General features: G+C 39.7%; 4 protein-coding genes, 2 long non-coding RNA genes and 5 pseudogenes across 41 annotated transcripts, besides 26 other annotated features; 7 read left to right on the top strand and 4 right to left on the bottom strand.

Annotated features, from left to right (window-relative positions):
- Positions 30,129-30,673: an enhancer, noted in NCBI's record as "NANOG-H3K27ac-H3K4me1 hESC enhancer chr14:57810066-57810610 (GRCh37/hg19 assembly coordinates)". NCBI's record gives its function as "activates a minimal SCP1, AML or CMV promoter by ChIP-STARR-seq in primed H9 embryonic stem cells {active_cell/tissue: H9 hESC(primed)}" and the evidence as "EXISTENCE:reporter gene assay evidence [ECO:0000049][PMID:30033119]".
- Positions 51,161-52,052: an enhancer, noted in NCBI's record as "NANOG-H3K27ac-H3K4me1 hESC enhancer chr14:57831098-57831989 (GRCh37/hg19 assembly coordinates)". NCBI's record gives its function as "activates a minimal SCP1, AML or CMV promoter by ChIP-STARR-seq in naive H9 embryonic stem cells {active_cell/tissue: H9 hESC(naive)}" and the evidence as "EXISTENCE:reporter gene assay evidence [ECO:0000049][PMID:30033119]".
- Positions 69,755-70,589: an enhancer, noted in NCBI's record as "OCT4-NANOG-H3K4me1 hESC enhancer chr14:57849692-57850526 (GRCh37/hg19 assembly coordinates)". NCBI's record gives its function as "activates a minimal SCP1, AML or CMV promoter by ChIP-STARR-seq in naive H9 embryonic stem cells {active_cell/tissue: H9 hESC(naive)}" and the evidence as "EXISTENCE:reporter gene assay evidence [ECO:0000049][PMID:30033119]".
- Positions 77,351-78,346: an enhancer, noted in NCBI's record as "H3K27ac hESC enhancer chr14:57857288-57858283 (GRCh37/hg19 assembly coordinates)". NCBI's record gives its function as "activates a minimal SCP1, AML or CMV promoter by ChIP-STARR-seq in naive H9 embryonic stem cells {active_cell/tissue: H9 hESC(naive)}" and the evidence as "EXISTENCE:reporter gene assay evidence [ECO:0000049][PMID:30033119]".
- On the top strand, positions 77,367-102,687 carry NAA30 (N-alpha-acetyltransferase 30, NatC catalytic subunit). Its single transcript, NM_001011713.3, has 5 exons — positions 77,367-77,486; positions 77,738-78,509; positions 83,533-83,656; positions 86,609-86,664; positions 96,160-102,687. The coding sequence occupies exons 2-5, from the start codon at positions 77,739-77,741 to the stop codon at positions 96,295-96,297; spliced, it is 1,089 nt and encodes a 362-aa protein (NP_001011713.2). The 5' UTR covers positions 77,367-77,486; position 77,738; the 3' UTR covers positions 96,298-102,687.
- Positions 77,475-77,614: a silencer, noted in NCBI's record as "silent region_5792". NCBI's record gives its function as "represses an Ori minimal core promoter by ATAC-STARR-seq in GM12878 lymphoblastoid cells {active_cell/tissue: GM12878}" and the evidence as "EXISTENCE:reporter gene assay evidence [ECO:0000049][PMID:35858748]".
- Positions 77,745-77,894: a silencer, noted in NCBI's record as "silent region_5793". NCBI's record gives its function as "represses an Ori minimal core promoter by ATAC-STARR-seq in GM12878 lymphoblastoid cells {active_cell/tissue: GM12878}" and the evidence as "EXISTENCE:reporter gene assay evidence [ECO:0000049][PMID:35858748]".
- Positions 156,081-180,638, bottom strand: CCDC198 (coiled-coil domain containing 198). 15 transcript variants are annotated; one of them, XM_047431523.1, is made up of 7 exons: positions 180,294-180,638; positions 177,770-177,852; positions 169,846-169,932; positions 168,340-168,441; positions 167,376-167,535; positions 162,363-162,485; positions 156,081-158,371 (listed from the first exon to the last, which is right to left on the bottom strand). In XM_047431523.1, the coding sequence occupies exons 2-7, from the start codon at positions 177,839-177,841 to the stop codon at positions 158,136-158,138; spliced, it is 780 nt and encodes a 259-aa protein (XP_047287479.1). In that variant the 5' UTR covers positions 177,842-177,852; positions 180,294-180,638; the 3' UTR covers positions 156,081-158,135. The 15 variants fall into 15 exon arrangements, with proteins under 15 accessions (XP_047287479.1, NP_001269985.1, XP_047287478.1 ...); NM_001283056.2 differs by having other exon boundaries at positions 168,340-168,438; positions 180,274-180,638; XM_047431522.1 differs by having other exon boundaries at positions 180,274-180,638.
- LOC105370519 (uncharacterized) lies at positions 177,816-265,061 on the top strand. The gene is made up of 5 exons (XR_007064194.1): positions 177,816-178,820; positions 237,249-237,353; positions 251,024-252,776; positions 256,595-262,027; positions 263,079-265,061. It is a non-coding gene; the product is annotated as an uncharacterized LOC105370519 (long non-coding RNA).
- Positions 250,701-669,962, bottom strand: SLC35F4 (solute carrier family 35 member F4). Of its 21 annotated transcripts, NR_159373.2 has the most exons (11): positions 552,504-552,732; positions 387,423-387,517; positions 290,824-291,036; positions 289,179-289,302; positions 280,720-280,905; positions 275,997-276,294; positions 267,995-268,214; positions 258,675-258,800; positions 256,569-256,761; positions 253,256-253,345; positions 250,701-251,157 (listed from the first exon to the last, which is right to left on the bottom strand). NR_159373.2 is itself a non-coding variant. In NM_001352014.2 (10 exons), the coding sequence occupies exons 5-10, from the start codon at positions 276,212-276,214 to the stop codon at positions 250,916-250,918; spliced, it is 1,089 nt and encodes a 362-aa protein (NP_001338943.1). In that variant the 5' UTR covers positions 276,215-276,291; positions 280,720-280,905; positions 289,179-289,309; positions 290,824-291,036; positions 552,504-552,873; the 3' UTR covers positions 250,701-250,915. The 21 variants fall into 21 exon arrangements, 14 of the variants coding, with proteins under 14 accessions (NP_001338943.1, XP_011535023.1, XP_011535022.1 ...); NM_001352014.2 differs by lacking the exon at positions 387,423-387,517 and having other exon boundaries at positions 275,997-276,291; positions 289,179-289,309; positions 552,504-552,873; XM_011536721.4 differs by lacking the exons at positions 387,423-387,517; positions 552,504-552,732 and adding an exon at positions 299,244-300,437 and having other exon boundaries at positions 275,997-276,291.
- On the top strand, positions 265,114-270,544 carry SLC35F4-AS1 (SLC35F4 antisense RNA 1). The gene is made up of 2 exons (XR_007064193.1): positions 265,114-265,786; positions 267,768-270,544. It is a non-coding gene; the product is annotated as an SLC35F4 antisense RNA 1 (long non-coding RNA).
- Positions 268,021-269,220: an enhancer, noted in NCBI's record as "BRD4-independent group 4 enhancer chr14:58047958-58049157 (GRCh37/hg19 assembly coordinates)". NCBI's record gives its function as "activates an origin of replication core promoter dependent on BRD2, P300/CBP, MED14 and CDK7 cofactors, and independent of BRD4, by STARR-seq in HCT116 cells {active_cell/tissue: HCT116}" and the evidence as "EXISTENCE:reporter gene assay evidence [ECO:0000049][PMID:35650434]".
- LOC401777 (serine and arginine rich splicing factor 10 pseudogene) lies at positions 316,610-317,273 on the top strand (annotated as a pseudogene).
- Positions 401,141-402,137: an enhancer, noted in NCBI's record as "OCT4-NANOG hESC enhancer chr14:58181078-58182074 (GRCh37/hg19 assembly coordinates)". NCBI's record gives its function as "activates a minimal SCP1, AML or CMV promoter by ChIP-STARR-seq in naive and primed H9 embryonic stem cells {active_cell/tissue: H9 hESC(naive and primed)}" and the evidence as "EXISTENCE:reporter gene assay evidence [ECO:0000049][PMID:30033119]".
- Positions 440,536-441,068: an enhancer, noted in NCBI's record as "NANOG hESC enhancer chr14:58220473-58221005 (GRCh37/hg19 assembly coordinates)". NCBI's record gives its function as "activates a minimal SCP1, AML or CMV promoter by ChIP-STARR-seq in primed H9 embryonic stem cells {active_cell/tissue: H9 hESC(primed)}" and the evidence as "EXISTENCE:reporter gene assay evidence [ECO:0000049][PMID:30033119]".
- Positions 472,179-473,378: an enhancer, noted in NCBI's record as "MED14-independent group 3 enhancer chr14:58252116-58253315 (GRCh37/hg19 assembly coordinates)". NCBI's record gives its function as "activates an origin of replication core promoter dependent on BRD2, BRD4, P300/CBP and CDK7 cofactors, and independent of MED14, by STARR-seq in HCT116 cells {active_cell/tissue: HCT116}" and the evidence as "EXISTENCE:reporter gene assay evidence [ECO:0000049][PMID:35650434]".
- Positions 472,770-473,269: an enhancer, noted in NCBI's record as "H3K27ac hESC enhancer chr14:58252707-58253206 (GRCh37/hg19 assembly coordinates)". NCBI's record gives its function as "activates a minimal SCP1, AML or CMV promoter by ChIP-STARR-seq in primed H9 embryonic stem cells {active_cell/tissue: H9 hESC(primed)}" and the evidence as "EXISTENCE:reporter gene assay evidence [ECO:0000049][PMID:30033119]".
- Positions 486,200-486,699: an enhancer, noted in NCBI's record as "H3K4me1 hESC enhancer chr14:58266137-58266636 (GRCh37/hg19 assembly coordinates)". NCBI's record gives its function as "activates a minimal SCP1, AML or CMV promoter by ChIP-STARR-seq in naive H9 embryonic stem cells {active_cell/tissue: H9 hESC(naive)}" and the evidence as "EXISTENCE:reporter gene assay evidence [ECO:0000049][PMID:30033119]".
- Positions 502,885-503,386: an enhancer, noted in NCBI's record as "NANOG hESC enhancer chr14:58282822-58283323 (GRCh37/hg19 assembly coordinates)". NCBI's record gives its function as "activates a minimal SCP1, AML or CMV promoter by ChIP-STARR-seq in primed H9 embryonic stem cells {active_cell/tissue: H9 hESC(primed)}" and the evidence as "EXISTENCE:reporter gene assay evidence [ECO:0000049][PMID:30033119]".
- RN7SKP99 (RN7SK pseudogene 99) lies at positions 524,135-524,441 on the bottom strand (annotated as a pseudogene).
- Positions 590,793-590,962: an enhancer, noted in NCBI's record as "experimental_34475 CRE fragment used in MPRA reporter constructs". NCBI's record gives its function as "activates a minimal promoter by MPRAs in K562 erythroleukemia cells, with activity observed for the non-introgressed 14:58370815 variant allele {active_cell/tissue: K562}" and the evidence as "EXISTENCE:reporter gene assay evidence [ECO:0000049][PMID:34662402]".
- Positions 630,513-630,682: an enhancer, noted in NCBI's record as "experimental_34518 CRE fragment used in MPRA reporter constructs". NCBI's record gives its function as "activates a minimal promoter by MPRAs in K562 erythroleukemia cells, with activity observed for both the introgressed and non-introgressed 14:58410535 variant alleles {active_cell/tissue: K562}" and the evidence as "EXISTENCE:reporter gene assay evidence [ECO:0000049][PMID:34662402]".
- Positions 638,242-638,742: an enhancer, noted in NCBI's record as "H3K27ac hESC enhancer chr14:58418179-58418679 (GRCh37/hg19 assembly coordinates)". NCBI's record gives its function as "activates a minimal SCP1, AML or CMV promoter by ChIP-STARR-seq in naive H9 embryonic stem cells {active_cell/tissue: H9 hESC(naive)}" and the evidence as "EXISTENCE:reporter gene assay evidence [ECO:0000049][PMID:30033119]".
- A 17,579-nt stretch (positions 669,963-687,541) lies between the features above and the next one.
- Positions 687,542-838,994, bottom strand: ARMH4 (armadillo like helical domain containing 4). 2 transcript variants are annotated; one of them, NM_001001872.4, is made up of 8 exons: positions 838,856-838,994; positions 824,771-826,195; positions 819,871-820,122; positions 818,293-818,502; positions 783,505-783,762; positions 698,900-698,931; positions 691,829-691,963; positions 687,542-691,585 (listed from the first exon to the last, which is right to left on the bottom strand). In NM_001001872.4, exons 2-8 carry the CDS (start codon positions 826,137-826,139, stop codon positions 691,517-691,519), a joined length of 2,325 nt encoding a protein of 774 aa, NP_001001872.2. In that variant the 5' UTR covers positions 826,140-826,195; positions 838,856-838,994; the 3' UTR covers positions 687,542-691,516. The 2 variants fall into 2 exon arrangements, with proteins under 2 accessions (NP_001001872.2, NP_001307102.1); NM_001320173.3 differs by lacking the exons at positions 687,542-691,585; positions 691,829-691,963; positions 698,900-698,931; positions 783,505-783,762 and adding an exon at positions 802,867-803,288.
- Positions 759,392-759,686: an enhancer, noted in NCBI's record as "tiled region #5436; K562 Activating DNase matched - State 12:CtcfO". NCBI's record gives its function as "activates a minimal TATA promoter and a strong SV40 promoter by Sharpr-MPRA in K562 cells {active_cell/tissue: K562}" and the evidence as "EXISTENCE:reporter gene assay evidence [ECO:0000049][PMID:27701403]".
- Positions 759,418-759,467: an enhancer, noted in NCBI's record as "active region_8439". NCBI's record gives its function as "activates an Ori minimal core promoter by ATAC-STARR-seq in GM12878 lymphoblastoid cells {active_cell/tissue: GM12878}" and the evidence as "EXISTENCE:reporter gene assay evidence [ECO:0000049][PMID:35858748]".
- LOC100420347 (polycomb group ring finger 3 pseudogene) lies at positions 787,766-788,353 on the top strand (annotated as a pseudogene).
- Positions 807,248-807,815: an enhancer, noted in NCBI's record as "NANOG hESC enhancer chr14:58587185-58587752 (GRCh37/hg19 assembly coordinates)". NCBI's record gives its function as "activates a minimal SCP1, AML or CMV promoter by ChIP-STARR-seq in naive H9 embryonic stem cells {active_cell/tissue: H9 hESC(naive)}" and the evidence as "EXISTENCE:reporter gene assay evidence [ECO:0000049][PMID:30033119]".
- Positions 815,453-815,954: an enhancer, noted in NCBI's record as "NANOG hESC enhancer chr14:58595390-58595891 (GRCh37/hg19 assembly coordinates)". NCBI's record gives its function as "activates a minimal SCP1, AML or CMV promoter by ChIP-STARR-seq in primed H9 embryonic stem cells {active_cell/tissue: H9 hESC(primed)}" and the evidence as "EXISTENCE:reporter gene assay evidence [ECO:0000049][PMID:30033119]".
- UBA52P3 (ubiquitin A-52 residue ribosomal protein fusion product 1 pseudogene 3) lies at positions 828,021-828,541 on the top strand (annotated as a pseudogene).
- Positions 838,529-838,718: a silencer, noted in NCBI's record as "silent region_5794". NCBI's record gives its function as "represses an Ori minimal core promoter by ATAC-STARR-seq in GM12878 lymphoblastoid cells {active_cell/tissue: GM12878}" and the evidence as "EXISTENCE:reporter gene assay evidence [ECO:0000049][PMID:35858748]".
- Positions 838,819-839,038: a silencer, noted in NCBI's record as "silent region_5795". NCBI's record gives its function as "represses an Ori minimal core promoter by ATAC-STARR-seq in GM12878 lymphoblastoid cells {active_cell/tissue: GM12878}" and the evidence as "EXISTENCE:reporter gene assay evidence [ECO:0000049][PMID:35858748]".
- Positions 838,819-839,226: a biological region, named in NCBI's record as "Sharpr-MPRA regulatory region 2203".
- Positions 838,932-839,226: a silencer, noted in NCBI's record as "tiled region #2203; K562 Repressive DNase unmatched - State 4:PromP". NCBI's record gives its function as "represses a minimal TATA promoter and a strong SV40 promoter by Sharpr-MPRA in K562 cells {active_cell/tissue: K562}" and the evidence as "EXISTENCE:reporter gene assay evidence [ECO:0000049][PMID:27701403]".
- Positions 839,119-839,188: a silencer, noted in NCBI's record as "silent region_5796". NCBI's record gives its function as "represses an Ori minimal core promoter by ATAC-STARR-seq in GM12878 lymphoblastoid cells {active_cell/tissue: GM12878}" and the evidence as "EXISTENCE:reporter gene assay evidence [ECO:0000049][PMID:35858748]".
- Positions 857,965-858,024: an enhancer, noted in NCBI's record as "active region_8440". NCBI's record gives its function as "activates an Ori minimal core promoter by ATAC-STARR-seq in GM12878 lymphoblastoid cells {active_cell/tissue: GM12878}" and the evidence as "EXISTENCE:reporter gene assay evidence [ECO:0000049][PMID:35858748]".
- Positions 866,552-866,845, top strand: RN7SL598P (RNA, 7SL, cytoplasmic 598, pseudogene; annotated as a pseudogene).

Here is an 874,084-nt window from a genome sequence, read left to right on the forward strand (position 1 = left end):
GGAAAATGGAAAGGGGAAAGGTAGAAATCACCAACAGAAAACGGTCATGAGAATTTTCCAAAGTTGATTAAGAACATGACTTTCTGCACTCAACGGGCCTGGTATGTGTCCAGTCCAATAAATAAAAACAGACTTATACGTGGCTCATAATTTTGAATTTCAGAACTCAGAGAACAATGAGAAGATCCACAAAGTTTCTAAAGGGAGAAAACGTTAGACATCAACAATCAAGATTCAGCATTGGATCAGACTTCTTAAGAGAGCACAGAAAACTAGAAGAAAGTTGAATAATGCTACAAAATTCTGAGGGAAAATAATTTATATTCTAGAATTCTAGGCCCAATCAAAATATCACTTAAATGAGACATTTAGAGATTCAAGTTCTCCAAAATTTTCTTCCCTATGTATTCTTTTCAATGAAACTTCTAAAGGAGGTCCTCCATTAAAAAAAAAAGAGAGAGAGAGAGAAAGCCAGTTAAAAAAAAAAACTTAGAATTCAATAGACCAATAGAGTGGGGATGGAGCCTACACATTTGAGAGGCAAAGGTAATCCCCAGCACAACAGTAATTACAGGTGCCAGTCCAGGTTGTATCAGAATCACAGTTCCAGCCTATGCTAGATCAGGCAAATCCATCACATTAACCATTAGCTTAATACAAAACATGGACTTCTTCAAACCCAATTTACAATATGATCACTAATATCCAGAAGGGTGGAAAGCTTTGGGAGTGGGTGTGGCGGGGAGGCATTTTTCACAAATCATGTATGCTTTTTGGAGACAGAATTAGTTCTTGTGTCATATTTTCCTATCCTCCATCTCCAATTTCCCCCCAAACCTATCAAGATCTATGTAACAGAAATGAAATATTAAATACCTTTTCTTTTTTAAACAAATTTTTAAATTTTAGAATCGTTTTTGACTCAGAAAAGTTGCAATAACAGTACAGAGTTCTCTTATTATACCCCTCACCCAGTTTCTCCTGGCTCATTTGTCACAACTAGGGAGCCAACACCAGTACATTACTATTAACGAAATTCCACAGTTTCTTCAGTTTCACTAATTTTTTTTTCTATTCCAGGGTCATATTTCCAGGATATCACATTATATATAGTCATCATGTCTTTTTAACCTCCTCTGTCTATGACAATTTCTCACATTCTCCTGGTTAGATGTTTTGTAGAATGTCTTTCAATTTGGGTTTGTCTATTTTTTTTTTAATCATGGTTAGTGTGTTATTCCATTCTCACACTGCTATAATGAAATACCCGAGATTGGGTGATTTATAAGAAAAGAGGTTTAATTGGCTCAGAGTTCCCCAGGCTGTACAGGAAGTGTGGCTGGGGAGGCCACAGGAAACTTAACGATCATGGCGGAAGGTGAAGGGGAAGCAGGCACGTCTTACGTGGCTGGGGCAGGAGGAAGAGAGAAGCGGGGAGGTGCCACACACTTTTGAACAACCAGATCTCATGAGAACTCTATCATGAGACAGCATGAGGGGGATGGTGCTAAACCATTAGAAATCACCCCAATGATCCAATCACCTCCCACCAGGCCCTACCTCCAGCACTGGAGATTACAATTCAGCATGAGATTTGGGTGGGGACACAGAGCCAAACCATGTCAGTTAGACTGGGGTTATGAGTATTTGGGAGGAAGACAATGAAGGTAAAGTGCCATTCTCATCATATCAAGAGAACATGCTATCAATATGACTTTTCACTGATGATGTGTTGGAGCCAGATGATACATTTCTCCGCTGTAGTTACTTATTTCCACTTTCCACATTCTGCTTTTCACAAGTAAGTCACCAAGCACAGCTCAAACTCAAGGGTTGGAGTGTTAAACTCTACCTACTTGAGGGGTGGTGTTGAGCTTCTCCTATTTGTTTGTTTATTCAAGCTTTGACTCATGAATATTTATTTTATACTTTGGGTTATAATTTAATACTACCTTATTTATTTTGTTGCCCAAGTTATTCCAGGTTTGTCCACTGGCAGCTTTAGTTTGGCTACTGTGTTCCTCTGACATGCCTCATTTTTTTTGTCTGTTTTTGTGCTTTGAGCACTTTCTTACCCTCTGGTTTTACAAGATGCTCTAGGTTCATGGTGTATATTCCCTGCATCAGCTCTATGATCAGTCATTTTTCTATGGAGCCTGGCTCCTTTAACTGGAGTCTATCATGTGCCTCTTCTTTATTGCTGTTATTTTTTTACGGCTTGACTCTTTCTGTAAAGTTAAGAGCTATTTGGAAGATCGGGGAAGGAGAAATATATTGATTTCTTTCTTCATGATTAATGTATAATTTATTTTAACATCTTAATCTAGCTTCCTACAAGACAGAGACAATATTAATTGTCACTTATCCTAGGTAAACATTACTAGAAGTTGAAATTTTCATTCTTAACCTTATTCCCTTAGAAATATTATTTAACTGGCAACTTAACAATCCATCCGAAGAATGCTAATCAGGTATTCTAAGAATTAGATTCTGTGTTGCTAAGTATCTTAAAGGCAAGGGCCACATAAACTTATAGGATAATTAATATTCTTAGACTTCACATTTTTATTAAGAATATCTAATAGACCAGCCTGACCAACATGGCAAAACCCTCTACTAAAAATACAAAAATTTGCCAGGCATGGTGGCAGGCGTCTTTAGTCCCAGCTACTTGAGAAGAGGCAGGAGAGTCGCTTGAACCTAGGAGGCAGAGGTTGCGGTGGGCTGAGATCGCACCATTGCACTCCAACCTGGATGACAAAGCAAGACCTTGTCTCAAAAAAAAAAAAAAAAAAATCTAACATACTTTACAAATTCGATACTCTGAGTCATTCAGTCGGTACACAGGTATTGTCATTTATTTTTTAACTTAAGGAAAAAAAAGATATCTTCATTCTACACATAAAATGAATGACCAAAACTAGGCCTAAACAATTACTTCATAAGGAGCAGTTAAGTTAAATTAATCTGAAATCTATGCTATGTAAATGCAAATTCAAAGTTAATTATATTTTTTCCCAAAAAGCTACATTTGCATTTACAGATACAGGGCTCAACTCAACTGTCTGTGTCAAATGACATAATCTGGTTATTAGACTTATGATGGGATTTAAACATTTTAGTGAGAGGAGAAAAATAAAATATTCTTTTGTTTAAATTAAGTTTGGAATTCAAAGGATTTGTTCATTTGGTTCTCCAAGTTTTAACTTTCAACATGAGAGAGTCTTGAAAGTAGTATCTTTGCTTCAAAGGCTTTTGCTTTCAAATTTAACTTTTACTTTGAAACTAACTGAAAGGGAACTAAGTGTATCAGAACCATACCTAATCCCCTAGAAGTCAGCATTGCATCGAGTTTATTAAAATTAAACACTCCTCTTTTTTCCTCTCCTTCCCAAACAGACATCTGGCAATAAAAAGCAAATCAGCTGAGCTAGGATAAAACAAGAAATGTTTTTCCTTCGCTAGTTCATTTGGAAAAGTCACTTTGCTAATTGAGAAAAATTTTAATGAATTTTACTTGTATTAAAATAAAGGTGATTGCTTCATGGCAACAATGTACTCATTTGAGAAAGTCATTACATTTATGTATTGTGTTGTCATGTAAATACTTTTGCCAAAATGTATTAACAAGAAATATAATATTATGGTTCATGGTTCATGTAATATCTGAAGAGAATAATTGTATAACTAATCAGTGAAAACAAAGCAAATGTTCCTCTTGGGTTTGTACAATAAAAATGGAATTAAAATTATTCAGGCTCAAAAATGCAAATATAACACATCTCCACCAGCAGAAAAATAAAATTTTAAAGGCAAAACTTGTATGTTCAATTCCTCTAAAAGTCTTAGTTTGATTCCCAAGCCTCATCAAAGTTCACTTCATGAATTTTTACAAAGTAATCAAATATTTCATTGTTTTAAAAACAATAAAATTATTATTCATTTTCCTGAACAAGCTCACTGATATTCAGAACACATTCTGGGGAAATTTAATGCTAATCAGTGCAGTGGCAGCAACCAAAATGGCACTTTAATGTATTAAACAGTAGCATAAGATTAAATTCACAGTAAACTTAACAGGAAATAGCCAATATCAATTTAAACACATGAAATCTTGGGAAACGGTAAAGATTAGAAATGACCTGAAGTAATAACCAAATTCTCTTGCAAAGTATAGGCCTTATATTAGACAACAGCACCCCCTACCGGAAGCTTGAGTCCGGGGAAGGGAATCTGTGAGGCTGGCAGGTGGAGCCACCATGGAATTCAAGTGCATCATCAGTCCTAGAATCATTTCTTTTCTATTGCATAACCACAAACTTCAGGTTCATCACCTAGAACTTTCATTATTCCCTCAACTGTAAGTGGGCCAGAAATTGATTCAGAATGTTTTATTAGTAAATATTTGGTATGTCTTTTTATTTAAGAAGGCTAAAATTCTGTGATAAATACCTGACATTAAAAAAAAAGAGATATCTGGTCATACAGTGATCTTGATTAGACTTCCTTGGAATTTCCCCACAGTGCTCAAAATTGTTTCTTTTCTTAGTAGATTATATATTTCTGAGGGTGCTTTGTTCTGATACCCCAACAAGCATGCATGGTGGCTATACTTACACATTTATATACAAATATTAATACATGCAAATACACACATACACACACATACCATATACACACAAGGTGCAACTATGATTCAAAGTGGAACATAGCAGTTTAGAAGCCTCAGTAAAATGGAAAGTCTTTGCCATCAGTTTACCTTCCAGTGTTCAGGTTTCTGGCTTTTTTCTATGATATTGTTTGGGTGAGTACACATCCTTAACAATCACTTACAAGAAGAAATATGAAAACTTCTGAGGGATGATAAAAGGCAGTCATCTGACAAACAGACTAGCCATATCTACAAAACACCCTCTTTAAAATATTAATATAAGCATAGGTGATCTTTAGACTGAAAAAAATACTAATATGAAATGCCCAACAGTGTTTTGAATGCAGCAATTAAATAAAGCAAATATCTAAACTGGGTTATGCCCTATAACTAAAGGAAACCTCAGTCACGCTGACTTGCTAAACGTGTACATGCCACAAGAGTAAGCACAGTGATCAGAGAAATAAACTGAAGAAAAAAATCAGGGGGGATCATTTTTTAACAGATGTTGCAGATCAGTAGAGAGAATGGAAGAGGAAAATAGAAGCAAGCCTGAAAACCAAATTGGGCTTGAAGAGCAATCCATATTACTATGAAAAAAGATGGGAACAGCTCTGAGCTTTGCATTTTACTTTATGAACACCCACCACCCACCTCCAGCACCAAATGCTTTAGTTTTGTGACTTTCATGTGAATGATTTTTATAAAAACACACCAAGGAGGCATAGTACCCAATGAAGGCAATCCGATCTCAGACCATGTTCATTCTCCTAGCCAAGTGAAAGGAGAAGCTTTCTTTTCCTTCCTCGAAAGTTTTAGAGTGCACAGAGGAGGCCAGAAGCAGCCAAATTGGAAGGCACTCTGTTTTTAACCCTCTTGCTTGAAATACAGAGTAAAATCATTTCAGAGAAAGGTTAAACATCTACTCAAAGTTGTCTACAGGTGGGAATGTTTGTTTCCTGAGGTTAGAAGCACATCATGGTCCAGGCGCAGTGGTCCATGCCTGTAATCCCAACACTTTGGGAGGCTGAGGCAAGCGGATCACTTGAGCTCAGAGTTCAAGACCAGCCTGGGCAACACGGCAAAACCCCATCTCTAGCAAAAATACAAAAAATTAGCCGGGAATGGTGGCATGCACCGGTGGTCCCAGCTACTCAGGAAGCTGAGGTGGGAGGACCGCTTGAACCCAGGAGGCAGAGGTTACAGTGAGCTGAGATCATGCCACTGTACTCTAGCCTGAGTGACAGAGTGAGACCCCATAAAAAGAAAAAGCAGCTTATGCATTCCTCAAAGAAACACAATCAAAAGTATTTGCAATTACAGGTATTTGAGGGGCAGCCACGTAGTAGTTGGAAAAAGCAGGGAGTCAGGACACAGGGGCCCAGAATCCTGTCCCAGTTTGGCCCCACTATGTGCCCCTGCATGTCATTCCACTGCTCTGTGCCTTTGTTTCTTCATCTATAAAGATGAAGACACTTGACTACATTTCCGTCTCAGTCTTTGATGACAAAGAAGTTTTAATGAGGATTTAGTGTTCAGACAAGACATGATCTAACAGTGTATAACAGTGCTTCATAAAATGATCATGGTGCAAAAAGGGAGAGGCTTCACAGGATCAAAGAACTATAGTTATGATGGATCTTCCCTGGATTCACTCATTCATTTATCCTTCCGTGGGTGTTTATTAAGGGTCTAGTATGTGTCAGACTTCAAACCAGGCAATATAATACAAATTTGAATAAGACTCACTGTCTTCTCTCAACGAACTCACAACTTAATGGGGAAGAAAGACAAATCTATCTGTATTCACAATACAGGGCAGGTAGTTCTCTACTAGCATATGCTAGAGTACTGGGGAGCATGTCTGGAGGATCTCAAGCAGGGAGGAAAGGGTGAAAGCTGTCACTAAGGAATGCTTGGAAGAGGCAACCACAAGCCTGACCTTAAAGCACGAACAGGTGTTAGCCAGGAAGAAAAAAGAAAGGAGGGGCATTTTAGGCAAAGGGAGCAGTCTTTGAACTAAAGACTGGACCAGGGAGAAATGTAGAAGATTCTGGCAACTTCAAGTAGTTCAGTGTGGCTTGACAGCAGGGTGTGTCCAGAGAAGCTCCTGCAGAGGGAGTGGGAGTGGAGGCTGAAGTACTGAAGGAAAAAGCTCATTCTACCCAGCATGGGGGTGGGGACAGCACAGAATAGACTGGAGGTTTTGAAGACTGTTGGCGAGAAGAGCAGAGTGGTAGAGCTTGTGATAATTATCTGTACCAAGGCCACAGCAGTGGAAATAGAGAGTTGGAAAAGAAATTGCAAAATGTTTATAAAATAGAATTAACATGTTCAGTGATTGATTGTGTTTGAGTGAGGGAGAGGGAGATGTTGAGGATGACTTACTTTCAGATTTCTGGCTTGGATGGCTGGTGCTGGGACCAGCAATGCAGGATGGAGATCGGACTGGGTGGAGAAAGATGCAGAATTCTGCCTGGGCCGGGGATTAATGAGACATTCAGATGAAGGTCTCTTTAGGGCTTCTGGAGGATAAAAGAGTTTAGAGAAAAGCAACAAATATTCCCAACACCCTTCATACCATCCATTAGCTTCTGAATAAGAACTCATTCTCATGACCACATCATGAAAATGTATCATTCTGGACCTCCTCCACTGTTCTTGCAGATCTAAACACAGCCTTCTGTCATCTTGCGCTGTCTCCTAAACTCCCAATCTCATACTCACACTTTACCTAATCTTCAACTTCATCCAGACTCCAGTTTGCAGGTTGCTGCTCATTTTCTCAGCCCACCAGGCTCCTTCCAGCTCTACTTTCTTCCCTATCTGGAGAAGGGAATCATATTTGGTCTTATTGTGATACCATCTAGAATCACATAGAAGAATCACATAGAAACGCATAGGAGACACTCATCCTGATCACACTGAATGATCTCTTAGACTCAGACCTCAATATTCACACAGTCCCTAACACATCCTCCCCCAAAAAACCAGAGTTTAGATGATGCTCCACTCACTTCCACACAACTACCTCTGCATTGTCCCAAACCAGGTATGGGTTTTGTTTTTTGTTTTTCTGAGATGGAGTTTCTTTCTTATTGCCCAGGCTGGAGTGCAATGGTGTGATCTCGGCTCACTGCAACCTCCACCTCCCGGGTTCAAGTGATTCTCGTACCTCAGCCTCCTGAGTAGCTGGGATTACAGGCATGTGCCACCACACCCACCTAATTTTTTGTATTTTTAGTAGAGATGGGGTTTCACCATGTTGGCCAGGCTGCTCTCAAACTCCTGACCTCAGGTGATCCACCTGCCTTGGCCTCTCAAAGTGCTGGGATTACAGGCATGAGCCACCACCAAGTATGTTTTAAAGTGGCCCGAGATTGGATTCCTGGGCCAAATCCTCTCCCTTTAGAAAATTCAGAAGCTGCCAGGGAAGATCACAATTTTAAAATGGCAGCTTCTCTGAGCCATTAGACAAGTCTCACAGTTGCTAGACTTGATGAGTTACTCCTTTTATTTTTTCAGTAAGTACTCAGTGAATATTTGTTAAGCAAATGGTATTTTCAGAGTATGTCTGTAGCCTTTAAAATTTGATTCTAGGCTGGGGATGGTGGCTTATGCCTGTAATCCCAGAGCACTTTGGGAAGCTGAGGCAGGAGGATCGCTTGAGCTCAGGAGTTCAAGACCAACCTGGGCAAGATGGTGAGAGCCCATCTCTATTTTTTTTTAATTATTCTCTAAATATTTTAATAATAAAATACTTAAACCTTTTAGCTGTCTGCTGAAATGCCAACCCAACAGGGATCATTGATAAATATGATGATAAAGAGAAATAAATGTACCCAGTTACCCCTGGAGAAAGTATCAGTATCCCCATATAATGAACGTGAACAGCCATCTGAGGAAGTAAACCAAGATGTCATTTACAAATATGTAACATAAACCCTTACAATTGGAACCCACACAATTCCAATCAAGATGACCTGGAAAGGGTGTTTAGAAAGGAAAATCTTCTGTAGCTAATTATATGGTACCAAGACTGGAGATGGACTGTATGAACTGTCCTGGAAAGAGAGTAACCTATCTGAATGACAAGGCTGCCTACACATTTAAATCATCTCTGATTCTGTCTGTTTGTAAACTTCTGATTTTCTTGCTAGCTGTTTGACTACAGAAGAGGATATATTGGTTGTACAGATGGAAATGCACCATCTTCCTGGCAGTTATATATCATATTGCCAATTAATAAATTTGTATTAATTCAGCCTTCTCTACTGGGTTTAGTTATGTGAGTTGCCATCTCCAAATCCTATGTAGATGGATACACATTCTGCAAACTCTTAAGGTTTGAAAGCCATAGAAAAGTAAATTCCACCTTGTGAAACCCTCTGGGACAAGGCTTGCTAAACCCTCCAGCCATATACCTGAATGTGACACCTACAGGGCAACTTCTGTAATATTTGAATGGCAACCCCAATGGATAGTCAACAAAATAGTTATTGACTTTGCTGCACATATGTGTGGTTGTCAGTAATCATAATAATTCCTATTTGTCCAATGGCTACCATGTGTCAAGAATAGCTCTAGGTCTAATCAAAAGTATGTAACATTTTTTCCTTTAAATCTATTTTGAGCAATTGATGCTCTCTTAAAAAAAAGAAAAACAATCTTATTTATAACAGTGAAAAACTGGAATCAGCCTAAACGTACAACATACAATAATAAAGAGGGATCTCAATTGGTGAAAACACATACATGAAAAGACTAAAGAGCTACACATCGAAAAGTTAACAGACAGAATCTGGTGTCTTTTTCATCATTGGCTTTGTTCTTTTATATATTTACATTTTTTTCTGCACTGAATATGTACTTTATAATTCAAAAGTTTTCATTCACTGCTAATTCACAAAAAGAAACTTCAAAATTATTATTTGTCTTCAGAGTCTTCTTTGGGTCTTATTTCAACGGAATGTGAGAGTTCTTTAAAAATTACATTGAATTATTAGATGAAGTACAATTAAATTGTCCCTTTGGTTTACTAAAGAGTTAATCTGCCATTATGCTTGCACATATTTGGCCTCTCATTCAAAGCAAACCCATAGAGCAATATCAGCCCAATTTTGCTTCATTACCATAGCAACATAATGATGACAAAAGCACACGGCTCCTTCCCTCCCTCTCACACATATGCCCTGTTACTGTTTCTCTTTCACCTATTTTCGTTCATCGCCATTTTCCTCCATCTATATATTTTTTATCCTTTTTCCTATACTGGCTTCCTTCTTCCCAAAAAGTTTATGTGTGGCAAAAAAAAAAAAAAAAAAAAAAAAAAAAAAAAAAGAGTGTATGTTACTAATCATAACACCCTCAATTTAAAATGCCAGTTGGTTTTTTCTGTTTTGTACTCTTCAAGACTCTTCCTAGTCAACCTTAGGTAAGGAACAGTTATATTTTTTCCTGGGAAACTTCTCTAATCAATACTTTTGAATACAAATAATTTCAATATTCAGAACTTAACTCAAATGAGCTTTTAGATGGGAGGAAAGAGTGCATACTGGGGGAGCCACTAGCAGTAACTGCATTTTATTGGGCTTCTTCCACTTCTCTTTTCTCGTCTTCACACACATAAACACAATAAATCCACTATTGATTCTGGTAGTGTGGAGAGATGGGACAGTAACAGGAGCATCACAGGTAAACACTTCAATTGCACTTCATGAAATCAGGGACTCCATATAGAGGGTATGCAGTGACCGTGCCTACCAAATCCACTCTACACCCCTCCTTCTTCTTTCCTGTTTTTTCTATGTCCTTTATTTCTTCCTAAGAATTCTGACTTCACCCAGGTACCTGCTCTTTTACTGGAAGTCATATCCTTCAGGAGAGGCTAGTCCCAACTCCAAGCTTAGATTGGGAGTCTTGATTGATGTAAGCTAATCATGATGGTACCTACCATTCCCTTGTCATGGTTGGCTTAGGCGCGGGCATGCAATACTTTTCTGGCCAATAAGGCAAAAAGGGGAAGCCTGCCAGTAGCTTCTTGAGACATGCAAGAATGTGGCAGTGACAGCTTGTGGTTCCCACTATACATGTTCCACCTATTCCACAGTAGCAGAGAAAGTTTAGCGGGGTATATGGACATCCAGAATAAAGAATGCATTACTCAGCCTCTTCTGTTGCCCATGTGGCCTGATAAGTTCTGGCTAATGAGATAAAAGCAGAACTGTAGTGTGGCAGCTTCTGAGAATCTTCCCTATTGACAGCTGACAGGTGCTTCTTACCTACTTTTTTTTTTTTCCTCTGACAGGGTCTCATGTTGTTGTCCAGGCTGGAGTGCAGTGGCATGATCAAGGCTCACTGCAGCCATGAAGTCTTGGGCTCAAGCAATCCTCCTCCTCAGCCTCCTGTGTAGCTGGGACTGCAGGCATGCACCTGGCTAATTTTTATTGTATTTCTTATAGAGATATTGTCTTGCTTTTTCCCAAACTGGTCTTGAACTCCTGGCCTCAAGTGATCCTCCTGCTTTGGTCTCCCAAAGCACTGGCATTACAGGTGTGAGCCACCACACTCAGACGTTTTTTACTTCTTTTATTCTGCTATGTGGATGTGGTAGTTGGAGGTAGAACAACCACCTTTGATCATGGATGATCTTAGGAATGGAGACTATGTATGGCAGAAGCAAAAAAAAAAAAAAAAAAGCCACACTTAAGTGGCTGTTATTTTACGTTTCTTGTCATTTATAGTCAAATCTTATACTAACTAATACAAAGAAAGAGATGGCCCATTTTCAGTCTCTAAATGTTGTTGTATCTAGAAGTTATGTCTGGAATGCTGCATCCATTTTGTAAGCATGAGGAGAACCAGCTCAAGGCCAACATCAAACATAAGGATGGCAGGGGATGACATACAGGTAGCATCAAACAGCCCTGCAACCACCTTCCAGAGGATTTTTTATTACACGAGAAAAAATACTTCAATATCGTTAAAACCATTGAGTTGATGATTTCTGTTTCTTGCAGCTGAAAGCACTCTAGTTGTTACAGATGTTAATAATTTCTTTCCTGTTTTTTTTTTTGAGATGGAGTTTCGCTCTTGTTACCCAGGCTGGCGTGTAACAGTGCAATCTCGTCTCACCGTAACGTCTGCCTCCCAGGTTCAAGCGATTCTCCTGCCTCAGCCTCCTGAGTAGCTAGGATTACAGGCATGCACCACCATGCCCAGCTAATTTTGTATTTTTAGTAGAGATGGGGTTTCTCCATGTTAGTCAGGCTGGTCTCAAACTCCCAACCTCAGGTGATCCGCCCACCTCCCAAGGTGCTAGGATTACAGGCGTGAGCCACCACGCCCAGCCTTTTTTTTTCAGGCAGAGTCTCGCTCTGTCACTCAGGCTGGAGTGCAATGGTGCAATCTCGGCTCACTGCAACCTCCACCTCCCGGGTTCAAGTAATTCTCCTGCCTCAGCCTCCCAAGTAGCTGGGCCTACAAGTGTATGCATGTCACCATGCCCAGTTAATTTTTTTTTTTTTTTTTTTGCATTTTTAGTAGAAATGGGCTTTTGCCATGTTGGCCAGGCTGGTCTTGAACTCCTGACCTCCGGTGATCTGCCTGTCTCGGCCTCCCAGACTGCTGGGATTACAGGCATGAGCCACCATGCCCGACCACGGATATTAGTAGTTTCTAATGATTAAAAACTATAAGCTCCTTCAGAGAAGCTCAGCTAACCAAAGATTTGGAAGAAGCAGGATTAAACACGAAGGTTTGAGGAAGGTGTGTTATAAAATGTTTAGAAAATAGAAAATGGGAGAAAAAATGACAGCAGTCCAAAATAATCATGATGATAATTTTGACTTTCTAGTCTTTAGAAAAAGTATTACATATAACTACACATATTTTTACATGTAAGTAATCACACTACATGTTTAACTTCGTCTCTCCCACTGAATATAGATAAAGACCACAGAATTCAAGAAGCAACTGCCTGGGAACTCTGAGAAGTATAACAAAGCAGTTTGAGGAAGAAATTCAAAACTCAAAGAATGGCTGCGCGAGGTGGCTCACACCTATAAGGCCAACACATTGGAAGGCTGAAGTGGGAGGATTGCTTGAGCCCAGGAGTTTGAGACCAGCCTGGGCAACATAGAGAGACCTTGTCTCTACCAAAAAAAAAAAAAAATTTTTTTTTTTTTAATTAGCTGGGCCTGGTAGTACATACTTATGGTCCCAGCTACTTGGGATGCTAAGACGGGAGGATGGCTTGAGCCCAGGAGGTCAAGACTTCAGTAAGCCATGACAGCACCATGGCATTCCAGCCAGGGTGACAAAGGGAGACCCCCTTTTCTAACAAAATAAAACAAAAACTGAAGAAAAACTGCAATGGTGTTAGTAATGGTGATCTTTGTTTCTTTGGGGGTGGGCAATTTTTGATTTGGGGCTTTTTTTTTTTTTTTTGCTTTTACTGGAGGGTGGGTCACATCACAAAACTGCTCGGCAGATGCAGACGACAAAAACCGTCGGGCCAGAAGACTGGCAATAAAAACCACTGCAAACTGAAGAGTGCGGGGGAAGTCCCTGTTTTTCACCTTCCCCTTTTTCCTCTCCCTGACCTGACCTGAGGCCAATCATGCATCTCCGTGTCATGGCATGCATGTGGTGAAGGTTGTAGAGGAGTCTCCATTATTTTTCTCTCCACTTCTCTCTCACTCCCCCTCTGAGAGTGGGCCCAGTTGTATGGAACTGGGAGTTTCATTAGCACAGAGGTTAAAACTCTTAACGAACCCCATCTCTCCTGCCAGAGGAACCAGGAAAAGAGATCACTGGAAGTTAGACAGTGTGGAGGAAATCTCAGAGAGGAGAGATTTTGAGAATGAACCTAATTCTGTGAATGAACTGACACAAGTCCTAGCCTTACCTCCAAGCTGTCCATGGGGGAATACACACACACTCACACATACACACACACACACACATACACAAGCATAGTAAAGGCTTTGAGAACTGAACTAGTATTGGAACTACTGCTCAAAGAGAGAATTTGTAATCTCAACCTATGAGGGTTTTTGCCTGCTGAAACAAACAAAATGAACATTCTCCAGAGAATTTTAGCAGGACTCAGAGACTCACAACATAATATTTAAAATGTTCAGGATACAATCCAAAATTACTTGATATGTAAATAACCTTGAAAATTGGATCAATTCTCAAGAGAATAAACAATCAACTAATGTCAAACCCAATGAATTAGTCAGGATTCTTTAGAGGGACAGAACCAATGGAATAGATTTATACATAAAGGGGAGTTTATTAAGTATTAACTCACACCCTCACAAGGTCCCACAATAGGCCATCTGCAGGCTGAGGAGCAAGGAGAGCCAGTCCTAGTTCCAAAACTGAAGAACTTGGAGTCCGATGTTCAAGAGCAGGAAGCATCCAGCACGGGAGAAAGATGTAGGCTGGGAGGCTAGGCCAGTCTTTTCACACTTTTCTGCCTGCTTATAGTGTAGCCTCACTGGCAGCTGATTAGATTCTGCCCATGAAGATTAAGGGTGGGTCTGCCTTTCCCAGCCCACTGACTCAGATATTAATCTCCTTTGGCAACACCCTCATAGACACACCCAGGATCAATACTTTGTATCCTTCAATCCAATCAAGTTGACACTCATTATAACCATCACAAGTCCACCCCTTGTTAACTTGAACCCATACACATCTCCTGAGATCATACATAATCTTCGAATAAAGACAATAATAAGGTCATAATTACACTTAACAATACAACTATCCTTCATACAACCAGAAATGCACCCATCCCCAATCCAAATACTATTACATAAAGTTAACAATACTTAAATGCTGATGTGAAGTCAATAAATCTTATGTCACATGGTAAAGGAGAAAGGAAATAAAGTGAAGATATTTTCTTAGTACAAGTGTATACATGCACAAACATGTTTTTAACAAAAGAAGGAGGAAATATTCATGACAATTACAGTCCTGTTTCTGCAGCCAGACACATGGTCATAGCTGGTATTGATGACTACCTTCTACTACCCATTCTGTATTCCCTTTGCCTTCAGCAAGCACCTCAGCAGGTCATGGTTTTTTCCTGGTGGAGTGACCCAAACCTTCATTCCTGAAGGGTCTGGATCATTTGTAGTCCTGCCTGGATTGGGCTGTTGTAGTTTCCCATTGACCTTAATCATAGGGCATGGTAATACTAAGAGACGCCCTAATGGATCTCCTGTATTCCATGCACATTTTTCCTTACCTCCATTGTGGAGTGGTAGACTGATTTCACCTTGATAATCCAGGTCAATCACCCCAGCCAACACTGTAATTCCCTTCTTAGCCTGTTGGCTTAAAGGTAGGAGAAGCCCAAAGTGTCCAGGTGGCAATCTTAACTTCCAGTTTAATGGAATCGTTGTTGTGTCTCCTGGTGGCAGCATTTCTCCCTCTGGAACTAAGACCTCTAGGCCACAGAACGTAATGTCGCAGGAAAAGGAAGCAAAAATTTTGCTAGTAGATCACTAGGGGTGATGGTGAGTGGTGCCACTTCCACTTCCACCCCTTGATTACTGGACCTGTGAATCCTGGCTATGGGAGAAACAATATCACATATTGGATGCTGATTCAGAGCATATGGGGCCTTCTGGAGAATTTTGCCCCAACCCTGCAAAGTACATTGTACTTTGTGACTTGTAATTGTAATTGTGACTTCAAAAGGCCATTCCACTGTTCTATCAATCCAGCTGCTTCAGGATGATAGGGAACAGGGTAAGACCAGTGAATTCCATAAGCATGAACCCACTGCTGCATTTCTTTAGCTGTAAAGTGAGTGCCTCAGTCAGAGGCAATGCTGTATGCAATACCATGACGGTGGATAAGGCATTCTGTGTGTCCATGGATGGTAGTCTTGGCAGAAGAATTGCATGCAGGATAGGCAAACCCATATCAGCAGTAAGCATCTATTCCAGTGAGGACAAACCTCTGCCCTTTCCATGATGGAAGATGTCCAATATAATCAACCTGCCACCAGGTAGCTGGCTGATCACCCTGAGGAATGGTGCCATATTGAGGGCTCAGTGTTAGTCTCTGCTGCTGGCAAATTGGGCACTCAGCAGTGGCCATAACCAGGTCAGCCTTGGTGAGTGGGAGTCCATGTTGCTGAGCCCATGTGTAACCTCTCTCCCCGCCACCATGGTCACTTTGTTCATGGGCACATTAGGTGATGACAGGGGTGGCTAGGGAAAGGGGCTGAGAGGTGTCCACAGAACAGGTCACCCTATCCATTTGATTATTAAGATCCTTCTCTGCTGAGGTCACCCATTGGTGAGCACTCACATGGGATACAAATGTCTTCACAGTTTTTGACAACTCATTGTGGTCCATCCACATAACTCTTCCCCAAATTTCTTTGTCACCAATTTTCCAATCATGCTTCTTCCAAGTGTCTGACCATCCAGCCAAATCATTGGCTACAGTCCATGAATCAGTATATAATCACACATCTGGCCATTTCTCCTTCCATGCAAAGTGCACAACCAGGTGCACTCTCGAATTTCTGCCCACTGGGAATATTTTCCTACACCGCTTTCCTTCAGGGATGTCCTAGAAAGGGGTTGTAGTGTTGCGCTGTCCACTTTTGGGTGATGCTTGCATATCATGCAGAGCCATCTGTGAATCAGGCCCTGGTCTTCTCTTCCTCTGCCAACTGATCATAGGGAACTCCCCATGAGGCCATCGGTGTAGGCTGGGGAAGAGAAGGCAGGGTGGCAGGAGTGGAGACCATGGGGATTTGAGCCACTTCCTCATGTAACTTACTTGTGCCTTCAGGACCTGCTCGAGCCCAATCACATATATACCACTTCCATTGGATGATGGAATGCTGCTGTGCATGAACCACTTTATGGCTAGATGGGTCAGAAAGCACCCAATTCATGACAGACAGTTCAGGTCACATGGTGACTTGATGACTTATAGTCAAATGTTCAGTTTCCACCAAAGCTCAATAACAGGCCAAAAGCTGTCCTCAAAAGGAGAGTGGTTATCTGCAGAAGATGGCACAACTTTGCTCCAAAATCCTAGAGGCCTGTGATTTACCTATGGGGGCTTGCCACAGGCTCTAAACAGCATCCCTATCTGCCACTGACATCTCAAACACCATTGGATCTGCTGAGTCATATAGCTTAAGTGGCAGAGCAGCTTGCACAGCAGCCTGGACCTGTTGCAGAGCCTTCTCCTGTTCTGGATCCCACTCAAACTGGCAGCCTTTCAGGTCACTCAATAAATGGGCCAGAGTAACATACCCAAATGAGAAATGTTTTGCCTCCAAAATCCAAATAGGCCCACAAGGTGTTGTGTCTCTTTCTTGGTGGTAGGAGGGGCCAAATGCAACAACTTATCCTTTACCTTAGAAGGAATATCTCGACAGGCCCCACACCACTGGACCCCTAGAAATTTTACTGAACTAGTAAGTACCTGAATTTTAGTTGGATTTATTTCCCACCCTCTGGCATGCAAATGTCTCACCAATAAGTTCAGCGTGCTTGCTACTTCTTGATCACTAGATCCAGTCAGCAAAATGTCATCAATGTAGTGGACCCGTGTGATATCTCACATAAGTGAAAAGAGATCAAGTTCTCCCCAAATAAGATTATGACGTGAAGCCAGAGAGTTCATATACTCCTGAGGTAGGACAGTAAAGGTATATTTCTGGCCTTCCCAGCTGAAGGAAAATTGCTTCTGGTGGGCCTTATAGACAGGAATGGAGAAAAACACACTTGCTAAGTCAATGGCTGCATACCCGGTACCAGGAGATGTGTTAATTTGCTCAAGCAATGGAACCACATCTGGTACAGCAGCTGCAATTGGAGTCACCACTTGGTTAAGCCTAAGATAACCCACTGTCGTTCTCCAAGATCCATCTGTCTTCTGTACAGGCCAAATGGGAGAGCTGAACAGGGATGTGGTGAAAATCACCACCCCTGCATCTTTCAAGTCCTTGATGGTGGCACTAGCCTCTGCAATCCTTCCAGGGATGTGATATTGTTTTTATTTACTATTTTTCTAGGCAGAGGCAGCTCTAATGCCTTCCATTTGGCCTTTCCCACCAAAATAGCCCTCAACCTATCAGTCAGGGAGCCAATGTGGGGGTTCTGCCAGCTACTAGGTATGTCTATGCCAATTATGCATTCTGGCACTGGAGAAATGACCACAGGATGAGTCCCAGGACCCACTGGACCCACTGTAAGTCAAACCTGAGCTAAAACTCCATTAATTACCTGACCTCCATATGCCTCTACTTTAACTGGAGGACCACAATGACATTTTGGGTCCCCTGGAATCAACGTCAGCTCAGAGCCAGTGTCCAGTAGTCCCCAAAATATCTGATAATTTCCCTTTCCCCAGTGCACAGTTACTCTGTTAAAAGCCCAGAGGTCTCCTTGGGGAAGGATGGGAGAAAGATTTACTGCATAAATTGTCAGTAATGTAGTGAGGTCCTTCCTCAAGGGGACCTGGCCTCCCCTTCATTCAAGTGGCTTTGGGTTTGTAAACTCACTCAAGTCTGGAAATTGATTGAGGGGCCATGATTCTGTTTTTATAATTCAAATTAGTCTTTTGTCCATTTGAGCTAGAAGTCTTCTGCTTGTATAAATTAAGTAGGAATGCAGTAGGTTTCCTATTAATTTCACTTCTAGGAACACAGTGATTAATTAACCAGTGCCAGAGCTCTATACAAGTCAGACTATTCTGATTGCCACTTTGCCTCTGCTGTCCATTATGGCAGTAGCTATGCCCACCTTGCCTTTGACAGTTGAGTGCCACCACTTGGCCCCTCCCACCTCAGGATCCAATTATTCCCATTGTATTTAAATTTTGTAGTTGAGTGACTGTGGTTTCCACTGTTAGATCTGACATACAGAGAAGAGCAATTACAGGGCTCTTCAAAGATGCAGGTGCTGCCCTCACAAATCTGTTTTGCAAGGCATTGGTCAAGGGTGTATCTTCTGGACCCTCTCAGCTGGGATAAGTAGGTCTAAAGTGGCTAATCCACTCCACCATCCCAATCTCCCTAAGCCTTTGGATCCCTTCCTCTACATTAAACCAAGGGAGATCAGGCATTTCCAGCTCATTCACAGTGGGCCATCTTTTAATCCATATTTCAGCTAACAAAGCAAATAAATTATTAGAACTTTTTTGAACTCCTTGAGCTGCAACATTAAATGCAGAGTCCCTACTTAGTGGGCCCAAATCAATAAATTCAGCCTGATCCAACTCTATGTTCCTTCCACCATTATCCCACACCCTTAATATCCATTCCCATGCCTGTTCTTCAGATTTCTGCTTATATAAATTAGAAAACTCAAGCAGTTCTTTTTGAGTGTAGTGCACCTCCCCATAGGTCACACTCTCAACCTCACCTCTAGGGGCCTGCCAGGACTTTAGTCTAGTTATATGTCTAGAAGCAAACAGGGGTGTTGGGGGTGGCTCCTGATGAGAATCAACATTATCTTGCCTGGAAACTGCCTCAGGGAAGCCCATCACTGTTGTCTCAGGCAGCGCAAACTTTATCTCCTCAGACAAAGGTGGAAAGGCTGATGGCAGCATGGGTCGGGGAGGGGATGCTGCCACTACTGGGGATGGGGAAGCTGTTTGTTCTGGTAAAAAAGTTTCATCGAGAGAAGGCAGGAAAGGAGGCTGTGTGTGTGCAAGGTGTGGGGGTGGTTAGAGGATCCTTCTATGCTCCAAGTCAGCCCTGAGTCTCCATGACTCTTCTCTTTCTTCCCAAACACCCACTGAGCACTGTGGGGTATTGACCGCAGCCCTTACCTTCCAGGGACTTTGATGATGCATAAAATGAGGTCATCCTTGGAGTTGGCAGGAAAGTCAGAGAAGGAGGTGCTCCAGGAGGCAGGATTAAATCAGGAGTTATCAGGGTTTAGAAATTATAACATAAATCACAGCATCTACCACGTAGTAGGCACTGCTCTAAGCTCACAAAGTCCCCATAAGCCTTCAAGATAAATTCTATTATCATCCTCATTTTGCAGATTAGGAATTGAGGCACAGAGAGGTTAGGTAATTTGTGCAAGTCACACAGCTGAGAAATGGCAGAACTGGGATTTGAAACCCAGGCAGAGTGGGTCTGGATGTCATGATCTTAACCATGATGAAATTTACCAATGACCCTCTCCCTCTCCCTCTCCCTCACGGTCTCCCTCTCCCCACGGTCTCCCTCTCCCTCTCTTTCCACGGTCTCCCTCTGATGCCGAGCCGAAGCTGGACTGTACTGCTGCCATCTCGGCTCACTGCAACCTCCCTGCCTGATTCTCCTGCCTCAGCCTGCCGAGTGCCTGCGATTGCAGGCGCGCGCCGCCACGCCTGACTGGTTTTCGTATTTTTTTGTTGGAGACGGGGTTTCGCTGTGTTGGCCGGGCTGGCCTCCAGCTCCTAACCGCGAGTGATCCGCCAGCCTCGGCCTCCGGAGGTGCCGGGATTGCAGACGGTGTCTGGTTCACTCAGTGCTCAATGGTGCCCAGGCTGGAGTGCAGTGGCGTGATCTCGGCTCGCTACAACCTCCACCTCCCAGCCGCCTGCCTTGGCCTCCCAAAGTGCCCAGAGTGCAGCCTCTGCCCGGCCGCCACCCTGTCTAGGAAGTGAGGAGCGTCTCTGCCCGGCCGCCCATCGTCTGAGATGTGGGGAGTGCCTTTGCCCCGCCGCCCCGTCTGGGATGTGAGGAGCGCCTCTGCCCGGTTGCGACCCCGTCTGGGAGGTGAGGAGCGTCTCTGCCCAGCCGCCCCATCTGAGAAGGGAGGAGACCCTCCACCTGGCAACCACCCCGTCTGAGAAGTGAGGAGCCCCTCTGCCCGGCAGCCACCCCGTCTGGGAAGTGAGGAGCGTCTCCGCCCAGCAGCCGCCCCGTCTGGGAGGGAGGTGGGGGGGTCAGCCCCCCGCCCGGCCAGCCGCCCCGTCCGGGAGGGAGGTGGGGGGGTCAGCCCCCCGCCCGGCCAGCCGCCTCGTCCAGGAGGTGAGGGGCGCCTCTGCCCAGCCGCCCCTACTGGGAAGTGAGGAGCCCCTCTGCCTGGCCAGCCGCTCCGTCTGGGAGGGAGGTGGGGGGGTCAGCCCCCTGCCCGGCCAGCCGCCCCGTCCGGGAGGGAGGTGGGGGGTTCAGCCCCCCGCCCAGGAGCCGCCCCGTCCGGGAGGGAGGTGGGGGGTCAGCCCCCCGCCCGGCCAGCCGCCCCATCCGGGAGGGAGGTGGGGGGGTCAGCCCCCCGCCCGGCCAGCTGCCCCGTCCGGGAGGGAGGTGGGGGGGTCAGCCCCTCGCCCGGCCAGCCGCCCCACCCCAGAGGTGAGGGGCGCCTCTGCCCGGCCGCCCCTACTGGGAAGTGAGGAGCCCCTCTGCCCGGCCACCACCCCGTCTGGGAGGTGTGCCCAACAGCTCATTGAGAACGGGCCATGATGACAATGGCGGTTTTGTGGAATAGAAAGGCGGGAAAGGTGGGGAAAAGATTGAGAAATCGGATGGTTGCCGTGTCTGTGTGGAAAGAAGTAGACATGGGAGACTTTTCATTTTGTTCTATACTAAGAAAAATTCTTCTGCCTTGGAAAAAAAAAAAAAAAGTTTCATCACAGTTTACAAACTCAGTGTCCCCAGTTTCATCAGGGTCCTCCCACACATCCCCATTCCAAGCTGCAGGGTCCCATTCTTTTCCAATCAAACCCTCACTTTAACAGTAGACACCTGGCAAGGCTGTACATTCAGCTTTCATTGCAGGTCAGCCACTCTCATGCTTAGAGCTTGTGTCTGTTTTTCCACAATTTCAGCTCTTTCTCTACAGGAGATAAGACTCTCACTCAGGGCAATCTTGGCAGATTTCAGGCTCAGTATCTGCTTCTGAAGCTGGCAGTTAAAATCCCTGAGTTCATCATTTTCTTCCATCACTTTGTCCACTGGACTTAGGAGCAATCAACCAGCTTCACTGTGTTTCTTGGTTCTCCACATATGGTCAAAGGTATTATGTATACAGTCACTAAACTCTTTGCCTCTCATGAGTGGTGAATCAAGAGTGTCAAATGCATTTATTTTGCATAACTCTCTAAACAGTTCATGCCAAGGACTATTAGTGCTCTCCATACTATTAGAAGTAGAGTCCTTCGCATTTTTGGGTCTAATCATATTCAGCAGCCAACTCCAGAAACACCAAAACCAATGAAAGAACTCCATCCTTAATATTATTTTCCTCTAGAACCATTCCTGGTACCAAAATCTGTATTAGTCAGGGTTCTCTAGAGGGACAGAACTAATGGAATAGATATATATGCATAAAGGGGAGTTTATTAAGTATTAACTCACATGATCACAGGTCCCACAACAGGCCACCTTCAGGCTGAGGAGCAAGGAGAGCCAGTCCGAGTTCCAAAACTGAGGAACTTGGAGTTTGATGTTTGAGGGCAGGAAACATCCAGCATGGGAGAAAGATGTAGGCTGGGAGGTTACTTTTCTTCCTGCTTATATTCTAGCAGCGCTGGCAGCTGATAAGATTGTGCCCACCCAAATTAAGGGTGGGCCTGCCTTTCCCAGCCCACTGACTCAAATGTTAATTTGACAACACCCTTACAGACACACCCAGGATCAATACTTTGTATCCTTCAATCTAATCAAGTTGACATTCAGTGTTAACCATCACATCCAAGTTTATGCAAATGTTGGAATTACAATACAAAAATTTTAAAGCAGCTTTTATAACTGGTCTCTATGAGACAAAGGTAAAGCCTCTTGAAATGAACAGAGGGATAGATGATCTTAGCAAAGAAGTAGAAAGCATTAAAAAAAGAACCAAATGGAAATTTTAGAACTGAAAAATATAAGAACTAAAATAAAAAATTCACCAGATGAGCTCAGTAGCAGAATGGCAATGACAGAGAAAAGGCAATTAACTTGAAGATAGACCAATATAAATTATCCAGTTGGAAGAAAGGGAAAAAAACAAAACAGATTAGAGCCTTTTTTTTTTATCCCCAAGATGGAGTGTTGCTCTGTCTCCCAGGCTGGAGTGCAGTGGTGCAATCTCGGTTCACTGCAACCTCTGCCTCCTGAGTTCAAGTGACTATTGTGCCTCAACCTCCAGAGTAGCTGGGATTACAGACGTGCGCCACCATGCCCAGCTAATTTTTGTATTTTTAGTAGAGACAGGGTTTCACCATGTTGGCTAGGCTGGTCTCAAACTCAGAACCTCAGGTAATCTGCCCTCCTTGGCCTCCCAAAGTGCTGGGATTACAGGTGTGAGACACTGCACCCAGCCCTCACTAGCAGATTTTGAAAATCTGTGATCTGTGCTATGTAACCCCCATTCTCCATAGTGTATAAAATTCAATGCAAACTGTAAAGCTCATTATTCCTTTGTAGCATGTGTCTACTTCTAGAAAATAGGGCAAAATGGAGACCTACTTCAGCCTTGGGGAGGGTGAAACAGAGGCTGTCCTTATGTCCTGTGACTTCTGGCCATGTCTTCTTTCTCTTGACTCTGCTGCTGCTCTTTCTGACCTTTCTCTAGCTCAGGAGTGAGCAAAATTTCCTGTAGGATGGCTATTTCAGAAAAAAATAAAAATAAAAAGCCATATTAAAACATTATGCTTTAGATAAAAAACCATCTAAAACCAAGCTTAGGCATTTCTTTAAAATTTTCCTTTCACTAATGTTTTTCTCTTTATTCATTTGTCTTTTCTTTCGTTTCTTTTTGTTTGAAAAAAAACACACTTACATATTGCAGTTATGCAATATACTTTGGAATCCCTAATTATAATGCTTCTTCCTGAACACATTTTATTTTGGCATCTTTTTGTTGTTCACCCTTCCTTGTTTTGCCTTTAATCTACAAAAGGCAAAACAGGCCTTTTCTGTCTCACTCAGGCCTCTAAAAATTGTATCTTTTAAATTTAGGAATAGAATGGAAGAAAGGAAAAAATTTTATTAAGATTATATCTTTTTTTTTTTTTTTTTTTTTTTTTTTTTGAGATGGAGTCTTGCTCTGTCACCAGGCTGGAGTGCAGTGGCGCAATCTCGGCTCACTGCAACCTCTGCCTCCTGGGTTCAAGCAATTCCCCTGCTTCAGCCTCCTGAGTAGCTGGGAATACAGGTGCGCACCCCCAAGACAGGCTAATTTTTTTGTGTTTTAGTAAAGACGAGGTTTCACCATGTGGCCAGGATGGTCTCGATCTCCTGACCTCGTGATCCACCCACCTTGGCCTCCCAAAGTGCAGGGATTACAGGCGTGAGCTACCTGACCTGGCCACAATTGTATCTTTTAAGACAAGACATTTTCTTTTTCATTTTAAACAAGTGGCAATGTCCGTAGTACCCAAGAAGTACTCCTCAATTAACTTATTTGAAACCATTAACATTATCAGTCATTTTTCTATATTGATAGCATCCACAGCAAGGATTTCCACTTTAGTTATACCTACATCCAGCCAATTTGGCCTCACAACCAGCAAAAAAATCGGATCCATTGTTTTTCAGGAGAGCATAGAAACACTGGTTGTTCAATGTAAGAGGTGAACCTGGCTGAGCTTGGTCATCCCTGGGCTATTTTCTCCCTTCTGTAAACCTAAGGTTTCCTGACTAAAGCTAATCATGATGGCCTCACTCTTATGCAAATGAGCAGAGAATGTGAAGAGAAATAATAACAGAGAAAATGACAATGGGTTTGGAGGAAGAAGACCAGGGTCATCTTTGCAGCTAAATGCTCATTGATCTCAGAGAGGTGGCCTAAGTAAGCAGGAAGCCCAGGCTACTCTGTGGGATGCTCATCTTTTTCCGAGTGGATTTCCTGATAATCACAACTCAGAAGAGTTTTTCCTTTAAAGTGACAGCATTGGGGTGCTTGTCTATAATCAGTCCTAAGTGATGCTTGCTTAAAGATTCCACAGTAGCACTGAAAATAAAATTGAAAATTCTTTCTGCCTTAAGGTGTATACATTATTGGTTTTTGTATGTTTGCTGATTTAAAATAATCATTATTAAAATGATTTTTAATAAAATAATCAGCATTAAAATATGCTGATTTTAAAATAATCATTTTATCTATAATATGACAATTCAGAAAATTCTGATATTTAAATAATTCATGGTTCTTTGCATTCTGTTAGGTATAAAGCATTTTTTTCTATTAAAAGTGCAGAAGCTTTTTTTTGGGGGGGAAACTAGACTTTCTTTTTTTTTTAAATTATTATTATACTTTAAGTTTTAGGGTACATGTGCACAATGTGCAGATTAGTTACATATGTATACATGTGCCATGCTGGTGTGCTGCACCCACTAACTCGTCATCTAGCATTAGGTATATCTCCCAATGCTATCCCTCCCCCCTCCCCCCACCCCACAACAGTCCCCAGAGTGTGATGTTTCCCTTCCAGTGTCCACGTGTTCTAATTGTTCAATTCCCACCTATGAGTGAGAATATGTGGTGTTTGGTTTTTTGTTCTTGCGATAGTTTACTGAGAATGATGATTTCCAATTTCATCCATGTCCCTACAAAGGACATGAACTCATCATTTGTTATGGCTGCGTAGTATTCCATGGTGTATATGTGCCACATTTTCTTAATCCAGTCTATCATTGTTGGACATTTGGGTTGGTTCCAAGTCTTTGCTATTGTGAATAATGCCGCAATAGACATATGTGTGCATGTGTCTTTAAAGCAGCATGATTTATAGTCCTTTGGGTATATACCCAGTAATGGGATGGCTGGGTCAAATGGTATTTCTAGTTCTAGATCCCTGAGGAATCACCACAGTGACTTCCACAATGGTTGAACTAGTTTACAGTCCCACCAACAGTGTAAAAGTGTTCCTATTTCTCGACATCCTCTCCAGCACTTGTTGTTTCCTGACTTTTTAATGATTGCCATTCTAACTGGTGTGAGATGGTATCTCATTGTGGTTTTGATTTGCATTTCTCTGATGGCCACTGATGGTGAGCATTTTATCATGTGTTTTTTGGCTGCATAAATGTCTTCTTTTGAGAAGTGTCTGTTCATGTCCTTCGCCCTCTTTTTGATGGGGTTGTTTGTTTTTTTCTTGTAAATTTGTTGGAGTTCATTGTAGATTCTGGATATTAGCCCTTTGTCAGATGAGTAGGTTGTGAAAATTTTCTCCCATTTTGTAGGTTGCCTGTTCACTCTGATGGTAGTTTCTTTTGCTGTGTGGAAGCTCTTTAGTTTAATTAGATCCCATTTGTCAATTTTGTCTTTTGTTGCCATTGCTTTTGGTGTTTGATACATGAAGTCCTTGCCCATGCCTATGTCCTGAATGGTAATGCCTAGGTTTCCTTCTAGGGTTTTTATGGTTTTAGGTCTAACGTTTAAGTCTTTAATCCATCTTGAATTGATTTTTGTATAAGGTGTAAGGAAGGGATCCAGTTTCCGCTTTCTACATATGGCTAGCCAGTTTTCCCAGCACCATTTATTAAATAGGGAATCCTTTCCCCATTGCTTGTTTTTCTCAGGTTTGTCAAAGATCAGATAGTTGTAGATATGCGGCGTTATTTCTGAGGGCTCTGTTCTGTTCCATTGATCTATATCTCTGTTTTGGTACCAGTACCATGCTGTTTTGGTTACTGTAGCCTTGTAGTATAGTTTGAAGTCAGGTAGTGTGATGCCTCCGACTTTGTTCTTTTGGCTTAGGATTGACTTGGCGATGTGGGCTCTTTTTTGGTTCCATATGAACTTTAAAGTAGTTTTTTCCAATTCTGTGAAGAAAGTCATTGGTAGCTTGATGGGGATGGCATTGAATCTGTAAATTACCTTGGGCAGTATGGCCATTTTCACGATATTCATTCTTCCTACCCATGAGCATGGAATGTTCTTCCATTTGTTTGTATCCTCTTTTATTTCCTTGAGCAGTGGTTTGTAGTTCTCCTTGAAGAGGTCCTTCACATCCCTTGTAAGTTGGATTCCTAGGTATTTTATTCTCTTTGAAGTAATTGTGAATGGGAGTTCACTCATGATTTGGCTCTCTGTTTGTCTGTTGTTGGTGTATAAGAATGCTTGTGATTTTTGTACATTGATTTTGTATCCTGAGACTTTGCTGAAGCTGCTTATCAGCTTAAGGAGATTTTGGGCTGAGACAACAGGATTTTCTAGATATACAATCGTGTCGTCTGCAAACAGGGACAATTTGACTTCCTCTTTTCCTAATTGAATACCCTTTATTTCCTTCTCCTGCCTAATTGCCCTGGCCAGAACTTCCAACACTATGTTGAATAGGAGTGGTGAGAGAGGGCATCCCTGTCTTGTGCCAGTTTTCAAAGGGAATGCTTCCAGTTTTTGCCCATTCAGTATGATATTGGCTGTGGGTTTGTCATAGATAGCTCTTATTATTTTGAAATACGTCCCATCAATACCTAATTGATTGAGAGTTTTTAGCATGAAGGGTTGTTGAATTTTGTCAAAGGCCTTTTCTGTATCTATTGAGATAATCATGTGGTTTTTGTCTTTGGTTCTGTTTATATGCTGGATTACATTTATTGATTTGTGTATATTGAACCAGCCTTGAATCCCAGGGATGAAGCCCACTTGATCATGGTGGATAAGCTTTTTGATGTGCTGTTGTATTCGGTTTGCCAGTATTTTATTGAGGATTTTTGCATCAATGTTCATCAAGGATATTGGTCTAAAATTCTCTTTTTTGGTTGGGTCTCTGCCTGGCTTTGGTATCAGGATGATGCCGGCCTCATAAAATGAGTTAGGGAGGATTCCCTCTTTTTCTGTTGATTGCAATAGTTTCAGAAGGAATGGTACCAGTTCCTCCTTGTACCTCTGGTAGAATTCAGCTGTGAATCCATCTGGTCCTTGACTCTTTTTGGTTGGTAAGCTATTGATTATTGCCACGATTTCAGATCCTGTTATTGGTCTATTCAGAGAGTCAACATCTTCCTGGTTTAGTCTTGGGAGAGTGTATGTGTCGAGGAATTTATCCATTTCTTCTAGATTTTCTAGTTTATTTGCATAGAGGTGTTTGTAGTATTCTCTGATGGTAGTTTGTATTTCTGTGGGATCAGTAGTGATATCCCCTTTATCATTTTTTATTGCATCTATTTGATTCTTCTCTCTTTTCTTCTTTATTAGTCTTGCTAGCGGTCTATCAATTTTGTTGATCCTTTCAAAAAACCAGCTCCTGGATTCATTAATTTTTTGAAGGGTTTTTTGTGTCTCTATTTCCTTCAGTTCTGCTCTGATTTTAGTTATTTCTTGCCTTCTGCTAGCTTTTGAATGTGTTTGCTCTTGCTTTTCTAGTTCTTTTAATTGTGATGTTAGGGTGTCAATTTTAGATCTTTCCTGCTTTCTCTTGTGGGCATTTAGTGCTATAAATTTCCCTCTACACACTGCTTTGAATGCGTCCCAGAGATTCTGGTATGTTGTGTCTTTGTTCTCGCTGGTTTCAAAGAACGTCTTTATTTCTGCCTTCATTTCGTTATGTACCCAGTAGTCATTCAGGAGCAGGTTGTTCAGTTTCCATGTAGTTGAGCGGTTTTGAGTGAGATTCTTAATCCTGAGTTCTAGTTTGATTGCACTGTGGTCTGAGAGATAGTTTGTTATAATTTCTGTTCTTTTACATTTGCTGAGGAGAGCTTTACTTCCAAGTATGTGGTCAGTTTTGGAATAGGTGTGGTGTGGTGCTGAAAAAAAATGTATATTCTGTTGATTTGGGGTGGAGAGTTCTGTAGATGTCTATTAGGTCTGCTTGGTGCAGAGCTGAGTTCAATTCCTGGGTATCCTTGTTGACTTTCTGTCTCGTCGATCTGTCTAATGTTGACAGTGGGGTGTTAAAGTCTCCCATTATTATTGTGTGGGAGTCTAAGTCTCTTTGTAGGTCACTAAGGACTTGCTTTATGAATCTAGGTGCTCCTGTGTTGGGTGCATATATATTTAGGATAGCTAGCTCTCTTGTTGAATTGATCCCTTTACCATTATGTAATGGCCTTCTTTGTCTCTTTTGATCTTTGTTGGTTTAAAGTCTGTTTTATCAGAGACTAGGATTGCAACCCCTGCCTTTTTTTGTTTTCCATTTGCTTGGTAGATCTTCCTCCATCCTTTTATTTTGAGCCTGTGTGTGTCTCTGCACGTGAGATGGGTTTCCTGAATACAGCACACTGATGGGTCTTGACACTTTATCCAATTCGCCAGTCTGTGTCTTTTAATTGAAGAATTTAGTCCATTTACATTTAAAGTTAATATTGTTATGTGTGAATTTGATCCTGTCATTATGATGTTAGCTGGTTATTTTGCTCATTAGTTGATGCAGTTTCTTCCTAGTCTGGATGGTCTTTACATTTTGGCATGATTTTGCAGTGGCTGGTACCAGTTGTTCCTTTCCATGTTTAGCGCTTCCTTCAGCAGCTCTTTTAGGGCAGGCCTGGTGGTGACAAAATCTCTCAGCATTTGCTTGTCTGTAAAGTATTTTATTTCTCCTTCACTTATGAAGCTTAGTTTGGCTGGATATGAAATTCTGGGTTGAAAATTCTTTTCTTTGAGAATGTTGAATATTGGCCCCCACTCTCTTCTGGCTTGTGGAGTTTCTGCGGAGAGATCCACTATTAGTCTGATGGCCTTCCCTTTGAGGGTAACCCGACCTTTCTCTCTGGCTTCCCTTAACATTTTTTCCTTCATTTCAACTTTGGTGAATCTGACAATTATGTGTCTTGGAGTTGCTCTTCTTGAGGAGTATCTTTGTGGCATTCTCTGTATTTCCTGAATCTGAATGTTGGCCTGCCTTGCTAGATTGGGGAAGTTCTCCTGGATAATATCCTGCAGAGTGTTTTCCAACTTGGTTCCATTCTCCCCGTCACTTTCAGGTACACCAATCAGACGTAGATTTGGTCTTTTCACATAGTCCCGTATTTCTTGGAGGCTTTGCTCCTTTCTTTTTATTCTTTTTTCTCTAAACTTCCCTTCTCGCTTCATTTCATTCATTTCATCTTCCATCGCTGATTACCTTTCTTCCAGTTGATCGCACCGGCTCCTGAGGCTTCTGCATTCTTCACGTAGTTCTCGAGCCTTGGTTTTCAGCTCCATCAGCTCCTTTAAGCACTTCTCTGTATTGGTTATTCTAGTTATACATTCTTCTAAATTTTTTTCAAAGTTTTCAACTTCTTTGCCTTTGGTTTGAATGTCCTCCCGTAGCTCGGAGTAATTTGATCATCTGAAGCCTTCTTCTCTCAGCTCGTCAAAGTCATTCTCCATCCAGCTTTGTTCCGTTGCTGGTGAGGAACTGCGTTCCTTTGGAGGAGGAGAGGCGCTCTGCTTTTTAGAGTTTCCAGTTTTTCTGTTCTGTTTTTTCCCCATCTTTGTGGTTTTATCTACTTTTGGTCTTTGATGATGGTGATGTACAGATGGGTTTTTGGTGTGGATGTCCTTTCTGTTTGTTAGTTTTCCTTCTAACAGACAGGACCCTCAGCTGCAGGTCTGTTGGGGTCCTGGGCCCTGTGAGGTGTCAGTCTGCCCCTGCTGGGGGGTGCCTGCCAGTTAGGCTGCTCGGGGGTCAGGGGTCAGGGACCCACTTGAGGAGGCAGTCTGCCCGTTCTCAGATCTCCAGCTGCGTGCTGGGAGAACCACTGCTCTCTTCAGAGCTGTCAGACAGGGACATTTAAGTCTGCAGAGGTTACTGCTATCTTTTTGTTTGTCTGTGCCCTGCCCCCAGAGGTGGAGCCTACAGAGGCAGGCAGGCCTCCTTGAGCTGTGGTGGGCTCCACCCAGTTCGCGCTTCCCTGCTGCTTTGTTTACCTAATCAAGCCTGGGCAATGGCGGGCGCCCCTCCCCCAGCCTTGCTGCCGCCTTGCAGTTTGATCTCAGACTGCTGTGCTAGCAATCAGCGAGACTCCGTGGGCATAGGACCCTCCGAGCCAGGTGTTGGATGTAATCTCCTGGTGGGCCGTTTTTTAAGCCCGTCGGAAAAGCGCAGTATTCGGGTGGGAGTGACCCGATTTTCCCGGTGCCGTCTGTCACCCCTTTTTTTGACTCGGAAAGGGAACTCCCTGACCCCTTGCGCTTCCCAAGTGAGGCAGTGCCTCGCCCTGCTTTGGCTCGCGCACGGTGCGTGCACCCACTGACCTGTGCCCACTCTCTGGCACTTCCTAGTGAGATGAACCCGGTACCTCAGATGGAAATGGCAGAAATCACCCGTCTTCTGCGTCGCTCACGCTGGGCGCTGTAGACTGGAGCTGTTCCTATTCGGCCATCTTGGCTCCTCCCCGCCGGAAGCTCGCAAAAGCTTTTTTGTAGACACCAAGTACAATCTTTGTAAATGTAGTTGTCTCAAAAAACATCTGTCCAAACAATTCTTAAACTAAATATCCATAATATAGAAATATATAGGCAGATATAAAACTATTTTTAAACTTCGGTCATAGCAAACTGAAGATTATCTAAGTTTTAAAAAAGTTATTTTCAGCCTGTTTGCAAGATTATAGCTTTATGTCTAGCATAAATATTTCTCCTAGTTTTCTGGAACAGATAGGCTAGAAAACATTTACAAACAAATAAAAATAAAGAATTTCAGGCAACAATAAAAGTTAAAAAAGAAAGAAGGCTGTTTAAAAAACCTTTACCAGGCTGGGTGCAGTGTGGCTCACGCCTGTAATCCCAGCACTTTGGGAGGCCAAGGCAGGTGGATCACTTGAGGTCAGGAGTTCGAGACCAGCCTGGCCAATGTGGTGAAACTCCATCTGTACTAAAAATACAAAAATTAGCCAGGGGTGGTGGCGCACGCCTGTAGTCCCAGCTACTCAGGAGGCTAAGGTAGGAGAATCACTTGAATCCAGGAGGTAGAGGTTGCAGTGAGCTGAGATGGCGCCACGGCACTCCAGCCTGGGTGACAGAGTGAGACTCCGTCTCAAAAAAAAAAAACCTTTACCAGTTCCAATGCATTCATGCTGACACCACCATAACAAAGTAGTTGAAATGTTTGTTGTGATCAAGAAATTGCAAATAAATGAAAAGCCAGGTAGGTGACTAGAAATAGTTTACCTGTACTACAGCAAGAAGAGGAAACTTACCATCCTGTGCAAAGAGGCAGCATGCAGGGCAGAAGGGCAGGAAGCCCAAGGGAGTCTGCAGTCAGGAACACTGAGTTGCCACCTCAGAAAAACATCCATCTCCCTTATTACCCCATGGTGCTTTTCTGCCACACATCAAACACCAGATGGACAGCCAGCTGTCAGAAAACGTTGTCTGCTTGCCTCATAAATGGGAATATAGTGTGTAGAAGGTACCGTTTTAGAGTCTTGTACTTTCATGTGGAAGTGCTAGTAAGGCAGCAGGAGCTCAGGGTAGGGGTTACACGTTGCAAAAATGTCCAGAAACATCAAACACTGTGCTCTCTGCAAAAAGGTAGGCTCCAGCTTTAGCTGCTGATTATTTTGGCTCAAGCTGAGTCAAACAGTACACAAAGAATAGACAAAAGCCTGCAAACGACTGGCAGTCGCCATGGGGTTCACCAAACCAGTGCTGGCTCACTCCAGACATTGTTCTTTCCCTGTGGAAGCGCGGCTGCACCTGCGCCCAGATGAAGCTTGGCCACATCTCCTCTGCCGGACCTCTGGAAAACTCTCCTTTAGCGAGAAGATGGGACTCAGGTCATTGAAGGTTTTTGTTTCTGTACAGGGTTGAATGCTTATTCATATGGAGATTTTTATTCCGGAGTCTTCACTTATTTTAAGCTTGAGGGTTTGTTTTATTTATTTATTTTTATTTTACTATTTTTTTTTTTTTTTGCTGGAGCGCAGTGGCGCCATCTCGGCTCGCTGCAACCTCCGCCTCCCGGGTTCAAGCGATTCTCCTGCCTCAGCTTCCCGAGTAGCTGGGATTACAGGCGCCTGCCACCATGCCAGGCTAATTTTTGTATTTTTAGTAGAGACGAGGTTTCACCATGCTGGCCAGGCTGGTCTTAGAGCTTTTTTTTTTTTTTTAATGAACTATAAAATGAGGCATGACACAACTGTTAAAAACAGTTTCTTCTTCAATGACCAAACCCCAGTGCAGTTTCCTTTTTCTGGAGGCACATGGAATTAGCCACATCCCTCTAATATTAGCACTTATATTGCCTACTCAACCCTCTGACAAACTACCCACTCATTAATTGTCTGTTTTATTTTTGCCCTAATACCAATTCTCAGAGACCAATTTTTTTGAGTGCCTTCTGATCATTGTCAGGGCATATCAACTTTTTTTTTTTTTATTACTTTTTTCTTCAAGAAGTGAAAAGAAAAATCATTTTCTTTCATTTAATATTATGGGTATCAAGAATAATGTGATATTTATGGGTCTTAAGAACTGTCTGCCCATAGGGTTCATTTCTTAAATGACTATTTCTTAAATGTGTATAAAATATTCTATTACATGAGCAAGAGCCTCTTATTACTCTTTTCATTTTATAGAAAAGGAAATTAAGGGCAGTTACATGATTTTTTTTAGACAACATCTCACTCTGTCACCCAGGCTGGGGTACAATGGTACAATCACAGCTCACTGCAGCCTTGAACTCCTGGGTCCAAGCAATCCTCAGTTGTATGATTTCTGCAGAGCCCTACCATGCGGTGGAGGGAAAAGTTTATGATGAGAAACTTCAGGAATAATGATTTAAGCACTATTGTATTGTCATTTATCAGTGTGGGAACAGCATCAAGAAATCTGCACATTTCAGTCCTTTATAGAATGCAGAGGTGAGGAAAGAAAAAACACTTCTCTCAACACTTCCTTTTTTGGATTTTCTCCTGTATCAGATATAGCATAGGATTGCTGACCAGTGTTCACAGCTCCAGTGGGATCCTGGGTATTTCTAAGACAGAGCCTCTCTGAGCAGGAGATGTCTAGGGGTGGGTGAAGCAGTGGGCACGCTGTAAAAGCAGATCTCTCATGTTAGGCTTTCTTTCCCATTTGTAGTTATGTGGTTGAAAGATCCTTCTTTTGGTCAAGTATCTGTTTACTTCCACACAAGTATGTGGCTATTGTTATGTTCACAAAACACTCTGTTCAAAAGTCGACCTTCAAATATCCTTGATGGTAGAAAAGCAAACAAATGTGTCATTGTTCACTTAGATGACACAGGGCACCTCCCAATGTTTGCTCTAATCTGCTAATACCCTGTGGCAGGTGGAATCAGTTAAAAGAATTCCCACAAGAACCATTTTCTCAGTTGAACAAGATGGAAATTGCTCTGGATTAAGTTCAAATATCATTTGTGACTGTAGCACATAAAGACATTAAAGAAGTTTATAACACTGTGATGACTACTGTTCAACCATTACTTTCTCTTAAGATCCATCTCTATAGCCTATTCCCAAAACTTGGTAAGAAAATATAATGTGAAAGAGTGAACAACATAGCTATTTCACAGTAGGTCTAGTAATTCATATATGTTTAGTAATTCATATAGAGTCTAATTTTAAAAAATAAAGCAGGTAAAAATGACACTGATTGTTTCATTCATGGTCAGTCACAGAATCCCCCAGTATGGACCATGACAAACATCATGAGACATGCAAGAGGCACCAATATCCATAGTGGAAGCAAAGTCTCTGGAAGATACAAGTCAATCATTTGCCACAAATAATTTCCTGGGAAATTCATAACTGGGTAATTCCCATACAAGATGACTTCAAAAATGAAGTAGTGATCTGATTTCTGAGTCTGACTACACAACTGAACATATCAATAGAAAATGCACAAATCTTGAACAACAGGAGCCATAGTACTGATGAGATTATGTATTCTTATAACCTGTATAGGGAGTCCAATTGATTCAACACCGATGTTCTAAGATTTTATAAAATCAATAATTTTGAAGAAGAAACTGATATCACTGTTTCGTAGAAACGTCACAAAATTAAGGAAGACTTTAGCTTTGGCAGAGGGGCAAAGGGAAAAGCTAAATGAAGAAGCACAAAAATAAGACATGTTATCATCTTGGGAAGTCTTTGGTTTCATGTCTACTGCTGACTCACTCATTTTAATGACAATTCAGAAAATAGTATCTTCAGGATATTTCTATGTTAGCAACAAACAATTATTGATAAGTCTATATAGTTACATTTTTATACCTGCTTCACTCAAGAAGCAGTTGTAGTGAAACATAAAAATATGGAATATGATATTTCTGGTATCCTAAAATAAATTAGAATGAATAGATATAGCCTGTATTACCTAAGAGACACATTAATTTTAAACTTGTTTCCGTATTAAATCTTTATTATCTTTGCTCTATGTTATACAGTGAATGAAAAGTACACACTGGGGAAATATGGAAAATATCCTGAGTAGTACAATTCGTCTTGCAGCAAAACATTATGATCATTGTTATAATACATGTGCAGAGCTAAAGCCATTAATTAAAGTTTATGATTCTAGTTTTAAAAATTCAAAGAAGCAACTTATACTTCCTTGAAAGTGTAAAAGCATGTTAATAGCCTATTTACTTCGCAAAAAAATCAATAACAGAATCTGGCCCCATTACAAAATTCAAGAGGTACTATACTTAAAAAAAAAATCTATTAGTTAAGCAAATTCCATTACTTGAATGTGTTCCAAATAAAGAAGTTAATATTGATGAGAGACAGAACAAATTAAAGTATATTTAAAAACTCATAAAAATATAAATTAAAATATTGAAAATAACAGGAAAGAAAGTCTATGAATATTTTGGAAATTGTCATTAGGGAAAAGAGTGGCAATCCTTGTATTAGTGTTCTATTTCTGTAAGCAACTACCATAAACTTAAAGGCTTAAAACAAAATGCATTTATTATCTCACAGTGTTTTTGGGTCAGGAGCCTGGGAAAAGGTTTTCTGTGTCCTCAGATCAGGGTTTCACATGGCAGCAATTAAAGTGTCAGCTGGGCTGCATTCTCATCTGGAGAGTTAATTGGGGAAGAATCCGCTTGCAAGCTTATTCAGGTTGTGGGCAGAATTCATTTCTTTCAGCTTTATGACTGAAGGCCCCTTTTTCTTTTTTGAGACAGAGTCTAGCTCTGTCACCCAGGCTGGAGTACAGTCGTGCAATCTTGGTTCACTGCAACCTCCACTTCCCAGGTTCAAATTATTCTCCTGCCTCAGCCTCCCAAGTAGCTGGAATTACAGGTGCCCACCACCACACCCCAAATTATACAAAATTATACAAAAATATAATTTTTGTATGTTTAGTAAAGACAGAGTTTCGCCATGTTGGCCAGGCTGGTCTCAAACTCCTGACCTCAGGTGATCCGCCCACCTCAGCCTCTTAAAGTGCTGGGATTACATGTGTGAGCCCACCTCATCCATGAAGGCCCCATATTCTTACTGTCTGTCAGGTAGAGGCCACCCTGATGTCTTTAAAGGTCACTCACAGGTCCTTGCCATAAACCTCTCACAACATGGGGCAGCTTACTTTTTCAAAGTCAGTGGAAGAATCTCTCCTACCAGCCTGTTAGACATTGTCTTATATAATAAACATAATTGGAGCAGTGGCATCTTATCACATCTTCCATGTATTAATAGTATAACCTACTCAAAGGAGTTATACCCCCATTCTTTTGGTTAAAAGTGAGTCACCCACTTCTGCACACAAGAGAAGATTATACAAGGGTGTGACTCATTGGGAATCACTGGAGGGTGTGTTTGCCATAGTCCCTAGCATTTATCATGAATGCCTCCTTTCTGCAGGGTGCATTAACACTAGACGGTGATCTCTCTACCACTCTCTGGAACAAACGCAAACTTTAAAAGATGGTCCCCATGTCCACTTCTGAAAGAAGGAAGTGTAGGCTTAAATAATCAGCAACTATTTTGCATTTTAATGTGGCTGTGTTTTAATAATTAGTAGTTAGAATCCAGAACATGTGAGAGACATACTTCATATCTCACCTTTTAAAAGGTGGAAATTAAAAAGAGGACATATTTCAATGAAGGGGAATCTATGAAGGGGAATGTTGTGAGGGAGATGCAAGAATAGAAAATAAAGCTCAACAAAAATAGTAACAAAATCTCCTAAAGAAATTTTCAGAGGAAGTTTGATTTTGTAAAATTGAATTTGAAGGATTTCAAAGAGCAATTTAAAAGATCCTTACAAGTTTAAGAAAAATTGAGACAAAACAAAAATGCTGGTATCTACAAACTTTTAAAGAGAGCAGGAATTTGTCCCCCAAGGAAGGATATGCAACAGTTACTGAGGAAGGCTTTAAGTGACCTGTTCAATGGGAGAAGGAAAGAAAAAGCAAAAGAATCCTGATGGTAAGGATAAAGATTTCCCCAAGATAGCAGAAGTATTTCAAAGAATAAAACATAAAAATAGAGACAGTGAAACAGGAGATGGTTAAACAAGCAACAGTTGAAAATTAGGTTAAAAAAATTGGTAAAAGACCTCTGTAGATAACATTCAATTGGGTTTTTTTTTTGACATTTGAGAGTTTTAGTTACGTTAATATATGTAAGGCATAACATAATTCATTAATTTAAAATGAGAATAAAGTAATAAATGTGAGAACACTTTGATAAAAATATACAACTACAAAGTGTATTATATTTTGCATTCATTAAGATGCTTGTCTTGCTATTGTTTTTGTCGATAATAATGTGATGATGTAGTTTATTGACAATAGTGAGGTATGCATATTTAAGTATACTTGCCATTGATGTCAAAGTCAATAAAAACTTAATTGTTCTATTATAATTCTTGAATAATCTTTCTTTGTGTATGTTTAGTTATGCACTTTAAGTTTTTTTTCTCAAAAAAGTACACTAATTTCAATTAGTCATTTTTTAAAACTATTTTTTGGGCTGGGTGCAGTGGCTCATGCTTGTAATGCCAGTTTGGGAGGCAGAGGTGAGAGGGTAGCTTCAGTCCAGGATTTTGAGAACAGCCTAGGCAATATGGCAAGACCTCACATCTACAAAATATGAAAAAGTAAGTTGGGCATGGTGGTACGCACCTATAGTCCCAGCTGCTTGGGAGACTGAGGCAGGAAGATCACTTGAGCCTGGGAAGTCAAGGCTGCAATGAGCCATGATCATGCCACTGTACCCCAACCTGGGTGACAGAGCGAGACACTATCTCCAAAAAAAAGAAAAAAACAACTGTTTTTGGCCATCCACAAAAATGAAACTCTACAACCATAATCTCATTAATTTTCACATAATTCCAGGGAGGTTATCTAGCGTAATTTATTATATCCTTTTTTTATCTTAGGAAAATCAATGAAGGATAATTAGTATAAGTAATCTATGCCTATGAACAGTACCTCTGGCTGGAGCAAAGGAACTAGTTCATCTAGATGGTCATTTGAAAATTCAATATTTAAAAATTCAACTAACCGGCTGGGTGCGGTGGCTTACACCTATAATCCCAGCACTTTGGGAGGCCGAGGCAGGTGGATCACTTGAGGTCAGGAGTTCGAAACCAGCCTGGCCAACATGGCAAAACCCTGTCTCTACGAAAAATACAAAAATTAGCCTGACGTGGTGCCAGGCGCCTGTAATTCCAGCTACTTGGGAGTCTGAGGCAGGAGACTCTCTTGAACCTGGGAGGCGGAGGTTGCAGTGAGCCGAGATTGTGCCACTGCACTCCAGCCTGGGTGACAGAGAGACTTTGTCTCAAAAAAAAAAAAAAAAATTCAACTAACCAATTAGATAAACCTCATTGGTTTATCTAATTTATTTATCAAGTTTACTTGATGGAGACACGGGTATTTATGTTTTTTACTTTTGAGGTTGATCTTAATTAATATCATTGCATATTTTACCTCTTTGAGACTCCATGATTTCTTCACCTTTTTATCCAAGAAATAAAAGTATAAGAAGGATCTTATATATTAATAAATCTTAAATTTCTCATTAGTATGACTCCATTCTAAGCCCCATCTTATAATTTTTTTAATTTATGAAAATATAGAAACCATACCACCAAAATATACAATTTTAATACATTTACACATGCTTTTACTTCTAGGTGAGAAATAAAACAGTATTGCTGAGAAAATTATTAGAAATATGAACTACATCTCAGCTGTGATTACCTTAAAATCAATATTCCTTTATCTGAACAAGCAGCAGCAAAAATCATTAAGATGGGACTCTAGCAATTTAGGTTAAATTACAGCTCAATCATGAATTTGTTAGATCAGTTGGACAAATTGTTCCAACAATTTCCATTTCTGCCTCTTTTAAGTGTAATAAGCATAATCATCCTTGTTGGATACTATTATTTTGAAACCCATGTTTTTGGAAAAACTTTCAAGATTCTTAGATATCTAATATAAGAGAGGAAAGATACTATTACGAAAGTAATATCTGTCAAGGGGTAAGGTTTTTTTATCACATATATTTGAAATCATGTCCTTATTCATCCCCATGTGGGTGGTATGTGTGTTCACATACAACTCAGAGTAACACAGTATTTCATGAAATAAAATCCAGAACAGGCTTTAAAAAATATTAAGAATCCCGAGGAGTAAAGCAGGTGAATTTGTTTAAATGCCTGAATCCTGAGGACTCTTTTATCAATTCTACACAGCATCCAAAACATGTCAATGCTGTGGGTTCCTCTGTTAATCTGTTTTTGAATTTCCCAAGTGAAAAACATACCAAAGAAACAAAATTCAATTTAGAACTAGCTGCAGAGAGCCATGGACATGACTGGCTATGTTAAAACTCCAGCCCACCTCCACTGCGTGCACAAGCCATCCAGCTGCCCCTCGTAGCACCCAGCTGTCCCAGTGACGGTGTTTCCATGGCTATCACTACCACTACTCTGCCCCTGCAGCCTGTTAGACAAACACCCTTTGCTGTTTCTAAGAGTGCTTGCAGATCCACATAATTATCTTTTGTAGCTCTGATTCCCAAGGATTTGACCACTAGCTAAAACAACCATTTACCTGTTTTCATAAATCTTTTTTTCAGTTTTATTATTTATAATGGTTTTTTATATTGTCACAGCCGCCACCCCTTCCTCCACAATGCACGTCCTTTTCCCGTTAGCTTTTCTCTAAGTCTCCCTTAAATCTCAGCTAACAAGATCTCCTATGTATGACTAGCCATTCCTTTTCTTTGAATGTTCTTTAAAACAGACAAACCCCTATGATGACACACAGTTGGCTAAAAGTACATCATCAGGTGATCATACCACCGGTAGCAACTGTTAAGAAATCCCAGAGGTTAAAAGAGAAACCTGCTTTTCAGACCCAGTAAACTAAGAACTATCTTACAGTAGCACAGAATCAGCAGATGTTAAGCCTCAGGTCGTTGCTAGAGGACGTATTCCAAATTAGAGACCTTGGGGACCTCATCAAATTTGCCAGGATGTCTCAGTTTCTCCATTCTGCCTGGTGTATCCCTAAGAAAAAAAATTAAATAGAGTTTAGTTTTGGAACTAAAAGAGATTTGTATATTCACAATGCTTTCCCTGTGTCTAATAGCTTTAAGAGGTAAGTTTTTTTCAAACATTATTATTGTGGGTGTTCAACAAGGCTAAATATGTTTGTTGTTGTTGGTTTTTTTTCAAACCAGATTTACTTTTAAAAAGTACAACATGAAATCTGTGGATTATCAGAACACTTTTTAAAATTAAAGTATTTCTTCTTTTTCTATATTTTAAGTATAAAAAAGCAAATGACTTTTAATTTGTGCCTTCAGCTACTCATGTTGCATTAACTTAAACTGTATTAAAAAGTCATTTCTACTTTCCAGGTATTATAAACTGTCATGCTCCTAATAAAAAATTTTATATCACAGAAAATGTAATTTCCAAATTGCAATAAACAGCTTCTTTTCTCAGGTCCAGAGTCAAATATTGACTTTTTTAGCCCTGTTGGATTGTTCATTGACATAAATAACACTAGAGGGTGAGCAATGAATTTTTCTGATTTATGCAACATTGTCCTAATATTTCTGGAGGATAAAAATAGTTACATGGGCCAGACACAGTGGATCACACCCTAACCCCAGCACTTTGGGAAGCCTAGGCGGGCAGATCACTTGATCCCAGGAGTTCGAAACCAGCCAGGCCAACATGGCGAAACCCCATCTCTACTAAAAACACAAAAATTAACCGGGCATGGTGGCACGTGCCTGTAATCCCAGCTACTTGGGTGTCGGAGGCACGAGAATTGCTTGAACCCAGGAGGTGGAGGTTGCAGTGATCCAAGGTCACAACACTGCACTCAAACTTGTGTGACAGAGCGGGACTCTGTCTCAAAAAAAAAAAAAAGAAAAATTAGCAGGGAGTGGAGTGGTGGCACATGCCTATAGTCCCAGCTACTACTTGGGAGGCTGAGACCCAGGACTGCTTGAGACTGGGAGGTCGAGGCTGCAGTGAGCCGTGATCTCACCACTGCACTCCAGCCTGGGCATCAGAGTGAGACCTTGTCTCCACGAAAAAAAAAAAAAAAGATAAACATAGAATTACCATATAACCCAGAAATATATAACCCAGAAATTCCATTTGTAGGCGTATATGCAAAATAGTTGAAAACAGGTACTCAGATAAATACTTATATGTGAATATTCATAGCAGCACTATTCACAATAGCCAAGAGGTGGAAACAAACTGAGTGCCCATATTATTTTATTTTTCTTGAGACGGAGTCTTGCTCTGTCACAAACCTGGAGTGCAGTGTCACAATCTTAGTTCACTTCAACCTCCACCTCCCAGGTTCAAGCGGTTCTCCTGCCTGAGCCTCCCACGGAGCTGGGATTACAGACATGCACCACCATGCCCGGTTAATTTTTGTATTCTTAGTGGAGACGGGGTTTCGCCATGTTGGCCAGGCTGGTCTTGAACTCCTGACCTCATGTGATCCACCTGCCTCGGCCTCCCAAAGTGCTGGGATTACAGGTGTGAGTCACTGCACCTGGCCCAATGAAATATCATTTAGCCATAAAAAGAAATGGAGTACTGATTCCTACTACAACATGGATGAACCTTGAAGACATGTTTACTGAAGGAAGCCAGCCACCAAAGGCCACATACTGTATGGTTCTATTTATACAAAGTGTTCAGAAAAGGCAAATCTATAGAGACAGAAAGATTAGTGGTTGCAAGGGGCTGGGGGAAGGAGGAGAATGACCGCTAATGGTCTGGGGTTTCTTTTAGGGGTGATGAAAGTGTTTTAGTACCTTGTACTACCCACAAGCGTCCTTGCCTCTGTGCCCTAGAATTCTCTGAATCAATTCCAGCTTTCTACTTCTGATTTGGACAAGTTCAAGTGAAAGTTCAGAAATCTTATGGGCAAGCCCTATCTTTTATTGATCCAGTTCAACCTATAATTGTCCTAGGACTTAGTGTAGTTCTTTCTGAACCCAATGCTTGAATTATTGAATTGTATTCTCTTCGGTGTAAGCCATGGTCCTCTTTGAAGCTCAAAGTCTATGTACAAAAACAAACAAACAAAACTAAATACAGAAAGAACTCAGACTCAGTGGTTAGCAGTATAACCCCAGGTCCCTTCCCTCCTAGACACTAAGCAGAGTCATGATGCAGATTACTATTCCTCAGAACACACTGGCTTAATGTGTTGGGACTTTGCTTTTTGTTTTGGCAGGTCTCAAAAGTTTCTTAATGCTCTGGGACCTTAACCCTAAGAAAAGCTATGAAACTATTGCTACCTCTGCGCATGATCATCTTCATGATACTCATGCTCTAATTGATCATGACACTGTGTCCCAGATTTGTCCTTAGAATCCTTTTCATCATGCTACATGTAGCCACTAATTTTCAGTTGCATTTGCTACAAGAGAAGCCCATTCAGCATGGTTTGTTCAAATGGGGGAGGGGGCTAGGAGGCTGGGAGGAGGCAGGGGTAAGGGAAGGGATTCATTAACAAGAGGGGACCAGGCACAGAGGAAGAGGGAGTCCTACAGGCATAAAGAATGCTAAATTTGAAAAGAGCAAAGAGTTTTCAACACCGTAAGAAAGAAAAAAAGTTTACCAAATCTGATGGCCTTTTTCCTTTCATAGTTACACCAATACTATACGTGTCATACTTAAGAATATTTGTTCTTATAAGAAAAGAACACAATAGACTTGAAGTCTGGAGATCAAATGTTATTCCTGTTTTACTTCAACTAACCACTCTGGTTGACCTGGTACTTTCCTTTGAGGTTTTCTTTTATGTATTTGTTTTACTGTATATTTAAATACACACATGTGTGTATGTATGTGTGTATCTGTTCCTGCTAACAAAAGCAATTTATTCTTATTTTGAAATTTCAACTATTAGTAAGACATATAATGGAAAAAATAAGTAAAGATCCCCCATAATATCTCTCCTAGAGAAAAACCACTCAGTGATTTGGTGTCCATTCCTTCATTTTTTTTTTCTATTAACATTTAGTTTAGTCTTTTTAACAACTGCATAGTATTCCACTATTAGAATGCATCATATTTTATTTAACCACTACTGATGGACTTTTGAGTTGGGGACAGTATTGTCTTATTACAAGTAGTGCTTTAGTAAACATCCTAATATATATGTTTTTGTGCATTTGTGCAAGTATTTCTCCAGAGAAAATTTCTATAAGTGAAATTGCAGGATTGGAGAGTATGCACACTTAAAGTTTTAATAGATCTCCAAATACGTCATATCAAGGTAGACTCTCAGTAGCAGTGTATTAGACTGCATATTTCTGGTTTGTTTTTTAAGGAACATGAAAACAATGAGAAAAAGTGTTTAAAGATTAGGCTCCTATATTCTTAGGCCACAGTACTTAATAGGCAAAAAATAATCATGTCTCCAAGGGGAGTAATATCACAGCTGTGGGTTGTCAGGACGTCACAACCAGTAACAAATCTCACAATGTACCTTCTTGTACATTTCATTGATTTCTGAGATTCCTCAGCATTATTGGAATGGAAGAATACGATAGTATTTATATGGTTTCACATTAAAAAGTGAGATAAAAGGAGGAAAGTAAAACTTGTTTATGTTGTAATTTTTATTCCTTGCTTCATCTTCAGTTCTAACGCTCAGTCTCAAGATCAGGACAGCACATTATTGGTAATAATGTAATATAAAAATTTAGGTTCCTAAAAGTGACAACCTATTTTCTTCACCAAGTATCAGTGTTTAAGAAAAAACAACTAAACAACAAATTTGGGTAGAAAAACATATGCCTCTTCAAAATTACTTATTGTTTTTAGTTTAAACACTTACAACACTGCCTAGCCTTGTGTGACTTTTGTATAAAATAGTGAGCAAGTGTGGCCTAGTGGACAATATACTAATTAATAGCTAATACTAATAACTACTACTATTTTTGAGTACTAACACAGGCACTGTGTTAAGTGTTTTACAAGAATTATCTCATTTAATCTTCATTATAACCATATGACATGAGAGCTATTATTATCCCATCTACAGATACAACATATAGTTTTTTCCTGATAAGCACTTTAAGCACAGTTACAAATACAGATGCTTTGGACAGTGATTTATAATGCTGGAAAGTGCCTTAAAGCTCATCTTCCTCTTATAACTCATTTTTCCCTTGGAAGGCGATACTGATTGATTACATCTTTACTTTTCCTACCTTCGGTATTGTGAGGATTAAACATTACACAAAAATAGGACATGCAATTCGTTCTGGATTTATTTGACAATGAAGGGGAGAACGGTGGATCTTCTCAGCTGGGATTGAGCAGGGATCTGAGCCAGCCTCAGAAGCTGGAATCCTGCCCATAGGGTGGCCCTGTTTCACTTCCTTGCTAATGCCCAGGTGGGCACAACGTGGCTCTACTCTTCAAAAGTTCTCTTAACACAGGAGAGGTCTCAAGCTAGCCCTAAACAAGCAATAGGATTAGATCCTTGATGCTCATGGATAAACCATCCTGAGGACAATTTACCTCATTGATGAATTACTGTTGGGCAATTTATGAGTTGTACTATAATGTGAAAGTGAGGGAGAAGAAAGCCTCAATGTACAGTAAACACAGAATTTGGCAGAAAGGGATCCATGTAGGAAAAGAAGCCCGCGAATCTTAGTAGGTACATGCTGGGCACAGCATGGGCAATAAATTTTGAGGTCTGTAGAAGAAAAAATTGTATCACTGAGATAAAGTAAAAGAAGAGAGAAAATGATGTGAATGCACAAAGAGGGATTAACATTCGTTCCGCTTCAATACAAAAGTATATTGTGCTTGTATTGAAATATCAATTTTGAACAATACTTCATCTGCGCCCCAGGCTATTCGTAATAAAGATGTCCTCCTTGGAGCATAATGAAGAAGTCTCAGAAAGTTAGCAGTTAGAGGGAAGATGATAATCAATCAGCCTTGACGCAATTTGATCAAAAGTAATGAAAGAGATGGAGAGTAGGCGAGTGTTCTGAGCAGCAAACACTTAAGGAAAGAGCATTCGTTTTTACTGGTGTAACCTTTGGTATTTAATGCATTTACAAATGAGAATCTCATCTCTGCCTGCCATTCTTCTTTGTTTAAATATTGGTTGTTTATTAAACTCAATTCCTTAACAAAGTATTCAGTATCTAGTCATGCTTTTATGTAAGAAAAGATTCTCCAAAAAAGATATATTTTAGAAATTGATTTCTGAACTTTAGGTTTCACACTATCATCCCTTTCAGGGCCAGAAAGCAATTAGCTTTCTGTCAAACTGGGAAGTTAATCTGGAATGTTTTCAGGATGCTCAAGTTCCTGCAAGCTTTATACCTAAAGCAGATTCGCAGCTGTTCAGAGAACAACCTTTGAAGTAATCATGCTTTGCTAGCATCTCAGATGTTTTGCTTTGATCTGCAGGTACCATTTTTCCTAAAAAAAAAACTTTCTTATGATTGTTGTATTTCTTGTCACCAAACATTTAAGTTCTGCAATGTCCATATTCCTGTAAACCAAGGTTGACATATATGGGCAAATATTTTGCCAGTTGTGTTGTTTTTGGTAATATACAAGTAAGAGAAACAATATCACTGAAGCTGTGTTTTCTTTTAAATTCTCATTAAAATTCATTTTGATTATATAGTAATTTTATATTTTCCTTTCATGTTCACATTCTGGAATTTGAATAAGAAAGATGAAGTCATTTATCTGCAAACTTTATGCAAAATGAGAAAAAGAACAAACAATTTCTTAATGAGTTTTATTCCTATCATTGTTACAGCATAGGTTTTAGGAAGTTTTGTATAAAAGTATTTGATAACTAATATATGTTTAACAATTAATGAAATATTTACTAATTATCTTGCATATGAAATGGTATTTATAAAATGTGATGGAGAAGGAAAAAAAGAAAAGTGAAAAGGAAACAAGCAAGGAAGGGAGAAAAGGAAGAAACGCTAACAAGAGAAGATGGAAGTAAAAGAGAAAACAGCTAAAGTCAGGAAAGAAAACAAAAAGAAAGAAGATCAAAGAAAAGGAGGGAGACAAAAAGAAAAAAAGGCAAAATTGAAGTGATTATTTTCTACAAATCTCATTGAGTTATTGCTATTAATATATATTTCTGTATGTGTATAAATGTATATATACACATATATACATATACTTCTTTAAATAAATGTCTTTATTTCCTGAGTACACATAATACTAAGAAAAAGCAGTCCCAAATGTTTTTCTTTCCTGTTATTACATTTTAAGGGAAAGAAGATCTTAAAAGGAATATTTCCCAACCTTCTTGAATGCAAGGATAATGCAGCATGGTTATTATTTACAGTTTTAAAAAGCATTGCTTCTGTAAATTTTCCTACCCTGATATTTGCTGTTGAGGCATTCATCTGTTTATTTTAAAAAGATAATTGAATAGCTTATGGAACACTTTACCTCCTACCAACGTAAGGGGCTAAAAATGTTGAATAAATGAATAAACTGTAAATTAGTGTCTATAAAAGTCATTTAGATCTTAAAGTCAGATTACTCTCTGAAAAACTGGTATCTACTCTTCCAGAGGGCAATAAATACATGTGAGGTTAGACTTTATAACATTGCGTTTCAAAAATGTATTATAATCTAGCATCGCTAATCTTGATACAAACATTTTTAGCTTAGTTTTTATGTTTTGAATTCAGCTTTGATACCAGGACCACCTTGTGATTAGAAATCCTGTTTTGTCAGTTAGAATGTAGCCTGCTTCAGCTTATCTGGTCAATAGCTTTTCGCTCTGTTGCATACCTTGAGCATATGCATCAGCTACAATGTTTATAGGTAGCTGTATGGTGTTTGACACAGCACATGGCGTACCTTTAAAACAATTATAGCACTGGGATTTGGATCTGAATTTATGTTGCCTTGTCAAAGTTTCCTCTTTGTAACATGGTAGCCTTTTAAATATTAGGCAGCTACCTGCAACACTGGGCATTCAGACTAACCCATCAGGCTTATGGCATCTTGCTCTTCTCGTTCCCTCTCTGTGTGTTGGTACATCATGTTAGGTTTATGCAGTAGACATAGATAGGAAGCAAGCCAATTGGCTACAGGGTATTGAAAGTCAATTGCTGAGAATGATAAAAGACAAGGATAGCCTTCTCTGCAAAGAAGTGCTAAGAAGATTCTAAACGTATACAAGGATCTCAAGAGAAACAGTCCCAGATAGCAACACTATTCAGTCTTAGACTATGGCTGATACTATACACTTCTCCAGCTCCTCTGCTCCTCAGAGCAGAAAACAGAAGATTTTGAAATGAGCACCACCCCAGCTCCTGAATACAATGGTACCTTTCATCTATTTCTGGTGACTTTTATTTTCTTTTGTTGCTGGATCCCCTACATAATTGTAAGCATATCGCAGGCAAGCACAATGGTAAACAGTGGGTGGACGCTTCCTCCGCAGATGCAGACAATATCTGCCTGGCCAGCACTGCTTAATTCAGCCATTAACCCACTTTTAGACGCTCTTTTGAAGAAAAGGTGCAGAAAAGCTCTTAAGAACTTAAAGGAGAAGACGCTTTTCAAATTTCGTTTTCTGGTTCAAGATGTTTTGGTGAGTCTATCTGAAAATGCTAAGGAAAAAAGCAGAAAGAAAGGCCTTCCAAAGAGTCTTAAACAACCCCCAGGCCTCTTTTAGAACAAGCAACATGCGTAACATTTGGCAATGTGCAACACTGCAACTCATAAAGCAACCCAGTCTGATAAAGAAATACAGGAGTATATTTCAAACAATTTTTCTGATGGGGAAGAGAGATCCATCTGGATTGTGGGAGTTTGCAAATCAGAAGCAAGCAGCCCTTTCATACCCCAGTGGTAGAGGGTCTGAGGATGAAGATGAGTGCAGACGACATAACTCACAGACTAGAAGTTCAAGGTTTGCTGCCTGACATCTTGGAAGCAGCTACAATAGTTTCCTCTCTGGTGCTCCTGCCTTCACTAGTTTCCCCATCCAATCCGTCATACACACAGCATAGAGTAATATCCTTGAGGCACAGTGATTAAACTATGCACTCTGATTGAAAGTTTCAGTGGTTGCCATTCCCCAGAGAGCAAATGGACACAAGGCCCTCTTCCACAGCCCCCTCACTTGCAACATGCTCTTGCTCACAATACTAGACAAAGTACTTGATATTTTCTGGACATGCCCTGTACTTCTTCTTGATAAGTCTTCATCTTATTCTTTTCTCCTAGAATACTTATGCTCCACCTAGAATGCTTATGCCTCATTCTCTTTTATTGAAATCTTGGCTGGGCACAGTGGCTCCCAGCACTTTGGGAGGCCGAAATGGGAGAATTGCTTGAGCCTAGGAGTTTGAGGCTACAGTAAGCTGTGATTATGCCACTGCACTCCAGCCTGGGCAACAGAGCAAGACCCTGTCTCAAAAAATAAAAAATAAAAAATCCTACCCATTGTTATGGGTTGAATTGTGTTTTCCCAGAGATGCATTGAAGTCTTAACCCCCAGTACCTATGGATGTACTTATTTGGAAATCCGGTCTTTGCAGATCCTTAATTTAAGATGAGGTCACTAGGGAGGGTTCTAATTCAATATGACTGGTGTTCTGATTAAAAGGGGGGGGGGAATTTGGACACAGACACCAACACGCACAGAGGGAAGATGATGTGAAGACAGCCATCAATGATGGAGGCAGACATTGGACCCATGCAGCAGCAAGTGAAGGAGCAATGAGGATTGACAGCCACCACCGGAAGCTAGAGAGTGGCAAGGAAGGATTCTGCCTCAGAAAGTATGGCCTTGCCAACACTTTGATTTTGGATTTATAGCCTCCAGAACTGTGAGACAATGTTACCAAACTGAACAGGGTCCACTTTCCTGGCACAGTAAAGCCAAACATCCACACTGAGGTTTTGTAGTGGGAGAAAGGCAGGCATTTATTTGCAAGGCACCAAGAAGGAAAATCAGGCAGCCCATGCTTAAGACCTGACCTCCTCAGTGACTTACAGGCACCGGTTTTTAAAGGCAGGAATACATTTCAGGAAAGCAGAAGTTACAGGCAAACTTGTAAATCAACACATTGAGGTTATACATTGGTTTGGCCTAACAAGGTGGGACATCTTGAAGTAGGGGTGCTTACAGGTAATAGGTGGATTCAAAGACTCTGATTTGCAATTGCTTATGGAAGCAAAGTTTTGTCTAAAAACTTGAGGTCAGCAGAAAGGAATGTTTAGGTCTGATTTGTGGGCATGACTTCCTCCAGGCCCCTCAGGAAGGAATTTAGAACAAAGAACAGTGGTCAGAGTTCAGTGGTCAGTTCCCCCTTATCTGAGATCTACAGGCCAGCAGATCCACTTGGTGGGGATCTGAGTTTCTGAAAAACAACTCAAGGACATATGTGAAGATGTTATCCTTAGTTTCTTTAAGGAACAAAACATCTGTGACTCCAACTTCCTTAGCTATTGTTTTAAGCTATTGTCACCTTCTCAACTTATCAAGTTGTTCATTTTCTTCTCAGGGCTAGCTAGATGCCTGGAATTTGCCTTAAAGGAACCCACAATTTTCCTTTATTTCCATGCTTGGGAAGGGGGTAACTGGCAGGCCCCTAAGAGGGGTCCCTGCTCCATCTCAACAATAAGTTTCTGCTATTTTAAGTCACCCAGTTTGTGGCATATAGGTTGTTACAACAGGCCTAGAAAACTAATACTCTATCCCTCAAGGACATATTGCACCTACTCTGTTAAGCCTTCCCTGTTCAATCTATTTAAAGTAATCCCTTGCACCTCTTATGCTCCCCCACAGCCCTTATAATATTTTAAGAGCATGTCTTTTTGTTTACATTTTTCCCATTAAATTGTGAGCTCTGGGATAGACCCTTTATCCAGTTAATCTTTTTGTCCCTCCAAAGCCAGAATGTACAGCTCTGCATTTAGAAAGCTTCCCGTAGATGCTTATTAAGTTAGGGGAAGGGAATCTGTGTTTTTAAAGATACTAATGACAAATAACTTATAAGAAACTAATTTTAGATAATGTCTTGTTATCCTCTGTTAACTTATTAACCATTTCTGGAAGAATGCTTAGGAAAAAACACAGTGTAAAACTGGGAATGGACGGTAACAGGCAGTTTCCAGTTTCCAGTTTTCTAGTTACCATTTTTTACCTATAGATAAATTAAAAATTCCAGTTTGATAATATGCCATACTGACATGGATTTAATAAAACTAGCATTCCCATACATTAGTACAGTGAGGGTGCAAATTAGTACAATGTCTTTGGTGGGTGATTTGAAACACAGCTACCGAAATTTTTAATGTGCATAATTTTGGCTTAAAATTATGCTTTTAGGAATTTATCTAATAGTAATATTCACATGTGTTCAAAGATATATGTACAACTCTATTCAAGGCTGTGCTGTTTAAAATAGCTAAATAATTTTTGTTTTTGTTTTTTTTGAGACAGAGTCTTGCTCTATCTCCCAGGCTATAGTGCAGTGGCGCAGTCTTGGCTCACTACAACCTTCCCTTCCTGGGTTCAAGTGATTCTCCTGCCTCAGGCTCCTGAGTAGCTGGGACGACAGGTGCCCACCACCACGCCCAGCTAATTTTTTAATTTTTTTAGTAGAGACGGGGTTTCACCATGGTGGCCAGGGTGGTATCAAACTCTTGACCTCAAGTTATCCGCCCACGTTGGCATCCCAAAGTGCTGGGATTATAGGCATGAGCCACTGCACCCAGCCTAAAATAGCTAAATAATTTTGGAAAACATATGTGTCAATGAATAGGGTACTAACTGAATTATGGTTCATCTATAAAATGGAATATTATGCAGTCAATAGAAAGAATGGAGTGAAACTACATGAATTCATAGGAAAAGAGCTCCAATATATATTATCAAGTGAATGTAAATAAAAAATACAATGGAATATATAGGATACTTCTATTTGGGGTGAAGAATGTATAATGTAATATATAACATACATATGCTTATATATAATACGATTATTTTGAAATGATATGTAAGAAACCAATAACTGTAGTTATCTTTGGGAGGAAGATTGACAATTTTGGTTGGAAGGAAGATTACTTTTAATTCTATAAACTTTGGTATTATTGGAAATTTTACCAGATACATGTATAACTATTTACAATTTTAAAAGTTAATAAAAATTTATTAGCTGGGTGTGGTGACACATGCCTGGAGTCCTAGCTGCTCAGGAGGCTGAGATGGGAGGATCACTTGAGCACAGGAGTTCAAGGCTGCAGTGAGCTACCATAGCACCACTGTACTCCAGCCTGGGTGACAGAATGAGACCTTGTCTCTAAATAAAAAAATTTTTAAAAAGTTAACAAAAATTTTTCTTGGAGAAAAGCTACAGTTAAATATGTACACAAGGATTCCTGGGCAAGATGGCCGTATAAGAATAGCTCCTATCTGCAGCTCCCAGCAAGACCAACACAGAAAGTGGGTGATTTCTGCATTTTCAACTGAGGTACCCGGTTCGTCTCATTGGCACTGGTTAGACAGTGGGTGCAGCCCACGGAGGGCGAGCCAAAGCAGGGTGGGGCATTGCCTCACCCAGGAAGCTCAAGGGGTCGGGGAACTCCCTCTCCTAGCCAAGAGAAGCTGTGAGGGACTGTGCAGTGAGGGACGGTGCTATCTGGCCCAGATACTACGGTTTTCCTATGATCCTCGCAACGGACAGACCAGATTGCCACAGGTGCCTACACCACCAGGGCCCTGGGTTTCAAGCACAAAACTGGGTGGCCATTTGGGCAGACACCAAGCTAGCTGCAGGAGTTTTTTTTCGTACCCCAGTGGCACCTGGAACACCAGCGAGACAGAACCATTCACTCCCCTGGAAAGAGGGCCGAAGCCAGGGAGCCAAGTAAGTAGTCTTGCTCAAAGGATCCCACCCCCACGAAGCCCAGCAACCTGAGATCCACTGGTTTGAAATACTGGCTGCCAGTACAGCAGTCTGAAGTCTACCTGGGATAGCTCGCACTTGGTGCGGGGAGGGGCGTAAGCCATTACTGAGGCTTAAGTAAGCGGTTTTCCCTTTGTTTTTTGTGTAAAGAAAGCTGCAGGGAAGTTCAGACTGGGTGGAGCCCACCACAGCTCGGCAAAGCCGCTGCAGCCAGACTGTCTCTCTAGAGTCCTCCTCTCTGGGCAGGGCATATCTGAAAGAAAGGCAGCAGGCCCAGTCAGGGGCTTATAGATAAAACTCCCATCTCCCTGGGACAGAGCACCTGGGGGAAGGGGCAGCTGTGGACGAAGCTTCAGCAAACTTAAATGTTCCTACCTGCCGGATCTGAAGGGAGCAGAGGATCTCCCAGCACAGCGCTCAAGCTCTGCTAAGGGACAGACTGCCTCCTCAAGTGGGTCCCTGACCCCCGTGCCTCCTGACTGGGAGACACCTCCCAACAGGGGTCAATAGACACCTTATACAGGAGAGCTCTGGCTGGCTTCTGGTGGGTTCCCCTCTGGAACAAAGCTTCCAGAGGAAGGAACAGGCAGCGAACTTTGCTGTTCTGCAGCCTCTGCTGGTGATACCCAGGCACACAGGGTCTGGAGTGGACCTCCAGCAAATTCCAGCAGACCTGCAGCAAAGGGGCCTGTTAGAAGGAAAACTAACAAACAGAATAGCATCCAAATCAACAAAAAGGACGTCCACACAGAAACCCCATCTGAAGGTCACCAACATCAAAGACCAAAGGTAGATAAATCCACGAAGATGAGGAAAAACCTGTTGGGAACAGGCCCCCCAAAATCTGGCCATAAACTGGCCCCAAAACTGGCCATAAACAAAATCTCTGCAGCACTGTGACATGTTCATGATGGCCGTGACGCCTACGCTGGAAGGTTGTGGGTTTACCAGAATGAGGGCAGGAACACCTGGCCCACACAGGCCAGAAAACCGCTTAAAGGCGTTCTTAAACCACAAACAATAGCATGAGTGATCTGTGCCTTAATGACATGCACCTGCTGAAGATAACTAGCCAAACCCATACCTTTATTTTGGCCCATCCCTTTGTTTCCCATAAGGAATACTTTTAGTTAATCTAATATCTATAGAAACAATGTGTATCACTGGTCTGCTGTTAATAAACACGTGGGTAAATTTCTGTTCGAGGCTCTCTCAGCTCTGAAGGCTGTGAGACCCGATTTCCCACTCCACACCTCTATATTTCTGTGTGTGTGTCTTTAATTCCCCTAGCACTGCTGGGTTAGGGTTTCCCCGACCGAGCTGGTCTCAGCAAGCGGTGCCCGTACGTGGGGGCTCTAATCCAGGTCGAAGGGTCACTGGAGCAACAGTTGGAGAATGTGGAACTAAGCTGGAGGACACCCGAGTACTCTTAAAGCAATCCCCGTGATGAGTAAGAAGGGGAGCTCGGAAGTGTCAGGGTAACAATGGGACAAGTGTGGGCTCTGGTTCATTCCACCTTGGAACTTTTTCACACTGATGATGAGGAGGAAGGAGAGTATAACGAAGTAACAGAAGAGGTTACAGAGCAGGTTTGCCAGCTAAAGCTAAAGCTGCAAAGGAGGGAGAGGTTCATCGCTACCCTTCTGTACCCGCTCATGATTATTTTGAAGAAAAAGAGTGGCCTGACCCCCCAGATCTTCTTTTCCAGAGGACACTGGGCGAAAAGTAGTTGCCCCAGTGACTATTTGAGCAGCGCCTCGAGCGACCACTCTCAGTTCTATTCAGGCAGGAATTCAGCAAGCTAGAAGAGAGGGTGATTTAGAGGCTCGGCAGTTCCCTGTTAGGATACACCCCCCAGATCAACAGGGAAATATTATAGCTACACTTGAGCCTTTTCCTTTTAAGTTACTCAAAGAATTTAAACAAGCATGGTCATGTTAAAAAAAGAATGTAGAAAAATATCAGCGAGTCAGGCCACCAGATAGGGGAAAAAAGAAAACTTCTGAGCCTGAAATATGTCCAAAATGTAAAAAAGGAGAACATTGGGCTAATCAGTGTCACTCTAAGTTTCATAAAGATGGGAACCCGATTTTGGGAAACACCATGAGGGGCCCGTCCCAGGCCCCATTCCAAACTGGGCATTTCCGGCTCAGGCCATTCCCTCACCCCTGTACAATGTCTGTCCCCCGCCACAACCAGTAGTGCTGCAGTAGATTTATGCTGCACAAAAGCTGTGAGCCTTCTGCCTGGGGAACCCCCCGCAAAAGGTCCCAACAGGAGTCTGTGGACCCTTGCCAGCAGGGATGATAGGATTGCTTCTAGGAAGGTCTAGTTTAAATTTTAAAAGGGGACAAAAACATATAGGAGTCATTGATTCAGATTACAATGGGGAAATTCAAATTGTTATATCTATGTCTGTTTCCTGGAAAGCAGAGCAGGAGAGTGTATAGCACGGCTCCTGATTGTGCCATATGTGAGAATGGGGAAAAGTGAAATTAAATGAACAGGAGGATTTGGAAGCACAAATAAACAAGGTAAAACAGCTTATTGGGTGAATCAAATTATGGATAAATGTCCTACCTGTGAAATAACTATTCAGCGAAAGAAATTTAAAGGTTTGGTAGATACAGGAGTGGAAATTTCAATCATTTCTCTACAGCACTGACTGTCTGTGTGGCCAATTCAACCCGCTCAATTTAACACAGTTGGAGTTGGTAAAACCCCTGAAGTATATCAAAGTAGTTATATTTTGCGTTGTGAAGGGCCCGATGGACAACCTGGGACTATTCTACCAATTATAACTTCTGTACCTATAAATTCATGGGGAAGAGATTTATTGCAACAATGGGGAGCACAAGTTCTAATTCCAGAACACCTAGATCAAAACCAAAATTATAAAATATGTATCAAAAGTTATCTGGTCATTCCTCTCTTGGATTATTTCATCAAAATTACAGCCAGAAATTTGCCTGCTAGCTAATTTGTGCATTCTGAAATTCCTCTAACACATTTTGGAACTACAAAAGTGAATAGGAGCTGGTACCATTCCTTCTGAAACTATTCCAAACAATAGAAAAAGAGGGATTCCTCCCTAACTCATTTTATGAGGCAAGCATCATCCTGATACCAAAACCTGGCAGAGACACAACAAAAAAAGAAAATTTCAGGTCAAAATCCCTGATGAACATTGATGAGAAAATCCTCAATAAAATACTGGCAAACCAAATCCAGTGGCACATTAAAAAGCTTATTTACTATGATCAAGTGGGCTTCATCCCTGGGATGCAAGGCTGGTTCAAAATACACAAATCAATAAATGTAATCCATCACATAAACAGAACCAATGACAAAAACCACATGATTATCTCAATAGATGCAGAAAAGGCTTTCGATAAAATTCAACACCCCTTCATGCTAAAAACACTCAATAAGCTAGGTATTGATGGAATGTATCTCAAAATTATAAGAGCTATTTATGACAAAACCACAGCCAATATCATACTGAATAGGCAAAAGCTGGAAGTAGTCCCTTTGAAAAGCAGCACAAGACAAGGATGCCCTCTCTCACCAATCCTATTCAACATAGTACTGGATGTTCTGGCCAGGGCAATCAGCGAAGAGAAAGCAATAAGTATTCAAATAGGAAGAGAGGAAGTCAAATTCTCTCTGTTTGCAGATGACATGATTGTATATTTAGAAAACCCCCTTGTCTCAGCCCAAAGATTCCTTAAACTGATAAGCAACTTCAGCAAAGTCTGAGGATAAAAAAATCAATGTGCAAAAAACACAAGCATTCCTATACATCAGTAATAGACAAACAGCTAAATCATGAGTGAACTCCCATTCACAATTGCCACAAAGAGAATAAAATACTCAGGAATACAACTTACAAGAGATGTGAAGGACCTCTTCAAGGAGAACTACAAACCACTGCTCAAGGAAATAAGAGAGGACACAAACAAACGGAAAAATATTCCATGCTCATGGATAGGAAGAATCAATATCGTGAAAATGGCCATACAGCCCAAAGTAACTTATAGATTCAATGCTATTCCCATTAATTGACTTTCATCACAGAATTAGAAAAAACTTCTTCAAATTTCATATGGAACCAAAAAGAGCCCATACAGCCAAGACAATCCTAAGCAAAAAGAACAAAGCTGAAGGCACCACGCTACCTGACTTTAAACTATACTACAAGGCTACAGTAACCAAAACAGCACGATACTGGTACCAAAACAGATATATAGACCAATGGAACAGAACAGAGGCCTCAGAAATAACACCACACATCTACAGACATCTGATCTTTGACAAACCTGACAAAAACAAGCAATGGGGAAAGGATTCCCTATTTAATCAATGGTGTTGGGAAAACTGGCTAGCCATATGCAGAAAACTGAAACTGGACCTTTTCCTTACATGCATACAAAAATTAACTCAAGATGGATTAAAGATTTATACATAAGACCAAAACCATAAAAACCCATGAAGAAAACCCAGGCAATACCATTCTGGACATAGGCATTGGCAATGAAACACCAAAAGCAATTGCAATAAAAGCCAAAATTGACAAATGGGATCTGATTAAACTAAAGACCTACTGCACAGCAAAAGAAACTATCATCAGAGTGAACAGGCAACCTACAGAATGGGAGAAAATTTTTGCAATCTATCCATCTGACAAAGGGCTAATATCCAGGATCTACAAAGAATTTAAACAAATTTATAAGAAAAAAACAACCCTATCAAAAAGTGGGCAAAAGATATGAACAGACACTTTCCAAAAGAAGACATTTATGTGGCCCACAAACATATGAAAAAAAGCGCCTCATCACTGGTCATTAGAGAAATGCAAATCAAAACCACAGTGAGATATCATTTCATGCCAGTTAGAATGGTGATCATTAAAAAGTCAGGAAACAACAGATGCTGGAGAGGATGTGGAGAAATAAGAATGCTTTTACACTGTTGGTGGGAGTGTAAATTAGTTCAACCATTGTGGAAGACAGTGTGGCAATTCCTCAAGGATCTAGAACTAGACATACCATTTGACCTGGGGATCCCATTACTGGGGATATACACAAAGGAGGATAAATCATTCTACTATAAAGACGTATGCACACATATGTTTATTGGAGCACTATTCACAATAGCAAGGACTAGGAACCAACCCACACGCCTATCGATGATAGACTGGATAAAGAAAATGTGGCACATATACATTGTGGAATACTATGCAGCCATAAAAAAGATGAGTTCATGTCCTTTGCAGAGACATGGATGAAGCTAGAAACCATCATTCTCAGCAAACTAACACAAAACAGAAAACCACGTGTTCTCACTCATAAGTAGGAGTTGAACAATGAGAAAATATGGGCACAGAGAGGGGAACATCACACACCAGGGCCTGTCGGGGGCTGGTGGGCTAGGGGAGGGATAGCATTAGGAGAAATACCTAATGTAGATGACAGGTTGATGGGTGCAGCAAACCACCATGACACATGTATAGCTATGTAATAAACCTGCATGTTCTGCACATGTATCCCAGAATGAAAAAAATATATATGTGCATGAAATACTACTTAGTGATATCTATGAGACTGGTTTTGCTAGCTATAATAAATAATTCATGTAACATGATGTAATTAACTTTATTTTATACCTGGTAACATTTGTAATTTGCAAATGGATTTAAGCACCTGTTTTAGTATTAGACAGTTTTGAAATGTTTTACAATTTTATTACAAAAGCAATATATGATCACTGAAGAAAAATTAGAAAACAAAGACAAAAATAAAAAAATCCTTAATTTCCTAACACCTAGAGATAATCACATCACAATTCAAAGAATGTCTTTCCAGAACCTTTTCCATGCTAAAATATGTGCACACAAAAATGACTATGTACTTGAAAATTTTTCCTGATAATACATCATTAACAGATTGCCATGTTTATAAACAGAATTAGACTTTTAGAGCTAGAAGAAATCTTAAAATTACTTTAGAAGAGGATAACCAAAAAATGGCCCTACATATCACCACTCCTCCCTTGAATGCCCTTGATATTGCTAAGTCATCACAACGTTTGCTTGTAAAGCTCAGACATAGCCTCAAAATCCTCCTCAACACAATCCTACAGAAAACCACAACCAAAAGATTAATGTCGTCAAGCAAGTTGAAACTAATTAATTTTGACTAACCTAAACTAACAATGAAGAGTCAAATATTTCTGGACCACGGTCATACAATTAACAATATAAACTTCAGGCCCACAATGGCCCTCTGATATTTTAGGAATAACTTGGACACAGATCTCTAAACCCTGGCCCCAGTCTAGCTGGTTGAGCAAATGGTGACTTTCCAGAGCCTTTTCTGTAATGAGGAGAGTAAACATCCCCCCTGCAAATGTGCTTTGAAGTAACTTTTAAAAAGCTAAAATACTGGATTTGTATACGTTTTAAAATATTATTTTATGGAATATACCTCAAAATATTAATGTTAAACACTGAAATTGGAATGAAAATGAGTTTTTAAAAGGCAAAAGTATGAAATAATAATTAAGTATAGCTAAATTTCTATATATTCTTTGTGCTTCTCCACATTTATACAATGTGGCCATTCTGCCTCTACTGTAGCACACTTCCAAGGAACACAAGAACTTTTCTACTTAATATTTTGAATTTTAATTTTTTTTGAGACAAGGTCCCACTCTGTCTCCCAGGCTGGAAGTTCACTGGCATGATCTCAGCTCACTGTAACCTCCCCATCCCAGGTTCAAGCGATTCTCATGCCTCAGCCTCCTACGTGGCTGGAATTACAGGCATGTGCCACCATGCCCGGCTAATTTTTGTATTTTTAGTAGAGACGAGGGTTCACCATATTGCCCAGGCTAGTCTTGAACTCCTGGCCTCAAGTGATCTTCCCACCTCAGCCTCCCAAATTGCTGGGATTACAGACATGAGCCACTGCGGCTGGCCTGTGGCCAGATCTAAATGACCCTTTCCAGACACTTGTTTGTGAAAACCATCTAGGATTCTGAGCTCATGTGAGTCTCATGGTGTGTAGTTTGGAAATCTGACATAGAGGAATACCACCTCTACCCCTGGGTTTGGGGATTCTGGGAGAAGAAAACTATCTGTGCACAATTTAAATCTTCAGATTCCCAGATTCTTAAGGCAGGTAGGTGCCTGTAGCTTTCACTACGCTGTATCTACTGGTGTCTTTCAGACAATCCAGCTTGACATACTGCACTAGCAATGAATTGTAGCCTGGAATGCACATCTTGGAACTGAATTCTACCACTGCTACCAATTCAAGATAATAAATACTGCCCAGTAGAGTCAACACTACATAACAAGCATTTATTCAGCACTTATTTTGTGCCAAGCTTATTTTGTGCCAGCCTCTGTTTTAGGTTCTGAGGCTACAAAGATTAGCCACAGTTCCTAGCCTGAAGGATCTCACAGTGAAATGGGGAAGACAGACATAAACAAGATCATTTTTTCTACTCTGGGCTATTTCTATGTTTCGTACTTATCCCGTGGCTAAAGAAACAAGAGGTAATATTTATAAATCAAATCTGATCATCTAAGTAATAATCTATCTTCCCTTCATAATTTAACAAGTAAATTAGCCAAGTGTGGTGGCTCACGCCTGTAATCCTAGCACTCTGGGAGGCCGAGGCGGGTGGATCACCTGAGGTCAGGAGTTTGAGACCAGCCTGGCCAACGTGGTGAAACCCCATCTCTACTAAAAATACAAAAAATTAGCTGGGTGTGGTGGTGGACACGTGTAATCCCAGCTACTCAGAAGGCTGAGGCAGGAGAATCACTTGAACCCCGGAGGCAGAGGTTGCAGTGAGCTGAGATCACGCCACTGCACTCCAGCCTGGGCAATAAGAGCGAAACTCCGTCTAAAAAAAAAAAAAAAGACCAAGTAAATTGGTGTAAAATAGCAAGTTTTAAAATTTTTTTGTTCTTATTATACTCACAACATGTATTATTCATTTGTTATTATGTTATTTACTTATTATTTATTTTATTTATGACCTAGCTAGATAAAATGTGGACCTGGTAACACTGGTTATTTCAGAGGAGAGGTATTGTCTGCAATGGGCCAGAATGGAAAACCTTCATATTTATTCGCTTTTCTTGTTTGATTTTTACATGAAAATATATTATTTTATAGTTGGGGGGGGAGGGTTGGGGTTTTTTGTTGGGGGCACACAGGGTCCCACTCTGTCATCCAGGCTGGAGTGCAGTGGTGCAATTGAGGCTCACTGCAGCCTTGATCTCCAGGCTCAAGTGATCCTCCCACTTCAGTCTCCCAAGTAGCTGGGACTAAAGACTCATGCAACCATGCCTGGATAATTTTTTAAATTTATTTTTGTCAAGACGAGGTCTCACTATGTTGCCCAGACTGGTCTCAAACTCCTGTCCTCAAGTGATCCTCCCACCTTGGCCTCCCAAAGTGCTGGGATTACAGGCGTGAGCTCCGCACCCACCCCTTTTTTCATAGTTTTAAATAATAAAAGTATTATAAGTAATTTTCATTATTTCAAGAATAGTGTATTTTCTTAAGATCTTTTAAAATCATAAAGCAAACTCTTTAAGAGATTTAGCTAATGCTGAAACTCATGAATTGGTTTTTTTCTTATAAATCAAAACAGGCCTCCCCCACTCCCAGCATGTAGCATAGTAAGCATGTTTTGTGGTGATTTAACTATTTCTACAGTGCCAAATAGGTGTTAGAAATAGAAAAAGGTTTGACATATGTTTCTAACAACTTGTTAAAAGGGTTTTGTTGTACTGGACAGGCCATCTTTAATCATGCAGATAGTTTGTGGAGCTCATCCTATTCCAGGCAACTTCTTGAGGTTCATCTGAGTCCATGTCATCTCTAAGGGGCACAAAACTAGATGAAAAGCTGCAGTTGCATCTGATAGTGTCCTGATATACTGAGGACAAAAGCTCAATAGAATCATATAAAGTTATTGTACGGTGAGCAGCACTATCCTCCCATACTCTCCTTTTATTCATGTTTTTACAGGCTAATACTGGATACATCAAACCCTCAATATAAATGGGATACCAGAACAACAACAGCAATAAAAAATTAATAACAATGATAATAATGATAATACTGTATTCCTTACATGCAGAAAATATTGTGGATGACAGTAAAACAACTATAAGGTAGCTGGAAGAGGTAAAAAGATTGAGTGTGGAAATAAAAAGTTAAGAAAGGAATTTTTTTAAAGGTTTTAGCTTTATAACAGAAACAATACTGATACACATTTATAATCCACAAGGCGTAAGGCATCTAGATGGCTTATAGTATTTTTCCCCAACTTTTCACTGAGTCTGTGTGTGTGTGTATTTTTTATTTTCATAAGATACACATAACATAAAATGTACCATTTTCACCATTTTTAAGTGTAGGATTCAGTGGCATTAAGTACCTATACAACGTTGTGCAACCATTACAATTATTCATTTCCCAATCTTTCCCATTATTCCAAAGAGAAACTCTGTACCCGTAAATAATAACTTTCCATTCCCTTCTCCCCTCAGCCCCTGGTAATCACTATTCTACCTTCTGTCTCTATGAATTTGATTATTCTAAGTACCTCATGTCAGTGAAATCATACAATATTTGTCCTCCTGTGTCTGGCTGATTTCACTTAGCATGACGTCTGCAAGGTTGGTTCATGTAGCATTTTTAAGTACTTCATTCCTTTTAACTCGGAATAATATTCCGTTGTACATATATACCACATTTTGTTTATCCATTTGTCTGCTGATGGACATCTGGGTTGTTTCTACCTTTTGGCTATTATAACTAATGCTGCTATACATTTTTATTTTTATTTATATATCTATTTATTTATTTCGAGAGACAGGGTTTCACTCTGTCACCCAGGCTAGAATGCAGTGGTGGGATCGTAGCTTACTGCAACCTGGAACTTCCAGGTTCAAGGTCAATCCTTTGGCCTCAGCCTCCCATGTAGCTGAGACCACAAGTGTGCACCATCACACCCAACTAATTTTTAAATTTTTTGTAAAGACCCCCTATGTTTCCCAGGGTGTCTTGAACTCCAAAGCTCAAGAGATCCTCCTGCCTTGGCCTCCCAAAGCACTGGGATTATGGCCTATAAATGTTTATAACACTGCTGGGTAGCTGTTTCCTGCTACTTCATTCTCAAGTTACAGGACTTTGATGAGCGCATACATTAACTTCCTAGTGGTTTATTGTGTTTTTGCCAGGAGTGTTTGTAGGAGGGCACTAAGGAACCCACAAATTCAGAGGCTTTGACTAATGACGTTAACGCCTAGTGAAAGACAGAACTCTCCTAGGCTGAAAGAACACTGAATTTATATATAACTTAATAGGTATTATTAGTATATTTAAAGAAAGAATGTGTCGAGATTTGGAAGTGGCTTGTATAAAAGTGTAGAAAAAGTTGAAGTGGAAGATGCAATTTGAAGTTAGAGAACCTTGATATGCAGACTGTAAATTATAAGTCACTGGAACAGACACATGCATTTTGGAGACAGACACAGAAAATGATTACAGCATGATAATGCATATTTAACTAAACAGACAAAAAGGCCAAATTATAAACTTTTTAAACAAGTCTTTCCAATAATCTGCTTGATGGTCATGCCTCATCATTTCCTCCTAGCTCCCAGAACTTTTTTGTTCAGAGTTTAACGTAATAATTAGCTGTACAATTATTTGTTTAATGTTTCGCTCAATGAGGATAGGGATAATGGTTGTCTTTTGCATAGTGCCTGCTACATATAAACATGAGTCTCTTGTAAGTTTGGTTGCTCTAATACATTCAGATCACAACCTTGAAATTACGTGCCAATACCTGGAAAGTTAAAGCTGTCAACTCTAGGTAATCCACCAAAATAAAATTGTGTTATAGTAAAGTCAATCAAGCAGCCTTTCCTGGTAGACTTTCCAGCACGTTGGGCTTCTCTCAAACTCCAGCAGAACTCAGGATTGCTCAAGATAGGAAGATACAAAGATATGAAAGAAATTTTCATTGATATTCCAAAATGATCTCTGTGGAAATGTGCACAAGCACTTCATTTACTATAATGATTCCTTCCTAGCAAGATATTTCAAGATTTTAACCATTTTATCTAAAGTGGAAACTAAAATATAGATAGAATAATGCAAAACAAAAGTACAACATAGTTGGCAGGGCTCAGTGGCTCACGCCGATAATCCCAGCATTTTGGGAGGCCGAGGCAGGTGAATCACCTGAGGTCAGGAGTTCGACACCAGCCTGGCCAACATGGTGAAAACCAATCTCTACTAAAAATACAAAAAGTTAGCCAGGCATAGAGGCACACACCTGTAATCCCAGTTACTCAGGAGGCTAAGGCACGAGAATGCTTGAACCCAGGAGGCAGAGGTTGCAGTGAGCCGAGATAGTGTCACTGCACTCCAGCCTGGGAAACAGAGTGAGACGCCGTCTCAAAAAAAGAAAAGAAAAGAAAAAAAAAGTACAACATAGTTAATAGTTTTTTTAATGACTAATTTACCTTTTCACTCAGATTTTTCAACCAACTTAGAAACGATGATAATAGGGATGAGAAATTTACCCAAAGAAAAAACAGAGAATCCAAACAAAAAACAGAATACTTTGCTTGTTCTCAGAAAGTAGCAATGGCAGCTGGAGGAATAGAACTCATATGTCCTGGATTTCCAGTTTCAGGACTTTTCTTCCTCAAAGAAAGACTGTTTTGTGAACATGAAAGTGACCTGACTGAGCTATTTTCCAGTGCCAGCCATATTCCATATAGCAGAAATAAGCTTTGCTAAGCAACTCCCTCTATTAAGGTGCTGCTTCTCTCATTTGGCCTCCCAGAAAACCCATATCCTAACTCCACTGTTCAAATAAGACCCATCAGTTCAGATGCTGTCAATAACAGTACTGGACCTTCAGAGCTCTTTAATGAAGAGTTTTATGAGAATTAAACAAAAGTACTTTAGAATGACTTTTTTTTTAATAGTGGAGGAAGAAGCAGGTATGGTTTTCTACACAGTTAACATGAGCAAAATTCTCGCAGCATTCGATAAGTTGCTGTTGGTAATCTTAAATTTCTTTTCTTGAGGGACTGTGGAAAACCTCTGGCCAAGTGTAGCTTGGAAAAGGATGGCTATAATCTGAACTTTTCTTCTTGTAGCTCTAGCTAATGCTCTTTTGCATGTCCCACATGGTTCCCACACCTATATTTCATATTCTGATATCTGGGTTCTTATTTCCTTTAGAAATTTTCTTAGGCTGTCTTGCATAACAGCAAATATTTACAAAAAGTTTACCTTGTACCAGACGCCTGCTCTAAGCATTTATATGTCTCACAACAAACCTTATGAGATGGGTACCATTATAATTGCATTATACAGATAAGGAAAATCAGGCACAGAGAGGTTAAGAAATTTTCCAAAGTCATATAGTTAGTATGTGGCAGAAATTAGGGATTCAAACTCCATGCAGTTAACTACTATTCCATATTGCTTTTCTAAGTACCAGGTACTTGATCACAGAATTCTTAAGGCTCACTTTCACCAGCATGCTCAGAAAAAAGCCTATTTCTATTACCTTCCCTTTTTATTTCCTATGCTGTTTGGCACAGAAACTCCAAATTCGTTTGAGTTGCAAGAGAGCAATGAGAGATGGTAAGAAAGACTACACAGATACTATCTCTGTTATATCGAGATATATGTGATTTTGCACATACAAAGATGCTTGCAGTTGCCTTAAACCTACTATTTTTTTGTGCCTGTAATTTTTAGGACATCCTGAGCTGACTGAAATTACAATTCTATTAAAGTGTCAGGAAATTAAAGCATGTAAAACATCATAAATATTCCCCCTAATATTATAATTACACCATGCTCTTCCTTTAGCAAGTTACTGTTTATTTTTTAAAAAAATATTCTTGGCCGGGCACGGTGGCTCAAGCCTGTAATCCCAGCACTTTGGGAGGCCAAGGCAGGTGGATCACCTGAGGTTAGGAGTTCGAGACCAGCCTGGTCAACATGGTGAAACCTCGTCTCTACTAAAAATAAAAAAATTAGCCAGGCGTGGTGGCATGTGTGCTTGTAATCCCAGCTACTTGGAAGGCTGAGACAGGAGAATCACTTGAACCTGGGAGGTGGAGGTTGCAGTGAGCTGAGATCATGCCACTGCACTCCAGCCTGGGCAACAGAGCAAGACTCTGTCTCAAAATAAACTAAAATAAAATAAAAAATTCTCTTTCATTGATATTTAATGGATTATGCATTCCTAATCAGAAAAAAAATGAAACTACTTCCATTTTGAAAAATATGTATAGTAAATCCTGGAGAAAAAAAAATTGTGTCACCTATTTCCTTGTTTTTCCACAAATTAAAATCAGGCCATATATATATATAATGGATGCCATTTCTCAATGGAGAATAGATTCACTTTCCAGGATTAAAAAACAAACAAACAAACCACACACACACAACTCAACTACATGGCAATATTCATTGTGTGAATGTCAACACTAGATTTCCTTGACACTAAATTTTCTTGCAACTATTAATATAACTATTAATAAAAAGATAATACTTACTGACAAGACCTTACATTTCTTTTGTTGAAAATATCACAGTTGATTAAAAATGTTGAAATTTTTTATCTTATGCAAACATATTTTATTGCTGTGCAAGATTGCCCTCTTGTGTTTTCTCTAGTTAAGTCATTATTTTTTATTGATTTAATATTAGCTTTTAACTTTTCCATCTAAAATTAACTCATTACTAAATGAATTTCAAAGCCTTTTATTCCAAACCACACAGATCAGAAGTTAATATTAGTGTTATGGTTTGTGGTATATAGTGTACCTTTTTAAATATATGAACTAACTTATAAAATACTACGGCCTAAGGGTAAGAAAAAGCAGAGTCAAACAGAAGTAAATACATAAAGAAAAATTTAGAATAATGTCAAGGAATTCTAAAGCCCTGATACTAACTTCCTACATTAATGATACAGCCAATTAGTCTATTAGTATAGGTCTAGCTTAATATCTTTGCGGTCTATTTCTTCCTTTGCTTATTTAATTACTATAGGTATATAAAAACACAATAACATTCTTTATTGTTTTGAAATTTTTTCCTTGTGTATTAAATTAGCATTTTTCTTTTAAATATTGCCTAACTAAAACAAGTATTCTCATATGTTGTTAGTGGAAATGTAAATTTGGTACACTCTCTTTGTAAATTAAATCAGCAGTATATATTAAGAACCTTAAAAAATAATTAGGGGCCGGGCATGGTAGCTCACGCCTGTAATCCCGCCACTTTGGGAGACCAAGGCATGTGGATCACATGAAGCCAGCAGTTCGAGACCAGCCTGGCCAACATGGCGAAACCTCGTCTCTACTAAAAATACAAAAATTAGCCGGGTGTGGTAGCACGTGCCTGTAATCCCAGCTACTCAGGAGGCAGAGTCAGGAGAATCGCTTGAACCCTGGACGCAGAGGCTGCAGTGAGCCAAGATCACACCACTGTACTCCAGCCTGGATAAGAGACAAGACCCTGTCTCAAAAAAAAAAAAACCAGGTTTGCTTCTAGGAATTTTTATTATTATTATTATTATTATTATTATTATTATTATTGAGACAAAGTCTCGCTCTGTTGCCAGGCTAGAATGCAGTGGTGTGATCTCCACTCATTGCAACCTCCACCTCCCAGGTTCAAGCAATTCTCCTGCCTCAACCTCCCAAGCAGCTGGGACTACAGGTGCACGCCACCATGCCCAGTGAATTTTTTAATTTTTAGTAGAGACGTGGTTTCACCATGTTGGCCAGGATGGTCTTGATCTCTTGATCTCATGATCCGCCCGCCTCAGCCTCCCAAAGTGCTGGGATTACAAGGCATGAGCCACCACACCCGGCACTTCTAGGAGTTATCTTAAGAGCATAATCCTAAGCATTCAAATAATTTTATGCCTAAACTGCTCATCATAGCATTATTTATAGTGCAAACATTAAATAAACATTATAGTGCTGCTTTCCCTTCTGACACTTTATTATTTGGAGGAAGAACAAAATAGAGCTAGGCGATGAATTCCTTCACCATAACCTAAGCATGGTCCTGTGTTAGATTAGATTGGAATGCAATCATACAGTGAAATCTTTTGCAATGAATAGAATTTTAAGGTAATATTTAAAATAACACAAACTTTTAAAGTGCTATGATGTTAAGTTTAGAAAAATCAGGATATAAATGTGTAGGTATATGTGTATGTGTGTGTGTGTATCGTAGTAATCTAAAAGTAATCCTCCTGAAACTACACACAAAGACTAAAATGTAATGTTTCAAAATATTACTAGTGGTTGTCCTTTGGTTGTGGTATTATGTTGGGTTTTTCTTCATTTTTCACTTGTCTACATTTTCCATGTTTTTATGTTGAACATGTATTACTATTATAATAGATGAAATTCCCATGTTCTTATATTGGCAGAATTGAGGTACTGCTCCTCTTTATACAGATCAGGAATTCTGTGGGCTGTACAAGCTCAGAAAACTTCTCTAAAGAAAACCAAAGCTTCAGGCTGGGCCTAGCCAGGGCTCACGCCTATAATCCCAGCACTTTGGGAGTCCGAGTCAGGAGGATGAGGAGTTCAAGACCAGCCTGGGCAATGTAGTGAGACCCTGTTTCTACAAAAAATTACAAAATTAGCTCAGCATGGTGGTGCACACCTGTGGTCCTAGCTACTTGAAAGGCTAAGGTGGAAGGATCACTTGAGCCTTGGAGATTGAGGCTGCAGTGAGTCATGATTGTGCCACTGCACTCTAGTCAGCGTGACTGGGTGACACAGTGAGACCATTTCGAAATAAAGAAAGAAAGAAAGAGAGAGAGAGAGAAAGAAAGAAAGGAAGGAAGGAAGGAAGGAAGGAAGGAAGGAAGGAAGGAAGGAAGGAAGGAAGGAAGGAGAAAGAAGAAAGAAAGAGAAAGAGGAAGAAGGAAAGAAAGGAAGGAAGGAGAAAAGGGAAAGGAAAGGGAAGGCAAGGAAGCTTCAGCAATTAGCTCAGATACAGCATCCAATTGAATGGCTGTAGATAAGTGGGGTGCCCCTACCCCGCTAAAAGAATGGGGAAGGTCCTTTCCTTCCTGATACTTTCCCTCTTAATACTTTTTTTTTGGACAAAGAGCAAAATAGAGTTAGGTGATGGATTCCTTCACCAAACAAGTAAAAGAGCAAACAAAGCAACCATTTATTAAGTACTTAATGCATGCTAGGTTGGTTGAAAAGGGTCAGAAGCTAAATGTGATGCGAGGCTGAACAAAAAGAAGGATGATTACAGAACTTAAGCCATCTTGTAGGACCTCAGCTTACAGCTGAAGAATTGGTTTTACTTACTGCCTGCAATTTTGCAACAATCCTTCTTTCCCTTATCTCTCATCCCCACTGCCAACAGCAATCCCTTTTCCAGACTGCAGCAAGAATGATCTTTTCAAAGAGCAAATCTTCAACAGATTCCAAGGGTACCTTGGGATAAAATTTAACCCCCTTGGGGTGGCTGACAAGGCCCTTTGTGATCTGGTTTCAGCTCTCTCATCTTACAGGCATTCTGATCTTCCCAGGCTTCATTTCTGATATTCCAGCTTGGAATGACCTCCCCTGTCTTGTTTGTCTAGCTAACTTCTGCTTACCCTACATGTCTCAGATTAAATATTGCCTTCATTGGGAAACCTTAGCTGCCCTTGCCATGTGCATCCATTGTAGTCACTACTTTCTCTATCATAGCCCTTTCTGAATGTTACTTAAATCTCTGGTTTAATTGTCCTTCTCCTCATTGTGACTAGGATCTGTGATGGCAAGTGCCAAGTCTGTCCTGTTCCTCATGGTACCTATACTGCCTAGCAGGCGAGCAGCTATTGTTCATTGAATGAATGAATAAGTGGGTGATTAAGTGAGTTAATCTGACCATATTTAACTTCTCAAAAACTTTCTTTCTTTGAAGAGGTACTCTAATTGATGCAAGTGCATACCAAACTAAAGATGATATACATTGTGGGATGGTGGTAGTCTTGGGGATACTGTGAGTACTTCATTCAGCACTGAAGTCCTAAATCCTGTTCCTTGTTCATGGATACATAGTAGTCCCCCTCTATCCACGGTTTCACTTTCCATGGTTTCAGTCAATCACAATGTGAAAATATTAAATGCAAAATTCCAGAAATAAGCAGTTCATAAATTTTAGGATGCACACTGTTCTGAGTCACATGATGATATCTTACACCATCCCACTCTGTCCCACTCAGGATGTGAATCATCCCTTTGTCCAGCATATCCGTGCTGTTTGTGCTACATGTCTGTTAGTCACTCAGTAGCCAGCTAGGTTGTCAGATTGCAAAAAGAGTATATATAGCACACTATCCATGGTTTCAGGCATCCCCTGGGGACTTTGGAACACACCCCCTGCAGATAAGGGGGGGCTACTAATTGCATATGTGTGTATAGACTTTAAGGATTTCTGAAATTAGTTTTTCAAGTCCCTGTGGGAAAAAATAAACATCGTGATACATTGATGGATTGTTTTTAATCCTGAAAAAAAAGGCCTCTTCATCTAACAATAGGGGATATTCATTAAATGTTCATAAAAAATCTTTACAGACACCAGAAAACATTTGTATAATATTAAGGTTTTTAAAAGTACACAAATTACATGTGCAGAAAAAGCTGATCTCTCCTATATAAAAAGAAATGTACATCTATTTACATAATAAAAAGATTGGAAGTACATAAAAGTGTGTATTGTAATTATTTCTGAGGGTCATCTTGTGTAAAATACTTTTCTTTTTTACACTTTTCAGTGTTTCTCTGTATGAGCATGTAATACTTTTGTTAAAATACCAAGAGTTATATAAAAAAAAAATAATAAGATGAATTCCTTGATATGTAGGCAGCAGTTTCAAAAAATGTTTTAAGACTAAAGAATAGCCTAGAGGCAGTTAACCAATTGCAGTTACTTGAAGTGAATGAGGGGAGAGGCTAACTTGGGCTGGACCATAGAATTAACTCTTGAAATAGGCCATAAGCAGTAGTTCAGACAGCTGGTCAGGGAATGTCCCTCACCTTTACCACCTATCTCAATAGATCTAGGAAGTGGCTTTTTCTTTGCTTAACAATAGGTCCAGTGATAAGCAGAACTGCCCTCCTTCAAAGCTCCCTGAAGTGCAAAAAGACTAAGGAAGATCAAAGGAACCATTAGGCACTCCCTGAATTTCAAAGGTTTCTCCTATGGGAACTCTGAGAAGCAGCTGTGTGTTTGTACATTACATAGAAACTTCCATTACTGTGCATAAATATAACATGACAAATATCTTGGTCACTTTATCCTTTCCACTTCCTTACTATGGTTGCATTTTTGGGTTGACAGTTTTGTAAACACATTAAAATGAGGAACACATCAAAATATATTAGGAATGGAGATCTACATTCCTAATAGTAAGCACTATCCTATTCTTAGCATATCATGTTTGTCCTTTCTGAGCCTAGTTTTTAAAAGTCTTTGTTTCTATATTTTCTCACTCAGAGACAAAATAATGAAATAAACATTTTGTTTCACATAACTTGTGTTTTAATGCAATATTCAGGCATTACAAAATCATTTTCCTTTCCTGGACTGGCTTCACAGAATCAGTCCCCATAATGATGGAAAATGTCCCTTCACCAAAACATGTGATGCACGATGTAGTGAGCTAAAGCCAAAATAATTCAGTCAACCGTGTGTATGTAGACTGTTGTATTGTTATTGAACGCATTGCCTCAAAGTGTTCATTTTAATAATAAAAAATGCATCTGGGGCCGGGCGCGGTGGCTCATGCCTGTAATCCCAGCACTTTGGGAGGCCAAGGCAGGTGTATTGCTTGAGCTCAGGAGTTCGAGACCAGCCTGGCCAACATGGTGAAACTTCGTCTCTATCAAAAATGTAAAAAATTAGCCAGGTGTGGTGGCGCATGCCTGTGGTCCCAGCTACGGAGCAGGCTGAGGTGGGAGAATCACCTGAGCCTGGGAGGTGGAGGTTGCAGTGAGCTGAGATTGTGCCACTGCACTCCAGCCTGGGTGACAGAGCAAAACCCCTGTCTCAAATAATAATAATGATAATAATAATAATAAGAAGAAGAAGAAGAAGAAGAAGAAGAAGAAGAAGCATCTGTGATTATTTTAAGTAAAATAATCTTAAGACCCAAGTATATCATATATAAGATGAGAAGTTCTATATAAGTAAACTTAGTTAAAGGTATATACACCAAGAGTGAGATCTACATTCTGAAAAGGTATAGAACAAGATCAATCTTTCATTCTTGTATTCAAAATAATGTATTATGTATATACCAATAAAAAGAGGAATAAGACATAATTCCTACCCTTAAAAGACTTCTAGAAGAAGCAACAGAAAAACAACGATCACAGAAGTCTGCAGCACTCACAGAGTAGGTAGAAGCCAGTTTTGCGAGAGGTGGGGAGGTGTGTGTGGTGTGTGTGTGTGTGACAGAGAGAGAAAGAGAAGAGAGGGAAGGGGGGTGCATTATGAGGGGTGATGATTCCAGGGACCATCAGCACAGACACAGAGGCCAGAAATCATCTTGTACATTTTGGCAAGTGCAAGTTACTTGGTTCAAAGGTCATTCATTTATATACACAATAATTATTAATTGAATATTTTGGGTTGAAGCTGTGAATGGCAAGAAGTAACTGCTGCTTCAAGGTAAGATCACCAAAAGGGCTTTGTTTATGTAGTGAACATAAGTGGTTGCCTTAACAGCATCCACTCCACATTCTTCTTCCTAACACAAACCCAATTTTGTTTAGTATACATCCCTTTTCCACACACCCATACACCTCCAAGGAAGCTCACCTCACTCTTAATCTCCTTCCAGTGATTGACTCAGAAATAGCATGTGATATATTCTAACCAAGAACATAGCCAGAGAAGTTGGTTAGAGGTTTCTGGAAAAGTAAATCTGCGAGTTACTGAAAGCCTCTCCCTTCCTCTTACTGGGCATGAATAAAGAAGCACTTAGCCCCAAACACTTTTGGCAGCCATATTATAACAATGAAGGAAATCAGCATTAGGATGGAGCTGATTCTGTGAATGGAAGGAGAGAGACAGAAACTTGGGTTCACAATGATATCATGAAACAACTAATCCCGAACCTCGCTCTGCCTCTGACTGTCTCATTTCCTTATTTTTTTTTAAAGCCAGATTGAGCTTGTGGCCAAAGCACCCTAACCAAAGTTTAGATTTGATTATTAGGCTATGGGAGTCTCTGAAGAGATTTAAGCCAGGGAGTGACAAAATAGGTTTGTATTTTGTAAGGGTGGCAGTGGTAGAAATGTTGAGGATGGATGGGTGGGATGGGAGATCAGCTAACATTTACGGGGGCTTCCTATATTCTCTGTATTAAACACTTTACATATAATAATTCATTTTACCCTTCCAAAACCCTACAAGGCATGTAATATTATCCATATCCGATATGAGGAATCTGAAGCCCAGACACATTAAGTTGTCAACACCACACAGCCAGTAATTGGCAGAGCCAGGATCTGAACTCCAATTTTACTTAGATACTCCTTCATCCCCCAGCCACATACATCAGGAGAAGCTCACCTCATACTCAATCTCAGACAGGCCTGATTGACATAAGAGTAAATCCAGCCCCTTTCCAGTGTCTGGCTCAGGAATAGGCCAGTGATCCAATTCTGGTCTGGCTTCTGACCACCAATTCATAGGGTTATCATAAGAACTAAATGAGCTATTATTTATAACATGCTTAATACATGGGAAGACCACAATAAATGGTAGCTATTGTTATTATTAAAAGCTTCTATTATCAAGAACAACTGAGAAAGAATGTCCAAAGGAGGGCAAGAGAGAGTGGAGAAGCCAAGGGAAGAGTTTCTGGAAGGACACAGCAGGATGAAATGCCACGATGGAATAAAGTGATGTGAGAACTGGAAGAGTCTAGTTAGGACATAACAGGTGATTTTTTGCCAGAGTGTTGTTTGAAGAAGGGCTGAGATTGAAGCCAACCCACCAATGAAGAGTGAACCTGCACCTGAGTAGAGACAGTGGATACCTATTGCAGATTAGGAGTTTGTGGTGAAAAGGAGGCAGGAAAAGGATGGTAGTGGGAGAAATCTCTAAATGGGGCATGTTTATAAACTTTGAGGCAGTAGCTAGCAAAGGTAACATGGAAAATTCAGGAGAGAGAAACAATGATGGGACAGGTTCTAAAGGAGCCTGAAAGAGAAAGCATCAAGCCCACAGGTAGAGGGAGGTATTAGTCATGAAGAATTGATCCATCTTCCACCCTCTTAAGACTGGGAGGGAGGAGGTAAGGGTAAGTTCAGATACAGATGAACTTATAGGTATGGCAGTAGAAGGCACACCTATGAAATAGTTCACTTTTCTTAGTGAAATGGAGGCAGGGTTATCTGCTGAGAGTGTGAAGCAAGTAGTGGTTGAGGACAGTTGCTGTTGGATGAAGCTGGCCTTGGAGACAGGTTAAAACAATTCTAGACAGCTGAAGGCATAGCTAAATTAGAGACCAAAAATTTTTTGGCTCTAATATGTAGGAATATATGATTCTCTCCAACATGTCTCACCAGCCCAGGTGTATCTGTGAGAATCACCCTGACCATGTCTTCAGGCAGGTCATGAAGAGTTAGTGTGAGGTTGAAAATAATGGAAATGGGGACCATTTGACCACAACCCTCTCTGGTTCTTCATAGTCCTCTGAGGCCTCAGTTCTACAAACAAAATTGATGCCTACCTACAATTGGTACTGCCATCCACTACTGGCAAGGGGAAAGAAGTTTAAAGAACAGACTGTCATTCCCCAAATTCGAAGGGAAGAATCAAATTGTTAGTCTTTTACCTGGGCATCTCAGAGTGTTCTAAGATTACAGGTAATACAACAATATACTAATATTCATCCTTTGGTTAAGTTCTTCAGCTCTCAAATTTGATGTATGTTCTTTCTTTCATTCAAGATGAAACAAAGTTAAGGACATTCATTTTCAGGGCTTTATGTATAATAGATAGGATTAGTGGGATTAAGAACCACATGACATGTAAAATAAAACTACACAAATATTTAAATTATTTAGTATGTGTGCCTATGGCACATAACAATGTCATCCTGCTGTGTCAAGGGAACTTAAAGCATCTTTCCATTATTCATTCCCACAGTTACCTTTCAGGTAGGTACACAGCTAGGTTTTCTCTCTAAACCTAGCCAATAAGAGAAAAATGCCTCACTGTTAGAAAGAATTAAATAGAAATTTTTCTCCTTCCAAGCTGATTTCAATAAATTGCTTCAGGATGTTGTTTTAAAATTGCTATTGGTTATTTTAATTGATTTAATGAGAAGCTTTTTTTTCTTCTAAAAAATTAAGGCATGTTCTCTTCTTCCTCAAAAGAGAACAACAATAGTAAAAAAAAAAAAAAAAGAAAAAAAAAGAAAAGAAAAAATGGCTGTTGCTTCATAGGATATTACAAAACAATGAAAATATCAACTAACCACACAGAAGAGTATCACTGCTACACTCACCTTGCTCTGAGCCCATTCTTTCCTATGAAGTATTGCTCATGGAGGTAGTTGTTTTTTCAGAGTCTCATAATAGTAAATATGTCTAAAGCATTAGAGTGAACTAATCCTATTTCTATGCCTAAAATAGTGCTATCATCCTATCAAGTAAACATGAATCAAATAGAAAAGATTTCATAAGTTATAAAGGCAATTTTTTTTAGAGATGTCATCTGATTTAGAAGGCCAACATTGTAATTTTAATACTGGGATATAAAGAAAAATCACTGGGGCTGAGACATTAGAATTACCCCACTAGTTATTGAGGAGGTCAGAATTTACTTTGTCATTATAAGCATTCTAGGTTACTGAATGAGAGACTGGTGTACTTCAGTCAAAAAGCTTAACAATTTCCCTTTTATGTGTTTGATATGTGAATACAAAGTGACTAACATTTACTCCCTGGCCTCAAGAAGGTCCTTACAACTCTTGACTTTCTGAAAACCACTTTGAGACAACATCTGGTCAGCTCCTCAGTGTGACAGAGCTCAATGCCAAGTTGCAACACAGAAAGAACAGGAAGGCCTGCTGCCATTCATTCACTACAGTGAAGGTACATGCTTTTTAGGAAGGGCTTACATTTAAAAGTAAATTACTGAGAGGTATTTTTCTAAGTAAAATTCACCCTTAAACATCTCTTATGGAATTATCTGGTGCCTCTTGGGCCAGTTTTTCCACCATGATTTGAACAGATCATTGTTTCATTGGCTGACTACCCAGGTTACACTTAGAAACTTTGAAAAACATGTATCTTTAAACAATGTATGCACATTTGGAAACATGGTTTTGTTTTGTGCTTTTTAAAAGACAGAAAAGGGATCACGCTGTACTTATACATCTCATTTATATCCCCCACACATCAAGGTGTTTAGGAGGTTTTCAATGTATCTGTAGCAAGTTATACATTCTGAAAATGGCCACAGCAATATTTCTGGTCCCATATGCTCTTTGAGAACCTTGCCTCTCTCCACCAAGAGTAGAGTCTATTTCCCCTCCTGTCAAAACTGGATATAATTTTGTGTCTGCCTAGATACAATGCAGCAGAACTGACACTACATAACTTGTTTTTTGTTTCTTTTTGATGAGAGGGAGTCTCCCTGTGTTGCCCAGGCTGGAGTGCAGTGGCGCAATCTCGGCTTACTGCAACCTCCGCCTCCCGGGTTCAAGTGATTCTCCTCAGCCTCCTGAGTAGCTGGGACTACAGGCATGAGCTACCACGCCCGGCTAATTTTTGTATTTTTCGGCAGAGATGAGGTTTCACTGTGTTGGCCAGGCTGGTCTCGAACTCCTGGCCTCAAGAGATCCTCCCGCCTGGGCCTCCCAAAATGCCAGGATTACAGGCGTGAGGCACCGCACCTGGCTAGAGACTACATGACTTCTAAGGCTAGGTTATAATGGGTAATATGCTTCTGATTGACTTTCTCGCACGATACTTGCCGTGGAACCCAGCCACCAGGCTGTGACAAAGCCCAAACCAATCAATGCTAAAAGACCACCGGGAGAGGTCTACATGGACTAGAACTGAGGCCTCCAGCCTTTATCCTGCATCAACCATCAGCGGTGAAAGTGAAGTTTTCAAATAATTCTACTCCTCAGCCTTAGAGTCTTCCAACTGAAGCTCTACGCATAATGGAGTAGAGAAAAGCCATCCCAGTTGTGCTCTGTCTGGATTTCAGAGGCACAGAATCTGCGAGCATAATAAATACTTTATACATAGAGTTTAGATTACGGCAAAAAGTTGCAAACGTGTTCCGTCATAGAATTATATATTGAAAACGTCCATCTGCGGCACACCAGACCAGCTCTATAAATCAGGTTTTTAACAAAACCGAATTTGTTCAGTGAGCGGGTGAGTTACACTACCTGTCTCAGCTCAGACCTGCCGGGAGTCAATTGTGGACTAGAGCAGAAGGCGCCCAGCCACAAGCTCAAGTTCTATCCCCTTTGCACTCGATAGGCAGATCCCCTGGGAGGATCAGGCCACCTGTTTACCAGTGCTTCCTAACCTATTTGTGTCACAAGTTTAGGAGTGTGCTTCTTAGCCCTGGTCACTCTCTTTCACCACCTCTCTCTAACCCTTCCCCAGGTGTGCTAGCAATTGCCCAACACCTGTCAGTCACTTTTGCCTCCAATTTTACTGGGTGCGAGGAGCAGAGTAAGGAGGGAGAGGAAGAGGGCTGACTCCCTTGCCTCAAAGTGGCAAGGGCCAGCTGAACTTAATTCACACTGCAAACCACCACGTTTCGACAGCCATCCCCATATTTTCACAGCTCAAATCTTCCTTTCTTTTTCGGTCGGCTTCTCTGATTTGCTCCATTTTTAATCGCTCCTCCCCCATCCTCCTTGCCCCTGGTCAGGGCAAACATTAAACGCTGTGCAGCTTTAAAAGGGCATTTTTAGGTGACTTGTAAACGGCTTGTTCCACAGGCCCCGAATTGGCGAGATTCGCTACAGCTCGGAGTGCGCGGTAGACTTTAAGCAGGGAGCGCCTGCCCGGTCCATCCCTCCCCGGCCCCGCGTGGCAAGCACCGCAGGTTGAGGCGCCCCCAAACCGAGGAAGAGGGTTTGGGAGCCTGTGACTCCAAAGCCCTCTGCAACTTCCCGGCCCCACAGCCCCACCCACTAGCACGCGGCCTTCCCCGCAGCCCGCAGGAGACACCTTTGTCCCCGCCCCTCCACAGGTCACCTCCCTCCACGCCCCTCTCTCTTGGCCCGGGCAGCCGGCAGGCAGGGAAGTGTCGTAAAGCCAGGCCCAGGAAACTTTACCCGGCCTAACAGCTGAGGCGCTTTACGGCGACGGCGGCTGAGTGAGAACCTTGGCGGCTGTGGAGGCTGCCGCGGCTGCGAAGGAGGCGGCGGCGGTGGCGGAGGAAGAGGAGTGGCGGCAGCGGCGGCGGGGACCCGTGCGGGGTGAGCCGTGAGGAGGGGCCGCGAGTGACAGGGCTGGCGGGTGGGCCCGGGCGGACGGGGACGGTGGCCGGCTGAGCAGCTGGGCGGCGCTGAAGAGCGGGGGGGTGGCGGGGAATTGGGGGGCAGCTCCGTGAGGGACGGTTTCTGCCTTTGTTCCCCCCACCTCGGCCGCCCCCCATCCGTCGCCCCCTGTTCTCCGCGCTCCTCGGCCGGGTTTCATGGCCTCCCCTCTCGGTCTGTGTCGCTTCTAGGATGGCGGAGGTACCGCCTGGGCCTAGCAGCCTCCTCCCACCACCAGCACCTCCGGCCCCGGCGGCGGTCGAGCCCCGCTGTCCCTTCCCGGCGGGGGCCGCCCTCGCCTGCTGCAGCGAGGACGAGGAGGACGACGAAGAGCACGAAGGCGGCGGCAGCAGGAGCCCGGCGGGCGGAGAGTCGGCGACGGTGGCGGCCAAGGGGCATCCGTGCCTCCGCTGCCCTCAGCCGCCGCAGGAGCAGCAGCAGCTCAACGGATTGATTAGCCCCGAACTGCGGCACCTCCGGGCGGCCGCCTCCCTCAAGAGCAAGGTCCTGAGCGTAGCAGAGGTGGCCGCGACCACAGCCACCCCTGACGGAGGCCCCAGAGCGACTGCAACAAAAGGAGCCGGGGTACACTCGGGCGAGAGGCCCCCTCACTCCCTCTCTAGTAATGCAAGAACTGCGGTCCCCAGCCCGGTGGAGGCAGCGGCGGCGAGCGATCCCGCGGCGGCCCGCAATGGACTGGCCGAGGGCACCGAGCAGGAGGAGGAGGAGGAAGACGAGCAGGTGCGGCTGCTGTCTTCGTCCCTGACCGCCGACTGCAGCTTAAGAAGCCCTTCGGGCAGGGAGGTTGAGCCTGGGGAGGATCGGACGATACGATATGTCCGATATGAATCCGAGCTACAAATGCCCGATATCATGAGACTGATCACCAAAGATCTGTCCGAACCCTACTCCATTTATACCTATAGATATTTTATCCACAACTGGCCACAGCTGTGCTTCTTGGTAAGTGGATAGAATAAAAAGAGGGTGAACCCAGCAGTGATCGAGACTGTGCGGGGCAGGGAGTGAGGGCCCAGAATGTGGCAGTGGATATCTCCTGCTGCGTATCATAGTACGTTATATGATGTCAAGTGCTGTACACATTCCTAGTTATTTAATGAAATTGTTTTGAAGGTAAGACTTCATGATTCGGGTTAACGTGATACTAGTGTAACTGCAGCAAGCCTGTATGGTGGCGTGTTTCACTGGGGTGGGGGTCTTGTGTCTTGTTTACATTAGATTATAATCGTGTTTAACCGTCTTTAATTACCCGCCCGCATCCTCAAACACTTTACAGTCATTTAATTTGAACATGGTTCTGTTCAGATACAGGCCTTATTAGTCTCTCGATTACAACCATAATCAGGGAAGAGTGTATGCATAAACATGTTGTGGTGAACATGGATGTCAGCAAACTTGGTGTGGTCATATTGGAGAATTAAATCTTACAAGCATTTTCGGTAATTATGGAGATGTTTCTCTTTACTTCAACTGGACAATTAACAGTTGTAGCCAGCCTGCTTTCTGGTACTCCATTCCAGAAAGCGCTACTAACACTTCTGGTGGCTGAAAGACTCCTGAAACTTGAACAAAATACCCTTTTGTGGAATGTAGAAAACTTGTGTGAAATTGTTACCGATCTGATTTTTTTTTTTTTAATTTAAGAAACTGGTTGTAGATGTGGCCAAACACTAGTAACACTGGCTTGTGTAGAGTATAATTGACAATAATATTACACGTAAGTGAAAGACTTTTGGACGGTTTTTAAAAATTAACATAGTATTGGCAGTACCAGTAATTTCTTCACAATAATATTGACCCATTTCAGTCTGTATGAACCCTTTAACTTAAACGTTGACTGCAGGTGTATGCTTTGTATCATGTGCTCACAAGCATATTGTTTCTGTTGAATTTTACTACAGAAAGATGACATCCTTTTAAGGAATATTTTTTAATATGTGAAGGGAAAAGCCACCATTACTTAATGTTTTAGCATTGGCTTAGTTTCACTTGGTAATTCCCTGCAAGATATTTTGACAATACTTATCTTTTTGATTCTCTAGCTTGGTGATAATTTGAAAATGTAACCTGGGTATTGTAGATAATGGTAGTTCTATTTTCTGTCTTAACTTGCTTAAACTTCAATTCAGTACATTTGTTAAAACTGTGGGTACTACTTTATATTCTTGAAAACTGCTCTTTCAGTATTCTAAGCATTGTATCAGAATAGTTCTAAGACATGTCTGTGTCAATGAATATGAGAAAATGATTTATAGCACTATTATAAATGTCATATCAAATGCCACTGTAATTGCTAAAAATTGTAGATTTAGTTGTAAGTTAACCCACAGAAGTAGATGATTGAGTCACATTTCAAGTTGAAATAGATGTTTTTCTGTCAATTCCAGGAAATAGTTGTGTATATGATATTTAGTCAACTTTGAGTCCTGATAGTTACCTAAGCCTCTCTCAACTTGTTTGCTATTTTAGACTCTGGTCAACAATATTAGTAAACTTTAGATTTGATTTTATGTAGAACCCTCCCAATTCACCAGCTAATGTGTATGTTAGCCTTTAGTAGCTCAAGTTTGTTTAATATTCTGAGTATCTAGAATTGCGATATGCACAAGTGGTTGACCTATAAGATTTACTGGTGCAAGTATGAATCAGGAGGTATTAAACAATAATAAAACAGTAAAAAAACAACCAGGCCATTTAAAACTGAAGCCTTTATCTTGGCATACTTTTAAATTTAAGTTTCCCATAGGAACTATTTTTTTAAAAATACAGATGCGTAAATGTCTGTTTATTTTAAATCATATCCTTTTAGAACTGAAAGCCATCCTAGAGATAATCTAGCCCAACTTAGGTTTTGTTCTGTTTTGTTTTTTGATTGAAAAAAAGTTAAGAACCAAAGTGACTTAAAATGTTTCAATCTCCAGATATTTACTGACAGAGGGGTAGGTTTTGTTTTGTTTTTTGATTGAAAAGAAGTTAAGAACCAAAGTGACTTAAAATGTTTCAATCTCCAGATATTTACCGTCGGAAGGGTAAAGCTAGAACCCAGTTCTCCTGGCCTCTCATTATGGTAACAAACAAGAACCTGAAAAATGACATACCCTTGATCCATTCAGTGAAGATTATTGTGTCACCAAGTTATCTTCACCAAGGGACAGTTGCCCTTACATCAATCTCAAGAGATTAAAAACCTCCAAAATGTTCCGTTTTCCGTGGATAACCTGTAATGGGTCAATGGAGTATATGGGGTTGAACCTTACAAAATTGCCAATACTTGATTAATAAAAATGATAGCTTATTATGATTCTTCCTAATTGTAAAAGATGTAAAAAAAAAAAAAAAAAAGGACAAATGTGAGACACTTTCAGTTACTCTGTACTTAACCATTTTATCTTTACCTGTTTTCATAGTAACATTTTCAGTTGTTGGTATCTTTTTGAAGTTCTTAAACTTACTCTCAGCAAATGTAACATAGTACTTCCATTTATTTGTTCTAAATTTAACTTTTTGGCTTCCTCCAGTTTTCTATTTGTAGTGTTCTAGAATTTGGGAATCTCTCACTTTATTTTTTTCATAGTTTTATAGACTGACAACCCTTTGGCCTTGTAGTGTTAAGTCTTAATCTTGCCGGGGATTTTTCAGTTCCCATCCTTGAAAAAATACATTTAATAGCGTGAATTCCAAATGTATATGCAGAGCTTTTATTTGGAAAAATTGACAAGCAATTTAGTGATTCCTGTAAATGTACCACATATTCATGAGTAGTTTATCAGGAAAAAAAAATGCAGCATTGGTCTTCACTACTAATGTCATCGTAATGGTGTATGATATATTGGGCTTTTTAGATGATGTATACAGCTTGATTTTTGCTCCTATAGATTCTAAATTAGGAAGAAATCAGGTCTTAAGAATGAACTAATTTAATATTTTGTTTGCTTATTCCATGCTCAAAGGACAAAGATTTGTTTGAAATTCCTGTTCAGATTGAAAGTACTGTCCAGTTGTATTGTGTTTAATGGTTTTAATTTTTCCTCATTTTTGGATAGTTTTATATAAGGTGTAGCTATTCTGAGGTTTGTATCATCAATCTAATACAGGTTTTCATTTCACCTGAGCCTGGCTTATGAGGTCAGGCCAAAATTTTTTCTGGCCCTTTTAAATATACCATTTGGTCTGTGATAATTTTATGTATGTGTATGTATTTATACGTGTCTGTATATACGCACATATATTTGAAGTGAGTTTCAAATCAGAAAAAGCTTTCAGAGTTGGTCGAGGCGATTTTTGTGCATACTTCAGGTCTTTGTTTAAAAAATTTTTTTAAAAGATTGATGTATTGTGAGGGAAAAAATTAGAAATAACAATTTCAGAGGTTTATTGACCCAAAATAGTTTTGGAATGTGTGATAAACCAGAAATGAATTAGCGTGGGTTGTTGAATTTCATATTCCTTCAAAAGGATTTTTCCGACCTAGTTTAGGTTTGCATGAAATGGATTAGAATTATCTTGCTGAAAAGATTTCTCCACAGTTAAAAAAAGGCCTTTTAATCAATTTACAGAATGACAGACTAAAAAAGTCACAAATTTAAAATATGTATTAATTATAAATTGGACATTACTTATTAGTTTTTTGACTCATTTCTGCTTTTGTTGAAATAGTTTCTTCTGGAAAGTTAATTTATGGAAAACAGACTTCTTACTGACACATTATTTAAACAGTTGGAGATACTGCCCTATTTATATTTACCAGAAATACTGTGTTACTAGAACTTTTTATCAGCATTGGAATTTTTGAAAAACATTTTCAATGGTAACACTAGAAATCTTAATGAAAATGGGGGATGATTAGAATTTAACATGTAGCTTTTAATACTCTGGAAAGCTGTACGTTTTTATTAAAATAGAAATTTCTGTAAAATTAAAGCTTTTAACATAAAGCTTTGATTTTGAACTATAAATATTCTGAGAGCTTTATGACAGTTATCCACACTATCAGGAGTATCCTAAAAATGAGACTATGCTACACTTACATATATTAACAAAAACCTCTTGGGTATGGTCTAAGCAATACCTTATAAACTGTGCTTTTTCTGAAAATTTTTAATTTTTTTTTCCTGATCGAAATCTACCATTCAGGTGTAAATATGTATTATATCTGGCTTTCACTAAAACTTTATTATTAAATTTATTTTCATTTTTTTCTTTTATTGAGATGGGGTCTCACTCTGTCACCTAGGCTGGAGTGCAGTGGCACGATCTCAGCTCACTGTAGCCTCTCCCTTCCTGGCTCAAGCCATTCTCCTATCTCAGCTTTCCAAGTAGCTGGAACTACAGGTGCATGCCACCACACCTGGCTAATTTAAGTAATTTTGGTGGAGACAGGGTTTTGCCATGTTGCCCACGCTGATCTCAAACCCCTGAGCTCAAGCAATCTGCCTGCGCCTGCCTCCCAAAGTGCTGGGTTTACAGGCATGAGCCACAGCACCTGGCCATTATTACTAAATTTAACTGAATATATTTAAATTTACATTCTGCTGATGGGCAAGTTTTACAATATTTTATGTCCTAATGAATAGACTTTTTCTTTATAATCATTTTTTTTTTGCATATTTCCCCTTCCAGAACCTTAGGTCTTTGTTGCAAATAATTGTGATTTTAAGCACCTCATATGTAATCTTATAAAGTACTTGAATGTTTACCTTGTGGAATCTTGTCTTTTTTCCCTAGGCTTTAATAGTAAGCATAAAAAATTCATGTTCTAAAGAATATTGAGAAATTTTAACACTGGAACATTTAAAGGAGTTAGGGGATTTAGATTTCTGAAACTTCTGTGACTGCTGTCTTGCAAGAGTTCCCATTATCTTCCCCCGTCGAAAATGCTTACCAATGGTTGGTTGTTGTTTTCTCTGGATAATTGTGCAGTACCTGATGGCAATGTATTCTTCATAACTGTTTGTTTATTTTTAAGGCCATGGTAGGGGAGGAGTGTGTAGGTGCCATCGTTTGCAAGTTGGATATGCACAAAAAGATGTTCCGCAGAGGTTATATAGCCATGTTAGCCGTGGATTCCAAATACAGGAGAAATGGCATTGGTAAGAAAAATATTATTTTATGGAAAGAATGCCTAAGCTATTTTCATTTTTGTTGTGTTTTGAAATAAAAGACTTAAATGTAAGTATGTAGAAATGAAAGAAACTAAGGGAAGAAAATTAAGGCGGGTTTTAATTTTTAATTTCAAAATGGTATTTTTAAAAAGTTCTTAAAATGAATTTTTTCTTTATTAATGTTTTGTTTGACAGTTTTTCGTTTTAACAAGTAGCCGATCATCAGCTTTCACCTGCAGATTTTTTTAATCACATTCAAAATGCTTTGCATTATGCTAAGTACCACAAGAAATACTGCAATTTATAATTACATTATGATGGTCCTTCATGCCAGCCTTCAAGCACTTGTCTGTATTTGGGTTAAGTGGACCTCAATCAAGCCAAAATTATGGACAAATTGTTACCATTACTTGGTGCTAGTCATCAACTATATATTGCAATTCAGGAAAGATCAGGAGATGAGAATTGATTGTTTCTTGTAATTCCCAAACTTAATTTTTTGTTGGGTCTACTTTTCCTGACATGTTTAGTTAATCTTAACACTCATGATTTATAATGATCATTAGAATCATGTGGGTGGTTTAAAAACATGTATTTGGGCCCCTCACCCTGAGACTCTTGTTTGTCTTGTCAGAGGTGGGGCTGAAGCTTCCCTAGGTGACTGTGATGTAAGCCTGATTAAGAACCACTCTTCTATGGCTGGGTTAGATAACTTTTGTCATTTAAATAACGCCATAAAACTCAATAGGCCACCAGGTGCCGGGTGCGGTGGCTCACGCCTATAATCCCAGCATTTTGGGAGGCCAAGGCAGGTGAGTCACTAGGTCAGGAGTTCAAGACCAGCCTGGGCAAGATGGCGAAACCCTGTCTCTACTAAAAATACAAAAATTAGCTGGGAGTGGTGGTGGGCACCTGTCATCCCAGCTACTCAGGAGGCTGAGGCAGGAGAATTGATTGAACCTGGGAGGTGGAGGTTGCAGTGAGCGTGCCACTGCACTCTAGCCTGGGTGACAGAGCAAGACTCCGTTTCAAAAAACCACTCTTCTATTCTCTAGGACCTAGTGGCTCTTTGTTCACAGTGGAGAATTGGGTAGACAAGCATTTGTCTAAGCATGTCAAATTTTGTGATGTGCTTTAGCTGAGTATTCATAAAAAAAAGTTTAATACCTGTACCAGTATTTAATCATTAGTTTTTTCACTTTCATGTTTTTTAAAAACTATTAAGTGTTATTGTCCAACCTAAGACTCACACACGGTCCTAGGTATCATGAGAAGTAACTATAAATAGGTTTACTTAATATGTTAGGTTTAGCCAACTTTATTGCAGTGTTACAGCTTTCCACTAAGATTTTTAATGAATTGGGCTTGTTTTATGGACTAAGTTTGAGCCTTTGATGCATTAAAAAGCACTGATAAGGACTCATGATAAATTATAGCCAATTGTTTGGCTAGTTTGGAGGGCAGAAACCAGTGGCTTTTGGGTTGCATCCTGGCCTTCAGACATACTTTGTTTGGGCCATAAAATGCGTGCATACTTGTATGCATGGCTTGAAAATTAAGAGTTTTTAATTTAATTTTATTATTTTTTGAGACAGAGCTTCGCTGTATTGCCCAGGCTGGAGTGCAGTGGTGTGATCCCGGCTCACTGCAACCTCTAGCACCTAGATTCAAGCAATTCTTGTGCCTCAGCCTCCCAAGCACCTGGGACTACAGGCACACACCACCACACCCAGCTGATTTATTTTTTTTATTATTATTTTTTTTTGAGATAGTCTCACTCTGTCGCCCAGGTTGGAGCGCAGTGGCATGATCTCGACTCACTGCAACCTCCGCCTCCTGTGTTCAAGTGATTTTCCTGCCTCCGCCTCCCAAGTAGCTGGGATTACAGGCACCCTCCACCTGTAATGCCTGGCTAATTTTTTATTTTTTAGTAGAGATGGGGTTTCGTCATGTTGGCCAGGCTGGTCTTGAACTCCTGACCTCCGGTGATCCGCCCACCTTGGCCTCCCAAAGTGCTGGGATTATAGGCTGAGCCACTGCACCCAGCCAGTTTTTTGTATTTTTAGTAGAGATGGGGTTTTGCCATGACCTCAGCCTCCAAAATGCTGGGATTACAGGCGTGAGCCACCACGCCTGGCCAATTTTTTGTATTTTTAATAGAGACGGGGTTTCACCATGTTGGCCAGGCTGGTCTTGAACTCTTGGCCTCAAGTGATCCACCTGCCTTGGCTTCCCAAAGTGCTGGGATTACAGGCGTGAACCACTGCGCCCAGCCTAAGAGTTTTTAAATAAAATTTGTCTGTCTGCTCTTAAAATCAGATTTGGCAAATTTTTTCCCTTTTAATATACCAATTATATTTGACCCTAAACTAGGATACATTTTGCTAGACATGTACAGACACACCACTGACATCATTGGGAGTGCCAGACTTGCCAGACTTCATCGTGCTCACTGTAAAGTTTATAGGAACCTACTGTGGGTAACAGCAGTTCTGATGAGGTTGTCTTGTCCCTTGTGTCCAGGGGAGTTTGAAGGATCTTTGGTGAGATCAGCTTGGGTTATGCAGTAAGTTCTGGCCAACTCACGGGGAGTTCCTGCGTTGTTCTGGCCATACCATATCTTGTCTTTTTCTCTTTCGCTTTCCTACTGCTTTCAAACACAATAGAACAAACTCCTGCTTGTGGCAAATAATTATGTCTGAGAAAAAGGAGTATATTGGGAGATAGGTCTTTCAAGAGGAAACATACTGTTATGTATAGGTTCTGTTGGCTTCTCTTAGCTTATAGCTAAAATTTTTCCCATTTAATTTGAGGTAATCCGTGTATCTGGATTCAAGATAGAAACTAGCATTTGACATTTCTGTGCTTACGAATATTATAATTTAGGTTATCTTTAAGAAATACATTTTTCCTTCATTAATACTCAGATCTATATTCTAGGTACTAACTTGGTTAAGAAAGCTATATATGCCATGGTTGAGGGAGACTGTGATGAGGTAAGTCTTTAAAAATGTTTAATATTTTTTATCTGGGCATTATTCTTTCTGGGTATTTTTAATAAATATTTTATAATTTATTGCAGATTTCATTGCAGTGTTACTATACAAATGCAGCTTGTGGGGAAAATTATATTCCATTTAAAAACACATGAATTTTTGACCTAGAACAAATTTTAAAATGGAGCTAAAATTTCTTCAAAATGTGTGGGGGGAATCTTAGACATTTTCAGTACACAATTTTGGTATTCAGAGGCTTTATCATCAGTTATTTAAGGTAGCTCTTATTACAGACTCTGTTATAATTTGCTTACATATTGGCCTTAGTTTCTGACAATGGGAAACTGTCAGTCTATATGGAGGACATTTCACACTTGAAAATAATCTTTTCAGAATTAAATAATGACAATGTTGGCTAGGGGGAAGACAACCACTTTTAAAGAGTAGAGCTATCTGCGCATTAACATAAGAGCATTTTCTCTCTTCAGCTTGTTTGTAAGGTCTGATGGCAGATATTTCTTTGTATCCTACTGCACGGTGTTTCTACATATAGTAGGTGCATGATAAATATTGGTGATGATTGGGAATGTTAACATTTACTGTTGCACAGTGTGGAAGGGAACAAGTATAAACTAGAGAAGTATAGATGTCTTTAACATAGCAGTGGTGACTAAGGAGGAGCAAAGTTGTACTAGTACTTTTATGAGTAATAGAAGTAGCAATTGTCTTTATTATTAGAGGTCAGATGTGCCTTAGAGAATTCTCAAAATATGTGAAATTGGGTAAGTTTTTTTAAAAGGTTGACCTTAATAAATAATTTGTTTAGTGACTTAAAAGAAATGGAGTGTTTTGGTACAAAATTTATACACAGTCAGCATATATGATATATGTATGCATGTGTTTTTGTTAACAAAGTCCCTTCTACCATTCTCATGCTTTTCAACTCTTTATCCATCTTTCCATTGATAGCTACTGTTTTTTGTTGTTGTTTGTTGTTGTGGGGTTTTTTTTTGTTTTTTTTTTGTTTTTGTAGAGATGGGAGTCTTGCTATGTTGTCCAGCTGGAGACCACTCCAGCTCCTGGCCTCAGGTGATCCTTCCACCTCAGCCTCTCAAGTGTTGTGATTACAGGCATGAGCCGTTGCTCCTGGCCTGTTGCTACTGTTAACTGTTTGAAATGCTTTCTCTCATTTTTTAAACACACCTATGTGCAAATATATAGTTTTTAAAAATACAAATGAAGTAATTCTTATTCAATAATTATTAGCAATAATAATTGCTTTTTTCTTTTAACAATATCTCATGAATGCATTTCCGTGTTAGAATACAGAGATTTACTGCTGAGCATTCTCAGGCTCCTTGTTCACATTAGGCTCTATTCTGACAGATCCATTCTAAGTGGTGGTTATATGAGAAGGCCTACAGACATAGTGGGTGGCACAGTGAAGTCATCCTGGGATTTAAAAATATCTAATTTTACTCCAAAGAAATAATTCACAGGTGTTGAAGGATCTCACATTGTTCACAGCTTTTAATATTATAATGCAAAAGGTGCAGTCGCCAAAGCTTTACATGACTGGTAACTGAAATTTCGAGGAGAGAATTGGATCAGATATGTTCATGAGTATAGGTCCATGTTTGGACCATAGCCACACTGCTTGTCAGCTCATCGAGAAAAGTCAGGTTTCACAAAAGTTGCTTAACAGCTTGGAGAAATCTTCGGGATAATAGATCATGTTTTGATCTTCTGCAGATCCAGTGAACAGGGGTGTTAAGAGCAGAGAGTATTATGTTCCCTATGATTAAACCTTTTCTGAGTTATCCTACTTGCTATCCTAAGTTACTACTTGTGAGGCAGGCTATGTGCTTTTGTTTAACTGTTCAAAGGTTTGGATAGTGTTGGCTTTTCATGTAAAGATGTCAGGAATGATATGAAGATTTTTATTGTTTTGGTCTCAAGGTTAAATTCTAAATTAATGATATATTTTATGGTAGAAAAACTTCATTTCCAGCCTAAAAAGCTAATGCTGATTCATTCATTTTTTCTTTTGAAACAATGAATGTTACTTAATCTTTAGGCTGACATCAGGGATAGCTTTGTGAACTTTCTCCTTTTGTATGATTATGGTTTTGCAGTTTGTGAATACCTCTGTCTCTGGATTAGATAACTTTGTCTTGGTATAAAAATTTTGCTTATCTGTGTCCAGTGTTATTCAGATCGAATAATTTGCCATACGAACTCTTGTTTACTCTTTAGAAGATATGGTAGCTATTTGGTTTTCCTTTGCTTGTTAAAATACTTTAGTCTTTAAGACCCAATTCAAATACCAACAACTCCTTTAAGTTTTTCTTGATCCTTCTGGACAGAATCCATTTCACTTTTCTGTTATTTTTGCTACTCTTTTTGTAATTATTGCACTTAATTTCACTTGTTCAGTGCCTTAGCACAATGTAGGACAGAGATGCCTTCTCTTGTTTGTTGCTGTATTCTTAGTGCTTAGTGTGACATTTGTGATAGAGTACCTGCTTTGTAAATATTTTTTGAATGATCAGTTCTGTGCTTCCAGCATGATGTTTGTAATCCCTCTCTCTCTTGTTTAAGTACTTTTAAATTTTGACTTGTATTGTTATTAACTTGTCTTTCTCTCTGAACTTTCTGTGTGCTTTCTAAAAACACCAATTGTCTTATTTTTGTTCATAGTAGGATTTTTTTTAAAAAAAGGCATCTTTAGGGTTAACCAAGTTGTTAAAATGCCTTTGAAATGATAAATCTCCAAAAATACAGCGATTAATGAAAAGGCAAATAAACATGTGCTTTCACTTTCATTAATTTAGACCAACCTTCCTTTCTTTTAAAGGGTTTAGAAATTTTGACAAATTATCTGAAAATCTGTGAAAGACATTTCAGAAGGGTTTTAAATTAGATTTTCTACTACTTAGGTTATTCTGCTATTTTTAAAATTCTTACAAAGAGAGAGATTTTAAAATCTGTGAACCTTTTAATAGAGGTACATTTGGCCAGGCACTGTGGCTCACGCCTGTAATCCCAGCACTTTGGGAGTCCAAGGCTGGCGGATCACTTGAGGTCAGGAGTTGGAGATCAGCCTGGCCGACATGGTGAAACCCCGTCTCTACTAAAAATACGAAAATTAGCTGGGCGTGGTGCCACACGCCTATAGTCCCAGCTACTCGGGAGGCTGAGGCAGGAGAATCGCTTGAACCCGAGAGGTGGAAGTTGCAGTGAGCCAAGATTGCACCGCTGCTTTCCAGCCTGGGAGACAGAGTGAGACTCTCATAAAGAAAGAGATACATTTGGAAATCTCCGTGAAACCTTACTGTGCTCCGTGGCCGGAAAAAAAAAAAAAAAAAGATACATTGGAAATCTCTGTGAAACCTTACTGTGCACATCAAACAATTTTTACTTTCTATTCTGTATACAGAATTTGTGACCTTGAGTCATGTTTATATTGTTCTTTGTTGTTACTAGTCATTTTAAGCTCAGAGTATTCAGCCAGTTATTAGTAATCACAGAATTGAAAGGTAGATGTTTTTCTCCAAATAATGCTGCACTGTTCCTAGTCTAATTGATGTTTTCATTTTGTCTTACTGTAAGTTTCCCAACTTTTCATATCAGAATTAGACATATGTTAAAACAGTATAGCTAAAAAATTTTTTCATTTTCTATGTATTTGGAGCTGACTAAAAAATTATAGTATCAAAACAAGAAACAAGTGGATTTGTTACTTGATGAGTAAGAAATATATTACCAGTATGCTGATCTGGCTTAAATTTGTTTACACCCCCTGCACGCTCTGGCTGCCAGATGTGTAGTGGCTAGGACAAGTATCTCAGGTTCATGTTTCACAATAGAAGAAAGAATAAGATAAATACATATAGAATGAATGAGTTTTCTATGATGTAGATTTTAAAATAGGATCTGTGTACCTAAAATCAACCTACTTGGTGGCCATTTACATTTATGTACTTTTTTTCCTGAAGTAAATTAGAATATGGGCAGGTGATTGATCAGTATCAGTATGATGAATAGTGCCTCGATTTTTAAGCCATTGATATCCTTAAAATCTTAATCTCTGAAAACTTCAAGGTTGTTTTTGTTTTGTTTTGTTTTGTTTGTTTGTTTTGTTTTTAGAGTTTTAGGCTGAGCACGGTGTCTCACGCCTGTAATCCCAGCACTTTGGGAGGCCAAGGTGGGTGGATCACGAGGTCAGGAGTTCGAGACCAGCCTGGCCAATATGGTGAAACCCCGTCTCTACTAAAAATATACAAAAATTAGCCAGGTGTGGTGGTGCGTGCCTGTAATCCCAGCTACTGGGGAGGCTGAGGCAGGAGAATCACTTGAACCCAGGAGGTGGAGGTTGCAGTGAGCCGAGATCGCGCCATTGCACTCCAGCCTGGGGGCCAGAGCAAGACTCCATCACACACACACACACAAAAAGAGTTTTTAGGTCGATTACTGTGAATATGAATAGCCAGAGATAACTGATCAGAATACAGTGGAATTAGGATTTCTTAATGGAATTTATAGTATCTTAAAATATTTTTAGTTGAAAATCACGTCATCTAATTTTTGCTTATTTATATTAAAGACATTTTTTCCATTGAAAAACCGTAATGAACATTACAGAAAACTTGGGAAACAGAAGAAGAAAGTTCACTACCTACCTTTCTAGCACGTTGTATTAGTCCGTTTTCACATTGCTGATAAAGACATACCTGAGACTGGGCAGTTTACAAAAGAAAGAGTACCACGTTGGATTTACAGTTCCACATGGCTGGGGAAGCCTCAAAATCATGGCAGAAGGCAAGGAGGAGCAAGTCGCATCTTACGTGGATGGTGGCAGGCAAAGAGAAGAGAGCTTGTGCAGGGGAATTCCTCTTTTTAAAACCATCGGATCTCGTGAGACTTAATTCACTCACGAGAACAGCACGGGAACGACTTGCCCCATGATTTAGAGACTCCCACCAAGTCCCTCCCACAGCACATGGGGATTCAGGATGAGATTTGGGTGGAGACACAGCCAAACAGTATCACACATCCAATTTGGTGTTTTCTTTCCATTCTTTTTTTGTTGCGTACATTTATTTTTACTAGACAGTTTCTTCTGTAAATAGTATGCCATGTAACTTGCGGCAGACTGTTTACAATCTGCTATTCAAACCCATGACTTTCCCTGCAACCTGATTTGCTTGACCTACTTAATGCTACTTATTTCTAGCAATATAAAGGTAATGCAAAAGACATTTTGGTAAATTTTAGATAATATAGTAGCTGACTCTATTTTGTACAATTAAAAGAATAAAATAGATCACATTAGCACTAATGAGTAAATTAGATTATTAGGAGCCAAGAAGATCTAAGTTATTTTTTGAAATAACTTATACTTTTCTAAATTAGAAAAGTCCAACTTAGAAAAGGTACAGTCATTCTTTTTCCCCCATTATAAAAGGTTACTTTTTATCTTTTTAATTAGACTATATTTATTGTGTTTATTATGTATTTACTAATAATATATATGTGTATATATATATATATAAAACATCTTTAGTTTCACTGGAAACATTATGCTATGTGATAGAGCCTGCAAGGTAAAGAACAGAATACAGTGGGGTTAGTTAAGCTGCAAGGATTTTGGGTGAGTAGTTTGGCCTAATAACTGATTATGAGACACCTGGTTTCCATATTTATCTTCTGTCACTTGGCAGTTGTGTGATTGTAGGCAGGCCATTTAACTTTTTCTGGTCTCTCTCTTTGTCTATGCAACATGATGTTAATTCTGATCTTAAAGATACGTTGTGAAGAGCAGTACTGTTTGTTGTTCATTCAGGAAATAGCAGTGGAAGGGCTTCTAGGTGCCAGACAGTGTGGTAGTGCTAAAGTTCTAGCAGTGAACAAGCCTGCTCTCCAGGAGCTTCCAGCCTACAGTATTAAAAAATACTATCTTAAGCAGTAATGTTTTGTAATGGTTTGGCTTATCCTGATAATGATCTGTTACTGTTGCTAAGAGGATCGGTGGAATTTCACTGTAATTTTTTTTTCTGTTAGGTAGAATTCAACTCTGTCAAGTTTCTTTAGGACCAAAATAACTTCATTTTATGGTGAATTTCTAATATAAATTCAGATATTCTTTTAATATGTTTATAAGAATTTAAGAATTAAAAATTAGTTACTTTATCCTGGCATTTTTCTGTTGTGTCAAATAATTTTCTAAAGAAAGAATCTCTTTGTTTAGAAAATATGAGTGTGCCAGGAGAATCTTTACATTTTGACTAGATTAGACATTGGTGTAACTTTTTTCTATGTAATTGAGCTTCATTTCATTAATATATTAGGATGCAAACAAACTTGAACTCAGTTCTTAACCACACTTTAAGTGTGTATTTGTGTAGTGGTGGTAGCCTCAGATGTGTTTGGAATATTTTAGATTGCTAAATATTGATGGTGGACTTAAAATCCATTTCATCTTGTCTTAAGTAGGTTAGATTTCCCAGTCACTGCTTTGCTTTACTTTGGGAAATGAGGGGGAGGTACAGTAGAGTAGTTACTATTAAGCTTTAGTTCATAATTGGACTCTGTTCTGTCCTTGCTCTGTTGGTGGCCTTGAGTTTTATTCATCTGTAAAATGGATAACCACATCAATTTCATAGGGTTATTGTGAAAATAAAACTACATAATACATATAGAATGCTTTACATTGCACATAGTACAGCTCCAATAAATATTAGCTGTCATATTTTAAAATTGTCACTTTTTATTTACGTGAAATCAATTCCAAGTTTTGAGTTGTTGTGACTTTAGTGTTTCTCATATTAAATTGCTTTGATTCAACATTTTAGCTATAATTAGGTGCTGGACCTCATAACAATTGCAGGAATTACCCAAGAGAATTGTTAAAAACTAAAAACTTGTATTGACCAGACTGTGGTGTTACAGACTCTAGTATGACATACGTTACTAGAAATTTAATTATGTCTGTGTGTGTATGTGTGAGTATTTTAATTTGTTTTTTGAGACAGAGTCTCGCTCTGTCACCCAGGCTAGAGTGCAGTGGTGCACTCACAGCTCACTGCAGCCTCAACCCCCTCGGCTCAAGTGATCCTCCCACCTCTGCCCCTCCAAGTAGCTGAGACTATAGGCACACACCACCACACCTGGCTAATTTTTAAGGTTTTTTAGACATGGGCTTTCACCACGTTGCCTAGCCTGGTCCCAAACTCCTGGGCTCAAGTGATCTGCCTTGACCTCCCAAAGTGCTGGGATTATAGACATGAGCCACCAAACCTGGCCAAATTGTGTTTTTTTTAAGTGCAGAGAGAAATTGACGTTTACTTAAACCAATTTGTTTGCTGTACAACTTGTATTTTAGGTTTTCTTAGGAGCGTGTTTTCTTGATCCTGAACTGTTAATTACTTCATTTTAGATCTTTTAAAGGTTTAGATTTAGCATTGGTCCCTGCTGTTGTTGGGCTTACCAGCTAGGAGAGATGACATACCACTCATCAAATGTTGAATAAGAATGTGTCATAGGAACGGTGCAGAATGTTGCTGGGTGATATAAAAGGAAAGGGGCACTGTACCCAATCCAGAAGTGACAAGGTAGGGCCAAAAGAGAGGAGGATAGGAAGAGCATTCTTCTAGACAGAAAACAGTTTATTTGAATGTTCTAAGGTGGGAAAGATCATGGTGGGTTCCAGAAACTGAAAATTCAGTGTTGAGCATGGAAAGCAAGAAGAGAGAGACCTAAAGCAAAGCTGAGGCCAATATATTGATGGACTTTTTATGTCTCTTGATATTATTTTTAGATTGTGGACTTTCTCTTGAGGACAAGAGGGAATCAGTAAACGGTTTTAAGTAGAGAATTAACAAGAGCATCACCCTAACTCTAGAGAGAATGGGAGACCTCTTGAGTTAGGAGGCTCTTGTAATTATAGTGAGAGTTGATGGCAGCTTGGACTGTGGTATATCGAGCATAGAAAGAAGAGGACCACTTAGAGATTTAAGAGGGAGAATTGACAATAATCAGTGCTTGGATGCATATAGGTGGTTGGAGAGGAATGAGGTTCAAAGATGACTCCTGGGTTTCAGGTTTGAGGCATTGGTGTGGTGGGGGGTGATCCTGTTTACTGAGATATGGAATTGAGGAGGAAGAGCAGATTATGAGTTCAATTTTGGATATAAGTTGAGGTACTGTCTTTATTATTTGCATCAGTTGTTTGCATTCTTGTCAGACTTTTTGATAGCTTGAGAAAGAACAGGAAGAGACTTATGCTTCACTTGGGCCTTTGTTTAATTATACTTTGCCATTTCCCCCCCACCCACTCCAAACACTTGAGGGTTATGACACCCAATAGTAACTGTGGCTCACTGTGTTGATAGTTCTCAATGAAATAAGTTGAGAAACAATTGAAAAGGCAAATAGAGCTACGTGTGTAAAAGTTGGGAAGATGGGGTAGAGGGTGTTAGAGGGAGGTAAAAATAAAATCGCAGTTTTCAAAAATACCAGTTATTCATTGTCAGGGCCACTGGCTCAGTAATATTTCAAAAGACTTAAATGAAAGTTAATACTATGTGTTCCTCTGTTAAGCTTTGCTATATAGACCAGTGGTTCTCAAAATGTGGTCCCTTGACCGCAGCAACATCATCATCTAGCAATTTAAAAATATTAAAAATGCAGATTCTTGTGTCCTACTGCAAACGTACTCATAAACTCTGAGGGTGGGGCTCAGCAATCTATTTTAACAGACCCTTCAGGTGATTATGATACACTGTAACATTTTGAATACCTCTTGTCTGGATTCAGCAAACTTTCTTGGTAAAAGGCCCACTAGTAATTATTTTAGGCTTTGTGGACCATAGGTCTTTGTGGCAACTGCTCAGCTCTGCCCTTGTATTGAGAAAGCCACCACAGACATCATGTAAACAAATAAACATGGCTGTTTGACTAAAACTTTATTTACAAAACAGCAGGCACATTTGGCCCAAAGTCTATAGTTTGCAGACTCTGGTCGAGACTCCAGACAAATATGGTAGTTATTGCCAGAATAAATGACATATTAATGAAAATACAGAAGTTGGAAGTCAATCTGAATAGCTGCTTATAATAATATAGCTTATTATTTTAAGGAAATAAACCAGCACTTTTGATTGTTGATTTTATTTTCATCTGTAGTCATTTTACCTTTCCCCACAGGGAAATAATTAATCTTTGTTTTAGTATAAAACATACTCTCATTGCTAAACATTTCAAACTACACAAATCAGTAGAACAGAAGATAAATCTGCAGTGGTCCTCCAAGCCCTTGACCCAAATATAATATTACAATCTTGATGACTGTTTTTGAGTTCTTTCTGTATATTATTTATTGTTTTCACTATCAATTTTTAAAATAATGTATGATTTTTTAAAAAATTGTTTAGTTGGTAAATTATTTTTTAAATTGTGTAATTATAACTTAGTTTTTTTCTCATTTCTTTGAAGGTTGTTTTGGAAACCGAAATAACAAATAAGTCCGCTTTGAAACTTTATGAAAATCTTGGTTTTGTTCGAGATAAGAGGCTGTTCAGATACTATTTAAATGGAGTTGATGCACTGCGACTTAAACTGTGGCTGCGTTGAGAAACTGACATCAAGGAACAACTATCATCCGCACAGAATCGACCTTTGCATGCAATGCAATTTGTACAGAATTGCTTTGCAGGTGGATTTAGTAATTTCCATGCAGCTCTTACCTGTCAGTGTCTCATTGAGTGTCGCACAATATTTGTTGCACTTTGGCATGGCACATTTGTTCTGAATTAAAAGATTGTTTTAAACTTCAGGAGTTCTTTTGGTACCAACAAGATGTGCCAGTTGATAGCCAAGATTTATGTGTTCATTTGCAAAGTCTGCTGACAATGTTATTTACACAGTGATCATTTTATCACAGAACCAGTAAGTGGAACATAATTTTTGTTCCTTAAAAAAGCCAATGTGGATTGTAAAAGTCTTTAAGTATACTAACATTTCACACAAAACCTGCCCTAGTTTTCTGAAGTGGGTGAGGGAGACGCTTCAGTTTTAGGTTTTATTTTTTCAATATTAAATTTTCCATTCTTGAATATTGGTACCTCAGTGATTAGTGAATGAAAAAAATGTAGGGTGGGTATGTCTTACAATGAGTAAAGGTAACAATTAAATTTTGTCTGCCAGTGCCTGTGTAGATAAGTATATTTGTCTTCATCTCTAGTTTTTGAATGCATGCTATCTTTTCCTTTTCTTTAAGGCCTTTGCAAGCAAACTTTTGTTTTTATTTAAATTCTAAATTTGATAAATTATTTCAGATTTTTATAATTTGGATACTTTTTTCAGGTGAATGAAAGAATGGTTTACTTTAGAAGTCCCTTTTTCCTTACAGTAACAAGTTGAATCTACTTGGAAAATTGAGAAATGGCTCAAAAGAGATAAGAAAAGTTGATGGAGCCGGGAATTGCTGGGGTTTAGATGCACTTTTTCTTTTGAGAGTAAGGGAAGTTTTGGAAAAGAATAGAAAATTAGTGTAAGTTGATATGATTTTATTTAATCAAAATTACTGCTACGCTGCGAAGAACAGCTTTTACAAAGTAGCTGAATTTGTTTTTCCCACTTGATTTGGATTCACATTGCTTTCATTTCTTAAAATGCTTCACTTCAGGTTCTTGGTCTTGGAAATAAATTTCAAGGTGCATTGTATCCATTTTAAGCTGCTTTATTTTATTTTCACTTGTATGAGCAAATTCTTGGGGGAGCTTTGCTTTTCTTCTGCCAGAAAAACAAAAGGGGGAAATGAAAATCTTTTTTGGAATGAGTTCTGTGGGTTTTCTTAACAGCCACCATGTTTATTAGTTACATTGTGTTTTGGCCAATCAGTGCAATGTAACAAATTTTACAGTTAATTGCTTTCAATTGAGTCAGTAAACCTGTGATAGATAATTTATTTAACTGGAAAACCTAGGTACCCATAAGAAAAAAGATTCATTCTCTGTGAAAACTGTAGGAATCTGTTGTTGTTTTCATTTGAATATGCTCTACTTCTGCTCTAGTATTTGGTTTGGAATATATTTTGTGGCTCTAATTACTGTATTTTTAAAAACCCTACCTCCATTAACAGTTGGTAAAGGCCCCTTTTCAGGAAAGTTTGTTGCTTTTTTTTTTTTTTTAAAGGAAAGCTGCTCTTTGCTCAGTATAGTGTTTTGAAAGTGAACATAGTAACAAATACTTTAAAAATAAAGATACACAATTTATATTTGAAAATAAAAACTTTCTGCTGGTGGGATTATTTATAGTTCTTTATTTTTAAAGAAAATGTTTTCCTTTTTATATTGCTCTTGAAAGTTTAATGAGCAGAATACAATACTGGTTATAATAAAAATATGGTAACCACACAGTACTCAGCCTTTCAATATGTTTTTGGTCAAACTTCATTTAGGCACTAGCATTTAGAAGAATACCAATCACAGTGATGCTTTTGTTATTTAATATGAAGGAAATGGAACTAAAACATTTATGTCATCAAATTTTATTTCACTTCTTTATATTTGACTTGCTGGTTGATACATAATGGTTGATGAACATATATTTGCTTAAATCACTAATAGGGATGGTTGTAAAGTAGATAGATCATTGGTTCAACCATTTTAGTGTTTTTGCCAGATTGTCAATGAAACCATCATACTGACCTTTTCCTCCAAAATTGCCAAATTGACTGAACTGGTTGGGTGTTTGTAAAGATGACGTTAACTGTGTGACTAAAAAGTCAGATGGTTGCCATATTGTTTGGAATATGTTGAATGTCAGTGTATGCCTTATGTCTTTAATTGGGTATGCAAAAAAATTTTTACTTAAGTAGATTAAAATTTTAACCTCTAGCATGAAAACCCAGCACCAACACTGAAAGACTCCATTCAGGTTGAAGTAGCCTCAAACAGTAATTTACTTTTTGATAATAGGCTGTTGTTTTTCTTAAATAAGCTTAAAACAATTCTATCTGAAATTGGTAGCATGGGTTCACTTGGCTACAACTGAGCAAAATAGATGCAACTTTCTTTTAATGGGGTGCTGCCTCTTTAGGACTGACTGTACTATCCACTGACACTGGTTTGGCAGTTGGTACTGCTGAACATTTTTATACATGCTACCATGAAGCTATATATGTTAGTATTGAAGAAGCTAACGGGTATACTATCATTTTTGATGTGTGGGCTGATTATAATTTCCTGTATTTCCTGTACATTGGGATGAAACTACTTTAGCAAAGTCCACAGATCAGAAACCAGACGGTAGTTTTTGAAGTTGAAACCAGCAAAATAAGAAAAAATAAAAAATCGATTTTAATATTTTCTGCCTCTTTCCCAAATTACCCTTCCCACTTGCTCGACAAATCTATGTAAAGCAGTTTGTTTTTTCATGTTTTAACTTTACCTTGCCCTGTGTTATGGTACTGGCTGACATGTCTAAGACTGGATGTGTATATTTATTATGGTGTCTAAAAATCATGAAGTTCATCACTTTTCAGGAGTATAGATAAAATCAAATTGGTAGTACATCAGAGTTACTTTTCAGTGCACCATGACATCACTAAAATGAGTGCTGTAATGTTACAGGGCTTTCAGGTTTGTAAAAACATAACCATAAATTATATTGACGTCAGATATGAGTTGAGTATCTATAAAATATCACGTGTATCTCAAAATATTGGACTGCTGTTTGACTGGATATTGCTGCATAATTTTCTTCTATTGTCCCATATCCTTTTGGAGAGAGATTTAATGGGATTTGAAATGTGCAAGCTGTCTAAATAAGATGCAGTCAAATAAAGTATGGTTAAGTTGTGTTTGCATTTTTCTTTTAGATACAGCTGTGTGCATTTTATGATTGGGTTGTTTTGCTTTTACCTACTAAGTAAAACAGCAACAAACAATATATTGTTTCCCGCTTCCTGCCTTTCATCTAAGAGTTACGGGGAAGAAGTATTACATAATTGTCATCACTGTTGTGTGTTCTGACAAAGTAAATTTGAAAATAACATGAACTTGATTTTTCTAAAAGTACTCAGTCAACTCATATGTCAGTTATCGGTACATTTTCCATGTGTTCAGTCAAAAGTTTATCTTTTTAGTCTGTTTCATAGCAGTTTATTTCTAAGACAGTTTTTATTTTAATTTACTTTTTTGTCTGTACACTGCCACTCTGTAATGTTCCCCCCACCCCATCCCACCCTTGGTAAGACACCAAAGTAAAATAGAGCAATATCCAAAGAGCTTTTTGCCCCTGTCTTGTGAGGAGCTTTAAATAGCTGTGAATACTTCTGTATGTCAAGATTTTCGGATTTTAGTGGAAGGATGAAATGATCTGTTTTAATCATTTAACTGCTAAATTACTTTTATCATGCATGCCAAATCTTTACATTATTCTTTAGAGTAATACTGTAAAAGTATCTGAGTTTGTTTTATTTGGGCCTTATGTGGAACTCGAAATACTTCATAAATTCACTCTAAGGTCTAAATAAGAACCAGAAGGTTGATACCATTTTTTCACACCAGTAAACACAGATCAGTATTAACCTGTAGCCCAGAGGTGTTAGATTTATTTTTTGAGACAGAGTCTCACTCTGTTGCCCAGGCTGGAGTGCGGTGGCACAATCTTGGCTCACTGCAACCTCTGCCCCCTGGGTTCAAGCAATTCTTGTGCCTTAGCCTCCTGAGTAGCTGGGACTACAGGTGCATGCCACCACGCCCAGCCAATTTCTTGTATTCTTAGTATGAGACAGGGTTTCACCATGTTGGCCAGGCTGGTCTCAAACTCCTGACCTCAAGTGATCTGCCCGCCTCGGCCTCCCAAAGTGTTGGAATTACAGGCGTGAGCCACCACGCCCAGCCTATGATATTCTTTTTATAAGCAACTTTTAAAAAGTTTTTTAAAAGATCTCATAAGCATATAGCACTGCTACACTTTAGATCACTACTGTCCAGTCACACTTTATATAAGGATAGATGTGTCCTTTTCACTCCCCAGTATGGTAGTTACTAGTCACATGTGTAGCTACTGAGCCCCTGAAGTGTGGGTGGGATGATTGAGCTGAATTTGTAATTTTAATCAAAGTTAGCCACATGTGGCTTGTGGCTACTGTATTGGACAGCAGAGCTTTAGATAAGCAGTAATAACAGGAAGGGAGTGTTTGTATAGGTTGAAAGATAAAATGGAAGGATCACAATTAGGCCAGATGTGGTGGCTCACGCCTATTATCCCAGCGTTTTGGGAGGCTGAGATGGTAGTTTGCAACCAGCCAGGACAGCATAGCAAGACTGTTTCTGAAAAATCTTTTAAAATAACACAACTAAAAATTACCTCTGAGCAAGAGTATAGCTGAACTGTTTATACTGACAATATATTTCATTAATACAGTGTTTGACCACTTTCCACCCCACCAACCACTGCCCTTGTTATGTAGCCTTTCTGAGAAAAGCAGCCCTTTCAGATTTTATTGTTGGAAGTTCCTTGGGTTGCAGAGATGCAGATTCAAGTGCCAAAAGTTGTTTCTGATGAGACTTACCTTTTTAGCCTTAAAATATTTGTATAGTTGGCTCTAATAATTTCTCATTTTTGATGAATTTGAAATCATTTCACTTCTAAATGAGATTGGTCATCTCATGAGTGGTCAAGTTGGAACATGGAGGTCTATCATGTTTTTAACCTCCAAGATCCACTTATGGGGATGAGGCCAAAGGCCAATGTTACTTCTAGAAGAACCAGATTAATTTTTCTGCCTTCCATCACCGCAGTGTATTACCTTTGACCCTCGCTGGTCATCTGGTAAGTGTAGTTCATCAAAAGAGCAGAAATAGGCATAGTAAACACCTGGACACAAAGACAGTGCCAGGCTTGGTACAACCTGTTAACACTGTTGAGGAAAGAGCTCAAAACATGCATTACTTTGGGGATTAAGTCAGTGTTTAATCTCAATATGAAACAGACCTAGAAATAACAAAGACCACTGAAGTGCCAAATTTATCTTCTAATACTACTATTTAAACTATGCAATATGGGGGTTATAATGAAATAGTTTTAGTCTATGTAAGGTTTTTATAATGCTAAGAAATAAGCTTATTTTTAGATATGGATTTTTTATGACTACCTCTTTGCTGTATGAATATCTTAATTTTCTAATACCTCAGTTTCATGAGAACTGTATGTACATTTTTGTAAATAAAATAATTTACCATATACTAGGAGAAGGACCTGCTTTTAAAGAAATTGTGTAAAGACATTTGTTATTGGATGTGTTACATAGTAAATCAATTTGAAATTTCTTAAAAACGTTTATAAGACTTTTCTGGTCTCCTTGACCGAGGGATTTTAGTATAAGTATTTAGTGAGATTTGTATTCTAGGAAGTGTGTGCCGTCACTTGTTCATTTACAACTGCAAAGATTGTATGTCTCCTATGTTTTCCTTTCATGCCAAAGAAACTCACCCTTTTTAAAAGCCAGCAGGTTGCACAAACCAAAAACAAAATATTTTGCCCCTTAAATAGGCATTTTAAGAAGTTTTATTTCCTGGTACTTAAATATTGTGTAGAGGGAAAGCTAGTTGTAATAATTTGTAAAAATGCGTGTATTTTTAGGAATGCGCTATTTCCAGTAAGGGAAGTATTGACATTTTTAAGGAACTGTGCTGCATTAAAATCCACAGTTGCATGAAACTTTTAAAAGTTTAAGATATAAAGTAATTGCTAAAATTTGTGAACTACTCAGAGGACTCAATGCCCTAACATGTAGGGGATTGATCATTGCGATGTTTAGGCCAGGATTTCTCATGATTGTATATGGTTATTGATCATTTTTAAGGGGCTGAACCTGCTGCCTTTATACTTTTGACACCTCCCTCCCTCCCTCCCTCCAAACTGTGGCTGTAAACAGTGACTCTGCATAGTCAGCGTTATACTTGATTTCTTTGTGAATGCAAATAAAATAAAATTTGTAAGTCCACCAAATATTGACTTAACTAGGTAAATGTAAACTGATTTCAAATTTGTCTTTGGCCAAGTCTACTTAATAGCTTATAATTTGGAAACGAAGTATATCAATATGGATGTGGGCATTGTGTTTTAAGTCATTGTGGGATATTTTCTTCATATTAGGAACTAATAATGAACGTTCAAAGTTTATTTTTATCCTGATGATAGTGGGCAAGTTTCTTAATTTCTCTGGGCTTTTAGTGATAACTACCTGATGAGCTAATTGTGAAGAATAAATGGAATAATTTATGTACATAAATTACCTTAATGCCTAGTAGCCTAGTACATCGTAAACAAATGGTAGCTATTAATAGTATATATAATATAACTTATATATAATTTTGTATTTTGCATATTGAGTTTTTTGGTTTTTAGTTTTTGTTTTTTGTTTTATGAGACGGAGTCTCTTTTCTGTTGCCCAGGCTGGAGTGCGGTGGTGCGATCTCGGCTCTCTGCAACCTCCACCTCTCAGGTTCAAGGGATTCTCCTGCCTCAGCCTCTCGAGTAGCTAGGACTGCAGTCAAGTGCTACCACGCCCAGCTAATTTTTTGTGTTTTTAGTAGAGACGGGGTTTCAGCGTGTTAGCTAAGCTGCTCTCTATCTCCTGACCTTGTGATCCACCAGCCTCGGCCTCCCAAAGTGCTGAGATTACAGGCGTGAGCCACCGTGCCTGGCTGTCTATTCAGTAGAGTTTTATAGCATTATTTAAAGGAGAAAAGTTATCTAAATATTATGTTAGATCTTACAAGAGTAGCCCAGACTGTAGCAAATGAAGAGAAAAATCTTTTTGCATTTGTAATATGGAGAATATTAACATAGGTAAATAGAAAAGTATAATGAACTCCCCATATACTTATAAATCAGGCCTAATGCCGTGGCTAATCTGGCCCTGTTCGTCTCCACCCACCCCATATTATTTTAAAACAAATCCCAGAGATTATATTTTATCCATAAGTATTTCAGTACTTAAATGGTAAAGTCTCATTTTTAAACAACATAAACCATGATACCATCTCACACTAATCCTTAATCATCATATAACCAGTTAATGTTCCAATTTCTAGGAAATTATTTTTAATAACATTGGGTTACATTCATGGAGAGTAAATATGAATACAGAGGAGTTACTCTTAAGTATATGAGATAATTAAAGGAAATGATTAAGTGGAAAAGTAGAGGTGAGGTTGAGAGTAGGTGTTGTGTCTTGCATATCCCAAGTACCTAATGTTTTCCTATGGATATAATAAGACACTTATTGGGAGAAAAATGGAGCTGACAAATATGGTGAAATTACCAACAGTGACTAAAGAATGACTTTTAGGAGAAGGTGTTGGGTTTTGAAATATACTCAGCAAGGCATGGCAGAAAAGATAATTGGGTGAGTGGGAGAGAAAAAGGCAGTAATATATGCACAGAGTTTTAATAGAGATGATTAAGCAAGTGAAGACAGTTTAGGTGAAAACCTAAGATGCAGCAAAGATAAACACCCTATCATCAAATACTCCAATTACCATGGTCAGAAAGTAATCAGTGGAGGATAATTCAGAATAAATTTACTACAACCGTTATCTGAATTTAAAAAGAAATCTGAAACCATATGGCTGACTAGAGTTGCCAGAAATGAATAAAATTAAGAGATGATTTTATGAGTTCATTGTACTGCAACTACACTAAATATATTGAGTATGAGCCACAGAGTCATTCTCAAACTAGTGAGCCCAGTTTTTTTTTTTTTTGTTTACAAGATCACCCAACTAGAGATGCAGAACACCTTTGTACCACCTAATAGAAAGAGTTCACTATGGTCTGGCATGATTTTATAGGATCCTTGCAGCTGTTGGGATATTAGTCCCTCACTTTGGGGTGGCGAGAGCTCTGATTAAGTTTCTCTATTACCAGGAGGGCAGTTGAGTAATAGTAAAAATAGCACACAGCGAGATTGCCTTCTTACAGTTTTCAAGGTACTTTCACCTACTTTTACTCAGCCTTTAGATGGATCTTTAGAGATGGAAAGATATTTTCATTTTGGTCACACATCAGTGATGTGACTTGAGCCCAGCCCTCCTGAGTCCCATAGGTCTAGTTTTCTTGCTACCACACATGGTGCTTGATTAAACCCAAAGAAGATAGAGCCCAATATGTTTTGTTGGGTAAGTTATAACATTAATGAATCCTATAAAGTTAGTTAAATATGGTTTTATTCAGCATAAAATTTAAGTGCTCTCAAAATGTTTAATACGTCTGATTTGTAAAATCCATTAAAGGATTCAGGATTAAGTGATTTTTCTTAATATCTAGTTGGTTTCCAGTGATTAGGTCTATAATATCTTTCAAGGAGACGGATTTGTTTCTTTTTCAGAACAAACTTTCCTTATATATTGTCTTGTTCTATGAAAGTTGAAATGAATAATCTTTATTACATATTTATATTTAATTTAAAATTTATAAATATACTCTAGCATGTAACATCATTTTTCAGGTAAAATTTTACTTGGTCAAATTTCAAGTAAGCCCGTGGAAATAGGTTTATAAGGGAAATAAAAGAGTTACATGGTGGGGGTGGGGGGAACCTATCTTGATTATTCATCATGTTTGAAGTCTAATTAAAATATATAACAATACTTAACACTGTGCAAAATCAGGTCATATTAATATCTTCTTTCTAATAGGCCTATAAACATGAAAACAGGAAACAAGTGTCTGTGTATATGTGTGTATATATATATTTTAAATTTTTTGTTCTCTTTTGAGATGGGAGTCTTATCCTGTCACCCAAGCTGGAGTGCAGTGACGTTATCTCAGTTCACTGCCACCTCCTCCTCCTGGGTTCAAGCGATTCTCCTGCCTCAGCCTCCCAAGTAGCTTGAACTACAGGCATGCGCCACTATGCCCACCCAATTTTAGTGTTTTTAGTAAAGACGGGGTTTTGTCATGTTGGCCAGTCTGGTCTTCAACTCCTGACCTCAGGTGATTCGCCTGCCTCGGCCTCCCAAGGTGCGGGATTTCTAATCCCACGGTGGCCTGAGCCACCCTGCCCAGCTGTATATATATATATTTTTAATGGACCCTTTTCCTGTTGGTGAAAACTTGCTTAACGTATCAACTGGTATGATACAATGTTAAATGATTGGATTGGTCTTCTGTAATTATAGTTGACTTCAATTAGAGTAGGCGTATGCAAAGCCTGTGCCAGTTAATCACTGGATAGGCAGGGATCTCAAGCATACTATGAGAGAAAAACTTGGTCATTTCCCTACTCATAAAAATGAGTGTCAGATCAATATTTGTCTTTTAGGGTAGTGACGTAGATTCGCTGGAGTATAACTCCATGAGAGTAGGGAAATTGTTCATGGCTGTATTTGTTCACTATCTAGAACAGTGCCTGGAATGTATTAGGCATAAAATAAATACATTGGTTTTATGCAGACAAAATCATTTTATGATGCAGAATGCTCTTAAGTTGCACAACAGAAAGGAGTTCTCGGACTTAAAATCCTCCGACGTATCAAAGGTGTTAACTGGCAATCTCCATATTACCCTCCCTTTCTTCCTACTTCTTTCCCTGTTATTCATGAATGTATACTACTTCTGCTAATGTTCTTTACCTTTACATCATAAGATCATCAGAGATTATTTTCTGCCATGAGGCAGTTCTGTTCAGTTATTTATTAAACAATTATTGAGTCCCTGCTCTGGACCGGGCATCTGTGCTAGGCACAGAAAACAGAGCCTGCTGAATGGCTGTTGGGCTCACAGATCTACCTGAAGTTTGATGTGATATGCAGAGGTGATCACTAAATTGTTTTTTAGGATCCTAGAGATGTTATGACAAAAACTTGGGAGAATTATTAAGAAAGGAAGATATTTTTCTTTCTGAATACTTTTCTGACATTTTACAAACATTTGTGACATTTTTAAAAGAAGCAAAGACCCGTTGTATTTGTTATGAATATAAAGATTTTAAAAATCATGTCAGACATTTAATTGCTCAGACACATAAAATCCAAATACAATTAAATTACCCTGATTTATAAAAATTAGACCTAAGAATTTGAATAAAGTTTTACAGAAATTGAGATGTTTAATTTATATATTTTATCCCAAACAAAATCATTTTTTATGAACCTAATGCAGCTAGACACTTTATTTTACAGTTTATTTGTACATACCTTTAATTATGAGGTATAACTTCAGTTCTTTAAAACTAAAAGTGCTTTTAAAAGTTTACAGTGTCCATCCTCAAGTTTTATTAATCTGTAAACTAAATTTTCCCATTCCTTGACCACTCGATACTCCACTTCTGTCTCCCCCACCCAAGGAACCTTGCCAAGTTAGCTATAAAGTTAATTTATTGGCAAAGCCAAGAACACGAATGCACCTTTTCAGTCAGAGCAGCCTACTGATAGCAGGGCGAATCCGGGCCAAAAAGCAGGGACATTTTAAAATGTAGGCAAAGATAATCCACTAGCTCAGGCTAAGAGTTTGGTTATTTAAACAGGCAGAAAAAGGTGAAGAAATATTTGCAGAAATTTTGTGAATTGAAGTAGGGGCTTCTGAATCTTCATCTAGAATGATTTTATTTTTACAAAGAGCAGTTTTTAAATGTTATAGGTACCTTTTTTGCTAAGTTTAGTTTGCCTTTACCAAGGGAGGATTATGGTTGGGGTCTATGTGTGTGTGTGTTTGACTTTTAATTGCAAAGTATCGAATTCTCATTGAACAGTTATGTAACTGTAAGCCTCAACTTTTTTTCTTTTCTTTCCCACTGCCCGCCTTCAAGGATTAACTAAATTAACTACCAGATTATGTATCTGGATATCTGGACAGAGGGATGCCTGAGAAGTAATCTTAATCCTTTTGGTTCTAAGTCAGCATAACTTCTGGAAAATGTTTTGGGTAAATAAAGGGAAACCATAGCACAAATACTGGAAACGTTTGCCAGCATCAAAGGAGAAGTTTAAACTCCTAACTGGAAGACACCATTTAGTCACCTCGCTGACTGATACTTATTGAGCACTTACTATGTGCCAAACGTTACACCTGGCACCGTAGAAGGAAACAGACACCTCTGCTCTTGTAGCATCAAATAGTCTCTGAGGTCCAAGATAGCAGAAATTTGGGGAAGCAAACATAAAGTACTAATCGAAGACCTGTGAGGCCCTGGAGAGAACTGTATTCTTGAGCAGACAGCAGTCTCCGAATTCTCTTGGGAACCTAGGAACACTTAAATAGGTATTCAGATGTGCAGTGAGTCAGAACTATGGAAGGCAGATTTTGAAAGATGAGTTAGAAAGCAGGGGATAGTTCATCTTCCTAGTAAGCATTTTAAAACTTCTTAACTGTATAATTAAACTAATGCGAATGTGATTGGATCTTTTCAGCAGCCTAATTCTCTCTTTCAGGTCAGTATTTTGTAGCATGTCTCTGTCCCTTCTCTTAAAAAAGTTCTAAAGGCATTGGTGTGTGCTGTGGATTTTACGTGTGTGTGCGTGCGTGCGTGTGTGTGTGTGTGTGTGTGTGTGTGTGTGTGATCCCCTTAAAATAGTCTGTTCCCCCTTCAGGAATGAAGGCCTTAAAATCTGCCCACTGCTGGGATGGGAGTGCTACTGGCAGGCAATCCTCAGGCATCAGCCCCTTTAGGAAGTACACCAGCCAATGACAGCTGCTTTGCTCAATGTTATGCCCTTAGTCAAGGCCTGGTTGATGTGGATGTGTAAAGGCTCGGCTCCCTCACAATTCTGAAGGGGCATCCAGTGCCAGAACTCCCTAAGGGATTGGCTGAGCCTTCACTGAGATTACATCTTAGTTCAGCTTCCCTTTCTTCTCTACCGTGTTTCCTATGAGTACTTCCTAACAAAACTAAGTGCATGCTGATCTTCATCTCAGAGTCGACTTCCCAAGGAGTCCCACTTGCACCATATGGCGTACCCAGAAGAGATAAGGGATTTGTAGAGAGGAGGAGGTCCTTTTCATGAATAGCTTCAATAAGAGCTATCTTTGCATCTCTTCCCATCAGGGACTGAAGGGATATAGGAGGACTGTGGCAGGTAAACTAGAGCTGCTGTCAGGGTCTAGGCTTAGGACAAGGGCAATGAAAGGTCTCAGCCACATCAAAACTAAGTCTTAGGGTTAAAAGCACTACTTGGGAGTCAGAGAGATTTGAGTACAAATCATGTCTGACTTTTGGATGAGTTATTTAAATACTTTAAACCTCAATGTTCTCATCTGTAAAATAGGAGTAATAAAATTTACTTCACGTATTTCTGGTGATGATTAAATAGCATTTGCTATGACATGATTGAGTGCTCAAATTTATTTTCATTGGCATTTTAGTTATTAAAAGCTTGTATATTCAGAGCCTATTCACACAGAGCAACCGAGAGAAGAGCTTTGAGGTGTCATCCAGCTGCCCAGCTCTCTGGGGTCTGACAATGCAAGGGCAGAACCCACAGTAGTGGCTGCCACCTGGGCTGAGAAACCTATCCTGGGATCCTGTTATACCTTGACCCTTATTCTGTCTTCCTTGAGTCAAATGTGGCTACCAAAGTTGGGCCACCAGGGCCTGGATGAAAACACTCTACAGCTGGAAAGAGTCCTGTATGTTCTTTCTTTTTTCTTTTTTTGAGACAGAGTCTTGCTCTGTTGCCCAGGCTGGAGTGCCGTGGCGCAATCTTGACTCATTGCAACCTCCACCCCCGCTGCTGCCGCCCCACTGCTGCCTAGGGTCAAGCCATTCTTGTGCCTCAGCCTCCTGAGTAGCTGGAATTATAGGCGTGAGCCACCATGCCCAGCCCAGACCTGCTTTCAAATTAAAGGACTATTTCTCCACTGCCATCTTAGGCAAGAGTGGAGACTTTGTAGGGTCTAAAAGGTTTCTCAAAAAGCATTGCTGAGCAGAGGATCCTAGAGATGGAGCCTAAGCCGTGTGCCCAGCAAGTCTAGAGGGCAGGCCGAGGGGTCTGTGACCTTCGTATCAAAGACCATGGACCCTCGTGGAAAACAACATCCCAGGAGAGTAGAGAGTATGGTCAGTTAAGAAATCTGGTCTAAGGACCAGTGGTGGAGGAGGGTCACCTGATTTCAACACAGCATTATCATGTGGTCCTTCTCCAACTTTTCCAAGGATTGGTTTATGATCCACAAAGAAGAGGAAATAGAAGGAATCTACATCGAGCATATAATTTCTTCTGTCTCTTACATTTAACAAATAGCCATTATCTATGTGATTTTTGCATTCTTCTTGATATGTCACAATCATTTACCATTTAAATGGTTTAACTATTTCATTCTTGCCCTCAAATCTAGTAAAATGTAGGCTCCAGAAGGTTTTGCCATCTATACCCATGGTCTCTCTCTCCCCAGCAGCACACCATCTTGAATCCTTGGGGAAGCAAATGCTCCAGTTTGAAGTGCACAGACTTAGTGCATGCTCTTACTCATTGTTCTCAGTGTAGCCCTTATGGACTTGTGTCCAAGAAAGAGAAATGGGACTGATTATTCACATAAAACAGCTGTTTCACCAAAGTATCCATTCCTTAAACTGAGGGCACGAGGGCTTGGCAATGAGTAGCCCTGCCGTATTGGTGCTGGTAAAGCGTTCTTGTTCCATATCACCTTGAGAAGTTATAGACCACAGGATGCAGAGGCAGCAGAAAGTGGTGATGGCAATGCAGAACATCTAGAAGCACAAGCAAGGCACTCTGGGAAACCCCTCATTCTTACAGGGAGTAACACAGAAGGGATATGGAGCTAGAGTTTACATTATGCTGCAGATTGCTAGGGTGGACCAGAGACAACCTGTTTTGTGAGATATTCTGGTGATCCTTTGTGCCTGCCCTTTCCCCAGGATGTTAAGACTTGAGCACGTAGCACCCTCAAGCTCTTGGATGCTTCCAACTTGTTTCAGTGGAAACTATTCAGAAGTACCTATTTGACATATTCACAAATTCATTTTAGGCGAAAGCTTGTTGATTAGCCAAAAATCTCAATGTGAATGCCTCTCAAACATAGCAGCAACTAAATACTGGAATATATGAAGGCAGTAACAGAGTCCGGTGTAATGTCAGGCCTTCTACTTGCCGTTTGGGGGCATTCTGAGAGCAGAGAAGGGATCTTAAAGAGAGTGGCTTCCAAGCCCTGTTCCCCACATTCCAGTTCTCGCCATTCCTGTCTCATAGCTGATGAGGGAGAAGATAGACTTTATAAGTATAAATTCTTGGGCTGGAATGATTTCTAACAGGTTTCTCTGCCTCTGCCACCCTTCTCTCAGATCTACTATGGTGGGGATTTAGGTAAAATGAAATAATTGCAGTAGAAGAGGGGAAAATGCAATAGCCCTAAAAGGAAGCAACAATCAAATTTAACCTATGGGCAGGCATGGTGGCTTAGGCCTATAATTCCAGCACTTTGGGAGGCTGAGCTGGGAGGATCAGTTGCTTGAGGCCAGGAGTTCACCAGCCTGGGCAACATAGCAATACCCCGTCTCTACAAAATAAATAAAAAGTAACAATTTATCTTAGAATATATACAAATAATATGAATTTATCCAGAGGTACTTGTGACTTGTTGCTGTTGATAATTGACACATGAAAGTTTGCAAGTGTTTAATAAATTAGAGTCAACAGCATCCCTATAATAATGTCACTTGAGCTGACTTGATTCTGATACCCTTTCCTATTTGAAAGAGAAATGGATAAGGTTCCAGCTGACCCTCCAGAAACTTAGCAAGGCAGTATGTCACACCATAACAATTATCCGTTGAGTATTGAGGCAGAAAAAATTCCTGAGAGCTCCTGGGACTGAATTGGGAAGCAAGGATCATGATTTTTCTTCTAGTCTGGTCCTGGCTCTTAGATGCTCCCATTTTATTTTTGGAGACATTGTTCAGGAGTAGCTATTTGACATATTTAAAAATTCAATTGAGGAAGAAAGAATATTGATTGAGTCAGGAATTCCTAATTAAAAACATAAGGAAAACGAAATTGGAGATTAGTATTTTTCAGGGTCTTTTCTAAACAACCTATTTCTTCTGCCCTTTAACCAAAAGAACAACTAAGGGTAATGAAACACTTACCAGTTTGCCACAGCAGTGAGGCAATCAAGGGCAGTATGCAATGTGATGTGAGTCAAAACTATGGCCCAAGATATCTTTTATTGGTAGAGCAGTTCTCCTCTTTCTTGGTTTTGTTTTTAGATGGGTACCTTAAATGGTTTTCGATCTGGGTACCTCAGATTTTTTTTTTAACTGACATGGTGTATTTGTTAAAGGATTTTGACCCTACATTATTACTGTAAGCCAGAGGCTAGAAGGAACCACAGAATGTGGAAGCATAGTACAGCATCTTACATAGTAGTTAATAACATAGGCTTTCGCATTAGAAAGTCTTAGTTCAAACTGTGATGCAGTCACTTAACAGCTTTGTGATCCTGGAGAGTTTAATCGCTCAGGGCACTGGTTTTCTTTTTTTTTTTTCTTCTTTTTGGAGATGGAGTTTCACTCTTGTCGCCCAGGCTGGAGTGCAATGGCACGATCTTGGCTCACCGCAACCTCCGCCTCGCGAATTCAAGTGATTCTCCTGCCTCAGCCTCCCCAGTAGCTGGGGTTATAGGCGCCTGCCACCACGCCCAGCTAATTTTTGTATTTTTATTAGAGAGCGGGTCTCGCCATGTTGGCCAGGCTGTCTTGAACTCCTGACCTTGGGTGATCCACCCGCCTCGGCCTCCCAAAGTGCTGGGATTACAGGTGTGAGCCACCGTGCCCGGTAGGTGGCTGTAAAATTAAGAGAATAATAACTGTCCTTACTTCATAAGAAAATGGAGATGATTAAATGAAACAGTGCAGGTAACATCCTTAGAAGAGGATGTGACCCAGAGTAAGTATTTCATACGTGTGAGTTGCTTGTATTACTATTATACGTGGAAAATATCAGCACTTTTATTTTGCAAAATAAAAAACAAGGACTTATTATTTTAACTTGAAGATCTGAACATTATGTTAATTTCCAAAATAGGAATTTGGGCAAGAAAATTGGACTTTGGACATGAGGTCATCTTTGCAATGGATACCAACTCAGAATTTGTAGAGCTTTTAGCTGACGTGGTTATCCTGCACTCTCAGCCTGAGATCTGTTGTCTGACAGGAAGGGCTACATTTCTTATTGAAGAGCTCTAAGGATCCTAGTTAACACGCTTGCTCCACCTGGATTGAGTTACTAATGTTCCTTACAGGGCTCTCTTCCTCAAGTTAGATGCTTACTACTCATTGATGGAAATGAAATATTTCCTTCTACATTTATTTCGCCCTTCAGAGTTAGAACCTCTTTAATAAAGCAAATGGCTGGCAGCTTTTTAAAAAATTACATTTCTAGTTTATGAGGATGGAGTGTGTACACCTTTTAAAATTTTTTACTTTGAAGTAATTTCCAATTTACAGAAAATTTGCAAAAGTGGTACAAAGAACTATATGTCCTTCACTGAGATTTGCCTATTGTTAACTTTACCACTTTTGCCTTATCATTCTTTCTCTCTCTCTGTATTATTTTTTTCTGAACCATTTGAAAGTTATAGACATGACACACATTGCCCCAATACTTCAGTGTATATTTCCTAAAAATAAAGACTCTTTGTTACATAACCATAGGAAACTAATGTTGAACAATACTATTACCTAACCCATAGATCACATTAAAATTTGTCCTAACATAGCTTTTATAGGTCCAAAATCCAATCTAGGGTCATAGGTTACTTTAAAATGTCATTTCTCTTTAGTCTCCCTCATTTTTTCCTTATCTTTTGTGACATTGACAGTTTTTAAAATTTGCTGTGTGAAATATTCTTCAATTTGAAATGCAAATCAAAACCACAATGAGATACCATCTCACACTAGTAAGAATGACTATTATTCAAAAAACAACAGATGCTGGTGAGGCTGTGGGAAAAAGGGAACACTTATACATTGTTGGTGGGAATGTAAATGATTAGTTCAGCCACTGTGGAAAGCAGTTTGGAGAGTTCTTAACTTAAAACAGGCCAAGCATGGTGGCTCACACCTGTAATCCCAGCACTTTGGGAGGCTGAGGTAAGAGGATCACTTCAGCCCAGGAGTTCAAGACCAGCCTAGCCTGAGCAACAAAGTGAGACCCCCCCACACCACTTTACAAAAAAAAAAAAAATTAGCTAGGCATGGTGCCATGCACTTGTAGTCCCCACTACTTGGGAGGCTGAGGTGGGAGGATTGCTTGAGGTCAAGGCTGCAGTGAGCCATGATTGCACCACTACACGCCAGCCTGGGCAATAAAATAAGACTTTTTCTCAAACAACAACAACAACAACATCAACAAACAAACAAAACAGAACTACCATTCGACCCAGCAATCTCATTACTGGGTATATACCCAAAGGAGTATAAATCCTTCTACCGTAAAGAAATTTGCAAGCATATGTTCATTGCAGCAGTATTCACAATTGCAAAGACATGGAATCAACTTAGGAGCCTATCAGTGGTGGACTGAACAAAGAAAATGTGGTAGACATACTCCACAAAATACTATGCTGACATAAAAAAGAACAAAGTCATGTCCTTTGCAGCAACATGGATCTAGCTGGAGGCCATTATTTTAAGCGAATTAATGCAGGAACAGAAAAGCAAATACTGCATGTTTTTATTTATAAGTGGGAGCTAAACATTGAGTACTCATGGACATAGAGATGGCAACAGTATAAACTGGGGACTACTGGTGGGGGAGGGAGAGAGGAGAGCAAGTGTTGAAAAACTACTGGGGACTATAATCAGTACGTAGGTGACAGGATCATTGGTACTGCAAACCTCAGCATCATGGAGTATACCCAGTCATCATACCTGCACATGTACCTCCTGAATCTAAGATAGAAAAAAACAAGGGTGGAAATCATGAAAATAAAATATTCCTCAATTTGAGTTTGTCTGATGTTTTCTGATGATTAGATTCAGATTATGCATTTTTGGCAGAAATACTACAGAAATGATGTTGTGCACTTCTCAATACATAATATTAGGAGGCACATGATATTCGTCCTCCTACTGTCGTTGTTCACTTTTATTACTTTGTTAAGATGATGTCTGCCAAGTTACTCTAATATAAAATTAATAACAATTATGTACATATTTATTAATAAGCAATGAATAAATATATTGTGGAGAGATTCTTTAAGAGTATATAAATATCTTGCTCATCAAATTTTCACTCATTAGTTTTAGCATCCATTGATGATTCATGACCGAATCAATTGTTACCACGAAAGTTGCTAAATGGTAATTTTTTAATTCCTACATTATGATTTGGCATTTTGTTGTAAGGTAGAGTTTTCCTTTTCCTCCCATTTCATTATATTTTCATTCCTTTATTTATATAAATATGGACTCAAGGATTTTTACCTTGTTCAATGTGTATTACCTGTTAGTATTATTATTTATTAGCCTCTTTGAGCTGGCTCATATGTTCTTTTGACATGTCCCCATCATTCTTTGAGCACTGACTTTCTGGTACAACAAGAAGTTCTAGTCTTATTGGCCATTTCCCTATCAAAGCCCTGGATTCAGTCATTTGTTTAGAGTTCTGGCTCTTTTTAGTGAAGAACGTTATTTATAAGCCATGATCTCGGTGTTCATTGCTATTGGGGTGTCATTGCTTTTAGGCCTTCTCAGAAGACTAGAAAATATATTTATACACACACACTCACACGCACTCACATACATACACACATACACATCTTTCTGTATCCATCTATCTATCTGTCTTTGTTAAAAACTGATACCTTCAATTCCAATCCAATATCACAGGGTTTATCTTAGCCTCTTTTACCTACTTATAACTTCCTGGTTCCGCACTGAAAAATCTGGCTCCCATTAGCCTCAATACATTTATTTAGATGACGGATACCAACGTCCCGAGGATGCAGGCTGCCTCTTTGGCCCCGGCCCCACTGACCATGCTAAATATGTTGGCCAAATTTTTGCCCCAATTAAGGGAAATGGAAGGGGAAAAGATGGTGTATACATTTTTCTTTAATTGAGCCTGAAATGGAAGTTCTGCTGCTCAGTGTAATGTAAAGTATTTTTCCTACTTACCTCCAATTCAAAGTTCAAAACAGACAAGTAAAACACCAAAATGAGATGTTCACATTCAATTGTTATAGCTAGTGATTGACTTGGCAAGTGATTATCTACTGTGCTTATTCTTATTATCAGAGACTGATATAATACCTACTCTACTGAAGCCATTAAAGTCAATCATTTTATTGCATAATGGACAGATCTACCTATTTTAGTGCAACCAATGCACTTGATTAATGTGGGTAGTTGCTTGATGACTTGTGATATGGGGAAAAAAAATTTTTTTTTAATGTGGTTAGAAATCCAAAGCAAATTTTAAGGTCTTTTGCTACCAGGTTACAGTTCTTAGGTTGCACTGCCTTTTTAAAGTTATAACTAATATTTGAGAATTAAGCATTTCAATATACTTAAACATCGTCCTGGATGGAAGTATTATCTCTTGTATATAGTTCTTGAAGCCTTTAGTACTTTGGATGATAACCTTGAATTTGCTCAACCAGCCCTCACTTTTGTGATCAAGAAAAAACCTGTAGTGCTTGTTAACAGTGCTGATCTCTGGGCCCACCCCCAGATTCGGATTAAGTAGCTCTGGGGAAAGTCTGCATTTTAATGAGATCCTCAGGAGGTTCAGGAGCAAGTGGCCAAGGGACCACAGCGAGAAACACTGGGTTAACATATTTTCAATCAAACCCAGAAGAGTTCCAAAGCTGTGGTCAGTCATTTCTGGTCATATGCAAGGTTGAATTGGTCATTAAGACCCAATAAAGCTTTCAAAATTTAGCAAATCAATGTGTTGACACTTGGCTGCCAAAGCCTGTAATTATAGGACAAATGTGTTGGTTTGTTCATCAACTTTCATGTGTCAAGGCTGTGCTAGTGTGTCTTGAAGGCGTGGCGCCAAAGTTAGAACTCTGGTAGCCCAGACAGAGCTAGTAGCAAGCTGTCTCCCAGGGTGCCAACCTGATGGGCCAAGCCTTCAAGCAGAAACATATTTGGGTTTGACTGGCTAGTGTGCTTATTAAGTAGGACTGAGAAGTGACTAGGGACAGACTGAGGACATGTGCACCACAGTTGCTGGTGAAAGTCTGTTTTCTTCTTCATAGGATAAGGACAGATGACTGAATAAATTATACTCTTCTGCAGAAAGAAAGCAAATGATTAGTCAGCTCTTACTTAATCGGCTACGCTAAGTGCTTTCACAGAGTACTGCATTCGATCGTAATAAATCACCTGGTGGATAGGTGCCTTTATCATCAATCCCACAGATGAGGAAAGGGGAGGGTGGAGCAAGATGGCAGAAGAGAAGGCTCCACAGATTGTCCCCCACCCCCTCTGCAAGGACACCAATTTAACAACTACATACACACACACACACACACACACACACACACACACACACACAACACCTTTATCAGAATCAAAAATCAGGTGACCACTCAGTACCTGGTTTTGGTTTGTATCACAGTATGAGGCACTGAAGAGGTGGAAAAAACAGCCTTGAATCACCGATGCCACCTCTTCCTCATCCCCTGTGGTGGCAGCATGTGCAGAGAGCATCTCCAGATACTGGGGAGAGAGAGCACAGCGACTGTGAGGCATTGAACTCAGTTCTGTCCTGTTAGAACAGAAAGGAAACTGGACCAAACTTAGCTGATGCCTGCCCACGGAGGGTGCATTTAAACCAGCCCAAGCCAGGGGGATTTCTGATCCCAATGGTATGAACTTGAGTTCCCACAAACCTTGCCACCAAGGGCTAAGGTGATTAGGGGCTCTAAAAAAACTTGAAAGGCAGTCTGAACCACAAGAACTGCAACTTTTAGATGAGTCCTAGTGCTGAACTGGGCCCAGAGTCAGAGGACTGAAGGGGCACGTGATGTACTGAGACATCAGCTGGGGTGTCTACGGGAGTGCTGGCATCACCCCTCCCCAACCCCAGGCTGCATAGCTCATGCTCCAAAAGAGACCCCTTCCTTCTGCCTGAGGAGAGGAGAGGGTAGAGTGGGAGGACTTTGTCTTGCATCTTGGATGCCAGCCGAGCCACAGCAGGATAGGGCACTGATCAGAGTTTGAGGCCCCCATTCCAGGCTCTAGCCCCTGGATTACATTTCTAGACACACCCTGGGCCAGAAGGGAACCTTCAAGGAAAGGTTCCTTGAAGGAAAGGACCCAGTTCTGGCAGAATTCACCACTTGCTAACTGAAAAACCAGCAGTGATACCCAGGTACTACATCGAGGGCCTTTGGTGGAACTCTGAAACTTTCTGGCTTCAGGCGAGACTCAGCACATTCCCAGCTGTGGTGGCTCTGGGGCAAGACTCCCTCTGCTTGAGAAAAGCAAAGGGAAAAGTAAAGGAGACTTTGTCTTATACCTTAAGGTACCACATCAGCCACAGCAGGGGAGAGCACCAAGTGGGCTCTTGGGGTCCCCAATTCCAGGCCTAGGCTCTTGGATGGCATTTCTGAACCTGCTCTGGGTAGGAGGGGAGCCCACTGCCTGGAAGGGTGAGTTCCAGGGCAGGCAGCATTCACCACAAGCTGACTGAAGAGCCCATGGACCTTAAGGGAACATTGGTCTTAGTCTGGCAGTAGTCCTCATGGGCCTGTGGTGGCGTCCAAGGGGTGAGGCTCCTCTACCATTGGAAAGACAAGGGAAGAGTGGGAAGAACTGTCTTGTGGATTGAGGGCCAGCTCAGCCTCAGTACAATAGAACACCAGTTAGACTTCTAAAGTTTTTGACTCTAGTCCCTAGCTCCCAAATGGCACCTCTGGACCTACCTGGGGCCTAGGTGAACTTGCTGTTTTGAAGGGAAGGACAGAGGCCTGGCTTTGCCATCTGTTGATTGTGGAGTCCTAGGGCCTTGAGCAAACATAGGCAGTAGCAAGAGAGTGGTTACAGGAGGCCTTGGACGAGACCCGGTGCTGTGCTTGCTTCAGGTCTGACCCAGCACAGTCCCAGTGGTGGTGGCCACAGGGCTGTTACAGCTTCAAGTGGCTCAAAACAGGGGTTAGGAAGGAGAAGGGGGCAGCTCCTTGTTTTGGAGAAAGTAAAGGAGGAGAATAAGAGTCTGCCTGGTAATCCAGAGAAATCTCCCGGATCTTGTTGAAGACTATCAAGGTGGTACATCTATGAGTCTGCAAGGACCACAGCATTGCTGGGCTTGGGTCCAGCTTAGATCACAGCACTCAAGTTCTTTCAAATATCTAGAAAGCCTTCCCAAGAAAGACAGGTACAAATACGCCCAGATAGTGAAGACTACAATGAATACCTAACTCTTCAGTGTCAAGACACAGACAGATATCTACAAGTATCAGGACAATCCAGGAAAACATGACCTCACCAAATGAACTAAATAAGGCACCAGGGACCAATTTTGGAGAAACAGGGATATGTGACTTTTCAGACAGAGAATTCAAAATAGCCATTTTGAGGAAACTCAAAGAAATTCAAGATACCATAGATGAGGAAAGGGAAATGAGTGTGAAGTTTGCATGTGATCGTGTGATCACACAGCTAATAAGTATCATGAAGAGCTTTGACAGTTGGTCTTTTGTCTTTAAATTCAGTACTTTGTGCAATAAACACTATACTGGGAAACATCTTGTATTTTGACTTTGTTTTTTCTCCCCAGAGGTAGCTATTCAGGAAAACCGAGACACTGTCTTATATGAAGGTGTAAGGCTAGGTAGACCTGTGACATAAGCCTAACAATAGCCTCCTTCTATGACTTGCCACAACTTAAATAGAATCCCATTGAGATATCGATTCACAATATTCTTCTGCCTTGTTTGGGATACAGAGGGACAAGATTGTCTGTAAATTGCATGTATTAAGGCAAAATAGTGATTTATAGCTACTACATGTATCCTCACATTGCTGCAGAAAAATCATTACGTGCCAATAACAGAGGGTCTCAGACTCCAGGTAGGAACTTCTTCTGAATTAAATTTATATTGAATAAGCTTACTCTATGGGGCTGTGAAGATGAAATGAGATAATCCATGTAATATGCTTGGCATGATGGCTGGTGCAGACTAAGTAATTGACACTAATATTATCAATAGTAATATTATCAATATTAATGTTAGCCATAATTGTTTTAAACATGTTATTATCACTAAAGAATGTAAGAATACATTCTCTATACATTATTTGGTTTATTAAAATGTTTCTTTTTAATTTTTTATTTTTGTGCATGCAAAGTAGGTGTATATATTTATGGGGAACATGATATATTTTGATACAGGCATACAATGCATAATAATCACATCAGGGTAAATGGAGTTCTCATCACCTCAAGTATTTATCCTTTGTGTTACAAACAATCCAATTATACTCTTAGTTATTTTAAAATATACAATAAAATTATTATTGACTATGGCACCCTGTTGTGCTATCAAATACTAGATCTTATTCATTGTTTATCTTTTTGTACCCATTAGCCATTCTCACTTCCCCCGGACCCCTCACCTTTCCCAGCCTCTTATAAGCATCATTCTACTCTCCGTGAGTTCAGTTGTTTTAATTTTTAGCTCCCAAGAATAAGTGAGACCATAAAAAGTTTGTTTTTCTGTGCCTGGCTTATTTCACTTAGCATGATGACCTCCAGTTCCATTCATGTTGTTGCAAATGACAGGATATCATTCTTTTTTATGGCTGACTAGTACTCCATTGTGTATATGTACCATGTTTTCTTTATCCATTCATCAGCTGATGGACACTTAGGCTGCTTCCAATCATAGCTATTGTGAATAGTGCTGCAGTAAACATGGGAGTGCAGATATACTGATTTCCTTCAATATACTGATTTCCTTTCTTTTGGGTTTATATCTAGGAGTGGGATTCCTGAATCATATGGTAGCTCTATTTTTAGTTTTTCGGGGAAACTCCAAACTGTTCTCCATAGTGATTGTACTAATTTACATTCTCAACAACAGTGTACGAGGGTTCCCTTTTCTCCACATTCTTGCCAGTATTTGTTGTTGCCTGTCTTTGGATAAAAGTCATTTTAACTGGGGCGAGATAATATTTCATTGTAGTTTTGATTTGCCATTTCTCTGATGATCAGTGATGTTGAGCACCTATTTACATGCCTGTTTGCCATTTGTGTGTCTTCTGAAAAATGTCCATTCAGATCTTTTGCCCATTTTTGAATCAGATTATTAGATTTTTTTCTATAGAGTTGTTTGAACTCCTTATATATTCTAGTTATTAATCCCTTGACAGATGGGTAGTTTGCAAATATTTTCACTCATTCTGTGGGTTGTCTCTTCACTCTGTTGATTGTTTCCTTTGCTGTATAGAAGCTTTTTAACTTGATGTGATTGCATTTGTCCATTTTGGCTTTGGTTGCCTTTGCTTGTGTGGTATTACTCAAGAAATCTTTGCCCAATCCAATTTCCAATGTTTTCTTGAAAAAGTTTTATAGTTTGAGGCCTTAGATTTAAGTCTTTAACACATTTTGATTTGATTTTTGTATATAGCCAGAGAATAGGGGTCTAGTTTTATTCTTCTGCATATAGATATCCAGTTTTCCTGGCACCATTATTGAAGAGGCTGTCCTCTCCCCAGTGTATGTTCTTGGCACTTTTGTCAAAAATGAGTTCACCTTAGATGTATAGATTTGTTTCTGGGTTCTCTATTCTGTTCCATTGGTCTATGTGTCTGTTCCTATGCCAGTACCATGCTGTTTTGATTACTATAGCTCTGTAGTACAATTTGAAGTCAGGTAATGTGATTTCTCCAGTTTTGTTTTTGCTCAAGATAGCTTTGGCTATTCTGGGTCTTTTGTGGTTCCATATAAATTTTAGGATTGTTTTTTCCATTTCTGTGAAGAATGTCATTAGTATTTTGATAGGTATTGAATCTGTTGATTACTTTGGGTAAAATGAACATTTTAACAATATTCATTCTTCCAATCCATGAACATGGAATATCTTTCCATTTTGTTGTGTCTTCTTCAATTTCTTTCATCAGTGTTTTATAGTTTACATTATAGAGATCTTTCACTTCTTTGGTTAATTCCTAGGTATTTAATTTCATTTGTAGGTCTTGTAAATGGTACTTCAAAAAATTTCTTTTTCAGCTTGTTTGCTTTTGGCACATAGAAATGCCACTGATTTTTGTATGTCAATTTTGTATCCTGCAATTTTACTGAGTTTGTGTATTAGTTCTAATAATTTTTTTTTTTGGTGGAGTCTTTAGGTTTTTCCAAATATGAGATTATATCTCCTGCAAACAAGGATAATTTGCCTTCTTCCTTTACAATTTGAATGCCCTTTATTTCTTTCTCTTGTTGGAAGTTAGGACTTCTAGTATTATGTTGAATAACAGTGGTGAAAATGAGCATTCTTATCATGTTCCCGATCTTAGAGGAAAGGCTTCTAGTTTTTCCCCATTTGGTACGATACTAGCTGTGGGTCTGTCATATATGGCTTTTACTCTGTTGAGGTATGTTTCTTCTATACCCAGTTTTTTTTTTTTAGGGTTTTATCATGAAGAGATGTTGAATGTTAACAAATGCTTTTTCAGCATTGATTGAAATGATCATATGATTTTTGTCCTTCATTCTGTTGATATGTTTTATCACATGGATTGATGTGCATATGTTGAGCCATCCTTGCAGCCCTGGGATAAATCTGACTTGGTCATGATGAATGATCTTTTTAATGTCTTCTTAAATTTGGTTTGCTAGTAGTTGCTGAGAATTTTTGCATCAGTGTTCATCAGGAATATTAGCCTGTAGTTTTCTTTTCTTGATGTGTATTTGTCTGGCTTTGGTATCAGGGTAATACTGTCCTCATAGGATAAGTATGAAAGTATTTCCTCCTCTTGTACTTTTTTTATAGATTGAGTAGGATTCATATTCTTCTTTAAATGTTTGTTAAAATTCAGCAATAAAGCCATCAGATTCTGGGCTTTTTTTTTTTTTTTTTTTTGCTGGGAGACTTTTTATTATGGCTTTGATCTCATTTGTTATTGGTCTGTTCAGAGTTTGTATTTCTTCATGGGTCAGTCTTAATAAGTTGTATGTGTCTAGGAATTTATCAATGTATTCTGGGTTTTTCAATTTATTGACATGTAGTTGCTTATAGTGGCCTCTAGTGATCTTTTGAATTTTTGCCTTATCAGTTGTAATATCTCATTTTTAACCTGTGATTTTATTTATTTGGGTCTTCTCTCTTTTTTCCTTAGTTGTTTGGGCTAAAGGTTTGTCTATTTATCTTTTTAAAAAACTAACTTTTTGTTTTGTTGATTTTTAATTTTAATTTTATTTATTTTTGCTCTGATCTTTATTATATCTTTTCTTCTATTAATTTTGAGTTTGGTTTGCTCTTGCTTTTCTAGTTCTTTAAGGTGCATGGCTCTATTGTTTATTTGAAGTTGTTTTACTTTTATATATATGTGCTTATAGCTATAAATTTCCCTCTTAGTACTGCTTTTGCTTTATCCCATAGATTCTGGTATGTTGTGTTTTCATTATCATTTATTTCAAGAAAATTTTGTTTTCTTCTTAACTTCTTCATTTACCCACTGGTCATCCAGGAGTATATTGTTTTAATTTCCATGTGTTTGTATACTTTTCAAAATTTCTTTTGTTACCAATTTCTAGTTTTATTCCATTGTGTTCAGAGAAGATACTAGGTATTATTTCAATTTTTTTAAATGTTTTAAGACTTGCTTTGTGGCCTAACATGGGCTATCCTTGAGAATGATCCATGTGTTGAGGAGAAGAACATGCATTCTGCAGTCATTGGATGAAATGTTCTGTAAATATCTGTTAGGTCCATTTGATCTGCAGTGTACATTTAGTCTGATGTTTCTTTGTTGATTTTTGGTCTAGATGATCTGTCCAATGCTGAGAGTGGGGTGTTAAAGTTTCTACGTATTATCGTATTGCCCGGCTAATTTTTATATTTTTAGTATAGACGGGGTTTCACCATGTTGGCCAGGCTGGTCTAGAACTTTTGACCTCGTGATCCATCCACCTCGGCCTCCCAAGGTGTCTTGTATTGTATTGTATTGGGATCTATCTCTCTCTTTAGCTTTGATAATATTTGCTTTATATATCTGGGTGCTCCAGTGTTGAGTGCGTATATATTTATAATTGTTATATCTTCTTGTGGAACTGACCTCTTTATCATTACATAATGTTTGTTTTTATCTCTTTCTACAATTTTTGTATTGAAATCTATTTCATCTGATATAAGTATAGTTACTCCTGCCCTTTTTTAGTTTCCATTTGCCTGGGTTATCTTCTTCCGTTCCTTTATTTTTAGTTTATGTGTGTCTTTATAGGTGAATTATGTTTCTTATAGGCAACAGATAATTGGGTCTTATTTTTTAAAATCCATTCAGCCGCTATATGTCTTTTGATTGGAGAGGTTAGTCCATTTTCATTCAATGTTATTGATAAGTAAGGACTTACTCCTGCCATTTTGTTATTTGTTTTTGGGTTGTTTCCTAGTCTTCTCATCCTTCTCTCCTTCCTTCCTGTCTTCCTTTTATTGAAGGTGATTTTCTCTGGTGGAATGTTTTAATTTCTCACTTTTTACTTTTTGTGTATTGATTGTATGTGTTTTGATTTGAGATTACCGTGAGGCTTGCACATTTATATTTTATAACCCATTATTTTAAACTGATGACAACTTAACACTGATTGCATAAAAATAATAAAATCTCTACATCTTAACTTCCTCCCATCACTTTTTAACTTTTTGTTGTTTGTATTTATAAATTTTGTACTGTTTGTCTTGAAAAGTTTTTGTATTCATTATTTTTGATAGGTTCATCTTTTAGTCTTTCTACTCAAGGTAGGAGTTTACATACCATAATTACAGTGTTATAATGTTGTGTGATTTTTTTGTGTACTTACTATGACTAGTGAGTTTTGTACCTTCAGATGATTTCTTATTGCTCGTTTTCTTTCAGAAAAAAAAATTTCTTTCTGAAAAGAAAGAAAAGTATTTCTCCTTTTCTTTCAGACTGAATAACTCCCTTTAGCATTTCTTGTAGGACAGGTCCGATGTTGATGAAATCTCCTTCAGGTTTTGTTTGTCTGGGAAAGGCTTTATTTCTTCTTCATGTTTGAAGGATATTTTCACTGGATTTTCAATGCTAGGGTAAAAACAACTTTTTTCCTTCAGCATTTTATATATGCCATACCACTCTCTCCTGACCTGTAAGGTCTCCACTGAAAAGTCTGCTGCCAGACATATTGAAGCTACATTGTATGTTATTTGTTTCTTTTGTGTGTGTGTGCTTTTAAGATCGTTTCTTTATCTTTGACTTTTAGGAGTTTGATTATTAAATGTCTTGAGGTTGTCTTATTTGGGTGAAATCCACCTGGCGATTTGTAACCTTCTTATACTTTAATATTGCTATTTTTCTCTAGGTTTGTGAAATTCTTTGTTATTATCCCTTTGAATAAACTTTCTACCTTTATCTCTCTATTTCTTCTTTAAGGCCAATCACTCTTAGATTTGTCCTTTTGATGCCATTTTCTCAATCTTGTAGGCATGCTCCATTCTTTTTTTGTTCTTATCTTTTGTCTCCTGGGATTATGTGTTTTCAAATAGCCTGTCTTCAAGCTCACCAATCCTTTCTTCTGCTTGATCAGTTCTGCTATTAGAGACTCTGATGCATTCTTTGGTATGTCAGTTGCATTTTTCAACTCCAGAACTTCTGCTTGATTTTTAAAAAATTATTTCAATCTTTTTGTTAAATTTATCTGGTAGGATTCTGAATTCCTTCTCTGTATTATTTTAAATTTTGTTGAGTTTCCTCAAAATAGCTATTATTATTTTTTGGGTGGGGGACAGAGTCTTGCTATGTCGCCCAGGCTGGAGTGTAATGGTGCCATTTCAGCTAACTGCAACCTCCACCTCCCTGGTTCAAGTGATTCTCCTGCCCCAGTCTCCTGAGTAGCTGAGATTACAGTTGCATGCCACCATGCCCAGCTAATTTTTATATTTTTAGTAGAGACGGGGTTTCACCATGTTGGCCAGGCTGGTCTAGAACTTTTGACCTCGTGATCCATCCTCTACGGCCTCCCAAAGTGCTGGGATTGCAGGCATGAGCCATGCGTCCCATCAAAATAGCTATTTTGAATTCTCTATCTGAAAAGTCACATATCCCTTTCTCTCCAGGATTGGTCCCTGGTGCCTTATTTAGTTCTTTTGGTAAGGTCATGTTTTCCTGGATGGTCTTGAGGCTTGTGGATGTTCATCAGTGTCTGGAAATTGCAAAATTAGGTATTTATTGTAGTCTTTGTAGTCTGGGCTTGTTTGTATCTATCCTTGTTGGGAAGGCTTTCCAAGTATTTGTAGGAACTTGGGTGTCATGATCTATGTTTTTGGTCACTGCTGCCACATCTGCATTAGAGGGCACCCCAAGCTCAGTAACGCTGTGGCTCTTGCAGACTCTGGCAGGTGGTTTTGGATAAGATCTGGATGAATTCTCTGGCTTACCTGGCAGATACTCTTGTTTTCTTCCCTACTTTCTCCCAGACAAATGGAGTCTCTCTCTCTCTGTGCTGAACTGCCTGGAACTGGTTGAGGGATGATACAAGCAACCCTGTGGCCATGATCACTGGGACTTAGCTGGGTCAGATCTGAAACCAACACTGCACTGGGTCTTACCAAAGCCCACTGTAACAACTCTCTGCTCATGTTCACTCAAGACCCTAGGGCTTTACAAACAGCAGATGGTAAAGCCAGCCAGGCTTACGTCCTTTCCTTTAGGGTGATGAGTTCCCTCAAGCTCTGGGTGGGTCCAGAGATGTTATCTGAGAGTCAGGGCCTGGAGTTGGATATTTTAGGAATCAATCTGGTGCTCTATTATACTGCAGCTGACACCCAAGCCACAGCTAAAGTCCTTCCCACTCTTCCCTCATCTTTCCACAAGCAGAGGCCACCTCTATGGTCACCAGGATCACAGGGCCATGGGAGTATTGCCAGGCTACTACTGATGTTCACTCAAGGCCCCAGGGCTCTTCAGTCATCTTGTGGTAAATGTTGTGAAACCTCAGACTCACCCTTCAGGGCAGTGGGCTCCCTTCTGGCTCAGGGCAGGTCCAGCAATGCCACCCAAGAGTCAAGGCCTAGAACTGATGACCCCAAGAGCCTACTTAGTGCTCAAACCCACTGTGGTTCAGCAGGTACCTATGCTGTAAGACAAAGTCCTCTTTGCTCCTCCCTCTGCTTTTCTTAAGCAGAAGAAATCTCTCCCAGTAGTCACCAAAGCTGGTAATATGCTGGGTCATGCTTGAAGCAAGCACATCTCCGAGTCCTACCCCAGGCCAACAACATGTACTACCTGGCTTTTGGGGCTGATTATTCAGGGCCCAAGTGTGTTTTCATCAATAGCAGATGATGAATCCTTCCAGGACTGGGACCTTCTATTCAAAGCAGTGGGTTCCCTTATGGCCCAGAATGTGTCTAGAAATGTCATCTGGAACCTAGGGCCTGTATTGGGTGCCTCAGGACTCTGCCTGGTTCCTTACCCTACTGTGGCTGAGCTAGTATCCAAGTTACAACACAGAGCCCTCTTTGCTCTTCCCTCTCCTGAAGCAGAAGGAAGGAGTGTCTTTTGGAGTAGAAGCTGTTAGCTGTGCTGCCTGGGGTTGAGAGAGGGGTAGCATAAGCACTCCCTTGGCTGCCCCAGCTGGTATCTCACTAGGTTGTGTGACCCCGATCCGCTGGCTCTGAGCCCACTACAGCACTAGGGCTTGCCTAGGAGTTGCAGTCCTTGTGGCCCAGACTGCCTTTCAAGTTTATTTAGGACCCCATTGCACTCTACCCCATGGTAGCAAATTCTGGCCACTGGGATGGACAGTCCCTCTGGCTAGGTGGTTTAAATGCTCCCTTCAAGGACATTGGCTGAGTTCTGCCTGGTGTTGCTTTCTTCTGTGACAGGGAAGCAATGAGTTCCCCTGAAAAGCCCCACAATCACTGTTCTTTCTCTCCCCTAAGTGCACAGATTCTCTATGCCATGTGGCTACTGCTGGGGGATGTGGAAGGGGTGGCATTTGCAATTCAAGACTGTCTCTCCTACTCTCTTCAGTGCCTCCTTCAGTGATATGAAGTTGAAACCAGGTACTGTAATTGCTTACCTAATTTTTGGTTCTTATAAAGGTTTTTTTTATGTGTGTGTGTGTGTATGTATAGATAGTCGTTAAATTTGGTGTTCCTGTAAGGAGGACGGTTAGTAGAGGCTTCTAGTTGGCCATCTTGCTCTGCTTCCTTCTCAGACAGAAAAAATTATGTTTGATTATGTTGTTACATCTATCTTGCTTGGACTCTTTCCCAATCCCCAACTCCACCTCACCTGCCATTTCTTCTCTTTCCACATTATAGTCATTAGAGAAAACTTAGTAGATTGTTGCTTACTAGAACCCTGGATCTTTCCCTCTGTGGGTGGGGAGGTAATCAGGTTTTGGATAGACAAATTTAAAGCAAAGACACTCTTTTGAAATAGAACTACATTCTTTACATTTGTACAATAAAAAGTACCATTTGCATGATTTCACAAGAAGAAGGGACCAGCCTTCCCTCAAAGTAGTACTGTAGGGCTCATCACTCCCAGGTGTAAACTGCTCTCACCAGCTTCTTCTCCTTCAGATTTCAGCCCAGGTACCCTATTAAGGAGTCAAGAGTCTCTGTTCATGGTCCTTGAAGGCAGCTTGAGTTCCCTGACTCAGAAACTTAAAATGACCAATGTCTCTCAGCTTGTAAGAGTCTAAAAGCAAACCAGATCTTTGACTTCAGAAAATTCCTCTTTGCTCAGGGGCTGGGCAGTAAGTTGGAATGTATTTGTGTGTATGGATAGAAGTGGTGAGATGCTAGAAAGCAGTCCCATTTCTCTCCTCACAATTTTTCCATCTTCATATAAAATATTTAGCCCAGTCTTTCTTTAGGACCAGCTCGTGGTAACTTTTCCTGGCACCCTACAATCAATTCATCCAGTCATATACTGACAAAGCAGCCCCCCAAATAGTGCTTTAGGTGGATAGTGCAGAAATAATACTGAGTACAATAAGAAACATGCAAACTCATTATCATATCTAATCCATTACCAAGTCAGGTCAGTTTTACTGCCTAAATATCTCTCCAGTGGTTCACATCTCTCCATCTCCACTGCCACCATTCTCATGTAAGCCACCATTATCTCTAATGTGGCTACTGCGAGGGTCTCCTAGTCTCCCTCCTTTGTGTACTCTGGTGCCCCCTTTAATACGTTTTCCTTTCCGCATGCTGAGCTCAAGGCCTTCATCTTGACTGTCCTAGAACAGTTCTCCCTAGGTTCCTGTACTTAGTTAACATCCACTTACACTTTAGATCTAAGAGCCACTTCCTTAGGGATGTTGTATTTGCTTCCCAAAGTTGTGTCATTTGCCCTTATGGAAATATCTTCTTTTACTTCCTTCACAGGATTAATCTCAATTGATAACTGAACACTCATCCATGTGACCATTAGATTAATGGGTGTCCCATCCACTAGACTATAAATAAAAGAAAGGGACACATATAAAAAAAGAAGGGGACACATCTTTTTTGCTCATGTTCTTTGCATCTCACACAGTGCCCAATGTGTAAGAATTTGTTGAAAAAATATATAATGATAAGAGGAATTTAAAAGGACACAGGAAGAAAACTGTAGCTAAATTTTGCCTCAAATAGATGGAGTGAGACCTTGGGGAAAAATCCAAGGCAAATGCACCCTCGTGTTTGTTTTTTGTTTTTATGACAAAACTCAATCTCTCTCTTGCTCTCCCGTCAGTTTCCCTCTCTGTTTCTTTCTATTTTGCTATCTCTCCTATATATATATATTTTTTTAGGTGGAGTCTCGCTCTGTCGTCCAGGATGGAGTGCAGTGACACGATCTTGGCTCACTGTAACCTCCGCCTCACTAGTTCAAGCGATTCTCCTGCCTCAGCCTCCCGAGTAGCTGGGATTATAGGTGTCTGCCACCACACCCACCTAATTTTTTTTGTATTTTTAGTAGAGATGGGGTTTCACCATGTTGGCCAGGCTGGTCTCGACCTCCTGACCTCAAGACATCCGCCTGCCTCTGCTTCCCAAAGTGCTGGGATTACAGGCATGAGCCACTGCACCTGGCCTCTCCTACCTTTTTTAAAAATAGAAACCTATAAATTTGTTTAAGTTCCTTGTAGACTCTGGATATTAGCCCTTTGTCAGATGGGTAGATTGCAAAAATTTTCTCCTATTCTATAGGTTGCCTGTTCACACTGATAATAGTTTCTTTTGCTGTGCAGAAGCTCTTTAGTTTAATTAGATCCCGTTTGTCAATTTTGGCTTTTGTTGCCATTGCTTTTGGTGTTTTAGTCATGAAGTCTTTGCCCATGCCTATGTCCTGAATAGTATTGCCTAGGTTTTCTTCTAGGGCTTTTATGGTTTCAGGTCTTAAGTTTAAGTCTTTAATCCATCTGGATGAAGCTGGAAACCATCATTCTCAGCAAACTAACACAGGAACAGAAAACCAAACACTGCATGTTCTCACTCATAAGTGGGAATTGAACAATGAGAACACGTGGACACAGGGAGGGGAACATCACACACTGAGGCCTGTCGGTGGGTGGGGGCTAGGGGAGGGATAGCGTTAGGAGAAAAGCTAATGTAGATAATAGGTTGATGAGTGCAGCAAACCACCATTCCACATGTATACCTATGTAACAAACATGCACGTTCTGCACATGTATCCCAAAACTTAAAGTATAATAAAATAAATAAATAAAGACAGGAAGATACCCTCCCCCCCCAAAAAAAATAGAAACTCTATCATCTCAATGAAAAATGTAACAAAGGGAAATAGAAGTTATTCTGTTTTGAAGGTCGGGCTTCAGAAGGTCTGAGATGCTCCACTAGAGTATGAATTAAAGCAACTCCACCAGGGGCCCTAGGACCCCTATGTTTATAATTAATTCTCTCACTTTCATTTGGATCTTTAAACAAATTCTTCTACAGTTTTATTTATTTATGAAACTTTTTAACAGAAAATTTCAAAATTATATAGAAGAAAATAGTATTTTAAACTTTTATGTATTCATCACCCAGTTTTAATAATTAATAACATTTTGCAAAGTTTGCTTTGTCTTTCTACTTCTCCTTTGGTTGTTGTTGGTGGTACTGAAGTAATTTAAAGCAAATGCCATTGTCATATTTTATTCATAAATAGTTCAGTAACTAACTTGAACACACAGGATTTTCAAAAACATATAACCCTAATGCCATTTAACCCCTAATAATAATAATAATAATAATAATAATAATAATTCTCTCGTATAATTTTAATGTTACCTAATTCCCTGCCCATGTTGAATCTTTTCTTTTGTTTAAAACTTGTCCTAAATTCGCTGCTTTAGGTTAGAATCAGACAAGGACTGCACATTGCATTCTCAAGTCTCTTTTAACCCATAACTGTCCTTTCTTCTCCCATCTTTTAAAATTTCACCTTTTTGATGGAGGAACTGAATCATTTATCCCATACAATTTCTGTTCAAGTTGTTCTTTATCCCCTCCATTTTCTATAAACTGGTAGCTAGATTTCTAGACTTGATTAGATTCAGATTCACCCTCTTTGGCAAGGATCACCTCTGGGTGGTTATGTGGACTTCTTGTTTATCACATCAGGAGACATATGATGTCTGGTTGCTCCATTTTTACTGATTTTAAGATTGGTCAGCTGATTAGATCATTAGAAGACAATTCTCCATGGGGCTGTTGTGTTTCTCTTGATCTTATAAGACAAGGCTCTAACTGTCTGTTGTCTGGATTGTCTTTTCAAAGATGTTTGTATAGTCAATGGTGTTGGAAGAAAGTGATAGTGTCTCCCTCTGGAGCAAAGGGCAGGCAAGCTTCTTAGCGTATAAAAGTATTAGAATTACCTAAGCTCAGAGTTTCTTTCCTCAGATGCAACCCATTACGTGTACAGGGTCATCTGTCCCTCTTTGTGTTGCTCTGTTAGAACTGATTCTTGGGAAACCAGTGCAGAAATGATGATACTCTGGCTACTGCTATTGCTATGAGTAATAAACGGTCCTTGGTCTCTGTATCTTAGTTTGGGTTCTCCAGAAAAGCAGAACCAATAAGATATATCTATATGAACCATATATCTATATCTATATTCATACCTGTATCTTTCTGTATATCTATCTATCTATTTAGAAAGTCAAATGTTGTATATAAAAGTTACTGAAATAATTATTCTTCGTAGTTATGTCACCAATTTGATAGTTAGGTTACTTTGTTTTTAATATTTAGTAACTGATTTTTTAAATTAATAAACTTTATATTTTAGAGTGGGTTTAGTTTGCCAGTAAAATTGAGCAGAAAATAAGTGAGTTCCCATATACCTCCTGTCCCCATACATGCACGACCTCCTCTGCTGTTGACATCCTGCATCATTTACTGCATTTGATGGTACACTTACTGCAATTGATGAGCCTACATCAGGACATCACTATCACCTCAAATCCATAGTTTACATTAGGGTTCATTCATGGTGTTGTAAATTCTATGGGTTTGACAAATGTATAATGACATATATCCACCATTGTAGTATCATACAGAATAGTTTTATTGCTCTAAAAATCATCTGTGCTTTGTATTATTCCTCCTTTCCCCAGCCCCCAGTCCCTGGCAAGCAGTTATCTTTTCATTGTGTTTATAGTTTTATCTTTTCCAGAATGTCATATGGTTGGAGTCATACAGCATGTAGCCTTTTCAGATTAGCTTCTTTCACTGAGTAATATGCATTTAAGTTTCTTCCATGCCTTTTCATGGCTTCATAGCTCATTTATTTTTAGTGCAGAATAATATTTTATTGTCTGGATGAAGCACAGTTTATTTTATTTTATTTTATTTTAGACAGCATCTTGCTCTGTCAGCCAGGCTGGAGCACAGTGGCGTGATCTTGGCTCACTGTAGCCTCGACCTCCCAGGCTGGAGCAGTCCTCCCACCTCAGCCTCCTGAGTAGTTGGAACTGCAGGTGCGTGCCACCACACCTGCCTAATTTTTTATTTTTATTTTTTGTAGAGACAAGGTTTCACCACATTGCCCAGGCTGGTCTCGAACTCCTGGGCTTAAGCAATCCACCCGTCTCGGCCTCCCAAAGTGTTGGGGGATTACAGGTGTGAGCCACTGTGCCCAGCAAAGCACAGTTTACTTATTTGTTTACCTACTGAAGAACGTCTTGGTTGCTTACAAGTTTTGACAATTAAAAATAAAGTTGCCATGAACATCTGTGTGCAGATTTTTGTGTGGACATAAGTTTTCAGTTCATTTGGGTAAATACCAAGGAAGGAGACTGCTGGATCGTATGGTAAGAATATGTTTAGTTTTTTAAAAACTGCCAAACTGTCTTACAATGTGTCTCTTCCATTTTGCTTTTTCACCAGCAATGAATGAGACTTTCTATTGCTCTGTATCCTTACAGGCATTTGTCGTTGTCAGTGTTTTGGATTTTGGCTGTTGTAATAGGTGTGTAATGATATCCCATTGCTGTTTTAATTTGCAATTCCCTAATGACAAATTACACTGAACATCTTTTCATATGCTTACTTGCCATTCATGTATCTTCTTTGGTGAAGTGTCTGTTAAGGTTTTTTGCCCACTTATAAATCAAGTTGTTCATTTTCTTATTATTGAGTTTTAAGAGTTCTTTGTATATTTTGGATAATAGTCCTCTATCATATGTATATTTTTCAAATATTTTCTCCCAGTCTGGCTTTTCTTCTCATTCACTTGACATTGTCTTTCACAGAGCAGAAGTTTTTAATTTGAATGAAGTCCAGCTTATCAATTATTTCTTTTATGGATCATGCCTTTTGTTTTGTATCTAAAAAGTCAGTGGCATATCCAGGGTCATCTAGATTTTCTCCTATGTTATCTTCTAGGAGTTTTATAGTTTTGCATTTTACATTTAGATCTTTGATCCAGTTTGAGTTAATTTTTTGAAGGGTGTAAAATCTGTGTCTAGATTCATTTTGTTGCATGTGGATGTCCAGTTGTTCCAGCACCATTTGTTGAAAAGACTATCTTTGCTCCATTGTATTGCCTTTTCTCCTTTGTCAAAGATCAGATGATTATATTTAGTTGGATCTATTTCTAATGTCTCTATTTTGTTATATTTATCTCTTTGTCAATCTATTTTTCTTTTTGCCTATGCCACATCGTTTTGATTACTGTAGCTTTATATTAAGTCTTGACGTTGGGTAGTGTGAGTCCTCCAACTCTGTTCTTCTTCCGGGATTTTGATTGATATTGTATTGACTCTATAGATCAAGTTTGGAAGAATTGGCATCTTGACAATATTGAGTATTCCTATTCATGAGCATGAACTATCTCTCCATTTATTTAATTCTGCTTTGATATCATTCAAAAGAATACTGTAGTTTTCCTTGTATAGATCTTGTATATATTTTGTTATATTTATTCCTAAGTATTTCATTTTTGGGGTGCTAATGTAAATGATAATGTTATTTATTTATTTATTTTTTTCTGAGATGGAGTCTCACTCTGCCGCCCAGGCTGGAGTGCAATGGCATGATCTCAGCTCACTGCAACCTCCGCCTCCAGGGTTCAAGCAATTCTCCTGCCTCAGCCTCCTGAGTAGCTAGGATTACAGGTGTGCATCACCACATCTGGCTAATTTTTGTATTTTTAGTAGAGACGAGGTTGCACCATGTTGGCCAGGCTAGTCTCAAACTCCTGACCTCGTGACCTGCCTGCCTCAGGCTCCCAAAGTGCTGGGATTACAGGCGTGAGCCACCGTGCCTGGCTGATGTTATTTTTATTTCAAATTCCACTTGTTTGTTGCTGGTATATAGGAATATGATTGACTTTGGTACATTAACCTTGTATCTTGCAATCCTACTATAATTGCTTATGAATTTCAGAAATTTTTAATCAATTCTTTTGGATTTTTTACATTGATGATCATGTCACCTATGAACAAAGACAGTTTTAGTTCTTCCTTTCCAATCTATATACTTTTTCTGCATTAGCTAAGACTTCTAGTATGATGTTGAAAAGGAATGATAAGAGAGGACATTCTTGCCTTGTTCCTAACCTTAGTGGGAAATTACCCCCCTTCTTTTTTTTATTTTTTAATTTCTTTTTTTTACTTTTTTTTTGAGACAGCGTCTTGCTCTGTTGCCAGGCTGGAGTGCAGTGGTGTGATCTTGGCTCACTGAAGCTTCTGCCTCCCAGGTTCAAGCGATTCTCATGCCTCAGCCTCCCGAATAGCTGGGACTACAGGTGCCCGCCACCATGCCCAGCTAATTTTTGTATTTTTAATAGAGATGGGGTTTCAACCTGTTGGCCAGTCTGGTCTCGAACTCCTGACCTCAAGGGATCTGCCCCCCACGGCCTTCCAAAGTGCTGGGATTACAGGCGTGAGCCACCGCGCCCAGCGAAGAAGTTTCCCTTCACTCCTGGATTGCTGAGAGGTTATTTCATGAATGGATATTGGGTTTTGTCAAATGCTTTTTCTGCAGCTATTGATATATTCATGCGATTTTTTTTTAGCCTATTGATTTTTGAATGCTGAACCAATCTTGCATACCTGGGATAGATCCCACTTGGTCATGAGGTATAATTATTTTTATGCATTGTTGAATTCAATTTGATAATAATTTGTTGAGAATTTTTGAATCTATAATCATGAGAGATATTGCTCTGTAGTTTTCTTGGAATGTCTCAGTGTGGTTTTGTTCTTAGGGTAATGATGGCCTCAGGATGAGTTAAGAAGTATTCCCTCAGATTCTATCTTTTGAAAGATTGTAGAGAATTGATGTAATAACTCTCTTAAATGTTTGGTAGAATTCACAAGTGAACCCATTTGAACCTCTGCTTTCTGTCTTGGGGAGTTATTAATTAGTATTTCAATTAATTTAATAGAAATAGTGCTATTCAAATAGCCTATTTCTTTTCTTTTCTTTCTTTCTTTTTTTTTTTTTTTTTGAGATGGAGTCTCACTCTGTTGTCCAGGTTGGAGTGGAGTGGCACGATCTCGGTTCACTGCAAACTCTGCCTCCTGGGCTCAAGTGATTCTTCTGTCTCAGACTCCCAAGTAATTGGGATTACAGCTGCCTGCCACCATGCCTGGCTAAATTTTTTTTGTGTTTTTGGTAGAGACAGGGTTTCGCCATGTTGGCCAGGCTGGTCTCAGACTCCTGACCTCAAGTGATCCACCTGTTTTGGCCTACCAAAGTGCTGGGATAACAGGTTTGAGCCACCACGCCCAGCCTCAGATAGCCTATTTCTTATGTGAGTTTTAACAGATTATGTCTTCAAAGGAATTGGTCCATTTCAGCTTGGTTATCATATTTGTAGGCATAGAATTGTGTATATTATTTCTTTTTTTCTTTTTAATGTCCATGATTTGCAGTGATGTCTCCTCTTTCGTTTCTGATATTATTAATCTGTGTCCCCTCTTTCTGTCTCTCTTTTTTTTTTTTTTTTTTTTTTGCTTAGACCAGCTAAAGGCTTATCCATTTCATTTATTTTTTCAGAGAACTAGCTTTTGGTTTTATTGATTTTCTGTTTTTAATTTTAATAATTTTTGCTCTAATTTCTATTAATTCTTTTCTTCTGCTTACTTTGGATTTAATTTGCTCTTCTTTTTCTAGTTTTCTAAAGTGGAAACTTAGATCATCGAGTTTAGATTTTTCTCCTTTTCTAACAGATGCTTTTAATGTAGAAATTCTCCTCATGGCATCCCCCAAATTTTGATATGTTGTGTTTTTATTTTTATTTAGTTCAAAACATTTAAAATTTTTTCTTGAAGTATTTTTCCGCATGTGTTATTTAGAAGTGTGCTGGTTAATCTCCAAGTATTTTGGGATTTTCCAGCTATTGTTTTATCAACTTCTAGTTCAATTCCATATGGTCTGAGAGCATGCATTGTATAATTTCTATCTTTTTAAATTTGTTAAGTTGTGTTTTATCACCCAGAACGTGTTCTATTTTAGTGAATGTTTCATGTGAGCTTCAGAAGAATATGTATTTTGCTGTTGTTGGATGAAATAATCTTAGATGTCCATTGTATCCTATTGATTTATCATGCCATTGAGTTCAATTATGTCCCTGCTGATTTTCTGCTTCCTGGACCTGTCCATTTACGATAGAGGGGTTAGTGGATTCATCTACTTCTTCTTGAAGTTCCATCAGTTTTTGCCTCATGTATTTTCTGTTGTTAGGCAGATACCCATTAAGAGTTGTTATGTCTTCTTGAAGAATTGACCCCTTTATCATTATGTAATGCCCTTTTTTGTCCCTGATAACTTTCCTTGCTCTGCAATTTCCTGTTTCTGAAATTAATATAACTACGACTTTTTAAAATTAATGTTAGCATAGTGTATTTTTCTTCAGCCATTTACTTTTAATTTATATGTGTCTTTATGTTTAAAGTTTGTTTTTTGTAGGCAACAGATAATTGGATCTTGTTTTATGATCCACTCCGAAAATCTCTGTCTTTTAATTTGTCCATTTCGACCATTGACATTCAAAGTGATTATTGATATCATTGGATTAAGATATACTATATTGTTACTGTTTTCTCTTTGTTGCCATTATTCTTTGTTCCCATTTTTGTCTTCTACTCTTTTTCCAACTTTTGTAGTTTTTAACTGAGCATTTTATATGATTCTATTTTCTCTTCTTTCTTAGCTTATCAGTTATACATCTTTTTTCAATTTTTAAGTGGTTGCCCTAAAGTTTGCAATATACATTTATAACTAATCCCAGTCCACTTTAAAATAATACTCCTACTTCTTCAAATGTATTATGAGTATCTTATAATAATAAAAATAATTCTAATTCCTTCTTCATGTCACATACATCATTACTGTCATTCATTTTACGTACACATACACATACATATGCATATCTGTCTATCCAAATAATCAAATACATTGTTGCTCTTATTATTTTGGACAAACTGTTTTCATTTAGATCAATTAAGAATAAGAAAAATAAATGGTTCTGTTTTTTATTCATTCTCTGATGCCCTTGCTTTCTTTATGTAGACCCAAATTTCTGACCTATATCATTTTTCTTCTCTCTGAAAAACTTTTAAACATGTGTTTGCAAGGTATGTCTACTGGCAACAAATTCCTTCCAAGTTTGTTGGTGTGAGGTTTTTGTTTCTCCTTAACCTTTGAAGGATAATTTCAGAGTGTAGAATTCTAGACTGGTGGTGTTTTTCTCTCAACAGTTTAAATATTTCATTCCACTGCCTTCTTCCTTTCATGGCTTCTGAGAAGACATTGGATGTAATTCTTATCTATGCTACTCTATAGGTAGGCAAGGTATATTTTTTCTTGGTGTAAGGTGTTTTTTTTGTTTGTTTGTTTTTTGTTTTTTTGCATTTATTCTGCTTGGTGTTCTCTGAGCTTCCTGAATCTGTGGTTTGGTGTTTGGCATTGATTTGGGGGAAAGTCATTATTGCTTCAAATATTGCTTAGTTTCTTTGTCTCTTTCTTCTCCTTTTGGTATTCTCATTACATATACTTACACCCTGTGTGGCTGTTACACAGTTTTTGGATGCTGTGTTCCATTTTTTTTTTTCAGTCCATTTTCTCTTGGCTTTTCAGTTTAGGAAATTTCTATTGTCATATCCTCAAACTCAGAAAATCTTTCCTTAGCTTTTCAATTTGCTAATGAGCACATCAGAGTCCTTCATTTCTGTCACAGTGATTTTCATCTCTGGCATTCCTTTTTTATTCTTTCTTAGAATTTTCATATCTCTGCTGACATTATCCGTCTGACTTTGCCTGTTATTTGCTTTTTCTATTAAAAGTCTTTGCATGTTAATTACAATTCTTAAAAATTCCTGGTCTAATAATTCTAATTTTCTGCCATATATGACTCTGGTTCTGGATGCTTGTTTAATCTTTTCAAATTTTTTACCTTTTAGTATGCCTTTGTAGTTTTTGTAGAAAGCGGACATGATATAATGGGTGAAAGGAACTGCACTAAATAGGCCTTTAGTAATGTAGTGGTAAGTTGTCGGGGGATGGAAAGCATTTTTTAGTCCTATCATTAGGTCTCCATCTTTTGGTAAGCCTGTATCTCTGGACTGTCAACTTCACCAGCACTTTGCAGTCCCCTCCACTCCTTATGTGGGACAGGATGTGTGTCCCCCTTAGGTGGGACAGGATGGCTATAGGAGGCTGGAGTTAAGTATTTCTTTTCCCCAAGGTTGATAAAACCCCATTAGTTTAGCTTCTAGTAAAATAGTTTCTCCTAAGAGCAGGCGTTAATAAGAATAACGGAATGCTCTGGTGTATTGAAATGTATCAGAAATACATTTTGCAAATGATTACTTTTTCCATCCTCCAACTGGAAATATGAGGAGATTTTTCTCTGATATTCCTTGTGAGGACCTCATGGAGTTTTATAGGTAAAACTCACAAAAATGTGGATATATCCTTATGACTGTGTTCCCTCTGGAATTCTTATCTCTCAGACTTGTCTACACTGAGCCTCCAGCAATTCGTCAATTGTAGTTTAGGTTCTCTTACCCTGGCACTGGTTCCTGCAGAGGTTTCTGCTCTGGTGTCATAATTTTCTGTATTTATTTTGTCTGTCTCTCCAATTTCCAAGACAATGATTTGTCCTGTGACCTCATTTCTCTGATGGATCCAAGAAAAGTTATTAGTATTTCAGTTTCATCGTGTTTTACTTGTTGTTAGGAGAGGGTAAGGAATTCTATGCTGTTTACATGGGAAACTCAAAACTGTAATTCTCAAGATTACTTGTTAATATTTGATTTAGTTTCATTTTTAAAATATATAAAACATTTATACAGTTTCAAAACCTGTACCTTATATGCTAAGCTTAATCAAAACTTGAAGTAGCATCTTCATACCACATATTCATTCATTCATTTATTCAACAGATATTTGTGAAATACCTGTGCTAGGCCAGTGCTGGGTCTATAATATTGAACACACAGGACAGAAATCTTTATCCTCATGGAGCTTGCATTTCAGTGTGGTGTTTGGACACACAACTCTCTTGACAATCTCTGCAGGTCTCCCTTACTCCTTTCCTCCTGTACCTTTTTGCTTTTCTCCTCTTGTTCATGGACTTCTCTGTGAAGCAGAAGTTAAAATCGGTCTTGGGTGGTTAAGAAAAATGAAAACTACCTCCCGCTTCTTTTTCTAATTTCTCGATATCCACATTATGTTGGTCAAGTTACTTAATCTCTGAGGCTGATTCTTCACATATAAAAAGTAGGGGAAATTTTTATAAATAGAAAAAATAACTACTATTTCAGAGAATTTTGAGAAGTAAATTACATACATGCCATGCCCTGTTATATGTGAGGGGTTGGTTCTAGGACTTCCCCTCTGCTCCTACACAAACAAGAATCCTCATACAGTCAAGTGTCTCAGCTGGCCCCGTGGAAGGAGCTTTTAGGAAAAATCAGCCCTCCAGATACTCTGGTTTTGTATCCTGCAAACACTGTATTTTCCATCTGCATTTGGTTGAAAAAAACTGTGTATAAGTGGTCCCTTGCAGTTCAAACCTGTGTTGTTCAAGGGTCAACTGTGTATATATTTATATATATGACAAATATATATTACCCTTAAATCTCTGACCAGAGACAGTGGGTTTCTATTTAGGGTTTCTTCATGTAACTGTGTTTCATCAAGGATTTCTGTTGTCTTACCATTTAGACGAGGAAACGTTGGCAGAGAATCACCTATATTCAAAAATTGCTGGCTTTGACAATATTTTTCTTCTGTATATCTGTTGCAATCTCCCTGTTCCTGGGCTTTGAGACTCCGTGTAGTTTTGCTAATGTAGTTTTATTATCACAATTATACCCCTCCACAAGTGATAGTTCTTTTTAGGCCAGTCTTTATTAACCAGTTTGCATTTATCAGAAGACTTTCAGCTCATTTATATCTGTGCTAATATTTTAAATAAACTCTGCAGTGGGTTGATTTATCACCATAGAATCAGATGATCACAAAGGATTTCAGAAATCCTCTAGTCTTGCCCTTGCCCCACCGTAGTAGTTCTGTCATGACACCATCCTTGATATATGGAAAGTTATTTTAATATTTTCCAATATTTACAGGGAGGATTCTAGGCTACAGAGTAAAGTGAAAGAGATGCAGAGTAGCCCAACAGATTCTGCAGAGGAAATAGGAAAGACAAAAAGATTAAAAATGGGAGTAAGGAAGGGAGAATAAGTTGTGGGGATAGACTCTGCTATCAGAATTTAGTGGACAGTATATCTTGTCCTGATATATTCACAACCTAGTCTGTAGAGGATCACCATGTAATAACTGGGCATGGCTTTTGGTGCCTACCTCCAATTACTCTATTAGTAATTAGGCATTATTTTGAAGACTCAGTATGCCTTTCATAGCCTATATTTCGGACGCCCTGTAAAACATTAAGTCAGGGCCGGGCGCGGTGGCTCACGCCTGTAATCCCAGCACTTTGGGAGGCCGAGGCGGGCGGATCACGAGGTCAGGAGATCGAGACCATCCCGGCTAAAACGGTGAAACCCCGTCTCTACTAAAAATACAAAAACTTAGCCGGGCGTAGTGGCGGGCGCCTGTAGTCCCAGCTACTTGGGAGGCTGAGGCAGGAGAATGGCGTGAACCCGGGAGGCGGAGCTTGCAGTGAGCCGAGATCCCGCCACTGCACTCCAGCCTGGGCGACAGAGCGAGACTCCGTCTCAAAAAAAAAAAAAAAAAAAAAAAAAAAAAAAAAAAAAAAAAAAAAAAAAAAAAAATTAAGTCAGGAAATATGTCATAAGCTAGATAACAGGAACTTTGCAAATAATAATGGAAAAATTTGAAGCCAGCTCAGAACTAGACAGGTCAGGGCCAGATTTACCAAAGTTTTCTGAGAAAGGGTAATAATGAATGCCTGGCATCTGACTCAAACCCCAGGGAAGAAAGCAGGCAGGGAAAGAAATGCTGGAGTAGGGGAGAGAACTAGAAGCAGAAATGTTAGAGAAAATGTATTCACTGTTCCCAAATTTTTGTGATTAATTTTATTATTATTATTTTTTAAAACCTAGAAGTACATATAATGAGAATGATCAGCAGAAGGCCTTCAAATGAATATGGATGCTGTTAAATATTTCATGTAGGATCTTTGAGCTTTTGGTTTTCTTTCATAAATATACATATACATATACATATATACACGTATAAATATATATATACACACACATATATATAAAGTACTTTGAGTTGCTGTTTTACCTATAGTTTTTTTTTAAGAAAAAAGAAAAAATTTACATCTTATTGGAAAATAGTTGCAAAAGGCTACAGAACTCAATCTATGTACTGGCATTGATTTATAATTATTAGCAATATTTCATGGAGAACAAAATACTTCAGCAAAAAGTCAGTAGATGGCAAACTTCTACAACCCTTAGGTTGAAGAAGGCCTGTAATATGTACTGGGGGTTCTTGTTTCTTTTGGGGTATGAGTGGTGGTTGACTTATGTGTGTGTATGTGTGGTATGTTGCAAAACACACTGATTGAAAAATAAGTCCTTTTTCAAACAGCTATGAAGACATTTACCAATTAAGCTAAATAAGTATGCATTAAAATCAGCTGGTCAATCAATCTTTCTTGAAGATCCCATGTAAGTGCCGTGGTTATCTCAGTCCCTGAGGAAGGGAGGTTGAAATAGAAGCTTCTTAAATTCCTCTTCAGTCCTAGTAATCTGTGATTTGAGGTGTTCCATCTTGACCCTGAGTCTTACTTTTCCTTAATAAGCCTCCCAATGTATTATGAACTGGAAGTAGATTTAGAAGGTTCCCAACTTTACACTGGTGGGGTAATGCTTGAATTTTATTTTTGGAAGAAAATTTTTAGGGAAAATGTTGAAGGATAACAGGAACATTTGAGTAAGTTCATTGGAGCACAAATAATATAATACTGTAAAATCACCTTCTGTGTCTTTACTGAAAACCTAGATTTGATGTTGACATCTTTTTTTTTTTTTTAAATTCAAGGAATCCCAAAATGTAGAGTTTATGCTAATAAATTATCGGGCAAAATTATTTCTTCATTTATTCTCTTAGAAAGTAAAATAAATTATCTCCAGAGCTAATAAGCACTGTAAATGTTCTCCTCTCAATCTCCTCCATCACTGTCACATTATTCTTTGATAGGACCGCACCATTACTGTCCTTCACACGTGTGATGTGTTAGAGAGGTAGCCAGTCCCTTAGTATCCATTTAGTAGTGGACATTTGTCTTTAGTCAGTATCCTTGAATCCCTTCTTTGAGAAATGACCATTCCTAAATCCATGTGATTCTGGCCAGACTCAATCATGTGGTCCTGCCATCGCAAAGGGTGGGGATATGACTCTTCATGGCTATCAGATTCCTTTTCAGGGATTTATTTTCATGCTGGGGGTCGGGGGCATGAAATGTACCTTTTATTTCTGTTCTTCCTAAATTGGAAGGATATATAACTTTGGCTGCTAATGACAATCATGGCTGTTATATGTTCTTAAGTTTATTTTGTCTAGTATTAATATGCTCACTGCAGCTTTTTTGGGATTAGTGTTGGCATGTTATATCTTTTTCTGTTTTTTTCTTTTAACCTATTTGTGTTTTTACATTTAAATTGTGTTTCTTATAGATAGCATATAGCTGCTTCTTGCTCTTTTTTCCAATTCAACCATCTCTGCATTTAAATTGTGTTTTTGACCATTTACATTTAATATGATTATTTATATAGTTGAGTTTTGTTTTATTTTGTTTTTAATTTTTTTATTTTAATAGAGACAGAGTCTTACCATGTTGCCCAGGCTGATCTTGAACTCCTGGGCTCAAGTGATCCTCCTGCCTCGGCCTCCCAAAGTGCTAGGATTATAGGCTGAGCCATTGTGCCTGGCTGATATAGTTGGGTTCAAATCTGTCATCTTACTATTTGGGTTTATTTATTTATTTTTATCTCTTCTCTTTTTTCCACTCTCTTCCACTTTTTCTGCCTTTTTTTGGATTGAGTATTTTTTATGATTTGATTTTGTCTCCTCTTATTAGCTTATTAGTTATTAGCTATGCCTTTTTTTAAGTGGTTGCTATAGCATCTGTAGTATACTTTTTAAGTGTATTACAGTCTATATTCAAGTAATATTATATCACTCATGAAAGAGACAACCTGCAGAATGGGAGAAAATAGTTGCAAATATATATCAGATAAGGAGTTAATAGCCAAAATATAGAAGGGACTCAATAAACTCAATAGCAAGAAAACCTGATTAAAAAATGAGAAAAGAACATGAGTAGACATTTCTCAAAAGAAGACATGTAAATTGCTAACAGGTATATGAAAAAATGCTCTGTATCACAAATCATCAGTGAAATGCAAATTAAAACTAAAATAAGATATTACCCTATACCTCTTAGAATGTTTGTTATCAAAAAGACAAGAGATAACAAGTGCTGGCAGGGATCTGATGAAAAGGGAACACTTGCACACTATTGATGGGAATGTAAATTAGTATAGCCATTATGGAAAATAGTATGGCGGTTCCTCAAAAATTTAAAAATAGAACTACCTTATGATCCAGCAATGCTACTACTTGGTATATATCCAAAGTATATGAAATCAGCAAATCAGTATGTTGAAAAGATATCTGCACTCCCATGTTCACAGCAGGATTATTCACAGTAACCAAAATGCAGAATCAACCTAAGTGTTCATCAATGGATAGATGAATAAAGAAAATGTGGTTTATATACATGATGGAACACTATTGAATCTCAAAAATAAAGGAAATCCTGAAAAGACATTATGTTATGTGAAATAAGCTAAGCACAGAGAGACAAACACTGCATGATCTCACTTATGTGTGGAATCTAAAAAGGTTAAACTCCTAAAAGCATAGAGTAGAATGTTGATAACCAGGGGCTGGGTGGAGGATGGGGGTTGAGAAGATGTTGGACAAAGGATAAAAAATTTCAGTTAGATATGAGAAATAAGTTCAAGAGATCTCTTGTACAACATGATGACTACAATTAATAACAATGTACTGCCTTCTTGAAGATTGCTGAGAGTAGGTTTTAAGTATTCTCACCACAAAAAATGATGTGAGGTAATAATGCATATGTTAATTAGCTTGATTTAGCAATTCCATATTGTATACATATTTCAAAACATCATGTTGTGTACAATATATACATACATTTTTAATTTGTCAATTAAAAAATAAATTTTAAAAAGATTGTCCTAGCAATGTGGGTATAAAAGTCTTATAACAATATACTTCCATTTCCCTCTTCCTGGCCTTTATACTATTGACATACATGTTACTTCCACATATCTATTATAAAACTCATAATAAATTGTTAGTTTGCTTTAAACAGTTAATTAGTATCATGTGTACCCCATAAATATGTACAGCTTTTATTTATCAGTAAAAAAGTTGAATCAACTTTATTGAGGTGCTATAGTGTAGATATCCTATTATTTTTCAATCATTACTATAGGTTAACATTAATGTTAATTCAAATTTCTATTTTAAATAGAAAAGTATTTACCCACATATTTATTATTTCTAGCGTGCTTTATTTTTTCTGATATCATTTTCATTCTGTCTAAAGATCTTTGCTTACATTATTTCTAATGCTGGTTGGCTGTTAATGAATTATTTTAGATTTTGTATGTTTAGAAAAGTCTTCACTTTGCCTTATTTACAAAACATACTTTCTCTACGTGTGAAATTCTAGGTCGATTTTTTTTTTTTTTTTAGTACTTTAAGGATATTGCCCTATTGCCTTCTATCTTCAATTGTTTTGATGAAAAGCCTGCTATCATTATTCTCTTTGTTTTTCTGTATATAATGTCGGTTTTCTAAAGGAGGGAATTATTAGATAAGCTTTTCATGGTTTACTCCTTTCTTTCAAATTCTTGGAGATTTCCTCAGACAAGTTTTTCAGCTCATTAATTACTCCTTAGTTTATTTCCCCAAAAGGTAAAATTACTCCTGCAATCACCCATCTATCCCTTCATTTAAAACAATGGTAATTGAGTTTATGTTGCATCTGGCATATGGCAGGAATATCTGTTTTGCTATACCTTTTTAAAATCACTGAATATTACTAATTTTAAAAAACGTCATTACATGCTATAGTATTTAATTATTCTCCAATATAGTTCTTTAGGATTTTTATTTTATTCCTTGCATTTAACTCAGTAATTTATTTGGAGTCTATTTTGCTAGCTGAGTGAGATAAAGTTTCTACTTTAAAATTATATTTTTCATTTTCAAAACATCTATTGTTTTTTTTTGACAAATACATTTGTTAAACTATTTGTGGTTCTTCTAACTCAAATTATAATTTTATGCATATAAAACTCTATTTTACAGTTAGTTATTCTTAGTTTTTTTCTTTTTCTTTTGGACGGAGTTTCACTCTTGTTGCCCAGGCTGGAGTGCAATGGCACCATCTCAGCTCCCTGCAACCTCCACCTCCCGGGTTCAAGCGATTCTCCTGCCTCAGCCTCCTGAGTAGCTGGGATTACAGGTGTGCACCACCACGCCTGGCTAATTTTGTATTTTTAGTAGAGACAAGGTTTTTCCATGTTGGTCAGGCCTGGTCTCAAACTCCAGACCTCAGGTGATCTGCCTGCCTCGGCTTCCCAAAGTGCTGGGATTACAGGTGTGAGCCACCGCACCCGGCCAGTTATTCCTAGTATTAAGCTAACTTTTAGTTCTTGTCTTAATATCAAAAATTATCTTCATTAATTCATTTAAAATTATTTTGTCTTATACATAGGCAATTCCTGCACATGATACAAAACTCAAAAGGCACAGAAGGATTTTGTATGAAAACATAGTCTCCCTCCAACTTCTCCCCTGACTTCCCAGTTTTCCTCCTTGGAGCCAATCACTATTATCATTTTCTTGTATATTCCTTTGGGGAAATTCTGTGTGTAAACAACCATATATGTCATATATTTTATAGATGATATAGATTATTTCTCTTTTCCTCTTTCTTTTATGCAAAAGTATATGCTATACCATATATATTCTCTGCAAGTTGTTGTTTTGCTCAAAAATATCTTTGCTCATCTGCATTGTTTTATTTTTTACAGCTATATTGTATTCCATTGTATAGTTGTTTATTTAACCAGTTTCCTACTGATAGATATTAGGATTATTACCAATATTTTATGATTACAAAAAACACTGCAACACTTATCTTTGAATAAATGTCATTTTGTTCATGTGGATATATCTGTAGGACAAATTCCAAAAGCAGAATTACTGGGGCAAAGAGTACTTGACCTTAAAATTTTGATAGCTATTTCAAAATATTTTCCATAAAGGATTAACACATTTATGTAGTTCCAATAGGTAGGTCAAGTCCCCTCATCATTATTTCATTATTTCTTTCCATAATGTTTTTATTAATCTACCTGTATATGCTCCTAGATGAATTTGGAATTCTTGTTTTCAAGCTTCACCCTCTCTCCAGTCCCACTGGGAATTAATATCCTGCAAATATTCTAAATTTCAAAACCCAGGAACTAGTTTTTCTTTTCATTTATTTGTCTTTCTTAACAATGTCTTGTAGTTTTCTTCACATAAGTTTTATACATTTTTGTTAGGATCAGTCCTAAAATGTTTATGTTCTTTGTTGTTATTATGTAGGATGTATTTTATGCTCTCTTTTTTTTTTTTTTTTTTTGAGACAAGGTCTCACTCTGTCACCCAGGCTGGAGTGCGGTGGCCTGATCTTGGCTCACTGCAACCTCCACCTCCTGGGTTCAAGTGATTCTCCTGCCTCAGCCTCCCGAGTAGCTGAGACTGCAGGTGCACGCCACTACACCCAGCTAATTTTTTTTTTTCTTTTTTTTAGTAGAGACGGGGTTTCACCATGTTGGCCAGGCTGGTCTTGATCTCCTGACCTCGTGATCCACCCGCCTTGGCCTCCCAAAATGCTAGTATTACAGGTGTGAGCCACCGCACCTGGCCATTTTATGCTTTTTCATATGACTGATTATTGTGGGCCATTTTTGTGCATCTTTTTGCTATCTTATGCATTGGAAATTCAGACACATTTTCTTTGAGATGGCTACTTGATTTGTGGGCTTGTGTTCAGTCCAAACCTAAGTGCCCATCAGTGGATGAATGGATAAAGAAAATATGGTATATATACACAGTGGAATACTATTCAGCCATAAAAAGAAGAAAATTCTGTCATTTTGCAGCAACATGTATAGGACTGGAAGACATTATGTTAAGTGCAATAAGCCAGGCTCAGAAAGACAAATATTGCATGTTTTCACTCATATGTGGGAGTTAAAAAAGTTGATCTCATGGAGGCTGAGAGTAGAATGGTGGTTACCAGAGGCTAGGAAAGTGGGAGGGGGATGAAGAGAGGCTGGTTAATGGGTACAAAAATACAGTTAGATAGAAGAAACAAGTTCTAGTGTTTGATAGCACAGTAGGGTGATTATTTGTTAACAGTAATTTATTGTATATTTCAAAATAGCCAGAAGAGAAGATTTAGAATGATCCTGACACAAATAAATAACAAATGTGTAAACTGGTGAATATCCCAGTTATCTTGATTTGACCACTGCACATTGCATGGATATATGAAAGTATCATGTGTACCCCATAAATATGTACAACTTTTATTTATCAGTAAAAAAGTTGAATCAACTTTATTGAGGCGCTATAGTGTAGATATCCTATTATTTTTCAATCATCACTATAGGTTAACATTAATGTTAATTCAAATTTTATGCTGCTGTAATTAACTTGCAACCCTAGTTTCCGATAACAAAATTCAGGCTCTTGAGGGAGAAGAAGGCTTTTGCATTTTAAAACCTTCTCTTTAGATATTAACAGCCACAGCCTGGAAGTCTGAGAACACAGAGGACATAGTGTTTATGTTGTAAACGTAGGGCAAAGAGGTGGCAAGATGATGACTCATGAACAGGCTTCCTACCACACCAAGAAGAAATAATTTCTTCTTGGGTTGGAAGAAACTGAGAGAAGAAAGCAAGAGAGCTTTGAAACTAATGTGGAACCTGGCCTTTCCTTTGGTTCAAAGTCCAAGAGGAGGAGCTTATCCTGATTCAGTAAGTTAGGTTTAGAGGACCATGCTGGAGCCATTGATTGGTTGCCGCCCATGCTATGAGTATAGTTAAATATTTTGACTATCGCTCCTGCCCTTAGGAATATTTGTTGATCTAACAGCAGAAAAGCTTCTGTCTCTGACTGCAAGCTGGACAGAAACATATGTTTTCGAGTGTCTTCTTTAAGAAAAAGTGTAGGCCAGGCATGATGACTCATGCTTGTAGTCCCAGCACTTTGGAAGGCTGAGGCAGGAGGATTGCTTGAGCCCAGGGGTTCAAGACTAGCTTGGGCAACATAGGGAGACCCTCATGTCTACCAAAAAAGAAAAAAAGGAAAAAAGAATAAAAATTCTGAATATAAAATTGGAACTGAAAGCAATATTTATTATGAGAAAAAAGTTTTGTTTATAAATTTTACAAAGTTGACAAATACCACAAATGTCACAGAAAACAGAAATACAATATAGTATTTCTATTAATTAACTGCCCGATGTACCACAGACTGACTAGCTTTTGGCATTGCATATTTAGAACTTCATCTCCCCTCCACTACTTCCATACTTCCAGTGCCAGGTGCTGCAGGGTACGTTCATATTGCAACACAATCCCTGGTCTCACATCTCTGGATGAGTCAGTGGGCAGCTGAGGTGTGCCTCCAAGCCATTCCTTCATCACAATGGTTACAGATAACAACTACACATGGAAGGGACTGGGAATCACGTAATATATCCCACTATACCCCAACTGAGTATAGCCCCAATTGGACTTCCCTTTGGCCAGATTCTGAGAGCTGCTGGTACTTTTCACATACTACCCAAGGGGAAGGAAGTGTGACAGAGGGGAAATTGGAGGGGAAAACATGATAGCCTTTATAAACCAAAATTTTTTATTTTTACTAGACTTTTTTTGGAGTAGTTTTGGTTTTATAGAAAATTTGAGACAAAGGTACAGAGATTTCCCAAATATCCCTGCCCCCACGTATGTACAGCCTCCCCTGTTACCAACATCTCCCACCAGAGTGGCATATTGGTTACAACTGATGAGCCTATGTTGACACGCAATGCTCACCCAAAGTCCATAGTTTACATGAGGGCTCACTCTTGGTGTTGTGCGTTCTATGGGTTTTTGACAAATGTATAATGACATGTATCCACCATTGTAGTATCTTACAGAGTAGTTTCATTGCCCTAAAAATCCTCTGTGTTCCACCTATTCAACTCTTTCTCTCCCCTAATCCCTGGCAACCACTGATTTTTTTTTTTTTTTTTTTTTTTTTTTTTTTTGAGACAGAGTCTTGCTCTGTCACCCAGGTTGGAGTGCAGTGGCGTGATCCCAGCTCACTGCAAGCTCCGCCTCCCGGGTTCACGCGATTCTCCTGCCTCAGCCTCCAGAGTAGCTGGCACTACAGGTGCCCACCACCACGCCTGGCTAATTTTTTTGTATTTTTAGTAGAGACAGGGTTTCCCCGTGTTAGCTGGGATGGTCTCCATCTCCTGACCTCATGATCCACCTACCTTGGCCTCCCAAAGTGCTGGGATTACAGGCATGAGCCACCGCGCTGGCCACTTTTGCACATTTTACAAAAACATGTAACCAAGTTGTAGTAAGCTCTTGGCGCCCCCATCGTATCCCCACAGGCCTTAATTTGGCTTGGCTTTTACCAGCATCTGTATCTGTGAGCCTGAGAACTTCTCTCCACAGATAGACCTGAGGATACATGGCATTTAAGAAGTACCAGATAATTAATTCTTCTTCCCTCATGCTCTGGCAGCCATCAACCAATGACTGACTAAAGGTGGTGTATCAGACCCCAGCATACTTCTTCTATAGATGAGATAACTTTGAGGCACAGAATTCCCCAGCAGGATTAAGCCTGGTACCCAGAATAGTAACTTCCTTGATTATGCCCCTTGATTGGCAGCTTTCCCTGTCTCACTTTACTCCTCTACTGGTATTTCGTGGCATCAGCTCCAACATAAACTGCTTGCATTTCATCCTTGTCTGCTCCTGGAGAACTGTAATGAAAACTCATGTAAATGATTTGCTAGTGCTCCTCCCAGGGCAGAGGACTGTGTGCACGAGGGGCCTTGAAGCTGAAGCTTCCTGAGCTTCATGGTACGTTGCCTCCACCTGTTTGCTACTTCAGGAGGGCAACATCTGTGGACTACAGCACAGTAATAATGGCAGCAAGACATGTTTTGGTAGAGAGTGCCTGAGATAGGCCCCTCATCTCCCTGCCCCATAGGTTATGGAGAATATTTAAGAAGTTTCCAAGGCTTCCAAAGCAGAGTAGGGGGAGGGGAGCTGAGAATTGAGAGCCATGGGGATTTCTTAGCACAGCATGAGGCATGGACAGCCTACCTTAGGGACTGTATAGAAGATATAGTTGATTATTTAAGGATGAGTCACACCCTCTAGACTGAGGTGGTGACCATCTCAGCAGGAGAAAACCACTGGGCTTCTTCCTGAGCAATCATTACACAAGGCTAGTGCTGAGAGTATGGTGGGAAGTGACACCAGCCAGGGAGGTTGGGGTAGATGCTCAGGAGAGAAAGGCCGATGCCCAAGATCATCAAGATGGGTATCGTTCAGTCGAGGCCAGTTTGGACAAAGGATGGCACCAATGAGCTATTCCCCACATGCCCCCAGGATAGCACCATAATCAAGGCCTGTGTGTCTTCCCCCAGCCATGGACCCTGGCTGGGGAGGAAAAAGGGAGAGTGGGAGAGAATCCTGAGGGTGCACTTCAAGCCAGGAGTGACAAAAGTACCCTGGATTGGTAAGAGCACAGTTTTCAATAGTAATGGAAAGGGGAGCTTGAGACTTGGAGTTACAGAGAAAGGATATTCCAAGATAGTGTACCCTGAGACATCTCCCTTGTGATCGGTGAACTCACTATTTACCCTTGAGCATTTGTCTTTGCACAGTGTTCTGTTGGATAAATTCCGAGAAATGGTTTGCAAAAGCTGTTGATTTTAAAATATAGTTCTTTTATCCAACACCCATTTAATTCCATTATTAAATCAAAAAATGTTTCAGTTGATTCCCTTGGGTAGTCCAGCCATATAATTACTTCCCCTGCTAATTGTGATGCATTTATTTTCATGGTTCCGTAGTTGTGTACTTCTGGCTTTTGTTCTGTCTTGTTGAACTGATTAGACTTCTAGAACCACTCTCACACACAAAATCTTATTTTATTCCTAATTTCAATGGTAATAACATTGTTTGGTAACTAGTGTGTATTGAGCAGTTATTATGTGTCAGGCATTGTTCTAAGCACTTTATGTGTATTATCTTATTTCATTGCCACAACACACTGTTAGGTTGGCATTATCCTTTTCCCCATTTTACAGTGAGGATGCTGGCCAGACAGGTGAAATAATTACCTAAGAGAGGGATTGGCCAAGCTGGGCTGTGACTTCTGGCTCCAGAGCCTGGTGGGTCTTACTTCTAGCCAGTTGTGTCAGTAAATGCTTAATATCAGCTTTCTGAAAAAAGCCCTGATCTGCAACATTCACTAATTTTTCTGGTGTAAATGTTCCCACCATGGCCGGCATGGCATCACTGAACACAGATTGGGAAGAGATCCTCATGGTTCCTTTTGAGAGCTGGTGCTGGCCACTCATGCCGATTCCAGCACACCACAGCCTCTGCTGTTGTGTCATGAGGCAAGGAGGTGGCTGCTGCTTAAGATATCTATTAGTTGAAGTTGTTTGATTTTAAGAAGCAGAAATCGGTTGGAGCTGGCCCAAGCAGAAAGCACAATTTATGATAGGGATACAGTCTCAGAATGAAGGGCAGGGGGCAGCAGGGCCTTGGGAAGGACTGGGAATGAGGAACAGATGTACTGTCAGGCCTCAGTGGGTCTCTCTGGTTCTTTGCTACAGGTCAGCATTCTCTGCATCTCTGGCCTACAGGGCAGAGCACTGCCACCCATTGCTCCTGAGCTTCCTCGCTGAGCTTCCTGCCACCAGCAGAAACCAAGGCCCTCTCTGATTGCTCAGTGGGTCCAGGGTCAGCCCCAGGTCAGCTAGCTATGGCCATGTGACTTTAGTGGGTCTGTTTGCCTTTGTTCATGATTATATTGGAGATATCAGTCTAGACCACAAGTATTCCTTTCTGACTCTAAAACTGTATTACACTTCAAACCCATTGTCATACCATGCTCCTCTGGGCTTCTCACATCTGGGCCCTGACCAGCTTTCTGACATCATCCCTGTTTGTCTCTCCTTTGGTCGCTCTGTCATTCTGGCCTTCTTGTTGGCTCTTGAACCTTATAAGCTCATTCTTGTCTCAGGACCTTTGCACCTGCTCTTCTGGTGTTTGTAAAGCCTGTTCCATGGATCTTCTCATGGTTCACACCTTCCCTTCATTCATGGTTTTTCCTCAGAGTCTCTCCCTGAGCATCCTGCCTCAAGCAGTTCACTCCATCCCTGCCTACCCTGTTATCTGATTTATTTTTCTTAATCATGCTTAACATTACATTAAGTTGTATTATCTTGTACTTGACTATCTGCTCGTGATCTCCCCCACTGGAATGTAACCCATGGGTCCAGGGACTTTGTCTTGTTGATGGCTATATTCTCAGCATCTGCAACAGTACTTGGCATGTAGTAATACTCAAACCCACTCATTGAATGCATGATTAAATGATACACAAATGAATGAATTGCAGACTTATTATAAAGTACATATCTTTAAAAAATCCTTAACTATTGACTTAGTTTCCAATTGTGTTATTGTGTATTCTGTACTTGAATGAAATAGCATTTCTCTTAAAATGAGATGTAATTCAGATTTTTAATGGTCGGACCTTCCATAACCTACCCTTTAGCATACTTTCTCCGAAGCCTTCCCTGTAGCAATCTAAATTGGTGAGGTTTTGCAGTAATATGTGGAAATAGGCTTTTATTGTTTATTCAAGGCAGAAAATAGTTGATGTTAATTATAATTTGATGACCATTATGTTTCTGTGGTAAGAAAGGGAGGGGCACAAAGAGCTGGGGTTCTATTTTCTGTTTTTAAAGGCTCTATGTAAGCAGAAAACATTATCCATTTGTTCACAAGTCTATTTCATAGGTGACTCCTACAAAAGTTACGTTTAGTTAAATCCCAGTATAGTAACTCTGAATTATCATCAAAATAAGTACGTGATGAAAAACAACACTCTGCCTGAAAAAAAATTGAGAAAAATATATTTCCAAAAGTATTCAAGCAAAAAAAGATATTTCTCTTTCTAATGAAAAATTCAGAGCAAGAAGGAAAATATTATTTTCACAAGAGGAAGTATGAATTTAGTCCTAGACAAGCCTATTTTCTTTCCAAAGCTGGAGAGATTTTCAGCTGAAGAAAATTGACAGCTTTACCTCTAGGCTGAATTTTATAGCTTTTATCAGCAACAGCTGGTTTTATGATGGCCGTACATTGCCCTGAACAAATTCGAGATTAACTGTAGGATTGGTGTTCTCAGAAAATTACTTACAAAATGAACATTTCTCTTACTGTTTTGTGAAGCTCCAGGCCTAATGTCCTTAACTTTAAAAAACTATCTCAGAAGTTCTTTCTTTTATAGCTAGAAGGTGATATAATCTGGTAAAATAGAATGTTCTTATTGCTAAAGCTGTAATTTTCAAACTTAGCTGTGTGATAGATTCACCTGGAAGCTTAAAAAAAAAAAACTCAACCACCCAATGCCAGAGCTCTACTCCAACCCAATTAAATCAAAAGGTGGGGCCCAGAAATCTTGGTTGTTATTAGTTTTTGATCATTGACAGGTGATTCTAACCTGTCGCCAGCATCGAGAACTGCTACCCTTGAGTCCTTGTCACATTGTGCAACTGAGCTACCTGCTACCCTTGAGTCTTTGTCACAGTGTGCAACTGATCCACCCTGGATGGGGCTTTTCAGTGGGGATGCTCACCTATGCTGCCCCCAGGCCAGGGGTCTCCAACCCCTGGGCTGTGGACAGGTGCTGGTCTGGTCCATGGCCTGTTAGGAACTGGGCCGTACACAAGAGGTGAGTGGTGGGCAATGGAGCATTACTGCCTGAGCTCCCCCTCCTGTCAGGTCAGCAGAGGCATTAGATTCTCATAGGAGTGTGAACCCTATTGTGAACTACACAGGCAAGGGATCTAAGCTGCATGCTCCTTATGAGAATCTCATGCCTGATGATCTGAGGTGGAACAGTTTCGTCCTGAAACCATCCCCTGTCTCACCCATCTGTGGAAAAATTGTCTTTCACAAAACTGGTCCCTGGTGCTGAAAGGTTGGGGACTGATTCCCTAGGCCAAATTGGGAAGACAGTTAAGGTTTCCTTTACTCTCTCATCTGCCTTTCTTCTGTGCTTTTATCCTCCCTTTGCCTGCAGTTCGGCTATCAGTTAAGCTATTCCTTGCTAAAAGATAATTCCACAAAGCTCTCACCCTTTCTAGTGTACTATTACCTCTTCCCCACTCCTCCCAAAAGGAACCACACCATGTAATGCAAAAGAAATACAGAGTGCTGTGTAATGTAGTTGGTGAGTTGGAAGTAAAATTGAGGAAAGGAGGGAAGAGTCCTTGGCTTCTATCAGGTCACTTTTGGTAAACAATAGTCTACTCCAAAGGGAAGTTCTGCTAGGTGACTCTGGCAACTTACTTAACCTTTCTGTGTCCCAATTTCCTCATCTTTAAGATGGGGATGATATTAATACTGACCTACAAAATCATTATGAGGATTAAATAGGTAAAATATTTGAAGAGTACTGGCCCACAATAAACAGGAAATGCATGTTGGCAATTATTACTATAATTATTACTCCTTTAAAATCCTTGAATTCATCATAACTGCATTATAAGGAGTTCTACATGGAGCTGGCTAATAAACAGAGAAGGCATTAGGATGGATTTTCTTTGGAAGCTAACACACTCTGATAGTTTTGAAAAGTATTTTGAGCTATGGCATCCTTATTGGCATATACACATAGTTCCTGTATCCCAAGGCAATGCTTAATTTTGGCCATTCATTTAGATGTATAAACGGCAACAGCTTTTGCAAGAAAAAGTCATTTTCTTTACTATATAATCAACCTTGTCTATCCAAGACTCCTGGGAGATGATGGAAATGAGGGTGAGCAACTGCATAGCTGGAGAGAAACAAGTGTTTCTCTAATTGACTAGTCAACTCAACACATTCATTAATTCAGCAAACATTTAATGATAAACTCTTTGCCAGCTGTCCTGCTAGGAAGCAGAAATACCATACAAAGAAGACATGGTTTATGCCCTCATGTAGCTCACAGTTCATTAAGCTTGTGGAAGTGGGTTTCGTGAAATTGAATTTTAAGTCACATAACAGAATGGTGAAGACGTGCCTTTGGCTCCACTAATTTTAGTGTTCAAAGTTATCCATCCCATTTTTTGTGTTTTAAGCCTTCCAAATTGACCACAATAAGTGAGGACACCATGAATAGGTTGGATTTGTTTATCCTCTCAAGGATCTCATTTTTTCTAGAAAGCTGGCTAGTCAAACAATGCATGCTTTCTTTTGGTGGAAATATGCTTCTTACCTACCACAGAAAAAGTAAGAAGACTACTCACAAAGAACTGGGAATAGATATGGCCTGGGACAATCTAATAGCCTTCTGTCCTTGGAAGAAACATGAATTTTTATCACCTGACATCTCAGGCTTGTTATCTTCTTAGTTTCTGATGTGAATGCATTGAATGTCAAATTGAAGTGGTGTTTTCCTCTATTTTTTTCTGTTTTTGGAGTCTTCCCATATAAGGCACAAAAGGGTCTTTTTGTTTTGCTTTGTTTTAAAGCTTTAATAAATTCTTGGAAGATTCTGGATTGCTTGAAATTATTTTTAGATTATGCTAAACATGGAGCTGCATTTTACACAAAAGTTCTTAAAAATTGTCCCAAAAGCTAATTTTTCCAAGTGGAATAACTTTAGAATTGAACATTTATAAGATTCGCTTTATGTTTTAAGGAGCTCTAAAATCTACATCATAATCTAAGAAGTCTTAATTTTGAACTTTAATTCACAACGATCTTCTACACGTGACATTATCTCACGTGTATCCTGTAGGCTCTCTGTTACGGTTAGCTCACTAGAAAGTGACCTAAGTGAGCTTAGTGTTTAATGCAGCATTACTGTGAATTTCCTTTAGAAACTCACTTTTATTTGTCTCCAGTCTACTTTTTCATCTATTTGTTTTTGGTTTTTTGTTTTTTAATTTTGAGACAGAGTCTCATTCTGTCGCCCAGGCTGGAGTGCAGTGGAGTGATCTTGGCTCATTGCAACCTCTATCTCCTGGGTTCAAGCAATTCTTTTGCCTCAGCCTTCGCATCAAGTAGCTGGGATTACAGACGAATGCCACCATGTCTGGCTAATTTTTGTATTTTAGTAGAGACGGTGTCTCACCATGTTGGCCAGGCTGGTCTTGAACTCCTGACCTCAAGTGATCTGCCCACCTCGGCCTCCCAAAGTGCTGGGATTACAGGTGTGAGCCACCACATCCAGCCCATCTATTTGTTTTATGTAATCTAATTTTCTTTTTAAAAACATGGTGAGGTGGCAAATGTCAAAGATGAACCCCAAAGGACCACACTTTGGCACTCATGCCCTTGTGTAGTCCTCTTCTGCATTAACTCCAAGCTGGTCTATGACTTTAACCAACAGAACATGGTGGAAGTGATGCAAAGTCAGTTCTATGACTAGCTTTTAAGAAGACTGGCAACTTCTGTTTCCTCCTCTTGAGACAATTGCTTTTGGGAGCCCTGGGCTCATATGAGAGAAATCTCTGCAGTGTCCTGCTGAAGAGATCATATGCAGATGCTCTGAGGCTACATGGATAGGGGGCAAGGTCCCCCTGTGTCAGTGTCCTAATGGGGCCTCTGGATGACTCCAGTCTTAGTAGTCCAAATGTAGTCCAATTTCAATGACATGAAAGATTTCAAAAGGGAACAGCAGAAGAACCACCTAGCTGAACTCAGCAACCCACAGGAAAGTGAGACAATAAAATGGCTCTTGGTTAGCCCCTGTGTTTTGAGGCATTTAGTTATGCAGCAATAGTTAACAGCACATGTGACGGACTTGTTAATCATAAGACTCTAAAGATATCATTTCTTTTTACCAAAGTGATTTGCTGTCCTCAAAGTAATTCATATATCAGTTTGGAAGATTTTGAGAGTAAAACAAGCTTTCAAAGCACTCAGTTTCTAGGTTAATGAATAGTATTCTTATTCTTGATCAAAAAACTCATCGAAAAGTGGGATTCTCTCTGTCCTGGTCCTCACCAGTGCTCGTGGCTTCTTCTCATCTTTCCCCTGCTCATCTGAGTCAGAGCTGGAACTGTCCCAGAGAAGCTGTCCCTGGGCCTCTTGTTCATGAAGCCATGTTTCCATTTTGCCAATTTTCCAGGGACAGTAGTTATTCACTGCTTGATGTTTCAAAAATTCTGTATTCTTTGAATTTCCTACAAAAAAATTAAGTTTCTTTAATTTTTTCCCTTAGCAATGATTTATTTGTTTATTAAGTGCCTAGCTTAATAAATAATCTGCTTGGTGGTTTTTCAAACTATATATACATAGTTTGAAAAATTATATATATATATAATATATATATATATACATTTCAACTGGTGTCTCTGTAAGCATTAAACATTTTTTAGTTGTTATTTTTTAAATGATTTAAATCTTCCAAAAGTCACAATAATACAACACACACCTATATACCCCATCCATCAACATTTTGCCACAATACTTTTTCATCATATATATGCATATATCTATCTATCTATGCATACTTTTCAGCTGAACCATTTGAAAATTAGTGGCAGAGTCACCTCCCCCCTAAATATATCACTACAAATCTCTTAAGACCAAGGGCATTTTCTCTGCATAACTACAATACAATTATTACACTTAAGAAATTTAACATTGATATAATACTGTTTTCTAATATATGGTCTATATTCAAATATCCATGGTTGTCACAATAATGCCCATTATAACTACTTTTTATTTGCTGTTTGTGTTTTAATCTTTAGGTCCAGGATCCAATCTAGGATCATATATTGCATTTTATTTTCTCATCTCAGTATCCTTTAATTCAAGAATACTCTTCTACCCTTTTCTTCTCTTTCTTTCTCCCACAATCTCTACACCCCATCACCGTTCCTCCTCTTTCTCCTCTTCTGTTTCCTCTTCCATCTTCATTGTCTTTTTCATTTTTCCTAATGTAATGCTGACATTTTAAAGAATCCAGGTCAATTATTTTGCAGAATGATCCTAAATTTCAGCTTACCTTATTATTTCCTTGTTATTAAATTGAGGTTAAACATTTTGGGCAAGAATATTGCACAGGTGACATTGGGTAGTGCTTTTTGTTGAACATCTACTATGTGCTAGACACATAATATATACTTCTGACATTCACATCAACTCTGGCTTCATAGCAGAATCACCTGTTGCAGCCTTTTAGAAAGAGATGTCTAAACTGTTCTCCAGACCCATAGTACTGGGAAGTTCAGTGAGTCTGGCATTCTATTTTACTTTATATTTTTTATTAAAAGAGACAATTTATTTTTAGTTTGGGATTTTATTTATGTGCATATGTATTTACCTTAGTTTTTTATTTAAGCAGTTCCCAGCATTCTTTATAAGGCACTCCAGAAAGCAACAGGAGCTTTGTTCAAGGAAAGCTGGCTTTTAAGAAAACAAAATCTTCCCAACCACTTTGGAGCTGAAACAAAAATCCTAGGTCAAAGCCCAGAGTTTCCCACTAGACTGGTTGAAACGACCATAACTTTTTGGATGTCATCTTAATGATGATTGTTTATTAAATCTTTTGGCATAGTTTATGTAAGCCCTTGATATCTGAAGTTGTGTATTATTATATAAGAAAATCAAGTATTTCTTTTTACCTTGTGCACCATATTGTTAAAAACTACTTTATTGAACTAAGATTGACATACAAAAGCTACACATATTGAATGTATACAGCCTGGTGAGTTGGAAACAAGCATTTTAATGTGAGAATTCATGCCTTGTGATTTCTTGGGCCTCAGTGAGAGGCTACCAGTTTTTCCCCTTGAATACTATTATAATGATTGTTGTTGCCTATTTAGATAGCACTGGCAGATAACCATCTTAACGTCTGCAGCCCTGATCTCTTTCCTAAGCTACAAAGGACGTTTTTGTAAAACTGGACACCTCCACTTTGATATCTACTTGGCAATAATGCAGCCCTACCTTCTCTTTCTCTCACAAACCTGCTTCTGCTCCTGGCTACCCTAATTCAGCAAACGGTACTAACTTTACCCCATTGTCTGCCTAATTGTTCAAGAGAAACCCAGGAATCTACCTGGCCTCCTTACCCTCTCCATGCACTCACATCTAACCTATCACCTGATAATTCTGATCATTCTGTTTCCTAAAGATCTCATATCTGGCTGCTTCTCTCCATCCTGATCGTGACCCCACTATCCTGGTCTCAACATCATCTCTCACTTGTGCTTTTGTTGTGTCCTTATAATTGGTCTTCCTTCATCCTTTTACTTTCCCCTCCCACCCATTCTCCACAGTGTAGACAGAGTGACATTTAAAAATATGAACCTGCTTATGCCACTCTCCTGCCTTATCAGTGGCTTCCCATTGATCTTAAGATAGAGTTTAAAATTCTTATCTGACATGGCTTACAAAACCCTGTGTGATTTGGCCCTGCCCATGTCTCCAGAACCATCTCCAGTTACTCTCTGAATCTCTCATTCACCTAGAGTCCATCGTGTTCCTTCCCACTGCAGGACTTTTGCACATGCTGTGGTTGATTACCATTTTCAAAATTCCAGCACCCATGGTCCTCACACCTACATGCCCTCCTCCCCACTTCATCCAGCTACTTCTTATCTCAGTTTAAATGTCCCTTCCTCATGGAAACTTTCCCTGACTCCACAGATACCAGGTCTACCTGTTATACTCTTGTTAAACATCTCTTTGTTAAAACCAGAAACCATATCTGCCTGGCTCATCACCATACAATGAAACGACCACACAATGCCTGGCACTTGGTATGTGCTAAATAAATATTTGGTGAACAAATAGATGAATAAATGAATAAACAAATGAGCAATCAGAGAATTTTGGGAGATGGGAAGTATTGGTAACTAGGACCTAAAAAAGGCCCCATTCATTGGGGCTCAGGAATGCCAATCATCTCTGCTCTGCAAATTAGTCAAGAACTACCAGAGGCACCATTCAGACTGGGAACAGGAATTTTCTAGAACATCCAGCTATCAGCAGGAGCTCTGAAACAGAAGGGGAATGTTTGTTTGTGGTGGGATCTAGTGAAATATTAATGATAGCCTAAGTCCCACAACACCATTGATGTTATGAAAATTCAGGTCTAATGTTAGTGTATGAGACAAAATTCAAATATTCAGTTTCATCCTTGAAAATAAATCCTTTGTCACTCATAAAGTATTACATACATAGTTTTGTGTACACAGCATTAAAATTTGAGAGCTTCTGAGCTAGGTTTCTTATTACTTGTTACATTTTTATAAATCCTCATTTAATTCTCTGTGGTTTATAGACTTTAAAAAATAAAAACACAGTGTTTAAAAACCTAAATGGGTTTCGGGTGAGCAGAGTAAAGGAAAGTGTATCCTACTCCAAAATTAATTTAGGGAGAGAGGAAAGCAACAGCTGTCAGTGGGAAAAATAGGAAGTGATTTAGGTAGTAGAAGAATCACGTAAAGCATGAAAACTGTTTGATGGTTGTGTATTTTATGTGTTTCAGAAAAATGTATCACTACTCTATCAAACCCAGAATTTCACATACAGAGCTATATTAAAAAATAAAACAGGCTGGGCACAGTGGCTCACGCCTGTAATCCCAGCACTTTGGGAGGCCGAGGCGGGCGGATCACGAGGTCAGGAGATCGAGACCATCTTGGCTAACACAGTGAACCCCCGTCTCTACTAAAAATACAAAAAATTAGCCGGGCATGGTGGCGGGCGCCTGTAGTCCCAGCTACTCGGGAGGCTGAGGCAGGAGAGTGGCGTGAACCCGGGAGGCGGAGCTTGCAGTGTGCAGAGATTGTGCCACTGCACTCCAGCCTGGGCGACAGAGTGAGACTCCATCTCAAAATAAATAAATAAATAAATAAATAAATAAATAAATAAAATCTATAAAAAAATAAAATAAAACAAGATTCTTTATAGAAAGAGTGCAGGTGGCCAGATAAGACCAGAATTTTGAAGCTGACATTAAAATAATGGATTCAAAGTGACACATCCCTGAAGCATATGACTGTTTTCACTATAAGACATCAATTGTGGCCAGGCGCGGTGGCTCATGCCTGTAATCGGATCATGAGGTCAGGAGTTCGAGACCAGCTTGGCCAACATGGTGAAACCTCGTCTCTACTACAAATACAAAAGTTAGCTGGGCGTGGTGGCAGGCACCTGTAATCCCAGCTACTCGGGAGGCTGAGGCAGGAGAATCATTTGAACTTGGGAGGCGAAGTTTGCGGTGAGCCGAGATCATGCCATTGCACTCCAGCCTGGGTAACAGGAGCGAAACTCTGTCTTAAAAAAAAAAAAAAAAGACATCAATTCTATCCTTCTTCAGTTTTGTCTATATTCCCATACATTTGTACGGCACTTAGCTTCTTTTTTTTTTTTTTTTTTTTTTTTTTTTTTTGAGACAGAGTCTCTCTCTGTCGACCAGGTTGGAGAGCAGTGGTGTGATCTCGGCTTACTGCAACCTCTGCCTCTCAGGTTCAAGTAATTCTCGTGCCTCAGCCTCCCCAGTAGTTGGGATTACAGGCATGTGCCACCACTCCTGGCTAATTTTTTGTATTTTTACTAGAGACGGGGTTTTGCCATGTTGGCCAGGCTGGTCTCGAGCTCCTGACCTCAAGTGATCCACCCTCCTCAGCCTCCCAAAGTGCTGGGATTACAGGCATGAGCTATGGCCTGTAAAGTGCCTGGCCACACTTTACATTTTATGTGTGCTTTTATACATGTTAATTTTTACATAAACTTTACATGGTATACAATAACTTTATTCCCATTTTACAGATGTGGAAACTGAGGTTCCTGGAGGTTAAATAACTAGAATTTAGCTATATTCTTTCTCTCTCTAGAATAAAATTATATAGAAAAATATACAGTTAATATTTATTGAGAGGCTATCATGTGTCAGGTACTATTCTAGGGACAAGAAAAGGTCCCTGCCTTCATGGAGCTTCCATTTAGTAGATGCACTACTGGGACTCAGGGAAGGGCTTTGAGGTCAGTTCCGGTGCTCTTCCCACCCTCTGTGTTCATTCATGTCACAGCTTCAGCAAAGGGTAGGAGCCACAGAAACACATTAAATCTCATAGACTTGTACACCAAAAAGAGTGACATTCACTATGTGTACATTATATATCATTTGTGTCATATGATTGTATATGTAATTTATTATAGGAATGTATGTAAAATACATGTAAAGCGTGGGAGATTTCATTTTAAAGATGCAGTAGAAAGCAGCAACTGACTTTTATCTCACAAGAGAGCCACAACCCTCATTTCACCTTTCAACAGGGGAACAAGAATGGGCCAGTATGTCATTAAGAGGAGACTGCTACAGAGGAACCTTAATGACCAGACCCTGATAGTAGAATGCTTAATGACCAGACCCTGATAGTAGAATGCTTATGTAAGTGTAAGATCTTAGCTACACTCCATTTGTAGGAGAAAGCGAACTACTTTTAGAAGGCGTGGAAAGAAATCAAAGATGCTCTCTGGGAATAAGCAAAAAGGAATCATCGCTAGGACAAATGCCGAGCACAGAGGTGAAGGCTGTCGCCTCAGGAGTCAGGTGCCCCGTGAGTGCACGCCTGAGCAGCTTCACCTCTCACTGGCTGGCTGTGACCTTGCATATGTGACTGGACCTCTCTGGACCCAGACTCTTCATCTGTAGAAGAGAGGTGGTAATAATTTTCACCTTGTAGAGTTAATATGAAGATTAAATGCTGCATTTAAAATTCTTAGAAGCACTTGTAAATACTAGCTGTATCCATTATTATCCCAGTATCCTATACTTTTACATGTACAGGGCTGCACAGTGAACACTGCAGCACAGAACAGAATGATATCCTTTGGAGGCATTGTAATCTCTCTATCATCAAACAAATTTCCAGTGATATTTGCTTTACTTCTCTTTCCAACAACTTCAGCAATAGGCAAGTGAGTTGATGCAGACATGTTATTCTAAAAGTCTAGTTAATTATGATATCATTATAATAGGAAGAGTTAGAATTCCCTCTCTATTTCATGCTAGCAAAATCTACATTTTCTAGGCTCATTTTGTCACGTGTATCTCACACACACACACACACACGTACAGGAGTTGTTACAAAGAAAAAGATTCTCATACGGTTAAAGTGTTGAAAGAGTTCTCAAGGGTTATCTAGTCCATCTAAGTTTGGTTAATGTTCAAAATCACTTGAGGAACTTTTAAAATGTAAAATTCTTTCACCATCAACCTAGAGATTCAGATTCGGTAGGATGAAGCTGGGAGACAGGACTGGGTGTTTCTTTTGTTTGTTTTGAGATGGAGTCTTGCTGTGTCGCCCAGGTTGGAGTGCAGTGGCATGATCTCGGCTCACTGCAACCTCTGCTTACTGGGTTCAAGCGATTCTCTTGCCTCAGCCTCCCGAGTAGCTGGTATTACAGATGCCTGCCACTGTGCCCGACTAATTTTTGTATTTGTAGTAGAGACGGGGTTTCACCATGTTGGCCAAGCTGATCTCGAACCCCTGACCTCAGGTGATCTACCCACCTTTGCCTCCCAAAGTGCTGGGATTACAGGCATGACTGGGTGTTCTTGAGAAGCTCCTCAGGTGGTTCTGCTCATAACTGAGCTTTTGTGCACTACTGATGCAGCTACACCTCCCTGACTGGCACTTGAATTGGTTCCTGCCTGAGTTACTCCTTCTATTCTCCCTTCTCTACACTCCATCACTTCCAGGAGAACATGAGCTCCAAAGTCTGCCAGCTGCTTTAACTTTCCTTTCAGAAGTCGCAGAGTGCAGCCTTCTTTGTAAATAAGGTCAAGGACTCACAACCCCCACATTTGCAAACTTTTCCAAAGCTGTCCTTGACAGAGTTCCAAGTCCTTGGTGTCCTGGTGGGGCTGTGTGAGAGTGCAAGTCAAGAAGACCTGACCTTGAATTCTGGCTCTATCACCCTGGGGCGAATAGTAGCTCCTACCTTCTAGGTTGTGTGAGAATTAAAAGAGATAATGCATATTAAAGGCAAACCACAGTACCTGGCTTATAGTAAGCACTCAACAAACCTTAGCTTGAACAAAACGAAGCAGCTTTAAAAAGCATCAGGAGAGCAGAGGAAAACCCCTTTCTCCATGTGCCAGTTTCTCCTTGGTCCCCTCCAGGTCTGAGACATCTTCCAGGGACTTTGCCAATGCTGGTTTTTCTTGGCGTGCTCTCAAGTGATGACTCTTAAATGTCTAACTTTAGGTGAGGTTTTTTTCTTGGTTGTTTTGTGTATATTTTTTAAGGTACGGTTTAAATGGTAAAAATTGTTTATGTGACTACAAAGGATATTTCATTCTGAGACTTGGAAGTATAGGTTAAATAGATGCCCCAAGTAGATTTTCAATTATTCAGCCTTTTCTTATTTAATTAACTTATTGATCGAGCGTCTTGTTTCTCCAAGTAGGAGCAGTGTCTCTTTCAGCAGGCAATTTTGCGTCTTAGAAGTTCAAGACCTCCAGAGACATAGCCAGCTTTTCTGCAGCTCTCTCAGCGGTGGGTCAGTCCTGCTGATGTGGGGATTTGGCCCACGGCACAGCGATCTGTGTGTGTGAACAATATTGGAAATTTCAACTGTGGGTTTGCCCTGGGGAAATACAAACAAGGAAAACTTAATGGGGCTCTAATTGGTGGGGCAATGTAGCGTAGAAGTTGTAGACAAGCCTGTCCATTAGAAAGCATAGAGCGATCTGAGAGCATAAACAATTTGGCCTGGCTGAAATGTGGGGGCTGGGTGCGAGAGTGGCAGAAGATGAAGCTAGAAAGGCTAGGTAGGCAATGACTAGATCCTGAATGGCTTAGGATCCCATGTTGAGTTTATTTTATTTTATTGAGACAGAGGCCTTGTTATGTTGGCCAGGCTAGGTTTTGAAATCCTGGCCTCAGGTTGTCCTCCCACCTCAGCCTTTTGAGTAGCTGGGACTACGGGCATGAGTCACCACACTTAGCTCCATGTTAAGGAGTTTAGATGTTGTTTTTAAGCTGACAAGAATCCTGCTTGTTTTTCTAAGCAGGAGAGTGACATGGTCAGATTTGCATTTTATGAGATTACTCTGATGTTAGTGCAGTGCTTCTAGAACTTCAGTGTGCATGAGAATCATCTGGCAATCTTGATAAAATGCAGGTTCTCATTCAGTAGGTCTGGGGTATGACCTCCATTTTTGCCTTTTGTAATAAACTCCCAGGTGATACTGATGATGCTTGTATGTGGTAATACTTTAATTACCGAGTAGAGTTAAGAATCACTTAAAGTTAAGTGTTTCTTAAACTTTAAGGGAATCACAATAACCTGGAGGGGTGGTTAAACCCAGAGTACTGGGCATAACCCCTGCAGTTTTTGATTCAGTTACTCTGGCTGGGGCCCTAACAGGTTCCCAGGTGATGCTGATGCTGGTGGTCTGGTGACCACATGGAGAACCACTGAAGTGAATCATTGATGGATGGACAGTAAGACCTAATGGGAGGGGCCAAGTCAGGAGGCTGTAGCTGGAGCCCTGGTGTAACAGGACCAGGGCTATACCTAAGGCAATACTACTGGGAATGGAAGAGAAAGGGCAGATTTTACTGCTAGGTGATATCAGCAGGGCTTGGTGACCGACCAGCTGTAGGGAGATAGGGAAGAGTGACATTGGAGGCCTGGTTCACTGAGCCAGTAGATCAGCAGGAACAGCAAGCTTAGGTTGGGCAGTGATTCATTCTAGAAATTCTGAATGTGCCAAAGAGAGTTGACCTCCACAGAAAAGGGTGCAGTCAGGAAGATAAGTGTCTGCATATGGTACCAACTCTGCTGAAGCAAATTTGCCATGTGACTGCCGGCAATATATCTTCATATGCTTCATTCTCTCTAACCACAAGATGAGGCTATTTTGCCTTTTCTGCTTCTAGGGATGAGGCAAGACTTGCAATGAAGCATGCAAAGCATATTAAACCCATACAAAGAAAGAGACATTTAATTACCAAGCTTAAGCTTCTGTCTTTTCCTCCCAGCCATCCAAAATTACATGACAACATGCCCACTATATTCTGGGAAGTAAAAATCTCAGCAAGAGCTCAAAGCTGTTTGCTGTCTTCTCATCATGTCCCTCCCTTGGTAGTTTATTTGATGAAGTTTTAAAAACACTTGAAATGTTTTACTAAAAAATTGTACATGACTCACCGGGACCTCTGTTCAAGATTTCATCAGGCAACATGGTTAGAAGGTCATGGTCATCATTCCTTGGGGTGCTTTGAAGGGTTTTCTTGGCTTTATGGTCCCTTGGACTTTGCTTATTAATTCTTGCCTCTCCATGAAGACTTTTCTTTAACTCCATTTGGGCCTGAAAATCATCAACTATAAATGATCAATGTTCTTCCCAAGCTACTTTCACCAGACTAGATCAACAGATCAGCCACTTTGCAAGTTGTGTGCTTATCTGTAGACATCTGCAGTCCTCTAACCAGAACATGGTTTTCTTTTTCCTATTAGAAGGTATGGGAACTTTATTTATTGACAGGCTTGTTAAGAGAAAGGTGAGTGCACCCAGTCTCAAAAAGGTATGGCTCAATTAAGATGAGGACCTTTACAAAAGTGTGTTTCTGTCAGCTAGCTGATATGATTGGAGTTCCAGAGAGCAGTAACTAAAGGCTCATTTCCTAGAGGGAGGAATTTGGAACATGACAGTTACAGGCATTACTGGTAAAGGGTTTTTTTGTTTGTTTGGTTGGTTGGTTGTTTTTTTTACAAGAGGTCTTTCTTGTTAGATAATTCTATGGCAAGAATTATAGAGAGAGGCCTAGGTATCAGAATAAAGAACAACTCACCCCCTCCTCCTTTCACTAAACCAAGAAAAATGATCTAGCCCCATTTTCCTATGTCCAGAATGTCATAGGAGCAAACTGTTTTTAAAAATGGAGACTTGCGACACAGATACACAGATACAAACTTAGAAAAGACTCAACAAGGTTATCAGCAGAAGGAATCTTCCTGATTCTTCTCAGCTTTAGTAGTTGAACCTTCAACCTCAATGACGAAATTTAAAATGCTAAGTAAAGACTGGCTATCTATGCTTGATATATTCATGTGGCAGGGCAGTGATTATGTGATGAAAATTTGGTAAATATGACACTCTTCTCGTATTTACCTCTTGTCTTTTACGGATCATTTCCAGCACTTGCATCTTATGCAAATATTGTCTGTTCTCAGAAGTATACATTGGAGTTTGCATTTTCTTTTCTAGTACCTGCTATGAAAGACAACACACTTGTTAGTATGGGGTAATTTGTTACTGACTCTGCAATTCACAAGTTTAGATCCTTTTTGAAACAGAGTCAGATCTTAATCAGTCATAACCTGTAGAGATATCTTGTGATGACAAAAGTGGACTATCGTGTGTCCCTGACAAGTCCTTTGTGTCACTATCAATGAATGAAGTGGCTCTTTGATGTGTATATATGTAGTTTTTTAGGTTGCTATAGAGTTTTGTAAACCTTAAATGGGAATATCTTTCCACATCTCATTTTTGGCAAGATATCACTTCCTTTGTAAACAGATGCTTATTACCACCTCTCCAGAATTGTGTTCTGGTTTGAGGAAACCTTTCTTTTTCTCCCTGCCTCTTTTACCATTGAGTAATTGGCTGGCTATGAAATGAGAGGGAAGCTGCTGAATGGTGAAATGGAACCTATTTCTATAGAGTGCATTTCCATATGCCAGCATAAGCCTTGGAGAATATTGCAGTTTAGGGAGGATTTGAAGTTGATTATTTGTGACTCTGAACATCTCCCCGCCAGTGCATCATAAACTCCAGTGGGACAGTGCAGACGGTTATTGAGGGCAGCCAGAGGTCAATATACCTTCATTTGTCATTTGCTGTTGCCAGGAAAGATGATGTGTTTGACAATACCTTTTGTGTTGCTGTGTGGATAGTGACTGTCAGCTGATGTGAACCTCAGGGAGGGGCCATCTCCACAGATGCTGTCAGCACCACAAACGTGGGCTTGAGGATGTGACAGCACCTGGACATCTTTGTCAAGTCAGCCAGCCACACAGCAGCACCTAGCAAGCTCCAAAACAAATTAGGAGTGGAAAGTGTTGAAAATCTGCTTCTACCTCTAAGCTTTCATTTCTATGTGAGGGGAGTTCTAGTCAACAGAACATTATAAGTGCATAGCAGGGAAAAGATACACAGAAGACATTTCCCAGGATTAATTTTTGGTGAGGTTGTGTCAAATAAGTCAGGAATAACTTGTAGATAAGATTTCTCCTGCAAACTGAGAATAAAAAGTTTTAAACTGAGGGGAGGAATGAAAGGGAGGACTTATGCTGAATTTTTCACAGATTTGAAAACTTCAGAATCACCAATTTCTAAGTAAAAGTCTTTTCTCATCTACATTGCCCTGGTTTTCAACACAAAGCAGAAAAGGGTGCAGAGCTCATGCAAGAGGTAATAGCCACTGCCAGTTGGAGGCATGCACAGAAGAGAATAAATAGCTTTGAAAAGTTCTCACTCTGAATGACTTAACAGTTTGATTTGTCTTTGAACTCCTCCATGCAGAGAGTGCATGAAAGGACCAGTGTGCTCCAGTGCCCCAATCCTGTGTCGCCCACCCCCAGTTCACCTCCCTGTCAGGTTACTGCTGCAGCTCACCTTTGCTTTGTGCATTGTCCTGGCTTCTCGCTGGCTCAGGAGTCTTCCTGAAGTAATTACTCGTGGCAAGTCAATGGGTTCAAGCTTCTAGAAGTTCAACGTTTAGAGCAGTCAGCATTCCTCATGCCATGAGATGATGAAACAGAAAAGCCAGACATTAAATTATCTTAACACTTTGCAAAAGCGGCACTTATTTCTGAGAGCATACAGGAAAGGTGATTCTAACAGCATTACAGTTATATTGGTACAAAGGGCTTTTCAACCTATCTGGGTTCTTTATTATTCTAGTGCACTGTCGACAGTGCCTTATTGATCTAAGTGTTGGTCAGAGAGTTAGGAGACTAAGATACTCTTCTGTCTGCATTAAGGGACCATGTCCAAAGTTATCAAACCACCAGGATCTTAGAATATTAGAGATAAAAGAGGCGCTAGGAATTTATTTTATTTCACACATCCCTTAGGTACCCAGCTGAACTATTCCAGCCCTTAGGGAAGCAATCTGTTTTTAAGATCTCTAGAGAAGCTCCTTAGTAGTAATCACTGGTGATTATGAGACACATTTAAAATGAAACTGCAGTGTGCTAACACATTTTAGAGATGTCCTTTTCTAGCAGGGGCTTGGCTTGATAGGGGAGATCATGTTGGCATTTCAGGGGGTCACTAAGACTGGGCAGCAATTCATGTCAACCGGTCTGCCTCCAGCCGGATCTTGATCACTGAGAAGTGATCAAGCAGGTTTGGGAGACAAAGTCTGGTCTCTTGACATTGACATGCAATGGGGAACGTGGAGGGCCACAGAGTTTATGTGTTCCTTCAGTGACTACTTAATGACTGCTACATGCCAGACATGGGGATGCAACGGTCACCAAAAGTGGATGTGGCCCCTCATGGAGCTTACAATCTATGCATAATAGATGTACATTTGCTTGTGTGATTATTCAAGTGATAATTACACTGCAGGGCAGAAAAAACCTGCAGGGCAGAAAAAATCTGCAGGGCAGAACTATGACACTACATAACTGAAGGACTCCACCTGAAAAACAGGGTGTGTTAGGGGTTGAATTGTGCCTCCCCACAAAATTCATATGTTGAAGCCCTAGCCCTCCATACCTCAGAATCGGAACTTATTTGGAAATAGGGTCATTGCAGATATAATTAGTTAAGATGAAGTCATGCTGGAGTAGGGCAAGCCCCTAATTCAATATGATAACGTCCTCATTAAAAAGGGGAAATCTGGACACAGACACACACACAGGCAGGACACGATGTGAAGATGAAGAGAGAGGTTGGGGCGATGGTTCTTCAAGCCAATGAACAGCACCCAAGAGTGCCAGAAAACTACCTAAAGCTAGGAGAGAGTCGTGGAACAGATCTTCCTCACAGGCCTCACAGGGAACCAACCCTATGGACACCTTGATCTCAGTCTTCTAGCAAACTAAGGCAGGAGGGAAAGGGCTAGGGAGGCAGTTCAAGAAAGTGCCTTAAGGTAGTACCTTTTTAGTAGAAATTGGAAGATTGGGAGTTTTTAAGGGACTAAGTTGTGCCATAGCCCTGAGGTGGGGAGTGATCATGATCTCTTGAAGGAATGGAAAGAAATTGGTTGGCTGCAGTTTACAGTAAGTGAAACAGCAGCTTGGAATGAGCTGAGAGGTGAGGCAGGGGCCAGGTCATGCAGGGCCTGACAGGCCATTAAGATAGTGGTCCCTTAAGAGCAATGAGAAGACACTGACATGCGTTAAGCAAAGGAGTGACACGAGTACATTTGCTTTTTAAAAAGGGTCATGCTGGCTGCAGTGTGGAAACTAGGAAGGAATAATTATGGATGTGGAGAGATCAGCTAAGAGGACAAAGATGATGGGCTGGGGTTGAGAGAGGGAAATTGATGAGCTCTACAAATGTTTAAAGCTGACCAAACAAGATTCATTATGGTTAGTAAAGGGGAGTAGAGTCCACAGTACAATGAATGGAGGGTGTTATCATACCCTGTGATGGGCAATCCAGAGGAAGACCTAGTTTGGGTAGGATGTAGAAGGAAAATACAAATTTGGTGTGCAATAGATTGAGTTTGAGACACCTTTAAGACAGGCCAGTGTAGATGTTGAGTTATACAGGGAGCTTGGGAGGAGAGGTCTGTGCTGGAGATTTTGGGGAATAATCCCAGAGTAGAGCATGAGTGAAGCCCAGGTCATGGGCAAGGTCAGGAGTGAGAAGAGAAGAGCCAACAACTGCAGACTCCAGGAGTTCCAGTGGTGAGGCTGGTGCCCAGGAATAAGCTGGCCAAGGAGACTGGGAAGTGATGGCTCAAGAAGTAGGAGGAAAACCATGAGGACATCATGCTGCTGCAAAGAGTGTGAGCCCTACTCCCACCTTAGTCCAACGCTGAAGGCACATGCTAATTTACTTTAAAATGGTTTAGTTTTAGTGTGATTTGTTGCATTATTAAGGGGGTAGATTTGGAAGTTAACTTGGCTTTCAAGGTGACCAGAATAAAAAGAGAGAGTGGAACCACGGAAGATAGATACTGGATATTCAGCACTTGTAATGGGGAGCATGACCTGGGTTCCCCACTACTTCCCTGTACAACCACTTCTAGGTCCCTGGTCCTGGACTGGAGAGCACCCAGCAGTCCTTTCTGCTGGAGCAGCCCAAAGTAGACCTGGTAAGGAAGAGAAGAAGGGCAAAGGATGTGGAGACAAAGAAGAGACAACAAGGGGGAAGAGCTCATCTTTGTGTTAGATATATACCAGATAGTAATTTGCATTTGTGGTGGGAAGTGGTTCTCTGTTCCATTCTCACCTCAGAGGAGGAAGTGGGTCTTTTAACATAACTTAGCAAAGATGTAATGAGAGGAGATCAATCCTAGTAAGAGGAGTTTGTCTGTTCCCTGAGTCTTAACTCTGCAGGACATGAAGATGCAAAGCAAATGGGACCTGCTGGCACAAGAGGCAGCTTCTGATCAAGTCAGAACCCTGCAAGAAAAGGGGAAGGAGAAGAAGGGGAGGGGAGGCCAAGGGAGAGGAGCCCCTCAAGGCACCTATGGGAGGAAGAATCAGGAATGACTGAAGGGGGATTTCTGGAAGCTGGGGAGAACAAATATTTGTGCCATCCTCTGGACATGGAGAGTGTTCAGGATTTGGTTCTTTCTCATTAGGCCTATATGCCTTCGCAGCCATTACTGCACGCCATGCCCAGGGTTATAAATATGTAATCTCATTCAATCTTCATGTGAACTCCGTGGATAATTACGAAGATTCCCCATTTCAGACAGGTTGCTGACTTGTCCAAGGTTGAACAGCTAGAAAGTGGCATCTCCAGGATTTAAGCGCAAGTGTGTCCAGCTCCAAATCTAAAGCTCTTTTCTGCACTATATGTTATCCAAAATGGCTTATCATCAGACTTTTCCGGGATTAAAAAAAAAAAAAGAAATTCTTGGCCCCTTCACTAGAGATTGAGATTCAACAGGTCTGGGGTATGTCCTGGAAATAAATATTTTCAAAACTCTCCCAGGGATTCTGATGATTTCTTTCTAGGTTGGGGGCCATTGACTTCCACATTGCCTTAAGTGAATAAAGGAACGACATCATAATAGACTACGGAGGATTTTTTTATGTGGAATATTTTTGAAAAATTGAGTCTGAAGAAGCCAAGAATTTTTAGTTTTATTAAACTAATCTATCCATAAATTCATGGACCAAGTTTTTGCTTTGATAGTATAAATATGTAGTTTCACAGATCTCTTTCTTCCATTTTCAGCCTTTCTATTTAAACACACAATTCTAATAAGGGTTCAGTGGTAGATATCTTCAAGAACTCTCTCCAGGTTGAGTTTCTCCCTGGCGTTTGAAAAGAGCCCAAGGAATCACACTATTCCTTCACAAAAGCCACTAGATGGCAGCAACTAACATTGCACCTGGGATCTCTTCATTAAATCCTTTGCCACTTGATTTGAGAAGCACTGCAGAAAATTGTTGGTGAAATTGGCTTCTGCTAAATTAACCAGTCAGATGAAATTGCCTCAGAATTCTGGGTTTGTGTGCATGTTCCTTTTCCCTGCCCAGGAAGTGAGATGCCTCACTTCATCATCTTCAAAGAGAACACAATGGAAGGAACTACCAGAGAATCGGTTAGAATGACACCTTATTTTCACTTTATAATGTAAGTATCATTTGTCTAAAGACTTCTGGATTATTTGACTTCTCAAACAAAACAAATGATCAGCATAATCAGTTGAAGCGTCTGCTAGGAGATTTGGGAATCTGGTGAAGGGCCAGGGGACTCAAGAGTGCTGATATGGGGGTTGCAATGTCAATTGATTGGTCAGGGTGGGTCTTATAGGGACAGTGAGATTTGAACAAATATTTGAAGATGAGGGAGTTATCCAAGGAGATCATCTGAGGACACACTATATGTGTGGGGGAAACACCTCCAATTTAAGCTAGACCTGAAATGGTTGGATAAGAAGGTGATCAGGCCAGAGGGGACAGTGCTAATCAACTCCTCAATAAAAAGGCCCATTTGATTCGGAGTTCCCTGGCAGAGGCTCTCAAAGCCTCTCAGCTCCAGGCTGGATAACGCTAGTTCATGACTTGCTCTTTATTTGAGGAGTAGATGTTTAGGAAGTAGAAGGTGCCAAAAATATATCTCAAATAATTTAGCATACAATTAGATTTGGTTTAATAATTTAAAATAATTTTAGAATTTTCTTTGGCAGAAATTAGGCTATTAATTAGCATGTCATGAGGACCCAGCATGTATTATTCTCTCAAAAACTCATTTGTGCTGGAAAATGTGCTGAGCTTCATTTGTGAAGATAATTATAGCTGATCTCTTTGGGAGTGTCTGCCAAGTTTCTAGTGATTTCCCTCCTCTCTGGGAGCTGACTTCAGAGTCTACAGGGGAGATGACTCTGCCCACATATCTACTGCATGAGCATATCCTCTGGCCATAGCTCATTGGACCAGAGCTGAAATCATGAGCAAAGCTGAGCCGATATCCTTTCTCCTAGGAATCTGGAATTGGAGTCAAAAAGGCCAATCTGTCCATTTGACTGGAACTGTAAGATACAAGCTCAGGGTGGCCATATTTCATTGTGTACCTGAAGAACAGAAAAAACTGATCTTTGGGGAGAAAGAGTATAGCAAATGCACAGAGAAGAACTTAGGGATTGAGAGAGCTCTGCATTTCAGGTTGCAAGGTATAATTCTTCCCTGAAGCTTAGGTGTCTCCCAGATCTTTGGTTCAATAAAACATTCCTATATCCTTTGATTAATCATGTTAGTTATTTTTGCTAGTCAATGAGACTTCTAATACAGTCATGTTACAGTGATGGTACAGACTTCTAATACAGTGATTACAGGTCTGCAGTAGCAGGGAGTGCACTTTGAGTGCTTTATCCCCCCTCCAGCAGGGATGATGGGTCTCACTGTCATTCATTTACTCATTCATTTTACTCACAAACCTTTGTGGATCTCATATTAAGTATTAATGGCTGAAGACATAAGATTGAATAAGACATAGTCTTTGCAACCTACAGAATGGGAGAAAATTTTTGCAGTCTATCCATCTGACAAAGGTTTAATATCCAGAGTCTGCAAGGAACTTAAACAAATTTACAAGGAAAAAACAAACAACCCCATTAAAAAGTGGGCAAAGGACATGAACAGACACTTCTCAAAAGAAGACATGCATACAGTCAACAAACATGAAAAAAGCTCAACATCACTGATCATTAGAGAAATGCAAATCAAAACCACAATGAGATACCACCTCACACCAATCAGAATGGCTATATTAAAAAGCCAAAAAACAACAGATGCTGGAGAGGTTGCGGAGAAAAAGGAATGCTTTTACACTGTTAGTGGGAGTGTAAATTAGTTCAACCATTGTGGAAGACAGTGTGGTGATTCCTCAAAGACCTAGAGGCAGAAATACCATTTGACCCAGCAATCCCGTTACTGGGTATATACCCAAAGGAATATAAATCATTCTATTATAAAGATACATCGATGCATATGTTAATTGCAGCACTGTTCACAATAGCAAAGACATGGAATCAACCTACATGCCCACCAGTGATAAACTGGATAAAGAAAATGTAGTACATATACACCATGGAATACTATGCAGCCACAAAAAGGAACGAGATCATGTTCTTTGCAGGGACATGGATGGAGTTAGAAGCCATTATCCTCAGCAAAACTAACTCAGGAACAGAAAACCAAACACTACATGTTCTCACTTATAAGTGGGAGCTGAACAATGAGAACATATGGACACAGGGAGGGGAACAACACACACTGGGGCCTGTCAGGGTTGGTGGAGAGGGAGAGCATCAGGAAGAACAGCTAATGAATACTGAGCTTAATAGCTAGGTGATGGGATGATCTGTGCAGCAAATCACCGTGGCACTTATTTACTTTTATAACAAACCTACACATCCTGCACCTGTACCCCTGAACTTAAAAGTTGAAGAAAAAAAAGGCACAGTCTTTGCACTGAAATAATTCATTTGTCTTGATTCTTTGTTTTTAAGATGGTTGGTTAGGGTGTGTGTGTATGGGGGTGGTGGTGCAGTGTTTGACTCTGAAATACCAATGTTCTCTTTTTGACCTTGTTTGACTATTGAGAAAATCAAAACCTAACCTCCTTTGTTTAGGACTGATAGATATAAAAAGTACTTGTGAGCTATAAAGTACTAGACAAATATTTTTTACTAGAGTAATATCTTCTATTTGAACTAATCAGCTTAGAGGCTTCACAGAAACATGTATTAAACTCATCCTTTGAAAGGAAGTATTTGATTTAGGAATAAAACACATTTTAAACTGCCCTGTTTACCTAGAGGATTTGTAAAAACTTGTAAATTAGATATTAATTTGTTATATTTCATTTTATTTTTCTTTATCTAAATAATGATTTTATAGTTTCTAATATTTTGGGAAAAGATACTCTTTTGAGACAAAATGATACAATCACTTCAAATAATGGCTGTGAGCTTCTGCAGAAGACAGGTAAATAAAAACCAACTGAAACAGAAATAATCCCCAACAAATGAGCTCCAGTACCCCTGGGATTGGTCCAGGCATCTGGGTGAATTGTGTAGCAGGTGGGATTTGGCTTCAAATGTCAGTGATAGATCCTGCTCACAAGAGAGCCCCAAACCCTCCTTCCAATGATGCTCATTTTCAAGGACCACTCCAATCTACCCATTCCCTTTCTAGGTTGAGAGTTCTTAAAATGTATAGCTAGCTGCAGAGAACCCATTAAATATTTATTGGGGTGAATGCGTTTAAAGCTCTTGCTTTGCTTCCTTGGAATCCAGTGTCCCGAATTTAAACAACCAGTTAACATCTAGAACAATAAAAGGTTAAAGATAGAAGGACTATAGAAATTACTTATGCTGACAGTTAAGAGTACAGACTTTGGAGACCTGGTTGATATCTGGCCTCTGTGAGTCTTTGGGGGTAGTTACTGAACTCTCTGACTAGCATGTATAAAACAAAGATAATTCTTCCTTTTTCATAGGTGGCTAAGAAGATTAAATGAATGACATAGATTGAATTGCCTAGTATAGTATCTGACTTGTAGTAGGGTGTAATTAAATAGTAGTAGCTGTTATTATTTATTACAAGTTGTTTTCCCATAGTCACCCAACTAATCAGTGCTAGATTCAAGCCTCTTGAATTCCATGGTATCTATGTCCTTGCTACTAGCTTCTTTCGGTGGCTGGTCTTAAAAGCGAAATCATTGCTAAAGGAAATCTTAAAGTAATAGAGTATTTGCGATTGATGACATTTTTCTTTAAGAACATTCTCATTAATAGCTTGGTCCTTATCAATATCCCTCTTTGATGATTATAGTTTAAAAAGGGATGTTACCATTTTATCCAAGAAATTCCTTATGAAGCCTTTTAAATTCATCTTACTTGAAGTCTTTGGGGTGGATGCCTTTTAATAATACTTGTTTCTCTGTGTTCCAGTGGGATGTCAAAATACATGTCTCTGGATGCTTGAAGGATTGGGGAAGAAACAGGAATAAAACATTAAATATAATTTACTATTAAATCAGGCAATCATTAGTTACTAGACTTTGTCAACACAATTTTGTACCTTTTCAGTTATATATGTCTAACCTGTGGGTTGAATGTGGAGATGAAACACAGAAAGCAGGGAACCTACATTAGTGCACATGACACTATTTTAGTCTGGACCCAGGATTTAATATCTGCTCTCCTAACTTCCTACTCAGGTTCATACTTAGGGGGAGAGTTACAAAATTACCAATATGTTGACTGCAAATATTTTTCAAACAGAATTTGGCCTGGAAAATAGAAATTTATTGACTTATTTTAATTCCATAAAATCTCCTCCCTGAAATATAAGACATCAGAAAAATATATAACTTTAAAAAATGAAAACAATCTTCTTAGATGAAATAGATGATAGATAGATAGGTGATTATACAGAGATGAGAAAGAAATGGAGTACGTGTGAACACAATTCAATAGCCCCTTTAGTGAAAAAAATTTCCACAGGTTGCCACTGTAATACAGCATATCAATATTCTTTCCTGATGAAACAAGCTGGGGATACAGAGTTAAGCCTCTATTAGGAAACAGAGAGGCTCAACAGATCCATTATGGATTTTATTTTCCAGCTTGATTATCCTGAGCTCTTGGGAGTGCTACCATGACCAGCGCTGCATGAATGAAGTTCTTGTCCTTCCCTTTTAACAATCTGGACACATTCTGACTTCTAGATTGTTTCATAGACTATTTTACAGTCCCACTTTGCATTTTAAATGGAAAAATCCCTGGGTAATTATGCATCTCTCTCCTTAAGACATGTGAATAACCACTTCAAGGACTTTGTTCTCTCTAACTTTTAGTGGGATGGAAACTATGTCCTTATTTTCTTTTGAAAAGATGCCAGCATATTGAGCAGGATGGAAACAACAAACATACTGGATTTAACAATGTAAGTATTTTCAGCTATTTTTTCAGAAGGCTTACTAATCCTTATTTTTTTTATTTTAGTGACATTACTCCATTATTTAATTAGATTTTCCTCAACTGGCATAGGCTGTGTCAGGCATTTATTTTTACCCCTGATTACAAGTGAAAAAAATTGATGAAGTAACTTGCCCAAGGTCATTCGATTTGGTATTTGATGGAGCTGGGGTGAGAATATGGGAGATCATGAGGATTCTCATGATCTTGTTATTTATTTTTAAATGTGATTTTGTCACTTCAGACATAAGCTCACCATTTATTCAGTTACCTAAATCTTTTTTTTCTTTTAATTGAGACAGAGTCTCTCTCTGTCACCAAAATCTTAAAACTCTCAATGGGGGTTTGGATAAAAAGGGAATTCCTCAATAGGAGCATTGCATACTCTTAGTACACATTCACGCTCCATTTTTTAAATCATGTCTATCACCTATCCCTCTATCTATCATAAAAAAATTCCTAAGGGGAAAATTCCCATCCATGTGCTTAAGAACTTGAAGAACATAAAGAACATAAAAACAGGCCATATAGAAACAACCAAACGTTATCAATTCTGCAGACAATAGCCATGAAAAATCATTCCAGGCAAGATTTGCTAGGTACCAAAAGAGAATGTGAGGCTTTCTGAACAAGGCATCCAATAAGGGAAACTTATTTGTGTTATTGATCCAGAAGGTGAAGAAAAGGGAAAACAATATACATATATATATGTATATAATAAACATATATTTTTCTAAGTGAGAATGTCTGTTTAATTATCATTGTGGTCATCATAAAACATTTTACATGGCTTATAAAATATCCCAGGATTTATGGCCACTTCAGGCTCAGAGCTTCCAATCATAATGGGAAAGAATTCTGTTAGTTCTGCAGATGACCATGAAGAATGTGGGGTTGGGAAAAGGGTGACTCATCCACTCCTCTGTACTGCAATAAATCAATACTGTTTAGGGTGGTTTCAAAATTCATGTTAGAATTAACTCACTCTTAAAGTGTTGCTTTCAAAACCACAAAGTCTGGTGCATTAAACTATACTGGAGAGAATGATTTAAATTTAGAATCTAACTGAAACGCGATTGCTATCATTTATCACTAGTATCTATATAATTTTAATGGTCTGGCAAAACTAGGTATAAACATTGAAAGCATTACAAACTGAGCTGAAACAAAATGATTTATCCTTCTCATATGGAATAGTGAAAAGTCCTTTGTACAGTTTATACTCCCATTCTAATGAACCCAGAATACTTTCAACTGATGTTCAATCCTCATTGAAAGATTTGAGTTTTCAAAGATAGCCTAAATTCCTTTACATTTCAGGAATTTAGAAACTTTCTGAGATCATGGAGACAGTCAGATAAACCTATTAATAATGCTCCTTGGTCCAGATACACACATCTCATGCTGGGTTTTATGTTTACCTGTAGAATATCTTCCATACCAGTTTTCTTGTAAAGGTGGCAGCTGCCCTTCCAAGGCTTTATTCTGGTCCTGCAGTCTTGCCAGTGAATATGAAGTCTTTTCTTCCAAATTCTGATTGAATGCAAAGTCCACACGGCCAGCCGAGGGAGTCTCTACCTCTTTGTTTTGCAAAGGTGCTACTTTGATCACCCTAAGGTGAGTCTTAGAGTGACTCAGGCCCATTTCATGTGAAAGACATTCAGAGGAAAGCTGCGAGGGAAGTGGTTTTGGGGTCTTTAATATAGCTTATTTTAATCAAAGCATTTCAGAAGTTTACCCTCGCTTTACAAAGCAGTCATTTCCTTCATGGCATCCTTCTAGCTCTGTTTCACTGCACACTAACCCTTTTGGCCACTTCCTGGGAGGCTGGTTTCCATGGAGACTTCCCTTCAACTTTGCCGTTTCAGACCCAAAGAATCCAGTTAAACATTGACTTGGTTATGCTACTTTCTGAAATACTCAGTGATAGGAATAGAAGCCACTGTTGATCATTAAACAAATATCGAACACCAGGAAGGTTATTAACAGAGAGAGATGTAGAGCAGAGGTTTAGAGAAGTCTTAAACTTGACCCTTTCATTGCAAGTACCTTTGTAAAAAAACTAACTGCTGAGAATAGCTAAGCCATCTTTGCAATTAAGAGGATGCATGCTGATTGCCAAGGCTTTGTTAATCTTTAATTTAATTAAAGAATTTATCCCCCAAATAGGAAAGAAAGCAGCGGAGCGGCTAAAGCGTCATTTGATTTTTCTGTCGATGACTTGAGTTGCCTTTGAAGGGGGTGAATACATTGCAGGACAGGAGGATAATAGAAATTTTTTTCCTGGGGATAAGGGGAAAAAATTCTTGAATAAATGGTCTAAGTAAACCTTGAGTTTTTGAAGATAACCTATTTACTATGTTTTTAAACTAAATTAAATTAATTTATTTATTTTTGAGACAGAGTCTCACTCTGTCACCCAAGCTGGAGTCACCCAAGCCCAGCGATCTTGGCTCACCACAACCTCCGCCTCACCAGTTCAAGTGATTCTCCTGAGTCAGCCACCCAAGTAGCTGGGATTACAGGCACCTACTACCACCACACCTGTCTAATTTTTGTATTTTTTAGTACAGAAGGGGTTTCACCATGTTGGCCAGGCTGGTCTCGAACTCCTGACCTCAAGAGATCCACCTGTCTTGGCCTCCCAAAGGGCTGGGATTACACGCATGAGCCACAGTGCCTGGTCTATTATGATTTTTAAAGTAGAAAAAAAGACTGGAAGGAAATGTGCCGAAATATTGAGTAGTGATTTTTGAATGGTGGGATTATGGGTGATTTTTATTTTATTCTTTATACTTAGAAGTGGGACTAACTTTCAAGCTCTAATTGTTCATGAGCACAGATTACTTGTGTTTTCATCACATCTCCATAAAGAAATTAAAAGAAAATTTATTTTTCATCTTTGCAGAATCCATTTCCTAAGGGACTAAGGTGATGTTTGGAAAGTCTTGGTAGACAATCACGTTTATCTAAAAAGATGCCTGAATTTAGTTTTTTCCTTACTCTCTTTGCATTTTCCACATCATTTTCTCTGCAGCAGAGAGGTTTATAAGTAAAGACTAATATATTAACAGTATCTGCAAACACAACAGCCTCTGGTAAACAGACTAGCTTAATTACAAGGATAATAATACTTGAGTAAGGTCTAGTAAGATTTATTTTTTAGTACAATCAGTTTAAGTATTTCTAAGGGCAGGGGAATGTATTGCGAACTAACAAATGAACTAGACATTGTACTGAAAACTGTGGACTTCATGGATCTGGACCAGTAAGAGGGATTCAGCTCTTATGTTTTGTTTTATTATTATTTAATTTTCAGACAATATTTGTGGAGAACATGAGCCTTTGTTGAGGAAATTGGTTAGTTGTTGAAGGAATAATTAAAGAAATAAAGATGCATTTCTGTGCTTCTTTCTCTTTTCATTACTAGTGACTATCAAGCTTTGTGACTTTCCTGATCTGTGAAATGGGGTTAATAACAATACTTTGTGGGAAATGAACCTGATTCCATTTATAGCTCTTAGACTAATACCTGGCATGTAGTAAGCTCACAGTAATCATTAGCCAGTATCCTCCTCCTCTGAGGAAGTATTGCTACATATCTACATGTACATAGGATAGTCTTTATTGCCAGTTGGTCAGAAATTAAAATAGACATATTCCTGTCTAAAGGAGTTTGCCCCTAGGTATAGAAAAGACCAACGAGGGAAGCGTAAATTCATCTGGCCAATTTAACTGGGAAAACCACCATGTCTAAGGATTATCATTAGAAAATATTCATACACTGAAAGGATTTTATTAAAATTTGATAGTGAAACATTTTAATTTTATTAAAAGAGAAAAAGAGTTTAATTTCACTGATAGAGTTAGATATAAGATGTAATTTCTTATTACCAGAGTTGTAAAACATTAAAAAGCTCTCACCCAACTAAAACCTTGACTACTTCCCAAACACTTTGTGATACTTTATAATGACCACTCCCTAGTTCAAGAATGACTATGACTATACGTTATTGTGTGTAAAAATGATAAAACATGCTGTTATTTGTAACAGTCAGAATTCATGAATATGGAATGAGAATATTAATTTATAAAACTCTTAAGATTAGCTAAACTTTTCTAAAGCTGAAGGTAGCATCCAGAGAAAAATGTACTAAGAGAAAGTGGCGAGGCCCCAGAGGAGATGGAGAGAAGCAGGAACTCACAGCCAAGTGTACTATTTCTGCCAGGAAGAATCAAAGCCCTCAGCCTGGAGCATCTCCACAGGCAATGTGACCTTGAAGTTCCCAAGAAATAGCCGTGTACAAGCTCCTGGTGCTTGGACCTTTCTTGCCTTCTGTAGAAAATGCCTTCCTTCAAGACACAGAGTGAACCAAGCAATAAGGAGAAGGCAAAGTATAATGTCTATTTCAAAATATACATTCATTTTGAAGTTAAAAATCCTAGCTTTTGTTCTGGGTTCACTCCTAACTAGCCTTGGGGACAAAACTATTAAGGAATATTGTTTAGTGAATATAAGTTCTATAGAAACTCAATACACATTCATTATGAGATATGTGGATTTTTCTGCTCTCTAATAAGAGAAAGTTTTACACTTGAATGATGGGAGGCAAGATCCAGGTCTTTAAGTGTGAGTCTGCTATCATACTTAAGAGAGTAGGTGCTCTCTAAGTTTCCTTACAACCTCCTATAGCTTGATTTACACTGTAATATCTATTTAGAGCCAGCATAAGGAGAGAAGCTTTCCTTCCTGTGTGGAAACATTACCTACCTTTTTCCATCAGATTGTGATTTGATAGCTCTTGCCTTAGTTTTGATGGATTTCCCAGAGTCATCTACAATCTCTTTCCCCATACCTTGGTAAGATGACTGCCTGGAGATAAGGAAAATGCCTGGGATGAACAAAGACATCTATTTTCTGCAAGTAGCTTACCAGCTAACAGGAATTCATGACTGCAGTAGCACTATGTTCTGAGAAGCTACCTAGAGAAAACCATGCAAACACTTGAGGAATAGTAAATCTTAAAGTTTAAACAACCTAATATCGGATAAATGAGTTTCTTTTTTTAATGAGCTGTGGGTAATTTCGTTTGGATGTTTTATATTAAGCAAGTGACAAAGGCTAAGGTGATATTCCTTAGGACTGGATGGTGGTAGTCTGGAGTCGGGTTGGTTAAATTGCCTTTTGATCCTTCAGCATACGGTTTTCTTGGAAAGGCTTCAGAAGGGATTTAAATCAACATGTGTATAAATATTCCATACAGTTGGACTTCATTCAGTCAGTGGGGCTTAAATTCTAAATGTTTATAGGTTCTTAAATTAGGCTTCTAATAAAGTTACAGCCTTTTTCTGCAATGGATCTGTAATGGATAAGCAATCACTGGAGGCTTTTCAGCAGCAGTGTGAATTATAGGTTTGCATGCTAACTAAGCAGAGTTGATGTATGACCCGAACCTTAATTTTCCTTCCAGTGATTATTTTCCTCCCGATTTATTTATATATTGATGTAAAGGTGACAGTGTAATCAGACCTACTGGGTTTGGAAGTGCTCAAGCAAAACAAATGGAAAAAATGTTAACTGAAGCGTCTTGTATAACCTCTTCCATGAGATCAGTTGTATACGATTTGTCTCTTTACCCTTTGAATGCAATCTGCAAGTACATCATTGAATGAAATGCTAGAATCATGCCTTCGCACACTATACTACTCTGAAGACAGCCAGTGCGTGGGTTTCTTAAAATGTATTGCCAATGGATTTAACCTAGATAAAATAATATTTGTATATTGTATCTCTAAAAGGAACATCAACCTTTGGTTATCATAATCCTTTTTATCTTTTAAATTTTTATTTTATTTTAAGTAGACAAATACCTGTGAATGTTTATGGGGTACAGTGTGATGTTCCGATACATGTATACCTTGAAAATGATTAACTCAGGGTAATTATATCTATCACCTCAAATATTTATCATGTTTTCTTAGTGAGAACACTTAACATCTTCTCTTTTAGATATTTTGAAATGTACATTATTAACTGTAGTCACCTTGCTGTGCAATAAAACACAGAACCTATTCCTCCTAACTGTAACTTTGTACCCATTGACCGATGTCTCATCTCTCCCTGCCCACCCCCTATTGCCTAATCCCCCAACTCCACCTCCCCATCCCCAGCCTCTGGCAACCACCATTTTACTCTCTACTTCTGGGAATTTGACTTTTTAGATTCCACATACAAGTGAGATCATGTGGCATTCACCTTTCTTTCTTTCTTTCTTTCTTTCTTTTTTTTTTTTGAGATAGAGTTTTGCTCTTGTTGCCCAGGCTGGAGTGCAGTAGCGCGATTTCCACTCACTGCAACGTCCACCTCCCAGATTGAAGCAATTCTCCTGCCTCAACATCCTGAGTAGCTGGGATTACAGGCACCCACCACCATGTCCAGCTAATTTTTTGTATTTTTAGTAGAGATGGAGTTTCACCATGTTGGCCAGGCTGGTCTCGAACTCCTGACCTCAGGTGATCCACCTGCCTCGGCCTCCCAAACTGCTGGGATTATAGGTGTGAGCCACTGTGCCCGGCCAGCATTTACCTTTCTATGCCTGGCTTATTTCACTAGGTTCATTCACATTGTTGCAGATGACAGAATTTCCTGTTTTTTAAGGCTGAATAGTATCCCATTGTGTGTGTGTGTGTGTGTGTGTGTGTGTGTTTGTGTGTGTGTGTGTGTTTGTGTGTGTGTGTGTGTGTATATGGTATATATATATAATATGGTATATATGTGTGTGTGTGTGTATATATGGTATATATATATAATATGGTATATATATGTGTGTGTGTGTATATATATATACCATATTTTAAACATCCACTCATAATAATCCTTTTGAAGGCATCTTTAGAAAATCATTTTCCTTCCTCCCTGCCCTTTCTTTCCTTCTTTTTTTTTTTTTTATACTTTAAGTTCTAGGGTACATGTGCACAACATGCAGGTTTGTTACACATGTATACATGTGCCATGTTGGTGTGCTGCACCCATTAACTCGTCATTTATATTAGGTATATCTCCTAATGCTATCCCTCCCCATCCCCCCACCCCATGACAGGCCCCGGTGTGTGATGTTCCCCTTCCTGTGTCCAAGTGTTCTCATTGTTCAATTCCCACCTAAAAGTGAGAACATATAGTGTTTGCTTTTTTGTCCTTGCAATAGTTTGCTGAGAATGATGGTTTCCAGCTTCATCCATGTCCCTACAAAGGACATGAACTCATCCTTTTTTATGGCTGCATAGTATTCCCTGGTGTATATGTGCCACATTTTCTTAATCCAGTCTATCATTGATGGATATTTGGGTTGGTTCCAAGTCTTCGCTATTGTGAACAGTGCTGCAATAAACATACATGTGCATGTGTCTTTATAGCAGCATGATTTATAATCCTTGGGGTATATACCCAGTAATGGGATGGCTGGGTCAAATGGTATTTCTACTTCTAGATCCTTGAGGAATTGCCACACTGTCTTCCACAATGGTTGAACTAGTTTACAGTCCCACCAACAGTGTAAAAGTGTTCCTATTTCTCCATATCCTCTCCGGCACCTGTTGTTTCCTGACTTTTTAATGATTGCCATTCTAACTGGTGTGAGATGGTATCTCATTGTGGTTTTGATTTGCTTTCTCTGATGGCCAGTGGTGATGAGCATTTTTTCACGTGTCTGTTGGCTGCATAAATGTCTTCTTTTGAGAAGTGTCTGTTCATATCCTTCACCCATTTTTTGATGGGGTTGTTTGTTATTTTCTTGTAAATTTGTTTGAGTTCATTGCAGATTCTGGATATTAGCCCTTTGTCAGATGAGTAGATTGCAAAAATTTTCTCCCATTCCGTAGGTTGCCTGTTCACTCTGATGATAGTTTCTTTTGTTGTGCAGAAGCTCTTTAGCTTAATTAGATCCCATTTGTCAATTTTGGCTTTTGTTACCATTGCTTTTGGTGTTTTAGACATGAAGTCCTTGCCCATGCCTATGTCCTGAATGGTATTGCCTAGGTTTTTTTCTAGGGTTTTTATGGTTTTAGGTCTAACATTTAAATCTTTGATCCATCTTGAATTAATTTTTGTATAAGGTGTAAGGAAGGGATCCAGTTTCTGCTTTCTACATATGGCTAGTCAGTTTTCCCAGCACCATTTATTAAATAGAGAATCCTTTCCCCATTTCTTGTTTTTGTCAGGTTTGTCAAAGATCAGATGGTTGTAGATGTGTGGTGTTATTTCTGAGGGCTCTATTCTGTTCCATTGGTCTATATCTCTGTTTTGGTACCAGTACCATGCTGTTTTGGTTACTGTAGCCTTGTAGTATAGTTTGAAGCCAGGTAGCATGATGCCTCCAGCTTTGTTCTTTTGGCTTAGGATTGACTTCCTGCCCTTTCTTAAAACAAGGTTATGTTTTAACTGTTAGCCGTGAATGTCTCAAGAATTCACACTGAAATTTAATCTTTAATACATGGTCTCTGTCTGGTCTCAACAGTCACTCAGGATACAGGCCTAAATAGAATAATGTGCATTTTTCCCCTAGGGCAAAACACCCTACTCTTACTGATGCCTTACTTACTAAAAGCAAATTTTAGATTCTTTTTTTTTTCTTTGAGACCTTTAAATTATGGACCCAGAAGCAGAGATCCGAGCTTCCAGCTTCCAGGCAGCATAAAACCAGGGTGGAGAAGAATGTGGTAAATCAGGTGTTCCAACGGTCAGGATTAAAGTGGCCAGAGTGAAGCTTCAGCTGGTTTCATTGAACTAAATGCCAGCATGGCCAGTGCTAGAGCCTGAGCTCCAGAAACCTCAGTTTTCATTATGTGTTTTAAAACACAGCAGCTCTGAGTCCAGCCCAAATTAGGATGTCTCTCTGCTCTGGGAAAGTCTGTACTTAGATTTTTAAAAATTGCATTGAGATGAAATTTAGAGGACACCAAATAAAAAGACCTATCCAAAAGATTTCCCTTTATTTTCATCCCTTCTTTATTCCTCTTATTTCCAACCAAATGCAATGCCAAGCAATATCAAGATATCACCCTCACTGCTCTGGCCCTCTACCTGGCATTACACATTTGTCTAGGTGACCCAGGGCCCTAGACCTGGCTCAGGTCACTAGGCAAAGCAGTGAAGGCTTCCTGTTACCTGTGGCTGAGCTTCTGCAGGGCCAGTTGGATGACTGCTCTGGCCCCATTTCTTAATTTCCTCAGGGCAGAAATTATATGACCATGATGACATCCAATTCTAACTCTATGACCTCTTTTGGAACTCTGTAGGGCAAGTTTCTGCGTGTCTTTGTTGTTTAAACAAAAACAGAAAGCAAATCGGCATGATTGCTAAACAAAGGGATAGAGTCAAAAGATTTGCTAATCTTAGGCTTACTTCCTTGCTACCAATTTGCATCCTAGTGAAGGACACAGATCTTGGGGTATCTAGCTTTAGAACAATAGAATTACAGAACAATGGGCTCAGTCTGTTTATTTCATCTACTTCTCAGGAGAAGGGAGAGAAGTGTCAGGGGATCTTATGTATTACTGGGGAGATTTTCCCCAAGTACCTTCCACAAGAATACCAACTTGGACCCATGCCATTTCTGAAGTATGCAAGTGCAGTATGCAAAGCCTCGCCAATGGTTTGGCCAGTTGTCTGATCTTACTTCTTCCTGGCATGTTGTGGGTCCCTTCAAGCATGCTCATGGGCATGGCTTCCAAAGAGAGACAGAGGGCTTAGGAGTCTCTCTATTAGAGCAGTACAGTCTTCCATAGGTCTTTTTCAGGGCTTTCTCTGTTATCCTGTGGGAGGCAGGTCTCCTTGGTGCTGGACTCACAGTGGCTAGACGCTCCCTCAGACCTTCATCCCTTCTAGATGTCTCCTGCTATTACTGGCATTTTTCCTTCAGCAGGATTTTACACTTAGACTTCAGACATCTTCAAGCAGAAAGCAACAGTTACTTTCTATTTAATTATTTGCAGCCAACGTGGCTATGATGTTTAGGCTCTATGTAACCAAGGTCTCTGTGGGTACCTCCAGCTTTCTTGCCTGTGCTCCTGGTGCAAAGGCTGCTGTCGAGGAGAATCTGAAGGCAGCCTCTGGAGCCAGGCACCAAGTCGGGAGGAGCTGAGGTGAATGAGACACAGCACCTACTTCTCTTACAGGATTCAAAATTGAGCTCTGATGATGGAAAGGCAAAGGGGGAGGACAGAGCTCGGATCTCTATAATGACATTATTAGCCACTGTTTAACAAGCACTTCAACACCTTCCCACTGTCCTTAGGGAAAAATCCAAACTCATTTATGTGGTATCTCAGTTTGGGTTCCCTCAGACATAGCTTCGAGTGCAAATGGTTTGTTTGGGAGGTCATCTTAGGAGACAGAGGTAGCAGGTGAGGAAGTGATTCAGGGGAAAGAAAAAAGGCTGATAAAGGGGTGTCTTCTAGCTTGTTCCACTGTGAGTAGAACTTAGTTCTCCTGCAAAATTCTGGGAAACACTATAGAATACACACTTCAAAGATATCCCACCAGAGGAGTGAGGGAACTGGGATAGCTGTCCCCCAACTATCAGTGCCTGGCTGAGAACTGCTGAGGGAGGGGGCAGAGTGGTCTGAATTTCCTAGCATTTCCTAACCACATGCATTAGGTCAGAGCAGGCCCTAATAGTCAAAGAAAGTCCTAAGGCGGAGAAATGTGAGTGCTGGCAGTGTGCCCTGAAGTGGGAAGGCCCAGGAGACCAGGCAGCATCTGCCAAGTGTGCTTTTACATCTTCCTACACAAGCAGGCCTCTGGCTGCTTTTCCAGCCTTAACTCTGGAAGAGGGTGTATATGACGGGGAAGTGTGCTGGGGAGATGATATTTCCCATAGGATAGGTTAGGTAACATTATGCAGAGAAGCTGGTAGTGGTAAGCCGGAAGGCCAGGACAGCACCAGACCACGCTGTTAAGGACAGGTGCAGCTCGTTCCGCAGGTACAGCTTGTTAGGCAGTAGATCTCTAGGGCAATACCAATGGCTGCCATTTACGAGTGCTTAGTGTGCAGCGTGCACTGTGCTGAAGGCTCTCAAGCACTTCTCAGTGAATCTTCACAATAGCACCCTGAAGCAGAATATGCATTATTCTCTTTCTGCAGGTAAGGAAATAAGGCTTAGAGAAATTATGAACCTGAGGCCACATGCCTGTTTTTTTGTTTTGCTTTTTTGTTGTTGTTGTTGTTGTTTGGGGGAGGGGATTGTTATATTGAAAATGTCAAATATTTCCATCTCAAGCAATCCTCCCACCTTTTTCATGCCACTAACTTGTTATCTAATGGAATATCCTGTGGATTTGGCATCTGATTTGGTTTGGCTCTGTGTACCCACCCAAATCTCACCTCGGATTGTGTAATAATCTCCACGTGTCAAGGGAGAGACCTGGTGGAAGGCAATTGAATCATGGGGGCAGTTTCCCCCACGCTGTTCTCGCGATAGTGAATGAGTTCTCATGAGATCTGGTGGTTTTATAAGTGTTTGGCTGTTCCTCCTTCACTCTCTTTCTCACCTGCCACTATGTAAGATGTGACTGCTTCCCCTTCCGCCATGGTGGTAAATTTGCTGAGGCCTCCCCAGCCATCCAGAACTGTGAGTCAATTGAACCTCTTTTCTTTGTAAATTACCCAGTCTCGGGCAGTTCTTTAGAGCATTGTGAAAATGGACTAATATAGGGTCTGATTAGTTCTCCTCCTGTCATTTTTTTTACCTTGTGTCTCCAGTCCCTAGATTTTCTTAAACTGGGAGGTAGTCTAACTCTAAAAGGCTTCTTAGATGTGGTCATTTAGCAATACTACAACCCAGCTGGTGCTGTATGCGTGATACTGCATGGTGTGGGGAGGCTGGATGCTAAGATTGCTCAGTGGGTTCAGGAGGTAACAGCTGATCCTTTCATTGTAAGACTTCACTTTTTTCCCCTTTACGATCAGTGAGTAATCCATGGGGTGATACTGTCAAAGCCTGTGCTCTTAACCATAATATGCTAGAAGTATCTCAACACCAATGTTTCAAAGTAGGTGTGGGTCATACAATCAGGGTGCCCAGCCCAAGCTGAAAGGGTCCCAGACAGCCTTGGCCTTTTACAAAGACATGAAGAAGAAGCAGGATGCATATGTTCCCTTGACATTTCCCTAGACCTGGCCATGGTAGAGGCCTTATGACCTTATTTTTTCAGGTTACATGTGGAGATAACAATTAGGCTCTTGCTGGCTGCAAAGGTTGAGCAACAACGAGGATGAGACAGGAGATGCTGGCACAGAGCTCTTTACCTACGGACACTAGCCATTGCTCTCACCTTCCTCCCAAGGCCTGGTAAGTGTTAGGTGCAGCCCCTCCTTTCCTGCACTTACTCAGATTTACACCAAATGATGCTGGGCCCCTCTTTGGTTCTCATGCCAGCTGCCACAGGTCCCGAACAAGCAAAGAAACTGCCAGCTTCCACTTCCAATTATGTCAAATGGGCCTATTATGCAATCAAATCTGGTTGAGCCCCAAAATAGACCCCAAAGCACCAAGTGATTTGATGGCATTCACACACACTGTTCTTGTTAACCCTCGCCAGGCCTGGTGAGCTGCTCTAGTACATCCAGGTGTGTCCTGGGGTCTAAACTATGCAGGGATGGTCCAGGGCTGAATTGCTGCAGCTGCTGCCCTGGGGACCCCGAGGGAGTGCCTGTCATTTTCCCTGCACCATCACTACATTTCCTTGACATCTAGGTCTAGGGAAACAGTTCATGGACCCCTTCATTTGAAAAAGCAAGATGCAACCAATAATAATAATTGTGGTTGCCCTAAATGGCAAGCACAGGAGTTTGGAACGTATAAATGCTGGGTCAAGAGAGTCCTAATATTTTTTCTCTCTCATCTCTAAACCTCGCTGGGTCATCAAAGGGCACATGGAATAATCTCTAAGAGAGAAACACTTTTCTAGACTTTTGGTCAAATTTCTGATCTTATTTTCTTCCTGAAGGGCAGGCCCAGTTCTGCCTAAAAGAGGCAAGTTTTAAATAAAAATTTTGAGGCTAAGTGAGAATCCACTGTGAATAGTGAAAAACTGGCATAGGCAGCCGTGTGGTCAGGGTGGAAGGGAAGCTCCAGGAAGACTGCTTTTGTATTTGGATGGATGCAAGTCCGTAAAGTCAGACGCAGAGCTGAGAGAGTGGCCAGCACAAAGACATGGGGGGTTGGGATGTGTGGTGGTCTAGAAACAGGGCTGGAGGAGATTAATCCTTATTTTTGGAGAACTTATAGCTGTCCTTTCTTTTCAAGTGTTTTATAAAATTTCCAATCTTATACGAGGCCAGATCCCTTCAAAGTGTATCTCTATTCAAAGAACTAATTTTCTCCTTTATGAATATCCATTATTAACATGATTTTCGTCTGTTTTTGGTTATTTACGATAATATTAACAACAAATAGCATACAGTGAGCTCCAACTATGCGCTAGGCACTCTACAGAACTTTTTAAATACGTAATTGTTTCATTCCTACAACAATGCAATGATGGCAGTCCTGTCATTATCCGCATTTTAACAATAAGAAAATGGAAGCTTAGATTAAGCAATTTGCCCAGAGTTACACAGCATGTATTCACTAGGATATGAACTCAGGCACTCTGAGTAGTCTGGAACTCTAGCTCTATCTGTGCCTGATTGTGTAGGAAATCATAATTCCTGAAGCATAGCATTATATACTACTCTCATCTTTATACTGTCTCTCACCCCAACCCTCCATACATTTAATGAAGAACCTTCTGTAGATGGGCCCCTGTAAGTACTTATTGGAAGAATAGATATCTTACTCCTACTTCCCCTCTCTTCTGCCTCATGCTCAGGGACAGAACCCTGGGTTTCTAATCAGTGCTAGATCTTTAGAATAACATAAAGAAAAAAAACATCCTTAAATTCTCATTAAGCTTCTCGTGAGTTTTATTATGGGAACAAATACAGAGAAGAAAAGTAGTGGCCATTTTGTATCTTGTAGCTGTTAATCTATAATTATCTTTATTGTTGCATACATTGTAAAGATTCAAGTGAAGCCTTTTGAGTCCCTTCCTTTGAAGAAAATCTCTTTGGAGGCAGAAGCTGCACTTTAGAATCCATAATATGTGCTGGGGAATTGTGTCATGAAGAATGTGGCATGCCCCTTACCCAGAAAGGTGAATGCTTCCATGGTTGGTCTGTGCTACGCTGACCTCCTGTAAGTATTTATTGGAAGTATACGCTGCTTCCTGTGACCTTACTGCCATCTTCAGCCCTTGTACTGAGCCTGCTAACGAGGATATCCTTTTGGCGAGGTGGAGACCTCCTCACTCAGAAGGTGAAAGGGTGCTCCAGTACATTTCACATCCATTAAATGAAGATGATTTCTAGCTGCTCTGAGCTGGATGGAACCTAGTGGAACACCAGCATGGCCTGGACATATTGTATCCTGTTTTTGAATACCCATTGTGAACTACTATAAGATGCATGAATCAATAGTGTTGCAACTGGGAAATTGAATTAAAAAACCCTCCATATGACCAGAAAGACTACCAAATGTTGACTCATGATCCCTCTGTGTTATGCAGTACTTGGGTTAGCTTAATTCCAGTAGAACAAAAGAGCTCAGAACAAGGTGACCAATACAGCATAATGTAAAGGAATGAACCTGGTCACCAGGAAGCCTGCATTCTGGTGCTAGCTATTTCTGTAACTAGTAATCAGAGTTCCTTTTTTTTTTTTTTTTTTTTTTTTCACCATTTGCCACATGTACGTACTTTACATGAACTAAATTAGAGGTAGTGGACTGAGTGATGAAGAACTTGAACTCGGGTCAGCTGTCTGCCTTGAATCCTGGTTCCATGACTTTCTGTCTGTGTAACTATGTCTTTCTAAGCCTCAGTTTCTGGATTCCAAAAAAGGGAATAACAATAGTTCTTACCCCATAGAGTTATTTCGAAAATTAAGTGAGTTAATATTTGTGAAGAACTTTGAAGAGTGACTGGCATGGTAGATGTTTGAGTTCATTAACAACAACAATAAAAATGGAAATAAAACCTAACAACTCTATGAAGTAGTCAGCTTTCACTCCTATTTCAAAGATGAGGAAATAGTGGTTCAAAGCAGTTTCTAAGCTACTAAGACATGGAGTCTGGATTCAAAACCATGATCTTACCCACAACACTTCCCTGGCCTCAGTTTACTCAAGTGTAAAATGGGACAAGGTGGGCTCTGAGGTTCCTTACAAATCCTAACATTCTACAAACTGTCCTCTATCTCTGCCCTCTCCATGACATCTATTACTTATCTCTCTTCAAGGGCTTTTTCCCTTTCAACTTCAAATATACCCAGATCTCCCTTACTCTAAAAATTGTTCATTGTACCTTTTAGGCTGTGCGAGCTTTGATATTCCTGTATCTTTAAAGTCCAAGTTATAGGCATAGAGACCACTCCCACCAATCTCCCATCATCTTCCTGCTTCTGCAATGTTTTTCTCACCTCTGCTCCTCAGCTGGTAGTCTTCTCCTGAAGATCAGATGACTTTCTTCTACCCAAATCCATTTGCCTTTTCTTAGTTTTCTTGACTCAGTATCTTTGCCGTATGCAACATGTCAAAATGTAATGATGTGTAATGGTCTTCCAGGTCCCTCTCCTCCAGAACACTTCTGCATTAGGCAGGTCTCTTTCTCTCTCCCTGTTGTTCATCCCACTCAAAAACATAGACCGTTTCATATAGTTTATAATATCATGCCATTTTTCCCACTCGATTCTACATTATGTATTGGAGATCTTCCCATATTAGTCATTGAACACTACCTCATTCTTTTGCATGGCTGTGGATTATTTCAGTATGGATACACATAATTATTCCCCTACGGATGGACATTAACGTTGTTTTCAATTCTTTGATTGCAAACAATGCTGCCATGAACATCCTTGCATACACTTCTTGTGCAAGGTATAAGTATTTTCCTATGATAAATACCAAGATGGACTTTCGCCTTTTAGCTCAGTCTAGCTCAAATCTAAGACTAAGGTACCCTCCCAGATAGGGATGCTATTATGAGATCCTACTTCAGTTTATGACTTATCAAAAGCGAATTTTGCTGGTGCCTGGCCTCTGCCCATAGGAATTCACTTGTCTAAGCTTCTGCTTTTGTTTGTTTCGTTTTCTGCCTCTGATTTATCCTGATTTTCTCTGTGCTAATGTCTCTGAATCTTATACCTGTACCTCTGAGATATCCAATATCTACCTGTTGGAATCTTCACCAATTACTCCTCTTCTCTCTTCCCCTATCACACTGACCTGGATAGACTCCATCAGCTCTTGGTCTCTGCTCTGACCTTGACTTGCAGGCTTCTGATCCCACCTGTCCTTTTCCCTTACTCTGGTGTACTGGTGTCACAGATCCCATTAGAGTCCATATTCCCCAGCTCCACATGTGAGATCAGCAACCTAAAATGGCCCATTGTGGGCTTCCTGCTTTATTGTGAGGTTCTGTCTGGGCTTAGCCACTTCTTGATCTGGTGGCTGCCCAAGCTCACACACTATTAGGGGGTTCCATATTGTCACACAGTACTGATTATCTTTCATCTCTAACCATATATCTGGGTTTTTCCCTGGTAAAAACACTTTCTATTTCTTTTTTCTTATTCCTTGATATTCTTCAAGGCTGAGTCTTTGCCCTGCTGTTTTTTTAAGCTCTCACTTCTTTAATATTTACCTAATCTTACTTATCTTAATAGACTCAATGTAGTCTATTTCCAAATCTACATATCTTGCCTTCACCATTCCCTGCCTTCCATCACTGCATTTCCAGTTGTCTCCATAATGCCTCCGTTGGGATATTTCCAATCACTTTAGTTTCAGTATGTCTAAACGCAACAGAACCATCTGCTCCCATCCCATCCCATCTGTTCCTTTTCCAGTTTTCCCTATCTCTATAAGTGATACCACATTTTCCTAATGACCCAGACTAGAAATCTTGGAATAATATCTAATTTATTTCTCTTTTTTCCTCTTATATACAATCCATCATTGAATCTTGCTGAATGTTTTCATTTTAAAAATAATATAGTAGGTTACTTGTAGTTGAAAAGTGGATTTTGTACATGCCTTTATCTCTGCTCCTTTCTGAAAAGTCACTAAGATGGCAGTAAAGGTATATTTTTAAAGGCAAACATCTGTGTAAGAAAGGGAAAGGAGAAAACCTCAAGTTGGAAAGTAGATGGATGAGCAATAATTGATTTAGCAAACTTGAAAAAGCTAAACCATAAGCCAAGAACAAAAGAATCTTAGGACCATCTCAATTTTTACATCTCTGAATAACTCAGTGGCCTAGAAATTGAAGACACTCTTATGTGGGGGTACATTAAGTGGGAGTAAAGGAAGAGCTAATCAGAAGGAGAATTTGAAAATCTTTTTAAAAGCAGTTAGAACCCTAGTTACCCTTCCACAGTCCTTCCCATTCCAGAAAGACTAGAGGTTTATTCTCCAGAACAGTGTATTTCTGGCCTGGGAATATCAGTAGCTATTTCAGGTGGGTGCTGATCACCAAATATGGCGTGATCAATTATAAGTTTGTATACTGCGTGCTGAGACCTTTGGTTCTCTTTCCCCAGTATCCCCCAGAGCTCAAGATTCTCTGAGGCAGGAAGTGTCTGGGGACTCTGGCTAACTTAACAGAAAAGACCTGGAGATGCTGACATCAGAGACAATAGCTTGGAAAAACGGAGGCCATGCAGGAAGAAGAAAACTGGGGGGAAAAAAACTCAACCTTCTATTAACATTTTCAAAGATCTAGGAGAATATTTTATACCCATGAAACAAGAATACAGATGCTATGTTAAAAAAAAGAACATTCAGAAATGTAAAAGAGCTGCTCTTAGAAATTAAAGATAATATAGGAGAAATTTTTAAAAGCTCAATAGAAATTTTAGAAAATTCTGGAAAAAAAAGAAAAAGAAGCAGGAGATGGATAATAGGAAACAACAGCAATTCCAGAAAAGAGAGTACCAGAAATAGACAGGAAGAAGTTATCAAAGAAATAATTTTGAAAATTGCCAGAACTGAGGGACATGAGTTGCCAGACTAAAAGGATCTGCTGAGTGCCACGATGGATTAAAGCACTAAGTCCAGTTACTGTAAACTTTCAGAGCACATGGGACAAAGAAAAGATTTCAAAATCTTTCAAAGAAAACTCAAGTTTCAAACACAAAAATAAGATCCACGATAGCACCAAACTTCTCTACAGGATGGTTGGAAGCCCAAAGACAATGAAGCAATGTCTTAAAAACTCAAAGGAATAGGAATTGCAACCTAACCAAACCAGCATAAATTAGTGTGAGAATATAACAATGATCTTTTTAGGCACTCAACATCTCGTATACCCTTTTTAAAGAAGGTAATGGCAGATATGACCTACCAAAATAAGACAGTAAATGAAGAAAGGTAAAAAACTGAAACCCAGCAAAAGGTAATCCAACATAAGAGACAGACAAAAGAAATCCCCAGGATGAAGATGAAAGAAAAACCCAAGATAACAGTTATGCACCAAGCATGGAGCAACCAACTCAAACTGGAGCCAATTCAGAAGGCTCAAGGAGAGATTTCTTCAACATGAAATTAATAGCTACTTTCCTCCTCCTCCTTCTCCTCCTCCTGCTCCTCCTCCCCCCTATTTTCCTTTCCCCTCTTTTTTTTCTTCTCTTTTTTCTTATAAAGTGGTTCCTTTAACATTTTTTGTCATGTAACATTTTTCCTTTATTTCAAAAGCACTGTAAGAAATAAAAATATTCGTAATAGCTAACATGAATCAGTTAGTGCTTGCTAAGTGTCGATCACCCTTAAGTGCATTATGTGTATTGTATCAACCTTCATCCTAACACTGTGAGGCAGAACTATTTGATCTTTATTCACAGATGAGAGAATGAGGCATATAGAAGTTAAGTAACTTGCCTGTTGACACATATGAGAAGGGGTAGAGTTGGCATTTCAACCAAGTCTAACTCCAAAACCTATGATCTTCATTAATGTGCTGTGTGTTAAAGAAAAACTAACTCTCTTCATTGCCTCAAATCCATGAGGTGCTCCTTGATGACAGTTCAGTGTGCATCTTGACACATATATTTTTTTGCATGTTCACATGCATATATAAACACATATATGGGGGACATTTTCTTTTTTAAAAACCCGAACCATAATACATGTTTTCATTTTATTTCAACTAACATTTATTGAATGTACATTTTGTGCTTGGCACTGTGCTAGATACTGGGATAGAATGAAAATTATGTAGTTCCTGCTTATTAGGAGCTCCTGGATTATTAAGTTAAATATCCTGGTTTATTAAAAGTTGTCATAAAAACATTTTTTCCAAAGAATTAGAGTATAATATATTTGATGTGAAATTATACTAATTATAAGCTTTCCTTTGATTCAGATACCACTTTACACTCTTGAAATGCCTTTGCCTTTTTAGTGTGAACATCAGATATCCTTGAATTACACAGCAAAAAAAAAAATCTGTTTTTGAATTTTCAGGTGTTTGGATGCTAGGGAAGTAGGTCTACACTATGCATTTAATCTGCTTCTCTGCCAGCCCATTTCTCTCAAATGTCATCCTCCTTTACACTGTGCTGATTTAATACCAACATTTTCTTGGCCCGTAGCTAGTTGCCATGTAAATGAAAAAGAAAAACCTTAGGTAATGTTGTCTAGGTTGTTGGTGTGTCTCACTCTTGGACTAGTGACAAACTTTATGGTCTATTTAGTGAGATTTTGCTTCATCACTTTACCATAAGGATACAATGGTAATAACTCAAAAATAAAGCCTGTTTAATTAAAGACAAATTGTTGGCTCAAGATTATGCTTGTTTGCTAAATGTAGCAAGAAGAAAGTAGAAGTTCTTGCAGCTGATTTGTCTTGAGAACTGCCAAGTTTTTTCTTATATGTGTTGGTCAAGTTCAGTTAGAGACAGAGCTTGAGTTGTAGCTATTTTTACTGGAATTTGAACATTGTTTCTTTGGAATTATATGTCTTAGAGAAAATGAGCCACCTGTACATCTGAATACATTTTCTCATTTGTGATATTTACCCTGCCTACCTTTCCTAGGGTTTTGAACTTTGTCTGATAACAGAAGAAAAATTACATTGATGTTAAGCTGTATGAGAGAGTAAGATAATAGATCAGTCTCCAGTTCTTTATCTGTGGAATGAAGTATTTTGTTGTGGGTGGTACTGGGCTATGTAACTTCAGGGAATATATCAAATCCTCCAAACAAGAGTTGAAATATGATCTCTTCAGCGTGACTGATGTTCTGGCGTCTGGGAGCATGTTTACTGGCTATAACAGTGTTCCAGAGGCTGCTGCTGAGCAACTGTAATTGCAATCCACAAATGATTTGTGATGAGTGTCTGAGCATGCTAGGATCATAGCAATTCATTCTGCTTCTTTATTTTTTCCCGATCAAATTTGTTGTGGGGTAGTTTACAAACAACAAAATTTATAAATGTTAAGTGTGCATTTCAACAAGTTTAGACAAATGTATACACCTGTGTAATGGGCACCTCAGTCAATATACAGAATATTTCTAACATCCCAAAGAGTTCCCCTGTGCCCCATCCTAGTCATTCTTCTCCCCATCCCACCCACCCCTGGCTAATGTGCTTTTTGTAGCTAGATTTGGATTAGATTTGTTATTACTAGAGTCTCATGTAAATGGGACCATATAGTGCATACTCTTTTGTGTCTCTTTTCTATAGCTAAGCATAATGTTTTTGAAATTTATCCATGTTGTATGTGTAGTTTGTTCATTTTTGGTGTTAAGTCATATTTCATTGTATGAATATACTGTAATTTATCTGTTTACCTGTTAATGTGGTCATTTGGGGTTGTTTCTGATCACGGGCAACTATGACTAGAGCTGCTATGAACATTTGTGTACAAGGTTTTGTGTGGACACAAGTGTCATTTCTCTTGGGTAAATGCCTAAAAGTAGAATTGTTCAGTAATATGTTGAGTGTATGTTTAACTTTTTAAGAAAATGTCAACTGGCTTTTTAGTCATTGTACTATTTTTCATTCCCACTAACAATATATGAGAGTTACAATTGTTCTACATCTTTGCCAACCCTGGTATTTTCAGCCATTTAAACTTTAGTCATTCTAGTGGGTGTACAGTGGTATCTCACTGTATTTTTTATTTGCATTTCCATTTGCTTATTTTATATCTATCCTCTCTGGTGGATTATCTTTTCAAATATTTTGCCCATTAAAATTATTTTTGGACTTATTATTGACTTCTAAGTGTTCTTTATGTATTCTGGATGATAAAAGTCTTTAACCAGGTATATAATTTGCAAATATTTTCTCCCAGTCAGTGTCTTGCCTTTTTAAAAAATTTTTTTTATTATGCTTTAAGTTCTAGAGTACATGTACACAACATGCAGGTTTGTTACATAGGTATATATATGCCATGTTGGGTTGCTGCACCCATCAACTTGTCATTTACATTAGGTATTTCTCCTAATGCTATCCCTCCCCCAGGCCCCCACCTCCCGACTGGCCCTGGTATGTCATGTTCTCCACCCTGTGTCCCATGTGTTCTCATTGCTCAACTACCACCTATGAGTGAGAACATGTGGTATTCGGTTTTCTGTCCTTGTGATAGTTTGCTCAGAATGATGGTTTCAGGTTTCATCCATGTCCCTGCAAAGGACATGAACTCATCCTTTTTTATGGCTGCGTAGTATTCCACGGTGTCTATGTGCCACATTTTCTTAATCCAGTATATCATTGATGGATATTTGGGTTGGTTCCAAGTCTTTGCTATTGTGAATAGTGCTGCAATAAACATACATGTGCATGTGTCTTTATCGTGGCATGATTTATCATTCTTTGGTTATATGCTCAGTAATGGGTCAAATGGTATTTCTAGTTCTAGATCCTTGAAGAATTGCCACACTGTCTTTCACAATGGTTGAACTAATTTACACTCCCACAAACAGTGTAAAAGCATCACTATTTCTTCACATCCTCTCTGGCATCTGTTGTTTCTTGTCTTTTTAATGATTGTCATTCTAACTGGCATGAGATGGTATCTCATTGTGGTTTTGATTTGCATTTCTCTGATGATCAGTGATAATGAGCATTTTTCCATATGTCTGTTAGCTGCATAAATGTCTTCTTTTGAGAAGTGTCTGTTCATATCCTTTGCCCACTTTTTGATGGGGTTGTTTGTTTTTTCTTGTAACTTTAAGTTCTTTGTAGATTCTGGATATTAGCCCTTTGTCAGATGGGTAGTTTGTAAAAATTTTCTCCCATTCTGTAGATTGCCTGTTTACTCTGAGAATATCTTTTGCTGTGCAGAAGCTCTTTACTTTAATTAGATCCCATTTGTCAATTTTGGCTTTTGTTGCCATTTCTTTTGGTGTTTTAGTCAAGAAGTCTTTGCCCATGCCTATGTCCTGAATGGTATTGCCTAGGTTTTCTTCTAGGATTTTTATGGTGTTAGGTCTTATATTTAAGGCTTTAATCCATCTTGAGTTAATTTTTGTATAAGGTGTAAGGAAGGGATCCAATTTCAGCTTTCTACGTGTGGCTAGCCAGCTTTCCCAGCACCATTTATTACATAGGGAATCCTTTCCCCATTGGTGGTTTTCGTCAGGTTTGTCAAAAATCAGATGGTTGTAGATATGTGGTGTTACTTCTGAGGCCTCTGTTCTGTTCCATTGGTCTATATCTCTGTTTTGGTACCAGTACCATGCTGTTTTTATTTACCGTAGCCTTGCAGTATAGTTTGAAGTCAGGTAGCATGATGCCTCCAGCTTTGTTTTGCTAAGGATTGTCTTGGCTATATGGGCTCTTTTTTGGTTCCATATGAACTTTAAAGTAGTTTTTTCCAACTCTGTGAAGAAAGTCCATGGTAGCTTGATGGGGATAGCATTGAATCTATAAATTACTTTGGGCAGTATGGCCATTTTCACTATCTTGATTCTTCCTATCCATGGGCATGGAATGTTGTTCTATTTGTTTGTGTCCTCTCTTATTTCCTTGAGCAGTGGTTTATAGTTTTCCTTGAAGAGGTCCTTCCCATCCCTTGTAAGTTGTATTCCTAGGTATTTTATTCTCTTTGTAGCAATTGTGAATGGGAGTTCACTCATGATTTGGCTCTCTGTTTCTCTGTTCTTGGCATACAGGAATGCTTGTGATTTTTGCACATTGATTTTGTATCCTGAGACTTTGCTGAAGTTGCTTATCAGCTTAAGGAGATTTTGGGCTGAGACCATGGGGTTTTCTTTTTCTTTTTCTTTTGACAATGGGGTTTTCTAAATATACAATCACATCACCTGCAAGCAGACAATTTGTCTTCCTGTTTTCCTAATTGAATACCCTTTATTTGTACAATCATGTCATCTGCAAGCAGACAATTTGACTTCCTCTTTTCCTAATTGAATACCTTTTATTTCTTTCTCTTGCCTGATTGCCCTAGCCAGAACTTCCAACACTGTTGAATAGGAGTGGTGAGAGAGGGCATCCTTGTCTTGTGCTAGTTTTCAAAGGGAGTGCTTCCAGCTTTTGCCCATTCAGTATGATATTGGCTACAGGTTTGTCATAAATAGCTCTTATTATTTTGAGATACATTCCATCAATACCTAGTTTATTGAGAGTTTTTAGCATGAAGTAGTGTTGAATTTTGTCAAAGGCCTTTTCTGCATCTATTGAGATAATCATGTGGTTTTTGTCATTGGTTCTGTTTGTGATGGATTACGTTTATTGATTTGCATCTGTTGAACCAGCCTTGCATCCCAGGGATGAAGCCCACTTGATCATGGTGGATAAGCTTTTTGATGTGCTGCTGGATTCGGTTTGTCAGTATTTTATTGAGGAGTTTCGCATTGATGTTCATCAGGGATATTGGCCTAAAATTCTTTTTTTGTTGTGTCTCTACCAGGCTTTGGTATCAGGATGATGCTAGCCTCATAAAATGAGTTAGGGAGGATTCTCTCTTTTTCTATTGATTGAAATAGTTTCAGAAGGAATGGTACCAGCTCCTTTTTGTACCTCTGGTAGAATTCGGCTGTGAATCCATCTAGTCCTGGACTTTTTTGGGTTGGTAGGCTATTAATTATTGCCTCAATTTCAGAGCCTGCTATTGGTCTATTCAGACTCAACTTCTTCCTGGTTTAGTCTTGGGAGGGTGTATGTGTCCAGGATTTTATCCATTTCTTCTAGATTTTCTAGTTTATTTGTGTAGAGGTGTTTATAGTATTCTGTGGTGGTAGTTTGTATTTCTGTGGGATTGGTGATATCCCTTGATCATTTTTTATTGCGTCTATTTGATTCTTCTCTCTTTTCTTCTTTCTTAGTCTTGCTAGTGGTCTATCTATTTTGTTGGTCTTTTCAGAAAACCAGCTCCTGAATTCATTTATTTTTTGAAGGGTTTTTTCGTGTCTCTCTCTCCTTCAGTTCTGCTCTGATCTTAGTTATTTCTTGCATTCTGCTTGCTTTTGAATTTGTTTGCTCTTGCTTCTCTAGTTCTTTTAATTGTGATATTAAGGTGTCAATTTTAGATCTTTCCTGCTTTCTCTTGTGGGCATTTAGTGCTATAAATTTCCCTCTACGCACTGCTTTAAATGTGTCTCAGATTCTGGTACGTTGTGTCTTTGTTCTCATTGGTTTCAAAGAACATCTTTATTTCTGCCTTCATTTCGTTATGTACCCAGTAGTCATTGAGGAGCAGGTTGTTCAATTTCCATGTAGTTGTGCAGGTTGAGTGAGTTTATTAATCCTGAGTTCTAATTTGGTTGCACTGTGATCTGAGAGATGGTTTGTTGTGATTTCTGTTCTTTTACATTTGCTGAGGAGTATTTTACTACCAATTATGTGGTCAATTTTAGAATAAGTGTGATGTGGTGCTGAGAAGAATGTATATTCTCTTGATTTGGGGTGGAGAGTTCTGTAGAGGTCTATTAGATCCGCTTGGTCCAGAGCTGAGTTCAAGTCCTGGATATCCTTGTTAACCTTCGATCTCAATCTGTCTAATATTGACAGTGGGGTGTTAAAGTCTCCCATTATTACTGTGTGGGAGTCTAAGTCTCTTTGTAGGTCTCTAAGGACTTGCTTTATTTATTTGGGTGCTCCTGTATTGGGTGCGTATATATTTAGGAGTGTTAGCTCTTCTTGTTGAATTGATCCCTTTACCATTATCTAGTGGTCGTCTTTGTCTGTTTTGATCTTTTTTGGTTTAAAGTGTTTTATCAGAGACTAGGATTGCAACCCCTGCTTTTTTTTTTTCTTTCCATTTGCTTGGTAGATCTTCCTCCATCCCTTTATTTTGAACCTAATGTGCAGCTTTGCATGTGAGATGGGTCTCCTGAATACAACACACTGATGGGTCTTGACTCTTTATCCAATTTGCCAGTCTGTGTCTTTTAATTGGGGCATTTAGCCCATTTACATTTACATTTGTTGTTTGAATTTGATCCTGTCATTATGATGTTAGCTGGTTATTTTGCCTGTTAGTTGATGCAGTTTCTTCCTAGCATTGATGGTCTTTACTATTTGGCATGTTTTTGCACTGGCTGGTGCCAGTTGTTCCTTCCCACATTTAGTGCTTCCTTCAGGAGCTCTTTTAAGGCAGGCCTGGTGGTGACAAAATCTCTCAGCATTTGTTTTTTTGGTAAAAGATTTTATTTCTGTTTCACTTATGAAGCTTAGTTTTGCTGGATATGAGATTCTGGGTTGAAAAATTCTTCTCTTTAAGAATGTTGAATATTCGCCCCCACTCTCTTCTGGCTTGTAGGGTTTCTGCCAAGAGATCTGCTGTTAGTCTCATGGGCTTCCCTTTGTGGGTAACCCAACCTTTCTCTCTGGCTGCCCTTAACATTTTTTCCTTCATTTCAACCTTGGTGAATCTGACAATTATGTGTCTTAGGGTTGCTCTTCTCAAGGAGTATCTTTATGGTGTTCTCTGTATTTCCTGAATTTGGCTGTTGGCTTGCTTTGCTAAGTTAGGGAAGTTCTCCTGGATAATATCTTGAAGAGTGTTTTCTAACTTGGTTCCATTCTCCCCATCACTTTCTGGTATACCTATCAGATGTAGGTTTGGTCTTTTTACATAGTCCCATATTTCTTGGAGGCTTTATTCATTTCTTTTCACTCTTTTTGTCTCTAATATTGTCTTCTCACTTTATTTCATTAATTTATCTTCGATCACTGATATCCTTTCTTCCACTTGATTGAGTCGGCTATTGAAGCTTGTGCATGCGTCACGAAGTACTTGTGCCATGGTTTTCAGCTCCATCAGGTCATTTAAGGACTTCCCTACACTGTTTATTCTAGTTAGCCATCTGTCTAACCTTTTTTCAAGGTTTTTACCTTCCTTGCAATGGGTTAGAACATGCTCCTTTAGCTCAGAGAAGTTTGTTATTACTGACTTTCTGAAGCCTGCTTCTGTCAACTCGTCAAACTCATTCTTCATCTAGTTTTGTTCCCTTGTTTGCGAGGAGCTGCAATCCTTTAGGGGAGAAGAGGCACTCTGTTTTTTGGAATTTTCAGCTTTTCTGCTCTGGTTTCTCTCCATCTTTGTGGTGTTATCTACCTTTGGTCTTTGATGTTGGTGACCTACAGATGGGGTTTTGGTGTGGATGTCCTTTTTGTTGTTGTTGATGCTATTCCTTTCTGTATGTCAGTTTTCCTTCTAACAGTCAGACCCCTCAGCTGCAGGTCTGTTGGAGTTTGCTGGAGGTCCACTCCAGACCCTGTATACCTGGGTATCACCAGTGGAGGTTGCAGAACAGCAAATATTGCTGCCTGATCCTTCCTCTGGAGGCTTTGTCCCAGAGTGGCACCCGCCTGTTTGAGGTGTCTGTTGGCCCCTGCTGGGAATTGTTTCCCAGTGAGGCTACACGGGGGTCAGGGACCTGCTTGAGGAGGCAGTCTGTCTGTTCTCAGAGCTCAAACACCATGCTGAGAGAAGCACTGCTCTCTTCAGAGCTGTCAGACAGGGACATTTAAATCTGCAGAAGCTGTCTGCTGCCTTTTGTTCTACTATGCCCTGCCCCCAGAGGTGGAATCTATAGAAGGTGTAGGCCTTGCTGAACTGCAGTGGTCTCCACCCAGTTCATGCCTCCATGCCTCTTTGTTTACAAGGTGAGCTACTGAAGCCTCAGCAATGACAGATGCCCCTCCCTCTGTCCAGCTGCAGCATCACAGGTCAATGTCAGCCTGCTGAGCTAGCAGTGAGCAAGACTCTGTGGGTGTGGGACCCAATGAGCCAGGCACAGGAGGGTATCTCCTGGTCTGCTGGTTGCTAAGACTGTGGGAATAGCACAGTATTTGTTCAGGAGTGTACCATTTCTCCAGATACAGTCTGTCATGGCTTTCCTTGGCTAGGAAAGGGAAATCCCCCAACCCCTTGCACTTTCTGGGTGAGGCGCTGCCCCACCCTGCTTCAGCTCCCCTCCATGGGTTGCACCCACTGTCCAACCAGTCCCAGTGAGACGAACCAGGTACCTCAGTTGGAAATGCAGAAATCACCCGTCTTCTGCATCAATCTCGCTGGGAGCTGCAGACCGGAGCTGTTCCTATTCAGCCATCTTGGAAGCCACAGTGGCTTGCCTTTTTATCTTTCTAAGAGTATCCTTGGAAAAGCAACAGTTTTTAAACTTTGATGAAGTCTAATTTTTATACTTGTGTGTCATATATAATATGTATTTTTTTGGTATTCTGAGAAATCTTTGCCTGTTTCACTATTTTGAAGTCTTTTATTGATCAAAATAAATTATTCACAGATGAAATGACTCTGTACCTAAAAAGAACAAAGCAATCGACTTAATAATTATAAGAGCTAATGAGAAAATTAAATAAGGGGACCAGAATGAGATTCAGATCTCAACTTTTTTTTTTTTTTTTTAATCCTTGGCCAGGGAAATTATTCATGTTCTCATCTTTATATATTTTTATTTATTTTTTAAGTTTTATTTTATTCTATTTTATTTCAGTAGTGTTTTAGGGGAACAGATGGTGTTTGGTTACATGGATAAGCTCTTTAGTTGGCGATTTCTGAGATTTTGGTGCACCCAGTACCCGAGAAGTGTATACTGTACCCAATGTACAATCTTTTATCCCTCACTCCCTTTACCCCTTCTCCCCACCAAGTCCCTAAAGTCCATTATATCATTTTCATGCCTTCACATCCTCATAGCTTAGCTTCCACATATAAGTGAGAACATACAATGTTTGGTTTTCCATTCTTGAGTTATTTCACTTAGAATCATGGTCTCCAACTCCATCCAGGTTGCTGTAATTCCTGTTATTTCATTCCTTTTTATGGCTGAGTAGTATTCCACGGTGTGTGCATGTGTGTGTGTGTGTGTGTGTATATATTAGTGTGTGTATATATATAGTGTATATAGTGTGTATATATATATATAGTGTGTGTATATATAATGTATATATATATATCACATTTTCTTTTTTTTTTCTTTAAGTTCTGGGATACATGTGCTGAATGTGCAGGTATGATACATAGGTATACATGTACCTTGGTGCTTTGCTGCATCTATCAACCCGTCATCTAGGTTTTAAGCCCTGTATGCATTAGGTATTTGTCCTAATGCTATCCTTCCCATCTCCCCCCACCCCCAACAGGCCCCATGTGTGATGTTCCCCTCCCTGTGTCCATGTGTTCTTATTGTTCAACTCCCACTTATGAGTGAGCGCATGCAGCGTATGGTTTTCTTTTCCTATGTTAGATTGCTGAGGAGTATGGTTTCTAGCTTCATCCATTTTCCCGCAAAGGAAATGAACTCATTCCTTTTTATGGCTGCTTTGTACTCCATGGTGTATATGTGCCACATTTTCTTTATCCAATCTATCATTGATGGGTATTTGGGTTGGTTCCAAGTCTTTGCTGTTGTAAATAGTGCTGCAATAAACATATATGTACATGTGTCTTTATAGTAGAATGATTTATAATCCTTTGGGTACGCACCCAGTAATGGGATTGCTGGGTCAGATGGTATTTCTGGTTCTAGGTCTTTGAGGAATCGCCACACTGTCTTCCACAATGGTTGAACTAATTTACACGCCCACAAACAGTATAAAAGAGTTCCTATTTCTCCACATCCTTGCCAGCATCTGTTTCCTGACTTTTTAATGATTGCCATTCTAACTGGCATGAAATGGTATCTCATTGTGGTTTTGATTTGCATTTCTCTAATGATCAGTGATGATGAGCTTTTTTTCATATGTTTGTTGGCTATATAAATGTCATATTTTGAGAAGTGTCTGTTCATGTCATTTGCCCACTCTTTGATGGGGTTGTTTTTTTCTTGTAAATTTGTTTCAGTTCCTTGTATATGCTGGATATTAGTCCTTTGTCAGATAGATAGATTGCAAAAATTTTGTCCCATTCTGTAGGTTGCCTGTTCACTCTGATGACAGTTTCTTTTGTTTAGCAGAAGGTCTTTAGTTTAATTAGATCCCATTTGTCAATTTTGGCTTTGGTTGCCATTGCTTTTGGTGTTTTAGTCATGAAGTCTTTGCCCATGCCCATGTCCTGAATGGTATTGCCTAGGTTTTCTTCTAGGGCTTTTATGGTTTTAGGTTTTATGTTTAAGTCTTTAATCCATCTTGAGTTAATTTTTGTATAAAGTGTAAGGAAGGGGTCCAGTTTCTATTTTCTGCATATGGCTAGCCAGTTTTCCCAGCACCATTTATTAAATAGGGGATCCTTTCCCCATTGCTTGTTTTTGTCAGGTTTGTCAAAGATCAGATGGTTGTAGATGTGTGGTATACACCACATTTTCTTTATCCACTCGTTGATTGATGGGCATTTGGGCTGGTTCCTTAGTTTTGCAATTGCGAATTGTGCTGCTATAAACATGTATGTGCACGTGTCTTTTTCATGTAACAACTTCTTTTCCTCTGCGTAGATACTCAATAGTGGGACTGCCGAATCAAATGGTAAATATACTTTTAGTTTTTTAAGGAACCTCCATACTGTTTTCCATGATGGTTATCCTAGTTTACATTCCCACCAGCAGTGTAAAAGTGTTCCCTTTTCACTGCATCCATGCCAGCATCTATTATTTTTTGATTTTTAAATTATGGCCATTCTTGCAGGAGTAAGTTGGTATTGCATTGTGGCTTCGATTTGCATTTCCCTGATAATTAATGATGTTCAGCATTTTTTCATATGCTTGTTGGCCATTTGTATATCTTCTTTTGAAAATTATCTATTCATGTCCTTAAGCCCACTTTTTGATGGGATTGTTTGTTTTTTATTGCTGATTTGTTTGAGCTCCTTGTAAATACTGAATGTTGGTCCTTTGTTGCATTCATAGTTTGTGAAGATTTTTTCCCACTCTGTGGGTTGTCTGCTTATGCTGCTTATTTTATTGTCATTTTTTTTTTTTTTTTTTTTTTTGCTGTGTGGAAGCTTTTTAGTTTAATTAAGTCTCATCTATTTATCTTTGTTTTTGTTGAATTTGCTTTTGGGTTCTTGGTCATGAAGTATTTGCCTAAGCCAATGTCTAGAAGGGTTTTTCTGATGCTATCTTCTAAAATTTTTATGATTTCAGGTCTTAAATTTAAGTCTTTGATCCACCTTGAGTTGATTTTTGTATAATGTGAGAGATGAGCCAGTTTCATTTTTCTACATGTGGCTTACCAATTATCCCAGCACCTTTTGTTAAATAGGGTGTCTTTTCCCCACTTTATATTTTTGTTAGCTTTGTCGAAGATCAGTTGGCTATAATTATTTGGGTTTATTTCTGTGTTCTCTGTTTTGTTCCATTGGTCTACGTGCCTATTTTTATACCAGTACCATGCTGTTTTGGTGACTGTAGTCTTGAGGTATAGTTTGAAATTGAGTAATGTGATGTCTCCAGATTTGTTCTTTTTGCTTAGTCTTGCTTTTGCTATGTGGGCTCTTTTCTGGTTGCGAATGAATTTTAGAATTATTTTTTCTAGTTCTGTGAAGAATGGTGGTAGTATTTTGATGGGAATTACATTTAATTTGTAGATTGCTTTTCACAGTATGGTCATTTTCACAATATTAATTCTACCTATCCATGAGCATGAAATGTGTTTCCATTTGCTTGTCATCTATAATTTCTTTCAGCAGTGTTTTCTAGTTTTCCTTGTAGAGGTCTTTCTATTGGAAAGGAGTTGAGTTCTTTATCTGATGCTCAGCTTGGTCATTGTTGGTGTATAGAAGAGCTACTGATTTGTGTACATTGAATTTGTATCCTGAAACTTTACTGAATTCATTGGTTAGATCTAGGAGCTTTTTAGATGAGACTTTAGGGTTTTCTAGGTATACAATCATATTATCAGCAAACATTGACAGTTTGACTTCCTCACTACTGATCTGGATGTCCTTCATTTCTTTCTCTTGTCTGATTGCTCTGGATAGGACTTCTAGAACTACATTGACTAGAAGAAGTGAGAGTGGGCATCCTTGTGTTATTCTAGTTCTCAGGGGGAATGCTTTCAACTTTTCCTTATTCAGTGTAATGTTGGTTGTGGGTTTGTCATAGATGGCTTTTACTGCCTTAAGATATGTCCCTTCTATGCTGATTTTGCTGAGGGTTTTAATCATAAAGAGGTGCTGGATTTTGTTAACTGCTTCTATTCAGATGATCATGTGATTTTTGTTTTTGATTCTGTTTATGTGCTGTATCACATTTATTGACTTGCCACATGTTAAATCATCCCTACATCCCTGATATAAAACCTACTTGATTATGGTGGATTTTTTTTTTGATATGCTGTTGGATTCAGTTAGCTAGTATTTTGTTGAGGGTTTTTGCATCTGTGTTCATTGGTCTATAGGTTTCTTTTTTTGTTGTGTCCTTTTCTGGCTTGGGTATTAGGGTGATACTGGCTTCATAGAATGACTTAGGGAGGATTTTTCTATATCTGTTGGAATAGTTTCAATAGGATTGATACCAATTCTTTTTTGAATGTCTGATAGACTTCAGCTGTGAATTCATCTGGTCCTGGACTTTTTTTTGGGTGGCAACTTTTAAATTACCATTTCAATCTTGCTGCTTGTTATTCATCTGTTCAGAGTTTCTATATTTTCCTGGTTTAATCTAGTCGGGTTGTATGTTTCCAGGAATTTATCCATCTCCTCTAGGTTTGCTAGTTTGTGTGTGTAAAGGTGTTCATAGTAGCCTTGAATGATCTTTTCTATTTCTGATTTATTGGTTGTGATATCTCCTGTTTTGTTTCTAATTGAGCTTATTTGGATCTTCTCTCTTCTTTTCTTGGTTAATCTTGATAATAGTCTATTAATTTTGTTTATCTTTTCTAATAACGAGCTTTTTGTTTCATTTGTCCTATGTATTTTTTTTGTTTTAATTTCATTTAGTTCTGCTCTGATCTTATTTCTTTTGCTGGGTTTGGGTTTTGTTTGTTCTTGATTCTCTAGTCCCTTGAAGTGAGACCTTAAATTGTCTATTTGTGTTCTTTCAGACTTTTTGATGTAGGCATTTAATGCCATGAACTTTCTTCTTAGCATCAATTTTGCTGTATCCCAGAGGTTTTGATAGGTTGTGTCACTATTATTCAGTTCAAAAAATTTTAAAATTTTCCTCTGGATTTCATTGTTGACCCAATGATCACTCAGGAGTAGATTCTTTAACTTCCATGTATTTGCATGGTTTTGAGAATTCCTTTTGGAGTTGATTTCCAATTTTTTTCCACTGTGGTCTGAAAGAGTACTTGATATGATTTCAATTTTTTAAAATTTGTTGAGGCCTGTTTTGTGGCCTATTGTATGGTCTATCTTGAAGAATGTTCCATGTGTTGATGACTAGAATGTATAGTCTGCATTTGTTGGGTAGGATGTTCTATAAATATCTGTTAAGTCCATTTGTTCTAGGGTATAGTTTAAGTCCATTGTTTCTTTGTTGACTTTGTGTCTTGATGACCTGTCTAGTGCTGTCAGTGGAGTATTGGAGTCTCCCCCACTATTATTGTGTTGCCATCTATCTAATTTCTTACGTATAGTAGTAATTGTTTTATGTATTTGGGAGATCCAGTGTTAGGTGCATATATATTTAAGATTGTGATATTTTTCTGTTGGACTAGTCCTTTTATCATTATATAACGTCCACCTTTGTCTTTTTTTTTTTTTAACTGTTGTTGCTTTAAAGTCTGTTTTGTCTGATATAAGAATAGCTACTCCTGCTCATTTTTGGTGTCCATTTGCAGGGAATATCTTTTTCCACCTCTTTACCTTATTTGAGTCCTTTTGTGTTAGGTGAGTCTCTTGAAGACAGCAGATTCTTGATGGGTGAATTCTTATCCATTCTGCCATTCTGTGCCTTTTAAGTGGAACATTTAGGCCATATACATTCAATGTTCATATTGAGATGTGAGGTACTATTGTCTTCATCTTGCTAGTTGTTGCCTAAATACCTTGGTTTTTTTTTTCATTGTGTTATTGTTTTATAGGCCTTGTGGGATTTATGCTTTAAGGAGGTTCTATTTTGGTGTATTTTGAGGTTTTATTTCAAGATTTAGAACTTCTTTGAGCAGTTCTTGTAGTGTTGGCTTGGCAGTGGTGAATTCTCTCAGCATTTATTTGTCTGAAAAAGGCTTTATCTTTGCTTCATTTATGAAGCTTAGTTTCACTGGATACTGTTTTGTTTAGTGAGGCTAAGATAGGACCCCACTCCCTTCTAGCTTATAGGGTATCTACAGGGAAATCTGCTGTTAACATGATAGGTTTTTCCTTTATAGGTTACCCAATGCTTTTATCTCACAACTCTAAAGATTCTTTTCTTCGTCTTGACTTTAGATAACCTGATTACTATGTGTCTTGGTGATGATCTTTTTGCTATGAATTTCCCAGGTGTTCTTTGTGTTTCTTGTATTTGGAAGTCTAGATCTCTAGCAAGGCCAGGGAAGTTTTCCTCAATTATTACCTCAGATATGTTTTCCAAACCTTTAGTTTTATCTTCTTCCTTGGGAACAGCAATTATTCTTAGGTTTGCTCATTTAACATAACTCCAAACTTCTTGGAGGCTTCATTTTTTTTTTTTTAATTTTTTTTTTATCTTTGTTGGATTGGGTTAATTCAAAAGCCTTGTCTTAGAGGTCTGAAGTAACTTCTTCTACTTGTTTGGTTCTATTGTTGAAACTTTCCAGTGTATTTTGTATTTCTCTAAGTTTGTTTTTTATTTCCAAAAGTTTTGATTATTTTTTATTGATGCTATCTGTTTCTCTGGAGATTTTTTGTCCATCTCCTGTATTATTTTTAAAATTTCCTTAAATTGTTTTTCACTTTTCTGTGGTGCCTCCATGAGTAGCTTAATAATCCACCTTCTAAATTCTTTATATTTAATTTTTTATGTCCATAGGTTGACCTTCTGAATTATTTTTCTGGCAATTCAGAGATTTCTTCTTGGTTTGGACCCATTGCTGGTGAGCTAGTATCATCTTTTTGGAGTGTTAAAGAACCTTGCTTTATCATTACCAGAATTGGTTCCTTCTCATTTGAGTAGACTCTGTCAGAGGAAAGATCTGGGATTCTACAGCTGCCGTTCAGATTCTTTTGTCCCATGGGGTGATCCCTTTATGTGGTGCTCTTCCCCTTTCCCTAAGGATGGGGCTTCCTAAGAGCCAGACTACAGTGATTGTTATTGCTCTTCTGGGTCTAGCCTCCCAGTGAAGTTACTGGGCTCCAGGCTGGTACTGAGGAGTGTCTGTAAAGAGTCCTGTGACAGGATTCATCTTCAGGTCTCTCAGCTGTGGATACTAGCACCTGCTCCAGTGGAGGTAGCAGGACAGTGAAATGAACTCTCTGAGGGTACTTGGTTGTAGTTTTGTTTGGTGCACTGTTTTTTTTTTTTTTTTTTTTAAATGCTGGTTGTGTTAGCAGTGAAGTTGTCATGTGGACAGATTCAGGACCTCTGGTTAGCCAGGATGTTACAGGCAGTGGAATTAGCTGTTTTGTCTTTTCTTGGAGAAGTGTTGTTCTGTTTTGAGTTGTGGTAGTGACTTGAGTTAGTTGGCCCTTGGCCAGGAGGTGGCGCTTTCAAGAGAACATGAGCTGTGGTAGCACAGGGGGATACAAGCTTGCCTTAAGGTCGCCTGGACAAGTATTTGGGTTTCTAAGATGATGGGTGGAGTCATAGAGCTCCCAAGAGATTATGTCTTTTGTCTTTGGCTACAAGGGCGGGTAGAGAAGTACCATCAGGTCAGAGCAGGGTTAAGTGTGTCTGAGCTCAGACTCTCCTTGGGCAGAGCTTAGTGTGGCCACTGTGAGGGATGAAGGTGTGGTTTTCAGGCCAATGGTGTTATATTCCCAGGGGAATTATGGCTGCCTCTGCTCCATCATTCAGGTCATCAGGGAAGTTGGGGGAAACTGGCAGTGACAGGCTTCACCCAGTTCCCATGCAGCCAGCAAGACTAGTCTCACTGCATCACCAGCATCAAGTTTATATCCAGGCAGCCAGTGAGCAGGGCTGAGCTCTTGTCCCAGGCTACAAGCCTTGCCACTGAGAAAGCAAGCAGGCCTTTCAGGCCCCACCCTTCCCTGCCTGCTGCAGCTCCTGTGCTTGTATCTACTTCCCATTCTTTCCTGGGCAGAATCTCCCCCCACCCCAGAATTCTGCCCAGGGAAGACTGTGTTTGGTCGAAATTATTACAAAGTTCAGCTATTAGTTTCCTTCTCCTTGTGGTCCTTTCCCAGTTCCACTAGCAGCCCTCCCCAAGGACCTTTGTGAGACAAAATCAGAAATGGCTTTCCTGGGGACCGGGAGTGCCCACAGGGCTCTTCCTACTACTTCTTCTACCTTTATATTTTGCTTGGCTCTCTAAATTCATTTCAGCTCTAGGTAAGGTTTAGATCTTTCTCCTATTATATGGAATTTCCAGGTTCCCCAGTGAGGATGTGTGTTTGGAGGCAGACCTTCCCCCCTCACGCTGTGGGCCCTCAGTTTTTTGTCTGTCTCGTGGAGCTTGCAGGAGCAAGCCACTTTTTTCAAAGGGTCTGTGGATTCTTTTGGTTTTCTTGGTATGTTCCTGTGGTAGTTCTTGGAGCAGAAGTTCATGATATGAGCCTCCACACACTATTCCATCTGTCTGAGTGGGAGCTACAAGTTAGTAGCTGCCTCCTAGTAACCATTTTCCTTGGAAATCCTCAACTTTCTTGTATGTGCATTAGTCAGGGAATTGGGCAGCATGGCCCACATATTCAAAAGGGGTGACTAAAGACAGTGTGATGAAGGGACTGTTCACACAGGGGTGGGCAGGGTTAACCACTCTAACAACAGCAGGAAGCCATTACTAATTCTAGGCCTGAAGGGTCAGAGGAAAGACCTCTCCTATAGGAGAGGTCCACCTGACAGGAGCTTTTCAGTCTTTGGTAGAGGAATACAGCCACCACCAACACATGACCCAGCAGAGACAGGGAGATAGGGGAACAAATACTTCAATCTCTCTCTCCTTCTATCCTTTGACTCTCTGTTGGTGCCTCCCATTAGCCAAACTCACCTGGAAGCCAAATGGCAAGGAAGCCCATCTTATGAGACCCATAAAGATCAGCCTCTCAGAGCTGACTGTTGGCTCATTGGCATGAGGAACCCAAATTGACTAAGGGGAAATCTCAGCTTCTGATTTAATGGAACATTGACTGGGTTTACTGGTGAAACTATTTTGCCCTGGGGCGGGATGTCTTACAGAACCATTAAGTCTAAAGTTGCAGCATTAACATAGGCAGCAAAAATACCTTATGTGGGTTATTAAATTTAATAGTGAGAGTAACCACTCTCACTTCCACCTCTTGCTTCCCAGATAAGGAGCATTCTTGCTATGAGGAGATGGCACTATTTATTTGCCTGTAGGTTAGTACATTTAGGAAGGCACCGTACCTGCAGTATTAGCCTTTAAGCTTGGCTCCCAGAAGTCTCAGCCCTGGGCTATAGGAGATATGGTGTCTTTCAGAGCAGTTATAGAAGTTTACTGACAACCTATGCAGATCTTTAGCTGGAAATGTAAAGCCCTAAGCTCATCATTTTCTTTTTTTCTCTAAGTTCTCTAGCTATCTTAGAAGCAACCAACCAACTCTATAGTCCTTAGACTAGATTCCCACTAAAATGTTTAATAGCAGCAACTACTTGGCCACCCTAAGTCTTCCTTTCTATAGCGACTTGACTTCAGGTGACTAGAGACAGAAATTTAGGTAACTATTTTGTCACTCCATTCCATGGATTATATGTGTACTTTTTACCAATGGAAACATGACCACTGATACTTTTCAATCTTAAAAGATTGGAGAACCAGTTCCAGATTCCTGTCTTCATCATTCTGTTCCCCTGGAACCATTTCTGGTATCAATACCTTTCAATCAAGATTTAGGAAGGAGAACAGAGTACCTTGAAAATGATGGGACAAGTGATTTATTATAGGAATTAGACCTTACATAATTATGGGGGAGATACAGAAATGCAGGTCTGGAAGGATCAGAGAAGGATCACCAACCAGGCAACATTGAGAAGTCAAATACTTCCAGCTGCCAAAGGAGGCCATGAGCAGAAGAGTGCACAGAGAGGTCTGTGGGAGGCAGTTGCCTCTGTCTAGCTATCCCCTCTGCAGGTCTGTCGCCAAGCATTTGGTAGTAGTGGGTCTGGGGTCACTTTTGGTCAGGAGAGCCATCAGGCAGGAAGAATAATTGGATGTGTAAAGCAAGGACAGGAGGGAACCTGCTGGGCACCTCTGTGTCTGTACACACACCTGACCAAAAAATACTTAGGAGAATAATGACTGCAGTTTTACTTCTGCCTTCTGAATTTCACATACATTTTTATTTTTTCCAACTCTTAACTGAAGCCAGATAAGGAACAGCATTTTTAGAAATGTAATTCCCAAAGAGATCAAGTTGACATAGCCAGTGATCGTCAGACTTTTGGTTTTCCAGATCAGTAATGTATTTTTAAAATTGGTGGTAGGAGAAGGGTGGAGAATCATGAAAACTTCTATTATTTTATAAAAGACAGAATGTTGTTAGTGCTAAAACTAATGGAGGCCATGTCAAAATATAAAATAATCTTTTAAATGGGAAAATATATATAGATTTGTGAAACATTCACTACTATTCTCTTTATTTTTATTATTTTACACCAAAACTTCATTTCAGACCAGTCTAAGGGAATTGCTTAGGCAACATCAGGGATTTTTCTTGCCCAGTCCCAAACCAATAACAGGTTCAGTAATATTTCTGCCTTTCAAGAAGATGATTTCTTCAGCCCATGGCTTTCCCAGTTGGGGTAAACTATCTGAACTAATCTGTGTGATTTTAATATTTCCATCTTTAGGGCAGTGGTGAAACTTCTCGTTGAACTAGAGAAGGGCACTGGCAAACAGAGATGATGGACAAACTCCACACCAAACTACTCCAGAGCATGTGATTATGTGGTTTTGTTGCCCAAAGCTACTCAAGGTTACAGGACTGGGGCATTTGAATGGGAACTTCTTTTTCCATGGTTTCCTGACACCATTGATCCCTCCTTGATTGATCTAACTCAGGATTTCTAACTCTACCATAATTAACCTCTTGGGCTGGATAATACTACATTGTGGGGGATTGTCTTGGGCATTCTGAGATATTTAGCAACATTCCTGGTCTCTACCTACTAGATGTCAGGAGTGCCTTCCCCACAATTGTGACAACCAAATCATAGATCCAGGCATTGCCAAATGTTCACTAGAGAGTAAAACCACATCCCTTCCCACATTGAGAACCAGTGATCTAACTTTAAGCTGAATGCAAATATAAAAATACAAAGGATACAGAAATGTCCTAGATAAAGTCAGGAGAAATCCCTTTGGGCTGCTATGCTTAGAGAAAGCAAGCATTGAATGACAGGGAAAGAGCAAACACATGCTTAACTGGTGTAGCAGGCACCTAGATGCCCTCCATTGCAGCCCCTGGCTACATCTGATTTTGATGGCAACTGCAGTGAACGGTTTTCTGTGAATGCCAAGTCACCTTGCACTGATTCCATTACCAGGGGAGCCTGCTGAGCCAGCGCACAAGCATAGCCTATAAGTACTATGTCCTACATGTGTGTGTGTGATGGGGGAAGGATGTTAACACCCTTGGGGGCAGGCAACTAATAGGGATAGAACTCAGGGGGTAAACTCTGTTTCCCCTTTTTCGGGGCAGACCATTCTGGGAGGCATTCAGAATGATTCCTGAAGGGCCTTATGGAATTGAGACCTCATTGTTCACAGTGGGGACCTCAGTGTTGCACCCTAATATCAGCTTTCCCTCTTTGCCACTTCATTCTCCTCATCCCTCATCACCAAACCACCGAAGTGTTTAACCCAAGCTGTGTTTCAGGGATACCTAAACTAAGACATCAGCCTTTCCAATTTTTACAACAAGTTCTATCTACCATCTACAAATACATTGCGTGCAACATCTAGCCATTTAGAAGAAATGGTATTTTGTTGCTTTTCAGTTTGTTTCCACAGCAAAATTAAAGACACTATCAATGAGATAAAAGGACATTGTTTTTCTTTTCCCTTTCAACCTGCTACATATTGTTGAATCTGTTCATTCATTAACAAATATTTCTTAGGCACTTACTGGTCTCGGAGCTGGAGGATATACATTACTAAATACACGGCCAAAAATCCATGCCTTATGGAGCTTTTAATTTTAATAAGGAAAGACTATACACTAAGTAATTCAGTTGTTATAGTAAGTTAGAAGATGAAGGCAAGTGGCTATTGGAAGTGGGACGGATAGTCCTGGAACCTAAATCCCCAAATCGGATGTTTCCGCACCTGGCTTTGTTTGCTTGCCACAGCCTTGCCTGATCTCCTGGACATGCCTTGTCTTTTGCTGTCCCCCAACATAACTCCACATTTCTAGCAAATAAGTCCTTTCTCTCTATTTTTCGAACAAGCCTTTCTTTCCTGAAAATTGAGCATCCCCACTCCTGCAGCAGTTAGTGTTTCCTAGCTTCAGTCACTCCCAGTGCCTCCCTGAAGCCATCCTCTTTGACTGTGGGTTGCGATGTGTTCTTGGCCTAAGCTTTCAGTCTCTTGTATTCCTGGGACATCTCCTCCTCCTGCTACTAGACCCCATCTGCCTCTCCCACATGCACACAGCATTGGTGGTACAGCCATTGTTTCTGATCCTGACTTGCAAGTTTACATTTTCCATGGGGTGAATCTCAGGATGAGTGAAGTGAAGCAATAATATCTCACTCAACAAAAGATGTGTTCGGTTGCTGGGGCACAAAGAATGTGCACAGTTGGGAGGTAGAAATGGAATGGCTGCAGAAGTAGACTGAAGTGAGGCCAGGAGGATGATTTGCACGGGGATGTCACATATTTTCCCTTGGAGAAATTAGTGCATCTCATCCCACAAGATTTGGATATTAATTCTGACTTGGAAACAAAGGATGATTGTCAGGGTACAGATAAAACACCCTTTTCTCCTTGCCTGGAGAAACTGATGTTTTCTGGTTCCTGGGACAAGGACTAGCTCCGTCATGGTTTTGAAATACAGGTCTTAGGAATCACACTTCTCATGTCCCAGGGCCTATGATGGTGATAGATAGGTGCTCTATGTGTGTCTGCAAAGTCCTAGAAGCAGTGCATGGCCCACATCTTTGGAACCCACTGTAAAGCCTGGAATTATGCATTAGATCTTGTCTAACCTTGATACCCAGGGCAATTAGGGGCTAACACTGCCTCAGGAGTGCACCAGTGTGGAGTGGAGTGTGGCACTGAGTCGGTGTGGAACTGCCTCAGGCCTCATGGACTGCCTAACTCTCCCAGCTGCCAGTTCATCCTCAGCAATTCTAATATTTGCTATGGGAGCCCAGGGAAAGGCTCCAGGGCAAGGCATCCAGGCTCATGCTTTCTTTCGAGTAATTTCTAGCCTGATTGTCACAATAGAGGCAAATCTCAAATCCAAGTCAGCTCAGAAAATTCTCCTGGGAGTCCCAAGGAAGCAGTGAAAGTCATAAACACAGGTAACATTTCTATTAATAGTTCCTTTTAATATCTGTGGGGTGCTTTTAGCGGTTTGTAAAGCACTTGCATAATTCAGCCCTAGGAAGGTCTGCCAGATGAGAAATAAGCTCACAGAGGTCATAAAAGAAATACATGTAGGATTCAAGACTTAGATTCAGTTGTTTTGACACCAAAGCCTGTGCTTTCTATACCTTATTACATTTTGCCTAAATATTTGTCAGCCATTTCTTCTGGGACTACTATTTTTCACTAAATTAAAACTCATGAGCCTTGAATTCAAGTCCCAGTTTGGCCACTAGATGGCTGTGTGACCCTGAGCCATCTCCTTAACTTCTCTGGCCTTGGATTCTGTTAAACAAAGGGCTCACAGTTGATGCTACATTGATACTGTTTTACAGCGCTCAAAGTCTCAGGTGAATACCATCCTAAAAGGATGGTGGGACTACCTATTAGGTGCCACTGAAGACAGCCTTTCCAAAAAGTGAGCTCCAATTCTGAGTGCTCCATTAGGGCTTCACTTTTTAAAAAATTTTTTTGGTATTTTTAACATTTAAGTTCAGGGATACATGTACAGGTTTGTTACATAGGTAAACTTGTGTCATGGGCAGTTTGTTGTACACATTATTTCATCATCCAAGCATTAAGCCCAGTAACCATTAGTTATTTTTCCTGATCCCCTGCCTCCTCCTATGCTCCACCCTCTGATGTCCCCACTGTGAGTCGTTCCCCTCTATATGTCCATTTGTTCTCATCACTTAGCTCCCACTTATAAGTGAGAATATGAAGTATTTGGTTTTCTGTTCCTGTGTTAGTTTGCTATGGATAATGGACTGTAGCTCCCTCCATGTCCCTGCAAAAAACATGATATCATTCTTTTTGATGGCTGCGTGGTATTCCATGGTGTATATGTACCACATTTTCTTTATCCAGTCTATCATTGGTGGGCATTTAGATTGATTCCATGTCTTTGCTATTGTGAAGTACTGCAATGAACATACATATGCATATGTCTTTATAACAGAACAATTTATATTCTTTGGGGTTTAGAGTAATGAGATTTCTGGGTCAAATCGTAACTTTGTCTTTAGGTCTTTGAGGAATTGCCACAGTGTCTTCCACAATGGATGAACTAATCTACATTCCCACCAACAGTGTATAAGCATTCCTTTTTCTCCACAGTGTTGTAGAGTTTGACTTTTATAAAGTCAATTCTTAGAGATTTAACCTAAGAATCCTATAGTTCTCACTGACCATAACTTTGTGTGTCTGTTTTAGTTATCTACTACTATGTAACCTAAAAGTAGAGGCTTAAGACAATCAGGATTTAATATTTCTCGCAACTCTGTGTTGAGTGGGTTCAGCTAGGCAGTTTTTCTGCTTTCTCTGGGGCCACTCAATGCGGCTATATTCAGCCGGAAACTAGTTGGGTCTAGAATGTTCAAGATAGCCTCACTCATGTACTGGGGTCTAGATTCTAGCTATTGGCTGGCGATCTCGGCTCTCCTTAACTTGTCTCTCCAGCAGGACAGCTTGGATTTCTTTACATGGCAGCTTAGAGCTTTGAAGAAGGTGAAAATGCAAGCTGCAAGGCCTCTTAAGGCCTAGACTTAAAAGTCATACAGTATCACTTTTTTTTATTTTTCTCATTTTTAAAAAATTTTATTATTATACTTTAAGTTTTAGGGTGCATGTGCACAATGTGCAGGTTAGTTACATATGTATACATGTGCCATGCTGGGGTGCTGCACCCATTAACTCGTCATTTAGCATTAGGTATATCTCCTAATGCTATCCCTCCCCCCTCCCCCCACCCCACAACAGTCCCCAGAGTGTGATGTTCCCCGTCCTGTGTCCATGTGTTCTCATTGTTCAATTCCCACCTATAAGTGAGAACATATAGTGTTTGGTTTTTTGTCCTTGCGATAGTTGGCTGAGAATGATGATTTCCAATTTCATCCATGTCCCTACAAAGGACATGAACTCATCCTTTTTTATGGCTGTATAGTATTCCATGGTGTATATGTGCCACATTTTCTTAATCCAGTCTATCATTGTTGGACATTTGGGTTGGTTCCAAGTCTTTGCTATTGTGAATAGTGCCGCAATAAACATACGTGTGCATGTGTCTTTATAGCAGCATGATTTATAGTCCTTTGGGTATATACCCAGTAATGGGATGGCTGGGTCAAATGGTATTTCCAGTTCTAGATCCCTGAGGAATCGCCACACTGACTTCCACAATGGTTGAACTAGTTTACAGTCCCACCAACAGTGTAAAAGTGTTCCTATTTCTCCACATCCACTCCAGCACCTGTTGTTTCCTGACTTTTTAATGATTGCCATTCTAACTGGTGTGAGATGGTATCTCATTGTGGTTTTGATTTGCATTTCTCTGATGGCCAGTGATGATGAGCATTTTTTCATGTGTTTTTAGCTGCATAAATGTCTTCTTTTGAGAAGTGTCTGTATCACTTTTAAAAAAATTTTTACTTTAAGTTCTGGGATACATGGGCTGAACGTGCAGGTTTTTTACATAGGTATACATGTGCCATGGTGGTTTGCTGCACTTATCAACCCATCATCTAGGTTTTAAGCCCAGCATGCATTAGGTATTTGTCCTAATGCTCTCCCTTCCCTTACCCCTCACCCTCCGCCCCACCCGACAGGCCCCATTGTATGATGTTCCCCTCCCTGTGTCCATGTGTTCTCATTGTTCAACTCCCACTTATGAGTGAGAACATGAAGTGTTTGGTTAGGACCACCCAAGATTCAAGGGAGAGAGAAAATGGTGGCATTTCCTCTTGGTGGAAGTAGTGGCAATGACCAATTGCAACCGAATAAGCAGCAGGTCATCTTTAAAAACAATCTGCAAAAGGAGAAGGAAAATATCTATGGAAGAACTGGTAATTCAAGAAAGTGGCATGAGCAGAAGACTTGGGGTCCCTGGGTGTGCTCTATCTCTCAGAGGTCTCCTTAGATTGCACTGTCACTTCCTGAGGAAATCATGGGCTTCTGGAGAGGCATTTATAGAATGGAATAATTATTACCAGTTGTCTGCCTTCAGCCACCACTGTCCTCCCACAAGGTCCTTCCCCTCTCTTCACTCTCTGCTGTTCCCTGCACCAATCTCCTGACTCTCACCTGCCACTCTTACTGGCTCGTCAAACCCTATATTTGAACTACATCATTTTTCTCGGAAACAAGAATCTGGTTGAGAGTCTTCTTCATCTGCAACTTAAATGTATGTACACATACACATTCAAGGCTGTACCTTTTATGAATCATTAGAGAGTGTGTCATCCAGGAGCCACTACTGGCTATCATAGGTTTTTCTTTATAATTTGGATTTTTGTTTGTTGGCTTTTGTTTGTTTGCTTTTCTACAAAAGCTTGCATTCCCCAATTGTGCCATGGGCCCCAAGAAACTACTGCTTTCCACCAAGGCTATCCCTCTTTCACTTATTCCTTTTATCTGCCAGGCTCCTGAGGGAAATTATGTTTGCATCCTTGACCTAGTTCAACACGTCCAATTAGGTAAGGAAATAAGGCCCAGAGAGGTGGGATGATTTCATTTTCTAAACAAAACAAAATTAAAGGAGCCACCCAACCACTGTTTTCTTGTTTATTATGTTTTCATCTTTTTTTTTTTTGAGACGGAATTTCACTCTTGTTGCCCAGGCTGGAGTGCAATGGTGGGATCTCAGCTCACCACAACCTCCACCTCCCAGGTTCGAGTGATTCTCCTGCCTCAGCCTCCCAAGTAGCTGAGACTACAGGCCTGTGCCACCACGCCCAGCTAATTTTGTATTTTTAGTACAGACCGGGTTTGTACTAAACCCATGTTGGTCCATGTTGGTCAGGCTGGTCTCCCTACCTCAGGTGATCCGCCTGCCTCGGCCTCCCAAAGTGCTGGGATTACAGGGTGACCCACTGCGCCCGACCTGTTTTCATCTTTTTGACAACATAGTGGTAGAGTTCATAGATAAGGAAGTCAATATTTGGGGTGTTAAAAATGGCCTACATCCTAGATCTCCTGGTTCCACTTCCAGGATACTTTTCCATACAGCAGCTGGGGTTGGCCTGGAGCATAAAGAAATGTGTGTTTGCTGTTCCTTATGTTAGACCAGCATTTTCCTAGGATTCTATAGCATCATCTTGATTCTCCCTAGGCTCAGCCCCTAAGTACGGAGCAGACTTCATTTTCTGTCCTTGAATAGCCCTGTGCAAATGAAGTTGTTTATAGATTCATGAATCATTTATTTATCTATTACTTCATTTATCTTATTTATTTTTTGAGACAGGGTCTCCCTCTGTTGCCCAGGCTGGAGTGCAGTGACACAATCTCACCTCATTGCAGCCTCCAACTCCCAGGCTCAGGCAATCCTCCCATCTCAGCCTCCTGAGTAGCTGGGACTATAGGCGTGTGTGAACATGCCCAGCTAATTTTTGTATTTTTCGTAGAGATGAGGTCTCACGATGTTGCCCAGGCTAATCTCAAACTTCTAGACTCAATTGATCCACCTGCTTCAACCTCCCAAAGTGCTGGGATTATAGGCATGAGTCATCACACCTGGCCTTCATTTATATCTTAAAGCAACTTAAAAAAACAAATGTGAAATTCAAGTGAGCAATATCACCTTGTGCAAACACTGCAAGAATGTGTCTTTCATCTTGCATTGTATACTTCTATAGAGTAGGATTCAAGTCATTCATTTGCTTCAGCATCCAAGACAAAGAGAAGAAAGTAGTCAGTGCTCGATAAATAGTTGAAGGCATGAATGGATTTTTAGGGGGCACCACAAGTGAGGCTCCTTTGCTTTCTCCATGGATAAGTAGTTAGAGACTTAGAGGAGGACTGACCTCTTCCTCTAACTGGCTTCATAATCTGATGCAAACAGTTTTAACCTGTCAGCTTCACTTTTCTCACCTCTAAGATGAGAAGATTAGAAAGTATAAACTCTTGTGCTTCTATTTGAAAATGCTGTAACTATTTCATATAATATTGCATCAGGAAATGGGAAAAGTACTTTGACCAAATAATTTATAAGTTTCAGTATCAGTTTCTCATTTTCTGAATTCTGAAGTTTAAACCCTCCTACTTAAAGAAGAAGATGAAGCAGTGGTTCGTAAGAGACATCCTTGGGAAGTTACACTTGAGTTGAAGAAATACATTGCCTCATCCTACGTTGCTATTGAGTGTGGGTCCTTGTGGTTCATTTTTTAAAATTATACTTTAAGTTCTGGGGTACATGTGCAGAACGTGCAGTTTTGTTACATAGGTATACACATGCCATGGTGGTTTGCAGGACCCATCAACCCATCACTACATTAGGTATTTCTCCTAATACTATCCCTCCCCTAACCTCCCCACCCACTGACAGACACTGGTGTGTGATGCTTCCCTCACTGTGTCTATGTATTCTCATTGTTCAACTCCCACTTATGAGTGAGAACATGCAGTGTTTGATTTTTTGTTCCTGTGTTAGTTTGCTGAGAGTGATGATTTCCAGCTTCATCCATGTCTCTGCAAAGAACATGAATTCATCTTTTATGGCTGCATAGTATTCCATGGTGTATATGTGCCATAAATTCATTCTTTCTTTCTTTCTTTCTTTCTTTCTTTCTTTCTTTCTTTCTTTCTTTCTTTCTTTCTTTCTTTCTTTCTTTCTTTCTCTCTCTCTTTCTCTCTCTCTTTCTTTCTTTCTCTCTTTCTTTCTTTCTTTTTAATTATACTTTAAGTTCTAGGGTACATGTGCACAACGTGCAGGTTTGATACATAGGTATACATGTGCCATGTTGGTTTGTTGCACCCATCAACTCGTCATTTACATTAGGTATTTCTCCTAATGCTATCCCTCCCCCAGCCCCCCATCCCTCTGACAGGCCCTGGTGTGGGATGTTCCCCGCCCTGTGTCCAAGTGTTCTCATTGTTCAATTCCCACCTGTGAGTGAGAACATGTGGTGTTTGGTTTTCTGTCTTTGTGATAGTTTGCTGAGAATGATGGTTTCCAGCTTCATCTATGTCCCTGCAAAGGACAGGAACTCATCCTTCTTCATGGCTGCATAGAATTCCAAAGTGTATAGTGCCATAGTTTCTTTATCCACTCTATCATTGATGGGCATTTGGGTTAGTTCCAAGTCTTTGCTGTTGTGAACAGTGCCACAGTAAACATACATGTGCATGTGTCTTTATAGTAGAATGATTTATATGACCCAGTAATGGGATTGCTGGGTCAAATGGTATTTCTAGTTCTAGATCCTTGAGGAATAGCCACACTGTCTTCCATAATGGTTGAAATAATTTACACTCTTACCAACAGTGTAAAAGATTTCCTATTTCTCCACATCCTCTCCAGCATCTGTTGTTTCCTGACTTTTTAATGATCACCATTCTAACTGGTGTGAGATGATATCTCATTGTGGCTTTGATTTGCATTTCCCTAGTGACCAGTAATAATAAGCTTTTTTTCATATGTTTGTTGGCTGCATAGATGTCTTCTTTTGATAAGTGTCTGTTCATATCCTTTGCCCACTTTTTGATGGGGCTGTTTTTGTCAAGTAAATTTATTTAAATTCTTTGTAGATTTGGGATATTAGCACTTTGTCAGATGGATAGATTGCAAAAATTTTCTCCCATTCTGTAGGCTACCAGTTGACTCTGATGATACTTTCTTTTGCTGTGCAGAAGGTCTTTAGTTTAATTAGATCCCATTTGTCAATTTTGGCTTTTGTTGCCATTGCTTTTGGTGTTCAGACATGAAGTCTTTGCCCATGCCTATGTCCTGAATGGTATTGCCTAGGTTTTCTTTGGGATTTTTATGGTTTTAGGTCTTACATTAAAGTCATTAATCCATCTTGAGTTAATTTTTGTGTAAGGTGTAGGGCAGGGATCCAGTTTCAGTTTTCTGCATATGGCTAGCCAGTTTTCCCAATACCTCTTATTAAATAGGGAATCCTTTCCCCACTGCTTGTTTTTGCCAGGTTTGTCGAAGATCAGATGGTTATAGATGTGTGGTGTTATTTCTGAGGCCTCTGTTCTGTTCCATTGGTTTATATATCTGTTTTAATACCAGTATCATGCTGTTTTGGTTACTGTAGCCTTGTGGTATAGTTTGAAGTCAGGTAGCATGATGCCTCCAGCTTTGTTCTTTTTGCTTAGTATTATCTTGGCTATGCAGGCTCTTTTTAGGTTTCATATGAAGGTTAAAGTAGTTTTTTCCAATTCTGTGAAGAAAGTCCCTGGTAGCTTGATGGGGATAGCATTGAATCTATAAATTACTGTGGGCAGTATGGCCATTTTGACGATATTGATTCTTCCTATCCATGGGCATGGAATGTTGTTCTATTTGTTTGTGTCCTCTCTTATTCCTTGAGCAGTGGTTTGTAGTTTTCCTTGAAGAGGTCCTTCCCATGCCTTGTAAGTTTTATTCCTAGGTATTTTATTCTCTTTGTAGCAATTGTGAATGGGAGTTCACTCATGATTTGGCTCTTTGTTTGTCTGTTCTTGGTGTATAGGAATGCTTGTGATTTTTGCACATTGATTTTGTATCCTGAGACTTTGCTGAAGTTGCTTATCAGCTTAAGGAGATTTTGGGCTGAGACGATGGGGTTTTCTGAATATACAATCATGTCATCTGCAAACAGAGACAATTTGACTTCCTCTTTTTATTTTTGAATATCATTTATTTCTTTCTCTTGCCTGATTGCCCTGGCCAGAACTTCCAATACTATGTTGAATAGGAGTGGTGAGAGAGGGCATCCTTGTCTTTTGCCAGTTTTCAAAGGGAATGCTTCCAGCTTTTGCCCATTCAGTATAATATTGGCTGTGGGTTTGTCATAAATAGCTCTTGTAATTTTGAGATACGTCCCATCAATACCTAGTTTATTGAGAGTTTTTAGCATGAAGTTTTGTTGAATTTTGTCAAAGGCCTTTTCTGCATCTATTGAGATAATCATGTGGTTTTTGTCATTGGTTCTGTTTATGTGATAGATTACATTTATTGGTTTGAATATTTTGAACCAGCCTTGCATCCCAGGGATGAAGCCCACTTGATCATGGTGGATAAGCTTTTTGATGTGCTGCTGAATTAGATTTGTCAGTATTTTATTGAGGATTTTCACATCAATGTTCATCAGGGATATTGGCCTGAAATTTCCTTTTTTATTGTGTTTCTGCCAGGTTTTGGTATCAGGATGATGTTGACCTCATAAAATGAGTTACGGAGGAGTCTCTCTTTTTCTATTGTTTGGAATAGTTTCAAAAGGAATGATACCAGCTCCTCTTTGTTCCTCTGGTAGAATTCGGCTGTAAATCCTTCTGGTCCTGGACTTTTTTTGGTTGGTAGACTATTAATTACTGCCTCAATTTCAGAACTTGTTATTGGTCTATTCAGGAATTCAACTTCTTCCTGGTTTAGTTTTGGGAGGGTGTATATGTCCAGGAATTTATGCATGTCTTCTAGATTTTCCAGTTGATTTGCATAGAGGTGTTTATAGTATTCTCTGTGGGATCAGTGATGATATCCCCTTTATCATTTTTTACTGTGCCTATTTGATTCTTTTCTCTCTTTTTCTTTATTAGTCTGGCTAGTGGTTTATTTTGTTAATCTTTTCAAAAAACCAGCTCCTGGATTCATTGATTTTTTTTGAAGGGTTTGTCATGTCTGTATCTCCTTCAGTTCTGTTCTGATCCTAGTTATTTCTTCTCTTCTGCTAGCTTTTGAATTTGTTTGCTCTTGCTTCTCTGGTTCTTTTAATTGTGATGTTAAGGTGTTGATTTTAGATCTTTCCTGCTTTCTCTTGTGGGCATTTATTGCTATAAATTTCCCTCTAAACACTGCTTTGGCTGTGTCCCAGATATTCTGGTATGTTGTGTCTTTGTTCTCATTGGTTCAAAGAACATCTTTATTTCTGCCTTAATTTTGTTATTTACCCAGTAGTCATTCAGGAGCAGGTTGTTCAGTTTCCATGTAGTTGTGTGGTTTTGAGTGAGTCTTTTTTTTCTTTTCTTTTTTTTTTTTTTGAGACAGAGTCTCGCTCTGTTGCCCAGGCTGGAGTGCAGTGGCACGATCTCGGCTTGCTGCAAGGTCCGCCTCCCGGGTTCTCACCATTCTCCTGCCTCAGCCTCCCGGGTAGCTGGGACTACAGGCACCTGCCACTGCATCAGGCTAATTTTTTTTTTTTTGTATTTTTAGTAGAGACAGAGTTTCACTGTGTTAGCCAGGATGGTCTTGATCTCCTGACCTCATGATCCTCCCGCCTCAGCCTCCCAAAGTGCTGCGATTACAGGTGTGAGCCACCGCCTGAGTGAGTTTCTTAATCCTAGTTCTAATTTGATTGCACTGTGGTCTGAGAGACTGTTTGTTATGATTTCCGTTCTTTTGGATTTGCTGAGGGGTGTTTTACTTCCAGTTATGTGGTCAATTTTAGAATAAGTGCGATGTGGTACTGAGAAGAATATATTTTCTGTTGATTTGGGGTGGAGAGTTCTGTAGATGTGTATTAGGTCCACTTGGTCCAGAACTGAGTTCAAGTCTTGAATATCCTTGTTAATTTTGTCTCTCGTTGCTCTGTCTAATATTGACAGTGTGGTGTTAACTTTTCGCACTGTTATTGTGTGGGAGTCGAAGTCTCTTTGTAGGTCTCTAAGAACTTGCTTTATGAATTTGGCTGTTCCTGTATTGGGTGCATATATATTTAGGATAGTTAGCTCTTCTTGTTGAATTGATCCCTTTACCATTATGTAATGGCCTTCTTTGTCTCTTTTGATCTTTGTTGCTTTAAAGTCTGTTTTATCAGAGACTAGGATTGCAAACCCTGCTTTTTTTTCTTTACATTTGCTTGGTAAATATTCTTCCATCCTTTTATTTTGAGCCTATGTGTTTCTTTGCACGTGAGATAGGTCTCCTGAATACAGCACACTGATGGGTCTTGACTCTTTATCCAATTTGCCAGCCTGTGTCTTTTAATTGGGGCATTTAGCCCATTTACATTTAAGGTTAATATTGTTATGTGTGAATATGATACTGTCATTGTGATGCCAGCTGGTTATTTTGCCCGTTAGTTAATGCAGTTTCTTCATAGTGTCGATGGTCTTTACAATTTGGTATGTTTTTGCAGTGCTGGTACTATTTTTTTCCTTTCCACGTTTAGTGCTTCCTTCAGGAGCTCTTGTAAGGCAGGCCTGGTGGTGACAAAATCTCTCAGCATTTCCTTGTCTATAAAGGATTTTATGTCTCTTTTGCTTATGAAGCTAGTTTGGCTGGATATGAAATTCTGGGTTGAAAATTCTTTTCTTTAGGAATGTTGAATATTGGCTCCTGCCTCTTTTGGCTTCTGGGGTTTCTGCAGAGGGATCGGCTGTTGGTCTGATGGGCTTCATTTTGTGGGTAACCTGACCTTTCTCTCTGGCTGTTCTTAACATTTTTTCCTTCATTTCAACCTTGGTGAATCTGATGATTATGTGTCTTGGGGTTGCTCTTCTCAAGTAGTGTCTTTGTGGTGTTCTCTGTATTTCCTGAATTTGAATGTTGGCTTGCCTTGCTAGGTTGGGGAAGTTCTCCTGAATAATATCCTGAAGAGTGTTTTCCAACTTGGTTCCATTCTCCCTGTCACTTTCAGATACACCAATCAAACATAGATTTGATGTTTTCACATAGTCCCATATTTCTTGGCAGCTTTGTTCATTCCTTTTCATTCTTTTTTCTCTAATCTTGTCTTCTTTCATTAAGTTGATCTTCAATCTCTGATATCCTTTCTTCTGCTTGATTGATTCAGCTATTGATACTTTTGTATGCTTCATGAAGTTCTTGTGCTGTGTTTTTAAGCTCCATTGGGTCATTTATATTCTTCTCTAAACTGGTTATTCTCATTATCAATTCCTCTAACCTCTTTTCAAGGTTCTTAGCTTCCTTGCACTGGGTTAGAACATGCTCCTTTAGCTTGGACGTGTTTCTTATTACCCACCTTCTGAAGCCTACTTCTGTCAATTCATCAAACTCATCCATCCAGTTTTGTTCCCTTGCTGGCAAGGAGTGCTGATCCTTTGGAGGAGAAGAGGTGTTCTGGTTTTTGGAATTTTCAGCCTTTTCCCACTGGTTTCTCTCCACCTTCATAGGTTTATCTACCTTTCGTCTTTGATGTTGGTGATCTTTGAATGGGGTCTCTGAATGGACGTGCTGTTCCTTTCTGTTTGTTAGTTTTCCTTCTAACAGTCAGGCCCCTCTGCTGCAGGTCTGCTGGAGTTTGCTAGAGGTCCATTCCAGACCTTGTTTGCCTGGGCATCACCAGCAGAGGCTGCAGAACAGCAAAGATTGCTGCCCGTTCTTTCCTCTGGAAGCTTTGTCCCAGACGGGCACCCAATAGATGCCAGCCAGAGCTCTCCTGTATGAGGTGTCTGTCAGCCCCTACTGGGAGATGTCTCCTAGTCAGGATACATGGGGATCAGGGACCCACTTAAGGAGGCAGTCTGACCCTTAGCAGTGCTCTAGTGCTGTGCTCAGAGATCCGCTGCTCTCTTCAGAGCCTTCAGTCAGGGATGTTTTAAGTCGGCTGGAGCTGAGCCCACAGCTGCCCCTTCCTCAAGGTGCTCTGTCTCAGGGAGATGGGGGTTTTACCTGTAAGCACCTGACTGAGGCCGCTGCCTTTTTTTTCCATAGATCCCCTGGCCAGAGAGGAGGAATCTAGAGAGGCAATCTGGCCTCAGTAGCCTTGCTGAGCTGCATTGGCCTCTGCCCAGTTCAAACTTCCCGGCAGCTTTGTTTACTTCCTACTTAAGCCTCAGCAATGGTGGACGCCCCTCCCCGCACCAAGCTTGAGCATCCCAGGTTCACTTCAGATTGCTGCTGTGCTGGCAGCAAGAATTTCAAGCCAGTGGATTTTAGCTTGCTGGGCTCCATGGGGGTGGGACCCGCTGAGCCAGACCACCTGGCTCCCTGGCTTCAGCCCCCTTTCCAGGGGAGTGAATGGTTCTGTCTCACTGGCATTCCAGGCACCACTGGGGTATGGGGGAGAAAAAAAAACAAACTCCTGCAGCTAACTTGGTGTCTGCCCAAATGGCCACCCAGTTTTGTACCTGAAACCTGGGGCCCTGGTGATGTAGAGGGAATATCCTGGTCTGCAGGTTGCAAAGACCATGGGAAAAGTGCAGTATCTGGGCTGGAGTGCACTGTTCCTTAGGTACAGTCCCTCATGGCTTCCACTGGGTAAGGGAGAGAATTCCCCCACCCCTTGAGCTTCCTGGGTGAGGTGATGCCCCACCCTGCTTCAGCTCACCCTTCATGGGCTGTACCCACTGTCCAAGCAGTCCCAATGAGATGAGCCAAGTACCTCAGTTGGAAATGCAGAAATCACCCACCTTCTGCATTGATCTCACTGGGAGCTGCAGACTGGAGCTGTTCCTATTCAGCCATCTTGCCAGCCCCTTCTGGTTCATTTTTATTTTACAATTAAACCTTGGAACCAATGAGAGTTTTGGGACAGAGAAAGCCAGAATGGCCTATGAGTTTACAGACTAGGTTAGCAATTAAAAATACAGTTCATTTGACAAGAACAACTGTCAAATTGATGAAAAGATGACAAGATATACCAAGAGACTTACAAACCAGGAGAAAATTGTTTCTAATTATTCCTGGAGTAGGGAAACAGGCATTTACTGAATATTCTACTATGAATATGAACAGGTACATCGTACCTAGGATCCAACTGATACTCAGTAAAACTCTGCTGAGTGAGTGAATGCATGAATCAATGAATGACCTATGTTGACTCATTCTTATTTTCTATCTATACAGGACTGAATTCATTCTCTTTTTTTCCTCTCTTCTGGTTTGAAAGTTGTACATACATTTTATATTCATTTAGTGATTGCCCTTACCTTTGATTTACCTTACATACAGGAAAACATGTCTCCTTAAATTTGATTCCCACTATCCCATTATTCCTTACCCCTACCCCTAAAGAGGATGCTACTGTAACAGTCTTATTTTTCCCTAAGATAGGTAGATTTTTCTATGATGCAAGTGAAGCTGAAGTTTAGGGCCTCTTACTTGCATGCTCCAACGTTTTAGTACTTATTTACCAAGTATGAAGTTAATTATTATTGCCGTCCACCTTTCATGAGGAGGTACAATATACATGTAAAGAACTATGATTTTTTTTCTATTTATATAGGTAGAAATCTGGAAAATATATGTGGGAATGGATATTGAGAGTATGTGATTAAGGTAGAAGAAATATGAAATTGAAAATCATTGAAAGCAGAGCTGAGGTTTCTGAAAGAGAGGGAGGGTGGGAGAAAGAGAAAGTGAGAGGAAAGGGAGGAAGGGAAGAGGGGGGACCAGAAGGGAGGAGGGGAGGAGAGAATGCCACTTGTGGGCAACCACTTTGCCCATGCCCATGGGTTCCAGCCTACCCTGATCTTCCCTTTCTTTCCTATGGATTTCAACCTTGCTTAGCCAGGCCCCACATTGTGTAAGCCCATTCCTTATTTCTTTAAAATGAAGCTCTTAATATGTTGTTTCCTATTGGTTCTGCTTCTTGCGTTGAACCCTACTATTCAACCTGTCCCGATTTCAAAGCACAGTTTTTCATACTGTTTCACACTGTTTTGCTTATGGTTCTCTTCTATTCCTTGATTTTTCTCTTTGAACATGTTGAAAGTCTTTATTTGGGAGTTTCTCAAAAACTATTCCCTTATTGAGATTTTTTTAAATTGCAAATTCTCTCATTTGCTGAATCAATACCTCCTTTTTGGTGTAGTGTGTAACTTTTGAGTATGACCTCAGCAGCAGTTATTCTCAGCTGGGCCACAGAGGCATCCTTTTATTGAATTGTCTCTACAGAAAAGTTTAACCAGGGGACCAATGAGTTGTCACTAGCACAGGACCACTTTTTATTGGCCTTGAATGCTCGCATTTTGCAGGGAGTGTGAATTCAGATTCCTCACTCATGTGAGACACGAACTTGTTTTCCAGTATTTATGGTGACTCTCATTTCATTCACCGAGTCCCAGGCAAATGGAAAGATTCCTTCCTTTTTCTTTGGACCAGTAGACAGAGTATTTCTATTTGGCATTTCTGAATGGAGTGCCCACTTAGTGACTCCCAGTTTTATTCAGGTAGCTTCGTTCTAGGTCCAAGCATACATTGAAACTGGGGCTGGAATCCCCTTCTCAGAGTTTTAAGATCTCAGCCCAATATGTTATGAGCTAATCTGATACTTGGTGAGCTGTTTGGATCCAGCTTTTTTTCACACCTTTAACTTTTAGTTCATTATTTCTGGCACCTGAAGATTTCTCTTTCTTGGTTTCAAGCTTATTGCAATGTAGTGTTGGAAGGATAGGGAGAGTTCCCACCTCAATTTAATCTACCATATCGGCTAGAAATGGCCCTAAGTGTAGTTTAAGGAAAATTACAATGCAAACTTTAAAAAAAAAAAGAAAAAGAAAAAAGACTTCTGCTGGCTCAGAATTACATATATGACTCTAACACATCCTTAATACAATTCATGTTCTTTTATGTCTAGAGTCTGCAAATAGATAATATCTCATTTATCTTTTTTTTCTCTTTTTTGAGAAGGGGTCACTCAGGCTGGAGTGCAGTGATAAGATCACAGTTTATTGCAGCCTCAACCTCCTGAACTCAAGCAATCCTTCTGCCTCAGTCTCCCAAATAGCTGGGGGATCAGAGGCACATGCCACCATGGCCAGCTAATTTCTAAAATTTTCTTTATTTTGAAAGATCATTTTAAAGGTTTCCTTGGGGAAACTCTCCTTATTCTCACGGAGAGTCTGCCTCCTTCTCCTCACACAGCATTCTTTTCATCCAGAATCTATTCATTACCCTCAGACAATAAAAAACATGTAGTTTATTTTATGTAGTGAGTATAATCTTTCTCTTGCTTCTCGTGCCCATTCTCTATGAAACTATGAATGAGAGGGGTCAGTGTTCTGGGCATTTGAAGAACTTTTGATCAATTTTATCCTTACTAGGGAGGTCAATTTTGATTCACTTTCACCCTTTGAGTACCTTGTAGTCTAATTTTGTTTCTTTTTCTCTTTGCTTATAAAGGCAATGGCAGGGGAGGGGATGTTGAGAAAACTAGAGGTTGTGACAGGAACTGCTTCTATTTCTCTCCCCCTATCTATTCAACCCCAAATAGAACCCCTCCCTCTGTACTTCCCTGAAAATGAATCCTCCCTTGCTGAATGCAGCTTATCAAGATATAAGTGAATCAGTAGCCTTGAGTCTTGGAAATTTTTTGTCTCTTCTGTTTGTTCCCAAAGACCATCACTTACAAAGCCCATAGTGACAGGTGAACCCTTAGACTGCAGCACAATGGTAGGAAGGAGATACTCTTGGTAAAATGAATTGTATAGGGTGTGCTGGCTGAGGTTCAACCATCATAGCTAAAAAGGGCTAGTTGTCTTTCAGACACTTCATCTGAGGGCTTGTCACCTCTCCTTTACTATAGTAAAGACATGAATTGACCTCTCCCCTTTGTATCAACTGATGGGTCCCAGAGAAAGACACCAGATGACTTATAACTCATATGAAGGTAAGACACAGGAGTGGCAGAACCTGGAAGAGGAGGAAAAGGGGTTAAAAGGGCCAAGGACCTGGGGGTCGTTGGGGAGGTAGACGGTATAAGGGGGAGGGAAGAAGGAGAATCTTTTGATGGGAGGTTAGCTGAAAGGGTCGCCTCAGAGACTAGGACCAAGATCCTGTACCAAGCAGAGAGCTTGGAAACATACTGAACAGACAAGAGATGTCATCCTGTGGCCTTGACATAGTTAGGAAGTTTTTATTGGATTAGAAGTAAAGACATCCTGAACGTTCTCTAGGAGTGTGTGTATGCTTAACTGGCTGACAGTAAGACTATTTTGTTTTAGGTTTAATTACCTCTCCTTTTACACTAAAGAACATAGTAGCAGAATTATAGTTGAAATGTCATATATCAGAGTAAAAACAGCCATAGAGCTGGAAGGTTCTAAGTCAATCACACTGCTTCTACTATCAAGTCCACTTGATTTTCTCTAGCCTTACCATCAACCACAACAGGACAGGTTTCATGGATATGAGCAACTAGAATGGAGCCATTCTTATGATTTATTAACTTGCTGTACCTCCTAGCAGTGTCATGAATAATTTGTGCTGCACTTAACACACAAGAGAAAAAAAATGCAACAGCTCATTTTCAATCAGCCAAACCCAAGAATGACCTTTTTGGCCAGTCAGCTATTATTTGATCAATTGACCCTCGGTTAAACATGCATATGGGTTAAAAGATAGTTGATGGTGAAGTCAAACTGGAATGTTTCATGAATCAAGGCATCCACGCTGATGAAAAACATCTGCTTCACAAATTGCAAAACTTTCATAAATTGCTACTGTGCCAATGGGCACTTTAAAAATGGTGCTCTGGATTCTAGACAAATTCTCAACTTTTCTGTATTTTAGTTTTGTAAGTGGGGTGCTTTGGTAGGAAAAATGGTGCTTCGTTTACATTATTGGGCATGAAATTTCCTTGGTTTATCTGTAAAGCAAACTCTTGTTCTACTTTCTCATCCAGTTAAGAACAAAGGCAGTAAAAGAACAATGATCAGAGGGAAAATAACCAAGGATATCTGCTTATCAATTTGCCACTTTTAAAAAACACTGGTCCTTAAACTCGGTAACGACATGATTCACTAATTTTGGAAGAGAGAACAGATAGAACTACTTATCTGTATCTTTTGTGAAAGTAATACCCTTGCCCAGGATGAGCTGGAAAGTTAACTCTAAGGAAAAGAGAAGTTGATCAGGAGTCAGCCTGGGTTTAGCCCAAAGACTGACCACAAGTTAATGCACAATCTTGGGCAGGCCACTTAACTCCTCTGGGTTTACACTTTCTCACATGTAAGGTGAGGGGGCTGGCTCAGATAAGGTCTAAGATCCTTTCCCACTCTGACATTTTTTAGTACCTTATCAATGATGCCCCTGATCTTTCTCAACACTGAGTAGACTCTGTGTGTGTGTGTGTGTGTGTGTGTGTGTGTGTGTCCGCTTCATGACAAGATGGCATAACCTCACTGTGACAGGCAGTTTTTAAGATAGTCCCTGGTGATATCTGCCTCCTGATGTCCGTATTCTTGTATCATACACCCTGCCTTGAGTGTGGGCTGCACTTACTGAGTCATTACTAAAAAAACAGAATGCAGTGAAAATAATGGGATATACTTTTTGAGATTAGGTTACCAAAAGACTGTGGCTTCTGTCTTTCTTACCTTTCTTGTTCACTGGCTCTGAGAAAAGCCAACTAGCATGTTGTTAGCTTCCCTAGCAGAGACTCATATATGTGACAAGGAACCAATGTTTCTCTCCAACAGACAGTAAGAACATGAGGCCAACCGGGAACCATGTGAGAGAGCTTAAGGCAGATTCTCTGAAGCCACACCAGGATTCCTGACCACAAAGTCTCTGACATGAGAAATGTATGTGTTTGTTTGTTTTTTTGTTTGTTTTATTGTACTATAAGTTCTGGGGTACATGTGCAGGACGTGCAGATCTGTTACATAGTATACATGGACCATGGTGGTTTGCCCCACCCATCAACTAGTCATCTACATTAGGTATTTTTCCTAATGCTCTGCCTCCCCTAGCACCCCACTCCCCAACAGGCTCTGGTATGTGATGTTCCCCTCCCTGTGTCCATGTGTTCTTCTTGTTCAACTCCCACATGAGTGAGAACATATGGTGTTTTGTTTTCTGTTCCTGTGTTAATTTGCTGAGAATGATGATTTCCAGCTTCATCCATGTCCCTGCAGAGGACATGAACTCATCCTTTTTTATGGTTGCATAGAATTCTATAGTGTATATGTGCCACATTTTCTTTATCCAGTCTATCATTGATGGATATTTGGGTTGGTCCCAAGTCTTTGCTATTGTGAACAGTGCTGCAATAAACATGCGTGTGCATGTGTCTTTATAGTAGAATGATTTATAATCCTTTGGGTATATACCCAGTAATGGGTTTGCTGGGTCAAGTGGTATTTCTAGTTCTAGATCCCTGAGGAATCGCCACACTGTCTTCCACAGTGGATGAACTAATTTACACTGTCACCAACAGTGTAAAAGCATTCCTATTTCTCCACATCCTCTCCAGCACCTGTTGTTTCCTGACTTTTTAATGATCCCCATTCTAACTGGCATGAGATGGTATCTTATTGTGGTTTTGATTTGCGTTTCTCTAATGACCAGTGATGATCTTTTTTTCATATGTTTGTTGGCTGCATAATTGTCTTTGTTTGAGAAGTGTCTGGTCATATCTTTTCTCAGTTTTTGATGGAGTTTTTTTTTCTTGTAAATTTGTTTAAGGTTGTTGTAGATTCTGGATATTAGCGCTTTGTCAGATGGATAGATTACAAAAATTTTCTCCCATTCTGTAGGCTGCCTGTTCACTCTGATGATAGTTTCTTTTGCTGTGCAGAAGGTCTTTAGTTTAATTAGATCCCATTTGTCAATTTGGGCTTTTGTTGCCATTGCTTTTGGTGTTTTAGTCATGACGTCTTCACCTATGCCTATGTCCTGAATGGTATTGCCTAGGATTTCTTTTTTTTTTTTTATAGTATTTTATTTTATTTTATTTTTATTTTTTAATTTTTTTTATTTTTTTTTTATTATACTTTAAGTTTTAGGGTACATGTGCACATTGTGCAGTTTAGTTACATATGTATACACGTGCCATGCTGGTGCGCTGCACCCACTAACGTGTCATCTAGCATTAGGTATATCTCCCGATGCTATCCCTCCCCCCTCCCCCCACCCCACCACAGTCCCCAGAGTGTGATATTCCCCTTCCTGTGTCCATGTGATCTCATTGTTCAATTCCCACCTATGAGTGAGAATATGCGGTGTTTGGTTTTTTGTTCTTGTGATAGTTTACTGAGAATGATGATTTCCAATTTCATCCATGTCCCTACAAAGGACATGAACTCATCATTTTTCATGGCTGCATAGTATTCCATGGTGTCTATGTGCCACATTTTCTTAATCCAGTCTATCATTGTTGGACATTTGGGTTGGTTCCAAGTCTTTGCTATTGTGAATAGTGCCGCAATAAACATACGTGTGCATGTGTCTTTATAGCAGCATGATTTATAGTCCTTTGGGTATATACCCAGTAATGGGATGGCTGGGTCAAATGGTATTTCCAGTTCTAGATCCCTGAGGAATCGCCACACTGACTTCCACAATGGTTGAACTAGTTTACAGTCCCACCAACAGTGTAAAAGTGTTCCTATTTCTCCACATCCTCTCCAGCACCTGTTGTTTCCTGACTTTTTAATGATTGCCATTCTAACTGGTGTGAGATGGTATCTCATTGTGGTTTTGATTTGCATTTCTCTGATGGCCAGTGATGATGAGCATTTTTTCATGTGTTTTTTGGCTGCATAAATGTCTTCTTTTGAGAAGTGTCTGTTCATGTCCTTTGCCCACTTTTTGATGGGGTTGTTTGTTTTTTTCTTGTAAATTTGTTTGTGTTCATTGTAGATTCTGGATATTAGCCCTTTGTCAGATGAGTAGGTTGCGAAAATTTTCTCCCATGTTGTAGGTTGCCTGTTCACTCTGATGGTAGTTTCTTTTGCTGTGCAGAAGCTCTTTAGTTTAATTAGATCCCATTTGTCAATTTTGGCTTTTGTTGCCATTGCTTTTGGTGTTTGAGACATGAAGTCCTTGCCCGTGCCTATGTCCTGAATGGTAATGCCTAGGTTTTCTTCTAGGGTTTTTATGGTTTTAGGTCTAACATTTAAGTCTTTAATCCATCTTGAATTGATTTTTGTATAAGGTGTAAGGTAGGGATCCAGTTTCAGCTTTCTACATATGGCTAACCAGTTTTCCCAGCACCATTTATTAAATAGGGAATCCTTTCCCCACTGCTTGTTTTTTTCAGGTTTGTCAAAGATCAGATAGTTGTAGATATGCGGCGTTATTTCTGAGGGCTCTGTTCTGTTCCATTGATCTATATCTCTGTTTTGGTACCAGTACCATGCTGTTTTGGTTACTGTAGCCTTGTAGTATAGTTTTAAGTCAGGTAGCATGATGCCTCCAGCTTTGTTCTTTTGCCTTAGGATTGACTTGGCAATGCGGGCTCTTTTTTGGTTCCATATGAACTTTAAAGTAGTTTTTTCTAATTCTGTGAAGATGGAGTTTTGTTCTTGTTGCCCAGGCTAGAGTGCAGTGGCATGATCTTGGCTCACTGCAACCTCTGCCTCCTGGATTCAAGTGACTCTCCTGTCTTGGCCTCCCAAGTACCTGGGACTACAAGTTCATGCCACCACAGCTGGCTAATTTTTGTATTTTTATTAGAGACAGGGTTTCACCATGTTGGCCAGGCTGGTCTTGAACTCCTGACCTCAGGTGATCTGCCTGCCTTGGCCTCCCAAAGTGCTGGGATTACAGGTGTGAGCCACTGTGCCCAACTGGGGTAGTCTTATTTGGGTCAAATCTGTTTGGTTTTCTTTCTGATCTTCCTATACCTAGATATTTATATCTCTTCCAAATTTTGGAAAGTTTTGAATAGGCTTTCTACCCCTTGTTCTTTCTCTCTTTTGAACGTTAATACTTCTTATATCTGGTCTTTTAAGGTAATTTTCTATATCTTGTAGGTGTTCATTTATTTTTATTCTGTCTTCTCTTTTCTCCTCTGTGTGTTTTCAAATAGCCTGTCTTCAAGCTCACCAATTCTTTCCTCTGCTTGATCTATTCTTCTGTTGAAACCCTCGAATGAATTTTTCAGTTTAGTAAGTATATTCCTCAGTTCCAAGATTTCTGTTTGATTTTTAAAATTAATCTCTTTGTTAAATTTTTCTAATAAATTTCTGGATTGCTTTCCTGCATTATCTTGAAGATCACTGAGTTTTGTTAAATGTTCTATTTTAATTCTTGGTCAAAGAGCTCATATATCACCATCTTGTTAAGGTCAGTCACTGGTTCCTTGCTTTGTCCATTTGAGTAGGTCATGGTTCTCTGTTTGCTGTTGTATCTTGTGGATGCACATCTATGTCTTTGCATTGACAAATTAGTCATTTATTCTAGCCTTCTCTTTCTGGCTTGTTTTGGTTTTCATTGGACATGTTTGCCTAGAGATTCTTTGTAATTTATATATTAAATCTGTTAAATTTCTTTCTTTTCTTTCGTTTTTTTTTTTGTTTTGTTTTTCCAGACTGATGCCTCTTTTTTTGGTACTAGATGACATTTTAAGCCCAGGTTTGATTGGCTTTAGTAACTGGAACACTAACAATCTCAAACTGGGGAGGTCCCAAGGGGGATAACCCAGCAGTGTGGGAAGGCTGACTAGGGATTTGTGCCTCAGGGACCTGTGGCGTGAATCTCCTATAGCTTGGAGCTGCTGAACAGCCACTCTGATTTCGTATATCCTTTGGCTGATTACAGAGCAAAGTTTCCAGGGCTGGAAATGGTAGTCTCACTTCTCCTTTCTCTCTCGGGCTGTCCTCGGGGATATTTCTCCCTTCTGGAACTCATGGAACTTCCTGTAGGTTGAGGAAGGATTAGGTCTCCTGCCAGGAAATCCAAGATGGTGGAGGAGTTGGTCGTCAACTTCAGTCTCTCTTTTTTCCAGTGTAGAAACCATGAGTTGGAGGAAAATTTTCCATGTGCTCGGTACAAGGCAGATTGTAGTGTGAGGCATTGTGGATATGGAAGTCCAATTCTCTTACCGTCCGTTTTTTTGTTTGTTTGTTTGTTTTTGTTTTTTTTTCCACTTCTCTGTGGCCCCAGGAACTGTCTCATCCTCATATTTGAGTTCTGGGATATTGCTGGTGCTGATCTCAGTGCTTTTGGCTTTCTGTGGGTGGGGAAAGTAAAACCAGCTTGCTCCTTGGCTGCCATTTTGGAACCAGAAGTCTCTCATAAGATTTTGACTAATTAGGCCAGGTATGGTGGCTCACACTTGTAATCCCAGCACTTTAGGTGGCTGAGGCAGGCGGATCACTTGAGGTAAGGAGTTCAAGATCAGCCTGGTGATCATTGTGAAGTCCTGTCTCTACTGAAAATACAGAAATTAGCCGAGCGTGTTGGTGGCAGACTGTAATCCCAGCTACCTGGGATGCTGAGGCAGGAGAATCGCTTGAACCTGGGAGGTGGGGGTTGCAGTGAGCTGAGATCATGCCACTGCACTCCAGCCGAGGTGAAACAGTGAGACTCCATCTCAAAAAAAAAAAAAAAAAAAAAAAAAAAAAAAAAAAAAAAAAAAAAGATTTTAACTGCCAGTAGATACCAGAAATTGTATTAAGACTATTTGACAAAATAACTAAATGACTATGATATATTCTATAATTAGAACATAAGCTGTCATTTTAATAGATCAGGAATAGATTGTTTTCATTAAATAAATATTCTAGTTAACATTTGGCTCTCACTTGGAAGAGCAGGATTGCAAGTTTTCTAGGAATCATAGTCAATTCAAATACACCAATTCCAAAACCATATTGAACAGTAGTTTTCCTCGGTTCAGAAGAAATTTTAGAACATGTAGACTCACAGCCTCACCATTATAAATGTGGACTTTTATGTTGCTGGAGACATGAAGAGAGGGGATAAAAATGAAAAGGAGATACAGATATGTCAGAGAAGCCCTTGGAAAACTGAGAGTTAAGCAATAAAAATCAACACAATTAGTAAGATTAGGTAGTAAAAATGGTGTCTAGGCCAGGAGTAGAAAAAGCCTCAAAATTCAGCTTAAATATAATCAATCATGTTAACATTTCTAGGAGAAGGAATCTATCAATTAGAAGAGAGTGATCAACATGAAACAGAAAACACTGCAGTGTCTATTCAGCACTGCTCAGATCATATGTAGAGGTTATTGAAGAAAAGGGCGAACTTTCGGATGAAAGAGGATTTTTCTGGTGATAGTTGACAGTAGTAGAATTATTAAAAATAAAAATTTAAGTAAAGTTTAAAAATTACAAGTCACACAGTTACCTCATGCTCTCACTTATATGTAGGATCTAAAAAAGTTGAAATCATAGAAGCAGAGAATAGATTAATAGTAGTTTCCAGAGGCTGGAATAGGGGTGGGAGTGGGGATTAGGGAGATGGTCAAAGGATACAAAATTTCAGTCAGGTACAAGGAATAATTCTAAGAGATCTGCGGAAAAACGTGATGACTATAGTTAATAATAATGGGTTCTATTCTTGAAAATTTCTGAGAGGAGATTTTAAGTGTTCTTGCCACAATAAAGATAAGTATGTGAGGTAAAACACATGTTAATTACCTGGATTCAGCTATTCCACAGTGTATAAATATTTCAAAATAACATGTTGTATACTATATTCATAGATATAGTCAATTTAAGCAATATATGGGAGTTTAAAATGTTGTATACTATATTCATAGATATAGTCCCACTTAAGCAATAAATGGAAGTTTAAAAATTACATTATAATTGGATTTTATAGGAGGCTTTATGAAAGAAGATGAAAACTGGAAATATTTTGATATTAATATGGGTTAATGCAAATAAAAATATAACAAGGTGGAAATTTTAGCTATATGTGCCCAGATATATTACATAGCCAATAAGATAGAGAAGATGGAGAGTACCTTGTTTCTGCGTTCTTGGGGTTTTAGGAGTGGAAGAGCCAAGGACACTGAAGGAAATAATGCAGAGGTGTTAGTTTCAGTGCGTCACTTATCTAGGTAAATGTAACACCTAATTATATCCGAACAAGAATTATATTTAAGGGAAGTAATCAGGGTATCATGTATACTTGAACTGTTTTGGTCATAACCAGTGTCTGGAAATCAAGTGTTGGCAGCTCTATGATGTCTACTTGTTAATATCTTTTGCTCAGGGGAAGTTCAAACTAGGATTTGGTAGGATACATTCTTCTAGTGGACTTTGTAATTGGCTTGGCATGGTAGCAATTGTACCAGTCATTCCTGATTCTTCTCTTCACTACTTGCTATTGTCCAGCAGAATAAGTCCATCCCCACAAGTGAGTGGAAGTTGAAATGGAAATTAAAAGTAGAAGTGAAGAGTTTGAATCATACATCTGATTCTCATTGCTTTAATTTCAGGTTCACCAAGCAACCTTTTCATTAATGTTCAGCTTCCCAGGGAGATTTGGCTGTTAGGGAAAGATTGTACTAGTCTTACTAATGTGAGAGTTTTAGTACACATGACAGTTCAATTTATGATTATTGATGAATTCATTTTATATTTGTAGCATAGTGGTCATTAATCTAGTGACTTTCACATTTTAGCAGGCTTTCAGATCACCTGCATTATCTGAGTGTGTGCTTGGTTAATACCAAGCAAGTCTTGTTAAAACCAGATTGCTGGACTTTATCCCTAGAAATTCTACTTCACTAGGTCTGGGATGAAGCTGAAGAATTTGCATTTTTACCAAATTCCCAGATGCTGCTTATGCTGCTGATTAAGGAACCACAATTTGAGAATCACTGGGGTAGTTTTTAAAACATTGACAAGACTTAGTTTCTGGCCCCACAATGCAGGGGACCAGATCCAAAACATTGGTAACTTCTCCTGGGTAGATGCCATCTTATGAATATTCCTGATGGCTAGTTAACTAGCCTGTCCCTGGACACCGTTCTATCTTGGGGAATATCTTCTAACCATTGATGAGAGTTGAGTTATTTATATTATCAATAAGCCAGATCTATCCTGATCTTATTAATATCAGAAACTGTTTAATAAATTCCAGATTTCACCTTTATTACTTGCTGTTTTATGTCATAAGAGTAGGCAATCCTATTACTTTCTAAAAAATACAATCTAGCTTTTTTCTGCAAGTTAATTACAATGTCTAAAATTAAAAGTGGTCTTTTCCAAAATAATGCCTTTCTTTCCACTTGAATTCTCATCAGTCTTTTGACTTTCCAGCATTCAAAGCAGATGCTATCACTTCTGCATCAATAAGAGCTGGTATCAGATGAAAGTTCCTTGCCCGTTTCAACCCACTTATTTTTCCAGCTCTTCACAAAGTTTTCCAATTGGTTGCAATTTTAAAATGCTGTCCTTGTCTCTATTTCTTCCCTCTCCTTGCTGGCAGTTATTGCTTGCCTGACATAAGCAATACTCAGTATATTTTGTCTTGACTGACAGAATCTGACCGAATAATTGTCTCTTTCCAAAGCTGGTTTGTCCTCGCAAATTTCTTTCACTGTTCTCTATCCCTTTGCTGTGGTCTGAATGTCTGTGTTTTCGCAAAATTTATATGTTAAAATTTTAACCTCCAAGGTGATGGTATTAAGAGGTGGGCCTTCTGAGAGGTGATAAGGTCATGAGAGCCCACTCTCGTGAATGTGATTAGTGCTCTAAGAGACTTGAAGGAGCTTATTCACCCCTTCTGTCACATGAGGCCACATCCAGAAGTTGCCTTCTAAGAGCCAGGAAACAGGTCCTCAACAGACACCAAATCTGCCAGCTCCTTGATCTGAGATTTCCCAGCCTCCAGAACTGTAAGAAATAAATGTTTGCTTTTTGAAGCCACCCAGTCTAAGCTATTTTGTTATAGCAGCCTAAATGGACTAAGGACGTCCTCCAAGCAAGTGATTCTTAACCTGTTAGAGTGGTGCTGTCCAATAGAAATATAATTTGAGCCACAAATGCAAGCCACTTACATATTAATTAAACATTTTCTAGTAGTTACATTAAAAGCTAAAAAGAAACATGTTAAAATGATTTTATAATACATTTTATTTAACCCGATATATCCAAAACATTCTAATTTCAATATGTAATAAATATGGAGCTATTAATACCAAGCCTTCAAATTTTGGTGTGTTTGACACAACACATCTTAATTTGTACTAGCCACATTTCAATAGCCACATGTGGCTAATGGCTTACATGTAGGACAGTGTGGTTTTAGAGCCTCTGCATTCTCAGAATTTATTCCTCCAGAGTAAAGCGGTGAAGTTCACAGTATTTGATAAACTCTTTCAGGGGATTGTTGGGACAGCCCCTGAAGCCCATTCTTGGAGCTCTGGTAAAGATTTCTTGCTCTTAAGATCCCTCGAGCTCCAAAAGGATACGATGCTCCTGTCTCCAGCAAACAACAATAAAGTAGCCTTTGCATTTGTGGAACACATGTGGAGCATCCTGGCCAATGAGAGCATTGAAGTGTGATGCTTCTCCTCCTGCTTCTGGGGTCTCAGTGCTAGCACCCCAACACCATTACCCGCTACACTCTCCCTGTTCTTATTTCACCTACAATTGCTACAGATGTGGAGGAAAAAAGAAAAAAAAAAAGAATAAAAAGAATTAGAATGAATAGAGACTTCTTGTTCTAGGCTGCCAGATTAACCAGCATGGCCTGTGCTAGGTGTTACAAAGACAGGGGTTTATGGATAAGTAAGAAAGAGGATTTGTACTTAAATATCAGAAATATTCTAATGCTTGCCCGGTTATACTGTTCATGCTTTTATCTCTTACATTGTCCTTCTCCAAATCATTTGTCCTCTGGTGAATCTTGACAAAGCGCCTGCACAAAATTAACAGGCAAGCAAAGCCTGGATGAGCAAAATTGATTTGCCTATAATGTGTTTGTGAAGAGATCAGGACGTGGTTGGAGTGATTTTAATTTCAGAGCCCAAGTCGCTAGTCTGTCTTTTTGTCAGGCAATTAGTTCCACTGACTGGGCAAGAATGCCGTGATGCAAAGTGCCCAGAGGAACCAGGCAGATGGAAAAGGCATATCCTTTTTTTGTTCCTTGGAGCATTCCTCGTGCCAGGCTTCTTTTGTCTCTCTCATTTATTTTGGGTAAAATTCCCTGCTTGACACTAGGCTCTGTGACTTTGCTGGGGCACAGGGCTGTGAAATAAGTGACCAAAAGGACAGGCCTGAGGGCCAAATCTGTAGGTGAAAGTTCTAGATGAGGACCTCGAGGGAGGTGAGCAGTAGAGGAAATTCTGACAGCAGTTACTACTTTCGGCCTGTCCAGCTGTGCATTAAGATCTTTGCACATGGTATTTCATTTTATTTTTTTCAACCATCCCAAATGATACTAATATCCTTGTTTTGCTGCTAATGAGTGAGGGGCAGAGAGAGGTTACTCATTTGCCAAAGTTCCATCTCTAAGAAGTGCAGAGTCAAGGTCGAAGCATGGTGCTCTTCATCCCTGGACTGTGCTGGCCACTCAGGAACCTACAGAAGCCATCGTTTCCTGGACTTTGGGAAAGGAAAATGTGTGGATAAAGAGGCAGGATAACTGTAACCTTAACACGGTGCTCCCTCCCACTCGGGCAGGGTCTTTGTCTTCCTCCCTTGATTATTCTTCATACCTGACTGAGTGTGGCTCATCTAAGGCAGAGCATAGGCACATGGGAGGCACAACCGTATTTGACCAGTGACTGACATACATTATCCTGTCTGATTCTCATAATGACCGTGAGCAGTAACAAGGAAAGGTATTATTATCTTTATATGGAATTAAAGGGACTTTACCTGAATTAAAGGGACTATCTCACATTCCCAAAGCTGATTTAAGTAAATTTCTGAGTTGTTTTAATTGTCAGGGTGACAGCTTACCTATAAAGGGTGCAGCTTTTGGAAGCAGGGATCATTTTCTATACACTTTTGTATCCCTCTCCACAGCACAGAGAATATTTCTGTGAGCACAGAAAGTTCTATCAGACAGTGCTACTCTAGAGGCCAGCAAGGGCCAATTGGTAACAGTTTAACACACTACCCTACTTCAAAGCTAGAGGTTAGAAGTTAATAATTTTTGAATGAGTAAATGAATGAATAGCATAATGGAAGTGTCTTCTTAATATAGAGTGAGATAATTACGGTGATCGGTCATAGGCCGAATTAGTGCTTTCCAGGGTAGCTGACTCAATTTTTCAAAATGAATCATCAAAATGAGCAAAATAACTCATTTCTTAAAGATGTCAAAGTGCAATTTTAAATGTCATATTAAGTAGTGGCAAGATGCTGGAGTGTGGGTTAGTAGTGATTACTACTATTTAACAGCCATTTAAAAACAAGGCAAGCGTAATGTTTGCACCAATATGGCATTTAAATAGTCAAAACTAATAGTCACAACTACTCTACTTTGATAATGAATTAATTTGTAATTACTAATAACATTTTATTTACTTCATAGCATTTTTCATGAAGCTTAAACTGTATCATTGTTATTATTTTAGTTAATATCATGTTATCTATCTATGCCAGGAGACTGGCATTGCCTTTTAAAAAAATGACAGAGAAATCAAAGGCCTGACACATTAAGGTTTTCATTTACCTTGATGCCCAGCTAGTGATATTCTGTGATATTCTGAGTTGTCTTTTCTTACCTTGTTATTGTCTCATCAACACTTCTAGGGACACTCAAATAAAAACAAGTAGCAAAGCAGATGCCACAAAGGCTAGGCTTCTTGCACTAGATTTCCCACAGAGTGCAGAATATCTTGTTAGATGCTCTGCCCAGCCTCTTAGGGAAGAAGTTTATCAGTTCAGCATATTGGTGTTTTGTGAAAACATGAGAAAGGCTGTGACACATCTAACTCCTTTCAGTCCTTCCTTTAACCAGTCTCAGCTATAAGAATGCCTGTCCTTAACTAAGATTAAGCTAATACAGTTTGGGTAGGGGGGCCATATCTCCAGTGTAAAGCCACCCATTCATTCATTTACCATATAAGTGCTAGGCACTGGGAACACAGTGATGAATGCCACACAGCCCCTGCTCTCAAGCAGTTCATGGTCTACTGGTAACTCAGACCAGTAGATCCACAACCACCATGGAGGGCAATCAGCACTCAATGGGGGTAAGCAGAGACTGCCAAGGAAGCCACGTTGTACAGCGTGGGAGATAAGAAAAGACTTCCCAGAAAAATAGCAATGAATAATGTCATGAAGCCTAGATAAAAGTTTTCCAGGAGATGACAGGGGGAGAGAGAGAGAACAAGAAAGAGAATGTGGCTTGATTAAGCCTGTGGGGAGAAGTATAGTGTCATCGAAGCATAGAGATTTCAGGAGGCCACAAAGGGTAGTGTGGTAGAATGAGGCTCTAGAGCTGTGCTGTCCGATATAGTAGCCAATCGCCATATTTGGCTACTTATCTATTTTAGAGGTACGGTCTTGTCCTGTTGCCTGGATAACTTGGCTGGAATTCAGTGCTACAATCATAGCTCACTGCAGTCTCGAGCTTCTGGCCTCAGGTGATCCTCCTGCCATGGCTTCCCAAAGCGCTGGAATTACCGGTGTGAGCTACTGTGCCTGGCTGTACATTTGGCTATTTAAGAGAATGAAAATTAAATACAAATAGAAATGCAGTTCCTCAATTGTGTTAGCCACATTGAAACTGCTCAATAGCCACTTGTGGTTACTATATTGGATCACACAGATATGAAATATTTCCATAATCACAGAGAGTTCTACTGGACATTGCTGCTCTAGAGGCTGGCAGGGGCCAGTCAACGAGGAGCTTTGAATGACATGCCAAGATGTTTGGACCTTATCCTGAGGATAATAAGATGCCACTGAAGCATTTGATATAAGGGAATAGAATGATTAAATTTATGTGTTTAGAAAAGCCACTCTATAGGTCACAAAAGAGATTAGAGAGAGGCAAGGCTAGAAATTAGAGATATCAGTGAAGAAAGTATTGGATTAAGCAGAGCAAGAGATGATGGGGGCCTTGTATGGGTAGAATAGAGAGAAGTATATGGACTCAAGAAATTTTAAGAAATAGAATCAATAGGACATATTAAACAATATGAAACAATATCTAAACAGATGTGGAGGATGAGAAGGCAGAGGTGAGGTTGATCCCTGGCTTAGGCAGCTAGTGAATAATGGTACCGTTAACATAGACAGGGAACAAGGCAGAGGAAAGGAACAGGTCTGGGGAGGACTGATGATAAATTCAACTTTGTTTTTGCTATATTTGAGGTATACAAGGAGGCATCCAAGGGAGCTGCAGAAGACATTTGAATAGTCAGAGCTAAAGCTCAAAGGACAAATCTAGGCTGGAGATTAAAATTTTCATGTCATCACCATGTGGATGACAGTTGAAGCCATGGGAGTGGAGGAGTTCCCCAAGGGAGAGAGTATGGAATGAGATGCTAAGAAGGCCGATGTCTAAACTCAGAGAACCCTGATGGTGATGAGATAAGCCTAGGAAGAAAAGCCAAGGTAAGCAACCAGGGAGGTAGAAATAGAACCAAAAGAAAGTAGTGGGATTCAAGCAAAGAGAGAATATTTAGGAAAAAGGAGTGGTCATCGTGTCAAATGTGTCAGAGGGCACAATAAGATAAGAGTTGAAAGATATCAATATGATTTGCAAGAAAGAGGTTGATCACTGGGGAAAGCACTTCCAGAGAATTGATGAGGGCAGAAGGTGCGTTGCAGTGGGTTGAAGAGTGAATGGGAGTTGAAGTGACGGCAAATATAAACAACTCTTTCAGGATAGCTCATTCCTGTCCATGTCCACTGTGCCGTTTTCAAATGTCTACCTCATAGTAAAGATATTTGTGAACTGTCTTATCCTCCAAACGACTCTAAGCTCATTAAAAGTACAGATGGGGATTCTGTATTTTTACTCCTCATTGTTTCTAGTGTGGGTTTTACATATAGAAAATGCTCTGTTTAAATGTTTAATACATTTCCAGCTTTCAAGTGTGTATTATTTTCACGTGTTATTCTCTTCGACAGCTTTTTTTGATTGAGTAGGAAGAACTCAGTTTCAGTTGAGAAAAAGATAAGTCCATAATTTAATCGACTCTTACAGTTTCCGGAAATTTTGTGAGTTGGGGGAGGGGGAATTTAAAAAAATCAGAAAACAGAACAAGGACAAATGTGTTTTAATAAAAAAATCCATTATGATTATTTACACCAATTCCTTGATAAGCATATAAATGTAAACTTTTATTGTTGGCATTATTTCACATATGATTTATCCAAATTCAGAGTTAATACTGTCGTTTGAGTGTACAGGTAGTGAGAAAATTTTGTTATATTCACAGAATATACATACACGTGCATTCAAAATATGTCCCTCTCTAAGCCAGTGGTATAGACACTGTCCCATTGGCTCTGCCTCTGCCCCGCAGGTGTATGCTGGGATCAGTCACATCATCCACATGCTCCTCACTCTTCTTTTCCTTCAGGCTGTTGATGAACCTCAGGGTGATTTCATCCCATTCCTCAGGCAACAGCATCAGCAGAAACCCAATGCAGATGATGATGGTAGCAGCCAGGCGGACAACATTGAATATCACCTCCTGCTTTAGGAGATCCACAGCTAGGAAAGAAAAATCAAGTCAGTCATTTCCTATGCCTGTTTCTAAGCTTTGAAAACAAGTCACCAAAGTCCATGTTACTTCTAGAGATTTCCAAGAGTCTTCTTTATTCTTCCAAGTTAGTGTTTCCTTTTTCCACATTGCTAGGTTTGCTTTCCACTGCCTGTCTCTAAGTCATGCTTATCCTTCAAGGCTTAGCTTAAATTCCATGTAATCTGACTTAGTTATCTCCCCAGTTTTCTCTCAGTACTTTTCCTCTTTACCCCTTTAACCTTCTCCAGTTTCATTGGACCATTGGAGATTTTTCAAATGAGCCAAACATGTTAGTGTCTAACACTTGTGCAGGCTGTTCTTTTTAAAAATTTAATTGAGGTGAAATTCATGTAATATAAAATTAACCATTTTAAAGTGGACTTAGTGGCACTTAGTATATTCACAATATTATGCAGCCACCACCTCTCTCTGGTCCCCAGATATCTCCATCACTTCAAAATAAAAGCCCATACCCATTAACTCCTCAGCTTCTTATCCCAAATCCCCAGCCCTTAGCAACCACCAATCTGCTTTTTTCCCCCTATAGATTTGCCTATTCTAGTTATTTTATATAAATGGAGTCACATTCTCTGTGTTCTTTCGTGACTGGCTTCTTAGCAAAATATTTTTGAGGTCCATCCATGTTGTAGCACGTGTCAGCACCTCATTCCTTCTTATGGCTGAATAATATTTCACTGCATCATAATTTGGTTATTCATTCAACTCCTGATTCACATTTAGGCTTCTCTACCTTTTTGCTATTGTGAATAGGGCTACTATAAACATTTGCGTATGAGGATATTTTTAATCTCTGTTTTCACTTTTTTGGGGTATACACTCAGGAGTGGAGTTGTTGGTCACACATGTACTGTTCTTTTTAGCATGAGCTACCCTTCACTCCTCATATCTCACTTCATCCAGCTAAACCTCTCCTTAGATCTCTCCCCTTAGGCTTCTTGCAGGAAGCCTTTTGGATGCTCCTCCTATGCGCCCTCGCAGCATTCAGCACATACCTCTATTAAAGCAATTCTATGTTGTAATTACTCAATTTTTTTTCCTTTTGTCTCCCTCTCAATGCTACATGGTCCTGAGGGCAGGGACTGTGCCTTATTCAGGACCTGTCACTAGTGTTAGGACAGTTCCTGGTGTACACTAATTGCTCAGAAATTCTTTGTTGGATGAATGAACGAAACTCCTTGACAACTCCACTCTGATATTTCTTTTCTCTGAATATCTTACAGCCACTGGAGTCTGTCTCACACAATTTGGCATTTAATATTAAATTATTCTGTAGAGTTCCAAGTTGTTTCATGTAGGTTGGCCTTCTTTTACAAATTCAGCCATAAGCATTTTAAGAGAATAATAATGTATTTTTTTCTTTTTTGCTGCCCTGATCACATGATAAATATTCAATAAACATTTGCTGATTGTCGTGGAGGACAGAAAAGTGGCTACTCAAGACTTGAAATTATAAAATTTTAAAGTTAAAAGGACTGTACAATCATCCAGATAATCCATTTGCATTACTTGTTTCACTGGCAGGTTTCTCTAGAAATATCCTGGAAAAATAGCTTCTCTTGTCCCTGAGGTGAGTAAAATTGCTTTTTCCTTATATCTATTCCAGAGGGCCATCTGCTCTGCCCCAGGAGAGCTTTCCGTGGCTCCCCATGGATTGTCTGAGGAGAAGCCAACCTCATGTACATCCTCTGCACTTTCATTAGTGACGGTTACTTGAAAGTCCTATGCTGGGATGCCTTTTGTTTCCATAGGACTTCCTCTAAAAATACCACAAAATTAGGTTGTCAGGGAGATTATATGAAACCCAAATGATACATTTGGTATTTAATTCTAAAAGCACAACCAAGTAAAAACAGTGTTTTTAGCTGCAGATTTTAAATCTGCTGCATAGTTACTCTGTTGTCTGCCACCTTCATGATATTTAAAAACATCTTCCCAGGCAAGGAACATAATTCACAATTTCTAGAAGGAACAACTCAGGACACAGAACAAACACAAGCAAGAGACTTGTAGTGGCCAGGATCTGCACATGTCACATGGTGCCTGTACCTGCATTTCCAGGAACGCTGAGCACTGTCCCAATGGAGATTAGGATTGGGTATGTCAGCACCACCCCAACATTCACCAGGATGTTGAAGGCTGTAAAATAGAGGAGGAAATGCAAGATGAAAGAGAAATAATACGCTGGACTTTTTTCTCCTTATAGTAAATGAATCAATGTCTTTGCTACATGTGCCTTTTAAACTGTCTATACCTTTGATCCTCTAATTTTGGAGATGGATGCATGTGTATTCTACCTGAATTAGTCATTTTCTTCTTTCCTCGTCTGCCACTCTCTTTACCTGAATCTTGCCAATAGACTGGCAAAAGGTATATGGACAAATACAAAGAGGTAAAATAATTGATTCACAGGACTGTTTATTAGCACTATAAAGGTAGATTGGGGCCAGCCAGAGGTTAAAAGCAGGTGATTGATTGAAGATGGTGCCTCATCTCTTTATTGCTGTGCTATTTTGTGCCACATTCATAGACATTAAATGGCTCTAGTGTTACTGCCTAAAGGAAGGTCTATCCAATGATAGCCTATGCTGTTTTATTCCCTCTCTCTGGAGGTCAGCATCATGTGGGCAAACAAGGGTGGGTTTAATGTAATTCACTGAATTCCAGAGACTGTCTCCACATTCTGATTTGTGTACAGATAATCAGAGGGCAGATCCACAGAACCAGCTGAAGGTGTAGCTCCATGCTCTTCAATGAATACCTTTTGGACCTCTTTGGTTAAATATAAAATTAGTTAAAATAATCATTTATCCACTTTAAAACTTATCAAAAACACATTTTCAAAAAGAAAAAAGAATTATAAATTACAAAGCATTATTCTCATAGAGTCTACTCAAATGTTTGTTTCAGGGGATAGAGAGATGAGTGTTAACAATTGTAAAATGTCCTCAATTCAGAGATCTCCATGACAATGAGGCAAGCATGTTGTGTATATCTCTGCAGAACCAAAAAAAGTTCTAGAAGCATTCGAATAAGGATGATGTATGTTCTTCTATTGTCATCTGTAATTCCCGCTTTAAGCCCACTGGGTCACTTTGTGCTTGGTAGTTAGAAACAGTGAGTTTGACTTTTACAAGACTTGGGCTCCTTTATATTGTTCATACAATAGTGGCAAGCAAGGCAGAGGGTCTTCCTAAACTAATAACTGCTCCTCATTCCTGACAAAGCTGCAACATAAATGAATATTCCAGCACTTTGACACTCCCCTCAGACTCAGGGAGTCCAACATCGCAAATTCTGACCAATCAGGAATTTATTAAATACAGCACAGGCTCTGCTGAGCTCCATAGTATGGGGCCTAGCCTGAGTTTAAGTGCAATTCAGACATGCTAGGTGAATGGATGAGGCTGACTTGCATTTGGGCTAACACATTTCCTGAAAGATAGGTCAACCTGAGAGGAGTGAGGCAAAGTAAACATAAGCAAACAAGAAACCATAGCTACAGGAGATGTGGGGTAGTTCAGGGTGCAGATTGATGTGTATCTCTCAGACCTGTGTCTCAGCCAGATCACATCTGATTTCTATGGAGAAGAGAGGGACGGCAATAAACACTTAGGAATAGGAGCACTGAAGACTGTAAGATCCTGGGGTGTGTAACAGGCTGGAGGGAGGCTATCTCCTCGATTGCCACAGCACAACTTTGGCACAGTGAGCTCTCTGCAGTGCACTGGGGTGGGCCTGGTAGAGCAGCTGCAGTGCTGCTTGGCACTGTACCCAGTGGAGTGTGGAGCTCATACTGCTTGGTGGCGAATGCCAGTGTTCAGCTAGCACAGGTGGCGTCCAGCCTCTGCAGGCTTGCTTAGGAGCGCGTATTGGATATGCCAAGGAGTATATGTTGGTGGAGGGCTACTTTGCAGCAGCAAGGTGGAAATCACATGTGCAATGAGGAGGCTAAAGGCCATTGAAATTTTACTTAGGATTGTTCCCATTTATGTTGTTTTTGGCCAGAAAATAATCTAGGTGCTTTTAATGAGGATGTTTTGGTCTTACAGAAATATCACTATTGATTTCTACTCAGCTTAGCAGAGGTTATGAGAGGTGCTAACCATATAATTTTGGCTTTGAAAAGTAGAACTCAAGGGACCAACAATTAATGTTTGATCCTTCTCTTGAGTGTTTTCTGTCGAAGACCTCCCTGAGTCTGAGGGGCTGAGCCAGCATAGAAAAAGATGACCCAATCAATACTCTTGCAGGGATGAAAATAAGAACATTTAGCTCCCAGGAATTGCAGTGCTGCTACTATTTCAAATTATATCACCTCAGTAAAGAAGGTCAGTTGAGGGTTGATGGATGTTCTGCAGGTCGAGCATTGTGGGAAAATGTGGAGTGGGCAGAGGGAGTTGACCTCTGAGTAGCACGTGGAAATAGAAGCGGCATGAAAAGGATTTCTATGGAGAAGAGAGGGATGAGGGATGAGCAACAACATTGGGTTGTTGCTGTTTTTTAACTGCTTGGTGAGAGAAGAGCAGCCTTATTATTTTTCAGGCTCCTCTCACATCAAGTGACAGCAGCACAGCTTAAAAGTCAGATCCTGGAGCTCAGGTGAAGCAGCCAGCCTCAGAGTTATAGGAAGCTGGCAATGAAGACATTACAAGGACTCGAGGTGACTTTTTCTTGGCCATTAACTAGGTACTGTCTACTCAGCCAGGATCACCAAGCCTAGTGCATGCTGCTGTCTCTATATACTGGCAATGTCTTCCTATCACAAATCCATTCTCCATTCTCAGCCAGAGTGAGCTGTTTCATATGCAGATATGAGCCTATCACCAAACTGCTTAAAAATTACTAAGTGGACTTTAAATCCAAACACCTCAAAATGGCTTTCCAGGCTCTTCCCAATCTGCTTCCCTCTTAAATAGCATCTCCCTCCCTCCCTTCCTTCCTTTCTTCCAAACTCAGTGCTCCCACCAGTTTGAACCACTCTGAGTTCTTTGAATGCACCGTCTACTCCCTAACCTCTGCCCAACACAGCATGGCACACATGGAACATTATAACATGATACAGTGTATTAGAAAGAATGAATGAGGCTGAAGAAGAATGGATTGAAGGCCAGTGGTATACAGAGAGGCCTGGGCCTCCAGTGCACACCTTAACTCATGGGAGGCATACTAGTTGGATAGCTTGAACCTAATCAACCAGTAGCTTGCAAAGAACCTTCTAAACATGACCAACGACATTGAACAACATAAGTTTGGGAACTAGAGCACAGAGTTACCCAAGGAAATAATCCTATGATGATAATCTAACTAGCCAAAGAAAGATTGATATAGGGAATGGAAGGCAAAACCCGAGGCCACTTACCCAGCCACAGCCCTGCCATCCCACAGAGACAGCCCCATGGCAGAGCAGCAAAAGAGGACCAGTGCTCCACCTTGGTGAAATACAAGATGACTGGGGTGAAGGAGATGAAGATCAAATTGAAGAAACCCAAGGTGGAGACAAAGTGTGCAGCTTCCCCAAAGTTGGCACTTCCAAGAAACATTTTAAACAAGACCTGGAATGAGAAAGAAACTCTACAGCCACACAGAAACTTAGCCAGAGCAGAAACGTAAGTCTTACTGTTCCATACTGTGAGCTAACTGGCCCAGAGTTTATTCTCCATTTCTTCTTGCCCTGACATCTTCACAGCACTAGATGGGCTGTTGAGATAAGGAATTAAAATACTCCATAGCCTTCATATGAAATAGCAAATGTCATAAAATGAATTTCTTATGGTGCTGAAAACTGCTGGGTAGTGTACATTGTGTTTAGTGCCACCATCAGTGATGGGTATTGGGTGAATGATAAATAAGAGTCCAGACAAGCCCAGAAAAATCTTCTAGGATTGACTGGCCATTAATCCTTAACTTAAAGCATGGGATTTGTTTTATCCTTATTTTGATAGATACTGAAAACTAAATTGGACAGAGAGACCCTGTCATTATGTTGTTGAGAGAAATAGTATTTTTGCCTTGGATTTATAAGCAGTTTTCTTTGTGAGCTCAAAATGACTTCACAAATATGGTGCTTGTTCCCCAGATTAAAAAGCAGTTTTTATATATTATAAACCTGTGTGCAGAGGAAGATGGCAAGGAGAAGCAAATGGCTAACATAAAATCACACAACAGATTACAGAGAAAGCCAGGGGTATAGTCCATATTTCTTAGCTTCTTAAGCCCACCACTCCCTATACTAATCCTGTAACAACACAGAGTGAAGCAGATCTCTTCTGCCTGGAATTATATTATGCTGCAGATATGATTTGGTGCATGTCAGAATGAATACATTCTGTAACCTGGTCAGGGGAAATCCCTCTGTAAGAGTGCCATTCTGGTCATATAGCAATCCCAGGTACTGCTTCTAATTTCAACTGAACTAATTTTTTTTTTCTGTTGAAAGACTTAATCAAAAGAATTTGAGCACGTGGTAGTCTTTGGTCACATCAGACATCTTGGTGGATCTCAGTTGGGGAGCAAGTTAGACAGTAATGGCCATTGAGTGAACATTTGTCAAGCTTGTCACACAGAATCAATGGGCCAAGAAATGTCAATATGGAAATAGACTTCATGCCCTCTGAGACACAGTGTTGGTTAATAATCAGAACAGGCTTCCAGGAGGGACGAAAAGGGTATTTTCGGCCTTTCAGAGTGTGTTTTCTCATTGAAACACCAAGAGAGGTGAAATTGGAACAGTTCTTTAATACATCCAGAAAGTTGACTTTAAAAGTAGAGCTTTGGGGAATAACTTTTTAGATCTGCTCTCTTAGTGCTCACTTCTGAAGTCAGGTGCAATGACTCCGAATAGAATTTTCTTTGATGACAGGGAACTCCAGTGGAGAAAAAAATGGTGGGTACCTACAGCAGACGTAGAGCATCCATCAGAGAGAAAAAGAGCTTCTTCATTTTGCTAGTAACACGAGCTCCTGTGGCATGGGGTTAATATGTGCCAAACAGCTCTCTAGTGACAGCTTATTTCTAACACCTCTTTTGAGTTAAAATAATGACCATAGATAATTAAATTAAAAAACACAGGGAGAGAAGATGCCTTTCTAATGTTCCTGCTATAACTGCCTGATAAATGAGGGATTAGGGCATAGCACATGGGCTTAGAAGTTGGCTAGTCCAGAGTTTAAGTCTTGGCTCTATCACTATTTGGCTCTATGATTTGGGGCAAGTTATGTAATCTTTCAAAGCCTCAGTTTCCTCATCTGGAAAGTGGAAATAAGTATTTATGCCTCATAAGGTTGTATTAACACAGGCAAAAATTTTCAGGCAGGTACCCATCACATAACAAGTAGTTAATTTACTTACTATTATTTCAACACATCTATTTTCTTTCTAATCAATGATTACATCGTACTTTCTTACTTTAGTACTCAAGTCTAAGTTATGAGTGACAGTTGCTTACAAAAGAAAGTGCACAACATACCTTATATAATGCAGATGTAGAGGCTGAGCCCACCGCAAATGCCACTCCTATGATGGAATCAGCGTGGAAATTATCTGCATATGCCATCATGACAATGCCGGTAATTGCCATTATTGCAGCAACTATCTGTCAAATAGGATGCAAAGAAACAGAAAAGCAATGATCCCTCTGTATCCTAGAGCAGGCAATTCAAGACTTCCTGAAAGCTGCTAAGTACTTCCTTAAACCTAATTACCTTTTGTACATCACTTTAAATGTAGGAAGGCTCAGTATTAGAAATAAATCAATATGTTCATGAGATATCCAGGCACAGAATATAAAAGCTGTTCACATTCTAATTAAAGACTAGTAATTTTATTATTTTTAATATATTTTTACTTTTTTAGGCCTAATAATTTTAATTTTTTAGCTCAAGCTTTCTAGGGACTAACATTTGTACTGGTGAAATAAATTTAATAGGAAGTCACTTCTAAGCGTTTTCATCTCTTCTGTATTTCATCTATTCTTTTTCCTCCAATTCAGCATACATTTTAATCAGCTCCTTGGCTCAAGGTATGTTTCTGAAGATCTCCATCTAATCAGGACCTGATTAGAGAAGCATGATATTGATACAGCTAAGAGGCAAACTTCAGGCCAATGGGAAAAAAGAAAGAAAATAAATTCTCATAGAGATGTATAAAGGAGCAAGCTGAGTCTGCACTGTCACTTGGAATGTCAAATGGAAGCCAGTACTTCCTTTTGTTCACATGAAAATTAATTCAGTTTTTCAGAAAAACCACTGAAAGATAATTTCATTTAATTACTCTAGAGCATTAACTGCATAAAGTGAAATATTCATAATTCAACTGAAGTCATCATTGTTCACTGTAAATTGATGATTCTAGCTATATTCAAAACAGGAGTCTACTCCCTTAGTGAATTGCTGCTTTGTGTCATCTCTTTATCTTGAACTAGTTCTACTGGAAAGCAGTTCAGAGCTATAGCAAACAGTAAAATGATGCTGGAACAGGTGACAATATGTCATTTCCTTGTGAAATGGTTTCACTGACTTTAAAATCCAGATGAAAATTGGTGAGAAATTTAAACCTACATGGTGATTAATTTTGTTAAGCTTCAGTTCTGAGTATTCCCAAGTAAAGAAATTCTTCAGTTCTGAGTATTCCCAGTAAAGAAATTCCCAAGTAAAGATAGCTTTTTAACATATGTGATTTTCGGGGGCCCTTTTGAACACTATTAGTGAATTGTTTTTTATAACGTAGATTTTTAACATGTAATTACTGACTCGCTTGAGGCCACTGCAAAGTATGTTCCCAATTACATAGAATTCAGACGCTGCTAAAGCATGTCTTTTGTTAGTGGCCACCAAAAGCAAGGGCCCACTTGGTTTCAGAGTAGCTCCATATTAAAGTGTCCTTAATGAAAAACAGCAGGAGTACTTGAGAATAGACATAGACATGTCAGCAGTGAAAAACCATCTTCATTAAACATTATCCAGGAGGCTGCTTGATGGGAGGTGGTTTTCTTGCTGAGTGAATATCATATTCTCTGAAGCTGCCGGGTGTGTGTTCTGGTTAGACTTGGCCTTAAACTATAAGGAATAGAATTTAAGAATTTAGGTGTCAAGGAGATTTCTAAATAATAAGTAATAGACTCATCAATAAACACAGTGAGGGGGTTATCTAGACCTGGATAAAGGTCTAGACTCATCAATACACACAGTGAGGGGGTTATCTAGACCTGGAAATTCTATGAGGGTTATCATTTTCCTTGATTTGGGGATTTGCAACAGTTCTTTGGGGGATCTGATTTCAGGGAAATAAAAAAGGCACATTAGATATTGGCATATCCTGATTTGGTTTTGTGTTTAAATGATGTTCACTGGTTAGTGTTCATGTGCACAAATAGATTTCCTTCATAAGACTGAACTGACGGGATAATACATTTGAGTTAACGTTTGTTTTCTTTTAGCTAAGCATTGCATTTTCTAGGTCAAATAAACAAGCGGTTACTTGAAGCCAAGGCTAACAAAACTGTAAATCCTAACGAACTTTCACATGATGTGCTATTTTATATTTTAAATTATTAAAAGCATTCTATAATACATAATACATGGGTTTAGGCAATTACACACTGTAGTATGTAATTCTGGGTTTAGAAAATTGTGAAAACCAATTAAAAAACCCCAAAGCACAAAACAAAATCCTGTCTAGAAAAGGACAGGCAGTTGGTTTCATTATCCCCAAGATATGACCACAGGTAGGAACTCTTCCTTTTCTGAGTTAGCTACTAGTAAAAATAGATATGCATAAAGTTTCTATTATGTTTCCTCAAGATAGGAATTGAACATGGGTAAAGATTACATAACTCTGTAGCAATTCAAAATTATAACCATAGTGAGCCTCTTAAAGATCTTCATTACTCGTTATATTCAAGTGCTTGTGAAAATATTAGCCTGGACCACTTAAATTGACATGTCAATTACAGCAGTGTCTCTTTCAATTGCCTTCACAGAGAGAAGCATTTTTCACTTTAGGGGGTCAGACAATGCTGTTAAGTTCTGAAAGAATGAAAATCTGAATATTTGAAATGTTAGAAAAATTCTCCATGACATGAGCAGTAATTCATAAGTTATATAGTATGTTCCTGGGGCAGGGTGCGGGTGGAGGGTATAGTGGGAATAGATAAATTATTTGCCACATTTTAGTTTAAATTTCAAAAATATCTGATAGGTCAAATTCTCTATGGCTATATTTTAAGAAATTTTAAATATATTTCTTATCTATACTGTTGTAAGTGAAGGAAGAGATCTCAACTAATCTTGAAAATGAGGAAAAATTGTGGAGTGGTTGTTTGGGTGATCTCAGAATGGCTCTGCTTGGCACCACTGGTTTAACTTTAGAGAGTAAATACTCTTTAGATGTCTGGAGAACAAATATCCTAAGCACGTATCAGTCACACACATTTTCAGAATCAATCAGTCATCAAAGAGGGATTAATACTCTGTTCTTCTCAACAGAAAAACACAAAACGACTCTTCTTGGCCTCAGCTTTCTGGAAATGTGTCTGCAGGAAGCCAGTGCCTAAAATATTGTGTCAAAAATGCTCATATGTGTTCATTCACATGAAGACAACCACTAAAGTGCTCCTGGGACACATTAACATCCATGAGAGGAATTCTTCTGCTGAAAATACACCATCTAGTGGTGCCACCTGCTCGGCTTCTGAAAAATCTGTCTCTTGACAATCTATTCCAGTTCCAGCCTCTTAACCAACCAGAAGTGTCTAAATAAGATGGAAAACTAGGCCAGGCACAGTGGCTCACGCCTGTAATTCCAGCACTTTGGGAGGCCCAGGTGGGTGGATCACTTGAGGTCAGGAGTTCGAGACCAGCCTGGCCAACCATGGCGAGACCCCCATCTCTACTAAAAATATAAAAAGTAGCCGTGCTTTGGTGGCACATGCCTGTAATACCGGCTACTCGGGAGGTTGAGGCAGGAGAATCTCTTGAATCTGGGAGGTGAAGGTTGCAGTGAGCTGAGATCACATCACTGCACTCCAGCCTGGGCAACAGAATTAGACCCTGTCTCAAAAACAAACAAAAAAGATGGGGAAAAAAAAAACTCACCATTACCATTATCTGAACCTGGCTTAGGTGAGAATGTTAGTAACCATAGTGACCATAAAACTGCCAATGCCTCCATTTAAAATGTTTAAACCTCTCTGCCCTCACACATTGTGGTGTGCCCACCTGGGGTGAGTCATTGAAGGAAGAGGATTTATTTAGCCCATTATCTCAGCATGCCAGTTGAGTGGCATGGCCTCGTGAGCCAGCTATCTTCCTCTGCAGGCTGGGGCCCTCAGACAGCTCTCTGCACTAATTTTCAGAGCCAATCAGAAGGGATCCGTGTGGCCATTTGAGCCTGTTCCTAAAGCCCAAAGAGGGCTTTACCAGTGGACATTTGGTGATCTCACTGTACTAAATGCTACCTGTGACCCTGCATGGAGGGTGTTTCTTTTATCTTTCAAATAATTAGTTTGTACAGATAAAGCCTAAAGAAATATCTGGCTTTTGGCCGTTTTTGTTTTCTTGTATCTTTTTTTTTTCTTTTTTCTTTTTCTCTTTTGGCTCGGGCCATCAAAAGCCCACAAAGGTTTGGTCCTTCTGTGCATCTCCATGAGGGTTTATCAACCTGATCCCATTCACTATGGTTCCCACTCACAGATGGTTTTCACAATTCTTATTTGCATAACAGTACCAGCTCTTTTAGGGTCCAAGGCATTGGATGAACCTTTAGTTGCTTCTCTTCCTACAGTGTTCCTTTAAGATTTTAAAGGTCAAGATGACTGATTATAATCCAAACATGTTTCCTTACTTTGCCTTGAGGCTAATTCTGTTTCTTGAAGCTAGGTGAGTATGAAGCAGCTGGTTCACAAATGAACCCTTGAATTCCAAAGCCTACAGCAGCCCCTAAAAATGCAGATCTCAGACCACACTGCTGGCAGCTGCTGTGCTCAAGTTGAAGACTAAAGGTCAGTAGTTGAGGTTGGGACACACATTAATAGTTTGACGAATGAGAAACATGCTAATGATTATCTCTCTGGGTAAATTTAGATACAGTTGATTTTCAAGGAACTATGGCTATACAGAATCCTTAAACTTCTGCATATGTTATATTTAAGGTTCTATGGAAAACTTTCTTTTTTACTCAGATTCAATTAAACTGAACAAGTGCTGAAATGTGAAAAATAAGAGGTGTGGCAATCTATAGCTGTCCAGATGCTGTGTGTGACAGGGGGAAGGGGGGTACCTTGGATAGCAGCAAACCCAAGGGATGCTGGGCCTCTGAACTCCCCCTCTCCCTACATGCATGGATTTTTATCTGAATAAAATCCATTTGAAAATGATCTCAGAGGGAGACCTGGATGTCAAAGTTGTAAAGAAATCCCACGAAGAAAGAGTGAAGGATATATGTGGAGGGTAGACACATTGACTGCACCATGTTGAAGGGGTTACAGATTCCTTGAGGGTGTAAAATCGGACAGCCAGCACAACCCAGCTGTCTCCTCTCTTGGCTATATTCATAAGTCATTGTCCTGCCAAGATAGGGGTAAGAGGGAGGATGACTCCCACTGTCCATCCTCCACTGCCTCTTCCAGGAAGCATGGAAGCTCTGGGCAGAGAATTCTGCATTGCACATGAATAAAGAGGAGCCAAAGGCAAGATGGAAACAAATTGTCAAGTTACGTGTCATCTTAATTCTTAATATTTAATATCAGCATAAATCAGTAGCAGCTCAGCTCCAATGTACTGTTTTAGCCTTCAGGGGCCCAATTTGAATTCAAAGAAGTATATGCTATACCATGAAAGATTCAGTTTAACTGATGTACTTCAGTCAGTTTTTGGTAGATCCTGGAAAGTCTTTGAAAACAGCTATAGTTTGGGAAGCTAACTAACTGCACAGGGACCCAAATATAGCTGGAAAATATGTGGCTCCCAAGCCAGAGGGACACTAATGCATTTCACAGTCTGCTAAGACAGTTGGGATCTGCTGAACCATCCACCAACCACCAACATTCTCCATATCTTCAAGGAAATTGGAAAATATAAGAAAAATTTGAATGAATAGTATAAAAAAATAAGAGAGGGACAAAATCTGAAAGAAAGTTTCTACCATTCTAGTCTGGCATCTACTTTTCATTGGTGTAAAACAGATACCAACAGCAGAGAAGAAAGCTCCCAGCCAGTGGCACATTCCCCTTGGGAAGAACCTTTTTTTAAAAAAAAAAAAATTAAGGTGGGTTCTCTGGTTCTTACGAATTTAAGAACTCTAGCTAAACATAATAAGGTCTGAGAGACAGGAGAACACCTATTTTCAAGGCTGCAAGAGCTGGATTATCACTTTCTAACATTTTTGCAATCAAAAAATTATCTTTTAAAGAAGTTTACTAATTTTCATGGGATGATCACAGATTAGCTGCAAGCAATTTGCTCATGAAAGGGCTTTTTATAACACATCATAGATTACCAATAAATGGGCTGAAATGACTTCATACTAAATGTAAAACAGATTACCTTTCCATCTGTAATTCAGTGTTCAAAAGAAACAAAATATTAGCAAGTTATTCATAATACATAATTCATTTTTATGTGAGCATTAGTAATTCTGGCCTACTTGTGGTCCGGATAAACCCATATTTATGATGTTGTAACTTAAAGTGTCTTTCACTCTGTTCATGGTGTTCTTTTTACATTAAAAAAAAAAATTAGAAGTAGGGAAGGCCATAGCTTCTCATTTTAAATGTGCTCATTCCTGGGGAGCTAAGCATATGAAAATTATAATCCAACAAACATCTGTTTCTAAACTACTGATGCTTTAGCATGAACTAGAAATATAAATTTTAATCTGATGACTGAAAGCATCCCTTTAACTGTTTTTTTTTTTTTTTTTTTTTTTTTTTTTTTTTTTTTTGAGTAGTCCAGTGGGATGACATCTGGAGGGGCTATGCTTTAGATTATTTATAGATGTGGGCAATAAGAGCTACATTTATGTTGTCAGTGCTGTTTGCCCTCGTTTAATTTCTCAAATGACCTAATTATATGTGTTCTCAATATGTCTTGGGAGGAAAATAATTGCTGATACTGTCAAAGGCAAAATGCTGAATATGTTTCAGTGCTTCTCACATTCCATGGCCTGATTATGGGCATCATTAAATTACACGTTACCATTCTTCCGGAACATCGCATTGAACATGTCCTAATGTTTCACAATGAGAAGTGAAGCACTTCCTCTTACTTAAAAAGAAAAATATTTGATTTTTACAGGATGCCTGACACTAATGCTTACTATTCTGCTATCTATGATGTCTTCACTTATGGATATATTTATTAACAAGTACTTATTAGCTATTTAACATTTCCTCTACTGAGTGTTATTAATTACAGATGCTGTATTAGTTTCCTAAGGCTGCTGTAACAAATTACCACAAACGTGGTGACTTAAAACAACAGAAATTTATTCTCTCACGGTTCTGGAGGCCAGAAGTTCAAAATACAGCTGGGACCAAAGGCATCTCTAAGGAAGGATACAGTCCTTGCCTCTTCCAGGGTTCTGGTGAGTGTCCCGGCATTCCTGGCTGGTGACCACATCACTCCAATCTCTGTGTCTGTGATCACATTGCCGCCACCTCCTCTTCTGTGTGTGTCTCTTTTGTGAGTCTTTCATAAGGACACTTGTTATTGGATTTAGGTCCCACTCAGATAATCCAATATGATGTCCCCTTTTCAAGATCCTTAAGTTAATAATATCTGCAAGGACCCTTTATCCAAATAAGGTCACAGTGACAGATTTGGGGGATTAAGATGTGGACAGATCTTTTTTGGAGTCACCACTCAACCCACTGCAGATGGCAAATTTTAAATGGCAATGGTTGGTAGCCTATAGGCAGATTTTTGATTTTTAAAATCTGCTATTTAAAGATAAGTTACACAGTTGTTTTCTTTTTCTCTAAAATACCTCAAATAAACACTGTACCTTTTTGGACGTAACCTCTTGCATCAGTGAGGTCCATGAGTTAAATGTGCTCATTTGCTTTAATACAACGGATTTTATTGCTGGTATATCTAATGGTGAAAATATGGATTTAATGTTGGTATTTGCACGCCACTAAAAGAACAAAAGAGCCTCCAAATCTCTCTTCTCCCCTCTTCTGACAAGGCTCTCCAGGTTCTTATGGGTGGTCCATGATAGTGAAAGACAGTGAAAAGAAAGATCTCAGAAGTATGAACTCATTTACTATATCCTCAAATATCAATCGAACCCCCACTTCGTGCCCTGTAATATTCTAGACATTGGAAGTAGAGACAGCTGACTTCCTAGGGGATGACTTATGTTGATATATAGGGCCTTGTGCTTGGAAGGTCCCCACCCTTGGCTCAGTGCTCTGTTGTTGTTATCTTAAAATTATTAATATTCATTTTGCACTGGGCCCCATGGATTATGTAGCAGATCTTGAAAAGAACAGTGGACAATATAGGAAAGCTTCCAGCTCTCAAGGACTTGTCAGGGTATCTGATGGTAGACAGCCAGCACCAGTGCCCCAGACATAAATATGTGATGCTGAGCCCTTTGGGGTCAAATCTAAGATAAGCCAGTAAAGAATGTAGTGTCACATTTGGATATACTGTAATGGTATCATGGACTGACTCACAGTTTCTGATTTTGTCTTCTATCAAAACTTTCTACTTATTAATATGAAGCTTCATTTCTAAATTTCAGAGCAGCATCTCCCAAGATACAATCAGAATTGTCTAACTAACTGTTTTCTTAAGAAAATCTTTCAGGGTTAATGACCATCATAAACCCTCTCTCTAACATAGACATTAGTTTCAGCATTTGGGAGGGGGAAAGGACCTTGGAATCATTGCCAATAAGAGCAATGTTTTTATAACAAAATATGTTTCAAATTCTATCTATCTTGGACATCTCTTTCAGAGAAGATAAGTTGTGTAATATTGATACTCTGAGAAAAGGCAATTCATTTATACCTCCTTCTAAAGAAGTGTTGTCTCAATATGTTCATCATAGTGGCATGCCGGATTATATGAATGAGATCTGGCTCCTTAAATCTTCAGGGCTTCCCAGCAATCTATTTTTAACATAGAACAAGCATATAAATATATATGTTTTTAATCCATATTACTCCTGAAAGGAATAAACTCAGAACTGAAGTTGTTGGTGGAAGTTTAATGCAGTTCAATTAAGGATTTGTATCCAAAAGAAGTTGTTGCTTGTACTTCCATTTCTGCATTAGTCACACTAGATATATAGTCACTTTTAACAGCATTGTGCCATTACCAGTGACTTTAATTACTGTTTGGTAATCTTATCTACTTACACCAATATTAATTAAGTCCATCTGGTGGGGGGAATGGGGGGTCATCTCAACATATGTTGATTGAAAAATGCAAACCATAATCTTTATAGTGGCTAATTTTCTCAGACCCTTCGTTCCTGAGGACAGAAGGAGGTGAACACACCATTAGTTCTAAAAATTAATTCTAATATAGGAACTTGTTTTCTCTGCCTGTTTTAGTGCCTCCTGTTGGAATGAGCTCACTAACCAGTGGAAACAAACTGTTTATCCTTCTATGATGTTGCAACTGCCTGGGCTTTCTAATGCGTCTTCAGATTTCGGTTTGTACTCAGAACAAGTGAGAAAAGTTTTACAGCAACTCCACGAAACAAAGCAGACAGGCTCTCCTGAAGCCAAGGAGTTATGAAAAAGGCAGGCATCGCGCATTGAATCAAGTATGCCATTACCCTCACTCCCATGAACCTGTCTTTCAGCACAATCCATGACAGCAAGAAGACAAAGGCTTTGTTACAACAGAACAGAGCGGAGACATCCGTGGCCGTCAGCTTCTTTAAAGCCAGTAAATAAAGGTAATTAGTCAAAGTCCATAGAATAGAAAAGGGAGCAGTTCTTTTAAGAAAGAGTTTCAGCGTCAGACCATCTTCACCAAAAATCCGACTGCATTCCCTAGGAAAGAAAAGAGAAGTTAATATCCAGGTACTGATGGTGACACCTCTTGTCTTATCTGACTCATCGCAGCCATTTTCAGGTAAGAGCACAAACACTCAATACCCATCCTTCATTGTGAAGTATACTGAACCCAGTTCTGAAATCTGCGGGCTTCAGGGAGTGTATGAGGTTCCTTGGAAAATAGCCCACATGTGCCCAAGCACAGAGTTAGGCTCTCTTCTCTGAGATAGTCTCTGGAGGTTGCCTGAAAAGCCATTCTGTCGTTTTTGAGCATTCTCAGAAGAGCCTGCAGAAATACCGAAATTGGTAGTTGCTGAAATCACTAGCTATTGGAAGAGGGTGGGCAAACGAGAGAGGGTCAAGGCTGCTACTACTCTGTGAACGGGCTACAGACAACTCCTAGAACCCGGAGGGAAAGGGACCCTCATACATCTGTGCAGCACACATGTTTTTGGATTTTATTTCTAAGACACTAAGCCACTTTCTAATATATCTGCCCAATTGACTAATTTTTTTTCCTGCCAGCATTTTTAAGGCAGAAAAATGAAGTCCCTGTGATAACTCCCACATGATAAAAACTATAATAGAAAACTCAGGTTGTACTTATATACAAACATTTGGCCCTTTTGGAGGAATTGTCTAAATTCGGTGTGAGAAAATGGTCACTTCAATTGTTAAATCTTCGGTTTGTTTGATTTTTCAAGGAAGTTGGCTACATTTAGCCCCAGGGGCCATTTTTTTCCTTTAAGTCCTAGGCCTAAACATGATTTTTTTTTTCCCCCTAGGTCTGGCTCTCTTACCCAGGCTGGAATGCGGTAGCATGATCTTGGCTCACTGCAACCTCCGCCTCCCAGACTCGAGCCATCCTCACACCTCAGCCTCCTGAGTAGCTGGGACTACAGGCACGCACCACCATGCCAGGCTAGTTTTTGAAATTTTTTTGTAGAGACAGACAGGATTTCACTCTGTTGCCTAGGCTGGTCTCAAACTCTTAAGCTCAGGTGATCTGCTCACCTTGGCCTCCCAAAGTGCTGAGATTACAGGCAAGAGCCACTGCACCTGGCTCTGAGGGGCCATTTTAATAAAAATGTTCAAGCTAGCAATACATACAGGCAATAATGGAAGTGATACAATGACTGTACCTATACGACTATGGACTGAAGACAGACTTACCACTGGGAGAATTTTAATTTTTTTCCCACTCGATTGTTCATGAACATTCAAGTATTTATGGGGTAACTGTCATGCTCCAGGCATTGTATTTTCATGAGTAGTATATGTTTATAATGAAATCTATTTACAGGACTCTAGTACTAGTTTCTTTTCCAGTTTTAACTGAAATTAGTGTGCCTCAAAGTATTGCAAATCAAAGTAAATTCTAGCCAATGTTTGCCTCACATGAATAACCCCAAAAAAGGACCACGTGGAGAGGAGGAGTGACAAAGAATTAGGCACAGGGAGTATAGCCTTAAAGATTAAGTTTCATAGTAAATGTGACTTTCAACTGGATGAGAATGTTGGGAGTTGCAGGTCACCGGTTCCAGGAAGGTTAAAGACATGTGTTGCACACACAGAAACTTGTATTGAAATTTGTTTACTTTCATGTAAGGAGGCTTCCAAAAAGGAAGGATTTTTGTAAAATGAAAGTAAGATTTCCCAAAGATAAATTTTAACTTTAAAGCCTTCTGTAATGTAAACAGAAATTACACACGCTCACATACACAGGAAAGTGAACAGTCTCTTTGAAGCCCCACAGCCAATGGGATATTCTGAATTAGCACCATACATAGAACCAGAGGAAGTTTTCATAGAGCATCCTGGGCACAAAGTTCATTTTCTGTACTTATAAGGCGATCTGCTCCGTGAGAAAGCTGCCGTGTAGAGCTGGAGTTGAGAGTCGTGGGTTTATCCCATCATTTACAACTACTGATTGCCTTTTAAAATATGAACACATTTATTAAGAACCACAACAAAACCCATTCCTGATTAAAGGATATCTTTTTCTTATCACTGGCCCTAGCCAGTGATTGTTCTTCAACCAAGAGCTGGGAGGAGTGCTCCTAAGCAAAGATTTTGGATGCAGGAAAGGAACACTCCAATCCCACAGGGAAGACCAACAGATGTGTATTCCAGACAGACAGAGCCTCACTGGCAGAGCAGCTGGGAAGACGCTGCTGACTGACAGGTGGAGACTGTTCTCACCTGGCTCAACCTGTCTTCCAGGTGTTCATTCCCTCGTTCTTCCCCTTTCTTTCCCCTTCTCTCACTGCCGACCTTCTCCCCTTTGTTACTGTTGTTGTAGAAATTAAAAATGCTCTCCATCTAAATGCCAGGTCACTTGTGTAAAATCCCATACTATTTAAGCATTAAACTCTAAGAAACATGAAAACTGAAAAAAAAATATGGATTTTTATGGAGAAGCGAATAACAGTGGGTTTCTCTTTGGGATGATGAGATCAGACTTTCTGGGCAAGTGGCATTGACAGGTGGTATAGCTTGAAATGAAGCATAGAAGTTGGAGGACACTAATAATTTAGTTATGCTTATTATTAAAACAGCAGCCACTAGTTGTTGAACCCTGTCTATATGTTAAATAGCATCTTAAGCATATTTTATAGTAAGCATATTTTATAGGTGCCTGACATAGGCAAATATGTCTTTGGCTCCAGTTTGATGCTATCTAAGATTTTTCCCCTAAGAAAACGTCCTTGTTAATAATATGGTATATATTTTTTTCTTCCTAAATTTCAAATTCACTTGAGGCAATTGAATTCTCTTGTAGTATATAAATGATTATAAAAAACTACTTCTAAATACAGTCCTTACCATCTAGATTTGATACTTCATTGAAAATTATTTTGATATTACTGATAAAAAAATACTGGAAATGCTTTCATACCATTCTAGAGAAAATAGATTCTGGTGCTATGGGACAAATTCTATTTCCAGTCTTACACACTAACTCTATTCTTCCCTTGTTCAGTCATGAGAGCTTCGGGAGTAACTTCTGGAGTAACTTCTTGGCAGATGGTATTAATGAGTCTACAGGGAAAAAAAGATCGAGAATCTAAGAATTGTCTGACAATTTTACCTCTCATATGGAGGAGGCCATTGGAGAACATTCCCTTCAGAGATAGTATTTTCTGCTTGACAATAAAAGCTCTGATTCTATTTCAGAAATGGTCAGCTTCACTCTACATGCACTATAGGTAGAGTGCTAAATCAGATTTTACTAAGTTCAGAGTTAGTCTGACATGAGAGATGTGGAAAAAATGAAGTGCATTCCCAAAACAACACTTCTGCTAGCAGCAGTCTCTTGTTTTAAATCAGTTATCTTAAACTGACTTAACTTGCTTTGAGGTATTCTTGAGATACTTCTTTTTATATAAAACTTTTGTTGTTTTAAATCAATGTGTGTCTAAACCATGGAAGCATTCAAGTAGAACACACACACTGTACAGGTGCACATAGGTATCTTCAAACAGGAACAACTGTAGTCTGATAATCACATTCCCCTATAAATACTGTTTAAAAATTTTACAATGCAAGATCATGTCTATTTGGATGGGAATCAAATATAAAATATCTTTAGTAATCTCAAATAGTCATAGGGCTCTCCCCCAATCCAGTAAGCATTTACTCTCTTTGAATTGCTTTTTAATTCTTTAATTATAGCTGAGTTTTCATAGACACATATAGAAAATCAACTCACGGTGAGAATTAATATTCCCAAGCACTTGCAAAGTGGTGATAGGAAATTATAGCTCATGCCTATAATCCCAGCACTTTGGGAGGCCAAAAACCGCATGATTATCTCAATAGATGCAGAAAAGGCCTTCGACAAAATTCAACACCCCTTCATACTAAAAGTTCTTAAACTAGGTATGGATGGAACGTATCTATCTCAAAATAATAAGACCTATTTATGACAGACTCACAGCCAATATCATACTGAATGGGCAAAAGCTAGAAGCATTCCCTTTGAAAACCGGTCCAAGAAAAGGATGCCATCTCTTACCACTCCTATTCAACATAGTATTGGAAGTTCTGGCCAGGGCGATCAGGCAAGAGAAAAAAATAAAGGGTATCCAAGTAGGAAAAGAGGAAGTCAAATTGTCTCTGTTTGCAGATGACATGATTATCTATTAAGAAAACCCTACCGCCTCAGCCTAAAATCTCCTTAAGCTGATAAGGAACTTCAGCAAAATCTCAGGACACAAAATCAATGTGCAAATATCACAAGCATTCCTATACACCAGTAATAGCCAAATCATGAGTGAACAGCTATTTACAATTGCTACAAAGAGAATAAAATACCTAAGAATACAACTTACTTACAAGGGATTTGAAGGACCTCATCAACAAACCACTGCTCAAGGAAATAAGAGAGGACACAAACGGGTGGGAAAATATTCTATGCTCATTGATAGGAAGAATCAATATCGTCAAAATGGCCATACTGCCCAAAGTAATTTATAGATTCAATGCTCTTCCCATCAAGCTATCATTGACTTTCTTCTACAGAATTGGAAAAAAACTACTTTAAACTTCATCTGAAACCTAAAAAGAGCCTGCATAGCCAAGACAATCCTAAGTAAAAAGAACAAAGCTGGAGGCATCACACGACCTGACATCAAACTATACTACAAGGCTACAGTAACCAAAACAGCATGATACTGGTACCAAAACAGAGATATAGACCAATGGAACAGAACAGAGGCCTCAGAAATAACACCACACATCTACAACCATCTAGTCTTTGACAAGCCTGACAAAAACAAGCAATGGAGGAAAGATGCCCTATTTAATAAATGGTGTTGGGAAAATTGGCTAGCCATATGCAGAAAACTGAAACTGGACCCCTTCCTTACACCTTATACAAAAATTAACTCAAGGTGGATTAAAGACTTAAACGTAAGACCTAAAACCATAAAAACTCGAGAAGAAAACCTAGGCAATACCATTCAGGATATATGCATGGGTAAAGACTTCATGACTAGGCCAGGCGTGGTGGCTTACACCTGTAATCCCAGCACTTTGGGAGGCCAAGGTGGGCAGATCACGAGGTCAAGAGATCCAGACCATCCTGGCTAACACAGTGAAACCCCATCTCTACTAAAAAATACAAAAAATTAGCCGGGCGTGGTGGCGGGTGCCTGTAGTCCCAGCTACTCAGGAGGCTAAGGCAGGAGAATGTCGTGAACCCAGGAGGTGGAGCTGGCAGTCAGCCGAGATCACACCACTGCACTCCAGCCTGGGTGACAGAGCGAGACTCTGTCTCAAAAAAAAAAAAAAAAAAAAAAAAAAAAAAGACTTCATGACTAAAACACCAAAAGCAATGGCAACAAAAGCCATAATTGACAGATGGGATCTAATAAAACCAAGGAGCTTCTGCACAGCAAAAGAAACTATCATCAGAGTGAACAGGCAACCTACAGAATGGGAAAAAAATTTTGCAATCTACCCTTCTGACAAAGGGCTAATAGCCAGAATCTACAAAGAACTTAAACAAATTTACAAGAAAAAAAAACCAACAAACACTTCTCAAAAGAAGACGTTTATGCAGCCAACAAGCTATGAAAAAAAGCTCATCATCACTGGTCATTAGAGAAATGCAAATCAAAACCACGGTAACATACCATCTCAGGCCAGTTAGAATGGTGATCATTAATAAGTCAGGAAACAACAGATGCAGGAGAGGATGTGGAGAAATAGGAATGCTTCTACACTGTTGGTGGGCGTGTAAATTAGTTCAACCATTGTGGAAGACAGACAGTGTGGCAATTCCTCAAGGATCTAGAACTAGAATTACCATTTGACTCAGCAATCCCATAACTGGGTATATATCCAAAGGATTATAAATCATTCTAAAAAGACACACGCACACGTATGTTTATTGTGGCACTGTTAACAATAGCAAAGACTTGGAACGAACCCAAATGCCCATCAATGATAGACTGGATGAAGAAAATGTGGCACATATACACTATGGAATACTATGCAGCCATAAAAAAAGATGAGTTCGTGTCCTTTGCAGGGCCATGGATGAAGCTGGAAACCATTCTCAGCAAACTAACACAAGAACAGAAAAGCAAACACTGCATGTTCTCACTCATTAGTGGGAGTTGAACAATGAGAACACATGGACACAGGGAGGGGAACATCCCACACCAAGGCCTGTTGGCAGAGGTGGCGGACTAGGGGAGGGATAGCACTGGGAGAAATACCTAATGTAGATGATGGGTTAATGGGTGTAGCAAACCACCATGGCACATGTATACCCATGTAACAAAGCTGCACGTTCTGCCCATGTATCCCAGAACTTAAAGTACAATAAAAACAGAAAAATCTGCCAAGTTACTGCAAAAGGTGATCAAAAATTAAACATTCTTCAAGGCCAAATGAATAAAGAATAATTAGTACATGCACCTTCCAAAAAAAAAAAAAAAAAAGAAAATGGTAGTTGAGGCCAGGCACGCTGGCTCACGCCTGTAATCCCAGTACTTTGGGCGGCCAAGGTGGTCAGATCACTTGAGGCCAGGAGTTGAAGAGCAGTCTAGCCAACATGGTGAAACCCATCTCTACTAAAAATACAAAAACTTAGCCAGGCATGGTGGCGGGCGCTTGTAACCCAAGCTACTCAAGAGGCTGAGGAAAGAGGCGAAGGTTGTAGTGAGCTGAGATCGTGCCACTGCACTCCAGCCTGGGTGACAGAGCAAGACTCTGTCTCAAATGGAAATGGAATTTGAAGATAGACCCTTCAAAGTTAAGTTTATAAGAAGAGTCGTATAATGTACCAGTTGTAATAATTTCTTTTCATTTGGTACAGGGGCAACCCCTGCAAGACAAATTTATTCTGCTGAGGAATAGTAAGTCCATGTGGAGAACTCTTCTTCCATCTGCCATCCACTGGTGTCCCTATTTTTTTTTCTCCTGGGTGATCATAGCAATTTTCCTAGAAGTCACTTCTCAGCATCAGGCTTTTCCTCTTCATGGAACTGTCCACTAGCAAAGGTACTTGGACCCAAATGCTGCTTTTGCCTCCCTTGAGTGCCATGCAGGGCTGTGTGACATCAGCCCTGTCAGCTTCCTGAGCTATCCAAGAGGGGCTTACAGAAGCCAGATTTAGTACAGAACAACCACTGGAACCATAAGACTTTAAGCCCAACCACCACTGTTCATGGTTAGCAAGGAAACAGACAAAGCCCCCATGTGCATCTAGGCAGCAAAGAGTGGCATCTTTTAAAGTTTCTTAGTGCCAAACTCCCCGTTGCATGAAATCAGGCCATGTCATCTGCTAGGCATCTCAGTGTCAGGAATATTGAGCAAATGTTTGTGTAACAATCTTATTAATACCATTTTTTTCTGGGCTTGATGCACTGGGATGTTCTTATAAAACACGACTTTCAGAAATAAATAGATCTAGATTTAAATCTTGGTTCTATTATTTATAAGTGTATAACATTGAATGAGTCATTCAACCTTTCTGAATTTGTGTCCTCTTGTCTTAAAATGGGGATAACACCACCTTAAAATGTAAATGTTACCACCGGTCATAATAAGTTATGCAAAAGCACCAGTACAGTGCCTGGCATGTTATAGACACATTTATATTTTTAAGGGAGGACTGATTCTGCTTCTAGTGCTCGTCTCCAACCTTAGATCTTGTTTCTTCACATACCCCAAAAAACTCAACTCATATTCCCAAGAGATAAAAATAGGCATATTTTCATAAAACATTTCAATGATCTCTTATTGGGCAGTTAACATGAAACCTACCTGAATTTTTTCATTGGAGATTGCTTTTCTTGAGCAGTGGCTAGATGACCAGAATAATAGACTGGGAAAAACATAATGTTCCAGTTTGTTGAAAACCAAGTCATGAAAAATGGGCAATAGAAGTTCTTATAAGTAATTTTTACAATCTGTGTAGTTCCAACCCAAGATGATGATACTGACAAGATGATCAAGAGTCCCCAGATGCCCTTCAGAACCATGGACGTGCAGGACAGGCAGCGAGCCTTGATTCTGTTTTCTTGGCTGCTGTTCTCAGAATGAGTCTGTGTCCCATCGTCTGCTGGAAACAGGAAAGGAATACAAATGTGAGGAAAGCAGGTTATGAAACAGCAATCAAATATATCAGCTCCTTAAAAAAGATGGATGAAACCAAAGAGGCAGACAGTAGAATTACCAGTGTTTTTCTTTTCTACCATCATTTGAAGAGACTGATAACTTCGGCTCACTTTTTCTCTGGACTCTGTGCTCTGCACAATACAGTAAGCATCTGAGTCCCGATCCAGTCCATGAGGTTGCTCATGCGGATGTTATGCTGTTTTCCAGTGTGCCCTTCCCTTGTAAGAGCATTACACATCCCAGCCCCCAAAGACTGGTCTTGGCCACATGCCCTGCGCTTTCTATTGAATGTGAGAAGACATGAGGCATAACACCTCCCATAAGAAGCCTTAGGAGGCATCCCAAGGTCCTACCAGCTCTCTTGCTCTTCCCCTCTGTCATTTCAAAGTAGAACGCCAAATAGAAGGTGTTCTTTCTGTGTGGGAACATGAGCAGAACCCAGCCAAAGCTGCTCTGTATGCACCAACATGAAAAGCGAGTGAGAAATAAATATTCGTTTCCATTTTCCTTTTTTTTTTTTTTTTACGTTATAGCAAATGGCCTGGTGCTGTGACTCAGGCCTGTCATCTCAGCACTCTGGGAGGCCAAGGTGGGAGGATCACTTGAATTCAGGAGTTCAAGACCAGCTTGGCCAAGAAAGAGAGACCTTGTCTATGCAAAAAAAAAAAAAAAAATTAGCCGTGGGAGGTGGCATATACCTTTAGTCCCAGCAACTCCAGAGGCTCAGGTGGGTGAATCCCTTGAGCCCAGGAGTTTGAGGCTGCAGTGAGCAATGATTGTACCACTGCACTCCAGTCTGGGTGACAGAAGGAGACCCAGTCTCTAAAAAAAATGCAACAGAGATGATTATTAAAAGTAATGTGTCCCAAGAATAGAGCAAGTCCTGACTACACAGTCATTTCCCACCTCACCAATGACTAATATATTTCTGGGAGCACAATAAATTCTGCTTTGTACTTTTACTAAGAAAATTTTGCAGCAATTTTACAGCACACTAAAATAGCCAAAACTCTCTAAAAGTGATAATCATGAAGGCTGTCTCCCTTCATGGAAAAAACAAGTTAACATAATGAATTCATGTACCTTTCAGGAAGTTAAACAGGAGCGGAGGTCATTCTGAGTCCCTGAGCTGAGATCCCAGATGGTAATTGCCTACAAGAGTCTCTTGTGTCTCCAAAGACCCCACTTAAGCACAAGGCCTATGCTGAGGGTTAAAGTAGCGCAGCCCAGAGATTGCAAATGGCAGTGGATGGGGCTGCTCACTTTGTGTCTCCAGAGCCTACTGGCTCTCCGCTGAATGTGTTCCTACTGCTTAATGAGCCAGGTGTGGCTGCCCCACTGTGTTAAAAACCTTTACCCAGTTAAGGCTTTCTGATATAATCATTGGGGGAAAGGAGAAGAGAGCCTTGAAAGTGAATTCTCCACTGGGGAATATAAACCAAGTAACTATGAACACAGCAACCACTACATGACTTGTAAATCTTATAAACAGTACTGAATTCTCAGAGCCTAGGCATCCAGAAGATAAAAACTGGCAATCTTCCATTCATTCAACCAAATCTTATGGAGACTCTACCAGGCGCTAGTTAGCTACTTGGATCCTAAGGATTTGAATATGAAAGACTTCAGCCCATGGTCTAGTGGAAAGCCAGAAACACACTCAACACAGTGTGATAAGAGCCAGCTCAGACAGATACAATGCCAGACAAGTACTTGTTGAGGAGCTGGGGGGGATATGATCAGAAAAAATGTCCATGGTGCAGTGACACTGAGATGAGTCTGGAAGTGTGAGTTACTCAGCTCCTTCAGCTGTTTACAGACAACACAGTCTCTTGATAACAGGTCTGCAAATTTCCTCCATGACCATGTGGCTTATGCAGAGAGTAGAAGGAAAACTAGGATAAATAAGAGGATAGAGAATCTTGTGTTGAGAGGCCAAGAAAGGAACACAAACCTGACTTATTAAGTAGGTATTATCATTCCCACTTCACAGATGAAAAAGCTGAGAATTGTGTTAAGGGTTGTCCAAGATTGAACCCAACTGAATCAGTATGACTCCAGGGTCTAAACTTTATTCTGAGCACCCACATGGCTGGGCCTTCAGCCCTTAGCTTTCCATTCAGGCACTGCAAGTTTCAGACTAGTTTGGGAAAAAAGTTCTGTTTCCTGGCAGGAATGGCAGTCCTGCATGAAATTTAAAAAGTGATACTTAAGAGAAAGGTGTACCCTACTACACTTCAGATCTCATGATTCCCAGGGACTACCTTATAAAGGAGGAATAACTCTACAAAGATTCTGAGGCAATATCTGCCTTTACTGTCACCTTCTGTGAAGAATGCGTCTGCACCACTATACTATGGGTGTGCTTTTGATGACACCAATAGTCACCTACACCTTTTCATAGTATTGACTCTAGGCTTCTTCTGTTAACTAGATTGATTGTTGCCAATTCTTCGATTTTACAAAGCACAGAAAGATTAGGTACCCAGAACTCTTTTATTTTCTGACCACTTTTAACATGATTTTCTATAGTCCTGCTTAGATTTTGTTATCATTAAAATTGTTTTACCAGGATTCTATCCATTTCTGCGTACCTTTATCAAGTCATGCAAATTGACAGCAGAGGCCACTGGAATTTGGAAACGTGAATTTAAATCCTAGCCCTGCCATTGTATGGCATTGAGTACATTTTTAAATTCCTTTCTTAGCTTCTTTATCTGTCCAACAGTGATAATAGCTATCTCATAGGATTTATTTTGAGATTAAGTACCATAATATCCACAAAATCATGGTGAGCTTCTTTTCAGATTATTCTTTTCTTCTCTTTGGTGCACTGGAATATCCCCAAGTGCTTCCAATAATCACAGAAAGAGTAACTTATGTTCCAGATGATCTTTAATGATATGGTATTTGAAATTTGTAATCTGTGTATGATACATAGGGCATATCTTTATTAACCAGTGTGTTTAATTAACTGGAACATTTTGTTTTGCAAACAACTGGGGTAATAGGAATATTGCAATTTATTAAAGCCAATTAAAACTTTCTGAAAATGTAAGATGTCATTATTTTTCTAAGTTTTAGCCTTGGGGTTCACACAGTGTCTAAGACATCATTTTATTTTCTCATAAAAAATACATTCTCAAATGAGTAGGACCCTAGACGAAGCTTTCACATCTCCTCTCTTCCTCTGTTTACCCTTCCCCCACCCCTAATTGAATCCTCTGAATTGTCATTTTTTTAAGGCAGTTTTCCCAAATTTCTGGAGGTTTTTATTGTTGTTGTTGGTTTTACTACCAACTTATTTTGGTGGTGTATTTTGTTGTTTTTGCTGCTGCTGTTACTATTTTTGAGGATGAAAGAGATTTTAGTATGTTGCCAGCCAAGCTGAAGGAACAAATGGAGAGAAACAAATGGGCCAGAAGAGATGTAGGTAGGGCTATCATGGACACAGGTAGGGGGCTAAAATTGGAAAGGTAGAAAGACAATCATACCACAAGTCATCCCACAGTGATGGTAACTGGTAAACAAAAGCACAGAGACATTCTGAGGTAGAGGAATGCATTTGTAAGCGTACAACTGTTTGCTCTTTTCAGGAACGTGGAAGTATGCTCGGTCATACAATGAGAGGAAGTGAATTTAAACAGGGGACTTGAGTCCATTTCCTGAGGAAGGCAATAAGATGTCCACTACCAATAAGGAACAGTCCTGGCCAGCAGTCTAGTGGACCCAGCTGCATTTAAAAACTATAAATTTTGCTGGGAAACTCATGAGCACAGTTACAAGATTTATCTAGCAATTCCAGTCAGTAACCCAGGAGTTGGCGAGTGGTCAGGTGGATGTGAGGAAAAGCTAAAGTCTCAACTGATCAGAAAATGCTGATCAGGGAAGCCAGTGAAGTCTCCTGCAGAAAGTATGAAACTGGGAATACTAAAAGGGCTCCAGGGACTAACAGTCCCGATGAGGACAAAAGCAGATTCTGTTATTTTACTGGTGTTTTCATTCTTTTCAGGATGGGTACATTGTGCTGTTACTGAATCCCCAGGCTGAGACAAAAGATGCAGGGTTTTGATATTTTGAAGATGAGAAAACTACCTACCTTGTAAACTTCACCAGGAGTCATTGTCTAACCATGTTTTAGTTACTCAACTACAGGTTTTGGCATTCAGTTTCTCTGCCATACTATACACCACTAATAGATTGTATCTATATATTTCCCTGCTTCCTTATCCTCCGGCTTGATAAAGCTTCCCCACATGTACTCATAAGAGTCCGTGTAACATCTCTGCATTCTGTGACAATGGCGAGATCTTTCTATTTAGAAGCTTACTAGGATGTACCGTTATTTAAGAGGAGGTCACCCACATACCTGATCTGTTCTGTCTCTCAACTCTGTGTCCACAAACTCCTGAGGATCCTTGGTTTTGAAGTTCAAGAATAGGAGCAGAGGAATCTTCGGTGACAGACAGTGGGGACAGTTGTCTACTGATGCCACTGTGTGAACTGGGGCAGTTGGCTCCTGGTTTACATCTAGTGACTGATGATCTGGAGGTACCTGGAAAGACAGAGTTCACGCCAGTTTGAGAACTGCCTGAACAAATTGGAAGTAGATTTTATTATTTATTTAATTATTGTTTGGAAACAGGGTCTCACTCTGTCACCCAGGCTAGAGTGCAGTGGTGTGATCTCGAGTCACTGCAGCCTCTGCCTCCCAGGTTCGAGCAATTCTCCTGCCTCAGCCTCCCAAGTAGCTCGAATTACAGGTGTGTGCTACCACACCCAGCTAATTTTGTATTTTTTGTAGAGACAGGGTTTCACAGTGTTGGCCAGGCTGGCTGAAGTAGATTTTAAAGGCCTGAACAGTAAAATATATGGTAGCAACAATCACAGTCCTAATGAGCTTATTCAAATTCTATAAAAGGGGCTCATAAAAAGAAAATGTTATGGCAAGGTCTGTGCCTATAAGATAAAGACTCTTTTAGATAAATCTATTCACTAGAAATGAACACTAGAAGATGGTATTTGGATTGGTACTTGTGTTCAGAATTAATACTTAACACAGTCAAATAGTTTAAGGCAAGGAAGGCACAGTGTTCTGTGATTTTCCACTCTACCCTTTTCTTCCTAAGGCTGTCGATTTCCTAACTGGTAAAACTGCCAACAGTGTTTCCAACAAACTGACTATACACTTTTCCATGGGATTGATCACTAAAATTTAATTTCATTGTGTCTTCTCAATCACTACTAGCCTCTATCCGGTGTTACAGATGAAAATCATCCACCAGCCAACACCCCAAGAATCTCCAACCCCGGGTCAGCCTCATGGGTCTGCAGCCAATATAGTCACATAGGGTGCTGTGCTGAGAAGGGCCCATCCTGCCACTTCCCACCCCTCAGCCCCAATTTTCCTATCCAAATGATGCATCTATCAACATTAAGAGATTAACACTGGTACATCACTATTAACCAAATTCCAAACTTTATTTGGATTTTCACTAGTTTTATCACTAATGTCCTTTTTCTAGGACCCTATTCAGGATACCACATTACATTTAATCATCATGTCCCTTTATCCACCTATGGTCTGATATAGTTGTTCAGTCTTGTTTATCATAACCTTGACAGTTCTAAAGAGAGCTGTTGAAGTACTTCGTAGTCTCTCAATTTGAGTTTGCCAGATATTTTATTTGGCTATATTTGGCTCATGGATTTTTCAGGAAGAACACCACAGAGGTAAAGAATCCTTCTCATCATATAGTATCAGTCATGACATGCTACCAACATGACTTGTTATTGATGATGTTAACTGTGATCACCCAGCCAAGGTCGTGTTGGCCAGGTTTCTCCACTGTCTTTTTTTTCCCTTTCCATGCTCTCTTCTTCGGTAGCCAGTCACTAAGTCCAGCCCACACTCTGGTGTGGGGAAGAGAGGGTGCTAAGCCTCACTTTCTGGAGTCGGGGAGGTCTACATATATTATCTGGATTTCTTCTGTAAAGATAATTTGTCTCTTTTCCTCCTTTATTCACAATTTATTTGTATTGGTATAGACTTATGAATATTTAGTTCATACTTTGGGTTATGATCAAACCTGCATTGTTTATTATTTCACTCAAATTATTCCAGCTTTGGCCATGGCGAGCTCTTTTAGATTGGCTACTGAGTACCTTTGATTTGTCCCCATTCTTTTGCGTTTGAGCTCTTCCTTACTTTCTGGCACTGCAAGATGCCCTGGGCTTGTCTTATAGTTTCCCTGCCCCACTCCTGAAATTAATCACTTCTCCAAGCATTTCTATTTCTTCTATTTCTTTGGAATGATGGTTGCCAGAACCTAGGATGGATAGTGGGTTGAGGGTGGAGGGAGTGGGGACAGTTAATGAGTACAAACATATAGTTAGAATGAGTAAGATCTAATATTTGAAAGCACAAGAGGGTGACTACAGTCAACAATAATTGATTGTAGATTGTAAAATAACTAAGATCATAATTGAAATGTTTGTAACACAAAGAAATGATAAATGCTTGAGGTGATAGATGACATGTTACACATGGTATGTCTGTATAAAAATATCTCCTGTACCTGTAAATATATATACCTACTATGCACCCATACAAATAAAATAAAATGTACTATGTAATCTTGGATTTAGAAAATTAAAAATTTACAGTTACTCAGAAAGTTAACAGAAGCATTATATACTGACTGCTACACTTAAATTAATGCTATGTTACTATTGTTATTATAAGAGCATCAAAAATACCCAGGGTTCTTATTTTACATATTCAGAATGTTTATTATACCTTGTACAGCTATGTTTCTAATTGGACAATTCAAGTTCGATAAAAACGGACTGTCTGAAATTCAGTGAACTCACAATTATTCCTGTTCTTCAAGAGTGGCTGATGCTCAGATACTCCAAGAGTCTTTTAAAATTTATCTTTTGAAATTTATTTTTATAAGGTATGCCTTCTCCTCTTTTCTCAGGGTAATATTGGGTTTCATTTTCCCAATATTCCATTTCCAATCCCTTGGCAATTATACATCAAAAGGAGAAAGTCTAGAAATAGGCTGGGTAGCAAGTTGGGATGGGATTGAGATCAAATATTGTCCATAGTTACCTAAAAAGTTGGTAACTTGTGTGTAGCGAGCAAGTGTTGAATGTATAAGCCACACCAGTGATTTATCTTCCTTTCTCATTTTCACTAAAATATTATGTCCTGGCTTCCATACCTCCTGTTCCTTATGTGATATACCGCAAAGCCCATTGCCTGCTGCCAGCTGCCTCCCACTGGTCAGTTTGTGGAAGAGATCCAAGAGTAGTTCATCCATGACAGACATTTTAATCACTGTCTTAAACAATACAAACTTTAAACTTCCAAGCCAGACCTGGAGACGTATTCAGGGGTTGGGCCATGATACAATTATCTCCAATCCTGGAAGCGAAAACATTGTCCCATCCTCTATGGTCTTGTACCATTTAGTTAATCTAAAGGCAACCCTGACAAATATAAACATTCAGAACATCGTCTGGGATGTAGTCAAGTATCATAAATAAATATTTCTATTTTCTGTTTTGTATGCAACAATGAGTGCCTGAGTGGAACCAGAGATTGCAAATCCAGTTAGTAAACAATGTTCTGATTTTACTAAGTATTGTGAGTAAACTGTATTAGGAGTGATGTGTGGGTGGTATCTCATTTGTCACACCAGATGGTCCCCTATCCTTCTTAAAGACATCTGCTCACCTGACCCATAGCAGTGGGGCCATCTTGGGCCATTTTCATTATTTGGCCCAGAAGGAGAATATGATTTCTTCATCTGCACTGGTTGGGATCTGCATGCTCCCAAATTCAATTTGATTCAACAAGTAGTTATTAAGCACCTATTATGGGGCAGGTATTGTGTCAGGACCAGAGTTAGACAAATGAAGAATAGTTTGTACCTTCATGGAACTCTCAGTTTTGTATGATGCAGACATGTAACCAATTAGCCACAGTTTGATGCAGCTGGGGGAGCAGGAAGAAAGGGAGTGAGGGATTCATTCAGAAGCCTGGAGCAGGGAAGGCTCTGTGGAAGGTCACATCAAAGGTGTCTTTGAAGGATGAACAGGACTTAATCAGGCAGAGGTTTAGGCTGGGGAATAGGCAATACAGTCAGAGGAAACCGTAGAAGCAAATAGTCAGAGGCATAAGGTGCATGCTATGAAGCTCAATATTAAGACGATCAGCTCTAAGATGCTGAAATCTCAATATACAAGAGTATTGGAAATCCCATTCTTTCACCCTCACCTGTTACTTGAAAAGGAGCTGTCTAATTGAGATTCAGGCAGTATACAGTGGCTAAGAAACCAGGCTGTCTAAACCTGGGGAGACCTCGTAAACAAAAATGACTATTAGGGGCCATTTATTAAATAGAATATTTGACTTCATATACTAGGAATCCAAACTAAATTGGTTTAAAGCTAAAAGGGGAGTTTTTAGGAGCTTAGCGACCTACAGGGACAAGAAGGCCAGAGTGTCCCTAAACCTCAGGAACACCTGGAACCAGGGCCCTGGTGCAATCAGTCTCATCTTCTCCATCTCTCGCTGCTGGGTACCAGCTTCATGTCTTCTCAGAAGGCTGCTGCTTACCTTTCTCTGCGGAAAATTTGGTTGTCTGAAGCTCCTACACTTTCAATCTCACAGCTTTAGCCTTCTGAGAGAAATCTAGTTGCACAGAGTCAAAAATCTGGAGAAAGGAACTTGAATATTACACCGATGCTTGTCCAATTTCTGTCACTAGCAGAGCGAACATCGCAACAGGCTGCAGCTCCCAGGAAAGAAGGAGTGGAGCTGAGAATAAGGTGCCTTGGGTGTTTAGGAACTTCAAAGCGAAAAGGGAAAAGAACTACAGCCACTGAGTAAAACAATTGCTTAAAAAGATTGAGTATAAGATGTGAAGTTCTCAGATAACAACTTGAAAAGCCAAGCTGATAAAAGTTAACTAGGAAAAGGTCTTTGGAAAGCACTGGGGGTAAAAAGCAAAGAGTCAAATGTCTCCATGCGAACAAGTGCAAGATGACTTGGAAGATACAGATAGATCAAAGTCCCAGCTATCATTCAAACAAAGGCCTTACCATTGGCTTTTATCTCCTATGGGCACAAAAGGTCAACAAAACAACTGGCTTTACTAAGTACTATACTGAAGCTGAGCCAGAGACCTTATCCCTATTTGCCCCAAATCGTGAAGCAAACACCGCTATATAGATCTGGTGCCTAAACCTAAAGGTAGAAATCATGAATACCCAGAAGCAATTAACACGATCTAGGGAATGTGTGTGTGTATGTGTGTGTGTGTGTGTGTGTGTATAGAAGGGGTAGTTGCTCTATGACAAGAGGCAGCATAATATGTACCCTGAAAAGGCTGCCCTGAAAAGTAGGATACCACTGGCTGTGTCAACTCAGGTAAATCACTTGACCTCACTTTGTTCACATTCTTTCCTTGCTGAAATTAAAGGATTAGACAAAATGATTTCCTAAATTCCCACAGCTTTCTCTTCTTCAACCTGAAGATTTTTCAAACATGTATTTGCAAATTATGCTTAACCATAACACAACTTTGTCTGTTTTCAACTCATTTTTATAGCCACTTATATGGATAGGGTTCCAGGAGGAAGAGATGGCAAACTCAAAACAGGACAATTTTAGAAAAGGTGGTCAAGGTATAGGGCCATAGGGCAGTGGCTCCCTAAGCCTCCCACCCTAGCATCGCTTGGGAACTTGTTAGAAATGCAAATTCTTAGTGCCAATATCAGACCCATTGAGTCAGAAATTCTGCAGTTGGGTAACCTATAGTTTTAGGAGCCTTCCAGGTGATTCCAATGTAAGTTAAAATTTGTGAAACACTGTATGTGAGAAATCATAGAGGGTAGGGCAGTATTCAGGTTTAACTACAGCTCTTACTAACCACAGGCCTGAAGCGGCGAGGGGACAGAGTGATTAGAAGAATCTGGGGCCGGGCACGGTGGCTCACGACTGTAATCCCAGCACTTTGGGAAGCTGAGGTAGGTGGATCACCTGAGGTCAGTAGTTCAAGACCAGCCTGACCAACATGATGAAACCCCGTCTCTACTAAAAATACAAAAATTCTCGTGTTGAGGCAGGAGAACCTCTTGAACCCCGGAGGTGGAGGTTGCAGTGAGCTAAGATCACGCCATTGCACTCCAGCCTGGGCGACAGAGCAAGACTCTGTCTTGAAAAAAAAAAAAAAAAACAACACCAGAATTTGGAAGGAGAGGGAGGAGAGGGTTGCTTGGCTTAGGTCATGACTTTTAATTAAGGCAGGCACCCAGTTGGGGGTCTTGGAAATACTCCCTCCCTTTGATATCCCACAGGAACTCCCCATTGGTTAATAAGCCAAAGCCAGGAGATAAGACAGCCTCTTTCTTTACAGGTTCAGACCCCAGAGAAAGTTGGGTGGAAAAAAGTGGAAAGAGGATCTGGAGGAGTAAAGAAAAGACATCCAATATTCTGTTTCTACAACAATGCTATGATCACAAAGTCAGGGGTTAGATCATATGATCTCCTAACCCCCTACTAGCTTTATGATTGATTGATAATTCTTCCAAACAAGCTCACGTAAATTATATATTGGCCATAAAACTAGCGCTATTTTCAACTCATCTTTTATAAGTGTGTTTCTTTTAAAGATCCAAGACCTTTTCCATGACTAAGATATTATAATCACTAAAGAAATGCTGAAGACAGAAATGTAACCCTGGATTTTTCACTTGATGTTGGTTGGTAGCCATAATTATTAATCTGTCATTTTTTCTTACAAAAAGATAAAATATCAATAACTAGGGGCCGGGCGCGGTGGCTCACGCCTGTAATCCCAGCACTTTGGGAGGCCAAGGTGGGCGGATCACGAGGTCAGGAGATCGAGACCATCCCGGCTAAAACGGTGAAACCCCGTCTCTACTAAAAATACAAAAAATTAGCCGGGCGTAGTGGCGGGCGCCTGTAGTCCCAGCTACCTGGGAGGCTGAGGCAGGAGAATGGCGTGAACCCGGGAGGCGGAGCTTGCAGTGAGCCGAGATCCCGCCACTGCACTCCAGCCTGGGCGACAGAGCAAGACTCCATCTCAAAAAAAAAAAAAAAAAAAAAAAAAAAACCAAAAAGATAAAATATCAATAACTCAACAAAATATATGAACAGTTATATTTCAGCTTATTTTAAAACTCATATTCTGTTGATTTCAGTGGCAACAAATATTTCCTTGTAGTAGTATCATTTATTGTAATCAGTTTTGGTAGGTTTTTCATAGAAACCCACATGGAATCTGGTTTAAGGGTTACCCTTTTCTTAGGTAAACATATAGCCTTGAAGTTACTGAAAAGGTTCAGCTTGGTGGATAGTCAATGCACAAGCAATAGAAACTTTTCATTTCAATTTATTCTCTAAAAGCCATAACTTCTCAGCACAATTCCATCGTACTTACCAGGTATTACTCACTCCTTATAGTTCTAACAGCTCTTAATTCATTTAATAAATAAATATGTTTTAAAATAACTTGGCTGTTGGTCATATTATCTATATTTTTGTATGCCTTATATATTTTATATTTTAAAAGTTTTTTCAAGACTTGCTTATTATCTTATTATAAATAATAATTATATGTATATTATCTGAAAGCTAGATTTTGAGGATGTAAATCTGAATTATTTAGGTACTTTTACATGCATATTAAAACAACATGAAAAATACCTTTTAATTTTTTTTCAACTTTTATTTTAGATTCAGAGGACACATGTGCATATTTGTTACCTGGGTATACTGCTTGATTCTGGTTTTGGGTATGAATGATCCCATCACTACTGATCATAGTGCCCAACATTAAGTTTTTCAACCCTTTCCCCCCTCCTCCCTCTAGTAGTCCCCAATGTCTATTGCTGCCATCTTTATGTCCATCAGTACCCAATATTTAGCTCCCACTTATAAGAGAGAACATGTAGTATTTGAAAAAGCTTTTAATTTCTAATTCATTTTGTATTTATCTAAAATCTATATCTGAAAGAAAGGAGTACTAATGGTTATATTTCTGTTATAAACATCTTATCCCTAAAATAGTAGTAATCTATCTAGAATACAATTTATCTTCTCTACTTGTAATCAACTTTGAAATCAAAGGTTAGATCACTGCTACCTATTTTTACAATGTAAAAATAAAAATGCCTACTATTTAATTTAGCACCTACTATGCACAAAAAGCCTTGTGTATATTATCTCCAGACCTCACAACAATACTTGTGGGTGTATTTTACTATCCCCATTTTTTACAGATGAGGAAAGAGAATTTCCAATAGCCTAAGTATTGATGAAAACTCAGGTGTGTCCAATTCCAAAGCCCATATTCTCTCCAGTGTATCTCACTGCTTTTCCATCTCAGCTAATCAGTTTTACTGAGCTCCTTCTGTAGGCAAAAAGGTTACAATCTTGCTGGGAAGATAATATATATTTCCCCAAATGCTTAAATACATTAAGGTGAGCAATTCAATAGCACAGAAAATAAGGATAATTATTGTTCAGAAAGTGGAGAGATTAATTTCAGCCTGGATGGTAAAAAAAAAAAAAATGCTTCATAGAGGACAATGGATTCAAACAGATCAAAAAGCAAAGCAAGGTTTGGATAGGAGGAGAGCCTAGGGCAGCTTCCAACACAGGAAAGTGTGGATTTTGCCCTTTTAATTGTGGGGAGCAAACAAGGTGTTTAAGGTGTTTTGTAGAGAGATGGTGGCTTGAAAGCAGAATTTCGGGAAGGCAAAATTGGCAAGAGAGGGTAGGATACTCACTACAGAGAGAACCTAGGGGGAAGATAACTATTTGGAAGTTGTTAATCCAAAATGTAGTCTTGAAGGGGAGCTGGAATGTCTCCTTTTGAAATTTGTATTGCAGTAGAATCTTTCTTTTCTCTGGCTAGGATCTCAGCATTCACATGATGATGGTAGAAAGAACATTAATAATAGTATTAATAATGGTGTTAAGAACATAAACAATGCACAATAATCATACCTTGTATGTAAGCCAGTTATAATCATTCTTCCCTGTAATGACCTTGTGCAATGCAACTAGTGACACTTTCCCTGGGTCTCCAAATGCCAGAGGAGCTCCACTGTTATACTTGTCAAGCACCTGTTCTGGATTCATATACTAAAGAAGTGGTTGGGATCAAGACATATTTTCTCTGTTTCCCTTACCCTGAATAAAATATTATCCTTAACACTTGCTTGTTTCTATCCCTTCAGACCCTGTATCTCCCTCCAGCATCAAGCTTTAACCCCCAGTCCTGCCCAAGAATAACCCCTCTCCCTTAACTATGGCTCCAAACACACCCATGTCTTATTAAGTCTAAAGTTGTTTTCCTAATTCCAGCTACCTCTTACCTTGTCCAGACCTAGAATCTGTCTACTCAGCCTTGTTACTCTTTACACCTCTGTTATCTGTAGAATTAGATTGTGGAGTAACTTTGATGATTTCTGCTGAACATTTATAGAAATCTGAAATGGATTTTGAAGTATTCCTAAGATACTTATGAAACATTTTTAAATCTATTTTGCTGATTCTAGATATGGATCAGCAGAAATACCACAAAATTGCATTAAAGTTGTCTTTGTGTGTGATAGTCCTGATCTTTAAATAATTTCCCAGATAATAGAAAGTGCTTTTCATTGCAAAAGAACAAACAATTTTTTTAAAAAAAATCTCAGCCCAGTTATCAACTCCTTAAATATATTTAACATGGCTATCTTAGACTTCTGTCCTGTGTTTAGCTACCCAGCACCCAACCCTCTTCCTATTTAGGGGGAGTTCCCCCTCCCTCATTATATAAGTCTTAATGGGAAACAGTGCCCTACATCCTACAATGGAAACTGAAGGAAGCTAAATAATTCTGCTTGCTCTTGGCAATAAGGTGTAGGTATGACTTGGTTTCAGCCCATCAGATGCTCCTATCCAGACTTAGAATCTCCTGGAAGCCACAATGGTTAAAGCCCTACAGTACCAGTGGGTACTACCCAACAACAGGATATTGGGTAGTGATGGAAATGGCAGCGTCTCAGCCAGATTGTTACAGCTGTGGCTCTGAAGGCCTCTTGATTCCTGCACATTTTTCAAGGCTGGGTGACCCTCTCCTCCCAAAGCCAGTCAGTAAATCTTCATTTTGCTTAACAGCCCTAGGGTAGCATTTCAGTGGCTTGCAACCAAGAGTCCTGTTTGATACCAACTTTACAGGACCTTTCCATGTACCCAACTCTGTAGCCCCTTCCTCACCTTATCTATTTCCCTTCTCTATGATGTCTTCACTCACTAGTTACCTTTGTATTACAGCTATCTCTATGGGTGACAGTCCTTGTTCTCAGAGAGGGACCTCTTGAGAGCATTTAGGAAAATTTTCTGGATTTCCCACTAGCTTCCCTGTAAAAGCCCAATGGTAGGCACCTTTAAGACAGTGTAGCTGGCTGTTACCACTGATGAGCACCTGGTGGCAAGTTTTCTCGTGTAAGAGAGCTGGTTGATTCCCAACTGAGGGTAGAGAGAATCTCTTAGATGCACCAACATCACTTCTCTTCTGTATCACTCCGGTCACTGTGATAACGCCAACAGCAAGTGGAGATTCATTTCTATACAGTGAAAAGGCTAGTCTTGATGGTTCTGAAATAATTCAGTTTAACCCGAGAAAACAAAAAGAAATTTAAGATTCACTTTAGAACATTTCTCAAAGAGATCAGCCAACTAAATTGAAGCAAAATAGATAAGAAAATGCTATGCTGTATTCCAGGAATATAGCTAACCAAGGAGGTGAAAGATCTCTACAAGGAGAATTATAAAACACTGCTGAAAGAAATCATAGATGACACAAATGAATGGAAAAACATCCCATGCTCATGGATTGGAAGAATCAATATCATTAAAGTGGCCATATTGCCCAAAGCAATTTATAGATTCAATGCTATTGCTATCAAACTATCAATGCCATTTTTCACAGAATTGGAAAAAACTATTCTAAAATTTATATGGAACCAAAAAAGAGCCCAAATAGCTAAAGCAATCCTAAGCAAAAAGAACAAAACCAGAGGCATCACATTACCTGACTCCAAACTAATGCTACAAGGCTACAGTAAACAAAACAGCATGGTACTGGTACAAAAACAGACATATAGACCAATGGAACAGAATAGAGAACCCAGAAATAGAGCTGCACATCTACAACCATCTGATCTTTCACAAAATTGACAAAAATAAGCAATGGGGGAAAGGATCCCTATTCAATAAATGGTGCTAGAATAACTGGCTATCCATATGCAAAAGAATGAAACTGGACCCATACCTATCACCATATACAAAAATTAACTCAAGATGGATCAAACAGTTAAATATAAGACTTCAAACTATAAAAATCCTAGAAGAAAACCTAGGAAATACCCTTCTCAATATCAGCCTAGGCAAAGAAGTTACGGCTAAGTCCCCAAAAGCAATTGAAAACAAAAAACAAAAATTGACAAACAAGACCTAATTAAACTGAAGAGCTTCTGCATAGAAAGAAAACCTATTAAGGGAGTAAACAGACAACCTTTAGAATTGGAGAAAATATCCACAAACTATGTATCTGACAAAGGTCTATTATCCAGAATCTATAAGGAACTCAAATCAACAAGAAAAAAGCAAATAACCTCATAAAAGATGAGGAAAGGATATGAACAGACAGTTCTGAAAAGAAGACATACAAGCAGCCAAGAAATACATGAAAAAAATCCTCATCTTCACTAATCATCAACAAATGCAAATCAAAACCACAGTGACATACCGTCTCACATCAGTCAGAATGGCTTTTGTTAAAAAGTCAAAAAATAAGAGATGTTGGTGAGGCTGCAGAAAAAATGAAATACTTATATACTGTTGGTGGGAATGCAAATCAGTTCAATCACTGTAGAGAGCAACTTGGAGATTTCTCAGAGAACTGAGAGTTAAACTAGAATTCAACCCAGCAATTCTACTACTGAGTATATGCCCAAAAGAAAATAAATTGTTCTACCAAAAAGATATGTGCATCCATATGTTCATAGCAGCACTATTTACAATTGTAAAGACATAGAATCAACCCAGGTGCCCATCAGTAGTGGGTTGGATTTAAAAAAAAAAAAGTGGTACAGATACACCATGGAATATTATACAGCCACAAAAGAGAATGAAATCACGTCCCTTGCAACAACACAGATACAACTGAAAACCATTATCCTAAGCGAACTAATGCAGAAACCAAAAACCAAATACCACATGTTCTCACTTGCAGGTGGGAGCTAAACATTGTGTAGACATGGTCATAAAAATGGGAACGATAAACACTGGGGAAGACAAGAGGGGGAAGGATGGGAGGGTGATAAGGTTGAAAAAACTACCTATTGGGTACTATGCTCACTACCTGGGTGACGGATTCATTTGTTCTTCAAACCTCAGCATCGTGCTATATACCTTTATAACAAACCTGCACATGTATCCCCTGATTCTAAAATGAAAGTTGAAAAAAGAAAAGTCTATGCTATATGAAGAAAACAAAACTAAAAGTGCTTTTTGGCCTGATATAAGTCTATAGTTTAGCTATTCTCAGAGTATTAAACAAAGTTCCAAATGTCATACCTTTGAATAAACATCTCTTTCTTTTAGGTGGCAAGATACTGGCATTAAGACTGCAAGACTACTTTGCTTTCTATAATACTTATATATTTCTCCAAAAACCCATACAAATAACTTAATGGCATTTTAAAACTCATATTTTAGATGCAGTGGGAGTGCTTATGCTTGAAATAATATCTTACTCAAATAAGCAACTGATTTTAATTTGTTTTCTATTTCTGGATTTTCATATGTTGAGCTTGCTTCCCTGAAACACCCTGTTTGCTTTTATTAAGCTTTCACAGTGACTTTTCTTCATTTGAACCTTTGTTTCTTTTGCTCCAAATTCTTGGTTTCCTTGTAACTTGAACTAGCTTATTTACCTACATACAAGTGTATACAAAGAGTACTAAAATCCTTATGGACCTTGTGACATCACCACTGTCCTCTTGCAATGTCAACCACTCTACCAAGTTTGGCAAATACTCCTTTATGGACTGTAGAAACCCTCTGCTTACAAATTCCTCCCTGGTACGCTCTCCTGGAATCTTCTCTTCCAAATGGCCCTGGTGAGTTTCTTGATTGGTAGATTTGACAACGCATTAATAAGGCAGTCTCATAATCCATTATAGTTCAAAACTCAATTTAGAATAAATCAAGAAACCTGTGGCTACTGGCCTAATTCTGTGATGACTAATTAATTAATAAGTTATGGATGCCTACTGTGTGCCTAGCAGTGCCTGCCCCTCTGCTAAGCACAGGGAAGAACAAGAAGGCATGGTGCTTGCCCTCATTTTTTTATGGTCCAGCAGGGGAAAAGCCAATTATACAAGCAATTTCTATAAAGAGTGCTAAATGCCGAGTGGGTGGACAAGCCAGCCTTTTCTCTGGAAGGCAATTCACTGCACAGCCCCTTGCCAGTACTAATGGTCCACAAGTATCTTCTCTTTGGGGAAGTGGGCTTTTAAACTGTAATCCTATGGCTCAGTTCACAAAATATTTATGCCTTGTTCATTAGCAGAAAGAAATAAATGGGCAGACGAGCATGCCAGGGTACAGCTAATGCTATTAGCATATACATATTTGTCACCCAGGGGAGGAGTACCAGTCAGGAACTGGCAGAGACAGCTGCTTAGGAAGCTCTGCTGTGATTTAAGCCACAATCTAAATGAAACTATTCGCAAGTTTCTGCCTCTGGGGACATAAGCTAAACAACCAGCATCAGTTTGTTTTCACAATTGTTATGGGTATCCACAACTGCCAGGTAGATGGGCTGAAACAGTCTTTGGACCTAAACCCACAATGATGAGTCCCAGCTCCACACTCATAGAAGCCTCTTCCTCACTTACCTAAATCCTGCTGTCCCTTCAAAGTCCAGTTCAAAGCCTAACACCAATCTCGGCCAATGCCCACTTCCAAGACACTCACTGCCATTTGAAAGGATTTAAGTAGGGAAGTGGAATCATCGGATTTGAGTTTTTAGAAGATCACTGTGTAACGTGGAGAACGGACTGAGAGGAAGTAAAACTTGAGGTAGAATGACTTGTTAAGAGAAAACTGGATGTCTAGGGGACAGATTAAAGTGGCCTTGAAGAGGTGGCAGCAGTGAGGTTGAAGAGAGGTAGACTGAACAGTATCGCAGAGATGGAATGGATATAAATTGGTAAATAATTGAACATGGGTGTAGAAATAAGGGTGAAAGAGGGGTCAAGAATAAGCATCAGTTTCTGTCGTGGACAACTGAATTGATAAAACACCATTTACAGAGCTAGAAGGAGGACCTGGTTTGTGGGAAGGGTAATGAATGCAGTCTTAGACGTGGTGAGTTTAAGTGCATGAAACTCATCCAAGGAGAGATGGTCAGTGGGCAGTTGGACACACAGATCTAGAGTTCAGAAGACAGATTTGGGCTGGAAACAGATTTGAGAGTCATCAGTGTATGGAAAAGTCACTGAAGCTATGGGAGGGGTTATATGTTGAATTGCGTCCCACTCTCCCTCCCCTCCGTCAAATTCACATATTGAAGTTCTAACCCTCAGTACCTGAGCATGTGACCTTATTTAGAGATAACACCTTTACAGAGGTGATCAAATTAAAATGAGGTCATTAAGGTAGCCCTTAATTCCATATGACCAGTGTCCTTCTAAAAAGGGAAAACTTGGGCACACACACTCATGGGGAGAACACCATGTAAAGATGAAGCCAGAGAAAGAATGGATGCTTTTATCAGCCAAGGAATGCCAAAGATTGCCAAAAAATCACTAGAAGCTATGGGGGAGGTGGTGGAACAGACTGCCTCCCACAGGCCTCAGAAGAAAGCAACCCTGTGGATACCTTGACCTTGGACTTCCAGCCTTCAGAACTGTGAGACAATACATTTCTGTTGTTTCAGCCACCATGTTTGTGGAACTTTGTTACAGCAGCCCTAGCAAACTCATACAGGAGGGGATGAGATCACCCAGAAGGAAAATGTTGACTGAGAACTGCAGATAACAAGGGCTGAGACTCAAGAAACCCAGTAATTAAAAGGATATGAACCTGTTAAAAAAAGAAAAGCAGCCCAAAAGATGGCCGGGGGGGGGCGGCGGGGGGAGAGAAACAGGAAATTATAACAATACAGAAATCAAAGGAACAGAATGGGAGAAGGTGGCCATGGTACAAATGTGACTTAGTGACAAGACAGTCATTGTTGACTTTGGAAAGAGCACTGTTGGTGGAGTAGCAGGGGCAAAAGCCAGACTGGCCTTTATTGAGAAACAAGTGGGAGATGAGAAAGCGCATGCAGGAAGTATAGACAGGACACAAATGCAAAGATCAGGGAAACACTTTTCTATGCAGAGATTTTGAAAACACAGAAATTGTGTTAATTTAAGGAGTCGATAAACCATCCCAAATCTGTTATGCGGGAGGTAGGGACAGACATGTATGCAGATGGATGCATGGATGGATCGATGGATGGATGGATGGGAGAAAAGATGGCATATGGCAGATTCAGATAATTCAGCGTAGTTTTATTAGAAAAAAATGATCTTTTATTCACAGTGCAAAAGATTTATAAAAATCAGGCATGTTTTTGTAATTTAATAGAAGAAAATGTGAAGCTCTCATTAAGCTCCTGGAAATCTTGCTACCCTGAGTTCAGGGAAACTGGTTTGGCATGTTTATCACCTCTCTGCTTCCATGATTGTTGCAAATGTTTAATCACAATCCTCACCATAAGGATCATTTCTTAGCCAGAGATAAGGAAAAAATGATATTAAAGTATTTGTTCTGTTCCTTTGGTAAGCAAAAGAGTGTAAGTCACCTCCCAGGAGTACCATATTCACCCATGTGAGGCGAATTATGGGAGCTATGCAAGTATTAGAATGCTTAATGTGCTGTTGCTGACAGTTGAGCATAGAATATTTAAAATGTTTCTTGTAGAGGCAGCTCTTGCAGTTTGTTATGCATGCTCTCCTCTCGAAATCCTAAATTTATCTGATGGAGTGAAAGATAATCCTTCTGATGTTCACACTGTCCGGAAGATGGCTTAAATTTACTACACAGGCTTTGGAATAAGGTAAAAATGCTGCTGGCATTACCTTCTAAACATTCCTTGAATCCATCTCCTTTTGCCATCCTTGCCCCTCCGCTTCCCCACATTAGGCCCTTGCTGGCTATTTCGTGGATGACTGGCTGCCATGTGTTCCTAGCCTCCAGGAAACTGGCTGCCACATGCTCCCAGCCTCCAGGACTATAGAAAGGAGCTGCTATGTGAGGATAGAAGTTATCCAGTATCAGAGAAAAACTCTAGGGAAACTTTGACCCACACATCTATAGTCCAGAGGATAATTTTCCTTGTCACTATTTGTTTTGGCTAGAGGAGTTTTGGCAACTCTTATTCATTCATTCATAAGGATTTATTGAGGAGTCTCTATGTTCCAGACATTGAACTAGACCTTATGGACTACAAAGAGGGTGAAGACTAAGTTTCTGCCTCAGTTCACGCTATATTAGGGAAAAGAGACTGAAAAACAGGTAAATTATAACCCAATATGAAATGTGCTAATATAATGACAAATCCTGGGATTAATAAAAGTGAGAATCTGTAGGACCCTGAGCCTGGAGGGTGTGAGAAACTGGAAGAGCCCAGAAGTAAGAACAACACTTATAGGGCAACCACTTCTTGGGAAACTGGTCAAGACCAGCAGGAAAACAGCCTGCTGACTGCGCGGGGTCTGTGAAGGCAACTGTACCATCTGGACTCAATAATGGTGAAGCTGAGCCTTAATGAGGTTCAATTTGGGCTGTAAGACAAACTTCGGTTTTTCAACTTTAAAAACTCTATAACCACAGAATCTAACCCTTCGGTTTCTCTCAGCTCAGGATTCACTTTGTCTCACAATTTTATTTTTCCTTATTAATATACCAATGAAATGTTGTAGGAGCATGGAAGACCATGCTTTATGTGCTTGTGTCTCCAACATCAATGCCTGGCACAGAAAACCTGGGGTGGAAGATCCTCCTGTAGAGAAGAAAGGGAGTGAGTCTGGTGATGATCTCACTCATGCATCTGACAAATATTTACTGAATGTATTTACTGAGTATCTCCTATGTGCCAGGAACTGTGATAGGTACCATGCAGACCCGAATTGATAAAACAGACATGGTTTCAGTCCTTGGAAGCTTAAAGTAAGTGAACAAACACATAAACATATGGATAGAGCATGTGTAAGCAAATACATCAGCCAATAATGACAACTTCTAAGTTCTGTGAAGAACGCAAGAGTGGGTAGTGATTGGGAATAGCAGAGTGGTGTCTAGTTACATAAGGTTGTGCAGGGATGCTTCTCTGAGGAGATTATGGGCAAACTGGGACTTAAAGGCTGAGGCATAAACAGAGGAAAGGGAGATTCAGGAAGCAGGAACTGCACATGCAAAGACCCTGTGGTGGGGAGAGTTTGGTGTGTTATAGGAACTAAATGCAGGTTGGTGTAGTGTAGATAGAGTGCAGTAGATAAAGGAGAGAAGGAAATAAAGTTTAAAAGGAGACAGAAGCCAGATCTGTTTTGAGGGGGGATATCAAGGTACAAATCCCTGCTAGGCAGCTAGATAAATCTAACAAGGGTATGGGTGAAGAAGACAGGATTGGTCATATGAAGTTGGGTGTATTCCCATGTAAGAGACAATGGAAGGCAGGGTAAGAAATAAACTCTCTAAAGCTGTGAGTATAGAGAAGATGCCCAGCAGGTCCAGGATGAACACCCCGGGGAACAGTCCTGGGAAATGCTGTTATCAAGGGATGGAAGAAGTTGAGGCCAGCAAACGATATGGTACAGTTGTCAAAGGCAAAAGCAGAGTCATAGAGCTGAGAGAATCTAAGAGAAGAGTTAAAAAAAAAAAAACAAAAAAAAGAGTTACCATTTAATCACTTCTACGACTGCCAACAAGACAAGGAGATTGAAAGTGAAAGAAATGCCCATTGGCTATGGCAATAAGGACCTCCCAGGTGATTAATGAAAGTAGTTTCAGTAGAGAAGAGGTGAAGGAGGTGGAAGGAAGAGGAATGGAGGCAGGGGTTTGAGAAACTGAAAGGTAGATAACATCAAAGTCGAGTGAAGTTAGTCAAGATACATGGGAGAGTTCCAGCTAGATGAAGTAACCTGGCCTCCCTCCCACTGTAAACAAAATAAAACTGGACAAAGCATATGAGGCAACTGAGCTCAGATGTTGGTCACTGTGCAGTGCAACAGTGCAGTCCCTAAGATCTTACAAGGTCAGCCTCATAATCTCCAGCTTTTCCTTGAGACAATATCTCAAGTGACACAGTGACAATGTCCTCACTGTGGTGCAGAAAGCTGGAGTCTGAGTTACTACCACTGAGTAGAGGAGGCAGAGACCAAAGTTTGAGGCCAGATGCAGTGGTTCACACCTATAACCCCAGCAACTTTGGAGACTGAGGCAGGAAGATCACTTGAGCCCAGAAGTTGGAGGCTGCAGTAAGCTATGATTGTGCCACTGCCCTCCAGCCTGGACAACAGAGTGAGATCCCGTCTCTAAAAAAAAAAGTTTGGGGAAGGAGCTGGCATTAGTGGGGCAGTCAGAGAGGAGGGAGCTGTAACTTCCCAGGCTATTACAAGCAAGTCTCAAGTCTCATGCCTGCCTTTTTCTCTAGCCTGGTTGATGACCGCTTCTCCCCACCCAGCAGTTGGGCCAACATTCTATGAATTCATATTCAAGCTTCAAGTCTCAGTTCAAGTGTCACTTACCTATAGCGGCATTCCTTGACCATTTTCCCTCTTCTGTGCACACTGCACTTAACCTAACCACACCATATTCTACTGTAATTTCTGGTTTATTTATTTTTCTTCCTGGCTGTCAGCTTCTTAATAGTCAGGGCTCTGTCTTAGCTATTTCTGTATCTCCAGTATTGGCACTTAGTGGCTTTTCATAAGCATTTGTTGAGCTCACTGACCCTTGGGGAGAAATTAAAGATAACATCTAATTATGCTCTACTGTGTTCAGTAACTTTAATGTGCATATGTCTTATCATCTCCAACTACGCATGCTCAAGAAATATTTAAGTGACTAAATGAATAAATGAACAAGAGTAGCAATACCATAATTAAGGACAAGGACCAATTTTGAATCTCTTATGCCTCCATGAAAGAATGTTGGGCACACACTAAATATTCAACAAATACTTGAGAAATTGGGTAATTAGCAGGAAAGTCAATAAACTCCAGATGCATCAAGAGCTGCCTCACATTTGCATCTTTGAGACGTGAGCATGGGATAGAGACGTACTGATGGTAACTTTTAGATCTTTCATGAGCACTGCATGCCATTAACTCTAAGGAGCTATCATATTTAAGATCTGGGCAGCAGGAGCTGGGTTGTTTTGGAGTCCCTGCTTCTCTGTCTTATGGGAGAGTTGAGAACAACTGCTTACTATCTTGGGAAGCTGTCTGAGTTTCCTCCTTCTGGATGGAGACCATTAATAAACATGCTGAGTTGGTCTGATTAGCAGGTGCATGGAACAGATTTAGCTCTCAAGGCTTTTAAGCAAATCTTACTAGAGCATTTATATAATTTATTGTGTGTCTGACTCCATCAGGGGTTTAGATCAAAGTGAAATATCTGAAATTTGTTATTGATAAAGGAGAAGTCTTACTGATGGCAAAAGGAGAGCCTGTCATACACTCCCCTGAGGAGATGGCGGTCTGTGCTCCTATGTCCCCTGTCCTCCCCCAACAATGGGTCACTCAGTCAAAAACGTCAGTCACCCTATCCTCCTGGAGTCCCAGTTGTTCCAACGATAGGCTTTTCAGTTTCTTAGTAACTTGGGATAGCATTCTCTAAGAGGTATTTCTAAGGCAGCAATAGTCCGAGCAAACATTTTTCTACCTGAGATTCAGCACAAATTTCTATTTTTCCCAGAAGCTTCTGATACATAGCTTCCAAAGACTTTTGAAAATACAGCTTGACTTCCTGCATAGTCTCATTAGAGCATAATTATTGCACCACAGCACAGCTGAAAGAGCCCAGACTTGGGAGTCAGGTGACCTGGAAGAGAAAGACAGCTCTGTCTCCCACTAGGATTGTGCTCTTGAGCAAGTTATCTTTCCTCTCCAAGCCTCAGTTTCTTTATTGGCAAGGAGGAAAGTAACATCTACCTAGTAAAGTTGTTGTAAGGAGTAGATGATGTAATGTATGTTTGTGTTATTATGTATTTTATTTGCAGAACATTATAACCCCTGGACTGGTGCCTTTTCACCTAGAAGGCTCTCAAAAAATATTTACTGACTGAATTTTACTTAAACTCAGGGCATATACCATAGGCAGTTTCTGACTTATAAACTGGAGTTTTTCCAGATCTAAATGCATTTCCCCACATAAACAAGTTATAAACTGTGGTTTGGCTGCAGATTGGTGCTAACATCCCATTATTGCTAAAATACTGTACATTTGCAGTGGGGAAACACATAAAATAAAATCAGTCATTAAGTAAAACAAGAAAATATTGAATAAAAATGGTTTCATATTTATTTTGAGAGTTAGTGATTGAGGAAAAGCAGATTTCATTTAAGGAGGAAGAAAAAGTTGTTGGTAATTACTGGAGGGGATCTTCAGGGAAATTTCTGTGTATTTCCAAAAACTCTCAGTGTTGGTGCCCTGGATATTTATTCTGTTTAATTTCCCTTAAATCCTAGAACAGACTTCTTCAGTACAGGTAACCCATTAGCATCAATCTTTCGTTATCAACAATGACAAATATTTCTTTAAGCTGATACATGGTGAGGTTTCATGAGTAAAGTTGTTATTTCCCAAAGAATAAGAAACAGACAAAAAGGATGAACAAATGACAGAATTTTTAATAACTAAGAACAAGTTGAAAAAGAATTGGAAGTAAAAAGACTTAAAAGGAGGTGTGTGTGCATGTGACCATTCTCCCTCAGGCAACTGTTTTTAATGAAGGGCCCAGCTGTCACAGTAGAGGGAAATGGCAGATGAGCTCTAGATCTCTCTCTGATGGGGCAACAGGGAGTGGTGGGTATGGGATTTCAAACTAGACAGCTCCCCATAATGACTTCTGGGTGGTAGATCAGCCATGAAGATAGCTTGGTTCCTGCTCTAAACAAGTGCATATGAGGGGTTTGTAAGACAACATGTAGGGAGAAAGCTGTGTGACCTTGGGATGTCACTTAAACTTTTTAGATTTAAGTGTTCTCGTCCATAAAATAAGAGGGTGGGACCAGAAATTCTATGAAAATTTCACTGAAGCTTTTGAGATTTGAGTGTTCTCATCCATCAAATAAGAAAGTAGGACAAGAAATTCTATGAAAATTTCAGTCTAAACTTTTAAAATTTTATGAGGACCTTGTGACTTAATACCAGGTAGGGCTGTCTTTCCAGCTAAGTACAAGTTAAAATCCTAAACTTTGTGAAACCAATATGATTCTTCACTCTCACCTCCTTTAAAATGTGTCTTTCCTAAGCATCGCCATGACAATTGAGAACATTTCACTAAGAAAGGGTTTCTCAGAATTATTCCTAGGCACAGGGCAAGACATTTCCAGGAAATATCAATGCATTTGGAACCTTCCCTGGAGCAAAAGATCTAAGTGAGAATCCCTGAAAGAACAAGAAACAAACATTTTCCTTTTTTTTTTTTTAACTGCTCACTTCATTTCTTCATTGTTAACTGCTGCTTTAAGGAGTGTATTTTCCAAGAGAAATTTCAATAGGTTATGTGATCAATTAAACTTATGTACTGGCTTTTGCCAAAGGACATAGTTTTAAAAATCCATGGCACACAATGTAAAATTGATCATCTTTACAAAACAATATTGAGGTTTTTAGAACTTCAGTTCTGCATATAGATGGGATAGAGGGTTAGATTTGGAGCTTTTCTGACATTTTCTTTGAAAAAAAATACTGCTCATAATCTTCATTGTCAACTACTGCTTTAAGGAGTGTATTTTTAAGAGAAATTTCAGTAGGTTATGTGATAAATTAAACTTATGTACTGGCTTTTACCAAAGGATATAGTTTTTAAAATCCATGGCACCCAATGTGAAATTGATCCTCTTTACAAAACAATATTATGAGGCTTTTAGAACCTCAGCTGTGCATATAGATGGGATAGAGGGTTAGATCTGGAGCTTTGCCTGAAAAGAACCTTATACCAAATATTAGGATTCCTAGGGCTCAGTAGCTGGTTTAACTACTACTAACTGAGCACCTGACCCTAGATATTTCTTTTGTCATGTGTCTCTTGATTTTCTACATTTAAAATTGGAAAATAACTACCATTTCTTTATATCAAGCTCTTACTGCTATTCTCTTATGTTTTTATAGTGACAAACTGTACATAACTTAAAATTTATCATTTTAACTCTTTTAAGTGTAAAGTCCAGTTGAATTAAGTACATTCATATGGTTGTTCAACCATTACCAACATCCATCTCCAGAACTTTTTCAGCTTCTCAAACTTGAAACTTCATACCTATTCTCTTATTTTAATAGTATTTTTCTTGATCCACTTAGAGAATATCAACCAACAGAATTCTCATAACATATACCATCTTAGCGTGGTAGTAAGGGTATAATTTTCCAGAATTATGAAGGGGAAATTGACCCTTGAGCATTGGCTAGTTTGATGTCAAATGTGCTACAAGGTTTATATATTAAACTGTGATGATTAACTGCCCCCTTGGGTTACAATCAAAGTTGTGAATGTTTGAACTTTGTGATGTACATGCTCCCCTAGTAAAAAGCACAAGAGGATTCTTGCCCCCTCAGTGAAAAACACTGAGAATTCCCCAAAGAGACTGACAAAGTTAAATATCTCCTGAAGACCAGCCTTCTAGGGAAGTGTATGAATTGGGTGGGCTGGTTGGGTCTTCCCAGCGCATTTGAGATTTTCTCCAGGCTCCACTTCTTTACTGTCTACTGTCTCCATCACTGCCTGTTTACTTTGAATTCCACTCTTTTTCTGTCTATTCCCTTTACTTGTTGCTTTGGAGCATCCTTGCTTCCCTGCCTCTCCTTGTCCATATAGTTTGAGGGGTCCCTTACCTCTCAACCACAGCCCCACCTTCATCTTAAATAAGGACTAAGTTCCCCTTTGTTCATCCCTTGACACTGTGGGTCAGCCTCCTCCACTCTTCTCCTGGCTATAGCTGACTAAACCTTAGCCCCTCTTCTTCCTCGCCCCATCCCCTTTCTCAAGTCCCCCTTCCTCTCAATCAGAGCCACAGACACTGCATTATACATTATGAAAATGTGGTTTTCTGTTTTGCAAAAACAGCGTGAATGTTAAGTCAGATAACTTGAGCCTTAGCTTTCGGATGATGATTTATAGATTAGACTCTTTCCCATTCATAGGGAAACCCCATATTGGAAATTCGAGCTCAGCTTAACTGTACTTATTCTTTTTTTTTTTTTTTTTTGAGACAGAGTCTCGCTCTGTCGCCCAGGCTGGAGTGCAGCGGTGTGATCTCGGCTCACTGCAACCTCCACCTCCCGGGTTCATGCCATTCTCCTGCCTCAGCCTCCCGAGTAGCTGGGACTACAGGCGCCTGCTACCACATTCGGCTAACTTTTTATATTTTTAGTGGAGACGGGGTTTCACCATGTTAGCCAGGATGGTCTCGATCTCCTGACCTCGTGATCCACCTGCCTCAGCCTCCCAAAGTGCTGGGATTACAAGCATGAGCCACCGCGCCTGGCCTAACTGTAGTTATTCTTAAAAAGAAAAAAAAATGACAGAGCTTCCTAATCAGAGATACCTTTATATACATTATATGCATTTGTTTATTCACTTACCCAATAAACATTTACTCAATACCTTGCATGTGCTAGGCACTATCTTAGGTGCTCATAAAATAGCTGTGAATAATGATGACCCTCACCTCACAGGGTTTAAAGACTTTAGGGAAATACAGACCAGAAAGCTGGCAATTGCAATAGTATGGATAAGCAGTGTGCTAGGAGGGGTAGAGTGGGTCTGTATGAGTCATGGCAGAGGCATTTAACCAGGCTGGGGGCTCAAGCAAGCTTTCCTAGGGAAGTGATATCTAAGCAGGAACCCAGAGGAGGAGTTAGCCAAGCAATTAATAGGGAACCTGGGACTTACTGAATGCCATTTACAGGTCGTGATAGTTTAGTTTTTAGTTTTGTTTTTCAAAAATTCATTGCTTCTGTCATTCAAAGAAAATAAACTCTGACCTGATATGTAGGCAACAGAAGGGACTTTAAAGATGCCATCTAAATCTAGTAGAGTCAGTTTGTTCTTGGGTTAAGTAATGATGGTGTCTTATGATGAGAGTTGTTTTCTTTTTACATTTCAGTAATAAAATCATATCAAGTGGGATCCAAGAGAACGTCTTAAAACTAGCCCTAAGTGTTTCTATCTGACATTTAGGATGTATTATTAGTATATGAGTAAAACCAATTGATCACATGACAAGATTTTAAAATAAAATGTGAAAAGACCTATTATGTATATTTGGCATAAAGAATCCAGTCATCGTGGCAGCTTACTGGCAAGATGGCCAAATAGGAATAGCACTGGTATGCAGCTCCCAGCAAGACTGACGCAGAAGGTGGGTGATTTCAGCATTTCCAACTGAGGTACCTGGTTCATCTCCCTGGGACTGGTTAGACAGTGGGTGCAGCCCACAGAGGGTAAGCAGAAGCAGGGTGGGGTGTTGCCTCACCCAAGAAGCAGAAGGGGTCGGGGGAGTTCCCTCCCCTACCCAAGGGAAGCCGGGAGGAACTGTACTGTGAGGAACGGTGCACTCTGGCCCAGATACTGCGCTTTTCCCATGGTCTTCACAACCCACAGACAAGGAGATTCCCTCCAGTGCCTACACCACCAGGGCCCTGGATTTCAAGTACAAAACTGGGTGGTCACTTGGGCAGACACCAAGTTAGCTGCAGGAGTTTTTTATTCATACCCCAGGGGCACCTGCAATGCCAGCGAGCCAGAACCACTCACTCCCCTGGAAAGGGGGCTTGAAGCCAGGGAGCAAAGTGGTCTGCCTTGGCAGGTCCCACCCGCACAGAACCCAGCAAGCTAAGATCCACTGGCTTGAAATTCTTGCTGCCAGCACAGCAGTCTGAGGTGGACCTGGGATGCTAGAGCTTGGTGGGGTGAGGGGCGTCCACCATTGCTGAGGCTTGAGTAGGTGGTTTTACACTCACAGTGTAAACAAAGATGCTGGGAAGTTCGAACTGGGTGGAGCCCACCGCAGCTCAGCAAGGCTGCTGGGGCCACACTGCCTCTCTAGATTCCTCCTCTCTGGGCAGGGCATCACCGAAAAAAAGGCGGCAGCTCCAGTCAGGGACTTATAGATAAAACCCCCATCTCCCTGGGACAGAGAACCTAGGGAAAGGGGCAACTGTGGGTTCAGCTTCAGCAGACTTAAACGTCCCTACCTAATGGCTCTTAAGAGAGCAGCGGATCTCCCAGCACAGCATTTGAGCTCTGCTAAGGGTCAGACTCCCTCCTCAAGTGAGTCCCTGACCCCATTTATCCTGACTGGAAGACACCTCCAAGTGGGGGCTGACAGACACCTCATACAGGAGTGCTCTGGCTGGCATCTGGCGGGTGCCCCTCTGGGACAAAGTTTCTAGAGAAAGGAACAGGCAGCAATCTTTTCTGTTCTGCAGCCTCCGCTGGTGATACCCAGGCAAAAAAGGTCTGGAGTGGACCTCCAACAAACTCCAGTAGACCTGCAGCAGAGGGGCCTGGCTGTTAGAAGGAAAACTAACAAAAAGAAAGGAATAGCATCAACATCAACAAAAAGGACGTCCACCAGGAGACCCCATGCCAAGGTCACTAACATCAGAGACCAAAGGTAGATAAATCCATGAAGATGGGGAGAAACCAGCACAAAAAGGCTAAAAATTCCAAAAACCAGAATGCCTCTTCTCCAAAGGATCACAACTCCTCACCAGCAAGGGAACAAAACTGAACGTAGAATGAGTTTGACAAATGGACAGAAGTAGGCTTCAGAAGGTGGGTAATAACAAAACTCCTCTGAGCTAAAGGAGCATGTTCTAATGAAATGCAAGGAAGCTAAGAACCCTGAAAAAAGGTTAGGCAAATTGCTAAGTAGAATAACCAGTTCAGAGAAGAACACATATAACCTGATGAAGCTGAAAAACACAGCACGAGAATTTCGTGAAGCATATAAAGTATCAACAGCCGAATCAATCAAGCAGAAGAACAGATATCAGAGACTGAAGATCAACTCAATGAAATAAAGCAAGAAGACAAGATTAGTGAAAAAAGAATGAAAAGAAATGAAAAAAGCCTCCAAGAAATATGGGACTATGTGAAAAGACCAAATGTGTGTTTGATTGGTGTACCTGAAAGTTACGGGGAGAATGGAACCTAGTTGGAAAACACTCTTCAGGATATTTTCCAGGAGAACTTCCCCAACCTAGCAAGACAGGCCAACATTCCAATTCAGGAAATACAGAGAACACCATAAAGATACTCCTTGAGAAGAGCAACCCCAAGACATAATTGTCAGATTCACCAAGGTTGAAATGAAGGAAAAAATGTTAAGGGCAGCCAGAGAGAAAGGTCGGGTTACACACAAAGGGAAGCCCATCAGACTAACAGTGAATCTCTCGGCAGAAACACTACAAGCCAGAAGAGGGTGGGGGCCAATATTCAATATTCTTAAAGAGAAGAATTTTCAACCCAGAATTTCATATCCAGCCAAACTAAGCTTCATAAGCAAAAGAGAAATAAAATCCTTTACAGACAAGCAAATGCTGAGAGATTCTGTCACCACCAGGCCTGCCTTACAAGAGCTCCTGAAGGAAGCACTAAACATGGAAAGGAACAACCGGTACCAGCCACTGGAAAAAAACACCAAATTGTGCCAGTTTTCAAAGGGAATGCTTCCAGTTTTTGCCCATTCAGTATGGTATTGGCTGTGGGTTTGTCATAGATAGCTCTTATTATTTTGAGATACGTCCCATCAATACCTAATTTATTGAGAGTTTTTAGCATGAAGGGTTGTTGAATTTTGTCAAAGGCAAGACAGGGATGCCCTCTCTCACCACTCCTATTCAACATAGTGTTGGAAGTTCTGGCAGGGCAATTAGGCAGGAGAAGGAAATAAAGGGTATTCAATTAGGAAAAGAGGAAGTCAAATTGTCCCTGTTTGCAGATGTACATGATTGTACATCTAGAAAACCCCATCATCTCAGCCCAAAATCTCCTTAAGCTGATAAGCAACTTCAGCAAAGTCTCAGGATACAAAATCAAGGTACAAAAATCACAAGCATTCTTATACACCAATAACAGACAAACAGAGAGCCAAATCATGAGTGAACTCCCATTCACAATTGCTTCAAAGAGAATAAAATACCTAGGAATCCACCTTACAAGGGATGTGAAGGACCTCTTCAAGAAGAACTACAAACCACTGCTCAATGAAACAAAAGAGGATACAAACAAATGGAAGAACATTCCATGCTCATGGGTAGGAAGAATCAATATCGTGAAAATGGCCATACTGCCCAAGGTAATTTACAGATTCAATGCCATCCCCATCAAGCTACCAATGACTTTCTTCACAGAATTGGAAAAAACTACTTTAAAGTTCATATGGAACCAAAAAAGAGCCTGCATCGCCAAGTCAATCCCAAGCCAAAAGAACAAAGCTGGAGGCAACACTCTACCTGACTTCAAACTACACTACAAGGCTACAGTAACCAAAACAGCATGGTACTGGTACCAAAACAGAGATATAGATCAATGGAACAGAACAGAGCCCTCAGAAATAACACTACATATCTACAACTATCTGATCTTTGACAAACCTGAGAAAAACAAGCAATGGGAAAGGATTCCGTATTTAATAAATGGTGCTGGGAAAACTGGCTAGCCATATGTAAAAAGCTGAAACTGGATCCCTTCCTTATACCTTATACAAAAATTAATTCAAGATGGATTAAAGACTTAAACGTTAGACCTAAAACCATAAAAACCGTAGAAGGAAACCTAGGCATTACCATTCAGGACACAGGCATGGGCAAGGACTTCATGTCTAAAACACCAAAAGCAATGGCAACAAAAGACAAAATTGACAAATGGGATCTAATTAAACTAAAGAGTTCCTGCACAGCAAAAGAAACTACCATCAGAGTGAACAGGCAACCCACAAAATGGGAGAAAATTTTTGCAACCTACTCATCTGACAAAGGGCTAATAACTAGAATCTACAATGAACTCAAACAAATTTACAAGAAAAAAACAAACAACCCCATCAAAAAGTGGGCGAACGACATGAACAGACACTTCTCAAAAGAAGACATTTATGCAGCCAAAAAACACATGAAAAAATGCTCGCCATCACTGGCCATCAGAGAAATGCAAATCAAAACCACAATGAGATACCATCTCACACAAGTTAGAATGGCAATCATTAAAAAGTCAGGAAACAACAGGTGCTGGAGAGGATGTGGACAAATAGGAACACTTTTACACTGTTGATGGCACTGTAAACTAGTTCAACCACTGTGGAAGTCAGTGTGGCGATTCCTCAGGGATCTAGAACTAGAAATACCATTTGACCCAGCCATCCCATTACTGGGTATATACCCAAAGGACTATAAATCATGCTGCTATAAAGACACATGCACACGTATGTTTATTGCGGCACTATTCACAATAGCAAAGACTTGGAAACCAACCCAAATGTCCAACAATGATAGACTGGATTAAGAAAATGTGGCACATATACACCATGGAATACTATGCAGCCATAAAAAATTATGAGTTCATGTCCTTTGTAGGGACATGGATGAAATTGGAAATCATCATTCTCAGTAAACTATCGCAAGAACAAAAAACCAAAAACTGCATATTCTCACTCATAGGTGGGAATTGAACAATGAGAACACATGGACACAGGAAGGGGAACATCACACTCTGGGGACTGTTGTGGGGTTGGGGGAGTGGGGAGGGATAGCATTGGGAGATATACCTAATGCTAGATGACGAGTTAGTGGGTGCAGCGCACCAGCATGGCACATGTATACATATGTAACTAATCTGCACATTGTGCACATGTATCCTAAAACTTAAAGTATAATAAAAAAATAAAAAATAAAAATAAAAAAATTAAAAAAACCCCACCAAATTGTAAAGACTATTGACACTATGAAGAAACTGCATCAACTAACAGGCAAAATAACTAGCTAGCATCATATGACAGGATCGACTTCACACATAACAATATTAACCTTAAATGTGAATGGACTGAGTGCCCCAGTTAAAAGACACAGACTGGCAAATTGGATAAAGAGTCAAGACCCATCAGTGTGCTGTATTCAGAAGACCCATCTCACTTGCAAATCACACATAGGCTCTAAAATAAGAGATGGAAGAATATTTAACAAGCAAATGGAAAGCAAAAAAGCAGAGGTTGCAATCCTATTCTCTGAAAAAACCCAGATATTAAACCAACAAAGATCAAAAAAGACAAAGAAGGGCATTACATAATGGTAAAGGGATCAATGCAACAAGAGGAGCTAAATATCCTAAATATATATGTGCCCAATACAGAAGCACCCAGATTTGTAAAGCAAGTTCTTAGAGACCTAAAAAGAGACTTAGACTCCCACACAATAATAGTGGAAGACTTTAACACCCCACTGTCAACATTAGACAGATCAACGAGACAAAATTAACAAGGATATCCACGACTTGAACTCAGCTCTGGACCAAGCGGACCTAATTGACATCTAGAGAACTCTCCACCCCAAATTAACAGAATATACATTCTTCTCAGCACCACATTGCACTTATTCTAAAATTGACCACATAATTGGAAAACACTCGTCAGCAAATGCAAAAGAATGGAAATCATAACAGTCTCTCAGACCACAGTGCAATCAAATTAGAACTCAGGATTAAGAAGCTCACTCAAAACCACACAACTACATGGAAACTGAACAACCTGCCATGAATGACTACTGGGTAAATAACAAAATTAAGGCAGAAACAAAGATGTTCTTTGAAACCAGTGAGAACAAGTTACAATGTACCAGAATCTCTGGGACACACATAAAGCTGTGTGTAGTGGGAAATTTATAGCACTAAATGCCCACGAGAGAAAGCAGGAAAGATCTAAATCGGACAGCCTAACATCACAATTAAAAGAACTAGAGAAGCAGGAGTAAACAAATGCAAAAGCTAGCAGAAGACAAGAAATAACTAAGATTAGAGCAGAACTGAAGGAGATAGAGACACAAAAATCCCTTCAAAAAATCAATGAATCCAGGAGCTGGTTTTTTGAAATGATCAACAAAATTGATGGACACTGTCCAGACTAATAAAGAAGAAAAGAGAGGACAATCAAATAGACACAATAAAAAATGATAAAGGGGATATCACCACTGATTCCACAGAAATACAAACTAACATCAGAGAATATGATAAACACCTCTACACAAATAAACTAGAAAATCTAGAAGAAGTGGATAAATTCCTGGACACATACACCCTCTCAAGACTAAACCAGGAAGAAGTTGAATCCCTGAGTAGACCAATAACAAGTTCTGAAATTGAAGCAGTAATTAATAGCTTACCAACCAAAAAAAGTCCAGGACCAGGCGGATTCACAGCTGAATTCTACCAGAGGTACAAAGAGGAGCTGGTACCATTCCTTCTGAAACTATTCCAAACAATAGAAAAAGAGGGAAGGAATCCTCCCTAACTCATTTTATGAGGCCAGTGTCATCCTGATACAACAACCTGGGGGAGACACATCAAAAAAGGAAAACTTCAGGCCAATATTCCTGATGAACATTGATGTGAAAATCCTCAGTAAAATACTGGAAAACCAAATCCAGCAGCACATCAAAAAGTTTATCCACCATGTTCAAGTCGGCTTCATCCCTGGGATGCAAGATTGGTTCAACATATGCAAATCAATAAACATAATCCAGCACATAAACAGAACCAATGACAAATATGACATGATTATCTCAATAGATGCAGAAAAGGCCTTCAACAAAATTCAACACCCTTTCATGCTAAAAACTCTCAATAAACTAGGTATTGATGGACCATATCTCAAAATAATAAGACCTATTTATGACAAACCCACAGCCAATATCATACTGAATGGGTAAAAGCTGGAAGCATTCCCTTTGAAAACCGGCACAAGACAAGGATGCCCTCTCTCACCACTCCTATTCAACATACTATTGGAAGTTCTGGCCAGGGCAATCAGGCAAGAGAAAGAAATAAATGGTATTCCAATAGAAAAAGAGGAAGTCAAATTGTCTCTGTTTGCAGATGACGCAATTGTATATTTAGAAAACCCCATCATCTCAGCCCAAAATCTCCTTAAGCTGATAAGCAACTTCAGCAAAGTCTCAGGATACAAAATCAATGTGCAAAAATCACAAGCATTCCTATACACCAAGAACAGACAGAGAGCCAAATCATGAGTGAACTCCCATTCACAATTGCTACAAAGAGAATAAAATACATAGGAATATCACTTACAAGGGATGTGAAGGACCTCTTCAAGGAAAACTACAAAACACTGCTCAAGGAAATAAGAGAGGACACAAACAGATGGAAAAACATTCCATGCACATGGATAGGAAGAATCAATATCATAAAAATGGCCATACTGCCCCAAGTAATTTATAAATTCAATGCTATCCCTATCAAGCTACCATTGACTTTCTTGAAAGAATTGGAAAAAACTACTTTATATTTCGTATGGAATCAAAAAAGAGCCCACATAGCCAAGACAATCCTAAGTAAAAAGAACAAAGCTGGAGGCGTCATGCTACCTGACTTCAAACTATACTACAAGGCTACAGAAACCAAACAGCATGGTACTGGTACCAAAACAGACATATAGACCAATGGAACAGAACAGAGCCCTCAGAAATAACACCGCACATCTACAACCATCTGGTCTTCGACAAACCTGACAAAAACAAGCAATGGAGAAAGGATTCCCTATTTAATAAATGGTGCTGGGAAAACTGGCTAGCCATACGCAGAAAACTGAAACTGGATCCTTTCCTTACACCTTAAACAAAATACCATTTGACCTAGCAATCCCATTACTGGGTATATACCCAAAGGATTATAAATCATTCTACTATAAAGACACACACACGTATGTTTATTGCGGCACTGTTAACAATAGCAAAGACTTGGAACCAACCCAAATGCCCATCAATGATAGGCTGGATAAAGAAAATGTGGCACATATACACCATGGAATACTAAGCAGCCATAAAAAAGGATGAGTTCATGTCATTTGCAGGGACATGGATGAAGCTGGAAACCATCATTCTCAGCAAACTAACACAAGAACAGAAAACCAAACACCTCATGTTTTCACTCATAAGTGGGAGTTTAACAATGAGAACACATGGACACAGGGAGGGGAACATCTCACACTGGGACCTGTTGAGGTGTGGGAGGCTAGGGGAGGGATAGCATTAGAGAAATACGTAATGTAAATGACGGGTTGATGGGTGCAGCAAACTGCCATGGCACATGTATAGCTATGTAACAAACCTGCATGTTTTGCACATGTACCCCAGAACTTAAAGTATATTTTAAAAAGGAAACATAACAATACTTTTCTTGAGAAATAAATCTGTAAAATGGCAAAAAAAAAAAATTCAGTCATATAGAAAGCATCAGCGATGTCTTTTTTCTATACAACTCGTAAATAGGAAGATGTATGTGCTCTGATAGGAGCTCTTTATCTGGGGTCCAGGGACATCTGGGGACTTCAGGAGGTCCTGAAATACTGTAAAACTATATCAAAAAAATTATGTGTATGTGCATATTACTGTAGATATGGTCCATAACTTAAATTGCACACTCAACAAGGAATCCATGTCCCCCAAAAGTTCAAGAACCAGAACTCGATAGCACGCAGTAATTGCTAAAAGAACTATTAGAGCTGGATGGAACTTCAGAGATTCTCTCATTCAAAATATCAGAAACATGAAGTATTCACTTGTGGATTAGGAAATAGAGGTACAATCAATCATATTCATACTAAATATGTTCTCAGGCAAGAACATCAAAGTGTGGCAGCACATGGTTTGGTTAACATAAAGCTAATTTAAAGAAGAAATTCAAAATGGTAATGACTGATAGAGTGGTATTTCTAAAGAGGTGTGTAGAGTTTTCCCTTTTGAAAAGTTTTTTTACAGAAAATCTGAGGTTTTATTTACTGTATGTGAGTTCCTGGTTAAAGGGAAGAGACAATGTGGCACTGTAGCCCTCAAATGCTCCTACTTCTTCTCTTTCCTGGTCTATAGTAACTCCAATAAATGAAATTCACAAGTCTATCCAAGGGCAAGGCAACATATGATTTTGTATATAAAGTTCACATTTTGCATTTAAATGGTGTGTTTACTTTTTTAGCCTTGTCAACTGGAAGTAATGGAGGACTTCAGATCCTGTAACTTGTTTTAAGATGAACATAACATAAAGTCTCATTATTTGGGATGCAAGTATTTTATATTTTGTGATCATTTGGACAAAGCCCAGATTGGCATTTATCTTCGTAGTCTCAAAAATGGGTTCGATAAATATATTTAGAGTAGAGAAACAAGATTGAGGAAGAATGCTTAACTTACCAGTCCCTGTTGCAAGCATTAATCTGTGTATCAAACACTAGTGGTTAATACGCTGTCTAGCAAAGACATTTATTCCTTGGACCAGGGCTAAACAAAACATTGTTAGCTAATTGCTTATGGAATTATACTTACTTTAAATAATTCAACCACATTTTTAAAAAGAAGCATTATTTAGCTAAAAATTCACATAGCTATGCTGGGCTTTTGGGCTGACTGGTTTTATTATTAATCATCATAAAAATCAGATGATCACAGTCTCTTAGATGAACCCAAGAAATAATATACCAGAAACTATCTGACTACTCATTCTTGAATACAATATTCATAAAGCCACTTGCAGTAAAATTCTAACTTGTTCCCGCATTAAGTAAAAATGTTATCAATTTATAAAACCTGATGTTTAAACAAGTGAATGATAGTGTTTTTAAAAAAGAGAAATTTAATTCCTTCCTTTTTTTTAATGCCTCCAATGTTTTAGTCTTTAAGATTGAATGTTAGTCAATGTCTCCGAGTCAAAAGGACTGACAATTTCATCCCAATGTTGCTGTTTTCCCCTTTATTCTTTAGAAATGGGCTCAACCTCAGCTCAGTTGGAATGTCCACTAGGCTGATAAAGATCTCAATTCACCTATGTAGAAAAACATACATTTTATTCAGTTCCTTTTGTATTCCTTTATTTCCTAAAATGCTTGATTCTTATATAGAATTCTTTCTTTATATCATTTCCTTGTCTACGTACATTTTTGGTACGTACATTTCAGGACCTCCTGAAGTCCCCAGATGTCCCTGGACCCCAGATAAAGAGCTCCTATCAGAGCACATACATCTTCCTATTTACGAGTTGTACAGAAAAAAGACATCGCTGATGCTTTCTATATGACTGAATTTTTTTTTTTTTTTGCCATTTTACAGATTTATTTCTCAAGAAAAGTATTGTTATGTTTCCTTTTTAAAATATACTTTAAGTTCTGGGGTACATGTGCAAAACATGCAGGTTTGTTACATAGCTATACATGTGCCATGGCAGTTTGCTGCACCCATCAACCCGTCATTTACATTACGTATTTCTCTAATGCTATCCCTCCCCTAGCCTCCCACACCTCAACAGGTCCCAGTGTGAGATGTTCCCCTCCCTGTGTCCATGTGTTCTCATTGTTAAACTCCCACTTATGAGTGAAAACATGAGGTGTTTGGTTTTCTGTTCTTGTGTTAGTTTGCTGAGAATGATGGTTTCCAGCTTCATCCATGTCCCTGCAAATGACATGAACTCATCCTTTTTTATGGCTGCTTAGTATTCCATGGTGTATATGTGCCACATTTTCTTTATCCAGCTAAATAAATTGCTGAAATGTTAGCAAAGTCAAAGACACGAAACCTCTTAAACACAATAATAAGAGTTTGGGCTCCAGATAAACTACCTGATATGTAAATAAGTCAAATCAAAGCAACTTTAAAAAAAATTTTCTCTTTTAGGGACTGAAAAATTTCCCTAAAGTGATTTTCATTTCAAAACTGCCAATTGTATACGTAGAAATCATAATTAGGCAACAGGTCATTTCAGCTGTATCTCATGGATTTCCCCTGAGAATGAACAGTGATGATAACAGCACAAGAAGCATAAAAACAGTCACATGGAGAAGGGCAAGTGCCCAGGAAAACAGCATTTACCATCGGATACAGGTGATTTTTGTTCAGAGACATGGTCGGAGCTAAGGGCACCACTCTTGCAGAACATTTCTTCATCTTTTGAAATTATTTGTCTTGTTCTCAGTGCTTCCTCTGACTTTGTTTTGAGTCTCCTGTTCTGTAGCACACACTCTGCTATGGCTAGTGTCTAGCTGCTGTTCTGAAAATGTTACTGAAAGCTACAAGGACTGGTTTACTGTCTCCCTGGGAAACCATTTGCCCCACATTCAAACAATGTTTGACCTCCACTAAAAATTTTTTTTAAAAAATCAATTGTTAGGCACAGTGGGAAACTATGAGAAATGAAAGGAGAAATAAACACTGTTTTCCACTTAAACTGCAGGAGAGTTGTTGGACTGAAGCATTGCCTTTCTAAAGAAATATATAAATGTAAATGTGACTAAGGCACAGAATTTCCATGGTGCAACCAGAAGGAAGAACATACAATATCTTCCAGAAAAATATGGAGTTCAGTGCACAAATCACATAAGAAGACTGTGATGTCATGGTATACATTGATTTTGATGAAGGATGATTTAGTTGTGCCATATAGAAACTTCAAGATTAAAATGTGCCCATAAATAGAAAAGAAACTGTTTTCTCATGGAATGGTCACAGAAATTATCACTATATATGCATCAATTTATTCAAGATCAATACACATAGATCTGTATAGTTGCTAGATACATGGGCACATAAGACAGGAACACAGGAAGCAGGGACAGAGCTCAGGAACATGAATGAGAAATTACAACTGCATGACTGTAGACGAGAAGTGGGAGTGGAGGATCGGCAGCCGGAGATGCAGACAGTTTGCTGAGACTGCTAGTGCTCTAGGCTGAGACTCACACCACCACCATGTCCTGCTACCAGTATCGCTGAACACATCTCTCTTCTTCAGGAATGTGGCCGATGACACCAGGTATGAAGATTTACAGTGTGAACTTGGTCATTATGGTCCTATAGTTGATGTGTATGTTCCGCTTGATTTCTACATTCGCTGTCCAAGAGGATTTGCTTATATTCAATTTGAGGATGTTTGTGATGCTGAAGATGCTTACATAATTTGGACAGAAAGTGGATTTGTGGATGGCAGATTAAAATACAGTTTGCCTAGGGGGATCAGAAGACACTAAATCAGATGAAAGCCAAGGAAGGGAAGAATGTGTACAGTTCTTCATGCTATGATGATGATGACAGATACAGACATTCTAGAAGCCAAAGTTGTAAAAGAAGGAGATCAAGAAGGCTGTCTTCTGATTACAACTATAGAAGGTCGTATAGTCCTAGAAACAGTAGACCGACTGGAAGACCACACATAGCAGAAGCCATTCCAAATATGATAGATTCAAACACTGAAATTAATCTTTTTCAAAATCTAAATCCAATTCAAGATCACGGTCCAAGTCCCAGCCCAAGAGAGAAATGAAGGCTGAATCACATTCTAGGTCTGCATCTCACACCAAAACTAGAGGCACCTCAAAAATAGATTCCAAAACACATTATAAGTCTGGCTCAAGATATGAAAAGGAATTAGGGAAAAAAAGAACCACCTAGATCCAAATCTCAGTCAAAATCACAGTCTATGTTTAGGTCAAAATCGGTATCAAGGTCTTGGACTAGTCCTATGCTCAGTGGCCATTGACAGTATAAACCATGATCATTTTTAGGCGTGTGTCATTCACTTATTCATAGTTTGGTTTACCTAAATTATCAGGAATACAGTGTTGCAATGATGATTAAAAAGACACTTGTTAGTTTTCCCTGTACCAGGCAATGATCATAATCAAAATGATATGCTGTTGAGAAGCCACTCTTAAGAGTCCAGTTTGTTTAATGTTATGAGCAGCCACCAATTTGTGGTGTCTCTGTATATTTTTGTAAAGATTCTCATTTTTATGCTTGAAGTATTTGGTGAAAAGATGTGGTTGACCATAATTTGCAACATTCTTTTATTAAAAATAAACTTTCATATTTGTATTTGGTAGAACCGTTAACCTAGAAATGTAGCTTGTTAATAAGAATGACACAAAAATGAAGTCATAGCTACAGTACAACACTGACTGCTCAGACACATTTAGGTTCAGGGCAGGCCTTTATGTCTTGTCAAGGTGTCTTGTCATGATAATTATTTATGATGAAGTGTGGATTCGTTTTTTTGTTAACCCCACTGTCTTAGGGAATTATGCCAACTGGGTTACATAGTATTTTCAGGGAGACTGAGTTTTTGACTGAAACATGGAGGCTTCACTGCTTTTTTCTGGTTCCTATGAAGATTTGGAAAATAGAAAACATCACAAAAACTCACCTTAAAATGGCAAAAATAATTTTAAAGGGAAAATAATGTTCTTATATAGTTATTATAAAGTTTAAGGGGCATTGTTGATCATAATGTTGCTTAGTTTTCTTACAGCTGTTGGAAGCAAACTTTGTGTGTGCGTGCATAGTGTAAAAGAACTGAAATTTTGATGCTTACAGCACTTGGCCTGTGCATTTGTATCAAAATTTGCCTGCCTCGTTATGAGGGAGGTTTGCTTTTCAGGCCTCAGTTTATTTAATATGAGGCAAGTTGAAAGACAACATTCATTCTAGGTGATTTTGTGGTACCAAGAAATTTAAAGTAATTTTGGAAAAAGGATTAGTCAGTTTTAAGCAAGAGTCAGATCTTCTGAGTTTTTGATTATCAGTGTAGTACCTGACTAAAAATGAAGAAGTAATATCCTTAACCATTTATAATTTCTAGTATTTCTCTGAAAGATCGTTTTGGGGACAAAAGTGACTTGACATGTCCAATCTCAAATCTTTATAAAAAGCCAAAAATTAAAAAAAGTCTCGGATTGCTTGCTTACAGATATAAGTAAGAATTATCACAAAGAAACGATTCCTTTTAGAGGATTACTTTTTTCAATTTTGGTTTTAGTAATCTAGGCTTTGCCTACAAAGAACAAAACAATGGTTCTGAAATACTGTTTGTGGAATGTGTTTAAAGGATTGATTCTAGAACCTTTGTATATTTGATAGTATTTCTAACTTTCATTTCTTTACTGTTTGCAGTTAGTGTTCATGTTCTGCTATGCAGTCATTTATATGCAGGTTTAATTTTTTTTTTTAGATTTTCCTGGACATATAGTTTCAACAACAAAAAGTCTATTTAAAACTGTAGCAGTAGTTTGCAGTTCTAGCAAAGAGGAAAGTTGTGGGGTTAAATTTTGCATTTTCTTTCTTATAGAAGCCTCTGAAATGGTATTTTTGAATGTCTGGATCAAAACAGGACCCAGCTTATTTTATGCTTGTGTAAATCAAGCAAACATGTTATAATAAAAACAAAATGAAGGAAAAAAAAGAGTAGATGAGGAGTCACAGGGAGAGCTCACAGGAGGTAAAGAAAGACAGGCCTTCAAGGATCTCTGAAGAATAGAATACTAACTTCTTAAAAAATAGACTGTATTTCTTAGAGCAGTTTTAGGTTCATAGCAAAATTAAGAAGGTTCAGATATTTCCCATATAATTCCTGCCCCCACACATCCATAGCCTCCCCCATTATCAACATTCCCCACCACAGTGGCACATTGGTTACAACTGATGAACCTACATGAACACTGCATTATCACCCAAAGTCCATAGTTTACATTAGGGTTCACTCTTGGTGTCATACCTTCTATGGGTTTTTTGTTTTTGTTTTTTTGACATGCCCAGGCTGGAGTGCAGTGGTGGGATCTTGGCTCACTGCAACGTCCAACTATGGGTTTTTGACAAATTTATAACGATATGTATCCACCATTGGAGTATCATACAGAGTACTTTCACTTCCCTAAAAATCCTCTGTGCTTTGCCTCCCTCCCTATCCATCCCTCCCTCCCTTCAATCTATGACAACCACTCATCTTTTCACTGTCTCAATAACTTTGCCTTTTCCAGAATGTCATATCATTGGACTCATGCAGTATATAGACTTCTCAGATTGGCTTTTTTCACTTAGTAATGTGCATTTAAGTTTCCTCTATGTCATTTCATAATCTGATAGCTCATTTAACACTCAATAATATTCCAATGTCCGCATGTACCACAGTTTATTTATCCATTTACCTACTAGAGGATATCTCGATTGCATCTAAGTCTGGGCAATTACAAAGAAAGCTGCTCTAAATATTCATGTGCAGGATTTTTTGCAGACATAAGTTTTCAACTCCTTTGAATGAACACCAAGGAGTGAGATTACTGGATTTTACAGTAAGAGTATATTTAGCTTTGTAGGAAACTGTCAAATTATCTTCCAAAGGTGCTATACCATTTTGCATTTCCACTACAATAATTAAGAATTCCTGTTGCTCCACATGCTCTCCAGCATTTGATGTTGTCAGTGTTCTGATTTTGGCCATTCTAATAGATAAGTAATGGTATCTCATTGCTGTAATTGGTATTTCCCTGATGACAGGTGATGTGAAAGAATACTAACTTTTAAAAAACTTTTTATTTTTAAATAATTTTAGACTCACATAAAAGTTGCACAACTTGTACAGAGACTTCCCATGTACCCTTCACCCAGCATTTTACCACACACATAGATTTGTGTAACCACCACCATAGTAAGATATAGAACAGTTTCATCACCCCCAAACTCTCTCACGCTTTCCCTTTTTAGTCTCCCTCCTCTATCCCAGCCCTTGGCAACTACCTGTCTATTCTCCATCACTATATGTCATTTTGAAACCATTATAGAAATTAAACCATGTAGTATATAACATTTTGAGGCTGGCTTTCTTCACTCAGCATAATGCCCTCAGATGTATACAAGTTGTGTGTATCAATTGTTGTTTCTTTTTATTGCGGAGTGGTATTCCATAGTATGAATCTACCATGGACAGAATGCTAACTTTAAAGGACTAAGAGCAGAAAAGGAGCCCACATATGAGAATGAGAAAGATGGAGCCAGAAAAGGGGATGTAGGAGAGTTAGAATCCAGAAGTAGAGGAAGGTAGTGCTTCAAGCAGAATGATATGCTCAGCTGTGTTAAAGCTGTAAAATGAGATAAGGACCAAGAATTTAGCAGCAACAACCACAACCAGCAATGTGCTGAGCACCCACCATGTGCTAGGAATGTGCTAGGCTCTGGGATAAAACGGGAAGCAAAGCCAGACATGTTCTTTCATGGCGTCTAAAGAGTCAGGTGAAACTGATCACCTATCTCATTAATAAAATGTAAGTTGTGATAAGTGCGGTTGAAGGCAAGGGAATGGTGCTATGAAGATGTATAACAGAAGGATGTGGCCTTATCTAGAGTACATTCTCTCCTTCCTTCCTTTATTCTTTCATTCACTGTACCAAATTTGGATGTCTACTATGTGCCAGCTCTGTGTTCAGTCATGTAAACACATTTGGGCAAGATTCTTATCTTCATGGTGCTTCAGAGTGTGGGAGTGACGTTTGAACTGAAAGATATGAATGACAAGAAGGAGTGAAGTGGGTGGAGTATGGCAGGTGGCAGCAGCACCATTCATTGGAAAAACAGAAAACTCCAGTGTGGCTGGAATGCAGTGAGTGAGCGAGGAATTCACAGGTGAGATAAACCTGTAAAGGCAGGCAGGGGCCAGATACTGCCTCAGGCCATGGGATGAGATTTGGATTTTTTTTCCCCTAAGTATAATTCAAAGCTATTGCATGGTTTTAAGCAAGAAAGTCTGCTGATTTTGTTTGTTGTTTAAAAAGATCACTGTGGTAACTGTGTGGAGAACGGACTAGGATGGAGGAGAGAGTTCAGGTGAAAGGTGATAGTGACTTCACCTAGAATGGTGAAGTGGAGATGAAGACAAGTAGCTAGGGCTGAAACAATTTTGGAGACAGACCTAACAAGCCTTGGTGATGGATTATCCAATCCAAGTCAGGAAAGGGATAGAGGTAGAAGATGAGTGATCAAAAGTGTTAAGAAAACCCCCTTGGCCGGTTGCGGCTCATGCCTGTAACCCCAGGAGGCTGACGCAGGAGGATCACTTGAGGCCAGGAGTTCAAGACAAACCTGGGCATCATAGTGAAACTCTGTACCTACCAAAAAGAAATTGGTAAGGTGTGATGGCATGCACCTATAGTCCTAGCTACTTGGGAAGCTGAGGCAGGAGGATTGCTTGAGCTCAGAAGTTTGAGGCTGCAGTGAGTTATGATCATGCCATTGCACTATAGCCTGGGTGACAAAGCAAGACTCTTACTCAAAAAAAAAAAAAAAAACCCCAAATATCTGGCTTTTGCAACTGGGTGGATGTTGTCCTTTACTGAACAATGTAGGAGACAAACAACTGCGAGAGAGAGGAGTACTCACTGAAGTGCGGAGAGGGGTCGGAGGGAGACTAAGCGGCTGATTTCAGATGTGTTAAGTTTCAGAAATATATGACATCCAAGTGGGGATGTCAAAAAGGCCATTAGACTGTGCAGTCTGTTGCTCAGAAGATAACACTGGGCTAGAGAAATATGGGAATAGTCAGCTGAGAGATGTTTAATTGTCACAGGTTTGAGTGAGATCAGCTAACACACAGCACTACAGGAGGAACCAGCACTGAGCTCCAAGGCCACCAACATTTAGATTTGAGGTTGAGATGAAGCCAGTAAAGGAGACAGATGCTTAATTAATAAGCATCTGCAAAACTAAAATTCAGGAAGGCCTCAAGAATGGCAGCTTAATATGTCAAACTTGAAATGCCATAAGAAATTATTTTCCAGGAATTACAAATGTATTCTTGGAAGCTAATGAGCTGTTTTGATTTCTGAGAACAAATTTAAATAAGTTTGAGAAATTGCATCAAACAATTTATGCCAGTGTATGTAATTACGCCAACACATATGGCACCTAAAAACCACTCACTACTTCAACAGCATGTGAAAATGTTAGCAAAGCAAGAGAAATGGAGCCTTAACTCATAACTTCCTGGCTACACCAGGTGAAAGTTAAAACAGCTTTTACTTCCATGTGGGGTCTTATTGTTGATTTGCTGGAGTAGGTTTTGTATGCTGTTAATAGGTGGCTTCAGGAAAATTATCCAGAGCTGCCACAGCAAACCAATGTTTGCTTCACAATCTCCAAATTAGACAATGGAGACATTAAGACAGCAGGAGAACCAGTAGGAGTTAGGCACAGTTTAATTCTCTGCAGAAACCCAACCAAGCTTAAACACTGGGCGCTGACTCCTCCAGGTGGAAATAGGAACAGCCCGATGGGAACTGTTTTCAGTACGTTGGATTTGATTACTAAACATGTAGACCTTACTAACATGCTTTGAAAACTTATGTTCTACTCTATATTGCAGAGGTTGCACTGAAAATACCATGCACGGTAGCTCTACTGCTTGTGGGGTTTATAACACATTTGCAGCACACTTGTAGACTGCTTTAACAGCCAATAAAGAATGCTCATATACCCCACTCCATGTTATTCTTCCATTAATTAGTGAGGCAGTTACTATTATCTTTACTTAACAGGTGAGAAAAGCAAAGCTGAAAAAGCTTGATAAAAGCAATATGTCATATGAACAACAGCTTTCCAAATAGATATTCTAATGATTGCTTTATTCCAGAATTATGTATTAAACACTTGCTATGGGTCAGGGATTGTGCTAAAATTTGGAAATATAAAAATAAGTTAGATGACGATTTCTGCTTGCAGTCTACTGATATTTTTGGTGGGTTTACCAGATAAAATCCCATGCTCTCTGCCAGATAGACTTAGACTTAAAATTATTTGCTGTTCATTTGATTCAAATTTAACTGAGCATACTAGTTTTCTATTTGCAAAATCTGGCAACCCTATACATTATTAGAGACTTTTTAATGAACCACCTAGGCCAACAGAGCCCTCTTTGTTATTTTTACATTATAAAAAGTGACTCCAAATGCTTTATTTTCCAGAAAAATTACATCTGCCAACAAAATGCAAGCCACAGACTAGTGTTTATTAACCACAGCAGAACCAGTTACAAGGTTCTAGTCAAGGAGTGCTTCATCCCTGAATGAATCTTACGTAAAAGTGGTTTTTAGTTTATACAAAGAAGCTTTGCATACGTTATGTCATTGGACCTCAGAGCAATTGATCTTAATTCCAATTTATAGATGAGGAAACCAAGGCTTAGAGTGGCCAAGTGACTTTCTTGGGAGTGAAAAATAAATCCTGGGACTCTGAAACAAGTCACCAAACCCATCAACCTGTAGAAAAAAGTGTCTCTTTTTCTATAGGATGCTGGATGCTGATGACAATAATAACAGCTGAAGTAGAATCTTACAATTGAACTCCTCCTCCTTCAGTTTTGCATTGTGGAGAACAACACAATCAGTGTCTTGTCCCTCAGATCCTAAAGTCAGAAAGTGTCTCCTAACCCCATCTGTAAGAGACCTTTCTGGAGGAAGCTGTTGCCATGCTGAAGCGCCCAGCTCCCTGGCCCTGTGGTGGCGAAGGGAAGTGCTTCTCTCTGCAGTCTTACACGTTTTATAAAGAAACACACGCAAATGTCCAAATACATAAAATGGGATCCTCTCCGAGGATGGTTTAGCTAGGACTGCTGTACTAGAAGCAGGCTCAATCTTCCAGGCTAACTGAAGGAGGTACTAAAAGTTGCCTCTAAAAGGAATTACCACCATTGGACTGTACCATTTTACATATTCTAAATTACTGTTTTAATATAATGTAATACAAACATTATTACAAACAATTCCTGAGGAGACTAGGGCATGAAGCTACCTGATTTCATATGAGAACTGAAAATAAAATCCTAATCCCCTCAGCTGACTGAATGAACCCCTCTTGGCAAAAGGGACCCCAAAGAGACATTAAAAACTGAGTCTTGGCCATGATGGGATGGGAGGTCAGACACACTTCTTTAGACCCCGTCCCTTTTGCAGCTAGACACCACTGACCAGCATTAATGTTAAAATAAAGATCATAAGACTGATGGAATGCACTCTTTGTGATAATAACAAATTATAAACGAGACCTACGGTCATACCAGGCAGGAGTTAAGCCACCCTCCTCTACATAAGAATAAACTATGTCCTAACCACCACAAGGTTTCTCTTTCTCTAGCAGCTAAATAAGCCTTGGCCTCCAGGTAAGCGATATTGAAACAATTGCAGCTCATCCACTAGCAGACTCTGAGTAACTGACACCCTTGTTCCACAAGCAATAGCTACAGCTTTGATTGGTTAGGACTGATTTCAGTAACTTTCTCCTGATAAGAGACCACTGACCACAGACTGGTTCTGGCTGGTTTACAGAGGCTGCACACTGAGTGCCTTTATGTCTCTGTGTCACCTTCTGGTGTATAGGGCCTAATTGTAATGCATTTAAAAGTCTCAGCCCCAGAGTGAACATGGGTTGTGTGTAACATGTATGTTTGTTCAGCACACGTGTTAGGGGCCCCTTCGTGAATATTCATAGCTCTTCTTGTAAGCTGTTGAATACATAAATTTAGCCAATCCACTGAGCATAAATCTCCTCTGCAACCCTTACTCCTTGGAAATGCCTGCTTCCAGTTTCAGCCAGAGGCTCACTTTCCAAACTGCAGGGTGAACCCTTTAAAGAAATAAAGTCTCCTTTCAAATTTATAATTGTGTGATTTTTCAGTCGACATGTGTTTTATAGAACCAAATGGGACTAAAACAAGAATTAGCCCTTCTGATACAAGGAAGGCTACTACAGGAAAGGCAGGTGGGTGGCGGGAACAGATGTTACTCTTATGTGTCCCAAACCCCTTCCTCTGGATGACAGCCATGATTTTCCCACAAGGAACCACCTCTCTTCCACTCTAAATCTACATAGTTTAGGTCAGAGGTCCCCTATCAAGAGGTCCTCTTGAGAGAATGCAAGCCTAGAGTTAGGGTCATCTTTGCCACATACATGCAAAATGGAGAGAGACCAAGTGTTCATTCTTTCAAGCCTTACCTGAAGTCAAACATCTCCTGGACTTTTCGGTGTCATAAACCCCAAAATTCTGCCTTTTGTTTATTTCTGTGCCCAATTTGACTTAGGAGTCTGTTACCTGTAAGTGAAGGCATTGGGTCCATTTTAATGGCCCTAAGCAAAAGAGGCTGATGAACTTTGACCTAATCAGCTAATATCACTGGTTTAGAAAACAATTTGAAAAATAATCTCATTAGCTAAGTTAGATTAAGTCAATTACACAGAGTCTGAGCTGACAAGAGATAAAGACAGATGACCCCAAATTATTACACTGCCTGTTTCTTGCCCTAAATATATCCTGCCTCATTAATGACACAAGATATACCACTTCTCATCCTTCTTTTGTGAAACCATTTTCTCATCTTCTTATAACTACATGTATAAATTAAAAACACAGAAGATTCATTGAGAAGTCCCCATTTTCCCCACCCCTATGTTAATATAGTGTTTTCTGCTTGGGATCAGCTAAAGTCTATAAAATTTTGTGTTGGTTCATTATTATGTTCAGATTGGGTTTACCAAAACACAAGAGCCATGGGCTCTGTATTCAACTGAAGGTCATATTTATTTGTTTCATTAGTGCCAGATATAATTTTAAAATATCTCAGAGTGAAGCTCCCATAATTCCATATCAAAATAATTCCAGGATATTATTGCTTTCTTGGTGAGGGGCCCAGTACTTTATTAGGTGATGTGGCAGAGGACAAGGTATTCACCCCACTTTATCCCATAAATGACAATTGTCTAAGTCTACTAGTCTACTAGTGCATAGGACTACTAATCATGAGTCTACTAGTATATCTAACTACTACAATTTATGGAGCAAAACTTCTGCCTTAGGAAGTTGGGCCTTACTGATATTTGGAGTAATAAAGGGAAAACATGGGCTGATCTGTCCAGGATAACCATAAGAAACTCGTTTTAGCTCACGGTGCCCATCAACATCATGGTCATGTGTGGTCATTATCTCAATTTTAGCTTCAAGAAACAAACTCTTCTTCAAAGCCAACAAAGACCTCCCCCTTTTTCTATATTAAAAATTTCTCCTCTCCTCTCAATATAATATTTCCTTTGAATATCACAACTTATATCCTATAATAAATGACCTGGTCCCTAATCTAGAAAGGCAGGCACAAGAGGGAAGAGAGGGTTAAAGTTTCTCTCCAATGGTCTCTGCTGGTTTCCTTATCTTCTGTAATGTGCTGTAAATGTTCCAGGAGGATCTGTGTGTTCCAACATCTTGACTTTATGGTATTTCCAACATACTGGCAACCAAAATTCTGTAAATCCCCACTGAATAGAGGAAAGATAAAGAATCCATTTCTATCTATCTAATTCCTAATCACAAAAAGTACTGACAAAAAAGAGATAAAGAATTCCTTTAGACTTTAGAAAGGAAAAAGAAAATGTATAAAAACTTCAAGCCAAGAGAACACATGAGGCTTGAACCAATTGCAGACTTACAGCTGTTTTCTACCTCTTCAATTGTGACTCAAGAGTAACTCCCCTGTTTTATTTTGGTACAAGTCTCCTACACTGAACAAATTCCAGCAACACCTTTTTACATGTGCCAAATAGTACTTCAAGAGCATTGAAAAGGATATTGTATTTGTTCCTTATTCAATGAGGCATTATCTCCATTTTATGAATGAAAACATTGAGACTCAGGGAAGTTAAGTAAAATAACTGAGGTTATACAGCAAGTATAGTCACACAGAGCCCTGATATATCATTTTGGATAGCATATTTCCATAAGTTTGGTTTATATAGATTATCTCTGTCAAAATAACACTTAGAAAAGATAATCACTTTTTATGTTCAGTCCTTAAAGAAAGCCACTTGAGATGAGAAAAGAATTAGCTTAAATTTTACAAACAATATTAACATAAAAATAGAACTCATATAGATCTGATTGAAGGCAATTGATATAGCATGAACTTTATAAAATGATAGAAAATATAAGTTTATATGAACTATAAATTAATCGATAAATAGTGGCTGACTCTGCACACCAATATAATGGTTTTCTGGTCTTTTTAACAATTCATTTTTCTTGCCAGAAAGCATTACCACACGAAAGTGAAAATCAATACAATGTTATAAAGAAACAGTTGTTCTATAGACAAACACTAACTAGCCTTAGAGAGAAAGCAAAGATAATCATTTATAAAATGTAAGCCTTTTTCTATTCAATATCAAAAGCACCTATTGCATCCTAATTATTTACTCAGAGGAACGATGATCATAAACACGCTAACTTTAAAATAGTGTATTTTTTAAATGAGCCTATGACAAACAACATTGTCTCTCAGTTTCACTGAAAATCTTACCAAAGCCAACTGAGACAGCCCCAGAATAAGACAGCCCCAGAATAAGATTGCCAGGTGAACCTAATTCTTCTGGGCCTCAGTTTCCTCATCTTTAAGATGAGAGAGTTAGACTGGATGACCCTAGTCAGCAAAACCCAATAAAACAGAAACACCCCCAAAAATAACAAGAGAGGAAATCTAGGTACACTTTCTAGCTGAAGATTTGAAATTAGCCTGCTAAAGTCATGACCTATTTTAAGAAAACTCAAGACTTAAACCTCCAAAACCACAAAATGGATAAACTGGGAAGTGATTCTACTAGAAAATGATTCATGCTGTAATGCTTTTAAATGACAATGTTTCATAGTACCACTAAAACATGATTTAATTTAGAGTAAAAGGAAACAAAATTTATAAAAGTTTTAACACTATAGCTATTACATAGAACAGCTATTACACTGCAGCTATTACCTAGAATACTTTGTATTAATAGGCAATAATTTACCCTTGCACAGACCTATTTATGAAGATAAGCAACACTCACCTGTCTAGATTCACTGATGAATAGCATAGTCTTAAGAGAGGTGGGTATAAGTAACTTCTAGGCTTACAAGTCTGTTTTCCTAAAAGCCATTATTTGGGATTTATTAAAGATTGAGTTACTTGGATGTACTATTGGGGATTGCACAATCAACTCTAATCTATAAACACAAATATCCATTGCATTAACACAAATACATACTCTTATTTCTAGAAAGTCTGCAAATCTGGATTGCTTGACCCTAGAGATTCATTAGAGTTTAATTGCCTTATTTTATTACTTTGTCCCACAGTTGCCCATTAATAAATAAAATAGCAATAAGGCCACGTGCTAAGGTGACATGGGGAGGTGATTTTTAACCTTATCTAGACAAACTCCTAATTAACCGTGGTTGCAATCACCATTTCTTTCTACGTTTAACTCTTTCCATTGTTGGTGAAGGTGTTTACATTGAAGACCGAGAGCTAGTGAGAAAAAAAAAATCACTCCTCTTTCAGGGCTGATTTTATATTAACAACAAATTAACTTGTGCTTAGGTGATCATTTTGCTTTTCCACAACATTATAGTTATTGGAATATAAACGATTATCCTAGTAATGGCAAATACCATATTTTATAAGATACAGATTTTTTCTTTTTTTTTCCAATTTACTTTTATTTTTGTGATGTTAAATCAGAAGTTTAACTTTCATCCCCTTCTGAGTTTATATTCACATGAAACAAAACTTCTTATCTAAAAACACAAAACATCTGGACAAAAGAACTGTTTACTTTTTTTGATGTTTTCAATGTTGATATTTTTTTCCAAGAAGTAGAGAAATATCTCTGGATGGTTGTCTAAAATGTATAATTTTTGTACAGATATGGTATATAGGGCAGTGTCATAGTTTTAATGTTGAAAAAGCATTCTTTTAAATTATAGCAAATTATAAAGTATTTATATACATAATATGGCAATATCACTTCAGGAATTCAGATTTTTACCAACTAAAATAAGAAAAAAATGTCAATTTAAATAAAACATTTAATTATTTAGGTGGTTTACCCTATCTCCCATTTATTTAGTCTGGTTGCTTTGGCATATCTTTAGATTGGATAAGATTTATTCTCTTCCTCTTCTTGTTATAGGACATCTACTCTAGCATTTTAGATATACATTCTTTAGCACATTGTTTGTGTAATGGTTTAGCAAAAATTATGGCTTTATCCATATTAATATAAATCAGAATGATTAATCTAATTAGCCCAAATATAAAAATGCAAACCTTAATTGGTTCTTATTGTAAATGACCCACAAACAAAAGTTTCAACCACCTTCAGAAAAAAAAAATAAAACACTTAAGCAAGTATAGTAACACTTACTAGAGCACAGTAATTTGACAGCTAATGATTTGACCAATTGTATTAAGACTTGATATGACATTTTCATAGAAAACACTGTAGCCTGTTTAATTATTGAGTAATGCATACCAAGGACTCTTAACAATGAACATTTACTTTCCTGTGATAAACTGACATTAAGTAAGAAATAGTGCAATGCTAAAATAAATTATCTTAAAATAAAATTCAGATCAATAATAACAATAATACATAATAATGGCCCTGATTTATGAGTACTTACTATCTGTCAGTAGCTTCAGTTTTGCCTGCTGGAAATTATCACCCGATTTACAGGTAGCAAAACGGGCTTAAATAATTTAAATGAATCACTTAAGACCTACAGTAGGTAGCCTTTCTAATATTCTGTTCTGCTCCCACACATTACAACTCATCATTGGTCATTTTTTTTAAATTTTATTATTGTTATACTTTAAGTTTTAGGGTACATGTGCACAACGTGCAGGTTTGTTACTTATGTATACATGTGCCATGCTGGTGTGCTGCACCCATTAACTCCTCATTTAGCATTAGGTATATCTCCTAATACTATCCCTCCCCCCTTCCCCCACCCCACAACAGGCCCGGGTGTGTGATGTTCCCCTTCCTGTGTCCATGTGTTCTCATTGTTCAATTCCCACCTATGAGTGAGAATATGCGGTGTTTGGTTTTTTGTCCATGCGATAGTTTGCTGAGAATGATGGTTTCCAGCTTCATCCATGTCCCTACAAAGGACATGAACTCATCCTTGTTTATGGCTGCATAGTATTCCATGGTGTGTATGTGCCACATTTTCTTAATCCAGTCTATCATTGTTGGACATTTGGGTTGGTTCCAAGTCTTTGCTATTATGAATAGTGCCATAATAAACATACGTGTGCATGTGTCTTTATAGCAGCACGATTTATAATTCTTTGGGTATATACCCAGTAATGGGATGGCTGGGTCAAATGGTATTTCTAGTTCTAGATCCCTGAGGAATCGCCACACTGACTTCCACAGTGGTTGAACTAGTTTACAGTCCCACCAACAGTGTAAAAGTGTTCCTATTTCTCCACATCCTCTCCAGCACCTGTTGTTTCCTGACTTTTTAATGATTGCCATTCTAACTAGTGTGAGATGGTATCTCACTGTGGTTTTGATTTGCATTTCTCTGATGGCCAGTGATGATGAGCATTTTTTCGAGTGTTTTTTGGCAGCATAAATATCTTCTTTTGAGAAGTGTCTGTTCATATCCTTTGCCCACTTTTTGATGGGTTTTTTTTTTCCTTGTAAATTTGTTTGAGTTCTTTGTAGATTCTGGATATTAGCCCTTTGTCAGATGAGTAGGTTGCGAAAATTTTCTCCCATTCTGTAGGTTGCCTGTTCACTCTGATGGTGGTTTCTTTTGCTGTGCAGAAGCTCTTTAGTTTAATTAGATCCCATTTGTCAATTTTGGCTTTTGTTGCCATTGCTTTTGGTGTTTTAGACATGAAGTCCTTGCCCATGCCTATGTCTTGAATGGTATTGCCTAGGTTTTCTTCTAGGGTTTTTATGGTTAGACCTAAATTTCTAACATGTAACTCTTTAATCCATCTTGAATTAATTTTTGTATAAGGTGTAAGGAAGGGATCCAGTTTCAGCTTACTACATGTGGCTAGCCAGTTTTCCCAGCACCATTTATTAAATAGGGAATCCTTTCCCCATTGCTTGTTTTTGTCAGGTTTGTCAAAGATCAGATAGTTGTAGATATGTGGCATTATTTCTGAGAGCTCTGTTTTGTTCCATTGGTCTATATCTCTGTTGTGGTACAAGTACCATGCTGTTTTGGTTACTGTAGCCTTGTAGTATAGTTTAAAGTCAGGTAGTGTTATGCCTCCAGCTTTGTTCTTTTGGCTTAGGATTGATTCGATGATGCAGACTCTTTTTTGGTTCCACATGAACTTTAAAGTAGTTTTTTCCAATTCTGTGAACAAAGTCATTGGTAGCTTGATGGGGATGGCATTGAATCTATAAATTACCTTGGGCAGTATGGCCATTTTCACAATATTGATTCTTCCTACCCATGAGCATGGAATGTTCTTCCTTTTGTTTGTATCCTCTTTTATTTCATTGAGCAGTGGTTTGTAGTTCTCCTTGAAGAGGTCCTACACATCCCTTGTAAGGTGGATTCCTAGGTATTTTATTCTCTTTGAAGCAATCGTGAATGGGAGTTCACTCATGATTTGGCTCTCTGTTTGTCTGTTATTGGTGTATAAGAATGCTTGTGATTTTTGCACATTGATTTTGTATCCTGAGACTTTGCTGAAGTTGCTTATCAGCTTAAGGAGATTTTGGGCTGAGATGATGGGGTTTTCTAGATATACAATCATGTACATCTGCAAACAGGGACAATTTGACTTCGTCTTTTCCTAATTGAATGCCCTTTATTTCCTTCTCCTGCCTGATTGCCCTGACCAGAACTTCCAACACTATGTTGAATAGGAGTGGTGAGAGAGGGCATCCCTGTCTTGTGCCAGTTTTCAAAGGGAATGCTTCCAGTTTTCATCCATTCAGTATGATATTGGCTGTAGGCTTGTCATAGATAGCTCCTATTATTTTGAGATACGTCCCATCAGTACCTAATTTATTGAGAGTTTTTAGCATGAAGGGCAGTTGAATTTTGTCAAAGGCCTTTTCTGCATCTATTGAGATAATCATGTGGTTTTTGTCTTTGGTTCCGTTTATATGCTGGATTACATTTATTGATTTGTGTCTGTTGAACCAGCCTTGCATCCCAGGGATGAAGCCCACTTGATCATGGTGGATAAGCTTTTTGATGTGCTGCTGGATTCGGTTTGCCAGTATTTTATTGAGGATTTTTGTACCAATGTTCATCAAGGATATTGGCCTAAAATTATCTTTTTTTGTTGTGTCTCTGCCAGGTTTTGGTATCAGGATGATGCTGGCCTCATAAAATGAGTTAGGAAGGATTCCCTCTTTTTCTATTGATTGGAATAGTTTCAGAAGGAATGGTACCAGCTCCTCTTTGTACCTCTGGTAGAATTCGGCTGTGAATCCATCTGGTCCTGGACTTTTTTTGGTTGGTAAGCTATTAATTATTGTCTCAATTTCAGAGCCTGTTATTGTTCTATTCAGAGATTCCACTTCTTCCTGGTTTAGTCTTGGGAGGGTGTATGTATGGAGGAATTTATCCATTTCTTCTAGATTTTCTAGTTTATTTGCGTAGAGGTATCTATAGTATTCTCTGACGGTAGTTTGTATTTCTGTGGGATCGGTGGTGATATCCCCTTTGTCATTTTTTATTGCGTCTATTTGATTCTTCTGTCTTTTCTTCTTTATTAGTTGCTAGCGGTCTATCTATTTTGTTGATCTTTTCAAAAAACCAGTTCCTGGATTCATTGATTTTTTGAAGGGTTTTTTGTGTCTCTATTTCCTTCAGTTCTGCTCTGATCTTAGTTATTTCTCACCTTCTGTTCGCTTTTGAATGTGTTTGCTCTTGCTTCTCTAGTTCTTTTAATTGTGATGTTAGGGTGTCAAATTTAGATCTTTCCTGCTTTCTCTTGTGGGCATTTAGTGCTATAAATTTTCCTCTACACACTGCTTTTAATGTGACCCAGAGATTCTGGTATGTTGTGTCTTTGTTCTCGTTCATTTCAAAGAACATCTTTATTTCTGCCTTCATTTCATTATGTACCCAGTAGTCATTCAGGAGCAGGTTGTTCAGTTTCCATGTAGTTGAGCGGTTTTGAGTGAGTTTCTTAATCCTCAGTCCTAGTTTGATTGCACTGTGGTCTGAGAGACAGTTTGTTATAATTTCTCTTCTTTTACATTTGCTGAGGAGTGCTTTACTTCCAACTATGTGGTCAATTTTGGAATAGGTGTCATGTGGTGCTGAAAAGAATGCATATTCTGTTGACTTGGGGTGGAGAGTTCTGTAGATGTCTATTAGGTCCGCTTGGTGCAGAGCTGAGTTCAATTCCTGGATATCCTTGTTGACTTTCTGTCTCGTTGATCTGTCTAATGTTGACGGTGGGGTGTTAAAGTCTCCCATTATTATTGTGTGGGAGTCTAAGTCTCTTTGTAGGTCACTAAGGACTTGCTTTATGAATCTGGGTCCTCCTGTTATTGGGTGCATATACATTTAGGATAGTTACCTCTTCTTGTTGAATTGACCCCTTTACCATTATGTGATGGCCTTCTTTGTCTCTTTTGATCTTTGTTGGTTTGAAGTCTAACAACCTTCAAAATAAAAATTTGTTTTAGAGCTAATGGTGTCTTACAATCACTGTTAGCCATGTGGCCATTGTCTTGGAATGCTTGAACTGCACTGTAATTCCTGGTGGCATTACTGGACAACTTCAACCCCTTAATGTTTCAGTCCATAAGCTCTTTATAAGGACTATCTGAGGAAGAAAGAGGAATCCTGGCCTTATCTGAAAAGCTTCCATTGATATTGAAAAATATTCTTCGCATGACCAAACTTTGGTTAGGCTCCTGAACCTTTTCCTAGACCCATCTGTGTTCTTCCTTATAAAATGCAGTTTTAGAAATAACCCTGCTAAGTCACTTTAACCAGAATCCTCATCCTTCACACCTGATCACCCTCAATATGTAATCGGGTTCTTCATCCTCTACCATCCCCCAGGCGATGTCTGATCACCCCGGCCTGTCCTCAGCAAGAATCCTGTTAGTTCGGTTAGCCAGAATCCCCGCTACCCTGATCCTTCCTCTTATTAGTTTTCCAACCACAGACCCTCTCTCTGCTCCTTGACTTAAAATTTCCACTTGCCCATGCTTTATTCAGAATTGAGCGGTTTCATGTGGAAGTCTCTTCCTTTATTGCTATGGTTCCCAAATGTCTTTTTAGTGTTTTCACTATTGTCTAGCTCTGATTTTACTGTGACAGTAACTTCTAGCACGATTTCTTTAAATGCTAGCATCAGATATTATACCTCAGGTGTCAAAATCTTGGAAAAAATTCTGAAGGCAATCATAGAGCATTATTTGAAGAAATGATACATCATCATCATTCTTGATGGCACAGAGGATGTTATAGCATGGAAAATATGGACCTCAAAAATGGAATTGATGAGTAATTTGTATGATTTGGGCATTTAACTGTTCATGTATTAACAACAGAGACAGTTAATCTAAAACAAAATAATTTTTAAAAAGAGATATAGCTACTAACACTGTATATTTAAAGAAGCCTAAAAGAGCAATTTCAAATAAACATAAAATAAAAATTCAAAACAATATGAAAACAATATGTCATAGTTTATTGCCATTTTTTTCTTAGAGCTACATAACACATTCATGTGCCTTAAAATTTCAGTTTAGATGCCACATGCAGTGAATTACTAGTGGCTGTTTCAAGAATAAGCTTGAGAGGCTTCTCTGCAAAACTATATTCCTCTCCCCTTTTCTTATTTTTTCAATTAAAACTATAAATATGGATGGTTTATGAACCTTTCTTAAAAAGGAGAAAGGAAACTGAGCTTTTAAGAAGTGTGTACAAAGCGTATTTGTTTCTTTCTGAAAAATAAAATCTAAGCTTTATGCAAGCTCTTCAGCAACACCCTGCATGATCTGATCTTTGTAGAATCACTCTCTCTCACATTAGCTGTCAGATAAAATACAGGTAATATATTGCATAGACTTATACTAGAAATGATTTATTGCTTATCGAAACTCAAACTTAACTGCGTGCACTGTATTTCTATTTACTAAATCTGACAGACCTACGACTCACTCACTCTGCTTCAGTTACCCTGGCCTCATCTCTGTCCTTCCTTCCTGTCTGCACACTTGCTGTTTGTTCACTTCTTTGTCTGCCTACCTATTTCTCATCATCTTTCAAGTGGCACTTAAGATCACTCCTCAGAGATGCCTTCCTGATCCTTAACCTAAATCAGCTCCTCTGTTGAAACTTCTCACACCTTTTCCTTTCCTTCACATCACAGCTTGTGTCCCCATTTATAATTACTCCCTTTATTTGTGTGCTAATGTGCTTCACTTTTCTATTAGTTTCCTCTTGCGGCTGTAACAAATTACCAAAACATAATGGCTTAAAACAACACAGATTTATTATATTGCAGTTTTGGTGGTAGAAGTCTAAAACTGATTGGCAGGGCTACATTCCTTCTGGAGGTTCCAGGGGAGAACACTTTCTTTGCTTTTTCCAGCTTCTAGAAGCTGCCTGCCTTCTTTGGCTCATGATCCCCTATCACCCCTGCTTTTGTCTTCACATCTCCATCTCTGACTCTGACCCTCCTGCCTGCTTCTTATAAAGGAAGCTTGTGATTACCTTGGGCACATGCAGATAATCTGGGATAATCTCTCCTCTTCAAGATCCTTAATTTATTCACATCTGCAATGTTCTTTTTGCTATGTAAGGTAACACGTCCACAGGTTTAGGGGATTCCAATGTGGCATCTCTGAGGGGTCATTATTCTGCCAACCACAGCATGTCACAGACTATGGAAATGGGCCATATCTATTTTTCTCCACTGTATTTCTAGTGGCTGGCATGTGATGGGCACTAGGTAATGTTGGCGAAATGAATGAATATACCTTTTTTGTTGCCCTACTTAAAAGCAAATCACCAAATCCCCCAAAATTTACCAAAGAGAACTCATGACTCCATACTGAATCCAGAGATTTGATATTTCAAAAGTTTTTCTGGGGCAGGTGGGTGAGAAACACTACCTGTGCCCTGCAGCCTCAGATATGCACCCCATGTCTCAACGCCTTCCTTCATCTCCCTTTCCTTTCAGAAGCACTGGGTATATTGGACCTTTCCTTCAGTCTTTAAACACTCACCTCTCTTAGCTTTCAGGATACCATATCCTCCTGGAGTTCCTCCTACTTCCCCAACAGTTCCTTCTTAGTTTGCTTTTCTAACGTGACTTCTCCACCTTATCATTAATGTTGGAGCGCCCGAGGTCTGGTCCAGGGTCCCTTCTCTACTCTTCCTCATTCCTCTGAGAGATCTCATTCGGGCCTATGGATTTAATATTACCCATAGGCTGATCATTCCAAGTTGTCTCTAGCCTTGGCTTTCCCACAGCTCAAAATATCTCACATCCAGCTTTCTACTTGGTACCCTTACTGGAATGTTTAATATTATCCCAAACTTAAAAATGTTTCAAGCAGAAATTGTTATTTTCCTCCCTCCCAAATATTTCTCTCCTCAGACATTTACATCTCAACAAATAGCATCACCATCCAACCAGTTAGTATTCTTCTCCCACACCCCTGTCATCTAATTCATTAGCAAGTTCTACTGATTTGCCCAAAACACACCTCAACTACGTCTACTTCTCACCATCTCTATGTCTGTCACCTAATTCATACCTCTGTCATGTCCAGCCCAGACCACTACGATAATCTGCTAATGGGTCTCTGCCTCCAGACCCTCTTTTCACCTATACTTCACATAGTAGCCAGAGTGTGGTCTTTAAAAAATGGCAGTTAGATCATACCATTCTCCTGCTTAGATCCTTTCAACGGCCTTTGCTGCACTTAAATCCAGACTCTTTCCTTAGGCTTACAAAGTCCTCCGTGGTCCATCCCTGCCCACCCCTCCAGGTCAGCCTCATGGCCCTCCTTCTTTCACTCACTGGTTCTGTGTAGTGTTCTCAAAGTGGTCAAGTTTGTTCATGTATCAAGGCCTTAGAATGTGCTGTTCCCTGTGCCTGGAACCCTTCCTCAGCTCCTGGCATGGCTGGGAACTTGTAATCCTTCAGGTCTCAGACCAAATACCACCTTCTAAGAGAGGCATTCCCCAAACACCCTATCTAAAGTAGCTAAGCCCTCAGTTATACTCCATAACATTACTCCATTTATTTCCTTTAATATTTAGGCTTATGTCACAATCCCAAACCATTTTCCTCATCAGTGTGTTCACTGGTATAGTGCCTCCCTCTCCCATTAGGATATAAACTCATGGAGACAGAGAGCTTGTCAGTCTTGTTCACTACTAGATTGGGACCTAACACACAGCTGGTGCACAAAACATGTCAGTTGACTGACTGATTAAATGAACAAATGCTCTGACTGGACTAAACGCCCAAAGCTTGCCAAATTTATCAACATCAGACATTTTTATTTTGGTAATGACCTACTGGAGTTTCCAGTGAGGTATTCTGACTACCAAGAATTCTGAGAAGTGAGTCATCCTAGGGAGTGAAGTGGGTCGGTGGTGGGGGTAGACTGCCTCCAGCCCCATGAAGCCCAGCCAGTGCCCCCAGCTCTAGTGATGTCTGATGTCATCCCCTTCCTTGGCAGTGCTGGGGACAGGTGAGGTACAGCAGCCGTCACAGATACCGAGAGTCCTCAGTTTCCAAAGAACCACCTCTGAGGAGTAACCCCATCACACAGGAAGCAAGAGGAACCAGGACTGGCCCTTTGAGCATGAGGAGAGCAGTGGCCCTCCTAGAGACAGGAACAGGGTGGAGCTGAGGTAGCACTTTCTAGACTGGTCATTCAAGCTCCATGGCTGCGGCTTGGGAAAATGTCTCTGTGAGTGAGTGTGTGTGTGTGAGCTGAGAGCTCTGTTTACCTACAGTTCTGTAGTTCTGAGCTTCCAGGTCTAAGACGGCTGGAGGGAGCAGAGGGGCGTGAAATACTGAGTGAGAAAAGTTTATCCTCCTCTGTCCAATGGGACCCTTACCAGAGGCAGAGCAGTGGGTGGGAGCCCACACAGGACTGCTCAATATGACTCCACAGCAGCAACAGCCAGAGGGCAGGGAAGCTTCAGTGGGTAAAGCCAGCCTCTTCAGCTTAAGGGGTAATAAAAAGGACTGACCCACTGGATCATGGAGGCATCCTAGGGTACCTGGAGGACCCCCAGGAAAGAAGCTCCAAGAGGAAAGACAGACATCCTGGCAACAGGCAGTCAGGAGTCTCAGCCTGTAACATGAATTTTAAATGGAATGTGATGTAACTTCATGTCTTAAGAAGTATGTCTAACTTCATACATAAGTATGGAAAAGACTAGAATTTTCAGAAGCTTTCTGCAAGCTCAATTCTGAACTCCACAGAGCTAGAATTTTAATGACTATCAATAAACCAGAAACAAGAAATAAAAAGAAACCCCATGGACAGGCGTGCTAGCTTTCTGAGCTCTTTCTTGGCTCCTCCAGTTTCCCTAGCAATGTTTAAGCCGGGTACCTGCTCATGGTAACAAAAATCCAACCATCATGGGTCCTCATTTTGTCCCAGGAGGAATTAAAAAATCAATACTTTTTGGAGCAAATTTCTTCTCTCATTCAGATCAGTGGTTCTGAACGAGGGATGATCAGTGTCTTCTGAACAAGGAGACACTGAGTCATGTTCAGAGATGCTTTTTGGTTGTCATAACTGGGAGGTGGGTGCTGCTGGCATCTAGCACACAGAGGCCAGGGATGCTGCTAAACAGCCTACAGTGCAGAGGATAGTAACCCCCACACAAAGATCTAACAGGATAGTAACCCCCACACAAAGATCTAACAGGATAGTAACCCCCACACAAAGATCTAACAGGATAGTAACCCCCACACAAAGAACTATCTTGCACAAAATGTCAACAGTGCAGAGTGTGAAAAATCCTGACTTATGCTAAAATGTACACAAATCTCTTCTCTGATGAGGCTCTGGAAGTATAAGTGTGAGAGGAAGAGGGAGATGATTTGTGGATATTGAACCAAAGCTGATGGTTCATCTTGCAATCAATTCTAATCCAAAACAGTTTCACTAAGCAGTAATTTCTTCTTTTATTTAGTGCTGATGCTGTAGCATGGATGATTCTGTTTGGCTCTTTTCCATCAGGCATCTCTCTCCACTGAGTAATCTGCTTAGGTTACAAGCAACCCCTTCAGACTGCAGAAGCCTTTGCCTTCAATGTATTAAAAAACCTCAGGTACATATTCCCTTGGAAGTTCAATATCACAAAAGTCACAAGGCATTTACAAAGATTACTTTATAAGGTCTTTAATAGTTACTATTAAATAAATTATATGTTCAGTGTATTGGAGCTTCAGAGAAGAAATAACAGTAGGATCCCTGCCCTGAAGTGCTTGCAATATCCCACAAGGCCCAATAAAATGAGGCATGAAAGACGACTTCAGTGTACCAAGAACAGTCAAATCTCGCTGGGGAAACAACTGACAAGGGAGACTATTTCAAAGAGAAGACCCAGGTAAAACCAAGGATATTTCCACTGCTAAAGAAGCAAGTGCCTGGGGAGTAATGGAGTCTGTGTTATCACTCACTTTACACCAGAGATTAATGTGGAGACAATCACTGGTTGGTGGGTCGGGGGAGCCCAGGGGCCACTACCCAAGCTGTTGACTCAGTGTCCAACCTTGTAGGAAGAGCAGTTCAGCTCTGGGTCTTTGACATACTTTCTATCACCACCACAAATTTAGATTTTAAAACAACTGTCAGAAACACAAAATTATTTAGCTTCCCAGTCAAGCATGGTTATAGTCCTGAAAATGTTGATCTGAAGTAAGATATGCCAGGGAGCAGGTGGTGTTTGCTGCCAATGTGCAGAAGAGAGATCCTGCAGAGGTGGCCGCCTTATCAGGGCTGGAGTCTTTCTTACTTAGCATGTTAGTTTGCTAGGGCTGCTGTAACAAAGCACCATAAACGGAGTGACTTAAAACAACAGAAATGTATTGCCTCACACTTCCAGAGGCCAGAAGCCCAAGATCAAGGTATTGATACAGTTGGTTCCTTCTGAGGGCTGTGAGGAAGAATCTATTCCATGCTGCTCCCCTAGCTTCTGGTGGTTTGTTGGCAATCCTCGATTGCAGAAGCATCACCCCCACCCCTGCCTTCATCTTCACATGGTGCTCTACTTGTGTGCATGCCTGTTTCCAAATTTTCCCTTTATAACGACACCAGTCATATTGCATTAGGTACCCATTCTACTCATCCAGTATGGCTTCGTTTTATTTATTTTCATAGTTCAAGTATTTCATTTCAATAGTTTTTGAGGAACAGGTGGTTTTGGCTTACATGAATTAGTTCTTTAGTGGCGATTTCTGGGGTTTTTGTGCACCCATCACCCAAGCAGTATACACTGTATCCAATACATAATCCATTGTATCATTCTTATGCCTTTGCGTCCTCATAGCTTAGCTCTGACTTATAAGTGAGAATATGCAATATTTGGTTTTCCACCCCTGAGTTACTTCACTTAGAATAATGGCCTTCAACTCCATCCAGGTTGCTGCAAAAGACATTATTTCACTCTTTTTTATGGCTGAGTAGTATTCCACAGTGTATATATACCACATTTTCTTTATCCACTCGTTGGTTGATGGACATTTAGGCTGGTTCCATATTTTTGCAATTGTGAATTGTGCTGCTGTAAACATGCATGTGCAAGTGTCTTTTTTAATAAAATTACTTATTTTCCTCTGGGTAGATACCCATAGTGGGATTGCTGGATCAAATTGTAGTTCTACTTTTAGTTCTTTAAGGAACCTTCATACTGTTTTCCATAATGGTTGTACTAGTTTACATTCTCACCAGCAATGTAGCATAGTTCTTTTTACCACATCCATGAGCATGGCCTTATTTTAACTAATTACACTTGCAACAACCTAGTTTCCAAGTATGGTTGCATTTTGAGGTACTAGAAGTTAGGACTTCAACATGAACATTGGGGGACATAATTCAAACCATTATAGGAAGCTGGTAAAGAAGGGGTTGCTTCTGGGTGTCCAGCACCCTAGCTTATTTAAAGGTACGCTGACGAAGCCCGCATGCCTCCAATCAGAGGATATTTTAAGGTGTGTCATAGCTTTTGATTCTGTACTCCAGGGTGGCGTGACTCCTCAGAGCTTCCCTTGAACCATTCTGGAAATATCTCCACCATCTCAGAATCACCCTGTCAATTGAGTGTGTTCTTTACTGTATATCTGAAGGGTTGAGCTGGTGCTGAACCACCACTCTACTTAGAACTGAGAGCCATCTCATATTGTGGGTCTGTTTATTCTTTTCACCCTACTCAGTCCTTCCTTTTTTTAAAAAAAATACAAAGTGAAAAATAAATAAATTATAAATAATCTTTTTCTAGAAGTTCATGACATTCACCAAGTGATTGAATGCTCTGTTTGGGGAGGTGGGAGGCACTGCGCTGAGTGCTGGGGAGAACAAGATAGTGTCTGTTCCCATCAAGCTTACTGTGCACAGACTGAGAAAAATACAGAGCAACAAGACATCAGGATGTTTATACCCACGTTGTCTAGGGTACCTAAGTTCGGGCTTCCCTGTCCTCAGCGCTGTGGAGTCTTATCCCATCACTCCCAGAATTGTGCAACACAGCAATGAGGGGAGGACAGTTAGAGCTGCAGCAGGGGGTGTGTGGTGTCACTCTAGGGGATGCCATTCACAAATGGTGCTCTATAAAGCTTGTGCCTGTACCACCCAGCACTGCAGCTCCATGCTTACCGTCCTGTCCCCTTCTAGGCCTCATAGTGCCACCTCACCCAGAGCTGTTTCTGCCAAGGCTCGCACCTCAGGCACCCAAGACCCTTTCTTAGTTCTCATTGTCATCACCTATAGACACACACTACTCCAGCAGTTCTCACTTCGGACTCAAGTGTCATGACTCACAACCAATTACCAACAGTGTCATTTCTCATTTATCACTCCTAATAAAGTGCCAAAATTTACAAATGACCATTTTCCTAGGTTAGCATGGTTATCCCTTTAGCATCTCTCCTCCCACTCATCTATATCCTGATATGTGTGATCGTCTAATCTCATAATCCATGAGATGCATTCCTGAGGAGTACAGGAAGAGACATTGCTCTCTGCTGCTGCCAGGATCACAAGGCTGATCCTGTCACCCTCCTGGGCAAGTTTTGGGAACTTGCCCTTCCCTCCAGAGCAAATGCTGCACATCCCAGCACAGACTGCCCTCGGCTCTGCTCCATCTCTTCCCTACCTGCCCTGCCAGCCCCATCTTCTACTACTCCCCTTCCTATCTTGCGTATTAACCACATGAGGCTACTGGTTTCGTGTGTGTGTGTACATATCTACCAAAAGTGGGAGATGAAGGGCAAAACACACACTTGGAAACTGGCTCCTATGAGAAAGGAGCCAGAAGCCCCCCCACACCCCCCACACACACTCACACATATATGCTTGAGGACACACACACACATGTCCTTAGAGTATATATATATATATATACACACACACACACACACACACACACACACAGATACACATGATATATATACACACGTATATGTGCTCAGAGGACATTAAAACCCTAAATTAGTTACCTTAGATTATTTGCATGTAAAAATCCTCATGGCTTGTTACTATAGGAACTCAGAGTTCTACCAGAAATCTCCTCAGATTTTAGGTAGCATGGCAGTTAAGGATAGAAGTTCTTTAGCTAAAGGATGTAGGTTCAAATCCCAGCTCCACCTCTCACTAGCTATGTGCTCAGCATCCCCTCTGTAAAGTGGGGATAACAGGACGTACCTCAACACCTAACAGCAACTGGCCCATATCAAGTATACCTATATAATACACATATATTTATATTTAAACTTTCTATGTCTGTGCCTCTATTATTACTATCCTTTCTGCTTAGCATCCCTTGCCCCAGTGACATGTGCCAAATTCTAGTCAATTCCCCCAACAAGAATTTTTCCTCCCCCATCTGTGCTTCTGTGATATTCTGAGTGTAAATAATTTAACACAATTGTCACCATCATGACTATATCCATTTGTACATTACGTCTTTGTTATTAGATAGCATGGACTGTAAGGAATATAAATATCTGTTTCCTCCAAGCACTGAGCATAGGCACTTACACGTGGCAGGTCTTTAATCAAGGTTCAGTTTAGATGAGACACCAAAGCTGTCAATGAGTCAGAAAACACAAGTTCAGGCATCACCTGGATCTTTTTGACTCAAACGCCTTTTGTTTGCTTTCCTTGTCTTTCCCTGTGTCCAGGTCTTTCTCACAGGAGCCAGCTTTCAAGTGTATGTTTTACCCTCTATCCTTCCCATTTTGGGAGATGGAAGAGGAAAGGGCATAAGACTCCCACTATGGTTTTTCAGTCCTTTTTTTTCTGGGCTTTAATCTTGTTTAGGATGCTGTCTGTGCTAGAATGTGTTGAACATAACTTTCCAGCACTGATGCTGATACATCAATTTAAGCTTTACATTGGAACTGAGAGCCATCTCATGCTATGGGTCTATTTATTCTTTTCATGAACTTCCTATGTCAGCCCAGCACATGGCCATTAGTAATATTTTTTATTTCTGGCATGACATAATTTACCCTACCACCTCACAGTAAACGTTGCTAGAAAGACTGTCACAATACCATGCATGCATCATTTCCCCCAAAATCTAGGATCCTGTGCCGGCCCTTGCTTTTCTCCACTGTGCCACAAATTGCATCGCACGTGAGATTCTGTGCAGCTGTAGAAAGTTTATACTATGAGGTGAGGCAGATGGTTATTCTCTACACAGACTGCAGCCCCAACTCAGAAATCAGGCCCTGACTATGGTTTACTTAGCACAGTAATACTGGTGGATGACTCATTATTCTGGGGTTTCTAAACATTTGAGGTTCCTAAGCATTCTAAAATAATTAGATAAAGAAACCTCGGATTGGGAAGGTGCCTAAAGAGAAAGATTTTAGTTCTGTGTTTGTCACTAGTTTACCACTGATATTATAGTGGTATAAAGTTGGTAAGTTACTGTGTCACTTTGAGGAAGTTATTTAACCTCTCTGAGTCTCAATTATTGTGCCTATTCACAGAATAATTTTGAGAATCAAACGAGAATGTGCATAAAACATGTCAACAGTGTGCCTGACACATAGTCAACACCCAATAAGTAGCTATGATGATTATGACTATGGAAACTCAGTCAATTGCTTTTCTCCCTGGTGATTTCATTTTTATTCTTCCAAATAGAGAGCATAGTTATGATTTAGTGTCATCTGATATGAGTGTTTGGTAACTTAACATCCATTAAATATGCTCAGAGTCTCAGATGAAAGACTCTATAAACAGAACATTGATACTATTTTTCAGAGAAGCAGTTAGCTATGATATAATATGAAATATTTTTCATAATACTTTATTAATAAAACTGATGCCAAATATGTAAGCTTTCTAAATGTTCCAATCCATTATTTTAAGTGCTTCCTTATCAAATGGAAATATCTGTGTTGAAACAACTTTTATTCAGTGCTTGTCACAGTGACAGTGGTTTTTGTCAGGTCTACAATAAATTTCTTTCCAGGTCTGCATATATTTGAGATGTTCAACAATTAATTAGAGAATGAAGAAGTTCCTTTAGTGAAAATGAAACAGCAGACATAAAAGAGGAGCTATTAATCTGTCAGGTTCCAAGGGACTTTCTGACCACTCTTTGTTTTTAAATATAACAGCACATCATGGATTTCCAATTCAAACACCAATTCCTAAACTGAGATCCAGTTTAAAACCAGATATGGCTCTCGTTGCCAAGGTTCTTTGGAGAAATGCTGAAAATCATGACTCAGTAGGCAATGCTCTACAGATATATGGATGTCACCTGTCTAAATCACTCCAGCCCCAAATGCAAAGAAGGAAGGCCAACAAATCCTAAAACGGTATCTAGCACAAAATGGAAAATATATATTTCTAGTGAAGGAATAGACTCACTACACCCCTTGTTCCCACATTTGAACAATTTAGGATTATAGATTTAGAAATAGAACCTTCGAGTAGGAAGAAGTCAGCAAGACCCAGAGAGAAAGAAGAGGAGATAAAGAGAGGGTCCCACAGTCACCCTTAGGAAAGAAAGAAAATAAGGTTGGCTGGGCTCTCAGATATCATTGTCTAGGGAAGCCAAGACACTATCCCTAGTGGATCTTAAATCAGAAGAATTCAGAAAGATTCCTTCAGTTTTCTACTTTCTCAGGCGTGGGACTATTCCCCTGTTTAATTACCAAGGAAACTCAAAATGAGGAAGAAAGGTATGCCTGGTTTCCAGGACAGCAAAGACTGGAGGCTGCTCATTCTCTAGTTGGTCACATGTGAAAAGGAATCCCAAGGGACAGAGGAGGTGGTGACAGTCATTAAAGAAAGGAAAGCAGGCTGAGTCCCTGGAGTCTGCAGCAAGGGAAAAAAGAACACATGCAGATAGCTTAGATCAGGGAAGTGGCCCTGAGGTCTCAGCAGTCAGAGTTTTTAAGTTCCTACAATGAACTAGTTCCTACATCTGTGCCACCCAGAGACCTGAAAGGGAGCAGTCAGAATTAAATAGAAATAGAAATTAAATAGAAAGCAGCCAGTAACTGTACCAGTAACTGGTACACAGAGGAATAGTTACTATTAGCATTCCCACTTTATAGATGAGGAAACCAAGGCATAGAGGGTAAAGTATCTTGTCCAAGGTCACATAGATGGTAAATAACAGAGTTAGGATTTAATCCTAGATGATGTGGTCCCAGAGCCCATGTTTTTAATTACTACCTTAATTCTTCCTCTGTAAAGGATATATAGCTGAGGGTTGTACTTCAGCTTTCACCATCATTATTTACATAATTTTTAAAAATGACGTGAGGACAAATCACAGTTAGTGTCTTAGCTTAATAAACTTTACCTCCTCAAAATAACAGTAAAATGTTTTGGCAATATAATCATTTTTAAAGATTACTTTTATGACAGAGCAGATCTGGTGTAAAAATTAAAAGGTAGCTACAAGAAGCCTGCCAAAGAAGCATGAAGTTATGAGCTAGTTAGTTGGAAGCACAGTTTTGCAAATTAGTACCCACCAATTCAATCCCAAATCAACAAGAGACAGGTCCACAAGAAATGTGAGGAGCTGTGGGTCTCTGTTCAGTTATACTAACATGCAAATGCTTGGAAGATATGTGTTGGTTTGACTTGCATATCTATTTGTGAGTGGTTACCAAATATGCTTGAGCATCCTAGAAAAATGAGACTCCACGAGAGGAAACAGGCATGGTTTAAAAATAGCAGATGAAATGTGATTTGCAAAGTGTTTTTGGATGGTGAACATTTGCAGAAATGCATGTTTATGCACATAGAACTGACCCACAATATTGCAGAGTATACAAATAAAACAACAAAACATAGTATCTGGAATAGATTCAACAGTATCACAATTAGCAAAAAAGCTTTGGCTCTTGACAGGCTTCTGCTGGATCTACACTTAGAGTTCACAGCTGTTCTGACATCTGCTTCCATCATGCTTCCTCAAATAATCCATCAGCAGCTACGTGGTATACTGTGATCACTAGCCACCAAGATGGCCCCCATAATCTCTGTGTCCTGGTGTTCATGCCCTTGTGTGGTCACATGGGGACCACACAAGGGCATGAACACCAGGACACAGAGGAGGAGACCACGTGAGATGGTCTGCATGATCAATAAAATACAGCAGAAATGATGGCATGGCACTTTTGAGATTAGCTTATAAAAGACACTGTCTTTGTTGCTCAAGCTCTTTATCAGAGCACTGCTCTGGGGGAAGCCAGCTGTCATATTGTGAGCATTCTGAGAAAAGGCCCACACGGCAAGAAACTGAAGCCTCTCACCAACATGAGTGGGTCTGAAAGCAGATCCTCCAGTCTAGTCAAGCCTTCAAACATTTTGACTGCAATCTCATAAGAGACCTGGGGCGAGAAACCCTCAGTGAAGCTTACTCCCAAATTCCTGACTCTCAGAAACCGTAAAATCGTAAATATTTGTTGTTGTAAGCTACATATTTTGGGATCATTTGTTAAGCAGTAGTAGAAAACTAATGCATTCACTTGGCTGATGACACTTGCCTGTTTGGATTGTTCCATTTCTTCGGCACTGTAGGTGAACTTAGACAATAGTTTCACACAAAATTAAATTAGGCAGACCAATCCTGTGACCATGCGAATCGAGTTACGAATATTGGAGTAACCCTTTCAGGCCTTTCTTTTTACAGACTCAAATTTACAGAGTCAAATGACTTATCCATGGTAACGCAATCAGTGTCATAATCCTTGCCCTTTCAGTCACCTCCAAATTAATCAAGAGTTGTGGGGCACACAACTAATCATTGGTATTACAGCCCGGGGACAGCATTGAACAGGAACCCAGAGGAGCCCTTTTATTGCTAAGGGTCTCATTACTGTTTGTGAGGCACTGCTCCTGTGTCTTCCTCATGCCTGACGGATCATGCTCTCAAGCTTTAGAGTTCTCAGCACATATTTATCTGAATATTTTTCCAGCTCAACCTAGAGAAGTCAACATTATTGACTTTAGGTTCTACTTCCATCTTTTATAAACCTTCTAATTTGGTCTTGGCAATGCAATGATTGCAAGCCAATAAGTACCTGTAGCAGTAATAAATCAGTAAGAAGCAATCCAACCCTACTGATAATAGAGATAAGTTTCCTAAAGGACTTGAGTCATAATATCAAGCTTGTAGCTACTGTGAGTGAAGAAATATGAAGGCTACAGATCCAGAGACGAATGTGCTCTTCATGATGGGGTCATAAGGGTCCCAAATTCTAGAGCTATGATTCTCAAACTTCAGCAAGCATCAGAATCCCCAGAGGGTTTGTTAGAACAATTTGCTTGGCCCCACTTCCAAAGTTTTTGATTCAGGATATCTGAAGTGGGCTCTAATAATATGCACTTCTAACAAGTTCCCACGTAATAATGACCACACACTGAGAACCACTCCTCTGAGGTTTAGATTTAAGGTCACAAGCTCAAGGGTGTCCAACAGCCAGACCATAACATAAAGAACTGAGTGTAGCATTAGGGAATGGTGAGACCTGTGGTGATCTGCAAAATGTGTCCATGATTTAAAACCCATTCAAAACAAAAACACTATTTTAAACATAGTGAAGTAAGGCAGATGTCAGAGACTGTGTTTCCGGATTTTGCTGCCACCATTCACTCTAACAACTCCAAATGCATTCTTTGAAAACATGTAGAAATCTCGTGATCAGAGTTCTATAACTTGGATTCAACCTCTTTTCCCTCTCATTCCTTTTTTAGAGAAGTTATACATTACTAATTATTATGGAATGTATTTCCTAGTGCCCATTGGAAACAAGCTGAAATTGCCACCTGGAAAATGCTGTGATTAGAGCATGCCGTGATTTGAATATAGTTGGTCCCAGCAAAACTTATATTGAGGTTTGGTCACAGTATGGCAATATTGAGAGTTGGACATTTAAGAAATGGGGTCTTTAAGAGGTGAGTAGGTCTTTAAGATGAATTCATGCCTTTCTCGAGAGACTGAGTTCATTCTCATGGGACCAGGTTAGTTCTTGTTAGAGCAGGTTGTTATAAGCCTAGCCCCTCATGCTTGCCCTTTTTACATGCCAACTTCCCTTTGGCTTCTTTGTCATGTTATGATGCAACACAAGGCTGTCACTAGAAGTGGATCAGAGACAGCTGCCAGATCTTTAACTTCCCAGCCTCCAGAACCATGAGCCAAAATAAACCTCTACCATTTATAAATTATCCAGTCTCAGATATTCTGTTATAGCAATAGAAAATGGACTAAAACATAGCCTCTACTAAGAGTTTGCAAGGTGTGCTGGATATTCCCCATTTTCCCCTTTACACTCATTCTCCATCCTTTTCCACCTGTTATTCCACTAAAGGCTGATCTCTGAACACCGAATGAACTGTACTTATTTGCTGGTTGGGATTGGCCATTGTAGGGCACTGAAAGGAGACTGGAGGCAAAAGAGAGGTCACTCCCCTGGACTATGGTTGACAGTGGTTGTGTTCTACTAAAGCCACAACTCCCAATGGGTGTTCCTCTACTGGGAATGATCACTGCTTTTTCCTGTAAATCACTTTTTCCCTGATTGCTTCATGTCTAAGAGTGGGAATTACTCCCTGCTTCACCATTTCTTGTTGGTTTGCCTTAGCCCTGACCAAATCTTTATAACTGGTACCTTCATTACACTCCATTCAATTGCCCCTTTGAGTGTGTCATGTATTCCCTACCAGGACTCTACCTGATTCAGTTTTACCGTATAGATGTAGAATATATCTTGTTAGTAACGAAGTTACATAACTCAATTTAGCTGCATCAAAAACATATAGTAGAACAGTGGTCATTTGTTATTTGCTAAAACTAAATTCTAACTGTTGTCTAATTACAGAATTAACATATTTTCCAAGTGCCAATCAGCATTTCAATTCTAGAGCCCAAGTTCAGATTGTTCAGGAGAGGGCCAGACAAGCACAGCACTGACCTTACCTAGAATTATCCTACTGCCAAAGCCTCATAATTGTTTGGTATTGTTACCAAGGGACTCTCTGCTCAGCAGCCTCTGGAAGCACCAGTGGGAGCCACCAAACAAGAGATTTGTCTTTATAGCACAGAGACCACAGAGCCAGCATGAAGTTGCACACATCTGATACCTCGACACAATTGCTCATATTTCTCCAGTTAGTCGGTAACACGTTTTGGACAAGCATCAACCCTTTAGTTCCATGGAGTTCTAGCAATGGAAAGAGCCACAGGTAACTAAAATCAGAACTTCACAATCCCCACAAATTGGTCTGCTGGTGAAATCAGGCTGCTGGGCCCTTGTTAGGAGTGACAGGTCAGTATCACTTTTTAGTCCATGCCAAGAAAATACAAACCATCCTGGGCCACCAGGCAAAGCCATAAGAAAGAGATTGCAAATTGGCAGTTCACAGGTGCTACACAATCTGCAGGCATGTTTCAGTTAGCCCAAATCCTGTTTTTATTTTTTTGAATTGGTGGCCAACATTCAACATTTGGGAAATTTCAAATAAAAAGTTGGATGTTCAGTTTTCATTGAAAAAAAAAATTCCTCATAGCAGTAGGGCACTGTACATAGAGGAGAATATTAATAAACTCTGATGGAAATATTAATATCTTTAAACTAATAGGACAATGAGGACAATTCAGTGTTGCCTACCACCTACAGGGACATTTACTAATCTGCTGATGGCCATGCAGTTACCAGAGACAGATGTGCAGAGAACACACATCTAGGTCAGTCTGATGTTCAGCAACTACATTACTTGTCACTTCAAAATTGCTCAAGAATGACTGTGCCCAAACTATTATCTTCTCTTTTACCATGGAAGACACTCATTTAACAGGTAGCATTGTTATTTGTTACCATAATGCTACCTGTTAAATGAATGGGACACTGGGACACTGAGGGTAGAACACTGGGCAGTCCAGTTCTATTTATTTATTTATTTAATTTTATTTTTGAGACAGAGTCTCGCTCCGTCATCCAGGCTGAAGTACATTGGCACGATCTCGGCTCACTGCAACCTCCGCCTTCCACGTTCAAGTGATTTTCCTGCCTCACCCTCCCAAGTAGCTAGGACTACAGGCACACACCACAATGCCCGGCTAATTTTTTGGCATTTTTAGTAGAGAAGGAGTCTCACCATGTTGGCTAAGCTGGTCTCGAACTCCTGACCTTAGGTAATCCACTTGCCTCGGCCTCCCAAAGTGCTGGGATTACAGGCGTAAGCCACTGTGTCCGGCAGTCCAGTTCTAAACTGCGGATTACACAGGACGCAATGAACATCATGCTTCCGTCCATGAGTGGCAATAAATGTATCAACTACTGGGAGTTGCTTCCATGAAAATCAGGCTTTCTGTCCTCCAGGCCTGTCCCAATGATCTGAAAATACAAATCTACTAAGCCACAGTGAAAGATAAACCCTTAGGTTTGAAAACAGAGCCTAACCAAGCAATGAGAGTAAAAAGTGACTTTGGCTTCTTGAGCTTTCCAAGAAGGCAGGTGGGCAGGAGCCATGTGCTCCCCATTTCTGGGTGGGCTGTTTTAACAACATGCTTCCACTTCAGAGTGGGGCTGAACCATTCTAGGGACCCTCTTCCATCTTCTCCTTTCCTTCCCTTTGTCATCCACTCCTCATATTTTCAAACATCAACCGCCCTCCCGCCCACCACCACCCCGCACACACACACCTTAAAGACTGGGAACAAGCTGAGGTTTATAGAGAAATAGACACCTGTCAGAGTGAAAAATATTATATTTCTTAACTCAGGTCTTCAGACAGCTTACCCAGACTCCGCCCATCCTCCCTGAGGCCTGGGTGACATGCACCACAACCCCAAATTTTAAATAACAATAATAATAGCTATTACTTATTGTGCTAGGCATCTCATTATGGGCCAGATATTTGTATTTCACTTTAAACATCTTCCTTTACTACTCTTCACAATCCTATGAGGCAAGCACGAGTACTGTCTCAATTTTAAGGATGAGGCAACTAAAGTTCAGGGATGATAAATAACTTGTTCAAGGTCACCCAGACAGGAAGTGGCAGAGGCAGTATTCAAGATTGATTTCGCTAATCACAGAACTGAAGTGACTGAATATACTAAATGTATTTCTTCAAAGATTGTCTACCCTTCAACCCAGCAATCCCATTACTGGGTATATACCCAAAGGAATATAAATCATTCTATCATAAAGACACATGCAGATATATGTTCATTGCAGCACATTCACAATAGCAAAGACCTGGAATCGATCTAAATGTCCACCAATGATAGACTGGCTAAAGAACATGTGGGACATATACATCATGGAATACTGTGCAGCCATAAACAAGAATGAGATCATGTCTTTTGCATGGACATGGATGGAGCTGGCGGCCATTCTCCTTAGCGAATTAGCACAGGAACAGAAAACCAACTACCACATGTTCTCACTTAGAAGTGGGAGCTAAATGATGACAACACATGGACACATAGAGGGGGAACAACACACATTTTGGTCTATTGGAAGGTGGGAGGAGGGAGAGGATCAGAAAAAATCACTAATAGGTACCAGGCTCAGTGATGATGAAATAATCTGTACAACAGACCCCTGTGACACAAGTTGACCTATTTAACAAACCAGCAGCGTACCCCTGAACTGAAAATAAAAGTTAAAAATAAAGCTTGTCATAGGAAAGTCCTTTGTTGTGTGTACAGACAGAAACTAAGGCACCAACAGGGTAAACAATTTCCTCAGCATCACAGAATCTGTACGCATGTGTGAATAGAGAGACCCAGAACTTGAATTTAGGTATTCCTAAGGTTCCAAATAATCAAATACTATCCAGTTTTATTTTCCTCATTGAGCACAATTTCATGTAGACTTCACTGTAGGTACAACTATAAATCAATGACCTTTAGGTTTCCAGGACCTAACAGCCTCCAGCCAGCAAAAAGCCAGGGCTTTCAGTCCTATAGCCACAAGGAAATGAGTCCTGCCAACAACCTGAATGAGTTGGGAAAAGAGTTCTTCCCCAGATGAGGTGAGGATACTGCTTAATTAACAGCTTCATTGCAGTCTTGGGAAACTCTGAACAGAGGACTCAGTTAAGCTATACCACAACTCCTGACCTGCAGAAACAGTGAGATAATAAATGTATGTTTTTTTAAGCCACTAGGTTTGTGATAATTTGTTACATGGCAATAGAAAACTGATACATAATAAAACAAGCATGATGGCCAAAAAAAAGGAACTTCTTTTTTTTTTTTTCAACTGACTGTAGTTACTCAGAAAAGCAAGAGGCAGGCAAGAAAGCTATCAGGGCAGTTTCAAAAGGCTTTATTTGATTTAGTAAGCATTGTGGGGACCTAGTAGGCATGTGAAAATTAGCTCAGTGGAGCCTGGGCTGGCTAGACAATACAATACCTACAACAGTCTTTGCCCCCAGGGAGACGGAGACTACAAACAAGAAACTACAAAGCAGAAAGTTCTAGAAAGGCCAAATGCACGGAGTTCTCTGGGGCTACAATTTGAGCTATGAATTATTCTGTGGGAGGAAGCGTGGGCAAAGGCATCAGGTACATGTGACTTTTGAGTTAGGCCTTCCGGGAAGAGAAGGTACCTCCTAGGCAGACAGAGGAGAGAAGAGCAGATTAAAGAAAGCATTAAAATCACCACTACTATACCCACTCACAGATGCATATGCGCTCCTGTGTTTGTGTAAATACCTGCAAGCATGGGGGAGGGAGGGAAGGGGAGGGAGGGAAGGAGAAGGAGAGAGACATGTTCTGCTGGGTCACACTGCATATACTGCCAAACGTTTTTAAAGGGAGTGTCAAAATTGAGAGCACCTTACAAAATATTTTACTTTTTTGTTGTTGTTGTTTATTTATTTTTACTGTACTTTAAGTTTTAGGGTACATGTGCACAACGTGCAGGTTACATATGTATACATGTGCCATGTTGGTGTGCTGCACCCATTAACTCGTCATTTAACATTAGGTATATCTCCTAATGCTATCCCTCCTCCCTCCCCCGACCCCACAACAGGCCCCAGTGTGTGATGTTCCCCTTCCTGTGTCCACATGTTCTCAATGTTCAATTCCTACCTATGAGTGAGAACATGCAGTGTTTGGTTTTTTGTCCTTGTGATAGTTTGCTGAGAATGATGGTTTCCAGCTTCATCCATGTCCCTACAAAGGACATGAACTCATCCTTGTTTATGGCTGCAGAGTATTCCATGGTGTATATGTGCCACATTTTCTTAATCCAGTCTATCATTGTTGGACATTTGGGTTGGTTCCGAGTCTTTGCTATTGTGAATAGTGCCACAATAAACATACAGTGCATGTGTCTTTATAGCAGCATGATTTATAATTCTTTGGGTATATACCCAGTAATGGGATGGCTGAGTCAAATGGTATTTCTAGTTCTAGATCCCTGAGGAATTGCCACACTGTCTTCCACAATGGTTGAACTAGTTTACAGTCCCACCAACAGTGTAAAAGTGTTCCTATTTCTCCACATCCTCTCCAGCACCTGTTGTTTCCTGACTTTTTAATGATTGCCATTCTAACTGGTGTGAGATGGTATCTCATTGTGGTTTTGATTTGCATTTCTCTGATGGCCAGTGATGATGAGCATTTTTTCATGTGTCTGTTGGCTGCATAAATGTCTTCTTTTGAGAAGTGTCTGTTCATATCCTTTGCCCACTTTTTGATGGGGTTGTTTTTTTCTTGTAAATTTGTTTGAGTTCATTGTAGATTCTGGATATTAGCCCTTTGTCAGATGAGTAAGTTGCAAAAATTTTCTCCCATGTTGTAGGTTGCCTGTTCACTCTGATGGTAGTTTCTTTTGCTGTGCAGAAGCTCTTTAGTTTAATTAGATTCCATTTGTCAATTTTGTCTTTTGTTGCCATTGCTTTTGGTGTTTTAGACATGAAGTCCTTGCCCATGCCTATGTCCTGAATGGTATTGCCTGGGTTTTCTTCTAGGGTTTTTATGGTTTTAGGTCTAACATTTAAGTCTTTAATCCATCTTGAATTAATTTTTGTATAAGGTGTAAGGAAGGGATCCAGTTTCAACTTTCTGCATATGGCTAGCCAGTTTTCCCAGCACCATTTGTTAAATAGGGAATCCTTTCCCCATTTCTTGTTTTTGTCAGGGTTGTCAAAGATCAGATAGTTGTAGATATGTGGCATTATTTCTGAGGGCTCTGTTCTGTTCCATTGGCCTATATCTCTGTTTTAGTACCAGTACCATGCTGTTTGGTTACTGTAGCCTTGTAATATAGTTTGAAGTCAGGTAGCATGATGCCTCCAGCTTTGTTCTTTTGGCTTAGGATTGACTTGGCGATGCGGGCTCTTTTTTGATTCCATATGAACTTTAAAGTAGTTTTTTCCAATTCTGTGAACAAAGTCATTGGTAGCTTGATGGGGATGGCATTGAATCTATAAATTACCTTGGGCAGTATGGCCATTTTCACAATATTGATTCTTCCTATCCATGAGCATGGAATGTTCTTCCATTTGTTTGTATCCTCTTTTATTTCATTGAGCAGTGGTTTGTAGTTCTCCTTGAAGAGGGCCTTTACATCCCCTGTAAGTTGGATTCCTAGGTATTTTATTCTCTTTGAAGCAATTGTGAATGGGAATCCACTCATGATTTGGCTCTCTGTTTGTCTGTTATTGGTGTATAAGACTGCTTGTGATTTTTGCACATTGATTTTGTATCCTGAGACTTTGCTGAAGTTGCTTATCAGCTTAAGGAGATTTTGGGCTGAGACAATGGGGTTTTCTAGATATACAATCATGTCAACTGCAAACAGGGACAATTTGACTTCCTCTTTTCCTAATTGAATACCCTTTATTTCCTTCTCCTGCCTGATTGCCCTGACCAGAACTTCCAACACTATGTTGAATAGGAGTGGTGAGAGAGGGCATCCCTGTCTTGTGCCAGTTTTGAAAAGGAATGCTTCCAGTTTTTGCCCATTCAGCATGATATTGGCTGTGGGTTTGTCATAGATAGCTCCTATTATTTTGAGATATGTCCCATCAATACCTAATTTATTGAGATTTTTTAGCATGAAGGGCAGTTGAATTTTGTCAAAGGCCTTTTCTGCATCTATTGAGATAATCATGCGGTTTTTGTCATTGGTTCTGTTTATATGCTGGATTACGTTTATTGATTTGCATCTGTTGAACCAGCCTTGCATCCCAGGGATGAAGCCCACTTGATCATGGTGGATAAGCTTTTTGATGTGCTGCTGGATTCGGTTTGTCAGTATTTTATTGAGGATTTTTGCATCAATGTTCACCAGGGATATTGGTCTAAAATTCTCTTTTTTGTTGTGTCTCTGCCAGGCTTTGGTATCAGGATGATGCTGGCCTCATAAAATGAGTTAGGGAGGATTCTCTCTTTTTCTACGGATTGGAATAGTTTCAGAAGGAATGGTACCAGCTCCTCCTTATACCTCTGGTAGAATTCGGCTATGAATCCATCTGGTCCTGGACTTTTTTTGGTTGGTAAGCTATTAATTATTGCCTCAATTTCAGAGCCTGTTATTGGTCTATTCAGAGATTCAACTTCTTCCTGGTTTAGTCTTGGGAGAGTGTATGTGTCGAGGAATTTATCCATTTCTTCTGGATTTTCTGGTTTATTTGCATAGAGGTGTTTATAGTATTCTCTGATGATAGTTTGTATTTCTGTGGGATCAGTGGTGATATTCACTTTATCATTTTTTATTGCGTCTATTTGATTCTTCTCTCTTTTCTTCTTTATTAGTCTTGCTAGCAGTCTATCAATTTTGTTGATCTTTTCAAAGAACAGCTCCTGGATTCATTGAATTTTTTGAAGGGTTTTTTGTGTCTCTATTTCCTTCAGTTGTGCTCAGATCTTAAGTTATTTCTTGCCTTCTGCTGGCTTGTGAATGTGTTTGCTTTTGCTTCTCTAGTTCTTTTAATTGTGATGTTAGGGTGTTAATTTTAGATCTTTCCTGCTTTCTCTTGTGGGCATTTAGTGCTATAAATTTCCCTCTACACACTGCTTTGAATGTGTCCCACTGATTCTGGTATGTTGTGTCTTTGTTCTCGTTGGTTTCAAAGAACATCTTTATTTCTGCCTTCATTTCGTTATGTACCCAGTAGTCATTCAGGAGCAGGTTGTTCAGTTTCCATGTAGTTGAGCGGTTTTGAGTGAGTCTTAATCCTGAGTTCTAGTTTGATTGCACTGTGGTCTGAGAGACAGTTTGTTATAATTTCTGTTCTTTTAACATTTTACTGTTACAGTGGTGAAGGAAACAGGCCTAGTTGTGCATTTCCTTGGTGAAGAACAAGCAGATCCAGGGATACCTATTCTATTAATTCATACTGAATGTTTTCTAATCCCAGAAAGACTAGGATGCCACAGAAGCTATAGAGGACACTGGAGCTTCTTGGTAACTCATTCATTCTTTTTTTTTTTTTTTTTTTTGAGACGGAGTCTTGCTCTGTCACCCAGGCTGGAGTGCAGTGGCATGGTCTCAGCTCACTGCAACCTCCGCCTCCCGGGTTCAAGCGGTTATCCTGCCTCAGCCTCCTGAGTAGCTGGGACTATAGACACACACCACCATGCCACCTAATTTTTGTATTTTTAGTAGAGAAGGGGTTTCACTATGTTGGCCAGCATAGTCTCGGTCTCCTGACCTCAACTCACCCATTCTTTCATAGGCTGCAGGTGCCCATCCTCCAGCACCTGTGACCTTCTGAGGTTTGCCCTTAGGCACTGGAACTGCCTCACCCATGCACAGAATGAGAAGCGGTGGGGAGCTGGGGCAGCTAAGGGAGTGCTGGCATCACCCCTCCCTTAACCTCAGAGTGCACAGGTCTCAGGTCCAAAAGAGACCTCTTCCTTTCCACTTGAGGAGAGGGGAGGACTTTGTCTTTCATCTAGGATACCGCCTCAGCTCCAGCAGGATAGGGTACTGACCAGAGTTGTGAGGCCCCTGTTTCAGGCCTTAGCTCCCAGAAAACATTTTTAGACACACCATGGGCCAGAAGGGAACCCACTGACTTGAAGGGAAGACCCAGTCCTGGCAGCATTTATTATCTGCTAACTGAAGAGCCCTTGGGCCCCAAATAACCAGCAGCAATACCCAGGCACTATATCAAGGGCCTTGGGTGGGATTCTGATATTTGCTGACTTCAAGTGAGACTCAGTACATAACCAGCGGTGGTGGCTATGGGGTGAAACTCCTTCTGCTTGAAAAAAGCAGAGGGAAAAGTAAACGGAAATGCTTGGGAATTTACTTACCAACTCCTGCATCCCAGTGCCCCCAGCTAGTAGCCAGTGATATGATGGATGAGCACGGAAGTACAAATGTCCAGCTTCTTCTCCATGAAGCAGGTCAAGCCCATTATAGTTGACACTCTATTAATTCTCCCCATGAAATCAGGCTAAGTGTGAGACATTACTTGAAACCACATTTTTTTCTTGGTTTCTTCCCCTTTCCAGTCTGGCTTCCTGTGCTCCTAAAAGCATTTTCTCAATAAATCTCTTAAACTTGATTCCTTACTTCTGGATTTTTCTAGGAAAACCTAACTTAAGAGAAAAGAGAAATAAAAACATCTCATGGCTTCAGACATGTGGAGTTTGGCTGCATTTTATAACTCAATGATTTACTTTACCCATAGAACATATCAAGAACATTTTCTGAGGTGGACCGAGTCACCTCATGATCACTCGCAGAGGCCACACACTTCTTTCTAAATATTCCACTACCTGTTTTCCTGTCACCCCTTGTATCACCTTGCAGCTGTGCCAGACTCAGCCGGTCACTGTGGACAAAGATCCTGCAAACATCCCACTTTGCCCTAGACACGGGGCACTATAACCCAGCATTGACACCCAGATTTAAAAGTGAAAAATCAAGAATTATAACAACTGATCTCAACAAGAGCTATATTAGGAACAGTGATCTCAATTATCTAATCCAAACTTTGTGCCATGATGACATACATCTTTCTAATGGTTTATTATGAAGGAAAAATTCAGGTCCCTGGCACTTTTTCCTACTAAGCCCACAAAGATATGCTATTGGCCCCTGTGAAGCATGTTACATCAGGTCAGTATTAATACTACCGCTATATGATTATAAAATAACTGTCCTAAAAAGTGAAAGCTCTTTCTAGTATTATATATATTGCATTCATTTGTACTTCAAATCTACTTAAGAGAACTTGCTATATGCTTTTCAGAATTAGAAACCAAAGAGAAAAAAATTCATGAATAATGTATATTCTTATTTTTATTCTTATCCAGCATAAGAAAGACCTAGAAGGTAAATTTTATTTTATTTTTTTTTTTTCACTTAGAATAACAAAGTTGAGTTAGGACAGGAAAGTGAGCCACTGGCAAAGTCTGAATCCTTTCATGTGAAACAGAGTAGGTTTTTTGTTTTTTTATTTGTTTGTTTTTTGTTTTTTTGCACAGTGTCTTCTCCCACCAAGTAGTTTTCACAATTTCACTGTGCTAATTTAACATTTTATTCAATAAAAAAATAAAATTTGCCATAATTAGTCCTCTTAGAAAAGGTAGCAAAGGGCTTCAAATCTGAGCCAGCAATTTATTGCATGAATCTTGTAAGTTGTATAAAGATGATGAACCATGAATTTGAATTACTAAATTATATGAAGATTATAAATCATATTTCAATAGGCCACTTTTTTATGTAAGACAAACCAATTAAGAAGCATGAACAACACAACTAAAAAGCATTCAAGGATTATGGTGGTAACTGAATAAAATGAGAGTAAGGCTCCATAGTGACGGTACTGATGTCAAGCAAGACTATTGAAGAGTGTAGTAGTGTCAGGGTTAGCAGCATGGTTATCACCACAGTTCTGGAAAGCAGTAAGTTGCATGTTTGATTCCCAACTCCAGCACTGTGGAGCTGTGTGCCTTTGAGAAAGTTACTTCACCCCTGTGGGTATAATTTCCCAGATCTGTAAAATGGGGCTCATAATACCTTTCATAGGGTCCAGGTATGCATTAAAGGTGATATGCATATGTAATAAGATGGAGAAATATTTATTCACCAGCACTCCAGAAAATTTGAAGAAGATAGAAACTGCCTCATCAGGGCAGCCTATCCCTATTCCACCCTCATTTCTAAGAGGAGCAGTTGAAAGGCTGAACAATACTTCTCAAAGAAATGCCTACTGTGGCAGGGTCAAGAGGGATGAATGCAGGTTTGGTGGGGGTGGGAGGAGGTGTTAGAAACATTTTTTGAGGAAAACATATGAGATTATCTTTGTGAATTGGAGGTAACAAAAAATTTATTGGAGAGGTCACAGTGAACAATAACCATAAACAAAAAATTGATAATTAGATTTCACCAAAATTAAGAACTTCTGCTCATTATTGTACACCACTAGCAAAATTAATAAGACTACTAATCTAACAAAGCACTGTTATCAAGGATTTAACAAAGAATACAGTAAACAACCCTCAAAAATGGGCAAAAATTTGAATAAACACTTTATAAAATAAGACATACAAATGACCAGTTATCATACAAATATATTCAGTGTCATTAAGTAATTAGAGAAATACATTTTTTTACTTTTATCTTAAGTTCAGGGGTACATGTGCAGGTTTATTATACAGGTAAAACTTATGTCATGGGGGTTTATTGTGCAGATTAGAGAAATGCAAATTAAAACCACAATAAGATACCACTACAATACCCACCAGAATGGCTAAAATAAAAAATATGGGCAACATCAAATATTGGCAAAGTTATAGAGCAATTAGACATCTCATACATATTGGTAGGAATATAAAATAACACAATCCTTTGGGAAAAGGTTTGTCAGTTTTAAAAATAACACTGAACATAGGCCTAACCTGTGACCTACCAATTCTACTTCATGATGTCTACTTTTACCCTAAAATAAAAACATATATTCACAAAAAGATGTGTACAAGAATTTTCACAGCAGCTTTATTTATAACAGCCAGAAACTGGGCATTGCCCAGGCATCCATCACCAGGAGAATACAGAAGTAAACTGGTACAATGGAACATTGCTCAGCAATAAAAAGAAAAGAATTACTAGTGAATGCAACAATGTGGGTGGATCTCAGAAACATGCTGCAAGAAAGCAGCTACAGCACACACTATATGTTGAGAACTGTGAGAGGTCTGAGATTTTACCCTACTTTCAAGCTAAACAGTTAGTCTGCCACCTTTTTATGGATGTTGGTAAAAGACATAAGACTCCTGGGTCAGAGAAAAAATGACTTTATTACTCACAGCTGTACCAGTAGCCAGAGTATCAGCATTTTCTTGAGCTGATTTCCCAAGCCCAGTTCCTACAGAGTGACATGAAGAGGGCCAAGTGATACCTGCACAGGCAGTGAAGAGGATCCCTAAGCTTAGTGAACCTGCATCTTCTATAGTACTCTTTGCTCCTGAGGGAGATACTATCTCTGTATTCCAAAACCGCTAGCTAATCAACATTTTTGAAAAGAGTCTGGAACAAAGGCTGTAAGTGTCTGTGCTAGCAAGATGTGGAGAAATGTGAGCAATCCATGGAGAACTGTATCCCAACACTGTATAATTCCACTTACATAAAATTCTAGAGGCAGCAAATTCATTTATGGTAGAAAACAACCAGAACAGTGCTTTCCTCTGGTGGTGGTTAGAGGAGGTAGTGGTGGTAGGGAACTTTCTGATAGGGCTTTCAGTTATATAGATGTATACATTTGTCAAAACTCAGTGAAAGTACACTTAAAATATGTGCATTTCATTTTAAGTAAATTTTATATCACACAAAAGACTAAACAAATATTGAACTCCGGGAAATGATATGCATGCTGAGGTAGTTAGAGGGGAAGCATAGCCTACTATCCGCAATTTACTTTGAAAGCACCAAAAGTAAGCTGGATTAGTGGATTGAAAAAGGGATGAGCATTTTTTTGGATGAGTCCTTAGGGTTTTCCAGGTATATGATAATATCACTGGCAAACGGCAACAATTTGACTTCCTCTTTTCCAATTTAGATGCCCTTTATTTCTTTCTCTCGTCTGATTGCTCTAACCAGGACTTCCAGTACTATGTTGACTATAAGTGGTGAAAGTGGGCATCCTTGTCTTGTTCCAGTTCTCAGGGGCAATGCTTTCAGCTTTTCTCCATTCAGTATGATGTTGGCTGTGGGTTTGTCATATATTGCTTTTATTACTTTGAGGTAAGTCCCTTCTATGACTGTTTTGTTGAGGGTTTTTATCATAAAGCAATGCTGGATTTTAGCAAATGTTTTATCTGCACCTATTGAGATGATCATATGGTTTTTGTTTTTAATTCTGTTTATGTCATATGTCACATTTATTGACTTGTGTATAAAGACTTAAATCAAGACCTGAAACCATAAAAATTCTAGAAGATAGCATCAGAAAAACTCTTCTAGACATTGGCTTAGGCAAAGAATTCATGACTAAGACCCCAAAAGCAAATGCAACAACAACAAAAAATAAATAAATGGGACCCAATTAAACTAAAACGCTCAGCAAAGGAAATAATCAGCAGAGTAAATAGACAACCCACAGAGTGGAAGAAAATATTCACAAACTATGCATCTGACAAAGGACTACTATGCAGAATCTACAAGGAACTCAAATCAGCAAGAGAAAAACAAGTAATCCCATCGAAAAGCAGGCAAAGGTTGATTCCATGTCTTTGCTATTGTGAATAGTGCTGCAATGAACACATACGTGAATAAGAAAATATGGTACATATATACCATGGAATACTATGCAGCCATAAAAAGGAACTAGATCATGTCCTTTGCAGCAACATGGATAGATCTGGAAGCCATTAACCTCAGCAAACTAACACAGGAACGGAAAACCAAACACCACATGTTCTCACTTATAAATGGGAGCTGAACAATGAGAACACATGGACGCAGGGGCAACACACACTGGGGCCTGTCATGGGGATGGGGGAAGAGAGAGCACCAGGATAAAAGCTATGCCTGCAGGGCTTAATACCTAGGTGATGGGTTGACATGTGCAGCAAACCATCATGGCACATATTTACCTATGTAACAAACTTGCACATCCTGCACATGTATCCTGGAACTTAAAATTAATTTTTTTAAAAAGTAGGCAAAGGATATGAATAGACAATTCTCAAAAGAAGATATAAAAACAGCCAACAAACATATAAAAATACTCTATATCACTAATTATCAGGGAAATTCAAATTAAAACCACAATGAGATACCACCTTACTCTGGCAAGAATGGCCATAATTAAAAAGTCAAAAAACAATGGCTGTTGGCATGGATGTGGTGAAAAGAGAACACTTTTACACTGCTGGTGGGAATGTAAACTAGTACAACCACTGTGGAAAACAGTGTGGAGATTCCTTAAAGAACTAAAAACAGGACAACCATTCAATCCAGCAATCCCACTACTGGGACCTACCCAGAGGAAAATAAGTCATTATATGAAAAAGACACTTGCACACACATGTTTATAGCAGTACAACTCGCAATTGCAAAAATATGAAACCAGCCTAAATGCCCATCAACCAATGAGTGGATAAAGAAAATGTGGTATATACACACTATGGAATACTACTTAGCCATAAAAAGGAGCAAAATATCTTTTGCAGCAACGTGGGTGGAGCTGGAGGCCATTATTCTAAGTGAAGTAGCTCAGGAATGGAAAACCAAATACCATATGTTCTCACTTATAAGTAGGAGCTAAGCTATGAGGATGCAAAGGAATAAGAATGATATAATGGCCTTTGGGGACTTGAGGGAAATGTTGGGAATGGGGAAAGAGATAAAAGACTACATATTAGGTACAGGGTAAACTACTTGGGTGATGGGTGCACCAAAACCTCAGAAATGACCACTAAAGACCTTATCCATGTAACCAAAAACCTTCTTTACCCCCAAAACTATTGAAAAAAAAATAAAAATTATTTAAAAAGGGATAAACAGATGGGTAGCTATGCATAAAGCAAGTATAGTAATGTGTTAATGATAGACTCTAGATGGTGTGTATATAGGTATTCTATTTAAAGTTAACTTGCTGTTTGAGTGTTTTTATGACTACGATGTTGAAGAAATAAATGAAAGTCTATAAGGATAAGACAAAGACATAGATGAACATGAAAAGGCAGTCTTTGAAAAACCATAAAAGGAAACAAATGAGATGACTAATGATTTTTTAAACTTGCCTATAGGCAAAATGCTCCCCTTCACACATACATATATGCATAAAATGAAAGGGTAAATGATACACTGTGGAAAATAAGTACAATATATCTGATAGTTCAACTACTAAGAGTTCTCAGAAATAAAAAAAAAATTATTAATACCAGTTGAAAAATGGGCAAGGGTCATGAACAGGCAATTCACAAAAAAAGAATATAAAAATTAATAATCTGTTACAAACAAAAGAGGCAGCATCACTAGTAATCAAACAGATGCAAACTAAAATATAAATAAGATGACATTTGCCTTGCTAGGTTGGGGAAATTATCCAGGATCCATATTCAAATTCAGGAAATACAGAGAATATCACAAAGATACTCCTTGAGAAGAGCAACCCCAAGACAAATAATCATCAGATTCGCCAAGGTTGAAATGAAGGAAAAAATGTTAAGGGCAGCAAGAGAGAATGGTTGGGGTACCCACAAAGGGAAGCCTATCAGACAAACAGCAGATTTATCTGCAGAAACCCTACAAGCCAGAAGAGAGTGGAGGGCCAATATTAAACATTTTTAAAGAAAAGAACTGTCAACCCAGAATTTCATATCCAGCCAAACTAAGCTTCATAAGTGGAGAAATAAAATCCTTTACAGACAAGGAAATGCTGAGAGATTTTGTCACCACCAGGCCTGCCTCACAAGGGCTCCTGAAGGAGGCACTAAACATGGAAAGGAACAACTGTGCAAGCCACTGCAAAAACATGCCAATTGTAAAGATCATCGATCCTATGAAGAAAATGCATTAACTAACAAGCAAAATAACCAGCTAGCATCATAATGGGAGGATCAAATTAACACATAACAATATTACCCTTAAATGTAAATGGGCTAAATGCCCCAATTAAAAGACACAGACCCACAAATTGGATGAAGAGTCAACACCCACTACTGTGCTGTATTCAGGAGACCCATCGCAAGTGCAAAGATACACACAGGCTCAAAATAAAGGGATGGAGGAATATTTACCAAGCAAATGGAAAGAAAAAAAAAAAGAAAGCAGGGTTTGCAATCCTAGTCTCTGATAAAACAGACTTTAAACCAACAAAGATCAAAAGAATCAAAGAAGGGCATTACGTAATGGTAAATGGATCAATGCAACAAGAAGAGCTAACTCTCCTAAATATATATGCACCCAATACAGGAGCACCCAGATTCATAAAGCAAGTTCTTATGGACCTTCAAAGAGACTTAGACTCCCACACAGTAATAGTGGGAGACTTTAACACCCCACTGTCAATATTAGACAGATCAATGAGACAGAAAATTAACAAGAATATCCAGGACTTGAACTCAGCTCTGAACCAAGTGGAACCTAATAGACATCTACAGAACTCTCCATCCCAAATCAACAGAATATACATTCTTCTCAGCACATCACACTTATTCTAAAATTGACCACATAATTGGAAGTAAAACACTCCTCTGCAAATGCAAAAGAATGAAAATCATAACAAAGAGTCTCTCAGACCACACTGCAATCAAATTAGAACTCAGTATTAAGAAACTCACTCAAAACCGCACAACTACACGGAAACCGAACAACCTGCTCCTGAATGACTACTGGGTAAATAATGAAATGAAGGCAGAAATAAATAAGTTCTTTGAAACCAATGAGAACAAAGACACAGTGTACCAGAATCTCTGTGACACATTTAAAGCAGTTTATAGAGGGAAATGTACAGCACTAAATGCCCACAGGAGAAAGGAGGAAATATCTAAAATTGACACCCTAATACCACAATTAAAAGAACTAGAGAAGCAGGAGCAAACAAATTTAAAAGCTAGCAGAAGACAAGAAATAACTAAGATTAGAGCAGAACTGAAGGAGAGAGCGACACAAAAGACCCTTCAAAAAATCAATGAATCCAGGAGCTGGTTTTTTCAAAAGATTAACAAAATAGTAGACCAGTAGCCAGACTAATAAAGAAGAAAAGAGAGAAGAATCAAATAGATGCAATAAAAAATGATAAAGGGGATATCTCCACTGATCCCACAGAAATACAAACTACCATCAGAGAATACTATAAACACCTCTATGCAAATAAACTAGAAAATCTAGAAGAAATGGATAAATTCCTAGACACATACACCCTCCCAAGACCAAACCAAGAAGAAGTCGAATCCCTGAATCGACCAATAACGAGTTCTGAAATTGAGGCAGAAATTAATAGCCTACCAACCAAAAAAAGCCCAGGACCAGACAGATTCATAGCCAAATACTACCAGAGGCACAAAGAGGAGCTGGTACCATTCCTTCTGAAACTATTCCAAACAAAGAAAAGGAGGGAATCCTCCCTAACTCATTTTATGAGGCTAGCATCATCCTGATACCAAAACCTGGCAGAGACCCAACAAAAAAAGGAAATTTCAGGCCAATATACCTGATGAACATTGACACAAAAATTCTTAATAAAATACTGGCAAACCGAATCCAGCAGCACATCAAAAAGCTTATCCACCACGATCAAGTCAGCGTCATCCGTGGGATGCAAGTCTGGTTCTACATTAGCAAATCAATAAACATAAACCATCACATAAACAGAATCAATGACAAAAACCACATGATTATCTCAACAGATGTAGAAAAGGCTTTTGACAAAATTCAACAGCCCTTCATGCTAAAAACTTTCAATAAACTAAGCGTTGATGGAATGTGTCTCAAAATAATAAAGGCTATTGATGACAAATCCACAACCAATATCATACTGAATCGGCAAAAGCTGGAAGCATTCCCTTTGAAAACCGGCACAACACAAGGATGCCCTCTCTCACCACTCCTATTCAACATATTGGAAGTTCTGGCCACAGCAATTAGGCAAGAGAAAGAAATAAAGGGTATTCGAAAAGGGAAAGAGGAAGTCAAATTGTCTGTTTGCAGATGACATGACTGTATATTTAGAAAACCCCACGGCCTCAGCCCCAAATCTCCTTAAGCTGATAAGCAACTTCAGCAAATTCTCAGGATACAAAATCCATGTGCAAAAATCACAAACATTCCTATACTCCAATAATAGACAAACAGAGAGCCAAATCTTGAGTGACTTCCCATTCACAATTGCTACAAAGAGAATAAAATACCTAGGAATTCAACTTATAAGGGATGTGAAGGACCTCTTCAAAGAGAACTACAAACCACTGCTCAAGTAAATAAGAGAGGACACAAACAAATGGAAAAACATTCCATGCTCACAGATAGGAAGAATAAATATCATCAAAATGGCCATACTGCCCAAAGTGATTTATAAATTCAATGTTCTTCCCATCAAGCTACCATTGACTTTCTGCGAAGAATTGGAAAAAAACTACCTTTAAATTTGATGTGGAATCAAAAAAGAGCCCATATAGCCAAGACAATCCTAAGCAAAAAGAACAAACCTGGAAGCCATCACGCTACTGACTTCAAACTATTCTATAAGGTTACAGTAACCAAAACAGCATGGTCCTGGTACCAAAACAGATATATAGACCAATGCAACAGAACAGAGGCCTCAGAAGTAACACCACACATCTACCACCACCTGATCTTTGACAAACCTGATGAAAACAAGCAATGGGGAAAGGATTCCCTATTTAATAAATGGTGTTGGGAAAACAGGCTAGCCATATGCAGAAAGCTGAAACTGGATCCCTTCCTTACACCTTATACGTAAATTAACTCTAGATGGATTAAAGACTTAAAGGTAAGTCCTAAACCCATAAAAACCCTAGAAGAAAACCTAGGCCATGACATTCAGGACATTGGCAAATAACCTTATATAAAATGATACAAAATTTAACAAAAATTAACTCAAGTTGGATTAAAGACTTAGACATAAGACCTAAAACCATAAAAACTCTAGAAGAAAACCTAGGGCATACCATTCAGGACACTGGCATGGGCAAAGACTTCATGACTAAAACACCAAAAGCAATGGCAACAAAAGCCAAAATTGACAAATGGGATCTGATTAAACTAAAGAGTTTCTGTAGGACAAAAGTATCATCACAGTGAACAGGAACCTACAGAATGGGAGAAAATTTTTGCAATCTATCCTTCTGACAAAGGGCTAATATCCAGAATCTACAAAGGACTTAAACAGATTTACAAGAAAAAAACAACCCCATCAAAAAGTGGGCAAAGGATATGAACAGACACTTCTCAAAAGAAGACATTTATGTGGCCAATAAACATAGGAAAAAAAGCTCATCATCACTGGACATTAGAGAAATGCAAATCAAAACCACAATAAGATACCATCTCACGCCAGTTAGAATGGCAATCACTAAAAAGTTAGGAAACAACAGATGCTGGTGAGGATATGGAGAAATAGGAACACTTTTACACTGTTGGTTAGAGTGTAAATTAGTTCAGTCATTGTGGAAGACAGTGTGGCGATTCCTCAAGGATCTAGAACTAGAAATAGCATTTGACCCAGCAATCCCGTTACTGGGTATATACCCAAAGGAGTATAAATCATTCTACTATAAAGACACATGAACACGTATGTTTATTGTGGCACTGTTCACAATAGCAAAGACTTGGAACCAAGCCAAATGCCCATCAATGATAGACTGGATAAAGAAAATGTGGCACATATACACCACGGAATACTATGTAGCCATAAAAAAGATGAGTTCATATCCTTTGCAGGGACATGGATGATGCTGGAATCTGTCATTCTCAGGAAACTAACGCAAGAATAGAAAACCAAACACTGCATGTTCTCACTCATAATTGGGAACTGAACAATGAGAATATATGGACACAGGGAGCGGAACATCACACACCTGTCATGGGGTAGGGGGCTAGGGGAGGGATAGCATTAGGAGAAATACATAATGTAGATGACGGATTGATGGGTGCAACAAACTACCATGGCACATGTACACCTATGCAATAAACATGCACGTTCTGCACATGTACTCCAGAACTTAAAGTATAATGAAAAAAAAAAAGATGCCATTTGCGGTTTTTGCTACTTACTTGGCAAAGAAATTTTAAATTATAATACCCAGTGTTGGTGTGGATATGAAGCTGATTTAACTGGCCAGACTGTATGAGTCTGAATCCTAGTTCCTCCACTTAACAAGCTGACTGACCTTGGGCAAGGCACTTAATCTCACTGTGTCTCAATGTCCTCATTTATAATACTGGAAAAATAATAATATCTATTAAATTAATGCACTCCATTTCAACAGTGTTTTAGTTACAGATAATAGGGCAACAGTCCAAACACTTCATTCCACTCCCTACCAAAAAATCTCAGTATGTAGATTATTGGGCAGGTAAGAGCGGAGTATTAACAAGGTCTTAATCATGAACTCAATCATGGTGGGAGGGACTCTGTTCTACGGAAAAAAATTAATCTCAAGTATTTTTTAGATAAATATATAGCTAACTTGTCATACAAAGATTACCTGGTTGTCTGCAAACACATAGCTAATTCATTTTCTGAGTAGTCTAAATGTAAAACTAGTGCATTATTTTATCCCCAGAAGTAAAACATTTACTATAGCGAGCAGAAAGGAATGTACATCTTATAGATACTTTCACAAAGTCATTTGAATTTTTATTTACTTTTTTCCTTTAATAAACAAGATAGAACAAAAATAAAATTATTTCAGCAAAAGGTTTTTCTACCACTGGACAAGTTAAGAAAAATGCAATGAAAGCAAGAGAAGACACTTTAAAAGCTGGGTTAAGTTTTAAATTTAGCAACATCTAAGAGCCAGAGCAATCCTGGAACCATTTTAGGATCGCCTTTTCCCCTTCAATCATAGCAGCTCTGGAATCGTCATTGCCTGCTTCTACAGGCTTTTTCTTCCTACTTGTCTAAGGGCTGGGTATATACCAGGTTGCAGAACTTGAGCATCAACTCCCAGTTGAAATCACAGACATCTCCTCCCTTTCCTGCAAATGCCTGGACATTTTTAAAGTACTGCTTTCAAGTGCCCTTTCCCCTTTACTACTATTTTGTGACAAATTTCCTGTCACTTTTGACTTTTAAAATTGGTCTACTCCAGTTAAAAAACGTCAGCCTAAATACTTGATTCAGCCTATGACTCCCTCCCTGGTCATAGACTAGACTAGGGGCTCACAGGACTTCCAGTAGGAAAGGGGCTATGGGCTGCCTCTGATCTCTCTTCTATCCACCCAAGCCCAACTCCTCTGGGGTTGGGGTGGGAGCTGAACAGAAGGGCAGAATGTTCCTACATAGGAGTGGCCATCTGATGGTGGGAGTTGTCTCTGATCTCTTTTCTGGTTCACTTTGGTACCAGGTGATGCTGGTGGGAGGCTTGCATGGCTTTCTTGGTGTGGGGTTCATTTGCCTTCTAGGTCCCTTCATCAGTGAGCAAGCCTCTCCAGCCGCAGGGCACTCATGCCTCTCTATAACTCATCCCCTCCATTATTCTCTGCCTTCTAGGGGAGCCATGAGAATCACAGCTTCTCCCTTTCATACCCTCCCAGTGCCTTGGAGAGCTGAATGGGGTAGGGGATGATATTGCCACCTTCTTCCCAACATCCCACGCCGCTGCTGGCACAGGCTGTTCCTCGGGCCTCTCTAGACCACAAATGAGCACCAGTCTCTATGTTTGCAGCCCCCACCCTAGGCCTCTGGCGCAGCAGTCCCCACACTTTTTGGCACCGGGGACTGTTTTTTCCAAGGACAATGGGGTGAAGGGATGGCTTCAGGATAAAACTTCCACCTCAGATCACCAGGCATTAGATTCTCATAAGGAGCATGCAACCTAGATCCCTCACATGTGCAGTTCACAATAGGGTTCGAGCTCCTATGAGAATCTAATGCCGCCACTCATCTGAGAGGAGGCAGAGCTCAGGTGGTAATGCTCACTTGCCTGCTGCTCACCTCCTGCTGTGTAGCTGGGTTCCTAACAGGCCACAGAACAGTACCAGTGTGCAGCCAGGAGGTTGGGGAGCCTGGGGGTTTGGAACCTCTGCCCTAGTGGCTCCTGAAGAGCTCTTCCTGGCCTCCCTCCTGACAGAAACATTAAAATGCATCTGTGGGTTGAGTAAAGCACCATATGCCAGTCTTCTCTTCTAGAAGGCAGGCACCCTCAATATTGAAGAGTGATTTTCCAGGCATCCCCTCATCTCACTTGGTTCTGATGAAAACAATGTTCCTTTTGTCCTCTCTCTCAGGAGTTTCCCCAGAGGGATAGCGTTGGTAGGTAGATTGTGTAGCTCCTTAGTTAGCTGCCTGGGAGGGTTTAGCTCCAGTCATGGGCAGCTTACAGGATAATTAGCCCTTTTTGTTTTGAGCTATGGGTCTTAAGTGTATATCAGAATACTGGGAAAAGTCTCATTTTATATTATATGTGATGTGTATATTTCTTCCAGAAATTTGGATAAAAGAGTATATAAATATAAATAAATCTATATTTTTTATCAATGCCAGAAGAAGCAGATATTCAAAATGTTATGGGAGAAGTGGGTTATATCTTTAGTGCAGATAAGGGTAAGCAGTATTATTATTAACTCTGTGAATCAGACCTTTAGGCCTCCCACTTCTGGTGGCATCAATTGTGAGATTTGCACTAACCAGCAGATAAAAAAGTCAAGGTCATGTAGGAAATCAATCAGGTAAGGCCTTAGAGAAAGGGTAGAGTACTTGACTTCACCATCAGATGGTAGACTCCAAATTTATTTAGGTTACTTTGAGGGAATTTGAAGAAGAGAACAGAAAATGAGGTAATTAAGGAGGGCCCTAATCCCTTTGGTTAGAAATGAACAATTACAGTAAATCTTTGGCTTCAGGCATCATTGGTAATGACAGGTGATATTCCCCAAGAGGCACAATTATTACCTTTTTTCAGTTAATAAACCTCCTTTCATTTTTCCTATTCTATTTTATTTGGATTGAATCTTTCAGAGCAATGATGTGCTTCTTTACAGTCCTAAACAGAGTCTACTGATCACATCACACTCTCCTTAATTGTTCAAGGGTAATTATTACAAATCCTAGTTGGTGTTCAAGAATTTAATACAGAGACACACTCAAAAGTAATTTGACATGAGTAGGCTCTTTGCCCCAGAGACTAAACAACCCTCAAATTGACTGTCTTTTGTATTTATTTGTTTGTTAGAGACTTTTCAAAATTTTACTTATGAGCAGTCGAGGGACTCTTCTCACTGCTGCATACTGCCCACCAGAAGTCTTTATCATCTGGTGTTCCTGGTCTTTGGGCTTGGAAACCAGATAACCATGTTCATTTGAACTACATGAAAACCAATAGTAAATAAGTTATGAGAGTAGGTCTGAGCAGATCTCCAAGAAACAAAGTACATGATCTTCAACACATGTGACATTGGGATTTGCTGCTCAAGGACCTTTTGTGGTTATGTCTTGGTTCTTGGCTGTGTTTGAGATGGGCGAGATTACCAGAAACCTGAGTTCCAAATACATAATGTTTAACCATAGTTTCTAAGTAGAAAGTAAAGCATTATGGAGGAGGCGTTGATTCTCATATTACTGGGTCATTATTTCAATAAAAATCTATTAAGAGATGAAAATAGTTGGTGCTTCTTTGAAAATGCCTTAATGTTACCAAGGAGTCAGTTACTCACTTACCTGGCCCATATTTTGAAATTAATTCCTAAAGCTATTTATACTACTCAAGCTGTCCCTAGAGCCTCTCTTTAAAGGATGCTATTTCCAGCATGAGCTCAGTCGTTCAGGGCAGTATCCTGGGGTTTTCAGTTCAAAAAATCAAATTAGTGCAGCTGGGCCGATTACCAAAAGCCATTAGAAGACTTTGGTTCCCTTTTTAACAGCTCCCTCCTCTCCTGCACTCCTCCTGCCTTGGAAGCTCAGATGTTCAGCATGAGAGCCTTTTTTTCTGAATTGCTTTTGGCACAGACTGCAGGCGGGCAAGCATGCAGTTAGAAGATTGTCCAAAATCACAGTTATATGACAACATTGATCTTGGCTCCAAAAGTCAAATGGAGAATTCCATTTCGGCACAAGACCTTTTCTTCTAACCCATGTCAAGGATACTCATTTATTTTTCAAGGCTTTTGATAACCTCATATCAATGTTAAAATGTGGATCCCAACATAATTTTTAAAGGATTGTGAAAGTCTTTATTAATTATATTTTTAGATTTCTTAAGAATTATTTTCTTTCTAGGTTTGTTATGACTGAATTATGTCTCCCCCACCCCAAATTTATATGTTGAAGTCCTAACTCTCAGAACCTCAGAATGTGATAGTATTTAGAGATAAGGTCTTTATAGGAATAATTAGGTGAAAATGAGATCATTAAGATGGCCCTTAATTCAATATAACTGGTGTCCTTACAAGAAAAAGAGATTAGGACAGACACAGAGAAAAGACTAAGTGAAGACACAGTGAGAAGGTTGCCATCTACAAGCCTAGGAGAGAGGCCTCAGATGGAACCAACTTGCTGACACCTTGATCTTGGACTTTCAGCCTCCAGAACTGTGAGAAAATAAATTTCCTTCATTTAAGCTCCCCAGTCTGTGATACTTTGTAATGGCAGCCCTAGAAGACTAAGGCAAGGTTTCACTGGCTGAAAATCCACATTATAAACCAAAGAGGTACAAGAAAACTCATAACCATATACAGGAACAATGGTACCATGGGACGTATTGAATTAAATTTGGAGAGCATCTTTTTGCTCTGTAACTAGACCTGTTTATATATCTGCTATGTGTATAATTTGGAGCCACCTATGACTGGTCTCCAATAAATAGCTGCTATTTGAACACTGGTATTCTTTGTCCTATTCCAAACAGGAAACATCTTTCTCACTCTGAACATTTTTCTCATCTTTTAGAGCAAATGAGCTCTTTTGAATTCCAAGCTCCGTGTCCTTAGTGAGTCCTCCACAGTCTGTGCATCAGCAGAGCTAACACTTTCCCTCTCTAATATCAGCTAATTAGCCTCTCTGCCTGCCACCTCCTGTGCCCTTTATTCTTCTATCAAAAGGAGAGACCCTCCTGCAAGACATACACAGAGGCAGGTGCTGCTTTTCAATCCCTTGTGGTTTACCTCCTTTACTGGCCTTACCTTAGTCTACCAGGAACTAATGAGCTATTAGTGATAGATTCCTTTATTTGCAAAAAGAAAAACATTCATCAATGTCCTAAAATGTAATTTCTGAAGAATATAAACAAGAGAACTCTAATTTGAGAAAAAAATGTTTTCAACATATATGAAGACTGAAGCAGCTGCGCATTCAGGTTAAAATTGTGGTACTGGAAGATGAATTGTCACACTGCAAGATTGTAGAATCATCAATATGGACTTGCTTCCAGAGAGGGATAGTTCTCAATTCCAGTGCACACTAGACTCTCCTGAGGAATGTTTAGAGAATTCTGATAGATATCATTTATAAAGAGCCTGAATTAATTAGTGTGGAGTAAAGCCCATTCTTTGGTATTTCAAAAATTGACCAGGAATTAAAAGGATGGGTTACTAATGAGGAAAAGAGAGAAAGAAAGCAAAAAAGAGAGAGACAGAGGTCATGAGAGAGACAGACAGAGACTGAGAGATAGAGGAAAAAAAAAGGTATTGGTTAATTTTTTGTTCCTGACTACTACGTACAGACATGTGGGACCTAATGTTTCCTTTGCAAGTAAAATTTGGGATAAATTAGGTTTGATTGCAGCTAAGAGCATATTAAGACCTTGGAAAAACAACTCAAATTGTTGCATGGCAGAATGGATGTTATCTTTAACTATGGCATCACCATAAGACAGCTTTATAAATTACAGGGTACGATGGATTATTTTGATGAGATTATGGGTTCTTTATATTGCTTACTCAGACAGGGATAATAACAGAATACAACCACATATGTTTATAGTTTCTGTTGGAAAAGACCTTCAAGATGATCTGGATGAAATGAACAATGATCGCATCTCCACGGTATGTTTTCTTTATAATGAAGTTGGTACCATCTCTTAATCTGAGCAACCATATTTAGACATCAAGGTGAGAACAATTCTATCTAGATGTAACCAGTGGTCTACTATCTAACTGCAGTCAAGCTTTCCCTGCTATTCTTCCTACTGGCTCATACTCATTTGTTGATCTTGTGTTCCTTAAGTGACAAATGCTTGAAAATTCAAGCAGAATTGTGCATTATTACAAAGGGCTCCTCATTATTTACCATTGTAAATTAATTTCTGTCATTTACAATTCTAATAGGCAATTAACCTGGTTAAAACAGTGCTGTGGCAGTATGATGGTTAGTACTAGAGAAAATAACCATGCTTGGGGAAGTTGCCTAAGATGATGTCAAAGTTACTGTGTACCTATTATTTGTTAGGCAACTGCAATAAGAAATCTCTTTATAAAGATATTAAATAAAAACACATCATCAAGAAAACCATGGTTTTTCTCTATCCTCTCTTTCTCCACTGAAATATCCTATAAGTGCTTCAAATTCAGCATTCCACAAAATGAACTAACTTCTCCTCACTCGAAAATATGTTGGCTTTTCCTATATTGTTGACCTCAGTTAACAGCATCCTCCTCCAATTGAATTAGTAAGCCTCATTCCACCCTCAACTCGTCTCTGTCTTACCCCCAGGCCATTCACCCTGTCCTGCCAAGTTGACCTCCTAATTTCTTCTGGAGTCTATCCCACCTTTTAGCTCATTGTTACTGGCTTAATTCAAGTCCACACCATTACCTAGAGAATTCCAAGAGTCGCCCAAGAAAGAGCCATCTCAAATGCTAAACTGCTTTTAGGAATGAGGCAGCTATTCAAATAGCAACAAACAACAGAGCAGGAAGAACAAAAAAACCCTGCTCCCGGTCTCACTGTCCACCACCACCCTAGAAGCCATTTTCTATAACAATAGAGGTGTTTTTTGAAAATAAAAATTGAATATATCATTCCTTTGCTTAAGAATTTTCAATGGCTACCTATTGCTTTAAAGACTATCACAGGGACAAAAAACCAAACACTGCATGTTCTCACTCATTGGTGGGAATTGAACAATGAGAACACTTGGACACAGGAAGGGGAACATCACACACCGGGGCCTGTTGTGGGGTCGGGGGAGGGGGGAGGGATAGCATTAGGAGATATATCTAATGTAAATGACGAGTTAATGGGTGCGGCACACCAATATGGCACACGTATACATATGTAACAAACCTGCACGTTGTGCACAGGTACCCTAAAACTTAAAGTATAATAAAAAATAAAAATAAAAAAAAATAAAGATACAGCTCAAATTTTGTTTTAGCATGTAACCACTTTGTCTTTGCCTAAACTAAATGAGTTCATTTTCTTTTCCTCGAACAAATCATGCTTTCTGCCACCTCTAAATCTTTGCACACTCTCTCTTTCTAGAATGTTCTTTCATACTTTCATCTCTACTTCTAAACTCCTTCTATACTTCAACTTTTAAGCCTAAAATCACATATAACCAATTGACCAAGTCAGCATCTCATGGAATGAGTTAGCTACTCCTTCCTGTCAATGGCCCTAACACTTTTTACAAATCCCCATTATAAGCTGTTTATTTGGCAAAAACTATTGAGCACCTACTGTGTGCTAGGTACTACGAATACAGTAGCAAATAAGAAAGGTAAGGTCTATGTTCTCATGGCACTATTATAGTGGGGAGAGATAGTTAATAAATAAGCAAAAAGAGCACTACCTTTGGTGAAGTAGGACAAAAATTCAACTGGGCTAGATTGAAGAGAGAATAGATAAGGAAGTGGAGACAGCTTAGCAGATTTTGAGATTTTCATGTTTTTCTTGTCTTCTATACCAGCAGTCCCCAATCTTTTTGGCACCAAGGACTGGTTTCATGAAAGACAATTTTTCCATGGATGTAGGGGAAAGGGGTGGTGATGAGGGATGGTTTGGGATGATTCAAGCACATTACATTTATTGTGTACTTTATTTCGCTTATTACACTGTAATATACAAAAAATATAATTATACGACTCACCATAACGCAGAATCAGTAGGAGCCCTGAGCTTGCTTTCCTGCAACTAGATGGTCCCATCTGGGGGTAATGGGAGACACTGACAGATCAGTCACTAGATTCTCATAAGGAGTACACAATCTAGATCCCTGGCATGCACGGTTCACAATACGGTTCATGCTCCTGTGAGATTCTAATGCCACTACTGATCTGACAGGAGGTGGAGCTCAGGCAATAATGCAAGCAATGAGGACAGCTCTAAATACAGATGAAGCTTGGCTTGCTTGCCCGCTGCTCACCTCCTGCTGTGCAGCCCAGTACCTAACAGTATTGGTACGTAACAGTCTAGAGCAGGGGTCCCCAACCCTGGGTACCATGGTATCGGTTTGTGGCCTGGGGATTGGTGACCCTTGCCCTAGACTGTGACCTACAAAACATGAAGTAATGACATCTGATTTATTAATGTAAATGAGGTCATGGCACAGTGTATGGCTTGTAAGAAGTAATCAACAAATGTTGGATAAAGAAAAAAAGAAAGAAAGGGAGAGAGGGTGGGAGGGGAGGAAATGAAAAGGTGAAACCTCATGCTCACTTTCTGCCAACCAGCTTTTGGGTAACATAGCAAACCAACGGCAGAAAGATGAAATGCTAGTTAACATATCACACACTATAATGGACTGAAACCTAACTTCTTTTTATACATTGAAGGTCAAAGGAAACTGCAGTCTGCAACCAAGGACAGAAGTTCAAGGGTAGTAAAGGATTTTATACATGTTATAAAATTATATCCAAAACTGGTATCAGGGCACATATAATGGTGGACGTGCTATTTAAGAAAATTAAGAACAGAAGTGTTGTCTATAATACTAGCATGTGAATAAATCAACAGAATAACTGAAGCTTATACTGGCTATGCAAAAGTAATATTAATTATAGTCATTTATGTGAACTTCTGACCTTTTATGTTTAATTATCTTGCAGCAAAATAATTTTTATGTATATAACATTACATTTCAAAGATGATATTTGTTTATTATGTTTTTCAACTAATATTTATTTAGTGACTGCCATTTAAAGATATTCAGCTGGGCTCTATTAGGGGATATGAAAAAGCTCAGAAAAGAAGGCCCTTCTCTTAAAAAGCTACACTCTAATAGGAGAGACGAGATACTTATATAACATGATAGCAAATGTGACAGACTTAGATGAACAATGCTACGGGGGTGGAGGGCCTTACAAAGGAGGTCTCAGTGAGATCAATCTTGCAGGATGTGATAGAAGAGGGTGAGGAGAGAAGACATTCCAGAGTGAACAAAGTTCAGATGTGGAACACGATAGTGTGTGTCCAGGAAGCTGGAGAATATAGTCTGATAGAAAACTGTAACATGCAAAAAGGTGAAATAGGAGGTAAGACTGGAAAACTAGATTGTGATGAGATCATGATAGCCAAGTAGAAAACTTACATGTTGTTCACTTCCATATAAAAATTTCCAGAAAATGTTCAACAGACTATATTTGAAATTCTCTATATTGCATCCAATAGGTTTTCTTATTCCCAATCGAAGCTCCTAGTACGACGAAGTTCTACCGTGGAAGGACTTTTCTAACGTACAGCTCATTTGTGGTAAATCCATTGTTTTCACTCAGTAAAGGGCCAACTAGCCCTTTGTTGGTCTCAATGTCGAATTGCTATTAACTTGTGTTATATATGGATGGTGGTACCCCTTTAAAATGGTCATATATTTATTTCTATAGCTAATAGTCTATTGATTTTTAATTTATAATCATTTTATCTTCCAGCAGAGGTTTTGAGACAGTTTATCACTTATTGTTTGGAAAATCAGTCTTGTTTGTCAATAATTGATTTTAGTTCACCACTTAATCTGACGAAGTTCCCTGCTCTAAGGAATTAAATAACATTTTCTTTCTATTTCAAGAGATTCCCTGGCACTCTCCTGTGGTGCTATTGTGGATGGCACTTAAATTTTTAAATTTTCTGCTTATTGCTGATACGGAATTACAATTACCTAATTGTATATTTCTAACACAGTAGCCTTGATAAATTCTCATGTTAATCTGTAGTGAGGGATCAGCTTCTTTTTGTTCATACCTGACCACCAAGAAGGAGATACAATTTAACTGAAAAACCCTTACTTATAATCCACAAGGCTAAGTAACAGGCCTGTAGTATACAGCAGCTACTCATTTTTCCATATTATTTGTGTGCAAATCTCTACCTACAGGTGGAGCTAGTGTCCTAAAAAGTCACTGAAATGTACACAAGTCCATTTAGATCAGTGCTTCCAGAAGTATCCATCACCTACACAACTGTATCACACAATTTTTATAAATACCTATTTGAATACTCTAAACATGACAAAAATTAAAAAATCCCATATGTTTCATTATTCCAGTAACTATTTTATTAATTAAAACTTTTTTCAACAGTAAGTATGAGAGCCCGTTTTGATTCTTAAAGAGCAGATTATTTCAAGAAAACAAATACAGGCAGTTCTACAGTACTTTCTTTTTCTATTCAATTCATTTTACAATGTGTATACTTCTCTGTAAAGAGCTAAATTTACCAAATGAGTAGGGCACTAAGACAACATTTATGTAAGGTCAGTATTTTCCAACAATAAAATATTATTTGTTGTTGGTAATAGGCCCCCAAAATCTGGCCATAAATTGGCCCCAAAACTGGCCATATACAAAATCTCTACAGCACTGTGACATGTTCGTGATGGCCATGACGCCCACACTGGAAGGTTGTGGGTTTACCGGAATGAGGGCAGGAACACCTGGCCCACCCAGGGCAGAAAACTGCTTAAAGGCATTCCTGAACCACAAACAACAGCATGAGCGATCTGTGCCTTAAGGACAAGCTCCTGCTGCAGATAACTAGCCAGAGCCCATCCCTTTATTTTGGCCCATCCCTTTGTTTCCTGTAAGGAATACTTTAAGTTAATCTATAATCTATAGAAACAATGCTTATCACTGGCTTGCTGTCAATAAATACGTGGGCAAATCTCTGTTTGAGGCTCTCAGCTCTGAAGGCTGTGAGACCCCTGATTTCCCACTCCACACCTCTATATTTCTGTGTGTGTGTCTTTAATTCCTCTAGCACCACTGAGTTAGGGTCTCCCCGACTGAGCTGGTCTCGGCAATTTGTCCCCTAACTTTTTTTTTGCTTAATCTGTGTAGGTTCTATGCCCACACAGCACAGGTGGTTAGATCCCCAATCAGAATTTGAGCACGTATCAGACGAATATATTTTCCCAAGAATTCTAAATCTGGTATATTTATGATGCTTGAACCTAGTGTCAAACTTCAGAGATGAAAAAATTTCACCCAGTTCAACTCCTTCATTTACTAAAATTCCTTTAGAAAACAGTAAATTATAACATGGATTTAGAAAAGTAAACGAACTGAAGACACAGAATTCAATCATTTGTAACATAGTCAACAGCATGTAACCCCTTCCCATGTCAAGAAATAGAACATTGGGAGTACCTGAGATGATCTCTTCATACCCTCTTGAAATCCTACCTCTACCTCCAAGTATAATTGCATCTTTGGCATTCTTCATGGATTGACCACCAAAGAATGGATCCTTAAACTCTATTGACTAGCTTTGCTTCGTTGTTTTCAACATTCAAATAGGTACTTATCATTGTTTTCAATATTTAAATAATCAAATAGGTATTTATCAAAAATTGTGTGATACAGTTGTACATCCTTTACATAAACAGGATCAGATATCACTTTTTGTGTGCCTTGCTTTTTTCATTTTACATAATGTTTGTGAGACTCATAGAAACATTTTCTGTAGCTCTAATGTACTCATTTTTATTGCAGAATATTATTCCCTTGTATGACTATATCACAGTTAGTTACATATTTTCATGTTAATAGAAACAGTTTTTCCAGCTTGTAACTATTTGAACTAATGTTGAGAGTTTGATAGATATTTCACAGAATCTATCCCTCAGTTTGGGGAAAACTGACATCTCCACACTACTGAATTTTCCAATCTGTGAACATAGCATATCTCTCCATTTATTTCTGTCTTGTATTTCTGTCTTGTCTCTCGATAATATTTTACAGTTTTCTGTATAGAGGTCTTATACATAATTTGTCAGATTTATTCTTATTTGATTTTTGATGCTATTGTAGATGGCATTTCAATTTTTAAACTTTCTGTTTATTGCTGATTTAGAATTACAATTACCTAATTGTATATTTCTAATATAGTAGCCTTGATAAATTCTCATATTAATTTAAAACTCCTCTGTAAGTTCTTTTGGATTTTCTATGTACAAAATAATATCATGTGTAAATAATGAGGATTATTTATACATCCCTTCTTTACACGTTATACAAAGATTAATTCAAGATGGATTAAAGACTTAAATGTTAGACCTAAAACCATAAAAACCCTAGAAGAAAACCTAGGCAATACCATTCAGGACACAGGCATGGGCAAGGACTTCATGTCTAAAACACCAAAAGCAATGGCAACAAAAGCCAAAATTGACAAATGGGATCTAATTAAACTAAAGAGCTTCTGCACAGCAAAAGAAACTATCATCAGAATCAACTGGCAACCTACAGAATGGGAGAAAATTTTTGCAACCTACTCATCTGACAAACGGCTAATATCCAGAATCTACAATGAACTCAAACAAATTTACAAGAAAAAAACAAACAACCCCATCAAAAAGTGGGCGAAGCACATGAACAGACACTTCTCAAAAGAAGACATTTATGCAGCCAAAAAACACATGAAAAAACGCTCATCATCACTGGCCATCAGAGAAATGCAAATCAAAACCACAATGAGATACCATCTCACACCAGTTAGAATGGCAATCATTAAAAAGTCAGGAAACAACAGGTGCTGGAGAGGATGTGGAGAAATAGGAACACTTTTACACTGTTGGTGGGACTGTAAACTAGTTCAACCATTGTGGAAGTCAGTGTGGCGATTCCTCAGGGATCTAGAACTAGAAATACCATTTGACCCAGCCATCCCATTACTGGGTATATACCTAAGGGATTATAAATCATGCTGCTATAAAGACACATGCACACGCATGTTTATAACAGCACTACTCACAATAGCAAAGACTTGGAACCAACCTAAATATCCAACAATGATAGACTGGATTAAGAAAATGTGGCACATATACACCATGAAATACTATGCAGCCATAAAAAATTATGAGTTCATGTCCTTTGTAGGGACATGGATGAAACTGGAGACTTTTATATTATTATTTTCTAATAAAATACAAAAATTAACTCAGGATGGATTAAAGACTTAAATGTAAAACCTAAAGCCAGAAAAACCCTAGAAGAAAACCTAGGCAATACCATTCAGGACATAGGCATGGGCAAAGACTTCATGACTAAAACACCAAAAGCAATGGCAACAAAAGCCAAAATTGACAAATGGGATCTAATTAAACTAAAGAGTTTCTGCACAGCAAAAGAAACTATCAGAGTGAACAGGCAACCTACAGAATGGGAGAAAATTTTTGCAATCTATCCTTCTGACAAAGGGCTAGTATCCAGAATTTACAAGGAACTTAAACAAATTTATAAGAAAAAAACAAACTCATCAAACAGTTTGAGAACAGACACTTCTCAAAAGAAGGCATTTACGCAGCCAACAAACATGAAAAAAAGCTCATCATCACTGGTCATTAGAGAAACACAAATCTAAACCACAATGAGATACCATCTCACACCAGTTAGAATGGCAATCATTAAAAAGTTGGGAAACAACAGATGCTGGCGAGGATGTGGAGAAATAGGAATGGTTTTACACTGTTGGTGGGACTGTAAATTAGTTCAACCATTGTGGAAGACAGTGTGGTAATTCCTCAAGATCTAGAACAAGAAATACCATTTGACCCAGCAAGCCCATTACTGGGCATATACCCAAAGGATTATAAATCATTCTACTATAAAGACACATGCACATGTATGTTTACTGCAGCACGATTTACAATAGCAAAGACTTGGAACCAACTCAAATGCCCATCAATGATAGACTGGATAAAGAAAATGTGGCATATATACACCATGGAATATTATGCAGCTGTAAAAAAGGATGAGTTCATGTGTCCTTTGCAGGGACATGGATGACGCTGGAAACCATCATACTCAGCAAACTAACACAGGAACAGAAAACCAAACACTGCATGTTCTCACTCATAAGTGGGAACTGAACAATGAGAACACATGGGCACAGGGAGGGGAACATCACACACCGGGGCCTGTCCGGGGTTGTGGGGGAAAGGGGAGGGAGAGCATTAGGACAAATACTTAATGCATGTAGGACTTAAACCCTAGATGACGGGTTGATAGGTGCAGCAAACTACCATGGCACGTGTATACCTATGTAACAAACCTGCACGTTCTGCTCATGTATCCCAGAACTTTAAGTAAAATTTTTAAAAATATATTTTATTATGTAAATTGCTCTCTAAGCAGGTTTTAGATTCATCCTACAAATTTTGATATGTTGTATTTTTATTTTCATTCCATGCAAAATATTTCTAATTTCTCTTATGACTTTCTCTTTGATACATTGGTCATTTGCAAGTGTGCTATATAATTCTAAATATTTAGGGATTTTTCAAATGTCTTTTTGTTATTTCTATTTTAACTAACTTATGGTCAAAGAGCATAATTAGCATAATTTTAAACAAATTTTTAAAATGTATTAAGGTTGGTTTAATGGCCCTGAATATGATTATTATAGAACATTTAGAAAATCCATGGCCAGGCACAGTTGCTCATGCTTGTAATCTCAGCACTTTGGGAGGCCGAGGCGGGCAGATTGCTTTGAGCTCAGGAGTTCGAGACAAACCTGGGCAACATGGCAAAACCCCATCTCTACAAAAAATACAAAAATTAGCCAAGCATGGTGACATGCATCTCTAGTCCCAGCTACTTGGAAGGCTGAGGCTGGAGAATCGCTTGAGCCCAGGAAGCAGAGGTTGCAGTGAACTGTGATTGTGCCACTGCATGCCAACCTGGGTGACAGAGTGAGACCCTGTTTAAAAAAAAAAAAAAAGAAAGAAAATTCATGTAAGTAAAAATATTTGTTAAATTCCATTGCCAGAATAAGTTAACAGTCTGACATTTCCTTTTTATTCTTTTCACTATACTCCTATACAGACATACATGTGTATGGGTGTATACATATAGACATACACAATCACAAATGGAGAATCATACTGTACAATTACTTTGTAATCTACTTTTTGTCTGTAAGGTAGAATAAATGAGTGCTTAAGACATGAGGTCTGAAACAACACTGCCTGGGTCCAAATCCAGATTTCACCATTTACCGGCTACATGATTTGGGGCAAGGTTCTTAAATTGTTTGTGCTTCAGTTCTTCACATGTAAAATGGGGATAATAATAACAGCACCTATCTCATAGAGATTCTTAAGAGAATTGAGTTAATATAAACTACTTAGAACAGCACCAGACATCTTCTTAGATTATGTAAGTATCTACTAGTTTCTATGATTGCTTTCCCCTATCATGGCTGCAGTGTAAGGATATATCATAATTTATTTAGATCATACCCTGGTAATGAGCATTTAGATTACTTTCAGTATTTGCTATTACAAACTCACTGTGATAAAGATCCTTGTTAGGGCACACTTACGATTATATTCTCCCTTAGGATGAATTCATACAAGTGCAATTGCTATTTTGAAGAATGGACCTATTTTGAAAGGTTCTTAATGCTTTTGCCCAAGTCCCCAGAGAAGGTTTTTGGTTTTGTTTTTTAATTCATTTACCAACTCACCACTATACAACAAAGTGTGAAAACATATCATTTTAGAAAGCATTTTTCAAAGTCTTCCAAGATACATACTTCTTGAGGTTCAAGCAGATAATGGAATTGGAACACAAATTAATAGGTTAAGTTTCAAAGAGCTACCCTGAGAAAGAATTGTATTCCAGCACCACATAGCTAAACATGTCACTTTTTTTTTTTTTTCAATGGAGTCTTGCTCTGTTGCTCAGGCTGGAGTGCAGTGGCATGATCTCGGCTCACTGCGACCTCTACCTCCCAGGTTCAAGTGATTCTCCTGCCTCAGCCTCTAAAGTAGCTGGGACCACAGGTGCCTGACTAATTTTTGTATTTTTAGTAGAGAAGGGGTTTCGCCATGTTGGCCAGGCTGGTCTCAAACTCCTGACCTCAGGAGATCCACGCACCTCGGCCTTCCAAAGTGCTGGTATTACAGGTGTGAGACACCATGCCTGGCCATGAACATGTTACTTTTATAAATGAATCCCAGAAGGATGACAGCAGATGCCAACCAAAAAAGGAGAATTTGCTGTTTCATTGAGCAAATCTGGAAAATCAATGAACTGATTAAGGGAAATTGTATTAAGGCACTTATAGCTCTTTTAAGTAAGATGTAAGTCTGCCTTCTGTAGGAATAGACCATATAGACATTTTATGAAATGAAAATGTTTAATAGCATATAGAATACACAGAAAGAAATTTTATAAAGAAGAATGTTGTTTCCAATCATGACTATTTAGCTCTCTGATTTGATAGAGAAGTGCACTTCATACAAAAGAACAAAAAAATAGAGGATTTGGGGACAATATCTTTCACGTTATAGTACTGAAATCTTTAATGCCAATGTTTAGGAAGGTGATGAATATGTCATGAAGAGGCCCCCAAGCTTTTATTTTAACACTTTTTCAGATTAGACCCCATTTCCCCACGTGAATAGCAAATGTTCAAGAGAACTCTGCTCAGCAAGTAAATACAACCAAACCCAAGAATCCCTTACGTGCAAGAATTTCTTGTCACCAGGAAGTGTGGCTCATGAAACCAGGCCAGACATTCTCACTTATTAAGCCAGGCCTCAAAGGTAAGCAGCATGAGGCTTTCTTCTTTCAAATCAAGATTTTCCATAGGATAAATTTAATCACACCAAATGTGCAATCTCTCCAGGGAAGCCATCTTACCTTAAGAAAACTACAGCAAAACAAAAAGGCACCCCTCTTTTGGGGGAAAGAATTGAAGAAATTCTATTTCCTTATAGTAAACAAGCCAACTAATAGGGAACAAACTGATCTACTTTAAGGACACATAGACCCAGGGAACTAGAAAAATGAGGTCCATATAAATTTATTCATTTAAAAAGTCTCTAAAAGGAATTACAATTTCTTCTAAAATACAAATTCCAAGATTAACTTTCCTTTGAGTTGAGAGTCCATGGGATTTTTGTGCAAAATTTAAGGTCTAATTGCACAGGATAACTGATTTACTACAGTAGTCTTCCCTTATCTGCAGGAGATACATTCCAGGATCACCAGTGGATGTCTGAAACCACAAATAGTACTGAACCCTATAGGTACTATATTTTTTCCTATACAATCTTAAGTTGCTTAATGATGAGGATACTTTCTAAGAAATGCATTGTTAGGTGATTTTGTCATTGTGTCAACATCGTAGAGTGTACTTATACAAATCCAGATGTATAGCCTACTACATACCTAGGCTATATGGTATAACCTGTTGCTCCTAGCATACAAACCCCTACAGCATGTTACCGTACTGAATACTATTTGCAGTTGTAACACACTGTTCAGTATTTATGTATCTAAACATTAAAAAGTACAGTATAAAAGACAGAAAATGGTACACCTGTATAGGGCACTTACGATGAAGGAAGTTTACAAGGAAGTTTACAAATTGCTCTAGGTCAGTGAGCAACTGGTAAGTGGATGTGAAGTCCTAGGACATTACTGTACACTACTGTAGATTTTATAAACACTGTACATTTAAGCTACTCTACATTTATATTTTAAAAATTCTTTCATTAATAATAACTTTAGTTTGTAACATTTTTTACTTTATAAATTTAAATTAAAAAATTTTTGACTCTTTTATAATGCTTAGCTTAAAACACACATTGTATACCTGTACAAAAACATTTTCAGGCCAGGCATGGTGGTTCATACCTGCAATCCCAGCACTTTGGGAGGCTGAGGCGGGTGGATTGCTTGAGTCCAGGGGTTCGAGACCAGGCCATGGGCAACATGGCAAAACTCCATCTCTACAAGAAATACAAAAATCTGACCAGGCATAGTGGTGTACACCTGTAGTCCTAGCTACTCAGGAGGCTGAGATGAGAGGATTACCTGAGCCTAGGGAGGCAGGTGCTGCAGTGAGCCAAGATCACATCATCGCACTTCAGCCTGGGTGACAGAGTGAGACCCTGTGTCAAACAAACAAAAAAGCCCCCCAAAAACAACAAAAAATTCTTTTTTATATCCTTATTCCATACTTTTTTTCTAGCTTAAATTTGGTTTTGTTTGCTGTCTTTTTTATGTACCTATAAAGACAGGGTCTCACTATGTTGCCCAGGTTGGTCTCAAACTCCTGGGTTCAAGCAGTACTCCCACTTTGGCCTCCCAAAGTGCTGGGATTATAGGCGTAAGCCACCATGCCTGGCCTATTTTTTTTTAACTTTTTACATTTTTGTTATTGTTGTTAAACACTAAGACACACACTTTAGTCTAGACCTACACAGGGTCAAAATCATCAATATCACTGTCTTCCACCTCCACTTCTTGTTCCACTGGAAGGTTATAAGAGCAATAACATGCATGGAGCTGTCATCTCCTATGATAACAATGCCTTCTTCTGAAATACCTCCTGAAAGACCTGCCTGAGGGTGTTTTACAGTTAAATTGTTTTCAAAAAATGAGTAAAAGTAGTACACTCTAAAACAATGATAAAAAGTATAGTTATAGTAAAAACATAAACTGTTAACACAGTCATTTATTATCATTATCAAGTATTATATACCATACATAATTGTATGTTATATTTTTATACAGCTGGCGGCATAGTAGGTTGATTTACACCAGCATCACCACAAACACATGAGTAATACATTGTGCCATGATGTCACTAAGCAATAGGAATTTTTCAGCTCCACTATAATTTCACGGGACCACTGTTGCGTATGTGGTCAGTCATTGACCTAAATGTCGTTACGTGGCACATGACTGTATAAACATACCTATGATAAAGTTTAATTTATAAATTAGGCACAATAAGAGATTAACAACAATAACTGATATGGAAGTCGAACAATTATAACAACCTACTATAATAAAAGTTATATGAATGCGATGCCTCTCACACTCAAAATATCTTACCGTATTGTACTTACCCATTCTTCAGACCTCAGCTGACCACAAATAACTGAAACTGTGAAAATAGAAATTGTGGATAATGGGGGACTACTGTATATTTTCAATATTCTAGGAATGGGAAGGAGACTAAATATGCAATAGTAATATGAAAGAGACAGCCATGAGAGACAAAGCTGTATCCATAAGTTTGATTAGAGGGTGGTCTGTTTGGAAAACAGGATGCTTCAAAGGCTACCACAAAGTTACAGGAAAACAAACTTCTGCAAAGGCATTTGACCAGCCACTGCCTGTCCCACCCTGGACTGGCATCACCCTTGTTACTCATCCTTGTAGCCAAAGATAATTATCTCAACACTGTGAAGTAATCCTCTTGTATTTTCCCCTTAAAAACCTTTGTCCTCCTTTACCCCCCTGAATACGCACAGTTTACTATGGCACACATATTCCCATTGTAATGCACTATGCCCAAATAAATATCATTTTCTTTAAAAAAAAAAAAAAAAAAAGGAAAACAGGGTGCTTAACTGAAAACTGATACCAAACCTGTGCCTGTTCTATTCATTGTACTTCCCTCTATTTTAAATAATATTCTGTTACAGTTGTGACTTGATATGTCCTTGCATATGACAGGTCATCATGTAAAAAATCCATTTAACTCTGGCATCTTTAATTTAGTTGAATAAAATATCTCATTCTACAAACTGGTAATGATAGTTTCTCAAAATGTTTGCTCTGTGCCTCTGTCATAAGGGTGAATATTAACAAAAACAGTGAAAAATATGTCAACTCCACCTCTAATTTAAACATCTGAAGACTAAGAGAGATTTCAAAACTGATTTGTTCTAGGCCAGCAAATTACAGCACCAGCAGCACACTTTCTCTTTCCAAAGTGCTTTTCCATTATTAATCACATTTTCTGCACGATGTTCCTTCCGTGAGCTGATTCAGTCTAATCCCCATTTTATGGATGAGTATATTTAGGCATATAAGGAGATGCTAATCTTCTGTAGGCTATAAAATAAAGGCAGTGGACAGTGGCCATAATCAACGAGGATAATAATTTTCTGAGTTCTGATCCTACATTTTCTGTGGGTTGTTGGGATACATTGTCTTTGTTTTTAAAAATACACACACATACACACATATTCTTTATATCAAGCTACAGTGTAGATTGATTTTGCACACATAAATATAAAATGAACCACCAGCTCTTCTGCTAAGCCAGATGGCACGGCAGAATAATAGGAAACTAGAACTTTAGAGTCAAGCAGACCAATTCAAGTCAGGTTTTTTGCCACCTACCAGCTATATAAACCTGAGTGCTATTTTCGTCCATCAACTTCATCTTCACAGACTGGTAGTGAGATAGAGCAAATGCAAGCAGAGTAACTGGCATGTAATACATGCTTGAATGTCTGTTCCCTCCATCCTTCCCCACATCATCAGAAAAATACAGTAGGTGGCAAATTAAATCAGTGTCCTTTACTACTTACCCTGGACAAATGACAATTTGCAAGTTTGCAGTGCATGGCTCTCAAATAGCACAGGGCAGGGCTAAGTTGGAATGTGCCATCCTCAAACATGCTGCTCCCAAGAGGCCAACAGACAAATGTGAGTAATCCCCTTGTCTTTGCCATCACCTACGCTGTCCAAAGGGCTAATGGTAGTGGCAACTGCCAACAAGTGGGCAGTGGTAGAGGTGAACCTTTATGAACAGGGCTAAGCCAATACCAGATTATTATTCCCCATACAATTAGGGGTCACAGCTGAGTACAGCAACCTCATCCTTAAGCACGTCTATTTCCCCTGGATGCTAAACTTGACATAATCAAGCTATTCTCATACTCTTTTGACTTACTAGCATTAGGCTCAAAAACTCCTCAGGAAATTATTTGTCATTCATTCTAAAGGGAATCACTCTAATAAGCTGAAAATATCCAGATAGCTTTTCAAATCACTTTTACACTGTTTCAATACTCTATTATTATACTTTATCAGCTTGAAAACAAGTGCCTTAAAGGGCGTAATTTTTTCCTAAAAAACAAAAACAAAAACCAGGCTGTATCCTGTTCTCTGGAAAATGAACCTCTGGGATGATGCAGTGAGCCACAGAACTCCAAAGACCCTTAGAATTCCCTGCTGGAATTTTCCACTACTGCCATCCCAGATCCAAAATCTAGAGCCTTGACCCCAAAGTATTTCTCTTCACCTTTTCTATAGCAAAGAACTATTTCTCTAGGCAGGACTTAGAACTAGAGAGTTCAAAACTATTTTATTTTGGTGTGAAGAAACATAGTCACCCAAAATTTTATTGCTTGACCTTGAGTAAGTGTTCTAACTTCTCAGGACTCCAAAGGGGTTGGAAGCAAGTTTGGCCTCTGTTAACCACCACTTTGTGGTTTCCTATGTGTAAAAGTCTGGTCGGACGGAAACCTCTGAACTAAGAGTTGGAAAGCTGGGGTTCTGGTCCTGGTTCTGATAATACCTGTGTGGGACCTGAACTTCTATGGTTTCAGTTTCTCCATTTATATAGTAAGTGTCAATGGCCAGATAGTAATTCTTGCCTTTAAACAAATTCTGATGAAAGCTGGACTGTCTTAGAAAAAAATGTTCATCGTTACAAAGATTGGCATAAAATGTTAGGAGCTGCTCCAGCCCCTTTGAGGACCCTATGGTTACTATACTGGACACTCTGACAAGATATGACATGATACCCACCCCCTGACAAGAAGGGCTATCTCCTGACACACTGGCCCCTGTTGCGGGAGACAAGGAAGAGTGGATTAAGGAGAAAGATGCATGAGAAGGCCAAGGTGAGATATAATGACTAGATCAGTAGCTAAGATATACTCTCCCTACACATAAATTTAGGCCTCTGTGCAAAGAAAGAGCTCGCTTCTGTGGCCCTGTGTGCATTTACACAGGAAGTCAACCAAAATGTCTCATTTACTGTTGATGTTATGTGCATGAGAGAGCCCCTGGCCTGTAATCACTCCTTTCCTAGCAATACTCAGGCAGAAGCTCACCCTGCATACAAATTGCCCATCAGGGCTTCTTGCAGCAGAGTGGAAGTCAGAAGTGCTCCTGAGTCAGTGGCTCTTTCCCAATTAGGGTTGGACAGCAGAGGCTGCTTACTAGCAATAGAATGTCACCAGGAGTACCTCAGTGCACAAAAAGAATTAGGATAAAGAATAATGTATAGTTCTGCATTGGCTACTAATTGCGCAATACTATATCCAGCTCATAAAATTGTTCTGAGAATCAAATGAATTAATATATGTTAAAAATTTTGAATAGTGGCTGGTACAAAGAGAGGACTAATAAATGCTAGCTAGTAAAATTACTGGAATTCAATCCAGCAGTAGGTTTTGAATCAAACCTACTGCAAATGGAATCAAAAAGATCTTATTTTACTCAATAATTGAACAAAAGGGCCAGAAGGTAGAATATATGGTAAGTCCTTAATTCATTTATTTAGAACAATACAAATAGCAATTCTAGTGCATACACAGTTATTATTACAAAATCTAGCACTAATTGTATACTTCCTGTGCTGGTTCTCTGTCTGACTCCACCTTACTCCACTTATTCTCTGCCCTTCTCTGCTCTACTCCGCATCCCAGAAAGCTGCCCTCCATTGACTCTTATGATATGGGCTTTCTAACTCTCTGACTTTTGACTAGGTCTAGACAAATGGAGGCACCAGCATGAGATGAAAGCAGGTATGTTCCTCCATGGCCAAAGCTCCTGTTGAGTAGCCCCACTTCCATGACCCCAGCTTGCTCAGGGTTTGGGTATCACTATTCTTTCCCTCTGCTTCTTGAGACCAATGGATGATGTCACTTTTCCACTGTGATTAGACTCTGAATGTTTCACCATCCCTTACTGGTCCTATTAACCCTGTACACACCTCTATATATAGTCCATAACACTTTTTAATTAAAGCCTTTGACTGCATCTGTTTCCTACTGGGAAACTAACATACTGTCATATTTTCTTATATAGATGTTTCCTCGAAGTTAGTTTTTTTTCTCCCTAACTAGAGGTTAGAAGAGTTGTCTTCAACTTTTCCCACTTCAAACAGAAAGAACAATGTGTTCAGGGTACATGCCTAGTGCTCCACTCAATCCTGTGTTTCCTCCAAAAGAAGGCACCTTTAACTAAAGAAAGCATCTCTAAAACTTGATGTGCCTACTGCAATGAGTCTTTGTGCTTCCTTAGCTGAGCTGTTCTAGATAATTGGATCAATCATTCTCCACTGTAACGTCAGCCTCAACAGAGTGCTTGAATCAACTGTGAACTGTGAATGATCGGTTACTAGTAATAACTATGCCTGCATATTACAGAGATTATGTCTGTGTCCATCTATGTAAAAAATTTAAGGCAGATTCAAGTTTTTGTCAAAAAATGACATCATTGTCCTAGATTGCAGTCTAGTCTTCTTAAAGTGAGAGGGAGAAACGGGTGGAATTGCCAATGGGACATCAAGAATTCTATAGGAAAAAGCTGAAAATGTAACTTCAAAAATTGGACATGTTTCTGAGACTGTCATATATTCACTTACTACAGGTTTATTGAAGGTGGCCATGTTGCAGGCCTGTGTCAAGCACAGAGGATACAGCAGTAAACAACACAGAAATGGTTTCTACCTTCAAGGATCATGCAGTGTGACTTAAGTTCATAAATATAAGGAATGTCATGAAGAAGAAATTCAGATGCTATTTGAGCATATAACAGGAGTCTCAACTTACCCTGGGTAGTCAAAGAAGGCTCTGTGAGGAAGCAAAGTTCAAGCAGAGCCCAGTAAGACTGGCATTTGGCCACATGAGTGGAGAAGGTGGAGTGGGCGAAAGAAAGCTGGAACAGCATGTACCACCAAGAGATGGGAAAGAAGATCATGTGTTCAAGGAGCTGAAATAGGCCACTGTGGCTATAGTAGAATGAATACAAGATGAGGCTGGAGAAGTGGGCCAGATAACGCAGGACTTTGCAACCAAGTCAAGAATGTGAATTTTCTCTTAAGGCCAATAGGAAGCTATTGAAGGGCTTTGAGAAGGAGAGAGTCATTACCAGATTCTGAAAAGATCTCTCTCTCTGGCTGCAATAGAAAGGTTAGATTAATGAAGGCAAGAATGGATGTGAGAAGACTGGTTTGGAAGCTGGTGTATTTAGTCCAGGCAAAAGATTATGTCAATTTGAACCAAGATGGAGAGAAGTATTTGGATTTAAAAGGTATTGGGAAAAAGAATCAGTAAAACTTTGAAACTGGGGGAATGTGGAGAATAAAGGAGAAGGTGTAGTTTTGATAACTCCCACTTATCTGATTTGGGTAGCTGGATGATGAAGATGTTACTTCCTGAGATAAGGTGACACAGAATAAAGACAGAGCTGCAAGCATGATAATGTGGTCTGGCTTTGTCCCCACCGAAATCTCATCTTGAATTGCAGTTCCCATAATCCCCACATATCATGGGAGGGACTTGGTGGGAAGAGATTGGATCACGGGGGCAGTTTCACCCATGCTGTTTTTATGATAGTGAGTGAGTTCTCATGAGATCTGATCGTTTTAAAAGCATCTGGCATTCCCCCTGCTTGCACTTCTCCCTGCTGCTACCTTGTGAAGAAAGTACCTTACTTCCCCTTCACGTTCTGCCATGATTGTAAATTTCCTGAGGCCTTCCCAGCCGTGAAGAACTATGAGTCAATGAAACCTCTTTCCTTTAGAAATTACCCAGTCTTGGGTATTTCTTCATAGCAGCATGAGAATGGACTAATACAATAAATTGGTACCGAGCTAGTGGGACATTGGTAGAAGATACCTGAGAATGTGGAAGAGACTTTGGAACTGGGTAATGGGCAGAGGTTGCAACAGTTTGGAGGACTCAGGAAAAGACAGGAAAATGTGGGAAAGCTTGGAACTTCCTAGAGATTTTGAAACTGCCTTTGCAAAATTATAACTGAGGAAATTATGACAGTGAAAGAAACCAGACCTAACTGATTCCATCTTGCTTCTAAACTTTAAGCTGTCCTTGTTCATTCCTTGGTGTAGGCCGAACTAACTTTAGGTAGGAATTCAGTTTATGGTTAGACTCTGAAACAAAGTTGATTAACAGCCCTTTCCCAAAAATACCCCCTTATTTCCTAGGGACCAGTCTGCCTCTGCAGGATTAACAAATTAGCCACAAGATTAGAAATTACAGTTTAGGGATCGTGTAGCCTCTGGCTCCAAGAGTCTGAACCTCCCCCACTTGCTCCTGGGGATAACATGACTATTGTAAAACCTAAGATCAGTGCTTGAGATATTTTGCAGACCCTGCACTTGATGGATCAGCTGATGCCACCCACACCAGTGATCTGGCTCAACCAGTTCTGCTATCCCAACCAGTAACAGAAGACAGCAAGAAAATTTCACTTTGACCCCCTATGATTCCATCTCAAACCTGACCAATCAGCACTCCCTACTTCCCAAGCCCCGACCCACCAAATTATCTTTAAAAACTCTGATCCCCAATTGCTCAGGGAGACTGATTTGAGTAATAATAAAACTCTGGTCTCCCACACAGCCGGCTCTGTGTGAATTACTCTTTCTCCTTTGTAATCCTGTCTTGATAAATCAGTTATGTCTAGGTAGCAGACAAGGTGAACCCATTGGACAGTTACAACTTGTTGAATGGTTTTGACCAAAATGCTGATAGTGATGTGGACAATGAAGTCCAGGCTGAGGTGTTCTCAGTTGCAGATGAGAAACTTGTTGGGAACTTGTAGGGTACAGCCCCACAGAGTCGGTAGGTTTTTCTCCCCATGTGCGGAGACGAGAGATTGTAGAAATAAAGACACAAGACAAAGAGATAAAAGAAAAGACAGCTGGGCCCAGGGGACCACTACCACCAAGACACGGAGACCAGTAGTGGTCCCGAATGCCATGCTGCGCTGATATTTATTGGATACAAGACAAATGGGTAGGGTAAAGAGTGTGAGCCATCTCCAATGATAGGTAAGGTCATGTGGGTCACGTGTCCACTGGACAGGGGGCCCTTCCCTGCCTGGCAGCTGAGGCAGAGAGAGAGAGGGAGAGAGAGAGAGACAGCTTACACCATTATTTCTGCATATCAGAGACTTTTAGTACTTTCACTAATTTGCCACTGTTATCTAAAAGGCAGAGCCAGGTGTATAGGATGGAACATGAAAGCGGACTAGGAGCGTGACCACTGAAGCACAGCATCACAGGGAGATGGTTAGGCCTCCAGATAACTGCGGGCAGGCCCAACTGATGGCAGGCCCTCCACAAGAGGTGGAGGAGTAGAGTCTTCTCTAGACTCCCCCAGGGAAAGGGAGACTCCCTTTCCTGGTCTGCTAAGTAGCAGGTGTTTTTCCTTGACACTGATGCTACCGCTAGACCATGGTCCACTTGGCAATGGGTGTCTTCCCAGATGCTGGCATTACCGCTAGACCAAGGAGCCCTCTGGTGGCACTGTCCAGGCATAACAGAAGGCTCGCACTCTTGTCTTCTGGTCACTTCTCACTATGTCCCCTCAGCTCCTATCTCTGTATGACCTGGTTTTTCCTAGGTTATGATTATAGAGCGAGGATTATTATAATATTGGAATAAAGAGTAATTGCTATAAACTAATGATTAATGATATTCATATATAATCATATCTATGATCTATATCTAGTATAACTATTCTTATTTTATATATTTTATTATACTGGAACAGCTCATGCCCTCGGTCTCTTGCCTCGGCACCTAGGTGGCTTGCCGCTCACAAAACTGGAATAAAGGTGCTCTTGCTATGCATTAGCAAAGAGACTGGCAACATTTTGCCCCTGCCCTAGAGATCTGTGAAACTTTGAACTTGAAAGAGATGATTAGATTTCTAAGGTATCTAAGGGTAAGATCTCTTAGATACCCTAAGGTATCTGGTAGAAGAAATTTCTAAGCAGTAAAGCATTCAGAGGTGACTTGAGTGCTCTTAAAAGCATTCAGTTTTATGCATTCACAAAGATATGGTTTGGAATGGGAACTTATGTTTTAAAGGGAAGCAGAACATAAATGTTTGGAGAATTTACAGCCTGATTATGCAATAGAAACGAAAAACCCATGTTCTGAGGAGAAATTCAACCTGGCTGCAGAAATGTGCATAAGTAACAAGGAGCCAAATGATAATCACCAAGACAATGGGGAAAATGTCTCCAGGGCATGTCAGAGACCTTTAGAGCAGGCCCTCCCATCACAGGCCCAGAGGCCTAGGAGGGAAAAATGGTTTCCTGGGCTGGGACTCCTGCTCTGTGCAGTCTCAAGACATGGTGTCCTGTGTCCCAGCTGCTTCAGCTCCAGCTATGGCTAAAAGGGGCCAAGGTACTGCTCAGGCCATTGCTTCAGAGGGTGCAAGCCCTAAGCCTTCACAGCTTTCACATGGTGTTGAGCCTGTTCGTGCACAGAAGTCAAGAATTGAGCTTTTGGAACCTCTGCCTAGATTTTAGAGGATGTATGAAAATGCCTGAACATCTAGGTAGAAGTTTGTTGCAGGGGTGGAGCCATCATGGAGAACTTCCGCTAGGGCAGTGCAGAAGAGAAATGTGGGGATGGAGCCCCCACACAGAGTCCCTACTAGGGCACTGCCTAGTAGAGCTGTGAGAAAAGGGCCAGCATCCTCCAGACCTCAGAATTGTAGATCCACTGACAACTTGCACCATGCACCTGGAAAAGCCACAGATACTCAAAGCAGTCTATAAAAGCAACCAGGATGGGGGCTGTACCCTGCAAAGACACAGGGGTGGAGCTGCCCAAGGCCATGGGAGTCGACCTCTTGCACCAGTATGACCTGGATGTGACATGGAATCAAAGGAGATCATTTTGGAACTTTAAGGTTTAATGACTGCCCTATTGAATTTTGGACTCACATGGGTCCTGTAAGCCCCTTAGTTTTGGCCAACTTCTCCTGCTTGGAATGGGGATATTTAACCAATTCCTGTAACCACATTTTATCTTGGAAGGAACTAACTTGTATTTTATTTTACCTGCTCATAGGTGGAAGGGACTTGCCTTGTCTCAGATGAGACTTTAAACTTGGACTTTTGAGTTAATGCTGGAATGAGTTAAGACTTCGGGGGACTGTTGGGAAGGCATGATTGTGTTTTGAAATGTGAGGATATGAGATTTGGGAGGGGCTAGAGTGGAATTATATGGTTTGGCTGTGTCCCCACCCAAATCTCATCTTGAATTTTAGTTCCCATAATCCGCACATATCATGGGAGGTACCCAGTGGGTAGTGATTGGATCATGGGGTGGTTTCCCCTGCTGTTCTCATGATAGTGAGTGAGTTCTCATGAGATGTGATGGTTTTATAAGCATCTGGCATTTCCTCTGCTTGCACTTCTCCCTGCTGCTACCTTGTGAAGAAGGCACCTTGCTTCCCCTTTGCCTTCCGCCATGATTGTAAGTTCCCTGAGGCCTTCCCAGCCAGGCAGAACTGTGAGTCAATTAAGCCTCTTTCCTTTATAAATTACCTAGTCTCGGGTATTTCTTCACAGCAGCGTGAGAATGGACTGATACACATGGGAACACTACCCATCAGGTTTAGAAGTAAAAAAAAGTGGTTATGACCGAGTTAAACTATGAGTTGAATCATATGAAATGGCCATTATGAGACCATTTTTTATGTACAATAATGGAAATTTAATTTGGCCCAACCTAATAGCAATAGCACTGGCACAAAAGCCTCTGTTCCAGAATTAACATACTGTTGAAAGAACCACCATTTGTTATGGTGCTCTATCAGACTTTCCTCAAGACTAGCTCAGGAATCTCTATAGTCACAGTCAATAATGAACCACAGAAAGAGGGTATAAGGGTCACATGTACACACATATACCAGAAAGCCAAATCAAGATATGATGAGGCACAGACTTATCAAACCGAAGCGCAGAAAATTAAGCTGCATGCAGCACTACTGTAAGATCAAACAAATCCAATGTACCCCAGAGCTATTTTAGAACTATTGGAAAACACTTATCCAATTAACTTACAGCCTTCAGTGAAGTGAGAGTTTAGAAACTGGTTCACTTATTTACCATAATGCCAGGAAAAGCAGGCAAGAAATGTACTGTGTCTGTTTCTAATTTTAAGTAAGAATCCAGGTTTCTCACTCTGTACATTACTTAGAGAAACAGGTACATAGCATGGCATATGGAGGTTTCATCCTAGATCTTGGATTATTGTCAATTGTCTCTACTATACATTGAAAGGTTGCAGCTCTTCTTTTATAAATGGAGTGCAAAAGGCTCCACAAAGGACAATAAGGTATATTAGCCAGGGTCTAGCATTCCTCATTGCACTTTTTGAGAGGAACATGCCACCTTCTCGGGCTGTGTTCTCTGCTACTGAATCCCTATTTATCTTGAAGCCAAATCACAACTGTAACATGAGGTGGCATCATTTGCCTACACAGTATGAGGTTGTTTTCACTGCACACAGCTTTATCCTGAAGGTCGTTTCAAATTAGTGATTCGTTTCACTTTGCTTCTATCTGGTTTTAGCACATAAGTCATGATTAACAGGGAAATATCCTGCTAGTGAAAGGTAAAATTGCATGTTTATAAGAGCCAAACCTAATACATTGGCTACTAGCTCAAGTTATTAGCCTAGAGTTTTTCAAGGTATTGACATTAACAAATTGGTATCTCACACGTAATATTTTCTATGTGAAGTCTCATTACCAGGTTTGTTTCAATGTAGCTGTTTTCTTCACTCCTTCTAACCCTGGGGGGAATTTATACCCCACAGTTAATTACCTTCTTCATTTACTTTCATTTCAGAACTGCTTAACAAATAGATTTTTAAAAGTAGAAAAGGAGTATTTTTGAATTTACATAACATTTGTTAGTTTCTCTCAAGAAAATAATGCATATTTATATTCCATAATTTTAAAAGAGCTTTTAAATGTCTGCCAAAAGTAAAAGAAGTTATTTATAATCCACTTAATGGGTGATGTAAACAATTTTAAAGATGTATCTGAGACTAGTTGGTCACAGTGAGTTAGAGCAGTAATTCCCCACCTTTGAGGAGTTTCAGTACCCGATTGTTCTTGGTTTGGTTTTATATTTTCTGCCACCTCCACGCTCTCAGAAATGGCATTTGCACATATTCATTTTATAAGTCATCTAAGTCAGAAACTTAAAAAAAATCCCGAATTTCTTTTCCATTATCCAACCCTCTTTCCAGATTAAATCAAGTCACCAAATTCTGCTCATTCTCCCAATTAAATGTTTCTAATCTCTCCACATTGCTCCATCCTCACAGCTACTACCTTGGTTTAAGTCTTATTATCTGTCACCTGAACAACTACCAGGGCTCCCCAACTCATTTCCCTGCTTTCAGTTATTTTTGCAGTTCAAGCAGTCCTACACAGTATGACAGCATGATCTTTCTAAAACACAGATCTGTTTCTTTCTTTCCCATTAAAACCCTTCATTGGCTCTCCCTTGCCCACAGAATAAAACTCAATGCCCTTGATGTGATGTGTTAGACCCTCCATCTGGTGGTTCTTTTCCTCTTTCTCCAGTTTTATTTCCCCTCCCCTATCCCATACCCCCTAGTTTAAGTACCAGCCATGACCAAGAATACACACTATGCTAGTTCACACCTTTACACCATCAAACATTTTATTCTCTCTACAGAGAAATTTTCTCTGCCAAATTAAGTTTTTCCCCCTTCAGTGCCAGAACAAAACTGGGTAAGTACTGTGTTTCTCTGTTTGCATTTACTACACTGTACAATAATTTTGTTTCCATAGCTGCTTTCCTTTGCAGAATACAAGAAGGGTAAGGAGGTTTTCTTATTCATTTTACCTTTGCCAGAGTCTAGCCTGGTATCTGACCTAGGGTACGTGCTCAATGAATGGACGGAGGGGGTGCCAAATGGAATGTGCTCAATTTTTTAAAAAATCAAATTAATGGACATGATTTTGCTGTAAGAATATTGGGAATTCCTTCAGACACATGAAGAAATCACAAAATGTTGTCCAATCTTCCATCGAACTGCTGTTGTTGTAGCCCTACCTCCCCCACCCCCCATGGGTCAGCTTCTTTCTGCTCAAAATACAGATAACCTACAATTTCTAACCACACAAATATTTCTGCAGATAATTGCTAGGCACAATGTGTTACCCAGAAAGCAAAAAATACTTAAAATACACCTAACACAGGGACAGTAGCAGCCTCTTTATATATGACATGACATTTATTGATACAAACTTAGCATGTGAAAGGAGAAATGCCTACTCAGAATCAAAGAGTATAAGAAAATCTTTCTTTATAGCAAAACCAACTTACTTTCTAAAAATCATTATTCTTTGACCCATTCCAAAACAAAGTTTCTCCATAATTGGTTAAGTCATAGACCTGACAATAATGCATCCACTCTTTAAGCCAGAAAATAGGAGAGTTTTGCCTCAAAACATGATAAATAAAAATCCCAGGGCCTGAGCAACATTTTATTATTCACTCTTTTGAGATGTTCTACCAGACCAGCTAAAATGTGTTTTTCCATTGAGAGTCTTAAAAACAAACTTTAAACTTAGGAATTCTGTGAATCCAATTCCTTTACAGAGCAAAACCATTTTATTTGTTGACTTTTCCTACAAGTGAAAGCACACAGCCTCTGTTTAGTTTAATTAAACAAGGATATAAATTGCCCTGAAGTGTTTGTTTTTCTTGCTCTTATAAATCAGACCACCAAGAAAGAATGCAAACGATATTGCCTGCCTGAGTGCATTCACTCATTCAGCAAATACCTACTGAAAGTCTTGCTAGGCCCTGAGGCTACTGAGATGAATAATTCACAGTTTTTTCCTTTAAGAGGTTTCCAGCTCAGTGGGGAATGTGACACCTAATCAGGTAATTGTAAAACCCTGTGGGAGATTAGTGATAGAGAGATGCACTGGGTTTGGTATAAGCCCAGAAGAGGACGATCTACACCACAGGTGGCTGAGCAGAAGGACAGACACTTATTTTGGACTTAACGGACCAAGAATAGCCTTGTTGGAAGTAAATTTGTAGTGAAATGCAAAGAGTGGGAAGATGAGGGAGTTTGCAGCTACAAATCTCAGTTCGTTCAACGGAGGAGGATTCTTGCTCATTTGCTGGGAGAGGAGTCAAAGACTGAGTAGAAGGAGCTCTTCTAAAAGTAGTAAAAGTGTGGAATTATTTTTGAGAGGAATAGGAAAGAGAGGCGAGTAAAGATGGAAATGATTGAAGGGTGATTCTGAGGGCTCAGTTAGGGAACTGAATGTCTAGATAACCCAGTCTGCAGGGTTATAGGGGGAAAAAAAAGGCAAATGGCAGCGCAGTTCCAGGTTGGCAATTTATAGACAATAATGCAGAAGAATGCAAGAGGAAGAAAGAGGGCCAGCAAGAAATCAGTTCAGATGGCTAACCACAAGTTGAATAGGAAAGGAAAATTACCCAGAAGTGATGATAGCTAACGTGATCATACATCCCTGTTTGCTCAGTATCATCTTGGCATAATTATTACAGCATCCACTTTCACTTGCAAAATATTATCTTTTGGACAATAAATTATATGGTCCTCCTAATGGTGGCCTGAGAAAAGTAATACAGGAGTGAATCTCTATGAGATCAAAGGGCTAGGGTGTTGTAACCAGAGTTGAATGAAGAAATTACAATTTAAGAAGGGAGGGGTCCTTGACAATGACAAGACAAAGGGTATGGTCCTGGGAGTGAGTGACTAAAATGGCATGGAGATGACAGTTTTTGAAGTTAAGGTAGCCCAGGAACTATGGAGCTAACTGGTTGGATGAGTCATTTTCATGGCCATTGAAATGAGCATCTGGCACTTAGTAGATGTTCAGTAAATGTTGGATGATATTGCAGAGATGGACTGGGAAGGGAGGATATGAATCAGTTCCCAGTATTTCAGACAATAGGAGAGTTAAACTAGAAGAGGAGAGACAAAAGTGAAAAGGGTTCAAGATGGCATAGGTATATGCCAAGATGTAATATAAAAATGTACTTTTAAAAGAGGAAGAGTGGTGATCAGACAGCAGTCAGAAGTAGAGGAGAGACAAAAGTGAAAAGGGTTCAAGATGGCATAGGTATATGCCAAGACGTAATATAAAAATGTACTTTTAAAAGAGGAAGAGTGGTGATCAGACAGCAGTCAGAAGTAGTTTATTGGATGTGGGAAAATAAGAACCTACAGTGAGAGCTGCAGAAAGTGATGTCTTCAGGAGAGAGGAATGGTGAACACCACTGTGTGCGTGCGGGTTTTCATGCCATTCATCCACTGAAGGCAGCAAAGGTGCCATTAGGGGAGGGGGCATGGACTCTGTCTCAACTTAAGTAAACCCTTCTGAAGTCAAAAAAGGTCCAGAAACCAAATTCCTATCTTAACAAGTAGTTTGAGGGTACCAGGTAATTTCTCATTTTCACTTTTTTTTTTTCTGTCTTTTGTAATACTAACCTATACCTTAACCATTTATGCCGGATGTTGCAATTTTTTGAATTGCAGACACATGTGAAAAATCAGACCTTGGCGATGACCTTGAGCAGTAGAATATAAATAACTCCCACATGCTTAGCGTTCCAATAATAGAACACTAGGCATAAATGGATAGAGATGGTATAATAAAGATGATTCACTGTTTTAATTTTTCTGGTCTAAACTGTTCATTATGTTACTTTATGCTATTAACAATTACTCAAAAATCCACTTCCCATATATATCTTTTCTAAAAATTTTAATTGGCACAAAATAATTGTACATATGTATGGAGTACAGTGTGATATTTCAATACATGCAATGTGTAATGATCAAATTAGGGTAATCAGCATATTCATCACCTCAAATATTTATTATTTGTATGGGGAACATTTGAAATCCTCTCTTCTTGCTGAAAATATACAGTAAATTATTTATAATTATAGTCATTCTACAGTGCTATAGAACACTAGAACTTATTTCTCCTATCTAGCTAAAATTTCTTTCTGTTAACCCACCTCTCCCTATTCCCCTACCTGCTTCCAGCCTCTAGTAACCATTATTCTACTCTCTACTTCTATGAGATCAACTTTTTTAGCTTCCACATATGAGTGAGAATATGTGATATTTGTCTTTCTATGCTTGTCTTATTTCACTCAACACAGTGTCCTACAGGCTCACCCATGTTGCTGACAGCATTTTTATATGACTTAATAGTATTCCATTGTGTATTTAAAGCACATTTTCATTATCCTTTTATGTAGATGAACCCTTAGGTTAATTTCATATCTTGATTATTGTGAATAGTGCTATGATAAATATGGGAGTGCAGAAATGTCTTTGACATACTGATTTCATTGCCTGGATACTCAGTAGTATTTGTCATATGATATGACATACTAGAGCATATGATAGTTCTGTTTTTAGTTTTTTGAGGATCCTCATACTGTTTTCCATAATGGCTGCACTAATTCACATTCCTACCAACAGTGTATAAGAGTTCTTCTTCCAGCTGGGCGCGGTGGCTCACCCCTGTAATCCCAGCACTTTGGGAGGCCGAGACAGGCGGATCACGAGGTCAGGAGATCGAGACCATCCTGGCTAATACGGTGAAATCCTGTCTCTACTAAAAATACAAAAAATTAGCCAGGCGTGGTGTCGGGCGCCTGTAGTCCCAGCTACTCGGGAGGCTGAGGCAGGAGAATGGCATGAACCTGGGAGACGGAGCTTGCAGTGAGCCGAGATCGCGCCACTGCACTCCAGCCTGGGCGACAGAGCGAGACTCCGTCTCAAAAAAAGAGTTTTTCCTTCACATCATTGACAGAATTATTTTTTGGTTTTTAATTTTAAAAAACTTTAATTTCTTTTACTTTTAATTTTTGTGGGTACATAGTAGGTGTATATATATTTATGGAGTACACGAGATATTTTGCTACAGGCATGCAATGTGTAATAATCATAACATGGAAAATTGGGTATCCATCCCCTCAAGCATTTATCCTTTGTTACAAACAATCCAATTATACTGTTTTGGTTATTTTAAAATGTACAATTAAATTGTTATTGACTATAGTCCTGCTGTTGTGCTATCAAATACTATTGATAGCACTCTTATTCACTCTTGTAACTACTTTTTTGTAGCCATTAACCATCCTCCCCTTCCCCTAACACCAACTCCCAACTACTCTTCCCAGCCTCTGGTAACCACCCTTTATTCTCTATCTCCATGAATTCAATTGTTTTGATTGCTGGATTACACAAATAAGTGAGAACATGCTATGTTTGTCTTTCTGTGCCTGGCTTCCATCCATGCTGTTGCAAATGGTAGTCTCATTCTTTTTTATAGCTCAATAGTACTCTATTGTGTATAAATATCATATTTTCTTTATCCATTCCTCTGTTGATGGACATGTAGGTTACTTCCAAATCTTGACTATTGTGAATAGTGCTGCAACAAACATGGGAGTGCAGCTGTCACTTCAATATACTGATTTCCTTTCTTTTGAGTATTTACCCAGCAGTGAGATTGCTGAATTGTATGGTAGCTCTAATTCTAGTTTTTTGAGGAACCTCCAAACTGTTCTCTGTAGTGGTTGTACCAATTTATATTCTCACCAACAGTGTATGAGGATTCTCTTTTATCCACATCCTTATTAGCATTTGTTACTGCTTGACTCTTGGATAATAGCCATTTTAACTGGACTGAGATGATGTCTTGTACTTTTGATTTGCATTTCTCTGATGATCAATAATGTTGAGCACTTTGTCATATGCCTGTTTGCCATTTGCATGTCTTCTTTTGCGAAATATCTATTCAAATCTTTTGCCCATTTTTAAACTGGATTATTAGATTTTTTCCTATAGAGTTGTTTGAGCTCCTTATATATTCTTGTTGTTAATCCCTAGTCATGAGTCATTTGCAAATATTTTCTCCCATTTTGTGGGTTGTCTCTTCACTTTGTTGATTGTTTCCTTTGCTGTACAGAAGCTTTTTAATGTGGTGTGATCCCATTTGTCTATTTTTGCTTTGGTTGACTGCTCTTGTGGGGTATTACTTAGGAAACTTTTGCCCAATATCTTGAAGAACTTCCCTAAAATTTTCTTGTAGTTATTTCATAGTTTAAGGACTTAGATTTAAGTCTATAATCCATTTTGATAAGATTTTTGTATAAGGCAAGAGATAGGGGCCAAGTTTCATTCTTCGGCATGTGGATATCTAGTTTTCTCAGCAGCATTGATTGAAAATACTGTCTTTCCCCAGTGTATGTTCTTGGCACTTTTGTCAAAAATGAGTTCACTGTAGATGTGTGGCTCTGTTTCTGGCTTCTCTATTCTGCTTCATTGGTTTGTGTGTCTGTTTTTATGCCAGTACCATGCTGTTTTGGTTACTATATCTCTGTAGTGTAATTTGAAGTCAGGTAATGGGATTCCTCCAGTTTTGTTATCTTTGGCTATTATGGGTCCTTTGTGATTCCATATGAATTTTAGGATTGTTTTTCCATTTCTGTGAAGACTGTCCTTGGTATTTTGATAGAGATTGCATTGAATCTGTAGATTGCTTTGGGTAGTATGGACATTTTAACAATATTGATTCTTTCAATCCATGAACATGGAATATCTCTCCATTTTTTGGTGTCCTCTTCAATTTCTTTGACCAGTGTTTTATAGTTCTCATTTTAGAGAACTTTCACTTTTTTGGTTAAGTTAATTCTTAGGTATTTAATTCTATTTGTGGCTATTTTTCCTGGGATTTTTTTTTTTTCATATTGTTGACTGTTGGCATAAAGAAATGCTACTGATTTTTGTATGTTAACTTTGTATCATGCAACTTTACTGAATTTATTGATCAGTTCTAATAGTTTTTTGGTGGAATCTTTATATTTTTCCAAATATAAGATGGTAGCATCTGCAAACAATGATAATTTGGCTCCTTTCTTTCCAATTTGGATACCCTTTATTTTTTTCTCTTGTCTAATTGCCCTAGCTAGGACTTCCAATACTATGTTGAATAACAGTGGTGACAGTAGGCATCCTTGTGCTCCAGATCTAAGAGGAAAGGCTTTCAGTTTTTCCACATTCAGTACAATAATAGCTGTGAGCCTGTCATATATGGTTTTTATTATGTTGTGGTATGTTCCTTCTATACCCAGTTTTTTGAGGGTTTTTATTATGAAGATATGTTAAACTTTTTCAAATGCTTTATCAGCAACAGTTGAAATGATCATATGGTTTTTATCCTTCATTCTGTTGATATGATGTATCACATTGTTTGAGTTGCATATCAAATCAATGATATGCAAATATCATTGAACCTTCCTTGCATCCCTGGGATAAATCCCACTTGATCATGATGAATAATTTTTATAATGTATTGTTGAATTTGGTTTGCTAGTTTTTTTCTGATAATTTTTGCATCACTATTCATAATATAGGTTGGCCTGCAGTTTTCTTTTTTTAACGTGCCTTTGTCTGATTTTGTTTTCAGGGTACTACTGGCCTCATAGAGTGAGTTTGGAGTATTCCTTCCTCCTCTATTTTTCAGAACTGTTTGAGTAGGATTAATATTAGTTCTTTCTTAAACAATTGTTAGAATTCAGCAGTGGAGCCATTGGGTTCCAGGCTTTTCTTTACTGGGAGATGTTTTATTATGGCATTGATCTCATTACTTGTTATTGGTATAAGGTTCTGGATTTCTTCCTGGGTCAATCTTGGTAGGTTGTATGTATCTAGGAATTTGTCCATTTCTTCTAGACTGTGATGGCTAATACTGAGTGTCAGCTTGATTGGATTGAAGGAGGCAAAGTATTGATCTTGGGTGTGTCTGTGAGAGTGTTGCCAAAGGAGATGAGCATTTGAGTCAGTAGGCTGGGAAAGACAGACCCATTGTTAATCTGGATGGGTACCATCTAATCAGCCGCCAGCATGGCTAGAATATAAAGCAGGGAGAAAAATGTGAAAAGACTAGACTAGTCTAGCCTCCCAGGCTACATCTTTCTCTCATGCTGGATGCTTCCTGTCCTCAAACATTGGACTTCAAGTTCTTCAGTTTTGGGATTTGGACTGGCTCTTCTTTCTCCTCAACTTGTAGACAGCCTATTGTGTGACCGTGTGATTGTGTGAGTTAATAAACTCCTCATATATATATATATATATATATATATATATATATATGAGTTAATAAACTCCTCATATATATATATATATCTCCTATTAGTTCTGACCATCTAGAGAACCATGAGTAATACAGATTTTGGTACCAGGAGTGGCTCCAGAGGAACAGAATATTAAGGATGGAGTTCTTTCACTGGTTTTGGGGTTTTTGGCATTGCTTGCTTAATATGATTAGAACCAAAAGTGCTAAGGTCTCTCCTTTAATAGTATGGAGAACACTGATACTGCTTGGCATGAACTGTTTAGAGAGTTATGCAAAATAAATGCATTTGACACTCCTGATTTATCGCTCATGAGAGGCAAGGAATTTAGTGACTCTGTACATAATACCTTTGACCATATGTGGAGAAGCAAGGAACATAATGAAGTTGGTTGTTTGCTCCTAAGTTCAGTGGACAAAGTGATGGAAGAAAATGATGAACTCAGGGATTTTAACTCCCATCTTCAGAAACAGATACTGACCCTCAAATCTGCTAATATCACCTTGAGTGAGAGTCTTATCTCCTGTAGAGAAAGAGCTGAAATTGTGGAAAAACACACACAAGCTCTTATCATGTGAGTGGCAAACCTGCCATGAAAAGTGCATGCACAGCATCACAAGGTGTCTACTGTTAAAGTGAAGAAAATTGGAAAAGAATGGATGAAAAGACTGGAAAAGAATGGGACTCTGCAACTTGGAATGGGGACATGTGGGAGGACCCTGATGAAGTGGGGGACACTGAGTTTATAAACTCTGATGAACCTTTTTTGCCAGAAGAAACAGCTTCCCCATCCCCAGTAGTGGCAACATTGCCTCCCCAACCCATGCTGCCATCAGCCTTTCCACCTTTATCTGAGGAGATAAACCCTGTGTCTCCTGAGGCAACAGTGATGGCCCCCCCTGAGGCAGTTGCCAGGCAAGATAATGTTGATTCTCATTATCTTGCCTGTGATGGCCACCCCCAACACTCCTGTTTTCTTCCAGATCTATAACTAAAGTCCTTGTGGGCCTCCAGAGGTGAGGTTGAGAGTGTGACCCATGAGGAGGTACACTACACTCAAAAAGAACTGCTTGAGTTTTCTAATTTATATATGCAGCAATCTGGAGAGCAGGGATGGGAATGGATATTAAGGGTGTGGAATAATGGTGGAAGGAACACAGAGTTGGATCAGGCCAAATTTATTGATTTGGTCCCATTAAGTAGGGACTCTGCATTTAATGTTGCAGCTCAGGGAGTTAAAAAAAGCTTCTAATCATTTATTTGGTTAGCTGAAATATGGATTAAGAGATGGCCCACTGTGAGTGAGCTGGAAATGACTTATTTCCCTTGGTTTAATGTACAGGAAAAGGATCAAAAGGCTTAGGGAGATTAGAATGGTGGAGTGGATTAGTCACTTTAGACCTACTCATCCCAGCTGGGAGGGTCCAGAAGATACACCCTTGACCAATGCCTTGCAAAATAGATTTGTGAGGCAGTACCTGCATCTTTGAAGAGCCCTGTAATTGCTCTTCTCTGTATGTTAGATCCAACAGTGGGAGCTGCAGTCACTCAACTACAAAATTTAACTGCAATGGGAGTAATTGGATCCCATGGTGCCAGGGGCCAAGTAGTGGCACTCAACCGTCAAAGGCAAGGTAGGCATAGCTACCATAATGGACAGCAGAGGCAAAGCGGCAATCAGAATAGTCTGACTTCTGTAGAGCTCTGGCATTGGCTAATTAATCACGGTGTTCCTAGAAGTGAAAATGATAGGAAGCCTACTGCATTCCTCCTTAATTTATATAAGCAGAAAACTTCTAGGTTGAATGGACAAAAGACAAATTTGAATTATACAAACAGAGAATCATGGACCCTCAATCAATTTCCAGACTTGAGCTGGTTTACAGACTCAGAACACCTTGAATGAAGGGGAAGGCTGGGTTCCCTTGAGGAAGGACCCCACTATACTTCTGACAATTTATACTGTTCATCTTTCTCCTGTCCTTTCCCAAGGAGACCTCCAACCTTTTACCAGGGTAACTGTGCACTGGGGAAAAGGGAAATGCAGATATTTGGGGGACTACTGGACACTGGCTCTGAGCTGACATTGATTCCAGGGGACCCAAAACATCATTGTGGTCCTCCAGTTAAAGTAGGGGCTTATGGAGGTCAGGTAATTAATGGAGTTTTAGCTCAGGTCCAAATTACAGTGGGTCCCCAGACTCATCCTGTGGTTATTTCCCCAGTGCCAGAATGCATAATTGGCATAGACATACTTAGCAGCTGGCAGAACCCCCACATTGGCTCCCTGACTGGTATTATGGTGGGAAAGGCCAAATGGAAACAATTAGAGCTGCCTCTACCTAGAAAAATAGTAAATCAAAAACCATATTGTATCCCTGGAGGGACTGTGGAGATTAGTGCCACCATCAAGGACTTGAAAGATGCAGGGGTGGTGATTTTCACCACATCCCTGTTCAACTCTCCCATTTGGCCTGTGCAGAAGACAGATGGATCTTGGAGAATGACAGTGGGTTATCGTAGGCTTAACCAAGTGGTGACTCCAATTGCAGCTGCTGTACCAGATGTGGTTTCATTGCTTGAGCAAATTAACACATCTCCTGGTACCTGGTATGCAGCCATTGACATGGCAAATGCCTTTTTCTCCATTCCTGTCCATAAGGCCCACCGGAAGTAATGTGCCTTTTGCTGGCAAGGCCAGCAATATACCTTTACTATCCTACCTCAGGGGTATATCAACTCTCCATCTTTGTGTCATAATCTTACTCAGAGAGATCTTGATTCCTTTTTGCTTCCACAAGATATCACACTGGTCCATTACATTGATGATATTATGCTGATTGGATCTAGTGAGCAAGAAGTAGCAAACACACTGACCTTATTGGTGAGACATTTGTGTGCCAGAGGATGGGAAATAAAACCAACTAAAATTCAGGGATCTTCTACCTCAGTAAAATTTCTAGGGGTCAAGAGGTGTGGGGCCTGTCGAGATATTTCTTCTAAAGGATAAGTTGTTGCATTTGGCCCCTTCTACAACCAAAAAAGAGGCACAATGCTTAGTGGGCCTATTTGGATTTTGAAGGCAACACATTCCTCATCTGGGTGTGATACTCTGGCCCATTTATCAAGTGACCTGAAAGGCTGCCAGTTTTGAGTGGGGTACAGAACAGGAGAAGGCTCTGCAACAGGTCCAGGCTGCTGTCCAAGCTGCTCTGCCACTTGGGCCATTTGACCCAGCAGATCCAATGGTGCTTGAGGTTTCAGTGGCAGATAGGGATGCTTTTTGGAGCCTTTGGCAGGCTCCCATAGGTGAATCACAGTGGAGGCCTCTAGGATTTTGGAGCAAGGCCCTGCCATCTTCTGCAGATAACTACTCTCCTTTTGAGAGACAGCTGTTGGCCTGTTACTGGGTTTTGGTGGAAACTGAACGTTTGACTATGGGTCATTAAGTCACCATGTGAACTGAACTGCCTATCATGAACTGAGTCCTTTCTGACCCATCAAGCCATAAAGTGGGTCATGCACAGCAGCATTCCATCATCAAATTGAAGTGGTATATACGTGATTGGGCTCAAGCAGGTCCTGAAGGCGTAAGTCAGTTACATGAGGAAGTAGTTCAAATGCCCATGGTCTCCACTCCTGCCATCCTGCATTCTCCCCCCCAGCCTGCACCAGTGGCCTCATGGGGAGTTCCCTATGGTCAGTTGACAGAGGAAGAGAAGACTAGGGCTTGGTTCACAGATGGTTCTGCACGATATGCAGGCACCACTCGGAAGTAGACAGCTGCAGCACTACAGCCCCTTTTTAGGACATCCCTGAAGGACAGCGATGAAAGGAAATCTTCCCAGTGGGCAGAACTTTGAGCAGTGCACCTGGTTGTGCACTTTTCATGGAAGGAGAAATGGCCAGATATGTGATTATATAATAAGTCATGGGCTGTAGCCAATGGTTTGGCTTGATGGTCAGTGACTTGGAAGAAGCATGATTGGAAAATCAATGACAAAGAAATCTGGGGAAGAGATAAGTGGATGGACCTCTTTGTGGTGTGGTAAAAAAACTGTGAGGATACTTGGATCCCAAGTGAGTGCTCACCAATGGGTGACCCCAGCAGAGGAGGATTTTAATAATCAAGTGGAAAGCATGACCATTCTGTGGACACCTGTCAGCCTCTTTACCCAGCCACCCCTCATCACCCAATGGGCCCATGAACAAAGTGGCCATGGTGGCAGGGATGAAGGTTGCACATGGGCTCAGCAACATGGACTTCCACTCACCAAGGCTGACCTGGCTATGGTCACTGCTGAGTGCCCAATTTGCCAGCAGTAGAGACCAACACTGAGCCCTCGATATGGCACCATTCCTCGGGGTGATCAGACAGCTACCTCGTGGCAGGTTGATTATACTGGACATCTTCCAACATGGAAAGGGTAGAGGTTTGTCCTCAATGGAATAAACACTTACTCCAGATACGGGTTTGCCTATCCTGCATGCAATGCTTCTGCCAAGACTACCATCCATAGACTCATGGAATGCCTTATCTGCCATTATGGTATTCCACACAGCATTGTTTCTGCCCAGGCACTCACTTTACAGCAAAAGAAGTGTGGCAGTCAGCTCATCCTCATGGAACTCACTGGTCTTATCATGTTGCCCATCATCCTGAAGCAGCTGGATTAATAGAACAGTGGAATGATCTTTTGAAGTCACACTAACAATGCCAACTAGGTGACAATACTTTGCAGGGCTGGGGCAAAGTTCTCCAGAAGGCCATGTATACTCTGAATCAGCGTCCAATATATGGTACTGTTTCTGTCATAGCCAGGATTCATAGGTTCAGGAATCAAGGGGTGGAAGTGCAAGTGGCATGACTCACCATCACCTCTAGTGATTCACTAGCAAAATTTTTGCTTCCTGTTTTCACAACATTAAGTTTTGCTGGCCTAGATGTCTTACTTCCAGAGGGAGGAACACTGCCTCCAGGAGACACAACAATGATTCCATTAAACTAGAAGTTAGGATTGCCAACTGGATACTTTGGGATCCTCTTACCTTTAAGTCAACAGGTTAAGAAGGGAGTTACAGTGTTGGCTGGGGTGATTGACCCAGACTATCAAGACTAAATCAGTCTACTACTCCACAACAGAGGCAAGGAAGAGTATGCACGGAATTCAGGAGATCCATTAGGGCATCTCTTAGTATTACCATGCCCTGGGATTAAGGTCAATGGGAAACTATAATAGCCCAACCCAGGCAGGACTACAAATGACCCAGACCCTTCAGGAATGAAGGTTTGGGTCACTCTACCAGAAAAAAAACCAGACTTGCTGAGGTGCTTGATGAAGGCAAAGGGAATACAGAATGGGTAGTAGAAGAAGGTAGTCATCAATACCAGCTATGACCACATGACCAGCTGCAGAAACAAGGACTGCAATTGTCATTAATACTTCCTCCTTCTTTTGTTAAAAACATGTTTGTGCATATATACACTTGTACTAATATATTTTATTTCCTTTTCCTTTATCACATGACGTAAGATTTATTGACTTCATATCAGCATTTAAGTATTGTTAACTTTATGTAATAGTATTTGGGTTGGTGATTAGTGTGTTCATGGTTGTACAAAGGATAGCTATATTATTTTAGGTGTGATTGTGACCTTATTATTGTCTTTATTCAATGATTATGTATGATCTCAGGAGATGTGTATGGGTTCAAGTTGACAAGGGGTGGACCTGTGATGGTTAATACTGAGTGTCAACTTGATTGGACTGAAGGATGCAAATTATTCATCTTGGGTGTGTCTGTGATGGTGTTGCCAAAGGAAGTTAGCATTTGAATTAGTGGGCTGGGAAAGGCAGGCCCACCCTTAATTTGGGTGGGCAGCATCTAATCAGCTGCCAGCACAGCTAGAATATAAAGCAGGTAGAAAAACACAAAAAGGCTAGACTGGCCTAGCTTCCCAGCCTACATCTTTCTCCCGTGCTGGATGCTTCCTGCCCTCAAACATCGGACTCCAAGTTCTTCAGTTTGGGGACTTGGACTGGCTCTCCTTGCTGCTCAGCTTGCAGATGGCCTATTGTGGGACCTTGTGATCGTGTGAGTTAATACTTAATAAGCTCATATATATATGTATATATGTACATATATATATATATGTATTCTATTAGTTATGTCCCTCTAGAGAACCCTAATACATAGACTTTCCAATTTATTGGTATATAGTAGCCACTAATGATCTTTTGAATTTCTGTGATATAAGTTGTAATGTCTCCTTTTTCATCTCTGATTTTATTTGGATATTCTCTATTTTTTGTTAGACTGGCTAAAGTTTTGTCAATTTTATCTTTTCAAAAAACCAGTTTATGTTTTGTTGATCTTTTATGTTTTCTTCATTTCAAATTCACTTATTTTTGCTCTGATTTTTATTTCTTCTACTAATTTTGGGTTCAGTTTACTCTTGTTTTTCTAGTTAAGATGCATCATTAGGTTATTTTTAGCTTTTTTTTTTTCTTTTTTAACATAGGCACTTATAGCTATACACTTTCCTCCTAGTACTGCTTTCACTGTGTCCCATAGGTTTTGGTATGTGGTGTTTCCATTATCATTTGTTTCAACACAATTTCCAATTTCTTCCTTAATTTCTTCATTTACCCACTGGTCATTCAGGAGAACATTAATTTCTATGCGTTTTTATAGTTTGCAATATCTTGTTATTGATTTTTATTTTTATTCCATTGTGGTCAGAGAAGATGCTTGATACTATTTCATTTTTCTGAATGTTTTAAGACTTGTTTAATGACCTAACATGTGGTCTATCCTTGAGAATGAACCATGTGCTGAGGAGGAAATCATGTATTGTGCAGCCATTGGATGAAATGTTCTGTAAATATCTATTAGTTCCATTTGTTCCACAGTGAAGATTAAGTCCAATGTTTCTTGGTTGATTTTCTGTATGGGAGATCTGTTCAGTGCTGAAGGTGAGGTGTTGAAATCTCCAGATATTATTGTATTGGGATTTATCTCTCTCTTCAGCTCTAATAATATTTGCTTAATTTATCTGGGTGCTCCAGTATTGGGTGCATATATATTTATAAGCATTATTTCCCCTTGCTAAGTTGACCCCTTTAACATTATATCATGACCTTTTTTGTCTCTTCTTACAGTTTTTGTCTTGAAATATATTTTGTCTTAAATAAGTATAACTACTCCTGCTCTTTTTTGGTTTCCACTGGCATGGAATATCTTTTTCATCCCTTTATTTTCAGTCTGTGTGTATCTTTATATGTGAATTGTGTTTCTTGTAGGCAACAAAGCATTAGTTCTTGTTTTTTCATACATTCAGCCACTCTATGTCTTTTGATTATACTATTTTGTTTTACTGCATGCTTACTGTTACCAGGGAGTTTTGTACCTTCCATTGATTTTTCTTCTTTTTTCTTTCTTTCTTTTTTTTTTTTTTTTTTTTTTTTTGAGATGGAGTCTCACTCTGTCACTCAGGCTGGAGTGCAATGGCACGATCTCGGCTCACTGCAACCTTCACCTCCCAGGTTCAAGTGATTCTCCTGCCTCAGCCTCCCAAGTAGCTGGAATTACAGGGGTAATTCCACTACGCCCAGTTAATTTTTATATTTTTAGGAGAGACAGGATTTCAACAAGTTGGCCAGGCTAGTCTCAGGGGGAAGTCTCAAATGCCTGACCTCAAGTGATCTGCCCTCCTTGGCCTCCCAAAGTGCTGGGATTACACGCATGAGCCACCACACCTGGCCCCTTCCATTGATTTCTTATTGTTCATCTACATCCTTTTCTTTCAGATTCAAGAACTCCCTTTAGCATTTCTTTTAGGAAAGGTCTGGTGTTGATAAAATCCCTCAGCTTTTGTTTGTCTGAGGTTTTTATTTCTCCTTCATGCTCAAAGAATATTTTCACCAGATACATTATTCTAGGGTAAAAGTTTTTTCCTTCAGCACTTTAAATATGTAATGCCACTCTCTCCTGGCCTATAAGGTTTCCACTGAAAAGTCTGCTGCCAGACATTTTGGAACTCCATTGCATGTTGTTTCTTCTCTCTTGCTGTTTTTAGGATCCTTTCTTTATCCTCAGCCTTTAGGAGTTTAATTATTAAATGTCTTGAGGTAGTCTTCTATGGGCTAAACCTGCTTGGTGTTCTATAACCCTCTTGTACTTGAACATCAATATCTTCCTCTTAATTTGGGAATTTCTCTGATATTATCCTCACTGTGGCTGAGCTGGTATTTGGAGTACAAGACAAAGTCCACTTTACTTTACTCTCTGCTTTTCTCAAACAGAAGGAAAGAGTCTTTTACCGTAGCCACAAGAGCTGGAAATGTGCTGGATAACCCCTGGAGCCAGCATGTCTCAGAGCCCAAGGCCTGTGGCATACTCCTCGGGTATTGCTGTTAGCTATTCAGGAACCAAGGGCTCTTTAGTCAGCAGGTGATGAATCCTGCCAAGACTGAGTCCTTCCCTTCAAGGCAGTGGGTTGCCAGTTAGCCCAGGATGTATCTAGAAATGTCCAGGAGCTAGGGCTTGGGATGGGGGCCTCATGACTCTGCTCAGTGCCTTATTCTGCTGTAGCTGAGCTGGTATCCAAGGGGAAAGACAAAGTCCTCTTTACTCTTCATTCTCCTTAAGGAGAGCTGCACTGCCTGGGACTGGGGGAGGGATGCACAAGCACTCCCTTAGCCATGCCAGCTGCTGTCTCCCTAGGTCACTTGCTATGCTAGTTCACTGACTCTAAGCCCAGCCTAGCACTAGCCGTTGCCTAGGAATTTCAGTCCTGTGTCCTAGACAGCCTTTCAAGTTTACCTGGGACCCCAGAGCACTTCAGGCCACAGTGGTAAGTCTTGCCAAGAAACTCAAGTCCCAGCTACTGAAACGGGTGATTCTCCTCTCACTAGAGCTGGTCAAAATGTTCCCTTCATACACAGGCACTGCCTGAGCTCAGCACAGCTTTACTCTCTGCTGTAACAGAGCAGCACTGTGTTCAATGTAAAGTTCCCCAGTTCCTGTGCCCTCCCTCCCCATAGGGCACAGATGGTCTCTCTGCACTGCATGGTGGCTGCTGGGGTACGGGGAAGGGGTAGTGCTGGTGATTCAAGACTGTCTCTTTTGCTCTCCTCAATGCCTCTTTTGGCAATATGAAGTAAAAACCAGGTACTGTTATTGCTCATCTGATTTTTGTTTTTTGTGAAAGTACTTTTTTTTGTGTGCAGATAGTTGTTAAAATTTGGTGTTCCCGCAGGGGACAGGAAGTATGTAGGCTTCTATTCCACCATCTTTCTCCATCTTCTCATCTTTTGTCTTTCTGATAGCCATTCTAACTGGGGTGAGATGATACCTCATTGTGGTTTTGATTTGCACTTCCCTGATGATCAGCGATGTTGAACTTTTTTTTTTTCACATACTTCCTAGCCATTTGTAGATCTTCTTTTGAAAATTATTGATTTAGATGTTTATCTCACTGGCTGTCTACTATGTTGTCATGAGTTTTCTTTGGGTCAATCCTAGTCTAAATATCAAACAAGATAATAGAAAGATTGTAATTGAGGTCACCAATTGTGTAGAAATAAGAAAGGTGACTTTTATTTTGGCTTGTTCTTATGAGGAACTCTTGTGTGAATAATCTAAACTTAATAAAAATATCACTGTCTGAGCTAGGGGCATCCATGAAAAATGGTAGCAATACAGTGTGCATTATTTTATTTCTCCCTGTTTCATTATTTAGATCCACATGCTTCTGCAGCGACAGGTACCTGTATTTATCTCATAAGTCTGTCAAGGAAGTCTGTCAAGGAAGCACTGGAGCTGCAACTATGGGTTCAGCCAACAGATACAAAGAAGAGACCAGTTTCCTTTTAAAAGGATTTTAAATTTCAGATCAAAATGTCATATTACATGGTGAAAGATACACGGCTTCTCAGAATGCGCCCTGTGTTAGGGGCAGTGGTAGCAGTTATAGGTAGAATTGCCAAGGGAGAATATTATATTTAAGTTAAAGTAACAGTGGGAAATACCTCTTGGGAAGGAGACATTTTATCTCTTAGATTCCTAGAAAAGGGGACCTTGACAAGACAAAAGGGATCATTTGATAAAACCTCATCTTATTGAGGAAAGGATGACAACCTAGAGTTTTTTTATTTACTCAAAAACCCACAGCAGAGCCCCGATGCGACCCTGAAAACAAGACACACTAAAGGTGGGGTCAGTGTCTCTACTTCCCCAGAATCTTCTTTAATAAGTGGGTACCAAGTTGTGCCTTCATGTTTGAAAATAATATGCAGCAGGAGTTTACACTTAACACTACATGATTTTGACAAACACCTGCCATTATTGATCCCCAAACATTATTTTCTAAAATTCTCTGATTGCTTTTGTGGAATCACCTCTCTCCTACTGAGAGGGTTCTTCATGGGAGGGTCATCCAGACACCTGCCCTTTCCACTGTGGAAGCTAAAGCAGACTGGAGTTTCTTTTGCCAGAGCCTTTTTCTTTCATTCTACAGCATCCAGTGGCAGACATATGGTTGTCTTCACTGGTTCGAGCAGCAGATCCAGGCAAGATTGTCAGGTAGTCAGTTCCTACTCCTGAGACTTTGTACCTGTCTCTCCTAAGTCTTTTTTGAGCACTGCCTTTAATCTGAGAATCTTCCTGCATCTTTGCAATAAATCTCTTTTATTTTATATTAAAGTCAGAGTTGATTTCTGTTCCTTACAACCTGAAACCTTTTGGAGGAAAAGAATTCAGAAAGAAGTCCAAGGAACAGTGAGATTATAACTTATTCTGAAACTAGACACATTAAAGGTAGTCCTTTAATTAAACATCTCTGCTTGTGGCAAAAGCATAGAAAAGCTACAAGTCTGCAGATATTTGGGTATAAGCAAGTGATGAAGTTTTGATGTCATGCCAGCATTATTGTGGGGGTTAATATCATTGAACCTAGAGCTTTTTAGAATAAAGCTTCAATTCCAAGATAAAATTTAAGATGAGTTAGGAGGAAGCAATACACATAGTCTGGCTAAGCCAGGGTTAGGTCAAAATTTAAGAGGTAACAGTAAGATCAACATGAAAGGTCTCATATTTATATTTCAAAGTTTTCTCTATATTTACTTTAACTCAGTGTTAGGTAGTTTCATAATATTAAATTTTTCTGTTTTGAGCTTTATTTTTTGAAAAATAACAGAGTGAACAAAATGGTTAAATGGAGAAGAAAAATCTATCTCAGACTATAACTTAGTCTGTACTATGCCCATGACTGAAGCATGATTGCCTCTTCTAATTACAGGTTTTATTTCTTTGAATAAACCCTTTGAAAGACTGAAATTACAAACTAAAGTATAAAAACAAGCACAGTAAAGTTATAATGTGTATGCAAACTAGAAAAAAATGCATCTTATGTAACAGGAAAAGCTTTTTAGTTCCAAAATGCTGTAGGAGTGAAAGTTTGGTTGATGGTAATTAAGACAAGCTAAATGTTCAATCATATTGCTCTATATGTCAATTTATCATCATAAGATTTATAAATCAATATGTTGAGCCAACAACTCTTTGCAACCAGAAGTTGAGCCCTTCAATTGTAGTAACTGGGCAGATGGCACTACAAATAGAGTTAAAGAGCTTTAGTTGAAGCAACAGGCAGGACCTGCTGTGAAAGATTCTACAAGGAGGGATGAGGAAAACTCAGACAGAGCTAAACTGAGTTATGGGAATGCAATAAGAAATCTTATTATAGTTGGAAGGAAGATCTATCCACAAAAAGAGTCATCCAGAATATCATACATCAAACTGTTCATACAAGCAGATAGAAGCCAACATGAATTTCTAACACTTTGAAACCATTTTCAAAGACTGCATGCAAAATAAAAGACTTGACTTCAAAATTCACACTGCCTTTTGAAAACAAACCATCTGTTGTTTATGTAAAAAGTGCTAAAGTTTTTGAAGAAAAGGATATGAATTGAGCTTCAGAATTAAAGGTGACAGGAAGGGCAGTGATTCATGTATAAATGTGTAAATATGAAAAAAAAACCAGCCTCCAGATTCCTAGAACACAGATAATTTATCACCAGAAATTGCTAACATGAGGAGCTGTGCTGCTTTGCCTTTGCTACTGTTTAGCTTGGGCACTGGTCCAACTGCCATATTATAGGTTTGTGTAGGCAATGTCAGAAACACTAGCTCTCCGGCCTACTGATTTGGAAAGTACGTACTTTGAAAATGAAAGTTTCATATTCATAAGTCAGGACAGAAATTCGACTATGGATTTTTTCCTTTTATCTCTTGCTGCCTTGTCTAAGAATGGATTTTTAAAGATACATGTCTGCTACAAGGAGAGTCAATTTTCTTTAAAAAAAAAAAAAAAAAAAAATCCCAGCAAACCAAAAACTGGCCATACTTCTAAAATCAGCTTATATACACAAAGTTAAGTAGAAAGATATTTAATCAACCAATAAATTTAGATATAGCCAGAAAAAGCTTTTTTTTTCAGCTTAGAAGACACAGAGGAAACAAGATTTATTGTAAAATGTATACGTTAATTGAAAAAAAAAGGCATCTTATAATTTCAAGAGTGACATGTATTGAAAAGCACTGGTACCTTTTCCACTGATGTATGGATAGCATTAAAGAAAAATATTTTATGTTAAAATGCAAAAGCTGAATTTCAAACATTTTTATTATGGAAAATTTCAAACCTACGCAAAAGTACAGAGTACTTTTGCTTCCAAGTGCCCTTCAGCCAGGTTTAGTGATTATTAATTCAGGGCCTAGGCATGTTATAGCCTAGGAATGTGGACAGCAAGCTCAATGTGTTATAAAGGATAATGCTTGCCATTTAGTTTCCAAAAGAACTGTTTAGCTTTACTGTATTCCATGGCTTCCATATGTATTTTATTTATAAATCTAGCTAGTATTTGTAAAATATGAAAATGTTTTTGCTATTTTTAGAATGAAAAAACAGAGATCTTAGTACATATCATCTATTCAGCCATGTCATCCCTCAATTCAAACCCCTTATCCATGAGCCCCATGTAGCGTAAGGAAAGTCTTTCTGGAAATAAGAATCACTAAAATTGGGGGGAAAGCTGTCTTATGAAGTAGCAGTTGCCCCATCCCTGGGAACATTGAGATATAGGCTGGAATTAAGTAAACATTTCACATTATGGTACAGTGGAAATAGGGTGTGTTTGGAAGACAAACAGTCCTGAGTTTGAATCTTGGCTTTCCTACTTGGTAGTTGTGCATTCTTTCTGAGCCTCAACCCTTTTTATGATAGGGTTACTATTAGGATCCAATTAAGTAACATAAAATGTCTAGCAATAGGAGATACTTAATAGATATCTCTTTGTTTAATCTCCCTTTCCTCCCAAAATAAGTTGCACAAAATGACAGAGAAAGCACGCACAGAAAGATATCAAAGTATTTTACTAAATAAAGTCACATACACGTATAATTTTCAATCTCTCTCTCATTGTGGAGTAACATATTACACTGGCAGAGTTTTCCCCATGGCTAGACTTTTCTCCATGCAATCCACATGTAAAAAGGATTGGAGAATATTGTGCATTCTTATCACTATATTAAGCTGGGACAACACAGGGAAAATCACTCCAGGGATTTATAGCAATATATACTGAATCAATGTTTTTCTTTTAGTCACAGTCTATGTCATAGATAAAATACCAAATTTGGAAAAAGAAAAGGCTTTTGATAGAAGCCTACTCTATTAAATGAAAAAAAATCCTAAAGTAGATAATATTCTTAATTACTCTTTCTCTCACTAGCTTAATACCCAGGTCCACTGTCATATTTCAAGTTAGTGACTTCCAGGTGACTTCATTGCCTATGAAACCTCAGTATAAAATAAGTCCCCATGTAGCCTTATGCCTGTGATCAGCACTTCTCTGGGGGAATGGCTGGTTCTCTCTGACTTCCAATATACTCTCCCAGTTAGGAAAAATTTTAACAGCTACATGAAGCATCCTGATTATTCTATATGGAGCCAGAGCTGTTTTTTTTTTAAGACTCCTTCCTAGCAATTCCTGCCACATGACAAGTACTGACATCTGTGACATACAAAATACAACAGGATGAGGCATTTGAGAGTCTCTCTGGATTTTCCCACTTATGATACTTAGGGTATTCGTGACTTAGTTGCAGACTTTTTTTTCTTCTTGAATATTGTGTTTTGCTGTTCCTCTTTCGACAGATGTCCTACAGCACCAAAGTAAAGCTAACCCTATTTTAAAAGCCTAAATATTAAAGTTATTTCTTGAGGGCATTTCAGTTAGCCTGTGCTGCATAACAAGTCAGCCCTAATTTGTTGGCTTCAAACGATGCTTTGTGATATCTCATAATTCTGCAGGTTGGTGGAGCTGTTACTTTGCTGGTTTTATCTGAGCTCATTCACACAGCTGCATTCAGCTAGAGAGTTGGCAGGGCCAGAAGGTTCCAGATGGCCTTCCTGATGTCTAGCAGTTGATGCCAGCCATCAGCTGGGATGCCTCAGTTCTCCTCTACTTACCACTTAGCCTCCAGCATGCTAGACTAGCTTTCCCACATGACTGTCTCAGGGCAATGCCTGTGTCTGAAGTAGTATAAAGTAAAAAGTACAATGTTCCTCAAGGCCTCACCCTGGAAGATGCATAATGTTATTGCCACTGCATTCTATTGCTTAAAACAAGTCAAAACTCCAACATAGCCACCCCCTTTTGTTTTTTTTTTTTTTAAAGACAGAGCTTCACTCTATCACTCAGGCTGAAGTGCAGTGGTGCAATCATAGCTTACTGCAACCTCAAACTCCTGGGCTCAAGCAATTCTCCACCTCGGCCTCCCAAGTAGCTGAGACTACAAGTGTGTGCCACCACCCCCGGCTAATTTATTTTTACTTTTAGAGATGGGGGTCTCACTGTATTGCCCAGGTCTTCTCCTGGCCTCAAGGGATACTACTATCTCAGCCTCTAGAGTAGCTGGGATTACAGGCACAAGTCACTGTTCCTGGCTAGACTCCACCTCTTAATGGGAGAAGTGGCAGTCACAATACAAAAAGGCTTAGGGAGATAATGCTACAGTCATCTCTGAAAACAATTTACCACAGAAGGTTTTAAATAATGGTGTGGAATAAAGTGTCTTGCCCTCTCAGAACTAAGCTTGTCCTGTCTAAAGCCCACATGAAGCACAATGCCTCTGGCTGTGGTCCTCTAAGAGTCGAAATCTAAGCCTTTTCTTAGAATTGCAGCATGTCTCTCAGTGTTCTGGCTGCATTAAAAATCCTTTACCCCAATAGAAGTTTGAGGAAGAAAAGGGTTTTCTCCCCTCCACAGTAACTTTTTTCCACAAGTGGGAAGAATAATCCAAAAAACAATTTCAGTAACTTACAATACCAGCTGTGATATGTATTTACTGCACAGGAGGGCCTGTATAGTAAAATCTTCAAGGTCCACCTGTGGAAAACTTAACTGGGATAGCACAGTGGTCATTAGTGGTCACAGCGGTCATTAGTGCACCCCCACGATGTTGCAGTGAGCACAGAGTGCTCTCTCCACATATTCAACAGGCCCCGACAAGGCCCAGGAGGCAGCTGATCAGCAACAAGTGGATGGGTCATGCCTGGACTGGTACTCAGAAAACTGGAGCTCTGAACTCTACTATTACCACAAGTTATTATCTGACCATGAACCTGACCCTTGTGTCTCTCTCTGTATGGCAATATTGCAATTGCTCACAGGCTATGCAGAAAGCATTTTAGATGTCTCCGATAATGATTTTTCCAAAGCTTTGGCTACTGCTAACCAGTGAGGCATTTTAAGAGATTATAGTGCAAATGGGAACTTACCCTAAGTTTAAAGATATTTCATTTGGAAAAATACAGAGTTTTGGGAGCTGCAATTTGGTTTCATAGCCATCATACTAAACAATAATGAGAAACACTGCACTGTTTTTTTTCTATAAATCAATGATTAGTATCTTTCTTCTTAAAGGATTTTATGCAAGATATCTCAAGGGGTCAGATGCTTACTTAGTGTTTTTGCTAGATTAGCATTTTTCTCTAGTAACAGATACAGGAAAATGACATTCTTTCTATCTTTGTGTGTGTGTGTGTGTGTGTGTGTGCATGTGTGTGTGTGTTAGGAGAGAGAGAATGAAAGGGAGGAGATCTTATAGGCAAGGTACGCCTAAAGTAGTAATTCCACTTACTATCCAAAGCAATATGTGCTACTATGGATTAGTTGTCAATCTTCCAAATTGGTTCCAGTCAGTGATTAGGAATACCTGGGCTGACATATCACCCCTATAGATCTCTTTTCCTCCAATCTACTCCCTATTCCTCACCTGCCCAGATTTCCCAGTTTATTTTCTGCCTCCTTTTCTGGGGTGAACTGATGACACATATTTATTACTTTGAAAGTATATAAGCTTGCCATCATCTTTTGACTCTTAACTGTGAACTGGGGCACTTAAAAAGTGTACAGTGTCCAGAACAGCGAACACATAACTGGAAAGGAGTTAATAGCAAGGCTGCAGCAATGGTAAAACAACCCAGTTAGCTGTCAGAGGTTAAATGTATAAGCTGTGGACGTAAGTACTCACCAAAGCCTCCAGTTTTAGAATACTCAGGTCCAGACCTCAGATTCTGACATATCCTCTCTCTAAATTCGCCTGTAGTATCATAGTCCACATTTTCTTACTGTAAGCCGTGCTACATTGGCCTTTTTCAAAGAGTGATGAAACGCTAACAGCTCCAGCAGAATGTGGCAGAGCAATTGGAACAAAACCACAGATGAGCAGAAGCTTGGCACTCACTGCCTCCAAGGGCAGAGCAGTTGAATTAATCCTTTCCAAATGCAACTAATTGGATCTTCAACTCCAAAGTAAATAGAGATAAGGCTTATTAGATTACAATATTCATAAGTAGGGAAGATTCAGCAAGTACTAGGGGTAGGCAGAAAAAAAGCAATTCTATTAGGGCCAAGATTTAAACATGCTAAAACTTGGAGCAAGAAAAAACATATAACTAATCTTCACATAAAAAATGTTTGAGAGGTGTATTAATTATGTCTGCAAATGAAGGTTCAGTAATCTAGGAAGTAAAATGCCCACTCCAGAAATGCTGGTACATCTCTATCTCAGAGATCATTAGGATTCATTTGACTCCAAGGGGGAACCACCTCATCTGTACCCATCTGTTGATTGCAAAAACTTTTGTTGAGTGTCTATTTATATGGCTCACATACATCTCAGTGTCACAGGGAGTATAAATCCAGACAGAAAGCAAAATGGCCTCTGTCCTAGGAAGAGAAATCGCCAATATTATGACTGCTAAGACACGCTTTCTTCTAAGCGAGTGTACCTGACTTCTCTATTCTCATGAACTTCCCAGGACCTGACTACCTTGGACCTATGTCTCCCATCTGCTTCGTTCTCCATTTGATTCTCACTTCTGTACTGCACATGGGTTCTTGCTGACCTCAGGGTCTGACTCTGCCTAGCTGGTTCCTGCCACATACTGTTCTGGCTTCCCCATGACTGCCCATGTTCTGGTATAGATTATATAATACATGCAAAGATGTTTAAGGGAAAAAAATGAACAAGCAGATTTAACAAACCTGCTTTTCAGCCAAATTAACTTGCTTTTATTTCTCAAAATCATGGGAAGTCTGCCTACTTCCACTAGATATACCATTCTAAATTTATTAGCACCCATAGAAAGCCTTTATTTCATAATATTTGAATTTTCATATATATATATATATATATATATATATATATATATATAGGCTTCATATGTATACATGTATATATATATGTAAATATATATATAAGTACTGTATATATATATGAAATTTAAACATTATGAGATATATATATATCTCCATCCTACTGTCAAAAATGTGATTCAGGAGAAATCTAGGAGTTGTTCTGGATAGCTATCCTCCAGAGGATACAAAGAAACAACTTTCACTCTCTTTGCAACTTATAAAAGTAATACAAAGTTTCTTTTTTATCCATTTGCTAATGATGGCCAGGCTTTGTGTGTGTGTGACATCATAGCTCTTTATCCGAAGACCCCCATGGGAACATTCATGGCTTATGCATGCTGCCAAGAGGTGTAACTTTTGGTGTCCAAAAACAGGGCTCAGAACAGTCTTGGGACAGAGAGTCCTGAGGGTACCTCCGGGTGGTAAATGGAATCATTTCAACTTCTCTTGGTGTCATAAAATCTCCATGAAACATTTCACCACCATCCACCAGAAGGTCCCACATTCGAGACACCTCACTCCAGGACTCAGGCATTCAGGGAGTAGGAGGACCAACGGCATATCAATGTTTAGCATTTGCTAATTACTTTTCTCTCTTTTATTGACTGCTGGAAGGTTTCTTTGCATGATAAGAGTAAAAAAACACAGAACTGGTTTGGGGAATTACTTGTTCTTAACTACAGACTTCCTAGGTGTAATTGGGAAGTGCCGTTTCCACAAGCAAGAAGAAAAGGTAATATCAAATGGGTGATTTTTCTTCCTCTTCCTCTTCTTCTTTTAATGCTGGTAAGCAAAAAGCCAGAAACCAAGGATCCTCCCTTCCTGGATCAAACTGCCGTTTGTGGATTGTGTTGCAGAATGGGCCTGGCATCCTTCTTGAGGAGTGAGATTTAGGAGGAGACAGTGTGGGCTTTCAGTCCAGGCCTGGGCTTGAAACCTGCCCATGCCATTTATTACATTCCTTATCTCACTGAGTTTCATCTATAAATCACAAGTAATAATTCCTACCTGACAAGTTCAGTGTGAGGAGAAAATGTAATTGATGGTGGGGCACCTAGCGTAGAGCCAACTCTCAGCAAACAGTGGCTATTGGTTTGTTGTTGTTTTGAGACAGTGTCTCACTCTGCTGCCCAGGCTGGAGTGCAGTAGTGTGATCTTGGCTCACCGAAACCTCTGCCTGCGGGGTTCAAGCAATTCTCCTGCCTCAGCCTCCTGAGTAGCTGGGTTTACAGGCATGGACCACCATGACTGGATAATTTTTGTATTTTTAGTACAGATGGGGTTTCGTCATGTTGGCCGGGCTGGTCTCTAACTTCTGGCCTCAAGTGATCCACCTGCCCTGGCCTCACAAAGTGCTGGGATTACAGGCATATTGTCATTTTAAATTTAAAATGCAAGACAATGATAACCTGGCTCTTGGGAGACTACTGTATCTAATTGAAAGAATGATATAAAAAAACCACAGAACTCTGTTTTTTTAAGTGATTAAAACTCAAATCTATGATAATTTGTCATATACTTCATTTTCCAAGTACTCACTGACATAATTTGGGCTATTTTATTTCAGACTGTGGGTAAGTTACTTAATTGTATTTCTATTTTTCCAACACCATGCATATTTTGTCTCCAAATAGGCTGGAACTCTTAAGGTACTTAAACTTTACTCACAGAAAATTCTCAATGAATTCTTGTTGGAAGAATAAAACAATTTACAGAGGCTGGGAAGGTTATGGGGGAGGAAGGATAAACAGAAGTTAATTAATGGGTAAAAACATACAGTTTGATAGAAGAAATAAGACCTAGTGTTTGAAAGAGAAGTAGGGTAACTATAGTTTACGAGAATATATTGTACATTCTAAAATAGCTAGAAGAGAAGAATTCAAATATTTCTACCATAGAGAAAAGACAAATACTTATGGTGATGGCTATCCCAAGTACACTGATTTGATATTTACAGATCATATGAATATATTATCACATGTATTCAAAAACTATGTACATCTGTTACGCACCAATAAAAATGCTTTTAAAAGATCTGAGAACAGACATACTGCCTCCTCAAGTGGGTTCCTGACCCCCAAGTAGCCTAATTGGGAGACACCTCCCAGTAGGGGCCGACTGACACCTCACACGGCCGGGTGCCCCTCTGAGACGAAGCTGCTGTTGTGCAGCCTCCGCTGGTGATACCCAGGCAAACAGGGTCTCGAGTGGACCTCCAGCAAACTCCAACAGATCTGCAGCTGAGGGTCCTGACTGTTAGAAGGAAAACTAACAAACAGAAAGGACAAACACTCCAAAACCCCATCTGTACATTACCATCATCAAAGACCAAAGGTAGATAAAACCACAAAGATGGGTAGAAACCAGAGCAGAAAAGCTGAAAATTCTAAAAATCAGAGCGCCTCTTCTCCTCCAAAGGAATGCAGCTCCTCGCCAGCAACGGAACAAAGCTGGACGGAGAATGACTTTGACGAGTTGAGAGAAGAAGGCTTCAGGTGATCGGTAATAACAAACTTCTCCGAGCTAAAGGAGGATGTTTGAACCCATTGCAAAATAAGCTAAAAACCTTGAAAAAAGATTAGACAAATGACTAACTAGAATAAACAGCCTAGAGAAGACCTTAAATGACCTGATGGAGCTGAAAACCATGGCACGAGAACTACGTGACACATGCACAAGCTTCAATAGCCAATTCGATCAAGTGGAAGAAAGGGTATCAGTGATGGAAGATCAAATGAATGAAATGAAGCGAGAAGAGAAGTTTAGAGAAAAAAGAGTAAAAAGAAATGAACAAATCCTCCAAGAAATGAGACTATGTAAAAAGACAAATCTAAGTCTGATGGGTGTACCTGAAAGTGACTGGGAGAATGGAACCAAGTTGGAAAACACTCAGCAGGATATTATCCAGGAGAACTTCCCAAACCTAGCAAGGAAGGCCAACATTCAAATTCAGGAAATACAGAGAATGCAATGAGAAGAGCAACTCCAAGGCACATAATTGTCAGATTCACCAAAGTTGAAACGAAGAAAAAATGTTAAGGGCAGCCAGAGAGAAAGGTCGGGTTACCCACAAAGGGAAGCCCAGCAGACTAACAGCAGATCTCTTGGTACAAACTCTACAAGCCAGAAGAGAGTGGGGGCCAATATTCAACATTCTCAAAGAAAGGAATTTTCAACCCAGAATTTCATATCAGGCCAAACTACGCTTCATAAGTGGAGGAGAAATAAAATCCTTTAAAGACAAGCAAATGCTGAGAGATTTTGTCACCACCAGGCCTGCCCTAAAAGAGCTCCTGAAGGAAGCACTAAACATGGAAAGGAACAACCGGTACGAGCCACTGAAAAAACATGCCAAATTGTAAAGACCATCCAGGCTAGGAAGAAACTGCATCAACTAACGAGCAAAATAACCAGCTAACATCATAATGACAGGATCAAATTCACACATAACAGTATTAACCTTAAATGTAAATGGGCTAAATGCTCCAATTAAAAGACACAGACTGGCAAATTGGATAAAGAGTCAAGACCCATCAGTGTGCTGTATTCAGGAGACACATCTCATATGCAAAGACAAACATAGGCTCAAAATAAAGGGATGGAGGAAGATCTACCAAGCAAATGGAAAACAACATAAAGCAGAGGTTGCAATCCTAGTCTCTGATAAAACAGACTTTAAACCAACAAAGATCAAAAGAGACAAAGAAGGCCATTACATAATGGTAAAGGGATCAATTCAACAAGAAGAGCTAACTATCCTAAATATATATGCACCAATACAGAAGCACCCAGATTCATAAAGCAAGTTCTTAGAGACGTACAAAGAGACTAAGACTCCCATGCAATAATAATGGGAGACTTTAACACCCCACTTTCAACATTAGACAGATCAACAAGACAGAAATTTAAAAAGGATATCCAGGAATTGAATTCAGCTCTGGACCAAGCGGACCTAATAGACATCTACAGAACTCTCCACCCCAAATCAACAGAACATATATTCTTCTCAGCACCACATCACACTTATTCCAAAATTGACCACATAGTTGGAAGTAAAGCACTCCTCAGCAAATGTAAAAGAAGAGAAATTATAACAAACTGTCTCTCAGACCACAGTGCAATCAAACTAGAACTCAGGATAAGAAACTCACTCAAAACCGTTCAACTATATGGAATGTGAACAACCTGCTCCTGAATGACTACTGGGTACGTAACAAAATGAAGGCAGAAATAAAGATGTTCTTTGAAACCAATGAGAACAAAGACACAACATACCAGAATCTCTGGGACACATTTAAAGCAGTATGCAGAGGGAAATTTATAGCACTAAATGCCCACAAGAGAAAGCAGCAAAGATATAAAATTGACATCCTAACCTCACAATGAAAAGAACTAGAGAATCAAGAGCAAACACATTCCAAAGCTAGCAGAAGGCAAGAAATAACTAAAATCAGAGCAGAACTGAAGGAAATAGAGACATAAAAAAACCCTTCAAAAAATCAATGAATCCAGGAGCTGGTTTTTCTGAAAAGATCAACAAAATTGATAGGCCGCTAGCAAGACTAATAAAGAAGAAAAGAGAGAAGAATCAAATAGACGCAACAAAAAATGATAAAGGGGATATCACCACCAATCCCACAGAAATACAAACTACCATCAGGGAATACTATAAACACCTCTACACAAATAAACTAAAAAATCTAGAAGAAATGGATAAATTCCTGGACACATACACCCTCCCAAGACTAAACCAGGAAGAAGTTGAATCCCTGAATAGACTAATAACAGGCGCTGAAATTGAAGCAATGATTAATAGCCTACCAACCAGAAAAACTCCAGGACCAGACGGATTCACAGCCGAATTCTACCAGAGGTACAAAGAGGAGCTGGTACCATTCCTTCTGAAACTATTCCAATCAATAGAAAAAGAGGGAATCCTCCCTAACTCATTTTATGAGGCCAGCATCATCCTGAAACCAAAGGCTGGCAAAGACACAACAAAAAAACACAATTTTAGGCCAATATCCCTGATGAACATCGATGCAAAAAATCCTCAATAAAATACTGGCAAACCGAATCCAGCAGCACATCAAAAACTTATCCACCATGATCAAGTGGGCTTCATCCCTGGGATGCAAGCCTCGTTCAACAGATGCAAATCAATAAACATAATCCAGCATATAAACAGAACCAACGACAAAAACCACGTGATTATCTCAATAGACGCAGAAAAAGCCTTCAACAAAAATTCAACAGCTCTTCATGCTAAAAACTCTCAATAAATTAGGTATTGATGGGACGTATCTCAAAATAATAAGAGCTATTTATGGCAAACCCACAGCCAATATCATACTGAATGGGCAAACACTGGAAGCATTCCCTTTGAAAACTGGCACAAGACAGGGATGCCCTCTCTCACACTCCTATTCAACATAGTGTTGGAAGTTCTGGCCAGGGTAATCAGGCAGGAGAAAGAAATAAAGGGTATTCAATTAGGAAAAGAGGAAGTCAAATTGTCCCTGTTTGCAGATGACATGATTGTATATCTAGAAAACCCCTTTGTCTCAGCCCAAAATCTCCTTAAGCTGATAAGCAACTTCAGCAAAGTCTCAGGATACAAAATCAATGTACAAAAATCACAAACATTCCTATACACCAAGAACAGACAAATGGAGAGCCAAATCATGAGTGAACCCCCATTCACAATAACTTCAAAGAGAATAAAATGCCTAGGAATCCAACTTACAAGGGACATGAGGGACCTCTTCAAGGAGAACTACAAACCACTGCTCAATGAAATAAAAGAGGATACAAACAAATGGAAGAAAATTCCACGCTCATGGATAGGAAGAATCAATATCATGAAAATGGCCATACTGTCCAAGGTAATTTACAGATTCAATGCCATCCCCATCAGCTACCTTTCTTCAGAAAGAAAGCTGACTTTCTTCAGAGTATTGGAAAAAACTACTTTAAAGTTCATATGGAACCAAAAAAGGCCCACATTGCCAAGACAATCCTAAGCCAAAAGAACAAAGCTGGAGGCATCATGCTACCTGACTTCAAACTATACTACAAGGCTACAGTAGCCAAAACAGCATGGTACTGGTACCAAAACAGAGATATAGACCAATGGAACAGAACACAGCCCTCAGAAATAATACCACACATCTACTAACCATCTGATCTTTGACAAACCTGGCAAAAACAAGAAATGGGGAAAGGATTCCCTGTTTAATAAATGGTGCTGGCTAGCCATATGTAGAAAGCTGAAACTGGATCCATTCCTTACACCTTATACAAAAATTAATTCAAGGTGGATTAAAGACTTAAATGTTAGACCTAAAACCATAAAAACCCTGGAAGAAAACCTAGGCAATACCATTCAGGACATAGGCATGGGCAAGGACTTCATGTCTAAAACACCAAAAGCAATGGCAACAAAAGCCAAAATTGACAAATGGGATCTAATGAAACTAAACAGCTTCTGCACAGCAAGAGAAACTACCATCAGAGTGAACAGGCAACCTACAGAAAGGGAGAAAATTTTTACAATCTACCCATCTGACAAAGGGCTAATATCCAGAATCTACAAAGAACTTAAACAAACGTAAAAGAAAAAATCAAGCAACCCCATCAAAAAGTCCACAAAGGATGTGAACAGACACTTTTCAAAAGAAGACATTTATGCAGCCAACAGACACATGAAAAAATGCTCATCATCACTGGCCATCAGAGAAATGCAAATCAAAACCACAATGAGATTCCATCTCACACCAGTTAGAATGGCGATCATTAAAAAGTCAGGAAACAACAGGTGCTGGAGAGGATGTGGAGAAATAGGAACACTTTTACACTGTTGGTGGGACTATAAACTAGTTCAACCACTGTGGAAGGCAGTGTGGCGATTCCTCAAGGATCTAGAACTAGAAATACCATTTGACCCAGCCATCCCATTACTGGGTATATACCCAAAGGATTATAAATCATGCTACTATAAAGACACACGCACCCATATGTTTATTGCGGCACTATTCACAATAGCAAAGACTTGGAACCAACCCAAATGTCCATCAATGATAGACTGGATTAAGAAAATGTGGCACATATACACCATGGAATACTATGCAGCCATAAAAAGGATGAGTTCATGTCCTTTGTAGGGACATGGACGAAGCTGGAAACCATCATTCTCAGCAAACTATCGCAAGGACAAAAAACCAAACACCACATGTTCTCACTCATAGGTGGGAATTGAACAATGAGAACACTTGAATACAGGGTGGGGAACATCACACACTGGGGCCTGTCATGGAGTGGGGGGCAGGGGGAAGGGATAGCATTAGAAGATATATCTAATGTAAATGATGAGTTAATGGGTGCAGCACACCAACATGGCACATGTATACATATGTAACAAACCTGCACGTTGTGCACAGGTACCCCAGAGCTTAAAGTATAATTAAAAAAAAAAGAAAGTACTCAATGATTCACCATTGTTTATGATGTTAACTGTAGTGTTAACAGGTTGAGAAAGTTAATCAGGTTGATAAAGTCCCCTTCTGTTTCTATTTTACTGAGACTTTTCATAATAAATAGTGGTTGAATTTTGTTAATACTTTTTCTGTATTTTTTGTAATGATCATATTATTTTTCTCTTTGCTAACAATGTGGGTAACATTGAATTGACTTTCTGTGTAAATCAACCTTGCATCTCTGGAAAAAACTCCAATTGATCATGATGTGTTATCCTTTTTATACATTGCTGTATTCAATTTGGTAATATATTTATTTTTTGTATCTATTTCATGAGGGATATCAGTATGTAATTGTTTTTTCTTGTCATATCTTTGTTAAAAAAAGTTTTTAAAAATAAAAAAGTGCAAAAAAATGACAAATTGTAGTGATTCTTGTGTTTTGTTGTATTTGTGGTATGTGTGTGGTTGGTTGGTTGATTGGTTGTTTTTGCCTTCAAAAGCTTTGTACACTTTCAAAATGACTCAAGGGGTAGCTATTCTGCAAGCTACCATTTATTAACCAGAAATGCAAAGTTAGAGAAAATATGTTTTTTAAACGACAGAATGGTTGTTATAAAAGGGTAAAGAGTGCAGTTGGGACCACATGTCTGGATTCAAGTCCATTAGTAAGGGCTTTGAGGTATGGCCATCTACCTGCCATCTCCTGCCCTACACAGGAAAGAAACCTGGAAGAAATCCTAAGCACAGAAGTTTTTGAGATAGTTCACTTTTTCTACATGAACTGAGATTTTTAAAAATATACAGTATCCATTCCATTGGGACATTCAGCATCTTGAGGAATAAAACAAAACAAAAAGGAAATAAACATGTAAGCAATAGTACTCCCTAAAATATTTGTCTTGCTCTTTTGAAGGTTATCTCAGAACAAAGGGCCTGGCTGTTATGATACACGCAAATAAAAAGACTCGAGTCATAAAGTTGAGAGCCTTAGAGGGCACGTGCTTACTGCACTGGGCATTGCTGGGCTTCATGCCATCAGGGACTGATAAGAGACTCAGTGACAAATTGAATGAAAACGTGAAGTATTTGCTGGGTTAGCCTACCTTTGCAATAAACATAACCAAAAGATTGGACTATGTCTTAAGTATATTACTAAGGGTGTTTCTAATTTTGACTACCTTTTAAAAATATTTTCATATGAAACATTTCAAATAGGATGCAAGAGTAAAGAAAAGGGTATGATGAACCCCCAGTATGGTATTGTGAACCCTAATGTACCCACCATCCAGCTCCAACAATTGGCAACCCTTGGGCAATCTTGCTCCATCTATTCTGCTAACTACTTCCCTGCTTCTGGATTATTTTGAAGCAAATCTCATTTCATTACATCACTTCAACCATCAATACTTCAGAATATCTCTTTAAAAGATTAGAATTCTATTCTTATACCTAGCTGCAATACTATTATGCTACCTAAAAACATTTATAGTAATTTCTTGATGTCATTAAATATTCAACTCCAACTACTTTTTGCATAATTATATACAAGTTAATTGTATAAAAGCTGACATATTCACATGAAAATGACAGCTGCCAAAGGCAGAGGCCCAAAATCCCTGAATGTTCTTAGTTAGATTTAAATTATTGATAGAAAAGAATGTCTTGCCTAGGCTTCAAGAACAAAAGTCTATTTCAGTAAAGAAAGCAATTCACTTTTAGGAGCATTTACTTTCCCCAGTGTACTTAAACAGTACATTTAATCCATCCACTTAACTAAAAATGATGGAGTGCCTGCACATGGAAAATTGAAAGCATTTTATTTTTAGGCTCAAGTTGTAGAACTCTATACATGACCAAGAAAACATCATAGAAATCTAATGAAGCCAGCTTGACTAAGCCAGCAGTTGGTTAATTTTTTGGTTTAATACAGAAAAACTGTCTTGAGTTTTTCACTGGTAGGTTAGAAAAATCAAGAATATAGACTATTGGAGCCCCAAATACTGAATTCTGGGACTGCTTCCATGGTATATTGACAATCCAGATGGTGTGTATGTATGTGTGTATTTAGTCTACTCAATTTTTATCACATGTATAGGTTCATATATTTACCGCCACAGTCAAGATATAGAACAGTTTCAATACAGGGATCCCTCACACTACCCTTTTATAGCTACAGTGGGTTTTTTTTAAAGGTATGATTCAGGAACCACCTGCATCAGAATCATCTGCAAGTGGGGGCCAGGTATTGCTTAAACAGGGCCTCACTCAACAACAGCTGAGTCATGAGTCAGAGATGCCAAAGACTGGATCTGGAAATCTGCATTTTAACAAGATACCAAAGAAATTTTTATTTATACAGTACTAAGTTTTGAGAACCTTTGTCTTATTTCAGCATTCTGTCTAGAGTGTATATTTTACTTAAAACTAGGCCTGAAGATATCCAGAACTTTTAAATTAAGGTACAATTAGAATTGTTGCATCTAAATATAATGAATCTAGTCCAAGCTCAAATGGAAAGGCTATTTTGGAATTAGAGGAGAAAAGCAATGTGTATAGTGTAGAGAAAAGCCATGTGTATAGCTGCATATAGAGTCAACTAAAATTGCAAAGTTTAGACTGTAAATTCCAAAATAGACAATATCAAACAAACCTCTTTACTAGCTCCTACCTAGGCACTGTGCTAGGTACTTCACAAACACAAGGTATTTCACCTTCATCTTAACTCTGTTGTGGGTCTGAAGGTTCACATTTTACAGATGAAGATACAAAGGCCCAGAGAAAAACTTATCCAACAGATACAGAGCTGGTAAGCAGCTGAGCTTGGGTTCAAATATACTAATAGATATGCCTGACATCAATATTCAACTCCGTGATGCCAAGAATTATATATAAAACACAGGACAGTAGAAACAGGTTGGTATGAATACTCTCCAAATGTCCTTTTTTTTGTGATTGAAATTTTATTCTCATTAAATTTTACTGCTGTTGTCATCCTTTTTGTTTGGGGATAGGATCACGATAGGACAGGACAGTGCCACCCAAAGTATCTGTTACCAGACTGCAACTTAAGTATAAAAATTGGGAGTAACCATTCAGAAACTTTCATAGCAATTTGACATTAATGTGACATCCAAGTGAATGATCAGCGGATTTGTCTCATTAAACAAAACAACGGCCAGTGCAGAATGCCAAACTTGCAGGGTGACTCCCACATGACTCAATACATACTGATCATACACAGCAGTACCATGCATGGGTCTGTGACGGGTTTAAAAAAAAAACAAATGGGTCTTTCCCTACAGATAGCTTAAAAAGCACTAGGCTTTGCAGTTGAAGTTTAAAGGTGTAATAAATGTACTCTGCTTCCCATTTGTCCCTGGTACAGGGCAGATACAAGGTGACCAGCCTCTCAGAAGCTGCCCAAGCCCTATAGAGCCTCCTTTGGGGACTTATCAAGGTGTCCTCAGACTAGTGACCATGACACCAACTATGCTGTTCTTTCACCAAGGTCAGTTCTTAACATGTTTAATTATTTCATAGAGAGTGGGCATGTAAGGGAAACCTAAGAGGGGAGGAATTGGAACTTAATATTCATTCCCAAGTATCTCACACATGACTTGCAGTGGCCATCTCTATTTGAAATCTAATGTTAATTTTTTAATTTATATACATTTATGGGATATAAGTGCAATTTTGTTACTTGTGTAGTGATCAAGTCAGGGATTTTAGGGTATCTATCACCCTAAATAACACATGTTGTACTCGTTAAGTAATTTCTCATCATCCACCCCTCTCATCTCCTCACCCTGAGTCTCCAGTGTCTGTTATCCCACTCTCTATGGCCATATGTACACATTTTTAGCACCCACTTAAGAGTGAAAACATGCGGTATTTGTCTTTCAGTGTCTGAGTCATTTTACTTAAGATAATGATGTCCATTTCCATCCATGTTGCTGCAAATGACAGGATTTCATTCTTTTTTTTAGTCTGAATAGTATTTCATTGTGTATATATATACCACATTTTCTTTATCCAGTCATCTGTAGATGGATGCTTAGGTTGATTCCATATCTTTGCTATTCCAAATAGTGCTGTGGTAAACATAGGAGTGCAGGTATCTTTGATATATTGATTACTTTTCCTTTGGATAGATACCCAGTAGTGGGATTGCTGGATCAAATGGTAATTCTATTTGAAAAATCTTCATACTGTTTTCTATAGAGGTTGTACTAATTTACATTCCCACCAACAGTGTATAAGAGTTTCCTTTTATCCACATTGTTGCCAACATCTAATATGTTTTCTTTGTAGTAATAGCCATTCTAACTGGGTTAAGCTAATCTCATTATGGTTTTCATTTGCATTTCCCTGATGATTAGCAATGTTGAACATTTTTTGCACATATCTGTTGGCCATTTGTATGTCTTCTTTTGAGAAATGTCTATTCGTGTCCTTGGCCTGCTTTTTAATGGAATTATTTGGGTTTGTTGTTGTTGTTGTTGTTGCTGAGTTGTTTGAACTTTTTGTATATTCTGGATATTAGTCCCCTGTCTGATGAATAGTTTCAAATATTTTCTCCCATTCTGTGGTTAATTTGTAGGCAGTTTCACTTGTGGTGGTTAACTTATAGGCAGTCACTTTTGTTGTGATGGCTGGTCTTTCCTTTGGCCTAATTTTATTGTTAGTCAACAAGGCTTTGGATTCAGAATCTGACATCCCTTGTCTCACCCGCCCAGTCTCCTCCGTCTCCGTTTATCTAGCACACGTTACTTACAGCATCAGCATCATCATTACAGCAGCTACAATAGACTGAAAACCAATGTGTCAAACATGGGGCAGGGACTTTATGTAAATTATTTCATTTAACTCATAAAAACTACATAAAGTACATATAATTATCCCCATTTTCCATAAGAAGGAACTAAAGCTTAGGAAGGTTATTTTTTCTGGGTGACATGGTTAATAAGAAGCAGGGCAAAACTTTGATTTCAAACCCTGTGCTCCTAACCACTTCAGGTAAGTAAATATTCAACATTGTTAATATCTCCATGTAGTTAGTAGTAAGTATCTCTACTTTAAAGATGAGAAAATTGGCATAGAGAGAAGGTAAGACACCCAGTAATAAGGCAAGTGAGTTCTCCTGACTCAGAATGATGTCCTTCAGGCTAAAGCTCACTTAGAGATTGCTTTTTTCCTTTTGTTACTGTTATCCACAAATGTTCTACTATGCTGTTTTTAAGTCATTCATTGTACTGTATACATGGAGATTTACTTGAGCTGAATATCTCAGAAAAGGCAACAACGAAACACGTCGATTTACTTTAAGTTGTGAAATCCTAGTGCTTCTAGACTGTGTTTTTTTTACTTTGGTTAATATTTGATTAAGGCTCCTTATAGTTTGAAGGCAAAATGAGATTGTGTACAAAGAAAGCAAGCTAAACTACATTACAAGGAATAGGACAAAAATGGAAGAACATTAGTTCTCAAAAATTATGGTGGCTATGTTAAAAATTCTATGGTCACAATGAAAATATCACATAGCACTTATGAGGGCATTGACAGTTTTTTGAGGTATAAAATTTGGCCTTCACTAAATTTTTAATGTCAATATGGAATACTGAATCTAAATACTGGGATTCTAAAAATAAGCCCTTAAAAAACATTTCTCTCTCTCTCTCTCTCTCTCTCTGTGTGTGTGTGTGTGTTTGTGTATTTTTTCCCCACAACCAGGTGATTCATTATTTTTTCCAAATACATGGGTAGAGAAAGGAAAATTGCCGATTAGACCTTCCTTTTCCAGGCTCCCAGGACAGCTCGTCTCTCTCCTCACATGGCTTTTGATTTTTCTGTTGGAGCCAAGGTACTTAATGTAGTCCCTAGAAAGTAACTCTAGAAAGAGGGATTAAGTTTGTTAGGAGGAGCAGGATGAAGGGTTTCTAAGAGAATTTCTTACATTTTAATGTTTGTGGTTTTATTGCACTAATTCCTTTATTTTTTCATAACAATTCCCCAACTTAAGAGTTCACTTGACTAAAGTCTAAGGTGTCACTTGAACTTGTTCTCCCCAAAGAGGACTCCTTAACCTTATTAACACCCTCTCCACCCTCCCTTGCTCCAGCTCCAGCTGATTGGAAGAAAGTAACTTGAGTCCATCGGTCGGCTCTGCTAGGACACTTGATGTGGAGATGGAAAGCCCTGAGGTTTTTTTTTTTCTTTTTTTTCTTTTTTTTTGAGACGGAGTCTTGCTCTGTCGCCAGGCCGGAGTGCAGTGGTGTGATCTCGGCTCACTGCAACGTCCGCCTCCTGGGTTCAAGCTGTTCTTCTGCCTCAGCCTCCCGAGTAACTGGGACTACAGGCGCACACTACCATACCAGGCTAATTTTTGTATTTTTAGTAGAGATGGAGTTTCACCACGTTGGCCAGGATGGTCTCAATCTCCTGACCTCATGATCCACCCGCCTCGGCCTCCCAAAGTGCTGGGATTACAGGCGTGAGCCACTGCACCTGGCCGGAAAGCCTTGTCTTTTGTAGGGAGCCAAAATGGTCTTCACCCATGAGGGTCTGAAACAGCCATTTCCTATTGTGTTTAAGAAACACTGACACCTCAGGAAAGCACAAATGAACCTGCTGTTGCTACAGCAGAAGCAGGAGAGTAGGTGTGTCACTACCTGGGGAAGCAAGTAAAAATGCCTCCTTAACGGGCAGTCATGTGACCAGGGCTCTCTCTACTAACTCTCACATTGCTACTGATATTCTCTTCACTCCTCCCTCAGGCGTCAGGATGCTCAGGGGATTGGCTTTAGTACTGAGAACTGCCGGGGAGAGAAGAGAGATTTTGCTTTCAAGGCACAGCCACATGTTCATGTTGGGGCTGCGCCTGTGGCCTCATTATGATATGCACTATTTCTTGGGTGTTCTGGTAGTCTTTGATGAAGTGGTGGTTTCTGCAAAGATGGCATGTATAATCTTCTTGGGATTGTGTTCAACTGTACACAAGCCCCGCTATCACTAGGACTCCTCCAAAGGAGCTGCCATGTTTTCCTTAGGCTGCCCAGTGATTAGATTCTCCTCTGGGTTGGATTCCCCAATACTTGGCCCAGTAAGTAGCACCTGGGCAGCCCCATGGCTCAAGGCTGTCTACCAGCTTCCCTGAGCCTTTACAGGGAGTAGTAGGGTCCTCAGAGGCACTCTTCTGTATCCTCTGAGGGCTGAGGAGATGAGTATGGGGGAGGGGTTTCCTAGATACCTCACACCATGGTCTTTTCAAACCCTGTTGGCACAAGCTGCTTTCTCAGGCCTTCACACATCTCTAGACCAGACGCAGGTGTTCCTTGATCTGTTTCCCACAACTCTCAAACTTCAGGGAAACCATGTAAAACTCCCCCTACCCACAAAGAATTCTCTTACATACCACTTTGAGGGCAGCACCAAGAAGGGACTGTGAGTTCTTCAGTTCAGGGAGCTGCTGCCCTTCTTCCAGGCTACCCAACCTCTTCCTGATTCTCCACCTGTCCCTCTTCTTTAGGGTGGAGGGGAGAGAATAGCTCCTATTTTCCATAAACACTGGCCTCCACCCAGGGTAGCTTCCTCCCATTTGGCCCTTTTCTTATATTGTCTAGGGTGGGAGGTATCTGTACCAGTTCTATATGATTGGTGTCTGAGCAGCCTTGAAAGAAAGCTCTCTGTCCCCAAATGGGACTGGCTCATGGGCAGCTCCATGGATTGAGAATGTGTGTGACAAAGATTTCCCTTCCCTCTCAGGATTAGTCCAATTACCAGGACAATAGGAAAAGCTCCTCTAAACATCCTCTACACAGAGATAAGATCCTTTACAATGACTAACCCAATGCTTTTTTTTTTTTTTTTTTTTTTTGAGATGAGTCTCAGTCTGTCACCCAGGCTGGAGTGCAGTGTGCGTGATCTCGGCTCGCTGCAACCCTGCCTCCCAGGTTCAAGCGATTCTCCTGCCTCAGCCTCCCAAGTGTCTGGGATTACACACACATGCCACCAGGCCTAGCTGATTTTTTTGTATTTTTAGTAGAGATGGGGTTTCACCATGTTGGCCAGTCTGGTCTCGAACTCCTGACCTCAGGTGATCCATCCACCTTGGCCTCCCAAAGTACTGGGATTACAGGCTTGAGCCACCACGCCTGGAAAACCAATGTATTTTAATGTTTGTAACTTAGATGTTGGTTCCCTTGCATCCTTCTTCCTGTGAGGTTTATCACCCAAGGGTATAAGAGAGCTCATACTTAGGAAAACTTCAACAAGACCACAGGTTTCACTCAGGAACCAGATTTATTAAATTATTCTAGCTCCCTTTCAAGGCCAGCTTTATGAGTGCATGACCCGTGCATGGAGCCTCCCGAGATTCGTAATAAGTTCTGAGAAAAGGGCCTTGCCTTTCATCTTGTATCAGGGCTCATGAATTATGTGGCCTTCCTGCTCCTGTTAGTGTATTCCACCTAGCACAGGCCTCACGGCCTCTGGGTATAGCAAAGATAAGAATCAGTGAAATAAAAAAGAAAGAAAAATCAATATTTTCTGGTCAGAGGAAACCAGGAGGCAGAGACACGTAGGAAAGCAACCTGACTGATCAGCAGTGTGTCCTGATTTCCCTTCTCTGACTGAAGCCCAGAGAGGGAAAGGAACATAATAAGATAGGTTTGGAGGAGCCAGATGGAAGAGGCTTCGATTCCTGGTCCTAATCAGAAATCTGGCAAGAGAGTCAGTCTGCCCCTTCTCAAAGGGAGCCCGGGCCCAGCAATGTAAACTTCGTGGTGTGGAATGGTTCAGCACAGGGGAGACGTGAAAGCTCTCTAGCCAGCCTGGCTCCTGTCCCATGTGGATTGGAGTCAGTTGTTCCCTTGACCCCCAGGAGCAGACTGGAAAGCCTTCAGTGAACCCAATTTAGTGGCCCTCCAATCCACCCTGGACCCACCACAGGGCTCGCTGTGTTGGCGGGGTTCTAGGCCAAGACTAGGGAGGCTTTCCAGTGGGGGGCCCTGACGAAGGGGCTTCAGCCACGGAAATCTAAATGACAATGCAGGGTGAATCTGAGAACCCTGGCACTCTGCCAGGACAAATTCCCATGAGCCCCACTCCTGTCATAACCCAGAGAGTAGGGAGCAGAAATAAGAGAGGCAAGCACAATCTAAAAGGCCTATTTTAAATGATGGTCTAATCAGTTCAATGTGGGGTTGACAACTGCTTCTTTCTCACTCCTTTGTAGGTGGGAGTTTGTGAGGAAGACTGGGTTGATCATAAACAAAAATAATATAATTAAATTTCTTTTGCACCCCTAAGCTCATAACACTGCTATATTTTATGTTGTCCCAAGTGCTCCATTGACATTTTAATTATGCATTATAAAAGAACACAAAGATAGGTGTAAGTCAAATCCACACATATAATCCCCAAGCTATAATTTAATAATTCCAAATTCTCTCTTACCAAAACTTATGCTTCATAGTTTACTGCAGTTTTACTAAATTGCTTTCACAAACATTGTCTTATTTGACCTCACAATGATCCCGCAAGGCAGGCAGGAAAAATAACATTGTCCACATTTCGCAGGGGACTCAAGGATGCTACATGACGTGTCTAAGGCCACAAAGCCATTAAGAGGCACTGCCAGCCTCGGAGGCCAGGCTAGACTCCATGTGCTCTTCTATCATACCACGCCATTCATACCTGTTCAACACGTTATTATCAGACTGCTACAACGTGACAAATGTAGTGATGCCTTACTCTTTCTGACTCTGCTAATCCACTTCCCTTCATGGTCAGGGAACTTTTGCAGGCAGTTGCCCTGTTTTCCATTTCATTAATTCCTGCTCTGACCTTTATTATTTCCTGCCTTCTGCTTACTTTGATTTCATTTTCTCCTTTTTTTCTAGTCTCTTAAGATGGAAGCTGAGATCTTTGATTAAAGCTTTTTTAATATAAGCCTTTAATGCCACACATTTTCCTCCAAATACTGTTCTAGCAGTGTCACACACCTTTTGGTGGTATTTTCCTTCATTTCATTTTCATTTCATTCAGTGCAAATTTCAAAGAAGACATTTTTGATCTATGGTTTTCTTTTTTTAGAAGTGTGTTAGTCTCCAAATATTGACAAGATTTTCTAGATACGTTTTTGTATCTGAATATTGGAATGAAATTCCAATTTAATTCCAATGGAAGCAGAAAACATACTCTGTATGACTTAAATCTTTTAACATTTCAGACTTATTTTTATTGCTAGGATATGGTCTATCTTGGTAAATATTCTGTGTGTTTTCTGCTGTTTTGTATATATAAATGTTATATAACATATAAATATTATATAAATATTGATTAGGTCAAGTTTGTTGATAATGTTGTTCAAGTCTTCTATATCCTTACTGACTTTTTATCTACTTGTTCTGTTATTTTTGTTTTTTGAGACAGGGTCCCACTCTGTTGCCCAGGCTGGAGTGCAGTGGCATGATCTTGGCTCCCTGCAGCCTTGACCTCCCAGGCTCAAGCAACCCTCCCATCTTGGCCTCCCAAGTAGTTGGGACCGCAGGCATGCACCACCAAATCTGCCTAATTTTTTTTTTTTTAATTTTTTGTAGAGACAGGTTTTCACCATGTTGCCCAAGCTGATCTCGAACTCCTGAGCCCAAATGATCCTTGAACCATGGCCTCCCAAAGTGTTGGGATTACAGGCATGAGTCACCATACTCAGCCTTGTTCTATCAATTATTTAGAAAGGGATACTAAAATATTTGACTATAATTGTGAATGTTTTCATTTCTCTTTGCAATTCTCTGAGTTTTTCCTTCATGTATTTTGAAGTTCTATTATTAGGTGCGTGAACATCTAGGACTTTTATTTCCTCTTGTTGAAATTGATCCCATTATCATTATGAAGTGACCTGCTTTATCTCTGGTGTTACTCTTTGCGCTGAAATTTTTGCTTGATATTAATATGGCCAGTGACATGAGTTTTCTATTGATTAGCATTTTCATGGTTTATGTTTTGCCACATTTTTACTTTTAATCTCTTTGTGCTCAAATATTTAAAGCAGGTTTCCTGTAACAGCATTATATTTAGGTCTTGCCTTTTTATCTAATGTGACAATCTTTCAATTGGGATCTTTATTTACCTTTCACTCTAACATGTTGATATTTGTTTTTATTAGCGCCATCTGTTCTATGTTCTGTTTTTCATTTTTTACTGTCATCTTTTAGATGAAGTGAGTTTTTTAAATGATTATATTTTATTTTCTTTTTTGGCTTATTAACTATAATTCTTTGTTGTTTTACTTATTTGTTTTTATCAGTTTCTTTAGAGTTCATGGTACATGTCTAAAACTTATTATAGTCTACCTTCAAGCAATAATATGTCACTTACATGTATACTAAGAACTTTACAATAATATACTTCCATTTATTTTCTCCCAGACTTTATGCAATTTTTATCATCATTCTTACTTCTACTTTTGTTATAAACCCCAGACTATACTGTTGTTTTTGCTGTTAACAATTATCTTTTAAAGATACTTAAAACATAAGAAACATTTTACATATTTAGTCACATAGTTACCATTTTCTGTACTCTTCATTCTTTTATGTAGATTTGGATTTCCACCTAGCATAATTTTTCTTCTGTTAGAGTCCCCTGTGGTTCTTCAGTTGACAAATTCTGTCAGCTTTGGTATGTGTGATAAAGGCTTTATTTCTCCTTCATTTAGAAATTTTTTTTCTGGGTATAGGATTATAGGTTCATGTGTGTGTGTGTGTGTGTGTGTGTGTGTGTGTGTGTGTGTTATTTTAATACTTTTAAAAACGTTGCACCACTGGCTTTTCACTTGCATTATTTCTGGTGAGAAATCTGCAGACACTCTTATTTTTTTCTCTGTAAATAATATGTTTTTTTGTCTCTGGCTGCTTTTAGATTTTCTCTTTATCAATGGTTTTGGACAATTTAATTATGATACGCTTTAGTGAAGTTTTCTTCATGTTTCTCATCCTTGAGATTTGTTTAGTTTCCTGGTTTGGTATATGTGAACACTAATTACCCATATATATGCCTTTTGAAATTGTTGTACAGTTGAGTAATACTCCATTACTTTATTTTTTTCTTAGTCTTTTTTCTCTGTATGTATCATCTTGGATAGTTTCTATTGTTATAACTTCAAGTTGATGCATATTATCTTCTGTAATATCTAATTTGCCAATAATCCTATTCAGTATGTTTTTTATCCCAGATATTATAGTTTTCTCTATGATTTGATTCCAGTCATATATATATATTCCATGTCTTAACATTGTCAATATTTCTTCTAGCTTTTCAAATATATGGAATATAGTTATAATAACTGTCTTAATGTCCTTGTCTGCTAATTCTAATGTCTGTGTCAGTTTTCTTAATGGATTTTTCTCTTTATTATGGGTCATATTTTTGCTTATTTTTAAGCGTGGTAATCTTTGACTAGATGCCAGGTGTTGTAAATTGTTGGACTTTGGATTTTTCTTTTACTGTAAAAACCCTTAACATGAGATATACTCATTAAAAAATTCTATATAATAAATTGCAATATTGTATAGAAGATCTCTAGAAGCTATTCTTCTTGCATAACTGACAGTTTATAATCATTGAACAGGAACTCTCCATTTCCCCCTCCGCCCAACCCTTGGAAACCACCATTCTATCCTCTTTCTATGAGTTTGACTATTATAAACACCTCATATAAGTGGAATCATGCAATAAATCTAATTCTGTGACTGGTTTATTTCACTTAGCATAATGTCCCCTGGAATCATCTATGTTGTTATATATGTCGGGACTTGCTTCTTTTTTAAGGCTGAATAATATTACTTTGCATGTTTATATCATATTTTCTCTATTCATCTACTGATGGACATTTAGATTGCTTTCCCCTCTTGGCAATGGTGAATAAAGCTGTAATAAATATGGGAGTACAGATAATTCTTTGATATCCTTATTTCAGTTATTTTGGTTATATACCCAGAAGTGTAACTGCTGGATCATATGGTAGTTCTATTTTTGATCTTTTGAGGGGCTGGGCATGGTGGCTCACATCTGTAATCCCAGCACTTTGGGAGGGTGATGTGAGTGGATTGCTTGAACCTAGGAGTGCAAGACCAGCCTGGACAACATGGTGAAACCCCATCCCTACACAAAATACAAAAATTAGCTAGGCATAGTGGTGCATGCCTGTGATCCCAGCTACTAGGAAGACTGAGGTGGGAGGATCACCTGAGCCCAAGAAATTGAGGCTGCCATGAGCTATGTTTGTGCCACTGCACTCCAGCCTGGGTGACAGAGCAAAAAAAGAAAAAAAAAATTCTTTTTTAGGGAACTGTATACTCTTTTACATAGTGGTTACATAGAGACATTTTACATTCTCAGTAGCAGTGTACAAGGTTTCCAATGTCTCCAAACTCTTGCCAACACTTATCTTTTGTTTCGGTCAGTGCTACCCTAATAGGTATAAGGTTTTGATTTGCATTTCCCTGGTGATTAGTAATGTTGAGCATCTTTTTATAAAACTGTTGACTATTTCTATATCTTCTTTGAAGAAATCTCTATTCAAGTTCTTTGGCCATTTTAAAATTAGATTATTTGCTCTTTCTTTGCTTGTTTTTTTTTTTTGTTTGCTTTTTGCTATCGAGTTTAAGGAGTTTTCTAATATATTTTGAATATTAATTCTTTATCAGATATATGACTTGCAGTTCTTTTCATTTCTTTTTACTCTGTTCATTGTTTCTTTTTCTGTGTCACTTTTTAGTTTGATGTGGTCCTGTTTACTTATTTTTGCTTTTGTAGCCTGAGATTTTGGTGTGATATCCAAAAAATCATTGCCAAGTCCAATGTCAAAGAGCTTTTTCCCAGTTGTTATCGTCTAGGAGTTTTATAGTTTTGGGTCTTGCATTTAGGTCTTTTTTTCGCTTTGAGTTCATTTTTGTGCATGTTGTAAGATTAGGGTCCAATTTCATTATTTTGCATGTGGAAATCCAGTTTTCCCAACATAATTTGTTGGCAATATTATTTTTTCCCCATGTGTAACATGGCACCCTTTTTGAGAATAAGTTGACTACATATGCATTGATTTATCTCTGGACTGTCTATTTTATTCCATTAGTCTAAATGTCTGTTTTTATGCCAATACCATACTGTTTTTATTACTGTACCTTTATAATATATTTCAAAATTAGCAAGTGTGAGGCCTCCAGCTTTGTTCTGGCTATCCAGTATCTTTTGTGTTTCCATACAAATTTTATAATTGTTTTTTCTATCTCTATTGTGTGCTGGATATTTTTGTATTCCTACAAATACACTTGAGCTTTTTTTCTGAGACATAGTTCAGGTGCTTAAAAACAGTTTATCCTTATTTGGGTCTTGCTTTTAAGATTTATTAGTCAGTATCAGAATAGCATTTAGTGAAGCAATAATTATTTCCTATTATTGAAATAAGATCCTAATGAATATTCTCCCAATGCCCCTTAAATTATGAGTTTTTTTCTGTCCTGCTGGTGTGAATAAGCATTATTTCCAGTACTGTGTGAGTCTCAGATACCAATAATCATGTAAGAAGGCTCTTTCCAGGGCGCTGGGTAGTTTCCTCACATGTTTATAATCATCAATACTTTTTGAATACTCAAGACAGGTGCTCAGAAGATCTCTCCATTTCTCTCTCTCTCTGTATAGTTCTCTCCTCTCCGGCACTCTACCCACTGACATCTAACCACATTGGTTTTTCTACATTCTTAGCTCTATCTCTTCACCTCAGGGAATCAGACTCTGTGTGAGTCCCCTCTGCTTGTGCTGCACACAGGAAACTCTCTCTCCAGGAATAAGCTGGGGTGACTGTGAGACTTGGACCATCTGTTTCCCATCATTCAGAGATTATTGGCCTTCATTGCCTGAAATTCAATGTCTTGAAAACAGCGGTTGCATATATTTTATCCAATTTTTAATTGTTTTAGGTAGAAGGATAAAGCTGGTCTCCATGACCTCATCTTGGTCAGAAGCAGGCATCTTTTCTGATCAATCTTGATGTACATATCTGCAAGCGTTCTCTTGGCAGGGGAAACTGTTTACTTTCTAGAATATCTACTATTATTTTAAAAATCCTACAACTAGGTGAAATGTAAAGGGATAAAGAATGATAATGCCTATAACAAGGAAAATTGTAAAAATACATTATAAAAGTCTACATAATGAAGACTTAGAACAAAAATTGTGTACAAAGTTAAGTTTTAGGAAGAGTAAGTTATTACAATAATTTCTGATATGCACTGATTTGTAAAATATCAAAGCTCCCTACTGTACATTAAACTATCTATTTTGTATAGGTTTTTATACATTTATTACCACATAAATAATTCTCTCACAGAGACATGAAGTCAATAAAGCAGATTTTAAAAAAATAGAAAACACTATCAGCGCATATTCTTAACCAGAGACTAAAGGCATTTTTCCTTAAATAAAGCATAAAATTGATTTAAGATTAGCGCAAAAGATCTTGTGAAGGGAACTATTTTAGCAGGAGAATACAATAACACAAATGTTGAATGACCCTGGCAAGAGGGAATACCACTAATATTTGAGTGTTCTTGGTTGTAAGCAACAGAAACCTTCTCATGTTACTTAAAAAAAAAGATGGAATTTGTTAAAAAGGTGTTGAGAGGCTCACAGAACTGATGTGAAAGCTGTAGTGCCTATCTAGGAAAGCAGGCTGAAAACAAGGAATTTGGGAGGTTAGAGCTACTGCTAAAACATTCCATAGGTCACAGCTGGAAACACCCCTACTCCCGGTGAAATGAATTCAAACCAGGGCTACTTTTTTATATTACTCAATCAAGTTTCAAAGTCTTGGGCAAGAGCATTAAGTTGGATAAATCTAATTCATGTGCCTGCATTCCTGCTGCTAGGATTGAGAGAAAACATGAAACGCTGCCTCCCTCCCAAACTCTCCCAGTGATAGATTCCCTGACTAAAGAGAATAGGTTCAGGTGCTGCACAGCATAATAAAACAACAAGTTCCTCTATATCTATCATTCTGGAACTTTCATTTTGTTCTGTTTGAAAAAATTGTACAAGACTTGGACAAGAAGCAAAGGGATTAGTGAGAACCCATTCTATGTAGTGCTAGATCTTATCTAGCAGGCTGATTTTTCTAGGGAATTTTACCTTTATTCACCTTGCTACTTGCTATTGATTAGGATATTTTACAACTCTGTAAGGGTAGATACTAATTGTAGAAAACAGAGTGATGCCAATTGCTATGGTTTGAGTGTCCCCATCAAAACTCATGTTGAAATTTAATTGCCATTGTGACAGTATTTAGAAGTGGGAACTTTAAGAAATGATTAGGCCATGAGGGCTCTGCCCTTATGAATGGATTAATGCCATTATCATGGGAGTGGTTTAGTTATCATGGGAGTGGGTTCTTGATAAAAGGATGAGTTCAGCGTCTCCCTTTCCTCCTCTTTCTCTTGCATGCTTCCTCACTATATGATGCCTTCTACCATATTATGATGCAGCGAGAAAGCCCTCACCAGATGCAGCCCCTTGACCTTGCCAAATAAGCTTCTTTTTAAATATGTTACTCAGTCTGTGGTATTCTCTTACAGCAGCAAAAAAAGGACTAAGAAACAAATGATTCTTGTCTTGTAGCAATGCAAAAGAATTGGTTCAGTAATACAAGTAATGTTTATCTAAAAGAAAAGAGAGCCCCAACACTGTAGTTTTACTGTCAAAAAGTTTTACTATTTACTTATAGAACATTAACCAATTTTAAAATCTAAATTATCAATCTTACTCATTGTTTGAGTGAATATAAGCATTTTAGTTTCCCCAGTTCTCTTTGAACTAGCTTTCCCATCTTGCTAGTTCCATCATTAATGTGTTAAGTTTTAGCTATGCATTCACTTTATATGTGTAAGAATCATGTCCTTTTGAAACTTTTTGTAATTTATACTTTGATGATGCTTTCTGCCAATATCAATATACTCAGCTTCAAGAGATACCTTGATGTTTCAAGTTTCTCTAGCTTATTTGTTGACAAAAGGTATAAAGATAAAGAAATTTGTTTTCCTTAGCACAACTAAGACATACTAGAGAATATTTTTAACTCATACAGATATGAGGTAAAAAGAATATCAAATATTCAGAGGCATAATAATACAGTGTTTAAGAGTGCAAACTCCAGAGTCAGAATAGTTGATGTTTATTGGTTTTGTAACTTAAGATTACAAGTTACTCAATCTTTCTTTGCCTCAGTTTCCTCTTCTATAAATTTCTGATAATGTCTATTAAGCTGTTTTGAGGATTAAATGACTTGGTGCCTAGAAAGAACTTAAAGTGGTGCCTGAAACACAGAAAGCAGTATACAATTATAGTTAATATCATTAATGTTTATGCTTCAGGTTTACAAAGCACAGATGTATAATCCTTTAATAGCCAATGGTACCACTTTTCAAACACACAGCTTTTCTGCCATTCCATATTATGGTAGCTTGTATTTTCCAAAGATAGATCCAGTGATATTTCTCATCGCATTTACTGCTTTAGAATGTGAATGTGGTACACCCTTGCCAAGAAGTGTTACCAAGAAGTGTTATCTAATTAACCTACCCATTAAACCTCAGCAGACTTTAGTGACTACTTGACCAATAAAATGTGACACAAGAAACATTCTGAAACTTCCAGGTTAGATCACAAGAAACCTTGCAACTTCATCTGTATCTGTTGAAACACATGCTGTTGGGATGCTCTTTTTTAGAATCCAGCCTCCATTTCCTGAGACGCCCAAGACACAATTTCTAGCCAAGAGCCAACATCAACTGTCAGCCATGTGATTGAGTAATTTTATATGTCCACCCCATCTGAGCCTGAAGTTTCATGACAGATTCCAAGCAACAGCCTCCCAGCTGAACCTAGCAACCCATAGAATCATGAGAGATAATAGTAAATTGTTGTTTTTAAGCTGTCAGGCTTTAAGATGATTTGTTATGTAGCAATAGTCAACTAACACACATACCCTTTTGGTCTCCTTGCTGTAGGTTCTAAAAAAAAAAGAGAGCCACTTTGGTTTATCTATCTGTAAGTTGATCTACCCAAACACTATGCTGCAAGCAAAGGCAAATTAAAATTCTAGCTGTTTCAAACTGCCAAGTCTTCTTGGATGTGATCTGGACAGAATATACATTCACAGCTTAGTTACAGTGATTTTCAGCACAAATATTTGAAAATAATTAGGTCTTTCAAGTGGTTCCCAGCTTAAACTCTTCCCTGTCTTCAGGAATTCTAAATTGCCTTTTTATCAAAGTAACACTGGCTGCTACTAAGCTCCAGGATTTTTAAAACCCTACATGGGTAAAAACAGAATAATATAGCATTTAAATATTGTAAATGGTTTTATGCCACTTTAGGAAAATGTAAATACTGAATTGTATGTGTGTGTAGCAGATGACCTTGGTTTAGAGCAAGAAAAGCCAATGGACCTTCAGTTATGCAAAAGTATAACTATGATTACTTTCTAAAAATATGAAGGTTTGAGGCTGCCACTCCAAACAACTGAGCGTTCTGTACAACAATGTAAAGTTTTGTCTTACAGGAAAGCAGAGGTATAGCTTTGTAGATAATATTATCTTTAAAGTAGTGATTTTCAAACTTGAAACCACTTTTAAAATAAAAATTATTGGAAATCCTCAGCACTGTTTTAAATTATTATAAAATTATTTAAACATGTATAGACACAAAAGAAATATACATTGAGTGCCAACTTAATCTCAGGCACTGATCTAGGCGCTGCTAACAGACTATGTCCCCGAACTCAGGAAGTATATAATCTGGTGGAACTATGATTATAAATGGAGCACACAACTTACTTTCCACACATGGTTTTATTCAAGATAGGAAAATACAGATTTGGGAAAATGCATTAATGCTGTGCTATTGTAATCTGATGTCTTTGAAAGGCTAAAGGGCAAGATGTAGATAGGAGTGGAGATTCTCTTGGAGAGATTAGATGCTCGTGCTGTGAACTGTCCTGAAAAAGGGCTAAGCCAGGGGTCAGAAATGGGGATTCAGAAAGTAGGCCTTACAGGCAAGATAAAGATCCCCTCTCTACAGGTTCCCGTCAGTCAGATCTGGAGTATGAGGCAAAAAGTTGGCCACAAAGCCCATTCTGCATTGAGAACCACAGACACGAGCATTTTAAAAACCAATAAAAATGTTTGAAAATTGAGGAAAAATTATTAGTTCCAAAATTTGAAGACTGGTAAATGAATATTAATAGACGTTTGATTAAATGCCTACAAAATGTAACATTACATCAACAGTATTAATTTTTAAAAATTGTATTCATTCAAATTACATTTAAAAATAATTACTGGGTCAGATTATCTCATTTTACAAGAATTCTCAGATATGCACAATAGCCGAGATATCATTGCCAATCATAAATTAAATGAGTTGCCAGATAATTTCCAAAGGAAACGTAAAAATCCACTCATATAGTCAATATGAAATTAATATGGGCTATAAGTATGTGTCAAAGCATTTGATAGGAAGTGGGGTATGGTCTCTAAAAGTTTGAGAACTTACAGGCAACAAAGATCTTAAATGCTCAGCAAAGGCCTGGTTTCCCAGAGCCCTTTCAGCAATGGTAAGTGCTTCCCTAGCCATGTTGAAGCAGGCCACGTATTAAGTGAGGAGAGGTATCAGTAAGAGGCCACCGGAGCCACTGTAAACCCATAGACTGCCTTTGTGTGATTTAGAAGAAGGTGACCCCCTTTAGGTAAATGAAGCCCCAGCCAGGGTACAGCTCTTGATGAGTTAGTTGGGAGTAGAATGGGTTTCAGCTCCTATTTGCCTATAGCCCAGGAGGCACATAAAGGCTGAAATCCATCCTACTCACTACTCATCAAGAGCTGTACCTCTTTATTCAGAATACAACATGTACAAGCATTCAGGATAGCCATGAATAGTATTCTGTGGAAATGCTTCAGTTTGTGTAGTAACTGTTGATTACCCTGTGGCTCTACTTCCTTCTCATGGTCCTGAAACTTCAGTTAAGTATTCATGGAAAGTTTTGGCCTGGTCACTACTTTGCTGTAGGAAATGGAGGGGAAGGATTTGTTCCACTCTTGGGTCAAAAAGAAGAGGAAGATTCCCTGTCAGAACAGTGGAAATGAAGATAGTTGGGTGCAGTAGAGTGAGAATATGGCTCTCATTGTCAGCCAAGGCAGGCTAGGCCAGAGCCTAAGAGCACAGAAAGCCATTCCTGAGCAAAAGACAGCAAACCCTAGAACCCTTAAAGTAACTGGGGGACATTTGTGAGCACAGTGTATGACAGTCAGGTGCCTGAGGCTTGAGCACTATACATTGGGTACTTAAAATGAAATTCAAATTTATTTTATAGTCATAGGCTAGTGCCAAGTCAAAATACTAAGCTATAGCTTCTCTCCTTCACAGAAGCTCTAGTCTAACAAGAAATTCAAGCAGAATTAAAAGTGTTCAATAAAACATAAAAATAAAAACAAATATTGCCTTCTCCACTTAAGCTTTAATATATCAATAATTACCTTAAATGTAAATAGCCCAAATATACAAATCAAAAGACAGAGAGTGATAGATTATATAATAAAACACAGCCCATCTATATGCTGTTTACAAGAAATTCACTTCGAATTCTACAAAAAGGAGTGTATACACTAATATCTAATAAAGTGAATGAGAAAAAGAGGCACATTACTTAATAATAGAAGGATCAATCCATCAGGAAGACATATGATTCTAAATATGTGCTCACCAAACAACAGAGCCTCAATATATATAAAACAAACAGATGGACCTGAAAGAAGAAACTGAAAAATCCACAGTTAGAGTTGGGGATTTTGACACTCACCTCTCACTAACTGATAGAAGTACTAGACAGAAAATCAGCAAGGACATAGAGGATCTGAACAATACAATCAACAAATATGATCTAATTGGCATGTATAGAACTGTACAGTCAATAACAGCAGATTTCAGTTCTTTAAATTTGTTACATGGTCCTATATTCTGGCCATAAAACAAACCTAACAAATTTAAAGAATTAAAATCATACAATTTTTTCTGATCAAACTAGAAATGAGTAACAGAAAGAAAATGACATAATCTCTAAATATGTGGACATTAAACAACATACTTTTACATTATGGATCAGAGACAGTCTCGAAGAAACTTTTAAAGTACTTAGAACTGAAATGAAAATACAACATATCAATATATGTAGGATACAGTTAAAGCAGTGTCAAGAGATAAATTTATTGTACTAAAATGCTTATATTAGGAATGCAGAAAGGTCTCACATCAACCAAGAAACTAGAAAAGGAATAGCAAAATAAATCCAAGCAAATATAAAGATGGAAATAAAGATAATAGAATAAATAAAATTGAAAATAGGTAAATAATAAGAATCAATTGAAACAATCTTGATCATTGAAAAAAATCAAGAAAGTTAATAAAACTCTAGCAATACTGGCAAAAACAGAGAAAAGATACAAATCACCAAGATCAAGTATGGAACAAAGGATATACTAAAAATCCTTCAGCCATTAAAAGAATAGTAAGGGAATCCTACCAAAAACTATATACACATACGTTCAACAACTTAGAAGAAATGGACCAGTCTCTCAAAAACTTTTACAACTCTATCAAGGTGAACTAGATAACACAAATAGTCCTATTACCATTACAGAAACTGAATTCATTATTTAAAAGTTCTTGGAAAAGAAAGTTTTAGGTTGATGTTCACTGGAGAATTCTAGATGTTTTAAACACCAATTTTCCATAATCTCTTCCAAAAAAATAGAAGAGGAGGAAATATTTTCTAACTCACTTTGTGAGGCCAGTGTTATCATGACACCAACACGAGATAAGACAATATACAAAAGATGAAATATGAATTTTTCCAGATTTCCCATTGGGTTTACCTACATCAAAATGCTTTTTTCAGTTTATCCAATAAATATGGGGATGTATTTTTAAAAACGTATTTGCCTTCCTAACTTAGACTCCTGGTTCCACTTTTCAGAGGAAACTATTTCTAAGAGAATGCAATGAGCATTCCCTTTTTAGTCAAAGAGGTAAGAAAAGAGATGTCTTTCCAAAATGCAACCCTGTTCTCCAAAAGTGTCCTGTGAATAACAAGGCCCACAGAAGAGTAAGCAGCAAAATATACTGGGGGTGAGGCTTCAAAAGTTAATCTCTTATCTTTGATCAGAAGTCCTCGTGGATTCACTAACCAAGCCTCCATGAACCGCTCCTACAAATCCAAATTCTCGAAATAATTCTTCCTAAAGAAAACCCTTTGCATTAATAGCAGATCACAATTTCTCTTTATTTGCTTGCATTTGGGGTTAACATAAATTATATATGGAATGACAGAGGAAAAGAAAACTTAAATATCCCAGCCATGGGGATACTATTAAAAGAGTCAACCTTGGGTTCTTGGTTTTTTTTTTTTCTTCTTTCTGAGACGAAGTCTTGCTCGGTCGCCCAGGCTAGAGCGCAGTAGCGCAATCTCGGCTCACTACAATCTCTGCCTCCCAGGTTCAAGCAATCCTCCTGCCTCAGCCTCCTGAGTAGCTGAGACTCCAGGTGTGTGCCACCACGCCAGGCTAATTTTTGTATTTTTAGTAGCGATAGGGTTTCACCATGTTGGCCAGGCTGGTCTCAAACTCCCAACCTCAACTGATTTGCCTGCCTTCACCTTGGTTCCCATTTTTTAGTTGCTCTAAAGAGTACTGTTTGTAAGGAATTTCCAGAAAACATCACCCTTAACTTCTGAGAGCAAGGCAGCTAAACTATCCCAGGAATATTAGCATGAGCCCAAATACTTAAGAGCAACCCTACTAAGAACAATGCACAGCTTTTCCTAATAAGCCATTTTACTGCTCTGCATCACTACCCTGTTAATAGCCTCCAGCACCCGTGCTGGGCTTCCATTAGCAAGAACAGCCATGGGCTCAACTCACCCATGGGTCTGAGCACCCTCCTTTTCAAAATAATTGCTTTGAGCTCAGCCTCAAGACCTAACGTGCATGTTTTCCTTGCAACTGCCTCTATGCAAAACCAGGTGAATTTATTCTCTGAAAAAAAGACATGCCAGAATGTTAAACATTCTTCCAAAGAAATACAAAATTGGGGTGTGAATCTGTGCAGGTGCAATCAGCCAAAACCTCATAAAATAATGCCATAATTTCAGTGTCACAAATCCATCATCTTAACTATTTATTTTAACATTTAATGAATGGAAACCTGCCTTTCTCATTTTAGAAGATGAATTCATAAATTCTAGTAAAAATTATCATCTCTGAAGAGAGGCTGCACAGGCCCACAAAGACAGGCATTCAACCAGAAAAACTTAGTCAGTGCTAGAAGAGCCACATCATCCCCTGCTACAGGGCCCCTATGGAAAGTATGGAAAAGTGGACAAAGGATACTTTATACAATGTTTCTTGGGTGCTTAGGGATTCTGTAACAGACATGTACTTCAGCTTTTGAAAGAAATGAAAATGAATTTTCTGCTTGTTTCTTTATAAGACCTGATATAAGGGTTTTAAATGGATTTTGATCACAATTTTTCACAGCCTGAGGGTGAGCATTTTTTGAAAAAGAGTGGTCATATTTTCAATATTTTACATATGCTTTGCATTAATCATTTAAAACACCATCTGCCTTCTTTGCCAAGGGCCCCAGTTCTGAATTTAGAAAAGAAAGTACAACCAAAACCCCACAGAAACAAAATTTAAACTCTGTTAAGAACACTAACCCAGAGATTCATTCTGTGTACAGTAGAGCAGGGTTCCAGGTGACTCCTCTGGATCAGTGAGATGGAAGCTGGCTCTCCACTAAGGGAAGAGCCCATTAAAATGCTGTTCACCATGGGCATGGAAGTGCACTCAGAGGGCCATTCCAACAGAGAAGCACCGAGGTCACGGGGCTCTTCCTGTCCGACAAGTGATGGCAGTGCCAGGTTGAGGGTTACTAAATGACAGGATATCTGTCTATGGTCTATTTCTGTGTAATTGGTAGTATGCCAGCTTGCAGCATTTGAGGTTGTTTCGTATGTATGTTGTAGGGGTCGGGGAGTTGTTGGGCATAGTTTGTTTTGCTTTCACAGTTCAAAGGTCAGAAATACTGTATTTTCAGCTTAGTCCTCATCACTGAGATAAGGGCTATACTATCTCAATGAACAAGTCTCCCAGAAAAAGCAAGCATAAAATCAAGCATTGTGAGGAGTGGAAAAAAAGACAAGGGCAGGGCTTAAACTCTTGGACTATTTTTCACCTTCACAGCCTCTCTCTTCCTTGGGAGCTCTCCAAGGACCCTGAACTGTGAAGGAGGGTTTTTCCAGTGCAGGGGTGGGCAACTGGGATTTGCATATTTGTGATTTGCAAGGATTTTCAAGTCAAATTTCATATGTGCCTTTCTCTGTGGCCAGGAAAAGAATACAAGTCTTGGTATTTTTCTAATCCAGTCAATGCTTGGAACTTTCAGGACAATTTATTATCGTGTAAGTTACAGTATAGGATAGTACAATCTTGGCTTTGCATTTAAAACCATGGGAAGGATTTATACCCAAAACCCTATTTGGTCCTGCATACTCAGGGGATAAGATTTCTTCACTTCAAATGTCTTAATATGAAAAACTGAGGCACTAGTATTTCACATGTCAAAACTTCACTGGCCAATTGTAAATTTCAAATCAAGCCTTCCCCCATGGAATTCTCACAGGAACTCTGTCTCATAACCAATTTCTGTATCATTTCAGGGCCTGACTGCTTTTTTAGCATAGATGAATTCTTTTGGAGAGTATAATTTCACCTCATATTCTTCTAAGGACTCTTCTACACCTCTAGTCCCTCCAAGTCCATTAAGTGAGATCATTTTCCTCACTCTGCACTTATTAATTGTACACTTACCTGACTGAAAATCTCACCTCACCCACTTCACCTCCATTTGTGTTCCTACATCATAGTTCCGTTTAATATGTCTAAAAACTCATTTCTCATGTGCAGTCTCAAATTTCTCTGCCTTCCATCCATAAGTGGGGCTGAAAATATGCTCCACAGGTTACAAATGACTTTGGACCAAAGGTGCTGTGAAGCTGTAATCAAATTGCATAAATACTACAGTACCATGAATAAAGAAACTAGCAGGCGATATTTTCTGTCAACATAAAAAAGAAGGTTAAAACTTGGCTCTATACACATAGAATCTGCTACAAATTGTTTTCCTGAAGTTATAGGTTGTCACTTCACAAATTTTTTCAACTTTTAATTAATTAATTTATTTACTTATTTATTTATTTGAGACAGTGTCTCGCTCTATTGCCCAGGCTGGAGTGCAGTGGTGTGATCACAGCTCACTGCAATCTCTGCCTTCTGGGCTTGAGTGATCCTCCCATCTTAGCCTCCTGAGTAGTTGGGACTACAGGCATTTGCCACCACACTAACTTAAACAAAATATTTTTTGGAGAAACAGGATCTTTCTGTGTTGTCCAGGCTGGTTTTGAACGCCTGCGCTCAAGCACTCTTTCTGCTTTGGCCTCCCAAAGTGCTGGGATTGCAGGTATAAGCCACTGTGCCTGGTCTGAATACTTTTTTTTTTAAAGCATAGCTATCTTTTGTAGATAAGGGTATCTGTGCTTCACCATATGTTCTCATAGGTAATTTCACTTTGCATAGTATGTGTTATCTTTGACATTATAATCCCCTTTCAAATCCTTACTTATCCCTGTGTCTTCATGCACAACTACACATCGAAATAGGAAAACATATCTGTGAAGCAACATCAAAAAAATGCACTTGAGGCTTAATATAATATGCTGTGCTATACATGCTTTTAGCCACTTTTTCACTGTCAGAAAGCAAAATGCCATGACTTAGCCGAAGAGGAGAAATTTTGCTCAAATTTTCTCCTCTGGATTATGGAAGAAAATATAATGACAAATGTCAAACTCAGGGAATAATTCCTGGAATAAAATTCATATAGTGAAACCAGACAATTAACTGCTTTCCTGAAGCCAATTATGTATGCTAAATAGCCTTCACTGTTTTTTTTGTTTGTTCTTTTAGTTTTTATTTTTTTTGATTAGGGGGTACATGTGCTTGTTTGTTATATGGGTATATTGCATACTGGTGGGGATTGGGCTTCTAGTGTATTTACTACCCAAATAGTGAACATTGTACCTAATAGGTAATTTTTCAACCTTCACCCCACTCTCACTTTTCTCCTTTTGGAGTCCCCAGTGTCTATTATTTCCATCTTTATATGTACCCATTGTTTAGTTTCCACTTATAAGTGAGGACATGTAGTATTTGATTTCGGGCTTTTGAGTTAGTTCACTTAGAACAATAGCCTCTAGTTCCATCCATGATGCTGCAAAGGATGATATTTCATGGCTGCATAGTATTCCATGGTTTATATATCACATTTATTTATTTATTCAACTGCTGATGGACACTTAGGTTGCTTCCATGACTTTCATATTGTGAATAGTGCTGCTGTGAATGTATGAGTACCGGTGTCTTTTTGATATAATGATTTCTTTTCCCTTAGGTAGATAACCAATAGTGGGATTGCCAGATCAAATGGTAGTTCTATTTTTAGTTCTTTGAGAAATCTCCGTACTGTTTTCCATAGAGGTTGAACAAATTTACATTCCACCAACAACATATAAGCATTCCCTTTTCTCCATATCCATGCCAACATCTGTTGTTTTTTTTGACATTTTAATAGTAACCATTATGACTGAGGTAAGGTATCTCATAATTTCTCTGATGATCGGTGATGTTGAGCATTTTTTCATGGGTTTGTTGGCTGCTTGTATTTCTTCTTTTGAGAAATGTCATTCATGTCTTTTGCCCAGCTTTTAATGGGGTTATTTGTTTTTATTCTTGCTGAGTTGAGTTCCTTGTTGATTCTGGACATTAGTCCTTTGTCAAAGGCATAATTTGCAAATGCACTGACTAGTTTTTGTTGAGGTATGTGCTATGCAGATGTACTGTACACATATACATAACTCACCAACTCTACAAGGAAGTTATTACTGAACCCATCTTATGAATGAGGCAAATAGCATCATCTATTCCATTGAGATCTTACAGTTAATATGGGACAAAGCCAGTAAACAGTTAAGTGTTACATTTAGTACGGAATAAAGCCAAAATTCACACCTAGGTCTGTCACCAAGGTCTGTGCCATTTCTCTCTGCCACTGTGAAGAGATATATTTTATTGGGAAAATTAGCCTACTATATTTGGCTACAACTTTTCCAGTGTAGATCCTGGTCACTCAACTTTAAAAAACAACAGGCTGCATAAAAATAGATTTTTTAAAAGCAGAAAATAGACAAAAAAAAAAGGCTCTAGAAAAACAATTGTTTAACATGACCTGAAACATGAAAATAATTAACAGTTCATCAGTTGTTTATGGCAATTGCCCAGGTACTTCAGGTTACTGTGAAAGTACAGTCACTTCCATGTCATCCCCAGATCTCTAATAGAATCCCTCAGAAGTTCGTACTAACTCTAGGCCCTGAGAAATTGGTATGCACTAGTCACAGGAGCCCATGTATTAAATTCGTGCCACAAGAAAAATATCTCCCAGACCTTGCCTTCCTTTAGGAATACAAGGAGAAAATTATAAAATGTTTAGTGGAGTTCAGAAAACAAAGCAATCCAAATAAGACCAGTATACCTTGACAATCTTTGATACACCATCCATGTATTAAAAAGTAGTGCAAGTGGAAGACTTCTCCAGGGTTGCCTATGAGATGCAGCCAGGAGGAACATCTCCAAACGAGGGAAGGGGACATAGGGATGACTGGCAGGCTACTAGCAGATCTTTAGAGGGAAGGCACTGAGAGTGAACAGAGAGGGAAGACACAGATGCTGGGCTGAAAGGGGAGGAAGCTGGAAACCCTGCATGGGGCTACCACACCCCAGGACTTGTTCCTGGCCCCCACTGACTCCTGTGGGAGGAGTGAGTTGAACAGGCAAGGAGAAACCCACTCTCACCCTGAGCCTCTGAATGCCCATGCAGGAGACCTCTTGACCACCATGGACACTTGTGTTGGCATGGAGAGCTTCTTAGAGAAGTGGTAGGGGCAGAACTCCAACTGGTGCAGAGTCCAGAGGGCTTAGTGTGAGAGCATCTGTAGTGCAGCACAACCAGGGATGCCCATCCCCCTAGGCTCGACTTGCTCCTATGGGAGACTTTAGCCCTAGGGGAACTGTCTGACCTGAACCCTGCGAGGTAGTCTTGCCCATGAGACCGGGCAGTCCAATCTGAGAACCCCATAGTCTGCTGGCCTTTCTCAGGGCCTCCAGCCTGGCCACACCTGCTTGCAGTACAGCCCCTGGGGGCCTGCATCATAGCTTCTGTGCTGGTGGACTGCACCTGACCGGAGCTCCAGCAGAATGCCCCTGCAAACACTCACCAGCCCACCTGCTCCCTCCTCCATTGCAGCCTCCCCTGTGCCACTTTGCCTGCAAGCACTTGCCCAGAGCCACATCCTGCATTGCTTTGAAGGCATGTGTGTGTGCCAGCAGATCTTGCCTTCCCTTCCTGCCAGCACGTTTGTGCATGTGCACCACGACAAGCCACTGCTGCCAGCATAAGTGCACTCTGCTCTTCTACCCCCCACCACACCACCATTGTCATTGGAACCTTATCAGACATGGAGCCTGCCAGCACCGCCCCCACCAGCACTCCACCATAGTGGCCACACTGCCACTAGTGCAAAACAAGGCATGGAGAACAGTGGACCCAACGACCTCCTGAGTGAATGCACACAGAGTGTGCAAACAGTCCTGTGCCCACCAGCACCCCACCCCTGTGCTAACACCATCACCAGTGCACATGTGCACACAGTAGCAGGCGGGGATGCCAAAACCCAAGCCATGCTACCACCACCACTGCTGGGAACACCTGCATGGAGGCCAGAACCCCAGCACCCACTAGCACCCTGCTGCAGCCGATAAGTGTGCACCTCACCACACTGCTGCTGCCACTGCTGCTGGCACCTGTAAACAAGGACAAATCCTACTGCTACTGCCCTATGAAGTGTTTTGGCTGGCACCAGCCATTGGAGTCTTGGAACCAGTGGTCCAGGAGCAAGCACCTCAGCCCCTCCGGTACAGCAGGTTCCTAACCTGGAGGAGCCAGATAACAAAGCTGAGGTCAATATCAGTCCCTCAGAATTACAATATGCAGTCTAGGAGTTCTGAGCTGAGCCTTGGCTCTTTAAGGTTTTCCAGAAATGAAGCCAGTCAACTGAACCCATCTTATACCACAATCAAACCCTCAAGGTCATCAATGGGATAACAGAAATAAAATCCATCCAAAGGAAAGCAACTTCAGAGATTGAAGGAACATCTGCTCACAAAGATGAGAAAGAACCAGCACAAAAACTCTGACAACTCAAAAAGCCAGAGTGTCTTCTTTTCTCCAAATGATTGCACTCGTTCTTCAGCAAGGGTTCTTAACTGGGTTGAGATGGCTGAAATGACAGGAATATAATTCAGAATATGTATAGAAATGAAGATCATTGAGATTCAGGAGAACACTGAAACCCAATCTAAGGAAGCTAAGAATCACAATAAAATGATACAGAATCTTACAGACAAAATAGCCAGTGTAGAAAAGAATGTAACTGACCTGACAGAGCTGAAAAACATGCTACAAGAATTTCATAATGCAACTGCAAGTATTAACAGCAGAATAAACCAAACAGAGGAAAGAATCTCAGAGCTCGAAGACTGGTTTTCTGAAATAAGACAGAAGAGAATAAAAGAAAGAAAAGAAAAGGAATGAACAAAACCTCCAAGAAATATGGGATTATGTTAGGAGACCAAATCTATGACTCACTGGTGTTCCTGAAAGAGATGGGGTGAATGGAAGCAACTTGGAAAATTTATTTCAAGATATCATCCATGAAAACTTCTCCAACCTAGCTAGAGAGGACAACATTCCAATTCAGGAAATGCAACAAACCCCTGCAAAATACTTTACAAGAAGATCATCCCCAAGACATACAATTATCAGATTTTCTGAGATCAAAATGAAAGAAAAAAACATTAAAGCCTGGGCATGGTGGCTCACACCTGTAATCCCAGCACTTTGGGAGGCCACGGGCGGATCACGAGGTCAGGAGATCAAGACCATCCTGGTTAACATGGTGAAACCCCTTCTCTACTAAAAATACAAAAAATTTGCCAGGAGTGGTGGCACGCGCCTGCAATCCCAGCTAATTGGGAGGCTGAGGTCAGAGAATCGCTTGAACCCAGGAGGCAGAGGTTGCAGTCAGCCAAGATCATGCCACTGCACTCCAGCTTGGGCAGCAGAGCAAGACTCCATCTCAAAAAAAAAAAAAAAAAAAAAAAATTAAAGGCAGCTAGAAAAGTCAGATTCCCTAGAAAGGGACACCCATAAGACTAACAGTGGATTTCTCAGCAGAAACTCTATAAGCCAGAAGAGAGTGAGGGCCTATATTCAAGATTCTTAAAGAAAATAAATTCCAACCAAGGATTTCATATCTGGCCAAATTAAGCTTTGGAAACACAGGAGAAATAAGATCCTTTTCAGACAAGCAAATGCCGAGGGTCTCGTAAGAGCTGCCTTACAAGAGCTCCTGAAAGAAGCACTAAATGTGGAAAGGAAAGATGGTTATCAGCCACTAAAAAACACACTTAAGTACACAGATCAGTGACACGATAAAGCAACCACACAAACAAGTCAGCATAATAACTAACTAACAACACGATGACAGGATTAAGTCCACACATATCAATACTACCCTTGAATGTAAATGGGCAAAATGCTCCGAGTAAAGAAAGGATGTGGAGAAATAGGAACACTTTTACACTGTTGGTGCGAGTGTAAACTAGTTCAACCATTGTGGAAGACAGTGTGGTGATTCCTCAAGAATCTAGAACTAGAAATACCATTTGACCCAGCCATCCCATTACTGGGTATATACCCAAAGGATTATAAAACATGCTACTATAAAGACACATGCACATGTATGTTTATTGTAGCACTATTCACAATAGCAAAGACTTGGAACCAACCCAAATGTCCATCAATGATAGACTGGATTAAGAAAATGTGGCACATATACACCATGGAATACTATGCAGTCATAAAAAAGGATGAGTTCATGTCTTTTGCGTGGACATGGATGAAGCTGGGAACCATCATTCTAAGCAAACTATCACAGGGACAGAAAACCAAACACTGCATGTTCTCACTCATAGGTGGGAGCTGAAAAATGAGAACACATGGACACAGGGCAGGGAACATCACAAACAGAGAGGCCTGTCGCGGGGGTGAGGGGCTGGGGGAGGGATAGCATTAGGAGAAATACCTAATGTAAATGACGAGTTGATGAGTGCAGCAAACCAACATGGCACATGTATACCTATGTAACAAATCTGCATGTTGTACACATGTACCCTGGAACTTAAAGCATAATAATAATAATAATAAAAGGCAAACAGTGGCAAGCCGGATAAAGAAAGGCAAGACCCAATGGTATGCCATCTTCCAGAGACCCATCTCACATGGAATGACACCCATAAACTCAAAAAAGAGATGGAGAAAAATCTACAAAGCAAATGGGGAACAGAAAAAAGTAAGGTTGGTGACATGGTTTGGCTGTGTCCCCACCCAAATCTCATCTTGAATTGTAACTCCCACAATTCCCACATGTCATGGGAAGAACCTGGTGGGAGGTGATTGAACTATGGGGACAGGTCTTTCCTATGCTGTTCTCATGTTAGTAAATGAGTCTAACAAGATCTGATGGTTTTTAAAAAAAGGAAATTTCTCTGCATAAGCTCTCTCTCTTTGCCTGCTGTCATCCATGTAACATGACTTGCTCCTCCTTGCCTTCTGCCATGATTGTGGCTATGCCAGCCACATGGAACTATAAGCCCAACTAAACCTCTTTCTTTTGTAAATTGCCCAGTCTTGGGTATGTCTTTATCAGCAGCATGAGAATGGACTAATACAGTTGGAATCCTAATTTCAGACAAAACAGACTTTAAACCAACAAAGATCAAAAAAGACAAGGAAGGACATTAACTACATAAAGATAAGGGTTCAATTCAACAAGAAGAGCTAACTATCCTAAATATATATGCGCCCAACACAGGAGCACCGAGATTCATAAAACAAGTTCTTAGAGACCTTCAAAGAGAGTTAGACTCCCACATTAAAACACTGGAAGACTTCAATACCCACTGACAATATTAGATCATTGAGGCAGAAAATCAACAAAATATTAATACCTGAACTCGACACTGGACCAAATGGACCTAATAGACATCTACAGAACGATACACCCCAAACCAATGGAATATATGTTCTTATTGCCATATGGTACATACTCTAAAATCAACTACACAATCAGATATAAAACAATGCTCAGCAAATTAAAAAAAAAACAAAATTATACCAAGCTCACTCTCAGACCACAGCGCAATAAAAATAGAAATCAAAACTAAGAAAATCACTTGTAACCATACAATTACATGGAAATTAAATAAACTGCTCCTGAATGACTTTTGGGTAAGTAATGAAATTAAGGCAGAAATCAAAAAGTTCTTTGAAACCAATGAGAATAATGATACAAAATACCACAATCTCTTGGACACTGATAAAGCAGTGTTAAGAGGGAAATTTATAGCACTAAATGTCTACATCAAAAAGTTAAAAAGATATCAAGTTAACAACCTAACATCACAACTAAAAGAACTAGAGAAGCAAGAAGCAACTAATCCCAAAGCTAGCAGAAGACAAAAAAAAATAATAATAATAATAACCAAAATCAGAGCTGAAGTGAAGGAGATTGGGACACAAAAACCATTCAATAGATCAGTGAATCCAGGAGTTGGTTTTTTGAAAAAATTCATAAACTAGACAGACTGCTAGCTAGACAAAGAAGAAAAGATCAGAAGGTCCAAATAAACATAATTAGAAACGATAAAGGAGATATTACCACTGACCTCACAGAATACAAATAACTATCAGAGACTACTATGAACATCTCCTTGCAAACAAACTAGAAAATCAAGAAGAAATGGATATATTCCTGGGTACATACGCCCTCCCAAGACTGAACCAGGAAGAAATTGAATCCCTGAAAAGACCAATAACAAGCTCTGAAATTAAATCAGTAATAAATGTACCAGATGTACAAAGAAGAGCTGATACCATTCCTACTGAAACTGTTCCAAAAACCTGAAGAGGAAGGACTTCTCCCCATCTCATTCTATGAGGCCAGAATCATCCTGATACCAAAATCTGGCAGAGATACAACAAAAAAATGAACTTCAGGCCAATATCCTTAATGAACATTGATGCAAAAACCTTCAACAAAATACTGGCAAAGCAAATCCAGCAGCACATGAAAAAGCTAATCCACCATGATCAAGTAGGCTTTATCCCTGGGATGCAAGGTTGGTTCAACACCAATAAAATCGATAAATGTGCTTCATTGCATAAACAGAACTAAAGACAAAAACCACAAGATTATCTCAATAGATGCAGAAAAAGCTTTCAATAAAACTCAACACCCCTTCGTATTAAAAACTCTCGACAAACTAGGTATTGATGGAATATACCTCAAAATAATAACAGCCATTTATGACAAACCCACAGTCAACATCATTCTGAATGGGAAAAAGCTAGAAGCATTCCCCTTGAAAACCAATATAAGACAAGGATGCCCTCTCTCACTACTCCTATTCAACAAAGTATTGGAAGTCTTAGCCAGAGCAATCAGGCAAAAGAAAGAAATAAATGACATCCAAATAGAAAGAGAATAAGTCAAACTATCCCTGTTTGCAGATGACATGATTCTATATCTAGAAAACCCCATAGTCTTGGCCCAAAAGCTCCTTCAGCTGATAAATAACTTCAGCAAAGTTTCAGGATACAAAATCAATGTACAAAAATCATTAGCATTCCTATACACCAACAACAGCCAAGCCAAGGGCCAAATCAACAATGCAATCCCATTCACAATTGCCACAAAAAGAATCAAATACCTAGGATTACAGCTAACCAAGGAGAGAAAAATATCTCTACAATAAGAATTACAAAACACTACTCAAAAAAAAATCGGAGATGACACAAACAAATGGAAAAACATTTCATGCTCACAGATAGAAAGAATCAATATTGTTAAAATGGCCATGCTCCCTGAAGAAATTTACAGATTCAGTGTTGTTCCTATCAAACTACCAGTGACATTCTTCACAGAACTAGAAAGAACTGTTTTAAAATTTCTATGGAACTAGAAAAGAACTCAAATAGCCAAGGCAAAAGAACAAAAAGAACAAAACAAGAGCCATCACACTACTTGACTTGAAACTATGTTACAGGATTACAGTAACTAAAACAGCATGGTACTGGTATAAAAACAGACACATATAAAACATAAGACACATATAAAAACATAGACCAAGGGAACAGAATAGAGAGTCCAGAAATAATGCTGCACCCCCACAACCATCTGATCTTTGTCAAAGCTGAAAAAAACAAGCAAGGCCATATGCAGAACATTGAAACTGGACCACTTCCTTATGCCATATACAAAAGCCAACTCAAGATGAATTAAAAACTTAAATGTAAAACCCAAAACTATAAAAACCCTGGAAGAAAATCTAGGCAATATTATTCCGGACATAGGAATTGGCAAAGATTTCATGAGGAAGACACCAAAAGCAATTACAACAAAAGCAAAAATTGACAAGTGGAATCTAATTAAACTAAAGAGCTTCTGCACAGCAAAACAAACTATCAACAGAGTAAACAGACAACCTACAGAATGGGAGAAATATTTGCAAGCAATGCATCTGACAAAGGTCTAATATCCAGCATCTATTAGGAACTTAAACAAATTTACAAGGAAAAAAACCCACTATATTAAAAAGTGGGCAAAAAAACATGAATGGACACTTCTCAAAGAAGACATACATGTGCCCAACAAGCATATTTTTAAAAGCTCAATATCACAGATCATTAGAGAAATGCAAATCAAAACCATAATAGGTACCATCTCACACCACTAAAAATGGCTATTATTAAAAAATCAAGAAATAACAGATACTGGTGAGGTTGCAGAGAAGGGGAATGTTTATACACTGTTGGTAGGAGTGTAAATTAGTTCAACCATTGTAGAAAGCAGTGTGATGATTCCTCAAAGAGCTAAAAGTGGAGCTCATATTTGACCCAGCAACTCATGACTGGGTTATACCCAAAGGAATATAAATCATTCTACCATAAAGACACATGAATGCATATGTTCATTGTAGTATTATTCACAATAGCAAAGACATGAAATCAACCTAAATGCTCATCAATGGCAGACTGAATAAAGAAAATGTGGTAGATATACATCATGGAATACTATGCAGCCATAAAAAAGAACAAGATCATGTCCTTTGCAGGAAAATGAATGGAGCTGGAGGCCATCATCCTTAGCAAACTGATGCAGGAACAGAAAACCAAATAGCTCATATTCTCACTTACAAGTGGGAGTTAAATGATGAGAACACATGGACACAAAGAGAGGAACAACAGACACTAGAGTCTACCTGAGGGTCCAGGTTGGGAGGAGGGAGAAGAGCAGAAAAAATAACTATTGGTTACTAGGTTTAATACCTGGGTGATAAAGTAATCTGTATATCAAACCCCCATGACACAAGTTTACCTATATAACAAACCTGCACATGTACCCCTGAACCTAAAAGTTTTTTAAAAAGAAAGTAGTACAAGTAAAAAAATGTTTATCACAATTACCTTTTAGTTATCAAGGACAGTTTAACATATTCATCACTAACAGAGTAATCTGTAAGACATATTTTAGAAATGTTATCAGAATTAATTTATATGAGTCAGTTACATTTACCCAAATGAGTGCAAGTACAGTTGGCCCTTGAGCAATAATGAGTTTGAACTTCACACATCCCCTTATACATGGATTTTTTTTCAATATACTGGGAAATTTTTGAACATTTGCAACAATTTGAAAAACTCCCAGAAAAACTGAGTAGCCTAGAAATATCAAAAAAAAAAGAAAAAGGCATGTCATGAATGTATAAAATATATGTAGATACTAGTCTATTTGGACATTTAACACCATAAAACGTACACAAATATGCTATGCAAAGTTAAAATTTATTAAAATCTATGGGTAAACAGAGACCATACATGGTGGTGTTTGCAGTTAAGAGCATGTAAATAAAGACAGAGCATTAAATTGTAACTGCATAAAACTAACTTTAGTACATACTGTACTACAGTAATGATTTTGTAGCCACCTCTGGCTGCTGTTGCTGTGAGCTCAAGTGTTGTCAGCATCTGCTTAAAACACCCTGCGTAAGCAGTTTGTCCTCCAGTAAATTGTGTATGACAGTAAAAAACTGATCTCTCCCAGTTCACACACATTTTGCAATGTGTTTAGTGCAATACCATAAACTTTGAATAACACCATTAGAACCATATAAAGTGCCACTAGTGATGCTGGAAGTGCTCCCAAGAAGCAGAGAAAAGTCATGACATTACAAAAATAAAGTTGAATTGCTTGAAATGTGGCATAAATTGAAGTCTGCAGCTGTGGTTGCCGGCTATCTCAAGATAAATGAATCCTGAATAAGGACAATTGTAAAAAAGGAAGGAAGGAAGGGAGCTGGGAGGGAGGGGAAATGTGTGAAGCTGTTGCTGCAGCTATACCAGCAGCCATGAAAACCTTGCATTTTTTGCAAGTTACCTTTTAAAATCATATTAAAAATGCTGCTTTTATGTGGGTGGAGGATTGCTATCCAAAAAGTATACCTGTAGACTCTAATATGATGTGAGAAAAAGTGGTCATTATATGACAACTTAAAGCAAAAGGAAGATGAAGTATCTAAAGCTGGAGGATTTAATGTCAGCAAAGGATGGTTTAACAATTTTTTAAAATATCAAGCAGCTTCTGTCCACCAAGAGGCAGCAGAGAGTTCCCAGATGCCACTAAGAAAATTATTGAAGAAAAAGGATAACTGTCTGAACACGTTTATAATGCAGACAACAGTCTCCTATTCTGGAAAAAAAAATGCCACAAAGGACATTTATTAGTAAGAAAGAGAAGCGAGCACCAGGATTTAAGGCAGGAAGGAATGGGCTAACTCTACTGTTTTGTGCAAATGTAGTTGGGTTTATCATCAGGACACCCCTTATCAATAAAGTTGCTAACTCCAGAAGTTTGAAGGGAAAATACAAACACCCAGCAGCCAATCTTTTGATTGTGCAACAAGGCCTGGACAATAAGAACCATTTTTCTGGGTTGCTCCATTGATGCTTTGTCTCTGAAGTCAGGAAGCACCTTGCCAGCATGGGATGACCCTTTAAAGTCCTTTTGACATAAGACAATGGCCCAGCCACCCAGAATCTCATGAGTTCAAAAATCAAAGATTGTTGTCTATTTGCCCCTAAACACAACATCTCTAATTCAGCCTTTAGATCAGTGGGTCATAAGAATCTTTAAGGCTCATTACACAAGATATTCTATGAAAGATTGTCAACACTATGGAAGAGAACCCTGACAGAGAGAAGATAATAAAAATCTAGGATTACATTATAGAAGATGCTGTCGTTGATATAGAAAAAGTTGTGAAGGCCATCAAGCTCAAAACAATAAATTCCTGCTGAAAAAACTGTCTGATGTTTTGTATGACTTCACAGGATTTATGACAGAGCTAATCAAGGAAATAATGAAAAAGATATGGAAATGGCAAAAAAGTGATTAGTGAAGGGTTTCAAGATGTGTGTATTGGAGAAACTGAAGAGCTAATAGGTATCACACCAGAGGAATTAACTGAAGATGACATGATGGAGATGAGTGCTTCCAAACCAGTGCTAGAGAATGAGAAAGACATAGAAGAAGCAGTGCCAGAAAAAAAATGATTTTAGACAATCTGGCTAAAGGGTCCCAATTATTCAAGACTGCTTTTAACTTCTTTTACAACATAGACCTTTTGTGTGGTACAGGCACTGAAACTAAATTAGATGGTAGAAGAAGGATTAGTACCATATAGAAACATTTTTAGGGCTGGGTGTACTGGCTCATGCCTGTAATTACAACACTTTGGGAGGCCAAGGCAGGAGGATTGCTTGAGGCTAATAGGTCAAGACCAGCCTGGGCTACATGGTAAGATCCTGTCTCTATAAAAAAAATTTTTTCTTAGTCAGGGGCGTGCCTGTAGTCCCAGCTACTTGGGAGGCTGTGCTGGGAGAATCTCTTGCGCCCAGGAGGTTGACGCTGCAGTAAGCTATGATTTCACCACTGCACTCTAGCCTGGGTAACAGAGACTCTGTCTCTTCAAACACAACAAAACAAGAAACATTTTTAGGGAAATGAGAAAGAAAAAAGTCAAACAAAAATAACGATGCATTTTTATAAAGTTACACCAAGTATACCTAACTCTCTTGCCTCCCCTTCCACCTCTGCCACCCATGAGACAGCAATACCAACCCCTCCTTGTCCTCTTCCTCCTCAGCCTGCTCAACATGAAGATGATGAGGTTAAAGACCTTTACAATGATCCACTTCCACTTAATGAAGAGTGGGATGTTTTCTCTTCCTTATGCTTTTCTTAATAACATTTTTTCTCTACCTTATTGTAAGAATACTCTATATAATACACATAACATATACATTTTATGTTAACTGACAGTTCATATTATTGGTAAGGCTTCCAGCCAACAGTAGGCTATTAGTGGTTAAGTTGTGAAGAAGTCAAAAGTCATAGATTTTTGACTGCACAGGGAGTTTGTGCCTCTAACCCCTGCCTGTGCAAAGGTCAGCTATGGTTTAAATATTTTGATGATTAAAAATTAAGCCTCGGTTACCTGAAGTTTATACTACATGAAATATCTCTGTCATGGTGCCAGATATCATAATTTAACCCAGATGGCAGCTATGGTATCACACTGACTCTTGGCCAAGGGCAACAAACTTCTCTCCTTGATGATAGATAATCGAGCCCTCCATTGCACGGCACCCCTGCCTGCTTCCCCTGACAATGAAATGAGACAGTAGTACATAAATTACTTTTAAAAAGCACTCAGTAAGGCAGGACTACATTGCAGTTCTGTACAGAGCAGTATGCGGAGGCTTGTGTTGTGAATTTTAGCTCCAGATAACTGTAAGAACAAACCAGCAATCCCGAGAGGACCCACAGACCCTCTGAAGGAAGCAGACTGCTCATACAGGACCCAGGAGACACCCCAAATACTGTGAGTGCCCCAACTGCAGAAGTGGGGAAGGGAGACCCTCCTCTCCCAAATGCACACCCCTACTGGAGAACCTGAAGGTCTGTTTGCAGGAAAAGTTTCTGACTTTACCTGGAGCTGAGTCCATTTAGAGAGCTGAGTGAAATACTGGGGAAGAGGAAGCAGCAGAAACGCCCTGGGAGCTTTCTGGGTCCCCTGGCAGGCAATTCCTGCCTAGTACCACAGGGATCCATTGGGAGGGTGGCCAGAGAAGCAGGGGTAAGACTCTGCAGGGAGAAGGAATTCTCTAGCTGAACTTGGTAACAATTTGAATGGGGCAAGAAGCCTCCTGGCCAGAACCTGGGGGAGGGCGCAAATCCAGTGTGCAGACTCCACAGGCAGGGGAAGAACCAAGGCCTTTTCTTTGGCAGCTGGAAGACGGGTAACCTGGGGCAAGTTTTCAAGCCCCCCTCACCCTCTGCCTGGAAATAAACTCAGGGCTGTTGGGGGTAGGGCACAGTGGGAGTGAGACTGGCCTTCAGTTTGCGTGGGAGCTGGGTGAGGGCTATGAGTGCTGGATTTCCTTCACTTCCCTGACAACCTGCATGACTCAGCAGAGGCAGCCATAATTCTCCTAGGTACACAACTGCGGTGACTTAGGAACCTCACTCCCATACCTCACAGCAGCTGCAGCAAGATCCGCCCAATGAGTGTCTGAGCTCAGATATGTCTAGCCCTGCCCCCACCTAATGGTCCTTCCCTATCCACCCTGGTAGCAGAAGACAAAGGGCATATAATCTTGGGAGTTCTACGGCCCCGCCCACTGCTGGTCCCTCTCCACACTACTACAGCTGATGCTCTCTGGAAAGTGCCACCTCCTCACAGGAGGCCAACTGGCACAAAAACCGAGCATTAAACCACCAAAGCTAAGAACCCTCACGGAGTCCATTGCACTCCCTTGTCATGTCCACAGAACAGGTGCAGGTATCCTGGCTGGGAGGTCCATAGATGGTTCACATCACAGGACTCTATGCAGACAATGCCCAGTACCAGCCCGGAGCCAGGTAGACTCACTGAGTGGCTAGACCCAGAAGAGAGACAACGATCACTGCAGTTCAGCTCACAGGAAGCCTCATACTTAGGAAAACAGGGAGAGTACTACATCAAGGGAACATTCCATGGGTCAAAAGAATCTGAACAGCCTTCAGCCCTAGACCTTCCCTCTGACAGAGCCTGCCCAAATGAGAAGGAACCAGAAAACCAACCCTGGTAATATGACAAAACATGGCTCTTCAGCACCCCTCAACAATCATATTAGTTCAGCAGCAATGGACCCAAACCAAGAAGAGATCCCAGATTTGCCTGAAGAAGAATTCAGGAGGTTAGTTATTAAGCTAATCAGGGAGGCACCAGAGAAAGGTGAAGCCCAGTGCAAGGAAATCCAAAAAACGATACAAGAAGTGAAGGGAGAAATATTCAAGGAAATAGAGAGCTTAAAGAACAAAGCAAAAATTCGAGAAACTTTGGATACACTCTTAGAAATGTGAAATGCTCTGGAAAGTCTCAGCAATAGAACTGAACAAGTGGAAGAAAGAAATTCAGAGCTCAAGACAAAGTCTTCAAACTAACCCAATCCAACAAAGACAAAGAAAAAAGAAAAAGAAAACATGAACAAAGCCTCTAAGTAGTCTGGGATTATGTTAAACGACCAAACCTAAGAATAATCGGTGTTCCTGAAGAAGAAGAGAATTCTAAAAGCTTGGAAAACATATTTGGGGGAATAATTGAGGAAAACATCCCCAGCCTTGCTAGAGACCTAGTCATCCAAACACAAGAAGCACAAAGAACACCTGGGAAATTCATCGTAAAAAGATTGCCTGATCACAATGTCATCAGGTTATTCAAAGTTAAGATGAAGGAAAGAATCTTAAGAGCTGTGAGACAGAAGCACCAGGTAACCTATAAAGAAAAACCTATCAGATTAACATCAGATTTCTCAACAGAAACGCTACAAGCTAGAAGGGATTGGGGCCTATCTTCAATCTCCTCAAACAAAACAATTATCAGCCAAGAATTTTGTATTCAGTAAAACTAACCTTCATATATGAAGGAAAGATAGTCTTTTCCAGCCAAACAAATCCTGAGAGAATTCGCTATTACCAAGCCACGACTACAAGAATTGCAAAAAGGAGCTCTAAATCTTGAAACAAATCCTGGAAACACATCAAAACAGAACCTCTTTAAAGAATAAATCACACAGGACCTATAAAACAAAAATACAAGTTAAAAAGCAAAACAAAAAACCAAAGTACACACGCAACAAAGAGCTGGATGAATGTGATGGTACCTCTTATTTCAATACTAACATTGAATGTAAATGGTCTAAATGCTCCACTTAAAAGATACAGAACTGCAGAATGGATAAGAACTCACCAACCAACTATCTGCTCCCTTAGGAGACTCACCTAACACATAAGGACTCACATAGACTTAAAGCAAAGGGGTGGAAAAAGGCTTTTCATGCAAATGGACACCAAAACAAGCACGGGTAGCTGTTCTTAGACAAAACAAACTTTAAAGCAACAGCAGTTAAAAGAGACAAGGAGGGACATTATATAATGGTAAAAGGCCTTGTCCAACAGGAAAATGCCACAATCCTAAACATATGTGCACCTAACACTGGAGCTCCCAAATTTATAAAACAATTACTAATAGACCTAAGAAATGAGATAGACAGCAACACAGTAATAGTGGGGGACATCAATACTCCACCGACAGCACTAGACAGGTCATCAAGACAGAAAGTCAATGAAGAAACAATGGATTTAACTATACTTTGGAACAAATGGACTTAGCAAATATATACAGAACATTTCATCCAACAACCACAGAATACACATTCTATTAAACAGTGCATGGAACTTTCTCCAAGATAGACCATATGATAGGCCATAAAATGAGTCTCAATAAATTTAAGGAAATTGAAATCACATCAAGCACTCTGTCAGACCACAGTGGAATAAAACTGGAAATTAACTCCAAAAGGAACTTTTAAAACTATACAAATACATGGAAATTAAATAATTTGCTGTTGTGGATCTAACAGACATCTACAGGACTCTCGACCCCAAATCAACAGAATAGACATTCTTCTGAGCACCACATAGCATTTATTCTAAAATTGACCACATAATTGGAAGTCAAACGCTCCTCGACAAATGCAAAAGAACGGAAATCAAAACAGTCTGTCAGACCACAGTGTAATCAAATTAGAACTCAGGATCCAGAAACTCACTCAAAACCGCACAACTACATGAAAACTAAACAACCTGCTCCTGAATGACTACTGGGTACATAACGAAATGAAGGCAGAAATAAATAAGCTCTTTGAACCCAATGAGAACAAAGATAAAGTGTACCAGAATCTCTGGGACACAGCTAAAGCAGTGTTTAGAGGGAAACTTGTAGCACTAAATGCCTACATGAGAAAGTGGGACAGATCTAAAATCGACAACCTAACATCACAATTAAAAGAACTAGAGCAAAGAAATTCAAAAGCTAGCAGAAAAGAAGTAACTAAGATCAGAGCAGAACTGAAGGAGATAGAGACACACAAAACCCTTCAAAAAATCAATGAATCCAGGAGCTGGTTTTTTGAAAAGATTAATGAAATAGACCACTAGCCAGCCTAATAAAGAAGAAAAGAGAGGAGAATCAAATAGATGCAATAAAAAATGATAAAGGGGAGATCACCACTGATCTCACAGAAATACAAACTATCATCAGAGAATACCATAAACACTTCTATGCAAATAAACTAGAAAATCTAGAAGAAATGGATAAATTCCTGGACACATACACCCTCCCAAGACTAAACCAGGAAGAAGTCCAATCCCTCAATAGATCAATAACAAGTTCTGAAATTGAGGCAGTAATTAATAGCCTACCAACCAAAAAAAGCCCCGGACCAGATGGATTCACAGCTGAATTTTACCAGAAGTACAAAGAGGAGCTGGTACCATTCCTTTTGAAACTATTCCAAACAACAGAAAAAGAGGGATTCCTCCCTAACTCATTTTATGAGGACAGAATCATCCTGATATCAAAACCTGGCAGAGACACAACCAAAAATAAAATTTCAGACCAACATGCCTGATGAATATCAATGTGAAAATTCTCAATAAAATACTGGCAAACTGAATCCAGCAGCACATCAAAAAGCTTATCCACCATTATCAAGTTGGCTTCATCCCTGGAATGCAAGGCTGGTTCAACATACACACATCAATCAATGTAATGCATCACATAAACAGAACCAATGGCAAAAACCATATTATTATCTCCATAGATGCAGAAAAGGCCTTTGATAAAATTCAGCACTGCTTCATGCTAAAACACTCAAGAAACTAGGTACTGATGAAACTTGCCTCAAAATAATAAGAGCCATTTATGACAAACCCACAGCCAATATCATACTGAATGGGCAAAAACTGGAAGGATTCCCTTTGAAAAGTGGCATAAGACAAGGATGCCCTTTCTCACCACTCCTATTCAACATGTTATTGGAAGTTCTGGCCAGGGCAATCAGGCAAGAGAAAGAAAAATGGTATTCACATAGGAAGAGAGGAAGTCAAATTATCTCTGTTTGCAGATGACATGATAGTATATTTAGAAAATCCCATCATCTCAGACCAAAAACTCCTTAAGCTGATAAGCAACTTCAGCAAAGTCTCAGGATACAAAATCAATATGCAAAAATCACAAGAATTCCTATACAACAATAATAGAGAGACAAATCATGAGTGAACTCCCATTCATAATTGCTGCAAAGAGAAAAAAATACCTAGGAATACAACTTACAAGTGATGTGAAGGACCTCTTCAATGAAAACTACAAACCACTGCTCAAGAAAATAAGAGAGGACACAAACAAATAGAAAAACATTTCATGCTCGTGGATGGGAAGAATCAATACTGTGAAAATGGCCATACTGCCCAAAGTAATTTACAGATTCGATGCTCTTCTCATCAAGCTACCATTGACTTTCTTCACAGAATTGGAAAAAACTACTTTAAATTTAATGTAGAATCAAAAAAGAGCCCACATAGCCAAGACAATCCTAAGCGAAAAGAACAAGCTGGAGGCATCACACTACCTGACTTCAAACTATACCACAGGGCTACAGCAACCAAAACAGCATGGTACTGGTACCAAAAATGTCATATAGACCAATGGAACAGAACAGAGGCCTCAGAAATAACACCACAAATCTACAACCATCTGATCTTTGACAAACCTGACAAAAAATGCAATGGGGAAAGGATTCCCTATTTAATAAATGGTGCTGGGAAAACTGGCTAGCCGTATGCGGAAAACTGAAACTGGACCCATTCCTTACACTTTATACAAAAATTAACTCAAGATGGATTAAAGATTTAAACATAAGACCTAAAACCATAAAAACCCTAGAAGAAAAGCTAGGCAATACCATTCAGGACATAGTCATGGGCAAAGACTTCATGACTAAAACACCAAAAGCAATGGCAACAAAAGCCAAAATTGACAAATGGGATCTAATTAAACTAAAGAGCTTTTGCACAGCTAAAGAAACTATCATCGGAGTGAACAGGCAATCTACAGAATGGGAGAGAAATTTTGCAGTCTATTCATCTGACAAAGGTCTAATATCCACAGTCTACAGGGAAGTTAAACAAATTTACAAGAAAAAAAACAAACAACCCCATCAAAAAATGGACAAAGGATATGAACACTTTTCAAAAGAAGATATTTATGGCCAACAAACATGTGAAAGAAAACTCATCATCACTGCTCATTAGATACATGCAAATCAAAACCACAATGAAATACCATCTCATACCAGTTAGAATGGCGATCATTAAAAAGTCAGGAAACAACAGATGCTGGAGAGGATGTGGAGAAAGAGGAATGCTTATACACTGTTGGCAGGAGTGTAAATTAGTTCAACCATTGTGGACGACAGTGTGGTGATTCCTCAAGGATCTAGAACTAGAAATACCATTTGACCCAGCAATCCCATTACTGGGTATATACCCAAAGGATTATAAAACACATGCACATGTATATTTACTACAGCACTATTCACAATAGCAAAGACTTGGAACCAACCCAAATGCCCATTAAAGATAGACTGGATAAAGAAAATGGGGCACATATACACCGTAGAATACTATGCAGCTATAAAAAAAGATGAGTTCATGCCCTTTGCAGGGACATGGATAAAGCTGGAAACCATCATTCTCAGCAAACTGACACAGGAACAGAAAACTAAACACCACATGTTCTCACTCATAAGTGGGAGTTGACCAATGAGAACGTATGGGTACAGGGAGGGGAACATCACACACTGGGGCTTGTTGGAGGGTGGGGGGCAAGGGGAGGGATAGCATTAGAGAAATACCTAATGTAAATGACGGGTTGATGGGGGCAGCAAACCACCATGGCACATGTGTACCTATGTAACAAACCTGCACTTTCTGCACATGTATCCCAGAACTTAAAGTATAATTTAAAAAAAAAGGAAGATATATGAATGGCCAGAAACATATGAAAAAATGCTCAACATCACTAATGATCAGGGAAATGCAAATCAAAATGACAATGCGATACTACCTCACTCCTGCAAGAATATCTATAATCAAAAAATAAAAAACAGTAGATATTGGCATGGATGTGGTGATCAGTGAACCCTTCTACACTGCTGGTAGGAATGTAAACTAGTGCAGCCACTATGGAAAACAGTGTGAAGATTCCTGAAATAACTAAAAGTAGAACTACCATTTGATCCATCAATCCCACTACTGGGTATCTACCCAGAGGAAAATAAGTCACTACATGAAAAAGACACTTGCACATACATGTTTATAGCAGCACAATTTGCAACTGCAACAATATGGAACCAGCCTAAATGCCCATCAACCAATGAGTGGATAAAGAAAATGTGATATATATATGTATATATGCACACACATACCATGGAATACTACTCAGCCATAAAAAGGAATGAAATAATGGCATTGGCAACAACCTGGATGGTGTTGGAGACCATTATTCTAAGTGAAGTCACTCAGATATGGAAAACCAAACATCGTGTGTTCTCACTTATAAGTGGGAGTTAAGCTATGAGGACACAAAGGCATAAGAATGATAATGGACTCTGGGGACTCAAGGGGAAAGGTGGGAGGGGGGTGAGGGATAAAAGACTACACACTGGGTGCCGTGTTCATTGCTTGGTGATGGGTGTACCGAAATCTCAGAAATCACCACTAAAGAATTTACTCATGTAACCAAACACCACCTGTACCTGAAAAACCTATGAGAAAAATTAAATCATATAAACCTATAATTAAGTGTATTTTATTAAAATGGAATACATTAAAAAAACTTTTTAAATTAAAAGCACTCAGCAAAATTAAGGGGTGTAACTTAAAAAACAAAACCAAAATATTAGAAACTGGTGTCTAGAAAACACAGAAGAAAATTCTCCAAAGGCCTAACCTCGTCTTATCACAAAACTTACCAAATCCTGAAAATGTGCCCAGGCTCCTCTGAGTAACAGAATGCAAAAGAATTAATAGTAAAGGGGTGAATCTGAGAAAAATAACACCTGCTCCACCTTTTTTATGCTCATTTTTTAAAAACTTTTATTTTTTTTTTTTCAATTGCTTTAGGGGTACAAGTGGTTTTTGGTTACATGGATGAAACTGTACAGTGGTGAAGACTGGGCTTTTAGTGCACCCATCACCTGAATGTTGTACCAAATAGGTAATTTTTTATCCCTCACCACACTCTTACCCTTCTACCTTCTGAGCCTCCAATGTCCATCAAACTGTCCTGTATGCTTTTGCATACCCATAGCTTAGCTCTCACTTATAGGTAAGAACATTTGGTATTTGGTTTTCTGTTCCTGAGTTACTCAGGATAATGGCCTCCAGTTCCATCCAAATTGCTGCAAAAGACATTATTTAATTATTTTTTATGGCTGAGTCATATTTCATGGTATATGTATACCAAATTTTCTTTATCCGTTCATATTGTTGATTCTATATCTTTGTAATTGTCATTTGTGCTGCAATAAACATATGTGTCCAGGTGTCTTTTTGATATAATGACTCCTTTTCCTTTGGGTAGATTTCCCAGCAGTGGAATTGCTGGATTGAATGATAGATTTACTTTTGGTTCTTTGAGAAATCTCCATACTGTTTTCCATAAAGGTTGTACTAATTTACATTCTCTGTGTAAACCAGTGTATAAGCATTCACATAGACCAATAGAACAGAATAGATAACCCAGAAATAAAGCCAAATACTTACAACTAACTGATCTTCGACAAAGCACACAAAAACACAAATTGAGGAAAGGACATGCTATTCAATAAATGGTGCTGGGAAAATTGTAGAAGAATGCAGAAGAATAAAACTAGATTCCTATCTTTCATCATATAAAAAATTAGCTTGAGATATGTTAAAGACTTAAATTTAAAACCCCAAGCCATAAAAATTCTAGAAGAAAACCTAGGGAAAACTCTTCTGGACATTGGCATAGGCAAAGAAGTTATGACTAAGACCCCAAAAACAAATGCAACAAAAATAAGTAAGACCAAACTAAGCTAAAAACTTCTGCACAGCAAAAGAAATATTCAACAGAGTAAACACACAACCTACAGAATGGGAGAAAATATCTGCAAACTATACATCTGACAAAAGACTAATGTTCAGAATTGACAAGGAACTCAGAGAAACCAGCAAGAAAAAATAATCCCAAGAAAAAGTGGGCAAACAACATAAACAGACATTTCTCACAAGAAGATATACAAATGGCCAACAAACATATGAAAAAATGTTCAACATCACTAATCATCAGGGAAATGCAAATTAGAATCACAATGAGATACCACCTTACCTCAGCCAGAATGACCATTATTAACAAGTCAAAAATTAATAGATAATAGCACAGATGTGGTGAAAAGCAAACTTGTTCTTTTTCTACTTTCTCTTTTATAGTAGCCTTGACTACTGAATGGGTCTGTAGGCCCATTCTGTTCATTTTAATTCATGCTTTGGGTTTGAACTTCTTTTAGATTTCCAATGTCATTCATCATTCTGGCCACTTGACCTGGGACAAAACTGCTTCTTTGGGTGTGTTCTATAAATGCTATGACTGTAGTACCCTGCAAATAATATGTAAATGAAACGACTCGAAAATAGGTGCTTCATGAGTCCAAGTAAAACATACTTCTGGGAAAAAAAACTGACCTTTTGAGCATTCAACTATTATATGTACTGGTTTTGGAGATTAATGAAAAGACCTTCAGAAATCTTGAAGATGCTGGTGGAATTCAGAAGATGGGTTTTGAATTCCTGCTCCATCAATTATTACTTATATAGCTGTGAACAAATTACACCCATCTCTGGAAGCCAAATTTTCCTCATCTGTATGTTAGAGATAAAATTAGCTCCCTTCCTCAAAAGGTTGTAACTAGGATTTAAATGAGCTAATGTGTGCTTATCACAGATGTTGGGACTTTGCATATATTCAATAAATGTTAGTAGCTAATATTTTCATTAAATGTAATCATATCCCTTCCTAGTCAGTTTGTATATACAGACAAAGCAGAATATTTACTAGGTTTGGATCGATGGAAAAATAGAAAAATCTTGGTAAACAAACTTAAAAGTTTTTGTTCTGTCTATGACTTTCACATATGTGCTCAGCCTTCAAGTTTCTCCCTGGTAGTCTAGAAGAAGCTGAAAAGACTTCACTTATTTAGGAACCATTCACTAAGAACCTAATGTGCATAAGGAAGGAAAAATAATTCAAGAGCTCGCCACCCAACAACCTAACTGAACATATCGAAGTCATCAGAATTTCTGGCCAACTTTACATATTCAAATCATTTAGCCAGTCTGCTTATGTATTGATCCAATATAATAAAAATTTCTAAATCAGTCATGTTATAGCATTATACATTCAGTTAGAACTATCAGCTACAGGAAAGTCACCCAGAAATCCAATGGACTAGAAGCCAGTAGATGGCAAAAACTCCTTTGAAAAAATAACACATGGAAATATAAAGCTGATTTCCAAACAGAATTAAATAAATGAAAATGATATATATTCTAGTATAAAAATATTTATATGATGAACTTACGAATAATTTAAAAATTAATAATAGACATCTTTCACTTTTTTTTCCTTCCAACCTTTATATTAGGTTTGGGGGTACATATGCAGGTTTGTTACATGGGCAAATTGCATGTTACTAGGGTTTGGTGTACAAATTATTTCAGCACTCAGGTAGTAAGCATAGTACCCAATACCTAGTTTTTCAATCCTCGCCCACCTCCCACCCTCCACCCTCAAGTAGGCCTCAGTGTCACTTGTTTCCTTGTGTCCATATGTACTCAATGTTTAGCTCCCACTTATAAATAAGAACATGCAGTGTTTGGTTTTCTGTTCCTGCATTAATTCAATTAGGATAATGGCCTCTGGCTATATCAATGTTGCTGCAAAGAACATTATTTCATTCTTCTATATGGCTGCATAGTATTCCATGGTACATATACCTCATTTTCTTTACCCAGTCCACCATTAATGGGCATCTAGGTTGATTCCATGTCTCTGTCATTGTGAATAGTGCTGTGATGAACATATGTGTGCATATGTCTTTATGAACAACTTTTAGAATGACTTTTCATTTCAAAACTTTCATCTACCCCTATATTACAGGTTTTTATATCTGAAACATAATCAATCTATTTTCACCAGATTTGTGGAACTTTGCTTGATTACCTCAGTTAAAGAACAAACTGCATCTAATCTGACCTGTGAATTAAAATTTGTATACAATCTTTTTATAGTCACAGTCAAACAATTGTATTTTCAGGTAACAGGAAGATAACATATTTCTGCTTGTGCAACTTGTTTCAAATACACATAAATTAAAAATATTAAAAGTCATAAATAAAAGCATTAAGAGCAGAGTAGGTAGTGAAAGGAACTCCTCTAGCAGCAAAACATTGAATTTTAGTTCTTCCTCTTAAAAACATTTATTTAAATTCTCATGTAAATAGTGTCATTCTAAAGTACTACACATGCAGAATGAAATAAGTAGGCATAGCTGGCTCCTGGCCATAGCAGATGGAAGGAAACCAATGAAGCAGTTAAACATCAAGCTAAGGAGTTCACATGAGCACACACTTGCACACAAACACACATACACACAAACCCTCAATGAATATTATCCAGTGTTAATGAAGTATTCAGTTTCACTGGGAATCTCAGATGACAGGTGACATTAATTAAAATATTAACAATTTTGTAAACACTAACAAGGTGAATGTGCTCTTGCCACTCAGTGAAAATATGCAAGGACATTAATTTGCATTTGCACATGCACAAATCAGCTAAAACTTTCTAATTTCAGGGCTCCTTCCTACACAGAACAGCTTTCAGAAGCATGCCCCAAAATGCACACAAAATCTTTTGCTATAACCTCTTGGCAACTTCCAGGATTCATAAAACCATTTTTAAAAGGCACCCTCAGTAACCTTGACATTCAGAAGATCTGTGAATCTTATCCATAGTCTAGCAGTCCCATGTTCCATCACCTCTGCTAGCAGAGGATGGACACTTGCTGCCTGCTGGGCAATTTGCGGGCAGGATTCATTCATGTTCCCTCTGCCCCAGGTAATTTATGATTCTGTTTTTAGCATTTCCAATGTAGCCAGGCCAGCTGGATTCCTCCTGGGAAGTAGCATTGGGATTATTCATGAGGCACAGAATGAGATAGGACAGCTGGGTCAAAAGGGAAAGGAACTGTAGAATGTCCTCATCCCCGCTTTGCCCATTAAAATATATTGTCACTGACTAGCTGTGTATTCTTCTGCCAGTCACCTCATCTCTTTGGACTTCAGTTCCTTATCTGTAAAATAATAGAATTAAAACTCTGAAGTACCTTCCAGCTCAAACAGTCTATGAAAAGTAGCTTAGGAGTATTCTATGCACCTAAAACGTATATAAATCTACTGAGGAAGAAGGGTCCATGATGAAAAAGGCATTTAAAAATGCACAGAAAAGACCAGATGTCTTATAAAAATGGAAGTTAACTGAGAAGAAATTTGTAAACTCCAAACAAAACATGAAACACTGGGTGATAAGTAGAATTCTTGCTCTCAATTTGTCACTCCCCTGTAATAGTTTATATCCTTGCCATATATCTTGACAGTATGGGGAAGGTACTTCCCCATCCCTTAATCTTGGACTTGGCCACGTGACTCACTATGACCAACAGGATATTAGTGAAAGTAATACAAAGTAGAGACATAAAATGTGCTTGTGCATTTGGGTTGCTCTCCTAACCTCCTGCCATTGCCAGAGGGAAAATATACAATAGGTCGTCACTCATCAGTCTGAACTCCAGAAAAGACCCATGAAGCAGTCTTGAACCAAGCCTGCAGCCTAGAGCCAAGACCAGCTGAGCCTAGGTAAACTTCACACAGCCCACAGACCCACGAGCAAAAAAAAAAAAAAAAAAAAAAAAAAATTGTGATAGACCACTGAGGTTTAAGGGTCATTACAAACCATTATTACAACAAAAGCTGACAAATACACTCTACATGGAAATAACATATTGAAAATGGAGAAAATGCCTAGAGGACCTGAGAGGCTAAACACCTAGGTAGGTATCACAGAACCTGGAATGAAGTGTACTCAACATGGTCACAAGTGTGTAAAAATGACAGTGAAAACAATTTTAAAACCATACACGAACGACAGCAGGATCCTCTGTACTCAATTTTAAATGAACATCATTAATAACCATATATGGTTAGCTTGATGACCTTAATTAGGCCTTAACTGGGTAGAAGGTAAAACTAGTTCAAAAATCTAAACAATTCTGAAACTTCCTTCAGACCATTTGTTCTCACAAACTACCACATACCATCCTGTCATATTATCTGAGCCAGGGAATGCTACAGATGCATCTCATAAGCATGATGCTGTCGAGCACACACCTGCTGAAGAGACAATGTTTCAGCATTTCTCCTAGGATCCAGAGGCTACTAAATCTGAACAAATCAACTTTATAGGAAATGTGCACATATCTGTTCTGTAATTAAATGGTAAATGTTGCCATTTGATTTTTATGCTTCTCTATTGGAGCCAGCGGCACGTCCTGCTCAGCCAACTTTAGGGCTTTTACAGTAAATGCAGCAAGGTCTTAGGTTTAGCAGCTTAGTTCTGTTTAAAAACTAGATAGAGAGAAGCAGAGAATAAATGAAGCAGAGAAGATAAGCTCCAAAAACTCAGTCAATATCAGAGCACCACTCACGCTAAGAATGAAGTATCTGTTATTTTTACCACTTGATAATAGAATTATGTAGCCAATTAAAACAAAGTTTGGGATTGACACAAGATGTCCAATTAGAAGCAGCTGCGGTCCTCAGCGCTCACAGGAATGAAAGGCTGCGAATAAATTCTGCACCTTCAACTGAAATATCGAGGTTCTTGCATTGGGACTGACTAGGCAAACAACTTGACCCACAAAGAACAAAGAAAAGCAGGGACGGAGCAACGTCCCTAGGAGCTGCTCAGAGCCAAAGAAACCCCCACCCCCAGCCAAAGGAAGCAGTGATTGTGCAGCCCCAGCCGGGAAACCACGCTTCTCCCACAGATCTGTGCAACCCATGGATCAGGAGATCCCTCGTGAGCCCACGCCACCAGGGCTTTGGGTCCGATACACAGAGCTGTGTGGAGTCTCGGCAGAGCAGACACTCAAGCATACACAGAGACCTAGGAGTTTTACCTGTTCTGGCCCCGGGATTCCCAGCGAGGTGGCAGATCCGTCTGTACATATCCCTAGGAAGGGGGCTGAATCCAGGGAGCCACACAGCATCGTTCTGCAGGCCCCGTTTCCAAGCACCTCACAAGTTAAGACCCACTGGCTTGGAATTCCCGCCAGCCAATGGCAACAGGCTGGAATCTGCCTGAGACCGGCGGAGCTCCTGGGGGGAGGGGTGGCCACCATCTCTGTGGTTCAGTAGACTCAGCTGCTTCAGCCCACCAGCTTTGGAGAATACAAATGGTCAAAACGAGGAAGGCTCCCCCTCAATGCAGCACAGCTGCCTTGCCAGATCATGGTCAGGATGCTTCTTTAAGCAGGATCCCGATCCATTCCTCCTCACTGGGTGGGACCTTCCCATAGGGGCTTCAGCCACTCCAGCAAAAGTTCTATGGACAGAGCTCTGATCTCTCCCTGAGATGGAGCTCTGAGGGGGAGGTGCAGACACCATCTCTGCGGTTCAGTCAACTCAGCTTTTCCAGCCTGCCAGCTGTGGAGAATACAAATAGTCCAGACAAGGAAGGGTCCCACACAACCTAGCACAGCTGCCTTGCCAGCAGTGGCCAGACTGCTTCTTTAAGCCGGACCCCAATCCCATTCCTCCTGACTGGGGAGGCCTCCCAACAGGGGTCTCTAGCCACCTCCTACAGGCACGTTTGGGCCGGCAACATGTCAGTACCTCACTGGGACAGAGCTTCCAGAGGAAGGATCTGGCTGCCATCTTTGCTCTTTCACAGCCTTCACGGGTAATACCTCCAGGTACAAGAGAAACCAAGGCCGCTGGGGTCTGGAGCGGATCCCCAGCAACCTGCAGCAGTCCCTGCAGTAGAGTGGCCTGACTGTTAAAAGAAAAACAAACAGAAAACAACAACAACATCAACAAAAATGACCCCACAGAAACATCATTCAAATGTCGGCAACTTCAAAGACTGAAGGCAGCTAAGCCCACAAAGATGAGAAAGAATCAATGCAAAAAATGCTAAAAACTGAACAAGCCAGAGTGCCTCTTCTCCTCCAAATGACCACAACACCTAACCAGCAAGGGCACAGAACTGGACTGAGGCTGAGATGGCTGAATTGACAGAAGTAGGCTTCAGAAGGGGGGTAATAACAAACTTCGCTGAGCTAAAGGGGCATGTTGTATCCCAATGCAAAGAAGCTAAGAATCATGATAAAACAATACAGGAGCTGATAGCCAGAATAACCAGTTTAGAGAGCAACATAACCAAACTGATGGAGCTGAAAAATACAACGCAAGAACATCACAATGCAATCACAAGTATCAATAGTAGAATGGACCAAGTGGAGGAAAAAAAAACTCAGAGCTTGTTGAAGATTATCTGAAATAAGACAGGCAGACAAGAATAGAGAAAAAAGAATGAAAAGGAATAAACAAAATCTCTGAGAAATATGGGATTATGTAAGGAGACTGAACCTATGACTGATTGGGGTACCTGAAAGAGACAGGGAGAATGGAACCAAGTTAGAAAACATACTTCAGGATATCATCCAGAAGAACTTCCCCAACCTAGCAAGACAGGCCAACATTCAAATTCAGAAAATGCAGAGAACCCCAGTAAGATACTCCATGAGAAGATCAACCCCAAGACACATAATCATCAGATTCTCCAAGGTCAAAATGAAAGGAAAAATATTAAGGGCAGCCAGAAAGGCTGGGCCACCTACAAAGGGAAACCCCCATCACACTAACAGTGAACCTCTCAGCCAAAACTCTACAAGCCAGAAGAGATTGGGGACCAATATTTAACATTCTGAAAGAAAAGAATTTCCAAACCAGAATTTCGTATCCAGACAAACTAAGCTTCATAAGTGAAGGAGAAATAAGATCCTTTTCAGACAAGCAAATGCTTACGGAATTTATCACCACCAGGCCTGCCTTGCAAGAGCTCCTGAAGGAAGCACTAAATATGGAAAGGAAAACCATTACCAGCCACTATAAAAATACACTGAAGCACACAGACCAGTGACACTGCAAAGCAACCACATAAACAAGTCTGAAAAATAACCAGCTAGCATCATGGTGACAAAAGCACACATAACAATACTAACTTCAAATGTAAATGGGCTAAATGTCCCCTTTAAAAGACACAGGATGGCAAGCTGGATAGAGCCAAGACCCATCTCACATGCAAAGACACACATAGGCTCAAAATAAAGAGATGGAGGAAAATTTACCAAGCAAATGGAAAACAGACAAAAGCAGGGGTCGCAATCCTAGTTTCTGACAAAACAGACATTAAACCAATAAAAGATAAGAAAAGGCAAAGAAGGAAATTACATAAAGGTAAAGGGTTCAATTCAACAAGAAGAGCTAACTATCCTAAATATATATGCACCCAATAGAGAAGCACTCAGATTCATAAAGCAAGTTCTTAGAGACCTACAAACAGACTTAGACTCCCACGCAATAATAGTGGGAGGCTTTAACATCCCACTGACAATGTTAGATCATAGAAACACAAAATTAACAAAAATATCCAGGACCTAAACTCAGCTGTGGATCAAGTGGACCCAATAGATATCTACAGAACTCTTCACCCAAAAACAACAGAATATACATTCTTCTCATTGCCACATGGAACTTACTTTAAAATTAATCACATAATTGGAAGTAAAACACTCCTCAGCAAATGCAAAAGAACTGAAATCATAACAAATAGTCTCTTAGACCACAGCACAATTAAATTAGAACTGAATATTAAGAAATTCACTCAAAATCACACAACTACATAAAAATTGAACAACCTACTCCTGAATGATTCTTGGGTAAATAATAAAATTAAGGCAGAAATCAAGAAGTTCTTTGAAACTAATGGAACAAAAAGATAATGTACCAAAATCTCTGGGATGTAGCCAAAGCAGTGTTAAGAGGGATACTTATGCACCAAATGACCATATCAAAAAGCTAGAAAGATCTCAACAACCTAACATCTCAACTATAACTAGAGAACCGAGAGCAAAACCCACAACTAGCAGAAGACAAGAAATAACCAAGATCAGAGCTGAACTCAAGGAGATAGAGACACAAAAACCCCTTTGAAAAAAAAAATCAATGAATCCAGGATTCAGTTTTTGAAAAAAATTAATAAAATAGAAAGCTAGCTAGACTAATAAAGAAAAGAGAGAAGACTCAAATAAACACAATCAGAAATGATAAAGGGGACATTACCACTGACTCCACAGAAATAGAAACAACCATCAGAGAATGCTGTAAATACTTCTATGCACATAAACTAGAAAATCCAAAAGAAATAGGTAAATTCCTGGACACAGACACCCTCCCAAGACTGAACCAGGAAGAAATTGAATTCCAGAATACACCAATAACAAGTTCTGAAATTGAGGCAGTAATAAGTAGCAAGCAAAAAACACCCAGGACCAGATGGATTCACAGCTGAATTCTACCAGAAGTACCATTTCTACTGAAACTATTCCAAAAAGTTGAAAAGGAAGGACTCCTTCTTAACTCATTCATGAGGCCAGCATCATCCTGATACCACAACTTGGCAGAGATACCAAAAAAAAAAAAAAAAAAAAAGAAATTGCAGGCCAATATCCTTGATGAACATCGATGCAAAAATCCTCAGTAAAATACTGGCAAACTGAATCCAGCAGCACATCAAAAAGCTTATCCACCATGATCAAGTTGTCTTCATCCCCAGGATTCAAGGTTGGTTTAACATATGCAAATCAATAAATGTGATTCATCATATAAACATAACTAAAGGCAAAAACCACACGATTATCTCAATAGATGCAGAAAAGGCCTTTGATAAAATCAAGCACCCCTTCATGTTAAACACTCTCAACAAACTAGGTACTGAAGGAACATAACACAAAATAATAGAAGCCATCTATGACAAACCCACAGCCAATATCATACTGACTGGGCAAAAGCTAGAAGCATTCTCCTTGAAAACTGGCACAAGACAAGGATGCCGTCTCTCACCACTCCTATTCAACATAGTATTGGAAGTTCTGGCCAGGGCAAGCATGCAAGAGAAATAAGTAAAGGGTATTCAAATAGGAAGAGAGGTAGTCAAATTATTTTTATTTGCAGATGACATGATCCTATATCTAGAAAACCCCATTGTCTCAGCCCAAAAGCTTCTTCTTTTTTTTTTTTTTTTTTTTTTTTGAGATGGACTTTCACTCTTGTCACCCAGACTGGGGTACGAAGGCACGATCATGGCTCATTGCAACCTCTGCCTCCTGGGTTCAAGCAATTCTCCTGCCTCAGCCTCCTGAGTAGCTGGGATCACAGGCGCTTGACACCGTGCTTGGCTAATTTTTGTATTGTTAGTAGTGACAGGGTTTCACCACATTGGCCAGGCTGGTTTCGAACTCCTGACCTCAGGTGATCCGCCCACTTCAGCCTCCCAAAGTGCTAGGATTACAGACGTGAGCCACCCAGTCCCAAAAGCTTCTTAAGCTGATAAGCAACCTCAGCAAAGTCTCAGGATACAAAATCATTGTGCAAAAATCACTAGCATTCCTGTACACCAACAACAAGCAAGCAGAGCCAAATCATTAATGAACTCCCATTCACAAGTGCTACAAAGAGAATAAAATATCTAGGGATACAACTAAAAAGGGAAGTGAAGGACTTCTTTGAGGAGAACTACAAACCACTGCTCAAAGAAATCAGAGAGGACACAAAGAAATGGAGAAACATTTCATGCTTGTGGATAGGAAGAATCAATATCGTGAAAATGGCTATACTGCCCAAAGTAATTTACAGATTCAATGTTATTCCCATTAAACTACCATTGACATTCTTCACATAAGTACAAAAAAACTATTTAAAAATTCTTATGGAACCAAAAAAGAGCCTGAATACCAAAGACAGTCCTAAGCAAAAAGAACAATGCTGGAGGCATCACGCTACCCAACTTTATACTATACTACAAGGCTACAGTAACCAAAAAAGCAAGGTACTGGTAGAAAAGCAGACACATAGACCAATGGAACAGAATAGAGAACTCAGAAATAAGACCGCACACCTACAACCATCTGATCTTCAACAAGCTCACAAAAACAAGCAATGGGGAAAGGACTCCCTATTTAATAAATGATACTGGAAGAGCTGGCTGGCCATATGCAGAAAATTGAAACTGGACCCTTTCCTTACACCTTATATAAAAATTACCTCAAGATGGATTAAGGACTTAAATGTAAAACCCAAAACTATAAAAACTCTGGAAGATAATCCAGGCAATAGCATTCAGGACATAGGCACAAACAAAGGTTTCATGACAAAAATGCCAAAAGCAATTGCAACAAAAGCAAAAGTTGACAAATGGGGTCTAATTAAACTAGAGCTTCTGCACAGCAAAAGAAACTATCATCAGAGTGAACAGACAACCTAAAGAATGGGAGAAAATTTTTGCAATATATCCGTCTCACAAAGGTCTAATATCCAGAGTCTACAAGAGAAATTTAAACAAATTTACAAGACAAAGACAAAGAACTCCATTAAAAAGTAGGCAATGGACATGAACAGACACTTCTCAAAAGAAGACATACAGGTGGCCAACAAACATATGAAAAAAAGCTCAACATCACTGATCATTAGAGAAATGAAAATCAAAACTACAATGAGATACCATCTCACACCAGTCAGAGTAGCTATTATTAAAGTCAAAAAAACAACAGATGCTGGTAAGGTTGTGGAGAAAAAGGAATACTTTTACACTGTTGGTGGGAGTGTAAATTAGTTCAACCATTGTGGAAAATGGTGTGGTAATTCCTCAAAGACCTAGAACCAGAAATAGTATGTGACCCAGCAATCCCATTACTGGGTATATACCCAAAGGAATAGAAATCATTATATTATAAAGATACATGCATGCATATGTTCATTGCAGCACTATTTACAACAGCAAAGACATGAAATCAACCTAAATGCCCATCAATGATAGACTGGATAAAGAAAATGTGGTACATATACACCATGGGATACTATGCAGCCATAGAAAGAAGAAGATCATGTCCTTTGCTGGGACATGGATGGAATTGGAAGCCATTATCCTCAGCAAACCAAAGCAGGAATAGAAAACCAAACACCCCATGTTCTTACTTGTAAGTGGGAGCTGAATGATGAGAACACATGAACACATGGCTGGGGGAACAACACACACTAGGGCCTGTTGGAGTGGGGAGTAGGGGGAGAGAGAGCATCAGGAAGAACAGCTAATGGATGCTGGGCTTAATACTTAGGTGATGGGATGATCTGTGCAGCAAACCACCATGGCACACGTTTACCTATCTAACAAACCTGCACATCCTTCACATGTACCCCTGAACTTGAAAGTTGAAGAAAACAAAAGTTTGTAAAAATTTGCAATCATCTATAAATTGCTTATGCTATAATGTTAAATGAAAAAAGCAGCATACAAAGTAGTATCCAAAGTAAGGTCACAACAATGTAAAAAGAAAAGGCACTAGAAAACCAGGTTTGGAATATTCTCAGAATTGTTGACATGTTGTCTTTAAGTGATGAAACACTAGGCTGATAAAATATTTTTATTTCTATTTTTCCACATTTTTCCATATTTTTCATATTGAATATGCTCTATTCAAATAAAATACCACTGGAAATTACATTTCCTAAATGACAAATTTGTTTTTATAAAATGTAGTTTTCCATTTTTGTATGCCTCCTTTTTCTGTCTTCTCCCACATCCTTACCAAAAAAGGTGAAAAGCAAATTAATATTGCAATAGAGATATCTGATCTTCAAAAGTTTTGTTTATTAGCAACGACACAAATGTTTGTTCCCACAGCTAAAATTACAGCTGCATTTTTAAAGTACATTGCTAACCAGAGCAATGAAATACTATAATCTCTACAAAATAGTTGACATTGCCTTATAGTATAGTCATTAAAAATAAAGGTGCTATTTTATTACTGTAAAACCAAGGAAATTTTGACATTACCAAGCACATGAAAATATTGTGTCCCAAACACACACCAATCATGTCTCCAAATTTTAATTATTTTCAGCCAAATAGACTGGCCTGCCTCAAAAGTTATATTAAAATAAATTGTAAATTTTGTAATCTCAGAAATAGTTAGCATGCTCTTTCTCCCAGATAGCTTCAAATAATTTTATTTAATAGAATATCATGATCTCTATTTCTTCAAAGACAAGTAGAATATAGAAATATGAAATGATTTTCCCAGGGTCACACAGAGTAAAATATAATTCTGTTAGACACTCTCCGATTTATGAATGTTTCTTGGATTTGTTTGATTTAACAAACATTAAAAGCCTGAAAATATGTTACCACTGGGTTGTGTGGAGAAAATGGTTTTTTAAAATCAAAATTCCTACATTGCAAATGTAATTTTGAATATATCAATATTTAGTGTTTGTATTTCCAAAGCAAACATTTGGAAAAAATAAAGCTACTTCCTACTTGGCTTTGTGGGGAATTGCTACTAATAACTATTGTTAAACATTCTGCAAAAATGTGACATGCAATCCCATTGCCTGCTAATAAGCTTATCAGAACAAAGCATAAATAAATAACTCTTGCTATTGTTTTTTAGCTTCAGAAAATAACAAGTCCTCTTAATCATTGATAAATTTTATGCATTTAAAATCTAGAAACATTTATGAAAAATTAGTAGTAAAAATAGTAGTTTTTCCATTTTCTGCCCATTTTACTTACTCCATTTTGAGGAAGAAGAGTGACAAATAGGATTAGTAAATTCAGGCTGAATGGAAAAGGTATGCTCCAATTAGCTTGACTGTTCTTCCTCTTGAGAGCATGAGTTCTCTCTGCTCCTTCACATCCAAAGCCTTCACCCTCCTCCTGGAGGGGAATTCTGCCCCAGCTGGTGCTACCTAGGTGGGGCCAGGTAGTTCTGCCTAACTCAGAGCTTCCCCTGTTAGCAACCCACAGAGCCAACAGAGCCAAAGCCGTTGCCTCCCTCCTGCCTCCAAGCAGGAAACAGGCAATTTTTGGCCCCATCTTTATGCTGTTTTACATCTCAACTTGTTCAGAAACCAAGCCTCTTTGAGCACCACTTTTAGGGAAGTTTTGTTCCAACAGGGCTGTAGCAAAACACTATACTTGCTCTCAGAGGAAGAGTTTTCATTCAGTACTGATTGATTTGAAAAAACTCCAAGCCAAATCTACTGACTGATTTATAAGGAAGCCATCAATCATCACATAAGACAGTGAGTTCCACACTTGAAAAATTTGCTTACCAACATCACAATTTCTGGCCATATCACTCTACCACTTATATTATTATTTATTACTTTTTTTCTATTAAAAGGCTCATTTATTTTTACTTGCCAGGCACTGTATTAGTCTGTCCTCATGCCGCTAATAAAGACATACCTGAGACTGGGTAATTTATAAAGAAAAAGTGGCTTAATAGATTCACAGTTCTACATGGCTGGGGGGCCTCACAATCATGGTGGGAGGCAAAGGAGGAGCAAAGGCATGTTTTACATGGTGGCAGGCAAGAGAACGTGTGCAGGGAAACTGCCCTTTATAAAACCATCGGATCTTTTGAGACTTATTCATTATCATGAACACAGCACAAGAAAACCTGCCCCCATGATTCAGTTACCTCCCACCAGGTCCCTCCCATGACACACCTGGGGATAATGGGAACTACAATTCAAGGTGAGAGTTGGGTGGTGACACAGCCAAGCCATATCAGGCACAATTATAAATGCTTTATAAATATTAACTCTTTTAATTCTCACAACAATCCTATGAGGTAGGTATTATTATTGCTATAATTTTAGGATGAGAAAACTGATGCATGGAAAGATCAGTAATTTGGCTCAAAGTCAGACAGCAACTGGAATCCGCTCCACCTGTGCTGGCTCCATGGTCACCTCTGACCTACCACAAATATAGAAAGTGATCATGACAAAGGCAGTCAAAAGACATGAATGTTATCACATTATAAAAATGAAAATAAAATGCAAAGCATAATACTAATTGATTAACAAAAACTCACACCTGGAAATTCTATTTTTCTTTGTGCCAAAAATAGCTGTTAATGATTATTTGATAACAAAATTTAAAACTTAAAAATTAAAATGAAATACACAGAGTAATAGCCAGTCAATTTATAAAAATATACTCCTGAAAATTCTTTCTCCAGCTTGGGCAATATGGCAAGATCCCATTTCTATAAAAAATTAAATTAAAAAACCATTTTCTGGGTGTGGTGGTGCAAAACTGCGGTGCCAGCTAGTCAAGAGGCTGAGGAAGGAGGATCCCTTGAGTCCAGGAGGTCAAGGCTGCAGTGAGCCACGATGGCACCCCTGCACTCCAGCCTGGGTGACAGAGCGAGACTCCGTCTCAAAAAGAAAATTTTTTCTCATGCAAGAAATTAACTGCTGATAAGTCAGTATCAACAACTTCATTTTAAGTGGCTTTATGACTAATTAGAGGGAAGTGCCCTGAAAAAGGATTTTAATCCATTGTTCTTCTTTTTTTCTAGGTCCAGAGCAGAAATCTACAGGAGGTTGAATAGCCCTGAATCACTCTGAGTTTACATAGTGGCATTTTTTGCCCAGCCACATTCTTCAATGTCTTTTTGGTAATGATTTTTATTCCTCCTATGCACCCCCACACGTTTTTCCCCGCCAGGAACCTACCTCCAAGTGATCCATGTGGTCAGCAGAAAGCGAATTACAGTTCTTGGCTCTACCACTTCAGTTTCACCTAAGCAATAACACTGTATCTGTGAAACCAAGGCTTTGATGGGCTATTCTTTTCACAAAGTTTGCATGTAAGGGAGACAGTGTTAAGTGTCTCTCCCTCCCCCATTTCATTTGCCTCCTAGTCACACAGCTAGGATACATTTCCCAGCTTTCCTTGCAGTTAGGTGGAATCATGTGACTGACTTCTGGCCAATAGACTATGAGTAGAAGTGATTCATGGCATTTGCAGTCCTGGCCCCTAAATAACTCCATGCCCTCTTTTGGTCTGTGCAGTGGCTAGAAGAAGCAGACTCCACGACCCAGAAGAACCTAAAGCCCCAAATAGGGGTCTGATTCCCTGATTGACTGTGGTACAGAAGATCCACCCCCATCAAAGCCCACATTGGACCATAGTGTGAAGTGAGAAATCACCCTTTACTGTCTTAACTCATAGGTTTTCAGGTTCTTGATTACAGCACTTTATTCTAATTAATATAATGCATTACAGCAAATGCTTAACTCTTGATATTTAAAAATTGTTCATCTGTGATTCCCTTAAAATGACCATTATTTGGTAAACACTGTTATCGGAGACACTGCCCCACACGGCTTGATTATTCTTTCCTTAAAATGTGCTTCCAGAAGCTGACAAAATTAATCAAAGACTGCATCATACCAAGTCATCTTCCAGCAAACTCTGCTCTGTAATTTAATGAGTTTTCTCTTTCTGCCAATCCTTCACTATAACTGGCACATTGAATAAGCAGGACTCATGGGATTTAATCATAAAACTTGTTTTTTTCCACTGTCTCTTTAAACCTGGTCAGGTCCTTCCCTTAACCTTGACTATTATGGTCATGCTTAGGTAAAAGAACGATCTACTGTCATTTTAAATCACTATTGTAGTCTCAACTCAGTATTGAAATATGTTTAGTTGGATGCAGTAATCACAAGATCAATCATCATTCAAGTTGAGACTTCTCCCTGTCACATGCCCCTCCTCCATCCTGAGCCAGCAGCCTGCTACTCCCCCATCCTAGGGAAAGAGGCATTGTTAACACCTGTACTAAATTCTTGCTCCCCCCACTACTTACCAGCTGTTGTTTCTGACCTGTGTCCCACCCAGGGTTGAAGCCGTGAGGGTGAAGAAGTAAAAGGCCAAGAAAATTCTTATTGGACAGGTACTATAATAAGATAGTACTGTCCTTTCTGGTTCTGGGGAGCATTTGAAGCTGACATTTTCTATTGCGTGTATCCCTGTGGATTTTCATAATTTTACTTTTTGTTTGTTTACAGCAGTTTAGAACAGTTGATGGAGATTATGGGACAGGGAGCCCCTCAAAATTATTCCTGACACCATCACTGGCTATCCTCAATTTTAGCCTCTCTTCTCACCGTCCTCAGTATCAACACCTGGTATCTTTCACACAGGATCAAGTGAGCCCAATCTTCCTGCAACAAAGTCTGTAGTACCTGACAGCTCTCAAGATTGTCCATAGTAAGCTGTATAGCCCCTTCTTTGACCTTATCAGTGTCTGCTCATGGCCTATGCAGTATTTCAGAGAACACTATGCAAAAAGGCCAGGCCTTAGCTTGGAGGTGAGAACTCTGAATTGCACAAGTCTTAGCTAGTCTCAAAGAAAAAGGCTCATTCTACCCCATATAGGAGTGAAAGTGACCATTCAGACTATACACACCTGGAAGGTGTGGCCCCATCTTCATAATTCCTCTAAGGCAGATGAATGTTTTGTCTAGATTTGCATAGTATTAGGCAATTCTAATATTGTCAGGTGACAAACTGACTTATTAAGGGAAGCTCTGTCCCAAATCCCAGTTTTTGAGACAATAAATAAAACATTTCTTATAAATATCCTGACTTCAAAGTAGAGGACACTGGGTAACAGAGACCTCTCTGGCAGAGCTAAGCAGGAGAGGCGACTCACTGAAGTTTGATTAGGGATCTGGAATTACAGCGAAAGCAGCAACTTCTCTGAACTTAACTACCCAGTATTTATCACTTGAATAGAATAATTTTTCCTCATTTCCCACCAAAAGTGGGCACCAAAGTTTAGAAAGGTGGGGAAAGGTAGAGTGGAAAGATGAAGCATTTCAGTGTGAGCTCATGTTCAGAATCTCTACTTACTAGCTGTGTGACTTGGGGCAAGTTACATAATCTTTCTGAGCCTCAATTGTCTCGGCTCTAGAATAAGCCAAGTAGGTATGGCAGAGGTATTATGAGAATTAAATAAAATGTATATCAGGAGGCCTAAAACAATCAGTGCCTGGCATTTAACAGATACTGAACAAATAGCCCTTCCCCTTTCCACCTTCAAAGGACCACCACAGATGTGGAAGACGTGGTATTCTGCAGGTGTTTTCAGTTTGTAAAGTGCTTTTAGCTTTTAAAGCACCTTCATAGCTGTTTTCTTTGTTTTCTAAAGAGAAAAGGAAGATGTGAAGAAAAGAAATACAAAAAGAGGAAACTCTGGAAGATGGACAGAACATTGCATAACAAAAACGATGGCTAGCAGACTTGGAATGTGCATGTAGAGTTTTCACAAGGCAAGCGACAGTCAAGTGAGAGTGAGTTAACTCTGCAGTAAACGTTCTCCAATTTAAATAATAAGTTTGAGACTAGCCTGGGCATCATAGTGAGACCCTGTTTTTACAAAAAAAATTTAAAAATTAGCTGGGCGTGGTGGAGCACACCTGTAATCCCAGCTACTTGGGAGGCTAAGGCAGGAGGATTGCTGGAGCCCAGACATTTGAGGCTGCAGTGAGTTATGATCATGCCACTGCACTCCAGCCTGGGTGAGAGAGCAAGATTCTGTTTCTAAAAATAAAAAATAATAATAAGGTCAAATGTCTGAGTTTGCTATGAATTTGACTTAGAAATTCATTTTTTAGAAGAAAAATGTCTTGCTATTGCAGTTGCCCACCAGTGGAGCAACAGTGACACTAGCTAATCAGTGATGTGTATTCCCTAAGGGATACCACCAAGCCAGGCTATTAAAACTTCCTAAATATAGCTTGTGTGGTGTCATGTCTGCTGGGCTCTTTTAGATCTCAACATCCAAAGCAAGTGTAAATCTGCACTACAGATAAAGTGTGGCCCAGCTGGAACCCAAACTGTGCCCCTCCCCTCCCACCTCCCTTTCAGAGTCTACTTACATGAGGCCACTCGGTATCCACCAAGATATAAATCATGCTAAAGAAACAGAGTGTCAGTCCCTACCCTCCTGGCCCACCAGCACTGTTCTTCTGGCCTTTGACTAAGTCCTGGAAAAGGGCGGCTTAGGGAGATATTTCACTAAATATATTCACACATCTCTGAGAGGCCCCCAGGCAGCTAGGCTTTGGGAGTATATGACAAAGTGGAGCAAGGAGAGGAGTAAAGGAGCTGTCCTATGTCACTGGAGTAAACTGTGGCATTTCACCCAGTGCTCAAGGGTCCTGGGGCCCAATGAATTTGGATTTAAATTTATGCTCTGACATTTTCTAAGTGTATGACTTGGGGCAAGTTTGTTAACCTCAGCATCATCATCTACAGAACGGACAAAGAAAAAAAAAAGCATCTGTTAGTCTTCCTGAGACTTAAACTAGAACCATGTAAGAGCAATGCCTTCTGACTTTTCTCAAGTCATGACAGTCACAGAAAATACCACATGTACAGTATAATCCTATGACATAATGCAACTGCTCGATCATAGAGTTAACAGCATTAGATGTCCTGAGACCACAGGCCGTGACCTTCCTCCCTGAGGGTTGAAGGGATAATAATAACAGTGATAGCAAACAGCATCTGTGTAGTGATTCCTGTGTGCCAGAAGCTGTTCTAAATGCTTTACTTGATTAATTCATTTGATTCTCAGAGCAATAGTATGATATGGGAGTATTATTATCTCTTTTTCTCAGATGAGGAAACAGGCACAGAGAGGCTATGGAATGTACATAAGATTACACAGTCTGTGAGTGTCAGGTCCAACCCAGCAGTTAGATCCAGCATCCTCACTTCCCACCAATTATGCAGTAGAACCTTTCAGTATCATGGCCCAACTCCACCCCAACACCACGCCCTACTGGGGCACTCTGCAGTATGGCCCTTCTCACACAGCAGCTAACTTATAATAGCATTAATACTTATAAAAAGTACTTTTATAGGCCGGCTGTGGTGGTTCATGCCTGTAATCCCAGCACTTTGGGAGGCCGAAGCCAGTGGATTACCTGAGGTCAGGAGTTCAAGACCAGCCTGGCCTATATGGTGAAACCCCATCTCTACTAAAAATACAAAAATAAGCCAGGCATGGCAGTGTGTGCCTGTAGTCCCAGCTACACGGGAGGCTGAGGCAGAAGAATTGCTTGAACCCAGGAGGCAGAGGTTGCAGTGAGCAGAGTGAGACTGTCTCAAAAAAATAAAAAAAAGTATTTTAATAAATATTAATGCTTCCTTATAAAAAGTATTTTATAAGTATTAATTTTTTATAAGATATGGGGTTTTATAAGTATAAAAAGCATTAATACTTATAAAAAGCAGCTCAATCAAGTGTGCAGATGGATGCACCAACAAGTTGCACAGCATCAGTGGGTTTGACAGAGCAGGACAGTCCAGAACAATGGGCACTGGCCTGGTTGGTTGTGGTGGGAATCACAGAGACAGGCAGGGCTGGCTCAGCCGCAGGCCACACCACAGGAAGGGAGAAAAAGAGGATGGATTCCTCATGGTGGTGCAAATTCCCTTAGGTGGTCCATGCTCTGGGGTTGTATCACTGTCCAATAAATCGTTGTGGGGACGCTTTAGGGTCTAGAAGTCTAGCATTAGCGGTGGGAATTAGAGCCATTCTGTTTTTAACTATGGGCTTAATGTTGCAGTTACCCGTAATCAGTCCTGGCCTGAAAAAGCCCAGGATGCAGCTGTATGTATGTATTGAACTTTAACATGTTCATCTGCTGATTATAAATAGTAAACTTCTGAAAGGCAGAAAATGTGTCTCTTGCATTTGCTTGCATTTGCTAGCTATCTCTTGATAGCTGCTAGCATTTGTCAGAGCCCTTTTCACATAGTAGGCCATCAATAAATGTGCAATCAAGTTCATTAAACATATTTAATAAAGATTTACTACCTAGGGCTAGCCCTTGAAACAATTACTTCTAACTTCAGAATTTTCTTTTGCAGAGGCAATGGCATCAGTTTCTCTGCTCTAAGTTTAAGGAAGAACAGGAAAACTGGCAGAGACAAACCCAAAGACCTAGTCCAAACTGAACACATTTATTCAACACCAACTCTATTCAAGACTCTCTCTTAACATAAAGCAGTCTTTCTTCTCTATAGAAAAGGATACAAATGAAAGATGCTGTTTGCAAACTCTGACGCTTTCCCTAAATCAAAGAACTCATTCCTAACAGTAGTTTTCATTAATTATTAATTTATTATGAATACTAATTCTGAATGCATTCAATCAAATGTGATTTGATGAAATAATAGTTGCTGCCATGACCCAAGAAAGAAAAGTTGCTGCAATGTGTGCCATTACTCTTTAAGTAAATGGTTTTCAAGTGTATAAAGGTGGTTTCAGGTAGGTTTGAAGCACTGATTGTCATGTCCAAACATTTGGACCCTGGGTATGGCGATGGAATAGGGGCAGAATGTGATGCAGCGAACATAAATTAAATGAGACTGCATTTTCTTTCATGGAACCCTTAGAGATGCTTGCCGTGGAAACTGAAACATCTGTTTTAAAAAATAAACGTCATTTAGGAGTGCTTTGCCAGATACAAACATCTCAGTGACAATTTAGAACAGGGGTTGGCAAGTTACAGCTCATGGGGCAAATCCAGCCATTCTTCTGTATTTGTAAATAAGATTTCATTGAATACAGTCATACTCATTTGTTCATGTATTGTCTATAACTGCTTTTGCTGCACTACAACTGCAGAGTTAACTAGTTTCAAAAGGCACCAAATGGCCAGCAAAATGAAAAATATCATCTAACCCTCTACAGAAAGTTTGCCAACCCTTTATTTAGAATAACACCAAAAGTCACGGATACCAACATCTCAGTGACAATTTAAACCAATATCAAAATTAATTTCACCAATTCACAGCCCAACCTGCTAAGACATCTCAAATTAATTAGGGTGTTTTTTAGCATTTGTGTAATTGACTCCTTGAATTGTCGACATGATGCTCATTAAAGAGAAGCACATTTTGCCATAAGTTGGTCATACGGGAAGTAGAAGATATGGGTCTTCCCCTTGATATTGGCAAATTGGCATCTAAGTCGTGTACAGAAAATCATATTTGTGGTTCTTATTGCATTTCTTACCATAGGTGAGTGTTTACCTGTCCCCTTAACTTCAAGGGCTGAGACAAACTCTAAAACATTAAGATGTATAAGAAAGAAAAATAATTGAAAAATCAGTCTCTCAATTTTTAATATGTGACCCTTCTTACTTCTACCTCTGATGCTTGCCTAGCTATGACCTAGCTTCTGGCAAGGCAGAATTTACTTAAGGATGCATCATTGTCATTTGCAGGAGGCGCTCCTACCCACACATTATTCCCTTTTAGTCCCTCACCCAAAACTCCCCCTAAATAGCGCATCTCCCAGGATGCTTGACTAGCCGAGAAGACCAGTGTTACCAACCTTGCCAGCAATAACTTTTCTTACATTCCTCCTCATAGGCACAAATTTTTTTAAGTGTGGAAAAAAGGAAATTTAAGAAGTAAAAAAGATAGTGATGAAAAGTCAGCATGTATAAAGAAAAAGTCTGTTGGAAAAGGGAGAAGAAGCATGCAGGATTACCCCAAAGGCAAAAACCTATTGATAAAGAAGCAAATAGAGAGCCAAGCTTTCAAAAAAGAAGGAAGTAAAAATTTGGGGGTCTGGCCTAAAGCAGGGCATTTTCATTTTACCCAGCAACATTGTTCTTTCAAGACACATTTTATATTGTCTCTGAGTGGAGAGTTGCACTTCACATATCTGCAATCCAGGGAGAATCACAATGATGGTGGCATATCTCTCTCTTAATTGTCATTGGGCCCCATGCGTGTAAAATCGTATTTTCACGAACTTCATAACACAACGTAATGTCTTTGTTTTTCTTCTCATTAAACAGAGCCAAATGGCTACACTGCAGAGGAGGCTATTGTCTACTGATAGTTACTGATCAAAAGCAAATCAAGTACTGCAACTCAGGCACCAACACAGGATCCACCCCCACTCTTTCAGCCCTCCCAGTCATGCAGAAAATGAACCTCCCTATAGTCTAAATTTCCACTATTCAGAAACCTTAGCTCAGGGCCTACCTGATTTGGGGTTCATCAACCCCTGAAAAAAAACTCAGTTTACTATCTCAGAACCAGAAAACATATACGATCTCTTAACATTTTGTAGATGCTAATTTCTTGTGTTGAATTTACTGATGTAGTAACAACAAAAGGTACAATAAGGTCTACTTCATAACACATTGAACGCTGTATATTCATAAGCTGAGAAGCAGAGCTAAGAATGAGGCAAGTCAAGTGACTAAAGCACAAAATTTAAGAAAGTACTCACTTTTGGGATTGTATAAGCAGAGTCAGCAATCTTTGACCAATGGGGGATGGGAGTTTGTAGATAAGTGCTCCACTGTTACCTCCTTTGAGTGCATGACTTGAGCTGCATTCTGTAGACTACACAGGAGGCATGATTGAGTTTCAGCTGCCCACAACAGTGACTACTTGATAATAAACCTTTCATTTGCCTTTCCCTCCTCTGTTTTATTCTTTTGAAACTCTCATCCCAGCTCCATGGAATCACCTCTTAACTACCTCCTAAGTGCAAGCCTGTATCTCAGGCTCCACTTTCTGAGAAAACACAAGCTAAGAGAGTTGCTACAGGAAGTATATGTTCAGAATGGGACTCTGGAACTAGTGACTCACCAGTGACCAGTATCACTATCAAAAGGCTCACCTCTAGTAGATGAAAATGAGGTACAGATGACAGATGAATCACTAGTTTCTGCATTTGAACAGTATGGGGGAATGCGAATTATAAGGATTGTGGGGTTGGCTGGCCTTAGTAAACTGCAACCATAGAGCTACAGAAATCTCTAACAGATCTCTTATGTCTTAACCAGTGCCCTGATAAGAGTGGGCCCTTGAGCCTTAGATGTAGAAAGCCCTGAGAATTTTGAATACCTGGATCCTTTTGAATTCTCCAGCCTGGAAGAAGCAGCATCCTCCCTCTTATTAGAGAATGGCCTCCTTTCCACTGGAGATGCTGCAAGGACTTCACCTGAGGCAGGTGCTTCACGTGACGAGGCTTTTCATCCCAAGAGCTACCATGCTTCCCCTTATTGCCTCCAGAATGGGCTGCACCACAGCCTGAGGAAGGAAATAAAATCTCTGCTGTGGCAGGAACGAGGATATATGCAATGGAACTGCAGGATTCTAATGTGTGCTGCTGGGAACCTGGAGAGTGGAGAATACATATGAGACAGGTCTTCAGGGTTTTACAAGCAGAAAATGCAGTGGGGATAGGGGAGGATTTATTGATGTGCTATGATTTGAGAGCTTAATGTTCTGGCAAAGCCACCTGATTCTGACCCAAAAATGTGGTTAGAATGACCCGTTAAAAATTGATCATGACAATGGCCTACAGTGAACGAGGCAGAGATTATGGAATTGTCTCAGCAGAGTATTGAGGTAGGAGTCAGAAGCCTCTGAGAGGTGAGACTGTTAGAAAGGATTTAAGTGCTGCTGGAGAACTCACCACCTGAATGTATTCTCCAGAAGGGTCCAAGGATAGTCACTTCATTAAAGCAATAGGGAATGCACAGGTGAGAGGCATACCAGACCCACTGAGAAGCTAGGCAATGGCTGTCCTCTGCAGGTTAAAATTGACAGTAGGCAATACTGCTGTGGAACTGGGCTCCCAACTTCAACATCAGTATATATATTAGGTTGTGGAATTTGGTAATGGCAGAGGCCAGATGTTAGCACTTAATAATCAGAGACAAGGAAGAAATAATTGCCCCCATGGCATCAAGGCTGGAGGAAAAGTCAGGGGCTCTCTCTCCAATAACTAAAATTCATGGGTCTGGAACCAACAGTGAAGTAGGATTGAGCCCTGTCAGCATTCCGCTCAGTAACCCACTTGCTGAATGTGTGCTGCTTCTCTCCACAAACAGGATCTGTTTGTGAACCCCTTGATTCACAGTGTAGGTTAGGCTTCTACCAGAGGATGCAGTAAGGGGCTTGACCACGAAGCTATAATAATCAATTAATCATATGAGCTCTTCATTCCAGTAGACTACTGGGCAAAGAAAGGATCACTGTAAAGATGGGAGCTATTGACCCTTGTTGCTGTCAAGATCTAGGATTGATGCTACACAGTAGGAGCAGAAAGAAGAGTGTCTGTACATCAGGGAATTTACTGGTGTGTTTCATGGTGCTTCTCTGCCCTGTAGTCACATTAAATGTGAAATCTCAGCAACCATGGTCCAACAGGTATTAAAAAATAAAATAAACAAAGGCTCAGACCTCTAAGGGATGAAGATCTGGGTCACTGACCAAGCAAACAACTTAGAACTGCTTAAACACAATGTAAGCATGAATGAACTCTAGAATGGGTTACAGAAGAGTGTGCTGATGAATATCAATTACAGCCTCAGGACGAAGTACAACATGTGGACTGTAGCTTGTTTCAATAACCCTGCTGTTTTACATTTGTCATAGGTTGCAGCAATTCTGCCAATAACCTGATAAAGAGACTTTACCAAAAACTTAATGGCAAGCATCACATTGAATGATACAGCATTAGAAACATTCCCTTTAAATTCGGTTTCAAGACAAGAATCTCTGCTATGGACAGCCAATTAATATCCTGCAGACATCCTAACCAATACATTAAATTTAAAAAAATTTTTTGAGGGGAATAAGAATTAGAAGAGACAAAATTGTCCTTGATTACACATAATATGATTGTCAATGCAGAAAATCTAAGAAAATCTGTAAAGAAATTACTAGCACTGATAAGAAGATTGACCAAGTTGTGAAATACAAGATTCATATTCTAAAACCAATAACACTCCTTTTTACCCATAATATTGGATTCAAAAATAAAATTTTAAAAATTATTAAAATGAAATATATAAAGATATGTCATATGGAGAATATTATACAACTGTATGGGGAAATTTTAAATATATAAATAGATACACAATGTTTAACAATAAGGAGAATCTCCTAATTAATTCATTAATCAAATCTAATACAAACAAAAACTTCAACAAAGTTGTTCATGAAATTTGATAAGTTGATTCCATAATGCATAAGGAAGAGCAAAAGGCCAAGAATGACAGAGACAGTTTTAGAAAGCAAGATAGAAGAAATAGGCTGGGCACAGTGGCTCACGCCTGTAATCCCAGCACTTTGGGGGACCTAGGCAGGCAGATCACAAGGTCGGGAGTTTGAGACCAGCCTGGCCAACATGTTGAAACCCCATCTCTACTAAAAAAAAAAAAAATACAAAAATTAGCCAGGCATGGTGGTGTGCGTCTGTATTCCCAGCTACTCAGGAGGCTGAGGCAGGAGAATTGTTTGAACCTGGGAGGCAGAGGGCACAGTGAGCCGAGATCGCCCCATTGCACTCCAGCCTGGGCAACAGAGCAAGACCCCGTCTCAAAAAAAAAAAAAAAAGATAGAAGAAATAGAAGAACTAGCCCTACTAAATACCAAGGCTTCTTATAAATCTACAGTACTTAGGACTGTGTGGTATGGATGAGGAAATTAGAAAGCTGTCTTATGGAATAAAGGATTCCAAAATAGACCCACACCTATATGAAAACCCAATACATGAGAGGGGTGGAATTGAGAATAACTGGGAGAACTGATGGATGAGTAATTCAATAAATATACTGAAACAACTGGTTATCTTTGTGGAAAAAATAATAAATTTGTATGCCTATACCACACCATAAATAAAAATCAGTTTTAGGTATTAAAATCCTACACATGAAAAATAAAACTTGAAACATTTAAAAGCAAATATAGATTTTTAATGAATTTTTGCTAGGAAAGGGTTTCTATAAACACATACACACACACAAAACATAAAAAAGACTAGCACACTGTTCAGCCCAAATGTAAACATCTTTCAGTATATGCTTATTATTACTGATCGCTCTAAATAAATGTAGATAAGAGTAGGCTGAAAAGAGTTTTTAGGGCAGCAACTGAAGGCAAAATGTGAGTCTGGGTAAGAGAAAAATGGTATACTTTATCCAAGAGTTAGAATTCTCCAGAGCACAGACAGCATGCCACAGCGGAGAAAAAATAACGTATAAGCCAATGCAAGACACATTTCTCACCAATGATCAGAGGTAACTCAAAAGCTATATATGTCTCAGTAATTAATGTTTTCTTCTTAACTTCAATGAACTGTTCTCTTCAGAGTATCTGTAATGCCACAAACTACATCGTTTAATATTTTTCTCTTTTGAAAATGTATCTGCGGAATGAGTGCCAATAGAGAGGAGACAAAACTTCCTTTTTGGTAACAGATAAAACTTCTCAAGGTTTAGAGTATGAACTGAGTAAGCCTCTGAGGATTGTATTTTTAGTGTCAGATCTCATGACAAGGCACTGCTTCTATAAGGATCATCAGACTTACAAATTCCAATTGATTGGAGTAATAAGAATACCTGGCAAAGATACAGGTATTCTTAGAGAATAGAGAAATGGCTGATTTCTAATCATGCCACTAATGCCTTGGAAGTGTCTGTTAACAAAAAGAGAAAGCTTGCTATCACATAAGGCTTATAAAACACCTATTCTTTACTGTGACCTAAATTTTTCAGCTTGATTTACTTTATCAGTTATTAGTACTTTCTTTTTCATGTTTGCTTTATTTCATACTTGTAAGACAATTCACTCATGACCCTTAATTGCCATTGTTGCCTGTTCTGTCATTGTCGTGTTTTCCTCCTTATAACAAGCCAAAGGCAAAAACAATGCTAGTTCAGCCACAGCTTCCAAGTCACACAGACAACTTCTTCCCAGGCTTTTGGATTTTTGTGATGCCAAAGGCAAAAACAATGCTAGTTCAGCCACAGCTTCCAAGTCACACAGACAACTTCTTCCCAGGCTTTTGGATTTTTGTGATAGTATAGAAAATTATACTAGAATCCAAATACTAAAGGTGGCTCTTTTGGCAAATAATGATTACAGCTTCATGTAGAAATTCATTTTGGTGTAGAAATTCACTTTGCAGCTAAGGCTACCACTGGGCAAAGGCAGATTTTAAACTATCAATAGCTTTTCAATGGTAAGAAAAAAGCTGTGCGCATGCAGTATACAAACCATAACAGCAGGTAATAAGGGCATTCAGTAAAACTAAAGCAAGGTGTTAAGGAGCCTGGAGGAACAAATGTAATAGGAAAGTTCACTTAATAACTTGTCCATTCAAGTAAAGTTTATCCGTGGACAACCATGAGCACCTCAAGTATAGTCAATTCTTTGCTTTCCACCATGGCTGGGGAAGGTTGGTTAAATCAAATATTCTGGTCAAGTACAATGTTAGAAAAATTAATTTGTAGGAAGGGATTTCTAGTAAGTTGAAAGCCTGGTGCTGGTCTAAGCAACCAGGTGACCTCCATTTCACCTGATGCTGAAGTTATCACTAATAAATATGCTAGAATTGTTCTGCATCAGTTCTGAGGAGGCCAGCATACAGGAAATCCAGAACAGTTGGGAGAAGCTGGGAGCAGGGCCAGGAATAGGGTTGGATAAGTGAGGCACCTAAGGAGGTGCCCACTCTCAGGCACTGACCCTGCCTACATGTCCATGTCCCTGAGAGTAGGTGTCTCTTTAGATTTGGTGCTTTAGGCTCTTGACTTCCCTTGCCCTACTACTGGCCCTGGCCTGGCAAATACAAGGAGGCAAGCAAAACCTCAGTCTGTACCCAGTGGCTGTTCTCTGGCTATGCTGATGCTTCTCTGACAGCTCAGACCTCATGGGAACTTTGGGGACCTGAGAGACTTTACCTTTGTCTTGGAGCACATTGCATTGTCTGATTTGTGTAGTTACCTGACTAGAGGTAAGTTTCTGTGTCCTTTGCTTTATATCCTTTATCCTTTTACTGTGTTTCTTGGCACCTTTCCATCAATTACATCATTGTTCTGCAGTATCACCTATGCAACACTTAACACTAAAATAAGATTCAAAAATCAAAGCACAGAAAGAAAATCAAGGTCAGCATTGTGAACAGCAGTGATTACACTGCAGGGGTAAGGAATTAGCAGACAGTTGCAGACCTATGGGAAGAAGACAAGGTAAACTAGGTTATTCTCTACAGTCACCTAAAAAATTCTGGTTGTTAGCCATCTGACAGTTCTTAAGTTTTATTTTCTCCTTTTTTTTCATGGCCTCTTATTGCTTAAAAAACCCAACATATTACTAGCTCCAAATAAAAATGAGTAATTCAAAGACCCATAAAGAAACAATATTGTTGTCTCTATGCAAAAAGCAGTGGATCTTCTGCCTTAATACAGCTGACTATAATGTCCAAGGGGTCTCTCCTAGGGTTCTGATTATCTATTGCTGAATAACCTACCCTAAAATTCTGTGGCTTAAAACAACATCATTGGTTTTCCTCCTACTTTGAGGTCAATTTTTTTCTCCACCACTCTTGTGGCTTTCTCCTCTTATGTCACATTTCTAAAGGCTGGGGTGCCATGGGTGCTAGCACCTGGGGTGTCCAGGGCCTGATCTCTTCTGTATCTACAACTTCATCCCCTAAGTGTTCCCAGGCATCAAAAAATCCATCTAGTGATATATTCCAAGTTAGTATCTCCAGCTCGAAATTCTCTGGGGGAACTCCAGGCTCATGTCTGTGGCTGCCTATTCAGTGGCCAGAGAGATCTTAAAACAGAATCAGATCATGACACTCCACTGTTTAAAACCACCCACAGTCCCCCACTGCACTCAGAATACCCTCCACACTCCTCACCACAGCCCTGAGCCCTATGTGAGATGGCCCCACCTACCTTCTCGGCATCATTCTCTTGGATTGTGCTCCTTACTCACCACACTCCAGGCTTCCTAGTCCCTTTTCTCTCCCCTTCTGCCTGGAACACTCTTGCTCAGCTACCTCAGCCTCACCCTTCAGGTCCCAGCATAAATGTCATCTCCTCACAATATTGTGATCACCTACCCTGTCCTCATAGATCTCAGCAAATCTCTAATCAGCTCATTTATTGTTTACTTGTCATTGTCTGTACTTCCTTCTAGAAAATCAAGTTCGTGAAATCAGGGTTAGTATTACAACATAGCATATTTGAATCACGCTCCAGGGGAGTGGCATAAATTTGAATCACGCAAAGCCCCTGAGGGGCCCTGCTGTCTTGTTTATAGCTATATCCCTGGTGCCTGATATAGTGCCTGGTTCCTAGTTGGTGCTCAATTAATATTTTTCAATGAAGGAATGAACTAATGACTCTGGCTCTATGATGTTAAAAGTCTTGGGAGTCTTGGGCAACTTGCAATCTGACACTACATCTATTCTGGTCTTAATAGATAGGTGTTTATTACATAGAAATTCACAGAATACTGTTAAAGTATGATGAATAACATCTTTAATTATTAAAAATCAGTTTGGTTTTGTAATCATTTCAATTATTATTTGACTAAATTATATAAAAATTTTAAATATAGACATGGAAAAAATAACAAAATAAGGCACCCATAATCTCACCTTTCAGATGAATAATGCATTAAACATATCATTAACAACTTTGTTTTCTTGTACATTTTAAGATTTGTCTCTACCTTGTAGATATTTCTCAGTATGGAATTTCAGCTAATTTTATATCATATTCCCCAAATCAGGAAGTAAAGAACAATATTCTAACATCTGGCAATAATTGATGGAACCTGAAGGACCATTTTCATGCTTTTAGATGATCTTTACTAGCCCACTGGAATAATGTCACTTAAAAGATTTATAATCCGTTGATCAACAAAACATGACACCGAGAATCCAGAATTCTGTTTGCATGTATCAGAAAAGTTTGACTACTAGGTCAGAAGTCTGAATCACTGGAGTTGAAAGTTAGCATACATGCTTCACACATTCATTCAGTATTTAATCGACAAATGCTAACTGAGCATCTACAGTGTCAGCAATGTTCTAGACCCTGGGCAACACAGCAGTGACAACAGTCAGAGCTTGGTCTAGTTGGAGGACAAGAGATAGAGAGTAGATGGTAGGTAGGTAGAAGATAGATAGATAGATACATACATACATATGTACACGCATACATATATAGGTACATACATAAATAGAAGATAGATGATTGATAAACAGATGATAGAGACATGTAATATGTTTGATGATGACAAATGCTTTGGATAAAAACAGGCAGTGAAGGATGATGGAGAGGGTACAATTTTAGTTTTTCTTTGGGGTTATCAAGGAAGGTCTCACTGAGAAATAAAAGAAGTGAGAGAGCCAGACATAGAGATATCTGGGGGAAGAGTGTTCCAGGCAGAGGAAACACCTATTGCAAAGGTTCTGAACTTTGAAAGTCTGATTGGTTTTAGAAAGAGTACAAGGTCAATATGTCTGGAGCTGACTGAACAAGGGAGAAAGTAGTTGATTGTGTGCTCACGGAAGTGTAGATTATTCAGGGCCTTAGAGGCTATTGTAAGGATTATGGATTTTACATTGAGTGGAAGAGAAAGCTATCGGAGGAACTGGGGTTTAAAGATGATATCATCTTGATTAATATTAAAAAGATCCCTCTAGCTTCCGTGTGAAGAACAGACTGAGAGTCAAGGGCAGAAGGAGGAAAAAGAGTCAAGAGGGTACAGCAATATTTCAGGGGTAAAAAAAGACTTGAACCAGAATGAGGAAGTGCAGGTGGCAAGAAAGGTCAGTTTGGAATATATTTTGATGGTAGAACTTAAGCTTGTGGAGGATTTGGAGGTGGGATCTGTATGGACCATGCCAAGGTCTTAGGCCTGAGCCTCTGGAAGGTGGGGCTGCCATTTACAGACAAGGAGAAGACCATGAGAGCAGGAGGTTTCAGGCGAATACTTCAACCATTCAAACAAAAAAGTGTTTTGTTTAAACAGCAAAAATGCTTAAGCCTTAGAAATGTCTGGGAAATAATCATTTGGCTACATTAAAAGGGAGAAGGTTGAAAGCAGAGTAAATGATGAATGAAGATAAGTGGAGGACTTAAATGCTGGTATGACTAATAAACAGGATACCTTGAGTCTGTTCTAATACTGGGTATATGTCTTTCAAAAGGATCTCTAGGCAACCATCACAAGGATTTGACACTCCCTACCTACCTCTGTAGAATAGCTTCTTAGAGCTGATCAATTCACCAAACAATAAAATGCAGTTCTACAAGCTTTAGAACATGTTCAGTAACAAGAAAGTAACTACTTTGCAGATGACATGATCCCATATCTAGAAAACCCCATCATCTCAGCCCAAAAGCTTCTTAAGCTGACAAGCAAATTCAACAAAGTCTCAGGATACAAAATCATTGTGCAAAAATCACAAGTATTCCTATATACCGACAATAGACAAGCAGAGAGCCAAATCATGAATGAACTCCCATTCACAATTGCTACAAAGTGAATAAAATACCTAAGAATACAGATAACAAGGGAAGTAAAGGACCTCTTCAAGGAGAACTACCTACCACCACTCAAAGAAATCAGAGAGGACACAAATGGAGAACTATTTCATGCTCATGAGCAGAAAGAATCAATATCACAAAAATGGCCATACTGCCCAAAGTAATTTATAGATTTATTGCTATTCCCATTAAAGTACCATTGACATTCTTCACAGAATTAGAAAAAACTATCTTAAAATTTATATGGAACCAAAAATGAGCCCATATAGCCAAGACAATCCTAAGCAAAAAGAACAAAGCTGGAGGCATCATGCTACCTGACTTTAAACTATACTACAATGCTACAGTAACCAAAACAGCATGGTACTGGTACAAAAACAGACAAATAGACCAATAGAACAGAATAGAGAACTCAGAATTAAGGCTGCACACCTACAACCATCTGATCTACAAAAAGCTCACAAAAGCAAGCAATGGGGAAAGGACATCCTATGTAATAAATGATGCTGGAAGAGCTGGCTGGCCATATGCAGAAAATTGAAACTGGACCCCTTCCTTACACCTTATATAAAAATTACCTCAAGATGGATTAAAGACTTAAATGTAAAATCTAAAACTATAAAAACCCTAGAAGAAAACCTAGGCAATACCATTCAGGACATAGGCATGGGCAAAGATTTCATGATGAAAATGCCAAAAGCAATTGCAACAAAAGCAAAAATCAACAAATGGGATATAATTAAACTAAAGAGCTACATAGCAAAAGAAACTATCATCAGAGTAAACAGACAACCTAAAGAATGGGAGAAAATATTTGCAATATACCCATTTCACAAAGGTCTAATATCCAGAGTCTACAAGAGAAATTTAAACAAATTTAAAAGAAAAAAAAAACTAGTAAGAAGTGGGTGAAGGACATGAACAGACACTTCTCAAAAGAAGACATACATGTGGCCAGCAAACATGTGAAAAAAAAGCTGAACATCACTAATTATTAAAGAAATGCAAATCAAAACCACAATGAGATACCATCTCACACCAGTGAGAATGGCAATTATTAAAAAGTTAAGAAACAAAAGATTCTGGTGAGGCTGTGGAGAAATAAGAACTCTTTTACACTATTGGCAGGAATGTAAATTAGTTCAACCATTGAGGAAGACAGTGTGGTAATTCCTCAAAGACCTAGAATCAGAAATACCATTTGACCCAGCAATCCCATTACTGGGTATATACCCAGAGGAATAGAAATCATTATATTATAAAGATATATGCACACGTATGTTCATTGCAGCACTATTCACAATAGCAAAGACATGGAATCAACCCAAATGCCCATCAATAATAGACTGGATAAAGAAAATGTGGTATATATTTACCATGGAATCCTATGCAGCCATAAAAAAGAACAAGACCATGTCATTTGCATGGACATGGATGGAGCTGGAAGCCATTATCCTCAGCAAACAAACGCAGGAACAGGAAAACGAATATTGCATGTTGTCAGTTATAAGTGGAAGCTGAATGATGAGAACAGGGAGGGGAACAACACACACTAGGACCTTTCACGGGAGCTGGGGGAGGGAGAGCATCAGGAAACATAGCTATGCATGCTGGGCTCAATACCTAGGAGATAAGTTGACAAGTACAGCAAACCACCATGGCACATGTTTACCTGTGTCTTATGTAACAAACTTGCACATCCTGCACATGTATCCTGGAACTTAAAATAATATTAAATTATTTTTTTAAAAAAAGGACTAATTTTTCTCTGAAGGAATTTATTTTCTATTCTCATTAAATATTTCTCCAATACCTATAAAGATGGAAGGCAAGAGGACATAGAATTTTGCAGCAAGTACTGACCCGTTGTCCACTGACAACCACTGAGAGAAAATTAAGAGTTATATATGAAATCTCCACAGTGAGGCACAATAGAAGCCAATACTTTGGTGATTTTTTTGTTAACAACCTTGTTTAATATACAATTATAAGGCAATACTTCCCTTCACTCCTTATTTTTCAAAAAAAAAAAAAACAGTAAATAAGTAACTTGTTAAACAAGAACTTGGACATGCTATTTTTCTAAATGCATGAACAATTTCCATAAAGCATGAACCTCAGCTGAAGACATTACCAAGATTTCAGCTAATAACCTGCATCTACATTTGTTTTGGTCATGAAGGAGCCCTAGGATGAATCCCAAATTCTAATTGTCTCTTCTTCTAAGTTTCTTCTCATATAATTTCCATTAAAGGGACCTGCAGATGTAATTACTGAGTAAGGCAAAAATTAATATAGCTGCTCACCAACAAGCATGCACTTTGCAATAAGCTCCAGTTGAGATCACAGGAACCCATGAGATCAGTGGTCCTCAACTTCAGATGCACGTTTGAATCTTGGGAGAGCTTTATTTAAACAAAAAAACCACACCCATGCCCCAGATCCAATGCCAGAGATCTCCATTTGATTGGTCTGGGAAAGCGATGAGGATCTTTTTTAAAGCTCCACATGATGAAAATGTTCTCTCAGGACTGAAACCACCACATCAGAAAAAGCTATGAGCATAGTCAGCATTGCAAGGAATTCTAACACTAACAGAAAGAGAGTATTATAAATAATAATAATTGGTAATTCAATAGACACACTGGGCCAAATTCTCATGTGATAGAAAAATTCAGGGTGGGAATTTAAAAATTCAGGCAATGGGTATATTTTAATTTTAAAAAGATGAAAAGATCACTTTTCTATGGTAGTAGAATTTCTTCACACACATCTCTCCAGAATCCTTTCAAATTAATTTGCTTTTTAAATTTAATGTAAACAGCCTGTGCTCTCTGCCAAATTCTTAAATATGTGCAAGAAGTCCATTGTGTCACAGAATGTCACCAACACCACTCCTGGTCTCAGTGGCCAGCTCATTCCACACGTGGCTGGTGATCCAGGATAGGAGTTGGACTGTTCTTTCAGAAAACAGCAAACTCTGGGCAACCCGAGGTCTGCCATGGGGTGAAGGATTCAGCAATTCTGCCTTAGAAATAAAGGTGAGCAGAGCTCCACAAGGGTATTTTGAAAATGGAATAATATTATGCAACAACAATAATAATTTCTCCATAGCCCAAGCTCACCCACGGGACACTTTTTAGCCATGTTACACAACTCATTGCTTTTAAACAGCCATGCTCACTATGCCTCCTTTTAAATGCCCTTGGAGTTAGATTTCTGGGCATTCACTATGCACATGCTTATTAGGTTCTGCAATAGGTACAAAATATAATATTTGGGCCTGCCTTTAATTGCAGTTTTATTGAATCAGGGATGTTCACACAAAGGTTCTGACATCCAAGCACCAAATGAGCTACACAGACAAATGATGTTAGAGGCATTCAGAACAGGACCACCAGGGGCAGAAGTCATTAAATGAAAATTAAACCAGATCTTGAAATGTAGTTAGGATTTCAGTAGAAGAAGATAACCAGGCAGCTGGGATCACTGTGAGCAGAAGCGCTCTGGCAGGAGAGAGAATGCCTATAGGTCTGGGTCGTGGGGGAAGGGAACTATGCAGAGATGTAGTTCAAAGCTGGAGCAGCTCCCTGTGGAAGTGACTCTCAAACAGGTGCCCTGCTGTCATACTTTATTAATGAGAAAAACATAGTTTGCTACCACTGAGGAAAGCTATTGTTCCCTCAGTGACAGAATACAAGCTGAAAGAGTTGTACAAAGCAGGTCTAAAACGCTGTGACCAAGAGGGCAGGCCAAGTCTGCAGGAAAGATGGTGTCACTCTGGAACCTGAAAGGATGCTTCCTCTGAAGTACACAGGAGAGCACAGCCCTGGCACCAGGCTCAACCTGTGTCACAATGCCGAAGAAAGGCCAAGAAGAATGAAGGTGCCAAGCTGTGGCTCCTTTCCTGGGTGCTGTGAGACCAATCGCTACTGCAACAGGGGTTGTGGGTAGTGATCACTGGCTGGTTGTGTGTGATTCTGAGTCTTTTAATCCCTTCAGGCATGCAGATAAAAATTCCAATATTTCAAAGAAGGCCGTGAATATAAAAAAGAAAAAATTTGAGAATCTCCAGATAGGGGAGTTGAATTGTATTTTATAAGCAATGGGAAATCACTCATGGTTTTTTAACAGGAGAGTGACTTTATGGAAAAAACACAGCAGGAAGAATAATCTTGCAGTTAAATGCAAATTGGAATGAAAAGAGAAGAGAGTGTATAAGCAAGAATAAAACTTATTTCCATTCCTCTACAGTTTTAATTTTGAAGAGTAGAAAAAAGTATATAATTTTTAACTTTACAAAAATATTCCAATACATTGTCTGCTACCTACAAAAAAAAAGTAATGGAAGTAAAATCTAGAAATACTACTCCAAAAGAAAGTGTTTATGTAGCATTATTTCCTCTTCACATATGTTGCCTTTTTTTCAGCTTTGTAACATTTCAACTGTGTGGTTTTGGTCAAATTGATCAATCTCTGTAATCCTTGGTTTCGTGATCTGTAAAACGGAGAAAATGTGGTGTAATGCCACCTCATTGAGTCACTGTGAGGATTAAATGAAATAATGTATGTTAACTACCACTTCCTTTATAATATCCGAGGAGATTTTTATTTGGATCTCCCTAGCTTCGGACAAGAGAAATACTTCTTACAGTCTAAGAGTAACTTAGAATATGCCCCAAATATGAAGTTACAACCCAATTTTATGTTATGCTATGGAAATCCTAAAAGATATTTCTTAGAAAACCTGAAGTCTAGCATGAGAAAGATTGAAAATTTAAAGAGCAAAGTGATTGGAAACTCACTTATGAAGCCTATAACTTAAAATCTCATAATTAAATGAGCCAATATGGTTCTGGATGGCTCTGCTCAGATCTCAGTTTCAGACCACCTACCTTCAATGGGAAAATGGTATATGCCTGATATATTCTGTAAAATACCAACTTTATCTATGAGGAGGGAAGCTGTCACTGGTTACAAAAACAGACCATGGCTGGAGGTGTTGCAAGACAAAGAATCACACACTCTTTTTACACTTTCTCTGTGACCCCAAAATCAAAAACCCAGAGCCAATTTATCAGAAATTCACCCTAACTGAACACAGTGCCCATTTCTGCACAGACTACCTGTGGAGCAAGTTCAACAGCACTTGTATAGAGAACACCAGCACTTATTTGAAGCACTGGGGGTGCAAAAATGAAATAGAATGCATCCCTGCTCTTGAATGCTGGTGGGACATGGTATGCATGCTCTGTCAGAATTTATCATCTTCTCTCTCAACTCTGATTTCTTCACTGTGTTCCCATTTCTGTTTCTACACCATTACTCTGCACCAATCACTCAGGCCAGCAGAGCAGGGAGGTGATTTTCGATTCCTCCCATTCCTTTCCTGACTTCTTACAGATGCCAAGTTCTACCATTCTCCTTCCACAGTATCTCTAATATCTTTCTCTCCCTGCCATGTGAGAATATAGTGAGAAGGCAGCCTCTGCAAGCCGGAAAGAGGGCCCTCACTAGACACAGAGTTTGTTGGCACCTTGATCTTAGACTTCCCAGCCTCCAGAACTGTGAGAAATAAATGTCAATGTTTAAGCCACAGAATCTTTGGTATTTTGTGATAGCAGCCCAAGCTGACCAAGACAGTGATAGACGCAGGCATACAGCATAGCCTCCCAGGACAGAGGAGGGTGGAGAAGGGCCAAGCGTGAATCTGGAGGGACAAACTAAAGCCACCCAGTACAGACAGCTCTTAAGAGATAAGCAGAATTTGCAGTACAGCAGCAATCTATGTTTCACAAACTGCCACAGTAAATAATCTATCCTGTGTTATTGTTTTCTGTGGAATTCTCAAGCAGCAAGAGGGAATATTACCATGTAATCATTTCCCTTTATTTCAGTAATTTAAAGAGTGAAAACCTTGGAGCTTTTTTCTCCTTGAGAGACCAGAGCATATTTGTGGGTCCAATAACACCTTTGCAAAACAGAAGAAACATTAACTTTATCTTTATATTATCCAGGCAGAAGAATGCATTCTAATAAGCAATGAAGTGAAAAACCCTACTGTGATTGAATTTATTTTTCCATAGAAATGCAGGAAATAGTCATGAATGTTTTACTAAAATGCTTCCTAATCATAAGTGTATATCCGTGTCTTCACAAGTCATGTTTTTGAGCACTGCAACTCTCCAAGCCAGCAAAGAACTCTGTAAAATTGTCTTTAATCCCTCACAAATGACTCAGGAGTCCCACTGAGGCTTTATCACGTATTATTTAATAAATTCATGAATCTACAAACCAGAAGATGTGGAAAAACCATAGCAACCAGGAGCAAGATTGGAGAAGTTGGCCAGGGTTGAAGGACGCTAGGAGGCACATACAGCCTTCCTGAGCTCTGAAGCCCCTCCCTCCCGGCCCACCCCACATCACTTGACGTTGCCTTAGCCACACCTCTGCCTTCCGCAGACTCAGTACAGGAACTTGCAGCAGAATGGGCTTCAAGAGTTTAACTGCTCTAGTCACCTGCCTTCAGATAAATTATTAACACTTTATACATGAGGAAAATAAGACCCTAAGACTTTAAGTAGCTTGTCCAAAGTCACAGATTAATACATAGAAGAAGAATATGTAGGATGAACAAGCCTAGAATCTCATGTATGACATGAGGACTATAGTTAAGAAAATTATATTGTATTTTTGTTAATAAATAAATTTTAGCTTTTCTTGTTACAAAAAGAAGTAACTATGTGAGATGATAGACATGTTAATTTGCTTTATGACAGGACTATTTTACTATCTATATGTATCCCATAACATTGTGTTGTAAACCTCAAATATATACAATACAATTTATTAGAAACAATAAACAGAGAATGATAACTAAAGTCCTGATCTTCCTAGCACAATACTTTTACCAACTCCAATTTTTGCATGTTCTGGCTCTACAAATGAGATGAGGGAAAAGAGAACACAAATTCCCTATACATTTCTGATGCAGTAAACATAGCAATTGAAAATAGAATGCTGGAACTGTAATTCATGTGTAAAATTACACTCACTGATAAAAAATTTTTTCACATTACAGTAAATTTGCCCTTGAGAAAACGTGGTGAAATATTTCAGGTATTATTTTCTGTCAGCCTAGCCAACACGACCCAGGGTACTTTTATTCTTTCCAAGTCCTCATAATTGCTAGAGAATTTGTTCATTTCTTTAATGATAAATATTGTAGGAACACGAGAGCAGGTGTCCCTGAAATAACATTAATTAGGCAAACTAAAATCACATATGCATAAAGAACAAGAACAAAAGTTCTCTATTTAGAGCTAGTAAAAGCATGACTGGTATAAAGCTTACTGTCACGTTGTTGTCATTGTCACCATCATCATCCTTGTTATCATCTAATCGCAAGGCAATCTCACTAAAGACAGACAGAATTCTCATATTCTTTCACGGTCCCTAATGAGATTACCTTAACCCTATCCCTAGCTCTGCACATCCTGTGACATTAAATGATGCTTGTAAAGGACCATCTCTGCTAGATAATTTTGGTATTTTCATTCTTTTCTGAAAATCAGTACAGATTACCCAGGCTTTGCACCCCCAGAGGATCTGAGTCAGTGTTTTGGGATAGAGCCCAGCCATCGGTATGTTGTAAAAGCTCCCCAGGTGATTCTGATGAATCAAAACACAGAAGACTGGGCTCTGTCCCAGAATGACTGACTCAGAATCTCTGGGGCTCAAGGCCTGGGAGACATTCACTTCAAAAAACCTCCCCTGGGTGACTCAGATGCATATCAGAGAGTGAGAAATGCTCTCCTCAATTGACAGGCATAAATCTATCCACAACATCAGGAGGATACACCGGAGTTACAACCAATATCAAATGAATATTTGAATACAGACTCCAGCCATGGCCATAGCTAATCTCCCGTTGGCTTTCCAATTTGGATAAATGCTAAATTTGCTCATTAGGGTAGCTGTTGGCATATTTAAATATACCATGGAGACTGCAACTTTAGTGCATCTCTTGCATTTTCATATATTCACAAATCACCTTTATGAAGACTAGCTTCACAGAAAATAATTTTTTAAATGCACGTTAACAAGAACAGAAACCAAGCAACAGCCTCAATTTGAGAAAATGTTTAATTTTACCATAGGAATCTTTTTGTTCCCTCTCTTCACATGTTAAAATAAATCTGAGGCTATTTACAAAACCTTGTGCTGAATTAAGTGAAACACAAATGAAACAACCCTCATTATTAAAAGTCTATAAATTAAAATAATAACAAAGGCTGACCCCAAACTCCACCTAAGATGAGAGCAACCCGACATTTCAAGAAGAAACACTTTCCCAGAGAACAAGTCATGAAGCATGACATCTTAAAACTCCAGAGTACAAAATGTCAACACCAAAAGGACTGAGTTGGTAAAAATTGAGAAAGAGTGGGTACTGAGAAGTAAAATCTGTTTCAAACAAAACTAACTCCTGCAAGATTTTGCACTTCACTGAATAACTACAGCACATTGGTGTGTTCATTTTTTTCTTTTTTCTCTACAGATTCATTCCTTCTACTTTGTACAAGCCCTAACAGTAAGCTATAAAAATGTCATAAATTATTACAGTGCAAATAGTGTAAAATCTTATGCTCACAAGGAGGTCCAAAGTGGTAATCATGCATTCCTTAGTTTGAAATACAAAGAAAAACATGCTTTTTGCTTACAAAGTAAAATGATGACAATTGCAAAACATCTCAGTAGAACTGGTACCTAATTTCTGTTGCCAGTGAAGGGAGGGGAGATATTAGGACAGGTGTTAGAAAGGACAATGGTATAACTAAACCGTCATTCACTTAATGGAAGTCCCAGTATGATGAAAGAACAATGTTATTTTTAGATCAAATCCTTCCTATCCAGCATGTCAGTATAAAAATTGCTTCTCAGAGAACCAAAATAGGCCGGGCACAGTGGCTCATGCCTGTAATCCTAACACTTTAGGAGGCCGAGGTAGGCGGATCACCTGAGGTCAGGAGTTCGAGACCAGCATGGCCAGCATGGCCAGCATGGCGAAACCCCATCTCTACTAAAACTACAAAAATTAACTAGGTATGGTGGTGCATGCCTGTAATCTCAGCTACTCAGGAGGCTGAGGCAGGAGAATTGCTTGAACCCAGAAGGCAGAGATTGCAGTGGGCCGAGATCGCACCACTGCACTCCAGCCTGGGTAACAGAGGGAGACTCTGTCTCAAAAACAAAACAAAACAAAACAAAAATAACCAAACTAGAATGGTTGAAGTATTAACAGACCAATACAGAAGTTGCTGTTTGCCACAGAAACATGAAAATAGAACCAGTGTTATTCACTGTGCCCATGGGGCAACCCGTGCTTGAAGAAAAGGGCCCCTCCCATCTCCTTCAGATCCTGTAATCATATTGTTCCTCCTCACCAGACACCAACTCATTTGGAAGGATACAGAGTCCAAGTAGGTCCTATAGTATGTCTCCAGTGAGTCCTTGCAGTTCACAAGCTGTGGTGAAGCCACATTAATACAGCTACTTCTCAACAATTGGAAGTCAGATAAAACAGTGGATGGGAAATATAATCAGAAGTCAGTCATAATGGAAAAATTTGCATAAATCAACAGTTTCTAACTCTCCCAACCCCCAAGACTTTCTCAACACTCCTAAAAAGCAACAAATGACTGATTTGCTTTTCACATCCTCTCCCTTCTTTTGCTCTTTCTCATTGTCAGCAGAACAATACGCAAAATGTGACTGACAAGAAAGAGAAAGAGGAGCAAAAGGACTCTATAACATTTCTGTCATGTAATTACTGAGGACTCAAGAGTTGGCTGGAGAGGAATGACCCCTGCCCAGTTTCTGCTGCTAGTAATAATTTGGAGTCCTGGAGGACAGGCCAAACTCAACATGCCTAAAATTTAATTTAGCACTGATCACCCACGAACACCTCTCTCCTTCCAGCCTCGCTAGTCTGTCAAAGTTGCCATGTTAAAACCTAAGTGTTACCCTTGGCTCCTTCTTATTCTGGCATCAAGCCATGTCTAGTCTCCAAATGATTTCAGCTCTTTCAGAGTTCTCAGAATGTTCCTTTCTTTTAATTTCCATTGTTTGGGCTGAGAGTTAAAGAATGCAGGAATTTTCTAAACAACACATTTGGGAAACATTCCAAGAAACAGAACCATCTGCATCAAGATGCAGGTTGTGAGAGGATGGCACACTAGGAACTACCGGTGACCTGGTATTATTGCAATCCAAAGTGGCAAGAAAGGAGGTGAGAAAGGCCTGTAGCAGGAAGGACCTTTGATTTCTCAATGAGAAGCTTGAATGTTTTCCAGCAGCCAGTGTTTTGCAGACTTCAGTAGTTTAACTAATGACTTACCTACATACCACCCATATTATTCTTATTTGCTTAATAGTTTTTCTCTGAACTCACTTATTGTTCCATATTAATCAACTTATTTAACATTGAAATTTTATTTTTTATTTTATTGATTGATTGATTGATTGATTTGAGATGGAGTCTCGCTGTCACCAGGCTGGAGTGCAGTGGCGCGATCTCAGCTCACTGCAACCTCCGACTCCCTGGTTCAAGTGATTCTCCTGCCTCAGCCTCCCGAGTAGCTGGGACTACAGGCATGCGCCATCACATCCAGCTAATTTTTGTATTTTTAGTAGAAACGGGGTTTCACCATGTTGACCAAGAGGGTCTCGATCTCCTAAGCTCGTGATCCGCCTGCCTCAGCCTCCCAAAGTGCTGGGATTACAGGTGTGAGCCACTGCGCCGGCCTGAAATTTTATTTTAACTCAAACATTTCCTTATGAAAACTTTGAAATATACACAATAGAGACAATAGTATAATTAATCTACATGTACTCAGCACAGCAAATATCAGCCCATGACCAATCTTGTTTCCTTTGTACTCCCCTAAGCACCACCGCTACCTCCACCTCCATCAGCACACACACAAGCACACCCTTCCTGAATTACTTTAAGCAGATCACAGACATTATATCTTTCCATCTATATATAATTTGTATCTGTAAAGGATAATGACTATAACGCCATCATCACACCTAAAAAAATTAATAACAATTCCTAAATATCATCTTACATCCAGAACATTAAAATTTTACATCACTGTCATATATTAAAAACTGAAATAATTTGCCACAAATTTTTAAAAGAAAATGTTATTAACATTATGGCATGATATGCTTGTAATTGGAACACTTAGCTTGAAGGCTCTTCTCCTTACTAAAAACTGAGATTAGAAAATGTTACACTGGTCTTCCACTTATACATCCTCATTGTCAGAAGGAGAAGGATTGAAAGGGAACTTAAAATGAAATAAATTTTTCACTGTGTAATTTAAAATTATTTAACACCATGTCTGAGTACCACCTAAATCTTGCATTTAACCAGGAATATCTGTCCCACACTTCAAGAGACACTGTTACAGGGAATCATCAAAGAATTTAGGGCTTGATGGAATTCCTAATTGCGAAGAATTTTTCTAGCAGCGAAAAGAGCAGAAGGGAGGTATGATGGAGAAACGGACAACCTGTATGTCCCACAACTTACTGAGCCACTTTCAAATTTCTTGAAAGTTTGTTTGGCTCAAATACTGTAGTTCTCCTAGTGCTCCAATAGGGGAGCATACAGACTCGCATGCCTTTGACCAAGGGTAGACCTCCTCCAATTGGAAAGACCACTTGCTTTGACCAATCTCACAGCTTCTGGGATAGGGACCACACGTGCGTATAGGAGAGGAAGGGGACTTAACCTAGCCAACCCGGCTGAATAGAACCTTGCTATCAATGAGGTGACTGATGTCACATCCTGATGACCGTCACATATCATACCATCATTTCTTGAACCATCACTGTCACCCAAGATACCCCCCACTTCTCCAAAGCCAATCTTCCCTAGAAAGGGGCTTTTGTGCCAGGTTCTAGAGCGTCCTTCCTCATAAGCACTCTTTTCTGTGAATAAATTACCAATTCTTCAAGAAATGCCAAAATAAGACATTTTTCAGAATACTGCTCACCTCCCCTTCCCCAATACACATACATTCAAATATCTTCCATGGCTCCCCTTTCATACAGGGAAAGCACCACATTTTTGACATGCTTTTCCGTTTTATGGTTACCATCTTTTTGCCATATCTTGTATCTACAACTTGAATATGAGTCCCGTGCTTTTACACTGATTCAGTGGTTAATCAGTTCTTCCTATAGGTAAAGTACTATGCTTAATGCCGGTGATACTAAGATGACCAAGACAAAATTAATGTCCTTAGCAACACAGAGGCCAGTGGAGAAATAAATGAATAAACAAAGAGATACAAAGCAATGTTTCATAATAAAGGTTCTATGAGCTCAGGTGGAAAAAGAACCCACTCTTCCTGGGCAGGTTTTGGAAAAGCGAGGAGAACAGAGGTGAGGCTTCAAGAGCAAATGGGAGATCCCCAAGAAGGCAAACAGGAAAGAAGGAGAATATATCCTACTTCTCAAAACCTAAGAATTCCCAAATCATAGCTTGTTCCCTAAACATTCTATGTGCTCAAACTATCTTCTAGTCAGGGGCCAGCAATACGTATGTCTGAGTTTCAACAAAAACTTTGTGATCAAAAACCTGTGAAGGAAAAAGGAGTCAAAAAAATATATACAGTCAAATCATTTTTTCCCAAATCAACACATCTTTACTGAGCTTTGCTACATGAAATATAATTTAGTACTGTCTCTGCCTTTGAGGTCCAATGTTTGTTTAAATACAGTCTAGCTGAGGAGCTATATATATAAAAGCAAGGAAAGCTCAACAACAATAAGAGACATGACAGTTCAGTCTCAAAATAGGAAAAAAGATACAAGTAGCACGTGATCAAGTGCCAAATAGCCCATGATCAAGTACCAACATAAATGCAACTATAAGAACTTTTTTTTAAGAATGATCACTTTACATTGTGGGCCAGGGAGATTATAGGTGTATATAGAGAGGTAAAGAATATTTGTAAAGCAAAAGGCAGGAAAATACAGGATTATTTCAAGGATTAGTAAATCAGTCCATATGGCTGGAATAGAGAATTCACATGAGAATGGCATGAATAAAAAATAGGTAGGGACCATATTTGAGGATGCCATATGTACATACACAAAAAAACAGTAACCACTTGTTGAGCTCATATTGCCATACCGGTACCCATATGTCATATAAATTAATTCTCAGATAAGGACACAGGGGTCTTAAGGTTAAGTCATTTAATGTCAGTCTAGGGATACCTACATGCAAAAGACAGATGTGGCCCCTGACCTCTGGGGCTTAAAATCTAGTATCCACAGAGTAGGAAAGTGAATTAGCTGAATTCAAACTCTGGATTCCAAAGCCCAGGTTCATTATTCACCAATATTTCTCTGTTCCTGTTCAGCACCAAGATAGGTCAAATATTAGAAAACTCCACTCCTTCTTCACTTCTTATCCTTCGGTTGCTCTTTATGTAATATTGATGGCAGTGATTCTTGACCCGGCCTGCATCAGAATCACCTGTGGAGCTTTTTAAAAATGTGCACACATATACACACTATGGAATACTATGCAGCTGTAAAAAGGAATGAGATCATGACCTTTGCAGAGACATAGATGGAGCTGGAAGCTGTTATCCTCAGCAAACTAACACAGGAACACAAAACCAAACACTGAATGTTCTCGTTTGTAAGTAGGAGCTGTATGATGAGAACATAAGGACACATGAGGGGCAGCGGGGAGTGGGGAGGAAAAACACACACTGGGGCCTTTTCAGGGAGGCGGGGAGAGAGGGAGAGCATCAGAAAGAATAGCTAATGGGGGCTAGGCTTAATACCTAGGTGATGGGTGGATCGGTGCAGCAAACCACCATGGCACATGTTTACCTATGTAACAAACCTGCACACCCTGCCCATGTAACCCTGAACTTTAAAAAAAAAGTTGCAGAAAAAAATGTACATGCTCAGGACACAGCTCCAGGGACCTGAATTGGAGCCCAGGCATCTGTATTTTTTAAATATTCCACAGGAGATCCTGATGCAGAGCCAGAGTTAAGAACTTTATCAACACTCTACAGCATGTCCAAAACACGCCCCAGACTTCTTACCTAAGACCTAAACAAAACATGCACACTTCATTCTAGTCTTCTACAAGCAATCCAGATGAGTGATCTAATAATGACACTAATAATAATAACATTCATACATTTTATTGAGTGCCTACTCTGTCCCCAGGCACCGTGCTTAATGTTTTTTACACATATTTTCTGTTTTAATTCTCGCAAAATCCAAGGAGGAGAGAACTTTTAATATTCATATTTCCAAAGTCATAAAGCTAGATACAAGAGCTGGAATTCAAACTCAAGAGTACATTGATTCAAAATAAATGCTTTTCACAGCCACTTCACTACACTGCCATCCAAAACAAAGGATAACCATTAATTCTCTGAATATTTGAGTGCCACCTAATGCCAGGCATTGTGCCCTCAGTCACAAATAGCATAAACTAATACTCACAGACTTTAAAGTAATGGCATATTGACTTGAGCTCCAATAGATTAAATTTGTCATAGAGACTATACCAAGTAGCTGAAAATAGAATGAACAACAAGCTTTGTTACCCAGCAACTTAATAAGATAAAGATTTCACTATCAGAAAATTAGGTTTTCTGGAGAAGGAAAAAAGTACAAGCTATACTTGTGGAAACACTTAAATGAGACTTCTAGGAAACGGGCTTTGACATTGATTCCCATGGGTGTAGGCTCTCAAAATCTGAGTACCTCTCATCCTCGTTCATTTTAAAGAGCTAAAGGTTAACCATCAGACCACCTCATTATTAATTTCAAAACAGAAACCTTATCACTCATGATTGAAGACCACCTAATTAATTTTTGGTGTCAATATTTCTCAATACACTGCTATATAACACCCAAATATCCCCCCCAAATAATGAATGTTTTTAAAAGAGCAAATCACATGTTCCTTTCTTACGTATACATTTTAAGCCATGGTTATTAATGTTTTGAGGTCCATGAGTACCACTGAAAATCTGAAGAACCTTATGAAGCACCTCAGAAAAGTGCACATCAATTTATGCACATATTGTTAGATTAAGAATCTCTCATCTGAGGCACTATTTTATTTATTCCTTTTTCATTTAATTTTTAAAATGAGGGCTGACTCTTTCAGACACTGACAGTAGCAAGCCCCTTATCCCCATGGAGCTCATCTACAGTCTAGCAATCTTGTTTATGACTAGATTTTGCAATGGAGAATAAGTAGAAAGCCATATTATCAATTATCAGCAACATGTACACAATGAATGCCTAGCTGTACAGGGCATGGCTAATACCTGGACACCAATTGGAACATAGGGCTAAGCAGGAGATCAAGGGATTTTGAGCCCCAGGTGATGGGGGAAGAGCCCAGAGGGTGAGCAGGTTGTGATCCAGAAAATCTCGTAGTAGGTAGTAGAGACCAGGCAAAAGGGGTTTGGATTCATCGGCAGGTCTCTAGTTCCTAAGAAGACCTAGGTTGGACATTAAGACAAAGCACCAGTCCCAGAGGTATGAACCAGAAAACTAAAATAGCGATTGTGGAAGTGGGTTAAGTGGAAATCCAACTTTTTCTTAGAAAGCCCAAACTACTCACTGACAGTAGAGTACAGAAAGAATTTGGTTAAATGGAAACAAAGACGACTCTGTACTTGGAATAGGCACATGATTAGAACCAGACCTTTGATGGGCTAACAGGGTACTGAATCTGGTATCCACTGGCCTACTGATCCTCAGTTTCACCCAATTCCAGTGCCCTAAAGGTAGAGAACTGGTGCCAGGGACTATGGTGAAGTGCAAATCTACAGGTGAAGGTCAAATGCTTAAATTTGGCAGTGGAGATTATAAATCTACAGAAACTACAAGCCACGTAGATCATTACAAGGAGTAAACACATTGTGCAAGATATCGCTCATGATCCTAAAAACCTGGTATATGACTCTACCCAAACAAAAAAAAATGGAAAGCTAGAATAAAAGATTAGCTAAATACTTAAAATTTTTTATGTGCTGAATGTCAGATATTGTGATATTTGGAAATTAAACAATGGAAATTGTTGGAACACGAAGTTATCACTGTGTCACATCAGATGTTTGCAGTATAATGATCACTTTTCTGATTAAAGCAAATTCTTCACAATAGGTAATTCTATATACTGAATTGTTTTCTCATCCTTCTGTCTATAACAGAAATGCTGGGCTATATTCAGTTGATGCTGAGAGTGTGGGAAAGGATGGAAAAATAACCATGTTTTTAAAAAGTAATAAATAGTAAACAAATAACATGGCTGATGGTTCATCTAGGCTATTAGAAAAAACTCACAAAATATTTTTTCCTTCACATTTTCAGTTCCCATCATATATCAGTTCATAGCAGTTAAGTGAGTTACATGAGGAAATTAGTTATTTCTCCCATGGAAGGGCACTCTGAAATGGGGCATAGTCAAGCCAGCTAAACTTAAAAAGAGATACCCTCTTGCTGGAGTGCTGGAGATATTCTGTTTGCCTCTCCAGATCAACTCCCCAACCTTCTCCATCCTACTCTGTGCCCTAGAAGCTAAGCTATGGGGTCTTCAATGATGGGACGCCTTGCTCTTTGATTTCCATGATGTTTGGCCACCCACCAGACATGGGAGGGAGAGAGGAGAATGCTGTGGTGATATCTACACCTCTGAAAGATCATAGCAAACTGCAGACATCCACTGCTTAACACAGATGCTGTCAGGCTGCCCTCACCACACAACCACCTCTCTCTCCATGTTTTGGGAATCACTCCCTTCCCTTGCACTCTCACAGCCGGCTACTACCAGCTCAAAGGCTTGAAATTCTTTGGACTTCCCTACACCCTGCTCACCTGTGATGGTTAATATTGAGTGTCAATTTAAATGGATTGAAGGATGCAAAGTATTGTTCCTGGGTGTGTCTGTGAGGGTGTTGCCAAAGATGATTAACATTTGAGTCAGTGGGCTGGGAGAGAGAGACCCACCCTCAATCTGGTGGGCACCACCTAATCAGCTGTCAGCATGGCTAGAATAAAGCAGGCAGAAGAAGGTAGAAAGAGCAGACTTGCTGAGTCTTCCAGCCTTCATCTTCCACTCATGCTGGATGTTTCCTGCCCTCGAACATCAGTCTCCAATTTCTTCAGTTTTGGACTCTTGGACTTACACCAGTGATTTGCCAGGGGCTATCGAACCTTTAGCCACAGAATGAAGGCATTGTCGGCTTCCCTACTTTTGAGGTTTGGGGACTCAGTCTGGCTTCCTTGCTCCTCAGCTTGCAGATGGCCTATTGTGGGACTTCACTTGTGATCATGTGAGTTAATACTCCTTAATAAACTCCCTTTCATATATACATCTATCCTATTAGTTCTGTCCCTCTAAAGAACCCTGACTGATACACTGTCCTTCCTCTAATTGCCCTGTTTGAGTTTGTATCTGTTTCCTGCCAGGATCCTGACTGAATATTGTCATTCCAGAGCCACCCCTCCATAGGCAGGCTATGGGGGTAATGAGGAATGAGGTGACCTTGATGGCAATTCTGTTTGGGCTGGTGGAGGAAAGTTTTAGTCCTAAGAGTGCTGAGAAGGGAGTCTTTCATTTCTACTTGGCAAAGCACCCAAAGGACAGGGCCAGAGCTCCTCTTCCCTAACTCAGCTTGACAAGTTGGGAGTGTCTGGGTATTGTGAGGAACAAAAAGATAATCTCACCTAAACTACCACCAACTTTCTCTTGGTTTCCAGGGCAACTAAGAGAAAGTTCTAAAAGACTGGAGACGAAGGGTTTTGAAGCATGGCTTATCCCCATTTGGACTTCTTCTTAATGTTTTCAGAACATTTATCTTAATTTTATAATAAAATAAACTGAAACTGTACTTTTATTCATCAGATTTTCAAAGTAATATGATGTTCCTGTAGCATACTCAAAATCCCCAAACAATTTTAATATCTCTGCAGGACATTATAACCCCCTGGTATCTTCTCTTAAATTCAGTTTTTGTTTTTAATTTCCATTAAGTAGCCAGAATCAAAAATATATATAGAGAGAGTCATCTGCGGAGCTTTTTAAAAGCTCTTTACTGAGCTTTGCTACATGAACATGTACTCGTCACAGCAAATATCAGCCTCGTGACCAATCTTGTTTCCCTTGTACTCCCCCAAGCAATTTATGTTCAATTTTTATTGAAGATAGAAATCGTAGGAAAAAATTACCTTGAAAGGTAAATAGTTACCTACCCAGTAAGCATAAATACAAGAGATTTAACACTTTTAAAAACCTACTGATCTTATTAATGACACATTTGAGGAATTTGGAAAGGCCCAGCTAATGTCAGAAATATCCAGAAATGTCAGAAACAAGCATGGGGGTGAAACCAAGGATGCTCAAACCCCAGCTGGAATGAAGCATCAGGGCAATCACACTTGCATTTCCATGTGATAGAGGTCTTAATAAAGGCTTGTAGTGGTGTGAATAACACGGGGCAAGACTGTAAGACCAATGGGGTCGATGTTGAAGCAATGCTGGACTTCTGTTTCTGAAGAGAACTTTAGCAACACCAGGGTCAGCATTCCAATGATTTAAATCATAGCGAGAGAAATTTCATTAAATATTAAAAGAAGCACTGACAGTAAGACTGATGTATGATCATAATTCCACCAATATTGTTCTCCTATACTGTGTCAGGCACACATAACTCAAAATTACAGGCATTTCTACTTGGCCACAGGAGTAGACAACTTGCTCTCTTTCTGTCCCCACATAAGCTTATTTCTTTTTACCTTCTAGATGCAGGAAATAGAGAATTCTTCTCAACAGGAAAAGCTGCCTTTTGGAAGCAAGATTTCCTCTGTCTGACCAGAAGAATAGCCCCGCAAGATATCCAGGTACCTCGAAGGAGTCAAGTTGGGATCAGGAGCGGGCATCCCCTTGTCCTGACTCTTCACTGCCCTCCGCCCTCTGTCCATAGAAAACTGTAAGATTCCAGACACCAACTGGACCTTTGTTACTAGTAGAGGGGTCTCTCTGTCTCTCTCCTCCATCTATCTCTCTCTGTCTCTGTCTCTTCCCCCACCCCCCCATGCACATACAAAATCTTAAGGCCATCTTGTTCAATCTCTTTTCTTCTTTCTAAAAAGAGCCTTCAGACACAGCATCTGGTTGAAGTAAAATTCAGTCTTTCGGGGAGAAGGAAGTAAGCCCTTTATTGGATCTGCACATTGCAAGTTAAGGGTACCCTACTAAAAACAAAGTGAAAGTTTATTACCATCCTGTAGAACTTCAGGAGGAGGAAAAATAACTGAGCCATGGGAGGATCTGAAATTTTATAATTTTGACTGCTTGTTACTCTCTCTAGTGGAGTATGGATTTGGGCAGTAGACAGTTCTGGGGTCAAATCCTTGCCCTGACACCTGGTAGCTATGCCCTTGGGCAAGGTAACCTCTCTGAGCCTCAATTTTTTCATCTCTAACATGGTAATAACACCCACTACACAGAGTGGCTGTGAGTTATAATGAAATCGTATATGCTATTGCTTCGGCAAGGGTAAAATGCATACAACTGTCGGAGAGAGGTTGTAGCATTCTTGAGAATTTACATCCCAAATCTTTGTGTGCTATGGTTTATTATTCAAGCCTCAAACATTACTCTGCAAACAATTCAGGCTTACATTGGTTACAATCCCACTATGACTGTATACAGTGCCTATTTGGGTATAATTTTCTATTGAAAGCCACAGGAAAGTTAACTGTGTTAAGTTTTAGCATAAGCTGAGATTCTCATTCCTGATTTTCTTCCCTAATAAGCTTTTATATGTCAGAAGCTGTATGTGCTGGGGTTTTACATGCATGATCTTTACATCAAGTGTAAATATTTTTTAAAAAGATAGAACTCTAAACTCCAAGTATGTTATATGCTTTGCCACCATTTTCCATCCTTTATCAAGCAATCAAACTGGATTGAGAGAGGTACCTAAGTCCAAAGTCAAAGGGCATATCCCCTTCTCTTCTCACTTCTTTCCTGGGAGACAGCCCTACACACTAGGAGAGCCACCATGAAATTCTACACTCCCAGCAAATATAATCAGAATGTAACAGAAGTCAAGATGAGTAATAAGGCCATTGAAGACAGCTTTATTAAATACTGCACAAGGCACTGAGAGGGAATTAACATCTGGAATGGCCTTTTATTCTCTAATAAGCATAAGTATGTCATCTCCTCTGAAACAGGTAAGAAAGGAAGGGGAAAAAAACACCAAGAGATGTCTTAGACCAAGGTAATCAGATAATCTGCCTCAACTAAAATTCCACTGCATCATTATTGAAATAAGGCCCCCAAAAGAAGGGAGTAACATGATCAAATCAGAACACTCATCCAAACCATTCGGAATTTCTCCCTAGGATGAAGATCCTGCCAATTCCAAACCTCTTTTTCCATTCCATGAGTCATAAACCCAGTGGGATTCCTTCCACAAGGATAAATTTCCATGTTGCCTGAATATTGGGCCAAGTGTGTTTGGTTAGCAGATTATTCAGTCCTGAAACAAACAAACAAACAAACCAGGCAGCCTCCATAGGCCCCTGAATGAAATAACAGTCGTTTTTCCGAGATTCTAGCCCAAGTCACAGGACAATTTTCATTGCATTTTAGCATATAGTGCAAAATCATTGAAAACAAAATCAATTTTTGTTCCTGAGAGTCTTTAGTGAATTTTTCCCTGAAATTCACTTGTATACAGAACTTAAAGTTCATATCCACTACTAAGATACATGAGATCACATGCCAAGACTTTAGTAGCCAAGAATTTTTCTTGAATTAATATGGCTGATGGGAAACAAAACTTGGAAAATCTAAAATAAACTCATGAGTTATTAACAGTGACGTTATCCCATGCTTTGAGAGCTCAGAAATGCATCAGAGTGAGATTAAATGTGTCAGGGGGTTTCAGAGAGTTAGTGAGAGTACATACCATAGGCCCCAGCCTAAACCCTCCTCAATCTCCAAACAGACTCTTGCAACAGAGAAGGGAATATATGGATACCCAGCTTGTTCTAGGAAAGCGACAGATTATCCACAGCTAGTGCTACTCAAAGTGCACTCTGCAGATAGTCCTGGCCATGAACTGTTACCAGACCATGACAAATATAGAAATTGAGAGTAATCACTGAGAAATATTTATAGCAAGTTGACACTACTATAATATTTCAGTGCATAATTATGTTTTCTACTATTTCATTTTTGTTAATTTTGCCAGAGTTTTGGAAATGTAAAAACAGAAACTGGCTAGGTAAAGAACCAGATAGTTTGAGACATGCTGCCCTAGACCCTTGTTCATAGTTTTGGCTGCTCTTTGGGATCTCCTTGGAGCTTTAAAAAGTACTGATGCCTGGGTTTCAATCCCAGTAGTCTGTTTTAACTGGTATGGAATGCAAGCTGTGCCTTGGGATTTTTTTTCACTCCCAGATGTTTCTAATAAGCAGCAACTTGAGAACCACTTTTCTTATACTGGTAAGGGATAAGAGAAGGCATTCAGGGGCTAGTAAACTGGAAACACACACAAAAGTAATTCTTTATCTTCTGTTACTTTGAAAATTCTTTATCTTCTGTTACTTTGAAAATTTGAAAAATATTTTCTTCAGATTAAGTTATAATTCAGTGTTTCATTATAAACAAAGGTAAAATGGGCCAGGATACCATGATATCCTATAATACAAGGTCATGTGAGGTATAATTTTCAGTGTAAATGTTTTATTACAATATAACATACATACAGAAAAGTGCATAAACCTTATGTGTACAGCTCGATGACATTTTCATAAACGTATCAATGTAACCAACAGTCAGATCAAGAAACAGATAATGCACAATATTATTTTCCCCCATGTTGTGACATCTAAAGTAGCTTCTCACTGAGAGAAAATAAAAATAATGTACTCTGCCACTATGAATATGCCATTTATCTTAGTTTACAGTAAATGTAGTAAAAGTTGGAAGATACTGAGTAATAAAAACAGAAAGTGCAATGATTCTATCTGAAAGATGACAGATTGAATACAAACATCTGTATTTGCTCATTCAGGAAGTTTCACTAAAATAACGATGAATGTATTTTAAAGGCATAAATCCATAAAAACGGAAGAATCAGGAAAGAAGATAATTATAAAATTTTAGGAGCCAGAAAGTAGTAAATGACTTGTCAGGCCTGAGAAAACTGAAACCTAAATTGAGGGTAGAGAAAATGGAAATTAGTTTAATTTACCACGCAGAATTTCTCAAAGCCTGGAAATTGTGGCACCAGTTACTGCTATAAATAAGGCTAAAATCAGCAGTCTTGTGTAAGCCTGTTTAAGGAACATTATGGCTTCTTAATCCCCACCCTCATTCAGCATTTGACTATACCTCCCTTCACCCTGGCAAAGGGCAGAGGTTTATTCTCCGAAGATGCTCAAACAAAACTCTACAGAGACACCAGGCATGGTTGAAGACTGCGGTGCTATACCAAAATCATGGAAGAATTGAGTGAATCTGTATACGCTGCCCACTGAGGCTCCCAGGTTTCTTTCCTACTTGACTGTCAGAATGCTGGTGGTAAGCCAGGAGATTCAAAAAGCCTTCTATGAGCCAAGGGAGCAGATCTTAAGAAAACGATATTGAAGGTTCCCAAGGAAAAAGCCCAGCTGATTAACGGTAGAGTCATCATAGACAAGCTCTTTTGGGAGATGATTCTCCATGAGTCTTTCCTGCATTTCCACATATCATGTGCAGGCACTGACAGCTTTTTGTTCTGAACTATTGCTTCAAGAGCCTGGATAAGCAACAGATTTGAAGGGTAGAAATAAAGTTTCCCTCAAAAACAGAAGGCAGGTTTGTTTGCTAACATCTCTTTCTGGGGCAAACATTGGGTAGGTTTGTTTGTAGGCCGTTATAAATGATTGGCATTTTCTAAGCTCAGGATTCCTCGACTGTCACACAAACCTACTATACATGCTGAGGATCCACCTTGGTTACTTCATATTGTCCCCGTGGAACTTGGGGAGCAAGGGGAACCAACATAAACATGAAATTCATGCTGCCTGCTGGAGTGTGAGTAATAAAGTCCTTTGAATCTGACCCAAGAGTCTCATGTCTTTTGCCAGCATCTGTGAAACTGTAGCATGCTAACTTGATAATTTGAAAGTGGTATATAATGCCAGACCCTTCATAGTTCTTGACCACTTCAGCCATTCTCACAGATTATAAACAGTTTTTGAGTCCTTCACTCTAGAATATAAGCACATAAAAAAGAATCACAACATATCCAAGAATACTGACTAACAATTTTGTTGTTGTTGTTGCCCAGGCTGGAGTGCAGTGGCATGATCTCGAGCTCACTGCAACCTCCGCCTCCTGGGTTCAAGCGATCCTGCTGCCTCAGCCCCCATAGTAGCTGGGATTATAGGCATGCGCCACCATGCCCAGCTAGTTTTTGTATTTTTAGTAGAGATGGGGTTTCGCCATGTTGGCCAGGCTGGTCTCGTACTCTCGACCTCAGGTGATCCACCTGCCTCGGCCTCCCAAAGTGCTGGGATTATAGGCATGAGCCACCAAGCCCAGCCCACAAAAATTTTTTTTTAAATTTTAAAACAACTTGGAGGAAACAGACCATTCAGGGGAAGAAAACTTTGTAAAATATAGTATTAATATCCTTAAGGAGATAAGAGAAGATATTCTATCCATAAAACAAGAATAAAATGCTATATTTTTAAGAGAAATATTCAGAAAACAAAAGAGCTACTAAAACTTTAATAAAACTTGAAGTGAAAAACTTAATAGAAGAGTTTAAAAATAAAGTACAACATATAGACAAAGGGATAGAAAACAGGAGAGAAAAGGTTAGAACCTGTGTACTTCATTACAGCATCAGCCATTACATCAGAAACCATACCTCTCAAATTCATACTGCTTAAGCCAATATAAGCAGAGCTTTCTTTACTTTCTAACTGACTATCACATTCTAACTGACTGTCAAGCAAAAGAATACACACACACACCCCTGAGGAAACTTTGGAAACCAGTACGTCTTGGTAAAGGATACACTGGTTTGCAGTCTGGAGCCACAGATAAAGATGGAAGCAGTGCCTTTATCAAATAAAACTATCTCCCCAAACCTGCCCATTTGCCATAATTTAGATGCAAATATTGAAGATACCAGCCACTATGCTAATTTCCCCTCAGCAAACAACCAGATATCTCACAATATTTCTAACTCCTGACTCTCTGTATGTGTATATGAATGTCATTGAAAAATAAAATCTATTCTGTAAGCCTTTTAGGACACATGAAAAGTTGCAACGTCAAGCAAAACTGTACTTGGGGAGAAAAGTAGGTTGTGCTGCTTTGGAAATGAAAGTAGTTTTGCACATTAATATGACTTGCTGCCTTACACATCAGCATGTAGTGGCACCTGAAATACTGTCAGTAATCCTACAAGAAACCTATTCTACTGTCTTGAAAGTAAAAGTCAACTCCATTAGAGCCAGGGTCAAAATTATCACCTCCTCAAGAATTTTGTTTTTAATCAAGAAAATGTGGAGTTCTTCTTCACTACCTAGAAGCTGCTTTGCTTCTGGAAACCATGATTGAAATCTTTAACTGGCATTTGGGAAGACATTTGTATCACTTTTGAGAAAAAAAGGAAGCCCATTCATAGAACAATTCAGTAAGGAGAAACTGATTCATAGCTTTTCTTACTTTATGGATATAACATGATACTTTTTTTCATTTAAAGCTTCACAGTCACCATTATAATGCAGCTGGAAACTGCAAGTTCTTTTGGAAACACTGTTTCTCAGAAAACTAAGGATCCAGAGTGACGATGTGTCATAAAATGTCTTCTCTGTAGACCAACAATCCAAGGGTACCTAGGTATACTGCAGGATATGTTTGAAGGACAATTCTGCTTGGATGACCTTAACATTGAAACGGATTCATCATTCTTTTCTTGTAGACAAAGACTGCATGGATGGTTTTTGAGGCCTTGCCTCAAGGATGATCTCATTGACTTGAATACTAATGAAATAATATGACATTAATTCAACTTGTAGGATCAGGAAATCTGGCATTTCTTGAAACATGTCCACCCTCTTCCTGCAAAAAAGCTAGTAGATCTCTAATTTCATTTGCTATCTCATATCCTTGTGAGTCAACATTTTTAGAAGGTGTTAAGACTCCCAGCACATTGAAGAAAACTGGGTGTCATGCACATTGTCATGCCTAAGACCACTGCAAAATTTTAGCTTTTTATTAGTCCAACCACAAGAGCTTTCTCACTAAAATTTACCTTTAAATAAAACTAAAGTTCACTTATATTTTAACAAATTTAAATTATTTCCATCTTCCAGATATTACCATTAAATTTTGCATACATTATTATGAAATTTAAAAATAGATAAAACTCAGTGGAATTATTTTATAGCCTGTACTTGTGAAGTAAACTTCCAATGTAATAAACTGCATGAAAATGTTTGGTGTATATGTGCATTTGGGGGATAGGTGAGTAGTTCATAGATCAGATTTTCAAAGATTTCTGTATCTCCAACATGTTAAACATAGAAATGCTAGAAACCACTGTTATACACTGTAAAACAGTCTCTAAACTAGTATGCAATTATGATGTCAAGTCAAACATCAATTTAATCCTTAGTCACCTTGAAAACTAGCAGTTAAATTTTCAAATGTAATCTGATCCAAGCCCTAAAATGTGTGCCAGGAAGTTCCTATAAAATTGAACTTTTCAAGTTTAATGCACTAAAAGCCTACCTGAGAGACATGACAAGTAAATGCAATCTGGTACTCTGGATTGGGTCTTAGAACAGAATGAGAACCTTAATTGAAAAACTGGTGAAATCCAAATAAAATCTAGAGTTTAATTAATTATAACGCACCAGTGTTGGTTTCTTCATTTCTGGCAAATGTACCATGCTAATGAAAAGTGTTAACTGAGTGAGGAAGCTGAGTGAGGGGTTACGGGAACTCTCTGTATTATCATTGCAACTTTTCTGAAAAATTTAAAAACATTCCAAAGAAAAATATTATCTTGGAAAAAAGAAGCCTATTTGATATTTTCAACAAGGCTTAATCACTCATCCAGCCAATATTTATGGAGTGCCCAAGCATTGTTCTTTGTGCTGGTCATACGGTGCTGAACGAAATAGATCCATCCCTACCTACTCTTAGGGACATAAGAATCTAATGGGCAGAAAAGCATTAAACAGTTACAAAAGTGAACATAAATTGCATTAGCCACTTGTGGTAAGTGCTATAAAGAAAAAGTACATGAGATGATAGAGGTGCAAAGCTGGAAAGGGCTCTCAGAGGTGGTGGCACTTAATATGAGACCTGAGGAATGTTGAGGGGCCAGACAGGTCACACCACCAGGAAGAGGGGAGAGCTTGTTCATCATCTTAGATGAATGAAAGAGCCTGGAACAGGAACCAGTAAAACCAAAACATAATAAGGTCATGAAAGTGTGGTGGCAGCTAAAGAATCAGACCTTGTAAGATCTTATAAGCTGCGTTCAGAGTTTTATAGTTTTCCAAAGAAATACAGGAGGCCACTAACGACTTTAACCAGAGGAATGGCATGATCCAGTGAATGCTTCTGAAAGGTGATCATGGTTCCTACACAGATGTGGACTAGAAAGGAACAAGACAAGCAGTTCCAGCTTCAAGCACTTGCAATTTTCAAAAAGTTCTTAACTTCTAAGCACCTTTGTTCTAAAAAGTCTGTGGGAATAATAATGTCACTTTAGATGCAGTACCGCTTCTTCAGACCCTGTCACCATAACTCCAGCAGGGAAGATGGTGCCTCAATAGCCTCCAACTCACTGGATTTGGATCTGTCCTCTAGAATGCCTATAACTGAACATGGGCTTCAACAAAAACACAAAATAGATACCAAAGGCACATGACTTGGAGTTTAGTAAGATATTAGCAGGAAAAACCTGAAGGCTCTAACGCTCTTAGGAATCTCTGCTTCACAAGGCATAAAGAATTCTTCTTATGTCTGGTTTTCAGTACCATGAAACCATTACTGACATCTCACTAGTGCCATCTTGGCATTAGCCTAGGTCTAAATATAGCAAACCTCAGACTGCAGGATAGTGTAATGTTCAATCTCTGTTTAAATATACCATGTTAAATGTCATCCTCAATTACTGTACATTGAATCGGAAAGACCTGTTGTATTGCCCTATCTGACCTAGAAAAAGAAATACGTTTTCCAAACTTGATGTAACCAGTGGCACTTCAATGAAGCTTAACAAGTAGTCTGCAGTGCTAGATGGGCACTCTTAAACAGAATTCTCAAGGACTTATACTCTAAATAGACACTTGGATTTTCTCAGTTTCTAGGATGATACAGTATCTATAAGTTCATTACATATTATCTAGATTCACTCTAAGGGCTCTCAGGGCCAGAAGAGAGAAAAGATGGAATCTTGATTGAAGCCTATAATTTGATATAAAAAATGCAATGTTCTGTGAACCAAATAGCTATTAAGTTAAGTGTCAAACCAATTGCCCTGTTTCTCTAAACTATCATCTCTTCCCTCATACAGTCAATAGGGTTACAGGAGAGGGCCTCTGGCAGCCATGATTGGGAAACTTGACCCTGCTCCAAACCGCCACCATCAATAGGGTCAAGAGTGTGCATGTGATATAAATTGGGCCAAAATGTCTCTTTCCCCAGGAATCTGGATTTAGAAGTAAGAGATTCTCGCTCAATCTGTCTGCTCTCTTGAATAGAGGACACGTAAACGCTGGAACTGCTGGCAGTGGCTATTTTCGACCATTTGGACAAGGAAATAGAGAAAGCCAGCCTGAAGCAAGAGACAAGAATGGGGAGCATGTGCCAGAGAAAAAGAGATGAAAGACAGAGCAAGAAGTCTTCCTGTTCTCCCCACAGCCCTCCAGGACCTGATTTCAGCCTATACCATCTTACCCCTCCCCTTCAAACCCATGAGAGACTCCCCGGTGTCTTTTCAATAGCTCCCATTTTGCTTCAGCTAGTTCAAGTGGAGTCTTGTGACTAGAAACCAAACAAACCATCACTAATACTCCACATCTTTCCATTTTACATAGTCTCAAATGGCATAGAACCAGCTTGCCAAATTCTTTAAGCCAAAATCCTTGAAAGGAGAATCCAATTCCAGCCTCTCAAAGCAGATAAATGAAAATCAGTGAAAAAATGCTTATCCTGAAATGTTAGGTGGGAAAAAAAGCAGGACAAAAAATTGTATTGTAACTACACTACAGTTTATATTTCTCAATAAATCAAGAAATGAAGTCCTGTATGCCTTAGGAAAACTGGAAAGGAATTAACCAAAATAACAGTACTTGTGTTAGGGTAACAAGATTATTTCCCTTCTTCTTTATATTTCTCTGTGTCTTGAAGTAGTTAAATGCTTTATAATTTTTAAAAAAAAATTATAACTCCAAAGACTATGTAGAAACATGTAAATACGTTTGTAACATAATGATATATTTTTAAAAAAAGAACATAAAATAGGCTGTCTGTTACATTTGTGGCTACATACATAGCTAAAAAAAGAACTGTCTTTTTAACACTCCATGTATGAAAGGAACAATGCTACTTCCAATGGACATTCCCGAATTAACCCTCAGCCTTCATTTCCTCCCCACCTGTTTGCCCTCACTATCCCATCTTCACCCCATCCTACCCAAGCTATCCATCTTCAGCTGAGATTCCACCTTTCCCTGCTACCTCTCTCCCAACTTCACCCTATTTTGGTGCCTGAGTACCTGCATGCATCTGCAGACATGTAGACCCATTCTGCCACTCACTGGCTGTCGATTTGCCTCATCTCTTTTAGTTCAGTCCATTTGGAATCACCTCATCACAGATGGCTTCCAGCCCATTTTAAATAAGCTATGCCAAGAGGCAATCCAGGTAGAACCGTCCCTTTCTGTTTTAGCACTAGACAAGCCAGAAATTGGTAAAGAGTAGAAAGTAACAACCAAAAATAAAAACCATTGTGAACTTGGACAATTTATACTTGTGTTTAAATTGCTGTAGCATAATTTTTAATAACAACAATTTAAAATACAATTATGGGTATGACCAAAAAATAAATGGTAAGCCATTTACTTACAAGCAAAAAGTGAGCATGGTTCTTTGAAGTCATAAAACTGATTCTATTCATTTCCTCATAATTATAACAGCTTCCATACATTGAACTGGATGTTGTTCCAGACACTCAATAAACATTATCTTACATAATCCTCTCAACTACCTGTGAGGCAACTATTATCATTCCCATTTTATAGGAACAAAACTGTTGATCTGAGAGGAAGTTAAAGAAACTATCATCAGAGTAAACAGGCAACCTACAGAATGGGAGAAAATTTTTGCAATCTATCCACCTGACAAAGGACTAATAACCAGAATCTACAAAGAACTTAAACAAATTTACAAGAAAAAAAAACAAACAAACCCATCAAAAAGTGGGCAAAGAATATGAACAGACACTTCTCAAAAGAAGACATTTATGCAGCCAAGAAACATATGAAAAAATGCTCACCATCACTGGTCATTAGAGAAATGCAAATCAAAACCACAATGAGATAGCATCTCACACCAGTTAGAATGGCGATCATTTAAAAGTCAGGAAACAACAGGTGCTGGAGAGGATCTGGAGAAATAGGAATGCTTTTACACTGTTAGTGGGAGTGTAAATTAGTTCAACCATTGTGGAAGACAGTGTGGCGATTCCTCAAGGATCTAGAACTAGAAATACCATTTGACCTAGGAATCCCATTATTGGGTATATACCCAAAAGATTATAAGTCATTCTACTATAAAGACTTACACACACGTGTATTTATTGTGGCACTATGCACATTAGCAAAGACTTGGAACCAACCCAAATGTCCATCAATGATAGACTGGTTTAAGAAAATGTGGCACATATAAACCATGGAATACTATGCAGCCATCAAAAAGGATGAGTTCATGTCCTTTTCAGGGACATGGATGAAGCTGGAAACTATCATTCTCAGCAAACTATCACAAGAACAGAAAAACAAACACCACATGTTCTCACTCATAAGTGAGAGTTGAACAATGAGAACACATGGACACAAGGCAGGGAACATCACACACTGTCGGGGGTTGCTGTGTTGCCCAGGCTGGAGTGCAATGGCATGGTCTTGGCTCACTGTAACCTCCGCCTCCCAGGTTCAAGTGATTCTCCTGTCTCTACCTCCCGAGTAGCTGGGATTACAGGCATGCACCACCATGCTCAGGGGGCATGTCAGGGGGTGGGGGAGCTAGCATTAGGAGAAATACCTAATGTAGGTAATGGGTTGATGGGTGCAGCAAACCACCATGGCACATGTATAGCTATGTAACAAAACTGCACATTCTGCACATGTACCCCAGAACTTAAAGTATGTTAAAAACATGGCTAGCAAGTAGCATAGCAGGAGTATAGACCTAGGTCTTTCTGTTGCCAAAGTTTGTGGTCTTTGCATTAGACCTTGTAGCCACAAACCAGGTCTTAGATAGGCTTTCAAAATAAGGTACATCTAAAATTTAATGTTAAATCCAAGTATTAGCTAGTGAAAGTAGTATTTTGCATTACAAATATCCAGTTTATATGTAAATTTATATTTTAAATGCAAAATACACATCAGAATAAACTCTGTAAAAACTACCACACTATCTACCATCAATAACATATACAACGATATTTAGTATTAACATAGACCTTATGTGTTCTAGTTTAAAACCATATTACAAAATACTTCTCAAAACCACATATTAATGGTACTTATTTGTTACTGTTTACAAAACACTTCCTCTCATACATAAAGAGGCACAAATCTTACTCTCAGGGTATAAACATAATATGAACAAGGATAGATATTTATTGCACTTATTTCACTAGTAATAGAGAATTTCATAACTTGTTCCAGTGAAAGTGCATAAGAGTTATACAGTATTAATATTGTACCAGGAAGATCAATACTAACAACTTCAAAAGAAGAAAGAGGAGAAACCACATTTTCTTTCTTATGATTCAGTAACTTTATTCTACTCTGTGTTTTTTAAAAATTGCCTTTTCCTTGGCCGGGCACGGTGGCTCACGCCTGTAATCCCAGCACTTTGGAAAGACGAGGCGGGTGGATCACCTGAGGTCAGGAGTTCGAGACCAGCCCGGCCAACATGGTGAAACCCCATCTCTACTAAAAAATACAAAAATTAGCTGGGCATGGTGGTGCATGCCTGTAATCCCAGCTACTCGGGAGGTGGAGACAGGAGAATCACTTGAACCTGGGAGGCGGAGGTTGCAGTGAGCCAAGATCATGCCATTGCACTCCAGCCTGGGCAACACACCAAGACTTCATCTCAAAAAAAAAAAGTTGCCTTTTCCCCCATTGAAGCACAGAAAATCTTAAGAAGGAAGTAAGGATGCACAAATGCAGAAGTTACAACCAGGCAGGTAAAATGATCATAAAACACCATTTAGTGTATTCTCATTCTTTAAAGTACATCTATTTGATTCATTCATTGCTGGTATTTTTTTTCTTTTTCTCTAATCACTACTACCATCATGTACTCTTTCTTTTTCTGTGTGAAAATAATTATCTCTCTAATTTCTTCAAATGGAACTAAATATTTCATTCGTTAGCACAATAAACTTTATTGAGCAACAAAATATACCACTTTGCCTAAAATAAAATAAATAAAGATAAATTCCCTGCTCTCCCCAAGCTCTATGGGTGAGATAGTTTTGTGCAAAGCAAAAAGCCCAAAATAGTGTGCTAAATGCTGGAGCAGAGGTGAATACACAGCATTACAGGAGCACAGAGGGAGGATTAGCCAGCCTGGGGCATTTGGGAAGCTTTACAGAGGACAGCACATTTAAACTGCACTTCTAAAGATAAATAGGAGCTTTCTGCAGGGTGATGAAGGAGACAGAGAGGGAGCACTGGGGCCAAAGTGCAGTAAAGCACTGAGAAGCAAAAGAGCATGGGCACAATAATGTCATTAAAACAATGAGCTGCCATCATCACTGGCCATCAGAGAAATGCAAATCAAAACCACAGTGAGATACCATCTCACACCAGTTAGAATGGCCATCATTAAAAAGTTGGGAAACAACAGGTGCTGGAGAGGATGTGGAGAAATAGGAACACTTTTGCACTGTTGGTGGGACTGTAAACTAGTTCAACCATTGTGGGAGACAGTGTGGTGATTCCTCAAGGATCTAGAACTAGAAATACCATTTGACCCAGCCATCCCATTACTGGGTATATACCCAAAGGATTATAAATCATGCTGCTATAAAGACACATGCACACGTATGTTTATTGTGGCACTATTCACAATAGCAAAGACTCGGAACCAACCCAAATGTCCATAAATGATAGACTGGATTAAGAAAATGTGGCACATATACACCATGGAATACTATGAAGCCATCAAAAAGGATGAGTTCATGTCCTTTGTAGGGACATGGATGAAGCTGGAAAGCATCATTCTCAGCAAACTATCGCAAGGACAAAAAACCAAACACTACATGTTCTCACTCGTAGGTGGGAATTGAACAATGAGAACACTTGGACACAGGAAGGGGAACATCACACACCAGGGCCTGTTGTGGGGTTGGGGGAGTGGGGAGGGATAGCATTAGGAGATATACCTAATGTAAATGACGAGTTAATGGGTGCAGCACACCAACACGGCGCATGTATACATATGTAACAAACCTGCACATTGTGCACATGTACCCTAGAACTTAAAGTATAATTTTAAAAAAAGGAGGAAAAAAAAGAATTACTATAAAAAAAAGAAAGAAAGAAAAGAACCAATGAGCTGCATGATGAGACTATGACCAGAGTGTGCGAAGATCATATGGGATATAAGATCTAAAAGGAAAGTTGGGCCAATGCAGTAGCTCACACCTGTAATCCCAGTGCTTTAGGAGGCTGAGGTGGGAGGTGTGGGAGGATCACTTGAAGGAGTTTGAGACCAGCCTGGGCAACATAGCAAAACCTGATCTCTAAAAAAAAAAAAAAAAAATTAATTAATTAGCTGAGTGTGATGATACGCACCTGTAGTCCTACTCAGGAGGCTGAGGTGGGAGGATGGCTTGGGCCCAGGAGTTTAAGGCTGCAGTAAACTATAATTGCACCACTGCACTACCAGCCTGGGTGACAGAGTAAGACCCTATCTCTTAAAAAGAAAGGGGGCTTAGGGGGAGGAAGAGAGAGAGAGGGAGGAAAACAGAGCAAGAGAAATAAAAGGAAAAGCTGGACTAAAAATTCAACAACTAGTGATTGGCGAAGTAGATTAAAGTGCTCGCATATATGGAAGACTATATGCATCCACTAAAATTTAAGTTATTACAAACAATATAGACCAACGAGATAAATGTTCAGTACAAAATTAAAGCCACTTGCGTGTGTCCATGGGCATAAAAAAGACTGAAAGGATATATACCAAAATGTTAACACTAATCATCTCTGGTAGTGGAATTATGAGTAATTTTGTTTTAATCTCCCTTTGCTCTCTGCCTTCCAGATTTTCTGCATTAAGCATGTATTACTTAGGCAATTAGAGGATTGTGGTGTAGGGGGGAGAAATGTGTGCTAAAATAGAACAATATAAGCTGGGTTCAGATTGTGGCATGCTAAGTAATTTGGACTTTATTCCACAGAAGTGAAAAATTACTTCAGGTATTTGATTAGGGGTGTGAGATGAACACATCTGCACTGTAGGGAAGTAAATATTTTTAAGGTGCGTATGCTGGATTGGAAGGACTTGAGGCTGGGCAAAAGATGCGATGGATAGAAGGCAGTGATCGCAGGACTGGAAAACACATATCTGGGGTAAAACGCACAGGATTCATTAACTGATTATAGGGCAAGGGGAAAGGGCAGAAGCTGAGGATAACTCAGAGTTTCTGGCTTGGACAATTGGTTTGATATAGACATTAGAAGCTGAAATGCATAATGAGAAGGAAAAGGCACATTTTAAGGACAGAGTGATGATTTTGGTTTTATGTGTGACATGACTGGAGGACATTCAGGTAGAATGTTCGAAGGAATTTTGAAATACAGGTGTGGGTTCAGAAAAAGTGGGCCTAGAATTACAGACACACCAAAGATGGTAATGCCATGGGATTAAATGAGCTCACTCAGGGAAGGCAGAAAGTGAGAGGACACAGCTGAAGCTAGAACTTTGGGGAATGCTAAGTCATAGCAGCCGTCCAAGCACCCAGAGAGCCAAGAGAGCCAGAAGCGGGTAGAGTTCTTTTTGAAATGGGGATGATACCAGAGCTGGTACCCAAGTAAAAGGGAAAATATTTACTACAAATTGCAGCTTCCAATAGACAACCATCATAGAACCTGATCACTAATGGAGTATAGAAAAAACAAAAGGCCAACAGGTACAAAGGCACAAAACAAAGAGAGGCAACTGTTTACCAAAGGTGGGTGAAGAGAGGCGAAGTAAATGCACTCCTTTACTGATACCTTTCCAGGGAAGGTGGGACTGTTTGGAAAGCTGTCAAAGCTGACCTACTGCATGGCTGTTCTAAAACAGTGATTTCAACTCTCTTTTTCACAGACAAGAAAATCCATGTCCACCAAGAGGTGTCCCAGGTCTCAGAGCCAGTTGCTGGCAGGTTTAAGGATATAATTAATTTCCAAACCACTAGGGTTTAATTCAACCATACATCAACACACTGTTTCCCTATACAAACACACAAAAAAGAATACTCACCCCAAAAATATCAATAATGGAATACAATAAAACATGAATGAATTTATCCTTTCATTTGACTTATGGAAATGAATTAAATTTCTTATAGCATACAAACCACCACCTCCTACCTTTCCAGCTAACTTCCACTAGTCTTTGATTCTACTGAGACCTCTAATTCATGGACCCTACCATCTGTTCCCTGTCCCTAATTATCTAGATTTCCTCTTCTCTGCTTACCAGGTTTAATTTCCATGATCAATCATTTTATTAATACAACTCTTTTGTATACAACTCCGTTGTCCCTATTTTTTAATACCCATTGGATAATCTGTAACTCTGGTTATATCCTTATCTCTACTTGTTCTATGCCTTTACTGTGTTAATGAATGAGCCAACCTACTGGCTGGTCTTACTTTAAATTTGTGACCAAAAACTTTAAACGGACCCTTAAGGCTGCCAGACAACCTGAGCGCACTTCCCCAGTCCATTCACTCTCCCTATTTGTTTTAACTATTCATACCTTCTCTATCCTCCAGCCTCTACCATGTCCTCCACCATCCTCACTCTCATTTGGTGATCTCTCTTTCTACTTGGAGAAGACTGCAGCAACCAGAAGAGAACCTCAACAGACTCCCACCATCTCAGTTATACACTTTCCCAAACGGGCCCCACACACCTTACCCTATATCCATGTTCCTATCTAAGGCAATGTCCCTTCTCTTGTGTACTAGTTTCCATACACTATCTCTCCAACTTCATTAATTTTTCTTTCTCTATTGAATCATTCTCATTTGCATGCAGACTTGCTCTTATTTCTCCAATCTTTAAAGAAAGAAAAACTTTCTTGAGCCTGCTTCCTCCATTTCTTCTGCTCCCCTTTGCACAAAAATCCTTGCAGAGTCATCTATACTCACAGTTTCCAATTCTTCCCTCTAATTCTCTCTTATACACATTCTAATCCATTTTATCTATCCTTATGTGCTCTTGTCAACATTCTTGTCAAGATCACCCATGACCTTTAATTGTCAAATTCAATCGGTCTTCTTTTTACTTGACCTTTCAATAGCATTGGACTCAGCTAAACTCTTCCCCTTCAAACTCTTTATTTACTGGCTTCCAGGGTAACACATGTTCCTGGTTTTCCTCCTATCTCCCTGGATGCTCCTTCTTGATCTCCTTTGATGGTTTTCTTCTTCTCCTGAACCTCTTAATGTCAGAATGTCTCAAAATTCAATTCTTCTGCCTCTTCTCTTCTCTATATGCATTCATTCCTTGGAGGTCTCATCCAGTCTTAGGCCTTAAATACCACCCAAGTACTGGCAAATCCTTAATTTATATCTCCAATCAGACATCTACTCTGAACTCTAAGCTTACTCTACATCTCCAATTACATTTAGTATCTCTAAAACGTTATCCTTATCCCCTGACAATCCACCCCCCACCCCTTTCCAAAGTTTCTCTACCTTGAAACCTTCCACACTTCAGCTGATGGCAACTCAAACTTAGTCAAACCAGAAAAGATGCAGTCATTTTTTACTCCTATCTTTCTTACAGATACCATATCCAATCTATCAGGGTACCCTATTGGCTCTAATTTCAAATATATGCAGACTCTGACCACCTTTCTCTTCTTCTAGTGCTACAACTCTGGTTCAAGCCACCATCATGTCTCACCTACGTTATCACAATAACATACTAATTAGGTGTTTTCACCCTGTCCCAGTACAGCAGTGAGACTGATCTTTGTGTAAGATAAGTCACATCACTCTTCTCCCAAAACTCTTCAAATGCTCATTTCATTCAGAATACAAGCCAAAGGATTGACAATGACCTCTAAGGCCCTCCTTTATCTGCACTCCTGGATCCTCAGTGACCTCATCTCCAACCACTTTCCCAATTGTTCACTCCACTTCAGCCATACAGGCCTCCCTGCTGTTTCTCCAGCATGCTAGTTGTACTCTACCTCAGATCTTTGCGCTAGCTATTCCCACTGCCCAGAATGTGTTCTTCTGGATGTCCATATGGCTAACTCCCTCATATCCTTCAGGTCTTTGCTGAATTGTTACTTCCTCAGTGAGGACTTCCCTGATGAGCCTATTTAAAATTGTGATAATTTCTACCCCCAGAATATTTTATCCTTTTTATCCTGTTGTAATTTTTCAAAAGGCACTTATCACCTTGAAACATACTAAATAATTTATGTACTTGTTTATTTCTTTATTGTCTTGTTTGCTCCCACTAGAACTTAAGTTCTTAAAAGGAAAATACTTTTGTCTGTTTTGCTCATTGGTGTACTCCTGACACATAGGAGGTGCTCAATTAACACTTGTTGAATGAATGAATCTATTCCCTACCTAAGTAACCACACTATGCATTAATCATCTTTTTTAAAAAAAATGTTTAAATAAATATAGAAACAGTGTCTCACTACATTGGTCAAGTTGGTCTTGAACTCCCGGCCTCAAGCAATCCTCCTGCCTTGGCCTCCCAAAGTGCTAGGATTACAGACATGAGCCACTGCACCCACCTTTAATCATCTTTGTATCCAGATTTCTTATTTATATTTACTCAATAACTGTTCATTAATTGAACAGGATAAATAAAACAAATGCCCTATTGCCCATTAAAGTACCTTCATTTATCTGAATTCTATCATGTTTCTTTTTTTGCATCAGCCTGACTACTAGAATTTTTTCTGAACAAGGTACAAGCAAACAGCAGGATGCATTAACAGAAGGCTTGATCTTCAGTGCATTTTCTTAGAGGTAAGTCCCCGTCTATCTCCAAAAAGGTAAATGGCATAGATATCTAGAGATTGTCCTTCATATGTGATCAGACAGGAAATGAGAAAGTCACCTTGCTTTCACATATTATATATTCATCACTGTAGCCTTTTCTTAAGTATATTTTTCCAGACTTCCCCTAAGCTGTTGCTCATTCCCTGTAACAGCCAAATCAATTGACCATATTGTACTGGTTTGCTTCAGTGTGTTTGTTTACTAGTTGAAGCCTGCATTAGGACAGGATTATTTCATGGTGCTCGGTTCCCTGGCCCTCCTCCAGCTTTCTCCTCTCTCAATCTCTCACTGTGCAAAATAGCAATCTTTCTCTACTTCCGAAAGCATGAGCATCCTGAGATTTATCTGACTATCACTTAATTCTCTCTTCTTGTGAGATTCTCTGCCTTCACTCTTTTAACTCTACGGTCTGAACTTAGGTAGGTAAGTGCCCATCACAAATAACCATGCCAAGTTAATCTTTATCCCTTTTGGCTACCAGTTATAGCCTTGGCCAGTGCTCTTCCCTTTTTTTGTCCTGTTATTGTGTTGCAAATGAAGCATGTGCAGCTATTTGAGCAAGTACAAAAATATAATATGAACATGTTCTTATCTAAAATGTCACTTTTTCAGTATTCTTTTTGGGTTGTTCATTGTTAGCCAAAGTTCCATTGTCATAAAAATTACAATAATAAACCACCCTGAGTCTTGTAATTTCACACACAGCTTCTACATTCTCTAAGCCACTAAAATCCCATGGTTCCTAATTAAAATATTCAAAGGTGAAAGTCAAGTAATTTCCACAAGATATATTAGTTCCTTTACTTATGTTTCCAGGGTTAAAAAAGAAATCCTTTGCCAATAAAAAAGGAGAAGTTTTTGAGTGTATAGTACTTCAAAGGGCATTCCACAGTGTGTTATTTTCTTTCCAGAAAATTCTAACACTATATAATTACTTTTGTATGGAAAATGAATAATTTAAGCCCCTAATGCTAAAAACAGCTAGACAGAAACCATCCAAATCAGATAGGCCTTTCCTGAAACCAGATGAAATATCGAACTAGAAAATATCTGTGTGAGAACAGCCCATGGAACAAAGCTCTTGAATTATTATTCAATAGAGAGGAAGCATGGTAGGGGAGAAAGTTACATGAAAAAATAGTGTTTTCTTGTCTTTGTGCCGGAATTTTTGTGGGTCCCACGCATCACAGAAACTGTAATGTTGATTGCACCCCAAATGTCATAGAAAAATACGTATCAGAAATGCATCTAGGAGCTTCCAAGCTTCTGACAACAATAACGGCAAAAACATCAATTAAGCTTCATCTGTTGCAACAGAAATGCATTGATAAAGAAAAAAGCGAAAGCCCACCTGCATAGAAACTAAACCGCAGCTACTCCTCCAATTCGAAGAAAAATGAGCTGCACTTCAGTCGCCAGTAGAACTAATCCCAGCAAATATAGCTAGTGGGTTTGTGTACTGGGGGAGGGGGACTGCGAGCAGAGCACACCTCATCGCCCTCCCACCAAAACTGGTCCAAAAACGTGAAAGCATCCACGCCGCATGACCTCGCTTAGCTGGAAGAAAGCGGTGACCGCGACGTGCGGCGGGGGCGGGTGGCCCTGTCGCCTCCCCTTCTCAGACCCCCCCCCCCCACGCCCCCAGTCTTTTGCACGGGTCTCTGGCTCCAAGCTCTGGGGCTCGGAGACCTGAGCAGGTTCTTTTCTCTTCCCAGGGTGAAGAACCTCCTAAAGATACTGTAACCGGAGTAACTCCCGCGCTGGCAGCGTCTCAACAGCCCGGAGTGAACGAGCTGACCCCACCAGCGCCGGGACCCACGTCTGGGTCGGCCGCCCCCGCCAGCCCCACCCCCGAGCCTCCCCAGCCTGCGTCCCCAGCGCCCCGCACGCAGTAGGGGCTTTCGGGGCATGTATCCCCTAGGGCTGACTTTCCGCTAAGTGAACAGCCATGTTAGCCTCCTCCGGGCGTAAATCCACCAGGGTGAGCCGGCCAACGGCGGTCAGGAGCGCTCACCAGGTCCCCTCCGCACCTCCCCCCAAGGCTACGACTGTTTCCAAACTCCTGGGCGCACCCAGCCGGGCCCCTTGCCCTCTCACGGTTCAGCACCGAGGACAGCGGACATACTTTTCTCCCCGGGGGGTCCCCGCCGCCAGGAAGGCGGTGTTGACAGCGTCCGCAGGGCTGCAGGTGTCCGTACCGCGCGCCCGCCCGTCCGCATCCCCGCGGCACCCCTGCGCGCCCACCTCCCTTCCCCGCCTCGCGCAGGGCAGCCGCGCGGCGTCTTACTTTTCTGGCTGGAGTAACCTGGATAATAGCCATAGTAGCCGGTGATCCGCAGGATCCGGTCCTCGATAGTGGCCACCCCGTTGGGGGCCGCCTTGACATCCATAGAGAGCGCGGGGCGACGGCCCCGAGTGCGGCGGGGCGGAGAGCGCAGCGCGGGGCCCGGGAGCTGGTGCAGGTGCCGGAGCCGCTGGTGCTGATCTTGCAGCTCCTGCTCCCGCGCCCGGGCTCTGACTCCACCGCCCGGCGCAGCACCGGCTCCGCATCACAGCGGCGGCGGCGGCGGCGGCGGCGGAGCGGCCCCCACTCGGGCCGGCCTCTCCGTCAGCCTGGCAGCTCTCCCGCGCGCCACCCGGAGCACTGCTGCCCGAATAGCGCCCCCTCACCTCCGACGCCCACCGTGGCCGGGGGCGGGTGTGGGCGCCCCACCTGGTCGCCAGCTTTCATCATTAACCCTTGCGCGATCCTTCCCGAAAACTAGACACCCCAACCCCACCTGATGAAAGGGATGTTTGGTCAGTGGGGCGCGAGAGGAGAAGGCGACGGTGGCCAGGGGCTCAGAGAAGGGTGTTGGGAGTGGGAGAAACCCAAGAGGGACTCATAGCTGTTAATGCGAGGCATTAACTCTGTCGCTCGGGGAGAAGACACTTCTGGGGCGCCCCGGGACTCGGTCCACGCTTGGCGTCTACACCACCTCTGGTCTGCTGATATGCAAGCATTCCCCCGCGTTAGTCAGTCCTTGCAACTTGTCTAGAAGACTGGGAATCTTTTTTTATGAAATGACAAGAAAATTAGTTCCCGGCAGGTGGTATATGGAGTGATTATCCAGGTTTTGCAGACGCAAAGACTGTAAGTGTTCAAGCGCTCAAGTCTGACTGTCCATACGGACCCTCCATCCTGCCACTGAAAAATGTCAAAGGCTTAGAAGATTCAGCTGCACACAGCACGTTTATTTTTCCAATTTCAAATGCTCTGAGGAGAAATGATTTTCTCCTTTATTGCCAAAAATATCAGGAGGGAAGTCCTTCAAACTGTAAATATCTGGACGAGTGAAAGTCTTAGCTACAGTCTAGAGCCTTTCCATTAGAGCAGAACATCCTTGAAGCTGTGTGTTCAGAGCGAACACCCTCCCCTCAGGTGTGGGACTCTTCTGCTTTAGCCAGAGACCCAATGGGTTAGGGTCAGTGAGCAGTGGAGACGATTCCTCTGTTCATAGTCTGCAGACACAGCTTCCTGCAAATAATAATAATAATAATAATAATAATAATAATAATAATAATAATTTTCAAAGTTTCATCTCAGAAATGAAAAGGTGGAGGTGGAGGGTTAGTGGAGGGGAGGGTCAGCTCATCAGCTTAGAGGCAATTTAGGTCCACCTTCCGTGCAGAGCTGGCTTAAGACATCCCTGCCAGGTTTCATATTACTAAAGCTTAGGGAGAAGAAAAAAAGAGAAACAAAAGTCGACTTCAATGCCCCTCTCAGAAACCTCCAGAGAACCTATCACACCATCCTGCCTCCAAGCATTTTCCACATTGTGTGTGGGCCCTTAAGAAGGAAGAAATATGCAAATTTTTTTTCTAAAAGGTAAATTAGGTTTAAGCATATGAAAACGCAATATTAAATTTTACAATATGTTTTGGGTTTTCATCCAAACACAAAGCTTAGCACGGGATCTTGAGAGTGGAGTCAATCTGAGATTATTGTGGCTGGAAGGAGAGTTCATAAAGAAACCAATTTCCTCCTACACCTGTTTTCTGGGCTAGGAAAGATGGAAGGGTGGAAAGAGCTAAAAGGTCAAAAGGAACTAAAAGGAAAAACCAACACTAGTGCAGTGATGGGGAGCTAGCCATATAAAGCAAAAATGAAAGCGTTATGCCTTTACACCCCCCCCCACGTGAAATAATATTCAGCACACTTTTGTTAGTTTTATTATTTCTGTGGCAAAATTATATCAAATGCATGTATTGCACATGGTAAAATGTGTTCATCACATATAATTTTAAATGTCACTTTTGTTTGAAGTTTCTATGAAAGATAAATTTTCCAATATTACATATATTATATATTTTGATAATAGCCATCATAATCCATAGCACATTAATATATATATCAGTAAGAGAGAAATTAGGAAACAATTCAAGCAAAAACCTTCTGATGTAACAGGAATATATATGTATACACATACATACACACACACATATGCAGACTTAAAAACAAGTGGTTTTTCCCATTGCTTATAACTTATCTTGCCATAATTAATGTACTTAAATTATAAATAACAATTACCGTGTAAGTCATTACCTTCTTCCTGCTTTTGCTTTATTTTCATAAATCTCCATAGAAGTAGATAAAAATGTATTTAACTGGATCTGATCATTCATATAAACAGTAAATTCAGCATAAATTTAAATACTACAATGTAAACATACCCGCAAGAGTCTATGTTTTCTTTTGAAAAAGTAAAAATTTTCAGACTGACCTGGAAATAAATTTTAAAATAGCAAAGCACTTACAAATCTCTCTATAATCATCTGTAATAGGATGACCAAAATAGTAAATGCCAGCAAGTGCTATAATCTAGGCCACACTTTTAATGGAAGGAACTGAAATCCTACAATTATAAATTGATAAACAGTCAAAGGTAAATTTCTGCTAGTCATGAACACTCTTGGCATATATGATAAAAGATGTTTTAATCTTTCAATAGTCATTTTAGACGTTATTAACAATTTACAGAAATTATTTTGAAGAAAGGATAATTTTTTTTTTTTTTTGAGACAAAGTCTCACTCTGTCACCCAGGCTGGAGTGCAATGGTGCAATCTCGGCTCACTGCAACCTCCGCCTCCCGGGTTCAAGTGATTCTCATGCCTCAGCCTCCGGAGTAATTAGGACTACAGGCACCCGACACCACGCCCAGCTAATTTTTTTGTATTTTTAGTAGAGATGGGGTTTCACCATGTTGGCCAGACTGGTCTCGAACTCCTGACCTCAGGTGATTCACCAAAGTGCTGGGACTACAGGCATGAGCCACCGTGCCCGGCGGAAGGAAGGATAACTTTTAAAGCATTTTTATGTTTGCATGTTTAGTCTACCAGTTTTCACAAACCCAAATATTCAAATTTACAAACTATGAGTTGCAATGTATGCCTCAAATCTATTCTGAAAGAATAAAGAAAAGACACAACTTAATAAATGAAGATTGAAGGTCATTATTTGATTCATAAAATAGTTTATCATGATAGCCCTTCACATAGCCAGTTTCTCTAGTAGTTGTAAATTATAATTCGATTTGTTATAAAACAAAATTTGTTTTTTGTGCGCTCTTCAGGAATTTTTTAATGCATCAAGCAGAGGGTATCTATCTGTGATCCCAGATGAGTTTTGATATATGAGCCATATGGATTTTGATCATCTGATCAAATCAGATTAGCTATTTATACTAATTGAGTATACAATTAGGTATTCACGTGTTGTGGTTTTTTTTTTTTTTAAAAAAAGCCAAATCATTTGTAAAGTAGTTCATGGGATGATCACTTACAGTCCTTGTGTCTGATGCTAGAATAGCTATACCAAGTAATAACATTAAAACTAAATATGATCACTGGGTATAAATTTTATTCAAAGATAAGCAGTCTGAAAATACCATATCAGTCTATACACTTTGGAAGGGTTAGTAAAATAAAATCCATGGAATCTAGTCTTCTGTACTTTAATTAGCAGAAAGGGATCAGAAAATCTGGGCTTTAGTCGTCTTTTTATGGCAGGAATAAGACACCTAATCTTTCTATTCACCTATTTGAAGTTACCACTGAAAGATGCTGAAAGAAGGGGAAATGATCTTTTTCCCCTCTGGGAAATTAGTATATTTTACCTATCTCCTTGGGCTAAAAGTAACTTGGCTGCTTGGAAAGCCAAGAATCTTTAAGCTTTTATAGTCAAGGGCCAATGTTACTTTGTACAAACACCAGCACTGTTTACAAAGAGTTGACCCCAAGAAATTTAAACAGTGTTAGTGTTTAAAAGCATCTGGCTTCTAGCCAACCAGGTGATAAGAAATGGCACCTGAGAAAGAAAAAGCATGCTCTTAATATTCCATTTTCAGGGAAGTTGTTTTGAGTATTTAACTGCCAAGTCATCAGCCACCCCATTTGGAATGCTGACACAGCCTTTCTGTTTCAATAGTAGGCAATGGCAGACATTGCTAATTTACCTTTCAGCTCAAAGGGGCTGGGTGTCTGTATGAGAAGACAGGGCAGAGTCCACTCTTCATTGGCCTCAGGTGCCAGGCTGCATCCCAGGACTAATTTTGAGGCTCAACTCTTTGGAAAGGCACTGAACCTCTTTGGAGAAAGTCTTAAGTAATTTCAACATATATATTCAAATTTTAGAATTTGTCTATGATCTGTGTGTGTGTGTGTGTGTGTGTGTGTGTGTGTCTGTGTCTCTCCCTGTGTCTCCCTCTCTCTCGGTCTGTTTTTCTGTCTTTGTCTCTCTGAGTCTGTGTGTGTCTGTCTATCTCTCTGTATGTTTCTCTCTGTCTCTGTCTTTCTCTTTCTCCTTCTCCCTACAGCATTATACTGTACTCGGCAGTACAGCACAGTGGTTTAAAGCACGGACTTTGGAGCAGACTGCCAGGAGTCATTTCTGACCTCATCATTTTCTAGCTGCGTGACCTTGGGTAAATCTTTTGAAATCTCTATGACTCAATTTTCTCATCTCTAAAATAGAAATATACACCTATATAGTGGAACTATCATGAGAAATAAATGAGTTTATACCCATAAAGATCTTATAACTGTGACTGGCATATAGTAAGCATCATATATATTAGCTATCAGTACTATTTTTATGCAGACATAGAACGCTTTGAGCTTCAGTTTCCTCCTCTGTAAAATGGGCTCATACTCTCTATTTCATAGTATTGCTGTGATGGTTAAGTGAGATCACATATTAAAATATTTTACGAAGGCCTGGCACATCGTGGGTACACAATAAATATTAATTTTCTTCTCCTAGCCCTGCCCCTGCTCTGTCCATTGTTTTTTACTGAAGTTGATTTACACTTTCACTCTCCATTCACACTCTTGGAGCTTCACTGTGGCAATTGCTTTTACAGGTCTCCTTTAATTCTTTCAACCATGGGTAATGATCACGTGAGGCAGACCTTGTGTGCCAATGGAATAAGTGGCTTCAGAAGTTCAGTGCTTTGCAGAAAGAGAAGCTGCTCAAGATCAGCAGCTCTTCTTGTCCTTTAAGGAAGCATGAGCACAGGAAGAGTTTACTTCATACTAGGAAAGGGACCGAGGCTGTTAATCCCCAGGTGTGGGAGGCACTCAGGTCCTGCTTGGTGAAGTGGAGCAGCCTCAGAGGGATCATAGTGTGATGCCCCATGGGAGGCAGGCCCATTAGCCATTAGGCTTCCCAGCTTCAGCAGATATTCTGGTGCCTCCCAGCTTGTCCAGAAGCAGCAGAGTCCCCAGCCCCAGAGGGATCACATGTGGGCTTGACTATTGCACATTTCAGCAGTGCCCAGTGGACTGAAGATCAGACCTCCTTGATGCTGAGCTAAGCCAAAGATCTCCCCTGACTGCATAACTCTGCAGCAGGGGAGCCCCAACAAGACTGAGATTGCATTTCCCACTATTTTTATGAGGAATAGGGACTCAGAGTAAGATTTACAGTAATTTAAAGCAAATAAAGATTTTTTTAAACCCTTTTGAACAGCTGTGTTGGTGGTTATACATTCAAACCTGCTACATATTCATTTTACAAATAAGCCTTTCTGTAATTTAAACGTCTAAAAATGCCATGCACACCACAGCCTCAAACCTGCTGCATATTACTTGTCACACAAGCTTTCTGTAACATTAACTGCTAAAAATGCCAACCCTGCTGTGGTAGTCATTGTTACTGTTTGCCAAATAGTCATGGTTCTCCCCCATTTTAGGCATACCACAGGACTGCACTTCCTGCCCCCTTGTGGTTGTAGTGGGGCTGTGTGACTAATTCTGGTTGTGAACAAAAAAGCAATTATCATCTCAGTCAGAGCTAATACTAGACACTCAAGGGTTTTCTCTTTTTCCCTCTGGCCCCATGACCATCAGCATTCAGGATGACTCTGATACATACAAAGTAAAGTTACTAAAAACTGTAATTGAAGAGTTTTAATTCCTTCCATAAATACTGCATTTAATTTTCAAGTTCTATTCTCTTCGTCCTTTGTTTTCCAAAGACATACTATGTATGTCTAAGATCACTAGTTCTTGAAGCAATTCATCAACAAATCATAGAGAAGACAAAACAAATTGTTGGAAAGAAACATTATGAGTGGCACAGAGAACCAGAGAGAACACAAAATTTGAAACTCGTTAGAATGCATCCATAAAACACAGACTCCAGAATACACGTTCAATACATCCACATCTTGAATGAGTACTATTGCCAAAAGCAATTTCAGAAATGACTTTGTCTTTAATTTCAAGAACTATTAATCTGCAGGAAATATATTCACAAGGTTTTATTTCATCATTATTTTCAGTATCTGTGATTCCCATCAGTAGAACTTGCTTTTTAAATGCCCTGAAATAATACAGAGGTACCAAAGTGGACATTCATCCTTTTTTTTTTTTAGTACCCAGCTGATGTGAGAGGAGGCTCCTGACAGAAAGAGCATACATTTCAAGAGAGAAGCTAAAAAGATCGCACCAAATAACTTTTATGCTCCAATTCATTTTCTTTTGTCTCACCTTTGCAGTGACCACCCTGTATGGATTGTCATTGATTCACCTAGACACAGCCTGACAGCACCTCACCTCATGCCAATGCTGGGCACCTCTAACCTCCTGCACCAGCATTTCCTTGTTGGTGCTGAGACATGAAAATGCATTTGCTTGGCTCAAGCACGTACAACCTGAAAGTGCAGGGGACAGATGTAACACTGGGCAAACCTGTGACAATGGGAAACAGGAGCTAGGGTATAAATTCTCCATTCCATTCTGAATGGACTTCCCTGAGAAGCTGTCACTTTTGCAGCCTCTTGCCCACAAGATCGTGCAACTAGTCAGACTGCTCAGTCTTCATGCTAAACTATGGTCAGCTCAGTCACATGCCCTCATATGTATACACCAGTACATAAAACCCTGCCTCTGCCTCAGGCTCTCTTTTCTGAAGAGCTCAGGTTAAGATGCCAATTTTCCCAGTCTCCTCACTTGGTCACTGGCACATACCCCTGCTCCACCAATCACAGCATCCATTCCAAATTTTGAATGGGAAGCCAAGTGGAGAAATCCTGGGCCATGTCTGCAATGGATATCAGCAGCTGTAACAGTAGTTGCAGCCACATTTTCCATTGTCCGTTTCAGTGATACGGGCTGTATAAACCTCAAGTTAAATATTTCCATTGTGGAAATTATGGGTTTGATTCTCCCCTGTAATCCATAAATGTATAACAGAACTTCGTATGTCCCCCTGGCTACCCCATAGCATTATCCCACGAAGGGTCAATTGCATTATAGTCTATCTTGCTGGCACCTCTCCAGTTGTGCTGTGAAAAAAACAAAGTCCTCTTCTGAACGCCAAGGGGGAAAAGAGCCTCAAGTAACATTTAAAGTCTCTACTAGTTCCATATTCCTATGCCACCCAGGTATTCATCATAGCATCACTGGTAATAATAAAATAATGTAATCAACTCAAATGTCCCAAAAATAGGAAAATGGTTTAGTAAATCACAATGTATCCATTGGGTAGAATACACTTTAGATATTAAAATTATGGCTATTGCTATGAAGACTACAAAGTGATGAGAAAAATCCTATGTTCTAATATTAAGTGGTGAAAAAAATCAGAATTCTAGATTGTATACGGATGTCTACTACAATTACATATTTTTTAATGCAGGGGGAAAATAGTTAAGATACTCAAAATTCAAAAAATGGTGATAAGAGGAGTGAAATTATAAGTAATCTTCCATTTTCCAAGTGTTCTGAAATATAATTTGCTAATATTAAAGTGAATACAAACACACACACACACACACATGACAAACCCTGAAACCCTTTCCCAGATCTTTATTCTCCAGCATGGCTTGTTTTATGTGCAATGTGCTGGAGTGTGCCGCCTGCCTGCACACCATCTTTTTAGCAATCGCAATTATCTCCTTTCCATGGAATGTGATGAAGCCTGACTAAAGGTCTCTAATTCTTCTGTCTTTCCATGTTCTCATAAATAATAAAACAGGGCTCCATGACAACAAGCACATAAAAAGTTTTGTAAAATCTCAAAGTAGCCCTAAAATGTTTACATTCTTAAGCTAATAAAGTGCTCTAAGTACAGTTATTTGGACATCAGTATTACTTGCTTCTATGCAGTGGAGCCAAGTGATAAGAACATCCATGCTTGGACAGTCCCTACAAATGCATCTTCATCTGACTACTACTACTCCTCCCTCAGCTGTTTCAAAAGGATTTTCTTCTCTGGGAAGGCTTCTCTGCTAACCCCATCCTCCTTCCTGGAGGAGCCAGGTATTTGCTCCATAATAGCTCTTTCCCTGCTGTGTAATCTTCTCGACAGTGCATACTTAAGTTCCTCAAAGGTGGTGACTGCATTTTGTTCACCAAGGTATGACCAGTGCTTCTCAGAGTACCTGTCACATACCAGGCAATCAAAACACATTAAAGGTTGAAGAAATCATTGTAACAAACAAAAGTTTTCATCAGAAGCCTAGGATCACTTTCTCAAAGTACGAGCAAGGCACAAACACTCAAGATAGGTTGACTTGTCTCAGGACCAGAAATGTAATAACTTGCCCAGTGCAAAGTTTACAAAGAAGGAAACTGAGGCTAGAGGGCTAAACAGATGGTTCAGAGGCCCCTCGATGAGTCTCTGGAAGCCCTTCTCACTCTCAGTGGATCATCTTTCCCCTGACCCTGTGCAATGCCATCTTCGGCTATGTGGCTTTCTAACTGCTCCTTATGTGCAATCAAATCAAATCTACTCATGTTGCCATCCCTCCCCACCACCTTTCCAAATCAGACCATATGCTTCTCTTCTTATCCTTCTTTCTGTCTTCCTCTGGCTGAGCCCTGGGCTTGGTAGACAGAAGGAATGCCCATCAAGGGTTCTGTTAAATTTAAATCCAAGACGATGTCTATTTTCCAAAGTTTGTGTGAGTTATGTTTCTGGTGTAATCAGTAACTGACTACTTATCCAATCTGTCAACTGTTACTCCTAATCTTTTGGAAGAGGCAGTGGAATAAATAAATAAATAAATAAATAAATAAATGATTTCATGGTGTCTTTAGATAAGAGTAAATGGATGGAATTATATATTTTTTCTTATTATGGAATTGACATTGTCAACATTCACTGCCATTCATAGCATGGGCTCAATTTGATAAATCTTTTGTGAATTATAATTAATTTAGAGATTTGAATCTCCTCTTTATGTGTAATCTCCTACTGAAATATTCAGGAGACTTGTTTACTTGTTTCTTCATTGGTTCAGGTAAAGAAATCATCAGCTGGGCATGCAAAGGTGATAAGCACATGCTATCTTCTTTCTTTTTCTCTAATTTCCTTCCTTTCTTCATCCTACTCTGCTCTGAAATTCACTAGGACTTACTACCACGGCAGTAACGTCAAAATAGTAGTGTTATTGTCTAGCTTTTACTGCATACCAAACAACTCCAAACCTTAGTGGCTTAAAATAACAACCATTTATTACTTCTCATGAACTATTAGTCACTTGCATGGTTCTACTAATCTGGCCAGGCTTGGTTGATCCTGGATGGGCTTGCTTATGCATTTGTGGTCAGCAGGTAGATCAGCTGGGGACTGAATAGGATAGGCTCTTTCACACGTCTAGTGGATGGGAGATTGGGATAACTGGGCCACATATCTCATGACCCAGCAGTTCAGTCCAGGCTTATTCATGACAGCAGCAAAATTCCAAGAGTAAGAGTTAAGAATGCAAAGCCTCTTGAGGCCTAGACTCAGAACTTGCTTCTTTCATATTCTATTGGCCAAAGTAAGTTGCAGGTTAACTCAGATTGATTAGGTGGAGAAATGGATTCTGCCTCGTGGTGAGATTGCTGCAAACAATTGTGGCCATTCTTGGATTCTGCTACATCCAACTAATGTAAATCAATGCCAATGTTGTTAAGCAGATTGATCAGAGACTTGATGAGAATGTCCTTTCTGCAGAATGTGTCTTTTGATAGAATTCCTGGGTTCTAGATTAGCAAAGCAATCTTCCAACCATGGGTTAACAGAAGCAATGTGGAAGTAACTTCATTAAGCAAAATCTGGCATTAAAAGGTTACCTGCAACAACGAGATTTGGTCTGAATAGAAACTGCAACCTTTTGCATGACATGTAATTCCAAACCTTTTGACTTCAAAATGGGGAGGAAGGAGTCAGACACCCACACATGCTGGGTCTGCATAATGTTGGTACAATCAGACATAGAACAAAGCAATGCAGTAAGTTTCACATAGCAGGGCTGTTCCCACAACCAAGATGAAAAGGGAAACCTGTAAAGTTACGGCATTCTAACTTACCCTTTGTGCTTACCCTTTGTGGGGGCATTTATCACACTACAGAGTGAAGATCTGATTGCCTTCCATCTCTGCTATATTTCTACTTTCTTAGGGACATGAATAAATCTTTTAAATTCATATTTCTTGTGTATAATACAAAACCTGGCTGCTGAAAAAAATGAGAGCGCGAGGGAGTTATTTCTGTGACTCAGAAAAAGACTAGCCCAATATAACCACATTTATATTTTTAGAATGTCTATTTGCAACCAAATACTCAAAGATTCTGCCATATAAAAATTACAGAATTACTAGGTGAAAATAAGTTACTTCTTATAAAAACAAAAACATCACTGTCGAGCTTAAGATTGAAGAAGTTGGTTGTGTTCAAGTTATAATCTTGAGAATGGATTGAGAAATGCATGTTTTTGCTTAATAAGTGAAGAAAAATTCTTAAATTTTCATAAATTTTCATCTAAAATCTCAATTTACAATTAAACACAGCAGCAACATTGGATATATACAAAGTATATGCACTTCAGATCAGGGACCCCTTATTCTTAACTAATCTAAAACCCAGGTTTAAAGACTAGTGGGCTACCTATCCTTCAGGGAAGTCTCTGTAAATGATTATTCCTAATGAGGAACTGGTAAATAGCAGCAAATCCTGTAGATAGTTTCCGATAGGTCTTTTTCTCTCCTTTTTCAGCTCAGCTACCCAAGGACAGGTGACCCATCTTTTTTTTTTCTTCTTTCCAACTTGTATTTTTGGTTCAGTGGGTACATGTGCAGGTTTGTTACGTGGGTAAACTGCGTGTCACACGGGTTCACGGTACAGATAATTGTGTTACCCAGGTCATGAGCCTAGTACCTGATAGGCAGTTTTTCAATCCTTTCCCTCCTCCCACCGTCCACTCTCAAGCAGGCTCCATTGTCTATTGTTCTCTTCTTTGTGTCCATGTATATTCAGTATTTAGCTCCCATTTGTAAGTAAGAACATGCAGCATTTGGTTTTATGTTCCTGTGTTAATTGACTTAGGGTAATAGCCTCCATCCATGTTGTTGCAAAAGACATAATCTTGTTCTTTTTGATGACTCTGTGGCATTCCATGATACATGTGTACCACATTTTTATTATCCAGTCGACCATTGATTGCCATCTAGGTTTATTCCATGTCTGCTATTGTGAATATTGTTGCAATGAACATACACAAGCATGTTCTTTATGATAGAACAACTTATATTCTCTTGGGTATATACCCAGTAATGGGATTGCTCAATCAAATGGTAGTTCTATTTTAAGTTCTTTGAGAAATTGCCAAACTGCTTTCAACAGTGGCTTAACTAATTTACATTCCCACCAGTAGTATATAAGTGTTCCATTTTCTCCACAACCTTGCCAGCATCTGTTATTTTTTGACTTTTTTTTTTTTTTTTTTTTTTTTTTTTTGAGATGGAGTCTTGCTCTGTTACCCAGGCTGGAGTGCAGTGGCAGATCTCAGCTCACTGCAACCTCTGCCTCCTGGGTTCAAGCTATTCTTCTCTCTCAGCCTCCCAAGTAGATGGGATTACAGGCTTATGCCACCATACCTGGCTAATTTTTGTATTTTTAGCAGAGATGGGGTTTCACCATGTTGGCCAGGCTGGTCTTGAACTCCTGACCTCAGGTGATCATCCTGACTCAGCCTCCCAAAGTGCTGGGATTACAGGCATGAGGCACCATGCCCAGCCATTTTTTGACTTTTTAATAACAATTCTGACTGATGTGAGATGGTATCTCGTTGTGGTTTTGGGTTTGCATTTTTCTAATGATTAGTGATATTGAGCATTTTTTCATATGCTTGTTGGCTGCATGTATGTCTTCTTTTGAGAAATGCCTGTTCATGTCCTTTGCCCATTTTTAATGGGGCTGTTTGCTTTTTGCTTGTTAAGTTCCTTATAGATTCTTGATATTAGACCTTTGTTGGATGCATAGTTTGCAAGTATTTTCTCCCATTCTGTAGGCTGGTATGACCCTTCTTTTAGCCTGGATTACCACACAACTTTCTATCTGATCTTTTCCTATTCTAATTTGTTTTTCTAACCATAGCCAACCTGCTTCCTCAATAACAAACTTCTGCTTAAACAACTGAATGGTTCAACAGGACTCTTAGCATGAATCCCACACCCCTAATGATTGACTGCAGACTTTGGTCCCAGTCTACATCTCCAACCTCAACTCTGTGACTACTCCCCTCATTCTAAATTCCTGAATGAACTCTTTTGAGATCTCTGAAAAAGCTATGGGCTTTCTCACCTCTGGATTTTTATACATGCTGTTCCCTCTATCTGGAACACTCTCTCCCTCAACTCTTTGCCCCCTGCCTTGTCTGGGACTTTTCCTTCACATCTCAACCAAGAAGCTGCTTCATCAAGAAAGTCCTTATTTGTCTGTTTCCCTCTCTAGACTGTAAATACAACAAGGACAACCGCATTTTTTTTTATTGTTGTTGTTCACTATTGTATTCCCAACATCTAGTATAGTGCCAGGCACAGAGTAGGCACTTCATAGATATTTCCAAAATTAGTTGATTAATTCATTAATACTGGTTATCAAAGACAAGTCCTTGGAGCCAAATGTTCTATGTCACTCCTTCAAGGAAGATCTATTTACCTTCTTTAAGAAACAACAAGTATAAAGGTATTGTTTTGATGTTGTCTTATGAACATTGACAAACCAGCACTTGGGCCCATATTGAAGGACATACCATCTCTGCCATCTCCATCCAGGCAGGGCCAAAATTTTCCTCAGAAAACAAGTCATGATCCACTTCTAAAGAGGAACATATGGGTAATTGCGGCCCCAATATTTTATGCCCTTAGAACATGATCAGAATTTTAGTGCAGGAAAAACTCTAAAGTAGGAACTGCCAAATCTTATATTCCAAGGAGTTTTGCAAGGTACTTGGCATTGCACTTTTCAAGAAAGTATTTTGAGTTTAAGGATCTTATACCATTATGCAACAGTAGGAAGTCAGAAAACATAGGTTCTATCCTGCCTTTGTCGCTAAATACACTGCTCTTGGGGGTCATAATAAGACTCATTCCTTACCCTCGAGCTGAACAACTTAATCCTTCTGCCCCAGGCCTGGCTCTTCCCAGGGTCTAAACCATCAAGCCTGAGCCCTAGGAGTCCCTCAACAAATGCCACAAATGCAATAGGGTTCCCTGCTCTTACCTCCACCTCAGTCTGAGGATGTAAACTTTGATCTGTCCAACCATACGCTTCAGCCAAGCTGACGAGCTACTCCTGGTTGTTTTTCATCTCATGACTTTGCTGCTCCTTTTGCCTGGAAGAGTCACATTACCCTGACCCCTTTCAACACCACCATATTTCCCTGCCAGGAGAATGTTTTTCAAGTCTCAATTCAAGCACATCCTCCATTAAAACCTTTAATGAGTTCCCTGCCAGCATGGGAATCACCTTCCTTTGTGTCCTGTTGTGTCTGTTACTTACTTCCCTCACAGTACCTGTGGTGCTGTGTTGCAAGGATTATTCACAGGTCTATCTTCCTACTGGACAGTAAGCCTTATAAAGCCAGGATTAAGTCTATTTTGCTTTATATCCCCATTATAAAACTCTATATTTAGCACAGAGTAAGTGGGGAAGGAAGGGAGGAAAGGAGGGAGGGAGAGAAGGAGTGAGGTGGGGAGGGATTAAAGAAGGAAGGAAGGACGGAAGAATGGAGGGAAGGAAGGAAGGAAGGAAAGAGAAGGGAAAGGAAAGGAAAGGAAAGGAGGGAGGAAGGAAGGAAGGAAGGAAGGAAGGAAGGAAGGAAGGAAGGAAGGAAGGAAGGAAGGAAGGAAGGAAGGAAGGACAGTAGATCTTTTGAAATATTTTCAGGGCTTCACAGTTTCTACAGTTTCCTCATTTTTAAAATGGGGATAAAAACACAACTTACTTCCTAGAACTATCATGAGGATAAAATGAGATGGTGTACTTAAAGCAATTTGCATTTGTTTGCATGTAGTAAGAACTCAGTAAATGTAAAATAGTATTATCATATGAAAACTGGATATGATATATGGGTGGAATAAGGACTGAGGGCTTCTCCTCAACTTAAGGGGCATATTCCAGTGGTCCCCTGGCTGTGTAAAGGAAGAATGTGCTACCTCAAGAAGGAGTAAAATCCCTATCACAGGAAAATTCCCATCCTCATCTGGAGAGTTACCTGGCAGTGCTTTTACCAGGAATTCTTGATACCAGATTGAAGTTAATATTTCTCTTGATTTGGAGGTACATTGATGACAAAGTACCCCATTATATTTTAAATCTAGACATTGATGTCTAGCACTTTTAAAACAAAGTTTCTCTGAAGATACAACATTTGGGCAATGACACTAATTTTTCTACATTAAATAAAACATCATTTAAAGTGTTGAAGTTTGTAGCTGTGCTCAGAATGTATCCAGGAGGACACTGGGCAGATTGTCTGGAGATCTCATTGAGTGGTATTACCTTGGTGTTTCTCTGTGCTTCAGATTTTGATTTTCAACTTTGCAGGTCTTGTATTTGTTGGTACACCAAGAGCAGAGCAGACTCCTCGAAGAGGAACTCACGTTAAACAAACTCACAATACATTGATGAATAAATTGGATTTCTAAAGGATTCGTTCATAAAGGGAGACATGGTTGACACAGAATGCACAAATTGGCACAGATTTACATAGGAAGTCAAAATATAATCAGAGATTTGTTTGTTTGCTAAACCTAGATTCAAAGCAAAGAAAATTGAATACTACAAAATTTAACAGAATTATTCTCATGATATCCCTGACACTGGGAACAAATGCCCTCTCTACTCTGATCTGTGTAGAGCCCATGCTGACTGCCTCCTCCACGTCAAACTCACACATTTTTCCCTTAAACATACTAATGTCATTGATTAGCTGTAGGGTCAGCTCAGTATACTTTCAGATTCTGACCCTAGAAACAATTTGTACTTAAGGTGCCTTTTGCACACCTCTGAACTTATCTATTATGAGTTTATTTTCTCTGGAACTTTCAGATCATAAGGGTGCCTCCTACTCCTTCTATAGATGCCTCCTTCCAGTACTTCCCTCTACCAGGATTTTGTTGTGAAACAAAAGTCAGAAGCAACATATATATTTTAAATAAGTGAAGTATTCCACATATGTACATAATAAGGGGCATGGTGTCAATATAGTTGAAATATCTGTTGTGCCTCTTATATGTAAATGATTAAGATAATCAACTTCTCTAAAATCTGGGCTCCATTTTTTAAAATGGGCATAATAACATTTATCAGAAAGGGTTTTTGTAATGATTAAATAAAGAAAACAAGCCCAATAGAGTGACTGTTAAACAAATATTATTTCCCTTCCCCTTAATAAAATTATGACATTTATTGCAGTAATAGGGTTGCAAATTTCACTTACACTGCAACACAGTCATGCAGAGGAACATGTTGGTTCTTTATTTTGTCTGACTAATCTGATCTCCTTCTTGAACCCCTACTATGTAGATTTGGGGTTTTTTTAAAGTCTATTTAACCCAATCTGGTTTAAAGCTTAATCAAATATATAACGTAAATAGTCCCTATAGGTCCTGTTCATGATTTAGGAGTAATTGCTCATCTTCCTTATTTCCACGCCTCTTTTCCAGTTTCTAAGACAGCATCTGGGCATATGTAAGAAGTTTAGCTTGCATAATTTGAGAGAGCAGAGATGCAGAGTTCTCTTGGCTCTTGCTGGGTCTCCAGGTGACCACGGCCTCCCATATGCCCTTCATCCAGACCTGGGCTAAGTAGTCCACCTGTAGCCCCTGCTGAGGAAATGGGAGTGGTACCCTCCCTCCCTCTCATCAGCCCACTGATGACTCTGAAGAGGACATGCTAGCTCCGATCTCAGCTTCCTCCTGGATCCATCCCCCTTCCCCCTGGAGAAACTACAGGAACTCCTGAGTCCCTTCCATTCCTAATTACACTGTGCCCCTACTTTGGTGTATTTGCACCTGAGATTGGGGCAGGGCAGCCACTCCAAGATCATTTTCAGAATCCAGGTGAAAATCAGGGAGAAGTCTCTCTGTCCCACCCACCTCCCACCACCTATCTGACACCTCTCCAGAGAGAAGAATCAACACACCTGTCCTAGCTTTGCACTCCTACTTCTGTCTCATTTCACTATGCCTTGAGATGGAAAACAGTGGGTTTTTCTTTTACTTCACTGACATTATATCTAGTTTTTATGAAACCCCAGGTTTCACAGCCAAGCTACTATAGGCAGAGAGGCCATCTTCCCTATACTCTGGGAAAATGCTACAATCTAGCATTATCAGGCCTAGACTTTGTTTTTCAAAGGGAAATCAATGGAATGAAACAAATTACCTCTCTCCACAAATCATAGCTTTCCAGCCCATTTTCTTGCTAAAGTGATGAAATTTACACCCTCTCCTGCCTTTGGGTAGTAAGCCTCATAGGTTTGAATCAGGTGAAAAGTTGCAATAAAACATGATTTTAAGAATGTGACAGATTAATTTTTTTTTGCCCAAATTCTTCACCTCTCCCTGTATCCATGACCTTTCCCATGTAATACTGCAGCTCAACCCATGAAAGGCTGGGTGTTCCTCCCCAACCCTTGACTTCGGGCTTGGCCCTGTGACTTGATTTTGCCAGTGGTATGATAAAAGCAGGAGCTTGTACAATTAGACATACCTTCTTGCACCTCTGCCCTTGGAAGAATAAGGGGAGAGAGGAGGAGGAGGAGGAGAGGAGGGGAGGGGAGAAGGAGGAGAAGGGGAGGGGAGGAGGAGGAGGACGAGGAGGAGGAGGAGAAACAGCAGCAGCGAGCCCACTTATTCAAGAAGAATGCGACATGGAACAGACCCAGACCAAAGCTTAAAGCAAAGCCTGGTATAGATGAGGCCAACCCCCCATGTGACTACAGATGTGTGAGAAATAAATGTTTGTAGTTGCATGCCTGTGAGATTTGTTTATTACACAATCTTATTGTGGCAAGAGCCAATAGATTCAAGATGGAAGTTAGACAACATCAGTTTAATATTTGCAAAACATTACTGTCACATGACTGCAGTCGTCAGGCGATGAAGAATCCCTGTGGTAGTTACTCTGCAATAGGCTTCTCACTCAAAAGCTCCATCACGCAAACGAAGTTAACATAGAGCACCACTCTCACCTTAGCATTTGCCCTCTACAAATGAAGTACTATCATCCTTTTAAGATTTTTATCTCTGGAATTGGGAAGGACTTAATTTAGTAAGGATGGATTGGCATTTAGAAATGAGAAAGAGAAAGAAACAAATCTTTAACTATATAATCAAATGTATAATTTAAGGAGATTTACTAATTTAGATATAAGTTTTAATAGGCTCTCTCTATTTTGACTGAATTCCCACCCTATGGAATTTTGGCTTAATTGTCCTTGGGTGGGGCCTCATCATCTTGAATCTTCTCTGATAATTCTAATGTACAGGCAGGGCTGAGATGGCAGAGATGAAAATCAGATTTGTATTAACTTGGTCCTTTCTTTCCTAGATCCTATTGAAGTGCTAATATAGTTTCACTTCAGCTATTCACCTTCTAATCTTTCTAGGTCCATCTATTTTTTAACAAATATTTCTTTCTAACGTTTTGTACAGTATTTGATTGTCCGTGTTATTTACAAGCTCCAATTTTAAACTTTAAAATGACAAATGCAAAGAGAAAGGAAACGTTTCCAGCTAACAGGTCAGGTGATAGAGACAATAAGAGCCGTGGATAAAAATAGCTTCCAAATTATAGCCCCAGGTTTTCTTATTATTTAAGCCATATTGTACTAAATTTTCTAAATTTAGCAGCCACTATAGCACTCCCTGGGCCTTTTGATAATATTGACAGATTCTGAATGCTTTTGTGTCAAAGCACTAACTATAACTCTTCTAGACACTTCTTGTTTTCAGAAATCCAATTAGACAAAACCGAAGGTGATTGGAGCATCTGTTCTTCCTCAACAGATTTTGGCTTTTCGTCATATAAGTAATCACCTTTAATTTAATTTAATCACCTCTAAATCAACCAGCAGAGTATATTTAGTTATACAATAAAAAATAAATAAATGTAATCCCACTCCCTCTGGTGGCACAATCTACAAATATCCACTGAGGGTGTAATTTGGTTAAAATATTCAAAATGGATTAGAGGACTCTTCCATATTTCGTTTCTTTTTCATTCAGGAGACACTGATACAAATCCATCTCTCCAAAGGGAATAGTTTATGAGTTTTGTTAAAATACATAACAAAAGAAGCAGCCACTTTTTTCAAAGCTTCTAATGTATTACACACCTCATGCCAATGTATACAGAGAGAAACTCTCTGAAGCAGGTCTAAGTATCCATTATTTATCTTTGCAAACCAGAAAGTAAGTTCTTAAAGTTTCAAGATTTTATACAGAGATGGTATTATGAATATATTATGTTGTTATTATAGATGTTATTATGACTATATTAGTATGATGCTATTATGACTATTATAAAACAAAAAATAATAACAACTGTGCCCTATGCCATTGACTCCCCAGTTTCATGGAAATAATTATGAAATGACTGATCAAGTTACAACAAAACACAGAAGGTATAAACTTCTGTGTTGGAGAGCTCTATGCTGTGATAAGGATATCATAAACAGTAGGCATATCAAATATTTTTCTAAAGATACAATCACACATAAAAACATGTTTTCTCAAAAACAGCTGATTAGATGTGCATATGGCTTTTTATTACTTTGCAACTTTTTTTTCCCATTAGAAGATATTTTATTTCTACAGTATACATAGGCATGGTGGCCTGTGGAGAGACCCAAAGAGGCTCCTGCCCCCAACACACTTTACAATTCCTTTCTCTTTGTATGAAAATCCATATTGTATAACAAAATGCATACTCTGGACCTAGTCTGCCCAGCTCATCTAATCACTAGCTGTGTCACCATGGGCAAGTTCAATTCACCCTACTGTACCTTTGAATGCAGGTAGTATGTTAGAGGAATGCAGGTAATGAAAGGGCTCACTCATGGAGCTGTTGCAAGGTATAAATAAGTTTTCCTATGGAAGAAGCTTAGAACAGTGTCTGGCACAGAATAAGTGCAGCGCAAGTGTTCAATATTATTGTTGATGTTTGACTGAATAACAGAACTATAATACGTGCAGTTTCAGCTTCAGTCATACTGGACTTTTCTCAGTTGTTTAAATAAAATATGTTTTCTCCAGCCTTAGGATCCTTTCACATACTTTCCCTCTTCCCTACACTGTCTAATACTGTGACCACTAGCCACATTTAGGGCTATTTAAAGGTACATGAATTAAAATTAAATGAAATTTAAAAGTCAATCCATTAGTTGCACTGGCCACATTTAAAGTGCTCAATCACCATATGTGGCTAGTGGCTATTGAGTTGGACAGAACCAACATAGAGCTTTTTTATCATCACAGAATGTTCTATCAGAAAGCGCTGGTGTAGACTGGTCTTCCTTTCATTTTAATTCCTATGCAGTCTTCATACTGCTGCTTAAATATCACTTCTTCAGTGAATCCTTCCCTGACCAAGTCAATGTTAGGTCCCTCTACAAATCTTCCCAGATCATGCTGGATATTTCCTTCAGAGATTTCTTACATTTATACATATGTTTAATGAAGTATTCCCACTAGGGTGTAAGGACTTTGAAAAAAAGGGATCATATACGCACATAGTAAACACCTAATAAATATTGCAGACTGAATGACTATAATAGGAAATTTATAAAATCACTTAATATTTTAATAGCTAATATATATCACATGCTTACTGTGTGCTGGGCACTATTCTGAACACCTTATGTGTTTTAAGCTATTTAAGTCTAACAACTCCATGAGGTATTAGGTGCTTGTATTCATTATCTATTGCTGCATAATAAGTTACCATAAGCATTGTAGCTTAAAACAACATGCATTATTATCTCACAGTTTCTGTGGGCTAGAGGTCTAGGTGTAGCTTATCTGAATCCTCTGTTTAGGTCTCACAGACTGTAATCAAGGTGTTGGGTAGGCTGTGTTCTCATTTGGAAGATCAACTGGAGAAGAATCTGCTTCCAAGCTCACTTAGGTTGTTGACAGAATTGATTTCCAGAAATAAAGTGGGCAATATCCTAAAAAAGATCTGTCTCTCTCCTAAACTTCAGTAGGAATTTTTAACAGTCAACATCTTAATGTAAGTCAGAGGTAGGGGATAAAATCATATCCCTATTCTTCTAAATAGCAGGAAAGGCATAGAAAGAAAGAGGAATTAATATATTTTTCCATCATTCTCCTTTCCTTTACCAAAACTGGTAAAGGAGTTCCCCTGAAGAATTTGACTCTTACCATCTTGAGGGAAGAAGATGTGATTTCAAAGTTCCCATTGGTTCTTTGTATAGCTAAAGGTAGAGGCCTCTGCAAAGGCCATGTCTTTTTACAGAGCTCTTTAGTAAGCTTTTGGCCGAAAAAAAAAAATGGGTCAATGAACTAGTCTGGAAAGGGAAAGGAGTTGTGTAAAGCTAAATTAACCAGGCATAAAAAATAAGGAGTACATTTGGATGCCACAAGTTCATCTAGGAAGTGTCGAGAAGGAAAGAGAAAGCATCCCTAACAAGGAAGGGAGCCTGAAAAACATCCCATGTGTTTAAGACACCTAAGAGTAGCACTATTATTAGTTTTCTGCTTTTCCATTTCCAATGTCACTCTGTTCCATGCTATGTTATACTTTCCCTCCACTTCCTAAAAACCATTGCTAAAGGTCTGTATGCACAGAGGCCTTCAGTTAAGAAATCTGTGGGGAATGCAGGAATAAAGCAGTGAAAGAAATCATCTTTTCCCTGAGGGACTAGCACTGTAGAGCAGGTTTACATGAAGGGAGGCCCACAGTTCTGTAGTCTTGAGCAAAAATCCGGGTAGTGCTAAGAGAGATGGTTAAGGGCAAGGTAGCAACCAAGTAGAACAACCATCCCTTTCTTCAAGTACAGTAGAGGAGGGTGAGGCTTGAAGGGAGGCAGGCAGACACTTGGGCTGCATTCAAGCTCCCTGGCTCAGAATGCTCTCCTCATGCCTTATCCTACAGAGGCACACCAGCTCAACTGTTCTACAGGTAATACAGACTGTTCTCTGCAACCATCCTACTGAACCCGATAAACGGGATGTTACTCCATTACCTTGGGAATTGTGCTGTCTGCTAAGACTAAAAACTGAGAAACAGAGCCCCCTCATTGCCCTCTGATGGAGCAACCTTCCTTTGAGTGACGAACGTGACCTGCAGAGGTGTCACTTTGAAGGATGAGCATTCTGTCACCTCAATGAGGAGTTACACAGGGATGAGAGAGCTGGAATTTTGGGTCCCTTTTCTCTCCTGCTGTCAAGGGAGCTGCTGCTCACAGAGTCCCAGCAATGGAATCCATCCAGGAAAGTGTCAGAGGCAAGGTAAGGATTAGCAGAGCTCCTGTCAGCCTGTGCACAGCCTCTTCTGGGCATTATTCTCAAGAGGGAGCCTCAACAGCGATACAAAGTCATGCCTAACTGTGAAGTTTGCAGTTTTCTGCTTATTGGGTGTCAGCTGACAGCAACACACACACACATGCACATGCACACGCACATGCACACCATTCTGCTCAAGATAATTTTTCTGCAGGAAACTACAGCAAGCATCTTCTTCATTGCCTCATGGACATGCTGATGGTGCAGATTTATTGGACCCAGGAGATGCAGTAGCCGCTGGCATCTCAGTTAAACTCTTTTAAAAGTCCCCCATGGAGTTCTTCATTGTAGAAGACCCACTCTGCTTCATTAACTCCACTGTAGACAGTATTATCACCTGTTTTTACACTTACTCAAGACAGAGTTTATACCAAGAAGAACCTCAGAGAAAGGAGATTTGGGTTATTGGAGTTCAGACCAACTACTAAGAAACATAAGCCACAGATCTTAATTATTTCCCCCTCAGGAAGCAAATATAAGTTTGCAGAGGTATTTCATAAAACCCACACACTTGTTTCAGCTAGCACTTGATATCCACATGTCTTCAACAGGGTAGTAAAGAGGACTTCCATCCTGAAATCCCCTTCCATGTTGGGAATATCGTAGTAGAAGATGCAGACTCTGGGACCAGAAAGACAGGTTTCATCCTTTACTATCTGAGAGTCATGGGTTCCTTTGCAAAAGGGTAATAACAATATGCTGCACTTCACACATTTGTTTTATGAATCAAATGAAACAATGAATGTCAAACAGCACAGTCTCATGCATAATAAATGCTCAATAACGACCAGTTGTTGCTATTACGTTATTATTATCATTATTACTATCATCATTTTAAGTGATATGATTTACCAAAAAGGGACATTGGGAAAACAGAGAGCCATGATACAGAAGTTAAACGATTTGTACTTTGTTTCAAATTGGAAAAAGAAAAACAAGAAAGTCACTTCATTTTTGTTTTGAACTTATTTTACTTTATTCATCAACTACTATATAGTGCTTACTATGTGCCAGTTGTGGCTCTAAACATAGAACTTATTGCATCAAAGATTAATTTTAAAGTATCACAAATTTAATAACATCCATATTATGACATATTGAAAATATACCAAATATAAATAATTTGGAGAATGTGTATGCTTTTCCATTACACATTCAAAGAATAATAACTCAGTATATGCCATGAGCCAGTCCTCATGCTAGTCACTGGGGTGACAATGTTCAACAAGACAGACAAGTTACCTGCCCCAAATTTATAATGTTGAGATTTTTGAAATAATCACTCTGGGTTTTTTTCTGCATTGAATGTCAAACTAGACCAAACTGAAGATAGTTTAACCATGTATTTAGCAACCAGTTTTAGAGCTGCCCTATATAAACGATTTGGCTTCCTGGGGCAGTTCATCTGTGATTCTCAGAAACTGTAGTTAATGTGGGTAACCAGGAAGGATCACTAACACTGCCATGCGGTGCAGCAGCAGGTCAGGCTCAGCTTCCTAAACCAGTGCCAGGATCAGCCACAGCAAAGTGACGGGGAAGCACGAGCCATCTTGGCTTATTCTAACTGGGGTGGACAGCAGAGACACTTGAAGTACTCCTTACAGCACAGCTCCAAGCCATGTGACCCAGCCGAACAGTGCCAAGGCACAGGGGAAGTTGGCCTGCAGCCATCACTACTGAGTAATTCATGTTCACCAAAAGCTCTGGTCAGACAAGGAGGCCCAGGGGCAGAACAGCTCATTGCCAGGCAGGCTCTATTGTCACTGCAAGTCATAGGACACCCTTAGGTTTATCCAGTGTAGAAGGGCCTCCTGGCCATAGTAGTGTCTCTTAAACTGTGCTGATGAGAACACACAGGTAGAACAAATACAAAAGACATATAATATAGATATAGGAATATATTAATGTATATATTGATGTAGTTACCCTAGTACACATTGTGTCATAAGTTTTTAAATATCTTTTATTAAAATGAATGCCTTTGTTATATGGACTACATCCTATTCTATGGCCATTACTACTATTCTTAGTCTGTTATTGCTGGGTCTATATTATGGGCTTCTTTGTTCATTCATTCATTCATCTGACAAATGTTCATCAAGCCACTACAAGTGCCAAGCTTCAGGGATGCAGTGGAGAGCAAAACAGATAAGTTTTTATCTGCCCTTGTAAAGTTTGTAGTCTAGTGTGCTGGCTGATCATTTGTATTACTGTTCAGCAAATATTCACTCCCTGCCTCCTCTCACTGTGGATGCGGTATCCTTCTCTACCCCCACTGATATTGGACTTCAATGTGCAACTCGCTTTGACAAAAAGAACATCAACAGATGAGATGTACGGAGGCCTTCACTGTGCTAGCTTCTTGCATTGCTGTCCTTCATGAGAACAACATGCTTTGGGTAGCCACTGGTCCAATACTGATGGGCAAACATGTGGAGTAGATATGGACCCACTCACATCCTGGAGACAAACAAGATCAGGTGACCAAAGGCCCAGCCAATGCCTGCCAAATCTAGCTGAAGTGTAGGTCAACCCGCAGACCCAAGAGGGTTGAAAATTAAAGCTTGTTGTAAGCTTCTGAGTTTGAGGATGGTTTTTTATACAACATAGTTTTTACAGTAACCCTCAAATACAGAAACCAACAAAGCAAGAAAATTTCCATCAAATTTGAATGTTTGATTTTCTATGAAAGACAAATTATATCCCAGTGGAGACATTTTGGAGAACGCTGAATTTCTTACCCTTTCTTTATGGATGTGAGCCCCTCTCCACTGCATGGAGCTTCCTCTATCAATATTCTTTTTTCCAATTACCAATAAAAGGGAATCTAGGCCTCTCTGAAACACACAAGCTCTTTTTCCCAATGTTCTCACCATTGTATGTCTAGCTTTTGTGGATTCATATTTTAAGCAAGCTGTGAGGAAAATTGAGAAGATTTAGAATAAAAATGACAAATATTATCAAAAGTTTTAGAAATGAGGCATAAAACTGAGGGAAAGGGGACTGCTGGACCCATAATTGAATGTCTGTAGATACTGTTGATTGATGTTAGAAGAAAAAAATGAAAGATTTGAATATAAAACATATTGGCAAACTCATTTTTTTCTGCACTAAGGAGCAAATAAAAATAAGCAAGTTCTTTATAGCAGGATAGTTTTAGGCTAGATGCAGGAGGAAGGAATATCAGTTGAAACAGCTTTCTAGGAAAGGCTTGCTGTCTCTTCTCCTAAAATTGTTTAAGGTAAGGAAAAGTAAGGGATATGAGAGCCTGAGCAGAGTCAGAGGAATGGACCAAATCACTGATTTCTACTTCCAGATTATGGATTTCTTTGATGAGGTGAAAAATGCCATAGACTATATCTCCTGTTGGCTCCTGTAAGTATCAAAAAAAGATTTTTTAAAACTTACTGGATCTAATGGAAAAACTAAAGTTTCTTGTGCCTAAGATCTTTTAAAAAAATATATTCACTCATTCAGTGAAATTTCATTAAGCATCTACTCGGTGCCTGGCAGTGTTTTATGCAGTTACAACACTGCAGAACTAGACAAATCACCTGCCCTCATGGAGTTTACTTTATATTCACAAAAGTGAGGGCTCAGTGGTGTGTGCCTGTATCTCAGCTACTCAGGAGGCAAGATTGCTTGGGCCCAGGAGTTGGAGTCCAGATTAGGCAACATAGCAAGACCCCCAAATCTTATATATATATATATTTGGAAAAGCACTCTATCACAAATGTAGCTAACTCAGATTAGTAAGAATAATATAAGTACAGTAAATTTTAAATTTGACTGATTACTTAAGACTCTTTCTTGGGCCAGGCAAGGTGGCTGACTCCTGTAATCCCAGCACTTTGGGAGGCCAAGGCAGGCATATCACGAGATCAGGAGATCGAGAGCATCCTGGCCAATATGATGAAACCCCATCTGTACTAAAAATACAAAAATTAGTTGGGCATGGTGGCATGCACCTGTAGTCCCAGCTACTTGGGAGGCTGAGAAAAGAGAATCTCTTGAACCCAGCAGGTGGAGGTTGCAGTGAGCCAAGATCATGCCACTGCACTCCAGCCTGGTGACAGAGCAAGAATCCACCTCAAACAAACAAAAAAGATTCTTTCTTAAGAGTCTTTCTTAAGAGTCTTTCTGGGTCAGTAGTTCTCAGACTATTATAGAAAAGTTCTACAAATTTATTATTTCTCATACATATTGTTATAAAAGCAAATAATTCCCAGAGTTTTGAAAATAATTCCAAGAGCTTTGAAAAATAAGAATATGGGAATCATCTTTCAAAAATTCATGTGTTCATTTATTACTCAATTCCCTTATCAGATAAAGTTAGTTTTAGAGGTGTTTCTCACATCTTTGACTAAGTGCATTCTTTTATATCTCTTCACTTCTAGTCAATGAGGAATGGGATTAGGAAAATATGGCTTGAGCAGATCATTGCAATTTCACAATGCCATATTGCAGGGAGGATCTCAGATTAAATGTGTACACTGGACTTCTGATCTTGTGAAGAACACTGCCTAGATGCATTAGTCAGGTGACATGTTTAGTCTTAGAAGAAAGAGCCTCCTAAATATCCTTTCCACATTGTCTCCCAAAAGACTCCAGGAGTGACAATCTGACTGTTCAACTGGAATCAGCCTGCTGAGGGTGTAGCTACCTATCGACTAAGCCCATTAACACATTACAGCAGCTAAAAGATGTGCCTAAAATAATGCCACTCTTTCATCTGCAGCTCCCAGAACCACTTTGCAGAACAGAAACCTGCCTGGCAGATATTATAGGAACAATTCATTTAACGTTTACAAGACCTACAATGGTTATCAATACCAATCAATCTCTCAAGTGATAAATTAAGCATGGATTATACTTTTTTTTGTTTTGTATCTCAAAGACAAAATGACTTGGATTAGCACCTTAATATTAGAGGTAAAATCCACAATTGGTACTCTTTACAAAAGTCATGAAACCAGTCCTATTTATCCAGTGAAGACCATGCATAGAGCCCAGGATCTCTAGGTCATTTTCTTTCTCCACAAATAACCAACAAAAAAAAAGTTCTCTCTGTGCATTCTTCTAAGGTTTTAGCAGCCTGCAAACCTGTGGGGACAAATATGGCTTTCTAAAATTTGACTTGTAAAAAAAGAATCTGTGAGTAGCTCTTATTATAGGTTATGTTTAGTTTATATTACCCTATTTCCTGCTTAAAAGAAAGCAAAACACCCAAAGGCTAGAACTGGACATTTTTGAAGATAACAAAAATAGTTATGGCTCTAAATTTTTTTTATCAGTTGGGAATCCCAGCTTAGATCCCTGCCACCTGCTTATGGAAACTTTCTAGAAGCTCTATGGAAGGCCAACAGGGAGAAAAAAACTAAGGTTTGCTGCCTCTGCCAAGGCACCTTGGAAAAACATAGAAGCAGCAAATCCCCATATAGTGCCCCCTTTTGGCTAGCCCTCACTGTCTTCATGAAGCTATGGGTCGATATATTTATCTATGGAAAAATAACAATAGCTATCATACATTAAGCATGTACTATCTGTCAGGCATTACATACATTGTCTCTTTTTAACTTGACAATTGTTCTTTGAGGTATATTTGATTCCCATTTTTCATACCGTTATGTAAAGGTTTAGAGAGGCTAAGAATCTTCTCAAGGTCACATAAACAGTAACTGAAAAAGGCAGGATTCAAATCCAGTTCTGTCAGTCTCCAAAGCCCATGCTCTCTGCCATTACACCTCATTGCCTCCCGAGAAACCATTGTACTTATTTCAGAAGCTTAATCTGCTCTGTAAAATTAGTCAAGACAACATGTGGGCAACTCAGTTTAAGCTCTCTATGTCCAAGCACCTGCTTTGTAACTCATGTCCTGGACCACAGGACATTAACAGCCATACCAGCAACAGAGGGGCACCAAGCTTTAAAGTTTCAATCCCAACCAACTTGTTTTTCAGGTGCCCTGTTATTCTCCACTATTTAAAGAGTTATGTGGAGTTTTCAGTCTAACAGGACCCTTCTCTCCATGGCAACAAAACAAACTAACCCCTCAAAATACGTTCTGAGTATATTTCAGTTTAAGTATATCACAATTCAAACCCCATCCCAAACCAAACTAATTGCTGGGATTATTTTTACTTTTCATAGAAATTCAAAAGTATTTTGGTTTAATTTTAAATTCAGATAACTGAACACTACATCTTATACCTACAACCTGAAGTACAGTTAGATCACGTCCCTGCATTAATTTGCCAAAGTTACATTAGCCAATTCGTAGAAGATAGCAAATGGAGACAGACCACATGAAGTTCTTTATACAATTATACTCCTATTAAACAAGCTCAAATAAATATAAATTATAAAAACCCTATGTTTAGCATTAGTGTACAGGTTTACATAAGTATTATTCAAGGTACTATACAATGATATTATAGCAAGCACTATATGAAATTGAGTAAAAAGAGCCTTGAGACAATTCATGACTTTTGGAACTGATCATGTCATGTTCCAAGAAAATAGCTCAAAAGAAAGAATGAAGACAGTTGTACAAAATGTCCCTTTGCAGCACTATTTAAATGGCAAAAAAATGAAAACTCAAGTGCCCAGCAAGGGAAGAAATGGCTTCACAAGCTTTATGATAAGCTTGTAAACATGATAACCTTTGAAAGAGAGGCACTCAGCCTCTATTAGTACCTAGTCACAGTAAATAAAATTAAGTGAAAAACTGCATAACAATAAAAATAACAAAAAGCTATGTAATATATATGTCACTGTTCAACTTTGCACTGGCCTATTCTCTTTATGATAATTTATTGAGACATATATTTGTGTACTTTTCTATAAATATTTCAATAAACTTCTAAAATGTATTGCAGAATTTTTATAAAATTTGGAGGCAAAACTACTTATATTCATGGAATAATTAACCTTTCACTCATCAAAAACTAGTAACAAATAAAACCAATCAATAGTTTCAGCTTTTGGCATGGTTGCACTTGGTAAACTTAATGCAATCACAGAGTCTGTCTTCACAGGACCTGAAAAAAGTAATAAAAGGCTATTTGAGAGTTTCAGGGATAGACAAACTTACACAGCATCATCAGCTAAAGAAAAGTGTCTTATTATATAACTAAGGAGCTGGTGATTTGTCTTCTCTTCAACATCTATTTTCAGTATGTAGATAAGCCTCTTCTTACACATCACTGCCAGGTCAAACCAAAGAGTATGCATTGAGTGCCTAATTTGGGCAGTGTGCTGAACATAGGTGGAAGCTATAGAGCTGCAAATCTCAGAAAGGGAGGCTACCTGGGTACCCAAATAATGTCACTTGGCAGTACTGCCTTGGTGGGGCTAACAGCACTCAGGATCTCGTTCTCAGCATTTCAGAGCATAAACTCACTTCTGTCCAGGTACACAGAATTGGCCAGGTTCTCAAGGACAGACTCTTACTGGCCAAGCACTTGAAACACCAATCTGTGATCCCAGAAACTCCATGTATTATTATTTTAGTAATGATATTCTTGACTGACCTGCTTCTGCCTCCTGTTTAGGACCTTATTCCAGATATCCAGGTATCTTGGAAGACAGTCAGTAATTAGCTCTCTCAGTAAGTGATATGGTTTGGATTTGTGTCCCTGCCCAAATCTCATGCTAAATTGAAGGAGGGGCCTGGTCGGATGTGATCAGATCACAGGGGAAGATTTCCCCCTTGCTGTTCCCTTGATAGTGGATGAGTTCTCATGAGATCTGATGGTTTAAAAGCATGTGGCACTTACCCCTTCTCTCTCGCTCTCTCACTCTCTCTCTCTCTCTCTCTCTGTCTCTCTCTGTCTGTCTCTCTCCTGCTCTGCCATGGCAATACATGGTTGTTTTCGCTTCACCTTCTGCTATGATCGTAAGTTTCCTGAGGCCTCCCAGTCATGCTTTCTGTTAAGCCTGTGGAGCTATGAGTCAATTACACCTCTTTTATTCATAAATTACCCAGTCTTGGGTAGTTCTTTATAGCAATGTGAGAACAGACTAATACAGTAAGAATGGACTCAAAGCCAAAGAAGGGAATCCTAAGGCGGGTTTCATGTTCTTTGTGAGCCCCTATACCTGGCATTCTACTACTAATATACAACCAATCACACTGATGGAAGGTAGTAATTTATACAATTTTCTTCCTATGAACTTCCTATGTACTCTTAAAGAGCAGGAGCCATGCTTTAGATGCACAATAAATGTATGTCAAATTAAAATTGTTGAACTGGACGCTCTTTACCCCAAAATGCAGCGCAGACTGATCAGAACACTAGTGCTTGTCAGATCCACTGTGCACATCTCCTTTAGTAAGTAAATTCTTCTGGCTATGAAGTGGAGAAAAAATTGGAAGATAAGTGGAGATGCCAGTAGGCCAATTAAGGAGCTAATCAGTAATTTAGGCAAGAAACAATTGTGGGTGGATAAATAATTGTTATAAATTCCTTAATGGAAAACTACACAATAGTGAAAAAGAACAAACTATTGATCTATGCAACAACATGGGTGAATCTCATAGACATACTTTTATGAAGCCAGGTCCTAGAAACATACACTATGATTTCATTTATACTCATTTCAAGAACAAGCAAAACTAATTTATGGTGATAAGATCAAAATGCGTTTTCATTGGGAGGATATTAACTGAGATGGAGTATGAGGAAACCCTCTAGGATGCTAGAAACATTCCCTTCTTGATCTGGGCAGTGCCCATAAGGACGTATATGTGATGTATATGTATATGCACCTAAAATGTGGGCTCTTTATTGCATTGTGATCTTTTCTGTAAGCTCTTTATCTTATGTAAAAAAAAGTTTTGAAATATTGTTGGTGGGCTGGCCTAAGGTTGTGGCAGTAGAGACTAGCAGGAGTAAATAGATATTGAAGGGATATTTAAGAGATAAAGTCATTAAGAAAAAATGAGTTAATGCCTGTAAAGTGTTTAGCACAGTGCCAGGAATATAGTAAAACTCAACAAATGTTTGTTTATGATTATTGTTATTGCCTAAAGAGGTTGACAAGAGAATTAAATTACATAATGTATGTAAAACACTTCAATCCCAGCATGGGATTTGGGAAATTCTTCATTAATAGTAGCTTTAATTGTTTTCATTGATTAGGCCATAACTTTTTTCCACATTCATTCTGCCCTGTTAAACCCTGCTCTTCTTTCAGTTATCTGGAAGATAAACTATACTAAGGTACTTATGGAAAATTCATTTCATCCCCTACTGTGAGTTAAATGAATTTAACTAAATACACATACATAGTCACCTACATATTGGTCCCCAAGGGATTCTAAGGAATTTTTCTTGATAAACTTCACCAGAAGCACTGAGATACTAAGTTGACGTATGTACACTTTTACTCTCTTTCTGGTTGCTACTTTGTCACATCAGGACTGTTAGCACCATTTCTTGCAATAGTGTGTCAAGAGACTCCCTGATAGGGTTAAAGCTCCTTAGCATTGTGTGGGAAAGGACATCCTAGCACTATCTGCCAGGCCTGCAATTCTATTAAACTGTCAGCATGATAAATGACAAAGAGAAGGCATCAGGGAGAAAATCTACAGTAAAGCACTGTGGTCATAAAACAAGAAGAACCAAAAAAGGATTTAGGGCAAGTACACAAACCATCCTTTATGATAAAATTTTCCTTTGCAAGGAGAGAACAAAGCGACTGAACTATAAACTCCTGAGTCCAAGCAGAAGGCAGTGATACCGTCAGTCATCCCTCCACCCCAATGTGTGGCTCACAGATCAGTGATGCACGATCCAGCAGTCCCACCTCTACTTCCAACCAGGCCTCTTGGGGCTCAGTGAAAACACACTTAGTCCACGAAAGAGATGGTATTTTAAAAGGTGGTTACTCTGTGCATCCCTTTTGCTAATGAAGAAATAATTTCTCAAATGGAAAATAATTTGGTTACTGCTTTTGAACCACAAATTATCTCCAGAGAGCAGTTACCCAGAGCATCACTGCCTTGCTTCTAAATGTAGCCCCCACAAATGGTATCATCTATAAACAGAGCACAAAAATAGGCTTCTGAATATTTGGGTTTTGGAATGAGTTCCAGTGAGTCTCATTTAGAAGTTTCCAGGTATTTATACCAATATGAAAAATAATATTGACTCTGGATGCAAACAGATGACTACTGAAGTGCTAAGAAATTTAAATATCTTTGAATATATCTTCTTCAGGTAGCAATGAAACTGGTAGCAGCAAAATCATGAGTAATCTCCATGCCCTGTCATGTTTCCAGAAGCATCCCTAGTGAGTGATTGTTTTAAACAGAAACTCTGTAGCCACTCAAAAGTAACAACTTGTATTTATATAGTCAGGTTTTCCAGACACTTCAACCAAGACTAGCAAAACAAGATTAGTTTGCTAGACTAACAAGGTGGCAGAATAAAAATGAATTATCTAAATAACAAAATTAGGCATATCTGATTCATAAGATTGTTACATCTCTGCATTTTCTGTTTATATGCTATGGCACCACATCAGTGTGCTTGAAAGCTGCAGGTTAAAACACATGCATTCATGGCATACAATTAGGTTTAGGACATACAACGATTTTCTGTCTGAGTTTAAGAAAGGTGGTATTGGGGTGTTTTATTACCTTGGAAATAGAAAGTTAATAACTATGTTAACCAGGAGGGTATGTGGGTGCTTTGATCAGATCATTACTTGGACAAAAACTAGAAGAAAACAGAGATGCAGGAAGCAGACCCATGAAAACATCTTGTCTCTTCTAATATATAGGCATATGATGCAACTATTCATCCACTTCAAGTGAGGCAACAAGCACTTAAAATATTTGACAGTTGTTCCAGCTACTCAATTTGCATGTCAACATTTCTGTAATATTAAAGGACAGAGAAATGAGATCAGCAACTTCAGTAAGAGCCCTATTGCTTTTTAACAACTTATTCAATATGGAAATAAATATCCAGTTTTTTAATACATTTCCCGCATGTTGACTTAATGGTCTGGTTAATCTTTGTCATGTATTTTCTTAATAGGTTTTCTAGGAATATCTTTCGATATTTATGTAAATCAGAATTCATGGCTTAAAGCCAGTTTGGAAAGGGGTTGGAGTCTCCAGAAGAGCTGCAGGATCATGCCTCCAGAGTGAATTTTGCTCCTATCTTGCTCCTAGTTGCCATCAAAACACCTCTCTACTACTCCTAAGCTCTCAAAATTCCTAAGTCAGGCACTCACTGAGTCTGTGGTGCCCGTGGGGACACAGCACATGACAGGAGGAGAAGCAGTGCTGTGTGGTATGAGAAGCAACAGGCTTTGATCACAGCCCTCGCATTTGCTAACTCTGAGATTTTATGAAAATTATAATACTAGTTATCCTTTTCTCACTGTCTACCTGCCATTGCCACGTATTACACGAAGCACTTCATACTCATCATCTCATTTAATCCACTGAAAAATCTCCATTTCCTGCATTATTTCCCGTTTTTCACATAAGAAGTCTGAGGTTCAGAGAAGTTGGTAACTTGCCCCAGGTCCCAGAGAGGAAGCAACAGGTCTAATCTGAGTGTTAAACTGGCTCATAACCAGCAGTACTGCTCCAGGTGTGTTTCACCTTTGAAATTGCATAATAGCACCTTCTAGCATAGTTCAGTTCACAGAGAAGCTGTGAGGAACCAATAAGCACACAACATGTGAAACTCTTTGAGAACCATAAAGTGCTACACAAGTGTACAAGATATGTACAATTCCAAATCATTTAACTTCAGACGGATACAGAATATCCGTCTGAAACTGGATTAAGCGAAAAGAATGTCATTGGCTTGTGAAACTAGCAAACCCAAGGCTGAATGGAGCACAGCTGAACTCAAGGGCTCAGATAAAGCTGTTTGCTGAGGTTTCCTCTCCCTGTCTCTGGGCCCCACTTTTGCTTTGGTGGCATTCTTGGGTTTTTGTCCTGGGTGGTGGTGTGTCCAGAGTTGGTTCCTGCCGGTGGGTTCGTGGTCTCTCTGACTTCAAGAATGAAGCCGTGGACCTTTGCGGTGAGTGTTACAGCTCTTAAAGATGGCACGGACCCAAAGTGTGAGTGGTAGAAAGGTTTATTGTGAAGAGCGAAAGGACAAAGCTTCCACAGAGTGGAAGGGGACCCAAGTGGGTTACCACTGCTGGCTAGGGTGGCCAGCTTTTATTCCCTTATTTGTCCCCTCCCATGTTCCATTTTTGTCCGATTAGAGTGCCCTTTTTCCCAAGCCTCCCTGCGATTGGCTACTTTTAGGATCCTACTGATTGGTACATTTTACAGAGCACTGATTGGTGCATTTTACAGAGCACTGATTGGTGCGTTTTACAGAGCACTGTTTGGTGCATTTTACAATCCCATTGCTAGCTACAGAGACTTTCTCCAAGGCCCCACTGGGGACCCAGGAAGTCCAGCTGGCTTCACCTCTCAGTGGCAGAACTTTCAACCTCATCTCCAGGCAGGAAAAGAAGGACATTGTCCCACAGCTCCAGCAAACATCCGAGGATTCTTTCTGATTCTGTCACAGGCCCACCCCTGAACCAATCACTGGAGTCAGAGGGTGGAGTGATACACCAATTTGTTTAGGTCGGGGTCATGTGCTCACCTCTGGCCCCCACACTAAATCAGCTTCCCACACACAACCTGGACCTGGGGAGGTGGTTCCCCAAGGAAAGTGCCCCTCTCTTTCTAGAAGAGAGACTCCATATTGGGAAGCCACACAGAAAAACATTGGCTAAATATTTTAATAAAAACATTGAGCTTCACATTGGTTTAAAAGATAATGACAGAGAATGCCTAACAAGGCACAGGCAAAGATTTCCTGACAAAAATGCCAAAAGCAATTGCAACAAAAGCAAAAATTGACAAATAGGATCTAATTAAAGAGTTTCTGCACAGCTAAAGAAACTATCATCGGAGTGAACAGGAAACCTATAGAATAGGAGAAAATTTTTGCAGTCTATCCATCTGACAAAGGTCTAATATCCAGAATCTACAAGGAACTTAAACAAATTTACAAGAAAAAAAACCCATTAAAAAATGCACAAAGGACACGAACAGACACTTCTCAAAAGAAGACATACATGCAGCCAACAAACATATGAAAAAATGTTTAACATCACTGATCATTAAAGAAATGCAAATCAAAACCACCCACAATGACATACCATCTCACGCCAGTCAGAATGGCTGTTAAAAAATCAAAAAACAGCAGATGCTGGTGAGGTTGCAGAGAAAAAGGAGTGCTTTTACACCATTGGTGAGAGTTTAAATTAGTTCAAGCATTGTGGAAGACAGTGTGGCGATTCTTCAAAGACCTAGAGGCAGAAATACCATTTGTCCCAGCAATCCCATTACTGGGTATATATCCAAAGGATTAGAAATCATTCTGTTATAAAGATACATGCATGCATATGTTCATTGCAGCACTATTTACAATAGCAAAGATCTGGAATCAACCTAAATGCCCATCAATGATAAACTGGATAAAGAAAATGTGGTACATATACAACATAGAATACTATGCAGCCATAAAAAAGAATGAGATCCTGTCTTTTGCAGAGACATGGATGGAGCTGGAAGCCGTTATTGCCAGCAAACTAATGCAGGAACAGAAAACCAAACACCACATGTTCTCACTTATGAGTAGGAGCTGAATGAGGAGAACACATAGACACATTGGGGGAGAACAACACACGCTGGGGCCTGGGTAGTGTGGGTGGGGTAGGGGAAGGGAGAGCATCAGGAAGAATAGCTAATGGATGCTGGGCTTAATACCTGGATGATCTGTGCAGCAAACCACCATGGCACACATTTACCTATCTAACAAACCTGCACATCCTGCACATGTACCTCTGAACCTAAAAGTTGAAGAAAAATAAATAAAATGTTAAAAGAGAATGCCTAATAAATAATATTTGCGAATATATGTAGAGTGCTCCAATGTTAGAAAATGCTTCCACGTATGCTATATCATTTTATTCTCATTATACCCTTACCAAGTATAAATCATATTACAGATGAGCAAACTGTCTCAGCATAGTTAAGAGACTAACCCTAAGCCACCCAGCTGATAAGATGCAAAGCCAGAATTTCAGTGAAGGTCTTCTGACCTCCACTCAGTACTCAGTACTGTCTCTCATGAAACCTCTGAGAGACTGCTGTGAGTTTAATACTGTGGATTTTGATTAAATGTTCCCTGGAAGCAAATTTGCCTTAAAGAAGGCATCAGTAAGCACAAAAGTTCAGGTGCCAACACCTTTCTGTCCTTTACTTTGGGGAAATATTAAACTGTCCCTTTGAGTGTAGACATTCAAATCAAAACATGCCATCCAATACTTCTTTACTATACTGTACTCAGATATCTCTGGTGGCAATCTAAATTGTTTGTCCAGTCCTTTTGAGAAAGCAATTTGGTGATAATATCAAGGGTCATAAAAATGTTCATATCCTTTAACTTGAAATTCTACTCTGGCTGGGCGCGGTGGCTCACGCCTGTAATCCCAGCACTTTGGGAGGCCGAGGTGAGCAGATCACCTGACGTCAGGAGTTTGAGACCAGCCTGACCAACATGGAGAAACCCTGTCCCTACTAAAACTTCAAAATTAGCCAGATGTGGTAGCGCATGCCTGTAATCCCAGCTACTCGGGAGGCTGAGGCAGGAGAATTGATTGAACCTGGGAGGTGGAGGTTGTGGTGAGCCGAGATCACGCCATTGCACTCCAGCCTGGGCAACAAGAGCGAAACTCAGTCTCAAAAAAAAAAAAAAGAAGAAGAAGAAGAAGAAATTCTACTCCCAAGAACTTATCCTATGGGAACGATTCAAATAAATGAAGAAAAAAATCATGTGTATAAAAATATTCATAGCACCATTAACTGTAGCAATAAATGTTAGAATTAAAAGAGATGATATATGTAAAGTGCTTAACAGGATGCCTAGTAATCAATCAGCATAGACTGCTGTAATCCCCTACTTACTCTTGAATGCTAATGAGCCTTCACATTTTGTGCCATCTGCATGGAAAGCTCTTCCTCCCTGATACCTGCATCACTCCCTCTCTCCTTTCCTTCAAGTCTTCTTAAATGGGACCCCATCAGAGAGGCCTTCCCAAACCACCCTTTCTACACAACACATCTTTGCTGACGTTTTTCTACCTCCTCACCCTGCCTTATTATTTTAGTATATATTTCTACCTCATATGTTACATGTTTATTAGGTTTTTTTATTGTCTTTCTCTCCCCCAAAAGAAGGCAAGCTCCATGAGGGCAGAGACTTTGATTAGTTTGCTGCAATGTGTTGAGCATCTGGTACACTGCTGAGTAAATAATTTTTTCTGTCTTTATGCTTCATCTTCAACCCTTGGTTTTGTAGTAGGGAAGAGAGATCAGGTTCAACTCTCAACACAATAAGGAAAAGTGGGAATTTGTAGCCAAGGAACAGGGGAAAGGGGATCAACAGATGGAAAATTCTTAAGAGAAAACATCAGGAGTAAGAGAGGATTCTGGCTATCAGAATTCTTGCTAAAGGCAAGCCAGACCTCACCTGGGGAATATGTGGGAAGATTAGGAAACTGATCAGATTTTGGCTAAACTGACTTAGCAAGATTCTTGATAACATTGGACAATGTAAAGATAAACATGGAAGCTCAGAAGTCAGAACATAGTTTAGAAAGTTCAGAGGAGCCTAATTACAGTTTGATCAAGGGGAGAATCTTTGTCAATATCCATCTTCCCTTCCCAACTGCCTGCCCTGCAGACCTCAAGATCCATCATCAGATATGAAGAAGGCAGCCTTATAGAAACTGTTTAGCCCAATACATCATGAAAACCTAATTTAATCTAATTAATGTCTCATTTAAGTGTTAGTCCACTGTCATAAGACAAGATTTATTAACAAAAGTCTAAAGTGCAATAGCAAGAAATCTAGAAATCTCTGACAAGAAAAAATTATGTAAAAACATATTTACTCTGAATAAAATGAAAGCTTATCAGTGAGATTGGAGATCTATTCTAACAGGTCGTTTAAAACTCATTTCCACAGGCCTTCTTATGACCCAACAATAGATTTTCCTGAGCATATCTATCTCAAAAAATCTTTTGATTCTGTCACTTGACAAGAATTTCTTAAGTTCTATCTCTAAACAACTTAATTAACTGGCTTAGAGATTGAAGAATATTCTTGCAAAGAAAAGAAAAAAAGTGCTGCTTTTAGAGCTTGTTATTAGCTTGGGAAAGTGGAATCACTCAGTAACTGAACAAAGAATAACTATAAATATTTAGTAGTTTAATATTCTGATGCAACTCTGCATCAATTTGTCACACTGATAGATCCATTAACAATTTAAGCCTGGTCTGCACAAGCTCTGAATTATTCATTTCACCATAAAACTGTCAACATCTCTGGAAGGTGTATCTATTGGTGGTAAAGTTATACTAATGTGCATTTATGGTGGTAGAAGAAAAAACAACAACCAAAACAACCATAACCCTCTCTCCTGCTCGGTCTGTTGAGAAAGTTCTCAACTTCCTAATGAAAATTTGGACAGTTTTGTTATCCATAAAGGAAGCAAACGGTATTCTCAGATTTCTCTTGAGTTGATGTAATGGTCAGAGCAATTACATGGACTCCCATGTTCCACTCCAAGATTGGGATACTCACACAAATGCAAGACAGTGAATGAGCAAGAAGTTTAACACCAAAGCAAAGTCAAACTGATTTCAAATTTCTGTTAACTTTATCTATATCTGAAAAGAGTTAATGGGAGAAACATTGAAGTGGGCTTTGGATCTCTTTGCCTTTTTGTAGGTTGACACTATTAGGATTTTCTGTGTCAGGATCTAGGATAAATTTTTTTACATGTATCATCTTCAATCCACAGCCCCGCTAGGTGGATACCGTTATTCTCTCCCATTTTAAAGATGAGGCAAGTGAGGCTCAGAGTTAAAGCACTTATTCCAAAGTCACAAAACTAGGAAGTGATGGTGCAGATCCCAGCACCAACCCAGATGCTGGGATCTGCTCTGACTCTATCCCAAAAACCTATGCTTTTCATTACTTCTCCATGTAGCTTCAACTTTGCAAGGAGCAAATATAGAAAGACCACAAAGAAAAGGCTATTTTGTGTCTTTATGACATGACTTTTGTTTTATTCATCTCATGCTGCAGGACAAATCAACCCAAAACTTAGTGGTATGTAACAATAAGAATAATTTTATCTCATAATCTCATGTTATGTGGGTCAAAAATTTGGGCGTGTCTTTGGCTAGGTGGTTTTGGCTTGAGCCTCTCATGAGTTGCAGTTAGACATCCACTGGAAGTTTACCAATCTGAATTATTAACTGGGGCTGGAGGATCTGCTACGAAGGTGACTCACTCTGATGCCTGCCAAGTTGGTGCTGGCTGTCGGCAGCAGGCCTCAGTTTCTCTCCATGTGAGCCTCTCCACAGGGCTACTTGAATGTCCTCATATAATGGCTGGTTTTCCACATGGAATGAGCTGCCCATGACACCAAGGGTGAAGCTGCAATGTCTTATATGATCTAGCCTCAGAAGTCATGCAATGTTCTTCCACAGTATTTCTATCAGTCATAAAGGTCAACCCTGATTCAGTGTGAAGGAAACCATGCAAGGGTGTGAATACCAGGAGGTCAGGATCTGCAGGGGAATCTTGGAGGCTGGTTACCTCAATCCTGCTAGTCCTCTGGCACTTAGCAGATTACATTCTGCCTGTAACAGTGTTTGAGTTGCCTCTGTGGCCATGCAGAGTTAGAAAGTCAGGAACTTATTGCAAAACTACTGAACCTTAGAGTACTTTTAGCTGGTGGTGTGAATGCCAGCATCTGAAAGCAGGTGTGCTCAGACTCAGCTCCAGCAGATGAGGGAGGGTTTTCTAGCCTGTCTGGAGTGAGTGGCCACTGAAAACAATAGCAGTTAAAGAAAGATGCTTTTACAAGATGGAATCTTTAGAGAGAAAAGGAGGTCAACATGAAAAAGACAGTGGAGAGCAGATCAGAGAGGATGTGCCAGCTACAGGAGACAGGAGCATGATGAAAATGGAAGAACAGGGGAAAGGGTATGGGCAGAAGGGAAAGCAAGTTTAAAAGGGTTTGAAGCAAAGGCATCAAACTCCAAAAGACAGAGCCCTGACAATGAGTTGGTAAGAAGGAGGCTTGTACCCAGGGCATTCCGCACAGCATGAGGGCAGGAGATCAGAAAGAGGACACAGAAACGGAACCAGAACACACGTCTAGCACTGTAGGCATGAGGACAGTGTGCATCCCCCTGGTGACCAAAACTCAGCCTAAACCTTGACAGGGTATACTTTCAAAAAACTTTTTATCACAAAAGTAATACAATACATGTGCTGAAAATTCAGAGAGTGCAGAAATAATAAAAACAGAAGGTAGAAGTCCACCATACCCTAAAGATGACTGCCACTTACAATTTGGTATATGGCCTCTCAGGCCTTTTCTGAGACTGTGCAGCCACATAGAGAAATGTATAAGACTGGCCTGCATATATTGTACTGCACTTGCTCTTTTCACATAATAGCATAGCTTTCACATCTCTCTGTATCAGTCAGTAACTACAGAAATGCCCCATTCTTTTTTAAGTTTTTTGGTATTCTGTCTTATGATTGTTGCATGACTTATTTAACCAGTGCCCTAACAGGACATTTGAATTGTTTCTTATTATTTACCACTATAAATAATGCTTGAGGAAACATCTTTGTACAAATATCCTTACATATTTGTGGGAGAATTTCTACGGAAAAATTCCAAAAAGTGGGATTGCTGGATTAAAAAGTATGCATATTCAAATTTTCAATAAATGTTGCCTTACTGAAAAGTTGTATCAATTTGCATGCAGGTATCTTACATTGGATATCTATGGCTAACATCCGAGCAAACTCAACTATAAGCTTATTCATAATATTGTCAAATATTCCTAAGCTGTGTGTCATGATAAAAATTATATGTATTTGGAAAGGGTCATTACATTGCAGGGTAAAATACGTCCAATGATCAAAGCATCGTACTTATTCAAGTAATCATGTATGTGTTTCCACAGATTTGAGCTGTACACATTAAATGCTTCCCGGATACAACAGGATCCAGCCCAAAAGCCACAGTGTCTCTTTGACCTTCCCTTTGCTTTCCAATAACCAATATTCTTCAGGCATTTCTTCTATCAATAAAAAGTATCTGATAAACCATAATCACTTTAGTATGTATTGGTTGCATTTGTGACCCTTTATGGAATAATTTGCAAGATTTATTTATTTGATTTTAGATATGGGAATCTCTCTTGCTCTGTTGTCCAGGCTGAGGGGCAGTGGTGCAATCATAGCTCACTGCAGCCTCAAACTCCTGGACTCAAGTGATGATCATTAACATTTCTTTGGCAATACAGTATTTTTTAAAGTATGCACTTTTTAGGTATAATGCTATTGTACACTTTATAGACTACAGTTTAGTGTAAACATAACTTTCATATGCACTGGAAAAACAAAATCTGTGTGGCTCACTTCATTAAAATGTTGACTTTGTTGTGGTGGTCTGGAATCAAACCCACAATATATATTTCTGAAGTGTGCCTGTATCCACTTTGGGGCAGGGGAGAAGGAAACTATCCACTTCAGTTGCCAGGAAAACAGAAATCCTCTTCTTAGCAAATAGTGACTAAGGAAAACCCATCAAAGCATTACTTTATGTGAATTAAATTCCAAAAACATGGGTTAAAATGTGGTTCCCATCTTATATTAGCATTAACAATCCCTATACTCCTTATTTGAGGGGCATAGGTTAATTAATAAAAGAACTGTTTGGAAACAGTTCTTTTGTATACATCTTTGGACACTGTTAAGCCATTAGTGTTTGCTTGCCTATTCATTCAACACATATTTGCAGAACCTGTATGAATAAGGCACTGTTAGAACTACTGTGGGAACCATCCTAGGTGCTGAAAGAGATACATGCATAACCAGGATACTTTTAAAAATAATAATAAACCTTATTTTTTTTTATTTTACGTTCTGGGATAAATGTACAGAACGTGCAGGGTTGTTACATAAGTATATGTGTGCCATGGTGGTTTGCTGCACCTATTGACCCGTCCTCTAAGTTCCCTCCCCTCACCCCCACCTCCCAACAAGCCCTGGTGTGTGATGTTCCCCTCTCTGTGTTCATGTGTTCTCATTGTTCAACTTCCACTTGTAAGTGAGAAAATGAGGTGTTTGGTTTTCTGTTCCCATGTTAGTTTGCTGAGGATGATGGCTTCCAGCTTCATCCATGTCCCTGCAAAGGACATGATCTCATTCATTTTTATGGCTGCATAGTAGTCCATGGTTTATAAGTACCACATTTTCTTAATCCAGTCTATCATTGCTGGGCATTTGGGTTGATTCCATGACTTTTCTATTGTAAATAGTGCTGCAATAAACATATGTGTGCATGTGTCTTTAGAGTAGAATGATCTATATTCCTTTGGGTATATACCCAGCAATGGGATTGCTGAGTTAAATGATATTTCTCGTTCTAGATCCTTGAGGAATTGCCATACTGTCTTCCACAATGGTTGAACTAATTTACATTCCCACCAACAGTGTAAAAGCATTCCTATTTCTCCACAGCCTTGCCAGCATCTATTGTTTCTTGACTTTCTAATAATCACCATTCTGAAGAGATGGTATCTCGTTGTGGTTTTGATTTGCATTTCTCTAATGATCAATAATGTTGAGCTTTTTTTCATATGTTTGTTGGTGGCATAAGTGTCTTCTTTTGGTAAGTGCCTGTTCATATCCTTTGCCCACTTTTTGATGGGGTTGTGTTTTTCTTGTAAATTTGTTTCAGTTTCTTGTAAATTCTGGATATTAGCCATTTGGCAGATGGATAGATTGCAAAAATTTTCTCCCATTCTGTAGGTTGCCTGCTCACTCTAATGATAGTTTCCTTTGCTGTGCAGAAGCTCTTTAGTTTAATTAGATCCCATTTGTCAATTTTGGCTTTTGTTGCCATTGTTTTTGGCGTTTTAGTCATGAAGTCTTTGCCCATGCCTATGTCCTGAATGGTATTGCCTGGATTTTCTTCTAGGATTTTTATAGTTTTGGGTTTTACATGTGAGTCTTTAATCCATCCTGAGTTAATTTTTGTATAACGTGTAAGGAAGGGATCCAGTTTCAGTTCTCTGCAAATGGCTAGCCAGTTTTCTGAGCACCATTTATTGGATAGGAAATCTTTTCCCCATTGCTTGTTTTTGTCAGGTTTGTGGAAGATCAGATGATGGTAGATGTTTGGTGTTATTTCTGAGAATAAACCTTATTTTTAGAACAGTTTTGGGTATGCAGCAAATTTAGTGAAAATGACAGAGAATTCCTGCACACCATCTGTTTTTGCACATGGACAACCTCCCCCACTATCAGCACCCCACCCCATAGTGGTATATTTGTTATAATCAATGAACCTATGTTGACATATTTTTATACAAAATCCATAGTTTACATTACGGCTCACTTTTGGTGCTCTACATTCTATGGGATTTGATAAATATATAGTAACAAGTATCCCCATTTAGTATCATACTGAAATATGATACTAAACAGTTTCATAGCCCTAAAAATCCTCAATGCTCCACCAATTTACCCCTCCTCCCCTTCAACCCCTGGCAACCATTGATCCTTTTCCTATCTCCACGGTGTTGCCTTTTCTTTTCTAAAATGTCATACAGTTGGAAATACACACACACACACACACACACACACACACACACAAACACACAGATCGGTTTCTTTTCATTATTAATATGCATCAAAGGTTCTTTCATGTCTTTCCATGGTTTGATAGCTCATATTTTTTACCACTGGATAATATTCCACTGTCTGAATGTAACACAGTTCATTTATCTCTTTGCCTACTGAGGGATATGTTGGTTGCTTCCAAGTTTTGGCAATTATGAATAAAGCTGCTATGAACATCTGTGTGCAGATTTTTATGTGGACATAAGTTTTCAATTATTTTGGGTAAACACCAAGAAGTGCAATTCCTAGATCATATGGTAAGAGTATTTTTAATTTTGTAAGAAACTGCCAAACTGTCTTCCAAAATGGCTTTACTATTTTCATTCCTGTCAGCAATGAATGAGAGTTCAGAATTTGGTGTTATCAGTGCTTTGGAATTTGGCTATTCTAATAGGTATGTTGTAGTATCTCACTGTTGTTTCAATTTACAATTCCCTAATGATATATGATCTTCAACATTTTTTCGTATATTTCCGTGCCATCTGTATGTCTTCTTTGGTGAGGTATCTGTTCAAGTCTTTTGCCTATTTTTTTTATCAGATTCTTCATTTTCTTATTACTGAGTTTTAAGAATCCTTTGTATATTTTGTATATCAGTCCTGTATCGGATGTGTCTTTTGCAATATTTTCTCTTAGAATTTGGCTTGTCTTCTCATTCTTTTAACATTGTATTTTGCAGAGAAGAAGTGTTTAATTTTAATGAAGCCTAGCTTATCAATTACTTCTTTCATGTATCATACCTATGGTGTTGTACCTAAAATATTATCATCATACCCAAGGTCACTTAGGCCTTATCCAATGTTGTCATCTGGGAGTTTTATATTTTTGCATTTTAGATTTAGTTCTATAATCTATTTTGAAGTAATTTTTATGAATGGTGTAAGATCTGTGTCTGGAGTCAATTTTTTGTGAATGGATGTCCTGTTGTTCTAGAATCTTTTGTTGCGAAGACTATCTTTGCTCCTTTGTCATAGATTAGTTGACTATATTTATGTGGTTCTACTTTTCAGATCTCTATTCTGCCCCCATTGAACTATTTGTCTAGTCTTTTGCCAAATACACACTGTTTTGATTACTATAGCTTTGTAGTAAGTCTTGAAGTTGGGTAATGTGAGTCCTCCAACTTTGTGCTTCTCCTTCAATATTTTATCAGATAATCAGGCTCTCTTGCCTCTTCATATAAGCTTTAGAATCATCAATATCTATAAAATAACTTGCTGGGATGTTTATTGGGATTGTGTTGAATCTAAAGTTGGACAAAAAGTGACATTATAACAATACTGAGTCATCCTATTCATGAACATGGAATATGTCTCCATTTATTTGGTTTTTCTTTGTTATCTTTTATCAGAGATTTGTGGTTGTCATCATGTAAACCTTGTATCTATTTACTAGACTTATACCTATGTATTTTATTTGGGGATGCTAATGTAAATTGTAATGTGTTTTAATTTTAAGTTCTACTTGTTCATTTGCTGGTATATAGAAAAGTGATTAAATTTTGTATGTTAACCTTGTATTCTGTAATTTTGCTATAATTGCTTATAAGTTCCAGGGGTTTGGGGTTTCATTATTTTGCTTTTTGCCAATTTTTTTGTTTTCTACATAGACAATAATGTAGAAAAAAGCTATAAACAAATTTTTTTTCCTTCCTAATCTATATATCCTTGATTTCCTTTACTTGCCTTATTGCATTAGCCAGAACTTCTAGTATGATATTGAAAAGCAGTGGTAAGCGGGGACATCTTCACCTTGTTCCTCATCTTAGTGAGAAAGATTCAAGTCTCTCCCCGTTACGTATGATGTTAGCTGTAGGCTTTTTGTAGATGTTCTTTATCAAGTTGAGGAAGTTTTTCTCTATTTTTACTTTGCTGAGAGTGTTTATCATGAATGGGTGTTGGATTTTGTCAACTGCTTTTCTGCATCTATTGATGAGATCATGTGATGTTTTTCTTTGTTAGCCTGTTGATGTAACAGATTACATTAATTGATATTCAAATATTGGACCATCCTTGCAAACCTGGGATAAATCCCACATCGTCATAGCGTATAATTCTTTTTATACATTGTTAGATTCAATTTGCTATTATTTTATTGAGAATTTTTGCATCTATGTTTATGAAAGATACATATAGTTTTCTTATAATGTCTTTGTCTGATTTTTGATATTAGGGTAATACTGGCTTCACAGAATGAGTTAGGAAGTATTTCCTCTGCTTCTATTTTCTGAAATAGATTGTAGATAATTGGCTTAATTTCTTTCTTAACTGTTTGGTAGAGTTTACTAGTGAACACATCTGGGCCTAATGCTTTCTATTTTGGAAGGTTATTAATTATTGATTAAATTTATTTAACAGGTATAGGCTTAATCAGATTGTTTATTTCCTGTTGTATGAATTTCAGCAAATTGTGTCTTTCAAGGAATTAGTTCATTTCATCTAGGTTGTCAAATAAAGTTGTTCATAATATTTCTTTATTATCCTTTTAATGTTTATGAGGTTGTAGCAATATTTTCTCTTTCATTTCTGTTATTAGTAATCTGCACATCTTTTTTCTTAGCCTGGCTAGAAGATTACTAATTTTATTGATCTTTTCAAAGAACCAGCTTTGGGTTAATTTTCTCTATTGATTTCCTATTTTCAGTATCACTAATTTCTGTTCTAATCTTTATTATTTCTTTTCTCCTGCTTACTTTGGATTTAATTTGCACACTTTTTCTAATTTGCTAAGGTAGAAACGTAGATTATTGACTTTTATATTTTTATTAATTTTTAATATAAGCAACTCAAAGCAACAAATTTCCCTTTAGAAACTACTTTTATGCCACAAATTTTGGTATATTGTGTTTTTATTTTATTGTACATTGTGCTTTTATTTAGCCCAAAATATTTTTAAATTTCTCTTGAGATTTTGCCTTTGACCCATGTGTCATTTAGAAGTATGATGTTTAACCTCTAAATATTTTGGGTTTTTCCAGCATCTTTCTGTTGGTGATTTCTAGTTTAATTCCATTATTGTCTGACAATAGACATTGCATGATTTCTATTCCCTTAAATTTGTTAAGCTGTGCTTTATGGCCCAGAATATGGCTTATCTTCATGAATATTCCATGTGAGCTTTAGAATAATGTGAAATCTGCTGTTTTTGGATGAATAGGCTATAGATGTCAATTATATCTACTTGACTGATGGTGCTGATGATTTCAAATCTATTCTTACTAATTTTCAGCCTGCTGGATCTGTCCATTTCTGATGAATATTAAAGTCTTTAACTATAACTATGGATTCACTTATTTCTCCCTGAAGTTCTATCGGTTTCTTTCCTCACATATTTTGATGCTCTGTTGTTAGACACATACACAATAAGGATTGTTATGTCTTTTTTGAGTATTGACCCATTTATCATTATGTAATGCCCCTCTTTATCCCTAATAACCTTCTTTGCTCTGATGTTTGTTCTGTGGAAAATTAATGTACCCACTACCACTTTCTTTTCATTACTGTTAGTATGATATATCTTTTTCAATCCCTTTCCTTTAACCTACTTTGTGTCTTTATATTTAAAGTGTGTTTCTTGAAGACAACATAAAGATGGGTCTTTTTTTTAATTCACTCTGATAAACTCTGTCTTTTAGTTGGTGTACTTAGATCACTGATGTTTAAGTTGATTATTGATATAGTTAGATTAACATCTACCATATTTGTTACTGTTTTCTCTTTCTTACCCTTGTTTTTTATTCTTACTTTTATCTTCTATACTTTTTCTGCCTTTTGTGGTTTCAATTAAGCATTTTATATTATTTTATTTCCGCCCCTTTCTTAGCACACCAATTATTTTTTTCAACGTTTTTTAGTGGTTGTCATAGAGTTTGCAATATACATTTACAACTAATCTAAGTCCACTTTCAAATAACACTATACTACTTTACAGGTTTAGTATTTGAGAAGAAGGTGTAATCTATCGCAGCATAATAACAAAATAACATTAATTCCTCCTGCCCTTCCTTTAATCATTGTTGTCATTCATTTCACTTATATTAATATATAAACATATACACACATAAGCATACATAATCGAGTACACTGCTATTTTAAACAAATTATCTGTTATATTAATTTGGAATTGTTTAAATGCTTCTGTTTTGCCCTCATGTATTCATTCTCCAATGTTTTTCCTTGCTTTATGTACATCTGAGTTTCTAATCTATACCATTTTCTGTCTCTCTGAAGAACTTCTTTTAACATTTCTTGCAAGGCAGGTCAACAGGCAATAAATTTCCTCATTTTTTGTTATCTGAGAAAGTGTTTATTTTTCCTTCACTTTTGAAGGATAATTTTACAAGGTACAGAAATCTAGGTTGTTGGATATTTTCTGAACACTTCAAATATTTCACTCCACTCTCTTCTTGCAAGTATGGCTCCTAAAGAGAAGTTGGATGTAGTTATCTTTGCTCCTATATAGATCAGATATTGTCTTAGTCTGTTTTATGCTGCTATGAGAGAATACCACCAGTGGGTAACTTAAGGAAAAAAATATTCTCACAATTCTGGAGACTGGGAAGTATAGCACCATCATCTGTCACAGGTCATCCCGTGGTGAAAGGTAAGAAGGTAGAAGCAGTCACACAGGACAGAGCAGAAAAGGGGGCCAAACTTGCTTTTATAAAAAACCCAGTCTCAGCCGGGCATGGTGGCTCACGCCTGTAATCCCAGCACTTTGGGAGGCTGAGGTGGCCAGATCACAAGGTCAGGAGATTGAGACCATTCTGGCTAACACAGTGAAACGCTGTCTCTACTAAAAATACAGAAAATAAGCCGGGCATGGTGGCGGGCGCCTGTAGTCTCAGCTACTCGGGAGGCTGAGGCAGGAGAATGGCGTGAACCCAGGAGACGGAGTTTGCAGTGAGCCGAGATCGCGCCACTGCACTCCAGCCTGGGCAGCATAGCGAGACTCCGCCTCATAAAAAGAAAAAAAAAAACCACAGTCTCTCAATAACTAACCCACTCCAGCAATAATGGCACTAATCCATTCAGGAAGGAATCTCTTTTTAAAGATCCTGCCCCTCAGCACTATTACAATGGCAATAAAACATTAAGTCTTAAAGCTAGAGAATAATCTCCTTTCACTCCATGTCCCACATCTTGGATATACTGGTTTAGGGGTTAGGCCCTCAAGGTCTCAAGTAGCCCTGCCCCTATGGCTTTACTGGGCTCAATCCAGCAGCTCTCATGGCTTGGAGTTGCACACTGGTGACCTTACAGTTCTAGGATCTCGGGGCAGCCCTACTCCCATGACTCCACTAGGCATTACCTTAGAAGGGACTCTCTGCAGCAACCCTGCCCCTGCAACAAGTCTCTGTCTGGGTCCCCAGGTGGTCTGTAGCATCCTTTGAAACCCAAGTGGAGGAAACCATGCCCCCACAGCTCTTGCATTCTTTAAGCCTGCAGACAAAACCACATAGATGCTGCCAAGGCTTACTGCTTGTACCTTCTGGAGCACTGGATTGAGTTAACACCTGAGGCCACTCGAACCATAGCTGGGGTGTCTGAGGAGCACTGCACCAGAAAGTGGGAAACAGAGTTCTGAAGCAGCCCTGAGCACAAAGCTACGCCCATCCTTTGAAACTATTCTGCCTTTTAGAGCTCTAGGCCTATGATAGAGGGGCACTCTCGAAGATCTTTCAAGTGTCTTCAGGGCGTTTCTCCCAACGTCCTGATGAAGAGCACCTGGCTACCTTCTATCTATGGTAATCTCTTTAACAAATGGTCACTTGGCCACACCCTTAATTTTCCCTCCTAAGCATACTCTTTTATGCTTTACATGGCAAGGCTTCAAATTTCCCAAATATTTCCATTCTGCTTCTCTTTTCATCATAAATTTCATTTAAAATCATCTATCTTCTTCACATCTCACTATATGTGGTTAAAAGTAGCCATGCAGCAGACTGAATGCTTTGCTACTTAGATGTGACTTCCACCCGATATACTATTTTATCATTCTTAAATTCTACCTTCCATAAAGCCCCTGGGCATGGACACATTTCAGCCACGGTCTTTGCCACATTATAACAAGGATGGCCTTTACTTGAGTGTTCAGTACCTTGTTCCTCATTTCCATGTAAGACCTCATCAGAATGGGCTTTAGTGTCCAGATTTCTACCAATATTTTGATCACAACCACTTGAGTAATTTCTAAGAAGATTCAGACTTTTTCCAGTTCTGGGGTCTTCTTCTGAACCCTACTAGAATCACCCTAAATGATCTGTTCATGGCAATACAGGCTTTTTTCTAGCCTGTTTCTCCAGATTCTTAGCCTCTACCCATCCCCAAGTTCCAACACCACTCCCACATTTTCAGATATTTGCTACAGCAACAACCCTGCTTCTTGTTATCAATTGTTTTAGTTCGTTTTCTGTTGCTATAATAGACTATCACAAATGGGTAATTTATAAAGAAAAGAAATTTATTTCTCACAGTTCTGGAGGTGAAGAAGTCCAAGAGCAGAGTACCAGCAGCGGGCAAGGGTCGTCCCATGGTGAAACAATGGAAGGGGGAAGCAGGGATGAAAGACAGGACAGAAAAGGGGGCTGAACTCATTTTTATAACAAACCCAGTTTCGAGATAACTAATCCACTCCTGCAATAATCCCATTAATCTATTGATGAGGGCAGCGCCATCACAACCTAATCAGCTCTTAAAGATCCCACCTCTCAACACCGTTATGATGGCAATTAAATTTCAAATGAGTTTTGGTGGGGATATTCAAACTATAGCAGTTCTTCTCCTCTGGCTTCAAGATATTTTTCTTTATCATTGATTTTCTGAAGTTTAAGTATGATATGCCCAAGTGTAGGATCTTTTTGGTATCTATCCTGCCTGGTGTTCTCTGAGCTTCCTGGATCTGTAGTTTGGCATCTGACATTAACTGGGGGGAAATTCTTAGTCATTATTGCTTCAAATAATTCTTCTGTTCCTTTCTCCCCTTCTTCTCCGCTGGTATTCCCATCATGCATATGTTACAACTTTTGTAGTTGTCCCATAGTCCTTAGATATTCTGTTTTGTATTTTACAGTCTTTATTTTTTCTTTAATTTTCAGTTTTGGAATTGGGTACTAGGCTCACTACCTGGGTGATGGGATAATTTGTATCCCAAACCTTAGCATCATGTAATATGCCCATGTAACAAACCTGCACATGTACCCCTGAAATCTAAAATAAAAGTTGAAATTATTTTAAAACCTTTTTTAAATTTTAGATGTTTCTATTGTCAATCCTCAAGCTCAGGAATTCTTTTCCAAACCATGTCCAGTCTACTAATAAGCCCATCAAAGTCATTCTTCATTTATGTTAGAGTTTTTGATCTCCATTATTACTTTTTTATTCTTCCTTAGAATTTATATCTCTCTGGTTTTGTTTTTGTTTGTTTGTTTGTTTTGGGGGGTTTTGTTTTGTTTTGTTTTGAGACGGAGTCTTGCTCTATTGCCCAGGCTCCCAGGCTCCCACGCTGGAGTGCAATGGTGCTCTCTCAGCTCACTGCAACCTCCACCTCCTTGGTTCAAGTGATTCTCCTGCCTCAGCCTCCCGAGTAGCTGGGATTACAGGTGCACACCACCACTCCCCACTAATTTTTGTATTTTTAGTAGAGATGGGGTTTCACCATGTTGGCCAGGCTGGTCTCGAACTCCTGACCTTGTGATCTGCCCACCTCGGCCTCCCAAAGTGCTGGGATTACAGGCGTGAGTCACCACACCCAGCCCTCTCTGCTTACATTTTTTTTATTTCTCCTTGCATGTTGTCTACCTTTTCAATAAACCTTTTAGCATATTAATCACAGTTTTTTTTAATTCCTTGTCTGATAATCCCAACATTTCTGCCATATCTGAGCCTAGCCCTGATTCTTGTTCAGTCTCTTCTTTTTTGCCTTCAATGTGACTTGTAAATTTTACTGAAAGGCAGACATGATGAACTGAGAAAAAAGAACAACAGTAAATCAGCCTTTAGTAATATAGTGGTAATGTGGGGGTGGGGTGGGGAAGCATTCTATAGTCCTGTGATTAGGTCTTTTTTTCATTTTCATTTTCATTTTTACTTCAATTTAAATTTTAGATACAGGGGGTACATGTACAGGTTTGTTACATAGGAATATTGCACGATGTTGAGGTTTGGGATATGGATCCCGTTACCAAGTTAGTGAGCATAGCACCAGATAGTTTTTCAATCCATTTCCACCCTCTATGACTAGGCCTTAATCTGTTAGTAAGCCTGTGGCCCTGCATTATGAACCTTACCAGTGCTTCTCAGTCCCCCACACACATCCCCTCCTCACCTTTAGCTGTGACAGGATGGCTAGAAGGGGCTGGAGTTAGGGACTTCTCTTCCCCTATGTGGAAGTCTGGAGCTGGATGTGGTTGGATGTTTTTCTTTCCCCAGCAAGATTAGGCTCAGCAGTTGAGGATCTGGTATAATAGTTTATCCTAAAGGCAGGCCTTGTTAAGAAGAACAGAATGCTCTGGCACATCCCAAAATGGTTGCTTTCCCTCTGCCTTTGCCAGAAGCATGAGAGGATTTTTCTCTGATACTTACTGTGAGAACCTGATCGAGCTCCTGGAGGCAAAACTCACAACAGTGTAGGGGCCTTTCTATGACTCGGTCTCCCTGGAGTTTTTAACTCTCAGACTTGGCCACCCTGAACCTCCAGCAATTCATGAATTACAGTTCAGTTTTCCTACCCCAGTACTGACTCCTCTGAAGATTCCTACTCTGGTAAGTTGTGACTCTCTGTATCTGCCTATCTTTCCAATTTGGGAGGCGGTGGTTTTCCCTGTGACCTCACTTCTCTGTCAGATCTAAGACAGAGATCTGTTGACTTTTAGTCTGTTTAGATTTTAACTAGTTAGGATGGAGTGGTGACTTCCAAGCTTCTTACATGTCAGACCAGAAATTTGAAGTTGACATGGTCTTATAAAAATTTATTTACCATCTCAAAGCCAAAAGGGCAAGAAACAAACAAATTCCTTGTCAAATTTGTAATTACCTAGAGAAAATTTGCAGAACGAGGAAGGGATGGTACAGCTGCAGGAAGTGAATTGGGACCTTGACCCACACCTGCTGCTGACTCTTCTATAGAACTTGCCAAAGTTCCAGAGGCGTGACTTAGGTGCTGTGGTAGAAATAAGACAGGATTGGGGTCCAGCCTATCCCAAGGACGGCTTTGGAAACTGCTTGCGGGGCTGGAGTGAGTCAATTAGGAGATGGTTAAGTAAGTTAACACCATAGTTTTCACCCACTTAAGATAGCATAGTGTGACAGAAACTGCTGGCTAACACCCCAAAAATTTATATTTCCCCTTCTGTAGTGTGCATTTGTTGCCAGGAGGTGACTGTTCAACCACAGACTTATTTCCTACTACTTCTTGCATGCAGGTGTGACCACGTAACTGGCTCTTACCAATGGAATGTTAGTAGAACTGATATGTTCCATTCCAGGATTTTCCATGGTTTGGATGCAGAAGACAGAGGAACCATGAGATGGAAGGAGCTCAAGAGTCTGAATTACCCTAAGTAAGACAACTCCCTGCTGAACAGTATTACACACATCAGACTGGTATATGGTGAAGAAATAAACTTTTACTATGTTAAGCCACTAAATGTTTGAGATTTATTTATTATAGCAGCCCTAACTAATACAGGATTACACTCATGGCCCAAGGGACAATAACCTACTCCTTATACTTTGCTATGAAGTAGAAAAGCATTTGGAAGTTTTCTAACTTGCGACACTTCAAAGGAAAAAGCAGTTAGGGAAAGGGTTTTAAGGAGTAGTTAACACATGCCAGGGCGAGTGTGAGTCTCAGAGTAAATTATCTACTCTTTGTTTTTCTGATTTCCCATCATACTTCACTTCTGCAGGCAGGGAGTTGTGGGAAAGCGGGGAAGAAAAAGCAGCTGTATTCTTCCACAGGCGAATCTGAGGACAGGGATTTTATATTCCAGGGGTGGACCAGTAACTAAGACCACCAGATCAAGGAGTTTTCAATTATATGATCTGGGGGTGGGGGAGCGTGGACAGAGTTCATTCCCAAGTAACTACAACACCAAGCCATGAAATAACAGACAGCCGGGATGTGCAGAGAAGGCCAATGGGAAGCCCAGGCAGAGACTTCACAGCACTTTGGAGGGTCATGGAAGGCTGAGGGAGAGGAGAGCTTTGGAAATTCTTTCTGAAGATGGAGAGCAATTTTGACAGAGGGCCAACTTTGATGTGGAAGAAGGCTCAGTGAGAAAGTGGTGATTCTTTTAGACGTGGTGATTCTTTTAGACATGGTCATTCTGTACCTCTATAAACCACTTTGCCACCTTTCAGATCCCTTTCACATGCCTTGCCTCCTCTCATGTTTGCTCATTACCATGAGCAGTAAACCTCCCTGTTCAATCTGCCACAAAACCTGTGAGATGGATAGAGACACAATATATGCACGTTGTTTCCTTATCTTCAGTTAAAAACTCACGTTTCTTTCTGTATGAAACGTGTATCTTCCAAAAGCCACTTAAATTTATTTAACCATGCTAGTTCAATTGAATTACAGTGCTGCCAGTGGGTTTACTCTGCGTTGCCTTTGGTTATAAATTCTTCTGACTTCCTAATTCCCAAGTCAGATATGAAACATTAATAAGAATATACATAAAAATCAGGCCAGTTGCAGTGGCTCAAGCTTGTAATCCCAGCACTTTGAGAAGTCAACGCAGGAGGATCACTTGAGCCCAGGAGTTGGAGACCAGCCTGAGCAACATGGTAAGACCTCATGTCTACAAAACTAAAAAATTAGCCAGGCATGGTGACATGCCCCTGTAGTCCTAGCTATTCAGGAGGCTAAGGCAGGAAGATTGCTTGAGCCCAGGAGCTCAAGGCTGCAATGAGCAATGATCACACGATTGCACTGCAGCCTGGGCAACAGAGTGAGAGCCTGTCTCAAAAAAGAAGAATATATATAAAAATCAGACCAATTACTTCACATGGGATTGGAAGCCTTTGGCGGACTCTGTCCAACTAATCCAGTCAACATTTCTCCCCCTAACTAATGAGCAGCCTTGGCTCTCAGGTCAAGAAAAGACAGGTGTAAAATTAACCAGTCTATAGAAATAAATATAGTAATGTATTCTAATTAGGTCTATAACCCCTAATGGGACACCTTCTAGCCCAATAAGCTTTAGTATTTGGAGGATCCCTTCCACATTGAGAGACTTGAGAAGAAAGAGCCATAGCTGAGGCCTCTAGGAACATTTTTACATCAAATGTATAGATTACATTTGTTATTTTAAAAATGGCTTTTTATAACAAATGAACAGTGATATTTTACATGAAACATACGTACACATCATTGAAAGGAAGAACAATTGAAGATGATTTCATGTTAATGTGTTCTCCTATTATTTTAGACACTCACCATCTTCAGAGCAAACTTTGTACTCTTTTCACATTTTTGTTACAATGTTTATTTCAGGAGATTGTTCATCTCACTGAACCAGAACACACATCCACTTGGTAAATGCTCAGATAGTGGTTAAGTTCACTAGCACCCATGGCAATGATAGCACGGAAACCAGACAAAATCCAGAGTTGAGCTGGCTATTGTCTATTAGAATCCAAGTCAATATTGTGTACCATGCAGAGGGATAAGAAGGCAGGAAAGGGCAGGGCAGGTGTAGTATCAAGACACTGGAAGTCATTCTCGTGACAGGCAACCAGGATCAGAAAAGGGCTAAACCTGGGCTTCATCCTCCTTCCACAACATGCTAGCTGTATTATCTTGGGCAGTTATTTTACCTTTTGAAACCTTGGCTTTTTCATCTCTAAAGCTGGAGTGATAATAGTACCTAAGGTCCTTAGACCAGTATATTAGTTTGCTATGGTTGCCATGGCAAGGAACCACAAATTGGTTGGCTTAAACAACAAAAATGGATTGTCGCCCAGTTCTGGAGGTTAGAAATCTGAAATCAAAGTGTCAGCAGGATTGGTTCCTTCTGAGAGCTGAGGGAAGCATCTGTTCAGGCCTTTCTCCTTGGCCTGCTGGCAGCCATCTTCTCCCTGTCTTCCCTTCATGTGGGTCTGTATCTCTGTTCAAATTTCCCTTTTTTATAAAAATTCCAGTCACACTGGATTACGGGCCCACTACTATTTTAGTATGACCTCGTCTGAACTAATTACATCTGCAATGACCCTATTTCCAGATTAGGTCACGTTCTGAGCTGCTGGAGGTTAAAATTTCAATGTTATTTCAACAATTTAGGTTGGGGAAGGCAAAATTCAACCCGCAACAACCACTTTGCAAAAAATGTTAACTGCTGATTTCTTATGATTACCCCAGTGTTTTGGGGTTGGAGTTTCAGGCCACAAGGACAGTTCTTGCTAGCTTGATGGCCAATGGAGGAGGGCTGTAGCCAAACTGCCATCTGTGTCAGGCTCTGCTGCTAGATGAGATCTTTGATTCTGAATCACACATGCCTGGTCAATGGATCCCACTGCAGGGTGCAACCCTCTGGGCCAGGTCACAGGGAGCTATAGGATGTTCAAAATTTTTTTAATTTTGTTTTCTGGGTCAGTGATTCTCAAACTTCAGTGGGCATACACCCAGAGAGGTTATTAAAAATGCAGGTGCCTGAAATAGAGCCCTGAAGTTTCTAATTCAGCAGAATCCATCTGAGATAGGGCCCAGGAATTCATATCACTACTTTCCCCTTCCACACCCAAAGAAGACACCATTAACCAATTATAGAACTCTGTTCAACCTAGTAATGACTACAGAATCCTTCTCAACACGGTACCCCATACAACTACTACTAATTGATGGTGAGATGAAATCAACTAGCCATTTCTGCCTAAGCCTTAGAGCAGGTCTGTGTTTCCTAGGGCAAAGGAGGAGTCACACAGTCTACACAAGACCCTTTATTACTGATGCCTGAAAGAAATGCTATAACTTTTGCACAGATTCAGGGTTCTCTCTGTCCTCCTCTTCCTCTGCTCTGTGTTCTGTTGGATAGATGACAGCACAGTGAAATGTAAAGTCAGACCAACTATATTAAGCACCTTAATCAAATCTCTGGAATGGACAATTTAGGCCTGGGCAACCGAGATCTTGACACTGGCTAGTTCTGTGACCTTGGGAAGTGTCTCTGGACTTTGATTTCTACATTTGTAAAATGTGGCATTAGGCTAGATGAGCTATCAGTTCCCTTCTTCCTCTAACATAGCTGATTCTGAGTGCTGGGATTAGTAAAAATCCAGGGAGATGAACTGTGTTGTCCAGCATTCTAAGAAAATAAAAGTTAAAGACCTCAATGAAGTAGATTTAATGGGAAAATTTGCGTTTGAGTGCCTACTAAGAGGCAAAAGCCTTATATGCTTTATGATATCTCACTTCATCCCTATGAGCTATGGTAGGTGCCGTTGTATCTATTTTTCAGGTGAGAGAACAGTGGCTTAGAAAGGTTGAATTAACTTGGCCAAGATGATGCATCTAATAAGAAAAGGCTCTAGAATTCAAGGTTTTTTTTAACCTCAAAGTCTATTTTTCATATAATCAGTTTCAAAATCCTTCAAACACTTTCTCAAAGTGTATTTAAGATTAGGAGCCTGTATGAGATTGATTCATATGAAATTACCAATATTCAGTCATTTTTGTCCTATGTAAATGGCAGTTTCAAAAGTTCAGCCTAATCATTCATTCACATGTGACCCTGTAGACTGACTATTCTTCAGTGGATTTACTTTGCTCACTGACATTCCTCCACGCACTCAGCCACCCAGGTGAACTGATCCTGGCTGGTCACTCAGTCCTGAAGTGTATCAAGCTTGGCAGGGCATTCAGGAATATCCCTAGCTCCTGGAAATACAGAATTCTATCCAACCAACAATGTACAAAATAGCTGAAGTCCCTGTCTCAACTTTCTTGAAATCTATGAAGGAAATCCAAGTATAAATCCCTAGCCAACCACACTACTTTCCCATTTCACATCAGCTCCAAAGCCTCCTTCTCAATGCTTTTATTTCCCTCTTCTCTCTCTCCTGTTCCCTAGTTCTCTGTTTTGTGGATTGACTTAGATCTTTAGAAAGGATCTTCCCTCTTTAGTTGGAGAAGAGGAGAAGAATTGAGCTACCCATCTGAGGATTCTCAATAGAAAGCTGGAAGAAAGTGGATGTTTTGGACATCACTATCTGTCTTAGTCCATTTTGTGTTGCTGTAAAGAAATACTTGAGGCTAGTGATATGGTTCGGCTGTGTCCCCACCCAAATCTTATCTAGAGTTGTAACTCCCACAATTCCCACGTGTAGTGGGAGGAACCCAGTGGCAGGCGATTGAGTTATGGGGGTGGGTCTTTCCTGTGCTGTTCTCATAATAGTGAATGAGTCTCACAAGATCTGATGGTTTTAAAAATGGGAGTTTCCCTGTACAGGCTCTCTCTTTGCCTGCTGCCATCCATGTAAGATGTGACTTGCTCCTCCTTGCCTTCAGCCATGATTGTGAGGCCTCACCAGCCATGTGGAACTGTAAGTCCATTAAACCTCTTTCTTTTGTAAATTGCCCAATCTCAGGTATGTCTTCATCAGCAGTGTGAGAATGAACCAATACAGCTGGGTAATTTATAAAGAAAAGAAGTTTGTTTGGCCCATGGGTCTGCAGACTGTATAAGAAGTATGACACCAGCATCCATCTGCTTGCCTTCTGGTGACAGCTTGTCTACTCATGGCTGAAGGCAAAGGGGAGCCCTGTGTACAGAGATAACATGCAAAAGAGAGAGAGAAAAGGGTGATGGGGGCATGCCAGGCTCATTCTCTTTACTTTCCTCTTTCTTTCTTTTTTTTTTTTTAAGACGGAGACTCGCTCTGTCACCCAGGCTGGGGTGCAATGGCGCTATCTCAGCTCACTGCAAGCTCCGCCTCCTGGGTTCACACCATTTTCCTGCCTCAGCCTCCTGAGTAGCTGGGACTAGAGGTGCCTGCCACCACACCCAGCTAATTTTTGTATTTTTAGTAGAGACAGGGTTTCACCGTGTTAGCCAGGATGGTCTTGATCTCCTGACCTTGAGATCTGCCCGCCTCAGCCTCCCAAAGTGCTGGGATTACAGGTGTTAGCCACCAAGCCCAGCCTACTTTTTTCTTTCTTTCTTCCTTCCTTCCTTTCTTTCTTTTTTTTCTCTTTCTTCCTTTTCTTTTTGAGATAGGGTCTCACTGGAGTGCAGTGGTGTGATAATAGCTCACTGCAGCCTCAAACTCCTGGACTCAAGCAAGTTATGTGCCACAATGCCTGTTATTTTTGTTTGTTTGTTTTTGTTTTTTTTAAGAGACAAGGTATCACTATGTTGCCCCGGCTGGTCTTGAACTTCTGGCCTCAAGCAATCCTCCTGTCTTGGCCTCCCAAATTGCTGGGATTACAGGCACAGCCATCATGCCTGGCCACGAGGCTCTTTTTAACAAGCTCTCGCAGGAACTAATAAAGTGAGAATTCACTCATCCCGCACCCTCCCACCCCAGAGAAGCCATCAGTCTATTAATGAGGGATTCACTCCCATAGGCCCCACTTCCATTAGGCCCCACCTCCTACACTGGGGATCAAATTTCAACATGAGATTTGAAGGGCACAAATATCCGAACTATAGCACCATTTTTATAATGTCTGCCTTGTAATACAGACTTCAGGTTGGTTTGTTGTTTGTTTTTCACATACATTCTTCTCAGCCTATGTGGAGCCCCAAATAATGAAGAGTTTTTTTGAATAAGAACTTACTCCCAGTGGTATATTTTCTACATTTTGGGAGACTGGTTGACCTCAAAGACCGAGATTAGGCAAGAACAGATTCTCCTAAGAAATGGGAAGGAAAGAAGGAAGGAAGGAAGGAAGGGAGGGAGGGAGGGAGGGAGGGAGGGAGGGAGGGAGGGAGGGAGGGAGGAAGGAAGGAAGGAAGGATGACAGGCAGGAGAGTCCTGGAGTAAATAGAATAGAGAAACACTTAAGTAGAATGTTCTGAACTAAGCTTGAAGGAGCTTTTTTTTTTTTTAATAAAAATGGCAGAATAGCATTTATTCACATTTTTAACAGGTTAATTTGTGTCATACTACAAGTGTATAGACATACCTGAGTTGGCTTGTTATTATAACACTTACATCCAAATTTAAACAATACATAAAAAAACCCACTAGTTTAAATCTTACACAAGGTACACAATTTGTATTCACAAAGTGTTCACTCTTGTCACCACCATCTCTTCTTCCTCGTGTATCTCAGCCTCTATCATGTGCCACTTCCTGGGCATTTACTTAGCACTTGCCCCTTTACAGGGGCTTTTGTCTTTTCTTTTTAGAGACAGTATGGCATACACAGATCACTTTTGTGCCTGAATCACCATCTACGAGTTCTGTAAATGTGGGCACATTTTTTAGTATCTTTATGTATCAGTTCCCGTATGTGTAAAATGAGAGTGGTTCACACTACCTGGCAGAATGGTTGACAGTATTAAGTAAGTAAATGCTACAGAGGCCATGGCTATCCCACATCAGACACTCAAAACAGGCCAGCTACCATTTTTACAAATAAACCGTAAAGCCCTGGAGGCAGAGCCTCTGTCACTAACCTTTTTACACCCCTAGCACCTCTCCCAGTGTTCAGCACGTGCTCTACAAATGTTTGCTGTGGCAGGGCTCTGGCTGCCAAACATTAGGCTATTTCTATGGTTTTTTTAGAAAGTTTTGTTGCCTACTTTCACCGAGGAAATTTACAAGCAGATGTCACATGGAACTTCTTTTTTCCATCACTTACACAGTCACGCAAACACATTCACACAGACTTTTCCCACTTCCAACTGGTGCTAGTTGAAACTTATGCACATTTACTAAAGGGGGAAACAACCTTCTGAGGAGTAAGGCAGTGATAAAAAAGCAACCTGATACTAGAAAGCAAGTTGGGGGGGAATTTATATGTATATGTGCCACTGCTTTTCATGGTCTTGCACACTGTAAGTGAGGTATGAGAAAATCCCTAATAAACCTTACAATTAATATGATTTCCTTCTTTGGGGAAGATATCTTTACCATTCCTTTTATAAAAAGGAATATAACAATGAAGTAGGGTTGGGGGGGGGGGGTGGATATATATAGCCAAAGGCACAGTGATGCCTTAGAGAGGGGATGAAAAGTTGAATGACTCACACACCCTTGGCCGACTTGGAGAAGATATCACCAGTGTTTCCAAAAGATGTGCCCAATGTATGTCCTTCCCTCACCTGAAGTGGAGCCTGCGATTCCAAAGCTGCCCTCTGGTCTCCTTTTCTGTCCTGCTGAGTAGAGGAGATGCAACGCTGAAATAAGCCACAGACTTAGAAAATAAAAAGAAGCACAGCCAAGTGACCAGACTTAAGAATGAAGGCCACATTCCCCAAAGCCATTGTTCCAACCTTACTTAAAGGTGCAGCATATGTGACCTGCCTCAGAGATGGCCCCTGCAAGTGACACCCCACTGACACTACATGAAGGTTTGGCTGGGTCAGCCGTCCCTGTGGATCAAGGTTTGCCAATCTGCAAGCTGTCCTGTTTCTGATAAAAGGAACAAACTTCCTGGAAGTGGTAGCTATTAAAGCTTGATCATAACAATGCCTGCCTTAGGGGTAAGACTGTAGTTTTAGAAAGGGTGTCATATACACATTTCCTTGCGTCTCAAAAGATCTAGGTCATAACTAGAGGCTTCTCCTGGTGGTTCAAAGGGACTCAAGGTTTAGAGACACTTGATCTCATAGTCGCCACTCTAGAATTTTCTGACTGGTTACCTTTGTCTGGAAAACTTTTGCCCTCATTGTCTGAGTGACTAGGTGGTTTGAGTTTTTTTTTTTTAATTACTTTTCTTCTTCTTTTTTTTTTTTGAGACAGAGTCTCACTCTGTCACCCAGGCTGGAGTGCAGTGTCATGATCTCGGTTCACTGCAACCTCTACATCCAGGGTTCAAATAATTCTCCTGCCTCAGCCTCCCAAGTAGCTGGGATTACAGGCACCTGCCACCACATCCAGCTAATTTTTGTGTTTTTAGTAGAGACAGGGTTTCACCATGATGGCCAGGCTGGTCTCGAACTCCTGACCTCAAGTGATCCACCCACCTCAGCCTCCAAAAGTGCTGGGATTACAGGCATTAGCCATCACGCCTGGCCCCTGTCTTTTTATTCTCTAACTATTACAGAATCTTTCACAGAACAAAAGTCTTTAAATTTGATGAAGTCCAATTTATCAATTTTTTCCTACTATGCCTCATGTTTTTGATGTCAAGTTTCAGAACTCTTTGTCTGGATCTAGATCTCCAAGATTTTCTCCTACTTTTTTTCTGAACAATTTTTTAAGTTTTGGGTTTTACATTTAAATTTGTGATGAAAGGAAAGTTTTAGACAATAACTGTTCTACTCTGGTGTAACACCACAGAAGAAAAAAAAAAACCTGTGGACCCACCCTCACCCATACAAGCAAAGACTCATGGGAGAGCCTAGACTTTGATCCTTACCATGCTATAATGAGGCACTCAATCCCCCAGCCAGGGTGGTATCAGAGATGCCAAGTAGGGAGGTGGGACTTTAATCCTTGCCAGCCAGTAAAGAGCTTGCTTTCTTCTCCTCTCCTGACCTCTACCGTGTCAGTAGAGACAACGTGGAGAGCCTGTACTTCTATCCCTGCCAGGTACTAAGGAGGCACTCCTCTTTCTCCCTACTGCAGTGGTGTTGGAGGAGGCCTGTGGAAAGGCAGGACTTTCACAATCACGCAGTACTAACAAGGTCACCCTGACTGCACAGTCAGTGGGCACCACGTGGAGAGCCGGAACTCCCACACCCACCCAACAGTCATGAGGAACACTTTTTCCTCGGGCATTAACTGAGGCTGAGAGGGAAACCTGGGCCTCTACCTCTACTGGCAGTAATAAGGCTATGCCCTCCCTTCCCCTGGCAGTGTGGTGTGCGATAAAGCTAGTTAAAACAGAAAGGTTTCAGTAAGACTCAGAGTCCCATAATGTAATCCAAAAATGTCCAGGTTTCAATAGGAAATCACTTGTCAAGAACCAGGAAGATCTCAAACTGAGTGAAGAAAAGCAATCAAAATGTGCCAAAACCAAGATGACAGAGATGCTAGAATTACCTGACAAGAATTTTGAAGCAGCTATGATGATAATAATGCTTCATCAATTAAGAACATCTTGAAACACATGAAACAATAACAAACTTCCTCAAGAAGAAGAAGAACCAAATGGAAATTTTACAACTGAAAAATACAATAACCACAAAAGCTCCGTGGATGGTTTCAACAGAGGAAAAGAGGAAGCAGAGGAAATAATCAGTGAACTGGAAGATAGAACAACAGAAATGACCAAATCTGAACATTAGAGAGGAAACAGACTGTTAAAAAAATGAACAGATTCAAATTTTCCAGGGAAAAAGTATTGAAATGTAAGTAGTCTTGAGCTGTAAGAGATTGTGAACCCCTGCAAGGGTGGTGGGCCTGGACTGAAAGAGATATGGTAATCAGAGTTCTGCAAGAGTAGCTTCTATTTTCCATCTGCTATATTCTCCTCAATGGCTGGCCAAACAAATTGTTCTATTACCTTGGCCTCTCTTTGTCCAGTGGTCAAGGTGAAATAATAAATGAAAGATGAGTAAACTAAGCAAAAGAATATGAAAATATAATACCTTTCATCTTAAATACGGCATTTAAACATTAAAATGTTTCTTCTAAACATTTTAGAAGAAATGTTTGGGAAAACCCAAACATTTATTTGGGTTTTCCCAATAAGCTGGCTACCCTCTTACAGCACCTTAGAGCGGGAGAGAACTTGACAGGGTTAAGTTCACCAAGAAGCAAAGAACCATTAGTGTTCAGGAGATACTGACACTAAAACCTGTAGCTGTTGAGTAGTGTCCCTCACTTTTGTATCTAACCTTTACAAAATCCTCTCACACCTACCACTTCTTTAGTAAATGCAGACTTGATGGACCCAACTCTCACCAAACTTCCTTAACCACGGTCATTACCAGAACATCCAGAGTTTCTTGTAAGGTGAAAAACTGAATTATTGAAGACAGGAAAAGACATTGTATTATCTTCTTTCTCCAGAAGAAAGCCGCATGTTATAAAATGTCAGACAGCATGAAACAAAGATACACATCAAATGAATGAAAACTCCCCTCAGTCAGCATAGGGCTGAATAAGAGTGAATCTCCCAACACGCATCTAGACCCTGAGCTCTCACAGAAGCTTTGGGATGGGTGTCATCAACACCGACAGTCTGGGTGCTTTTTTTCCCTTCACAGAAACAAGAGTTCTTTTAGGAAGAACCCCTAGCAACCTACTTTTCTTAGACTTTTCAGAGAGAGCATGTTTCATAAAGGGATAGGGGAAGATTGGCCATATTTTTCACCTCTAAAAAAACTTCCTCTCCAAGATGGTGGTGTTAGCAAAACTCCCTGTGCAGAACATTCGCTTCTCAACTCTAATTATAGATCTGAAATTCAGGCAAAATGAAAACAAAGAGATTCTGGAGGAGCCACAAGAAAGTGTCACAAGTTAATTCAGTGTGATTTCCTTCCTTGCCTTCTTGTTCACAAGAGATCATTGAGCAAGAAGGAACTGCATCAGTTTCATACAGATTAACGTGGACAGACCCAGGCTAAGGAAAATTGTGAGGCAGAATTTATTCTTGGGGGATGCTTGGCATCTTCTGACTTCCTTGCATCCCTCTGGCAGCAACAACATTCCCTATTGCACAGTGTTCCATTAACCTCTTACCTCTCCCTGTGCCAGTTGCTCATTGTCTCTGACTCTGACCACCACCACGTGGAAACACCAGGCATCATCCAGATTTTTGATTCATCACTCACTTCTCTGCCCTATGAAAACTTCCTCATTGTCTCTCTCCCGCTCTAAGGTGCCGTAAGAGGGTAGCCAGCTTATTGGGAAAACCCAGATAAATGTTTGGGTTTTCCCAAACATTTCTTCTAAAATGTTTAGAACAAACATTTTAATGTTTAAGCTTCTAAGTTAAAACCTAGAAATAAGTCTGTATGTGTTGCCTCTCTCAGGGCATGTGTATATTAATAGACTGCAGGTGCATCATCTGCAGGAAACAAATTCCTGAGGATGGAATTTCAGATTTCAGAGGCAGGACAATGTGAGAAATATTTAGAGGTAGCTCTTGACTCATGCTTAAAAGGCAACCACCTAATCGTATAATTCCTCAAGACTAACACTGTGTGTCAAGACTTTGAAAAAGGAAGAGTAATAAACCCCAAATTGCACATCCTTCAGGAAAACCCTGAAGTGGCAATTAGGAAAAAAATAGGAAAAAAACTGGATGAGAAGTCAAGAAAATATTTGTGTGATGTTTCACTTTATGGGAAAATGAAGTATTAAAGTGTAGATAATATTAGAACTGAAAAAATCCCTTGAAATCAACTGTTTTCACCTCCCTCATTTTACAGAGGAAGACAATGAAGTCTAAAGACTCACTCAAGATTACACCATGAATCTGTGTCAGTACCAGATTTAGAATTCAGGTCTCTGTGACTCCCAGTCCAATGCCACTTCTAGTACACTTCATTAGTATCCAATTTCATGGATGGCCACTTGACACCTGTATCTGGTTAGATACCTAGAGGCTAGAAAAATAATTTTCCAGTGCCTTTATCCATACATCATACATCATCAACTTTGAATTTTGAATTGTTTACACTTCAATTCATCCCTTTCTATTTATAGAGTTAAAAGACAATCTCAAATCAATGTTGACAAAATTACCATCTGACAAAGACCAATCTAAAAGGAAAGACCCAGGGCTAGGTAGATTCTCTAAAATGCATGTGCAGATGTGATGGACACCTGGCTTGAGGATGTCAATTTGGAAACTATCCCATTAAAAATGAGAAACTATAGTGCAAATAATATGAAAATAAAATTAGTTCTTTCCACATAGCTGGGAGAAAAAAACAACCCACTGCATCAAACAGATTGATAACTCCCATCCTCCCCTTTGAACATTAGATCATGTCATCTTGCCTGGGAGAGCTCCAATTGCTGGAGATCTGTGGCTCCTCCAATCACTGGTTGCCAATTATCTCACAGCTGCTTCTCTTTCAAAGGAAACACCCAAAGCCCTGCTCTGTCCTTACATTAAATGAAGCACAAAGCACAATCCAATAGAGGGTCAAAAATGCCCTAAGGAAATAGTTCAAGCTTGGGATAACAAAGTCAGCATTAATATTCCCAGTCCCCCCATGTGGGCAAAACTCTTTAGATGAGATAGGAGAGCTGAACTATTGTCTGCAGTGTAGACTTAAAGCAATACAGGAATAGGATCAGCAAATCTACTTATTTACTCTTGACAATGGCCGGTGTCCTTGAAAGAAATCTCATTCATTCTCTGGTCCATCTCACTGCCTTGCTGACTTTGTTAGAAAATTCCTATATTTTATGGGGAATGTGTCCACCTTATAATACCTTCCCCCAGTTTCCCGTCATATAACTTGAAGACAAAAACTGTACCATCAGCTTGCTAGAGTTTAGTGAGGTTATTTGGAGTGGTTTTTGTTGTTATTTTAAGTAAAGCTTTCCACAGTTTTTATGATGAAAATATCTCAGTTTTGTTCTCTGATGGATTCTTCCATCTCTTTATCCCCTCTCAAAATATTGTAATTTCTGGATAAACCAACATAGACACCTGCTTCGAATCATAATCTATAGATAGTGTGACCAAATGTTCTAATTAGGCAACCTGATTTTTTCACAGTCATAGTTTTCACGTCTTTTCATATCCATGCATACAAATTTTTAGGTAGGATGACTATATGCTTTATCCAAACAAAGATACTTGTTAAGTGCCAGGAGGTGATATGAATCATTCACTGGGACAACAGACATAAACTGGAGGGGTTCTGGGTGAATTAGAAATTTGGGACCAGGTGTGGTGTCTCACACCTGTAATCCCAACACTTTGGGAGGCTGAGGCAGGTGGATCACTTGAGATCAGGAGTTCAAGACCAGCCAGGCCAACATGGTGAAATCCCATCTCTACTAAAAATACAAAAATTAGTTGAGCATGGTGGCAGGCTCCTGTAATCCCAGCTACTTGGGAGGCTGAGACAGGAAAATTGCTTGAATCCAGGGGGCAGAGGTTGCAGTGAGCCGAGGTCATACCACTGCACTCAAAAAAAAAATTTAGTCAAGCTATCTATAGATCTTGATTTGAAGCTGATCTCTCTGTGTGTATATTAGAGAGAAGCTTTGCTCTTCTGATGCAATACATATTCCTTCCTCTCTTTTCTCTGAAGATTTGAAAACTCCACTACCATGGGAAAATATCATTCCCCCATTTTCCTGCTGAAATCAACCTCGGAAGGTTAATAAGGGAAAGTTCTCTCCTATTTACTTTTTTTTTTTTTTTTTTAAGAGTCTTGCTCTGTTGCCCAAGCGCGACCTTGGCTCACTGTAGCCTCTGCCTCCCAGGTTCAACAAATTCTCCTGCCTCAGCCTCCCTAGTAGCTGGAATTATAGGCGTGTGACACCACACCTGGCTAATTTTTGTATTTTTTAGTAGAGATGGGGTTTCACCATATTGACCAGGCTGGTCTTGAGCTCCTGACCTCAGGTGATCTGCCCACCTCGGCCTTCCAAAGTGCTGGGATTACAGGCGTGAGCCACCACACCTGGCCTCTCCTATTTACTTTTAAGTACAGCAAGTTTGGTGTCTCATCCAAAGACTTCACAAACTGTTGGGTAGCTCGTGATTTACAACACAGTCCTCCTAAGCCCATACGCTATGTGATGACTAAAGCAAAGAGACCAAGTCACTACTTGGTCTCCTTGTTTAATCAGTGAGGGCCTCTGCCTCTTGGATACTGCTTCTTCTCTTATTGAAAATAAGAGGAAATAAGAGGACAAAGCTGATACCAGTCAGCTGAGTGGCTGAGTCAGCCAAGAAGGGGTTGGCAGAAGAATCCTTTCAGCTCTGGTGCCCTGCCATTTGTTTGTGAAAGGTCGCTGGCTGTCATCTCCTCATTGAAATCAATGCAGATGGTTTCACACAAATATTGACAAAATGAAATAGAACCAAATGGGAAGAAAAACCTTAAGGGATTTGAGGCATAAATAATCAATACTCTGTTAAAACCCTCCTTTTAAAATTGCATTAAGTGCAAAGAATAAAATGAATCAGGAAGAAACAGCACCAATTATCTTTCATTGAGTGCACCTGGAGCAAAAAAAAGTCTTGACACGAAAAAATATATATAATTAAAATACCTTAACAATTCGAGCAGGAAAGCTTTGTTTAAAGAAGGTGATATTTTGTCCTAGTTGCTAGGGGTTTGCCATCGGTCTTCATTTATATCAATTTTTATTTCTACAAATTCAAATCAAAGTCCAATTGCGTGAGTGACAAAAGGTCATGTCCTTTTTTCTGTCCATTTTTTAAAAAGTTTTAAAAGCAAAATATAAGGAGAGAAGCAGTTATTTTTAAAATTACTTCTTTTATAATACCCAACTAATCTTCACGGAAAATTCCAACATTTTTTGTTCTTATGGGAACAGTTGGTGATGTAGTGAAAAGAGCATGAGAGAGGTTCTGGTCCCTCTTTTGTCCCCCATTAACTAGGTTGTGGGGAGTGGGATGATGAGAATAGTGGAGAGTGGTTAATAAATTATGAAACATTAACCTCTCTGGGCTCAGCTTTCTCATCTGTAAAATAAGCAAGCATACTAGATGTCTTCGAGAATACCTCCGGAACATGAAGCTACACATTTCATAAAAAAGCAAGCAGTATGCATGTTATTTCTCACACATCAAAAGTCAGCCCATAGTCAGTAAAAGTCACCCTGTAGTTCATTGTCTCTGCATAGAGGGATTACTGGTTCTCTAAATTTGAAAGTTTAACCATCCAGGCTGACTTTTTTACAGCAAGTACATGGCAAGCAAGGCTTGGCCAGAAGTAAGTGGCCAGAAAGGCTGCATAGAGTCAGGCATTGTATGCACTTGCCTCCTGCTTGTACACAGCTATTAAATGGTTGTTGTCCCCTAATGAAGCCAGGTCCTCCATAAAGCCTCCCTCATGAGTAAACAACAAATAGCAGAGCTTTTTCTCTTAGCTGATGATATTTGTGATGTTAACTGAGAAACTGGGTGCAGAAAGTTTGAGCCTGATTATTAATCACCGATTTTTCTTCTCTGACTTCAAAGTAAGAAAAGACACAGAAGAATGAGGGAGGATCAGCATGTCAGCTTTATTACTGGTAAAGTAATGGAGAAGACAGCTTGGATCTGCAGCCACAAATGAGCTTTGAATACCTTTCCCTGTGCACTGAATTACCAACCCCAAACTTCAGAAACACAGTATTCCAGGTGAGCATACAGCAAGAAAGTGGCAGAAAGGGTGCATCTGAAAGAGAGAAGAAGCTGAGGCCCCAGATTCACACTCATTCCCTGATCTCACAACTTTGATAAGCCTCTCTTGGGGAGGAGTGAGTGAGGGTGGTAGAGGAAGAGAGAAGTTACCTTCCCATGATTTTTCCCTCTTGGAGTCAAATGTAAATTGACTTCTTGTAAATTCCCTGAGGATGTCTCTGTTTTGTTCACAGCTAAATCCCAAGTCTATAGATTTCAACAGATACCCACTAAAGAATGAATGAACAGAAACAGGAGAACTAGGGAATACAGTTTTCCCTAACAGTAAGAGGTTCTTTGAAATTATTTCTACAGCACAACTAGCTACCCATGGGTGTGTTGGTGCCTAAAAAGGGTAAGTAGTCAAGGCACCCAAGATACTCACAGGTCTTAGAGAGACTGTAGAGAGAAGCTCACTGGATTCCAAGGCATTAAAGTGGGTTCTTGTTCAGGATTAGGCAGAGGATGGCAAGTTACAAATCTTCTGAACTATAGTTTCATCATCTATAAAAATGGCCCCTTCTAATATTATTCTTTTTAGAGTCCAGATAACAAAGACTGAGAATAGGTGCTGGCAGAATAGCATATATTTCCTATCAGCTCTAAGGCCCAGATCCCCAAAAATTCAGATGTTGTTCTATTTGTTGTCATTGCCATTACTTTACCATACCCATATATCCTGTTTCTCCAGAGACATAAACCAACTGGACAAGTTCCTGTAAATTCACAATAATTGCTAATTTATTCCTATGTTACAAATGCTTTGCACTAGTTTGTGGAAGAAAAAAATTCCAATTTAAAATTAGGATCTTGTTTTTGAAAGTAATGGTATTAAAGTCAATTCTTAATATCAAAAATGAATTTGAAAGTAAGTTTGGATTAAATCAGCAGTATTTGTACTTGGAATAGACATTGGGAACTATGACAGCATCTTTGCAAAGATCTAAATATTATTAAATTTCAATTTTGTTCTTTACTGCTTCTCTGAATTACAGACACGCTGAATACAGACCTCAATTTAAGCCTTCTCATTTTTCTTTTTAAAATTTCATACAAAATAGATATTCTCCAAGGAATGCTCAGCATATGCATTTTACCTTCTCTCTTAGTAATTTCACATGCAAAAAGATGGACCATTTGCTAAGCTTGAAGAACATAATAATGAAACTACAAGTTAGAAGCAGGCATGGATCAGATGTATTTTACTTTCTAATGGCTGTTATAGCTATACAAAAAGGATAAGCCTACAGAGATGGTTTTTAAGGCTCATAGGGAATATAAACATATCGTGACAACCTCCAAGTCAATTTCTAAATAGGGTAGGAGCCATTCTGTGACTTTTGTGTCCCAGAAAATAACTCCCCTCAAAACATTCTGCAAAGACTGGCAGCGCCACTGGTTCAGATCTTCTTCCATTAAACTAGACCAGTGGTTCTCAACCAGATTTTGAGATTTTGAGTCTCTCTCCCCCCAGGGAACTTTTGACAATGTCTGAGACAGGTTTGGTTGTCGCAGCCAGGAGAGACATCTATGTGCTATTGGCATCTAGTGGGTAGAGGGAGGTAGGCTGCTAAACATCCTACAATGCAAAGGACAATCCCCTACAATAAAGAATTATCTATCCCAAAATGTCAATGCTTCCTTGGTTTGGAAAGTCTGCACTAGACTCAGTATTGGGAAGTCTTCTGGACTTGTGCTGTGGGATGACTAGGGGAGGAGTTGTAGGAGGGATAAGTATTCGGTTGAGCCTTAACAAAATGGGTAGGATTTGGGCCATGGAGGAGCATTCCAGGAGAGAATTTTAATGGACAAAAAGGGCTGTAAGCCAACACATGCATGGAATGTTGAGGGAAAAATGATCAAGCCAGCTTATCCAAAAGGAGAGTCCATATTGGTGTATGATGAAATACACAGCAGTAAAGCAAGATTTGGGAGAACTTTACACATGTTACATTTAAAAAATTGAGCTTTAGCCTTACATTTAGCAGCAGGAAATTAATAAATATTTTACCTGCTTTTTTTTTTTTTTCTTTTTGAGATAGAGTTTCACTCTTGTCACCCAGGCTGGAGTGCAATGGCGCTATCTCGGCTCACGGCAACCTCCGCTTCCCAGGTTCAAGCAATTCTCCTGCCTCAGTCTCCCGAGTAGCTGGGATTACAGGCATGCGCCACTACGCCCAGCTAATTTTTGTATTTTTACCAGAGACGGGGTTTCTCAATGTCGGTCAGGCTGGTCTCAAACTCCTGACCTCAGGTGATCCACCTGCCTCAGCCTCCCAAAGTGCCGGGATTACAGGCGCGAGCCACCGCACCTGGCCTTTACCCACTTTTGAAATGTAGCTGCCTTGATCTAGTCACAGTAGTCTCATTGTATATAGATTACTATAGAAAGTAAAATACAGACTACAGATGGAAAGTCAGGAGATAAAGAGGTCATAATAATAGGTTATCATAATAGAAATATAGGAGGCAAAATTACAATAATGATGGTCAGAAGGAAGGAAGGAAAGAAAAGAAAAGAAAAGAGAAAAGAAAAGAAAGAAAAGAAAAGAAAAGAAAAGAAAAGAAAAGAAAAGAAAAGAAAAGAAAAGAAAAGAAAAGAAAAAAGAAAAGAAAAAGATATCACAAAGGATAAAAGATCTGGCTATTTCTCAGAAAGTTTGCTGATGGTAAATGAAGGAACTTGGAGGTGGGAAGCTGGGACTCAAAGACCCAGGAACATACTGAAGGTGAACGTCTGGGCAGAAAGTGAGTCAAGGACCAGATTGATGATAAAGGCCAAAGAAGGGCACTGAATAAAAATTCAGAGTTATGCAGCATCAAGTCACATATTAACCAGGGGAACAGCAATAAGTTATTGTTTCCCCAACATCACATGCACATTTCTACTTCTGATCCTTTTCTCATGAGAATTCGCGCCTCTAATACTCTCCCCTCTGTCTCCACTCCCCAAGTAAGACCTATCTTTGAAGCCAGCTGAAAATGCGTCTTCCTTATCAATACTCTTTTTGTTATTGCACAGCAAGAATATAGAAGATTGCCCAATATTCAGTCTAGAATGGTTCAAAAAGATTTGAACCTAAGGAGACATGAATAATAGTTACAGTTTAGAGATATATCCTAGGACATAGGCAGACACAGGTCAGAAATCCAGTAGCCAAACAGCTCAACACCAAGAAAACCTAGACACCAAAGACAGGCAGCAAGGAGACTCTCAAGCAGACAGAGGAAAAAACAAAGGGGTAATATAAGAAGTAGTGTTCAGTCACAAAGGGGAAGAAAAATGTTAAGAGGAGTATGATCAACAGTCCAGTGTAATTGAGTGTCCTGGTTAAGAACGGGAGGTTCAGGGAGTCAGACAGACCAGGCTTGAATCCTGGCCCATTGTTTTCAGATCATCAGCACTTCGTTAACTTTCCTGGGTTGTTTGCTGAGCTATAAAATGGAGAGAACTATATCCACCTCACAGGATTAATGTCATTAAATATCACAGAATTATTGTCACATAAATGCAAAAGAAAAAATGTTAAGGTGTTTTTCTCTTTTGTCTTTGATTACATGGCATTTGTCTCAGTCCCCTGCTTCACAAACTTTAATGTTCACACTTAACACATGAAGATTTTGCTGAAATGCAGATTCTGATTCAGTAGGACTGGGTGGAGCCTGGGACTCTAAACTCCTGACAGGTTCTGTGGCTGCGGCTACTGCTATGTAAACCATGCTTTTAGCCGCAAGACCCTAGTGTGTCCAAGGCATTCGACTGATTGGGACATGCTACCGATTGGGGTTTGTGACAGAAGGGCTGCAAAAAAAGATTGAGATATATTCAGCTTCTGACATTCAAAACTAGGATTTTTGGAATAAGACTGTAGACATGTAAGCAGGTTCAGCAGCTAGACCCTAATGTTTAACGTAAATTATGTCCAGATTTGAAGAGGAAGGGGAAAGTCAATTTCTTTCCTCCCCTGGAGGATTTTGGGAAGAGGATATCAGAGGTAGCTGAGCAAAGTGGGGAAATGCATGCTTCAGTGCTGGTATCTTTCCCCCCGAGAGGGAGAGGTGCACCAGATAAGTAAGGGTAATACTGAGGAAAAGATTTTGCTTTCCCAAGCTGCCCTGGGTTTCTGTGTTGGTTTGGTAAGGTTCCACAATAGCTGAGATTCTGGCGTGGAAGGGATTCAGGGAGGATCTTCATAACAGTAGTGAAGGGCTCCAAAGCAAACATCCTGGGGCTGAGGCCAAATAAGGGTCACAGCTAGACCTCAAAGCAGTCCCTAGATCAGCTGTAGAGAAGTGAAGCTAAGTCAACCAAGGAGCATGACCACAGCCTGCCAGAGCAAAAGAGAAGAGCCACCAACTGTAGCCATCAATGTCAGCAGAGCAAGCAGCACCCCAGTGCACGAGGGGCATTGGCCTGGAGACCAGAAGAAGAAAGGACATCACCACTAAGGACCATGGGTCTTCCATGTTGCCCTAAGATCATGTAAAGCCACCCTCTCCCTGCATATCCCTAAACAACATTTTAGAAAAGAAATCTCAGAGCGAGGAAGGGTAGAAGGCTATCTGAGAAGCTGAGCATTTCTATCCAATAGCGACTCAATACTATCTATGGGAGCCATTTAATTAATGGAGTTGGAATAATGTGGAATTGAATTGGACAGTTAAATCATTTTCCCCAATGGGCTGGGAGTTGGGTAGAAGGCCAGAAGTCTTACAGACAAAATAAAGATATTACATTTTTCTCTAAACATCCAAGTTATAGAGTAAGTTACATTTGCAACCACAATATATATAAATATTTTTTTACATTCGCACTGCAAATATAAAGTGCTTAGCAATGTGCTTCCTGTATAGAAAGTGATGGGTAAATGGTAGCTGGGTTAAACAGGTTAAGTAAGGACTAAGAGAAGGCCACTGGATTCTGCAGTTAGGAAGATATCATTCCCTTTTTGGAGAACAGTTTCAGTAGAATGATGGGGATGGAAACTAGCTACAGAATGTGTTCAGCCTAAGTGTGAAAGCCATTATACTCCAACATCCTCCAGTGCTCAGCAAGGCTCTCATTTTCTGTAGAGTTAGGAAAGGGTGTGAATAGAATAGAAGATGAAGTCTACAGACACCCCAGGGTCAGGGCTCAGTATTGTCATCCATTGAATTGAAGTATCCCTTAAGGGAGTTTAAATTCTATTTTTGGAAATTGACTCCAAAGCAATTCTCTTGATGAGAATGGGTTTTTTGCTAAGTGTGAGATGGTAGATAAATACAAAAAAAAGTATGCATTCCAAAGCTGTAGCCATGAATTTTTCATTTAAAAACAATCCTAAAAAATAGTTCATTCTGTACACCCTAAAATTGTTTTTTTTTAAGTTGAAGCTTTCATCACCTCACAGTCTAGATGGGACCCTTGATTTTCTCAAAGCACTTTTGCCTCTCTTATCTTAGATAAAATTAGCTGTTCACTAATGCTACCAGGCATAGAGGTCCCCTAATGACCAGTGTATGGTTATGCTGCTGCTCTCTGAGCAGCACAAATCATTCATTCAGCAGTGGAGTAGTCACTTTTTGAGATACTATGAGATAAGGCGGCAGCCTAATTTTGCCATCATTCAATTTTACCTGTACGCACAGCCCACCTGGTTGCCCAGGTGTCTCATCCAACTCCTCCTCTTCTTCCATCACAAGCAATGCTCCCAGAACTGCCCTTGCATCTGTTCTCCCCCACTACTCCTCTTCTCCTCCTCCTCCTTCTTCTCCCCCTATCAAAATGTGCTAGTTCTATGTTCCATGATCTCAGGCCCCACTCCCTCCCAGGTTCAAAGGCAGTAATGCTTTCAGATGACCTGACATCATCACTCATAGGTATCTTAGTTGCCTTGTAAAAATACTTAGTGTCACGTGAAAAGATGCTCAACATCATTAGTCATTAGGGAAAACGAATCCACTCATACCTATTAGGATGGCTGTAATCCAAAATGTGGAAAATAACAAGAAAAATTAGTGTTGGCAAGAATGTGGAGAACTTGGAACCCTTGTACATTACTGGTGGGGATGTATAATAATGCAATCTCTGTGGAAAATAGTTGGTTCCTGAAAAAGTTACACATAGAATTATCACATGACTCACAATTTACTCTTAGATACACACACAAAAGAATTGAAAACAGGAACTCAAACAAATACCTGTACACAAATATTCACAGAAGTATTATTCACAATAGCCAAAGATGGAAAAATCCAAATGTCCATTAATGGATAAATGGCTAAATTATGGCATGTAAATATAATAGGATATTATTCAACAATAAAAAGGAATGAAGTACTGATACATGCTGTAACAATATGGATGAACCTTGAAAACATTGTCCTAAGTCAAAGAAGCCAGATGCAAAAGTCACATAGTGTAGGATTCCATTTATATGAAATTTTGAGAATAGGTAAATACATAGATGCAGAAAATAGATTAGAGGTTGTTTAGGGCTGAGGGAAGGAAAGGATGGAGAGTAAATGCTTAATGGGCATGGGGTTTTATTTTGGGATAATAAAAATATTTTGGAACAAAGTAGAGGTAGTAGTTGTTCAATATCATGTATGTACTAAATGCCACTGAATTGTTCACTTTAAAGTGATTAATTTTATGTTAGGCTAATTTCAGCTCAATTTAAAAAAAAAAGCTTATGACCATTAAAAAGTAACCAAAAGTGAGAATACATGACCTATAAACATTTTGAGAGCAGGAGTTGTAACTCATGAAATTTTTATTCCCTATAGAGACTAGCAAAATGCCTGATATACAGGTACTTAACAAATACCTGTAGAATGAATGAATGGGTGAATGAGTCTCCAGTACTGTTTAAGGCATTTTGTGGCTGGCAGACACAAGGCAGCTGCCAGGTCTGCATCTTATCAAGTGATGACTTCACCTAGGAGTGGCAAAGCATCTGTGGGCTGCAAAGTCTTTTCCTTTGTCCCATTACTTTGAGATTTAGTAAGGTGTCTGTGCCATTCTTTTTCTCCACTTAAAATTGCACATTTTGCAATCCTGGTTAGAGAGATGCCACTGACTGAAATATTCTGCCTCAAGAGTGAATAACGTCAGAACCTCATTATTGACATTTTCCTTGCCGCAAAGCTTTCATCTTCTTACAGAGAATGTTCCAGCTTAATGTTGAGCCCCTTAAAATACAGGGTTGTAACTTATTGCAAGGGAGAAATAACTCTGTTGTAGACCAGGTGAATAAATCATTCAAACAAAAAAACACAGGTGAAATTCCTAAAATAAGTTGACTCTTATACCTAGGCCCTGATTCTAGGCTGAATTCATTTTGTAACCCATCCAGTATCTCAAGTTCTAAAATCTCTTTCATAACATTCTTGCTTTCTTTATTGCCCATCCTAACTGTAGGTGAGATAACTTCAGATGACTTTTTTTGAGTTTTAAATATTTTATAATAATTGTGAGCATCTTCCCCAAGCCAAATATGGAATGAAGACTGGATTCTGTGGAGTTTTTGTCTTTTGTTTCAGTGACGTAGCATTTTCGGAATTTCAATACAAGTTTATCAATACCAACTAATACAACTGTTGCCCAAAGCCCAATATGCTATGGAGGGAGAGTTTTAACAGGAAATATACTTAAAACTTAACTGTAACAGTATTCTTGGAAGCCACGACTTATACTGCCTAAAAGATCTTTGTCTTTCATAATATGATGTCCAGATCTACCCTGGTGATTGCTCTCACAATGAAAATGTAGGTAGGGTTTTGTCATTTACCAAGCAATTTCATATATCTTTTCTAATCTGACCTTTCCAACTGCCAGTGAGACGGTTGGGGTAATTAGTGTTATCTCTATTTTTAAAATTCAGAAACTGAGATTTAAAAGCTTTAGGGATTGGTTCAAGGTCACATACTTAGTAAAAGCACAGACTAGGCTTGAATCTAGTTTTTTTAAAAGCCAGAACTCCAGCCTCTCATTCTTACACCAATGCTTCCAATCTCTTTGTTCCTCATAACACTATGTGAGCCCCATTCCCTAGAAACATCAGGAAACCACCAAAATAACTGGAGAGTTTTGCTGAAGAGATCTGGGCCGTATTACTGTATTGCTTTTTCCCTTGCAGGGAGAGTTACTATGACCTCAGTTCCTGGTGCAGCCCCCAGTGGTTTTTGCACAGAATTGGCAAGATTAAAGACACCATGGGACACAGCTAAGTTTCTCTTTCAAGTTATCCACCTGTTGTCTATACAGCTGCTGTTTACTGACGGCTCAGCAAAGAGCAGTGGGATTCTTATCCTATTTTTATGGTGATTTCTAACTTCTTGCTATTCCCTGGTCTAATTTCTATTAAGTACATTTCTCCCATGCACAAATGTCTACGCTTTCCAAAAAGAGAGAAACTTTATATCATTTGTTGTGATATCTGTGATTTTTCTAGTTCATATATTTCCTTTCTCTCATATAGTTAATAGTCTCACCGCATGGTGCCTTAGCAAAGTACAACGCACACGCCAGTGAGTTTTCTGCTCTTGGTTACTGCCGAGTGTCATGATGTAACGGGACTCTTCACCAATCTGCGACTTCCCACCGCCTCCACACAACCCAGAGGTAGACTTCCCCAGCCCCGATGTCTGCACGGATCATGGATGGGCCCAGCTGAACTTCTTCTGTAATACTATTCGATTCAGTTAACCGCCAGTGCTGGTTCTAATTCTAAATCTTGAGAAAGTGCCAAGTTTGGTGAAGAAAATATCCCCAGTGGTCCCTCCTCGCAGGAAGTCACTCTGCATCATCTCTGTACTTTCTTCTTTCTTGGACTTCCTTCCCTGCTGGGAGTGAATTGGCAGGGCTGAAGACTGAACAGTTTCATTAACACCTGCTTTGTTTCTGCTTTTCTGGACCACGCCAATGGGAGAGATGACAGGCAGCTATTGCACCTCTCTGGGTCCAGCCAGTGGCCTCAGTGCATTCTCTTTTATTCACAACTCAACCCCCTCCCCAAATGAACCCAGTCATTGTCCTCCACACGAGCTCCACACCAATTTCTGTCACATTCTTGTGATTGCAGGAAAAGTCAACACTGTTCAGCCTCCCTTTCTGATTTTTCCGAAGTCATTCCAGTATCGTCAAGTACCAGGCTGACCAAAAGAGGGTCTTCTATTCCTACTTATCCAATTCATTTTATTTTCACCAAGAAAACAAACACAAATATTCCCTGATATCTATAATGACAAACAAATCCTCTTATAAGTGACCTTTCGCATACAAATGTGTTAACCCGATAACTCCTCCTACATTGAAAACAATAGCTTTTTCTCCTGAATAGTCCTATCAAGCACTCCCTCACCTGATGAATATGCTTTTACAGAGTTCTTGTTTCCTAACAAAAAAGAGCATTTACCGCTTTCCCACCCTCACTGTTTACATTTCCCTCATCCCTCTCCTCTATATCAGGGCTGCCTGTCTTCCCATCTCATATTTATTATTAACTCCTCAAAATTGTGCTTTGTGAGACCTTCAGGTATGAAAGTTGTCAAAATCAAAATGAAGTCCCTGTGAGAAAGAAAGAAGAAAAGAAAATAAAGAAAAAAGAAAAGAGGCAGGAAGGGAGGGAGAGAGAGAAAGAAAGAAAAAGAAAAGAAAGAAAGAAAAGAAAGAAAGAAAGAAAGAAAGAAAGAAAGAAAGAAAGAAAGAAAGAAAGAAAGAAGAAAGGAAGAAAGAAAAGAAAAGAAAAAAGAAAAGAAGAAAGAAAAAAGAAAAGAAAACCTGACAGAGCCAGGAAGGCCATGAGGAGACAAGTTCTCCCACATAAATGCCTGATAATCACAAAAGGCTGCAAAAACCAGTCTTGCACAAAGGCTGTACAACCTTACACACACAAAAAATACTCCTGTAAGGACATCTGCCCAGCATCTGCCTGCCCAACCTTGGGCTGGTGTCGCTCTTGTTATTGACAAAGATAAGTATCTCAAAATAATTATGTAATCGTCCTCATTTTTCCTTTAAAAACCTTGGTCTTCCTTTGCATCCAAGAATATGTACATAGTTTACTATGGCATGCATATTCCCATTGCAAAGCCCTATTCCCAAATAAATACCATTTTCTTTTAAAGAGCCTCTCTGTTTGTTATTTAGGTTGACACATGACATACTACCCTGTTAAGGTGGCTGTTTGCTGAAAGCCATGCATCCACAAACAGACAATGGATTTGTGAATTACCAAAGAGGCCAGAGCCCAGATCCCAGAACCCTGAAAGCTACTATTTCTGACTTGAGCTAAGCAGAAAAAGAAGCTGCTGCCTAAGCGGAAATGAATTCCCCCTGCAATACAAAAGAATGATTAAGAGGCAGCTGCTATTATCATTGCTCTTTACCAGGTAAGAGCAATGATAATGTGTGTGTGTGTGTGTGTGTGTGTGTGTGTGTGTGTGTGTGTGTGTGTGTGTATCACATTTTCTTTATCCACTCATTGTTTGATGGGCATTTAGGCTGGTTCCATATTTTTGCAGTTGCAAATTGTGCTGCCCTATAAACATGCATGTGCAAGTGTCCTTTTCATGTAATGACTTCTTTTCCCCTGGGTAGATACCCAGTAGTGGGATTGCTGGATCAAATGGTAGTTCTACTTTTAGTTCTTTAAGGAATCTTCACACTGTTTTCCACAGTGGTTTTACTAGTTTACATTCCCATCAACAGTGTAAAAGTGTTCTCTTTTCACCACCTGCATGCCAACATCTATTATTTTTTTATTTTTTGATTATGACCATTCTTGCAAGAGTAAGGTGGAATCGCATTGTGGTTTTCATTTGCATTTACCTGATGATTAGTGATGTTGAGTATTTTTTCATATGTCTGTTGGCCATTTGTATATTTTCTCTTGAGAATTGTCTATTCATGTCCTTTCCCTACTTTTTGATGGGATTATTTGTTTTCTTTCTCGATGATTTGTTTGAGTGCCTTGTAGACTCTGGATATTAGTCCTTTGTTGGACGCATAGTTTGCAAATAATTTCTCCCATTCTGTGGGTTCTCTGTTTACTCTTATGCTTATTTCTCTTTCTGTACAGAAGCTTTTTAGTTTAATAAGGTTCCATCTATTTATTTTTGCTTTTGTTGCATTTGCTTTTGGTTTCTTGGTCTTGAAATATTTGCCTAAGCCAATGTCTAAAAGAGTTTTTTCCAATGTTATCTTCTAGAATTTTCATGGTTTCAGGTCTTAGATGTATGCCTTTGATCCATCTTGAGTTGATTTTTACACAAGGTGAGAGATGGGGATCCAGTTTCATTCTTCTACATGTGGCTGGCCAATTATCCCAGCACTTTTTGTTAATTGGGTGTCCTTTCTCCACTTTATGTTTTTGTTTGCTTTGTCGAAGATCAGTTGGCTGTAAGTATTTGTCTTTGTTTTGTTTTGTTTTCTTTTCTTTTTTTTTTTTTTTTTTTTTTTGAGACCGAGTCTCACTCTGTCACCCAGGTTGGAGTGCAGTGGCACGATCTCCACTCACTGCAACCTCTGCCTCTCAGGCTCAAATTATTCTCCTGGCTCAGCCTCCCAAGTAGCTGGGATTACAGGCATGTGCCACCATGCCTGGCTAATTTTTTGTATTTTTAGTAGAGATAGGGTTTCACCATGTTGGCCAGGCTGGTCTCCAACTCCTGGCCTCAAGTGATCTACCTGCCTTGGCCTCTCACAGTGCTGGGATTACAGGCATGAGCCACCACGTTGGCCATATTTGGCTTTATTTCTGGGTTCTCTGTTCAATCCCATTTGTCTATATGCCTATTTTTATACCAGTACCAGGCTGTTTTGCTAACTATAGCCTTGTAGTATAGTTTGAAGTTGGATAATGTGATGTGTCCAGATTTGGGTTTGTTTTTGTTTTTGTTTTTTGCTTAGCCTTGCTTTGGCTATGTGGGCTCCTTTTTGGTTCCATGTGAATTTTAGAGTTGTTTTTTTCTAGTTCTGTGAAGAATGATATTGGTATTTTGTTCAGAATTGCACTGAATCTATAGATTGCTTTTGACAGTATAGTTATTTTCACGATATTGATTCTACCTATCTGTAAGCATGGGATATGTTTCCATTTGTTTGTATCATTTATGATTTCTTTCAGCAGTGTTTTGTAGTTTTCCTTGTAGAGATCTTTCATCTCCTTGGTTAGGTATATTCGTAAGTTTTTTGTTGGTGCTGGTGGTGGGTTTTTTGTTTTTTTTTTTTTGGTTTGTTTGTTTGTTTGTTGGGAGCTGTTGTAAAAGGGATTGAGTTCCTGATTTGATTCTCAGGTTGGTCACTGTTAGTGTATAGCAGTGCTACTGATTTGTGTATATTGATTTTGTGTCCTGAAACTTTACTGAATTCATTTATCAGATATAGGAGCTTTTTGGATGAGTCTTTGGGGTCTTCTAGGTAAACAACCATATCATCAGTGAACAGCAACAGTTTGACTTCCTTTTTACCAATTTGGATGCCCTTTCTTTCTCTTGTCTGATTACTCTGGCTAGGACTTCTAGTACTATGTTACACTGAAGTGGCAAAAGTGGGCATCTTTGACTTGTTCCAGTTCTTGGGGGAATGCCTTCAACATTTCCTCATTCGGTGTTATGTTGGCTGTGGATTTGTCATAGATGGCTTTTATTACCTTGATATATGTCCCATCTACACCAATTTTGCTGAGGGTTTTTAATCATAAAGGGATGTTGGATTTTATCAAATGCTTTTCCTGCTTCTATTGAGATGATCATATGATTTTTGTTTTTAGCTCTGTTTATGTGGTATTTCACATTTATTGACTTTCATATGTTAAGCTATCCTGCATCCCTGGTATAAAACCCACTTGATCATGATGTATTATCTTTTTGATATGCTGTTGGATTTGGTTAGCTAGTATTTTGTTGAGAACTTTTGCATCTATGTTCATCAGAGGTATTGGTCTATAGTTTTCTTTTTTTGTATATCCTTCCCTGATTTTGGCATTAGGGCGATACTGGCTTTATGGAATGATTTGAGATGATTTAAGAAGGATTCCTTCTTTCTTTATCTTTTGGAATAGTTTCAGCAGGATTGGCGTAAATTCTTCTTTGAATGTCTGATAAAATTCAACTGTGAATCCATCTGGTCCTGGACTTTTTTCTGTTGGCAATTTTTTTATTACTGTTTCAATCTTGCTACTTATTGGTCTGTCCCGTGTTTCTATTTCTTCCTGATTTAATCTAGAAGGATTGTATATTTCCAGGAATTTTTCCATCTCTTCTAGATTTTTTAGTTTATGTGTGTAAAGTTATTCATAGTAGCCTTGAATAATCTTTTGTATTTCTGTGGTATCAGCTGTAATATCTCCTGTTTCATTTCTAATTGAGCTTATTTGGATCATCTCTCTTCTTTCCTTGGTTAATCTCACTAACGGTCTATCAATTTTGTTTATCTTTCCAAATAACCAGATTTTTGTTTTATTTATCTTTTGTATTGTATTTTTTGTTTCAATTTTATTTAGTTCTGCTCTAATCTTTGTTATTTCTTTTCTTCTGCTGATTTTGGGTTTGATTTGTTCTTGTTTATCTAGTTCCTTGAGGTGTGACCTTAGATTGTCTATTTTTGCTCTGTCAGACTTTTTGATGTAGGCCTTTAATGCTATAAACTTTCCTCTTAGAACCACTTTTGCTGTATCCGAGAGGTTTTGATAAGTTGTGACACTATTATCATTCGGTTCAAATAATGTTTTAATTTCCATGTTGATTTCATTGTTGACCCAAATATCATTCAAGAGCAAATTATTTAATTTCCATGTATTTGTATAGTTTTAAAAGTCCCTTTTGAAGTTAATTTCTAGTTTTATTACACTGTGGTCTGAGAGAATACTCGATATGATTTCAATTTTCTTAAATTTTTTGAGACTTGTTTTGTGGCCTATCATATGGTCTATCTTGGAGAATGTTCTATGTGCTGATGAAAAGAATGTATATTCTGAAGTTACAGATGTTCTGTAAACATGTTAAGTCCATTTTTTCCAGGGTATAGTTTATATCCATTGTTTCTTTGTTGACTTTCTGTCTTGATTATCTGTCTAGTGCTGTCAATGAGATATTGAAATCCCCTACTATTATTGTGTTACCATCTATCTCATTTCTTAGGTTTAGTAGTCATTGTTTTATGAATTTAGTAGCTTCAGTGTTAGGTGCATATATATTCAGGATTGTAACATTTTCCTGTTGGACTAATCCTTTTGTCTTTATATAATGTTCCTCTTTGTCTTTATTTACTGTTGTTGCTTTAAAGTCTGTTTTGTCTGACATAAGAATAGCTAATCCTGCTCACTTTTGGTGGCTGTTTGCATGGAATATCTCTCTCCACCCCTTTACCTTAAGTTTATGGGAGTTCATATTCATTAGGTGAGTCTGTTGAAGACAGCAGATACTTGGTTGGTGAATTTTTATCCATTCTGCCATTCTGTATCTTTCAAGTGAAGCATTTAAGCCATTTGCAATGTCAATATTGAGATGTGAGGTACTGTTCTATTCATCATGCTAGTTGTTGCCTAAATACCATGTTTTTTTCATTGTGTTATTGTTTTATAGGTTCTGTGAGATTTAAGCTTTAAGAAGGTTCTATTTTGGTGTACTCTGAGGTTTTCTTTGAGATTTGGAACTTCTTTTAGCATTTCTTGTAGTGCTAGTTCTCTAGTGGTGAATTCTCTTAGCATTTGTTTGTCTGAAAAAAACTTTTATCTCTCCTTCATTTATGAAACTTAGTTTTGCTGAATACAAAATTCTAGGCTGACAATTATTTTGTTTAAGGAGGCTACAAATAGGACTCCAATCCCTTCTGGCTTAAAAGGTTTCTGCTGAGAAACCAGCTGTTAGTCTGATAGGTTTTCCTTTATAGGTTGTCTGATGCTTTTGTTTCACAGGTCTTAAGATTCTTTCCTTTGTCTTGACTTTACATATCCTGATGACTATGTGCCTAGGTGATGATCTTCTTGCAATGAATTTCCCAACAGTTCTTTGAGCTTCTTGTATTTTAACATCTAGCTCTCCAGCAAGGCCAGGGAAGTTCTCCTCAATTATTCCCTCAAATATGTTTTTCAAACTTTTAGATTTCTCGTCTTCCTCAGGAACACCAATTATTCTTATGCTTGGTCATTTAACATAATCCCAAATTTCTTGGAAGCTTTGTTCAATTTTTTTTATTCTTTTTTTTTCTCTTTGTCTGATTGGGTTAATTTGAAAGCCTTGTCTTCAAGCTCTGAAGTTCTTTCTTCTACTTGTTCTAGTCTCTACTGAAAGTTTCCACTGCATTTTGTATTTCTTTACGTGTGTCTTTCATTTCCAGAAGCTGTGATTGTATTTTATTTATGATATCTATTTCTCTAGAGAATTTTAAGTCCATATCCTGTATTTTTTTTAATTTCTTGAAGTTAGTTTCTACCTTTCTCTGGTATCTCCTTGAGTAGCTTAATAATCAACCTTCTGAAATTTTTCTCTGGCAATTCAGATTTCTTCTTGGCTTGGAGCCATTTCTGGGGAGCTAGGGTGATTGTTGGGGATGTTATAGGACTCTGTTTTGTCATATTACCAAAATTACTTTTCCAGCCCATTGTCATTTGCATAGACTCTTTGTTTCTTTTCTTTCTTTCTTTTTTTTTTTTGAGACAGAGTCTTACTGTGTTGCCCAGCTGGAGTGCAGTGGCACAATCTCAGCTCATTTTCACCTCTCCCACCCAGGTTAAAGCAATTCTCCTCCCTCAGCCTCCTGAATAGCTGGGACTACAGGTGCCTGCCACCACGCCAGGCTAATTTGTAGTTTTAGTAGAGATGGGGTTTCGCCATCTTGCCAAGGCTGGTCTTGAACTCCTGACCTCATGATCCACCCACCTTGGCCTACCAAAGTCCTGGGATTACAGGCACGAGCCACCACGCCCGGCCTGGATAGACTGTTTCTTAAAATTGTTCTTGAATTTGGGGTGGCTGGCAAGATGGCCAATTGGGAACACCTCTAGTCTGCAGCTCCCAGAGAGATCAACCCAGAAGGAGGGTGATTTCTGCATTTCCAACTGAGGCACCTGGCTCATCTCATTGGGACTGGTTAGACAATGGGTATAGCCCATGTAAGGCAAGCCAAAGCAGAGTGGGGCAAGCAAGAGATCAGGGACCTCCCTCCCCTAGCCAAGGGAAGCCATGAGGGACTGTGCTGTGAGGAATGGTTCATTACAGCCCAGATACTACACTTTTCCCATGGTCTTCACAACCTGCAGACCAGGAGATTCCCTTGGGTGCCTACACCACCAGGGCCCTACGTTTCAAGCACAAAACTGGGTGGCTGTTTGGGCAGACACCGAGCTAGCTGGAGTTTTTTTTCATACCCCAGTGGTGCCTGAAATGCCAGCGAGACAGAACCATTCAATCCCCTGGAAAAGGGGGCTGAAGCCAGGGAGCCAAGTGGTCTAGCTGAGTGGATCCAAGCCCCACAGAGCCCAGCAAGCTAAGATCCACTGGCTTGAAATTCTCGCTACCAGCACAATAGCCTGGAGTCGACCTGGTACATTTGAGCTTGGTGTGGGGAGGGGCATCTTCCATTACTGAGGCTTGAATAGGCGGTTTTCCCCTCACAGTGTAAACAAAGCCTCAGGGAAGTTCAGACTGGGCAGAGCCCACCACAGCTCAACAAAGCTGCTATAGCCAAACTGCCTCTCTAGATTTCTCCTTTCTCGGCAGGGCATCTCTAAAAGAAAGGCAGCAGCCCCACTCAGGGGCCTATAGATAAAACTCCCATCTCCCTGGGACAGAGCACCAGAGGGAAGAGGCGGCTATGGGCACAGCTTCAGCAGACTTAGATGTTTCTGCCTGCCAGCTCTGAAGAGAGCAGCAGATCTCCCAGCACAGCACTCATGCTCTGCTAAGGGACAGACTGCCTCCTCAAGTGTGTCCCTGATCCTCGTGCCTCCTGATTGGGAAACACCTCCCAGCAGGGGTCGACAGATACCTCATACAGGAGAGCTATGACTGTTATCTGATGGGTGCCCCTCTGGGATGAAGCTTCCAAAGGAAGGAACAGGCAGCAATCTTTGCTGTTTTGCAGCCTTCGCTGGTGATACCCAGGCAGACAGGGTCTGGAGTGGACCTCCAGCAAACTCGAGCAGACCTGCAGCAGAGGGGCCTGGCTGTTAGGAGGAAAACTAACAAACAGGAAGGAATAGCATCAACATCAACAAAAAGGATGTCCACACAAAAACCCCATCTGAAGGTCACCAGCATCAAAGACCAAAGGTAGATAAATCCACGAAGATGGAAAAAAACAGCACAAAAAGGCTGAAAATTCCAAAAACCAGAATGCCTCTTCTCCTCCAAAGGATCACAACTTCTCACCAGCAAGGAAACAAAACTGGATGGAGAATGAGTTTGACTAATTGGCAGAAGTAGGCTTCAGAAGATGGGTAATAACAAACTCCTCTGAGCTAAAGGAGCATGTTCTAACCCATGCAAGGAAGCTAAGAACCTTGAAAAAAGGTTAGAGGAATTGCTAACTAGAATAACCAGTTTAAAGAAGAACATAAATGACCTGACGGAGCTGAAAAACACAGCACAAAAACTTCATGAAGTACACACAAATATCAATAGCTGAATCAAGCAAGCAGAAGAAAGGATATCAGAGATTGAAGATCAACTTAATGAAATAAAGCATGAAGACAAGATTAGAGAAAAAAGAATGAAAAGGAATGAACAAAACTTCCAAGAAATATGGGACTATGTGAAAAGACCAAATCAACGTTTGATTAGTGCACCTAAAAGTGATGGGGAGAATGGAACCAAATTGGAAAATACTCTTTAGGATATTATCCAGGAGAATTTCCCCAAGCTAGCAAGATAAGCCAACATTCAAATCCAGGAAATACAGAGAACACCACAGAGATACTCCTCGAGAAGAGCAACCCAAAGACACATGATCATCAGATTCACCAAGGTTGAAATGAAGGAAAAAATGTTAAGGGGAGCCAGAGAGAAAGATCAGGCTACCCAGAAAGGGAAGCTCATCAGACTAATAGTGGATCTCTCTGCAGAAACCTTACGAACCAGAAGAGAGTGGGAACAAATATTCAACATTCTTAAAGAAAGTAATTTTCAACCCAGAATATCCAGACAACTAAGCTTCATAAGCGAAGGAAAACTAAAATCCTTTACAGACAAGCAAATGCTAAGAGATTTTACCACCACCAGGCCTGACTTACAAGAGCTCCTGAAAGAAGCACTAAATATGGAAAGGAAAAACCAGTACCAGCCACTGCAAAAATATACCAAATTGTAAAGACCATCAACCCAATGAAGAAACTGCATCAACTAATGGGCAAAATAACCAGCTAGCACCATAATGACAGGATCAAATTCACACATAACAATACTGACCTTAAATGTAAACAGTCTAAATGCCTTAATTAAAAGACACAGACTGGCAAATTGGATAGTCAAGACCCGTCAGTGTGCTGTATCCAGGAGAACCATCTCATGTGAAAAGACACACATGGGCTCAAAATAAAGGGATGGAAGAATATTTATGAAGCAAATGGAAACCAAAAAAACCAGGGATTGCAATCCTAGTCTCTGATAAAACAGACTTTAAACAAACAAAGATCCAAAAAGACAAAAAGGACATTACATAATTGTAAAGGTATCAATGCAACAAGAAGACCTAACTGTCCTAAATATATATGCACCCAATACAGGAGCACCCAGATTCATAAAGCAAGTTCTTAGAGACCTACAAAGACACTTAGACTCCCACACAATAATAGTGGGAGACTTTAACACCCCACTGTCAATATTAGACAGATCAATGAGACAGAAAATTAACAAGGACATTCAGGACTTGAATGCAACTCTGGACAAAGCGGACCTAATAGACATCTACAGAACTCTCCATCCCAAATCAACAGAATGTACTTTCTTTTCAGAACCACACTGCACTTATTCTAAAATTGACCACATAATTGGAAGGAAATCACTCCTCAGCAAATGCAAAGGAACAGAAAGCATAACAAACAGTCTCTCAGACCACAGTGCAATCAAACTAGAACTCAGGATTAGGAAACTCACTCAAAACCACACAACTACATGGAAACTGAACAACCTGCTCCTGAATGACTACTGGGTAAATAACAAAATTAAAGCAGAAATAAATAAGTTCTTTGAACCAATGAGAACAAAGACACAACATACCAGAATCACTGGGACACAGCCAAAGCAGTGTTTAAGGGAAATTTATAGCACTAAATGCCCACAGGAGAAAGCAGGAAAGATCAAAAACTGACACTAACATCACAATTAAAAGAACTAGAGAAGCAAGAGCAAACAAATTCAAAAGCTAGCAGAAGACAAGAAATAACTAAAATCAGAGTAGAACTGAAGGGGATAGAGACACATAAAACCCTTCAAAAAATCAATGAATCCAGGAGCTGCGTTTTTGAAAAGATTAACAAAATAGATAGACCGCCAGCCAGACTAATAAAGAAGAAAAGAGAGAAGAATCAAATAGACACAGTAAAAAAATGATAAAGGAGATATCACCACTGATCCCACACTAATACAAACTACCATCAGAGAATACTATAAACACCTCCATGCAAATAAACTAGAAAATCTAAAAGAAATGGATAAATTCCTGGACATATATACCCTCCCAAGACTAAACCAGGATGAAGTCGAATCTCTGAATAGACCAATAGTAAGTTCTGAAATTGAGGCAGTAATTAATAGCTTAACAACCAAAAAAAAAGCCCAGGACCAGACAGATTCACAGCCGAATTCTACCAGAGGTACAAAGAGGAACTGGTACCATTCCTTTTGAAACTATTCCAGACAATAGAAAAAGAGGCACTCTTCCCTAACACATTTTATGAGGCCAGCATCATCCTGATTAAAAAAAAAAAAAAAAAAAAACCTGGCAAAGACACAGCAAAAAAAGAAAATTTCAGGCCAATATCCCTGATGAACAGCAACACGAAAATCCTCAGTAAAATACTGGCAAACCGAATTCAGCAGCACATCAAAAAGCTTATCCACCACGATCAAGCTGGCTTCATCCCTGGTATGCAAGGCTGGTACAACATACGGAAATCAACAAACATAATCCATCACATAAACAGGACCAATGACAAAAATCACATGATCATCTCAGTAGATGCAGAAAAGGTCTTCAATAAAATTCAACACCCCTTCATGCTAAAAACTCTCAATAAACTAGGTATTGATAGAACATATCTCAAAATAATAACAGCTATTTATGACAAACCCACAGCCAGTATCATACTGAATGGGCAAAAGCTGGAAGCATTCCCTCTGAAAACAAGTACAAGACAAGTATGCCCTCTCTCACCACTCTACTCACATAGTATTGGAATTTATCACCAGGGCAAGCAGGCAAGAGAAAGAAATAAAGGTATTCAAATAGGAAGAGAGGAAGTCAAATTGTCTCTGTTTGCAGATTACATGATTGTATATTTAGAAAACCCCATCAACTCAGCCGAAAATCTCCTTAAGCTGATAAGCAACTTCAGCAAAGTCTCAGGATACAAAATCAATGTGCAAAAATCACAAGCATTCCTATACATCAATAATAAACAAACAGAGAGCCAAATCATGAGTGAACTCCCATTCACAATTGCTACAAAGAGAATAAAATACCTAGGAATACAACTTACAACGGATGTGAAGGACCTCTTCAAGAAGAACTACAAACCACTGCTCAATGAAATAAGAGAGGACACAAACAAATGGCAAAACATTTTGTGCTCTTGGATAGGAAGAATCAATATCATAAAAATGGCCATAGTGCCCAAAGTAATTTATAGATTCAATGCTATACTCATCAAGCTACCATTGACTTTCTTCATAGAATTATAAAAAACTACTTTAAATTTTCTATGGAACCAAAAAAGAGCCTGTATAGCCAAGAAAATCCTAAGAAAAAAGAATAAAGCTGGAGGCATCACACTACCTGACTTCAAACTATACTATAAGGCTACAATAAACAAAACAGCATGGTACTGGTACCAAAAAAGATATATAGACCAATGGAACAGAACAGAGGCCTCAGAAATAATGCCACACATCTTCAACCATCTGATCTTTGACAAACCTAACAAAACAAGAAATGGGGAAAGCATTCCCTATTTAATAAATGGTGTTGGGAAAACCGGCTAGCCATATGCAGAAAACTGAAACTAGACCCCTTCCTTACACCTTATACAAAAAATTAGCTCAAGATGGATTAAAGACTTAAACGTAAGACCTAAAACCATTAAAACCCAGAAGAAAACCTAGGCAATACCATTCAGGACATAGGCATGGGCAAAGACTTCATGTCTAAAATACCAAAAGCAATGGCAACAAAAGCCAAAATTGACAAATGGGATCTAATTAAACTAAAGAGCTTCTGCACAGCAAAAGAAACTATCATCAGAGTGAACAGGCAACCTACAGAACGGGAGAAAATTTCTGCAATCTATCCATCTGACAAAGGGCTAATATCCAGAATCTACAAGGAACTTAAACAAATTTACAAGAAAAAAACAAACAACCCCATGAAAAAGTGGGCAAAGGATAATAACAGACACTTCTCAAAAGAAGACATTTATGTGGCCAACAAACATATGAAAAAAAAGCTCACCATCACTGGTCATTAGAGAAAAACAAATCAAAATCACAATGAGATACCATCTCATGCCAGTTAGAATAGCGATCATTAAAAGTCAGGAAACAACAGATGCTGGAGAGGATGTGGAGAAATAGGAGCACTTTTACATGTTTGGTGGGAATGTAAATTAGTTCAACCATTGCGGAAGATAGTGTGGCAATCCTCAAGGATCTAGAACCAGAAATACCATTTGACCCAGCAATCCCATCACTGGGTATATACCCAAAGGATTATAAATCATTCTACTATAAAGACACATGCACATGTATGATTATTGCAGCACTGTTCACAATAGCTAAGACTTGGAACTAACCCAAACGTTCATCAATGATATATTGGATAAAGAAAACGTGGCACATATATACCATGGAATACTATGCCGCCATAAAAAGGATGAGTTCATGTCCTTTGCAGGAACATGGATAAAGCTGGAAACCATCATTCTCAGCAAACTAACACAAGAACAGAAAACCAAACACCACATGTTCTCACTCATAAGTGGGAGTTGAACAATGAGAACACATGGACATAGGGAGGGGAATATCACACACCGGGGACTGTCAGGGGGTAGGGGCTAGGGGAGGGATAGCATTAGGAGAAATACCTAACGTAGGTGACAGGTTGATGCATGCAGCAAGCCACTATGGCACGTGTATAACTAGGTAACAAAACTGCACGTTCTGCACACGTACCCCAGAACTTAAAGTACAAAAAAAAAACTGCAATGAATGGATTCCATATATACAAATTTTGCAAATTCACCTACTAGTGAAAATTTAATTGTAATCTCAAAATCAATACTCACGGCACTTTCTCAGTCATTTGTAGACATGTAAGGAGCAGTGGAAATTTTCAATTGCCCAACATGAACATTCCCAGCTAAGATCAAACAAGATGACACACTCAGCCCTCTTGCTTCAGCAATCATGCAGAGACAACCAGAGGATAGAGGCAGAGAAGGAGGCAGCAAAGGGTAGTGCAAGAAGCTCCGGCTCTAGGGTCAGTTAGATGTGGCTTGAATACCAATTCTGGCACCCATTAGCAGTGCAACCTGAGGCAAGTCACTCACTTCTGAACTTTGTCTTCTCTTCATAAAATAAAGAAATAGAATCTATCTGAATGAGTTATTTTTAGGATTTAGGATTATAATCTATGTAATACACACACACACACTTACGTATATATTTCCCCTAGGAACAATGATTCATTATTCACGAATTCAGTGTTTGCTGTGACTTTATAGAAAATAACTGCTGCAAGTAATGAGAATTGACTATACTATGCAGTCCTAAAAAAGAATGAAGTATACAGTATAACATATTAATTAGATGAAATTTTTTTTTTTTTTGAGATGGAGTCTTGCTCTGTCGCCCAGGCTGCAGTGCAGTGGCGCGAAATCTCAGCTCACCGCAAGCTCTGCCTCCCAGGTTCACGCCGTTCTCCTGCCTCAGCCTCCCCAGCAGCTGGGACTACAGGCGCCCGCCACCACGCCCGGCTAATTATTTTGTATTTTTAGTAGAGACGGGGTTTCACCATGTTAGCTGGGATGGTCTCAATCTCCTGACCTCGTGATCTGCCCGCCTCAGCCTCCCAAAGTGCTGAGATTACATGCGTGAGCCACTGCGCCAGGCAATTAGATGAATGTTGAAAACATTATGCTCAGTGAAAGGAGCCAGTCACAAAAGGTATGCATGGTTTCATTTATATGAAATGTCTAGAATAGCCAAATCCTCAGAGATGCAAAGTAGATTAGTGGTTGCTAGGGTCTGGGGTAGAGGGGAATGGGGGTGTGGCTGCTAGTGGATACAGAGTTTCTTTCTAGGGGTTGAAAGTGTTCTAGAATTAGGTGGTGGTGATGGTTGAATACTTCGTGTGTATACCAAAAACCACTGAGCTCTATACTTTAAAAGGGTGAGTGTTATGATATGTGAATTATATCTCAACTAAAAAAATGGTATTCCACTACAAACCTTTTTAGGAATGCCTAAAATTTTAAAAACTGGCAATACCAAGCGCTGAGTAGGATGTGGAAGACTTAGAACTCTCATACATTGATGATAGGAATGTCCCACTCAATGTTCGCATGCCACTTCATCAGGGTGCACAAGGCCACTCTACTCACAGCAGGTCCTGCCTAGAAGGTCTAACTCCCCGTAGAGAGAGGGTTACAAAAGTTAGACATCGTCAGAATCCCTTCCAAATGCTCTGGAGGAGAGTGGCATGGTGCCAGTTTTAGAACATTCAAAGGAAAAACAAAGCCAGAGGTGCAGCCATGCAGACTGGGTCCATGTGGCAGGGACAGGAACAAGAATGGGCACCAAAATAGGAAGGACAAGGAGAGAGGGAAGGGGCAGGAGAAGGATGGCTATCATCTATTGACCACTTACTGCATGCTGGGCCCTGACCTAGGCACTGTGTGAACAATACTTTCATATTTTGTATGGTATATGTACTGCTGGTTGCAATGCCAGATTCTTTCAAAGGTATAAAAAAGCAGGTTTTTTAACTTTAAGAATAATAAAATTTTTGTCACCTTCTATTATGGCTTCTCACTTATGGTAGTAATGTAAAGTTTCCTTTTTAAAATATTTTTAAAACTTTAAGTCACCTTGAGGAAAATCTCAAATGAAAGCAAAAATTATAAAGGCAGTACATGTGTATCTGAAATGTAGGAAATCCAGCATTATCTCTTCTGATACTTGAAGTAACACAGCCTGAGGAAGATGGATTTAGCCCCGGGTTACAGAAAAGGAAATTGAGGTTCTACCCATACACTCATACAGTCAGAAATTAACATCAGGCCTGTCTGACTCTAAAATGCATGGCTGAATTCAGCAGACCCTACTGTCCAAGAGCTCCCTAGCCATGACAAATGTGACCACTTTCGCAGCCGAAAGCCATGAGCAGCACTGTAGGTTGAAGATTCAACACCCCGAGACCTGTGACCTTAGACAAGTGATTTATCTTCCATTGAGCCCCATTTTCTTTATCTGAAAACGAGGATGGTAACAATACCTACCTCATATATTTGTAGTGAGGATTTGTTAAGAGCTTAGTAAAATGCCTGGCACAGACAAAGAACCCCGTAAATGTCAGTTACAATTGCTATGGTTACTGATATTAATAAGACTCTTCCAGGCTTTTAGACTGAGGCTATGGACAATCCTGGTCAGGCAGCATTGAAAAATGAACTGGGCCGAGACTCCACCTTGGAAGAGGGCACCAGGACTCCTGCTGGGAATGGCTGGGACAAGCAGGTTTTGACCAGGAGTGCTTGTGATACTACCCAGAGACAGGGCTCTGGAGCCAGTCTGCCTGAGGGGGACAAGTTACTGAACTTCTCCATGCCTCAGTCTCCTAGTCAGCAAAATGGGAGTAATGAGAATAGTTACCTTCTAGGATAACATGGTAAGGGTTATGTGTGAGCCACTTTTACCAGATTCTCTTTTCTCTCTGAGGAAGCTGGTGATTGCAGTAATATCTGCTCAGAAGATCCTGGCAGTGAACCAAGACCTCAGTGCCCACAGATGCCCTTGGTGCCTATTGTGAACACTGCCCCAAGAAGGACCAGTGGCCTGGGAGCTCACTCAGACGTCACATGACAAAGGGCTCTGCCTCTGGCCATCACATCCATCGGGAAACTTCTAATGTCCCTTCTGTTCCCCTCCCCCTTCCAGGGGACCCACCTTTCTGAAAAACATTTAACCCCAAGCATTTCTTAATTTCTCCAAGTGTCTTTCTTTTCCTATTATTCTGCTGACCTCTACCTGGACAAGGAGAGAGGAAAGGGGTAGGAGAAGGATGATACTTAAGAATGCTCAATTATGAGAAGCAATGAACACAAACATAATCAATAGGCCTTGGATTGTGCTGCCAGCAACCTTAAACAGGAAGTTAGAAAAGGATCAAAGACTCTGGCAGGGGAAGTAACTTTATTTATGTTGATGTTGATCCCTAGAGGTAACTAAGAGATTTATTCTCTTCTAAATTTCATGAGCAGTTTCCTGGTAGGTAGGCAGAAAATCCACAGCATAAGAAATCAAGGAGCCATTAGAGTGAGGACAGAGGCCAGTGGAAGAAGTTAGGCTGACTACCAAGGAGGTGGCCCAGGTCCCTCTGCAGCTCCTGGTGTGTGCTGTTTCCCCTCAGCACTTGCATCCACCTCACCTTGAACAAGTGTGTAAATCTGACCTGGGGCCCCTGGGGAAATACTGCCAGCCTTTCTGCAAGACCCTGAACACATGTGAAGAGTGAGGTTTCCCAACCAGCTATCAGAGGGGCCGGAGCACACGTGTGGTGCTGGCAATGGACCCCCAACTCAGGCTCTGGCTCGTCAAGAAGATACGTGGGGCAAGTGAGTCAGCTGCTTCAGCCTCCCATGCTGCGACGGAGAGACGTGATTTTCAGGCTGCTGTCACTTGAGCTGGACCCAAGGACTCATGGTTACTCAGCCGTGCGCACCCGTCTGGCTTCCTCGTACCCCACAAAAATCTGCACTGGGACCAAATACCATCTCTTGAAAAATTATTTTTAATAATTCATTGGCTTACTGGGAGGTGTAGAATCCCAGCAGGACACTGAGGATATCAGAGGAGGAAAGGGAAAATTTTTGGCAGGCTGCATTGCAGAGCTGAGGACAGAGCAGCGCCACAGAGTAAACACGTCCTGAGGAGAGAGGAGAGTCCTGAAGTTAACTGTGATTCTATGAAACCACAGGGCAAGTCACACTCCTTAGGTCTTTTCCTCCCTGCATCCATGCTTGTCCCTGTTATAGTCTACCATCCTCATGTCAGCCTTGGCTATCACTTTAAACATTAAAACTGAATGTGATTGGGTCCCTTAATTGCTTAAAGCCTTTCAGTGCTCTTGGGTTAAAGTGCAAGACTCTTAAGATGCCTATAATTCCTGGCGGGATGGCTGCCCTACCTCCCCGGCTTCTTCTCCTGACATGCTTCTCTTGCCCATGACTTTATGTCCAGCCGCACTGGAGGCCCATCCCCTGGATCTTTGCCCACACTGCTCCCTCCATCTGGAATGCTTCAGCCTATTTGCCCAGTTAATTCCTTTTCATTCCTCAAGCCTCAGCCCTCCCTGCCTCAACTGACGACTTTAAGCCCTCTTATTATATGTCCTCATGGGCCCCTGTGGGTTTTCTCCCTAGCTCTTATTGTACTTACTTATCAGTGTGAGTATCTGTTTTACAAATGCCTCCCTCTCCTCCTGAGAGACTGAATTACCCAACACCTGGAGCAGGGTACATGCCCAGTAAATATTTTTGAAGGAATAACTAAATAAGGGGATGAATGGATCGGCCAATAATAAATGATTTTACAGGACTTGCTTAAGGTTGTGCAGCTGGAATCTCAACTCAGTCCTGCTTAAGCCAAAACTTATGCTCTAGATAACTGTATTTTTACTTGCAGTTTAAAAACTTCTTTGAATCTATGATTTTATCCTTGCATTTCAAAATTCTCCAAAAAGAAGAAACATTACAACTATACAGTGAGAAGAAAAGTACTGAATGGACCAAGAGTCCAGGATTAAAGAGATTAGAGTTCTGGGTGGTCTGTTGGAAAGGCAGTGAAAAACAAGAACCAAGTAGACAGAACTCCAGGAGGATGTGGCCTGACCCTGACTAGCTGCTCCCGGGATCTAAGCTCAGATCAGTCCCTGTGAGCAGCCCTGGCAGCTCCCATTAAGCCAGCAGTGGCTGCGGCGCAGATTCTCGGCCCTGCCTCAACCTAAATTAGGAAAAGGAGCCCCTTCCTCAAGGCATTCCTGCCCCCTGCTGAAAGTCATCTAATCCTACAGGACATCTCAAGGCCTATGTGTGGGGCTCCCCAGAGCTGTGCAAAGCACAACCTGCACGATCATAAGCAGCAACCCAGAGGGATGAAAGGTCCATTAAATAAGGTCATGATTGAAACCGTGAGAAACTTGGGAATCGCTTGGCCGTGCTTCTTTGCATAAAGAAAACTTCCCTGCTGGTTTGTCTCCCAGGAGAAATTTTGTAAAATTTTGTAAAGGAGAATTTTGTCTCCTCCCACAGCTTCTGGCCATGCTCCTCCCTGCTCTCCCTCCCTGCTGCTGCAACTTCTAGCAGCACACTGCGCAAAACCTCAGGCTCGTTCATTCTTTTGTTCCTTAAACATTTAATGCACGTCAATCCTGCAACAGGCTGTGTGCCGGAGGTTGGGGGAACAGAAATGAACAAAGCAGAGTCTTTTTCTCCACTAAATAGGGGGGAAAAAAGAAAAAAAATACTGCTCTGCAGTACTGCCTTGGCTGCTAGAAGCTACCAGGGTAACCCAGGTTGCAAGTGTCAAAAATGAGAACAGGAGGGAGTTGCTCAAAGGTCACTCCTTCATCTAGACCCTCTCTCTTGAGTGACAGACATTCTATGGGAGTTCTGACCTCTTCTCAGGTTAAAATTCAGGATGAATTCCTAGCCTTGTTTGCTTTCAGCCACATGGATTTTTCCAACCCTTCTATGGGAATGGTGGCTGCTGGACAAGGGAGCCAGTCCAGCCTCCAGCAGGTCAGGTGCTTGCTTCTTCTCATGCTCTCATGATGTGGCTTGCTGTCCTCTGAAGCTGATTAACTGGGGCAAGACTGACCAACACAGATGCAGGCATGAGCACCCTCACAGGGCAAAGGACAGGACGTGTCTTCAGGAGCTTGTTGCTCACATCTTCTCAGCCCAGCAGCCCCTGGGGCTGGAGGCTCATTGGACTAAAAGAACGAAGGGACACAATTTCAGCAGCAGGTCCTGCAGTGCTGTGTTCTAGAAAGCAGAAAAAAATGAGCTGCCACCAAACATAAATGAACCATCTGACTTTCGTGGAGTCGGTCAGCCTATCAGTAGTCAGTGTTTACAGCGGGCTCACAGCACGTGGAACTGTCTGGGTGCTGAGAAAGAGACAGACGACCCAGGACTCATCTTTGACCCAGAGCCCACCCAACCCCCAGAACATTCATTCTAGCTCCTTTTTTTTTTTTTTTTTTTTTTTTTTTCAGAGACAAGTCTCATTTTGTGGCCCAGGCTGGAGTGCAGTCGTGCAATCGTATTTCACTGCCACTTCAACTTCCTGGGCTCAAGGGATCTTCACACTTCAGTCTCACATGTAGCTGAGACTACAGGCACATGTCACCATGCTCGGCTAATTTTTTAATTTTTTGCAGAGATGGGGTCTCGTCATCTTGCCCAGGCTATTCTCAAACTCCTGGGCTCAAGCAATCTCCCACCTCGGCCTCCCAAAGTGCTGGGATTACAGGCATGAGCCACCATGCCCAGCCCTAGCTCATCTTCATAAACAGAATAGCTGATCAGGAGCAATTGTAGTTGAGCATTTATTGGGCAGGCAGACTTTGGGAAGACTCTGTTCTCTTTACTCAGAGGATAAATCACCTTCTTGGCAAATGTGGGTCTGATTTCAAGAGTCTCAGGAGGAGGAAAGAGCCATGAGGAAGAAAGAGAGGAAGCTAGCTTGGCTAGCTAGTGAAGGGGTCCTGGGGGAAGGATCACCCACTTGTAACAATCCACTAACCTGTTACAAGTGTGTCCAGCTTCTCGGCAGAAGTATCAGAATAGGAGGAAGACACCAAAGTAGGACAGAGGGAAGTGAAAGATGTACTTTGATTGTGGCTGGAATCTTGCTCCCAGGAAGAAAGACTCTAAATTTAAAAAAAAAATCAAAGCTCTTGCAGGAAAACTCGAAACAATACTCCTTACTCTCTCAAAATGCTTCAAAGTCTAAAAATATGGAACCTACTTTTCTAAGTAGCCTAAACAAGTCAACGGACATTTATCTTGGCAGTCAAGAGATTAAAATGATGATTTTTCAAATTCTTTTCTTCCTCCATCTGACCTCACCATTCCTAACCTATTATTTTCCTGGGAGGAAGGAGCCTTTTTTATTCTCTGTGGGAGGAAGAGGTTGTGCAGAATTCCTCATGTTGGTGCAGAAACACTGCATTGGTGCATGTAAAAGGCCTCAAGGTGGGGAAGGTAGAGGAGTCTCAGAACCACAGGCACCATGGCAGTGAAGGGTGGCATGCATTGGTGAGAGGGGGCAGAGGGAGGGAAATTACAATGCAGGGAGAAGATTACAGTTACTGTTTTTGGAGAAGGTCTTTGTATAAATATTCTTAGCACACATGTTGAGATTTTAGGGGCATCACTAGGCTTCCATGTGCCTCCAGGTATCTCTCAAACTTGTCTTTCATAATGATTAATGCTCCCATGGGGGAAAAAAAAAAAAAAAAAATATATATATATATATATATAGTTTCAGACAAAGGTTTCACGACTCCAAGAGGCCACACTTAGTGTATTAGTTTCATATTGCTGCTGTTACAAATTACCACAAACTTAGTGGATTAAACCAACACAAAATTATTATCTCACAATAATTCTGTAGGTCAGGAGTCTGACAAGGGTCTCACTGGGTTAAAAATTCTGCATTCCTGTCCGGAGAAGTTAAGCAAGAATATATTTCCTTGCCTTTTCCAGCAGCCAGCACTCCTTGAGTTATTGTTCCTTCCTCCAAATCTTCACAGCCAGCAGTAGCAGGTTGAGTCTTTTTCACCTTGCATCATTCACATCTCCTTTTCTACCTCCTCTTCTACTTTTAAGGACCTCTTGGTGATTAAATTGGGCCCACCCACCCAGATAACCCAGGATAACCTCGCTATCTTGAGATTGGCTGTTTATCAGCTTTAATTTCATCTGCAATCTTAATTCCCCTTTACATGTAAGATCACATACCCACAGGTTCCAGGGATTTGGACAAGGACTTCTTTGGGGAGGCAATTTTTCTGTCAACCACACCTAGCATGCATATTTGTTACCTGGGACTGATAATCCTAAATTATAACATTAAATAACGTCCACTCTGAAGAATGCATAAAATGAGCTCCTGAGGCTTTGGCCAGGCACATTTTGAAAAGAAGGAATCAAAAACAGGTCATCTTATTAGTACCTAAAAGGCTGGAGGTCCTAATGGGGACCCAATGCTTAATGTGAGGAGGTGGGAAAGGAAACAAAGAGTAGGTCCATAAACCTATTTGCCCTGCTCTTTATTTCTGGTTTCAAGTATGCCCAAAGATGTTTAACCACGAAGGCTTTTAACCACCCATTCCAAGGCTCTCCACACCTAAGCAGCCTGATTTCCTTCCCTCTTCATGGTATCTTTCTGCTTTGTAATCTCTGGGCCAACGAAAAGGACAGAGCAGGCCTTGACAAAGCATTTGGCAGCAGTAACTGCCAGTAGGACCCAGCAATGTTTCTCAATGTGTGGCCCACAATTCACCTGTATCAGAATCCTCTGACACATTTTATCAAATTCTGGGAGTAGGATCCAGGAATCTGCATTTTAAAGAGTTCTTTCATGACGCTGATGCAAGCTAAAGCTTGACGACCTCTAATTTACTGTTCCCTAATCTATGACCAGACTCTCCCAGCTCTTAGCAGCTCCCACAATTTGCCTAATCAATGTTCTATCCCTACTGTGATTCTCAGACAAAAAATATTTTTAACAGCATAACTTTTGTTCTCCTGCCTAGAGAGAGAAGAACAGACAGCGTAATATTTCAGTTCGGTTCTATGTTCTGTAATTGGGAATTCTGTAATATATCTTAAATATTAACCAAAAAGATGAAAACTGATTGATGCATAATTCATTAGTGGAGCTATTAGACCAAAGTACCTTTCAGAATTTAACAAATTGACCCATAAACCATTTAAAAATCACAAAAGAAACAGTGTTGATTTATGCAGTTTGATTCTGGTTGTGAATAAATACAGTATAAAAGGAATATAATATTATATCACTGCTGACAAACTACCAATCCCAAGCAATTTACGTGGGGAATAGAGAAAGCACTTCTTAGAAATTAAAAATCTGAAAAACTTAAAAACAGTTTTAAAGGGGAAAAGAGGCAGAAGTCTCAGAACAAATCTAAGATCAGATTGGTGTTTTTCATTAGCAATTGAAATACATAGGCTAGGTGCAGTGGTACACGCCTGTAATCCCAGCACTTTGGGGGACCAAGGCAGGTGGATCACCTGAAGTCAGGAGCTCGAGACCAGCCTGGCCAACATGGCGAAACCCCGTCTCTACTAAAAATACAAAAATCAGCCGGGCATGGTGGCACATGCCTGTAATTCCAGCTACTCAGGAGACCGAGGCAGGAGAATCGCTTGAACCCAGGAAGCAGAGATTGCAGTGAACTGAGATTGCGCCTCTGCGTTCCAGCCTGGGTAACAGAGCAAGACTCCATCTCAAAAAAAAAAAGAAGAAAAGAAAAGAAATTCATAAAAGTTAGCAGCAATCTGAATTATTACTCAGAATAAAAAAGAACAAAATTTTAAAGATAATAATATTTTCATATATGACAATCTTTTACTTTTCTCCCTTTGACTTTATCATTTTAATTACTTTTGCAACCTTTAATCCAATCATTAGGTAGCCTTCTCTTTGAAAGAAGACAATTTTAAGGAAATTTTTAATTGTGTAAGTATAAATAAATAAATACATCATATAAAATAAAAATGTCATTACTGTTAAGGCTGACAGCCCCTTTGACCATCTTCCCAATTAATCCAGTCCCTCCTCCTCTCCCCAGAGGTAAGCGCTGATTGCAGTTTGTAATATATTCTTCTACATCCTATTCCATATGGTTACATGCATGTGTCCATGAAAAGCATTCAGAATTGTTTGGAGCATTTTTAACATAAATAGTATCATACTGTACACAGTCTTCTACAACTTAACTTTTTTCTCCATTAGGCCTCAGAGAACTCTTCTCATATATAGTAGTAACTGTGTGCCAAATTTTGTTTTAACGTCTGGCACATATTATCTAATTTAATCCTCGTAGCAATCCCTTGAAATAGGTATTATTATCATCATTTCTCAGCTAGGGCAACTGATCTGGGTTTCCAAAGCACAGGGAGTAGTAAAGCAACTTGCTTCCACAATCACACAGCTTGTAAGTTGGTGTAGAGTTAAAAATTATAAACCTCAAATAATTTAAATTACCATTGACCTAAATTGAGACAAGAAGTCATCAACTTCAATAGCAGGAGCCCTCATATGATATAAGTGCTTCCCAAATTCATGCAAAGAATTAACAATTAGGCTTTGGTTTGATAGGTAAGACAGAAAGTTAGTAAATATTTAAATTTTGGTGATCATAAAAGTCAAATAAATCTATAATTATTTTGCATCTTCATGGCATACATTTTAAATTCTTAGTCTGTTTTCTAAGAAAGGCAAAGGGCTTTAATAAAGCCAAGGACTTTGACTTATAACCTTGAGATCATGAATACTTGTTAAAAATTAAAATAAAATTTGTCAGAAATGTACTGTAGAAACTGTCACCCTGACCTCAGGATGATTTACTTCTGACTCTGACTTCACAGATCTGGTTCTAATTAACTCAACAAGTGCAGATCTACTTTAAATTAGGAGCATAGCTAAAGGCACTCTTCCCTTTAAAAAGTTATTTCACAAGTAAAATAAAATGATTCTACCATATTAAATTTAAAACATAATTTGGATTCTCCATTTTCTTCAAAGTTCAAGAGCTATTTTTAAACATAGACAGTCTGGACTCTAGAGCTAACGCCCATTACACAATGGCACAACTACATCTACCTCACTCTTTTTACCTGCTGTCTGATACTCCACAGGATGACTACTGCCACAGTTTATTTGGACATTGACCTACTGATAGTCATTTAAATGGTTGTTAATACTTTGCAATTCCTAATAGTGCTGCAAGTGCAATATACCCTTTCCATTGTGCTGCTACACAAGTATTTCTCTAGAGCAATGGTTCTCAATGTGTGGTCCCCAGACCAGTAAAACTGACATTAGCTGGAACGAATTAGAAATGCAGACTCTCAGATTCACCCCTAGACTTGGTGAATCAGAAACTCTGGGGATAATACCTGGCAATCTGTGTTTAATAAGCAGGGCGTGGGGGGTGTTCAATGTACCCTTAAAATGGAGAACCATCACACTAAAGATACAAAGTGGCACAACTGCTGGAACATAGTAAACCCCATCTTTGAAGGCCAAAAATTAAACTTCCCCATATTATCAAGTGTAAAGATGAAATGTCAGAAATATTAGCAGTTAAATTTGACTTTTTAGGAAAATCTTCTTAGACTTAGGAATCCGTTAAACTTGTCTAGGAAAATCAAGACTAGTTTCAGAACTCAAATATGTTATCTAACAAAGCGTATATTAGGAAAAGTAAATCTGGACTTGAACTTTATATTTAAAGATTAATATAATGTTAAAGAGGTCTTCATGGATCACAGTCTGAGAAGGTCATCTGACACATGAAGAGACTAAGCCCACAAAGGTTAAAAATCTTTTCCAAATTTACTGGGCTGGTTAGCAGCAGTGATGATGGGAAATTTGGACCCTGGCCCTGGTCCAGTCCATCAAACATATCATTCATATTATGCTTAATCAAAGAAAGGCTTTAAGAAAGGTTTTACCACAACCTTAGAAAATCCTAACACACAGATTATCCTGAAAGTGATTTCAAAAGGAGCAAGAACTGCATGTTTATTTTAGAAGAATGTTGCTGAAATCAAATGATTCTAAGGTAAAGAAAATATTGTCATGAACAACTTCAATGACAATCTCATTGTCTTATCCTTTAATTGAACATTTTTATTGCAAAATAAAATATATTTATTGATGTTTAATATTATAATATGAAAGAGAAATTTTTAAGTGTACCTACATTCCTAATATAACACTTGTCTTTACATTTCTGTGTAATCTGTCTATTCTCTATACATATACACTTATTTTCACCCAGTGTGCTATAAGGCACACAAGTATTCTGCATTTTTTTAATATTTGGCAAACATTCTTCTGTGTTTTCCATGTTGCATAACATTCATAGTTAACTTATGGCTATTTAATAGCCTATGAGATACGCCATAATTTATTTGGCTGTTTTTGGATCTATAAATGGTCTCAGATATGCTCATATTATAAATAATACTACAATAAACTTCATGTGACACATATTTTTCCTTCTTTTGAATTATTTCCTTTGGTTAAACTCCAAGAGGCTGACTATGAAGTCACTGAGCACGGATGTTCATGGTTCTTGAGCAGCAGTACCAAATTTGCTCCTCAACGTCCCAGCAGAATTTTCACTGGGAGCCCCCACAAAAGTCTCACACTAAGTGCTTATCCCAAGGGGATAAAGACAAAGTCAAAATTAAATCAATTTTAACAGAAACTAGGCTTCAAATTAGGAAAATTAGACCCAAATTTAAATTAGACCCAAAACACTACCCTAGATTCACACTTCCAATTATTTACCTTTAACTAGGTTCAATACCAAGAATCCTTCTCAGTAACTTGAGAAAATATAAAATACAAAATGGGTATATAGTTCCTGACTTATCAACTAGCATGAAATTTAACCAATTAGCTTTGGAAAACCTTCATTTCTCAACTTGTCCACCTGCAAAATGGGAGCAAATGTATTTGCCTATCTTGAAGAGGAAATGTAAATAAAAATGAAGTGAGATTGATGAGTAAATACTTTCACCTTTTTAAAATTCAGCTTGATCATCACTTTTAAGAACCATTCAGGTCTAACGGAAAGCCATGGAGTTGCCGTCAGAGACAGGATGTGGCCAGATTCTAGGGTGTGCTCTCTGCCCTGTCAGCTCAGAAAGCCTGCATGACAGTTGTCTTTTGCTAAAAGAGTCTATGGGTGATGAATGACCCAAACAGAGGTACTATTTTTTTGTTATGAATGAAGTAGAACTCATTCATAACAGAAAACAGTTTATGAATCAATTATTTATAACAAGAAATATATCTCCCAGGATACTGGAGTGATCCATCCAGCGTTTTATCCCCCCGTAGGTAAAATCTTCCAAGGGAGCCAAATTATAATTAGGACAAAGCCTGCTTGGTAAGCATGGAATCAGACCTTGGGAGTTGGCTCTATGACAAAAATGTTGGATAGCTCTGGGCTCTGCAGCATCCCACTCGACCCAGATGTAGACCTTTTGTCCTAGTACCCAGGACAGCCTCTCTAGTCAGCACTTGAATGGCACTGCCAAGGTCAACCTCTGAGAATTCTCCTTTTCCTTGCTCCTATGCTGACCATCCTCCTACTGAAGGACATTTTTTCCTCTGGATATGTTAATAGCTTAAATCCAGTTCCAGTTAGGTTTTGTTGATCTGGGACCAATTCCATCCCCTCAGAGATGACTTTGCTCTTATCTGTTATGTGTTAATTGATGGTCCACACTCAGCTTAATGAGTTGCCAAATTAATGGGTTACCTCACTGTCACTTCCATCTTACAACTACAACAATGCAAAAATTAATAACTCACACAGAGTTGTCAATCCAGACCTTGCCAGACTTGGTACTTCTCTAACTAAGGCATTTGAAATGAGCACAATCATTATTAGAATGTACATAGGTTCTTCTAAAAATACCAAAACAATTTCCTCTCTTTAATAAGATAAACTGCAATCCCTGCAATCTTGTTTAAACTATAAATTTACTTGGCAAATCTTTTCTTCAAAGTTTATAGGTAGATTTTAGCTCAACTCAATCTTGTTAAATTTTAAAAGATCCTGAATCAAATAGATTCAAACTAATAAACTTTGAGTACATTACTCCATGAACTGAAAACAAAAACAAAAGCTGGTAAAAAGGTGGATTCTCCCCCTATCGCCAGAAGCATGTCACTTGCTAGTAACCTTAGTTCTCTAACCAAAATGTCACTATGCATGAGAACTTAATCCAAGCTGATTTCAGCTGTTTATCAGCTGTTTCCCAAGATTATCCTGCCATTTGCTACAACTGGATGAACCTGGAGGACTATGCTAAGTAAAATAATCTAGACACAGAAAAATAAACACAGTACTGTATGAGCTCACTTATAAGTGGAATCTAAAAAAATTGAACTCATAGAAGCAGGAGTCGAATGGTGGTTGCCAGGGCTAAGGGGTGAGGGACATGGGGAGATGTTGGCCAGAGGGTACAAACTTTCAGTTATAAGGTGGGAAAGTTCTAGCATCTAATGTGAGCATGGTGACTATAGTTAATAATGCTGTACTGTCTACTTCAAATGTGCCAAGATAAACAAGTTAAGGAAATGAAATTATGATTAAGTGCTAAGAAGAAAACAAACAAGAAGCCGAGATGGAAAAACCATGGGAGAGTCTATTTTAACTCAGTTGGTTAGGGAGGGCCTTGCTGAGAGGCTTGTGTTTAAACTGAAAACCGAAGGTTATGAAGGATCAGTTCTATGAAGGATAATGAGGAACATTACAGGCAAAGGAAACAGCATGAGGTGGAAAAGAGTGTGATGTGTTCCAGAAACTAGTGGAAGGCCAGGACTGGATTACAGTGAAAGAGGGGGAAAGTAGCATCAGATAAAAAGATGTAGGCAGAAGCCAGGCCATGGCGCCTTGTAGATCATAGAAGTGTTTCATTTTGTTCTAAATATGAAAAAATGATAGGGAGAGTGTTTAGCTGGGGAGTGGTATTTTTTAGCAGATTGCTCTGGAGGCTACATGGAAAGAGTTTGGATGGAAGCAGAAGCAGGGAGCTCAGTGAAGAGGCTACAGCACTGGTCCAGGTGGAGATACTGGTGACCTGGACAAATAATGTGACAGAAGAGATGGAGAGAACAGGAAAGATTTGAGCTAAATTTTTGAGATAAACTACCAGAACATACTGTAATTAAATAGTAAGTGGCTTTGGTAGGGAAAAAAAGGAAAGAACTATATCAAAATATCATGCTGAAGTGGAAAAAAAAAAAACCTTAACATTTCATTTTATAGAAAAGAATCAGAGGCTCAAAGGGTTGGAGTTATTGATTGGCTCTGAGATTTGGGGCTGATTCATAGCAGAGCCAGGACCAAAACCCAGTCTCCTGGCTCTCAGCCTAGTGGTCTCATTTCTCTTTCTTCTCCCAGAGCAGCCAAATCATCTTCATGGCCCCAGCCAGGCAGGAGAGTGAGAGCATAGTAGCCACACTCATGGCATTTATCCTCCCCTCCATTCTCGTACCTTCTGGATGCTCTAGTCATATGGAAGGTTAATCATTTCCCTACCCACCACTGTAGACAAAACCCTATACTTAGCCTTTGACATGGACATGGAATACAATGCCGAGGGAGAAGGCTCACTGTGAGTTCCTTTACTGGGTGACAGATGCTGATCTTAATGCTTTGCATATACCATGTCATTTAATCTTTACAACACTGCTCTGCAATAGGTACTAATATTAAAGTCATTCTTTAGATTAGTAAAATGAGACACATAGAACTTGAATCAGCTGTTCCCTAAGCCCCATGCAAACAGTACCACTGTCCCCTTAGCCATCCAGCTTTGAGCTGGGGAGAGTTCAGGCTCCTTGATGCCCACAGCTTCTATTCTGCCCTATTCTCATTACCTGTTGTATGGTGGTGATACTTTCTTTTTCAGCTACATGCCAGGAAGTTTCTTTGTGGGTAATTATATGGGAATAATTGGTCTTTATGTAAGCATTGCCTTGGAGGATATGAAAGACATAACTTTCAGGCAGCCAGAGAACCCAGGAGGCTGCTTGTAATCACTCACTAGGTTTCCTCGTCTCAAGAAGTAATTATAGATTGCAACCACAAATCACCACTTCAATTGGGTCTACACACCTTACCTTCTTCCCAAAATTATAATAGCAATTTTCTAGGGAAAGATTAAGGGAGAGGCACAGATCTCTGTGGTTCTGTTTTCCTGCTGGAGGTTTTCTTATAAGGAGCAGGAAGGGCATGCTGTCACCCGGGGAATAAATGTTGTGGCCCAATCACAGCCTTTTGCATTATGGGATATGACTTGGGACATGGAGTTGGGAGGGACATTAGAGAGTCTTAATTTAGGCTCTTTTGGTTGCACATAACAGAAACCCACTACAAATCACCTAAACCAGGGGGAGGGGATTGGAGTGTTTCATGGCTGCAAGAAAAGAAGTATAAGCAGACCTCAAGTAGGATCCATGTCTAGAACTGAAAGTCATCAGCATTCTCTCTTCTTATTTGCCACAAACTCAGTGGTGAACACAGTTATGAGGGTAACAGAACATCTCGAGGTATGTATGTATATACTCCCTGAAGCCCAAACTGCCCCACCACACCCTCTGTCATCTCCAACCCCACCACTATCACCATCACTCTCCAAAACGGAGAGTACTCCAGTTGTCTATTGCTGTGTAGTAACTACCCCAAGAGTTAGTGGCTTAAAACATCAACCATTTTATTAAATTTTATGATTTTCTGAGTCAGGAATTTAGGCAGGACTTAGACGGGTGATTCTTCTGTTTCATGTGGTTTCAATGGAGGTCACTTGGTGGTAGTCATCTGGCAATGGGCTCATTTAGGGACCCAAACAGCTTCATTCACATGGCTGGCACCTTGGTAGGGTTGCGTGGAAGACTGGCCCAGCTGCGACTGTCAAGTGAGCACCTACCCAAGGCCTCCCCAACATGGCAATCTTGGTGCAGTCAAATTTCTTACCTGGTAGCTCAGTACTCCCCAGAAACCCAGATGAAAGCTGCAAGCCTTCTTTTGATTCAGCTTCAGAAGTCTCAGAGCAACACATTGACCACATTATGTTAGTGAAATAAGTCATTAAAGCCAGCTCAGATTCAAAAGATGGGGAGTTAGACTCCATCTCTCAATAGGAAGAACATCAATTAACCTGTGGCCCTCTTTAATCTACCATAGACAGGCTGCTAGACAAGTATCTACCAGCTTAAATATTTACTGCTTGCTTAGATCCAAGGGAAAGATAAATGAGAAGTAAGACATCAAATGGTTCAGGGTACTCAGGGGACAGAGCTTCAGAATGGGCAGTTACAGGACTTATCCTCTGGGTGGTTCCTGTGGGAGACCTAGCCCCCACCAATCCTGCTCATTTCACTGATGGTGATACCTTTAAGAAGTGTTGAAAAAAGGATTATGAAGGAAAATCTGTAAAAGGAGGATAGGAATAGTATATCTATTTCACAGGGTTGTGGGGATTCAATAGATTTTACATATGTAAAAAAGTGCCTGGCACATAGTAAGTACCTTATAAGAATTCATTATCATCATTATGCTTGATGGACCATATAAAAATATTTCCTAACCCTAGCTAGGCATCAAAATCTAATGCCTCAGAGGCTGACTTTTCAGGACTGCAAAGGGAAGGAGAAATGTGGTTTACAACTACTTGACTCCATTTATATGCAAATTACTAGCAGTAATTCATTCAAGATTCTCAAAGTAAATAACTTTCAGCTAATGTATTCTCTAACCAAAACAATGATGCCATTTTAAAGCTCTCAGGTGCTTGTCCATGAGTCACAGGAGTTTATTACATAAAGAGTTGATCATTGAGGTGACTATTTGGTAACACTGACCACTTTTCTTGCAATTCCCAGAGTCCCAGAGAGGCTTGCTACAATCCTACGTAGCAGGAACAGGTGGCTTCCCCTCCACTGGCAAAGCCATCAATTGATGGGGCTACCCTGATACCAAACCCTACCTCTTTTAGTAAGCTGAAGGAAGTTTCTGCTTCTTAAGAAGTAAACTACTGGGGTTCCATCATTAGGCTTTCAGGGCCCCACACATTCCCAGATGCCTTAGCTTCATTCTTCACTTCTACAAAGAAAGACCACTCGTGGGAAAAGCTCACACAATGCTTTTGTATGGGACACCTGGAGATTGTTCTAACACACTGCTGGATTGGTTCATTGCAGCTTGGACACTATATAACCTCCAGTAAATGAGATGGAGATGTTGGCACTGCTTTGGCAGAGTGTTAAGGAGGGAGTCGAAAATTTCAGAAAAATGGAAATGTAGAATGGACATATTATGTGAGACCTGAAAACCCACCAAATGAATGTAATCTAGATGGCCCAGAAAACATTCTCTTCATTAAGCCAATAAAGAATGCACCGCAGAGAGGAGCCCTAAAATATTTGAAAAGCTTGGTTAGATGTCTTTTGAAGGTTGTGGTTGAAAATTGAGAAAAAGGTGCCATTGAGATGGGCTCTATAGAATAAGTGTAGAACTAAAAGGATTCTGGAATGGCAAATGGTAGTGCATAATTGTCAGAGGCAAGGTGAATGTCATTATCATACTGGTCAGCAAGACTTATAGTGGCAACAGGGTGCCTTGAATACCAGGGATCTGTAGTGATTGTAGTGTTGCAAGGAGGGAAGATAGATGAGAGTAGAGCAGAGTTATTACCTGACTTCTATAAAATGAAAGAGCAGGAGTGTAGAAACCTGCATGAGTTCAATAATTAGAAACTATGGTCTCTCACCTCATTTCCAAATCTAAGTCAGTACAGAGACTTAGAACCCACTGATTTAAGGGAAGGTTAGGTCTGCTTAGGAAGGAACCTACAGCAACAACACCATAAATAAAATAAATATTCCTGCTAAACCTTCCCCAAAGGTACATGTGTCCATTTGCTAGGGCAATGATATACTGGGGAAAGGGAAATATCTAGGTCTGCGCTACTTGAAAAGCAATTGTATTCCTTGGAAGGATTGGGGGCAGGGGGAGGCCAGATGATAAATGAAATTCTGTTTATAAGTGTATAATCACAATACACTTCTTAATAGCTAGCAGAACATTCACATTGATTTCCTGACCTATGAAGTAATAAGAGTCATTGTAACAGGAAGAGTTAGGTGGATGCCCCTGAAACTGTTCCCACACCTAGCCAAGATAATAAATCAGAAACAATGTCACATCCCAAGCGGACTTGCAGAACTTAGAGACATCATTGAAGACTTACAGCACATAGGGCTGGCAGTTGCCATCAAGTCACCTGCTTGTTCCCTGTGAAAACCAGATAGATCATGGCAGAGAACCATGGACAACCATGAACTTAAATGATGACCCAAATTTCAGTAGCTGTGACAGACATAGTGCCTTCACTAGAACAAATCAACTCAGCCTGTGACACTTGGTATATAGCCACTGTCTAGCAAGTACATACTTCTCAACCTTTATCAGTAAGGAAGATCAAAAGAGGTTCACATTTTTCATGGAAAGGAAAGCAGTATGCATTCATTATGTCTTATCTGAGGGTTCTCTCTCACAGTAGAGTCTGCAGAGACTTTGATTGTCTTGACATTCTGCAGACATCACATTTGTCCACCATATGGATAACATCAATACCAATTACACCTAGGGAGCAAGAAATAAACTAATTTAGATGCCTCAGTAAGACATATATGTGCTAAGAGGTGAGAGAAAAACCCCACAAAGATTAAAGAGCCTGCCACATTGCTAAAGTATTTAGAGATAGAGTGATCTGGGATATGCTGGTTAAATCCTACCTAAAGTGAAGGAAAAAATACTACAGTACTTTGTAATCCTGACCACCATGAAAAAGATATAGTGCTTAGGGGAATTTTTTTTGGATTTGAGTGCTCTAATTTATATAACTAGATTTAATTATATAAATGTAGTTTTTAGTGGGGTTACAGAAAAAGAGGACTGCAGCAGATGAAGTGTGGTGCAGGCTGCTCTGCCGCTTGAACCACATGGCCCAATGGATACATCATGAGCTAGAGACATCCGCAGAAGCTAAGGATGGTGTATCGAGTCTGACAAGACCCAATAGGAGAATCTAGGGTTCTGGAGCAATACCATGCCTTCTGTGACAAAGAAACGTTTGTCTTTTGGAGGAAAAAACCCTCCTGGAGAGCTACTGGGAACTGATAGAAAGTGATTGACTACAATCCATCAAATCATATGGTCACCTGAGTGCAGCTGTAATCCATCACTGTAGAATTCGGGATGGTACATTCATTCAGAATGGTACATTCAGGATCAAACTCAAGCACGTTCCAAAGGCAGAAATTAATTTTATCAACCACTGATCCCAAGTCTCATGGCACTTAACCTTTGTTTTACTGACATTTTTCCTCCAGTCGCACCAATGGAAGAGGAAGATTCTCAGGCCCAGTTCATAGATGGGTCTGCTCAGTAGATGAGTGCCGACTATAAATGCACTACTTCTGCTCTAAACCCCCAGGCAGGAGTGGCCCCGAAAGACAGTGGAGAAAGGAAATCTTCTCAATGGACAGAACTGGGACTACAAAATGTGGTGGTTCACTGGGTGTGGAGGAAGAAGGGGTCTGAGGTACATATATACCTGTACTTTTGGCCAGTGGTAATTGGTTTGGTTGTTTGGTCAGGATTCAGGGAGGAGCAAAAATGAAAGATTCGAGAAAAGAAAGTCTGGAGAAAGGGCATGTGAATAAACCCACAGAAGTATACAAATCTTTGTATCGTGCATTCATGCCCATCAGTGGGCGCCATTCTGAGGAGACATGCTCTTTGCTGGGAGGAATAAGAGTTCTCTGTGGGACCAAAAGGATGGCATCCCTCACCAAGGCTGATCTAGTTGTTTCACTATTAAAAGTCAATCTGCTACTGAGAAAAGCCTGACACAGGGTCCTCTATAGAGCATCATCCCTTTCAGAGACAGGTCAACCACCTCATGGCATGGGACCACTTCTACTCTGAAGACAGCTGTGATCTGTATGTAATAGAATCGACACATACTTTGGATATGGGTTTGCCTTCCTGCCCACAGTGCCTATGCCAGCCCCACCACCCAAATGCTTACATAATATCTGCCCTATCTGCATGGTATCCTGCACAATATTGCTTCAGACCAAGTGACTCAATTTATGGTGAAGAAGTTGGGCTAATGTAGACATGACCGTAGGATCTTCTGGTCTTAACGTCATCTAACAGAATGGTATACATGGCTTGTTAAAGGCTCAGCTGTGACACCAGCTCAGGCACACTAACCTGTAGGGTTGGAACACTGCTTTCCAAAATGCTGTTTATGTGCCAGACTAATAACTAGAATACAAAGGTAAACAAATTAAAAGGTGGAAGTAGTTTTGGTCTCTATTACCTTATTTACAGTGAACCATTTACAGAATTTATGTTTTCTCACCCTGCAAACCTAAGCTCTTCCAAAATATACATCCTGATCCATGAAATTGAAAATCAGGGGACACAGAATAGGTTCCACTGAGTCTGAAGCTGAAACTACCTCTTGGTCATCGTTTGCTCCTTTTGCCTCTAAACCAACAAAGAAAGGAGATACTGTATTGGTGGAAGTGAGTAGTCCTCATTGCCAGAAAGAGCAAGGTTGCTACCATACAATGGGAGCATGAAGGAGTATGTCTGGAACCTATGGGATTCATAGGACATCTGCTGGTCTTATTAACTGTCATATTGTGAACAGACAATTGCAACAACCATGACTGGACAAAAGAAGTTAGATAAGGACTCCATCCCTCAGAGATGGATGTCTGGGTCAATCCACCAGGCAAGCAACCTATAACAATGAAGGCTGGCTGAGAGTGAGGAAAATAAAGATTGGGTCACAGCAGAGGGAAGTGTGGTTATTAATTATGACCTCTGAAAACAACCGCAGCAGCAGAGATCACAGCTTGTTCACTAAACCTGAAGTTTGCAGATATTGTAGCTGGCTGGCAATTCCAAGGGTACTCTATGATAGATTGGACTTCATGTGAGAAAGAAAGGAGGGAAGAGAAGCCAATATGAGTAATGCAAGAGGTGGACTATATTGAACACTTCGTTTTCTCTCAGTCTCAATTCTTATTCCAGCTGGTGTCACAGTGACTGGTTCCACACAAGCCACTGTCATGCAGAAACAACCTGGTAGTGCCTTGTCTTGAGCCACAAAACTCTTACCTCTCATTCCCTGCTTCAGGATTCCTCTGAAGCTACTAGACCATGCAAAGAATACTCAGCTTTCATGCATGCACACCCCAGGAGTGCAGGGAACTTAATGCCCACGTAGCTAACCTTGACCAATGCAAGAGGGAAACTGATAGTTAAAGGCTTCTTCCTTTTGACCCTGGAAGCCAGTGCTAAGATGCACTTCCCAAGATTCCTCAGAAGTGTCTTCAGAATTGAGCAGCAATCAGCAACAGCAGTAGCCAATTCATTTATATGCCTTTGCACTGGCTTTCCCTGTGAGTTGCTGGAGTCAGCTGACACTGACTCAGGGGAGCTGATTGTGCGTATCTTTCCCCAACTCCACATTTAGCAATGGAAATTGGGCATGGTCAGAGCATTTACACCATGGAAAATAGTAAATGTCATAATCAGGGTTAATGCTTTTTCCAAAAAGTTGGCTAATAAACATTTACCAACACATGACTGCTTTATTTCCTTCCTTCCTCACCCACTCGGTTCCTAAAACCTGATTTCTCCAATTCCATTACCAAATAAACTACCTGGACAAAAGCTATTGTATCAGACTCTGCTTAGACTAGAGTCTAGGCTGAAACAAATACTTTCCTTAGGGTGTTGTTATGAGGTTTAAATGGGATCATATTGTAATAATGTGACTATGGCCAAGACTGAACAGCCTAGACCTAGAAAAATATACCTATCTTAGATGGTTTTATTTTTCTGAAGGTCTCTTAAGGACCTTGAGACTAAGGTACTTGGAATTTTAGCTGTCAGGAACCCTGAGGCTAGAAACAAGGTGGGTGTTAGGATGGAGGCAAATGGGACTTCCTCCAGTCTTGTTGCCTGAACAGGGTGTCTTGGAAAGGTTGAGAGAAAAATGTTCTGGTGGGGTCCTGCCGAGGAAGGCTGGGCTTGCAGCACCTCTGGGCTGTTAGTGTGTTCCATCCTTCCAGCTTCTCTGCCAGGTATTATAAAGCTTGAACTCCAGCCCCAGCAAGAAGCAGCAGAAAGAACCTGAGCTGATTCTTTGGTCTTGGTGGAGAGTGAATTTCAAGCATAGCATGTGGCTGACTCTGAAACCCCTTCTGACCTTTCCACCTGGTTTGTGGGCGTACACATCAAGAAAATGGCTGTGTTTGTGTACATGTATGTGTGGTTTAGGCAAAGAAAGCTGTATCCCTAAAGCTGCACTGTTCAAAATGGTACCTACTAACTACATGCAACTAGTATTTAAATTTAAATCAATTAAAATTAAATAAAATGTTTAATTGAGTTCTATAGACAACTAGCCATATTTCAAAAACTAAATAGCTACATGTGGCTAGTGGCTATCATATTGGACCATCCAGATATAGAATACTTCCATAATCACAGGAAGTTCTTTTGGAAGGTGCTTTAAAATAGCTGTGTTATTCGGATCCCAGGCCTAGAGTGTTGTCAACAACCAAACCAATAGGGAAGGATTCTCCTCTATTCCCTACACCTGGAAGGCTGTATGCATCAATGGAGAAGAAGGATTCGCCTCTATTCCCTACACCTGGAAGGCTGTTGCCAAACTTCTGAGCTCCCTTCCCACACTGAAGCCAAAGACAACAGCCCGGGCACTTGGGAACACCAGCGACACCTTGTAGCAGCAAAAATGTCGCTGGTTTCTGGTTTTCTGAACTGGTTTCTTGTTTTCTGTCCTCTGAACATGTGTAACCAGACCATCCCACTGTGCTTGAGGAGAATTATAATATTTAGTGATCATTTCCCACGTGGCAGAGACTGATAACATTGCTCTGATTCGACAAGAAAATATACGTGAAAAACTTAGCACCGTCTCTGCAGCGTGGGAAATGGGTGCTTGGGTGCTTATTGATATTACCCCCATTTTAGAGTTGAAGTAACTGAGGCTCAGGTAGACTAGTCTGAGCGTCTTCATGGTGAGGCTGGGAAAAAGGCTGTTCTTGCGCTAATGGATGGGATTTCGTAGCCATGTAATTTGAATATTTTTTTTAAAATGACTTCATTCTCATCTCAAAATAATGAAGTGGGATAGAGGATGTATAAGTGCAGAGCTAAGGAGGAATGTTGTAATGTTAATTTTCTTTCTCCATCCCCTCATTTTGGAGAGCTGCCTTCCTGTCAGACTTTTATTATCCACGGTGGTAAATCAAACTTCCCAATTTGCAGATTCCTAACCCCAAAGGAATACCTTCAAAGACTGTACTTCAGCAAGACTGTATATAGTTCGGAAAATAAATTCAATTATATTTGAAATAATAAACTTGTTACCAAATTATATGCCATTTAAGAGAGACAAACAATGTCCATTCCGAGTTCATCTGGCAGACATTTAAGAGCCTTTTTATAAATGTTTAGCTAAAGAACAAAATTATAGTATTACTTACAAAAGTTTTTCAAGGTCTCCAATTGCCAGGTTTTTTGCAACTCACAGACTGTCTTCTGCTGCATATCAAGTGTGCTTTCTTGAGCTTCCACCACCTGTCAATCATTCTGAGTCCTTAATTAGGACTCTTCCAAGGAGACTCTGACATCCCAGAAAGTGATGCTTCCAGTCGGCTCCTCACCCCCTTTCCCAGATCAAAAACCATGTCAGCAGACACGGTCAAAAGTGGCGCTTCCTACTTCGTGAGGAGACATTTTAAAGGGCAGATTTTTTAGCTATGAGTGGAGGAGACAGAGTGTGCTTTGGGAATGCTGAGTTGTCGGAAGCCAGGGCAACAGAAACGCTGTGCCTGACAAAATGGCTTCCAGAACCCCACCACAGCCAACAGCAACGGAATGTTCTGATGATGCCGTGTGGCTAAAAAGTTATAGGTATTGACTCCTGAAAAGTACACACTCATCAAAAACAGAGCCGGACACTGCCGACAGGGCTTCCAGGCACCAGCTATGTCCACAGCTGTTCTGCTTCACAACTTCCCTGATGAACCAGCATTGTTGTGTTGAGGAAGGGTTGTTCTATGCTGCCTCTGATTCAGAAAAGCCAACGAGAGCCAAGAGGGGGAATATGAGCAGAAGCAAAGGGCAGCTGGGGCTAGCCAGCAGAGAGGAGGGGAGCCAGATCATGAGCGATAATTGTTGGGAATGGAAAGAACATGGTGCTAGAATTCAGAAGACAGGTGCTATGGTCCTGGTGGGGTCGTTAAATCTCACAGCCTGCACTCTTCTAAAAAAAATCTTTTTTCTTTTTTTTATTATTATTATACTTTAAGTTCTGGGATACATGTGCAGAACGTGCCTGCACTCTTATTTAAATGATACCCTTGCTTCTGGAGGACACACTGGCTACTTGGAAAGTCACCACATTGAGTACCACCCCAAAATTACATGGGCCTCACCCGCATTGAGTCTTTTTTGAATCCTAATTCAATCAGCTCCTCTCTCTCCATTTATGGGAAATAGGTGACTGCCAATCCTCACCGCCAGCTGCTGCTGGCCCTGTTCAAGGACTCTTGTTTCCGGCACTGCTGTGGCTCCGCCCCCAGACGCTGGATGCTCTTGCTGCTCAGGCTCTGCTATTGTTACCAAACCAACCTGGCTCTGTCTGCCCACGTGCAATGGAAAGCCAACACCAAGGCATCAGCCTTTTGTAAAAAGAAAAGTTTACTGCAAGGCTGCCAAGCAAGGAGACAGGAGGAGTCTGGCTCAAATCTGTCTCCCTAAGCTGGGGGCTAGAAGAGGTTTTACAGGCAGAGGGCAATGAGGCATTATCAGATTGGATCTTGCAGTGAGGTGATGTCAGGAGGTGTGATCTGACTGGATCATACCATGGAGTGATGCCAGGGCTTGATCTGATTGGATCATGGATCATGCCTTGTGATATCTGCTTCTTAATGAGGTCCCCATCCTTGGTCTGAGCACTTAAGTTTCTCCTGTGGTTGCATACGGGGTTTATCTGGGCATGCTCAGGTTACAAAACTTGAAACCTGGGGTTCATGGAAACTGAAAAAAACAACTCACAACTTTGATACAGATTAGTCTGGCTTTAGAGTTACAGTCTCATGGGCAAGAGCAGAGGGACACCAGTCTTCCTGGCTTGGCATCACTGTGGCGACCTCTTTGCCATTGTCTCTGAACTTCAGATTCATAGATATTTCCATGAAAACAGACTTTTTTCCTCCAAATGTGACAACTTACTCAGTCAGTGTTAGACATCTTAGTCTCATACAGGGATCATCAAAACCTAAGGTAACCATATCACTTATATCACATCATTTATGCTTCTGAGAGCACAGGGGAATTATTAATAAACCTGCAAGGATAACACGCATAAACTTGGCTGTCTCAGACAAACTAGACTTATGTCCAGCCTCTCAAGAAAAGAAAAAACTCAACCACTCTGGGCCCTGAGGTTTATCACCACCTCTGGGGAAAGCAAGCTTTTCAGGGGCCAGTAGGAGTGATGTACGGGGCACCTACTTGGGGTTCACATGCTGGCCCCTTTATTGAGTTCATTCTGAATCCAGAAGCTTGGCAGAGTTCAGCCAGATGGCAGGGTGAGCGCCCTGCCTTCCTGGTAGTCTCTTCTTCTGCAAGGGAATAGGAGGCGTTCACCCTCCTTTGTTCAAGAGTCTATTTCTAGGGGCCTATCAGCCCAGGGTCCCTTCTCCAGCTTTCTCAGGAGGCCCCACATCATCAGGCAATTAGCTCTCTAGTGGGTATAACTGCTACTGCCACAACCACTGTCCCAGGGGTAGGGTGGTCCTAAGTGTCCAAAGCCAGAATAAATCTACAAGATGTGTCTCTTCTCAGCGGGAAAGGCAGGCTAGAGATTCGCTATGGAACTATGCTTCCAGGACAATTTGGAGCTCGACAGAGATGACAGGATCTGATATTCAGATTGGAAGCCTCCAGATGCCTATTTTGAAGAAAGGCAAAGAACAAGAAGACTGAGGGGAAGAGAGTAAAGTCAAATTTTATACACAAAGCAAAGTAGCAATTTCTAAAATGATGGAAATGCCAATCCATGGAGCTCCTTCACCTAAAAATACCCCCAGTTTCTTTTAAAATGTCCTCACAACTGAGGTGAGAGGGTTTGGCAGTGGGGAGGGAACAGGATCTAGCAGGGGACAACTCTGAAAGCAACAATCATCACTTTGTGAATCACTAACCCGGCTTAAGAAGAGCCGCTCGAGAAACACCGCCAGCTTGTCTCCAGCTCGTAGGAAGCAGGAGGATCCTGAGCAGAACTGCCTGGGGCCTTGCTGGATGTCGGGCCACGCACTTTCCAGAGCAAGGCTGGCCCTGCCAAACTCAGACAGAGGGCTCACACTTTTTCTTACCGTGGAAAATAAAAAGGAGACAAGTGTTTCCAAAGCTTAATAAAGTAAAAATCCAATATGGAATTTCTGTAATGGTTTCATCTATATAAAAACCAGGTCGTCATCTGAGCAGAGACCCGAAGGGAACAAGAAGAAATGTAATATTCACATTATAGGAGTAGCAGGGTGGTAAAGATGATTTCCTCTGTGTCTTCTTTTCCTATTATATAGTTATTTCCTATTGTATAATTTTTTCCATTACCTTTAATGGCAAAAACCGCAATTACTTTTGCACCAACCTAATAGCAGCTATAACATTAAGAATAATTTGGCCGGGCACGGTGGCTCACAGCTGTAATCCCAGCACTTTGGGAGGCCGAGGCGGGCGGATCACTAGGTCAGGAGTTCAAGACCATCCTGGCCAACATGCTGAAACCCCGTCTCTACTAAAAATACAAAAATTAGCTGGGCGTGGTGGCGCACCTGTAGTCCCAGCTACTCCGGCGGCTGAGGCAGGAGAATCGCTTGAACCCCAGGAGGCGGAGGTTGCAGTGAGCCGAGATTGTGCCACTGTACTCCAGCTTGGGCAACAGAGCAAGACTCCGTCTCAAAAAGAAAAGAATAATTTAACTGGATGAAGAACTCTTGAACACTAGCCATTTCAAAAGAAAAGAATCCAATCTATGCAGTGGGAATACGCCTTGCAGCAGACTCTCCAGGCTCCTTCTGGGCCAAGGAAGCTTCATCTTCCCCATTCAGCAAGAGCCAGAGGATTGGGTCTTGGGCTGACATATTGACAGTGTGATTGTAACAGGATCACAGTATCTCCACTGTATGACCAGATGAGGACCCCCAGCTTGCTCCTGCCTGCTCTCTCAGAGCCATCTCTCTCAAGGCCATCACACAGAGAGAAGGACTGAGCTCTCCTTGACCTCGTTCCTTCTGGGACCCTGGCAGAGTGATTACTTTCTCTTACCTTGGGAAACACGGTTAATCAGTCAAAACCTTGTCGGGCTGAATCCTACTAAACGTGACAAATTCTATTTCTTGGATCATGCTACATTTTAAAGCAAACTGTAGTTGCTATCCGAACGCTGGCCTTGACTCTATCTTGGGGTGAGAAGAGCAGCTGAAACCTCTGTGACCTTTTCCACACAGAACTTTGTGGGCTGGGAGAGGCTTTGTGCACTTCCACAGACATCTCTGTATTTTAGGTTCTTTAAAAAAGCAGATAATAAATAGTAGCTAATGGGTTGAAATGCTTCCTATGTCCCAGGAGCTGTGCTGAGCAACATCATACATGATTTTGTTTAATCTCTCCCTATGACCTTCATGCCATCCCCATGACATCTACTCCAACTCCTACATAACTTCCGATTGCTGAGCTCTGGGGGAGAAGGTGCAACAATTACCCCCACTTCACAGATAAACGAAGAGGAGTTTTGATAAAGAAATCTAGCCAGGCACAGTGGCTCACGCCTGTAGTTTCAACACTTTGGGAGGCCCTGGTGGGAGGATTGCTTGAGCCCAGGAGTTTGAGACCAGCTTGGGCAACACAGTCAGACCCCATCTCTACAAAAAAATAGAAAATAATTAGCCAGGTGTGGTAGTATGCACCTGTAGGCCCAGCTACTCCAGAGGCCAAGGTAGGAGAATTGCTTGAGCCCAGGAGTTCCAGGCTGCAGTGACCCGTGATCACACCACTGCTCTCCAGCCGGCGCATCAAAGTGAGATCCTGTCTAAAAAAGAAAAGAAAGAAAAGAAAAAATTGCCCAGGGTCACATTAAGTGACAAACCAGGATGGGAAACCAGGCCTTTGCACTCCAAAGCCTGCTCTCTTAATCACTATGCATATATTGTCTCAAGCAAAAAAGAAGTCCTGTGGTTGATATTTGGGAGATTTAAACTAAAGTTTTCTTTTTCTGTTGTTTATTTTAACTTCCCAATACTCTAAATCTGGAAGGGATCAAGAGATTATTTTCTACATAGGCTTTCATTAAAGAGGAAACTGTCATCTCTGGGCCCTTGAGTCAATCTCAGCTCCAAGAGAATTATGAGTGGCCAGGTCAGGTTATGGGCCCAGTCTTGGGATGGTGAGGCTGGCAGGAGATTATCAATAGAAAAGGAAGGTGAGAAAAACTGTTCGTGGCAGAAGCCATTGTTGCCTGAATCTGTGGTCCCAATCTCCATGCACACGCTCATTTCTCATTCCTCAGGGAAGGAAAGTGATTCCCCATCACCCACCAGGACCATGGGATGCTCACCCTAAAGAATTTCAGTCTATAAATAAAGCTGGTCATGTCCATCAGACAGGCTAAGCCTTCATCTATCTTGACATATCGAACATCAACAAGGCCAAAAACAAGAGTGAGGAAGAAGAGAGAGTGCTGCTGTCACCTCCTCTGACTCAGGGTCTTACTCACTGGTTGTGACTGCAAGTCCATATGTGTGACCAGACCCAAGCCTAACTGGATTCTTCTGCAATGAGGAGCCTCTCAGCCTAAGAGTGGAGCAATGCTCTGCCTGTAGGCCTCTTGGAGTCAGGATTACAGTCCATAAAAGAGGTGTCCCTTCCTGCAGGCCAAGTAGTCACCTGTAATGTAATAATAACAGTGGCCATAATGGAGCATGTGCCATGGACCAGACACTGTGCTCAGGACTTTACATGCACCATCTCATTTAATGTTTACAACAGCCCTACGAGGGAAATGCCATTACTGTTAGCATTCCCATTTTACAGACAAGAACACAGAGGCTTATTGGATTTGGGGTGGTAATACTGAATTTGACTGTGATATGTGTTCTGCTCATTTCTTAGTACTGCTTTGTGTTCCCAGGAGACTGGCCTCTGTGACTGCATCAGTAGGGCCTTTTTGCCCTGTGGTTCCAGTTGAGTTGGGCTAATGGGAGGCAGTGGCTTGAGCTGCAAAGTCAGAAGAGAGGTGTGGCCATTTATCCCTCCTCCTCCCTCCCTGTTGGGCCGGTTTTACCACTGGCTGTATTCCTCCTCTTCAGCCAAAGCTCCAGTTCTGTGGGCCCCTCCTACACGACAGCTCTCCCTAGGTTCAGGTAACCCTGTTCCTGCCCCTTTTGTCCCTGAAGGCAGAAAGGTGACAATGGCTTCCCCTGCTATTAGTCCCTGGGGACTTCACAATCCCTCGCTGGTTACTTTAACCTTCCCACACCCTTTGTTAAACTCTCTTCAGTAACATTATTTGAGTATATCATCTCTTTCCTGCCAGGACCCTTGGCTGAGGCAGAAACTGAATTTCTTGCTCCAGTTAGCACAGCTAAATATGGTAAAGCTGGGATTAGGAATCTTGGCAGTCAGACTCCAGAACCCACATTTTACATCACTATCTACATTGGTTAAAGCACCAAATAAGGCCACCAATGACACAGAAAGAGGAATCTAGCGCCTCATTTCAAATCCTCTGTCCTTTCTCAGATGCTACCATTTCGGCAAATAGGATCCACTGTCAGGGCCGAGTCCTGGGCCTCACTTTCTCCCGAGACTGTCAAGGTCGCCCCCATTCTCCCAGAATAGCCAGGGCCACTGTGAGAAGGACCTGTCCAGAGGCCCAGGAGCTTAGCAGGGAGACTTTCTCTAATTCAGGCCAGGCACATTCTCTCACTTGTCTTGCAGAGGCTAGCTGACCACAATCACCCCTACAGTGGGATCTAGATATTGTTATATGGCACTTAATCCAGAACAATGAAAGCAGAACCTCTAGGGGTGGGCCCTGGGCGGGTTAGTTCTAAACACTCTTCTAGTGTGTCTAGTGTGCAGCCATCTTTGGAACCATGGTACTAAACTGCAGGCAGCTGTTCAAATGTTACCTGTCATCATGACGTGTCCCTCCCAAGCCTGCGGTGAAACAGGTAGTAGCCTTTCCATCAGGAAAGGGGGTGGGGAGAGGAGGGGACAGTCATGTTTAAAAGTGATGGAATGTTTTATAGTATCTGAAGCTGATCCACAAGCGCTTCCAAGGCATGCTGCCTTAGGCACGAAGCAGCCACACAGCAGGCATATTCTATATGATAAGGTTTTTAAAATTTGGAGAGGGCTCAAGTCAGCTGAGTCAATGATATACTTGCTTCTATATCCAGCGTGCTCTCGATTAATAAATCCTTTGAAATGAGCCATATATAAACAAACTCAGATCCTAATAAATCACGCAAAGGTGAGCTCCTACTTGCCTGCCATTAGAACCACATCAAAATTTCCTCAGTGCACAGATTCCACGTGTCTCCTCCCAGTGAAGAAGATTTGAGTTTGAAAACGATCTCATGCTTTCTACTGCTATGCCTTCTTCTCTCTTGCCACCTCTGCCTTTTCTGTCTCTTCCACTAACTAGCTGTGGGACTAGAGCTAGTGAGGTCATCTTTCCAAGCTTTCCTTTCTTCATCTACTAAATCTGGTAGTCACTGGTTCTCAAAGTGTGACCCTGAGATGAGGAGCATCAGCATCACCTGCGAGCATGTCAGAAATGCAGATTCTCAAGCCCTACCCAGACCCACTGAATGAGAAACTCCGGGGTGGGGCTCAGCAATCTGTTATAGGAAGGCCTCCAGGTGATTTTAATGCACACTCAAGAACTATTGTTCCCAAATATCGTTATGAAGCTGTTCTCCACAACCTCCTTGTATGGTTTCCTTTCTTTGATGGCCAGTTTTCTTCCCAGGATGTCCAAAGCCCTCATTCTCTCTACCCCTCACTGAAACATGGTAAGTTCTGAAGACTTTTGCACCTGCAGTTCCTTCTGCCTTGAATGCTCTTCTCAATGGCTTCTTCACATCCCTCAGGTGACCTCAGGGTATGAAGTAGTTGGCTCCTAATATTGTCTACCCAGCAGACAATAGATTTGCATTGTAAGACTAAATTACCATCTATTATTATTTTATTTATTTGCATATTTTTGTCTCTCTCTTTCCCCTAAAATGTAAGTTCATGAAGTAGAGACCATATCTATTCATTTGCTGTATCCCCAGAACTTAACAATGTGTCCAGCATAGCCAGAACTGTTCATTAGCACTTTCTGTGAAGATGGAAATGTTCTATATCCACTTTGTCCAATATGGGAGCTACTAGCCATGTGTGGTGGCTATTTGGGCACTTGAAATGAATCTAGTATGACTAAGAAACTACATTTTAAATTTTAATTTAAATTAATTTAAATTTAAATAGCCATATGTAGCTACTTCCTACTGCACTGAACAGTGTGGCTCTAGACAAAAAAAAAAAAAAGCGTATTGAACAAATGAATAAATTCCTATCAAAAGCACTAAGAATGTGATTTTTTAAATTTGACATTGATTGGTAAATAATATTTTCATTAACTCTGATTCATACAATCATCTTGCCTGCAAAAAAAAAATTCTTTTTTACTCTACTTTTGGTAGGAACTTTTTTTTTTTTTTAAATAAAATGTTTTCAAGTTATAACCAGCATTCTGGTAAAAATTTTTAGCTGAGAAGTGGAATGGTAAAGGTAGAAACTAAAGTATATTAAATTAGCCTTCAAGGTAAAATCGAGTTCTTCTTTTTATAGGAGTTTTGGGATGGAGGGACCAGAAGGAATGATCCACGATCTCTTCCTACTTCTAATGGACTATTTTTACAGCCCTGGCAAGGCCGCCTATAAACTCTGGAACTGCTGGGGATGGAGGAAACTCTGTCTCCTCTTTAGCAGAAGAAATATGGTGAGGTGGAAGGGAAAGAATACAAGCAAAAGCACTTGGATTATAAGTCATCTTAGAAAGTTATTTAACCTCTGAGCCTCAACTTCCTGACATAGAAATTGAGGTAATAATGCCTACCTCACATGGCTAAGTATGTCAAGTGCTTGGCATGCAGAATGCATTAGTTCCCTTCTTTCATGGCCAAAATTTAACAAGTTCCAAGAGAAATCTATCTCCTGGGAAGGTTTTTTGGTCTCTCTGAAATACTCCCAGCCCTTATACTTTTTGAGCACAAGTCAACCTTCACTCAACCTTATCCTAACCCTGTTTTGCCTATTTTTCTGTCTTCTAAACTCTTAGATATATAATTTTACACTTGGGGGAATATTCATCGTTATCTTTGTTAGTAATGGATGATTTGACATAGTGTAATCCCTTTTATCAGATGTACTGGAATATATTCACAGCCCAAACTTCCTTTTCTTTAAAATAAAAGATAGGCTAAAAATGAGATCCAAGGATCCTTCCAGCTCTAAAATTGCTATATTCTCTGGTTATAGAGTTTCTAACAAGGAAGCATGTGGCCTAAATGTGTCACTTCATTATTAGAAATATCATAGTACTAAATTAAGCTCTGATGTCCCAAAATATCCCTGCACTTTAATACCAGATCACAGTTTCTTCCCTTGCTTTGTACCCTAGCCTAGCCTGTCTTCTTCTCTCTCTCTCTCTGTCTATCTTAGTTTGTATTCTCCCAAAAACAGAACCTGAGACAAAAGCTTAAACACAGTAGTTTGTTTGGAAATGTGATCTCAGGGACCAGGAGTATAGGATGGAGCTGGGAACAGTGAAGGAGGGAAAGGATTAGTGAGGATGCATTATCAAGGTGGCCACTGTTACAAGTGACTGGCTCCAACAGGATTTCTGAGAAACTTGATAAATCGCAACTCAAAACTGTCTGCCTGAAAGAGGAAAAGAGAGCAGTTATTCATCAATCCTCATCCCCCTTGATGGACAAGGGTGGCCTCACAGATATCAACTCCCTCGTACTTCTGAACTGTGCATGCCTTAGTATTGACGTGCTTCCCAAGGCATGGTGTCAGGACAGTCCAGCGTCAGAGAAGTGAGAAAGCCACAGCACAAGGCTAGTCTCTATCAGGCTGCACCCATGCAAAAGCTGATTGACACCTGCACAGACCTGGTAAACACAATAGTGGCATGAGCAAGAGGATCTGGAGTGGTGTACAGGGAGGTACAATCCATTTCTTGTGCTTGTTTTTTGTGCCCTTCTTTAAATTCAGTCTATCAGAGAATCCCTTTCATGGTGGTGGCCAGCCATAGTCTCTGCAAAGACTTAATTCAAGAGGGTTAGTGGAACAAGTTCCAGTTCTACTGTTCCAGCTGATCCCAAGATCATAATATTCTTCATCTCCCTCCTCCACTATCCACTTTAGACTTTTCTCACCCTTGCCTGATGTAGGCTCATTAACATCTTGCCTGATCTAGATTGCTTGCTTGGAGGGTGACCTTGAGTGTGAGAATGACAGCACAATCCACCAATGTGAGTCTCCTGATACACTTCCATACAGATCCTCTGGCTTTCATGACATGCCTTATGTTGCTAATTAACAAACCTGAGCCTGTCATTTTCTTCATTTGCTTTTTTCAAAGCCTCCAAAGCAGTCTAAACACACCAGCCAGCTCAATCCTTGTTATTACCATTGCTCCTGTACTATTTAAGGACCACGGCTATCACACCACCCAATGCTCTGCCTCTGCCTGCACCTCATCCCAATCCACCTCAGTAAGAGTCTTAGTAACTGAGATGGCGCTGGCCAGATACCACCACTCCACCCACCTCCAAAAATGGAGTCCTTATTACCTCTGAACAGTGAGTGATCTCACTCCAAAATCCCAATTATTGTAGCCTGAGTTCCCCTGAAAGCAGGACCTCAGACAAAGTCTTGCATGCAAGTAGCAGTGAAACAAGGAAAGAGAGAAGGCCAATACAAGGATGAATTTTCAAGGTAGCATTGCAATGGACAACCAGTGCTCAATCCTAAGGACTATTCTGAGAAGCCTCATGAAACGTATCTGAGAACCGGCCACATGAGCAACAAATGGTGGGAGGATTTATCCATCAGTTTCCATCCTCATTCGTTAAGGCCCACCAGGTTAGCCCCCCTAACATTTCCAGGTTGTACATGTGTGAGTGACAAGTGAAACCCCACAATAACCCACACCCTGGCAAACTGGTGGAAGCCTGTGCCAAACTAAATGCTACTTAGGTGACTGGAATAAAAGATAGGATTTGAAGTGTCTGTTACACTTCCTCTAAGAGGTGTCTGATACACTCCCTCTAAGATGTCCCTTAGGTTCCTATTTTCCCAGGATCATTCCAGTTTATGCCTGTTATCCCATTGTAATTAACAGTGTCCCCACTTTTTTGTTTTTGAGATAAGGTCTCATTCCATCACCCAGGCTGGAGTGCAGTGGCATGATCATGGCTCACTGCAGCCTTGACCTCCCAGGCTCAAGTGATCATCCCATCTTAACCTCCCAAGTATCTGGGTCCACAGAGGCACATCACCACATCTGGCTAATTTTTAATTTTTGGTAGACACAGGGTCTCCCTACATTGCCCAGGCTGGACTCAAACTCCTGGACTCAAGTGATCCATGTGAGCCAGCGCACCCAGCTGTGCCCCTTTCACTCTCAATTGTATCCCAGTTTAGACCATAAGGATATATTCACTTAGTGCACTCGCTCTCTCTCTTTCTCTCTCTCTCATACACAGACACCCATCCCCCCCACCTTCTACCCACCTTCCAACACACACACACACACACACACACACACACACACTTTGAGAAGCACAAAAACAATCCCCCATAGAATTGGTTTATTCATAGTTGTTTTCTTCTTCATGGTTGTTTTTCTTATTTTTTACTGCCCTTTGCAGAAACGTCTCTTGATACAATGCATTTTGCGTTCATTGAAATAAATGAAGAGTGCATCCAAAGAAACCACCTTCTACTAAATCTTTAAACAAGGAACAGGTCTTGTGCCACACATTGCATTTTAATAAACTTAATTTAATGAAGCGCTGCATTCCACAAGTACAGTCAGTACAGTAGCTCTCCTTTGGGATGGAAAAATTACAAGAAGCAATGCCGAGGACCGTGAACTGTATACAGAAGCCTTGTGGATCTAGAAACCAACAGTGTGTGAACTTAGGACATTCTCAAGTTTTAAAACGTGGCCATTATAATATCATCACATTACATAAATATCACATCACCAATATTCGTTTTGTTTTTTTCTTTTAGAACCAAAAAAAAATGCTTGTAAACTGCAAAATTACTTTAGATCACTGCGATAAATCTGAATTAACTACTAGGTACCGTCAGCCCTTCATATTTGTGAGTTACACATCTGTGGATTCAACCAACCCTGGATGGAAAATACTCAGAAAAAAAAATCAGTACAGAGTAGTGTCTGTACTAAACAGGTACACACTTTTTTTTCTTGTCATTATTCACTAAATACAGTAATAACAACTAATTACATAGCATTTACATATTAAGTATTATATGTTTAGAGATGATATAAAGTATACTTGAGGATGTGCATAGGTTATTCGCAAATACTACACCAAGTTATGTAAGGCGCTTGAGCATCCATGAATTTTGTTATCAGCAGGGAGTTCTGGAACCAATCCCCCATGGATACCTAGAGACAACTGTAATTGCAAACTACTTCAGTGAATAACAGAAGCTAACTAAAAACTTAGTTCTGAATGATTGGATTGTCTGTTGCACTCTACCTACTGAAGCAGAGTGTTTACATGGCCACAGGTAATTCATTCAGTAATTTCAGGGTATGACTCAAGATGCAGTATTCTTCTCTGCGGCTCTTCGCCTTGGAGCACTTGGAAGATGCATTATCTGCTGAAAAACCAATGTTCAGTGTGGGCTGATATAATAAAAATTAAATACTTTAAAAACTGAATCAAAATCATAGCTAAAAATCAATGCTATATAGTTTCTATGACATGAAAAATCTGTGAACAAATCATTTATTACAGGTCTTGTTTTATGTTTCTCTTGTCAAAGATAATTATTTATTACAAGTGAGGTTTCTGCCATCAGCAGAGTCAAGGGTAACCTGGAGTGCCTACCTCTTTGAATTGTGATACTCAATCGAGTTTATCCATGTTAAGTACTGAGCACAGCACTTGGCCTACAGCAAGAGCTCAAGAAGTATTTGTGATTTTATTATCGCTAAGTAAAAATAAATTTGAGTTTCACTAAGATTTTTGAAATTCACATTTTATTTGCATGGCATAAAACTAGCCTATTCAACAACTCCCCATAATTAAACTTGAAAAGATCCTGATTATTTATAACAGAAAATAATTATGTCCCTAATTCATTTATTTGCCTTTTTTTTTTCTGGTTGCCTTTGATTGACTTCTGACCTTAAGCATGAACAGAAATGTGTGCTAAAAAGCCTGGTCTTTCCAGTGAAGAGTCAATCAGTTTGCCAAATGCTTACTCCATAATTTTAATCTAATAACATTTTACTAATAACATTTTATGAACAAGAACTTACTTTCACATCCAGACAATATTTTTAGAATAAAGCTCATTGCACCTTATAATGTGCTTTATTTAATGTCATCTTCTACCATGTGCAAGAAGTTTGGGGGAGTATGGGCTAGTAGAGATGTTTACAAAGGTCTTGATTGAAAGACCCACAGGGCTTTGTTAATTGGTTTTAAAGATACTTACAATTTCTCTGCAAATACATAGAACAAAGACAATAAAACGTTATTTAGTAAGATATAAGTCCTATTGAATCAGTTGGTACCCACTTTCATTTATAGACCCTTCAGAGCTGAAAGGGATGGGGAAGAGGGTGGATGAAGAAGGTCTAATGGAGAATACACAGAAGAAGCAGAAGCCATGGCTCCTCTTTTTAACAATGACAGAGAAAGGAAAACAATGGACATAGCAATAAACATTTGCTCATTTAATTTTAGTCAAGTTAAATCAAATGTAAAAAATGTGTGCCCTATAATAATAAATGACACAAAAATACTAATTAGATTCAAGAGAGTTGAACTGAATAACCCTTTAATCAATTTAAGTCACACAGTAAGTGTCCTTTTCCCCAGTATTTCTCATAATACTACATATTAATTGCGCTTATGGTTATTCAGTCTTATTATTTAATTATAAAAGCTTATAGCTTTTACTTTGGGGGCAAAGACAAAGAGAAGAAAGTGTTCTCTAATCCCTTAAGGAACAAGAATATGACATTTGCCAATGTGCGTTGTGTTTATGGAGACTTCTTTCAACTCTGTTCTTATTTTCATCCTATGGAGGCATCCTGAGGTAAATGGGCAGTTATGGACCATCAAATGCGAAATAAATGTTTTAATGAGGAAACACAGCTTGCTCGTTCAAATACAACTTAGGATTTTCACAAGCTGTTTTCCTTTCTTCTATTCCTCTTAAAACAACCATGGGAAAACATAGCTACAGAGAGGTAACAAAATACTATGTAAATTATAATCCTGATTTTGTATAAAAATAAAAGTATTTATTGCATATCATAAATGCATAGGAAAAAAAAGATTAGAAAAGTACAGACCAAAATGTTACCAATGTTTATTATTGTTAACATTTCGGGTGGGACTGGAATGATAATTATTCTTAAGTTTTTCTGAATTTTCTCAATTCTGCATATCATTGTCCCTGAGGCCCTCCAGAATCTGGCCTTGTGCTGATATGGCAACTATGGGAAACTTGCTTTATTTTTTATATGCTAAGGAAGGTAAGTGGCTTGACGATTGCCCGTAAGAACTGTCAAAAGGCCACAGAAACTGCTCAGCACCAGGACACAGAGCTGCATTGCTTGATTCTGCAGGCTGCACATCTAAGACCAGATGTTGTCCTCATACATACCAGCCCTGAGAAAAAAGTTTCTTGGATTTGTTTTCAAGAAAAACAAGATATTGAGCTTTGTTCCCTTGTCAAAGAATAAGAAACTCTCCTATTAGCCTTTACAAATCAAGACAGTCAAACAGATCTGAGATAGTAACTCATATCTAGGGATCAACCAAAGTAATCCCCTAAAGGTATTAGGAGAATTTTCCCAGATATTTAAGTTTCATTAAATGCAAAGTTAGTTCACTGGTACCTACTATTAAAAGTAACAGAAAATGGCGAGGTGCAGTGGCTCATGCCTGTAATTCCAACAGCTCAGGAGGCTGAGGCAGCATAGCTTGAGCCCAGGCGTTCGAGACCAGCCTGGGCAACATAGTGAGACCCTGTCTCTACAAAAAATAAAAAAAAAAAAAATAGCTGAGAGTGCTGACACACATCTGTAGTCCTAGCTACTCAGGAAGTTAAGGGGGAAGGATCACTTAAGCCCAAGAGTTTGAGGCTGCAGTAAGCCATGATTGCACCATTGCACTATAGCCTGAGTGACAGAGTAAGACCCTGTCTCAAAAAAAGTAAACAAAAGAAGTCACAGAAAATGACCACACATTTACACTTTGTAAAAATTAATGCTGCCTATACATTTCTGGCAGGCTTGTAGGTTATTTTTCTCAGGCCTAGATATGCTGGGATAATACAGGGTCAGCCCCTCCAGAAGGCAGAACACTAGACCATCGTATCTAGAAGCCTCAAAAGTCCCATGACCCTAGTCAGCTTTAAATGTTGTCTTTTCCCTCATCTCTCCATCTAAACAATCTGCAAGTCCCACTGTCTACCCCTGCTGAACACCGCCAGAACCCATTCTCCCCTTCCATGTTCATTTCTGCAACCTTGGTCCAGGCCATGATTATCTCTCACTTACATTGCTGCATCAACCTTGACCTTCACTGGTGTCTCTGACTCCAGACTTTAACCTTCCCAAACCAGTCTTCCTATTAACTCAGGCCTGATCATAACACTTCACAGCATAATATTTTTGCATGACTTCTAATTGCCCTCAAATAAAGTCCTCATTCCTTGACAGGACCTAGAGGATCCTTCCCATTCAGCCCCGTATTTCACATAGCATACTACCCTCAACCCCAACTCTCACTCCCCTAGAATACCTAGCACCCCAGCCAGGCTAACTACTTGATCTCTCACCCCTGGCCTTTGCACATGGGGTTTCTCTGGCTAGATCACATATCCCCTTCTCCCCTTTATCTGAATAACCCCACTCATCCTCCTGGCCTTAGGTTTGATGTTACCTGCTCTGGAGAAGCATCCCTGATCTTCTTGACCCAGTTAGATATTCCTTTTCTGGATCCCAGTGTCTCTGATATGAAATTGCCCATTTTCTGTCTTCCCTACTAATCCATAAGCCCTTTCCAGTCATGGACTGTGTCTTGGCTCCCCCAACACTTAACATATTACCTGACACATAAAAGGCATTCAATAAATACTGATTCAGTCAGAAGCAATATCAAGTGTTCTTGGTTTGCTGAAGATAGAGTCTCTAGCCATCCTCACCCTCCTCGGCAAAGAACCAATCAAATCTTTGGGATTCGATTGGTTCAACCACAAAACCATTTCCTATTCCTCCTCCTTTACCTCTTACATAAAGAGGGAAATAAAGGAAAATGACCATTGAAGGTTTTGTATCAAAATTCCTTTTTGGAAGACTACTTATAATTTCCTACTTTAGTCTGTCTGGTCATGAAGAAGTCTGAACTACACAAATGCTGTGGCCATGTCATGAGACATAAAATTAGAGAAATGATTCAAATGCTTTTGGTCCCTTCCTTTATTTGACTGCTAATTAGGAAGAGAATATTGAGATGGACATGACACTGGTTAATAAAAACCTCAGTTTCCTGAACTGATGCCAGGTTTATTCTTTTGAGACTAGAGCAGATGATCTACCCACCTTAAAGGTAATAAAATAATCCAAGTGGATGCCCACTTTGCCTGCAACTTTGCTTGCACTCCATTCCTATACCTATACACTTTGAGAAAAAAGATAACAGGATTTTCCCCCCACAGATAATTCTTCTGTTTCTACTCCTCAGTTCCTCCATCCTTAACCCACAAAAGGTTACACCTCTCAGCAACATCCATCTGAAGAATTTATACTCTATATTACAAATTGTTGATGGTTATCACTTACATAAGTGATCTTTTCCTGCTGCTTCTTGAAAAGAGAAAGTAGGATATTTGCTTTACTAGGTGGAATATGTAAGTTTTTTTACATCAATTTTTTTGTGCTTTTACACAAACTAGAACATGGGAGCAAATGACTTGTTTCTTTGTGCTTTTGCTGCTACTTACTGAGGGAATTCCTTAATTACTTCCTTCCTTCCTTCCTTCCTTCCTTCCTTCTCTTTATCCTATATGCACATGGTAGAAATTTGGGTTAATTAAAAGGGAGTTAGATATACCTATTACCCCAAATAGGACACTCCCAGTGCATTTGTATTACAGCGGCTTGCAAAATAAATGCTGGGGTTTTTTTCTGCATGCAGAAATTAAGCAACAGGATTATGTTTCCAGCTATGTTAACTGCCAGTCTATAATTATCAGGGCAACATCTCTCCACAGCTCATCTTCAGCTTATCAGTCTAGGAGTGCTAAATGTGCACATGTGGGACTTTTACTAAGTCAGTACCATTATTTTGCTTTCAAATTATTTCCTATTCCTAGAAGTTTATATTCAGTCATTTGAAGACTGTGCAATTAAAGAAGATATCTAACTGAGCTTAAGCTCATTTAAAGTAACCAAGCACCTTTTACCTCCTCATCCATCTTGGACTTCAGTTCCCCACCCCCAGCTATGTTCATTCTAACTACTATGAGATAATATTATTTGATGGAGAAGGTGGAGGCAAAATGGATTTGTGTAGCTTTATGGTCCCTTCTCCTGTTAATGATCTTCCTCATTTGTATTCTTCTCCTTGCTTTTCTCTATATTTTTTCAAGCATTGGTCCATTCAGAACTTTGGCATCCTCCAGCACTTTCTAATGTTTTGTGCCATTTTTATATTTGCCTTGCATTATGATTTTCCTCCATCTTCTTCTACCATATTTCTTTGCTTGAAACCACACCTTCACATACCATAAAGGGAAGAGATTTTTTTTCAGTTGTGTTCCTGCCTCTTCAAATTCCTCTGTGGTCATAAAAAAGCCTGTCTTGCCAAAATGTCACGTAGCTATAACCTTGCGCCAAATAGTACATCTTGTTTCCAAAAGCTGTTTTTTTGGCAGCTGGTAGGAACATGGATTATTCATATCTGCAGAAATCACAATCCCTGTGGAGGATTTGATTCTTCTCCCCCAGGTTGTGGCTGTGATTGGAAATAAGGTGTTTCATTTGGACTTCTACAGGAAGAAGACACCTGGAGGCAGACACAGAAGGAAGAGCGAGGTATTCAGTATGCTCCATGCACTCTATGTAATTTTCGGATACCTATATAAAATGTTTTGGCTTTTAACGCTTAGCATTTGGGGAAAAAAATCATAAAATGAAAAACCACTTTTAATTGACTCTTCAAAAATTACTTTAAATGTGTTCTAAAACTTGGCTTTAAAATTTCTTCATACAGTTTTGACCTATGTTAAGAGATACAGGTACTTTAAGAAAGTGTTTCTGGAAAATTGTATTTGAGGCAGTTTATCAGCTGAAGGCACAGCTAAGGCATCGCTAAGGGAATCTGTTACCCTGGGATACTAATTAACTCCAAATATTGCATATAAATTAAGCTAGCAGCTACTGAAAGAAACAGCTTATGGGAAAGAAAAAACTAAAGAGGTTGGAAAGAAAAGCACTGTCTTTTCTAATTAGAGAAAAAGACATCAGGGGTATGGGAGAAACCCTTTTCTCTCCATCCCAGCCTTCTATTCTTTTTCTAGTAGCTTCCATCCTTTTCTCTTTCCTTGTTTTCCTTTCTCCTTTCTCCACAGCAGGTGTGATTTATTGGATAGCATGACCAGGGAAAGTGTCTCTTCCTACAGGGGACTGCTCTCCTTGTCTCTTTTGTGTGTGTGTGTGTGTGTGTGTGTGTGTGTTTGTGTGTGTGTGTGTTAAGAACATTTAATGTGAGATCTACCCTCTTAACAAAAATTTTTGTTTTGTTTTGTTTTTTGTTTTTGTTTTTGTTTTTGAGACAGAGTCTCACTTTGTCGCCAGGCTGGAGTGCAGTGGCGCAATCTTGGCTCATGGCAACCTCCACCTCCCGGGTTCAAGCGATTCTCCTGACTCAGCCTCCCGAGTAGGTGGGACTACAGGCGCGCTACCAGGCCCAATTAATTTTTTGTATTTTTAGTAGAGATGGGGTTTCACCATGTTAGCCAGGATGGTTTCTATCTCCTGACCTCATGATCTGCCCACCTTGGCCTCCCAAAGTGCTGGGATTACAGGCGTGAGCCACCACACCCGGCCCTCTTAACAAATTTTTAACTGCACAGTACGATATTGTTAACTATAGGCACTATGTTATACAGCAGAGCTCTAGAACTTATTCATCTTGCATAACTGAAACATAATTAATCAACATCTCCCCACCTTTAACTTTGCCCAGCCCGTGGCAAGCACCATTTTGCCTCTGCCCTTATGAGTTTGATTATTTTGGATACCTCAAAGAAGTGCAATCATGCATTTGTCCTTCTGTCACTAGTTTATTTCACTTAGCATAATGTTCTCCATGTATATCCATATTGTCACAATGACAGAATTTCCTTATTTCCTATGGCTGAATAATATTCTACTGTATGTATATACCACATTTTCTTTATCCATTCATCTATTGATAGATATTTGCATATCTATCAATGCAATTTCCATATCTTGGCTATTGTGAATAATACTTATAAGCTTATTGTGAATAATATGCTTATAAGCATAAGCAATGAACACAGGCGTACAGATACTTCTTCAAGATCCTGATTTCTATTCTTTTGGATATATGCCCAGAAGTGGGATAGTTGGATTATATAGTAGTTCTATCTTAATTTTTTGAGGAATCTTCATACTGTTTTCCACAGTGGCTATCCATTTTACATTCCCACCCACAGTATACAAGGATTCCAATTTCTCCACATCCTCAGAAACAATTGTTATATTTTGTTTTATTGAATAATAGCCATCCCAATAGGTGTGAGGTGGTATCTCATTGTGACTTTAAATGACCTTGTCTCTATCATAAGGAAGTGGTTCTCTAGATAGATCCCTCCTAGCTGTGTTCCCAAGCTTGCTGGGGCATGAATACCCCAAGCTCCTTCCCTGGAGATTCTAACTCATCAGGTCTGGGGCAAGGCCTTGAGATCTGTATGTTTCACAAGTGTCCCAGGTGATTTTTATGAGCCTGCAAATTCTGGAAACACTGCCTCTCCCTCCGAGAAGAAGACCTAGTTCCTGCCCCTGCGGTGGGATGCTGGCAGTTCTGGCTGGGTAAACTCAGTCCAGTGGGGATGGTGTTCACAACTGAAGCTGCAGGAATCAGCCCTCCTTTCCAGACAGCTTTATTTGTTTCACTGTTAAATGTTTTAAGCCTAGTTGTTTGAATAAAAAGTTGACTTTCTATTTTAATTGTGCAAATATAAGCATACTTGTCACTTATTTTGGGTAAACCTACAAGTGCCTGATTTACTACTTCTCAACTGGACCACTATATAACCACTGGCCAGCACTTCCATCTCGTAGCAGCATCTCTAATCCCAGGTTTTGTTTAAAATATGACAACCTTTTCTGATCCTCTTAATAATCTAAGCCAACCACTGAAAATCATTATTCCACAGCCACCAGCAGCAAGGAAAATGGCCAAAATAAACATGTCATTTGTACCATCCACCGACCTTCCACTCAATCCAGATGTTTAAATGGGTTTGTACAGAAATGTACTCTAAGTATAATCTTTTCCTTTAAGAAATCATGTGTCCCAAAAAGGACCACAGAGATACTGTGTTAAGCCAAAATTCACATACATGTCATCCTCACGGACCTCTGAGAAATGAAAATATGGGTCTGTTATTTGGGAATTTATTACACTACAGTTTGAAGATTCAACCTATTAGCCATGGTTTAGTTAAGACTATAGATTGAGTAGCCCAAGGCAATAATGGCCACTAGTATCACCCATGTGCTACTCAGTTAAGTGGCCTACGACGTATTCTCAACAAATAGTTTGTCAAGAATACAAAGACAGTAATGCCACACCATGCTCACTTACTCCCAACCTTAGAAACACTTACAGCAAAGGGCTGCTCTTAGAAAAGGAAAACATCCCTTATGCAATATCAGGATGTCTCTACTCGTGAAATTACAAATCACTTCTGAGTGTCATGATTCTGAATTCTATTTTTAAAATCTGACCTTGAGCTAATTTGCCAGTTGCTAACTTCTATTTGACTGTACAGAGCTTTTCACTTCTCTTGATCAGTTTCACATATTTGCTTACATCTCTTGGCAAAAAGAGTTAAAATTATTTGATGAAAATGTTCTTGTGAGCCAGACATTATTCAAAAACGGATTCTAGGAAGGTTTATTAGTTCCATAGAGGTGATACTCAAATGTATGACTGTAAAGGAAATAACTGATAACTGAGATGGGGAAGGAAAGAACTTGTGTGTGAGTAAGAGAGAAATTAGAAAGGCATCATTCATTTAACAAAGATGGAAATTCACATCAAACGTTCCTTGACCAGGCAGCTATTCCCTGCTATTCCCTTAGAACCTTTGTTTTAAAGAAGGACCCTGAAATGTCACTGCTTCCACCAAAGTCTATGAAAAGGTTACTGAACTGAAGATAAGGGTGCATGGCTGGGTCCAAGTGGGTTCTCACGCTGATTCTCTCTGGGTACAACTTTGGAAAATCATTTCACTTCTCTGCTTCAGTTCCATCTTCAGTCAAATGGGAGAATAAAAACATATGTCCTACCTCACATAGTAGCTCTGAGGAATAACTGTGCAACTTTTCTTGAACATAGTAGACAACTTCTAATAAACACCAACAAGTACTCCACAGTGACAGCACTATTAATAAATAACTTTTATTCTTCCATGGCAATGAGCCAAGCCTTTACCCCAAAACTCAACTACAAATCCTCAATCCCTAGATTCAAATAGCGCATTGGAATATCCTATTTTGTATAGGGCAGGGAATTACATTCCAAGGGAGATGAGAAATGATTGAACATATTTCAATATCCTCATAGCGGGGTGCCCTGAGAGAGGCTGGTTTCCCATGAGCTCTGTTGTTCACCAGGACTCTGGCCACTGGGCAGACAAACGATAGAATGTCTATTTTTCTAATAAAGCCATATAAGGACCAATGGTAGCCCACCTTTTCCATGGTGGAGTCCACAGATGTGGAAATACAACACTCTGAATTAGTCACATTAGCAGCCACATAAGCATAGAACCAAATGGCAGACAGAAATGCTCTGAGAGCTTACCTACCCTCATCTCATTCTTGAATTCTTCTTCATTTTTTCTCGGCAAAATCAACTAGCACACAAAAAGAATATCTCTTAATCATAAACATGTATGACATGTATGATTGAGTCTGTTGGACTCAATCACACTATTTAAGACAGCAAACGTACATTAAGACTAAGAGTCAGTTTAATGTATTATTTCTAGTGCATTTTTTTCCTCGCCAAGAATAAAACGGAAGGTGAGAATAATAAAACTAGGAGACTGAAGTACATAATGCAAAATACATACAAATCTACATATAATCCTAATATGCTGAGAGAGCTTCTTAATGAAAATGATTTCATTCTGAGTTACTGCTAGTTTGATGCAAATGCAGTATGTACCATGGCCCACAACCCTGTGGTTTCAAGTAGGTAGAGTATATCTTGAGAAGTTATTCTTTGTTAAGATTTATATCTCAGAGTCAAGCATGCCTTGGTGGCAACAATCATTATTCTCAATGCAGGTAATTCAAACCAAGGAAAAGACACTGTGGAAAACTACAAAATATTTACTCTGCCTAATGTAGCAACTCCTACTGAAAAACATATATGTTGCATATTTATGAGTTGTAGCCCACGGTTGTGGAAAATTCACTACAGAATAAAACCAAATACTGCATGATACGTTTAGTATACAACATGCCATTTCTGCTCAGTACAAGAAAAATCTACTACCCAGCACCCAGCAGACACTAGGACTAACGGCCTGATAGCAGCAATGTGGCAGGTTGTTCTTTTTTTTTTTCTGCTCCAAAATAAAAATTAGAATAGTAGCATCGTTGAATATCCCAATTAAAACCCAGTCCAATTCAAAATTCATCTTCAGAGCTGTCGGCTAAGAGCATTACTCGATCTTGCATGCTGTTGAATTCTCTCTGCTAGAGAAAGAAAACAGAAAAGCATTAAACTCTTTCTGCCACAGAGCAAAGCTGAGAAACAGGCCCACTTTAAAAGACATGCTAACAAACGAAGCCAAGGCAGGAGCTACAGCAGCTAATCCAGACCACTGGGCACGTCAATACCACCCAAGCATCATTAAACCCCGTGTGCTTTATTAAGTAAATTAGATAAGCAAAGAATGTTCTGAAACTGATTAGGTTTTGCTGTTGTTGGTTCCATACCTTTCTTTTATGCCTTTTGAAGCCATTTCTCCTTCGGCGATTCATAACCTTAATGCTGTAGAGGGCTCCCAAGATGAACAAGGCTCCAGCTATCCCAACCCCTACAGGCACCAGCATCCCAGACATGTAACCAGCCTGCATAGAAAAGGAAACACACATTAGGATGCTAAACAGAGCGCGCCGCCCTGGGTTTCTCATTTCTGCTGGATGGCAGCAGGTTTTTAGACACTTTGAATTCTCCTGTCTGCTTTGTTGTAAGATAAAACTAAGCCTAAAATACAGTAACTTTTTAGGGAGAAGGCAACAGAGAGAGAGACAGGCCTATTTTGGGGATATTTCAAATACATAGAAGTATTGAAATAAATCAGCCAGACCTAGTGGCACCTCCAGCCACTAGCTTATGCACATTTGTCAACCTCAGGTTCTGATGACAGAAATATAATTTGTATTAAAGATGGATGAAGTAAGCCTCTGAGAATGCCAGGACTACTAAAATGCTATAAATTGGAAATATCAGCCAGAGTCAAGCTTAAAGGAGGTCAAAGTGTCCTCTGGAATAGTGTGTTTGCTGGGGGCTAAAAGGAGGGCCTTGACAGTGGTGGTCCTCTCTTCTCCCTCTCTGTCTGTCTTGGCTGCATTACAGTAAGAAAAGAAAGATGAAAATGCTTGTGGGTAAAAGGGGAGGGCTTCTGAAAACAAGGAAAAAAAAGGCCTGCAAAGGCAAGAGGAGGAATGTTAGATGTTGGAGCAAAGGCAGAAAAGACAAGGACAAGGGGAGAGTGTGCACACAAAATGGATGGACTGATTTCTGTGAATGGAATCACCTTCCCAACAGACAAGACAAAGTTGGAGGTTGGGAGGGAATTCTGAATGTCCCAGCCCCAAAGAAAGGAAGTGGCAGAGAAGTACACAAAGATCACTGCCAACAACACGATACCTCCAAAAGATCCTGGAAGTGTCAAATTCATCGATGTCTCCAGGGTCTCCAAGGTGTCACTATGGATACCTTTATCCTCAGAGAGCAGGATGATCCCTGGACTTGAGTAAGTACCTCAGGACCTACCTAAGCTCAGGGAAAGGCCATTGTACTCAGAGTGATCCCTACACCTTGGCCAATAAGACTCCTATGGGCTAACAGGGTATGTACTAACCTATAGCCCTTTCATGGGGGAACACAGGTAATGGTTTGCCTCCCAAGAAGCCCTTCTTAGAAGTCTACCCATGCAAAATACATAAACAATTTAAATTGTTCATAAGTCTATTCATTTATATGACTATTTTTTAAATTTTTAATACAGCACAAACTGTTTTAGTATTTTTCAAAGTGAGCCAAAAATGGAGCAGGACAGAGGATAAAAGTTTTCCTGAAAGTGCTGAAGTATGCAGGCTGTGATGTTTTCCCAACATTTCTAGCAGGACATCCAAAGAATACATCAGAGTTTATGAAACAGCAGCACTTTCCTCTTGTGCTCAGCCAGCTCCCTCACTGTTTCTGCCTCCCAGAGTCTTCACTTAGGGCAAAATATGGAAATTCTTCCATTAATTTGAGAACAATAGCACTGTTCCTCAGCATACTAAGTATTTTTCCCCAAGAAACAAAGCCTAGACATTTTTCAATAAATTAATATGCCTTCTTCTCACTCATAGGTGGGAACTGAACAATGAGAACACTTGGACACAGGAAGGGGAACATCACACACCGGGCCCTGTCGTGGGGTGAGGGGAGGGGGGAGGGACAGCATTAGGAGATACACCTAATGTAAATGACAAGTTAACGGGTGCAGCACACCAACATGGCACATGTATACATATGTAACAAACCTGCACGTTGTGCACCTGTACCCTAGAACTTAACGTATAATAAAAATAAATAAATAAATAAATTAATTAATTAATATGCTTTGTAGAAGCCCAAACTTTTTCTAAAGTTCTTCCAAATCTACTTAAGGCTTATAAAAACTCTGCAATTTTCCATGTGGGAAAATACTGAACAACATCAAAGTGTTGGTGCTCACACAAGAACTGTGAATTATTTTTCATGACCATTCCCAGTGTATGGAAACACACACATGTTGAAATATGATAAACTTTAAGCCCAGATGATTAGGCTTCTCATGTACAGTAACATTTGAACTTTTGGAAGGTCAACTTGATCAGCCTCTGTGCATGTCTCCTCATACTCTGTAACTTAACCCCATACCAACAACATCGGTACTCTCAAATATGTCACCATTTCTGCATTTCTTATTGACACACTTAAGCCTTTTACTTATGGAGCTTTATTTTTTCAAATTTATATTTATATTTGTAAATTGACATATAAAACTGTACGTACTCATCATGTACAACATGATGTTTTAAAGTATACTTTCATTGTGGAATGGTTACATTTAGCTAGAGCTCTAAATTATGTAGATTTCACAAAAACTCAGTTACATCTCTCTTTTTTGTCTCCTCTGTTTTGTTTTTCTTTTTTGGTGGCATCTGCCTTGCTTTGAAATTACAAGTAAATTACAAGATGGGAGCAAAGCAACGTACCATCTTAAGATATAATTTAACTATTCTTCTTTCAAAACTGACTAAGGGAAAATAAGCTCCTCTGTTAGAATTGCTCATGACTTGATTTCTTCAGCAATGAAAATAAATAAGACAACATGCACACAGTTTTAAGTTATAAATTCTGCCTAGTACTTTTTCTCTGTCCAAATTATTGCATATACACATGCCCCGAGATGTGACACCTTGAGAAAGACACAATTGCACCAATGTATTATTCCAACCAGGAATGCATAACCTGAATCTAATCATGAGAAAACATCCAACAAACTTAAAGTATATTCTGTTTTTTAAAAAGACTGTGTTCTTTAAAAATGTTAATGTCATAAAAGATAAAAGATGGCTATAAAAATGTTCCAGATTAAAGGAAATTAAAGAAACATGACAACTAAATGTGTTACATAATCCTAAAGTGGATTCTGTGAGAGAGGAGAAAAAATGCTCTTATGAAGGATATTTTGGGTTTGTTGAAAAAACTGAAATATGAATGCCAGATTCCATAAAAGTATTATATCGATATTGAATATACTCCAGCTAATAACTGCACAGAGATCTGCTTAAAGTATATATTCATTCTTAGGAAATATACACTGAAATATATAAGGGTAAACAGGCCACAACACATGCAACTTATCCTCAAATGGTTCAGGAAAAAAGAGGAGAATGTGACAGCAAATGATAAAGCACATGGGGTAAAATGCAAACAGCAGGCGCATCCAGGTAAAGGTGTAGGAATGTTCTTTGCACCATTCTTACTCTTGTATCTCATCTGTAAATTTTAAATTATTTCCAAATAAAGTTTTAAATTTTAAAGTAAATTATAAGTCAAATATTGCTAAATATACTTGTTTTTGTTTGGTTTTGAAGTTTTGTTTGTTTGAAGTCAACAAGAAAGGTATCCTTCCTTCTTAGGATAACATATTTATTCAGAATAGCTGTCATCAAGAAAGCCATAGGAAACCAAATGATATGCTGTACTGCCTAAAGTCTGCAGAATTGACACAGCATCCTTACGATTTCTGTGCAATGGTTGTTCTCAAACTCCAGCATGGATCAGGAACACCTGCAAGACTTACTAAAATGCAGATTGTTGGGCCCCATTCCCAGAGTTCCTGGGAGGTATGTCTATGGTGGAGTCTGAGAATTTGCATATCCAACAAGCTCCAGGTGATGCTGATGCTGCTAGTCCAGACCATACATTGAGAATCGCTGCTATGAAGTATAGTCTGGGCCATGCATTTTCTGGATGGTTTCCTAAAGCTAGAAGAAATAGATTGGTTTTATTGATATAACAACAGGTCTGGTCTTTATTACACAATTAAAATTGTTATGCATCTTCAGTTTTGAAAATCAGTTTAGATGCTGAGAAGATATACTAATGGGTAGCCAAGTTAAAACTTGCCTAACAAGGATCACCAACTTGGATTAGCCAAGAAGACAGTTAATGATGGAATTAATACAGGAAGTGTCCTTCAATATCCATTCTTTTCTTCTTCTATAGCAAAAGAGCTTCCAGTTTGGGACTGGGCACAAAATAAAAATGACTTCTTGCCTGCTGGGAAGCTGGGTACAACCATGTGGTAAGTTTCACCAAGAAGATGATATGTCAGTGGCATAAGAAAATTTCAAGATACGTTCTATAAAAGGGGAGCAGAGCCTTTATTCTTCCCCTTTAAGAATGACAGTGCTTTTATCCTCCCTTTTAAAAAGAAAGGGGTGTCATTAGCCTCCCCCTTTTTCCTCCTTCCTCTGGCTAGAATACGCACATAGCTAAGTCAGAAGTGCCATCCAGGATCATGAGGTGACCTTGGGAATGAAGGTCACAAATGGTGGAGCATCACATAGAAGAAGCTTGGGCCGCTCTCACTGTGTAACTCCCCACTAACCTGTGACTATCTCCAGACTTAAAAACAAGAGACAATAGGGGCCGGGCACAGTAGCTCATGCCTGTAATCCCAGCACTTTGGGAGGCCGAGGCAAGCAGGTCAGATAAGGCCAAGAGTTCAAGACCACCCTGGCCAACATGGTAAAACCTCATCTCTACTAAAAATACAAAAATTAATTTGGCATAGTGGTGCATGTCTGTAATCCCAGCTACTCAGGAGGCTGAGGCATAAGAATCGCTTGAACCCAGGAGGCGGAGGTTGCAGTGAGCCAAGATCATGCCACTGCACTCCAGCCTGGGTGACAGAGCAAGACTCTGCAAAAAAAAAAAAAAAAAAAAAGAGAGAGAGAGAGAGATAACAAACTTCTATCTTGGCTAAGCCATTGTCATTGGGGGTGGGGGCGGATTGGCTATCATTCACAGCTGATCTTAATCTTAATATAGAAAGACTAAACTACAACAACAACAGGAATAATTCAGAACTTTTGAAAACACCACCCTTTCTAGAATCCAGCTAACCAACAGAGACTCAATACTGGAACAATTAAATGAAGCTAACCTGACAGAGTGTCCTGGCTTGCCTGAAGAGCCAGGTTGGGCATGTAGTTTAGTTTTTAGTTCTAAGGGATTCTGTGACTTTCATCAAAGAGACAAAGAGTTTTGTACTCAAATAGTTTCTGAAGATAATGACTAACAAGACTTTAATAGATGATGGATGGATGGATGGATGGACAAACAGAGAGTGAGGAAGATATATGTATATATATATATGTGTGTAAGATCTATGTACATGTATCTTCTCAAACTCCAGCATGTATCAGGATCACCTGTAAGACTTGTTAAACGAAGATATATGTACATATGTGTGTATATACATATAAAATATACATATCAAATTAGCATGTAATCGTTCAAGCATGGAAGAAGGCAGGGAATATGGGGAAGATTTAAAGAGTTCCTCCAAGAGTCAAAAGATGAAGATATAGGCACATATGACAGTCACTATTGGAATTCAAAATTTTCTTCTTACAATTTTTTTAATTAAAATATGCTGAAAAAAATACTACGGAAGAAAGTGATGAGAAAGCTGGAAAAACTTCAAAATAAGCCAGAAAACTAGCGGTCACATACAAAATTATTTCTCTTGATAAAAAGGAGCAAGAAAAAGGTACCAAGATTTTGAGACAAGATAAGAATAAAGGGTTCATAGGAATAAAAAAATATAGCCTTTCTCTAAAGCTGTACAGATTTTTTTAGGGAATGGTAAAGCTATATATACATGCAGATAAGAAATTTAACAATATCAAATTTCAAAACTGTTTACATGACAAAATTTATTTTCTTAAGCCTTTTTTTTTTTGGTCCCTTTCTTAAATAACTCAGGATACTTTCTATGGAAACAATGATATATGAATTCCTAGGTTAACATAACAAATCCTGTTTAATTTTCATTGCATCATATTTTTCCCTGAAAAAATAACAAGAAACACTACCAATGTAAATATATCCAGTTCTAAACTTTTGAGCTTTTCTTCCCCCCAAGTTTTTCTCAGTCCATCTGATCCCAGCCCACCTCTCTTCACAATTGGACCCATTACAAATACCAAAATGGCCTCCATTGACCTCAACAGGCTTAAAATTTTTCAATGTCACTTTTAATTTATATGAACACAAAATAGTCTCATTCTCAAAAACTATCTGTGCTAAATTTTACTGAGAAGCAGAAATAGTAAGGAGAATTAATACAATTATATAAATTTATTTGCAATTGAATGTTGTATTCTTTAATATTAAGCTGTAGCAAAATAATATTAATAATTCAAATATGAGGGAAATTGACTGCAGGTAATAAAAAAGATATGGAATGCCATCAACAGAAATATATTGAGACTGGTGAATTGAAGGCAACTCAATATCTGACCACTGAAAAGATTTCCATTTAGCTGAAATCCCAGTGAAATCTGAGCTGGGCTGTAATAATGGGACCTGACACTGGCTACAACAAGGAATTCAGGACTCCATCAATATCTTTATGAGTAATTCAGTTTAAAATTACCAAGTAACCAAAAGTGAAAACTTGGAGAGGATTGAAAATCAAAAGAAAATGAACAATATCAACCTGGAAGTTAACGTTGTCAATCACTATGTAGATGGCAGAATTAATGCAAAAAAAGAAAATCTTTATCTGTAGTTGGCCATTCCAGACAGGTCAGCTAATCAATACCTACTAAGTGGCAGCACTGTGATAAACTACACACCTAGAGAGTCTCATATTAGAAAAAAAAAAAAAAAAACAGATGGAATGAGATGACAATCCTGAAATTCCCAAAAAGAAACTTCACCTTGATATGTCAATGATATTATTCTGTGGAGCATATCAAACAAGGTAAATTCTTACACTTTTATAAGAGTGAATGGTGCTCCAAAGAATAAGGTGTCTCCTGTATTCTAAAAGAAGGGATTTAAAGGGAAGGGCTTCTTTTTTGCAGGTACTGCAAGTTGCCCTGAATCTTTAGATAGATTACCAGAATCAGAATAATAAACCAAAGCCCTACTACTCTGAAGATCTTTTGCTTAATAAAGCTATATGCCCCTAAAAATAAACCAATGGAAGAAAATACTTTTCTTACCTTGTCTTTTAATTTTTCCATCCAGCTTCTCACTAGGAAAAAAATAAGATAATAAAATGAAATAACCATCTTTTACTTATAATTCATGGCATTAAGTTAATTTGACAAATTAAAGAGTTTTTTGTATTAAATACAGTAAAAGGATTAACAATATAACATAATGACGATAATGGCCTTATTTTTATTTCTACTTATTTAGAAATGCAATGGAGAGCACAAACATCCCTCATATCATTATTACATAAATGGAGAATATTTTTGTTTGCTAAATGTTTTTTCTATTATTATTGAATGATTAGTGGGGAGGTGTGGGCAAAGCGAAAATCACCTTTAAAATATCAAGTTCATTTATTCTCTGACACTTTTTCTTTGGCTTATTTCTCATCTTTCTCAGTTTGTAAGCTCAGTGGGAATGCTGCGCTTGAATCAATATCAGAGGGCAGAGATTAAGGGAGGAAGGGAAAATAAGCAAGCCCAGGTTGCCCAGAGCTGGCTCCAAAGAGAAGCATTTGCAATCATATTTGAAGAAGCAAGGATTGGATGAAAGGCAAGAATAAGAAGTATTTCAGAAAGACATATAACTTGTGAACTGTACCATTCTATAGCAATACAACCACTATGAAAAATAAAAGCAATGACCAAGTAATATTCACAAAGCCAACTGAAAAAGGCTGATCAACTATGAAATTTTATGTAGACCATAGTTACAGCCATTTGGGAATACATAAATAAGCCAAGAGTAGAAGGAAGCATCAATTTCATTTTTGAAATATGTGTTAGAATGGCCACGTTAAGGTTGGTTTGAGTTTGTTGGTGGTTTTTTACCCTAATTACCTTTCAAAGTCATAATAATGTTTCAACATTGAATGAAGATTTACTTTTAAAAGCATCAGACAGGAGGAAAAAAAGACAAATATATTCTCATTTTACCTTCATTATCAAACAAAAGAAATAAGTGTAAAAAAAACTTTTAAGATTTCCTGAAATTTTCTCTGCTTTTCAGAAGCTTCAACAGACAGGAAGGAAGGAAACAGAGTGGAAAACTTTTATTATGAAGAGTCAGATAGTTAATATCTCAGGTTTTGCAGAGCGTATAGTCTCTGTCACAACTACTCAACTCTGATGTTGTATAACACAAAAGTGGCCGTAGACAATACATAAATAAATGGGTTCAGCTATGTTCCAATAAACTTTATTTATGGATATTAAAATTTGAATTTCATGTAATCTTCAAATGTCATAAATATTTTTCTTTTGATTTTTTTCAACCCTATTAAAATGTAAAAAGCATTCGCATTCTTTGCTCAGGAGCCATATAAAAGCATGCAGCAGGCTACATATGGGCCATGGACTACAGTTTGCTGGCCCCTGGCATAGATATACTTTAACCAAGAAGTCGGTGCCTCCATTTACAATCTGACTCTAGTAATAATATATCTGAAAATACTGATGATGGCTAGCATGCACACAGCTCCACCCTTTACAAAGCATGCCACATGCATTGCATCACTTGAACAGCAAACCAATGACAAACATGAAAGTCAGGTCAGATTATGCTCAGGGAAAAGATGAGGAAACTGGGGCTCAAGGGAAGCTAAGAGACTTGCTCATGGTTAACCAGAGAGTAAGGTGTCATTGGGGCCGAGCACGGTGGCTCACACCTGTAACCCCAGCACTTGGAGAGGCAGAGGCAGGTGAAGTTCAAGACCAGCCTGGCCAACATGGTGAAACCCCGTCTCTACTAAAAATACAAAAAAAATTACCAAGGCGTGGTGGCAGACACCTGTAATCGCAGCTCAGGAGACTGAGGTAGGAGAATCACTTGAACCCAGAAGGCAGAGGTTGCAGTGAGCCAAGGGCACACCACTGCACTCCAGCCTGGGCAACAGAGTAAGACTCCATCTCAAAAAAAAGAAAGAAAGAAAGAAAGTCATTGGAACTCAAACCTGATTTTAAAACCCAGGAGTAAGACTTTCGAACTACCAATTTCTTTTGGTGATACTACCACTGTTCTGCTCCTTCAAGTTGAAAATGTGAAGCTACCTTTGGCCCTTCTACCTCCCTTAGGTCCTGGCTTTAATCTCTCATGCAGAGCCCTTGTCAAGACCTCTCTCTTGTCCTTCCCTCCTAGCTCCCTCTGTCTCAAAGGGATTCAGACAAAGACGGTGGTGATCAATCAGGATAAGAGCAGGGTCATGGGGAGGTCAGAAGAAGAAAGCCTAGGAACCTCAAGAATAAGGCCAGGGGTTAGTGATTCTAGGAGTGGTTCCGTGGAGAAGTAAGATCCACCGCTGATTCACTGAGTGAATCTGGAGAAACTCTGGACCCACAGCTTCCTTATATAGAGAGATGGCAACATCTGTCTTGCAAGATTGTTGTGAAGATTAGAAATAACAAATGCAAAGTGTTTAGTACAGAAATCCAGGGCAGGAGGGGAAGAAAGGTAAGTAAAATACGAGTATTTTGTAAATACGTCTCATTTAAGCCCATGACACATATTTAAATAGAAGCAAGATAATGTTTCCAATTTGTTCATTCAACAAATATTTATTATGTACATTGTGTTCGATCAGGCATTATGCTCTAAAGTGGGTCAGCAGAAGTTATAAGACCTAATTCCAGTGAGAAAGGGGTTAGGCCACCAAGTCTATAAGAAGTGGATGACAAGCAGCAATGTAGGGACTAAAGAGTGAAGAACAGAGGAGGAAAGCCAGTTGCTAGAGTGCAAGGCAGAACCCACCAACCTTTGAAGCAAGATGCTTGCAATCAGGGACTCAGTTGGGTATTATACAATAAATAGGGCAAATCAAAAGAGAGGTGGAGGCAGGAATGTTAATATGAGCACCTAGTGGAGGAGGCAAGATGGTGCAGAATAGGGATAGCCTGGAGAAGAGGAAAAGGAGGCAAAGACCAGCCCAGGGTCCAAGGCACTGATAGGCTTGTGTACTGTAGGAAGCTCATCGCCAAGAGAAGCATTTTAACTTAGGCCTTATCAATCCAGGCTTCACCGGTAAACTGTCCACATCTTAGGTTCTTAGAGTAAATTTCACAGAGTCCTACTTTGGATGATTATCTAATGAAGAAATTCTCCACTGAAGGCAAGAAGGCACATCAGTGCAAGATGTTTACATGTGCACAGATATCTGAAGGAGCATGTTCCATTGATCTAGTTCAGTAATTCATAACACAGAGTGGGAAAGCCAGGCAAAATATTCTTGGCTGGAGAGAGAGGATAGTGAGTAAGTATTCTGGTGGGCACAGGTCTAAAAAGGTTGAGGAAACACTATTCTTAGACTGTGAGCTTGATGACATTTCCCCATCTAAGAACATGAGACCCCGGAGCGCCATGCCTTGTGCTTCTCAGGTATCCGCCAGGGTCCTCTGCATAGTATTGAACACTCAGGTGCTTAATAAGTATTTTTCCTTCTTTCAGAAAATATTTATTTAAGTGAGTTCACAATCTTTGAGTAAGCATGATTCTCATTCATGAGGATCCTGTAAACAGTTTTCGGTAAAACATTCAAGTTGCAATAAATATAAATTTTATGCAATGAACATTTTAAAACTTAAGGAGTAGAAAATGATAAGAGAATGCAATGCAAGAAGAAAGAAAATTATAAAGAAATATTTTTAGTTAAAAAAAAAAAAAAAAAGATGATGGCCAGACACACTGGCACATGCTTGTAATCCCAGCACTTCGGGAGGCCAAGGCAGGCAGATTGCTTGAGACCAGTCTAGGTAACATAGCGAGACTCCTGCCTCTACAAAAAATAAAATAAAATTTAAATTTAAATTTAATAAAATTTAAAGATGATTATTTATAAATAGGAAAACTGACAACTGTAATTTTTAAAAAATAGACAAACATCACAGTAATTAAAGAAGTATGAATGGATACAGCTTTTCAAAGGTAAAGAGGTGGAGGGGAGATTTGCAATCCATATCAAAAGCTTTATTAAGGTTAAAATGTTTTATATGAAGCTCCAGTTATAGAAGACATGTATCTTAAAGGATTAACCATGAATGTGCACAAAAATTTTGTTTAAATCATGTTCACAAAATATTTATAATAAAAAGGAGCATGTAAACAATATTAATATCCAACAAAACAGGATTGGTTTAAACACTCAAGGGAAAACAAAACCTTAGGTTATGTCTATAGAGTATTATATGAAAATAAAATTATTTTTAAAATACTTAATGGCAAGATGTTGTTCAACTTACACATTGCAAAGGAAAAAAACAGTGTAGTATAATGTAAGCCTGAGTTTGTAGATAAAAAATATTACGTGTAAAATTTGAACAATGCACATCAAAATGTTAACTGAATTAATCAATTCAGTTGATTGATTAATTGGGTAGTAGAATTATCGATGATTTGTCTTTTATTCTCTGTATTTTTCAGATTTAGCAAATCACAATTTCTCACTACTTTTAAATTAAGGAAAAAAACACATTTTACAACAAAACCCCCAAAATTCCATAAACCTTTGCAAACTAAAGTTGACAGTAGATTGCTGATAGTGAACACAAGAAGTTAGAGCCTTTCCAGTTGGCTCACAGCTCAGCCCACAGCTACAAATTCACTCTAATCCCACTGTTTTGTTATCTTTCTTGAAATTTTATTTAATGCAAATCCAAGAGCACAGTGCTATAATAAGGCCTCTGGTCTCCTTCTAGTAGAGAGAAAGGTACACAGAAAAGAAAGTAGGCATGAATAAAGGTCATATATGACAAGCCCACAGCTAATATTATACTCAATGGTAAAAAGCTGAGGGCCTTTCCTCTAAGATCAGGAACAAGACAAGGATGCTCACTCTTGCCACTTATATTCAACTTTGCAGTGGAAGTCCTGGCCAGAACAATTAGGTAGGAGAACAAATAAAAGCCATCCAAATTATAAAGGAAGAACTTTGGCTGGGCACAGTGGCTCACACCTGTAATCCCAGCACTTCAGGAGGCTGAGGCGGGTGGCTCACTTGAGCCCAGGAGTTCAAGACCAGCCTGGGCAACATAGCAAAACCTTGTCTCTACAAAAAATACAAAAATTAGCTGGGTGTAGTGGCACACCTGTAGTCTCAGCTACTCGGGAGGCTGAGGTGAGAGGATTGCTTGAGCCCAGGAGGTTGAGGCTGCGGTGAGCTGTGTTCATGCCACTGCACTCCACCCTTGGCAACAGACCAACACCCTGTCTCAAAATAATAAGAGGAAGAACTTAAATTGTCGCTGTTTGCAGATGACATAATCTTATTTGTATAAAAATGTAAAACTAAAAACTCCACCAAAAAAATGGTTAGAAGTCATAAACAAATTCAGTAAATTTGCAGGATACAAAATCAACATGCACAAATCAAGCATTTCTATATCCTACCAACAAATTATCTAAAACAGAAATCAAGAAAACAATTCCATTCACAATAGCTACAAAAAAAATACTCAGGCATAAATTTAATCAAGGAGGTGAAAGACTTCTTCACTAAAATCTATAAAACATTGATGAAAGAGATTGAAGAAGACACAAATAAATGGAAAGATACCCCATGTTCACAGACTAGATTAATATTATTTAAATGTCCATATAATCAAAAACCATCTACATATTCAATGCAATCTCTACCAAAATCCCAATGACATTTTTCACAGAAATAGAGAAAAACGATCTTAAAATTTGTATGGAACCACAAAATAGCTAAAGCAATCTTCAACAGCAACAACAACAAAAAAAAACAAAGCTGGAGGCATCAAAGTACCTAACTTCAAAATATATTACATAACCAAAACAGCATGGCATTGGCATAAAAACAGATACATAGACCAATGGAACAGACTCAAGAGCCCAGAAATAAATTCATGCATTTACCATCAATTGATTTTCAACAAAGGTGCTAAGAACACACAATGGGGAAAGGACAGTCTCTTTAATAAATTGTTTTGTGAAAACTGGATATCCACACGCAAAAGAATAAACTTACAGCCTCATCTCACACCATATACAAAAATCATCTCAAAATGAATTAAAACTTAAATATAAGACCGGAAATTATAAATCTACTAGAAGATAATAAAGGGGAAAATCTTTATGACACTGGACATGGCAATGATTTTTTGGCTATCACTCCAAAAGCACAGGAAACAAAAACAAAAATAGAAAACCGGGATTTTATCAAACTAAAAAGCTTCCATATAGCCAAGGAGACAACCAACAGAGTGAAAAGACAAGCTGTAGAATGGGAGAAAATATTTGCAAACTATATATCTGATAAGGGGTTAATATCCAAAATATATAATGAACTCATACAACTGAATAGCAAGAAAACAAATATGGGGGAAGGACTGAATAGACATTTCTCAAAAAAAAAAAAGACAAACTAATGGTCAAAAAGTACATGAAAAATGTTCAACATCACTAATTAATTTGCTTATCAGTGAAAAGCAAATTAAATGTACAACGAGATATGAATTCACACCTATTAGAAAGGCTATTATCAAAAAGACAAAACATAACAAGGTTTGGCCAGGATGTAAAGAAAAGGAAATCCCTGTACACTGTTGGTGGCAATGTCAGTTGGTACAGCCATTATAGAAAACAGTATGGAGTTTCCTCAAAAAATTAAAATAGAACTATCATGTGACCCTGCAATCCCACTACTGGGTACATATTCAAAGGAAAACAAATCAGTATGTTGAAGAGATATCTGCACTCTCATGTTCACTGCAGCACTATTCACAATACTCAAGACACAGAATCAAGTGCCAGTCAACACATGAATAAAGAAAATGTGGTTACTGTATATAAACACAGTGGAATATTATTCAGCCATAAAAAAGGAATAAAATCTTATCATTTGCAGCAACATGGATGAGCCTGGAGGACATTATGTTAAGCAAAATAAGCTAGGCACAGAAAGACAAATATCGCACAATCTCACTTATATGTAGAATCTGAAAAAGTATAAATCACAGAAGCAGAGAATGGTGGTTACCAGGTGTAGGAGGGGGTCACGTTGGAGAGATATTAGTCAAAGGATATAGATGGGAGGAATAAGTTCAAGAGATCTATTGTACAACACATAACTATTGTTAATCGCAATGTATTGTATTCTTGAAAATTGCTAAAAGAGTAGATTTTAAGTGTTCTTACCACAAAAATGCTAAGTATGTGAGGTAAGACTAAGTATGTTATTAGCTTGATTTAGCCTTTCTACAATGTATACATATTTCAAAACATCATGTTGTTTTGAATTTCAATAGTCATGTTGATAAATATATATGATTTTTATTTGTCAATTAAAAACTAATTTTTTTATAAAAAAGTAGTCATGGGTTATTAAAAATAGATCCTCTCTCATGCTCGCCAGCACCCTCTTGTGTATACGAGTCCCAGGTGTAGCAACTTGCCACTCTCCTAGTTTTTCTGCTGAACAAAAAACGTGTGAAGATCGAAGATGCAGCTGCAGATAAAATAACATTTCCTCCACCCTGGCCAACAAGGTGAAACCCCGTCTCTACTAAAAATACAAAAATTAGCCGAGTATGGTGGCATGCACCTGTAGTCCCAGCTACTCAGGAGACCAAGGCAGGAGAATCGCTTGAACCCAGGAGGTGGAGGTTGCAGTGAGCCGAGATCACGCCACTGCACTCCAGCCTGGGTGACAGAGTGAGACTCTGTCTCAAAAAAATAATAATAAAATATAATTTAAAAAAATAAAATAACATTTCCATGCATCCTACCAATGGATGTGTTTTAATGGGCTGTGGCTGAAAAGTATCCCAAACTGTTTATTTAGAGGAGTATGTTTAATTTTCATTTATTTCCAGTGACAAAGTTTTATGGACTATATTTATCCCAGATATATGCATAAATTCCCTTTTACTAAAGGGGTAGGGATGGGAGCCAGAAGAGATCCAGGATTTGTCTGAAATAATAATTAAGATTTGTTAAACACCTCACAAAAATTCTGCAAGGTAGATACTATTATCCACTATTTTACAGATGACGAAAATGAAGCTCAAGTAGTGCTCACAGTCACACAGCTAAAGAGTAGCTGATCTGGAATTGGAACTCAGACCTTTATGGCTCTAAAGCCTGTTCAGTACACCCATGGGTCACTCTGGGGAGGGGTGAGGGCAGGTGGGCCAAGGAGACCTTATCACAGCTCACGGGGCTTTCCTGAGTTCTGGATATGGGGGATACTCAAGCTGGGAGGCAGCGTGTATTAGCTCACCTGGTATTCTGACTCCTTTACCTTCTCCTCTCTGTTCCCTCGGACAAATGTGCTTCTCTTTCTGCCTCTGTATGTGTCTCCCTCTGTCTCTGTCTCTCATTGTGTCTCTGCATATCACATTGTGATTTGTGTCTGTCTGTCCTTTCTCTCCCTCCCCTTGTCTCTTTCTCTATGACTCTGTGTCTGGATGTCTGCCTGGTTCTGTTGCTCTATTATCTTTCTCTCCCTGTCTCTCTCTTCCTGTCTGTGGTGTGTGTGGGGTGAGGGGACTCTCTTTGTATATGTCTTTCTCATTCAGAGAAAATAAACTGGATCTCTTAGTTCCATGTTCGCCAAGGACTTTTCCAACTCAGTCCTGTGTGCCAGGGTAGCAGCATCCTTAGCTCTCCACTGGGCAACAACCAACTGAGTGGCAGAAATCTTAGGGTGAACCTTAAAACTCAGAATGAGCAATGCTGAAGAGAGAGAGAATGATTTATTATAAGGCGTTGGCTCATGTGATAATGAAAACTGAGACTTTCCAAGATCTACTGCCTGTAAACTGGAGATCTAGGAGAGCCACTGGTTTAGTTCCAGCCTGAGTCCAAAGGCCTGAGAACCAGGAGAGCTGATGTAGTCCAAAAGCCTGCAGGCTCAAAACCCAGGAAAAGCTGGTGTTTCATGCCCGAAGGCAGAGGGAAAAAAACAATGTCTCAGTTTTCAGGCTGTCAGGCAGGAGGAATTGCCCCTTTTCATAGGGCAGTTGGACTTATTGTTCCATTTAGGCCTTCAGTGGATTGGATGAAGCCCACCTACATTAGGAGAGTATTTACCCAGTCTACAGATTCAAATGCGATACGGTCTGGCTGTGTCCTCACCCAAGTTTCATCTTGAATTGTAACTGCCACTATCCTCACATGGCTTGGGAGGGACATGGTGGGAGATAATTAAATCATGGGGGTGGGTTTTTCCCATGCTGTTCTCATGATAGTGATTAAGTCTCACAAGATCTGTTGGTTTTATAAAGGGCCATTCCCCTGCACATGCTCTCTTGCCTGCTGCCATGTAGGATGTGCCTTTGGCTCCTTAGCCTTCTGCCATGATTGTGAGGCCTCCGCAGCCATGTGGAATTGAGTCCATTAAACCTCTTTTTCTTTGTAAGTTGCACTGTCTCAGGTATTTCTTCATGGCAGTATAAAAATGGACTAATACAAAATGTTAATCTCATCCAGAAACACCCTCACAAACACGACCAATATAGTGTTTGATCAAATGCCTGGGCACCCATGGTCCAGTCAAGTTGACACATAAAATTATCCATCACAGAGTGAGACTGGAGGTCAAGATCATAATCCTGGTTCCCCAACATTTAAAGACCAGCCAGAGGAGAAAGGGCCAGGAGAAGAGACAGGTAGGGAATGGTCAGAGAGGCTCAGAAACCTGGACTGTTCATATGAAACAACCCAGAAGAGCTCGTTCCAAGCATTTATGAGGACATTTTCACATTTCATTGATCAAACAAAACCTTTGTTCAGGTTAGCCTTCAGTGGATTGGCCAGAAACACAGAGAAGGTATCACCCTAGGAGCCATCTGCAACCAAGGAGGGCTGCAAGTATATTAATACACTGGTATAGTATAGTAGTTTCCTAAAGCTACTATAACAATACCACAAACATAGTGGAATAAAGCAACACACATTTGTTATCTTATATTTCTGGAGGCAGAAAGGCCAAAAATCAGACTCATGGCCTAAAGTCAAGGTGTCAACAGGGTTAGTTCCTTCTAGAGGCTCTAGGAGAGAATCTTTTTCCTTGCCTTTTCCAGCTTCTAGAATCCACATGCAATCCTTGGCTCATAGCCTATTCCTCCATCTTCAAAGTCAACAGCATAACGTCTTCAACTCTCTCTCTCTCTCTTCCCCACCGCCACTCTCCAAGCTCTGCCTCCCACTGTCATATTTTCTTCTCTGACTCTAACCCTCCTAATTCTCTCTCAGAAAGACCGTTGTGATAATCTCCCCATCTCCAGGTCCTTAAGTCAATCACAACTGCTAAGTAGCTCTTGGCATGTAAGGTAACATATCCCCATGTTCCAGGGATTAAGAGGTAGACATCTTTTGGGGAAGCCACTATTCTGCCTCATTACATCAGGTAAATCCCTGAGTTTTCCTCATTTCTGACATGTGTTCTACACAGCTTCCCAGAGAATCCCCAGCAGCAAGGAGCTCCAGCAGTAATCCATTCATTAGCATCTCCTCTATTGATTGGCTTTCCACCCTCCCCACCTCACTTCCTCACTCCCTCTCCATACTTCCATACTTCCTGGGATCACCTCCCAAATAAACTCCTTATACCCAATCCTGTCACAGGGTCTACTTTTAGGGAGAGCTCAAACTAAGACACTAATCTAATTCAGTCACCATATAGGCAAGCTGGCCCTTTGCCATACCAATTTCATTCATTTTGTACATTAAAACCAACCACAGACATACCTTGGAGATATTGTAGGTTCAGTCCCAGACCACCATCATAAAGCAAATGCTGCAATAAGATATGTCACACAAATTTTTTGGTTTCTCAGTGTCTGTAAAAGTTATATTTGCACTATAGTATAGTCTAGTAAGTATGAGATTGCATTATGTCTAAATAAACACATCCATACTTTAACTAAAAATACTTTATTACCAAAAAATGCTACTGATCATCTGAGCCTTCACAGACTATTTTTGCTGGATGAAGGGTCTTCCTCAATGCTGATGGCCGCTGACTAATTAGGTGGTGGTTGCTGAAGGCAGGGGTAGCTGTGTCGATTTCTTAAAATAAAACAACAATGAAGTTTGCTGCATTGAATGAGTCTTCATTTTATGAAGGATTTCTCTATATATGCAATGCTGTTTGAGAGCATTTTACCCAGAATGGAAATTCTTTCAAAACTAGAGTTAATCCTCTCAAACCCTGCCACTGCTTGGTGAGCTAAGGTCATGTAATATTCTAAGTCCTTTGTTGTCATTTCAACACTGTTCACACCAGGAGTAAATTCTATCTCAAGAAACCACTTTCTTTGCTCATCCATAAGAAGCAACTTTTCATCCATTCAAGTCTTATCATGAGACTGCAGCAATTCAGTCACATCTTCAGGCTCCATTTATAATTCTAATTCTCTTTCTATTTCTAACACATATGCAGTTACCTCCTCCAATGAAGTCTTGAACCCCTCAACGTCATCCATAAGGGTTAGAATCAACTTCCTCCAAACTCCTGTTAATGATAGCTTGTCCTCTTCCCATGAATCATGAATGTTCTGAATGGCATCTAGAAAGATGAATCCTTTCCAGAAGGTTTACAACTTACTTTGGCCAGATCCATCATGAATCATTATCTATGGCAGTTATAGCCTTATGAAATGTATTTCTTAAATAATAAGACATGAAGGTCAAAATTATTCCTTGATCCATGAACTGCAGAATGGACATTGTATTAGTAGGCATAAAAACAACATTAATCTCCTTGTACATCTCCATCAGAGTTCTTGGGTAACTAGGTACATTGTCAATGAGCAGTAGTAATAATTTGAAAGCAGTCTTTTTTTCTGAGAGTAGGTCTCAACAGTGGGCTTAAGATATTCAGTAAAACATGTTGTAAACAGATGTGCTGTCATCCAGGCTTTGTTGTTCCATTTATAGAGCACAGGCAGAGTAGATTTAGCATAATTCTTAAGGGCCCTAGGATTTTAGGAATAGCCAGTGAGCATTGACTTCAACTTAAAGTCACCAGTGGCATTAGCCCCTAACAAGAGAGTCAGCCTGTCTTTTGAAGCTTTGAAGCCAGGTACTGATTTCTCTCTTGCTATAAAAGTCCTATATAACATCTTCCAATATAAGATTGTTTCATCTGCAATGAAAACCTGTGGTTTAGTGTATCCACCTTCATCAATGATCTTAGCTAGATCTTCTGCATAACTTGCTGCAGCTTCTACTTCCCTCTGTACTTTTATATTATGGAGGCAGCTTCTTTCCTTAAGCCTCATGAACCAACCTGTGCTAGCTTCCAACTTTTCTTCTGCAGCTTCCTCACTTCTCTCAGCCTTCATAGAATTTAAGAGAGTTAGGGTCTTCCTCTAGAATAGACTTTGGCTTAAGGGAATGTTGTGGCTGATTTGATCTTCTACACAGGCCACTATAATTCTCTCCACATCAGCAGTAAGGTTGTTTCTATCTCTTATCATTTGTGTGTGCACTAGAGTAGCATTATTAATTTTCTTCAAGAACTTTTCCTTTACATTCACAACTTGGCTAACTGGTGCAAGAGGCCTAGCTTTTGGACTATCTTAACTTTCAACATGCCTTCCCCACTAAGCTTAACATTTATAGCCTTTGATTTAAAGTGAGAGATGTGTGTCTCTTTCTTTCACTTGAACACCTAGAGGCCACTGTAGGGCTTTTAATTGCATTAATTTCAATATTGTTTTGTCTCAGGGAATAGGGAGGCCTAAAGAACGGGAGAGTGATTAGGGAATGGGCAGTCAGTAGAACAGTCAGAACACACACAACATCTATCAATTAATGTCACCATCTCATATGGATGCTGTTGGTGGCACCCCAAAATTATTACAGTAGTAACATTAAAGACCACTGATCACAGATCACCATGATAGATATAATAATAATGAAAAAGCCTGAAATATCAAGAGAATTACCAAAATGTGACACAGGGACACAGAGTGATCCCATGCTATAGGGAAAATTGCACCAACAGACTGGTTGAGTGCAGGTTGCCACGAACCCTCAATTTTTAAGAAATGCAATATCTGCAAAGTTCAATAAAGTGAAGGGAAATAAAATGAAATGAGCCTGCATTACAATGAACAGAATGAGGCATATAAGGAAGGCAGGCAAAATGGCCAAGTTCAAGGTAGAAGCCATCTCTGTTTATCTAAATTAATTCTAACTGAAGAATTTCAGACTACTTGAATTTATAAAACATAGCACTCCCATATAGCATTGTGTGAGATATACTTTTAGCTAGATTCCTTAGGTTCCCATTGAATTTTGAGTTATAAATATAGTCTCTTTAATAGAAAAATTTTCAATATCACATCTTTCAAGGTGGGAAACCTGATTGTTATCTTAATCAATGAAAAGAGAAATGCATGCTCCATCTAAATAAATGAAATATTAGAGCATAGTCCTTTGTTCAAAGCATGTGTAACTAAATCTCAATTACAGTATTTCTACAATGTCAAGAAATAAATGGAGACCAGCTCTTTTTCTTTCTTGTTATTTAACCATAAATGCTATTTCTAACACAAGAAATGTTTTTTCCAACTTATATAACACATTTAAGAATAACAAAACTTACTAAGTTTTAAGTATTATCTGCATGTTTTTAAAGAATCTTGAGTTTTTCTAGCTACAGATTATTCTCTAATGATGCTAAATTTACCTGCTTCAAAATCACACAGAAACTCTGTCTATAATAATTTGCTCTTCACGTAATTACAGAACAGCAAGATTCCAATAAATAGAATGACCCACTTCTTTGCACAGGGCTAAGTGAACATTAATCGTCTATCTAAGAAGCAATTAATTCTGAAAGCTCTGCACTGATATTTACAAAGAAGGGTGCAAAGAGCCCAGGTACCCTAATCTCTACTTTCAAGTAATATTAAGAATGTCTTTAGTTAATTGCAAGTTTAGGAATGATACTAGATACCTAGTGGGAAGATGCAAAGAGAACGTCCTGCAATCAACTGTACATCCTGCCAGGGTTATTTATTAGTGCTAATAATACTGATAAACTATAAACCACATTATCACAACTCTTGTGATGAGAAGGCTGTCATGAACTTCAACCATAGGGAAATATATGACACATAAATGAGGAAGAAAGTATCCCTCAATGTGTCTTCCTTTTTCTTCCCAAAAAGGAAAGCAATAATATTCAACATTGCTTCCCATTATTCACCAGGGGAGAAAAAAAAAGTATTTGCCTCCCCCTATGCTTGATCATGAAGCGGAAAAAAAAAATCACTTCTCTTTACCTAAGCAACCTTGAAGTTTCTGCTGAGCACCAAGGTTTCTGATCTATGATTTTACCACCCAGCAGCAACAAGTGCATGCTCAGGGAAACTGAAATTCTCATTCTCATGAGATCTCTTCTCACATTTGCACTACCTGATCTTCAATTCATTGGTGAAAAAGAAAATAGTTTGGCCTTCATACTTTATTTTTAACAGAAAGTTTACTGCTTTCTGAAGTTCAGTATCATCAAGCTTCCAGTGCAAAGTCAAGTTTGTGTGACTTGCTTACCAGATCTGCTGAATCAAAAATTTGCCATCTTGAGATATAACCGAGGCTTTAGCAACCATAAAGCCCATCAGCTCTACCCTCAGTCCCTCCTCATTCTCAATTTTAGGTAAGGTGATAAGCCACTTTAGCATCAAGACAAGGTCCCCAAGCATTCTTCTCCTTTATATAAATTTGGGGGCTTCCACTGATAAAAAGCCATGGCTTGAACATAGGGCAAAGGTAAATAGAAGATTGCCTACTGACCAAGTGGCTGTAGTCTCTTGTTTGCCATTGGCCCTTAGCTGGAGTTTCTGACATGATTCTACTTAATCAACAAGAAGCTCCCACCTCCCTAGTGCCTTGACTTAGCCAGCAGATGAAATCAATTAGAAGTGGAGTGCTAAATAAGTACTAGAGTGGTTTTCAAGGAAGCTTCAGGGTTTGTTTTCCAAAAGTTCCATTTACCAGTTCATAATCTTCACTCCTCACAATAATGGGCAAATACCAAGCTGCACACTCAAGAGAGATTAAGGCAAATCTTTGGTTAAGAACACCTGAGCACTGATGACTAAAGAGTAGACAATTTCAGTTATGTAAGATAAATAAGTTCTGGAGATCTATTATACGGCATAGTGCCCATAGCTAATGATACTGTATTGTACACTTAAAATCTGCTAAAAGGGTAGATCTTTTTCTTTAAGTTGCAGTTTTGAGTTTTATTTAAAGAAGATACTTGTAACCCTGAGTTGGTAATGGCTAGGAGAAGAAGATGGAGTCCTCTGAAGTTTTGTTTCATTTTCTAATTTAGAACATAAGATCTATTAGTTACATGTTCAGGGAGGACACCTCCCTTTAGGTTTTGGTACTGAGAGGTTGGTGTGACTCTTTGTGATGTCTTGAAAGTCATAGGCTATCTCTGTTAAAATAATATTTTTTTAAAGGCATATGACTTGGTGGTTTGATATAGGTAAACATGATCACCACAATCAAACTAATTAACATATCTATTAACATCTACACAGTTACCTGTGTGTGTGTGTGTGCTGAGAAAATTTAGCTCATGTTCTATCCACTAAGACAGTAGATGTTAAGTGTTCCTACAACAAGTAATAATAATAAAGGGGACAAAAGGCAACTTTGGGAGGTGATGGATATGTTTATGGCTTTGGTGGTGATAGTTTCAGGGGTGTATACTTGTCCCCAAACTCATCGAGTTGTATACATTAAATATGTACAGCTTCTTATACATCAAAAGCATTACAGTTAATATGCTCAAAGGCAGAACTTTTCTGCCATCTAAATAGATTACTTGAAAGTTTCCTTGAGCTCTTGATCCTTAGGAAAAAACCTAAAGGTCTTGACAGACCATTATAGGATAGCAGGTGAACAGGCCAGACTCTCTTTCCCCTTTTTTAATCCCTTAAGCAAGCATGTTACACACCCCTGGTAGCAACTGTTCAACTATATATGAAGAAGTACAGCCAGTCTCAACTTCCTCATTCCTCAGTCATTGGAAACATGCTTCCACTTGGCCAGGTTCTTAAGATGCTACCCCTCCTGTTTGTTACATTTATTTACTTTCCCTCCTGCTGGAACATTTGTTTCCTTGTGTGATCTGTAATTTTTCAGGTGAACTTATTTTTCATGGAGGGTGTTTTACCCATGGGAATCCTGTACACCCTGAATTGCAGCAGTGTCACTACAAATGAACAATTTCTTGTTTGCTTGTGCTGAGTACACCAGGAGCTTCACCCACCTGGAACAGGGTTGCACATTAATCTCTGAGTTGGGGATTCTTGCATCAAGAAGTCAAGGCTGGGGCTTCATGTCTTTTATTCTCTCTCACTCAGAGCCTCAGAAACAGAGGTGCTCCTTTGATGTTCCCCTGGCTTGCTGACAAGTAACTTTTCCAGACCTCCTTTCGCTGAGGGGCAGCTTTTCCAGGGTGCCATCTTTGTGCAGGGGTTTCAGCTCCCATTCCCTGTCCTCCACCAGCCAAGGCCATGTCTCTTGATGCCATGTTGGTGTTAAACATCCCAGCATTATGTTTGGTCCAGTGTCCCTGCCAGGACACCATGGCTGCAGTGCAGGAGGCCAGTACTCAGGCTTCAAGTTGCCTCCACAGACAACAACAGATTTCCTTCCAAGATCAGTTGCATATTTAAAAATTTTGTTGTAACGTATCCAGCACTTCTCTGTGTTTGTAGCAGGATGTAGAAATCCACAGTCACTCAGTCCACCATGCTGCTGGAACCAGAAATCCAGGCTCAACTTCTAACCAGGTGTTTTTGGTTTTTAATTTATTGAGGTAAAATTCACATAACATAAAATTGACCATTTTAAAGTGTGCAATTCAGTGACATTTTGCATTTTCACAATGTTGTACAACCATTACCTCTATCTAGTTCTAAAATATTTTTATCAACACCCCCCCTCCAAATACACACATACACACAAAAAAACCCTAGACCTAAAAGCAGTCCCTCTCCATTCCCCTCACTCCCCAGCCCCTGGCAACCACCCATTCACTTTCTGTCTCTATGGACTTACCTATTCTGGACATTTCATATAAGTTGAATCATACAACATATGACCTTTCGGTCTGGCTTCTTTCACTTAGCATAACTTTTTTTTTTTTTTCCAGATGGAGTTTCACTCTTGTTGCCCAGGTTGGAGTGCAATGGCGCAATCTCGGCTCACCACAACCTCCGCCCCCCAGGTTCAAGCGATTCTCCTGCCTCAGCCTCCCCAGTAGCTGGGATTACAGGCATGTGTCACCATGCCCAGCTAATTTTTGTATTTTTAGTAGAGACGGGGTTTCTCCATGTTGGTCAGGCTGGTCTCGAACTCCTGACCTCAGGTGATCCGCCTACCTCGGCCTCCCAAAGTGCTGGGATTACAGGTGTGAGCCACCGTGCCCGGCCAGCATAATATTCTTAAGGTTAACCCACACTGTAGCATTTATACAAATGGCCAATAAAGGCATGAAAAAATGCTGAACATCATGAGGCATTAGGGAAATGCAAATCAAAACCACAGTGAGGTAGTACTTCATATCCACTAGGAAGGCCATAAAAAAAGAAAGAGAAAATTAACAAGTGTTAGTGAGGATGTAGAGAAGTTAGAACTCTCATACGTTGCTGGTGGGAACATAAAATGATGCAGCCACTGTGGAAAAACCTCAGCTGCTCCTCAAAAAGTTAAATAAAATATTGACATATAACCCAGCAATTCCACTGTTAGGTATATACTCACAAGAACCGAAAACAGGTCCTCAAACAAATACGTGTACACGAATGTTCATAGCAACACTACCCACAGCAGCCAAAAGGAGGAAATAACCCAAATGTCCATCAACTGATTGATAAACAAAATGCGGTATAGACATACAGTGGAATATTATTCAGCCCTAAAAAGAAATAAAGTTCTGATACATCTACAAAATAAAATTTTTATGTACCTTGAAAACATTACACTAAGTGAATGAAGACACTAAGGGAATGTGCTAAGGGATAGAAGATGGGGTAAAGAAGCTATGTGGTCCCTCCTAGAAGCTGGGTGGGTGCCATAGAGAGGGGAGAGAGTAGAACTCATATTCCATTCACCCATACTTCACCCATCCTGCCTCAGTGCCCATGTGATACCCACCTGATGCACTCCCTGCTGCCCAGCATTACAGGCAGGCCAGCCAGCCTAGATGGCCAGAAATAGGAAGTCCTCTTACTGAAACAATTTCTCACTTCTTATTTCTTTGAAGTAAGTGTAAAATGTACAGAGTCAACCACTAGGCAAAAAATGGAGGGAAAAGAAGCAAAACCACACCTGTGTTGATTTCCCAATTTTTTTATCGTGGTAATATACACGTGACATAGAAATGACCATCTTAACCATTTTCAAGTATGTAATTCAGTGGAATTAACTACCGTATATTCATAATGTCATCAGCACCATCCATCTCCAGAACTTCCCATCAAGTAACACTGAAACTCTATACCCATTTTTTAAAACTCTCCATTCTCCCCTCCTGCTAGCCCCTGGGAATCAGCATTCTGTCTCTATGAATTTAACTACCTGAGATGCCTCACATAAGTGGAATTATATAGTATTTGTCTTTTGGGGATGGGCTTGTTTCACTTAGAATAATGTCTTCAAGGTTCATCCCTGTCATATTTCAGAACTAACTTCCTTTTTAAGCATATGTCAGAATTTCCTTCCTTTTTATGGATGAATAATATTCCTCTAGATATTGTTTATCCATACACCCATCAATGGACACTCGGGGTACCTCCACATTGCAGCTACCATAAATAATGTCACTATGAACATGGATGTACAAATATCTATCTGTGACTCTGCTTTCAATTTTTTTGTATATATACCCAGAAGTAGAATTAGGTTATTACTTGATATGTGTTTTCATTCAGTTAGAAGAGGAATTCAATAATGTAACCAACTTCTATTGAGTATCTAATAGGTACCAGGTACTGGGCCAGAAAATAGCTATAAAGTGTTATGTATTTATGAATTAAAATGAAGACTGCAGTTAGGCTTAAAAGGGAGGAAGAGAAATTGAATTGTGTTTCTTCAGCAGACATAATTAAATCCCAAAGCTCTGAGCATCGATTAGACACTAGAAATAAAATCTGATTATCCCAGAGACTCATTTTCATATACTTTTATGAGTTGCCTATATGGCTGTGAATTAGCCATCAACCAAAATGGATTTGTTTTTACCCAGTAACAAACAAACCTTGAACCCATTTACAAGTTTGTTACGAAGAGGCAGCCAGAGCTTTTGTTTAATTGGCAATATAATCATGTACATTATTAATGATAAGTTTATTTTCTTCCTAATGCAGAAGTTAGGCCATTAACACTGCAGCAAGTTACAAATGTACACTAAGAGAGCCTGACCAAGTCAGCCACTTGCTCCGTGGTCCAACATTACAGAGAAATATTTTTCCAAGACTTGTGCGAGGTTTTATACTCCCAGAGAGGAACTTGCAACAGACTTCGGCGAGAACTGCAGCTACTATGGCCATCTCAACTCTAAGAAAAAGGCTTCCAAAATTGTAATGCAATACATGATACACTAACAAATTGAAATTCAGGGCCCAGTCATTCTCACAGAGTCAGAAAGAAATCTTCAACAGAAATCAGACAAAAGTAACTTGAAAAGTTCTCTCTGCCATTGTTTCCTATCATATACTTCCAAGCCACGCCACCTTCATTTTCACCTTAGTACCACAAGGGTGTCTCCAGTTTCTTTCCAAGCAACATTTTGAAAGGCAGTCTGATCACATCACTCCCTACTTAAAACCCCTTCCAAGCTTTCTACTGCCCTCAGGAAAAAGTCTGACCTTCACTCAGTTTCTAAGGCCCTATATGATTTCAGTTCTTACAGTGAGCTGAGTGCCCCACTTCCAAACCTTCACACTTATTCTTCCTTCTGTCTTCACCTTTTCTTCTCCCGGCTCACTCCCACTCATTCTTCAGACCCAGCTTAAAGGGCCCTTCGTCGGAGAGGTCTGTTCTGGGCCCTACACTAGATCTCTCATCTGGAGAACCCAGATGAGACTTATGTGTTTTGCTCATTGCTGCAGCTCCAGCACCAGAGAAGGCCTGGCATGCAGAAGACACTACTGGTTAAATCAATGAATCATCTTCTACCATAATATATTCTAATGAGAACTGAGGCTGTTGTTCTCATATATTAGGAGCCCAATGAAGGGTAAGTCTATTGGACTCATATAAATAATGTAGTCTTCCTGAATACTATCTACAGGAGGGCTTCCTAATCATTTTTGTGCTATGGACCCATCTGACTGTCCAATGAAGACTATGAACCCCTACTTAGAACACTATTTATAAATGCATAAAATAAAATACATAGAAAAATACATCTAAAGAAACATTTAAAGAAATACTTAGGGGAGGAGCCAAGATGGCCGAATAGGAACAGCTCTGGTCTACAGCTCCCAGCGTGAGCGACGCAGAAGACGGGTGATTTCTGCATTTCCATCTGAGGTACCGGGTTCATCTCACTAGGGAGTGCCAGACAGTGGGCGCAGGCCAGTGTGTGCGCGCACCGTGCGCGAGCCGAAGCAGGGTGAGGCATTGCCTCACCTGGGAAGCGCAAGGGGTCAGGGAGTTCCCTTTCCGAGTCAAAGAAAGAGGTGACGGACGCACCTGGAAAATCAGGTCACTCCCACCTGAATATTGCGCTTTTCAGACCGGCTTAACAAACGGCGCACCACGAGACTATATACCACACCTGGCTCGGAGGGTCCTACGCCCACGGAATCTCGCTGATTGCTAGCACAGCAGTCTAAGATCAAACTGCAAGGCGGCAACGAGGCTGGGGGAGGGGCGCCCGCCATTGCCCAGGCTTGCTTAGGTAAACAAAGCAGCCGGGAACCTCGAACTGGGTGGAGCCCACCACAGCTCAAGGAGGCCTGCCTGCCTCTGTAGGCTCCACCTCTGGGGGCAGGGCACAGACAAACAAAAAGACAGCAGTAACCTCTGCAGACTTAAGTGTCCCTGTCTGACAGCTTTGAAGAGAGCAGTGGTTCTCCCAGCACGCAGCTGGAGATCTGAGAACGGGCAGACTGCCTCCTCAAGTGGGTCCCTGACCCCTGACCCCCAAGCAGCCTAACTGGGAGGCACCCCCCCAGCAGGGGCACACTGACACCTCACACGGCAGGGTATTCCAACAGACCTGCAGCTGAGGGTCCTGTCTGTTAGAAGGAAAACTAACAACCAGAAAGGACATCTACACCGAAAACCCATCTGTACATCACCATCATCAAAGACCAAAAGTAGATAAAACCACAAAGATGGGGAAAAAACAGAACAGAAAAACTGGAAACTCTAAAACGCAGAGCGCCTCTCCTCCTCCAAAGGAACGCAGTTCCTCACCAGCAACGGAACAAAGCTGGATGGAGAATGATTTTGACGAGCTGAGAGAAGAAGGCTTCAGACGATCAAATTACTCTGAGCTACGGGAGGACATTCAAACCAAAGGCAAAGAAGTTGAAAACTTTGAAAAAAATTTAGAAGAATGTATAACTAGAATAACCAATACAGAGAAGTGCTTAAAGGAGCTGATGGAGCTGAAAACCAAGGCTCGAGAACTACGTGAAGAATACAGAAGCCTCAGGAGCCGATGCGATCAACTGGAAGAAAGGGTATCAGCAATGGAAGATGAAATGAATGAAATGAAGCAAGAAGGGAAGTTTAGAGAAAAAAGAATAAAAAGAAATGAGCAAAGCCTCCAAGAAATATGGGACTATGTGAAAAGACCAAATCTACGTCTGATTGGTGTACCTGAAAGTGATGTGGAGAATGGAACCAAGTTGGAAAACACTCTGCAGGATATTATCCAGGAGAACTTCCCCAATCTAGCAAGGCAGGCCAACGTTCAGATTCAGGAAATACAGAGAACGCCACAAAGATACTCCTCTAGAACAGCAACTCCAAGACACATAATTGTCAGATTCACCAAAGTTGAAATGAAGGAAAAAATGTTAAGGGCAGCCAGAGAGAAAGGTCGGGTTACCCTCAAAGGAAAGCCCATCAGACTAATAGCGGATCTCTCGGCAGAAACCCTACAAGCCAGAAGAGAGTGGGGGCCAATATTCAACATTCTTAAAGAAAAGAATTTTCAACCCAGAATTTCATATCCAGCCAAACTAAGCTTCATAAGTGAAGGAGAAATAAAATACTTTATAGACAAGCAAATGCTGAGATATTTTGTCACCACCAGGCCTGCCCTAAAAGAGCTCCTGAAGGAAGCGCTAAACATGGAAAGGAACAACCGGTACCAGCTGCTGCAAAATCATGCCAAAATGTAAAGACCATCGAGACTAGGAAGAAACTGCATCAACTAACAAGCAAAATCACCACCTAACATCATAATGACAGGATCAAATTCACACATAACAATATTAACTTTAAATATAAATGGACTAAATTCTGCAATTAAAAGACACAGACTGGCAAGTTGGATAAAGAGTCAAGACCCATCAGTGTGCTGTATTCAGGAAACCCATCTCACGTGCAGAGACACACATAGGCTCAAAATAAAAGGATGGAGGAAGATCTACCAAGCCAATGGAAAACAAAAAAAGGCAGGGGTTGCAATCCTAGTCTCTGATAAAACAGACTTTAAACCAACAAAGATCAAAAGAGACAAAGAAGGCCATTACATAATGGTAAAGGGATCAATTCAACAAGAGGAGCTAACTATCCTAAATATTTATGCACCCAATACAGGAGCACCCAGATTCATAAAGCAAGTCCTGAGTGACCTACAAAGAGACTTAGACTCCCACACATTAATAATGGGAGACTTTAACACCCCACTGTCAACATTAGACAGATCCATGAGACAGAAAGTCAACAAGGATACCCAGGAATTTAACTCAGCTCTGCACCAAGCGGACCTAATAGACATCTACAGAACTCTCCACCCCAAATCAACAGAATATACATTTTTTTCAGCACCACACCTATTCCAAAATTGACCACATAGTTGGAAGTAAAGCTCTCCTCAGCAAATGTAAAAGAACAGAAATTATAACAAACTATCTCTCAGACCACAGTGCAATCAAACTAGAACTCAGGATTAAGAATCTCACTCAAAGCCGCTCAACTACATGGAAACTGAACAACCTGCTCCTGAATGACTACTGGGTACATAACAAAATGAAGGCAGAAATAAAGATGTTCTTTGAAACCAACGAGAACAAAGACACCACATACCAGAATCTCTGGGACGCATTCAAAGCAGTGTGTAGAGGGAAATTTATAGCACTAAATGCCTACAAGAGAAAGCAGGAAAGATCCAAAATTAACACCCTAACATCACAATTAAAAGAACTAGAAAAGCAAGAGCAAACACATTCAAAAGCTAGCAGAAGGCAAGAAATAACTAAAATCAGAGCAGAACTGAAGGAAATAGAGACACAAAAAACCCTTCAAAAAATCAATGAATCCAGGAGCTGGTTTTTTGAAAGGATCAACAAAATTGATAGACCGCTAGCAAGACTAATAAAGAAAAAAAGAGAGAAGAATCAAATAGACACAATAAAAAATGATAAAGGGGATATCACCACCGATCCCACAGAAATACAAACTACCATCAGAGAATACTACAAACACCTCTACGCAAATAAACTAGAAAATCTAGAAGAAATGGATAAATTCCTCAACACATACACTCTCCCAAGACTAAACCAGGAAGAAGTTGAATCTCTGAATAGACCAATAACGGGCTCTGAAATTGTGGCAATAATCAATAGTTTACCAACCAAAAAGAGTCCAGGACCAGATGGATTCATAGCCGAATTCTACCAGAGGTACAAGGAGGAACTGGTACCATTCCTTCTGAAACTATTCCAATTAACAGAAAAAGAGGGAATCCTCCCTAACTCATTTTATGAGGCCAGCATCATTCTGATACCAAAGCCGGGCAGAGACACAACCAAAAAAGAGAATTTTAGACCAATATCCTTGATGAACATTGATGCAAAAATCCTCAATAAAATACCGGCAAACCGAATCCAGCAGCACATCAAAAAGCTTATCCACCATGATCAAGTGGGCTTCATCCCTGGGATGCAAGGCTGGTTCAATATACGCAAATCAATAAATGTAATCCAGCATATAAACAGAGCCAAAGACAAAAACCACATGATTATCTCAATAGATGCAGAAAACGCCTTTGACAAAATTCAACAACCCTTCATGCTAAAAACTCTCAATAAATTAGGTATTGATGGGACGTATTTCAAAATAATAAGAGCTATCTATGACAAACCCACAGCCAATATCATACTGAATGGGCAAAAACTGGAAGCATTCCCTTTGAAAACTGGCACAAGACAGGGATGCCCTCTCTCACCGCTCCTATTCAACATAGTGTTGGAAGTTCTGGCCAGGGCAATCAGGCAGGAGAAGGAAATAAAGGGTATTCAATTAGGAAAAGAGGAAGTCAAATTGTCCCTGTTTGCAGATGACATGACTGTTTATCTAGAAAACCCCATTGTCTCAGCCCAAAATCTCCTTAAGCTGATAAGCAACTTCAGCAAAGTCTCAGGATACAAAATCAATGTACAAAAATCACAAGCATTCTTATACACCAACAACAGACAAACAGAGAGCCAAATCATGAGTGAACTCCCATTCACAATTGCTTCAAAGAGAATAAAATACCTAGGAATCCAACTTAAAGGGATGTGAAGGACCTCTTCAAGGAGAACTACAACCCACTGCTCAAGGAAATAAAAGAGGACACAAACAAATGGAAGAACGTTCCATGCTCATGGGTAGGAAGAATCAATATCGTGAAAACGGCCATACTGCCCAAGGTAATTTACAGATTCAATGCCATCCCCATCAAGCTACCAATGACTTTCTTCACAGAATTGGAAAAAACTACTTTAAAGTTCATATGGAACCAAAAAAGAGCCTGCATCGCCAAGTCAATCCTAAGCCAAAAGAACAAAGCTGGAGGCATCACACTACCTGACTTCAAACTATACTACAAGGCTACAGTAACCAAAACAGCATGGTACTGGTACCAAAACAGAGATATAGATCAATGGAACAGAACAGAGCCCTCAGAAATAACGCCGCATATCTACAACTATCTGATCTTTGACAAACCTGAGAAAAACAAGCAATGGGGAAAGGATTCCCTATTTAATAAATGGTGCTGGGAAAACTGGCTAGCCATATGTAGAAAGCTGAAACTGGATCCCTTCCTTACACCTTATACAAAAATCAATTCAAGATGGATTAAAGATTTAAACGTTAGACCTAAAACCATAAAAACCCTAGAAGAAAACCTAGGCATTACCATTCAGGACATAGGCGTGGGCAAGGACTTCATGTCCAAAACACCAAAAGCAATGGCAACAAAAGACAAAATTGACAAATGGGATCTAAATAAACTAAAGAGCTTCTGCACAGCAAAAGAAACTACCATCAGAGTGAACAGGCAACCTACAACATGGGAGAAAATTTTCGCAACCTACTCATCTGACAAAGGGCTAATATCCAGAATCTACAATGAACTCAAACAAATTTACAAGAAAAAAACAAACAACCCCATCAAAAAGTGGGCGAAGGACATGAACAGACACTTCTCAAAAGAAGACATTTATGCAGCCAAAAAACACATGAAAAAATGCTCATCATCAATGGCCATCAGAGAAATGCAAATCAAAACCACTATGAGATATCATCTCACACCAGTTAGAATGGCAATCATTAAAAAGTCAGGAAACAACAGGTGCTGGAGAGGATGTGGAGAAATAGGAACACTTTTACACTGTTGGTGGGACTGTAAACTAGTTCAACCATTGTGGAAGTCAGTGTGGCGATTCCTCAGGGATCTAGAACTAGAAATACCATTTGACCCAGCCATCCCATTACTGGGTATATACCCAAAGGACTATAAATCATGCTGCTATAAAGACACATGCACACGTATGTTTATTGCGGCATTATTCACAATAGCAAAGACTTGGAACCAACCCAAATGTCCAACAATGATAGACTGGATTAAGAAAATGTGGCACATATACACCATGGAATACTATGCAGCCATAAAAAATGATGAGTTCATGTCCTTTGTAGGGACATGGATGAAGCTGGAAACCATCATTCTCAGTAAACTATCGCAAGAACAAAAAACCAAACACCGCATATTCTCACTCATAGGTGGGAATTGAACAATGAGATCACATGGACACAGGAAGGGGAATATCACACTCTGGGGACTGTGGTGGGGTCGGGGGAGGGGGGAGGGATAGCACTGGGAGATATACCTAATGCTAGATGACACGTTAGTGGGTGCAGCGCACCAGCATGGCACATGTATACATATGTAACTAACCTGCACAATGTGCACATGTACCCTAAAATTTAAAGTATAATAAAAAAAAATTAAAAAAAAAAAAAGAAATACTTAAATTCCATTATCAAGTTATCTTTTAAATTTGTGATACAATAGTAAATATGTCTTTGTACTATCTGATTAAATAAAAAGATATAGTGGCCGGTTTAATAACTACTATAGTTTCAAAGTAGTGATGAGCATAAATGACATTTTGAGTTATCTGTGACAACTATAATGTGATATGAAATTATCTGTAATATTTATTGGTGACAAAGACACATATACTGCATTATGGCTACTGGCTACACTCATAATTAGACAAACCACTAAAATTCAGTTAGAAGTTACTGAAAATAAGGATGCAATTTTTACCCTTAGAGTTCATGGACCCCTAGAGAGATCCCTAAGAAAGTCATGGAAATGCACTGCGTAGCTCTTCTGTCGTTGGGGTGCATAGGTAACTGACAGTCCCAGGCACCCACCACCACCCCTGGAGCCACTACCACATTTGTGCAGTGTCCACGCTTCCCCTGGACTGCTCCCAGGCAATGTCTGAGCACAGCAGGGCACCTGTGCAGACTCATTCCTGTGGGACACAGGAGTCCTCAAGTGGGCCACTTCGGCTCCAGAACTCACAAGCAGCCTGGCAAAAACATTCTCAGAACTGAACTATCATTTGAGTCTTTCTCTCAGTCCTCCTTTCACAGCAGTCAGTCTAGCATCGCAATCTGAGAGCTCTCCCCACCTACTCCTATTCCCTTCTCTTTATCCTTTCCAGGTGTTTCTCCCTATAAATCTCTGCCACAAGTAATCCCATCTTGCCTCTGTTTATCAGAGGACCTGAACTAACACAATCCCTTTGAATTAAGGAAAAGAGAAACGCCTATTTACCCATGTTGATTCAGAATGGATATTCTGAAGATATTTGAACACGTTGCATTTTTACAACACTTTACCAATATCTACCACTTGATTTCAGGAAAAGACTTTGCAGAGATTATTTTTAAAAAAGAAAATCTTTCCCATTAACTCTTTGCCATTTAAAGGAAGGGCCACAAAGGGTTAAGTCCAGGGATTAGCCTCCCTGAACTGACAGCAGTGGCTCATTAAGGAGCCTGGAGTAAAAGAACAGGGCTGAGACACACAGCCAGCACAAAAACTGTTTAAACAATATGATGTGAAGGATACACAAAGTTAACCTACTAGAATTTCCTGCTTCTCATTCCTGAGAGCCCCTCTGACTCAACACTATGGCTTATGAAGTAAATGCATTAGAACTCCTCATACACAAAAGAGAAATTAAGATACTGGATAGCTGGGTATCATGTAGAACTGCAGCAATGATGCTGAAAAAATCAGGAATCACGACAAGTAAATTTTAATAGGAAAGTGGGACAAAGACTGTCCACAGCACAGAGCATTTCCCTTCCCTACTCTCCACTCCTTCCACAAGGGATTTCAGGTACAACAATAACATAAAAAGTAATACTAGAACCAAAACAGGGAACAAAAACAACAACAACGAAAAGGAAATGTAAATGAACACAGAAGAACCAAGAAAGAAAAAACACAAGTATGAAGTTTCTAAGACCCACCAGAGCCAGTGGAGCTGATGAGAAAAATTGGGTTCTTAGCACCCTAAATTGATTTTTTTTTTAACTTTTACTTTGGGTTCAAGGGTACATGAGCAGGTTTGTTATATAGGTAAACTCGTGTCACAGGGGTTTGGTGTACAGATTGTCACTCAGGTATTAAACTTAGTACCCAGTCGTTGTTTGTTCTAAACCTCTCCCTCCTCCCACCCTCCACCCTTAAACAGGCCCCAGTGTCTGTTGTTCCCCGCCATGTGTCCATGTGTTCTCATCATTTAGCTCCCACTTATAAGTGAGAATATGCAGGATTTGGTTTTCTGTTCCTGTGTTAGTTTGCTTAGGATAATGGCCTGCAACTCCATCCATGCTCCTGCAAAGGACATTATCTTGTTCTTCTTTATAGCTGCATAGTATTCCATGGTGTATATGTAGCATATTTTCTTTACCCAGTCTACCACTGATGGGCATTTAGGTGGCTTCCATGTCTTTCCTATTGTGAATAGTGCTGCAATGAACATACATGTACTTGTGTCTTTATGATAGAATGATATACATTCCTTTGGGTATATACCCAGTAATGGAATTGCTGGGTCAGATAAGCACCCTAAATTGAAACCTGGAATATATTTTCCCACCAAGATTTTGTCTGGTGCATTGTTTAGGTTCTATAGGACCCTTAACAGAAATTCTACTTCCAGTATATTGTGAACTAAATCAGTTGTTATGGGCTGCCCCAGAAACCTCACTATGACATAGAAGATGGTTTCTAAGGGAGAATGCCCTCTGCATTTCAAATCAATTTTTGGAAAAAGAACTCATTCAGAAATGTAAAGTATCCTACGTTCCTCTAAGTAAAATGAAACATGGTCAGGGGGCGGTTCCAAGATGGCTGAACAGGAACAGCTCCAGTCTACAGCTCCCAGCGTGAGCGACGCAGAAGACGGGTGATTTCTGCATTTCCAACTGAGGTACTGGGTTCATCTCCATGGGGAGTGTCGGAAAGTGGCTGCAGGACAGTGGGTGCAGCACACTGAGCATGAGCCAAAGCAGGGCGAGGCATCGCCTCACCCGGGAAGCGTAAGGGGTCAGAGAATTCCCTTTCCTAGCCAAGGGAAGGGGTGACAAATGGCACCTGGAAAATCGAGTCACTCCCACCCCAATACTGCACTTTTCCAACGGTCTTAGCAAACGGCACACCAGGAGATTTTCAACCCAGAATTTCATATCCAGCCAAACTAAGCTTCCTAAGTGAAGGAGAAATAAAATACTTTACAGACAAGCAAATGCTGAGAGATTTTCTCAACACCAGGCCTGCCCTACAAGAGCTCCTGAAGGGAACACTAAACATGGAAAGGAACAACCGGTACCAGCCACTGCAAAAATATGCCAAATTGTAAAGACCATCGATGCTAGGAAGAAACTGCATCAACTAACAAGCAAAATAACCAGCTAACATCATAATGACAGGATCAAATTCACACATAACAATATTAACCTTAAATGTAAATGGGCTAAATGCTCCAATTAAAAGACACAGACTGGCAAATTGGATAAAGAGTCAAGACCCATCAGTGTGCTGTATTCAGGAAATCCATCTCATGTGCAGAGACACACATAGGATCAAAATAAAGGGATGGAGGAAGATCTACCAAGCAAATGGAAAACAAAAAAAGAGCAGGGGTTGCAATCCTAGTCTCGGATAAAACAGACTTTAAACCAACAAAGATCAAAAGAGACAAAGAAGGCCATTACATAATGGTAAAAGGATCAATTCAACAAGAAGAGGTAACTATCTTAAATATATATGCACCCAATACAGGAGCATCTAGATTCATAAAGCAAGTCCTTAGAGACCTACAAAGAGACTTAGACTCCCACACAATAATAATGGGAGACTTTAACACCCCACTGTCAACATTAGACAGACCAACGAGACAGAAAGTTAACAAGGATATCCAGGAATTGAACTCAGCTCTGCACCAAGCAGACCTAATAGACATCTACAGAACTCTCCACCCCAAGTCAACAGAATATACATTCTTCTCAGCACCACATCACATTTATTCTTCCAAAATTGACCACATAGTTGGAAATAAAACACTCCTCAGCAAATGTAAAAGGACAGAAATTATAACAAACTGTCTCTCAGACCACAATGCAATCAAACTAGAACTCAGGATTAAGAAACTCACTCAAAACTGCTCAACTACATGGAAACTGAACAAACTGCTCCTGAGTGACTACTGGGTACATAACGAAATGAAGGCAGAAATAAAGATGTTCTTTAAAACCAATGAGAACAAAGACACAACATACCAGAATCTCTGGGACACATTCAAAGCAGTGTGTAGAGGGAAATTTATAGCACTAAATGCCCACAAGAGAAAGCAGGAAAGATCTAAAATTGACACCCTAACATCACAATTAAAAGAACTAGAGAAGCAAGAGCAAACACATTCAAAAGCTAGCAGAAGGCAAGAAATAACTAAGATCAGAGCAGAACTGAAGGAGATAGAGACACAAAAAAACCTTCAAAAAATCAATGACTCCAGGAGCTGGTTTTTTGAACATATCAACAAAATTGACACTAGCAAGACTAATAAAGAATAAAAGAGAGAAGAATCAAATAGATGCAATAAAAAATGATAAAGGGGGTATCACCACCGATCCCACAGAAATACAAACTACCATCAGAGAATACAATAAACACCTCTACACAAATAAACTAGAAAATCTAGAAGAAATGGATAAATTCCTAGACACATACACTCTCCCAAGACTAAACCAGGAAGAACTTGAATCTCTGAATAGAGACAACTTCTCTATTACAGGCTCTGAAATTGAGGCAATAATTAATAGCTTACCAACCAAAAAAAGTCCAGGACCAGAAGGATTCACAGCCGAATTCTACCACAGGTACAAGGAGGAGGTGGTACCATTCCTTCTGAAACTATTCCAATCAATAGAAAAAGAGGGAATCCTCCCTAACTCATTTTATGAGGCCAGCATCATACTGATACCAAAGCCTGGCAGAGACACGACAAAAAAATAGAATTTTAGACCAATATCCCTGAAGAACATCGATGCAAAAATCCTCAATAAAATACTGGTAAACTGAATCCAGCAGCACATCAAAAAGCTTACCCACCATGATCAAGTGGGCTTCATCCCTGGGATGCAAGGCTGGTTCAACAGATGCAAATCAATAAATGTAATCCAGCATATAAACAGAACCAATGACAAAAACCACATGATTATCTCAATAGATGCAGAAAAGGCCTTTGACAAAATTCAACAACGCTTCATGCTAAAAACTCTCAATCAATTAGGTATTGATGGGACGTATCTCAAAATAATAAGAGCTATTTATGACAAAACCACAGCCAATATCATACTGAATGGGCAAAAACTGGAAGCATTCCCTTTGAAAACTGGCACAAGACAGGGATGTCCTCTCTCACCACTCCTATTCGACATAGTGTTGGAAGTTCTGGCCAGGGCAATTAGGCAGGAGAAGGAAATAAAGGGTATTCAATTAGGAAAAGAGGAAGTCCAATTGTCCCTGTTTGCAGTTGACATGATTGTATATCTAGAAAACCCCATCGTCTCAGCCCAAAATCTCCTTAAGCTGATAGGCAACTTCAGCAAAGTGTTAGGATACAAAATCAATGTGCAAAAATCACAAGCATTCTTATACACCAATAACAGACAGACAGAGAGCCAAATCATGAGTGAACTCCCATTCACAATTGCTTCAAAGAGAATGAAATACCTAGGAATCCAACTTACAAGGGATGTGAAGGACCTCTTCAAGGAGTTCAAGGAGAACTACAAACCACTGCTCAATGAAATAAAAGAGGATACAAACAAATGGAAGAACATTCCATGCTCATGGATAGGAAGAATCAATATAGTGAAAATGGCCATACTGCCCAAGGTAATTTATAGATTCAATGCCATCCCCATCAAGCTACCAATGACTTTCTTCACAGAATTGGAAAAAACTACTTTAAAGTTCATATGGAACCAAAAAAGAGCCCGCATTGCCAAATCAATCCTAAGCCAAAAGAACAAAGCTGGAGGCATCACACTACCTGACTTCAAACTATACTACAAGGCTACAGTAACCAAAGCAGCACGGTACTGGTACCAAAACAGAGATATAGACCAATGGAACAGAATAGAGCCCTCAGAAATAATACCACACATCTACAACCACCTGATCTTTGACAAACCTGACAAAAACAAGAAATGGGGAAAAGATTCCCTATTTAACAAATGGTGCTGGGAAAACTGGCTAGCCATATGTAGAAAGCTGAAACTGGATCCATTCCTTACACCTTATACAAAAATTAATTCAAGATGGATTAAAGACTTAAATGTTAAACCTAAAACCATAAAAACCCTACAAGAAAACCTAGGCAATACCATTCAGGACATGGGCATGGGCAATGACTTCATGTCTAAAACACCAAAAGCAATGACAACAAAAGCCAAAATTGACAAATGGGATCTAATTAAACTAAAGAGCTTCTGCAAAGCAAAAGAAACTACCATCAGAGTGAACAGGCAACCTATAAAATGGGAGAAAAGTTTTGCAATCTACTCATCCGATAAAGGGCTAATATCCAGAATCTACAAAGAACTCAAACAAATTTACAAGAAAAAAACAACCCCATCAAAAAGTGGGAGAAGGATATGAACAGACACTTCTCAAAAGAAGACATTTATACAGCCAACAGACACATGAAAAAATGCTCATCGTCACTGGCCATCAGAGAAATGCAAATCAAAACCACAATGAGATACCATCTCACACCAGTTAGAATGGTGATCATTAAAAAGCCAGGAAACAACAGGTGCTGGAGAGGATGTGGAGAAATAGGAACACTTTTACACTGTTGGTGGGACTGTAAACTGGTTCAACCATTGTGGAAGACAGTATGGCGATTCCTCAGGGATCCAGAATTAGAAATACCATTTGACCCAGCCATCCCATTACTGGGTATATACCCAAAGGATTATAAATCATGCTGCTATAAAGACACATGCACATGTATGTTGATTGTGGCACTACTCACAATAGCAAAGACCTGGAACCAACCCAAATGTCCAATAATGATAGACTGGATTAAGACAATGTGGCACATATACACCATGGAATACTATGCAGCCATAAAAAATGATGAGTTCATGTGCTTTGTAGGGACATGGATGAAGCTGGAAACCATCATTCTCAGCCAACTATCGCAAGGACAAAAAACCAAACATCACATGTTCTCACTCATAGGTGGGAATTGAACAATGAGAACACCTGGACACAGGAAGGGGGACATCACACACCGGGCCCTGTTGTGGGGTGAGGGGAGTGGGGAGGGATAGCATTAGGAGATATACCTAATGTAAATGACGAGTTAATGGGTGCGGCACACCAACATGGCACATGTATACATATGTAACAAACCTGCACGTTCTGCACATGTACCCTAGAACTTAAAGTATAATAAAAAAAAAAAAAGAAACACGGTCTTGTGAGTTGAATTTTGTCCCCTAAAAATATATGTTGATGGCTTAACCCTCAGTCCCTCAGAATGTGACCCAATTGGAATTAGGGTGGTCACAGATATAATTAAATTAAAATGAGGTCATACTGGAGTAGGATATGCCCCTAATCCAATATGACTGATGTTCTTATAAGAAGATGAAGAGAGAACAAGACTCACAGAGAAGAATCCCATGTGAAAACACAGAGACACACAAGAAGAAGACAGCCATTAACAAGGAAGGCAGAGATTAGAGTGAGCAATCTACAAGTCAAGAAACACCAAGTATCACCAGGCACAGCCAGAAATTAGGAAGGAAGCATGAAACAGGCTCTCCCTCAGCCTCAAGAAGGAACCAACCCTGCTGACACCTGGCTTTTTACTTCCAGCCACCAGAACTGGGAGAGAACACATTTCTCTTGTAAGCCACCCAGTTTATGGTCTTTTGTTATGGCAGCCCAAGGAAAGTAGTATAATACAATAAGCACAGGGTGCCTCATTATGCACATTCCTGTCCAGCCTTGTTGCTAATTTGTAAATCCCACGGTAATGGACCAGGTTTCACAGGGCTTGATTCCATCTAGAGATGGACCAATACGTTTGGAAACTAAATCCCTGGTAGCAGTAATCAAGAACTTGCTGAGATGTTCTAATGACCTGAGTCACCTCTTTGTTCTGAGGGGACAATTTGCGTGCTGAGATGATCTAGTTCAATTCTGGCCTCAATATATTATATTTAAATTGTACTTTTCTTCCAAGAACACTTACAAAAATTGCCTCATTAATGCTTGCTACTCCCTTGTGCAGTAAGAAAGGCACAAGTACCATTATGTCAATTTCGAAGATGAAGACACGGAATCCTAAAATCCCAGGGCTAGGAAGAACACTGAAAGACCATCTACTTCAAAGAGCCCAAACCTGTTGCTTAGCAAAATTACCTGAGCAACTCAGCAAAAATAAAGGTTCACTGGCCCAGCTCAGCAACTACAGGATAAAGCCTAAGTGTCTGTATTTTTAACAAACTTCCCAAGGGACTTTCTTTTACCACCTTCTTAGCACAATTCATATACTGGCATTTGGGAAGCACAGAGTGGTCTCATCTTGCCCAGGTTTGAGAAATATCTGGACAGACTCCTTTTATGAGATAAAAATTCTTATGGCCCTCCAGTGCTAACAAATTATTTTTATTATAATGTTACTTAAATAAATGTAACCGTAAGCCTACATAAAACTCCGAATCCTGATAGCTCTTTTATATTACCATAAAACCAAAACAAATTCCTAAATTAAGTAAAATCCTAATAAAACCCAAATTTGTTTTAGTGCACCAGTCACTAAAATGTGGCTATGTACTGACTGCTACAGAGCTGGTCTCTAACAGTTTGACAGGCTCAGATTACATGTACTGGAAGAGACTCTATTCCCCCTCCACTCTTTTCTCTAAGACCATAGCTAGGCCTTCCTTGCAGCCAGCCTCAATATCATGGTCATCATTGCATAATAATACGACCGTAAACACAATGCAAATGCAGGCTTTCTAATAACGTGGGATTATCAGCTATGAAAAGTTGTCCAAATAATCCAAAAATATGCTTATCTTGATGTATTTACATTTTCATCCAAATGAGAGCACAAGATTTAAATTTTCTCACAGTAAACGTTTGGATCCCCCTCTGATAAGCATTGATCTAATCCATCTGCCTTATTGCTGGCAGTCAGAGTTTAGTGAATGTGGATTTTAATGTCTTAGTAACAGTTAAAACATATAGTGTTAACTGTGTAGCAGACACACTGTTCTAAGCCCTTTACATAGAGTAATTTTTTACTCTTCATTTCAACCCTGTAAGGTAGGTACAGCCATTATCTCCACTGCACAGATGAGAGAACTGGGGTAAAAGAGGTTAAACTTCTTGCCCAAAATCACACAGCTTATAAGTGGCAGACCTGGGATTTGAACCCAAGGAGACTGGCTGCAGAGCCTGTGCTCTCCTCCTAGCCACATATACTTTTCAGATGAGGTAGTCACAATCCAAAATTAATGATAGAGTCTGACTCCTCCCTGCTCCAAGAAGTAAGAATCTGAGGCAATGAATCCAGGTTGGTTTAAGGTGCAGTAATTAAGGAGCTTGGGTAAAGGATGGGAGGTTGCACTGCATAGGAATAGGAAAAAAAGCCTTAGGGACCCGCCAAGTCCCCAGGTCATAAGTCAAGCAAACCACCAAATAAGCATCCACCCAGAAAAGCCAGGTAAAGTAGAAGGATCTGGGTAGATGGCAGAGAACAGAAACCAAGGAAACCAGGCAAGTGAGCAAGTCTGAAGCAGAGTGAAGCAGAGCTTAGAAATATTCTCTAAGCAGAACAGGAAAATGCCTGCAGCCTTGGGTATGATAGGGAGGAAACTGTTAAAGTTACCAATTTAGCTCCAGTGGAATCCTGCAAAAAGGAATTCTCATTAACTGAGTATGAACTCATACATGTTGCCCAAAAGGACTTCTCACAAAAGAGGTAAAGGTGACACTGGAATCTCTGGAGAGTTAAAGTCACAAAAGCTTATAACGGGAAAAACCCAAGACCCCTTATCAAAGACAACTGCATCTTTTATCTTCTCATCTGCCAGGCCTATAAATGATCTTTACTAACTTACTTCTTTTATTCTAAAAATATAAAGGCATCAAGCTACATCTGGTTGCTATGGACTCAATCACAGATGAAGCAAAAAGATTAAATGGTTGTGCGACTTTAATGAACGGCATTTGCTTTTTGAAAAGCTGATTTGGATGTAATTAATAGCAGGCTGCCTAAAAGGAGAACTGGATTTGTGTGGTGATGATAAGAGGCATTCCCGTAACACTGACCAGTGCGGCTTTCTCCAGCCCTTCAAATTGCTGAGCGTTCACCTTGGCAGTCAGCACTTTATGCTTGTCTGCTTCTGGAGAGAACTTGGTACTTTTTCTAATAGAAGAGCAATTTTCTTTGAAGGGAACAACAACCAAGAAAAATAGCATGAGAAAAATGTTGAAAACAGGAAGGAAAAAAACAAAGAATGTGAGTATAAGCAAGGGGCAAAACAAGAGCGAGACATATGACCTAGAAAGACAAGGGAGAGCCAAGGAAAATAATCTCTGTGAGTGACTGACATTGAGTGTGAAGTGAGAAAGTCACTCAAAAGCAACTTGAAAATGCTTTGCACCCATAATTAAACTCTTTATTTCATAAATGGGAAAACGAACCTACTGAACTTCTGATCAAAATACATTAAGCCTCACTGATGAGAGAAACAAATTTAAGAAAAATGAAAGAAAAACTGGCTGGGCACCGTGGCTCATGCCTGTAATCCCAGCACTTTGGGAGGCCAAGGAGGGCGGATCATGAGGTCAGGAGATCGAGACCATCCTGGCTAACATGGTGAAACCCCATCTCTATTAAAAACACAAAAAAAATTAGCCAGGCGTGGTGGCGGGCACCTGTAGTCCCAGATACTAGGGAGGCTGAGGCAGGAGAACGGTGTGAACCCAGGAGGCGGAGCTTGCAGTGAGCCGAGATGGCACCACTGCACTCCAGCTGGGGCAACAGAGCAAGACTCCGTCCCAAAAAAAAAAAAAAAAGAAAAATCAAAGAAAAACTGTGCCACAGAATATAGATGATTCACTGCTGCAAGATATACTTATTTCTGAAGTATAAAAAATGTCATAATCATAGATTCTCAATTGCACATTATTTTCAAAGATACTGTCTTCCTGTCTGTGTCAGCAGTCAGTTTTATGCATGATAGTTTCAGCACCAAAAGTAACATGTATTTTAGGTTACAAAGTAAAAACAAAGAATTACAGCCAGAAGAATGAAATGTTTTGAACCTGAACAGCCCATGTAATTTCTCTGGGGTGATTCAATCAACCTTTGATTAAGCTTCTGCAAACTTGCTGAAGGATGGATGCAGAGATGATTATGACCCAGGTCCTGCCTTCAAGGAGCTTAAAGTCCAACAGGGAAGCCCTCATGAGAATTAATATAAGACAAGTGGTTAAGTGCCCATGATGACAGAGGTGGCTGTCACAAAAAAAAATAAAATAAAATAAAATAAACAAAGGCATTAATTAGGGAGAACTTTTACTGCTACTGAAACTCAGGGAGAGAACTCACTTCACTCCCTGGACTGTTAAAATGAATGACTTGGAGGCATGATGGTGTGACACAGTAAGCTCATCCTTCTCACAACCCGGGCACCTCCACTACTGCTCAGAAAAAGAACAACACTTCTTTTTTGTGTGTCTGAACTATTGAATCCTAAATCCCAGTTTATTCCCTTTATGATTCAATGTTCCTTTGGCTTACAGTGTGAATGGACAGAAGCATTTTTGGTCAAGATTTTTTTCTCCATCTAGGTGCTCACATAGAGAATTGAAAGAACTGAATCAAACCTGGATTTCTCAGTAATTTGTCTATGGTGCACATCTGAGGTCCCATGGCATGACATTCACCTTCTAACTGCTGGCTTCAAGTGAAGCATTTTCCCAATGGCTTTTACCTCTGTGCGTTGCTCTTTCAACTGGGAAAGCAAATGCTGTTAGGGCAACCCACCCTCTAGCCCTGCAGGTGCAGTGCTGTGGAAGGGGGCAGGGACAAAGAGACCCTCCTGATAGGTCCTTAAACGCTGGAGTAGAACTTCTGGCTGCTTTCCTCGCAGTTCAGGCCACACCAGCCTAAGGAGGACCACAGTCCTCAAAGCCCTATCCTTACACTACTCAAATTCATGCCTTCCTCTCTCTCTACCCATTCGACCTGGTGATAGTCAGTGGCAAACCAATCACCCATGTGAGTGACTACATTCTCCTATAGGAGGAATTGATCAAGGGGGAACACAAGGAAACAAAGCACAGACATGAAGATCTGTGACAGTTCCCAGAGCAATAGGCCTGAAGGTAAGGAAGAGCTGAGCTGTTGACTCAGTCTTGCCTTATGTTGAGGTTTGCCTCTTTTTTTCTGTTTTATTGCTCTTGGTTTTTTTTTTTAATTGTGGTTTAAAAAACACATAACATTTATGTAAAATTTACCATCTTCACCATTCTTTAGTGTGCAGGTCAACAATGTTAAGTATATGCATTGTTGTGCAGCAACAAATAGCCAGAACTTTTTCATGTTACAAAACTGAAACGCTATATCCATTAAACAACAGCTCTGCAATTTTCCCTCCCCTCGACTCCTGGCAACCACCTGTTCTTGTTTGCCAGATAGAGTGTCTGGCATTAAACTCTTCCACATCTTAATGGTATCAACAGTATGTGACATTATGTCACAAATAGAAATAAAATCGGATGAAAGACATTATTTAAGGAAAATTCTACAATTAAAGGAAAGATTCCCTATTTATTATTCTTTCTACACTGTAATGTCAGGTGATAACTTTTTTGGGGAATGCAACTATGGTTGATCAGGCACCCATACGAGATTCAAGGATCTATTTGGGGGAGGGGGTTAACAAATCTACTATTTGTTCTTATGTTCTTGCCAATGATCATCAACGATACAAAATCTGTGGCAACTTAGCAGGTAAAAATGGTTTGAAGAGCAGCACAGAGGATAACAATGAAATTAACCACATCAATTTCTAGGGCCAGCTGATGACTTCAGAAAATACCACATCAGCCAAGCTGCCCCTCCAGAGTAAATAGATTCATCTTTTCTCAGCAGCTTCAGGCTCCTAAGAATGGGGAGGCTAGAAAATCTAACAGATGACACAAACCTCTGAGGTAAGACCCACACTCACTCATTCTAATGTGCACACTTCATGGCACACCACTGGTCTAGGCCAGGACTACTGAATGTTCAACTGATGGAACTGTCAGCCCAGCCAAAATTACAAAAGGAATAGTTCCACCAAAGAAAATAAGTACTTGCACTTGAATAACCAATACATTCATTCAGAGAACCTTTACAGGGTAGAGACAACTCTTTGCCTCTCTCTCCTTAACTTTTAATAAAATAAGTCATTATCTGTTACACCAAACCATCCTTGTCCTTTTCATTCCAGGGCATCGTCTAGACTGAAGTCATTTTTTATTTAATTTCTATTTCTTCAAATTGAACGGTCTTATATGAACTCTCTCCTTGACTTCTGGAGGTCCCTCCAGGCTCCAAGCTTAGTGTCCAGTCTTCACTTTGCATCAGGAAGAACAAGGTGACAGTGGCATGCTGCTTCCCCAACTGAGTTTCATAGAGCACTCTTTAAAAGACAGCTAGGCCTGATTATCTAGTTAACAACTCAAATATACAGAAAGAAAGAGAAAACCCTATTCTAAGCTTGAATGCTAAAAACAACTTTCAACCTCTCGATTCTGTTCCAGACCACTTCCAAAGTCCTGATAAATTACCCAAAGGGTCTCTGCCTTCCCCTCCCTGCCCTGCCCTTACTCTAGGCCCTGGTCATCTCCCAACCAGATTAGGCCCAGAATTTGCAACCCCTGCTGGCCCAGCATCCAAGGTCCCTCCTTCGGATTCACTTAAACTTTTTCATCTTCCCAGCTACAAACGCTGAGCTCCAGTGAGACCAGGGACTGTGTCCTGCGCACCCCCATGCCCCTGTTCCTCTTATTCTCATTTCCTCCACCACACCTGTGCTCATTATTATACCAGCTACCATTTGCTGGACCCCAGTAGCTGGGTGCCAGCTCTGTGCCAAGTATCTTACACACATCTCACACAGTTCTCAAAAGAACTCTGCTGCTATCCCATTTTACAATGGAGGAAGCTAAGGAAGAGCGGGTTTCATGGGAACATTCTAAAAATACTAGATTCGAACTGCCTCCTGACTTCAGAGCTTTTTATTTTCCGAGCTGTCCGTTTGTGTTGGTTTGCCTCTGGGTGCATTCCCTCAGTCGACCACTCCCTCTATATTGAAACAGTCCTTTCCATTGGCTTCTGTGACACCACGTTTCCCCTCACCTCTCTGGCTGCTCCTTCTCAGCTTCTTTGGAGGGTCTGACTTACTCTACTTCACCTGTGAATTATAGTAGTTCCTCAGGGTCCAGTTCCAAGCCATTATCCTTGTCCCTCTGACCTCGCACCCTAGACATCATCACCGACTCCCATGGCATCGTTACCATCCAATGCTGGCTGCAAAGCTCACAGTTCCAGCTCTGCCTCTCCTTTGAGCTCCAGACATTTCTCTCCTTCAGTGTCTCATGTACCTCAAACTCAACATAACCAAAACTGAACTCGTGATTGCTCCCTCTCCCCACCCCTACTCTTCCCCTAACTCAGGTTCTGCCCTGCTCTCTCTCATCTCAGGGAGAACACCCCTACCTGCACACCTGCATCATCCAGAAACTAGGAGTCCCCTTTAACACTACCCTTCCCTCGCTCTCAAGATCCAGTTGGCCACCAAGATCTTTTGATCCTACCTCCTAAATTACTCTTGAATCCATCCACTCTTCTTCCTGTCCCAGTAAAAGCCATCTTTCCTGTTGCCCAGTCTATTGTGACAAGCTCCTCACTGGCTTCCTCACATCTATTCTTGTTACTTCTTCACTCCACTTCCACTCTTTATATAGCAGTCCTTACAAGACATCCTGCAGCCGGAGTGATGCCTTTAAAATTCAAGGAGAACATTAGCATATGTGCTATTCTATCCTATTTTATGTGCCATTCCATGGCACCCATGTGCTATTCCACGGCACCCCATTGCTCACAGCATAAAATCCCAAACCCTCACCCTGCACAGCAGGGTCTTGCAGGGTTTGGTCCCTGTTGGTTCACCAGCCCCCAGTGCACTTCCTGCTGGCTCCAGGCACAGTGGCCTTCTCTGAAGTCTTCAAAAACTTCTTCCTGCCCCCACCCTTCATAGATCAATTCCCTTCCTCAGCCCCTGCTTCCCTTCTCTATATATCTCGGTTCATAAACACATTCCCAGGGAAGCCTTCTCTGACCCCCATCAGGCCAAGGCCCCTGGTAGAAGATCTCTAGCCACCTAATATCCTTTATAGAACTTGTCATAACTTAAAGACTGGGGATTACTTGATGAATGTCTGTCCCTTCCCCACCCCAACTAAGATGCAGTTACCACGAGGGCAGTCCCTGTGTCTGGGAGCACACTGTCTTCTCTGGCATTGCATGATCCTCACCTAAGGATCCTCGCCTCGCCTCCATAACTTTTGTTAGTGGAGAATGTTCACATGTGCTACAGGTCACGTCAGTCACAACCCCATTCCGTAGTGACAACCACACATGGGTCTTTACGTCATGTTTTTCACTTTTCTATACCATACAGTGCTTATAAATATTCTATCACATGCTGGATTTTAAGCTCTAGAGAGACAAAAAGATTTAGCTTCTCTGAGTTGGGATGTTAAGAAAATAATATTTAGATTTAGCGCCCTTGGTACGTCTCAAAGACTCTGTGAAAAGTATTTAATCTACTATCCCCATTTTACACATGAGAAAACTAACACAGAGAAAAGCAAAATAACTTACACAAGTGGTGGGGCCAAAAATCAAACCCTGATCTGTTGGGCCCAGAGCTCAGGGTCAAGTAGAGCACATGAGTGATGGCAAGGACAGTCTGTGACTCTGCCTGTGAAGTGGGGAATGGAGCTAAGCAGGTTTTGTGTGAATGATCACATAAACCTCCCACTTCTCTATGGAGACTGGTAACACACAGATTCTTTGGCATTACCACGGCCACTTTCCACTCCTTTCAGTTTCTATGTTGGCCAGCTGAGTGATGGGAAAGGCTTTGAAGTCATACTGAATAGGCAGTGAAGATTTAGCTGCCTGCAAGATTATATCTATACGGTTTCTTAACTACATAATATCCAAGGACATCGTTTCTTCTTCCAAAAGCAATTATGTGGTAATGTCACTTGCCAGTGAAACCACCAAGGCCTGCAGTAGTACATACAATTTGTATGTGATGGTTTATGCACAAAGTGCTACGTTGCATTGAAAATTTGGATATAAAATATAATGTTCCAGGCCAGGCACAGTGGCTCATGACTGTAATCCCAACACTTTGGCAGGCTGAGGCAGGCAGATTACCTGAAGTCAGGAGTTCGAGACCAGCCTGGCCAACATGGTGAAACCCTATCTCTACTAAACATACAAAAAATAGCTGGGCTTGATGGCAGGCACCTGTAATGCCAGAAGAATCACTTGAACCTGGGAGGCAGAGATTGCAGTGAGCCAAGATCGTGCCACTCCAGTGTGTGCAAGAGAAGGACTCTGTCTCAAAAAAAAAAAAAAAATAATAATAATAATAATAATAATAATGTTCCATACCTCACCATTTAATTTCATTTGGGTCTGGTTCAGGGCAACCAAATATGCTCATGATTTCCCACCTGTCCTGGTTCAGACCATGGAGTCACCCTCTCCCTTACACCTGGATTTCAAGAAAGGCACACACTACGCTGCCACTGCTAAATAAAGAAAGCCATGTAAACTTTCATAACTTCACTCTAATAGCTGCAGTGACTGCCCCAAGCCCTGAGGACTATTCAAGCCATTTGCTAATGTGTATGTCAATAGTCTCTATTATAGACAGGAAAATAAAGCGCTAAGAAAAAGTATTTCCAATTTGATTCTCTATGGGGCCACATTTCCTCTCATAGATTAATTCTGAGACAGAAAGCAACAAATATGTCCCAGGACAGATAGCTGTATATAACCTCTACTCACCACGTGGAATGAAACAGCATTCAGTTAGACTTTTCTACCATTTAACAATTAGTTTCAAAGGCTTATGGAGTACACGAAAGTGTGCTAAATTTATAGGAGAAGATGAGGTAGAATAAATAGGGCTCTTTCCTGGGTGTCAGGATCTTACAGTCTTAAAAAGATAACAGATACAAATCACTGTAATATGAGGCAACATAATTACCCTATATTTAATCAGCTAGTAGCAGAACATCTTTAAGTGTCATGTAAATGGGAAATATTCCTTACATCCTTGCTCAAAGCTCAGTCCACAGACCAGCAGCATCAGGGAATCATCTGGGAGCTTGTTAAAATGCAGAATCTCAGTCACCCCCCACCCTACACCTCCTGAATCAGAATCTGCACTTTAATCAGATGCCCAGATGACTCAAATGCTCAACAGAATTTGGAGAAGCACTGCTGTACTTATTTGGTACTTAGTCACTCCTACCAGGAACAAACTTGATGGAGGCTGACTTCAAAACAGGGACTTGGATTTTTATAGAATAAATGCTTAATACACTGTTTTAAAGTGAATCTCTAAGGGATTTGTTTTAGGATTTAAATGTACAAAATATGATTCAAAAGCTCAGCAAACTACATGGTCCTGCATTTTAATATCCTGTAAGTACTCAGACCCTTGCCTGAAAGGCTAAAGGATTTAAAAATAAAGCTCTATTCGTAGAGGTGAGAATATTTCCTTTTAATGTGTATTAAATTGACCTTGCAGAAGCCACTGGAGGAGACGGAAACTTTTATCCAGAAGTTCAACTTGGTGATAATTTTTTAGAGGGAGTGCCACCATAGGAAACCAAGATGGGATTTCTCCCAACTTAAGAAGAGCTGCTGAATCATAGAATCATAAAATTTGAGCACAGAACAGATCTTAGAGGTTATTCTCTCAGCTCTGCTTCATTCCCAAAGAAAATCATTCTGCAGTACTTCATATCTATAGTATCTTTATCAAATGAGTTCCAAATTATTCATATTCACCAACCAACCAATCAACCAACTTACATATACTGTTTGATCTTCTTCTGATACCTTCAAAATGCTATGATATACTTGTTCCTTTACAAAGCCCATAGTTTAATGAAAGGAAATAAAAGCTCTTAGCAAATAAAGTTGTATTAGTTATGTCCCATGAGATGCACAGTGAAGAGATGCTTTAGGAGGAGAAAGGGAACCATTGAGACAAGGTGATCAGTGAGGGCTTCATACAGCTAGAAGAAATCTTGGAGATGAGCAGTCCCAGGTCTTCCTTCATACTAAGGAAACTGAGGTGCAAGGGGTTAGGCATGTGGCCAAGGTCATAATGCAAGCCTCGGGCTGAAGTAGAGTCAGAAACCAGGTCCTGACTAATTCCTTCTACCATGCCACACAACCCCTCATCAGTGTTGGCTCTCTAAGGCAAAGCTTGCTAGTTGTCCATTGAAACCCATTCTCCCCTTTTTCTGTAACAACAAAACCCTAATCTGGTCATGGGTTGCCTACCTGCCCTAGTTTTCTAGTCTTTTGCAGTTAGATATGGCCCTGTGACTATGTTTTTGCCAATGAAATGTTAGTGGAAGTGATGTGCAACTCAGGGCCCACACCTGAAGAGAGTAAGTTTGCCTCCTTCACACTCTCCTTCCTTCCCACCAACCATACCCCAGACATCAACAATGCCCTACTAGGTGGCAGAGCACAACTTCAGAAGGACCCTGGATCCCTGAATGATTTGTGGAGCAGAGCACCTACCAATTTGGAATGCTTACCTCACACTTTTATCTGAGAAAAAAAATAAACTTCTCTCTTCTTTAAGGATCTCAAACCAATATAGTATATAACCTATGTAATATAACTAGAGCGATGTTAAGCGAAATTGTCTAAGAAATACAATAAGAAGTATGATGCTTTCCTATTTAAATAAGAAGTACCTGTTTGCATTGACTCTTTGACCTGGCTCAGTGCCTTGCACATATGAGTAGAGAGAGAGATTTTACAGGACACTTAGGTACTACGCAATTTGTTAAGCAGTTTACATATGCATTAAATTATTTAATCCTTACAACAACTTTATGAACTATTGTCTTCAATTTACAGATGAGGAAAATATACAGCTTAGAAGGATGAATTAATTAAGTCATATAACTAGTTAGTGTTGAGTAGAATTCAAACCTAGGTGTTACTAGCTCAAAAGGTGGTACTCTTGTCTAAAATGCTATCTTCCAAAGGGTGTGTGTGTGTGTGTCTGTGTGTGTGTGTGTGTGTATTTTGATGGACAGAGATCAAGTGAATGAAATTAGCGTGGCAGGTAGATGTAGTGACCAAAATGCTGGACTGAGAGACAAAAGACCAGGGATTCTCACAGGTTATAACTCTGGGAAAACTATTTAGCTGCTCAGGAGCTAAGTGTCCTCTAGAGTAAAAGTGTTACCTGAACCATATGATCTTTAAAGACAAGCTCTAATGGTCTGCAGCAAATGTGCAAAGACCCAGCTGTCCCTTATTCACTACCACCTATGCAACCACTCTACTTTCAAATCAACAAGAGAGAGGACCTTGCTAGAGAGATAGGTTAGTAAACCTATTTGAGTACGGCAACACAGGAACAGTACAGTATGAGAGTTCAAACAAGCAGTATAAAACAACCACAGTACACACAGAAACTCAAATGCATGGAGCTTCAGCATGTCATAGGTTGTTTACTCTTTTTCCTGTTCAAATCTAGTTTTCACTTTTTCTTCAGCAAAGGAAGATAGTATAGTCATCCCCAGTATCACGGGAAATTGGTTCCAGGACAACCCTTGGATACCAACATCTGAGGATGTTCAAGGTAATGATATAAAATGGTGTAGTATTTGCATGTAACTATGCACATCTTCCCATATATTTTAAATCAACTCTAGATTATTTATAATACCTAACGTAACATAAATGCCATGTAAATAGTTGTTATATTATTTAGGGAATAGCAACAAGGGGAAAAGTCTGTACATATTCAGTAGAGATACCTTTTTTTTTAAGTGAAAGCAAGTTTATTAAGAAAGTAAAGGAATAAAAGAATGGCAACTCCATAGGCAGAGCAGGCCCAAGGGTTGCTGCTTGGCTATTTTTATGTTTATTTCTTGATTATGTGCTAAACTCATGAATAATAAGGGGTAGATTATTCATGAGTTTTCCAGGAAAGGGGTGAGCAATTCCAGGAACTGAGGGTTCCTCTCCTTTTTAGAGCATACGGGGTAACTTCCTGATGTTGCCATGGCATTTGCAAACTGTCACGGCACTGGTGGGAGTGTCTTTTAGCATGCTAATGCATTATAATTACAGTATAATGAGCAATGAGGACAATCAGAGGTCACGTTCGTGGCCATCTTGGTTTTGGTGGGATTTGGCTGGCTTCTTTACCACATGCTGTTTTATCAGCAAGGTCTCTGTGACCTGTACAGATATTAATGCAATTTTTAAAGAATATTTTGGATCTTCAGTTGATTGAATTCACAGACACAGAACCCACGGATACAGACGGCCCACTGGACTAATAATTGCCCCAGAATGAAAAGGTAGGGAAGTCAGCATTTTTCCACCATTGTTTTTCATTGCAGACTTGCTCATAAAGCAGTACAACTAAAGAAGTAAGCACTGGAATGTTCTATCATAGTCCACAGAATAGAAAGAGAGATGTTGGGAAGAGTCTTAGGGACAGTCCTTAAGGATTCATGAAGGAGGTGGCTGAATCTTATGATAAGAATCTTTAAATGCTGAACCATGCGGTAGACAGAGGTAGAAAGAGCAGACAGTTTAAGGTTGAACAAGTAATCTATCCAAAAGATGCAAAGAGAAGGTCCTGTGGGGTTTAAGTGATCATCAGCAGAGAGCTGCATTAGCACAGGTCAGGCTGGGCATCTTCAGAAACAGGAGAAGCCTGCATAACACATTTAAATGGCCCTTCGGGTGTTGTATGTTTCCCAGGGTCTGTATAGATCTGGGAAGGCATGCTCCCAGGGGACCTGAGGAATGCCAGATTCAAGGCCACTCTGCCAAACACTCTGTGCAACCCCAGACAGTGATATCACTGTAGAAAGCGGGGCAAGATTTCAGAAGAGCCCGGCAAGGATGCTAAATTTCATCAGAGTGAGCTCTAATTAAAGTCAACATTTTTGACCAGTATGCCTTCCCAAGATCTAGAGAATATAGATTCAAAATGTCCCTTCAGCTGCTGCCTGTGGATAGGGTTTCAAATGGACTATTGGAAATGGTTCAACTAATACTTAACACTAATTATCTCAAAAGTACCTTGTAAATACCAGTTTATACCACATCATTCACCAAAAATGTGCCACTGAAAACCCTCTGAAGCAGTAATTCTCTCTTTGTATGGCATTTATGGAGAATTAATGACCAGCTAAGTCTGTGGACTTTGATCAGAGCCAGTAGTTATTAATGCATAGGAAAAATTTTACACTCTTGTTCATTTTTCCAAAGGTATCATCCTTCGATGTGTGCAGCATACAAAGCCCTAGACACTGCGTTATATGTGAGCTCCCTGTTTTTTTTGAGCAGACCGATAGACTCTCTTGTGACTACAGCTCCAGATTTCAAGCAACTGAAAAGCTAAGTAACAGGATCTGTCAGGAGGATGTTTACAGGTTTAAGCCATGTTGTCAATACGTAGAAAATAAAGTGAGATTCAGACAAACTAAAACACAAAACCACCCTAGAACCTGCAAAAAGGAGAAATGCTTTCATGTCTTCATATTAAGTCCATTGTATTATAGTCCGTTTTAATCAATATTGGATTCATTTTGGATCTTATTAATATGATCACAATTGTCTTTACTTCTACTTTTCCTGAGCTCCACTTTATTCACTCTTTCATTTGTCTACCTACACTGAAAAGACTGAGTAATTAATTCATCTCTAGACTCTCCTAAACAAGGCAGCATTAATGAGTCAGCTTTGCTGTTATTTCCTCATAACTCTTTGCCACAAAGAAGGGAATCCCATGTCCTTGGCTTCGTACTCCCCTACACTAATTTCCCTCTTTATTCTAACTCGTGGAAGGCAATTTGGTCCTAATTCTAACAGATAAATTGACTGCCATAACCAAAGACTGGTTAAGATCTGGTAGGGATATAAAGACTTTGAAAATAACTTTACATTTTATTAACTGATGGTACTCTGAAACTGTGGTTTGATCACTAAACACTGTGGCATTTGTAAGTCTTAGACCCAGATACTGCCAACCAAGAAAAACTAAGCATCTGTGACATTGACTTTGTAGATTATCCTCCCCAAACTGTGCCCATCGAATCTGTATTAAAAGTTGTAAAAATAAGACAACCAGATGGAGCATTTCTAAGCATATGATTTACAAAATACCTCTCTGTCTGAAAAAGGTCACTACTCTTCAGAAGCAATGAAAACCAGGGAGAAAAGGTATCTCCGGGGTGTTTGGGCTGGCACAGGGCTTTTCACGGTGTATGTACAGCAAATGCACAAAGGGAAGAAGTTTTTAGAGTTCCCAGATTCCCAAACTGCCTCTGCAATCACAAGCAATAATGCTTGCGGTGGTCACAACAATAATGCTTTATTCTCCTTATCTCTCACCCCTCCAGGTCCTCTCAGCTGGAACCACTGATGCAGCCTTGGCCTACCTCAGTTCCCAAGTTAAGGGTGACAGAAGCAGCCTGCATCAATAGCCCTGCTTGAGCCCCTCAGACCAATTTGGTGAGCCTTAGAATAACATCACATTCCAGATTCCATGCTGAGCTCCAACTCCGTGAGGCTCCTCCTTGACTAGCCCAGCCAGGCCACACTTAAGGAGGAATCGAATCCATCCCTCTCAGCCCTGACACCCTAGCCCTGGGCTGGCTCAGTCCAGAGCATGCAGATTCTCCTGAATTTCAACCAATTGCCAAGTCTAGGACGAGCGACCTTTCCTGACCTCCAGTTCACTGGCCAGTCCTTCCTCCAAGGTGTGATCTTGACACCCCACCCACCAGAATCCAATTCCTATACCTCTAGTCCTCCTCCTACTAGTGATAACCATTACCGTGTAAAGCCACACACGGGCCACTTCCAGCCTTCCCACCACCTTACCGAGCCCACCTCACTGCCTGCCTAGAATCAATCCTTTCTGAAATCAGGACTGACACTGTAGCTTTCCATCAGACATTATTTCTGCTTTCCCTGCTATCCTCTCCAAAGCCAGAATCTGGTTAATCGCTTTCCTCAAGAAAGGATATTTCTGAGAGTTACAGGAGAAATGAAAGCCATGGGTCCTGATAACCACTGAATGTAAAGGCTAGTGAGATAAAACGTCAAATATGACTATAGTTTCAATCGTGTGGGGTTTTTTGCAGCACCTTATGAATATTCCACAGATCCATCTCTGCACCAAAAGTCGTGTCAGGGAAAAGGGAGGCAGGGCTGCTGCATCACATTCTACTTCAAGTAAATGTCACCCCTTGGAGCTGTGTAAGGCAGCAAGCACACAGCCTACGAGGCAGCCTTCAACTTGGAGGTGGGGGTGGCCAGGGGATGAGCCAGAGGTGGGGTTAAAGTCAGAATCCAGCTTGCACTGGGCCCTCTGCTTATGTTATCTCATTTACTCCTCACACAAGCCCAATCAGGTCAGATTTACCCATTTTATCTTTAAAAAAAAAAAAGCAAACAAAAACAGGGGCTCAGAAAGTCTAGCTTCTTCAAAATCACTCACTTAAGAAGAGCAAAGGTGGCTGGATGCAGTGACTCATGCCTGTAATCCTAGCACTTTGGGAGGCCAAGGAAGGAGGACCACTTGAGGCTAGGAGTTTGAGACCAGCCTGGCAACATAGTGGCACCCAGTCTCTAGAAAGATAAAAATAAAAATTAGCCAGATGTGGTGGCACATGCCTGTAGTCCCAGCTACTTGGGAGGCTGAGGTAGGAGGAACACAAGCACAGGAGTTTGAGGCTGCAGTGAGCCATGATCATGCCACTGCACTCCAGCCTGAGTGACAGAGTAAGACTCTGCCTCCTGTCCCCCAAATAAAGAAGAGCAAAGCTGAGAATTGAGCCTAGTGCTATTAGATTCCAACACGTGGGCTCTATGCATTAGCTACAATGTCTTCCCAGGAAAGGCTTAACAGAAGAAACAGGCAGAGGCATGGAGGATAACTAGACGGCAATGGAATGGAGAAGAAAGCAGCCAGCAGAGTCCAGAGCTGCAGAGTCAGGCAATGGAAGAACTGAAAAGGGATGACACATGCAGCAAATGATATTAACAGAAACAGTGACCACTAAATGTTAGCTATGTGCCGGGCACGAGGCTAAGTGTTCTAGCTATATTAACTTTTTTAATCCTGACAGCAGCCCCCAGAGATAGGCCCATTTTACTGAGAAACATAAACTAAGTCTCAGAGAGGTTAAATAATTTGCCTAAGGGCATACAGCTAGCAGGGAGCAGAGTCTGGGCTTGAATGCAGACAATAAGGCTCCATAATTTGCAGCCCCTCCTGGGAGGTTACTGAAGACCTCAGCAAGGGCAATTTTAGGAGAGTGGAGTGATCTAGCCAATTTGCAGCTTGGCCATGAAGGGGAGAAGAGAAGTAAAGAGCAGTCACTCAAGGGGGTATACTAGCTCCCTGGCACTGCTGTAACAACACACCACCCTCAATGTGGCTTAAACAATGGAAATTTATTCCTCAGTTCTGAAGAATACAAGCCCCAAATCAAGGTACTGGCAGGGCCATGATCCCTACAGAGCCTCTAGAGGAGGTAGAGGAGGGTCCTTCCTTGTCTCTTCCTGGCTCTGGCAGCTCCAGGGGATCCTTAGCTTCGGGGAACATAACTCCAATCTCTACCTCAGTCTTCAAGTGACCTCCTCACTCTGTCAATGTGTCTCCATGTCTTCTCATGGCGTTCTCCCTGCATGTCTGTGTCTGTGTCAAAATGTCCCTCTTCTTATAGGGACACCAGCCATGTTAGATTAAGACCCATCCTAATGACCCCATCTTAACTTGATTAAATATATGAAGACTTTATTTCCAACTAAGGTCATACTCACAAGACCCCAGGGTTAGGACTTCAACGTATCTTCTGGGTTGGGGGAACACAATTTGACCCATAATAAAAGCCATAGGTTCAAGGGGGAGAGTTTTTCAAGATAAAGATGGGAAAGAAGATTCATGTGTTCTTTTAAAATAACATTTTATTAAAGATCAGTAGGCAGGTCATGGTGCTTTCCAAATAAGCAGAAAATCTGATTATCTGCATCCCAAGAAAGCTTTGCAAGGCACTACAGAAACTACAAAAAATATCATTTTTAGAACTCTGCTTTGATTTAATGAGTTGGAGAAGGACATGGCTGAACAACTTTTGCCAGGAACACTTTGGTACTGTCATCTATCACAACCTCCCAGCTCATGTCTTCCTTGATCAATAAGAAAGCAAAATCAATGCCCATGTCAAGCTGCACGGGTAGCTCTCAATCACACAGACTGACAGAGGCAAGCAGTGGCATAAACAATAAAACTAACAAACAGAAACGTTCCACCTGGCTGGAATTTGGTCTGTTTTTTAATTGACATTTTTCTTAGGCAATTAAAAAATGAGTTTGTAATCTGTTTATATCAAATGGAAATAGCAGTGAAAGGAAGTAGCTTGGAAACAGCCAGATTGCAAAAGGAAGCCAGCCTGGAAGTAAATGGCTGGTGTAGGTAATACGCACACTTTTAACAAAGATTTAGCTATACTTACAATATCAACAATAGGTTGAGCCAACACCCAAAATGTTGGCATTAAAATTTTGCCTTAACAATTCCAACACACGATTATCATATCAAGAAACGGTCACTTATAATATTTATGCATTCATTAACTTTTCTCAAAACATTATTACCCACTCCCTGAATAGCTTAACATAGGATCCTAAGTAAAACTCTAATTAGAAAATTTAGCAAAACTCTAATTAGAAACACCTATAAAGAATAAGCAGAAGATAGTTGTCAGTGTTTCTAATGCCCTGAGATACCTCTGATTCTCACTATCTTTGCTATTTAAATTCACAACCACTGTATTCACTACAATATTGGAGGCAAAAAATGGCAACTCTCAGAGGAGGCAGAAGACGACATTATCAAGGAGTAAGAATGCTCTTAAACACACAACTATTTATACAAACGGATGTTTTTCTATTCCAATAAGTCAATCAAAGACTACACTTATTCCAATAATGTTGATACTTTGAAAAACTCCATTCCTACAATTAGCACCAGAGCAATGTGACAAAGAATGTAAAACATTCTTTGGAATGCACGCATTAGAATTCATAAGAATTTATAAGAACTTACCAAATTATTTTTATTGCTTGCCATATATGTGATATTGTGCTAGGTGCCATTGATTTTTTGAAAGAGTGAGGAGTAATTCAGAGCCAAAATAGATAAATGATATTGTTGATCAAGCAGGGTTAACACTATTTGGGATCAAAAAAATGTTTCACAGAAAGTATGTTGTCAGCCAGAGTACAATTCACTCTTGAATGCATCAAATAGAGCCCCCTGATGGTTTCAGAATTTTTTCAGAGTACATCTAGGTAATGCTGGATCTTGTAGGATGAATTCTACAAGTCAAACGATGCCATTGACTTAAGAGAATCTGGCCAGGTGTGGTGGTTTATGCCTGTAATCCCAGCACTTTGGGAGGCCGAGGCGGGCAGATCACGAGGCCAAGAGATTGAGACCATCCTGGCCAACATGGTGAAACCCCGTCTCTACTAAAAATACAAAAATTAGCCGGGCGTGTTGGTGGACACCTGTAATCCCAGCTACTTGGGAGGCTGAGGCAGAAGAATTGCTTGAAACTGGGAGGCAGAGGTTGCAGTGAGCCAAAATCGTGCCACTGCACTCCAGCCTGACAACAGAGTGAGACTCCATCTTAAAAAAAGAGAGAGAGAGAGAGAATCTATCTGCATGTGTTGCCTATGATGTGATTGCAGCCTTTCATTCTTTGGAGCCTTGAGGCTCAGGGAGATACCTCAAATCAGACATGGAGGCTAAACCTACCAAGCATCATAATTATTTATCATATTCCTCGAAGAACCTCACTGATTTCCAGTTTCCCTTGACAAATCAACACAAATGGTGAGTCTTTGTAGGTTCTATGCATACTGCAAGTATACAGCATACCCTCGACAGAGCTTCTCTTCATGCCTACACTGTCCTTAAGAATGAGCCTGTTTCATTATCTAATTTATTCTTTACTGGAGGAGAGAAATTAACCAGCTCCATGAAGAGATGAGTGACTGCATGACTGCATTTACACAGCAATGTGGCTCCATGTTATCACCACTTCCTACTACTATGTCTGTGAGTAATCTCTTCCTCTTAGGTGTGGGCATGGCCTGTGACTTGCTTCTAATCAATAGAATACGACAAAGATGATGGGATGTCACTTCCATAACTGTTACATAAGATTGCAATGTCTGCCTTGCCAGCAGATTTTCTCTGTCATTGGCTTTGATGAAGCAAGCTGTTGTGAGCTGCATTGTGGTGGGGTCCACATAGCAAGAAACTGGGGGCAGCCTCCAGCCAACAGCCAACAAGAACCTGAATCCCTCAGTCTTACAGCTGTCAAGATACTGAATTCTGCCAACAACCATGTGAGCTTGGAGGCAGATCCTCTTCAGTGAATCTTAGGAGGAGCCTCCACTGATTCCTTAAAGCTGAGATCCTGACGTGGGGGACCTAGCTAAACTAGGCCTTGCTCTTCACATTATTTCATCATTAGAAGCTTTTCTTGCCATGTTAGTAGTCTTGATCATTCATTTACTTCAATTAAAATGTGCACTAATTTTTAGAAACTTCCAGGATAATTCTGCAACTGCCAACAGCATGTGTGTTTAGTGGTCAATCCTGGTAATACTATCTCAGCATGTATAAACATGTTATAATGTGTCACAGCCATGCCACAAATCCTCTGCCTCCACATGCCAGTTGAGAAAGCCAGTCCTGTTCTTCATAGTTACCTTGAAGAGTAAACAGGGAATCCAGAATAGGTAAATCTGTAGAGACAGAAAGCAATCTAGTGGTTGCCAGGGCTGGGGCAGAGGAGAATGGGGAGTAATTGCTTCATAGGTACAGGGTTTTCTTTTGGGGTGATGAAATTGTCTTGGAGATGGATAGAGGTAATGATTGCAAAACACTGTGAGTTTATTAAACACCACTGAATTGTACACTTTAAAGTGGTTAGTGGCTAATTTTATGTTATGTAAATTTTACCTCAATAAAAATAATTAATGTTATAAAAAAATAAACAGGGAGAAGGGGGAACCATGAAGGCTTTGAAGAGTTCGGAGAAACGTTTTTAGCCAGAAGGAACGTCAGTATGTTCGCTTTTCCATGAGGAAAAACCAAAAACAGCTGTACTGCATACTACTTCCAAATACTATATTTCATGGATCTTGAAAGGTCATGGATTATAAGATTTACTGTTGACATTAAGTATATACACTAACCGCAAGACTTACCCATGATTTTAGAAACATCTAAGTGTGAAAATCATTTGTATCAGACTCAAAGGAAAATACTATCACAAATAAACAAAATATGGTTACTACTAATTTTAGCAGATCCAGTTTGCTTGACTAATCTACAATGTAACTTAGAGTGACCTGATACAAAATGGAAAAAATATAATGTCAACTAGGGAAAAATGAATAGAAAAAAGACTGGAAGAGAATAGGCCATTTGTTTCCTATGCGTAGAGGAATTGTTGGTGAGTTTTCCCATCTTCTTCAAACACTTTTGAAATACAGCAGGATGGGGTTTCTTCATCTTTTATCTGCTTTGTACCCTTCCATCTTCTAGCCTAAGGCATCAGCATTATACTATGAGAGGTGGACACTACAGAAACAGAGAGGGTTATTTGTCTGAAAGTTTCATTTATTTATTCAACAAAAATGTATTGAGAGTCTGTTACATGGTAGGTACTGTTCTAGAACCAAGGAGACACATGTGAATAAACAAAGTGTCTGCCCTCCTGGAGCTTCCAATCTAGTGGGAAGAAAGTGGCCTTCTTAACTAAGCAATGCAAAACAGGACTTAGTGGCTGGTTCACAAAACTACAGGATGAAGCTGGAGTCCTGGGAGAGACTGGTGAAAGAAGTGGGGAGGCAGACCAAGAAAGAGGGATTTATGAGAATCTGTGTAAGGACAGCCAGCATAGCCTGGAAGGGAGATGGTAGCAAGACATTTGCATCATTCTGTGGCTTCCAAGTGTTTGTGCGGTCTGCTCCAAAAAAGAGTTCTTTATGGTGGTGGACAGAGCCAGAGACCTATCCACTTGTTCCTGGGTGTAAAGCCAGGGTTATATAGTTTATCCAAATGTTTTTGCTTTGAGTATATCCAGCTTCATAGCCAGAATAAACAAACAAATAAACCAAAATGGGGGAAATGGATGAATACTAACACCTGCCTTACTCCTTTTAGCCAACCAGGGACTTGCTTTTAGGAGGTGATAAGTCATTATCTGCAAAAATGATCACCTTATGAAAATATGTAAAATAAGAAATCCCAAGAGAAGTTGAAAGTTCATGTAAGGAAAAGAAGAGAAAGAACAAGTGAAAGAGAGTGTCACATTTCTCTTTGGAAAGTGCTGGCTTTTTGTGAATTCTAATGGATGGTATGTCATTGAAGCACCATTTAAGTGACCTGAATGATTCTTCTTTTCAGGATGATAACGGATGTGACATAGGTGCTAGGGGATTAAGAGGAAGCAAGAGTGTGAGTTAAGCAGATACTGAAAAGATATCCTGTAAAAGCTTTTAGTTCTTTTTATTATTCACATCCCTGAAAATTGATATATCTGCAAACTGACTACAAAAATCAACTTTCCACGATGGGAGGAGTTATCAGTTAATTCTGTCTACCCCCCAACCCCCCTCCAAAAAAGCTTTAGTTGCTGATGCTGATGTTTCTGCACTAAAGGAAGCATTAATATTCCCACCTTAAGCTTTATATATTGATCACTATTCAATGACTAGAGTAATTGCCTACACTTGAAAATGTTGTAGTCTTGAAAGATGTTCTTTGCTTCTCAGAACGCCACATCCCTTGTGCTTGTCATGATTAGATAGCATCATATTTGCCTTATTCAGCTGAAACTAAGACATCTCACTAGCCTAATGATGCCTACCTGACAACCAATGCATTTGGGGATAAGCCTAATGATCTGTCATTTAGGAACACAGAAGTGGATTTCAGAGTACCAGGAAAAGAGACAGTGACAAGATACATTCAGCAAACTACACTTGTTTCTCAGCCAGCAGACAAAAGTGTTACCAGGAAAGTGTTCCAACTCTTGGAACTGAATTGATATAACCAAAATAAAGCTATCAACTTTTACAGCTTAAAGAAGACTCTAGGCCACGCGCGGTGGCTCACACCTGTAATCCCAACACTTTGAGAGGCCGAGGCAGGCAGATCACCTGAGGTCAGGAATTAGAGACAAGTCTGGGCAACATGGTGAAACCCCATCTCTACTAAAAATACAAAAATTAGCTTGGCATGGTGGTGCGCACCTGTAATCCCAGCTACTTGGGAAGCTGAGGCATGAGAATCACTTGAACCCAGGAGACGGAGGTTGCAGTGAGCAAGATCGCACCACTGCACTCCAGCCTAGGTGACAGAGTGAGACTCTGTCTCGAAAAAAAAAAAAAAAAGAGAGACAGAGATAAAAAGGACTCTAAAGATCTATAAAGATCTAGTCCAAACATCCCCTGACCATCATCAGTTCATGATCTACCTGAAGATATCAAAGACTTACCTGGAAGATCAACAAGATCAAAGCTAGTATTAACTTCCAAGTTTCTTCTTTCCACAATTACTGACATTTCCATTGAGATAAGAAACATTGTGATATCCACTTCCACCCATGCATGTATGCAGAGTACGTTCATTCATTTATTTTAGTAATCAACAATCACTTATTGAGCCCTGAAAATGTGCTATATGCTATGATAGATCATAGGCAATACAACCATGAATATGGCATAAATTTTCTGCCTTCAAGTAGCTCACAATCTCATATGACAGACATTTAAAAATACAATATAACACTATGAATAAAGGACTGTACAAGTATAAACAAGGAAGTAATAGATTAATGAGAATTCTCCCAAATAAGATGACAGTTTCATCTGATAGGGAACAATGGGTAGGCCAAGGGAGAAGTTGGAAAGGGAATTCCAGACATAGAGATCTGGATATGCAAAATCTTAGAAACATGAAAGAACACTGCATGCTCAGGTTAAAAAGAGTTTGGTGGCAGGGATATAAAGTATGCAGACGGCAAGAGAAGAGGCATTCAAAGGTAAGGCTACAGGAAGGGAAATTTGACGTACAGCATCAAAGGCCATGCAAAGGAAATTCATTTTATCCTATAGGTAATATAGGTAGCCAACACAAGGATTTCATTTAAATGGGACCATGCTGTCTTATTCAAATTGATCATCTCTCAGAACCTGTTATAACACCCATTCACACCATAAATATTTGTTCAGTGGAGTTGCTGATACTCAATTAACATAATAAGATTTGTGTTTTAGAAAGATATCTCTGAACACAGTGTGGAGAAGGGACTGGAAATAGAGGAACTGCAAGCAAGAAAGAACATCAGTAAAGAGGCTCCTGCAATAGTTTGGGCAAGACATGATGCTGGCTGAAGGCAAGGAGGATGGCAAAGAAGGGTAAATTGAACAGTCACTCTTAGGAGACAAAATGAATGGGGCTTTGCTACTGAGTGGATGCGAGAACCGAGTGAAGCAGAGAAGAATTAGAGATGGCACCCAGATTTCTAACTTAGACAATGAGGGTTCCCAAATGGCTCAGTTTCCTTAACAGCTCAAAGAGGAGGAAGAAGGTGATAAGCTCCAGATCGCATGCAGGTGGCAGGGCTGTACTTGAATAGGGGTTAGGTCACCTCTTTCTTTGAGTCAAAAAGGAAGGTGGGCCCAAATACACTGGGGGTGAGCACAGAGGAAAAATGAAGGGGTTTCTACATGCTGACCTCACATCAGGCCCCTTTTTACAGATGAAAACAGTAAAGGCTCAGAGCAACTAAGAGTCACCCAAGACCACACCATAAATTAATAGCAAGGCTAGAGCAATAAGAAGTTTCCCCATGGCTCCTCCCAGAATATTACAATGTTTCCCTTTACAAGTTAGGACAAGACCAAACACTTCAATTTCCTGGACATAAAAATGGCAAGGGGTTCATCTACAAAAGCTAAGAAGAACTGTGTACAATTAGGCCTTTCACTGTTCTGAATGTCCAGCTCTTGGCAAAAGCACATTATGGAGAAGAATGGGGTATCCATCCCCTCAAGCTTTTATCCTTTGAGTGACAAACAGTCCAATTACACTCTTTAAGCTATTTTAAAATGTACGATTAAATTATTATTGACTATAGTCACCCTGTTGTGATACCAAATAGTAGGTCTTCTTCATTCTATTTTTTTATTTTTTTGTACCCATTAACCATCCCCAGCTCCCTTGAATCCTCCACTACCCTTCCCAGCCTCTGGTAATGATCCTTCTACTCTCTATGTGCATGAGTTCAATTATTTTGATTTTTAGATCCCACAAATAAATGAGAACATGTGATGTTTGTCTTTCTGTTATTTTGTAACCTGATACATTTGAACACTTATTTTCTTTATTCTAAGAAAAATGGTTATAGTCCTACTAGCCTTGAGGCCATACCTTTTATAATGTGAAAAATAAATGTTCTTTTGGATGAATAAGGTGAGTGCAGGCCCCAGAGTCAAGTAAAATATATATATATAATATACGTTATATATATTATATACAATAGTACGGGTAATAATTATAATAAGGAACTTTTGCAATGACAATGATAAAAGAGGCAAGAAAAGTTGTTAATGATTCATCAGAACACATTTCTGCTATCTTTTCAATACATACAATTTTTTTGGTCTCCTGGCTTTACTCATCCAAAAATCAGTATTTGGAACTCTTAATAAATTGAGTTTAGGGTTTTGAAAATATAATTCATGAGTCACTAGAGATAGAGCAAATACCGATAGAATAACTTCATGTTTCTTATCAATATTTCCTTCTTCATTATCTTCTTAAAATGTCCAAGACCTAATGCAATAGCCAGTTCTTTATTGCCAGTCAGGTCATATAACTGGTGCCAAATTGGCTCCCACTTGTGTTTTAGGCTGACTTTGACTTCCTGATAGAAACTGAAGCTTTTTTTTTTAACTCAAACACCCCAGTGAGGAGTAAATGTAGAAATAAGGGAAAGACAGACTGCTTCAACATTTGATTTTATCTTTCATATATCATATGCTAATAAAATAATCAAGAGTATTTGTCAAAGTATTTGACAAGACACTAAGCAGTTTTCAGTATCTCAAGAGAGATATAATGACAGCAATATAAATCATGATTAACCCTTTAGGTATTTCAAATTATCTAAGTAAAATCAGGAGGAAGGATATTCTTTATGCATTTCAAATAGTGCTGACGACAAGGGAGATAAAATGCACCATGACAAGAACCTGTGCGAATGTCGGATGGAGTAAAGGAATCCAGATGCTGTCTTTCTAATTTGTGCCCCATGGGCACCTTTTTACATGCTATTTTATGCAAGAGATCATCTCTGACCCCTCAACTCAGTTTCCCTTGTTGTCTCCTTCTATTTCATCTAGTGCATTTCCTATGATTATACTAATCTTGCTGTACTATAATTTTTTGTATTACCTCTTTAATTGCCTGTCTCCCCACCAGAGAGTAAGCTCCAAAAAGCCAGACTATCACTACTGTTTATCATTGTAAGCCTAAAGCCTAGCAAGTCCCTCACAAGTTGTAGGCACATAGGAAGTATTCGTTGAATGAATGAATGGATAGATGGATTGCAAGGTTTACAGAAGCAACTTTTTTTTCTGAAGAGACTTATTGATTATAAGACGTCACATTTTAAAAGATAAACAATAGTATGTAATGAAGGATTTGGGTTTGGGGTGGGAAAGAAATCTAGATAACTAATTGTAATAGCTACTTTCAATTGTAATAGCTCCTTTCCTTTTCCCTCTAATAGAATCCTTTTGGGCCGGGCACGGTGGCTTATGCCTGTCGTCCCAGCACTTTTGGAGGCGGAGGTGGGTGGATCACCTGAGGTCAGGAGTTCAAGACTAGCCTGGCCAACGTCGTGAAACCCCATCTCTACTAACAACACAAAAAAAATTAGCCGGGTGTGGTGGTGTGCACCTGTAATCCCAGCTACTCAGGAGGTTGAGGCAGGAGAATTGCTTGAACCCAGGAGGCGGAGGTTGCAGCGAGCCGAGATCGCACCACTGCATTCTAGCCTGCGCAACAGAGTGAGACTCCATCTAAAAAAAAAAAAGAATCCTTTTGGCCAGAGCGTTCCTTTTTAGTTGACTGCAGCGACACCTACTGCTGAGTTCAAGGAAGAGCCATCTTTTAATTTGCTGATGGTAGGTGGTGCCTGAGACAAGACCACAGGGTGTTTGGATGTCACCCTGTCATCATGCATAATGATTCTTACAGACAGGTATCCCCATTCCATGGAGAAAATACTTCTGTGTATATTTCATTAACATATCACAGTAAATTAGGGACAGAGCCCTAAATAGCAACTTCTGGCTACAGCGCCCCTCCTTGGGGGCTTGCTCAAATAAGCAGAAGGGACGATATCACATACATTTGCCTCACTAGAGGAAATGCATAGCAAACACAGTTCCTCTTTATCTGAATACCACCTTTATGTCTATATTTGGCTTCATGAAATTCCCACCTCTTTGGGAATTTGCCCCATAAAAATATGGCAACTCCAAGCTAAATAAATGATGAGAAGAAGAAAAGAAACACACCAAAAGCCTAGAGTAGTATAAGGAATCATTCTTATGCCATTTTTAAAAAATAAAAAACTGTTGTTTTTCTAGTGTCCCTTGTTCACTTAAGAAGTCACTCTGTGTTATCCTCATCACTAAAGTCAATCTGCTGGTTATGCTATAAAAAGTATAAAAGATACTAGAGGCTGCTTTGATTGTGATTACACTCAAACATATCCCAAGCTGCTGTCCTCTTTATCAGGTTGTTCTATTACTGAACACCTATTCTGGTGTGGGCACATTCATGTTCACTGACTTTGAGTTCTAAAGTAGTTATTATCCTAACAAGCAATCAACTGTTACTTCCTCTTAAGCTCCTCACTTAATCAGAAAGGATGGGTTTATTTACTTCACTGGGAAAAAAAAATAGTCTTCTAACCTTGCAATCTACTTTTAGACAGACTTTTTTGTTCAACGTATGCTCAGAAGACATAAGATGATGTGACTACTACTAGCTCAATGGAGTTCTTTGTTTAAGCAGATCAAAGAGAAGAGACGTGAGAAATCAAGGAAACCACCCGGAAGCCCTAGACCTGGCCTTTCTGCTCACTATCTGTGCTCTTGGAGCAAGTTATGAACTATCCTGAGCCTCAGTGTCCTCAACAGTAAATGGTAACACTAATAACTCCCTGTTTATCTCAATGCTAGGGTTGTTAGAATTATTAGAGGAACAAACAAGATGTGTGCTAAAACATGTAGTAAACTACAAAAAGGCCATACAAATTTAACAAAGTATCATCTCAAATCCCAAAATTGAATCATTGAGGTTTTATTATATTTGCCTTTCTCTTGATAAACCAACAAGCACATTTAAAAGGCTAAGTACAACAAGCAGCCATAAAAATTCAGAATTTAAGAATGCAGGAAACCTGAAATTCACCTTGATTCAAGCTTTTGCTTAAGATGAAGTAATTGCAGGGATAAACTCATGGGGACAACCTCATGCCAGGCTGCAAGTCCCATGCAGCCAATTGATTCTCACAAGATGATTTCACTGGTTTTTGTCAAGTTTTTCTATCTGTAACTAACTTATGCTTGCAATTCATCTACCATTTGACAAGTGGAGTTGTACCCTAACCCACTCTTTTCCCAATAAATTTATGAACATTAAATCAGATATGTAATCTACTGTTAAACTATTCCTTATCCTGATATGAATTATATTCATTAAACTGAAGCTTCTCTCCGCTTTGGCAGTGGATGCAACACAGTTCTTTTTTTTTTTTTTTAGTTTAATTTGCAGTATTAACATTACTCCATCACTTTAAGTCTAGACAATCAACAAAACAGTAAATCAAGCTCTGATTTGTAGTATTTATTAATTTCTGTGGTGTAAATCCTCCCACCATGGCCAATTTCCAACCACCAATATGACATCACAGAATGCAGAGTTGGGAAAAGATACACAGTAGCACACCATGATGCGGTTTTCCACCATACCATGCAATAGACGTAAATAGCCTCGAAAGCCCAGACAGAAGTAACATGTAGTAAAATAATTAGGAAGTGAAGAGTTTTGAGCATATGAAAATATTGTAATATAATTTATTTAGTTGTAAATTTATATAATTTGATTTCTATTAATGGCTAAGTTTAAGAGCTGACTTTAAAAATTCCCAAAAGTTTTAACCATTAGCTCTTGCAATTCAATATGTGCTGGCTCCAGCACAGTGCTGGAAGGAACTCACAAAATTATGAGAGGGATGTGGCTTTATATATTAAGAGCCGCATCTTCTGCAGCCAACAAACATATGAAAAAAGCTCATCATAACTAGTCACTAGAGAAATGCAAATCAAAACTGCATTGAGATACCATCTCATGCCAGTTAGAATGGCGATCATTAAAAAGTCAGGAAACAAAACAACAGATGTTGGAGAGGATGTGGAGAAATAGGAATGTTTTTACACTGTTCGTGGGAGTGTAAATTAGTTCAACCATTGTGGAAGACAGTGTGGTGATTCCTCAAGGATCTAGAACTAGAAATACCATTTGACCCAGCAATCCCACTACTGGGTATATACCCAAAGGATTATAAATCATTCTACCATAAAGACTCATGCACACATATGTTTATTGCGGCACTGTTCACAATAGCAAAGACTTGGAACCACCCAAATGCCCATCAATGATAGACTGGATAAAGAAAATATGGCACATATACACCATGGAATACTATGCAGCCATAAAAAGGATGAGTTCATGTCCTTTGCAGGGACATGGATGAAGCTAGAAAGCATCATTCTCAGCAAACTAACACAGGAACAGAAAACCAAACACCACATGTTCTCACTCATAAGTGGGAGTTGAACCATGAGAACACACGGACACAGGGAGGAGAACATCACACACCGGGGCCTGTTGGGGGGTGGGGACTAGGGGAGGGATAGCATTAGGAGAAATACCTAATGTAGATAATGGGTTGATGGGTGCAGCAAACCACTATGGCACATGTATACCTATGTAACAAACTTGCACGTTCTGCACATGTACCCCAGAACTTAAAAGTATAATAAAAATTTGGTGATGGTCAAAAAGAAAAAAGAGCAGCATCTTCACAATCAAATAAACATGCGTTCAAATCTTGGCTCTGCCATTTACTGAAAACATTACCTTGAGCTTTAATTTGTTCATATGTAAAATGGAGAAAGTTTCACTATCTATATCTTAGGGTTATTGTGAGGATTAAATAAGGTCTTATAAGTTACCATTATAACCAATACCTGGTACTTATTAAAAACACAAGAAGAAATGTATGTTTAAAAACAAGAAGGAAGAAGAATAAGAAAGAAGGAAGAAGAAAGAGGAAGAAAGAAGAAGGAGGAAGAAGAAAGGAGGAGAAAGAGGAGGAAGGGGAGGGGAAGGGGGAGGGGGAAGGGGAGGAGGAGGAGGAGGCAGCGGCGGCAACTATTATTTTTGTCGTTGTTGAAGAATTTCTTCATCATTAAGCAGAGTAAGTTTCCAGGCCAGAAGATCAAATTCTCTTCTGTGAAAGTTTGTGGAAATGGGAAAAGATGCCCATGTGCCTGGAAAACACTGTGGGGATGAAGCCAGCAGATAAATGACCCTTTAGGTCTTAAAGTCATTATCCTGCTTTTCCCAAGAATCATGGCTATCTACTGTTATTTAAAGCAATCCAACCAATCTTTTCTTCCCTATGTAAGTGGCTCAGTGACTGGAAAGGACTAAGTGCATTTTCATTTCAACCTGGAACTCTAATTTGTAACCCTGTTTTCAGAATCAAAAGAAGAAAACAGAGGTCTGCTGCCTGAATGCAGTAGCAGATCCCAAACTTGCTTAAAACCTCACCCATATTCTTAGGGAAAATATGCAAATATACTCGAACACATTGAATTGGACATTTTAAACTACTGAATTTTATTATATGTAAATTATATCTCAGTAAAGTTGTTTTTTTAAAAAGAAAGAAAATGAGAACAAAGCTTTGGAAAATGGAAGAGGGATAAAGGTGGTAGGAACTTGATCCTGGGTAAACTGAGAAAGAAGGGACTAGGGCCACCACCTGATGACAGCAGACCTGACAAAGGGGAACCTGCAAGAGCACTGCTTGAGTGTTCATGAGCTATTTGGGAGCAACTAACTGCTAACTGACTGTTCACCAGCCACCCTGCCAAGAATCCTATAGTTGAACCCAGACTCGGGCCCCTCATTCCTCCCATCGGGGCCACTAGACTTAGCTTTGTCTACACCAAGGCTTCACCCTCTACCCGGCCAGCAGCAGTGATGTCTGCCTATACCATAATCTTGCTTAGCTTGGCCCCTTCTGAACACCCCAGTGGGCCCTCCATACCACAGCCAACGTCCCAGACCAGTCATAAGCCCAATGAGGGGGTCATGGATGCTAGGTGGTAAGATGTATTTGATGGGTCTGCAGGACCATGGGAGGCTGAAGAAACAAGCTAGACAGCCCTGAGCTAACCCACGTTTAGTGATTAATAACACACTGGTTACAAAAGGGTGGTTGTTCTATTTAAGAATGAGTAAGATTTAAAGATGGTAAAGAGTGAGAATTGATGAAACCATGTATCAGGCAGAGTGAAAAAATTAGGTAGAATAAGAGTAGACTGTGCGTGGTGGTTCAGGCCTATAATCCCAGCCATTTGGGAGGCTGAGACAGGAGGATGGCTTGAGCCCAGGAGTTCAAGACCAGCCTAGGCAACATGGTGAGACCCCATCTCTACAAAAAATACTTTTTTAATTAGTCAGGAAGCGTGGTGCACACCTGCGGTCCCAGCTACTCAAGAGGCTGAGGTGGGGGGACCGCTTGAGCCTGGGAGGTCAAGGTTGTAATGAGATGTGTTTGCACCACTGCACTCCAGCCTGGGTGACAGACTGAGACTCTATTCAAAAAGAAAAGAGAGAGAGAGAGCAAGAGTGGATGCACTGGCTGGCAAGAACACTCTGTATGGGTAAATATTATTCTCCTAAATTACAAATAGGAAAACTGAAGCTCGGAGAGGTTAAACTCTGTTCCCAAATTCACAGAGCTAGCAAGTGATATAACCAAGATTGGAATCCACATCTTTTTTACTCCACTGCTCCCACACATCCTGTCTCTTTCTTCTGAAATCCAAATTCCTCTTAAAACCACATTGCTACTTAAAATTCCACCCTTTGCTTCCTCATCAGGTTAATTTGTAGCTGTACTATCAGAATAGAAATTTTCAGGAACTACTACCAATTGTGTACTGTGTACCCATGTAGACTCAATGGACAGAGATGATACTTTTCCCTTAGCTTTCTGATATTTGCCTTGCTGAAGTCCGGAGGTATTCCTAAATAAGCCCAGCATTCTCTCCTACTCTAAGATGAAACAGACATTACCTCTCATGTTTCAACTACCAGTTCTTCCTTGATTAGATTAGCAGTTCTTGTCTCCTTGATCTTCAGAAATTAAAACTACCAGCAGGGCAGGGCAAAAGCTTATGAGCTCCTCTGGTCAGCTGCTGGTGCTCCCTGTCACAGCTGCATGTGGCTGCTGGGAACTGCATGGGCCCTGCACTAGTTTAATAATCTGAATTTGAAAGGAATGTTTATATCCCACACATGCCAAGACCTAGGAGTCATCACTTCTTTTTCTTTCTATTTTTACCCTCTCATCCAATGCATTCCTCTGGCTGTAACCTGTACAATCATGTACTGTCTCTGAGGTGCAGCCACCTCCCCACACAAAAGTCTGTTATAGCACCTCTGCTTCATTGGGATAAAGAGGCCCTTCTGTAGCAGTCACTGCTGGTTGCCTATCCAACAGCCACTCACTCTTTCCTTGTTGGGAAAAAATCCCTACTTCTGCCCATGTACCAACCATGTACCAACAATGGTACAGATATAGATCTTGACTGGCCTAAGCCAGATGTCAGCAAACTTTTTCTGTAAAGAGTGAGATAGTAAATATTTTGGGTTTATGGATCATAAGGTCTCTTGCAACTAACTCAATTCCAATGTTGTGAGGTGAAAGCAGCCATAGAAATAAGTAAACAAGTAGGCATGGCTGTGTTCCCAAAAACCTTTCTTTACAAAAACAGGCATCAGGCTGGATTTGTCTCAGGGGCTGTACTTTGCTGACCCCTGGCCTAAGCCAATGGGACCAATGTAGTTCCATTTTCTTGCCAGAAACTGGTTGAAACATAGGCATATGATACAACCATGGCCAATGTGAGATGAAGGCAGATGTGTGAGCAGCTTCTGGGAAAGTCTTTCTTCGAAAGGCTCATAAAAAGTAATAATCCCTCTTTTCTGCCACACATCATCACATCTGAATATGATGCTTGGGAATGTTGCAGCTATTTTGAGACCATGCAATTTGGAAACCCTTTTGACCTGTGGCACACCCTTAGGCTTCCTTAACTGTAAATGAGGAATAATGATAACTACTTATAAAACCTAAATGATGTAAAGTATATCAAGTGCTTAGCAGTATGGGCATTGTCTTAGTCTGTTTTCTGCTGTTAGAATATCTGAGACCAGGTAATTTATAAAGAAAAAAAGAAACTTATTTCTCACAGTTCTGGAAGCTGGGAAGTACACAAGCATGGTACTCGCATCTGGCAAGAGCCTTCATGCTGCATCATCCGATGGCAGAAGGCAGAAGGGCAAGAGAGCACATACAATACTGAAAAGAAAAGGGGGTTGCACTCCCGCTTTTTACCAGGAGCCCACCCCCAGATAACTAACCCACTCCTATGATAAAGGCATTAATCCCTTCAACAGGGCTCTGCCCCCATGATTTAATTACCTCTTCAAGGCTCCACCTCTCAACACTGTTGCAATGGGGATTAAGCTTCCAACACATAAATTTCGGGGGACACATTCAAACCATAGTAGGTATAGAGAAAGATCCCAGGAAATGAGAGCTACTACTGCTAAATTTACCATATATTTATGTGCCCACAAAAACTCTATGTAAAAGTAGGTATTCAATAAAAACTTTCTGAATAAGTAGGTACTTGGAACATTTTCCTCCCGTGAGCAAGACTGGATGTGCCCTTCCAACCCTGCTCTGACTAGGACTCTCTTGTGATGAAAAGCACATACACCTGGCTCTTTTCTAGAATTGAACCTTGATCCTTACCTGAGGGGAGCTGGGGGTTGGCTTCCTTGGCACTACTCTAACCAGCCACAGAAAAGTTCTAAAATTCCACACAACTTATAAACAAAATAGTAACTATAGAAATGATCTATCTGAGTAACTGGATTATGGTGAAAGAGTTGTCAGTAAGATTTGACACAGCACTTAAGAGTGACATAGTTCACCCTCATTGCTCATCTGCAGTAGGCAACAGCCAGGTTTGACTGCCAACGATGCTAAGACAAGGAGATGAGGTGCCTTTGTCACTATCATTAAGATTTATATTTATTTATATATATATATATAAAATTTTTTTTTTGAGATGGAGTTTCGCTCTTGTTGCCCAGGCTGGAGTGCAATGGCGCAATCTCAGCTCACCGCAACCTCCACTTCCTGGGTTCAAGTGATTCTCCTGCCTCAGCCTACCAAGTAGCTGGGACTACAGGCATGCGCCACCACACCTGGCTAATTTTGTATATTTAGTAGAGATGGGGTTTCTCCATGTTGGTCAGGCTGGTCTCAAACTCCCAACTTCAGGTGATCCACCCACCTCGGCCTCCCAAACTGCTGGGATTACAGGTGTGAGCCACTGTGCCCGGTCAAAACTAGCTAGTCTAAGGGTCTAAAGAATTCTGTCTGTAATGAGGGATGAGAAGGACCAAACGAATGTAGCCCTAATAGAAGTAGATATTATAAAATTCTAACTCCTTTTTAAAAGAGAGCCTCTGGATGGAAACAACTAACACTGGGGACTACTAGAAGGGAGAGAGAGGGAGGGAGACAAGGGCTGAAAAACTACCCATTGGGTACTATACTCACCACCTGGGTGATGGGATCATTTGTGCCCCATTGAAGTTTCAGGTGTACATGTGCAGGTTTGTTATATGGCTATATTGTGTGACAGTGAGGTTGAATTTATTTTTTTTAAGATTTTCATCATTAATAAAATAAAAAATAATAAAGAAATGTATATGTTTCTATAAAAATAAATAGGCCAGGCATAGTGGCTCACACCTGTAATCCTAGCACTTTGGGAGGCCGAGGCGGGCAGATCACTTGAGGCCAGGAGTTTAAGACCAGCCTGGGCAATATGGTGAAACCCCATTTCTACTAAAAACAGAAAAATTAGCCAGGTGTGGTGGTGCACACCTGTAATCCCAGCTATTTGGGAGGCTGAGGCAGGAGAATCACTTGAACCTGAGAGGCAGAGGTGGCAGTGAGCCAAGATTGTGCCACTGTACTCCAGCCGGGGACACAGAGCAAGACTCTGTCTATAAATAAATAAATAAATAAATAAATAAAGAGTCTCTCTTACTCTCCCAAGTGAGGTTTCCTCAACTTCTCAGATAAAAAGTGCATCCTCTGGCCCCTTGCCCCTCAAAGCGTGATCCACAAACCAGCAGCATCAGTCTCTCCTGGCAGCCTTGAACAAACGTAGCGTCTCAGGCCCCACCCAGACCTACTGAATCAGAACGCACCTTGTATCAGGATCCCCAGGGGGATCTGTGTGCACATTAATGGTCAACACTGTGCTTGCTTTCTCCAAAGGATTGTGCTCGCTTGTACAAAATGAGTAAAACAATTATGGTGCAGAGAAGTTGAATATAAACTTGTAAATATAAGCTTGTATGAGGCTACTAAGTAGTACAAAACACTCTCAAATTTTAAGTTCATATCTTTTTTTTTTTTTTTAGACGGAATCTCGCTCTGTCACCTGGGCTGGAGTGCAGTGGTGCTATCTCGGCTCACTGCAAGCTCCGCCTCCCAGGTTCACACCATTCTCCTGCCTCAGCCTCCCAAGTAGCTGGGACTACAGGCACCCACCACCACGCCTGGCTAATTTTTTTGTATTTTTTAGTGAAGATGGGGTTTCACCGTGTTAGTTAGCCAGGATGGTCTCAATCTCCTGACCTCATGATCCGCCCGCCTCGGTCTCCCAAAGTGCTGGGATTACAGGCGTGAGCCACCACGCCTGGCCAAGTTCATATCTTAATGCTACAGCCTTTATAACTAAATGCCTTTAAGGTAGTCATGTTGGGATTTTTTTCTTTCTTAATAGCATCCCATAATGATCGTACATGTTCCAAAAATTAAAATATATAATTAACCTGGGAAGGGAAAAAAAAAAACCTTAGATGCTAAAATATAGGCAGGATACCACAGCTTACCTATAACTTGAAAAAGTAATATCTGAAAAGTGAAAAACTCTCATCAATTATTTGTGTCATCTCTAAGACAGGCAATAACTGTAAATCTCCTCACACTAAACTGGTTAAACTTAACAGTCAGTCAAAGATTATGCTGACAACCACTGGGTCATGTTGGAAAAAGCAATGAATCAGCAATACTCCCAAGAACACTCTGGGTTTTCAAATTTATTTTTGATAGTGGATTCCTTTTCCTCAAATACAGTCATCTTGGGAACTCCCAATATATAAAAGCTCGAGGAAGTAGTGGGTAAAGGAACCAAGGCTCCAGCGGCTCACCTGCTCCTCTCTTACAATGCTCCTTTGCCCCTTTCTGCCTTTTGAAATCTGCCTAACCTTCAAGGCCAAAGATAAATGGGCTTTTGCTTCACTTTGCACACATAGATCTATCCTATGAGTGAATAATTAGTATGCTCTTTTTCAAGCTAAGGAAATTGAAGCTCAGAGAAGTTAAAAACTCATCCAGGGTCAATGGCAGCAAAGTGAAGGCTTCAGTTCAGGACTTCCTGACTCCAAATTCTAGCCTCTCAACTGCCACCCTGCATGTTGTCTGTAATGCTTTACAAGGCTCCACTTGGTACTTTCAGAGCATTTTTCTTCCCCAGCATATTTCACATCCTGCCTCGCATTACACATTTTTCTTCCCCATGACTCATCAGCTCCTGGAGAGCAGACATTGTTCTGCTCAATCACTCATGATCTAGCAAAAATTTATAAATAGCAAATGGAGTTTTCCCAGTTTTCTGGGGCTTGCCTTCCTTGAGAAAGTCCACCCCTGAAAATGCTAAGTGTTCACCAAGCCAGGCTGCTTCAGGTAAATGATATGTACTGCCATCACCCCCTGCCCCTCCTCCATCCAGCTGGGGTCATGTGACTAGTTCTCACTAACATAATTTGAAATGGAAGAAAAATAAAGCCATTCTAGGCTGATGAGTCCCAGGTAGCCTTCCCTAAGTTCTCTCTCTTTCCTGCCTCCTGGCTAGCTGCAGAGGATCCAGTGAAGTTGCATAGGTCCAAGAAGATGATGGAGATATGGGTGAAAGAATAACTGAGTGACAGTGGATTATGAAGAGGGCAAGGAACCAATATATTAATCCACTGAGACTTTAGAGTTGTTTGTTATAGCAACTGGCATTTGCAGACAGATACATTCCCACCTATCCAAAGTCCATAAGTCAACTTTTTTCATTAGCAAGCTATTCTTTCACTATAAAAATGTTTTCAAAATTTAACCTTTGGAATAATGGAAAGATATTAAGTATCAGCCAGGCATGGTAGCTCATGCCTGTAATCCCAGCACTTTGGGAGGCTAAGGCAGGTAGATCACTTGAGGCCAGGAGTTTGAGACCAGCTTGGCCAATATAGCAAAACCCCATCTTTACTTAAAAAATTAAAAATATTAGCCAGACATGGTGGCGTGTGCCTGTAGTCCCAGCTACTCAGGAGGCTGAGGCAGGAGAATTGCTTGAACTCGGGAGGCAGAGGTTGCAGTGAGCTGAGATTGCACAGCTGCACTCCAGCCTGGGCGACAGAGCAAGACTCCATCTCAAAGGCAAACAAACAAACAAACTCCTTTCAATGGAGTGCTGGCACCCCTAAGAATTATCTGACTCCATTAGGACTGTGCACCTGTCACTGCCTTTGAACTATTTTACAACTCTTTAAATTACAGATAACAAATAGCAAAACAAATAATTCTCTAAACAAGCAAATTAAATATCCAGAAAAGGGACAACCCTTGCTGACTGGAAAAAGTCAGTCTTGCATCCATCTGTAAATTCATTTCAACAATTTTTGACTCCACATAGATTGGTGGTTCTTTCATGTCTCATTTGAGCCAGTTATGGTATTTGCCTGGCTTCTTCATTAATAACGAGTTAAATAAAATCTCTGACATGTTCACTTTAAATCTATAGGAGAATCATGATTATACCTTATTTTAAAAATTATCTTTTAACAAGTATGAATTATTGGTGGCCCATCATAAAGTCACTAGACCAAGGTTTTAAAGTAAGAGTGTTTTGATACAGTGAGGGGGATTAAGAGAAGAGTGAAGCCTCTTGGGATCCCAGGACAGTCCTGGGGAGGTGTGGCAGGTGCTCAAATGAAGAATGCAAAGTGAGAATGATGACCAGGAAGAAGGAAGAAGAAAAGGCTGCAAGGTTCCACTGGAAACAAACTTCTAGCACAGAATTTTCCCCATGGTTTGCCCCACCTTCTTGTTACTACTGGAGTAAATAAATGAGTTGTCTTTCTATCTCTCTGTGGTTTCCATTGCTGGATCCTGAGCTGTTAGGTCTAGTTGGAAACCACTCTTCACCTTAACTCTGTGTGCATGGCCTCTACTATTGGTCTATTTCCCCCGTGGCAGGACTCAGAAGCCCAAGGCTCTGGTCCTGTGGGATGTGCAATACTTTATCAGGTTTGTGATAAACAAACCCAGGTGGTAGTTCACCCAATGCCTATGGCTGATTTCATACAAATCTTCGGCAGTTGAAAGTTGCCAATATGACTTCAGGTATTTACCCCCAAGGATTCATCAAATCCTTCCTGTTCCAAACAGTCACTATCCTCTTTCAAGAGAAGCAGCTCAAAAATTCAAATCCCATTATTTCAGAAAGATTTCAGCCCTGCAGGAAAACTGAGAGATGGAAGGTGTAAATCAACATCCCCTAAGTTGTGAGCACTTCATTTTAAATTCCTTCCCTGGGTCTTTAATCTGTTTGTAAAGTTTATTTTGAAAGTTCTTCACATGAATTGAACTGGGACCTGTTGTTGACCATATAGCTATATTTTGTGCCAGATTCTGTAAATCATTCTGTGCAAGCAGAAAGGTTCTGAGTTGGAAAAGCAGAACCCTGTGGCCATTAATTCTCAAATGCTGAAATGAAATAAACAAGTTGATTTCAACTTCACCTGATCACTAAGCTTCGCTTTAAGGCTTTAGCATCCTTTTTTATGGTCTCAGTTGGAGACAGGGAAAAATTACTTAATTGCTCTGTTTCTGAATTGCAAAAGTTAAGTGCATTCTTTCTCTGATCCAGATTAAGTAAAACAAGTAAAATTTGGGAGACTCCAAATATTCCAGATTCTTAATAGAGTGGACCAAGAGCATTTAATTAAGCAATTCACCTTAATTAGCACCATGTAACCACAAATCAAGAGATAAGGACCCATTTTGACTACTTTCTCCATTTTGTTTTAACAGTTGGAAACTCTTTAACATCATCTTTGTTCACTTTCCTCTGTATTTTTTCAAAGAGGACAATTTATACTTAATTTCTTCCTTTCTGAAAAACTTCCCAGTTTTCCTAGTGTTTCTTCTTGTTTAATTCCCAGAAGAGCCTACTAGATGTTTTCATATTTCAATAATTCCCCAACTGAGCCTACGAGTGCATTCTGATTACAAAGAAATTAGTTCACAGCATTCTCCTCAGATGTAATATGTCTTATTAATGTTTTTATTAACTGTAGTGGATGAAGAGGTTATTTTCTGGATTAGTTCCAAGTCTCCTTTTCTGGCTCTCCAAAGGAAAAGTGATTGCTGAATTTTCCCATAAGAAATGCATTTGTAATAAAAGAAATGTGATTTTTTCCAATTCTCTAATTCAATATAATTTAATTATGAAAATACAGAGAAGAGCTTCAGCTTCTAAGAAGCATTGAGTCTATTATTTCACACAGATCGTAAGAAGAAATAAAATCAAGATAGATAATTTGGAGCCAAGATATTTGGGTTTAGGTTTCCAGACGGCTCTTCCTAACCAACAAGTTCAAATTTACTTTTAGTGAAACTTTGGTACCATTAACCCAACAGCTCCTACAGGGCATTAAAGAAACAAAAAGAAAATATTTTCAAACCAGGAACCTAAAACATTTAAAATGCTACATCGTAATAATAATTTTCTACATTCAGAAGTGAGATACAAAAAGAAGACTTGATTCTCAGAACTGGGGAAGCAATGAACCAGTGGCAGAGAGAATCAGGTTTATAAATGTCTCACTTCCATCTAGGTGATGCAATAGTTGTTTTCATTCTTTGGTAGGAGCTGTCAAAGGCTTTATGTCTATAAAGCCACCTAATTAACTATTTGTAAATTTTTAAATTGCTCAACCACTCCATGAGAGTGCCATCTGATTTTCCTCTGATTCAGCGGCTAAGCTGATCAATGTAATTGACTCAACGCTTCTAAGGTCTGATCGTTTCTACAGTGAAGAATCACTCAAAGTTCATTCCAAAAATAAAAAATAAAATGTTAGGTGATGTTCTGGAAAAAACTAGCCTCAAAATACTCTCTAAAGTTTATGACCAGAAAGCAGGCTATAGTTAGTGGATTACTAAAGACTCTGTAGATATTAAAAACACTTTGGAGTAAGTAGAACCAGCAAAAATAACAATGAGGTGAAGCTCTACCTGCCATATGATAGCTAAGCTTAGTGTCAGTTATAAGCATGACAGAAAACCCTCAGTACCTGATCAGTTACCATGTTTTCCACAAATTAACCTTATGTTATCTAAAAACCTTGCCCCACCCCCCACATTACTATCCAGGAGAGATGCAATAGAGCATCCCCTTTCTCCTCCCAACTGTGCTTGAAAATTTCAGGCCCAGAATGGCGATCAGCTGGAAGAAAAATCCCTTTTAAAAATCAACAGTACTCCATGCTGTGTGCTAGATGTTCTGAGGTTCCCCAAAAAAATAAGCAAAATGAGATAGTGCAGTGAATAGAAATTAAATAATACTGACAAATGACTGGAAGAATTTCAAAAGGAAGGGCTCAGCGTGAGTTAGGGTTCCCAGGAAAGGCTTCGGCCAGATCCAGGTGTAGACACATGGAAAGGGGAGACAACTATTCCAAGAAAGAAAAACAATGGTAGAAAAAGTCGGTAGGGAATGTTTGATACATGTTCTGGTGATAGAGGTCTCAGACAGAGCAACAAAAAGAAACAGGCAGGAAGATAGACCAGACAGCACACAGAGATCCCTAAATATACCAAGAGTATATAAAAGAGATAAAGATATTTTAAGAAATGCTTCTGAACCTTGAACTGTTGGCTCCTCTAATTTCCTGATTTAAATCTCTGATTCCTTGTTTTAACATTTAATTTCTTCTTCGCTTTTGGTTTGTTGTATTTTCACTTTGCACCATCAATTCTTTTGAATTTCAAAAATAACTTCAGCTTCCTGAGGCCAGCTTGACAGTTCATTTAGGAGATCCTACGTAACCTACTACTTATAGTATTGCTTCTGTGAACCCTGAGTCGGGAGATGCAGCTGGTCCAAAGGTTGTTATTTTAACAACCAAGGTTAATTTTTCTTCCTCAACATAGGAACATCCTCAGGGAGGCTTTTCACCTGAGGGGTTAGCTGAGTGCTCTGGACATACTAAATTCTCATGGTGGCCACTGGACTATAGCGACACTCAACTAACTCTATTTTATGGGTTTCCTTCATTACATTAGCATTTGAGACTTAGAGCTGCTTCACGTTCATTTTCTCAAAAGAAAATTTAAAGGGAGGAGAAGGGAATTTGCAGTGTTCCACAGCTGACCTGGGCAAAGTGAACATCATCTGGGTTCATCTGGGTTCTGTCTATGACTCTTGGAATTAATGAATTCCTGAAGCTTCAGTGCTGTCTGCCTGAGATTTTTGGTGTGAAATTCCTACATAGCTGTGAAAACATCATTAAATGTCAGTCTTCAAGAAAAACTTGGACAACCCACAAAATTATCTATGCCATCAATCCTTTCCTCTTTCCAAATACCTTAAAGTGTCTCATGTTAAAGGAAAACAAGAATTTGACTGTAACCAATATCTAGAACTGTTCATCAGAAGTCTCGTGAACATAAAAATAAAAGAAAAACACAGAGTACCTTAAATTCTTTTTAGGCTAGCACCTGCTTTTCTTTAGGCTTGGCCAGTTCTCTTTCTGACTTTTGGTTCTAATGAATTCTGTGTTTGTAGTTCACAGTGCACATCTGCGAGAACAGTTGGGAATGAGCAGCAGGATGGAAGTCTATTCATTTTTGGGTATTTAACCTATTTATAACCTACGTCATGCTAAAAAGAGGATTTGGAGTTTCTAGCACAAATAGGTACGATACAGCAGGATATAAATACATAAGAGGAAAACTCAGGCAATACGTGCATTTAAAACCTACTAAAATCCTGAGTTTGTTGAATCCTTTACCACAAGCATATAGATATTCTTCCCTAGAAATTCCCAACTACTACAAATCCACAAGTAACCAACAACTCAAATGGAAAGATCTATGAATAAAAAAAATTATCAGGCTTAAAAGGCATCCTCTTATGTGTTCATTTCTCTTATGTTCAGTTTCTTTTACATGTTCATCCTCACAAGGCAGAGATCATTATCTCTGCTTTAAACTCTAGCACCAGGGTGTCTTAGCTAATGTGAAAAAAAAAAAAAGAGGTCTGCACCCAAGTCTTTGCTTCTCTTGTCTAGGAAAAATAATTCCATTCTTTCCAGAGAAAGAGTGAATGGCATTACTCTCTAATTCAGAAACCCTGGGTACCATCTTGGGGATGGAAGGACTCCCAGGCGTCTGGCAGATACCTACTTGAAGAAGCTCCTACTGAGAGAAGCCCACTCATCCTGGATACAGGTGTCTGAGTATACACCTCCATGGTCCAGATTCAGGAGTCTGTAATGTGACCATGAGCTTTCCGGGAAAATTAAATCATGAATATTGACTTTGTTTGATCTCTATATGATTATAAAAAGCTGAGGGTTTTTTTTAAGACACATTAATCCAACACATGAAAGATCATTAAAAGTAATGTACATTTTTGCTCATGGGGATTCCATTCACAATGTACAGCAACACTTCTGAAAATGCTCTTTCTCCATCTCCCTACATAAACAGAAGCTGCCTCACCCCTGGGGCACAACCAGTAGATTCGGTTTAAGACAGTTGTTTTATAGGGGTAGCATCCAGGTATCAATAATTTTTATAGCTCTCTAGGAGTTCTAAGAAATGGATTCCACTGGCAGCCAAGATTGAGAGCAGTCATCTGGGGGCTTTAGCCAATCTACCATCTCTCTTTGTGCTGGTTACATTGGGCTGAGGTTTCTTTCCTTCCACTCATTCCATACACATACTTAATTATGTTAGTCTTGGCAGCTTCGAGCAAACCTTTAGGCCATAGCTTAACATGTTATACATCAAAATACACTGACATTTGTTGCAATGAGGAGCTGTTTGAAATCTCACACTTCCCACTATTTTTTGCAAAGCATCTTTTCCTTGCTGCCACAATCTGTGTTGCACTATATTAAGTAGTCAATCTTAGCTACATGTTAAGTGTTTTAAATGGATAATAAGAAAAAAGGAGGAAGAGAAGAGAGTGCTGACATATTTTAGGGCTAAGGGTCTCACTTCCTCACAGTCAAGTGCTCTGTTTCCAGAAGGCCTACTTCCCACACTTAGGCTGCAATGCATTATACCCTCCTACCAATTCAAAACACATGCATCTTATGTTCCTCTCCCTTTCATCTTGCCAAATTAGCAGCTAATGAACCTGATAAATTAATCCCTTACAGTGCATAATAAATGATAATGTTTTAATGAGTTGTTCTACCCAGATAGCAGTTCTGCATTTTTCTAAGGCCTTCTGAAGACACGTATCAATGCAAAGGAAGGCTCTAATATTGGAAAGCAGGCGCTGTGTGAGGACAGCAAGGCTGATATAAATTAGAGGATCAGACAGCGCATCCTTGAAGTCACACCTCAAATGAGATGGCTGCCCACTCAAAGCAAGCCCTGGTGATAAGTGATAATTCAGTCCCTCACTATAGAATTGCTCAGCCACTGACCTCACATTTATGAGACCACACTCTGCCCCATGACTATGTATCTCTTTATCTGTCAGCCTCTCACTATTTTCAGAACATACAGCACACACTTTGTAGGTGCTCAATGAATATCTGGTTAAAAGATAGATACATGAGTGCTCCCCTCCATTCCTCTGTTTTACACAAACATCCCTAGACCATTAATTGAGCATCATGTTTGTTAAGGATTTCTAGAGAAAAATATACCACTTCCTCAATCAAGTGTCCATTCCAATGTTAGATGTAGACTTTTGAAAAAATAAAGACAGCTATAATAATTCTCAATTAACAAACCAATAGATTTATCCACCTGGAACATCAATCAAATTCTAAAGTAGACAAAAATGGTCTCTTCTTGAGATGGAACAATGCCACCCTCAAGCTCTCATCCAGAACTCATGAACTCAAACCAAATAAAGATAATAATTTAACAAGATTGATCATGGGATTCTTAGAGGATAGAAGAGACATAGATGTGTATCACCAACAAGAGAAGAAAATAGAACAACACAGAAACCATGCATGACACACGTGGTAACTGCCCTCTGGCTCCATCCATTCCACCCATCATGTGATCACATTCTCCTTGCCAACAATTGTTCAGAAATGGGCATGTGACCTAATCTCAGCCAAGCAGGGGCATGATATAGTCTACTGGGGGATTCTCGAAAGGCTGCCTCTCTCTTAAGAAAGAAGTACAGTGGCCAGGCACAGTGGCTCACCCCTGTAATCTCAGTACTTTAGGAGGCCAAGGCAGACGGATCACTTGAGGTCAGGAGTGCAAGACCAGCCTAGTCAATATGGTGAAACCCCATCTCTACTAAAAATACAAAAATTAGCTGGGCTGTGGTGGTGTGTGCCTGTAATCCCAGCTACTCGGGCTGCTGAAGCAGGAGAATCGCTTGAACCCGAGAGGTGGAGGTTGCAATGAGCTCAGATCACACCACTGCACTCCACCCTGGGAGACAGAGTGAGACCCTGTCTCAAAAAAAAAAAAAAAAGAAAGAAAAGAAAAGAAAAAAAAGAAAGAAGCACAGTGGGCCAGGCACAGTAGCTCATGCCTGTAATCCCAGCACTTTGGGAGACCGAGTGCAGGCAGATCACTTGAGGTCAGGAGTTCGAGATCAGCCTGGGCAACATGGCGAAACCTCATCTCTACTAAAAATACAAAAATTACAGGCATGGTGCATGCCTGTAATCCCAGCTACTGGGGAGGCTGAGGCGGGAGAATCACTTGAACTCAGGAGGTGGAGGTTGTAGTGAGCCAAGATCACGCCACTGCACTCCAGCCTGGGCAACAAAGTAAGACTCCATCTCACAAAAAAAAAAGGAAAGAAAGAAGCACAGTGAAAAGACAGTTGCCTTCCTTCTCTGAACAATGTCTTTTCTGTGAAACCTGAAATTGTTCCAGCCATTGCAACTAAAAGGAAGCCAGCCTGAGGGCCAAGTCAACACACCAAGGATAGTAGTAGAGCAAAATGGGAAAAACTTGTGTCACTCCTGACAACTGGGGTTCTGCATCAATAGACCCAGGAGCTTTATTTCTGGACTTCTTGTTTTGAGGGGAAAAAAATGTATTTCTTCATTCTATAAACCAATTTAAGTTAGGATTTCTATAATCTATAACTGAAGGCATTCTAACAAATAAAGGAAGAATAAAGAAATGAATCACCAGGTATTAATTATATTGGAAATAAACATTAAAATGGATATGTTGATTCATCTTTGGTCATACTGATTTTTACACTTTAAAGATGATAATTGTGTGATTTATTATAGCAACAGGATAAGAAGTGGTGTGGGTCACAGTGTCTGCTCTCTGTACAGGTTCTTGTTAATAAATCTGAAAATGAACCTGTTAGATGAAAGAAGAAATTAATTCTGCATATGTGAATAGAGAGCTTCCTATATGCTACTAGCGTTTGACCCATCAGTCAATACACCTCAATCAAAACATGGAACTTTCACTCCTGATGCTCTCTATCCCAGCAACACACAGTTCACTCCACAGTCACAATTCCCTGCAGCAAGATGAAGAAACTAAGTTCTCTCCCTCCAAAGCTTCAGAGGCAATGCATATGTAACAGTGCAGAAAACAGAAGTACAGAGAATTTGAGGCCTGAATCTACTGCTTTGCCTTAGAAAGTCATCTATGTTCCTGCTCTTGGCACTTCACAGGAAATGAGACTATAATCTATTCCAAGAGTTTGCATTATTTTTAGTTCACTACCCACCTCAATCTGTTCATTTTTAAAAATTTATATGGGTTTTAGCATTTGCTTTGGAATACCATTCATATTGTAAAAATGGAGGTGATAACCTATAAATAAAACAACCCCATTTAAAAATAGGAATGAAGCGGACAGCCAATTAAAGTGTTATCATATTAAATAGGATTACTTTTCAAAGGATCTCAGTGTTTGCATTTTTATTGATTCATTACAGGAAAAAGTATACGTAATTTTACAATGTTTACGCTCTGAGCATAGCTGCCATGAGGCTCTGCTTTCAAAATGCTGCAAAACGCTGCTGCTCCTTAAATACCTATTGAAATCTGAATCCATTCCCTATGGCTGCTATAACAAATTACCACAAACTTCAGATAACACAAATTTATTACCTTGCAGTCCTGGAGGTCAAAAGTCTGAAATGGGTCTCACTGAGCTAAAACCAAGTTATTGGCAGGGTTGCATTCCTTCCAGAGGCGTTGGAGGAGAATCAGTTTCCTTGCCTTTTCCAGCTTCTAGAGGCTGACAGCATTCCTTGGCTGATGGCTACATCACTCCGACCTCGCTCCCATCATCACATCTTCTTCTCTAACTCTGAACCTCCTACTTCCCTCTCATAAGAACCTTGTAATTATAATGAGCCCACCCAATAATCCAGGATAACCTACCCATTCCAATTTAAAGATCCTTCCCTTTTTGTTTTTTTTTTTTTAGACAGGGTCTTACTCTGTCACCCAGGCTGGAATACAGTGGCATAATCATGGCTTATTCCAGCCTTAAACTCCTGGTGATATGGTTTGGGTGTGCCCCAACCCAAATCTCATCTTGAATTGTAGTTCCCATAATCCCCATGTGTGCTGGGACGGACTTCGTGGGAGGTGCTTCAATTATGGGGGCAGTTTCCCCATGCTGTTCTCATAGTAATGAGGGAGTTCTCACAACATTTGATGATTTTATAGGGGGCTTTTACCCCACTGCAATTTTCCTCCCTGCTACCACCAGGTGAGGAAAGACATGTTTGCTTCCCCTTCTGCCATGATTGTAAATTTCCTGAGGCCTCCCCAGCCCTGCAGAACTGTGAGTCAATTAATCCTCTTTCCTTTATAAATTACCCAGTCTTGGGTATCTCTTCATAGCAGCATGACAACAAACTAATAATACACCTGGCCTAAGTGATCCTCCCACCTCAGCCTCCTGAGTAGCTGGGACTACAGGCACATACCACCCTCAGCTAACTTTCTGCAGTTTTTGTAGAGATGGAGTCTTGCTATGTTCCCCAGGCTGTCCTCAAACTCCTGGCCTCAAACAATCCTCCTGCCTCAGCCTCTTAAAGCACTGGGATTACAGGTGTGAGCCACTGTGCCCAGCCTAAAGATCCTTAATTTAATCAAATCAGTAAAGTCTCTTTTTCCATGTAGGGTAATTTATTCACAGGTTCCAGATGTTAGGACATAGACATCTTCGGGGAGCCATTATCACAAAATCCATCACAAAGAAGGAAAGAGTTTCTACTATTTTACCTGACCTCAGAGTCTTTAGTAAACTGAACCATTTAATATTGATCCAGAAGTTGTTATTGGTTTTGAATTACTAGGAGATATTCCTGTCCTTCCGAGAAAAGGTTGGTGGGCTAATAAAATTCTAGACCCAGATACTCCTCAAACACAATCTTCTCAGTGAGAAGAACAGTTTGAAATATTTGTTCCTTGCTTTGGTTCCCAGGAAACCCACAATGCTGAAAACATGTTGACAAAATGAATTTATTAGAAAAAGAAGCAACAGCAGAAAGTAAGAGACACCTAGAGAAATAGTAAATAATAAGAAAAAGTCTGATATATTTTTAAAACTCAGGATCTGGAGAAGTCATTTTTAAAAGAATAAAAAATTACTAAACTGGTATCACTAATTTAAGAAACTTAAGCTGTGGCTGGGCACGGTGGGTCATGCCTGTAACCCCAGCACTTTGGGAGGCCACGGCGGGCAGATCACCTAAGGTCAGGAGTTTGAGACCAGCCTAGCCAATATGGTGAAACCCTGTCTCTACTAAAAATACAAAAATTAGCTGGGCATGGGAGTGGGTACCTGTAGTCCCAGCTGCTCAGGAGGCTGAGGCAGGAGAATTGTTTGAACCCGGGAGGCAGAATTTGCAGTGAGTCGAGATCGCCCCACTACACTCCAGCCTGAGCAACAGAGTGAGACGCTTTCTCAAAAAAAAAAAAAAAGAACTTTAGCTGTGCAAGGGGACTGAAATCAGGAGTCAGAACAGGAGGACAACAGAGCTTTTTGTCCTAAGCCTCAAGCCTGACAAGCCTTAAAATTTAACTGCTATTAGCCAAAACAGGGAACAACTCAGTTGTTCATCAACAGGTGACTAGATGAGCAAAACATGGTATATCCATACAATTGAATACTAGTCAGCTATATATATGTGTGTGGATGTGTATGTGAGTGTGTGCATGTGTGTACATGTGTGTATGTTATATATAACAAAGAACAAACTACTGATACATACAACATAGTTGAATCTCAAAATCTTTATGCTAAGTGATCTAAGCCAGACACAAAATGGTATATACCATATGATGTCATTTGTACAAAATTCTAGAAAATGCAAACTAATCTATAGTGACCAAAGGCCAGTGGTTATCTGGGGTTGAGGACTGGAGGAGGGATGCACTGCAAAGGGGCATGAGGAATCACTGGTGGTGGGATGATGGAAATGCTCTGCGGCATGATTGTGATGGGGGTTGCATGGGTGTATACAACTCTCAAAACTCATCAAATCATAAGCTTTCAGTGGGTGCAATTGTGTATAATACATACCTCAGTAAAGCTGATTCCTTAAAAACTTGACTCCTATTCAGTGGTAAATTTGCATTGAGGAGCATGATAATACCACAGCCCAAATGATCATTTTAGCCTTGATTCAGAGCCTCCTTATAGTTTTCTAAGACCCTCTAATTACTTATAATTACTCAAAGATGGTAAGTCCACTTCATAAGTGGTGAGACTTCATTTCTTTGATCACAATCCAGGGTAGATGCCATATGATGTTCCTAATTCTGTGCTAAGGCAACCCTGTCTCCCTCGCTCCTCTCTCCGGTAAAGTACTAGAGCATCCGAATATCATCCCATCCATACTGAAAGGCTGTTTAACTGTACATGATACCTCCATAGTATAAAGCTGTGCACAACCCGAGGAGTCACTTTACGTGTAGATTTGTGTCTGTTTTTAACCTGTTCGGTATAAATTATCTTTGTATTTTGTATCTTATTTCATTCATTTCAAACCTGTTCATGTAGAACAGAAGCATTTCAGACTAAATATTCATTCACTTGTTCACAGACCAGAGATAATCTTATTTTGTGTTTGTTTTATAGTATTTTGATATTATAATGTTTTGATACCCTTATAAGTTTTTACCAGTTTCATGTGACATGTTTTTAAAGTAATCATTGCCCAATGCATGCTGAATTTGGCCAGAAAGTAATTCAAGAAATCTTGTCTGTCCACTGGAAGCCCATCCCTTACTATCTTCTCTCCTTCCTATAGCATATTACACAGGAAATCCCAGCTACATGTCAACTACAACCTGTATGCCAATCTATAGAGTGCAACTCCCAGAATTACATCCAGAGCAAAGGCCCAGACCAACTTACAAGTTTTCAATGACATATCCCCAAAACTAGTATTTGTACCAGTTTTTCTGACTCTTAACCCTAACATCTGCCACACTGAAGGAATCAATGGGCCTAGCTGTTAAAGACTAGGAGCATTTTAGAGAAGAGTTTCCTTGGAGAAGAGATTAATTCACCTCAGGTCAAGGGAATAGGGCCTCAAGGAGTCACTGAGAGCTTAATAGCGTCTCCCCTGACAAGAGGAGAGGGACAGACTGGGGAGCTTCCCTGTCGATGTGGAAGGAAGTGCTGAGCTGAGGAGCGGCCTGCATCCTCCAAGTCTCTCACCACAAGCACGGGCCATGAATAAGAGAGAGTGAGCATGGAGTGGTCTGGCCACCCTAGCTGCTGAAATGAAATCGTGTTTGACAAGGTAATGCAGCCACAAGTCTGAACAGAAAAATCATGGGACTGCCCAACTGCTCACCCACAAGCAGGGGAAGAACTTCCCCTAGGTAATAGATTCCCAAAGGACAGAGCGGAACAAAAAATGCATTTGTTCTTCGACTCTGTCCCATGGTGCTGCTTGTCCAACATCCTGGTTACACGTATCTCCTCCCTGTGCGGATGTCCTCCTAAAGCCTACAACTGTCTCCCAACTGGGAAGGAAAAACTGAATTTCTTCCAAACATCAGGCAACTGTACTCATAATAGGCAGCTGGAGACTGTTTGGAGCCTGGCTACTTAAGGGCATAAATATAAACTCATCGAAGAAATAAGTGATCATTTTTAATTTTTAATTATCAGTTATTTCTTCGGTGAGTTTATACTTATATTCTTAACCACCCATAAATGTAGAAACCACCCATAAACAAAGAAAATCCATTTTTCTTTACAATAGATGGCAATGAAAGAAGGCTGTCATCTGAGAAATATAAAAGGAGGGGAGAAGGGAGGAAAAGGGAAATACACATGACTCTTACCCAGGCCTTGATTCTGCTGTTCCCACTCGAGGGCATCTGGCACCTGGTAGGTAGCTCCCTCCAACAGGTCCATGTTTCCCTCCTCTAAGCCTGGTTCCTGGGATGTGATACCAGGGAGGGTAAAACCTGGCAGCTCAGTGTCACCATCCAAGCCCTCATCCAGCGAGTCTGCATCTTTATCTTCCTCATCTTCTTCCTCATCTTCCTCTTCTTCATCTTCATCTTCTTCATCCTCTTCATCCTCATCTTCTTGTCCCTCTAGGCAAAAAGAAATCAAAGGGAAGCATAAACATATAATGAGTTTATGCTGAAACAAATGAATCCTTGGAAATGATCCAAACACTACAAAATAATTGTTTGGCCTTTTGAAACACATCTTTATAGCCAAAGTCAGACAATGTGAACTTTGCAGGATTATACACCCACCATATGTCCTAGAGTTTAAACTTTCAAAACCATAGTTATGTCAGATAAGTATCAGGTATTATGTTTACTGGGAGTCAAAGTTCAAGTAATATGATTTGTTATTAAAGTTATTTATATTTACAAGGGTAGTAAACATCCCCTTGCTGTTTTCTGGAGATCATTAAAAGTTTATCAGTTAGCACACTGTGAAATACTAACAGAACTTAAAAGAAGCTGTTCCCATCCCTTTATAGCTCATAATGTTAAAGGAGACAATTCATTATTTTGGCACAGCTTTTTCTATTCATCCACATCAGTGAGTAGAACTCACAAAAATGGTAAGTGAGGAGCACATAAATTCACTCTTGGATCTTGTTCTCTCTAAGGAAGAGTAATCCAAGAAACTGGAAATAATTGCATCAACATTCTCAATCCAACTCTAAAGGAATTGGGAAGTGGGATATTCACCAGGAGTGGTCAGAAAGGCAGCACATTAAAAATTACCATTATCTTCATTGTAAGAGTTAACATTCACAATTCGTCGTTTTCTTGATTTTTTTTTTTTTATTTTTTATTTATTTATTTATTTATTTTTGAGACGGAGTCTTGCTCTGTCACCCAGGCTGGAGTGCAGTGGCGTGATCATGGTTCACCACAGTCTCAGACTCCTGGACTCAAGCCATCCTCCTCCCTCGGCCTCCCACAATGCTAGTATTATAGGCGTGAGCCATGGCACTTCACCACAAGCTGTCATTTTCAATGCTCCAAGTGGAGTGGGTTTAAGGAACATATGATTCCCAATTTCATTTTGTTTCACCAATGTTAATTTCCTAGTAATACTTCAAGGCCCCATCCTCACCATGGATGCACCTCTGAAGCCCCTGGTAAGTGCCCACAAAGTTCACAGAAGGCCTTCCCTTTGCTCTCTCCCCTTGACTCTCGGCACAGCAGTTACTGCAACAGGTAATTCTCCTCCTATGGTGGAGAAAAGAAGGGAAGAAGAAGAACTGGAGCCACCCAAGAATTGTGAGACTCTCCTTTTCTGCTTCTACACAACTTTCTCCACCCATACTACCTTTCCTCTATCATTCAGAGGCTTTTTAACTTTTAAAAAAAATCACCTTTAATCTTTTTTTATTCTTATATGTCCTTTAACTTTGTAGGATTAATGTCTGTCACTATTCTAAAAATTCAACAAATATGTATCAACCCCCTAACGGGTGCCGTTGCAGACACTAGGGATAAAAGCAATAACGTCTCTGCCTTCGTGGAGCCCATGTGCCACCCAGGGAGACTCACAGCAAACAAACAGATACACCAATAGGCAGGTGACTCTACACTCTCATTAAAACTGGCAAGAAGATAGAAAACGCCAGGCACTGCTATTTTAGAAAGGGTGATTAAAGAAAGCTTTTCTGACAAGGTAAAGTTTGAACAGAGGCCACACCAAAATAATGCATTCTTTTGTTTAATTTAAGTCAACATCTACAGGAAGAGCATTCCCAGTGGAGGAAATGGCAAGGACCTAATCCTTGAGGCAGGTGTGGCCTCGCTGTGTTCAAACAATGGCAAAGAAGCCTGGGCTGGGAGGCACAGGGCAAATACAGGAAATGAGGTAGGAAGAAGTAGGCAGGGGCCAGATCTGACTTTTTTTTTTTTTAAGTCTTTTATTTATTTCAATAGGTTTTTGGGGAACAGGTAGTACTGACTTATATTTTTAAAGAATGACTCTAGCAGCAGGGTGGAGAACAGGCTATATCAAAGCAAGAGATGAAAAAAGAAGGCTGACAAGGAGTCCACTTAAAAACCAGGAATAGATTATGGTGCTTTGGACTAGGGTACAATCTGGAAAGAGGAGAGAGGTAGTCATATCGGGGATGTAATTTCAAGGTAGAACCCTGCTGATAAGTACAATGTGAGATGCAGGAGGAAGATCCCACATGACTGAAAACGGGATCTAAAAGATAAGGAGTCAAAACAAGAATTTGCATTTGAGATACAGTAACTGTGTGATGGCCTATGGCATCCAAGGGAATGTTGGAAGTCTAGGGAAGTTTCAAAGCTAGAGATAAATTTTGGGAATTGTCAATTTATTAATAATATTCAAAGCCTTGAGACTGGCTGAGATTATCAAGAAGGTGAATATAGACAGAAAGGGAAATGGTCCAGACCACATTCCCGGGCAAAGCCACCACTTAGAGGGTGACCAGCAGAGGAAGATCCACACAGGAAACAGGAGTAACCACCAGGGTGGGAGAAAATCCAAGAAGTGTGTGGTGTCAGGGAAGGCAAATGAAGAAAGCGTCTCCAAGGGCCCGAGTAAGAGACTGAGGGTGTCCCTCTGGCTTGGACATTGGGAGGGCACGGGGGACCTTGACAAAAGTTGTTTTGGAGGAATGATATAGACAAAGGCCAGGTTGGAGTGGTTCAAAAAAAGATTAGAAAAGAAGACACAACAAACAAACAAAAAATTCTTACCAGAAATTTGGCTAAAAGGAGAACAGAGAAAATAGGGGGCAGGTGGAGAGAGACACAGGGTCAAGGGTAGGGTCTTAAAATAGAATATAGAAAATAGAACCTGCTTGTAAGTTAATGGGTCAGATCTCATCGAAAGGGGCAATCAATGAGGCAGGAAAGACAGAAGCAGCTGCGGGAGAATATCCTGGGAGACATGGTATTATACAGTGGCTGCATGCATAGACTCTGAAGCCACACAAATTTATTACGGCTGTGTGATTTTTGCACACGTTGCTGAATTTTGCTGTGCCTCAACCTCCTCGTCTGTAAAACTGATATTATTCCTACCTCACAAGGCTGTTGTAAGGATTTCATTAGTTAATTTATAAGGTACTTAAAACTAAGCCTGGTGCATACTGGACAGGTTGGCTTCTTCATAATGACTAAAAGAAGACAAGGTCCAGTGCACAGGCTGGTTTGGATACATCCTCCCCTGAAACGGTAGGAAAAAGGGAAGGCAGAGAAACAGGCATGGTGCAGGAAGGTGGGCAGATTTGGTGGGTAGGGGATCTTTATATTTCTTTTATTCTCGGTCAAATAAAAAAACTGGAAAGGAAAAGAGAAATGTTGGTGGTTTGAGGTGAGAGGAAAAAGCGTGAAATAGTCGTCTTGGAGAGTAGGCGAGTACATTCTCAGAGAAATGGGGCAGGACTGCCAGGCAGCCCTCTAGGCCCACTTCAGATGTGACATCATATATCTAAAGTGAGACCTGTTAAGATGGTTGTGAGTTTTTCTCAAGCCACATTCAGCTGCTTGGGCGCAGGCATGGGTGGAGAGGTGAGTAGGCACAGAGATTTAACCAGCAGCAAGTTTTACCAGAAGAGCTCAATTGAGAGTGTGAGGGATAGAGAGAGGGTAAGAAAGGGTACTGATTGTGTGTGAAGGAGTAATTATAAAGATGGACCAGGGACTCTAATTAAAGAGAAGTTGAAAAAGAGGCTGGATAGAGGAAACATGATGGAAATTTAGGTTATTAGGAAAACTATCAGGAACCATTAAAACTACCTGAGGACTTCCATGTCTTTATTTTAGATTCTTGACAGGTGTTTTCTCCTCCTCTTGGGGGTGGATCCGAAAGGAGTGGCACCCCTTCCTTCTCCTGGAGTGCCCCTGCCTGTACCCCCAAGACCAAGATCACAGCTTCACAATGTAGCAGGGACTCCTGGCCATCCCTCAAAAGTAACTGTTTCTGTGCTAGAAAACTGAAAAACAGCAAGGGCCAGAAGTGAACCAGAGTGCAGAGTGAGGCAGAATCAGTGAGTCAGAGTGATGACGTGGGGCCTCCATGCTAAGGCAGAAAGAAAAACAAGCAGACAGACATCCAAAGGAAAAGCCAAAGATGTTGACCAGAAGGATTAAGCTGTGGGACACTAAGGCCCACATCACCTGCCGCCTGTGTAGTGGGCACCTCATTGATGCAACCAGGGTGACCAAGTGTCTGCACACATTCTGTAGGGGTTGCCTGGTAAAGTATTTGTAAGAGAACAACACCTGCCCTGCATGTAGGACTGTGATGCGTCACACTCACTCACTGCAGTACATCGGTCATGAGAGCACCATACATGAGACTGTTTACAAATTGGTATCAGGTCTCCAAGAAGCAGAAATGAAAACAGAGAATTCTGTCACAAATTGGGCATGGAAGTGCCTAGAGACATCAAAGGGGATACTTGTTCCACAAAACAACACTTAGATTTCCATCAGAATGGTGAAATGAAAGCAGAAGACAGTTCAAACAAAGACCAAAAAAGAGAAAAAGGAAAAGGACAATGATTTTCACAGAAGTGATGAGCAGGAAAGCAACAGCAGCAAGTTGTGGGGACTGAAAAGGAAATGAATCTGCTGCATAGCCCAAGCAATGGTCTGACATCTAAAGAAGTTCACTGCCAAAAATCTTAACCTTTTGTCCTTCAATGAGGTAATAGTCAATCCATAAAGAGAAACTCAAGCAAGTCAATTCTTAGGTAAAAATGACATTTCTAAAATTACTTGGGTTTTTTTTTTTCACAACTTTGTTTGGAGATTTTAACCAGAAAAAAATCTCAATTTGTTTTGCCTGCCCTGCCCGGTAGCATGATAGAAAACAGCAGTGAGGATTGTGAAAAGCCCAGACACCATGGACATGAAGAACCCACCATTGATAGAAGAGAAAACGGGGGAGAGGGTGTGGAGAGGAGGGCAGGTGATGAAACTGTTTTAAAATACGTTAAAGATATTCCTCACAAAGAAGAAGTCTGTTCTTTAATTTCACAAATGGATGGGTAGGTAGGTGGGTTGAAGGAGGGATGGGTGAATGAAGGAGAGAGAGAGAGAGAGAATGCTTTCAAGTTGTGATAAATGCTGAGAATAAAATGAAACTTGGTGGCCTGCTGGGCTGGGTAGTGGAAGAGTGGCATGAGCACATGAGCTGAAAATCACTGGGAGCTCACCTCAAGGTGATAACGTTTTGTGTGAAGATGTAAATTCTCAGCAGGAGACCAGCTCTGCACAGGTAAGAGAAGGCACTGGAAGGCCTCAGGCAGGGATACATGGTTTGGGGCAGGGTTTTAAAATATCCCTCAGGCTGTGTGGAAATGAGTTATGGGGTAGAGAAAGGAAAGCAAGAGAGGCTGATGGCAGGAGTCCCAGGAGAGAAGAACCATGGTGGTGCAGTGATAGTGGAAAAGCGGACAGACTTGACATGTGTTTTGGAGACAGCAGAGGGTGGAACGGTGGTCCCAAAGAGATAAACCCACATCTGGGCCCCTAGAACCTGCAAATGGGACCTCGTTTGGTAAAAGAATCTTTGCAGGTACAAGTAAGTTAAAGATCTTGAGATGAAATAGTCTTGGATTATCTTGGTGGACCTTAAGTACAACGACAAAAATCCTTATAAGAGTAAGGCGGCCGGGCGCGGTGGCTCACGCCTGTAATCCCAGCACTTTGGGAGGCCGAGGCGGGTGGATCATGAGGTCAGGAGATCGAGACCATCCTGGCTAACAAGGTGAAACCCCGTCTCTACTAAAAATACAAAAAATTAGCCGGGCGCGGTGGCGGGCGCCTGTAGTCCCAGCTACTCGGGAGGCTGAGGCAGGAGAATGGCGTGAACCCGGGAAGCGGAGCTTGCAGTGAGCCGAGATTGCGCCACTGCAGTCCGCAGTCCGGCCTGGGCGACAGAGCGAGACTCCGTCTCAAAAAAAAAAAAAAAAAAAAAAGAGTAAGGCAGAGGTCAGGCACGGTGGCTCACACCTGTAATCCCAGCACTTTGGGAGGCCAAGGCAGGCAGATCACCTGAGGTCAGGAGCTCAAGACCAGCCTGACCAATGTGGAGAAACCTACTCTGTACTAAAAATACAAAATTAGCTGGACGTGGTGATGCATGCCTGTAATCCCAGCTACACGGGAGGCTGACGCATGAGAATTGCTTGAACCCGGGAGGTGGAGGTTGCAGTGAGCCGAGATCGCACCATTGCACTCCAGCCTGGGCAACAAGACCAAAACTCCATCTCGAAAAAAAAAAAAATAGAATAAGGCAGAGAAAGACTTGAGATACAGACACAGAGACAAAGAGAAAGTCATGTGGAGAGGGAGGCAGACACTGGAATGATAAAGCCACAAGCTGAAGAATACTTGAGCCACTAGAAGCTGGAAGAGGCAGGAAGGATCCTCCCTGCTATGGTCTGCATGCATCCTCCAAAATTCATGTTTGGAAATTAATAGATTGGTGCCCTTATAAAAATGGCTATGGGAGTGGGCTCATGCTCTTCTGCTCTTCCACCACATGAGGACGCAGCAAGAAGACCCTTGCCAGATGCTGGTACCTTGGTCTTGGACCCCTCAGCCTCCAGAACGATGAGGAAATAAATTTCTATTATTCATAAAACCAACTCCCGCCCCCCCCAAAAAAAAACCCTACTTAAAAACTTTGTGGACCTTCCTCCTATAAACAGGAACTGTCCAAAAAGAGCACTATATTTTTTTTTGGATGTAGTCTTGCTGTGTCACCCAGGCTGGAGTGCAGTAATGTGCACATGGCTCACTACAGCCTCAACCTCCTGGGTTCAATTGACCCTCCCACCTCAGCCTCCCAAAGTACTGGATTACAGCTGTGAGCCACTGTGTCTGACCCCATTTATTTATTTTTGAAGCATTATAAAATTAATTTTAGTGTCCTTTGCTCCCCACAAACCTAAGAGGTTTGCACTGATAAAACAATTGTGACTATATAATCCTGATCTCCTAGGATCACTGTTCTCTGACCACTAGCATCCACCAAAGACAACTTGGTCCTCAACATCTTCAGCCAATCTCTTCTCTTTAAAGTATAGAATTATAAAAAAATGAAAGGAACCTCAAAAGTCACTTTACTCCATCCTATTATCTATCCCAAAGAGAGGGTTGCAGGTAAGCAAGCCTAGCCCAACAAGAAGGCTGCTACCTTTATAATGTGACTTGGAGGACACTGCTAGGGTCAACATGTCTCATAAACTCTCCCACACACACTCACTTTGGTAGAGATTTCCTTCTCCTTCTCTCTGCCCTGAAATGTCCAACATGAGATGCCTTCTTCTGAGTCAGAAAATAAAACCGAGGAGTACTCTCTCTAGAAGCTTCTTATTGAATAGTATACAATTTATATTATGGGAAAGTAAGAAAGGTCCCTGATTTACATGTGGGATACAAGAGGAAAGCTTTCTCCTTGTACTACTAGCTTCACCCTTCAGCACTAAGCAACTTATAAGATTTACTATTTGTCCTTTTAATATTTACCAAATCATAGAGCTAGCCTGAGAAGACAGTCATAGAAAAAGAAAGTTTTGGTAACTGTGTGGAAAAGATAGAAGGAAGTCAGCCTTATTAGAATGAGGTTTCTCTTTTAGCCTACCTTATTCTCTCATAATCTTTTTCTTCCAGAAAATGTTCTTTTTATGGGCCTACAATTATTTTACAGCCATTAAACATTTTTAGTTGTATGTCACCTATACCCTGCTTCAATTACCAATAGAACCTACTATTACAGATCAGTAACAAAAAAAGATATTATCACCTTTCTTCAAATTAGCAAAATAATGTATGTTATAGCAACTTGAACCAGAAATGTAGAAAACTATCGAATAAAGGAAAGACGGTCTTGTCCCCTGGTATATCACCAATGACTAATGAGTACTTGGCAATCAACAGCGCTCAATAAGTGTATTTTGAATGAATGAATACATGAGTAAATGTATAAACAATGAGATAGATGCGGTTTTTTAAACCCATATCTAAAGAATCACATAGTAACACTTAATAAACAATCAGTAACACATTCCTCTGAATACTCTTGCAACCACAAAGTCAACATATAAGACCAACAGCTGTAAAACAAACCAGAGTTCATCTTCTATTCATAAAAACTGAAGAGAAAGTCATCTGTATTTCGGCCAATCTTTCAATTAGTTACACCCAAAATAAATAATGATGTCATGAACATCTCTGAACACAAAGAACAATGACATGCTGTAAACATTCAGCAAATAAAACTATGCCAAAAATAACAGGATCCCTGGCCCAAGAACTAAAATTAAAGAACTCAATCAAATAACACTACCAAGTTATATTTAAAGGTTTGAGAGTAATGCCTGAGTTTTGCAATTTGTTTAAATAAACCCCAAATTTTATTTTCATTCATCTGAACCCCAAATAAGAATGGGGTCAAGGTAAAAGACACGTACACACAATTATTCCAAATAAAGATAGCATAGACAAAGAAAACTGAACCTCTAAAAGGAAACAATTGGGCCGGGCATGGTGGCTCACGCCTGTAATCCCAACACTTTGGGAGGCCGAGGCAGGTGGATCACGACGAGGTCAGGAGATTGAGACCATCCTGGCCAACATGGTAAAACCCTGTCTCTACTAAAAATACAAAAATCAGCCAGGCATGGTGGCACATGCCTGTAGTCCCAGCTACTCAAGAAGCTGAGGCAGGAGAATCGCTTGAACCCAGGGGGCAGAGGTTGCAGTCAGCCGAGATTACGCCACTGCACTCCAGCCTGGGCAACAGAGTAAGACTCCATCTCAAGAAAAAAAAAAAAAAAGAAAGAAAGAAGGAAATAATTGATCTTGGTTTACTATGCATAGTAGAAACATGTCCTATGTCAATAACCAGTGATAATGCTCAAAGATGTAAAGTTATATTTGTTCTGACAATCTCTAAAAACATTGCAATCCAGGAAAGGAAGATTCAGAGAGCTCAGCCTGAAAAGTTCCTTCTAGTCATGTTACCTAGAATTGGAAAGTTCATCCTCATAACCAACACTTCTTTTTCACAAGTTGACATGGCACTGATTACATCACAACCCCAAACACTAACAGCAACCCTAGCAGCAAATGGGCAGGAAGAATGGTTTCTAAGTAACCATCTCTCTTGACAGTCAAAATCCTCCCAACAAACTGCACTGTTCCCACTCCCAAACACATAATCCACATTATGAAAAATTCCTTTTCACTCTTGTTGAACCAGCATCTCTTTAGAAGACGTGTCCCACTGAGTCCAGCATGCACAGACAGGAACGACGGGCTCCTTGCCATGGAGCTAATGGATTTTTCCATAGCATCCTTACCGAGATCAAGTCACTCGGGATTAATCTGATGCTCCTGCTAGCATGTCCACTGTCAAGAATTCCAACACCTAACAATAGTGAAAAACCTGGATGAGATGTCAGCCAAAACCCTAACTTAGGTGTTCAGACAGTTAGATGGTTCAGCATGCAAGAGGGACTGGGACATGGTTCAATTTCTGACTGCTGTGCTTGAGGTGAACTGAAACAGTTGAGAATAAAACTAAGAAACATTAAACAGAAATGTCAGAGAACAGTGCCACATGGCCAAGAGATGCTTAGTGATATTAAATAGTGTGTCCATAGCTCAAATAGAGAAATGTCCTGTTGCAAGTGGCAGGCAGACAAAATGTGTCTACACGGTACCCTCTCTTAGCCAACTTTATCTGTCTGGCAGATCTCTGACAATCTCTTAACAGCTGTTCAAAGCCCACGACGATACTTTGTACTTACATGGGGCTTTCCTTCCAAGAGACTCAAACGGCTTTTCAGGCTTTATTCTCCAAACTTACATTGTTAGCTAACAGGGAACAAGTTTTATAAGTTTTGTTTTACTTACAGGTTACTTGGTAGGTGAAAAAAAAAAAACTACCTTGGATGCTCAAATATCACAGCAGAGGCTTAAATGAGCTTGTGCAAACCCAGAATTTTTGCCTCTCTGGATCAGACCTGTTTTCTTTATTCATTGCAAATATTTCTGTCTAGGGTTACCAAAATCGAGAGTCTTCATTTTGTTCAGGACCAGAGCCATGGGTTAACTCTCAACAAAATCAATAAAATATATGGGAGAAATTTTGCCCTATGACCCTGAGTAATTTTAGTAATCTGACTCTGCTACAAACATGTGTCATTTAATAGGCAGTTCCCACCAAAGGTGCTCAGTTTCTCTAACTGCATTTTTATCACAGCTTTGACTTTTTTAGATCTCCAGAAGATACAGAAGTAGCTAGCACTTCCAGGCTGTTACTAATGCATCAAAGATAGAAAAAACCTTGGTTGAGAATGTGTCATCCCAACAATGACGGCAGGAAGATCCAGAGTAGGAACACCTGTTCCCCAACATCTGCTGTCTAATCTTGACTTTCAAGGAGAATAGAGTCTCACCTGTATTTTCTGCCTTTTTGGAATAGCAATGATTAGTTTGAATCATCATCTTTTGCCTATTTATTCATGAGTTTTACATGTCAAATTTCTCTTTTAGTGGCTTTTTCTTCCCTTTACTAAGTTTAAAATTAAATCTAAGGTAAACAAATTAGAGGCCGGATGCAGTGGCTCACGGCTGTAATCCCAGCACTTTGGGAGGCCAAGGCAAGTGAATCATGAGGTCAGGAGATCGAGACCATCCTGGCTAACATGGTGAAAAACAGCCTCTATTAAAAATACAAAATTTAGCCGGGCGTAGTGGTGCACGCCCTTAGTCCCAGCTACCTGGGAGGCTGATGCAGGAGAATCGCTTGAACCCAGTAGGCGGAGGTTGCAGTGAGCTGAGATTACGCCATTGCACTCCAGCTTGGGCGACAGAGCAAGACTCCATCTCAAAAAAAAAAAAAAAAAAAAAATTAGCCCATGTGGAAAAGAAGAAGGATGCCATGAAAAGAAACAAGGTAGCTTCACCAGGCATGGACTGAGCGCATATTAGCCTTTCTCCCACTTCTCCCATGAAGGGAATGGCTCTGACACATCCCGGTGGCATCTTTCTCAAAGAAGAAACATTTGTAGGCATACGTTTTCCTGGGAACTCTTATGCCAATAACAATCAAAAGCCATTGTTTCCACCTATAAAGTGACTGAAGCCCTAGAAATGACACTGCTTTTATTTCCAGATTTTTTTTACCTTGGGCATCAAATTGGGTGCAAAACTTAAAAGCCAGAAAGAAAATATTAAATTCGTCTTGAGGATGTGCAGCGACTCTCCAGCAGATGGCTCTCCAGGATCATAAGGTTCTAAGGGATACCAGAATTTTCTGAAATAACTACCACAAAATCCAGCAACTCACAGTTAAGCTGACTTAGAATACATAGAATTTCATTACATTTCTAAAATGGAAATATTCCTGCCAAGTGCTTTTACATTTTTATCATGTAATAGGAGATATATATTAGACTATATACATATACCGTATTTATCTTATTAAGTTCATAGTGAAATGAACCCCAAAGAACTCACTATTCAATTTAAGGACTAGTAAGTTATTAATACTGTTACACCTATCTGCATATTCTTCTTAACATCCTTCTTCCCCTTAAAGCCATACAAAGTTACTGACTGCTATATTTGGGGACTTTCTTTCCATTCAAAATTATGGTTTTAAGTTTCACACATCTTGTTGTACAAAACACTAGTTTATTAATTTTCACGATATATGCTGTTCATTATGCATATATGTCACAGTTTGTTTATCCCCATGTCAAGGAAGATTTCGGGTATTTGGTTGTTGCTAATTTTTTTTTGCTGTTATGAATAGTGCTGCTTGAACACTCATAAATGATCTCTAGTGTATTTGTTCAAGGCTTTGTCTAGGGTACATTCCTAAAAGTGGAATTGCTAGGTTAAAAGGAATACAAGTGTTCAACATCCTAATGTCTAGATAAATGTCCCTAGCTCCACATCCTCATCAACCTTTGGCACTGTCAAACATTTCTTTTCAATCCAGTGTGTATAAAATGATGTCACTCCAGATGTCATTTGCACTTTCTTAATGACTAATGAGGTTGTGTATCCATTCAGTATCTGTGTGAGATGCCTACTCATGTCTTTCACTCATCTTTCTATTGGGCTGTCTGTCATTTTTCCGCTGATTCTTTTAGAGTTCTTTCTATCCTGGACATCAATCCTTTATCAGTTATATGGATTACAAATATTTTTGCTAATTTTAGAAGCTGTATTTTCACTTTCTTTCTAGCATCCTTTTATAAAAGGTTTTAGTTTTAATATCACTGAATTTATCAGGATTTTTATGGTTAGCAATTTTTGTGTCATATCTAAAAAAACTTTATTGTGAGGTCAGAAAAATATTCTACAATTTTAGTCAGTTTAAGGTTTGCCTATTACATCTGTTTTTAAACCACATAGAACTGATTTTTGTGTAGGATGTAGCTTCAATATAGTTTTTTCTATATGGACAACCAATTGTCCCAGAACTTTTTGTTTGTTTTAAATGCTTTCCCCATCACTCTGCAGTGCAATTTTCGTCACATGTCAAGGACCCTCTATAGCAGTGTGTTTCCATGCCTATTCTGCTTCACTGGCCACTTTGACTATTCCTGTCCATGTCCTCCTTGTCCAAATATATAATTATATAGTAAGAGCTTTATAAGTCTTAATATCTGTTAGGGTATTTACAGACACCTTCCTTCAATTTCTTTTTCTTCTTTAGGAGTACACTGGCTATTTCTTGGCCTATTGCTCTTCCATATAAATTTTATCAAAAGTTTACTAAGCTGTTCTGAATTAATGCAATGTAAAAATAAAATAATGAAATCTTACTGTTATTACTTCATTCTATTTTCTTTGGGTTTCTTCTATTTTGTTTTTATAGCTGTATTAGTCCATTCTCACACTGCTATAAAGATACTGCCTGAGACTGGGTAATGCATAAACAAAGGAGATTTAATTGACTCACAGTACTGCATGGCTGGAGAGGCCTCAGGAAACTTACAGTGGTGGTGGAAGGGGAAGCAGGCACGTTCTTCACAAGGTGGCAGGAGTCAGAAAGACCATGAGTGAGTGTGAAGAAGGAACTGTCCAACACTTATAGAACCATCAGATCTCATGAGAACTCACTACCACAAGAACAGCACAGGAAAACCACCTTCATGATCCAATCACTTCCCACTAAGTCCCCACCTCGACACATGGGGGATTACAATTCAAGATGAGATTTGGGTGGGGATACAGAGCCAAACCGTATCAATAGCTTAAGGTGGAAGTTACTTAGCTCATTAATTTTCATCCTTTCCGCTTTTCTAAGCTTTTGGGTTTTATTTTTTAAGCTGATAATTGTATATATTTATCATGTCCAACATGATGTTTTGAAGTATATATGTATTGTGGAGTGACTAAATCTAACTAACATATGCATTACCTCACAAAGTTATTTTCTGTGCTGAGAACGTTTAACATCCACTCTCAGTATTTATCAAGAATACAGCATGTTGTTATTAACTATAGTCACCATGTTATACAATAACAGAAACTTTTTTATTTTTTAAAGTGAACAAACTCACTGAGGGAGCTTTCTAAAGGTTAAAAATTTCCCATTATATAATCCTTCATCTTCACCCCACAAGTCTGATATATTTTCTCTGAGTCACTTCCAAATATTTTGATTTTCGATTATAATTTCTTCTTTGATCCACAAGTTATTTAGAAGTAGTTTTTTTCATTTTCAAAAGTATGGGGCAATTTATCTTTTTCATTATTAATGTCTAACCTAATTGCACAACCATCAGAGAATACAGCCTGCATGATATCAATTCTTTAAAATTTGTTGAGATTTTTTTTTTTAATTTTTGAGATGGAGTCCACTTTGTCACCCAGGCTGGAGTGCAATGGTGCCATCTCGGCTCACTGCAACCTCCACCTCCCGGGTTCAAGTGATTCTCCTGCCTCAGCCTCCCAAGTAGTTGGAATTACAGGTGCACACACACCACGCCCAGCTAATTTTTTTTATTACAGGTGCACACCACCATGCCCAGCTAATTTTTAGGAGAGACGGGGTTTTACCATATTGGCCAGGCTGCTCTTGAGCTCCTGACCTCAGATGATCCACCTGCCTCAGCTTCCCAAAGTGCTGGGATTACAGGCGTGAGCCACCACGCCCAGCCAGGATTTTTTTAATGGACTGGTTTATGGCCAATTTTTATAAATATTTCATGTGTGATTGAAGATAACATATTTGCTAACAGTTGGAGACAATATTTTATATATGTCAAGGAATGCTTTTGTCTCAAATTTTATTTTGTTTGAAGATTTTAACAAATTGAATACAATACATAAGAAGGATAATATATAATAATATAAAGCTGTTTTAGTATTCAAAAACCAATGAGTATAATTCAATATAGTAACTCCTTAAAAAAGAAAACCATATCATCATCTTAAAAGGTACAGAAATACCAATGCAGAAAAAGCATTTGATAAAAATCCAATATGCACACAATGTCCAAAAAGAAAAAAACAAAATCTAAGCTTTCAGCAAACTAAGAAGGGACAACTTGATTGTGTTAGTAAGTTTGGGCTGTCATAACAAAATTCCAGAAACTAGGTGGCTTAAACAACAGAAATTTATTTTCTCACAGTTTTGGAGGTTAGAAGTCCAAGATCAAGGCACCAGCCAGGTGGGTTTCTGGTAAGGCCTCTCTTCCTGGTTTACAGATGGCCACCTTCTTGCTGTGTCCTTACATGACATTTCCTCTCTTGCAGAGACTCTAGTGTCTCTTGTTCTTCTTCCTTCTTCTTTTTTTTTTTTATTTCATTAGAGATGGTCTCAGTCTGTCACCCAGACTGAAGTGCAGTCACACAATCACACAATCAGTTCACTGCAGTCTTGAACTCCTGGGCTCAAGCAATCCTCCTACCTCAGCCTCCCGAGTAGCTAGGACTACAGGTGCATGCCACTATCTCCAGCTAATTTATTTCATTTTTTGTAGGGATTAGGGTCTCTTCGGTGACCAGGCTGGTCTCAAACTCCTGGTCTCAAGCAATCCTTCTGCCTTCGCCCCCCTAAAGTTCTGGGATTAAAGGCATGAGCTACCCCTCCCAGCCCTCTTTCTCTTTTTATAAGGACACCAGTCCTATTGGATTTGGCCCCACTCTTATGACCTCATATAACTTAACTATCCCCTTACAGACCCTGTCTCCAAATACAATCACATTAGTGATTAAGTCTTCAACAAATAAATTTTCTACGGACACAATTCAGTCCATAACACTGATAAAGGGTGTCAACAAGAAACCTCTGGCTAACATCATAATTAGCCCACTTGTATTTATTGTCATTATTGATATATTTGTGTTTGTTACTTTATTTTTTCCACTTTTTCTGTGCTTAATTTTTCTTTTTTTTTTTTTTGGCTTTTTTTCTTATTCTATTTTCCCCCACTACTGGTTTAGAAATTATACATTCTACTGCCTACTGCATTTTTTCAGCTGTTACTCTTAAATTTTACCACGCATATTTAACTAACCAAAGACTGAACTTAATCACTATCTTATCACTCAATAAGAAGGGCTTTAGAGTCCTTTAACCCTGGCTATATCTTCCCAATTTATTTTATTGTCCACTATTTTAGCTCTGTCCTCTCTTCTTACTCCATAAATTAGAAATTATATTTTATACAGAGTGCTTATGATTTATGTACATATTTACCAATTTATTTGTTCACTATTTCTTCTTGCATCTCAGTCCCTCCTTCTAGAATTATCTTTCTTCTTCTCTAAATGCAATGCCTTCATAAGTTCCTTTTCTAAAATCTGTTGCCAGTATTTTTGCCTTTGTTCTTTAAAAGTAGAGGCACATATTTCTAGGTTATTCGTTAATTTCTCTTAATTCATTAAAGAGATTCTCCTGTCTTCTGGTTTCCAGTTCCACCATTGCTGCTAAGTCTGCTCTCAGTCTAAATTTTGTTCCTTTGTAGGTAATCTTTTTCCCCTGGCTTTTTTCCTTTAAATCTGGATCTTCAGATTTCTCTCTTTGTCTTCATTGTTCTTTCATTTCATTACAATGTATCTTGTTGAGCATTTTTATTTTTAACTTTTTTTATTGATGTAGAACAAACAAAAAGTTGACAAACCATAAGTGTACAACTTAATAAACTATTACATCATGAACCAGCATATTCACAACCCATATTCTTTTTTAAAAAAGCAACATTCTATTGTACCAGAAGCCCCCTTCATACCACCATCATTACCCCAAAGGTAAGCACTATTCTGACTTCTAACACCACGGATTAGGTTTGCTGGTTTTTGAAATTTCTATAAATGGAATTATATTGTGTGCATTTCTTAGTGTCTAGCTTCTTTCACTGCAAGATCAACCCCTATATTGCTGCATGTGGCAATCATCCATTCATATTTAGCACCATGTAGTTTTCCATTGTATTAACATAGCACAATTTATTTGTCTATTCTACTGGTGATGATTAGAATCTAGGTTATTTCAAGATTTTTGCTTTTTCAAATAATCAGTGTTACTGTTAACACTCCTGTACATCTTTTGGTGTGCTTGTGTTTGCATTTTTGATGGTTTATTTATCTTGTGTGATACATGTGTTTCCTATGTCCATGGATTCATATTTTATCACAGTTTTGGAAAAATTTTCAGCCATTACCACTATGAATCCTATCCCTCTGTTATCTCCGTATCTCTTCCATTCTCTCTATTTTCTCCTGCTGGATATCTGATTAGATAAGTGAGAAGTTTTCACTCTACCCTCCATAAAGCTTAGCTTTTCTTTCATGTTCTCTCACTTGTCTCTTTGTGCTACACTCTCTATAATGTCTTCAAATTGATCTTCCAGTTCATTAATTTTCTCTTTTGGATTATTTAACCTGTCATTGAGGCTTTTTTCCCAAAAAATTATATTTATATTTCTAAATTATATTTATATTTCTAAATGTTCTATTTGGTTATTTTTTAAAATCTGCTGGGTCATTTTTGATAGTGTTTTATTACCTCCTCATTTTTGTGACTTTTTTTTATTTCTTTAAAGCTTTTATAAATGGTTATTTTATATCTATGTCTGGATAGTTTTAGTAACAAAGGTCCTGAGTAAAGAGTAAGCCAATCTTACTTGGCTTTGTCTTTTCTGCTGACTGTCAGTCATGGTGGTTCATTTCCTTGTTAATTTGTTGATATTTTATTACAACACATTTATTTTATTCCTCACATTTGCTTGGTTCTAATCTGTGGGAAACCTATGGGACTCTATTGGACATGATTTTTTCCAGAGAGAATTTACATTTCCTTCTGTGGGAAGTCAGGGTGTGATACAAACCTGGAATTACTTTATTTTATTCCCCTTACACAGGCTTAATGTGGAAATTTTAGTCCAGGTTCCTCATCTTACTACTGGCTCAAGTGTAGACACCTAGCACAACAATGATATCACTACTTGTCCTAGAGCACCGTTACCTCTTCCTTGCAGTTAATTCCTTGGGTTTCAGCCCATCTTTGGAATACACCAAGCCAGAAAGCACAATCCTTGAAGATTTTTCTGACTACTTGTAATCCCATCAATTTATTAAGGCATATGTTTTACCCAAGATCTAGTCATTTTGCTATGTCAAGACCCATTAGTTTTCTGTCAGAATCTGAAATCCAAATAAGGTACTTTTCAAGGGCATCCATACTCAAAATCATCCATTTTATCTACTGTAAATAGGTCCAACGAGCTGAGTGAGAGTTTTTATTTGTTTTTCAAACTCCATTTTTAAATTCTCCAATTTCAAATACTCATAAGAGAATCTGTAATCTGGGTATATTTTAAAATTAGATCAAATCTGAAATGTTATTATTAAATATTACCTTCTAATAGAGAACCAAGAAATAAAGCTGCACACCTACAACCATCTGATCTTCAATAAAGTCAACAATAACAAGCAATGGAGAAAGGACTCACTATTCAATAAATGATGCTGGGATAGCTGGCTAGCCAAATGCAGAAGATTGAAACCGGCCCCCTAACTTTCACTATGTACAAAAATTAACTCAAGATGGATTAAAGACTTAAATGTAAGACATAAAACTATAAAAATCCTAGAAGAAAATCTAGAAAAAACCATTCTGGACATTGGCCTTGGCAAAGAATTTATGACTAAGTCCCCAAAAGCATTTGCAACAAAAATAAAAATTAATGAGTGGGACCTAATTAAACTTAAGAGCTTTTGCACAGCAAAAGAAACTATCAAGGGGGTAAACAGACAACCAACAGAATGGGAGAAAATATTCACAAACTATCCACTCAACAAATGTTTAATATCCAGAATCTATGAGAAATTTAAACAATTCAACAAGCAAAAAACAAACAACTCCATTAAAAATGGGCAAAGAACATGAACAAATACTTCTCAAAAGAAGACTTATGAAAAAATGCTCAACATCACTAATCATTAGAGAAATGCAAATCAAAACCACAATGAGATGTCATCTCACACCAGTCAGAATGGTTATTATTAGAAGTCAAAACATAACAGATGCTGGTGAGGTTATAGAAAAAAGGGAATGCTTGTACACTGTGGATGGGAATGCAAATTAATTCAGCCCCTGTGGAAAGCAGTTTGGAGATTTCTCAAAGAACTTAAAACAGAACTACCATTTGATTCAGCAATCCCATTTCTGGGTATACACCTAAAAAAAACAAATAATTCTACCAAAAAAACATGCACTCATATGTCCATACCAGCACCATTCAAAATAGCAAAGGCAGGTAATCAACGAAGATGCCCAACAATGGTAGACTAACGAAAATGTGATACATATACACCATGGAATACTATGCAGCCATAAAAAATCATTTCCTATGCCATAATATGGATGTACCTAGAGGCCATCAAACTAAGTGAATTAACACAGGAACAGAAAACCAAGCATCACATGCTCTCACTTGTAAGTGGGAGCTAAACACTGAGTAAATATGAACTCAAAGAATGGAACAACAGACACTGGGGCCTACTTGAGGGTGGAGGGTGGAAGGAGGAAGAGGAGTGAAAAACAAACTATCTAGTACTACGCTCACTACCTGAGTGATGGGATCATTCATATACCAAACCCCAGTGACACACAATTTACCCATGTAACAAACCTGTACATGTACCCCCAAACCTAAAAGTTGAAAGAAAAAAATAGACATTACCTTAAACATGTCTGTTAATTTATTCAGTTCTCTCCTTGTTAAATGCCTCATCGCCATGACTTTTTAAACTCCATTATTAATCTATAAAAATTTCTTGAAAACTTTTTACTAAATTTCAAATTTTCCACTCACTGTAAAATAGTAAATATAATAATTTAAAATTTCCTCCATTGTAGCCTTAACAATATTTAGAAGGTACATTCATGAGAAAATAAAAAGGCTTGAGACAAGATAGTCCACTTCAAACACCAGTGGCAAAATGTTTTGGATTCAATTTCCATTTCAGGCAGCTGTTTAAATATTTTCTTGGCTGGGTGCAGGAGTTCACACTTGTAATTCCAACACTTTGGGAGGCCGAGGCAGGCAGACTTCTTAAGCCCAGGAGTTTGAGACGAGCCTGGGCAACATGGTGAAACCCCGTCTCTACAAAAAAATACAAAAGTTGGCTGGGTGGGGTGCTGCACATCTCTAGTCCCAGATACTCAGGAGGCTGAAGTGGGAGGATTGCCTGAGCCTGGGAAGCCAAGGCTGCAGTGAGCTATGATTGCGCCACTGTACTTTAGCCTAAACAATAGAGTGAGACCTTGTCTCAACAATAAACAAATAAATAAATAATTTTCTTATTTCATTTAGTATTACTTTCTCTGAATTTGAGGATTCTGCTCTTGACAATGGCATTGCCTATATCTGGTTAACAAGCTGAAGATACCGATTTACATAAGTACCTTCGCATTTACTGCCCACAACAACTCCTTTTCAGCCATGAGCCCATATAATTGGTATGTTATCCATTATCTTCTATAAATCCTGCCCCAAAGTTACACTGGTAGAGCCCTGTAGCAATAATTACAAGTTCTAGAGTTCAATACTTGCTCCTTTATTTTAGAGACAGAGTTTCGCTCTGTCACCCAGGCTGGAGTACAGCAGCACAACCACAGCTCACTGCAGTCTTGAACTCCTGGGCTCAAGAGACCCTCCTGCCTCCACTTCTCCAGTAGCTGGGATTACAGGCATAAGCCACTGTGCCTGGCTTAACATCTGCTCATTAAATAACTCACTTATGATTCAGATGACAGCTTCATATACTTCCCTCTAGAAAACGAGACTACAGCAATCCTATTTCTCAAGTATGCTATAAAGAGAAACACAAAGCTATATTAATATTATATCTGTAAATTCTGAGCCATCTGGAATAATATCTTTTTCTTCAGCTAATTAGACACCTTAAAGGACTACTTGCTTTAAGCAAACATACACAAAACTTGTATATAAAAATCCACATATACTCAAAAGATAAATTATAGGTTGGTTAGGTTGATTATTGACTATGCAAAAATATGTATGAAAGTAGATTTCCCCTTCAAAATGTAAAGCATGTCTCAACCTATCTAAAATGAGGCTTACATAATAATTTGTGGAAATATGCATTTGTTTTATCATACTTACATGCATTTAGCTCCTTGAAAGCAGGTATTTCACCTTAATCCATCTTTGTGCCCCACTTCCCAGGATCAAGCATTGTGCCTCACACAGAATAAGCACTCAGTATATGTTTATTGAATGGAAATAAACTCAACAACACCCTATCTTCCTCTTCAAAATAAATATTTAAATGCCTTTAGAACTCCAATCCAATTTTCATTAAGTTATGTCGTGTATATGTTTCAAATGAGTATAACTTTTTTTTTTAAAGAGACTAGGTCTCACCCTGTCACCCAAGCTGGAGTGCAGTGGTATGATCACAGTTCACTTCAGCCTCGAACTCCTGGGCTCAAGCAATCCTCCTGCCTCAGCCTCCTGAACAGCTGAGACTACAGGTACATGCCACCACACCCAGCTAATTAAAAAAAAAAAAAATTTATACAGGTGGAGTCTCACTATGTTTCCCAGACTAGTCTCAAACTCCTGGCCTCAAGCGATCCTCCTGCCTTGGCCTCCCAAAGTGCTGGGAGAGAGCCGTTTTCCACTCACTTATTCTACTCATCAGTGTGGGCTGAGTGGTCCAGGAGGCTTCATAGAGGAGAATAAGTTTGAGCTGAATTCTTTCTGTTTCTTTCCTGGCCTCTTAACTTCATAGCTCCCTGTTTATGGAGCAGAGGAGCTCTGAGTATTATTTGCTATAGAAAGTGACAGAATGATCTTTTTATCATATGGGTGTATTTCTTGTGTGGTGAGAACAGTGCTATACTGCCTGGAAATGAATCATACCTTTAACTGGGATGGAATTTTCTCTGAAGGGTGGCATGTACATGGTATTAATCATGACAACTGTTGGACTGTCACTTGCCTAGGAATTAAATGTGTGTCCTTCAACCTGTAAACAGGACAGACAGTACGTATGCAGGGGGTAGGGGCTCACTACTACTTGGTGGTGAGCCCTAGGAGAAATTCATATCTTGGTCTTGGCTCTTCTATGCGGGGGCGGGGGTGGGGAGTAGAAAATGAGAAGTTTACCCTTTACATAGGGGGAAAAAAAAAAGCCAAGCACTGAGGTGCCAGAAAGCCTGGCAAAGTGCCTGAAATATTGTGCCAGTGCTTTGGGAACAGAATATAAAACACTCAGACAGAGCACGGAATGGGTCAGGGCCCATAATCCCTAGAAACTCATTAGTGAAGATCAGAGAGAAATTTGTACCAGACGAACCTAATTCATTTTCTGTTTCTTTCACTTCTCAGTTTATTTGCTTTGTGTTCCCTTAGGTTTGAGCCAGGTCTTTTAAAAATTTCTACTAATTTCAGCTGAAACAAGTGAAAGGATGTACATCTCTTCCTGAGCCAGAGTTTTAATAGGAAACAGGATTCCTCAGAGAGCATGTGAAGCAGACACCTTAAAAAAAATCCAGAGGGAGCAGCACCAGGCTCCTGCCCACCTGGAGAATCTCCTTCTGCTGCTAAAACGTTGCAGATTCTTTATGCTGTTTTAATAGAAGAAGAAATTTCTGTAGACTATTGTGTCTAGAGATAAGCAATGTAGAAGGAGACAGAATGGCTGGAGAAGAAAAGGCCCTGGTAAATGAGGGCAAAATCAATGTAAATCTTTCAGGACCAATGTAATGCTTCCAAGTGTGATAATTTTTAAATCTTGTAAGGTCATTTAAATTGGTGTATTACATTTTTCTTCTAATCTTTTCCCTCAGGGATACACATTCATTTAAATGCTAAGAGGTAGTCCGATGGCAAAACAACTTCGTGGTTATGAATACAGCTTGATAAAGTGTAGTTGATACTGTCCACACATTATTCTATACATATTTAAGGTTTGTAATTGTTTGTCCTCCAATGCAATAAAATTCTCATGTTTGCACCAATCAAAGAATACTTACATATGTCTATCCTCATATTGAAAAATCATGCCTTTGAAAATGCCTTAATTTTCTGCAAGCATCTAAAATATCTTTGAAATTTCTACCACTCACATATAGTTCCAAGCTACGTGTTTGCCTCAGCATCTGCACAAAAGCCACCACACATGGAAAGCCCTGCTTGGACCACTGCCCACAGGGATTCTCAACCCTGGAGTCTGTGCCCAGATTAAACAGTCAGAACAAATCCTTTTGCCAGGAGTCTGAACATCATCCTCAAAAACGACATGTATCTCTTTCTATAGAAATATCTAGTTTACTGTAAACTAGATATTTATTAGCCTGAGGCTGAGCACCTGATTGCCTGTTCTTCATGGAAAAGCAGCCGCTCCAGTTGTTAAAAGCTATTCTTAAGAAATAATTCATCTAACCAGTGAGCTATGACTTGGTTGATTGCACGGCTATAAAACAATTTATTGCTAGTGTGGTGTATATGGTATCTATTCACCACTCTTTAGAATTTTTTCCATATTGTTAGGTTTGTTCCCACTCATTTTTCTACAATTATCAATAAAATTATAAATATACAGTTGTACATCACTTAACAATCGGATACATTCTGAGAAATGTGTCATTAGGCGATTTCGTCATCATGCAAACATCATAGAGTGTACATACACAAATATAGAAGGTGTAGACCTACTACACATGTAGGCTATAAGGTATAGCCTATTGCTCCTAGGCTCCAAACATGTACAGCATGTTACTGTACTGAATACTGTAGGCAACTGTAACACAATGGTAAGTATTTGTGTATCTAAACATAGAAAAGGTACAGTAAAAGTACAATATTATAATCATATGGGACCACTATCATATATGAGGTGTGTTGTTGACCAAAACTTCATTATACAGCACATTACTATAAATATATACACAAATCTATAACACAAACACTCCCCCATGCCACACACACACACACACACAAAGACACACAGGGGTATACACCAATCCAGTGTTTTTCTAGGATGGAACTAAAGTCTCTCCTGACTCTTAGAGTCCTTTTTCTCTCCTGACTCTTACTTAGAGTCCTTTTTTTGTGATCCTTTCTGCCTTCTGTCGATGAACAGAGTCAAACTCTGTAAAATATTTGAAGAGATATATTCTGAGCCAAATATGAGTAACCATGGCCCATGACACAGCCCGCAGGAGGTTGTGAGAACATGTGCCCAAGGTGGTCAGGAAGACCTGGGATTGACAGAAAGGGAATGTTCAGGTTAAGATAAAGATTGTGGAGACAAAAGTTCTTTTGAAGTCTTATAGTGGCTGCCCTTAGAAACAATAGGTGACAAATGTTTCCTATTCAGATTTTAGTTAATCTCTTTAGGATTGGGAGGGTCAGGAAGAAAAAGATCTAGCTTCGTTAATGGAGATTCTTTACAGAAGCACATTTTCCCCCACAAAGGACGCTTTGCAGGGCCATTTCAACATATGGCAAAGAAACATGTTTTGGGGTAAAATATTTATATTTTCTTCCTTGTCTCATAATGTTATGCCAGAGTCAAGTTGGAAAGTAAGTCACGATATACAGGGTTAAATAAAACCCATCTGATGAAAATTCATGATTTGTAGGGCATGGCTCTCCAGACCCCTTAGATAGGAATTTGGTCAAGATTAAAACATCAGAGTTTAGTCCTCACTTATATGTTGCATTTCTGTTTTGTAGATATCTATCTTACCTCTTCTACTAGCACTCGTGCTCCCTTAAGAGCAAGATCCACCCCCAATTATTCTTGGTATCATCTGAATAGCCAAATAAATACTTGTTAAATGCACACATAACTGAAAGAATAAATAAAACCACTGAATATGTACAAAGCTAAATCCTTTCATCATCATGAGCCATTCTGTATAATTTTATGAGTGTCTAAGATAAGCTTACCAAGCAGTGCCGGACTGGCAAAAAAAAGGCACACACACACACAAAAAATAGATGAGGGGAACCAACTCTACAAGGTTTACTTAATTGCAATTATACCAATAAATGAATTCCCTGTGGCAGGAAAGCATACCAGAAAAACGAGAGTAAATGTCAGTTATCTTTCTTCAACAGCAGAATTTGTGAACACAGCTTTATGGCAATACCTCACAATATTGATTTTAAATATTTTTGAAATACCACAGGCTATGTGAGCATTATTAGCAAACGTGATGAACATTCTGAGTGCTACGTAATGGATGTACTAACCCACAGAGTATGCAGGTACTTAGGAATAGAGCTCTGTCATAAATGCCAAAGAAAGCACGATGATTTCAGGAAAAGACAACAAAATGACTTACCATAAGAGGCAACTGATAACTGAAATCACCAGCAATTCTGTGTTTCATAATCTGTCATATAAGACACTTAAAGTGACACAAAAATGAAAACAAGAAAAGGGAACCTCATCCTTCCCTAACACATTTGGCAAAAAGTATTAGATGTTTCATGTGTTCGTGTTAATAGTTATAAAATTATTTTTTATTTAATTCCCATTCAACAGAACAGGCAACTGGGGGAGAAAGACCCAGCATTGAGTTCAAATCAAATGAAGGGCATATTCCATGGAATACTCTTTTCCATGTCATCTCCACTGTGTATCAGTTAAGTGGCTCTGTCATTGAGGCAAAGTGAAATCAGAATCCAAAGCATTTCCAAGAACAAAAGCCAATACTCGTGCCCATTCTTAACACAGAGTGAACATTCATAATCTCACACTACAGAATCACAAATAGCAGGAGACAGTTCAAGCCTATCACACTCTTCTTGATCTTTAACATCATATACCACACAGCAGCAACCAAAGGAAAAATCACTCAAACTTGGTTTTATAAATATGGCCTTCTGATGGGATTTTGCTAACTTGCGTGCTAGAAGGACTAAGGAAAACTAGGAAGAAGCCTATGAATTATTCAGTGATGTCCACTATAACACAGGGAAAGGAAGAAAATCCTACTGCCTTTCTAGAGAGACTAAGGGAGGCATTGAGAAAGCATACCTCCCTGTCACCTGACTCTACTGAAGGCCAACTAATCTTAAAGGATAAGTTTATCACCCAGTCAGCTACAGACATTAGAAAAAAACTTCAAAAGTCCACCTTAGGCCCGGAGCAAAACTTAGAAACCCTATTGAACTTAGCAACCTTGGTTTTCTATAATAGAGATCAGGAGGAGCGGTGGAACAGGACAAACGGTATAAAAAAAAAGGCCACCGCTTTAGTCATGGCCCTCAGGCAAGTGGACTTTGGAGGCTCTGGAAAAGGGAAAAGCTGGGCAAATCGAATGCCTAATAGGGCTTGCTTCCAGTGCGGTCTACCAGGACACTTTAAAAAAGATTGTCCAAATAGAAGTAAGCCGCCCCCTTGTCCATGCCCCTTATGTTGAGGGAATCACTGGAAGGCCCACTGCCCCAGGGGATGAAGGTCCTCTGAGTCAGAAACCACTAACCAGATGATCCAGCAGCAGGACTGAGGGTGCCTGGGGCAAGTGCCAGCCCATGCCATCACCCTCACAGAGCCCCAGGTATGCTTCACCATTGAGGGCCAGGAGGTTAACTGTCTCCTGGACACTGGCACAGCCTTCTCGGTCTTACTCTCCTGTCCCGGACAACTGTCCTCCAGATCTGTCACTATCCGAGGGGTCCTAGGACAGCCAGTCACTAGATACTTCTCCCAGCCACTAAGTTTTGACTGAGGAGCTTTACTCTTTTCACACGCTTTTCTAATTATGCCTGAAAGCCCCACTCCCTTGGTTAGGGAGAGACATTCTAGCAAAAGCAGGGGCCATTATACACCTGAACATAGGAGAAGGAACACCCATTTGTTATCCCCTGCTTGAGGAAGGAATTAATCCTGAAGTCTTGCCAACAGAAGGACAATATGGATGAGCAAAGAATGCTCGTCCTGTTCAAGTTAAACTAAAGGATTCTGCCTCCTTTCCCTACCAAAGGCAGTACCCCCTTAGACCCAAGGCTCAACAAGGACTCCAAAAGATTGTTAAGGACCTAAAAGCCCAAGGCCTAGTGAAATCATGCAATAGCCCCTGCAATACTCCAATTTTAGGAGTACAGAAACCCAGCAGACAGTGGAGGTTAGTGCAAGAACTCAGGATTATCAATGAGGCCGTTGTCCCTCTAGACCCAGCTGTACCTAACCCTCATACTCTGCTTTCCCAAATACCAGAGGAAGCAGTGTGGTTTACAGTCCTGGACCTTAAGGATGCCTTTTTCAGCATCCCTGTACATCCTGACTCTCAATTCTTGTTTGCCTTTGAAGATCCTTCAAACCCAACGTCTCAACTCACCTGGACTGTTTTACCCCAAGGGTTCAGGGATAGCCCCCATCTATTTGGCCAGGCATTAGCCCAAGACTTGAGCCAATTCTCATACCTGGACACTCTTGTCCTTCGGTACATGGATGATTTACTTTTAGCTGCCAGTTCAGAAACCTTGTGCCATCAAGCCACCCAAGCGCTCTTAAATTTCCTTGCTACCTGTGGCTACAAGGTTTCCAAACCAAACGCTCAGCACTGCTCACAGCAGGTTAAATACTTAGGGCTAAAATTATCCAAAGGTACCAAGGCCCTTGGTGAGGAACGTATCCAGCCTATACTGGCTTACCCTCATCCCAAAACCCTAAAGCAACTAAGAGGGTTCCTTGGCATAACAGGTTTCTGCCAAATATGGATATTCCCAGGTACAGCAAAATAGCCAGACCATTATATACACTAATTAAGGAAACTCAGAAAGCCAATACCCATTTAGTAAGATGGACACCTGAAGCAGAAGCAGCTTTCCAGGCCCTAAAGAAGGCCCTAACCCAAGCCCCAGTGTTAAGCTTGCCAACAGAGCAAGACTTTTCTTTATATGTCATAGAAAAAACAGGAATAGCTCTAGGAGTCCTTACACAGATCCAAGGGACAAGCTTGCAACCCATGGCATACCTGAGTAAGGAAATTGATGTAGTGGCAAAGGGTTGGCCTCATTGTTTACGGGTAGTAGCGGCAGTAGCAGTCTTAGTATCTGAAGCAGTTAAAATAATACAGGGAAGAGATTTTATTGTGTGGACATCTTATGATGTGAATGGCATACTGACTGCTAAAGGAGACTTGTGGCTGTCAGACAACCGTTTACTTAAATATCAGGCTCTATTACTTGAAGGGCCAGTGCTGTGACTGCATACTTGTGCAACTCTTAATCCAGCAACATTTCTTCCAGACAATAAAGAAAAGATAGAACATAACTGTCAACAAGTAATTGCTCAAACCTACGCTGCTCGAGGGGACCTTTTAGAGGTTCCCTTGACTGATCCCAACCTCAGCTTGTATACTGATGGAAGTTCCTTTGTAGAAAAGGGACTTTGAAAAGCGAGGTATGCAGTGGTCAGTGATAATGGAATACTTAAAAGTAATCCCCTCACTCCAGGAACTAGTGCTCAGTTGGCAGAACTAATAGCCCTCACTTGGGCACTAAAATTAGGAGAAGGAAAAAAGGTAAATATATATACAGACTCTAAGTATGCTTACCTAGTCCTCCATGCCCATGCAGCAATATGGAGAGAAAGGGAATTCCTAACTTCCAAGGGAACACCTATTAAACATCAGGAAGTCTTTAGGAGATTATTATTGGCTGTACAGAAACCTAAAGAGGTGGCAGTCTTACACTGCCGGGGTCATCAGAAAGGAAAGGAAAGGAAAATAGAAGGAAACCACCAAGTGGACATTGAAGCCAAAAGAGCCACAAGGCAGGACCCTCCATTTGAAATGCTTATAGAAGGACCCCTAGTATGGGGTAATCCCCTCCGAGAAACCAAGCCCCACTACTCAGCAGGAAAAATAGAATAGGGAACCTCATGAGGACATACTTTCCTCCTCTCCAGATGGCTAGCCACCGAAGAAGGAAAAATACTTTTGCCTGCAGCTAACCAATAGAAATTACTTAAAAACCTTCACCAAACCTTTCAGTTAGGCATTGATAGCACCCATCAGATGGCCAAATTATTATTTACTGGACCAGGCCTTTTCAAAACTATCAAGCAGATAGTCAGGGCCTGTGAAGTATGCCAAAGAAATAATCCCCTGCACTGCAGGCCATACATTTCAATCCCTGTATCTTTAATCTCCTTGTTAAGTTTGTCTCTTCCAGAATCAAAGCTGTAAAACTACCAATCGTTCTTCAAATGGAGCCCCAGATACAGTCCATGACTAAAATCTGCCACAGACCCCTGGACTGGCCTGCTAGCCAATGCTCTGATGTTAATGACATCAAAGGCACTCCTCCCGAGGAAATCTCAACTGCACAACCCCTACTATGCCCCAATTCAGCAGGAAGCAGTTAGAACGGTCGTCAGCCATCCTCTCCAACAGCACTTGGGTTTTCCTGTTGAGAGCGGGGACTGAGAGACAGGACTAGCTGGGTTTCCTAGGCCGATTAAGAATCCCTAAGCCTAGCTGGGAAGGTGACCACGTCCACCTTTAAACATGGGGCTTGCAACTTAGCTCACACCCGACCAGTCAGATAGTAAAGAGAGCTCACTAAAACGCTAATTAGGCTAAAACAGGAGGCAAAGAAATAGCCAATCATCTATCACCTGAGACCACAGGGGGAGGGACAATGATCGGGATATAAACCCAGGCATTCGAGCTGGCAACAGCTACCCTCTTTGGGTCCCCTCCCTCTGTATGGGAGCTCTGTCTTCCCTCTATTAAATCTTGCAACTGCAAAAACAAAAGAAAAAAATCTTAAAAACTTCACCCTAATGCTACTTAAACAATGTATTTCCCAATTTTTTTCTGATTGATGATAAAAGAAAGAGACAAAGACATTGGCTTCAGTATGAGGCCACCAGACTCCCAAGAATATCATTCAGTCACCTGAATGAAGGCACACTTTTCAGAAATGACTTTCTCCTGAAATTCCCGTTATCAGTAAAGAAGACCGCAGAAGGGGACAGAACTAGAAACCCCAGATAAGGAAAGAGAGATAACACCACTATCTCTTCAGCAGAGGAAATTAAGAGACACTGCAAATAAATACTGGAATTGTTCTCTGAGGACAAAAACAACCATGATATTAAATACACACATACACATGCATGCACACATGTGCACACATGAAGGCAGGAAAATGGATATCTCTGAAACAGATTAAACAATGAGTGGCAAAATAATGACAGCTTTCTGCCCCATGTATGGTGCCTGGCTGGGAAAAAAATGTCAAAAACGCAATCATTTAAAAACTAAATATAAAGACAGACAAAACAGTCTTAGAAAAGCAAAAACTGTCAGAAAAGAAAAAAACTGTAGTTAAAGGATATATTTGGTTTTGTATTTTAAAAAATTAAGTTATTAAAGAAAGTTAAACGTAGCTTCTCCATTGGATTTTTTTTTTTTTTTTTTGAGATGGAATCTTGCTCTGTTGCCCAGGCTGGAATGCAGTGGTGTGATCTCGGCTCACTGCAACCTATGCTTCCCGGGTTCAAGTGATTCTCCTGCCTCAGCCTCCCATGTGGCTGGGATTATAGGTGTGTGCTACCATGCCTGGCTAATTTTTTGTATTTTTAGTAGAGGTGGAGTTTCACTGTGTTAGCTGGGATGGTCTCGATCTCCTGACCCCGTGATCCACCTGCCTCGACCTCCCAAAGTGCTGGGATTACCCCGGCCAAGAATTAAAAATCTCTATGTTAAAGGTAATTCTCCAGCAAGTCAATTATTATGAGTTTGTTTCATAAGGTCTATAATAAGCGGGCCTTTTGAAACAAATGAGGAAATGGGGATTTAATATGGTTTGGTTGTGTCCCCACCCAAATTTCATCTTGAATTGTAGCTCCCATAATCCCCATGTGCCATGGGAGGGACCCAGTGGGAGGTAACTGAATCATGGGGGTGGGTCTTTCCCATGCTGTTCTCATGACAGTGAATAAGTCTCAAGAGATCTGATGGTTTTATAAAGGGCAGTTCCCCTATACAAGCTCTCTTGCCTGCTGTCATATAAGATGTAACTTTGCTACTCCTTTGCCTTTCGCCATGATTGTGAGGCCTCCCCAGCCATGTGGAACCTCTTTCACTTTATTAAACCTCTTTTCTTTATAAATTACCCAGTCTCAGGTATGTCTTTATTAGCAGCATGAGAACAGACTAATACAGGGTTGAGACAATATCATGGGATTATACGCAACACTCAACATGCATGCCCACAGAAAGATATTAAATAAGACCAATCGGATCAAGAATTCAAGTTCCCCAGATGAGGAACACTGGAATTGCTTTTTTCTTGCAGAAGAGCTAACCCAGAAGAGTCCAAGCAAATTCAGTGTTCCTGTCACTGTATTCCTGTCTCTGTGTGGTCCGCACCATGGCAAGCACCAACTGGCTCCCCATTTCCCGCTAGCTGGAAGGCCCAGATATTGACTTCCAAATATTAAGGGAAGAAGTGCGGGGGGTGGGAGGGAGGACCGTCAAAGACTTAATCACAAGATCTGAGAAATCTCTGTTTTTATATTCTTATCTCCCATATGTTCTTAGAAACCTACTATCTGACACAAATAGACCCACAGTAGATTTTTCTGAATATGGAATTGCCAAAGCAACAACCTTCCATTCTACAGAATTATTATTACCACTTCAGAGCACAGATTAATTTCCATCTTCCATGGGGGTATACAGAAAGAATAAAATAAAAGTTTGATTTATTTAGAGTAAGCAGATATCTTCAGACAGATTTCTAACATACAGAAAGCGGGACTTCTTTAAGTAGGTAAGAAATATTAGTACTAAAATATTTTAAAGAGTTAACCCACATAAATTCCAGGTATGTTTTCAAGACTAATCAGAAATTTTAAGTTGGCATTTTAGAGCAGGAAAGACATTAATATTCAACAAGAGAAGAAAATCAACCTATACAAAGATCATGTCCAAAAATTAATTTATGCAGTTATAAAATATGTATAAAATTTGTCATTATCCCATTTTGAATAAAAAGAACATGTTTGTTATGTTTGTATTTCAAAGCTGCTAAATACAGCCCTCGTAGAGGTATGCCTGAAATGAGTATAAGGCATTTATCATTGTGAGAATATTTATCCCTAAAAAAAAGTCATACATAGAAATCAAATGTAACAGGCAAGGTGAAAAATAAACCATTATCCCTTCAAAAATCAAACTGCATTTTTGCTGACAAGATAAAAGACACTGAAATATGCACAAGGTGGCAGGCACTTATCAAGGCAGGCTTTCTTCAGTGACTAAGAAAAGGAAAACACACCAAAACTTCTCCCACTCTACCAATTCACATCACTCAGGTAGCACGTCTGTCTTCACAGACAGCTGGCAAACTCTTCAGAAGCAGACCCCTGTTACATGTTGAATTGTGTCCCTCAAAATGGTATGTTCAAGTCCTGACCGGTAGTACCAGTGAATGTGACCATATTTGAAAACAGGGTCTTGGCATACATAATTAACATGAGGTCATTAGGATGGGCCCTAATCCAATGACTGGTGTTCTTAAAAAGCAAGGAAAACTTGAGCACAGAGACACAGACGGCCATGTGAATAGATTGGAGTCATGCTGCCTCAAGCCAAGGAAACCCTGGGGTTCCTCCCCTAGAGGCTTTGGAGAGAGCAAGCCCTGCCTATACCTTGACTTCCAACTTGCAGGCTCCAGACTGCGTAAGAATAAATTTCTGTTGTTTTAAGCCACCCAGTTTGTGGTACTTAGTTATGACAGCCCTTGAAAACTCATACCCCCTCTCAGTCATCATGTTGTAGAGATGTGAGAAGCAGGGAAGAAGACAGGGTGCAAGTAGACATCATTTTTAGACTGATTTGGGCTGTTAGTTATCGCTTAAAGGATAAACAGAGCTGCGGATTCAGAAATTTCCATAAAGGTTCATTCTTCTTTGGTGTCTAATGTCTAACAAAGGATGTCCCTTTCCAAATCCCATGGAGAAAAGTACCTCATTTCCCAGAGAAATGCTCCTGCCCCCTAGTGAAAAAGGAAGATATTAAAATAACATATAAACTCATCACAAAGACTAAAACAAGAAAGGCTGCTAACCTGACGTAAGTAATACAGGGTTCTAGATAAGAAAAAAAATTACCTGCCTCTAGGCATAAGCTTATGGAAGAATTAAAATGTTTCACCCAGTCAAAGCTTCAAGCTGCACTTATATTCCCGGGCAAGGTAGAAAAACATGCATTGAAAATAGAGGCCTCCAATACATCCAGGAGTCTAGTAGGTTGATTTGTTTAAATCAGTGTAGTCAATTCAGCTTTTGGAGGACTAGAAGCACCAGCATAAAACTAACAATGGTATTATTAACGTATACTAATTAAACATAAGTTGTACTCCTTGGCATTTACGAGTAAAAATGTGCTAATTCAAAATCCTAAGCCCGACAATGTAGCAAAAATAATATCTTTTGACCAAAAATATTTTTGTAACCCATGACAAGGATAATTTAGATCAAAAACTAACAAAATATATTATCAAAAAGTAGCAAAATTGAATTGTGTAGAAGAAAAGAACTAAAACCCCAGGACACCTTAGGCATGTCGGAAAATTCTAACATATTTCAATACAACTGCCATCATCTACTAAATTTAGAAAGTTACTGCAGTTTCACAAGTATGGATTATTCACAAATATTTTTTTTCTCTGATTTAATGAGCCCTGCTGGGTAAAGCTGTCATGTCTAACTCAGGTTAATTTAGGGAAACCTGCTTTTTCCAGATGGCATCAAGGAGAGCAGACAGTTTATATGAGACGCTAAACTCAAAGTCATACAGTATTTATCTTAATGTGGAATGCAAGAGCTGTTAGCCTTTGAGCCCACTTTGATCTGTTTCTTAAACCAGGCTTCTACTGTGGAATTCTCCACACTGCTCCTAAAATGTCATGTTCCTCTGTCAGCAGCCAACCAGTGTTACCCAGAAAGTCTGCACCAGAGTCAGCTGCAAACCTAGCTCAACCTCCTTCCCTTCGCTTTAGACAAAAAAAAATAATAGCACATCCTATGTCTCTTACTGCAGCAAACACATGGCTAATTGAGTGCCCAAAAGCTTACCAGTGTTCCAGATTAGTTTAAGAAATTCTGCACTATAAATCTCTGGACATTTTGTATCTCCAGCCAGGAACTATTCACCTGCCAAAATGCTGATTAATTACGTGACTATGTGTCATATTTCTAGTCTTCTTATTTGTTGATAGGCAGCCGTGCCTCAAGTTTCTTTTACATGCTCAAAGCCAATGTCTTGGAAAGTACAATTTGGCATGAATTTCTTGGTCTTAGTAAATAAAGAGACTGCCTATCTCCAAATAGTAGCACAGACTAACCCAGAGATGTTACTAAGGGAGAATAACCCAGCATTAACAACCAGAGCAATGCTGTTAAAATACACCCCACATTAAAACTTGCAACCAAGAAAATCTGGTGGGGAAACTCAACATCTCCATCTTAACCTAGTATTCTCAATCCAGCTTGAATACTGAAATCATCTAAGGCAGTCTTTTAAAATGCTGATGCCAGATTCCACCCCCCACCATCTTAATCTCAATCACTGGAGAGTGATTCAGGCACTGGGATGTTTCAAAAGCTCTCCAAGGTATTTCTAATGGTCAACTATAGTTGAGAACCACAGATCCATAGCACAGTCAGCAAACTTGCTCTATAAAGGGCCCTATCATAAATGTTTCAGGCTTTGTGGGCCACTGAGTCTCTGTCACAGCTTCTTAATTCTGCTGCTATGGCACAAAAGCAGCCACACACATATGAAAATGAATTAGTATGGCTGTGTTCCAATATAGCTTTATTTATGAACACTGGAATTTGAATTTTTATAACTTTTCTATGTCACAAAATATTATTCTTCTTTTGACTTTTTTTTTCAATCATTTCAAAATGTAAAAACCATTCTTAGCTTACAAACCATTCAAAAACAAGTGGCAGGCCAGATTTGGCCCAGCTGTAGTTTACTGTCCTCTGATCTATACTGCAGATTGAATATACTCCTACTTAATTCTTTTTCAAAAACATTTGCTCAGTGACTCACTCAACCAGTCCTTGAAAAGATCCCCTTCAAAGCATGAATACCTTCAGATTCAAGTTGGTCCAGGCCATATGAGGCAGCTGTATTAACACGAGTAATAGATGGAACAACAGTTCTTCTCTCAGAGGATGCCTCCAAAGCAGGAAGTGCAGGGGAAATGCTGGGTTCCCCCACCATTATTCCAGGAGGTGTCACTGGAGATCCCAGAACTGGTGTGAACTCCTCATTTGGCCCTGTGACTGTGTCCATTTGTTCTGCCAAACACAACAGACAGGACTTGACCCACAAGATAATCATTATGGCAAATGTAAGCATGTGCTTTCACTTTTTAGGCAAGAAATGATTAAACCAATATCATACAATACAGCAAGTTTGGCACTTGGGTCAGCTCTCCTTTCCCATATTGTATTAATCCAACTCCCCAAAGCAAAGACTTTCAGGAAAATGTATTGTCTTACAGGAAAATGTATTATCTCTAATCAGAACTTTGTTTTTAAATTTTAATCTCCCATTTATTCTATTGGCAATATTATGGATGTTGTAAGATTTTATATTATGTATTGCCAAAGGTAAAATAATTAACAAAAATATATTAAACTGTATTTCAAAGACTACTTTGGAAAGATCGAGTGTCTTTCTCAAAATCAAGTCATAGAGTAAGAGCCTAGATCTGGGTCTGGAATGTCAATTTAAAAGCAGCCAAATATAGCCCCAGGAATTCCCAAGTCCAGAGACTCTAGAACAGCAGTAGCTTTCACATAGATTTGAAAACTTCACTGCCTTTAAGAGATCAGAGCATTTGAGAGCCTCCTATATAGAAAGCACTTTGTAGACATGATTTCAAATTCTTAAAATAACCTATAAAACAGATAGGCATTATTTAGAGGTGAACAAACCAAAGCTTACAGAAGTTAAGAAACTTAGCTTGAGGCTACAATATTAGTGAAAGCCAAAGTTGCGATTCAAATTCAGGTCCATGCTTTTTTCACCTCATCCCCCCCGGCTCCTAGCAGCAGAGTTGCCAAACAGGAAGAGCCTTCTCAGGGGGTCTGGCCTTTGAGGACCCAGAGGTGAGCCACCAGGAGACCTTACTTACAAACTAAACCCTTGTCCCTTTTTTTTTTTTTTTTTTTTTTTGGCACGGAGTCTCGCTCTGTCACCAAGCCGGAGTGCAGTGGCGCCATCTCCGCTCCCTGCAAGCTCCGCCCCCCGGGTTCACACCATTCTCCTGCCTCAGCCTCCCGAGTAGCTCGGACTACAGGCGCCCGCCACCACGCCTGGGTAATTTTTTGTATTTTTAGTAGAGACGGGGTTTCACCACGTTGGCCAGGATGGTCTCAATCTCCTGACTTCGTGATCCACCCGCCTCAGCCTCCCAAAGTGCTGGGATTACAGGCGTGAGCCACTGCGCCCGGCCAACCCTTGTCCTTTTAAGGCTCTGCCACACCTCTTCAAACAGGACAGAGCTCACACCCCTTTCCAGGTAAAGGTGTGTGTGTGTGTGTACGTGCACGCACGCGCGCGCTGATGGCAATGTCGGCTGCCTCACTCATTCTATTCCTAGTCCACTTAACAGAAGAGATCCACCCCCAAAACAGAGTCCAATATCCTCCCTTACAGACCTTCCACAGTGGGAGTAACTTCAAAAGACAAAGGGACGACTGTAGTTGAAATTGTAGTGGCCAGAGGCTCCCATCTTCTTGACAGCTGAGTAACACCAGGAACGTCAGACACAGGAGAGGGGTCCTCCTTTTCTTCCTCAGTCTTGCCACTGTCTCTGATAAGCTCGAGGGTAGCAACCTGCTCTTGTGTCACCATGGATAAAGTGGCATCTGGCTCTTGAACAGCTGTTGTCATCTCTTGAGTGATGATGTCTTAAAGGGGGGAAAACATTTAAAAATAGACCAAATCCCTATTTTTTTAAAAAAAAAAAATCATGATATGATTAAAAACTTGGGGGGAGGGGAGCAGATGCTATTTCAGGAACTGGGGAAGCAAAGAGAGAACTCAGAAGTAAAATGACAGTAAATAAATGTTTTCTCTGTCACGCTTTCAGTAGTTGTGAATCAATCTACAACAGAGATAAAGAAGTTCATGGAAAAAGCTAAAATGAAATCTAAAACAAAGTAGGAAGATCAATTGCTGAGCTCCCTTTCAGGCACATGTTTGAATGTCAACATAATCAGTTTGTTAAGAAACAAGTTATACAGAACTAAGTTACACTCAAAAACTCTCAGAAACATTTGTATACAGTGTATTAATTTTCACATTTGCATTTCTGGAGGGTCAAGGGAAGCTCACATTTTAAAATAAAGGAGTAATAATTACAATAACTAATATTTACTGAGTTTCTATGTTAAACACCATGCGAAGTGCATGACATATAGTATCTTAAGTATGCATCCTCCCATATGTACTACAGGGAGATAGGTACTAATATCATTCCACAGAAGCTGCATCATAGTGCTCAAGAATGCAGGTTCCAGAGCCAACCTGCCTTAGTCACTTACTAGCTGTGTAAGCATAAACAAATTACTTCACATATGTGGGCCTTGAGTTTCCTCAGCTATAAAATGGGGATAATAATAGTATCTATCTCACAGAGTTACTACAAAGATTAGATAACACAAGTAAAACACCTAGTATTTGGTAAGTATTCAATAATTACCAGCTATTATAACTCCACTTTACAGAACTTAGGTTTAGAAAAGCTAAGGAGCATGCCTTTGTTCACATTGCCAGCACCCTTAACCACTGTACTAACTATGCCCAAGGAACACCTTGGAGAGGCCTCTGTAGAAGGTGTGCATTTGCTTTCAGATCAGAAAAGGAAATGAATAGAACTGGCAGGGTATGACATTATCTGTCACAGGTCCACTTGCTTTACAACATTATAATTCCCTCAAATACAGTATTAAAGACTGTTTATAATAATACTCTGCTTTCTCTTCAGATCATATAAATGTTTTGCCTTCAACAGACTACTTATAAGTCAAGATTTTCCCTCTTATGAAGGGGCTATGCTAGAAATTTCAAACACTGTACAGAGCAACTACTAAAAACTTAATTTCTTGAAAACCTTATTGTCTTTTTTAAAATATTAGTTCTAGATACTAAGTATTTTAGCAAGATCAGTAAGTTATACAATGAAAAATAACATTCTAGGGATAGCTTTAAAAGGGTTCCTCAAAGTTTTTATTAATGACAGGCCAGGCACGGTGGCTCATGCCTGTAATACCAGCACTTTGGGAGACTGAGGCGGGAGGATCACAAGGTCAGGAGTTCGAGACCAGCCTGGCCAATATTGTGAAACCCCATCTCTACTAAAAACACAACAAAATTAGCTGGGCATAGTGGCACATTCCTGTCATCCCAGCCACCCGGGAGGATGAGGCAGGACAATTGCCTGAACCCAGGAGGCGGAGGTTGCAATGACCTGAGATCATGCCACTACACTCCAGCCTAGATGACAGAGGGAGACTCTGTCTCAAAAAAAAAAAAAAAAAAAATTTATTAATGACATCATGGCATATCCTATTACTTTAAAAAAAAGTTGCCTTGTAAACAATGTATTTGCTTTAAAATAATGTGTATTTGTTTGTTTTTCACTATAAGCAGTTCCTTTTCTTGGTACTCATCCAGTTAACACTATTTTTCCTTTTGAATTGAAGAGATTTTTACATTTGATGGATTAATATACCTGGTTACAGGACAAACAATGTGAGTCAGGGTAAGGTTTTCACATGAGCTTCATATTTGCACTCTATACCATTGTTTGAATTTTGTCTCTCTTTTTTTCCTTTCTCCAATATTACTGTAAATCCCTAGAGAGCCAGGATTCATTGTCTTTCTGTACCTCTAGCACATAGGGCAATGCTCTGTTTGCCACAAGAAGACAATAACATATAGTTTTACCATTTTAAGCAGTAGGTGTTCTCTATGTTGCCCTCATTTTTGAAAGCATAATGAACACTTTTGAGAACATATATACAAAAATAAATATGCAGGCGCTATTTGTAATTTTATGAAATAGCAAGAAATGTCAAAATGCATAGTATCTTGAATAAATAATTGCTGTTAGAAAAGTGAGAACTAGAAATAGTAATAAAATTTTTTAAAATAAACTTTAAAGTTTCCTAACATCTCTCATTCTTCCTACTTCATGTAGGAGAAAAAATAATTATATATTATTTTTAAAACCTGATCTTCAGTTGAAGCAGCTAACTGACTCAAAGGACTGACTATCATCTCAACATACCCATCTGTTAATAATATCTAAAAACACCAAGAAATCATTGCATATTCTGAAGAAGATAATGTCCTAAGTGGTCCCTGGACTCTAAATGATTAGCATTTAAGTTGTTTACTTCAGAAAAATACTTATGATCACCTGAAAATGAGTAGTAAAACATTTTGGCTATTGTATAACAACTGCTGTCAATAATTGCAATCTTTCCCATTCCTTTTAACTCTATGGGACAAAAAAAAAAGTAAAACAAAAGTAATAACTTGACTGTTCCTCTTGGTACAAAGAACATTTAGAAGTTGTTTGATTGACTTTGGGTAAGGTAGGCAATCACATTGGATAACTCCAGTCTGAATGGTTCTATATCCTCATTTGTAAATTAATTGAAAACATATTTATCGAGTTCCTACTATGTGCCAGGAATTGTGCTATGTGCTAGAAATTAAAAGTAGTGGCCTTTTAAAAGATTATAATTTGCTGAGGCAATTATGACTAAGAACCATATTCAAAAACCAAAATAATCAGGAAATTACCAATTCCATTTTACTTTTTAGGCTGTACTAATAGAAGCTAATACAAGTTTAGTACATAAGAATCATGGATTCAATTGTGCAGTGAACAATCTGGGGCTATATGACTTAATGCTCCAAAAGTAAAAGTTCTATGAAGAACTGAAGTAAACTTGTTGCTCAGTCATATCTAAGGTCTTCATGGCCATGTGCACCCAACTCCATGTAAAAACCAACTTACAAGACATTTTATGGAAGCTTCTATGAAAACTGAACAGCACACTGGGTCTTTAAACAAAAATGAATTAGACATGTAAAATTCAATCTTTCTTTTGTCATTTATCAAGTGATCTTTCACCATTTTAATTCAATCTCAACACCTTATAAAACATATTACTGATTTGATATTTTCTATTAATTGGGCTACTTGGCTGAAGTAACACGTTGTACATGTTCCAAAACAATTTGGAATGAGCATGTATACATTACACTAAGCTTTTCCTTCCCAATGTTGTTATCTGTCCAACTACCCATAATAAAAGAAAACCATTATCCATCAACAACAAATAGAAGGCTTTCCAGCTTATAATATTCACGGATGCAAAGGCCAAAAGAAAGTAGAAAATGCAGAACCAAGCAAGCAGATGATTTATCTTCCACCCTACCCCCTTCCTTATTTCTAAATGTTTTCTTTTTAGGAAAACAAAGTTAGAAAATTCATATAGTTAATACTATGAGATAACTGCAGTACTTACCTAAAGCTTTTTTTGTAAGAAATGTAAGGGATGTGAGCATATTTTACAACAATGTGTATGTAAGTATCCAACATTATTACAGTTTAAACATATAGCTAATTCTTTCACATTTTCTTGTATATTTATACATTTTCATAGTAAAATGTTTGAAAAATATTAGTCTAAAATAAAAATAATAGTATCAGGGTTTTTCAACCTCAGCGCTATTAACATGTTGGCTGGGATAATTCTTTGTTATGGGGGGCTGTCCTACGTAGTCTAAGATATTTAACAATATCTTAGCACCCCTCAGTTCTAACAACTAAAAATGTCTCCAAACATTGCTAAATGTCCCCTGGGGGAAGGGGAAAGCAAAATAAAACTATCCCCAGTTAAAGAACACTGGTCTATAGGCAGGATTTAAATTTGGGTGTAATTTTTTTTTCTTTTTCTTTTTTGAGAGGGAGTTTCACTCTTGTCACCCAGGCTGGAGTGCAGTGGTACAATCTTGGCTCACTGCAACCTCCGCCTTCCCAGGTTAAAGTGATTCTCCTGCCTCAGCCTCCCGAGTAGCTGGGATTACAGGCACCTGCTACCACACCCAGCTAATTTTTGTATTTTAATAGAGATGGGGTTTCACCATGTTGGCCAGGCTGGTCTCGAACTCCTGACCTCAAGTAAGCCGCCTGCCTTGGCCTCCCAAAGTGCTGGAATTACAGGAATTGGGTGTAATTTTTATATAAAATAGATGATGTATTTGTATGCTTCTGCTTTTCTTTTTATTTTTTAAATTTCATTTTTTTATTCTTTTTCAGAGAAGAGGTCTCACTATATCACCCAAGCTGGTCTCGAACTCCTGCGCCCAAGCAATCCTCACACCTCGGCCTCCGAAAATGCTGGGATTATAGGCATGAGCTGCTGCACCTGGCCTGCTTTTCATTAAAACTTCAACCTATTTCTAAATTGCCATTAAAAAAAAAATTGAAAGTTTCCAAATTAAACCAAAGTTTGTTTTTCTTTTTCTTTCTTTTACCTTTCATTGTATTTCCCAACAGTTGGTCTGCCTCAGACTCATATACAGAGACAGAAACAGTGGTTTCTAAGAAAAACAGGGCATCGTTTTCCTTGGTGGATTCCGTGAAGTCTCCCGTACTTTGGAGCAAGTTCACAATGGAAACTTTCATGTCTTCCATCAGACTTGTGGGGGTAAAGGAACTTTGATCAGTGAAAGCAGGTGATCTCTCATTCCCATGCGCTATTAGCAGGGCTGTGCCCGTGTGTGTTTCCCCTTCAGGCAGCCCCAGAGCCACCTGTGCAGCCTCTGTCCAAGGCTGGCCTCCTTCCATACCCTCATGGCTTACTTGTGCTGTCTGAGACATCTCCGTTCTCACCTGAGTCTCTTCATTGTCTCCAAGCTTGGGGGTCCTTATCCGGCTTACACTCTCTAATTTGGTGTCATCCCACTCATCACTTAAGGCAGAGGCAGCTGGAACAGCTGTGCTGACACTCACTGTGACTTCTGGGGCTCCCAGCAGACTATCAGTTTCTGGCTCAACACTCAGGGTGTACTCGGAAGTTTCGAGTGGTTGCTTGGTGGCAGCAGCCTGGGTGTTATCAGCTGTCATCTGCGAAGGCTTCTCCTTATCAGGGGTGAGGCTTCCAGGCTCACTGCCTGCTGTGGACTCAGCACCAGGAAAAGAAGTTGTCCTGTGGTCTGTGTCTGCTTCAAATTTCTCAGTCTTTGGATTGGTGGTTAGCATTTCCTTAGTATTCACATAGGATGAAGGTGAATGTCCCAAACCAACTCCTTCCTGACTTTCAGTTGCAAATGATTGATTATCCATATACTTCAGAAAACCTTTTGTGGTTTCTGTGATCTCTTCTACAATGGGCTGAAAGTTAGTGCTTGTAAGGAGTTCCTCCTTTTCATCAACAGTCAGAGAAGGAGTCGCAGTGATAGCAATGGTTAACATGGCCTTGGCAAGTCCACTTTCAGGAGATATTCTCTCTGGCTGGCTGGAACCAAATACTTCTTCAGCTGAGGGGACACCTGACTCAGTAGGTGTGGAAACACCAGGGCGTTCTGTTTGCATGAGCCCAGCTTGTCCAGGCTGGGTTTCTTTGTTAATCGAGAATGCTTTATTTAATGATGTTGCCGATGGTACTGCTGACATCATCATTGGATCTTCAGAGACCACCAGTTGGGGAGTCTGCTTTGAGGTAACAGAGCTATTTTCTAGGTCATCGGTGTTCATCTTATCGGACTGCCCTTTTTCCGCATGAACATGTGCTATCTCCCTCCTCCTTTCTATTTTGGGGAAGGCCAGACATTGTGTGGCAACGCTGAAAAGCAGAAGGCTACAGAAAGCCAGACAAATGTGCAATACAATCGGTCCTCTCATAGTGGAAGAGAAATGGCACGTACACTGGCAGAGTTGACAAGTCCAGTAATTGAATCCTGCAGAAAAATAAAGCATATCAAACTGTCATATAAATACATGTTGTAAATAAGTCTCTTTAAATTAAACCATAAGTAAAATAATCTCCTTGACTTTATAATACACAGAGATGGTAGGTAGGAGAGGACTGTTCTATTTCTTTGTACCTTTGAGACATGGATAACCCAGTTCATTTCTCCCTGCTGAATTTTGCTGATTTAACTTGAGGTTCCCTAGAAAAAGGTACACATAGTTCAAGTATTAAGTTCGTTGTTTCTTAAATACCTACTTGAAATAATTTACCCTTGAAGTCACATTTGCAATATTCTCTCCAAATTCCTCTATTAACCATGTAGTCAAATGACTGTAGAAATAGCAACATGTCCAAGAAATAAAAAGTAAGTCTTACACATTCATTCAAATAACTTTTTAAGTGTTGCCACAGTCTGAATGTTTGTGGCCCCCAGAATTCATGTGTTGAAACCTAATCAGCAACATGGTAGTATTAGGAAGTAAGGCCTTTGAGAAGTGATGACTTCATGAGGACAGAACCCTCGTGAATGGGATTTATGCCCTTATAAAAGAGACCCCAGAGCCAGGCACAGTGGCTCACACCTGTAATCCCAGCACTTTGGAGGCTGACATGGGTGGATCACCTGAGGTCAGGAGTTAGAGACCAGCCTGGCCAACATGGTGAAACCCCATCTCTACTAAAAATACAAAAATTAGCTGGGAGTGGGAGTGGGCGTAGGCACCTGTAATCTCAGCTACTCAGGAGACTGAGGCGAGAGAATCGCTTGAACCCGGAAGGCAGAGGATGCAGTGAGCTGAGATCGTGCCATTGCACTACAGCCTAGGCAACAAGAGCAAAACTCCATCTCAAAAAAAAAAAAGAGAGACCCCAGGCCAGGCACAGTGTCTCACACCTGTAATCCCAGCACTTTAGGAGGCCGAGGCCAGCAGATCACTTGAGGTCAGGAGTTTGAGACAAGCCTGGCCAACATGGTGAAACCCCATCTCTGATAAAAATACAAAAATTAGCCAGGCATGGTGGCACACATCTGTAATCCCAGCTGCTCGGGAGGCTGAGGCAAGAGAGTTGCCTAAACCTGGGAGGCAGAGGTTGCAGTGAGCTGAGATCATGCCACTGCACTCCAGCCTGGACAGGAGAATCCGTCTCAAAAATAAATAAATAAATAAATAAATAAATAAAATATAAAAGAGGGCCGGGTGCAGTGGCTCACACCTGAAATCCCAGCACTTTGGGATACCAAGGCGGGCGGATCACCTGAGGTCAGGAGTTCAAGACCAGCCTGGCCAACATGGTGAAACCCCGTCTTGACTAAAAATACAAAAAAATTAGCTGGGTGTGGTGGCGGGCATCTGTAATCCCAGCTCCTTGGGAGGCTGAGGAAGGAGAATCGCTTGAACCCGGGAGGCGGAGGTTGCAATGAGCCAAGATCGCGCCATCACAGTCCAGCCTGGGCGACAAGAGTGAAACTCCATCTCAAAATAAAATAAAGAGACCCCCAAGAGCTCCCTGGCCCCTTCCACCATGTAGGACACAGCAAAAAGGTGCCTTCTATGAACCAGAAAGTGGGCCCTACCCAGACACCAAATCTACTGTCACCTTGATCTTGGACTTCCCAGTCTCCAGAACTGTAAGAAATAAACTTCTGTTGTTTATAAAAATCCAGTTTATTATACTTTGTTATAGCAGCCCAAATGGACTAAGAAAAATGGGTTTGAAAACCCTAAATATCATCATTAAATGCTGAATACCAGTTACTTTTAAGAGTTTTTTAAAGTAAGTAAATAATTTTCAATGAAAATATGTCTTTTAGCTCTTTTTCTTCAGCGAGGCGGCCGGGCTGCAGACGCAGAGATGCAGATCTTTGTGAAGACCCTCACGGGCAAGACCATCACCCTTGAGGTCAAGCCCACCGACACCATTTAGAATGTCAAAACCAAAATTCAGGACAAGGAGGGTATCCCACCTGACCAGCAGCGTCTGATATTTGCTGGGAAACGGCTGGAGGATGGCCACACTCTCTCAGGCTACAACATCCAGAAAGAGTCCACCCTAAACCTGGTGCTGCGCCTGCGAGGTGGCATTACTGAGCCTTCCCTCCGCCAGCTCGTCCAGAAATACAACTGCGACGAGATGATCTGCTGCAAGTGCTATGCTTGCCTGCACCCCGGTGCTATCAACTGCCACAAGAAGAAATGCGGCCACACCAACAACCTGTACCCCAGGAAGAAGGTCAAATAAGGCTCTTCCTTCCTTGAAGGGCAGCAGCCTTCTGCCCAGGCCCCATGGCCCTGGGGCCTCAATAAAGTGTCCCTTTCATTGACTGGAGCAGAAAAAAAGAAAAGAAAATATGTATTTTAAATGCTTAAATCATTTGTTATTCTCTGCCACAACTATAAAAGTTACAGGCAAAACATGTTTCAAAATTTAAGGATTAGAAAAGGTTTAAGAGTTAAGCAAGGTTAATAGTTTCAGAAAAAAACAAAATATACTTTAAAATTAGCAATCTTTATTGAATACCCATTATTATAAGATAAAAAAATTATTGTAGTATTTGAAATAAACTACTCACATTCTCATTACAACTAAAACTATATTAAAATTGTTAATTTACCCCCAAATTTAAGGGTTTCAGTTCTTTTTTTAATCTATTTTGCTGAGTAGGGCCTTTTCTTTTCCCATCATCAGAAATTTCTCAGAGATGCTGCAAGTTTTCTAGAAAATTAAACCTTGAAACTAAAATTCTAAAATAAAAACCTCAACTTCATACAGTTTACATTTTTTTCTTGCTTTCATGTCTAATCATTCAATGATCTAAGTTAAGCAAATGATGTGCACATGTGAAATTTAGAAATTTCTTTTCATAAGGCCTTCTTCCCTTAAGGAGTTTCAAAGCTTCCATGTGTTATCTCATTTAGTCTTATAGGTCCTTTCAAGAAAGAAGAAAGGTAAAGTCCTCAGGACATGATCTACATGGCTGAAGACAAAAAGAAGCCGGAATTTTCCTTCCTTCCTCCTTTTTTTGTTTCTTTTCTTTTCTTTTCTCTTCTCTTTTCTTTTCTTTTTTCTTTTCTTTTTGAGATGGAGTTTCACTCTGTCACCCAGGCTGGAATGCAGTGCGAGTCACTCACTGCAACCTCCGCCTCTTGAGTTCTTGTGCCTCAGCCTCCCGAGTAGCTGGGACTACAGGCGTGCACCACCATGCCTGGCTAATTTTTGTATTTTTATTAGAGACGGGGTTTCACCATGTTGGCCAGACTGGTCTTGAACTCCTGACTTCAAGTGATCCACCTGCCTCAGCCTCCCAAAGTGCTGAAATTACAAGCGTGAGCTCCCCTCCCCTTCCTTTCCCTTTCTTCTCTTTTTTTCTTTCCCCAGGCTGGACTTGAACTCCTGGGCTCAAGCAATCCTCCTGCATCAAGCTCCTAAGTAGGTAGGACTACAGGCACATACCACCACACAGCACAAGAAGACTGACTTTTTCTACGTGAGAAAAAAGGAATCCATGGATTTAGAGCTAAGGCTTCCTGCCAACTACCACCACCACATGAGTGTACCATCTTGGAAATGGGTCCAGCAGCCCCAGTCAACCCTTCAGATGACTGCACCCCTGGCTGACATCTTGACTACACCTTCTTGAAAGACTTTGTGCCATAACCACACAGCTAAGTTACTCCCAAATTCATGATGCATAGAACTGGTATAAAATAACAAATATTTATTGTTATTTCAAGCCACTAAGCTACGGGGTAATTTGTTACACAGAAATCTTGAGTCCACAATGCTGCAGGGAAATACAGGAATGGAATGACAGCACGAGTACAATAGTGTCATGTGCAGAAAAGAAACAGCCTATCAGGGATTACAAATTTAGCTGAAGAAAACTGAAGCCAGAGATGACTAGAAGAAACATAAGTCCCCAAACAATCTGCAAGGATAATGAGACGGGTGCTAAGTTTCCCCATATGCTGATGGGGGTTTGAAACAAACATATCTGAATATTAAATTACATGCTGGTAGCTAGCATTGTTTTTGTTTATTTGTATGTTTATTTTTGAGATGGAGTCTCACTCTGTTGCCCAGGCTGGAGTGCACTGATGCCATCTCGGCTCGCTGCAACCTCTGTCACCCAGGTTCAAGTGATTCTCCTGCCTCAGCCTCCCAAATAGGTGGGATTACAGGTGCTCACTACCATGCCTGGCTAGTTTTTGTATTTTTAATAGAGACAGGGTTTCACCATGCTGGCCAGGTTGGTCTCGAACTTCTGACCCCAAGTGATCCACCCACCTCAACCTCCCAGAGTGCTAGGATTACAGGCATGAGCCACCGTGCCCATCCTCTTTTTTTTTTTTTTTTTTTTTTTTCTGAGACAGAGTCTTGCTCTGTCACCCAGGTCGGAGTTTGATGGTGTGATCTCAGCTCACTGCTCCCTCCACCTTCCAGGTTGAAGTGATTCTCCTGCCTCAATTTCCTAAGTAGCTGGGATTACAGGTGCCCACCATCACACCCAGCTAATTTTTGTATTTTTAGTATGGACAGGGTTTAACCATGTTGGCCAGGCTGATCTAGAACTCCTGACCTCAAGCGATCCACCCACCTCAGCTTCCCAAAGTGCTGGGATTACAGGTGTGAGCCACCACACCTGGCCACACTGTTCTTTTTAAAAAAGAGAAAATGGCAAAGATATTTGATAAAGAGGAAATAGCATGTGCCACAGCATGTCAACATTCTGGACATTAGTTATCACTGTACTTTAGATGAGCCAGGATGCACTCTAGTTCATAGCCAGGTAACAGATCACTGAATTTGGCTTGATGCCTCTATTTGCCTTCCTTAAAACAAAAACGTAATGAAGGGGCCAGGTGCAGTGGCTCATACCTGTAGTCCCAATACTTTGAGAGGCCAAGGCAGGAGGATCATCTGAGCCCAGGAGTTTGAGACCAGCCTGAGCAACATGGCAAATCTCATCTCTACAAAATGAGCCAGGCACACACCAGTAGTCCTAGTTACTCAGGAGGCTGAGGTGGGAGAATCACTTGAGCCCAGAAAGTCAAGGCTGCAGTGAGCCGTGATCATACCACTACACTCCATTCTGGGCGACAGAGAAAAGACCCTGTCTCAAAAACAAACAGACAACAACAACAACAACAAAACATATGAGGCCTGGCGCAGTGGCTCACGCCTGAAATCCCAGCACTTTGGGAGGCCAAGGCGGGTGGATCACGAGGCCAGGAGATTGAGACCATCCTGGCTAACACGGTGAAACCCCGTCTCCACTAAAAATACAAAAAAATTAGCCGGGCATGGTGGCGGGCGCCTGTAGTCCCAGCTACTCGGGAGGCTGAGGCAGGAGAATGGCGTGAACCCAGGAGGCCGAGCTTGCCGTGAGCCAAGATCGCACCACTGCACTCCAGCCTGGGTGGCAGAACAAGACTCCATCTCAAAAAAAAACAAACAAAAAAAATATGATAGCTGTGAAACAAGAGAATTGACAGTCAATGAAATTACACCTTCGGATTTCTGTTCAGACAAACTGACCTACTAAATTCTATCTATATAGTCGAACAGTCATAAAAGCTATAGAACTCTGTGGTTCATTTCTGATCTGTTCAGATAGCTGCCCCTTCCTAAACAAATACTTTTTCTATTCAGTGAAATCTTACTAAACGTGTGGCCTAAAACCTTGGCCCACATGATCCCATACTTCTGAATAAAAATCTGAAAGCCCCAGGCCATCATGAATGGTAATAGAGTTTAGAGGGACTTGGGCTGGCATCAGAAAAATGATTCCTGAATCTTAGCTTTATTGACATTGAAACTTGCTATATGATACTGAGCAAGTGGCCTCAGTTTCTCCTTTGACAAAATGAGGAATTAAAATAATCATTCAAATCCCTTCTTCATCCATGATTTTATTCTCATACCTCACCTATATGACATGAAATAAAAATACAAATATTTCTATATTCCTATAATGTTGCCATCAACTAGGAAAGGCACTCAAATGGTGGAGCAGATGCTTTATGTGCTATGTGTATGTTCTGGAGTCATGTGGACTGAGAGAAAAATTTTACAAACAAATCAGATCAAGGGAAGAAGGGATAAATAATAAAGACTTAATACAGCCCCACTGCCTTTCCAAAACATAATTTTCCTTCCAAGTTTATTTTCATCTGTATCTTGGGTTTTAGAATTTTTGCGTGAAGGGAATTCTGCTATTGCTCCAAAAGACTTGCCTTCTGTGATTGTCAGCCACCTGCTTTCTAAATTCAAATACAACAGAAAGAGTGGGGGTGAACCGCAAGCCTTTGCTTTTCTCCCCCCTTTTCAAAGGCATTGATGAAAGCTTTTTCTATGTCTGTGTATTGAGGCCATATGTTCCCTCTCCCCACTATCGAAAGCAACAACTATACGTTAAAAGGAAAAAAGACAGCCTGTAAAAAGAATAACAGAAAACACGTCTGGAACTCAGATAAACTGATAGATGACCTTCAAATTCCAGGATTTTCTCCATCTTTCAAAGCCCAGTATAGGTTCATGTAGTCACTCCCATTTTTCTAATGTCCCACAATGGGAGTTACATGATGCTCAAGAATAAACGAGAAGACTGTTGTCAGTTCAACAATATTCCTAAACCTAAATAACCATCTGCAACCATATTTTGAAGGCTATGAGCCTTTCCTTTTTCCTCAACACTGTATCCCCTTCCTGGCAATGTGCCTGGCACAGAAGAAATGCTCAGTAAATATTGGCTGAACAAACAGATGAATGTCTATAGCCCACTTTGCTGGGAGAAGTGGAAGGAGGAGAGATTCCATTGCATATTAGAATTCTGTGTCTTAATTATCTTCAATTAACTCAATCATAAGAATGTTTAACAAACAAACAAAAAGAACATTCCTCTTCCTTTTCCCTCCCACTGCGTATTTGGATGCTGCTTTCTTTTCACTGTATCTCTCCATGCAAATTAATTCAGATAAATAAGCTCTAACCAAATTACCAACTGATGTTGGATATCAGCTTTGAATAGCTTAAAAAGCATCTCCTTCAGAGCAGGTCAGTAGCACTTTGTCTATCATTTGCTATCAAGCTATCTATCCTAATAGCTTGGCAGTCTTCTAAACAATTTACTGCATTTCTGCCACCAGTGAGCAAGATAAGCTGTTCTGTCAGGCATTATCTTTGACAATCTTACATAGCTACAGTCCAGAATCTGTTTCTTTGTCAAGTCTAGGCATATTCAAGTTTCAAAGACAAACGAAAGGCAACATAAAAAATACCAGCCTTGGCCATCTGGTTAGACTTAATCAGATTTTGTAAGCACTTGGTCAATATTTTTTCCAACTAAAATGAATACTGCTATTTCAGTATGTTACCAAAATGAAGACACAAAAGGGAAACCAATATGTTAAATCATTCTCACCAGTGATGAAGCTACTACTTCCAGTGTCAACTGAGTTTCATATATAATATTAAGGCACAATGAGCATCGCCCCAAGAGTGCTCAAGACACAGGAGGGCTGTAGAGTGTGCCAAGAAACTGGTGACAGTTCGCTTTATATTTTCCTTTTCTTATGATATACACAAAAACTACAGAGAGCTGCTATGGGGTAGGTGAAGAAAGCTACCTCATCTTGGCTTTTCATTGTCAACTGGAAGTTACTTTGATGACACTTCAAACACAACCATCTTCATCTGAACTTTGGTGGCCACCTTGAACTCTTCTCTCCTTTACATTCTAGATTCACAACCGCTGTGGATCCTCCTCTCATAATCTCTTTTGGAATTGTAACTTCTGATCACCTCATTGGATAGTTATTTTAAATGCCTCTTCATTGATAACCTTGTCTAGGCTCTCTCCTCTCCAATCTATTTTATACAATCCAGATGGTTTTTTTTTTTTTTTTTGATAGGAAGTCTCACTCTGTCTCCATGCTGGAGTGCAGTGGCGAGATCTCAGCTCACAGCAACCTCCTCCTCCCAGGTTCAAGCGATTATCCTGCCTCAGCCTCCTGAGTAGCTGGGACCACAGGCGCACGCCACCACGCCCAGCTAGTTTGTGTGTTTTTAGTAGAGACGGCATTTCACCATGTTGGCCAGGATGGTCTCAATCTCTTGACCTCATGATCCGCCCACCTCAGCCTCCCAAATTGCTTGGATTATAGGTGTGAGCCACCACACCCAGCTGGTTTATTCTTAAGAATAAAAATTGCAATAATCAATCAAAGACAGCTACCACTTAGGAGCTGCTATGTGCCAAGCGTTCTAAGTGCCCAGTGGAAATTATCTTATTTAATCCTTACAACAACCTAATGAGGTATACTGTCGTTATTCCACTTTTTAAATGAGGAAAACAACAGGCTGGTAGAGGATAAGTAACTTGCCTAAGGGATAGTGTCTGTTTTTGATCTTTTGGATTCTGTCAGAATTCAACGTCCCTACCTTTGCCAGACAACTCTCTGCTTTCCCAAAACACAGCATATAATGTCCCCAAATATGCAATTGCCAAAATCCATCTCTAATAAGGCAACCCCATACCACTGGTGCCCAGTATAAACACCATCATCAGTCACATACATAGCACTTTTATGTGCCATACTCATCTCAGGCTCCTAAGTTGGTTTTTTGTTTGTTTTATTTTCGAGATGGAGTCTCGCTCTGTCGCCCAGGCTACAGTGCAGTGGCATGATCTCGGCTCACAACCTCCACCTCCCAGGTTCAAGCAATTCTCCTGCCTCAGCCTCCCGAGTAGCTAGGATAACAGGCATGTGCCACCACACCCGGCTAATTTTTGTATTCTTAGTAGAAATGGGGTTTCACCATGTTGGCCAGGCTGGTCTCGAACTCTTGGCTTCGTGATCCACCCACCTCGGCCTCCCAAAGTGTTGGGATTACAGGCGTGAGCCACCGTGCTCAGCTCTCAGGCTCCCAAGTTTTGAGAATGACACTGTACGACCCATGGTTCCCTACCCAGGTATCCAAACCCTGGCCTCCCAGGTCACATCCCATTCTGGCCCATTCTTTCCCCACCCTTCTCCTAGCTCCTGTAGCATGAATTGTCATTTAAGTCTCAGCACCTCAAATGAGATTATGTTCTTTGCATACAAACACTAGTCTTTACCATTCCTTTGTTTGCCACATAATTAGTAATAAGGGTAGGCACAAAGAGGAGAGATTCCATAAATATTTGTTGGCATGATGTGAATATAAATAACCATTTAAGAATATGAAAAAGAACGTTTCAAGTCCTTATTTTGTACTGTAAGATTTTTTTAATGACATTTCATGGTCTAACCATGTCTACTTGTATGTTTTATTCAATACCTAGCCAATTTTGGCTACTTATTTAACTGTCACTCTAACAATAACAATAACTTATGTGTTCTCATTTCTGCTATATTTTAAGGTTTCAGAGTTTATTACACACACACACACACACACACACACACACACACGCAACAGACCAACAGTTACAGGTAACAAGTCTCACAGCGTCAAGTCAACATGCTTGCCAAATACCATCTCACCTTTTGAAATACAATTAGTGATTCTCTGATGAGGGGGATAGTGTCTTAATAATCTTTGTGTCTTAATAATCTTTCCATTTTGTGTCTTAACAATCTTTCCACTTTGTCCTTTTCATGACCATTCCTCAATGATTAATTTATCATTGTCTTACTTTTTCTTTTTTTAAATCCTTAAGGCTGTTACTGCCAACACTATTTTATTGCCAATACTATTGTATTTACTTAAAGCTGAGCTTATAAAGACTCTCACTCTATTAACCCAGCTGTGGCAAATGGCATTAAGGTACCACGTTTCTGATTCACTGTGCTACTGACAATCATCACTGGTCTGTTATATTGGCTTTAGGATCTAGGCTGCAGCTATACTTCACCATAAATTAAATAGCTGAATGACAAACAATCCTTTCAGCAGCATGTTCCATCACAATGGAAGGAGGGAGAAGGAGTAAGTAACCACAAAGAAAAGCATGGTCCCCCAGGAGGAAAGCAGCCCCAGAGCTGGCAGGGAAGAGGGTAAGTAGGCTGGGGTCAAAATAGCTAAATTACTGGAAACTAAATACCAGTAAAAAGTACTTTACCATCCCTGAAGACCACACCTAAGTTCTACATACTGAGCCCAGGAGCTTCAGTCTCTACAAATTAGTGATGTAGACAAATGAAGATATCCGTGCTTATCACCCCTAGCATATCATCTCATCCCTGGTAAAAGGAGATGGACTTGAAGATTTAAAAACAGGCTTCTTCGAGTTCCAGTTCTACCTTAGGCAAATCACTGAAACTCAAGTTTTCTTGTTGCAAAGTAGAAATAATAATGCTGGTTATATTTTTTCAAAGGGTGGAGAACACACACAAAAGTGATAATAGACATAAAAGCAGTTTGAAACAAAAGTAAATTATCATGCAATAGAAGACATACTAGCATGCTACTGACATGCATTCCTGTCAAATACAGAAATGTGAGCAATTTGGAGCATCTGTAACATCAGCCACAAATGGAGTAGCATTTTTTTCCCCAAGGTACTTTCATGGAGCTTCTCCTTTCAGCTTTATCATGTAGACAATGTGACCTGAGAGGGTTCTGCTGTCTGCAGAATCCTATCCTGATGAATCTTGATCAACAAACTCTTCTCCATCCATCAGACAGTTTATTTCAGTGACCCAATTGGACATATCATTTCTGGTTTTTGTGGTACACAAATGTAGCCATTTGCTTGGCTAGATCTCTAAGTAGCTGACATTTAAAGGGAAGCTGAAACTAGCTTCAGATACTTCTCTTATAATCACCAAGTAAACACAATATGGAAAAATAAGATTGACCTCACATCTTGCTTAGGGAATGAGTTTTCATTTTACAAAAATTAAAAGCAGTTTCCCTCTGCATAGACAGCTTCCCTATGTGAGAAGTTTTTTAAGTTCAATTAACAAAAATACAATTCCATACACCACTTTTCAGACAAACATCTACAGAATAAAGGGCAAAGGACACCTTTAGGTGGGGAGTGGACATTTTCCACAGCAGATAAACCCGTTTTCCTCATTTTGATTCTACACTTATATTTAGCATCGAACCATTTCCGTAATACCAAATTATAATATTGTAAAGGTCTGGCAGGAAACTCCGGAATATGTAGTAAGAAGCCTCCCATGAAAACAAAGACAAATTCACATCTCTCTAATTGGCTCCGTTGCTGTAGCTACCTTAGACTTGGTGAGCCTTGGGAGTTTCTATGAATAAACTCAACTAATATCAAATCTGTCTGCTGCACAAGTGCTCGGTTCATTATTGTGACAAATACAAAAAAAAAACCACTTTATTCATAAGAGCAAGTCAGAGTACCTTTAAACCTCTGTGTGTAAAAGAAGCAATGTTCTGATACTGTGAAACCTTAGCCGGTTGTGTGTTTCAATAGATGCTACTGTGGGGTTCTACTGGCATACGTGCCGAAGTCAGTCAATGACTGTAGATGCTTGGCTAAAAGGAGACTCCCTGGAGCCCAACAGCATCACTTGTGATCAAGGAAATACACCAAAATAAAGAGAAGGCATGTGAATTCTGACCACTCAAGAATTTTTGCCCTTTGGAGAAGAGATCCTTCAGAACCCTAGGGATGGTTTTGTGAACCACTCCCCACTCCCCCTCAAGTTTCAAACTAAAACTTCCAAAGAAAGAAGGCAGACACTTTAAAGCAGCCATCTCTCCTCTCTTCCACATCAGTTCTGCACTGAAATTGGATGCCAAGTGCTAGGCGGATCCTCGGGATCATCTCATCTTTGAGAACCCAAACTCTTAAGGGTCCTGTTTTGTTCACTCCTGCTTGCCTCCTCGCCAGCCAAGGTTCTACATGTTTGGAATCTACACAAGTCAGATTCTGTCAGTGACCACGAGGCACATGAGACATTTGGGCACCTCCGGCAGCACCTCCCAACTATTCCGGAGTCTCAAGCAGAGCCTCGCCTCCCCCAGGTCTAACCCGCAGGCCCTCTTTCTAATTAAGTGACCTTTCCAAGGAGCGTCCTCCAGCCGCGTCCTGGGGGACGAGTCAGGGGCTGAGCAAGGAGGCTCGACATCTCTGCGCTAAACACTCAACTGTTTGTTTTCTGCAAAGTGGCAGGACATATTTCGGTGGTGACCGCAGCAACGATTCGCTCCTCGATTGTTAGGCTCTGAGTGGCATTGGGGACACTGCGATCGACGGTTTGAAAGGAGTAAACCGTTGTTTTCGGGAACTTCTCTCTCACTGCTGTGGGATTGCGAGCGGAGGGAGAAAGAGAAAGAAAAGCCCACACAAAAGCAGCCAGCCCTGCAAGCTCCGCCAGCACAAAGGCCGGCTCGCTGGTGCGGAGCTGGGAGGCTGGGCTGGAGCTAGGAGTGCGGTGAGTCCTCCGAGGCCTGCGCGCCGCGCCCAGCGCGCCCAGAGCTGCCCCCGCGCACCCCACACCTGGGCACCGCGCTCCGGAGGAGGATCGGGGCGCACGCCTGGCGCACCCAGGGCTGCAACGCTCCCGGGACTGTTACGCTCGCGGAGCGACCCCACGCCACTGAGGCTCCGGTTCCGTCCCTGCCCCGGCGCCACGTCTGCAGCCGCGGCCGCCCAAGTGGCCGGAGCCGGGCCCGTCCTCACCTGTGCGCCTTCAGCTGAGCAGCGCGCGGAGGACAGAGGCAGCGGCGGCGCGGGCGCTCGGCATCCCAGCGGCGGGCCCTGCGGCGGCGGCGGCGGTAGCGGCGGCGACTCCCTCCGCTGTCTGGGACGCTAGGGGGAGGGCGCTTCGCTTTGTTGCTTATTCATAAGGCCGCGGCTACGGCCGGGGATTGGGCGGTGAGTAGGTGTGCCCGCCCTGGCTCTGCTGGCACTGACAGCCGACGCCGTCGCCCACGCCCCCCTGCGCCCACTTCCCCGCCTCCGCTCTCCCGCGGGGGCGGCTTCTGCTGGAGTCCCGGCACCTGGGACCCCTCGGAGATCCCGTGCTCCGCTTCCCCTCTTTAAGCGGGAGCTTCTGCGGCAGCTCGCCTCCCTATCTACGCGGAAGAGACCAGGGCACCGTTTACACGAGAAAAACCTCAATTTTGCTGTCTTTGGTTCAGGCAAGGAGCGCAAATCTGAGACTGCAGTGTTCCTTGTGGAAACTATGGACGGCTTGGCGGTGCCCTTAAGTAGGACCCTTAAAGTAACTCTACACAGAATGTCCCTTCTCAGTCCGTCGGAGAAGTTGCAAACTAGTGCTAGTCACAAGTAAGGTTTATTGAGCCCTTACTCCTGCCAGGCACAAGAGTAGATGCTTTGCCCATTACTTTACCTGCTTAATCTGCACGATAGAAGGGTAGATATTGTAGTTCTCATTTACCAGGGTAGGAGGTTAAGGCTAAGGGCTGTGTAACTTCTCCAAGGTCATCCGGCTCGCGTGGCCACCGGGAATTTGTGTCCTCCATTCTTGAGCCTCTCAAGGACTGTTTTCTTTTTCTGTTACTTCTAATGGTGTGGAAAGAGGTGTCGGAATCTAAAGGCCCGTTTTGGAACAACCTCCACAACGCAGCATTTTACATTTGCAGAGCACTCTTCACATTTGTCCCTTATTGTGCTTATTAGCTCCCTTCTTCATAATACCTTAGTCCCCTTTTGTAGTTAATTATAAACACCTTGAAGTCAGAGCAAAAGCTGGCTCACCTTTGACCCCCACACCTAACACAATGCACAGGTATGTACTGGTTTCTGTTTGTTTGTTTGTTTGTTTTTGAGACAGGATCTCACTCTTTCCCCCAGGCTGGAGTGCAGTGGCGCCATCATGGCTCACTGCAGCCTCGACCTCCTCCTGGGACCTCAAGCCATCACCCACCTCAGCCTCCTAAGTAGCTGGGACCACAGGCATGCGGCACCACGACTGGCTAATTTTTTATTATTATTATTATTATTATTATTATTATTATTATTATTATTATTGGTAAAGATGGGGTCTTCCTATCTTGCCCTGGCTAGTTTCAAACTCCTGGACTCAAGCGATCCTCCTGCCTCGGTCTACCGAAGTGTTTGAATTATAGACATGTGCCACGGTGCCCAGCAGGTATGCACTGTTACCCATTCCCCCTCCCTTTAGAAATTATTATCTATGTATAATCATGCATTGATTAATTAGGGGAATACATTCTAAGAAATGTATCCTTAGGCAATTTTGTTGTTATGCGAGCATAATAGTATACTTACACAAACCTAGATGGCATAGCCTACTACGTACCAAGGCTATATGGTATAGCCTATTGCTCCTAGGCTACAAGCCTGTACAGCATGTTACTGTACTCAGTACTGTAGGCAATTGTAACACAATGGTATTTCTATATCTAAACATTGAAACAATACAGTAAAAATACAGTATAAAAGATAAAAAATGGTGCATCTGTATAGAGCACTTACCATAAATGGAGCTTATAGGACTGGAAGTTGCTCTGGGTGAGTCAACGAATGATGAGTGAGAATATGAAGACCTAGGACATAACTGTACACTACTGTAATGTACGTAACCTTACACTACTGACATAACTGTATACTATTGTACATAACTACACTACTGTAGTTATGTAGGCTATAACTGTATGCTACACTACTACTGTAGTGTAAACAATGTACACTTAGGCTGTACTGTAGACATAAACATTTTTTCTTCAATAATAAATTAACCATAGCTTACCTGAATTTTTTACTTTATAAATTTTTTTTAACTTTTGACTCTTTTTTTCTTTGAGACAGGGTCTCACTCTGTCACCCAGGCTGGAGTCCAGTGGTACAATCACAGTTCACTGCAGCCTGGACCTCCTAACCTCAAGCAATCCTCCTGCCTCAGCCTCCCCAGTAGTTGGGACTACGGGCACATGCCACCACGGCTGGGTAACTTTTGACTCTTTTGTAATAACACAGCTTAAAACACAAACATATTGTACAGCTGTTCAAAAATATTTCATTTCTTTATTTCCTTATTCTATAAGCCTTTTTCTATTTAAAAAACAAAATTTTAAAAGGCCAGGTGGGTCATGTCTGTAATATCAGCACTTTGGTAGGCTGAGGCGGGTGGATCACCTGAGGTCAGGAGTTCGAGACCAACCTGGCCAACATTGCAAAACCCTGTCTCTACTAAAAATACAAAAATTAGCCAGACATGGTGGTGCGTGCCTGTAATCCCAGCTATTAGGGGGGCTGAGGCAGCAGGATCGCTTGAACCTGGGAGGCGGAGGTTGCAGTGAGCCAAGATCGTACCACTGCACTCCAGCCTGGGCAACAGAGCAAGACTCTGTCTCAAAAAAAAATTAAACTTTTTGGTTAAAAAACAAAACAGAAACACACACATTAGCCTGGGCCCATAAAGAGTCAGGATCATTATCACCATCTTTCACCTCCACATCTTGTCCTGCTTCAGGGGCTATAACACACATAGAACAGTCATCTCCTGTGATAACAAGGCCTTCTTCTGCAATACCTCCTGAAGGACCTGCCTGATGCTGTTTTACAGTTAACATTTTTATATACAAGTAGAAGTAGTATAATCTAATGATAAAAAGTACAGTACAGTAAACACATAAGCCAGAGTAGCATAGACATTTATTATTATCAAGTATTTACTGTACATTATTGTATGTGCTGTAATTTTATATGACCGGCAGTATGGTAGGTTTGTTTACACCAGCATCACCACACAAAGGAGAGTAATGCATTATGTTGCATCGTGCTAGGATATTCCGATGGCTACCATGTCACTAAGTGATAGAAACTTTTCAGCTTCATCATGATCTTATGGGACCATCATTTTATACGCAGTTTGTGGTTGACTGAAACATTATTATGGGTACATAAGGTACTTCCAGAATGTGATTGGATTGAATTGAATCTATGAAGTTTGTTTGTTTGTTTTTAGACAGGGTCATGCTCTGTCACTCAAGCTGGAATTCAGTGGCCCAATCACTGCTCATTGCAGCCTCGACCTCCCCAGGCTCAAGCAATCCTCCCACCTCAGCCTCCTGAGTAGCTGGGAGCACAGGCGTATACCACCACACCAAGCTTTTTTTTTTTTTTAATTTTTTGTAGAGACGAGGTTTTGCCATGTTGTCCAGGCTGGTATTGAACTCCTGCACTCAAGTTATCTGCCTGCCTTGACCTCCCAAAATGCTGGGATCATAGGTGTCAGCAACCACACCTGGCCTGAGATCTGCTTTTTGTATGTATTCAGTGCAATACATTGCACTGTGGCCAGGTCTTCTACCTGGATTCAGTACCCACCAGGTGGATGAGCCACACCCAGCCTGACCACGTTGTATTTCAGCATTTTATTTTTAAGTCAGTTGTTTGAAACTCAGACCACATCTTCTTGTAAAAACAATGTTATATAGTATGGCGGGGCTACTAGCTAGCCCACAATATTAAGTCTACTCAACCCAAATACAGGTAAATAATAGTACTAAAAAAAAACTAACCTGAATTCTGGGTGTTCTAACCAGATGGCCAGGCAGAAGAGAGACAGCAAGAGGAAGGAATTCCAGTTCTCCTCACATTTACACACAAATCTGAGACATTCAAAGTTTCTTCTTTTTTTTTTTTTTTTTTTTTGAGACAGAGTCTTGCTGTGTCGCCCAGGCTGGAGTGCAGTGGCGCAATCTCAGCTCGCTGCAAGCTCCGCCTCCCGAGTTCACGCCATTCTCCTGCCTCAGCCTCCCAAGTAGCTGGGACCACAGGCGCCTGCCACCTACTCCTGGCTAATTTTTTGTATTTTTAGTAGAGACGGGGTTTCACCGTGTTAGCCAGGATGGTCTCGATCTCCTGACCTCGTGATCCACCCACCTCGGCCTCCCAAAGTGCTGGGATTACAGGCGTGAGCCATCGCGCCCGGCCAAGACATTCAAAGTTTCTTTGACATCTTCCTGCCTCCTTTTCAGTATCCCTTTCTAACATCCTACTCTTCTTAGAGACTCAGTAGCCACATGATAATCTAAGTTCCAAGTACAGAATTCTAGTTCCAGACCTGAGTTAGACTCAAAATTTTCCATTCTTCAAAATTACCCTTCTCTCATAGCAAAATTCCTGTCTCCCATTTCCTCAATATAAATTATTTCAGATGTGCAGTAAAAGTAAAGTGATCTTATTGGAACTCATTTATACTAGTCCTGTATCCTTCCAAAAATGGTTTGTACTGCTTTCAACAACTCTGGTTTATACAATTTATCTCAACATCTGCTGTTGATACATGGCAGTGGTCATAAGATTTACTCTTCTCTTCCCTCAACACACACACACACAAATTGTGGGTTAAGGAAAGTTGTACTGTGCAAGCCAAATAAGTAAATCCACATACAATGAATGTTATTAACCTTTTACAGGTAAAGCAAGAAACTATGGGGCGGTGGCGGGGGGCGGGTGTGAGGGGGAGGTTTAGAGCTTGGGAATAATAAAAACTCCAATCAGGCCAGGTGCGGTGGCTCACACCTGTAATCTCAGAACTTTGGAAGGCTGAGGTGGGCAGATCACCTGAGGTTGGGAGTTCGAGACCAGCCTGATCAACATGGAGAAACCCTGTCTCTACTAAAAATACAAAATTAGCCGGGTATGGTGGCACATGCCTGTAATCCCAGCTACTCGGGAGGCTGAAGCAGGAGAATCACTTGAACCTGGGAGGCAGAGTTCACGGTGAGCTGAGATTGCGCCATTGCACTCCAGCCTGGGCCAAGAGCGAAACTCCATCTCAAAAAAAAAAAACAAAAACAAAAACAAAAAAACCTCCAATCAAGGTAATAAGCAAGGAAACTTAGGAAGGCAGTTTTAAGGTTGCCAGATTTAGCAAATAAAAATAGATGATTCCCAGTTAAATTTGAATTTCAGATAAACCACAAACAATTTTTAGCAAAAGTGTGTCCCAAATATTAAAAGAATGGGACAGACAGTACTGAAACATTATTTGTGATTTATCTGAAATTCCAGTTTAACTGGGCATCCTGCATTTCATCTAGTAGCCCTCTCAGTTTTAGGCAATTAGTTGGTCCTGGTTAGTAGAAAGTTTTTGTGTCACAGAGGAACTGGTCAAGTTTAGCAAAGAACAGGATAACCAACCACCAAGAGCCAGAAGTGAACGATACCCATTCAAATACCACACAGAGGGAAGAGCCTTGGCAATGCAGATGTAAGCATTATGGTGTCCTTGGAGAGGCTGTCACTCAGTTGGGAAGAAATGCTTCTCAGTATGGTAACTAATTGTCATTAGTTTGATTCCCACGTACCAAGTCCCATGTACATGGCACGTGGGTCTCTGCTGATACGAACATTTCTGTCTGCTTGACCTCTATAAAATTGTTATTCTGTATTATGTGAGTGAATTGTTTGAGTCTGTTCCTAACACATCTATTCACGCCCATAAAAATTGGGTTTCTGATCTTGCAAAGTTAAGAACAAGGCCTTGAGCAGAGCTGACTTGACCGAGGTAAGTGCCACTTCATAAGGGTTCTTGCAGACCAGCTGGCAGGTCCTCCCCAGACTCTGCATTACCGTTTGCCGAGGGCGTTTTTTGTTGCAGTTTGTTTTGTCTTGTTTTCATTTGAAATTGTACCGCCACAAGGATTTGAGGCCGTCGAATAAAATGAAATGGAAGAGCCACATGAGAAAAAATTCTTCTTGGAAGGTTGAGTTTACCTGAGATCTCCTCAAAACCATTCCTGTTTTTCAGTGATTTTTTTCCTCCCTTTTTATAAAATTCCTTCCTTGGATTTTATAGTTCTTATTGGCTCCCCAAATACACAACAAGGAGGTCCTGCCGTGGAAGATGAAGAACTGGAGCTGCTATGTAGAACAGGAGTCATTTGTAAGTTGGATATTGAAGTCCTCCCTGCAATAAATGATCTTTTCCTTTTGGCCTTCCTAAAAGTTTATGAACATGAGCATTTCAGCATCTCCCACTGTTCTCTGCCCAACTGCTCCCTGACTCTAATTCTCCATTGGGGACTTTCTTGTGGCTTTTAATTTTTTCTGTTTGTTTTTAGTTTTGAGACAGTCTCGCTCTGTTGCCCAGGCTGGAGGCGCAGTGGCCCGATCTCAGCTCACTGCAACCACCTCCCAGATTCAAGCGATTCTTGTGCCTCAGCCTGCCGAGCAGCTGGGACTACAGATGTGCACTATCAGGCCTGACTGATTGCTTTTAATTTTTTAAGTTGAAATTCTAATTCCCAGGAGTGGACTTTAGTGTAAAATAATATTGCTAAGTATACTGCACTCACTCTTGGTATTCAATAAATATTTTATTTTTGTGGTGATGATGATGTAGATAATGGTAATCATGTTAGACAGAATCCGCTTTATTAATTCTGATAGATGTTTTCATTGCATCCAAAACCCTCTGAACACTTGGCATGACCCATCTTGAACTACTGCAGTGCCAGTGGGCTTAGATTTTTACCTCCTACTAAATTAGGTCATTGGTATGCAGTTTTTTGTGAAGACAAGTAGGAAGAATAATCCCATAATAAAACTATTTTCCTTAAACAAGGCTTTGGAACAGACTTTTATACATTGTAGTTGCTTTTTTTTGAAACAGTCTCCCTCTGTCACCCAGGCTGGAGTGCAGTGGCACGATCTCGGCTCACTGCAACCTCCGCCTCCCAGGTTCAAGCCATTCTCCTGCCTCAGCCTCCGTGTAGCTGGGATTACAGGTGCACACCACCATGCCCAGCAAATTTTTTGTATTTTCAGTAGAGGTGGGGTTTCGCTTGGCCAGGCTCGTCTCAAACTCCTGACCCCAAGTGATCCACGCACCTTGGCCTCCCAAAGTGCTGGGATTACAGGTGTGAGCCACTGTGCTTGACCTGTAGTTGCTTTTAACTGCTAATACACAAGTCCACTACATTTACCTGTCTTTATTACCTAACACTCTGGTGAATCCTCTTGCTTCTCTGCTCTCCCCAAGAAAGTTATTACAATTATAGAAGCAGAATATTGTATGCCTTACATTTGCTTCTTTAAAAATCTATTCTTTTCAATATTCTCTTATTAAGTGTTGGATTTATTTAGACCCTGAACTTTCTATTCAGTTCTAAGAGATGGAATTTTGTCTGTTGCCTTGAAAAAGCAAGATAAGAGAGGAACGGACCACTAACGCAGGTACAGAAAGAAACAAAATTACAAAAAGTATACCAGCCATTTTTAAAAAGCTTTTTTAGATAAAGAGGCTGAAAACATTTACAAAAAATAAATCTTGTCCTTTCCTTTACTGCCATGAATATGTCCTTGTGAGACAGTCTATAAAAATCCCTTTCAAGAGATTCGAACATCGAAGGTCTAATGTCTTCTGTGGAATGTATCCTTTAATTCTAAATGAATTGGCCATCAGGAGTAACTATTGTGTATTCAAAATGGCATCCATAACTCTAAAAAAGATATGAATTGCCTTTTACTTTGTCAGACAAAAGAGTCTTATCTCCATCTTTGTATTTTTTAATGTTCAATGGTAAATAAATCAATGACTCTCATAGGCTCCCTATCTTAAACAATGGGTTTGAGATATTTATTCCTGACATAATGGTATACATAACCACTGCCTATGTTGCAAAGAAAGATTATTTACTCTTCTCTGTCTCTATTAAGGGTAGAATTAAAGAAAATGGATTTACCAGGAGAAGCAAAGTTCAGGCTCAAGGAAGCACTCTTGTCACAGAAAATTCTCAGACGCTGGAGTAGATTAGCAAGAGAGATTATATATTCTCTTTTGTGTAGGCTCCTAAAACCAGGATGAATTTAAGTCTGACTGGGTTGTGGGTTTCTGATGAAACACCATTAGTTCACTCAATAAGGACATTATGGAGATAGTTGTAGATGTGGAAAAGCTACCAAGTGTATTTACTGAGAAGAACTGTATTATTATTTATTATCCACCTTCCAACAAACGTTGTTTATGTCACTTTTAAAGAATATGATTCAGTTATTAACATCAAGTTCAGGACACACAAGAGTACATTCAAAGAGCACGTTGACAGCAAAAGCAAAGGACAGGATACTATCAATGGAGATTTTCTCCATTACAATGTAGCTCATAATCAGAATAATACCAACAATTTGAATACTGGTTGACCAAGGTTTAAATATGGTATGGATGTCAGTGAAAAAAAAAAAAAAAGACTTTCCTTCAGTGTAACACTCAACCTCCTGCTAAATTTTTTATTCCTATAAAATTTTGGTAAATTTTGGGGGCCAAACAGCCCTAGATGAGTTTGTGTTTCATAGTCATTAAGCCATGGGCACTGCATCATGTAATGTGGGTTATGTGTGTATTTTGGCATTGAGCTTAGCTCCATGGTTAATCACCAACAAATGTTTTTGTTTTGTGGGAGGTATATGGAGTATGCAGAGATCAATCATTGAACTCAGCATTCCCTGGGAATCTTAAATTTAGTTGAGAGGAAAAGGTATATACTTAAAAACATTACCAATAACACACAATGTAAAATTTATTTATAGGCTTCTTTCATGATCTAAAGGGAGTATGGATTTTCATCATCTTTTTCCGTGATACTATCACAAAGCAGAGCTATTTGATAAAGTCTACATGGAAAGCCAATTCTTAATATAGTTAGTGCATGTGTGTGTAACTGTCTTTCCCCCAAGAAAACTATAAGCTCTTTGAATTAAGACAGTGTGTTTTTTTTTTTTGTTTTTTTTTTTTTTTTTGAGACGGAGTTTCGCTCTGTCGCCCAGCCTGGAGTGCAGTGGCCCGATCTCGACTCACTGCAAGCTCCGCCTCCCGGGTTCACGCCATTCTCCTGCCTCAGCCTCCCGTGTAGCTGGGACTACAGGCGCGCGCCACCATGCCTGGCTAATTTTTGTATTTTTAGTAGAGACGGGGTTTCACCGTGTTAGCCAGGATGGTCTCGATCTCCTGACCTCGTGATCCGCCCGTCTCAGCCTCCCAAAGTGCTGGGATTACAGGCGTGAGCCACCGCGCCCGGCCGACAGTGTGTTTTAAATAATCTCACATCTCCCACAACACCTACAGAAGTGCCTTGACATAGCAGCTGCTCAAAAGGTATTTGTTGACCAATCATGGCCATAGCTTATGCCTAAATAAATATGTAACACTACAATGCTCAACATTTTATAATTATGAAGCATGAAACTGAATACTACTCACATGCAAAGGAAATTGGCTAGCTTCAGAATGAAATACATCAATCTCATTCAAATTGGGAAGATACATTCCAATGTAAGTGCCTCTGAGACTTAAGATTTAATTATTTTTTACATCCTTTGAAAAGGAGTTAGTCCATATGTGCATGTGTCCTGTATGAAACCAGAGAACTGAGCCAATTGACGTTTCAAGTCCCTTTCTAACCACAAGTCTGTGATCCTTTTTATTGGTGAAGTTCACATTAATTTAAAGAAGAGTTGCAGGCCTGACATGGTGGCTCACACCTGTAATCCCAGCACTTTGAAAGGCCAAAATGGGCAGATCACTTGAGCCCAGGAGTTTGAGCCTAGCCTAAGCAACATGACCTAGCCACCACACCTGGCTAATTCTTTGAATTTTTGTAGAGGCAGCCTGGGAGATTGAGACTTCAGTCAGTCGTGATCATGCCACTGCACTCCAGCCTGGGCAATAGAGTGAGACCTTGTTTCAAAAAACAAAACAAAAAAACAAAAAACAAAGAGGAGTTGTGCATGAACAAGAAATATCCTGAGTGTAAGATTAAAAACAAAAACAGAAACCTGCTTCGAGATGAATCCAGAACTAGATTTCATGCAGGCCTAAGTCCTTTGAAGTAGCCACAGCAATATGTTTTGTTTTATTTTTTTTTCCTCAAGACCTACAATATAAAGTAGGCATAAAAGATTCACTTTGCAGAATCAGTCCAAAGCAATTCCTCCATAACTTGTTTACAAAAATAGCCCAAAGGGGTGGAAAGACTTCCTTCAGAATCAGGGTGATTGAAAGCATGTCTCATATAGAGAAAATTATTTACTTCTGGACTGGTCTAAAGTGTGAGGCATCACCACAAAAGACAAAATGAACTTTTCTCCAAAAGATTCCCAGTAAAGATAAATGGAGGGTCATGTGATGTTCTTTCTTTTCTCCTCTTCTTGCTTTTAGGAGCCTTCTATAAGTGGTATTCAGGCATAGCGACATGTTTTGTTTTCCTTCTGTTTCTCTCTTTGCAAAAGGCGTTTTAAGGCACTTGCCATTGCCAGCTAACGTTCATTTTATGACATTGTTCCTAGCAATCAGTCTTACATTGATGGGCACTTCTCAGTCAGATCATATTCTGCTCAGTTCATAAAAAAAAAAAAAAAAAAAACAGATTTTTTTCCTTGTTACTCTCCATTTCTCTTTTAAATTCTATTCTTCTGATTTTCTCTTCTCATACTTCTACTTTCTAGATTTCATACTGCTGCTTTTAAAATCTAATGTCTTCTCCAGTGTATACATTGTTCCTTGTTTCAAAGACATGAGCCTGAGTACTTTGGCCCAATCCTTTTCAATTTCAGAGTCTTTAATTCCAGTATGCTGCTGTGTTTGAGGCAGCCTTGAGGAATATAACAAAATTTCACGTGGTGCAATGCATTATTCATTCATAAGCAGTTTTACAGGCCCATTCTTTTGCCCAAGGCACAAACATAAGCAATTGATCTTACTTCCTCTCCCTCTCCTTCTACCTGGGTATAAGAAATGTGGCAGACATCAAGGACATCTAAAGCAGATGATAAATATATGGAAGAAATTATCCATTATCCCAGGCTGTTGCTCCAAGCCTGCCCAATGTCATCCCTTTCCCAGCCTCAACTCCTCCGCCTCTTCCCCACCATCCTGAAGTAAATGGGAGTAACGCCTGTGTTATGGACTGAGTTGTATTCCCCCAAAATTCACATGCTGAAGCCCTAACTCCCAGTACCTGAGAATGTGACTGTATTTGGAAAGAGAGTCTTTTTTAGATTTTTATTTTTATTTTTAGAGACAGGATCTTGCTCTGTTGCCCAGACTGGAGTGCAGTGGTGCCATCATAGCTCACTGTAACCTCAAATTCCTGGGCTCAAGGGATTCTCCTGCCTAGCCTCCTGAGTACCTGGGACTACGGGCATGGACCACCATGCCTGGCTAATTTTTTTTTTTTTTTTTTTTTTTTTTTTGTGGTAGAGACAAAGTCTCGCTATGTTGCCTGCTGGTCTCGAACTTCTGAGATCAAGTGATGCTCCCACCTTGGCCTCCCAAAGTGCTGGAATCACAGGCGTAAGCCACCAAGCCCAGCCAAGAGGGTTTTTAAAGAGGTAATTAATTAAAAATTCAACCCCATATGCCTTGTGTCCTTATAAAAGGGACACAGACAGACATGGAAGACCATGTGAAGTCACAGAGAGAAAGTGGCCATCTACAAGCCACAAAGAGAGGCCTCGGATGAAACCAACCCTGTCGACACCTTGATCTTGGGCTTCTAGACTCCACAACTATGAGAATATTAATTTCTGTTGTTTAAGGCACTTGGTTCATGGTACTTTGTTAGGCAACCCTAACAGACTAATACACCCTGGCACAGTTGAAGGTCTCTTCTGATTGGCTAGTGCTTTTGCCATGCTGAGTATTTTTAATAGCTTCCCTGGTTGAAGCAAAACAGTTATATATTTAGAGGGGGAGCACAGGAAAATCACTGTCCCAAAAGGAGCATATTTTCAGACCAGAAAATCCACAAGTGGCACCTTTTTTACATTGCAGCTCTCCTTAGTAGTAGAATCTGGCTATGCCTTTGAGCCATTTCTTAGTAACATGACTTGAACTGCTGTAGAGGTCACCTGGAGGTTCTTGGCCTTTCCTGAGATAAGAGAGCAAATAAGTGTTCAAACAATCTAAGTAAAAGTATTGCATAGGAACCAGGAGCATGCATTTAGCTTCAAAATAGGATAATAATAGTTTTGATATCCTAGGATTATTGGGAGAATTAAACGAGATAAGGTGTAATGTACTAAACACAGTGTCTTTAACACCCATTACATATTCAATGAATACTATTATGTGAAACAATTGCAGACCCGGGTAATGAAGTATTGATTTTCAGCTATAGAAGCACGTATTTCCTGAGTTGATGGCTAATGGATTTTTTTTATTTCTTGAGGAACTTTCTGGGAATAAAAATGGACCTATCAGTATCCCTATATTTAAACTTCAGGTTATTGTGGAAAGAACAATTTTCTGGGAATAGATTTTAGAATGGTAATTTTGGCATAATTCTGTGGTATTTTCTTGGAATTTCACCAAGTTTCGCCAATGAAACTGTCAAATTTAACTAAGTAATTTGCACTATGTCCATCCACCAGGTTCCCATTAACACTAAATTTTTCCCCAAGCAGAAACATTTTTACATAGGCAGAAAATGTTTTTAAATTTATTGAGATTATACTATTATTTAAATGATCTAGCATTTTATGAAACTGCACTTAACTAGAACCAATTACATGACTTACATAGCTGAAAATAAGTTGGAATTATAATAATGTCTGGCCTATTACAGATATTTAATAGATTTATCTCATTTAAAGATCTCAAAACACATAATAATTATGGAGGTGTGCTTCTCTTCTGCTCCAATTTCCTTATTTATCAAATGAGACACTAAACCTGCAAGAGATTGCCCAATGTCAGGGCAAAGCCTACACAGGAACCCAAATCTCTGGATGCATAATCCAGGACTCTTCCTCTCCTATTCAGTGGCACTTTCCTGTTTCAAGGGTAAAGAAACACATTTAAGAGTTTAACCAAAGATTTAGCTTCCCGGCCAGGCACGGTGGCTCACACTGTAATCCCAGCACTTTGGGAGAACAAGGCAGGTGGATTACCTGAGGTCAGGAGTTGGAGACCAGCCTGGCCAACATGGTGAAACCCCGTCTCTACTAAAAACTACAAAAATTAGCCAGACATGGTGGTGCATGCCTGTCATCCCAGCTACTCAGGAGGCTGAGGCAGGAGAGTCACTTGAACCCAGGAGGCAGAGGTTGTAGTGAGCTGAGATCATGCCACTGCCCTCCAGCCTTGGTGACAAAGATTTAGCTTCCCAACTAAGCATCGTAATCTACATTGACACCTCTGTGCCTGGGATGGGCTCATGTTCTCTCACCTGAATTGAACATTTGTGTCTTCTTTGTCTGGCTAAGGATACTTACACATGGTTCCAAACTCACCTTAGCCATCCTGTTCAGGAAACTCTCCCTGATTACCGAGGCTGGGTGGAATGCTGCCATCACACCTGGGCATGCAGTTCTGTCTTAGCACTCAGATTCAACTAGCCACGTGTCAGGCACCCAGCTGCCCACAGTGCCTCCTCCAGCATCCCACTCCAGCCTGTATTGTTTTTAGTGTGTATCACTCCTCAGCCCCTCAGACCTTCCCACAGTCTGTATTCTCCCTGGCCTGTATCCTCCCTTGACTTTTATCCTCTCTTCAGCCTGCATCACGCCCCAGCCTGTATCCTCTCTTAATTTGTACCACTTCCTAACCTGTATCCATCTCGGCTTTTTATTATCCACCTTCCTGTATCCTCTCCAATCTATTGCCCCACCAGACTGTATCCTTTATCACTCCCCAATCCCCCAGCCTGTATCTCCTCTTGAAAGGCAGGATTCTAAGATGGTCTCAAAGACTCATAGCCTCTGGTATGCATAATTCGCATCAGAGTAATTCAGTAATTACTCTTTTCCCAGTCATTCAGTCAAACATGAGTCAGTAATTCGGTCAAACATGACTCCTTTCCCAGTAATTTAGTCAAACATGAATCTAGTGCAGCTGTGAAGTTGCAGATGTAATTAAGGTCCCAAATCAGTTGATTTTAAGATATGGAGAGGGCTAGGCCTGGTGGCACGTGCCTGTAGTCCCAGCTACTAGGGAGGCAGAGGTGGGAGGATCACCTGAGCCCAGGAGTTCCAGGATGCAGTGAGCCCCAATCACACTATTGCACTCCAGCCTGGGCTACAGAGCAAAATCCTGTCTCAAAAATAAAAATAGGGAGATTATCTAGTAGGGATGACATAATCAATGGACCCTTTCAATCTGAATGTAGAGGTTATAAACAGAGAAGTCAGAGACTCAAAGCATGAGAGGACCTGGGAAGGGAACCACACAAGGAACTGCGGGCGCCCTCTAGTGGTTTGGAATGCCGTGGCCAAAAGCCAGCAAGATGCTTCACTCCCACAACCACAGGAACTGAATTCTTCCAACAATCCTGTGAGTTTAAGAGGTTCCTGAGCCCTAGAAAGGAGCACAGCCCAGCTGACACGTTCATTCTCCCCTTGGGATACACTGAGTGGAGAACTCAGCCACACCGTGCTGGACTTCTGACCTACAGCACTGTGAACTAATAAATGGTGTGTTTTAAGACACTAAGTGTGTAAAAATTTGTTATATAACATAGAAACTTAATACAACACCTTCTGCAGCCCGTGCACCCCAGTCTGTATCCCCGCAATCTATATCCCACAACCTGTATCACCCCAGCCTGAATTCCCCCAGGATACATCTCCCCAGCTTGAATCATTTCCCAGCCTGTATCACCCACTCCAGCATGGATGCCTCTGGCCTACATTCCTCTCAGCTTGTACCATCCCCCCACCTAAATGCCCCCTACATACTCACAGTTTGTCATATAATGTCCCCCCATCAATCCCATCTATCTCTCTCTCTCACACACACACACACACCACTAGCACCACTAACACCACCACCCACCACCTGCACCTCACAGCACCCTGAGTGATTCTGCCCAAGGAGTACACCACTCAAGTTCACAGTCTGCAGCACCAGATGGAAATTTTGTCTCCTTTCCAAGACTGGTGAGCAGGACTGGGCAACCCAAAGCAAAAATGTAGTCTCTTCTTTGCTTCTTTGAGCCTCAAGCCAATCATGAGCAGCCAGTCAGCCCTGCTTCCTATGCACTGAGCTCTGCACTAGTTTCCCCAGCAGTCTAGAATCACCCCCCACCCCCACCAAGCCAGCAGCAGGCACTCCCTTTCCGAAGGGAAATGAAATGGGGCCCAAATCAGTTGGCCAAATCCTTTCATCTCTCCTCTCGAAGGATTTGAAAATCCCTTTTCTCTAGGAGGATTGCTGACCCCTCCACCCATTCTCCACCTGCAGTCCAGAGCTGACCTTCTGGACTTTTCTGTCCTTCTGGACTTTTCTTCATCTGTGCTATCCCACAACTTACATTTGCAAGATGGTGTGTTTGTGAGTGATGTATTCCTCCATAATTATCCTTGTATGTTAACCTGAACTTTTTCTGAGTTGGTTGGCATAAGTAACCAATACCTACTGTCAAATAGCAAACATTAGGTGAAGAACATAGAACATCTGTGTAAAAGCATAAGTAACTATATGTACAAACATATACACATACAAAATACATGCATCTATACAGTGTATATGTATATATACATATATGATATATGTTACATTTTTATATATTTATAGATTGTATATATATATAAAACAACAACCCTGCAAGGTGTAGTTACTATTCCTATTTCATAGACGAGGAAATTGAGGTTCACAGAAGTTAACTAGGTTGTCTAATGGCACACAGCAAGCAAGCAACAGAGCTGGAATACCAACTCGAGCAGTCTGGCTCCAGAGTTGATCTTCTTACCCACTCTGCTGAACACTTACAAGGTGTCAGGATCACTGTGCTAAGTAGGGCGCATGCATCAATTATGGCAAGAAAAGAGCAGGAGAGAAAGCCGAGAAAACTGTGTGCTAAAGCAATCAGGACAATTTTCACAGAGAAAGTGGGGCTTGAGCTAGCACGAAGGGAAAAGTTGGACTCAGACTTACAAGGGTAGGGTGTTCAGGCTGGGGGAATGGAATGAACTAGGCACAGGAGTAGGGGCATGCATGTCATGGTAGCATAATTTGTATAAAGGAGCTATGGGAAATAAGGAAGGAGAGGTTACGTGGAGACCAGATTGTGGCTGCCTTGAATGTTAAACCAAGGCATTTGGCCTTAATTATAAGGCAAGAAGAGGAAGCCCTAGGAAAATTTTTGAGCAAGCAAGTGGGAGAGGAGAGGGACAGTTGAATATGGTGAATGACTGAGAGATAAAAAGAATTTAAAAATTAGTCCAAAGTTTAGCTTGGGTGATTCAGGTAATTTTTGTTTTAATAATAGAAATTGATTAAATTATACGTGGGGCTGAAATTTGCTTCCTTGCGATAGTTACGCATATGATTGTTCTTTAAACTCTGCTGGGATGGAAATCCCATTTTGCCTTCTCCATAGAGCAATCCAGGAAAAATTTGTATAGGGCTAGACAAGTATGAAGAGTCAACAGGATCATTAGAATCCTATGGATTCTCCTACCCTAGAGAAAAATTCAAAAAGTTCAGCTATACTATGGGCATTTTAGCCACAAGCCAGTTGCCCTCTGGGATAGTACCCCAACTAAATAGGATGTTATGTCGCTTTGCAATGATTCCAAATACTTACATAGTTTGTTGTAGGAGTTACATGTTTTGCTGTGGGAATAACATGGAGTCTAATCCTTCTCCCTGTGAGAATGCTATGTCACATTTTATCAGACCATATAAATGAGTTATTGGCCTCCAACTACTGGACTCCAAAACATATACAAACCCAAGATTTTGATAGACAGATTGAGAGCTTAGGCTGCGGCAGGGCTACTCTCTGTCAGCCTTCAAGCTATTCTCCAAAGCATCTCCAGCCAACACCAGCACCACGTGCTAGCCTGGAGGGAACTTGCCCATCATTGCATGTCTTTGAGGATCTCTGCTGTGTTGGTCAAACCATCTTTGCCAAGAACTTCTTGTAGCTTTCTACAAGAAAGCTTTTGTCCTTTTATGTCTAGCTTATTTCACATAGCGTAATGTTTTTCAAAGTTTACCCATGTTGTAGCATGTATTAGAACTTCATTCCTTTTTATGGCTGAATAGTATTCCATTGTATGCCTCAAACTTTGATTGGACTCTACATCCGCAGAGGCCTGCTTCCATCCTAACTGAGTAACTAGACTTTAATAATGGACTCTAAATGAAATTGGAACTCACTGATTCTGTGGCTAATGCACTCTGTCTATTGAGTATTAATATATTCCCTGTGAGATTTGTTCTTGTTATTCTCCCTCTCTTTCAGCATTATGGAAAAGAAAAATATATCTTTCTATGGCAATAAATCATGTGATTCATGAAATCATACTTTGATCATCTCCCTATTTTAATCTACAAAACATAGAACAGCTGAGGAACTCAACTCTAGGAGCTCCTTTCTTGCTCTATATTTATATCGAGTGGGTGAGAAGTAGGTTTCTGTTGACAGATCAAAGCAGGCCTGATTTGCTAATGGTGTAGAAAATATTATTGGTTCAACGTTATATATCATAGTTAATCACTACATACTCTCCAGTCTTTTTAGATACGTCATTGTTTTAAAGTGTTATTAGGGGGTTAGTTGCTGTAAATATGCAACCTAAAAGACATACTTTAAACTTTTCCTCCACAGAGGGAATTAACAATAAATGAGAACATAAAGTGCGTGGGAAAATATACTTCACACCAGCCCTGGTACACGTTGCAAATACTCAACCCAAAGCAGGAGAAATGCCTGGTGTCCTTCAGCACTGCCTGGCATGGGAGAGTGAATGGAAGAAGGACAGGGCAGGAAGGGAGCAGTAGAGACTGGAACCTGTCACACCAGCCCCACCTCCACCTCCACCACAGGATAGTCCACACCTGCTTGATGAAGCCAAAAAATAGAAACTTTAGAGCCAGTTCAGTAAACACTCTAGTCTCGCAGTTTACCAGCTGCATTTACCTTGGGCAAGTTACCTCTGTGTGTCATATCATTATTCCAAAATAAAAGGTTAAAAATAATCTATGCTGGGCGCAGTGGCTCACACCTGTAATCCCAGCACTTTGGGAGACCAAGGCGGGCAGATCACAAGGTCAGGAGTTCGAGACCGGCCTGGCCAACATGGAAAACCTTGTCTCTACTAAAAATACAAAAATTAGCTGGGCATGGTGGTGGGCGCCTGTAATCCCAGCTACTCGGGAGGCTGAGGCAGGAGAATCACTTGAACCCGGGAGGTAGAGGTTGCAGTGAGCCGAGATAGTGCCATTGCACTCCAGCCTGGGCAACAAGAGCCTCTGTCAAAAACAAAATAAATAAATAATCTATTACATTAAACAACACTTGCAAAGCACCTACCATAGCACCCAAAACATCGAGGATACCCATAACTATTCATTCCTTGTCCCTTCCCCGCAGTGCGCAGCAGGAAGCAGTGGGGATAATGGGATATTCCAACAGGCATCTAGGCAGAGCCCAGGACCAGGGAATCCAACAGAAAGCAGATTGTGAAGTATTAGGGGGTCAGGTGCCTCCACAGCTAACCTGCAGCTTACTAGGACAGACCGGCAAGGTGGATTGTTAGTGGGAAGGTAAATGGAGTCAGAAGTGGAGTCCCAGGGAAGGCACCAAACCCCTGGAGATTAAGTAGAGAAGAAAGGGAATTTAAACGGGAATTATGTATAATGGGGAAGGGTATGGGAATGGGAAGGAATTGAGGAATAGAGTGGATCTTATAAAATCTTGAAGGTGAGTACCTTCAATAAAAAATACTGAGCCAAGGCAGGAAAACCTTCCTCCCAAGACCAAGATTCAGGGACAGACTCCCCTGAGAAAACTGGCAAGAAAAGGACAGGGGTTTGGCGACAAAACAAAGACCCAATTATCATAACTGGGATAGAAAATGAGAGCAAGGTCAGAGCCGGTGACAAGATCAGATCAGGAGGAACAGCTGCCACACGGTGCTGAGTCACTGCGACCTGATGCTGAGTCAGCAGAAGACCGACCTTCTGATTGGTCCCCAAGCTTGGGGCAGGGCTAAGCATGCAGATGGCAGTCCGGAGCCCTCAGCTGGGAGCCAGAAGCAGGAATCTAAGCTTGACATTGAAAGAGCAAATATTCCACAGAATCTTACAGTCAGGGGCCCTCCAGACACCAGAAGACATTCTTTTCTCTGTTTTCAGAGTGTATTAACAAATATCTTTAAGAATACTTCTGTCCTTTGGCTTCACACTCACCTGGGAAACGTTAAAAATAAGTGTTCCAGCCCACCTCAAACTTAACAAATCAGAGTCTTTATGGATGAGGACAAAGCAGTTAGATTGGGTGAGTCTTGATATAAACTAAATTTGGAAAGACAAGAGTATTAGATTCTAAACTTTAAAACGACACTCTTGCTCACCTTGACTCTGATTTTATGTGTTGGGACCTGCCTTAGTTGGCAGTCTCTCCCTTCACTCTCTGAAAAGTAACTAGTCTCTAATACCCATATGGGTCTCAGACTCTGAGGTAGGCTCAGGGAGGTTCTTAGGAAGAAGTGGGGAGGTAAAATATATACAATATAAAATATGCCACTTTCATCAGTTTTAAGTGTAAAATTCAGAGGCATTAATTATGTTATACAATTATCACCACTATGTATTTTCTTTTTCATCACTCATAACAGAAAGTCTATGTCCATTAAGCAATAACCACATTCTCCCGTACTTCCAGCCCTTGGTAACCTCTAATCTACTTTCTGCCTCTATAAATTTGCCTATGCTTGATATTTCATATAAGTGGAATCATACAATATTTGTCCTTTTGTGTCTAGCTTATTTCACATAGCATAATATTTTTCAAGGTTTATCCATGTTTTAGCATGTATTAGAACTTCATTCCTTTTTATGGCTGAATAGTATTCCATTGTATGTATACGCCACATTTTGTTTATCCATTCTTCTGTTGATAGACTCTTGGATTATTTCCACCTTTTGGCTATTGTGAATAATGCTGCTATGAACATTGGTGTACAAGTATTTTTTTGAGTAACTCTTTTCCATTATTTTGAGTATATACCCAGGTGTGCTCATATGGTAATTATGTCTAACTTGTTGAGGAACTGCCAAACTGTTTTCCACATCAGCTGCACCATTTCACATTCCTATTGCTAACTTATAAAGATTTCAATTTCCCCATATCCTCAACAACACTTGTTATTTTCCATTTTTTAATAATAGTCATCATAGTAAGTGTGAAGTGATAGCTTGGAGTTTTAATTTGTATGTCTCCATTGACTAATGATGTTGACATCTTTTCAAGTGCTTATTGGCCATTTGTTTATCTTCTTTGGAGAAATGTTTATTCAAGCCTTTTGTCCATTGTAAGATGGACAAAAATGGTTGTCTTTTTGTTGTTTGTTTACAACCATTTTGTTTTAAAATGTTTTGTCTTTTTGTTGTTGAATTGTAGAAGTTTTTTATATACTTTGGGTATTAAACCTTAACATATATACAATTCGCAAGTATTTTTCCTATTCTATAGGTTGTCTTTTCACTTTCTTGACAGTGTTCTTTGTTGCACAAAAATTTTTAATTTTGATGAAGTCCAATTTATATATTTATTCTTTTGTTGCTTATGCTTTTAAAGTCATATTAAGAATCCAGGCCAGATGCAGTGGCTCACGCCTATAATCCTAGTGCTTTGGGAGGCCAAGGGGGTGGAACACCTGAGGTTAAGAGTTCGAGACCAGCCTGGCCAACATGGTGAAACCCCGTCCCTACTAAAAATATCAAAATTAGCCAGGCATGGTTGTGGGCACCTGTAATCCCAGCTACTCGGGAGGCTGAGGTAGGAGAATTGCTTGAACCTGAGAGGCGGAGGTTGCAGTGAGCTGAGGTTGTGCCACTGCACTCCAGCCTGGGCAACAAGAGTGAAACTCCATCTCAAAAAAAAAAAAAGAACTCATTGCCAAATACAAAGTTGTAGCCCTATGTTTTCTTCTAAGAGTTTTATGGTTTTAGCACTTATGGTTAAGTTGTTGATGGATTTGGAGTTAATTTTGTATATGGTATGAGAGATAGAGGTCCAACCTCATTGTTTTGCATGTGGAAATTCAGAACCATTTGTTGAAGATGCTATCTTTTTCCATTGAATGGATTTGTTGCCATTATCAAAAATCAATTGGCCATATTACTATTTAATGGGTACAGATTTTCAGATTTGCAAGATGAAAAAAGTTCTGGAGATGGATGGTGAAGAATGCAAATGTATATAATGTCACTGTACTGTACACTTTAAAAGATGGTAAATTTTGGCCGGGTGCAGTGGCTCATGCCTGTAATCCCAACACTTTGGGAGGCCAAGGCGGGCGGATCATGAGGTCAGGAGTTTGAGACCAGCCTGACCAATATGGTGAAACCCCGAATACAAAAAAAAAAAAAATTAGCCGGGCGTGGTGGCACACACCTGTAGCCCCAGCCACTCAGGAGGCTGAGGCAGGAGAATCGCTTGAACCTGGGAGGTGGAGGTTGCAGTGAGCTGAGATCATGCCACTGCACTCCAGCCTGGGTGACAGAGTGAGACTCCATCTCACAAAAAAAGATGGTAAATTTTATGTTATGTGTATTTTAACACAATTGTTTCTGCTAATTTAATTTTATTTTTAAAATTTTTAAAAATACATTTGGGGGTGGGTACAAGTGCAGGTTTTTTTTTTTACATGGAGATAGTGCACAGTGGTGAAGTCTAGGCTTTTAGCATAACCATTACCAAAATAGTGTACACTGGACCACTAGATAATCCTCATCCCTCACCCTCCCCAACCCTCCCACCTTTCCAAGTCTCTAATGTCTATTATTCCACTATCTATGTTCATGTTATTACAATTTTTAAAACCCAATTGGCCATAGATGTATGGGTTTATTTATGGACTCTCAATTCTATCCCATTGGTCTGTGTGTCTATCCTTATGCTAATACCACAGTAGTTTTATTTCTGTAGCTTTGTAGTAACTTTTGATATCAGGAAGTATGAATAATCCAACTTTATTCTTTTTGTTCAGGATTGTTTTGGCTATTCAGGGCCCCTTGCAATTCCATATGAATTTGAGGATCATCTTTTCCATTTATGTGAAAAAAAAGATGTTGGAATTTTGATAGGGATTGTGCTGAATCTGTAGATAGCTTTAGGTAGTATTGCCATTGTAACAATATTATGTCTTCCAGTCCATGAACATTCCAGTCCATACTTAAGTCTTGTTTCTTTCATCAGTGTTGGTCATGTTCAGTTCAGGTAGATTCTTAAGCTATAGAGTTTTTCTTCCACTGCTTCAGTATGACACATTTTACATTAAAAAAAGAAAAAGAAAGAAATGTAACTTACAAGAAGGCAGCCAGTATTTTATTCATTTTGCTGACATTTACTCATGAGAAGATAAGACTTATAGACCACTCAGTATTAAACCAGCATTGATTGAGATTCTTTCTATTCTGAGCCCTGGGCTAGATCCTGGAAAGTCTCTGCTTTCCATAAGCAGCTAGTATAACTATCAGGTAGAAATCTAACTAGTGATGGTAAAATAAGAAATATTATAAAGCTTGTACAGAAAGCTGAGAAAACACAAAGGAAGCACAACTAAGTGCCCATGAGGGAGGCTGAGTTAGAAGATCTGTCAAATAGGAGGCTTTGAAAGTGGGGTGAGATTTTGCCAGTCAAAAAAGGAAAATAAGAGGAAGGGCATTTTGGGAAAAGGATGTGAATAAAAGGCGAGAAAAGGCATGTTCAAGAAATGCTAAAGAGGGCTACTGAGGGGTGTGTGTTTGTCTGGTGTGTGTCTGTCTGTATCAGTGTATCTTTGTGCCTGTGTGTATCCGTATATGTCGGTGTGTGAGATAGAGGATGGAAGGTGGGGAGAAATATGGAGATAACAGGGAGGTGGAAGTGCCTACATTGTCTGTGGTTAGTAAACCAGCCCATTCCTTTGAACACTTGTTTAAAAAAAAAAAAAAAAAGTTAGGGCACATATCGATTAACACATTCTTTTCAATAAATGATGATACGATTAAAAAGTAATGCTGTTGGGACAGTTTTAAAAATAGAATAAAATCTGTGGAGCAGATAATAGTACTGTATCGATGTATTTCTTTGTTTTGTTTTGTTTTGAGACGGAGTCTTCCTCTGCTGTCCATGCTGGAGTGCAGTGGCATGATCTCAGCTCACTGCAACCTCCATCCCCCAGGTTCAAGCGATTCTCATGTCTCAGCTTCCCAAGTAGCTGGGATTACAGGCATGTGCCACTACGCCCGGCTAATTTCTGTATTTTTAGTAGAGGCGGGGTTTCACCATATTGGATAGGCTGGTTTTGAACTCCTGACCTCAAGTGATCTGCCTGCCTCGACCACCAAAAGTGCTGGGATTTACAGGCATGAGCCACCGCACCTGGCCCTGTATCAACATTAATTCCCTGATTTTGATACTTATACTAAGGTTATGACAGAGGATGTTCTTCTTAGGAAATACAAGCTGAAATAATTAGGGAAAAGGGATGTCATAAATACAACTTACTTTTTAATGGTTCAGAAAAAATAATACATATATATAAAAACAGAGATAATTATAAAATAAATGTGGTAAAATGTTAACAATTGGAGAATCTGAGTGAAGGGTATAGTTTTTGTACTATTCTTGCAACTTTCTTATAAGTCTGGAATTAATTCCAAATAAAAATTACCAAAAATAAAAAGTACACTTTGGGAGGCCAAGGCGGATGGATCACCTGAGATCAGGGATTCAAGATCAGCCTGACCAACATGGAAAAACTCCGTCTCTACTAAAAATACAAAATTAGCCGGGCATGGTGGCGCATGCCTGTAATCCCAGGTACTCAGGAGGCTGAGGCAGGAGAACCACTTGAACCTGGGAGACGGAGGTTGTGGTGTGCTGAGATTGTGCCATTGCACTCCAGCCTGGGCAACAACAGCAAAACTCCATCTCAAAAAAAAAAAAAAAAAAAAAAAAAAAGTAGCACTGTTTCTTCTCTACAACATAAAGTTCTGGAAAAGAGTTAATGTTTTTAATTTAAAATGTTTTTATACCAATAGAAAACTGTCTGAAAGCACAACAAACTATTTCCCAATGACTACTTCTAAGGAGTAGGACTGGGAGAGATAAGAGGATTTAAAATTTTACTTTATATGTTTCTGTATTGTCTGAATATTTTATCTAGAGCATATATTAATTTTGTAATTAAAAATAAAACTAGAAAAGACATTAAAAAGAAAAAACCTGAAAGTGATCATTGATATTTTAAAAACTCCATTCTATTATGTTTTAATAGGGATAGAGTGGTAAGAAAAGATATGTTTAAAGTAAAAACAATACATATTTTATAAACATACACAAAGATCAACAAATATATGCCATTATAGAAATAATGGTTGCCACTTACTGAGAATGATTTTTTATGTTCCTGAGAAGGTTTTTTCAGAAACTGAGAGCTTGAAAATCTTACCACACAGTGCTTCATTAGTAAAGCAAATCAAAGAAACTCTCTTAATTTGAGCAAAAAGCCCACATCTTCATCTTAATTACTGCCTACATTTTGCTGAAGCTAAGGTTGTTTTTGTTCAGGATGACTTCTGTGGGCTGACAAAAAAAATTACAGCCTGTTGTAGTTTCCCTAGACCATTACCATGATCACACAGAATTAAGCTTTCATTAAAATCATGCACTTAAAAGAAAGGGGTGGGGAGAGAGGGGGGGGGAGGGGAGAGAGAGAGAGAGAGAGAAAGTACCATTTATTCTGCATGTGAATGAAAAGAGAAATATAAAAATGACACCAATCAACCAGTACTCAATCTCCTGGCCCTGGCCCCAGAATAGAAGACCACAAAGTCACGCTTTCCCTAGAGTTGACATGAACCCTTTCCCTAGGGTTCACTTAAAACAGAAGTGATGCTAATAAAGAATCCTAAACAAAGGCCATGGATTCATGCCATCTTTCCAGTTTGGGAGAGGGCCAGAAGAGTCAGGTAAAGTTAGGCATTAACCGATGAGACAGATCTAATGCCAATCTCGGAAGCTTCAGGTGGCCAGGGCTCATCCCTTTTATACTGTTTTATACCGTTGTCTCCCAACTCATTCCTACCACCTCTGTACACCATTGTCCTTGTCCCTCTGCCTCGAGGATGTAGGTGCAGAAGCAAAGCCTTGTCTGTTAGTTCCTGGCTTGACTAATCTATCTTACTGGTGATCCATTCAATAAATGAGAAACATTATTCTGGCTGGGTCCTTTTGTATCTAAGTATAATATTATCTTTTGACTGTATATATTTTTGAACTAAAATAGGCTTATATAAACTCTGAACATAAATATGACCTAGGGTTTTTTTCTTTAATAAAAGGAGAAAAAAACTATAGAAGAAATCTTCAATCACAGACTGAAATTACTTCAATTTTTTAAAATTCCAAATTCCAAATTTTAATGATCACAAATATATCTTTTAAGATATATACTCTACAGCTTAAATTTATTAAAAAATTATTTAGTGCCACTATTATGTTGACTAGAACCTATCCACAAGCCGGTTGCAGTGGTGCACACCTGTAGTTGCAGCTACTCAGGAGGCTGAAGCTGGAGGATTGCTTGAGCCCAAGAGTTCAAGGCCAGCCTGGGCAACATAGCAAGACCCCATCATTTAAATGAAAAATTACCCTGCCTTTAAGAGCCTTATACTCTAACAACTCTAACTATTTTCTTGACTTTTAAAAAGAGGACAGGCTGGGCATGGTGACTCACCCCTGTAATCCCAGCACTTTGGGAGGCAGAGGCCAGCTGATCACCAGGTCAGGAGTTCAAGACCAGCCTGGCCACCATGGTGAAACCCTGTCTCTACTAAAAATACAAAAATTACCCGGGTATGGTGGCACGTGCCTGTAGTCCCAGCTACTTGGGAGGCTGAGGCAGGAGAATCACTTGAACCCAGGAGGCGGAGGTTGCAGTGAGCCAAGACTGTACCATTGCACCCCAGTCTGGGCAACAGGGTAAGACTCCGTCTCAAAAAAAAAAAAAAAAAAAAGAAAAGAAAGAAAAAAAAAGGGGGCAATAAGAAATCACCTAAATATACCATATCATTCTATCAGTTAGATAATAGATTCTTTGGGGCAAGTTTGCTGAATGACACCCCAAAAATAATAGAAACTTATCATGTTGGTCCATTATGTCTGCCATGACAAAATACCATACTGACTTACAAACAAGAGATTATATACAATTAACAAACTTACACACGTACTCCATAAATTTGTAAAAATAAAAAATATATTTAAAGACTTTTTAAAGACTTCCAAGAAACATGTGACCACTTTTCTGAATTAAATCCCTTATGAAATTTCAAAAAAAAAAAAAGAGAAATGTATTTCTCACAGTTCTGGAGGCTGAGAAATCCAAGATCAAGACATCAACAGATTCATTGTCTGGTGAGGGTGCTCCTTACAGATGGCCATCTTTTCACTGTGTCCTCACATGACAGAAGGGGTGAGCTAGGTCTCTGGGGCCCCTTGTATACAGGCAGTAATATCAATCGCCTCTCAAAGGCCCCACTTCCTAATACCATCACCTTGGGGGTGAGATTTCAACACATGAATTTTGGAGGGAACATAAACATTTGGTCCATTGCACTTGCTTTCAAATCGTCTTGTGTTGGTGGAATACATTCAAATTCATATTGAACTACACTGCATGTATGTAGCCATTTTGTATTTTGTTCTGCCCTGATGTCACTTTATTTTAGCAACATTTAATTTGTGAACCAGAATAAATATTGAAAAAGAATATCTTCATTGAAATATTGCAAAGCAACAGAAACAAATTCTGAGTAATGACAACAAAAAGAGGCTCATTTGTTTATTTTTCTCTACTTTTTTTTTTTTTTGAGACAGGGTCTCTCTCTGGGAGCTAGAATCCAGTTGGGCAATCTCCGCTCACCACAACCTCCGCCTCCCAGGCTCAAGCGATTCTCCTGCCTCAGCCTCCCAAGTAGCTGGGATTACAGGCACGTGCCACTACCACCCGGCTAATTTTTGTATTTTTAGTAGAGACAGGAGTTTCACCATGTTGGCCAGGCTGGTCTGCAACTCCTGACCTCAAATGATCTACCCGCCTCCGCCTCCCAAAGTGCTGGGATTACAGACGTGAGCCACGGCTCCCGGCTGATAATTAGATCTTGATAGAATTTTAGAGTAACATTTTTTAAAATTGTAACTACATCCCACAACTAAGTTACCATTTTTTTAAAGCTGGGTTTCTGTATTCTTTCTTGCTAAAAATATCACCAAGGTGAGTCAGAAATTTAAACATAAATATATGACACCAAGAATGTACCAGAAATAATGAATAAGTATTTTTATAGCCTTGCATTACAGAAGTGTTTTCTAAATATTACAGTTATTTCAGAAGCCATACAAAGAATAACCAATTAGTTCATACAGAATTGAAATTCTAGCTGGGTATGGTGGCATGAGCTTATAGTCTCAGCTACTCGGGAGGCTAAGGTGGGAGGATCTCTTGAGACCAGGAGTTCTGGGCTGCAGTGCGCTATGCCATTGGGGTGTCCACACTGAGTGTGGCATCACTATGGCGACCTCCAGGAGTGGAGGCCCACCAAGTTGCCTAAGGAGGGGTGAAACAGGTTGAAAACAGAGGAGATCAAAACACCCATGCTGATCAGTAGTGGGATTGCACCCGTGAATAGTCACTACACTCCAGCCTGCAGCAACACAGCAGACCCCATCTCATTTAAGAAAAACAAAATAAGATTCTGAAGGGTAAAAGTTACTTTAAATAGAGTTGAAAGAAGAAGCAGGAAAAATATTTGTAACAAACATGACACAAAAGAGGTGATTTATTTCATAAATAAAGGGCTCTTATAAATCAAATAAAAGCAGTCAAAAAATCAAAGTGGGACAAGGGGATGAGGAGGCCATTTCCATTACCTGTCATCCATTCTTTGATAAGAACAACGAACAATAGACCTTTTCTCAATCTTATGTAAACTATGGCACAATCACAATTTTAAGGCAAGGTCCTTAGCTTTACCCTTTCCAACAAGGTTGCTTATCTTAAACTCTTTCTGTATAGAAATTCCGGTGTTGCCACTAAAAAGAAGACACTCAATTCAACAGAATAATGGGCAAAGAACATAAGTAGGCAATATAAAACAATCACATAAAAATATATTCAACCCCAGTCATCGTTACAGAAAGTTACATTAAGATAATAATGTGATATCATTTCCCATCTATCAAATGAGTAAAGATTTAAGACTGAAGTTACCCTGTGTTAGAGAAAGTTAGGCAAATGGGCATTCTTATTTATTATTGGTGGGAGTGTAAACTGGTACAACTTTAGGGCTGCATTTAATATATATATACAAAAATATATAGGGGTGTGTGTGTGTGTGTGTGTGTGTGTGTCTGTGTGTGTATGTCTCCTTTACCCAGCAATTCCACTTTTAGAAATTTATCTTATAGATATACTTGTATATACATACTATAAGTATATATGCATACTATAATGTATCTTATAGAAATACTTGCATATACAAGTACACAAAGACTACATATGTATGTATACGTTATATATGTGTGTGTGTATGTGTGTGCGTGTGTGTGTGTGTGTATATATATATATATATATATATATATATATATATATATATATATATATATTTTTTTTTAAGAATGTTCATTGTGGCCGGGCGCGGTGGCTCACGCCTGTAATCCCAGCACTTTGGGAGGCCGAGGCGGGCGGATCACGAGGTCAGGAGATCGAGACCATCCTGGCTAACACGGTGAAACCCCGTCTCTACTAAAAATACAAAAAAATAGCCGGGCGTGGTAGCGGGCGCCTGTAGTCCCAGCTACTGGGGAGGGTGAGGCAGGAGAATGGCGTGAACCCGGGAGGCGGAGCTTGCAGTGAGCCGAGATCGCGCCACTGCACTCCAGCCTGGGCGACAGAGCGAGACTCCGTCTCAAGAAAAAAAAAAAAAAAGAATGTTCATTGTAGGACAGATGCGGCGGCTCACATCAGTAATCCTAGCACTTTGGGTGGCTGAGCCAGGAGGATCACTTGAGGCATTCGAGACCAGCCTGGGCAAAATATAGTGGGACTCCATCTCTGCAAAAAAAGTTTGTTTTTGTTTTTGTTTTTTTTTTTGAGATGGAGTCTTGCTCTGTCACCCAGGCTAGAGTGCAATGGCGCCATCTCAGCTCACTGCAACCTCCACCTCCCAGGTTCAAGCGATTCTCCTGCCTCAGCCTCCCAAGTAGCTGGGATTACAGGCGCCACGCCTGGCTAATCTTTGTATTTTTAGTAGAGACGGGGTTTCACCCTGTTGGCCAGGCTGGTCTCGAACTCCTGACCCCAGGTGATCCACCCGCCTCGGCCTCCCAAAGTGCTGGGATTAGAGGCATGAGCCACCATGCCCGGCCATTTTTGTTGTTGTTGTTGTTTGTTTTTTGAGACGGAGTCTTGTACTGTCGCCCAGGCTGGAATGCAATGGCGCGATCTCAGCTCATTGCAACCTCCACCTCCTGGGTTCAAGTGATTCTCCTGCCTCAGCCTCCCAAGTAGTTGGGATTACAGGCGCCCACCACCTTGCCCAGTTAATTTTTTGTATTTTTAGTAGAGGCGGGTTTTCACTGTGTTGGCCAGGCTGGTCTTGAACTCCTGACCTCGTGATCCGCCCGCCTCAGCCTCCCAAAGTGCTGGGATTATAGGCGTGAGCCACCACACCTGGCCCAAAAAAAGTTTTAAATTAGCCTGGCGTGGCTGGGCGCGGTGGCTCACACCTGTAATCCCAGCACTTTGGGAGGCCGAGGCAGGCAGATCGCCTGACGTCGGGAGTCTGAGACCAGCCTGACCAACATGGAGAAACCCCGTCTCTACTAAAAATACAAAAAAAAAAAAAAAAAAAAAAAATTAGCCGGGCATAGTGGTGCACGCCTGTAAATCCCAGCTACTCAGGAGGCTAAGGTAGGAGAATCTCTTGAACCTGGGAGGTGGAGGTTGCAGTGAGCCGAGACAGTCCCACTGCACCCCAGCCTGGGCAACAAGAGCGAAACTCCATTTAAAAAATATATATATATAGCCTGGCGTGGTGGCATGTGCCTAGCTACTTGGGAGGCTGAGGTGGGAGGATCACTTGAGACCAGGAGTTTGAGGATGCAGTGATCCAGCCTGAGTGACAGAGCTAATCTCTGTCAAAAAAAAAAAAAAATTCACTGTGGTTTTTGATAATAGAGAAAAACTAAAAATAATCTAAGTCACTAAAAGGACTCTGCTAAAAAAAAATAATAATACATCCATGAATCCATGAAAACTATGGCTATTAAAAAGGAAGAGGTGAGAGAATATATATAGACTTAATTTGATTTTTTAAGGTAACTTCAGTGAAAAAAAATAAGTTTTAGAAGCAATTATCACATTCATGTAAAATAATGTGTGAGTTTGTACACATAGAAAATATCCAAAATGTGAGAGTGGTGAGCTACATGGAGTCATATTGAAGGAGCAGAGGACTGTATTGGGGAAAGGACACATTTTACTTGATATACTTCTGTGCAATATGAATATTTTTCCAAAGAAAAAAGTTAATAAGATGTGTTTTTATCCTATGTATGAAAAATGCTTGAATATTGTCAAAAACTACAAAGCCTGTTTGAACTTTTCTAGAAAAATTAAATTATACTTTGGAGGAAAAAATTATTTATGCTTTAAAATCAAAACATTTGCCAACTTTATTTAGACATTTTTTAATGTCCTCTTTGCCAAACTAGAAATAAACACTGAATCATAGTTAAGTGATAAAATTAGAAAGAAATGCTACCCTAGGATGATATGTTTAGTGATATATTTGTACAGTGATAGACGTTGATGGGTAAGTACAAAAGAAAACTACAACTGAGAAGAAGTGTGTGGCATTAATCAACATGAGACCCAGTGAAATAACTCAATTCTTGTCAGTTTTCTTCCTGATTGCCTTCTCTCACATGCAAAAGGGAGTATCATCCAAAAATTAAAGTATTTCTCTCCAGGCCATTTGAAACTAGATGCTAATTACTTTGTTTTTTTAGAGACAGGGTCTCACTATGTTGCCCAGACTGGTCTGGAACTCTTGGCCTCAATCACTCCTCCTGTCTCAGCCTCCCAAGGGGCTGGGATTACAGACATGAGCCACTGCATGTGCCTGGCCATGCTAATTGTTTTTTATAAGGCAGCTGACAAAAGTCATGTTAAAAACCAGAACAAAGAAAGGATCAAGGGAATTACTCTCTTATAGTTTACTAGGATAGACCTCAATGTAATGAACTTTGTAGGCAGTTTACTGTGCAGTGGTAATTTAGGGCAACAAGTCTGGATCTCTCCTCTGAAGGTTAGTTGGCTGGTCTTCTTTATAAACAAGGGGGAAAATTACAGACTCTGTTTTACTCATTCATTATATGCTTAATTCATTCATTGTTCTATGCATCATTGATCGATTTTTTTTAAAATTTATTGAATACTTTGTATGTTCAGCTCTGAGAATAAGAAGTTAAAACACCATCCTTAGACTCAAATATTTGGAAGACCAAGGGTGGATAAGAAAAGAGGAAAATTACAAAACAAAGTAATAAAAGGTTTGTACAGAAAGTGAAGGGAACCCAAAGGAGAAGCACTAGTAAAAATTGGAGGGCCAGGGAAGACTTCCTAACAAAGGGAATGTCTGAACTGAGTCCTGAAGGATGAAGGTGTTCCAGATAGGGAGAGGGAACAGTGTGCTAAGTCATAGGGGCGAACTGAAAAAACACACACATTTTGGGAAATACTCATAGTTCACTACTATGTTAGCAGAGTTCTAAGAGGGGAATGGTAAGGCCAGGGAGAGATGAGCAGGGGTCAGGTCATGAGGGACTTTGTTTGTCATACTGAGAGATCTGGAATTCATTTGGAATTTGTCCTGATGATTATGGGTTTTAAGCAGGAAGATGACATGATGAGGGCTGGGTTTTAGAAAGATGTCTTGGGCAGCAGTGTAAAGAAATAAAACTAGGTGAGAAATATGAAGGGATAGTATGATACTTAAAGGCAGGAAAATTAGTGAGGAAGCAGTTGCAGTAACATAGGAAGGAGATGCTGAGGGCTTTTACTTTGTAGAGGACATACCAAATAGCAGATGAAGATGCTGGTTCTTTGACTAAACTCTGATGCGCTGGGAAAGACAATCAAGTCAGGGACTGAGGCAGTTTATAGAATCCTTTCTCAGCGATGGCTAGGGCCTTGGCAGCAAGGCCTAGGACAAGGAGTGGTCCTTGGTATACAAGCTGGGCCACCTGGCCAAGGCCATGGAAATTACTTCCTTGGAGGGGATCTCTTTCTGCTTATCAAGGAGTCTGAGGGGTTTATTTCCCCCCTCTCCTAGGGCAATCACTCAAGGTCCTGAAGAAGATCCAGGCTGAAGGCATTTGTGGCCATTGGGTTGATGTGGCAGTCTATTTTTTTTTTTTTTTTTTTTGAGACAGAGTCTCGCTCTGTCACCCAGGCTGGAGTGCAGTGGCGCTATCTCCTCTCACTGCAAGCTTCGCGTCCCAGGTTCACGCCATTCACCTGCCTCAGCCTCCCGAGTAGCTGGGACTATAGGCACCCGCCACCACACCCAGCTAATTTTTTGTATTTTTAGTAGAAACAGGGTTTCCCTGTGTTAGCCAGGATGGTCTCAATCTCCTGACCTCGTGATCTGCCCACCTCGGCCTCCCAAAGTGCTGGGATTACAGGTGTGAGCCACCGTGCCCGGCCAGATGTGGCAGTCTAGCTGCTTCATGGAAGTCAATGGTGCCATCATCTTGACCAAGATAGCTTAATTCCTGTGAATTGTGCTAGGAGAACAAGATTAACAAGCACTTCATGCTTGCCAGGTGATACTCTCTTTTAAGGTGACAGGGTGCTGGGTCTCATTAGGGATGCATCTTACTCTTGCCCCTAAATGAAGTGACATTATCTCTCTGTTCTTGTGCCTAAGAGACTTCTGCTGATTACTGACATCAATAACTGCTATACTTCTGCCAGGAACTGCACTCCTACTTGGACAACTTGGCTAAAGTCATCTTTGATGCCATCTCCAAATCCTACAGGCTATCTGACCCCTGAACTCTGGAAAAAGACAATATTCACCAAACCTCCCTCTCACAGATTTACTGATCATAAAGACTCAAGTGACAATGCAAAGAACCTAAAATCTTTGTATGGCTACCATGCTGTGTTCATATACAAGTAAAATTCAAGAGAGAGTGGGAAAGAAAGATGATGAAGGCCTGAACTAATGTAGTAGTAGTAAGGATGGAGAGAAGGGGCTATGATCTGAAGGTTTATGTCCCCTCAGATTCATGCATTGAAATCCAAACCCCCAAGGTGATGGTATTAAAAGGTGGTACCTTTTGGGAGGTGATTAGGTCATGAAGGCAGAGCTCTCATGAATAAGATTAGTTCCCCAATTTTGAGAAAGAAAAAAAAAAGCCCCAGGGAGCTGCCTTGCCCCTTCCACCATGTGAGGTTGCAGTGAGAAGGCACAATTCAGTGAACTAGGGAGTGGGCCTTCACTAGACACCTTGATCTTCGACTTCCAAGCCTCCAGAACTATGAGAAATAAGTTTCTGTTTTGCATAAGATACCTAGTTTACGGCATTTTATTATAGCAGCGTGAACAGACTAAGACAAATGATAATAGACCCAAGATGTACGAGAAGGAAAAATCATAGGACTTCGTAACTGATGGAAAATGGGAAGTAAAAGGAAAGAAGGAGTTGAGAAGAACTATTTCTGGTTTCCAGCCTAGGCTCCTGAAAGATCTTTCATAGTGATTGGAAAAAAAAATGTAGGCTATGGGGACACTTTTCAAAGGATTATGAGTAGTTAAGTTTTGGACATGTTGAGTTTAAGGTGGTTGTGGGATCTCCACAAAGAATGTGTCTGTGTTTTGTTGGATAATAAAGTTTTAAGCTCAGGCAACATATCTGAGCTGAAGTTACAGCCTGTGTGAGAGTGGAGTTGGGCATGAGTATATGATAGTAAATGAAGCCATGAAAGAGAATAAGATAACTGAGGAAGCAAGTGTGGAGATGAGAAAAGAAGTGATCCCAAGACAAAATGGTAGAGAACAGTATATTAACATATTAAGAGATAGAATAGTAGACAACTCCAAAGAAATATCTATAAAATATGTGATAAACCAAAAAAGAGTAACGTTGTAGAAGCTAAGGGAAGAGAAAGTTTCAAGGAGAGAGCAGTCAACAGTTTGAAAATTTACAGAGAAGTCAAATAGGCTAAACACTGACCTATGTCCATTGGATTTAACAAACAAAGAAGAAACTGATGTGGTTGGCAAGAGCAATATTGGTCAAGTGGCAAAATCCAGACTGCAATAGGTTAAGGAATGATGGGAAGAAAGAAAGATGAGGCAATGAATGTAGACAACTCTTTCACAAAGATCAAATAGAAAAGAGATAGGGTGGCATCTAGAGGGGAAGATAAGGCTAAGGGAGGATTTTCTTTTTTTAAAAGATGCTGGTGAGAAACAGAAGGAGGCAGGTATAACTGAGGAAGCATGGCCACTGAGAAGGTGTGAGGGATGAGGCCCAGAGCTCAAGTGCAGGGATTGGCTCTGAATTGAAGAAGAGAAGCCTCTTCCCCTAGGATAATGAGAAGGACTTTCAAACATTTCTAAAAGACATGCACCCCACATCAACAATTTTTTTTTTTTTTGAGACGAAATCTCGCTCTTGTCACCTAGGCTGGAGTGCAATTGCGCAATCTCGGGTCACTGCAACCTCCATCTTCCAGGTTCAAGCGATTTTCCTGCCTCAGCCTCCCAAGTAGCTGGGATTACAGGCGCCTACCACCATGCCCGGCTAATTTTTGAATTTTTAGTAGAGATGGGGTTTCACCATGTTGGCCAGGCTGGTCTTTAACTCCTGACCTCAGGCCATCCGCCCGCCTCGGCCT

The sequence above is a fragment of the Homo sapiens genome, chromosome 14, assembly GCF_000001405.40.
Source record: "Homo sapiens chromosome 14, GRCh38.p14 Primary Assembly".
Classification (NCBI taxonomy): domain Eukaryota; kingdom Metazoa; phylum Chordata; class Mammalia; order Primates; family Hominidae; genus Homo; species Homo sapiens.

What these genes read in the sequence shown, in the direction of transcription:
- NAA30 (NM_001011713.3), top strand. Translation starts at nt 77,739, where the DNA reads ATGGCGGAGGTACCGCCTGGGCCTAGCAGCCTCCTCCCACCACCAGCA. An exon ending in GGCCACAGCTGTGCTTCTTG is followed by an intron (nt 78,510 to 83,532) that starts GTAAGTGGATAG and finishes TTTATTTTTAAG; the next exon opens with GCCATGGTAGGGGAGGAGTG. An exon ending in TTGAGGGAGACTGTGATGAG is followed by an intron (nt 86,665 to 96,159) that starts GTAAGTCTTTAA and finishes ATTTCTTTGAAG; the next exon opens with GTTGTTTTGGAAACCGAAAT.
- CCDC198 (XM_047431522.1), bottom strand. Translation starts at nt 180,496, where the DNA reads ATGGGCCTGAGTCACTCTAAGACTCACCTTAGGGTGATCAAAGTAGCA. An exon ending in ATCCACCCCAAAGACTTCAA is followed by an intron (nt 169,933 to 177,769) that starts GTAAGATGAATT and finishes TTGAACTTCTAG; the next exon opens with AAGCTTGAACCCATTGACTT. An exon ending in CCGAGTAGCTGGGATTACAG is followed by an intron (nt 158,372 to 162,362) that starts GTGCCTGCCACC and finishes ATTTTTTTGTAG; the next exon opens with GAAATTCAAAGAATACAGAA.
- SLC35F4 (XM_011536720.4), bottom strand. Translation starts at nt 290,943, where the DNA reads ATGTTGGTGCATCTAAGAGATTCTCTCTACCCTCAGTTGGGAATCAAC. An exon ending in ACAGGTTCATGGGAGTGAGG is followed by an intron (nt 258,801 to 267,994) that starts GTAATGGCATAC and finishes CCTATTTGACAG; the next exon opens with ATAGTTGCTGCAATAATGGC. An exon ending in CAGCGTTCCTGGAAATGCAG is followed by an intron (nt 251,158 to 253,255) that starts GTACAGGCACCA and finishes TTTCTTTCCTAG; the next exon opens with CTGTGGATCTCCTAAAGCAG.
- ARMH4 (NM_001001872.4), bottom strand. Translation starts at nt 826,139, where the DNA reads ATGAGAGGACCGATTGTATTGCACATTTGTCTGGCTTTCTGTAGCCTT. An exon ending in GTTGGGAAATACAATGAAAG is followed by an intron (nt 820,123 to 824,770) that starts GTAAAAGAAAGA and finishes CCCCCCTTTAAG; the next exon opens with ACATCATCACTCAAGAGATG. An exon ending in AGTTACTCCCACTGTGGAAG is followed by an intron (nt 818,503 to 819,870) that starts GTCTGTAAGGGA and finishes TGTGTTTGGCAG; the next exon opens with AACAAATGGACACAGTCACA.